General features: G+C 40.6%; 1 protein-coding gene, 1 non-coding gene and 1 pseudogene across 5 annotated transcripts; 2 read left to right on the top strand and 1 right to left on the bottom strand.

Moving 5' to 3' along the window:
* Positions 1-89664: 89664 nt before the first annotated feature.
* On the top strand, positions 89665-89738 carry Trnat-ugu. The gene has a single exon. It is a non-coding gene; the product is annotated as a tRNA-Thr (tRNA).
* A 94519-nt stretch (positions 89739-184257) lies between these two features.
* On the top strand, positions 184258-1058664 carry LOC124804395 (leukocyte tyrosine kinase receptor). 4 transcript variants are annotated; one of them, XM_047264751.1, is made up of 27 exons: positions 184258-184521; positions 500083-500290; positions 536870-537000; positions 556225-556365; positions 590356-590517; positions 613907-614037; positions 624225-624388; positions 635288-635382; positions 694020-694076; positions 706289-706336; positions 710474-710630; positions 722162-722306; positions 752655-752798; positions 778430-778586; positions 783981-784160; positions 808278-808520; positions 811816-811923; positions 840331-840526; positions 840628-840718; positions 846709-846903; positions 875422-875612; positions 911059-911112; positions 914463-914564; positions 927234-927459; positions 938445-938576; positions 1051561-1051643; positions 1058292-1058664. In XM_047264751.1, exons 1-26 carry the CDS (start codon positions 184272-184274, stop codon positions 1051624-1051626), a joined length of 3774 nt encoding a protein of 1257 aa, XP_047120707.1. In that variant the 5' UTR covers positions 184258-184271; the 3' UTR covers positions 1051627-1051643; positions 1058292-1058664. The 4 variants fall into 4 exon arrangements, with proteins under 4 accessions (XP_047120707.1, XP_047120704.1, XP_047120706.1 ...); XM_047264748.1 differs by lacking the exons at positions 1051561-1051643; positions 1058292-1058664 and having other exon boundaries at positions 938445-941001; XM_047264750.1 differs by lacking the exons at positions 911059-911112; positions 1051561-1051643; positions 1058292-1058664 and having other exon boundaries at positions 914478-914564; positions 938445-941001.
* Positions 514108-514225, bottom strand: LOC124726953 (annotated as a pseudogene).
* Positions 1058665-1094797: the final 36133 nt, after the last annotated feature.

Below are 1094797 nucleotides of genomic sequence, written 5' to 3'. Positions count from 1 at the left end.
AAATTTCTAGTAGATTTGATCTTGCTGATTAAAAGAAGCATTAGTCTGCTACTTTACTTTCATTTGAAATCTAGTTAAATGAAATATAAAATTTGTAAATAATTTTTTGTAGTAATAAGTGATTGTGTATTAGGATGTATGTAAAGAAAGTAGTCTTAGACAGAACTATGGTTTCAGGGACAACATTGCATGTAAACCCCAGAAGGACAGATATGTGGAGAATGGAGGAATGCTATGGATGCTACAATGCAAAGGTGCCATAATAATACCAGGGAAATGTATGTGTCAACTATAGTGATGTGCTTGTGCTAAGGTAGGATAAAATACCATTATTAAATGGAAGGACAAAAATTGCAGTGCCTTTAAATAAAAAGAAAAAAAGTAACTTCAAATGACTTTCATGAAACATGAATTTAAAAATGGTTAAAAAGTTATTAAAATGCTGAAAACTTGTTTTGAAAATTTGCATCAGTTTTGTCAAGTAAGAAATGATTTTTCATAGAGAAATTAAAATATTAGGCTATGTTATCTGTAGACTCCTAAGTCCAGAGTAAGAAATTTGTAATTTTAGTTTATAAGAATAAGAATTTTTTGAAATATTTAACATTTGAAGCCAAGTTCAATAATTTGCATAGTTCTAAAATTTTTGAAAAGAAAAACTTTATGATCATAGGGGGTGTGAGGTGTGGTGCCTTATATTGCTCCTGTCTAAAGCCTGTGATCGGGAGAATGCCTCATGTGTGCACAGTGACAGGTGGTCTGAAATAGGTTCAGTCGAGTACGTAGTTTTAATTTTCATCCATCACAGTCCAGTAGTGTACAGAGACATTCAAGAAACAGGTCAAGAGAACGTTTTTGTATATTGTTCTGTTTATTTCTAGATTTTTTGTTTATTTACGTTTGTAGAGTTTTGTATATGCTTTTTGTAGTGTGAATGATGTGTGAATGTGGTCCAAAGTAAATATGTAGATCATTTTTCTGCTGATGAAGGCAATACTGTGAGAAATTTTTAAAACAGTGTGAAGGCAGATGATGGGGAATTTTGTATGATAATACAAATGTATGTTAAGTAAGTTCATGGTAAAAGCAAAGCTAATTCGAGTGCAAGTGCAATTAGTTAATAATGTAAAGTATAAAGAAAATATCAGAATGTTAACTATTTACTTTGGGCTAAGTACAGTTCGAAAGCGTGTTATTTGTTGATTGGTTAGTCATGAAAAGCGCGGACTAATGCTGGATAATAATGTTCTTCTATAGGTTTTAAAGAAAACTGGCCAGTCAGAGCGGACTATTCTTCAAGCGTCTTTTCTCTGGGAGATACAGAATGCTTACAACAGTCTAGGTAGTCGGAACCCAGCCTTTCAATGGTAAAGTCATGTCTAATATGAGCTCCAAAAGAAGTTATAATTTGCCGATTTCAGTTGGGCGACATGTGTCAAAAGTGAAGGCATGTTAATTCTGGTGTGTTTTTTAGAAAGTACGGATTTTTTAAGTAATTTTGTGTATGAGAAAAGACAGTAAATCCAGTTGGCATATTGATGACTTGAGTGCATTAGACACTGATAAACTTAATAGTGTGGTGAGCATTTCCATTTAAGAAGAATCCGTGCTCAATAGCTTTTCAGATTTCGGGAAATCCGTTACTATAAGCTTGCTAACGTTAATGAAAGTGTCAGTGCATGACTGTGTAAGGATTAGAACGGGCTTGGTTGTGAATGTGTAATTCTTGGCTTCAAAATATACCAAGTTTTGCCAGTATTCACCTTTCATTCAAAATTAACACCTTTTCCCGATTCTTAGAATAGGTACGTTGTATGCAGCCTGGTGCGAGTTCCAGTACAGTAGGTCTTCGCTCAGCTTCCCTACTGGCGACCTGCTGCAACGAGTTCACAGATACGTGCAGGACAAAACCAACCGCGCCGCCACACAACTTCAACTAATGCAATTTTTAGATTACATACTGTGAAACTTCAAGAAACAGTTGTGATCATTTGTGACACATAAAAATATCTTGCATTCTGTACAATGAATGAACGTGTGACGCTTACATCCTGTGAACCAACATCTGGGAAGAGAATTACTTGTGAGAATTTCTCATCTGAGGCAATTGTAAGGCTTTTAACAGCCTATATTGAACAAGTGGCATCGCCTGAGCTATTCTCGCACATTTGCACTCTTGCTGTCTATCATCCTCTTCTGAGATGCTCTCATTTTGTTCAGTTGGCCCCTTCAGTAGATCATATTTTGAGCAGTGTCAAGTTTAAATGCATAATATTGCATTCTGCATTATATTCTTTCTTGCCCATTTATTTTGGATAGAATCTTATCTGTATTCTAGCCATGCAGCAGATATGACGAAGTCCACAAAATGATGCATTATTCTTACTGTTCATTTGATCTCATCCCCTTGGAGAGTTGCAGCCTAGACAGTTAATTCATCATCGTCTTCATCTTCCGACTATTTTGCAACTGAAGTGCTTGGATTTATCGCCTCTAACCACTCCAGAATTTACGATAATGATGAAATATATATATATATATTATAAATAAAAAAATTGTTTCCTGTTCAATAATGGTAAAAAAATAAGAAGTGATGCAAAGAGACACTGCATAAAAGTGGTAACTAGGTATTATAAAATGTTTGTACATAATTGCTTTGTGTGAAATGTGTTTTTCACAATTAAATTTTCTCCAGTTTGCTTCAAGTAAAAGAAAAAGTTTAATTTTGTTTTCAGTAGCAACTAGTTCTTTTAAAAAGATGCATTAAATCTTTTAAAGAGAATAAATTGTTGAAAAAATTTCTAGTAGATTTGATCTTGCTGATTAAAAGAAGCATTAGTCTGCTACTTTACTTTCATTTGAAATCTAGTTAAATGAAATATAAAATTTGTAAATAATTTTTTGTAGTAATAAGTGATTGTGTATTAGGATGTATGTAAAGAAAGTAGTCTTAGACAGAACTATGGTTTCAGGGACAACATTGCATGTAAACCCCAGAAGGACAGATATGTGGAGAATGGAGGAATGCTATGGATGCTACAATGCAAAGGTGCCATAATAATACCAGGGAAATGTATGTGTCAACTATAGTGATGTGCTTGTGCTAAGGTAGGATAAAATACCATTATTAAATGGAAGGACAAAAATTGCAGTGCCTTTAAATAAAAAGAAAAAAAGTAACTTCAAATGACTTTCATGAAACATGAATTTAAAAATGGTTAAAAAGTTATTAAAATGCTGAAAACTTGTTTTGAAAATTTGCATCAGTTTTGTCAAGTAAGAAATGATTTTTCATAGAGAAATTAAAATATTAGGCTATGTTATCTGTAGACTCCTAAGTCCAGAGTAAGAAATTTGTAATTTTAGTTTATAAGAATAAGAATTTTTTGAAATATTTAACATTTGAAGCCAAGTTCAATAATTTGCATAGTTCTAAAATTTTTGAAAAGAAAAACTTTATGATCATAGGGGGTGTGAGGTGTGGTGCCTTATATTGCTCCTGTCTAAAGCCTGTGATCGGGAGAATGCCTCATGTGTGCACAGTGACAGGTGGTCTGAAATAGGTTCAGTCGAGTACGTAGTTTTAATTTTCATCCATCACAGTCCAGTAGTGTACAGAGACATTCAAGAAACAGGTCAAGAGAACGTTTTTGTATATTGTTCTGTTTATTTCTAGATTTTTTGTTTATTTACGTTTGTAGAGTTTTGTATATGCTTTTTGTAGTGTGAATGATGTGTGAATGTGGTCCAAAGTAAATATGTAGATCATTTTTCTGCTGATGAAGGCAATACTGTGAGAAATTTTTAAAACAGTGTGAAGGCAGATGATGGGGAATTTTGTATGATAATACAAATGTATGTTAAGTAAGTTCATGGTAAAAGCAAAGCTAATTCGAGTGCAAGTGCAATTAGTTAATAATGTAAAGTATAAAGAAAATATCAGAATGTTAACTATTTACTTTGGGCTAAGTACAGTTCGAAAGCGTGTTATTTGTTGATTGGTTAGTCATGAAAAGCGCGGACTAATGCTGGATAATAATGTTCTTCTATAGGTTTTAAAGAAAACTGGCCAGTCAGAGCGGACTATTCTTCAAGCGTCTTTTCTCTGGGAGATACAGAATGCTTACAACAGTCTAGGTAGTCGGAACCCAGCCTTTCAATGGTAAAGTCATGTCTAATATGAGCTCCAAAAGAAGTTATAATTTGCCGATTTCAGTTGGGCGACATGTGTCAAAAGTGAAGGCATGTTAATTCTGGTGTGTTTTTTAGAAAGTACGGATTTTTTAAGTAATTTTGTGTATGAGAAAAGACAGTAAATCCAGTTGGCATATTGATGACTTGAGTGCATTAGACACTGATAAACTTAATAGTGTGGTGAGCATTTCCATTTAAGAAGAATCCGTGCTCAATAGCTTTTCAGATTTCGGGAAATCCGTTACTATAAGCTTGCTAACGTTAATGAAAGTGTCAGTGCATGACTGTGTAAGGATTAGAACGGGCTTGGTTGTGAATGTGTAATTCTTGGCTTCAAAATATACCAAGTTTTGCCAGTATTCACCTTTCATTCAAAATTAACACCTTTTCCCGATTCTTAGAATAGGTACGTTGTATGCAGCCTGGTGCGAGTTCCAGTACAGTAGGTCTTCGCTCAGCTTCCCTACTGGCGACCTGCTGCAACGAGTTCACAGATACGTGCAGGACAAAACCAACCGCGCCGCCACACAACTTCAACTAATGCAATTTTTAGATTACATACTGTGAAACTTCAAGAAACAGTTGTGATCATTTGTGACACATAAAAATATCTTGCATTCTGTACAATGAATGAACGTGTGACGCTTACATCCTGTGAACCAACATCTGGGAAGAGAATTACTTGTGAGAATTTCTCATCTGAGGCAATTGTAAGGCTTTTAACAGCCTATATTGAACAAGTGGCATCGCCTGAGCTATTCTCGCACATTTGCACTCTTGCTGTCTATCATCCTCTTCTGAGATGCTCTCATTTTGTTCAGTTGGCCCCTTCAGTAGATCATATTTTGAGCAGTGTCAAGTTTAAATGCATAATATTGCATTCTGCATTATATTCTTTCTTGCCCATTTATTTTGGATAGAATCTTATCTGTATTCTAGCCATGCAGCAGATATGACGAAGTCCACAAAATGATGCATTATTCTTACTGTTCATTTGATCTCATCCCCTTGGAGAGTTGCAGCCTAGACAGTTAATTCATCATCGTCTTCATCTTCCGACTATTTTGCAACTGAAGTGCTTGGATTTATCGCCTCTAACCACTCCAGAATTTACGATAATGATGAAATCTGAAGAAATGAATGAAAATTTGTGCCACTGCCAGGACTTGAACCCAGGTCTAGAGCTTGCTAGGTAGGAATGCTAACGATTACACTGTCACAGCACTATGGTTAATGTTGCTGCATGGACCACCTAAGTACAATGCCCTCCCCAACACAAACTTCTTTTCTTATCTTCAGCTTATTTAATTCTTTTCTTCAGATTCCATCATTATCATAGCTAAAGATGAGACTCAAATGTCTCAACGAAAATTTAACTGTAAGATCTGAGTTTCAGAATTTCATTTTCAGACAAGCCTGCATGCAATTACAGTATTTTGTAACCTCAGTCATGCACTTTGTTAACCTAAGAAGACACATTCTTTTAAAACTTTCATGTCTAATGTGTGATATTTACACATAAATAGTTCAGTGTGCACCTTGAAACAGTTATGGTTAACAAATGTAATTGTAGTAATAGAGTCCCAGGCTGTCATGGGTGTTACCATACAGAAAACTGTTCATTAGTGAAGGTAACATCACTTTCAAGCACTGGATTTTGTGTCATATTAGTTTGAAGATATTTTAAAAACAAGGTATAAAAACATACAAAGTAATAACAACCGATAAAGCTGTTTAATTTATCTCTGTTGTTCGACATACTGCAGCAATACAAGATCCATAATTATTGAACCCAACTGCTGCCTGCTGGGGTTCTTGACAATGTGGAGCAAGCGACAGATAGCAAGCGCTTAACCTATACTGTACGATAACAGTGGCCCACTCAATAAAAGCCTGCAATATATTTGATACCAAAGGATGCAGGAGGTTAAATACCAATTCCCACTAAATGCCAACGGACTGGAACAGAAAGACAGACAAAGTTACTGGCAAACAGTGGTGAGTGTTCACACTACGTGGAATTGCAACGCAATGTCTCCTCGCTTATCCCAATTCTGAACAGTGAACGTAAGATTATAAGATAGTAATCATGATACAAATGTTAGTGAATGGTGTTATAGTTAAGAAACTGGCAATAAAAAACTATATTAATGGCCAAACCAAAATCTTTAATGGATGTTCTTCATCAAGTTTGTATGGTAATATGCCGAGGAGTAAGGCAACACGAAAATGGTATCCAGACATTTCAAAACATCGACATTTATTTGCTGGCGAGTATATGCAGGGTGGTCAGAAAATGTCTGAAACACTTGTAGGGATGTTGCAAGGCAGGTTGTACCAAGGCATAAATGTTAAGAAAAAATTCGATACGTGGCGCCATTCCCGAGTTATTTAGCATTTGGTGTTGTCCAATGAGCGCTTAGTTTGGTAAGCTGAAACTTGAATTTGCGTGCATGATGACCTGACTGGCTAACTTCAATGCTACATAAGTTGCAAATGGCACAACATATGAAATGTTTTTCTTAACATTTATGTCTCCATAAACCTGCCCTGCAACAGCCCTACAAGCGTTTCAGACACTTTTTGTCCACCCTGTATATCAAACAATATTTGTGAGGCAATATACAGTGCCTGTTTACCTTATCCGCTGTACTTTATTTCTAAGTGAGAAATAAAGTCCAAACAACTGCATTTTCCTCTTACAATAGGAATGACTTCTTCACTGTTAAAATGTATTTAATGGAAATTGGTTTATCAATTTTGGTCTACCTCATACACACTGTAGGCTGCTTCTCCTGTCTAATTTTTCTAAAATCTAAATCATTTTTCGCTTTCAGATATCTTGTCTCTCTTGTGGAAGAGTACTCAATGGAGCAAAGTCTACTGCTATTACATGAGTGACTGCGCAAATGTAGTTTTACTTCTACTATCAATAGACAACGACAGTGTCCCCACCTCAATATTAACTTCAAAATTTTCTCCCCAAGAATGTTGACATACCATTCATTCCGTTCTGTTCCATAGATGACTGGTGTAGAATTTCATTTGAAATACATTGAGAATTTTTATGTCCTTCTCCATCTATGTGAATTGACTTTAATAAAATGCGTTCAGTGTATGGAACAAACTTGCCTTAAAGCTTAGATGAGATATATTAATAGACATTTTACTTGTTAATGTCAAGGATAACAGCTCAGATGTCGCTTCATGTAGGAAAAGAAGGGATAACCATCACTATTTTTTAGTTTTATGCTGCATTTGGTAAGAAAAGAATGGATAGTCACCACTAATATTTAGATTTTATGCTGCATTTGATCGTATTGCTGAGTCTCTCTTTTATTCAATTATGCTGCAGTGGCATTGTCATATATATCTTTGTAGCACTGACAGCTTCTGAGGTAGTGCAGCTGTGTCATGGCACCACTTGTATGAAAAAGAAAGAAAGAGAAATGTATACAAATTACGCATAAAACATTGTTTTGGAGTATGTATTTTCTGATTTGAAGAGGCATGTTTCACCACTTGCGCTGTTGCAGTAGTTTTTTGAAGCTTGGAGCCAACTGCAGATTGGCACCGTCTGCCATCATAGGCATTGTGTGAAAGTCTTGGCCATCGGTTTCTACAAGCTTCTTATGTCGGGGATGGAGCTACAGTTGGTCTGACTCACAGCTTTACGTTCCTCCTGCCAGAGAGCAGTAAAGTGCAGAACCTATTAGAGCGCCTATATAGGCTCTCTAGAACCTATTAGCACGACCCACCATCTAGTGATCATGTTAGAATACGCCGGGGAGCAAACTTCTTGTAATCCAGTTTAAAACTCTTTCTGCAAGTTAATGCTAATGCAATCCTAAACGCAAATCAATGCTTAATTAAATCGAATACAGAAATAACTTACTTAAATATCGTTATACACAGCTGTATATAATCAGACCATAATTATGCCCTTAGATTTTTAAACCAAGAGGTATTTTTTCAATTTTGGTATATTTCACAACAGCAGTGTTATTGGTACAGAACAAAAAAACTAATGTATTCACTACCTGTTGAGCATCTGTGTTCCAAACAACAGTGTAGTATTTCCGTTTATACTCATTACATTCGTGTAATACAGTTCTGTATAAACATGTTGTAGTTATTCTAAGGTCAGATAATTGACCGTATATAGCTGTGTGCACAGTGTTGTCTGTAAGGGAAAATTTAGTTGACTATGAAAATAGCAAACATAATCAGTGAAAAAATTCAAGTAAAAAACACTAGATGTGGCACTCTAGAATCTGCATCTGCAGCAGTAAACAAAAAATCGATGCGGCAAGATCAGTCCAGAAGTCTGCAAAAAGAAAAAAATGGATTTGTGGCTGTGAAGAAAGCAACGCTGTTTTTTGTTTTCCTTGTGTGTTATTTTGGGGAGATGTTCACTGGTGTAAGACTGGAATAAGTGCTATTGGGCATATACGGTCTAAAATGAAAGAACATGAAATGTCAAAGTGACACATGAATAATGTGCTTAGTCTTTCATTTCTAGGCAAAACAAACATTCAGCAGAAATTAGATTCGCAATACAGACAAACATTTGCCAGCCACAACAAGAAAAGAATAAATATATATTGAATTTAACTGTAAATTGTATTCAGTTCTGTGGCACTTGGGAACTTATTCTCGGGGGGCCACAATGAATCTGATGCCTCTGAAAATAATGGGGTTTTTCGTGAGCTTATTCAGTTCAGAGCGGAACTGGATAAAGATCTTCAAGTTCATCTCAGTCAAGCATGTGTTCAAAGGCATTTCTAAGACTGTTCAGAACGAACAACTGCAATGCATGTTGGAAGTGTAGTATGACGAAGTTCGTATAGAAATAAAACATGCCGACTATGTTATAATAATCGTGGATGAAACCGCGGATGTGTCTTGCGAATTTCAATTGATTATTGTTTTGCGTTATGCTGTTGCAGGCAAACCTGATGAAAGATTTTGGAACTTTGTTAATCCAGAAAGTCGGAATGCTTATACTATAGCTGTGAGTACTCTGAAAGAAATTGAACCATTAATTGGCCATGACTGAGCAAAACTAACAGCTCAGAGTTACGACGGTGCCAACGTTATGAGTGGCAAGTCGAGTAGGGTTCAGAAATTAATGAGAGACAAATACCCAAATGCAAACTACATCCGTTGTTATGCGCATCAGTTCAACCTTATTATGTCTACAGGAACCTCTTTTAATCGCAAAGCCCGCATCTTTTTTGCACATCTATCAGGTATATCTTCTTTCTTTTCGAACTCGCCACAGAGATCGAAAGTGTTGCGTAGCATTAGTGAAAAAAGCTTTGCCCCATGTGTGTGTCACGCGATGGAATTATCATTCGCGAATAGTAAAAGACGTTTTTGCAAAGAGGGAATATCTTATTACTGTTACGGAAGTCACAGAAACAAGTGAGAGTACGAGGGTCACTCCAAAAGAAATGCACACTATTTTTGTAAAAATACAGTTTTCATTCTGCATGTGTGAAAGTTTTACAGTGTGTAGATACATCCTTCCCGCTTGTTTTCGAACTTAGTTCAACCTGTTCCCATGAGTGGCGCCGTCACAGCATGTCTTCAAAATGGCTGCTACATTTGACGTTCGTCAGAAGCAATGTGCTGTCATAGACTTCCTGTGCTGTGAAAACGAGACAGTGGGAAACATCCACAAGAGGTTGAAAAAGTTGTTTGGAGATGCTGCTGTCGATCGCGATACAGTTAGTAGGTGGGCAAGAAGGTTACGTGATGAAAGCGGGCACGGAAATATTGAGGATTGTCCTCGCAGTGGCAGGCCTCGTAGTACACACAGTCCAGACAATGTGCAGAGAGTTAACGAATTGGTGACTGCTGACAGACGCATCACAGTGAACGAATTGTCACGCTACGTTGGGTTAGGGGAAGGAAGTGCTTGCAGATTACTGAAAGTGTTGGCGTTAAAAAAGGTTTGTGCCAGGTGGGTTTCCAGGGTGTTGACAGTGGCTCACAAAGAAACAAGAAAACAGTATGCAGCGATCTTTTGGAACAGTACGAGAATGGTGGAAATGAATTTCTTGGAAGAATTGTGACAGGTGATGAAACATGGCTCCATCATTTTTCACCAGAGACGAAGATGCAATCAATGGAGAGGCATCATGCAAATTCACGCCCGCCAAACAGTGGCTCCAACAGGTTGGTCGAGAATTTTACCATGCGGGTATACAGGCGCTGGTTCCAAGATGGCGTAAGGCAGTTGAGAGGGATGGAAATTATGTGGAGAAATGAAAATATTGTTCCTAAAGGATGTATCTACACACTGTAAAACTTTCAAACATGTAGAATAAAAGATGGATTTAAAAAAAATAGTGTACATTTCTTTTGGAGTGATCCTCATATAAAACCATCTTCCATATTAAAAAAGCTGGGTGTCATTTTCTATAACATAATGCCTCATGCAGAAATTCTGTTTACTCAGATTCAGAAGAAGATAATCGCACTGACCAAAACAAAACAAGACATCCAGAACTTTGAAGCGGTAATTGGAAACATCAGAGATGACACTGATGATATTAGTTTCGAAAATGACGAAACGATTCTTGTCAGGAAGCCACAGACTCTTGATGGGCACAAAAATGATGAGAAGCTTTGGAAGCGTGTGATGCCATCCTTTCTGAAATAAGATTACGTTTTTAGTTCACTCGACACCTCATTGCAGCCCGCTTATTTGATGTAAATCAGTTTCACAAGTACATCACAAATTTGCCAGACAAATACCTTCAAATTATAAACACATACATATTTCTGAAAAAAAGATGAAGGGTGAGTTTTCTATACTAAGCCTTTGTTGAGAGTAGTTTCTGGCGCAGTTAACGTTGCTTCCGCTGATTCTAGAGGATGAACTTTGTGACTCATTCAAAGAGACTGCTGAAGTTTTAGAACTGCTAATAACGACGCCCATCTCGAGATCAGAAGCTGAGCGGTGCTTTTCAACGCTCAAGAGAATTAAAACGTTCCTATGAAGCACAATGAAAGAAGAACCACTGAGTGTCTTAGGGATGCTATCTTGTGAAGAGTCATTCGTCTGTAAAATTGAAGATTCCAGTTTGAGACTGACAGATTTATTTGACAACAAGGAGGAGTGACGAATGGATTTCCAATTCCATTCCTACTAATTATTTTGAAACAGCCTCCCTCTTACAGGTGTAGCAGCCTACGTCCGTGTTCTGTGCTCCTGGGAAGATGACGATGTTTGGTTTGTGGGCCGCTCAACTGCGCGGTTATCAGCGCCCGTACAAAGTTCCAATTTTTACACAGCCTAATTTTTACACAGTAAATTTTTAAACAGTCCCATCTAGCCACTGACTCGAATGTTCATGATGATGATGATGATAATAATGAAATGATGAAGACAATACAAACACCCAGCCCCGGGCAGAGAAATTCCCCTACCTGGCTGGGAATCCAACTCGGGACCGCATGATCCAGAGGGCAGCAATGCTAGCCAATGTTGCTCCTGGGAAGGCAGAACCGATATAATAATGGACGTATGGATCGCTAATTCCATCTGATGTTGTGAGAGTCGTATTGGAACTCTGTGACTGAGCAAGACTGCGCTCGGCACCCATTTCAAAATAAGAAAAGGAAACAACCAGCAAGCACAACTCAAAGCAAAGCGAAGCACATAAATCATTCCGTAACGGCTAGAGCACAATTGTTAGCAGAGGTTGGCAGTGTCATCAACGTGGTAGTTCAGTCCCGATCTCCACCTCTATCTTAAGAAACCATACATCAATACACCCCCTACTTACGACTGCCACGTAAAAGTGACCGCACATACTCTGTGAGCAGCAAAGAATTGTGCTGTTGATACGTGTGTGTGCAAGAAAGATTTGGGAGTTAATGTTACGTTTTATATCTCATGCAGACATGCGAAGAAGACAGCTAAAGCAACCAATCTCTCTCTCTCTCTCTCTCTCTCTCTCTCTATCTATCTATCTCTTTTATACAAACGCTTGCTATCATATTCTCCAGGAATATATCAAACTCTTACTGTGCATAAGAATGGCGCTGTTGTAAAAAGTCTTTTTTTCTGTTTTACTATACGTTTTGTTTGATATAATATCTTATTAAATCTATGAATTACTGACAAAATTCCGTAATATGTTCCATGCTACCAAATTAAGTTCTTTTTGGCACTCCCAATGGAATGCCTCAACAGCTGTCACTGCTCCGTAGTATGCCAAAATGAAAATATCTGACAAAATTTCAAATCTAGTGCTATGACATACAGCAAATTAAAGATTTTTGTTATGAACGAAATTCTTTCGTTTTTACTTTCAGGTGCCATATTTTTAACCTTCGTTCATCATTAGGGAAACTAAAATATTAATGACACATAATCATTCACAGAATCGTAGGTGATAGTACTAGTGTCCTGTGCTGACTACGTTAAAATAAAATAATGCCTATGACCTAGAGATTGGTATAATGTGGAGGCAATGACTGTCATATATAAATCTTATCTGCAGGTGAAAGTTACGCGAAATATTTATACATTCAACAGATTGACTTCAGTACACTCCCACACTACCGAATTTATCTAGCACTTGTCTCATAAAAATATGGCCACACAGTTAGACTACTTATCACAGTGTGTCCTGGTGTTTTTCAACACAGAAAGAGCCTCTTACTAGTATCAGGTGGTTATAATTAAAGTGCAACTACTCATGAAGGTACAGTGTGGGCTGTAATTACTGTGTGACAGCGAAATTTGTTAGATATGCGAATATGTTAATGTAGAACCAATTTATGCAGGAAAAACAATTAATTCCAGTTTTGGCTACCAAGTGCAAATCTGGCATTCTGCAGCATCCTGTTGACGTCTCTGGTACTCATATTGCACAAATTATATAAGTAGCAGTTAATAATGAAACCAACATTATGCTTTTCTGACTTATTAGATTTTTTTCTGCCCACATCCCATTCCTAATTCATTACATATAGAAACATTTCCATACGTCTTTCGTGTATTCTCAGTGCCAGATTTGCACCTGATGGCCAAAACCGGAACTAACTTTTTTCCAGCATAAATCGATTTCGCATTAACACATTCGAATATCTACCAAGTCTTGCTGCCATATGGTAACTACAGCTTCCACTGGATTTCTGTGAGCACCTACACTATAACCACATAGTATGATAACAATAATTACACTTTTGTGATATTTATCTAAGGAAAGTAACTTTTCTTTCTTTGACCTATTGTGATAAGCTTACACGTAGTAATAATTATTCACCATTGATGTAACCAGCAAATAAATGTCTGTCAACAGGATAACTAAGTGCAATACTGAAGTTGTAGTTTTGGCTGATATTAGATTGTCAGAGATTATGGCAGATATTTTATAAGAGCCAGGATCATTATTGAGGTTTTAAGAACCCAGAACTGTTAAATATCTTATAAAAGAGCTTTGGCAACGTTTAAATCGTATTTTGTTGTTAATTTATCTTTGTCATCTAGCAAACACACTTTTTAGCCATCACGAGTTAACGGATTTACAATAAATCAAAGAAAATTTGACATCTTTGTTCATACACTTCAAAGCACAAATTCTTAAATTTATTTTCAGGCTGAAATTATTTTATGTTTTCAGTTATACCACCATATACAAGTTGATAGCTAACCACTTGTTTGTATCAAAACATTTGATTCAGTTCCTTAATTACTTCTGACTTCCATCATGCCCTTTACATTTTTACTTCTTCTTGTGATGTAAACCTGGTAGTGGTGTCATTTTCAAGCTTGGTTGGATCTCAAAGAATTGTGATAGTGCAAAGTGGTAGGCAATAAGCAAGTCTGGAGGGCTCCTTTAGAAGCTCACCCCACATTTCTCATAGCACTTGCTCTGAGATAGGATGTGATTTACATCACCAACTGTTATGATGTGATACACATCAGTCAGTTTCCCCAGACTGACACCTTTCATGTGTTACTCATTTCTTTATTGAAAATCATTACTATCAGAATTCCATTTCTACAGTTAATAATCTTACTTGTGATCAGTAACGTCAGTGACTGCCAGCATAAACCATATACTTCTATATTAATTCCTTCTCTTTCCTAGTAGATGTTTTAATGTAATTTTCTCTGTGGTCTAGTTGGGTACGTCATAAGCCATGCTGAGCACAGTGGCCCAGGTCAGTGGCTTCGTGCTCAGACTGGTCCACCTGAGAGTGACAGCCCGCCTTTCACAGGAAAGTGTGAGGGGATGAGACGGCCTGACTGCTCACAGGAGGTAGTGACAAGTGCTCTGCCCAGTGTCAGTGTTGGCGTCTGTGAGTCGCTTTCCTCCAGTTTTTATATAATGTGGCGTGCATTACGTGGGATCCATGGCTACAGTCACAGAAATTGTATAATATAGCATGATGAACGTCTGTACTCGCAGAAAGTTTTGTAGGAGGTGCCATTCGGCCAAAAAATACTTTAAAGGAACCATGTTCTGCTCTGATGAGCCACTTTCTGAGAACTCTCGGTGAGAGAAAGTCAATGACAAAGATTTCAGTGTCCCATAAGAAGCGACAGACCTGATTTGTGGACATGGATTATTTTCTCTTCATAATGTAATAAGCTAACTTCTAGGCGCTGTTTTTTTTGCAGTGTGAATAAGCTCTGGCCTAAAAAACTGCAAGAGAGCTCCTCATTGGCTAATCTAGAAAAACACTAGAATAGGAGAAGTTAGGATGCCATTTCAGAGAAATGCGGATGTGGAGACAAGCGAATTGACTGAAGCAGGGAACTTAGCTGAGGAATGGGACAGTAACTCAGAATTGTTTAAGAACTGTGTGTATGGGTGTGTAACGATTGGTTAATGTTGTAGAACTTTTGCTGGGAAAGGAAGCACTTGGCTTATTAACAAAAATATAATCGGTTAGCACTTTGCAGACCATTTTTCATTGGTTTGAGGGAACTGCGCTGACTGGTAGGGAGGAGTAAGAACTCTATGCTGTTTGAGAGAGTACATCGACCCAGGATACAGTGGAAAAGGCTTCTTCTAGGGATGTGAAGCGAGCACGTGGTGTATAGACTTTTCCTGGAGATCTGATAGCTGACATTTCGCAATCTGCGGTGGATCACAGCACTCCCTATTTTCCACACATCAGAGTGCTGAATATTGTGAGAAACTGGAACGAGCAAGGTATGAGAATTTTTGTGCATTTGTAGGCATGTTGTTATGATTAGCAACATTTCGGGAATCCAGCACTTTTATCGAATGACTGAAAGCTTATTCATGACTCCGTCAGCAATTTTAGTTGCTTCCATAGTTTTTCATTCTTCTGGAGAATTAAGGCAATCACTGTGTGACCACAGTGGATTCATCATCCCATAATTTATGCATAGGTTAAAGTCTTATCCCATTCACCTAAACTACCCAGTTTTTGATTGAATATTGAAGTTTTTTATTTCTAACATTCTGCGTGGTGTCTGTTGTTCTGTGTCATGTCTCCCTACCACTTTCGTGCAATGACACTCTGAGCGTGTTTTTTAGGGAATTGACTAGTTTGAACCTGGGACCTGTTGCTGGTAAGGAGACGCCAGACCACACATGACATGTAGAGTTCAGAAGAGTTCAGTGAGACTAGCGATGATATAACCAAATACTTAATGATTTCAATGTCAGCTCCACTGCACTCCCTGTAAAAGAATCTTAATACTAACTAAATTTAGTGGAAGGGGTTCAAGGCTTTCCTATTTTTAGTTACCTGGTAAAATAACGTCGACAAAAACAGCTAAGTTTACCATTGGAAATTTTATTCTACTAACAAAACATTGTTTATAAATTGCACTATTGATAAAAGGAAATGGTTTAATACAGGATGATAAAAACCAACTGCGTTCAACAAAAATGTGAACGAATATTCCCTGAATGGGTTTCCAAGTTCTACAATGGATCGAAGGATGACCTATGCCATATCACATCTATAATCTAGGTTTAAATTAAGTTTCACAAAAGAGAAAACTATCAAAATGGTCTACAGTGACCCTCAATTATCTTTAATTACTTATCTAACTTGTCGTAAATTACAGTGGCTGATATGGCTTCTCAATAATTATATAACAGAAAAATCACCGCATTTCAGATTTTAACTTACGTAGCAAATGTGAATACCATGAGCTTCAATTGACGATTGACACTAGTATTACGTAAAAAGGGGATGTAACAGATGAGACTTCTGCAGTTCTGAGTGAAGCTTATGCGCTCAAAAATGCGGCATCACATGAGTTCATTACCTTGTCGGTGTTTGTCAGGGGGTGGCGGTCGGCACAGCTCCATACAGCTCGCCGGCTCGGAAGCAACTCTCTCCTAACTTCTCCTTACTACAATTTACCGAAGTTGGTTTTAAAAAAAGCTATCTGGCTGTGTTTTCATCTGACCAATCAGGGTCACAATGTTAACCTTAAGCTCTGCCTACAAAAATTCTGTCTATCCAATGAGAAATGTTATACTTTTCGTGGTGGGGTAATGTTTTTAACGTTTGCAACATAACAGAGACGCGAAGAAGTCTCACGCTAAAACTTGCAGCTGGTGTGGCCCTTTTAGTGTTATCGTAAGATCTATACTGTTCTTCTAGAGGGCTCTATCTTTTAACATGGGCTGGGGGGTGGTCCTGACGGTTAGCTGGCGGCGTGGGTGTCCATCCCTTATCGTAGGGCCTTCTAGCTTAACACGGTTCTGCTCTCGGCTTCTGTTCTCGTTTCTCCCCTCGGAACTGCGTCTGTCGCACGGTGGTTAGGTATGACATGCATTTAGGCATTCTTGTGTTAGTCTGTAGTATTCCATTTGCTCACTCGTTACTGGTATTACTTTGGTTAATTTAATGTCACGATTTATTCGGAGTTATGTGACATACTACTGGATTTGCTTATAATGTCAGGGTTTTCATTGAAGGTGTTGGATTTGCCTGACACCTTACATATCACCACCCTTCGAACTTAATTTTTGCACTGATGTTAGGCAATGATTGAATCGTTGTCTAAGTCAGTCAAAAATTATTCCTTTATCTAAATTTATGTTGCCTACTGTTCAGCCACGTTATTCTGGTTCTATCCTAGTTTGTATTACTAATTTATATTTTTATATTCTTCCATATTATTCTCAAAAATATGTTTATATTGTCTTTATTTAAGTGTGAAGTTTGTTTTTTAAGAAGTTTGTTATCGAAAGTGAGGAGTCTTACATAACGATTTTCTTAGAAATATCTTTTTGTTTTATAAATGTAGGAATTAAGTAAAATTTATTTCTAACACATTTTCTAAATATCATGTACAAGTAAAATGTTTTTGTTCCTAGACACTCATTTCAACATTATTACAGTAACAAATAAGAATTATTTCCAAGAATTGCTTTGACAAAGAAATATACATACACAAGTATTGATATATTATCCTAACAAATGGTACAAATGTTAAAAAAGGGGGAAACATCCAACAAGATAATTTTTTATTCTTTGTTTTTATAAGGAGAAAATAAGTAAAATATAGTTATTCTTTTATTTTTATGAGGAGGAAATAAGTGGCATATAGTTTTATTGTTTATTATGCGTTACTTTTGTTCTGTATATACTGTCCATTTCAGAACTAATGACTTCTTTTTATCGATAGTCTATGTTTTACTTAAGTCCACAGTCAATGACTGTTATTTTGTAGTTTATTAGCTGTCTGGTGTGCTTAACTTATTTACTTTTTCACACATTTCTTTTGCACAATTCCTACATCACATAATTTGATTTCACGCATTCACACAATCCTATGAATGTTTAAGCATGAGGTTGGCGACTGTTTTTGCACGAAGGTGATGGACTTGAGCGAGATGGATGTGGGCAAGTATTTGATGTACAGCTTTGTTCGTCGTTCCCTGTTGGCTTTGCAAGTGTGTGTTGCTGTTGTGGACGTCCCATAATGGAATGGAGCTGTGAGCGCAGAATCTCGTGGTTTACTGGCTTTGTATGCGTGAAAGTCATCGTTATGTGTCGCTGAAAGCGGTCGTTTCTCGTTGTAATACTTCGCAGACGACTAGTTTACAATAGGATAGGGATCTGGGAAGGTATGTTGTCTATTCTTCACCCATCTTCTTTCTTGGTCTCAATCTTGCGAATCTTCAACTTCTGTTCTTCCCGCTTTTTCTCTGCTTCTTACTTGCTTCTTGGTTCTTCTCTGGGCAGGATATGGAAATATTTGTTGATAACTAGTCGCTTTGAAGTTCTCGTCTTAGTAACAGTTTGATAAATTGTTTGGGCATGTCATTTTTACTTTGTGGAAGTTTTCTTCAGTTTCGTGCATCAGCATGCTGCTTAATAGCAGTAGTGTGACTTTTACACATTTTTTTTTTTTTTTTTGCCAGTGGTGGCTTGCCCAAGCAGTCTTCTCGTCGGGCCGTTTTTCGCTCGCTCCGCTGAGTCGGGGCGTTCCAAGACCCTCTCCGCCTTCCGTGTTCCGCCACTCTGTGGTTCCGTGTTCTGTCCCAGCAGGGTTCCGCCACCCTGTGGTTCAGCAGATTTACTGCCCACTTCGGCTGCAAGGGCCTCCTGTTGGTCTCGCTGTCCTTTCCCTTCTCACGACACTTCTGGCTTGTAGGAATCGTGTCTTGCTAATTACGTCCTTTACTTTCTTGATACTTCTCGTGTTGCAACTTGTGGGTCGTTGCACCTGGTCTTTGCTGGGGTTTTTACAAGGGTTCTTACCTACATTGTTTTACGCCTCCTTAAAAAGCTTTACAAATTTCGGCGCCCTTTCCATGTTACAATTCTAAGATATTTTGAGTCTTAACTTCTACAAGAATTCTCAAATTCGTTTTTTATTTTTGTCTAGTGTCGTGCTGTATAGCATTTTAATATTTTATGCTGTTAGACTATCTACACTTTATCACTTCACCTTAATCTATGGTACTGTTGGTGTTATTTTTGTTTTTGTTTTTATTGAAACTACTTTCTTTTTCCCACCTTCCTCTTTCTTCATTCTTCTTTCTCCTGACGATCTTATCTGCAACATAATCTTGAAATATTGTGCTGATTATTTACCAGTAATAAAATTAATCTTTAAACTTCTTGATATGGCTCACATGGTGAAGTCCTAAGGTTTTGCCTGTTTTTGGGTTCATTAGTTCCACAGCATTATCATGAGCAATTCGGCTAATTATGACAGGACCCTTGTATGCAGCGTAAAACTTATGTATTTTGTGTTTCTGTTTGCTGGAGAGATGGTGTGTTTTTACAAATACTTTCTGGCCTACTGAGAATGTTCTTTTAATTGCTGTTCTATCTCCTCTTTCTTTTCTTTTAATGGCTGCCTTTCTGATGTTGGAGAGTGCTGTTGCTATGACTTGTTTGTGCTGTCTACGTGGTGCAATAGAAAATCTAACATTTTCTCTGGTTATGTTTGGGGGTTCAATATTTTTAAGTACAGTAACTGGAGGTAGTAGTGTAGTGCTATGTGGCATTTCATTTATTACTTCTTGAAAGTATTGAAGGTATATATCCCAAGTGTTGTGTCTTTTGCCTGCATATAATCGGCATAAAGTGCCTATGTCCTTCATAGGTCGTTCTGCTGGATTTACGCTAGGTTTGTACTTAGATATGTAGATGGGTTTTATTTTGTGATGTTTTAACGTGTTCTGCCATTGCACTGATCTGTATTGTGGGCCATTGTCCGAAATTATTCGTTCCACTTGACTTACTTGTCTGAGAAAATCTTGTCTAAATGCTTTACTTATAGTAAGACCTGTTGCCCGTTTTAATGGTGTCAAGGTAACATATTTAGAAGTAAGTTCCAAAACGACAAATATGAAAATGTATCCATTTTTTGTGTGTGGGAGGGGCCCCATCAAATCTGTTGCAGCTATTTGTTTTAATTTTTTAGGGATTATTGGAAACATAGGTGGTTTGGTTTGGAAAGTGACGTGTTTAGCCCTCATACATTTTTTGCATTTGACTAATACTGTTCTAATTCGTCTTTCCATATTAGGAAAATAGCTTGTTTGTTTTATTTTTAAAAAGCATTTCTTTGGTCCAAAGTAGCCATTACTTAAATGTGTATACCATATGTACTTATTAATTAGTTCATCCGGGATATAAATTAACCATTCACTCATTGCAACATTTCGTCTAAAAAATAAAACATTGTTTTTTACGAGATAGTGCTGTCGAATGTCTGGAAAATCCTTACTTCTCCATTCCTAGTATTTCGGGATCCTTGTCCTGTTCTTTGCCTATGTTTTTCAATGCTGTCGTAATGTAGTTTTCGAAAGGTACTTGTTTCATATAGTACATTGTAAACTGGTCTTCTGCTGCTTCCAAACCTATGTTATTGGATGCACCCTGTGAGCATCGTGATAAAGCATCTGCTAATACATTCGCTGGTCCTGGTATGTGTGTAATAGTGAAGTCAAATTCTTGTAGTATTAACATCCATCTGGCTAACCTGCCATGAGTTAGTTTGGCGGATAACAGAAATTCTAAAGCTTTGTGGTCAGTGTATACTTCTGTTTTTCTTTCGAATAGGAAGTATCGAAAACGTTGGAAGCCCCATACAATGACCAATGCTTCCAGCTCCGTGACTGAATTGTTTTTCTCGCTTTTTGTGAGTACCCGACTGGCAAATGCAATTGTTCTATATTATCTTAGCCCTGCCTGTTCGTATTCTTGGAATAAAACAACTCCTAAACCTGTTTTCGCGCTATCAGTGGCCATACAAAAATTTTGTGTTAGATCAGGATGTGCTAAAATCGGTGCTGTTGTTAGTGCGTTTTTCACTTTTAAAAATTCTTCATTGGCTTGTTGATCCCATACCCATGCCGTGTTTTTTCCAGTCAATGCACATAGGCGTGGTGTTGCGGGAGAGTCGATCCAAATAAATTTTTTATAGAATCCGGTGAGACCTGGAAATCCTCTGAGAGTTTTCTTATTATATGGAGTACAGAATTGTTTGATTGCCATTAGCTTTTCTGGGTCGGGCATTACCCCATTCTCTGAAATGATGTGTCCTAGAAATTTGACCTCTCGACTTCCAAATTTGGATTTTGTTATATTTACTGTGACCCCATGCTCTTTCATGATCTGTAAAAACTGATTTAATGTGTCGTTGTGATGTTCCCAAGAGGGTTTCGCGTTTTGTCATAAATATATATATATATACTCTTTTCTATTTATTTTGGTTTTGTTTTTGTTATTGCTCGCGTAATAACGCATATACGAAAAGAGCCGCGAAATACCTTTTAGTAATGCTGTGCCCAGAATTTCTTTATAATCATTAATTTTCAACAACACAGAATATATTGGGTTCTTATTGTTCTGTATCTGGCTTTCTATTAAAGGAACATTTTTGGTTACTGTAACTCACTATAAAAAACAACATATCTTCCCTACTTTAGAGTTATTGAAAATGAAAATTACTTTGTTATGAAATACTGATGTTACAGTTCGCAAAGATTGTTCAACATTTTGCAGTGGATTTTTGTTAAGCGTAAAACACCAATAATTACCATGACTAGCACAAGAATATGAGACTACTGTCGGAGAAAAATACGTTTTCACTATAAGGTTTGCCAGACCAGAACTAAGCACAACAAAATTCCTACTATGTTACGAAGGTAAATTATCTCTTTTGTACTGTTAGCAATATATTATCAGCAGCCCGCGTCAACCTGCAAAACACATCATAAAATCTGCTGCTCTGCTCTGCAAGTCCGGAAGCTGAAAGAGATGATTTTATTTCACTATTACCTTCCCGCTTCTTTGCGGTATGATCGATTTCTTTTAATGCAGTTTGAATGCGCCGCGTCAGCGGCTTGTTCGTTCGTAGCGCAGCTCTGCACCACGGATAATATTTAAATAACTGAAAATGTCTTAAAAGGATGGGATAATAATTTAAGCAAGCTACTACAAATAATAATGCAAGGTTTCATTAAATAACTCTATTCAAAACATTCAAATATGTTAACTTATCTACAATACACACCTTTTTTTAAAAATGAGTACGTAATGGCGTACATCGATTAACCATGACAAAAGAAGACTACGTTAGCATCTACAACTGCGACACAGGCTATCTTACTCCCGTAACTCCAAGAGGAAGACAAAGAAATTAATGCTCGTTCTGTATTATTTATACTATTGATATTTTTCATCTTTGTATGATATTTATCGTCTGTGCGGTTTCAGTACTCGCCGACACAGATATTATCTAAAATAAATAATAAAAAAAATACATAATTCCATACAATAACTGAATACGATGCACAATATTTTCTCTTTACTACAAAATATGTCTTTTGCTAAGGGACGTTACAATGCCCCCTGGCAGCAATTGACTAACGTTAAGAATGTTCGGCAATATGCTGCCACTAACGTCCGTTTTGTCATTGTCTATCACCTTGTTTGGAATATTCACTGTTCACTTCTTTCTTCTTTTCATTATAGTTTTAATTACATTTTTTATAGTTTTTCACACTTTGCGAGGTGACCATAAACCTAGTCCCAGGGTCATTACAGTTTTCTGGCTCCCCCATTTGGGCTACGTGCGATCAGAAAACCTGGGAAAACTGCGCCGGAGCCATGGTCATCTCGCCTGGTTTGTCTTAACACACGGTTTTGTTCATCAAACAAGGGTGGACTTTATCCAATGTTCACAGATAACAATGATTATTTATGTCAAAATGTTAAACCTTTTAGTCTCTCTATTAAAAATGTACCTTCTACACTTTTTCACATTTGTGTTCTGTGTCACAATTAAGGTCAATCATTAAACAGTTCGATAGCAATGTAATGGATTGTCCCTACACTTACTCACGACAAATGTTCTACCATTGTATGGCATTCGTGTCAGTTTGTGTCACTAATATGACGAAAACATAAGACATACATCATCGAACAAGTGAATGTTTTGAGTTATACTCAGCAAAAAAAAATGTTTGTCACGTAATTTCGTGTTCAATAAATCATTTTCATATTAGTACATTAACAACGTAGTTGGTAATGTTCGGTTGAACGTCAACAATGTCGTACGGAGCGGGCGGCGCGAAGCAATTGTTGCGTAGCGTCGTCTGGAGCGCGGCGTGCCAACGACCGCTGAGGTCGACGACCTGCTAGCAGCAACATCGACGGCGTGCTGCGGTGGCGCCCGAGCAGTCGCGAACCGCTGCGAACCATTCACCAATGTCGGCGTGTTGTAGTGGTTTCCTGCGACCGGCTGGCTGGCGGCACGGCACCCGTCTCTGCTTCTCCGCGTGGCTCCTCGTCGTAACGCATGAAACAAATATTCCACAACGGTGTACTGTCTTTAAGGATACAACTTATTAGCTGTGGAAGAAAATGCACTTTGGTTAAAAGCGTTTATTGTTCATTACGCCGTCGCTTCGCTGGTATGCACAGGATGTTTTGGCGTGATAACAGGTTCCTTGTGGCATTGTGACACTGGTATTCAGGGTTCGTCACACGCACATTGTACTACACACTTTCACTTGTTCACACGGTTGATACACTGCCAGAGCGTCTTTCAACAGGCGAAAATATTTCGGTACACACATACTAAATGTCTCCGTCGAGCGATGTTTGTTTGAATCGACTCCGAACGGATCACTAACTACCGTTTTTACTCACAGTGTACTGTTCGTTGAGCACTGCGCTATGACAGTTAGTCACTCAACACTTATACCGACGTATATATTGGTGCAGATACAACAGTCATTTTCTGTCCCTACTACACACAATATTCCGTCCTTTCCTAGATTGTTTATGCACACAGTTTATTTTTAATGCATAACAACTGTTCTTAGCATAATCATTCTCATCTACATTGAGTCCATTGTGTTACCTTCTCATTACACACTTTTAATACTATTACTAGGCATATATTGCTTTTTTGTAATTATTTAAAGGTGTGTGACTTTTTTTTGTACATAGCTTTCTTTTCCTCTTTTAGTGTAGCTTGCCAGGTTATCACCCATCTAGCAAACAGATTTTACCGTGTGCATGACAGCTTGACTTGGGCATATTGTTCAATAAATACTTCATTTAGTACTAGTATTATTTTTAACGGTCCGTCCTACAGGACTACAGTGTAGTTTCCGCGTAACTTGATTCGCGTACCGCGTAATTAATATTCAAGAACGTGTACCAAGTACACAGGCTTCAATTGAAGCATTAATACATACAAAGCATAGGTTACACAGAACGGTTTTGTTTTTTATTGGATTCTACTCCAGTGTCGTTCTCAGATCACTATTGGCAGTAAACATTACATCACATAATTATTTCGTACTACAAAGTCAATTTTTGGCTAGTATAGACTCTCTCTCAGGGTTCCTTAATTCTAACACAATTACATCTGCTACATATTTATATGAGATTTCATCATCAATTGTACTTACTTACTACAAAATGATTCAAGAAATTAATCATTATTTTATCAACAAAAGATTATTCATTGCTTGAAGAGCATGTAGTATTTTAATGACACTAACTGTCTGTAAACAAAGTCTTCCATTTGCATATTATTGCTCAGTTTACTGATTCTACTTCCTCAAAATTGTAACTATACATAAATTCTTTCTTAAAACTATCATACTTATACTCTAAAACACAATTGAAATCTTCTTACCACTACTATCTACATCAGACATGTCACTGAATAAATAACTTTACATCTTTACATGGATACAGTCCTTTTATTTTCCCTGTCTGGGGATGTGCTAACAAATAGCTACATTCGTGTGGCAACATCTCTCGAATTTCTTTAGCCACTACTTCCCTCCTCGACCAAGGGATGGAGTAAGATGCGCGACAGTATGTTCTGTGGGCATCACCTCTATGTGATAGTGGTACCCTTTGATTATTCCTGGTCGGTCGGTAAATACCATGGTATATTCCGATAACAGCTGCGTCAACTGTTGCTTTTGTATGTTGCTTAAACTTTCAGATTCCTGTACTTTGGTTCGAAATTCATCAACATTTGGTTCAAAATTTCTATCTCCTATATTCGGATAATAGAGATCCGTCACAGGTGAATAATCATTAAAGTGTAGTACCCAGGGGTTCCTACCTTTGATATTAATTCGATTGCAACATGGCACAAGTACCTGCTTCGATTTCATCATAGACAACTCAATCCTCCTACCTTTATTAACTATACTTAGTTTTCCCGAGGAGAGGTCGATCACTGCGTCCCTCTCACGGAGAAAATCTACTCCCAGAATGCAGGCCACCTTTAACCCTTTAACACTGAGGAACGAGCTCACTATGGCTTCGCCTTCCTTACAAATCTCCACCTGCACCTGGTACTTAACTAACTGGCTCTGTGCACTTATAGCTCCAGACACCTTGCAATTATTAACCGGGAAAGTCGGTGTACTACGTCCCTTCCCTAGCGCTTTAAACAACTCTGTACTCATTACACTCACTGAGGCACCTGTGTCAATGATTATATTCACTGCAACATCATTGATTTACGCTTCTATTATGGCTTGCACATTTTCGTTGCTATCTTTCTTACATTCATGCGGTTCGGTCAGTAGATCTTTATCCATACTGATACCGTCGTTGTATCGCAGCATATGTATTCCAGGGATACTATTGTTATTCATGTTGCTCTCACTCCACCCCTCGGCTAGCGATGGAGAGCATATCGAGGCCGATTCTAGTTTGTTGGATGGCTTGCTTGCGAGGTACTTGGACGGCTATTATCCGCGACCTCTACTATGTTTACGCTTTGGTTTGGGGGCCGCCACGACTGCGCAATAGGCGCGTTCTGCAGTGGTGGTCTGTTGTTATCGTACCGGTCATTACCCTGCCGCTCTGGGCTTGGTCGCTGATTCTGATTCCAATTACGATTACCGTCATTGTAATTGCTATGCCACTGACCTCGCGCATTTTTCCAGCGGTTGGTCCCTGGCAGTCCGGAATCGTACCGGTCGTCAAACCGACGCTTTTTATTATGAGACGGTTGACCATACCCGTTTTGATTTCTGCCGTTATTACAATTTTGCGAATGCTCTTGCCTCTTGTTACCACCCCCACCATTTCCATGGTTGTGGTTTTGGGCACTATTATTTCTGTCATGTTTACATCCTGATCCATTATTCCGCGAGTGATCACACACTGCTTTTGCGTCTTCCTGGATTAAGTCTATTGAATCTAGAACAGACAGGAAATGTTCCATGTCGCTTTCTGGTACGTGTATTAATTTCTCTTTGATATGAAGGGGTAAATGTGATTTTATGAGTCTTATTATGTCTCTTGGTGAGATAGGCTCGTCCCAGTAACGCGTTTTGTTTATGTACTTCTCGAAATACCGTCTCAGATTCCCAAGATGGGGTGAGTACGGTTCGGGATTGTATACTTCTTTTCTTAGCCGCTCTTGTATACAAGGCGACCAGTATTTCGACAAAAACGCCCTTTCGAACCGTTCATATGTCATGCAGCTGTCTGCTACTTCCGTAGCCCACAACGCTGCATCACCCTGAATGTATGACATTACATATTGAATTTTCTGTGCTTCGTTCCACACACTAGGCAAGATATTTTTAAAGCTTTTTATGAATACTACTGGGTGTACTGACTTCCGTTCAGTAGTAAACGTTTGAAATTGCCTATTTTTTATCAAACTTTCTTCAACTAATATTTTTGGACTGTACTGGTTTGTTCCTGGGACACTGGCTGTGTGCTCCGAACAGAAGCTACAGCTCTTCGCATTATCGCCTAAAGATTCACCATTGTTGCGTCGCGTATAAGTTTGTGCGTTGCCAAAAACATTGGCTGTTGGCGACATAGTTTCGTGTTCAAGATGTTTGCTACTTTGTGCTAAACCCTTTTCCAAGTCGGATACCCGTTTGTTAATATTCACTTGCCACTGCGGAATATCCTCACTGAGTATTTGTTTGATGGTTTGCACGTCGTTCTGTACCTGACTATTTATTGCGGTACTGAGCGAGTCGGAATCTCTATCTGCCATAGCTGCTTGTACCTTAGAATTAATATTTTTGTCGATCTCACTCTCCTTCACTTCTAGCCATGAGTTGAATTCAGTTTCAATTTTAGTTGCTTGTTCGTTCCACTTCTGCTCTACAAGCTGTGTGGAATCTACTTCTAGCTTTTCTAATCGGTTGGCTAAGACACCTATTTCATCTACCATGTTAGTGTTTGCTACTTGCAGGTTGTTGACCTGTTCAGTCAACTCCTGCACGGCCTTAGGTATCGACTCATAATTCTGTTTCATACAGGCAATCTCTTTTTCATACTTTCTAACGATTGCACAAGTTGCTGGTCCCGCTCAGCTTGCTGGCGATCTCTCTCAGCTTGCTGGCGATCCCTCTCAGCTTGCTGTTGCGCAAATTTTGCCTGGTAATCCAGCACGCGCTCTAATATCGCCTGAAGTGAATTCCCACCAGGCAGATTACCACTCTCTGGTTCTTGCTTTTCTGGAGGTGGTGCTATTTCTTTATCTACCTCTCCTTGAGCACTGGTGGGCGGTGGCACCACTTCCTGTGCCCCTGCCCCCACATTTTCGCATGGTATATCCTCAAAGAGAGTACTTGTACTGCTTAATGCACCCGTTTCTACATTTCCTGCACTAACTAATGGCTGTTCCTCAGTATCCATATTGCTCGGACGTTGACTACGCAATTTAACCATATTCATAAATTACCTACTCGAACACAAGACCTGACAGTTTTTTCACTTGCACACAAAATATGTTAGTTTATCTACAATACACTGCACACTAAAAATTACTATCTACAATCAACTTTGTCCTGTCATAAACACTAACATCAAACTACACACCACTAGCGATATGAGATCACTTCACTGGAGTTAAGCTTCTACAAACAGGACAACTACACTGTAGTCTTACCTTTTATTTATCTGATCTCGGGGTTCGGCTGCCCCCGGATTATGTAGTCGTTACAGTTTCTCAGTACTATCAGGATCGTTTCCTCTAACTTGCTTGCAGTGGTGCGGTTTTTCATGAAAAATTTTTGTACACTCATTAATACCTAGCATTAATCATGATACACATACATACATTTATCACTATATACATACATATATATATAACAATAAACACTGAAAGAAAGTACAGAAAATATTCTTGTTTTCGTGGCCACTGCAAATTCGGGCCCCGCGTTTTTGGGCGACAATTTCGCGTTTTTTTTCGTATATATATATATATATATATATATATATATATATATATATACTCTTTTCTATTTATTTTGGTTTTGTTTTTGTTATTGCTCGCGTAATAACGCATATACGAAAAGAGCCGCGAAATACCTTTTAGTAATGCTGTGCCCAGAATTTCTTTATAATCATTAATTTTCAACAAAACAGAATATATTGGGTTCTTATTGTTCTGTATCTGGCTTTCTATTAAAGGAACATTTTTGGTTACTGTAACTCACTATAAAAAACAACATATCTGCCCTACTTTAGAGTTATTGAAAATGAAAATTACTTTGTTATGAAATACTGATGTTACAGTTCGCAAAGATTGTTCAACATTTTGCAGTGGATTTTTGTTAAGCGTAAAACACCAATAATTACCATGACTAGCACAAGAACATGAGACTACTGTCGGAGAAAAATACGTTTTCACTATAAGGTTTGCCAGACCAGAACTAAGCACAACAAAATTCCTACTATGTTACGAAGGTAAATTATCTCTTTTGTACTGTTAGCAATATATTATCAGCAGCTCGTGTCAACCTGCAAAACACATCATAAAATCTGCTGCTCTGCTCTGCAAGTCCGGAAGCTGAAAGAGATGATTTTATTTCACTATTACCTTCCCGCTTCTTTGCGGATGATCGATTTCTTTTAATGCAGTTTGAATGCGCCGCGTCAGCGGCTTGTTCGTTCGTAGCGCAGCTCTGCACCACGGATAATATTTAAATAACTGAAAATGTCTTAAAAGGATGGGATAATAATTTAAGCAAGCTACTACAAATAATAATGCAAGGTTTCATTAAATAACTCTATTCAAAACATTCAAATATGTTAACTTACCTACAATACACACCTTTTTTTAAAAATGAGTACGTAATGGCGTACATCGATTAACCATGACAAAAGAAGACTACGTTAGCATGTACAACTGCGACACAGGCTATCTTACTCCCGTAACTCCAAGAGGAAGACAAAGAAATTAATGCTCGTTCTGTATTATTTATACTATTGATATTTTTCATCTTTGTATGATATTTATCGTCTGTGCGGTTTCAGTACTCGCCGACACAGATATTATCTAAAATAAATAATAAAAAAAATACATAATTCCATACAATAACTGAATACGATGCACAATATTTTCTCTTTACTACAAAATATGTCTTTTGCTAAGGGACGTTACAAGGGTTCTGCTATAATCACTTCATCAACATAACAAGTAAATTTTTGTAAAATTTCAGAACTGACTATAGTATTAAATCCCCTAATAAACGCTGCTGATGATATGTTTAAACCAAATGGCAATCGTTTAAACTGGTAACATCTACCGAATACGATAAATGCTGTAGATTTTCTACATTATGGGGCCAATTCTATTTGCCAGAAACTACTTCGTAAATCAATTGAAAATATCTTAGCACCGTGGAAGTTTTGTATCAGTTCCTATAATTTTTCTGGGCGATCTGTCTCAGTGATTATGATTGTGTTGATCTGTCTAGGATCAAGCACTAACCTGATGCTCCCATCTCGTTTTTGTACAATATGGAGCGGGCTGTTATATGTGGAGGTAGCTGGTTCAATAATATCATCATCTAACATTTTAGATATCTCCTGGAATACTTCATTCCTGTAGCTTAATGGGATTGTATAGGGCGGCACTCTGAATGGTTTGTGCTGTTTTACTTCAAACTTGTACTGAAAGTGTTTAATACTGCCAGTATTAGGTAAAAATACCTCTGCTTTATCTCGTAAAATACCCTCTAATTCTCTTTTACTGTGTTCCGAAATACCTTGGACTTCTTGCAGTTTTTCGTCGATTTCTTTATGGACTTCTAACATGAGTTGAGGCGATTCCCCCTTTTGTGCATACCATTCTAATTCTTCATCCTCTTTATCTCGCGTCATTCTTAATTGTTTGTTTATAATTGGTATTTCTTCTAATTTTAGCTTATGCTCAAAAAGAAATGTGACATTCCCGAATGTTACGCTAAATTTCCCCATATCTATTATCGCTCGTCTCTCATTTAAAAAATCTGCACCTATAATCAAATCTACAGTTAGTTTAGGTATAATCAGGAAGTTGGCTTCGATCTTTTGACCTTGACACGAAAGAGTTAGCCTTGTTTGTCTCGTAACTTCCGCAGCATTGTTTCTAAGAGGACCTCTTACTTTAATCTTACGTGTTTTCAGAACTGGCAATTCCTCATTGGCATTACACTGCATGAATTAATTTTCTGAGATAGCAGTCAGTTCACTTCCGCTATCAATTACAATATTGACTGGGATATGCTTTACCATGGCCTTCACAATTGGTTGAATTTGAAAGGGTTCGTTCTGTTCTTCTTCTTCTTGCATCAACGAATCCTCCACTGAATCATACATGAGTCTTTTCAGGAGTTTCCCTTGTGAATTCGAACTTTCTGTAGGATAAGCTTCGACTGCTACTTCACTCTCTTTTATTTCCTCTTCTCTATTTCTTCCTTCATTTACGCTTTCTTCAACATCCTCTACTTTTTCTTCAACCTCCTCTATCTTCTCCTTCTTCGTCGCTACTTCCACATAATCGCATCTAAATGCTCTAATTATCGCTTCATAACTTCCTTCATTATATACGTTGGGTTGTGTGCCCACTAGTAACTTATTTTCAACTTCTGTCGACTGCGCATTATTCTCATTGAATTCGCTTTCCCTGGTTTCCATCTCAAATAGCTCTGCAATACTCATTACTTCGTCCTTTCCTCCTACATTCGTTGTGCATGCCTCTGGTAATTCATCTTCCTTGTCAGTATTCTCCCAATTAATTTCGTCCCAACACGATATTGTTATTTTCCTGTCTTCGTTTTCATCTGGTCCCTTCGGATTTGTTTCTTCCTTCTTCTCTTCTCGTGATAAGGTATTTGCTTCTCTGTTCAAGGTGCTGCAATTGTCCTGGGTCGGTGCGTCATTCTCTTTGGCATGGGCGCTTAGCTGTCAATTCGAACGTTTATCGGGGTTTGATGGTCTTACCTCCACCTCTTCTATCTGTATTCTCTTTTCTTGTTCAGCTTGTTGATATTGGTTTCTTTGTTGATAACTTGTCGGTCTATTGGTTCTCCAATACCCGTTCCGGTTGTCGTTATTCCCTCTTGTAACCTCCCCACAAAAAATTTTAAAAGACAGAAAGTCAATATTATTTAGAAATGCTAATGGACATTGCTCTAAGCGTAACCTGCCCACAATGAAATGTACTGACAATGGCAACAAAAATGTGAAATTCGCAATCTGACTCTGGTGTAAGCTCCCACTAAAATAATGAAAGTCCATTCAGTGATAATGATTATTCAATTAAACCGAAATATCGGTCTTTGGCCCTGTGCAAAAAAATCAAAATTAAATTCTTACCTCATTGCAACACCTAGTCAAATTTCTGCTCTTGTTGTTGCGCACCGCTTGGAGGAACTGCATTGCAAATAATAATATTCCCTTTTTTTTGTTATCTAATTGAAAACTGAAACTTTTGTTTAGGGGAAGTGGAACGAAATAGTTACTTCAATTAAATGAAAATTTTATGTAAAAATTGCTTTTGAAATCAAAGTTATTATTGGGGGCACTTGTTGAAAATTAGTTACAATAATTAAACTTTACATTATCCGGTGATTATCTTAATTAACAGTATACCTCATTCAGCATCTTGACCAGTGTTGTCGCCAGACCACATCACGCAACCGCACTGGGGTGCTACTACTGACCGACCGCTCTGCATGACGACTACTAGCGTACTGCACGCATGACGACTAGTAGCGAACTGCACTGCACAACTACTACTAACAGACTGCACGCAACTAAATCGAGCTACAGACTGCCACGACTACAGACAGAGTACTCTTCTGCATAGCGACAGCTAGCGAACTGCTCGCAACACTCGCGCGGTCAAGCGCATACTCTCTGGTCAGAGACGCTGCAATGTCTCGCCATCGCTGCTACGTTACATACGTGTTTCATAACCCTCCACTGGGGGGGGCAAAAATTTGGCAGCGATGGTGAGTCATTTGGACTTGCCAATCGCGGCAAAATTTTTAATTAACTATTAAACTTCTACAATTTACAGAATAATTAGATGTAGTACATAAAGTAAATGTTGTGCACATGCACTAAGTACAAAATATATCAGACAAAGACAAAATGTGAGTACAAAACATAGTAACAAATCAGAAAAATGTATATACAAATTATTTGATAGATAACAAAGTGCACAGGCACTGAAAAAATTCTTTAGCATATTCAGAACAAATAAACAGACTGGCAAAATATTATGTTGACAAGTGACATGAGTGCACTCGCACTGGAGTTGAGAACATATCAGTAAATGATGAAATGTATATACAATTAGTAACAAATGACATAAGTGCATACGCATTGAAGTATTGAATATACAGAATAGTACAAATCATATTGAAAAATGAGAAAAGTGCACAGGCACTGAAGTTCAGTAGAAAACATATTAACGCGTAACGTAAGTGCACATGCACTGTAGTTCAGAACATATCATTAAAAATAAAAAAATGTATACACAATATAAAAGACAAGAGTGCACATACTGTACTTGAGAACAAATTGAAAAAATAAATGTCTTTAGCATTTTGACGATAAATAAACATAATGGCAAAAAAAAATCATGTCCAAAGTGCACACGCACTGAAAAAATGTCTTTAGCATTCTCACAACAAATAAACATAATGGCAAAACATCATGTCGACCAGTGACATAAGTGTACTCGCACTGGAGTTCAGCGAATCGAAAAAAAATGTATAACCTACGAACATAAATGATGTTAACCAAAAAAAAAAATTTTTTTTTCCTTATGTGACAAGAATCAGGATAGGAAAGGGAAGGATTGCATCATGGTTGTAGCACTTTAGATTGCACACAGCTGCTCTGAAAGTCCATAACTTTCCACAGAAGTACAACACCAAGTGACACAACTTGAAGTTCTTTTCCCATCAGAATTTATCAGTGTAGCCAAGACACTGAACTGTCATAGTAATGTTCCATGTTTTCATTTTGGCAGTACATTACGTACACCAAACAGTGGGACCATAATAACGTCTTCATCGCTCACGGTAGTGGACAGCATGTCGTGTCAACACCACGCTCTTACAAGGCACACCAACGTAGAATTAGTGCAAAACCAAAAATAGTGCTCCATGATCACTAGGATAGACAGGACAAATGGACATTGCAGTAATTCAGGGTAGTCAGCTTATGAGGTGAAGGACATCAAGTCACATAATATTGACAATTACAGACTTAATTAGCAGTTTGTGGCATTCATAGCCCAGTTATTGAACATTTCTGTACCAAGTATGTAGTATTACAGAAAAATGTTCATTAATTGTTTTACACAGAATCAGTACCCTTCTTTTACTAGTTACAAAGTATAGTATGGTTAATTAATCATTTGTCATTCCAATCTAGTAAGCATCATTAGCCTTCTTCTAATTACAGTTAATTAATCATTTGCCGTTAATTAATCATTTGTCATTCCAATATAGTAAGAATCATTAGCCTTCTCCTGATTACAAAGAATTATGAAACAATCACATTCTTTTCCAGTTACAGAGTATAATTAAGAATCATTAACCTTCTCCTAATTACAGTTAATTAATCATTTGTCATTCCAATAATAATCATTAGCCTTTTCCTAATTACAGTTAATTAATCATTTGTCGTTAATTAATCATTTGTCATTCCAATAGTAAGAATCATTAGTCTTCTCCTAATTACAAAGCATTATTAAACAGTAATTAAGATTCATTAGCCTTCTAATTACAAAGCATAGCATCATTCGTCATTTCAATATAGTAAGAATCATATTCTTTTCCGGTTACAAAATATAGCATAGTTAATTAATTATGTGTCAGTTAATTAATCATTTGTCATTTCAATAGTAATAATCATTAGCTTTCTCCTAATTACAAAGCATTATGAAACAGTCACATTCATTTCCAATAACAGAGTATGAACATTGAAAACAAGAGCTAATTAATGGCATAATTAATAACATAATTCGTTGATTGACATTAATTATTGGCACTCAGTGGCCAGCAAGTATTGAATGGAATAAAACATAGTTCATCATTCAGTATTATTCAGATCATTACGAAGTCATTATTAAAAATCAGCTAATTAGTCATAGCATTAATAATCATGGGCAATATAAGTAGTCTCATTACAATAAACAATGTTCCTCATTCAGTAGTATTCAGTCCATTATGAAGTCATTATTAAAATCAGTTAATTACAATCATAGCATTAATAATCGTGGGCATTATAAGTAGTCTCATTACAATAAACAGTGGCAGTTATTAGCTAGTGACAAAGCATTATCTTAAATATATACTTTTTTTTTGTCTCATTAAGAAGTCATTACTCAAGCGACATACTATTCAGAGCTAATCAGTATTATTCAGAATTATCATAAACTAGTGACATTATGTGGGACTGGTAATACATTTTTTTTTTTTGTTAGCAATGCATTGCGTTGGGATCGATAATTAATTGCTGAGACATAACACTATTTGCTTTTGACCTGTTGCTGCAAATGAGGATAGGTAACGTCATTCGTCATGAGTCAGCTGTAGCAAGGTTATGTAACAAGGCAGTATATGTGATCACATTTATAAATGATAAACACAAATGGGTAAAAAATAAAAATGCAAGTACTAGAACAGGTATAATAAGTAACTGGTTTAGTAAGTATCATGAAAAGCTTCTCCTGAAAAAAATACAAAATGGATTATTGACCTGAAAGAAGAAACGCACACTATGCTGAAAAGTAGAGAACTTCGAATTAACAGGTAGTGAAATGTGTAAAAAAAATGTGTTCCATAGCTGTCCTTTCCAAAACTTTCCGTCATCCTACTATGCAATGTAACACCTGCTGTCAAAGCAAACTGCAACAAATACTTAAATAACTACATAGCATAAATACATAACTTCAACACTATCCTCATCTGTAAAGAAAAAAAAACTTCATTATCCATATCATCATAACTTCATTATCATCATCACCTGTAAAGAAAAACTTCATTATTCATAACAGCATATTCTTCATCATTATTCATCAGCATTCATTATCATCTGCAAAAAAAAATCACTTCATTACTCATTATACAACTATTCCTTATCTCTAGCATATTTCATCACTAAAACTAAGATGTGTAGTTCAGTCTGACAGCCTGCATCAATCACCTTGTATTCTGAAGGAAAAAATTAGTTAAGACTGCTATTCTACGATGAGTATAGTATATTCTTGTTAATGCTTGTTAATCCTGATCCATTTACTCTTCCTCATAAAGCTATTGCATCTTCTTTCGTTTATTCCGTAGGTGAAATTCCCATTTCTGTTGAATTTATTTCTTACACGCATCATTTCTTTCTGAAATTGATGAACAAAGATTAATGTCTTGCATTTAAATCATATACCCACTAAATAATGACTGGTTTATGGTGACACAATTAAGCATACAGCATAACATGACAGAAAACGTAATATGTCAAAGACATTGACAGTGTTCAAATGCAAAAATGTACACAGAATATCACAATGCAGCAGCAAAAAATGTAAAACAGTCACGATGTTGAGATGTCATAAGGCAAAAAAAATGTCAAAGTCGACTGGTGTGTGTTATATCTTAACTATTTCACAGTGCATATAAACAAAACTGGAATACAATCGTACATAAAAAAGACAAAATGTGACGTTCGTTGTGTTCAGCTTGTATAGAGTGTAGTTAATAGAGGCGAGAATTAAAGCCTTTAATGAAAAAAAATGTAATGAAATTAACATGTCATTAGCTAACATTGCATAATTAGTCATAAAATACGTAAGTGTCTCTGAAAAAATATGCACGGTCTGATGTGTAACGACAAGAAAAGCGACCTGCTAACCTTACCTTGCCGGGCACTTGCCAAGAAAAAATACGATAATCATCAGTAATTAGTCAGGTGAAATAATTGCATTAGTAAATGGCATCATAGTGTGTTGAATCATAAAGTGTCTTCATTCAATAAACGGTTTAATGTTTGAGATATGGTGGTTGCCTTTCGATTTTCTGGTTCTCAAAGTTTCGCCGTGTACAACATTGGGGTGAGGGATGCTGCGAATTCGATATGGACCTGCGTATAGAAGTTCAAATTTACTGCACTTACCTTTTAATTTACTGGATAAATAGTGTGTACGTATTAATATCTTCTGTCCAACGTGAAAGTCGCGGCGTGTACAAACCTGTTTTTGCTGTTTTCTCCGGCGCTCTGCGGCACGTTTGATGTTGTTCAGCGCAATGTTAATTATTTCGTGGTGTCGTAGGCGACGACTTTTGGGAAATTTTATTAATTCTTTAATTTTGTTTGGTGGTTCATCGTTTTTCAGTATAACAGACGGAGATAGCATAGTGGATTCATTTGGAATGGAATTAATTACATCTTGGAATGAGAGTATGTGTGTATCCCAATCAATATGTCTTTTGTGGCAGTATATTCGGCACAGCTTACCAATTTCTTTCATTAATCTTTCACAGGGGTTCGAAGAAGCGTGGTAATTGGATATATAGAGATCGGAGAAATGTTTCTGGCTCGTAACATGCGTGTCCATACAGTACTACGAAATTGAGATCCATTGTCAGAAATTACTTTCATCACATGCCCTACATGAAATAGAAAATGTTTTACAAATGCTTTTGAAACAGTTTTAGCAGCAGCTTTGCGTAATGGAGTGAAAGTAACAAATTTTGAAGTGAGTTCAATAGCGACAAAGATGTAGCAAAAACCTCTGTTAGTTCTGGGAATCGGACCAAAAATATCTACTGCGGCCATATGTCTTAATTTAACAGGTACAATGGGATATAAAGGAGGAATATGTGAAGTGGTGTCTGATTTAGCTTTCTGGCAAATTTTACAAGACGCTAAAACTCGTCGAATACGTTTCTCCATGTTGGTAAAATAACAGTTCTGTCTCAGTATAAGAAAACATTTTCGTGCTCCGTAATGTGCGTAGCTTAAATGAGTGTACCAAATTAATTTGTTAACCAGTTCGTCAGGAATGCATAATAACCAATTGTTGCTGTCAGGATGAGAGCGGCGAAGCAGAATGTCATTGCGTACAGTGTAGTGGTTCCTAATCGTAACATTATTCCTATCTTGCCAAAGGTGTTTAATTTCTTTCCACACGTTGTCTTTATTTTGCTCCTTTGCTATGTCCTGTAATGACGATGAAATAAAGTTTTCAAATGCAACTTGTTGAATGTACATGACACTGAAATTTGTTTTGCAGAAGTTGGTTGCTACGTCTTGCTGATTGTTGCTGAGAGAACGCGATAGTGCGTCTGCTATAACATTTTGTGTGCCGGGAACGTGAACAATCGTAAAATTAAATTCCTGTAAATAAAGTTTCCATCTACTTATCCTGTCGTGAGTGAATTTAGCCGAAAGTAAAAATTGTATCGCTCTGTGGTCTGTGTAAACGGTGGTATGTCTGCCATAAAGAAAGTGCCGAAATCGCGTAAAAGCCCATACAACACATAATGTTTCAAGTTCTGTAACAGAATAATTTCGTTCAGCAGGTGACAGAATGCGACTTGCAAATGCGATGTTTTTAATTACTGTAGAACCATATTCTTCAATTTCCTGGAAAATATGTACGCCTAAAGCGGTGTTGGAACTGTCAGTGGCAATGGAAAAATTTCTAGTAAGGTCTGGGTGCGATAAAAGTGGTGCATTCAACAGAGCATGTTTCAGGTTCATGAATTCAGAATGTGCTTGCTTATCCCAAGACCAAATACTGTTTTTACCTGTTAATTGGCACAATCTGGGTGTGTCTAAAGCAGAGTGATGAATAAATTTACGAAAAAAGTTAATTAAGCCCAAAAAACTGCGTAATTGCTTTTTTGTTGTAGGAACAGTAATGTCACGTAGAGCTTGAAGTTTTTCTGGATCAGGCGCTATGCCTTCTGCTGAAATTACGTGTCCAAGAAATTTTATGGAAGTTTTGCCAAAATGCGATTTACTGAGGTTAACTGTAAGTCCTTGTGCATGAAAAGTTTGTAACAGTTGTTCAAGAATCATATTGTGTTCCGACCAGTTAGCTTCTGCGATAAGAATGTCGTCTACATACGTCGTAATTCTGTCCTTAATGCAAACGTGTGTCGGATGTCGTCAAAATTAATAACATTTTCGTGAAGAAGATTCTGCGTGTCAAAATTATTGCTTACGTTACTGGAATATAAAACCTGTGCTGTATCTGGTTAAAATCTATCGTACGTGTTATTATTTACGGGAGAATGTTGTGGCATATCCACTATATGAACTGTTCTGTTATTTCTTACTGACGTGTTACGCTATGGATGACACCTATTGTCTGTTCCATTCATGATTATTTGTTGTTGCTGATGTTGATGCTGCTCATAAGATCGACTGTTATTAAATGTACGCTGAAAATTGTGCTCATCATTTTTTTACGTCTGTCATGATAGTAATTTCTATACGGCGCATTGCGATACGAGTTGAAATAGTGTGTTATCTGTACGTAGTTATTTCTTTGCTGCCATGCGTTACTATTTGTTGGAGCTGGGACTATACGTGCACGCGGCGAAACATTAAAGTTTGGTTGACCTTGCAGACTGCATTGTTGGTTAGGTATGCTAAGCGGTTGACTTTCATGCTATTGTGGTGAAAAACATCTATTGTTACAAAAATGTGGGTCCGATTGCTCAAAATTTTACACATACTGATGATTACGATTTTATCTGTTATTAAAATTACGGCGGTAGTTGTCATTACGGGAGTGCCTACTGAAAATTGTCACATTCGGTAAAATATTTGTCATATCCGGTTTTCATTACTCGTTTCTTAATACTAGGTAGAGCAATAGTTAAAGAGCAGTTTTGATAGATATAAAGGATAGTAGAAGAAAAGGCAGCAGTGCAGAAAACTAAAGATGAAACAGCACTACTACAGCTCGGGGCCCTATGCTCGCTACGGCACATATTCATTAAAGCGTAATGAATCCCCTGAGGTCTTTTACGCACTGCAAATAAATTTTAGCTTTTGCGTTGCGGGCAATGGCGGTAAAATTCCAAAACCAAATTGTTGTAACCATGTTAATTCTGGTTTCTGCATAATACGTAACGCTGATGAAAATATAATAGCAAATTGTCGCCTCTGGTTCAAAGCTAGTTTCTGTATTACAGGTGATAGCGGTGAAAGCATAAAAACAAATTGTCGTATACAGCTCAAAGCGTGTACCTGTGTTCTGTCATTATTAAATTCCTTAGATTTTCTTACAAATGCAAATTGCTCGAAATCTACGTTCTCGTCACTCAGTTTGATAACACGTTCAGGTTTGTGTGTGAATCTGTTTGTCTGTGTCGTTTCGTACTTCAAGTTGCGTTGCTTTTCAGATTTTATGTCGCGTTGCTTTTCGGATTTTAATTCGCGTAGTCTCTGTAAATTGCTCACATTATACGCGCTGCGTAAGTCTGACAAATCTTCGCAACGTGGCGGGTTCTGTGACGTATTGGTGACTGAAATAATTGTTAATTCTGTTACTTTACTACTTTCGTCAATTTGGTTGTTCTGACGTTCAAATTTTTCGTCAGCTTCCATGTTCGGAGTGTGTGATACTTCCACTGACTCTAAATTAATTTCGTCGCGAATCTGTACTTCGTTTCTAGGGCATTCTTCAGTGACTGCATTAATTTCGTGTATCTCTGTTGCGTTTGCTGAACATTGTTCAGTGACTGCAATAACATCGTCTTTATGTAATTCTGTTGTGCCTACACGTGTGCTACTTGATTCTTGTGCAACAGTGCCAACTTTTTCATTACTGTTATTAGCACAAGTCTTAGTGTTCACACGTAATTGTCCTCTACCATTATAATTTTGCGCGGCAATGGCTTTAACCTGTTCCTCAAGCTGTTCATTCCGTTCACTAAGTTGTTTGATTTTTTTATTAATGTTGTCTTGTTCTTCATTCGATTGTTTATACCTTTCATTAATTAATTCACTTTGTTTGAGACGGTTTTTCTGTATTTCATTTATTAGTTGTAATATTGCCAAAATCTTATCAAATGTAACATCCTCTACTCTACTATTTGTACTATTTGACGGTGTATTTGCAATTGTCGCGTTTTGTGCGACCCTTTGGTCATTCTGTAATTTACAAAAAGATCTGTCACTCGAACGTACATTGTCAGTCACTATTTCGGAATTAAATGAATCCGTCGTATTTTCGGTACACTGTCCATTCTTATTAGAAACATTTGTCTGTACATTACTTGGATTTTCTAAATCGGGTGTGTTAAGCTCGGCAGCGCTCATTACAATAGAGCGTCCCGCGTCATCAATTGTCGTCAAATTAACAGACGAGACAATTGAGTTCGTTTGTTCATCATTAAGGTAAAAGTCATCATTAGTGGTTGGAATGCACTGATTGTTAGTGAACGCAGGATTGTCATCATTACGCTGCGTATCACAATTACTATCGGTCACGTTGTTTAAGTCGGTAAATTCATTCATAATACTTCGCGATACACTATTCACAGTCTTTCGCGGCATTTTTGCAATAGTCACAATTATTCACAAAATAAATAAGCACAATGCAAAAGCAACACACAAATACAATAGAGCAACGAATTGCCGTTGACCTGTAGAAAGAAAGTCACAAGATTAATAAAAGCGTTGCGCCAAATCCTAATTATATCTAAGCAAATAAGGGCAGATATCTGACTGTTGCTCAAAAGACTCTCAACGAAATTCGATCCTGGACTGGGTGTCGCCAAGTGTAACCTCCCCACAAAAATTTAAAAGAAAATGAATGACAATACTTAATACAAATGGTAATGGGAGCCGAGTGTAACCTTCCCACCGAAATTTTAAAGTAATGACAATATTATTTATTAATGCTAATGGACATTGCTCTAAGCGTAACCTGCCCACAATGAAATGTACTGACAATGGCAACAAAAATGTGAAATTCGCAATCTGACTCTGGTGTAAGCTCCCACTAAAATAATGAAAGTCCATTCAGTGATAATGATTATTCAATTAAACCGAAATATCGGTCTTTGGCCCTGTGCAAAAAAATCAAAATTAAATTCTTACCTCATTGCAACACCTAGTCAAATTTCTGCTCTTGTTGTTGCGCACCGCTTGGAGGAACTGCATTGCAAATAATAATATTCCCTTTTTTTTGTTATCTAATTGAAAGCTGAAACTTTTGTTTAGGGGAAGTGGAACGAAATAGTTACTTCAATTAAATGAAAATTTTATGTAAAAATTGCTTTTGAAATCAAAGTTATTATTGGGGGCACTTGTTGAAAATTAGTTACAATAATTAAACTTTACATTATCCGGTGATTATCTTAATTAACAGTATACCTCATTCAGCATCTTGACCAGTGTTGTCGCCAGACCACATCACGCAACCGCACTGGGGTGCTACTACTGACCGACCGCTCTGCATGACGACTACTAGCGTACTGCACGCATGACGACTAGTAGCGAACTGCACTGCACAACTACTACTAACAGACTGCACGCAACTAAATCGAGCTACAGACTTCCACGACTACAGACAGAGTACTCTTCTGCATAGCGACAACTAGCGAACTGCTCGCAACACTCGCGCGGTCAAGCGCATACTCTCTGGTCAGAGACGCTGCAATGTCTCGCCATCGCTGCTACGTTACATACGTGTTTCACTCTGTAATAGTTGTTGCCGTTCCTGGGTGAATTATAGTTATTGCCTTATTCTCTTCTAAATCCATAACCGGTTCTTTGTTGAAATCTATTGAAGTTTCTTGGTGCGAAGTTATCACGTGGTTCGTAATTACTGTTTCTTCGTACTGTGTCTTGTGGATTCCACTGCTTTTTGCTTTCGTTTTCACGTGCGCTTCGTCTTTTTCTTGCGTCATCTCCCGAAAATATGAATTCTAGTTCCCTTAGAATACCTTTAAATGCTTCGACGTCATTGCCTCCGCGACCTACTAATGATTGCTGGTATTTCAATGGTAACTTCATCGCGCATAATTTAATCAACTCTCCGTCACTGTATGGTACATCTAAACATTGATTTTTCTTTGCCATTAATTCGAAAAATTTCACGGGACTCTTCTCTCCTGAATTTTCAAAATATGGGTTATGTAATAATTCGTACTTCACTCTGTTCTGTGCTTCGCTGGAACAATATCGTGAGAGAAACTTCTCTCTGAAATCTTCGTACGATCGGCATGTCGCTGCAACATTCTGCATGGTTTCTGCGACTGTTCCTGACATGTGTGCACATATAAAGTCTAATTTGTGTGCTAGCGTCCAGTGTTCCGGTAATCCTACTCGGAACTGATCAATAAAAGTTCGTGGATGTAATGAGTTTCCTTCTCGAAAGTGTTGAAATATTCTGACTGTGAGGAAATGATCGTTGCCGTACTTCGTCATAGTTCCATATGAAATTCGCGATTCTTCGCCACCTTTGTTTCTGATCATTTCTCCCGTCGTTCTTTCCGGTTGTGGCAGATCAATTGGATATTGCCCACTGTAACTTTCGCCTACCCTTGCTTAGTATCGTTGGAGTGGTACGCAATAATTTTCTTCCATCGGTTGTGAACGTGTAGCTGAATGCATTGCACTGTACTCTTCGCGACCTGGCTTTCCAATGTCACGTATTGGTTGGGTATCTTGTCTGGCTAACCTTACCGCTTCATTGCACGATCCAAACTGTCTTGACACATACATTTCTGGTTCGGCATGTGTTTGTTGTGCCGTTTGTTCATCAAGAATTTCGAAACTTGTTTGTTGCGGTGCAGGCTGTCTGATTTCACGCCTGTGATTGGAATCGAAAATGCGTGATATCTTCGTTAATTGCTTGTTTTTCCGGTGCTGTTACAGATAGGGATGTGGTTGCAGACTCAGTGCTTGTTCGATCTTGTTCACTGCGCTCTTCAATGGTTTGCAACAACTCTGTTCGCAATTTCTGAAATTGTTGCTTCGTCTGCGCTTCTATTTTGACTATGCGGTTATCATATCTTTTCAGCGCTGCTTTTGTGATACGTTTGAGTAGCACACTGTTTTCAACAATTTCACGCGCTGTACCTGCTGCTTGTCTAGTAATTACGTTTATCTGTTTCTCTAGTTTCTTGACTTCTCCCTGGGTGTTGTTACGTAATGTTTTGATCTCGTCCTGAGTGTCATTACGCAATGTTTGTACGTCCGCTTGTACCTTGTTAATGTCTGTTCTCAATTGATTGTGACCTGTTATTAAGTTTCCTATCACTTCTCGAGATTCTTTTGCCTCGTCTTCAATATGACTTAGGTGTAACTGAATTTTTTTTGTTTTGTTCTTTAATATCACGCATTTGTCTCGTGGTTTCTGCAGTTTGTTTCGTCGTTTCTGCATTCTGAATTTTAATTTGGTTCGCAATTTCTTTATTTTGTCTTGTCATGGTTTCCGGCATTAATTGTAATAATTCTGTCAGATTGGTGGGTCCTACTGCGTTTTCTTCCGACGTCCTACGCTCTGTGTTTTCGCCCAATTGTTGGTTTGCAACCGATTGCATTTAACTGTGCGGTGACACATTTCTGCTCGAATTCCTTGTACTCTGTGGTGAGGGAGCTCTGATTACTTGTACTATGGGTTCTACGTATTCAAGACGCAAGTTAGAATCCTCATAGGCTGTCTCTCTACTTTCCTGCTCCTCTGTCGTATGCTGACCTAGGTTTTCTGTGCCTTGACGTACATTATCCTCGTTATGGTGCGTTATCTGTACTATTTCTCGCGATACTGCATCGTCTGTTGCACTGTCCTCTATTCTCTGTCCATCTTCATGTTGGGTCTCTACCTCAATTCGGTCAAGGTCTCGATCTGCCATTGCTAATCTTTCCGAATCCCTTATTTTCTATTTTAAAAGCAAATCACGCGCCCTACTTCGCGTCAACATGCGCTCATACGATCTCACGCGTTTCATAAACTTTTTGCACACACGACTTGACAATCCATTCACTTACTTGTTGGGTCAGAATCAACTTGTCAACGATGTATTCGCCACCTGTGCGCTTGCATTGGAGAGAAAACTTAATTCTAACAATATTAAAATTCATAACTTAATTATGCTATTGTCTCTGCTAGAATGTCTCACATTCTATTGAATACTTTCTTACTATCTATCGCTGCAGCTACTGTTTTCGATTATTTATAACTTTAGGAAAAAAAATTTTGTTAAAAAAAATTTTTCAACAGGATATTTTTCTGACCTAGTTAGGCATGTGGTCGACCTTCAATCATGGTATTTTACCATCCTGGCAGGGTCGCCATTCTCTTACATTGTGCGTGGTATCTGTTGTTCTATGTCGTGTCTCCCTATCACTTTCGCGCAACGACGCTCTGAGCATGTTTTTTAGGGAATTGACTAGTTTGAACCTGGGACCTGTTGCTGGTTAGGAGACGCCAGACCACACATGACATGTAGAGTTCAGAAGAATTCAGTGAGACTAGCGATGATATAACCAAATACTTAATGATTTCAATGTCAGCTCCACTGCACTCCCTGTAAAAGAATCTTAATACTAACTAAATTTAGTGGAAGGGGTTCAAGGCTTTCCTATTTTTAGTTACCTGGTAAAATAACGTCGAAAAAAACAGCTAAGTTTACCATTGGAAATTTTATTCTACTCACAAAACATTGTTTATAAATTGCACTACTGATAAAAGGAAATGGTTTAATACAGGATGATACAAACCAACTGCGTTCAACAAAAATGTGAACGAATATTCCCTGAATGGGTTTCCAAGTTCTACAATGGATCGAAGGATGACCTATGCCATATCACATCTATAATCTAGGTTTAAATTAAGTTTCACAAAAGAGAAAACTATCAAAATGGTCTACAGTGACCCTCAATTATCTTTAATTACTTATCTAACTTGTCGTAAATTACAGTGGCTGATATGGCTTCTCAATAATTATATAACAGAAAAATCATCGCGTTTCAGATTTTAACTTACGCAGCAAATGTGAATACCATGAGCTTCAATTAACGATTGACACTAGTATTACGTAAAAAGGGGATGTATACAGATGAGACTTCTGCAGTTCTGAGTGAAGCCTTATGCACTCAAAAATGCGGCATCATGTGCGTTCATTACCTTGTCGGTGTTTGTCAGGGGGTGGCGGCCGGCGCAGCTCCATACAGCTCGCCGGCTCGGAAGCAACTCTCTCCTAACTTCTCCTTACTACAATTTACCGAAGTTAGTTTAAAAAAAACTATCTGGCTGTGTTTTCATCTGACCAATCAGGGTCTCAATGTTAACCTTAAGCTCCGCCTACAAAAATTCTGTCTATCCAATGAGAAACGTTATACTTTTCGTGGTGGGGCAATGTTTTTAACGTTTGCAACGTAACAGAGGCGCGAAAAAGTCTTACGCTAAAACTTGCGACTGGTGTGGCCCTTTTAGTGTTATCGTAAGATCTATACTGTTCTTCTGGAGGGCTCTAGCTTTTAACATGGGCTTGGGGGTGGTCCTGACGGTTAACTGGCAGCGTGGTTGTCCGTCCCTTATCGTAGGGCCTTCTAGCTTAACACGGTTCTGCTCTCGGCTTCTGTTCTCGTTTCTCCCCTCGAACTGCGTGTGTCTCACGGTGGTAAGGTATGACATGCGTTACTCGTATTACTTTGTTTAATTTCATGTCACGATTTATTCGGAGTTACGTGACATACTACTGGATTTGCTTATCATGTCAGCACTTTTCAGTCTTTTTTTTTGTTGGAGCATGGGAACTGGGCAGACTGATAGAGAAAAGTAAGAACTCTGTGGATAAATCTTTAACGCACAACTGTGTAATGTCTTATCCAACATGCCCACTACCTCCGACATCTCATACACTGCCTGATCAAGACTGTTGGTTGACACGTAAATACAAATATTGTCTGGATACTGGAGAATTTTTACAGGGGAGGAATAATTCTCTCAAGCTCGTTAGTATGGAGAGTAAAGTGTCTTGGGTTGTGGACAGTTCGTTGTAGAAGACCTGTTGTAGGAATATGTGATTCATTTCATTTATTCCAGAAGCGAAATCATGTGCTTTTTTGTCGAAAAAAGCGTTAATTCCATAAATCAAATGTGACGAGATTTCATCAGTTTCCATTTTCTCCAGCAACACTTCAACAGAGATACGTAAATCTTCATAGCCTCCAACAGCGTCAAGAAAGATAGCTCTAACATTCTCTTTTGTTGTTGCTTCCATAGATGTAAGATGTTAAGATATTTAAATAAACAGTCGTTCCCTTGTCTTTTCTAAACCCAAACTGACATGATGGCAGAATCTTATTTGATTCCAACCAACATTCCAAAGGCTTTTTGACGATACACTCTAAAATTCTGCCAATGCAAGAAGAGAGAAAAACTGGTGCGTGTGATGAAGCTTTCTCTTGATCTTTATTTTGTTTCATAGTAGGTATCACTATTTGAGTCGTCCAGTCCTCTATTAGTTCGTCGTTCATCCATATTTGGTTAAATAGGCTATCTGTAAAAGGTTTCTGAGTGCTTTGTCATGGTGCTTTTCTAACATTTGGTAGTGCATTCTGTTTCCGCAGGTTGAGGAATTTGCTGCCTTTTTAATGGCTTTCACCAGCATTTCATATGAAAACGGTCGCACGAAAACGTGACTGTAATCCATTTGCTCTGAGAGACGAAATGGCTGCTCGACTCCAGAAGCTGATGATACTAAGTTCACAAATTCTTCATGCCATGTATTATTTAATGGATGACTATTATTTTACGTTTTTTTTTTTTTTTTTTTTTTTTTTTTTTGCAAACGTTAATTGCCTCCAAATTTCAGGTAAACTTGCACCACCATTTAAAAAATTTACGAAATTTTTCCATATGTTCTCTTTACGTTCTTTTAACTTTCTTCAAACTCTTGTTGCTATCTTCTTGTTTCAGACTTAACATACTGTTAAAGATTTCAACTTCTCCTGTATTGTAGCTGTGTACCTGGCCAGTCATCTTCCTTGACTTCCCGTCTGCTGTTTGGTTAGTTAATCTTCATTGGATTTAAAGGTGAATCTATTGACATTTCCAAAGAAAGATTATCTGAGCAAGAGAGTCACATTTGTGAGCTGTTCCAGGAACATATCTGCCTATCGTTGGCGTGGTGTTTCGTAGTGTTGATTATATTTTATGAACTGCAATTTACTAGCAAGACAAAGCCATTTAGCTTACTAACCATTGTCTCCCTCTTGATGGAGTTTTTTGTGTAGCCCGGTCTGTGTTTGTTTCGACCAGCCTCTTGTCATTGTAGTGACGTTCAAAGACCTGCTTTATTCCTTTTTGGCAATGTGCTCTTGTTTGTTTGCGTTGTAGTTACATTTATTTGGCCACTTTCCTTCAAAATTATGAGGTGGGCAGGCGAGGCAGATTGAGCCATCCCAGGAGTGTTTCTGCCTTTTGATGTTAGTGAGGCAAGAGGATGGCTATCCACCATGGCAGTAATCGCTGGGGAGTTAATGTCTGCTTTCTGTGGTTCACCAAGCGTTCTGTTCTGGTAGAGGCTATTAGTCTCCTCTTTACTGACTTGGGTCACAATCAAGTCTTGTTAAGATAGTGGTCACTTTGGTCGAATGGTAATGCTGTGTGACATGATTTGTTTTGGTGGTATTTATATTTTATGAATTATAGTTTTCCAGTGAGACAAAGTCATTCATATTGCTAATTCTTTTCTTGACATTTTTTGTGTAATCCTCATGCCCTTGTGGCAATGTTCGAAGACCTGTTTATTATGTTCTTGTTGGCAAATTGGTCCTCTTTGTCTGTGTATTATGTTACAATTATTTAGCGGCCTACCTTGTGTTTCTCAAAGAAAGGTGTTTTGAACAACTAGAGTCACAGTTGTGTGCCATTCTAGGAATGTTTCTGCCTCTCGACCTCATAGAGGCTTGCTGTGAGTGAGGTGTGGCTGTCGTTGTGTGGTTAAGGAGGAGGTATAAGCACACTCAGCCAGTGCAGAATCTTGCCAAGTGAACACACCGTCTGCTTGCTGTAGTGCTTTGGGGGAGGGGGGGGAGGGGGCCAGTCTGTGTACTGTAGTTGTGGAGGAGCAGCTCCTGAGTGACGAGGGCAATGCTGAGCTACAGGCAACGAGTTCAGGCTGTTTGCCCACCATTTCTCGCTGCCATGTATGGATTATGACGACCATATGAATGTCGCACAGCTACAGACAGTAAGTGTCGACTATGGGCCTGCCACTTCCTCGGTGCTTCGTTCAGAGTATGACACATGGATGGATGCTGTGAAGTTACAGGTAACAAATGCCGGCTGTATCCCTGCCGTCTTCTCACTGTCATGTATGGAGTGTGGTGCTTGGGTGGATGCTACACTTGTCACAGTCTGATGTGAAAGTGATGGGATCATGTTAGCACAGTACTTAGCTGTGTTTCCAAGAGGATAGATAGCCACCATACCAGTAACTGCTGGAGTAGAGTTAATTGTCTGCTTATTGTCATTCACTGTTTGCTCTACTCTGGAAAGGGCTATTCAGTCTGTTTTCCTTAGTGCTGCTGTGTGTTGCTACATCACTGTGATGTGATGTAAAGTGTGAAGTGTGATTCATCAATGTTCATTAGATGTTGTTTTGCAGTCGTTATCGTTAATTAGCTCTTGAGTGATGTTGTTTGGCAGACAGCGGGGTTGACTGTCGTATGAGCGACATACTTTAAATTTGTTGTAGTGGTTTATAATGGAATTTTTATTTTAGTTGTTTATTATCTGTCTTGTTGTGTCACATATCGCATTGCCTGAGAGTTGCCTTCAAGCATGAGCTTATATCTTGTTAAACTGTATATGTTTGTATATTTGTCTCTGGCATGAGTGAGGACTTTTTTTGGACGCCAAGGTGTGGCGAAACAAGCGCTGCATCATTTGAGAGATACAGAGGCGAGCGAGTGTTCCGGGACTTATCCCAGTTCACTGCTAGTAGCGCCACGTCACCATAATGCTGCTGTGCGTAACACAGAAGTATTGCACCATAATTAAGAATGAAATTAAAAGCTAAAGTTGCTTTTTCAAACTTTGTCAACATATGCTTTAGTGTAATAATGTTTAAACTGTCAATTATCAGATTGATTAGATCAGTATTTTACCGAAATATGGTTTTAAGAAAAAAATAAGTGGCGCTGAATAATAAAGCTAGGAAGCCAGAAATTGGTCATAATGTGCAGATGTATGTCAAAACTAACCGGTACAACTCTCAACGTGATTAACTCAATATTTTGGTCATAATCCACGTTTTTAAGAAAAATTGAAGGCGCTAAATATAAATTTGTATGACGCTTCAGTTCAACATAAAAATAATAACTACGTGACCCCCATTTAGCTATGTCTAATAGTTTTAGAGTAATTTACTGAAAACTAAAATTGGAAGAAAACTGTCCATATTTGTAGTAGATTAAGTACCTGTTATATTAATGCTAGATAGTTTTAGTTACAGCATGTGATGAAACCTATTAAATAATACAGCTATAACAAGTTTTAGGAGCTTGATCTTAATCAATACAAGGTCTCTTAAACTTGTAGTTCAGAGGTCATGTTATACTGTCAGTTCTGTTCTAAAAATTCTAGAAGGCAAAGTTTTAATGCAAGCGAGCTAAAACTTTCTCTGTGATTTTGAACGACTTACCTTCACGCATTCAAAAGTTACGAAGATTCTAAATTGATTCATAACATTGTTATTAAATATTGTGTGTCCTAGAAAGCGACTGTTTAGAGACTGCTACCATGGACATGGGGCAGATGACAGCAGGTGTTCCCTTGGCCGTCCGCTGTGCGACATATGTAAATACAGCCAGAGAGGCAAGACTAGGCTTCATTTCACTCCCAGCCACCTTAAGATCCGCATCAACCAAACGCCGGAGTGCGCGTTGCCTCAGATGATGTCAAAGACAGGCTACTACAAGACGCTTATGTTCAGTAATAATAGATAGTGAACTTACGAGAACCGTACACCATCCTGGATCGCTTCGATTTCGCAAAAGTAACTGTTTGTGTGCCACCTGTGGTAAGTGGTGACAATTATTTTCCACTTTTGTGGTGAGCATTTATTTTGATTATCAGTAGGCAAGGCGAAAGACAGTTTAGTAGGAACTTACCGTAAAGCTCGCCCCTGAACTGCTCACAGTGCTATTTAAGATTTTCTGTCAGTATGAACTCCAGTGGTGTGCATGTGAAACCTTACCAAATATATGTATCAATTGAAACTCAAAATCTTTTATAATCATAGTCCTGATCCCGCTGAGCAAATAGAGAATAGAAACATGTCTTTCAGTGGGCTATACAAGAATGTGGACTTGCAGACTGGGAACAATGGTCAGTATGTTCTCCATCGCTTTCTTGCTGACCACAGGAATAGTTGCCAGGCTCTTATAAAAGACGGCGAACAATATTTACAACAATTTCAATTTCTCCTATGACTAATGATTGGTCTTATTATTACTAGCCCACTGCCTCACATATGGTGCGTATCGTCCAGGAAATTGAATAGTGAAAGTGATTGGTGGAAAACAACGAACTCAGCTGGCACTAACAAGATACCGAAATGGAATAGGCAGAAAACAATACGAGATCAGTGCTAAGACTTACTCACGAGTGTGGTAAATAAGCTCTGAATGTTAGTCACAGTAACATTGATCGTAACAGAAGGAGGAAAGAAGACGATGCTAGATCGCGGTGGCCACTGGCGCTGAGGTTAGAAGAAGACGGTACGTCATCAGGGAGCTGCGTGGACCTGTGAGGCACCTGCAAGCTGCTACGCGCGCTCACCGGTGCCCAGCCGCCCCTGGAGCTACTGTAGTAGGCGATACCCGCCGCCATCCTCACCGCCACGGCTGCTGGCTGCATTACGTCGCGACGCTTCGCATCACGTTTGCTGGTACACCGCGCCGGCATCATTCGTCTAGGTCCAGCAATTAAGTGAAGTCAAGAATATTTTAAGTATTTGTTAGTTGCTGCTAACAGGCTACTAAAAATGGATACAAACGGTTCAAATGGCTCTGAGCACTATGGGACTTAACTTCTGAGGTCATCAGTCCCCTAGAACTTAGAACTACTTAAACCTAACTAACCTAAGGACATCACACACATCCATGCCCGAGGCAGGATTCGAACCTGCGATCTTAGCGGTCGCGCGGTTCCAGACTGTAGCGCCTAGAACCGCTCGGCCACCCCGGCCGGCATAAATTGATACCTATGTGAAAGTCGAGATGGAATCTGGCAATGAACCCTCAGAATCAGAAACTGATTTTAGTGAAGATGGTTCCGTCGAACCAATAAATCGAAAAGTGTAGTATGATTTGTCAAAAGTAGAATCTGATTTGCATTTCAATCATACTGCAAAGTCAGAACCATTTTCTGATGACGAAGTAATTGAAGTAGAGGTCAAAAAGGAGGAGATAGAATTAATAACATTATCAGATCATGAAACTAAGCTTAATATGTCTGAAATTCAGTCAAGTCAGGGAATGCTAGAACATCCTTTAAAATCAGTGGAAACGCCCAATGGCAATGTAGAGGCTCCAAATTGGATGCAATTACTGTTTGCTAAACTTGAATCGCATCATAAAGAACTGAACTATAAGATGGAATCCAATAGTAAACAGTTAAGTAGTAAAATTGAGACTGGTAATAAACCATTAAAGGATGAAATGACGTCAAAACTTAGTAGTTTAAATTATAAAATTGATGCTAATCACCATGATCTGCAAATCAAAGTAGGGTAAAAGTTAAACAAACTTGACAGTACTTTCAAAAGCGAAATTGACGACGCTCGCAAAGATTTCAACGACGCAGATGAATTTCTGGAAGGGAGGTTGTCAGAAAGAATAGGCAACGAATCCAAACTTTGCTCTAACTGATTTGAGGAAGTAGATATTAAAGTAAATGCTTTTCAGAAAGATATTAAGAAGATGAAAGCTGACTGTGTTGAATTTTGTGACGATGTTGATAAAAGAATTTCTGACTGAATGGAAACAGTAGAAATACAAGTTGAAGAACTAAATACTAATGCTACTAACCAAGAAAGTAGAGTAACTTCAGGTCGTTCCAGTAATGCTGTTGTACAGCGTGGGTCTTCAGTTGACGCCGCTTTCATCGGATGTCGTCAGTTTTTACGTTTTGATCCAGATAAACAAATTCATCCATTAGAGTTCTGGAATGATTTTGAGAATGTTTTGCCCGATGCATGGTCTGAGCGAGAGAAAATTTCTTTTATAATAAGTCATTTGTCAGGAGATGCTTTGCGGTGGTCAGCTGACGTAACGATAAGACGGAAAAATTTTTCTGAATTTAAATCTGCATTTCTTAACAAGGACTGGTCACACAACAAACAAATCGATGTCTTGAGAGAGTTTTGGAGTGGTAAAAAGTTTACTCGAGGACGGGAGTCAGTAAAAGAGTTTTCTAGAAAGTGGGTTTCACGGCTGTCACATCTGACAGAAAAGATGAAACCGGAAATGATTATTATGGGTCTACAAGGTAAACTGCCTTGGTACTGGAAGAATATAATTATTTAGAGATAATGTAGATAGTTTCAATGAATATTTAGAGCGAGTAGAAAGAGCAACTGCTGCTGAGGAGCAGATGCAAAATAATATCAAATCTTCTAACAATCACGTAAACAACAGAAATAATGACAGTGGGAACGTGAATGTTAGAAGTGTGAAGATTCGGAATACGTCTAATTATCATAATCAAGCCGTGCTAGAGGAAGAGGGGGTAGACAGTCATCACACTTTCGCAACAGTTACTATGACGAAAGCAGGAATGTAAATATTGTAGCGTTGAGACAAGACTGAGAGCAAACTGCCCCCTATCAGATGTGGTATCAAAGGGACATAACAGGCTGCGTGTGGGAAATTAAATCCCGTCTTTGAGGAAACTGGCGCTCACAAGGTGCTAACAGTAACACAGCCAGTAACAAAAACACAGACCACAGTCAGCCAACACACGCAAACAGAAAATAGGGATGATGAAATAGGAACATATAGTACCAGTGATTTGTTAAACCACTCTCATAATATAGTTGACAGCATTTTGGATACTTTGGAAAAATGGGTCAAAGAAGAGCAAGAAAACGCTATAGATAATAGGGAGGAGGAAATTGACAGGTTTGAGTCTGATATGGATGAAGATGAGGTAAAGGCTTACATCGTCGACAATGATGGCAATCTGAAGGCTAAAGTTATGGTAGAGGATGTAGAGTCAGTTTTGTAAAGTTCTACAGCGGAAGAATTAATGAATGAAGGAGGTGGCAATAATAATGAGGTCAAGGAAACTTTGGCTTGCCACAAACTGTAAACACTGACGATAGTATTACACGTAGCAATGCTGCGCAGGGACTCAGTTGTTCAGAGGTATGGAATAGCTTAGCTGATGTGCAGCAAATGGAAGTAGAGGGAGTTGTCAAGACCTTTGATTTAAAATTGGCGGGCAGCTTGGAAAAGGCAGCTAAAAATGTAGAGATTGATGAAGCCCAGAATCTAAGTGTGAATGTTCTTGCAACTGAACAAAATTACTTTAGCTGGAAACGAATTGAGAAGGTTTTACTAGAAGATGTTTATGAGAAACCTGTCCATAATAAAATAACTCATCCTATTATAAAAACTAATACCTCAGGAGTAACAGTGCGTTGTCGTCTTGACAGGGGCAGTGAAGCAAGTGTTTTGTCCCAAGCATTTTGTGATTCTATTCCTAATACGAGTGAATTAACTGTCATAAAAGTAAGTGGTTTGAAAATAATTGGTACTGCCGGAAAAGTTTCTAGACCAGCACAGCACGAAGCTTTGATACCCATTGGTATAGGCGTCATGATAATAGATCATCCGTGTTTAGTCTTGCTCGTTTAAATGTTCTTATATGAATAGGTACAGATTTTTTAAACAAAGTATGAGGTGAAAATTGATTTTGACCTGAACAACTTAGTTTTAACCTTACCTGACCCTCAGGTAATAAAAGAGCCTTTTATAGGAAGTCATATAGGCAGTAATAATGAAACCTGAGAACTGCCCATTAGTGTAATGAAAAATAAAGGATACTTGCAGAAGATACTTAATTCAGTAATAATGTGCAAGATGCTAATGCAGAAGAGAGCTATATTCTAGAAGAAACAGAGGCAAAGATACAGTCAATATCAGATAACGGTCCTCCATTTGTATCTGAAAAATATAAGGCATGTCTTGAAAAGGCCGGAATTCGCCATATAAGAATCTCGGCGGATTTTCCGCAGGGGAATATGAGCGAGGGAGTTATGCGTGAATTAAACAGACTGTGTAGAATTTATTGTGCCGGGAAGCATTCGACTTGGGCCGATCATATTAAAAATTTTGAAGAAATCATCAATAATCTTAAACATGAGGCCACAGGCTTTGCTCCGTGTGAACTAATGCTTAATCAGGGACCGCATAATATCATTTCAAGCATGGTTTATTTTTCCAGTCCTAACTCTGAGCTCTTTAGGCGAAAAGAAGGCACAAGCTAGAGCAAACATACGTAAAAGAGCCTTGGATAGAAAAAGAACGCATGACGCAAAAGCTTCCCCCATTAGTTTTAGCATTAGTGAACTAGTATTGGTTAAGCCTAAAGAAAAATCTAAGAAAATTTCAGCGAAACAAAGAAGTTTATGCATGTCTATCAAGGACCATTCTGGGTAATTAAGTAAGCCTTATGCGAACGTATATAGCTTGGAATACCGGAAGAGTAAGAAAGAACTAGGTTTACAAAATATTGTAGATCTGAAAAGATTTAAAAATAACAGTAACCAGATACTGTAGGGAGTCTGCCACTCTTTGGCAGATACACGGTTTGGCGTACTGTGCGGTCCCAGCTGGACAAAAATTTATTTTCCTTTCAAGTTTCATTCCCTTCTTCTGTCTTATCATAGTAAGTAAGGAACATATGTCTTAACGTTGTACATATACCATTAGTTTGCAATGTCTTCCTACTGAATGAGAATGGTTCCCAAAAAGGACTATACCCAACCGATGACTTACAAAGGAATGTGACAGATAGTTTGCAGAAGCAAATTCTAAAGAGTAAAATAACAATGGGTAACTTTTGTGTACCAGCAACAGAAAATGCATGCCTAAAATAAATCATTAATAAATAAGATACATAAAAAGGGTTAGTAACTACGAAAATAGAGAGACACTTTGCAGTAAGAGAAATTATTGAAGCTGGAAATTCCTAAAATCTGAACCAATAGACTCTGCGTAAAGTAATAATTTTCAATTGGGAATAAGGCTGTCTGAAGTTAAGAGAAGGTAAGAATGTGGTGCCCCTAGAGGCAAGCCAAAGCGGTTTTAATTTTAATCAAAGGAGATGTGTGGAAGTGGTGCGAGGTCACACCTAATGTATAAGTAAATAATGAGGTCAGTAGGCTGACGAAGAGAAAAGGGAGAAAGGAGCGTCGAAATATATGAATAAATGAAACTGCGGAGAAAAAAGAGAAATGAAGTCAGTAGGCTGACATATATGGTTAAATGGTGGAAAATTGATGAGTAATTTCCCTCACGTTTCATGAAAAGGTTTAGAAACGCTTAATCTTGCTTTAGGCAGATGGTCAATTAACTGATAAATACAGACAACAAAATCCAACAAATGTGTTAAGAAAATGCAGATAGTAAAGTATTGATATGTTATAGTAAAAACAACTTCATAATGAGGTGTACAACAAAACAAAGTAAGTGCCCTCGAATAAATGACTTCTGTAGGATACTAATCTGTACGATAATTGAGTCAAATGGAGGTAAAACTTATAAAGGTTACTCAATTTTCTAAGTTACAGCAACATCTAAAGTAATAAGAGACATCACAAACTAGCCCAAGAAGTCACTATTTAAGAAACTAAATTGAACTTTAGTGCATAGAAGCTATGGTTTGTGCAAAAAGGAAAAGATGAATGCTAAGTTTGTGTTTCAGGATAAATAATGAAGTAGAATGTCACTTGTTGCCAATATTCCTTCTGGTAACTTCTCAGTTATTGGAACTATTACAAGAAAATATAATATAAAATGTGTTTTGTCTTCCATTAGGTTTAAGTTGAGAAAGAAGCTTTCTCAGGAACTTGGAGGCTTCATGAAAGGCAGCCTTCAAGCTGTAGTGGAAAAGGAAGCAAGGACGACATGATCTTCAGTGATTCATCCTATTTCCTTTTCTTCATAAAATATAATGGAGAACTGAATTCCCACCGCTACTTCTAATGATTTAGTGAAAGTGTCATATGGATGCTCACATTGGTGCCCACAATTGTGATACAATATGTGAGTAATGAAAACTGAAAAATTTTGTGTGTTTCTCTTTCAGGCAAAGACTGAAAAATTTATGTAAGAAAAAAATAATAATTTTGTAATTATCGAAAATTCTATTTCACCTTTCTATGTAATTTATGTAAATGATTTGCAAAAGTCCATTACATCATGTTGTTTTGTATGTGTAATGTTAAGGAAGTTTGCTAAAAACCAGTTTCATTTAAAAGAGGTCAGCTATAATATCATCCCTCATTTCTAATATTTAATTTTTTCGAAAATAAACTTTTTCACAAAACTGAGTAGGGGGTGACACAAATATCGACCTTTGTGACAGGACTTCAGTGCACCGGTTGTGAGTAGGGTTTGTTAACTATTGTTATGGTAAGAAATTTCTATGACATTGTTATGAATCATAAAAAGTTATTGTCTGTATTTTCTGTTTGCATGAATCATGACAGGGAGCAAGTAAAGCAAAAAGGCAAAAATTGAGGAGTAACTTTGGAAAGCAATAAGAATTTGCTATAGCTTACGTAAAATTTTCCATAGTAAGTTGATTTGTTTGGCGTAGCAAAGATAAGACGGCTACGCAAGTTACTTGCATGGTTACGTCTGGTAGCGCTTATTTGGTGTCGATAGAAATCTTTTCCTCATTATTCCCTTGAATTTTATTGTGAAAAATTTACAGGAATTTTTCAGTGTGATACACATTGTCAGTAGAACATAAAGAACTGTGACACAATAGTTTGCACATGCACAGGCTTTCACATCACGTAAACTGCAATTGTCAAGTGTAATAATTGACATATGAAATTTTTAACATTTTTGTTAAAAATTTTTTTTTTCCATATTCATTTAACATGGCAGAGAAATATATGCCCATTGTTGATCGCGACAGTAAAAACTCAATCCGTCAAAATGGGCGTAGAATTGCGTGATCGAACAAGTGAAGTTCAGGCACCATGCATGCCTACTGCATAAAGTTTAAGTAGATCAGAGATGAGTGCCGCAAGTGTGACAAATGATAGCTAGTCTCCACAGCAGAATAACCTCAACGACACAATGTTTACAATTGACGAGACAATGTCACGCATCTCACAGAGCGACATACCGCTCAAGAATGAAACATGGGAGAGCGATTCCAATAAGAGGTTTGACAACATCTTGAGGTAAGATGGTGGCTAGTGTAAAAATTCGTTGTGCGTCTCCGAGAAAAAGTGTGAATTTTGCCGTGAAAAAGAAAATTTTTGACAGTTGTAAGGATGAAATTAGAAAGCTCAGCGAACGGGCGTCTAGTTTACAATTTACACTCCTGGAAAATGAAATAAGAACACCGTGAATTCATTGTCCCAGGAAGGGGAAACTTTATTGACACATTCCTGGGGTCAGATACATCACATGATCACACTGACAGAACTACAGGCACATAGACACAGGCAACAGAGCATGCACAATGTCGGCACTAGTACAGTGTATATCCACCTTTCGCAGTAATGCAGGCTGCTATTCTCCCACGGAGACGATCGTAGAGATCCTGGATGTAGTCCTGTGGAACGGCTTGCCATGCCATTTCCACCTGGCGCCTCAGTTGGACCAGCGTTCGTGCTGGACGTGCAGACCGCGTGAGACGACGCTTCATCCAGTCCCAAACATGCTCAATGGGGGACAGATCCGGAGATCTTGCTGGCCAGGGTAGTTGACTTACACCTTCTAGAGCACGTTGGGTGGCACGGGATACACGCGGACGTTAATTGTCCTGTTGGAACAGCAAGTTCCCTTGCCGGTCTAGGAATGGTAGAACGATGGGTTCGATGACGGTTTGGATGTACCGTGCACTATTCAGTGTCCCCTCGACGATCACCAGTGGTGTACGGCCAGTGTAGGAGATCGCTCCCCACACCATGATGCCGGGTGTTGGCCCTGTGTGCCTCGGTCGTATGCAGTCCTGATTGTGGCGCTCACCTGCACGGCGCCAAACACGCATACGACCATCATTGGCACCAAGGCAGAAGCGACTCTCATCGCTGAAGACGACACGTCTCCATTCGTCCCTCCATTCACGCCTGTCGCGACACCACTGGAGGCGGGCTGCACGATGTTGGGGGCATGAGCGGAAGGACGGCCTAACGGTGTGCGGGGACCGTAGCCCAGCTTCATGGAGACGGTTGCGAATGGTCCTCGCCGATACCCCCAGGACCAACAGTGTCCCCTAATTTGCTGGGAAGTGGCGGTGCGGTCCCCTACGGCACTGCGTAGGATCCTACGGTCTTGGCGTGCATCCGTGCGTCGCTGCGGTCCGGTCCCAGGTCGACGGGCACGTGCACCTTCCGCCGACCACTGGCGACAACATCGATGTACTGTGGAGACCTCACGCCCCACGTGTTGGAGCAATTCGGGCGGTACGTCCACCCGGCCTCCCGCATGCCCACTATACGCCCTCGCTCAAAGTCCGTCAACTGCACATACGGTTCACGTCCACGCTGTCGCGGCATGCTACCAGTGTTAAAGACTGCGATGGAGCTCCGTATGCCACGGCAAACTGGCTGACACTGACGGCGGCGGTGCACAAATGCTGCGCAGCCAGCGCCATTGGACGGGCAACACCGCGGTTCCTGGTGTGTCCCGCTGTGCCGTGCGTGTGATCATTGCTTGTACAGCCCTCTCGCAGTGTCCGGAGCAAGTATGGTGGGTCTGACACACCGGTGTCAATGTGTTCTTTTTTCCATTTCAGGAGTGTATTATCAGTTCCTTGAAGATGGATATCAAGAAACTTAAAGAAGAAAAAAGTGAACGGAACACGAAAAACTCGCGCCATGAAAGTACGAATATGTCGGAGAATAGGGCGGAAGTGAAGTACAAAAGAGCAAACAGATAATACAAGATACAGAAAACGGCGAAAGAAACATAAATGTAGTGAACGAAAATTACTCTCAAGCTCTTTCGACTACGGATTGTGACAGTGAAGTTAACAGTGCGAGTGTACCACTTGGAAAACCAAACGACTTTGTGAATAAGGTAAAACATGGAATATTTCAGCAGCAGTTAAGTAAAAGATCATATGCGAAAGTGCTCACGAAAAATCTTCCACCACTAAGCTGTTCTATTGAGACAATATCGACACGTGTTAGCAAAAAAGACATAATAAATAGTGCAAAACAAGACTTCGCTTACTGCAAATGTAGTCAGAAAACAGGTAATCTCGGAACAGCAAGTACCGGTAAAATTGAACTGTATGCCGACAGCCAAGAACGAAATATAGCCACTGAATTTCGGCGCACAAGTAGTCAGAATTTTAATTTTAGCTGTACAATAAAACCAGGAGCAAAATTCAGTGCTGCTACGTCAATGAGTCAAGAAAAAATTTCCTCATTGAGCAAACAGGACTTTTCCATCTTCCTGGCGGGATCAAACGATGTAGCTAGGAACGAAAAAAACGATATCTTAATCTCGCTAAAAAGAAAACTTTATGAACTGAGAGGAACAAATGTTATTGTTTTTTCAGTGCCACACCGTTACGACTTGATAGAATGGTCCTGTGTAAATAAAGAAATTGAAACTGCAAATAAATAGATGCAAAATATTTGCAAGCGGTTTAAAAATGTAACATTTGTGAACATCAGCAATTTAGGGAAAAGATTTCACACAACACATGGTTTTCATCTAAATGTACTTGAAAAAAACGTAATAGCAACAAAAATTTTAGAACTAGTAAATAAACTCTCAAATGTGCAGTGTGATGACAGAAAAGTTATACCTCTCATGGACAGGAAGTGTGTGTTACCTGTAGACTCAAATGTGAAATCTGCTGTCAGTGACGCTATACCTCTCCAAGACAAATGTGAAATTTTATTAATGCAAATGAACACTCCAAATGTTAATAATTCACAGAAAGGCACAGCAGTTGTGGAACAACAAACACCAGAAATATGTGAAACAGCAGCAGTACCATCATTATCAGCAGAAGCAGCAGCAGTAGCAGAACCAACAACAACTGGAGCAGCAACACAGCAGTGCTTAAGGAGGAGCCAAATGAAAAATACATCTGTGTCATTCAGTGATAATTTTTTATGGCTTCAAGCCAAGAAGAAAATAAGAATGTGAAAAACCAGCCTGCTAACTCACAGATAAGTCACAACAACATCCTATTTTTAAACATTCAGGGTCTTGAAAATAAAGTTGAAATTCTGGAGGAGTCATTGGCACAGAATCAGTATTCTTTCTTATGTCTATCAGAACATTGGCTTAAATCAGGACAAATACGGTACTATGTACCAGAAGGTTATAAACATGGAAACAGTTTTTGCAGATCTCAGTACCGTAATGGTGGTACTGTTATCTATGTTTCAAATGAAATAGAGTGTAGAGAACTAGATCTTAGTTGGGCATGTGTAGAGAAACACTTTGAAATTACCGGGATCATATGTGATATAATGAAACTTATCATAGTATGTATCTACCATTCCCCTGACTCAGATGATAAAACTTTTTTAGATAATTTAGACAGTGTACTCTGCTACATAACGAAATGGAAACAGCATGTAACTGTAATTGGGGGAGACCTTAATTCAAGCTTTGATGTAACATGTAACAAACCCAGTGTAAATAAGTTACTGAATATGCTAAGGCAGCACAACTTCCATCATGTAAATTCAGAACCAACAAGACTACAAGCGTGCTTGGATAATGCTTTTGTCAACTGTGCTCGTGATATGTACTCCACCAAGGTAAAGGAATTTGTTTTCTCAGACCACTCCGTGTTAACAGTAGAGTTAAGACATTTTATAAAAGGGGATGAGAGTAAGACTGCACAAAAGTTAATAAAATCTAATACCTTAATGTTAACAAAACACAATCTCATAAAACTAACACACCAGCTGAGCATAACAAGCTGGGACAAATTATTTCAAAACTGTGATTCCAGTGCCCAAACAGTTTATGAAACATTCCACAATTACTTAACAGGTACTTTAAAAGCCTATCTAGTTCAAAAGAAATACTGTAAAACAAGAAATTTTGGTACACCAAAGAACTGGAGAATCTAAAAAATAAGCTACTGCTGTTGAACTGCCTTGCCAAAGTAAACAATTCTAATGAAATAAAGGATCTCGAAAAATCACTAAGAAACTGTATAAGAAAGAGTTGCGGTTGGCGAAACAAAGATACAACACAAATATAAGAAATAGTAAAAACCAATGCAAAACAGCCTGGTCAGTAATTAATACTGTTAAAGGTGAAGTCAGAAACTTTGACAAGACAGTCCCAATCCAGCAGATACATTCAATAAATATTTTGTAAGCTGTGCTGATGATATCAAAAAGTTGATCAGTAAACCCAATCTAACATGTATAGATTATCTTAAGAGAGCAAACCTAGATCATAATAGGGCCAGATCATCATTGAAACACTTTAAAGAGGTACACCAACATGACTATTCTTAAAATAGTCAAAGAAATGAAAAAATCATACAGTGCAGATATTTTTAATATGTCAAACAATCTATTGAAAGAAATCATACATTACATTGCAGCACCATTAACATATTCTATAAACCTGTGTCTCATAGAAGGGTTTTTTCCTGATCCTCTCAAACTATCCAAGGTAACTCCAGTCTTTAAGAAGGGTGTCAAATCAGATCCTTCAAACTACAGACCAATTTCACTAATTCTAGTACTAGGAAAAGACTTTGAAGGCATAATATATCAGCAGATGTATGAGTACCTAGAACTAGATGGTTTCTTAAGTGCTATCACAGTTTGGTTACAGAAAAGGAAGGTCAACTATACATGCCATAGAGCTCTTCGTCAGAGACATTCTAGCAGCATTTGAGGACCATGCACACACACACACACAGGTAACCTTATGTGATCTGAGCAAAGTTTTTGACTGTGTTGACCACTCACTTTTGCTCTCTAAACTTGAGTACTATGGAATATGTGATAAAAGATTAAAACTCATCAAATCATACCTCAATAAAAGGAAACAGGTGATGAGTTCAGGAAGTCATCTGTCAAACATACTCGAGGTTCAACATGGAGTGCCACAGGGATCTAAATTGGGACCACTTCTTTTCCTTGTACACATAAATGACTTACCAGGAAATATAGATGTAAAGACATATATGTATGCAGATGACACAACTTTTCTATCTGTAAGCCATGCACTTGATAACTTTGTAAGTGACATGAAATTGGCAAAAGAAAATGCAACTTCATGGTTTAATGCCAATGGTCTGCTATTAAATGAGGAAAAGACCCAGAATATGTGGTTCAGTCTATCAAAGACTACAAAAATAGAAAAACAAAAGGCAACGTTTTTAGGTATCGTACTTGACAACAGTCTAACATGGAACTCTCATGTTGATCACATAGTGGTTAGGTTGTCAGGAGTTATATATTTGCTGAAGAGACTGATGTGTTGTGTGACATTTGAGTACGCAAGGACAGCCTACTTTGCCTTTTTTCAATCTGTTGTAAGGTATGGGTTAATACTCTGGGGAAAAAACCGAAAAATAAATGAAATTATGGTGATCCAGAAGAAATCAATCAGAGTGATGGCTAAGGTTGACAATAGAACACATTGTAAACCATTGTACATTAAATATAGAATTTTAAGTTATTAATTTATACATTCTTGACAGTGTTAACTACATACTTGCTGAACTACCTAATTTAAGTGTAACAAAACAAAGGCATGACTACTATACAAGAACCTGTACTTCTCTGCTGTTGCCACAAAATAGATTAGCTAAAACTAAAAACAGTCATAAGTATATGGCAATTAAAATATATAACAAATTGTCTAAAAATGGGTCAATCAAGCCTGACAAATTATTTAAAGACAATGTTCATAGCTTCTTGTTAACTAATCCATTCTACTCATTAGAAGAATTTTTAGAAATGCCCAATATCAATTTAAATATGTAAAAATCTATTTTGTAAAAATAAAAGGTTAAGTGAACTGACAAAGTTTATTGCATGTAATAATGCTGAATGACCAATAAAGAATCTGAATCTGAAAATACCACTTGCTCACAAAACAGTCATGAATTTGGAAAGTACAGCTGGCAGCAACCACGTAGTACACTGAAGCACTGCTATGGCAGTTATTGCTACATTAACACGACTTTTGTGATATGAAACACAATATGAACACCAATTTCAGTGATATAAAATAAGATATGAAGACCAAATTTGATAATTTGACACACAATCTGAACATCATCACACAAGATCTAAATACAATGAAACAAGAACAAAAACAAGTATTCAGTGATTAGCAAGACACGGTATCACAGAAGTTTGATGACTTAGCCAAAAATTTTCGTACTGAAATCGATGAAAACTTGAATGATACGAAAAAATAATTAAAGTATGACGTACTTTCTGAATTCAACAGTAACATTACGGAGCTAAAACAGAAGGTAGATTATTTTAACGATCATAATGATCTAGTAGAGCAACAGATATAGAAAATCACAGATGCAAACACAAACATTGAAACCGCACAAAACCAGTTGGTTTCGACAGTAAAAAAGGTAATCATTGTCATTAAAAAACTAAATAAAGACTATAGAGGTGTACCTCTAGCTGTAGAAGAGATTACTTTAAGGGAAGCCACATTAGAAGTTGACTCAGCATGTGCTAAGAAGGAGAGAGAGATCAGTGAAAATCTAAGTGATATAATTAGTAAGACTGAAGCAGGTACGTGAGATAAGGGTAATGCCATTGTAGAGAAGTTAGTAACCGATTGTAAGTTATACACAGATCTAGTTGAAAAGGCTATTCAGAAAAAAGAAAATGAAATCGTGAACAAAGTAAACATTAACCTACAATCTGCAGAAAATAGGATCCGCAATATTTTAGAAGAAAATATTACTGTATCTCGAAATATGATGTAAACAATACACAGGCTACAGTGAACAAACCATACTTGTAGGTATTTATCCGCAAATTGTCACGAGTCCCACAACAGGTACCAGTAACAGTTGTAGAGTGCAAAATGTAAACATACCCACAACTCCAATAACTGAACAATTACTAACCGGACCTACAGGTAACTACAATAACAACATAAATACGACCGAAAATGTCACGTGTCTATCAACTATTTTTCCGGACGAAGGTTTGCTAACACGTCGACAGTTTCCTACATTCTCTACCGAAGATAAAAGAATAAATCCAGTACTATTTATAAGTGCTTTTCGTCATGTATTTCCACGCAACTGGACGGAAGCACAGAAAATCAGATTTGTTGTCGGATATACGCGAGGTGACGTTCTTTTATGGGCAACTGAACTGGCCGAACGTTGAAGCACTTATATAGAATTTGAACGAGCTTTCCTCGACATATACTGGTCTGAGTCAGTGCAATAAAGACTCAGATACGAGGTTCTCAACCCCGCGCCATGCAATGGCAAATACGGTAGCTTACGTGGATACTTTGAAAAATACCTGAACAAGACACACTATTGGTCGAACCCAATATCACAGGTAGACGTGTTAAAAATTTTGAAAAGTCGTTTACCATCGCACATTAGAGAAAAATTAGTCACAACGCCAGAGCACGACACTGAATATTTTCTGTCAGTGCTTGATTCTACCGACTTAATCTATGAAGAAAGACCTGTAATCAATAGGGCAACCGATAATCAGGCACAACAACAACATAGTTATATGAAACAGTCAATAAAACGTGACCCAAACAAACAGCAAGGATGGTACACACAACAACAATGTTACATACCCAGAGGTAACGAGTACGGTAACGGGAACGGAAAAAAGAACGATTTAAAAGAAATTTTCAAAGAAACAGGAGTCATTTCAACGCACGAGCGAATTACAATCCACCATCACAAGGCCCTATGCCGAACATGAAGAGAATTAATCGGCCGCAGCAGTGGCCGACGCGCGGTAACAATTCCATGACTTACGCTGTACCGCAGCCGACCTTCGGGCAGAAGAAGAAAGGCACAACAGCTAAAGACACAAATTAGTTAACTACCCACACAGTGCAACTAACTGAAATTACTCCGGGTAATGAATTAAGTCACACTACGCCGTCGGAAAACACCAACCGGTCGTAGTTGAGCCCCAGGCTAATGACCACATCTCAGGGGCTGGGGGGCATGCTTGTTCCAGATGCGAGAAAAAGAAGGTAAACCCAAGGTCATCAGTTTTGCTATTCGCACAATATCGGAATCAGAAAGATCTTACTCTGTATCAGAATTGGAAAATTTAGATGTAACATGGGCATTTAAAAAGTTTGAATATTTTTTGTGGGGTAAGAATACCAAAGTTTACTGTGACCATCAGTCACTGTCATTTCTTTTAACATGTAAACTATTGCCCCATAGTTTACCTGGGTGGTGTCTATATTTACAAGAATTCAATTTCGAGATCATTTATATTAAAGGTAGTCACAGTGTTATTGCACATGCCTTGTCTCGGTTACCACAAGGTTTAGAGGAATTTGGTGAATTAACAGAGCAGGGTGCAGAATTAAAAACGTTATTAATGCAAGGTACAACGCAAGTCGGATTACCATAAGTTTTGTAAGCAAATGAAAATTATACAATAGCAAGATCGCAGATGGAGTAAAGTCATGCAAAAACTTAAGCAGGATGAAGGTGTAAAGCTAAGTAAGTGGTATCAGGAATACAAGGGCGTTTTGTTTCATAGGAAACATGAAAAATCTGATCAATGGTGAGTGTGTATTCCTGAAGATTATGTCAACGAATTTATAAGACATACACATGAAGTATGGGGACATTATGGAGTAGGCAAATGTACTGAAAAAAATTGCAACTCTTCGTTATTTTCCAAATTTGAGAAGGCGAATCCTACAGGTATTAAGAAAATGTGCAATGCTTCAAAAATCAAAACAGTCCAATGTGTCAAGTCAGACTGAGCTACATCTAATACCCACAAAAATCCCTCTGGATATAGTATCCCTGAACATAGCTGGTCAGTATACAAGAAGTAAAGGAGGAGTAAGATACGGAGTAGCACTGTACGATATTTTCTCGAAACATATCAAAATGTATGCCATTAAAAATGCAACGGCCACTAATATCAGAAAAAGAATTGAGGGAGACTATTTAAGAAGAGTAGGTAAACTAAAGGCACAACTAACTGATATCGCTTCATATTTCGTTGGTCAAAAGTGGAAACAATTTATGACCTCACAAGGCATAAAGCACATATTACGAACTTTTTGTCACCCGGAAGCAAGCCCCGTGGAACGAGTCTTTAAAGAATTTAACCGGTTTGTTAGGACATACACCCCTCACAAACACACCTGATGGGTAGAATACGTAACTCCTTTCAAGCAAGTTTTCAATAACCTTCCACATTCTTCAACAGGTTTCACACCTAATGAATTGATGTTCCGGCAGAACGATCGAAGGAGTGGGAGGCAGTCGCCCACACCAAAGGTACCGACTACAGAAATGACACTACAAGACAAAATCAAGCAAGCCATGGTTACACTAGAAAAAAGGGCCGAGTATAGAAAGAAAATTTATAATAAGAAACTGAAACGGGTTACACAAGGTTCTGAAGGGCAACGAATCCTCTTACGGACGCACCCTAAATCGACAAAATTTGGCAAACTGAATAAGAAGTGGCAATTACTCTATTCAGGACCATATGTAATTTTCAAAATACCACACCCTGGGACGTACAGATTAGTCTATGAGAAAACAGGGAGAGACAAGAGTCTCCACCCTCACAAAGATATAAAAGCTTTTATAGAATGATGAAACTAGTTAGCATTTTTTCATTCTATCACAAGATAATTATACATAGGGTACATAACTCTAAGCGTAATTTTTCTTCTGTAGTGTGTTTTAAGATAAAGTAATGTGTGTGTACAGGCATAAGTAATTCTTTTGTTTTGTACATGTAAGCATAAAATTAACAGATATGAGTAGTAATACAGGCTCAACGCGAAGCGAAGGTATAAACAAAATTAGCTTATGGCTCAGCTGTCTGTGATCAACAATACACGCTGACGTCTGTAGTAGGAGAGGAGGCACTGAGCTGTGCGCATGGCTGACAGTCGGGCAGAAGGCGCAACCAAATAGGAATCCAATATGTGCAAGCACCTAACTTAAATACAGTAAACGGAAATACTACGCAATTACATCTACTGCCTAAGAACTAAGGAACCCATTGATATATGTGCACAGAGATTAATTAAATACTAAGTTAAATATAACATATTTACAAGTAAAAGGAAGCATTACGAAAAATTATACGGGACGTATAAGCTAAGGAGAAATGACGGAATACGTTCATAATATGTATCAGAATAAACGAATGTCTATTAATTTAAAAAAAGTATGGAAATATCTGCGGAGGATGTAATGACCAAATGTGTTCAGTGGCCACCGAGCTACGTAATGCAATTAGTTTTAAGTTTTTTTTTCTTTCAGCGACAAGTGCATCTTCACGGCGCAGAAGAAGAGAATTACGTCGAGGGTAGCAGGTACTAAATGAAGAAAACGGCCGCACCTCGAGTACACAATTCAGTTATAAGGATATTTATACAAAAGTCATAAGGCAAATGAAAAATGAAATATGCATCGTCGCAGTGTGTCTCCGTGACAATTATCAGTACCCATTCGCTGCAGAGTACACATAAACATCGAAGCATGGGATTTTACAAAAACCAATTAATTTTTATCGTGTCACATGAAAGCTTGAATAATGACATTGGTATTTCCGAAAGATACGTCTACGATGGTTAAAACGTCATATTTCACGCTAAGCAGCACATGAACTGAAGTAAATAGCACTAGCACATGAAGAAACAACATAACACTATGTGAATGATTAGTCAGTACACAATATTTCCATGAAAGAAAATTCCTTGGCAACTAGTCCATGACTGAACGAGTAACATTTTCTCATAAATCCTTGAACCAGTAAATGAGTATTTCCTTTCTTCCTTCCCAAACAAAGGAGACGACGCCAAGCGTAGTTAGGCCAGCAATGCGTAATGTTTAGTCCTCTTTCTAATGATTTTCTCCCTCCTCTACTTAGGAAAAAATAAGCTCCCATAGGTGATAAAAGCCAATCTGTAAAATGAAGCATAAATGTATCATATGCTTGTATTGTATCATGATAATGTGTGTAATTAATTTGTATATGTGATGTGAACGAAGAGAAGTTGAAGCTAACAAACTAACTGTAGTAACAGAACCCAGTTAACGAAAATTTTATGACAATTTAAAACTTAAGAAATTTATGTTCATAGTACAAGCGATGGATGGAATGTCAGCCATAAGTATAAACTATCATGTTATGTATGTTGTTGTAACTCAATATTTGTATGGATTTTCATTATAAACCAAACTCCATATGAAGAAATGAACTTTAAAACAATCGATTTATACTATGTTCTGGACGGCCATATGTGTCTTTCTACAAGTGGATGGACAAGTGGGGTGACATGAAAATGCGTGCGCAACGAAATAATTTCTGAGCATCGTGGCCCACAACGCTTGATACATTAACAAGTGAATTACAGTTGTTCGAGCCGGTACTCATTGACGGATACTGTTGGTCGGGGTTCTCTCCGCTGAAAATGCGAGTACGGCGGGTAATAATGACGCCCGGGCCGTAAAAATGGAGATCTTCTGCCACATTGTCGGATTTTGAACAATAAGCACACACCCACTGCACCTAGAATGAAAACAAACGCCACGGCAATTCTGCAGTATGTGGTACTCAGGTGAAAGTGTGACAATCAGTGTGAAATCAACTCTAAGAAAACGAGTGCATGCACGTGCGACGGTAGCATCTAACATGTTGACCGTTAGCGTCTAGCTCTTAGCCGCCAAATCGGCCAGTGCGTAAGAGCGAAACCCGGCAGCGAGACTGAAGCAAACTGAACATTGTCAGCGCGCTAAATTCAAATATGTAATGGACTATCATATTATGTACATAATCTTTTAATTTCTTGTAGAACCCTAACATACATAGGATAAGCTGACATATCCATTCCATTAAATAAAAGAGAATCCGACAAACAAAGGGCATCAGCCCCTATCGGCAACTGTACGTCTCCATACCATGTCAACATACAGTGTGAGGGCAGTTGTGTAGGTACACGATGAAAGATCCCCGGGATATTGTAAAGTTGAAATTTATTAAAAACAAAAAATGAAACACCGATCGACCATAAGCGCTGACAATGACGTTAATAACGATTGCGTCGTAAGGTACAGACAAATGAAAAAACATCATTCATTTTTTGTACATGATTTTATTTCTCACTCTCTCTGGTATGTAGAAGTTCTGTTAAGAAATGCTTTTCGGAGAATGACGGGCTACGAGTGTTTTGTATCATACATGTTCCAAAATAAGAAAAACTGATACCAGTATTAAATACGTTTTATTCAAGTGAAGTGAAACCAAGTCAGGAGGATTTTCTTGTTTATGGCACACACTGGTGTACTTGTGGTCCGCTGCCTGCATCTACAATTGAAATGTAAGAAAAGAAGTCCGATAGCCTCAAATTCGTACAAGCACAGAACATTTGCAATAACGCAATTGTATTATCCTTTTAATTGTTTGTCATATATATATATATATATATATATATATATATATATATATATATATATTATTTATTGTTTTTATTTTTTTATTACAACGCAAAATGTTGTTACTCATTCATCGTCTCTTGTGTAAAGTTAGTATTCAGTTTAGCTTTTACTAATTACATATGTTGTAGCTATGTGTTTTTTAATTGATTTAAAACAATCTCATGTTTGATTGGAAGTTTAATTTATGAATTTTGCCCAAATTTACCTGCTTTTAAGTATTACTGCGTTGGCAGTGGCAGGATTGCACGACATATGATGGAATACACACACATCAAAAAGAGTTTTGCATCACCCCAGTTCAGAGAGTTTCGGAACCTGTACAGAGAATTGAAACAGAGATCAACACAAGCATCATTTCGGTCCTTTTTATTGCTCATGAAAACCACACATTACATGTTGTACCACTTTACAGCGAGACGTTCAGAGGTGGTGGTCCAGATTGCTGTACATACTGGTACCTCTAATACCCAGTAGCACGTCCGCTTGCATTGATGTATGCCTGCATTCGTCGCGGCATACTATCCACAAGTTCATCAAAGCGCTGTTGGTTCAGATTGTCCCACTCGTCAACAGCGATGTGGCGTAGATCCCTCAGAGTGGTTGGTGGGTCACGTCTTCCATAACCAGCCCTTTTAAATCTATCCCAGGCATGTTCGATAGGGTTCATGTCTGGAGAACATGCTGGCCACTCTAGCCGAGCGATGTCGTTATCTTGAAGGAAGTCATTCACAAGATGTGCACGATAGGGCCGTGAATTGTCGTCCACGAAGACTAACGCCACGCCAGTATGCTGCCGATATGGTTGCATTACCGGTCGGAGGATGGCATTCACGTATCGTACAGCCGTTACGGTGCCTTCCATGTCACCAGCGGCTTACGTCAGCCACACATAATGCCACCCCAAAACTGCACGGAACCTCCAGCACAGGGAACCTTGTTGGACAGTGTGTCTAAGGTGTTCAGCCTGACCGGGCTGCCTCCAAACATGTCTCCAACGATTGCGTAGTTGAAGGCATATGCGACACTCATCGGTGAAGAGAACGTGATACCAATCCTGAGTGGTCCTTTCGGCATGTTGTTGGGCCATTCTGTACCGCTTTGCATGGTATCGTGGTTGCAAAGATGGACCTCGCCATGGACGTCGGGAGTGAAGTTGCGCATCATGCAGGCTATTGCGCACAGTTTGACTCATAACACGACGTCCTTGGCTGCACGAAAAGCATTATTCAACATCGTCGCATTACCGTCAGGTTTCCTCCGAGCCATACTCCGTAGGTAGCGGTCATCCTCTGCAGTAGCAGCCCTTGGGCGGCCTGAGAGAGGTATGTCATCGACAGTTCCTGTGTCTCTGTATCTCCTCCATGTCCGAACAATATCGCTTTGGTTCACTCCGAGACGCCTGGACACTTCCCTTATTGAGAGCCCTTCCTGGCACAAAGTAACAAAGCGGACGCGATCGAACCGCGGTACTGACCGTCTAGGCATGTTTAAACTACTTCCTGGTGGAATGACTGGAACTGATCGGCTGTTGACCCCTGCGTCATGTATGGTTGTGTACGTTTTTGGACGGGTTTAGTGACATCTCTGAACAGTCAAAGGGACTGTGTCTGTGACACAATATCTAGTCAACTTCTATCTTCAGGAGTTCTGGGATCCGGGATGATATGTGTGTATGAGAGCTATTGATGCATGATTGCCACCATTTAATTGTAACAATGTTTAGTTGGGTAGTGGCGCTGAATCAATGCGAAGAGTTTAATATACACGATGCCAGCTGGTATGTTTTCTTATGTATGCTTTTAGGGTCGTGTCTTGAAGAATGGTTTTACAAAAATGAGAGATTTAACTTGCAGATGTTTTTAGTTACTTGCAGGTCAAAAGATTTTTTTTACAGCAAATGTGATAAAATGAACGTGGATATTAGACTGTAGTCTGAGCAATGATTGTGTAATTGTTCTAAAATGGTAAGTTGCTATGTTGGTGTGTGGTAAGGTGCTGGATCAGATAAATTTATACAGTTTCAATTAGTTTATTTTAAATCAGATCAAACATCTTTATTTTCCAGGTGGACACTTTAGAAAACCAATTTACACCCTATTGGATTTTCTGCTGTAGTTAACACTCAGAATAATGAGGGCAAAAGTAATAAAATATGGAAAACAATTGCAGCTATTAGAAAAGTCAATAGAATAGAGAAAAACACTAATTAATCAAGAGTCTTCTCAGCAACAAATATGATTAAATATGATTTTAAAACAGTTACAATCAGTAACTCGTCAACTAGTCGTGACAGCAGTCGGATTAAATTACCAAAACAAAGAATATCCACCTCAGGTGGACAACTAGGTTTCAGTTGAGTTACCAAGATTTAGGAAACAATTCTTGAACAGAAACCTGCAAGGAACAAGACCCTCCACAGTGCTTTTAAGATATTAAATTCATTACAATGTCAAGGACCATAAACGATAAGAGGCTCATGCAATATACACCAAAAGTCTTTAAGCTTTTAACTACTACTTTGACAAACTTACAGAATTAAGCCTGAATTTGTAATACAATCAGTAGATCAAATATTTAGTGTTCAGACAGTAAAAAGCAAAGAATACTCCAAATAGCAATCACCAAACCGCCAACAGCGCGACAGGCCATAGAAATCAAAATATAAGTACCCGTTAACGCCAAAAAGGCACAGTAGAAATCAAAAGCCAATTAACAAAAACGTGAGAAATACTTCTGTCAGTGCTACAGGCGTCACACAATTTTATATGCAATGTGAAGACAAACACAACAGATTACATATGGACAGTGTCCACTTTCCAGCATAGTGCGTGTGTACTGGCATAGGAAACCTCCACTATACGTGAGGCAGAATTTTTTAAAAGTCTAATAAAAAGTAGCACACTGGCTTATTAAAAGAAAGGAGTTTAACCAACATGTTACACAGGTTGGGACCACACAATGTTAGAGCTCAATGTGTCTCAACAAACAGGATGGCAGAACACAGAGATTTTCCTGAATTTCACTCCTCATCACCAATGGTTGTAAGGCAGGTGACCACTGTAGTTTCCACATTGTCCCTGGATGAAGTTAAAAACCACCACAAGCATCCTGTCCTCCAGACGAGGCAGTATATTCAGGGACTCGGACTCCAACCTACAGCTCGCCATCGCTCAAGCAGGAAGCAAACAACAACTTCAAATAGCGTGTCCACCCCTTTTAAAGTCAATACATCTGTCCCGATACTCTAAGTGGATCCAACTAGAAGAAAATCCCTCAGCCATTACTCAGGTTCATCAGCAAAATGTCGCCCACATCCCAGAGCATGTCAGTGGACGCTCAACCAAATCTGTTGCTACACTTCAGGTGCAAGCATTTTATTCTCATGAAGCATTACATCACTGCCCCCTAGTGGGATGCTCAAGTTGTGGTTAGGAGGCAAGCCACCAGAGATCAGAGGAGCAGGTAGCGATAAAGGCTCTCACAGGGCTCATGCTCTTAGCATGCTGTGTAATATGATAGTTGTTTGTCAATAAATAATGACTTAAAATTTAGTGCAGTAAAAGCATTAGCATGCTCCACTTCCATGTGCATACTCCTGTTGCAACGATATGACTGTACACTCTATTACACAGTCTAAATCAGGAGAGCATAATCATAGACCTGTGGTCGATGATCTTCCGTATGAGTTGGGTATCACTGTAAAAGAGCCTTACTAAATTGAAATTTTCTATAAGTTCAGTCAGACCTCTTCCATCTGCGACGTCAATCGCACAACCCCATACCGAGTGGTGTGTACTGAAAGTAGTATGGCAATGTTCGTATCACCCCACTCTGCATGTTTGTCAAATTTATTCAAGATGGAGGAAACTCCCCCCTCTCCCTCTGGGAAATCCCTAGCCCTCCCTCCTCCCACCTCCACCCTAGCCTCTGGTGTAGATGTGGCAATGTTGTACTGATGATATCACACTTCCGATATCAAATCAGAATAGATAACATGCACACACAAACGCAACTTACACACACATGGCCACCGTCATGGGAACAGTGAAGTGAATAGGTGGGCAAGGACAATGACTAATAAATATTGAGGCCAGGAGGTTACAGGAATGTAAGATATATTGTAAAGAGATTTCCCATTTGTGCAGTTCAGAAAACTGGTGTCGGTGGGAAGGGTCAACATGTCACAGGCTGTGAAGTAGTTATTGAAATGAAGAACATCGTGCAGTGCAGTGTGCTCAGCAACAGTGTGATCCAGCTGTTTCTTGGTCACAGTTTGTCAGTGGCCGTTTATGCAGACAGACAGCTTGTTGGATGTCGTGACCATCTAGAGTGAAGGACATTGTTTGCAGCTTAGCTTGTACAGCACATAACTGGTTTCACAGGTAACCCTGCCTTGGTGGGGTAAGTGATGCTCGTGACCGGACTGGAGTAGGTGGTGGTGGGAGGATGTATGGGACAGGTCTTGCATCTAGGTGTATTACAGGAATATGAGCCATGAGGCAGGGAACGGGGTTGTGTTGGGATGGACAAGGATATTATGCAGGTTTGGAGGGTGGTGCAATACCAGTTTCAGAGGGGTGGAAGGATAATGGGTAGGACATTCATCATTTCGGGGCACCATGAGAGGTAGTCGAAACACTGGCAGAGAATGTGAATCAGTTGCTCCAGTCCTGGGTGGTACTGAGTCATGAAGGATATGCTCCTATATGGGAACAGAGGAGCATTCCCCTTGTGGGAGTTACACTACACCAATATTCTGGGTCGCCCATATTGTATTGTGACATCATAGAATGAAACAGTATTCTAAAGATGACGAAATAGAGTACCCTACATCCTACCACACCAGTGATATGTAAATTGAATTTTTATAGATAATGAATATTATTATTGTTGTTGTTATTATTACCGTTACTGTTGTGTTCTTTCCAGTGCAATGTAATCAACATTTGATTTTACAGCCGTTTTCTGATTTACCACTGATTTTTTTTAAGTTTCCCGCCAATAGGGGATGGTTGGAGATATTGCAGAAGGGGATAGAGTAATTAATTGAACAATTTAATTAGTTAGTCAACTAATTTGATATCAAAAGTGTGATGTCATATGTATGACATTGCTACATCTATACAAAGGGAAACGGTGGGGGGCGGACTGGAAATTTCCCAGAGGGGAGGGGGAGGGTCTGTCATTTTTAATAAATTTAGCAAAAACACAGAATGGGGTGATAGGAATATTGCCCCACTACTGCTGAAGTCTGCATATATAGGGAACAGTGCACGAAGCTGCACAATAATCTGATCCAATGTAAGATATTGTATTTTACTCTTAAGAGGCTTGTAAATGGTGACAATGGTAAATGCGCTTTTAGGAGAGCCATTACAATGGCCACTGCTAGGCAATCTGTCATCCTAAAATTGACGTCATATTTTTTAAACGCAATTATATCTCTAATTAAAATGGATCCACCTTGTTTTCTATAGTCTCTGTCGTTTCAATTTGTTGCATATCCTTTGAACTGTATTCGATTAGAAGGTTTATGCCAGGTTTCAAAATTACAAGCTACTGATATGGGTTCGTTGTTGTGTTCGCTATAAAGCTTTTATTTGTTCGATATTGCTGTTCATGCATTCCAATGGACGATTTCAGAGTCCTTTGTCAGATTTACAGAAGTCGTCACCAGCGTTCCATATTAGAGTCTGTGCCGTTTCCACAGCAGTTAAATTTTTTAGGGAAAGAATGATCTCCATTGTGAAAGCACAAAAGCTGTTAATAGTAGGTTCTCGAACAGAGTGAGATGTGGATAGCGGGATGGGAGGATATGGATTATGTTGTGTAGAACTCCTTGGATACTGAAATTCGTTAATCAGAATAATTGTGCTTGTAAGGATTGGAAGTGATTGTTTTATTTCTGTAAGATCTGGGAGTTGTAACTGGTGTAACTGGATACTTAGGTCCTCACTGTAGCCGTTTTCTGTCACGTTCATACCATCTGTCTTACAGCATAATTTAGGTCAATCACAAGTAGAGGGCACTTGTATCGTAGGAACAATGGTAGCAACTTCTACAGATCATGGTCGGAGTGATGGGGCATCATACACGTAAGAATTTCCCTAAGCTTTGCTGTGCCTGTCAATAAAGTGCTCCTGATAAATTTGACAACTGTTGTCAGTGGTGGCATGATTTCCGTTGAGCAATGCAAACACCTGGGATCTCCGCTATGCGAGCATTGTGGAGCATCGTGTTCTGCGCATTTCGGCAACGAGCACTCTACTGGTACACTGTGGACTTAAATGGAAATGTCTCAACAGTTACAGCATTGCAGAACTGACTGGACGTACGGGGCAATTGGGCTGCTCATACCGCACAAATATACATATTGAGAAATCTGCTGAGATTTAAGTATTACGAGCATTTAGGTATTGGATCGACTTTCACTTCTCCGTCTCCAACTACTTTCTTTGTGAACCGTCTTGCGTCAGTTACTAAATATTTAGGTTTTAGTTCTGCAAGAATATCTCCATTTGATACTGTATCAACATCGCGAATAACTCACCACCTATTTGTTAGAAACTTGGGGATGTAAGCCTCCATGCTTTTCTGTCGAAATATACCAAGCAATGTTGATCTGCTTGCTGAATGCTCACTTTTGGTTTCAGTTTTAAATCTGTTTCTGCCAGTATCTGACATATTAATAATTTCATGTCGTAAGTTGTCACTTTCTCTAAACAACATTTTTCCTAGGGCCATTGCATGTAACTTTCACAGGTTATCATTTTCTCCCTCTCCAAAGACAACATAAGGACCCATGTTTGGTAACTGACAGGTGTTGTCTTTGCTATCGTACTTCCTGTTGCGAGGAAACGTATTATTTCCTGCAGAATTTACAGCTGTTGTCACTGGGTCGTCCAAGTCCTTAGACTGCCAGATTTATGGAAAGTGGGTTGGCCATAGTGACTGCAGCTCCTGTCTACTGAATTAGCACACAAGCTACTGTCTGTGCCTACAACTCCTAGAGTGTAGTCCACATTTGAGTACCTAACACATCTATTCGTACGTCTACTACATTGCCACTATGCATTTCACCTGGTTTCGCCTTCTTTGCCAGATCTCAGTCGTGAGCCGGTACCTACTGTGCTGGTGGTTTTCGTTGTCTTATCGTTTATCGCTGGGTTTTGGTTGTCTGAGACTGCGAGAGGACTAATGAATGCGATGGATGTTGTGCCAGCTCCACCAATCATTTTGAGGACAGCAATTCTGGAAGTATATTTCGGTGGTACCCGGTTGATGCTGCTCTGTAATTAGCACTGCTGGAGGCTGAGAGTAATCTCCCAGCGACTTTCCTTTTACGCTAGTTATAAGTGACTTGTTAACTGCAAAGACGAACTCGGGAAAACACTCGCTATTGAAGCACCAGAAAAAGTATACTTCCGCGAGCTACGATCACTACGACGTTCGTTTTACAGAGACATTAGCGCAAAATGTATACAAACAGCGTTATGAGGAAGTGAAGTGACAATTCCTGTTTTATACGGACGACATGCACAATGTGCTACGCTGACCCTTTATAATGGTATTTAGCACAACCCAGTGAGTTCACATCTAATAAGAAGACTGTACGTACATTTATGTAATCCGGTTCACTCCAGACTGTTTTCTGCTTGTTCAAGTTTATTTTTTTATTATTGACGTTGTCGTCTCCTGTGTGAAGACTAGACTGGTGAAATTTTTTAATGCTATTCTCTCCTGTGCAAATTTCTTCATTTCCGTATACCTAGTGAGAGGCATATCCATTTGATCCTGTTTACAATATTCCCATCTTTGTCCCCGTCTACAATTTTTACGTATGTATTTGTCGTATCAAGTGATCACTTCTATTAATCAAGCTGTGTTATAAATTTCTTTACTCCCCATTTCTATTAAGTAGCTCTTCATTAATTATCCGACGTACTCCTCTAACATTCACAATTTTCCTGAAGCACAGCATTTCAAAAGCTTATATTCTCTTCTTATCTGAACTGCTTAGTGTCCCTGTACCATTTCTGTCAACACTACACTCCAGACAAATCCATTCATAAGAATGTTCTAACACTGAAGTTTATATTTGGAGTTAACAAATTTCTCTTTTCCAGAAACGCTTTACTTGCTTTCACCAGTCTGCTAATTATATCATTTACACTTCGGCTATCGTCAGTTATTTTGCCTTTCAAGTCCTTTGCCGTGTCCGACAGGATTTCCCCGTGTCATCGGTATACATCATGGTTTATACGTCCTCTCTCAGACGTTTCATTTTATTTCGAAATTTTTTTTTGATTTCCCTTGAAGCTTGATTGATACACTTGTAGAACTTCCCATTATTTAAAAGCTGTCTAGATTGACTAAGTTTGTAGTTAGTGTATTTACGGCTACAACAATATTAGGTGTACCTGTACGCATAATATAATGTTATTGAGAAAATACTATTATTTGAATATAATCTAATTAACAAGTTATTACTATTTATCTGGATCATGTACTGGATATAACAAACCTAACCTTCGTTTCTGTGCAGTAAACATTTGGATCTGTCACAATACGTCAGCAGTCGACATTTCAGCTCAAACAAATTGCTCTTAACCTACAAATCTTCTGAACGTAATTTTTCTTATATAATTTGAATTTTTTTTCATAAATGAAGTTATATTTGGTGAATAATTATCATTATCTTTCGAAAGTAAGTTTCATCACGCAAAGTATTTGAGCTTAAAAAGTACAGTACACTTAAATTACGTAACGCTGTTGTCATTAAATAATTATAATTTTTAAACTATTTAATCAAACATCGTTTTTAGAAATCTCTTAGGTGTTATTTTTCTTTGAATTAAGGTTTTTGCAAAATATAAACATCGTCCGCGCCTGCCATTCAATGTGCGAATTGGTCCCTTAACTACTGCCTTCAGCCATAGCTGCGCGAAACTTAAATGAATTCCCCAAATCCACGCCTGTACTTATTCGTGGCGCAACATATCTTCTCCCTTCTGAGAAGATTCGTCCCGAATCTTTACCATCATGGTCCCACTTAACTTACTTTATTCTTATAATCTACACATTGTAGACAATCTCCCAAATTCATCTTACAGGAATTAAGCTCACATTTTACTATACCATGTCTCCCCTATCATACTCTTATACACTAATTAAGACCTTAAAACTAACTGCTTGACCGACCAATGCTTGTCAGCCATTCTACAGGTAACTGGTGTGTTGGCACATTCACGGCCTGTGCCCTCTTGCGTCTTGCCCTCAAACACAGTGCGGAAAAGCCTGCTAGAAACACGACGCAACTGGTGACCGATAGGCTCACCACTAATACTTTGTGCCCCTATTCTTCCCAGAAATGATGTACAAGCTGCTACCTTTATTCCATTGAAATTCCCCCTTGCTGGGACTATATTAATCTTTCCAAGGACTGCAAAGCTCTGGATTGAGTGTGTCATTTAAATACATTAAATTTTGAATGGGTAATACCCTCAATGTTCCTTCTGGCCAATACAATGTATTACGCGACAATGTCATAACACTTGAGATTGTGAGCGTAGCCGGAGGACGAAAATCCGTTACGAATACCTCACAAGTCGTGCCATTAATGATCATTCAGATTTCCCGAAGCTCGAGCTTTTAAACCTTGCCTGTCTGGTTCCTTGGCAGCATTCCAACCATACATTTTCTGGCGTGAATACGAAGTATAGCCAATGAGTATAAACCATCTGGAAGTATGTTCGGGTTGGCAGAAGCTCGTTTCCACAACTCATCCCACTTCCTTCCCTCAAAAACAAACTCGCTTCGCATGTCCACATATCCGTCTGTACTTGAGCACCGAGACAGATCACAAATTAATCTATTATCCCCTGCCTCCTTCTGAGAATGCACAATCCATAAAAAAGGCAGTGTCAGTAATAATGACATGTGAAAACTAACAACTCCGCAAAGAAGAATAACAATTATCCGTATGGCAATAAAACTACATACTCTCTGATATGTTGTTGTTGTTGTGGTCTTCAGTCCTGAGACTGGTTTGATGCAGCTCTCCATGCTACTCTATCCTGTGCAAGCTTCTTCATCTCCCAGTAGCTACTGCAGCCTACATCCTTCTGAATCTGCTTAGTGTATTCATCTCCTGGTCTCCCTCTACGATTTTTACTCTCCACGCTGCCCTCCAATACTAAATTGGTGATCCCTCGATGTCTCAGAACATGTCCTACCAACCGATCCCTTCTTCTAGTCAAGTTGTGCCACAAGCTCCTCTTCTCCCAATTCTATTCAATACCTTCTCATTAGTTATGTGATCAACCCATCTAATCTTCAGCATTCTTCTGTAGCACCACATTTCGAAAGCTTCTATTCTCTTCTTGTCTAAGCTATTTATCGTCCACGTTTCACTTCCATACATTGCTACACTCCATACAAATACTTTCAGAAATGACTTCCTGACACTTAAATCTATACTCGATGTTAACAAATTTTTCTTCTTCAGAAACGCTTTCCTTGCCATTGCCAGTCTACATTTTATATCCTCTCTACTTCGACCATCATCAGTTATTTTGCTCCCCAAATAGCAAAACTTCTTTACTATTTTAAGTGTCTCATTTCCTAATCTAATTCCCTCAGCATCACCCGACTTAATTCGACTACATTCCATTATCCTCGTTTTGCTTTTGTTGATGTTCATCTTATACCCTCTTTTTAAGTCACTGTCCATTCCGTTCAACTGCTCTTCCAAGTCCTTTGCTGTCTCTGACAGAATTACAATGTCATCGGTGAACCTCAAAGTTTTTATTTCTTCTCCATGGATTTTAATTCCTACTCCGAATTTTTCTTTTGTTTCCTTTATTGCTTGCTCAGTATACAGATTGAATAACATCGGGGATAGGCTACAACCCTGTCTCACTCCCTTTCCAACCTATGCTTCCCTTTCATACCCCCCGACTCTTATAACTGCCATCTGGTTTCTGTACAAACTGTAAATAGCCTTTCGCTCTCTGTATTTTACCCCTGCCACCTTCAGAATTTGAAAGAGACTATTCCAATCAACATTGTCAAAAGCTTCCTCTAAGCCTACAAATGCTAGAAACGTAGGTTTGCCTTTCCTTAATCTTTCTTCTACGATAAGTCGTAGGGTCAGTATTGCCTCACGTGTTCCAACATTTCTACGGAATCCAAACTGATCTTCCCCGAGGTCGGCTTCTATCAGTTTTTCCATTCGTCTGTAAAGAATTCGCGTTAGTATTTTGCAGCTGTGACTTATTAAACTGATAGTTCGGTAATTTTCACATCTGTCAACACCTGCTTTCTTTGGGATTGGAATTATTATATTCTTCTTGAAGTCTGAGGGTATTTCGCCTGTCTCATACATCTTGCTCACCAGATCGTAGAGTTTTGTCATGACTGGCTCTCCAAAGGCCGTCAGTAGTTCTAATGGAATGTTGTCTATTCCCGGGGTCTTGTTTCGACTCAGGTCTTTCAGTGCTCTGTCAAACTCTTCACGCAGTATTGTATCTCCCATTTCATCTTTATCTACATCCTCTTCCATTTCCATAATATTGTTCTCAAGTTCATCGCCCTTGTATAGGCCCTCTATATACTCCTTCCACCTTCCTGCTTTCCATTCTTTACTTAGAATTGGGTTTCCATCAAAGCTCTTAATATTCATGCAAGTGGTTCTCTTTTCTCCAAAGGTCTCTTTAATTTTCCTATGGGCAGTATCTATCTTACCCCTAGTGAGATAAGCCTCTACATCCTTACATTTGTCCTCTAGCCATCCCTGCTTAGTCATTTTGCACTTCCTGTCGATATCATTTTTGAGACGTTTGTATTCCTTTTTGCCTGCTTCATTTACTGCATTTTTATATTTTCTCCTTTCATCAATTAAAATCAATATTTCTTCTGTTACCCAAGGGTTTCTACTAGCCCTCGTCTTGTTACCTATTTGATCCTCTGTTGCCTTCACTATTTCATCCCTCAAAGCTACCCATTCTTCTTCTACTGTATTTCTTTTCCCCATACCTGTAAATCGTTCCCTTATGCTCTACCTAAAACTCTGTACAATCTCTGGTTCTTTCATTTTATCCAGGTCCCATCTCCTTAAATTCCCACCTTTTTTGCAGTTTCTTCAGTTTTAATCTACAGTTCATACCCAATAGATTGTGGTCAGAGTCCACATCTGCCTCTGGAAATGTTTTACAATTTAAAACCTAGTTCCTAAATCTCTGTCTTACCATTATATAATCTATCTGATACCTTTTATTATCTACAGGGTTCTTCCATGTATGCAACCTTCTTTCATGACTCTTAAACCAAGTATTAGCTATGATTAAGTTATGCTCTGTGAAAAATTCTACCAGGCGGCTTCCTCTTTCATTTCTTAGCCCCAATCTATATTCACCTACTATGTTTCCTTCTCTCCGTTTTCCTACTGAAGAATTCCAGTCACCCATGACTATTAAATTTTCGTCTCCCTTCACTACCTGAATAATTTCTTTTATCTCATCATACATTTCATCAATTTCTTCGTCATCTGCAGAGCTAGTTGGCATATAAACTTGTACTACTGTAGCAGGCGTGGGCTTCGTGTCTATCTTGGCCACAATAATGCGTTCACTATGCTGTTTGTAGCAGCTTACCCGTACACCTATTTTTTTATTCATTATTAAACCTACTCCTGCATTACCCCTATTTGATTTTGTATTTATAACCCTGTATTCACCTGACCAGAAGTCTTGTTCCTCCTGCCACCGAACATCACTAATTCCCACTATATCTAACTTTAACCTATCCATTTCCCTTTTTAAATTTTCTAACCTACCTGCCCGATTAAGGGATCTGACATTCCACGCTCCGATCCGTAGAACGCCAGTTTTCTTTCTCCTGATAACAACGTCCTCTTGAGTAGTCCCCGCCCGGAGATCCGAATGGGGGACTATTTTACCCCCGGAATATTTTACCCAAGAGGACGCCATCATCATTTAATCATACAGTAAAGCTGCATGCCCTCGGGAAAAATTACGGCTGTAGTTTCCCCTTGCTTTCAGCCGTTCGCAGTACCAGAACAGCAAGGCCATTTTGGTTAGTGTTGCAAGGCCAGATCAGTCAATCATCCAGACTGTTGCCCCTGCAACTACTGAAAAGGCTGCTGCCCCTCTTCAGGAACCACACGTTTGTCTGGCCTCTCATCAGATACCCCTCCGTTGTGGTTGCACCTACGGTACGGCTATCTGTATCGTTGAGGCACGCAAGCCTCCCCACCAACGGCAAGGTCCATGGTTCATGGGGGGAAGACTCTCTGATATACTAAACCAAAATAAAAAAAACCAACAAATTACAATTATACAACTTAACTACACGATCTTAACTTATGCATCACATCATGCACCTTGCTTTGCTCACCATTCCATGTTCTTTCTTTTCTCTCTTTGTAACTTTCGCCTCCTGACTCGCGACTGATAACTGTGGTATCCCCTAAACCATTTCTTTAAACGGTTTTATGCGACTGGCGTCTATAACAGATGGTTTGGGGAAACTTTATCTTCATGTTGACTGGTGAGGTCATTTCCTCTACGTGTTATGGTCCCTAGTGTTTTGTTAAAAAAATCTTTGTTTCTCCCTTTGAGGTATGGCGATTCGTAACCATTACCCATTGCTCCACGCGGTATTGCGACAATTTGCCCATGTGTCTATTTGGTTGTTACTAACATTCCATCGCCATCGTGTTTGCCTTTTACACATTTCTCTAAACTTCCCTATATCTTCAGGCAAATTTCCTTACTGACTCACCATAGACCTAATTTAGGAATCAAAATGTCAAAATGAGGCTTCGAATTACAGGCACACAGTACATATGGTAAATAGGCGTCCTAATAGTCACGTCTGGAACCTAGGTAATAGCTAAACATCTTTGCAGTTGTCTTGCGCACGCGTTCCTTTATCCCATTGTTCTGCTGATGAAACAGACTCGTCCATAACTTTCTTATATGCAACACACAGTATAGCTGCTTCACTAAATCCGAGACAAAATTTGTACCTTGGTAAGTAATTATGGTCTCAGGCACCCCAAACTTCAATATCCCGTTATTTTCTAACGCCTGCGCTAATGTGCTAGCCTGTTGATCTGGCATCGGTACCATTGCCAAAAATCGTGAAAAATGATCGATGATCATGAGAACATACCTATTTCCTGCAGGTGTCTTATTAAATGGCCCAAGGACATGCAATCCCAACACCGAAAATGGACTGGACTCCTCTGATAACCTCCGCAACGTCACTTTCTGATTCGTGATGTCGGCCCTTGTGCGCATGGCTCACAGTCCTTAACATACAGCTCCACGGCGCTCTTCCTGTTCCTCCACCAAAACTGTTCTGTTACAAGTCTGTCCGTCGCACATCGCCCATGACATGACAACATATGGTCGTGAGCTTGCTGCAAAACTTCATTCTGAAAACCCTCTGGAGCCACCACACGTGGTCCACACCTCGTCGTTCTACACAACAAACCCTCGTGCATAACGAAATGTGGCTGTGACGTAAGTGCCTGGCACTCCTTACCCCTTGCTGTGTCTTCCGCAGCGTACTTAACATTGCTACCCCGCGGCTTAAACGAATCTGTATTTGCGTCTGAACTCCCTGGCTTATGGATTACCCCGTACTCGAATTCACTAAGCTTAATTGACCATCGAGTTGATCTACTAGATGGATCTTACAAACAAGCAACCATTTCAAGGAGCATGATCTGTCAAGACCTTAAACTTCCTACCACACAGATAACACCGAAAATATGTAAGACCATGTATGACCGCTAACAACTCTTTCTCTGTTGTTGAGTAGTTATGCTCCATCTTGTTTGACTGCCTTGAAGCGATAAGCTGCCGGATGTTTCTGGCCATCTACAATGTATCAAAACACAACCGACTACCTCATTTGAAGCATGAAAGGATAAACTCTTTCTCGAAATCTGGAAAAACCAATACTGGATCTGAAAATAATATTTCTCTCAACTTTTCAAATGTTTCCTGACATTAGTTCGGTGAATGGAATTTCGTCCCCTTCTTCACTAGCGTGTTCTACGATCCAGCTATTTCCGCAAAGTCTTTCATGAACCATCTATAATAATTACAGAGGCCAATGAATGACTGTACATACTTAGTTGATTGTGGTATCGTATAATTTTTAGCTGCATCTGTAAGACGACGAACGATCTGTAAGCCGCGTTCCCTAATGATCTGCTCCAGCTTCTTTACCTGAGTTTGCACAAAATGGCACTTGTCCACACTTAACGATAAATGTGCCGATCGTAGTCTACTAAAGACATCCTCAAAACGTCTCACGTGCTCCGGTAAATCCTTTGAGTAGACAGTTATGTAATCGAGATAGACAAGTTTTTGGTTTTAATTTTCTCAGTACTGCATCTAACAACTACTAAAACGTTTCCTGTGCGTTCTTTAATCCAAATGGCATGCGTCTGTAATGAACATCTGCTGGGATGGTAAACGCTGTTTTCGGCCTATCTTTAGGCACCACTGTGGTCCATAGTTGTAGAGAGCTGACACTCATACAAATTATCCAAAGTTTCCGTGATGTTTGGAATTGGATAAACATCCGAAATGGTTAGCGCGTTTAGATATCTGTAGTCACAGAAAAACATGTACTTTTTTGGCACCATGACAATATTTGCGCTCCAGGGACTGTCACTCGGCTCTATAATCCCGTCCTGTAGTTGTTGTTCAATAAATTCTCCTACCAATGGTTGCAGCTGCTTTGCTATACGGTATGGCTTCCTGCAAATTGGTGCACTGTCCCCTGTCGGTATTTGTTGCATCAGCGGGGTTGCTGGTAACCTACCGTCCGCACAAAATAAATCACTAAACTTCAACAACAAGTTCTCCATAGCCATTCGATCACTGCCCTTCAAATGATCTACTTTCCTTCGTAACACTCCCTTACCGACGGTTTGCTTGTGGCTTTCTTCTAGGCTCGATCTATCGAAGTCTTCATCTTCCAAGACTTCCAGAGTGGCTATTACTGCAGCCTTTGATAGAGTCACCTCCTCTCTGCCACAGTTACCCACACTAATCGGAATCATTTGTTCCCCATTGATGTCACTCACACGAGCTAAACTCCTGCGGATAAAACAATGTGAACTATCCAACTCTTCATTGCTTAAGAGTGGTTGAACCACATGTAATGTTGCCCACACTATCTTTCCCGTACCTGCTGGTATTTTATCCTGCTTATCGATCTTTACTGAAAACGTATGTAGTTCAGTTTGTCTCACCCCCACGGTAGGTGAACCTAGCCCCAGTGGCTCAGTTGCAATAGTTTCCCCCAGTCGAAACAAAGTCCCACTGAGTTCCATTGTGCGTTGCAAAAGTTCAATCTTAGCATGATGTTTGTCGACAAAGTCTAGCTCGAGAATCACTGAATATCCTTCACCTACGCAATGCCAAATCCTCCATTCATTTGCTAAGCTTAGTTTTTCCAAGTGAAAACTTCAGCACTGGCGTACCCAATGATTCTACCCTATTATCGCCAACCCCACGTAACCTGTACTGTAGTGGCCCCAGTCTCCTCTTTCCCACGAGGTCCATACTGATAACAGACACATTCGCACCTGTGTCCACCAAAAATCTATTTCCTGCCACCCATTAAGCCCACAAAGCTACGTTCCGTCTGTGCAATAACTTTTGCTGTGTTACAGTCTACTGGGACTTCCTTCCGATGGTTTATTGGAAGAATTATAGGAAAGATTGCTTCATGTGTAAAGGAGACCGTTGTAGGACTCAGGTGCGACCTATTCTTGAGTACTCCTCGAGTGTTTGAGATCCGTACCAGTCGGACTGAAGGAAGGCATCGAAGCGGTTCAGAGGCGGGCTGCTAGATTTGTTACCGGTGGCTTCGAACAACATGTGTTACGGAGATGCTACAGGAACTCAAGTGGGAATCCCTGGGGACAGGCGATGTTCTTTGCGAGAAATACTATTGAGAAAACTTAGAGAACAAGCATTTGAAGCTGATTGTTGAACGATTCTACTGGCACCAATATACATTGCTTGCAAGGACCACGAAAATAAGATTCGAGAAATTAGGGCACGCACGTAGGAGTATGGAAAGTCGCCTTCGCGAGTGAAACAGGAAGGAAAGTGACAAGCAGAGGTACAAGGTACTCTCCACCACGCACGGCATGGTAGTTTGTGGAGTATCTACGTAGATCTACATGTAGAAGCAATCCCGTTTGCTTTTAACGACCGCTGTCCTTGCTGGTGCCTTCCACCTTCCTACCCCTACAGTAAATGCTCTCTGGCCCACTATGCCACGCGCTTAGCACTCTGGTTGCTCACACTACTTCCGCACATGCTCTTCCCGACCAGATCTATAACCTCCTCTATAAGTGGTCGAATCTAAGAGCTGTAACAAGAGAAAACTACAGGAGAACTTGGAGCAGAAGTCAGAGCCCAGAACTGCAACGAGGCTACAGCCAGACACCAGTTGCCGGTCATTGAACTGGGCGATCGGCTCTCGTGTCGTCGGACCAACAACGCCGAAATCAGATCACAAGCCACGGACATCGGCTGAAGCCTGCCGTCGCCCCTGCTTCCGCGTCATCAACGATCACGCCAGCCCCCGGTCACTGCCCTGTTCCAGATGGTCTGCCGTGGCCCACAAACGCAGCCCTTCCGCGAATTGAGCGCCGGGAGCCAGCATTTAAATGCTGACACATCACTTTTGGGCACAGCAGAGCTACACCCAGCGCCTGCTATGTCTCATCCAGGAATCCCTGCTGTGAATTCTGCCGCCACTTGTCCTTCAGAAAGATGCTGCTATGGAACTAAGGCGCTGATTGCTGTCTTCCCAGATGTCCATCTTCATGTCTGTCTTCAACAATCCTTCTGACACCAATGTAAAGGCGAGAAAGGTAGGCTGTTTTGTTGTGGGGTGGTTTCTCCTTCGAAAGCGAGGGATGTGCACAGCAGCAGAGGTGGGTCCTGGTAAAAATACAACTCTTTATTAGTTTTTACTAATCCATACAGTTCAGCCACTCTTCTGATTGTGCTCCATGGTCCAGAGTTCCCTCGTAGTAGTCCGGAGTCGTAGTTGCAGCCATTGACGTAAGGCGAGCGGTGTGCACGCGTTGCTCGGGACACAAAGCTCTGTGCTGGCGTCCCCTGTATGCGAGGCTTCCTGAGACGCCAGGATGCGACCACTTTGTGGTTACGGGAGGCCACCAGGTCTTCTCTAATGCGGGATGTTGTATCTTTCCAGTGGCACAGCGTTGCCGGTGCCCAGAGTCGAAGCCTAAACCGGCGGTGAAGAGCAGGGGTGGGTGGACGGCGCGATGTTGCCTGCACAGGCTGTGCAGACAGGCAGAGGTCCCTTTTTCGCGAACTGGTGACTCCAGAGTTTCCAACGTGAATTCCTGGCTAACACAAACCAGGCGCCGGGTGTGGCCCTCCTGTGCCCGAACATAACATACTCGGCTCGGACAGTGTTTAAATGCTGGTTCCCGGCGCTCAGTTCACGCAAGGGCTGCATTTGTGGGCCACGGCAACCATCTGGAACAGGGCAATAACCGGGGCCTGGGCTGGTCCCAGCGGAGGTTCGAGTCCTCCCTCGGGCATGGGTGTGTGTGTGTGTGTTTGTCCTTAGGATAATTTAGGTTAAGTAGTGTGTAAGCGTAAGTCCCTTAAGATTTCACACACATTTGTTTTTTTGACCGGGGCCTGGCGTAATCGTCGACGACGCAGAAGTCAGTCAAACCGAAGTGGCTTCTCAATGGCTGGCCCAGGGCATTAACACTCTGGATGGTATATATGTGAGTACAGTAACTGTTCTCGAAAGAACAGAATTCTGTTGATGACCGTGCAGCTTTTCCCTTGAATAAATGATGACTAACTGAAAACCCTCAGCTGCCGACAGGTGTTGTTGATATACCTCGATGTGGACAGTTGAAAATGTGTGCCCCGACTGGGACTCGAACCTGGGATCTCCTGCTTACATGGCAGACGCTCTATCCATCTGAGCCACCGAGGACACAGATGAATAGCTGCACGGTCATCAACAGTATTCTGTTCTTTCGAGAACAGGTACTGTCCTCACATATATAGTTAAAGGCTACCCAGCCATTGACCTTCGTCTGTGCGAATGCGCACAGGTTGCCCAAACTCTTACGGGAATCGCCAAAGTGTGCGCGAGTAATGAGTGGAAGGGCAAATGTCTATAAGGTACATTACATATGTAGAATTGTGGACAGTTGGGAATGTGAGTCTCATGGGAAGCGTGCAAGGGATAAGTGCCTGCAGTCGCGCTATTCATCTGTGTCCTCGGTGGCTCAGATGGATAGAGCGTCTGCCATGTAAGCAGGAGATCCCGGGTTCGAGTCCCGGTCGGGGCACACATTTTCAACTGTCCACGTCGAGGTATATCAACAACACCTGTCGGCAGCTGAGGGTTTTCAGTTAGTCATCATTTACTCTGGATGGTATCACCGAAGTCTTGCTGCTTCTGAGGGGAGCTGATCAAGCAGGGGCGACGGCCGGCTGCGGCTGAGGTCCGTGGTTTGTCGTCTGATTTCTTCGCTCGTGGTCCGACGACACGAGAACCGATCGCGCAGTTCAACGACCAGCATCTGGTGTCAGGCTGTGGCCTCGTTGTAGTTCTGGGCTCTAACGTCTTATCCAATTTCTCCTATAGTTTTCTGCCGTTACAGAGCTGACTCTAAGTCGTCTGTGTTCCCCATCTGTTCAATGGTTATACCACGCAATAAAACATCCACTGCACTATTTTCTGTCTCCTGTAACAGTACCCTATAAGCTTCTGGGTCTGCACATAAGTCTTTGCGTCTAGCTTACGCATTATATCCACGAACGCTTCCACTGACTCGTTGTGCTGCATCGATAACGTGCTTGATTAGTCCCGAAAAAATCGCGCACTGTTCTGATTTTGCTACCACTGGCACAATCCCACAACCCGCTCCTGGAACGTATGTGGTTTGCTCAGTGTCTCGTCGTAGGCGACCCACGCCAAAAGCTTATTAGCAACATACAGGGTTACTTCATCTGACCACCCATGTGCTTCTTCAGCGTCCCTAACATCCATAATGAAAATTGTCATGTCCTCCATTCCTTGCCTGAGATGCGATCAATCAGTGCGACGATCGCCGAGTCATACAGAACAGAAGGCATTTTCAATCAAGACTTACTTTCCTGAGACTCCGGTTGCGACTAATCATGGCTCTCCTTACGAAGCTCTAACTTACGTTCAAAATTTGCCTACTTCATGTTCTCAGACTGCCCCGTTAACGCTTGCACTTGGCGAGCTAAAGCAGCAATCGAGTCTGGGGTAGTAGCTTGTGTTTCTATCATTCTGCGTATTCTACTTCCACCTTAGTGCAACCGATTTTTTAAAAATAGGACAAAAATTTAATTCCCACTCAGTTCTACACAAAAAAATGTAAATACAAATTAATCCCTCTGGCGAATCATCGGCCATCTACACTTAACTACTAGACAGATGATCAGTAGGCCTACATACAAAACGGACAGCTGCTACAGCTCTGGTACATGGCAGGTCGTTCCCAGACAAACTGCAAACTGGACCCCACACTGGCACTAGATTATCAGGTCTACCATTGCCTCTGAACAAAGATAAGTCCACGGACTCCTGTGGCTTCACAACAGTATCTCTAAACATCTTGTACCCTAGCTTACTTAACAAACTCTGACAACGAGAGGAAACATAAAAAATAATATTGAAAGTTGGGCATCTATGATTCTGCTGTGTGCATACAGAAACTCTGAGTCTGAGATGTTATTATCGCGAGCAGTTGTCGAGGGGATTCGGAAGTGGTCGGACGCAGGGTGCGCTGGAGAGAAGCTGCAAGACATGGGAGGTCGCAGCGCAGAGAGAGAGAGAGAGAGAGAGAGAGAGAGAGTGAGGGAGAGAGAGAGAGAGAGAGAGAGAGAGAGAGAGAGGGAAGATACGTTGCGACGCTGCCAATTTCCTTCCATCAGTTCAAGCACTGAGACAGCTGACTGTGCGCTAGCATAACATCGTTCCACAGTGAACTGTAAGAACTGCATTCTTAGTTAAGCAGAATCCTTACGTGCGCGCACACACAACCTTCCACATAGAATTGATTACAGTTGAACTCAATCACAACATTTCCAATCGTATAAAATATCGAGATAAATAATTTCTTACATTAAGTTCTACATGGTTGAAGACGACAGGCTCTGAAAGTAAAACAACTGTAAAGAAAAACATAAAAAAACCAGGAAAAGCACTGAATGTGGTAACAAGGTACATATGCAAAACTTTATGCTGTTTTCAGCTTTGTAAAAACTTCTTAAAAACTCTAATTTATATACATGTAAGAACTAACGAATATTTTTCCTATTGTATAACAGAAAGCAAATGAAAGCCCACTGATGATGCTGAAACGTCAACGAAACGTCTCTTGGCGATACCACAAAAAGAAACAATTGTGCTTTGCTCAAAGTGGATCCCTTCCAAAAGACCAATTTATTTGTAAAGCAAACACAGAAGGAAGAGCTTCAACCTCAAGGTGATACACACACTATTTTGTCAGTAATCGTGATGTAGCTTCATTCTTTCTTTAAATACTGTCAGTGTTTAATGTTCCATCTTTTGAATGAAGACGATTTGTTTCGCTGATCAAAAGAATTTTTTTATTACTTACATTAGGCACCCACAGTGATCGAATCCATTTAAAGCACTTTCAAGTTTTAATAATTTGTTATCGTAAGGATGTCAGAAACAGATCGTTCAAAGTGTTACTAAAAGCTAATCTTCTTTCAATGTGCAACCTGCTACAGCATTACAGTATGTGTCTTTAATTGAACGAAATATGTTTTATGAAGGAAATGGCATTGCTACGAGGTCAAAGATAATCTTCAGTTACTAATAATTTCTTATGCTGCTGTAGGCACAGTCATACAAATAAAGTCATAAGTAGCAGCAGATGGTACTTACATACTGCACAGCAAGAAATACACGCCATCGTCTTCGCTGTCCGACGTAGATGAATCAGACTCAGCAAGGTTTATGACGAATGATTCCATAACGGTGTCCCTGCCAATTTCCCTGTTGTATTCTTCATCTTGCAGTTCTTCTGTGTGTCTTACGCAAGCTGCGCATGCAGATGTTGGGATGCTGTCTATTGCTTCATGTGTAAGTCTCTCAACATTTGCAATTTTGAATGTATTGTTCTTTTCTGCAATATATGCTTTCACCTGAGCCCATACCAGCTTGACTGGGTTGTAATGGCAATGGTATGGGGATAATCTAACGATACGGTGTCCATACTGCTTTGCAATTTCGTCTGTCACATAAATTCTGTATGCAGGCTTGTGTTGCTCTGGTATGCGACGAGTTGCGAAGTATTCCGTTGGATGACAGCCATGCAATAATGTCTGCCACTTTGGAGTTCCTATTCGAAGCTTTGTTCACTTGCACTGAGTGGATGCTCACATTGTCCATGACTATAACTGAAGACGCCGCTCATTTTCCAGCACATAGCCCTTGCATGGTTCTGATTAATGAAAGCTTCATCTATGTTATAAATTCAATATGTGCCAGCTTCTCTGATCTCCTGCAAAGTTCTCAAAACACAGTTCTTGCAGCTACAGTATCACTTGGTTCCATTAATAATTTCCTACCATCGTTATAGTTTTCTGACACCTGAACCCCATGTCTTTCAGTATCCTCAACATGGTCGATTTGCTTCCGTTAAAATTTTCAGCTACTTTCAAATGCGAAACTAATTTCTCTGCTGTTGGATACTCGCCTTCAGCATACAGTATATGCTGAACAGTATGCGCCACAAAGCATTTTTCGCGAAATCGTCTAGCTCACCCACTTTTCTTTTGCGGTTATGTTGCTTCCCTGGTGATTTGAAAACAGCTGAGCCGTAGGCTTGCATAGACGTCTTAGCTTCGCTGGATATTCTCTGAACGGTTCTCAAACCAACACCACAAGCTTCAGCTGTCTGCTCCTGGCATTTGGTAACGGCGCGACCCGCGCCTTGTGCCGGCGTGGATTCAGCAGAAGGTTGTCTCATAAGTATTGGTAGGCACGGAACACTATTCCTCTTGTCTGTTGTGTAGCACTTGGCGTGATTACTTACCATCACTCATAATAAACGCTATGAAGGTATCAGCACTCAGCACGGAACACTATGACTGAAATAAACAGAACTTCCGAACACAGCACGACCCGCACAGAGCGAGGACAAGAATGTCACTGGCGCGCGATTGGCTGTGAGTCACGTTGTACATTTCTGCTTGCTTCTGCCCATCCGACCCTGACTCGCCTTCATAGCTGCTATCCACTCTAGTAGCTCCAGAGCAGACTTCGGTATTAATTGAGGATTCTTTTTCTTTGGTAATTTGCCATTTTGCTGCACCTAGTTGTTGGTTGCCAGCGCACTGGAGGGATTTTGTCAGATTTATGTACACAAACAGTCAGAGTCATATTCGTATCTTTGTTGTGGCCAGAAAGGTGTTTACTGAGTATAGACATTGTGGAGTAATCAAAAGTCAGCATTTAAAGGAACAATTTTCTGAATATAGTAAATTAAATGTTTTTATTGGGGTCTTTCATTTTTCTTTGCATGGAAAAGGTTATCTTACCAAGACCCTCCTGATCATTCAAATTCTACGTATAGAAGTATGGCAGTAATTGTTGCAATTAATCCATGCATTGCACTCTGTGTGGATCGCAGTATTACTTTTTGAAATAGTTTACCATGTTGCCCATCACGCAGTTGCAGTGGCAGGACGAGGTAAGTTGTCTGTTGCACACAGGAGCATTGCAGAATAGTTGTTACGAGACGTTAGAGAATATTTTAAAACTCGCAGTCAGATGGCTGAGAGTTGATTTCTTTATAATTCTTGGGAAGAAAGATTATTCTTTTCTGTTCAAATTTCTGTTCAGATCAGAATTCTATTATTGTCAGAGATGGGACGTCACACATGTATTTCTGTACATCTTTGTAAAATAACTTACCATAAACATTTTCACTTTCGACCTGCCTGCCAGAATTTTGTTTCGTTGGAAGATTTTACAGAGATGCTTCATGTTACTACTGCATTTGAAAATTTTTTTGCAACAGTAGTTATCCAGCTTTGCGTTAATTAAGAACTTTTATTTCAGCAATTTTCTAGTTCAGTATTTATTTTGTAACAGTGGAAGTTAACAGTTTTGTGTTAAAATAGTTATTTTGCATTTTTGTGCTATTTTCTTTAATGCCACAACTACAATGAAAACTAGAGCACAGGCAGGGATGGACAAGACAGTAGAAGTTTTGGAAAATTTGAGACTTGGTGTGGAAAACCCTTCCCAGGATAATGAAGTCAGGAATTTTCAAACAATACTGTGACTAATCAAAGTATAGACTGTTATTTGCCAATCATGCGTGATGATGTGCAAGGAACTACAATCAATTCAGGCGATCAAAATATCGTAACACAATCCGATTTTGTTATGAGAGAGTCAGATATTGCTTCTACTGCTACAGAGCAAAATCATTTTATCTTCCGCTCTTTCAGTAATAACGTTACACAACAATACTAGCTCAATTTGATGTGATTAAAGAAATCTTATGACGAGATAAATGACAAGATCAAAGAATCTAGCAGTAAACAGAAAGAGTACTTCAAATTGTTTCTTGACGACATGAATGACAAGGTCAAGGAATCTAGTAGCCAACAGGAAGAGAACTTCAAAATGTTTCTTGTCGAGGTAAATAACAACTTAAATCGTAAATTCAAGGAAATCTCAGAACGGTCGAAAATTCAGATACGCAAGGAACTCAAGTATGATATTAATAATTTTGAGTCCAGTCTTGATCATGTACAGTCTGTTGATATTGTTGAGAAGAGACAACAGACGTCACAACAGGAATTGCAAATAGAGGAATTAGCACAAAAGTTCGAGTCATTACAGTTACAAACTAACATCGATGTTTCAAAGACGCAAAATTTGTTGATGTCTGTCAGACGACTCTCAACCGGGTCCGTTCACTGGCAGTGAAGAATTTCAGTGTCTGCATCGTTTTAAGGAAGCGCAGATGAGGATTAATCAGCAAAATAAACGTGACGGAAAGATACAAGACCAGCTTGCCAGTATCAAAGAAAAGATCGGTTGCGATAATGATTCCAGCAGGTTCAATCATTCTCACGTTGAAATCACAAAAAACACACTAATTTTGGAAATGTTGATCACTTCTTTCGTGAACGTGATATGTTTGCAGGACACAATGACTCGAATTCCAGTGAGATGAGAGAAAAGAGTACATGTGTGGATGTATTCGTCGAGTAATGATCATGAATAGTTTTACCAAAATTTTTTGTCTACTGATGAATTATGTGAGGTACGCGTGAAATGAATTTTCTAGCTTTGCGGATTTGTGGAATGAAATTGTCTCAGTAAAAAAAAAAATTGTTTTTCTGCTTATTACTGTAGCATTTTTACGCCTTGTTGCAAATTAATCAGCTACATTTGCACGCATATTGTAAATAACTGCGTAAAATACATTTGTGTCTTTTTATTTAAACAATTTTGTTTCAGACTTTCTCTTATGGTTCTGCTGCAGCAGTGTGCAGTATCAATTCTATCAAGTTAAGTTAATGACTGTAAGATGAAGACATATTTTCTCTTGTCATTAAAAAATACTGAACCTCAAGAGAAATTATTTGCTTCATTTTGGTTAATAAACCATTTCTTTCAGCTACTACTGAATCATTCTACGATACTTTTTTTTATCTTAGAGTAAGTTATGTCATTATTATTTGTTTATAAGATACGTCTTTTGAATGTCGTATTTATTTTGCTGTTGTGCCTTACTACACATTGCCATACAATTCTGACTCTACACATAGACAAGTTGACATTTGACATCTCACAATATTGACCTTGTGTTGCTACCTGCTATTTTTTGCTCGATGATCATCATGTAAACATTAGCATGCTTTTTGAGAAATGAAATAATTATGTTGCAATAACAAGGAAGTACTTGTGATACTGACAGTCCCATCACTGAATGATTGAATGTGTAATGAGTTATGAGAACTAAACGGAATATGCACTCATGAGAAATGATATTCTTTACTAACTAACGTTGACTGGAGCACAAATCACTTATACTGTATAAAAAGGAATAGCATGTATACTCACATTTATTTTTTATTAAATATCTCCCACAGAAACTGGATTATATGAACTTTATATTTTGAGTGTTTACTTGTAATTTTACTCTGTATGTAAATGTATCTTCGAGCAATGCTAATTTTCTATTGTAAGATAAATTAAATGATATGTAAATCTATGTATACAGGGTGGAGAAAAATTGTGTCATGAAATTTTAACCCTGGATAGCTGATGCCAGTAGGAACCAAAATTACTAATGTTGTATATGTCAACAAAGCACAATTCCTAAACTACAGAAACTTGGCACCACGCGATCCGATTGGCGTGGGATTGCCCTGTTGTGGGATGCTCTGGACAACGCATGAAAGCAAATGGTTTGCCTGCCGGAGATTGCGAAGAATGCGAACCGACAATTGTAGTGCTGCCCGTCAACCGACGAACGGCAACAGGGCAATCCCACGGCCAATCGAAGAGCGTGGCGCCAAGTTTCCTTAGTTTAAAAATGGTGCATTGTGGACCTACACAACATTGGTAATTTTGGTTCCTACTGGCATCAGCTATCCACGGTTAAAATTTCGTGAGACAGTTTTTCTCCACTCTATATATTACCTCTGGAATCTACGATTAACTGTAAAAGTTTTTTGAGATATGTTACCATTAATGTCTTTGGACACATCTGTATGTCATTCAGTGATGTTATGAGTCACATATTTTATATGTGCTACGCTGTGTACTGTAACATTAGAAAATGAATTTATATAAAACTAGTTTGCCATTATGTGATTGGCGTGAACTTCATATTTTCAACTGTACTTCAAGAAACTTGCCACACTTATGTAATTATCTGTGATCATGTACATTTGAGTCATTCACTGAGCATTGAGATTACATGCCTTTTCATGTAATGTTGACCTTTATATTCAAGTGCATATAACTTATTCTTATTCATTTATTCAGTATGATTTGTTTCTGTTACAGTGTCGTATATGAGACTTTTGATCTCCTATGTCAATTATGAGAACCTGTTTTCTCAGAGGGATACGAAGTCAATGCTTTTATGCCCATCATGAATGCTTTGGTACTCAAAAAGGTATACTTGTGCCTTATATTATTACTACTGATTCTGTACTGCATCTCTATATGAATATGAAAAGGAGTGACAAACTAAAACACTTTGGTGTGGTTGTTAGTGGAAATAATGTGTGCAATGAGTCCCCGAATCTGCTTACATCTCAAACTTGTGTGTCATCAAATGAATACGTTAACATTTTGGTGTGGTTGTCAGAGGACATAACGTATGTAATGAGTCCCTGAGTCTGCTTACACCTGAAACTTGTGTGTCGTCAAATGAAAATATTAATATATTTGTGTGGTTGTCAGTGGACGTAGTGCGTGTTGTCCCTGAGTCTGCTGCACCTAAAACATGTGTTTCTTTACCTGGTTTTCTGTTGCCAGATGATTTTTATTCTGCTGAAGAACTGTATATAACATTTTGTTGTCTTGTCAAATGAAATACCACCAATGTCAAGTAGATTTGAAAGCTCATCAGCACAATGATACTTATATATTTATTTTCTCTCCCTTTGGGCTATTTGGAATTCTATGTAATATTAGTATACACGCAGCCGAAAGCCTTTTTTTACACTTTTAGAGAACTGTAAATAATGTTTCGTTATTCTGTCAAATGGAGTGCTATCAATGTCAGGGGCTTATGAGGGCTTACATGCACAAAAAGATACTCGTATGTTATTTTTTCGTGACTATCTAACATTCTGCGTGGTGTCTGTTGTTCCACGTCGTGTCTCCCTACCACTTTCGCGCAACGACGCTCTGAGCGTGTTTTTTAGGGAATTGACTAGTTTGAACCTGGGACCTGTTGCTGGTAAGGAGACGCCAGACGAAATCGAAACGATGACTTCTTGACACCAAATTATTACAATCTCCGAGCTCATGGGTTGTAATATGTCAGAACATTCGAGAGGTTTGGTTTGGGAGAGAGGGATGACTCAGGCTGAAGGTGTAGAGAAATATAGGCAAGTGTGTCATTGACTTTATTACATCGAAGGCACAGAGCCGGGCTACCGCTCAGTTCAGCGATGGCGCCGCGCAGCGAGCGTGGGTCAGCGTCAACATGAATGCTAGACTCTGCAGCGTAGGCGGCTGGTTGCTGTCTTGTGGACGTTACGATCCTACTCGCGCCGGTGTAGCTCCAAGATGCGACGTGCCCCGACAAAGCAGCGGAGGTTGGCGGTAGCTCCAGCGGGCCAGTTGGCCGTCGATATCCATCACCAGAAGGTCATCGTGGCTGGCCTGCAGCTAAGCAATCGCCATTCTCTCCGTTTGTAGACGCCAACAAAATGGCGCGACGACTGCCCGCTTTGTGCCTCTGGGTTAGCTTAATTTATACATCTTTTCCCTATGCATCTGATTTAGTTCCTCTGTAGGGGACAAGCGGAGTGTTCTTTGGTAATTACGTCAGATTTCCTCAGTCTGCTTCGTCTCCTACGCACAGGTCACCAAGTGCTGTCGTAACTGCAATGTATGGGTTCTTCGCAGCACGTCGGCTCCCTGTGCTGCCCTGATTACTTCACATTTGTGTACAGTGCTCGCTGAGTCGTGCCTTTTAGCCTGCAAGCGGTATCGTAACCTGCCTCGCTGAAACCTTTGCAAAATATGAATATCGCCCGCGCCAGCCATCCAATATGCCAATCGGTCCCTTAACTACTGCCTTCCAGCTATAGCTGCGCGAAATTTACAAGAATTCCCCAAATCCACGTCTGTACTTATTCGTGGCGCAGGAGAAGTCTTAAAGACATTTTTGACTAACATCAGCTCACCACGTCCAATCTCAAAGATGACTAACTCTCATGACAGTTACAGCGTGTTAAAAGCAAACCTGATTTGCGTCCTCATAGTGACGCTACTAATGCCACTCTTATGTGACAGGTGCGAAATTTGAACAGACATCATCTTCCAGATGTTGAAAGACGCCTACCAACTTTTGTTTATGTCACACAACTTCTTCTTGGTGTTGTGCCTCTTTTTTCATGAATTTATGTTGTGTTTTTCTGCTTTTCGTGGGTTTTATTGTTTTTCGTTGTGTGTGTAGGTTATAATTTTTGTAATTGGGAGAAATGTTTTACATGTATCAGTGTTCGGGTATGCTGGGGTTAACACATGATCATGCACATCGTTGGAAAAAAAAGAGTGAAACTGATGGGGAAGTAGCATCAATAACTACCAATGGTGAATTGACTGTGGAAGTCCAATAAGACAGCAAAGTATCGAAGTTAGCGAAAGTCAAAATAGTAATTTGCAGGGATCAGTAGTAATAGATAATGAATCGAATAATGTGCAGGTTAATGTTGAGTTGTCGCGTGAGGAGAACATGACGATGACACAGACAATGGGAAACTCCGTGACCGCTAGACGAGAGGCAGTGACACAGAGTGTTACGGATCATGTGCCAACAATTCCATCACCGCCACTTTCTGATCTCCAATCCTTTCTGAGTGAAACTGCATTGGAAAAAAGCGTCAGCACAAGAAAAACAACTAGCATTATGAAAAGATGGAAGAGCAGGACAAAATTGTAGAAGAGGTTTACGAAAAGTCGGAAGAGCAGCAGAAAAGACCCGAAGAGTTTTTAAAAAAGACGGAAGGGCAATACAGAAGAGCAGTACGAAGACCTGTACAAAAGGGCGGATGAACGTTACAAAAAATAAAAAATATAAAATAAAAAAAGGAAGAGTTTTTCAAAAGACAGAAGAAAATTTCAGAACACTAGCCTTGGTCAATAAACAGTAAGACAAAAGTACAATGCGCAGTGCAAAAAAGATAGAGGAACAGTATAAGGAACGTAGTGAACATTTCATGAGAATAGAACAAAAGTTAGTAAATCACGTACGAGGGTGTGATGAAAAGGTTGTATAAATAGGCTAAAGATCAGGGAAGAAATCAAAAAGTCTGAAGACAAAACTAATCAGATAATTAATGAACAAGTCAGTAACTGTGTCAGTAAGTTAGGCACATTGTCTCAGGAAGTGAAGGGCATTATAGATGAATCGTGCAAGGACGTAGACATTATCAAAGACTGGGACAATGGTGAAGAAACAAGTCGAGCAGCAGCCATTAAAAAGTGATGTGGGCTCAGATAGGACCATACCAGTTAACTTAAGAGTTCAGAAAAAAAGGAAATTATTCCTGGACGTTAATCCTAAAAATCGAGAAGCACTAATAGAATTATTCAACGAAAGAGAACATCATTCTCTTTGTAGACTTATTAGAGTCGGAAAAACTATTATGAGCGAAGAAGATAGGCAAATGGAAGAAGAAGCATTACTTCAGCTAACTCACATTTTATGTCGTATGTGCACCGATCCAGAACAATCGTATGAAACTGTACAGCTAGCAGTCAAAGCGGATGAAATTCGGAAACTGTATTGGTGCAGCGATATGTGCTTTTCCCAGACCGATCGAACAGTTTTCATCCAAAGACTTGGATCAAACACTTCCAACACGGACCCCCGAGGTCACTGTGCGGGGTAAAATATAAATTTCGTATGCATGCCCCTCCTAGAAGAACCAGCAGCCGTGATGCGAGTGATTAAGGCAAAATGCAGAACTTATGATCAGTTCAGAGGCATTTCTACATTAGTTTTGGGCGCAAGAGATATAGGAGCGCGTAGTATTAGGAATTTTTATGATGCAGCAGTATACTGAATCACTTATGCACAATCCAGTTCACTATATTCAAGAGATGGTGAAAAAAATCAATTCCTGGCTGCACATCTGAGCAGAAAGAATTAATAAAAGTCTGCCAAACTAAATTTCCAATAGGAGACGGAAGGATATGATATTAGAAATTTTATTGATGGAGCCATATGTTAAATCACTGATTCACAATCCATTCCAATACTTTTAAGATATGGTCAAAAAGCCAGTCGCTGGATTCACCATTTGAGCAGAAAGAATTAATAAGAATCTGCCAAACTAAATTGCGAAATAGGATACAGAAGGATATTGCGCTTGCAGATCGAGGGATAAATCATACGGGTAGCTTCACATATTTATTGGATGAACTTGGGTACGACTGCGTGGTACAAAACAGTGTACTTTGTGCAAATCCACTACGGGCTGGTACGATATGCACCAACGAATGCGAACTGGTGAACAAATCAACCAAATCATAAGAACGGAAACAAGTGGCACAGGAACAATCCTTATGGGCCATGGGCGCAATAGATTGGACAGATTATAGACGAAATTGTGGAGCATGTGATGACCATTGAAGATAGGGTGCAGAAATTGTAGTGGTAAACAGTCCAGATTCTCGAAGAAATCAGTGAGACAGCGTTGGAGATAGAAATATCAGGTATGACTGACTAGCGGCCGAGGCTGCAACTTTACGTTCAGATGGTATCCGTCTTACCAGAGAGCTACTCGTAGACTGTGAAGAGTTGAAAAGGGAACTGTCAGAAGGTATCACAAAAATTAACAATCGAACAGAAAATAGTATGTTTTCCGTAAATGATGTGACATTGGGAGAGCTAACAGTACCAGTATTCTTGACTGAGGCAGCCAACTCTCGGTACTAGATAAGGAAGTCTATAAAAAATGTACGCTAAAGAAAAGACTGTGAAGAGTTGAAAAGGGAACTGTCAGAAGGTATCACAAAAATTAACAATCGAACAGAAAATAGTATGTTTTCCGTAAATGATGTGACATTGGGAGAGCTAACAGTACCAGTATTCTTGACTGAGGCAGCCAACTCTCGGTACTAGATAAGGAAGTCTATAAAAAATGTACGCTAAAGAAAAGACGTGGTCAACGTTCAGAATGCAAGGAATGATAGTATGCAGTGCAGTATATGGGAATGCACTTAAGTAACAGGTTGAGCTGACTGTGTGTCTATAGGTGTCGCCGTCCGCAGCTCGTGGTCTAGCGACCAGCGTTGTTGCCTCTGGATCGCAGGGTCCCAGGTTCGATACCCGCCCACGTTGGGGATTTTCCCCGCACGGAAACCGTGATTTCATCATTATCATTCGTGAGAGTGGCTAGATTGGAGTGTGAAAAAAATTGCTGCGTAAAAATTAGGCTTCGTACGGGCGCTGATGACCACGCACTTCAGAGCCCCACAAACCAAAGATCATCATCATCTGTAGGGGTCGCCCCTGCAGAGCTGGCAGCCCCTTGTGTTTTGTATGGATGCAGATATAGGACTTGTGTCGCGTCTTTAGACGCAATAAAACAGCAGTCAGTACTGTTCCATTTATTACTCTGAATACAGGTTGCTGCCATGTCTTCTGTGATGGCTGGTGGCTATTTAATCTGGAGAGGAATGTGCTGAAACGAACAGCAAACTCAAAGCTGCCCAGGACGCTATATCAACTCGGAATGAAAGTCGATGATACCCTGTAGCGGTGGTTTGCCGCCCACTGGCGAGGTAGGCACGCCACATTGGTAGTCCTAATTGGAGATGACAGCGCCGGCGGGGTGTGTGTTTGATTCACACGCCATGTAGGGAAGTACTCATCCCTCCCATATCACTGTCTGCATTGTCCCATGAGGTGGACCATGATGTTAGATGCCGTGATGTCATGCTGAAAGCTGAACGTGGCCCACCATTAAGGTGGGCCGTCCAACTCGTGTGGCGCTGGAGTTTTAGGCCGCTTCTGCCCTGGACCAGAGCGTTGGTAGACACCTGGATTACTGATCAGTGCAGGCTGCTGTCCTGACTTCAGTAGCAGACGCTGGACTTCATTATCTGTGGCTAGAGATCACTGATCTTCCTGTAACGCAGCAAGTGTAAGATCAACACTAGAACAGTCTCACACACAAGATGTTACCGTACTCCAGAGAATCGAATGGGGACAACATGGATGCCATCGATCTACGAGTTTTCTAGGCTAGGGGGGAGGGGGTGTTTATGTCGTCGAGTAGAGCCTCTGCTATACGAAGTCATTCATAAAGACCGAATCGACTCTGCTCTTCTCGAGTCGTCAGCAGACTTCAGTTCGGCTACATTTGCTTAACGAATTTGTTACAGTGTCTTTACTGCTTAGGCAAACCTCTGCTAGACGATCTTGCGTCCTACATATTTCCTCTTACATAAAGTTGGATAGGCGGTTTGATCTGAACTCTTCTAACGATTTTCTGCTGAGCTCGCTCGCAGTCTTGCTTAAGAGTGTCGAGGATGCTGTCATCCTGGCCGACTAAAGGTGTTGAAACCTTTAAGTTTCCCTGCTGGTTACTGTTGATACTGCCGCGTGACTGAGTAACGTCGGCTGTTCGAAGTCAGAAAATTGTACTTCTCAGTTTACATTGTAATTTGCAGTATAATATTCCAGACCAATTTAATAAATTTAGTTTCGAAATTTTTTCTTTTCTGTTTTCTTGACTATCTTATATATTTACTTTTACTTTGAACCTTTACTTCCTCTAAGCACGAAGAAAATGTTGTTGTAGCTATACATTATTTTTCTAGCAGATTGAAACTGTGCGCTGCACCGAGACTCGAACTCGGGACCTTTGCCTTCTGCGGGCAAGTGCTCACCATCTGACTACCCAAGCACGAGTCACGATCCCTCCTCAAAGCTTTAATTTCGCCGGTACATCGTCTACTACCTTCCAAATCTATCATAGAAAAGAATTTTCTTTGTTCCAGGTTATCTAAAGTCTCGGTTATATTTGCTGACCAAGAACTGGCACTGTGCTCTGTTATGCCTTCTGTTGATCTACGAACTAATCTATTAATGGCTTGAGATGTTTTGGCAACCTATAACGCTTATGGTGCAGTGGTGTACGACCACCTGTTGGAACATGATGATGTGTTATGCGTTTGGCTGCTGAAGGATATTCTGAATTAAACCAATCTCTGAACAGAACTAACAATGAATCCATGACTGATAGAGTATTACCCTTTAAGTGACAAACCTTGTTACATAATGCAGACATGTTGATGATTTGCTTGACGTTCTGCTCTATCTTTGACCCATTGATGTCTTCTTCATCGAGTAATTGTAGCTTAGCTACTACCCGTCCTTTCAAAAGCATTACTTCGTTCATTCCGAAATTAGATAGGCTTACTGGCACCACAACCTGACCATTTATTTCCCTGGCATGTGCTGCAGTTTTTTTATATAAGACAATTCTGTTCATCCACCATGTTATTATTTGACAGAAGTTTTATGAAATATAGAGCTTATGGAGCACCGATATCTATCATAATCCAAATTAACTGTCCTGTACTTGCTGGTATTCTCTCATGCGAAACAACTTCTAATGTACTCGTATACAGTTTCGTTGGTACCGCCTTAGAACGGGTGTACCTTGTGACAGAAACATTTGCAGCTGTTGCATCCATCGAGAACGAATCCCCAGTGTGTTCGACTGTTAGTTACCTAAGGTCGATTTTAGCATGATGCTCGACCAGAAAGTCTAATCCATATATTGCAGAAAATCCCTGACTCACAGTTGGCAACACTTTCATTTTCTCCTGAAACCATGCATTTCCTAGCCTAAACTTGAGCTGTGTTGTCCCCACTGAATCTACTTTGTTATCACCTATTGCACACAATCTGTACCTTGGCGTTTTCAGTCTCCTGTTTCCACGAGGTCCAGAATCACAACCGATATGTGTGCCCCAGTATTTACTAATCCATGCTCTCAAACAACAGTCTCTCTCTGCATGCGTTTTTACAGTACTGCAATTTAGTAGGAACGATTCCAAAAAAAAAAAAAAAAGACGATTCCCGTTGGTGTCTGTTTCTCTTTCGCGTTGTACATGCCCTGTTCTCTAAATTGACAATCTCGAACCTTATGCCCAAACTTTTGGCAATCACAGCATTGTGGTTGGTGACACTGCGCCTTTAACTGCCCTTGCTGGCCAAAACGGTAACATTCTTTACAAGATCTGAAAATCTTCCGTTCAGTACACATCACAGTTGCACTACCCACTTCTTGTAAACACGTAACAATGTGAAGTCTGTGGGTAAGTCTTCAGGGTTTTCCATTCGCAACCGTCATGAAAAATCTGGGTGGATCCCTCCGAGAAACTCGTTCAATGCTCTATTTTCCGTTTCTTTGAGCAAGACTGTCCGCATTTGGTTTGTGCAATGAGTTTGTATATTATGTCAGAAACTAATTACATTTCATTCGCCATCAGTGCTAAGCCATTGACTTTCTCCCTAAAAAACCGTGTACGCAAGCATGTTTAATCTGACAAGTTATTCAATGTGGCCTTTGCTGATATCTCGTCTATGAACACAGTAACGTCCTCTTGCTTCCCCAAATAAGTGGGTTATGAGATTTGCGACTAAAGGAACAATGTATGAAGAGGGAACAGCTTTGCCTTCATTCAAATCTGATTGTGGCTCCTGTTCGGCCAATAAAGCTTGTAACTGCTTACTTAGCTGTACATATAGTGCTTTCCATTGTTCATTTTCCTCTAATAGCTAGGAAACTATAAAGTCTTCAAGTCCTAGCCTCGACATAGCAAAGAACACAATTTTTTCTTTTGCGATTAGGTAACAATGTCTTCGCTTCAACTCACCCTCTGTGACGGTTGCTGACGTTGGTGTGCCACATCCTTGCCCTCCAAATCTTACTGGTGTTGAGCTGGAGCACTTCTGACCACCAATTTGTAGAGGTCGATCACTGCTGGGCAGGGAACCTCTAGTATTTTGTCAGGATGCAGGCCGAGAAATCGTGTTCAATAAATCAGTATTCAAGATTCTTCCATTTATTACTCAGAATACAAGCCATTGCCATGTCTTCTGTGATGGCTGGTGGTTGTGTAATACGGAGAGGACTCAGAGCTGTAAATGACGCTGTATTAGCTCAGAGCGGAGTCGATGATGTCCTGATAGGGCAGTTTGCCAGTTGCTGGCGAGGTAGGCATGTGCATCAGTAGCCCTGCTTGGAGGTGGCGGCGACTGCGACATTTGTGTTTGATTCATACGTCATTTCAGGGAATACTGAATCCCTCCCAGATCGCTGCCCAAGTTGTCCCATCAGATCGACTGTGACTTCGGACGGCATGATGTCATGCTGAAAGCTGAACGTGGCCCGCTGGTACCTTAGGCCATCTGACTCATGCGACACTGGAGTTTTAGGGTAGTATCTGCTCTGAACTGGAGCTTTGTTGATAGACGCCTGGACTACCCATCAGGCCTGGTTGTTGTTGCGACTTCAGTACTGGATGATTAGCTTCATCGTCCACGGCTACAGATTGCTGATCTACTCATAAGGCAGCAAGTGTAAGCCCAACAGTAGAACAAAAACGGTGCTTTAGGCTAGTGGCGACGGAGTAGTTACGTCATCAAGGAGATGTTCTGCTCTACAACGTCATTTGTAATGATTTAATCGGTTCTGCACTCTTCTAACGATTTGCTGATGAACTCGCTCAAGAGTGTCAAGGTTGCTGTATTCCTGACTGAGTAACAGCGATGAAAATTTTATGCTTCCTGGCTGGCAGCTGTCGATACTGCTGTGTGATTGGGTAACCCTGGTTTTTCGAACATAGAAAATTTTACTCCCCCATCTCCTTACTAATTCGTCACATAATATCTCAATCATACACACTCTGTGGAAATTTTCTAATTATATTTAGCCTAACAAAGAAGGCGAGTCTCAGACTTGACGTTCTGAAATTGAACAGAGGGGTACTATAATTGAAGCACAGATATTCACTGATACGTCTAAGCAAGACAGAAGTTAAACGAACCTCCAGAGACAAGAAAATTGAAACGTATGGACTGTACTCACTGGCAAAGGGAGATTATTACCAGGTGGTGAGCATGAAAATAAATGGAAATAAGGAAGAGTCAGACGAAGAATACAAGAGAGAGAGAGTAACCAACCTTTTGTTAAGAGTTCTGAGGCACGGACAGAACTGATCACAGAAGGAAATGTGTCATGTGCTGAAGAACGTTGTGAATATGATGGTGAATGTGGAGATCTATGAACGTTTGACTCTAAAGACGAGGAGATAAATTACCAATACTGATAACGTGAACGGTAGCAGAAGCCGGCAATGCTTTTGATGTTTTTCACCATGCAAAAGAATGGGTGGACGCAACGTTCGATTTACTGGAGGACAATGATGATTCGAGGGGAGATGAGTCTGAATCTGTGAATGGAGAACTGCCGGTGAAACAACAGAAGAAAAGGCATGTTACCGACACAAGAAGTCTGACAGTTCTGACTGTGGAAACAGAGAAGGTAGTCGATGAAACACTGCACAGTGATGACGAGCAGTAATTTTGGGGCATGAATTGAGGTACCTGCATAATCAATAAACATTGGAAGTGGGTTATATAGGTTACAAATTAGTAGTGACGGGAATTCATGTGTATGTGCACAAGTTAAATGTTTTTCTTGAGATGGATATGAAGAGTGCAATAAGACAAATCAAGTTCGCAGAAGGCGATGAAGTTCTACTAAAGACGAGGAAGAGAGAACAGAAGGGCAAGTTTGTGAGCCACAAATGTTCCTAAGTACATTGCGGACTGTACTGAAGGTAATATGCAGCAACGTATTAGAGACTGAGATCTTTAAGAGCCACCAAAGGAATGGGAACATATTTCCCGCCTCAAAAGATTTATTTAGTAAACAATTTCAGAGACCAATCAGCAAGTCTCACACCCATGGGCAAATTGCCACGTGAGGATGATTTGTGTGTTTATTAGAATCCAGTGGCGTAAAGCACTGACGCATAAATGCCGGTAGCATTTTTGCGCTGGGACCTTTACGATTTTCTGGACACAATGGAGCACTGTGCCAATGAGGATTTTTTAATTGTGTTTGAGAGTGCGAGTAGCATGATGCACTGAGCGATGGAGAAGGAAGGATAGAGTACAGACACACCATACAACACAAAGGTACGTGAATCTGATCAACTTTGTGCCTTTTTTGATTATACTGTTCACAGGGGATCGGACTATATAGTACTAAAGATGATAGAAAAGGAGAGGTACAGCCAGCAGAGGAAACATATAAGTAAAAAATAATGCAATCTGAAAACACAGGGAAGGTGAGGTTGTGAGCTCCGGTACAGAAATAAAATCACGAATCAGGAAAACTTAAAGGACACAGTAGATACTCTGAAACTTGGTTCAGAAAAACACACTGAGGAAATAAGTACACTATCGGAGAAAGTAGCCGAACTTTCGGATCAGTTCACTAATTTATCTACGAAGGTAGATGATAATCTGAATGACACAAAACCGGTAGTTTTTAATGACACAGAAGAGTGCGAACAAATTAGGAAATTCAATCAAAATCAAATCAATATACAGTACAAAAGAGAAATCCGGGAAGTACAAGATCAGTTGGCACAAGTAATACAAAAATTACAAATTTCAGAGGATACTCGCGCCCCAATACGGGAAGAGGGACATAGAAATACGGAACAGCCACAAAATAATAACACAGCGCATTTCGGAAATTATGAAAGAAATTGGCAAGGTGCACCGAATTTTGAAATGGGGTAGGCTATATAAGAGAACGAGTTGTGATTAATTGGAAGAAATGCATTGAGAAGCTATAAGAAACAGATTTGGCAAAAATGAGTATTGTGCACTGAGAAATAATTATTTTGAAAGAAATATGAATAGAATACAGGAAGGAGGTATAGATAGGACTTTTTGGGAATAATGATGAATGAAGGGAGATCTCCAAGAAGTAAAGAAAGTTTTGTTTGCAAAATACTGCAGTAAAACAAACCCTGGCCTTTCCTTGTGTTATCCCACTATGTGTTTTTGTACCCTTGTGTATTTGTCTTTTTCCTGTCTTTATGTGTCTAGCTAATAAGATTTACGTTGTAGAATTCTCTGATAATATGCTATTTACTTTGTAAAGATGCTTAGACATTATTTATTCTGTTTTGTTTTAATGCTCATGTGTAAAGTTGATGTTTCAAAAGTTATTCTGATCTTTTATGTATTTACTTGTCATAATTCCTGTAATAATGATGTATATGTTTATTTCTATTCTGTTGTAAAGCCTGTATTACTACAAATGTTATCTGTACTGTTATGTTCTTTAATGATGTATTTTGTACCTTTGTAATTGTATTTTCATGTTGTAAATTTATAATTGTATAGACACCAGTTCTTCAAATTAAGTTACATTTCACTGCACACATTTCTGTTGGTCATAGTATATGGACAATATGTGAGAAGTAGGGACTGATAGTGTTTGCATGTGTGTTAATAGTTCAGTAAGGGACTGGATAACAGCATTGCTGGTTCTAAGGACATTTCAAAAAAATTTTTCTGTGCGTGCACAAGTGGTGGTTTATGGACTTGCTATATTCTCCGCAAGAATCTTCAATGGTGATTGTGCACCTGCACAGTCACAACAGATGGCTGCTGGCCATCTCTACAAGGACTACAGTGGGTCTGCATCTTTGATGACCCACCAATACCATTATTTCTACAAGGACTACAGTGGGTCTACACCTTTGCTGACTCACCAATACCATTATTTCTACAAGGACTGCAGTGTGTCTGCACCTCCGGTGGCACACCAGTACCATAATCTCTACGAGGACTACAGTGGGTCTGCTCTGTGATGACCTACATATCAGTATTCTTCAAAACTTCGAATGACTCTGCTGTGGGTTTGCTCTGTTGTGGCCCATTATCTGTCAGCATGTCAAGAGTCAGCACTGTCTTTCTGTTGGAAGGACAACACTACTTCTTCAAGACTGCATGGAAATCCACTACTTCCGTGTGCATTTTCTTTTACTGCTCAGGCTTTAAGAAAAACACTGCAATGTTACTGTGATGAATGATCAGGACTGTCTTTATGGACTGTGAGAAAATTTTAGCTTTTGACCAACATTGTATCAATAAGTGTGTGCCTTTGATTTCTTGGTTACTATAATTATGAAAAATTTTATCAAATCATTATTGGCCACTGCCCAAAACAATTTGTAAAATTTTTTGTGGGGAGCATGGGGGCTATGTAAGTAGGCTGTTTATGTTTTCTTATTGGTAACGCCACGTAGCGCTCTGTGTGAGAATCACTGGGTGTGCTGTGTGCAGTCTGTGGCTAGTTTGCATTGTTGTCTGCCATTGTAGTGTTGGGCAGCGGCAGCTGCATGTGAACAGCACGTAGCGTTGCGCAGTTGGAGCTGAGCCGCCAGCAGTGGTGGATGTGGGGAGAGAAATGGCGGAGATTTGGAATTTGTAAGACTAGATGGCATGAACTGCTATATATATTATGACTATTAAGGTAAATACATTGTTTGTTCTCTATTAAAATCTTTCATTTGCTAACTATGCCTATCAGTAGTTAGTGCCCTCCGTAGTTTGAATCTTTTATTTAGCTGGCAGTAGTGGCGCTCGCTGTACTGCAGTAGTTCGAGTAACGAAGATTTTTGTGAGGTAAGTGATTTGTGAAACGTATAGGTTAATGTCAGTCAGGGCCATTCTTTTGTAGGGATTTTTGAAAGTCAGATTGCGTTGCGCTAAAAATATTGTATGTCGGTTTAAGCACAGTCATGTATAAATTGTTCAAAGGGGACGTTTCACCTTCCGTCGGCCAGGGGAATGGCTTTCACGACGTTTGGGACACGCATCATCAATCCTTATGCACCGTCGGGAAACAATCGGCGGCGGGAAAGGGCGCGATTTTATGCAGAAGACATTGCCCCACTTTTCCATGGACGTTATGAATGTGTAATAATTGGTGGAGATTTCAACTGTGTTCTCAGCCAGAAAGACCAATGGTCGCAAGAAAACATCAGCCAGGAGTTGCGAATCGTTGTCAACGACCTTGTACTTAGTGACACGTGGGAATTACGACATGGAGATGCACCGGGATACACCTATGTGACAAGTCATTCGGCGAGCAGGTTAGATCGCATTTATATCTCACGGGCTCATGCAAATGATGTCCAGGACGCGGAACGCTGGCCATTGGCATTTTCCGATCACAACGCTTCCATCTGTACGGTGGTTCTTCCCCGTAGAGAGGTGCGGAACAGTAAGGCCCTGTGGAAATTAAACATTCAACATCTACATGATCCTGAATGCCGTCACCGGATCCTTGAGACATGGACGATGTGCGAGCGAAGGGTTGGAAGGTATGCGACGAAGCTTGATTGGTGGCTGAGTTGTGCTAAACCAGCGCTTCGTCGTACGTTCATCTCATATCGCAGGGAGATGGCAGAATGGCGCCGCCGTACGAGCGACTTTTATTTTGCAGCGCTGCGCGACCTGGACGAAGGTCCGCCGGGACAGGACGTCTGGATCGAACGCAAAAGGATAAAAGCTAAACTAGTGGCTTTAGCTCGGAAACATCTTCAGGGAACCATGTTGCGCGCCAGATGTCACGATACGATAATGCACGAGATTCCTTCCATGCACCACGTCGTGAATGAACGAAAGCACCGACGACGCGATTTGGTACGGGAATTAATTACCCACGAAGACCGAAGAGTGACGCGTCAAGCGGACATTGTCTCTGCATTCGTCGACCATTACCAACACATCTATCGGGAAGAAGCAGCCCCTGTCGATGACCTCGAACGTATAGCCACGTACGTCTCCCGTACACTGATGGTGGAAGCCGCGGGAACCTTACTGGAAGCCATTACCTGTGAGGAAGTACATGATGCGATCGCAAAGGGTGCGTTGAATCGGTCCCCAGGCATTGATGGACTTCCTGCTGAATTTTATCGAGAATTTCGCAACGAAATGGCACCGCAATGGACGGAAATGTAAAACGAGATGTTAAATTCCGATGCGGCTTTTATGGAAGGCCTCTTGGTGCCAGTACATAAACCGAAGCCAGGAAGTGCGGTCACACATTATCGCCCCATCACCCTGCTTAATGCCGACTATAAGATCTTTGCACGGCTGCTAGCATCCCGATGTCATAAGTTAATTTGTAGCGTTCTCTCTCCAGAACAGACGACACCGGGTGGATCGGTGAATGTGCAAACAGCTACTGGCGAATGCCGTGATGTGATAGCGCTGGCGGAGGAGTGCCAGCTTAAAGCGGCGATGGTGGCGGTTGATTTTGACAGTGCTTTTGATAAGGTACGCCACAACTATCTGTACGCTGTGCTGGAACAAATGGGATTTCCAGACCGTTTTACTGGTATCATTAGAGGAATTTATGGGGGCGCACAATCCTTGGTACAGGTTAATGGGTGTATAGCAGGGCCCATTTAAATTCGACGATCCATTCGCCAGGGCTGCCCTCTTTCGATGCTGCTGTTCGCGATAGCGATGGAACCATTAATTGGGAGGCTAACAAATTGTCTTTCTGGGATGGAACTGCGGGGCTACACCTTCAAATGTCTTGCCTATGCGGACTACCTCCTGCTGCTCGTTCGTTCTGAGGAAGAGGTTGGACCACAGGGTGACGGCGGGTAGTGCAGTGAACATGAACAAATCGGCAGCAATGCCGGTTGGTATGGGCCTTACGCCGGAAGAAATCAGTCCGTTTCCTTATGTGCAACGATTCCGCTATCTCGGCATAGACTTTACCTCATCTGTAAAACATACTGCGGCAGTTAATTACCAACGTATTTTACAGACAACACGTACCATGGTGCGACAACATCTCCTACGGCGCCTTGATCCTTTGCAGCGAGTCGAATATCTGAACACTTATGTGGTTTCTCGAGTTGTGCATATTTCGCAGATCCTGCCCTTACCACTCACGCTCGGACGTCGACTTCAACCAGCACTAGGCTATTTTGCGATGATTGGATCGCCCCTCAAGGTGCGATACGCAACGCTCACGCTCCCTACGGACAATGGGGGACTCGGACTTACGAATGTTCACTGCCGAGCGACGGCGCTCCTTCTAGTCACGATGTACAAGCAATGGCGTAGCGGGCGTGATTCCCTTACATCCCGCCTACTGGATCTCCTAGTTCCAGCGTCCCTCACACCTCCGGTGGCGGTGGGCAACATTACGTCACATTTTGCGCATGTATCAACATTTATCGTGGAACTTAGTTGTATCAGAGACGAGCTTCCGCGCACGAGACCACCATGCGCGAAGGATTTTTATGTTTGGCTGCTACGACGGATAAGTCGTAATATCATTGAACTCAAACACCCCAAGTTGCATTGGCCGAAGATTTGGAGACATGTGCACCAAAAATTCCTTCCTACCTTCGTTCGGGCACTGTGGTTCTCTGTCACCTGTGGCAAGTTCAACACCAACCAACGACTCCATGCAATTGGACTAGTGGACACTCCACTATGCCCGAAATGTCGCCAAATGGATGACGACCATCACCGCTTAACTTGTATCACAGTGGAGGACGTATGGCTCCTAGGAAGACAGATGGTGGCTTGCTACCTCCGTGTGACCCCGCAACATATTACACCTGCTTCCTTCTTACATTCGGAGAGTGACTACTTTCCGGCAACTAAATCACACCCGATCATCTGGGTCAAAGGTTGGACGATTGCGTACCTCTATGGGGATGCTGCCAAGTCGCGACTCGACTTTTGGTATTTCTTGCAGCAAGCCCACAATGAGGTTCATAGATGGTCACACTATCGGAAAACCTTTGCCAACTATCTTCAGGCAGTCTTCCTCGACCCCCCACGCAGTTGGGATGTGCCGGGTGCAGTCGGTGTGCACATTTGACAGCTGATAATGAACCTCACGCTTCTCTCACTGCTCCATATATAATGCACATACTATACCATGAAATGATCTACATGTTCCTTTTAACAGAGTGATCTTTATGGAAAATAAATAAGTAAATAAAAACAAAAAAAAGTGGTCAGCGCGACAGACTGTCAATCCAAAGGGCCTGGGTTCGATTCCCGGCTGGGTCGGAGATTTTCTCCACTGAGGGACTGGGTGTTGTGTTGTCCTAATCATCATCATTTCATCCCCATCGACGCGCAAGTCGCCGAAGTGTTGTCAAATCGAAAGACTTGCACCAGGTGAACGGTCTAACCAACGGGAGGCCCTCGTCACACGACATTTCATTTTTTTGTGTAACACTGTCTGGGGGCAAAACAATCGACTTAGCTGATCAAACAAGAAGAAGATGATGGGACAGCTTACTGAGGAGCCAGCTGCTGGAAGGGAGCGAGATGGTCTTGTCACTTTACAGCAGGCGAGCACGAGTAAGCCCCCCACGTCCCACTGAGCAATATCTGCTCGGGAGCACTGTCAACCTCACGCAGTGTGATGGCACACAACACAGACCACAGCTGGGTTTCCACTATTGCGCGACCAACACTCAATCATTGGCACCGCCACAAGAGATTGCTGTCTGCTTGGGACAGCAATACTAATGGCTGATAATGAAGTCAAGAGGCTACACTTCTGAGGACAAATTATCTGTGTCCACAACATTAAATACCATAAAGGCTTTAAGTCGACCAGAGACACTAGCAAACTTGTGTGAGATCTGCGACAGAGCTGCAACTGAACTTACTATTGTGTTGATCACACAAGGACATGCTACACCAATGAACAGTATTCATCATGTGTAACAGTTTCTTTGAACTCATGCCATGGTGTGCACATAATCCGTGAAACAAGAGACACGGATGTGATCACACTGAATCAGAGGATGACACTGAATTATTTACCATCACTTGTGTGTGAGGATGAACATGTGACATTAGGGATAATAGACAAGTGGCTGATCACAAACGAGACTAACATCTGTGAGAAGATGGGTAATAAATGATTGGCTGATTCTGGATGAGACCAAGATATGTGAGGTAATGAATTATAAATGTATGTGAGAGAGAGAATCTAAAACTTGTTGCTTCCATAAAATAAATGTTCATAACACTTATAGCTCGTGAGCCCCTAAATGCATCAGCATGAATAATAAATTGTAAACGATAAAATCGCTGTTTATAGGGTCTACAAATATATGGTTTGATTTTGAAGTGTTGGCTGCACTACAGCCTAGGAGACTACCAACACATTAGTCACATTACCTCTACGAAAACCAGCCGGCCGCTGGTGGCCGAGCAGTACTAGGCGCTTCAGTCTGGAACCGCGCTACCGCTACGGTCGCAGGTTCGAATCCTGCCTCGGGAATGGATGTGTGTGATGTCCTTAGGTTAGTTAGGATTAAGTAGTTCTGAGTTCTAGGGGACTGACGACCTGAGATGTTAAGTCCCATAGTTCTCAGAGCCATTTGAACCATTTTTTTTCTACGGAAACCAGTCACATAGCTCAACAAATGCAAGCAGAAATTGGCAGTGAAAAATAATGTTCATTACTCACAGCGATTTAAACTTTAACAAATGTTAGTTAATTTCATACGCAGTACCAACTAGCACAAGTTAATAATGGTTTAACAATGAACCAATTAATACCAGGGCTAGGGCTTAAACGGAATGGAACAGTATCTTATGTTAATATGAACTTTCAGAGAAGTACGGAAAATAATCAGGGTTCCCGTATTGCAAGTTTAAAATAAAAGTTCCACAACTGCAGATTAACTAACTGCCGAGTGCAGCTCATTTGCAAAGTAACCACAGTAAAGTTTTTATAGTTTAGAATGCATTCGCCTATGTGAAATATTCAGAGTCCTCAAGTTGAAACAACTGATGGGAAAAGTAGCAACACCAAAATATAAGTAAAGTAGAGTAATGAGATTTCGAGAACACATTTGTCTAGGTGTTGTTGTTGTTGTTGTGATCTTCAGTCCGGAGACTGGTTTGATGCAGCTTTCCATGCTACTCTATCCTGTGCAAGCTTCTTCATCTACCAGTACCTACTGCAACCTACAACCTTCTGAATCTCCTTAGTGTATTCATCTCTTGGTCTCCCTCTACGATTTTTACCCTCCACGCTGCCCTCCAATACTAAATTGGTGATCCCTTGATGCCTCAGAACATGTCCAACCAACAGATCCCTTCTGCTAGTCAAGTTGTGCCACAAGTTTCTCTTCTCCCAATTCTATTCAATAGCTCCTCATTAGTTATACGGTCTACCCATCTAATCTTCAGCATTCTTCTGTAGCACCACAGCTTCTATTCTCTTATTGTCTAAACTATTTACTGTCCATGTTTCACTTCCATACATGGCTACACTCCACACAAATACTTTCAGAAACGACTTCCTGACATTTAAATCTGTACTCGTTGTTAACAAATTTCTCTTCTTCAGGAACACTTTTCTTGCCATTGCCAGTCTACATTTTATATCCTCTCTACTTTGGCCATCATCAGTTATTTTACTCCCCAAATAGCAAAACTCATTTACTACTTTAAGTGTCTAATTCCCTCATCATCACCCGATTTAACACGACTACATTCCATTATCATCGTTTTGCTTTTGTTGATGTTCATCTTATATCCTCGTTTCAAGACACTGTCCATTCCATTCAACTGCTCTTCCAAGTCCTTTGCTGTCTCTGACAGAATTACGATGTCATCGGCGAACCTCAAAGTTTCTATTTCTTCTACATGGATTCCTGCTTCGAATATCTCTTTTGTTTCCTTTACTGCTTGCTCAATATAGAGATTGAATAACATCGGGGATAGGCTACAACCCTGTCTCACTCGCATCCCTTCCACTGCTTCCCTCTCATGCCCCTTGGCTCTCGTAACTACCATCTGGTTTTTGTACAAATTGTAAATAGCCTTCCACTCCTTGTATTTTACACCTTCCACCTACATAGATTATTCCAGTTAACATTGTCAAAAGCTTTCTCTAAGTCTACAAATTCTAGAAACGTAGGTTATCCTTTCCTTAATCTATTTTCTAAGATAAGTCGTAGGGTCAGTATTGCCTCACGTGTTCCAGTTCTACGGAATCCAAACTGATCTTCCACGAGGTCGGCTTCTACCAGTTTTTCCATTCCTCTGTAAAGAACTCGTGTTAATATTTTGAAGTGGTGACTTATTAAACTCGAAGTTCGGTGATTTTCACATCTGCCAACACCTGCTTTCTTTGGGACTGGAATTATTATATTCCTCTTGAAGCCTGAGAGTATTTCGTCTGTCTCATACATCTTGCTCACTAGATAGTAGAGTTTTGTCAGGGCTGGCTCTCCGAAGGCTATCAGTAGTTCTAATGGAATGTTGTCTACTCCCAGGGCCTTGTTTCGACATCAGCGCTCTGTCAAACTCTCCATGCAGTATCATATCTCCCATTTAAAATCTGATCTACATCCTCTTCCATTTCCATAATACTGTCCACAAGTACATCGCCCTCGTATAGACCCTCTATATACGCCTTCCACCTTTCCGCTTTCCCTTCTTTGCTTAGAACTGAGTTTCCATCTGAGCGCTTGATATTGGTACAAGTGGTTCTCTTTTTTCCAAAGGTGTCGTTAATTTTCCTGTAGGCAGTATCTATCTTACCCCTAGTGATATATGCCACTCCATCCTTACATTTGTCCTCTAGCCATCCCTGCTTAGCCATTTTGCACTTCCTGTTGATCTCATTTTTGAGACGTTTGTATTCCTCTTCGCCTGCTTCATTTAATGCATTTTTATATTTTCTCCTTTAATCAATTAAATTCATTATTTCTTCTGTTACCCAAGGATTTCTATCAACTCTCATCCTTTTACCTACTTGATCCTCTGCTGCCTTCACTATTTCATCTCTCAAAGCTATCCCTTCTTTATCTACTGTATTTCTTTCCCCCGTTCTTGTCAATCGTTCCCTTATCTCTCCCTGAAAGTCTCTACAACCTCTGGTTCTGTCCGTTTATCCAGGTCTCATCTCCTTAAATTCCCACCTTTTTGCAGTTTCTTCAGTTTTAATCTACAGTTCATAACCTATAGATTGTGGTCAGAGTCCACATCTGCCCCTGGAAATGTATTACAATTTAAAACTTTGTTCCTAAATCTCTGTCTTACCATTATACACTCCTGGAAATTGAAATAAGAACACCGTGAATTCATTGTCTCAGGAAGGGGAAACTTTATTGACACATTCCTGGGGTCAGATACATCACATGATCACACTGACAGAACCACAGGCACATAGACACAGGCAACAGAGCATGCACAATGTCGGCTCTAGTACAGTGTATATCCACCTTTCGCAGCAATGCAGGCTGCTATTCTCCCATGGAGACGATCGTAGAGATGCTGGATGTAGTCCTGTGGAACGGCTTGCCATGCCATTTCCACCTGGCGCCTCAGTTGGACCAGCGTTCGTGCTGGACGTGCAGACCGCGTGAGACGACGCTTCATCCAGTCCCAAACATGCTCAATGGGGGACAGATCCGGAGATCTTGCTGGCCAGGGTAGTTGACTTACACCTTCTAGAGCACCTTGGGTGGCACGGGATACATGCGGACGTGCATTGTCCTGTTGGAACAGCAAGTTCCCTTGCCGGTCTAGGAATGGTAGAACGATGGGTTCGATGACGGTTTGGATGTACCGTGCACTATTCAGTGTCCCCTCGACGATCACCAGTGGTGTACGGCCAGTGTAGGAGATCGCTCCCCACACCATGATGCCGGGTGTTGGCCCTGTGTGCCTCGGTCGTATGCAGTCCTGATTGTGGCGCTCACCTGCACGGCGCCAAACACGCATACGACCATCATTGGCACCAAGGCAGAAGCGACTCTCATCGCTGAAGACGACACGTCTCCATTCGTCCCTCCATTCACGCCTGTCGCGACACCACTGGAGGCGGGCTGCACGATGTTGGGGCGTGCGGGACCGTAGCCCAGCTTCATGGAGACGGTTGCGAATGGTCCTCGCCGATACCCCAGGAGCAACAGTGTCCCTAATTTGCTGGGAAGTGGCGTTGCGGTCCCCTACGGCACTGCGTAGGATCCTACGGTCTTGGCGTGCATCCGTGCGTCGCTGCGGTCCGGTCCCAGGTCGACGGGCACGTGCACCTTCCGCCGACCACTGGCGACAACATCGATGTACTGTGGAGACCTCACGCTCCACGTGTTGAGCAATTCGGCGGTACGTCCACCCGGCCTCCCGCATGCCCACTATACGCCCTCGCTCAAAGTCCGTCAACTGCACATACGGTTCACGTCCACGCTGTCGCGGCATGCTACCAGTGTTAAAGACTGCGATGGAGCTCCGTATGCCACGGCAAACTGGCTGACACTGACGGCGGCGGTGCACAAATGCTGCGCAGCTAGCGCCATTCGACGGCCAACACCGCGGTTCCTGGTGTGTCCGCTGTGCCGTGCGTGTGATCATTGCTTGTACAGCCCTCTCGCAGTGTCTGGAGCAAGTATGGTGGGTCTGACACACCGGTGTCAATGTGTTCTTTTTTCCATTTCCAGGAGTGTATAATCTATGTGAAACCTTCCGATATCCCCAGGTCTCTTCCACGTATACAACTTTCTTTCATGATTCTTGAACCAAGTATTAGCTATTATTAAGTTACGCTCTGTGCAAAATTCTACCAGATGGCTTCCTCTTTCATTCCTTACCCCCATTCCATATTCACCTACTACGTTTCCTTCTCTTCCTTTTCCTACTATCGAATTCCAGTCACCCATGACTGTTAGATTTTCGTCTCCCTTCGCTATCTGAATAATTTCTTTTACTTCATTATACATTTCATCAATCTCTTCGTCATCTCCGGAGCTAGTTGACATATAAACTTTTACTAATGTGGTAAATGTCGGCTTCGTGTCTATCTTGGCCACAATAATGCGTTCACTATGCTGTTTGTGGTAGCTTACCTGCGCTCCTATTTTTTATTCATTATTAAACCTACGCCTGCATTACCCCTATTTGGTTTTGTACTTATAACCCCGTAGTCACCCAAACAGAAGTCTTCTTCCTCTACCACCGTACTTCACTAATTCCCACTTTATCTAACTTTAACCTATCCAATTCCCTTTTCAAATTTTCTAACCTACCTGCCCGATTAAGGATTCTGACAGTCCAAGCTCTGATCCATAGAATGCCAGTGTTCTTTCTCCTGATAACGACGTCCTCCTGAGTAGTCCCCACCCAGAGATCTGAATTGCGGACCATTTTACCTCCGCAATATTTTACCCAAGAGGACGCCATCATTATTAAACCACACAGTAAAGCTGCATGCCCTCAGGAGAAATTACGGCTGTAGTTCCCCTTACTTTCAGCCATTCGCATTACCAGCACAGCAAGGTCGTTTTGGTTTGGGTTAGAAGGCCAGATCAATCATCCAAACTGTTGTCCCTGCAACTACTGAAAAGGCTGCTGCCCCTCTTCAGGAACCACACGTTTGTCTGGTCTCTCAACAGATGCCCCTACACTGTGGTTGCACCTGCGGTACGGCTATCTGTATCACTGAGGCACGCAAGACTCCCTCCCCACCAATGGCAAGGCGCATGGTTCATGGGGGGAACGGGGGAGTTGTGTAGGTAACGTATTTAACGGGAGCCGGAATTATGAAAATGACAAAATTAACCTTTTTTCACTATAAAATTATTTGGAGTTTTCTGGATAAAACAAATCAAGTTTCACCCTTCTAAGTGAATTCCAAGCGTGTTTTTTGTCGCTGTAAAGTTCACGTGTTGCAGAAACAGTAGTAGCGAAATGGTGTGTCACCTCTGACGGAGCCACTCGCTGGTTGCAAGCAGGGTATCTTTGCGGAATTAGATAGTGTTTTGTTTTCCATCGTTGTATGGCTTTATCTCTGTGACAAGTGACTGTTCATATCGGTAAACATAAACGCTATACCATGTGTGTTGACTTGTGAAGTTTGCTTTCTGTTATTTAGCTGTTCAATTTTGCGTATTTGACAGATTTTGCTCGTACCTATTTTACGTATTTGGTTTGTGGATATCAGTATGCCCCATTTCAGCAATCGAGTGTTTAAGAAAAGGCACAATGAGTGGAAGAAGAAATCTTTTGTTGTTTCGAAGGGAGATTCTGCTGCCGGCCGCGGTGGTCTAGTGGTTCTAGGCGCGCAGTCCGGAACCGCGGGACTGCTACGGTCGCAGGTTCGAATCCTGCCTCGGGCATGGATGTGTGTGATGTCCTTAGGTTAGTTAGGTTTAAGTAGTTCTAAGTGCTAGGGGACTGATGACCACAGAAGTTAAGTCCCATAGTGCTCAGAGCCATTTGAACCATTTTTGAGATTCTGCTCAGACTGCTTCACTGACTACTCCAAATGAATGTGATAGAACTTCTTCCAGCAAGGAACTTTGTGACAGCAAAGAAAAATTTGAAAACTATGATAGTGACAGTAATGATGTGAATGAAATAATTAACATTTCCTTGCTCTCTAATATTTTGAAACATAACGTATTGTGCCAAGTTTGCAAAGAAAGAGGACTGGAATTGAAAGTAACTTCACATATTGGTTTGGCATGTAAAATGTTATTGAAGTGTAACAAATGTGCTGCAGAAGTTTCGTTTTCTAATTCTAACAGTATTCCTCATAGTGGTAATAGTGGAAAGAAGGTGTATGATATAAATGTTAGGCTAGTGTATGGCTTGCATTGCATTGGCAAAGGCAGTGCTACAGGGACAATGTTATGTGGAATTATGAACTTGCAAAACCACCAACCAAGTTTGGATTTTATAATGAACTGGTGGGATCTTCTGCTGAAGATATTGCTCAAGCAACAATGAAGAAAGCTGTTGAACACGCTGTGACAGATAATGGGAATTGTAGAGATTTAACTGTTGCTTTAGATGGATCATGGCAACGAAGAGGTCATAAATCTCTAAATGGAGTTGTAACTGCTACCAGTGGAGACAATTGCAAAGAAATTGATGTTGCTATTCTCTCAAAACATTGTAGATGTAAGGGAAATACCAAGGACGAACATAGTGAAAGTTGTGAAACAAATTTTTACAGCACGAGTCGAGCGATGGAAGTAGAGGGAGTGAAAGCAATTTTTTCCAGATCACAGGAGGTGTATAATGTTCGATACACTAACTATCTAGGAGATGTTGATACTAAGGGATATAAAGCTGTAGAGGAACTCAAACCTCATGGCAATGAAATTCAGATTAAAAAACAGGAGTGCATTGGACATGTATGGGGGCTCGCATATGGGGGCTCACTTGTGCAAACTAAAGCAGACATTAGGATCCCAAAAGCTTAGTGACGGTAAGACCCTTGGAGGAACAGGAAGATTGACAGATGAAACAATTGATAGAGGTATTAAGGGTGTGCAATTAGGCAAAATACAAGAAGCATTGAGCATATGAGGAGAGCAGTATGGGCATTATTTTTTTGATACTGCATCAACAAATGAGCACCCACAAGATGAACTGTGCCCCACAGGTGATGACTCATGGTGTAAGTACCAATCAGGAAAGGAATATGCCCATAAAAACAGTTTTCGAAATGCTGTAATTGATGTAATTAAGCACATATTCAGAGACTTATCACAGCCAAGTTTATTGGAAAAGTGTTTACATGGGAAAACACAAAATCCAAATGAAAGTGTAAATAATTTAATTTGGATTAGGATTCCAAAAAGAGTGTTTGTACAGATAAAAGCATTGCATTTTGGAGTGTATGGTGCAGTGGCAACATACAATGAAGGAAGCATTATCAAATGTGATGTGCTGAAACGTTTAGGTTTCCAACCACGACACAACACCATTTCCACAATGTGCCTAATTGACAAAGAAAGACTAAGAGGTGCAGGAAGAAGAGACAAAAGCCTACAACATGCAGCAAAAGGGAAGAAAAGATCAGTGAAAAAGAAACTAACACTGGCAAAAGAAGAGGATGCTGATAATCCATCATATGGGGCAGGAACGTATTTAAAAAACTTTGGAAACCATTTTCCGTAACTTTAAAATTTTCATCTTTGAGGAACATTTTCTCAAAACCTGTTAACAGTATATCAATGAAATTTATACCCAATATTGTTTACTTCTTTTCCGTTATTTTTATAACAAATTGTGAAAAAGTATTGTATAATTCAAGAGCTATAGAAGAGAAAGTGCAAAAAATTAAAGAAAAAAATAAACATCTGTTTAAAATATTGTAAAACAAAAACTAATACATACTTCTTAACATGGCATTATAACTTAGTAGAGAAATATTCACAGAACATATAGTCCAAATTCCACAGCAATATGTTTAATGGTTTTAGAAAAAATGTTCCTTCTAGTTGCTAAAATTAACATGGATGAGATGGATCGTTCCAGCTTCCCTTAAATGACTGAAATTTCCCTAGAGCATGCTGGGTTACAGCAATGGTACGTGCGCGAGTGTTATCCTGATGGAAAACACCTCTGGTACGCTGTTCATGAATGTCAGCACAACAGATCGAACCACCAGACTGACCTACAAATTTGCAGTCAGTGTGCGTTCTATAACAACGAGAGAGTTCCTGCTGTCATACGAAATCACACTCCAGACCATAAGTCCAGGTACAGGTCCAGTTTGCCGTCCAAGCCTGATCTTCGAGACTACCGCTGCCGGCAATCATGTACAATGGCTACAATCCTCTCCAGTCTTTCTGCAATATCGCCGAAGAAACATCCAGCTTCTCATAGGCCTATTACACGATCTTGTTTAAACTCAGTGAGGCGCTGATAATGGTGTCTTTGTCGTTCAAAGGATTCTTGCCTAATATCAACTCATCATGTCCAATCTTAAAGGTAACCAACGCTCACGACCACTAAGCGCGTATTTAAAGCAAACCTGATTTGCATCCTCTTAGTGACGCTACTAGCGCCACTCTTATGCGACTAGCGTGAAATCTCAATAGATCTTTATGACGTGTGAAACACACCTTACAATTCTCGTTTATGTCGCACATTTCCTTCTTGGTACAACAATTTCCTTTTTCCGTCAGTCTATTTAGGTGTTTTCGCTAGCGACACACGTGAATATCACATGTCCATAACTAAATTCAGAATAATTTCGATACACTCAACAGACGACCTACAGTCTGTCATACACATTCCCTGTTCTAGATCTCAAAACTGACTGCCGAACGGTTGGAATTCAAGGAGCCCTAGGCTATCATGAAAGCGACACACATTTATGCGTTTCGCAACGTAGTTAAAAGCTATAAATTTAATCTTATACACGAGTACATGTATCATATGTAAATTTGACGTAAATTCCATCAGCTTTCTATTGCTGTTATTAGTTTTTCTCTAACTTAAATAGTTTATTCACAAATAATGATTTTATCTAAATAAACACTACTTTACATTGTTATACAACTAACAATAAAAACAGTTAAAAGTAATTACATTTCTACATCTCCAGCTATGTCACTTCGTAATGATGCCCCTACTTTTCCTGTTTCACTCATTATTTATGGAAAAGTTCATCTTTTTACGTGTGGAATGTACAGTACATTCCGGCTGTAATTCAAAATAGGTAATATTGACGAAAAATCTACCATCACAGTTAGGTAACGTTTAATGAGATCTATCCATAGAAATTTTGTTCGTGTAAACTGGTTAAGGCAGTGTCGAGATATTAGTTTTTAAAGTTCCTTTCATACGTAAGACATTTAAGATGAAATAATTTAGAAACTACACTTTGTACTGAGAGGCCGTTTTCACCCAAGCCCTCGTCTTAATTTTGTCTTTGTACCCATGTTACTTGCATCTCTGTAACTAGTTGGGTTCAGGTTTATTTGGATTTAGTCTTATTTGACATTTGTTCTACACACTCAATTCAACCACGGCGGCTGCCTACATGTTTCATGCCAATGGCCGAGCTTCCTGACCACGCAGTCAAAGCCTGCCATTACCTGACCCGTGGTCTTGGTAATTCTATACTCAGAGCATCCGCGAATCACTGCGCTCAAAGGATGCCGCCGTCTATTGATAACACCACGAGTCTCGTGCAGCTACTGAGCTCTGCCCCGCTGTGATTCCAACCTCCTCTGCAGTCAAACACTCGCGCAAGCTCTGCTGCTCCTGCTCCTAACGCTACAACAGGATACGTGTACATGGCCATGTCTGTCTCAAAAGTTTCTCATCACAATTAATGGTATGTACCGTCCCAGACGTTACCATACCACTCACCTCAGTATCAGCTTTTTAAAGCCAAGCACATAGATTTTTCAGGTTACTCACTGAAACTATTAGTACACTGGTTATATGTTAGAGCTGAGACTTGTGAACTTTATGATGACAGACTGAATATAGTAAAGGCAAGGGTGATCCAACTGTTAATTGTGAGCAGGCCTTGGACATGAACGTTTATGGTAACCAGCCAGTTGATTACAATGGAGGTGTGCCACAGGTTAATCTAAGGAACTCTTAAGTTGAACTTATAAATCATGTTGTGCTTCAGCGAGAAGACGTGCAGAAACTCTATGGGTGTTAACTCTTCTGCAAATGCGCTATTTTAAGTGTCGAACTATCAGTCAAGACAATTCTTGTATTGAACGGCGTATTTGCCTGAGAACAATGGAGTGCCTTCGTGTTTCTTCTGTGTTTTTATTTGTGTGTTTCCTTGGACCCACTTATTATTTTGCTATGTATATTTTATGTATTTCTCAAGAAATTTCTTGGCAAAGAGTGGTCTGTAGGCCAATTCAAAATTATTTACTAATGAATTGATGCTGACATACATTGTCAGTGGCATTGCAACTTGTATATGTTTATAACGTTATGATATTTTGTGATGATTGATCTTATATGAAAGTAATCCCGTTTTATGTCAATGTTATGTCTTGGTCACTTCAGTGTCGCAATTAAGACACAAATTTACAAATCCGCACTTGAAACTGTTTATAGTGGCCGTGCGGTTAAAGGCGCTGCAGTCTGGAACCGCAAGACCGCTACGGTCGCAGGTTCGAATCCTGCCTCGGGCATGGATGTTTGTGATGTCCTTAGGTTAGTTTGGTTTAACCAGTTCTAAGTTCTAGGGGACTAATGACCTCAGCAGTTGAGTCCCATAGTGCTCAGAGCAATTTGAACCATTTTGAAACTGTTTATACAGTGAAATAGACATTGTTAAATGAGTATTTTGCCAATGTTTTCAGTGTCAACCATCAAATGTGTACTTTAAGTGCACACAAAACGAAACGATAATTTTTTTCAGATGATGCCTTCATTTTACATTTTAATACATTTAAATTTTACATTTGCATTTGATCACACAGGGACATGAATGTTGTACACACTTGTTTGCTGACATTATGACTGTCAATTCCATATACTTATATATGACAGTATATGTGTCTATATGTATATTGTATTTGCCTTGAATCATGTTTATAGGATAATTTTCTAAAATGATGAATGATTTACAATTGTATTACACTTAGACTGATTGTGTAATGGTAACTATCTAATCGATTTTTAGTATGTGTGTATTTGAACACAAGCAGTTTGCATGTGCAAGAGGCTGCCAAGCCATTGCCTTCTTTTGCAAACATAGTGCAACATTTAGTAAGTTGTATAGAGTTTTTTAGCTGGTGAGCCCCTTAATTACTACAATCCAAATAAATTTATCCTAGACTAGCTAATGTGAATGAGTGTTAGGAGACTTGTAATTAAGTGTACTTTTGAATTTAAATGTTTGTCACATTTTCTGCCCATAATATGTGACATGGACCACATCAGTTGATGATCATGTAAAATAAAATGAAAAATAATACCCACAGCCCAACAAAAAATGTCTTTGAGCTACTTGCGCAACTACATTGGCATCCATTTTTGTACTGAGGAAGGGGTCATGTTATACAAAAGATTTTCCCAATAATTATCAAGTAATCTGTTTAATAATCCAATATGCACACCAGACCAGTAAATCAAATTAAATTACTAATGCTGCATGAAAATCGAAAGCAATAACAAGAACTACCGATGACTGCAATTCTAATTTAACTCTTATTCCTCTGCTTTTGGTATAGTAAAAAGGTCTTGCAGCCTTAGGGCTTTTAGCCAGCTGGTGAAAGGGATATGATGCTTCACCAAGGGCTGGCTTCCCCTGCATGCACCCCGGCAATCTTCAGCACCACTGGCTCCATCCACTAGGTGCCCATGTGAGGTGCCGGTTGAGCTATGTGGCATATTGCTGAGATGCTATAGATTCTATTGCTGGTGAAGTACAGAGATAGAAAGCTCCCCGTAAGATCATGTGAATGAAAAGAAAACTAGGTCCTGCAATGGATAATGGCTTACCTAATTAAATTACTGGGAGTGGCCCAATTAAGCATGAACGTATGTGTACCAAACCTCACACAGACATATTGATAAAGGGATCCATCAAACTAGGAAAGGAAACTAATGATCACTATAACAATATGATTTATTACTAAAGTATATCAAAAATATTTTATCTGCTGAGTCAAGAATACTGTCAGTTATTAAATGGACCGTTGATTGAGAATACATAACGTAGCCTTGGCCCAGGTGAGTGGATAAAAGATAGAAATAATATAAAATCATGTCTCTAAAATGTCCAAAGATTGTGGAAAATGTTAATGATAAAGAACAGTCCTGCAAAAATGAGAAAATTCATCAGTTCTCTCACATATGTGTGTGGAGGATGCAACTAGCAGGCTGTGAAAATTGTATCCATAAAATGAAACCCTGATGCACCAAAAAAGACCTTACACTTCCTTCGTCTCAGAGAGTACATATACGTACCATGTTTGATGTATGGAAGCACAAGAAGGCTGCAGTAGTGGCTGTGAATTGTTACTTCACCACTGGAATCTGTGTTTTGCTGTAAGTTGGAGACATCTCGCTCTGCAGCTCTGAGACCAAGTGCCTTCCTCAGTGACATCTCTCCAGCAAGTGTTTTTACAGCACCTTAAACGGAAGCGTCTTCTTAATCTTCTCTATGAAATTTAGGTAGTTCTGCCAGCATGGAAATCTCATTGTCCAGACCTTGTGAGTTAACCAACCAATGAAGTGCACTTGCCCGCGAAAGGCAAAGGTCCCGAGTTCGAGTCTCGGTCGGGCACACAGTTTTAATCTGCCAGGAAGTTTCAATGAAGTGTATTTCGCCTTTTGTATGGGTAGGAAAGCAGCAAATCTCATCTATGTCACTGATTTCAAGTTATGGGCGATGAGAAGGCATCCACACACACATTGCACGAGGACTCACACCCATTCCAAAAATTTTCTGCTTACACAATTTTAACTTAAGTGTCAAAATAAAAGTTAACTTGCGCGAGATACAACGACCTTGCTAGCCAACGTAGGGTTTGACAAGCAGTAGAAACTCTAGCTGTGTGTGGGTGGGCACTATCTTGCTGAAATGTAAGCCTAGGATGGCTTGCCATGAAAGGCAACAAATCGAGGCGTCGAATATCATTGACATCCTGCTGGGCAGTAAGAGTGCTGCAGATGACAACCAAAGGGAGCCTGTTGTGAAAAGAAATGGTACCCCACCTCATCACTCCTGGTTATCAGGCGACAATCAGGTTGATATCACATCACTGTCCGGGGTATCTCCAAATATATCTTCAGCATGGAATGTTATTGACAGAAGTAGGTCTTCAATAATGTCCACCACTTCGAACTGAGCAACAGTGACAAGCGAAGATCTGTGTGGAGACGTCCCTGACAGTGGTGGAATACCAGCCTGGCTGTCGCCCACCATACAGCTCGACAACCAAGAGTGATGGTCTGGGATGACATTTCATTTTACAGCAGCCCCCCCCCCCCCCTGTGGGTGTCATCTGTGGCACCCTTACAGCACAGCAGTACGTCGACGATATTCTACGACTCGTTTTGTTGCCTTTCGTAGCAAGTCATTCTGGTTTTACATTTATTAAGATAATTCCCGCCCAAACACGACGAGAGTTTCTGCTGGTTGTCTTCATACACGCTATATCCTATCTTGGCCAGCAAGGTTGCCCGATCTCTCCCCAAGATAGAACGTATGGAGTATTATGGGCAGGGCTCGCCAACCAGCTCGGGATTTTGCTTGCATTTTTTATGCAAATAATTGCTTGCATCATAGCCAGAGGTAGATAAATGTGATACTGACTTGTTCAGTTTGTGATGCTTGAATAAATCATTCAATTTGTATGAAATTTAATATCTGTTTGTGTGTAGTGTACAGCACATCACCCGATTTTCGTCCCATTTGGACAATTGCTTCATCGTGCATAATTTTTTTTTCTTAGGATGTAATTTACTTTCAAGTTCAGTGTTCACTGATGAGGCTACGTTTTATTTAAGTGGGAACATGAACCACCACAACGTTAGAATGTGGAGAACACAAGAAGCAAGCAGTACTATCGAGCACACAAGAGTCTCCAATGCTTCATGTATTTTGCGATGTTTCCTGAGAAAATATTTGCAGTCAGATCTTTTTTTTTATGGGGAAACTATTACAGGAATCACATACATGGATATATTCGATACTGAATTTTCGCACAATGCTAGAAGACGCGGAAAACTTTATTTTTGAACAGTATGGAGAACCCCACTCTCAAGACTGGATTTCTCAAAAATGTGCTGCCTTAACCATGGATCAGCTGTAAGGCGCATACCGTTCTCCAGCTGGACATTTGGCTTCAAGGGCAACTGATCGCAGGTATGAGACTACTTGGGAAGGTTTGTGAAACACCGCACATGCACTGCCTTTCAGCAACTCTGCGTGAAACGCGATGCTGAGAGAATTCATAGCTCCTGACATACTCGAAAAAGTGTGAACGAATTTGATTATTGTCTGGATTTTGATCAACAGTCCGGTGGAGGGTACTTTGAATGCTCATGAAAGTTAAATGAAAATTACGATCACGAACGTATCAGTAAAAAATGTGTCATGGCAGATGTTGGAAATACCACGTCAGTTGTAAGTTACTTTATTTTCACTGAGTGCCACATGTACCAGGCGCGGTGTGCAGCCTATGAGCACACTGTTCTGCACTCATAGGCAGCACACCACGTCTGCTACACACGGTGCTTGGAGACCACAGCACAGCTACAACACCTGAGAATGGGCTTAAAACAATCCAAAGCCGGTTGTGTGAAAATAAAGTAACTTAAACTGAAGCAGTATCTTCAATGTCTCCTATAATGCTCAGTTGCAGATGTTCTTCCAAAAGAAATGTGTCATGGTTGTGTGGGCAACTATGTAAAAGATATGTAGCCAGCAGCAGAATACAATTCGAAGCTGTGTGGTTTCTGTGCATAATTTTGTGATGCTGTCGAAGTGCTTCTGCGCTAGCTGCCAGAGCCGCTATATTCGATGCATGGTGGTGAAAGAAAGAAGGGAGATGGCATTATAGATTTATGCTGTACATTGTTTTGAAACCAGAGTGGGCGAGGCCTCCGCCATGTTATGTAACCCACAACCTTAGCAGACTACTGTTTGCGATTGCATGTTGCTCATTATTTCAGTAGTGTTAATGCAACAACTGTTTTAAATACTAAAAATTACAGTGCTTTCATGAATAGCAATTTCGAAAGTTTTTCTGGTCTTGAATGCGTAAGCAAAGAGTACCAACTTCATTTTCAAACGATACAAATATAATAAAATAGGAATATAATGTATTACATCCACATCCTTTTCACATCACATCCCTCTATTCCTGGTTTCTCGAAATATATCAACAAAAACAAGTTATACTAAGTACGCCAAATGTGTTGCATTACCAGACCAGAAAAACGTTCGAAATTGCTATTCATGAAAGCGCTGTAATTTTTAGTATTTAAAACTGAAATAATGAGCAACATGCAATCGCAAACAGTAGTCTGCTAAGGTTGTGGGTTATGTAACATGGCGGAGGCCTCGCCCACTCTAGCTTCAAAACAACGTACAGCATAAATCTATAATGCCATCTCCCTTCTTTCTTTCACCACCATGCATCGAATATAGCGGCACAAAATGAAATTATCATTAAATTAAAAAATTAAGTTATTCAAATAAAATTTTATATTCAAAAATTAAATTAAAAATGTTAAAATTAATTAAAATTCAATAACATGAATTGGGCGATCTTTATTTTGTTCTTTACATTGACAAATAAAATGTAATCCAGTAATTTTATCTAATTTATCATTTTCATTTCTAAAGATTTTTGCATAACAATATGGAAGAGGAATTTTAAATTGATTATCTAAAAGTAATCCAACTTTTTCACCGAATTTGGTTGGTAATATATCAGCCTTTGAAATGATGTAAGATTTATGTTTCTTCAGCTCCGAAAATTTAGTGAACACTTCTGAAGAAAAATTACTATAAGTGTTAAGTTCAGTTAATATATGATAAACAAATTATTGAATTTACATTTATGACTGAAGGTGAAGAAAATAATTCACAGTTTCAATGAATATGATTTTATTCTTAAAAAAGTTGCGGTTGTTGGTGAAAACATAAACAGAGATTTAAAATTTAATGATTTTGATCTTTTGATGAGTGTTCTTGAAAACTTTACAAAAAAACTTCTTACACCCACTAAAACAAAACAGTGTACAAATCATATTTTCTAACTGCCAGATAGAAATATTCTGTTCAAACTCTTCCTGTTGATACAAAGCTAATTATATATGATGAAATAATTTAATTTTTTTATTCGAAGTAAACGATGAATGATAAACAGATTTACAGTTTAGACTATAAGAAGTTTACTGAATCATATAATCCTTATAGATTAACAACTAAGAATGGAATACACAGGGCAGAATGTCTTTCTAAGAAGAGTAACTTCCTCAAAAAAATTTGTAGATGGAGTGAGTGATCCCCTCCCCCCTTCAAATATTTATGAACAAGTTATTAATGATTTACATAAGCCAATGAGAAAAAAACTTAAAAGAAAAAATGTTATTTGTTTTTGAATAGATGATTTATGGCAAGCTGATTTAGTTCAAATGGACTCTGGAAAATTAAAAGGAATTTCAAAATTAAATAAAGGATACATATATTTATTATCTGTTATAGATGCTTTTCAAAATTTGCTTTGGCTATTCCATTTAACGATAAAACAGGTAACTATATATTTGATTCTTTTGAAAAAATATTCAGATTGAGAAAACTAAAAAAAAATTGAAACACATAATGGTAAAGAATCTTAAAGTAAAGAATTTCAAGATTGAATGAAAAGATTTAACATTAATCATTGTTCAACTTTAGCTGAATTAAAAGCATCTGCTGCTGAACAGTTTAATGGAACATTAAAAGAAAGATGTGGAAAAATTTGCACATCAAGGATATTATTGACATAGTCTCTAAATTAACTGATTAATATAATAACAGAAAACACTCAACAATAAAAATGAAGTCAACAAATGAAAAACAAAGGAAATGAAAAATCATATTGTAAACCATTACATAACAAATTTGTTGGATACTAATGCTTAATATAAAAGTGGAAATGAATTGAGAATAAGTGAATTGTAAGTATTTTTAGAAAAAGGATATACTGCCAATTGGTCAACAATAATTTTTTATATTGAAAATATTATTCATTCTAATGGAATCACATATGAATTGAAAGACTTGAATGGTGGACAAATAAAAAGAAGTTTTTATGAAGATCTATGGATAAAAAATTTCAAGATGTCTATTTTGTATAAACTCTTAAATAAGAAGGTATTCAAGTATACATGAAATAGTTAGGTTTTGATAATTCACACAATAGTGGTGTCAATAAATATAATATCATTTTTTTAAAAGTTGGTGAAAATTGAGCTATTATTGAACATTTACACGTTTGGTATTGAATATAATTTTCATCATGCTTATTATTTCATTAATCAAGACAGAGTATATTTCATTCTCTTCAAATAAAGTTTAACAAAAATGATTAAATGTTAAAATTATTTGAAAATTATAAATTTGTATTAATGGAATCAAATTATTTTGATTCATTTTGTGTATTAGATGTATATAAAAATCTTTATGACTGTTGCTTAAAATTTAGTTATGAAGACAGTATCTGAAAATCTAGTTCTATATTCTAAGAAACCATCACTAGATTAGTTGTTTAATCACATAGTTGATCTCGTGAATTTTTAATCCAAAGTATTGAAATATTTTTGGTGGCAAATAATTTTTACAGTTTCTTTCATTCGCTGATTTATTTTTAGTGAATTTGGTAAATAATTAATTCTTAAAAATACTTTACATATTAGATGTCCCTATGTGATAATATATATTTGATTTTGTTCATTTTTAAATTGTGTTTGAGTAACATAATATTCATAATTAAAATCATATAATCATAAAATAACAAAGCGTGGTCTTAATTATCTGTTACTTACTTGGGCAACAACAAGACCTAATTGACTATTTATTATATCCTTTCTTTCATTAAAATTTCTACAGATCTGTCATTTATTTCATGTGATATTTTATATAATTATCCTTAATTTTATTTAGATTTTTAAAATGATTATTTGACTTTTATGGAGATGTTGTACATTATAATTTTATTTTCTAATCTCCATATATTCTTGTTGAAGATAAAACATGGGTAACCAATTCTTTTGTTTTGCTTCTTCTTTTTTAGATTTCAAAATTAAAGACTGAAGACCTGCTTCTGGTGAAAATAGTTTAGTATCATTTTTCTTTCAACAGCTCCAAATTGGGGAAGATCAACTTTCCTAATGTAATGCTATCTACTTCATTAAAATGTTTGAAGCCACATCTTTTCTTTAAACCATTGTTAATTATTTTCCTCAATAATTATTAAAACATTGTTTATCATTTTATGTATGTTTGTTATTTTTTTAGATCTGGAAGGACTCGATTTATATATAATGAGATTTTATGTATTTTTATCTTTTAATTCAAATATCTAGTTTCATTACAAATGGAATGTGAAAATAAAGTGATTTGTCAATTGTGCAAATAAGAAAAACATATTCATAAAAAGCAAAAATAACAAAATGGAATATGCATTCACAAACGGATTGCTTAAAAAGGAATACAGGGAAAATAAATATGAACATCTTTTAGAATTAGTTAATAACAGGCATAAAAACATTTATTCGTGAAAAGTGAAAAGTGTAGAAAGAAAATTAGAAATTCTTCTACATATATTAATAACTGTGACTTATTATCAAAAAGATAAGGAATGAGATTATCAAAAAGTAGAATGGGATAGCAGAAAATTTGTTTGTAAAATATATTTGGAAAAACATAAAAAATTACCAAATCATGAAAAATATTAAATCGTGATTAATATTTTTTAAATTTAATCTTCTATTTCACAGTTTAGTTCACATAAGAAATGATTGCCATATTCTATATCTTCCTTTTAATTTAATTTATAATCACACAATGGTAGTATATTAATTTCAAGTTTTTGAAATACAATACATTTATCATCATCAGAACTTAAAACAAATTTATTACTTTTGCTCTATGCAATTCGTGTTTAGATGATCTAATCAAATTAATTTTTGCATATTTTTTTACTTTGTCAGTTAAGTAGTTTTTCGAAAGTGTTTCATTTTTAACAAGAGATTTCCTAACAGCTTCTGATCCTTTCTTGTTTTTATCCAATTTTGCAAGCACATATTTTCGATCTTAAACTAATGTGCTCTAACATACTTGTTGCACAGTTCTCATCTTTCATATTTCCTAAAACTTTCTTATTTATTTGCAGAATTCCACAAATATTACCTTTTGAGTAATCACCTTTGGCAAATTCGTTTATCACAGATTTCATAACTTCATAGAAGTCTTTAGTTCTAATATCATGCGTAAAGGAATCAGTATCCATATTACATAAATCAGTATTGTTGCAATAATGTGGTTTCATAACATCATAGTGAAAATCGTACATTTGTATTTTCGAAATATATAGAATACTTACTGCAATATAAAATTATTTCTTGAATATAATTTTAATTTTTTTTGTAGGAACAGCTATTAGATTTTCTGAAAATATTGTAGCAAGTCGATAATTTGGTTCTAAAATTAAAAATGGTTCAAATGGCTCTGAGCTCTATGGGACTTAACATCTGAGGTGATCAGTCCCCTAGAACTTAGAACTACTTAAACCTAACTAACCTAAAAACATCACACACATCCACGCCCGAGGCAGGATTCGAACCTACGACCGTAGCAGTCACGTGGTTCCGGACTTAAGTGCCTAGAACCTCACGGCAACCACAGCTGGCCTCTAAAATATAATTCATATATTTTCTATGATCTCTTACTATTTTAATATTTTTTTACATTTAATATTTTACATTTTTTCCTAAATACTGAATTACTCAGTAACTTGTAGGAATCTTTTTCAAAATCGTTACCCATCTTTTTTCTGATTTCTGTTTTAAAATCAATGTACTTCTTCAACCAATCTTACTGCCGAAATTATGATTCTATGAGTTTTTGTCAATTCAATTTTAACTCAAGATTTAAACCTTATTTAAGGCTACTGTAATATAAACATATTTTCCTTTATAATTTAGAGTTGTTAATAGTTTAATGCCTCCTCATGATGCTAATGTTAATTCTTTATGTAAGTGATGTAATGTTTTGGATATTCTTAAACGATTTCTAAAATGCAACAATACTTATTATCATCTACCATTTTAAGAATATTTTCAGATTTGAAAGAAATTTGTTCTAACCAACTAGTATTTTTAAATGGTAAAAATTGAGATATTGCCCAACCATATAAATTATTTGCATCGGTATTAGGAATATAATTTGATTGGCTTTTCGCTGAAAATGTTACATATATTTATTATTCTCTTAAGCAGAACTTTTAATACTTTAAGAAATTCCACTCCGTGTTCTTTCTCATGAAAAATAATGATGTCATAATGATTTAATAAATCTAATCGAACTTTTGTCATTATTATCATAGTATTCGAAGATAATGTTGGAGCTGTAAAATACCAAGATGGATTTAGTCTATGACGTATCAATTTTCAAAAAAATCTGTTGAAATTATAATGTCACATTTATTATACAATCTTGTATATTCACCTAAAATACTAACATTGACTTTTTTCGTAACTGGTTTTGCTTGGTTATAATCTTCATCAGAAATATTATTTTCATTAAGTGTCAAATAAAACCTTGTTTTGGTAATTTATTTTCTTGTGATTTTTCTTCTGAATCTATATGTTCTTAAGGATAAACTCATTAACTTTTCATCTTCAAAATACTTTGCTGGTTCTCTAAATTTTTCTTTTGTAATATTAGAAGACAAATTATTAATACCTGAAGCCATAAATTTAAATATTAATGTTAATCCATTTTGAAGATATTTACTAAAAGAAATATGTATGGCTAATTCTTTGATAAACAAATGAACATCATCATTTGTTAAGTTACGAATATAGAGTAGAATAACTTTACAATTTTGAGAATTAAGATTAGGATGTTCATGCTCTGCAGTAGTTTTCTGTTAAATGACAATGACATCTTAGTTTCTTTTCTCCATTAGTAAGTTTGTTTTCACAAACATAACAAGTTTTAGAAGTTATAGAACTTAATTTATCCTTTTCGACACTATAATTGGAATATTTCGAGCATGTGTTTTAGCAGTTTAACCTGATTATTCTATTGCATTCCAACAATTTTTTTGCTGCATCTTTACCAGTAAACGTAACAGGTTTTTTAAAAACACAATTGGAATATTTAATACAATAACTGAATCGAATTGTTTTTGCTATTTATTAATATATGATTCTTGAACATTTGGTTTCAAGTGTTAGATAAAGTCAGGTGTTATGGAACCAAACTGCTGAGGTCTTCAGTAGCAAGTGTTATATCGTTTATTAACGTTCGAAATCTGCACAAATTACAAAAGGTACCTTTCATGGATGATTATAATTTTCAAATTCAATTTTTTGGGTTTTAAAATATGCGTTTATTTTTCATCTTTATGTTCTTTTCAATCGTTCTTACGATTACTTAATTTTATTGTGAACGAAAATATCTTAAACATCTATCACAAAGATAAATTTTTCCATTGTGTTCTCTTGTTTAGGATCTAATTAATATATATAGATTTTTTATCCAGGAATAATGTGAATTATTTTTCTCTGGAATTAAAAGATTAGCATGTGTTTCTTGGTTTTTTGTATAGTAAGAAACATATACAATAATTCTGTCTTCTACTTCATTGTTTTCATATGCATAAATATTAATTGCAATATTTTAATTATTTTCAAGTTTTGCAAAATCAGCTAACTCAACAAGAAAATTAATTTTCTCTTTTTCAAAATTTTCATCTAATTCGAATTCAGTACTCTTTTTCCTTACAAACTCTTTCTGCAAAATGATCTGCTGGATATAAAGCCGATTTTATGGAATAAATAAACTTTTTGATCTGCATTTTTACATTAATTATAGCTCTTTATATTTAATTACTTTTGGTGAATAGATGAAAAAAGAACAATAAAATTGTCTCTATTAAAACTCAATTCCAAACTATCAATATAAAATAAAGTCCTACTAGAGTTCTTTCTTTGCGTTTCTTCCATTTCAGTTAATAGTTTATTCATAGATTTTTGATATAATCTTCTAAATCAGTTGTTTTTAATAAAACTTTATTTGTGGTTTTGAAATTAAATTCTTGTATTTCATGTTTTCTTTTATAATTACAGTAAAATTTCTTTGTATTAAAATATTCTTTAATTTGGTTGTTGTTTCTTCTCTAATTTGACTAAAAATTTCTTGTAGCCCAACAGTATTATCATTATTATTCTTCATTTAAAACCAGGATCTTTCTGTAAATTAGTTTAGCTGACTTGAAGTGACTGTCATCATCTAGAATTTTGAAACCTGAAAACTTTTTCTCATAGTTTTTTGGTTAATTTCTTAATGTTTATCTACTAGAAGATTTTGAAAATAATTCTCATTATCATTATTGTTAATATTTTTCTCAAATCTGTTGGTAAGTTCTATTAATTGTTATTTATTAATATTAGAATAATTTTATTAAGTTTTTCGTTTTACAGAGTTTTTTCAAATGGTTATCATTATTATTATTCGATAAGGGTGATTAATTGCCTTTTATTAAGTTTACATTTTTTTATTATTTTCGTTTTACATATTTTATGAAGACGTCTTACAGATTTCTTATTCAGTTCATTATCGTTATTGTTGTTAATATTGACTATAATATTTGCAATAGGATTGCTTAATGTTTTTTACTAAGTTTGGGATAGTTATTTAAATTTTTTGTTTCACAAATTGATCAAAGTTCTTTTATATTTTTCTATTTTAGTTATCTCTCCTTCATTTCCTTCTTCATTTCTTTCTTATTTAAATAATCGATAAATTCCATCAGATCTTGTCTAGTTCTATTTGAATACCCATTTTCTTTACAGTAATTTACTATATCATTGTGACTTAATCCATACTTTCGTTTACTATAATTTCCTAAGTTTTCATATAGGTGAGCTTTGGAGTACATTTTGTTTTGCTTTTATTTATATCGAAAAATTTAGGTTTTCAAAAATTGAAACATTTACGTTTGATATGTACCGTTGAGTTTTTTAATTTAAATTTCCATCCACAGTATAGATAGAGATCTTATTTATAAAGAGAAAATTTTAGTAGATTGTTATTTTTTAAATAATTCGGAAATTCGTTTTGTTGGTACAGACACAAAAGGTTTGCGGACTCTTATTTATAAAATATAAACTTTTACTAGATTTTTAAATTGTAAATGAGAATTTCGTTTGTCAGTATGGATGAAGTTTTGGTGGAGGGGATATGGAAAAATTATAATATTGGTTTGTGTCCTGAAAATTTATAACTACTATGCCCTTCATTTCAGAACTCTCATTTGGATACCACTATCACTGCAGTGAATCATGGAGGTATGAATGCAATAGCCTAATGTTTAGAGCTACTTAAGATATTGGAAGTCGGCATCAAGTTTATCTCTCCTTTTTTTTACTTCCATGAGACTATTATGCTTGTGCATTTACTATTACAACAGTTTTAATGTTCTGTTGTTGATTAATTATGGAGTTCTTTTGGCTACTGCATGTTTTAGTTGTCTGGTCGATTCTACTTCCAAGTAAATCGCCTTGATCTAACATTCATCATTAACCAACTCCCTGTACATTAGAATCACGAGTTACTGATTCTAATATGAAGAGTCTCTTTCGCTATATCGCCAGTTAATAGTACGCAGGCAGTAGTTTGTTCGTACGGCCACAGAGACAAGACCACGCTAATACTGGTGACCGTGGTGTGATAGAATTAGCCATATTATATCACAGGAAGCACCTGCGTTAGACATGACGGGCGCATAGATGGAGCAGTGTGTTTGGCTCCATTTTGGCAGCATAAGCAGGCGTTATGGTTGCACAGGTGGAAGCGAGCTTCCTCTATGCCAGGTTTATGGCAGACACAACCAAATTCGCAATCGTAGTGAGCCAGCTGGATCAGCAAAACGCAACACAGATCGAAGATGTGATCAGCAGTTCACCTGCAATAGGCGCATATGAGAAGTTACAAACAGAACGCAATCAACTAGTTCCTGCTTCACAGGAAGAAAGCACCAGACAAGTCCTAACCAAGGAGACATTGGTGGCAGCAGATCCTCGCTATATTTGCGACTCCTACGGAGTAAGGTCGAAACAGGAACTATGTATGGTAGTTTTTCGAGCACACTATGCACTAATTGCTTGCCACCAAGCCATTATTGCGTCACAATAGAGTAGTGACGCTCGTGCCATCACATTCTGGGCGTTCACAAATTTTTAGATTCAAATAAATTTGAGAGTGCGAAATTAATAGCATCTGCTGAATAACAGTTATGCTTATCAACATGTTTATACAGCTACAGCCACTGCTAATAATAATAATAACAAAAGCGATAATAATAATAGGAAGAAGATGCATAACTTATCTGACGAAAGAAAGAATTTTTTGTGGAATTTTGTTATTTCACACATAATGAAGCGCAGTTTAGGGCAATAACGAAATAATGTGTTAGCTTTTGCAACTCCCTGTTTCGCGCTGTATTCTATGCATGATGGTGAAAAAAAGAAGGGAGATGGCATTATAGACTTACATTGTATGTTGTTTTGAATACAGAGTGGGTGGGGCCTGCCACCATCTTACATAGCCCATTGTTGTTGAAGTGGGAGTTTCTGTGCTTTTCCATTTTTTTGGACAAATGTACAAGATTGGTAACAGATGTATTAGTTCACGAATTTACTTCCAGCCTAAAAATCAGATATTCTTACGTTGCATCCACACAACTAGTGTTAACTGTACACTGCCTTGCTAAATGTTCGCTTGTAGGCATGCTTATTTGATTTCGTCACTCTCTCAATCAAATGATCTGTTCTCTGAGTCCCTAGTTGCTTTGCAGCTAACTTTTCCTGGTAATTTACTTTTCTGTTCCCAGAATAAAGATTTCACACTGCAGTGGGGTGTGCATTGATATGAAACTTCCTGGCAAATTAAGCTGTGTGCCAGTCTGATACTCGATCTGGGGACCTTTGCCTTTCGCAGGCAGGTGCTCTACTGAGATACTCAAGCACAATTCACGACCCGTCCACACAGCTTTACTTCTCTCTTGGTACTTAAAATAGATTCAGCATAGTTCCTATTTACACTGCACACAAAAGCCGATTCCCACACAGTAAGCAACCAAATCCAAACACAAATTGCAGTTTCCGGAAATATTAAACTCAAGTAGTAATGTCTACCAACGTGATCAGTTGACTAACAAATAAGGGTCTGAGATGCATAAGGACCTACAGACACACCGACGTCGATCCCACATTTAGGTGAATTTCACAGAAACCGATGACACAGCTGTTCGTGAATTTTCATACACACAATGTGGGCCTACAGCATAGATAAACCTGACTCACCATAAGATCAACAGATTTCAGAAGCATGCTACAATCTCACAATCGATGGTGATGTGCTTTAGGCCGTTACGATTTTCAGCGCCTCAAATGGACTGCTGTTTGATAAAATACATAACTTAATATATTATAGTTCATTCAGAAACCCACAAAATAGGTTTACTGTCAGTACAACTTTAACGTATACTGACGTCCGATTTAATTTTACTATATAATGAGTGGATTAGCGTACCTGAGGAGTGTGCTATTATCTAGCAGGTTTTACGCTGAGCGAATAGGGATAAAAGTCTACTACTGTGTGCTATCACCTGGTGGCACTGACGTAAACTTCTAGTTGAGAGGCAAGGCACATCATGAACCACGCACGTTTTTCATCCGTATGTATTTGGCCTGTAATGCAATTACGTCATGCGAGTTGCGCATGCACAAAAGCTCCTTAAAACGTGCACAATTGGAGGTGTGCCCACGACCCTAATGCCAAGTACCATGGAGACCTGAGTAACAAATGGTTGAAATGGCTCCGAGCACTATGGGACTTAACATCTGTGGTCATCAGTCCCCTAGAACTTAGAACTAGTTAAACCTAACTAATCTAAGGACATCACACACGTCCATGCCCGAGGCAGGATTAGAACCTGCGACCGTAGCGGTCACGCTGTTCCAAACTGAAGCGCCTAGAACCGCACGGCCACACCGGCCGGCCAGAGGAACAGCAGCACGGTAGATTTAAGTGCTGTATCTTTCAGCTGGCAGCATCTATGTTACATTTAACAGTATTCAAAGAAAAATAACCAATAAACTCGCAAGGTGACGAAAGTTAGGGTGTTCACGTGCTCTTGCGTTCTTACACAGCAACCGCCACTGCAGACCGGCATGCCCTTAGAGGCTGCAGCGGATTTAGCTGTCACAATATTTTATGCCAAAGCGCCTACGACAATGAGTACAGTGACGGCGGAGTGCAACAGTTTGTCGTCACATACGGTAACATGGACCGGTTACGTTATGCTGTCCGCCAAAATGGATCTAATGACCAAGAATATGTAAGAATCATTAGGTAGGCGTGATCGCAGCAGGGATAAGAGTCATTATGGCAAGCAGCGAAGAAGCCACTCGTCTGCCACTTCCTCCATGTCAGCTACTGATAAGCCAGCCGTTTGCTGGTATCACGGGAGGTTTGGGGACCAAGCAAGCAGGTGTACAATGCCTTGCTCACATCCAGTTGCCGACGGTAATCGCATGTAGGAGCATCAATAGATTGTCGGGTGCTTTCTCTGTGCCTGTTCGTCATTGACCATAAGTCAGTGGAGAAATATCTCCCGGTATTGGGTCATACTTAAGTGTGTTCCTGCCTCCTTTTGTTTGATCGCCGCCAACAATTCAGTTACTCGTATATCGACAAGAAGAAGGGATCGGTTGGTAGGACATGTTGTGAGGCATCAAGGGATCACAAATTTAGCATTGGAGGGCAGCGTGGAGGGTAAAAATCGTAGAAGGAGACCAAGAGATGAATACACTAAGCAGATTCAAAGGATGTAGGTTGCAGTAGGTACTGGGAGATGAAGAAGCTTGCACAGGATAGAGTAGCATGGAGAGCTGCATCAAACCAGTCTCAGGACTGAAGACAACAACAACAACAATATCGACGTACGGAACGCTGCGAACCAGCCTGAACCTCGGACTACGGCACGACTTTATGTGGGATTTCGCGGTTACAGACAAGTCAGAACCCATTATAGGTGCGGTTTTTTTTGTTGTTTTTTTTTTTTTTTTGGAACATTATCAACTGCTTCCCGACGCGGCGAATACGCGGCTTGTCGACGGCGTCATTGGGTTAACAGCTATAGGTTTCCCTCGAGATGTGGCATTCGCAGTTCTAAACTCGTGCAAGAGACCGGCGGCAGGTAAGCAGATTTATTGAAGAGATTCCCAGCACTGACAAGAAATCCGGATCACCAAAGCCGATACCCCATCACACACTACATAACACACAAATTACAGAAGGCCCACCAGTCTACCGCCGACCTCTCGCTTGGCACCAAATCAACTTGCCATAACGAAAGAGAATTTGATAGCACGATTTGTGAAGGTGTGATGCGACATTCGAGTAGCCCCTGGCCGTCTCCACTACACTTGGCGCCAAAAACGAACGGCTCATGGCACCCTTACGATAATCGGGCCCGAAACACAAGAACTGTCAGCGATCGTTACCCCCTACCATTGCTTTTGGATTATAATTATGCATAATTATAATTATTCAGTTTTTTAGACTGTGCAAAAACATCTACAAAGATTCTGGTGGCGGAAGCAGATACACAAAAGACAGCCATTATTACTGCTTTTGGTGTTTTTGAGAGTCGGATCATGACATTTGGCCTGAGTAACACAGTGCACAGGTTGCAAAGGTTCAGCAACTCCATCTACGCTTATTTCAATGACATTACATTCTCCTCTACGTCTCATGAACAACATCAGCAGCATCTTACTGAAGCGTCAGGCGTCGTTCTAAGCACCGCCAAGTCTGTCTTCGGCCAGCCACGAGTTGATTTTTTCGGCGACAGGATCACTTCCAGAGAAAGCTGAAGCCATCCTCCAGATGACACGGCCAAAGACCAGCAAAGAACCATCGTTTCTTCGGCGTCCTCAATTTCTATAGCCATCTACCTCGCGCGGCTGAGTTGCAAGCACCATTAATAGCAGCACTCACTGGCTCGAAGAGTAAGGGAAACTCACCAATTTCATGGATGGATGAACTGATCTGGGCTTTCGAAACAGCCAAGTGCAAACCCTGAACTGAACCCATCATTAGCACTAGTATTTGACGCGAGACAGACGGCAGTCGATGCAGCTTTGTAACTTCGTGATGGAGTATGGCAGCCGCTAGCATTCCTCTCACACAAGCTATCTCTGTCTCAACAGAAATAGAGTCCTTATGACAGAATACTTTTGGAAATCTGCGAAACCCTTCAGTATTTCTGATCTCGACTGGAGGCGAGACTTTACCATCTTTCCCGATCACCTAAGGCAACTTGATATGCTTTCTGACAAAATAACATGAATTGTTCACTTCAGCAACACAACCAGTTGATCTACATTTTTCAGTTCAGCACAGACGTAAAACACATTTCCGGAATAGACAAAATTGTGGCCGACTGCTCCTCCCGCGTTGGCAGCAATATTCGGTCGATGGATTTCACAGAACTCGCAGCAATACAGCAAACTGGAAGCTGCACGACCTGCTTTCAAATTCACCATTCAAAGAATCATCATTCAAAGAATCATCATTGAAACTTCAGATAGTGGAGTCCCAGCAACGACATTTATTGCGATGTATCCAGTGGCAAAACTCGCCCTTTCCTGCCCATGGCCTTCAGGTAGTGTGCTTTCGATAACATATCTACGTCTACATTTACATGGACACTCTGCAAATCACATTTAAGTGCTTGGTAGAGGGTTCATCGAAGCACCTTCACAATTCTCTATTATTCCAATGTAGTACAGCGTGTGGAAAGAAGGAACGCCTATACCTTTCCGTACGAGCTCTGATTTCCTTTATTTTATCATGGTGATCGTTTCTCCCTATGAAGGTCGGCATCAACAAAATATTTTCCGATTCGGAGGAGAAAGTTAGCGAATGGAATTTCGTGAGACGATTCCTCCGCAACGAGAACGCCTTTGTTTTAATGACGTCCATCCCAAATTCTGTATCATTTCAGTGACACTCTCTCCCATATTTCGCGACAATACAAAACTTGCTGCCTTTCTTTGACCTTTTTCGATGTACTCCATCAATCCTATCTGGTAAGGATCCCACACAGAGCAGCACTATTGTAAAGAGGACGGACAAGCGTAGTGTGGGCAGTCTCCTTAGTAGATATGTTACATTTTTTTAATGTCTTGCCAATAAAACGCAGTCTTCGGTTAGCCTTCCCCACAACATTTTTTGTGTGTTCCTTCCAATTTAAGTTGTTCGTAATTATAATTCCTAGTTAGTTGAATTCACGGCCTTTAGATTTATAGTGTAACCGAAATTTAACGGATTCCTTTTAGCACTCATGTGGATGACCTCACACTCTTCATTATTTACGGTTAATTGGCAATTTTCGCACCATACTTATAAATTTTCTAAATCATTTTTAAGTTTGTTTTGATCTTCTGATGACTTTACTAGTCGTTAAACGACAGCGTCATCTGCAAACAACCTAAGCTAACTGGTCGGATTGTCTCCCAAATCTTTTATATAGATAAGCAACAGCAAAGAGCCTACAACGCTATGTTGGGGTAAGCCAGAAATCACTTCTGTTTTACTAGATGACTTGCCGTCAATTACAACGAATTGTAACCTTTCTGACAGGAAGTCACGAATCCAGTCACACAACTGAGACGATATTCCATAGGCACGCAGTTTCACTACAAGCCGCTTGTGTGGTACAGTGTAAAAAGCCTTCCAGAAATACGGAATCAATTTGAAATCCCTTGGCGATAGCACTTAACACTTCGTGCACAGAGCGAGGTGGCGCAGTGGTTAGCACACTGGACTCGCATTCGGGAGGACGACGGTTCAATCCCGTCTCCGGCCATCCTGATTTAGGTTTTCCGTGATTTCCCTAAATCGTTTCAGGCAAATGCCGGGATGGTTCCTTTGAAAGGGCACGGCCGATTTCCTTCCCCATCCTTCCCTCACCCGAGCTTGCGCTCCGTCTCTAATGACCTCGTTGTCGACGGGACGTTAAACACTAATATCCTCCTCCTCCACTTCGTGCGAGTAAAGAGCTAGCTACGATTCACAAGAACGATGCTTACTAAATCCGTGTTGACTGTGTGTCAATAGACAGTTTTTTTTTCGACGTAATTTCGTAATGTTCGAACACAATGTATGTACCAAAATCCTGCTGCATGTCGACATCAATGATATGTGCCTGTAATTTAGTGGATTAATCCTAGCACCTTTTTTGAAATTGGTGTAACCTGTGCAACTATCCAGTCTTTGGGTTCGTATCTTTCGTTGAGCGAACGGTTATGTATGATTGTTAAGTACGGAGCTATTGCATCAGCGTACTCGGAAAGGAACTTAATTGGTATACAGTCTGTACCAGAAGACTTGCTTTTGTTAAGTGACTTAAGTTGCTGCACTACTCCGAGGATATCTACTTCTCTGTTACTCATGTTGGCAGCTGTTCTTGATTCGAATTCTGGAATATTTATTTCGTCTTTTTTGTGAAGGCATTTCGGAAGGCTGTGTTTAGTAACTCTGCTTTGGAAGCACTGTCTTCGATAGTATCTCCATTGCTATGAAGCAGGGAAGGCATTGATTGTGTTTTGCCGCTAACAAACTCCACATACTACCAGAATCACTTTGGATTTTCTGCCAGTTTCGAGACAAAGTTTCGTTGTAAAAACTATTATAAGCATCTCACATTTAAATTCGCGCAAATTTCGAGTTTCTGTAAAAGATCGCCAGTCTTGGAGATTTTGCGTCTGTTTAAAATTGGCATGTTTTTTTCGTTGTTTCTGCAAGAGTGTTCTGATCATTTTTGTGTACCAAGGAGGATCAGCTCCGTAGTTTGTTAATTTATTTGGTATAAATCTCTCAATTGCTGACGATTCTATTCCTTTGAATTCCAGCGACATCTGGTCTGCACTCACATTGCTAACTTGGAAGGAGTGTAGATTGTCTCTCAAGAAGGCGTCAAGTGAGTTTTTATCTGCTTTTTTGAATAGGTATATTTTTCGTTTAGTTTTGGAGGATTTGGGAGTTACAGTATTCAATCTCGCTACGACAACCTTGTGTTCACCAATCCCGGTATCAGTTTCGATACTCGTTATTAACTTAGGATTATTTGTCGCTAAGAGGTGTGAGCACATGAACTAACTGCTCGAAATAATTTTCAGAGAATGCGTTTACCACAATTTCGGAAGTGGGACACGGGAATATTTTACTAGGGTGCTAGTTACCAAGGTTAATTTTCGCCTAGTACAAAAGGAACCAATGACGCGTTCATAACCAAATGTCACTTGATGATGAGTGAAGGGGACATTAACGATTATTTAATATACTGTTGTGTTTCTAAGCTTAGAATTTCTTTGTAACTGTAAGGTCTGGCCAGATTACTACAACTTATATCCTGAATAACTCTGGGAGTGGCTTGGTTCTTAAGATTTGTTATCAAGATTTCTATAAATGTCACTCGCTAGCAGGTTGAGTAATGGTACCCTTTTACTGTCTTATACTTTTGCTAAAGGTCTGAGTTTTATTTTTGTGCAGCTGTTCATCATTACTTAATGGCGATAGGGATTGAATAGCAATTGCAGCAGTGAATTGTTATTTGATGTTTTGGCTTTTAGAGCTTTCTTTAAAATTTTGCATGCCACTTACCCCCTAATTGAGACAAGCCGAAGATTGCAGTTTATGTTTCAAGCATTCTTTGTCCATTCACTCGTTTCTTTAAATTAGTTTTTTTTTTATAGCAAAGGTTAAATGGGAAAGGGTGGACGCCCACTCTTCTTGAAGGAACTTTGGCATCAATTTTTAATATACATTGGAGTCAGGTTTCTCAAGTTCCAATGTACACAAATATGTATATGTTGACATCCAATAAATTCTTGTTAGTGAAAATTTTAAGGTAAGTACTCCTGGCATCCAAGCTATCCTGCTCAACCAAACATAGTGTATATCACCCTCTCAATCAGAGATGTTCCACTCCTGCCAATCATTCTCTGATTGGCTATGCTCCACATCTGTCATCGCAATGTCTGTGAATTTGATAGTGAATGCAGTAAGGACGATACGCTTCACGTATCACGGCGACTGATAGCAAAGCGGTAGTTAAATATTCCAATGGAAATTTTAGTGGGCAAAGAAATTGTGCACGTCACTCCAACCCATAGCGAGTGTGCAATAGCCATTATTTTGACTACAGAAAGATAAACGTTCTACGGAACACAGGAAAGTTGCGACTGAGTGAAGTCAATCAAGACCAGAGTAGGGAGTTAGCATTTCAGATGCAGCCCAGAGACAACACTGTTGCAGATGCCGCTTGGTAAAGTACCATTGTGCATTAGGCCACAGTAAATGTTGAGTCTAGATTTTTCTTACTCCAACGTGAGTACACTTTGACCATTGAATAGCAAAAGCTAGGATACTAACCTACTCTCACATTGAGCACATGAGAGTTTTTCATTGATTGAAAAAGTAAATTTATTCTCCACCAACTTGGTGCATTGACCAGCTATGACAACAAAGATTTAAATGAACTGATGAGGATTTTTAATACTTATTCTTTCCCGTGATAAAAAATTTGCATATGTAGAGATAATGATTTTAATAATCATTATTTCAACATGTCCAAGAATTAAATAATTTGTTATACATTTTCAAAAGTAATTGAACATGATTGTTGTTTATCATGTGACCCCTGAAAGCAAGAGTTGATAAATTATGTGTAGAATAAAAAAGGGAATAGCTGCTTTGTCTTTCTAGAATAGATCTCAAACTTCCACTTTTATTAATTAATGCATTCTAGGTACTTGACAGCAGCATTTCTAATGATTTTTGTTATGATCTGCATCTGACATTAGCTGCCTACAGGGCCAGGGTCTTACTTATTTAGAATGTCTGTTTGACACCCTGGGCTTGAGAAGACAGTTCAGAGGATTTGTCCATTTGCACACTAAGTGGTAAGCTGAATTTGCACACATTACTATACTCACTGTGCAGATATAAAGGTCGGATGTATGACCATAATGGCGACCCTTTCAGGATGCGAAATTACAGCATTCTGATAGATTGATGGTTTGCTTTTGATAGGTACCAAACACATAATCCTCCCAAACAATAAGCTGATGCAAATTTGAGCAAAAACTGTAAATGTAAATGTGACTCAACTGTGTAGTAAGTATAGATTGAATTGTATTCATGTATTTATTATTTTCTGACGCACAGGAAGAACGTCACATCGTTGATTATGTTGTGTTGAGTTCTGACTCACTCCAGTAACCAAAAGGCTATATAAAAGACGAGAAAATGGGTACAGATATCGAATATAGGCCCATGGATGATATTTTCGGGTAGAATAATGTCTTATGATCAGATGTAAACGCGTTGTCAGGTTCGGAAAATTCGCGAACAGCAACGCTTAGTGGAACGCTCAGAAATGACAGAAAATAATCGATTAAGACAAAGAGAAGTCATGGAAGACCTTGATAGAATCGAGTTTGACATGCAACAGGTAGATCAACGTGAATAACACGAGACAGAACATTTCGAAATACCGAATAAGATCTAAAACGCAACACCTGATGTTCAACATAGTCCAAAGAATGGACGTGAGAACGGCATTGCTAATGGATCAGACGCTGAGTCTGTAGACAGTGATTTACAGTATGTCGCATCAAACGGAATCATATTGAATCAGTCAGGCTTGCAATTTCATAAAAGTACGAGTGTTAGTGCTCCTACACTATGTTCGGAAGTGAATGAAACAGTTCGCGAAAAACGAGATAGGGAACAGTTGCAGCAGATGGCAACTGGCGAAAATGGTGTAGATGAAAACGCCAACATATTTGGAAAGTTGAAGCGTTTATTACAACAATCTCAGGTATCAGAAAAGCATATAGAGGGGCGCATAACACATCAAACAACACAGTTTCAAGAATCAGAAAAGCGTATAGACGGGCTGATAACACAAGGGCAAAAATAATTAGAATGGCGCATAACACTAGGGCTGAAAAAAAAACTAACAAGGAAATACAAGAAACGCGTGATATTATTCAAGGCCAATTAGATCCAATGCGCACTGAAGCTAAGGACACTGTCCAAAGAGACATGGTTACGTTGCATGAAGATACACAACAAAGTGTCAAAGAGGTTAAACAACAGGTCGAAGTTTTTGCCATCAAAGCGACAACGAAGGCGCAACATGTTATTGCTGAGACGACGTCTCACAAAAGAACCACAAAAGCAGCATTAAAGAAATTCGATGCTCGTATTTTAAAAATGCAAGAGATAAACGAACACCAACTTCAACGGTTGGGATCGGAAGTTTTACGTTCGATCGAAAGTCGTTGTGGCGTTGAAAGCGTTAGTGAGGAGTCACAGATGACGACAGAATCCCCTTTAGTGTTGGTTGATACTACTGTGAATACTGCAAAATCAACAGTTGCCGATAATACGACAGAAATGGTACGCGAAATTACGTGCGACGTCTGACGGTAGGTACATGTGGATGCCAGTCCGGAACCGCAAACCGCGAACGGGAAATTAGTCCAAACCAGCGTATGCAGAACATTACTGTAACTGTAGGGAACAGTTTGGGTTGCGACCACTTGTTGAAGAAAGAATAACAGGTCAATCTGGAATACAACAGCGCGGTTTGCAGCAAGGTTCAGTACGTCAAGCACAAGGCGTGACATACGCTGATCAAACTATAGTGACGCGTTACGCAACGCCACAACCTGTAGGCTGAATACCGACGGGTTACAGTACGGCGTCTAGCCGGCCATAATTGCTTACACGTCAAGATACAGAGCCGGTAGCGGGCGTTATGCATGCACATTGCGCAGTGAGAACTGCAAGTGGGTCTACAGCACAAATGTCAGAGAATGAACCAAGTTACATAGGTTTGCGTAGATTTGACGTAAACCAAGGACAGAATTCCAGTCTTCAAAACCCAGCAGGTACATCACAGAGAGAAGCGAGAGGTTTTGATGATAACCACTTTCTTACAGTTCGGAAATACCAGCACTATAAGGAATATGCAAATATTCTCCACTCCCGCACATTTATTGAGCAATTAAAAGTAGGAATACCGGCACATTGGCCATTGAAAGATAAGTTAGATTTTATTTGCGCACATATGGAGGGAAGTGTTGCTGAAACTACGCAGAAGATAGCAGAAACTTGCGATTCGTACGATTCATTTAGAGCTGCCTTTATAGCAAGATGTTGGTCTCCTGACTCAAATGAGAATAAAATATGGATTATTTCAAAATGTCTCATTCGAAAATTCGCGTGAGAAAACAGCACTCAAATTCTTTGAGAATATGGCTAAAAGGAACCAATACTTCGATAACCCATATAGCGACGGACAATTGATTCAAATGTGCAAAACGAAACTACCAATAAAGTATCAACATGGCTTAATAGGACATGGGGGCTATAATGTTGAAACTTTCAAAGGCGTTTTGAGAGAAGTAGAATTCATGTACGAAAACGGCACTCAAAGGCGTCGCGTTTCAGGGCAGAGTAATTCTGTAAGAACACGTAATAGTAAGGAGAATAGCGATGATAGGCCAGTATTGGGATTGAATTTTGGACGAAATGGGAATAATTACGGAAATGGGAGTAGTGCAAAAACTGGTCCACAGCGTGATGGATATGGCTTTAATAGTGGTTGGAACAGTCGGAATATAGACGAAAACAGGAATGGAAACTGGGGAACTCGGGATAACCGACAGATTGACTTTAATCAGCGATCTTTAGATTCATGGAGAGAAAGCAGATGGGGAGGTGGTGCGAGAACGCAGCCACAGGCAAATACTTCGGGTAATTACAGGAGAAACGAACCACAGATGGAGGTTGAATTACGACCACCAAATCCTGGGAATCGTGAGGACTGATTGACGTTAGGTATTGCAGGAGTTCCAGCAGATAACCACTTTCTGCAGAAAGGGATGACAAGGCGTCCGCAGAAATAAATAGGTTAAGGTGTGACATACAAGATTCGGAATTGGGAACAAGAAAGAAAGATCATCAAACGTATCTGCACAGATACTACAAATACGGAGGAAGTCACAACTGAAGTGTTGGGAAGAGATAGGTTGGGCTGACACTGAAGATGAGGATTAATTCCCAGCATTACCTAGTAATGAACCACTTGATTATGACGAAGCATTAATGTATATGGTGCAGATGTTTGATTCTGCACAGACGAATGATTTTCAGGAGGATAATACATATTCTACTGTAACCTGAGACGCTACGATTGATCAAGACGATAGTATTAACCGACAAAATACGGCTAATACAGGTCATAGAGAAAAGAAGGAAGTACAGATGAGTACACCTGATCAAAAGTTCGACACGCTACAGAATCTTCTAAAATCCTTCCACAAAACTTTGGAAGAAAAGCAGAAACAGTCTGAGGCATTGCGGATTGCGGGAATCGAACAAAATCGGGAAGAACAATTCAATAATGGAGAGGAAAATGACAGGGAAAATATCCCGTCTGGATCGAAAAACGAACCAGATAATAAAGTATGTGAACAGTCTGATAAATCAGATTCAAATGTATACAATTTTGGCACATACTAGGACATAGTACGGCAAATTACCGAGAGTATGTAATCATCACACCAGACACAGAAAACAGTGTCGTAATAAATAACGACACAGCTGACAATTTGAATCTGCAACTCTCAATGGCAGATAACAAATATCATAACGAGTTGAATCAGGGTGCGAATACAGATACACTTAACGTAGAGTCTGACTCCCCAGGATCTAAGAGTGAAGTGATGTCACACTTAAAGAATACTTGACAGGCTCTAAAATCCAAATTAAACCAGATTACATAGATGTGTGTCCAGGAAACAAACATAAAGCGAGTAGCAAGGTGTGAAAATGAGGATTTAAAATCTAGACTAGTTACTATAGAAGCTGATCTAGAAGCAGCGAGACTAAAGTTGGACAATTTAAAAAAAGGGAAGGACTTCTCCCCAAACTCTCGATGAAGACCATAAAATATTAATGGTTAATGTCACAGCTATGGATATTCATAAACATTCAGTTGTGACAGAACAAACACACATACATCGGTTAAATTACGAAGTAATTGAGAACATATTATTGGAGGAAGTCGAAGACGTAAGTACTTCAGAGATAAATCCGATACATCGTGTAACACCGAGCGAGGTGGCGCAGTGGTTAGACACTGGACTCGCATTCGGGAGGACGACGGTTCAATCCCGCGTCCGGCCATCCTGATTTAGGTTTTCCGTGATTTCCCTAAATCACTCCAGGCAAATGCCGGGATGGTTCCTCTGGAAGGGCACGGCCGACTTCCTTCCCCATCCTTCCCTAATCTGATGAGACCGATGACCACGCTGTCTGGTCTCCTTCCCCAAAAACAACCAACCAACATCGTGTAACAGTCAAGGATATTATCGTTAACGCAATAGCTGATAGTGGGAGTGAGTTAACAGCGATATCAGAGCCGTTATTCGACCGTTGCAATTGTCACAATAACTTATTAGCGTTAAAAACACGAACGGTCAAAGTACACAGACCAATTATGGGAAGTTCGTCAAACGTCACAAAGCAGACAAGACTTGCATTTGACTGCCAGGGTCATGTAATGGAAACGAATTTTGTAATAGTACTAAAGATGTCAGTCGATATGATTATCGGAGCTGATTTCCTCAATCAACATAAAGCTGTGTTGGATAAGGGCAGAGGAAGTGTCACTTTAGGAGAAATCACCTTGAAACTCGTGGAAAGTCTGAGACATGAAGAAATGTCTGTAAATTATACACAGTTACAAATCCAAGTGGATGGAGATATTGCTTGTCAGAATAATCTGCTATATCTATGGACGAAAGAACCAGTGCCTATGGATTTGGGAATACTTGAAGACATTTACACAGAGATGGAAAAAAAATACGAAGTCTAGAAGGGTTAACAGATCAGCAAAGGTTGGAATTAGATGGAATATTATGCAAGCATGCGATTGTATTTGAACTTAAACCTGCAGCAATTAAATATATACGATACAGATTCGAGGTTAAGGACCATAAGCCTTTTAGAGTAGCTCCATATAACATCCCATTGAGTTACTGACGTACTGTATTCTTGGGCCTTTTGAGTGCTCTGTATTAATGTTGGACCATGCCTCTTTAGGCAGTTTCCAGTTTTAGTGTATTCTGAAGAAGGCGCGGTTATCCGCGCCGAAACCAAGGTGAACATCCGGTTTCAATTTGCAATCGAGGCGGATTCTTTATAATCATTAAATTATTCACGATTGCTGATGCGCTGCAGTGTTAAAAGTTCTGTATTCTTGGAGTTAAAGAAGATGGAACAAGATGGTGTCATTGAACAGGTGCCGTCAACTTATAATAGCCCGTTATGTGTTGTGGAATAAAAAGATATGTTTGGTGTTAGATTCCAGACAAATTAACATGAGCATAGTTCCAGAAACAGATCATCTTGAAAGACTAAAAGAATTGCTACAAAAATTTCATAATGTAAAAGTATTCTCGCCATTAGATTTACGACATAGCTTTTGCCACATTTAATTACCTCCTGAATGCAGGAAATATGCTGCATTTACTGATTTTAGAAGGTGTTATAGGTTTAAAAGACTCCCCTTCGGACTGAACATTTCATCCGCAGCTTTTATTCGAGGTCTAGGAAGTATTCTACCTAAAGAGTTACAGGAGCGATTGGCATGTTATGTGGATGACATCCTCATAGCAGAGTCATCATGGGAGAAACATAATGAAATTCTGGATACCTTACTGAAAACACTTAAAGAACATGTGGTAAAAGTAAACTTGAAAAAATCCAAATTTGGAACACAACACATAGCCTTCCTAGGACATGTCATATCTGCACAGGGAATAAAACTGAACCCAGAAAAACTAGAGGCAATAAGAAATTTTGTAACACCGTACGATAGGAAGACGCTCAGGGGCTTTCTGGGACTCGTAACTCGTAAAAGGCTCATCTTTATAGACACTCTAGCTACACCCCGATTATGCAGATAAACTGGTATAAGCACTCCATGGATATGGGATGATACTGTGGAACAAGAATTTCAGAAGTTGAAAAAGCACTGATACTCTCACACCCAGATCTTACGCAAGATTGTTGTATGGCAACGGACAGCGCCAAGGCGTAGTATTATTTCAACGCTATGAACAAGATGGACAGATAACACGTAAGACCATTGCATTTGCGAGTCGTGTGTTATCAAAAAGTGAGAGCAATTAATCCATTACAGAGCTGGAAGTTTTAGCGGTAGTCTGGGGTTTCTGAAAGTATATATATTTTCTGTTCGGAAGGAAAACTATTGTATACACAAATCATAAAGCTCTTGAGTTTTTACTCACAGCAAAGTTGACACATGATAAGCCAGCAAGGTGGATTTTAATCTTACAAGAGTATGATTTCTGTGAAAAACATACCGCAGGACCGGCAAAAACCTTAGCAGATTTTTTTCCCGGTGTCCCCAAGTAACACGAAGTTCAGTGCAGACAAAGACCAAATTGGTATATATTACATAAGAGGAGTTCCTTTTGAAAACTACATAATAACAGCTTTCTCAAACATTTCAAACAAACAGAATAAAGACGGAGAGGTGTTAAGGGTGAAACATAAGTGGAAAAACAAGAACTCCATTGACATTCGTCAGGGTTACTTGCTGAAGAATGACGTACTGTTCTACAGACAAGACCCAAGAACAAGTTTATGGACAGTATGTCTTCCTGATGAACTCGTGAACAAGTGTATATGGTACACTCACTTAAGTAATGGGCACTTTGGCCCAAAGAAATGTTTTATGGAACTTAAAGAGACCGCTCATTTCCCCAACAAGGAAATACATATTCAGCAAGTACTCAAAAAATTTAAGGATTGCCAATGTACCCAACACATTATTTTTCAGACTAGACCACCATTGTCACCCACAATACCGAAAAATCTAAACAATCTAGCAGCAACAGATTTGATGGGACCGTTACCAAGAACAATCAATGGGAACACGTATATCTTTGTAGTTTTAGATTTAACATCAAAGTATGTCACTTTGATCCCTTTGAAACGTGCAACTGGTGTTACGGTCAGTAAGATACTATAACGTGTTTCCTCAAGCAGGTAGGGCATGTAGAAAGATTAATTTCAGATAATAGGCCCCAATATAGATCTAAACCTTGTTTAGTGACTTTAAAAAGACATAAAATTGAACCCATCTTCATATCCAGGTACAATCCAAGAGCCAATTGTGCAGAACGAACGATGAAGGATATTGGGACATGGTGTCATCTGTACTGTAGTTCATGACGTATCACATGGGATGCTAATTTACATCATTTACAGATTATTATTAATGAAATGCTGCACGGTACTAAACGATTACCACCAGTCACAGTGCTCAAAAATAAAAGACCATTGGGTAGGGTAAGAGGAGTTGTACAGTTCCCCCCATACAGAATACCATCACACCAACAGATAATAAAATTAGTACTCAAGAACATTGAACGAGCAGCTGCAAAAAGGAAGCTCAGAGCAGACAAAGGCGCATCCAGGTGGGTATTCACTGTGGGACAGCCGGATCTTGTTCGAACTCACTTATTATCTAATAAAGGAAAACAGGTTTGCCATAAATTCTACCAGTTAATAAAGGATCCATGTTAATTAGTAAAGGATTCACACAAATGCAGTAGAATTGGTGAGCCCAAGAACAGGAAAAAATATAGGTCTACATGACATAAGCCACCTAAAGGCTTATAATGAATGATAATTCTTGCAGTGTTCATATGGCAATTAGCATGAAAACTAAAATATAAATGTATCATGGATGATACAGCAAAAGAATGTAAATATGTTTCAGGTAGCAGCAGATCTCAAGAGGCAGACAGGATGAGCAACAAACATGTAAATATTCAAATATAGATACACTAATACTAATCATTTAAATCATCAAAGTAGGTTAGGATATAAAAAGTATAAACGAAAACTAATTGCATGATGTACTAACTAACTAACCTATACATCATCCATGCTCATTCAAGAAGCAAAGGAACTGTTTTAAAATGAAGTAACTTAATATGTCAGAGATATATTTTAATTTCTTCTGTAATGTACTGAAAAGGAAGAAAAACTATTTAAACATTCATTTTGTATTATTCATGTAAATGTTCAAATGTAAAAGTTATAACAAATTTAGATAAATAAACTTGTAAGAAGTAATATTGAGCAAAAGTCGTTGTAAAATAAATGAAACAAAGAAGGCACGCAAACAACGTCACTACAATCGTCTGGAGAAGGGAGCCAAGCTGACGACAGAAACAGAAAGTCTATGGGTACCTACAGGCTGAGTGTGATAGTTTATATGATTGCACAATATGCCATTGGCGACAGACTGAAGACAGAAACAAGGAACAAGGAATTTACTGTCTCATACTTCACATTAGCACAGAGAATAAGCAAGGTGTACTTTGAAGAATATTATCCCATGCCTCACCCCATTAGCGAGAGGACAGGAAAACCCAATAGCAGCGAGGGACGCATAAGAAGCACACCTGTGAGAAAGACCCAAGTGAACCCATTAGCAGTGATGAACAATAGCAAACCATCTGCAACAGCTCATTAATACAGTCGCCTACAGAAATAAACTCAGAATATATTTCTCTCAATATTCCAGATGTGTGTGTGTGTGTGTGTGTGTGTGTGTGTGTGTGGTTTGAGGTTTTTGGGCGCTACACAGCGTGGTCATCAGCGCCCAACCTGATGGGAAACTGATGACTGAAAACAGATATATCACTTCGGAAATTATCTATTCAGACTTGACCGTATCTCAGAACAACTTTACTGGTAGTCCTTCTGAATAATTTCACTGAATAGCATATCCTATCCCTATGCCTGAGAGGTTGCAAGTTCCAAGAAAGAAGAGATGAAGACATAGCAAGTAACGAAGAGAAGAAAGGGTCTCAAGATGAGAGCAGAAGACAGCAAGATTCCTTTCTAAATCCTGTACCTCAAACCAGTATGAAATTTGTCAAAATCAACAGAAAACAATATTCAACAAAACCATGGCAGTTATTTCATTCTATCAAAGCAACCAAAGGCGGTCAAATCATCAAACAGAGTACACATAATGGGTACATCAAGATGCAGCAACCATTGAGGGGCTACACTCATCACCTCGATTGCAACTATGCCAATAAAGGACTATGCCACATATGTTGTCACATCATGGTATTGCCCCTGGACAAGCAGTTTGTCATCAAATCAACGAAACATGGAATCGACCATGCAATGGCATTTGTGCTCAGACACCCAGAACTGTAAATGTCAATAATCTTCGTCAATATCATGCAGAGTCTACAACTGACTACCAGCATCGACAGCAGCATCAGGAAGCAAACCCAAGTCAAATTTCAAAGTGTAAAGTGCATTAAGAAGTGGTGCATGTGACAAATTCATAGTAACATTTTAAAGAGTGCAAAAGATAATGACTTCAGCTAGGAGTTGAGATGCCTGTAAATATTCAGTCGCACCTGTACCACTGAGAATTTATAATTTATGTGTTTCATCTGTATTTTGTAGTTTGATTTGTAAATTGTTAAAGTCTATTCACAAATGTACCATGTTTTATATTTTGTATTTCATTTGTATTTGTAAATGTCCATGAGTTTTTAATAGTAAATAATGTCAATGAATACAAAGTTTGTGTTAATGTGTATAGTAATAAGCAAAAACATTAACTATTTTACATATATAATGTTCAATTAAATACATACATATCTGTTTATGACTATAATTTTCAATATTGATGTAGCATTTAAGTGCTGAGAGTAGATATAAGAGAAACGAACGTTTCCTTAAGGGGAGTTGGTAGGCAAAAATTCGAAAATTTTCACATTTTACAAAACAAGCCATACAATATTATGTACTCTTTCCTGCACAAAATAGTGCATAAATTATCTGTGTGTGACGTTTATAAGTACTTTATTTTACATGCATATCTGCGAGATCACCAAATTTTGTACATGCATCTGTTTATATGTGAATATCTCGGAAACTAGATTTTATAGAAGGCTGTGATTTTCGTCTCTGACAGAAAACACATGGCGCTCGATGTTAAGCACACTGCTATTTCGCAGTCGCTTGGCAATTGTTTGTTTGTTTTGAGTGAAACAGTGACTTTTGGCGTAATCTGGTGCAGTTTGACGTATATAAACATGCCTGAAAGTGCTAGTGTATTCACGAAACGTAAGTTTGGTGGAAACCAACACACTAGAAATGTAAAACCGTGTGTTGTTCAAGAGTTGGAACCCACAAGCAAAGTAAAAGCAAATAACCATGATGTGCCACCAGAAAACAAGGGGAAGGCGACCTCATCCAATGCAAATAAAACTAAATCACATAAACAAATCGAGAAACTAGAATTACTGCAGGATAATTTAGAAAATTGTACTTCCTGTCTGGGCTATGTTTTGTGTGATATGAACATTTTAATTAAGGTGTTGTGTGATACATTGTGCAGTAATATTTGTGGTGGAAAAGTAATTATTGAAGAAGATTTTTCTGCAAGAATAGGACTCACTATGACAATAGTAATTGTTTTTACTGACTGTAACAACAAAAAGTCATTTGTAACATCAAATGAATACAAGAATTATCTTTATGAGGTAAATGTAAGACTTTTCTATGCCATGAGAGCTATTGAAAAAGGTCTTAGTGCAGCTCAGTGTTTCTGTTTGGTTATGAATCTGCCACCACCATCTACAAAAATTCAGAGGTATACTGAAGTTATAGGAGAAGCTGTTCAATCTGTCACTTCCCTGTCAATGAAGGCTGTAACAAATGAAGCTGTTGAAGTGAACGAAGGCAAAATTGATACACCAGTTGCGTTTGGTGGGACATGGCAAAAGCGTGATCACACGTCTAAAAACTCAGTTACCACGATCACAAGTGTAGGCACAGGCAAAGTAATTAATTTTGAAGCAGTTACAAAACATCGCTATAGCGCCTGTGACAAAAATGGAAAAAAATGAACATTAAAACTGCTAGAAAAATTATGAAGGAACTAGCGAAGGAATGGAAGCTGATGCCCCAATGAAAATTTTTAGTAGATCACTGCAGGAAAGGGGTGAATAATACACCCAGTTCCTTGGGGATGGAGATTCTAAGGAGTATACGTGTGCGGTTGAAGCAAATACATATGAATATATGTGCTAAAGAAATGGGAATGAATTGGGCATATGCAAAAGAGGATGAGCACATGTCTCAGAAAATTAAAACAATCTCTTCACACCACCATACTGTCTGATGGCAAGGCACTTAGAGGTTGGCTAACTGATAAAACAATAGTTCAGCTCCAGATGTATTATGGATTGGCCATCAGAAATAACGGAAATGATTTCGAAAGTATGAGAAAAGCAGTCTAGGACACATACTTCCACAAACTTTCAACCAACAGGAAACTGACACATTCACTCTGCCCACCTGGACCTGAATTGTGGAGTAAATTTCGGAAGGCTGAACTTTCAGGAGTATCTTTTGAACACAAGTACTCTATTCCTGAAGCTGTTATGGAAGCAATAAAACCAATTTATAGGGACCTAGCTCATCCAGACCTCCTCCAAAAGTGTCTGACTGGGAGAACACAGAATCCTAATGAATCATTCAATAACATTATCTGGACATGAGTGCCCAAAAATGTTTTTGTAGGGCTCAGTACACTAAAATGAGGAGTTAGTGATGCTGCATTAACATTTAATGATGCAAATATGGAAAGAATACGAGTTCTAAAACATCTTAACATCACTCCAGGCTACCATACTGTAAAGGGCTTGAACTTATTGGAGAAGATAAGACCTGCCAAGGCACAGCATGCAGCTCAGTTCACCACCAAAGAAGCTAAATCAATCAGAAGAAAGAAGATTTTGGAGAAGGAAGTTGGAAAGGATGGTGATGCTGACTACGCTGCTGGGTGTTTTTGCGACTTAATTTAAAATTACAAGTCAATTTGTATCATTTTATAGTTTAAATGTGATTTTCTCAAAATGACGTTTTTTATGCTTTATGTTCCTTTATATCAAAACCTACTTGTGATAGCTATATGAAACTTTGGCACTTATTACATTATAATATATTGTAGCTGCTGGAGCACAAACATAGCAATAACTTGAATAGAAGGCCATCTACGGCATTATATGTACAATTATTTCTAATAAAAAATAGCATAATTGAAAATACATATATATATCTTCTTCTTTTGAACCTCATCTCTTAGTTCTGGTTCAGTAGACATAAATAACATGGATAAGACAGCTGTAAAAATTGTACATGTTATCTTCAGTGGTTCCAGAGATAAAGGTACATGAAGTAGGCTAATTTAACATTGCCCACATAGGCCCTGCAAACTCCCCTTAACTTCACTCATCTTTCACAACCATCAACATCAAGAATGTTTGAGAATTGTGGAATGTCTGAAGTTATTGTTAAGAGAGAATCGAAAGGGTGGATGAACCATTTTAATAGAATTTAACCACAAGTACTATAGAAAACTGTTGTAAGATTAGTCAAATAACTATCTATAAAGGACTGTATAGCCACTTAATAATCTTCTAAATAGAAAATGCCTTGTAAAGCAATACATCTCAAATCAGTTAGTTAGTATATATATATATATATATATATATATATATATATATATATATATATATATATATATATATATATATGGTGTCCCATTTATATTGAACACCCTAAATAACTGTTTGTTCAGATGCAAACTAGAAAATGTTTCAAGCAAATGTTCTTTATCCATCAGAGAGACATCAATCAGCATGATTGCCTTTGTTGTAGCTTTGTTTTTACAAAGATATGAACAGTAATATGACTTTTTTAAATAGCATCCTGAAGTTTTTATTCGGTAATTCGTTTCCTCTCCTAAAGACCTATTCAAAAATGTATCACGGTGTATCATTCACTGAAACACAACATTATTAATTACATAACACAACACTGACATTGATGCTCCCAGCACTTAGTGCAGGTACTCGGGGTAATGGAGCACATCTATGTACTGACAGCTACAGAGGACAAATATTAACATAAGTAGAATGCACAGCCGTAATTCCGTCAACCATCGTCAGTTGAAGAGTTGTGTGAGTAGAATGTACACCAGCAAAGAGAAGGTAGAAATGCTACTCATCTATGGGGAATGTTAGTTAGAAGAACAGTAACTGCAATACTGTTTTCTTATGTACGGGTACATTTAGTACAGTAGTTTAGTCCTTTTAAATACTGTGATGTAGAGTAGGCATACAGTAAAGTCTGTCCTTCCTACAAACTGCATCGACATAACGTTTCTTTTATTGTTGTTGTTGAAGGTAGGCGAAATGCTACACAGGCAGTGGGACAGTACAGAGAACTCACCTTCCTGACAGATGTTTTCTCGTCTTGTTGCAACACTTCAGGAAACAGGAAGTTTCAACCCACGACAACACAATCGTCATAGCACTCGCACAGACGAAGCTGCCAAATTTACTGTTCTCGCTTTCATTGCTATAAATCGACATGTGAGCAAACGACAGCTTGAACATGAGATTGGCATTCCTAAAATCAGTGTACATAGTATTATTACAAGGCACCAGTTCCATCTTTACAATGTACACCTACATCAAGAATTTCCAGAATCGTGTACAGTTCTGTCAGTGAGCACAGCAGCAAATCCTCACCAACCCAAACTACTTCTCCCACGTTCTATTTACCGATGAATGTTCCTTCTCAAACAAAGGACAGGTAAATACAAGGAATATGCATTATTGGATCAGCTACAACCTACGATGACTTAGTGGATCATCAGCGTAAATGGAGAGTTACCGTCTGGTGAGGGATGCTTGGTATTACAATTATTGGCCCTTATTTCATCAGTGATAGTCTAAATGGCACAATGTATGCCAACTTCCTCAGACGAATTCTTCCTGCTCTTCTGGATGAAGTGCCACTAAGAACCAGAATGCTTAGGTGGTATCAACACAATGGATGTCCAGAAGCCGGCCGGTGTGGCCGAGCAGTTCTAGGTGCTTTAGTCTGAAACCGCGCTACCGCTACGGTCGCAGGTTCAAATCCTGCCTCAGGCATGGATGTGTGTGATATCCTCAAGTTAGTTAGGTTTAAGTAGTTCTAAGTTCTAGGGAACTGATGACCTCAGATGTTGAGTCCCATGGTGCTCAGAACCATTTGGACCATTATTTTGGATGTCCAGAACATAATGCCTTGTGTACCCATCGTGTTCTGAACTGAAGGTATCATGCTAGATGGATTAGTTGAGGAGGCCTGCTAGGTCTCTTGATTCAAATCATTTGGACTTTCTTCTTTGGGGAAGCATTAAAGGCATTGTCTATCACGATATTCCAAAAATATGCAGGAATGTATCATGCTTGCTTGTAATTCTCTTCAGCAGGCAACACTGGAAGCAGTAAATAATTCTTTCATTCAACGGGTGCACCAGTATACTGGTGTCCAGGGTCATCACTTTGAGCATCTTTGAATGTTCTGCTCCTGGACAATGGTACAGGAGAGTCAAATTCAATTTTGTGTTATGTTTTTACTTGGTTTTCATTTGTTTTCTGACAACTCCAGCAAGTGGACGAGTTTGTGATCCCAGGCTCAAAGTCATTGCTGTGTTATGTAATTAATAACGTTCTTTTTCAGTGAACGGTACGCTGTGATACATTTTTGCATAGGTCTTTAGAAGAAAAAATGAATTACCGAATAATAAATGCCATTTAAAGAAGTCATACCACTGTTCATATCTTTGTAAAAAAAAACAAAGTTACAACGAGAGCAACCATGCTCATTGACGTCCCACTGACAGCAAAAGAACATTTTCTGGAAACATTTTGTAATTTCCATCTGGACAAACAGTTATTTAGGATGGTTAAGATAAATGGGACACCCTGTATATGTAATGTTAAAACCACATCATGTAGCATAAGATAGACAATTAGCTGGACAATGATTAAATTATTTGAAATTATAATTTTGAAGTGCAATGAACAATGCCTCAACTGTTGATCACAGCAGCATAAAATTAATTTAGAAGGGATGGCATGTGTAAGACATTCAGATTTAATGGACCTTACATGAACTTTATCCATAATGACAGTACAATACAGTAGGAGATCCTCAGAAAATAATAATTACATTATATCAACAAAAGGCAATTTCAGTTAATCTCATGTACCCAAAAACCAGCAAAACAATCTCTACCAATATATGGACAGTGGTATGAATCAAACAAGTTAAAGCGAAATGCATTTTGGAGATGAACCGAGCAGGTGGCTAATGATATCGTAAAACTCACATTAGCAAGAGAACAGCGAGCCTCAGTGCAGAAAGGGTTAATGCCAGAACAACATATTATTACTTTTATCGTAAATAAGGTCGGGACTAAGAGTTAGTGGCTGCACGTCATTAACCAGGCTAGGCCATGACCCAGAAAGAAAAATAAAAATGTTTATTCACCTCTAGCAAGATGGTGATTGGCTGAATCCATACTTGGCGATGCAGACGCGAATGATGGGGAGATCCCCATTATATGAAAGCATTTTGAGATCTAAAATTAAGGCTCTCTCTCTCTCTCTCTCTCTCTCTCTCTCTCTCGTCTCGCGGCGGACTGCACAAGTGTGTGGAAATAAGCGAAGGCATTGAGAATTTGCTTTCTGCGAAGTGAGGACGATATGCTTCACGTATCGTGGTGACTGATAGCAAAGCGATAGTTAAATATTCCTGCAGGAAGATTTGTGGGCAAAAAATTGTGCACATCCCTCCAACACATAGCGAGTGTGCGATAGCCATTAGTTCGACTACAGAAAGATAAACGTTCTACGGAACACAGGAAAGTTGCGATTGAGTGAAGTCAGTCAAGGCCAGAGTAGGGAACTAGCATTTCAGATCAAGCCTGGAGACAACACTGTTGCAGATGCCGCTTGGTAAAGTACCATTGTGCATTAGGCCACAGTAAATGTTGAGTCTAGATTTTGTTCACTTCAACTTGTGTACGCTTTGACCATTGAATATCAAAAGCTAGGATACTAACCTACCCTCACATTGAGTACATGAGTTTTTCATTGGTGCAAAAAGTAAATTTATTCTCTACCAACTTGGTGCATTGACCAGCTATGACAACGTAGATTTAAATGAGCTGATGAGGATTTTTAATAATGATTCTTTCCTGTGATAAAAAATTTTCATATGCAGAGTTAACGATTTTAATAATCGTCATTTCAACATGTCCAAGAATTAAATAATTTGTTGTACATTATCAAAAGTAATTTAACATGACTGTTGTTTATCACTTGACCCCTGAAAACTAATATAAAAGGGAATAGCTGTTTTGTCTTTATAGAATGGACCCCAAATGTCCACTTTTATTAATTAATTCATTCTAGGTACCTGACAGTAGCATTTCTAATGATTTTTGTTATGATCCACACCTGATATTAGCTGCCTACAGGGCGAGGGTCATACTTATTTAGAATGTCTGTTTGACACCCTGGGCTTGAGAAGACAATTCAGAGGATTTGTCCATTTGTGCACTAAGTGGTAAGCTAAGTTTACACACATTAGTAGATTCACTTTGCAGATACAAATGTCAGATGTATGATACTATCATTATCCAGCCTGAAGGCATCCAAATGTTCAACAAGAAAGTGAGCATCATAACCGCTCATATAATTGAAGAAGACAGGTGTATGTCTTGGTAGTTTGAACTCAAAGTTGCATACATTGTGAGCTACCCCACGGAACTTCCCCGTTAGACGATGATGATCTCTAAATGGAGTTTCTGCTTTTCTATCCAAAGGCAGGTCACAAATATGATTTTAACTGCCTCCTTGTGTAAGACATTACCCTTCTGTGACTTGGTCATTGACATTTTTTTGCTATAAAGACCATCGACGTTCTACATAAGTTTTCTGAACTCAGAAAGGAACAATCTTGTATTATTGTACGCAACATATGAGCCAAATTTATTGCAACTGGAATCATATGAGCAAACAATTTGATATGCTGCCAGAATAGCACTTGAAGATATTTGAAAGTGGTTTGAGAGAGATTGGGATCACTTCAAAATGCACCACAGGAAATAATAAGCACTTAAAAGTCAGTGTACTCAACAAAAGGGTACCGTTCCTGGTAGTGGGCATTCTTAAACTTCAAGAACTTTTTTCCATAATGGACATTTTCACATGTGCCAGTTCCTGGCTCAAGCAACCAATCAGATGTCTTTATAAATATTCACACTTAGTAAAAGATTTGAGGCATCTGTGGCAAAAGTGCCTTGCCCCATTCTTTTACGATATTTGGGTGAAAAGTCCATGAGACATGTTTTTGATCCGGATGAAGTGTTGTTTCTCACCTTTGGAGAATAGCAGTAGATCTACATGTTTATGATGTTGACTGACTACTTTGGAAAAGTGGTGTCCAATTACTTCATGCTTCACGTCTCCTGGCTTGCTTTTTTTCTCATCCACACCCAGATCGTAAACACGAAGCGAGTAATTACGGTTCTGCGCTTCGAATTTTGTCATGTCTGGAATTGTGATGGGCTATGAGATTTCTTGAAAGTTATAGTGCACGCAGACATTAGGTGTCTTGTATTTATCTGTAAGGTGTGCATGTTTCGAGTGATTTCTATGTGCTTCGTCCTTCTCATCTAGATTCTGGACATTTACACATGCCTGTTTAGCTGCAATATCATCTGCAAGAGGGATGAAACTGGACCCTCCATTAAATGGATCACAAACGTGCAGACATCAAGTTGGAGCACGCAGATGAGCACCCTACCAAACTGTCTTCCCTTCAAATTGGAAAAACATTTCAGTGTAATACTCTTGATCATTTTGCAATTGACATGTCCTGCAGTATCACTCCATCCTTCCTCAAAGTTTGATGATGCTTTCATCTGCAGCAACATAACTGCTATATTTAGGGAGGTGTGACAGCTCACAGTAGAGAACCGCTTTGGACCTGATGGCGAGATAATGATGGGCATTGATGATTTCAGAGAGATCCCTTTCCAACACTGCTTGTTATGCATGAAGGAAGGTAGCTGTATCTCGAAATCCAACACTGACGTCATCAATACAGAACAGGATCCTATCCCTGAAAGCATGAGCAACCACAAAGTAGTTTGATGTGGCTGCGTGGTGGTGAACAAAATGGGCTGTGGAGTTGCTACTGCTCGTTCAGGGACGGGGTGACACAGACATTGACTGTACCACCTTGCTGTCACTAGGCTGCAGCCTCAGATAAAATGGCGCAGACGTCGATGCTGCTACCACCAGGCCAATGTGAAGCCGACGTTGATGGTACTAACCTGCTACTGCTAAGCCAAGGTGATGTACGTGTTGATTGCCACATCAACAGTAGGTCCGGTTGCGATGCTGCAAGACAGACTCCAGAAGCTTCCAATACTCTTTCTGCCACGTTAGAAAAAGCGAAATTGATAAGTGTTGTGCACAGACATAAGCAATGGACGTAATTAAGTTCTGATTCTTCTGTGGAGATTCACAGGCGATAAGTGCTTTCAGTTGAGGTATAATCTAATATACACTACCGTTAGTGGAAATTTCAACACCAATAAGGAAGTGCATGAATTCAATTTATTTTATACCGCAGGTTAAGTACACAACAAGTAACAAATAATTACCTTTTCAAATCTATATACACGTCCTTTGGGCCCTACTATTCAGTATGTTGTGTGGCCACCATGCGCTGCAACTAGAGCTGCTATACGCTGTGGCATTGAATCAATAAGGTTCTGAATAATTTCCTGAGGGATTTCCCTCCATGCAGTTTGTATCCGAGCACACAAATCCGTGACACCAGTTACTGGAGGACCATGATGCACCAGGTGTCGACCAACCATATCCCAGACACGTTCGATAAGCGACATGTCTGGCGAACGTGCAGGTCAGGAAAGCAACGGTACCCGTCCCTCTTTGAAGAAGGCCTGTACATTCCTCGCAATATGTGACCGGGCATTGTCCCGTTGAAATGTGGCCTGTGGAGATGCCTGAAGCAGGGGGAGTGCCTCAGGCTCCGCAACCTCCGATAGATACCGGTTGATGTTCAAAGTGCTCGCAATACGTACGAGGCGAGATCGGTTGTCGTAACCAATGGCACCCCAAACCATCACACCTGGTGTTTGTCCGCTATGCCGCTCCACAATGCAGCCCTCCAGGTTGCGCTCACCACGTGTGCGGTCATCACTGGTCGACACGTTGAAGCAGGACTCATCCAAAAAGATTACATGTTGCCACTCAGCACCCCAGTGACGGTGTTCAGGTGCCCATCGCAGTCGGAGGAGCTTGCGGTTTCTGAACAATGGAAGCCGACGTAATGGCATGCATGCAACCAGTCCAGCCTGCAGCAGACGGCGACGAACCGTCGATGCGGACAAGTTCACTCTTGTTGCAGTGCTCCAGCGAAGAGCCAAAACTGTGGATGACGCTGTACGGTCCGTAATGGCCATGCGGACAAGATGACGGTCATCCCGTGCTGTGGTCATATTCCGTGGTCCAGTTTCCGTTCGTCGCTGCGTACGACTTTCCTCTATCCACTGCTTCCACACACGCATCACTGTCGTAGCAGTATGGCCTGTGCGAGCCGAAATGTCACAGTATTACAAATCCGTTTCCCGGATACCGATTATTCTGCTCCGTTAGAACTCGCCCACATGCCGATATGGCTCCCTTTGACGTCGACGACGCATACTGGCACTCACTCTATTGTTTCCACCTTGTGTGGCAGCTCTGCACCGACTATACTAGGCGCAACACCGACACTGTCGAACCGACACGAAAGGGCTCTGCTCGGCCTACATGTGCCCCATCTCGCTGCAAAACGAATCGCGTATTGCTTGCACACCCGTCGCCACTTCCACCAAGTGTGGCGCCATTCGGGTAATTCCTTCTCATCTGCACGTATCAGTAGGTTCCAACTTTTCATGAAAGTGAGAGGTAGCTGCAATTCACACATGTATGTACACGAAATCTAACATGCCTGCAGCACTGTCAACTGGTGCCATGCGCGCATTTGTGGTACTTGTAATCTAACGTGCTACATCTGTTAGAATACGTGCGCATATGCAGTACAGTGATAGCGTCCCGGGTGAGTCAGTGTAAACTAATCAAGGTCGTGGCATCATGCTTCTGCCTGTCAGCACGTACTGGAGCGAGGTCCCTACTTATCAGCCATACCTACGGCTTTTCGTATTCTTCTGCTTTACGAGGAACAAAGCAGACAGTATGAAATACTCACCTGAACCCTGTAAGTGAGGAGGAAGAAAACAGAAAGTGAATAAATAAATACAAAGTTTTTATTAAAAGAAATGATTTATTTATTGGTAAGCCAACTGCTAATAGTTGAAATTTTTTGTAGCGTTTACAAACTCTTGTTGTGCATATGTCCTCTTCAACTGCCTGAGAGCAGGACAGGACGTCCTTCTGCACCCGCATTCTGGATAGATACCCATTTATATATTTCTTGAAACCAGGAAATCTTCTCACAGTCTTTGATATAACCTATGCTGTCTCTATTATCATACATTTGGAGCTATGATACCATTAATCGTTGCTCTTTGAGACATCATTGTTAATGCACCATATATTGTGTAAAGCCTCCACATTTATACCAACGTTGTACAATTCCTGTTAGCAATGAGTAGTTTATGAGACTGTTCTGTAATATTAATGCATATGCTGCCATGACCGCAGGGGAATTTAGTGATGATTCGAATTCAGTTCCCCGACAGTTCCAGTTTTCAGTGCCTCATGTTTCTTTCGACAATCCTTAAACTGTTTTGTACTAAGTGCGAATCCGAAACCATCGTCAGTGTCATAATATGGCGTAAAAATCTGGTGTGCATGCTATACTACAATCCATAGGTGTTTCTGTTCCATTTTAGCTGTAGATTATTGTATGGAAAAATTGGGAGTTTAGGTTATTTCTAGCACTGGTTAGTTTAGAATTATAAAATATGCTTGAATCCTGTTTAGGGTTCCCCTTCCTGTCTGTTTGCAACTCCAAAATAATGAAGGGAGGTTTTTCTAGCTGGATAGAAGTCTTGAAGAGGGCATTTTTGGTGGGATGATTGTGGAAGGATTGGATATTCAAACAACTCCCATGAACGGAGAGTTAAGGACAGTTGCGCTCCTGAATTGAGAAGACATAATAGTTTCAGATACTTTTCATCTGATAGAGAGAAGTTCAATACTCTCAAAAATGGCTCTGAGCACTATGGGACTTAACATCTGAGGTCATCAGTCCCCTAGAACTTAGAACTACTTAAACCTAACTAACCTGAAGACATCACACACATCCATGCCCGAGGCAGGATTCGAACGTGAAAGCGCCTAGAACCGCTCGGCCACTCCGGCCGGCTTCAGTACTCTCCGTATCAATTTATCCTGCACGATTTTATGATGTTCTTCTCATTGTCCTAAAATGTACGAGTTATTATCTGTAGCACTTTGAACTAGAATCATCTCTTGCTTAGCGTTCGTAATACACTGAAGAGCAAAAGAAACTGGTATGCCTGCCTAATATCGTGTAGGGCCACCGCGAGCAGGGAGAAGTGTCGCAAAACGACGTGGCATGAACTCGACTAATGTGTGAAGTAGTGCTGGAGGGAACTGACACCATGAATTCTGCAGGGCTGTCCATAAATCCGAAAGAGTGCAAAGGGGTGGAGATCTCTTCTGAACAGCATGTTGCAAGGCATCCCCGATATGCTCACAAATGTTCATGTGTGGGGAATTTGGTGGGCAGCGGAAGTGTTTAAACTCCGAAGAGTGTTCCTGGAGCCACTCTGTAGCAATTATGGACGTGTGGTGTGTTGCTTTGTCCTGCTGGAATTGACCAAGTCCGTCGGAATGCACAATGGGCATGAATGGATGCAGGTGATCAGACAGGATGCTTACATAAGTGTCACCTGTCAGTGTCGTTTCTAGACGTATCAGGGGACACATATCACTCCAACTGCAGAGAACCCACACCATTACATAGTCTTCGCCAGCTTGAACAATCCCCTGCTGACATGCAAGGTCCTTAGTTTCATGAGATTGTCTCCATACCCGTGCACGTCCATCCGCTCGATACAATTTCAAATGAGACTCGTCCGACCAACAACATGTTTCCAGTCATCAATAGTCCAATGTCGGTGTTGACGGGCCCAGGCGAGGTGTAAAGCTTTGTGTAATGCAGTCATCAAGGGTACACGAGTGGGCCTTTGCCTCCGAAAGCCCATATCGATGATGTTTCGTTGAATGGTTCGCACGCTGACACTTGTTGATGGCCCAACATTGAAATCTGCAGCAATTTGCGGAATGGTTGCACTTCTGTCACGTTAAGGATTCTCTTCAGTCGTCGTTGATCTCGTTCTTGCAGGATCTTTTCCTGGCCGCAGCGATGTCGGAGATTTGATGTTTTACCGGATACCTGGTATTCCCGGTACACTCGTGAAATGGCCGTACGGGAAAATCCTCACTTCATCGCTACCTCGGAGATGCTGTGTCCCATCGCTAGTGCGCCGACTATAACACCACGTTCAAACTCACTTATATGTTGATAACCTGCCATTGTAGCAGTAATAACCGATCTAACAACTGCGCCAGACACTTGTCTTACATAGGCGTTGCCGAGCGCAGCGCCGTGTTCTGCCTGTTTACATATCACTGTATTTGAATACGCATGCCTATAACATTTTCTTTGGCGCTTCAGTGTAATATGATTACTGCCTTCAAAGAAGCCCATTAACATTTTGGCTGGAATGCACACAATAAAGGAGTTATCTATCGATCCATCCTGCGTTTTGTAGGGCACTATGATCAGATTTTGATGCAGAGATGTACATCTTGAGCATCAATGCCATACCAAAGTTTCTGATGCGGTCACTTTCTTGAAATTCAAAGGCGAATGCATTATATGTAAGGCGCGATGTTACTGATGTCATCGAAGCCTTCTTAGGGGTAAATACCCCTTCCAAATATAGGAAGCTCTTGCTTTGAAATGTCAGTCCATCTTGATGTTGAATAATAAGTCGTACCTCATCGTTATTATTACATTCTGATGAGGCAAATTGTTTGTGGGAATAATATTTTTGTCTAATGATATACTCATCATACTGAACTTCAGTTATTATATTGAGTGACATCGTTGTGTGGTTTCAGACCAATACGAGTAGATATGAGAAACCCGTTATTCTTGTGAGTTATCGTTTTCTACTTCCGTTGCATAGTGGTCTTCTGATGGCTGAGTATGACATATTTATATTTAATACCCATAATTCTGCTTCAGATGAAGATGTACCATAATTTCCTAACCACAAAAATCGACTAGATTCTCGTTGTTACATACGATATTATTCAGCTTAAGATTGACCAATGTCTGAATGGTCATAGGAGCCAGGAGGTATTACCATAGCTTCTCCTCTCCCCAGATGCAGTATGTTATTTATCTCAGCACGCTCAGCTCTATTGGAGAAAAATTGTTCGCTTTTCATGGTTATGATTATTCGTTTACAGTTATGGTGAACGACATCTCATTTTAACCTTAAATGATGCATTGACGTGCATACTGCTTTTTTACACCATTAGCAGGAGAAACATTAGGCAGAAATGTCCACAGAGGTTATCAACTAAAGTCGAAAATTGTAACACCTGGTTCCTGTCAGTGACGTAACGACACAGTTCTTTAGGTGCTCTTAAATCACCGACTGAATCAATGTAATAGATGATGTTCCGATTTTCGTTAACATACGCATTCCAGTTAGTTTCATTTCCCTCACAACATTTAAATTGACACTCCAACAACCACGTTCTTTGGATTTCCACATCACCTCTTGCAGCGTATCCCGCAAGAAGAATTCGCAAAATCTTGATATTTTGAGATTTCTGACGAGTTTAAGCAAGTGTATGTTTGTAAGCAGTCTGTCCGGTAATATCTCATGGGCTTTTTTTTTTTTTTGTTAATGTACAACCCAAGTCCTTTCCTGTATGGTTTTTTAAATACAGTCCTTTACCGATAACGATTGTCCCCATGGCCGTATTATGCCTCTTAGCCTCCTGTAGTTGCTTCTCAACATTTTACGCATTCCTTACTGTTTGATTCATGGCAGTGGCTCCACAGCCTAATGAGCTAATGGCTAATAGCCCAGCAAATGTGGGGATTTGAAACACAATTATTCTACCAGATGTCTTTGGTATGGCAGGACCCTGGGTATTTTAACACATCTTTCCCTTCCTCCCTTCTGCCTCACAGTACCATTCACCTCTGTCCCTGCTGATTGGATGCAATTTTTTTAAACAAGCTATAGGTATCTTTTTCTTCTTTAGTGTGCAACAGCTGCATTCATTATTTGCTTGAAGGTCATTACATCACCCAATTTAAGTTTGATATGTATTGCTCTATTGACCACAAGTGCAGCAATTCAGTGTCCTATAGCAGTGTCCTTTCTTCAGCATGTCTGTCTAGTCTTATTAGCCAATATTTGGTATGTAGTGCAACTATCTTCATTTGTAGCGTTAGTGGTGGTGTACTCCTTGCGTGTATCGTCTACGATATTAATTCCCTTAAGCATGAGCTAGGCGCGTTTTCAGTTTTGTTCCAGGTCCACAAAAATTGGATTCTGGGATATGAGGTTTGAATTATAGATTCTCGAGAATACTGCCCCAACCTTTGTTGATACCTTTCCTAGCACTCATGTTGTGCTACTGTGTGGTTTGAGGTTTGCTTGTTCTACCATACAGCAAATTGCGAGTGGTCACCCAGCTGTTGTGCTTTCAACAAGACTAGCTTTCAAATGGGAGAATGTCGAGTAATGATTTATCCTATACCGTTGCATGACCACTTCGAAATGCCTGTTGTAAAATAAATCTCCCTGGTAGGTCTGAAGGTTTTTGGGGCTCTGATTCATTCCAGTCTGCCGCGCATTGCTCAAAAATCCCTGAAACCGCATTCCCCATCTTTACCTTCACTGATAGAGCACAGGCGATTTCGGAATACATACCTATAACCCTTAGAATGTACTTGAAATCATTATTCAGTCGTGAGTAGTCTCAGATATCTATGAGATAAGCCTGTCATTAATCATCCAGTTCTCGTGTTGTCACACATCCGTACAGTAATGTTCTGTGTGCAGGTCTGTGAAGCTCATGAATAATCGTCACCACAATTATTCAATGATGTGTCTTTCTAAAGTTCAGATATGATTAATAATATTTCGTTTGTGAGTCCTATATTCCCTGCGGCAGATGATGCTATTAACAGTCATAATCAGTATATGATTTCATTTGGGTCATCATAATATACATACTCTAGAGATAGACTGTTAAGTCTTTTATGCTAAGCTTAAAGCTCTTTGCCTGCGATATGTGCTAAGGCTGGTTTAATTGCATTCTTATATTTGTCACTGTCCGAGGCTTTCATTCGTCTTTTTGAGGTCCTATGTGCGCTAGTCATGTGTAATATTTGACCATACTTTTTTTTACCTCTTTCGGGATAAACTTTTGACGTTAGAAATTTTTAAGAATATTAGCTCTAATAATCTGGATGTTCTTTCAAATCCCTTGTCCCCATGTTTCATTCTCAGTTAAAAGTATTGGGTGCTTACCGAACACATATGGCTTCACCCTGCTGACCAAGAGTGTTGTGTCTAATTCAGCATTACTGTAACAGTTAATGAAGTCAGTAATAGCATACACTCCCTCATCATCATCTTCTACTTCTTCTTATTCTTCTTCTTCTTTTCTGCCTCCATCTGTAGCACATGATAGTCCTTTACTTTTCTGATGACCTTGTAAATGTGTCTAACTCAACATTATTGTAATGGTTAATGAATCAGTAATAGCATACATTACATGTCTTCTTATTATTCTTCTTCTTTTCTGCCTCCAAAATGCTCCATGACAGCCCATTCTGAGTGCCAGTTACTGACTTAAAACATTTCTGAGAGATGCTGATCTCATTGAAATTATCCTAACTTTAACAATCATAACTTCTGTCAATAACTTTACACTTTGTCGATGACATGCTGCTGTATAGTAAGCTGTTTTTCAGATAGCGTACAACTTATGTATACTTTAAGACTATTGGAGATAATGGGCGTCAAGTACCTTAGCTATAACCTTGCCATAGCCATGCATAATGTTAATTTCTCGTTGATGTATAATTCACATTTCTATGTTTTAGCATTCAACTCCCCATCATTTTGAGTCCTCGCCTCAGTAAGACTTTCTAGTTTCATTAATTTAATGTTAATTGCCTCGATTTTTCTGTTACTGTATGGATACACATGCCTAGCACCCCCTGAAAGAGTGCGCAACAAATGTGAAAATTTGTCCTTAGTCTACAGTATACTGATACAGTTACGTTTTGATACACTGTCCTTTATGCAGAAACTCATCGAAGTTTCAACTACGTCAGGACTCATTAAATTTCCTGGTTTTATACAACCAGAAAGCCATACTGCTAATTATTCCAGCGATTCCCACATATTCTGAAAGATTCTTTGAACTACAAGTCAGTTCCTACATGTGCTTGGTAAATAAGCTTTAAAGAGAGATTGTCTTATTTGAAGGCAATAACACGGTTCGCATTATCTCGAACCAAATGCCTTGGGATCCTTGAGTATGTCTGGCACAAATAAAATACATTGACTTGTGCATTATGACCAGAGAAGAAATATCTGTGGATCTCATCCTAATTTTCCACTGCGACACTGTCAAATACAAGTATGCATTCTGGCTTTACTTTTTCAGTTAGTGCACTATCACTGCTTTTGCTGACTGGATGGTATATCACTCCCTCAGTGCCACACAAAATCTCCTGCAATAGCTGATAGTTCAGCTGAAACAGATTTTTTTTAAATATATGCATGCTCGAAGTGGACTCCCTCAGGATGTGTCAACAATGTTAAGACAAGATTAGCTTTCCAGCCACCCGAAGGCCCAATAAACAAAGCACGAGTAATATCGGGAAGTAATGATCCATTCGTCTTGTTCTTATGGTTTCCAGCGTTGTCGTTGCAGAACCAGTCGTTTTCTTTAAGATCCCCTGAGATGCAGTTGTTTCGTTCACTCGGTCACGATGGTAACTGTTGGTTTACATTGGAATGAGGAGATTTTAGAAATTCTTACATACCGTTGGGTATATAAACAAACTTAAATAGGATCGTAATACTGTGCCCACATCTGACAATGTTGAATCATATGCTTCTACCTCCACCAATGCACAGCATGAATTGTAGAGTTGAGCTATGATTTCTTCCGATAGGTGGAGAGTTCGGCAGATTACTTCACAATGTCTCACAGAATTGATAGACGAATGACTGACACCTTTGTCGACACTCTAGCTCATGATGTATTGCGTAGTTGACATTCATTAAACTCTTAAAAGACCATTCCTGTAGATGTACGCACTCTCAGTTGTTACATCTTTTAAGTGTACCAGGGAAGTCTCCTACAGAGAATGTACGTTCGTCTATCACCGACAGAGGGTGAACAGTTCCACGGAACAAGGCTGCAATCTCCATTGACATTTCACGTAATTGCCCCCACTCATTCATGGTCAATATTACTCTGACGCCTCTAAATCGAGGGTTTTCAGATACTACCACCGGTTAGAACTCCATATTCAATACGATGCCGACACTGACATGCTTGCTCCCACTGTTCATACAGTAAGTTAGACTGAACATCATTATTTACACGTTGGGTGGCTGCTGCTGCAACGACTTCGCCTCGACTATAAGAAAACATGTTATTAGTTAAGCACATCTGCTTTTTTTCCTCTATTCACCACCATCGGCGTTAATAAACACACTGCCTCAAAGTGGGGGTATTGATATACGTCTTGACATCCTTACCTACGACGTTGTTCTCACAAGTAGGTGAAATATTTATCGATCACCCTAAATATATTTGTAAACCTCTACTGACATTATCATTATCATACCCATATTTATGCTCATGTGGTTTAAACATTTAGGCGCCATGCTTAAGCCGTGGGTGATAAGAGCCCGAGGCTGCACGCCGTACGTTGAAAAAGTTTGTATTGCCAGTGTGTGGGACATATTTATTCCTGCAGATTGCTGTGAGCACCAGTACACATTTAAGCAATAATTATTTATTATTACATAACTGCTGATAATATTCTCATTACGATTTCTAGAATACCATAACAACAGCAGCAAGTTGCTTCAATCACTTCACCATCAGCTCATCCATCACGTTGTGCTGTCGAGACTAAAAGAAATAAGTAAATAAAGGAAACTGAATGTATAGCAGCGTGATGTAACAATGGTAAACTTTTTTTCAAATACTTATGCAGCCGACCTCACCATCAATCGTCGTCATTGTCAAAATGCAAATGCTGCAAGAGAGCACAGTGCATGAATATTTAAAACCCATGACCTACTGCTGCTGTGAACTCCTCCACTAGTTCTGTAATAGTAACCAAACGAACCCTAAGCACAACTTTACATAAAAATATAATAACAATTACAGAGAGATGCTTACTTACTGCAGTTGTTTATCTTTAATTTGAAAGCCACTGGACATACATTAGAGCAGCGAGTGTAGGGGGCAGGCCGAGCGGTTCTAGGCGCTTCAGTCTGGAACCGCGCGACCTCAGATCATAAGTCCCATAGTGCTCAGAGCCATTTTTTTGTAGGGGGCAGGGGTGCCCAATCCATGATGCTGATGTCCTGATCCCTGGAATATGACATCACACGTGTGAACTACAGTTGACTCTCACTCCCACGAAAGCGCAAGTGTGCTGGCTATGCTTTGAGCAGGGGTGCATATGACTGCACGAATGCAAACCACGTACCAATGGCTGCAGCGCGGAGGCACTCGGGTTGGGGGATGCTTCAAGGAAATTGCAGGAGGGTGGGATGTGGGGGGGGGGGGGGGGGGGGGCAGACTCCCATCCTCTCCTTGGATTTGGTAGGGCAGGATGATAGGACATTAGGAAATAACTTCCATTATACTAGATGAAGCTCCAGAGGGCAAAAATTGTAGAGGAAGATAGAGTTTGGAAACATCCAGCAAGTAATTGAACACGTAAGCTGCAATTGCTACTTTGAGATGAAAAGGTTGGCACAGGAGGTAAATTCGTGGCGGGCCCCATTAATCTAGTCAGAAAGAGTGATACCTCACAAAAAACCGCCCTGGCAACATTACATTATTCCTCCCCACACTATGACACCATGATCATCAAAACAATTATGTTCGACAATGTTCCTCGGAGCAGTTCGTGTTCCCATTTGTCGGCGCATGAGAAACACTACTCAGACTGAATCTGCTCTCGCCCAAAAAGAGCACATGACGGCACTCCTCGTTGGTTTACTGCCCATGCTCTTCGCACCATCGCAAACGGTGCCGCTCACGTGCGGATGTCAAAGGAGCAGAACAGAACGCACTGGTCGTTAGGCAAAGAGACCGCCACAGTCGCCCTGCCACCGTGGAGCGTGAGACTGCGTGCGTTGCAGTGCAGTTACCTGTAAATGTGGTTGCATTTGCAACTTCCGTTAGAGGTCTGTTGCTTCTTACCTGTTGCATATTATTTATTTATTTCTCATTTCTTAATATTACAGAGTGACCCACCGCGTTGGTAGCTACGGTGGGTCATTTGTTTCTAAAAATTAGTAACAAGCTGGAGAGACAGACTCTTCGTCTTTTTCTGCACCTTCTCTCCCTTCCTGTTATTTTTCTTGTCTTTAAATAATTACAGTGTTAATTTAAATAACCTGTTATACATAAAGCACATTTTGAGAGGGGAGAAATTTTTCCTATAGTATTAAGAAGAAATAATAGGAGAAAGGAAAGATTTAGATGACAAAAGAGGTCGCTTTATCTGACTGTTTGAAGTGGGAGGGCTTCAGTAAACACTTCGAGCCTGTCTTACCTCAATTAGCATATTATATTTTATTCTATGGTTACTATTGTATGTATGTACGGTATAATGTCAGCTCTACGTGGTTTGTGTATGAGGTTTAAAAGCATTATTCGTTACTACAATTACTTCCTCCATTTGTCCAATCCATAAGCGGGAAAGGAGCCTTGTAAGGTTGACCACAAGTCTCGTCTCCCCGAAAGGCACTTCTTAGCTCTGTTGTGCATTCGTATTCGTATAATTAAGTCTTATGACTCTGCGTATGTAAGTTTATGTACAATATTATAAAATTAACATATTTTACAGTTAGCATCTTATTGAGTTTGCGTATATGTTTAAAAATAATGATACAAAAAATTAAAGAATTACTTGTTTTACTTTGTACAAACAGGAAAATTCGTTCAAATGGTTCAAATGGCTCTAAGCACGATGGGACTTAACATCTGAGGTCATCAGTCCCCTAGACTTAGAACTACTTAAACCTAACCTAAGGACATCATACACATCCATGCCCGAGGCAGGATTCGAACCTGCGAACGTAGCAGCAGCGCGGTTCCGTACTGAAGCGCCTATAACCTTTCGGCCACAGCAGACGGCAAAATTTTGTTTTTTTTATTTCTTATTACTTACTTATTTGTAAATTCAATGTGTGTATTACTTGTAGTATTGTGGCAGGCGTGTGATCGGCCATTATGCCGTGTATGTGTCAGTATCTGGTGATACTGGTGTGTTCATGTCATCGTCTGTTTCCATATCAGCGTTTGAATCTCTGTTGTCCCATGTATCGTGTTGTGGTGTAGGGTTAGTGTCTGGTCGTGATCTTGTATACGGTCGTTGTTGCTTTTAAGTCTCGTGCAGCGCTCTTGATATTTCATCAGCGATCCGGTTAAGCACGCGCCATTTAAGTGGGTCTCTTAAAGCTTGTCCCGTGTCTTTGATTTCTGTTATCGATCTTATGTGTGTGTGTGTGTGTGCCGCATTTTAGTGTTATCTGTTCGGGTGCTCCAAGTTCCCTCTGTTGACTGTGGCTACGGTCAAAAGTGGGACCAATGCGTAGGGCAATAGAAGCCATGACCCGTCAAGAAGCGTACCATACCGCGACTTGGGTCAACAGGTCTGAGCCTCAAACGTTACCGGATGTTCAGGAAGAGGGAGAAGATGCGACGACCCTTGTCAGACGCCCATTCTTTTTGCCATGCCTCAGCCTTTCAAAGATTTAATTGCTATTTTTCTATCACATGCTTCTCTGTTATCTCGCATATTTGTCCAGTCTTCCCCGTTTCAGCCAGTATGCTGCTTCTCTGTGTTTAATGGTCATGTCAATGGGGCATGCTGCAAGTACAGTGCATAGTGCTTCCACAGATGTGGAGCCAGACGCCCATGATTTTCTGAGCAATACACCTCTTTGTCCACGCCTCACGGCTTTTGAGTCGCGGGTGACAGTCGATGTGCCCAGGCACTTGTCACGAAACACAGAATAGACTCAAAGAGGGCTGTATGATATATTCGTAATGCCTGAAGTGATAGTCCGTAGCGAGCTGAGTTTAGCGTGGTAAGTCTGTGCATTAGTCTAGTCGCTTTTTCAACTTTATGTCTTACATGCTCGTCGAATGTTAATCGTTTGTCGAGGTATATGCCAGGGTACCTTGTTATTTTTTTCTGTATGCTAGAGTTGTTCAGTGTAATGGTGGTGTTTTTCTGCAATGCCCCTTGGATCAGTAAATATACTGTCTTGTTTGCCGCAATTGTGAAGGTGTTATGGCTGCACCAGTTACTTATTTTAGAGTTGTTTTGCCATGCTTTCGAGTTGCGCTTTCGAGTTTACAGCTATTACTTTTAACAAGTCGTTAACATAGGCTACCACGCCCTTAACCCTACCATCTTCGTCCATATTACACATATCAAAAAAACTTTTGTATCAGCTCGGTTCCGAGAGCTCCGGAACCTGTACAGAAAACTGGAATAGAGATCAGCATAAACATCATTCCCGCGCTTTTTATTGCTCATAAAAACCACACATTGCATGTTGTACCACCATACAGCGAGACCTTCAGAGGTGGTGATCCAGATTACTGTGCACATCGGTACCTCTAATACCCAGTAGCACGTCCTCTTGCGTTGATGCGTGCCTGCATTCGTCGCGGCATATTATCCACTAGTTCATTAAGGCACTGTTGGTCCAGATTGTCCCACTCCTCAACGGCGATTCGGCGAAGATCCCTCTCAATCGTTGGTGGGTCACGTTTTCCATAACCAGCCCTTTTCAATCCCAAGCATGTTCGGTAGGGTTCATGTCTGGAGAACATGCTGGCCACTCTAGTCGAGCGATGTCGTTATCCCGAAGGAAGTCATTCACAAGACGTGCACGATGGGGGCGCGAATTGTCGTCCATGAAGACGAATGCCTCGCCAATATGTTGCCGATATGGTTGCACTATCGGTCGGAGGATGGCATTGACGTATCGTACAGCCGTTACGGCTCCTTGCAGGATCACGAGCAGCGTACGTCGCCCTCACATAATGGCACCCCAAAACAGCAGGGAACCTCCAGCACAGGTAACCTCGCTGGACAGTGTGTCTAAGGCGTTCAGCCTGATCGGGTTGCCTCCAAACAAGTCTCCGACGATTGTCTGGTTGATGGCATATGCGACACTCATCGGTGAAGAGAACGTGGTGCCAATCCTGAGCGGTCCTTTCGGCATGTTGTTGGGCCCTTCTGTTCCGCTCTGCATGGTGTCGTGGTTGCAAAGATGGACCTCGCCATGGACGTCGGAAGTAAAGCTGCACATCATGCAGCCTATTGCGCACAGTTTGACTCGTAACACGACGTCCTGTGGCTGCACGAAAAGCATTATTCAACATCGTGGCGTTGCCGTCAGGGTTCCTCCGAGCCATAATCCGTAGGTAGCTGTTGTCCTCTGCAGTAGTAGCCCTTGGGCGGCCTGAGCGAGGCATGTCATCGACAGTTCCTTTTCCAGTCTCTCTGTATCTCCTCCAAGTTCGAACAACATCGTTTTGGTTATCTCCGAGACGCCTGGACACTTCCCTGGTTGAGAGCCCTTCCTGGCACAAAGTAACAATGCAGACGCGATCGAACTACCGGTTGACCGTCTAGGCATGGTTGAAAAACAGGCAACACGAGCCCTGTACCTCCTTCCTGGTGGATTGACGGGAACTCTTCACCACGGTACCTGAGTGGTCAGCGCGACAGAATGTCAATCGTAAGGGCCCGTGTTCGATTCCCGGCTGGGTCGGATATTACCTCCGCTCAGGGACTGGGTGTTGTCCTCATCATCATCATTTCATCCCCATCGACGCGCAAGTCGCCGAAGTGGTGTCAAATCAAAAGACTTGCTTCCGGCGAATGGTCTACCCGACGGGAGGCCCTAGTCACACGACATTTACATTTTTACTGGAACTGATCGACTGTCGGACCCCCTCCGTCGATTAGGCGCTGCTCATGCATGGTTGTTTAACATCTTTGGCTGGGTTTAGTGACATCTCTGAACATTCGAAAGGACTGTGTCTGTGATACAATATCCACAGTCAACGTCCATCCTCAGGAGCTATGGGAACTGGGGTGATGCAAAACTTTTTTTGATGAGTGTACTTAGAAGTGATTCTATGACAATATCCCGGAAAATTGGCCCACATTTTGAGCCTTGTGGATATCATTCAGTTATTTTCTTGGCAACCTTTTGTTTTTCTGCCTGCTATTTAGCCACTCTATCTTTGCAGTAGTCGAGTAAGCTATTGTATAGGACTGTTGGTGTCTGCACCTCTCTCGTAGCCTTGCAGGTAAGGGAGGCCACAAGAGGCTGTCGAAGGTGGCGGCTATGTCTACTGCTATTGTTACTGCGTATTTTTCTTGTGTGTCCTGCATTCTTTCCAGCACGCGGTTAACTGCATCGTCTACTGAGCTTCTGGGCCTAAAGACATACTGACGTGACCTAAGACCGAAGAGCCTCCTGTGTGACCGTATTCAATTACAGAGGGCTCTCTCCTGTACTTTAACCAACGTGTTCAAGAGGCAGATGAGCTTGTAAGTCTTTGGATCTGTAGCATCCCGATCCTCTGATTTTTTGATTGTCACTATGTTCGCAGTTTTCCATATGGCGTTGCCCTACCTTGCAGTAATGTTTCATTCAGTAACTGCGTTTGAAAAGATTCGATTTGTGCAAATGTATATTTTAATGTTTCTGAGTGTGTGCCATTCTTCTTCTTTAACTGCTAACGCTACCTCTTCTCGGTCAAATGGGTCAGTAAAAGGGACCATTCGAGTATGTGTCATCCATTTGTCGTCGTAAGTCTGTGTGATGTTGCTGGTCCTTCGCCTTTTCGTCATCAGGGACAAGCTAATTCAGTAGGTACTCTGCTGAACATCTCCAGCCCCATGTAGTAGTGCCGTCAGCGAACCTGAGAATTGACACTACTGAAAGTCTGAAATAAATAAATAAATATCATTGCGATCTAGCCCTTTATTTTAGCCAAAGGAGAACATCTACATCTACATCCATACTCCGCAAGCCACCTGACGGTGTGTGGCGGAGGGTACCTTGAGTACCTCTATCGGTTCTCCCTTCTATTACAGTCTCGTATTGTTCGTGGAAAGAAGGATTGTCGGTATGCCTCTGTGTGGGCTCTACTTTCTGATTTTATCCTCATGGTCTCTTCGCGAGATATACGTAGGAGGGAGCAATATACTGCTTGACTCTTCGGTGAAGGTATGTTCTCAAAACTTCAACAAAAGTCCGTACCGAGCTACTGAGCGTCTCTCCTGCAGAGTCTTCCACTGGAGTTTATCTATCATCTCCGTAACACTTTCGCGATTACTAAATGATCCTGCAACGAAGCGCGCTGCTCTCCAAGTAAGGTTTTACAATACAAGAAAAAGGGGAAACATTCGAAATTGTTAAATTGTAATTCACGAAAAAGAAATTTCTTTTATCAGTTGTTATCCGACTTCAGACTCGAAATCAAGACATCCTTGAAAGTATTGCAATACCTGGAACCGATAGCTTGCCACTATTAATGTCGATAACTGGCAAAAATTGATAGTATCCTCAGTTCGCCGAATGGATGAAATGTATATGTACACAAATAAGTTTGTGCGGAACCCTCAGTGCGCGAGTCCTACTCGCACTTCGCCAATTTCATTTTTTAAATTTTCTTTACAAACGGGAAACAACTGAAAACAGCTGGGATCAACTATTTCAAATGGACGCCGCCAGCGCCATAGTCGTGTAACTCGCCACGAGAGGCGTAGCAGTCGCGCATCCACCCAATCGACCACGTAGTTCGTCAGCATCCCGGGTGCGGCGCTACGGTCTCCGGTGGTCCTGCACCTTGAGCTCCGGCGTGCCACGTAGTTCTGCAGCATCCCGCAGACAGCGCAGCGATCGGGCGCTCTAGGCTGGTGGGCTACGGCGCACGGGCTCCTCAGTGTGGACTCGCGATGCCTCGCTGTTGAGACAGAATATGATGGTGCTCGTGCTGCTGGTGGGCGCGGCGTCTGCAGCGGCTTCGGCGGCGGCGGCGGCTGCAGCGGCGGCCGCTTTCACGGCTTCGGTGCCCGCCTCCGGCTCCAGCAACAAGCACGGCCTCGACTGCGACTTCGAGAGCCCTTGCGCCTGGAGGTGGGATGCGGGTGGCTTCGTCCTCGCCTCGGGGGCAACGCCGTTGGAGAACGGCACCGCACCTGCCACCGATGCCAGCGGAAACGCTGATGGTGAGTCCAACTGCCCTGAACACCCCTCGGCACCAGCAGTCGTCGAGCTTGAAAATCTAGTGAGTTCTGCACTGCAATAACTTTGATGAGAAGTACACACCCTCTTTCATGTGTCTGAGTAAAACTAAAACTCCTTGCGATTTAAGGATACAATCATACCAAAGATTCTAGCGGCTTCCCTTTGACGGAAAACTGATGAAGGCATCTGTTATCATTGTTGGATGACGCAGCCCATTTTAATTGCAACAAAAAGTTACCATACATCCGTATCGCACTAAACACAGCACAATTTTCCCTACTTTATGTGTGGCTAAACAGACTATTAAAGATCTAGTTACCACCTTGACAGAAAATATTGCCATGTTATTAAATTTTTGTCATAGATCACGTTGTTGTTTTACATTAAATTTGCAACATACGCAAGTACTTCTGACGTGATATGGTTTGCTTGTGTTGCTGTCTGCTTTAATCTCGTATTTACTCGCTCTTTAACAGACAATTTTCATCATTCGCAGCTAAACGGAGTTAAAACTGAACTTTCAGTGCCAGCGGAACGTACCATCAGTCATACACAGAAGGACTAGAACGCCCCGAGTGCCATTTTACGCAGTCCGGGAACGACGTGATAGGTCTGGAGAGTAACTGCCCTATGGGATAAAATAAAAGTCTACAAGTTGTTGGGTTCTTAACGTAAAGTGTATTTCATTACTGATAAACGAGTCTAAAAGTGCCAAAGAAGTGGGGCTGTCGGCGAATTGCGCACTTTAAGTAATCAACGCTTCCCATTCGGGATAAAGGGAATCGAAAGGCAAAGAAAAACCTAAAAAAACGAGCACCGATGTGTCCGTTGTGTGCGCTGAAATCAGTGGAGAGGTTTGTGGGAAGGAACTTTGTCGTCAGTGCATCAGGAAAAATCTGTACTCTCCATAGTGCAGCAGTCTGCTTCTGAAATGCTTATGAGTCGATTAATATTGACAAGTAGCTTATTACAGCACTTCATGTTGGGACGTTCGGCGCACTGTCTGGAACAGCATTATGTTCTGATATGTTTTACATATAAGAAGGTAAGTTTCAATGACTGACATAATATGGACATTTGTTGTGATATCATCTATTTAGTAAATACGAAACGAACAACAAAAACAAAAGGATTTTTAGAGGCGAGGACATATCTATTGCAAAGGAGACCAGTTTATGATTAAGTCTTATTTAAAAATTTTTCTTTATCGACACTACCACATTAGTTTTCAACATATATTCTCGTTTATAGACGCCATAGGTAATTATAAAATTGTGCTGGAAAAACGGTAGATCACGCATGAAATCACCATGAAAAATCGCATGATATGAAGAATGTCGATGTATTTTTTTTTGAAATATTGTGTCTGCGCGAGTGAATAAACAATTTGAAAAACGACAATAGTTCGATGGTTAGAGTTTTCCACACTACAGAAGCAAAGATCTATTTACAGATCAACCGATTACCAAGAAAATAGTCGGGCACAGATACAAACCTGAGGAATAAGAATGAGCGCAAAGTAATATTAACTGATAGTGAGCTTCGTTATACCGAAAAACAGAAAATTACTACTCCCGTTTGTTTAATCTTCACAAGGATACAGACGCAAATTAGCACACAAGAACTCAGAAATCTTTTTTTCGTTGCAGCTATATTCACCGTTGAGAAGTACTTGCCACATCACTCTTCATTGGTGTTGTGACGTATTTCGTCACGCACATAAAGTTCGGAAACGTTCGGGGTCTTTTAGACGATGGAACAAAATTTCTCTGGAGCTGTACTTCGTTGTACTTTGAAAAGGAAACTAAAAGTGGTGAAACACCTTAAGGAAAGTCTCCGCTTCGTAATAACGGTTTAACTAGGATTAGCCTATTTTGTCTCGATGGAAGAAAGAAAGAGGGTTACGTTTTAATGTTCCGTCGACGTCATGGTCGCTCCAGCGGCAGCACTAGGTGGGGAAGCGTGAAGACGGATGCCTATCATGGCGTTTCTGAACGAAACAACCCTACGTTTGTCTCTAGTAGCACAGAAAAATTGTAGCAAACCTTAAAGAGAATGACCGGTTTGTGGTCTGATTCAAATGTATACAACGTGCTAAACATTGCGTCGCCACCCTCGGACTGCTCAGTGGCAAAACAGCTCAAGATAATAGCAGACCTCTCGCATTTCAATTCATCTGCCAACTACAATAGTAAAGCATTTATTACATTAGCTTCTCGTCTTGCGGCTTGTTTCTAATTCACCAAAGAAGAAACTATCAATAGATATCCAAAGAAGTTAAAGTAAAGTGAGACTTTTCCTTCTTATTTGGTTGTGCTAATGCAGTTTACAAAGAGGTAGAAAAAATAAGAGAGAGTAGGTGGAGAATAACAAGATCGCGAAGGAAGCTAAGGCGAAAGAGCTACCAAGGGAAAAATTATTACAGAGAGAATTCAGTCGTGTTTGCAATAAAGATGGTTTCATTAGTTCTTCATTTGCGACGCGTTTCGCCTGTATGTAAAGCCGTCATCAGACAATCGAACTATGGATAAATAATCATTTCGTGAAATGAGGAGTCAAAAGAATAAAATTACGCTCAGGCAAAAATGGGCTAAGTGTATGTACAACGCTAAAATACGGAGCAATGCCGACAGTCGCAATTTGTAGCTTGTGAAGGTTTACAGTAGTGTAGTGACACACACCAGCCAGTAATGGTAATAGAGGGGAATTCTCATATATTAAGATGAAAAGTGACTTTTTTAAAAATTCCGGTTCTGCCAATAGCATAAAAAATCATCACGTGGAGACGGCGCCCCTTAAATACAAAACAGTGCCTGCTTACATCTGTGATTCACGCACAACCTTACGTGCTAGCTAGCCAGACCAGTGCTAACGCGTCAGGTTTTGCATATATCACAGATGTAAGCAGACAATGTTTTGTGCTTAAGTGGCGCCGTCGTCATATGATGAGTTTTTATGCTGTTAACAGAACCGGTATTTTTAAAAAAGTCGCTTTTCATCTTAACATATGAGGATTCCCCTCTATTACTATTACTGGCTGGTGTGTGTCACCACACTACTGTAAACCTTCACAAGCTACAAATTGCTACATCGGCATTGTTCCGTATTTTAGCGATGTACATGCACTTGGCCCATTTTTGCCTCAGTGTAATTTTATACTTTTGACTCCGCATTTTTCGAAATGATTATTTATCCATACTTCGATTGTCTGAAGACGCCTTTACATACAGGCGAAACGCGTCGCAAATCAAGAACTAATAAAACTGTCTTTACTGCAACCACGATTGAATTCTTTCTGTAACCTTATCACGGTTGCTGTACCAGTGCCACAGAGTTTCAGAATTGAGTGGAAGGACTTTTGAAAAACTATTACGTCATTAATATTAAAGCTATTGCAATATCTATGGTCTTCAGCGCAATATGTCGTCACAATCAAAGTGATGTACTGAATCCAATGAAGCATTAGCCCACTGTTGGTTGTTACTAAGTCTGCATTTGCTGCTTTGGTGAAGAGACGGGAATATTATTCGGAAGGAGTTGAAGGGAAATTCCTCCATGGCCAGCCTGAATTACTTTTCTCTAAACTAAGCAAGGCGAACGTCTTGTTTGTTCCTTTAAGAGGGCCACAATCGATTTTCTTCACCACCATATTGATACCGGCGGTGCGTTTAACTCTCAGTTTCCTACTTACTAGTCGTTACAGTACAACCAATTAAATATATCTTCAACTGCTGTCATGTGCTCCCATGAGCTCATAATAGTTTCTAGGTATTTCTTTTTCTTCTTGTTTGTTTGGTGCGAAGACTGGTAAGAATCTGCTCTCCATGCTGATTCGTCCTGTGCAAGTCGCTTCATCTCCGTATAACTAATGCAGCCTACATCTATTGAACCTGCTTCCTGTAATCGAGCCAAGGTCCCTGTAATTTATACCCATCCCCCCTCCTACATCACTGAATTAACGGTTCCTTGATGACTCAAGATTTGAGTTTGTCCAAGTTGTGTCATCTATTCTCAGCGACTCCATTCGGTGCTTCTTTATTGATTATCCTGACTTAGCACCTAAATTTCAGCATTATTATGTAACACCACATTTCAAAAGATTCTACTTTACTCTTGCCTGTGCTGTTCATAGTCCATGTCTCACGTTCGTATTAGGCTGCCTTCAAACACACACTTTCAGAAAATGGTTCCTAACATTGGGCGTAAACTTAAATTTTATATTTATCATCCAAGAAAGTTTTCTTACTACATCTACATCTACATCTACATTGATACTCCGCAAGCCACCCAACGGTGTGTGGCGGAGGGCACTTTACGTGCCACTGTCATTACCTCCCTTTCCTGTTCCAGTCGCGTATGGTTCGCGGGAAGAACGACTGTCTGAAAGCCTCCGTGCGCGCTCTAATCTCTCTAATTTTACATTCGTGATCTCCTCGGGAGGTATAAGTAGGGGGAAGCAATATATTCGATACCTCATCCAGAAATGCATCCTCTCGAAACCTGGCGAGCAAGCTACACCGCGATGCAGAGCGCCTCTCTTGCAGAGTCTGCCACTTGAGTTTATTAAACATCTCCGTAACGCTATCACGGTTACCAAATAACCCTATGACGAAACGCGCCGCTCTTCTTTGGATCTTCTCTATCTCCTCCGTCAGACCGATCTGGTACGGATCCCACACTGATGAGCAATACTCAAGTATAGGTCGAACGAGTGTTTTGTAAGTCTACATTTTACATCCTGTTTATTTCTGTCTTTCTCAGTTCTTTTGCTGTCCGTCTACTATTTTAGGTGTCTCCTAACCTCCAGCATCTCCTGACTTAATCGCATACACGCCGTTACTTTTTTCGTGTTTTTATTTATGACCATCTAGTAACCTCTCTTCAATACATTACCCGCTCCGCGATCCAGGAAGTACTTTGCCGTCTCATAGAATTTTTATTTCTTACCTTTGAATTTCCTAGTTTTTCCTTGGTTTCCTTCACTGCTTACTGTATATGCAGATTGTGTAAGACCTAGGGTAGGCTTCAACCCTGTCGCGTTCCCTTTCTGAATTGCTACATACGTGCCATCTCTTTCGGCTCTTAGAACTGCACTATGGATTCTGAACAAGTTGTAGATAGCCTTCAGCTTCTTGTGTGTCATCCCAGAAAATTTCAGAATTTTAAATAGCGTATCTTAGTCAACAGCTGTCGCCAAAGCTTTCCCGCTAGATGCTTATTTTCAAATACAATCAATTCGAAGTTCAAGAGACCTCAGAAATAGGTTGAAAAACTGAGGGGGCGATTTAACGAAGGTATAAATGATGAAGGAAGACTTAAGGAAAAAACAGGCTTCCTAGTACATTTTTTCTTGCTGAAAAACTTCATCAGCACTTCCTTTTCTCCACAAATCTTCTTAAGTTGGTGAGCCACCCCTAACTAGAGGCGAGACTAATAGCGAATAACGTATTCTTTCTTACTGCATACAAGGTCCGAAAGTCACGATGAGCCCTCTAAATTGGCTAGACCATTTCACTAAGCATTGTTCAAGAAGTGGCAACTTACGCTGTTGAAATCGCTTCGTTCCTCAGTTTGAAGCGTTGTGAGCAATACGATCTTTCTGCTTCAAGATGTCGACAGCGTGGATGGAGGAATCCCTAAAGTTTTCAACATATCCGCTTTTCCGCTCCACGTTCCACTGTCTCAATAATCTACTTAATTTCTTTGGAAGTCCGTCACATGAACTTCTTTGGTGTCTTTCACAAGTGATTTATTTACTGTAGTACATTATGTATTGCTGAGTAAACAAAGGAGTGCCGCTAAAATTAAAGAATAAAACAAGCACGGGAACAACCTACGAAATAATACAAATTACTGAATGTCAGGTAGCCGCCAACATCGAATTATACACAGAATGTTTGTGGGCGGTCTGTCATGACAATTGGATCGATGTATCGAGTGTTACAAAACAAATTTCCACAATTCTCTGTTAATACCATCAAAACAAGCGGCTTTCCTATTCTTTGAACCTTTTAGAGATCCGTTAATTTTATCATATCAAACACCCAGTCCTTAAATGTCATTTAGTTCAGAACACGAAGAATTACAGTATAATCATACTATTAATATTTATAATAAGATATTCATTCCTTCTCTTTTATGTTATTCACACGTACATAATCCTTTTCTTGTTTGTCGAATGATTTCATCACTTTATAAGCGATAGTTTGTCTGCTTTGTAAATCATGCCCTATTTTGCTAGTAAGGTGTTTTGAAAAGGCATTTGATAATGTGATCAGTGGAAAGTTATGGAATATAACGGCCGAACAAGCTTGTTCACCTCATCTCACAAATGTTATCAAGTCTATACACAAACACCGTAATTGTTATGTACATGGGGAACATAATCACAAAGCCAATGAACACAAAGGAGAACGGAAAAGATTGTGTATTTCTGCGACACTCTTAAAATACATACGTAAATAAAGTGTTCAATAAATGGAAAAAGTTGAATAGAAATGGAGTATGTTCAGATCGTGACACAAGGCAGAATGTGGTTTTATATGTAGCTGGCCAATCTGTGTTTGCAGGGAATGAAAATGATCTTCAGGTGGGGTATGTAAATTGCAGCAGATAGTCTCAGAATAGAACTTAACATTGCCTGTAGATAAAACGAAAGTGATGGATTTTCAGGAAATCCAATCAGTGAAATATAAAACAGTCTTGAATAATAAAATCTTAAAACAAGTTAAACACATTAAATATCTAGGATGCGACATAACTTAGGTGTATAATCACGATGTGGTCTAAAAATTAAATAAATTACATTTCATATGCAGAAAGATCGAAAGAACTTTGCTCAAAAAATTTATGGCACAAACCGAGCTGAAGTTTCATAAAACCAAAGCAGAAACAACCCTCACTTATGGCAGTGAAGCATTGGCAACAGCAAGACACCAAGCAATAAATTAGATTTCTAAGAATGGTGGAAGGATGTACCAGAGAAGGTCGTAAAATAAATGAGGATGTACGGGGAGACTCAGGAATATACAGGGTGTTCGGAAATTTCCGTTACAAACTTCTAGGAGTTGCAGACGGTAGTGAGTACACAATGTTCTGAATGGGAACCCATTTCTGGAAACGTACCGCTTCCGTGCTACAGCCGTTTGAAAACATGTTTGCTGGGTAGGTATGCAACATGGTAATCACGGTAGGGGGTAGATACGTCGAATCGGCTGATGTCATTTGACGTCTGTCCTACATCTCTAACCTCGTTCGAGTCTCATTCACGTGTCTGTGAGTATTAGAGCAACATGGCTGTGTACACGTTTGCAGAATACATCGGCACAATCTTTCTAAATGGCGAAGCTGGCGGTAATGGAAGAGCTGCTCGTCGCCTTTATCAAGATCGTTCTCCACAACGCCCGTCTCCGTTACATATCCCTTTCGTCATAATTACGCGACAGCAGCGAGAAAGAGTACCTTCACCGCCAGCAGGTGTAGCTGGTGCTCCAAGGAAACGCCACACACCCGAATTGGAAGAGACTGTATTACATCACGTTGAAGAGAACCCCTCAACGAGTACATGAACAATTTCTTTGGCTGTTAACGAGTGAAACTGTAAAACAAGTGAGATACTTGATCACGCCGAAGCAATTACTTCTAAAAGTGATCGCGTTACAAGCATGTTTTCAAATGGCTGAAGGACGGAAACAAGATGTTTCCGCACGTAGGTTCAAATTCAGACTATTATCTATTGGCTCCCCTCTATAATTCCTAGAAGTTTGGATTTCCGAACATCCAGTAAGCTTAAACGAAAAAATGAAAGAGAAAAGGAAAACGTAAAAGGAACTTCTAGGCTGTATGGGTGGAGAAAGATTCCCTGTAAAGGCTCTCAATTATAAATGCACCGGAAAAGTAAATACGGGAACGCCGTACAAGGGATGGAGCACCGTGAACAGGCAATTTGCCTGACACAAAAAGTGAAGAAAAAGAAGTAGAAGAAAACAACCAACATGTGGTTTCTTAGGTCATCGAAGTTTTTTCAAGGGACAATTTATCGAGAAAATCGGTGTATATAGGTTAGAATTACCAAGTATCGACTTCATTTGTTTCTCTTACAAAGCGATGATATTACGGCGCAGGCTTTTCATAGTGAAATTTTTCGCAGGAATGGAAGGGAAACGTATTGCGTCATGATTCCGGTAGGTGTTTGGGTGGCCGGGCCGGGGCAGACGGTGGCCCCGGCGCAACAGGCTGCGCCGCCACCCCCGCCGCCGCCAGCGCCATCGCGGGTCACCCAGCCGCCGCGCTGGCCGCGGCCGGCGCAAGAATTGATTACGGGCCTTTCCTGCGCGCCGCGGCGCGACGCAACTGCCATCTTCAATCTTTGCCGGCACAGCCTCTGCGCGGCGCAGCGGACCCATCCTCCGCACTGACCTCAATGACCTCTCACCCGCTAGTAGGCTCGCTCAGAGTAACCGCTACTGGCATCTACATCTGCGAGGGATTTCTCTCTTTTTTTTTTCCTCAACCTCCGATCGGTCACGAAACGGACACAATTGTGAAAATCAAGACTGTTTTACTTGCAACATTTATCTACACCTCCTAGCTGCTTCTCTATACAGTCCCCGCTCCGATTTGTAACCTAATAATAATAATAATAATGAGCGTATGGCATTGGTGGCCGGGAGACCCCTACGGCGACTTGCGAGTGAATGAGGATGAAATGACGATGAAAGACACACAACACCCAGCCATCTCGAGGCAGAGAAAATCCCTGACCCCGCCGGGATTCGAACCTTTTTTTTTTGTAACCATATATATTTATTTAAATATATTAACAACGATACCTTTAAAAATACATTTTATTCTATTAATCTATTATATTCCTATTGTTGGTTAATATTACTGTCATTTTATATGTTTTCGTTTTTATATTTTCCTTTTTCGTTTTTCTCTTATTGTTGTTCCTTAAACCCTTTTACAATGGCCATTTGTCGTTTGTTTTTTTTTTTTTTTTTTTTTTTGTGAGGGGGTAGACATTGCAGGACAGGCGTAACAGTTTATATTTGGCATCGATGCATTGATTTTGAGTTTATGTTTCTGTATGTGATGCACTTGTGATGCCACAGGCACATTGTGTACTCTGGTTTGATCTCTTCCTCTAGTTACACTGTCAAGTGGGACAGTATGAGGGAAACGTCACCATGATAGGTGGAGCAGAAGTGGAAGAAACTTTTTTTTTTACATATACTACAGAATATACCTAAATTGAAGAAGAGAGAAAATTTTGTCATAGTACATAAGAGAAGCAGAAAGGATAGTGTGAGTAATCAATAGAATTTTATAGGCACAAAGTAAAGGAATTAATTTTAAAAAAATATCTAATAATAATTATGAGCAGTTGGCACTTTCCAGTAAGTAATGCTTGTTACCTATTCAGTATAGTACAAATAATGGAAAAAAGTTAATTAAAAAGAAACTGGTAGTACTACTGTGCATACTTTTGACACTGTTTTGGCTGCGAGCATGACAGATGTTTGGTGAGAAGCACTTTGTATCACTGATTTCACTAAGAAGAAACACTTTATACTACTATACTTCACTATTTGATGCGAGAAGAGAAAGCACTTTATCTTTTGTGTTGCACTTGTTCACTATCACTGCACACGTTATTCTTGTGGTGAGTGTGGTGAGGTGGCTGGTGGCGGTGCTGAGGGTCACAGGCTGGGAAGGACTCTGGCGATTGCTGACTGCAGTGGAATCTGCAGGAAGTTTTTGAAGTTCTCGTGGTATCGCCTGTGCTGCTGGGCTGCCTTGTTCTCCTCCCAGAGGTCCATCAGGAAGGCCAGCTGGTCGGTCTGCCTCCGCGCTACGATGGCATGTGCCGTCATGGCGAGGATCCAGAGAGTCGCCAGTCGCTTGGGCCGTGGAAATGGGTTGCAGTCTGGGGCGGTGATTGCTTCCACTGTGTTGCTTCCCGGCGCCGTTCTGTTGATGTGGGCCACCATCTGCTGGCACGCTTCCCAGATGTTGATGGCATTCCCGCACGTGAATCGGTGCTCGATGGTGTCGTTTATGCCACATACGTCACACTTGTCACTTGCGACGAGTTTTATCTCCGCCAGTCTTTGGTTGGTTGGTACCGTTCTGTTAATTATTTTGTACCATGTCTCCTTCGCATGTTTAGGCAACACGTTTTCCGAGACTTTTCCCCATATTTGTTTCCAATTTTATTGCGGGAGTTTGTGTTCAATTTTGTTTTTTGCCGGCTTCCCCCTGAGGGCCCAGTATATTCTCTTGGCTGTTCTGTGGCTGGGGTTCGCCACGGTGTCCAGAACGTAACTTTTGTTGGCGTAGTGCACCCTGACGTGTCGCATTCTGAAGGGAATGTGCCTCGTGTCGACCGGCGCTTCTTGTGATGCGGGCTTGTATCTTCCAATTATCTTGGCTGTGACGCTGTCAGGGTTTTTGTCCTGGATGGCGAGCGTTCGTTTCAGTAGAAGGGCTGCACATTTGGTCTTTATATCAACTAGACCTAGTCCCCCTCCTTTCGTTGGCAGCGAGCACGTTGCTTGCGCCACTCTGAATATATTTCGACGCCACAACAGGTAGTACACTGCGCTCGTTAGTGCTCGCGCAATTTCTGTCGGGATGCTTAAGATTTGCGCCAGGTACCAAGCTTTCGACAGGATCGTCGTGTTTATCAGTTCTGTTTTCTGGTGAATTGTTAGCTTCCGGTTCGCGTGCTGTCTGGAGAGACCTCTTATGGTGTGTAGCACGTCCCTCCAGTTGTATGCGGCCATTCTAAGTGGACAAGACTGTATATATATTCCAAGAACTTTATGGCTTTCTGCTATTTTATACCACTGGCTGTCTGGTTTGAGTCGTTGATTCCCTATGAGCAGTAGCACTGTTTTTCTGGGGTTGGTTTGGGCGCCTGACGCTTTTTGGAATGTATTCATGATGGTTCCCCCCCCCCCCCCCCCCCCCCCAATATCTTCCTGGTCTTGAATAAAGATACCTAGGTCGTCAGCGTAGGCTATACATGCTACTGCTTTGCCTCCTACGGAGAAGCCTCTGATGTCGTTTGTGAGTTTCCGCAGCAGCGGGTCCAGTGCTATAGCGAATAGAGCCATTCACAATGGACAGCCTTGCCTCACGGATCTGTCCAGTTTTATCAGTTTTGTTTCCCAACTATTGATTATTACTGTCGATCTCGCAGTACTTAGTATCTTCTGGATGATTGTGATGAATTTTTGCCCAAACCCGAGCCTGTTTAGTGTCTCTACGAGATATTCGTGGTCGATCCTGTCGAAGGCTTTGTTGAAGTCCACCGAAATTGTGGCACCTGCGCTTCTGGTGGTGGCTGCCTGTGCTATTATGTCCCTGTAGGTGCATGTGGCGTCAAATATATTTTTCCCTGGTACCGCACATGTTTGCCACTGACTGATGACTTTCCTCATCGCCGATTTCAGGTTATTTGCGATGCGTTTCGCTATTATTTTATAGTCGGCGTTGAGGAGCGTAATCGGACGAAACTCTTCAATGCGGTGGGCGGCTCTCTTCTTAGGGATGAGTGTTATGGTCCCTTCGGTGAGCCCAGGTGGAATTTCCGCCCCATCGAGTATCTCGTTCACCATTTCCGTGAATTGCCCTCCTAGCACGTCCCAATATGCGAGGTAGAACTCGAGCGGGATGCCGTCGGCGCCGAGTGCTCTTCCTCTTGCTCTGGTCCTCATCGTATCTTTGATGTCATCCACGTCGACATTTTCTGTCAGCAATGTCCTGTCTGCGTCTGTAAGCACGCTCCTCGTCTGCTGGAGGATTTCAGCAGTTGCTGCGTCGTCTGTTGCTTCTCGACGGAACATGTCTCGGAAATAGTCATCGATGTGTTTTGTTAATTCCGTTTTCGTCGTGAGCGTCTTTCCCTGCTTGTCCTGAAGCTCACTTAAGCACTTTCCTGCGCCTCTCTCCCTTTCCCTATTTAGGTGGTGCATGGTGAGCGGCTCTTCATCCACCTCGCCATATGTTTTACTTCTGGTGAGGACGACTTTTATTTGCTGTTTTTTTATTTGAAGGAGTTTTGCCTTGATTCTCCTCACTCGCGGTAGGTATTGCTGGTCGTCTGCTGGTGCGTCGAGTGCGTCTTTCAGGCACTGCCCGGGTCCCCGCGCGCGGGAAGCGAGAACGCTACCGCAAGACCACGAGCCACTGCCGGTAAGCTAATAACGAGTTTGCATAAGATTTTAACTTGAAAATTTGGGTTAATCGTCTGAGTCTACCACCTTAAAGTTAGCTAGCCTTAGAGAAAGTCAGAGGTTCTCATATTGAGCGTCGAAATTTGATATGACTCACTCTCAAAACTGCTCTATGAAAGGAGATTAAAAGTTTGTACTTACAAGGGGAGTGCCAGGGTTGGGAAATGAAGTTCGGAGTGGGACGGCACGTGTTTGCAGCACTACCCCATAGAGTTACAATGCCCCAGCCATACGGCCAGATGGCCAGCCATTCACGAGAAAAACTCTCAGAAACTTTCAGTCCTACATTATATAATACCCATGCATCCGCTCACTGAACCGAATGGCGCGGTGGTCGACGCAATATTGGTAACAATTCGTGCTTCGTATTTTCAAAGTATCTATTTGCTTTTCCTTATTTGAAAAAAAAGTAGTCGAATTAGATCGGATGATGCTGCCGGAATTAGATTAGTAAAGGAGTTTTGCTATTTGGGGAGCAAAATAACTGATGATGGTCGAAGTAGAGAGGATATAAAATGTAGACTGGCAATGGCAAGGAAAGCGTTTCTGAAGAAGAGAAATTAGTTAACATCGAGTTTAGATTTAAATGTCTGGAAGTCGTTTCTGAAAGTATTTGTATGGAGTGCAGCCATGTTTGGAAGTGAAACGTGGACGATAAATAGTTTAGGCAAGAAGAGAATAGAAGCTTTCGAAATCTGGTGCTACAGAAGAATGCTGAAGATTAGATGGGTAGATCACATAAGTAATGAGAAGGTATTGAATAAAATTGTAGAGAAGAGAAATCTGTGGCACAACTTGACTAGAAGAAGGGATCGGTTGGTAGGGCATATTCTGAGGCATCAAGGGATCATCAATTTAGTACTGGAGGGCAACGTGGAGGGTAAAAATCGTAGAGGGAGCCCAAGGGATGAGTACACTAAACAGATTCAGAAGGATGTAGATTGCAGTAGGTACTGGGACATGAAGAAGCTTGCACAGCATAGAGTAGCATGGAGAGCCGCATCAAATCAGTCTCTGGACTGAAGACCACAACAACAACAACAACAACAACAACATTGGAAAAAAATACAGTGACATTCAAATTGAAAACTTTTGTTCTTTCAAAATTTTCAACTTTTCCAACCAAATTATTTTCTTCAAATATTCGTTCGTATTGTATACTGACAATATTTCATTTCTATCATGTATATTATACATAACATCCGTCGAACAGGAGCGTACGACTTCTATCCGACTAGTTCAGGTACACGATCGACTTCAGTGTCATGAGACCGCTATAAACGAGGATCCCCACAAAGGGGCATTTGACAAACTTGGAGAGCGAAGGGATAGCAGGGCATCCGCGCTCCCTGCACTACAAAAAGGGAAGAAGAACCTAGCAGTTGGTTTTGCGCGCCTGGAACGAGTACACGTGTGTGAAAGTTTTTCCTGTCGCCAACGTTTTGTGGTTACAATGCTTCGAAGTGAACACATCTCGAGTTCTGAGGGACTTGCAGGAGATATTAGCGACGATTCTCTACACAGCGAGAGATCGAAGTTGCTGATTAAAGATGCAGTTACCCATTTCAATGCACTGCTGGTTGAAAACGATTTACTAGCGTCAGAAGGTTCGCCATCAATTGCACACAAAGCTATGCTGATGGCACAGAAGTTGTACAACACTGTGATAGATTTCTTGAGTGAAAACACTATCGTGGATGATGAAGAGTTACTTCACGAGAATGAAGGTGGCGACGATGTAGAATTCGAAGAGGTTACAATAGACAATTCTTCGGACGAGTATGAACTCCCAGGGAAAAAAATCCAAAGAGCCTACGGATATTCCGCTAGAAAACAAAATACAATGCGTCAACATTGCGAAAGCACATCCTCGGTGGAGTCTGCAGGCGCTGAAAAGTAAAGGATGTCATCGTTCAGTGAACGGACGCATGGGTTTTATATACTATAGGACTGAAAGTTTCGGAGCGTTTTTCTCTTGAATGGCTGGCCATCTGGCCGTATAGCTGGGGCATTGTAACTCTATAGTGTAGTGCTGCAAACACGCGTCGTCCCACTCCGAACTTCATTTCCCAACCCTGTCACTCCCCTTGTTAGCAAAAACAGTTAAATCGTTAGACATAAAAAATGTGGCAAAAGTTCACTTTTAGCCTCTGATTAATCAATGAACGGATCCATGCTTCCTTAGGTGCAAGTCGGGTACACCTTTTCAAACCACAAGTCGAAATCTTGTAGAATGGAATAACATTTGCCACAAGGCGAAAGGATTTAGAAACATATTTCACTAGGGGAACGATAGATAAGGCCTACAGGAAAATTAAAAAGGCGTTTGGAGAAAAGAAAAGTAGCTGTTTAAATATCAACAGCTCCGATGGAAAACCAATGCTAAGCAAAGAAGGGGAAGCTGAAAGGTGGAAGCAGTATACAGAGGGTCTATACAAGGATGATGAATTTGAAGGCAATATCATATAAATGTTAGAGGACGTAGAGCAACATGACATGGGAGATACCATATTGCGAGAAGAATCTGACAGAGCACTGGAGGATCTAAGTCGAAACAAGAGCCTGGAACGCCGGCCGGAGTGGCCGTGCGGTTCTAGGCGCTACAGTCTGGAGCCGAGCGACCGCTACGGTCGCAGGTTCGAATCCTGCCTGGGGCATGGATGTGTGTGGTGTCCTTAGGTTAGTTAGGTTGAATTAGTTCTAAGTTCTAGGGGACTGATGACCTTAGAAGTTAAGTCCCATAGTGCTCAGAGCCATTTTTTGAAGAGCCTGGAACGGACGACATTCCCTCAGAACTACTGGTAACCTCCGGAGAGCCAGCCATGACAAAACTCTTCCAGCTAATGTGCAAGATGTATGAGACAGACTAAATAGCCTCACACTTCAAGAAGAATATAATAATTCCAATCCCAAAGAAAAAACTTGTTGACAGGTGTGAAAATTACCGAACCATCAGTTTAATAAGTCACGGCTGCAAAATGATAACATGGATTCTTTACAGAAGAATGGAAAAACTGATAGATGCCGAGTTCGGGGAATATCAGTAGGAATTCCGAAGAAATGTAGGAAAACGGCAGTACTGACCCCACGATTTATATTAGAAGACAGGTTAAGGAAAGGTGAACCAACGTTTGCAGCGTTTGTAGACTTAGAGAAAGCTTTTGACAATGTAGACTTGAATATTGTCTTTGAGATTCTGAAGATTTCCGGGGTGAAATACAGGGAGCGAAACGCTATTTACAACTTGTTCAGAAACCAGACTGCATTTAGAAGATGGGCATGAAAGGGAAGCAGTGGTTGAGAAGGGGCGATAGAGGGTTGTAGCCTGTCGCTCATGTTATTCAATCTGTATATCGAATAAACAGTAAAGGAAAATGGTTCAAATGGCTCTGAGCACTATGGGACTTAACTTTTGAGGTCATCAGTCCCCTAGAACTTAGAACTACTTAAACCTAAATAACCTAAGGACATCACACACATCCATGCCCGAAGCAGGATTCGAACCTACGACCGTAGCGGTCGGGTGGATCCAGACTAGTAAGGGAAAGCAAAGAAAAATATGGAGTAGGAATTTAAGTTGAGGGAGAAGAAATAAAAACTTCGATTTGCCAAAGACATTGTAATTCTGTCAGAGACAGCAAAGGACTTGAAAGAGCAGTTGAACAGAAATGGACAGCGTCTTGAAAGGAGGATATCAGTTGAACATCAACAGAACCAAAATAAGGATAATGGAAAGTACCGTAATCGAATTAACTCAAGTGATGCCAAGGAAATTACATCAGGAAACGAGATGTTTAAAGTATCAGATGAGTTTTGCTATTTCAGCAGTAAAATAACTGATGACGGCTGAAGTAGAGAGGATATAAAATGTAGACTGGCAATGGCAAGAAAACCATTTCTGAAGAAGAGAAATTAGTTACTATCGAATACAGATTTAACTGATAGGAAGTCTTTTCTGAAGAAATTTGTCCGGCGTGTAATCATGTATGGAAGTGGAACATGGCTGTTAAACAGTTTATACAGACAGAGAATAAAAGCTTTCGAAGAATGTCGAAGATTAGATGGACAGATCACGTAACCAATGAAGAGGTACTGAATGGAATTTGGGAGACAACTTGTCCAAAAGAAGGGATCGGTTGATAGGACACGTTCTAGGACATCAACGGATCACCAATTTAGTTGTTGGGGGAATCGTGGAGGGTAAAAATCAAGAGATGAATGCAGTAAGCAGATTCAGAAGGCTGTAGGTTACAGTAGTTATTCGGAGATGAAGAGGCTCACACAGTACAGAGTAGCGGAGAGAACTGCGTCAAACCAGTCTTCGGTATGAAGACCACAACAACAACAACAACAACACAGCGAAAATTCTCTTCTGCTCCACCCTGCTGCGGCTGATGAACTCTCTGGCTTTTAGAACTGAAATTCCCTCTCCAATATAAATCGACAGGCACATCGGAAACCGCTTTTCTGCAGTACAGTTTGCCCTACAGAATAATGAACCGATTGAGAGTATGTGAATTTGGGCAAAATAGAACACAATTTCAAAGTCGACGGAACTGGACAGCGTGCACGTTCGTGCCGGCCATCACTTTCCTTGGACTCCAACTGTCTAGACATGCAAACATCCAAAGTTTTAGTAAATGTTTCACCCATGAACACTATTTCTGTTTATTTGCGCAAGTAATACTGTATCGCACGATTAATAAGAATTCTCTGCATGAAATGACTTCGCAGTGTTTATACATTTAGGCGTAAAGAAACTCAGTCATGGCGCCCGATTGACCAATAAAATTCTCTGAAAAACCTTATCGTAAAACACATCTTCTATCTTCCTCTTAAAAAAACCAACCAGTTCCAATTAAATTTCACTCTTCTTTTTTTTTTACAAACAGAGTCAAGGGAACGAGCAGCGCGCCAAAAACAGAAAAGAAAATCTAGATATAACTCACAGTCGATTACAGCGATCTTGACGTTAGATAAACGTTTCAGAAGATTTTAGTCAGTTTCTTACGCTGATAAACATCTAGTCGTCCGTGTCGTAATACTATCTTCATAGCCAACGGCTGATATGATAAATGCATTCGTTTGTAGGATAAGTTGCAGACGGGAAATTTTTCGCAGCACAGTATCAACTTTAAATACCGTCCTCATAGAAGGTGATTTCTCACAATTACATACGCTGATCCGCATTTCGTTGTATATGCCAAAATGTCCTCATACGCAACGCCTTATATCGGCGAAGATTTGAAAATCAGAGACCCAATTCCAGGTTGTATATTGAGCGATTAAACACTCCCCATCGAAACCGCTACAGGATCGTCTTCGTTGCACCTGCACTAAGTGCAGAGAGTTGTCATGAAGAAGCAAATGCATTGCAGTTACATTAAGAGGGCTGCAAGAAATCAGGCTAAACTTAAGTAGTAGAATTTCAAACGGGGGGGGGGGGGGGGAGAAAGTATTTACTAGACATTTTTACGTGCTCACTGTGTGCGTAGAACTGAAAAGTACGACGTGACGAAATAGACGGGTATTCTATAGACACGGCGCACCACACCTGCGCAAAAATCCCCAGATTTCACTATGTGCTTAATTTCGTCACCAGTCGGAGGTTGAAAAAAAGAAAAAGAAAAGAAAAGATAGCTCTCATACATCCACACTCCGTGAAATACTGTAAAGTGCTAGGTAGAGGGTAGGTTCCATTGTACCAGTTATTGGGATTCATTCATGTATGGAAAGCAGGGACAATAATTGCTTAAAGGGATAGTCATGTGAAGACAAGGGGAAATCTTGAAATATTTGTCAGTTTTCTAAATAGTGTAGCGCAAAGAATAAGAGTTATAAGGCTGTATAATTCTTACCATCTTTTAACCGTTCTTTTTGGAACATTTTAATGTACAAATCACAGCTTTTGGTCTCATACTTTTTTCTGAATTGAATTTTGTGTTGCAAGTGAAATAAAGCGTGTTATTTATTTATGCACAGCATAGCTACACATATCTAGAAATAAAGACAAAGTAGAAGTTTGATTTTTTCTGGAAGTTCTTTACACTATTATCTTCAAAGTAAACTTTTAAAAAGATGCTGCTGTGTTAACTTATGGTTATTAAATTATGGATTTCGTTACCGAATTGTGAGTGGTTCGATATTTTTAGAATTCCAGTCGTACCCTTAATTTTTTTTAATGATATGCAAAATCCAGTCAAGAAACATTTATTCCCCTGTTGCCAGTCGGCTAGTGCTGCATTTGGAACAATTACAAGTCAAGCTTCTACATCCACAAACTCGTTTTCGTCAGAAACGTTTTTGAACTTCGACACGCCTAACAAAAAATTATCAAAAGGGTAATGGCGGTCCCGTGAAGAAATGCCAATGAGGAAAGAGACTTCAGTCACATGAATCATTTATGGTCTGACGCTGGAAACAAAGTGAGTGTCGATAAGGTAAAAGCAGAGCTTTGCATTCGTTTTACCAGTAATTTGAAGTCTGCAACATGCAAGCAATTTTGCCAAAAAATTAAAGGTGATAAATGTCTGTTGAAAACTGTAACTAGTAATAATAAACACAATTTTTTAACGTTTACAGAGTATTTTCTTGAGTTAACCCTCAATTCAGCAAATCCTTTCGCCAGGCAATGTTCGGTAATTTTGTAAGCCGCGCGGTCTATTGTGCTTGTCACGGTCCGTGCGGCTCCCCCCGTCGGAGGTTCGAGTCCTCCTTCGGGCATGGGTGTGTGTGTTGCCCACAACGTAAGTTAGTTTAAGTTAGATTAAGTAGTGTGTAGGCTTAGGGACCGATGACCTCAGCAGTTTGGTCCCATGAGACCTTACCACAAATTTCCAAATTTAATTTTGTCAGTTTAATGTGGCAACCCTATTCCCAACTTATTCTTTAGAGACAAGCCGGCACCCTGCATGCCACTTCAGAATGTTGCCAGTGTCCAGAAACTACCTACGCCATGTCTTTATCCTCTTGGCCTCTGGTGCTACTTTCTTGTAAAGAGAAGAAAATTGTCTTTGCACCAGAACAGTGGATTTAAATTCCGCGTACCAAAGCACACTTTATGCCGTCTTCTAAACTGATATCATTTCCGCTTGAATGGGCAACAAGAAACAGTGAAAATGTGTGAAACGTTGACAAAAATTAGGCAGCAACTTTAGGTTCTTCTGCATCCAACGGTCAAGTCAGATCTGAAACGAAGAATTACTGCTTTTGAACCGCCTGAAAACGTAGTGCATTTTTGTGTAACACCCTGTGCATTCCTAGACTCATCACTTATATCTGGTACTTGTAAGTAGGCTTTATCGATATAGTTTGCGTGTACCTCCAAGCGTCTGCCACTTAATCTTTCACAGCAACACCGTGAGGCTCTCCCACTTGTCAAACAAACTTGTGACCATTCGTCCTGCCATCCTTCGTACGGTGTAATGCCCATGGTTTGCTTGGTACGGGTCCAACGTACTCGAGCAAAGTTCTAGCATGGCTCACACATGTGTATTTTAAACAGTGTCCTTTGAAGACTGATTGTGTTCTTGCGCCCCCCCCCCCCGCCCCCACGCACGGGAACGTCTCATACCAGACGAGTGCAACCCCAAATGGGAACCAGCCCGCATTCGCCGAGGCAGATGGAAAACCGCGTTAAAAGCCGTCCACAGGCTGGCCGGCACACCGGAGCCGGATTCGTGCCGGGGATCGGCATGCCTTCCCGCTGGCGAAGCAGCGCGTTAGACCGCGCGGCTTGCCGGGCAGGCTTGACATTGCAGTAACAAAATACTATTATTTTTCGTTTTGCGAAGGGCACAACTGTTCATTTCTGAACATTTAAAACAAGTTGCCATCTATGCACCATTTTGAAATCTTATCAAGGTCCTACACTACGTACGCAGCTCTTTTCAGACAGTGCTTCGCCGGCCGGAGTGGCCGAGAGGTTCTAGGCGCTTCAGTCTGGAACCGCGCGACCGTTACGGTCGCAGGTTCGAATCCTACCTTCGGCATGGATGTGTGTGATGTCCTTAGGTTAGTTAGGTTTAAGTAGTTCTAAGTTCTAGGGGACTGATGACCTTCGCTGTTAAGTCCCATAGTGCTCAGAGCCATTTGAACCATTTGAACAGTACTTCCTTACAGATAACTGCTTCATCTGCAGAAAGTCTGGAGTTGCTATTGATATTATACGCAAGATCATTTTAATGAAGATGATGAACAACAGGGATTCCAACACACTTTCATGGGGCACACCCGAATTTACCTCTGCATCTATCGATGATTTTCGAATGACGATAATTGCTGCGTCCTCCCTGCCAGGAACCTTCAATCTAGTTACAAATTCCGCTTCATACCACGTACGATGCGACGGAAGATCAGCGAGGGTGTTGTACAGAAAGGAGTCACAACGCTAGAAAACTTGGCGAAATTCGGGAAGTCCAGCAGAGGACTGAGGATTAGAGCAGGGTTTGGCTACAGTCCCACAACATAAAACGGCTATTCACGTTGTGTGTAGAGTGCATTAGTCTGGCGACATACCATATAATTTTCGGAAAAATATTATCCACACAATTCCGAAGACTGCCAGAGCTGCGAGAATGATCGAGTAGTCGGCTTAATATCTCATGCATCCAAGTTGCTGACAAGAATAATACTCAGCAGAATGGAAAAGAAAATCGAGGATGTGTTAGATGACAATCTTTTTTACTTTAGGAAAGGTGAAAGCACCACAGAGGCAATTCTGTCGTTGCGGTTGGTAATGGAAGCAAGACTAAAGAAAAATAAAGATACATTTATAGGGTTTGTCAACCTGGAAAAAGCGTTCGACTATGTCAAATGGTACATGATGTTTGAAATTCTGAAGATAACTGGGGTACGCTGTAGGGAGAGACGGGTAATACACCATAAGCGCCAAGAGGGAATAACAAGAGTGGACGAGCAAGAACGACGTGCTCGGATTAAAAAGGGTGTGAGACAGGGATGTATTCTTTCGACTCTACTGTTCAATCTGTACATCGAAGAAGGAATGGCGGAAATAAAAGATAGGTTCAGGAGTGGGACTAAAATTCACGGTGAAAGGATATAAGTGATACGATTTGCTGATGACATTGCCATCATGAGTAAAAGTGAAGAAGAATTACATGATCAGCTGAATGGAATGAACGGTTTGATGAGTACAGAATATGGACTGAGACTAAATCGAAGAAAGTTATGAGAAGTAGCAGAAATGAGAACAGCGAGAAACTTAACATCAGGATTGATGGTCACGAAGTAAATGAAGGAATTCTGCTACCTAGCCATCAAAATAACCAATGATGGACTGACCAAGGAAGACATCAAAAGCACGCTAGCACTGGCAAAAAGGACATTGCAGAACTGAAGTATTCGAGATGTGGTGCTCCAGACGAATTTTGAAAATTAGGTGGACTGATAAGGTAAATGAGGTTCTGTGCAGAATTGGAAAGTAATATGTGGGAAACACTGACAAGAAGAAGGGACAGGATATAGGACATCTGTTAAGACATCAGGGAATGACTTCTATGTTACTAGTGGGACCTGTAGAGGGCAAGAACTGTAGAGGAAGAAAGAGATTGGAATACATCCGGCAAATAATTGAGGGCGTAGCTACTTTAGTCGAGGTATCTATCTGTCACCAATTTCGAGAAAATTGATCTGATGTAACACACTCATTTGCGATCGCGCCGCGCCGGCGAAATATTCACAACTTTCTTCATATTTCGTAAACAGTTTAATACATCGAAGTGAGATTTTGGCAAATGATCATGCAAAGAGGAGACTATTTTACCATATCGTTTTTATGTAAAGCTTCAATACCTCCTGTGTTATACCAATAACTACAGACATTTTCGGTGAAAGATTGTAATTTTTAAGTGCCATCAATAGCTAGTGGAACGAGAAATGCTATGGGTTTTGCAGCAACATATGTGAAGACATAACACTTTTTTTATCGAGGATGTGCATTTTCATGAGCTACTGACTTTACTTTTTCTAAGTTATGCACTTAATATATTTAATAAACCACTGTTTCAGAACTCTCTCACAGTTGTGTTTGCACAACATGTTAGTGAAGTGACGCAGGGTAAACTCTGCTGTGTTTTGGCAAAAGGAGCGCGTTTTGACATGGGAACCAGAGAAATGTGTAGGTTTTACACAAAATACGCCACTCATTTGCTTCTCTGAAAGCTACAAATGGTTAACAAGCCAGGCGAAAATAAATCGGCGGAATTCTTTTTAGATACTAACGAAAGCAGAGGCAACAGTAGATCTTTATGAATGGTCACCGTGCAAGAGTGGGCGCGGAGGGGCCCCATTTAATATTTACAAAAAATATTAGCATAGGCTTCAGTTTAGAAGGGCACTTCCTCTCCAGCGCTCGGCTTTTCCCCTACAATGCCTGCCCATATCCCCCATCACTATCGCTCTTCCCATGCGTGCCCTGCCATCTGCGCATATACTGGTCACAGCATTCCGTGTGGACTATAGCCGAAGTGTTTGGTGTTTCAGGAGGCATCATATCGAGGAATTATACCGCCTACAGAGAAAACATCATCCGCAAAGTCACAACACGGATGGAAGTGTGTGCTGAATGATCGTGGCAGACGGTTATTGAAGAGGATTGTGATAAAAATAAGAGGACGACAGCTGCATAAGTCACTGTAGAACTGAATGTTGCACTCGTAAACAATGTCACCACCAAAACAAAACAAAAGGAGCTCCATAAGCGGGGAACTACAGGGCAGGCTGGCATTTCAAAACCAGCCATCAGTGATACAAATGCCTGTAACAAGAGAACGTGGTACCAAAGTGATAAAACCTCGACTGTGGAGCAATACATGAAAATCATTTGGTTGGACGAGTCCTGTTTCACACTGTTTGCATCGTCTGGCCGAGTTTACGTACCAAGAATGAAACATGGCGGGGGTTCGTTGGTGATTTGGGCAGCCATATCGTCGTTTTCCGTGGGAGGTCGTTCTACTGCCAAGGATAATGTGACCTTTTTGACTGATCTGGTCCACCCCATGGTACAATGTTTGTCCTCCAATGCTGATGTTGTCTTCCAAGGCGACAGGGCCTCTCTTCATACAGCTCGCATCGTCCAGGACTTGTTTTGTGAGCACAAGGAACAATAGTTGCTGAGCCTCTGTGGTCCACTTTGGAAAAAAGAGTGCATGATCGTTATACACTTCCATCATTAATACCTAATTTACACTATTTTGTAGGAGTAGTAGTATAAGATTCCAATGAAAACAATAAGTTATAAAACGATTTGACCTGTGTCTGAATGCCAACGATTTTCCTACACCGTATTTGGTATGCCAATGTGTCCTGTTTGTGCTGTTCCCATATTTTTTGTCACAACCCTGTATCATCTACAAAACTGAAGGTAGAAATCTGCATAAATTTTGACTTACAAATCGAAAATTAGAGTTTACCTTGGTGCCACCTATTTTTCAAAGTAAAATTAAATATATATATTCTCATACTAAACTGTTTATCTCATACGGTCGCTGATGATCAAATCAACTAGCTCTGAGCACTGTGGGACTCAACATCTGTGGTCATCAGTCCCCTAGAACTTAGAACTACTTAAACCTAACTAACTTAAGGACATCACACACATCCATGCCCAAGGCAGGATTCGAACCTGCGACCGTAGCGGTCGCGCGGTTCCAGACTGCAGCGCCTAGAACCGCACGGCCACATCGGCCGACCGCTGATGGTCGTATTTTATACAAGACAGTACCATCTTTGGACGATCGTGAGTTTAGACTTGGACAAATTCCCTGTTTTGTAATGAATGGCAGATCTCTTTAATGGTAGACAAAGAAGGACAGTCTCTATACAAGAAAGAATGCGATTATGTCCTATTACGAGGTCAGTGGTGAGTATCAAGAGCACATCACAAGTTTTAAATCTCTAGTGGCATCAGTAAGAAGGATTGTGTAATGGAACGATCATGAAATATGGGCAGCAGGTGGGCCAATGAAAGTCTTAGATTACTTGAAAGAATTCTCGGAAATCTGTATCTGTAAAGAAAGTCGCGTACAAGAGGGTAGCACGACCAACCCTAGAACGTTTGGCGCCGTTATGAAGTGTGCATGTCCAGAAACACACGAGAGGGTCACAGAGATTGAGAAAAGGATCTTCACTCAGCTGCGAAGTTCGTGCTGATTGAAACTGTGTGCCGGACCGGGACTCGAATCTAACTCAAATCATTGCCTTTCACGGTCAAGTGCTCTACCGACCAAGCTAGTACGCAAGCACGACTCACGTCCTGCCAGTACTTCTTCTCCTGCCCTATAGACTTCACAGACTTTCTCCTGCACGGTAATGCGGAGAAATGGCTTAGCCACAACCTACGCTATTTTTTCTGAATTTTCATAGAGCAGCTCAATGTCCGATGATCGAAACTTCCAGGAGGGCTAGTCTCGCAAGATATGCAACAAGCAATCTGTGAAGTTTGGAAGGCAGAAGAAGACATACTGGCGGAAGTAAAGCTGTGAGGGAGAACGATGCCCTACAAATAAATTTGCGAATGGGATGGAAATCGGTAGATGTGGTGTACATGTACACACAAACAATAACACATGGTTCTCCTCTGACCTTTACGCAAGCAGTTATTCTACTTGGCATTGATTAATGGAGTTCTTGGATATCCTCCTGAAGGATATCGTGCCAGACTGTGTCCAATTGGAGCGTTAGATCTTCAAAATTCCGGGTGGTTGGAGGGCTTGTGGAGAGATCTGCTGTCCAAGCTAAGGTTTGGCAAGAAAGAAAACAAACAAAAGAAACTGTCGCCGGCTGCACGCAAGCATTATCTTGCTGAAATGAAAAACAAGGATGGCTTTCAATGAAGGGTAGCAAAACGGTGCGTATCGTCGACGTGGCGCTGTGCTGTAAGGGTGCCACTATTGACAACCATAGGGGTCCTGCCATGAAATGAAATGGTACTGCAAACCGTCATCACCCCTGGTTGTCGGGCCGTATGACGAGCAACAGTCAGTATGATGTACCACCGCCATCTGAGGCGTTTCCAGACACGTCTGCTGTCCGCAGCTCGTGGTAGTGCGGTAGCGTTCTCGCTTCCCACGCCCGGGTTCCCGGGTTCGATTCCCGGCGGGGTCAGGGATTTTCTCTGCCTCGTGATGACTGGGTGTTGTGTGCTGTCCTTAGGTTAGTTAGGTTTAAGTAGTTCTAAGTTCTAGGGGACTGATGACCATAGATGTTAAGTCCCATAGTGCTCAGAGCCATTTGAACACGTCTGCTGCCTGGAATATCATTGATTGGAGAATAATTGTCCAGTGATGAGTCAAGCTTCGAACTTAGCCCTGATGACCAGCGAAGACGTCTCTGGAGACGCCCTTGACGGCACTGGTATACCAGTCTAATTTTCGTCCACCATACGGCCCGACAGCCAGGAGTAATGGCCTGCGATTCCGTTTGTTTTCATAGCAAGACCCCTTTAGTTGTCATCCGCAGCACCCTTACAGCACAGAGATACGTCGACGAAATGCTACGCCCCGTTTTATTGCCCTTCATGGCAAGCCAACCTTGGCTTATCTTTCAGCAGGATAATGCCCGCCAGCACACAGCGACAGCTTCTTTTGCTTGTCTTCGTGCTTGACAAACCCTGCCTTGACCAACTAGGTCGTCAGATCTCTAACCAACAGAGAATGTCTAGACGAGCTAACGTGCCAATCAGAAGGAATTTGGCACGACAGCCATCAGGAGATTATCCATCAACTCTGTCACTGCCAAGCCGAATAACTGTTTGCATAAGTTACAGAAGTGGTCCAACGCGTTATTGGCTTACTCTGTTTGTGAAGATCTTTCTCCTGAATAAATCACCCCATTTTTCTGACATTGTAACCATTTGTTTGTCTCTGCATGGACATCACATCTACCGATTTCCGTCCCAATTGGTCATTCCTTAATGGTACGTCTTTTTTTATCAGAGTGTATTATTGATTAGTCCTTCTTAATTGCAGTGAGCTTCAAACGGAAAAACCAATAATAATCATTCATCACAGGTTCGAGTCCAGGACCGCCACACAATTTCATTTAATAGAGATGCTTAGAAACTTAAATGGGATAGGCAAAGTTTTTGAGCTCCGGATCCCAGTCCGGCAAACAGTTTCAATCCATCAGGAAATTTTTATATCGGACTGTGTGAATGGTCGGAGTTCGTAGTAACCGAAGGAAAGTCATCTAGTGAAATCGAAATGGTATCTGGGATCCCTCAAAGAACTATTATAATAGGCTCTCTGCTGTTCTTATCTATACAAGAGACTAAGGAGACAATGTAAGGAGCCATCTTAGTATTGTAGATAATTTTGTCGTTTAGCATCTAGTAAAGTCATTCGAAGGTGAAAACAAATGCAAAATGATTTGAACACGGTATCTGAATGGTGCGAAAAGTGGCAGTTGGCCACAAATAATAAAAAAAGTGTGACGTCCTCCACATAAGCAGTAAAAAAAATCAGTTATATTTCTGTTACATGAATACAAATTTCAGGGTTGTTGATTGAAGTAAACAACTAGTGATTACAGTTAACAAGAACTTAAATTGAAACGATCATATAGTTGATGTTGTGGAGAAGACAAACCAAAGACTGCGTTTTCCTGGCAGAACACTTAAAAGATACAGCAAATCCATTTAAAAGCATGCCTGCACTATGCTTGTCCTCCCTATTCTGGAATACTGCCGCATGGTATGGGATTCTTACGAGATGGGATTGATATCGAAAAAGTTCGAAGAACGGCAGCTCGTTTTTATTATCATGATACGGGAGGGAGTGTCACGGATTTGATAGGCCATTTAGTATGGAATCAATAAAACAACAAAACTTAAGGGCAAGAGAGATAAAAAACACAACATATTAACAATTCGATGGAAATGAATTAAAGTGCCGGTGCACGTAGGCAGAGGTCTTCCAATCGCGCACAGAACGTCGGACGCCACATGGCGTCAATTGGGGCTGCTCCCGCAACACGAAACACTTCAAGGAACGGGAGAAGACAGTATTTGTCGATCAGCGAGCAATGGTGTATTCTTCACTACTACATGACGCGGAGACAACATTTGGACTACTTCACAGGGGGAAGAACCGGTGGAAAACAGGAAGAGGGACGAAGTGTGACGAATGTAGCGCAGGAGTTGCTCACACCATCGTTTCACGTCAGGGGAGCGTACCAAACTACATGCACTGTTGCTCGGAGGGGATCAGGTGGTCGACCACGGTCGACTACAGCAGCGTATGATCGCTACACTGTAAAACAAGCAAACAGGGACCCATATCAAACAGCTGCTGCATTTGCGACCACATTTAACAGGACGGCAAGGCACGCAATCTCACACTCCTAACTGGCTCGGCTGCTGCGTGGGGGTGGTCACCTTGGCCGACAACCAGTAAGTTGTATTCCGTAGACACCCGCAAAACGACAGCACTTTTTGCGATGATGCCAAGGGCACAGGGACTTCACCAACGAGTAGTGGTGTTGCATGGTCTTCTCTGATGAGAGAAGATCCATTATGAGTAGTGATTCTGGACGTATCTTCAAATGGTGTCAAGTGTGAACACGCAGTGCACCATGGAACGTTGTTTGACACGATCATATGCAGCAACATATTATGTAATATGCACCAAAGGCAAAATCATAGCGACCTCTATTTTTCATTGCACGCTTTTCCGAATTTCGCGTGGTGGCTTACTTTCACGTTAAGTATCAAAATAACTAAGATCATTAACATAATGATGGACACATCATCATGAACCTGACCTCTAAAGCTGTAAGTAAAGCAAAATGATTTTTTTTACCAAATAGTTTCTATAAAATCGTTCGAGAAAGTTTGCAAGCGCGCAGCTCGATTCTGTCACCGCTGGCCGGCTGAAAGATGGAAAATATTTACTGGCCTCCCCTTCTAAACAAACGAATGAACTCGCCCAGCTCTTTGGTCACTGCGCATCGGCCACCATATCCTACGCAAGCTATACCCTGGTTACGGAAGCACCTACAGTGCGGACACCGAGAATTTACCAATATTCGAATTCATGTAGCTCCGACGCCTAGCACTTACAACTACACGGAACACTGTTGTAACCGTGACTGTGTCTTGCAACGTATTGAGGACAATATACTGGTGCCATCTTTGCTCAGTTACATCAGTGTAACGTACAGGTTTGGCAAGCATCTGTTTTTATGTTCCAGATACATTTCTCACGGTGTTTCCATATTTTTATCCATCTTCCATAAAATCTTGTGTAATCCTGTGAATCCTTTTGTAATACATTATATAATTTGTTCTTTTTCAAATACCATGTACAATTCGTTCTTTTTGCACACGGCACAACATTTGGAGAAAACTGGAAATAAACTGCTTTAGCGAATCATTAACTTATTTTCTGCAAATTGTCAGCCTCAATTTTTTAAACACACAATGTATTCATTTCTCCACTTCCTAGGGAACAGCGCCTAAGGTAAAATTAACGGAAAGGCAAGAGTTCTTATTACAGCAGAATCGTACGAAGGAAATATGGATTTTATAGCCACTGTTTCAATTAGCATTCTTGCAGAGAAAAAATTTGACCAACTGATTACTCAAAAACAAAGGTTCGCATCATCACTATTCCTAACTCTGGGAGGCAGGCAGCCCGATACAATCTGTCTTTAGGCGTCATTTGTACCCCAGTCTCTTATTCGAAGGATGTTGGAGCTGCAGTCCAAGGGAGACGCACAAACTTGCATCAGTTCGCATTCGGAAGCGGCAGGCTTCAGTATCCCATTCAACGTTTTAAGATTGCACTTATTTTTCGTAATCGGTCGGTCGAAATGTCGGAATAATTTATTCAGTTAGTATTCCGAGCGATTCCATTCCTCCCACTTTTGTCTATTTTTTTACTCCATTCCTCTGTTTATGACAGGTGGTAATAGAGTAGCGTCTAATAGCCCCAGCGTCGAGATGAAAGCAAATCCACAACAAAAGCTAGCTGATGTACAAAACAATATCTTAAAAAAACCGTCTGGTTCGTTTGCTGTCTCAAAGTTCTTATAAATAATCTTGAGACTTTCTACCAGTTTAATGCCATCTTCCAATTCTTACTGACCAGTGTCAACATTTTAACGTCTTCGCATCTTCCTCTTCTCATAAAACAGAACGCCCGAACAGGCATGAAGGCCCAACGGTACCGACCGGCCGCCGTGTCACCCTCGGACCACTAGCGTCACCGGATGCGGATATGGAGGGGCATGTGGTCACACACCGCTCTCCCTGCCGTATGTCAGTTTCCGAGACCGGAGCCGCTACTTCTCAGTCAAGTAGCTCCTTAGTTTACCTCACGAGGGCTGAGTGCACCCCGCTTGCCAACAGCGATCGACAGACCGTATGGTCACCCATCCAAGTGCTGGCCCAACCCGACTGCGCTTTACTTCGGTGATCTGGCGGGAACCGGTGTTACCACTGTGGCAAGGCCGTTGCCTTCCTCTTCTAATGTTACCTATAATTGTCGACTTTCCAAACAAAATGCATATCTGATATAGATAACATTTCGTTTAGAAAATAGCAATATAGTGATCGCTTTTCCCGGCGACACAAGGCCGCCTTTCTGTAGTTGCTGACTCTTATTTTTTTGTGCTCCATGATTTTCTGATCTTTCCATATCTGCATACCTGTCACACTCTGCATTGTGTATAAACTGTTGAACATACACCAGTTACTGGCTTTCGTTGCAGTTTTTACCGTCTGCTTCTCCTACATAAGACAATTTTTTTTTTTTTTTTTTTTTTTTTTTTTTTTTTTTTTTTTTTTTTTTTTTTTTTTGTGGGTGCCTCAGCACCCCTCTTCCTTGCCTCTTCTAGCAAGAGTTTTCTGTACACTTCTTTTCTTACCTATGACTTTCATATTTTATGTGCATTTTGAATTTCTTTCTCTAGCAATACACCCACATTTCAGGTGTTTTCAGTTACTTGCTAAGGACGTTGGACGTACATACAAGGTTGCGCTCCAGACTTACATATTCAGATATCTCTTCGTCACTCCAGCGACAATATTTAATATCAGCAGAGCTATTTTCTTGAAGAAAGCTTTATTTTTTAGCCCCAACGTGTTTCCTCGATCACCTTGTATTATCTTACTTCCCAAATTGCAGAATTCTTTCATTTTTTCTGCTGTGCCTTATTTCATTTAGATGTCCAGCAAGTCAGCACTGATCCACTAATTCTCGTCTTTAATTTTCACTTTAGCTTAGCTTATTGTTGATCCATTTTGCTTTTTAATTGTGATGTCCAGTCCATTTATTTGTCTACCTTACTTCCAGCCAGAAAGACTACATCACTCGCAAATCTTTGTACTGGAATTTGTTGCCTCTACAGTTTTGTTCCTATTTCCAAATCTCCTGTAGTTTTCCTCATTACTTGTTCAGAAGATAAATTAAAGAATGATCGTGCCTTAACCTTGACTTACACGTCTTTCACGTGAGCTTGCATTCGTAATCAGCACTTACTTTTGGTGATATTATGTTTTACCTTACCCCATTCTAGTCAGGATTTGAAAAGTGTTATACCACCTTAAGTTATCGAATGATTTATCCAGATCCCCAAATGCCTTGTCGTTTCTATTGCTCTCCACAGGATGCCTTATAAGCTCGCACGGAACTGTCTTTCCGTAAGGGCTTTTGAGGAGGCGATGTTTTACCGAAGTATTTTTCAAAAGTCGTGATTTGACATAATAGCTGTAGTTCAGCTTCTTTATTTCAGTGAAACAATAAACAATTCTAGGGCTTTAAGGACGACATTAATTACAGACTATGCGTTAAAACACCCCGTAAATGTGCTCAAGGACGTATTAACCGTAATTAAAGTCGTTCTTAAGGCCTAAGGGTGGTCTGTTGTTTGGCCTAGACAGGTAGTGTTTGATTAAAATAGCGACTTGCAGTTATTGTACCACAACATGATTTTCTGACGCATCTTGGCGTTTCGAATATCTGCATAATATCTCGAACGTCAGATCAGTCGTTTACGAAAGCAAAAGGTAGTGGTGAATGATTCAAAGTTGGAAGATAGGAAGTTTCAGTGACCGGGGAAAAAAACCACAAAGGGTTTGATTTTGGGACCAATCCTATTCTTTACATATGTGAATGATCTTCCAGTTAACATTCGACAAGCAAAATTGGTACTTTTGCAGACGATACTAGTGTTATAATAACTCCCATTCAAGAAGAAGCAACAGAAGAGTTGTTAAACGAAATTTTCCTAAGAAGTATCAAGTAGTTCTCTGAAAATGGACTCTCCCTAAATTCTGAAAGAAACGTTACAATCGGTTCTGTACTACAAGCAGAGTCATACCGATAACTGATGTATGAGATGAGCAGGAGTCAGCAAACGGGGTAGGATGCTCCAAATTTTGGAGTGTACATATTGATGAACACCTGGACTGGAAGAGACATATTACTGAGCTTCTCAAATAATTAACTTCAGCTACTTTTGTTGTTCATATAATTACTAATCTGGGGAACAAACGCATCATCTCTTGATATATTTTGCAAATTTCTACTCAATAATGTCTTACGGAATAATTTTCGGGGGTAACTCATCACTTGGAATGGAAGTATTGATTGCACAAAAGAGAGCAGTAAGAATAATATGTGGTGTTCACCCATAGACGTTACACCTCTTCATGAATCTAGGTATTTTAACTGCGCCATCACAATACATCTATTCGCTAATGAAATTTGAGAAGAACATTGGTGTCCATATCTACAACAATAGACGAAAAAATGAGCTTTATTACTATTGTTAAAGCTGTTAGTGGCTCAGAGAGGAGCACAATGTGCAACAACAATAAGTTTTGATCGTTTGTCCAATAACATTAAACGTTCGACAGGTTGTGAAGCAAGTTTTAAATCTAGTTCAGAAGCATTTCTCCTGGACAACTCCTTCTATTCTAATGGCGAATTTCTTCTTAAAAACTGATAGCCTATAAACAAAAATGGAAACAAAGAATTAAGTGTAGCTTAGTAGGTCTAAAAATAATAATGTGTTCATTAATGTTAACACTATATCTTGTGAACTAACTCGTTCCACATCATTCCGCTAAAAGAACCGTTCACATGATCTATGGAACACGCAACTAACTTACTGTGATAAGGCTGTGCAGTCTGTTTGACGAGTGGTCACAGAAGGCCTCCTGGGCGCACCTTCTAAGAGTCTGCAGGTAGTGCGCGTGGCAGGAATCCGCTCTCCCAGAGGCGGCGGTGCCTCCAGCCTCCGTGCCAGATAGGCTCCTGAATCAATAACACCGGCCCCAACAGCTGGGCCCACAAAGTCACAGACGCAACGCTGTCAACTTGCGGGCGTCTCTGCAGCTGAGGCTACTTTACACAGGGAGCCTTCGTATGTAGAACGGACAATCTTAGGTTTCTTTGCGAAGTGGCTCTGTTGTGTCATTAAACATACGAGCTTTTCGCTGAGGAAATGTTACGCTGCTGCTGTATTGTTAGCAACCAAACGTACTCGTGTGGTGCGGAGTACAATATCGCACGTTCATTTCATCCCTGTCTTTCTATTGCAAAGCAGTGGTTGCTTTGACAAAACAAGCGATATGTGTCGACCGTTAAAGAACACTGTGATTGCGTATATAGTGGGAGATTAAATTTGGAAGAAAATCATTCCGTTTTGTCAAAGATAACGTTTATCACAATTGTGAGACTGAAATGTTCACTGAAATGCACTTTAGACCTCTGATAAGAAACAAAGTACTACAAAAATGGTTAGCGTTATAGAAGTGTACCTTAATCTGAGTGTAAAAAGCATCATGTTTTACGAACGAGAGCATTCAAATATCGTAGCATAAAATCGAAGAGGGTCTTGATGAGTATTTGGTAGAGTCATGAAGCTACGTAGTCTGCCGTTGACTATCATGACTGTTAACTACGGTAGTCTTCCTGGTAGCCCTTGTCAGGTAGGATCGTACCCACATTACCCGTATGTTAGTTGTGTTGCATATCTATCAGGCGTTACATCATGTCAGACGTTTTGTTTACATATACGATCAGTGTCTTGCTAGATTCCCTGAGAAACCAGAAACGGTGAACAGTCTAAAAACTGAGGATATACATATAAAGGGCTGCATAACCTCTGGAACATTTTTGCCATACATAACTACCCTCCTGTCTGTTACTTAAAAATAAAAAGTATTTATAGCAAAATTGAACCTGGCAATGTTTAATTTAGGTTTTATTCGAAAATTGTTGATTTGTAAAATGAAATAGAGGGATGTTGTATTAAAAATAAAAAAGGCAACACAGATTTACGATACAGCGCTAGAAAATGTAATTTCATAAAAAAGGTAAAATTTAAAAACAAAGAATCAAACGGAAGTATATTAAAGATCGCTTCAATATTTCGTCGATTCTATGTAAAACATGATTCTCTTATTCATAAACAAATTTCTCACTTATCAGCAACAACAGAAATTTTTTGCCTTTGATCATGAAGTACGTTCTATTGAGTACAAAATAGCAACAATAATTATATAGATTTTTTATGCAAGTGTGTGTGTGAACTGACTTGCATCAAAATTAATTGTTTTGGTTACATAAAATGGCAGAAGGTATACGATCAACTAATTTTTGTTACTTACAAAATGCACTTTATATTCTGTAAGGATATAAAATGCATAATGGTCTAACACTGAATAGCGTGCGGTTCTAATTATGTGCAAAACAAGTGAACAGACAAGCAAATAAAGGAGGAGAACTCGTCGGCTCCCAGTTTCTCACTTACACATTCATTTATGATTATTTCCCTACCAAGGCTACAAGTAATCTTACCATCTACTACATTTATGCACTGTACCAAAACTACAGAACCATAGTTCTGATAGACCGCAACTCTACTTTCTGGTGAACGTCATGCCACTCTCTCCACTTATTATGTACACTACTGGCCATTAAAATTTCTACACCAAGACGAAATGCAGATGATAAACGGGTATTCATTGGACAAATATATTGTACCAGAACTGACATGTGATTACATTTTTACGCAATTTGGGTGCATAGATCCTGACAAATCAGTACCCAGAACAACCACCTCTGGCCGTAATAACGCCCTTGATACGCCTGGGCATTGAGTCAAACAGACCTTGGATGGCGTGTACAGGTACAGCTGCCCATGTAGCTTCAACACGATACCACAGTTCATCAAGAGTAGTGACTGGCGTAATGTGACGAGCCAGTTGCTCGGCCACCATTGACCAGACCTTTTGGAATTAGTGAGAGATCTGGAGAATGTGCTGGACAGGGCAGCAGTCGAACATTTTCTGTATCCAGAAAGGCCCGTACAGGACCTGCAACATGCGGTCGTGCATTATACTGCTGAAATGTAGGGTTTCGCAGGGATCGAATGAAGGGTAGAGCCACGGGTCGTAACACATCTGAAATGTAACGTACACTGTTCAGAGTGCTGTCATTGCGAACAAGAGGTGACCGAGACGTGTAACCAATCGCACCCCATACCATCACGCCGGGTAAGTATGGCGATGACAAATACACGCTTCCAATGTGCGTTCACCGCGATGTCGCCAAACGCGGATGCGACCATCATGATGCTGTAAACAGAACCTGGATTCATCCGAAAAAAATGACTTTTTGCCATTCATGCACCCAGGTTCGTCGTTGAGTACACCATCGCGGGCGCTCCTGTCTGTGATGCAGCGTCAAGAGTAACCGCAGCCATGGTCTCCGAGCTGATAGTCCATGCTGCTGCAAACGTCGTCGAACTGTTCGTGCTGATGGTTGTTGTCTTGCAAACGTCCCCATCTGTTGACTCAGGGATCGAGACGATGCTGCACGATCCGTTACAGCCATGCGGATAAGATGCCTGTCATCTGGACTGCTGGTGATACGAGGCCGTTGGGATCCAGCACGGCGTTCCGTATTACCCTCCTGAACCCACCGATTCCATATTCTGCTAACAGTCATTGGATCTCGGCCAACGCGAGCAGCAATGTCGTGATACGATAAACCGCAATCGCGATAGGCTACAATCCGACCTTTATCAAAGTCGGAAAGGAGATGGTACGCATATTCACAACAACGTTTCACCAGGCAACGCCGGTCAACTGCTGTTTGTGTATGAGAAATCGGTTGGAAACTTTCCTCATGTCAGCACGTTGTAGGTGTCGCCACCGGCGCCAACCTTGTGTGAATGCTCCGAAAAGGTAATCATTTGCATATCACAGCATCTTCTTCCTGTCGGTTAAACTTCGCGTCTGTAGCACGTCGTCTTCGTGGTGTAGCAATTTTAATGGCCAGTAGTGTAACTGAAGGTGGAGGGGAGAGAAAGTAAGGGAAAGGGAAGGAACTGATGATATCAGCTGCATCGGGTCTTTGTGTGGGATCAGTAACGAGAGTGATAATGTGTCCCACATTGGGACTCGAACCTGGGATCTCCTGCTTACTAGGCAGTTGCGCTAACCTCTATGTCACCCAGACGGAGTGTTTATTGCAATTGTGCTGCCTATTTCGTCACCTTCCACCCTCCCCTCCCCCCCGCCCCTCTCACCCACACTCACACCCATCCCCATCTGTCCTCAGTCACAGTCCTTGTCCTCCATGCTCGCTAATTCTAGATTCCCGCTGGACGCCTAACGAAGTGTGCATCCTCACTAAATGTTGTGGATTCATTGGCTATCGGGGTGAAACAATTATACGTCTTCCTGGCGTCTGTTCTTTCGGACATATTCGGAAGAACAGACACTACGCATTCATAGTATAATCTCTCCGCTTAGCATTAACAGTGCGGACTGTGAAGAACAACTTGCTGATCGACCGTACACGAAACACTTTCGCTGGGCGAAATGATGTTCGAACTTGGATGACAGGGAAGCTGTGGTACTTGTTCTCATTCGAACAAGTTTTAAAGGTGTTTTAAACCTGTCTTCGCGTCTAAGGAAACTGCATATTGTCACCAAATGCATTTCACGTAAAACATCATCAGAGGTCTGTAATAAAAGATATTTACAATTTGGCATCTTTTATAAGTCTAAAAACAATTCGTTACAAAAGATGGTGATTTTAATTACGGTATTGTACGTCCAGTTTTCGTTCGCAAGAGAATAAGCCATCTGCTTGCATGTTTCTGAGGTGTTCCCTTGTTTGGTACTGCCCTTTCTCTCTAATAATGCGCTATTTTTGCAGAACTATAAATTTCTTGACGTGAATCACGGTATTTTGTAGCACCACTACTGTTTTTTTGCATTCTTCTGGATAAACATGTCTCTGTCGATTTGTATGAGCAGTTTTATCTACCTAAGCGCTAGTTGTGATTTTCCATTGGTCTAAAAATGTTCTCTTTCTCTGCGATTTGTGAAATGTGTATTATGCCGTTGAATTATGTTACTGTGTATTTATTTAGCGTGTACATGATATGAAGGAGTAGTGATGGAGTAGAAGATCAAGATGGTGCGTAGGAGGGGGAGGGGGGCAGGAGGGGGGAAGATGACTGAGCGAGGGATCAAAAGTAGGGGAATGGCGAGTGAGTTGGTACTGAGATGGATGAAAAGGGGTGAGGATGAAAAAGCATGACCTTCTCACGTATTTTTTCGCCTACTAGATTCAAAGTACCTGTATGTTAATTGAGAGTAATAACTCTCAATTAACCATTTATGAAATTCTTGGGAGCTAGGATCTGGAATGGGTAGGTGCTAAACATAAAGAAAATAATTTTTACATATTTATTTTTTTACACAGGCCAAAATTTAAAATTACAGTTTCTGTAATAGTAGAGAAAATTTAAAAACAACAAAACTTTGAATTCTGTAATATTTGAAAATCGCCTCAGATATACTAGAAATCGATGTTACTAAAACCCAAATACACATATTCTTTAGTCATAAGAGAAACTTTCAAAATATACAGATGCTTCTTTACTGGTTTTAAAATAAAAGATAAGGATTAGTAAATAAACAACAATGGTTAAGTATGGGCACATCAAAAATAATGGGGCTAAAATGCATGCATTAACTAGCGCACTGTAACTGGCTTGAGCTCAGCTCAGACAAAGAACAGTGGCTCAGTTCAGTCAAATTCTAAAACATACACACAAAAAATGCATTACATTTACATAATGTAAGTGGTAAATAGCAAATGGGCGAAACAGATGGTCCTTCGTTGCTCTTTTCGATTTTGCATTAAGAAGAGAGAAACCCATTGAGTACACGCCTTTGAGCACCCCAACTGGCGGCCGAGTGTTTCAGCACTACCAACAGAGACGTCCAGTTACGCCCGAGGTGTTTGATTGTGATTCATCGATCACCCGGAATCCGAGTGTCTGCACGTTCCAATATTGCAGGAGTCACAGCTGTTTGCGGACGGCTAGCATGCGATAGATGAGACAGGTTTGCTAAATACAGCACAGGCACCTACCGGTACTTTATGAAATTATAGGAGCTGAAGAAAGAACGTTCCACGATGTCTGACAACAAATTTCATATTTTTCAACCGAAGTTGGCTGAGAAAAAATATGTTGTGTTACTTATTGAACGCCCCTCGCAAAACACGCATGGGCCTTTTTACCTTAACTGGTGAAACGTTAAAAGTATCTGAACCCTAAAAGCACACACTAGTATTGCAAGCAAATTGAAACCCTTTCGGATTAAGGTCTATGGTCTATGGCCAATGATAAAAAATGTAAAGGTACTTACAAGGGGTATTTGGAAAGTAAGTTCTGGTAAGCTGCGAAATAGAAACCCCTTGTGAAAATGTTTTATTTGCAACAGTGAACTACAACTTCCACCACTTAGCTACATATTCTCTGCTCCGACTTAGACGTTTGTAGTAACATTGTACCAACATTCAAATATCCTCATCATAGAAGACAGTCATCAGTTCTCCACGCTGTCTATGCCAAAATGTTGTCCTTATAGCCACTGGATCATGTGAGCAGAGATGAAAGAGGAAGCATGCGGCTGAGAATTGTTTTGAAGAAGGAAGCGCATGACAGTTATGTTATGTGGGTTGCATAGCTTCAGGCGAAATTTCTCACCAGTCCCTCGTACTTGGCGGGAGACAATTACCTAGGTGTCTTTACGTGCTCACTATGCGCTCAGAACGAAAAGCGTGACGTGCTGTGATTGACAGCTGTAGTAGAGACACTGCCGAAGACATCTGTGCAAAGCTTCATCGAATTTTCACAGTGGTTTCCATTTTGCAATCGATCGGAACTCACTTTTCGAATAGCCCCCATGCAACAAAAACACACGAAAGACAAATCCTTGCACATTATGTAAAACACATTCACCAATAGTGCACATAAAACAAATCCCTCACAAATAGCTTTCATAAAGAGTCATCGTTAAACTTAAGGGCGTTCTTTTTATCCGGATGCCGATCCACGTCAAATGCGTCGGCTAGATAATGGCCTGCAGAATACACTAGGACAGCATAACGGCAAGAACACCAAACGAAACACAGTGGCAAGTGCATGATGCTCACCATTATTCCTGCATTATAACTAAAGACGGCGTATGTGGGCACGTCCACCAAGCCAGGCGCTGGTTTGAACTCTAGAGACTGAGGAAAGCGGCGTTTGGCGACTCTCCGGTAGGCATAGGGACACTCCCTAGAGCGCTACCCGCGAGTGGACGTCCACGGCTAGCCTAGTCCTGGCTGCAATCCAGCAAGGTTCTCTCCGAGTTACCAGATCCAAGCAGATATACGCAGTGTGATATACAGGGTGTAAGTGCAAAAATGTTTGTATGTAGTACCTTAATATGTACACACATCACCTATTGGTTGCTTTTTTTTTCTCTGCGTCGAACAGTCTTCGCTCAAACACATCACAAACTTAACGACCAGATTTTTTCAGCGTGGCCGTAACTGAGCAGCGAAGAGAACGATACCTAACAGTATAGACAAATTGTTTTGCATCCATATTTGAACACTTCAGCGCCCGACCTGCTACCCATGGAAAAATAAGTATTAATCGCTTGATCTTGTCACATTTACTTGGAGGTAATAGCCAACCCAAAAATGTACAACTTGTAATATCTGTAGTTATTAGTCTGCAAATGACCTAAATACAGGTGTAATATTGTTCAATACACTGTCCTCAGTCACCAATAGACATTGCGCTTATAATTGTTACATCCTGTATGTGCTCCGTCTGCTCTTTCGGACACGTCCGAACACGGTCCCTGACCGACTCAAATTTCCAACTTATCTACACAATACTGACGTAATGCCCCTGTCCATTACCTTCACCACTCGCAACGATCCGTTGATGCTAGTAAGAACTCGAAAGAACAAACACCGCATATACAGGGTGTTACAAAAAGATACGCCCAAACTTTCAGGAAACATTCCTCACACACAAATAAAGAAAAGATGTTATGTGGACATCTGTCCGGAAACGCTTAATTTCCATGTTAGAGCTCATTTTAGTTTCGTCAGTATGTACTGTACTTCCTCGATTCACCGCCAGTTGGCCCAATTGAAGGAAGATAATGTTGACTTCGGTGCTTGTGTTGACATGCGACTCATTGCTCTACAGTACTAGCATCAAGCACATCAGTACGTAGCAGTGTTCATCACGAACGTGGTTTTGCACTCAGTTCAATGTTTACAAATGCGGAGTTGGCAGATGCCTATTTGATGTATGGATTAGCACGGGGCAATAGCCGTGGCGCGGTACGTTTGTATCGAGACAGATTTCCAGAATGAAGGTGTCCCGACAGGAAGACGTTCGAAGCAATTGATCGGCGTCTTAGGGAGCACGGAACATTCCAGCCTATGACTCGCGACTGGGGAAGACGTAGAACGACGAGGACACCTGCAATGGACGAGGCAATTCTTCGTGCAGTTGACGATAACCCTAATGTCAGCGTCAGAGAAGTTGTTGCTGTACAAGGTAACGTTGACCACGTCACTGTATGCAGAGTGCTACGGAAGAACCAGTTGTTTCCGTACCATGTACAGCCTGTGCAGGCACTATCAGCTGATTGGCCTCCATGGGTACATTTCTGCGAATGGTTCATCCAACAATGTGTCAATCCTCATTTCAGGGCAAATATTCTCTTTACGGATGAGGCTTCATTCCAACGTCATCAAATTGTAAATTTTCAATCATCATGTGTGGGCTGACGAGAATCCGCACGCAATTGTACAATCACGTCATCAACACAGATTTTCTGTGAACGTTTGGGCAGGCATTGTTGGTGATGTCTTGATTGGGCCCCATGTTCTTCCACCTACGCTCAATGGAGCACGTTATCATGATTTCATACGGGATACTCTACCTGTGCTGCTAGAACATGTGCCTTTACAAGTACGACACAACATGTGGTTCATGCACGATGGAGCTCCTGCACATTTCAGTCGAAGTGTTCGTACGCTGCTCAACAACAGATTCGGTGACCGATGGTAGAGGCGGACCAATTTCATGGCCTCCACGCTCTCCTGACCGCAACCCTCTTGACTTTCATTTATGGGGGCATTTGAAAGCTCTTGCCTACGCAACCCCGGTACCAAATGTAGACACTCTTCGTGCTCGTATTGTGGTCGGCTGTGATACAATACACCATTCTCCAGGGCTGCATCAGCGATTCCATGCGACGGAGGGTGGATACATGTATCCTCGCTAACGGAGGACATTTTGAACATTTCCTGTAACAAAGTGTTTGAAGTCATGCTGGTACGTTCTGATGATGTGTGTTTCCATTCCATGATTAATGTGATTTGAAGAGAAGTAATAAAATGAACTCTAACAAGGAAAGTAAGTGTTTCCGGACACATGTCCACATGACATATTTTCTTTCTTTGTGTGTGAGGAATGTTTCCTGAAAGTTTGGCCGTACCTTTTTGTAACACCCTGTATATAATCAGGGCGGAACGGCCCAATGATCCTTTCTGTGCACAACATGCTCTACGAATCTCGCTCTGATAGAATTTCTCAACTTTCCAGACTGATATATTTTACTGCTCAATTGCAGCTGATGTCTTCCTTTCCTTTGTGAGCTGGGCCCCGCTAAAATACCGGCCGCTGTGCTGCAAAGGCGCCAGCACATGAAATGCCAGAGAAACCGTAGCTAAAAATCGCTTGGCAAAGACGTTCGGCAAGCAGAGGAATCGATATAAACGCGCGCACGGCTCAATTTACAAGGTGACATAGAGGAAGTCCATATATGTCTCAGGAAACACTTAACATAGCCGAGGTTAGTCGAGAGCGCTAATGCGCTGCTTTCTGGACTCGGGTAGGCACGCCGGCGCCGGGTCGAATCCGCCCAGCGGCTTAACGACGGAGGCCAGTGTGCCGGCCAGCCTGCATGTGGATTTTAGGCGGTTTTCCACATCCCACTCAGTGAATATCAGGCTGGCCCCCACATCCCACCTCAGTTACACGGCTCGCAGACACCTGGACACATTCGCACTGTTCCATAGATTACACTAGACACAGGCAGTTGGCGTACACTAATTCCGTCCCGGGGGGTACGGGGTGGCGGCAGGAAGGGCATCTGGCCACCCCTTCAATTAACCTTGCCAAAACCGATTAACCATACCGACCCTGCGTCATTGTGGGAAAAAGGCACAAGCGAAAGAAAGAAAGAAAAGACTCTGCTTGTAACGCAGCATCGTTACAGACGCCATTTTGAAGGCTACGATGGCGCTGCCACCTATCGGAAATTTGTGAAACTATAGGTGCTGAACTGGGAATATTGCACGAAGTCCCACGAATGAGTGCGCATTTTTTCAACCGAAACTGGCAGAAAAAATGTGTTGCATTACTTATAGAACGCCCCTTGTACAAATATCCATCGTATGGTATTATTACAGACTCATTTCGTAAATAGGTAATGTGCCTCTGAGTGTTGAAGGTGTTGCCTGGTATGTGGGACAGTCAGGCAGTCGGGGCGGAGTTAAGGCGCGCGCTTAAGGGCAGAGGCGAGGTGTGATGCTTAATTACAGCCTGGGCATTAAGAAGATTGCTCAGCGCTAATCGGACGGCGGAGGCGGCCTGTACTTTTGAGCCGCCCTCTAGAGTCTGGAGTCTGGAGCCTGGAGCTGCAGGCTGGAGGAGGGGTCGCGGCCATCGGGGGCTGCAATTCTGCTAATTAGCGCGCTGCGCCGTGAACACTCCAGCGCCGCCCTCGACTCAAACGCATCGCTTTTGCAATCACTTATCAACTTATACTCCGGCTTGTAAATTGCGCCGCTCTCGCGTGACATCCGTCATTTTATCAGCAGAATTTCAGTCTGCGCGTACACGCTCGACTGGCCACCGCGCAGTGGATGATAGGGATGTTCTGTACCAGTATTACTTGTTCTCTCTGCCATTCGGAATGAAGCGACGGAAGCGGAGCGTATGCTTCCGCACACCAGCTCCGCAGTTCCGAAAGGTGGAGGAAGAGTCCACTAATCCACCTACCAAAGTTCCACATCTTGGCCTTCAGATAAATGAGTGCGTGCATAAACATGGTACTTCAGGTATAGTGTTTCTCTCTGTAACTTACAAAATATTAAGTGAAATGAATATTTATTTAGATAAATACATGAAAAAACCTCACTCTTTCTGTGGAGTCTTGAATATACTACAGACCTTCAGTAATTAATTAAGCACATTTTTTTCCTTGGCTAGTTTCGGTTGAAAAATGCGGAATTGACTGTGGGACATCGTGGAATATTTCCTCTTTTGCACCAATAGTTTCGTGAGGTTCCGGTAGGTAGCTGCGCTATACGTCGCCTTCAAACCTCTGTAACAGAGGTGCGTTCCAAGCAGAGCGCTATCGTTGAGTTTATTTTGGTGCAAACCAGACCATCGCAGATATTCATAGGCTCCTGCAGTATGCCTCTGGAGACCTTGCAGTGAACAAAAGCACGGTGAACCGTTGGGCGAGGCGTCTGTCATCAAGATCGCGCAAACGAGTCCGATCTCCAGCATGCTGGCCGGCCGCACACAACTGTCCAAATGAACAGACACCACGCATTCATATAGTTGATTTGCCTAGAAGGGCAGTGTTTCTACAACCCTCAGTGGAGGTGCATATTTACGTTCGACCTCCAGCAGGAATCTAACACTAGCAAGGGGACAACAGATAGGTGGCGCTAAGTGGGAATGTGAGTCGGTCGGGCAGGGTGCGACACTGTGACCGGGTGATGCAGTGGTTAAAGCAACTGCCGAGTAAGCAGGAGATCTCGGTCCGTCACACTTTTACTCTTCGCCACTGATTCCACACTGCAGCTGATATCATTAGTTCCTTCCCTTTCCTTTCTTTCTGTCCCCTCCTTCTTCAGTTTACGTAATTTGACATCCTGGCTGATAGCAAGGACGGCATACGAGTATATAGCTGTCGAATGGAACTGACAGTTAGGTAGCACAAAATTTGGGCCAAGAAGAAACAAATTACAGTGGAATCTGCACTGATTTCCTCACAGATTAAAACTGTGTGCTGGGCAGAGACTCCACCCGGTGTGTTGCCGTTCGCAGACGGTACTCTAGCGACTGAAAACAAAGAGCTGGTCCTGCAAGGTATGTAGGACAGCTTCCATGAAATTTGGAAAGTAAGAGAGATGTGCTGGCAGAAGAAAAGTTGTGAAGGCAGGTCGTGCGTCAGCACTGAATAGCTCAGTCAATTATTAAATAAGATAAATGCCATTTGTGGTATGTTTTTGGAGAACAACATTCGGGTCTTAGATAATTTACAAAAAAATCTGTTCATTAATACTGGTACATATGGAGAAGGAACATTTTCAACGTTTCCTTCAACATAGCAATTATAGAGAGGAAGAGGCATCAAACACATGCATTCACTTTGCAGTGCCACGTTCCTAAACGGGTTTTCAAAAATAGTGTAAGCAAACAATCCGGGCATAGCACAACGTGTACTTGAAACTTGAGATCTGTGGACAACGCCTCTCCATGTAATTCCGGCCATATAAAAGCGGATCTAGACTATATACGCCAGTATTCCATAGAATATGTTGTCATATTTATTTTGACCAGAAGCTAATCGCAGCTAAGAAAATTACGAATCACTAACCGCACAGTGTTCGCGAAACCCCTCGAGACGAGGTATCCAAGAAACAACTGGAAACATGTTTTGAACAATATCTCAATCCCTGTCCACCTCGGTAGCAGCGCGGTCAGCGCTGCGGATTATAAAATGAAGGGGCCCGGGTTCGATTCCGGGACGGTCGGAGATTTTCTCCGCTCGGGGACTGGCTGTTGTGTTGCCCTTACGTTCGTTTCCTTATAACGGACACTCCGCTGCAGAGCTGGTTGATTGGACATCTCCCAAAAGGCAATAAACTGAAAAAAATCTCAGACCCTATCCTACACATTAGAGTAAGCGCCACTTGGAAGGAAGGAAGGGCAGAGATTATGGGCGGCAGGAGATCTCGTATTGGTACGACGCAGTCAGTGCGACCATACCTACTGCCGAAAGAATCCATAAAATTTAGCTGGAAGCTTCCATTTTTGTGATCATTGCCTGCTAGTCGAATACGTAGCTTACCTAATCATCTTCTAAGAAAAAAATACGGCAAGAATCTGCTTCTGGACCAAGGCAAAATCTAGCCTTAGTGAACAGAACCATTCAGAGCAACTTGTCAGTGAATGATGCCCTTTATCACGACTGGAAAGTTTACCCAAGCGCAAAATAATTACACTTGCCTAACTGGATATTTTGTGTTCTTCGTCATAGTAAACAAATCACCCACTCGACAGGTATTTATATTCTATATGAGTATTATAAGCTGCAGACACAACCCAGATACAAGATACGCTTTCAAAGCTTCTTAAGGTTCGCATTATCGAAAACGAACACGTCTAACCGAAGTGATACGCGCCCTTTGAAGTGAAAGACTGTAGTGGGATGAGTATTTTTATTTCAGTATGCGTTTGACAAACAACGATTTTCATAAATGCATCAAAGGAAACAAGAATTCGAATTTCTACGGAAAAGGAGATTTATATATATTTACTATAGAATTTTTTTCCTTCAAAAATGCAAAGACAAATAGGTAGCAACGACGTGAATGACGGGGTTAAGAGACCATCAATCAGCTTGCATTTTATTTATTTATTTACTTTTGTTTAATTACAGCATTTATATTGCCCGCGACTAAAAAAGAAGAAGGGAAACTAATTTACACATGCGGAAGACGCAATATTGTGCAGCTCAAAAATTTAGCTTTATTTCATCTCTTTCATTACTTAAGCATATTATTTGTGTGTGAGGAATGTTTCCTGAAAGTTTGGGCGTACCTTTTTGTAACACCCTGTATATGCGGTGTTTGTTCGTTCGAGTTCTTACCAGCATCAACGGATCGTTGCGAGTGGTGAAGGTAATGGACAGGGGCATTACGTCAGTATTGTGTAGATAAGTTGGAAATTGAGTCGGTCAGGGACCGTGTTCGGACGTGTCCGAAAGAGCAGACGGAGCATATACAGGATGTAACAAGTCAAAAAATCTGATCTTGACTCGTCTGGCAGATTTGTCGCTAAATATGAATTTTCGTGTTTTAAGGAAGAACATTTAATTTGTTTCACAGGTCAGCTGTGTTCCGGGAATCTCGGTTTTCTGGAAATGGAAACAGCACAAAAAATTTTCACACGCTAACCAGATTTGCATATCGCATAACAGATACCGGCAGCCAATAAGAGAGGCAGTTAACACGGCTTCCCGGAAGGCCCGGGGGCGTAGAATTAGCGGCAGCCGAAAGAGCGCACTGCGGTCGCCGCTTCCTGGAAGCGGCGGCGGCGGCGGCGGCGGCGGCAGCTGCCGTGGCGGGGTTAGCCGGTGCTAGCTGACACCCGGCTCATCGGCGGCAGGTCGCCGTGTGTTGGGTTCCATGAAGAAAGACAGGTACACCTACGCGATTATCGAGAAAGCTGTAACGTACCAATTCAATGGATGGAGCTAACATTTTTTCATTCTCAGCCTACCCAGATACAGAAGCTTTCAGCACACGTCTGCGCTCCGTAGTGCAGAATTATAAAATGCACTGCTAGCCGATAAAATTGTAACACCTGGAAGTGCAGAAAATTGCAAATTTTACTGTTTGTATATTATACAAGAGGCGTCCAATAAATAATACAACACATTTTCTTTTCTGAAAGCAGGTTGGTTTTATTCAGGATTCCAGTAGACAGCGGTATATTCACTACAGAATATTTTTCAACATGATCTCCGTTTAGTGCGACGGACGCACCTACTTGAACAGGATTTGTGATTGGTGTAAAGAATGGCAGCTAACTCTAAATATAGATAAATGTAAATTAATGCAGATGAATAGGAAAAAGAACCCCTTAATGTTTGAATACTCCATTAGTAGTGTAGCGCTTGACACAGTCACGTCGATTAAATATTTGGGCGTAACATTGCAGAGCGATATGAAGTGGGACAAGCATGTAATGGAAGTTGTGGGGAAGGCGGATAGTCGTCTTCGGTTCATTAGTAGAATTTTGGGAAGATGTGGTTCATCTGTGAAGGAGACCGCTTATAAAAAACACTAATACGACCTATTCTTGAGTACGCTCGAGGGTTTGGGATCCCTATCAGGTCGGATTGAGGAAGGACATAGAAGCAATTCAGAGGCGGGCTGCTAGATTTGTTAGTGGTAGGTTTGATCATCACGCGAGTGTTACGGAAATGCTTCAGGAACTCGGGTGGGAATCTCTGGAGGAAAGGAGGCGTTCCTTTTTGCGAATCGCTACTGAGGAAATGTAGAGAACCAGCATTTGAGGCTGACTGCAGTACAATTCTACTGCCGCCAACTTATATTTTGCGGAAAGACCACAAAGATAAGATAGGAGAGATTAGGGCTCGTACAGAGGCATATAGGCAGTCATTTTTCGCTCGTTCTGTTTGGGAGTGGAACAGGGAGAGAAGATGCTAGTTTTGGTACGAGGTACCCTCCGCCACGCACCGTATGGTGGATTGCGGAGTATGTATGTAGATGTAGATGTAGATGAGTGGATCTGTATGTGCAGTGGTACCGCTCTACGGTTCGACATCGGTTCCGACGTCTTGCTACATCAATAACCTCCCCACCATCCGAATACTGCTTCCCGCAGAGTGCATCCTTCATTGCGCCCGACAGATGTCGGAAGGTGTGAAATGCGGGATTTAACGTGGATCAGTAAGAACAGTCCGAAGAAGTTGTCTGAGGACTGTCAACGGAGACGTCCTCTCGGTGCACAGACTTGCGTGAAGCCCTGCATTGTCATGGAGAAGGAGAGCTCGTTTGAATTTTTGTGGCGACGAATACGATGGTAGTTTCTTCAGTTTTCTGAGGGTAGCACAATACACTTCACAGTTGATCGTTACCCCATGAGGGAAGGCATCAAAAGGGCGTCAAACTGAATACCCCCTTCAGAGTCCGAAAAGACTGTCGCCGTGACTTTACTAGCTAAGGCTGGGGCTTTGAACTTTTTCTTCGGAAGAGATTGATCGATTGCTTAATTGAGGGGAGTTATGGGACCAAACGGTGAGATCATCAGTCCCGCGATTCCAGAGTTACTCGGGAAAGAGAGAGGGTCCGCTAAAAGTGGACGGATCCAGTCAGAGGAGTCAAACTATAAAATGGGGAAGTTGAAACACACACAGTAGGAGGCATAAAAGAGATAGACCAAATCTAAAACTGGAAAAGACAATGGGGTAAAAGAGCGGTCTTTGCACAGGACAGTGGTCATGGGGTTTCAGACCGAGAAAACATGAAGAGAGGCCCCAACCACAACCACCCTGCCCATGATCCCGGAGTAGAGCCAAGCCTTACATCTGAAAATAAAAACCACTTTCAGGGAGGAAACTGAGGACCAGTTCGACCATCCAGTGAAGGGCCAAAAGAAGGGGACAGTCCAACAATATGTGGGATACCGTCAATCTACCTCCACAACCACATTTTGCAGGTGATTCATTACGCAAGAGGAAACAATGAAGGAGACTGGTATGACCGATGCATAGACGACATAAGACAATGGACTCCTTCCGAGAGGAACGGAAGGAAGAGCACCAAACTGCAGTAGTCTCCTTGATTGTGTGGTGTTATTGAGAGCAGTAGCACACCTAATGTCATTCCACTTTTGGGCAAAGAGAGATTTGAAGTAGATCCACACATCCGCAGCTGGAATCATGAAACGGAGTGGTGGTAAGTATTTGCCTCTCTAGCCAAACGGCCAGCCAGTTCATTCTCTGGGATTCACACGTGCCAAGGGACCAAGAGAAAGAAAACAGAGTAGGCGGCACGTCCAAGGGCAGAGAGAAGGTCATGGGTAGCAGAGACCAAAGTGTGACGTGAGTAGCATCGGTCGATAGCGCCTCATTCAGTCGGCAAATATTAAAACATTGTGGAGGGAGGCCTGAGAAACGAAATGTAGGGCCCTGTTGATGGCTAGCAGCTCTGCTGTGATCACACAACATGATCCCAGCAATAAATGGTGTTCTAAGCCAGTAGGGCCAGCACTCGTGGCCTAGGGGTAGCGTCTTTGATTAGTAATAAAAACGTCCTCGGTCACGGCACCGCTTAAATTTTGGTTAATAATCAGCGTTGGTGGCCGAAGACTCCCGGCATAAGAAGTCACCCTCATCCTGCCAACGGCGTCAAAGAGGTGCGGAGGAGCGGACAGAGTTTCAGGGCACTCTCTTGGGGTGAGAGAGTACCCCTAAAGACGGAAGAATCAGCAATGATCTCCGGCATTAGGCTTCAGAAGGCGATGGAAACCACTGCATTAAAGGCACATAGCGTGTATCCACAGTACATGTGGCCTGTAATTGAACAAAGTGTCATGATGATCTCTCCATTCGCAAAAGATTCTGGAATAATCCCCCATTTGGATCTTCGCGAGGGGACTGCCAAAGGGGATGTGGCCATAAGAAAATGATTGAATAATCAACGAAAGGACAACGTTCTACGAGTCGGGGTGTGGAATTTCAGAAGTTTGAATGTGGTAGGGAAACTAGAAAATCTGAAGAGGGAAATGCAAAGCCTCAATCAAGATACAATAGGGGTCAGTGAAGTGAACTGGAAAAAAATAAGGATTTCTGATCAGATGAGTATAGGGTAACATCAACAACAGCAGAAAATGGTATAACGGGCGCAAGATTCGTTATGAATAGGAAAGTAGAGCAGATAGGGTCCTACTGTGAACAGTTCAGTGATGGGATTTTTCTTATCAAAATCGACTGCAAACGAACACAGACAACAGTTCAGGTATAGTTGCCGAAGTCTAAAGCTGAAGACGAAGTGGTAGAGAAAGTATATGAGGGTATTGAAAGGATAATACAGTACATCATGGGAGACGAAAACCTAATAATCATGGGGGTGGAACGCAGTTGTAGAGGAAGGAGTAGCAGTAAAGATTACAGGAATATATGAGCTTGGGACGAGGAATGATAGAGTAAAACGACTAATTGAGTTGTGTAATAAATTTCAGCTAGTACTAGCGAATACTCTGTTCAAGAACCACAAGAGGAGGAAGTATACTTGGAAAAGGCTGGGTGGTAAGGGAAGATTTCAGTCAGATTACAACATGGTCAGACAGAGATTCTGGATTGTAAGGCGCACCAAGGAGCAGATATAGACTCAGATCACTAGGTAGTAGTGATGAAGAGTAGGTTGAAGTTCAAGAGATTAGTCAGAAAGAATCAACACGCATAGAAGTGGGATACAGAAGTACTAAGGATTGACGAGACACACTTGAAGTTCTCGAAGGCTATAGATACAGCAATAAGGAAAAGATCAGTAGGTGCTACACTTTAACGAACGCTAACTGCTCACAGTTACATAAAAAAGTTTATTGCGGTCGTGACTGTTCATATTCAGTTTTAAAGAAATATTTCAGTTTATCGATGAAACAAGGAAATACAAAAAGTTTCAGATGAATTCATGAATCCAGAAATTCTGGTCCCCGAGGAATAAAACATACAGTAAGCGCAGCGAAGCTAAGACGAAATGGTCTCATGAAAAATGTGAAGAAATCGAAAAAGAAATGACAGACGGAAGGACTGATCACCATACAGGAAAGTATAAGCAACTGTCGGTGAAATTAAAAGCAAGGGTGATAACAATAAGAGTGCAACGGTAATTCCACTGTTAAACTCAGAGGAGAGAGCGGATGGGGGGAAAGAGTACACTGAAAACCTTTATGACGGGAAGATTTGCCTGATATGATAGAAGAAGAACAGGAATCGATTTAGAAGTGACAGGGGATCCAGTATTAGAATCAGAATTTAAGAGAACTGTAGAGGACTTAAAGATCAAATAAGGCAGAAGGGATAGTTAAAATTCCATCAGAATTTCTAGAATCATTGGGAGAAGTGGCAACAAAACCAATACCCACGTTGGTGTGTAGAATGTACGTGTTAAGCGACATACCATTTAACTTTTGGAAAAATATCATCCACACAATTCCGAAGACTGCAAGAGCTGGCAAGTGCGAGAATTATCGCACAATCAGCTCAACAACTCACGTATCCAAGCTGCTGACAAGAATAACATACAAAAGAATGGAAAAGAGAATTGAGGATGTGCTAGATGACGATCAGTTTGGCTTTAGAAAATGTAAAGGCCCCAGAGAGGCAGTTCTGACGTTGCGGATGATAGTGGAAGCAAGACTAAAGAAAAATCAAGACACGTTCTAAGGATTTGTCAACCTGGAGAAAGCGTTCGACAGTGTACAATAGTACAAGATGTTCAAAATTCTGAGAAAAATAGGGGTAAGACAGATAATATGCAATACGCACAAGAGCCAAGAGGTGATGATGCTTGATGTTTGGTTTGTGGGGCGCTCAACTTCGCGGTTAACAGCGCCTGTACAAATTAAATATCTTTACACAGTCCAAGCTCGCCGCTTTCGCGGACGATGATGAAATGATTAGGACAACACGCCCGCAGCCGGGAATCGAAGCCAGGACCCCGTGATCTGGAGGAAGCAACGCTAGTCACTAGACTACGAGCTGTGGACTAGAGCCAAGAGGGAATAATGCGAGTGGACGGCCAAGAATGAAGCCCTTGTATTAAAGTGGGTGTAAGACAGGGATCTAGTCTTTCGCCCCTACTGTTCAGTCTGTACATCGAAGTAGCAGTGATGGAAATAGAAGAAGCTTCAGGAGTGGAATTAAAATTCGAGGTGAAAGGATATAAATGGTATGATTAGTTGATGATATTGCTATCTTGAGTGAAAATGAAGAAGAATTACATGATCTGCTGAATGAAATGAACAGTCTGAAGAGTACAGAATATGGATTGAGAGTAAATCGAAGAAAGACGAAGAGACGAGAAGTAGCAGAAATGGGATAAGCGAGAAACTTAACATCAGGTTTGATGGTCACGAAGTAGATGAAGTTAAGTAATTTTACTACCAAGGCAGTAAAATAACGAATAACGGACGGAGCAAGGAGGTCACCAAAAGCCGAATAGCACTGGCAAGAGATGTCTACTAGTACCAAATATAGGCCTTAATTTGAAGAGGAAATTTCTGAGAATACGTGCTTGGAGCACAGCCGTGTATCGTAGTGGAACATGGACTGTGGGAAAACTGGAACAGAAGAGAATCGAAGCATTTGAGTTGAGGTGCTACAGACGATTGTTGAAAATTAGGTGGACTGATAAGGTAAGGAATGAGGGGGTTCTTCACAAGATCGGGGAGGAAAGGAATATGTGGAAAACACTGACAAGGAGAAGGGACAGGATGATAGGACATCTGCTGACATCCGGGAATGACTTCCATGGTACTAGAGGGAGCTACAGAGGGCAAAAACTGTAGAGAAAGATAGAAATTGGAATACGTCAAGCAAATAATTGACGACGATTGTTACAAGTGCTACTGTGAGATGAAGAGGTTGGTACAGGAGAGGAATTCGTGGGAGGCCGCATCAAGACAGTCAGAAGACTGATGACAAGAAAAAAAATCTTTCGCCTTAGAACCATCAGTGCATAAAATGGTAGCACCCTGGAACTCTGCAAGGACAGAACGTACAAGACCCCCAGAACACCATAAGGGTGACAGAGACATTACGACCCTGGAACACGTCGTTCCTAATCTGTGGTCTAAGTACCATCCAAGGTGGGTGGGGGTGGGGGGGGGGGTTGGAGGGGTAGGTGTGGGAAGGAATACATAGGGCGGATTCCAGTGAGTGGACGTGGGGTCCTGACAAATGGAAGTGAGATACATTCCAACTGCCAATCCCACACATGGGTAGTAATCAGGAGGGAGACACACCTCGTATGCAAAGAGGACAGGGTACATGGGATGGTCATGGAATCGGCGCATGGCGATTGCCTAAGAAACCAGGAGTTGGCTCTGTTGTATTTGTAGAGGGGGAATCCCCAATTATGCAAGGAGACTGTCAACGGGACTAACGCAAAAGGCACCAATAGCCCACATGCACCCCAAAGTGTTGAACTGGTTCAAGTATTTTCAGGGTGGAAGGAGCCCCTCAAGCATAAACCTGACTACCATAATCTAGTCTTGACAAGACCAGAGCGTGGTAAAGATGGAGAAAAGTTGCATGGTCAGCACCCCAAGATGTGTGGGCCAGGAGGCGGGGAGCATTGAAACTACATAGTCTTCAGGTGGCAAACATGGGGCAGCCAAGTAAGCTTTTTACAAAAAAAAATAAGGCAAAAGAAAGGGGACGTTGCTACAACATCAAATTCTGGATCGGGCTGTACTGTGGGTCCACGACGAAAATGCATCACCCGCGTTTCAGAGGGAGAAAACTGGAAGCCATGTGTGACTGCCCACGCAGAGGCCCGTCAGATGGTGCCTTGGAGCCGGCGCTCATCAGACCTTACCGAGTTGGAGCTGCACCAGACGCAAAAATCGTCTACATGCAACACCGGGCCCAACAGAGATTGCTAGTCCATTGTTGGTTATGAGGAAGAGTGTGACAACACAGAGCCGTGGGATACCGTTCTCCTGAATCTAAGGGGTGCTGAGTGAAGAGCCAACTCGAACCCAGAAGAGCCTGTGGGATAAAAATTGGAAGTGGCTGTGAAATCCCCAGTCTTGGAGGGCAACTAAATTGTAATGGCACCAAGCTGTGTTGTATGCCAGCAGTTAGTAAAAGTCTGTCGAAATGCTGTTTCCAGTCTGAGTAAATGCTCTGTTGAAGATCGTCCTTTCTGGAAGCCACACTGATATGGGGACAAAAGTCCCCAAGATTCGAGTACCCAACATAATCGGAAGCTAACCACCCTCTCGAGCAGATTTCAAAGTACATTCGTCAGGGTAACTGGATAGTAGCTATCAAAGAGAGTCGGGTTCTTCCAAGACTTAAGGACAGGGATAACTATACTGTCTCGCCATTGCGAGGAGAAGACACCAAAAGTGGTTGAAGACCCTGAGTAGATGTTGCCTCTGGGTAATGTCCAAATGTTGAATTATCTGGTTGTGGACGGAATCTGGGCCTGGGATCGTGACATGTGATAAGAGTCTGCAAGAATTCCCGTTCCGTGAAGGGTGCAGCTTGGTGGGGGCTGAAACAGAGGGAGGTCTGTTCAATTCGGCGATTGTGCTGGAGAAAGGTAGCAGGATAGCAAGATGACGCCGATGCTGTCGCAGAGTACGTCGTGAGGTGTTCTACAAGGACCAATGGATCAGTACACAGAGCACCTTGGAGGATAAGACCCTTCCTGGATAGTTGACTGTCACTGGCGGCCCAGAAGGTTATGGAGCTTGGACCAGACCTTCGATGAAGAGGCATACGCCCCCAGGGAGGAAACATAGCACTCCCAGCATTCCTTTCTACTCTGCTTAATAAGGTAGAGTGCCTTAGCATGGAGACACTTAAAAGCGAAAAAGTTTATCTCTGTAGGGTGTCGTTTAAATCGTGCAACGCCCGTCGGCGGTCCTTGACATCGACTGTTACGTCCTTGGTCCACCACAGCACTGGTCGGCGATGGGGACTTGTGGATAGGGGGATAGAAATGCCAGTGGCATGAAGGGGAGAGGCAGAGACATCTTCCATGACCGCATAATGCGATCCTAGATAAAGGTGTCAAAGGGCACAGCAGACGTATATAAAGGCCATAGGGGCCTGGTGGCAGGGGAACGATAGAGTCACTGGAAAGTGGTCACTGTTACAAAGGTCAGTGTGGGTTGCCCAACGTAGGGAATTCGCGAAAGCAGATATAAGATCGTGATATCAGTAGCAGAAAAGGTGCTGTGAGCAGTACTGAAGTGTGTAGTAGAACCTTCACTGAGGAGATGCAAATCAAAGTCTATAATAAGTTGGCCAATTAGAAGATATCTACCCGTCGAAGTGCCCCCCCCCCCCCCCCCCCCCCAGGGGACCTGGTAGACCATGCAAATGGGGATACCTGGCGTCGTTCGCGCTCTTACCACAATTGCTTCCAGGATGGCGTGAAGGGGGATCCAGTCACTAACGACATCGATGAGACCAAAGTGCAGACCCCTCCAGATGCTATCCCAGTGCTAGAATGGTTCTGAAAGAACGCTCAGTAAGCACGAAAAGTTGGAGAGCAGTTATCAAAGAAGTGCGTTTCCTGAGGAGCAAGACAGAATGCAGTATAATAGGAAACGAGTTGTTGAATTTCCGATAAGTAATTGTAATATCCGTTGCAATTCCACTGGATTATCAAGTGGCTAGAGTCCATGGTAGACATAAAGAAGCTGAGGGAAAGTCATGTCACTGGGTTAGTGGCTGTCACCAATGAAGATGGGGTGACATCCACAAAAATTGGGTCTGATTCTGGATGGTGATGAGGGGGCGAAGCACCCTGAGAAGCCAGGGATGCCTCGTCCTTTTACTAGCACTGCTGCTTCTTCTCCCTTGGAGGGAAGGAGGAGGCATTATCAGTAAGGGAATAGGTGGCAGTGATGTCTGCTCTGGATACAGAGCGAGCGTTTCTGGGTCCCTTGGATCGTGGGTCCCTCATCAGCCCAATGTTGTAGGCTTCCTATCCTGAGAATGCCGGGGAGAGAATGTCTTCCCTGACCGAGAAGGAGGAGTAGGGGTAGGAGGAGGAGGAGGAGGGGGACCGGTTCCTTGAGAGGAAGGGACGGGAACCGCTGAGGGTGAGGAAAGGGTTGGGGGGCAAGACGGGGGTGAGGAGGAAGGAAGAGGAGGGGAAGACATAACAGAGATGAAGATAGAAAAGAGCTTAACAAGGTGAAGTCTGTCAAACTTCTTCTAGGCCTCAAAGTAGCTGAGATGGCCAAGGATCTATATTTCCTAAATTATTTTTTCCTTCATATACACTGGATACTCCGATGAGCAGCGAGAATGGAGACCAAAGCAATTTACACAGTTAGGCAAGGGCTCCCCACGAGCAGAGAGTGGCCACTATTAGCACAATGGGGGTGGCATTGCATCACGAGGATATATGGGCGAGCTAGAGGCAACGGAAGAAACGCATGGGAGATGGAATGTATGGTTTCACGTCGCATCTGTAGAGCATTACCTTGACCTTCTCAGGCAGCGTACCCCTCGCAAATGCCAGGACGAAAGCGCCAGTGCCTACACGATGGTCCTTGGCCGACTGACTGGCAGAAGTTGTCTTTATAGGGAGAGGTCAGATCTCATCTTGCTTAACGACTAAGTTCATCGATCTTATCGTCAACATCTTCCACAAAGAAAAGGGGGACTGGTGCTGGTAAAAGTCTCCTGGTACAGACCAGGAACCATGGAAAGGGTTTCGCCCGAAACCAGAGAGACTGGTCCTTCTTCCATGTGGTGGTCAAGGAGGGTAAGGCCGGAAAGGCAGAAACAGGAACTGAGAACTATTTCTAGGAAGAGACGCGGTCACAGATTAGTGGCTGCCGGCAGCACAGTCGTTGCTGGGAGTTCCGATGCCCCAATAAGATGGACAACCACTTCTAGGTTTGCATAAGGCGTTCATAGCGCAGACACCAGCAGTGTGATTCCTGAGGTGTCAGGGGGCTCAGCCAGATGGGCACATAACAGCCCCATCACACGGACTGGCTATTAAGCTCGTGACCTAACAAGAAGGCGAAAGGGCTATGGCGGGGAGGGAGGGGAAGGAGGGAAATGGAGAGGGAGAGGAGGAGGGAGGAGAGAGAAACCAACTCCAAAGACGCTAGGGAGGGAGCTCTTCCCCATATGGCTCACACTACAGATTTCAGATTTAGTGATGGAGATCAAACCCTTGAGGAGGACCAAAGAAAGAAAAGCCAAAAAGGAGGAGGAAAAGCAAACCAACCAAAACCGCAAGATGAAGTAAAGGCAGGAGGATAGCAGGGCAGACATAAAGAAGGATACTAAGAGAGGGAAAAGGAATGGCAAAGGGATAGGCATAAGGCCAGGGAAGGAGAAGGAAGCGGAAGGTAAAGCAGCCCACAAAACAAGAAAGGCTGCAATAGCTGGGGAACCCATGCGCACCGCATACATACACATAGCTGTGGGCTCCCTGGGCTTCGAAAGACGTGTGGCGCTGCCCTTTGAATTGCCGTTTTGTTTCCAGTTAGAAGAGACAAACCCCCCATGTTTCAACGCCTATGACGATGTTAGACAAAAAATTGTGACGATCAGTCTCATAAAGCGCAAGCAGTTCCGCATAGATGGTCCTTCTTTGCTCTTTATGCTCTTCTGTTACTCGACGAGGAACCCAACGAGCACATACCTTTGAATTCCCCAACTGATGAGTCAAGAAAAAAATGTGTTACATTACTCATTGAATACCTCTCGTACAAGCGGCATTCAAATGATAACGAGAGAGATGGAAAAAGTAAGTAAATTGTTCATTATTTCAGAAGTAATCATCATAACTGTTAATATATTTCCCCACCGTGACACAACACGGTCGATGCCTTCGAGGAAGAAATGTTTACAGAGAAAACCTTCTAAGTAGTGCTAGGCTCGTGCAGGAAGGCAACTGGCACCGGAGGTAAATCAAGTGGAGATGGGAGCCCACCTGCAGGTGCCTACCACTTGTTGGAAGGTTTACTCTATATAGGTACATTTTTAAATTCTCAATAAATGTGGGGGAGAGGGTCGTACCAGCGATGTTATTGCTGAACTGCGTGTCTCAGAAGGATGCTTAGCTGTTTTATTTATGCATTTGTCAATGTCGCACCCCTCTGTGAACTCACCAAGAGAGGATGTGAAAGAGGAGCGCTGAAAAAGCGTAAGACCGGCTTTGCTGCTTCGAAAACGTTCAGAACACGTCACCACCGTTCTGGGACGGAATCTGTGTACTTCATCTGCCCAAATGTAGAGTAAATCTCATGTTCAAGTGTGAAAATATTTTCGAAATGTTTGCATAGCATGTATTTGAGGCAGGTTGTGTTGATTGGTGGATAGCATACTAAATGCCATGGCTGTGTTTTGCGGTTAATTGGGTCCGAAGGTGCTCCAAGAAGAAAATAAGTTGTGGTAAGCGGATGAGAAGGCGTAAGATACGGGAGGCGATACGTGGATGCAGATGGCGAGACGGAATGCATGTCTTTCCAGGATTTTAAGGGAGACCTTAGGTGAGGCAGAGATCTAGGCAATGCTGGTAATTGTTAGGATGGAGCAGATGAAGGATTTAAAGGTGAGGACACTGACAGAAGGCTGCAGACACCAGGTGTGGCTATTTAGTAGTTTTATTAATTTTAGTGGGTTCTGCGCTTTGTGTTGGATGTCAGAGATGTATGTGTTCCATGTTAGTTTTCTGCCAATGGTTAGTCGTTTGAACTGTACTTTATAAGCCAGAGGGCTGGTTTTGTTGTAGATGGAATGGTGGAAAACTGAAAATAAAACTGTCGAGTGGTGTGTCAAATGACGGGTTCGTTTTTCCTTGATTTACCAGAAGTTTCCACGTATTACAGCACTAGATAACGAGCCGAGTTGGAGGGAGGCACAAGTGAGTTGGAGGGTATGGTGAGTGACCAGATAGGCGGTATCATAAATAATATTGCAGGAGGTAGATGGAACGTGGTGATTTGGAAATGTCTGTAATATGCAAGATGTAAATGAGGAGCGACAGGAGAGAGCCTTGAGGCACACCTGCAATTGTGTGAAAGATTTGGGATTAGATCTGCTTGACTGTAACATGTATGGGATGGACGTAGCTAACTGGCTGTGGATAGGTGTGTAGCTTTAAGAACAGTCCAGGCTCTTTTGGACATCAAGGGTGCCAAATATGGTAGACTCTATTTAGCTGATGAGAGATAAGATGGATAAAATAAAGAAGTTGGGCGTCAATGGAACAGCGGTGACGAAAACCACTGTGGGTGTTGGAGATAAGTAGGTGAGTTGCAAGATGCTGACGGGTTTTTGGGTAGTGAAGGTTTCAAAGATGTTGCAGAAATATAACGCGAGTTTGCAAGTTTGCATGTTTCCTGCTGCTCTGCGTAATTACCTGATTAACCGATACTATTGTAAAGACTGGGAAGGGTTTCGCAATAGATTCTGAGACGTTCCTTGAGAGTGTGGTAGGTAAAGCTATCGTGACTGGAGCAGTCTTTCACTTTTCAGCGAGTATTTGTACTATGTTTAGCTGTTGTTAGCTGGTTTAATGCTTTTCGTGGAGTAATGTGTAGGTAGTGGAAGTCTGGTGCAAGTGATGGGATACCAACATACATTCGTTCGTCAAGTTGTCAAATTTCGCGTAGTATGGAGAAAAATGTCTTCAAGTGAGAAGTGAGCAGGTTAGTTTTGGTGAAGCTGTGAGAAAGAGATCTGTTGTTGTGTAGAATGGCATATGTGCAACAGGGTTTTCTCCCAGAAGTCTATGGAATGATATCCAGTACTGTGTTGAGTTTATATGTGTTTAGTTTAGTGTATGTCATGTGCCACACCTGAAGACATTTGGCTCGAAGACTTCTTAAGTAATAGAACCCAGTACGTTGTCCTCGATGGTGAGTGTTCATCGGAGGTGAGGGTATCATCTGGAGTGCCCCAGGGAAGTGTGGTAGGCCCGCTGTTGTTTTCTATCTACATAAATGATCTTTTGGATAGGGTGGATAGCAACGTGCGGCTGTTTGATGATGATGCTGTGGTGTACGGGAAGGTGTCGTCGTTGAGTGACTGTAGGAGGATACAAGATGACTTGGACAGAATTTGTGATTGGTGTAAAGAATGGCAGCTAACTCTAAATATCGATAAATGTAAATTAATGCAGATGAATAGGAAAAAGAACCCCTTAATATTTGAATACTCCATTAGTAGTGTGGCGCTTGACACAGTCACGTCGATTAAATATTTGGGCGTAACATTGCAGAGCGATATGAAGTGGGACAAGCATGTAATGGCAGTTGTGGTGAAGGCGGATAGTAGTCTTCAGTTCGTCGGTAGAATTTTGGGAAGATGTGGTTCATCTGTGAAGGAGACCGCTTATAAAAAACACTAATACGACCTATTCTTGACTACTGCTCCAGCGTTTGGGATCCCTATCAGGTCGGATTGAGGGAGGACATAGAAGCAATTCAGAGGCGGGCTGCTAGATTTGTTAGTGGTAAGTTTGATCATCACGCGAGTGTTACGGAAATGCTTCAGGAACTCGGGTGGCAGTCTCTGAAGAAAAGGAGGCGTTCTTTACGTGAATCGCTACTGAGGAAATTTAGAGAACCAGCATTGGAGGCTGACTGCAGTACAGTTCTACTGCCGCCATCTTACATTTCGCGGAAAGACCACAAAGTTAAGATAAGAGAGATTGGGCCTCGTACAGAGGCATATAGGCAGTCATTTTTCCCTCGTTCTGTTTGGGAGTGGAACAGGGAGAGAAGATGCTAGTTTTGGTACGAGGTACCCTCCGCCACGCACCGTATGGTGGATTGCGGAGTATGTATGTAGATGTAGATGTAGCTTGTAACTGCGAACATGTCGCTGGAGCTGTCAGTGGTATAGTGTGAGCGTGCCTCCGTCATTAATACGAAGGAATTTTCTGTGAAGACGTCGGGACTCTTGCAGGAGTGCGACTGCACGTGGAGGGAGAATAGGACAGCCATAACAGGTCGTGGTCTTGGGGTAGCGTCTTTGATTCATTCTGCCAACGGCCTTGTCAAAGAGGGCGGAGGAGCGGACAGAGGTTCAGGGGACTCTCTTGTCCTAGGGGTGGGAAACTGTCCCTAAAGGCGGAAGAATAAGCAATGATCAAAGGCATGAGGATGCAGAAGGCAATGGAAACCACTGCACTGAAGACACATAACGTTTATCCAGAGGACATGTGGCCTGTAATTGAAAAAGTGTCATGATGATCTCTCCATTGGCAAACGATTCCGGAGTAGTTCCCCATTTACATCTCTGGGAGGGGACTGCCAAGGGGGCGGTGACCATCAGAAAAAGATTGAATAATCAACGAAAGGATAATGTTCTACAAGTCGGGGGTGGAATGTCAGAAGCTTGATTGTGATAGGGAAGCTAGAAAATCTGAAAAGGGAAATGCAAAGATATAGTAGGGATCAATGAAGTAAAATGGAAAGAAGACAAGGACTTCTGGTCCGATGTGTATAGGATTATATTAACAGCAGCAGAAAATGATTTAACGGGAGTAGGATTCGTTATGAATGTGAAGGAGAGCAGAGGGTGTGTTACTGTGAACAGCTCAGTTATTCTTATCAGAATCAACAGCAAACCAACATCCACAACGATAGTTCGGTTATAAATGACGACGTTGCAAGCTGAAGAGATAGAGAAAGTATATGAAGATATTCAAAGGGTGATACAATACACAAAGGGAGATGAAAATCTAATAGTCGTGGGGAACTGGAAAGCAGTTGTAGGGGAAGGAGTAGAAGAAAAGGCTACAGGAGAATATGAGCTTACAACAAGCAATGAGAGAGGAGAAAAACTAATTAAGTTCTATAATAAATTACAGATAGTAATAGCGAATACTCTGTTCAAGAGTCTCAATAGGAGGAGATATATTTAGATAGGGTCGGGTGATGCGGAAAGATTTCAGTTACGTTACATGATGGTCAGACGGAGATTCCAAAATCACATTCTGGATTGTAGCGCGTACCCAGGAGCAGATATAGACTCAGACCACAATGTAGTAGTGATGAAGAGTAGGCTGAAGTTTAATACATTAGTCAGGAAGAACCAATACGCAAAGAAGTGGGATACGGAAGTACTAAGGAATGCGCTTGAGACTCTTTAAGCCTAGAGGTACAGCAATAAGGAATAGCACAGTGGGCAGTAAGGCCGGTGAAATTAAAGGTGAGGGTGGTAACATTAAGAGCGCAACCGTAATTCCATTGTTAAATGCAGAGGAGAGGTCGGACAGGTGGAAACAGTCCGTTGAAGGCCATTATCAGGGGGCAGATTTGTCTGATGTGATAGAAGAAGAAACAGGACTTAGAATAGATAGGAGATCCAGAGCTAGAACCAGAATTTAACAGAGCTTTGGAGAAGTTAAGATCAAATAAGGCAGGAAGAATCTATAACAGTCCATCAGAATTTCTGCAATCAATAGGGGAAGTGGTAACAAAACGATTATTCACGTTGGTGTGTAGAATGTATGAGACTGCCAATATACCGTCTGACTTTCGGAAAAATGCCATCAGCACAATCCCGAAAACTTTAAGAGCTGACAAGTGCGAGAATTGTCGCACAATCAGCTTAACAGCTCATGCATCCAAGCTGCTGACAAGAATAATAAACAGAAGGCTGGAAAAGCAAGTTGATGAGGTTTTAAATGACGATCAGTTTGGCTTTAGGAAAGGTAATGGCACGAGAGAGGCAGTTATGACATTTCAGCTGATAATGGAAACAAGACTAAAGAAAAAAATCAAGACACGTTTATAGGATTTGTCGACCTAGAAAAAGCGTTCGACAATGTAAAATGGTACAAGATGTTCAAAATACTGAGAAAAATAGGGGTAAGACAGGTAATATACAATACGTACAAGAGCCAAGAAGTGGCCACGAACGAAATGCTCGTATTAAAAAGGATGTAAGACAGAGATGTAGTCTTTCGCCCCTACTGTTCAATCTGCACGTCGAAGAAGCAATGACGCATAAAAAAGATGCGTGAATGAAATTGACAGTCTAATGAGTACAGAATATGGATTGAGAGTAAATCGAAGGAAGACGTAATTAATGAGAAGTAGCAGAACTGAGAACAGCTAGAAACTCAACATCAGGATTGATGGTGGCGAGGTAGATGAAGTTAAGGAATTCTATTACCAAGGCAGCAAAATAACCAATGTCGGACGGAGCAAGGAGGGTATCAACGCAGACTACCACTGGCGAAAAGGGCATTTCCGTCCAAGGCAAGTCTACTAGTATCAAACGTAGGCCTTAATTTGAGGAGGAAGTGTCTGAGATGGTCGTGAAACATGGACTGTGGGAAAACCGGAATAGAAGAGAATCGAAGCATTTGAGATGTCGTGCTACAGACGAATGTTGAAGATTAGTTGGACTGATAAGGTATGGAATGAGAAGATTCTGCACAGAATGGGTGAGGAAAGGAATATCTGGAAAACACTGACAAGGAGAAGGGTCAGGATGATAGGACATATATTAAGACATCAGCGACTGACTTCTGTGTACTAGAGGAAGCTGTAGAGGCGAAAAAGAGTAGAGGGAGACTGAGACTGGAAAACATCCAGCAGATAATTGAGGTTCAAAAATGGCTCTGAGCACTATGGGACTCAACTGCTGTGGTCATAAGTCCCCTAGAACTTAGAACTACTTAAACCTAACTAACCTAAGGACATCACACACAGCCATGCCCGAGGCAGGATTCGAACCTGCGACCGTAGCGGTCGTGCGGTTCCAGACTGTAGCGCCTTTAACCGCTCGGCCACTCCGGCCAGATAATTGAGGACGTAGGCTGCAAGTGCTACTCTCAGATGAAGAGGTTGGCTTAGGAAAGGAATTCGTGGCGGGTGTCATTAAACCAGTCATAAGACTAATGACCCAAAAAATGTATTCCGGTCTGCTCTGGAATAACATTTGATTTGCCTTTTTGAACAGTTAGGATATGGTTGGGTCCTGTTTGGTTCACGATGTGATCCCTGGGAAAAACGGGTGGACAACTACTCTCAGTTGGATCTAGGCTGGATGGTTACTGGCATAGGCCTCACACACCTGCGGTAATGCCTGTGAATTGACCGGTGCTCATTCCATCGTCGTAAAATCCAGTGCTTTCGTCCTGAGTGTTCCACGTCCGCCTTAACCTCGCGGTGCCTAGATTCCAGGCTGTAGCTCAATGCAAGCTGCCACCTTTATCAGTGTTGTTGTTATATATTTGATTGATGTAGATTTGTTAATTTTCAACTCAGTTTATGTCCGTTGTCGAATGCATACTCAGCTACTGTCGATTTTTCTGGGTAGCGTAGTCGCAGATGCATCTCTTGTACAATCTGGCGTTGTTCTACAGAACGGTCTGCCCAATGCACAGACGTCCGCCGTGGGAATTATGAGGCGTGCATTATTTTTTCACAGGCCTCATCACAGGACACATATGAGTTGGAGACATGATGATTGACGTACGTTATGTCTCTACAGGCTAACCTTCCGTCAACTAACCACGGAATGACAAGGACTCTGCTCCTCAGTTGTCTTCTGCTTGTGGCTACCTTCCAAAAATGCTTCCGATATTTGTTTATTGCTGTAACCATTCTCACAGAAGGCTTTCGTAGGCAGTCCCGTTTTTGTGTCAAGTTGAGTAGCAGAGATAAACCGCTGTCCTGTGCTTCAGGGTTCAGTGATGATGGCAAAAAGCACAGAGATACCGGTCCGTATGTGTTTTAGTTTTGTGTAGCCTGTGGCTGAGACACTCATTGGATTTTCGTAAGTTGAGTAAGGGCATAGCACCGTCTTTTCCAAATTTCATTGTGAACCTGATGTGGTAGTGGATGCTACTAAAGTATTCCAACAAGTCTCCCAATTTTCTACTTCCCTCTGGCCAGACAACGGACATGTTATCGATATAGTGGTTCAAACAACTAGCTTATGGGGGAGCGGTATCTCGCGGCTACCTATGGTTGGAGATAACGGGCTCCTCACTGCAACACCATCCGTCCGATTTACTCACTGCGATACAAAAACTAAGACGACGTTAGTGTGTACTAGACTAGATCCACAACCGTGATATCAAAGAACTGAGTGAGCAGATCTATCGAGTCTGTGGTTGGGAACACGTGAGAAAACTGATATCACATCAAAGAAAACCACAGTATCATCTTCTCCAAGACGTAGATCATTAATACGGTTCACAACAACGTCCGTGTTCTTCATGCGATGAGGGCTATGGCCCATATTCGGAGTAAGTAGACTGACAAGTTGTGTTGCCAATCTGCATCTGATCCACTGGTGTTAAGAATAGACCGTAGATGCGTCTCTTTCTTGTATGTCTTTGCCTGGCCATAAAACGTGGGTGGTCAACATTCCTCTTCCAGTGACAACCACTGGAGGTGGATAATAACTATCCGCCCTAACATCCCTGAAATATTTATAATATCTCCAGAAATCTATTGATCCTAAAGGGACTACATATAGACGCACTCGATGACACATATGACGTGGACACCCTTATAATGGTTCAAATGGCTCTGAGCACTATGGGACTCAACTGCTGTGGTCATAAGTCCCCTAGAACTTAGAACTACTTAAACCTAACTAACCTAAGGACATCACACACATCCATGCCCGAGGCAGGATTCGAACCTGCGACTGTAGCAGTCGCACGGTTCCGGACTGCGCGCCTAGAACCGCGAGACCACCGCGGCCGGCGGACACCCTTATATTCTATGAGCTGTTCAAACATGCGAAATCTGTCAAATCGATTTTGTTGACAGGTGAAAGTAAGTAAAACGGTGAGTACTTACTGAGTCATTAATACTTGTTATACTGACAGGTATCGAAATATTTTGATTAATTTGTGAGTTGGTAACAGTATAGAATTTTTGTAATTGACAGGAATCGAAATATGTTACTTTTGTTTTTCTTAATTAACGACGTCATTTTAACATCATTAGATTGTCGTTAATATTGATACAGAAATGTTACGTAAAAAGAGCCGGACGTTGTGCTATTTTCAGTCAAAATCTTACTGGTTATGCGGTATCTACGTGGCAGTGAGGGTACATCATACTGGCCCGGCAGCCTTGTCCGTCACGTCTCACACATTTAAGCTTATAATGGGTGGCTACCAGGACTTCCGACTGTTCAGTCTGAAATGAAAGTTAAAACACCGGTAGTCGGTAGGCGGCTGCGGATGCTTTAATTTTCATTTCACCTCGCACATTTGCCCGAACATGTAAGGGCCGGTGGTTGTAATTCCGGTCGGAACTTTCAGATTTACGTTTTCTGAGTTTTACCTAAGCCAATTACAATAACTGTCGTATGACTAGGGCCTCCTGTAGGGTAGACCGTTCGCCGGATGTAAGTCTTTCGATTTGACGCCACTTCGGCCACTTGAGGGTCGATGGGGTTGAAGTGATGATGATTGGGACAACACAACACCCAGTCCCTGAACATAGAAAATCTCCGACCCAGCCGGGAATCGGACCTGGGCCCTTAGGATCGGCATTCCTTCGCGCTGTTGGAACAGCAAGTTCCCTTGCCGGTCTAGGAATGGTAGAACGATGGGTTCGATGACGGTTTGGATGTACCGTGCACTATTCAGTGTCCCCTCGACGATCACCAGTGGTGTACGGCCAGTGTAGGAGATCGCTCCCCACACCATGATGCCGGGTGTTGGCCCTGTGTGCCTAGGTCGTATGCAGTCCTGATTGTGGCGCTCACCTGCACGGCGCCAAACACGCATACGACCATCATTGGCACCAAGGCAGAAGCGACTCTCATCGCTGAAGACGACACGTCTCCATTCGTCCCTCCATTCACGCCTGTCGCGACACCACTGGAGGCGGGCTGCACGATGTTGGGGCGTGAGCGGAAGACGGCCTAACGGTGTGCGGGACCGTAGCCCAGCTTCATGGAGACGGTTGCGAATGGTCCTCGCCGATACCCCAGGAGCAACAGTGTCCCTAATTTGCTGGGAAGTGGCGGTGCGGTCCCCTACGGCACTGCGTAGGATCCTACGGTCTTGGCGTGCATCCGTGCGTCGCTGCGGTCCGGTCCCAGGTCGACGGGCACGTGCACCTTCCGCCGACCACTGGCGACAACATCGATGTACTGTGGAGACCTCACGCCCCACGTGTTGAGCAATTCGGCGGTACGTCCACCCGGCCTCCCGCATGCCCACTATACGCCCTCGCTCAAAGTCCGTCAACTGCACATACGGTTCACGTCCACGCTGTCGCGGCATGCTACCAGTGTTAAAGACTGCGATGGAGCTCCGTATGCCACGGCAAAGTGGCTGACACTGACGACGGCGGTGCACAAATGCTGCGCAGCTAGCGCCATTCGACGGCCAACACCGCGGTTCCTGGTGTGTCCGCTGTGCCGTGCGTGTGATCATTGCTTGTACAGCCCTCTCGCAGTGTCCGGAGCAAGTATGGTGGGTCTGACACACCGGTGTCAATGTGTTCTTTTTTCCATTTCCAGGAGTGTACTTTTGAAAAAGACAGAGGCAGTTGCAGTCCCAGTTAGGGCGTTCAGATTTACGTGTTCTGAGTTTTAGCTAACCCGATTAAGGGAAACTCCTTTGAAAAGGACAAAGGCACGGCCGCCCTCCGTCGCTGTCCTTCTCCACCCCATGTTAACGATACTTTAACCTATGGTCTTCCCGTCTTTTCCTCTTTTGGCACATGTGCCACTATTTTGCCAATAAGCACCACTCCTGTTCTGAAGAGTCCTTAAATGATATTAAAGAAAGCAGAAAATTCAATTTGAAAAATTCTGTCTGCTCTAAAATAAGTGTACATTTGACTTTTGTGCCTCTGGGCCATATATCAAAATACTGTTACATTCGAGAAACTTTATCGGAATCGGGAATAGTTCTTTAACTCTGCAGAGACGTACTCCTGAAGTTCCTGGCAAATTGAAGGTAACTTCAGGATTAGTGCCCCGCTCCGGCTCTTGTTTTAATGTGTCAGGATGTTTCGCATTTTAGGGGTACCTACGTTACGTAGCGGACACTTTACATTAAGAACAAGATGAACCAGTATTTAGGCATGTGAAAGTGTAGTATCGGCTTCTCTCATCTTTTGTTGCCTCCGAGGTGACTGACGCCGCTGCTGAAATAAGCAGAGGATCAGCGGAGGGAACAGATGATAAGTAGGCCCGCGAGTGAATGAAGAAGCCTACGGCTCACTGCGGTTGATAGCAATGTAAATGAGAATGCGCGGCGCGCGTGGCGCTAGCGGCACGGAGGAAAGCAGTGGCGGCGCTTTAAGCAGACACTGTGCTTTGGCAGACAGGCACTTGTGCTGCTATTGCCGGTCGTAAACGTGGGCTCCTCCGCCCCTGGGGCAGCTGGGAGGTGGGGGGCGGGCGCTGTTGGTTTTGTGCGGCACACGCACCCAGTCGCTGGCCGCTGCTGCCGCTGCCGCTGCCGCTGCCGGCGGCACCTGTTGCTGCGCAGACAGAATCTGTCGACTATTTAAGCGCCTTGTGTGAGTGGCCGCCTGCTTGCGCCCGTCTGCGAGCGGTCACAAGAACTGCGCTCCGATGGCGAATCACGCAGGTGACGATCGACTTGCTGCAGCTACACTAGTGCCGTGGCGGTGGCTCTAATCTCTTCGTGCATGTTGATCGTTCCGGTGAGTGCGTTTGTGAAATTTTCAAAACTGTGACCTTTTGTGGCGATACAGGACTTTTTTCTCAGTCATCGCAACAAGCGCACATGGTAAGTATCCACCCGAGGTTACTAATTTTAACTATTACGCAACAAATGCAATACTTGCATCTAAGTTGGTAATTTTTTTGAGGACTACAAATGATTGTATTTCTTTGTTTTCTATGTTTCATGAGGGGCACAGCAGATAAGTGGAAGCCGAAGGGATCTTCAACCTTGTACAAAATGCTGACGTCGCTGGATGTAAATTTCAAAGAGCCGATGGCCGTGTACAAGAAGATTCAGGAAGCCTCCCTTAAATGCTATGATCTACGTCAATAGAACAATGAAAAACTGTATCAAAATGTTGAATGAAATTATGTATGTTCATTCTGAGACAGACACGCTTGCAACATTACAGCAATGTTGCGACAGACTTCGAGGGGTTGTGGAGGGTGTCTTTAGGAACAAATAGAGGACAGGAACCCGTGTCCAGAAATGTCATCCAACGACGGTACAGATCGACGAAGTTATGGAAGCTAGTACCTGCCACTATGTCACTCTTTCTGCAGCAGTTGTGACCCTGTACGCTGACGGACCGTAAGCGGAATGTCTCGCAGTGTTGTTTGTTATTCAGTGATCGTGACACATTGCCACGATCGCCAGTAGAGAAGCTGGAGCTTGCTGTTGCATAGAAAGCTTTGTCTCAATGTGATGCTCTCTTGCGTCCATCGATGACAGTTTCGGACACGTGTTGCTTTGGAACCCTCTAAAATCTCCAACGTTCATCGATATACAGGAGACAAATGAACTGCAGACCGAATCCGTGCTCGAAACTGTCATCCACTAAGCCAACAGAGCACCACATTCATAGGAGACAAGGCCTATCTACGCAGCAGCGAGTTCCATCTTGTCCGCTAGCGATCGTGGCAATCAGTGTACAGAGTAACGTTTGCTGTCAAAGGCGCCAGTGCCCATAACTTCGACAATGTGCAGCGTCGTTGGATGACATTTCTGCACACGGGTTCCTACATTTGTTCTTCAGGACACCCTCTACAAGTCTGTCGTACCGTTTTTGGGACACGCTGTATTTTAATTTACTTGAAGTTTTATATTACGTCGCGGTAGTGTGTACGTATGGTTCTTAAATAAAACTGATTGTGTGTTCTAGAAAGAAGTTAAGAATGATTATATGGTAAACCAATTTGGAAGATGAAATTAATATATTTGTCCGAAGCTGTGTTTAAAGATGATTATGCTGAATGAAAGTTTCAAGTTACCACGAAGCCAAAGGGTGGTTAATCTCTGACTTGGCTATATCGCGAAACATTGACACTAACTTTGAATAATGAAATAGCCTGAAATCGTAGGGTCCTGATAGAGTGTATCTAATAAAGGAGATTAGTTTCTTATTCAGTAAGTGACTAAAGTGATCACAAACTACGCAGTCAATAATTTGCTAAACTTCAGAATTAAATGAATTCGCTGATCTGGGTGTTAACAGCGATTTTTGGCAGGCATAGTCACAGAAATCAATGGATAGAATCCTGGAATCAAATTACGCAATTACATTTTGAAGTACAGGTTGCATTCAATGCCCACACTTAGCGATGTGATTGTTCTGGACCTGCCTCTTGACTTTTTCCTTCTAAGTTGTTTTTTATCAAGCAGTAAAGGAAACATAAGAAAATTTCGGAGTAGGTATTAAAATCTATGCAGAACAAATAAAAACTTTGAGGTTCGCCGATGATATTGTAATTCTGTCAGAGACAGCAAAGGACTTAGAAGAGCAGTTGAACGGAATGGACATTGTCTTGAAAGGAGTGTATAAGATGAACATCAACAAAAGCAAAACGAGGATAATGGAATGTAGTCGAATTAAGTCGGGCGATGCTGAGGGAATTAGATTAGGAAATGAGACACTTAAAGTAGTTAAGGAGTTTTGCTATTTGGGGAGCAAAATAACTGATGATGGTCGAAGTAGAGATGATATCAAATGTAGACTGGCAATGGCAAAGAAAGCGTTTCTGAAGAAGAGAAATTTGTTAACATCGATTATAGATTTAAGTGTCAGGAAGTCGTTTCTGAAAGTATTTGTATGGAGTGTAGCCATGTATGAAAGTGAAACATGGACGATAACTAGTTTGGACAAAAAGAGAATAGAAGCTTTCGAAATGTGGTGCTACAGAAGAATGCTGAAGATTAGATGGGTAGATCACATAACTAATGAGGAGGTATTGAATAGAAATGGAGAGAAGATGAGTTTGTGGCACAACTTGACTAGAAGAAGGGATCTATTGATAGGACATGTTCTGAGGCATCAAGGGATCACCAGTTTAGTATTGGAGGGCAGCGTGGAAGGTAAAAATCTTAGAGGGAGACCAAGAGATGAATACACTATGCAGATTCAGAAGGATGTAGGTTGCAGTAGGTACTGGGAGATGAAGAAGCATGCACAGGATAGAGTAGCATGGAGAGCTCCATCAAACCAGTCTCAGGACTGAAGACCACAACAGCATGTCGTATTAGGTGTCCAATTAATTTATTTTGTCTTCTCTGTATTTATGTCATTTTCTCTCTATTTCCTTCGGTCTCTAATGGCTGCGCTGTCGACGATATATTAAACTATAATCTTGCTGCCTTTCTTTCAGTATTTGTTTAATGGATCTTTTTCAGTTTAGGATGTTTTCGCGGCTGTGTAATAAGGATCTATCCTGAGCCAAAGGCTGAACAGTCTCGTGCGCTATCATCTACGCCATGAGAACAACTGACATTTTGTATCTGGAGGGCCTCTTGAATTTTCGCGCGCAACGGTCTGATTGGCTAACTCCAATTCTAAGTAACTCGGGAACGGTGCATTTTTTTCTTAACTATTATTTTTCAGCACAACCTACCCTGCAACACTCTTACAAGCTTGTCAGACTGTTTCTGATCACCCTGTATACAGCCAATATTAAGTCAATTATCATTTATGGTAGTGGGTGTTAGACGATTACGGAGAAGAGGCGCAAGAAAAATGAAGCTGTAAAAATGGGATTTCTAAGACGACCACAAGGATATCGAGTGCGGGGCGCAGAAAAAAATGACGATGTATGGGAAATAACACAGAAGAAAGGTAACATTATAGATGAAATGGTTGAAATAGAACGCAGTGACCTTTTAAGGTTTGGATACTTCAGGAGAAAGGGACAAGGAACAATATACATAAATATATTTGAATATAGGAGGCGAACAGAAGGTGCAGAGAAAGACTGCGACCTGAATGGATTCAAGGGGTAAATAGAGAGTAATCAACAGAAATTTGACCTCTGAAGACACATTCAGGCCGAGATGCGGGATGCAGTAGGAGCCATGGGGGCCCTCCCTATACATACATTGTTTTTCTAAAAAAGTTTTATCACTTATTTTACTTTTTGATCTAAATGAGAGGAGGGTGGCTTGCTCCATAACACAGTTCTCAGAGGAGGAGAAGAGGGGAGTACTCTACGGCGTCGACCACTTAGCTTGCATACAGGGCGAGTCCCCTGACATTACCACTGGAAAACCTCCCAAACCACAACAAACACTGAGTAACCAATTCCGCAGAACTAAACTTAGGATAGGGGCTGGTGTAATTGGTTAATAAAAACTATAGAGAAATGCACGGAAGTATGATTTTCAACACACCCTTATGTTTTTTTGAATGGAAACTTGTTATTATTTTTAGCACAACTGAAAATAGAAAAAATACTTAATCAATGCCGTTTCTTGCATTGTAAAATTTTAAATACATCCGGAGTAATTTGTAAGGTAAAGTTGACGCTTGGAACCTCAGGCGTTCAGTCGCGTGTTGTAACAAACAAGATCTGAAGGGGTGTGTTTGCGAAGACTACGATGTTTACGGGTTTGGCTGTCTCAGTGTCTGCATGTAGCACTTGCTGAATTAGTCCTTGTACTCAGAATGACTGTAGTACACTGTGTTATCGGACATCTATGGTAGTATACTGTACACAGGTAAGAACAGAAGTACTCACAGAGGAACGTGAGAAGGTCGCAAGTACAACAGTGTGTACAGTGTTGTAAGAACTGTGGAAATGCTTTATTCTAATTCTGAAATGGCAGATATGATAGTCATCTACGGCGAATGTAGACAAAATGCACCTGCAGCCTGTAGGTTATATGCAGAAAGGTACCCGGACAGAGATCATCCAATGCGCCGCTAATTTGAAAGCATCTACAAACAATTTTATGCAACAGGTATGGCCGTTACACGCAAACGAGTCCGTAACAAACCCATCACAGGAGAAGCAGGAGCAGTTGGTGTGTTACCTGCTGTTGCCGTCTACCCACATATGAGTTCACGTGACATCGCTAGAGGCAGTGCAATCAGTCAAAGTAGTGTAATGCGAATACTTCTTCGCCACAAATTTCACCCGTATCATGTGCCGCTGCGTCAGCAATTATATGGAGATGACTCTAATAATCGAGTGAATTTCTGTCCATGGGCATTAACAGAGAATGCGTTGCTATTCTACCTGTTTACCGATGAAGCAGGTTTCACAAACCACGGTGCAGGGAATTTACGAAACATGCATTACTGGCCCGAGGACAATCTTCGATAGGTAGAGCGACAGCGGCCGTGGAATGTAAATGTGTGGTGCGGAGTACTAGGTGACCATCTCATTGGCCCTCACTTCATTGAAGGCACCCAAACAGTTGAAAAATACACCGAGTTTCTACAAAATGATCTGCCAACACTGCTAGAAAAAGTCCTGCTGGAAACGCGTAGATGTATGTGGTATCAACATGATGGTGCTCCTGCACATTCTGCAATGAACACTAGGCTGGCCCTTTACGGAATGTTCGACGGGCGTTTCATAGGACGTGGCGGGCGCATAAATTGGTCAGCCTGTTCTCCTGATCTTACACCTTTAGACTTCTTTCTGTGGGGTACGTTAAAGGAGAACGTGTACCGTGATGTGCCTACAATCCCAGAGGATATTAAACATCGTACTGAAGCAGCCTGTGGCAACATTACACTAGATGTACTGCGCAGTGTAGCTTGCGAATGCGTGCAGCAAATGATGGGCACCACTTTGAACATTTATTGGCCTGAAATGTCACGACACACTCTTTTACATTCTGTAATTGAAAACAAAAAACGAGTTTGTAAGTTTAACTGCATTCTCATGTTAATGTACAATATTCTTCTAACAAATCAGTGTCGTACAATATTCTTCAGAGAAAAAAACTAATAAAAACGTTAACATGTGGACGTTGCGTGCTGTTCATGTCTCTTCTATACCTACGTTACATCACTATTCTTTTTGTATCCCTAATTAATTCGGTTCTCTCCGATACATACGACTGAACTGCTGAGGAGTTACTCAAGCGTTAGTTTTACGTTACGAATCACTCTGGATGTAATCAATATTTTACAATGTAAGAAACGGCATTGATTAAGTATTTTTTTCTATTTTCAGTTGTGCTAAAAATAATAACAGGTTTCCATTTTAAAAAAACTATGTGTTGAAAATCTTACTTCCGTGCATTTCTAAATGGTTTGTTACCAACTACACCAGCCCCTATACTCACTTTCAGTCTGCGGAATTTGTTATTCTGTGTTTGTTGTGGTTTGGGAGGTGTTTCCAGTGGTAATATTAGGTGACTCGCCCTGTGTACCTCGAATCTCCCGCCCAGTGCAAAGTGCCAAGCGACTGGAACAAACTGGAACGTGCCTGTAAAATTACAGACCAATATCCTTAACACCAGTTTGCTGCAGAATCGTTGAATATATTCTCAGTTCGATTATAACAGATTTTCTTGAGACCAGGTAGCTTATGCCCACGAATCAGCACGGTTTTATAAATCATCGGGAAATCAGTTCGCCCTTTTCTCACATGATATACTATGGATAGAGGGCGACAGGCAGATTCCATATTCCTAGATTTCCGGAAGGCACTGCACGAGGTTCCCACTGCAGACTGTTATCAAAGGTACGAGCATATGGAAAAGTTACCAGATGTGTGAGTGGCTAGAAGACTTCTTACATAACAGAACTCAGTGTATTGTCCTCGACGACCAGTGTTCATCAGAGACAAGGTTCAAAATGGCTCTGAGCACTATGGGACTTAACTTCTAAGGTCATCAGTCCCCTAGAACTTAGAACTACTTAAACCTAACTAACCTAAGGACATCACACACATCCATGCCCGAGGCAGGATTCGAACCTGCGACCATAGCGGTCGCGCGGTTCCAGACTGTAGCGCCTAGAACCGCTCGGCCACCGTCAGAGACAAGGGTACCGTCAAGAATGCGCCAGGGAAGTATGATAGAACTGCTATTATTTTCTATATACATAAATGATGTGGCGGACAAAGGGGGCAGCAATCTGCTATTGTTTGCTGTTGCTGTGGTGTAAGGGAAGATGTCGAAGTTGAGTGACTGTAGGAAGATGCAAGAAGACTTAAACAAATTTTCTATTTGGTGTGATGAATGTCAGAAATATGTAAGTCAATGCAGATGAGTAGGAAAACAAACCCGTAATGTTCGGATACATCATTGGTTGTGTAATGCTTTTCACAGCCACGTCCGTTAAATATCTGGCCGTCAACAACGCAAAACTATATTAAATGGAAAGAGCATGTGAGAATTGTGATAGGGAAGTCGAATGGTCGACTCTGGTTTATTGGGGGAATTTTGGGAGAATGTGGTTCATCTATAAAGCAGACCGAATATAGGGCGCTAGTGCGACCTATTCTTGCGTACTGCTCGAGTATTTCGATCCGTAACAAGTAGGATTAAGGGAAGACAGCGACGTATTACAAAGGCTAGCTGGTAGATTTGTTACCGGTAGATTCGAACAATGCGCAAGTGTTACGGAGGTGCTTCACAAGCTCAAATGAGAAACCCTGGAGGGAAGGCGACGTTCTTTTCGAGGAATAATATTGAGAAAATTTAGAGAACCAGCATTTGAAGCTGACTGCAGAACAATTCTACTGCCACCAACATACATTTAGCAGAAGAACCACGAAGAGAAGATACGAGAAATTAGGGCTAATGCGGAGGTGTATAGATATGCCCTCGCTCTATTTGCGAGTGGAACAGGAAATGACACTCCACCACTCACCGTACGTTAGCTTGCGGGGTATGTATATAGATATAGATGTAGAAGGGATTCGGTGCCAGTTGTGACAGACGAGGTGTGGACGTTGCTTTCGGTAAGATGAGCAACTGGAAGAGGGCAGGCGTGGACGACGGGGAGGGGCGTGTATTCAATGGCCGCAAGGTAAGCGCTTCTGACCCAGCATGAAGTGAAAACAGTGGTGAAACCAATGGAAACATGAAAGTTTAAAAGCATTCCTCACGTGGCTTGACAAATGCGATATTATACAATATTTTTGGATTAGCACTACCGAGCCCAATGCGTATTGTTCCGCTGAGCGACGGAGTCAAAAGAAATCCAAGCAGGTTGGTGACAATGTGAATTTACGACTCTGCCGCACATTTCTTCTCGCTGTTTCTCAGTGGAGAAGATCATAATTCAACTGGAAAGATCTACAACTGAATCATACACCACAACAAGAAATCTTCTGTACTGTGTTTCAATATGCAACTTTACCACAGCAATTTGTAGAATTAAGGATGTCCCATTATGCTAAATCTGAATAAACTCAATTATGTTGAACTTTTAAATCTTCTCAACGACTGTAAAGAAAAGATGAAAACCCATTAAGTAGATTCTTCTGTGTTTTCAGGAGTGTCAAATCAAATGGACAATCACTTGGCCTTTTCTGTGAATAAAATAAGAAAGGAGAAAGTTGAACCGAATTTTGTCTCAGTTATCCTGGCTGAAGCAATGATATGTGTAATTTCTTTTAGGTGTCATTAGCACTTCACTGCGTGACAGATGTTAGTCAAGTCAGGTTTCTAAATCTCATGAACATGCTCAGCGTTGCATGGAACTGCATTTGGCTGGTTATTTGAATGAATTGTATGCAAGAGTAATAAACATGTTCATTCACCGTTTCGCTCATCGACTGAATTCAGTGATATTACAAGCTGTGTCAGAGATCAAACAATGCAGAATTTTTTTCCTGACTTCGAACAGTATTGCTATTTTTTCTTCCAAGCGAATAAAAAGAAAAGAAATGAAAGAACTGGCTAAAGTGTCAGCTACGGAATGGAATTGTGCGATTCATTTGGTGAAAACTTAATATCAGAGTGAACTGATTTCATTTTTCAAGAAGATAAAGATCAAAACAACTCGGACTGAGAAGCTCATACTGCTACTCGTGGATCTGAAATCAGGGTGCAAGTTGTCAATTTAAATTTTATTCTGCAGATATTTTCTCTCTCACTCATCGTTTATTTGATATATTTGAAATCCAGAGATTATGACATTAAAGCATAAAAAATTAATGAATTCGAAGAAAAGTTGGAAACAAAATGTGACGGGTCTGAAGAATAAGGGAAACAGTATCCAGAAATTTCGTGGCCAACACGTGCGTCAACCACTGGCTAAACGTCCTACGAATAATACTAGTCAGTTTGGCAAAAAAACTTTGGAAAATCTACTGTAAAATTTTGTACACAGTGACGGGACAGTACAAGACAAAATCGGTAACTTGCACTTCCTGGATGTATTCCAATCTCTTTCTACCTGTACAGTTATTGCCCTCTACAGCTCCCTCTAGTACCACAGAAGTTATTCTCTGATGTCTTAACAGATGTCCTGTCAACTTGTTCCATTTTCTTGTTAGAGTTTTCCATGTATTCCTTTCCCTGACGATTCTGCCGAATCCTCCTCATTCCCTACCTTATGAGACCACCTATTTTCAGCATTGGTCCGTAACACCACATCTCAGATGCTTCGATTCTCTTCTGTTCCGGTTTTCCCACACTCCATGTTTTACTACAATACAATGCTGTGCTCCAAACGTACATCCTCAGAAATTTCTTCATCAAACTAAGGCCTATGTTTGACACTAGTAGACTGCTCTTGGCGAGGTGTCCCCTTTTTGCCAGCGCTAGTCTGCTTTTGATGTCCTCCTTGTGGCGTCCGTCATGGGTTATTTTGATACTTTGGTAGCAGAATTCGTTAACTTCATCTACTTCGTGACCACCAATCCTCATTTCTGCTGCTTCTCATTATTTTCATCTTTCTTCGATTTACTCTCAATCCATATTCTGACTTAGTAGATTGTTCATTCCATTCAGCAGGTCCTGTTATTCTTCTTCAGTTTCAATGAGGATAGCAATATCATAAGCGAATGTTGTCATTGATAGCCTTTCACCTTGAATATTAATTCCGCACTTGCAACTTTCTTTTGTTGAAGTAATTGCCTCTTCGATGTATTGATTGAACAGTAGAGGCGAAAGACAACGTCCCTATCTTAACCTCTCTTATTCCGAGCACTTCGTTCTTGGTCTTCCACTCTTATTGTACCTTCTAGTTTCGTGTACATACTGTATATTACCTGCCTCCTCCTATGCTCACTTCTATTTTTCTTAGAATTTCGAAAACTTCCACCATTTGACATTTTTCCAAGTCGACAAATCCTATGAACGTGTTTTATTTTTCTACAGTCTTGCTTTCATTAACAACCGCAAAATCAGAACTGCCTCTCTACATTTACCTTTCCTAAAGCCAAACGGATCGTCACCTAAGACATCCTCAATTTTCTTTTCCATTCTTTTATATATTATTCTTGTCAGACACTTGGATGAATGAACTGTTAAGCTGACTGTGCAATAATTCTCGCACTTGTCAGCCCTTGCAATCTTCGGAATTATGTGAATGACATTTTTCCGACAATCACACGGTATACCTCCAGGCACATACATTTTATATATCAACGTAAATAGTCGTTTTGTTGCCATTTCCCTCATGATCTTAGAAATTCCGATACAATGCCATCTACCCCTTTGCCCTTTTAAATTTTGATTGTAATACTGGATCCCCTATCTATTCTATATTGTCCCCTGTTTCTTCTGCTATAACGTCATCAGCGGCCTTCAGTGTACACTTTCCATCTATCTGCTCTCTCCTACGTACGTAACAGTGAAATTTCCATTGCACTATTAATGTCGTAACTCTTGCTTTTAATTTCACTGAAGATTGTTTAGGCTTTTCTGTATCCTGAGTCAGTCCTTCCGACAGTAATTCCTTTTTAGATTTCTTCATATTTTTCATGCAGCCATTACGCCTTACCTTCCCTGCACTTCCTATTTATTTCATTCATAAGCGAATTGTATTGCTGCATTTCTGAATTTCCCTGAACATTTTTGGCTTCCTTGTTCATTGATCAACTGAAGTATTTCTTCTGCTACACATGCTTTCTTCTCAGTTGCCCTTTTTGTACCTATATTTTTCTTTCCACTTCTGTGACTGCCCTTTTTAGAGAAGTCCATTCCAATTGAATTGCCTATTCCTTATAGCAGTAACTATAATCTCAGAGAACTTCAAGCGTATGTCTTCATTCCTTAGTACTTCCGCATCCCATTTCTTTGTGTACTGATTCTTCCTGACTAGTCTCTAAACTTCAGCCTACCTTTCATCACTACTAAACTGTGATCTGAGTCTATATATGCTCCTGGGTACCCCTTACAATCCAGTAGCTGATTTCGGAATCTCTGCCTGACCATGATGTAATCTAACTAAAATCTTCCCGTATCTCCCGGCCTTTTCCAAGTATACATCCTCCTCTTGTGTTTTTGAATAGAATATTCACTATTATTAACTCAAATTTATCGCAGACCTCAATTAGTCTTTCTCCTCTCTCATTCCTAGTACCAAGCCCTTATTCTCCCGTAACCCTTTCTTCTACTCTTCCCTACTAATGCAATATAACCCTCCATGACTATTAGATTTTCATCTCGCTTTACGTACTGAACTGTCCTTTCAATATCCTCACATGCTTTCTCTGTCGCCTCATCTTCAGCTTTTGATATCGTCATATATACCTGAACTATGGTTGCCATTGTTGGTCTGATGTCGATTCTGATGAGAACAACTCTTTAACTGACCTGTTCACAGTAACTCACTCTCTGCTCTACCTTCCTATTCATAACAAATCCTACTCCCTTTACACCATTTTCTGTTGCTGTTGACATTACCCTACACTCGTCTGACCAGGAATTCTCGCCTTCTTTCCATTTCACTTCGCTGACTTCCCACTATGTCTAGATCGAGCCTTTGCATTTGCCTTTTCATATTTTCTAGCTTCCCTACCACGTTCAGACTTCTGACATTCCAGACCCCAACTCGTAGAATCTTATCCCTTCGTTGGTTATCAAGCGTTTTCTCATGGTAACCTCCACCTTGACAGTCCCTTGCCGGAGATTTGAATGGGGTACTTTTCCGTAATCTTTTGCCAGTGGAGAGATCATCATTATTCTTTTTCAATTAAAGGCCACATGTCCTGTGAATACACATTATGTGTCTTTAATGCAGTGGTTTCCATTGCCTTCTGCATCCTCATGCAGTTGATCATTGCTGCTTCTTCCGCCTTCAGGGGCAGTTTCACACCCCAAGGGCAAGAGAGTCCTCTGAAACTCTATCCGCTCCTCCGCCGTGTTTGAGAAGGCCGTTGGCTGAGTGAGAGTGGCTTCTTATTCCGCAAGTCATCAGCCACCAAAGCTGATGTCCTTTTATCTGAACTTCAAGCGGTGGTGGGGTTCTAACGTATGTCCGAGAGCGGTTTGATTATTAATGAAAGACGTTACCCCTAGACTACGGGTTACAATCCCTATACTATTACTATGAATCAGCTTTTTTTTTCCTTTTCGAGATGACAGATAGTGGTTGCTTATATTTCTGGAGAAATGCAGCATGAAAGTGTTGGTGATTTATTGACGCTTATTGATATACGGGATCCAGATTTTATACTGTGAAATTTTAAAACTTTTTGAACTTACTTTGACTATTCCTGCATTCAGTGACACAGCCGAGGGGAACTTTCCAGCCATAAGAAAGGTACTAAATTGTATATGTAGTTCACTGCCTCGAGAACAGCTTAGAAGCTTAGCTCTGTTATTAATTGAAGAGGATCTCCTGTGGCATGTGAGGTCTCACTTGTACGCCACACAGAGCTACAAATTCGGCAGAAACGTAATTTCATATTTAAAAATGATATTCTACTCATCGACTGTATATTGCTCAGTGCGATCACTCATAGGTACTATCTCCATTTGACTGTAGCTACGCTCCTAACCGTGGCGGCGGGTTGTATGTATTCAGTAGTTCAGTGAAACCCCGGAAGAAAGTTGTGCGAATTATTAACGCATATATTTAAACAGTCATTCTATGTTTCTTCATTGTATCATTTTATCTGCGTTTTCAGAGTATTTTTATTGTTGTTGTTGTTGTTGTGGACTTCAGTCCTGAGACTGGTTTGGTGCAGCTCTCCATGCTACTCTATCCTGTGCAAGCTTCTTCATCTCCCAGTACGTACTGCAACCTACATCCTTCTGAATCTGTTTAGTGTATTCATCTCTTGGTCTCCCTCTTCGATTATTACGCTCTACGCATCCCTTTTGATCCCTTGATGCCTCAGAACATGTCCTACCAACCGATCCCTCCTTCTAGTCAAGTTGTGCCACAAACTTCTCTTCTCCGCAATCCTATTCAATACCTCCTCATTAGTAATTGATCTACCCATCTAATCTTCAGCATTCTTCTGTAGCACCACATTTCGAAAGTTTCTATTCTCTTCTTGTCCAAACTAGTTATCGTCCATGTTTCACTTCCATACATAGCTACGCTCCATAAAAATACTTTTAGAAACGACTTCCTGACACGTACATCTACACTCGGTGTTAACAAATTTCTCTTCTTCAGAAACGCTTTCCTTGCCATTGCCAGTCTACATTTTATATGTTCTCTACTTCGACCATCATCAGTTATTTTGCTCCCCAAATAGCAAAACTCCTGTACTACATTAAGTGTCTCATTTACTAATCTAATTCCCTCAGCATCGCCCGACTTCATTCGACTACATTCCATTATCCTCGTTTTGCTATTGTTTGAAAGAGAGTATTCCAGTCAACATTGTCAAAAGCTTTCTCTAAGTCTACAAATGCTAGAAACGTAGTTTTACCTTTCCTTAATCTAGCTTCTAAGATAAGTCGGAAGGTCAGTATTGCCTCATGTGTTCCAATATTTCTACGGAATCCAAACTGATCTTCCCCGAGGTCTGCTTCTACCAGTTTTTCCATTCGTCTGTAGAGAATTCGCGTTAGCATTTTGGATCCGTGACTTATTAAACTGATTGTTCGGTAATTTTCACATCTGTCAGCACCTGCTCTCTTTGGGATTGGAATTATTATATTCTTCTTGAAGTCTGAGGGTATTTCGCCTGTCTCATACATCTTGCTCACCAGATGGTAGAGTTTTGTCAGGACTGGCTCTCCCAAGGCCATCAGTAGTTCTAATGGAATGTTGTCTACTCGCGGGGCCTTGTTTCGACTCAGGTCTTTCAGTGCTCTGTCAAACTCTTCACGCAGTATCGTATCTCCCATTTCCTCTTTATCTACATCCTCTTCCATTTCCATAATATTGTCCTCAAGTACATCGCCCTTGTATAGACCCTCTATACACTCCTTCCACATTTCTGCTTCCCCTTCTTTGCTTAGAACTGGGTTTCCATCTGAGCTCTTGATATTCATACAAGTGGTTCTCTTTTCTCCAAAGGTCTCTTTAATTTTCCTGTAGGCAGTATCTATCTTACCCCTAGTGAGATAAGCCTCTACATCCTTACATTTGTCCTCTAGCCATCCCTGCTTAGCCATTTTGCACTTCCTGTCGATCTCATTTTTGAGACGTTTGTATTCCTTTTTGCCTGTTTCACTTACTGCATTTTTATATTTTCTCCTTTCATCAATTAAATTCAACATTTCTTCTGTTACCCAAGGATTTCTACTAGCCCTCGTCTTTTTACCTACTTGATCCTCTGCTGCCTTCACTACTTCATCCCTCAAAGCTACCCATTCTTCTTCTACTGTATTTATTTCCCCCATTCCTGTCAATTGCTCCCTTATGCTCTCCCTGAATCTCTGTACAACCTCTGGTTCTTTTAGTTTATCCAGGTCCCATCTCCTTAAATTCCCACCTTTTTGCAGTTTGTTCAGTTTTAATCTACAGGTCATAACCAATAGATTGTGGTCAGAGTCCACATCTGCCCCTGGAAATGTCTTACAATTTAAAACCTGGTTCCTAAATCTCTGTCTTACCATTATATAATCTATCTGAAACCTGTCAGTATCTCCAGGCTTCTTCCATGTATACAACCTTCTTTTATGATTCTTAAACCAAGTGTTAGCTATGATTAAGTTGTGCTCTGTGTAAAATTCTACCAGGCGGCTTCCTCTTTCATTTCTTAGCCCCAATCCATATTCACCTACTACGTTTTCGTCTCTCCCTTTTCCTACTACCGAATTTCAGTCACCCATGACTATTAAATTTTCGTCTCCCTTCGCTATCTGAATAATTTCTTTTATTTCATCATGCATTTCTTCAATTTCTTCGTCATCTGCAGAGCTAGTTGGAATATAAACTTGTACTACTGTAGTAGGCGTGGGCTTCGTGTCTATCTTGGCCACAATAATGCGTTCACTATGCTGTTTGTAGTAGCTTACCCGCACTCCTATTTTGTTATTCATTATTAAACCGACTCATGCATTAGCCCTATTTGATTTTGTATTTATAACCCTGTATTCGCCTGGCCAAAAGTTTTGTTCCTCCTGCCAGCGAACTTCACTAATTCCTACTATATCTAACTTTAACCTATCCATTTCCCTTTTTATGTTTTCTAACCTACCTGCTCGATTAAGGGATCTGGAATTCCACGTTCCGATCGGTAGAACGCCAGTTTTCTTTCTCCTGATAACGACGTCCTCCTTAGTAGTCCACACCCGGAGATGCGAATGGGGGACTATTTTACCTCCGGAATATTTTATCCAAGAGGACGCCATCATGATTTAACCATACAGTAAAGCTGCATGCCCTCGGGAAAAATTACGGCTGTAGTTTCCCCTTGCTTTCAGCCGTTCGCAGTACCAGCACAGCAAGGCCGTTTTGGTTAGTGTTACAAGGCCAGATCAGTCAATACTCCAGACTGTTGCCCCTGCAACTACTGTATAGGCTGCTGCCCCTCTTCAGGAACCACACGTTTGTCTGGCCTCTCAACAGATACCCCTCCGTTGTGGTTGCACCTGCGGTACGGCTATCTGTATCGCTGAGGCACGCAAGCCTCCCCACCAACGGCAAGGTCCATGGTTCTTGTATGAAAAACTTTTAAGTCTTTCAGATAGCACACATGTGTGACAAAGCGTTGCCCAGACGTTGTCGAGGTTCAGAATCTCCTGAAGTAAGCTTATGGGTGTTCCTTCGGCAGGGAGGGGCAACAGGAAACAAAGTTAGCAATATGTACATTTGGGCTGGTGGAAGAACCAGTTATTTATTGTGCTTTAGTGTTCACATCCATATTCATCCCCTCTTGGAGTTTGTTTTGAAAGTAGAATGAACAGCATTCAGTACCTTTTAGAAACAAATTTCTCAGCTTTAAGCTTGGAAGAGAAGTGTAAAATAAAGAATCCTGCTAGGGCGATGCCTCATTTCGAATTAAAACAAACCGAGGTATGAAATTTTGCAGATCTTTTGGCATATATAAGAAATAGTTGGATTTTCGGCTGCATTTCTACAAATAAGCTTGATTTCTGTTTGCTAAGGGTAAATAACAATGAGGACGAGAGCTAGCTTCTCAGAGCTAAGTCATCTAACACAGAACTTCAAGAGGCACGAGGAATCTACTGCGCACAAGTAAGCTTATTTACAGTCAGCAGTCCTTGAAAAAACACAAATTAGGCGACAGCTAAGCTCAGCTTTCAGACAGAATATAGAAAGACACAATGACAACGAAAGGAAAAATAGCTAGGTTCTTTCCAAAATAATTGACTGTATGAATCTCTGTGATGAGCTGGAACTTGCCCTACGTGGACATAATGAAAGAAAAGTATCTAACAATCCTGGAATGTTCAGAGGGCTAATAAACTTTACTTCAGCTTAATACGCAACTGTAAATGAGCACATAAACAGCGTTACGGTCTTTGAGGTTATTTCAAAGCATATACAAAATGATTTACTGGAATCTGTGTTAAAGTATGTTGCGAGGAAATTAATGCAGAAATAGCCAAGGCAGATTTTGTATCTATGGTAGCAGATGAAACTTCTGTTAGGTCTTCTAAATTTCAGTTTCTTGTACGCTTTCGTTATCCGTTACTTTCTGGAAAGGCTGTGAAAGACCTTGGACATTTTCAAATCCATCACGAAATGATGTTCGCTCTTTAGTAACTTGAATTAAAAATTTCCTCGCCCATGTGATTCAAAACAATAAAAAGAAAGTAACATCTGAAAGTTATGATGGTGCTTGCGTCGTGCGTGGCCAACATACTGGGGTCCAGACAATTGTAAGAGAAGAGTATCATTTTGTGTATTATATGCTGTGTTATCTACACCAACTGAACTTAATTCTTTCCCACTTCCCACTTAGTAGCTTCTAATTTACTTAAACAGCATTTCACTGAAAAATAATTTTCTCAAAAAAATCCATTTTTAACCAAAGCTAAGTTAAAAAGAGATCCACAAATAATTTATTTTTCAAGAAATGAAAAGTGGAATCGCCGTTCTGAAGTTTTTAATTGAAAATAAACTCCAAGAAAGCTTTCGGCAAATTTTACTAGAATATTCTCGTGAAATTCTGGAGATAGTGGGGGTAAAATCCAGAGAGCGCAGGCTAACTGCAGTTTATAGAGAAAGCAGACGGCGGTTATAAGAGTCGAGGGGCATGAAAGGGAAGTAGTGGTTGAGAAGAGAGTGAGATATGCCGTAGCCTATACCCGATGTTATTCAATTTGAAAATGAAGCAAGCAGTAAAGGAAAACAAACAAAAATTTCGAATAGGAATTAAAGACCAGAAGAAATAAAACCATTGAGGTTTGACAATGACATGTAATTCTGTCAGAGACAGCAAAGGACATGGAAGTGCAATTGAGCGGAGTGGCTAGATCCTTGAAAGGAAAAAGCAAAACAAGAATAATGGAATGTAGTCGAATTAAATCAGATGATGCTGAAGGAATTAAATTAGGAAACGAAACACTAAAAGTAGTAGATGAGTTTTGCCATTTTGGCAGCAAAATAACTGATGAGTCGAAGTAGAGCGCATATAAAACGTAGAATGGCAATGGCAAGAAATGCATTTCTGAAGAAGAGAAATTTGTAACATCGAATATAGATTTAAGTGTTAGGAACTCTTTCCTGAAAATGAAATATTGACGATAAACAGTTTAGACAAGAAGAGAATAGAGGTTTTTAAAATGTGGTGCTACAGAGGAACGTTAAATATTTGATGGGTAGCTCACGTAACTACACTCCTGGAAATTGAAATAAGAACACCGTGAATTCATTGTCCCAGGAAGGGGAAACTTTATTGACACATTCCTGGGGTCAGATACATCACATGATCACACTGACAGAACCACAGGCACATAGACACAGGCAACAGAGCATGCACAATGTCGGCACTAGTACAGTGTATATCCACCTTTCGCAGCAATGCAGGCTGCTATTCTCCCATGGAGACGATCGTAGAGATGCTGGATGTAGTCCTGTGGAACGGCTTGCCATGCCATTTCCACCTGGCGCCTCAGTTGGACCAGCGTTCGTGCTGGACGTGCAGACCGCGTGAGACGACGCTTCATCCAGTCCCAAACATGCTCAATGGGGGACAGATCCGGAGATCTTGCTGGCCAGGGTAGTTGACTTACACCTTCTAGAGCACGTTGGGTGGCACGGGATACATGCGGACGTGCATTGTCCTGTTGGAACAGCAAGTTCCCTTGCCGGTCTAGGAATGGTAGAACGATGGGTTCGATGACGGTTTGGATGTACCGTGCACTATTCAGTGTCCCCTCGACGATCACCAGTGGTGTACGGCCAGTGTAGGAGATCGCTCCCCACACCATGGTGCCGGGTGTTGGCCCTGTGTGCCTCGGTCGTATGCAGTCCTGATCGTGGCGCTCACCTGCACGGCGCCAAACACGCATACGACCATCATTGGCGCCAAGGCAGAAGCGACTCTCATCGCTGAAGGCGACACGTCTCCATTCGTCCCTTTATTCACGCCTGTCGCGACACCACTGGAGGCGGGCTGCACGATGTTGGGGCGTGAGCGGAAGACGGCCTAACGGTGTGCGGGACCGTAGCCCAGCTTCATGGAGACGGTTGCGAATGGTCCTCGCCGATACCCCAGGAGCAACAGTGTCCCTAATTTGCTGGGAAGTGGCGGTGCGGTCCCCTACGGCACTGCGTAGGATCCTACGGTCTTGGCGTGCATCTGTGCGTCGCTGCGGTCCGGTCCCAGGTCGACGGGCACGTGCACCTTCCGCCGACCACTGGCGACAGCTTCGATGTACTGTGGAGACCTGACGCCCCACGTGTTGAGCAATTCGGCGGTACGTCCACCCGGCCTCCCGCATGCCCACTATACGCCCTCGCTCAAAGTCCGTCAACTGCACATACGGTTCACGTCCACGCTGTCGCGGCATGCTACCAGTGTTAAAGACTGCGATGGAGCTCCGTATGCCACGGCAAACTGGCTGACACTGACGGCGGCGGTGCACAAATGCTGCGCAGCTAGCGCCATTCGACGGCCATCACCGCGGTTCCTGGTGTGTCCGCTGTGCCGTGCGTGTGATCATTGCTTGTACAGCCCTCTCGCAGTGTCCGGAGCAAGTATGGTGGGTCTGACACACCGGTGTCAATGCGTTCTTTTTTCCATTTCCAGGAGTGTAATAAGCAAGTGAGGAATGGATTTGGTACGATAAGAAATTTGTGGCACAACTTGACTAAAAGAAAGGATCGGTTGATATTGCAAATTCTGAGACACCAAGGAATCATCATTTTAGTATTAGAGGAAAGAGTGGCGGACAAGGAGGTAAATACAGTAAGCAGATGCAGAAGGGTGTTGGTTGCAATAGCTATTCAGAGATGGTGAGAGCCACATCAAACCCATCTTCGGACTGAAGACCACAACAACACTAACAGCCTGCAAGAAACTTTTTGTAACGTTATTAAATTCTTGAAATTCGTAGCTACTGTCTCAGACGAACGTGTGAAGCAGAGAGGTGTTTCACCGTTTTGTAGCGGATAAAAATGTTTCTTACAAGGGAAAGTCCCTATCGAACCCCCACTCGATTTAGTGGTAAATTGTCCCATTGGATAGCCCGTCAAAAACTGGACACAGATCAGGCATGAAAACAAGAAGAAGGCGTACTGAACTGCGGAAATAAGAAGAAAAAGAAAACAGTAAACGGTCCAGATTTTATCTGTGTAATATCGAGCACCGTTAATGACTGTTGTGTCATGGTTGTATGGTCACGGTGCTGCTCTGCAAAGGGGGAGATCCTGGTTCAAATCTCAATCGCTCGAACTTTTTTTTTTCTTCCACAATATAACGAACTTTCCATTCGTTCATTGACGTGTCTGTTCGTTGTATTCAAATTTGTGTATGTGTCGTGACGTGATGTCAGTCTGCAACAGATGTACCTTCTATTTGTTCTACTCAGATACCAAATGTTATGCCTCTTGCTGGAAGTTTTTACTCTGGAATTTCTTCGTTGCAACACAGTTCACACCCGTTTGTTTGTTGTTTTCATTTCTGTGAAAGGTCTCTACAGCATCTCGCGTGCTCCTACTGTTCATCACATTCACTTGCGACGGTAACGTATTCTTTCCACATGACTGGTATTCTATGATGAATAGCGAGAGCACTTGAGATACCGCATAGACCTCTCACAGATATGAAAACAACAAATAAATGGGTCTGAACTATGTTACAACGAAAGGATTCAAAAGTAAAACCTTGAAACGCACGAGGCATAACATATGGTATCTATACTACGTGATCAAAGTATCTGGACACCTGGCTGAAAATGACTTACAAATTCGTGGCGCCCTCCATCGGCAATGCTGGAATTCAGTATGGTGTTGGCTCACCCTTAGCCTTGATGACAGGTTACACTCTCGCAGGCATACGTTCAATCAGGTGCTGGAAGGTTTCTTGGGGAATGGCAGCCCATTTTTCAAGGAGTGCTGCACTGAGGAGAGGTATCGATGTCGGTCGGTGAGGCCTGGTACGAAGTCGGCGTTCCAAAACATCCCAAAAATGTTCTGTAGAATTCGGGTCAGGACTCTGTGCAGGCCAGTCCATTACAGGGATGTTATTGTCGTGTAACCACTCCGCCACAGGCCGTGCATTATGAATAGGTGCTCGATCGTGTTGAAAGATGCAATCGCGATCCTCGAATTGCTCTCCAACAGTGTTAAGCAAGAAGGTGCTTAAAACATCAATGTAGGCCTGTGCTGTGATAGTGCCACGCAAAACAACAATGGGTGCAAGCCCCCTCCATGAAAAACACGACCACACAGTAACACCACCGCCGCCGAATTTTACTGTTGGCACTACACACACTGGCAGATGACGTTCACCGGGCATTCGCCATACCCACATCCTGCCATCGGATCGCCACTTAGTGCACCACGATTCGTCACTCCACACAACGTTTTTCCACTGTTATATCGTCCATTGTTTACGCTCCTTACACCAAGTAAGGCGTCGTTTCGCATTTACCGGTGTGATGTGTGACTTACAAGCAACCGCTCGACCATGAAATCCGTTTTCTCACCTCCCGCCTAACTGTCATAGTACTTGCAGTGCTTTCTGATGCAGTTTGGAATTCCTGTGTGAAGGTCTGGATATACGTCTGTCTCTTACACATTACGACCCTCTTCAACTGTCGGCGGTCTCTGTCAGTCAACAGACGAGGCAGGCCTGTACGCCTTTGTGCTGAACGTGTCCCTTCACGTTTCCACTTCCCATCGGACGTAGGTATGTTTAGGAGTGTGGAAATCTCGCGTACAGACGTATGACACAAGTGACACCCAACCACCTGACCACGTTCGAAGTCCGTGAGTTCCGCGGAGCGCCCCATTCTGCTCTCTCACTATGTCTAATGGCTACTGACAGAGTGTATGTAGAACAAATAGGAGGTAAGTACGTCTGAAGGTTCCTTCGTTATACGTCGCTGTTGCAAACTGACATTACTCTACGACTCATGCACAAATCTGAATACAGCGAACAGGCATCTCAATGACCAGACAGGACGTTCGTAATTTTTGGAAAAAAAAAAATCTAAATTGAACCCAGGCATTCCCCTTCGCAGTCCAATACCGTGACCACATAACCACGACACGACATTCATTAACTTCGCTCAATATTGCACAGACTAAAGTTGGACTGTTCAGTGTTTCTGTTTTTCTCCTTTTTTACACTGTTCAGTACAACTTCTTCCTGTTTTCAATGCTTGATATGTCTTCAGTTTTTGAGGGGTTATCCAATGGGCCAACTTACCACTAAATCTGAGAGGAGGGGAGGGAGGTGTGCGATGGGGAGTTTTCCTTGTTAGAAGTACCACGGATGGAGGAAGAGTGCCCATGTTTGCCATGCTATCTATTGAGAAGAAAATGATCCACAGGCTTCCAGACTTCAAAAAGAAAGTCACAGACAGATTCGCCACGGAAAAGAAGAATCGACTTTCTCCATAAATATACCTCTAAAGGAGATTTTAAGATGGTTTTAGAACTACAGAAATATTTTAAGTAACATAGAAAACTGAATTATTTGGAAAGGTAAATTGCATAATGCAGTAATAGCATTGAACCCCTAGCTATTTTAGGCACTGGCCGCCATTGGCTCCTGACGCCGAGAAGGCAAGGTGCCCGCGGAGATGAGCACAGGAAGACAGTGGATGCTGGGAAATCAGAGGTGGATAGCGTGTCGCGGTGTAGCAGGTTAGCGGCAGCGCCGAGCGCTGAGCGGAGTATCGACCGCAGCGTAGCGCAGCGGCAGGCTACAGGCTACAAGCAACAGGCTACACGCTACACGCTAGTCTACGCTGCCCCAGGCGCGGCTGAAGACCGAACCCTGGACAGTCCAGCGGCTGTGCCCGCTATGTGCTACCTGCGAGGACGCCGCTGATACGTCACTACTGTCGCATGCTGGGCCGGTACAATACAGACGGGTCAAAGACAGTTTGAAATATGCCTGAAACTACATACGGAACTCTGTCAATCAGTGCCAAGTGCAGGGCAGATGTTACTTGGCGTGTGTGCTTGCTGTGACTAGTCTCGTTTTCAAGATTCCTACAGGGCTGAAGTACACCTCTAGATTTTTCGCTTGGTACTGGTTCTTGAAATTTTGTGAGTAGGGATAATATGCGTCTATCATCAAGGGTCTACCAATTTATATTTTTCAACAATTCCGTGATGCTCTCCCGTGAGTCAAACGAACTCTTCTTTGTATACATTCAATATTCCACATCTGTCGTATTTGGTTTAGGTTCCGCACACTTGAATAATAAGATTAATGTCAAGATTTAACATATTTATCCTGAGGATGCGGCTTCGAGGCTACGAAACCGGTCGTTAAGTAAATTATTTACAAGAATAGAGAAGCGGTTATTATTCAAGATGTCTACTTATTGCTGCGGTTGTCCCTTATACAAGATAGTTCAGAAATTAAGTGATTACACTTTGATACCCAATGTCTATATCAGTGTGAGATCTAGCCCCCACAGAGACGAGTATACTTGCATTCAATGTGGCCTAGAAGCAAACAGCCTCCGAATGTCACGTTGATGAATTTTTTGCAAAGCCTGATACACATGTTGTGTGAGTTCATCAAGATTAGTTACTCGAGGTTGGTATGAAAGTATATACCTTCCTATCACATTCCGAACATGATCTATGAGTGAGAAATCAGGGGATTGTGCAAGACAGTGAAGGATTCGTACATTTTTCACGGCCCATAGAAGAAAGGTACCAACAGCTTAATTCTTCTTAAAAACCTTTTATTATTCAAGCAATTAATTCCGAATTTTTATTAGCGTCATCTTCAGGTCCATGTACATTAGAAATCAACAAATATACAATATACAAATATATATATTTATATGAACAAATATACAAAAGACCAAATACTACTGTCGCTAACCTTATAACGACAAAGTCAACAAAAAGTTGTGAAACATGTACACATGATCAGATACATAAACGTACAAGTGACGTATAATAATATAAACATACAGTCAGATACTGATAAGCATTAATAAAACAATACAAGAGAATTGTAGTAAAGATAAGGGAGGTAATATACAAGACCAAACAGTTGTAATGGTAACATGTAAGTAATCTTTCCCAGTAAACAGTTAAGTATATTCGTACAGCCGACCTCAGTATAATGATTCATTACAAAACTAGACACACAAAATATGCAATGTCATTATTATTATTATTATTACAAAATATGGGATCTGTTGATAACTTGGAAGTTAAATAGACCTCCATACGGACGCAAACAGCTCATAATTATAAAATAGGATAAAACTCTCTAATTTAATTTAATGTGCAAAGCGCGCCAACTTGAAGTATAATGTGGTACAAGCTATGTGACTATCATATAATATGCAACAATTCATGAAAATATCTCAAAAGGTAGCTCAATTGCAAAAGGATATGTCACACCTGATAAAGAACCCAACGGTCATCAATCATTGTGTGAGGAACAATGTACATGGTGAAGTGAAGAGTAGGGCCTTAAAAATCCAGAAGGTTTAATATGTTAGTAAAAAGTGAATCGGTATGTGCTGAATGTGTCCTTAATAATGAATGATCCAATATATCACTGTAGTAGCACGTACTTGGAGTCGAAAAACAGAACTTCAATCGCTGTATCGAAACAGAAAGAATATACTCAAAATATATCAACTACAATAAGATATGTACATAATCAAACGCTAACATTTATGTTAGGTATCATTATATGAAACTTACTGAAACACGAGAGAAATGTAGCGGTGAAGGAACGTAAGTCAACAACTAAGCAAGTAATAGAATGGTGGTATAGGAACGAAGAGGGAAGAAGGAAGATGAAGATAGTGGTGCTTAAACCATCTAAAGCAAACAAAACATTTTGCATACTGATGAAGGACCTTGATGCTACAATAAAAATGTATATGTAAACATAGGCAGGGTGTTAAACAAGAACAGAATGTCTGACAAAATAAAATACTTGACACAGAACAAACAAAGAAGTACGTAAACTAAGTCAAGGAGGCGGTGTAAAGTTAGGGGGAAAGAAACGATACACTATGCCGGCAATACGTAATAACATTCGATAGAAGGAAGCATGTCGTAGAAATATCGTTGAAGCGTCTTATAGACGAAAGAATGAGCAAAGAAAAAATAAATACAACTCAATAAGCTAGTACAAGAGTGTATATTTTTGTAGTCCCAAAGACAGAAGGCTATATTCGTATTAAGCAGTCGCAGTTTAACGAAATGCCACATGTTAAGTTTTTGAATCTGAAATAACTATGTCTATAAAAACAGTGAATAAAGGAATATTACCATGAAATCGTTAACACGTAAAAGCAGCTGGAAGTCATAAAACAGCTTTGTGGGGTCTTTCATTATCCTGCTGTCGCATGTCATTTGTACCCTATTCTTTTATTCATTTATTACATCTGACTGGTTTGATGCAGCCCAGCACGAATTTCTCTCCTGTGCCAACCTCTTCATCTCAGAGTAGCAGTTGCAACCTACATCCTGAATATTATTTGCTGTGTGTATTCCAGCCTCTGTTTTCCTTCTTTCTACCTTCTACAGTTCCCTCCAGTACCATAGAAATTATTACTTGATGTCTTAACAGATGTCCTGTCATCGTGTCCCTTCTTCTTGTTAGTGTTTCCATATATTCCTTTCCTCACCGATTCTACGGAGAACGTCCTTATTTCTTACCTTATCAGCCCACCTAATTTTCAACAATCTTCTATAACAACACATCTCACATGCTTCGATTCTCTTCTGTTCTGGTTTTCCCACAGTTCATGTTCCATCATCATATAATGGTGTGTTCCAAACGTACATTCTCAGAAATACCTTCCTCAATTTAAAGTCTATGTTTGGTATAGTAGTAGACTTCTCTTGGCAAGGTACGCCCATTTTTTCCAGTGCTAGTCTGCTTTTGATGTTCTCTTAGCTCTACCATCTGGTGAGCAAGATGTATGAGACAGGCGAAATACCCTCAGACTTCAAGAAGAATATAATAGTTCCAATCCCAAAGAAAGCAGGTGTTGACAGATGTGAAAAGTACCGAACTATCAATTTAATAAGTCACAGCTGCAAAATACTAACGCGAATTCTTTACAGACGAATGGAAAAACTGGTAGAAGCCGACCTCGGGGAAGATCAGTTTGGATTCCGTAGAAATATTGGAACACGTGAGGCAACACTGACCTTATGACTTATCTTTGAAAAAGATTAAGGAAAGGCAAACCTACGTTTCTAGCATTTGTAGACTTAGAGAAAGCTTTTGACAATGTTGACTGGAATACTCTCTTTCAAATTCTAAAGGTGGCAGGGGTAAAATACAGGGAGCGAAAGGCTATTTTCAATTTGTACAGAAACCAGATGGCAGTTATAAGAGTCGAGGGGCATGAAAGGGAAGCAGTGGTTGGGAAGGGAGTGAGACAGGGTTGTAGCCTCTCCCCGATGTTATTCAATCTGTATATTGAGCAAGCAGTAAAGGAAACAAAAGAAAAATTCGGAGTAGGTATTAAAATCCATGGAGAAGAAATAAAAACTTCGAGGTTCGTCGATGACATTGTAATTCTATCAGAGACAGCAAAGGACTTGGGAGAGCAGTTGAACGGAATAGACAGTGTCTTGAAAGGAGGATATAAGATGAACATCAACAAAAGCAAAACGAGGATAACGGAATGTAGTCGAATTAAGTCGGGTGATGCTGAGGGAATTAGATTAGGAAATGAGACACTTAAAGTAGTAAAAGAGTTTTGCTATTTGGAGAGCAAAATAACTGATGATGGTCGAAGTAGAGAAGATATAAAATGTAGACTGGAAATGGCAAGGAAAGCGTTTCTGAAGAAGAGAACTTTGTTAACATCGAGTATAGATTTAAGTGTCAGGAAGTCGTTTCTGAAAGTATTTGTATGGAGTGTAGCCATGTATGGAAGTGAAACATGGACGATGAATAGTTTGGACAAGAAGAGAATAGAAGCTTTCGAAATGTGGTGCTACAGAAGAATGCTGAAGATTAGATGGGTAGATCACGTAACTAATGATGAAGTATTGAATAGAATTGGGGAGAAGAGGAGTATGTGGCACAACTTGACAAAAAGAAGGGACCGGTTAGTAGGACATGTTCTGAGGCATCAAGGGATCACAAACTTAGCATTGGAGGGCAGCGTGGAGGGTAAAAATCTAAGAGGGAGACCAAGAGATGAATACACTAAGCAGATTCAGAAGGATGTGGGTTGCAATAAGTACTGGGATATGAAGAAGCTTGCACAGGATAGGGAAGCATGGAGATCTGCATCAAACCAGTCTCAGGACTGATGACCACAACAACAACAACAATAGCTCTGTCCGTCAGGGTTATTTTGCTGCCTAGGTAGCAGAATTCCTTAATTTCATTTATTTCGAAATCACTAATTCTTCTTCACTGTCACTGAGGATAGCAATGTCATGGACGAATCTTATCATTGACAGCCTTTCAACTTGAATTTTAATTCCATTCTTGAACCTTTATTTTATTTCCGTAATTGCTTCTTCGATGTACAGATTGAAGAGAAGGGGCGAAAGACTACATCCCTGTCTTACACTTTTTTCAATCGGAGCACATCGTTCTTCATCTCCCACTCTTATTATTCTCTCTTGATTCTTATACATACACGTCTTTCCCTATAGCTTATCCCTGTTTTTTCGAACATCTTGCACTATTTTACATTATCGGACGCTTTTTCCAGGTTGACAAATCATAGGAAAGTGTCTTGATTTTTCTTCAGCCTTGCTTCCATTATCAACGACAACATCAGACTTGCCTTTCTGGTGCCTTTACCTTTCCTAAAGCCAAACTGATGGTCGTTTAATACATCCTCAATTTTCTTTTTCATTCCTCTGTAAATTATTCTTGTCTGAAACGTGGATGCATCAACTGATTGTGCGATAATTCTCACACTTGTCATCTCTTGCACTCTTCGGAGTTGTGTGGATGATGTTTCTCCGAAATTCAGACGGTATGTCGACAGACTCATACATTCTACATACCAACATGAATAGTCGTTTTGTTACCACTTCCCCGATGATTTTAGAAATTTCGATGTATTGTTATCGATCCCTTCTGCCTTATACGATCGTAAGTCTACCAAAGCTCTTTTAAATTCTGATCCCGCATCCTCCACCTTTTCTACTTCGACTCCTGTTTGTTCTATCACCTCTTCCCCTTCATATAGGCCTTCACTGTACTCGTTTCACCTATCTGCTCTCTCTCCTCTGCACTTAACAGTGTAATTCCCATTGCATTCGTTATCATCCTTGCTTTTAATTTCACCGAAGGTCATTTGCACTTTTGAATGTCCCGTGAGTTAACGAGCATTTCGCTCTCATTTGAGTATATGGACTGAAGAGTCAGCCTTCAGGAATTGAGAAACTAACCCTGTCGTCCAGGACCGTGTGCCACCAAGAGCGCAGCTTCGCCACGAGATGGGGAAATTCACAGGCGTCTATTGTGGTGAATGAGCCCTAAGTGTTCTAGTGTGCGAGTGAGACAGACGAGAACCTACGTCATAGGGAAACCCCATAGAAGTATTTGTGACCAAGGAGACGTAGCAGTGTTAAATATGGCGGACCTGAGATTGGCCATAAGGGGAAACATTTATGAAAACTATTTAATTCTGTAGTAATTCAGAAATGAAGCCACAGTAATTTTAATCTAGCATCCTTCATAAATTTTGATGGTGATCCCAATTAAACTTGAATATTGATCATATCTATAATAGTTAAGGATTTACTGTTAAAGTGAAATTAACAAGTTTTGTAACAAAGACCTCAATGCTAAAATCTGAACGCTCTGGTCGATCTTAACGATTGACATTTCATATAGAAGCGCATCATTAAAATGACAAATGTTGTAAATATCAACTCTGTAACTTCACTTGTTTAAAAGATATAGTAAATTTAAATTACCAGTATTTTCAGTTAAACATCAGATCATCATTTCCTCCACGCAGAACATATTGAACGATGACAGCATGACACCTTATTGCATCATTAGATAATAGAATATTTGTTGTAAAGTTTAGTGCATAATACTTACTTTTGTTCTTTATTTATTGATCAGAAAGCACAATGCTGCAAGGCTACTGGCCGTGAGATTCAAAACTAAGAAGAAAATTGTATTGGCCTTATGTAAAACAATTTAACGTTTATTGACTTATTCTTTGAGCGGTGAGCCTCCGCGCCCCTGGTACGAGATTGTGAATGATCGAACTGTGTCAAATGGATATGCGCTCGAGTGTAACAGTAACTCTAACTAGGACCACTTTCGCTATTAGTTTGCTTCCTGAGTAGACATTATTCTAACCAAATCGCAACTGTGTGGCCTACCTCATTTATGGGTCGTTAATTTAGCTCCTGATATTATTATTACTATTACTTTATGTCATCTTAATGTTGAATGTTTCATACAATTTCGAAAACTTGCCATCAACCAGATAATTTAACCAAAGGGTCACAAGTGTCTAATTTAGAGCGTGTAATACGACACGTGCGGTTCAACCCCTAGACGAGTTTGAGCCAAGACATTTCGACGAAGAGGAACCGTATGTGAGCCCGAACATCTTTGGAATGTTATCTCGCCATCCTGAGTCAATCCTTCTATCAGTCATTTCATTTTCGATTTCTTTACATTTTTCCTGCAGCCGTTTCGGCTTAACTGCTTTGCACTACCTGTTTATTTCATATTTAAGTGACTTATATTTCTGCATTTCTGAATTTCCCTGAACCTTTTTGTACTTTCTTTTTCAGTAATCAACTGAAGTATTTCCTCTGTTGCCCATGCTTTCTTCGCAATTAGCTTCTTTGTACCTGCGTTTTTCTTTCCAACTTATGTGATTGACCATTTTAGATATGTCTATTCCTCTTCAAATGAACTGCCTACTGAGCTGTTCGTTATCTCAGTATCTAAAGCCTCAGAGAACTTCAAGCGTATCTCCTCATTTCTTAGTACTTCCGTATTCTACTTCTTTGTACACTGATTTTTCCTGGCTAAACAACCTTCAGCTTACTCTTGATCACTACTAAATTGTGATGTGAGTCTGTATCTGCTCCTGGGTACCTCTTGCAATACAGCATCTGATTTCGGAATCTCTGGCTGATCATGATGTAATCTAATTAAAATCTTCCCGTATCTCCAGTCATTTTCCAAGTATTCTTGAATTGAATATTCACTGTAAGTAGTTTAAATGGATTAAAAATCTCAATCTTTCTCCTCTCTGATTCCCAGTACCAAGCTCATATTCTCCCGTGACCCTTTCTTCTACTCCTTCACCTACAACAGCAATATATCCTATATGACTATTAGATTTTATCTCCCTTTACGTACTGAATTATCCGTTCAATATCTTCACATGCTTTTCTGTCTCTTCATCTTCAGCTTGTGATATCGGCATATATATCTGAACTAAGGTTGTCGGTGTTGGTTTGATGTCGATTCTGACGAGAACAACTTCATAACTGAACTGTTCACAGTAACACATTCTCTGACCTACTTTTCTATTCATAACGAAATCCTACTCCCGTTATACCATTTTCTGTTGCTGTTTATATTACCCTATACTCATCTGACCATATTTTCATTTCACTTCACTGACCCCCTATTATATCTAGATTGAGCCTCTGCATTTCCCTTTTCAGATTTTCTCGCTTCCTGCCATGTCCAAGCTTCGGGACTTCTCCCAAATTTTTTGCCAGTGGAGACTTGCTTTTCAATTACAGGCCACAAGTCCCTTTCTTACCCTAAGGCCAAAAGAGTGACCTGAACCTCTGTCCACTCCTCTGTACTCTTGACAAGACCTTTGGTAGAATGTGGGCGACTTCTTATCCCGTAAGTGTTCGGCCGTCATTGCTAACTATTTTTAATCAAAATTTAATCGATAGCGGGGTTCGAATTCGGGACCGAGGACGTTTTGATTAGTAATCAAAGATGCTACACCGAGCCTTTTTTAGTGCTTTGTTCGTTATTGTTAATTCTATTTGGTCGTATCGGACGTCACATGATATTCGTTGAAGTTCGTTGTTGATCCCCTCACTCAGTTATTGCAGAGACCAGGCAGCTCTCTGACCGAACAGGCTGATTTATCGTGCCGGCAACCATTGGTGGGCTCCCGTACTCATGAGGGTATATGACAACATGATTTAAAATTCTTCCCACATACTGGGAAGATTTCAGCCTGTCTCCGACGATTACCAAATAAGTTCTGTAGTCATATGCAATAGTTCACCAGAAGTTAGCAGAATTTGGAGCGGTATGGATCTCTCGAATCAATACATCTTATGATGTTTAAGCAGGTCGTTTAAGAACTCACTGGCGTCGATCTGACCGCCAGTGACATTCTGAGCTGTTAAACGTAACAGCTCAGAATGCCACTCTGTATCCCACTTCATTCTGGTTCTACATCATGTAAATCTATGGTACAGTGTTAGAGATAAACGACGCATGGCAACTCGAAATATTTCAGCTGTTGCTATCGATCAATTCGTTAGAGCCACTCGAGCATTCCTACGATCTCATAAAAAATATTTAGTCAGTCTAACATCCGCAAATGAGGATATAATTAGCAGATCATGAACGCGTGACTAGTCCGACGACCACACATTCGTGACCTTTTCGTTATTTGGTGCAACCTGAAGATGGATCTTTAAGCCACTGATACCTGTTGCTCAATGAAAAGGACAGAGTGAGTGTCACTGATGTCTAAGATCTCATGGTTCCTTTTATACAAACTCATTAATTTTCCAGATTATATAATAAAGTCTCAAACAGAAGCATCAACTCCAAAGACGAGAATAAAGGGCAAGTGCAATTATATTCATTTGTAAATGAATCTGTTGTAAATGCTGATTATTTTTATTTTAAATCAAATCATATTCACTAACTTTAACAGGGTGAAGAAAAATGAGCCTCACTCAAAAAAAATGATTGTTCGTTAACGACGTGCTTGGGGGTGAACGGCCATGTACTTAACTAATTTTTATACAAAGGAAATTATTTTGTAAAACATTAATCCGACTTCCAATTAAGATGCAAGCCCGATTATTAAGAGTAATAAAGTACTTCAAGATAGAGCGCTTACAGCACAGCGCTCAGTCATTGCGTCACCGTGCACATCACTTCTGCATTGATTAATTAATATGGGAGAAATGAGAGTGTTGTCGTTTTACAGAATAAAACATGTTTTAAATTCAGTGTTCCAGTTATCATTGGCAAAAAGCTACAGCTAATACTACTCACATCCTTATCGTGTCGATGCCAGAACAAGAGGAAGAGAGTCTCATGTAGTATTTTTCACAGATACAACAGTTACAATTACAGGAGAACAAAGATGGGTATAACGTTATATATATAATTTATTAATTATCAATAATTAAAATTGTTATACATAATAATTAATTAACAATGATAATTAATAAAAAATAAAATATTAATAAACAGTATTATAGTATTATATAGTAATTGTTCCAAGACTTTGGTTGGTTGGTTGGTTTGTGGGGTCGCAAGACTTTTCCATTTCATAAGTAGAATGAAGAAAAATAGGTTTTTGATGTTATTCAATGAAATTGGCATAATTTCTAAAAATTTTAACTGAAGTAACATTAGTAATTGTTACGTGGCAGTCCACAACTAGAAATATTACTTGGAATTGCCGTGAACTTTAAGGAACATTCAGTCAGGTACACAAATTCATCCTTTTGTTTATTAAAAGATACGTTATAATGCGATCGTCCTGGAAGGACGCGACTCTAGTCTTCTTGCCGTACTGTTATCATGAGACCATCTCGTGACTAGTCGCTCTGCAGTCGTTGAAAAACAGCCGAATGTCTGTGAGATCTGTCAGTATGATGCTTCCCTGCATGCCAATGAGTCCGAAAGATGGCGATAACCTGAAATTGCATGTTGTGCGCGCACACTGCGGTGCAATTTCAACCTTAAAATTTCCACTAACTTTAGAACACACACAAAAGCCACCGTGTATACTCACACTAGTTTCCAAAGGTAGAAATGGCTTTTCCATGTACTAGGAATACTGAAAATAAGCTCGCACAAGGATGAAAACGCACACCACAGACTATTGGAGTGTGATCTTGTTAGCGTTCGGTCGAGGTGTAACGCTTTCCAATTCCGTTAGCGTGGCTGAAGTCAGTGGTGGCAACCGAAGGGTGAGGACGAGGCAGAAGTAGAAATCGGGAATTGTTTTTCAGAGCCGCATTCTAGACGGAAATGGACGCCGATTTGAGGCAGAAGAGTTTGTAAGTGCTAAGTCTAATGCTCACACTCACATCCCACTTTTGTCATAGAAGTAGTCTGTGAGGCGGCAGTAAAGGCTTGCGCCCTGTAAGGTGGATTCTTCCACTTCACGCCATTCGTTGGACAGTTGGCAGCAGGGCTGTGGGTATGTTAACGCAGCTCCCCCTAACGAAGGAGATAAGCAACACGCAGTGTTGAGTGACAGCCACACTTCCGACCCAGGCAGTGAATCCTATCTATTTCACAATGCGTCCCATTGTTTCTTTCTTTTGTTAGAACGAGAACACATGACACCCTCTTGACGTTCGTGTTTTCGTCCGTGAGCGAGACGCATGGTTCAACAATGAAGTTACTTTCCTTCCCAGCTCTATTCCTCACATTCTCGTTAATCAGTGCACGTAGGTTATAAAGAATAATGAAGCCTTACCCCAGGAAAAAACCCTATGAATGTATGAAACCTGTTAAAGATACATAAATGTCCAAGGCAAAATTAACCGAACTGCTTGGCAACTTTCCATGAATTTTCAGCATAAATGGATATTCGGTGAAGTTGCGAACATAGTTCATGAAATATTAATTATTTATATGCCAAATGCCCAAGAACGTTGTGTTCAATTCCAAATATCTCAGTAGAGAGGTTATCTGATGGTGATTACGGTATTCTTAAGTTGGACGACGGCGTGAATACTGGCGCCCCCTCAGTACCACTAAAGAGTAGTAGACTACGTATTTGTATCACGTTTCAACCTCCTTTTCCCTATCTTCGTCGTCATCAGCACCATCATTATTATCATCAACATCATCAACGACGACAACATTCATTTCTTTCTTAGCAAAATATAAATGTGGGACAAAAACTGACAGCTATCTCTTATTGTAATATGAAGCTCTACATTTCACGAAATATGCAATTGTTAAACCTCTATAAAAAGGACGAAAAGAGGTTTGTCAATAACTATCGGGCTGTTTCACTAATAAAATCACTTTACAAACTTTTTGAGAAGAATAATACCCTGCTTGCCCAACAATCTTTGGTACATTACAGCATGTATTTAAGAAGAGTTGCTCAACTGAGAATACCATTTACAAGTTCACCCGCCAAAATATACTAGAATTAAATAGTACAAAAGCATCGGTTGGTATTTTCAGTGCCCTATATAAGACATCTGATTGCGTGAATCACTGTGTCCTATTACAGAAACTGATGTTTTATGGAATTGGTGGCATAGACAACCAATAGATAATCTATTACGTAACCAAAAGAATGCAGAAAGTCTACTTAATAATGCAACCAATAAAAACACGGGAGAACACTTAATAATTCATATTGCAAAAGCGATAAAGATTCTTCCGACTAGGAGAAATCACTTTTAGTGTTCTACAAGCTTCACTCTTAGGTCCACTATTGGTCCTCAGGTGCACAAACCAACTTCCAAAATGCAACCAGCAGAATTAGTTTGTGCAAATGACACTAGTATTGTAATCAGTCAGAAAATACAGACAAAAACAGAATAAATGCAAAAGAATATTCCCAAGCGTATAATTGAGCGATTTTCTGTAAGTTGCCACGCCACGCTTTAATTTAAAAAAAGTGGTACAACATTAAATAATGCACATGAGGAAGTACCATACCACCAATAAATATAACACATGGTGAGAAAATTTTGAATAAGGTGGGAACTTCAACACTTTAGGTGTTCATACTGATTAGAATTTAAACTGGAAAAACGTATTCAAGAACTCATTAAATAACTAAGTTCAGCTGCATTTGCACTTTAAGTCATTGAAAATCTTAACGAGAAAAAGATATTAAGATATTCTGCGTGTTACCATCCAGTAATGTCCCATGGTATAAGGTTATGCGATAACTGATCTTTAAGCAAAAAGTTTTCATTACTCAGAAACGTGTTTTGAGAATAGTATGTGGTGTTGAACTGTGATCATCTTGTAAACATTTGTCAAATGCGTTAGATATTCTGACTACTGCTTCATGTGTATTCAATGACTGTTGTTATGAATAATCCACAGTCGTTTAAAAGAAACAATCATGCACATAATGACAATATCAGAAGGTTGACTTCAGTTCAAAAAGTAGTTCATAGTACAGCCACCAAAATTTGTGATCACCAACCCAATGATATGTTAAGCCTGACAAACAAATCGTTTCTCCTTGATCACTTCTATTCCGTAAAAGACTGTCTAATTATGTAATAGGTAAAAGTAAAAAGGAAGGAAGTTAGATCAATGTTTACGTCCTGCCGACAGTGCAGTCATTAGAGACGGGGCATAAGCCCGGACTGCGAAAGGATAGAGACGAAATCCACCGGTGTCCATTTTCAAAGGAACCATCCCGGCATTCACCTGGAACGAGTTAGAAAATTTCGGAAAATCTGACTGACCTGACAGGGATATGAACCGTCAACCTTCCGAATACGAGTCCAGCGTTTTAACCATTGCGCTACCTCGCTCGGATTGTAAAAGGTCAATAGAAAGTACTAGTTTACATAGGTAAGAGAAATCTACAAAACATGTAAATGTTGAGCTTGCACTCAAATCTACTTATAAATGTAAACACATGAATGTGAAATAACTTGTTCACATCGTTTCAATTAATCGTACAAGTGCTCAGTGGTACAGAATAGTAACTGACCGGCGTAAAAAGTAGTAACCTTATCTACATGATTAACGAATCACAACTATTGTCTACGTATCGCACAAACATCTAGGAAAAACGTGACCAATAATATGAAGTATTGGTTTCGATTTACTGATAGATTCTGGGCAACGTAGTTTATCTGCAAAAGAGAGGGGTTACAAAACCTTTGCACAGCCTATGCCTGAACAGCCCCTAGTATGGGATTCCTATCGGCTCGGTCTGACAAAGGGCATAGTGCGTATACAAAAGGGGGGAGGCGGTACGAATGGTTACAGGTTTCTTTGACAGCCGGTAGAGTGTAACATGAACACTGATAAGTTGTTAACGGTACGTACTCGCAGAAAGATGATGTATATCTCGTGAAATTCGTTTAGAAAATTCCAAATTCCAAGAACCTGTTTTCAGCGGGGAAACTACGAATGTATTTCATCTCCCATGTATATCGTTCCCGTAAAGACTGTGAAAATAAAATAACATCGGGCACGGAGACAGACAAGCAATTGTGAATTCCACAGCCCATCATTAATAATGGTTAAAATCCAAGGTGAAATGAAATTTACTCCCTACCACAAATACAGATCGATTGGCATACACGTAGGTCTGAAAGGAGCACGAGCTAAATTGGTCACTCAGATTTAAAGCATTGTGCACGAAGAAAGGAAGATCGCTTCAGGCGGGCAGTTGAACCCATCGTTCGGGATCTTGCAGTCAACAAATACGTAAGGCTTTACGCGCCACTGCTTCATCTTTTTGGGTATTTTCCGTTGCCGGGAGAAAAAAGAACGATGACTTCGCTGCAGTTGACTAGAGCGATGGGGAAAATGATGGTCATGAATAACAGACAACATAAGCACTAAGGAAAAAATTAGACATGTACAGCAACTACTACGCAAATATGGAATCAAAAGATCTGGCACAGTTATCAGCCGAGAATTTACCTCGATAGAAACGGAACAAGGTCACGAAAAGAAGGAAAGTCATCTGACTAACCAAACTTAGGTTTCCCATGTTTCCTCTAAATCGTTTGTGCAAAGTACTGGAACGGGTCTTTTTAAAAACGAAAAGGCTGATTTCCATCTCCATCTTCACCCAATCCTAGAATGTCTATCATTCATCTTGCAAAAACTCATATTCCATAATTCTAAACAAATAAAAACGACTTACAGGTACCAAAATGGAGATCATTAGAATAAACTGGAATCTGGATGAGGCCTCATATGTGAAGGTCCTGAACATCCGGACAATTAGTAAACTAAGGTGGGACAAGTATGAGAATAAGTTAACCAAAAAGCACAGTCTTGCTTCTTTAGCAGTGAGAAATCTCTCTCACTGACCTGCAGACAACATAGCAAGCACTCTTTGCATACTTTCCCTCAATTAAGTCAAATGGCACATTCTTCTGGGCCTGATTCTGAAGAAGCGTGTCATAAGAATATTGTGTGAAGTTGCTAACCGCACATCTCTCACAAACCTCTTCAGGGTCCTCGGAACCCTTACATTTACCTGCCAACAAATACACTCCCTAAAGCTACTAGGGCGTGCTGAAAACTAATGCTTCCGACTACTCATGTGAAAACTCTTAAAGTTATTTAAATAAAACAAACGTTATTAACATTGCACATCTGTATTATTCACGTCTACACATTTATGTCTCAACATAGTCACACTGGTGATGAACACGCCAGTTTCCTAATGCTGTCACTGTAGAATGTTTGACTTCGTTGATGGCGCCACAACTTTGCCCCTGCTTGCACCACTCCATCACTACCAAAGTGAAGTCCTTGAAGTGGTTCTTTAAGTTTTGGAAACAGATGAAAACCGGATGGCGGAAAGTCGAGACTGTGTGAAGGTTGATCGACAGTAGTGAAAAATGGCTCTGAGCACTATGCGACTTAACCTCCGAGGTCATTAGTCGCTTAGAACTTAGAACTAATTAAACCTAACTAACCTAAGGACATCACACACTCCATGCCCGAGGCAGGATTCGAACCTGCGACCGTAGCGGTCGACCGGCTCCAGACTGTAGCGCACGCCCACTCCGGCCGGTGATAGTAGTGAACCCAAGGCGTAAGATTGTTGCGGATGTCGCGGCGCTCGAGAGTGATCTGGTATTATCTTGCTGCAGGAGGGGATGCTGAGTGTGAGGGCAAACTCTCCGTATTCGAAAGCAGGTTGCAGTACGCTTTTTCTCACGCACCGACGTACCGTGGTTGCATTACACACCGCTATGTTGCAAGCTACAATTCGGAGCCGTCCGGCCGTAGAATGCAACAAATAAATAGAATGCTAATAATTAATGTTATATTTAAAAAGCTTTACGAGATTTCACATTAAAGATACGGAGGCATTACTTTTCAGCACACCCCCGTAATTGTGGTTAATAACAAGAATGAATTTAAGATAAAGTAAGCAATTCACAAGCGCAGTAGTACATACAGAAATAATTTCGGTATGGGCTATACCTCTCTACGGTTCAGAACTTAGTTTCATGTTGTGGAGCAAAATTCAATAGTAGATTGCCAGGGAACATCAGGCAAGAAATTCAAAATCCCACAATATTAAAAAAATAAAATAAAAATAATTTCTCATAAGCAACTGCTTTCACAATTTATCATTGTAGTCTGTATTTGCTGCTATAGCTTCTAGTGGAGCGTAAATGTTACTTATAGGCAAAGATACTTTAGTTTCTGAACAGTTTTCCATTTACTTCTCCCAAAAATAAACGTCGTTCACATGAATTTTTGAGAAAGTGTCTTAAATGAGGTGGTTCAGGAATACTATACTAGTAGAAACGATATTTAATGTTCTTAGTCCTTTTCAATTCCAAGTTACCAATGTTAGTTAATCCATGAATCTTTAGCATCTAAGTTCGCCTACCTTCTGTCAGGCACATTCGTAACTTTCGCTCCCAACACTACGAAAATTGTGGCAAATTCTATGATAACACGCAATAACTACATTTGATCTGAGAAGAAATTTTATTAAAGTTTTTCTTGGGAAGTTAATAGGCATATTGTCCTTACCTGGTTTGATGAGTTTACTATATGAGAGAAAGTGAAGCATATTTACTCACGTCACATTACACTCAGTTGGATGTCTAATTATTTTGAAGCAATGTTTGAGTTGATTGATACTATCAGTCATTCCGAAAGTGGTCAAATTTACCAGATAAATCCGTATTTTAATCTCTTGAGTTGTTTAAAATAACAAGCGAAAGCAGTTTGACCTTTTGTTAACGTTGTCAGCTGATTTTCCGAGGATGTTCGGGAATGAGAGTTGCATCAAACGCATTACACGATTTAAGCATACGTGTTACTGTGTACAATGCACTGTCAAATCATTCTGTCACAATACATACTAAAGTGAGAATATATGTAACGGGATTCACACAATGAATGAAAATTTAGTCGTTTAATTAACATTACTGAGAGAAGTACAGATACGCCGACCACCTTCTTTATTTCATCTACCATCACCGTTACAACTAGTAATTATTTTTCGGAGCAAAAGGCTTTCTACAACGTGTACAGAAAACAGACTGCAGTTCCAAGAAGCGCCTAAAGGCATAAAAAAGATGAACTAATTCAAAAGAGGGAGAGAGACACTGGGCCACAGCCTATCCACTATGTTACTCAATCTGTGTATAGAGAAAGCAGTAAAAGCAACGAAGGAGAACTTTGGCCAGTGAATGAAAGTTCAAGGAGAAGGAATAAGAACTTTGAAATTCGCCTAAGACATTTTAATTCTGTCATTAGACGGCAAAGAATTTGCAATATCTGTTGAACGGAATGGATAATATCTTGAAAAGAGGTTGTAAGACGGACTTAAAGGAATTTAAAGCGAAGGTAATGGAATAAACTCGAATTAAATCACTCGATGCTGATGGAATTAGTCCCGGAGATGATGCATTAGAAGTAATAAATGAATTTTGCTATTTTGGCAGCAACATAACCGACGCAGCTCCAGAGAAGATATAAAACGCCCTTTTTAATAGGCAGGAAAAGAATTTCCGAAAAAAGTTGACATCAAGTGTCAGTTTAAGTCTTAGAAAGTCTTTCCTCAAAGTATTTGGAGTGTATCCTTACATGGGAGTTATACGCGGACTACAAGCCGTGGAGACACGATATCGTGCGCTAACATTCAGTGATTTGGCCGTAGCCAGCCATACAGCGGATGCCGATATTCAGACTTATGACGGTGGCAATCTCGCTCGCCGTTATCAATCGCCGGCGCTTCTGCTGCCGCTGCTCGCGACCCTTTCTGGGAATCGTAAAGGGCGATTTGGCAAGCCGCCTGCGGGAGCCGCCCACGCGACGATGCAGCCCTTCACAGGAAGATCTCCAGGGCGTAAGGAGCTCTGCTTCCCCTTTCTGGTACCAAATTCCGAGAAGAGCCAGCCGGCCTTATCTGCCAGGGCTACCCAGCAAGGAGCGCTGCTACTCTTCCAAGCAAGGTGACTTGCTCCTGCCATCTGACTCAAATTTAAAAGCTATCGCTTTGCTGCACCTGATTACTCTTTCGTAAGCTTGCAGTATAATAACGTTAAACGTCATGTTAACTGAATAACAACTTGCTTTCGGTGTGTTTTAATACTGCAGTAAAATGATGTCATAATCGAGGTATTATTCCTGTTACTGGCTGCCTCTCTCAATGATATGTTTCGTATGAATCCTCGTCTACCACTGCAAAATTTCCCATTGCTGTTTCTACCAGTTTCGAAATAGTTACATCTCTGATTTAAGAACTGACATACTGTCAAATGGAAGCACTTGGCTTCGCAAATTTTCATATAACAGAGCAAGACTCTTTTACCATGCAACACTGTGATAACTATCTTGTTGACATGTTTATACTATTTCATGACTCTCAGTATGCATATAACTAGAGTCTATACATCATGACGAAACTGTTTGTGGATTAATTACCACGTGTGAAGATGATAATATTATCCCCGCTCGGGTAACGCGAACATGCATAGTAATTAGGCCATTTAACATCGCAAATTATTATATGAATAGCAATAAACCGGAAAAAGACAAAAGTAATGAGAATAGCGAGGAATAACCTCAGAACTTGTGGTTACGAATTTAAGGAATTCCGCTACCTTGGAAATAAAGTAAACCGTGACGGAAAAACAAGGAGGACATAAAAAGTAGACTAGCACAGGCAAAGAGGACATTTCTGGTCAAGAGAAGTCTTCTAGTATCAAACACCGTCCCTAATCTGAGGAAGAAATTTCCGAAATTGTACGTTTGGAACACAACATTGTTTGCTATCGAATCATGGACTGTGGGAAAACCAGAAAAGAAGATAATCGAAGCATCTGAGATGTGGTGCTGCTGAAGAATGTTGAAAATCAGGTGCGCTGACAAGATAAGGAATGAGGAGGTTCTCCGCGGAACCGTCCAATAAAGAAACCTATGGACAACGATGACAAGAAGGACAGGCTGATAGGACATGTGTTAAGACATAAGGGGATAACCTCGATGATAGTAGAGGGAACTGCAAAGGGTAAAAACTGTCGAGAAAGACATAGATTGGGACATACTGAGCAAATAATAGAGGAAGCAGGAGCCAAGTGCTTCTGAGAAATGAAGAAGTTAGCGCAGGAGAAGGTTTCGTGGTGGCCAGCATAAAATAAGTCAGAAGACTGATGACTAAAGAAAAAAATATCTAATATGATTCTATGCCAATACATTTGAAATTAAGGTAAAATCTTATGGGTTGTTAGGCAGCGTTTTATGCACTCAATACGCCTGACATTTCTACTTCTCTTTTGGGAGCTTCTTCAGGATCGACTGAACACATTTCAAATAGTTGTAGTTTCTTCTTATCGCTGCTATACAGTACTCTCCTCAAAGCACACCCTTCCAGAAACACATCCAATTTCCTACACAAACACACACACACACACACACACACACACACACACACACACACACACTGAACAAATCTTTATACTCCTGCGTCAATCTATCTGTGACATCTTCTTTACTTCCTATGCCCTGTGTTATATTAGTTCTTACACGAGATAATTCTTTCCCCTCTACCATTTGTTTTCCGATTTTGGCGTTTAACAATAATTTTCCATTCTTTCTGCTACTTTTAATTACTCTCACCTTAGTTTCATGAATATTTAATCCATATTCTGCACTAAGTAGCTCGTTTCTCTTGTCGCCCTTACTTTCAACGAGAAGGACTACGCCGTCTTTGAACCTTGGTATTAGTATCACCTCCCTGCGCACTTCCATTTCTGTTCTGAAATACTCTTTTAGGTCTTTGCTTGGTTCTTCGGCAACAGTGATAATTAGCTGCGACCATGGTTTGCCACAGCACTCATCATGAAACTGTGCTTGTTCTTCTACTATTATTACTCACATTGTATTTGGGTTACTCGTTGTTGTAGAATGTCCGTAAATATCTCAGGGTTTCTAATGTGCTATTACATTTTACTGTTGAACCCCTCCACTAGGGGAATTGCCTTTTCTGGTACTTTCTCAAACTGATATTTGTCCAGTTGTAATTTTTTTCTTTAATTTGTTCCTGTATTTTTCTGGTCGCAAGTTTATGGTTAAGAAAACGAATACCAGTTCTCTATTATTTCCTACACTTGCTTTTATGTTTTTATCTCTAAAATTTTACTGTGTTTTCTGTACCTGAGAAACTTTCCTTAGACAAGTGATGCAGTGTTAACTATATTGGTAAAAGAGTAGATATACAATAACAACTATGTGGACATGAAACATGAGAAACAATCTTGCTTGTCATGATGCACTGGACAACAGAAGCTAGTTGCGCATCTCAGAATTTGATCTTATTTCAACATGCTTCTCACGAACCATAAATCACTGGATGATATTATTTCATCGATAGATTTGATTCACACGTATTTAGGATGCTCCAGGATACGATTGGTTTACGTATCTGGTTTTGCGAGCAACTCCAGTGGAAAGCTCTTTAGAACCGAAATTCATTTCTTCGGTTGCGAGGGTCTCTAGTGGCATTCTGTTGTGCCAGAACAATAAACTTCCTGTTGACGTAGCGCTTGTTTTGAAATGCAGCACAGTAGACACTTATATTCTTCACTGTTACAGACGGCCTGACCGTAACGAGAAGTCTCTGTAAGTTAATCTTTCCACGGGATAGTTGTGGGACCTCGGCTGATCAATATAAAATGTCAAATCGAAAGTGTCGTTAGCCATTTGTTTTGCTACCAGTTTTGCCGTTGCACTACGCCATCTTCATGCCCCCTGACAGATGTATAGGAAAAATCCGACCTCTTGTACAATGAGAGGCAAAAACATTGCCCGGTACGAATAATTTTAGTGTCCAAGAACAGAACATTGCGCGTCCGCAAGTTCAAATAAGCCGGTGCTCACAACTCTAGCAATCCGTGGAGCTTCAGCTTCGCGTTTTAATCGCCAAATGGAAGCAATAGTATAGTTAGGACATAGTATATGAGGAGATTCATTGCAATTTCACTCATCTATCATTTCTTTTGAAAATCAGTATTCGAGGACGTAGAAACAGTTGAAATATAAGACCTCCATGTCCGAAGAATGAAGACGAGCGTTTCACATCTGTTTCAATGACTGCGTGGGTAGGCTGACGTTTACGAACGTAAATGACGATCTTTCTAATGTAACTGAAGTTAATCGTCACTCATATTATATGGACGGGTAATATTTTAAATCTTAATTCGCTACAAATTGTACAGCTGTAGGCTTTTCTAGCTTCTACATTCTTTTAAAAGATACCATTTTATACTAGTCTAATCATTAAACAAACAGACAAATGGTCATAGTAAAAATATTGAAAATGGATGTATTTATTTGTAATTACTTCGATCGCCATATGGTGTCTCTACAATTTTCAGCTGAGAGAAACGTATCAGCTGACTGGCATATTTTACTAAGTCCTTAAGCGCGTTTTACACGAACAAGTGACTATGCCTTCCAGTATCTGTTGTTTTCAGTGTAATATTCGTTGTCCAACTACGGTAGGCCTATTCGACCATTACGCTAAAAAGAAGAGATCGTTAGCTCTTTGAGGCGTGTCAGTTTCCTGTACTGCTAACTGTAGTTCGTGTCGGATCAAATCTCACGGCAGCCTTTCTTTCTCTCTTATTTTTATTTTTTTAATCACGTCGGAAATATTTCGCATTTTATTTACTTTTTGTAATCAATTAATATTTTCTTCTTTTTTTTACTTTTTCAATATTCTCTTCAGTAAATAACTAATTATGATTTATGAATTTGATGTCTAAAAATAATCTTCCTTGGGAGGTAATATTTATCTGATCTCCCATGACAATAAAAACAATCATCCTTGGAGGCTGATATTCATCTGACCTCTCATAACAATACAAACAATCTGCCCTGGAGGGTGATATTCATCTGACCTCCCATAAAAGTACAAATAATATAAAATTTAAACAATTGCAGCCCTCGGTCGCGTAACGAAGGCTTTTTGACCTCGGTTTCGGCCACTTCTAAGAGTTCCTTCATCAGAAATAAAACATTTAAATCTGGCATGTCACGTATAAAATAAATATGAAGCGATAACGCTTTAGTCACACAATATTAAAATAGAAAACAAAGAGACAGGCCACTAAGTGCTGCATCACATGTCGAACTGCTGTAGCATCAGCCTCAGTTAATTTAATGTTCAGCATTCTTCTGCAAAACCACGTCTCAAGGGCGTCATTCATCTTCTTTTCCATTTACTCCACAATATATGGTTCACTTTCACGCAGTGCTTATTTCCTTCATGACTGTGATGACAAATTTTTGATTTCACGGTATGAGAAGTCCTTCACTTCGTCCATCTGGCCCAAATTTTGCTGTTACGGTTATCGCTAAACTCATTTTTGTATGACTGCAGTTTCTCATGTTGAGAAATTAGAGGGAGCGATCTGTTTCACTTGGTAAAAAACTTTCAGCAGACAAGATCTCATAAATTCGACTTTATTTTTGACAACCGTTTTCGAATAAAATATCTGTCATCTTCTGGTCTTCAAAAAAATTTCAGTAGTAAACGTGGATGTTTTGAGTTTGCCTCATGCCATGTTGTTATTATAAAATAGATTAGTCAGAAATGAAACATTTGCAGTTAAAAAGCACCTTGTGTACATGTCCATGTTCGCATAATTAGCGCTCGCAGATGACTGTTAATTCTTAAAAATCACAATATACATGTTCCACACATTTAGGATCCATCTTAGACGGGGTGTACGTTGCATCTTTGTGTGAATGCTATTTTTTATCCACCACAACGGCCACGTGGCATAAGGCTCTAACTCACAATGAACAAATATATATTGAAGACCATGAGATGACAGTTATATCTGTTTAAACCGGTTGTGAAAAATAAAGACAAATTTATATGATCTTGACTATTGAAAGTCATTTCTGTTTCCTCTCATTTTTTATCTATTTCTTTGGCTATCCTCAATCCATTCCTGTATTCATTAGGCCATTCATTGTATTCAACAGGTTCTGCAGTTCTTCCTCAATTTCACTGAGGATAGTAATGTAGTCAGCGAATCTAGTCGTTCTTATCGTGTCGCTGTTAATTTTACTCCCACTCCTTAAGCTTTCTTTTATTTCCGTCATTACTGCTTCGACTCATAGATTGACCAGCAGGGGCGAAAGACTACATTTTTAATTAGAACACTTAATTCTTGGTCTTCCATTCTTGTTGTTATCTGTCTTTCACTGTAGCTTACATCTATAGTTTCGGACATCCTACACTATTGTACGTTGACGAACGCGTCTTGTAGCTCGACAACTGCTGTGAAAGCTGCGCGGGTTTGGCCGAGCGGTCTTAGGCGCTGCAGTCATGGACTTTGCGGCTGGTCCCGGCGGAGGTTCGAGTCCTCCCTCGGGCATGGGTGTGTGTGTTTATCCTTAGGATAATTTAGGTTAAGTAGTGTGTAAGCTTAGGGTCTGATGATCTTAGCAGTTAAGTCCCATTAGATTTCACTCACAATTGAACCTTTTTGAACTCCTGTGAAAATATATTGTTGTTTCTTAAGTCTTGCCTTCATTACCAAGCACAACGTCAGAATTGCCTCTCTAATTCCTTTCTTAAAGACAAAGTGGTCGTCTTCTTAACGAGACACGTTTCCGCTAGAGGCTGTAGTTTTCGAATTATTCAAGAAAAACGTACAAACGTGACCTTCGAATGCGTTTTGTTTTCAATAACTCGCAAACCGTGGCTACCAGCGAAAATGTATACCAGTACAACATTTAACTACATTAAATTTCCTACATAAAGGTAGTGTTCATTTTTTCTATAAGACCAATAATTTGCAGGTAGCGAGTGAGAGAATATGAAAATCTCAGGTGTGGCATTTGAAGGCGTTGCGGGTTGCGTAAAACATGTAGATAGGGGTAGCCGAGTCAGGTTGTATATCAGGTGGTGCCAATTAAAATGCGGCTACTCATAGAAGTCCAGTGCGGGCTGTAGTTATCGTATGGCAGCGGAACTTGGTAGCTATTTTAATGCCTTGATTGGGAACCGATTCAAGTAAGAAAAAATTTAGTTACAATTTTGCTCACCAGGTGCTAATCTGGCGCTCTGAATGCAAGAAAGACGTTTAGAAATGTTCTTGTATGTAATGGATCAGGAGCAGGACGTTTTATTATTAACCATCACTTACACAGTTTTTTCAGTATGAGCACCGGGGACGTCGACGAGATGCTGTACAACGCTGGATTTATTCCCAATGCTCAAATTTGGAGCGCTTATCGTGTCGATCAAATTTCGCTGTCACATGACAATTACAGCCCACACTCGACCTCTTTGAGTAGCTGCATGACTTGCAGTATGGCAGCCCTCCATCCCCCATCTACAAGTGATATTTTGGGGTTGAGTTTGAAGACATGGATGTCAAAAGAGGGCATCGCATCAGTGGACGTCTTGTGGGAAATCGGCGAAGCAGCTGGGAATCGAGAGTCAAGATGATCGACATTGGCCAGAATTATTCTTCTAGAATGTTCGACAATATTGGTCAATGCCACAGATTCTTTCAGAGGTTAGAGACTGTTCTATAATGTTTTAAAATGATCCAAAATGTTCAAGAATTTTCCAAAATGTTCAAGTATGTTCTAGAATCTTTTAGGGTGATTGATAATAGTCTAGAATGGTCAGTTATCCTGTCGTTGTCGTGATATGTTCCATTTCAGAAGGGTGTAAGTTATCCGATCATAAGCATCTTGATGCTGCTATGTAATGCAGGACTGATAGCTGAATATCACCAGAGGCGGATCTGTCATTGTAAAAGGAGGCAGGGAGGACGTGTTATCAGTTGGAAAACAGTAACGTCAGAATGGATCGGTCAGGAAAGCACAGTCATTCGATGTCACCTGGGTAACAGATCCATCAGGGATATTTCATCCGTTCTAAAGCTGCCCAAGTCGGCTGTTTGTAGTGTGACTGTGAAGTGGAAACGCGAAGGAACAACCATAGCTAAACCAAGACCTGTCAGACCTTATGTACTGACGGACAAGGTCTGTCAAACATTTTGGAGGATGGACTTATGAAGTGGCTTGAAATGTGCTACCGGCACAGTAGTTACTACAATGATTGTGCGTAGGGAGTTAAAAAGAACGGCCTACAGTGGTTGACTAGCTCCTCATAAGCCACACATTCCTGTAATTAATACTAAGCGAAACTTTACGTGGACCATAGAGCGCGCCACTGAACAGTGGATGACCAGAATCGAGTGATTTGGAGTGATGAATCAAGCTGTACTTTGTGGCAAACCGAAAGAAGAGTCTCTGTTTGGCGAATGCCTGAAGAAGATTACCTTCCCCCGTGTATAGCGCCAGCAGTGAAATGCGGAGGAGGTGGCGTGGCGTTACGGTATGATGGTTCCCTCACTGAGCTTAAGAAAACGCTAAATGCGGAAGAATAAGGAGACATTTAACAGCATTGTGTACTACGTACAGCATAGGAACGGTTCTGAGACGATGATTCTTTGTATAAGCATGACAATGCACCCTGTCATAAAGCAGAATTTGTGAGGCAATGGTTTGTGGACAATATCGTTCCTGAAATGGATTGGCTTGCCCAGAGGCCCGATCCGAACGCAACTAAACAACTTCAGAATGAGTTAGAACGCCGACTTCGCTCCAGACCCCAGTGGCCAGCGTCAGCACCGTCTTTTGTTTAGGGTCTTCAGGGAGAATGGGCTGTCGTTCATCCAGCAGAGTTCAAACCGTCATAAACAAGAAGGGTGGCCACACCCCATATTAATGTCTGCTAATACGTGTCGCGGTACTTTTGGGCAGATATGTACATAAGGAACGGCGAGACACATGCATCAGTATATTTTTGGAAATCGATTAAAGGAAAGGAAAAAAGAAAGTGTACAGAAAGCAATAATTTTTAAATGAAAGTGAACTGCTTAATGTAGGGAACCGTTTATTAAGTGCAATTTTGGTGTGTTAGATAATATTAGGATTCAACATGATGCTGTAATATAGAAGAGGAGGAGGTCTTAAGACTGACTGATCGAAAAGAAGAAAACAGCAAGGTGCAGAATGAGGACCGAGAAGCACGTTTAGCTTCACAACGGAAGAAGTTGAACAAACTGAGAGCAAATTTAAGAGAAGAACAACGAGATGAAATTAGAGAATAGGATCAAATGAGACAGTCAGCAAGGTAACGTAGAGAAACTGCCCAAGAAGTAGCATATGAAATGAGCTAAGTTGTATTACAATGAGTGAAGTTCGTGAAAGACAATGATCGCAAGTCCAGGAACAAAACTTAGTGTTCAAGAAGTGCAGCCGCGCAGGATTAGCCGAGCGGTCTGAGGCGCTGCAGTCATGGACTGTGTGACTGGTCCCGGGGGAGGTTCGAGTCCTCCCTCGGGCATGGGTGTGTGTGTTTGTACTTAGGGTTATTTAGGTAAAATGGAAATGTCGTGCGGCTAGGGCCGCCCGTCGGGTAGACCGTTCGCCTGGTGCAGGTCTTTCGATTTGACGCCACTTTGGTGACCTGCGCGTCGATGGGGATGAAATGATGATGATTAGGACAACACAACACCCAGTCCCTAAGCGGAGAAAATCTCCGACCCAGCAGGGAATCGAACACAGGCCCTTAGGATTGACAGTCTGTCACGCTGACCACTCAGCTACCGGGGCCTAGGTTAAGTAGTGTGTAAGCTTAGGGACTGATGACCTTAGCATTTAAGTCCCATAAGATTTCACACACACATTCAAGAAGTGCAACAATCATTTTCTACACAATATGAGGGCATACAATGCTTGCATTCAATTGACATCATTTGGCGTTATTGCCACTTACAAATCTTTTCCAGCTACTAAGAAAAAATTATTTGTTAAATATTTATTGAGAAATTATAATTCTTTGATTAATATTGAAAGACTTTAAGTGATTCTCCTAATAAAGTCAGTCTTGCTGATAAATTCTTCAAGAACTTTTTCAGAACGAGCCTCTGGAAACGTAAGTATTCGTGTGGATTACGTATGCAATGGCGCTTTTACCTACGAGTCAGACCTTGGGACAATTTCCAGCCTCTTCTCGAGGGCTTTGAAACGGCGCGATGGTCTACGGTTCAACGGATTTTTGTCTAGGAGCGGGGGGGGGGAACACATTTCCAACTGCGCATTGCTGATAATGCTAGCAATTACTGTGAGCTAACACTTTAAAACAAGCAATGTCAATATTACTACGCTCTTTCAGTAATGACTACAAAACGAAGACTTTCTTGGTCTATACTTCAACTACTTTTTTATAGCTGTGGTGTCGGGTATGCGTCCAAAAGTTGTTTTAAGAAACTTTTATATGTTCTGTATATTTGTTAGTGAAAACTGTCGGTACTCAACTGATCATCCGACGCCATGAATTGCCACAAATGTGATAATATATATTCATTTACAGCACGAAAATTCCAAGCAAAAATCTGAGATGTTTGAGATGTTGAGAAAGTAAAGCCACTGCATGGCAGAATAGAATAAAATATCTGAAGCCTTGAGTTATCCGTGTAACTTCGAAAAGAATGCGCGACATTGCCCTATTGACATGAAATTACTGTAAAGAATCAAATCGATTTCACGTAGACTCAGAACGATGACACTACGTTATTAAAGGCTCAGATCAGTACCACTAAATTATCGCAAAAAATATATTTCAGAATATACCCCGAGGAAAACAGTTTTATTTTATATCACGATGTCAGTTCCAAAAAGACAGATCTCTACATTATCCTGTATGAATTCTATTATAAAACATCATTTCGAGATATTCAGTTTTATCCCATTCGTCATATTGAATTATAGCAGTTGTAGTTTTATTAACATAAATTGCAAAACGACTAGTTGAAGAACTTTATATTATAATAAGACAAATTTAACAATAATTTATTTTACCTATTCCTTAATTAATGTATGACAATTTATTTAACAAATAAATTTAAAAAAACATTAATTTGCTTAATAAAAGCATATTTTTTGAAAAATCAAACAGTGGAAAATCGATGATGGAATAAGACATTAGTATGGAAAGGGTAGTACCAGTCACCTTATAGCGGAGATGTTTAGCGGCAGATAGGCACAACATAAAGACTGCCAGAAAGTAAGCGTTCGGCCAAACAGGCCTTCATCGGAAATAGACAATACACACACACAAACACACACACACACACACACACACACACATTCACGCATACGCAGCTCACACACAGGAAGCCACAGTTTCTGGCTACTGAGGGCAGTCTGTTAACTTTATAGTTCTCAAAAAATTTCACTAGCGCAGCACCTCAGATCTCAGAAGCCTCGGGCTACAAGGACATACACTGACAAGCCAAAACATCATTACCACTGCTTACCGCGATGTTTCATGCCGCCTGATGGCGTTGCTGGCACGTGACGCGGTAACAAAACCATGAAAGCAGAGCAGACACGAACGGGATATCACCCCAGCGAAGATATGGGCTCAAAATGGATAAATCCATTGAGATAAGCGACATTGAAAATGGTAGATTATTATTACGCAGAGGTTGTGAACGAGTATCTGAAAAACGGCAAAGCTGGTCGAATATTCACGTGCTACTGCCGTGAGCATCTACGGAAAGTGGTAGAAGGACAGTGAAACTACCACTAGGCGCTTAATGGTTGGACGTCCACGACTCTTCATAGAACGTGGTGTTCGGAAGCTTCTCTGCTCTGTAAAGTAGGATAGATGGTGATCTGTGGCGTCTCTGCACAATGCTGGTGCACGCACAAGTGTTTCGGAGCACTTCATTCATCGTACATTGTTTGACATGGAGCTCCGCAGCAGACCACCCCTACGTGTTCACACGTTGACCCAACGACATCGTCAGTTATACTACAGTGACGCGGGACTATTGGATTCGGGATTCGACCGTCTGTCAATGGAAACATATCGGATCTTCAGGTGAATCACATTTTTTGCTACACTAGGTCGATGGTCGTCTCCACAAACGCTGCCATCGAGTTGAACGGTGGATCCAAAGGTGCAGCGCGCCACGGACGCAGGCTGATGGGAGCAGTATTATGCTATGAAGTAATTCCCCTGCCCTTATATAGGACCTGTGGTAGTAATCGAAGATACGCTGACGGCTATGAACCACCTTTATCCCTACATGCTTGATGTCTTCCCCGACGGCGATGTCATAATTCGGCATATAGTTGTCCCTGATTCGGAGTCAGAACCTTGTCACAGTGGGTTAATGAGCACTATAGTGAACTCACGTTGCTGTCTCTGCGAAAAAATACGCCTGATGCAAACCCTATGGAACCCACCTGAGTCGCTATCTGGCGCCATGGCCGCGCACGCAAATCAGAGCCCGTTATTTACGCGAATTAATGATCTGTACGTAGATATCTAATACCACATACCTCAAAAAACCTACGAACAAACTGTCGGATCCCTAATATGCAGAATCAATGGTGTATTTCGTTCCAAAGAGGGACAAACAAGCTTTTTAGCATTTACTAATATTTAAATGTTTATAGACAACTTTTCATTTTTTCTTTTCTGTCCGATGTGTTTCAAATGCGAACTGCTGTCTCAGATGATTCAGAATGCCAGCCACAGATCAAACCATTCTTTGAGATTTAACGTAATGCTCACCTTTCTCTGCAGGCCAGGAGGCTCTCCCACTTTGCTAACTCCACTTACAACAATTTGGTATGGGGAAACTCGCTCCCATCTTTTCCATAACACATCCTTTTGAAACACTTCCCGACAGACAACCGCCATCACCTGTTGGTCACATCCTATTACTTGAGGTAATTAGGTTTTATGGCCGCACTTTATTTTAGTATTTTAAAGGACGACAATTATTTATAACGTGTACAGTGTACTGCCGCTCTTCTTTTTTTAACTAAAAGATACATCAATTTTTTCGTTTGTTAAGCTATGCATTTATATTTTATGAGTGTACTCAGGTGAAGAGCGGAAATGTACCGCTACAGGCCTCAGATTATGAAATGACAATAAGGAAAAAATAATAATTAATTTGAGAACGCATAGTATCCAAGATTAGAGACGAAACGCGAACACAGTAGGACAAGGGACAACCAAGGCTAAATGGTTCAAATGGCTCTGAGCACTATGGGCCTTAACATCTGAAGTCATCATTCCCCTAGAACTTAGAACTACTTAAACCCAACTAACCTAAGGACATCACACACATCCATGCCCGAGGCAGGATTCGAACCTGCGACCGTAGCAGCAGCGCGGTTCCAGACTGAAGCGCCTAGAACCGCTCGGCCACACCGGCCGGCCGGCTAACCTAAGAACATCACACACATCCATACCCAAGGCAGGATTCGAACTTGCGCCCGTAGCAGTCGCGCGGTTCCGGACTGAAGTGCCTAGAACCGCTCGGCCACCGCGGCCGGCTCAAGCCTAAATCAATCGGCCATATAGGCTAAATCAATCGGCCATATCCATATTAAGAAATCAGCAGTGTCTTAGCCTCCTCAGGTTTAGTGAAGCCACAGGATGCTCAGCCGGAGTTTTAAACATCCTTCTTCCAGAAACTGAGTCTACGGCCTACGATTACTATTTTTTTTTCGGTTTGCATTTGCCTCTGTACTTCGTCTTGCATCAAACAAAACTAAATATCCGATAATTTTGGAACAGTACACCGATGGTAGCAAGAAGTCACTGCAGCGTGACCTCGATCGTAATTTTTCGACAGTCAACAGGCAGGCCTTGAGCGTAACTTCCACGAGAGCTACCGACATGCGACAGATCTGCTGCAGGTCAGGCGAGCCGCTTGCCCGCGCCATTCCCATTCACGGAGACTAATAGAATAAACCGCAGCCGAGCTCACACTGCCTCGCTGCGGCTCATTTCCCTATTGAAGACGTTGTTAAGTAGAGAGATCACGCGGCCGCTTCGCGCTGTGCAGCCGCGAGGAGGCGTCAGGCGTCATCCATTACTAACCCAGCGCCTTCAAAAGCAGCTCGGTATCGGAACTAATAGACCACCGTTAACAACGGTACAGCGATATGTGCCCGACTGGGCCCACGTGCTTTGGCTTGTGGCCTTACCGGTGCATTAGCTGTGTCGTCCACTGACGTGTTGTACGAAATACATTCGTGAACTCTGAATAGTTGGCTCCTCCTTCGATTTATTCGAAAGTAAGCCTCGCAGCTTGAGTAGCCGACCGACGTGGAGTATTCGTTAAGAGCCTGGACTCAACTTCTGGAAGAATAACATTCAGATCCCTGTCTGGGCAACTTGTGGATTCACTAAGCCTCGAGACGCTAATGCTCCGCTGATTTCTTAACATGGACATGGCTGATTGTTTTTGCCATGGTTGACCTATTGTGTTCGTGTTTCATCTCCAATCTTGGATTCTACGTGGCTTCAAACTATGTTTTTTCACTATCGTTACTTTATTCCCTGTGACCTAGTAGCGGTACATTTCCGCTCTTCAGCTGAGTGGATTCGTAAAGTGTACATGCGTAGTTAAAAAAATTAAATACCAAATTGGTATGTGTTTTAATTACTAAAATGGCGGCAGTACAGTGTAGATGTTAAAAATGAGTGTTGTCTTCTAAAATACTAAAACGAAATGCAGTAATAAAATCGAATCATTTCTTTTCACTGCAATACGTTGTAGGTAGTCACCAAGGAATGACGAGAATTTTTGTGTGCAAGTGTTTTGAAAAGGGCATCTAATGGAGAAGGTGGGAATAAGGATTCCGAACCAAACTTGGAAGTGGAGGTCATGAAGTGGGAAGGATATCTGACATGAAGAGGAAGATCTTGAAGAATGTTGTCATCTTTGGGCAGCACTCGTTGTCACATAGAAGGAGATGGTTAAGTTTCGTCGGGAAGGTGGTTAAGTTTCGTTGGAAAAGGATGCGGAGAGTGTTAATATTGAGAACTTGGAGAAATGCATGACACACACTGTGCTGTCTTACAATATATTTATTCACAACCGGTTTAGATCATGGACCATCTTTACAGTGGAAAAATATCTATTGTGACAACTTGACATGTTATACATGCTTTTTAAGCACCAAAGTATACCCACTACTGACTTGAAAACGTTAGAAAATGATTCTGAACGCCATAATACTGGCTTAAGCAAGTAGAAAGTACTGAAAACATGAAAATATCTGACAGCAGAATGTGCACACCACCATTAGTCAGGCAAGCAGAAAGCAGTGAAATCATGAACCAGCAGTAAGTTTGCACCACCATTGCTCAGGTACAACAACACACACTTGTGTGTTAACCTACAGGAGGTTGCGCCTGAGCAAAGGTGCTGCGCGCTTACTGCTATTACATGTTTTCAGTGCTTTCTGTTTGCTTAAGCCGGTATTATGGAGTTAAGAATCATTTTATGACTTTTTCAAGTCAGCAATGGCATATACTTTTCGGGTTAAATAGCATGTTTGACATGTGAAGTTGTCAAAGTAGATATTTTTCCACTGTGGAGATGGTCCATGATCGAAATCGGTTATGAAAAATTCTATTGTAAGACAGCATAGCGTGTATCAGCATTTCTCCAATTATATCGATACTGTTGACTGTTAATATTGAAAAAATTAAAGTTGGGAAGGAAGGAATATTAAGTTTTAACGTCCCGTCGACAACGACAGACGAAGCACAAGCTCGGATTGTTCTAAGTATCGGGAAGAAAATCGCCCGTGCCCTTTCAGCGTAACCGTCCCGGGATTTGCTTGTAGCGATTTAGGGAAAACACTGATAGCGTCAATCTGGATGGCCGGACGCGGATTTGAACCGTCGTCACCCAGAATGTGAGTCCATTGTGCTAACCACTACGCCACCTCGGTCGGTCGAATGTTCAAAGACATCTGAATAAGAGTGATGCTAATCAGGGATGAAGTAGGATGGGTAGTGGGTGTCGAGTTTGTGAAAAGAGTAGGAAATCTGAAGATGTTAAATGTGGGAGAGGAAACGGGGAAATTAATATGTTCATGCAGCATACATGTAGGGGAGCGTAGACTGGCGACAAGAGAGTAGGGCATTCGGGGATTTGGAGGGAGAGACATAATTTTGGTGGAGTGGAAATTCTGGCTATTCTGGCATGAGAGACGATAGGTCCGATTAAAGTTTTATAGATGTGGAGTATGGTGGAGAGATGCAATACCCATGTTTGGCCGGGGACAGTTAGTAATTAGGTGCTTTTTGTTTGGTTAGCTGGTGGGTCTTCCATGTTACTTAAGAGTCGAGAGTTAGTCCAAGATATTTTAGTGTCTCCATCGAACAGGATGGCTGTAAACGGCGAGGTAGGGGTCGTAGGACAGAATTTGCGCGTGGTTCATCCTGTAATTACTGCTTGACTTACGAGGGATCGCTCTAGAGGAGCCAAGAAGTAAAATCGTTGAGATGGTGGGTGAAGTATAGGGATAGGTGGGCAGTGACGTCGACGTACTGGAGAAACATAGTTTTAAACTAATATCTATTATTTCCTTATTCAAATGGTGTCACTAGGTTAAATAATAGGTCATTATTGTCTATCAGCTCAGGTTTCAGGATTAATTTTCGCTCTGCAGCAGAGTGTGCTCTGGTGTGAAACTACCTAACATTTTAAACCTATATACCGGACCGAGACTAGAGCCTAGCACGTTTGTCTTTCGTATGGACATGGACTACCACTTTTTTGTCTTCTTACTTTCAGTTTGTTTCTCCATCGCTATGTTGACATTTTTATGATCTGCCCACACGGCGTAGAAGCTCTTGAGCACTTCCAGGAACATATGAACAGCATGCATCCAAACATCCAGTTCAGCGTCGAGACAAAAAAAAGAGGGAAGTCTGCCGTTTTATATGTCCTCGTACAACACAAGTCGGATGGACGTCTCAACCCCTCAGTGTACCGCAAGCCGACGCGCACTGATTTATATCTGAGCGCCCGGAGTTTTCGCCAACTAGAACAGAAGACAGCACCTTTAAATACACTGCTACACAGAACAAAAACCGTTTCTGACGAAGACCGCTTGGATTCCGAAATCAGTCATACGAAGCACGTGTTCCGGAAGAACGGCTATGGTTCACGTGATATCAATTCACCACTCGCCAAGAAACGGAAATCTGAAAATGTTTAACATTCACGCGATCAATCATGAGTCACCGGTTAAATTACTTCCTGCGAAGACGAGATATCAGATCTGTTTTCCGACCTCCTAAGAAGATAAAGCGGGTGGTACACCCTGCTAAGGCCAGTCTCGGGCTCAGGGTTCCTGGAATTTACAAACTCGGTCACACCATCCGCACCGTTTCCGACCACTGTGCAGAACATCAACAGCGTATTAAAAATCGTGGGCTGGAGAAATCCGCAGTTGCAGAGCACAGCCTCACAAACAAACATAAAATACTATTTGACGAAGCCAAGTTTTTGTCCCAGGCTCTCTGTACGTGGGACTGTATGATTAAAGAGGTTGCAGAAACCATGACGGCGGATACAATCTTGGCGGTGTGTGGAAGCGAGCTCTCAATGCAGAGAAGAACCATAGATAATCCTCGAGGTGTTTTCGCCACGGCGAGAGCGGTGGCGACACCAGCGCAGACGTTGACATCATCTGCGACAGCATGACGTAACTATCGACCAATCATAAGTCGTCTTTGGGCTATATAAGGCCACCACGGCGGCGATTTTGACCTCCTTCCTCTTCGCCCTGGCCAGACTCTATAATGTGGTCCTGTCCACTGGCTTCTACCCCGACATGTGGAAACCCTCCTGGATCCTGATGTTCCTCTAACCCGACAAACCGCCATCCGCTGTCTCCTCCTACCATCCCATCAGCCTTACCTCGGTCTTCAGCAAGGTCGTGGAATCCATCCTCACCCGACGCATCCAACAGCATCTCCACCAGCAGCGCCTCCTTCCCGCTACCAAAAGTGTCTTTCGGCCATCCTTCTCTGCCATTGACCTTCTCCTTCACCTCACTCACCTCTTCTCCAAACAACTCAACTCCCGTCGCTCCGCCATCTTCCTCTCCCTCGACCTTGACCGTGCCTACGAGCGTGTATGGCATTCCGGTCTCCTCTTCAAGCTCCAAACCTTCGCCCTTCCTATTAACTACGACCATCTGATCGCCTTCTTTCTTTCCCACCGTCCTTCCTATGTCACCATCCATAACACAGATTCCTACACCTTCTACCCCTCTGCCGGTGTGCTCCAAGGTTCCGTTCTCTCCCCTCTTCTCTACCATATTTACATGGTGGACATGCCACTGCCTTCACCCCCCTTACACCTTCTCCAGTATGCTGATGGTACCGCCTTCCTTGCCCTCGCCTCCACCCTGCAACGCTCCCAGCACCTTCTCCAATCCCATCTTGACCGGTTCACCACTTGGTGTAACCAGTGGCTGCTCAAGGTAAATCCTTCCAAGACCCAGGCGATCACTGTAGGCAAAACCACCCCTTTCATCCAACTCCTCGATTTGTATTTCGCTATCTATGGCTGTCCTATCAACCTCACCCCCACCCTCAAGTACCTTGGGGTCACCCTTGACCGTCGCCTCTCTTGGACTCCCTACCTCTGGACCATCCAAGCCAAGGCACACTTCCACCTCTGCCTCCTGAAGCTCCTTTCTGGCTGCACATGGGGTCTGGACTCCTCCACCATGCTCTACACCTATAAATCCCTCATCCACCCTATCCTCTGTTATGCCCATTCCGCCTGGGTCGCCGCCCCTCCTACCTTCTACAAATCCCTTCAAATCCTGGAATACCATGCTCTCCACCTCGCCTATCGCATCCATGTCCCCACCCGCACACGGATCCTCTATGATGTAATTCCTTTCCCACACCTCCTCCTTTTCCTTGAGTGGATGCAGATCCTTTACACCTCCCACAAACTTGATCCCTCTCACCCACTTATCTCTCCCATCCTTTCCCACCCTGTCTGCTGCCACGCCTGTACTCTCACATCCCACCCGTTCTCCATCTCTTCATACCCTTGCCCAACGTGGCCCTGGTGATGGGATCATCCCCTCCATCTACCCCTCCTACCAACTTTGATCCTCCCCTTCCTCCCCCTGAGTTTTTCCTCCAGGGCACCCTCTTTCCCTTCTCTCCCTCCTCTCTTTCTGACCTCCTCCTCCCCTCCCCGGGCTTCCACACACCTGCCTACCCTCTCCCCTCCCCCTCCTTCTCTCCCAGCGGCATCTACCCCCTCCCCCTCTCCCTTTCACCCTCATCTGTTCCCTCTGGCAGGCCCCCGGCTTTTTCGTGTGAACGCTGCATCTTCGTGTGCCGGAGATCGTCGCCAGTGCTCGTGTTTGTCTTCGCATTGGTGCTTCAGTGTCTCTCCGTTCGTGCTCCTCCATTCACATGTGTAAACTCTGTCTTCTCCGCTGTGTACACTGATGAACGTTTTTTATCCAAACAGTGCGCCCGCGAATGGCTTCATTTATTTTACTATGTCTGTCTCCAGTTTTTATCCGCCATGTTTGTTTGTTTCTATTTTTCTGTTTACGGCCGAAGAGCGGCGTAGATATGCCGCTGCAGGCCTACCTTTATTGTGTGTGTTCAAATTTGTGTGAATTTCTAAGGGACCAAACTGCTTAGGTCATCGGTCCCTAAACTTACACACTACTTAAACTAGCTTATGCTAAGAACAACACACACACTCGTGCCCCAGGGAGGACTCGAACCTCCGGCGAGAGAGGCCGCGCGGTCCCTGACAAGGCGCCTCAAATGGCACGACCACTCCGCGCGGCACCTTTATTGTAAATGTATCAAAATAACAATAAAGAAAAAAAAGCGACTTTGACAGTCAGTTGCTCCTGCAATGGCGACGGTGGAAATCGTGGGAAGCTCGAGGTGTTACCCTGAACTGACGCTGCAAGAAGATAAATGGTGATTGAAGCAATCCTTCCATTTTTGTAACTATAGAGCTTCCTACATGAAATCTTGTAAGATATCTTCCCCTCGATACACACAGATACTCATCTGAAGAATGAAGAAAGAAGATTGGAGCTAATCTCCCTGCGACGTCACAGCCATAGAGAGGTAACATTAGCTCAGTTGAGTAAGAATGCCACATAATGCCGGCAGCCTGCCTTTTTAGGAAACCATTCTGTTGGAACTGAAAAAAGAGTTGCATAAAAATTTGAAATTCAATCCGACGTTTTGCTCGCTACTGCCACTATTACAAATCGTTCGGCATGACTTCCGAAATCTAGTTTGAGGCAGCTCACTAAGCTAGTCTAGCCTGTGCAAGCCCCTCTATCTGTGCATAACTAATGCAGCCTACACCCATCTGAAGCTGCTTACGTTATGTCATGTCCCACCTTTTTCCATTACCTATCTGAAGATTCCTTGATGGCTCAGAGTGTGTCCTTCATCTTAGATCGCACAGCTATGTCTGTCATCGGGGCAGACAGAGCCATGTTGGAAATATTACCCATCAGCCACCTAAGTTGCTCCTATACGGCCAGATACTCAGTCATGAGCGTTCTCTGTTACTGTTGCGTAGATAGACCATTATTTAAGGAAACTTGCGAGTCTAGCAAATCATTACCTTTGCAATTCGACGTTTAACCGAAAAATTACATTATAGGTACTGAAATCAAATAGGAATAACTAAGGTAATGTTCAGCACGCGCCGCCACCTATTTTATGATTATTATCTAATGGATGGCATGACCAATTGCAGCGATATGTATTAAATTTTGAGGGTGAGACTGAAATAAATGTCGATTTGCATAACTATCAGTATCATTCTTGTTATGCTGAAGAATCGTCATTGCTTCCCTTTGCCAGTTAACGCTAATTTCCATCATCTGACTGTGTACTTGCGATTGTTTTATCCCCTAACGATTAACCATGAGAAAATTAGTATACCATCTGTCCATGGATTGCATTACAAATAAAAAATAATATTGAGATGTGGAAAAAGAAGTTTTTGTAAAAAAAAAATCTTTGTGTTTTCTTAGGTGGGCTGTCAAAATTTTACTTTTACTTTGATATCAACACACAGAATTGAGTAATGCTCTGAACATTGCTGTCAAATTAAGGGGCGAAGCGTTAATTTTTTCCAAACGCGGAAAATGCATGTTTCATTTTGGGAATATGAATAGCTACATAAAGCAATATGTCTGGAGACATGCCTAAATCTTGGAATAAGGACAGTTGGAGATTAACGTCCCTTCGACTACCGGGTCACCAGAGACGAAGCACAAGCTCTGACTGGAGAAGGAAGGGGGGCAAATATCGCAGGCGGCGTTTTCAAGGAAACCCTCTCACCTTTAGGTATAAGCAACTGAGGTAACCCTCAGAAAATCTCAACAGCTGTCCTCCAGAATGTGAGTCCAATACGCTACATCTGCCCCCTCTCGCCCCTGTATCCTGGGGGAAGTTGAAGGTTGCAGTACGGTAACCCCTGCTGGTAGCTACTACGTGGGCTCCGTGACCACGGCTGGAACCCGGTAAAGGTCTGCGCGCCATTTCGCGCTCAGGTGCCACGTGAATGGCCCGCCGTGACCGCCCTGCTCCCTCCACGCCACGCCGTTGCGGCTCCAGACAAGTGGCTTATTACAACAAACGAGGTTTCACTAACTGAATACACGGTTTCCATTTTATCAGTCACTATGATAATGTTTTGCTATGTGTTTCGACAGTTGAATCTCATCTTCAGTAGTTACGAGTCCGTCACCTCAAATTAAATTAGGAATCGTTAGCATTTTTCGAGTGAAAGTCTGCCATTTTAGATTACAGTTCCACCCCAAAAGAAATCGTAAAGAAAGCAGTAGCAAAGTTAATAAACCTTTAGTGTTTCTTGATTATGAATAACTGACAAACAGCGAAATAACATAAGGTAGGATTTCTTAGAAGAGAAATGTATCACCATAGCCAACAACATACTTTTATAAGAATGTGATACTGTATTAATAACATAATTTCTTAGGCAAGAAGTAGAAAGAAGAAGCTAATCATCCCACTCTTTGGTTGAAGTGATGCAGGAACAAAGAAAGTTGTGTAATGATCGTACGAATGGGATTCAAACCAACTCTTCTCCAGCATAAATGTTTTGTCTCTACTGACTACTAAGCATGTTCGTTCTGAGCTGCACACAGAGATGGCCAATTTCGTACAAATCCTACTGCTACGTCTACATCAGTATTGTGCAATCAAGCTTACGACGCGTGGTGGAATGTGCTTGTAGAACCGCTATCATTTAGCCCCTTCACTGTTCCATTTGCTCATGGTGCAGGGTAAATACTTTCGTCGGTTAAAAACGTGTAGATAAAAATCCCACGTCAAGATCGCAAATTTTCTTACTTATCGGTTTCGGCTCATTATCGAGCCATCTTCATATCAATCTAAAATGTTCTTCAGTGTGTGATATTTATTACACGTCGTCGTATTTTTTAGAGCTAAGTCGCGCTCGTTAAATAAAATCCTAGAGTGAAAATCTCAGCCGGCCGGAGTGGCCGTGCGTTTCTAGGCGCTACAGTCTGGAACAGCGAGGCCGCTACGGTCGCAGGTTCGAATGTGTGTGATGTCCTTAGGTTAGTTATGTTTAAGTAGTTCTAAGTTCTAGAGGACTGATGACCACAGAAGTTGAGTCCCATAGTGCTCAGAGCCATTTTTTTGAAAATCTCAGTTGTTAACCAACTAAGGTCTCTCCGAGAGGGGACTGCCAAGCGGTAGGTGACCATGAGAAAATGATTCAGTAACCAAGGAAAGGATAACATTCTACGACTAGGGCGTAGAATGTCAGAAAATAGAAAATCTGAAAAGAGAAATGCAAAGGCTATATCTAGATATAGAAGGCGTCAGTGAAGTGAAATGGAAGGAAGACAAACATTTCTGGTCAGATGAGTATGGAGTAATAACAACAGCAGCAGAAAATGGTAAAACGGGTGTAGGATTCGTTATGAATAGGAAGGTAGGGCAGAGAGTATGTTACTGTGAACAGTTTAGTGATAGGGTTCTTCTTATCAAAATGGACAGCAAACCAACACCGACAACGGTAGGTCAAGTATACATGCCGACGTCGCAAGCTGAAGATGAAGAGATAGAGAAAGTATATGAGGATATGGAAAGGGTAATACAGTACGTGATACGGGAAGATTTCAGTTAGATTACATCATGGTCAGTCATAGATTCCGAAAAACAGATACTGGATTGTAAGGCATATCCAGTATCAGATGTAGATTGACATCACAAAATAGTAGTGAGGAAGAGTAGGCTGATGTTTAAGACATTACTCAGGAAAAATCAATACGAAAAGAAATGAGATGCGGAAGTACTAAGGAATGACGATATACGCTTGAAGTTCTCTAAGGCTATAGATACAGCGACAAGGAATGGTTCAGTAGGCATTGCAGTTGAAGAGGAATGGACACCTCTTAAAAGGCCATCACAGAAGTTGGAAAGAAAAACATAGGTACAAAGAAGGTAATTGCGAAGAAACTTCACTTGATCGATGAAAGAAAGAGGTACAAAAATGTTCTGGGAAACTCAGGAATACAGAAATACAAGTCGCTGAAGAATGGAGTAAATAGGAAGTGCAGGGATGCTAAGACGAAATGGCTGCAGAAAAAATGTGATATTGAAAAAGAAATGATTTGTCGGGAGGACAGACTTATCATACAAGAGAGTCAAAACAACCATCGGTGACATTAAAAACAATGGTGCTAACATTAAGAGTGCAACGGAAATTCCACTGCTAAATGCAAAGGAGAAAGCGGATATGCGGAAAGAATACATTGAAAGCCACTATGAGGGGGAAGATCTGTCCGATGTGATAGAAGAAGAAACACGAGTCGATTTAGAAGAGATAGGAGATCCAGTATTAGAATCAGAATTTAAGAGAGCTTTGGAGGACTTAAGGTCAAATAAGGTAGAAGGGATAGAAACATTCTACCAGAATTTCTAAAGTCATTGGAGGGAGTGACAACAAAACGATTATTCACGTTGGTGTGTAGAATGTATGAGTCTGGCGACATACCATCTGACTTTCGGAAAAATACCATCCACACAATTCCGAAGACTGCAAGTGCGAGAATTATCACACAATCAGCTTAACAGCTCATACATAGAGGTTTCTGACAAGAATAATACACAGAAGAATGGAAACGAAAATTGAGAATGTGCTAGATGAATATTACTTTGGCTTTGTAAAAGGTACGAGAGAGGCATTTCTGACGTTGCAGTTGATAATGGAGGCAAGACTAAAGAAAAATCAAGACACGTTCATAGGATTTGTCGACCTGGAAAAAGTGTTCGGTAATGTAAAATAGTGCAAGATGTTCGAAATTCTGAGAAAAATAGGGGTAAGCTGTAGGGAGAGAATGGTAATATACAATATGTACAAGAGCCAAGAGGGAACAATAAGATTGGACGACCAAGAACGAAGCGCTCGGATTAAAACGGATGTAAGACAGGGATATAGTCTTTCGTCCCTACTGTTCATTCTGTACATCGAAGAAGAATGATGGAAATAAAAGAAAGGTTCAGGAGTGGAATTAAAATTCAGCGTGAAAGGATATCAATGATACGATTTGCGGTTGGCATTGCAATCCTGAGGGAAAGTGAAGAAGAATTACATGACCTGCTGAATGGAATGGACAATCTAATGAGCACAGAACATGGATTGAGAACAATTCGAAGAAAGACGAAAGCAATGAGATCAAGCAGAAATGAGAAGAGTGAGAAACTGATCATCAGGATTGACGGTAGACGAAGTTAAGAAATTCTGCTATCTCGGCAGTAAAATGGCCAATGACGGACGGTTCAAGCAGGACATCAAAAGTAGACTTGAAATGACAAAAAGGGCATTCCTGGGCAAGAGAAGTCTACTAGTATCAAACATGGGCCTTAATTTGAAGAAGTTTCTGGGAATGTACGTCTGGAGTACAACATTGTATGGTAGTGAAACATGGACGGTGGGAAAACAGGAAGAGAAGAGAATCGAAGCATTTGAGATTTTGTGCTACACACGAATGTTGAATATTAGACGGACTGATAAGGTAAGGAATGAGGAAGTTCTGCGTAGAGTCGGAGAGGAAAGGAATATGTGAAAACACTGACTAGGAGAAGGAACAGGAGGGAACGACTTCCAAGGTACTAGAGGGAGCTGTAGAGGGCAAAAACTGTAGAGAAAGACAGAGATTGGAATATAGGAATACATCCAGCAAATAACTGAGGACATAGGTTGCAAGTGTTGCTCAGAGGTGAAGAGGTTGGCGCAGGAGAGGAATTCGTGAATTCGTGGCGGGCTGCATCAGTCAAACCAGTCAGAAGACTAAGGACTCAAAACAAAACAAAAAACAAAAAAATGCAGGAAGGCAGAGGCATTACTTCTCCTCTACTGTTCAGCCTCTACATCGAAGACGCAGTGACAGAAAGAAAAGAAAGGTTCAGAAGTGAGGTTAAAATTCTCGGTGAAGGGCTATCAGTGATGATATCTAATGCCATTGTAGTCTTGTGTGAAAGAAGGGCATAATTACAGGACCCGATGACCCAAAAGAAAAATAATTGTACAGAAGAATTTTGGGGCCTGCAGATGGCGTAGTGAATCAGCGAAATTGGTTGCAATGTAATATAATTACATCAAAACGACGGCTGTAGGTGTCTCATTTTATGAACCTCTGATCATCATTCATAAGGATGGACATACAAAACTAATAAAACTAGATGATGAATAGTTCAGACAAGCAGCGAACATGAGTTTTTGAAATGTGGTGCTACAGGAAAATGCTGAAGATTAGATGGGTAGAGCGGATAGCTAATGCAATGGTACTCAATCAAACTGGGGAGACAAGAAATTTATCAGTTAATAGAACACATCCGGAGGCACCAGGCATTCGACAGTTTGGTAAGGGGGGAAACTGTGTGTGGGTGGGGGGTGAGAGTGTGTGGCGGGGGTGAGTAGGGAGGAGGAAGGCAGGGGTGAAATTGTTTAGGGAGATCAAGATTTTGCCATAGTAAGAGAGCTCAAATTGATGTAAATTGTTGCAGTTATGTAGAGGAGAAGCGGCTTGTACAAGATAGTCCAGCGTGGAGAGTTGTATCAAAACAGTCTTCACTCTGAAGACCACGCCAATAACAACAGCAGCAACAATAATGACAACCTACGGTTATCGATAACGATGAATTCGAGTTGGGTCTGTTAAATTCGCGAATATTAGAAATAACAGCAGATTCCTCGGACTCAAAAAAAAAATGTTTTGAGAAGGTAACATTGAATCACACTGATGAACACTGCCTGCACCAGAACCGACATGAAGAACAATTTTTCTGAAGTGTACTCTAACCTTTAAAAACTGCAAGTATTAACCTGCGAGGGCGTCGTCTGTTATGAAAAAAACGAATGGGTAGGAATCGCAGGTCAGCTTCCACTTATCGGCAGTTTTCTCTGCTGGGGTGGCGACAGGACGAGGACGAATCCGCGGAGGTCGGATGTAGCGGGTCGTTCCGGCCTGAGACGCACATCGTCACAGGGAAATTGATTTGCGAACGTGGCGTGCGGAGCGCATCCGGCCGGCGTCAGCCGGTGCTTCCGGCGCGGCGGCTGTGACGTCTGAGGTACACCACCGAGGCCCACGAGGAAGACAGACCGCGGCGCGTGCGTCATGAAGGTAGGCCTCAACTCCCTCCCTCGCTCGCTATATAAATCGTGTAACGTCTTGTTTATAACATTTAGTCTCTTCTGAACAGTCCACATTCCATACAAGATGTGGTGCCGTATGCAACTGATAATCATTTTGGCATGATTTTAACTTTATTTTATCCCAGTACAGACATAAGAAATTATTAGTAGGCCTATGGACTTCCGATCATTGTAGGTCTAATAACACTAACACTCCATAATAGCGGATTCCAATAGAACATGCAATTCTCGTTTGTATGTACACATCTAGTTAAGAGTTGCTGAGTTGAGAGAGCGAGCGAACTCAGGCCTACCTTGTACACGCCGCGTCCTGTCTTTGTCGTGGGCCTCGTACCCTACACACAGAGCGCGTGTCGCGTCCGTACGCAGCCAGAAATTTAACGCGGCCAGGTTGACCATCGCTGGTGGCTGGTATCATTGGTTTCAATGTACCTCAGCTGTGCCAAGAAGCGGAGATCGTGGGTTCGAGTGCTGCATCAGGGCTGCGTGAAGATTTATACAGGCTGTCCCTGGAGGAATGGACAATATTCACTCGAAGCAGAGCAGCTAATAAAAATGGGCTCTAAATTCATGCTTTAAACCCTATGAGCACTTATTCATTTTTGATAATGTGAAACACATTTCTTTTACTGAACAAGTAATCCTTGCTTTTAAGATATGCCCCTAGGCTTTCTTTTTTCTTGTTTTGGTCCATATTGCCTCCTACCAAAATATGGCAAACAAAGAGCTTGCGATGCAATATCGAAGATGAAGAAGTTCTCTTAGCTCTTAAGGAACGCATTTTACAGCCCGTGTATACTAAACCTTTCTTGCTCCGAACGGTCGCTCCTTACATATCCCTGAATACCGATCATTCCTCTAAGGCCGCCTTGTATAAGCAGCGTCTTTGACTACTAACCAGAACGTCGTGGCTCCCAGCTTCAGACATTGTCAATGCGTAAACTGAATAGAAGATTTCTGGTGTGAGGAGTCGACGTTGTCAACCAACGGCCTCGCAAAGTGGTCGGAGGAAAATGGCTCTGAGCACTATGCGACTTAACTTCTGAGGTCATCAGTCGCCTAGAACTTAGAACTAATTAAACCTAACTAACCTAAGGAAATCACACACATCCATGCCCGAAGCAGGATTCGAACCTGCGACCGTAGCGGTCGCTCGGTTCCAGACTGTAGCTCCTAGAACCGCTAGGCCACTCCGGCCGGCGAGGCCGGAGGAGCGGGTAGAGCTTCAGGGCATCCCTAGAGGCAAAAATGCCGCTTAAGGCGAAACAATCAGTACTGATCAACGGCGTAAAAAATGCAGATAGCAATGGAAACTAATGAACTAAAGATATGTGGCCTGTAGTTTAAGAAGTCTCATGGTATTCAAATATCTTACGGGAATGCAGTCTCCTGCAACAGCCGATATTTCCGCAGGTTAAAAATGGCTCTGGGCACTATGGGACTTAACATCTGACGTCATCAGTCCCCTAGAACTTAGAACTACTTAAACCTAACTAACCGAAGGACATCACAAATCTATGCCCGAGGCAGGATTCGAACCTACGACCGTAGCGGTCGCGCCGTTCCAGACTGAAGCGCCTAGAACCGCTCTGCCACACCGGCCGGCTTTCCGCAGGTGAAAACACTCTCATTTTCAAGACTCAGATTCAACGAGACACCGAAATTTAAAATCTACGTATGCAGAGCATGGCAACACACACACACACACACACACACACACACACACACACAACACACTGTAAACACTACCGCCACCACACAACCAAGGACAGAAACGACCAACGTCAGAAGTTACCGGTAGTGAACATTAATAACCACCTGGTAAGGTCTCATTTACTCTGTTCCTCTGTGTTTGTCCAGGGAAGAGCATGATTTCACACAAAATGTAAGCTTTTCCATCTCTATTTATAAGGTCACTTCCTAATTTAATTTCAATGCTTCCTTAATAACATGCAGGCCCATGTGGCCGAGCGGTTCTAGGCGCTTCAGTCCGGAACCGCGCTGCTGCTACGGTCGCAGGTTCGAATCCTGCCTCGGGCATGGATGTGTGTGGTATCATTAGGTTAGTTAGGTTTAAGTAGTTCTAAGTTTAGGGGACTGATGACCTCAGATGTTAAGTCCTATAGTGCTTAGAGCCATTTGAACCATATTGAACCATAATAACACTATCTCAATAGCTGGAAGTGAGCGCCAAGATGTTGGTACTGTTACATTCCACAGGATGTCCGATGCCAAGGCAACCGTCTGCAATAGTAGATTTGATCGGCTGTTGTAAGCGTGCGTGATGCTTAACTTCCTGCACGTTTCTGATGGCCTGACCATGTATCACATGCCATTGTTAGGAATACGATAGATATCCGCTTTACGCAAACTAAAATCAACTTCTACGGCTTCTTAAAAGGGCCCTAATCTTAAATGTTGGTCGAGAACAACATGTCACATTATGTTTCAGCAGAATACGATCAGTCCTGTTGGAAATGCGTCCTGCATAAGGCAGAAAAGCCGTAGGCTTTGGTGCCATCTCGTTATTATCTTCCCTCATCCGATTAATGGTTGATGGACAGTGCAACGCGCGCCTAGTCGGTCTTTCACTGTAATCATTCCGACGAAAAGTGATTTCAAGAAACGCTAACTCCGCTAACAAATTTTCAGGATCTCAGACGACGTGGCCCTGTGAACAAGGCACGAAATACGGCAGTCTGTGCGCGATGGTAACAACTGTCAGCCTGTAAATACAAATCAGTATGATTTGGTGTCCTAGAAACGACATGTTCCAAAGCACCATCAACCTGTTTCTGACTAGTACATCAAGGAATGGGAGGTAGCCATGCTTTTCCACCTCCTTTCCCTCCTCCATCTTGAAGAGAATATTCGAATTTCTAAAATCATAAGGAAAGTGGTAGCCTAATAACTATACAAGATGGTGTATAGAATTTATGAAACTGGAGACATACCATCAGACTTTTGAATAAAAATCATCCACACATTCCCGAAGACAGCGAAAACGGTGCGAGCCCACACAATCTGCTTAAAATTCACGAATCCAAGCTGCTGACCGAACTGTGTATCGAAGAACGGGCGTTAGGAATGGTTAAGAAACCAGGCAGGCGGTACTGACGTAGCGACTGACAGCGGAAGCTAAATTTTCGAAAAATCAAGACATCTTCTTAGGATCTGTCGACTCGGAAAAAGCATTCAAGAAAATGAAATAGGATAATACGTTTCAATTACTCAGAAGAAAAAATAGAAGGGAAATACAAGTAATATACAGTATGTACAAAAATGAAGTCTAAAAAGTAAGAACGCAAAAACCAAGCTCGGTTTAAATAGTGTAAGAATGGGATGAAGTCCTTCACACCTATCAGTTAATCTATATATCAGAAATCAATCATGGAGATAAATGAAAGTTTCAGGATAGAAACGGAGGACATAACAAACAGACTGGCGCAGGATAAGACAGCATTCCTCGTTGAAATTTGGAAATTTGTGGTAAGGCCCTATGGGACCAAACTGCTGAGGTCATCGGTCCCTAAGCTTACATACTACTTCATCTAACATATACGAACTTGCGATAAAAACAACACACACATACACACACACACACACACACACACACACACACACACACACACACACATCCATGCCCGAGGGACTCGAACCTCCTACGGGGGGAACCACGCAACCGTGACAAGGCGCCTCAGACCGCGGCTACCCTGTGCGGCATTCCTCGTTCATTGGTTCAAATGTCTCTGAGCACTATGGGACTTAACATCTGTGGTCATCAGTCCCCTAGAAAAAAATGATTCAAATGGCTCTGAGCACTATGCGACTTAATTTCGGAGGTCATCAGTCGCCTAGAACTTAGAACTAATTAAACCTAAGGACATCACACACATCCATGCCCGAGGCAGGATTCGAACCTGCGACCGTAGCGGTCGCTCGGTTCCAGACTGTAGTGCCTAGAACCGCACGGCCACTCCGGCCGGCCAGTCCCGTAGAGCTTAGAACTACTTAAACCTAACTAACCTAAGGACATCACACACATCCATGCCCGAGGCAGATTTCGAACCTGCGACCGTAGCGGTCACGCGGTTCCAGGCTGAAGCGCCTAGAACCGCACGGCCAAACCGGCCGGCCATTCCTCGTTGAAAGCAGTGTGCTAGTGTCAAATTTCAAGAAATTCATCTCTGATAATGTTCGTTGTATAGAAGTGAATGATGGACTGTGGGAGAATGGAAAAGAAGAGAATCGTAGTGTTTGAGATGTAGCGTTATACACTGAAGCGCCAAAGAAACTAGTAGAGGCATATGTATTAAAATACAGAGATATATAAACAGGCAGAATAGGACGCTGCGGTCGGCAACCCCTATATAAGACAACAAGAGTCTGGCGCAGTTGTTAAATAGGTTACTGCTGCTACAGTGGCAGGTTATCAAGATTTAAGTGAGTTCGAATGTGGTGTTACAGTTGGCGCATGAGCAATGGGACACAGCGTCTCCTAGGCAGCGATGAAGTGGGGTTTTTCCCGTACGACCATTTCACGATTGTACCGTGAATATCAGGAATCCGGTAAAACATCGAATCTCCAACTTCGCTGCGTCGGGAAAGGATCCTGCAACAACGGGACCGTTCAACGGAATCGTTCAACGTGACAGATGTGCAATCCTTCCACAAATTGCTGGATATTTCAATACTGGGCCATCAACGTGTCAGTGTGCGAACCATTTAACGAAACATCATCGATATGGTCTTTCGGAACCGAAGGCTCACTCGTATACCCTTGATAACTGCACGACACAAAGTCTTAGGCCTCACCTGGGCCCGTCAGCATCGAAACTGGACTCTTGATGTTGCCTGATTGGACGAGTCTCGTTTCAAATAGTATCGAGGGGATGGACGTGCACAGGTATGGAGACAACCTCATGAATCCATGTACGCTGCATGTCAGCAGAGGACTGTTCAAGCTGATAGAGTCTCTGTAATGATGTGGTGCGTGTACAGTTGGAGTGGTATGGGACTCCTGATACTTCTAGATACGACTGTGACAGGTGACACATACGTAAGCATCCTGTCTGATCACCTGCATCCCTGCATGTCCATTGTGAATTCCGACGGACTTGGGCAATTGCAGCTGGACAATGCGGCACCCCATAGTCCAGACTGCTACAGAGTGGTTCCAGGAACACTCATCTGAGTTTAAACACTTCCGCTGGCTACCAAACTCCCCAGATATGAACATTATTGAGCATATCTGAGATGCGTTGCAACGTGCTATTCACAAGAGATCTCACCCCCTCGTACTCTTACCGATTTATGGACAGCCCTGAAGAACTGATGGTGTTAATTCCCTCCAGCACTACTTCAGACATTAGTCGAGTCCCTGCCACGTCGTATTGCAGCAGTTTGGGTGCTCGCGGGGGCTATTCAAGATATTAGGCTGGGGTACCAGGTTCTTTCGCTCTTCAGTGTAGAAGGTGCGGAAAACAAGGTGCACTGATAAAAAATGAGGTCTCCGAAGAATCAGTGAGGATAGCAATATTTGGAAAACACTGAATAGAAGAAGAGATAGCATGATAGGAGATGTATTAAGGCATCAAGAAATAACTTCCATTTTGATGGACGGGCTTAGATTGCAAAAATGTTAGGCAAAAAGGTTGGTGCATACAAAGGTTGATACATACGTAAATAAAGAACTGAGGATGTAGGGTACAAGTGCTACTCTGAAATGAAGACACTGGTATAGCACGCAGCGTTAGCCAGAAGAGTGATGATGAAAGAACGAAGAACTAAGACGGCTAATTTCTTTGTGCGGTAAGCTTTACGAAACTGAACTCCAAAGCCGAATCTAGATACAAGAAATACGGACTCGATAGCGTTTACGATAAAATACGCACTGCTCCGCACTTTTGTGTAAGTAGTGAAACAAAAATTCTTTTACACCCGTGGAAAGACGTACAGTAATTGTTCTTACTTTAACCGTTTGAGTGAGCATAACACTCACGAACGCTTAGAACACAGTGTGACAACAACATAACTCTGTAGTAGCCGCAAAATGTGGAGCAGAGTGCTGGATGTTAATCTGGCGCCGCATCGGATGATCCACAACCGCGGTGGCAGCTGCGACCGCGAGCGGATGGAGCAGCAGATGGGACAACACCTGCAGGCGCCCCGTCGCGGGCTCGTGCTGCCAACCACTAACAGCCGCACTGGCTCCTGCACTACGGCCACAAATGGGACCCTGTCCACCTCAGCACAGCAGAATGGCTACCAAGATGACTCGAGAAGGAAATAATTCACAACTCAACTCCCTGTCCATACAAATTGTATTCCTCTGATGAGAGAGAGACAGAGTAATCTAGAGACTGCATTGAGGAGCAGTAGAAGTGAGATTCGAGTCAAGCTAAGTACACACGTGAGAAATTTTCGCTTACAGAGAGCCTTTTTTAGTAATACTTGTCGAGTAAACATTGGCGAGAGTCGGCTCGACGGCAGTGTCTAGAGTGGGACAAGATCTCAAACAGTCACGCTCTGCGAGTTTAGGCCTCTCGTGTAGACGGTGACCTCCATATCTTTGCACCCCAGACTCTCAGACAGAAAAACTATACCAGCATTGTAAAGAGAACTGAGAGTACTCGAAGATATCTGAGTGCATATATTGCGTCCCAGATTTGTGCAGTGTTTCACAGTTTGTAAGCTACCACATCTCTGTAACAAATTTTGCCTTTCTCATGCACATATTAAATAAAAGTAGCCACGAAATTACGAGTTTTGACCCATAATTTGTGGGCGTAGCATGTTTCTGAGCGATGAAATTGCCCGTTTTACCTTCTACACGAAAAGCGCGAGCTTTTAGCTTATTTCAAAAGTTCTGTAGTTAAACACAGCAATACAACAATGAACATATAAAAACGTCATATATGTACGTATATAGAACTTATAAAAGAAAAAAATAGCTCTCACAGAAGAGAGTCGATCCCATGTTAATACGAAAACATGAATGAGCGACTAGCGCGTTACCCATTGCGCTGCATTAACGCTGCTGTGAACCACTCGCTAAATGTATACCGGCATTTCCGGGACAGTTGAGACTACTATCGCGATGGATACGCACTGTGAAGCGAATGTCAGCGATGAGTTGAAAAAAAAGCTGATGAAGAAAGCTGCCAGGAAGTGTGGACTCAGAACAAAGTTGTGCTTGTAATTAGTTTCCACAGACTCTGGATTACAGGAACCGAGATAAGAAGCAAAATTTGTTGGTTTAAATGGCTAGTTTTTAGCACCTCCACGGAAAAATTTGCTAGAATATCCACAATTTAAGGAATCAGGCGAAGTAGTTTCATAACATTGATTAACTGACAAATAGAAACATGTAAAGATATGTTTGAAAGTAATTGTTTTGGAACTCGGGAAATTTCCATTTAACGTCAAGTAATGCAGCTGCAGATATGATTTAATATGGCGTGATATTTACTGATTATTATGTTTACCGTTGAAGAATAGAACTTCAGCAATTTAAGAGTGGATCCTTACGCCAATGGAAGTAAAAATGTTCAAATAAACGTATATCCGGAAACACTACGTTTATCAGATACTCGCAGTATTTGGCGGGCTTCAAAATGAAATCTGATGTAATTTTGTTTCATTCTGATTGTTACTTTACCAAATATTAAATAGAATAAACGTACCTGATGCTACAAATTTTAGTGTGGCAAGCAGTCTGTCTTTATACTAAGCTCTTTATGCGTAATTGTATCTACCTGCAAGTTTAGGTCCGGTAATAAACAGTATTATTTCCATCTGCATAGCTGTCATTCTTGTAAAATCTCGATATTTTTGTGGATCCTCCATAAAAAGCTCTACGGTGAGATACCTGCATGCTGCAAAATAATTCCGCCGCTTAATCCACTCGTACAGCTACAGCCCGAAGCTCTTTCATCGCTGCCTCATTCTTCACGCAAAAAATGACTGAAAAATCTCGCGGAGAGTGATCTCCCAGCTCTCAAAGAGACTCTAGATGTGCTGTATGTAAACACTTCCGACATTTGCTCTCGGAAGATTCTCCGATACTTAAACCTAGTTTACACGACTGCACTAGGTTGCAGGCAACTGCGCTACCGGCCACTGCTCATGGGCGTCTCGCGTTTGCGCAACTCGTTGGTAAAACTAAACACTTTCGGCGTGTTCCAACTTTGGCGACGCTAGTTGCATGAGTTTTGAGTGTGTTCGTAGAGTGTAGACAAACTGAAATATGAGGTGGGGAACGGAGAATACTGTTCGCTTTATGGATATCTATGCTTTGCATAGGTGTTTGTGGGATTTCAGTGATGCTGATTACAAAAATAAGCAACATATTGATGCCGCTGAGACAGCCATGTGCGATTATAATATAGATGGTTTGACAATATCCGAGCTGCAGGGCGAAATTTATTGAGTTAGGAGCATGTACACAACTAATTAAGAAAAATACAAACAAGCGTAATTCTAGCTGCGGTAACGCTCTCGTCTACAAGACTAAAATCCCATCGTTCGAGTTGGCCAACTCTTTGGTAAGGAATATTGTTGACAGGAGGGAAGTCTATACAAATTCAGGGAGCTACATTCTTTATTCAGTATTCATCTATTTAAAGCGTCGCAGCAGTTCTCCCCATTCACATATGTAAGAATTTTTAAATATTGCCACTGTTCAGATCTATCTTCAAGAGAGTAGTTTGCAAACCATTCTCTTCTTAGTGCGGCCTGCTTCGAGTAATTATTGCTGTTAATGTTAATAATTATTACTGTTAATGTTAATAATTATTGGTGAGCATTATTACCGTTAATGTTAATAATTACTGGTGTTAATGAAAAAGCGTCATCACCAACTAAAACCGCATCTTGTATCGCGCCGAGTGTTCTCGATTGTAATGCACGCAATGTGATATGTAATTTCAGTTCTGGCGACAGTGCTTCATGCGTTACAGTACCTTTACTCCTTATCGCATAATTAAATCTATTTAGAAGAAACATGAACAGTTCTGGTGACATTCTAAGATAATTACAAGAACTTCTTGGGTCTTCCGTTATAAATTTCAGCAAGGATGCTGAGCAACCGCGCTGACGTCTTTTCTTCATCCAGACACGAATCAAAACACGTTTCTTATTGTTTTCTTATGCAGCGATTCCACGCAATAAGCTTTAACTCCGCCACAACTCGTGCGACGTGCTGCTGCCAAAGCTTTCATTTCAGACACGACTCAGGGACCCGCAAAACGACGAAACTGAAGTATATGAGTATACTGGTGTCGCCGTGTCTACAGTCAAATATGAAACCACTTGCATGCAACTCATTCCACGCAATCAGTGCCGCAACCCAATGTCGTCGTGTAAAGTATGCTTTACAGAAAGTATCCGTAAGTAATTGTCAGACAGTAACTATCAGAGAAAGTTTTGCCTCTGGTGGCCAGCCGCTGTGGCCGCGCTGCTGCAACGGTCGCAGGTTCGAATCCTGCCTCGGGCATGGATGTGTGTGATGTTCTTATGTTAGTTACGTTTAAGTGGTTCTAAGTTCTAGGGGACTGATGACCTCAGAAGTTAAGTCTCATAGTGCTTAGAGCCATTTGAACCATTTTTGTAAACAATTCTGCGAGTACTATCTGAGAATACCAAACTGTCTCATGTGTATCCCAGCGCTTAAGGTTAAAAGTGCGGACAACATAACGGACGAAATGAAGCACCCCTGATGCGTCGAAAGTAATGTAACGCATTTCAGACTATAGGAGACGTGTACTAGTGTGCAAGTACGGAGTCCGGTGATGGGGCGATGCGCAGCAAGTGACGCTCAGCCAATAGCGTCATTCAGTCGCGTCTTTCTGTAATGTGGGCCTCGATGCCCGTGTTCAACAGCGAGTGGTAATTTACATATTAGTTTACGCATAGTGAAGTTGTAAGTAGGCTGTTTATGTTTTCTTATTGGCAACGTTACGTAGCGCTCTGTGTGAAAATCACCGGCTGTGCTGTGTGCAGACTGTGGCAAGTTTGCATTGTTGTCTGCCATTGTAGTGTTGGGCAGATGGATGTGAACAGCGCGTAGCGCTGAGCAGTTGGAGGTGAGCCGCCAGCAGTGGTGGATGTGGGGAGAGAGATGGACTTGCTATATTGTCCGCAAGACTCTTTGATGGTGATTGTGCACCTGCACAGTTGCAACAGATGGTTGCTGACTGTCTCTACAAGGACTACAGTGGGTCTACACCTTTGATGACCCACCAATACCATTGTTTCTACAACGACTGCAGTGGGTCTGTACCTTTGGTGGCCCAACAATACCATACACTCTGCCAGGACTACAGTGGGTCTGCTCTGTGATGACCTACCTACCAATATTCTTCAAAACTTGGACTGACTCTGCTGTGGGTTTGCTCTGTTATGACCCATTACCTGTCTGCATGTCAAGAGTCAGCACTGTCTTTCCGTTGGAAGGACAAGACTACTTCTTCAAGACTGCATGGAAATTCACTACTTCCGTGTGCATTGTCTTTTACTGCTCAGACTTTGAGAAAAGAAACGGCAGTTTTACTGTGATGAATGATCAGGACTGTCTTTATGGACTGTGAGAAAATTTTAGCTTTTGACCAACATTGTATTAGTAAGTGTGTGCATTTGATATCTTTCTTACTGTAATTATGAAAATTTTTTTCAAATCTGTATTGGCCACTGCCCAAAACAATTTGTAAAATTTTTTGTGGCGAGCATGGGGGCTATGTAAGTAAGCTGTTTATGTTTTCTTATTGGCAACGTTACGTAGCGCTCTGTATGAAAATCACTGGCTGTGCTGTGTGCAGTCTGTGGCTAGTTTGTATTATTGTCTGCCATTGCAGTGTTGGGCAGATGGATGTGAACAGCGCGTAGCGTTGAGCAGTTGGAGGTGAGCCGCCAGCAGTGGTGGATGTGGGGAGAGAGATGGCGCAGTTTTGAAATTTGTAAGACTGGATGTCATGAAATGCTATATACATTATGACTTTTGAACACTATTTGTTCTCTATCAAAATCTTTCATTTCCTAACTATGCCTATTAGTAGTTAGTGCCTTCAGTAGTTTGAATCTTTTATTTAGCTGGCAGTAGTGGCCCTCGCTGTATTGCAGTAGTTCGAGTAACGAAGATTTTTGGTGAGGTAAGTGATTTGTGAAAGGTATAGGTTAATGTTAGCCAGGGCCATTCTTTTGTAGGGATTATTGAAAGTCAGATTGCGTTGCGATAAAATATTGTGTGTCAGTTTAAACACAGTCATGTATAATTTTTCTAAGGGGACGTTTCAAAGTAACTTAGCTACTTCAGTATTCATTGTGAGTGACTTAAAGCAAATATGCCTAGTATTACGTTAACAAGTGACAGCGATAGTTTGCCGAGCACGTAAACTCTCCTAGGGAAAGACAAAAGCAGAAATCGTGATCCAACGCTGCGCTTAACCCAGCGTTGTCAGTTACCGGGGTAAGAAACGGCTGGAGCGATGGCGTTGGAACACAGACAGGGAGCACACTGACGACACAACGTATCATTCTCCATCACTTCCAACACGAAACATTATCGCTCAGCCGCCTTCTTATTTGCAAAGCACTGTGAGCTGACTTGTATCCTCTGTAGACCTTAGTTTGAAAAAAAAAAATCCTGAGAATATTTATTTGCAGTACACCATTGTGCCGGCCGGGATGGCCGAGCGGTTCTGCAACCGCGCGATCGCTACGGTCGCAGGTTCGAATCCTGCCTCGGGCATGGGTGTGTGTAATTCCCTTAGCTTAGGTAGGTTAGGTTTAAGTAGTTCTAAGTACTGGTGCACTGATGACTTCAGCAGTTAAGTTCAAATGGCTCTGAGCACTATGCGACAACTTCTGAGGTCATCAGTCGCCTAGAACTGAGAACTAATTAAACCTAAGGACATCACACACATCCATGCCCGAGGCACGATTCGAACCTGCGACCATAGCGGTCGCTCGGCTCCAGACTGTAGCACCTAGAACCGCTCGGCCACTGCGGCCGGCTCAGCAGTTAAGTCCCATAGTGCTCAGAGCCATTTCAACCGTTTACACCATTGTGTGCAAGAGAATCGCTGAGTGTGGGAAAACGGGAAAAGAAGAGAATCGAAGGGTTTGCAACGTTACTGGTGTCTTTTCTTTTCTTTTTTTTTTTCCTCGACATCCAATAAACTTTCTTGCCCTAACATTCGCTCCAGACCTGCGTTGGATATCTTCAGAGGCGCTGCTCGTTTTTTCTTTTTTTTCTTTTTAGTCTGGCCGACATACACGTGCATTTGAAATGTGCTATTAAATACGTATCCTGAAAATTAACTGGAACGATGAAATGAGAAATTAGTGTTTTCACAGGCTCTTCGAAGATAGGGATATTTGTATTTGGAATGCACTAAACGAAAAAGGGGAGAGTATAATACTACGTGTATTAAGATGACAGAAAATAACATCCTGGTCACTAGAGGCATCTATAAACGGCAATTTTAAGGAAAGTCAGAGACTGAAATGTATCCGTCTAATAACTGAGTACGTTGGTAGTTGGTGCTACACTCACATGAAGAGATTGGTAAATAAGAGGAAATGGTGTACGGCCTCATCGAATCACTTGCAAGCTCTATCTCTAACATTAGTGAAACAGTATTTTCTATTCTTCAGTGCAATAACCCTAAACAGAATTTGTAAAAGAGAGAACATGGATATCCTAACCTAGTAGACGACTGAAAAAATAAACTCACTTGAATTAAATCTAGTCTTCTACTCGCAGGCAAGTTAAATAACACCGTCTCTCCCTCTTTCTCTCTCCCCCTCCTTCCTCCTTCCCCCTCTCTCTCTCTCTCTCTCTCTCTCTCTCTCTCTCTCTCTCTCACACACACACACACACACACACACACACACACACACACACACATTTTTTCAAAGGCTGTGTTTTAATTCACTTTATTATTTATATGTCACGCTTCATGAATGTTTATTTCTTTATCCTTTCAAGTGAAACGCGAATCACATGATTGTACCATCATGCATTTAGGTTAAATGATTGTATGTATAGTCTTCTCCATACGTTGACGCATACACTGTCTGACAAAAAAGTGAAGCAACCAGAAGAAATGGCCGTACGTTAATGTATGTTCGTACATGTTCACATCATAGGCCAGTAAGTGAATGATTAGAGTTGCAATTCTCTTCGACAAGTAGAACAACCAAGAGACTCCATTAGTGTTGTTGGGGTTATTGTTGTTATACTCCGTTCGTAATAAGAATAAACCTGATGTAAATATTACACGAAGTATTCTTCCGCGTTTGCTAGGACCTCATTGGATCTCGTTTTACGTGTAGCGGAAACCAAGCTTTCTCGAGTTCATTCAAGTACGATAATGAGGAGAAGTTTTACACTGTGCGTTACGTGCACATTGTCTCAGAGATAATACGAGGCAACAGCTTTACCGATGCATGTTATCTTGGATAACACTGGCCAGGCAAGTGATCCAACTAACTTGTAGTGATGTGAAGAGTCGCGGTAAAGACGTAAAAAGAGACGAGGAGAGAACAATATAGCTTTGAATGTCATGTAATTTTGAAACGAAGGAAATAATATATGGTAAAACTCAGGCTTCTTAGGTAATCAAATGGTTCAAATGGCACTATGGGAATTAACATCTGAGGTCATCAGTCCCCTAGAACTTAGAACTACTTAAACCTAACTAACCTAAGAACATCACACACATCCATGCCCGAGGCAGGATTGCAATCTGCGACCGTAGCGGTCGCGCGGTTCCAGACTGTAGCGCCTAGAACCGCTCGGCCACCCCGGCCCGCTCTTGGGTAATCGGACGGAAAAAAACCACACTCTCGTTCTTAGCTAACATAGTACTTTAATTAAAAGCAAGAGTGATGAAAATTCCTGACTTTAACAATGGTAATTTTTCTGCATGAGCTATGTGCGGCGAAAAAGCGTCCTGATGGGATTTTACCACGTTGTTAAATATTGAAGCCACTGAAGGTATTGCAGTCAGTCGTCTGGTAATCTCTGAACTCCTTCCATATTGGAGTCCGAGGAATACATTTCAGTACTGCTAAGTTGATAACGAGGCGATCAGTAACAGAATCCCAAGCCTCCTCCTCTTTTATGACAGGCAGTTCTGCATTTCGCCATCGTTCAGCAGTGACGTGTCACAAAGCTTCGTGCATTAGTTCCAGTACGTTTGGCAACTTAAATGTCTTGTTGTTTCTCGCGGCAAATTCCTTAACTTGGCTCTAGATCAATTCTATTGCGTTCAGATTGTAGCGTTCAGGTGACAACTGTACAAACGCAACATGTGTACACTGTGCTCGACGCCGTGAAAATGATTGCTTTCTATGTTTCTGCGATACCTATCATTCTAGCTCGTATGAGACCACTTCTGTCCTACAAAACAATGGGCATATTCAAACAAAGAGTATTTTATTTTCTACTTTTCATAAAAATGGTTCAAATGGCTCTGAGCACTATGGGACTTAACTTCTGAGGTCATCAGTCCCCTAGAACTTAGAACTACTTAAACCTAACTAACCTAAAGACATCACACACATCCATGCCCGAGGCAGGATTCGAACCTGCGACCATAGCGGTCGCGCAGTTCCGGACTGTAGCGCCTAGAACCGCTTGGCCTCTCCGGCCGGCTGTCACTTTTCCCCAGACAATTTAATTGTGTAATGATTTCTTAACTTCGACAATCTTTTGTGAAAGATCGATGATTAAGAACGTATATTTTCAATGAAAACCAGAATTTTGCATGAAACATGTTATTAGAAACTAGAAGATGTGCGTTTTTCTTGAAAAATGATGGCTAAGTGTAAGTTGCTTACCATATATCTGATGAATTTCAAATTTAAATGATTTAAGTATTGAAACCGAACAAAAACAATTAGTGTTCCACGGTTTTCGAACCGCTGCCCGCCACCACGCCCGTTTATTAATCTTTGTCGGTACTGATTACGCCACGCATATAATTAAATTTCTTTGTCTTATATTTAGCATACTATTTCTCAAAAAACGTCAAAGCTTATTTTTCTCTGTAATTTTGTGGAAACATTAAGAACAACTAGTTTCTAATCATTAGCGGTGTTCCGCGCGTGTTTCACTACGAAGGAGGAAGTAGTGTCATCCATCTTCACGGCACGTATGAACAGAGACAATTAGGGCACAAGTAGCGTTTACAGAGACTGTGACTGTACACAGTTTTTGAAATAAAAATTACGTAGCTAAAATACCATTAAGAAAAACGTTGATACATAAGAATGTATTAAAGTTTCACACACAGTGACGCAACAATAGGATTTCGAATACATAAGTTGGACCTACTTCCAAGTGCGGAACAGTATCACAAAATGTCAAGGTCTAGTTACAACAGGTGTGTGCTTCTTGTCTCGGGAGAGTGTACAATGGCTTCATGTCCGCAGGTCATCGTCTAGTGGCTAGCGTTGCTGCCTCTGGCTCACGGGGTCCCGTGTTCGATTCACGGCTGGGTTGGGGATTTTCTCTACCCACGGACTTGTGTTGTTCTCATCATTTCATCTTCATCATCTTACGTGACAATCGCTAGACTGGACTGTGTAAAAAAAAGTGGGACTTTGTACGGGCGCTGATGACCGCGCAGTTGAGCGCCCCACAAACCTAACATCATCATCATCACAACGGTTTCACGACACTCTTCCCAGCCGAGTCATTGCATGTATCCAGGCCAGAGGGGGTTCAACGTCGTACTGATACGTGGGCTCCTACTGCCATCTTCTTTGTAAATTTGGCTCGATTTTGTAATCGCTGAAGTAACATCACATACCCTTTCACCCAGCGAAGTTCCGATACGTGTCCTGCTCCCCTTCTGCGTGCTTCACTTACTCTTTCAGGCAATGTTCATTACTCCACATGTACCTGAGTTCCAAAAGACCACAACATAAGTGGTTTATTTTCAAATCTCTTGGAGCTTATCTTTTGTACTTAAATTATACTGCTGGGTTATACACTCATATGAATGACGGTTCGCTTGAAAAGGTCAAAGTACTCGTTGTCGAAATTGGTCGAGCCTAACGTACAGACAGATATGTTGAAATAGAATGATTGCCTTGTAGGTAAGACGGTCTCATTTAAACAATGCGAGAACAAAGGAATATATTTATTTTTGCGTTGTCCTGGGATTCTTGTCAAGACGTGCCATATGAACGTCCGTAAGTGTGAGAAAGCTACGTCATAGCATCTGGTTAAGACGTCTGAAATCGGCGTTCCAATATAGCGGGGATATATTTACCAGGCGGCGAGCATAACGGTTTTCAGTACGGCGTGGCTTATCTGGAAAGCCTGTCCGAATGCACATGTTTACACCGAATGTGTTTTCATTGCCTCGTTTTACTCCGGAGATGTTTGCATGCATAACTCAGAAGATTATTTTCAGAGTATAATCGCGTGTAAGACGGGGAAGGCTAGCCGTACGATCATGAATATCTGCGCCTCGGGATAATGTCCACCGATACTCGCTGATGCTACAGACACGACATATGTACCACCAGCATAAATGTGTTAAGATCAGGTAAACAAAGATAAACTTGCCTGCATACCTCTCTACTACCTAGTGTTCTAACAACCTGAGGCAGTCTCTATCGTAACGTGACGGTGTGCCACACTATCGAATGACAGATTCCTCATCCTCAAAGATAGTGTGAAAGGTACGTGTGATGGAGTCGTAACACTGGCATGTACATGTGACTATTTACTGTACCTAAAATAGTTAACAGTAACTCAAAAATAAATAAAAGACGTAGTAGAAAAAACGTAGCGTACATCAGTAGCTGGTAACTGACACCAGTCACAAAAATTGAGTTTACTGCCCTGTTCACCGAAATTGCTCCTCACTGGATCATTTACCCCACCAAATCCACTTTCTTTGTTGCGCGAGGTTTCTTGATCTTCTCTTATAGATAACTTGATTTACTCGCCTTGCTATTTGTATCCAATTTTAACGTGTCAATTGTTGCTAAACTTCAACATTTTACGTATTTCACTATCACTTTAAACTTTCGTTAGTATAAAGGACTCAAGTTACCAACCAAGTGAGTTCGTCGGAGTGACGTGACGTTTCGGTTACAGTCACTACCGTCATCTTGTTGTCACTCTTGGATGTAGCTCGCAGTCTATTGCGACCAGTAACGAGTTAGAAGCAGAGCCACCACCTCTGTTTACGAGATCATTGCCAGTCCTAATTTCAGTGGCTTCCTTTAATACTCTGTGCCAAAATCCACTGGCCTTGCATATTACTTTCTTGCGTTCCAACACGGTAGCTAGAACACACGGTAGGAATGTGTGCAAACAGTCGCAAGCTGCGACGGTGACGTCACAGACGAACCTGCTACCGCTCTGTGAAGTCGCCTCTGTGATAACGTACTGTCATTGCGTTTTTCGGTGAATTCAAAGTTATTTACATGAAAGTGCTCGAAATAGCGAAATGCTCGAATTAAAAAGGACACAAGGGAAGGACGCAATCTTTATTCTATAACTTTCGCCTTGTACACCTAAGTAGCAGCGATAAAAATAAAGACTTACCAGTGGAATTAAAACTCTGGGTGAATGAATATCGACAACAACATTCGCTGATCATCTTCTTCTCTTCCGCGACAGAAAGAAATGGAGGACCTATCGAAAGTAACAAACAATTTACTGACTACAGAAATTGGGCTGCGAGTAAAAGAAAGATTTAGGCATTGAAGACGAAAAGGATTGAGATTAGTGATAAACTTAACACCAAAGCTGAAGGACACGTAGTAGATCACGGAATTCTGCTACCGAGGAAGCAAAACGACGCACCACAGAAGAAGTAAGTGAGATATAACAACCAGAATATCACAGGCAAACAAAGCATTTCTCGTTATGTCTACCAGTGTCAAATTTAGGCCTTAATTTGGGGAACAAATTTCTGAGGAGGTGAGTCATGGAGTCGAAGGAAACCAGGAAAAGAAGAGCATCGAAGCGTTTGAGATGTGGTGGTAGAGAAGGATGTAGAAAGTTAAAGTTAGGCGGACTGAATGCTAAAAAGTGCGTGAACTGATAAGATAAGAAATAAGGAGCTTCTCCACAGAATACGTAAGAACAGCAAACCATAGAAACAGGAGGCACACAATGATAGATGTGTTACTACATGAAGAAAGATTTTGCATGATATCAGGGGCAACTGAAGAAATCAAAAACCACAGGTAAAGACTGAAGTTGAAATATGTCCAACAAATATTCTGAATATTTCTCGGGTATTCAGCCGGGTGCTGTCATCCAGAAGGCGTTATATTTCGGCAAGCCGACTTCTTGCCATCTTCAGGCGTTCCTGATGACTTCAGAAAATGTCATATGCATTGATATGTCTCGAATTGTACACAGAACGTCTGCGTCAGAAAAAAAAAAGTATTGGGAAAGGGAGTGGTGGACGAGGAACGAAATAATCGCAACTCCTGATTCCGTTGCCAATATTTGTTCTAAAATTAGACATCATGCCTTTAATGTGCATACACGTATGTCGCTCCCGAAATTTTATAATGGTGTTGCGGCGTAAACAGATGACCCGAAAGAATCAATGAAGACCCAATTTCTCACTAGTCGCAAGCGTTATTGGTGTAAACTTCTGTTGCAGCAGTGCCTCGTCGACAATGGATATCGTTGAACTGTTATCTATTGCATACCGTTGGTAATTATATGGTTTCTCATTTTTGTGCATTGTAGCTACTTACAGAAAATCTGCGTGCTCTTGCAGTGGAGTTACATCATCAGGTGTTGTTACTAAACATCCGGTAATATTTTCCTTATCATGAAAATAGGAATTTAATAACCTCACGCAGTAATAAACTGTAGGGCATTTCTTTTAACGTCCGTGTGTAGGTGGTGAGACGTACAGGAGAAATACACTTATTAAATATTATGCTTACCATTCAACTTCTTTGATTGGCATCGAAGAGCAACGTAATAATGTTTGTGATATCTATAGAAGAAATAATTTCAACAGGTTCTGCATTTACGTTACACACTAGTCATACAGGAATACGTATTAAATATTCACATAAAAATCGTAACATATTTTATCACAATCACTATATAAGTATTATGAAAAAATCTAAAGGTAAACCTGCTTACTCACGAACAACGCAGACTGAGTAATTTCTGAAGTTCTATTTTAGAACGTAAAATCTGTATTAATATTCTCTTCTAAACGACAGTACGAGTGTTATTAGTACTAGTGTTATTATTAGCTCGATCTTTTTAAACAATCTCTGATATCAGTTCTTTACTGTGATGCTGCATTTTAGGCTATTTGCAGCAACATTTTAGTCAATATTCTTCATTCCCGCTATTTGTTTCATGCACTTTGGCGTTGTGTCCGTGTCAAGTCTACCTTTGAAGTCTCAATTCAGCTTGTTTACCGTTTTGCCTCATTGGTTGCAAACTTCTTGTGTGAAGATTTTTGAATAACGCATAGAGCGTGCAATCTGGGAATGTCCTCGTATCCACAGACATTTAAATCACAGAGTCGGAGCATAATTCTTGAATAATGGCTCTAAAACAAGCCTTTCCCATGAAGAAGACTGATTTTTGTAATACGACGGTAAATAGGAAATGAGAACCATACTGTAACTGGAAGAGACAAACTGATTACGAAGAACATAATTAGGAAATTTTAATAAGTGATGTTTATCGTTCAATTCATCAGCTTGTTATTCCTAACTACTGGCGTGGTTTTGGTGTATACAAGAATTTCCGAAAAAGATATGAAAAGCGTTTTTAGAAGTGACATTATCAATCTTTTTCTATGGGCAAAATATAGTTGATGAGAAACAGCGGTTATTCTAAAGCGGTAAGTTTATTACTAAATTTACTTAAAAATAGCAAATTAAGAGAACTCTACTTAATAGCTGGTTTTAGACCGGTAGCGCCTTGCCGAAGATTGATAGAGTTTTTACCAGTTACTTTTCTGTCAGTCACTTTCATCTGTTGTTTCTATTAAGAACTTTATCTTGATCTAGAGGAGAACGACGAGAGGAATAATCTCGAACTTTTTTTTTCATCAGTCTTCTGACTGGTTTATGCGGCCCGCCATGAATTCCTCGAACTTACTATTGTATCTCTTTGTCTGTTAGAGCTCGTATTTATTCTTTCGTGGTAGGTGGATCTGCGCTGTTAGACATCTCCGACATACACGCTGATGTCGATGACCTAGCGTATATTAAAATCCATGTTTTATAGTAAAATCCGTATATTTTCTCCGTTGTACCAACCTCTTCATCTCAGAGTAGCACCTACACCAAAGATCCTCATTATTTGCCTTATGCAATCCAATCTGATCCCCTGTAAATCTGCCACGCCAGTGAAACGCGGATGATAAATAGTTCAGAAGCTTTTGAAAGAGTGTGCTGGAGATTAAAAGGGGATATCACTTAAGTAATGAGGAGGTACTGATTGTAACCGGGGAGAAAACAACCTGTGGCACAACTAGACTACAAGAAAGCATCAGTTGATAGGCATCAAGTAATTGTTACTTTGGTATTGGAGGGAAGTGCGGGGGTAAAAAATGTAGAGGGAGACTGTATGAAGATTCAAGTGGATGTACGAGGTGTGCCCAGATGAAAAGGAGACTATTGTTATATGTAAATTTTAATAACAATAATTACAGTTCATGTGGATCAGTTCAGTTATATGTAAGTGACATAGATATTTATATATCGAACTCAGTGAATGGGAAGGGAGTAGACGGCTTCAATGTCGAAACTCCTGGGTTGCCGACGGATCCAATTTTGTATTGTGTCCTGCACTTTCTTGTCACAGGTGAAATTCTGACTTATCGGAGATTGTTGCAATGGTTTGAAGATATACGAGTCATATAGGAATGTATCTGTAGGGTGTTCCAGAACCCCTATCGAAATTTTTGAAAGAACTGGAGAGTCTTTTTGGCTGCATGTGGCCTAGAACTATCCTGGAGAGCCGCGCGGGGTAGCCGTGGGGTCTTAGGCGTGTTGTCACGGTTCGCGCGGCTCCCCCGCCCCCCTAGCGTGCAGGACTGCAGAACGCTAGTGTTCGGACTGAAGAGCCTGACAAAGTATGGTTCAAATGGCTCTCAGCACTATGGGACTATGGGACTTAACGTCTAAGGCCATCAGTCCCCTAGAACTTAGAACTACTTAAACCTAACTAACCTAAGGACATCACACACATCCATGCCCGAGGCAGGATTCGAACCTTCGACCGTATCGGTCGCGCGGTTCCAAACTGTAGCGCCTAGAACCGCTCGACCACCTCGGCCGGCTGACAAAGTATCCACTCTAGTATTGAGGAAGCTATTCCCTTATGTCTTAACCTATTCTCTACCATCCAATTCTTGTTTCTAGTTAATGTTATCCATAAATTTATTTCCTTGCCTATTCTGACGAGAATCTTCTATTTCTTACCTCAGCAGGCGATTTCACTTTTAGCACTCTTTTGTAATATCATATCTCAAACCCTTAAATTTCTTTTCCTGTTTTCCAACAGTCCACGATTCACATGCATACAACGCACATTCACAGTAATTTCTTTCTCAATGTAAGGTCCATTTTTGATCTGCTCGTATATGTTCATCCCGTTCAGCAGGTCCTGAAATGCTTCACTTTCAGAGAAAACCGCAATGTGATCAGCGTATTTTATCATTGATATCCTTACTTCTTGAGTTTTATCGCTCTTCTGATTCCTACTATTGTTTTCTTCATTGCTTTATGAGCAGTAGGGACTAAAGACTGCATCCTCAAATTTACGTTTTTAATCACAGCACTTCTCTCTTGGTGCTCCCATTCTTACAGTTCTCGCTTATTTTTTATACATATTGGATTTAACCGTATTTCTCTACTGTGCACACCAATTTCGTCTGAGAATTTCAAACATCTTGCATCATTTTACATTGTCAATAGCTTTTTCCGGGTTCACATATCAAATAAAGTTGTCTTGATTTTCTTGTTACCAATATCAAGCGTAGCATTATAACTGTCTCTCTGGTTGCTTCATATTTCCTAAAGTCTTACCGATTGTCTTCTACCTGATCATCAGCTTTCCTTAAAAGCATATACTTGGCGATTCAGCTGCCCTTACTGATGGGTTTTATGCAGCCCACAACGCCTTCAAATACCGCTTGCAAGATTTTTATATCATCTCGCTCACTAAGAGCAGACTAATAATCCTACAGGAAACATGAGAGTAACCTTTTCATAGGAAATTAGTGTATTAAAATTTTGAACTTGGGGACGTTTTCGCTAGAGGCTGTAGGTTTCGAATTATTCAAGAAAAATGTACTTAAGTCACCTTCAAACGTGTTTTTCTTGGATAATTCGAAAAGTGTGGCGTCCAGCGAAAATGTATCCCACTACAAAATTTTATTACATTAAATTTTCCATAAAAAGGTCACGTAGTTTGCATGTAGCAAGCGAGAGAATATGAAAATCTCGTGTCTGGCTTTTGAAGTCATTGCATTGCAGGTTGCATAAAACCCATCAGTAGGGGTAGCTGAATCAGCTGTCAGCGATTTGGAAACATGAGCGGTTGATTGTGCACTTATCTGACTTTGCTATTTCAGGACTGTGAGTACTGCGTTCTTGTCTCATATTCACTAACTTCTTTGATTACCACAGCCCACAACGACTTTCTTTCGAAATTCCGCAGGAGCGTTATCTGTTCCTTCTACTTTATTTGTCCTCCAAAGCCCTGCCAAAATTTGGCCGTGCAGCATACGCTTTATATCACCCAAATCGACACACATTTCATCTGCTACCATTTTCCGTTTGTAATTCATTATAGATATACTTTACAATTTAAGTAGTACCAGCATTTAAGTAACCTGCGATAAAGAACCAGGACGATAAAATAATATATAGAGGATATAAGACACGACACAGGTGCTTCATTTATATGATTATGGTGCCTTGTTAGGTCTTAAGCAGTGTTTAACTATAAAAGAAGGTAGAATTTTATTATGCGAAAGCTATAAATCTCATTGTATTGACACGAATGTAGGAAGTATTTAAAATTGCTTGGCTAGCACTGACGATGTTACACGAAAATAATGTTGGAGGTATAAAAGAAAAACTTCAAGAGAAATGAAGAAAATGCACACGTGCTTCCCAGAATGGCAACATGTACTTGGGAATTATTTTGGCTGATATTTTCGGTTGTACTGTTCTGTTTCAAAGCTCTGTAGCACCTTCTACAATAAAAGAACACCATTTGAGGCACTCCTCAAATAAGAAAAAAAATATAATACTTATCTCACAAAATTATCTTGTCTACTTAAAATAAAGTATATGCAGTCATATTATTTAAAATGATATTGTTAATCGACCCCTTCTTGCGTTCCGGGATAAATGCTTCAAATGTTCATAGTGAAGTGCAGAAGCAGGATGAAAAGCACTTGTAGCGGGTGAGTACAGAGTTATCGACACAGTATCAAAATGGGTAACGCAGGAGTAGACAATTTACAATCGTTAAAAGCCATCGCTAAATGAACAGAATCTGAATAACTTTCTTCAAGAAACGTTGAATGCGAGCGCCGGTAGGCTGTGCATAACAGCGGCTGCAGCCATTGGTGAACGTCACCGCGGCTGCGGCGAACGTGCGCCCTCAAGAGATCGCTGTGACGTCAGAGGCGGGGCCCTCTGACGTCACGGGTCGGGCACGGCAGCGCCGCCGTCGGAGGTCTGCGTAAACACGGGCACGCACGCGCGCCGCTCTGCGGTCTGGCGTGACGTCACGCCCGTGACGGTGAACCGCGTGCTGTGACGTAGGAGTCGTGGCTTGTGCCAGAAAGCAGCGCAACCTCCTCTCCCTCCCTCCCCCCTCCCATTTTCTCGCTCCCTCACTCTACCTGCCAACAGAAAATACGCAGCACCTATGACTGAGCTCGGTGGATCTACGTCACCGGCTACGAATCAAAGGGACACGAGCGCACATTCTGTAAAACGAGCTGCAAATAAAATTTGTTTTTGCTTATTTAGAAGTAACGTTGTTCACAAGGTGAAGTGCTACCTACTATGAAAGGAATGTCGACCGTGACAAAGTACCGATGCCTATGAGTCTAAGGACAGATCGCATACAGTAGTCAAGCGCATTTTATTGCTTTAGTTTGGAGCGACGTATTCGCGAAATTGAAGCTTCATTGCCAGATTCGCAAAATTTTCTTGCTTCGGTATGGTATTTGGCTTCATTTTGTGACTATAGTTTCTACATCTACATTATTACTCCGAAAACAACATTTCATCATGTACCAGAAAATACTTAAGAGTACTAATATCATTTATTCCGGTTTGCTGTTCGTGCACGGGATTTACGACAATAAGTAAATGTCTATAAAACTCTAATCTCTCTCATTTTAATGGAATGATAATTATTTGCGATGTACGCGACGGGAAGTAATATGTTTTTTGATTCGTCGTGAAGCTTTTCAAGACTCTTCGTGATATACAACGTCATTCCTCCAACGTATCTCACTGGAGATGGTTTACCTCTTCTTGTGAAAGTTTTTCACGACCGAACAAACCTGTGATGAATCTCGAAGCTATTCTTTCCATATCCCCTACATCATCTTTTAATTAACTTTGTAAGGGTCTCATACAGACATGCAGTAGTCTGCAATTGGCGTGGTTTGTAGGCGATCTCATTTGCTGACAAATTACTTTTCCGTACTAATTCTTCAGGGGTTGTCAGCCCAGCTTCTGCCACTCGCAAAACTAGATTTATGTGGCTGTTCCGCAAGGCAGTATATGATAAAATGAGTAATTTTCGTAAACCAAATTGTCATTAACGACACAATAAGATCGAAAACACTTGAAACTACATCGCAATTGTTAACGCACTGGAGTCATACTCAGCGTGAAAGCAGTTCTTATACACTCCGGGCACCATTACTTCATTTTGCCCACCAGATGGTTGTCTCCAATAGATAACGGTCGATTTCCTTCTCCTTTCTGATTCCAGTCGGAACTTTTGCTCTACCTCTAGTACCACGAACGTCGACGGTGTACTAAGCTCCAAACTTCTTCAGTCTGAAGACGACTACAGTACCGAACGTATCACTGACACTATAACATGCAACAGTCTTATTGTAGTTCCTTTATTTATCACTAGTGAGGCTCTTGAACAAACCAACAAGTACAGCATTGGATTGACGCCTATGTTAAATAGGTCCAAAAAGAGAAAAACCCCAGGGGAAGACAACCTCAGTGTGGACTTAATTAAATACGCTTCAGAATCATTATTTTTAAATCTACTAAAATTTGGTAAATACTTACTCGAAATACAGCAATATACCAGAAGACTGGCAAACTGCAGTAGTTACTCAGTTATTTAAAAAACGGATCTGCAAAATGTCTGACAGTTATCGAGGTATTAGTCTTCTGAAACTCTGGATACAAGTTATATGTGAAAATAATTAGAAATAGAATAAAGATACTTTTAGAAACGTTTCTCAGAGAAGAACAGAATGGGTTTCGGATGAGAAGATCTTGCTTGGACTGTGTTTTCCAGTCTGCCATTGAAAGACACGTAGAATAGAATCATCCCACATATTTGGAAAGTAAGTTCAGGTAGGTCTTGAAATGGAACCACTGTGAAAATCAGAGCTGTTTGATTTGCAACAGTTCGACAGTTGGCTACGCCTTCCAGCCACCTCTCTACATAGTCACCGCTTCGACCTAGACGTCTGTCGTAGCGTCATAGAAGACAAGTACCTGTGCTTTCCGCCAATTCTCTACGCTGATCTACAGTTCGTTGTATCTTCCAAGACGTTGTCTTCAAGCCAGCTGCTCATGTGAACACAGATGAAACTCAGAGGGAACCAACTGCGGGCTGTATGGTGCATGATCAATACTTCCCATCAAAAACGCTGCAAGAGCATCTTCATTGCCCCTGCAGAGTGCGGCCGAGAATTGTTACCAAGAACGAATCGTATGAGAGTTATGTGGGCTGCATGATACCAGGCGAAGTCTCTCACCAGGCTTATACCTGGTTGGTGTTGTTGTCGTCTTCAGTCCTGAGACTGGCTTGATGCAGCTTTCCATGCTACTCTATCCTGTGCAAGCTCCTTTATCTCCCAGTACCTACTGCAGCCTACATCCTTATGAATCTGCTTAGTGTATTCATCTCTTGGTCTCTCTCTGCGATTTTTACCCTCCACGCTGCCCTCCAATACTAAAATGGTGATCCCTTGATGACTCAGAATATGCCCTACCAACCACTCCCTTCTTCTAGTCAAGTTGTGCCACTAATTTCTCTTCTCCCCAATTCTATTCAACACCTCCTCATTAGTTATGTGATCTACCCATATAATCTTCAGCATTCTTCTGTAGCACCACATTTCGAAAGCTTCTATTCTCTTCTTGTCTAAACTATTTATCGTCCATGTTTCACTTCCATACAAGGCTACACTCCATACAAATACTTTCAGAAACGATTCCTGACACAAATCTATACTCGATGTCAACAAATTTCTCTTCTTCAGAAACGCTTTCCTTGCCATTGCCAGTCTACATTTTATATCCTCTCTACTTTGACCATCATCAGTTATTTTGCTCCCCAAATGGCAAAACTCCTTTACTACTTTAAGTGTCTCATTTCCTAATCTAATTCCCTCAGCATCACCCGACTTAATTCGACCACATTCCATTATCCTTGTTTTGCTTCTGTTGATGGTCATCTTATATCTTCCTTTCAGGACACTATCCGTTGCGCTCAACTGCTCTTCCAAATCCATTGTTGTCTCTGACGGAATTACAATGTCATCGTCAAACCTCAAAGTTTTATTTCTTCTCTATGGATTTTAATACCTACTCCGAATTTTTCTTTTGTTTCCTTCACTGCTTGCTCAATATACAGATTGAATAAGATCGGGGAGAGGCTACAACCCTGTCTCACTCCCTTCCCAACCACTGCTTCCCTTTCATGTCCCTCGACTCTTATAACTGCCGTCTGGTTTCTGTACAAATTGTAAATAGCCTTTGACTCCCTGTATTTTACCCCTGCCACTTTCAGAATTTGAAAGAGAGTATTCCAGTCAACATTGTGAAAAGCTTTCTCTAAGTCTACAAATGCTAGAAACGTAGGTTTGCCTTTCCTTAATCTAGCTTCTAAGATAAGTCGTAGGGTCAGTATTGCCTCACGTGTTCCAATATTTCTACGGAATCCAAACTGATCTTCCCCGAGGTCGGCTTCTACCAGTTTTTGCATTCGTCTGTAAAGAATTCGCGTTAGTATTTTGCAGCTTTGGCTGGTAGGAGACAGTATTTTCTAGGCATCTTTACTTGCTAACTGTGCCCTCTAACCTGAAGAGAGCGACCTGGCGCCATCGACGGGCATGCTAGAGACACTGCCCGACACATCTGGGCAAAGCTTCACTGGATTTCCACTGTGGTTCTGCGACGAATCGGACCTTAATAAACGAATAATCATCGCACTTTCCTGTCCTTAGCTGACATGAAATGATTTAGAAGTGTGAAGCACAACATGTCTCTTATGTGTGTTGTGGGATATGTCAGCCAGGAAGCAAGAACGAGTACTGCAGAAAGACAGTAATTCTACAAGCGAGTTTCAGGCGAGAGTTGAAGCCACAATGCCGATTACCTCAGATACATTTAATGTCTCTGGTGTCGCTTGGTGTAAAACAGCATAAAAACAGTTGCCAGCGTTATATATATATATATATATATATATATATATATATATATATATATATATATGTGTGTGTGTGTGTGTGTGTGTGTGTGTGTGTGTTTACGGGAGAGTAGTTGCAGGCAGGAAACTAGTTAAATATAAAATAAATGTAACTCGAAGCAGTTTAACATAGACAAAGATTATTTAGTGAGGAACGTGATGGAGGAAGGATGGAGTGCTTCTGCGGGCGCTGACAGGGACAGACAGACGTGTCTTGGTGATACCGCAGTGGGCTTTGCGAGGCGGGGTGGTCGCTCGGAGCGCAGACTGGGGACCACACAAAGCGCCCACGCCGGCTGTCGCCGCCTAACGGAGCGGAAATGAAAAGTGTCCCAGATACCGCGGAACGGGGGCACCCATGCACTCCCGCATAAATGAAAATAATTACTCCAGAAAGTACGTGTGAAAAACTTCGCGCCATCCGAGCCGCTTTTAAATTCGTTCTGGCGCATTCGTCAACTTTTACCGTTATCGAAAATTTACCTTCCTAATGCTTCGTATTAAGATGTCGGATTAAGATTTAGTTGCCCTGCTCAGCATTTCGCGGTTGCTAGAGGTTTATGTTTTTGAAAGAGTATGTTTCTCATGCTCGTGACTTTTCGTTGTGTTCCGGTAGGAAAGGTCTATTCATTGAAACAGTTAAAGTATGAACAATTACTTTGCATTTATCCGCTGGTATAATTTATTGTTTATTTTATTCACTAGTTACACAAGAGTCCTGAACAGTGCACCTTTCAAGGAAAACACTGTTGTTGTTCTGGTTTTTATTCCGAAGAGTGGTTGGATGCAGCTCTCTACACTACTTTATCCTATGCTGGCCTTTTCGTCTCTGCATAGTTACTGCAACCAACATCCATCGGAACCTGTTAAATGTAGACAAGATTTGCTCTCCTTCTACAATATCCACTGTCTCCCTCCCACCGCCATCCCCTTCGCGCACACACACTTCTCCCCCGTGCCCGTTCGATTCAGTGCCTCTCCATTAGCTACCCGATCTACATTTCAAAAGCTTCTGTTCTCTTCTTGTATGTTTGTCGTCCACCTTTCACTTCCGTACAAGGCAACATTCCAGACGAAGTTTATATTCTACGTTAAAAAGTTACGTTCTTTTCAGAAATGCTTGTTTTGCTGCTGGCAGTCTGCATTTTATATACGCTCTACTTCTGCCACCATCAGCTATTTTCTAGCCAAAATATCAAAACACATCACTACTTTTACTGTCTCATTTCGTAATCTAATCCCTTCACCATCGAGAACATTCTATAGCCCTTGTTTTACTTTTTTGTTTTATCTTATAGCCTCTGTGCGACAGCTACACGACGTACAGAAAATATCTTAAAAAAAAAAAACATATTTATACCACCAGCTGTACGATTGTATGTTTATTCTCTACCGGTCTCGATTATTGTAATCATCCTCACAGGAGAAAAACAGTACACATCAATGGATCAAACATACAATTTTGTCACATATGAGTAAACCGCATTCAGAACATATATAATTGCGTTAATAGTCCGTCTTAACATAGTCCACATAAATGCGCTGCGCTTTGGCAGAATTACAGTAGTACACAGCTGGTGATACATTCACACTTAATCATTCACAGTTATAATGCGTCAATTATTAAGTATGCAGGTGTCACATGACACACTCACCAATGTGTCCCTACAACCCATCCCTTCTTTTAGTCAGGTTGTGCTACATACCTCTTATGTTCAACATTCTGCAGCAGCACCACGTTTCAAAGGGTCTTATTTCCTCCGTCTCTGTCCATCTCCTCCTCTTTTCTTTCTCCGGCCATCCGCTCCTTTCCCCTCTGTCTGACCTCCCCCCTCTAAGTTCATCTCCTCCTCACCCCCCTGTCTCCTCCTCACTCCCTCTAATTTCATCTCCTCGTTCCCCTTCTTTCTCTACAACTTCTCCTCCCCCTCTCTCTATCCACTGTCTCCTCCCTCTCTGTCTGTCAATCTGCTCTCCCTCTTCTCTCTTCATCTCCTCCTCCCCTATCTGTGCCCATCTCCTCCTATCACCTCCATACCTATTCATTTCATCCTACCCCCTTTTTCCTCAATGTTGTTACCTCTGTCCCATTAGGAGGTTGTTGGTTCTTAACCCCACAGTATTTCTTTGCAGATTGTATGTACTGTAGTAAGTTTGATTCAAATAGATCCAGGGGATTAGGACGACCTTTTATACTAATGGATTTGGTGCATACGCATATGACACATACATTTCACACATATTTAAGATATTTCACACATATTTATACACATAGTTCATCTGTATCTCTAGCGGATTTTTCGCAGTGCAGTTTTTTTTTTTTTCACGCAGCTCAACGTTTATGACGCTATACCTCCTGAACTAAGTGTCGTACAACGATATAATTTTGGAGGTACATGAGGTGGTGATTGTGAATACTGTATGCAAAGGGTGTCGCGAGTAGGATTAGTAGTGAAGAAATAATAAATTAAAACGTCATGCCTGCTGCAACAGTTTTACTCCATGACCAGTGAAAATATGGTGAGCGATGAACTTCTTCTTTTCATCATTTTATAGGATTGTCAGCGAGAAAAAGTTTCCCAAAGGTTTGAACTCATGTGTAAAGCCATGTGTGAATCTGGGAACAGAAGGCAGTGTGTGGATGAAGGGACAGAACTGGTGCAGGTAGTTACGTGACCCCTTCAGTGCTGCTGTAAGTCATTATAGTGAGGTGATGCGTATAAACCAATAGGTTGTAAGCAATCAGCGCAGTAAGATGCGTCAACTGGAGACGTTGCAGGATTGTAGAAAGGATGTTCGAGTGAATGTGCCCATGACTATACCGTGAATGAATTGACCATATCGTTGATGTATGAAAGCAAACTCTTCAACAAGTTTTGGTCTGCCACTCGCATACACGTAACACAGCATAAAAACGGTGATCGTACAAAGAGCCTAATCGACAGGGACTGGAGGCAAATGCCACATCTTGCCAATGACAATCGGTATCAAACCCGACAGCAATTTCTACTGTCAGTGAGTGCAGGACCATCTGAAACAGGTCCCGTGGGAACTGTTCCTCGCAAAAGGCTAATGCTCAAAATGGCATTCAGGAGGACGACGATTCAGATTCTCTTCTGCCCCTCCAGAGTTAGTTTTCCATGATACCGTGATACCCTAAATCACTTAAGGCGAATTCGTGGATGGTTCTTTTGAAATAGGCATGGCCAATTTCCTTTACGATTCTTCCACAATCCAGGCTTTACTCCGTCTCCGGTGACCTCTTTGCCGATGGGACGTTAGATACTAGTCTTGCTTCCTTCTTTCTTGCAAAATGGCACGTAGAGGTGGGCGCCTTCAATGGGTCAAGAACACAGACATTTAGCACCAGGAGTGCATTATGATCCGAAGAGTCAATGTTTTGTCCCTCTTCAAATGATGCAAGGCGTCAAGTACACCGACAGTCCAACGAGGCGTTTCTCTCAGAGTGCGTAGAGGGTGTAGTTCAGACCGTAAGTGGTTCTGCGTCGTTTGGGGGTGTTTTTCAAACCATTAACAAGGTCTACCCTTTTTAGAGAAGTTACAAGCCGGGTGACTAACGTGAATAGATTATAATTACGTTACAACCTAGTGCCCACCGACATAGCATTCGCAACAGTACTGCAAATTTCAATAGTAATACCACTGACGTATGCAAGTCATACGTTCACATTTGTTAATAACAACCACTCATACCGTTGCAAATGACATGCTGTATGCCGTAAGTAGGCAACAAACATGTGTAAAAAGATCTTATGGAACTATCCACAATACATAATAAAGTGTTTCTTAATCTTTTGTAACGATGCTAACTTTTAAATGTCTTAGAATAAAGAAACCGGCTGATGATGGCGATATTTCGCTAAAAGTAGTTTGAGAATAAAATAAACGAAGGTGTTTTGCCCCAAGACGGACCAGCAATCCCATATTCTGAAGCAGGACTTTTATTTTAACGTTCATAGTAATCCACAGTTGCCCTTTCCTTAAAATGTTTATAATGAGTAAACTGTGATACACCTATTTTCCAATATGACAACAGCCGTGGTCAGAGGGCTACACGGATGTACTCCTGGTTTTTCTGACACTCAGGTACAATGTCGCTCCTGCACTAATCCGCTATAACACCAGGCCATAACCCCACGGGATATGTCTGTACTATTTGTAACAGCGGCGGAAAGTAGCAATCAGCAAACACGTGATTTTCAACTCTACGGGATCTGATCACCAAGCAGTGTCTTCACCTGAATATTCTGTACCTGAAGACACTTGTAGGCTCTCTACGTCGCTGAACGGACCTTGTTATCAACGGTTGAGGCCTCGTTACACGGTTGTTCAGTAGGACTGATGTACATATTTACAGTAACACTCGCTGAGTACGCGGCACTGCCCATGTATGTAGTTCTTCCAATCTATTGGACCAACTCCTTCTTCCTCTTATCTATGCCCATCCCCTCCACCCCCCTCTCTGAGTCCATCCTCTCCACACCCCTCTCTCTGTATATCCACTCCTCTTCCTTTTCTCTGGCCGTTTCCACCTCTCCCTCTCTCTATCCATCTCTTCCTGTCCTTGTCCTCCTCATTCTTTTTTCTATCCACATCCTCCTTTCGCTTCTTCCTCTCCATCTCCTCATCTTTTCTTTCTCTGTCTACCTCCTCCTTCCCCATCTGTAGCCATCTCCTCATTCCACTACTCTGTCCATCTCCTCGTTCCACTACTCTGCCCATCTCCTCTTACACCTTTCCTCATCCATGTTGTCACCCCTATCGCAGAAGGAGGTTGCTGGTTCTTACTCCCACAGCATTCTTTCCAGATAGTAAATAGTATGTGTACCAAGTTCGGTTGAAAACGATCAGTGGATATAGGAAGAGCTTTTCACCCTCGGCTTTGCCCGCGTACACACATGTCACATATATTTCACATATATTTAACGTTTTTCACACATATTTGTACACATATTTCACCTATGTCTCTAGCGAATTTCACTCTGCAGTTTCGTTTCCACGCAGCTGTGTTTATGACGTCATACTTCCCGAACTGTGTGTCGTACAGTGACAGTTCCGAACTGTCGTTTTGTGAACGAAATACGGGCTTGCCGATTATCGGTCCATATTTGTGGCTGGATTTCGGACTTTCTTGCAAATATAACATAATACGCCCCTCTTAACGAAACAAAATCGACAGATGTAAAGATAATTTCAGGAGTACCCCAAATAAGTGTGAGGAGACCGTTAAAGTTTCCAGTAAAATAATCTAGTGGATACCGTCGGAAGATCCATGACGCTGTTCGCATATGATGCTTTTGCTGATATGTCGGTAGCGACGGCAGAACACTGTAGGGAAGTGCAGGAAGATCTACAGAGGATTCATGTTTGGTGCAATGACTGAACGATGACTCTGAAAGTAAATAAATGTAACATCTTACCCATAAAAGGCGAAGAAACCCACTAGACGTTAAAGAATTGGTGGCAAATAACTGGATGCACTACCACCTGTGGAATATAGGTTGGTTGTAATCAAACTTCCGCTTCGTGAGAGGGCTCCCATGAAAATCGAGCGATCATGGGAGAATGAAATAGTGTGGAAATATTTGAGGGGCTAAGAGTACAAGTAGTACAAGTGCTTGTCGAAGCAAACTGAGTAAATAAGTGCCAAAGTTAAATGGCTATTTATAAATTATGTGAGTTACTATCGAAACATCAGGTTTTTTTCCTAACGGTATGTTGGTCAACGTATAATTGTAGGTATGGATAGGCATTGCAGTGACTCTGCAGTATCTTTCATTAATATACATAAATGCTTACACTTCTTGCAGCTTAAAGCTTTTTAGAGGAAAACAGTACATGTGCGAAAAGATTTTATTACTGTGCTATATTTTGAAGATTTTTCGGCGCAACACCCATGATATACTCGTACTTAGTTCAAAACATGTTCTCTACAAAATAAGGATATGCGGGTAATTAAAACAAAATTAATAATACAAGCTGAAAAATAGGTAAATAGCAGATAAAATTAAAAAGCTAAACGAAAATATATTGGTGTAGTTCCAACTAATACGAAGTATTATTTTTAGTTACTTTCTATAAGCCCCTCACTCCAGCATCTAGAGAATCATATTCATTTCCTTCTGTGGTATCTGTTGAAAATGTCCTTTCTGGACAACTCTCCTGAAGCTGTACAATTGTGTTGCGCGTTTTTCAGTCTTTCTTGTCCCCTTCTTTGACCAAGTTCTCTTCTTTCTCAACTCCCTCTTCTTACACACATGTTTGGAAATGGGATGTAATATCGTTATAGAACTCACGGTAAAGTGGAGGGATGTAGTTCTTCGTCTCCTAAAGATCTTTCCATTTCTCAAATTTTATTTCCACTTCATCCTGATGCAAAGGCTGCAGAAGAGGTATTTATGGTGGATCAGCATTGGGCCTCTTAAAGACCACTTCTATAAACTCAAGGTCACGCTTTAGTGAACACTTGAGCTGCACTGTTAGAGGATTTTCTATACTGATTCAGATCCACCTGGTATTCCTACGTTGTATTTTGGTTCCTACTGTGTCCTTATTAACTTTATCCGTTGCTTTTGCGTCTATGCCTTTGACTGAAAGGAAATTGTTTGTTTTCGTTTCCATTATAGAAAACATTCTGCTCCCTACTTCGCTACTTCCATCACGTCTTGGGAAAACAGTAGGTGTTTGAAGTGTTTCTTTGCCTTTCCAGAGAGATAAAAATCTTTATCACATCCCATATAAGTACGACCAGTTTCAAGGATCTTGCGCTCTATTGTGTCAATATGCTGTTTTTGCTACAAGATGTACAAGCGGTATTTCAAAATATGGCCTATTCAAACGTGCTTTAAATATTTACGCAAGTAAGAGCAAATACTTTAGGCTATACCTAAACTTTAAAAAAGAATAAGTATGTGAAACTTCATTAAAGGTAGGAACAATTCTCCTTCTGTCCGCCATTTCATTTGCACTAATTTCATTCTAAATGCAGTGCAGGCATTGGCTTAGAGCTTAGACTTCATTATCACAGAGTGCGGCATTAAGCAGGAAACTGATTGTAATGCTTTGACTCAGAAGAGATCCACACTGTAGCTAATTAAATGTACATTTAGATCATTTTCTTGTGAAAAGTCACTTCTAAGGGCATGCGGAATAGAAATAACGAATAAACCACCCGAAGAAACACATTTAAATTTCCACATGGGAGGGTAACATTTGTTAACTGCGAACCATGTTTACGTTTCAGGTTACAACATTGCTCAGTGTGGCTATCAACTCACCCAGGACAGCCTGACCTACATTAGAAACCGCTCTGCTGCCACCCGAAACTACTGTACGCAGTATATACCGGTGGACTATGGAATTTTTTCTCGTGACACATCACGTGCACTGCTTGAAAATCACACATTCCGTACAGCATTCTCAGCCGTGACAACAGTAACTTCTTCAATAATTTGTGGCGCAACTGGCGTCGGCGTGTCCCAGGAGCAATTCCCAAATCGCCACTTAATTCGACCTTCCGAAGCATGAGCCCTGGTGCGGCAAAAGAATCCGTACTCCTTTAATGCATCGATACTCCTAAACAGCGGCGGCACAATTGCTCTTGTAGAGGTAAAATCGCTTTACGAGCAAAGCCCTACTCCCATTGTCTAGACCCATGTTGACTGTCTGCAACTCTTTTGCACACTGTTGCTTACAGTGTCAGTCGCGAATCAGGGTTTGAATCGGACGCTCAAAGAACCTACAATTCCCCTTGAAAATGTCTTCCACAGATGGGGACGAAACGATGGTTTTAAATGTGAAATCCGTTCGAACACGGCGTTATAGGCCGGAACATTTTATTAATTGTGACATTATAATTTTATTTTGACACTGATGTTCGTGTTTCAATCCTACGTCGCCGTACCAGTAACGGCAAGTCATGACACTAACACAACTAACAACGAGGATCCTGCAGCGAACAGTCTGAACAACATTCCTGTAAAGTTGCATACTCATACGGCAAATAGTTGTCCCTAGACACTGGTTCTAGTAGCAAAAGTTTAATTATAAACACTCTCTACCTAGAAGAAACGGCCCGAAGCGTCCTCGAGTGGAATGACTACATCAAACAACTTGTAGGAATATCAGATGCCAGCCTGAGATCATTGGAAGGGAGTATGGAAATGTTAATTCATACACGAAAAAGTAGGTTACAAAACTCTCGTTCGACCCGTTCTTGAGTACTGCCAGTCAATTTGGCACTCTTACCAGGTAGAATTAATAGAAGAGATAGGTAATGGTTAACCAAGAGCGGCAGATTTCGTCACGGGATCGTTTAATCCGGGCTAGTGCGTCACGGAAATGCTCAGCAAATTACAGTGACGGGCGCTGCAAAAGAGGCGTTGTGTATCACGGAGGGCTTTACTGGAATTCTGAGATTACGTTCCGGGAAGAGTCGAGCAACGTATTACTTCCTCCCACTTACGGCTACAGAAATGACCACAAAGAAGAAATTAGACTTAAACGGAGGTTTCCCAACTATCATCCTTTCCACGGGATGGATCAGGAAAGGGCGGTGCGTATAGTGGTGCCAGAAGCACCCTCCACAGGGTGGTTTGGGGATTATAGATGCACATGTAGCGTGGTATCTCCTGGGGCGTGACTTACTTCTCGCCCTGCGTGCTTATTTCGAAAGCGAAAGCCGGGCGCAATCTGGGTGTGCGTAGGGCGGGTTCGCACGACGGCCGTGCGCTGCGGGTTGAGGGCAGAGCAGGAGCTGCCGGAGCAGCCGGGCCGCCGGGCCGCAGCCGATCAATCGCCGGCGTTGGCCGGGCCGGGCGCGCCGTTGCCATGGCGACCTGCTTCCCGGGCGCGCCGCTGGGACACCACCCTCGCGCGGTCCTCGCCCCGTCGCCAATTATCTGTCGTGGACGCCACTCCAGCTCCTTATCGCGCTTCCTCTACGTCGTCGGCCACCTCATCCCTACATGCACGGTGACGAGAACACTCGCCACAACACGTCATCGATAAGTAGTACTGCTCTCGCCTCGAAAGATGCCAAGCTGTTGCGATTGAACCACCGTACCCACGAAGAGTTTCCGACGTAAAGATATAACATAAAGTTTACAGTGTGTAAAATTAAAGCTCGAGCCTGCGAGGACCATTACCGGTGTTATCATCGTCTGGGCGAAAATCTGACTGCCAGTTTGTGCCCTAGATTCGAACTTGAATGCTAAGTTTTTGATATATTTTCCCCAGTAGCCCGGCTGGTCATTTCTGGAGCCGTACGTGGGAGGAAGTAATACGATGCTTCTCCTACAAGTTCGTACTGAAGTCAATAATCGATGGTCAGCCGTCGCTCCATGCATCACAGCCACTCCGGCCGGCGAGGGCAAGTGTGCCTGCCGGCCTGGATGAAATTATAGGTGGTTTCCCATATACAGCTGCATGCATATCTACATCTAGAAGGTGCGTACAATAACTTATGCAACCCAGAGGGTACACACCTTTGAGTCCTCCAACTGGAGCACTACCAGCAGAGACGTCCAGTTCAGCGGTTTGATTGTGATCCGTCGATCGCCTCGAATGAGAGTGTCCGCACGTTCCATCTTTGCAGGAGTCACAGCTGTGTGCTGCCGGCCGGTACGCGAGAGATCGGACAGGTTTGCAAGACTTGTTGCGACGCTGACAGACGCCTCGCTCACCTACTCACCGTGCTTTTGTTCACAGACAGGTCTCGGCAGACATTCTGCAAGCGCCTATGCATATCTGCGATGCTCTGGTTTTCCACCAAAAGAAACTCAATGACAGCTCTCTGCTTGAAACGCACCTCCGTTATATATGCCATTTTGAAAGCTACGTGTCGCTCCGCCGATATTGGAACTTCATGAAACTATAAGGCTGAAGGGGGAATATTCCACGATGTCCCACAACAAATTCGTAATTTTATAAACCGAAATTGGCCGAGAAAAAATGTGCTGCATCACTTATTTGCCGTTCCTCGTACATCTATACTCCGCAAATCATCTTACGGTGCGACGGAGGTTGCTTTGAGTACCATTGACACTTATCCCATTTCCTGTTCCAGTCGCGTATGGTGGGGAAAACGATTGCCGGCAAGCCTCCGTGTCTGCCGAATCTCTCTAATTTTATCTTGATGGTCTTTTCCAAGACGTACGTAGTGGGAAGCAATATACTGGTTAACTCTTCTAGTTAGGTACACTCCCGGAATGTCAACAGTAGACTACATCGTAATGCAGGACGTTTCTCTTGCAGCATCTGCCACTGGAATTCTTTCGCCCTCATTAAACGAGCCTATGACCATGTAACGATACGTTCTCCTGCTCTTTGGACCTTTCTCTATCAATCCAATCTGGTAAGGATCCCAGACTGACGAGCAATGTTCAAGTAGTGGTCGAACGTCCATTTTGTAAGCTACCTCCTCTGCTGATGAACCACATTTCCTCGGGATTCTTCCAGCGAAGCGTAGTCTGGCATCTGCCACACCCGCGATTAAATTTATGTAGTCGTTCCACCTTAAATCGCTCCGTACGCATACTACTGCGAAAGTAACCGTTTCTAGTGATTGTTCCACAGTCGTGTAAACATGTAATAACGACGCCTTCTGACTATCTATTCCCGACACTTACCATTTGTTTATGTTGACGCTCAGTTGCCACTCCCTGCACCTAGCGTCGATCCTCTGCAGATCTTCCTGCATTTCACTACGCTTTTCTAGAGTTGCGACTTCCCTGTATCAGTATCATTTGCCTCACGGAAATTCCGATGTTATCTACTAGAACATATACATAAATATATATTTTGTGGTAAGCTACTTTTACGTCTCGTGAGGTCTCCCCGTTCTATTTGTTTTGGTAGGATCTTAGTCATACACATGGTCTGATTTTCCGTACGCTCGTATTTTGTTCATTAGGTGGCAGTGCAGAACTGTACTGAATGCTTCCCGGAAGTCAAGGAACTTCATGAATACCGGCTAGCACCCAAGTCCTGCCTCAGCGACACAATTTGTAAAAATTCGAAAAAAACGTTCACGCATATAAATGGGGTACTTCCTGCTGGACATTTAGGAGGGGGGGGGGAGGGTGCGACCGGCTGGCTATAGAAATGACAATCGGCTGCCCTCTACCAGTAACATTGCCAAATCCACATTGATACACCGGCCCTGTGAAGACTCATGGCGTGGCTAGGAAGAAGATAGAGACTCATTTTAGACGAAGTTCCAGGTGGTTATAATTTAAGTGCAGCTACTCACAGAGGTCCAGTGTGGGCTGTTATTATCGTATGGCAGTGAAACTTGGTAGGTATTCGAATGCGTTAATGTGGAACCGATTTACGCTGGAAAAAAGTTAGTTGCAATTCTGGCCACCAGCTGCAAATCTGGCGCTGTGAATGCAAAAAAGTCGAATAGAAATGTTTCTATATACAATGGGTTAGGAATGGAATGTGGACAGAAATGAGGAAGGCATAATTTGGCCTTATTATTAACCGCCAATTATATAATTTGTTCGGTAAGAGCACCTGAGACATCGACGACGTGCTGTGCAGCGCCAGATTTGCACTTGGTGGCCAAAATTGGAACTATTGTTTTCCACCGCAAATCGGTTCCACATTAAAGTATTAGCATATGTACCAAGTTCCACTACCGTACGATAATTACAGCCCACACCGAACCTTCGTAAGTACTTGCACTTTAATTATAACCACACAGTATAATGGAGAAATAATAAGGAATCGTCATGAATGAACCTTTGTTTATCGATATAATCATGGTCGTTTCGTAGTGAATTCATATTCGGCTATTCTTGCTATGAATAAGATATCTTTATTCGTACTGGTGTTTTCGTAAATATGGACCTTAATTTGAGGAAGAAATTTCTGATAATGTACGTTTGAAACACAGCACTATAAGGAAGTAAATTATGACTTGAATAACATTCAGAAAATAAGTGAATCAAAGCGTTTTGAGCTGTGGTACTACAAAAGAATACTGAAACTTAAGCGTAGTGAAGAAATAATCATATTATAAATGATGAAGTCTTCTGCAGAATCGTCGAGGAAACGAGTATATGGATAACGCTGACTCATTAGAAGGAACATGGTCAGAGAATATGTGTTAAGACATTTGTAATAACTTCCATGCTGCTGCAGATATTGGAATTTACTCAACAAATAACGAAGGGTCTTCTGTCTGTTACTTAGAGATGAAGAGGAAGGGAAGGAAATCTTGGAGTGTTGCGTCAAACCAGTCCTAAGAGTGAAAAATAAAAATTTCTCTCATGCCTCCTTCCATTTTTTTCATGAGTGTCAAACCTGGTACGGAGATACGTTTACAATTTCAGCTCTTTTCATGGCGTTAGATCGATAATCAGTACTGCCTGTCGGGACAACAAGACGGTACTGCCGCACCATAACGTTTCTTCTTGATTGAATCTGGTCAACTTATACTTAAGGACGCCAAGCACCCTATTAAACTACTTTTTCAGTGCTAAGTCTAAATTATTACCAAATGCATTTCAATAAAGAATTTTCAATTTTATACAGTTTCAAATCGTATAAAGACGAGTTCTGCTGTGCCGTAAAATTCCTGTGGCACTGTTATTACCCACAAGGCAACTTTTTCATTGATTTTAGTCTTCTTGTTAGATTACCTCGGTCAGACATTTCCATTCAATTTATTGGGTATGATGTTCTGAATATTTATAGATAGTCTGGGCTGTATACCAGGTAATTGGAGACGAACGTAAATACAGGGAAATGAGAGTTAAAGGCATACAGAATGCTTGTAGGCCGACGGGAGAACCCACCAACCATCATCTTTATGAATAACACAAAACTCAGCGCAGAGAACACCGGAAAACGTATAACTTCCCATAATACAATGAAAGTTGGGACAATGCGGTTTCTCCAAAAAATATTCCAATTATGCAATATGAAGAACATTTCTCTACAAAGTACTATAAAGTACCCTTATTTCTCTTTTATCAGCCTTCCATTACTAAATTTGCCACCAGAATTACATCCGTAGACATGAATTCTATCTTTAGGCCTAATAATATAAGTCTCCTCTTTCTCATATTAAACTGGGCATTGTGTAATACATGTCAGTGTCTGGATTTGTTCTTCTGCGCATTAATCTACAGTTAAGACGCGAAAGTTGAGATGCTTTGTTGATGTACTGACATGTGTTTAGTCTTTGTTTATTTGTAAGTATATAGTAGCACCCAGGAATCCTGTTGACTCGTCACCGGTCTAATACTTCTAATTAATTTCTAGTTCATACAATACCAATTGACAGTGAGAGTCTGAAGCTATTTAATCGATTGTTACAGCCTTCTTTCGGATTGGAAATTTCTAATCTCCTCGCTTTCATTTCAATCATCAATTTTTTTCTCTCATCACAGTCTTTCTCTTTTAAAATATCTCCACAGGACAATTTTGCCCCTCATAGAGGCCTGCAGTTCATCCTTTTCCTTTATGGAACATTTCTTTTCAGCTAAATACTTATTTTTCATTTAGATCATATGTTATTATGCTTTTTTTTCCTAGAACTACTTGCTTTTCAAAAAATGGTTCAAATGGCTCTGAGCACTATGGGACTTAACATCTATGGTCATCAGTCCCCTAGAACTTAGAACTACTTAAACTTAACTAACCTAAGGACAGCACACAACACCCAGTCATCACGAGGCAGAGAAAATCCATGACCCCCGCCGGGAATCGAACCCGGGAACCCGGGACTTGCTTTTCATTTCCTTACACTTTTCGCTAAGCTGAATACTATCTTTAAATTCTGTTTAAATTAAAATTACATGCGGCGTCTAACAGTGGCTTCTTTCAACTTGGCGTGCTTATTATTAATTTTTTCTTTCGTCAATAAAAACTTGAAACTGGAAAAATAAAATATTGATAACTGGTTTCGGTTTATATAAATTATCATCAGTACTGCTCCTGCAGAAAATACTGCGTTAGCAGCCAAAAAATAACATTGAAACAGTTCAAGTTGCCCTTTTATTTACATGTGGTGACCCGTTTAAGTCAAGCCAACTTCAGATCAAAATGTCTGGATCACAAATCTTAGAAAGCCGCGCTGTACCTGTAGAATCGTTAAGCTCACTATCAATACATATCTACAAATGACCAAAACTTGAATTAGTTCAGCGCCATACATCTCAGAACGAATTACAAAGAATAAAACTGGAGTCACTAGAGTTGTTTGTCCATCTTCAAAATATGACTTATGTAACGGAAAATATTGATTGAGAGAGCGCTGCTGAATTCACTGACAATAACTGTACATTAGCTACTGTCATTGAAGGGATGTACAAATAAATTTACAACAGGTGCTTAAATATTCTACGCTGAGGCTCGTTATACGCTTGATACTTTTGCAGCAATGTCCATCTCACTATGTCGAGCACTACAGCCTTCTATTTGTTATCGTGAAAAATGCCTCGCTGTTTCGGGCCGTCAGGTCAGCTATGGTGGCTACTGCAGTAATTTGCACCGCACACTCGATATGTCCCCAAAGAAAATAAAAATAAAGATATGTTAGTTCAGGCGAATATGTTGGCTAAGACCTGTACCAGTCGGCAGTTCTTGTCTTGAGCGCACAGCTGAAATATGCAGGGGGGAGGGGGGTGGTTCTTACTTTTATAGCTTAAGCGCAGCGCATTCCCTTTCTGCACGGTGGCTCATAAGTCACGATCGGAAATGTTCAATGTTAGTATATAGAAACAACAAGCAGCATGAAAAGCAAACAAGAACATGAAACGACTCCCTAGCCATAGCAGGAATTGTATTCAACAGAAAAATATACATGCCAGAATGGAATAATACAAAAACCAAATGTTCTTACATACCTCTTACATATTTCGAACTCTCTCTGTTTGCTGACCGTTATTCACCTCGGAGAGTTGGATTCACTGCCGCATGTGCGCTGCTTGCCCGCCGCAGTATTTCGGCAGTGATCATTCTCAAAAATGGCTCTGAGCACTATGGGACTTAACTTCTGAGGTCATCAGTCCCCTAGAACTTAGAACTACTTAAACCTGACTAACCTAAGGACATCACACACATCTATGCTCGAGGCAGGATTCTAACCTGCTACCGTAGCGGTCGCGCGGTTCCAGACTGTAGCGCCTAGAACCGCTAGGCCACCACGGCCGGCGCTCTTTCTGAAGGTGACCAATGCTGGCGGAAAGCGGTTATGGTTGATGTCATATCATATGGTTGTTTCTTAAGTTAAAAGAAATATACAAAGTCAATAGTCACGATGGCATACACCTCCTACCATGCAGCAAGTAAGCGACAGTACTGTATTGGAAATATAGTTACGTAGAGTGGTGCATGGCAATAGATATGATGAACTTAGAAGGTGCACAGAATGTACCACAGACCTACACAGACTATTTCTTAACTCGCCAATGGAGGAACCGGGGCTGTCGTGGCAAGGGATATCTATTCACAGAGTTATTCATTAGTACCACCGAGATTTGAACCGAGCGAGGTGGCGCAGTAGTTAGCACAGTGGGCTCGCATTCGGAAGCACGACGGTTCGAACCCGCGTCCGACCATCCTGATTTAAGTTTTCCGTAATTTCCCTACATCGCTTCAGGTAAATTCTGGGATAGGTCCTTTGAAAAGGCATGGCTGATTTCCTTCTCCATCCTTCTGTAATCCAAGCTTGTGCCCCATCTGTAATGGCCTCGTTGTTGGCGGAACGTTAAAAACTAATCTCCTTCTCCTTCAAGGATTCAGAAAACAAATACGCAGAAACTGATAAATATACCAGAAAAATGACACATATCAGTTGACAGAGAATTTCTCCAAGTTTCTGTTCGTAACACGCGCCGTAGCGTAGATACACTGTTGAGTCAGAACATTATACTCGCCTACCTAAGAGCCGTTATGTCCATCTTTGGCACGGATAACAGCGGCGAGGCGTCGTGGCACGGAAACAGTGAAGCCTTGGTAGCTCGCTGGAGGGAGTTGGCACCACATCTGCACACACAGGTCACGTAATTCCCGTAAATTCCGGGGAGGGGGCGACGGGCTATGACGCCACGTTCAATCACATCCCAGATGTGTTCGGTCGGGCTCAGATCTGTCGACTTGGTGGCACCACTCTACCACATTGCTGACCTTGTGAAACGCCTTTTGCCATCGGGAAACGTGATAGTCATGAACGGGTGTTCGTGTTCTGCAACCAGTGTGCGATACTCGTTAGCCTTCATGGTACCTTGCACGAGCTCCACTAGGCCCATCATCCCGCAGTATTGGTGTCATGGATCTGTTCCCCTGGAAGACGAAGGATTTGCGCCCTCGGTTCGGTACGATGGAAAAAGGTATTAGGATTCATCAGTTCGTACGAAGCGCTGCCATTGTGCCAACGTCCAGTGCCGATGGTCACGTGCCCATTTCAGTCGTAGGCGTGGTGTTAACATTGGCACGTGCATAGTCTAACAACCCTACCACAACAAAGGTCAAAATTTCATAACGATTGTGGTGTTGCTCACGCTGCTAAATACTGCATTTTCGGGCAACAACAAAGTTATTATGTGGCAGGTGTCATTAGAGCACAGTTAATAAAGTCATTTCATGTAATAATGAATAAAGTAGGCACTCATCTTTTCGTGTTTCCCACGCTGGTCTCGTTGTAAAATCATGGCTCAATCGGCGAAAATCTAGGTGGCGATGATTCCAAGCTCGGATGCAAAGAGGCCTAGGTTTTAGTCTGCTATATTCAAAAGTTTTGTAGATGCGCTTCACAAACCATTCTTGAAGATTAAACCTTTCAAAGTTAGTACAATGATGATGTAAAAAAATAATCAGCACTCCGAATTTAAGTTACACTTCCTTTTTATTGCTTTTGTTGCAGTATCACGTAGCACACAAAACATCACTTCACAATACAAAACATACTTGAAAACATCTTCCTCAATGTTAAAGTTCACATTTTATAAGGTGACTACAATATGCGTCTTTCCAACATGACGTCCAAGACTTGACCTTCTCAAGGTCCGACTCTCTAACTAACTAACTAATAATCGCTTACGCGCCTAAAAATCAGAGTTATAAGTCCGTCAAAGATCATAGTGACAAAAGAAAGAATACGCATAAGAATAATATCAATGCAATATAAACATATCGATGTATCAAAATACCTCTACATTAATGAAATCAAATCTGAATGTTGTCTCAAAAATATGTCAACTACTTTACAGAAACACAGGAGCATTGCTGGTATCGAGAGGTTCAGGTGAGGTGCCGTAATGGTTACGTAATTCAGGTACCATTACAATAGGTCGCCCATCGTTACGAGTGTTCGACACACTGTGTGTTCAGACACACTTGTACTCTGCCCAGCATTAATGTCAGATGTAAGTTCCGCCACAGTTCGCCGACTGTCCTGCCTTACCAGTCTGCCCCGCCTACGACGTACGACATCTGTAATGAGTGGTGGCCGCCCAATTCCACGACGTCTGAACGTTGTTTCACCTTGGTTTCGATACGTGTTGAAGACACTCGCCACAGAACTCCTCGAACGCCCTACAAGTCGTGCAGTTTCCGAAATGCTCGTGTGGAGCCTCCAGGCCATCACAAGCGGCCCTCGGTCAAACCCAGATAGATCCCGCGCTTTCAGCATTCTACACACGGACAGCCCGCTCACTGATACTACATGCACCGCGCTTGTGTCTACCAGTCATTTCTCGCCTGGACGCGTTTGTATAGATAATAGGTCGGTGGTCATAATGTTCTGGCTGATGAATGTTAGAGCGCACCACTAAGAGACGGGTGTGTCACAACGTGTACACAAATTATCCTCTCCATATGGTCGCAAGGAAAAGTTCACGTCTGCCGATAGGCAACGCCAATGAACGGATTTCCATAGCGGGCTGTTCTCGTAACGCCATCGAAGGCAGCGTAAGCGGTTACCTATCATTTTATCTAGCAACAGATAGCTTGGTATGCAACAAGTACCTACACTGCATAATAGAATCAAAGGGCCACTCATTCTAAACCACACATAAGTTTTAAATTTATTTCGAAGGCACCTGCAACTGTCCTCTTTAATGATGCGAAAGCTTGGGGGTCGGTGACGATTGGGGCTCGGTGACACTTCAGTCAGCAGGGTATCCATATGCGAAAAAAAGGCCAGAGCTCAGAAATCCACAAGAGCTTTAAGGTGGGTTAATAATGTCACATTGGCACCACATTTCACAAAGATTGTGCGCAGCGCCACAGTGGACGTGTCACACAGCTACATTTCACCGCGTCTTTGACTAGCAATCAAAACGTCCTCGGTCCCGGGTTAGAACCAAGCCACCGCTTAAATTTTGAATAGAAGTCGTCAGCAGTGGCGGCCGAAGACGACCGGCATAAGAAGTCAATCCTCTTTCAGTCAACGGCCTTGTCAAAGAGGGAGGTGGAAAATGCCCCTAAACGTGGAAGAATCAGCAATGGTCAACGGCATGAGGATCCAGAAGGCAATGGAAACCACTGCATTACAAACACATAACGTGTATCCACAGAACATGTGGCCTGTAATTGAAAAAGTGTCATGATGATCTCCCCATTGGCAAAAGATTCCGGAATAGTTCTCCATTCAGATCTCCGAGAGGAGCTGCCAAGGGGCAGATGACCATGAGGAAAACACTGAATAGTCAACGAAAGGATAACTTTCTACGAGTCGGGACGTGGGATATCAGAAGTTGGAAGATGGTAGGGAAGTTAGAAAGTCTGAAAAGGGAAATGCTAAGACACAATCTAGATATAGTTGGGGTCAGTGAAGTGAAATGAAAAGAAGACAAGGATTTCTAGTCAGATGAGTACAGGGTGAAATCAACAGCGGCAGAAAAAGGTTTCGTTGTGAATAGAAAGATAGCGCAGAGAATGAGTTGCTGTGAACAGTTCAGTGATAGGGTTGTTCTCGTCAGAATCGACAGCAAACCAACATCGACAACTATAGTTCAGCCACAAGCCAAAGATGAAGAGATAGAAAAAGTATATGAGCATATTGAACGGGTAATTCAGTATGTAAAGGGAGATGAAAAGCTAAAGTCGTGAAGGATTGGAATGGGGTTGCAAGGGAAGGAGTAGAAGAAAGGATTACGGGAAATATGGCCTTGGTACTAGGAATGAGAGAGGAGAAAGATTAATTGCGTTCAAGAATCAGAAGAGGAGGAGGTATACTTGGAAAAACGGAGTGATACAGGAAGATTTCAATTAGATTACATCATGGTTACGCAGAGATTCCAAAATCAAATATTGGATTGTAAGGCATACTCAGGAGCAGAGTTAGATTCAGATCCAAATTTAGTAGACTGAAATTTAACAGAATAGTCAGGAAGAATCAATACGCAGAGAAGTGGGTTACGGAAATACTATGGAATGATGACATGCGCTTGAGTTCTCTAAGACTATAGATACAGGAATAAGGAATAGCTCAGGACGCAGTGCAGTTGAAGAGGAATGGAATCCCTAAAAAGGGCAATCACAGAAGTTGAAAAGAAAACCAGAGGTACAAGGAAGGTATCTGCAGAAACAATGGGTAATAGAAGAAATACTTCAGTTGATCGATAAAAGAAGAAAGTACAAAAACGTTCAGGGAACTACAGGAATACAGAAATACAAGTCACTTAGGAAATAAATAAGTCCGAAGTGCAGGGACGAAATCGCTGATGAAAAATGTGAAAAAATCGAAAACGAAATGAATGTCTGAAGGATTGACTCAGCATATATCATAGAAAATTCAAAACAATCTTCGGTGAAATTAAAAGTGAGGATGGTAATATTAAGAGTGCAATGGGAATTCCAGGGTTAAACGCGGTGGAGAGAGGTGTCAGATGGAGAGAGAACTTCGAAGGCCTCTATGAGGGGAAGACGTAATGATGACGCGATAGACGAAGAAACAGGGTCTCGATATAATTGAGATAAGGTATCCAGAATTGGAATCAGAATTTAAGAGCTTTGGGAGAATTACGTTCGAATGAGGCACAAGGCATAAACAACATTCCACCAAAATTTCTAAAATCATTGGGGGAAATGGCAGCAAAACGACTATTCACATTGGTGTGTAGGATGTTTGAATCTGGCGACATGCTCTCTGCCTTTCGGAAAGACATCATCCATACAATTCCGAAGACTGAAAGAGCTGACAAGTGCGAGAATCATTGTACAACCATCTTAACAGCTCATGTATTTTAGCTGCTGACAAGAATAATGTAGAGAAGAAGGGGAAAGAAAACTGACGATCTGTCACATGACGATCAATTTGGCTTTAGGACGCGTAAAGGCACCAATTCCGACGTTGCGGTTGATAATGAAAGCAAAACTAAAGAAAGATCAAAACGCGTTCATAGGATTTGTCGACGGAGAAAGCGCTCCACAATATAAAATGGTGCAATAAGTTCGAAATCCTGAGAAAAATAGGGGTAAGCTGTAGGGAACGACGGGTAATACATAATATGTACAAGGACCAAGAGCGAATAATAAGAGTGGAAGACCAAGTACGAAGTGCTCGGATTAAAGATGGTTTAAGACAGGGACGAAGCCTTTCGCCCTTACTGTTCAATCTATACATCGAAGAAGCAATGATGGAAATAAAAGAAAGGTTCAAGATTGGAATTAAAATTCGACGTGAAAAGATATCAGTGATAAGATTCGGCGATGACATTGTTGTGCTGAGTGAAAGTGGAAAAGCGCAGGTCAGAAATGTGAGGCCCAGCTCTGAAATCTCGAGGTTCTGGTGTGGGTGGCCGAGCAAAAAATTTGACATACACCGCCGTTCAGAATCGACACAAAGAAAAAAAATGTTCAAATGTGTGTGAAATCTTATGGAACTTAACTGCTAAGGTCATCAATCCCTAATCTTACACACTACTTAACCTAAATTATCGTAAGGACAAACACACACACCCACGCCCGAGGGAGGACTCGAACCTCCGCCGCGACTTAAAGAGACCTCAGGTGGTGGCGTAAAGGGGGTCTATGAAACCATCCCTTTCCTTGGAGCATTGATTCTCACTTTTCACTCTCGAAAGCCACAGTTTTCAGAGCCACAAAAAACAACAGCACGACGTTCGTGACAACCTTTGACACTGCTGACACCCCCCCTCCCCCCTCCCCATCCCCTCCCCTTCCTCCCTTCAGTCCTTCTGTAAGTATGTCGTTGACAAAACATCACAATCAACGCGATCGCACGAGTTTGGAGTGCAGCGCAACCGCAATTTTTGCTCTGGTTTACGGGGTGGAACCACTAGAGAACGTTCAAAACTATTTGTCGAAATATGAATGTGATCTGAATCAACAAACAGTTACCGTGCGTTTTTAGTCTTCCTGTTTCGCACCGTCGTCTTACGTCATCTTGTGGTGTGGGAGGGATTCGGCATTGACACATATGTGAATTAAACGACAAAGAGTCCCTCCCTCTAAGACCATTCACATTGGCAACACCCTTGGTGCCATCCGCCCACTTTTGTTGAGCAAGAGACAACTTAAGACAGAAATGATAATTAAATCAAGACCCTAAGGTGTCTTCAGGAGTTGAAATACATCAACGGCGACAGTTGAAACTGTGTGCCCCGAGAGGGACTCGAATCCGAGATCTTCTACGTACATGGCGTCTGACGCTCTATTCATATGAGCGACCGAGGGCACAAACGATAGAGCGATTGCAGGGACTTATCCCTCGCACGCTCCCCGTGAGACTTACATGCCCACCTTAATGTCCACACTATACATTCGTAATGCCCGTTCGCATTACACTCATTACTCGCGACAGACAATCTTACCATGTCCCGTAAGAGTTCAGGCAATGCGTGTGCATCCAGCACAGAAGAAAAAGGTCAATGGCCGGTTAGCCTTAACTATATGAAGATGGTATCTGTTCTTTCGGACATCACAGGATGCTGCAAAACAGGATGGTTGAAAAATGAAAAAGCATAATCAGTCTTTGACGCTTCGTACTACGTTCAAATTTCGTCAAATGGTTTTGCACAGTCCCTAGTGGGTCCCTTTACACCAGAGCAACAACTGCAGTCCACTGCGCTGCAAAGAAGTGCGATCACGTTTAGGGCGGCACACGATGTCCTTGGGATAGGGTTGAGTTGTTCGGTGGAGGGGGTGTTATTAAAGGTCGTTACGAACGCCTTCCTGTTGCTTATTGCACTGCGAACTGTCATTTTCGATCGCAACCTGTTTGGGAATCAAAGCTCCAAGGTAAGAGGAGGAGGTGCGACAACTTTCCCATCGTGTGACGCGTCCACGTTGGCGTCAGGCAGAACTGTGGTGAAATTCGGAGCCAATGTGACTATGAACACGCCTTGCACATCACACGAACATCTGATTTCTGGCCTTTTTGCGCATGCGTCGACACGTTGCTGTTTGAAGCGTCACCGTGTCCGAGTGTGACGTCGCAGGATGCCACGCTTCCGCATCACTACAGAGGTGGGTTGTAGACAACTTTGAGCCAAACTTTAAACGTATGCGTTGCAATGGGAGGCAATTACGGCATTTCAGAAGAGAGTCTTTAGCTGCGTTGCGCAGTGTACAGTACCAAACAGCTACGATGGGTCACGGTTCATGGTATACAGTGTCAATTGCAGGCTGCCTACCCAGTGGCTTCCATGGGAAACAACGATTTCGTTTTGAGTGTTAACGGTTTAACGCAACAAGCCAAATATTACCGTTAGAAACTGGGTATATATCTTGAGGCAGTGTAACTTACCGCACACAAATCCCATGTGATGTTCATCCAGTATATGACTTGCAATAAACGCTACACATAATCTCAAACATTTACGGAACGTTTCCTCCCTGACAACCTCACAGTCCGATCAAAGGAAGAAATTTATCGCTTGCTACATTTTCGCTGTTCATGCAGTAAAACTGCCTTTGGGCTTGTTTGGGGAAGGAGACCAGACAGCGAGATCATCGGTCTCATCGGATTAGGGAAGGATGGGGAAGGAAGTCGGCCGTGCTCTTTCAAAGGAACCATCCCGGCATTTGCCTAGAGCGATTTAGGGAAATCACGGAAAACCTAAATCAGGATGGCCGGACGCGGGATTGAACCGTCGTCATCCCGAATGCGAGTCCAGTGTCTAACCACTGCGCCACCTCGCTCGGTTAAAAATGCCGTATCAGGCACGAAGTTTTAATTTCTTCTTTAGTACTAACCATATTCGCAACACAGTCTGCAGACAGTATCCACATACATCGCTGAGTTTACCTGCAAAATTATATTATTGTGCAACACAAAGTTCAGGAGACGACGGCATACAAACTGAAAGGCCTGAAAAATTTGCTTTTGTTTGGATCGGAGGCCAAATGACGCCGACTATACTCATCCAGTGTTTCATAATGAGAGAAATTAGCGATTTCAACAAACTTTAAATACAATTTCAAACCTTTTCTAAATTTTTTTCTCGCTTACATGCTCTACGTCGTGTATTTAACACATTAACTCATTTTTGAAGTAAACAGAAGTTTCAGGCTGTTCGATTCTTTAAAGAGTCCGGGTTTACTAAAAATTACCTCTTTCAGTGAGGAAGCTAGTTGCAGCCAGAAATTGAAAAAGGATTATGCGAAATTTATCAGTTACACTGAATCAGCTGCAGTGAGCGCTATTTGCAAACCTGTTTTTTGACACCAGTTACTAAAATTCCACTTCAGTTTACCAGTTACCGCAGTGGTGGCAGATATTAATGACATAAATATAACACATTTGGAACGTTAATAATTCTGAATGTAACTGTAAGTAGTTCAAAACATAGTTGTTGCCGAAGCGGAAAAGATATGGTGCGTCTGATGCTGCGTAATTCATTACGCTTTGCGGAATCACAGCGTGTAATATAAATATGCAGTCTGAGGTGTTTCACAGTAACAGAGTTCAAGCAAACTGTTCAAGTTTCAACGTGGGAATTTCTACTATACTCGTATTTACCAGGCAGTGGTTACTGCAGACTCCAACTGTGAAACTTGTACCGTATAGATAGACGATATGACATCCGTGCCGAGACTGTAATCGGATTCCTCCGTCACATTATCGACATTTTGTGTATTAAACATTTTATTGAGTAGCGCGATAACGTCATAAATGTAATTCGTTCTGCAGTGCCTGTCAATACTGAAACAGGTCAGAGAGTTGTAAAAAAAGTTTTAGGCTCACTGGTACGGTCTCACTCGGATAATGCCTGCTTGTCCCTCAATTCGGATTCTACTGGTTGTTTCAGAAAGTTTCATCTGATTTCACGAAAACACGTCTTCTGCGCGAATGAAGATAAAAATTTTACGCACACAAATAGGTTTTTATTTTCGATAGAACCATCAGGTTTTAGGAGGGTATATATATATTTTTTTACGTGGATATGCATTCACCGTGAGGATCCTATTTGGAATCACGTCAAAGACCAAAATTTAAATTTACGTTTCATAAATGTTCGATATGCCCTCCACCGAACGAAAAGCATCCAAACGATGGTCAAACTCGTCTCATACTTTCGCGAGCATGTCTGGACTTATGCTTACACTATTTCTACTATTGCAGTTCACCCAAAGTTGCTGGAAGAGAAGAAAGGTAGATGGAGGCTTTCACAAACAGCCACAAGAAAATATCACATACCGTCAGATCAGGCGACCTTAGTGTAGTGATAAATCCGAACTCCCCGTAAGGGCCCCACACAAGCGACGGATCGCATGAGATATGGCTGCAATCGGTTGCTCTCCCTGACCCCGTCACACACGGACAATTTGCCAAAGCAAAAAATTGTTCTAAGGAAAATGAACTGTTATGTTTAGCAGCAGTCGCAGCTGAGCTCCTTATCCTACGTATACTTGCAAAAAATAAATTTTAAAAAATGGGAACTGTGATTTATTTATCTTGTTTTGAAACGCTTTTCTCGGGAACTGTACGTTACTTTACAGAATATATTACATATTTCACTGACGCCAAGTGCGTTGTGTACATCCTCAAAGTGTGCAAATAAAATTCGTTTTTCGTTTATTAGTTCAAAAATGGTTCAAATGGCTCTGAGTACTATGGGACTTAACATCTGAGGTCATCAGTCCCCTAGAACTTAGAACTACTTAAACCTAACTAACCTAAGGACATCACACACATCCATGCCCGAGGCAGGATTCGAACCTGCGACCGTAGCGGTCACGCGGTTCCAGACTGAAGCGCCCAGAACCGCACGGCCAACGTTTATTAGTCCTCAGTTTCTTTTTCATTAGTCTCGTAGCTTCATTTCAAGTAGTTAAACAATTTATTTACAAATTCGACGTGTCTAAAGTAGCACTGCTTATTACCGTCGCTCTTTGTATAATCTGAATGAAGAAGAGGGACCTGTATAATAGGTTAGCCCTGAATTAAAACGCCCACTTAATGTTCAGAGCTTCATAATGCCTGGGATTGTTTCATAAATAATTCGAAACTATCAGATGGAGCCCATTGTATCATTTCTACAGTGTCCAGTCACATTAATACGACATGTCAGAAGCCGGAGCGTCAGCTCAGATTGCTTCGAGATGTGCAGGGAGAGAGGTCTGGAGGGTACCGACGGGGATATGGAGTACTCTAGTGCTGTGGCCAGCTGCACCAGGTTTCTCGGTTGAGTATCCATGGCGCATCAGCCCAATCGAGATGGTCCCAGAGATTTCCGATTGTGTTTAAATCTGGGGATTTTGCGGACCATGGGAGTACGATAAAGTCATTCTAATGCTCCTCCAACCACACATATACATTGTGAGCTATGTGAGACGCTGCATTGTCCTGCTGGTAGAAGCCATCATGCCGAGGAAAAGCAAACAGCATGTAGGGGTGAAAATGGTCCCCAAGGATAGAAGCAAACTTTTGTTGATTCAATGTACCTTCCAGAATGACGAGATCACCCAAGAAATGCCACGAAAACATTCCCAGACTATAACGCCACGTCCTCCAACTTTGACTCTCCCTACTGCTGGTGTAGGGTCGTTGCTTTCAGATGTTTCACGTCGTACACAACAACTGCCTTCTATCCAATGGGGGATAAAACGTGTTTCATCGGAAAAGGACACTTTTCGCCAACCAGTGGACGTACAGTTGCGTCCGTCGCCGAGGAACAGTAGTCAGCATGGGTGCATGAACCAGACGCCTGGTACAGAGCCCCATACGCAGCAGCGTTCGCGGAACCGTCGTTGAGAAGAGACTGTCCGTAGCCCAGTTGCTGGACAGTTGGACGTCTGTTCACCGTACACATTTCCGCAGCCGTTGTTCACCCGTGTCATTTATGGGCCGTGGTGCGCCACAGTTGCGTTGGCGCTAGTTTTGGACAGCGCTAGTTTTCCATGCACGGTATACTTGACCACGGCGACACGTCAACAGTTTACAAGTTTAGCCGTTTCGGAAACGCTTCCACCCTTGGTCCGAAAGCCAATGGATACGCCCTTCTGAAAGTCAGATAAATCTCTCTGTTTCCGCATAACGACAACGAATGCACTGTTTTCCCTGGCCCACCAACATACTTCATATACCATCCGCTGCTACTGCAGCCATCTGCCGTTTTTGAACGCTTATTCCACGTTGACGTCGAACATAGGCGGTGGCCACATTAATGTCACCTTGTATAAATGGCAACTCCGACCTCCACTTCTCGGGGTAGATAATTATAACTTGTTGCATATAAAGTTCTTACTCAAGGTGGGTAAAGCGAAACGAAATAAAATTGCACAAATACGTCAAATAACTAGAGAAACGAGTCGCAGCTCTATCGTCGGATACCGCTGCTGATCATCCAGGCAGCCATATTGCAAGCACGAATCGCATGCAATCCATCAGATTGCCCGGGACTTCCATGCTATCAGCGACCGATCATTGTGATTTCCCACACAAGTGCGATCTACGAAGCGATCGGTGCAATCCGTCGCTCGCGTGTGTGCACCCTATAGCCGATTCATCCATGAGATAGCTCACTGTTAAGAAATGCTATTAGATGCAGGTGCCAGAGCGATGGTGCTCTGCCCTGAAACATGAAACGACTTTTGTTGGTGAATTATCGCTGGTGGATGAGCTAGGTGTAGCAGGGTAACAATACGATACAGCAAGCCCAGCAATTACTTTGTATGCCTATGTTCATGTAGTCTTATGACACTAGTTGATGCTTTTTCAAACGTGGTGTATCTTAAAAAATACCTAGCATTTAGTTTGGAAATAGACTCACAATGGTACCAACAGCTCTGTTAACAACAGATTTTGACGAGTCCCTGGTGTTTTGTCGAGCGACCTGCCCTGAGTACCTGACTAGCGGCTTTTCATGCGACGGCCTCTGATTTCCGAGAAAATCGGTCTTGAAGTTTTGTGCACATCTTCTGTACCTGAAACGTTAGTCATGCTTCAACGAAGCACAGCGGTTAAAGTTCACGACTATCACGCTGGTGGTTCGGGTTCAAATCCTGCTTGCGTAACTTTTTTCCATTCAAATTCATGGTGAAAAATATCATTAAATAGTATTTCATAAGTACAATTATACAAAAATAGTCCTTTTCGTTGTAGTAAGTTCGTTACTAAATCAATCATTACAGCAATACAGATGATTCAAATTCAGAAAGATTATTCTTACTTCGATCAATTTCGATGCGAACCGTACGCATTTGATCATTGCTATGAAAGTGGGTGCACTAAATTGATGCAGAATTAAAAAATATACCCGTATTTCTATAAAGTGTTCCCTCGAAGCGATTTCTCTTTTAGGCTTTATGAAGTTGCAGCATTTAAAAAATTTTTCTTGAAAATTTTAATATGCCTGTAAAAATAAACATCATAGGTTTGGTAAAGCTGAACACATTTCGATGACATAACTTTTGTGGTGCAGGTGCGTGCTTTCCATCTTCAGAGATTTGATCTTAAAGTGTCTAATTAGTCTGCCCTCCCGACGAATCAAGTGAACGTTGTCCAAGTATCTGGAATTTGAAGAATGTTTGCTGTAATGATTAATTTATGTATGAAATTACTATGGCGAAGTTTACTATTTCTGAATAATTTTGTATGACAAGTACTATTTAATGATATTCTGTACGATGAGGTTGAAAAAATATGTAGACACACAGTATTTGATCCTAAACCGTTCGCATGATACATGTGAAACTAAGTCGCTGCGCTATTTTCGCTTGATCTAAATGAGACTGTTACAGGTAAAAAGGTAATACGCGTAAAACTTCAAAAACGATTTTCTCGAAATCTAGGGGCCGTCGCATGAAAAGGCTCTAGCCAGGTACACAGGACGGGCCCTCTACAACACACCTAAGACTCATCAAGATCCATGGTTAACAGGCCTGATGGTCCCTTTGTCACTGGTGATGCCGGATCACCTGATGACTTGGGATTGCTTGGCAATGAGGCTACGTTCTCGAAACTAGGAGCAAAGAAGGAAAGATAAACAAGAAAAAGTAACGGAAAATATCGTGAACTTTGCTAGCAAGTGCAGATATAATGAAAGATAGAATATGTCCTGGGGTAATGGCTCAAATGCCAATGAACGTCTTGCTGGTGGAAAACACTGATCGAACCGTCTACACAATTGAATATCACATTCTAAAGGTTTTAATGAAATGAATGCAATTTCCCAATCCGAAATTGCTGTCTGACGTTCAAAAGGTAAGAGTTATGATTCCCCAGATATTCACTTCCATTCGTGGCTGAACCTGTCTCCACAAAACACTATAACACTAGGAGCAAATGTGATTCTCCTTAAGAAGAAAATGTTGAACGATCGTCGAAAGCTAGTGAATTGCCCTTCCTTTTCACCTGCTCTTAATCCACTAGACTTTTGGTTTTGGGTAGCATTAAAATTGTGGTTTACGCTACTTCGGTTGGCTGTGTCAGTGATTAACACAACGCAGAGCACGGGTCTATTTTGAGACGTTCTCATGCGTGGATTGCTGCTTATAGCATACCTCTTCGGCATCTGCGGTTACATGATCAGTGTACGTTCTGTTAATGCTTCAGCATGCAGCTCAGTAACAAAGCTTTGTGCGGTGTACGACGTACGTAGGTGGAAACATTTTGCCTTGTATTGACCCACTCCCTCCCCCAAGTTTCTACTGAACGTTGAAAGATACCCTGCAATGTCTTAACTGTATAATGCGATGTATGTGTGTGTGTGTGAATGAGAGAGAGAGGGAGGAATCTTTGATCGTCTAGTCAAAACTGTACCTTAGGTTTCCATGTTTTTGTTGCAGCTTCCCCCGTCTACTTTGAATCACCTAAACAACTACAACAATGTTCTCAATTGCTTGGTTTATTGACTCAGCGAAGATAACTGACTCGCGAGTGTGACATGAGGTACAAAATATTCCTAGAATATTTCCCTCGAGTAATTATTTTAAAGACTTCTTTTTCCCAAACTTGTAATCTCTTGAAGAGAGTATTTAAGTGCAATGTTATAGTGTAATCCATATAAGGAGCGTTATAACATTTAATTAATTTTAGTTCTATTGCACTACATTTACATGAAGTTTAGCCGTTTCACTTCTTTACACACGACAGAGACTTCACGCCGCGGTACCTGTGGAATATGTAACGTAATGGCGAAGAAAATAAATGTGTCATCAATCGCAATGTTGTTTTTGAATAGCACAGTTCTTTTCTAACCATGATCCTTACGTACACTCTTGTCTTCCTACGACCTCTGAACTAACGTAACGCGCCAGTTATACGGTGACCCACATTTTAACATGGAACCCTAACAATACACAGCTAGTCACTTTTCACATTAACAAAGCATTACCAGTTATGAATGAGGCAATAAAAAGATCCTGGGTATCGACACAGACTTTCGAGTGTACGCCTATGAAAATTATACTCGAGTCAGGTAGTATTGCGAGCTAATGCGATGACAACTACTGTAACGACAGACGTGTTGTGGTGACAATGCCACTCTTTCTTTTAGACCAAAGTCTTAAGTCTCTCCGAGGATAACTAAAGACTGTACCTAGCAAGCAGCTAAGTTTACCTTACAGTCAAGGTCACCTGCCGTCTTCGCCCATCTTCGCTATCTCCAATAGATTCATTTTGTTCATACGAAAATTCAACACAATTCTCCAATAAAGTAAGAAACGAGCCTGACAGGAGGGTGGCTATCTCCGTAGACCTTCAAAAGACGTGCGACTCTCTGGATAGAATCTCTCTCTGTAGAATATTAAGAAGTTAGTAATGAACGGAAAGCTCAATAGGTTAGTGTAGGCCACCGTGTACAACAAGTAAAGTAAAGTTCAGAGGAAAAGTCTCAGAGAGTTTTCGGATCAATACGTGGCTGAGGCAAGGGGACTACATTTCATGTATATTATTTGACTGTCCCCTGGAAAAAGTAATCAGATGTCTACCAGCGAACATGGGATTAATGATGGGAATCGAAGCGGAGAACCTAAGGATTCTATGCCCGGCATTTTCTAATGGCCTGACCTTACTGGCAAACGACATGCAAGAGGTTTCGATGGAACTCTAAGCACCACATTCATAGCACAGGAAATAGGTCTATTGATCAACGTCGGGGAGAATGAATTCATTACCAATATTAAATACGTCCATAGTACGTTGAGAGTCAGTGCTACCAAGCACATCAGGAGAACCAAACTCGTAAAGTGTCTCGCAGAACGGATTTCACATGATCTCAGTGAAAGTGTAGCTCTCGAAAAAAGGAAATTGAAATTACATAGAGCATACTTTGCTTGAAGAAAACTGTACGCCTCGAAACACCTATCGATGAATATCAAACTAGGTCACTAGGACAGTAGTCAGACGTCAGTATTCTATGCAGCATATTATCTGCCCCTAACCAAGATGACCCTGGTAAAGAGTCTTAGAATTCCAAGAAAAGAAATTCCTGCTACACAGTATGGCCAAGGATCACACCTTATGGGAGCCTACCGTGCAAACCTAATTGTGAACCCCACCTACACCAAGGAAGCCTCACCCACACCATGAGAAGAAGACGACTAGCTTTCTATGGCCATCTATAGAAAGTGGACTCCCATAGACTATCAAAGTAACCAACGAAGTAAAGCCACTGTATCCCTGTGGATGAAGCAGGTAGAGATCTTGCAAGAGATAATTACTGACAGGTATGACTACTGAAACCAGACCGTTACTAACATCCCTCGCAGAAATTAACCACAATGAGACCTGGATACTGTAGAAGAAAATTAAAAAGAGTTCAGCATAAAAATGAAGGAATACTGGGGCTAGCCGGCCGGAGTGGCCGAGCGGTTCTAGGCGCTACAGTCTCGAACCGCGCGACCGCTACGGTCGCAGGTTTGAATCCTGCCTCGGACATGGATGTGTGTGATGTCCTTAGGTTAGTTAGGTTTAAGAAGTTCTAAGTTCTAGGGGACTGATGACCTCAGAAGTTTAAGTTCCATAGTGCTCAGAGCCCTATGAATACTGGGGCTAACAGAAAAATTCAAGTACTAACAAGAAAACAGCTCCTACACTTCACCAACAATTAACTTTTCTTTTATTGGGCATCTGGATCAATTATACAATCTCATATCATACTTCTTAACATACACAGCACTTATTGAAAGTAAACAAAACAGAATAATAAATTATGGAACTATGAAATTCCAGAATGAAAATACACTGACGGAAAAAAAATCTAAATACCAAGAAGGAGCTGTAAGACATAAACGAAAGTTGGTAGGCGTGTTTCTACTTCTGAAGAATGATGTCTATTTCAGTTTCCTGCCAATCGCACAACAGTGACTCTATTAGCGGCACTATGAGGATTCAAATAAAGTTTGCTTCAAACACATGCTGTGGCGGTCGCGAGCGTTAGTTACCTATGAGGTCGGACGTGGTGAGTTGATGACAGTCAGAATGCCTTTAAGGCGACATAGACGACATTATCAACACTTCATCGAATTTGAACAAGGTCGAGTAACATGGCTACGAGAACTGGATGTTCCTTCTGCGATACTGCAGAAAGACTTGGCAGGTATGTAGCCACTGCACGTGATTGCTGGCAGCGGTGGTCACGAGAATGAACGGTCGCAAGAAGATCGGGCTACGGGGAGCCAAGTGGCACCACCGAGAGGGAAGGCCATCGTGTTCGGCGTATGGCTCCGGCACATCGTACTGCATCTCAGCAGCAATCTGACCAGCATTCGGCACAACAGTGACAAAACGTACTGTAACAAATCGGTTACTTCACGGACAGTTTCGAGCCAGACTTACTAAACCCAAACCATTGTCGCATGGAACTTCAGTGGTATCAAGCGAGAGCTCATTGAAGGGAAGGACGGAAGTCTGTTGTGTTTTCTGATGAAAGCTGGTTGTGTCTCGGTGCCAGTGATGGTTAGAAGACCAAACAGCCTGCGTGTTTCACAATGGACCTACACCTGGAGTCAAGGTCTCGAGCGCGATTTGGTGTGGCAGAAGGAGCACTCTCGTGGTTATTCCACGCACCCCGACAGCAAATTTGCACGCCAGTCTCGTGATTCGACCTGTTGTGTTGCCATTCATAAACAGCTTTCCAGGGGTGTTTTCAAATGTTCAAATGTGTGTGAAATCTTATGCGACTTAACTGCTAAGGTCATCAGGCTCTACGCGTACACACTACTTAACCTAAATTATCCTAAGGACAAACACGCACACCCATGCCCGAGGGAGGACTCGAACCTCCGCCGGGACCATCCGCACAGTCCATGACTGCAGCGCCTCAGACCGCTCGGCTCATCCCGCGTGGCAGGGGTGTTTTCCTAAAGGATAACGCTCGCCAACATACCGCTGTTGTAGCCCAACGTGCTCTCCAGAGTGTCGACATATGAATTAGCCTATTCGATTACCAGATCTGTCTCCAGTCGAGCACATGCGGCACATCATCGGACGACAACTCCGGCGGCATCCACAAACAGCGTTAACCGTCCCTGTATTGACCGGCCACGCGCAACAGGCATGGAACTCCATCCCACAAACTGAAACCCTGCACCTGTACGACACAATTCAGGCATCTTTGCATTCTTGCTTTTACAATTCTGGCGTTTACATTGGTTATTAATGTACCAGCACTTCACATCTGTAACGACTTATCTCGCGCTTACATTAACCTGTGATTTTATTTTATTTTATTTACTCGTCAAGTTCCGTAGGACCAAATTGAGGAGCAAATTTCCAAGGTCTTGGAATGTGTCAGTACATGAAATTACAACATAAACGTATTATACTAAAATGTAGACTTTCACGGCCGGAAATATCATGTCCATTATAATTATCTGGGCTGTTATGCGGTGGTCGCTTGATGAATTCTATGTCGATTCCCAACGTTTCGTCTCCGACTGCGGGAGACATCTTCAAGGGGGTCCGTAGCTCGATGGATGGTCCAACACACCCACTGGTAGCGAGCCAGTGGGTGTGTTGGACCTTCCATCGAGCTACGGACCCCTTTGAAGATGTCTCCCGCAGTCGGAGACGAAACGTTGGGAATCGACACAGAATTCACCAAGCGACCACGGCATAACAGCCCGGATAATTATAATGGACATGATAAACGTATTAACGGACAAAAATAAATGTTCATGAACCTTAAAAAAGTCAGTTCATAAGTTTAAGTAAACGGTATCAGCAATACAATAAACATCAGCTTAATTTTTCAAGGAACTCCTCGACAGAATAGAAGGAGTGACCCATGAGGAAAGTCTCCGGTTTCGATTTGAAAGCGCGTGGATTACTGCTAAGATTTTTGGATTCGAGTGGCAGCTTATTGAAAATGGATGCAACAGTATACTGCACACCTTTTTGCACAAGAGTTAAGGAAGTCCGATCCAAATGCAGGTTTGATTTCTGCCGAGTATTAACCGAGTGAAAGCTGCTTATTCTTGGGAATAACCTAATATTGGTAACAAGAAACGACAATAAGGAATATACGTATTGAGAGGCCAATGTCAAAATACCCCGACTCGTGAACAGAGGTCGACAACAGGTTCGTGAACTAACACCACTTATTGCCCGAACCGCCCGTTTCTGAGCCAAAAATATCCTTTTAGAATGAGAAGAGTTACCCCAAAATATAATACCATACGACAATAGCGAATGAAAATAGGCAAAGTATTTTCGTGTCGAACTATCACTCACTTCTGATACGTTCGAATAGTAAAAATGGCAGTATTAAGTCTTTGAACAAGATCCTGAACGTGGGCTTTCCACGACAGCTTACTATCTATCTGAACACCTAGAAATTTGAACTGTTGAGTTTCACTAATCATATGTCAATTTTGTGAAATTAAAACGTTAGGTTTTGTTGAATTGTGTGTTAGAAACTGTAAAAACTGAGCCTTACTGTGATTTAGTGTTAGTTTATTTTCTACAAGCCATGAACTGAGGTCATATACTGCACTATTTGAAACCGAGCCAATGTTACTCACTTAAATACGTTACCCTACGTTAATTATTTTTTGGTGCTGTAGTTTTTTCCGTCAGTGTAACTATGATGACAATAAACACAACAATAAACTTCAAGTATTAGAAATCACTTAGTTTTACGAAACTTAATAACGAGTAAGGAAATGAGAGTCTTAAACCCATGCTACTAGTCTCAGAACGCCCATGAATGCTACCATCTGTCAGGAACTGTCGAAAAAATACCTATAGCAATTTGATAATTCATGTGTACCAACTTAAAGAGTTAGCTGACCTGAAGAGGAATTCCTAATGAATATTTCAATCTGCAGCGGAGTTTTGCTATTTTTAAACCCAAGCATCTTAAAATCTGGAACGTTTCTTTCCGTAATCAGTGTTTTACAGCATGAGCTCTCCAAGCACAAGGCTCTCTCACAACTCTAAGCGACGTACACTTCGCAACAGAACAAGACGATTTATTCTGGAAGCAGCTCCTGATCTGTAGCCTAAATCGTTTCTCCACGATAATCACTCTTGCAGAGTATTATTCCAAGAAGATATGCTTAAGTGCTGGAATGTGGGAAGGATGGCAGGATTGACGCTGTGAAGTGAAAAGGGGGTGTGGGGAATGCTGAGGGAGGATGGGAGACGAGCAGAAGGTCGTGAGTCGTGTCGAGATAGCTCAAGCAGTAAGGACATAGCCTCCGAAAGTCTGAAATTCGATTTCGAGTAGCGGTCCGTCACACAATTCTAGCTTAAAGATGGATCGTTTTAATCCTGGTCTGTCCCTGCACATTAATCTTCGGTGTTAAGCCATATTCTCATGAGGTGATCTTATATGAATCAGGATTATCTTCCCCCTTTCTTGACATGGGTGAGTGTGTCCAGTCCCGGAGACATCAGAAATACCAAGCCACAAAAGTGAGAGTTCAGACCGGAAAACTGATGTACAATCGTGTCCTTTTCGCCGTCGTCACATGTGCTTGCATTCTCATATGGATGTGGATATGCGTACGTATGCGTGCGTGTATGTACGAGTATAACATTTTTTTAAGGCTTGTGAGCGGCGTCGGTCAAAGGAAAGCGCAGATAAGCTTCTGTCCTGCTCCGTAAGGAGCGACCGTTTGTTGTTCCTGGTCCGCGATGTTCAACATTGTAGCTGAGATAACGGCCTTAGCGCGGTTTGCCTGCTTACGGTTACCGCTCGTAAATACCGCCCTCTGAGCCTCTAGTTTTCCTTCTTATAACCACACAAACGGCGTGTTTATCTTCCTGGAAACGGAGCTGAGGGCAATTCGAAGCTCCTGACATGCCGTACGTGCAGCATTGGTACTGCATGCTTCTAATTTACGATTACTGCCACGGACGTAATGTCATTGTCATCCATGTGTTGGATGTGGAATTCTTCATTCGCTTTTGTAGGTTTAAGCGGAAATAATGATTTCAAACTTCAGATCTTGATTATGCAAGCAGCTGTAATGACTGTCTTAGCACTTTATGACTCGATTCGTACACTGGGAGCAGAAAGCTCATCGCGGCCAACCGCCAAACGCAATTTCACCTTCATACCTTTTAGCAGAGTGCCCGTCTGAGTTCTTCACCCCGGCTACTGCTGATTGAATTTGTGCGCACAACGACCTGATTGGCTAACTTCAATGCTAATCAATTAGGAAACGGCCCAACGTATGTATTTTTTTCTTAAAAATTATTTCTCAGTGCAACCTACCCTGCAATACCCTTACAAGCATTTCAGATGCTTCTGACATCCTGTGTGATTCCTAAGTATGGGGCTATTGTATCGGCATGCTCTGAAAGGAATCTAGCAGATGTGCTATCTGGACTGAAGACTTGCCTTTATTAAGTGCTTTAAGCTCCTTCACTACACCGAGGACATCTACTTCTACTTTTGATAAAATATCGATATTTTCTCATAAAATATCGCTATATATCTGCGATACGTTTCCCCATCAGATCGATATATTGGTATAGGATGGCAATAAAATTGGTTCAAATGGCTCTAAGCACTGTGGCACTTAACAACTGAGGTCATCAATCCCCTAGACTTAGAACTACTTAAACCTAACCAACCTAAGGACATCACACACATTCATGCCCAAGGCAGGATTCGAACCTGCGAGCGTGGCAGCAGCGCGGTTCCGGGCTGAAGCGCCTAGAACCGCTCGGCCACAGTTGCCGGCATAAGATGGCAATATCGAGTGCCGAAAACTTTATCTTATATTATACTTTTTTTGCAATGTTTGAAATTGTTCTTTTGATTATATAGTAGAACATAAATTTACTTTCACTTTTTGATCTTTCATCGCGTCCAGTCGTTCTCTTTGATTGTGAAGCAAGTTTAGGTGGTACAAAGAAGAGTCCGATTGCACTGGAGGGAATAACAAGATTTCCGATGCGAAGAAACAGCTCTCCACTTACGTTGAAAAACAATTTTTAACGTAACTAGTGTATTATTTCTTCACATCGGCGTTCTTCAAAAACAGTTGCCGAAAATGGTGAACAAAACTAAATGACAAACCGAGCGAGGTGGCGCAGTTGTTAGCACACTGGACTCGAATTCGAGAGGTGGACAGTTCAAACCCGCGTCCAGCCATCCTGATTTGAGTTTTCAATGATTTCCCTAAATCGGTCAGTCAAATGCGTGGATGGATCCTTTGAAATGGCACGGCCGACTTCCTTCCCCACCCTTCCGTAATCCGATGGGGTCAATGATCTCGCTGTTTGGTTCCTTCCCCCAAATCAACCATCGAATCAATCAATCTCAATGACAAGATTGGTCTTTGCGTTGGGCAGAGACATGTGAGGGGATATGCTGACGTAATCGGCACTCGGCGCCACTAACAGAAACTGGGACGTTTAAGTTCACCGCGCTGTTCTGACAGTTCAACTGCTACTTCGCTAGCGTTGGCAGATATGAAAAAAAAAAAAAAAAGAAAAAAAAAACAGTGAAGTCGACATGTAGTGTTCCGGAAAAATCCGATAGGTGACGAAATCAAACGACGGAGCCATCGGGCACCTTTTATTGTGCCACTTACATGCAGTGACCATTGTTAGCAAGGTGGTTAACGTCAAGCGCGAGCGTGCGTCGTTTTCCTTTCAATTCTTGCTCTAAGGAGGACAAGCAGGCTGCCAGCTTGTTGATGTACAGTATATCTAATAATAAATCATTACTTGAACATTGTGTTGTTGTTGTGGTCTTCAGTCCTGAGACTGGTTTGATGCAGCTCTCCATGCTACTCTATCCTGTGCAAGCTTTTTCATCTCCCAGTACCTACTGCAACCTACATCCTTCTGAATCTGCTTAGTGTATTCATCTCTTGGTCTCCCTCTACGATTTTTACCCTCCACGCTGCCCTCCAATAGTAAATTGGTGATCCCTTGATGCCTCAGAACATGTCCTACCAACCGATCCCTTCTTCTGGTCAAGTTGTGCCACAAACTTCTCTTCTCCCCAATCCTATTCAATACTTCCTCATTAGTTATGTGGTCTACCCATCTAATCTTCAGCATTCTTCTGTAGCACCACATTTCGAAAGCTTCTATTCTCTTCTTGTCCAAACTATTTATCGTCCATGTTTCACTTCCATACATGGCTACACTCCATATGAATACTTTCATAAATGACTTCCTGACACTTAAATCAATACTGGATGTTAACAAATTTCTCTTCTTCAGAAACGCTTTCCTTGCCATTGCCAGCCTACATTTTATATCCTCTCTACTTCGACCATCATCAGTTATTTTGCTCCCCAAATAGAAAAACTCCTTTACTACTTTAAGTGCCTCATTTCCTAATCTAATTCCCTCAGCATCACCCGACTTAATTAGACTACAACTTGAACATATAACTCTAAAACCGTCAGTATATTTACAATGCACAGTCGATACTTTTAAAGACAATATTTTTTATCTGTCGATATATCAATTCTTTCTCGATATATCGTGGGCCAGTAATGATATTTTTTTATAATATCAACATATCAGATTCCCGATATTTTTAAAAGTATCAACAGTCCTACTTCTAAGTATACGGGAGTACCACTATGTACATGCTGTATGTTCAACGAGTTTCTCATTCAGTAATCGCCCCTAAATGTTGTCTGCATCTGACAAGATAGAGTTACGACTCGTCTAGTGTAAAAAGGAGAGAAATGGCTGCCAACTGGGTAGCGGCAAAATTGTGTCATATCAGCTGATCGTGGAATGTCGAGACTGCCGTATACTGCTCACCAATATTACTGCTCGCGTCGGTCGGAATCTTGTGACTGCCATGCGACTTTGTAACTGATTCATGTGGGCCTTGATGAAGCCCATGCAGTCTCAATGGCCCCAGACCATTAGCGCAAGGGAGGACAGAGAATGTCCACTTGGCTGTGTAGGAAAGGACAGCCACGTCACGTACATTGGAACACGAAATCGGCTCGTTATAGCAAAGCAAATATCCAGACGATCAGTGTGACGATGTATGGAACAGCACGGACTGTCAGGAAGGCGCTCATTGTTGTGGCTACCCTTGACACGACAGCGGGGAGAAGCGCCCCCACAGCGGTGCTCTCAATGACCACACTGTACACAGGAGTGATGTCACGCCATTTTCTCAGACGAGTGCCGGTCCTGAGCACAGCATCATGATGGACGGAGTTTATGACACTGGTGCGAATTGACACTCGTACGGAGACGGAATGTGTTGACATTTCTACGGAGCACAGGAAATATCAGAAGGGGAACTTTGGTAGATACACCAGCCTTTCCGTCGCTACCTGCGACTTACTACTGGGAAAGGTCACCTCCTGCACTAAGAATCCTATTCGCACACCATTTCGTTGACAGGCGGATGTGATGCGTGGCTTTCTCTCAGGGTCCAGTACTGTAGTTCATCTCTGACTGACAAGTAGTGTTTCGTGTTCTAAGTGTTGTGAAGACGGAGTTCATTGAGAACACAAAGGAGAGGTGATTTAAAACGGCATTATTGAATGGTGGTCTACATTGCCAAAGAAGATGTAACATACTGACGTTATGTAAACTTTATGGAGAATAAATTAAAGAAAGACCATCTGCTAAAAAAAACATAATTTTTGGGCGAAGGCAGTCATGTTTGTTTTCAATATAAAGCAGCAAATGAAGTGTGAAACATTTTGTAAGTGCAAAAAAGCATGCAAAAGAAACAGATCATAAAATTTCTTCGATTTACGTTGAATAAGTAGACTACGACTTACAAGAGAAGTCTGTCGACTCGGATATAAATTCGGTGGTCCAGTTCTATTTAGAAACTTTACGTACCAATGTGATTCCAATCGTGAAGCATTCGATTGTAGTACCCTTACTTTGCCTTCGAACGGACTTTAAAAATATACATGAGGTTTCTCAACAAAATGCATTTAACAATATGCGGATTCACAATGGCAAAAACAATATTTGGTAAATCCTCGGAATCAGGTTCTTCGGCTGCAACGTCAAATGCCACTTGAACCACATTCTTGAATTCAGCAACATTTGCGAGATTATTGTACCCAGCGGCTTGCCGGGAATGTTGAAGCATAGGCTGATACACTGGAGGGGACAACTGGCTATGAGTAATAGAATATACATCCAAAGCTGTACGTGTTTTGTTGCTGTTGGCGGAATGATCATGCTTTCAGGGCCTTTACCCGCAAATGAATCTTTTGCTATTGCTGTGTGATTTTGAACACTCCAAGAATCATGAAGTACGTAGTACACGCTTCTGCTTATTTGCAACACAGTCATTGATAATATTCACGAAAAAGGATGTATGCAGGGTTTTTATGACTCTACCGTCCCTTTATGTACAATTCACTATCAAAAAATTCACTTTTTTTAACATCAAGAATTGCCTTTTCTTAATAGACAATTTTTATCATTACCAAAAGACGCAACATAACCTACACTGCCCTTGGTCTGCTACAATTGTCATTTGGTATTTTCTCACTTGTCGTAGTCTCAGGCCGAAAGTTGTTTTCCTGTAGACAAAAGTACGATTTCTTTGTTATGTGCCGAGACATTGAAAGTCCAACATCTACTGTATAACTATGGACTGTATTGTGTGCACACTGATCCAAGGCAGTTCTTGGTTTTTCCCCCTTTTGTAGATAGTTTCGTATCAGAAGTTCACAATTTAATCCTCTTTGATCAGTGTTCCAAATGCAGTGTGGCTGTTTTCTGGTTTATTTCTTTGTCAAAACAGGTCTTCCTACACATCTCTGGCTGTCATGAAAGCAGTGTTGTGGCCACGACACATAACGTATTTTCTCTTGAGACGAGCTATGAAAGCTGCAGGACATTTAAATTTCGAGTGCCCAATTTCTCATGCTTTTTGCATTGCGAGTAATGGACGAATTTTCCTTCATTCCTTGTTGCGTCAGATTGTAATAGAATGTTTTTTTTATCTACAGTTCTTTGATCGCCTTGTTTCCTCTAAATGGTTATACACTACGTCTTTTTTCTCCACATAATCAAATACTGCTTTGACATTCGATGTGCTCTTTATAGATGGACATTTCTTCAGTAACGAGCTCTATCTAGGTCGCAACTTTACGTGGAAGTGTTTGATAATCAACATAAATACGTTCGAGAAGATCTTCCGAAAAAGTGCTAACAGTATTGGATTTCTTTTCCAGTGAAGGTTCGTAGTCCTCAGGACTGTTAGCATTTCTCTGATGAGCACCGTTTCCGCCACTGCCACTAGCACTACAATCCTGATCGCTATTAATTGCGTTATGGTCCGTTAAGTCGTTTTCCTCTTCCACTACCCTACACAGTGTAACTTCCGTTGATAAGTCAAATGAATATTCGTGATTCTAAATAATCAGATACATCAAAACGTATCGAAAGTGTCATAATCCTGTCCTCCACCGTCTCCACAGACACCTTTTTAACTTGGTTGCCGTCATTCCTAAAATGTTCCAAATATTAATCATGTAAGATGGCTATTTTTTGACGATGTTCTCTTTATATTACGTTAATATTTTATTGAATTTTTTATTTAATTTATTTAAAGAAAACAGAGGCAGAAACGCGCTAAAAATTTAGAGGTTTGCATCACATTTCACGTGTTGAAGATTTTCTTGAATAGTTTTTGTTTGTTTATGTCATGACAAATATTAGACTTGTCTGACTGTACTGCACTGGGAAGTGAAACATGAGACATATACCTTTCCATTGCTGGGTTAACTTTTAGTGACATTTTGGTAGATTTGTGAGACATGCTAAATATTCCTGCAATTCAATCTGTACAGTGAAACATTTTATGACCTATATTGAAAATATATTAAGGTAAGTGCGGAATATAGTGTGAAACGATGAAATCCTGTGGAACAGTTAATTTTGTAGAGTATCGCTAAGGGATATACAGCGAATGAACAGCCATGATGTTGCCAGTGATGTAGTCTTCAAATAGTCTACCTTGTGCAAGCAGAACAGAGAAATTATGATGTACTGAGTGAAATGAGATGAAGTGTCGATATTTATAGGGTACACCTTATGAAGTTTATGTGTTTTGTTGTAGCCCGTTGTGCTTGAAGATTTTTATGGAACTATATGAGATTATATTTGCACTTATACTGTTAATGAGGTAAGGAGAAGTAACAGTCTGCTTCTGGCTTACATACAAGTGTGACAACATTACATTATTCTGACTATGTTTAATGAAAGAATAGGAAACCAGTATGCGAATGATTGATGAATTCTTTGGATTTGTGGAGAGAGGATATCTTTTACTGTACACACATTTCCACTTATGATGGTTCTTACATGTACAGATATGAATGGCATTTGGTCTTTATACAGCATTATTTACCTCAGTGTTTCTGATTTGATGAATTTGCTGACAGTTTTCTTTTCTGAACATTTTATTTTGGTATGAAACATATGCTTTTCTGGATTTTGTTGAAGGCAGTGAATTTATTCTGCAAATAATATTTATGATCCAACTGTGACTCTGTAATGTAATGTGGCTCAAACTGTTAATCACCATTTCTCATCCTGCAGATCCTAAAAGACAGACTTTTATGATAACAGCATTTTATGAATTAAAAAAGGGAGAAAAGAAACTAGAGCATAATGGTGATGTCTATTTCCATAGAGCAAACAATACGGAAATAAAAGATAGTTTTATACGAAAATATCTACAGTTTTGGAAGGACAACATAATGACTCAATTTTCTTACCTTTTTTCATCTTTTTCAGACTTTTTGCTTCTTGTTCATTACTATGGTATGGTAAATACCGTGGAGATGTTTGTTTGTGCACAAGTTCTTTGGATATTTTTTATGTTTTTTGTATAGCAGCAATGCATCTCTGTATTAGTTTGACATACTGTACTGTGAGTTTTCTCTCCTTTATTTGCTGTAGAATTTGGCTTCAAGTAGAATTAATTTTCTTTTCTTGGTATGAATGAATAAGAGAACGTGCGTACCTCATGAACTAGATTAAGCATTAATTTTAAGGTTCATCTCATCCTTAAATGAGCAAGGAAGAGAATGTCATAGATGAAGGTATATCTTGGTATGACTTGATTATAAAGTAAGAAAACATAAGTTAAATGAGGTGGCAGACACTGTAGTATATTTTTTGGTATAGGTAGAAGAAATGAGTTTATGTTGAGAGAGAAAGGAAATGAGTGTGTTATATTCTTGTGAAATGGTTGAAGATGAGTTTTCAAGGCGCATGAAATGAAAGCTTGCTAGTAGGATGCCACAGAGGTTTATGAACAGCAGGTGATGAAACAGAGGTTTATGATTTAGAAATGAAGACACAGAGGTTTATGTGTAATACCAGATGAAAAAGTGGTCTATGAGCCTATATGAGTAAAACAGGTATTTGAAAAAATGATGAAATTTTTGTTAATGTATGGGTCCATGGACATTGCATAATGTTTATCCGAGATATCATAGACAGAAATGTGTAGCTTCAAACACTTAGATACTTGACACAAAATATTTGACTTTTGCTGACAGATGACTGGCATGCAATTTTTCGTTTCCCATACCCACGTGGCAAATCATTAATGTCCTATCACTAAAAATTTACATTTTATGTTTCACCATTTAATTTCTGTAGGATTTAAGTGTGAGTACTTGTATATACATTTCATAATTCAGTTCTGTGGTACTTCACACTCTACTACTGTACACATCTTTTGCGAGCAAGTGCCCTACCAACTGTGCTACCCAAGCACGACTCATGACCCGTCCTAACAACTTTAATTCCGCCAGTACGTCGTCTTTCATTCTGAATGCTAAGAGGGAAATAATTTTGAACATATTCATGTAAATGTGTCGTCATGTTTTGCCAGCAGATATGTACAGTTGTTTAAGTTAACAATTTCATGTTTTATGGTTTATGATATATGAGTAATTTTTTGTGCACATGTATTGGATTCCATTGACTTTTTTCTTCTGCATTTATATGTAAATATTGATGCACACATGTACTTCATTCCATTGGTTTCCTTCTTCATGTATGTGTAAATATTAATGTAATATGTACATACAAGTGCAATTTTTATTCTGTTTGTGCGCAGTAGTTGATAAGTGCCAGAGTGGTGCACACCACCAATTTACCAAGATATTCTGATTATCGGACGATACCAAACTATGTTGTTACAAACTCTGCACCATTATGTGCTACCACCTACAGTCAGTTTGGCTATCAGTTGATCAGACTTCTACAATTTGCTCGTAGATGCTACTTGTGGACTTCAGGTGAAGGCTCCTGCAATAGGCAATTACTCTTCAGACAATTTACTGCATTTAAATGATGTATTAAATAGTGTACATATTATGTTGTGAATACTGAACAAGTAGGAATTTAGCTAAGTTTGGTCCTGTGTTAATCGAAGGTGTGATATAAACTTTAAAAGGATCTGTGTTGAGAAAGGATTTGTCTTTTTCTGACTGATTTCTAATTAAGCTGTGAATCTGTAAATATTTCACTATGTGGTTACGCATCCACACATAGAAATGTAGCATTCCGAACTGTAGTTATAGAAAATTTGGTTTTTAGGAATTTAAGTATTGCTTTCAAAAAAAGTTTTTTTGTTTTTCTACTTCCATGGCAAGTTATGAAAATATAAAAGAGTCAAGGAGTGATGTAAGACGGCTATATTTTGATGATGTTATTGGATGTGTTAATATTTGTAAACGAAAATGATATATTTGAAGAATTGTGATCAGATAAACAGTTGTTAGGCAACAGATCTGTGTCTGCGTTGGCAGCACTGTGGAGCCGTAGAATCTTTGTCAGTCAGTAGTCGATAGGTGCGGTATGCAGCAGGCAGGGATGCGTTGAGTGTGCAGCGTAATGCATGGACGCACTTTTGGAACTATGTGAGCTGCAGATTTATTACGAGGAGAAATGATGACTCAGAACAATGGTTGGATAGCATATGGACATAAAGAAGGTTTTGAAGTGAAGGATAAGGTATTATTTGATGAGGTAAAAAGTTTATTTTTATTTTTGTAGCCTTGTATTGCTGGTTCACTTCATCCTCGCCGCAGTCGAGTTATTGTTAATTATTCCATTGATATATCTTCTCAGTTAATTACTGTAACGTGGAACTTATTAGATTAAATCAATTTTCGTGTTAGAGTTTATAATTGTTTTCTTTGATAAGTTCCTTTCTAATTGAAATTTTAGTACTTACAGGTTGAATCAGGTGCTTTATTGACATACTGTGTCAAGATTATGAACCCAATTTCCCTGGACCAACTGAGGCTAGTTTTCAGCAATATTTTTTTAACTGTTGCGGAGTCTTCCTGTGTCGCTGTTTCTCTCAGTACTACTTTTTGCAGACGAGATTCATAATATCTGATTGTTTCGTTTCCTTTGCGCAATACAGATTTTGTCAGTTTCTTTATTTTACCAGGGCCATATGTTAGTGCAGAAATTTTCGTGTGTTTCAAGTTTAATTCTTATACAGGTCGATATTACAGTTTTTTTATGCAGTTACGATTTTTTTTCAAACAGTTCGCACTCACCGAGTCTACGAGCGTGAAATTATTGGTTTGCATATTTATTTGCTTGAGAATGAGATCGGTTTTCACACACCTGAGATTCTTTTCAATTTCATGTAAGTGATGTGACTTTGAGCTCAGTAGCACCCTAGGTTGTCAGTTCACGTTCCCAGGTTTGTTTTTACACACACAAGTAAAGGCTACTCACTTACGATGGTTTCGTCTATTCTTGTTGTATATGTGTATGACAATACTGACTGACACGCGTATGCTAAACATGTCAAATACTTGCTGGGGTAACTGATCGACTGGCGTGTTAACCCCCACTCCCCCAAGACTGCAAGCGCTGTCGTGTACAAACCAAGAGCAACACAATCACATACAGTCGTTGGCGTGGTTATAAATGTGAGATGAGTCTTTGTACAAATGTTTAAACACAAATTCCTGCTCTAGCCTAGAGATGTGTCTTGTTAGTAACATCGTTATCAAAGCAGTTAAGTGCGAAAAAGTAACTACATTGTATAGGGAGAAAATACAGGGGTCATATGCAAATCCGGCCGATTCTGGAGGAATATTCATTCAAGAAAACAACTTACTGATGAATGATGGCAGCAAATTTTTTATTTGAAAAGGACAAAAAAGGACCGAATAAGAGAACAATGACGTCGGCCAGAGGCAAGCGAAAAATCACGTTTAATCAGCTGTGAATTGTTTCTTTTTTTTCGATGGAACATACAAAAGTTCGAACAAATAGTTCGTTCATTCCAGACTGGACAGTTGTTTGTACGATGCCGATCTTACAAGTTATTGGGAGAAAACAAACGTTGATCCGTGTTTGTGGTTCAAATGGCTCTGAGCACTATGGGACTTAACTGCTGTGGTCATCAGTCCCCTAGAACTTAGAACTACTTAAACCTAACTAACCTAAGGACATCACAAACATCCATGCCCGAGGCAGGATTCGAACCTGCGACCGTAGCGGTCGCGCGGTCCAGACTGCAGCGCCTAGAACCGCTCGGCCACTACGGCCGACCGTGTTTGTGGAAACAAGTTCAGAGTAGCCGGTCTTTTCCTGCTTATAAGGAAAACGAAGACGTACACTGTTACATAAGGTTGTTTTCAGCTGTGGCATATCTTCCTTTATAGTTTATGGTGGTTGGCTCTCTACTCAGCAGAGCACGTTGGAAACCAAAAGCTTCAGGACATCGAGGTTATTTTATTTCTGGACCAGCGGCTTGATAACGAGTGTATGCCAAGAAAGAGATATCTGAAATTACATTAGAACGCGCCATCGCATTAACAACGTCTCTGAAGGATGGAAACGAAGGAGAAACAGATTAATATCAGAAGTCCTTCCGGACGACTATTCATCAGAAAAAATCTTCGAGAAGAGGCAGAGTACCACAGCCACCATTTGTTTAACGAATTAACTTCTAATTTCGATGGGCAAAGAAGAAAGAGCTCAGCAATTAAGATTGATGAGACTACTTCAAAAGACTACAAATTAATGCAACTTAAAATCGTTTGTATCCTCTGTGGCCTACGCAAACCAATTACTGTGAAGGATAATATGGCACAACCATTGGAAACCGTGTAAATATTGAAAAGTATTTTAATGCATGTCATACTCATTGGTAAATTTGTACGTAACTTTAATGATGGACGAAATTAGACAAACTACTAGTAGTTTTCCTTTGAAATGAGAGAAAGCCCGTTAAATGTCTCTTGCAATTTGTAAAATATTCATTAATGAAGACCGAAAAGGCTATCTCAAATGCCATGCCTCCTCTAAGAAATCATCGTGTTATTCATCTTGAGAGAATCTACAAAGGCGTTCAAAAGGTTTTGCACAGTCTTCTCTATTTTTTTATTTTTTGCAGGAGGAGAATGACATTTTTTGTGAACACACTTGGAACATTCAGCTATACATTGAGCCTACTCAATGTAGCCTCCATCAGCTGTGACGTAGCTGGCACAACTTTCTTTCCATGATGTAAAAGCACTTTGATAAAATTCTGAGGAATCACTTTTACACCATCGCTTGACACAGGAAATTGGCATTTACCGCCGTGATGTGTGGCTTATGAGCAGCCGCTCGACCATGAAATCCAAATTTTCTCACCTCCCGCCTAACTGTCATAGTACTTGCAGTGGATCCTGATGCAGTTTGGAATTCCTGTGTGACGGTCTGGATAGATGTCTGCCTATTACACATTACGACCCTCTTCAACTGTCGGTGGTCTCTGTCAGTCAACAGACGAGGTTGGCCTGTACGGTTTTGTGCTGTACGTGTTCCTTGACGTTTCCACTTCACTATCACATCGGAAACAGTGGACCTAGAGATATTTAGGAGTGTGGAAATCTCGTCAGAAGACTATGAGCCAAGTGACACCCAATCATCTGACCATGTTCGAAGTCCATGAACTCCGCGGAGCGCCCCACTCTGCTCTCTCACGATGTCTAATGACTACTGAGGTCACTGATATGGAGTACGTGGCAGTAGGTGGCAGCACAATGCACCTAATGTAAAACACGTATTTTTTTGGGGGATGTCCGGATACTTTTGACCACATAGTGTATGTCCATTCATTCTCTCTCCGTCTGAAGACGTTTCTTAGACTGCAGTTCACTGTGCTACACTGCTCGACTTCTTAGTGTGTCTGCCTGCTACCAGTGAAAAGCTGCTTGTCCCAGCAAGAGCCCCAAGCAGAACTGTCACTCCGTACAAGTATGCTTGCGCGGAATTACATCATCGTCATTCAGGTCTAGCATCTGGCGTGATAATATGGCGTTCTAATTGACACTAAACATTGTCACCTCTTGTTCGTATGGACGGTAATGTGGTCAGCGTGTGTAAGGTTTATGAAGCGCCCTGTCTTCGAAGTGTCCGTGACATTACCTTTCACCAAGATAATGCAAGACCACATGTTACCCGAGCTCTCCTCATCTACCTCGATACAAAGAACACTCTGCACTCTGCCTTGACCGGCACGCTAAGAAGTCTCTCATCCACTGACAACACCTATTCGTGGGTTGTAAAGAGACTGATAGGCGACCACTCACCAACGGCTACGATTGATGAACTCTGGAATGTACATCGCCCGAAAAAAAAGTGAAGTCGCAGAAGGCACCGTTTATCTCAGTGTAGCTTTGTATACGCACTCACCATTGGTGGGAATATAAATTATTAGAATATAAATTCCCTAGGACCTGTAGAAACGACACCAGTGTACATTAATGTTGTTCGAGCTTAACGTTGGTATCAATTCCGTTAGAGTATAAAGGGTATTAGGGTTATAGGTACTGACATTGTGATCATTGGTACCTTAATATGTACCCACTTCAGTGTGTTAGTGGCTTTTTCTCTGTGTCTAATAGCCTTCTCGCAAATACATCACATAATTTACTACCTAATATTCTCTTCACAGTCGTAATTGCACTGCGAAGTGGCCCTTGTCAGAGTAGAATATCCATTTTGTGTCCACGCGTCCTTGGCCAGCTGCCTGGAGAAAATAAACATTAGTGACTACTAGTAACAGCTATAATTATTAGCTTGAAAACGGAGTAAATACTGATGAAATGTTGTTCACTACACTGTCCTCAGTCCTTATGGAGGAAGGAAAATTTCCATTTATATGGTAACGTTCTAGGTGATATGTTTAATGATTTTAGATGCAAGGTTTATTCTAAATCTGAACCCTTTTCCACACAACTGACTTAATTTTATGGACTAAAATAGCTAAGTACGAAATATGCTGTATTGTAATAAATAGCAAAATGATCATTAAGTACGAGGTGCGGCTAGAAAAAAACCGGACTGATGCTGGAAAAAACATTTATTTACAATTATTTACAATTTCATGTTATCTCCTTCAATGTACTCTCCTCCTCGGTCTCTACACCGCTCCATACGAATTTTCCACTGTTCATAGCAATGCTGCAGATCATTTTCGGTAAGTCCATACATTACTTCCGTCGCTTTTTCTTTTACTGCTTCAACAGTCTCAAATCTAGTTCCTTTCAAAGCTGACTTGACTTTAGGGAAAAGAAAAAAGTCACAGGGGGCCAAATCAGGTGAGTAGGGTGGATGATCTAAGATGGGAATGTTGTGTTTTACCAAAAACGTCTTCACTGACAACGCACTGTGAGCTGGGGCATTGTCTTGGTGAAGGATCCATGACTTTTTTCTCCACAAATCGTTCCGTTTTCTCCGTACTCGCTCACGTAGGGTAGCCAGGACGCTAATGTAGTAATGCTGATTCACTGTTTGTCCCTCTGGTACCCAATCAATGTGCACAATCCCTTTGATGTCAAAAAAAAACAATCATCATTGCCTTGGATTTCGATTTTGACATTCGTGCTTTTTTTTGTCGTGGAGAACCAGGAGTTTTCCAATGCATCGATTGGCGTTTAGTTTCGGGATCGTAAGTAAAAAACCACGATTCATCGCAAGTAATAACATTTTGTAAGAAGGTGGGATCACTTTCAATGTTTTCCAGGATGTCAGAACAAATCATTCTTCGGCGTTCCTTCTGTTCAATAGTGAGACACTTTGGAACCATTTTTGAACACACTTTGTTCATGTTGAAACTTTCATGAAGAATCTGCCTAACACTTTCCTTGTCAACTCCTGTTAACTCAGACACTGCTCTGATTGTTAAACGGCGATCTTGTCGAACAAGTTTACCGATTTTTTCAGTGTTTGCATCAGTTTTTGATGACAATGGTCTGCCAGTGCGAGTGTCATCACTGGTGTCTTCGCGGCCATCTTTAAATCGTTTAAACCACTCAAACACTTGTGTTCGCGATAAACAATCATCGCCGTACACTTGTTGTAACATTACAAACGTTTCACTTGCAGATTTTCCTAGTTTGAAACAAAATTTGATGTTAACACGCTGTTCTTTCTGTACACTCAACATTTTCCGACGCACAGACAAAACGTCAACTACTTAAAACAGACGCCACGGGCAGACTGAGTGCAGGAGGCAGATGAAACTCGAGCAGTAGGCGGAGCGAGAGTCACGTGACAGGCCACGCGACTTTCAGCCTTATTGCATTCGTTTTATTGTTTCACCAGTACTAGTCCGGTTTTTTTCTAGCCACACCTCGTAAGTACCATGCAAATTAACAATATTCGATTATACATGAAATATAGCAAACCAACGACAGCCGTGTATTCTGGTGGTCACTAACTGCTGCGCACTGCTACGTTGACTTGCTGTTACTGGCATAGTGATGCTCAACAGTTGGCAGCACTTTCGCATGATGGAAAGGTTGAATGTTCACAAATGTTTAGGTTTTCATTGGGTTATGTCATGTTTCCATTGGGTTATGTTAGGTTTCCATTGGGAAAAACTGCTTCTGTTGCAGATAAGACACGGTATAAGTTAACGTACACAATCGTAGGTAGAAGGTCTGAAAGGGATACGGGGCATGCCTAAGCTAAGAATGATAACGTTCCTGAAGGAAAACAAGCTTTCCGACGGGTTCAGAAGAAACACCACATGCTTAAATCATACACGACGTCCTGCAAACAACAGATGCAGATAAACAGGGAGGTTTCGTCTTCCTAGTTCTCCAAAAGGCATTCCACACTGCACTACATCGTCAGCTACTGACCAAGGCTTGATCACACGGAATGTCTTCACAAAAAATATGATTGACTGGAGGCATATTTGTCTGATAGAACTCAGTACTTCATATTGTAGGCGAATGTTCCGTAGAACGAAAATAAAATCCGGTGTGCTCCATGGGAGCGTGATAGGACCTTCAGATGATCAATCTACAGTTGGCAGCTGTTACTGATTCGAATTCTGCAATATTTACTTCGTCTTCTTTGGCGAAGGAATTTAGGAAAACCGTATTTTGCCACTGTGCTTTAGTGGCACTGTCATCAGTAATATCACCATCATTACAACGCAATGAAGGTATTGACTGCGTCTTGCTGCTGAAGTACTTTAGATACGACCAGAATCTCTTCGAATTTTCTTACAGATTTTAAAAAAAAATGGTTCAAATGGCTCTGAGCACTACGGTACTTAACATCTGAGGTCATCAGTCCCCTAGACTTAGAACTACTTAATCCTAACTAACCTAAGGACATCACACACATCCATGCCGGAGGGGATTCGAATCTGCGACCGTAGAGGTCGCGCGGTTCCAGACTGAAGCGCCTAGAATCGCTCGGCCAAAACGGCCGGCTCAGATTTCAAGACAGAGTTTGGTTGTGGACTCTGTTAAAGACATCTCCAATAGGAAATCACGCTAAATTTCGAGCTGTCGTCAAACATCGCCAATCTGGGGCATTTTCCGTACTTTTAAATTTGGCATGCTATTTTCGTTGCTTCCGCAAAAATGTTCTGACTCGTTTTGTGTACCATAGGGGTTCAGTACCATCTCTTATTAATTTATTTGGTATATCACAACTGCACAACAGATTTTAGAAGGCAGTGTGGGGTTTCTAGTAGACGGGGTCACGAAAGACAAGACCCGTGGACGAGTTGTGGCAGCGCGAAATAGACGTGCGACGCTCCACTGTTTCACTTGGCAGCACTTGACTGCGGCTGCGGTCTCGCCTGCCAATGCCTGCTGCCCTGGAGTAAGCTGATCGCTTGTTGGTATACGACAGCTGCGGACCCCCGCGTCAGCGCTTGCCGATCTGTGCTCCGCAGAACCGGAGATTCTCGAAAAGCCTGGAACGCGCTCTGGAATCTTCGCCGGTGCATCGAAGTAAATAAAAGGGACGGATGTAGCTATACTTCGGCAAAATGCGAGCGATTAAAAAAATATCTCTGAATAAAAAAGAATGTGATTTGCTGAAGTGCTTGCAGGAGGTATATGGAAAAAATAGATTCAATAAATATTTGATGATGCTGGAATTACCATCCGCCAATGGCATGTAGTTTCTCAATACAGTGTGCCTGATGTACAGAAATCAATTTCCGTTTCGCTTCGCAAGCAATACTCCATTAGTCAGGATGTAAGCATTCCGCTACACTTTTTTGAATCGTAACTATTCGAAACCGACACAACTAAGATAATGCGATAAGGTTCTAAATTTTCACATAGAGGAGAACAGAATGAGATTATTTATCATCTTTTTGGATTAAGTGTATGCATAGATGCGAATATTTAGTTCTTCGAAGATGTGTGCAGCTGCCAATCAATAATGCAACACCAGAAAGAATGGTACATAATGAAATTTTTGCTTGTTATGCATATACGGTATAGTTGAAACAATACGTGAGGGTGATATGAAGACAGCCGTAGAGTGATTTTTTCGCTACTTAGTACCCCGGTCGAACTTGCAGTAATTATAACAGTACTAGAGCCAGGACCGTCTTTGCAGGTCAGTACAGTACTCTGGTATTAGTAGCTAAGTACGTGCTTATTAAACTTAATCTAATAAACACGATAATATATGCGAGGTTACAACCACAGATAACAACAGAAAACTCTGGATCCTTAATTAAGCATTCGCTCCGCCCACTACAAAATCAGATAGATTCTGCTTGTCAGGAACCTGAAAATTTCCTGATATAGTGTAGCACTATGTAAGGGTACCTTTGTCGATACCCTTACTAATAATCGATCACAACCACCTAGTTCCATTGAGTAACATGTCGTTGGCCTTTTAGAAGGCTATAAGTGGAAGAAAGATCGTGGAATATTACGTGTATGGGCGCCGATAATGCCACGCGGAAACTTGCATTTTATTAAGTTGACCGTGAACATATCGGAAACTGGAAGGAGCTAGATTGTGGGCTAGTGAGTTAGTTTAATTCATCTGAACTTAAGATTCGAGTTCAAACTTGTCGTTGCGGCTACACGGAATGGGTGCTGTGGGACAGACTAGAGACTATTTACTTGTCTCAAGAATTAATAAACTGTCTTTCCGTGAACTGACTCTTTTCTCGTTTCAGAAATATCTTTAAATATGGATGACTATGTGCATAGGAAGCAATGCGTAGGTTGGTTTAGGTACATGGTAGAACTGAATAACTGCCTAAATATCTGGATGTAAGCGTCACCCCTCTTCTTTCACTGGAACGACAGCCAATTGGTAAAATTAGTAGTATCAGTTAACGGAATCAGTCCTAGAAAGGCATCACAAATTTCGTTTCGTTCACTGAAGACACATATTTCTATACACAATTGTTTCGAGCACTCCTAATCTGTTGGTTCATCAACAACGGGGCTTAATTTATCTTAATCGCTTTAATTAGCGATCCAAGTTACCTTGCCTGTAACAGTATTTTGCTATTCCAACTGTTATTCAACAGCAATGAATATATTTTGAGGTCTGTGGATAACGAACCCTGCCTGAACTACTCTTGCTTGCCACAACAACTTCATTTAAGTTCCAGTAAAATTCTGATGAGTTTTAGCACATTTATGCACAACATTTTATCAATAATGATGACGTTACCAGATTTATTAATTCAGTACCAAGATTACGTTTGTCAGAGGAAACTGATCGCTGTTTCTGTAGCAGGCAGTACCGTTTTAACCAACTACTCGGCGTCGTGTAAGTCATTATTGGATGTCATATCTATAAACATATCCAAATGATGATCTATTACATATGGAACTAATGGAAGTTGATAGAAAAATTAAGTGATTGGTTGTAGCAGCTTTGGAGCTTTAGTAACAACTTTAAGGTTCAAATGGCTCTGTGCACTATGGGACTTAACATCTGAGGTCATCAGTCCCCTAGACTTAGAACTAATTAATCCTAACTAACCTAAGGACATCACACACATCCATGTCCGAGGGTATCCGAACCTGCGACCGTAGAAACAGCGCGGTTCCAGACTGAAGCGCCTACAATCGCTCGGCCACAGCGGCCGGCAACAACTTTAAGGATTCCGCTAATTAACATATAATTGCTAACATCGCTCATTGCATGATGCCGCTTGAGACATCTTAGAAGAATGCTCTCACTCTAAGAATGTAGGTATTAATTAGCTTAATTTTACTTATGGTCTTCACAAATGATCCGCTCAGCCAGCCTCCAATATATGATATGTTTTGCATATTAAAAAGCATACCCAGTGACATACATCACATACACACTTAGCCTACACTAAAAAACTCGCATACAATATTTGCATATCTTGTGTACATCTCATGTGCTCAGCCATCAAAAATGTGTATGTACAGGGTGAATCACCTACAACTTGCACCGCAAATATTGCGGAAATGTAAAGTGATATTGATGTGCTGTATTCACAGAAAGAATTGGTCGTCTGGTGGTCGTATTGTTAGCCAATCAACAGTTTACTCGGACATAGACTTTTTAAATGGAACAATGTCTATTGGCATTCATAAACTGAAAGTCGGGCAAATTAGACTGTCACTGATGTTTGTTACAGGGTTCTAGCGTGAATTGCTTACGAGATATCGTATCTTGAAAAGTTCTTCAACTGACACTATACCTGTGGTAGCACACACTAAAGAACAACGCAAGTGCGTACACTACTTATGTGGCTTCTGATACAATTGACAATCACTGGTTATGTTCAAAATTACCACCGGTAGCGGCAATACATGCTTTCAGTCTCGTTTGGAACGACTGCTGCACACGTGTTAGGATTTCAGTGATGTCCGAGCAGCATATCACTGGGTTTTTTTTGGTATGTCCTTGTAGACACCGTCTTTTAGCTTTCCCCTCAGAAAAAAATCTATAGGCGTCCAATCTGAGGAATGGGCTGGCCAACGTACCTGTCCTCTGTATCCATTCCAAAGAATGGAAACAATTCGTGAAGACATGCTGTAGTACTTTGTACACTATGGGTTGAACGGCCATCATGTTGGTACCACAGGTTCCACACGTCTTCAAGCATCTGTGGAAGATGTGTTAAGAAGCTGCGATACTTGTGCACGTTCTGTATATGAAAAACATGCCTATGAGCTGATGGTCCACTATCCCATAACACACGTTTACACTCCATGGGCGCTGACGTTCCACCCTGCGAAGCCAAGGGGGATTGTCAACAGGCCAATTCTGCATGTTTCGGCGATGTACCTAGGCATGATTGGTAAATGTGTCTTCATCACTAAACAAGATACATGATTCATCTAGAGTATCCTTTCTTAATGTCTATGAACAGAAGTAAACTTGATTCTCATAATCGGTTCCATGCAGCTCTTGATGCTTACAGATGCGATAGGGCTGAACTTCTCGATGGAGAATGAGTATGAGACTTGCCTGACTCGTTCCACTACTCGTGTGATTGTGCAGGAGCTAACGTGCAGATCAACAGCAACAGTAGCAAAAACATTAATTTCCCCCTCTTGTTTCGTCACTTGTTTCCTTCTGTAACGTTTTTAGGTGTTGCAGTACTATTATCACGTAACTAGTTCAAGGGATTGATAAATAATTGCCGAGATGGTTGACATATGTTGGGATATCTTACCCTTTACACTGTACAAGCCCAAACCGCATTCCCTCTACATTCTTCATGCACCATGAGAATGTCGATTTTTTTGCATTGGTAAATCCCATCGTCCACAGATGACCTACTGCTTGGATTGTCAAGCACTAACTAACTAGCAAGTCGCAGTGCACTCAAAGAATACCCAGTCACACTGTAAGCAAACATAACAACATCGTGCCTCGCAGCTACACAGGTTGAATTGCACAAACAAGTGTCGGTGTAAAGGCTTTCCGCAATACGATACCTCGTAAACGGCTCGCACTAGAATCCTGCAACAAACACCACTGATTTTCTAATTTACTCCACTTTTAGTTTTTTAATGACAATAGGCATTGTTCCATCTAAAAAATTGTATGTTTGCACGAAAATACATTTTTTACAGTCTGTTTATTGGCTAAAAATACGAGATCCTGACCACCAATGAATTCTGTAAAAACGGCAAATCAACAGCACTTTCCATTTCCGCAATATCTGCAGTGTAAGTATTAGATGATTCACTCTGTGTATCTCTACACAGTGGCATCACGCGCTGCGTGCGATTTCACTTTCCTAGGCAGTTGTGCACAAAGCGCCAAGGACTGCAGTAATTCGGTTGTCGTTTGGTATCGCAGTGGGCAGCCGAAAACGATGTAGTCGATTTACTCCTTCACGCCAAAATAGTGGTGAGACAGTTAGTTATCGCCTATAGCAGTGCAGTCGTTGGTTAAGGCCGAGGAGGAATATGGTGACCAGAAACTCTCTCTGGTAGGGGAGGAAGGGGCACATTGCTAAAGAAAAAGTTTTTTTTATTTTTGGTATTTATTTACTTTAAAATGGTTAAATTTGAAAAAGATCGTGAGAAATTACATACTTTTACACATAGAAATCATAAATGAAATGTCCAATTCAACCATTAGAATAAAACTAAACTAAACTCCGCCCGAACAGGCCTTGAAGGTCCAACGGTACCCCCGGCCGCCATGTCATCCTCAGCCAACAGGCGTCACTGGATGCGGATATGGAGGGGCATGTGGTCAGCACACCGCTCTCCCAGTCGTATGTCAGTTTACGAGACTGGGGTCGCTACTTCTGAATCAATTACCTCCTCAGTTTTCCTCACAAGAGCTGAGTGCACCCCGTTTGACAACAGCGCTCGGCAGACAGGATGGTCACCTGTCCCAGCGCCAGCCCAGCCCGACAGCTCTTAACTTCGGTGATCTGACGGGAAGTGGTGTTACCACTGCGGCGATACCGTAATTCAACCATCAGAATGGCTACAATAAAATATAGATTAGAGAGCGATACGTGTTTCAATTTATGCCACCAATGTGGCGCGTTGCGACATACCAATATTTCACTGAAAATAGTCAACTCAGTATCAAACGTGTAACATGTCAGAAGTGTCTTCATTGTGTCCACAGTCTGCACACATGTAGAACGGATCATTATTCACACGTGACCAATGAAACCATAATTAGCATTTAGTACACTGTACCAATACCTTTCTCTATCTATGAACATCGTGACAGATCAAACAACAATTTTCTTCATCTTCGTCTTCTTCTTCAGATAGACGCAACTGCCCTTTTCTTTTGCTGCTAGTTGTTGCTTCCTTCTTTCCTTCTTTTTCCATTCTTCTGTGCCTTCTTATCACTTCTCTCCACTCTCTCGTTTTCTAGATCATTTCTCTCCTCTCTTTCTTTTGTAGACCCTGTTTTTCATGTGGTTCTGTTAAGATAGAACATTTCCCCTTTCTTCTTCCATGGTTGCTCTCTTCCCTTGGTCCAGCCTTAGAAAAAGGATGAATATGCTCAGGGGAAAAACGTTTCTCCACAGTACTTCCTGGAACAGTCATTCGCCACATTCCCACAGTTAGCCACAGAATCTGAAACTTTTTCTTCTGGAACAGTCCTATCGGTCACAAAAGATGCAAGAAAATCAATTTCTTGGAATTTTTTAGTGTCATACGGGAATATTTCTATTGCAGAGAATCCTGAAGTGATGTCTGCTGATGTAGTGAGACGTCCTTTGTTCATAATGAAATGCAAATCAAAAATTGTTAGTGTCTTTCCCGGATTCGCTTTCAACGAGGCCTCAATCCCCTATCGCACATCTTCTTGAAAGGGACTCAATTGCTCACATCTAGGAGCTGAAATCTACGAGAACAGTAGGGAGGAAATGAGAGAAGCACTACACCATCATTCTTACATTGATTAAGAACTTCTGTGCTGAGATGGGTCGAATGGTTGACCAGCAGTAGTAGGGCAGGCTCTTCTTTTGTTGTGTAAGAAATGGTCTACTTCGCTAATAAAATGATCGAGAAATGGTCTACATCCATATCTATACTCTGAAAACTTCCGTGAGGTGCATGGCAGAAGATACGTCCCATTGTACCAGTTACTAGGATTTATTCCTCTTCCATTCACGTATGGAGTGCGGGAAGAATGATTTTTGAATGCCTCTCAGCGTGAAGTAATTATTCCAGTCTTATCCTCACGGTCACTACGTGAGCGATACGTAGGGGATCGTAGTGTATTCATACAGTAATCATTTAACGCCGGTTCTTGAAACTTTGTTAACAGACTTTCTCGGGATAGTTTACGTCTATCCCCAAGAGTCTTCCAATTCAGTTTCTCCTGCATTTGTAACACTTTCCCACGGATTAAACAAACCTGTGGCCATTCGTGCTGCCCTTCTCTGTATACGTTGAATATCCTATGTTACTCCTATCTCGTTCGGGTTCCACAGACTTGAGAAATATTCTAGAACCGGTCGCACGAATGATTTGTAAGCAATCTCCTTTTTAAATTGATTGCACTTTCCAGTATTCTACCAATAAACCGAAATCTACCACCTGCTTTACCCACGATTGAGCTATGCGATCATTCTACTTCATAACCCTGCAAAGTGTTACACGCAGGTGTTTGTAGGCCGATTCCACCAATAACTCATTGATTTTTTAATTTTTTTTTTTCGGATCAAAATTTTACATTTCCGATTATTTAAATCAAGTTGCCAATCTCTGAGCCACTTTTAAATCTTATCAAGATCTGACTAAATCTTAATCCACCTTCTTTCAGATAAATGCATTACAGATACATGCATCATCTGCAAAAAACCTGATTTTACTATTAATATTGTCTGCAAGGTCATTAATATACAACATGAACAGCGAGGCTCCCAACACTTGTACATCTGATTATGACACTCCATCCAAGGTAACATGCTGCGTTCTCCCTACCAAAAATTCCTCAATGCAGTCACAAATTTCATAGAGCGGTGTGGTGATCACACGCTTCCTCACATATCACAACCAGTGGCAGCGGCAAAAAGAGAGGCGGCGGATGGTCAGCATCGCTTATCTTCAGAGTCTAATCACGCAATTACTCGGCGTAAACCTCACACGAGAGATGTAAGAACGAAATACGCAGATACTAAGCTCTACTGGCTATCACACCTCCGTTACTCAGTATGTAAATGGGGAAGAGTCGACTGATTATGATAAAGAACCCGTTGCCTCACACTCAAGAGTTGTTCATTGTTCGCGTGCGCAGAAGCACATGTCGCACATTTGCCAACAAAGGTAAATTTCATAGGATGAAGCAATATTTCAGGAAACAGTTCATAAAAAAAAAAAGAAAGAAAAGGTAGTCCAGCGTCCACAGGAATGCTGTTTTTCACGGTACCAATGATGAAACAGTCTGCCTAGACTTTATATATAGACAGTAGCCAGAGTTTCCAAATACAATTTTAATCGACTACTCATTGCAACCGACTCTGTGTTTGAAAGCTTTTATTAGACTAACCAAGTACATAAATAGGGATAGGTAATGTGGAAGCTTGTCTCTGTGGGTCAGGGAAAAATTTACGCACCAGACACAACGTTCGCTCAATTCTTATGATCCCCTTAATCCGGGTAGATGAGAATAACACGGGGTTAAAAATAAGCAGCAATTATCAGATGTATCGGAGCGCCTCTTTCTGACCTCGTTGAAAATCCTATTTGCAGACGACGCTCTCGGTTAAGTGCAATGGAAATTCACATTCGCATTCAGGTCACCAGTAATTGTCGGGAGATAAATAGAAAGTTCTGGAGGAAAGAGATTTGAAATACTTTTCGTACCATAGGAAAAAAGCCACAAATAAAACAGCCACAGATGAAACTTTAATCATTGTATATTTCTCCTCTCTATGCAGATACTGTCAATATTAATGATCATTCCATAGATGGTGCAACATAATAATTAGGAATGAACAGTGACTGTCAGCTTCGATAGAAAGAACGCTTACAGTTATTTGTATTCATATAAAAACATCCTGGTAAGTGCAAGTAGGCCTAGCGCACCGAGGTTTCGGTACGAACTTAGTTATGTATACAGATAGTTCATCCATCCCAGGAATCGACAGTCTCCAATATTTCTGTCTGTTATCGATATCGATACACGTAGGGTATACGTCTAGCCATTCCTGAGAAAAAGGGATCTTAAGAGGACAGTTAGTCGGATAACAAATAACAAAAATTTTTTTCGTGTGATATAACTAAAAATTAACAATTTTTGGACTTTTTATTTTGCTTTTACTGTGCAACGTTCATCTCGTCAGATTCCATGACTCTGGATAAACGGAAGTATCCTGTTGTTTTTTATGAGTGACATTGCGAATGTAAAATATTTCACATAAATGACGGTATCTTTCGAAAGTATTGATTTAGAAGGTTAATTTCTTACACCGCCAAGGAACCGTAGACCCTAGTAAGTGACACAAATTTCATCTTGATACTTCTACCCGTTCCTGAGGAAAAAGGGCTCTTAACAGGACAGAGAGACAGTCACATAACAAATGACCAAAAATATGTTTTTTGTGTGGAATAATAACAATTTGAATTATTTCCTTTATTTGTACTGTGGAACCTTGTTTATTACCAAATCTCATGGCTCTAGGTAATGTACTCCTCATGTTTTGATACTGAGTTCGCGAGTATCAGAATTTGTGACATAAATTGCCGTATCTTTTGAATGCATTGACTTATAAACTTACGTTTATCACACCGTCAAGATCTTTAGACCATAGTATGCGACATAAATTTTAAATTGATGCGTTTACCTGTTCCTGAGAAAAAAAGAGGTCTTAATAGACGGACAGATAACAAATGACCACCCTTTTTTCACTTGCTATAATTACAAATTAGTAGTTTAAAATTTTTTCTTTAGTTTTACTGTGAAATGTTGCTGCTTGCCAAATGACGTGATTCTGTGTGAACGGAAGTGCCTCGAAGTGTGAGTATGCGAGCATCAACATATGCGCAGTAAATGGCCTTATCTTTTGGTCGCATTCACTTAGAAGCTTCAGTTTGTTACAGTGTCAAGGGACCGCAGACTTTAATATATAACATAAATTCCTGAAAAAAGGAGTTTTTAATCGTCGGACAACAAAGTGATACTATAAGAATTCCATTTTTACCGAATGAGGTGCGGAAACCTAAAAAGCGAATAATTCAAAACAGAATGACTAACAGTGAAATAAATTTTACAGTGACAGAAAGAAATGTACTTGAGAAGTCAGTTACGGTGTAGCTCTTAAATAACATCCGCATCCATGAGTTTTTTTTTTTTTTTTAGATAATATGGAGTTATAGTAGGTGAAAATACAACGTTCAACATTAATTAGCAGTGGAATACCTCTGTCGTACTACGATGTAAGTTCATAATGTAATGCACCTTACTGAAAAAAAACTAACTCCCAAGATGTGTGATGCTTAATATTAACGACCCTTTATCTCCTTTACCTAAATATCTCATTCCTTATGGAGGGATACGGACTTAGTTTCTCAGACACGTAAAATAGTAAAGCGCGTAACAGAATAGTAGCAGATGCGTCGTGATTCTAATATCAGCAGAAAGTGTATGTGTGTGCGCGCGCGCGCACGTGTGTTGGTTCATATGGTTCTGAGCACTATGGGACTTAACTTCTGAAGTCATCAGTCCGCTAGAACTTAGAACTACTTAAACCTAACTAACCTAAGGACATCACACACATCCATGCCCGAAGCAGGATTCGAACCTGCGACCGTAGTGGTCGCGCGGTTCCAGACTGTAGCGCCTAGAACCGCTCGGCCGCCGGCGCGCGAACGTGTGTGTGTGTGTGTGTGTGTGTGTGTGTGTGTGTGTGTGTGTGTGTTTATTATAATTGGAAAATAATCTTTGTATTAATGAACAAATAACTAATTATAACCAGTAATAAATAAAACAAGAGCTGTATTTTCATCACTGACTTATTCCAGAAGCAAGCGGTTTCGGCATTCCATTCTACCATCATCAGGTCCTCTATGGTAACATAGTAGCTGGGTCTATATTGCCAGACAAAATGTCATTCAAAAGCGAACCAGTATCCGCACCAGTTTATGTAACACGGCTGTACATTCGTAAAATATCGGAGCGCAAACTAACTAGACTTCCAGAATATTTGGTATCCAGGAGAGGTACTGGAGAACGTTCGATTAATTTCAATTATAATAAATATATAATAATTATTGTCTTAAACGTTGACAAAATGCAAATAAAAAACAACAAATAACTTTCAGGTGTCTAGTCAAGTAAAACATGGCTAGTATTTCAAGTAGTAGAAACGGAACACCTCATATCCGACGGATGGCGGAAGAAATAGGACGAAGCTCAATTTTAGGTAATAAAATAAGGTGAGCATTTATTGGGTAGATACATCGGATTCATTATGTTCCGTAGACGACGTTTGAGTCATATTTTTGTATTTATTATAAATCGGCTTCGTAAATCTATTGTGCGATTTGTCTTTTATTTATTTTTGGATCGAACCACTGTCATCGCATAATTGCAGTGGCATAATGTATCCAGTTATCGCCAATAATTAAAGTCGGAATCGCTGACAACAGCGTTACGAATAAAAATGTGCCAGCACTTCCACTAAATTATGCGAAGTCCGAGCACGAGTGGCTGAACGAACAAAGGCTAGAACATTTTTTGTAAGGCCACCACCATTGAGTCCCAAGGCGTCCATTTAGAACGATCGCAGCTAAAAGCACTCCGCACTTGGTGCGGTTGCTGCAATGTTCCCTCGCCACTTGTCCGTTTTTATGCGTCTGCAACTCAAACAGCCAGCCACGTCTCTTGCTTGTCCTGTAAAACAAACGAAAGCATCCTAGTTAGGTACTCTATAAGGCGTGTTTGTGAGTGTAGCACACTCATTCCAGAATTTCTGTTATCAATTAAGAGAAGCCATTGTTTCACTGAGACTGTACGAGGACATTGGCGAGTGAAAACATTATGACCACTACCCACCGGGAAATAAAATGTCCGTTGGTGGCGTTGCAGTCGCGTGACGCCTTAAGGAAAGTGTAATTAGATTCTCAAGTGTATCCAGACACTTTTATATAAAGCTGAATTAATCACTAGAGGTCAAGAGTGGACAACCCTCCAGTATAAAGGGAGGCCGGTAGTATTGCGTTGTCAAAGAATATCAAAGAAAAGCGGTCGAGGTGAGTTCCTTGACTTCGAACGTAGACTAGACACTGAACGTCGCCAGAGTAAGAAACCGATCAGGGACATTTGGACCCTTCTAAAGCTGCCCAAGTCGACTGCTGGTGGTGTGAACAATCGCGCTAAACCAAGACCAGGCAGGGACCATCGAACATTGCGGCTGGTGATTGTAAGAAACCGCATTAAACGAGTGAAAGGAATCACTCGAGAGTTCCAAAGTGCTACTAGCTTTCCAGTTACCCGGTGACTATGCGAAGGGGATTAAAGAGAATGAGACACAGTGGTGAAGCAGCTCCTTTATAAGCAACACATTTCGCTAGTCAGTGCTAAGCGACGCTTGAGCTGGTATAAACAGCAGACGCCACGTGGATGACTGGAAATGAGTGGTTTGGAACTATGAATTACGCTACACCCTATGCAGTTCTATGGGAGGTTTTAGGTTTGGCGAATATCCGGAGAATTTTACCCGCCATCAGGCGAAATGCCAACAGTGAAGTTCGGGAGAAGTGATCTTATGGTATGGGTGTCTTTTTTGTGGTAGGGTGCGGTTCCCTTATTGCTAAATGTGGAAGGATACAGTAGAGGAACATTTCTGAGACGGTGACTGTATCAGCATGACAATGCATCCTGTCGAAATGCAGCAATTGTGAGGCAGTGGCCTGTGGACCATAACGTTCCTGAACCTAATGGGGCAAATTAGTACGTCGACTTCGGCCCAGACCCCAACGTCCAACTTCACTACCTTCTCTAGTTTCGGATTTTGGGGAAGAATGGCTTCCAATCCTCCACAGACATTCACACACTTGAAAGTATCCCCAGCAGACTTCAAGCACTCATAAAGACTTTCGATCAGGTATTAGTCGAGAAGAAACAAATAGAAAATCATCCATGCTGCAGCGGCAGAAAAGATTTTTGCTTACGGGCTGTATTCTGGCACGACTGCCATAGCGCTCAACCTCGCTGTGCCTTTCCCCCACCCCCACGTCACGCTGTCTGAGTACTTAAGGTGAGAGGGGAGGGGGGCGGGGCACTGCGAAGGCTCTGCATTTAAACAGTAGTACAGTCGCACTGCATACGATGTGGTTTTATATATCACATTTCTGAACAATATAGATCATAAACAGAAAAAATTTTCAGTATTATTTAATTACACTACTGGCCATTAAAATTGCTACACCACGAAGATGACGTGCTACAGATGCGAATTTAACAAACAGGAAGAAGATGCTGAGATATGCAAGTGATTAGCTTTTCAGAGCATTCACACGAGGTTGGCGCCGGTGGGAACACTTACAACGTGCTGACATGAGGAAAGTTTCCAACCGATTTCTCAAACACAAACAGCAGTTGACCGGCGTTGTCTGGTGAAATGTTTTTGTGATGCCTCGTGTAAGGAGGAGAATGCGGACCATCACGTTTCCGACTTCGATAAAGGTCGGATTGTAGACTATCGCGATTGCGGTTTATCGTATCGCGACATTGCTGCTCGCGTTGGTCGAGATCCAATGACTGCTAGCAGAATATGGAATCGGTGGGTTCAGGAGGGTAATACGGAACGCCGTGCTGGATCCCAACGGCCTCGTATCACTAGCAGTCGACATGACAGGCATCTTATCCGTATGGCTGTAACGGATCGTGCAGCCACGTCTCGATTCCTGAGTCAACAGATGGGGACCTTTACCAGACAACAACCATCTGCACGAACAGTTCGACGACGTTTGCAGCAGCATGGACTATCAGCTCGTATACCATGACTGCGGTTACCCTTGACGCTGCACCACAGACAGGAGCATCTGCGATGGTGTACTCAACGACGAACCTGGGTGCACGAATGGCAAAACGTCATTTTTTCGGATGAATCCAGGTTCTGTTTACAGCATCATGATGGTCGCATCCGTGTTTGGCGACATCGCGGTTAACGCACATTGGAAGCGTGTATTCGTCAACGCCATACTGGCGTATCACCCGGCGTGATGGTATGGGGTGCCATTGGTTACACGTCTCGGTCACCTCCTTTTCGCATTGACGGCACTTTGAACAGTTGACGTTACATTTCAGATGCGTTACGACCCGTGGCTCTACCCTTCATTCGATCCCTGCGAAACCCTACATTTCAGCAGGATACTGCGCGACCGCATGTTGCAGGTCCTGTACGGGACTTTCTGCGTACAGAAAATGAACGAGTGCTGCCCTGGCCAGCACATTCTCCAGATCTCTCTATAAATTGAAAACGTCTGGTCAATGGTGGCCGAGCAACTGGCTCGTCACAATACGCCAGTCACTACTCTTGATGAACTGTGGTATCGTGTTGAAGCTGCATGGGCAGCCGTACCTGTACACGCCGTCCAAGCTCTGTTTGACTCAATGCCCAGGCGTATCAAGGCCGTGGTTGTTCTGGGTACTGATTTCTCAGGATCTATGCACCCAAATTACGTGAAAATGTAATCAGATGTCAGTTTTTGTATAATATATTTGTCCAATGAATACCCGTTTGTCATCTGCATTTCTTCTTGGTGTAGCAATTTTAATGGCCAGTAGTGTATCTTTGGTGCGTTGAAGACATCAGAATATTTCTATCCGGTACAAACTGTCATCATACGGACAGACAGACAATTTCATTAATTTATGTACTCAAGTTGCAACTTAACTGTGACTACTTTAGTTTCATAATCGGAAAAAGATCTTTCACAAAGATTTGTAGATCGAAATATTGTAGCACTCTCGCGGCCTTGTTATGGAGGCGTGGAAACTCCACCTGAGGACAGCAATGTAGACATCTTGGACCATTTTAACGTAAAAGGATTTGTCATTAAATTGGGAATTACCTTGGAGGTCAGTAAGTTACATCTGCGCATGCACGGGGGAGATTTCAGATGAAACGGAAAACAGTATCTAAAACATATCACAAACATGTCTAAGAGCGACAGTGTCCTCAATACTTCTAGCAAACTACCCTTGTAATTCTTTCATGGCCACAATGAATTCTTCAAATCTCGCGTTTTCTTTAACGGAGGCGAGTTGAATGAACTGAACTGTGTTTATCAAAATGTGTACCTTCTACAAAGTGAGTTTCTTTTTAAATGCATCTCCTTCAATTCAGAAATGAGATGTTTCTGCTTCTCACATTGCAATTCCTTTTTAAATGCGTCTCTTTCAAATCAGAAATGAGTTGCTTTTGCTTCTCAAATTGCTATTTCTTTTTAAATGCGTCTCCTTCAAATCGGAAATGAGTTGTTTCTGCTTCTCACATTGCACTTGCAATCAAGTCCGCTTAAAATTTGAGGGCATCAATCGATTCTGGATGTTCTAATTTTCTTTCTTGCACTCTTTCCTTCATGAATTGAATAACGGCGAGTTTTAAGTCGAAAAATTGTTCCAGGCATGCCAATTCGCTTAATCAACGTTCTTTACTGTAATATATGTAGTCTCTATACTCTTCAATCTATTCCATCGAAAACTGTTGCAACTGACAGCGGAATAATGCATGAGACTTTACAAAATTTTGCTATTCATACCATCAATTTCTTCAGGTGCTGCATGGTTGCAAATTTAGTACAAAGTGCCTCTTGATGTACTGAACTGCCGAACGATTCTAATCTCGCCAACATACATTGCACGTAAGGACCACGAAGATAAGACACAAGAAACTGGAGCTCATACGGAGGCGTAAAGACAGTCTTTTTCCCTCGCTGTATTTGCGACTGGAACAGGAAAAGAAATAACTAGTGGTGGTACAGGATCCCCTCCGCCACGCAACGTACAGTGGCTTGCAGAGCATCTATGTACACTGTAGATGAACTCTTTTCTTCCCAATGCCAGTCTGCATTTTATATACTCTTTGCTTTGGCCATCATCAGTTATTTTATTTCCAAAAGAGCCGAACTCTTCTATTACTTTAAGTGTCTCGTTTCCTAATCTAATTTAATTCGACTGCCTTCTATTATTCTTGTTCTACTTTTTTAGTGTTCATCATATATCCTCCTTTCTGGTCACTTTCCATTCCTTTCAACTGCTCTTCCAAGTCCTTTGCTGTCTCTGACAGAATTGCAATGTCATCGGCAAACCTCAAAGTTTTTATTTCTTCTCACAAAACTTTAATTCCTGCTCCAACTTTTTCTTAGGTTTCGTTTCCTGCTTGTTTAGTGTACACGCTGAGAAACACCGGGGATAGGCTACAACCCTGTCTCACTCCCGTCTAAACCACTGCTTCCATGCCTCTGGTCTCTTACAACTGCCACCTGGTTTTTGTACAAGATGTAAGTAGCCTTTCACTCCTTGCATTTTACCCCTGCTACCTTCAGAATTTCAAAAAGGGTATTATAATCAACAACGTCAAAAGCTTTTTCTAAGTCTACAAATGTAGTAAACATAGGTTTACCTTTCTTTAACCTATCTTCTAAGAAAAATCTTAAGGTCATTACTGCCTCACGTGTTCCTACATTTCTCCGGAATCCAGACTGATCTTCTCTGAGATCAGCTTTACCAGTTTTTCCGTTCTCCTGTAAAGAATTCTTGATAGCGTTTTGAAATAATGACTTAAGAAAATGATAGTTCGGTAGTATTCACACCTGTCGGCACCTGCTGTCTTTGGAGTTGGAATTATTACTCTTTCTTGAAGTCTGAGTGTATTTCGCCTGTCTTCGTACATCTTGCACACCAGATATGCTCAGTAATGTTCATGTCTGGGGAGTTTCGTGGTCGGCGGAAGTGTTTAAACTCAGAAGAGTGTTCCTGGAGGCACTCTGTAGCAATTCTGGAAGTGTGGGGTATCGCATTGTTTTGCTGGGGTTGCACAAGTCCGTCGGAATGCACAATGGACAGGCTCTCCCAAGGCTGTCAGTAGCTCTGATGGAATATCGTCTACTCTGCCAGGGGTCTTGTTTCGACTCAGGTCTTTCAGTGCTCTGTCAGAGTCTTCACGCAGAATCATATCTTCCATCTCATCTACGTCCTCTTCTCTTTCTTCACTGAAAAGCCAAAGAAACTGGTACACGTGCCTAATATCGTGTAGGGCCCCAGCGAACACGCAGAAGTGCCGCATCACAACGTGGCATGGACTCGACTAAAGTCTGAAGTAGTGCTGGAGGGAATTGACAACATGAATCCTGCAGGGCTGTTCATAAATCCGTTAGAGTACGAGGGGGTGCAGATCTCTTCTGAACAGCACGTTTCAAGGCATAAAAAATATCCTCAGTAATGTTCATATCTGCAGAGTTTGGTGGCCGGCGGAAGTGTTTAAACTCAGAAGAGTGTTCCTGGAGCCATTCTGCAGAAATTCTGGAAGTGTGGAGTGTCGCATTGGCCTTTTGGCGTTACCCAAGTCGGTCGGAATGCACAATTGGACACGAATGGATGCAGGTGATCAGACAGGATGCTTACGTACGTGTCACTTGTCAGTCATATCTAGACGTATCAGAAGTCCCATATCACTCCAACTGCACACGCCCCACACCATTACAGAGGCTCCACCAGCTTGAACAGTCCCCTGCTGACATGGAGGGTCTATGGATTCATGAGATTGTCTCCATACCCGTACACGTCCATCCGCTCAATACAATTTGAAACGAAACCAGCAACATGTTTCCAGTCATCAACAGTCCAATGTCGGTGTTGACGGGCCTAGGCGAGGCGCAAAGTTTTGTGTCGTGTAGTCCTCAAGAGTACACGAGTGGGCCTTCGGCTCCGAAATCCCATATCTATGATGTTCGGCGAATGGTCCGCACGCTGACACTTGTTGATGGCCCAGCATTGAAATCTGCAGCAATTTGCGGAAGGGTAGAACTTCTGTCACATTGAATGAGTCTCTTCAGTCGTCGCTGGTCCCGTTCTTGCACGAACTTTTTCCGGCCGCACCGATGTCGGAGATTTGATGTTTTGCCGGATTCCTGACATTCACAGTACACTCGTGAAATGGTCGTAAGGAAAATCCCAACTTCATCGCTACCTCGGAGATGCTATGTCCCATCGCTCGTTCGCCGACTATAACACCACGTTCAAACTCACTTAAATTTTGATAACCTGTCATTGTAGCAGCAGTAACCTATCTAACAACTGCGCCTGACACTTGTTGTCTTATATAGGTGTTGCCAACCTCAGCGCCGTATTCTGCATGTTTACATATCTCTATATTTGAATACACATGCCTATACCAGTTTCTTTGGCGCTTCAGTTGCCGTCAAGTTCATATCCCTTGTGCAGACCCTCTATATACTCCTTCCACCTCTCAGCTTTTCCTTCTTTGCTTAGTGCTGGTTTTTAATCTGAGCTCCTCATATTCATACAGCTGTTTATCTTTTGCCCAAAGACCTCTTTAATTTTCCTGTAAACAGTGTCTATCTTTCTTCTAGCGGTATAAGCTTCTACACCATCTAGCCATTGCTGTTTCGCCATTTTGCACTTCCACTACAGTGACACTAACGATATGAATAACGGAAATTTCTAAAATGTGTTATGCATTACTGTGTGCCGATCTACACAACGAGTAAATTAAAAACTGTGCACCTGTCACCAAACAGTAATACATGCACCATGTAATACAGCAGCATCGTAATATTCCCAAACTATGAAGACAATCAAAGTTTCTGCATGACTAGAGTAACAGGAAGATCCCATTATGCTCGTTATTTACCGCCGTATATCACTCATCTATCATATCGTCAAACTATATGAAGGAATGAGTGTTTCTCCGTGCAGAGCAGTGTGCGTTGTTTTGATATATCCTGGTAGATTAAAAATCTGTTCTGGAACATAAATAGAAGTCAAAAACTTTGTGTTTTACGCGAAATACTAGTAACGACTGAGCTACCTAGGCACTACTTATAAGTCTCAGAGATTCTTTTTACCAGTACCTTTCTCCTACTTTCGGTATTTCAGTGAAACAGTTATTATCTGAAGGAATCCAGTCCTGCATTATATCTCAACTATTGTCGCAGCGGGCTACTTAAACACCGGGAAAATACTGTTCACGTTCTTAACCTCGAGGAACGCAAAGGGATATTCTTGCAAAAGAAGCTTTCTCCTGATTTAGTGACAGGTATATCGGCCGCATTGGCACTATAAACCATAAAATTTTGCTTCCAAGTATTTGTATCGCATAATTCAATCTGTTCTTTCTCGCCGATGATAATATATTTGGTTTGTTTGCAGAAAAGTAAATGGAGGGTCAGAGGAATGGTTTACGACTAGGAAATGTTTAATCACCAACACTATTAAACATGTGTGTAAGTGATCAGTCAATGCTCCAGGATGCCAAATAATTTATTTAAGCAAATTATCTTGCTCTTGGTCTACCAGCTCAAACTTTAAACAGGTTGGAGATAAAATCCTGTCCTGGCTAACACGTCAGTATATTTCAGGGTTAATGCACAGAGTCAAAACGCTGAGGAATGTGTATTCCATCTGCGCTCAAGATCGGCGCTACGAAAACAATGTGTCATGGGAAAGGCAAATGCTAAAGAGTACTTATAGTCTCAGGTGTCTCGGCTTTATCTTAGGTCTTTCAACTACAAGAATAATTGTGGCTATGCCGCCGAGAAAGCTGCAGAGAGCAATAATATTCTCAGAGAATTGGCCTGCAGTAGATGGGGTGCCTTATGCGTATTTAGAGTTGGAAATGTTTGCCCTGCCCTCACGGAGAATGTAGGTGCCATCCTTAATTAAACTTGCCACATACCACTGCACCCGTGAAGGCGAAACCTAAGGACAAACAGCAAAAACTGTTATTCCAACAACACGTCGAACAGCTCATGAACATAATAGAAAATTCAAAATCTGTGAAGAAAGGCGTGCCATTTACTGAGCAGAAGACATGTTCGGTATACTACTACGTGTAAAATCGAGGAGGATTCTCAGACCATAGTTTACCACACAAATTCAAAATGATACGCACTTCAGCAGGACGAACCGACTAGCGCTAAATTTCCACGGAAGACTTGGAAGATGCTCAGCCGGCCGCGGGGAGGCGTGGCACCAGGCGCCTAGCAAGATGGGACCAAAATGACTAGGACGACGTCCTTTGCAATTGCGGTCAGATTGTGGTACTTCTTTTATTTTGTTTGGAGATTAAATTATTAGTTAAAATAAAAAAATCTTAATTCTCGATTTTCTGTTTTTCTCCAAGACGAGAGTGACACCGAACTTACATGTCATCATTCCCTCAGAACAGGAATAACCCTGGTCCAGGTTAATTTTAATACAACGTCATTCATACTGTAAGTATTGGTGGTCACCAGGCTGGTGGCGAACGTTAGAGAAGCTCCATGGGTTTTAGGAAGTTCACGTAATGGATTCTTGCCAGTATGGCAGCCCCACTCGACTCACTCAAATATGCTGAACACTAGTGAAAACCGGCGATGACAATCGGTGGGTGAAATCGTATGTGACTTAACTGCTAAGGTCATCAGTCCCTAAGCTTACACACTACTTCACCTAAATTATCCTAAGGGCGAACACACACACCCATGCCCGAGGGAGGGCTCGAACCTCCGCTGGGACCAGCCGCGGCGATGACAGAAAAGTCATCGCTGTAGTCTTAAGAATGTAACTGTGGTACTCCTGTACACTGCTGCTTTCTAGACCAAAAAGAACTTCACAACTTTAAAAATTCATATAAATGCATTTAAAGAAGGTATGGAACTGGGATTAGTGTTCTTTTGTAGGGAAACACAACAGGTTCAAATGGTTCTGAGTACTATGGGACTTAACATCTGAGGTCATCAGTCCCCTAGAACTACTTAAACCTAACTAACCTAAGGGCATCACACACATCCATGCCCGAGAACAGGATTCGAACCTGCGACCGTAGCAGTCGAGCGATTCCAGACTGAAGTGCCTAGAACCACTCGGCCACACAAACCGGCAAACGCATTAGGTTTTTTTATCTTAAACTAAAGACGTTGTACGTGGCCTCCGTTGGTTGTCCTGCACATCGGAAGTCAATTTCTTCCCAAACTCACTGTGGCATTACAGGCGTACCTTGCTCAGTGATGACGTAAATTCTTGCTCCAAGTTCACGTAGAGAAGCCGGAACAGGAGGTACAAACACGATATCTATGATGAATCCCCATTAAAAAAAAGAGTGGTGTCAGGTCTGGGGAACGCGAGGGCCAAGCAAATGGCGCATCACGGCCAATCCATTGACTTGGAAAGCGGTCACTGAGAAAATCCCGGACATCAGCTAGGTAGTGGCGTGGTGCATCATCTTGCATGAAGTATACATTTCGTTCTTGGTCATCCTCATCGATCTGTGGCATCAAAAATTGTAGTAACATATCCAGATACACTATCCCGTTGATAGTTCTCTCACCAAAAAAAAGGGCCGTATACTTTGTTCTTGCTCAATGCGCAAAAAACGTTCAGTTTAGGGCCATCAGAAACATGTCGCAATGTTTGATGTGGATTTTCACTGCACCAAATCCTACAGTTGTAAGTGTTAACCTTGCCACTTAAGTGAAAAGTCGGCTCGTCAGAAGAGATGATTTTGTCCAAGAAATGTTCATCCTCATACAATGGATTTAACATATCCGCACAGAAATTCTTAGGAGCAATTTTATCAGTGTCTTTTATTGCTTGTACGATCGTCAGTCTGTACGGTTTCAAATGTAAACGGTTTCTCAACACACGCTAATCAGTCGTATGTGGGATTTTCAGTTCGCGAGATGCACGCCGGGTCTATTTCGTTGGGCTGTTGGCAAAATGTTGTCTCACTCGCTCAACGACGTCGTCAGATGTCATTGGACGACCTGATGATTTCCCATGTCTTACCGATCACCCTGTTTCTACAAAACGTTTTGCCACTCATAATTGTAGGCCTACTAGTACGATCTTTAGCAATAACGCTGGACTGTTGTCGCGGACTTTGACTCTTCAGACCAAAACACACAGCTAACACGCTCGGATCCAGTGAAGGCAGCCATCTTTAACGCAACTGCTGCTAGCGCTCCTTACGGTGCGATTCGGCACTAGCGAACTACGCGAGACAAAACTTGATGTATTTCCCTACAAATTGACACTACAATCACCTCTGTAGGTACTATAAATTAATTTATATGAATTTTCAGAGTTGTAAAGTCAGTTCTTTTTGAAGCACCCTGTATATATCTGTAACAGGAGGAGTAGAAAATCACACTATACTGAAGCAGAGTGACCTGCAAGAAATCTTAACTCAATCGAGAAAAAATGTTGGTTCAGAGCCTCTCGTGGACTCAAAAGATGTTCATCTTCCACCTTTTCCTATAAAGTTGAGTCTGATGTAAATTTTGTCAAAAGTATGAATTGAAAAGGACAGGTCTTTAAGTATGTAAGAGACAAATTTCCTGCATCAAGAGATCAAAAAGTTAATGACGGTATTTTTAAAACAATTCTAATATATCCTTTATTTTTGCTTTAGTTGCACATTGTTTTTACTATGTGACTAGTTTCGCTATCTCTGTATGATCTACAGATTTAAGTAGTTGCATCAGCAACCTGTCGGTCTGTATTAGTACAACACATCGTAGTATGAGTATGTCAACTATAGTGAATATGTCGGTTGTAGTTAAGGTATTTATATTGGGCAACAAATTAACCAAATTGTAAAGGGCCCTGCGTTTGACTAAATTTTGGAGGGGAAGGAAAAGGAAGCTTGAGAAGCCTTAAAGGAAGTCTTCCACCGGTTTTTAGGCAACAAAAGAGATGGAAACTACAGTCAATTGGTGACAGTAATTCTGCAGAAAATACAATCAACTGGGATCCAGCACGTCCCCGACTCACACCTAGATATTTCCCCTTCCAGCAGTGGAGTTGGCGGTGATGAACACGGAGAAGATTTCCGTCAGGATAGTTCTGTAATCGAACAAACATATCAGAGCCGTTGGAATGAAGCAGTGCATGCTGATTACGGCTGGGCTGTCTATAATGATGCTCCAGAACTCACTCACAAGAGGCAAACCAAAAGTTAAGATCTCATGGAGCAAGCACATGATTCCCTCCAGACGCAACCAACTGCCAGGTATTCTCGTATCGGTTTACAACGCACAGAGTGTAACTGCCATGCAAAATAGTCCAATGGATTTTCAATGTTAACGGCGTACGTAATTAAATGTATCGTTTTCTCTGAATCCTTCCAAATACAATACTTTTACATTTTGTGTATTGCAGAAAATAAAGCTAATAAAAATGTGGGCACTATTCGTTTTTCCTCACCCGAAAATTAGTAAGTAAGATTGACTCATGATGTGAAGGAAAAAGTAAACTTTTTTGGTGGTGTTGGGGGACGGGGGGGGGGGGGGGGGGGGAGCAGTGGAATCATCACATCACATAACATAATTTTGCATTTTTCAATCAAAATAACAGATTTGTAGAAGCCGAAAGGTTTTTTTGGTTTTCAAGACAACGCATTTTACTGTGGATGTTTCTCTGTTTCGAATCAGTTATTACTGACAAATATATTTTAAAATGTATTGGATGGAAGGTTTATATCTGTAAGTCTTGACATCTGCTGTGTGTTTCCCATATTCCAACGTTAAAGTCTGTCACGTTGGTATTCACACATTGATGTAATTCGAGACGTTGCAATACTTAGTAAATTACAGTAATTTATAGTCTATTTTATTTAAGAAGGATTATGACATTCTGTCAAAGAAAATTAGTAATAGACATTTTCTACTAATTGTCGCTTTTCTTATATATTCTTTCTTCATGTACTCGACGTGAGTTCCGGAATGTAGCTGACATCATTTGGTAGGCCGGAAGCGACTAGGGGGGCACGCCACTTTCCTTACTACGTGTTGCACGCCTGATTTTCGGCCGGCGTGGCTGGCCGTCTGCCGCGCTTGACAATTATTTAGCAGACAGTTGACAGGCGGCACGTCGTGGCGGCAGCTGACCGACTGCGCGCCCTGCCAATCGATAGCCGAGCAGCCGCACCGGGGCCCCACCCCCACCCTGCTGACCTAGCCGGCTACGAGCGGTCACGTGACCTGCGCACCGACCTGGTGCGCAGCGCCCCCGCGAGCCGACGGAAGAGTCCAGCTCCAATTGCTAAGGAGGCACCCAATGTCACCCCTTTCTCGCCCCAATAAGGGATGTCTTATTCTACTAATGACTGTGCAACGCTGTCGGGCTCGCGCTTTGATTCTGACGACCGAATACGATACGTATCAATCAGTGGCATTATTTTCAACAAGGCAGCAAGTATATATGGCGCTGTTTGTCGATAATTCGATGAGATGGTCGGAGTCTTTAACCACAGATACATACAGATGGCGGAGTCCTCTCTCTCTGTGCCGTGTTAAGGTCTGAAACCATCGTCTAAATCATGTGCCGAGATTCTGTCATTATCCCCTATGAGCATGGAGCCGGAAGTTTACATTTTAACTATAGTATTGCACATGCAGTAGCGCAGTTGCCTTAATTTCTCAGATATTTTCTAAATTGATGCCAGTTATCGTTTTTACAGTTGGCCAGGTGAAAGGGTAACTAGCAATGTGAAACACAGTACTGACACTTCTTCCTCTTTACAAAAGATAGAATAACAGTTCTTTAGTGACTTTCTGTTTTCGTTCCACTGTTGAGTCATTTAGTTCATGGCTTTCACAGGTTTAGAAGACCCAACACCAATTCTTAAAGACCAATTATTTAATTTCCCACTGATTCCTTAACAATACGTGTGTAATTATTTATTTTGCTTTTCTGAAATTGTAATCATTTCTTAATCTGTTCGTGTACAATACATTCACCGATTTCCGTTCCATTAGGATAATGCCTTCATAGTGCTTCGGTTTTTTTTTCTTTGAGTGTATTTTATATTACATATACCCATTACGATGCCCGGCCAGTTAGCCGCGCGGTCTAACGCGCTGTTTCCCAAGTGGGGAGGCGTGCCGGTCCATGGCACGAATCCGCCCGGCGGATTAGTGGCGAGGTCTGGTGTACCAGCCAGCCTGTGGATGGCTTTAAAGGCCATTTTTCATCTACCTCGGCGAATGCAGGCTGGTTCCCCTTGTCCGCATTAGCTGCACTGTGTTGGCGACGCAAACACCGTCTCCACGTATTATGCGTACACCATAGTTATTCTACCACGCAAATATTTTGGGTTACACTCGTCGGGTATGAGATGTTCCGGGGGGGGTGGGGGGGGGGGGGTTGGAGGGAGGGCTGTGTTTCTTATGATCCAAATGAGATTCTTCTTGACAGAGCAGTCCGCAATGGACACCAAGAACCGACAGTATACCTGTGGACTGAAATGTTTCATATACTCAAGGAGAAGGGTTATAAAACGACAGTTTCTACATGATTAAGAACTTGGTTTTATTCTGGAACGCAAAACCAAGTACAATTTAACAGTACTACTGTCTATATTAAGACTGTAGTACAGAACTGTCTTGTATACCGTTTATAGCAACGTATAAGTTGCGGTCAAATGAAAAAGTAAGTAAACTGCTCGGACAGTCCACGGATGTACTGTCAGTCCATAGTGTCCAACGGGCACAACATTTCGACGATCAGACATGTCGCCATCGTCAGGTGCGCACCGGCAGTACACCCGTGGACTGTTCGAGCAAGAAATATGCCGGGAGAAACTGAAGAATAACAGTAAGTAAACTGTTTATTGTTTCAAAAATAATCGCCATAACTATTAACACATTTATCGCACTTTGAGACAAGACGGTCATTGTCTTGATGGAAAAATGTTTGCAGTTGCGTACGGAATCATAATTGCACCCAGGCATGCACCTCTTCGTCCAAACCAAATCTACGGTCAGGAATGTCTTTCTTCAGGGTTCCAAAACTATGGAAATCTCATGCACATATATCGGGACTGTATGAAAGATGGGTAAGGGCTTCTCTGTGAAACTTATGCAGCGTAGTCGAACCTTGGCAACATATGGGCGGGCGTTATCTTGCAGCAGAATGCTGCCGTTCGTCAACGTTCCTGGGAGTTTGGACTTGATGGTGAGCTCCAGTTTTTGCAAAGTGTACACGTACCGCTGTTCGTTAATTTTGCTTCCGTGTTCCAGCAAGTCAGTCAGGAGTGGGCCCTTGCAGTCAAAGCAGAAAGTCATCGCGACTTTCCTGGAGCTTGGTTCAAATGGCTCTAAGCATCATGGGACTTAACATCTGAGGTCATCAGTCCCCTAGGCTTAGAACTACTTAAACCTACTAACCTAAGGAAACGACACACATCCATTCCCGAGGTAGGATTCGAACCTGCGACCGTAGCAGCAGTGCAGTTCCGGACTGAAGCGCCTAGAACCGCTCGGCCACAGCGACCTCCTGGACCATGGCGCGTCTGTTTCGGCTACGCTGCAGACGTATCTCTGGGAGTGCCTATGCGTTACACTTCTTCCATACAGTCCGATCTCTCCCCATGCGATTTTCATATTTTTGGAGGAAGAGGTGCACCCTGGGATACAATCATGGTTCTGTAGGCAACTCCAAATATTTTTCCATGCAGGCACTGATCGTCTTGTCTTACAGAGAGAGAGATGTATTAACAAGTATGGTGATTATTTTTGAAATAATAAACATTTAGTTATCTTTTTTCATCTTTTTCGCTTTCAGTGGCTGCCTCTTATAATTGTTATTTAACCTTTTGCTGCACAACGGCAATATTTTACTACAACCTAAGTGTGAAATAGTAATACAAGAATCTACGGCACGCAGTGTCTGTTGCTGAACACTGGATTCCATCCTCTTCTCGTTTTTATCTTGATATGTGGCCTTCCCATGCAAATAATGAGCTCTATTTTAGATGTACCGTGGCAGTGAACCCACACTGTGTGTGTTACTCCCATCATGGCGACGCCACTCTGAACTGTCAAGGTGATGTTTGTGGCAAAGTAGTTATTCCAAACAATAAACCCATAATTGTATTCGTTTCGAGCTACGAACTATCAATACTCACTTACATTCACGACATCAACTGTTAATATCCAGAGATACGGATTGCACCATCTTTGTCAATCAGATTAGACAGCTCGACGTCCACTGAAGTGAATACATTACTTTTCATACTACTCACTCATGGTTTCTGATCCGTTCCTGCGACATCAACATGAATTTTGCATTCGTTAATATTTTGTCAATTGGGCGCACACACTTCCGACCATGACCACAAGCCACTCTCTGTTCCATCTCTCTCCTGCAGACAGTAACCTTCGTATTAGCCCATCTTGCGTTCCTTTAGCACTCTCTCTATCTGCAGGTCACGCTCTGATCACGTGAACACCATCAAAGAACTCACAGTAGCAAATCGTGCGTTTCTCACTTGATAGTCTGACGAGCACAACACTTTTTTGAACAACTCCTTTTTTCACGCTATTTGCATAACTGAATAATGATATCAAAAGATGCATTGACTCCAGGGCAGATGCAATTATTAATTCGTATATTAAAAATTAATAAAATGAATGTTAATAAAATGCAAGGTGGCCACTGAGGTGCCTGACGATATGACCACCTTAGAGCATCTTCTTTGTCACCTAGAAAAGAGCAAAACATTAATGGAGAATTCTACATACTTCTTTAGGAGCTCATGGATTAGAATGCTCCTGGATCACAAAAGAAACTAATAAATGCGCTTGTATTCAGGGTATACAGGGATTGCTTTGAGACTGGGAAAGCCAAAGGATTGGAACATTCTCGGATCTCACCAAATTTGACAGCATAAGACTTCTGTCTATTCCCACAAATAAAGACATGTGTCACAGGAAAACATTTTGAGTCCAATTAAGAGATTACAGCGTGGAAATTGTACTGATATATGAGGAAACAAGGTCGTAAAATAAGGGCATTTTTTACTAAAAAAAACCGACGCTTTTCTCTGCCGGGGCAGGAACTTCTCATCTTGGTCTCGAGGACTACAGCTGACTCACATTCGTTACTGTCACCTCTGTCACCTAAACTTCATGAGCTACACCTTAAGAGCAACTCATGCATACTACGGAAAAAAGTGGTACTGGTCATAGAGAAAGATGACCTTTCCAACTAGGAAGCTGAACCTACTACTAACCATCTGCCTGTCAACAATACATCTTTATTGTGTCAGAGTTTAGAATTCACTGATAACATCGCTGTGAAGACACTAAACCATGCATTGTCCCATAGAAGGAATAAGTCATGACTGTAATGAGGGCACTAACAAAGGATTCGCCTCATTTGATTCAGCGGTATCATAGAAACCTTAACGCTTACGATGAAACCGTGATACAGTTGGCTGCACCCGGGAGCTCAGCCTCTTGCTGTTGTCAACGCCAGAGCCGGTTTCCGGTATATCGGAACAGTGGGCTTTATCGAGCCTGGAGACGGTGGGCAGGGCCCCCTGTAATCCATCTAGACGGATTAGTAGTACGCACAGAAAACAGCCAATGATATTGCTTTCATTCTGCTCCTGAACCTCAGTGGCTGAAAGGCCTGGATGTGGCAGAGCTACTCGGAGCTCGCAAAATCGAGGAGTCGGTTGGCAGCCCTCAGAGGAATCAAGTCGTAGGTCCTATTCGCGTGGAATTGATATTTTAGGTATTGTGTGTGTGAAGTGAGTGATCGATGAAGCAATTCTGCTGTTATGGAAACCCACAGTTATTTGAAAGTGCCTTCCTATACAAAGGTGTGGAATTCGGTTCAGCTATTCCCAAGTGCCCTGAACAGGTGTTGTAGTTTACTGAGCAAGCATATTTTCAGTAGGCAGAAACCTCGTACACACTTAAGGGACGAAAATAGCTTCCGAACGGCGTGTCACTGCCAAGTATCATAGCTCGATGAAACTTGGACTACACATAGAAATAACTCCTAGAGTGTAGTACAAAAGATAACTGAAAGAAAGAAAGAAAGAAATTACGCTTTTATTGTTCAAAATGTCTGTAAAATCTTATGGGACTTAACTGCTAAGATCATCAGTCCCTAAGCTTATACACTACTTAACCTAAAGTATCCTAAGGACAAATACACACACCCATGCCCGAGGGAGGACTCGAACCTCTGCCGGGACCGGCCGCAGAGTTACGCTTTTATTCAAAGATTATTATTAGACTGAAGTCAGCGCGATTTGTGATGGTCCCCTGGAAGTTACAAAAGGCGTGGTATCGTTGTCAATAGAGTGTGGAGCCACCACGGACTTGTGCAACGTGCTCCCACGCTGGCAACAACGTTGGTAAGGCGTTCTTGTGGTAGGGCGTTTCACATCTCCACGAGCGCGGCTGACAACTGCTGGATGGCGTTGCGCTTGTGGGCTGAGCTGCCGTACTCCCCACAGTGCATTCCCTCACGTCCTCGACTGGATTTAAGTCGGGGAACGGGCAGGCCAGTCATTCACCGTCCGTGGTGATCACACTCCCTATTAAGAACTACGTCCCACCTTCTGTAATAACCCCTGTAATTAATGTCTTTACTGTACTGTACAGTAGCAGTTCATTCTGTGTGTGGTGCTAGATCAACGAGCTACGTTACTTGGCTGTGACACAACACGTTTCGTTCTTAAGTTTTGCGCACCAGTGTATTAGAACTTGGAATCACTGGATCGTTGGAGGTGGAGTTCGCTATAAGAGACGAAAATGCTGAGGTCCAATTGAACCAGACTATTTTCAGTGGAAATGAAGTTTGATGTTACTTCCGGGACTTATTTTTCTTCTGACTTAGAAATTTTGGTTTGTTTGTTGAATAGCCAGTCGGCATGAATAGTTAGGAAGCAGCTGAAGCTTATTTGCGAGGTACATTTCCCAATCTAGCTGTCGGATCCGAGAGCATTTCTAAAAGAGGATTGCTTAATAGTGGTTTTATTAGTAGTGAGAATTTTAAACCTGTCTCGTGGGTCAAAGCGTGGTTGTCGACTCTTTTAGACTATTTAATTGTGTATGAGAACAGAGATTTATCCGAGCTTCGCTAGTAAACGTTTCCGAGTAAGTGTGAGGAGCGATACGTCGCGTAAGTTGTTGGTTGGTTTAAAAAGGGGGGAGAGGAAGAAGGAACTAAACTGCTTGGTCATCGGTCCCTCGCGCAAGTTGTCTAGCGCGCCGTGTATGTAGACTCCGGAAGTGGCCGGCAGAGGGGCTCCGTGCGGCACCAATTAAACCTCCAGGACGAGACGGAAGAAACATCCCAGACTGACTGCACCTGCTTGTAAACAACCGAGTCGCTGTTTTTCCTCTCATAACGGTACAATAGCAGACCATCGCTTTCAAGCGCAGGAAATGCACCGTACTGGGTAAAAATTATAGAGAAAGAGAAGAAACCTTGCACATCCCCAGATCCAAAATAACGCTCCAGCTGTGCAGTACCACTTTGAGTACGATTGTATTGTATTGTATATTGAACCGGGGACCTAGAAACGACGGAGTGGTTCCGTCCCCGCCGCAGCCGCAACGGTCCACAACCCCACGACGACTACCGCAGTCCACCTTAACCCTCCGCCGCCCCACACAGAACCCAGGGTTATTGTGCGGTTCGGCCCCCAGTGGACCCCCCCAGGGAACGCCTCATACCAGACGAGTGTAACCCCTATGTTTGCGTGGTAGAGTAATGGTGGTGTACGTGTACGTGGAGAACTTGTTTGCGCAGCAATCGCCGACACAGTGTATCTGAGGTAGAATAAGGGGCACCAGCCCGCATTCGCCGAGGCAGATGGAAAACCGCCTAAAAACCATTCAGAGACTGGCCGGTTCACCGGACCTCGACACAATTCCGCCAGGCAGATTCGTGCCGGGGACCAGGCGCTCCTTCCCGCCCGGAAAACCGTGTGTTAGACCGCACGGCCAACCGGGCGGGCTTGAGTACGATAGTACAACGCCCCGGCTTCTGAAATTTTCTGTTGTTGAACTTCTAAGTGCTAAGTTTTATACATTCTTGTTTGCACAATGGATGCTTATATCTGTTCATATGATATTTTCCGACTGCAATATAATGTTAGATAATCTGCGACATGCAGACTTTAATCTTGATCATTGAAATTTCGGAGTCTTTATCTTGGAACAGTGTTCTGATGTATCTTCTGCTCTGAAGAAGTATTCTGCTTCACATAAGTATAACATACTGCTTGTTACCTTCAATATGATTGAGAGCTTTCCTTGAGAGCATCGTTTTTTTCTCGACGTTGATTCGTAGGTGAATAATTAAATGAAATAACTGACCTACAATTATTTCTGTTGAGTGATAACTTATTGTTTCCACTTCGTTCTGCAGCGCAAACTGTTAATATGCAATATTACCATTGATTGCATCACATTTTATGCAAAGCTCTGAATTTTGATAACAGACAGCCGTCCACATTCCACCGTTCATAAACTTTATTTCAGTCTGTCATTCTACGATAGCAAAATGAGATCTGATTTGACCGGTTCGCAATAAGTTCGGTTGTAACAGGAAGAAACCTTGTGCCCAAAATACCTGCTTTTTTTTTAAACCTTTCTTTTCTGTCTCGTTTCCTTTACGTTCTGCTGACTTATTATTTGTCGTTCTTCCGCAAACCAGTGACGCTCTACTTCAAAGTTGTTTCTTTTCATTCCTCTTCCATGTTTCTCTATTAGTAGAATTAATCGGGGTTAAGTGGATACTATCGATTTTAAGACACATTTTCTATATTAGGGATACCCTCTACATCCACACACAATGAAAATCGTGAATATACACAAAAGAAAAATAATAACAATCAAAATTCTGGTCTTTGCACTCTTCTCTCATCGTACCAATATGCGGGAAAGAGAGAGCAACGAGACTTTCTTGCGTAGGGTGAAGCGGATACTAAGCCAATTTACAACAAAAGAAGCTTTTTTTTCTTTGCTGCTGCAACACAGTACTCTTCCTACCACGTGCCGCATCTCTTGCATTTAATAGAGATAACTTACCCACAGTACTTTGTTCAAAGAAGAACCTGTCAAGAAATCCACACAAACTTTGATCCAGGTTTATTCTTTGAAGCCTTTAGCAGGCTTAGGAGAGATTTTCCTTTCCTGACCGTTGTGTGTTGCTCCATTTGAAGTGTTGTCAATAGCCCCAGGCCTCTTAATTCCACTCCGGTTTCTTCGGACAGGACAATGCGTTTCTTGCTGCCTGCGACTCCTCTTTCTTTTCAGTTGGCTGCTGAAGCTAGTCACAGAATGCCCCTATGTTGTATCAGAAATCAACTTTTACTCGGGAATTTCCAGTCTATTTAGAGGAAAAATTCCCATCCCTACGAAACTTCCTACAGCATTTAGGATTGCAACTGCCAGGCTTCATACGAGACAGAACCAAATTGCGACTTCGTTGTCGCCTTGTGTGGGTGGCTGAACACCCACTGATAGTACGATTGCTTATAGAAGGTGTTCAGTGCCTTGAAAACTGCGTTGTCCATAGGCCAGAGTGAATACGTCGTGCGGCTGGGGAAGCATAAAGCCACCCAGTCATGTTCCAAACAACTTCCCAAAACAGTAATCGATTTTGTGTCGGTCTTGTGGCCATACTTCAAAAGCAGGTCCCACTGGTATGAATTCTGAAAAACATTTTACCCATGCGGAAAATGATTCTTCGTTAACGTAGCCTGACTGTATCATATGGATATCAGATCCTGCAAGCAGTCCATTACCGATGTTATTTTTTTATGCCTGATTCCTTTAAACGCAATGAACGGACAGATAAACATTCATATATCATTGCAGCAGACCAACACAGTTACGTTTCCTCGCCTTTTGTCACATATTGTGCTAGCAATGTACCTTAAGTAGTAACGATTCGAGCACAAGCATGACTATTCGAAGCAAAGCAATCTTATCAAAATTGACTATCCTCTCACCTTTGACCTTAAAATCAAAGTTTAATGCTACTGATTGAAACACTTCGTAGAAATCAGTCGGAGTTTTCCGTGTCAACTCAGAAAAATTGGACTGTAAGATGTCAACAGGTGCTCTTAGGACCAACTCATTGTACTGGTCCATAATTTTCTGGAACCAATCGTACACAATTACTTTCTCTTTTTTGTTGAACCAATATTGGATTTTCAGAGATTCTGCGTAATCCAAGGCTGCCTTGCGAACATTCTGCGAGATGAGAGCGAAACCGCATTGTATTGAAACTTCTTTGTTAGGGCACTTTCATGCTCGGTTGTGAAAACAGAGCGTTTTTCTATATTTTTTTTTTCCTCTGGCGCAGAGTATGGGGCGCAGAAGTCTATCATAGGGAATGGCATACTGAACACTTGCAACTTGAACAGTGGTTCTGTTTTTCCATTGCCTCGTCCAAACATTCAGGCTTCCGTTTGAGCAGAACATTATCATACTTCCCCACGTGCGTTTGTGCGATTCACAAAGAATAGTTCCCATTTAGCCACGCACGATTGAACCTGCTTATAGTTTTCCATATATTGTTTGTTATCCACATGAAACGATAGTGTAACCGTTAGCTGTATTCACGCACTCCTATTTATAAAATGTTGTGACCAACCCAAATCTTCCAACCTACGTTAATCACAAACAGCATAACAAATTCTTAATCTAAAACTCTTAACAATTGAAATATCATTTTATATAATCTAACCAAAAGTTACAAAAAGGAAAAAAAAGAAAAAACTCAATCGAGGCATTACAATCTCTCTCTGACACACACAGATGAATTAGCTTTCGTCTACTATGGCTTGTACTGTCGTGAGTTACATAATGGACTGAAAACCCCAATGTAACATTTCGGCGTTTCTTTTGGCATTTATGACCACCTAAGCAGCAACTTACATTACCCCATTCCTCACTTTTCTGACTGTCATTACGTCCATTTGAGAGGAACATTATGGTGCAGGGAACCTACTTATCACAATGTTAATAACACTAGCACTATTGCAATAACTATGTTAAGTAATGTAACTTTTTACTATTGCCCTATTAAATTCATTTTATACGTTGCATCTGAGGTAAGAGAGGCCGCAAAATCATTAATCATACCGGCGAAAGTAAATGCAGTAAGGGACGATGATCGACTACAAATCGATCGAATTAAAGCGTCAGTTTCTCACCGCAGGGCGGCAGACATAATAATGTGTTCCCGATCTAGTCTGTTTGTGAAATTGCATACTTTCACAGAATGAGGGTAGCTTGCTGAAGCAGTGTAGATAAAACCGCACAGAAAGATAGCAGACTGCAATACCACGGTAGCCATGTACTGTGCTTAACATTTTCCTTCGACATGACCTCCAGATAATAATTATCTTAATAATGGTGATAACAAATAATCTAAAAGAAATTATTATTGTATTAAGCTTGCACTTAATTCAATACTTTTTAAATGACTTACTAGTGACGCAAATTTTCTTTGCAACACGTTATATATATATCATTCGAAGAAGACGCTCACCGAAAGTAATTCCAAAACACTGTTAAGTCTTGAAAGCCTGTACTGGTTTGCTGCCGGCTCCTAAAATAAACTTGATTATTGTTTCGGCGATCCAACTGTTCGGCGACTTCAGGGGAAGCTCCTGCTGCTGCTGAGTCCCATTGGAAAGGGCTACAGATCGTCGTCCTACATAGGTGTCAGTACTGTACACAGCGCATGCGACGCCCACACAGTTGCTGCCCTCCAAAAGTGAACACGTGGCGCCGCCCTTAGTAGAGCGGCCGATGTAGGCCTCCCCACATTGGCACGGAATTTTGTACATGCCAGGTTTCCTAAGCCCCAAATCATCTTTCGCAGAGCCGAGTAGAGCCGTAATCTTGGATGGTGGACGGAAGACATTCTTACATCGACCGTTCGATTCGCACAGTTCAGGACAGATGCGTGAAATATCGCCGTCATACGAGGCTACAACAGCCGGAAAAATCGGCTGTAGCAGAACATTGCCCAAATGAGGGACATGGAATGAAATCTGATGAGACAGTGATAGTTGTCAACACTTCCGGTTTCGGGGAAGTGTTTATAAAGAGGCAGTTGAAATTAGGTTGGCAGACAACTTGATTAATAGAGGGAATGGCAGGACGTGGGACCATGTGCTATCTTCCATCAAAACAGAACGATCTATGTAGTCAGCCTGAGTGTAAAAATAGTCTTTAAATGCGATATATCGTTGCCGCCGGTGTCCTACTAAGGGTGCGCCACCTGTCCACCCTTGGAGGGCAACAACTGTGATGGCGGCGCACGCGTCGTGTCTGTATGGACAGCTATATAGGATGACGATCTGCAGCGTTGGTATCAGTTTCAGCGGGACTCAGCAGCATCAGCGTTTTCCTGAAGATGGCGAACAGCTGAACTGCCGAAATACTAAATCAAGTCGATTTTAGGATCCGGCAACGGACCCGAAGAGGCTTTCAACACATATTACGCCGGGAAAGTCTACGAAGACACACTGTAACTCTCGTTTGGTAGGTACCACCATGCGAATACACTTCAAGAAAGAGTTGCCAGATGTATCGTCCAAAAGTTTTCGTGCTATATTAAGAAGTGTGATGACATTGTATTCTTAAAAATATTTTAGAATAGAATTCAGAAACATTTTTGCAGGTGTAGCACGTTACCTTGTAAGGCGGCTGAAAAGTGCCCGATCTCGAGACGGCGTTGTTAAGTGTCCACTGTCTCGAAAAGGAGGGATTATGTTTTTAGATGAAACAAGGTTGGAAACAATTAGCAGCAGGATTTGTTAAGAACTCATCCCAGAACGGATGTTAGTTTTTGGTGTCTGGATACCTCAGGACGCCGATTTAGCAATTAACATGAGGTCCAAAGCGTCTGAAATCAGTCTAGATGCAACATTAGTTGCTGGTCTCCTCCGTAGTAGTCAACATAAGTTCAACTATGATCTTCTAAAAACCAGATAATTCTGCTCGCCCAAGAGACCCACGCAGTACATACCACCGCCCAGGTTGATGCAGTTTTCCTTGTCCATTAGAAGGCGTTCGATACAGTTTGACACTATCCGCTAATAAACAAAATACACAAAATACGAGGTATGGAGTATAAGAATAACTTTACGACTGAAATGTTACTAGCAAAAATAATACAGAAAGCAACTGTCAGACCTAGAAGTAGCTTCAGGGTATTCAAATGGACTATTGCTATTCGCAGGGTATACAAAGGCTGATTCACCTGTCCCTACCCATCAGATTTATGCAATCCACAGCGCCTTCAAAAACAAAGTGTGATATTTTTATGCTCTCTTACTCGCTACATGCAAACTATTAGTCTAACTGGAAAATTGAACATGATATTTTTTGTGGGAAATTTAATTTAGTTAAATTTTATTCTGGGAGATGTTTACGCTGGAGACAATGGTTTTCATATTATTCAAGAGAAATGCGTTTAAAGGTCACTTCTGCACGTTTTCTTGAATAATTAGAAAACTACGGCCTCTAGCGTAACGAATCCCAGTACAAAATTTAACTACGTTTTATTTCCTCAAAAAGGTCTTAATCACAATTTCTGTAGTAATCAAGAGAATATAAAATCTTGCACGTGGCATTTGAAGGTGTTGTGGGTTGCATAAAGCCCATTGGTATGGCAATTGATTCAATCTGTGTATGACACGATGAATAACGTCGGAACCTCCGTGAGACTGTTGCTGCTACATACAGAGAAGTCGTAAAGCTAGAAAATTGTATCGATATGCTGCAAGCCCCAGACAGCATCGACGCTTGATGGAGGGATTGTAAGTTGACTCTCAACATAAATAAATGTATTGCGAATAAATAGGACTAAATATCCACCACTGTTTGAATACATGAATGCTGAATAATCACCGGAAACAATCACGTCCATTAAATATCTGGGACTATACGTATGGAGTGATTTATGCTGGCACGATCACACACAATTAATCGTGCAAAACGCTGCTGGCAGACTGAGATTCATTCATCTTTAGTCCATTCTCGAAGGAGGCAGCTTAGTAAACTCTAGTTGAACCGACATTTAAATACTGCAGGACTTATTGAGGAAACACCCAATATAACAGCAGGTTTCGTATAGTTTAAAAATTGCGAAAGCGTCTTTCGGATGGTCAGCTAACTCTACTGGCAGGCACTGCAAAACAGACAATCTGTATCAACAAGATATTTTCTGAATTTCTGAAAGTATATTTTCCTAGAAAACAACCAATGTATTGCTTCCTGCTAGATCTATCTCACGACAAGGTAATGAATATAAAACTGAAGTCAGAGATAGTACGAAGTGTTCCCAACATTAGATATTCCCGCTCACCGTTTGTGACAGAACCAGGACTGGGCGGAAATGACATTAAAACACGAAATACCAATGCAAAAAAAATGTAGATTCGAGTTTAAAGTTTCGTAGTCAGGTGATTGGGTGTCACTTGTATCATACGTCTGTACGCGAGATTTTCACACTCCTAAACATCCCTAGGTCCATTATTTCCGATGTGATAGTGAAGTGGAAACGTGAAGGGACACGTACAGCACAAAAGCGTACAGGCCGACGTCGTCTGTTGACTGACAGAGACCGCCGGCAGTTGAAGAGAGTCGTAATGTGTAATAGGCAGACATCTATGCAGACCATCACACAGGAATTCCAAACTGTATCACGATCCACTGCAAGTAATATAACAGCTAGGCGGGAGGTGAGAGAACTGGGATTTCATGGTCGAGCGGCTGCTGATAAGCCACATATCACGCCGGTAAATGCCAAACAACGCCTCGCTTGGTGTAAGGAGTGTAAACATTGGGCGATTGAGCGGTGGAAAAACGTTGCGTGGAGTGACGAATCACGGTACACAACGTGGCGATCCGATGGCAGAGTGTGGGTACGGCGAATGCCCGGTGAACATCATCTGCTAGCGTGTAAATTCGAAATTCGGAGGCGGTGGTGTTGTGATGTGGTCGTGTTTTTCGTGGAGGGGGCTAGCAACCCTTGTTGTTTTGCGAGGCACTATCAGAGCACAGGCCTACATTGATGTTTTAAGCACCTTCTTGCTTCTCACTGTTGAAGAGCAATTCGGGGATGGCGATTACATCTTTCAACACGATCGAGCACCTGTTTATAATGCACGGCCTGTGGCGGAGTGGTTACACGACGATAACATCCCTGTTATGGGCTGGCCTGCACAGAGTCCTGACCTGAATCCTATAGCACACGTTTGGGATGTTTAGGAACGCCGACTTCGTGCCAGGCCTCACCGACCGACATCGATTCCTCTCCTCAGTGCAGCACGTCGTGAAGCACCAAGAAACCTTCCAGCACCTGATTGAAGGTATGCCTGCCAGAGTGGATGTTCTCATCGAGGCTAAGGCTGGGCCAACACCAACAGCGTTACCGATGGAGGGCGCCATGAACTTTTAAGTCATTTGCAGCCAGGTGTCCGGAAACTTTTGATCACATAGTTTATATCCACATGCTTATTCTACAAACCACTCCGAAATCCAGGGTACGCCCCATTGTACCAGTTGCTTGGGCATCTACACGTCCCATTCACATGTCTAGCGCGGGAAGAATGATTGCTTAAACGTATTTGTCACACTGCAATTAGTATTTGTTTTCGCGATCGTTACAGATGCGATACATAGGAGTTGTAGTGTATTCCAAGGGTCATCACTTAAAGGCTTTAGAAAAATTTCCGCTACCAATCACAATAAAAGGTAATCTATTCGTCATGCGACCGGTTTTGGGCTTTTCCTTATTCTCAGGTGTTTATAAATTAACTGTCACCACAGCGTATTTATAGTAATGATACTTCATCTTTGTGTAAGTACAGATATATTTTCGACAAATGCTGCCTTGCCATTTACAATTGTTCCACTTGTATCTGTTTAGTCACCAGCATATAATTTTCTTTGTATTTATATAGTGATCTCCAGTAATATAAACATTTACATGAATGTATCAAAACCCGAGGATGGGCACAAGCCCGAAACCGGTCGTGTGACAAATAAATGATCTTTTATTGTAACAGGTAGCCGAATTTTTTCTAAACCCTATAAAGGAACAGCCACGGAGTTCACCAGCATCCACTATAGGTAAATTCATTACTTAAAGTTCCTTCTTGAAACTTTGTTAGTAGTCTTTCGCAGAATAGTTTGCGCCTATCTTCAAGCGTCTGCCAGAAGCTCTTTCAGTATCTCCATGCCGCTCTTCCATGAGTCACACCAACCTGTGGACATTTGTGTTGCCCCTCAGTTCTTTCGTTCAGTAGTTTGCCTTGCGTAGGTTCTACATACTTCAGCAATATTCGATGATGAGTTGCGGAAGTGTTATCTAAGCTATGTCCCTTGTAGACTGATAGAATTTCTCCAATGTTCTGTAAGTCAATCGAAGTCTGTCACCTGTTTTATCTTCGACTGAGCCTTTATGATCGATCCACTTCAGACTCCTATAAATTGGTACCTCAGGTATTTGTTTTTTTGCTCATTGTCTCTAGTTGTGACTCTTTGATGCTGCCCCAAAGGAAACCATGTTTTTTTGTTTTGTGAAGTGGAAAATTTTGAGTGTCTGTAAATGCAAAGTAATGTGACTATGTTTGCACCACAATGAAATCTTATCAACATATGACTACATAATATGATTTTCAATCTGCAGCGGAGTGTGCGCTGATATTAAACTTCCTGGCAGATTAAAACTGTGTGCCGGACCGAGACTCGAACTCGGGACCTTTGCCTTTCGCGGGCAAGTGCTCTACCAATTGAGCTACCCAAGCACGACTCATGCCGCGTCCTCAGAGCTCATTCTGGAAACAACCCCCAGGCTGTGGCTAAGCCATGTCTCCGCAATATCCTTTCTTTCAGGAGTGCTAGTTCTGCAAGGTTCGCAGGAGAGCTTCTGCAAAGTTTGGAAGGTAGGAGACGAGGTACTGGCAGAAGTAAAGCTGTGAGGACGGGGCGTGGGTCGTGCTTGGGTAGCACAGTTGGTAGAGTACTTGCCCGCGAAAAGCAATGGTCCCGAGTTCGAGTCTCGGTCCGGCACACAGTTTTAATCTGCGAGGGAGTTTCATATGACTACATAGTTTCAGACAGTACTTCGTATATACATACACGAAGCACTGTCTGAAATATATAGATAGATATGTTGGGCATTCTTCTGTAGCACCACATTTCGAAAACTTCTATTCTCTTCTTGTCCAAACTATTTATCGTCCATGTTTCACTTCCATACATGGCTACACCCCATACCAATACTTTCAGAAAAGACTTCCTGACACTTAAATCCATACACGATACTAACAAATTTTTCTTCAGAAACGCTTTTCTTGCCGTTTCCAGTCTGCATTTTATATCCTCCCTACTTCGACAATCATCAGTTATTTTGCTTCCCAAATAGCAAAACTCATTTACTACTTTAAGTGTTTCATTTCGTAATCTAATTCCCTCAGCATCGCCTGACTTAATTCGACTGCATTCCAGTATCCTTGTTTTAATTTTGTTGATGTTCATCATATATCCTCCTTTCAGGACACTGTCAATTCCGTTCAACTGCTCTTCCAAGTCCTTTGTTGTCTCTGACAGAATTACAATATCATCGGCAAATCTCAAAGTTTTCATTTCTTCTCCGTGGATTTTAATTCCGACTCCAAAGTTTTCTTTTGATTCCTTTACTGCTTGCTCAATATACAGATTGAATAACGTCGGCGATAGGCTAAGACCCTGTCTTACTCCATCTAGACCACTGCCACCTTCAGAACGTTGAACAGAATATTCCACTCAACATTGTCAAAAGCTTTCCCAAAATCTACAACTGCTAGAAACGTAGGTTTCCCTTTTCTTAATCTATCTTCTAAGAAAAGTGGTAGAATCAGTACTGTCCCGCGTGTGCCAAGATTTCTACGGAAACCAAACTGGTCTCCCCGAGGTCGGCTTCTACCAGTTTTTCCATCGTCTATAAAGAATTGGTGTTAATATTTTGCAGCATGACTTATTAAACTGCTAGTTCGGTTATTTTCACACCTGTCGACACCTGCTTTTTTTGAGATTGGAATTATTATATTCTTCTTGAAATCTGAGGGTATTTCGCCTGTCTCGTACATCTGCCTCACCGGATGGTAGTGTTTTGTCATGGCTGGTTCTCCCAAGGCTATCAGTAGTTGTAATGGATTGTTGTCTTCTCCCGAGGCCTTGTTTAGACTTAGGTCTTTCAGTACTCTGTCAAATTCTTCACGCAGTACCATGTCTCCCATTTCATCTTCATCTACGCCCTCTTCCATTTCCATAATATTACTCCCAAGTACATCGCCTTTGTGTAGGCTCTCTATATACTGCTTCCACCTTTCTGCTTTCCCTTCTTTGCTTAAGACTGGTTTTACATCTGAGTTCTTGGTATTCATACAGGTAGTTCTCTTTTCTCCAAATGTCTTTTTAGTTTCCCTGTAGGCAGTATCTATCTTACCCCTAGTGACATATGCCTCTACATCCGTAAATGTGTCCTCTAGCCATCCGTGCTTAGCCATTTTGCGCTTCTAGTCGATCTCAGTTTTGAGACGTTTGTATTCCTTTCCGCCTGCTTCATTTACTGTCTTTTTATATTTTCTCCTTTCATCAGTTAAATTCAATACCTCTTCTGTTACCCGAGTGTTTCTACTAGCCCCACTCTTATTACCTACTTGATCCTCTACTACCTTTGCTCTTTCTTCTCTCAAAGCTACCCATTCTTCCTCTACTGTATTTCTTCCCCCTGTACTTGTCAGTCGTTCCATAATGCTCCTCTGAAACTGTCTACAACCTCTGATTCTTTCAGTTTATCCTGGACCTACCTCCTTAAAATTCCTACCTTCTTGCACTTTCTTCAGTTTCAATCTACAGTTCACAACCAATAAATTGTGATCAGAGCCCCCATCTACCCCTGGAAACGTCTTAAAATTTAAAACCTGGTTCCTAAATCTCTGCCTTACCATTACATAATCTATCTGAAGTCTTCCAGTGTCGCCAGGCCTCTCCCACGTATACAACCTCCTTTCATGATTCTTAAACCAATGTTAGCTATGATTAAATAATGTTCTGCGCAAAATTATACCAGGCGGCTCTCTCTTTGATCCCTTACTCCCAAGTCCATATTCATCTACTACTTTTCCTTCTCTTCCTTTCCCTACTATCGAATTCCAGCCCAACATGATTATTAAATTTTGTCTCCTTTAATTATCTTAGTAATTTCTTTTATCGCATCATACATTTCTTCATTCTCTTCACCATCTGCCGAGCTAGTTGGTATATAAACTTGTACTACACTGGTAGGCGTGGGTTCCCTGTCTACCTTAGCTACAACAATGCGTTCACTATGCTGTTCGTAGTAGTTATCTGCGCTCCTATTTTTTTATTCATTATTAAACCTACTCCTGCATTACCCCTATCATATTATGTATTCGTAACCCTAGATTCACATGACCAGAAGTCTTGTTCCTCCTGCCACCGAACTTCGCTAATTCCCACAGCATCTATCTATAACGTAATCATTTCCCTTTTTAAATTTTCTAACATACCTGCCCGATTAAGGGATCTGACATTCCACGCTCCCATCCGTATAACGCCAGTTTTCTTTCTCCTGATAATGACGTCCTCCTGTGTAGCCGGCCGTGGTCGCCAAGCGGTTAAAGGCGCTACAGTCTGGAACCGAGCGACCGCTACGGTCGCAGGTTCGAATCCTGCCTCGGGCATGGATTTGTGTGATGTCCTTAGGTTAGTTAGGTTTAAGTAGTTCTAAGTTCTAGGGGACTGATGACCTTAGAAGTTAAGTTCCATAGTGCTCAGAGCCATTTGAACCATTTGAACCTCCTGTGTAGTCCCCGCACCGATGTCCGAATGGGGGACTATTTTACCTCCGGAATGTTTTACCCAAGAGGACGCCATCATCATTTAACCATACAGTAAAGTTGCATGCCCTCGGGAAAAATTACGGCTTTAGTTTCGCCTTGCTTTCAGCTGTACGCAGCAAGGCCGTTTTGGTTAATGTTACAAGGCCAGGTCAGTCAAAATTCAAATGTGCGAAACCTCATGGGACTTAATTGCTAAGGTCATCAATCCCTAAGCTTACACACTTCTTAAACGAAATTATCCTAAGGACAAACACACACATCCATGCCCGAGGGAGGACTCGAACCTCCGCCGGAACCAGCCGCACAGTCCATGACTGCAGCGCCTTAGACGGCTCGGCTAATCCCGCGCGGCCCAAATCAGCCAATCATCCAGACTGTTGCCCCTGCAACTATTGAAAAGGCTGCTGCCCCTCTTCAGGGACCACACGTTTGTCTGGCCTCTCAGCATATACCACTCCGTTATGGTTGCACCTACAGTACGGCTGTCTGTATCGCTGGGGCACACAAGCCTCCCCACCAGGTCCATGGTTCATGAGGGGGACACCGTACTAATGTTCCACAATATTATTATTGTTATTATTATTATTATTATTATATTGTTATTTGCGGAATATTAATACTATGTATTTAAGTTATTAATTTTATTATGTCTTCAATACTAAACATTTGTTTTGTGTATGATTTGTGTCGTTGAGAAATATGAAATATGAAACAAAGCCGCATGCCCCTGACGTCGCCCCCTCCTCCCTCTCTTCCTGCTTAGACGGTGAAGGGGGGGGGGGCGGAAGGGGTGTGTGTGGACTCTGACAAGAGATCGGTACGCGTGCACGAGCATCGCACGCGAGTCGAGTTCTTGGCCGTTCCTGATCTACAACAACCATCTGCAATTCTCGGCGGTTCCCGTCCATCAATGTGGGAGATCTTCCTGGTCTTAGTTTATCAGTAGTTGTTCTTTCACGTTTCCACTTCACAATCACGTCACCAACAGTTAGCCAGATGTAGGAGAGTTGAAATGCCCCTGATGAATCTGTTACTCAGGTAACACACAACGACAAATCCACGATAAGTCACTGAGCTTACTCATCTGCTGTTACTGCTTCTCTACTTACAGCACAGTACTCGCCGCCTCTCTAAACGTCTAGTCGTCAAATCCGCATTACGTAGGGGTGTATGGATTGACTGGGAGGACCAGGCGGAAGGGAGCAGACCAGGGCAGGTTATTGGGTGTGGTATAAATCACGAGAGGGCGAGAGTGGCGGGTGGCGGCCAGACAGCCACCTTCGCACGGCGAGCGGGGGCGACCTTCGCGTATTGATCTCTCAGCAGCCGCGGCAGCAGCAGCAGCAGCAGCAGCAGTCGCTGGCGTGCGTGGCGCGGCGTGACGTAGCGCGTCGTGAGTCGTGGCCGCGTCACACCGCACGCAAACAAACACCCGGCTACTGAGGCAGCGCTGTGTCGCCGGCACAATGCCATTCTGTCACCTCAGGCAAAGAGCTCTGAAAAAGTACTACATAAGGGGCGTTCAATAAGTAATCTAACACTTTTTGTTTTCTGAAAGCAGGTTGTTTTTTTTTCTAGTCCAATACACTATCTTATTCCGTACTCTTTTGATTACAAAATCCTGTTTTTCAACGTAATTCCGTTCAATACGACGTCCTTACGGAGAGGGCTGGTATGCCCGCAAGTTACCACTCTACTCGTCGACGTTAGAGCCAACTTCTACCTGCATCACTGACATCTCCATCACCCATGTACTGCATCCAACAGATAGTTCTTCGTTGTTCTTTGTGGTCTTCTGTTAGGCGCCACACACTTTTGAGTACCCTAAGAGGTGGACGCTTGTGTCAGCAATACCAGCATAGACGTCCAGATGTGTATCGAGGTATTTGATTGTCATCTATCCGTCAGCTCGAATGAGCATGTCAGCACATTGCAACATTGAAGGAGTCACAGCTGTTTGGCGCGCAGGAGATCGGGCGGGTTTGCGCGACCTTGTTGTGATGACGACTCACCCTGCTTTTGTTTACTGCCCGGTCTCTGAAGGCATTCTGAAAATGCCTGTGCATATTTGCGATGCTTTGGTCTTCCGCCAAAAGAAACTCGAAGACAGCTCCCTGCTTGGAACGCCACCTTAATAGTTACTTATAGCCCCGCCTGCTATCGGAACTTCATGAAAGTATAGGGGCTGAAGAGAGAATATTCAACGATATTCCACAGCAAATTACGCTTTTTTTCAACCGAAACTGGCAGAGAGTAAAATGTCTTCCATTACCTATCGAAAGACCCTCATATATCTCTCTACAGCCTATAACAGAAAGATACATTCAACAATAAATCCATCTAAAATATAGACATTCATCTGAAGCTCTGTAGGTTACCTGGAAAGGACACCAAACGCAACACTGAAACACACCAAAACACCAGGGTGTTACCATGGACAGCGCCCTGCCTTACAAGATGCTCATTACAAACACAGAAACAAATCGTGAGTGTTAGGAAACACATTGCGATAACATGAATGAATCGAAGACAGTCAGTTGTACGCTTCAACTTCCCAGTCATACCGATTCCTCAATCTACCAAAACACGATCACCTTAGCTAAGCTTTTGAATCTCCCATTTGTCCCAACTGTAAAAGCGAATTATCTCCTGAAACGCTTCAAACTATAATCGGCACAACTATGTAATACCTGCAATGTATTCCACCCAGCCTCCATAAATGTAAGTCTAAGCCTCCTACTACCAAACCTAGATTAACCATGCCCTTACGTCCGAACAACTCCTTACGTTCCGTAACCACCAGCGAAGGTATGAGCAGTTTTGTAATCACCTTTTTGGCCCACAGGTCCAAATCAGGAAAGCCTTCAAACTGCCTAAAAGCACTTCTATTTTTACGGCGGAGACAGTGTTTTTTTGGAAGCATTCAAGTTGGTATCTCCACCTCCCTTCGAAAAGATATTAGTCCCGTCTGTCTCCCAGAAAGTCCTTAAAAATATTCAACACGAGATATGGAATAAAACAACCAACCAGTATATATTCGATGTGGTTTTTGAATATGATCGCAGTAAACGGAGAGGGCAGACTATCTGTTTGTTGTGTGCGCATTTCCACATTGGCGTCCTCTATAATGAGGAAGTCGACGTATTAGCGAAGTAAGGGGCATCTAGAGGTGCTAACAACTGAAGTCGCTCAACAGAGGAAAGGTCACTGCTTCTAAAGGGATACCAGTTCCATTTTCCTCTTTCAGCAGCAGTGTACCGTAGGTCTCTAGAGGGTCGAAGCTTTCCTAATAATTGGGAAAAAGCGCAGGTCATTCCTGTTTTCACGAAGGGTCGTCGAACAGAGGCACAAAAGTATAGACCTATGTCTCTGACGTCGGTCGGTTGTAAAATTTTGGAACGCGTTTTATGTCCACGTATTGTGACATTTCTGGAGACTAGAAATCAACTCTGTAGGAGAAAACACAGCTCCACAGAAAGCAGCAGACGCAGGCGCCCATGTAGATGCTGTGTTCCTTGACTTCCGCACTGCCACCTAATGAACAAAGCACGAGCGTATGGAATATGACTAACTGTATGATTGGATGAAGAGTTTATAGCAAATAAAACCCAAAATGTCGTTTTAAACGGAGAGGTGTCTTCACACGTAAAAGTAACTTCAGTCATGCCCCAGGGCAGTGTTTTAGAACCATTACTTTTTACTATATACTGTATAAATGGCCCCCTAGGTAACGTCGGCCATGAGGCTTTTCTGGGATGATGTTGTTGTATACAGAGAAGACGCGACGCTAGAAAATTGTAATCGACTGCAGGAAGACCTGCAGAGGTTCGACCCTCTGCGCAGCGAGTGGCAACTGGTCCTCAACATAAAGAAACGTAATGCATTGCGAATAAATAAATGAACTTTATTGTATGATTACAAAATTGCAGAACAATCACAGGAAGCAGTTTCTTCCATGAAATATCTAGGAGTGTGCGTACGGAATGATTCGAAGTGGAACGACCACATTAAATTAATCGTGAGTAAGACAGATGTCAAACGGAGATTCATTGGAAAAATCCTCAGGAATTGTCGGAACAGCTTACAAACACTCACTCGAACAATACGTTAATACTGCTCGTCAGTATGGGATTCGTGCCAGACAGGACTGATAGAGGAAATAGAGAAGACCCAAAGGAGAGCATCACGTTTCGTTACAGGTTCATTTAAAAAACGTGAAAGCGTCACGGAGATGCCCAACCGACTCCAGCGGAAGACGCTGTAGGAGAGGCGTTCTGCATCACATTACGATCTACTGTTAAAGTTCCGGGAGCTTAAGTTCCTGGAAGAGTCAACAAATACATTGCTTCCTCCTATGAATACCTCGCTAAAAGACCATGAAGACAAAACTAGAGGGTTTCGAGCCCATACGGAGGCTCACCAGCAATATTTCTTCCCGCAAAACATATGCGACTGGAACAGGAAAAGGGAGAAGCGACATCGGTACACATAGTACCCTCCGCCACACACCGCAAGGTGGCTTGGGGAGTATAATTGTAGATATAGGTGTAGATGTACTTGATATGAAATTATCGTTTGCAGACTACTTATGCGAGCCGAATTACCACGGAAAACATCAATGGTAAATAATGTGAGTGTTGTCCCAACAAACGGAAGGTGGTTATCATGCAGTGGTACAACATCGAATTTCTACAAAGCCGTGGTTTACGAGGACCCACCAGTCGCTCTGCTTCTACCACGCCTCTTTTCCTCTCCATCTACTTCGGTTCAATATTTATAGTTCACCTGCATGTGAGTGTAATTCTGAATCTTAGGCCGATGTAAACCGCATCTTGTTTTCGCGTCCCAAATTTGACCGTGAACGGGTGGACTATTTGTACTACTTTCCTCAACCAGCGTCTTCTCTTTCGTGTAATAAAGACATTCGCCTTTATAAAGTGATTGTTAAATTGGGAAAAATATGTATGTTTCAATGGTATGCATATTTAATTTTTATAACTTGCTTATGTGAACTTCCAGAAATGTTGTGATTTGATAAATCAGAACTGTCTCACTTACTTCTACATCTAACTGTTGATCATTTATGTGGACAAAATTGGATAACATTGAGCACTTATATTTGTAACTATACATTTAAGGTTTCTCTTTGTACAACTCAGTGTGTTGTGTTTCGAAATCTAAAATCCTGTCTATAAACCAATCGTCATATATACAGGATTGTTCGTAAGTACTTTATGGGTGCCGAGCGGAGACATCTCTACGTTGTCAAGATGGTGTTATGGAACCTGTAGAGCCTCTTTCGACGCTAATAAAACGTAATTAGCAAGTTAATATTTATTCGTTTGGATTTACAGTTCTGTATCTTCTCGTCAGCCTCGGATGACACCTGATGCCAGTGACACGGTGGGATTTCGCTAACTCCTGTTGTCGGCTCGGCTGGCACGGATGCTGCTCCAATAATTCGGCTGAAGCCTTGTAAGTCGACATCTGCAGTATGCAGATCAACCCGTAGCGTGAGATTATGCCTCCATACTGCGTTAGAGCATCCTTGATCCCGCTCAGAAAGATGATCCGTGGTATCCCACGGGGATGTACTGCTGTTTCGGAAGGCACCGAATAGCCCTCTTACAAAGCAGTGACGATGATGATAGTGCGATAAGCACAGCGAGACGTACTGATGTTTGAAGACCCTCAGTCTCCCAATCAGCGATGTGGTAGGCGGCCATTGTGAAGCCCCACGAGTCGCAGGTCATGGGTACTGCGATGCTGGCATCACGAGAAGCAGCGTGTGCACGAAAGGCGAAGGAAGATTTAATACAGGGATGTCACTACTCCGTAATAATCATTGAATCGAGTGCTTGCGACGATGACTATGCAAAATCTAAAAGACATACGTCGATCCTAATGACTAACTGACGTCAGAGCTGGAGAGCTGTAGTATATATGGAGATGGGCAGAAGCCAATAACGTTAGGCACTGTTCGTTATGACCATTCTTTAATGGTACTCGTGGTCCTCGTTCCCCTGCGTTTGCTTAAAAACTTGTTACAGGCTCTTACCTCCACTGTCAAGTCTCCGATAGCTGTCATTACGTCCAAGGAGCAGCTTGTTGCTCCGCCTAACAAGAAGTAACAAGAAGTAGTCTGTCTCACTCTCCCAGTGAACGTTCTGCTAAATGTGTAATTTATGCTTGGCTGCTGGTGCCGGTGTACGAGGGGCGTTCAATAAGCAGTGAAACATATTTTTTTCTCAGCCAATTTCGGTTGAAAAAATGCGGAATTTGTTATGAGATATCCCACTTCCACCCCTATAGTTTCATGAAGTTCTTATGGGTGGCGGTGCTATACCTATCCTTCAAAAAGGCGTCTGTAACGGATGTGCGTTCCAATCAGAGAGCTGTCATTGAGTCTCTTTTGGCGGAAAACCAGAGCCTCGTAGATATTCATAGGTACTTTCAGAATTTCTGTGGAGATCTGGCAGTGAACAAAAGCACAGTGAGTCGTTGCGCGAGGCGTCCGTCATCATCGTGAAAAGTGCGAGCAAACCTGGCTGATCTCCCGCATCCCGGCCAACAGCACACAGCTATCACTGCTGCAATGCTGAAACGTGCTGACAGTCGCATTCGAAATGATCGAAGAAAAACAATCAAATACCTCGCTGCACAACTGGACGTCTCTGTTGATAGTGATCATAAATTTTTGTTGGACTGTTCTTCCTCATCAACTTCACAGCCTGGATTTCGCACTTTCCGACTGCCGTGTGGCTCAATGAAGGATGTACTTGACGGGAAAGAGTATGTGGGTGATGGGAAGGATATTGATGCAGCTGTGCGTTGATCCCGACGTCGACTAGTTGACTGGTACCACACAGGCCGTCCCAGTAAGGTTAGTGCAACTGTCACATTGAACGGAGATTATGTTGAAAAAATGACTTTTGGAATCCGGTGCTCAATATGGACATCGTTTGTGATGTGGCAAACATCAGTAAATGTGTTCAGCCATTCTAGTCACTAGTGCTGGTGCCCAGCAAGGTGCAAAGACAGCAAGTCTCTTTGGAAATCCAGTAGGCTGCTCATATGGAGGTACAGACTAATTGGATGGCTCTTAAATCATGTCTGTGTCCATATCACAACTATAGACGAGTACAATGACTGACGTTCACTCACCGCTAGCTAAGGTGCGAGACGACGACTATAACTGTGCAACGTATTGAAGTGCAATGCGAAATGAGTCCCAATGCGACTTACTGAGCTACTGAGGTAGAGAGTGCGACAGCTCGGTCAGCGGCGGAGGTTTACAGAAAACGCACGCTGCCCTGGGGGCGTACTCGGCGCATAGCCTGGGGACATGTCTTGATCTTCTCTTGTCGCAGGCGCATTTAGTTCAGTGACTGTTATACAGTGTTTCCTAGTGCCGACCGGTGTGCTGGCGAAGGTGTACGCCAGCACAATGGCGACAACACAGAGCGGATGATTTGTCTACATATTCCGACACGCCTGTGCTCTTCAATTACGCCACGGCGTGTGTTACAAATCAAAAATTGGAAAAACTGATATGTCATATTTATGTATGCCTTATAGTTACCATGCAGGCTTCTTCTGAAACCATAGTAACATTTATGAGTACTCCTGTGTTATATTTTCTAGTGCATATGTTATTGGCAATATCTGACTGAAATTTTAGGTAGACATAAAATAGTAATTAGAAATTGTTGCTACAAAAAATGAAATGAGCGTATGGCATCGTTGGCCGGGAGGCCCCATCCAGGGAAGTTCGGCCGCCAAATGCAAGTCTTATTTAAGTCGATGCCACAGTCTGTGTGGCACAGAAAGTATGACATTTAAACATTTGGCCAGTGTGGCAACGACCATCCACTGACGTTCACCTGGTAAATGTCACCATTTCATCAAATTATCTGCAGCTGGCTGCTCGCCGCTCTCACATCAGTAACTGGCAAGCTACAGTCAGATCACTTGTAAATATACTGAAGTGCAAAACTTAAGGACGAAAGTAACTTTTGCATAATGTGTCACTGCTAAGTAACATAGCTCGGTGTAGCTTGAACCATACATAGAAATAACAGCAACAGTATACTACAAAAATGGTTCAAATGGCTGTGAGCACTATGGGACTCAACTGCTGTGGTAATAAGTCCCCTAGAACTTAGAACGACTTAAACCTAACTAACCTAAGGACATCACTCACATCCATGCCCGAGGCAGGATTCGAACCTGCGACCGTAGCGGTCACGCGGTTCCAAACTGACGCACTTAGAACCGCACGGTCACACCGGCCGGCAGTATACTACAGAAGGTAACTGAAAGAAATACGCAACGAGACGAAAAGAAATGACACTTTTATTCAAAGATAATAACTATGCTGACGCCACCGCGATTTATGATGGTCGTCTGGACATTACAAAAGGCAGGGCATAGTTCTTAATAAGGTGTGTGATCACCATGGACACAAGGTTGGTTCTTGGGTTAAGGCGTTTCATTCCTCTACCAGTCTATTTACAATTTCTGGATGGTCGTTGGTGTATACGGACGAGCTGCAATACGTCTCCCCGCCACATCCCACATGTACTCGATAACTTGGGGGAACGGGCAGGCCAATCCGTTCGCTGAATTTACTCTCGTTCCAAGACCTCCTCCAACTGCACATTCGATGCGAAGCGAATTGTCATCCACAGACGTAATGTCAGGACCGAATGCAACACTGAAAAGATAGCTTTGCAGAAGGAGTACAACGTCACAATAACATTGGCTGGTGAGCGTACCGTGTTCAAAGATTTGGAGGTCAGTGCAGCCATGGAGCATTATGCTTCCTCACGCCGTAACAACTGTACCACCAAAACTATGATGTTCACCAATGGTCCTGTGTGCATTACATGTTCCCTCCTCCAGTCATATGAGGGTACGTCCAGAATCACGACTCAGATTGAATCCGCTCTCATCCGAAAACAGCACGCGACTCCACTCCTCGCTGGTACAGTCCCTATGCTTTTGGCTCCACCACAAACTGTGTGTCAACTTTCAGGTCAGCGGGTAAAGTGACCATCCCCACGGAGTCGTGCCGATGTGGAGTGTGAGATTGCGTGCCTTGCAGTTTGTTAAACATGGTTGCAGTTGCGCCGGCTGTTTGACGTGGGTCTCTTCTTACCTGTTACTCAATGTAGCGCTCATCTGCTACTGTAGTTGACCCTGGTCGTCCACGACCTCTCCTTCGGGCGGAAGTACCTCTGATTCGGAACACTCCCCACAGCGAAACAATGCTGCGAGCAATACAAAACTCATCGGCTACACTCGCCACACTTCGTCATACTTCTAGTTTTCCGATCAATCTTCCTCCTGTGAACTCATCCATATTTTGTATCTGAGCCATGTTGTAATGAAGAACACCACCATCGTGCACAGTTACTGCTCGCTGATTGATACACACTGCCTTATCCCGTTTCTTCAACTGCTTCGTTTTGCAGGACCAGCCCAAGTTGCTGCTGTAGTCACACTGACCTCACAGCCATGTAACGTCCAGTTTTATGCACGCAACTGGGAGAACTGTGGAAACTTGCGCCCGCACTTTTTTTCAGCGGTGTTACACACTTTGGTGTGCTTCTACTACAAAGAAGCTCTCCCAATTCACCATAATTTTGTTGTTCGGTGCATGACAGCGAAATGCTGCAGCTTGGCAGTGGAATGGTGGGAGGGGGTGGGGTCTTCGGACTAGTTTGATCCAGCCCGAAACGATCTCTCATATATCTCCTCATTTGAGAGTAACTTTTTCTCCCAACGTCAGTTACGCATTGAAAACATTACAATTTCAGTCTTCCATGACAGTTTTTGCTCTCTACGAAAATTAGTACACCTGGAAAGACAACATAGATTTTGATCCGATGACAGCATATGCTGGGGGATAAGAGATATAATAATTTTAACTTCGTCCGCCAAAAGTTAGCGTAATGGAATACCTACCAGAGCGCCTTCTGTGTCTACCCTTTAATAGGGAATCCTCACAGCCAGAAGGCTTAGTGTGAAGCAAGCAGGCAACCATGCCACGGAGATGCACTCGTCCTTACTACAGCCAACCGAGCGAGTTTGCAAGAGGTCAAATTGTAGCCTTCGAGTGGCGGGATTGTACTTTCGGAGAATTGCCTCACCAGTTGGACGTGCTTCGTCCTTTGTGCAACGATACTGGTACCAGCGATCACGTGAACATTCCCATACCCGAAGACAAGGTTCTGGACTTCCACGCAGCACAGACGACCGCCAGGATAGTAAGGACAGCAATCGCAGATCATAAAGTTGCCGTAGCACATATAAGAGAGCGTGTGAGCCCAGACGTGTCAACACGAATTGTTAAAAACCGGTTATTAAAAGTAGGACTGCAGGCACGTACCCCTGTAGCGCGTCTTCCACTCAAGCCACAAAATGGATGTGCACGGTTCGAGTGGTGACGTTAGAGCATGACTTGGGTCTTCAGCGATGAAAGCAGGTTCTGCCTGCACGCAAGTGATGGTCGTTTGCACATACGATGTAGACTTGGTGAGCGCTGCCTCGGAGAGTCCATTCGTCCAAGACACAATGGCCCCAACCCCGGAATTATGATCCGAGGTGCGATAAGCTACAACTGGAGGGGACGCTAACCAGCGCTCAGTACGTATAGAATATTATTATACCCGTTCTTTTTCCGTTCTTGCAGCAGGAAGGTGATGCCCATGAAAGTCTGCAAGACGTGAAGCAATTCCCTGGCCAGCACGACCTCCGCATTTGTCTCCAATTGAGCTCGTGTGGGTTACTATGGGACGAGAAGTGACTAGTGCGACACGTCAAACAATAACTCTTACAGAACTACGTGAACAGAACGAGCAGGAGAAGCAGAGCATATCCTAGGACAGTATATGTCATCTGAATGATCGACTGGATGCCAGAGTCAGCGCATACCAATATAGGTGTTTCAGCAAGGGTTGATACCCGGTATCTCGGAATATCTTGTGATAATTTCGTGTACTCCACATGCACTTTTGCAACAATGGTCCCCAATCTCCTCCTCAGAAAATACGACACAGGACTCCACAACGTCCCTGCTGTAGGGTACTGACGGCAGTATGGGACGTTCGACCAAAAAGTTAAAAATAATGTACCAAATCGTGAAAATATCTGATCCACTGCGATTCTACAAACAAAGGAAATAGAGAATAAAATGTTATCCACATCGAAACCAATTGCAAAATATTTTCAGAAATTATGTACAATGGGTTTTCCGCAAGGCCGACTTATGCTGATAGCTCGAATAACGCCAATGTTACGACCGAACGAGGAGCCAAATTTACTTTCTAGAAGCACTATATAAGGTGGTCAGAAACAGTCTGAAAAGCTTGTAAGGGTATTGCAGGGTACGTTGTACTGAGAAATACCTGTTAAGAAAAAAAATTATATGTTTCGTTTCCGAGTTATTTAGCATTGAAGTTGGCCAATCAGAACGTTGCGCAAGCAAATTCAAGCGGCCTGCCAGAGATGGTGTCGCCAAACGTGTTCTTTGTTTGGTTTCCTAACGCCGAAAAAGAGGGCGATGAAAATATTGGAGATGGGAGGATAATAAGGATCGAACCCTTGGCAAAGGTGGAGCAGTCTCGTGCGCTATCATCTACGCTATGTGTCTGTCGAGCCCCTTGAATGTGTGCGCGCAACCGCCTGACTGGCTAGCTTCTAATTAACTAGGAAACGGCGCAAAGTATCGAATTTTTTCTTAACAATTATCTCTCAGCGTAGCGTACTCTGCAACCCATGGCAAGCTTTTAAGACTGTTTCTGACGACCCTGTAAATTCTCTCAGTTATCCTGCAAGTATCGGTGGTCACAATTATTATACTATCAGTCTCATGTCTGGCGCTGGTGATGTTAAAGTGTCATCATGATAACACAAGTATAACACATATGCACATAATCTAATATACCACATCTTATAAACTGCACAGATACTGTTAATCAGGAAAAAAGTTGTGAAACGTCATGACGACAATGACGAAATAGAGCTAGGAATAACGTAAGAATGCGTGGCGTATAAGTGAACTATAGGCACGTACTACAGTATGACTCCTACTCTGCTTTGAGCGTACGTTCAGTTGGTCAAAGCAGGCTGTACGGGTAATGTTAGAGACACCAAGAAGTTTTGCGTTATGTTAATAACATACGCAGTTTCCTAGTCAATAGTCTTAAGTTTTAGAGTCATTGTTCGCCACATAACTTTTTCATAACATGTGAAAATTATTGTACCTAAGAAAGTTACTTCCGGTGTTCTGCGCAATAGAAATTCAGTCAATAGCACTTCTGTACAGAAAGAGCATAAATCACATATATATATTATAAATCCTAAAGTTTGTGTGCGAGTATGTTTGTTACTCCCTCACGCTGAAACAGCTAGACAGATCTGGAAGAAATCTGAAATGATATTAGCTTTTTTCCTGAATTAACACACAGGCTACTTTTAAAAGTGTGTAGTGCAAGATATTTATTCATTTGAAGAATATACAGCGAAATGTGGAACAATAATTACTCTTAAAGAAAAGTTATTTAATCTTTTACTTTTGAACTGTCTAGTATTTGTGAAAGTGGGTTGAAAGTGGGCTTATTGTTTAATGTGTCCTACATAATACGATTTAACGTAATGAATACAATACTTATACAATCCTGAAAATGTTGAATCTATGCTTCCATACAAGCCCGTTACCTTTTATCCGCTTAGGGTCAGGCGTATCTTAAGCTTCTGAGACGCTTGAAGACTCACAACTTCGGTGTTATTTAAATGCGTACGATACAGAGGCGATGTGCCTTTACATCTAGAACGTGGTAGGATTCCAGTAAGGCTGGATTTGATTATGATATGTGAGCGTATCTGTTGATAACAGGCACATACGTGAGGGCAGATGACGTTGTACGTAAAAATATCATAAAATTTGCGCCGAACAGATCTATAAATTGATTATTTTCTTTCTTCGTCGAGTTAGTATGGTTGCTACTCCTTAATGCTTAAGCGGCTGGACAATCTAAACCAAAGGTCACCTTTTATTAAAAAAAAAAAAATTGTTCCCGTGAGATGGTCAACATATGACAGTAGGTTTCTGGAGCCCCATACACACCAAGACGATTGTGATCTTTTCAGTGCTAAGCATGTTGCGGATGGTCATGAAATTATTTACTCCACTTCCTAGAATATTTTGTAATTTATCACTGGCTAGCGCAATTTTTTTTCTTTAAGTAATCGAGTGAGTTGTGAGAGACATGTGTTCTGTCAACTTCTCCCAACGTTTCCAAATTTTGCGGATAGCCGCGCGGTCTAATGCGCCTTGTCACGGTCCGCGCGGCTCCCCTCGTCGGAGGCTCGAGTCCTCCTTCGAGCCTAGGTGCGTGTGTTGTCCTTAGCGTACGTTAGCTTAAGTAGTGTGTAAGCTTAGAGACCGATGACGTCGGCAGTTTGGTCCCATAAGACCTTACCACAAATTTCCAAAAAAATTTGGTGGATTATTTTCCGATGTAGCGCAGTTTGCTGGGTAGCAAATGGCTCACGCCTCAGTACTTTCGAGGGAGATGTTTTCAAATGGCTCTGAGCACTATGGGACTCAACTGCTGTGGTCATAAGTCGGAGATGTTTTGTGATGGTGCATAAGTATGGATAGTGGATTGCGGTATTAACAAAAAAATGGTTCAAATGGCTCTGAGCACTATGGGACTTAACTTCTGAGGTCATCAGTTCCCTAGAACCTAGAACTACTTAAACCTAAGTAACCTAAGGACATTACACACATCCATGCCCGAGGCAGGATTCGAACCTGCGCCCGTAGCGGTCGCGCGGTTCCAGACTGTAGCGCCTAGAACCGCTCGGCCACCCCGGCCGGCTCGGTATTAACATTTGTTGATAAGGAAATGCTTAACCGCGGCTAACACCGCGGGGCACTCCTAGTGTTACATATAAAAACGTCCTCCCACTGAAGAATGTAGTCACTTATTTCAAACACATTAGTCGAGTACTGCCTACAGCTCGCAGGAGACAGACGAGTGAGCGTGGACGGTACTGAAGATGCCACAAGGAATATACATCACCGCCACAGGACATCCGGTGCGACCAAGGCAAACGTGCCGAGCGGCGCCTGCAACATGTCACACATCCGGGCGATAAATAAGCGCTGCGCTGCCTTCAATAGTTACGTTATTACCTGTAGATGGGAGAACCGCGTCTGGCCTTCGCCAGTACGCCGCACGAAGTCTGTATAAACTGCCCGCAGGCTCAGAGGGGAATTAATTTATTTCCTTCCTCTGCCTAAGAGGGCACACAAGCAACTGAGCAGCTGAATTAGATATACTAACCTAAGAAAGTGTAACACACTCCTCCATTTTGCTTAACTCCACAAGACAACAAAACAAAAGAGACTGCTTCCTCGTGTATGACTGCTCAAAACCCGCCAACGATTCATGGAACTAGGGTGCAGATGATTTCAACACAAGCACATAGCGCTTGATTGTGCCTGATACGTGCTCAGTACGACTGGGGTCAGATGACATGCAAGGCAACAGGCTCTCCTTCAAGTCAGTGGAGTGCTCCTTGAAATATTTTGACTCCCTAATTTAGGAGCGATGGAGTAGTGCATTGTCTTGCTAAAGGTTCCGATTGCCTGTAGAGTGCAGTACGCAAATAAACGGATTCAAATGATCTGACAGTCGTCACTGTATCGTTCGCCTGTGACAACGACGGCAGACGCATCAGGGGCTCTCTTCCATGAAGCCTGAACATCGCTACCCCTCACCACGGTATCTCCCCTGCCTGCCTTACAGTGCTCCGGTGGCAAGTGGGATGTGCCATCATACCTGTATACCCTAACATAGGCTTCTATCAACGTGTACCACCTTTTCCTGCACGGAAGACGATGGAAGTGGAAAGTGGCTAGCGGTTGCATAGGCGTAAATCTTTAACAAGCTTTAAATATAGTTGTTAATCAGACTCAAAAATTCCGGGCACATGCAAAAGTTTAAGGAAGTAAGGTACTCACCGCTCACATTATCCAAATACAAAACTTAATACCTAATACAAAAGGACACGCAGTAAAATAATCTACCCCTCAGAATTTCTGCAACTTTACAATAAAAGCATCACGAACAATACACCACTAATAATAAACAACAGTTAAAGGATGACAAGAAAGACAAACAATAATCAAATATTGGCTCAGAACACAATAGTGTAAAAAATACCCCACCAAACTACGACACAGGAACTAACACTATACAGTCGATTACTAAAGAAATGAAGAGAACAAGAGACTGTACCAACCCAGGTTACCAGCTGCTGGCCTCAACCACGATAAACGAAAACAGCATCAATGAACGCCAGCAATAAGAATAGATTAAAAAGTTCACTGAGCACAATAAACAATAAACCACAGATTCTCAGACCAAAAAACACTAGGCCATACAGTGGCCTCTGCTTATTTGCAATGTGACCTCTTGCACAATTCAAACTCACCAAGCCACATACAGTCGTCCGCACTACAAAGATTTGCACTGATCGCACTCGCGCAGCTCCATTAACCATCATAGTCGAAAACACACCATATCTAACGGCGGTGCTGCTTTCCTTATATCCACGAAGCAACCAAGCTCATTTAGACTGGAATCGATTCCCCGTGTTGACAGCAAACCCAGACTGCAGATACCAGCAGGCTGTCTCATTGCTTTGTTGCACAAGTTCCTGCTTCGTCTCGTTCAGTCAGATTCTTTCTTAGGAAGTTTCTAGCTATGTTCACTTTTTGTTGGCCATCTTCATACTGCCACGGTTCCACAGGCGATGCCAGTGGCTATCCCGTCCTCCAACTACACAGGGCACTGTCAGGAGCCATTCTGGGGTATCAACCAGACCAGCCGGTGCGCCAGCCACATGCGTGGTGCCGTACGCGACGTCTCGGCCACCGCTGGCTTCAAGTTGATGCCGCTTCTTACATTAAATCGTGACTTCCTCACCACCATCGCATATGGCCACACCTCCTCTTGGCGTGTCATTTCTGTCGGCAACTACCAGACACTTGTGTGCTCTGGCGCAGTAGAAACACATGAGCAGTTTGAGGGTCAACTGCTAGATGGAGCTGTAATTCAACTGCGCCATGAATTGATAATTCTCGGCACACCTTTATTACTCAGACGAGTCTTTTCCCTACAGCTTTGCGCGCATAGGCTTTCAACACATATACTGAACACATCTCCTTCTATCCACCTCTGTTTCCACCTCCCTGTATCTGTCCCCCACATCCTCCCACCTCTATCTATCTCCTTCTCCCCACTCTCTCTGCCTTTTCATCTCCTCCTCCCCTTACGTTTGCCAATTTTCTCCACGCCCTCTCTCTAACCATATCTTCTTCCTCCCTTCCCCTACCATATTCTTCTCACCCCTCTCTTTCCATCTCTACATCCCTCTCTTCCTTTACCATATGGCCACAGCCTCTCTACATCTTCACCTGCCTCAAGCACCTCCCCCTTCTTCCCTCTCTCTGTCCATTTCCGCACTCCCCTCACTCTGCACATCACCTCCTCTATCCATCTCACCTGTCCCCAGCCATGCTCCTCAGCATATGTAGCCCCTGCAATACAGTTCAATAAAGCAGACTGATACGAGTCCCAAAAGCCAGTCAAGCAGTGCAGGCTAAATGTCATTTGCCCCTGACATACAGGTCATCAAACAAAGCAGGTCAATAAAACAGGCCAGTACTACTCCAACACAATATGCCTGTTGTCCATGGCAGCCTATATGTTGGGCCTGGAAAACCGTTTCCTGCTCCTGATATGTAGGCCGTCTTGCAAAGCGGATTGATTTCGCAGACCGATACTGTACTCCCTCAACATGCCTGTTATGTAGGGCAGCCTATACAACAGGGGCTCCTGAAGGAGCTACAGGGTTATATGTGCCACACTCCTCATACTCATGTGGATTGCTGTTTCTGTACCAAATTTGGTTAACATCGATCCATGAATTTACATGTATTTTATTTGTCGTACTATTCTACAATTATGCTCTTAGACCACTTTCATGTATTCCAATAAACAGAAACCACAGGAATTCAGTGCATTAAAAAATCATAAAATATGCTAGGATTAAGGAGCGACAAGGGACGTGGTAGAACACTGATAGACGGAGGCGGGTTCGAGGATCTAGTATTCACCGTTCGGGGGACGTCTCGTTGCGGAGATATTGCGAGGTGTCAGGCTCAACCTGGCGTTTCTTTCGCTGTTCCATTTTAGTGCGTGTCGCGGTTAGCACCTGTGCAGCTTTTCCTCTTAACAACTCAATTTTCGAGTTTATTTGACGACGTGAGTTTCCTCTCTTAGGGCGAATTTCTTGCACGTGGCTCATAGTCAATCTTCTCAGAATTATTACATTTGGATCTTAGTATTATTGCATTTGCGAATTGCTCAGTCTCTGAAACGTCATTGAATTGTTGAGTAGCAATCTTCCACATGGCATTCAAGTGCCTTCATCATTTATTCAGTACAGTCAGAATAGACAGCAAGTTATCTGATGATGACTAGGTAATTTGTAATTGAATTCGCAGTAATTTCAGTATCCATGACATGGTGACTTGTCACTATAGTTTCCCTTAGTATGTGAATCATTATTTTTGAATTAATAAATGAAAGATTAACTTTAAAAAGTGTAATTATCTTCTCTGTGCTATAACCGTTTGATGACGCGTCCCTTTTTTTTCTAAATTAATATTATCAAAAAAAAAAATGGTTCAAATGGCTCTGAGCACTATGGGACTTAACATCTATGGTCATCAGTCCCCTAGAACTTAGGACTATTTAAACCTAACTAACCTAAGGACATCACACAACACCCAGTCGTCACGAGGCTGAGAAAATCCCTGACCCCGCCGGGAATCTTAATATTATCGTACGGTTCTGCAGGGTGGGGCAAATAAAAGTGACCCGGAGAACAGAGCTGCAGGATATAAAGAAACACAGCAGAGGAAAGGAAATACAGTACTAACCTGACTATAGCAGATGTTAAAAGTGACCATCATTCATCTGTTGACGCTTTTGTGCTCTGATCGGCAAGTTTCTAAAGGCGGATCGAAGGTGGATTGGTGCAATCTCAATTGAAGGTGAATGGGGGGGAGGGGGGGGGGAGGAAAGGAAATGGAAGGAATTACTGAAGTTAGCTGCATCGGGACATTAGTCGGAATTAGCGGCGACGCGTGAAAACTTGTACCCAACTGGGACTCGAACGCGTGATCTGCTGCTTACTTGGCAGGTGCGTTAACCACTGCACCATCTGAGACACAGTGAATCCATTCCCCATGTAGGCCATCTAGACGAATCACTAATATGAATGAAAGAACAGACACGACGCATTCATATAACTGATTCGCCTAGATGGACAATGGATCCTCGTTCTTCAATGCGGATGCACAAGTACGTCCGACCTCCTGCGGAATTCCCAGAGCAGCAAGAGGAAATATACAGAGACTGCGGATAGGTGGCGCTAGGTGGGATGTGGATCGGCCGTGAGGTGGGCTGAGACAGCCCGCGCAGAGTGCTGAGCACTGTGTGCTGTGGCGCAGTGGTTAACGCACTGGTCTAGTAAGCAGGAGATCCTGGGTTCGAGTCCAGGTCTGGTACATATTTTCGCTCGTCGCTGCTGATTCCGCCTAATGTCCCGATGCAGCTGTCGTCTGTCATTCCCTTCCTTTCCTCTGTCCCCATCCACCTCCAACTTTGTATGTATCACAGCCGCCGGAAGGGTAGACACCACACATGCATACAGGAAAGATAATTGTTTCATTCCTTTTTTTATGAACTTTTTGGGCTTTGTTTATTGGTAATTAAACTTCACCTGCATCTGTACTGAAAGCGTGAGTGGATAACATTGCACGTGTCGTTGTGTGGTGTTGTAAACCTATAAAGTGTCGAGTATAATTAATCGTGTCCGCAAGTGTGGCAAGCAGCTTGCTCTCAGTACTGCCGAACCTTGAAGCACATAACATTACTGTCGATGCCATATTATGTAGATTTCGTTGTTATGGAGAGAAATAGCTTATTGCAGCCAGCCAAACACCCAGCCTGCATTACACACGGCCCCGGTCCGCACAGCGGGTAGGCAGGCGGGCAGCAGCAGCTGGCCCGCGCTGCCCCTAACGGCTCTTGCGGCTAGGCGGCAGTGCGGCACTCGAGACCTTAATTAATTAGGCGCGGCTCCGGCAGCAGCCGCCGTTACGGCTTGACAGCTCTTCTCGCTCTTCACTTACTGCCCCGCGCCCGACTCCTCAGACAACGCGTCACGCTAATTGAAATCAAACGCTACAGTTGCCGGTTTTGTGGCAGTTTTATTTACGCTACCGGTTTCGACTCGATTTGGAGTCATTTTAATGTGTATTAAATCTGTATGCAGAGGACAGCACGGTCATTTAATAAAATATACGGTATCTGTTCGGACGCTTGAATCGTTGACAACTGAACAAAAATGCAGTGTACTCTACCTGGCAACGAAATGTTTGTTCTGTACTTACCACCTTTTCTTACATATCTTTCAGCCTTCCATCTCAAAGAATCACGATCAGAAGAACATATCAGGCTGCCCTCAGTTTTGCTCATACTTGTGGAACACACCTTGATGAGGGGTGTGGTACCCAATTCCTTTTGTGTGTCCTCTTTGGTAGAAATTCAAGGGGTACATTTTGGTAGGATGGTTGTGCCCGTGCATAAAATGCATCTGTTGGTTTCCACCAAGTAAAACACTCTCCAATATTTGGAAATTAATTCTTTAAATGCAAATTCCTTGACTTAAGCTGTATTAGTATAGATCTGCTACCCAATAGGTTCAAATGGCTCTGAGCACTATGGGACTTAGGATCTGAGGTCATCAGTCCCCTAGAACTTAGAACAACTTAAACCTAACTAACCTGAGGACATCACACACATCCATGTCCGAGGCAGGATTCGAACCTGCGACCGTAGCAGTCGCGCGGTTCCGGACTGAAGTGCCTAGAACCGTTCGGCCACCGCGGTCAGCTACCCAATAGGAACATATGAAAACTTGTGCTGGAGCGGGACACAAAACCGGGTTTCCTGCTTATCATTGGCAGTCACCCGAACCACTTCGACCATCTATGCAGGCTCTCCAGACTGACTCAACCTTCTATATATCACACTGTCTACATTGTTCTACCGTAGTCCACTAAATCCATCACTTTATCCTCACTACATTGCTCTGATTACCGCAACAGAAAGAATGACACAATGAGGAATCAATACCATTGTCATTATCAAAAAATGGCTCTGAGCACTATGGGACTCAACTTCTGAGGTCATCAGTCCCCTAGAACTTAGAACTACTTAAACCTAACTAACCTAAAGACATCACACACATCCATGCCCGAGGCAGGATTCGAACCTGCGACCGCAGCGGTCTTGCGGTTCCAGACTGTAACGCCTAGAACCGAACGGCCACTCCGGCCGGCCCTGTTATTATCAGAGGACTACCTTATAAACATGTAGACAGTGAGATACACGGAAGTTTGAATTGGTCCGGGGAGCGTGCACGGATAGCCGAAGTGGTTAAGGCGACCGCTCGCGTTAAGAGGAAAATTCGGTTACGAGTACCGGTCCAGCACAAATTTTCATGCGACAGTACTAGATAGCAGATCTGTAGCTAATATAGCTGATGTCAAGGAAATCTAATTCAGCGAATTAAGTTTGAACTATTCTGTACTGCTGTAGATCGTCAACAGTCTCTGTTCTTTCAGAAATGCACGTGAACTTTCCAATAGCTCAGGATAAGTGCCACCCTTACTCTCCGCTTGGCACTCGTTTAGTAAAACCACATTTTTTCTTGTGATTTAGTAACACCACATTTTTTAACGCAGCTCATGTTTTTAAGATCTTAAAGAAATAGAGATAGCTATGGAGTTACAGAGACTGACTGGCTTTGAAGTAGGCAGAGTGGAGACTGAACGAAATAACTGATTTTAAAGGTTAAGCATCTAATACTTGACTATACTTCCATGTAATTCTAGGCGAAGAACATCTTTGTAGGCCAAAAACTATAAAAATGGTTCAAATGGCTCTGAGCACTACGGGACTTAACATCTGAGGTTATCAGTCTCCCAGAACTTAGAACTACTTAAACCTAACTAACCTAAGAACATCACACACATCCATGCCCGAGGTAGGATTCGAACCTGCGACCGTAGCGGTCGCGCGGTTCCGGACTAAAGCGCCTAGAACCACTTGGCCACAATGGCTGGCGCAAAAACTATATAAAAGAAAAATTGAAAAGGTAGCTGCCCACACAGACCTTGAATGAATTCCACTCCTACCTGTCACGTAGGTCTGTGTCACACGTGAACCCATCTTGCTGAATTCACCCTAAGGAACCTGAAAATTACAAAAAATGAACATTACTTTGCTTCGGCAGGGAGTCACAATAGAGAGGCTATTGCATAATAAATTAATATTCTTAGAATACTCAAGGCATGGAAAACGCTTAAGATAGTCCCTGATAAAGGATAGTAAGGAGGTGTTACGATGATTTTGGAGAAATCACTCCTGAGACCGAAATTAATTTGTAAACCTCTACCTACTGATGGTGCTCTCGCCGATCAGCAACAAACGACATGAACTATTCAGCAGTCCACTATTCAAAATTCACAATATAATAAAGAACAACTCTCCCACAGGGAAATGACAAAAAAAATTCACCTCAGCGGTATGTTCCGGTCAACATTTCTAAACAAATACATGGTGTGGTATACAAAGAGAAACAAATGGTCTCTAACCACCCAAACAAAAGAACTGAATAGAACATCCTGTTTTAAAAAAATCTCCAAAATATTCTCACAAAATATTGTATGCAAGCGAGAGTTTATTCTTGTTTCCATTTTAAAGAGTCTAATTAGACTAGATACGATTGTAGAAGATCAAAAATCAAATGAATTCATGGGTCCATGTGGCCACCTCGTGGAAACCAACGAGAGAATCCACGCAAAACGCAGTGGAATAAAGAAGCCAGTTAGGAATGACAGCAGAAACTGTGGCAGTACAGTTCACACACAAAGCATGGCTGTATATCACCAAACAAAAAGCGCACACGATTCTGACAAGTTCTACGTCCTTCCTCCCCCAACCACTGGAAGAGAACTCTCATACTCAAAATGCTCAAAGAACTCATGAAGATACTATTGTCTCCCGGCTGTGTACTGACTCAAACTGATCAGTATCCTGTGGGCTAGGACTGACTATAGCGCACATCTTTGGAGATGCCACCCGCCAGTAAATTGGTGCGCGATACAATTGCGTCGTAAAAATAAAATCTACAGTGGACAGTACATTGTGGACTAGGATCGACTACAACGTTCGTCTCTGGAAATGCCACCTGCCAGTTAACACTTGCGTAAAAAATTGTATCGTAATAAGGAAGTGAGACCAACAGTAACATTTCAACATAAAAGTCTGGCCTTGGATATTCGTTTGTTTGGGTGAAATGTGCCTCCGTCAAGACTGTACACCCTCCGTCGCCATGACTGGTGTCTGAATGATCTGAGAAATACATCACGGACACGAGTAATTTGTTTGGCTCCCAAGCAGATGGCCTCAACCCTGTTTTGCACATCTGGGGCACCATCGAGCGACATGTCGTACGTGATGTTTCAGTTTCGATCACTTTCCATGATTTGTGTGCAGCAGTGGAGAGGTTATCGATGAAACTGGCTCTCCAACACCTCAGCTGTCTCGTAGGGTCCATGACAGAACCATCACCGCCGTCATCAGTGCGAGGACGATGCAAAATAGATGTTACCATTTAATTGCCGATGCTTGTTACTGAAACAATAACTTTGTGTTTTGAGCAAGTCACCGGTTCAAAAAAAAAAAAAAAGTATGTCAATGAAAAACTATCACTTCCAGAAACCAGCGTCTGTCATTTTTTCCTCCGACCAAAGTGTTCTCGCTTTTTATTCTTTTCCTAGACAGTTTCACCAAGCCATTACGTCGACTATCAGTTTTCTTCGGTGGCGTGATAGTGGGCCAATATTTTTGTTACAGCCACATAAAGACACCATGAGCTCCTCGGATTACGCTAATTTTTCAAAAGGTGATTTTACATTGTCCTTTCGCATGTATTTCTGATCTGGAGTAGCTGCCTTAATACATTATGGGTCCAATGTGTAATACAGTTATAAAGACTTGCTCAAATGTATCGAGACTTTAAGCTTGTCCGCGTGGCGGTGTGACACGCTGACGGTTAATTCACAGAAGTTGTCTGATTTTGTGAATCAGTGATTTTAAATATGTAGTATTTGCAGCCAATTTCTTTTCTCGCCGCACATCCTCCACAGTTTGCAGTCATTATAATGACCCCACTTGGAAATTCCTGGAGTGCATAACTCCCTGGATACCACTAATCGATTATCTGGATGGTCGACCTCGCTTCCTTTTTTTCCTATGGGAACCATCTTCATATATTCTTTGGGCATTTATTACGATCCATTCGTTTTAAATGGCCAGACTATAGCAACCTCTTCCTCTCAACAGCTTCAGATATGTTCTCTTCCATTTACATCATTTTACTGGTTCCTTAATTTCTGGTATGGTCTAACCGTGAGACTCCAATATTTCGTCTCCAGTAATCCACTTCCTTTTTGTCTCTTTCTTGTTTACAAAATTCTGTCACACGACGGCGGGCGCCGCCTGCTGCTGCGGGACGCGCCCGCCAGCCAGCCAGCCAGCCGCCATCGCAGGTACTACAGTGGAAACGGCGTAAGAAGATCCCGACTGCTCATGGCGCTGTTGTTGGCTTTCAACTGCGAAACGCTAATGCGAAAATAGCAGCCGTCTACACAGCTGTGACAACACTGAGATGTTGCCATAGAGTCGTTTAGTAAAATCGCGTTGCATTATTAGTTGAGGTATATATATATATATATACACTCCTGGAAATGGAAAAAAGAACACATTGACACCGGTGTGTCAGACCCACCATACTTGCTCCGGACACTGCGAGAGGGCTGTACGAGCAATGATCACACGCACGGCACAGCGGACACACCAGGAACCGCGGTGTTGGCCGTCGAATCGCGCTAGCTGCGCAGCATTTGTGCACCGCCGCCGTCAGTGTCAGCCAGTTTGCCGTGGCAAACGGAGCTCCATCGCAGTCTTTAACACTGGTAGCATGCCGCGACAGCGTGGACGTGAACCGTATGTGCAGTTGACGGACTTTGAGCGAGGGCGTATAGTGGGCATGCGGGAGGCCGGGTGGACGTACCGCCGAATTGCTCAACACGTGGGGCGTGAGGTCTCCACAGTATATCGATGTTGTCGCCAGTGGTCGGCGGAAGGTGCACGTGCCCGTCGACCTGGGACCGGACCGCAGCGACGCACGGATGCACGCCAAGACCGTAGGATCCTACGCAGTGCCGTAGGGGACCGCACCGCCACTAACCAGCAAATTAGGGACACTGTTGCTCCTGGGGTATCGGCGAGGACCATTCGCAACCGTCTCCATGAAGCTGGGCTACGGTCCCGCACACCGTTAGGCCGTCTTCCGCTCACGCCCCAACATCGTGCAGCCCGCCTCCAGTGGTGTCGCGACAGGCGTGAATGGAGGGACGAATGGAGACGTGTCGTCTTCAGCGATGAGAGTCGCTTCTGCCTTGGTGCCAATGACGGTCGTATGCGTGTTTGGCGCCGTGCAGGTGAGCGCCACAATCAGGACTGCATACGACCGAGGCACACAGGGCCAACACCCGGCATCATGGTGTGGGGAGCGATCTCCTACACTGGCCGTACACCACTGGTGATCGTCGAGGGGACACTGAATAGTGCACGGTACATCCAAACCGTCATCGAACCCATCGTTCTACCATTCCTAGACCGGCAAGGGAACTTGCTGTTCCAACAGGACAATGCACGTCCGCATGTATCCCGTGCCACCCAACGTGCTCTAGAAGGTGTAAGTCAACTACCCTGGCCAGCAAGATCTCCGGATCTGTCCCCCATTGAGCATGTTTGGGACTGGATGAAGCGTCGTCTCACGCGGTCTGCACGTCCAGCACGAACGCTGGTCCAACTGAGGCGCCAGTTGGAAATGGCATGGCAAGCCGTTCCACAGGACTACATCCAGCATCTCTACGATCGTCTCCATGGGAGAATAGCAGCCTGCATTGCTGCGAAAGGTGGATATACACTGTACTAGTGCCGACATTGTGCATGCTCTGTTGCCTGTGTCTATGTGCCTGTGGTTCTGTCAGTGTGATCATGTGATGTATCTGACCCCAGGAATGTGTCAATAAAGTTTCCCCTTCCTGGGACAATGAATTCACGGTGTTCTTATTTCAATTTCCAGGAGTGTATATATAAACAAAGATGTGCGGATGGATATGAGTGTGTGTGCGAGTGTATACCTGTCCTTTTTTCCCCCTAAGGTAAGTCTTTCCGCTCCCGGGATTGGAATGACTCCTTACCCTCTCCCTTAAAACCCACATCCTTCGTCTTTCCCTCTCCTTCCCTCTTTCCTGATGAAGCAACTGTTTGTTGCGAAAGCTTGAATTTTGTGTGTATGTTTGTATTTGTTTGTGTGTCTATCGACCTGCCAGCGCTTTTGTTTGGTAAGTTGGTTCAAATAGCTCTGAGCACTATGGGACTTAACATCTGAGGTCATCAGTGCCCTAGAACTTAGAACTACTTAAACCTAACTAACCTAGGGACATCACACACATCCATGCCCGAGGCAGGATTCGAACCTGCGACCGTAGCAATCGCGCGGTTCCGGACTGACGCGTCTAGAACCGCTTGGCCACCGCGGCCGGCGTTTGGTAAGTCTCAACATCTTTGTTTTTAGATATATTTTCCCACGTGGAATGTTTCCCTATATATATATATATATATATATATCCGCACATCTTTGTTTATATATATATATATATATATATATATATATATATATATATATATATATATGCGTCCTACCGTACAATCTGTTTGTTTTGTTTGCGATCTTATTACTCCAAAGAATTGAGTTTAACTGTCGGTTAACATTTCACTGGTGCAAGGTTATTTTAAGTATTTTCTACATTATTTCTTTTCGCAAGTATAATTACACCTAGGTATTTAAAACACTATCTTTTCCACCATCTACTTCGTGCTATTTCTCACCGCCCACTGTCATACACTCAGTATTATTTGCATTTATTTTCAAACCCCTTTGTCATATTCCTCAAACAGCTTCCCCCGGCATATAGCTTGAGTCCGTTAACTGTTACACGTACAATAATACTTTGCACTGTGAAGTGCATGGTAGAGGGTACTTTCCATTGTGCCAGTTATCAGAGCTTCTTTCCTTTCCACCCGTGTACGGGTGGAATGGGAAAACCTCTCCGCGCGATGTAACATATCCGATCTTATCCTCACGATCCCTACACGAGCAATACATAGGGAGTTGTGGTATATTCCTAGATTCATCACTTAAAGCTAGATCTTGAAACTTTGTTAGTAGGATTTCTCTGGATAGCTTGAGTCTATCTTCAAGCGTCTGCCTGTTAAATTTCTTCAGCACCTCCGTGACACTCTTCCATGGGTCAACCTGTGACCATGTTCCCCTTCTTTGCATGCGTTTAATATCCACTGTTAATTCATTTGGTACGGATTCCAGACTCTTGAGAATTATGCTAGGATGTGTCATAGAAATGTTTTGCAAGTTATCACCTCTGTAGACTGATAGCAGTTCTCTAGTATTCTATGAACGAACCACAGTCTGCCACGTGCTTTGTCAACCACAGAACCATTGTGAAAGTAACATTTTTCGTTCCTACGTATTCGTACACCCAGACATATTTTTATGACTCGGGCGATCCCATCTGTGAGTCGTTGATATTGTAATCATACACTACTGCCTTTTTGTTTTGCGTACAGTTTTAAATTTCTGAACTTTTAAAGCAAGTTCCCAATTTTTGCATCACTTTGAAATCTTATCAAGATATGACTGAATGATAACGTAGCTTTTCTCAGGCAGTACTTTACTGTACAAGGGGAAATTTAATGAGGACGAGGTAGAAGGAAAAAAGTAAGTTAATTGTTTATTACCTCATAAGTAATGGCCATAACTGTTACCACATTTATCCCACTGTGAGACAAGTTAATGGCTTCTTAGAAAAATGTTTGCGGTTGCCTACGGAACCATGGTTGTATCCAGGCGTGCACTTCTTCGTCCGCAGCAAATCGACGGCGACGAATGTTTTTTTTTTTTCAGGGCTCTAAAAATATAGAAATCGCATGGGGAGAGATCGAGACTGTATGGAGGCTGTCTAAGAGCTTCCTAGCTAAAATTTACAGCATAATTGTTGGATGTAATGTCCGCCAGTTTGCAAAACACCATTTTTTTCCGAGTTCCCAAACATATTCTAGCACCTCTGTGCCATCATCAGTGGGTTTCTGTTTTATTTAATCTGCAATGTGAACATTTTTGCTAAATGATTACAAAAATATTTAGTTCAAACAACAATTTGTTTCATTTAGTTAATACCTTTACACTCGGTTTGCATGGTTTTTCAGGACCACCTGTGTATTATTTATCACAGGTAGATTGTCGTTTGGTTGCAGATGACAAGCTACCTGTAAGAAATAATACACAAATGGTCCTGAAAAACCATGCAAACCGAGTGTAAAGGTATTAACTAAATGAAACAAATTGTTGTTTGAACTAAATATTCCCGTAATTTTGTAATCATTTAGCAAAACTTTTCACATTACAGATTAAATAAAATACAAACGCACTGTTATGGCACAGAGGTGCTAAAACATGTTTGTAAACTTGGAAAAAACGGTGTTTTGCAAACTGGCGGACATTAACTGCAAACACGTTAAACACAACGAGCTGCAAATCCAAATGGCGAATATTTACAGCGTAGTTGAACCAACCATGGCAGCATGTGGGCGAACAACATGGTACTGCAGACAACAGCAAACATTTTTCGATTAAAGCAATGAGCGTCTTGCCTCACCGTCTGATGTATTAATAGTTATAGCGATTACTTTTGAAATAATAAACAGTTTATGTACTTTTTTCCCATCTGTCTAGTTTTGATTTGACTGTTCCTTATAGATAAGCACATCATCTACGAGAAGTCTGAGATTGCTATTCATATTGTCTCTGACATGATTAATATAGAAGATGAATAGCAAGGGTTTAAGTTCACTACCGGAGGGCACCCTTGAAGTTACTTTTAAATTTGTCGGTGAATCTCCATCCAGTATAACATGTTGCATCCTCCCTGTCAAAATGTCCGGAATCCAGTCACAAATTTCTATCGACACCTACACTATCATAGTTTATGTCACTCATACCACCATTGGCAAAGCGAATTTTGCAGGGTGTATAAGAATAAGATCTGCAGGGAAGATCGAAACCGGTGGTCTTTAATAATAGAAACTGTGTTGCAGGTGGTGTTTGTGTACGTATTGTTACAACTGAGATCACGGTGCCTGAGACATGGCCTCAAATAAGAGTTTGTACTTTCGATGACAAGTGTAAATGTGGTACTGAGTACAATACTTGACGGAAGTCAAGAAATACTGCAGCTAACTGAATACTTTGGCCTATGGATAATAAAAGTGCGAGTAGGTTTTCATATAATCGTTGTTTTCGAAATTTGTGCTAGCTGGCATGGAGGTCATTCTGTTAGAGATACCTCGTGGCATTTGTGCTCAGCTGGTCGTCAGCGAAGATTTTAGTCATATATTACGACGCTTCACGACATTCAGTGGCGTAGTACTTAACGAAGGCGTCGCTACTGCTACACATAGACCTTCACAACGATAATGTTGGGCCGTTCGGTGGAGAAGGCGCTGAAACGCGAGGAGCAGCGGTTGGCAGACTGGAGGCTGCTAATGCACGGCCACGCTATCGCCAGGGACAGCCGGGCGCCCTGAGCCCTCGAGGACAGCCGCACTGTTCATCGGCGACTAAAATAGATGGAGTGTTGGCCGTGCTGCGATTCTGCCGGGCGTCGCGGCCCGCAGTGGCCGGGAGGCGCTGCTGGGGTGGGGCAGCGTGTCCATACTGTCACACAACGGCGGGCGCCGCCTGCTGCTGCGGGACGCGCCCGCCAGCCAGCCAGCCAGCCGCCATCGCAGGTACTACAGTGGAAACGGCGTAAGAAGATCCCAACTGCTCATGGCGCTGTTGTTGGCTTTCAACTGCGAAAGGCTAACGCGAAAACAGCAGCCGTCTATATAGATGTGACAACACTGAGGTGTTGCCATAGAGTCGTTTAGTAAAATCGCGTTGCATTATTAGTTGAGGTAGGCCCACGAAACTGCCACGCCCTGCCCCCACCACAGCAACTGTCAGGGATCACCTTACGCTGACTCAACTACAACTGGCTGGCCAGCCCGACAACGGGCCGCAGTGGTAAGGTTATACTGGCAACCCTCTGGTTTCCGAAGCTTACCGAGCATTCGATGAAAATTTCGGGGTGTAGTTCGTTACATTCTTTTGCCCAGATCGCACTTCTGCACCATCCAACCACGTTGAAATTGAGTCGATAATTATACACTGTTTAGGGCGCAAGTTTTGGCACCAGTCCTATGACAAGCGAAAAGTTTACAGTCTAATACAAAAAACTGACGCACCACTAACGAGTTATCAGAATGGGACGAAATTCGGTAGATGTGATGTACATGTTCAAAGAAACGAACGATTACAATTTCAGGAAAATTGGGTTATTTATTTAAGAGAGAGAGCTTCACCAATTGAGAATGTCAATAACGCATTGGTCCACAGCTAGCCCTTATGCAAGCAGTTATTCGGCTTGTCACCGATACAGTGTTTGGAAGCGCTCCTCAGTGATACCGTGCCAAATTCTGTCGAATTGCCTCGCAGATCGTCAAAATGTCGACTTACTTGGAGGGCCCCGCCCATAATGCTCCAAACGTTCTGTACTGGGGTGAGATACGGCGACTTTTCTGACCAGCGTAGGGCTTAGCACGTACGAAAGCAAGCAGTAGAAACTCTCGCCATCTGCGAACGGTCATTATCTTGTTGCTATGTAATCTCAAGATGGCTTGCCTTGAAGGGCTACAAAACTGAGCCTAGAATATAGTCGACGTACCGCCACAGATGACAACCAAAGGGGTCTTGTTGTGTAAAGATATCGCACCTCACGCCATTTCTCATGGTTGTCGGACCATATGGCGGGCGACAGTCAGGTTGGTAACCCACCGGTGCGTCTGCAGACACGTCTTCGCTGCTCATTGGGGCTCAGTTCGAGGCGGGACTCATCACTGAAGACAGCTCTACTCCAGTCAACGAGATTAAAGGCCGAATGTGCACGACAGCGCCGGAAACGGACTTGTTGGAGTACAGTCGGCGCAAGCTGTGAGCTCAGCCCCGATTCTGTGAACCGACTATTAAAGGTCCTTGCGGAGCTTTTTCTCGACTTGAATCTTGGTGTTTGGTGTTCGCATCGAAACGGGCTTTATGTCCTGGTATAAATGTGTCCGCTGTTTACTGTCCTTGCCAGCTGTGCCGTGAAATTGCGGTGTAGTGTCACATAATCATCCATAGGCCGTCGAGGTTTACATGTTTGTATTTTCCGTCCATACCTGTATGAATATCAATTTGTTAACAATTTTCACAACTCCTTCGTGGTACGTCGGTGTGCTTTTTGTTAGAGTGTACAAGAGTAAAAATTGAACAACAATTCAATTACATGAAATGTATTCCCTGTTGCGAATTTGAACAACCGTCAGCTGTATAATGGAAGGAAGACAATGAAAATTTGTTCCGGACTGTAACTCTAACCCGAATTTCCCGCTTATTGCGATGGTCGCCTTATCATTAAGCTATCCGAGCACGTCTCACGGCCCGAGCCAAACTTCCATTGGGCCGAGCGAGGTGACGCAGTGGTTCGACACTGGACTCGCATTCGGGAGGACGACGGTTCAATCCCGCGTCCGGCCATCCTGATTTAGGTTTTCCGTGATTTCCCTAAATCGCTTCGGGCAAATGCCGGGATGGTTCCTTTCAAAGGGCACGGCCGACTTCCTTCCCCATCCTTCCCTAATCCGATGAGACCGATGACCTCGATGTCTGGTCTCCTTCCCCAAAACAACCAAACTTCCATTTGTCGTCAACCATGTGTCTACAACCTGCGCTGTTACATTCATTCCATACATTCCAGTACGGTGGGAGACATTTTAGTCGTAAGTCGTTTGCCCGTGGTCGTCGAATGAATACCATACTGCAGAGCCCGCGTTGTTCAGAATTACGATGCAATGTTCCTTTGGACACGGACGGATGTCGGAAGGAACATTACGTCGTTATTCTTAGCAACACAGGCACTGCAGTATCGTAACAATTAAAAATTAAATTATAAAACGATCCTTAAACCACACACACACACACACACACACATTATTAATAAAGGAAATAAGTTTCCTGAGTGAGTCTGAGATCACCGCGAATATTTTGTGAACAAAACTGTCTAGATCATTTGACATGTTACTTTATTTATAATGCTGTGCTACAAATAATTTATTGGGCACTGCCGAGTAAAACTGAGAAGTCTGTACAAATAATCCACATTTCTAGTCGAAGTTATTGCAGTCCACCAGCCACCAGTTCCGAGGGTAGAGGGGAGGGGGGCGGGAGGAACACCTACGACAGTCCACGAGTGTACAAGCCTAGATGGATCACTCAGTCCCCACCTCTGCAGCCTGTCGCTGCTAGCTGCGGCCCAGGTGTTAGCGCTGAGTCCCTAGCTGTGGACTTCGCGCTCTGCAACCAGACGTCACCTGTAGACCTAGCTCAGCCACTACCAGCCTCCTACACTAGAGGTCTATCATTCGAGCCTGGGGCCACTCAGCCGTTCAGCCGCCATTGTTCTTGTGGACAAATCCATTACGGCCTGCTTCTGTTCGTACGCCAGTCACTGAGGTCGCCGTGGGCCTTTTCATACACATAGGGACCATGATGTGATTTTGCATGCCTCTGTGTTACCCGTAGTGTGTTGCCTGCCACCATCAACCTAAAACTCGGAAGTTGTAAAACGACTTTCAGTGTTGATCAAGAAAACCTATGCCTAAGCGAGGCATTATTCACAAAAATAGAAACACAAACACACAGAAACACTCAAAAAATGTTCAAATGTGTGTGAAATCTTATGGGACTCTACTGCTAAGGTCATCAGTCCATAAGCTTACACACTACTTAACCTAAACTATCCTAAGGACAAACACACACACCCATGCCCGAGGGAGGACTCGAACCTCCGCCGGGACCAGCCGACAGAAACACTAATCTCGTGTTTATAATTCTAATAGTGACAATAAGAAATGTAAATTTAGTGGAAAGATCCAAGACAGTAAAACAGATAAATGAGCCTGGGTGATCACTGGACCTGGTCTAAAGAAGGATAATCCAGCTGCTCGCCAACACTCGCTGTGTACTGGTTCATTTTATGGGACCTAATAACATATATATTTGTTTGTATATTTCGCTGCTACTCTTCCCATCCTTTATATCACATTTTTCTTCGACACCTACAGGACACCATCTTCCCTTTCTCCTACCCCCTCTACATACCTCCCCTCCTGCCCCCACACATCCCACCCTCCTCAGTCTCATAACTCCCTATTTTTTACCTTTACCCCGTGACACCCTGTTACCTTCACCTCACATACGAAAATTTTCAGTTAAATTGGTCGAGTTCAGTGGACAATATTTTGTCTTTATTATTCTACATCAGATGTGCCGGTCACATAAACATAATTTAATTATTGTTATTAGAAATTTGTAACCTGTTCTAACATATGTGAGATTGGTTTTGCTCTATCTTCATACCACAATTGGGCAAGGATGCTCTGTGAGTGCTTTAGGAATTTATGTTGAACTTACAGCCTGCATGGTAGGAAGACACCAGCTCACCATTCAGAGTTCAGAAGAGTGCAGCAGTGCGGAGACAGTGATGTCCTCAGACAATGATCTCAATGGCAGTTCCACTACACTCCCAGTAAAGGAAACGTTATTGATAACAGAAATTAGTGTAAGGGTTCATACATCACTATATGTTAGAAAAAAATTAAAATCTTAGACTTTCGTTATTAAGGTTTATTCTTACTCTAAGTATGACTTCATGACATAATTATAATATGTACAGCATCGTAAAATATTGATATTGGGTGTTCACAACAGTGAAGCGAAATTCCTAATTATTCTAAGGTTCTTTAATAGTATGATGGTTGATGACTATGTCTGGGAGTCGATAAAATACAAACAATTAAATACAGTTGCAGCCAGAGATATCAGTTAAGAAAAAGTGCACAATTAATATAAGCAATTAATGGATGGGTGTCCGTAAAGAGCAATCAGAAAGATGTACACAATTGAAACGCTTCAATAACTTCAGGGCATGAAGCACTCGGAGTGGCTGATCAATTCTTTTCGTTAAATAGGATATCTCACGTTTCTGCTTCAATTAAGCCCGACAATCGCGAATATGTTTAACTACAGGTGATGGCTGAATGAACAAAAAAAAAAAAAATAAAACAAAAGGAGAAATGCAGATGACCGCAGTTCTGAGTGTCAATTGAGTATCACTTGCTGGCGTAGCGCGCGTGTAGGTGTTTACCTTTCGTCGGAGGCGGCAGTGGTGGCTGTCGGCGCGAGCTGTCACCTGAGAATCTATTCTATATCTCTGTCGACTGTTAAACACCAGTCTGATACATTTCCTACATCTTTGATGAAGCCGAGACTCCTAGTTATTCCCTAGTTATGTTAATTGGCGTGGTACACGCTAATTGGCTGAAATAGTACATACATCGTTGCTCTCAAATCACTCGCAAGCATTGACTGACAGTGCTTGGCGCAATTCTCCATACTAGGAGACTTTGCAGTTTAACTCATTACGAGTTAAGAAGAGCCTATGAACAAGTGTTCACAATATGACTCTCCCAATTGTCTCAGTGCAGCACGATACGCCTTGCTCAAACACTCGACGATTGGCTGCAAGAGAAAGAGCTAATTTCTCTGTCTACATCTGTCTATATCAAAGTTGGTGGCCAAGCGTTTTCTTTCTGGCCATTCAAAGCGTTCGTACTTGTTACAACTCCACCCACTAGTTTTCGTATTCTATCACAGGCTTCGTTTCTTTCCTAGGGTAATGCTGAGGTAAACAGCTTTTTCTTTCATGCAAGTTTATAACACAGTTGGCTACAGTGAGTTACCAGTGTTTTGAGTTGGGTTTCTCCAGACGTTTATTTGCCATCTCCAGCCATGTTCTTGTAGAAAAGCTTTCCGAAGGGTCGTCATTAAAAGCAGGGACAAGAGCGGCTTTTACCGATGGCCTGCACAGTAGCTCCAGCGTCTCATCCTGTCCACTACATTTCCTACTGTGTGGGTTTCGGCCTAACGTTGGGACGAGCGTTGCCGTCATAAAATTCTCCTTCCCCCAGGATTGTGCCTCTTAGCTCAGGCCTGGAAAATTACTTGGGTGCAATTACTAGTGTGAGTGTTAATGGTTTATATTCACAAAATGCTGACTTGTTTATTCACTTTGTCTATCAATAATTCATACATTTTCACATAACTATGTCATGTGACATATTGATTTAACCGGAAATGTTTCAGGAATTCAAAGTAAGGTATGAGATTTGTTTGGCACCTTATATTGTTCGTGTATAAAGTCTGCTGACTTGTGTAAACCAGCTAACTCGAAATGATTATACATACATATATGTTAGTAATGACTCACAGTCATCCTTGCAATAACTGATGCTATTCAATTTTCTGTATAAGGTATGTTTGTACACTGCCTGCATCCTTGCTACATGGAGCCTAGCATTTGTTCATCATTGTTATGTATGGATTTTTATGATGTATCAGTCAAACTTTCAATTCATATTTACTTACTATTAATATGTAGTCTGCACCTTTCTAAAAATTTGACGTTTTTGTACACAAGACATTAGATATTACTCCTATGCCCCACCATGTAACCCCTGCCTTCTGGTGGCCAACCTTGTCTTCCTTCCCCTTCCGTCACTCTGTGTTAGTTAGTATTAAATAATTTTAATAATTTTGTGGTAAGGTCTTATGGGACCAAACTGCTGAGATCATCGGTCCCTAAGCCTACACACTACTTAATCTAACTTAAACTAACTTACGCTATGGACAACACACACACACATGCCCGAGAGAGGACTCGAGCCTCGAGCGGGGGGAGCCGCACGGACCGCGACGACGCGCCTCAGACCGCGCCTCTCGTTAGTTAGTAGTCTGTTAGCTTACGTCACATATAGCTACGCTCGTATCCTTTGGCCCTCTGTACATTTGGATAGATTTTCATGTATTGCATTTTGTAGTTTATTAATGGCTGTTAAATTTTTCATATTCTATGTACAAATTTGTTCTCGTCTTATCTTTTGGGTATCTGATAATGGAAGAAATTTAGAAACCATCAAGTGAGCAGTTTGCATAATAAAGTGTTTTTCACTGGCTGTATGACTTTTTGAAGCGAACTATTCAGTGCTAATACAGTACTACGTTATAATATAACCATGGTCGCCTGCCTCCTACGAAATTTTATGATCAGCTATATTACTTTTCAGCACATTAAAACCTCCAGCATAAAATCTTAATCTGTAGTTCAGGTACTAAACAAAATTTTAATAGTTTTACCATATTCACCTGAAAAGGAGAGTGAAAGAAAGCCGGAGACTTCACAATGGACATTTTACACTCACAATCACTTACGAGTCTGTCAGCACCAAAGTAACTGTTTTTTTTCTTTTTTCTTTATAGAATGAAGTTTAACTTAAACATATTAAAGTATAATAAAAAGTTAGTATTTCAGCAATAACAATGTGTGATCATGATGCGAAGATCATTGGCTGCGATGATGTTCGTAATGGTGTTGTATTATTGTTGATAATCTTGGAGCTACAGTACTGTGGTTTCACTGGAGGGGTATTTGGGGCTTGATGACCAGCTTCTGGTAAAATGTTGTGAGACAGCAAGTGCAGATGCAATGCGAACAGGGAGCTGATGTTGGGAGTGGTGTTGGGTTTCAAGTCAGTATCGCGAGTTTTGGGGTAACGAAATAGCATATAGTTGATCTTGTGGAGGCGAATAAGTGCAATAAGACAGGAGATGATCTGAAGAACGGGATGTTGTGACATTGCAATCAATCAAGGGTATTAAGGAAAGAGAAAGATTAACAGAAGAGGGCCCTGGAATCTATGGTGGTGACATAAGCTGAAACCCTACGTGAGTGGCCTCTGTGATTAGTTGAAGGGTACGTGGACATTGGATATTTTGGAGGACTTTGCGACCGGACTACATTTAGGATGGTGGTTGTAGTGTGGTGTCACCGCCAGACACCACACTTGCTGGGTGGTAGCCTTTAAATCGGCCTCGGTCCGTTAGTATACGTCGGACCCGCGTGTCGCCACTATCAGTGATTGCAGACCGAGCGCCGCCACACGGCAGGTCTAGAGAGACTTCCTAGCACTCGCCCCAGATGTACAACCAACTTTGCTAGCGATGGTTCACTGATAAAATACGCTCTCATTTGCCGAGACGATAGTTAGCATAGCCTTCAGCTACGTCATTTACTACGACCTAGCAAGGCACTGTGTTCAGTTACTACTGATATTGTGAATAATATACAGTCAAGAGCGACGCTCATCATTTATGGATTAAAGTTAAGTATTCCACCAGCTACGTCCGTTTTTTCTAAAGTCTAATTTCCTTGTCCTGTTCCAGACCTCACGCCAGCCTTTCGGCTTCCTCTAGTAACCCGGTGTTGGCTCTTCTGCCAACCAACAACATGTAGAGCATTGGGAACCGTTTGCATTGAGAGGCGAATGGAGGCGATTCAGGTATAGAGAGAGAGAATTCGCCTTTCATTTTTATAGTATTATGGAGAATTGAAGAGATTTCAGAGGTACATAGGAGCATATTTCGAAGATTGGTACAATTCAGTGGGCAGATGTGGGTTTCTTGCAATATTGGTTTAGGTAATCGATGTAGGTTAGGTATTTCAGGTCTGGCTGTGATTGGGCTTGGGATCGGGAGTATTCACCGTGGTGTCTTTGGTGATGTATTGGAGTGCTATTGGTGACGAAGTGATCTTTGTTCGAATTCATTTTAAAAATATTAATGGACAATTTCTGAAGTCTGAAAACATTGTTGTTGTTGTTGTGGTCTTCAGTCCTGAGACTGGTTTGATGCAGCTCTCCATGCTACTCTATCCAGTGCAAGCTTTTTCATCTCCCAGTACCTACTGAAACCTACATCCTTCTGAATCTGCTTAGTGTATTCATCTCTTGGTCTCCCTCTACGATTTTTACCCTCCACGCTGCCCTCCAATACTAAATTGGTGATCCCTTGATGCCTCAGAACATGTCCTACCAACCGATCCCTTCTTCTGGTCAAGTTGTGCCACAAACTTCTCTTCTCCCCAATCCTATTCAATACTTCCTCATTAGTTATGTGATCTACCCATGAAAACATTGTATCAATAAGAAACCGCATGCATAATAACGGTAATAGAAACAGTCAAATATTTTATAAGTGCGAATTTCAGTTAAAGGAATGCATCCTCTTCAAAGAAGAAGTCTATGCGTTCAGTATACAGTTAGAACGAAAATTTACGGAATATTACAGATATAAAAAAAGACATTGCAGTTTTGCGGCACTGTGCAGACTAAACTGTGGTAGGACAGTACAAAAACACATGACAAGGTGATACATTAGAGGACGTAGAATGTGCTTATTTTTTAAAGTGATACTGCGGATTTCCACGTCGCGACACATTTCAGAGTGTAAACAATAGTAGAAATCGAATAGAATTTCCTAAACATGATGTGAGACGAGAACCAGTGTGATGCAAGATCGATTAGTGCATCAAAGGCCGAAACAAGGTGACGCCATATTGGAATACAGATATTGGAAGCTAAAGTGTCGTATTTGATGGTTTTTGTATTAGAATTTACATACTATATAAACATGATCTTTTAGGACACCAGGTATTTTTGGTATGATTTGTTACAGTAAAATGAAGGGAGAAGGCTGGTTTGCAGTTAAACTTGCAAAAGTAAGAACGGGAATATCAACCGCTCAATACGATTTATTCATCCGTTTAAACAAAAACTTTGAGCAAATTCTTGAGATATGGTTGAATAGCGTACTTGGTAATAAACTGTAAACACTATGATGGGGTGTGTACAGTTACATATCTGGTGTATATCTTTAACTTGTCACAAATGGTGAATTTGTTTCCTTGTTCAAATATGTTGATACTGGCTTTTTTCAAGGAAAGGTTGGAATGTTTCTATAGTTTGTAACGTGATACATGCTCTTGGCCCTTTGTCTGCACGACCTTTTACCGGATTTTCTCCGCCCATCTTAATCAGTCGCTAATAAAATTTAACACCGATATTTCACGGCTGCAGTTAGCATAAAGAATGCAAATGAAAAACATGATAATTAAGTAGAGGTCCGGGATCACAGTACGGCTTACAGAACTGGCGTCGCAGTTATAATGACACAAACACTTTGCAAGTTTCAACTAAAAGCCATCTTCACAATTTGTGACGCAAAATTAATGCTAAATATCAGAAGAGAGAAGACAATATACATAAACTGTAAGAATATAAAATGTATACAAAAATAAATTGGTAGAAGGTATTTCATTGGATTTGTACCGTTATAAGCCAACGGCTTGCCGCAGTAGTAACACCGGTTCCCGTCAGATCACCAAAGTTAAGCGCTGTCTGGCTTGGCTAGTACTTGGATGGGTGACCGTCGGATCTACCGAGCGCTGTTGGCAAGCGGGGTGCACTCAGCCCTTAATGAGACAAATTGAGGAGCTACCTGATCGAGAAGTAGCGGCTCTGGTCACGAAAACTAACAACGGCCTGGAGAGCGATGTGCTGACCACATGCCCCTCCGTATCCACATCCGCTGACGCCTAAGGGCTGAGAACGACACGGCGACTGGTCGGTACCGTTGGGCCTTCCGAGGCCTGTTCGGACGGAGTCGGAGCACCGGTATAAAGTGCTTAGGGAGCTGAGAGTACAGTGATATCATGAGCAGTTAAGTGCTACCAATGTTTTTCTTTTTCTTTTTTCATTCTGAACTGAGCCACCAACCTGAATGATTCTGAAGAAAATTTTTGTTGGTCGAAGTTGTTATTTAAATATTATTAATAGAGTATACACGAGAGTGATCCCACGTTTAACCAGAAATAGTTTGTTTATCGCAACACAGTTTGGATTCCATTCCAAAAGGATTGCTCGACTGAGACGCTGTTTATGAATTCATCCACCATATACCACACGTCTTAAGTAATAAAATATCGCCAGTCGATATTTTTCGTGATCTGTCCAAAGCATTTCACTGTGAAGATCATGTTACTCTCTTAGAAGAAAAACTGATGTTTTATGGAATTGATGGCTTTACAAACTACTGGTTTGAATCCATACTTAACAAACAAAATGAAAAAAGTTGTGCTGAATACTTCAAACAACGTTAGAAGGAGAGAATAGTTTCGTGACTGGTGAGAAATCAGAAAGGATATCCACAGGGTTAAATTTTGAGTCCTGACCAATTCCTACATTAATTTAGTACTTTTTGAAGCTAATAGTAGTGTTATAAATTCCATAAAGGAGGAAACAACAGAAGACATTATTAATGATGTTTTTCAAAGAATTATTACGCGTTTCCCTGAACATGGACACTCCCTTAATTTTGAGAAAATGCATTATATTCAGTTTTGTATAGCTAATAGTCATCCCAGCGTGAATGGGAGTCAGTAGACAGGACATGATGTTTCAGATTTTTAGGGTTACATATTCATGAAAACTCAAATTGGGAAAACATATTTCGGTGGTCGTCAAACAGTTAAGTTCAGTTACTTACATTCTTCGCGTAATTGCTCATCTTGTACACAAAAAAATCAATATCCAAAAGCAAAATGCATATTTATAGTTAATAGTGGTGTATAGAATAATCGCTTAGAAAGAAAGTATTAACTGCACCAAAGGGAGCATTAGGAATAATATACACTACTGGCCATTAAAACCGCTACACCACGAAAATGACGTGCTACAGACGCGAAATTTAACCGACGGCACTTTGAAGAGTGGACTTTACATTTCAGATGTGTTACGACCCGTGGCTCTACCCTTCATTCGATCCCTGCGAAACCTTACAGTTCAGCAGGATAATGCACGACCACGTGTTGCACGTCCTGTAGGAACCTTTCTGGATACCGAAAATGTTCGACTGCTGCCCTGGCCAGCACATTCTCCAGATCTCTCACCAATTGAAAACGTCTGGTCAACGGTGGCCGAGCAACTGTCTCGTCACAATACGCCAGTCACTAATCTTGATGAACTGTGGTATCTTGTTGAAGCTGCAAGGGCAGCTGTACCTGTACACGCCATCCAAGCTCTGTTTGACTCAATGCCTAGGCGTATCAAGGCCGTTATTACGGCCAGAGGTGGTTGTTCTGGGTACTCATTTCTCAGGATCTATGCACCAAAATTGCGTGAAAATGTAATCGCATTTCAGTTCTAGTATGATATATTTGTCCAATGAATACCCGTTTATCATCTGCATTTCTTCTTGGTGTAGGAATTTTAAAGGCCAGTAATGTATGATGTTCATCACTAGTCATCTTGAACATATGTATTCAAGGACTTAGGCGTTTTAACTGTACTTTCGCAACATATATAATTAGCTACTGAAATTTTTCATAAATAACCCATTAGAATTTCCGAAGAACAGCGAAGTCCATTCCCTCAGCACTAGAAGAAAAAAGGACCTTTATTTGCTGATTATTAAAGCTATCAGTGGGTATGAAAATAGTTCAGTATGCATGACTAAAACTTTTTGATCATTTTCTCAATGACATAAAATGTCTGACAGGTTGTAAAGCAAGTTAGCAACCTGACCTAAAATAATTTCTTCTAGACATCTCCTATTCCATAGAGGAATTTTTCGGTATAAACTGATCGCCTGTAAGAAAACGTAGTTTTAATTGCAGCTGCATGACTAAGACTGAAAAATAATCTGTATATTAATGCCAAATTTAGGTCAGTATGCCATTAGTAACTTGTAAATGGCCAACAGTAGCCAATCACTTCAAGAGATCAATGGAACACGTAACAAACTAACAGTTGATGCCACACCATATAATCTGGCGCCCAACAGTCCACATAAATAATTTATGTAATAAACCGGCCATCCAGTGAGGAGACCAAATCATAACTTACAATATCATAATCGATTAATAATAAAGAAAGCAAATCACTTCAGGCTGAAGAGCAGTTTCATCAGCTGTAAGCCACCCATCGCCACGGGGAACTGAAACAAAAGACTACAGGAAGAGGCGTGTTGTGGGTGAGCGGGATGAGAGCAGGCGTGGTGGAGACGCAGCTGGCGGTCAGCTGTGGCGACGTCACGTGCGTGCGCCCACGGCCTGGCGTGCGACGCCGTGGCGTGGTGCGCCGCTGGCGAGCTTCCACCACGGGGCCGCCTCCGGTAACAGGTGGACGCGCGAACAGCTGCCCGGCCGCTACAACACTTGGCGCGCTCAGCAGCGCGTTTGTATGCAAAAGACAGCGGCGACACACAGCTAACAGCACTATAGAGTAATTGGCATCGGTCTTCCATATTCTTCCACAGTACTCACACATGTGCTGTGGGATACTTTCATTTGTAGAAAGTGTCATAAATTGTCCGATTTGATCCATCAGAAATGGTTTGTGAAAGCCGACGACTGTGAGAACAACGAGTTTGTTTGTAAATAGCTTTTCTGCTACAAGTCACTCCTGTGACATCAGTACATTTCAACATTAACGCGAGTGACATCGGATGAATTTTCTGCACCATTACGTATTCTAAGCGCTTACCTCAGAGCCTGTGGGTTGTTGCACAGGCACGGGTTGGCGACCTCGGCTGCGGAGACAGATTTACACGACAAAGATTCTGACGGTACCGTACATGGTTACTGCAACCAGCACTCTTTAGATTAATAAATTGGTACTTTCTTCTATTTTAGTACAATAGTTTGTTAAATTTTGATCTTCGATTCAACATTTTCCCTTCTTTTGCCAATTGAAGTTGGAACACATACAGTAATCATAGAATTTGCATCAAATGCCCTGCCCTCTGAGCGCTCCCTCATTATGTAAACCAGTGTGAAGCGCATGGCAGAAGACACACGCCTTTGTACACGTTATTAGGGCTTTTCCACATTGAATTCAGGTACGAAGCGTGGGAAATATGTTTGTTTAAATAACTGAGAGCGTGCTGTGGACTGTAACTCTCCGTCTGAACAGTACCGGCAGGCCGCCGTGTCATTCTCAGCCAGAAGGCGTTACTGGATGCGGATATGGAGGGGCATGCGGTCACTTCTCAGTCAAGTAGCTCCTCAGTTAGCCTAACAAGGCCTGAGTGCACCCCGCTTGTCAACAGCGCTCGGCAGACCGGATGGTCACCCATCCAATTGCTAACCCAGCCCCACAGTGCCTAGCTTGGTGATCTGACGGGAACCGGTGGTATCATTGCGTCAAGGCCGTTGGCGTACACTGTAAGAAAAAAAAAGTCGCACCATGAAGGGATTATCCGAATGGGACGGAAATTGGTACATGTGATGTAGATGTACAGACAAACGAATGATTACAAATTCAGGAACACTGAATGATTTATTAAGAGAAAGAGCTTCACAAACTGAGCAAGTGTCCCACCTCTCGTCCTTGCGCAAGCAATCATTCGGCTTGGCATTGACTCACAGAGTTGTCAGAAGTCCTTCTGAGGGACATGGTGTCAAATTCTATCCAAATGGCGCGTCAGATCGTCATAATCCAGACCTAGCTGAAGGGTACTGCCCATAATGTTTCAAACTTTTTCAACTGGGAGAGATTCGGCGTCCTTGTTGGCCAAGGTAGGGACTGGCTAACGCGAAGACAAGCAGTAGGAACTCTCGGCATGTGCCTGAAATGTAAGCCCAAGACGGCTTGCCATGGAAAACAACAAAACGGATAGTGGTATATTGTCGACATACCGCTGTACCATAAAGGTGCCGCGGATGACAACCAAAGGGTTCCTACTATGAGAAGAAATGGCACCCCAGACCACCATTTCTGGTCGTTGGACCGTGTCGGATCAGTATCCGACTTCTGACCGAGACGTCTCCAGACACGTCTACACTGATGATCGGGGCACAGTTAGAAGCGGAACTCATCACTGAATACAATGTTGCCCCGGCTACCTGCACTATCCGCTAATACTGAAGCGTCAGATTCAGTTTCATGTTACATTGTTAATAACGTCATCTATATGTGAATGGTTCATTGTGATTAGGTTTTGAACAGGTGTTGAGAGGAAGTCGATTACCGTACGAAGGGAATTTTTGGGTGCTGTTCAAAAAAGGCGTCCTGCTGGTCATATCTTCGCAACGAATAAAGTTTCAATAAACGCAGTCACTCCCGTTAATGTCCTTATCATAGATAAACAACATTTGCTTGATACATTTTTGATTTTGCTTCCGGTCATAAAGCTATTTCTGGGATCAAGATAAATGAGACCGCTGTATACATATACACTACTGGCCATTAAAATTGCTACACCAAGAAGAAATGCAGATGATAAACGGGTATTCATTGGACAAATATATTATACTAGAACTGACATGTGATTACATTTTCACGCAATTTGGGTGCATAGATCCTGACAAATCAGTACCCAGAACAACCACCTCTGGCCTTAATAACGGCCTTGATACGCCTGGGCATTGAGTCAAACACAGCTTGGATGGCGAGTACAGGTACAGCTGCCCATGCAGCTTCAACACGATACCACAGTTCATCAAGAGTAGTGACTGGCGTATTGTAACAAGCCAGTTGCTCGGCCACCATTGACCAGACGTTTTCAGTTGGTGAGAGATCTGGAGAATGTGCTGGCCAGGGCGGCAGTTGAACATTTTCTGTATCCAGAAAGGCCCGTATAGGACCTGCAACATGCGGTCGTGAATTACCCTGCTGAAATGTAGGGTTCCGCAAGGATCGAATGAAGGGTAGAGCCACGTGTAATAACACATCTGAAATGTAACGTCCACTGTTGAAAGTGCCGTCAATGCGAACAAGAGGTGACCGAGACGTGTAACCAATGGCACCCCAACCCTCACGCCGGGTGATACGCCAGTATGCCGATGACGAATACAGGCTTCCAATGTGCGTTCACCGCGATGTTGCCAAACACAGATGCGACCGTCATGATGCTGTAAACAGAACCTGGATTCATCCGAAAAAATGACGTTTTGCCATTCGCGCACCCAGGTTCGTCGTTGAGTACACCATCGCAGGCGCTCCTGTCTGTTATGCAGCGTCAAGGGTAATCGCAGCCATGTTCTCCGAGCTGATAGTCCATGCTGCTGCAAACGTCGTCGAACTGTTCGTGCAGATGGTTGTTGTCTTGCAAACGACTCAGGGATCGGGACGTGGCTGCACGATCCGTTACAGCCATGCGGATAAAATGCCTGTCATCTCGTCTACTAGTGATACGAGGCCGTTGGGATCCAGCACGGCGTTCCGTATTACCCTCCTGAACCCACCGATTCCATATTCTGCTAACAGTCGTTGGATCTCGACCAACGCGAGCAGCAGTGTCGCGATACGATAAACCGCAATCGCGATAAACTGCAATCCAACCTTTATCAAAGTCGGAAACGTGATGGTACGCATTTCTCCTCCTTACACGAGGCATCCAACAACGTTTCACCAGGCAGCGCCGGTCAACTGCTGTTTTTGTATGAGAAATCGGTTGGAAACTTCCGTCATGTCAGCACGTTGAAGGTGTCGCCACAGGCGCCAGCCCTGTGTGAATGCTCTGAAAATCTAATCATTTGTATATCACAGCATCGTCTTCCTGTCACTTAAATTTCGCGTCTGTAGCTTGTCCTCTTCATGGTGTAGCAATTTTAATGGTCAGTAGTGTATGTTTCATTACGTCTATGCATTACGTATGTAATACGTTTCTACTTTCTTTACAGTGTACTTATAGTTTCATTTTATGTTAAGTATTTGTTGTATTCGAGTAATTCCCCCGTCGGAGGTTCGAGTCCTCCCTCGGGCATGGGTGTGTGTGTGTCGTCCTTAGCATAAGTTAGTTTAAGTTAGATTACGTAGTGTGTAAGCTTAGGGACCGATGACTTCAGCAGTTTGGTCCCATAAGACCTTACCAAAAATTTTTATTCGAGTCTACGTTCTATGATGCTTTTTACACACACAAATAAAAACCACTTAAATACCTGGCTCGATCTCGAGCAATATATATCCTTGCCGAAATTGTTAAATCCTGTCTAGTCGTTGAGTATGGTGTGTCTAGGTAACCTGCTTTCTCGGTTCGGTAGGCAACATTCAAACAAATCGTATTAATGAGTTTTATTACTAAATGAGCAATTACAATATTTAACTTTGTTTTACACAGAAGTGTCACAAGCGAAGGGTGACATGCAATATAAGCAAGGTTCTTCAGAATAAACAATCCTAATACAAGCGAAGTAACACAGTTGACGCTTCTATTCAGGTCGCTAGACTTGAAGCTTCTCTTCGACTGGGCCGCGACCAGTCGGGCGCGGCGCTTATGTCCTCTTCGCATAGAGGCCGCCACTGTCGCATTGTCGTGCTGGAGAGGGGTCGGTCAGAGTGCAATTGGCTGACGTCTTGTCACAGCCCTCTCAGCTCTATAGTTTCCGACTGGCGTGCCGGCGCTTGAGTTTACGCCATAACAGAAACTTTCTTCCTTGTTCCATTTATGCCCTGCTAAAATGCATCAAGAAAAATTCTGCAAAATTTGTTACATTAGTTAATGTTGTTCTTGTTGTGGTCTTCAGTCCTGAGACTGGTTTGATGCAGCTCTCCATTCTACACTATCCTGTGCAAGTTTCTTCATCTCCCAGTACTTACTGCAACCTACATCCTTCTGAATCTGCTTAGTGGATTCGTCTCTTGGTCTCCCTGTACGAATTTTACCCTCCACGCTGCCCTCCAATGCTAAAAAATTCTGTCTCAGAACATGTCCTACCAACCGTTCCCTTCTTCTTGTCAAGTTGTACCACAAACTCCTCTTCTCCCCAATTCTATTCAATACCTCCTCATTAGTTATGTGATCTACCCATCTAATCTTCAGCATTCTTCTGTAGCACCTTATTTCGAAAGCTTCTATTCTCTTCTTGTTCAAACTATTTATCGTCCATATTTCACTTCCATACATGGCTACACTCCATACAAATACTTTCAGAAACGACTTCCTGACACTTAAATCTATACCCGATGTTAGCAAACTTCTCTTCTTCAGAAACGCTTTCCTTGCCATTGCCAGTCAAAATTTTAAATCCTCTCTACTTCGACCATCATCAGTTATTTTGCTCCCTAAATAGCAAAACTCCTTAACTACTTTAAGTGTCTCATTTCCTAATCTAATTCCCTCAGCATCACCCGACTTAATTCGACTACATTCCATTATCCTCGTTTTGCTTTTGTTGATGTTCATCTAATATCCTCCTTTCAAGACACTGAAAATTCTTTTCAACTGCTCTTCCAGGTCCTTTGCTGCCTCTGACAGAATTTGTTAATAGTCGCTTCATATTCTTCGAGAGTGATGTAGTATCAGTGTTATTGTTATTTGTGCTAAGTAGTGTCGTCGGACGATGTTGTGAAGGCCATGTTCGAACGCAACTGGCACAAATGTCGTGTATTTAGAGCAGAGTTTGAGGAACTGGGGCCACCGGCCGACTGCTGGCGCTCTGCCCTGGGCCGCGGCCCACTTTGCGCCAGATGACAAGCGTTGTCGTAGTGCCCACCCTCTGCTACAAATGTCGTCTTTTTCTCGAAGCGTTTACCAGCTACTGTCTCTCACATAATCGCTTACATCGTTTTCATCTCAATTATCTCTGATCTCCTCTTAAGAGTATACGAATGTGTGGAAAAATGTGAAACCAGTCTTCAACAATTATAGGCAGGTTTACATACACTAAGATGAGAAAAACATGGGATACTTCCTAATATCTTGTCGGACCTCCTTTTGCCCGGCATAGAGCAACAACTCGACGTGGCATGGATTCAACAGTTTGTTGGAAGTCCCGTGCAGACGTATTGAGCCATGCTCTCTCTATAGCCTTCCACAACTGCGAAACTGTAGCCGGTGCATGATTTTGTACACCTCTCGATTATGTCCCATACATGTTCGATGGGATTCATGTCAGGCGATCTGGGTGGCCAAAACATTCACTCGAATTGTCCAGAATGTTCATCAAACCAGTCGCTAACAACTGTGGCCCAATGACATGGCGCATTGCCTTCCAAAAAAATTCCATCGTTGCTGGGGGACGTGGAGTCCATGAATGTTTGCAAGTGGTCTCCAAGTAGCTGAACATAACCATTTACATTCAATGATCGCTTCAGTTGGATCAGAGCGATCCAGTCCACTCTATGTCAATACAGCTCACACCACTATGTAGCCACCACCAGCTTGCACAGTGCCTTGGTGACGATTTGGGTCCAATGGCTTTGTGGAGTCTGCGCCACACCCAAACCCCAACCATCAGCTCTTACCGACTGAAATGGGGAATCATATGACCAGGTCTTGGTTCCCCAGTCGTCTAATGTCGAACCGACATGGCCACGAGCCCATGAGACCCGATGCAGACCATGTCGTCTGTTAGCAAACGCACTTGCGTCGGTCATTTGTTGCAATAGCCCATCAACGCTTAATTTCGCTGCATTGTCCTAATGGATACGTTCGTCGTAAGTTCCACATTGACTTCTGCGGTTACTTCATGTGTTACTTGTCTGTTAGCACCGGAAATTCTACGCAAACTCCGCTGCTCTCGTCGTTACTTGAAGGTTCAAATGGCTCTGAGCACTATGGGACTTAACATCTGTGGTCATCAGTCCCCTAGAACTTAGAACTACTTAAACCTAACTAACCTAAGGACATCACACACATCCATGCCCGAGGCAGGATTCGAACCGTTACTTGAAGGCCGTCGGCCACTGTGTTGTCCGTGGTGAAAGGTAATACCTGAACTTTGGCTGTCTCAGCACATTCTTGACACTTTCGAAATGGAATGTCTCATGCGCCTAGCTCCAATCACCATTTCGCGTTCAAAGTCTGTCAGTTCCCGTCGTGTTACCATCATCACGTCGAAAACCGTTTTTCGTGAATCACCTGCTTGCAGATGACAGCTCCGCCAATGCACTGCCCTTTTATACCCTGTAAACGCAATATTACCGCCATCAGTACACGTGCATATTGCTATCCCGTGAGTTTTGTCAATTCAGTGTATTATAATTCCTACGTTTTCGCGATTCAAACGCAGAACCGATTTTGATGAAATTTGGTATGGAGATAGCTTGAACCCCGAGGAAGAACGAGAGCCACTTTAGAAAGTACAAAAAAAAGACTCCTAAGCGGGTGAAGTAGGAAATGGAACACATTTTTTCGTACCAGATTAGCGGCTCGAAGTGTTGTAGATTATTCCTCGACAGTGCAATTGCAATATTTACTCTTGCGCGGGTTTGCGATGTATCAACAAAAAAAAATTGCTACACCAGCGACGAAGCTGGACAGTTTTTACGACGAAATATTTGGAGTAACAATAAAAATCCGACGATAAGCCCAAGAACTGTAATTAAAAATTTATGTCGGAAAAGCCTTAAGAAGCACATTATTGAAGTTAAAGTGTGGTTACGGTGTCTTGGCTTTCTATGTGAAATGTAGATATTGGACGCGGCACGGTGAGACAGCAACACAAAAAGAACACGAGAGCGACCCGTAACTGAACTTTTACTTATAGAACATAATACATTAAGTATACAGTTAATAGCATTTATTTTAGGAAATGACCCGCAAACGTAAGAGAGCTAGAACTACGAGAGCTAAGAGAGCTAGAGCTATGAAAGTTAATCGAAACCATCAAGCCTCGGAGCAATGTCACATTCTCCGGAACATCATACGGCCTTAAGAGCTAGAGAGGCTTTAGAACACCCGAAAGCCCGTCGCATTTTAGACGTTGAGCGTCAAGTATCTCTTATCACTTCTGAGACGCTTGAAGACTCACAACGGTGGCATCATTTAAATGTTGTAGGACAAAGAGGGAGACACCTTGCCTTCTCAGTTTAAAAAATCTCAATACCCGCTAAAAATTGCTTTTGGGATGACTAAAAACGAAGACCAACGGCAAACACTGCAAGTTGCCGGTGTGCCTTTACAAAATCCGCGTTTTTCTCATGGGCAACTATGTGGCACGCTCACATGTATACAACCCAAAAAATCTTTACGTCCTTGCAAAAGGAGGCAAGACCAAAAACGTTGTTTATGAAACCCTGCTCAGTTAAGACCGTGCTATAACAAATTCATAAGAAAGAGAAAAATGTAGTTTTTAATACACACTGCCGGGGAAAAATCAGAGAGGTTTGCAATTCACTCAAGGTTCAATGTTGCAACAGTGCATATGGAATACATTTGCAGATTAATAGCACAAGAGGTTCTGAGGTACCATATAACACCCACGTTAAGTACGTGGTGCTGGCCGGGGTGGCCGAGCGGTTCTAGGCGCTCCAGTCTGGAACCGCGCGACCACTACGGTCGCAGGATCGAATCCTGCCTCGGGCATGGAAGTGTGTGACGTCCTTAGGTTAGTTAGGTTTAAGTAGTTCTAAGTTCTAGGGGACTGATGACCTCAGGTATTAAGTCCCATAGTGCTCAGAGCCTAAGTATGTGATGTAGCCTCCACGGGCTGCAGTGCAGGTGCTGACTCTAGCATCAAGCTGATGGCACAGATGGCGAATACTGACCTGGGATACGTTATGCTACATTTGTTCACGTCTGGAACGACACATCACCTACCTGTTGCAAGAACGGCAAAAGAACAGCTCTAACAACGTTCTGCACGTACCGCGCGCTGGTTAGCGTCCCCTCCAGAAACACCAAATGTAAACGAGAGTGGTAGCTTATAGCACCCCAGACTATAAAGGCTGGGATGGGACCAGTGTGTTTTGGAAGAATGTACTCTACGAGACAGTGCTCGCAAGGTCTACGTCGTAAGCACAAACGAACACACCTTCGTGCAGGCAGTACCTGCTTTCATCGCTGAAGACCACGGCACGCCATTCCATCTTCCAAGTGACCCTCTGACGGCGTTAGTAAAAGACGAGCTAGAGATTTGCGTGCCTGTAGTGCCACTGCTAATAACCGGTTCACAACAGCTCGTGCTGACACGTCCGGGCTCAAAAGTTCTCCTACGTGTGCTATGGCAGCTGTCCGATCTACCACTGTTGCCCTTACAATACGACGATTCTGGCGGGCGTCTGTGCTGCGTGGACGTCCAGAACCTCGTCTACGGGTATCAGAATGTTCACGTGATAACTGATACCAGTATCGTTGCAAAACCTGAGGGAGCACGTCCAGAATGTGTGGCAGTTTTGCCGGCCGAAGTGGCCGCGCAGTTCTGGCGCTGCAGTCTGGAACCGCGAGACCGCTACGGTCGCAGGTTCGAATCCTGCCTCGGGCATGGATGTGTGTGATGTCCTTAGGTTAGTTAGGTTTAACTACACTCCTGGAAATTGAAATAAGAACACCGTGAATTCATTGTCCCAGGAAGGGGAAACTTTATTGACACATTCCTGGGGTCAGATACATCACATGATCACACTGACAGAACCACAGGCACATAGACACAGGCAACAGAGCATGCACAATGTCGGCACTAGTACAGTGTATATCCACCTTTCGCGGCAATGCAGGCTGCTATTCTCCCATGGAGACGATCGTAGAGATGCTGGATGTAGTCCTGTGGAACGGCTTGCCATGCCATTTCCACCTGGCGCCTCAGTTGGACCGGCGTTCGTGCTGGACGTGCAGACCGCGTGAGACGACGCTTCATCCAGTCCCAAACATGCTCAATGGGGGACAGATCCGGAGATCTTGCTGGCCAGGGTAGTTGACTTACACCTTCTAGAGCACGTTGGGTGGCACGGGATACATGCGGACGTGCATTGTCCTGTTGGAACAGCAAGTTCCCTTGCCGGTCTAGGAATGGTAGAACGATGGGTTCGATGACGGTTTGGATGTACCGTGCACTATTCAGTGTCCCCTCGACGATCACCAGTGGTGTACGGCCAGTGTAGGAGATCGCTCCCCACACCATGATGCCGGGTGTTGGCCCTGTGTGCCTCGGTCGTATGCAGTCCTGATTGTGGCGCTCACCTGCACGGCGCCAAACACGCATACGACCATCATTGGCACCAAGGCAGAAGCGACTCTCATCGCTGAAGACGACACGTCTCCATTCGTCCCTCCATTCACGCCTGTCGCGACACCACTGGAGGCGGGCTGCACGATGTTGGGGCGTGAGCGGAAGACGGCCTAACGGTGTGCGGGACCGTAGCCCAGCTTCATGGAGACGGTTGCGAATGGTCCTCGCCGATACCCCAGGAGCAACAGTGTCCCTAATTTGCTGGGAAGTGGCGGTGCGGTCCCCTACGGCACTGCGTAGGATCCTACGGTCTTGGCGTGCATCCGTGCGTCGCTGCGGTCCGGTCCCAGGTCGACGGGCACGTGCACCTTCCGCCGACCACTGGCGACAACATCGATGTACTGTGGAGACCTCACGCCCCACGTGTTGAGCAATTCGGCGGTACGTCCACCCGGCCTCCCGCATGCCCACTATACGCCCTCGCTCAAAGTCCGTCAACTGCACATACGGTTCACGTCCACGCTGTCGCGGCATGCTACCAGTGTTAAAGACTGCGATGGAGCTCCGTATGCCACGGCAAACTGGCTGACACTGACGGCGGCGGTGCACAAATGCTGCGCAGCTAGCGCCATTCGACGGCCAACACCGCGGTTCCTGGTGTGTCCGCTGTGCCGTGCGTGTGATCATTGCTTGTACAGCCCTCTCGCAGTGTCCGGAGCAAGTATGGTGGGTCTGACACACCGGTGTCAATGTGTTCTTTTTTCCATTTCCAGGAGTGTAGTTCTAAGTTCTAGGGGACTAATGACCTCAGCAGTTGAGTCCCATAGTGCTCAGAGCCATTTGAATCATTTTTTTGTGGCAGTTTTCCGCAAGGACCATCCTGCCATTCAGAAGGCTGCAATTTAACTTATTTTCAACATGACCAGTTGGATGTAGAAAGCACGAGCTTTAGGAGACTTGCAATCAAACAAGGCGGAGTTAATGAAGTTATTGGGGGAAGTGCCAACAACTATACCAGCACGTGTGCAGAGTCTATATGACTGAAGAAATATCATCAGACTTTTGGAGAATATCATCCATACAATTCTGAAGCTAGCAAGGATAAATATATGCGAGAACCATCGCACAGTCAGCCCAACAGCTCAGCCATCAAAGTCGTTGACAGAATAATATAGAAAAGAATGGAGAACAAGATCAAGGAGCTGTTAGATGACGATCGTTTTGACTTTCGGAAAGGTCAAAGCATCAAAAAGGCAGTTCTGAAGTTGCGATTGATAATAGAAGCAAGACACGTTCACAGGATTTATCTACCTAAACAAAGCGTTCAATAGTTTAAGGTGGTGCAAGAAATTCGAAATTCTGAGAACAAAAGGAGTAAGCTTTAGAAAAAGAGACGCAATATAGGCCTACGATGTGTACAAGAACCGAGGGGAAAGAATAAGGACAGAAGATCAAGAACGAAGTACATTTCAGTCTATTCATCTACAAAGATCCGAACGGGAACATCTCTCTGTGAAGTCAGGATAGCTACTGGGGACCTACAAACATCATCAAAGCTAGTAAAACATTAGTAGAGTTTATTCATTTATTCTCAAATTTACAAGTCGTCGCTCTTCTGTGCCAGCCTTAGTTGTCGCTCATTCCGTTGACGTCTGTCCAGCTCCGCAGATACACATGAAGGCGAGGTTTAGCTACGGCTGTGCTGTGGCGGATTTCCAGCTAGCGGGTGTCGCCATTGCCCAATGCGAAGTGGTCTTGGGCTGGCTGCTGGCGTGTCCTCGGTCTCGCTCCGAATTCTGCAATGACCCTTGATGAACCATCCGCGATGTACATGGTGTCAATAGTCGATATCCTCCTTGCTATCTGGTAGGTTTCAGCACCTGGAGAAGTCTGAATGTTGAACAGGAATGTGGACTCCAATAAACTCTGTTACTGACTTCTGTGTTGAAGTTTAGCACCCCATGATGCGTTGTCAGAGGACAGTCAATTCCTCCATCAGTAGGTGATACGCGGCGAGCAGCATGAAGTTCATCAGGTGACTGCCATGATTTCAAGTACATCTTTGGCTAGTTCATAGACTGTGCTGGAGCATAACACATAGATTGATAAAGTATCATAATTGTGGAATCGAGTGCTATTACTTTGAATACCTTTGATACCAATGATCAACTCCTGAAGAGAACTGGAGAGCTGGGATGTATAGGGGGAGCTGGTGTGAGGCTAAGAGGCACGACTCAGTTCGTAATGCGCGTATGTGTGCTTCTACATCTACATCTACATTCATACTCCGAAAGCCACCTGACGGTGTGTGGCGGAGGGTACTTTGAGTACCTCTATCGGTTCTCCCTTCTATTCCAGTCCCGTATTGTTCGTGGAAAGAAAGATTGTCGGTATGCCTCTGTGTAGGCTCTAATCTCTCTGATTGTATCCTCATGGTCTCTTTGCGAGATATACGTAGGAGGGAGCAATATACTGCTTGACTCCTCGGTGAAGGTACGTTCTCGAAACTTCGACAAAAGCCCGTACCGAGCTACTGAACGTCTCTCTTGCAGAGTCTTCCACTGGAGTTTATGTATCATCTCTGTAACGCTTTTGGGGTTACTAAATGTTCCTGTAACCTAGCGCGCTGCTCTCCGTTGGATCTTCTATATCTCTATCAACCCTATCTGGTACGGATCCCACACCGGTGAGCAGTATTCAAGCAGTGGGCGAAGAAGTGTACTGTAACCTACTTTCTTTGTTTTCGGGTTGCATTTCCTTAGTATTCTTCCAATGAATCTCACTCTGGCGTCTGCTTTACCGACGATTAATTTTATATGGTCATTCCATTTTAAAGCACTCCTAATGCCTACTCCCACAAAATTTATAGAATTAACTGCTTCCAGTTGCTGACCTGCTATATTGTAGCTAAATGATAAAGGATCTTTCTTTCTATGTATTCGCAGCACATTACACTTGTCTACATTGAGAGTCCATTGCCATTCCCTGCACCATGCGTCAATTCGTTGCAGATCCTCCTCCATTTCAGTACAATTTTCCATTGTTACAACCTCTCGATATACTACAGCATCATCCGCAAATAGCCTCAGTGAACTTCCGATGTTATCCACAAGGTCATTTATATATATTGTGAATAGCAACGGTCCTACGACACTCCTCTGCGGCACACCTGAAATCACTCTTATTCTGCTATATTTAGTTAACAGATTGTTAACTGCTCTGTCAGTTCCTCACTATGTACTCTTGTGAAAGAGATAGAGTTTCTTGCGTCTTACAGGCTAATGAGTACGCTTGTCTCATTTCGTTTGGTTTTCTGTTGTAGTCTCCTTTCTGCTGAATGTGAATCCTCACTTGACAGGCAGTGTCATAATGTGTCGACGACCTAACACATCTGCGACGTAGTGGCTTGCTTCCTGATTCTGCCTCTGTCTCGGGATTGCCTTCAGTTTGCCTGTGGTCATTTGAATGCGCTTCAATAAAAATTTACTAATTTCTACCCCTTGCTCTTCTGAGCCAATAGGACAATGAAGTAGCAATGATCGAAATAAAAGAAAGGATCAGCAGGGGGATTAAAATCAAGAGTGAAGGGATATCAGCTGTGTCGTGAATTGTGGCGCATTCATCTTTTCTGCCGCTGACGGTGGGTGTTCGAATTGATTAAGCGACGTAAAACGCGAGAGGTCGCGAGTGGAGCACAGCAAGTGCTTGGAACACCACCGCCAGTCGGCGGCAGGCAGCCGCGGTGGAACGATGGCTGAGAGAGGAATCGGCTGGCGAACGGAACTTGTTGGGGGGAGGGGCAATGAACCTCACCTGGAGAGACGAAGCAGGAACGTGTGCGGGGCAGCGAGGCACTCTGGTGGACGACCGGCCGAGGTTGGTAGGCGTCTGCTGTCAACACGGACAACGTTCTGGCTGGAGCAGCGGACCGTGCTAGGCTTCGCGAATCCAAACAAATGTAGCACATCCAGCAGTGAAGAGCCGGTTGCTGCGGCATGTTTCCGGGTACGACTCAGAAGAGTGTGTGTTTGTTGTGATAATTCTGGCTGTAGTGCATACGAGTGAGGCAGGTTTGGCCTACTTGAGTTGCCTTTTAATTATGCGATGTAACGCAAGGAGGCTGATGATGGGGCAAGTGTATTCACTGAAGGAAGTGTGCCTAGTGAAAATTAAATTGTCATTGCTTCTGGATTTCATTGCTTTACCGTTCTGATATTCTGAGCGCTGTTGGGTCCATTGTGAACTCTGTCTCTTGTTTTTCTGTTTAGTATTAAATAGAGTGTTGACTTTCGTTGGGCATATTTGGGATTGGATTTTGAGGTGAGATCTGTTTTTGAGTGTCTCGTTTCTTTCACTATGTGTTGTGTGATCTGTGTATCTTAACTCATGACTTTGTGTTGTAGCCTGAATGAAATTAGAGGGTCTTGTATACTAATATTCTGTCTGTTGCAATTTAGGTACTAATGCGTTATTAAATTGTATATTCATTTGTATTCCCTTATTGTAAAGCTGTTTGATTCTATTGGGGCAAATTATCAAAATTGTATTGGTTCATAAGTCGGATTTTGTTATTCTGAGTGCCGAGTTCTTTGGTCTTTGTTTATTCTGCACGTGCTCTGGATTGTTAAAAAAAATGGTTCAAATGGCTCTGAGCACTATGGGACTTAACAGCTATGGTCATCAGTCCCCTAGAACTACTTAAACCTAACTAACCTATGGACATCACACAACACCCAGTCATCACGAGGCAGAGAAAATCCCTGACCCCGCCGGGAATCAAACCCGGGAACCCGGGCGCGGGAAGCGAGAACGCTACCGCACGACCACGAGCTGCGGACTCTGGATTGTTCATACATATTAATAATCTGAATTACATTTGCTAAAGAAATTGTGCGAACACACCCCCCATCCACTTACCACTCGCAACATTCCCTGTGCCACACCATTATAATATTTGCTGTAGATATTGCTATCCCCAGTGGAAGTGAAGAAGATTTGCAGAACCTGTTGAATGAAATTTACAGTTTAATATGCATAAAATATATTTTGAGAGTAAACCGAAGAAAGGCGAAAGAAATGAGGAGTAGTATAAATAGGATTAGGGGAAGGCATGACATCGAAATTGGTGACCACGAAGTTCAAAAATGTTCAAATGTATGTGAAATCTTATGGGACTTAACTGTTAAGGTCATCATCCCCTAAGCTTACACACTACTTAACGTAAATTATCCTAAGGACAAACACAAACACCCATGCCCGAGGGAAGTCTCGAACCTCCGCCGGGACCAGCCGGACCACGAAGTAGACGAATTTAAAGAATACTGGTATCTTGAAGATAAATTAACATGCGATGTACGAGGCAGTAAAGACTTAAAAAGCAGATTAGCACAGGAAAAGAGGACATTCCTGGCCAAGAGAAGTCTGCTAGCATCAAATATCGGCATTAATTTGAGGAATACATTTCCGAGTCTATACATCTGGAGCAATAAATCGAGGCGTTTGAGATGTAGCACTACAGAAGGATGCTGAAAATTGTTAAGTAGACGGAAAAGACAAGAAATGCGATGGGTCTCTACAGAAACGGCATGAGAAAGAGCACATGGAAAACTCCGATAAGAAGAAAGGACCAGATGATGGGAGGACGATTGTTAGGACATCTGGAAATAACTTCCACGGTATTAAGAGAGAGCTGCAGAGGGTAAAAACTACACGGCGAGACAGGGAGTGGGATACACCCTACAAGTAACTGAGGACAGGCTGCAAGTGCTGCTCTGATATGAAGAGGTCGGTGCAGGAAAGGAATTAGTTGCGGCCGCATGAAACTAGACGAAAGACTGACGAAGAAAAGGCTATTTACCTAACCGAACTGTAATGCTCTTACCATTCCTTGCTTTCCTCCAACAGTAGCGGCAGAGGTATTGCTTTCCAAAGTTTCATACTGAACACATTGAGTGTATCCCTCCTAGAAGCAGAAAACATGATTCATCAGGCAAAACAATACGTCTATACAAAATTAGCAACAATCCAACGTGATGTCAGATGTAAAGTTACTAGTATCACGTAGTGAAAAGCTTCCTCAATGTACTATTTTAAGTCATCTGGGCTGTTGATTTTAGATATCTCCATAAAAAGAAATTTACTGGTGTTATATTGGGAATCTACATATAGGACTGATAGAAGAGATTGAGACGATCCAACGAAGACAATATGTTTTGTCACTGAATTGTTCAGTCCGCGCAACAGCGTTACAGCGATGCTCAACAAACTCCAGTGGCAGACGCTACAAGAGAGGCGTTGCGCATCGTGGAGATGTTTACTATCGAAATTTCGAGAGAGTATGTAACCTCCCCTTTACTAATCGGCCTAGTCTGCTTGCGATATAAAATATGACCGTGGATCGCGTGTATACCTAATGGAATTTTTCTAATTGGATATGGCCACCTTTCGCGAAGAAGTAATGCCGATAAGTAGGGGGAAAGTGTACAACCGATCTTTCTGATAGAAAAGTCTACTAAAAATAAAAAAGTAATTAAACCGAACAGTTATTTTGTGCATTCACTCACGAACAACAGTGGACAGAAAAGGGGTACCACTGATCATGAATCCAAAAGTTACATTAATGAACTACAAGGAAATAATTACGGTCGCCAGCCCACTAGGGCGATTTACATCCAAAATCCTGTACAAGATGATGGGAAAGAAAAACATTTATTATTAAACACTGACGTAGCAACTGAAGGTTGTCACTTTTTTTGACACTAATTTTAAGTGAGTATGTGATGATAAAGAAAACTGAGAAGTCACTTTAACGTTAAGTTTGTCATTAAATTTTGAAAACCCCGACGGGGTCAGGGATTTTCTCTGCCTCGTGATGACAGGGTGTTGTGTGGTGTCCTTAGGTTAGTTAGGTTTAAGTGGTTCTAAGTTCTAGGGGACTGATGACCATAGATGTTAAGTCCCATAGTGCTCAGAGCCAGCAAAATTTGGAAAAAGGCAATCGAGTAATGATTTGAAAATATCCACTCAAACTGTACGTTAGTATTGAACTTCGTTACGTGAACAATGACTGTCAGAAACCTCAACATAACGTCATCAAAGAAATTTAGAGAAAGGCAAGCACTTTTTACTTTGCAGCTACTTAATTTTCAAATTGGATTTCATATTATTGTCTGAACAACTGAGCCTTTTTTACTGACTTGAACAGAAATAAATAATAGAATACGTACCAAACTAAATAGCCATATGCTCCAAGTTATATGTAAAATAAATAAAACTTCTGCACTCTTAATTTGTGCATTTTCTATAGATCTGGATTTTTTCCAGTGATAGATTCTCAAACTTCAGTTAGCATATAAGGAAAAAAGGGAACAAGGACCATGCTTGGTAACAATGTCTGGGGACAATGAGGACACAATCGCCCTGAATTTAACTGATTATTATTTAAATAAAGTTCATTAATCAAATCACATTCAGTTGTGCTGCTGGGTTAGCCGTTAATGCTTTCTACCAATGAACAGTTTTACTTCAGTGCTGTGCGTGCGACGAAACTCAGAGCCGACGACGAATCTGTGTTGCTGTAACTGCTGTTGTTGAAGTCAGTAGCATCTTGTGGGGCCACGGCCAATTACAGGAACGGGCAATTGCAATTAATATAGTCTCTCCCGCCCGTCCACTGTCCTTCCTCCTGCTACTAGTCATCTGGCCGGCGCGCGTACGTGATGCCGCCGAAATGGTACACACTACTGCGAGAGCGTTAACACCACACCGCTCTGCGCAACAAGCCCCTAGCCATAGATTTTACAACGTACAAGCACTGCTATTATCGTTGCTAGTAGATGCAAATAACAATTCCTTTGGCTTTTTCCCAGAGCTTGTAAGTTTCACCGTAAAACACAGATAAATACAATGAAAGGTCAACAGACTTTCACCTAAATGTACATATACAGTGAATCAATGTCCTTACTTATTAAACGAAAGCATTTAAATTACAAATATTTACACACAATTCAAAAAAAATTTATACCTCGGTAGCAGGTGCCATGCATCGTGGATTTTCGGTGTTACAAGTACATTCTGGGAAGAATCGAACAACATATTACTTCCTCCCACATGCGTCTCGCGAAACCAGAAAATTCGAGAAATTAGAGCTAATACACATACTTACTGACAGTCAATCTTCCCACGCACCATTCGCAAATGGAACATGAAAGAGAGGGTTAAGTTAGTGACAACAGAATTACCCTCTACCACACATCGTCAAGTGGATTTTGGGGTGATAATGTAGACGTAAACATAGTCGTTTGATGTGTATGACATGTTTCTCCACGTCAAGTTCCGTGTCAGGCCAAACCTCGCGTGTTTCTACATTTCCACCTGCATTGTATAGGTCAGTGTAAGGATATATTCTAAAATCTAACCAAATATGAATTCAAACAGCGCATCGAGTAAGTTTGCCGCTCCGTTACATCAGCAGCTTTACATCTTAAATGTATTCGCAATTGCGAATATGGACAACCATCAGCAGTATAATCGAATGACGAAAATTTGTGCCATACCTGGACTCGGACTGAGATTTCCCGCTTATCGCGAGCGGTCGCCTTACCATTAGGCTATCCGAGCACAACTCACGGCCAGATAAAAAGTTTGATACATCGTCAACCACCCGTCTACAACTTGCACTCGTACATACATATGCATATTCCCTCACAGGGAACACATTATAATAGAAAGTGGCTTGCCGGTGTCAGCGCAGAAATACGATATTCCAGTGTTTGTATTGTTTCAGAAGTACGATGTAAAGTTCCTTCGGATGTGCATATCCACTTTTACATATCGTCCGCAGGCTGTTTGGAAGGCGTATCCATTTGTACATTCAGGGAAACGGGCACTCATTTGAAAACCTCATTTAAACGAACATTTCGGCACCAGAGCATCAATCTGAACACAACTGACTATTTGCAGAATGTTGCATCCACCCCCAGAACTCTGAACGATTCTAGCTGCGTAATGGAACTGACGGAAATTTGATTTAAACTGATTTGTGCACAGTTGGTATAAATACATCAGCCATATGATAGAAAAAGCATTTCATTTCAAAAATTATAACTCGTTCTGTAATTGCCTCAAAAATAACGAAACAAACTATTTTCGTAATCCGCAGAAAAAGTAAATTTCTTAAGTATAGAATCTGACAGGGCCCACAACGATGATCTGAAGTAATATTTAATTTTTTGCAGTTTCAGCTGTTTCTTAGCGCCACTGACATTAATGCGTGTGTCGTTCGTCTTTTCAGTGGTGTGAGAAGTGAACTGAGGCAGAACTTCTGATCTTCTTTCCTAAAGAGACGACATCATTGTGTAAATGTGATCATAAATAACGATACATGGGTATAATGTTACACATATATAGTGTCTAAAGATAGCCGAGTATATTGCGAATGAGTGTCTGCAGCCTTCAGACACTGACATGGACTCTGTGCGCAGGACACTACCTGCTGGTGCAGAGCCGCGGGGGCCCGCCGCTGGAGTACCTGGTTCGAAGCCCGCGCACGCCCAGCACCATGCAGCGCTGCCGCCTCCACCTGTGGCTGCACATGCTCAACATGGACGACGGCCACTTCAAGGTCGTCATCGAGAAGGACGTCAGCCCCGCCGTCATCGTCATCGATAAGCGCGGGAACTCCGACAACGCGTAAGTCTGCACATGTTTATGTGACACACCCAATGCCTCTAAATCCCTAGCTATTAAATAACTCACTCCACAGTTTGTACTTTCGTGTGTACAATGTATTCCACCTGTGAAACTAAGGTATTACACTTCTGAATCCTCAACAGTTTAGTTCAGTGGTTTATTTATTCTCAGTCCCAGCGATCTCTCGTTGTGATATGGAACGGCAGTGCTGGTGGGCAAAACTTAAGAACGAGAATAACTTTTGCATAATGTGTCGCTGCTAGGTAACATAGCTCGATGAAACTTGGGCCGTGCGTAGAAAGAACTGCTGCAGTACAGTGCACAAAGTAGCTGAAAGAAATACCAATGAGACGAAAAGAAATAACACTTTTACTCAAAGACAATAATTATACTGAAGGCCCAGCGTTTCAGAATGGTCCCCAGGACATTGAAAAAGGCAGGAAATGATTTTTAATACAGCGTGTGGTCACTTCGCAAGGAAATTCATGCTCTGTGACGAGCTCCGATACTGGATGGCAAGGAGTTGTTGTGGTAGGGTGTTCCGTTCCTCCACTAGTGTAGCTGAATACTGTCAGATAGTCGTTGATGCGCGTTTTTGTGCTGCGGTATGTCTCCCTAACACATCGCATACCTGCCTGATGGGATTGTAGTCGGAGGAACATACAGACAAGTCCATTTTTCGAACATCCTCTCGTTCCAAGAGCGTCTTCACCTGCGCTGTTGAATGCGGTCGCACGCACTGTCATTCATAAAAAGGAAGTCAGGCCCCGAATGCAGCCTGAAAAGAAGCACATTGAGAATAAGTTTTTTTTTTTTGGTCATCAGTCTACGGACTGGTTTGATGCGGCCCACCACGAATTCCTTTCCTGTGCTAACCTCTTCATCTCAGAGTAGCACTTGCAACCTACGTCCTCAATTATTTGCTTGACGTATTCCAATCTCTGTCTTCCTCTACAGTTTTTGCCCTCTACAGCTCCCTCTAGTACCATGGAAGTCATTTCCTCATGTCTTAGCAGATGTCCTATCATCCTGTCCTCTTTATCAGTGTTTTCCACATATTCCTTTCCTCTCTGATTCTGCGTAGAACCTCCTCATTCCTTACCTTATCAGTCCACCTAATTTTCAACATTCGTCTATAGCACCACATCTCAAATGCTTCGATTCTCTTCTGTTCCGGTTTTCCCACAGTCCATGTTTCACTACCATACAATGCTGTACTCCAGACGTACATCCTCAGAAAATTCTTCCTCAAATTAAGGCCGGTATTTGATATTAGTAGACTTCTCTTGGCCAAAAATGCCTTTTTTGCCATAGCGAGTCTGCTTTTGATGTCCTCCTTGCTCCGTCCGTCATTGGTTATTTTACTGCCTAGGAAGCGGAATTCTTTAACTTCATTGACTTCGTGACCATCAATCCTGATGTTAAGTTTCTCGCTGTTCTCATTTCTACTACTTCTCATTACCTTCGTCTTTCTCCGATTTACTCTCAAACCATACTGTGTACTCATTAGACTGTTCATTCCGTTCAACAGATCATTTAATTCTTCTTCACTTTCACTCAGGATAGCAATGTCATCAGCGAATCGTATCATTGATATCCTTTCACCTTGTATTTTAATTCCGTTCCTGAACCTTTCTTTTATTTCCATCATTGCTTCCTCGATGTACAGATTGAAGAGTAGGGGCTAAAGGCTACAGCCTTGTCTTATACCCTTCTTAATACGAGCACTTCGTTCTTGATCGTCCACTCTTATTATTCACTCTTGGTTGTTGTACATATTGTATATGACCCGTCTCTCCCTATAGCTTACCCCTACTTTTTTCAGAATCTCGAACAGCTTGCACCATTTTATATTGTCGAACGCTTTTTCCAGGTCGACAAATCCTATGAAAGTGTCTTGATTTTTTTTAGCCTTGCTTCCATTATTAGCCGTAACGTCAGAATTGCCTCTCTCGTCCCTTTACTTTTCCTAAAGCCAAACTGATCGTCACCTAGCGCATTCTCAGTTTTCCTTTCCATTCTTCTGTATATTATTCTTGTAAGCAGCTTCGATGCATGAACTGCTAAGCTGATTGTGCGATAATTCTCGCACTTGTCAGCTCTTGCCGTCTTCGGAATTGTGTGGATGATGCTTTTCCGAAAGTCATATGGTGTATCGCCAGACTCATTTATTCTACACACCAACGTGAATAGTCGTTTTGTTGCCACTTCCCCCAATGATTTTAGAAATTCTGATGGAATGTTATCCATCCTTTCTGCCTTATTTGACTGTAAGTCCTCCAAAGCTCTTTTAAATTCCGATTCTAATACTGGATCCCCTATCTCTTCTAAATCGACTCCTGTTTCTTCTTCTATCACATCAGACAAATCTTCACCCTCATAGAGGCTTTCAATGTATTCTTTCCACCTATCTGCTCTCTCCTCTGCATTTAACAGTGGAATTCCCGTTGCACTCTTAATGTTACCACCGTTGCTTTTAATGTCACCAAAGGTTGTTTTGACTTTCCTGTATACTGAGTCTGTCCTTCCGACAATCATATCTTTTTCGATGTCTTCACATTTTTCCTGCAGCCAATTCGTCTTAGCTTCCCTGCACTTCCTATATATTTCATTCCTCAGCGACTTGTATTTCTGTATTCCTGATTTTCCCGGAACATGTTTGTACTTCCTCCTTTCATCAATCAGCTGAAGTATTTCTTCTGTTACCCATGGTTTCTTCGCAGCTACCTTCTTTGTACCTATGTTTTCCTTCCCAACTTTTGTGATGGCCCTTTTTAGAGATGTCCATTCCTCTTCAACTGTACTGCCTACTGCGCAATTCCATATTGCTGTATCTATAGCGTTAGAGAACTTCAAATGTATCTCGTCATTCCTTAGTACTTCCGTATCCCACTTCTTTGCGTATTGATTCTTCCTGACTAATGTCTTGAACTTCAGCCTACTCTTCATCACTACTATATTGTGATCTGAGTACATATCTGCTCCTGGGTACGCCTTACAATCCAGTATCTGATTTCGGAATCTCTGTCTGACCATGATGTAATCTAATTGAAATCTTCTCGTATCTCCCGGCCTTTTCCAAGTATACCTCCTCCTCTTGTGATTCTTGAACAGGGTATTCGCTATTACTACCTGAAACTTGTTACAGAACTCAATTAGTCTTTCTCCTCTTTCATTCCTCGTCCCAAGCCCATATTCTCCTGTAACCTTTTCTTCTACTCCTTCCCCTACAACTGCATTCCAGTCGCCCATGACTATTAGATTTTCGTCCTCCTTTACATACTGTATTACCCTTTCAATATCCTCTCACACTTTCTCTATCTGTTCATCTTCAGCTTGCGACGTCGGCATGTATACCTGAACTATCGTTGTCGGTGTTGGTCTGCTGTCGATTGTGATTAGAACAACGCGGTCACTGAACTGTTCACAGTAACACACCCTCTGCCCTACCTTCCTATTCATAACGAATCCTACACCTGTTATACCATTTTCTGCTGCTGTTGATATTACCCGATACTCATCTGACCAGAAATCCTTGTCTTCCTTCCACCTCACTTCACTGACCCCTACTATATCTAGATTGAGCCTTTGCATTTCCCTTTTCAGATTTTCTAGTTTCCCTACCACGTTCAAGCTTCTGACATTCCACGCCCCGACTCGTAGAACGTTATCCTTTCGTTGATTATTCAATCTTTTTCTCATGGTAACCTCCCCCTTGGCAGTCCCCTCCCGGAGATCCGAATGTGGGACTATTCCGGAATCTTTTGCCAATAGAGAGATCATCATGACACTTCTTCAATTACAGGCCACATGTCCTGTGGATACACGTTACGTGTCTTTAATGCAGTGGTTTCCATTGCCTTCTGCATCCTCATGTCGTTGATCATTGCTGATGCTTCCGCCTTTAGGGGCAATTTCCCATCCCTAGGACAAGAGAGTGCCCTGAACCTCTATCCGCTCCTCCGCCCTCTTTGACAAGGCCGTTGGCAGAATGAGGCTGACTTCTTATGCCGGAAGTCTTCGGCCGCCAATGCTGATTATTTATCAAAATTTAGGCAGTGGCGGTGATCGAACCCGGGACCGAAGACGTTTTGATTATGAATCAAAGACGCTACCCCTAGACTACAGGTCAGTGTTACAATAACGTTGGCTGCTGAGTGTAACGTGTTCATAGAAGATCTGGAGGTCAGTATGCCCATCCAACATCAAGCCTCCCCACGCCGTAGCACATGGAACACCAAAACGATCGTGTTCGCGTTCGTAGGTACATTATGTAGTCTCACCTCTCACCATATGAAGATATTAATGCACTCAGGAACATTGTCGGCCATGATTGTTTTAGTCGTCTAGGTGTTATGGCGTGTGGTGGCTTAATGTTGCAAGGACATTCTGACGTCCAAATCTTTGAACACGGTACAGTCAAAAGTCAACGCTATTGTGACACTGTACTCCTTCCCAGGTACTTCTTTTCAGGGATGCATTTGGCCATGAGTCTATTCTTGTGGATGACAAGGCGTGACTGTATAGAACAGCGCAAGTGGAGGAGCTCTTGAAACGAGAGGATATTCGGTTAATGGACAGCTCCGCCCGTTGCCCAGACTTAAATCCATCGAGCATGTGTGAGATGCGCTGGGGACATGTAATGCAGCACGTCCAAATGGTCCAAATGCACCAACGACCATCTAACAGTTGTCAACCGCGCTGGTCGACGAATGGAACGCCCTACCGTAAGAGCTGCTTACCAACCTTGTAGCCAACGCGGGAGCATGCTGCAGGGCATGCACCGTCGTCCGAGGTGGCCACATCCTGTTAAGAACCATGCCCCACCTTTTGTAATGTTATAGGGAACCATCATAAAGCACGACTTCTGTGCAATTATTGCCTTTGAAAAAGGATGTCATTTCTCTTCGTCTCAGTACGTATTCCTTTCAGTTACCTTGTGTGCTATGCTGTAGTAGCCCTTTCTATGTATGGTCTAAATTTCATACAGCTGTTTCTACTTAGCGACGCCTAATATAATTATTAGCTACGTTCTTAAATTATGCTCGTCTCTGTACATTATATTCAGAAATGGCAAGGTTCACAAAGTAGATATGATTTAATTTTTTGTTCAAAATTAATTTTATCTATTAGATATTAGTACACGATCAAAGATTTTCAGGTCTAAATACCTCTCTCATTTCTGTGCCTACTTATACTGAGTAAGAGATAGTGAATTCATTTCTCCTTGTATAATAGAGTTGGAGTAAGAAGGTCCCTGACAGCTGGCAGCACTGCTGCCAGCATTCATCTGCGAAGCGCTAACGGCGACACAAGAACCTCCTACAGAGCTGCGCCAACACTGAAGCATAGCCGTAGAGACATTTACGAAATCGCGTTACGTGACTGGTTGATGTAGGCGCGCTAAATTGCTGCGCCAGCTCTCTGCAACTGTCAAAGAACTTCGTACATTTATGAATGTTATTATTGTTTCCAAACCGTGATTGATAGTTGGTGACAAACTTGATAAAGGACTAAATGTACCGCATGGTTGTTGTTTGCTTGTCATTTAAAGGGCTCTATGCAAGGGGAGCTAAGAAGGGCGTAGTCAAAGGGGTAGGGGGAGGGTGGGGGTTCAGACTCCCCTATCGCCTACAATAAATTGTATTACCCAGTTGCCGGACACTCAAATTGAAAGAGGCAAGTGACGGTCAAATTTTGTTTTTGAGGGTGTTACTGTGGCTTATATGCAACGTAGCGCGACTCCGAAACAGATGTGAAAGTTTCGACGTGTTGGCAAGGGATTAGCGTGGCATCCGTGTCTCTCCGACGTGCATGGAGTAAATGTGCAAACATGAATTATGGCGACGTTATTACCAAATGCGTCCAAACGGGACCAACGTGCTGTTACCTGTTACTCTTTTATTGGCTTCGGAAGGACAAACACTGGTAACATCCATTGGTGAATGAAGAATTTGTACGGGGAAGCCTATCTGTCCAAAACCAGCGTTGTGGAGTGGTGCGCTCAAGGAGTGATGCTGCTCGATGATAACGCATGTCCCCATATAAGTGTAGTAAGACAGGCATTATGCCAATAACGTGATGATCGCGCCTTCGGTTCTTTAATGAGCCGTTGAAGGATCGACGATTCCTGTCGGGCGAGGATACGCGGCAGGCAGTTACACACTTTTTCACGCAACAGGGCACGCTGTTTTACCAAAAGGGTATCTTTAACTTGATGCTTCAGTGTAATGATTTCCTCAATGCGCACTGCAATTTTGCATCAGTGGCATACCAACTGTGGGCTGTACACCCTTGTAACAGAAACTTTTTGATGTATCTTGTATTTTGATGTTCACTCATACGACGAAAGAAGAATACGCACTATCGACAATCAAAAAGGTCATTGATACGCCTAAATTAGCACTATCGGCTGTAACCTATCCCACCTTTACTCAAGACAATCAATTGGACATTGTTACCTTACTTGAATCTAGTTGTTTTTCTGTTCATCAGTTCAGTTCTTATTTGCAGGTGAATTTAACGTAAACTCTATTGTTTACTGTTTTAGCAGTTTTCTGTCCTGGTGATTTCCAATTGTAGACAATTTTGTAACAAAAAATGGGAGCAAAACAATTTTTATCGTCCACTTGCGTTAAGATAAGTTAAAAATACATACGCACAACTAAAATAGCCTCATTACATTTCTATAGCAGTTTAATGTTAAGACTAGAGTCGCCATTTGGAGACAGGTAGAACTTTGGGTTTGCAATATTTCAGCAGTTCTCAAGGCAGCGGTGCAGTAAGACCCTTACAAATAACATCAACCTAAAACCAGTGCATAAAAATACACTTGGATTTGCCACTGTCGCCCAAAAAGCGCATTGATCAACAAAAATATCGTCCAAACGGTGATGGCTGCATTTCTTCAAAATATTTGCTCAAAATTCTACCGAAGCCCAAAAGGCAAAATATCGCCCAATGGGCAGTACACAGTTATTAAAACTGGTTCCAATACGGAACGAAGGGGGGAGGAAAACAAAGTACAACAACCAGTTTTGCCAAATTCTCTACCGAGCAGCGTACCTCTGCGCTTTGAGGCGCTGAGCTAGTAGCCCCTGGATTCGAGAGCCAAGGTGATTTGCCAAGACGGGGAAGAAAACGTCAAAACGGAGCGTGGAATGCCGTCGACGTACCGCTAAGATTTAAGGGCGCCGCAGATGACAACCAAAGGGGTCCTGCTGTGAAAAGAAACGGCACCCCAGAACGTCACTCCTGTTGCCGGGTCGAATGGCAGGTGGCAGTGAGGTTGGTATCCCACCGTCGTCTGCGGCGTCTCCAGACACGACTTTGGCCTGTGATCTCATAGACTGGGATACAGTCGTCTTCAGTGATGAGTCCCGCTTGGGACTGAGCTCCGATGACCAGCAAGACGTCTCTGGAGGCGTCCCAGACAATAGTAGGAGACCAACCTGACTGTCGTCTGGCGCGCCGTAAGGCCTGAGAAGCAGCAGTGATGGTTTGGGGTGTCATTCCATTTCATAGCAGGACCCCTTTGGTTGTCATACGCGGCACCCTTGTAGCACAAGCACAGCGGCACGCTAACGATAGTCCACTTTTTTTTTTTTTGTCTTCAAGATAAGCCATACTGAGACAACATTTCAGCAAGATAATGTCCGCCCGCAAACGGAAAGAGTTTCTACTGCTTGTCTTCGTGCTCGCCAGACCGTACCTTCGCCATCAAGGTCGTCGGATCTCTTCCCAATTTTCCCAATTGAGAACGTCTGGAGCATCATGAGCGGGCCCTCCAATCACCACGCGATTTTAACGACCTATCTCGCCAATTCGACAGGATTTTGCCACGAGATCCCTCAGGAGGACATCCACCAATTCTGTCTGTCATTGACAAGCCGAATGAATGCTAGCATAAAGGCCAGGGATGGACTAACGTTTTATTGTCTTGCTCGGTTAATGAAGCTCTTGCTCTTGAATAAATCATCCAATCTTTGTTTAACTGTAACCATTTGTTTGTATGTACATGTACATCAGATCTACCAATTGTCATCCCATTTGGATAATTCCTTCGTGGTGCACCTTTTTTTTGTTTTAAAATGTATTTGTTGGAGCATGCATGCTACATGCTTAATATTTAGGAGAATCACAATAATTTTTTGAATTTAGTACACTCCTGGAAATTGAAATAAGAACACCGTGAATTCATTGTCCCAGGAAGGGGAAACTTTATTGACACATTCCTGGGGTCAGATACATCACATGATCACACTGACAGAACCACAGGCACATAGACACAGGCAACAGAGCATGCACAATGTCGGCACTAGTACAGTGTATATCCACCTTTCGCAGCAATGCAGGCTGCTATTCTCCCATGGAGACGATCGTAGAGATGCTGGATGTAGTCCTGTGGAACGGCTTGCCATGCCATTTCCACCTGGCGCCTCAGTTGGACCGGCGTTCGTGCTGGACGTGCAGACCGCGTGAGACGACGCTTCATCCAGTCCCAAACATGCTCAATGGGGGACAGATCCGGAGATCCTGCTGGCCAGGGTAGTTGACTTACACCTTCTAGAGCACCTTGGGTGGCACGGGATACATGCGGACGTGCATTGTCCTGTTGGAACAGCAAGTTCCCTTGCCGGTCTAGGAATGGTAGAACGATGGGTTCGATGACGGTTTGGATGTACCGTGCACTATTCAGTGTCCCCTCGACGATCACCAGTGGTGTACGGCCAGTGTAGGAGATCGCTCCCCACACCATAATGCCGGGTGTTGGCCCTGTGTGCCTCGGTCGTATGCAGTCCTGATTGTGGCGCTCACCTGCACGGCGCCAAACACGCATACGACCATCATTGGCACCAAGGCAGAGGCGACTCTCATCGCTGAAGACGACACGTCTCCATTCGTCCCTCCATTCACGCCTGTCGCGACACCACTGGAGGCGGGCTGCACGATGTTGGGGCGTGAGCGGAAGACGGCCTAACGGTGTGCGGTACCGTAGCCCAGCTTCATGGAGACGGTTGCGAATGGTCCTCGCCGATACCCCAGGAGCAACAGTGTCCCTAATTTGCTGGGAAGTGGCGGTGCGGTCCCTTACGACACTGCGTAGGATCCTACGGTCTTGGCGTGCATCGGTACGTCGCTGCGGTCTGGTCCCAGGTCGACGGGCACGTGCACCTTCCGCCGACCACTGGCGACAACATCGATGTACTGTGGAGACCTCACGCCCCACGTGTTGAGCAATTCGGCGGTACGTCCACCCGGCCTCCCGCATGCCCACTATACGCCCTCGCTCAAAGTCCGTCAACTGCACATACGGTTCACGTCCGCGCTGATGCGGCATGCTACCAGTGTTAAAGACTGCGATGGAGCTCCGTATGCCACGGCAAACTGGCTGACACTGACGGCGGCGGTGCACAAATGCTGCGCAGCTAGCGCCATTCGACGGCCAACACCGCGGTTCCTGGTGTGTCCGCTGTGCCGTGCGTGTGATCATTGCTTGTACAGCCCTCTCGCAGTGTCCGGAGCAAGTATGGTGGGTCTGAGACACCGGTGTCAATGTGTTCTTTTTTCCATTTCCAGGAGTGTATTTTAGCATTATTTTGTCCCAGAACAACTCAATGACCATCAATATAAACTTTTCATTCACAAAATCTAAGCTCTTTAGTAAGGAGGATGAAGGGTGCTCGTAAGCTTGAGGGTCAAAATTATACAAACGGTGGAGAATTCTAAACTGAGTAAGCTAAGGATCTAATGGTCGGAAATTAATAAACCAGGAATGCGAGGTATTGAATGAGCAATCAGTGTGAAGCGCGTTTCGTAGGCTGCACATGTTCTATAACAAACAGTTTCACGGCTCATCAACATTGGTGGCGATATGTTAAATAGTACTATCTTCTCTGCTATGTCCATTGTGGAGATTACCAGTGTTTACACTTCATGGCTAGTTATTAAAAGACGGAGCGTTACCTGTTACAGGAACTGGTAGACATTCAATTAAAGTATAGTACAAAAAGATTCTGCATCTGGGAAGCCAAATGAATACACGGAGAAGAGTTTCGCAACGGACTGAATTTGAGGCGATTGTTTTGGATCGTGTGGAATGATGTTTTATGAACAAGCGGTTGCAACTTGTCCCTCAAATGTGCACTTCAGGAACACAATGTGGGCAAGTTGGAGCTAGGGGCAACGAACATGCAGACCAATTTCCAAATATGCTGCACCGTGTACCTCTCGCTGCAATACCATAATGTGATATTCGTATAATCGCAGAACAAGTAAGAGCGGAATGGACAATGTTAGTGGATATGGATAGTAACATCAATGGCTCATGAAACTGGGCAATTCAGTTTCTCTACCAGCGCTCACGAGAAAAGATATTGCTACAATTAACAGAACAAGAACCCCCTTCAAGTTGTTATTCCTGCCTCACTGAGCAGGACACTGAACGTTTGCTAAAAGGTATCAATAAATAAAATCATCCAGGAATAAGTATGTTGCATTTTAAAATAAATAGGGTTTATTTTTCTCTTAGTGTAGCTTTTAGCTCTATGAACAGATCCGTTGCCAAACGTATTTTCCATTTCACCCGTCTTTATGAAAGGACGCTTTAAAATTTGAGGTGTTTTTCGTATGTTTCATTATGTATACCTTCAGCATAAAATGAAAAACACGAGTCTTTTTAAGGTCCTCCTTAGTAAATCGGACTCCCCTTTTAACAAAATCCTGACCGCTCCTTGGACTTAATGTGGAGACGTTTTATCAACATTTTATCACTGTTCACGCATCTGTGCAACAAATACTTATTCCACAGTTAAGAATTTGCAGTTGCCCAGAATGTGTTGCCATAAGATATCAATGAATGAAAATTGGAAAATTAAGCGTACTTTTTTAAAAATTTTATCTCCAAAGTCTGCTAGTATCTATGAAGCAAAAATGTTATAGAGTGTGGACGTTTCAGAAGATCTTTAGTTTGTGACCTCCAGTTACTGTTTTTATAAATAGAAACCACTAAGAATTTTCATTATTCTGTTTTATTTACTGATATTGACTCATGGATTATTCCTCACAGTGTCGTAAAGCAGTACGCAGTGCAAAAGTGCGTCTGTTGAGTTTCATCTAACTTCAGTGACAGTGCAATAGGTTATTTTCCTGTATTAAAAATATGGTTCGAATTGTTCTTATTCTGGTCGATCATAACATTCAAATAGCATTTATGGTCAATACTCTCACGAAATATCTGTTACTTTTATGTAATTAAAGCTTAAAAACAATTAAATATCAAGCTTTGCTCACGTGATCGAAAACGCTCTCTTATTAGCTCTGGTGATGTCACAGACTAGGAGTAAGAAGAAATTATACGTGTGTTATAAGTGCTAGTCGAAGTTACGATCTTTTTACGTACTTTCTCTGCAAACAGTTTACCTATTTAGCGAAGAAACACAATTACAACTTTTAACTAACAATGCAAAGGAATCTTGTGTACGCTGATAGTGATAACCTTGCGAAACATCATGCGTTTATGCTCCACCCATTTAGAGCAGCGATATGTGCAACGACGGACATTCTTTTCCCTGCTCCTTACGACATAATTAAAGTCGCTCAAAACTAAGGAATTGTAGAAGTTTTGCAAATGGGTCCGTATATGATACCAGATCGTCAAATAGCAGTCATTAGTTACGACCCAAATCACAATAAAAATTTTCTTGGCAAATCTTAGTGTTGGTTACCTCTCTAGAAAGTTCTCAGCAGATACAGTCTTCTCACCAGGAGCTTCATTTTTACGTAAGATGATAACTTCATAAGTTTAGACAATAGGGATCCCTAGCTGGACAGTACGAAGATAAAAACATTGTTTCTAATAAAATAAAAAATGTGTGGTCACATGAACTAGAAAATGCGTTTTTGAATGTGACTTGTGTGAACAGCGATTTCAAATGTAAGCGCATGGAGACAGCAAGGAAAACACAACAATATTCCGTTCCGTTTCTGACCGGGGAAGTGAAGTTTTGTAATTGCGATTTGGTTTTCATATGAAAGGACTGCGAAGGCGTTTTACAAGTAGATTAAAATATTCGTTCGGGTTGGATTCGAACCAGCGATCTGTTGACATCATCTTGTAAAATTCGACCCTCCCGCTCTAACGACTGAGCTACCGAATAATTTGTGTGAAACTGGATCAAATGACGAAGAGTTTAATTTCACTGAACGACGCTGTCCTTCCTTGTAACAGTGGAAAAGCATATCTCGGAGGTAAATTAATGTTAACTTCACTGTGCAACACATTTTTAATCAAGTCAGTGAACTTTTTCGTCGACATGGTAGCAATTTGCCGGTACAGTGCAACCATATTTTACGCGTATTCTCATTCTCTGGAAAGATCCGAAACCACTTTTCAGTAGTTTTATAGATATATATGTACAGTATGGTACTACTCTCCGTTTGTAACACATTTTCCGAATCGTAAATTCCAAAACAAGACATTGTTGTGAATTAGCAGCGAGCTAGCCACAGACCTCACAGGCATCACATAGCTCGAATGGAGCGTTTTAGCGGCTTTCAAATTATTTGAATTTCATTTCCGTTGTTATAAAAGAATACTGAAATTCAAGAAGAAAAAAAGCACGTTAGGAGCATAAAATGACATAATTAATGACGCAAGGAAATTTCCAGCAAACAGTGAAATATCCTGTTGCAGATAACCATTAAACAATTTTTTTTCAATTATGCACTTCAGATGTTGAAGTTTCTCTGTTTGATCTTATTTAACAGTTACACCTTCCTGCTACATTATTCACCGCATATTACTGAGCACGATGAAGCGTATTGTCTGCAACTCGTCTAATGCCTTTGGGATTTTTAGAGTTATCTCTCTCTTTACTCATCTACACAGGAAACCAGCGAAGGTCTCAGATCAGGATTCGGGCAGGCCATTGCGTGCAAATGTTGCGAACTGGAAACCAACCATGTAACATACCACTAAACTTGCTTGTGGAATATGGGACTGCATCATCCTGCATAAACATAATTTATAAAATTTTTGCCTCCTTCATTCTAATCTACTTGCACATATGTACTGCGTAAATTGGGAGAATGTTCTCGAGCATCAGATCTTTGAGTCAGTTAACTAAACTGTCTCTGGACACAATTAAAGTCACTTTCCAGTACATCTACAGTCCATTCCGCTATTAATTCCATTATTAGTCCATATTCGCGATGTTGTTGATACTGGGTATTGGGTAAGTACTTTTTCTTTCTGTATTAAATTTCACCATTATATATTAGTTACGCTGCACCCCACAAGTAAAAAAAAATTAAAAAATGATACTAACTCTTGTTTCTACGTACCAGTTGGCACAAAACAGATGTAGTTCCGATGTCCACATGTCTTATCATGCTGTCCGATACAAATGAACACTTAACAATTGTTTTGGCACCAACTAAATTTGACGCTCCGGGCTCACGATTCACAGGGGAAGGGAGGGGGGAGTATCGATAGGAGACGCTTTCAAGATCCGACAACATAGACCTAGTTACACATTACTCAAGGTATTACTAGCTTGTCACCATCTACTCTGGAAATGGCTGCTTAACAGAGCCAAAACTATAGCTGAGAAAAAAAAGCACTCCGTCTTCAGGCCACGAGTGGCCTACCGGGACCAGCCGACCGCCGTGTCATCCTCAGTGGAGGATGCGGATAGGAGCGTGGGGTCAGCACACCGCTCTCTCGGTTGTTAAGATAGTATTCTTGACCGAAGCCCCTACTAATCGGTCAAGTAGCTCCTCAATTGGCATCACGTGGCTGAGTGCACCCCCAAAAATGGCAACAGCGCATGGCGGCCTGGATGGTGACCCATCCAAGTGCCGGCCACGCCCAACAGCGCTTAACTTCGGTGATCTCACGGGAACCGGTGTATCCACTGCGGCAAGGCCGTTGCCTATAGCTGCGAAAGCTCAATAAAATTAATTGTGATTTTTAGAGAAAAATAGAAGATGAGATTAAAAGTATGCCTAGATGTAATCTGTCTGGAACAAACTTCAATGTGTAATTACATTGGCTGAAACATCACAAATGACTACGACTGAGTTATCGAGGGAAAGTTACCTATTTTTCAAGGAAGTGCAGATGAATGTGAAGAAACCTGGAGCAAGAGCACCCATGTGAAAAACAGAAAACTGCAGTCCCCACTCTTCTGTGTGACAGCGGAGAATGGATCCTGGATGTGCGGGCTGTGTGCGGGATGCGGCTCGACCTGTTCGGCTTTTCTCCGTTGTTCTCGGGAATATCTATCTGGTGAAGGGCGACGTTCCATTTAGAATTGTGGTGAGGCATTTTTCGGTAGGTACAACATTTTTCAGTTCGACAGAATGGTAGTGTCAGCATTGCTTACCCTTTGGTATTTGTTCGTAGTATGAAGGACGTTCATAGATACTATGGTTGTTTGCACAAAAAGAGGTAGTCTAGCGAACTATCGCCAAAAGCCTTTAAAAGTGAATGGGTACTGCAAATTTGCTATGAGACTGCAATAGAAGACCTTGCAGAAGGAATTTAAAATTGACAGTGAAGAAGCAAAATATTACAACGGCCAGAAGACAGCACTGATTTTTTCGTTCCGGTACATCAAGACGCACTTTGCGCCAGATTTGCAGGCATGGAGCACTTGAAGAAATTGGTTATGAATATTACAATTTCTGAAATCACATGCATTATTCCACTGTAACTTGCAACAATTTTCGACGGAACTGAACGAAGAGTTAAGTCGAAGGGCATGCCTGAAACGATTTTTCGATTTAAAACTCGCTGTTGTAGAATTTATGAAGGAAGAAAAAATGCAGGAACGAAAGTTACAACATCCATAATGAATTGCACACCTCGCATTTTAAGTGAACTTGACTGCACAATGCAAGCTGAGAAACAACTTATTTACGATTTTATGCTGATGCATTTAAACAGAACTTTGCATTGTAGAAGAGACAAATTTTGACACTCGCAGTCCACTTCCCTAAGCTCGGTGGTGTTAAAGAGAACGTGAAGTTTGAAGAATTCATAGTGACCTTGAAAGAATTACAATGAGAGTTTTCTAGGCGTTCTGAAGCCACTTTCAATATTATATCGACCTGTATTCGATACAGTTTGCAGTTACAGTTGAAAGCGGCCACGCTCATTTGCTGTTGTAACTGATTGCTCTGCAATGTAATTCTTGTTTTAAAGACAAGGACTTTTACGTTGAAACTGTCCCGGACATTTACATTGTTTTCCTCAGGTAGTTTTCCCGTCTCCATACTGAGTTTACAAAAGGACTACATTATTTCGATCAAAATATAGGTGTGAAAGACCTTTTTTCGATTATGATAAATGACTAAATAAGCCACGATTATGTGCTAACCTGAGTGCAAAAATATATGAAATCAACTGTGTGCATCCATATGTCTACAGTTTGTACCAGAGGACAATTACATTATATCTTCAGCATTGTCCGCAGCTCGTGGTCTTGCGGTAGCGTTCTCGCTTCCCGCGCGCGGGGTCCCGGGTTCGTTTCCCTGCGGGGTCAGGATTTGCTCTGCCTCGAGATGACTGGGTGTTGTGTGTCTTTCATCATCATTTCATCCTCATCCGCGAGGGGTCTCCCGGCCACCAATGCCATACGCTCGTTCATTCATTCTTCAGCATTTGCATTCTTTGTTTGCTATCTACGTTGTTGAGAAAAGTGAAATATAAAACAGCGACTACATTGCCATTTAAATGTGGCGCGTTTGCAGTTTCCCCCTGTTCCTCCTCCTCATGCTCAGTCTGTGGTGGCAGTGGGAGAAACGCGCAGCCAGACTAAGCGATATGACACTCATGCCAGAGTATGTATGGCTCGCGAGCCGAATTCTTGGCCGCCCCTGCCGTAGACCAACGGCAGAAATTGGTATCAAGACGCAAAGGCGATGTTTCTGAGAGGGGAATGTGCTTAAAGAAGACTGGATCACATCCACAATGAAGACATAAGAAGATAATTAAAGATCATCTCAATAATGGTAAAACGTCGAATAAAATAGGGGAAAATGTCCGAATTGTCAACGAACAAGTGCCTAAACTAGCTATTGAGAACAGATCGACGAGGAAAATTTGTTTAGGGAGATAAAGGAGAGGGTGAATTGATATACCAGAACAGGAGGCTTGCATGCCAAATGTGCGTGGGTGATGAGGCAGGTAATGAGAATGATGTACTAATTCAGTGGCTTGCTCCAAAAGCAAAAGCAAACAGCGATAGGTGACATTATAGCGCATCAAGCTGCTGCTATATTGGGCCTTAAATTCACCTTGCGCAAATATGCTGATGTAGAGTAGCAACCGAGGGAATAATTATACCGGGCGGTTACAAATAAAGTGCAACTGCTCACAGAGACCCAGTATGGGCTGTAATTATCGTACGGCAGCGAACTTTGGTAGATATTTAATTAGTTAATGCACAACCGATTTACACTGGAATAAAAATTAGTCGCAATTTTGCCCACTAGGTGCAAATCTGCCGCTTTGAATGCAAGAAATGTTTCCGAATGCAGTAGATTAGGTACGGGATGCGGACAGAAAAGGTAAAACTTGTCAGAAAGGCATAATGTTGATTTCATTACTAACTGCCATTTTCACAATTCGTTCAATATGAGCACCGGAGACGTCGACGAGAATTCAGTAATGCGACAAAGTGTGATATCGGAAGCACAAGCGGAAAAAGATGTCAAATGCCAATTTCAGCAAAAGCGGGAACGGATGCAGAAGCGGAAGTGTGTATATTTAACCTTGCAATAGGTGCGCCTTCTAGTCGGACAAGGGCAGTCGCGCTTATCTCGCAGATACCACTTGTTGTTAATAAACTTTATGTTTTTTTTAACCATCAAATTTTTATCATAAAAGTCATATTAGGTATTATTCATGGGTTATAAGAACAAAAGCAAGGTAAAAAATCTATTTAAACACGAAGTTATGTTTCAAAACACACATTTTCTTCCCACAGCTTCTCGAGGTACTGATACTTACTTTCCGTGTACGAATGTCAAATTTATACAGGACTGTGCTTGAAGTTTTGGTTTCTCAATATATTTAAGTTATTTGGAAGCTGAAATACAACCAATGCAAACATTTCTTGAATGATGTAAACAAAACATACTGTCTATATTTCTCATATTTGAAACGGGTGATTATTTAGAAGCTGAAATACAATCATTGCAAACATTTCTTGAATACTGTAAACAGCCGGCCGGAGTGGCCGAGCGGTTCTAGGCGCTACAGTCTGGAGCCGCGCGACCGCTACGGTCGCAGGTTCGAATCCTGCTTCGGGCTTGGGTGTGTGTGATGTCTTTAGGTTAGTTAGGTTTAAGTAGTTCTAAGTTATAGGGGACTGATGACCTCAGAAGTTAAGTCCCATAGTGCTCAGAGCCATTTGAACCAATACTGTAAACAAATAAACTGTCCACATATTTCACATTTCTTTATATGCTCCTGATGTTGATCGTCTTCTCCTCTTCTTTGTTGCTGTTGGTGATCATCTTCTGTGTACGACACATTTAAAACTTTTGCATGGAGGTCTCCAGTTACTTTAGTCCTTCTCCCTGTACATGTTCCTGCACAAGTTCGTTCGAAAGGTATCTGAGATATTTTCTTCTCTTGAGATTATTGCTGGTATTTACTTTCCAGATTATAAATGAATTTATGGCAGCAACGTTCATCATCGAAAAAACCCCCACCAGAGGCCATCGCTGTTTTCTTCTCGCAACGTCGAAAGACCCACAAAGTTTGTCGACAGTGTCAACGCCGCCTTTTGTGTGATTATAAAAAGTTATAATTTCTGATTTCTTGAGACCACCTGTTCCTTCATCGATTTTTCCATCGCTGAGAAGGTTGGATATCAACAAAACATTCTTGTACTTTTTGGCACGTATGAGACAAGTGATGCCTCTTTGCGAAAACCAAACAGAATTGAGTGGGGCTCTCGTTTTCTGGTCGCTAGGAATACTGGAGGAATTTGAGGCTTATTTTTACGTAACTGCCAACGTATGAATTTTTTTTTTGGTGCCAATTCCTTTACCAGATCGTAATCCGTAAACCAATTGTCGGCCGTGATATTTCTCCCACTGTAGAAAATGGGTGTGTTAACCTTTTCTCAACGTCGGAAGGTTTATTACTTACACTAAATGGACCTTCTGGTTGAGTTCCAGCGTATATTTCCATAGTATATGTATACTGTTGTCCTGATCATCCTCATCGTCGGTATCACGCAGGATTGCATTTATCACGGCTTCAACATCCAAATGATTGTTTAAATTACACATCTCTATGTCCTCCATAGAACCTAAGAAATAAATATGAAACGAAATTGAATAAATAACATGATACAAGCATTGCAGGTCGCGCGTATCTGACACATACAATTTAGCTTAATTTCATTGTCGATTCGAGACACATATAAATTCACCATGTACACTACTTTAAATTACTAATAAGCATTAAAAATTTAACAATAAATAACGGAAAATGAAAAGTTAAAAATTTACTCGGAGGGTTGCGCGTATTCCTCAGATACGAAACACGTTACCAGCTTGCTATTCACCGTAGCGGGCAGCGACCAGGACTGAAGCAGGTGGGGTCGAATGAAGAGGCTAGAGCAAAGGGGGGATTTCCCTCCCTCCCGCTTTCCAAAAAAAAGGTAACAAACATTGTCGCTGCGTATCTGACACATACGCGAGCCTATAGGAAGGTTAAAAAAGTAACAATTCTTTATCAAAAAACATTTTTATTGTATTAGTATTCAGAATTTATGAATGGCAAATTATGTATTTAACAAAACTAATTTTCCCGCTTTTTCACCGTGTAATTTATTTCGATATCCTTCATATACGGGACCAGTTCCATTGAATAATTGTCCACTGGCCATGCTACTGTGAGGAGCTGGCAAATACTGGCGAGGTAGTGGCAATGGATAGTGGTACTTCTGACCATTTGACTTCCACAACATTAGCGGATCATCTTTTTGCTCTTTGTACTCCAGTAGGTTTAACTGTTGTATCAAAAGCAGACTGCTGTTTTCGTTAGTCGTAGTCGGGTCTTGCTAATCTTCTTGCATACTGAACATGAATTCTAACGTTTGTAACGATATTTTTATTTGAGATTCTGTGTTTAAGCCACAGCTTGTTGGTGGCTGATTTTCAGTTGCAAATCGGCACCTTTAGACCTATTAGGTTTGCAATCATCTTGAGATGAGTTTGGGTCTTTCGCCATCATCAAGTTAAGTATTTGGGACTCAGCGTGCTCTGTGACAATGCCATTGAGAAATTTTGACTTGTATTTCGCATCTAAATATGTCACAATTGTGTTCTTACCGTTTTTGGTAAGTTCTCCAAATCTCATGCTTGAATTCATTACGTAATTTTCTTGTAAACTTTTGGAATTGTTCTGAAGTATCATTTTCGTTGCTTCTTGCTGTGAAGTGGTCACAAGAATTTGAATTAGCGGTATGACCGATGAAATGTACGCTTGACAATTGCTTAAGTTTCTTATAATTTCTTCAAATGGTTTCATTACTTCTACAAATTTTTGAATATTTATCCTGTCTTCAGTGGAGATCATCGTGATTGGACTTGAACATAGGTACAAAATTAGCTAATCATTGAGCTTTGAAAATCGTTCCATCATACAGAACATGCTGTTCCAGCTGCAAATAGTGGAACTTAGATTAACAGATATGGTTTTCATAAAAACAAAACACAAAATACTTACACTACAGATATACCATAAAATTAAAATTTATTTATGTATATATATTTAACAATATTTACCATGTTTGGTAATCCTGAATGAGAGATAAAGCAGGTTGATTAAGGCGTTCCCTTTGAATTTTTGTCAGCTCGGTTTTGCGATCAAAAAATGGTTGAAATGGGTGGCTTTTTTTTTTTCAATTTGCCGTAAGTTGTAGGAGCCACTCCTATGATTCCACAGCATCCGGAATACAAAGTTGTAGCTGATGTATTGCACAACTCACATCATCAAATCCAGACAACTACAATGCTTGAATCATGTTAGATCCACGATGACGAAAAATATAATGCATTGATGGGTGATTTATGTCCCATTCTTCAAGTATCGTTTCAAAATTTATCGATATTACGTCACCTGTATGACGCCCAGGCATGACTTCTCATTTCAAAATTACAGACACCCTGCGAAAATCCTTTGAAATACCAATAGAAGTCAAACAAAGTAATGATGTTCCAGAATGTAGATCAGACCATATGTCAGTTGCGAAAGATATTTTTTTCAGGTTCTTCAATTAAATTTTTCATTTTTCTTGCCAGCTTTTAGTACAAGTTATCGCACAAGTATGAAGTAAAAAAATCACGACCTTTCAACTTATACTCTGGAAGAGCAGCATTCATTACTTTGCGAAAGACGGTACCGTCGACAAAATTAAACGATAAGTTCTGGAGGGCAGTCATTTCAGCAATCACAAGATCCATTTGTTGAGACTTTGGGTGTGAGGAATCCCAATAATCATTTACTTACAGGCTTTGTTGCAATGTAATTGTTGTTTAGCGTCTTTGACCGGAGTAACGTTTCTGAGCCAGTTTACAAAACACACTGCAGTTACTCAGTAGGGTGTTAATTTATAAATATTGGATCTTATTCGTCATTAGTGTTTATTTTGGAACAGATAATAGTAAAGAAGTTACCGACACGTGATGTGCAGTGTGGAAAATGCAATAAATAAAGTAACATTCTACTGAATAAATGCATCGTGATTGGTATTGTTTCAAATTATGAAAGTACTTGAGTACCATCACTCTTGTGCAAATAAATGGAAGGTAATATTCTTAGTAACGGTTTTATATAGAGTGCGATAACTTTTTTAAGTGCTCACTTCACTTTTTGGATGACGGGCAGGGACATAAAATCAGTTTAAATTCCTTGCTGTGATGCCAAAATACACTCGCGTGCAGCTCACGTGCTACAGCGCCGTACTTACTCCTTGCCACAGACTCTTTGTTATATGCTTATATTGTTAACTGCTGGCAGCTATAAGAAAAGGCCCATTACCTATCGACTTGTACGAACACGACCCGACCAAAACTAAGGGTGGGGTGAGATCCTTAAAATGTTATCGTATTGTGAATTATTTGGATGAATCAGCTTTGCACGGCAGTGGACAGAGATCACCTTATAGTAATCGAACGATATTAATAGTATCGACTACATTATTATATAAATATTGACTAATCTTTTGTTTTCCCGCCTCCACTGAAAGTTCGATAGTTTCATCTAACTTCTCAAACTCGACGTGCAATTATTTAAGATGACTCTTTAATGCGGTGGTCGTGCACCCTTTTCGCAAATATACTTTGTCGTAGATTTTGAATTTGGTACTCAGTGTTGTGGATTGGCAAGACAGCCAACCCACTATGAGAGGAAGCCGAAAGGCACGCGTTAGAGCTCACGCAGGCTGGCGTGAGGTCTGGAACAGGTCAAGGAAATGATACTAACAAAAAACGTACGTAGCTGGTGGAATACTTAACTTTAATCCGTAAATAGTGAACATCGCTCTTGACGGTACATGTTTTACAGCATCAATAGTAACTGGTAATGGCGCCTTGCTAGTTCGTAGCAAATGACGTAGCTGAAGGCTACGCTAACTATCGTCTCGGCAAATGAGAGCGTATTTTGTCAGTGAACCATCGCTAGCAAAGTCGGCTGTACAACTGGGGCGAGTGCTAGGAAGTCTCTCTAGACCTGCCGTGTGGCGGCGCTCGGTCTGCAATCACTGATAGTGGCGACACGCGGGTCCGACGTATACCAACGGACCGCGGCCGATTTAAAGCCTACCACCTAGCAAGTGTGGTGTCTGGCGGTGACACCACACTCAGATCAACAGACTCAACGAAATAGCTCCAAATAAGACTTGTTTTTGTTCCATAATTGGACTCTTAACTAACGTTACACCACAAAACAGTAGACTAAAAAACACTGTACAATATAATCATACTATAAAGCAACACAAAATAGACTGACGAGTGAGGAAATGATATACTTTCGCAGTGATGGGCAGAGATTTCATAATAATACAATAAACGCAACAATCGCTACAGGCACAGCGCGCGCACCGACAATCTCGCCATTGTTGACAGTTGGGATAAACTTATGATAAAAAATGCGGAAACGGAAGTGGAAGCGGATGTGGAAAAATGTGCGGAACTTCCGCACCTGCGGAAGCAGAAGCAGAGGTCTGACGCATCACTACACGAGATGTTGCACCTATACAACGAGGTGTACAACTGTTGCTCGCAGCAGTTCCAGTGAAATCTGAGCAACGTGTCCCTGTATGTGAAATCTTACGGGACTTAACTGCTAAGGTCATCAGTCCCTAAGCTTACACACTACTTAACTGAAAGTATCCTAAGGACAAACACACACACCCATACCCCAGGGAGGACGCGAACCTCCGCCGGGACCAGCCGCACAGTCCATGACTGCAGCGCCTTACGTATTCCTGTATACTGGCCTTCAGATCCGTGCGTGTCCCTGGTAAACACGTTCTTTTAGATATCCACACAACCGAAGTCTCACGGATTCAGATCAGGTGATCGTACAGGCCATTCATCTGGTAAACCTCTGGAGATAACACTTCCATGGAAGGATAAGCGAAGTAGATCTTCCACTGGGCGAGCGACTTTTGATGTCGCCACATCTTGCATGAAAACAGTGGCTTCCACATAACTGAGCTCTTCCAAAGTAGGAACCGCTTGCTGTACGAGGAGGTCTCGGTAACGCGTAGACGTTTTCATACACCTGACATGACTTCTGGATGTATTCTCGTCAAAGAGGAACATATCAAGAATAAAGGTGCTTGTGAATACATACTACACAGTCACATACGACGAGTGCAATGTTCGTGGACAACACGCTGTTTAACAGTACCCCAAAGACATCAGTTCTGTGTATTTACTGCACCCTGTAGTGTAAAATGTGTTTCGTCACTCCATAGAATATTGCCTGGCCTCACGTCATCAGCTTCAATCCGTGCTAGAAACCGAAGAGCAAATTCAGAACATTGCTGCGGATCACTAGTTTTCAGTTGGTGCACCGTCTGGATGTTGTACAGGTGCCAGTGTAAAATAGACCGCAAAACCTGCTGTATTGTTTACTGTTGGATGGACAATTCTCGTGATACTGCACGAGCATAGCTCTACCCGAGTGAGGTGGTGCATGGTCAGTTACAGCAAACGCAACCTCGTCAATAGCTTCTACTGGAATAGGTCGCCTTCCTCGTTCAGGTGCCACACCAAGCTCACATGTGTTTTCGAATTTCATTAGCATCTCCTTTAAACTATTTAATGACATCGGGCCTCTCCTCTGACCTTTCAGTCGGCAATACTCTCTCCATGCAGCACTGCAACTGCTGCCTTTCACATAAAACAGTTCCACCAACAGCTGCACAGTCTCTTCTCGATAGCCGTACTGTTCCCCCACGCTATGGCTTGTCAAAAGACAGTATGGGTATCATACCGTCATACAAACAGTGTACAGCACCAGATATGCACCTGGTGGCCGCAATAGGAACCAATTTTTATCAGCAGCGTAAATAAGTTTCAGTAAATCTCGCTACTTGAACTAATGCTAAGAACAAATACACACACCCACACCCGAGGGAGGACTCTAACCTCCGGCGGGAGAGCCGCGCAATCCGTGACATGGCGCCTCAAACAGCGCGGCCATTCCGGGTGGCAATTCGAATAAAAGAGTTCTGATAACCTGAATCCAATTTTTATTCATTACAGAGAGACATGTTACAATGTAGCCCGATCAATGATAATTTTCAAAATTGATGCTCGTAACTTCCACTTGAGACTTAAATATATCTCCGAATTTCCTTGAGAACACCGCGCATAGCTCTTCTGAGCTATTCCGAGGCCGTTTTGGCGTTCTTATTTGAAGGAAAATCTCCTGTGTTTACTCTTTATTTGTAAGCTTTACGTTTCAACAATCCTCACAAACAAAAATCTTAAGTGGTATGATCAGATGAACTTGGTGGCCAAGAATAGCGATCATTTCTATCGATTTTCCTGGGAATGTTAGGTATAGACGTTGTGTCACTTGACGACTAGAATATGAAGGCTCCGCGCCATGCTGGAAGAACATAGCCATCTTTTTAGCTAAAGGAACTTCTTTTAATAAAGCGGAACTCTCGTTTTCAAGAAAGTCTACACAACAGTGCCCAGTAAGACGATGCGATAACACAACAGGCCAAATTTACTATCTGTCTACCATACTACACGGCACATTTACAGACATGCGTTCTTTAAATGTGTATGTGTAGGTACATTCTGCGGCATACGTCGATACTGTCTGCTAAATATGTTGCAAATAGAGTTAGTAGCAGAGGAGTACTTAATTTAAACGTAAAGCATGAAACGACAGTTTTTCAGGCATCTCAATGCTTATGACGTTATATCCGCTGATTTATGTGTCGCACAATGACATAATGTTGTAGGTACACTCAGTGGCATATGTACACACTGTCTGCAAAATGTTTTGAGAACAGTGTTAGTATAAAAGAAGTAATAACTGTAAATGTAATGAACAAAGCGGCCGTTTTTCACGCATCTCATTGTTTATGATGTCATATCTCTTGAACTATGATAGGTAGGTAGTTCTCACCGCCAAAGTGATTGCTACCTGACAGTAAAGGATATGTGCGCCAAGTTTTGACTAAATTGCTCCAGTGATTTAGGAGTAGATGTGAAACATACATAAACACACCGGCGAGCGTGCATGATCATATACATACATACATGTTTATAATCTGTACGGATTCCCCTCGACAGATTCTGTATTCGCTGATATGTCAGAAAGGCAGCCATGAGAACAGTTCGTACAGCTGGCTGAATTTTAGAGAGTTCTTATTCTGGATCAACTGAGACCGGTATTCCTTCCGACGGAGTGCCAACGTGTTACACGAGGAGAGCCAACTGTCAAATTACTGTTAGTGCTGAAGGTTGAAGAAAGATATAAATGATCGTCGCCCTCGTTCTCGACGCCCGGCGATTGACGATAATCTCGTGCAACAACACGTATAATTTGCATATGAAAGCATATATTGCTCATAGCATCTGGTCACACAAGAGTCGGTAGCTCATTCCCAAAAGCACTCTCTGTAGGGAAAAAAACAACGCGTGAAAGTTTTGAGCTAGAAATGTTAAGCGAAAATTCCATTCATCGAAAAGTGCCTGTAAGTCGACATAAAAGTTTACTGGATATGGTGCCGCGTCATAATGTAAAAAAACTACTGCTGATGGAGAAAAACCAACGTTTCGGCCACGGTTTCAGCGGCCTTCTTCTGGGTCATTAGACCGTGGCCGAAACGTTGGTTTTTCTCCAGCAGCAGTAGTTTTTTACATTATGACGCGGTACCATACCCAGAAAAGTTTTATGTCGACTGACTCTGGCCGCGGAAGCCTACGCAATTATAAGTGCCTGTAAGTCAAGAGAAACAAATATTTCCTGTCAGCGAATGCCGTTGCACCCTCTTAATAACAACGCCGGAGGTAAGAACACAGTTCCTGCACTTGTACTGGTGGCACTTTATGCTTTAATCTCATATTTGTTCAGGTAAGCATTGGTACACAATCGGCAACTTGAAAGTCCGGGCGGCGACTACCATGTCAATGTTCCACCCGACTCTGAATATCTTCGTCGCCTGGCGAGGTGGTATTCATTATTATCCTTCTGGCAAGCAGAGGCCTGCGCGGGGTGGAAGAGTATGGTTTATCACAGGAAAAGATAGCAACAGAAATCTACGGGCTCATGGTCAGAAAATAAAGTGCTATAGGTGATGATGAAGTCCCATACTCCTTGACAGAGCGTAGGCGAACGACGCGGGAGACCCGTGCAGCCGTACTAGGCAAGGTCCTAGTGGAGGTGGTTTACCATTGCCTTCCTCTGACCGTAATGTGGATGAATGATGATGACGTAGACGGCACAACAACACCCAGTCAGGTCGAGGCAGGTGAAAATCCCTGACCCCGCCGGGATTCGAACCAGGGACCCCGTGCTCGGGAAGCGAGAAGCCTACAGAGAGACCACGAGCAGCGGACGTACTACAGGTAATCGGTAGCTTATTGCAGATTTTAAGTCAGATGTGAAAAAATCGTGCAATGAGGGTACATAAGCTATTAAACAGGTGGCGAAATCGTTCTTAGAAAACGTTGGCAATGCGAAAGGAAGAAACTCCACATCATCCATTTGCCTTCGGATGCGCTGGGTTAAATATTGAAACACATTGCTAGCAGCTACTAAGATTCTTAACGATGTCATGCCCATGAGTTTTGTTTAGTCACAGACAGACGGCCACAGGTCATTCCTGTTTTGAACAAGGGTCGCCAAACAAACGCAGGCCTATTTCGCTGAAATCAGAACGTTGTAGAATTTTGGAACACTTTGTACTCGCGTAGCATGACATTTTTAAGAATCGAAAATGTCCTCTGTTGGAATAAACATGGATTTAGCAAACATATTTCGTCTGAAGCCTGTCCATGTTGTACGTCCACGAGACCAACACGGCCCCCACGTTTGGCCGTATTACTTGACTTCCAGAAGGCGCTCGGTATAGTTCCGCAATGTCGGCTTGCGAACAAAATTCGGACGTGCCAAATATCAGGCCAGCTTTTTGATTAGTTTCAAGAGATCCTAACAGAACACAATCTGTCTTTCGTAATGGAAACAAATCATGAGACGTAAAACTAACTTATGGTGTGCCCCAAGGGAATGTTAAAAAGACCATTATTTTTACAATACATATAGCATTATTTTTTTACAATACATATAAGTAACCAACGGTAACGTCGTAAGTTTCGTAAGGCTTTTCGCAGATGATGCTGTTGTATATAGAGAAGTCGCAATGCTAGAAAATTATAACGAAATGCAGGGAGACCTGCTGAGAATCGACGCTTGATACAAGGATTGGCAGTTGGCCCTCAGCATGAACAAATGTAGCATATTGCGAGTAAATAGGCAGAAAGATACATTGTTGTTTGATTTCACGATTGCAGAACAATCACTGGAAGCACAGACGACCATTAAATATCTGGGAGTATGCCTACGGACAGTTTTAAATGTGCAATGATCACATAAAACTAATTGCAGATAATAGATATATAAGAGCGGGTATCAGACTGACTCATTGGAACGATCCTCAGGAAGTGTAGTACATCCTCGAAGGAGATACGTGAATACTGCTAGTCAGACTGGGATCCGCATCAAACAGAAGTGATAGAAGGAAGAGAAAATATCCCAAGAAGAGAAGCGTTTTTCACCACAGGTTCATTTAGTAAACGCGAACATTTCACGAAGATGCTCAGCCAACTGCAGTAGCAGACGCTACAGGAGAGGCACCGTGTATAACTGTGTGGTTTACTGTTGAAATTCCCCGAGAGTATGTTCCAAGAAGAGTTACCAGTAGATTGCTTCGCCTTATGTGCATTACGTGAAAAGACCATGAAGGTAAAATTAGTGTGTTCCTGTCTCGCAGAAAAGCTTACCAACAATTGCCTTCACGAGGACAATTCGCGACCTCAGCAGACGAGGAAAGAAGTGAAACTTCCTGACAGATTAAAACTGTGTGCCGGACCGAGACTCGAGGCCTTTGCCTTTCGCGGGCAAGTGCTCTACCAACTGAGCTACCCAAGCACGACTCACGCTCCGTCCTCACAGCTTTACTTCTGCAAGTATCTCGTCTAGTATCTTCCAAACTTAACAGAAGCTCTTCTGCGAACCTTGCAGAACTAGCACTCCTGAAAGACAGGATATTGCGGAGACATGGCTTAGTCACAGCCTGGGGGATGTTTCCAGAATGAGATTTTTACTCTGCAGCGAAGTGTGCGCTGATATGAAACTTCCTGACAAAGGAGTTCGAGTCTCGGTCCGGCACACAGTTTTAATCTGTCAGGAAGTTTCATATCAGCGCACACTCCGCTGCAGAGTGAAAATCTCATTCTGGAGGAAAGAAGTGGTACACGAAGTATTCTCCACCGCATAACATAAGGTATCTCGCGGATTACAGTTCGAGGTATGTTCAACAACCATGGCCAGCACAGTAGCTCAGGGATGTTCGGACAGAGGGCTGGCCAGCCTCTGTCATTTTAGAAACTGAATGAAGCTCTTATCGATGGAATTTGATAGGTGTCAGCGGAATCCGCACAGAACCAATGACGATAAACAAAGAAAGAGATCGAAAGAAAAAGAATGGGGTTAGCATCTTTGACCAGTAATCCAAATGTCCTGGGTCCCGGATTTGAACATAGCCACTGCTTAAATTTTCAATAAAACCCATCAATAATTGAGGCCTAAGACTTCCGGCGCCAGAAGGCACCCTCGTCTTCCAACGGTCTTGTCAAAGAGGGAGGAGAAGTAGACAAAGGTTCATGCCACTCTCGCGTTCTTAGTGGGATATTGCAACTAAAATGCGGAAGAATCAGTAGTGATCTACAGCATGAGGATACAGAAGGCAATGGAATATACAGAATTAAAGACACATAATATGTGTCCATAGGACATGAAACCTGTAATTGGGAAAAATGTCATGATGATCTCTCCACTGGCAGAAGATTTCGGATTATCTCCCACTCAGATGACTGCCAAGAGGGAGTTGCCCATGAGAAGAAGATGGAATAACCAACCAAGAGATAAAATTCTACGAGTCAGGGAGTGGAAAGTCAGAAGTATGAACGAGGTAGGGAAGCTAGAAAATCTGAAAAGGAAAATGCAAAGGCTCAATCTAGATATAGGAGGGTCAGTGAATTGAAATGGAAGAAGACAAGGATTTCTGATTAGATAAATAAGGGGTACCATCAAAAGCAGCACAAAATAATATAACGGGAGTAAGATTCGTTACGGACAGGAAAACAGGGCAGAGCGTGAGTAACTGTGAACACTTCAGTCAAAGAGTTGTTCTCATCAGAATCGACAGCAAACCAACGCCGACAACAATAGTTCAGTAATGCCGACGTCGAAATTAGAAGACGATGAGGTCCAGAAAATATTTAAGGATATTGACATGCTATCTAATGATCATGTAGTATTGGAATGTGGTTGTAGGGGAAGGAGTAGAAGAAAGGATTACGGAAGATATGGGCTTGGTAGTAGGAATCAGAGAGGAGAAAGATTGAGTTCTGCAATAAATTTCAGCTAGTACTAGCGAGTACTCTATTCAAGAATCACAACACCAGGAAGGATACGTGGAAAGGGCCCGCAGACAGAGGAAGATTCCACCTGGATTACATCATGATCAGACAGAAATTCCGAAAGCAGATATTGGATTGTAGGGCGTACCTACGAGCAAATATAGACTCAGATCACAACGAGTAATGATGAAGAGTAGACTGAAGTTTAACAGAATCATTCGGAAGAATCAGTGTGGATGGATGTGGTATACTGAAGTAGTGATGACTGATGAGACGCCATTGAAGTTCTCTAAAGATGTGGATACTGCTATAAGAATAACAAAGTAGGCAGTTCAGTTGACGAGGAATGGATATCTTTAACAAGAGCAATCACAGTAGTTGGAAAGAAAGACATAGGTACAAAGAAGGTAACTCCGAAGAAACTATTGGTAACAGAAGAAATAGTTCCAGTGATCGGCGAAAGAGGGAAGTACAAAAATGTCCACGGTTCAAAAAGGGTTCAAATGGCTCTGAGCACTATGGGACTTAACATTAGAGGTAATCAGTCCCCTAGAACTTAGAACTTCTTAAACCTAACTAAGCTAAGGACATCACACACATCCATTCCCGAGGCAGGATTCGAACCTGCGACCGTAGCGGTCGCGCGATTGCAGACTGAAGCGCCTAGAACCGCTCGGCCACAACGGCCGGCAATGTTCACGGAAAGACAGGAACACAGCAATATAAATCGCTTAGGAATGAAATACATAGGATGGTAGGATATGTGTTAAGACATCATGAACTCTTAATTATATACGGTATGTCCGCAGCGCCATGGAAGCGAGATAGGTGATGATTTCCCGCCTGTGTGATTTGAGATACGAAACAAGTGGCCGATAATGTCCAACAAAACGCATTACGATCGATATTTCGTTTATTTTTCACAACATTTATCATTTCTGCGATGCTTGTTTTTACGTACTCTGCTGACATTTGTAATGTTAGTAGTGAAATTCCACATTCCTGCCTTCGCTCTGTCTTTATATGTTTACTAACATATTCCGTGGATCATTTGCACGATAAATAGTAATTACATGGAAAGTCAGTTAACGTTCACATCGCAAATTAATTGTAAATATGACTATGTGCTGAAACTTTTAAGCATTTTTTTAAAAGTACAATGATGTGAATTAGAAATTCCTACCCACCACCTTTTACACATTACAACAATAAAAATTCTACTACGAAATAGAAGGAGTAGTCAAGGAACAACTTCTTCAGTTTGTTTTCAAATTTTACTTTGCTGTCTGTCAGACGTTTTGTATCACTGAGTAAGCTATCAAAAGCTTCAGTTGCGGCATTGTGCACCCCGTTTGTACAAAGACAACCTTAATGTGGAACAATGAACGCCAATTTTCGTCATAGTGTTGTAATTATGTACATCATTGTTCCTTTCTAACTGCAGTGGATAATTTACAACAAATTTCATAAGGGAATAAATATACTGTGAAGCAGTGCTCAGAATGTAGAATTCCTTAAACAGATGACTACAAGATGATCGTGCGTGAGCGCCACAGATTATTCTAACAGCATGTTATTGAGAAATGAAGACTTTCATTCTTAATGTCGGATGTATCAGCGAGAGACGTATGTCGGGTTCCTCTTGTGAGTGTAGTTGCATTACTCTGTTTTCACGTTTTGGTGACTACATATAACAGCCTTTTTCACTGGTGTTAAAATATTTACACTGTATCCGAATATCCTAAACGGTGCATACTTTGACCGATTTTCAGATTGAAATGTGATTATTGTGATCTTTTTTTTATTATGATATTTATGGCAGTGAACATACGGGCTTATACGAAAGCATGACGTACAAATTATTACAATACATTCTATAAAACGCAGTGGAAGTTATGAAAGAATAGTGGGTCGTAAAAGTTAGCATGGATATGGGGACACGTTGACCGGCCTACACTTCCACCACAACTGCCAACTGCCATTCCGTTTGTGGTCGATATTTCAAAAACACATCAAAACTTTGACCAACCAGAAATATATACACCGATCTAAAGTTTTCTTAAGTGCTTTAATAAGCCTCGTAAAGGATACATAAATCGAATAAACGTAAATGTCGTGTAACTAGGGCCTCCCGTTGGGTAAACCGTTCGCCAGGTGCAAGTCCTTCGGTTTGACGCCACTTCGGCGACTTGCGCGTCGATAGGGATGAAATGATGACAATTAGAACAACACAACACCCAGTTCCTGAGCGGAGAAAATCTCTGACCCAGCAGGGGGTTCGAACCCGGCTAATGTTGTTGTTGTGGTCTTCAGTCCTGAGACTGGTTTGATGCAGTTCTCCATGCTACTCTATCCTGTGCTAGCTTCTTCATCTCCCAGTACCTACTGCAACCTACATCCTTCTGAATCTGCTTAGTGTACTCATCGCTTGGTCTCCCTCTGCGATTTTTACCCTCCACGCTGCCCTCCTATACTAAATTGGTGATCCCTTGATGCCTCAGAACATGTCCTACCAACCGATCCCTTCTTCTAGTCAAGTTGTGCCACAAGCTTCTCTTCTCCCCAATCCTATCCAATACTTCCTCATTAGTTATGCGATCTACCCATCTAATCTTCAACATTCTTCTGTAGCACCACATTTCGAAAGCTTCTATTCTCTTCTTGTCCAAACTATTTATCGTCCATGTTTCACTTCCATACATGGCTACACTCCATACAAATACTTCCAGAAACGACTTCCAAAAACTTAAACGTATACTCGATGTTAACAAATTTCTCTTCTTCGGAAATGCTTTCCTTGCCATTGCCAGTCTACATTTTATATCCTCTCTACTTCGACCATCACCAGTTATTTTGCTCCCCAAATAGCAAAACTCCTTTACTACTTTAAGTGTCTCATTTCCTAATCTAATTCCCTCAGCATCACCCGACTTAATTTGACTACATTCCATTATCCTTGTTTTGCTTTTGTTGATGTTCATCTTATATCCTCCTTTCAAGACACTATCCATTCCGTTCAACTGATCTTCCAAGTCCTTTGCTGTCTCTGACAGAATTACAATGTCATCGGCGAACCTCAAAGTTTTTATTTCTTCTCCATGGATTTTAATACCTACTCCGAATTTTTCTTTTGTTTCCTTCACTACTTGCTCAATATAGAGATTGAATAACATCGGGGAGAGGCTACAGCCCTGTCTCACTCCCTTCCCAACCACTGCTTCCCTTTGATGTCCCTCGACTCTTATAACTGCCATCTGGTTTCTGTACAAATTGTAAATAGCTTTTCGCTCCCTGTATTTTACCCCTGCCACCTTCAGAATTTGAATGAGAGTATTCCAGTCAACATTGTCAAAAGCTTTCTCTAAGTCTACAAAAGCTAGAAACGTAGGTTTGTCTCTCCTTAATCTAGCTTCTAAGATAAGTCGTAGCGTCAGTATTGCCTCACGTGTTCCGATATTTCTACGGAATCCAAACTGATCTTCCCCGAGGTCGGCTTCTGCTAGTTTTTCCATTCGTCTGTAAACAATTCGCGTTAGTATTTTGCAGCCGTGACATATTAAACTGATAGTTCGTTAATTTTCACATCTGTCAACACCTGCTTTCTTTGGGATTGGAATTATTATATTCTTCTTGAAGTCTGAGGGTATTTCGCCTGTCTCATACATCTTGCTCAGCAGATGGTAGAGTTTTGTCAGGACTGGCTCTCCCAAGGCTGTCAGTAGTTCTAATGGAATGTTGTCTACTCCCGGAGCTTTGTTTCGACTCAGGTCTTTCAGTGCTCTGTCAAACTCTTCACGCAGTATCATATCTCCCATTTCATCTTCATCTACATCCTCTTCCATTTCCATAATATTGTCCTCAAATACATCGCCCTTGTATAGACCCTCTATATACTCCTTCCACCTTTCTGCTTTCCCTTCTTTGCTTAGAACTGGGTTCCATCTGATATTCATACAAGTGGTTCTCTTTTCTCCAAAGGTCTCTTTAATTTTCCTGTAGGCTGTATCTATCTTACCCCTAGTGAGATAAGCCTCTACATCCTCACAATTGTCCTCTAGCCATCCCTGCTTAGACAATTTGCACTTCCTGTCGATCTAATTTTTGAGACGTTTGTATTCCTTTTTGCCTGCTTGATTTACTGCATTTTTATATTTTCTCCTTTCATCAATTAAATTCAATATTTCTTCTGTTACCCAAGGATTTCTACTAGCCCTCGTCTTTTTACCTACTTGATCCTCTGCTGCCTTCACTACTTCATCCCTCAAAGCTACCCATTCTACTTCTACTGTATTTCTTTCCCCCCTCCTTGTCAATTGTTCCCTTATGCTCTCCCTGAAACTCTGTACAACCTCTGGGTCAGTCAGTTTATCCAGGTCCCATCTCCTTAAATTCCCACCTTTTTGCAGTTTCTTCAGTTTTAATCTACAGCTCATAACCAATAGATTGTGGTCAGCGTCCACATCTGCCCCTGGAAATGTCTTACAATTTGAAACCTGTTTCCTGATTAAGTTGTGCTCTGTGCAAAATTCTACCAGGCGGCTTCCTCTTTCGTTTCTTACCCGCAATCCATATTCACTTACTACGTTTCCTTCTCTCCCTTTTCGTACTGACGAATTCCAGTCACCCATGACTATTAAATTTTCATCTCCCTTCACTATCTGAATAATTTCTTTTATTTCTTCACACATTTCTTCAATTTCTTCGTCATCTACAGAGCTAGTAGGCATATAAACTTGTACTACTGTGGTAGGCGAGGGCTTCGTATCTATCTTGTCCACAATAATGCGTTCACTATGCTGTTTGTAGTAGCTTACCCGCATTCCTATTTTCCTATTCATTATTAAACCTACTCCTGCATTACCCCTATTTGATTTTGCATTTATAACCCTGTAGTCACCTGACCAGAAGTGTTGTTCCTCCTGCCACCGAACTTCACTAATTCCCACTATAACTAACTTTAACCTATCCATTTCCCTTTTTAAATTTGCTAACCTACCTGCCCGATTAAGGGATCTGACATTCCACGCTCCGATCCGTAGAGCGCCAGTTTTCTTTCTCCTGATAACGACATCCTCTTGAGTAGTCCCCGCCAGGAGATCCGAATGGGGGACTATTTTACCTCCGGAATGTTTTACCCAAGAGGATGCCATCGTCATTTAACCATACAGGAAAGCTGCATGCCCTCGGGAAAAATTACGGCCGTAGTTTCCCCTTGCTTTCAGCCGTTCGCAGTACCAGCACAGCAAGGCTGTTTTGGTTAGTGTCACAAGACCAGATCAGTCAGTCATCCAGACTGTTGCCCCTGCAACTACTGAAAAGGCTGCTGCCCCTCTTCAGGAACCACACATTTGTCTGGCCTCTAAATAGATACCCCTCCGTTGTGGTTGCACCTACGGTACGGCTATCTGTATCGCTGAGGCACGCAAGCCTCCCCACCAACGGCAAGGTCCATGGTTCATGGGATTGGCATAGGATTGGTATTCTGTCGCGTTGACCATTTTTTTTAAATCTAATATTTAGTTCGCTTTTGTTCGTTGCATCTGCTCGGGGCGGACGTTGTAAGACATCCGTTTAAGTTCGTTGTTGATCGATTAGCTCAGTTTTCTTTTTATTACAGAGGGCTGCTAACCCTCTGACCGAACACGCTGAGCTACCGTGCCAGCTGGACCACTCAGCTACCGGGGGCGAACATGAATCGAATAAAGTGATCCGTAACGAGTTTGTTTGCGTGGTCATCGTTCGCAGCAAGTACAGAAATATTTCTTTTGTGAATAAAAACCACCTTTTCATGTGCATAGGATTTTATTTCTCCCAGACGCGTTTCACCTTTTTAACTTTCCCAAGGCACCATTAGTGGGATCTAGAATGATACAGTTTTGTTTTGATATGTATCAGTTATAGATTATAAATAAGTAATTATTTACTTACATAAAAGGCGGGACGTGAACTGTATCATTCTAGATCCCACTGATGATGCCTTAAAATGAAAAGTCGAAACGCGTCTGGGACAAATCAAATACAGTGCAGCAAGAAAAGGCGGTTTCTATTAACAAAACAAATATTATTGTAATCCATCATCAGAATTATAAGTGTAATGAACGGTTTTAAGGTGGAGTTCCACACACATAGCTCCAAATCAGGTTGAGGATAATTCCTTCAGTTTCATGTATTTTAAACCTAAATCTTTGTTTCAAAACATCCAGTGCAGTTAGAAGTAAGGTTATCTGTTCTTCATTTATCGAATCAATATCTGACACTTGTGGCCAAACAATGTTCATTCGCTATTTACGGATATATCTGACATATATTATACCTAAATCACTGCCTGAAATAGAGCAGCTCGCAATTTGAGCGATATATGAATGCCATTTGTTTTTCCTAGTTGTATGCGCATTAACAATTACAAATGGGCACTTGTCTATCTATGGATTCTTAATGTTTGTATTCTTTAGTTCCACACTGTCATTGGCTGTTTAATAAAATGAGTATCAGTAATCCTGGGGTTACAATGACAAGTGGTCAATGTAACCCCGAAACTGTGGAATCATGCACATGACCTCAGAAATCTTAATATACTGGTACATACATACATGTGAACAAAAAACTCAATGATCTGTTTTGATAATTAATCGAGTAACATACAAGATATGGTTGATTTTCAGGTGAAAGATGGCGATGGTTTTTGCACAACCAGATTTTAACTCATTTTTTTCGTATACAACTGTAAGTGCAACGGGTTCGCCAACTGTTGTGCAAGAAAATCGGCACTACGTGGCGCCATCTCGTATGTATTGATCTAACTTTGCTACCAAACAGTATATTCTAAACATATAGGTAAGAGCCAGCACAAAGCGTAAACCTTTTGATGTGGGAGTGGTCAATGTAACCACGATGGTCAAAGTTACGGTTTACGGTGCTGTGAGTCACATGTACCAAAATACTCATAAAATAACTCTAAAAATTTTTTTGGCGGTGGACTCTGGGCTCATCCTGTAGAATCACTTGCTGAAAATGGTGATACTGCATTGGTCTATCAGTTTCCGCTCTGGGCAGCGTGTTTCGGAAGCAACAGACACTGGGGCTGCAAGGTCGCTTAGACAGTGAGCAAGTTATTGTTGTTTTTTATTTTTTATTTTTTTAGGCATCTTACATTATGCTTTTGGTATTCATGAGATATGGGTGGGCGGTTGTACAACTTTGTATTTTTTTTTTTTTTCAGCTAAATATCCCCGTTGGCTGTGTGTGGGACCGAGTAGTTGACAGTTGGGAATATTTTGGAGAGGATTTCCAGTTTTTACGTTCGCCTGACAATCAAAGGAAATCTTGGTCGGAGGCGGTAGGAGGCTGGCCTGATAGCTGAATCTCGTCTTTCGGCAGGTGGCGGCGGCACGAGTTCACAATTGGACGCGTCAGCGAAGACTTCCAGCTGGCGCTGGAGGCCGTCACGGCCAATGGGATGCCCTCGCACCTCGCCATCGACAACATCACTGTCATCGACTGCTTCCCAGGTAATCACCGAACACCTACTCGTCTAACAATTTGCCGAGCGTTGCAAAAATTAAAATATGGCACTTCAGTTGTTCTTGCAAGTTAACGAAATTTTCGGTGAACAGTACTGTCACAGTCTAACACATAAATCTGCGACATTCTCTGGTGTGAAAGTTGTTACCATTTGAAAGCTGGAGCGATATTAGCACTCCAAGCGGTGAGAAAGCAGATAGTGACATGTGTCGTAAGATAATGATAGTTGAACCTAGTTTTCTACTTAATTAACTAGATAATTGTTAGGTATATTTTTGCGTTCTATGCATTAGTAAATTGTCAAGGACATGGATTATCGTTAAATAATTTATAAACATCCCAATTTCACACCACCAGCAGTCGACCAGAAGGCGACACCTACGTCGGGTTGAAACCGGTTGGCGGTATAATAATAATAATAAATGCGATTAAGACTGTTTTTGAATCATTGACAAAAGCGTATATGTTGAAGATTCTTGTCGTTTGTGGCTCAGATGAAACAACAATCGTGGAATTGGTTTCTTCCTTTTGCGTAACAGCTTTATTGCTTTTTGACGTTTTATTATGACATCTGTGCGGTTTTCCCTCAGCTACAGGTGTGGTGATTTATGTGATACATTAAATAATATAGGCATTACATTCCATAGAGGTTTCATACGTTCCACATTCAGTGAATTGCACCAGATGTGTAGCAAACAGAACTTCGCGTTGTTGCGTAGATATATGACTTCGTTCTGCGAAAGCTCAGGTCTTCTAGCGTTTAATGGCAATTTCTCGCTGTTAAAGGAAAATGACATTCTTCAGTAAGTATCTGTATATTACAAATGAATCGCAAATAAACTGTCTGTGATCTAGTTTCATACCTCCCAGAGCCCTTGGGAAACTAAAGAATTACAAATGCAGTGTCATTTTTTAGTTATTGTCGATTTTACGGTAATAAACATGCTCTCTATTGTAAAAACTACTTTAGCGATAAATATAAACAATAGTAATCGCACTCGTCCCGTATAGTACTCAGAAGTGTCACTTGCTGGCTTCTTGGAGCGCTGCTATTGCTGTGGGTAACAAAAACCCGACGGAATGTCGCGACTGTTATGTTAGACTGTGTTGTTAATATTGTGAGACCTGTGTTTCTCCCAGCGTATACAATGTTCAAATAACTTACGGGGATGGGATAGGGTCGACAACACCCGACATTTCGATAGGAGCACACACTGTCATTTTCATGGCAAAACTGCACACTATAAACACTAGAGCCATCACACAACCGAAGTTGACTGACGTCAGAAGTTATCGAAAGCGAAAATTAATAACCAACGGGTGAGGTAGCATTAACTCTGTCCCTTTCTTGACAAGGGAGAGAGCGGGATTACACGCACAATTTAAACAAAATCTTTATCTCATACTTCAGGAATTGCTTGACAAACCGAGGTTTTAAATTCCTTGCACAGTGCTTACTTTTTTAAAATGAGCGGACGTGCTACAGTCCAAACATCGGTTTGTCGGCGATGTCACCCGGCTGCATTCCCGCAAGTTTTCTAAACAGTATAATTATTATTGTTACTATTATTATCATTATCGTTATTATTACTAATTTATTGGCTCGCTCCTTTTACAACGGTACTGATACGATGATACGGATTTAAACAACAAAATATCGCTAAGTTAACTATGTCCCACCAGAACCTGCCAAGCGGGTTACGGTTTTCGATCAATCACAACAAAGGACATATACGATAGGTTCGCATGCCGTATAATGGTGGTTTCCAATTTTGCTAGCTATAGGAAGTTGTTAGTTTATTACGTGAAATACCTGATCAGCGGATATTGGGAAATTAATGGAAATAAGTCTGAGTGCTGCTTTACAAAGTAACTGAAAAATTGTACTGAGAGATGTGGAGCGAACACTCAGAGCTGGTTTAAGGCCCAAGCAACAGAAGCTACCGCCTGAGGCGCCAAGCTGTGAGGGGCACTAGCGGTGCCACAAGTGTAAGATTTCTATACAGAACGTATTACAATATTACTAGCAGCCGATACGGCCACCAAGTTGAGAAGCCAGAAGTGTAAGATTTCTATACAGGGCGTATCACTATACTAGTAACAGCTGCTTGGGGCACCAACAAGCTGAGAGGGCTGACAGAGACGCCACAAGAGTAAGATCTCTATGCAGGGTGTATCACATTATTAGTACCACTCCTTGGGGCACCAAGCTGAGACGGGTGCCAGAGACGCCACAAGTGAAAGATTTGTATACAGGATGTATCATAATATTAGTGACGGCCGCTTGAAGCACTAAGTTGAGAGGGAAGCCAGAGAGGCAGCAAGTGTAACATTTCTATACAGAATGTGTCACAATATTCGTAGCATCTGCTTGGAGCGCCAAGTTGAGAGGGGTGCCAAAGATGCCACAAGTGTAAGGTTTCTACATAGGACGTTTCACAATACTGGTAGCAGCTGCTTGGGGTGCCAAGGTGAGAAGGGCACCAGAAACACCACAAGTGTAAGAGTCCTATACAGGATGTATCACGGTATTAGAAGTGGGGACTTGTGGCGTCAAGCTGAGGGGGCCAGATACGTCGCAAGTGGAAAACTTCTATACAAGATGCACCACAGTATTAGTAGTGGCCGCTTGAGACGCCAAGCTGGGAGGGCCGCCAGAGATGCTGCAACTGTAAGATTCATAAACAGGGTGTATCACATTACTAGCAGCGAATGCTTGGGGCACCAAGCTGAGAGAGGCACCAGAGAAGCCACAAGTGTAAGATTTCTATTCAGGACATATCACAATATTAGTAGCAGCCGTTTGGGGCCCCAAGCTGAGAGGAGCGCCAGAGTCGCCACTAATGTAAGATTTCCATACAAGGTTTATCACAATATTAGTAGCGGCTGCTTGGGGTACAAACTGAGCAGGGCGCCAGGGCCGTCCAAGTGCAGGTTTGCACACAGTGCTTGTTACGATTGATAGGGAAAACTGATGTGGCAGAAAGATGGAAAGGGTGCTAAATGATAAGTCTCGTTTGTGTGAAAAATGCTCTCGATCTGGTCCTGCAAAACCTACATTAATATGTTAGTACTATTGCAGTGACAAAATTACAAGTGCATCACATTTTTTTTTTTAAAGAGAAAACTCATAATACGTGAAGACACAAAGGAATTAATGACATTAGCTGCTAGTGGGGATTGATTTAAATGAATGGGGAAAATTGCAAATCTGTGTCAGGCCGGGACTCGAACCGGGGTCTCTTGCCGACTGCTGCATCATCTGGACACAGTGGTCATCGCAACTGCACGGACTAACCTAGCACGCCTCCCATCAGACCCAAATTCTACACTTACCCGCATACTACTAATGTAGTATCCTCATTACTTGCGGTGTTTCGCCGATTCCCGTAAGAGTTTGATCATGTTGTGCAGTGGCCAATTGGTCGTCCTTACCTTAATTGTACAGTATACTGGTATATCATTATAAATGACCTTTGCAATTGAGAGCCTGATCTTGTTTAGCAGTTTGTTTTCTAACAGTCACTGCCATGGCTGCACCTCACGTCACTGCAGGATTCCGAGATAATGTGACGACGATGACGTGCAATGATGGTAGTACCGGACCATGGTTGGTTCAAATGGCTTTGAGCACTATGGGACTTAACATCTAAGGTCATCAGTCACGTAGAACTTAGAACTACTTAAACCTAACTAACCTAACGACAGCACACAACACCCAGTCATCACGAGGCAGAGAAAATCCCTGACCCCGCCGGGAATCGAACCCGGGAACCCGGGCGCGGGAAGCGAGAACGCTACCGCACGACCACGAGTTGTGGACGTACCGGACCATTATATTATAGCCCTTGGCCTTCTTTAGGCGTCACCAGGAACAAGTACAGAGGTGTCTATGGAAAACGCAGCGCACTGTGAATGCTGTCAGGTCGGTTTTCCATATATTATAAAGTGGTCCACTGTGCCCTTGTCAAATGTCACAATAAAATCTCACGATACCCAGACCGTAATGTCCTCACTCCCAGGTGCAACAATATTGTGGTCGACTAATATTTACCGATTCTGTGTTCAAAATAATGCCTCCAGATCCGTTGTAACTACTGTGGCAAGTAATGAGAAGAGTCCTGTGCTGTTACACCTGTTGTCGCGAGCTTGCTGTCGTGGGCTTGCAGTTCCAGGGCGTACACAATTGGTCACTTAATTGTAGAAAGGTGCAAAGTGATAGACTCATGAACTGAAGTTATTACAAACAAACTGTCTGTAGTGCAGTGTTTTAATTATTTACTCCTCAAACTTTTCCATGTTACAAATGGGAGTATCTTATCATATATTAGATCCACCACTAATATGACACAATAACACAGTTGGAATTGTTTGATGCTGAAGGCAATTCAAACAGAAACATTTATGAAAGGTGCTAAGTACCATCAAATTATTCTAGGTGCTACGTTCTTAGTCACACTCCACAGATCTGCATGTAATATTCATTGTGGTCATTCTTTTCCAGGTAAGGTATCATTGACTTTAAGGCTTTCTTCTTTTCATCTGTAATTGAATGGGTTGAGGAAATAGATTCAAAGTTAGCACATTGAATGTTTCTTGCATGTTTCACTTTTTTGAGCACATTCACCTTACGGATCCTTTCCATGTCAATGTAACATTCTCTTATTGCTACATGTGTTACATCTGTTGAATCATATGTGAAGCTGACATCTTTTGAAATGTTCAGCTTCTTTGTAGAGAGTACCTCGTCTAACAACCTTTGCTCCTTCGACCATTTTGCTTAGGTCGCTGGGTACAAATGCCTTCGTCACCGACTTCCTTTTCTCTATCAAGGCAAACTCAAGAGTCACAGGGGAAGAAGCTCTGCCACTAACAAGAAACTGTTTTTCTATTCACGTGAACAACCCATTTGCCACCAGGAAAAGAAACAGAAATACCACCTTTCAATTCTTGTTTTGTGCAGCACAGTTGTCACTCCAAACAATAAGGTTTTTCTTCGTTATTGCCGGCCGCTGTGGACATGCGGTTCTAGGCGCTTCAGTCCGGAACCGCGCTGCTGCTACGGTCGCAGGTTCGAAACCTGCCTCCGGCATGGATGTGTGTGATGTCCTTAGGTTCGAAAAGGTTTATATAGTTCTAAGTTCTAGGGGACTGATGACCTCAGATGTTAAGTCCCATCGTGCTCAGAGCCATTTGAACCATCTTCATTGTTATCCCAGTAGTTAACACTTTCAGAATGCATGACGCGATTTCACTTCCGCCCCTACCAGCGATACTCTCATCTCACATGCACATGTGAGACTGAAGCATATCAATCGATATGCAACAAAATGAAACAAACACAACTGAATACCACATGAAATCTTATGAAATCAGCAGGCAACTTAGCACAATTGCCATCTTGTGGTGGAAAATGTAACCACTTGGAACTCTCGGTGGACATAGCACTTTTCACATGTAATCGTCCGGTCCGGTATCCTGCATCTTTCAAACCTCTTATCACATTTTTTATGAATTCGGGATTTAGCACCTTTCTACAGTTAAGTATCCAATTATAAATACGCAGTACTGACGTACTTACAGAGTAAGCCTATATTTCTCTACACAGTAGACTTGGCCACTGTTTCTATGTTTCGATACAGTGTATCGATACGTGGAACTGTTTCAGTGTTTCGGAACGGCTGTGGTTCACTGTTTCGAAACAGTGGTGTTTCATTCCGCCCCTGTCTCGGATATCCGGACCAGATTCGATCTCGAGCCAGACACAGAAACTGTATCGTTGTTTCAAAATAAGGCTGTTTCAGTACACCTGTGCTTGGAACGGACTGATTGTATCGAAACAGTGATGTTTCATTCCGCTCTGTGTCGGACGAGATTCGGGTTCGGCACAGGTACTGAAACACAACATACCACTTCGTGAAACACTTTCGAGAGTGCCGAAATCGTTTTGACAAGCAGTAGCATGAAGCTTAAGATATCCGAAAATAAAGATTCGTTTCTAGATGACTGTCCTATTCCGAAATGGCGTAACATTTGCTTTATAAACATTAACCAAACAGTAAAACAACGCATACTATTCACATTCAAAATAATAAATATGTGAAAATCATTCAGTTAAATTACACTTTTTTTTATAACATACGTTTCTCTATTCAAGTACAGTAATCATATTAAGAAACGCAAGTAAGCCTAGAACATTTTGAATAAAAAAAAGGCGTAGAGTGACAGTTATTATACATATACATAAATTTAATGTAGGTATAATTGCAAGCAATCTGTTTGACATATCACTGATAGTGTAATGGTGAACGGGAAGGGCTGGGAAGCATGGTGAATTTATAGTAACAGTTCGAAACACCTTGAAAGACAAAACTTTTTATGTTATATTTTGTTATTTATTCGAATTATTTGGCATTATTTGTGAGTCTATAGTCACTGTGCCTATTATCCACAATGATTCCCTTTGTGTGCATGGGATTTAGCAGGATGGGTATATTCCCATACTAGCGGAATGTGGGAATCCCAGTACCATATCCGTTGTTTCTGCAGTTCGCTCCCACCTCCAGTTCCGTTCGTGGTGGTTCTTCTGTCTTCAGCTATGGCTGTCCTCAGCCAATTGAAAAGTATGAAAGTCACACGACACGAAAGCAGCGCATTTGCTGCATGAAATACGAAACTGCCAAGACGCCTAAGTGATAGTTTCATACTTCCTGCGATATGATTAGCGCTCTCGCACCTCATTTGTGTTTATATGGACATACCTATACTGTAGACATTCAAGATGATAAAATGTCTAGGTTTATTAGATTACAAAACACAAACTGTTTCACTGTTTCGAAACAGCATATCGCACTATTACATTGTACTGTTTCATTTGTTTCGAAACAGTTACGTGTTTCAGTTTGCCCATCTCTACTACACAGTGTATCACTCTGTGGCACCGCGAAGCAATTTCAGTTCAGTAAGAGATACGATACAGTTCAAGGCTAATTCACATCAAGGCTCGATCCTCTAAATGTTCAGATCTGATACCGTGCACACGCATTGTTCATTCACTGATTTGCGTCCATTGCATACGCGGAAACTATCTTCGTACATCGTTGAATGTAAGAGCAGCATCAGTTCACAGTTCACGCTATATTAATCACTGTCTTTCTGTAGTTCGCACTGATAAGATGCACATATTAATTAAAACATTTGATCCGTATCTTTATGGATCAATTCAACAATTAGCATCTCATCATGACTGATAGTATCGCTCGATTGTTCAGTTTCGATGGTCGACAACAGGCTCCCTTATAGTAAATATGCTTACAGATACATTAAAATGCGTTATGTTCAGATCCTTGGTTCAGACAGATATACAATTTAAACTGATCGACAATTGCTGATAGATATGTAGAGATACCTATGCGGGAGGCCTGCGGAATGAAGCTGAATCCTAGGGAGTAAGATTAACACGTATTTATTACTAACAACGGAACGCACAGAAAGCTGGCTTGCATACAATACTATCGTTCACAGCCTAACCTCCTTGTTCACAGCGAACTGAGGACGGCTCGAGTCACAAAGATATTCCTCCATGCGGAGGGAGGGTGAACTAATAACGCTGCCAGAAAGTTTTATTTATTAATACACTACTGGCCATTAAAATTGCTACATCACGAAGATGACGTGCTACGGACGCGAAATTTAACCGACAAGAAGAAGATGCTGTGATATGCAAATGACTACCTTTTCAGAGCATTCACACTCGGTTGGCGCCTGTGGCGACACCTACAACGTGCTGACACGAGGAAAGTTTCCAATCGATTTCCCATACGCAAACAGCAGTTGACCGGCGTTGACTGATGAAACGTTGTTGTGATGCCTCGTGTAAGGAGGAGAAATGTGTACCATCACGTTTCCGACTTTGATAAAGGTCAGATTGTAGCCTATAGCGATTGCAGTTTATCGTATCACGACATTGCTGCTCGCGTTGGTCGAGACCCAATGACTGTTACCAGAATATGGAATCGGTGGATCCCAACGGCCTCGTATCACTAGTAGTCAATATGACAGGCATCTTATCTGCATGGCTGTAAGGGATCGTGCAGCCACGTCTCAATCCCTGAGTCAACAGATGGGGACGTTTGCATGACAACAAACATCTGCACGAACAGTTCGACGACGTTTGCAGCAGCATGGACTATCAGCTCGGAGACCATGGCTGCGGTCATCTTTGACGCTGCATCACAGACAGGAGCGCCTGCTATGGTGTACTCAACGACGAACCTGGGTGCACGAATGTCAAAACGTCATTTTTTCGGATGAATCCAGGTTCTGTTTACAGCATCATGATGTCGCATCCGTGTTTGGTGACATCGCGGTGAACGCACATCGGAAGCGTGTATTCGTCATCACAATACTGGCGTATCACCCGGCGTGATGGTATGGGGTGCCATTGGTTACACATCTCGGTTACCTCTTGTTCGCATTGATGGCACTTTGAACAGTGGACGTTACATTTCAGATGTGTTACGACCCTTGGCTCTGCCCTTCATTCGATCCCTGCGAAACCCTACATTTCAGAAGGATAATGCCCGACCGCATGTTGTAGGTCCTGTACGGACCTTTTTTTCGATACAGAAAAACTTTGGACTGCTGCCATGGCCAGCACATTCTCCAGATTTCTCACCAATTGAAAACGTCTGGCCAATGGTGACCGAGAAACTGGCTCGTCACAATACGCCAGTCATTACTCTTGATGAACTGTGTTATCGTGTTGAAGCTGCATGGGCAGTTGTACCTGTACACGCCATCCAAGCTCTGTTTGACTCAATGCCCAGGCGTATCAAGGCCGTTATTACGGCCAAAGGTGGTTGTTCTGGGTACTGATTTCTCAGGATCTATGCACCCAAATATGGTGAGAATGTAATCACATGTCAGTTCTAGTATAATATATTTGTCCAACTAATACCCGTTTATCATCCGCATTTCTTCTTGGTGTAGCAATTTTAATGGCCAGTAGTGTATTATGCTTCATTGATGGTGAGCTCCACACAAATATAATGAATAAAACAAAATAATAAAAGAAAATATGGATATATAGGCTCCCTAGAGAGTGTTGTCATTTTTATTGATCACTTACATCAGGTTTGTTATAATGGATTATTTTATCGGTTGTTATCTTTTGATTCCAATAAATTGTGTCTTTCCTTAATTGATACTGCAGTTCCAGCTTAAGATGGATTATTGTGACAACCTCAACATGGCTTTCCAAGTATCCCTTGGGTGATAGGTTTTTACATCCGAATATAACGTGTGGTACAGTCTCCTTTCGACCATCACACTTCCTGTAGCTATCACCTATTCCTCACTCTGTCAAGCTATACTTCCGGTAGATCCTCGATCGCTATCAGAAATTCTTCAGTTTGTGCCTGTAAACTTGCGCATGTTAACCACTTGTTCGATATTTTTAAATCAACGTTATCCTACCTGAGGTCATTCGGATGTTTCTCGTGGAGTTTTTAAAACATCCATTATTATCTCTTATTATTATTTGTGTCTTTGTCCTTGGGACTGTACTGGATGTTTCTACCAGATTGAGTGTTGTGTAATTAATATTTGCGTCTACTGTTGCTTTATGGATTGATGAGTAGTTGTTGTCAAAATACTGCTTCAGATTCCTAAATTGCTCTTCGTACAGCTGCTCAATACCAGTTAGCCTCCTACCTCTTTCCTCATGTGAGATAGGCAGCATTTCTACAGCTTTTTTAGAATTATGGATGCCATACTTCGCAATAATTGCCTATGTTTTCCTCCGTATTACTTCCAGGTCTGTTTTCGTTAAGTTATTGATGCCAAAAGCGTAAGTTAGCACTGAAACTCTATACATGTTAATGACTTGAAGGTTTTTTTTCCATTTAGTTTAGATTTCAGACTTGAGGGAACTCTGCTGATGTATGTAGTAGTGATGCTTTGTTTTATGGTTTCATGCAACAGACGTCTTTCTTGATGGAGACCCAAATACTTACAGATGTCGCATTCTTTCATAGGTGCGATTATGCTGCAATTGTCCATATCAAATACGGTGGTCTTATATTATTATTATTATTATTATTATTATTATTATTATTATTATTATTATTATTACTAGCTACACTAGGTCTTCATTTTCGTTTATTGTCTGAGAACACCCCAGATCGCTCGAGAACATTCAAGATCTTCGTAAAAAGGGTCATTCAAAAAATCATAAGAAATATTTGTATTTCACGCTCAAAAATATTCACGAATGCTAAAAAATTCTCTGAACTACTTTTATATCCAGTTAAATATTCGCAATGCCTTGAAATCAAGTGCTCTACAATCACTTATTCAGGCTTTTATAGAACACCGAGAACTTTCCATAGTATTCGAGAACATTCCTAATATTTGATAAGTAATCATGGAGTTGTAATCGCTGTCATTCACTCATTGTAACTCTACCTAGTTTACTTCGCCGTTTTGTTTTTTCAGTAATTTCTCTATGTATGCTGGCTGAGGTCAGACTCGATCCTCTTCTCTAATTACTTCTCGTTGCACATCTTCAACTTTTCTTTCAATCTGTTTATTCTCTTTCGGTGAGAAGCTGAACGTGTTTCTCGCTCCTCATCTATTTCATTCTTCGGCCTGGAATCTTACTGACTGGAGTAGAATTGCTTAAATGATGAGTTCCACTTCGAACTGAGCTCGATAACCAGCGAACACGTGTCTGAAGAGTCCCCTGACGACGGTGGACTACTAACCTGAGTGTCACCGTCATACGGCCCGACAACCAGGAATGATGGTCTGGGTGCCATTTCTTTTCATAGCAGGACCCCATTTGTTGTTATCTGCGGCACCCTTACAGCAGAGCGGTACGCTCATTTTACGCTCCGTTTCGTTGCCCCTTCGTGGGAAAACCTTTTGGGCTTATTTTTCAGAGATGTCCCCCCCCCCCCCCCCCACCTCCCCGCACACTGCGAGAGTTTCTATTGCTCGTGTTCGTGCTTCCGAGACCCCACTTGGGCCAGCAGTGTCGCCGGACCTCTCCCCAACTGAGAACGGTCGGCGCATTATGGGCAGAGCCCATCAACCAGCTCGGGATTTTAACGATCTAAGACGCTAATAGAACATAATTTTGCACTATATCCCTCAGGAAGACATCCATCAACTCTGTTAATCAATGCTCAGCCGAATAACATCTTGAGTAAGGACAGAGGTGGACCAATGCATTATTGACTTGCTCAATTTGTGAAGCTCTTCCTCTTGAATTAATCACCTTTTTTTAAAAATTGTAATCATATGTTTGTCATGGCATCTACCGATTTCCGTCTAATTCGAGTATTTCTTCGTGGTGCGTCTTCTTCTTTTTTTTTCTTTGTTTTGTCTGGATAATTTTCACAAATTTCGTGAAGCATCATTGAAAAATTGAGTTTGTATTAGTTTTCTGTGTGACAACTAAGACTCTTAAGACTAATTAGAGGACGATTAAACATCTCTTGAAACATTAGCACATTCATACAAAACCTCCACTACACCACTTTTCTAATGCGCTGCATCTGTCTGGATAAGATCATGTAGCACAAAAAGAAGAATCTAAAGCAGCAAGCTCAGATACGCCAAACAACGCATATATGAAATAGACAACATACAACGATTGAACACCGACTCATCAAACTTACCAGCGAAATCGGACTGAACAGAGTAAGAATCAAAAACTGACATCGGAACTACCAAAGTGTAAAATCAGTTTCCCAATATTCCAGTTTTCCATTATAGTCACCCGCCACATTTAAAAGCAAAATGTATAAAGGAAAAGGACGAAAAATACAACGAAAGAGAGCTGCAAACGGGAGCAGCCAGCTCTATCAAACATATCTTATAAGAAATCCGAGAAAGACATGTACACGTGCTGCACCCGTGGTACAGGGATAGCGTCTTTGATAAGTAATCAAAACGTCCTCCGCCATCGCTTAAATTTCGATTAATAATCAGCATTGGCGGCCGAAGACTTCCGGCATAAGAAGTCACCCTCATTCTGCCAACGGCTTGTCAGAGATGGCGAAGGAGCGGACAGAGGTTCAGGGCACTCTCTTGTCCTTGGGGTGGGAAACTGCCTCTAAAGGGGGAAGAATCAGCAATAGTCAACGGCATGAGGATCCAGAAGGCAATGGAAACCACTGCATTAAAAACACATAGCGTGTATATACAGGACATGAGGCAAAAGGTTCCGGAATAGTCCCCAATTTAGATCTCTGGGATGGGACTGCTAAGGGGGAGGTGACGATGAGAAAAAGACTGAATAATCGACGAAAAACATAACGTTCTAAGAGTCGGGGTATGGAATTTCAGAAGCTTGAATATAGTAATGAAGATAGAAAATCTCAAAAGGGAAATGCAAAAGCTGAATCTAGATACAGTAGGAATCAGTGAAGTGAAATGGAAAGAAGACAAGGATTTCTGGTCAGATGAGTATAGGGTAATATCAAAAGCAGCAGAAAATGGTATAACAGGAGTAGGATTCGTTAAGACTAATTGAGTTCTGTAATAAATTTCAGCTATTAATAGCGAATACTCTGTTCATGAATCACAAGAGGAGGAGGTATACTTGGAAAAGGCCGGATGATACGGGAAGAATTCAGCTAGATTACATCATAGTCAGACTAAGAGTCAGAAAACAGATACTGAACTGTAAGGCGTATCCCGGAGCGGGTATAGACTCAGATCACAATGTAGTTGTGATGAAGAGAAGGCCGAAATTCAACAGGTTAGTCATGAAGAATCAATACGGAAAAATTGGGATACAGAAGTACTAACGGATGACGAGACATGCTTGAAGTTCTCTAAAGCTATAGATACAACAATAAGGAATAGCTCAGTAGGCAGTAGAGTTGAAGAGGAATTTACATCTCTAAAAAGGGCAGAAACAGAAGTTGGAAAGAAAAACATGGCTAGAAAGACGGTAACTGCAATGAGACCACGGATAACAAAAGAATACTTCAGCCGGTCAATAAAAGAAGGCAGCACAATCAGGAATACATAAATACAAGTCGCTGAGGAATGAAATAAATAGAAAACGCAGAGAAGCTAAGACGAATTGGCTGCATGAAAAATGTGAAGAAATCGAAAAAGAAATGATTGTCGGAAGGACTGAGTCAGCATACAGGAAAGTCAAAAGAACCTTCGGTGACATTAAAAGAAATGGTGGTAACATTAAGAGTGCAACGGGAATTCCACTATTAAATGCAGAGGATAGCGCGGATAGGTGGAATGAGTACATTAAGGCTTCTATGAGGGGTAAGATTCGTCTGATGTAATAGAAGTTTTGTGACGGCTCCCAAACCCAAGGTCCTCGGCGGTACTTTTGGGGCAGCCACCACAAATTGTATAAAGCGTGGGTAGTGACCAGAATGAAGCTATGTCTGTTGGCCGAAAAATAATTAATGACAAGAATTGCGCCAGCTGGAATGAAGAGATAACTTATCTTTATTTCTGACGAAACGTGCACCAGCAATACAAGTCCAAGTAATATCCGAGAGTAATTCGTGTACTGAGCCTAGCCGAATACAATAGCAAATATCACACTGCAATGGCTCCGCTATAAACTCCACGAAAGGCTAGCAATAGACAATCAACAATAGACTGTCCGTCTCGAGGCCAGCGCTCCTCCTTATATGCAAAAGGCAGAGGGCGCTGCGGACCCGAGCTTAGCAATGGCGCGACCTCTTCCGTAACGCCCTGAGACGCCGACGGCCGCGACAGGAACTGTGGCCAGCGATGCCACGGTCAGGGCGCGCGTGCGCGAGTTGGTTGGTTGGTTGGGTCCGTGGATACAACAAGCAAAAGAAACGAGAGCCGATTTAGATGAGACAGAGGATCCAGTATTAGAATCAGAATTTGAGAGAGCATTAGAGGACTTAATATCAAATAAGGCAGAAGGTATAGATAACATTCCATCATAATTTTTAAAATCATTGGGGGAAGTGGCAACAAAACGACTATTCACGTTGGTGTGTAGAACGCATGAGTCTGGCGACGTACCATCTGACTTTCGGAAAAGCATCATCCACACAATTCCGAAGATGGCAAGAGCTGACAAGTGCGAGAATTACCGCACAATCCATCAAAGTTGCTGACAAGTATAATATAAGGAAGAATAAAAAAAGTCAGGATGTGCTAGATGACGATCAGTTTGGCTTTAGAAAACGCAAAGGTACCAGAGAGACAATTCTGACGTTGATGTTGATAGTGGAATCAAGACTAAATAAAAATCCCGTTCATAGGATTCGTCGAGCTGGAAAAAGCGTTCGAAAATGTAAAATGGTGCAAGATGATCGAAATTCTTAGAAAAATAGGGTTAAGCTTTACGGAGAGACGGGTAATATACAATATGTACAAGAGACAGGTGGGAATAATAAGAATGGACGACTAATAACGAAGCGCTAGTACTAAAAAGGGTGTAAGACAGGGATGTAGTTTTTCCCCATTACTGTTCAGTCTGTAAATCGAAGAAGCAATGATGGAAATCGGAGAAAGACTCAGGAATGGAATTAAAATTTAAGGTCAAAGGATATCAGTGATACGATTCACTAATAACATTGCTATCCTGAGTGAAAGAGAAGAAGAATTACATTATATTCTGAATGGTATGAACAGTCTAATGAGTACAGGATATAGACTGAGAGTAAAACGAAGAAAGACGAAATTAATAAGAAGTAGCAGAAATGAGAACAGCGAGAAACTTAACACCAGGCTCGATGGTCATGACTTAGATGAAGTTAAGGAATTCTACTACCTAGGCAGCAAAATAACCAATCACATAGACCTTAATTTGATGAAGAAATTTCTAAGAATGTACATCTGGAGCACAAAATTGTATGGTAGTGAAACATGGAATGTGGGAGAACCAGAAGAGAATCGAAGCATTTGAGATGCGGTGCTACAGGAGAACGTTGAAAATTAAGTAGACTGATAAGGTAAGGAATGAGGAGGTTCTGTACGGAATAAGAGAGAATAGGAATATGTGGAAAACAACGACAAGGAGAAAAGACATCTGTTCAGGCATCAGAGAATGACTTCCACGGTACTAGAGGGAGTTGTAGAGGGCAAAAATTGTAGAGGAACACATAGATTGGAATAGATCCACCAAACAATTGAGGACGTAGGTCGCAAGAGGTACTTGAGATGAAGAGGTGGACACAGGAGAGGAATTCGCGGCGGGTCGCATCAAACCAGTCAGAAGACTGATGACCCACAAAGAAAAAGTACAAGGAAGGGGAAAGAAGGTTGTTGCATCCGGCTTACGACTACAATGTATACGAGATCGAGCAGTCAGGAATTGTAAGTGCCGTTAAATGGCACGATAGAAGATTAGGTAAAATAAAGTGGATATATTTCAGTGTATGGAATAGAAGGGACCGGGCAAGGGGCGAAGGTTACCAGGTGTATCCCAGTCTACGTGGACGAACAACAAGTAAGTGGGGAATGGAAGGGGAGGCACCTGTGTAATGTCCTCAACACGTTGCAAGTGTCAGTCTTGGTCAGAACAGTGTTCAGTGCGTTATGTGGAAACTAACTGAATTCGAACTTGGGAAAATTGTTGGTGCTCGTATTGTACGTGCTTCCGTCACCAAGGCAGCCAAAGTGTTTGGTGTTTCAAGAAGCACCGTATCGAAGATTTATACCGCATACAGCGAAAGCGAAAAACGTGGTTCCCTAAGTCACAACACGGACGAAAGTGTGGATTGAGAGAACGTGACGAACGGACATTGAAGAGGATTGTGTCGAAATTAAGAGGAAGGGAGTTCGAAGGGAGCTCCATAAACTGGGATTGGAGGTAGAACTAGAATTCCATAACTACACATCAGTAATGCAAATGCCAGTAAAAGTAAAACGTTGAACCGAACCATAATACCTGGACTATGGAGCAAAGGAAGTTAAGTCATTTGATCAGGTAAGTCTTCTCTCACACTTTCCAAATGCTGTACGCCATCCCAAGTCTCTGATACAGGCTTCTTGCTACCAAAAGTGAAACATGGCGAGGATTCGCTGAGGATTTGGACAGCCACATTGTGGTATTCCATGGACCCCATGGTTAAACAGCAAGGTCGCTTTACTGCCAAGGATTGTGTGACTATCTTGGCTAATCAGATCTATCCAAGGTACAATGTTTCTTTCCCAATGACGATGCTGTATTTCAAGATGGCAAGGGCCCAGTTCACACAGCTCACATTTTCCAGGACTGGTTTTGTGAGCACGAGGATGAACTGTCGCATCCTTGCCTGGGCTTCAGAGTCACTAGATCTCACTATAATTGAACCTTTGCGGTCCACTTTCGCAAGAAGAGTGCGAGATCGCTACTCCCCTTACCTGTTTTGATGGGCGATTGGTACAAGATACTCTTGGAGACCATGTAGGATTTATATTTATCCGTTCGGATATGATTCTAAGCTTTTATGAATGCTATCGCTTTACTTACATCGTCTCATGCGTGGTAATATATCGTGTTTTGTTTCAATATTTTTCTCCATCCACTGCGTTAAAGGTAAAAGAAAAAGGCAAGTCAGTTTTCATACGACGAATTCCACTTATGTATTCTAAGTTGCAGTTCAGCTTCAATTTGATCTAATTTCCGGTAAGATTTAGAGTCCACTATGTCAAAAAACAACAAGGGCTAACATTCCAGTGTTACGGAGTGAATTTAAAATAATTGTGTTCCACAAAAGTCAACTGTACGTAGATCAACCACAAAACTTAATAGTTTTTGCACCGGAAAGGAAAAAACAAAATGTACCTTACAATAACATACTCTGAGATAAAAAACTCATGGGATACATGTTACTATCGTGTAGGACCTCCTTTCGCCCGGTGTAGTGCAGAAACTGGGCGTGGCATGGACTAACAAGTAAGCACAGCCCATACCATTACGGAGCCACCACCAGCTTACACAGTGCCTTGTCGACAACTCGAGTCAATGGCTTCGTGAGCTCTGAATAACCCTCGAAGCCTACCATCAGTCTTACCAACTGAAATCAAGACTCCACTGACCGGAGGAAGGTTTTCCAGTTGTCTAGGATCCAGTCGATATGCTCACGAACCCAGGAGAGGCGCTGCAGGCGATGTCGTACTGTTAGCGCCCGTCATCTGCTGCCATAGCCCATTTACGCCATATTTCGCCGCTGTGTCGTAACGGATACGTTCGTCGTAAGTCCCAAACTGATTTCTGCTTGTTTGTTAGCACTGACAACTCTAAGCAAACGCCGCTGCTCTCGGTCGTCAAGTGAAGGCCGTCGGCCACTGAGTTGTCCGTGGTGAGAAGCAATGCCTAAAATTTGTTATTCTCGGTGTATTCTTGACACAGTGGATCTCAGAATATTGAATTCCCTATCTATTTCCGAAATGGAATGTCTAGCTCCAGCTATCATTCCGCGTTCCAGGTCTGTTACGTTCCTTCGTGCGGCCATAATTACGTCGGAAACCTTTTTGCATCAATCACTTGAGTACAAATGACAGCTCCGCCAATGCACTGCTCTTTTATACTTTGTGTACACGATACTACCGCCATCTGCATATGTGCATATCGCTGTCCCATGACTTTTGTCACCTCAGTATATGTTTGTGAGTTTGGCTAAATTATTAGTAATTATCCATTACTGAATAGCACTTTGGGTTAGACTGAATCGGAATTAATATATTAACCTTATCACTACTAAATAACTGATATTGCACTGTTGTTGTTGTTGTTATGGTCTTCAGTCCTGAGACTGGTTTGATGCAGCTCTCCAAGCTACTCTATCCTGTGCAAGCTTCTTCATCTCCCAGTACCTACTGCAGCCTACATCCTTCTGATTCTCCTTAGTGTATTCATCTCTTGATCTCCCTCTACAATTTTTACCCTCCACGCTACCCTCCTATACTAAACTGCTGATCCCTCGATGTCTCAGAACATGTCCTACCAACCGATCCCTTCATCTAGTCAAGTTGTGCCACAAACTCCTCTTCTCCCCAATTCTATTCAATACCTCCTCATTAGTTATGTGATCAACCCATCTAATCTCAGCGTTCTTCTGTAGCACCACATTTCGAAAGCTTCTATTCTCTTCTTGTCTAAACTATTTATCGACCACGTTTCACTTCCATACATGGCTACACTCCATACAAATACGTTCAGAAACGACTTCCTGACATTTAAATCTGTACTCGATGTTAACAAATTTTTCTTCTTCAGAAACGCTTTCCTTGCCATTTCCAGTCTACATTTTATATCCTCTCTACTTCTACCATCATCAGTTATTTTGCTCCCCAAATAGCAAAACTCCTTTACTACTTTAAGTGTCTCATTTCCTAATCTAATTCCCTCAGCATCACCAGATTTAATTCGACTACATTCCATTATCCTCGTTTTGCTTTTGTTGATGTTCATCTTACACCCTCCTTTCAAGACACTGTCCATTCCGTTCAATGCTCTTCCAAGTCCCTTGCTGTCTCTGACAGAATTACAATGTCATCGGCAAACCTCAAAGTTTTTATTTCTTCTCCGTGGATTTTAATACCTACTCCGAACTTTTCTTTCGTTTCCTTTATTGCTTGCTCAATATACAGATTGAATAACATCGGGGAGAGGCTACAACCCTGTCTCACTCCCTTCCCAACCACTACTTCCCTTTCATGGCCCTCGACCCTTATAACTGCCATCTGCTTTCTGAACAAATTGTAAATAGCCTTTTGCTCCCTATATTTTACCCCTGCCACCTTCAGAATTTGAAAGAGACTATTCCAATCAACATTGTCAAAAGCTTTCTCTAAGTCTACAAATGCTAGAAACGTAGGTTTGCCTTTCCTTAATCTTTCTTCTAAGATAAGTCGTAGGGTCAGTATTACCTCACGTGTTCCAACATTTCTACGGAATCTAAACTGATCTTCCCCGAGGTCGGCTTCTACCAGTTTTTCCATTCGTCTGTAAAGAATTCGCGTTAGTATTTTGCAGCTGTGACTTATTAAAGTGATAGTTCGGTAATTTTCACATCTGCCAACACCTGCTTTCTTTGGGATTGGAATTATTATATTCTTCTTGAAGTCTGAGGGTATTTCGCCTGTCTCCAGATATAAAATTTTGCTCTGCTGCCTGTCAGACATTTTGTGTGAAAGCTGCTCGAAGAATAATAAGCTAACGGTGTTACTATATTATTCAACGTTGTTTTTGGATGCAGAGGAGGCGGAGACGACGTGCTTGAGCGTACACGCGTTCCAGTGTGAAGAAGACGGTCGCTGCATCGACTATGACCACGTGTGTGACCTGCAGGAGGACTGCGACAACGGCGAAGACGAGCAGCAGCCGTGCTGGGACCTAGGTGAGCAGCCACGCTCTTATTATGTCATTCTTTGCATGCTGTGTGGTTCTTTAGTGGACGCTGAAGCCGTTCACGAACAGAGAATTCAGATATATTAATTTACTCTACAGCTAATATCAAATTGTAAAAATATCACATGACTTTGTTGCTGAAGTAGCAGCGCCAGTTACTAACAGTTGATTTGAATACAGAAATATATACAGATACAAAATATTCATAAATCTGTCACTCACCAATACAGGGACTGTAAATGTTATTCAACTGGCAAACATACAAAATGGGCTCAACGCACCCGCCGATTGCATCTCATTGACATTGGCATAATCGTCCGTGTCAGTGCTCTCGTGCTGTAGGAAACGTGGCGACGATAACTGGCGGCGCGCGTATTTGAAAGTGTGGGCCACTTGATAGCGGCGGATACCGCACCTCTAAACTACACGCTTTTGGCAATAGATCGCTTTACATGTTTCATCCACGAATGCGTAACGTTACATAGTCAACGTCTATCTTCTATTCTTGCAACATGGCGAATGAGACTGAAATTTTCTCGATTATTCGTTATCTTCCCTGCCTTTAAAATGAAACCATTCATACCCATATCCACACCTTTGTTTCTTTTATATTGTAGTTATCGCTGCTGTACTCAAGGAATGACCGTTGGCTGCGGGCGTGGTGTTCTCACACTGCCGTCCTGGGCAATGTGTCACTGGAGGTGATTTGCCGATGTGACCTGTTACGAAGGTCAAGAGTGTTTCTCTGCCGTGCGGACACCTGTGAGGAGTGCTTGAACTTGTAGTACTATGTTGTATAAGCGTGTAGTAATAGAGGGTGGGAAGGATTTTGGGAAACCAGGAGTTGACACATACTCTGCTCTTCTCAGTCAGCACCAACTGTGCCGCTGAGCTTAGCGTTCCCAACTGATGGTTGGATCTACATCAACAGTTTCACGTGCCCCCTGTTCATAGCCGGCCGTGGTGGCCGAACGGTTCTAGGCGCTTCAGTCTGGAACTGCGTGACTGCTACGGTCGCAGGTTCGAATCCTGCCTCGGGCATGGATGCGTGTGATGTCCTTAGGTTAGTTAGGTTTAAGTACTTCAAAGTTCTAGGGGACTGATGACTTCACAAGTTAAGTCCCATAGTGCTCAGAGCCATTTGAACCATCTCCCTATAGCTTACCCTTATTTTTCACAGAATTTAGAACATCTTGCACTATTGTACGTTGTCGAACGCTTTTCCAGGTCGATAAATCCTATGAACGTGTCTTGATTTTTCTTTAGTCATGCTTCCATCATCAACGACAAAGTCAGAATTGCCTCTCTGGTCCGTTTGCCTTTGCTAAAACCAAACTGATCGTCATCTAATACATCCTCAGTTTTCTTTTCCATTCATTCTTATATTATTCTTGTCAGAAACTTATATGCATGAGCTGTTAAGTTGATTGTGCCATAATTCTCGTACTTATCAGCTCTTGCAGTCTTCGGAATTGTGTGGATCAAATTTTTCCGAGAGTCAGATAGTACGTCACCAGTCTCATACATTCTACACACCAACATGAACAGTCGTTTTGTTGCCACTTCCCACAATTATTTTAGAAATCTCTATACCAGAGGCTCCATCGACTCTGCGACGGTATCGCATGTGAATTTCTCGGCCTCCTCTATCAGGCACAGAATAGCAGGATTCCCCTTAATAGGACAGGCGTGCACTACACGTACTAAGCAGCTACTAGGATAGCAGAATACGTGTGGCATGCACAGGGGGCTTCTTTAGGCGAAGAAACCCTCCCTTGGGATCAAAGACTATTTGCCTGATAAATTAGCCGCAATTTCCTCAGAGAACGTTCGTCGTCGCAGATCAGAGATGGAAAAGGTGAATATGATTTTAGTTAACTGCAGGATCATCCAAGGAAAGGTACCTAAACTGTATCGCTTGCTGAAGGTTATAAGGCACATATAGCACTAAAATAAATAAAAAAGTCGTGTGACTGGGGCCTCCCGTCGGGTAGACCGTTCGCCGGGTTAAGTCTTTCGATTTGACGCCACTTAGGATTGACAGTCTGTCGCGCTGACAACTCAGCTACCGGGGGCGTACACAGATAGCATTAGGAACAGGAAGTTGGTTGAAACAGGACGTTAATGACAACGAAATCCTAAGTTCAGATTTTAATATTTTCCGTAAGGATAGGTTAGTCGCCAATGGTGGCGGCGTATTTATTGCAGTAAAGAATTTGATAAAATTTAGCAGCGTTATCACGGATTTCGATTGTGAATTAATCTGGATGAAGTTAAGTATCAAAGATCGGTCAAAAATGGTAATCGGATGCTTTTATAGATCACCTCGGTCAGGAGCTCTAGTGATAGACCGCTGCAAACAGTACTTGCAGTATAGTGTTAGTAATTTTCCTGATCATGCTGTTATAATAAGGGGTGATTTCAACTTTCCAGGTATAGACTGGTAGTGTCACGCTATCAAAACTGATGCCAGAGAGAGGGATTCTGCGACGTTGTTCTGGATGTCCGAAAAGTACTTTGAGCATATAGTTAGAAAATCAGTTCTGAGGGTAACCTCTTAGACCTCCTGGCAACAAACAGACCCGAACTAACAGAATCAGTTAACGCAGAGGAAGGTATCAGTGATCATGCGGCTCTGATAGCATCTATGACAACGGATCTGACAAAGTGTGTTAAGAAAGGTAGGAAGATATTTTTGCTTAGCAAGAGTGACAGGGTACAACTTTCTGAGTATCTGACCTATCACCAACAATTTTCTGTGGTGCGGATGAAGATGTGGAAAACAAATGAAAAAAATCAAAGGAATCGTGCAATATGACCTAGAAAAATATGTTCCGAGTATGGTGGATAGGAAAGACTAACCATGATGTAATAGGCGTTTAGAAAACTACTACGTAAACAAAGAGAACTTCACCTCACATTCATGAGAAGCAAAAACCTAGCCGACAAACAAAAGCCAAACGAAGCAAAAATGAGCGTAAAGAGAGCAATTAGAGAAGCAATGACTTTGAAAGTAAAACGTTGTCAACCGATCTGAGTACAAACCCTAACAGGGTAAAATCAGTAAGTATGTAAAAATCAGAATGTGAACCAAAATCATACACTACCGGCCATTAAAACTGCTACACCAAGAAGAAATGCAGATGATAAACGGGTATTCATTGGACACATATATTATACTAGAACTGACATGTGATTACATTTTCACGCAGTTTGCGTGCATAGATCCTGAGAAATCAGTACCCAGAACAGCCACCTATGGCCGTCATAACGGCCTTGATACGCCTGGGCATTGAGTCAAACAGAGCTTGGATGGCGCGTACAGGTACAGCTACCCATGCAGCTTCAACACAATACCACAGTTCATGAAGAGTAGTGACTGGCGTATTGTGCCGAGCCAGTTGCTCGGCCACCATTGACCAGATATTTTCAGTTGGTGAGAGATCTGGAGAATGTGCTGGCCAGGGCAGCAGTCGAACATTTTCTGTATCCAGAAAGGCCCGTGCAGGACCTGCAAAATGCGGACGGGCATTATCCTTCTGAAATGTAGGGTTTCGCAGGGATCGAATGAAGGGTAGAGCCACGGGTCGTAACACATCTGAAATGTAACGCTCACTGTTCAAACTGCCGTCAATGCGAACAAGAGGTGACCGAGATGTGTAACCAATGGCACGCCATACCATCACGCCGGGTGATACGCCAGTATGGCGATGACGAATACACGCTTCCAATGTGCGTTCACCGCGATGTCGCCAAACACGGATGCGACCATCATGATGCTGTAAACAGAACCTGGATTCATCCGAAAAAATGACGTTTTGCCATTCGTGCACCCAGTTTCGTCGTTGATTACACCATCGCAAGCGCTCCTGTCTGTGATGCAGTGTCAAGGGCAACCGCAGCCATGGTCTCCGAGCTGGTAGTCCATGTTGCTGCAAACGTCGTCAAGCTGTTCGTGCAGATGGTTGTTGTCTTGCAAACGTCCCCATCTGTTGACTCAGGGATCGAGACGTGGCTGCACGATCCGTTACAGCCATGCGGATGAGATACCTGTCATCTCGACTGCTAGTGATACGAGGCCGTTGGGATCCATCCAGCACGACGTTCCGTATTTCCCTCCTGAACCCACCGATTCCATATTCTGCTAACAGTCGTTGGATCTCGACCAACGCGAGCAACCATGTCGCGATACGATAAACCGCAATCGCGATAGGCTACAATCCGACCTTTATCAAAGTCGGAAACGTGATGATACACATTTCTCCTCCTTACACGAGGCGCCACAACAACGTTTCACCAGGCAACGCCGGTCAACTGCTGTTTGTGTATGAGAAATCGGTTGGCAACTTTCCTCATGTCAGCACGTTGCAGGTGTCACCACCGGCGCCAACCTTGTGTGAATGCTCTGAAAAGCTAACTATTTGCATATCACAGCATCTTCTTCATGTCGGTTAAATTTCGCGTCTGTAGCACGTCATCTTCGCGGTGTAGCAATTTTAATGGCCAGTAGTGTATATTCATTCGCTCAGTGACCATACTGGGATAGAAACGGAAGATGACAGAGAGGAAGCCGAAATACTGAATTCTGCTTTCGAAAATTGTTTCACCGCGGAAGATAGTAACACGGTCTCTCCTTTCAATAGTGGTTGAACGTCAAAATGACAGATATTGAGATAGCCGATTGAGGAATAGAAAATCAACTACAATAACTTTGTAGTGCAAAAAGGCGTCAGGAACAGATGAGATACCTATAAGATTCTACAAAGTTTATGTAAAAAATTTGCTCCACGTCTAGCAGCAATTCATCGTAAATTGCTTGAGCAACGAAGGATATCTAGCGTCTGGAAGAAAGCGCAGGTCATTCCCGTTTTTAAGAAGGACCGTAGAGCAGATGCGCACAATTATAGCCCTATATCGTTGACGTCAATCTGTTGTAGAATTATAAAACATGGATTATGCTCAAGGATTATGACGTTCTTGGAGAATGAAAATCTCCTCTATAAAAATCAACATTGATTTCGGAGACAGACATCCTGCGAAACTCAACTCGCTCTGTTCCTCCATGAGATCCACAGTGCCGTAAACAATAGCGCTCAGATTGATGTCGAGTTCCTTGGCTTCACGAAGGCATTTCACACTATCCCGCACTGCCGTTTAGTGAAAAAAATACAAACTTATCGAGTGTCGGAGCAGATTTGCGACTGGATTCAAGACTTCCTTGCAGACAGAACGCATCACGTCGCTCTTAACGGAACAAAATCGACAGATGTATAGGTAATTTCCGGTGCATTCCAAGGAAGAGTGATGGGACCGCTACTGTTTGCAAAATATATATACAGGGTGGAATAAAACTGTGTCACGAAATTTTAGACCTGGATAGCTGATGCCAGTAGGAACCAAAATTACAAATGTTGTTTAGGTCAACAACGCATAATTTTTAAACTACGGAAACTTGGCGCCACGCTCTCCGATTGGCCAAGGGATTGCCCTGTTGCCGTATGCTCCGGACAACGCATGACCGGGGCAATCCCACGGCCAACCGGAGCTCGTGGCGCCAAGTTTCCGTAGTTTAAAAATTGTGAGTTGTCAACCCACCCAACATTAGTAATTTTGGTTTCTACTGGCATCAGCTACCCAGGGTTAAAATTTCCTGACACAATTTTTCTCCACCCTGTATATATGATCCAGTAGAAAGCGTCGGATGTTCTCCAAGGCAGTCCGCAGATGAGGCGGTTGTCTATAACAGAGTAGCAGCGCCAGAAGACAGTAACTAATTGCTGAATGACCTCCAGGGAATTGATGAATGGGGCAGGTTCTGATAGTTGATCTTGAACGTAAATCAATGTAACATATTGCGCATACATAGGGAAATAAATCCACTTCTGTATAGCTACACTGTTGATGACAAACCATGGAAACAGTATCTATCGTAAAATATCTAGAGTAACTATCCGGAGCGAACTACAGTGGAATGACCGTATGAAACAAATGGTGGGAAAAGCAGAAGCCGGACTCAGATTCATAGGAGGAATCTTAAGGAAATGTAACTCATTCACGAAAGAAGAGGCTTATAAGGCGCTTGTTCGACCGATTCTTGAGTAGTTTTTATCTATATGGGATCCCTGCCAGATATGAATAATAGAGGAGATAGAGAAGGTGCAACGAAGAGCTGCGCGTTTCGTCACGGGATCGTTTAGACGGTGCGAGAGCGTTGTAGAGATGCTAAACAAACACCATTGGCAGATGTTACAAGAGAGGCTTTATGCATCACGGAGAGATTTACTATTGAAATTTCGACAGAGCACTTTTCGGGAACAGTCAAACAACATATCACTTCCCCCCACATACGTCTCGTGTAATGATCACGAGGAGAAAATTCGAGAAATTAGAGCCAACACAGAGGCTTACCGACGATCATTCTTTCCAAGCACTGTTAGCGAGTGGAACAGCGTTGGAGGGCTCAGTTAGTGGTACAAAAACTACCCTCCGCCAACACCATTATGTGGCTTGCGAAGTGTGATGTAGATGCAGATGGAATGTTATCCATTTCTTCTGCCTTATTTGATCTTAAATTCTGATTCTAATACTGGATCTCCTATCTCTTCTAAACCGACTCTCGCTTCTTCTTCTATCACACCAGTCAAATCTTCTCCCTCATAGAGGCCTTCAATGTACTCTGTCCACCTAGCCGCTCTCTCCTCTGCGTTTAACAGTAGAATTTACGTTGTTCTCTTAATGGTACCACCCTTGCTCTTCATTTGACTTTCTTATATGCTGAGCCAGTTCATCCGACAATCATTTCTTTTTCAATTTTTCACATTTTTCATGCAGCCATTTTGTCTTAGCTTCCATGTAATTCCTACTTATCTCATTCCTCTGCAACTCGTATTTATGAATGTCCCTCATCATTTTTGTATTTACTTCTTTCATCGATCAACTGAAGTATTACTTCTTTCTCCGCAATTACCATCTTTATACCTGTTTTTCTTTCCAACTTCTGTGATTGCCCTTTTTAGAGATGTCCATTCCTCTTAAACTGTACTGCCTACTGAGATATTCCTTATTACTGTATCGATAGCCTTACAGAACTTCAAGTGTATCTCTTCATTCTTAGTATTTTCGCATCCAACTTCTTTCGGTACTGATTCTTTCTGACTAATCTCTTAAACTTCAATCTACTTTTCATCTCCACTGTATTCTGATCTGAGTCGATATCTGCTCCTGGGTGCGCCTTAGAACACAGTATCTAATTTCGGAATCACTGTCTGAGCATGATGTAATGTAACCGAAATCTTCCCTTATCACCCGGCCTATTCATTCGCATAAAATCTCTAAAACTCGCCACTTGTGGTTTGTTCTTTGGGCACTGCAACTAGTAAGACATGACGCCAGGTGCAGAGATCTGATCCGTGAGAATTACTTTATTTGGAGTGTGTGTAGTTAAGGCAATTGTGACTAGAGTAACCGTTGAGATTCTGTGTAGTGCGTGATTTATGCCATGTGCTGTGACTGATTTGTTTACCTGTGTCTGCGCTATGTCATCTATGTAGTGCAAGCTGCGAGCAAAGAGTCAGACAGGCGTAACTATGCGTTCATGGGGTGTATGAATTGGGGAGTAGTTGAACTGCAGGCCATCAAGAGGTGTGAAGCTGTCGAAGAAATGGGATGCAAAGTGATTAGTGTTGTTAAATTGTCGTATGGGGGATGATTGTTGAGGATGATGATGGTGACGACGACGACGTTTGGCATCTTAGGTCGGTAAACGGCGTGGTCATCAGCGACCTCAATTGAAAGAAATATAGTGAGGGTTGTGAAAAACGATGAAAAAATAACAATGTAATATAAATACAAATGATACTCTCACGCAAGCAGCGAGAACATAACCCTGATAGTGTGAGAAATAGCAAGGCCAACCATTGTTGAGGAGGACTTGTTAATCAGGTACGAATTATTGGCAGTGGTTCGGTGGGGTGAATTCCAATATTTGGAGGAGTTAATGGGGCGTGTAGCGTTATGTTAGGTGCATGTTTGATACCAGTACAGACATTTCTTTAGCATTTATCCAGTTTCTGTTATGTCTCTGTATTTTGAAATGGCGTTTGAATGCATTCCAGACGTGAGTTTCAGGAGTAGTGAGTGTTCGATATGTTTCGCGGAGGAAAGGAAGGAAGATTAAAGTTTAGCTTCACGTCGATAACTGGGTTATTAGAGACGAAGCCCAAGTTCGGATCAGGCAACGATATCTGCCGTGTTCTTTCAAAGGAGCCATCCCATAATTTGCCCTAAGCGATTTAGGGAAATCACAGAATGTCTACACTTGGATGCCCGGACGGGGATCTGAACTGTTGTCCTTCCTAATGCGAGTCCAGATTGCCGCATCACTGCAAACTACTGCGCCACCTCGCTCGGTTTTCGCGGAGGACCTTGTGTGGGGGAGACTGTTATGACAGATAAGCTTGAGGGTCATATGGCTGGATACGGTGTTTTATCCTGACCAAGTCTGTTGTAGGAAGGAGGCAATGTGAGGGATATACTTAAGGGGCTTCCGGTGTAGGTATCTATTGATTACCAGTTAGTACCGAATTGATCTTTGATAACCTTTGATCGGATATTAAGATGGAGTGCATGGGGGTGAGGTAAGGCATAGGGGATACTAAGTAGGAAAGGTATGTCGTCACTTCCAAGTGTATTAGAGGCTTTACCATCCAAGTATTTCAGGAGACGTTCAGGTCAGACGAGCTGTGGGAAGTGGACTATGTCACCCTGGAACGAATGTGTAAACTGAAGCTTCCTCTAAGTTCTGCAGCGATCTACTAGGCCTGCTTCGGACAGAAGCAACAATATAGGTGAAAAAGTGTGGTCTATTAAACTGATGAAATTATAGGAAACAAGATAATGGGATCAGGTAGGTCCTATATACGGTGGCACAAGTAATAATGTTTTGTAGAGGGGGGTAGGTATGAAATGATCTGTGGGAACTTTGTAGAAATGTTGTGGCCATGCAGAGGTGCTATTCTGGTGGCCAACTGGAATTCAACACTGGGCTACAGGCAGGGGATAATCAGTTGGATATAAAGAGGAGTTTAGAAAGGTGTAATAGGTTTGGAGGATGTTTCCTTTAGGATGAAAGTATGGATTTAGTGTTAGAGCAGTGTATGTATAAAGAGGAACATGTGCATCTTCATGTTTTCGCGGCATAAGACTGTTCCATAAAATTTCGGACGTGCACCCGCATAAATTCAGATTCTTCTTCTAATATTTCGGCTGAATAGTGACCAGCCATCTTTAGAGTGTGCCGAGGTGACTAACGATCCAACACTTGCTTCATCCTTTTAAACTCTAGGACCGAACCACCGCGTATGCGGCTAATGATAAACGAGGCGCCAGAGACGTTGATAGGCGGCAAAGAGGTGTAACATATGCAAGGAAATTATGGCTGCGCAGTCGATTCACATCGGTGATATCGATGTAACACGGAGAGCTGTACCGTCGCGACGTCTTTGTGATTTAATTACAGAAATTGCCGGATTCCATGATTTGTCCAAGCTGAAGCCGTTATCTCTATTAATTAAATTCGTCGCCAACCGAATTTCAATTGCTTCTTTCACTACTGAGTCCCAGAAAGATGAAGTCGTGGATAAAATTTCGACATTATCGTACACCATAGAGTGCCAGTGTCAATACAGTGCTCTGCCACCGCAGATTTATTAGGTTGTAAGAGATGGGTGTACCTGTGGTGCTTTGTGCATCTCTGGTACGTGTCGTCTGTCCGATGTATGAACGGCCGCACTCACAGGGGATCTTATAAACTCCAGGCTTCCAAAGCATCAAATCATCTTTAATGGGACCCGGGAGTGCTGAAGTCTTTGTTGGAGGGCGAAAAATCAGATTCACTTTGTGTTTCCTGAGGATTCGTCCTATTTTTGACGAAAGGTTTCCCACGCATGGCAGGAAAGCCATGGATTTAAAACTTTCCGTGTCTTCTTCCGCTCTTCTTGTGCCCACTGTTGATTTCATTTGTAGTGCCTTACGGATCTGCTGTGGAGAGTCCCCGTTGGCTTCAAAAGCTCTTCTCAGGTGTAGAAGCTCGTCATGAATGACGTATGCTCTGTGTACCAGTGTTCTGAGTACTCTCATCGTCTGCCACTGATGGTGGTAGCTATTTGCACGTAAATATAAATCCGTACGGGTCAGCTTTCGATACACTGCGTGTCCTAAAGTGCCATCGTCTTTGTGCCGTACCAACACATCCAGAAATAGAAGGCATCCATCTTTTTTGATTTCCATCATGAACTGAATTTGTCTGTGGATAGAATTCAGATGATTTAAAAATTCTTTTAGCTTGTCTTCACTATGGGGCCACACTACAAGCGTGTCATCAACATACCTCCAAAAGACTGTGGGTTTCAAGCTAGCAGATTCCAGCGCTTTCTCCTCGAAGTCCTCCATAAAAAAGTTGGCCACCAAGGGCGCAAAGGACTACCCATGGCGACACTGTCAGACTGATCATAAAATTCGTTACTGAATAAAAACTATGTCGAGGTCAAAACATGTTCAAATAAAGCTGAAATCTTTTTATCGAAAGTCTTTCCTGTGAAAGACAATGATACCGAAAGAGGAACCTTTGTGAACAACGATACTACATCGAAACTGACTAACATATCGAAATTGTTCAGTTTGAGTGATTCCAGTCTGTCAATAAAGGCCTCGACTTCATCTTTCTGGGACTCAGTAGTGAAAGAAGCAATTGAAATTCGGCTGGCGATGAATTTGATTAACAGAGATAGCGGCTTCAGCTTGGACACATCATGGAATCCATCAATTTTTGTAATTAAATCACAAAGACGTCGCGACGGTACAGCTCTCCGTGACACATCGATATCACCGTGTGGATCGACTGCGCAGCCATAGATTTAATTTCCTTGCATATGTTACTCCTCTTTGCCGCCTATCAACGTCTCTGGCGCCTCGTGTATCATTGGCCGCATACGCAGTGGTTCGGTCCTCGAGTTTAAAAGGACGGAGCAAGGGCTGGAGCGTCACACCTCGGCTCACTCTGAAGATGGCTGGACGGTATTCAACCGAAATATTACAAGAAGAAACTGAATGTATGCGGCTGCACGCTCGAGATTTTATGGAACAGGAACTTGTTAATTGGGAGGGAGGTTTACGTATTTAGGTGGAATACAGAGCAGGTTACAAGCGCGAGTTTTTGCAGGTTGTGGGATTGCTGGTAGTGGTGGATATTTTGGATGACAATGCTCAGGAGTCTTCTGTCTTCAGAAAAGGAAAGTGTACAAAGGACCTGGGATGAAAGCGATTAACAATAGGTCAGATAGGCACATTTATTTGTGGTTTGGCAAGTGGGGACTTAAAAACACATCATTTTAAACCTGGCGCCTATAACTGCTACATCTTTTTTGTTAAATCTTTGTCCTTCACTGAAAGCACTGCTACCTTTATTTTGAAATGTTTAGTTACTTATCCTCAAATAAACTGCTTCTTCAGTAAGTTCTCTTTTAGAGGCGTGGACATCATACATTCATACGCTACTCATTCATTCAGATACATCGCAGATACAATGGGTAAGCTTGTAGTAAAACTTTCTTCATATCTTAACAAAGGAAATAAATGTGTGAATAAAATGAGAATTAAAACTGTTGGGTTAGGAGCTCTGACCACAGGCCTATTTGAATCATTATTCTGATTGAATAGGACACAATCTGTGTCACAAAATTTTAAACAGCGAAAGGAAGCGTTTGGTTTAACTTCTAGTAATCCAACACGAAGGGGTGATTGGGATTTATTAAGATTCTTCAGAGCAGATGCTAATTCATCTCTGCATAATGGTTCAACAGTGTTTCGGTTTTATCTAAGTAGAGTTGCAACACCTTGCACTATTATAAACTCTCTTTATAATTCGGCTGATTACATTAAAACGTTTCTTATAACACAGCGTTAATTCTGAGCTTCTGATAGTCTATATAGTACCTCTCAGTACGATAATTAAGAGCCACATTTTTGTCAGTATTGCAACAGGTCATTTTTCACGCTTCACGAATTGGTTATTATTTTGCTCCTAAGACCAGCGACGTTTCTTCTTAGCAAGGAGGTAAAAAAAGAAGAGAGTTGTCTTAGTGTCACAAACCTAAAGTCGACGTCCGCCATCTTAAATAGCCCAAAACTTTAGATTCACCGCGGTGATACTTTCCCGTGACGTCACTCCGACGTGCCCGTGCCCAGTTTTGACCACGTTTGGTGCTTCAATTGTTAAGAGACGTAGTTGTATAATGAAAAACGCCAGACTGTGTAGTTTAAAGGTGTACTAATCGATCCGATCGTAATCTACAGTTTAAAAGAATCACATTTCATTCGTAAGAGGAGCCGCTCAAGCAATAATTTCTTTTGTATACATGAATATTTATGGTTGCACTGTTTACTTTTATTGTAGTGGTTTTATTTCTGTCGTTTAATTTTGGATTTGGCTTACTTTACTAAGTACCCGTTCTCTCTTCTTTCCTGTGTTTTTCATTGCCTTACAAATTGCAGACGCTCCGACATCCGAGTCAGACTGTATCAACGGTCTCGTCCCCGCACAGCACACGACTGCGGAACTGCGCTCATTGTTGGGGCAGCATCTCATGTCCTAAATTCCTTTCGCCGATAATTATTCGTTGTTTACGTTTCCTCCCCCTTTAAAAAAATGGTGGCTAGAACAACCAAAGACAGCTGTCATGTGTGCGTGAGTTTTGTGTGTGTGTGTGTGTGTGTGTGTGTGTGTGTGTGTGTGCTTCGCTTCCTTTCTGGAGAAGGTTCTTTTCGTCATGCCTGCCTGCTGCTCGACGTCTGAGTAGCAATCTATCCCCATAAAGTTTGTTGCAAATAATCCACTGCACTTAAACACAAACAATAATGTATATAATTACAATTTCGGAAGAAGAAAATGTAGGACATACGGAGATTCACAATGCTGCAACCAAAAGTTTTGATCACTTACCCACTGACACAAAATGCCTAATGGCAAAGTAAAATTTGAAACTAAGCTGAAAACGTTTATCTTTGACAATTCCTCCTATTCCACAGAAAATTATCTACTGCTGTAATGTGTAAATGGCGATGGGTAGAAGTTACTGACTAGCATGTGTCTTCGATTAAAAAAACGAAAAAACTAATAAATGATTAGCATGGAGGCATATTTACAAAAAGAATTGATGTTATTGCATTATGACTCGTTCCATATACCAAGGCTTATTGTGCAAATGACACATGTAACATGAAAGTAACCAACTAACTAATAAGAAAACCTTCTGCTCTCGGAAATTCAGTTTCGGGATGAGACTTCGCAGTTTAGTAATATACCTCAAGGGTGTCTCACTCGTAAAAGTGTTAAAGCGTACTATCCAGAAAATTCCAAGAAAACAGGCTCTAAAGTTTCAAGCGTAGCTCACATTCACCTCATATGGGAGGTCACAAGTGGCGAGCCAGCATACAGGTGAAATAGCTCAGTCAGTAGCGTAGTAGCGTGCTAGGACGTCATACGGCCGATCCGGGTTCGATCTTATGCCGGCACGAGAGCTCGGTGGTTTCGGCCAGATGGTCCCCCAGCTTTGGTATCGACCATCCCATCCCCTTTTTATCATATCCGGCGGTTTTTTCTTTACTTCAGTTATGTCTGTCAGTCTTTACCGCTCAGTCGTTTGTTTCAGACGAAAATAGTTTACGAAGTGTTAAAACAGTGCAGCCCGCCCAACCCCATCGAAATTAAATATTCCCAGTATCCGACGTCCAGTCACCGTGGTATATCACAGTGAATGTCAAAAAAGTTAACCGACATCGGCCACATCGGATCCATCTAGCCGATTCGCCCTCCCCCCCCCCCCCCCCCCCACCCGCCAATCACTCTGCACCCACTGTGGAGTGAACGACGCAGACGACCACCGGTTCCATTGTGGTCCAGCAAGATACTTGCGCTGCGTATTTTGGCGTTTCTCACACACCAAACACCCACTCATATCGACATCCACACACTTTTATTCCCAGAGGGTACTTTTTAACCCACCACCAAAACTCCCTCTGTGAACTAGCTCTGTGGCCACACAATTCGTTATTTTTTTTAAATTCTGGCCATAAGTCAGTCCTGGAGTATTAGAATTGTCGCAACGAACGATACTGCGTGCTAACACGCAACCCGTGCTATCAGCAACTCTTCTCCAATTTCTTAGGGAACACCTTTAATGATCCGCCTCGCAGCTGGAACATGCAAGCCATGAGAAGCTGAAAACTGATCTGAATCCACCCGACACAAACAGAACCGATAACAGAATCTACGCCCACTCAATGAGAAGACACCTTTGGACGTGCTGGCCGACGCAGGACCTGCTATTCAAGGCTCCCAAAAAAATAAAAAAACAAAAGACTTATTATGTTCCTTGCCTTTATCCTTTCTCTCCCCCTCATAGCTGCAAGTTAGTGGTGCTGGGAGTAGTATTAGATGGGGACCAACGCCTGAAGTGGTGGTCTTTTTTTTAACTTAGGGCAAAAGTGAAAATGGAAATTCTCCTTTCTTTTTCTGGATCCCTTTTCTACTCCCCACGGAAAAAAGGGAGGCTAGCTGCCCTCTGTAGTAAAAAAAACTGAGTGAATGGATGAACGATGAATTTGAACGGGTGTAATGGGACGGCCACCACAACAAATGCAATGAACAATAACGAACAAAATGAGAATTAAAAATTGCTATCTGTAGGCTCTATTTTACTTTATTTTGTTTTCTTAATTATTTTAACAATCATAACAACTTTTAAATAAAGTTAATGGTCTAAAGTATAATCAATTAAATAGTAAATAATTTTATTTTGTTTATGAAATGGCTGTAGGGCTACTTAAAATGTGAATTACAGTCGTCTTACTTTATTTTTTAAAAGTTGAATAATTTCAAATGCATTTTAATGGAGGTAAATTAAAGCGTTAATTACTGTGATTACAAAGTTATTACAAAATGGGTGATATTGTAAGCTGTGGAAAGGTTATAAATATTCGTTGTAAATTCGAGGAACCGAAGCCTTCGCGGAAAAGCAGAATATAGCTGTTTCCCTACTGTATATATAAACAGGCATACGGTCGGGAAGGGTCAAGGCCCGCACGGAACTAATCGAGCAATTGGCCTTGCCTGCTACAGTGTCAGGTATTTTCTGACATTCGCAGAGATTGGAGCGTTCTGTACTGTGAAATATTATCAGAATTTTTACAATATCGTTAATTAAAAATTACTGTCAATGAACACATCACGTAAGTACCAGAAGCTGCAGATTCATCATACAGTGTAGTATCAAAGGGGATGTTAAAAGACGAGGTTGTTTATTACGTTGCTTGCTCTAGATAATTTGATTGCATTGGAATCTTCAACGACAATTTTTTGTGCAGCAATGTTGATGGGTGAAAAAATTTACAGACGTACTATGGACATGGCTGGACAAAATACTGGTGACTGATGATGAACTTGCTCACGAAAATTAAAACTGTGCAGGTAAACCATCCGAAAAGTACGGAGATCACAGCTCATCAGATGAATATGAACCAGAATAAAAGAAGGCAAGAGGAGTAGATCGTCTTTTTTGGATTACAAAATTGTTGTTGTTGTTGTGGTCTTCAGTCCTGAGACTGGTTTGATGCAGCTCTCCATGCTACTCTATCCTGTACAAGCTTCATCTCCCAGTACCTACTGCAACCTACATCCTTCTGAATCTGCTTAGTGCCGATTGAAGTGTCAGGAAGTGTTTTCTGAAGGTATTTGTATGGAGTGTAGCCATGTACGGAAGTGAAACAAGGACGATAAGCAGTTTAGACGAGAAGAGAATAGAAGCTTTTGAAATTTAGTATTGCAGAAGAATGCTGCAGATTAGTTAGGTAGATTACGTAATTAATGAGGAGGTACTAAATAGAATTGGGGAGACAAGGAGTTTGTGGTACAATTTGACTAGAAGAAGAGATCGGTTGGTAGGCCACATTCTGAGACATCAAGAGATCACCAATATACTACTGAAGCGAAGCGTGGAGGGTAAAATTCGTAGAGGGAGACCAAGAGGTGAATACAGTAAGCAGATGCAGAAGTATGTAGGTTGCAGTAAATACTCGGAGATGAAGAGGCTTGTACAAGGTAGAGTAGCAGTGAGGGCTACATCAAACCAGTCTTTGGAATGAAGACCATAACAAACAACAAAATATACCGCTCAATCCGATCTCGCTCTGTCTGGAAACATACTACCCCAAGCGTTTGTTTGTTCACAACAGGCAACCGGTTACTTTGGCCCCGTGTTCAGAAAACAGTAAAAGAATATAAGCACAACTATAAGAACGTTGTAATAACGTCTTCCAAATCTGCGAAGCTGACGATCGAACTGTGTAGTGAATTTCTCAATCGAGTCTTTTGTGGGTCAAGAAAGGTTTCTGTTAATTACTGACTCTTGTGCTGGACAAGCAGAGCCTGAATTATATGACGAAATCTTTTAGAATGACGAGTGATCACGAACATGTACGATTACAGTGATTCCTCCAAATTGTACTCCACTTGTTCAACCAAGTGACGTCTATTTTTACAGACATGTAAAAAGTCTGATAACGCATATACAAAATTGTGCTTATATTATTGCAAATAATACAGAAATAATTGTCGTGAAGACTGTATAAAAATACAATCAACAGTCCATTATCAGCTGTCATCACCAATTTTTAAGGAAATGATCCAATATGTATGGTATGCTTCCAGGCTTTGTGATGAAAGAGATGTTTCCAGGAATGTCAGTGAAGTAAGTTTTTCAACAGATCTTTTAAAAAAACGTTCCTGTAAACAATTACGCTTCAGCAGTTGTGCAAGATGCCAAAATATTTTTTGTTTTCAATGTTGTTATGACAATTACCATTCTGATGCTTGCACATAAAGTACAAAATTGACAAATGAATATGATACTGTAAAAAGTTTCATATAATTGAAACTCCACGCAAAATTTTGTGGTCAATTTATATCCATTAAAAATGCTTTTGAAATTATTCAACTTTTTAAAAAGAAAATATTGATGAGTGCTAGTCACATTTTAAGTAGCTGTGACAGCCATTTCATAAACAAAATTATTTATGATTTAAGTGAAAATATTTTAGGCCATTAACTTTATTTAGCAGTTATAATTTTTAAAACGATTAAAAAAACGAAATGAAACCATACCAACAGGTACATAGGATCGAACACAGAGTGGCGCCATGGTAGCCTAGCATACTACTGGCTGAGCTACTTCATCTATCTCCTGTCTGGCTGCTTATGACCCGTATATGACTTATGTATAAGCTACGTTTAAAACTTTGGAGTCCTTTTTTCGCAATTATCTGGATAGTGCGCTTTAAGGCTTCTATGAGTGGACATCCTTGAGGGGTACTATGGTTGGAGTCATGGACGGTGGCAGTTGAGTTTATAGCATTCCAAAATGCTGGAGGATGTTTAAAAGATTTTATCTGTTTTTTAACCCTATGAATTGCTATTATTGGCCACACACTGAATGACACATCATAGGTAAGTTTCAAAGTGAGAAACTACAGTGAGAACAATGCACTGACAGTCTAATAAAACTAAGACTGTAATCTGCATGGAGGTAAACTTCTATGAAGTTCTGTTTCTCTGACATTTCAATAATACATACATACATTAATCCTTGTTCCATAGATCATGAATACGACATTTCGTGTCACTTTAGCGTAAGTTTTGTTTACACAAAATAATTAATTAATTTTTTTACAGTTACTACTTCATATCTAAGAATTCATCTGTTGGGTAGAAGGAGATGACATTCAGAAATTCTTTTAATTTGCTTTTAAATGTTGGTTGACTATCTGTCAGACTTTTAATACTATTTGACAAATGACCAAAGATTTTTGTGGCAGCATAATTCACCCCTTTCTGTGTCAAAGTGAGGTTTAATTCAGAATAGCGGATATCATCCTTTCTTCTAGTGTTGTAGCTATGCACTTTGCAGTTATTTTTGAATTGGGATAGGTTATTAATGACAAATTTCATAAGTGAATATATGTATTGCGAAGGTACTGTGAATATCCCGAGTTCCTTAAATAAATGTCTGCAAGTTGATCTTGGGTGGGTTCCAGCTATTATTCTGATTACACGCTTTTGTGCAATGAATACTTTCTCTCTTAATGACAAATTGCCCCAAAATAAGATGCCATATGAAAGCAGTGAATGAAAATAGGCATAGTAAGCTAATTTATTGGTACATTATAATGAAAATGTGCAACAACCCTAATAGCATAGGTAGCTGAATCTAAACATTTCTGCAGATCATCGGTGTGTTTCTTCCAATTCAATTTCTCATCAATGCACACACTTAGAAATTTTGAATGTCCTGCCTTAGCAACAGACTTCCGTTCGCACTCTATATTTATCAACAGACTTCCGTTCACACTCTACATTTATCAATGGTGTTATGCCATTTACTGTACAGAATTGTATAAACTGTGTTTTCTCAAAATTTAGTGACAGTCCATTTGCAGAGAACAGCTTAATAATTTTCTGAAAGACATAATTTGCAATTTCCTCAGCTGATTCTTGCTTCTTGGATGGGATTACTATATTTGTATCATCAGAAAAAAGAACTAACTTTGCATCTTCATGAATATAGAGTGGCAAGTCGTTAATATGTATTAAGAACAATAAGGGACCCAAGACTGAACCCTGTGGGACACCGTTCTTGATACCTCCCCAGTTAGAGGACTCTGCTGGTTTTTGTAGACTATCGGTACTGTTAATTTAAACCTTCTGCATTCTTCCAGTTAAGTGTGAATTAAACCATTTGTGCACTGTCCCACTCATACCGCAATACTTAAGCTTATCTAGAAGAATTTCATGAGTCACACAATCAAAAGCCTTTGAGAGATCACAAAATATCCCAATGAGTGATGTTCAGTTATTCATTGCATTTAATATTTGACTAGTGGAAGCATATATAGCATTTTCTGTTGAAAAGCCTTTCTGAAAACCAAACTGACATTTTGTTTGTACTACATTTTTACAAATATGTGGTGCTACTCTTGAATACACTACTTTTTCAATAATTTTGGATAAATCTGTCAGAAGTGTATTTGGGTGATAGTTGTTAGCATCAAATCTATCCCATTTTTTATGCAATGGTTTAACAATAGTATATTTCAGTCTATCTAGAAAAATTCCCTGTTTCAGTGAGCTACTACATATGTGGCTGAGAATCCTACTTATTTGTTGGGAACAAGCTTTCAGTACTCTGTTGGAAATGCCATCAATTCCATGTGAGCTTTTACTTTTGAGTGAATTTATTATTTTCCTAATTTCATTAGGAGAGGTGGGTTGAATTTCAATTTTATCAAATTGCATAGATACTGCCTCTTCCATATACTGCCTTGCATTTTCTAATGAATAGCTGGAACCTATTTTCTCTACAACACTTAAAAAATGATTATTAAAAATGTTTTCTTCTTCTGACTTATTGTTAACAAACTTTTCATTGTGTTCACTTTGTTGACATGTACAAGATACAAGAGCACACCTTGCTTCTGTTCTCATTGCACACGTTTTGGGCTAACAGAGAACATGTAGGTAAGTTTTTTGCAAACGAGCACTTACAAAATATTGTGCCTACGAGTTGAAAGCTGAAAATGCGACGAACAAGAAACAGTACCAGTAAGCAAGCAAACAAGCAATGTTTCGCATTCCAGCTACCAATACGTATCCAGTGAAAGTGGAAAAAGATGCATTACGAAAGTGTCCTTTTCACATCAGTTCCTTCTCTTCTTGGTTATTTGAAATATAAAACAAGTTACGGTACATTAAAGAGACCAAATGTGTCTTATTACTACAGCAAATACTCATCCAAGAACGGAAAAACGTTCGAAATTGCCTTCCTTACATTATGTTATTCATGTAAGCACTGCAATTTTTAGTATTTAAAACAGCTGTTACAGCTGTTACGTACGCATGACGCAGATAATAAACAAGAAGCGTAAACACGGACTAACAGAACAGTCGCGACATTCTGACTCGTTTTCGCTACCCACTGCAACAGCAGCGCCCCAAGTGGTCAGCAGGCGACACTTCTGCATACGATACCAGATACATGAGAATATTACCGTTTATACTGATTTGTAACATAGTTTCTACAATGGGCTGTGAATGTAGTGCCATAAAAGTCGACAATAATTAAAAAATTACACCGCATTTGAGATTATTTAGTTTTCTAAGCACCCCGAGAGGTACGAAACGGTGAACCACGGGAAAGTTTATTTACGATTCTCTTGTACAAACGTTTACCGAATAATGTCGTTTTTCTTTCATAACAAAAAAAAATTATTAGTAAACATCAGAAACTCTGACTTTTTACAGAAAGAGGTCGTATATCTAACCAACAAAGCAGAGTTTTTATCGCTACACTTTCAACCAAATCAGTGAATGTGCAACTTAGGATACCTATATGGAATGTAATACTTACATTATTCAACGTATCGAATAAGCTACCACAAGTGTAGCTTAAGGGAAAACAACGCAGACAAGATAATAAATCGCCAAAGCCATTATAACTGTTTCCCAATACAGGAGAAACTTATTCCACAATTGTTGCTAAATTTGAGCCACAAGAATATTCAACACATTCGCTTTTGAAGCGAAACTCATTACATTTCCAAACATATTTGTGTATTAGAAAGTCGAGTGACGAGTAAAAAAGGAAGAACAACTGGACTCCATAAAAAAAATTAACTGTCAAGGAAAGTGCCTATGATTATAACAACAGATAACAACTGAAATATATCCTTCTCATGCCTGAAATGTGTTTTATAGTCTCTTATTTCAAAGGAATAAACTACAAATACAGACATATTCGAAAATATTTCTTGATGAAGAGTTGTAGCTTATGTTATTGAATAATTATGATTCAGCTGTTTTTACATGTCTTTCACGATAATTCAAGTCTCTTGGTAACTTACTGGCGCATGGAAAACACAAATATAACCACTATTCCATTAATTAAGTAGAAAATAATTGAAAACAAACTTTATCCTTCGACGAATGTGGCTGCTTTCTCATCGCTTGGAGCGCAAGTGTCGCTCCAGCTGTCACGTGGCAATAACTTCCACATCAGAAAGTGGCATGACTGTATTTATTAGACTGTGGCATAAGTCTAAAGTGCAATCTGCCGTCTCTTTTTTACCTCCACGCTTCTTACCTTGCTGACGTCACCAGCAGCTGCAGTGAAATGCTGCATGATCTCTACTCCTCTTTCGCAACCTCTAGCACTAAGTAGCTACAAATAGCGTCCCCTGGCAACCATTTATGAACGACTGAATATCTGAAGGTCTTGTGCCAGATCGTTGAAAGATGAAAAATAAAAGCTTTTAATAACACAAAGGAGCGTGATGGATAGGATGTGGCTTGTTGCTTTAGCAAAACAGAGTAATGTTGTCTCAACACTATATGCAAGATTAATAGGTCATCTGAAGAATGGGATACAACTCCTCGGCTGTCGCCAATGACGTCATATTTTAGTCACAGGTTTTAGTTTGTTTATTTTCGAGCCGTAGATATCGGTTATCTTCTGTTCCAAAGCGTCATAATAGTAAATAAAAATAAACGAATGTGTTATTAAGAGATAGATATTGCGTATGTTTTTTGTCGTGTGTGGTAATTTAAATCATCTGTGTACACATTTTGAATTATACCATTGCCTGATAGTAAGTCGCTATTTTCCCTTCTCTAGTACTCGTATCCTATTCTTCAGTTGATCTGTATAGGTTAACAAATTTTACGTTTGTGTCTCTTTTCGTCTTCGCTAGTACTACTGTCCTTCAGTTGACCTATAGTTCCAACTGACCTACGGCATGCAAATTTTACTTGTTTCGCTTTTTTCGCCTTCGCTAGTACTAGTATCATATTCTGTAGTTGATGCTACTACTAGCGCATGTGAAAAAACCTACACAAGTAAAATTCGTACCCCGTATTTCAGTTGACCTACAACTGAAGCACAACCTGTATGAGTCAACTGAGGCATTCCGCGCCGGTGTTTTTTCACTACCAGTAGTACCCTATTCTTTGGATGACCACTACACATTAACTAGGATACTAGTATCTTCTACTGCGAAAAAAGCGATGTATGTAACATTACGTTCGAAATATGGATATACGTGGTATATGTCTACGATAACTTTTCTATAGTAATTTGTTTATCAACATTCGTCTATGTCTTTCCAAATTGGAAACAAACTTGTGACTTCATTCTTCAAAGGCGACGTGTTGTATCCCTCTCTTCAGTATTGCTAGATTAATTTTATTGGATTGCTTTCATGCATGTTATTGAGAAAGCCACTTCTCTTCAAATCCTTACTCCGCCCTCTCAGTAGTTAGTGGTTCTCATTAAGTTATCAAATTTGAATGTTCACGTAAAATTTTTGTTATCTGTGTACATGGTTCGTTTAATAGCCTCAATCAGATCATACGTTAGCTCCTTTTCCAACAAGATTATTAACGTTTGATCTAAATGGTTTCCTCATACTCCTCACGCACACGTGTCTTGTAACATTGTTCATCAGCTACGAAGCTTCTAGAATTTACGTAGATGTTATCCGGCATTAAAGTTTTGCTGAATACCTTCTGCTCTTCTTTCTTGCCATCGAATCTTCATCAGGAGAACGCGTCTAGTCATCAGTTAGCATTCCTCATTTCTGACTTCGGTAATTTCCAAGAATGTTTGCCTGTCGAAGCCTCGGGTTCCAAACGATAGATATCGAGCGTGCGATTGTAAATCGATCACGTGACTGTGGTGGCGGGCGTAATGAGCTTGTTAATAGCGGTCACTACAACAACGATAAAAAAAGAGAGTCACTAAAATACATGTAATTACAAGGGAAACGGATCAGTGGACAAAGTTCAAAACCATCGTACAATATGCGTTAGATGAGTATGTGCCAAGCAAGATCGTAAGAGATGGAAAAGAGCCACCGTGGTACAACAACCGAATTAGAAAACTGCTGCGGAAGCAAAGGGAACTTCACAGCAAACATAAACATAGCCAAAGCCTTGCAGACAAACAAAAATTACGCGAAGCGAAATGTAGTGTGAGGAGGGCTATGCGAGACGCGTTCAATGAATTCGAAAGTAAAGTTCTATGTACTGACTTGGCAGAATATCCTAAGAAATTTTGGTCTTATGTCAAAGCGGTAGGTGGATCAAAACAAAATGTCCAGACACTCTGTGACCAAAATGGTACTGAAACAGAGGATGACAGACTAAAGGCCGAAATACTAAATGTCTTTTTCCAAAGCTGTTTCACAGAGGAAGACTGCACTGTAGTTCCTTCTCTAGATTGTCTCACATATGACAAAATGGTAGATATCGAAATAGACGACAGAGGGATAGAGAAACAATTAAAATCGCTCAAAAGAGGAAAGGCCGCTGGACCTGATGGGATGCCAGTTCGATTTTACACAGAGTACGCGAAGGAGCTTGCCCTCCTTCTTGCAGCGGTGTATCGTAGGTCTCTAGAAGAGCGCAGCGTTCCAAAGGATTGGAAAAGGGCACAGGTCATCCCCGTTTTCAAGAAGGGACGTCGCACAGATGTGCAGAACTATAGACCTATATCTCTAACGTCGATCAGTTGTAGAATTTTGGAACACGAATTATGTTCGAGTATAATGACTTTTCTGGAGATTAGAAATGTACTCTGTAGGAATCAGCATGGGTTTCGAAAATGACGGTCGTGTGAAACTCAGCTCGCGCTATTCGTCCACGAGACTCAGAGAGTCATAGACACGGGTTCCCAGGTAGATGCCATGTTTCTTGACTTCCGCAAGGCGTTCTATACACTTCCCCACAGTCGTTTAATGAACAAAGTTAAGAGCATATGGAACATCAGACAAATTGTGTGATTGGATTGAAGAGTTCCTAGATAACAGAACGCAGCATGTCATTCTCAGTTGAGAGAAGTCTTCCGAGGTAAGAGTGATTTCAGGTATGCCGCAGAGGAATGTCGTAGGACCGTTGCTATTCACAATGTGCATAAATGACCTTGTGGATGACACCGGAAGTTCACTGAGGCTTTTTGCGGATGATGCTCTGGTATATCGAGAGGTTGTAACATTGGAAAATTGTACTGAAATGCAGGAGGATCTACAGCGAATTGATGCATGGTGCAGGGAATGGCAATTGAATTTCAATGTAGACAAGTGTAATGTGCTGCGAATACATAGAAAGATAGATCCCATATCATTTAGCTACAATATAGCAGGTCAGCAACTGGAAGCAGTTAATTCCATAAATTATCTGGGAGTAGGCATTAGAAGTGATTCAAAATGGAATGACCATACAAAATTAATCGTCGGTAAAGAAGATTACAGACTGAAATTCATTGAAAGAATCCTAAGGCAATGCAATCCAAAACCAAAGGAAGTAGGTTACACTACACTTCTTCGCCCACTGCTTGAATACTGCTTACCGGTGTGCGATCCGTACTAGATAGGGTTGATAGGAGTGATAGAGAAGATCCAATGGAGAGCAGCGTGCTTCGTTACAGGATCATTTAGTAATCGCGAAAGCGTTACAGAGATGATAGATAAACTCCAGTGGAAGACTCTGCAAGAGAGACGCTCAGTAGCTCGGTACGGGCTTTTGTTGAAGTTTCGAGAACATACCTTCATCGAGGAGTCAAGCAGTATATTGCTCCCTCCTACGTATATCTCGCGAAGAGACCATGAGGATAAAATCAGAGAGATTAGAGCCCACACAGAGGCATACCGACAATATTTCTTTCCACGAACAATACGAGACGGAAATAGAAGGGAGAACCGATAGAGGTACTCAAGGTACCCTCCGCCACACACCGTCAGGTGGCTTGCGGAGTGTGGATGTAGATGTAGGTGTAGATGTAGACCTTACTCGTTGTCGATGTTGTCGTCATGAGAAATTCCATTTGATGTGTATGCTACGAGAAGCATTCCCTTTTTGCCGTAACCTGGGCATACTCCGCCAATGTCACGCAGAAATATTGGTAGAGTGTCACATGCGTCAACTTTTCCTTGAAAACGCAAGTTATGGAAATAGAGGTACTGAAACAAGTAGAGTTCGTCTCTTTCTGCTGGACGCTCTTCTCTTTTAATGGAAGATTTCCATAGCCGCACGATGTTCTGTGTGTGCACACTGGGATCATCCGAAGACACGAACTCTACAGAGTGGTTTACTAACTCGTGGTCGAATCCTTCTGCTTCCAGTGTCTTGTAGGATTGAAAGCCGTCTGTAATGACTTTACTACCAGGCAGTATAAAGTACTTTATCAAACCGACTAAAGTTTCATTGTCTCTGGACAACACTCTCACAACAAAACACTTCCGGGACTCTCGTTCTACACCACCAAATACACAGATATGTTTGATTTCATTCTTTGAAGGTCGTTCTGTCTGGTTCTTCTTTCTTGCTATGTGTGATTCGTTCACTTCAACAACAACTTTACTCGGTCCACCAATCGGTACACTGTCTTTCGTCACTATTACATAACACACTTCTCTGCAAAACCCGAAATAGTCGCACACAGTATTAATATATAAGTCAGTTTCCGATGCTGCTGCTTGCAGGGTGTAGTCTCCAATCCAACAAGATTGAAGAATTACGCTGGTCTGGTTGGATAATTTGGAATAGTCAAACCATGTGTTCCTCCTGATAGTCGTTCGTTTTCCACACTTTGCGCAATGAAATTGTAACGGTATTTCAGTATCAGAACTCTTCTTACGAAGTTTTACACACTTCGCCCTACTGCAGTCTACACAGTCCCTCCTTTCCTCATCCGGTATCAGTTCATATTTACGACAAAAAGTCAAACAATTTTCTACATTGCTTAAGCATGGAATTATATTCTTCCACGTGAGGTAATCGGCCGAAGAAACGTCAACACCACCAGACATCCCACTCACTACCAACATAAATCGTCTGGGTTTTCCTAGCAACAATCTCTGTACGGGGGCATGCTGGAGCGGAAGCTTATGATCGGCTCGTAACACATAGGCTGCTGGGACAAGCCCAACCTCCTTCTCCCAGGGGAGCCAGCTTGCAACTTATAAAAGAAGCGAAATGTAATAAGTACACGCGTCACAGTACTGGCACGAAAGTCGTCACTCATTTTTGCAAATAATATTGACAATCACAACACCGCGCACGAGTCACCACTCGCACAATGGCTGCTTATTATTGCTACAGCGTACAGTAATATTGTTTTCTAATGTTGCAGCGACCGGGCCATAGTAGCCAACTTTCACCGATTGGAGAGGGGCCAAGTGAAAGTATACGATTAGTACGTCCAAACCTCTTATCATCTGAGGCGTGTGCACTGATACGCTACATAGAGGACGCGTCATTGGTCAGTTAGTCTTATTGTGATTCGGTCAAATTATTAATCAGCCTTCTGCCCCTTACTGGTCAGTTTAAAACGGACAAGTTCATAATTTGGAAGAAAAGTGCCAATGCGCCAAGTGTTCTGATTGTGAATCTAGATCTAGTGTTAGTGGTGCCCTGTGTGAAAACGATGGTAAAGGTATTGATGAAAGTGTGACGGTTACAAAAAACACTGTTCCACAAAAAAGACATCACATTTATCACCCCTCTTGAAGCCAGCAAAATTTGCAAAAAATGTTTGAAGAAAATCGTTTTCAGTTTTCTTACAAAATGAAAAAAATTGCATGGAAACTGGATTTTCGTACTGAAACGAAAGGATAAGAAAGTTGAAAGTGCAAGAAACATCTGGTTGTTGCAGATAAGCTGTCCCGAAATTCAAATGCTTAAAACGAATGTCAATGTACCTAAGTCAGATTTGAAAATAAAAACTGTCACAAATGAACGAAAATAGAACTTGGGTACTAAAAATCACAGCTTCCCTCCGTTACTAAACTGTGCAGGGGCCTGCTATACGAGGGCGTACCGATGAAACAAGGAAGTTTGAAATTTGTTACCCCTTCGTTGTGCAGATAAACAGCGACTTTCGTTGTGGTTACAGCGCGAATATTATAAATGGACGTCCCATGACGCACAATATGGAACTGTAGTTATTTGAAGTCACACATCTCATAGAAAATTATTGGATGATATCAGAAATGCAGAGTATTTTGCAATAATAGCAAATGAAACAATAAGCATAGCCACCAAAGAGAAATTTAGTGTCTGTACAAAGTTTTTTGATGCTTTGTTAAAGATAGATCGTTGTTTATAGCTATACTCTACACAAAGTACCACAGCTAAGGCCCTGGTTGATATTATGATGTATATTTTAGGGCGGTTTGATTTGCCTGCGTCTAATTGTAGAGTCCTATCTTTTGATGGCACAGCTAAGACACTGTAAAAGTAATATGGAAATGTCGGAATGCGTTGAATGTTATGAAGGATTTAATACATTTTACTAGAGTTTCACTTAGAAGATTAGATCATTTTCTTAATTAAAAAGCAGACGTCTCTACAAATTTGAAATCACTGTGTGCTGCAAGGTGGACCATAAGGTACCTTGTAATGTCTTCAGTTTTGTCCAGCTACACAGAATTTCAAGGGTTCTTTTTTCTAAATGTTTCAAAAAGTGACAGTACAGACACTGGGGCCAAAGGAAATGGCTTTTTAATTAATATAGAGACCTCTGATATTTTCATGTTATCAGTTTTGGTAAAACTGTTTCGTCACATTGATAGAGTAAACATAGCACTACAGAGGAAGTCCATACAATTACAGGAGGCCAATAATATGAGTTCCGCCCTTGTAACATCGATTAAATTTATGAGAAACAATATTAACTCATTCTGAGCTTAAACAAGTTCAAAATGAAAAGATAGGGATGTTGATTCCCCAAAATTACCCTGTAAAAGAAAACTGCCCGAGACAGTCGACGACTCAACAATTCATCGGTAGATACATTCACTGAAGTGTATGAAAAATATAGAGGATTTTATTATGAAACCAAGGGTTCGTCCGTCGGCTTCTTGGACTCAAGTTTGAACACTGAATCATCAATGTTTATAAACTAAATTGAACAATTTCTTCCTGGTGATAAATATACAGATTATATATTATTTTTCCATGAATCAGATATAGACGGGAAACGCTTGCTCCTCTGCTGAAGCATCTTTCATGAACTTATCCAAAGTAGTGATTGTACAGATCTTAGTTCACTGAATGAAGTAGTGGAATACTTGAAAAAGCAAAAACATCTACTTGGCCTACTGCCGGGACGAATTAAATTCAACGTATGGTGCTGAGCTCCCGGTAACGTCCTGTAACGCAGAACGATCGTTTTTGTCTGCGAAGTGTGAAATCGTATCTTCGGTCTGTAATCACAGGAAGGACCGGATTTTCATGCAGTGATAATCCTTTCAATATGTATGCATTTATACACCAAAAATCTAAAACATGCACGTAAACTGTTCGCATAAAATATGTAAAAACTGAAGTAGCATCGTCGTAGTACAAAAAGGAGGTACTTCAAATGCCTGTGAATCATTCGCAAAAAACGTTAAAAAACACGAAAGAAAACTAGTACTTTACATTAATTTATGGAAAGCTATTGTACTTACAATTAATTTTCCATTTCCCTTCTGTTACAAATCACACTACATGTTTCAGATGTTCGAAAGTGAGCTATCTCCTGATGTCTCGCAATATGTCCCTGTAGCGGGAGAAACTCTACCTCACAGGAACTTAAGAGTGCATGCACAAAAGTGGCTACTTGCTCCGCTCTTAGCGACGTATTGCTCGGTAGTTCAGTGTGCTTACCAGTTAAAATGTCATCAATTTCACAAGTTTGTTCGTATCCTGGATTTCTTGAAGGTATGCTCTGAACTTTTTCCTTCACTATTTCGCCAACTGTTCCAGGGACATAATCAAGTTTAAAGATTGTGGTTTTGAACACAATAAATCTCCGTAGGAACAATTGCCACCGGAAGATGAGAAAATTGAGCAGATATAGCGCAAGATTAGCTTCTATTTCTGGGGTGTTCAGAACATCTTGGGCAGTTTGAATTGAGACTGCACTTCTAGGATCAAATGTAGAAACGACGCTCTTAGCAGTTTCTAAGTGTTCGGTGCAGTAAATCATTGTGCAGCCATCTGCCCCAGCGCGTTATAATTGTTTCTGGTGGCAGGGGAATGTCAGGTGCTGCTGCTCTGATCGCCTGTTTTCTGTAAGGTGCATAAACAAACATCATCTTCAAAGCAGACACCAACTAGTCAACACGATGAAAATTTGCACGTATAGTTACAGCAGCGCGATGTGATCCATGAGCAAGACAAATCAATTGCATGATATTGAGAAATACAAATTTGAGAGCAGTACCAACTTTGACCATGTACCTTACTGCATGAGTCAAACAGGTATACAAGCTCGTACTGAATGCCGTTTGGCTACAGTAAATTCATGGAATCGATAAAAAAAAAATTAGGAAACTGCGGAGCTCTTTGTCATTTCTGTTAAGAGACCCAGTAACAGTATTTGAAATGAACCGTCCTCAGAGCCTTGTTTTTCGTCGATTGACACCATTGTAAAAATATTTTGAATCTCATCCGTGTCCCCCCCCCCCCCCCCCCCCCCCGGTAGCTGAGTGGTCAGCGAGATAGAATAGCAATCCTAAGGGCCCGGGTCTGATCCCGGAGATTTTCTCCGCTCAGGGACTGGGTGTTGTGTTGTCCTAATCATCATCATTTCATCCCCATCGATGCGCAAGTCACTGAAGTGGCGTCAAATCGAAAGACTTGCACCCGGCGAACGGTCTACCCGGACGGGAGGCCCTAGTCACACGAATTTTTATTTATCTTACCCGTTGTTTTTTAATGGTTTGCTCGTAGCACTGCTGTACGTAATTTTTACGTACAGTGGATTTGTCTGGCACTTTACACTCTGTATATTTCTCAATGAAATTTCTCAGAACAGGATTGACTAATTTCCACAGCTGCTACAGAGTAAACGTAGAGTCTAAACCAAAGAGAAGAACTAATACTTCTATAAATTTTGTTTGATGCCTCTTTCATCTATCGCAGATATAGACAGTTTAGATATTGATCGCTCACAGCAGTATTAGACTATGTTTTTGTATAGGACATCCAATTTATCTTGACAACAGCAAATAACTTTCTGTCCAGAAGAAAAATGAGAAATAGTATATTTTGTTTAGCTCCGAGGGGGATTTTAACTAACATGATTGCCTTTTCTGTAACTTCGTTTGCTACTAAGAAAAAATGGTTCAAATGGCTTTGAGCACTATGAGACTTAACATCTGAGGTCATCAGTCCCCTAGAACGTAGAACTACTTAAACCTAACTAACCTAAGGACATCACACACATCCATGCCCGAGGCGGGATTCGAACCTGTGACCGTAGCGGTCACGCGGTTCAGACGGAAGCACCTAGAACCGCTCGGCCACACCGGTTGGTTTGCTACTATGACATGAATAGCAGTACGTCCTTGTTTAATTAGAACCTTATTTTTTTTATCCGCTTCCTTTCGTAAAGACCTGTTCAAAAGCTATACAATCCAGTCGGATTAGTGTGGCCACCGCCTGTCTTCGACGTAAACGTGCAATAACCACTCGCACACGGCAGGTAGCAGCACTAGCAATGGAAGTTTATTGTGTCGGGGGAACGCGAAAAACAGTGTTTTCGTTGTCGTAATGCTGATTCGGAGCGATTTATCTGACTCCAAAAGAGCAAGGGCTGGCTTTCGGGCCAAGGGTGGAAGCATTTCCGAAAAGACTAAGTTTGTAAACTGTTTGCGTGCCTCCGTGGTTAAAGTATACTGTGCGTGGCAAAACGGCGCTAAACAAAACTGGCAACAAGGTAAGTGTACAAATAATGCACCACGGGCGAAAGATGACAGGGATGAACGACGGTTGTGGAGATGTGTACTGACAAATAGACGTGCGTTTGTTGATCAACTGACCGCCCACATGAACCAAGGGGCTACCAACAGTGTCTCCTCAATGACAGTTCAGCATACACTGCTGCGTATGAGCCTCCGCAGCAGGGGTCTGGTTCGTACACCCATGCTGACTGCAGTTCATCGGCGACGAAGGCTGGAATTTGCACGCCAATATCGCAACTGAGTAGTGACACGTGGCCTTTTCAGCTGAATCTCGTTTTATACTCCATCGGAGAGATGGCCGTTGGCGTGTACACCGTGAAACGCCTGAAAACAAACACCCTGGAACAGTTGTTGCCTGGGGAATGTTTTCGTACATACGTTGGGTTATCCTGGCTAAAATGGTTCAAATGGCTCTGAGCACTATGTGACTTAACTTCTGAGGTCATCAGTCGCCTAGAACTTAGAACTAATTAAACCTAAGGACATCACACACATCCATGCCCGAGGCAGGATTCGAACCTGCGACCGTAGCGGTCGCTCGGTTCCAGACTGTAGCGCTTAGAACCGCACGGCCACACCGGCCTGCTGGGTTATCCTGGAAGGCACAATATATCACCACAAGTATACATCAAGCCTTGAGGACCATATTCACTCCTTCATGCAGTTTCTTTTTTCTCAGCGGAATGGCATCTATTAACAGGACAATGCAACGTACCACATAGCTCGCAGTATACGTGCGTTGTTCAAACATCATCAGAATGAGTTTACCTAACTCCTCTGGCCACCATACGCCCCGAATTTAAACCGAATCGAAAATATGTGGGACCATCTCTACGGAACTGGTCGCGCTGTGGATCCTCCCCGAGAAGCCTAGCGCAGCTGGTCACAGCACTAGAGTCTGTACCTTCCAAAACCTCACTGACTGTCTTCCTGCACGTCGCCCCGCGGTTCGCGTTTCTGGCAGGCGGTCACGTTTATGTGACTGGCCAGTGTAGGACACAGTGAAGGTACCCAGGGTTACGTATCTCATCAATTTCCTGGAGTTGACAGTAAACAAATGAACATGTTTTACAACAAAAAGATGTTACAGACCTGAAGAAGACAGCGATGATTGTTGAAACCGGTCGTCTTAAATAAAGACATTTTTTATGATATCTTGGCTTTAACAAATGGAAACACAAGGAAAAAGCACACGGTTCATTTATTGTCGGATATTCATAGAATACAATATACAGCAACGAAGATGAAATGGGTTCAAATGGCTCTGAGTACTATGGGACTTAACATCTGTGGTCATCAGTCCCCTATAACGTAGAACTACTTAAACTTAACTAACCTAAGGACATCACACAGATCCATGCCCGAGGCAGGATTCGAACCTGCGACCGTAGCGGTCACGCGGTTCCTGATTGAAGCGCCTAGAACCGCCAGGCCACACCGGCCGGCAACGAAGATGAGGTAGACATGCTGCTGTCTATGGATAATGCATGTCAGCAGAGTAGTAATTGCACCAATGTTTTCTTATTTATAACGGGAATACATGTAGTACAATAGTGTAGTACTTTTAAACGATATGTTGCATTTGTGCTTTCTCTTCGTTCATATACATTGTACTCACGTAAGCTTTTAAGTGAAGACGCTTGAGTGAAGAACCGGTTTGCATTTTCCTTGTGTTTCCATTTTGTTTGCTGTCAACTGCATATGGTAGAATAAGCTACATTACGCAGGGTATCTGCACCGTGTGGTAGTACAGGAGAGTGGAAGTCATTTTTCTGTTAAGTTCTTAATCATGCCATGTATATGTGAACGGCATATTGTCACACTTTTTCGGACAAGTCTTGAGGAGACGAAGGTGATTGCCTAAAAAAATAGCATGCTATTTAGAAAGGATGTACTGCCCTTATTATCTTCTGAACAAAGAAAGTTAGAGCAAAGACAATCATGCTGGTTACAGTTCCCCTGGTAGATAAACAACATTTCAAATGAAGTTACGTGGTTCCAGAAACCATTTCAAGTGTCAAACATCTACGATGTATATATTTTCAGACTGAAGGGACGAATGAAAATTTATGCTAAAGCCCGGAATCGAACCCAGGTTTCGTATTTACTCGGCAGATGAGCTAACCACTACGCCATCGTGGAACAGTGGCTTCGCGTAACTGCATAGACTGCCCTAGCACGCCTTTCCCCTCAATCCAAATCCCCATTCACGCCTCAGCCCACTTGCCCATGTACTTGAACAGCATTGCAGAGGCTCTCCAATTGTACTCAAGTATCACATCAGCGTCGAACAAAACGGGAGATCTTGAAACTCAGGCATAGATACTTTTCAAGTCTCAAACATCTGTCTGTTCCTTCAGAACTGCACGTATGTCGCTTCAGTCTGCATTAATACAACATAGATGTTTGAGAGTTCAAAAGGTATCTGGAACCAAAGAGTTCCATCTGATTCAAGCATCTATGCCTGGGTTTCATGCAGGATCCCCCGTTTCGTTCGATGCTGAAATGATATTCCAATACAGTTGGAAAGCCTCTGTAATGATGTTCGGCATCTGGTGCGGGGGGGGGGGGGGGGGGGGGGGAAGGTGGGGGGTTGATAGCAAGTGGGCTGAGGAGCCAATGGGGATTTGGATTGAGGAGGGGTGCGCCCTAGGGTAGTCCACGCAGTTGTGCAAGACCTCTGTGCCAGGGTGGTGTAATGGTCAGCATATCTGACTAGTGAGGAGGAGACCCGGGTTCTAATCTTCATTCATCGCTTCAGTCTCTATACATAAACAGCATTTGCTTTTATACATCTTTTACTTTACTTTTGGACAGAAAGTTGTTTTGGGTGGTCTAGATAAATGGAACACCCTGTCGATATGTCAGAAAATAATCACTTGAAACCATTTTGGAATATTTAATATATCTATATTTACAGGTGTGTGTGTGTGTGTGTGTGTGTGTCTGAGAGAGAGAGAGAGAGAGAGCGATAGATGTCATCATTTAAGATAAGTCATTGAATCTCTGTAGGTGTTTGCTATCTCTCCAAGCATTTCAGCATCGGGAAAACGAGCATGTTGATCTGCGATGGTCAATTTACTGCCCACAGATAAGGTGCCTGCACGTAGCCGCTGTTCCTTTGAGGGCGAGGACGGCTGGTGTGGGTGGGAGAACGCCCCCAATGCCCATCTCAACTGGACTCTGCACAACGGCTCCAGCAGTAAGGATATCACGGGACCCGACCACGACCATACCTATGGCAACGTCTCGGGTAAGTTACCACTAGAAAGTACAGGCTAAGTTCCCTCTAAATACACTGGTGTGCGAAGCTGAAGGACGAAAGTAACTTTCGCGTGGTGAGTCACTACAAGTAACAAAGGTCGATGAAACTTGGACCATACATAGAAAGAACAGCTACAGAACAGCTACACTGACATGTGAAATCACCGCGATTCACGACGGACCAGTAGACATTACAAAATGCTGTATGCGGGTCTCTGTAGTACCGTAATGCACGCTCTGCAACATGCTCCCAGCCTGGCCACAAGGTTGCTAACGAGTTCATGTGGTAGGTCATCCCAACTACTGATTGGTTATTCGTGCAAGTAGACTTGCTGCAGTACGCCCCACCAACGTATCCCACATTGATCTATGGGATTTAAGGCGGGGGAACGGGCAGGTCAGTCCATGCTCCGAATATCCTCTTGTTCAAAGAGCTGCTCCAAATGCCCTATTCGATGTTGTCGCTCATTATCATACATATTAAGTGAAGTTAGGATTGAATGTACCCCTGAAAAGGCACTCATAGGGAAGGAAACGTTGTCACAATATACGTTGACTGTTGAGTGTAGCGTGTTCAAAGATTTCGAGTTCAGTACGACCACACAATGTTATGTCTTCCCACAACTGGACCACCCTAACGACCATCTTAGGCAACGACGGACGTACCCTCACATAGCGATAGGTGAGAACACGTAATGCACCCAGGAACATTTTCGAAGATGATCGTTTTTGTGGTCCAGATGTTATGGTCCGGGGACATGCAATGTTGCATGTACGCACTGACCTCGAAATCTTCGAGCACGGTACACTCACCGCTCAACGTTATTGCGTCGCGGTACTCCTTTCCCCTGTGCGTCTTTTCAGGGATGAACCTAGATCCCATCGAACACGTGTGGCATGCGATGGGCCGACATTCGACAGCACGTCCACATGCACCAACCACCATCCAGCGGTTTTCAACCAAGCTGGTGGAGAAATGGAACGCCCTAAAGTGAGAATTATTTACCATCCTTGTGGCCAGCAGGGGAATACGTTGCAGAGCACACATTGCCCTACGTGGAGATCACACACCCAGTTATCACCATGTGCCCGCCTTTCGTAATGTGTAGTGGATTATCAAAAAGGGAGATAAAATTCTTATAGTCATGACGGATTGGAACGCTGTCGCAGGGGAGAGGCAGAAGAAAGGGATAGGGGAGAATATGGTTTTGGTAATGGGAACGAGAGAGGAGGTACACTAATTGAGTTTTGCAATAAATATCAGTCAGTAATAGCGAATTCTCCGTTCAAGAACCACAAGAAGAGGAGGTATCCTTGGAAAAGGATATTAGTTACATTACATCTTGGTCAGGCAGAGATTCCGATATCAGATATTGGATTGTAAGGCGTACCTACGAGCAGATATAGACTCTGATCACAATTTAGTAATGATGAAGAGTAAGCTGAAGTTTAAGAGACTAGTCAGGAAGAATTAATGGGCAAGAAAGTGGGATACGGAAGTACTAAGTAATGAAATGACGCGCTTAGAGTTAGGTCAGAAGGCAGTTCAGTTGAAGAGGCATAGACATCTCTAAAAAGAGCAACCACTGAAGTTGAAAAGAAACCCGTAGCTACAAGGAAGGTAACTGGGAATAAACCGTGGGTAACAGAAGAAATACTTCAACTGATCGACGAAAAAAAAGAAGTACAAAAAAGTACAGTGAAATTCTGGAATACAGAAATGGAAGTCACTTAGGAACGAAAGAAACACAAAGTATAGGGAAACTAAGACAACATGGCTGCATGAAGAATGTGAAGAAATCGAAAAAAAAGAAGATCGTGTAAGGACGGACTCAACATATAGAAATCCAGTATTAAAGTCATAATTCAGATGAGCTTAGGACGATTTAAGATCAAATAAGGCAGAAGGTAAGTTTGTTTGTGTGGCCATTCTCCGCAGCAAGCATATAAATATTTGTTTTGTAAATAAAACTGCCTTTTCCTGCTGCTAGCTACTTTATTTATCCCATACGCGTTTCTCCTTCTCCTGTTCTAAGGCATCATCAGTGGGATCTATAACAGTTTTGTTAGTTTTAGATTACTAAACAGTTCACTTCGCGATTTTTTTGTAAAAAAAGTAATTACTTACGATTTGCTGATCTTCATTTTCTCACATCTGATCTGGAGGTCGCGCTACCACTTTTATCACTGTCACATAATCACATCTTTGTGTTCTCGCCTTCCACACACTGTTCACCATGTTTCTCACTCTTTTTTGTGGTGGACTAATGTTCTTTTGTCACTCGATACAACTATTTCGTCGTACACTGTTTTTCACAACGTAAATATTGCGACTCCATTACGTGTTTCACCTTCTTTGGCATGTTTACCTATTTGTTGCCAACCCAACGAGGTATATGTTCGAGGCTAACTTCTGTTTATGTTCTTTATACCGTGTGTGTGTATGAGTGAGAGAGAGAGGGGGATGGAGCCGACGAGTTATCTAAACATTTTATCGGAATTATTCAAATCATTGTGGGAAGTGACAAAAAAAGGATTATTCACGTTGGTGTGTAAAATGGATGAAACTGGCGATATACCATCATACTTTCAGAAAAACTTGGCCCACACAATTCCGAAGCTTGCAAGAGCCGACAGGTGCGAGAATTATCGTACAATCAGTTTAACAGCTCATGTATCCGAGTTGCTGACAAGAATAAAATACAGAAGAACGCAAAAGAGAATTGAGGATGTGTCAGATGACGATGAGTTTGACTTTAGGAAAGATAAAGGCACCAGAGAGGCAGTTCAGACGTTGTGGTTGATTATGGAAGGACGACTATAGAAAACTCAAGACACATTGATTGGATTTGTCGACCAGGAAAAAGCGTTCGACAATGTAAAATGACGAAAGATGTTCTAAATTCTAAGAAAAATAGTGGGAAGCTACAAAAGAAGATGGGTAATATACAGTATGTGCAAGAACCAAGTGGGAACAATAAGACTGGAAGCTCAAAAATGAAGTGCTCGGTTTAGAAAGGGTATAGGACAGGGATGTAGTTTTCTCCCCTACTGTATAATCTTTCAGTCGAGAAGCAACGATGGAAATAAAATAGAGATTCAAGAGTGGGATTAAAATTCAGGGTGAAAGAATATCAGTGATAACATTCGCTGTGACATTGCTGTTCTCAGTGAAAGTGGAAAAGAATTACAGGATGTGTTGAATGGAGTGAACAATCAAATGAATACAGAATATGCAGTGAGAGAAATTGTTTCATTGAAGACTCAGAAAAATACAGCGGTCTGGAAAACTATAACCTGTAGCGGAGATTTCTGTTCTCCAAAAACGTCAGTCAGTGAGCATAAAACACGTTCCACAATTGTGCAACACACTGACATCATCGATAGTGGCTTTTAATCATTTATATCAATCCGACAACCTTTCTTGGAGACGAGAATGAACTACACTGTATTCCAATCGCTTGGTACACTTCGTTGCTCCAGCGACCTACGATGAATTGCCAGGAGGTAAGCAACTTCTTTTCCATAATCTGTATATAATCGTCCAGATATATGTAATGCGCATACTATGTAACTTAAAGCTGCACACCTTTTCTCTTTCCCTGAGGAGAGGGGTGCACGTGACGTGAGACCTGTAGCAGCCAGCACAGCTGAGTACTGCGTTGTTGACGGTATCCACTTAACAATGTGAAAGGTCAAAGAACAGCAAGTCATTTACGTATTATTCGTCGAAAGAAAAGAGCATATATCGCCAGTGCTTTTGAATGTGTCCGAAGTACAGTTAAAAAGAAAGATGGAAGATATTTAGAAAAGTTTTTTAATTTTACAATCGAAAAGAATGATTAAGCTGAAGTGGGTCGTCAAACTTAAGATTAAAGAAATAATGAAGTAAACAGGCGAAGAAAGAAGATTACTGGAAGTGATAACAAAGAAGAAGAAATCTTTCCCGGGACATATACAGCGCCGGCCGGGGTGGCCGAGCGGTTCTAGACGCTACAGTCTGGAACCGCGCGACCGCTGCGGTCGCAGGTTCGAATCCAGCCTCGGGCATGGATGTGTGTGATGTCCTTAGGTTAGTTGGGTTTAAGTAGTTCTAAGTTCTAGAGGACTGATGACCTTAGAAGTTAAGTCCCATAGTGCTCAGAGCCATTTGAACATATACAGCGTAGGTATGTCTGCACGAAGAATTATAGAGGCAAAAGTGCAAAGTTTGAGGTAGGAAGAGAACTGCAGAACACTAGAAGAGAACGAACATACAAACAGATGAAAAAAGATACTCAGAACAGGACATGATGTAGGACTTCCCTGTTAAACCCGTCAAAAGACATGTATATTAATAAAGAAGAAGTACGAAAAGGAAAAAGAGCAGCGATGTAATTTCGAGAAGGCGTGCTATTAAAAATATGTATCCTATGTTCATGTGAATGTTCATCAGAGTATCGTGCCAAAATTTGAAGTAAACAGGTCAAGAACTTTTCCAAATTTTTGGTAGCAACGTTTCTCGTTTGTACACTGCTGGCCACCGTAAATGCAACACCCTGAAGGAAGCATCCGAATCAAGTGAAATTTACACCATGAGTTTGCAGCGATGAGATATGCAACTGATTAGAATTTCAGCGCAGATGCACATCACGCACGCCTGTGGCGCCACCTCATAGCGCCATTTAAGGCTTGGCGATTTCGACGAGTGTACGTTCGGCACGTGTGTTTACCTTGTGGTAGTTTCACAAGACGATCAGTTATGCCTCGTAGACAACAGCGAACAGCTTTTGATCAAGTATCCGAGTTCGACAGAGGAAGGATAGTGGCTTACCGAGATTGTGGATTATCATACAGAGAAATCGCTAGTCGTGTTGGACGAAACCAAACAACTGTAATGCGGATATGTGACCGTTGGATGCAGGAGGGTACGACGGACCGACGTGGTCGATCGCATTCACCTCGGTGCACCACTGCACGTGCTGATAGGCAAATTGTGCGCATGGCAGCGACGGATCGCTCAGTGACATCCCGAACCATAGCACAGCACATTGCGTCTGTAACGCATCATCCAGTGTCTGCGCGTACCATTCGACGCCGTTTACAGCAGAGTGGTCTGTCCGCAAGACGTCCATTGCTTCGTCTACCATTGACGCAGAACCACAGACGTCTCCGTCGCCAATGGTGTGATGACAGACGGATGTGGACGGCAGAATGGAATGACGTTGTCTTTACTGACGAGGCACGCTTCTGTCTGCAGCACCACGATGGTCGGATTCGAGTGTGGAGACACCGTGGAGAGAGGATGCTGGACAGCTGCATTATGCACCGCCACACTGGTCTTGCACCGGGTATTATGGTATGGGGCGGTATTGGATATTACTCTCGCACGCCTCTAGTACGCATTGCCGGTACTTTAAATAGCCGGCGCTACATATCCGAGGTGCTGGAGCCAGTTGTCCTTCCTTACCTTCAGGGCTCGGCCACAGCCATATTTCAACAGGATAATGCGCGACCACACGTGGCACGCATTGTCCAAAGGTTCTTCGTCAATAACCAGATTGAATTGCTTCCCTGGCCGGCTCGCTCTCCGGATCTTTCGCCGATAGAAAACATGTGGTCCATGGTTGCTCAACGAGTGACCCAGATTACATCCCCAGCTGCCACACCGGATGACCTTTGGCAACGTGTGGAAGCTGCTTGGGCTGCTGTACCACAGGAACACATCCAACGTCTCTTTGACTCAATGCCGAGACGTGTGGCAGCGGTGATCTCCAACAATGGCGGCTAATCTGGCTACTGATTCTGGCAGGAACCACATGTCACACACGTCTGTAAACGTAATCATTTGATACTTGGTCAACATGTTATCTACAAAATAAATTTTGTTGTGCTACCCATTGTCTTTCTTGGTGTTGCATTTACGGTGGCCAGCAGTGTATATTGCATATATATCAATATATTAAAAACGTATATAGCCTACCTCCGTCCGAAGGTTCATTAGAGTACCGTGTACATGAGATAAATACGTTTAAAGCTTTACGAGATTTTTGGTAACAACGTTTCTTCTTTATATATTAAAAACATATTTACAAACATATTTATATATTATATTTATATTTCAAAAATGTATAGCCTATGTCAGTTAGAATGTTCGTTGGAAATTGTGGAAACATTTGAAGTAAATCAGTCAAGTACTTTTCGAAATTTTTGGCAACGTTAAATGCCACGACCATGATTTGTGATTCAAAACAACAGCTTTGAAAGCACTTTCGTTTACTGTTGCGAAAAGAAAATGTTATATCGTAAATAAAGTTGTTGGAACGCAAAAAGAGTGAAACATAACGAAACTGAATAAACAGCTCATGCAGTTTAGTTGCTTCAGCTCCAAAATAAGGTTTGATAGGTTTCTTTCCGTTTCGTCTTAATATTACTACCTACTGATTATGGCATCAACGTCAAGAAAGAGAAGGGAACGAGGGTAAACGTAAAAGAAGTTACAGACGAAGTAAAAAAAATGATTTAGCGGAGAGGAGCAATGTAAATGATATAAATGGCAGATCCAAAGAGGAGGGAGTGGTCGAAGTAAGATGCCATACATCTTTCCACGACTAAACGCTCCGTAATGACAGTGTCTGGGTTCAAATAACTACAGCACTTGTCGGGCAGTGCGAATTTTACTTATTCTTTAATTATGTATTACGGGGTGTTTTTCTCATCAATACTCCTATAGATATTTGAGGAACTGTTAGGCCGTCGCATTTGGGGGACATTTATCTTTATTTCTTTGTTAGCGAACTTGACAATGCTTCGCAAGTGCTAAATGTGTATGGTAATTGAGAATATACATCCTAAACTCCTCTCCCCCCCCGCCCCCCCAATTGTCTCTGCCAGTCTCCTCCTCCCCCTCTTTTTGCCTCTTTGCCCATCTCTTCTTCACCCTCCTCCTCCTCTCCCTCTCTTCGCGTAACATCTTCTAACATCTTCTCCCCGTTTCTCTCCATCTCCTCCTTCTACCTCTCGACGTCCATTTCCTCTCTCTTCGGCCTTAATTATTGTTATTACAAATGAAACCTTCATTGGGAATTAGAGTTGCTTAAAATGAATAGGTAAATCGGTTAGGATCACAGGTATACAGAGTATGAGAGAGACCTCTCCAGTTGCTGAGTTTGTGTCTGTAGTAACTTCAGTAGCAGTATTTAGCAAAGTTTTAATATGCGAAAAGGCAGGATTGATATTCTAATCATAAGTCATAAATTTACGTTTCCATTTTTTTGTAAAACCGACGACAAGGAAGAAAACAAAACAGTACATTTTTGTGTATTTAATTTTTGTTTGAAAATATTTATTTATTTACTATTTATTTTGATATTTTACGCCCACATTGGAGCACTTTATTCAATCCATATACATTTCAATCTTAACACTAGTTGTAGATTTGGCTTTCCTCTTCTGCCCCCAAAACTTCTTCAGCCTTTCGGACCTGGCTGCCCTTTCTTCATCAGTTATTGTGTGAATGTTTTGCGTGTAAATGTCTTTAGTTTAAATCTTGTGTCACTGTGTTTCAGGATCTTCTTCTCTTCTCTGCCTTCAATTTGTTTCATTGTCAAGCCTAACTCGTCTAAATCATTTTGAACTTCTTTGAACCAGTTGTTCTTGGTCTTACTTTTTCCAAAAGTAGGTGAACAGTTGTTTCTGTGCCCGGTTTCTGGTAGTCTGGAAATGTGGCAAAAAAAAGCAACCCTCTTTTTCCGCATTGTGTCAATTATTGACTCATTTTCTTGATATACAACTTCGTTAGGTAATAGTCGCCACAGTCCCTCTACTTGGTACTTTTCTGTTTATAATTGTTCTAAGGATTCTTCTGTCTGCCTCCTAAAGTTTGTCTGTGGTTGATTTGGTGTTCATCTTGAAGAGTAGCAGAGTGGTAGTGTCTAAGTTTTTCATTTATCGAGAGACATTTTTTCTTGTTTGTTGGCCAGGTGATGCGTTGCGCTTGTTTCAGTTTAGTTGTTATGCTTTCTACTGACTTTTCTCGTTTGAATTCCAACTTATAACCTCCCCAAGATATTTCAATTTATTTACAATTTTTATTTGTTTGTTATCATTCTGTGTAATGGCTGGTGTTTCAACCTTGAAGGATGGTATCAATTCTGTCTTTTCAAACGAGATCCGTGGTCCGACTTTTGCTGCTATTTTTTCGACTTCTTCAATTTGGTGTTTAGCCTCTTCCACGCTATTAGCGAGCAGCGCTAGATCATCAACAAAGGCCAAGCATATGAGTTTCATATTTCTTCCAATCTTGACGTTTGGTTGGCATTTCTTATTCCACTCTCGCATGACTTTCTCCAGTGCGCAGTTAAATAGTAGTGGAGAGAGGCCATCCCCCTATCGAAGTCCCGTCCGGATTTCAAATGATTCAGATAGTTCCCATCTGAATTTAACTTTTGATTTAGTATTCTTAAGGATGAGTCCAATAAGACTGACGAGTTGCAGGTGCAATCCAAATTCCGCGAGGATTTTAAGTAATGTCTCACGATGGATACTGTCATATGCTTTCTTGAAGTCAACAAAAGTGGTGACCAACTTCTTGTTTCTCACTCTTTGAAGTTTCATGGTCCACTTAAGGCTGATAACTTGATCTGGATAGCTTCTTCCAGGACGAAATCCTCCTTGATATTCTCCAAGTTCATGGTCGAGTTGTACCTGAATTCTCGTAAAGATAACTCTAGACAAGATCTTACATGTGACATCAAGCAGCGAAATCCTCCGATAGTTGTTTGGATCCGATCTATCACCCTTTTGTGTATTCGGTGGATTATAGCTGTATTCCATTCTTCTGTCATTTTTTTCAGAATTCCCTATATCTACTATGTGCTTACGGAAGTTCTGAAGTGTTTGTTTATTTGCGTTCTTCCACAGCTCTGCGACTAGTTGATTCTCCCATGCTGCTTTGTAGTTCTTGAGTCACTTACTTGCTTCGATCTCTTCACTGAGATCTGGTGGTGTGATCTTCTCTGCATGTGTTTTGTTTTTTGGATGTGGTTCGAAATCTAGGTATTCTTTTGGTTCATCGGCATTTAGTAATTCTTTGAAGTGATCAGCTAGTACGTTGGCATTGTCTTGATTACTTCTGGGCTAGTTTCCCATTTTTATTTTTCGTCATGAGTGTGAGTGGAATGTACTTTGATTGATATTTTCTGAATTTCCTACAGTAGTTCCTTGTTGTATGTCGTTTGAATGATTCCTCTACGAAATTTAGGGTTTCTTTTTGACGATCTCTTTTGATTCTTCTGATTTCCCTGGCCGTTTGCCTTCTGGCAATGGTTGGCTCTTCTCGAGATTTTTCAGTTTTCTTTTTCTGGTCTTTCAACCATGCTTTTTGCCTTTTCTGTATTGCTTTACCAAATTCTTCATTCCACCAGGCATGATTGTTTCTTCTTCTGACTGGGGCAATCTCTTCGGCGATGTTTTTCAGTTTATCAATAATCGTTCTGCGAGCTAACTTCCCGAAGATGTTCGGGCTCACATGCGGTTCCTCTTCGTCGAAATGTCTTGGCTTAAACTCGTCTAGGGGTTGAACCGCACGTGTCGCATTACACGCCCTAAATTAGACACTTGTGACCCTTTGATTAAATTGACTGGCTGATGGCAAGTTTTCGAAATACAAAGTTAACATAACATATAATAACTGTAATAATAATATCGGGAACTAAATTAACGATCCATAAATGATGTACGCCACACAGTTGCGATTTGGTTAGAATAATGTTTATTCCGAAAGCAAACTAATAGCGAAAGTGCTCGTATTTAGAGTTATTGTTACACTCGAGCGCACATCCATTTGACACAGTTCGATCATTCACAATCTCATCGCGAATTACCAGTCCAATACTCCACCTCGTTAACTACGCGAAAAGCTAGAGTTCACATCAGGCGCGCGGCTGCTCACGGCTCCGAGACTAATTCCCGCGATACCACACATCGCTAAATTTTCTAAGTCGTTTCACTTCCTAGCTGCCTAAACACGGACTGTCCGCTTTCGCGTCTCAGTCCGAACTGTTCCTTTGGTGTCTCCAGCCAACTGTCCGTTTTTGCGTCTCCATCCGAACTGTCCCATTTGGTGTCTCGACCAGAACTGACCGCTTTCGCGTCTGTACCAGTACAGTACCATTTGGTGTCTAGACCAGCACTGTCCCTCTGCCCGTCTCCGACAGCGCTTCCCGCGCACCGATCATCTTCGCTCAACTGAATAGTGCAATTCCCTTTCCTGAAGCCGTCCATCTCATTGGCTGCAGCTTATTCTACATTACTTTACATTTTAACATATTTAAATAAACAAAGCTTGACCACTTTCACATTCTAAATAAAGTGACAATAATATCCATTACATAATAAACGTTAAATTCTATTACATAAAACCAATACAATTTCTTTCTTAGCTATGAATTCCACGGCCAGTAGCCTGCACCAATGTGCTTACTGATAAATAAATAAAGAACAAAAGTAACTATTAGGCACTAAACTTCAGAACAAATATTCTGTTACCTAATCAATCAATGAGGTGCTGACAAGAATAATAGACAGAAGAATGGAAAATAAAATTGAGGATCTGTTAGATGACGATGAGTTTGGCTTTAGGAAAGGTAAAGACACCAGAAAGGCAGAAAGGCAGTTCTAACGTTGCGGTTGATAATGGAAGCAAAACTGAAGAAAAAGCGTTCGACAATATCAAATGGTGCAAGATGTTCTAAATTCTGTGAAAAATAGGGGTAAAATATAGGGAAAGACGGGTAATACACAATATGTAGAAGAACCAAGAGGGAACAATAAGACTGGAAGAGCAAGAGCGAAATGCACGGATTAAAAAGGGTGTAATACAACGATGTAGTCTTTCCACCCTACTGTTCAATCTATACATCGAAAAAGTAATGACTGAAATAAAACAAAGATTCAAGAGTTCTACTCTGAGATGATTAAATTGGCACAGGAGAGGAATTCGTGGCGGGCCCCATCAAACCAGTCAGAAGATTACGAGTCAAAAAAAAATCTGAATCTCGTTTCTGCCACTCAAAATAATTTTTGTCTTTATTTTATTTGCCTGATCACCGAGATAGCGCAATGATTAGCTTCTAAGACGCACTCGTTTGGTGAGATTGATAAATATTAAAAAATTAAGCGCCTTTCTAAGGCTCAAAACAATTAATAATTTTTTTCAGAGAAAAGATATTCAAAAATGTGCAAGGGCTCTAACGAGTAGCAGGTCTCACAGAATCCTGCCCGTCCGTCGATTTTAAATTTTGTCGTACCTTCCCAAATCAAATAGCCAATAAAAGGATGGTTCCTTTGAAACCCAACGGCCGTTTCCCTTTTCCAACTTGTCCCTTCCGAAATTTCTCTTACTCTCTATTAAGTTCGTCGTCGTCGGGACTTTGAATCTTAACAGTCCTTCCGTTTCCCTTACAAATATTATATGCTGATTCAGTAATACTTTGCGTTGTACGCCTAATTTTAACAACAAGACGTGCTACGACCTGTCTATTCTTCCATACTTTCTGAGGAAGAACCTTGTGATCCAGACTTCCAAAATTATAACATTTTCCCTTTACAATTTATATCTCTCCTGAAATTTTCTTTCATTTCTTCCATTAATCATTCGATTTGGAAATCAAGAAGAAATGCTATGCGTCGTCCATCCGCGTTAAACCTTTTCGTTTTGACGCCCATTCGCCGGCTGTGTGTTAGTTTCGCTACAGGAACTTGTCTAATGTAACAGTTTCTCACTCAACCGACCGATACCTAATGGACCTAGTTCCACGCCTTCCTAATCTGGAAAATTTACGGTTGGTCACCAAGAATCGAACCCGGGAGCTCTGCATTACTAATATAGCTTTCTAATGACAGGTACAACTGTACAAGATATGAATTAATCTTTCCTTCGCAGTGCGAGGGCTGGGTGAAATATTCTCGGTCTGTCAAAAAGATAACATTGATATCAATGAGTTTTGCTTTTGTGCAGTGACAGTTGCTGTGACTTGCAGAACTACGCGAATCAAACTGCGACACATTCGCAGGTCTTGCAGGTAGCATTGCAACGCGAGTGGATAAATGTGTTGCCATGTGCCTTGGACTTCTGCTGATTGGGAGAAGCCAGCGGCTTGTGTTTGCTTTGCTCCTGTGTGCAATGTCGGCCAGTTGGTATTAAATATGAGAAACCCTGATATAAAAATGATGAAACGGAAGCGCTCCACATGAACCAGTCCGACTACATGTAGACGTGGAGTGGATTACATGAACATAAAAATATTATTCTCTTTCAATTTTCATCTTACTAACTTTCTCGTTAGTCTTTTTAAAAGAATAATTTCAAGCAGGAAATATTCGTAAAACTTATTTCACTGACACTTAGGATTTATTATGCAGCACAATAAATACACAAGGTAACTTTAAACACAAACGAAATGACACTCCCTTGGCTAATGGCCGGCCGGAACGGCTGTGCGGTTCTAGGCGCTACAGTCTGGAACCGCGGGACCGCTACGGTCGCAGGTTCGAATCCTGCCTCGGGCATGGATGTGTGTGTGATAGGTTAGTTAGGTCTAAGTAGTTCTATCTTCTAGGGGGCTGATGACCTCAGAAGTTAAGTCCCATAGTGCTCAGAGCCATTTGAATCATTTTGATAATGCTTGCATGTGGAAAAAGAAATTAGAAGCGAAAAACCGGCGGGTGAGCTTTAAGATGGGGCTAGGAGAAAAAAACGAAAAACAGTCAGTCACACTGAGGTGACAAAAAGTCATAGGATAGCGATATACACATATACAGATGGCGGTAGTATCACGTCCACGAGGTATAAAAGGGCAGTGCATGCACGAAGTGTCATTTGATTCACGTGAAAAGATTTCGATGTTATTATGGCCGTACGACGGGAACTGACAGACTTTGAATGCGGAATCGTAGTTGGAGTTAGATGCATGAGACACTCCACTTCGGAAATCGTTAGGAAATTCAATATTTCGAGACCCACGGTAGCAAGAGGATGCCGAGAATACTAAATTTCAGGCACTATCTCTCACCACGGACAATGCAGTGTCCGACGGCCTTTACTTAACTACCGAGAGCAACAGCGTTTGCGTAGAGTCCTCAGTGCCAACAGACATGTGCAACACTGCATGAAATAACCGCAGAAATCAATGTGGGACGTACGACGACGTTAGGACAGTGCGGCGAAATTTATGGTTAATGGGCTATGGCCAGCAGACGACCGACGCGAGTGTCTTTGCTAACAGCACACCGTCTATAGCACCTTTCCTGGGTTCGTGGCCTTATCGGTTGGACCCTAGACATCTTTATAACCATGGCCCGGTCAGATGAGAACCCATTTTAGTTGGTAAGAGGTGATGGTAGGATTCGAATGTGGCGCAGACCTCATGAAGCCATGGACCAAAGTTGTCAACAAGGCACCATGGAAACTGGTGATGGATGCATAATGTTGTGGGCTGTGTTCACATGGAATGGACTGGATCCTCTGGTCCAACTGAACCGATCAATAACTGTAAATGGTTATATTGGAGACCATTTGCAGCCGTTCATGGACCTGATGTTTTCAAACAACGATGGTATTTTAATGACTCACAATGAGCCATGTCACCTGACCACAGTTGGTTCAAATGGCTCTGAGCACATGGGACTTAACAGTTGAGGTCATCAGTCCCCTAGAACTTAGAACTACTTAAACCTAACTAACCTAAGGACACCACACACATCCATGCTCGAGGCAGGATTCGAACCTGCGACCGTTGCGGCCCTGCGGTTCCAGACTGTAGCGCCTAGAACCGCACGGCCATCCCGGCCAGCCGACCACAGTTGTTCGCGATTGGTTTGAAGAACATTCTGGACAATTCCAACGAATAATCTGGCCAGCCAGATCGCCAGACATGAATTCCATCGAACGTTTTTGGGACATGAGCGAGAGGCCGTTCGTGCACAAAACCCTGCGCCTGCAAAACTTTCGCAATTATAGACAGCTATAGAGGCAGCATGGTACAGTATTTCTGCAGGGGACTTGCAATGAATTGCTGAGTCCAGGCCACATCGAGTCGCTGCACTATACCTGACAAAAAGAGGTCCAACACGATATTAGGAGGTATCCCATGGCTTTTGTCACCTCAGTGAAAAGGTGTTGAGCAAATGTACAATGCTAGCTGTCCCTTGTTACTTCCCTCATGTGCAGAGTCGTATTGTTGTGGTGACGAGACAGGCAAAGCGCACAGAAATGTACAGGACGCAAAAACTGACTGGAAAGGAAACCATGTTTGGATGAAAAGATAATTCTGCGTTAATCATTTATCCGTCCCACGCATGACTCAACACATAAGCGAAACACTGCAGTCCACCACCACCGAAACTGTTTCGGTGAGTTGGAAAGATCGCAAAGCCAGAATCTCAGCTTTCCCACTAAAGACGGAAAATTCCATGTTTGTCAAACCGACAAAGAAACACTACTCGAAATGGGATTCGCTCTCCATAGCATTAAATGTTCTGCACAGTGGAATTGCCTGCACTTATCATCTCATGATTTCATCCACATGCGGTAGTGAAAATGTAAACAGAGTCATATGTCAAAGTGTGAGAATAAACTCCCTACTTGCGCTGGGTGATTTGCGTAACAATGTTATTAGAATATGAGTGGTTGCTGATGGCAATATACTCGTATGAATAGCGACAAAATGACTATTGCTTTTCACATGTGGCTCATCACATGACCAACTTACAAATGGTCAAAACGGGGGAAATTATTCAAACCTAAAAATTACTTTGACGAATATAAAGCAGTATTCGCAAGCAAAATATGAAATTAACTATCAAAAGAGACACCAGTGCTGAGGGCACATGGCTGCTTCCGGCACGATCAAAGCCAGAGTGCCTGTCCGAGGATTCCATGGGAAAATTAATTACGTAGTTCAATAGAATGAAACAAAAAGCACTCCCGAACGTTCTAAGAGACAAAAGAAATTGTCTCCTCGTACTTAATCAACACCTAACTGTGCCATCCGAAATGGAATCATCTCCAGCTAAGTTCCAAAAGAACATCGAGTCGTACCAAGACGTCGTCTGGAACCAGAGTGCCATTTTGCAACGGCCGCTAGAAGCGACAAGCTTCTCAGAGCGTTTTTTAAGCTAACGTAGGGCAAACATATCAAAATATCCGTTGAAAAAAACGGGAAGCGATCTCATTCGTGGTATTAGCAAACTTGCTTGAATGCTCTGAGGAAAATTATCATTGTCAATACTGTGTAGCATAGAACACAGAAGAAAAACTTTGCTTCTCTCACCGTTAGATTGGAGCACATATGCTCACAGATTCTGACTGTCACAGATTATCTGTAAAAACAGAGAGGATGTGGAAAGGATGTTGGCTGATACATAAAATAAATAATGATTCTCACCGTATGTGTCCTGTTCGCAACGAAGAAATAAACAGAAAATTCATCTGTGCAGTTTATACGTAACTAGCTTAGCGCCGGCTGCGTCGCTGAGGTAGATAGTATGTTCTGCACAATTTTTTTTCTTTGACAGAATTTTTATGTTTTTCACACACTGCAACACTTTCTAAAATGTCATGCTAAATAAGGTGATAGAAGCATGATCTTGGCCGTATGTAGCTGGTTGGTTGGTTGATTTGGAGGAGGGGACCAAACAGCGAGGTCATCGTCTCATCGGATTAGGGAAAAATGGAGAAGGAAAAATTTTTTTGCAAATTTCTGGTTATGTCTTATGGGACCAAACTGCTGAGGTCATGGGTCCCTAAGCTTACGCACTACTTAATCTAACTTAAACTAACTTACGCTAAGAACAACACATACACCCATGCCCGGGGGAGGACTCTAATCTCCGAGGGGGCAGCCGACCAATGGCGAAGGAAGTCAGCGGCCCCGCTTCAAAGGAACCATCCCGGCATTTGCCTGGAGCGATTTAGGTAAAATACGGAAAACCTAAATCAGGATGGCCGGACATGGGTTTGAACAGTCTTTCCCACGAATGCGAGTCCAGTGTGCTAACCACAGCCCCACCTCGCTCGGTCCGAATGTAGTTCTGACCAAAAAGCGATCCTGGTAGCTGGAGTCCACGGTTTATTTTAATCATCCCCTAAAACATATCTCTTTGTATCTAACAGAGAAATGAAATACCAATTTTCATAGATTCACCATTGAACATTTTTTAATATAACGAAACATTTACTTAAAATTTTCACCCCCCATTGTACCCCATTAGTAGTTGAATTTCCACAAATGCTGTAAGAAGTATTTTTTTTAATTTCTGGCTGAAAAACCAAATATTAATTTCTATCTTCAAACTTGTCTTAAGAGCGACGTATTTTTAAAAAGCCTTTCATCCCCTGTTTCAGCCCTTTGGGGTAGAATTCCGAAAAATCCCTTCTTAAACGACGCCTACGGTATAAGGTCAACACCGTCCGCAAATTTCGAGTTCCTGTCCTTAGTGGTTTGGGCTGGGCAATGATGAGTCAGTGTCAGTCGAGACATTGCCTTTCACTCGTATGTGTAGAGATTATAAACTAGCATCAAACAAACAAAAATAAAAGTTGGCTTAGACGACTTTCAGCATCACATCGTAGAGTGGAACTGAAGTTGCTGCAGTTCCGTTAGGGGAGGGGGAGGGGATGGGGGGGCGGAATGGTGGTAGCTACTGAATGATGTAACAACAATTACATCTACACTCCGCAAGCCGCAGCATGACGTGAGCTGCAGGGTAACCTACTTTGTGTAGCACGAGAGGGAGAAATGCCTGTTGCTAAGCCCCCATGTGAGCTGGAATATCTCTGACTTTAACTTGACGGTCTTCTCACGAGACACACCTAGCGGAAAACAATACAGGGTGTTTCAGCACAGCAGTGTTTTGTATTGTCACTACCGTGTCAAGAAAGCATTGCCGAACTTGCCATGCGATTTTCCATTACCTAGGTGTACTCTGCCTCTGCAGAAAGTTTGTAATAGCTGTGCTGAAATACCCTATGCACTGGTTGACTTTTATAGGAAAGTACACTGTCATAATTTTGTCAGTTAACCACGCGGTGATGCAGAACACTTCTCTTGTACCATCAGCCACTGGAGTTGGATGACTGAACGAACCCGTGGCGAAACGCACTACTCTTCTTTGAATCTTCCCTGTTTCCTCTATCAGCACAATCTGGTATGTGATCCAGAATGACAAGCAGTAGTGAAGTATCGGCCGAACGAAGGTTTTTCAAGCTGCCTCCTTCGAGGGTGGACTATGGGTACACTTCCTGAGGGTTCTTGCAATGAATCTGAGTCTGGAATCTATCTTTCCTATGACTCATTGCATGTGGTAATTCATATTTCAATGGCTCCTTATGCATACTTTCAATAATTTAATGGATGAGACTGTTCCCAAATATTGTTAAGCAATCGCGCAGCATACATAATGGACATATCAGCTGATTTGTGAGCAAAAAGTTACATTTGTATACGTCCCTTTATCAAGCGTCGGTCTTCTGCAGGTCTCCCTTGCGACAATTCTATACAGTGAGATGACAAAAGTCATGGCATACTTCCTAATGTGGTGTCGGACCCCGTTTTGCGCGGCATAGTGCAGCAGCTCTCGCCATGGAAGGAAAAAAGTTGTTGAAAAGTCTCCCTCAGAAATATTGAACCATGCTCCCCATACGACAGCTGCAAAAGAGTTGCCGGTGCAGGATTTTGTGCACAAACCGACCTCTCGATTATGCCCCATAAATGTTCGATGGGATTCATGTCGGGAAATCTGAGTGGTCAAACCAGTCGCTCGAATTGTCCAGAATGTTTTTCAAACCAATCGCGAACATCTATGGCCCGGTGACGGGAGCATTGTGATCCATAAAAATACCGTCGTTGTCCGTGAACATGAAGTCCATAAATGGCTGCAGATGGCCTCCAAGTAGCCGAACATAACCATTTCCAGTCAATGATCGGTTCAGTTGGACTAGAGGACCCAGTTCATTCCATGTAAACACAGCCCACACCGTTATGCAGTCATCATCAGCTTCCACGGTGCCTTGTTGACAGTTTGGTTCCATGGCTGTATGGGATGTGCGCCACACTCTAATCCTACCATCAGCTCTTACTAACTGGAATCGGAACTCATCTTACCAGGCCACGGTTTTCTAGCCGCCTACGTGCAACCGATATGGTCAGGAGCCAGGAGACGCGCTACAGGCGAAGTCTGAACTTCACAAAGTCACTCGTGTCGGTCGTCTGCTACCATAGCCAGATTTCGCCGTAGTGTCCTAACAGATGCGTTCGTCGTAAGTTCCTCACTCATGTCTGCGGTTATTTCATGCAGTTTTGCTTGTCTTTTAACACTGAGAACTCCATGCAAACACCTCTGCTCTCGGTAGTTAACCAAAGACCGTCGGTCACTGCTTTATTTGTGGTGGGAGCTAATCCCTGAAATTTGGTATTCTCGGTACACTCATGATACTGTGGATCTCGGAATACTGAATTCCCTAACGATTTCGGAAACGGAATGTCGCGTCTAGTTTCATCTACCATTCCGCGTTTAGAGTCTGTTAATTCCCGTAGTGGGGCTATAATAGCGACGAAAACATTTTCATATGGATCACCTGGTTACAAATGACATTTCTGCCAATGTGCTGCTCTTTTATACCTTAAGTAGTCGACACTGCCGCCGTTTGTATATGTGCATATCTCTATCCCATGATATTTGTCATCTTAGTGTATAAATGTCGTCTAAGAATAGTCTTATAGCTTCAGACGTTACCCAGCAAGTCAGTGACATATTATGTGAGCGGTAATGGATCTATAGCATTCCCTTTGCACACGCATGAAGTAGTGTTAAATCCAGTTTGCAGTAAATCAACACTCAGGGACTGGAGTTTAAAGGAATTCGGCGGGACAAGGACCTAAAATTGTGAACATTTCACTCATTGTATAAGTATCTGCTTGTAATTTATTTTGAATCTAGTTGGTATAGTGATACAATTTTACTCAAAGTATTGTTGTGTTCATAAAGATTACCAACTTCATGCTAATCATACAAAATACCCAACACGTTTTAACGTAACCCAGCAAGACATTTAAACATTAATAATTATCTTTTAATAAGTATAATCAACAGTTAGGCCAAGCATGCGCAGGAGCTTTTTTCGGTGCCAGACCTCAGCCTCTTTGCGTCCATCATCTGCAAGCGTCTGCCAACCCGGTGGGGTGAGGATGATTAAACATTTGGTCGCGACGCTCCCCTTTAAATCAACCAAAATTGTCACCATTCCTGATGCCTTTCGTCGCACACGCTCTGTATTAACAGCGCCGTTTGGTATCTGGTCCCAGAAACTTGAGCAATATTCTGCGATCGAACTCGTGAGCGATTTGCAAGCAATCTTATTTATAGACAGCGATTTGCAGCCTTCTACCATGATGCGAAATCTGCTACCTGCTTGATCTACGACTGAGCCTGTATGATCGTTCCATTTCATATCACTACAGATGCTAGAAGCTATGTATTTTTTGTGTTGACTGACTCTTAATTCTGAAATATATAATTTTATCACAGTTTTAAACATTGCTGACGGCAGCAACCGTAATAAATTTTCAATATGTAAAATATACAGCCAAGCGGTTGCATAAGTTTAATGTGAAAACTTTGTCCAGGTTTCGATATCACTAAGGGTATCTTCTTCAGAAGGAAGTTTCCTATAATGTTACAAATGCATCATAATACGAGGGGCGTTCAGAAAGTAAGCTCCGATCGGTCGCGAAATGGAAACGACTATGAAAATCCGATAAAGCTTTGCACAGATGTGTTGGGTAGTGTCTCTAGTATAACCCCAGTTAGCATCACGTCGCTCTTCTCATTTCTGAGCTCGCAGTGAGTGCGTAAAGATGTCTAGAAAATAGTGTCTGCCGCCAAGTACGAGGGCCTGGTGAGAAATTTCGCCTGAAGCTATGCAGCTAACATTACATAACTGTCGTGCTGTTTCGTCTTCACGACAATTCTCAGCCGCATTCTGCAGGGGCAATGAAGATGCTCCTGCATCGTTTTCAAATGGAAATGTTAGATTACCCACAATACAGTCCGCAATTGTCTCCCCCTGAGTTTCATCTCTGGTCACATGAACCGCTGTCTTTGAAGACAACATTTTGACACAGACAACGAGGTGTAGGCCAGCGTGGAGAATTGGCGGAAAGCACTGGCGGCTGCCTTCTATGATGAGGCTATTGAAAAGTTGGTACAACGCTATGACAAAAGTCTAAGTCAGAACGACGACTACGTAGAGAAGTAGCTGAAAGGTGTAGCTAATTGTTACAAGTAAAACATTTCTGATGTTCATTGTGGTTTCAAGTTGGCAATCAATCGGAGCTTACTTTCTGAACAGGCCTCGTATTAACGTTATGAAGAGGAAGCAAAAAGATCAAAATCAACTGTCCTGCAGTTGCTGATGATTTTGCTACACTTTCCGAAAACGTGGGATCTGCTATAATATAGATAAATATCCTGAAAGAAATAGCCAGCAGAACTGACTTAAGAATTTCTGCAGAAAAACAAAGTTTATAAAAAACGTTTAGTATGGTCCAAAATTTCTCAAAACAGGTATTGGACAAGTAGAGAGGGTAAGAAAATTCAAATATCTAGGGGAGATAATTCAAAAAAATGCTTTTGAAAAATCTGCAATAGAGGAAAGGTTGCATAAAATGGGGAGAGCATACGGTATCTCCAAAGACCTCTACAATAAAAAGTGCCTATCCAAAAATGCAAAAATAAAGCATTACAACGCAGTAGTGAAGCCAGAATGTCTAATAGCAAGCGAATACCTGGCATTAAACTATAACTTAGATAAATTAGAATTACTAGAAAGACGAATTATAAGGAAACTTTGGGACCACAAAACGCAGCAAAAGGTTGAAATTACGAGGTAATGCTGAAATATACTAAAGTATAGAAAATATTTCAAACGTAATGAGAAAAAGAAGATTCAATTTCTTTGGAACATCTATTTCGAATGCAAGATAGTAATAACTAAGAAGATTTTCAAATATTCGTAGGGTAAGAAGTCCACAACAAACTGGGTCAACGGCGTAAAAAAGGATTTAGAAAGAAACAATATATAAATAGAAGATATAAACAACAGAGGTCTTTCGGCAAAAGTATTGAAAATGAAAGGATTCCAAGGCAGACTGGAAGAAAAGAAAAGAACAAAGAACGAACAATTTAAATTGGAAGGTGACCCATTCGCAATAAAAAAAATTCTAAAATACTTAAGATTTAACCACATTGAAAAGTAGACCATGGAATAAAACTAGTACGGTACTTACGTAAAATACATGACGTTGAAATTGTAAACATACATGATGAGCTCAGGAGCTCAAGTGAAACATCAGAAAATGTAGAATAAAGTCCTCCGTGGAAACAGTAAAAAATTGTTACAACAGGTACAGCTTGTTAAAAGAGCAGACATTGGACGGGACGTGTGGCACGTAATTCGATGCCAGGTAAACATGATGTAGAGCGCGCCACTTACAGGTCGCAAGTAGCGGGATAAACGCTCAACTGTATGAAATACGCAACTGTTCATCAGTATGATATATATTTAGATGTTTCAAACAACGTAAACTGTATGTGATATAAAAACAGAACGTACAAAGGTATACAAAAGGAATATGTTTTTATAAAAATGGCTACGACAGATTGATGTAAAAATGAATAAAACGATTAATTACTAATACATGTTGAGAATGAAGAGTGTGCTGAAACAGAATTTTTTATCAAGATGTTACAACAATCAACAAGGGGGAAATATGATTTACATAAATTCTTCAAAACAGGATATGGTATACAGTGGCGTCTGGCGTACAACCAGTAAGGAAGTACAGAGTCCTTAAAGGAAAGGAAGCGAGCAGAGCATGAACCAAAGCATCATAAAGTTGCGAGAAACGCCTTAAAAGCTTTAAAGAAGCTTTTGTTTCGTAATGATAGTAGTTAGTTCAAGATGAAACCATCGTTACTGACCATATGTCTGAAGATTTCAAGTTCTTATAATCGTAAGATATAAAGTTTCCACCCTTTATTCTCTCTTCGTAGAATCGTCATTTCATCTTCTCCTTTTGGATTGTGTTCCGATATTAATAAATGCTCAGTGAAAAACAGAATTATGAACATTAGTACCTTTCTTCTCTATCAAAGTGTTCCTTATGTTAAAAGCCCTACCGGTTTGTCCGATATAAAACACCGGGCAAGTATTGCAAGTAATTATGTAAACTACTGGCTTATGTAAAAGGTCATTTGACGTTTTTAAATTATGGATTGAAATTTTTTGTAAAGTACTATTTACAAAGAAAACAACCTTGCAACCACACTTTTTTACTAACAGACGCTGAATACTATACGATACTTTTCCTAAGTAAGGTATTGAAATACATTGTTTTTCGCTTCGAAAATTTTTTCCACTAATGACTGTTCATAACCGTTATTAAATGCTGCTCTTCTCATTAAATTGTTTCTTACTTTAGTTTAACTGGTGATAGTTGTGTGACTATAGTGCGGTGAGTAGCTGAATGAAAAGCTTTCTTATGGGACTGAGGATGTGTTGAATCCAAAGGCACAATCTGATCGGTATTCATTGTCTTACGGAAAGTATCAAAAGTCATTTTATCATCTACTATGGGCAAATTTAGATCCAAATAATTTAGTTCTCATTTTTCATTTTGTAACTCGCAAGTAAAACTAATTTTCTCAAGAAGATTATTAAATATTTCAAAGAGTTGGTTAACAGCTTCATTAATTCCATTGTATATAATCAAAGTATCATCTATGTACCTAGAGTAGAACTGTATGCCTATTTCTGTACATTTAAGGCAAGCTGTGAAACTTTGCACGACTTTTAAATCTTACGGAGATCTGATCTCACAAAGATCTGAATGAATATTTCTGCTGACTTTTCGGACAGGAATTGATTATACTGTAGATGACTCCATCGTAGGCGAAACGTCTGTGGTTGCTATTAATGTTGTCTGTCAGGTGAATAATGTGCAACACTTTGGGAGATGATATTCTTTACTGTTCCAGTATGTGTTACAAATGATCTGTGTTTTAGGATTTGTTAAGGTATATTCAACATTCTAACTGATTCAACGAAATATGTTTGTTATGGAGACTTGTCCGTAAAAATGATATGTAACTCATACTACAGTAATTATAAACGCAATAATTGTAGTCTGCAGCAGCTAATGACCAAATAGTATAACAGTAAGGTTTGTGCGCTAAATTTCAATAACAGTAAAAGCAATTACGCAGGGCATCTTGATATGCTAAGCGAATTCAATAAAAACATCAGTTTTTGGACACAGTGTGCTGTTTTCTGTTCGCAGGTCACTACATGTACGCCAACATGTCGAACGCGAAGCAGTTCGCGGACGCGGCGGTGTTGGAGAGCGCCATCTTCTATCCGCCGCCGCCGTACCACGCCAACCCTACCTCACCCTACTTCGGTACATGTAAGGTAAGCGACTGTACTGGAGGGCTACTTCTGTGGTCGCACCACGGGAAGTCCACTGTGACTGGGTTGACGTCCCGCGTAAGTGAGCATGACCAACACGAGTAGCAAGTCCTTGCAACGAACATCAGCCAACAGAAGGTAAGAGGGTTCATGTTAGTAGTTCGGGCTGTAGCACCGATGTGTGCTGACATGCCTACTCGCTGCTAAAACTCCTCCCAGAGCTGGGATAGTACAGTTTCTGTTTGAAAACATTCCTGTCAGTAGCAATACAGTGGCCTCAAAGATTGAAAGACGACATGGTCGTTGCATCAAACCACGGGAGTTGGAACTTTATTAGTCGCAACCATTTATTTACAATGTATGCACAATAGGTACATGTTTCAAAGTCTTACTGTCCTTCAGGGTACTCACTATCATTGTTTGTAACCCGTTGCCAGTGGTGTGGAAGTCGTAGGACACCATTAGTAGTACCAGTTGTGCAGACAGTGCGAGTGAAGTGGTCTGTTGCCCGACGAATCTGTGTAACAGTCCTGAAGCGATTGCCGTGAAGTGCTTCCTTCAATTTAGGAATCAAGTTCAAGTCACAAGAGCTTAAGTCCGGGGATTGTGACGGGTGGTACAGCACTTCTCAGCCTCATCGGTCGAACAAATCAGTCACAACTTGTGTCGTATGCAGCTGAGCGTTGTCTTGCAAAATGTTGGCCGAGTCCTGCAGAAAGTATCACCGCTTCTTTCTCTCGGCTGGTCGCGGGCTGCGTTCCAAAAACGAACATCTTAGAGACAGAAGCGGCGATACTTTCTGCACGAGGAGCCCATCATTTTGCAGGACAACGCTCAGACGCATATGACACAAGCTGTGACTGATTTGTTCTTCCGATGGGGCTGGGAAGTGTTGTACCACTCATCACCCTCCCCGAACTTAAGCCCGTGTGACTTCAACTTGATTTCTAAATTGTAGGAAGCACTTTGTGGAATTCGCTTCAGAACTGTGACAGAGATTCGTTGGGCAACAGACAGCTCCGCTCGCACTATCAGCACAAATGGTACTGCTAACAGTGTCGTACGATTTCCACAGAGCTGGCGAGGTATTTAGAAATGCTGGTGATTACTTTGAAGGACAGTAAAACTGTGAAACATGTGTCTCAAAATAGACGTAAAGGAATTACAAACATTGGCTGCGAGTGGGCATTGATTTACATCAATCGAGAAAGTTGAAAATTTGTCCAGGATTGGGATTCGAACACGGATCTCCTGCTTACTAGGCTGATGCTATGATCACTTTTTTTCTTACTCATTAGCCACTTTTGTTATCTTCTCATCTAACTAAGTTTAAACTCCAAAAATAAAAGAAACAAAAATCAGATCTACCACTATTTGGCCATGCCACTTTAATTTTTCCATTTTGATCCAGCAGGCAGTATGAATTAAGACAAAATCGAATAACGACATTGGCTACGAGTGTGTGCATTGATTTAAATCAATGGTGAAAGCTCAAAATTTGTGCCCAACCCGAGTCTCCTGCTTATTAGGCAGATGCTCTGACCACTAAGCCATCCGAACACAGTGATCATTGTAATGCACGGACTACTCTAGCACTTCTACCGTAAGACACAAATTCTCTACTTTTCCACACACTACTAATGCAGTGCCTGTTGCCCATTATCCTCATTACTTGCGACATTTCGCGGATTCCCATAGGAGTTCGGGTCTGGTGTGCATCCATATTGAAGAGATCATTGGCCATCCTCACCTTTCTTATGCATAGTCTATACTTTAGGACCGTCCGAACGAACACACACCACACATACATGTATCTATTTTGTATAAGCTGTGAATACATAGTTGCCACTATTAAAGTTCCAACCCACGTATATTCAAGTTGATAGTCAAATTCTTCATTTGTGTGGACATAGTGTCAGTAGTTGCTTTATAATTCTTGAGGGTATTTTTGGTCTCTCTTTGCAACTACAAAACTGCGTGATTTTTTCACAAGACGCGTTTCGCTTTATTGAGGTAAAGCATCATCAGTGGTCTGTAACTAAGTTATTTACATTTTGATTTGCTTTTTAGATAAAAAAAACAGTTCATTAAGAAGAGGTTGATTTGTACTTACGGTGATTTTCGGCTGATTTCTCGCTTACATCGGGAAATGCGGTCTGCTAGCACATCCACGTTTGTCTGTTTTTGACACTGATAATTTTCGTCTACTTTTTAGATGTTCTACAGCACTATACACTTCTCACACCACACTTTTATGCACACCACTGTACTCTGTTTATGTTTTTTCTTCAAGTACGTGTTGTTGTTTGTGTTTTGTAGTGTTGCCAACATAAACTTTCGCTACTTTGTTTTAGACTTACAACATTTTTTTTAAATTGGATTGTTGTTTGTGTGTAATTCTATTTAATTATGTTTCTGTGTATTTATGTACTGTAGCGATGAAGAAATTTTTTATACTATATTATTTTTTTCAATTTTTACTTTTACTTTTATTTTATTTTATTTTTTTTTTAGGGGAGGAGGAAACTATGATGAGTGGACATAAGTATATAGTATGATGGAGTGTGAGTTAGAGAAGAAGGTGAGGAGCGAAATGTGAAATGAAACTGTGAGTTTGTGAGGGGTGGGGGGTGGGGGTGTAAGAGAGGGATGGGGTGAAGAATGGAAAAGGTTCTTTCCTTTTTCATCTAATTTCATCAATTATTCTATATAGAGTCTGGTTTCCAATATTTATCTGGTCATTGAGCAACTGTTTATTTTGTGTTAATGCTTTTTGAACGTGGAAATTTTCTTGGAAAGGGAGGACGTGGCTGTCTTTACTGATTTTTGTGATATTCATTTCGTTTTCAATATTGCTTGGTCTATTGTGTTCTTCTTTTAGATGATCCACAAATGTTGAATGATTTGTACCATATTTGAATGCTCTGATGTGTTCTCTATATCGTGTGTCAAATGTCCTGCCAGTCATTCCAATGTATATCTTCTCACAAACTCTGCAGCTGAACTGACAGATACCACATTGTTGATATCTATCTGGTTTTGATTTTAGTTTTGGGATGCGCTTTTATATGGAAATTTTTTTTTGTAAGCAATGTATATGCCATGTTTTCTGAGTATGTTTCCTATTTTATGAGTGAATTTGCTGTGGTAGGTCATTGTATGCCATTTTTTGTTGTAGTGCATGTTGTACAAGTTAGTGTGGTTTGGTTAGTTTTTTCATTATTTGTCTCTTTATTTTTTGTTTAGTTTGTCTACCATTGTTTCTTTGTGTCCATTTTTAATGCTATTTGTTTTATAATGGCCAACTCTTTCAGGTAATTAGAATTATTTAGGGGGATCCTGTCAAACCTGTTTAACATGTATCTGATTGCTGCTTGTTTTATGGTTCTGTGGGTGGTTTGAAATTTGCATTTAAGATAATGTCACTTGTTGTGGGTTTTCTGTATATATCAAATGTGTGTTTATTATTGTCTTTTCTTATGGCTATGTCTAAAAAGTTGAGTGTGTTTTCTTGTTCTTCTTTTATTGTGAACTTTATGTTTTTGTGTACAGTATTTATGGTTTTGTGTAGTTGCTGTATTCTGTTTTTAGGTTCATCTAATATGTATATTATGTCACCCGTGTATCTGTACTAGTAGATGACGTAGGTTTTCATTGTTATCATGTCTTCAAATATTAATTCTTCTATATGATTCATGAAAATGCTGGCTAATGTTCCTGAGATAGGTGAACCCATGGGTAAACCTTCTTTTTGTATATAGTATTCTTGATTGAATTTAAAATAATTTTGTTGTGTTATTAACTGTAATAATTTTATAGTTTCATCTGTGTGTTCGTGAGGTAGCTGGTTGTGTGTTTTCAGGTTTTCTTCAATAATTTTTATGGTTTCATTAACAGGGATGCAACTGTACATACTTTCTACATCAAAGAAGAGCAATGTTGCTGTCTCAAGGATTTTAGTGTCTAACACATGTTCTACCAGTTGAGAGGTATTTCTGATTATTCTATCATTTTCTAGTTTATGACATTGGGTGAGCTGTGACTGCCTTTGTTTTGCTAGTTGGTGTGTAGCTCCATAAAGAAAATTATCCACTCTGTCCAATAGTAAATTTCAGAGCAGCTCCTACACACATTTGACATATACAGAAAACCCACAACAAGTGACATTATCTTAAATGCAACTTCAAACCACCCACAGAACCACAAACAAGCAGCAGTCAGATACATGTTAAACAGGCTTGACAGGATCCCCCTAAATAATTCTAATTACCAAAAAAGAGTTAGCCATTATAAAACAAATAGCATTAAAATGGACACAAAGAAACAGTGGTAGACAAACTAAACAAAAAATAAAGAGACAAATAATGGAAAAACTAACCAAACCACACTAACTCGTACAACTTGCACTACAACAAAAAAAATGGCATACAATGACTTACCACAGCAAATTCACTCATAAAATGGGAAACATATTCAAAAAACAAGGCATAAACATTGCTTACAAAACAAACAATTCCATACAAAAGCACATCCCAAAACTAAAATCAAAACCAGACAGATACCAACAATGTGGTATCTATTAGCTCAGCTGCAGAGAATGTAAGAAGATATGCTTTGGAATGACTGGCAGGACATTTGGCACAAGATATAAAGAACACATCAGAGCATTCAAATATGGTACAAATCATTCAACATTTGTGGATCATCTAAAAGAAGAACACTATAGACCAGGCAATATAGAAAACGATATTAATATCATAAAAATCAGTAACGACAGATACCTCCTCCCTTTCCAAGAAAATTTCCACATACAAAAAGCCAGCTGTGGGACATTATAAAAACTGAGAAGAACTATTCAAAACAGCAACGGGATCACTTGCTTTACCGATATGGTATTTTTGCAAAACGATACTCAGCCACGTCTTTCCTAGTACGTACGCAAAAGTCTTTTACATTCAGTTCAAATTAGACATTTTTCAACACCTGTGCTACAGCCCAAACTTAGCTCAGAGTGGTTTCCGCCCTCTTGTGCATATGAGTAGGTGTCTTTTGTTCCATCGAAGAACTTCAAGCTGCTGTCACGAACTGGCTGCAATTTCGAGTGACCGAATTTTATGCAGAGAAATTATCAACATGTTAACCCTTCGCTGCCTGAACTATCGAAAAGACATAAATTTTCCAGTTTTATAGATCACAAAATTAAATAGTAAGTGAAACAACACTGAATTTCTTTCGGATATTTAATTTCTTTTATCCATTTTACGGAAATGGTACTTTTGAGTACCGTCTGGCCCCCCCAGTGGCTTGCCGACCAACATTTCACAGTACAGCACTTACACTGATTAACGAATCCAAATGTGTTAGAATACTAGGCTACAAGTCAGTGAACATTAGAAAGGTAGCTATACAGTTATTAAATGGAGTTAACCACCATCTCTTGAAATTTTCGTTAGAGTGGATGAGTACTCCAGAAACTAAACATTTTGAATTTGGTCCAGAACGAACTTTTAACTGTACATCCTTCGGGACTAATATATTCCATTTGTTGCATGTATTATTTTCTGTGAGAACTTTGCTTGCAGTTCTGGGGTTGACATGCTTCTTATTCATCTGTCCCATCAGTCCATGAGCAACATTTCTCCTGTACTCCAGAAGTGGAATCCTCCTGTACAGCCCTCAGTACAATTGATAAGTAATTACAGATACTATTTGTATCTTCTTCCCAGCCCAGATCCTGTCAGCATGGTTCACAAATCCGATATTACAACTACAGGCCTTAACTACAGAAGAGCACTCAATGTTGATTTTAATGCTGTCTTTCTGCTTTCTGGAGACTTATATTACATTTATTCCATGATCATTGGAAGGCAGGGACACAATTTTGCCTTCTTTCAACAAAGAACCCCAATCCCAGGGAATGAAATCCCATAAGGAAAGTCACCTCATTTCGTTTTCTTAGAAGGTGAAAGACCTGATGGGAAACTTTTCCTATTTCTTCTCATTATGCCACAAACGAAAATGTTCTCTACTTTTGCCAAAAGGTTATAAAAAAACTCTGTATACTGTTTTTGCCGCAAAACTGGTTTAAAAAAACTTAAAAATATCCTAACACACAATTTTCAAATTCCGTCTCCAAATCTTCATATCTTCCTTGATAAAAATCAAAGGCAAGAACGAAACCTTTCAGTTCTGTAGTGCGCCATAGTTTGTAACCGCATGGTACAGACTTCATTGCTTTGTGTTGTTTCACCGAGTTTCTTCCATTGAATAAAGTAACTTTTCCTCCACCTTCTGTCAATTTTAGTCTGTATTTCTGCTTTTGAGAGGGTTTTCATGTAAACCGTCATTGATTCCTGTTTTTCATGTTTCTCTACAGTTTCAGGTAAACCGATTTCGAGTTCTACTGGTGCACATTCAGTCAAAAATGTTTCTAAAATTGCATCAAAATCTAAAGCTTCTTCTAAAATTTCGTCGAAACATATGCCTATAGGATTATTAGCATAATTTGCGTCAGTCTCATTGTCTCCATCACCCCCTACTTCCGTAACATCATTATCATCTGGAACAATCTGTCAAAAGAGCTGCAACAATTCCGTCAACTGTTAGTATTGCCAATGCCCAAAAAATCGTACATCTCTATCAAACAACATTTACAATAATAAGAACCGCGTTAAGACTAAAAGGAGCCTGCACATTGTGCAGCTAAACCGATAAAGCTAGTAAAATACACTGAAAAATATCAAAGAAAGCGACAAACCGCACTTGTGTGACAATACACGAAAAATGCCTATTCAGCCAGACGGTACTTTAAAGTACCACACGTTTTCTGGCTTATTTAGTAAATAAACACTACAGATTTAACAAAAGAGCTGCACGAGAAATTTCAAAAATGGTTCGAATGGCGCTGAGCACTATGGGACTTAACAGCTGAGGTCATCAGTCCCCTAGAACTTAGAACTACTTAAACCTAACTAACCTAAGGACATCAAAAACATCCATGCCGAGGCAGGATTCGAACCTGCGACCGTAGCGGTCGCGCGGTCCAGACTGAAGCGCCTAGAACCGCTCGGCCACTAAGGCCGGCGATGCACGAGAAGAATATAGGGCCTGACCTTCATCACATCTATGCTGGTAAACACAAAAATTACTAACATTTGTATGACAGTAAACAAAACAAATACGATTTCTCCAAAGCAAACCTTCAGCTCTCACCAAATGTTACACAAACGAACTGCTTTACTTGCAAATGATGTCTAGAAGGAAGTAAGATGTTTCGAATTCAACATAAGCTTGTACTTGAACGTACCATCAGCTCAGGATGTGGAAAATATGTGTGCAATCAGAATAAACAAGGATCGAAACAGGTGGTACTTAGAAGTAACAACAGGCAACAAAGAGTTAAGAGAGGTAAATGCTGAAATCTGAATATCGATTACGTAGAAAAGTAATATAAAGATTTAACTGTACGAATTTACTAATAAACTGGCAATAATATTGCAGTATTTTTATCTGTAACCTGATAAAGATTACTTCCCGCATTCTTCTGAGTCATCAGACTTCCAACTGGTTTCATGCCCCTTCCTACGATTTTCTCTCCTATGCCAGCCTCGTCAATTCAGCGTCCTCCTACACCCAGCGTCCTGAATTATTTGTGGGACATATTACAATATCTGTTTCCCCCTACAGCTTTTGCCTTGTCATATACAACCCGTTGTAGTACCGGATATGTTATTCCCTGATGTCTCTTAACACATGTTCTGTCATCCCATCCGTTCACCTAGTCATTGTTTTCCACATATTCTTTATTCTTTCCTGAAATATTGTTTATTTCTTATCTAATAACTCAACTGTCAGCATTCTTTTAAAACTCCACATCTTAAACACTTCGAGTCTCTTCTGTTCCACCCTCAGCTATATAATGCTGTGTTCAAGAAGTACGCTCTCAGAAATGTCTTCCTCAAAGAAAAGCATGTGTTTGATGTTAGTAGACTTCTTTTAGCAAACAACATTCTCCCTGCCGGAGTTAGTCTGTTTCTTATCTCCTCCTTGCTCCGACCGCCATATGTTGCTTGTTTCCAAGATAGCAGAATTCTTTCATTTTAATCTCTGTATATCTGTCATGATACAGGCCGGGATATGCCCGCTTTTACTATGTTTGATTTATTTGCAAGACCTTTAAACACACCTGAAGGATTCTTTAGTATCAAAAAAAACTTCATTTCGTTCACTACAAGGTTAAAATTTAGATACATTGCCTGGCAAAAAAAGTGAAGCACCCAGAAGACAAGGTCGGATGTGAACGTAACATCGTATACATACGTACCATCGACGGGGAAAGTAAATGACTAGAGTTGCAATTCTCTTTGACATGTAGAACAACCACCAGAGTGTATTAGTGTTGTTCGTGTTTAGTGACGTTACCAGGCCAGGTTGGGTGCACGAAGTCTGTTCAAAAAATTCTGGAACACTCGTAATTTCGCGCCAATGGTATGTTGGAGCGAAAAGCAGTTGTCATTCCTGCACGCGTCTGTGTTTAATGTGTAACTACCGGAAGTTTCATTGTTGTATGTCTGTTAGTTGTTGTTCAATTCTGTATTTAGTAGAACGTTGGGTCGCACAGTTTGCGAATTTCGAGATCGCAGAGTTAGAGGAGAAACGCGTCTGCATTAAGATTTGCGAGAAGGTCAAGAAAACCTTTGCAGAAGAACACCAAATGATGCAGGAAGCCTATGGAGATGAGTGGTTAAGCCGCACTCGGTGTTACGAGTGGTTAACGCGGTTGAAAAATGGTCGGATGGAAGTTAAAGACGACCCTCGTTCAGGACGACGCGTCATGTCAGGAATGTCAACGAAATTGTGCGTGCCAGTCGAAGACTGATTGTCCGAGAGATTGCAGAAGAATGTAACATTTCAGTTGAATCATGTCATGAAATCCTGAGACAGCATTTTGGAATGCGTCGTGTTGCCGCCAAGTTCGTCCCACCGCTCGTGAGTCAAGAGCAGAAAGACCTTCGTCTCGCAATCTGTGAACAGCTTTTGGACCGCGTAAATGAGAACGAGAAGTTCCTTAAGAGAATCATAACTGGTTATGAGACGTCGATCTACGGCTATGGTGTTGAAATCAAGTTTTAGGCTTCACAATGGATCGGGAATGGTTATACAAGTCCGAAAAAAGCTCGTCAGGTCAGGTCAAATGTCAAAGCCATGCGGATAGTTTTCTTTGACTCTATCGGGACGTGTCGCGACGCCTGTGAGAAAATGTAAGAAGAGAACGGCCTGAAATGTGGCGAGACAATACATGCTCTATCATCACGATAACTCACACGCACATTCACCCTTTTAGTGCGTGACTATTGCACAAAATACGAAATCACTGCACTGCCTCATTCTCCGTAATCTCCAGACCTGGCCCCCGTGGACTCTTTATTTCCAAAATTGAAAACCCTGTTGAAAGGATGAAGATTTATAACGATAGACAAGATAAAAGAGAATTAGCGGAACAAATTTTTCACTCTGCAATTGAGGGTGCGTTGATATGAAATTCCTGGCAGCTTACATCTGTATGCCAGGCCAAAACTCGAGCTCGGGACCTTTGACTTTCGCGGGCAGCTGCTCTACCCACTGAGCTACCCAGGCACGACTCACGATCCTCATAGTTATAATTTCACCAATGCCTCATCTCCTATGTTTCAAACTTCACAGAAGTTCTCCTGCGAAATTTGCAGAACTAGCCCCACTGGAAGAAAGAATACTGCGGAGACATGTGGTATTGGCGGAATTTAAGCTATGAGGACGGACAGTGAGTCGTGCTTGGGTAGCTCAGTGGGTAGAGCACTTTCCTCGAAAGGGAAAGTTCCCGAGTTCGAGTTTCGGTCCGGCTCACAGTTTCAATCTACCAGGAAGTGTCGTGCGCTATAATACTTCCTCACAGAGAAAAGTAATGTCAAAGCGAATCTTAACATCGACAGCCTTTCATCCTCAATGTTAATCCCACTGTAGAACCTTTCTTTTATTTCTGTAACTGTTTCTTCGATGTACAGGTTGAACAGTAGGGGGCAATCCAAGAGCTGCGCTATTGATCTTCCATTCTTACTTTCCGGCTATCCCTGTAAAACATTTTAGAAGGGTTTTCGTGGAGAGAAAGCCAGGTCTTGTGGTGATTCATTGCCGTATTCTGCGCCTTTTTTCAGGTGCGTTTCCACTTCCACCAGTTCGGGCCGCACAGCGGTTCTCTGGAGCTGTACGCGACCGAGATGGACAAGAAGCAGAGCGCGCGCATCCTGTCGCGCACGTTCGGCGACCACGGCGACCAGTGGTGGCGCATCGTCGCGCAGCTGCCAAACATCACGGAGAGGTCAGCCTCCAGCACGCACTCTCGTACATAAAAAGTGTTCATTTCGTAGCAACTGCTGTGATTAGCCTGTATCCGAGGCGAGAAGAGCACATTTCATTTGGATGCAGACTCCTAACTAAGGTACGAGCATATGGGATTGGTTCCCAAGTATGTGAGTGGCTCGAAGACTTCTTGAGTAATAGAACCCAGTACGTTGTCCTCGATGGTGAATGTTTATCGGAGGTGAGGGTATCATCTGGAGTGCCCCAGGGAAATGAGGCAGGGCCGCTGTTGTTTTCTATCTACATAAATGATCTTTTGGATAGGGTGGATAGCAATGTGCGGCTGTTTGCAGATGATGCTGTGGTGTACAGGAAGGTATCATCGTTGAGTGACTGTAGGAGGATACAAGATGACTTGGACAGGATTTGTGATTGGTGTAAAGAATGGCAGCTAACTCTAAATACAGATAAATGTAAATTAATGCAGATGAATAGGAAAAAGAATCCTTTAACGTATGAATACTCCATTAGTAGTGTAGCGCTTGACACAGTCACGTGGATTAAATATTTGGGCGTAACATTGCAGAGCGATATGAAGTGGGACAAGCATGTAATGGCAGTTGTGGGGAAGGCGGATAGTCGTCTTCGGTTCATTGGTAGAATTTTGGAAGATGTGGTTCATCTGTAAAGGAGACCGCTTATAAAACACTAATACGACCCATTCTTGAGTACTGCTCGAGCGTTTGGGATCCCTTTCAGGTCGGATTGAGGGAGGACATAGAAGCAATTCAGAGGCAGGCTGCTAGATTTGTTACTGGTAGGTTTGATCATCACGCGAGTGTTACGGAAATACTTCAGGAACTCGGGCGGGAGTCTCTAGAGGAAAGGAGGCGTTCTTTTCGTGAATCGCCACTGAGGAAATTTAGAGAACCAGCATTTGAGGCTGAATGCAGTACAATTTTTACTGCTGCCAACTTACATTTCGCGGGAAGATCGCAAAGATAAGATAAGAGAGCTTAGGGTTCGTATAGAGGCATATAGGCAGTCATTTTTCCTTCGTTCTGTTTGGGAGTGGAACAGGGAGAGAAGATGCTAGTTGTGGTACGAGGTACCCTCCGCCACGCACCCTATGGTGGATTGCGGAGTATGTATGTAGATGTAGATGTAGATATAGATGCGCAGAGTGCGAGAAAACTACGAGACCTTTTTTTCCAAGGTCCGACAGGTCGCGAAATTAAAACCACAAGACGCTTTGTGCGAGAGTGTTGCCCAGTGTCTCTAGTATGCCCGTCAATAGCGACACTTCAGACTGTCAGTTCTAAGCGCACAGTGAGCACCTAAAAATGCATACATCAATGGATTCTGTCGCCAAGTGAGAAGTGCTTTGTTGTCATTCGATTTGTGTATGTTGAGAGGTTCCGCCTGATTTCCATGCAGCCCACATAATGTAACTTTCATAAGTGACAGCAAATTGCGGCAGTGGTGCAGGAACTTTGAAGCAGGACCTACAGACGTTCATGATACAGGAGGTCAGGAAAGGAAGAGAGTGTCAACCGATGGTCTTGTTCAACGAATGAATCATGTGATTCGAGAAAATCGTCTACGAAAAGCAGTTCAGAAAAAGTGAAGGTCATCGGGCATTCTCCTTCTTCATGACAATTCTCGGCTGCACACTGCAGCTCCAACAAAGACGTTCCTACAGCATTTTTGATGGGAAGTGATCACTCTCCATACACCCGGACTTTTCGCTCCCTCTCGTTTTCACCTCTTTGTTCATATGAAGCGTTGGCCATAATGACACAATTTTGGCACAGAAAAAGCACAAGCGGTGGCTTTTTATAACAAGGGTATTGGAAATGCTATGACAAATGTCTAAATTAAAGCGGCGACTATAGAAAGAAGTGGCTGGAAGGCGTAGCTAAATGTTGCAAATAAAACATTTTTGAAACTTCCTGGCAGATTTAAACTGTGTGCCGGACCGAGACTCGAACTCGGGACCTTTGCTTTTCGCGGGCAAGTGCTCTACCAACCTATTTTTTTTCTAATTATTACCAACTGATCTACCCAAGCACGACTCACGCCCCGTCCTCACAGCTTCACTTCTGCCAGTACCTCGTCTCCTACCTTCCAAACTTTACAGAAGCTCTCCTGCGAACCTTGCAGAACTAGCACTCCTGGAAGAAAGGATATTGCGGAGACATGGCTTAGCCACAGCCTGGGGGATGTTTCCAGAATGAGATTTTCACTCTGCAGCGGAGTGTGCGCTGATATGAAACTTCCTGGTAGATTAAAACTGTGTGCCGGACCGACACTCGAACTCGGGACCTTTGCCTCCGCGGGCAAGTGCTCTACCAACTGATCTACCCAAGCACGACTCACGCCCCGTCCTCACAGCTTCACTTCTGCCAGTACCTCGTCTCCTACCTTCCAAACTTTACAGAAGCTCTCCTGCGAACCTTGCAGAACTAGCACTCCTGGAAGAAAGGATATTGCGGAGACATGGCTTAGCCACAGCCTGGGGGATGTTTCCAGAATGAGATTTTCACTCTGCAGCGGAGTGTGCACTGATATGAAACTTCCTGGTAGATTAAAACTGTGTGCTGGACCGACACTCGAACTCGGGACCTTTGCCTTTCGCGGGCAAATGCTCTACCAACTGAGCTACCCAAGCACGACTTACGCCCCCTCCTCACAGCTGTACTTCCGCCAGTACCTCGTCTCCTACCTTCCAAACTTTAAAGAAGCTCTTCTGCGAACCTTGCAGAACTAGCACCCCTGAAAGAAAGGGTATTGCGGAGACATGGCTTCGCCACAGCCTGGGGGATGTTTACAGAATGCCGGCGAAAGGCAAAGGTCCCGAGTTCGAGTCTCGGTCCGGCACACAGTTTTAATCTGCCAGGAAGTTTCATATCAGTGCACACTCCGCTGCAAAGTGAAAATATCATTCTGAAAACATTTTTGATTCTCACTGTGGGTTCCATATCGATTTCGCGACCAATGCACCTTGAAAAGAAAATAGCCCTCGCACATTCAGAAATCCGGGGATAAGGAAAAATAAAGTTGGCCGGGAGATCACACCAGGTAACCTCATCCGCCTAATTGAAAAGGTGTGGACCAAAGCAACGCTTGCTGACGACATTAAGCTCACCAGAAATAATGGTACTGCAATACGATATTGTAATGGCTATGTTTTCCAAATTACGGCGAAATGTTCCTTCAGACATGTATGCATGTCCGAAGGAACAGGCACTGCAGCTACAACAGCGTTTATGGGCTACACGAAATTAATTGGCAGTTGCGAATACGGACAAACATCAGCTTTATAGTGGAATGACGACAATGAAAATTTGTGCACGATCGGGACTCGAACCCGGATTTCCCGCCTGTTGCGAGTGGTCACCTTAGGATTAGGCTACCCGAACACGACTCACAGACACACAAATTTCCATATGTCGTCAAACATTAATTCTTCAACCTGCTCTCTTACATTCATTACCTATATTCCCGTACAGGGGAGATATTTTTACGTGAAAGTCACTTGACCAATGTCGGAGGATAAATACGATACTAAAGTGCCTGTGTTATACCAAGTTACGATGCAGTGTTCCTTTGGACGCGCATTGCATCGTAAGTTGGAGTAAAACAGGCACTGCAGTATCATATTTATCTGCCGATATCGGGCAGGCGACTTTCACGTAAAAATATCTCCCCTTTACTGAAATATACATAGTGGATGTACGATTACAGGTTGTAGATACATGGTTGACGACATATGGAAGTTTGGGTCAGGTCGTGAGTGACGTTCGGGTAGATAAATGGCAAGGCGACCGCTAGCGATAAGTGGAAAATCCTGGTTCGTGTCCCGGTCCGGAACAAATTTTCATTTTCATCATTCCATTATACAAGTGATGGTTGTCCATATTCGCAGCTGCGAATTAATTTCATGGAAATAATATTAGTCACATCCTCCAAAGAGTACACCGATTGCTTTGGAGTGCGGTAGATGCAGAATTCGTACCAGGTGTAAGGAGCGTGGTCGTTCAGAGATCCTGACTGAAAGACACCACCGACGAGTATCCCCGTGGTCAATGACAACCGGTTCCAAACCCGACAGGAATTACTGCTATCAGTGAATGCAGGTACATCTCAAGCAGTTTCCCAGTGAACACTATGAAGAGATCTGCATACATTGAACTTCTGGAGTCGGATACTATGATAGGCCTTTGCTTACAGCGGCATATGAAGCTGCTTATCTTCAGTACACGAAGTAGGACTGAACACTGCACGTTTACTAACTGGAGGCGTGTATTGTGGTCGGACGAGTCGTGACTTTGCCTCTTTTTATATGACGCATGGCCCAAGAGAAGTTTAACCAGCAGTGTGCGGAGGGTGCACTTCAGACCAGCGGTGGGTCCGTGATATTTGGGTGTGTCTTTCGTACCAGGAGCCAGTCAGATTGCGGTGAATACGAACCAGGATATATTATTTTACCATTCCATATCTACGTCTACATCTACATCCATACTCCGCAAGCCACCTGACGGTGTGTGGCGGAGGGTACCTTGAGTACCTCTATGGGTTCTCCCTTCTATTCCAGTCTCGTATTGTTCGTGGAAAGAAGGATTGGCGGTATGCCTCTGTGTGGGCTCTAATCGCTCTGATTTTATCCTCATGGTCTCTTCGCGAGATATACGTAGGAGGGAGCAATATACTGCTTGACTCCTCGGTGAAGATATGATCTCGAAACTTCAACAAAAGCCCGTACCGAGCTACTGAGCGTCTCTCTTGCAGAGCCTTCCACTGGAGTTTATCTATCATCTCCGTAACGCTTTCGCGATTCCTAAATGATCCTGTAACGAAGCGCGTTGCTCTCCGTTGGATCTTCTCTATCTCTTCTATCAACCCTGTCTGGTACGGATCCCACACTGCTGAGCAGTATTCAAGCAGTGGGCGAACAAACGTACTGTAACCTACTTCCTTTGCTTTCGGATTGCATTTCCTTAGGATTCTTCCAATGAATCTCAGTCTGGCATCTGCTTTACCGACGATCAACTTTATATGATCATTCCATTTTAAATCACTCCTAATGCGTACTCCCAGATAATTTATGGAATTAACTGCTTCCAGTTGCTGACCTGCTATATTGTAGCTAAATGATATGGGATCTTTCTTTCTATGTATTCGCAGCACATTACACTTGTCTACATTGAGATTCAATTGCCATTCCCTGCACTATGCGTCAATTCTCTGCAGATCTTCCTGCATTTCAGTACAATTTTCCATTGTTAAAACCTCTCGATATATCATAGCATCATCCGCAAAAAGCCTCAGTGAACTTCCAATGTCATCCACAAGGTCATTTATGTATATTGTGAATAGCAACGGTCCTACGACACTCCCCTGCGGCACACCTGAAATCACTCTTACTTCGGAAGACTTCTCTCCATTGAGACTGACATGCTACGTTATATTCTCGGTGCACAGTTGTTCTTCTACCTCTCCAGGATGATTATATGCCGTAGGAACTCCTTTCTTCCAAGATAACAGCCAGACTCAGAGGACTACATGCATACGGTCCCTGTTTGACGAACACACAGACGCTGTGTGCCACCTCGACTGGCCGCTGGGTGGCATAAGCCGTGTCATACTCCCTAATACCGTGTCGCACCTCCCTTTGCTCAGCGTAGTCCAACAACTCGACATAACATGGACGCAACAAGCCGTTGGAAGTCCCCTGCAGAAATATTGAGTCATACTGCCTCTACAGCCATTCATAATTGCGAAAGTGTTGCCGGTGCACGATTGTGTGCACGAACTGACCTCTTGATTGTGTCCCATAAACGTTCGATGGAATTCATGTCAGGTGATCTGGTTGGCCAAATCACTGGCTCGAATTGCCCACAATATTCTTCAAACCAATCACAAACAGTTGTGACCCCGTGACATGGCGCATTGTCAGCCATAAATATTCCATCATTGTTTGGGAACACGAAGGCCATGAATGGCTACAAACGGTCTCCAAGGAGTCGAACGTAACTTTTTACAGTCAATAATAGGTGCAGTTGGCCCGGAGGACTCTTTCATTCCATATAAACGCCATTACAGAGCCACCACCAGCTTGCACAGAGTCTTGTTGGCAACTGGGAGTCATGGCTCCATGGGGTCTGAGTCACACTGGAACCCTATCGTCAGCTCTTACAAACTGAAATCGAGACTCATCTGACCAGGCCATGATTTTCCAAACGTCCAGGGTCCAAGCGGCATAGTCACGAACCAGGAGAGGCGCTGCAGGCGATGTCGTGCTGTTAGCAAAGGCACTCGCGTTGGTCGTCTGCTGTCATAGCCCATTAACGCCTAACGGATACGTTCGTCGTAAGTCCCAAACTGATTTCTGCCGTTATTTCACGCAATGCTGCTTATTAGTTAGCACTGACAACTGTACGCAAACGCCGCTGCTCTCGGTCGTTAAATGAAGGCCGTCAGCCACTGTATTGTCCTTTGTGAGAAGTAATGCCTGAAATTTGGTATTTTCGGCTTACTCTTGACAAGGTTGAGCTCGTAATATTGAATTCCCTAACGATTTCCGAAACGGAATGTCCCATGAGTCTAGCTTCATCTACCATTCCGCATTCAGAGTCTGTTAATTTCTGTCGTGCGGCCATAAACACTTCGAATACCTTTTAAATACGAGAATCACCTGAATACAAATGGCAGCTCCGCTAACGCACTGCCCTTCTATACCCTGTGTACGCGTTACTACAGCCATCTGTATATGTGCATATCACTATTCCATGACTTCCGTCACCTCAGTGTGCCTGGAACAGCAGATTATTCGGACTGATTAGCATCGTTCGAGAAATGAAATTTCGCTCTGCAGCGTAGTGAGCGCTGATTTGGAACTTCCTGACAACTGTGTACCGGACTGAAATTCAAACCTATGACTTTTGGCCATCTACTGAACTATCCAAACATGGCTCACAACCTATCCGTACAGCTTTACTTGCTCCTACCTTCCAAACTTCACAGGCCCTGCATACTTTTCAGGAGTAGCACTCCGTTGAAACAGTCCCTGCCAATTGGTGGCTGGACTGTTTCATTGAAACCGATGTCTACGTCTGTTTGTTGTTTGATTTTACACCCCCCACCCCCCACTTCAGTAGACAGGAGTGAGCAAAGCACTAATATATAGCAAAAACAACTGCATAAGTTCAATAAATAAGAACTCTCTGATTCTAACTTCTTCCAGTTATGATGTACGTGCATCTTACAGAACAGGTTCTGATCACTGAATATGAGGGATTAAACAGTAATTGTAATTTCAGTTCTCGGCCTCAGCCCTGAATTAAGAAAGGGATGTCAAGACCTCGGTGTAGGTAGCACCAATTCGTCACACGAGACACGGCCACGTCCTCGTGAAGGCTCTGTAAGCCATTCCGGCTGCGGCACTCCAAGGGAAGTCTCCCCATGACAACAACCGATAACTGCCCGTCCTTTGTACGTGGTCTAAAGCGAGTTGGAAAGAGAAATCCTTTAGCGGCTGGCTAGGTGGCTGGCCTAACTGCAGTTAAGCATCCCAGTGTTCTCTAACAATGTATGTTCCTCACATGGCACTTCTAAAGGCGGCGCAGAACGAATAACTAACACGCTCTTTCTCCCCCTTTTAATCTCTTTAGACTTACGTAGAAATTTTGCACTCGATATTAATTAGAGGGGAAGGCAGGAAGCTGGCTTCCCTCTGTCCCGTTTGCTGGTCCCTATAATTCCACATCGATGGGAAACGCACGGCAAGTAGTTACTTGCCTGATTGGCGGATAAATTGTTGCTACAAAGTGATTTCCTAACCCATGCGTTTTCGTACACGGAGCCAAGTGACGCTCAGAACCGAAGTACAGGGAGAATCATTCTGACGTCCTCCAGAAATGCTAGTCCCGCAAGGTTCACAGCAGAACTTCTGTGAAGTGTGCGACGACACACTGCAAGTTCAGACTGAACGGAAACATGCACTGTCGGGCTCATGTCAGGAGTCACGGCAGTCCATTCATTACTGATGATTCCTGCATCCTGGAGGAAGGTGTTACGAGATGTGCGCATTGTGTTCCTGGGTTGCTGACTTGGAAGAGAGACCTATCGGTGAAATGTTGAATGCAGGGCTGGACAGTCAGTTGAAGGATCCTGTTCCGACACTGTTCAGCTCCCAAATTACCTCCCCCAAACCCCAAAGCGATTAGATGCTTAACGGCGTACGACATCCGCACACTGCACCGCCCCAAGAACGGCTATGGTTCAAATGGCTCTGAGCACTATGGGACTTAACATCTATGGTCATCAGTCCCCTAGAACTTAGAACTACTTCAATCTAACTAACCTAAGGACATCACGTAACACCCAGTCATCACGAGGCAGAGAAAATCCCTGACCCCGCCGGGAATCGAACCCGGGAACCCGGGCGCGGGAAGCGAGAACGCTACCGCACGACCACGAGCTGCGGACCCCCCCCCCCCCCCCCCCCCCCCCCCCCCAGGACACGACTTGAACCATCTCTCTTCTGAGCCAGTGGGCAATGCATGCCTGAGGTTTGTTTGATACCTTGCCGCCTCCACAGTGTTCTACAACGATCATCAACTGTCAGGCAAATCTTGCACTCATAATTCAAGAGATCCGACGCCATTGACCCACGTTCAGTTCCAGGAGTTCGCTTTCCACCTTCTCCATATATCACAGTTCCTAATTTGGAATTTTGTGGGCTGTACTTTTGTTCTTAATGAACCTCTCGAGGCCAATTTGGTCGTCTAGAGGCGTTTGAGTACTGTCTGTGTAAACACAGCTCTCCCAGTTGCTTCCATAATGGCAGCACGCAGTTCTGTCGCACTGTTCTCAGGGAACCTACAAGCCATATGCAAGTACGAGTCATCAGCTAGTGCTGCTGACCACGAGTGACCACTACGTGGCAGCTCTTAAGTGTTTTATGTCTCACAGTAGCGGTTGTTAGTCAGCTAGTTACATGTTCCATAGATTATATGAACGACAATTTTATCGAAATAACGTGAAACGAGTCATTTTACAGGTATACATGATTAGTGTTAACATTAATGAACACGTTATTTTTAGTCCTATTCTAGCTACTACATTGAAAACCTAGTGTTTTTACAAGCTGCCAATATTTAAATAGACATTCGTCCATAGAACAGAAGGAGTTGTCCAGAAGAAATGATTTTAGGTTAGATTTAGAACTTGCTTTTCTACCTGACAGACATTTTATGGTATTGGGCAAATGATCAAAAATTTTTGTTGCTGAAAATTGATCTCCCTCTTCCCTCCAGTTCAAATTTTTATTTACATGTACACATAAAAATTTGGAGCATTCTATCCTGTTTACTAACTCCTGTTCATGTGCTACATCAGTTGTTGATATGACTCTATTTGCTGTGCAGAACTTAGTATAGTCTGTTTCTTCAGAACTTTTGTAAAACATCGTTAACAATCCTGTTTCCAGAATGAAATACACACGCTGCAGCGGAATGTGCACTGATTTTGAAACTTCCTGGTAGATTAAAATTGTGTGCACGACCGAGACTCGAAGTAGGGACCTTTGCCTTTCGCGGGCAAGTTGGTAGACCACTTGCCCGCACAAGGCAAATGTCCCGAGTTCGAGTCTCGGTCCGACACACAGTTTTAATCTGCCAGGAAGTTTCAGTCCATGTGTTGCTTCCTCTCTAACAGGATTTAATATAACACTAGTATCGTCCGCAAAATGTACCAGTTCTGCTTGTTGAATGTTAAATGGAAAGTCATTCACACATATGTATTGTCTGAATCATTCAGTACAACTTTTGCATTCTGTTTGCTAAGTGTGAGTCAAATTAGTTGAGTATGAAACCATCAATTCCATAGAACTTAATTTTTTCTAAGAGAGTACATCACCTACACAGGTCAATACCAAATTTGTGATACCGTATTTTGCGGGTGACTGTGTAAATAGCATTCTCAATTGTGTAACCCTTCTGGAATCCAAACAGTGATAGTTTAAGTAAGTTGTTTCTACTTAAATCTGAGGAGACTTCTCTTGAGTACCGTACATTACTTTTCGGAATAGTTTGGCAAAACTGTCAGTAAGGAAACTGAACGATAATTATTTATATCTGTTTTATGGCCTTTCTTGTAATGAAGCTTAACAGTTGCTTATTTTATCCTGTCCGTAGAAACTTTCTGTGCCAGTGATGCATTACATATGTTACCAAGGATATTGCTTATTAAGTTAAAACATTTTTTCATAATTCTGTTGAATGTTTGGATGACGTCGTGGTGTACGCCTATGCAACCATCAAAGCCCCACGCTAACAACCCTTATTGCCGCATAATGACAACACGAGAACGACCTCAGCTTGGAATGATTCTTCGAGGCACGTTGACAATGTACAGAAACCGCATTGCCCCGTTTGCGATTGTAGACAATGGGATTGCAGCTTTAATTTTACTCCATTACAGAAGTTGCTATAGGGAGCGGTTTGTTCCTGTTAAAAGATTATTTATACAAAAATAGCGCTATGCATGTTGTGCTGTTGCAAAACTTTTCTTTAGCTGTTTATAGTAGCCGATCGCCAAAGCTATTCTCAGTATTCTAAGCTATTCCGTAAACTGATAAAAAATTAGAGGAATTAGAGTTATAATTATTTGTTTAAGATAATTATCTTTTTACTACCAGTACTTAAATCAAATAAATTACATGAATATCATGTATACTCAAAATACTGAAAGGAAAATTATTGGAAATTAACAGTGGAGTCATGACAACGACTCGATGGACAGCAAAAGAAGCAAACAAGAGGTTAAAAACAACCTGTTAAGGTTTAATGTGAGCAAGTAACGTACCACTTGCGGTGCACATATCATACTTAAAGTCGTGTCTTTTCGTCCACAGGTATCGGTTTCGTTTCGAGGCGAAACGCGGGTACAGCCCCCGAGGAGATGTGGCCATCGATGACTTCTCCATGAGCCCAGAGTGCTTTGGACTTGGTAAGTACCATTCTACTCTCTCCACTTTCTCACCCTCTCCCCCCTCCCCCAATTTTGACGATAAATAACTTCTGTTTATGATTCGTATCCTTACATCTGTGCTTCCATCTGGCATACATATCGATTAATGATGGGTAGAAAACCGTCATACGGCTTCAAGACGGTCATACGAGAGCGCTCTACACATTTGTTCGTTACTATCTGTATTTAGACGGTTCAGTTTGAAAAAAAAAAAAATAAAATCATGAATTACGAAATATTTCAGTTAAAACTTAAAGAAAGCGGTGATGTATAAATATCAGCTCAGCCCAACAAAATACGAGCTCACGGAACATCAAATGAACTTTTGGATTAGGCTAAAGAGTTCCCAGCAAACAGTATACAACGTGTCCTCCTTTACAGAGAGAAAACAGCGGCGTACTCCAAGGGAGTGTTGTTGTTATTGTTGTTGTTGTGGCCTTCAGTCCGAACACTGGTTTGATGAAGCACTTCACGCTAATTTATCCTGTGCAAGTTTCTTCATTTCTGCATAATTACTGCAAACAATATCCATTTAAACCTGCTTACTGTAATCGAGCTTTGGTCTCCCTCTACAGTTTTTATCCCCCCACAATTCTCTCCGTTACCAGATTAATGATTCCTTGATGCCTCGGAATGTGTCCTGTCAACCGACCCCTTCTTTTATGCAAGTAATATCATAAACTTATTTTTTCCTGCCGCGTGGGATTAGCTGAGCGGTCTAGGGCGCTACAGTCATGGACTGTGCGGCTGGTCCCGGCGGACGTTCGAGTGCTCCCTCGGGCATGGGTGTGTGAGTTTGTCCTTAGGATAATTTAGATTAAGTAGTGTGTAAGCTTAGGGACTGATGACTTTAGCACTTAAGTCCCCTAAGATTAAAAATATATATATATATTTTTTTCCCGATTCGATTCGGACCTCTCGATCTACGAATCTGCTCTATCCAAAAAAGAATTCCGAGCTCCTAAACCTTTACATTCTCGTATAGCAAAGTGGCGTGATCGTGGAAGGTAAAGTCTATGAACTTCCTACTTCGTAACCTACCTGGCCATGAAATTTAACAGGAATCATTGTTTGCCCTACCCAGCTGTCAAGCGATTTATTAACTCTGTTAGAAAAGTTTGTGGCATCCCTTCGTGTTTTGATAGTATCTCACATATAACAGAACATAATGAGCAGCAATTTCATATTTTTCTGCATTCTTTCTTTCCATGCTCTACATTCCTACCTGACTTTACACGAATTACGAGAGTAACTATGGCCCTAATTATTTAAATGTTCCGCTCACTTTATTGTATGTCCTCAATTATTTTGTTGTATTCCTCGTTAAAGATCGCTGATTAGCCAGTAAGTTTGTTGTTACTAAGTTTTTAGATTGTCTGTCACCCCTCATAGCATTTAACTTCCGGGTCACTAAGGAGCTATGTGCGCCCTAGACTTTAATCTCGCTTTCAGCAGCCAGAGAGGAAGCTCAACTGATAGTTTACATGTAAACAGGAATTTGCTACCTGTTCTATAGCATTTCCTATGAATAATACGTTCTCTGTTTCTATATTCCTTTTTTTTTAAAAAAAAGTTGTTGAGTTCTTTATTGATTCTATAACAATATCCAACCGATTTCTCCTCACTCGCATCTGTGTTATGTTCTATTACCGACTATATAAAAATGAAGAACAAATCTGCTACGTTCTTTTTATAAAATGCGTCGTACCGTAGTTGTGCTCTTGGATCCACGTGCTTTTAGCAAATCTCACAACGGCAAATGGTTAGTGAAGGGGAGGGGGGGGGGGGGGCGCATTTGGGGATTTCTCGTACCATTATGCTTTACCTGCTGTCCTGATCCATTCGCGACTGGTGGGTGGGGGGGGGGGGGGGGAGGGACAACGCCAATCGATAAGCCACAATATGAGTGCTAATATCTGTGATTTTCTCATCGTGGTCATTTAGTGAAATGTACGCGGGGTGAAATGATATGCCACCTGAATCTTCATAAAAATATTTTCGTGGATTCTTAACAGTAAATTTATCTTCAACTCTCGATGCCTGTCTTTTTGTTTCTAGAGTTTCTTTTTTTAATCCTACCTGATAAGGATATCATTACTCAATAATCTGCCGAACGAGCGTTTTATAAGCAAATTCTTTTCCCAGAATTCTTCCAGTTAATTTCATCCTGACGTCTACTTTTCCTACAACTAGTAACATAATGTAAATCTACACACATCAAAAAAGTTTTGCGTCACACCGGTTCCCAGAACTCCCGAAGACGTTGACTGTGGATATAGTATCCAGACACAGTCCCGTTGGCTGTTCAGATATGTCACTATACCCGCCCAAAGATGTAAACAAACATGCATGAGCAGCGCCTATTAGACAGAGGGCGTCCGACAGCCAATCAGTTCCAATCATTCCACAAGGAAGGAAGACACGGCTCGTGTTGTCTGTAGTTCAAACATGCCTAGACGGTCAATACCGCGGTTCGGTCGCGTCCGCCTCTTATTTTCTGCCAGGAAGAGCTCTCAAATGGTTCAAATGGCTCTGAGCACTATGGGACTTAACATCAGTCCCCTAGAACTTAGAACTACTTAAACCTAAGGACATCACACATATCCATGCCCGAGGCAGGATTCGAACCTGCGACCGTAGCAGTCGCGCGGTTCCGGACTGAAGTGCCTAGAACCACTCGGCCAAATCGGCCGGCAAGGGCTCTCAACAAGAGAAGTGTCCAGGCATCTCGGAGTGAAGCAAAGCGGTGTTGTTAGGACATGGACGAGATACAGAGAGACAGGAACTGTCGATGAGATGCCGCGCTCAGGCTGCCCAAGGGCTACTACGGGAGTGGATGTCCGCTACCTACGGATTATGGCTCGTAGGAACCCTGACAGCAACACCACCATGTTGAATAAAGCTTTTCGTGCAGCCATAGGACGTCGTGTTACGACTCAAACTGTGCGCATGTTGCGCAACTTCACTCCCGACCTCCATGGCAAGGTTCGACTTTGCAACTACGACACCATGCAGCGCGGTACAGATGAGCCCAGCAACAAGCCGAATGGACCGCTTAGGATTTGCGTCACGTTCTCTTCACCGACGAGTGTCGCATGTGCCTTCGACCAGACAATCGTCGGAGACGTGTTTGGAGGAAACCCGGTCAGGCTGAAAACCTTAGACACACCGTCCAGCGAGTGCAGCAAGGTGGAAGTTCCCTGCTGTTTTGGGGTGGCACTATGTGGGGCCGACGTAAGCCGCTGGCGGTCATGGAAGGCGCAGTAAAGGCTGTTCGATACGTGAATACCATCCTCCGACCGATACTGCAACCATATCGGCAGCGTATTGGCAAGGCATATTGGACGACAATTCGCGCCCCCATCGTGCACATCTTGTGAATGACTTCCTTCAGGATAACGACATCGCTCGACTAGGGTGACCAGCATGTTTTCCATACATGAATCCTATCGAACATGTCTGGGATACATTGAAAAGGGCTATTTATGGACGACGTGACCCACCAACCACTCTGAGAGATCTACGCCGATTCGCCGTTGAAGAGTGGGACAATCTGGATCAACAGTGCGTTGATGAACTTGTGAATAGTATGCCACGACGAATACAGGCTTGCATCAAAGCAAGAGGACGTGCTACTGGGTATTAGAGGTACCGGTGTGTAAAGCAATCTGGACCACCACCTCTGAAGGTCTCGCTGTATGGTGGTACAACATGCAGTGTGTAGTTTTTCATGAACAATAAAAAGAGCGGAAATGATGTTTAAGTTGACCTCTATTCCAATTTTCTGTACAGGTTCCGGATCTCTCGGAACCGAGATGATGCAAAACATTTTTTGATGTGTGCATTTTAGGTCCCTCCGAATGGTTATTCCAAGGTATTCTATCCTAAATATTTTACAATTTCTCTATTTCCATTGATTAATTGCCAATAGTGTAATGTAGAACATCTGGTGGTCTTCCTGCATTTCGTTTCAGTTTTGTGATGTGGCCACTTTCTTCTAAACAACATTATCGTTCTCACGACGCTTCTGACGTTTTCCACTAGATCATTTATATGTATCGTAAACAGTAACGGCCCTATAATTCCCTTCCGATGCTCTGCAAGTTAGTTTTACAGCTGCTGATTTCGTCTCGTTAAGAATGACGTATTAAATTCTGTCTGTCTGTTCGCTAAGCAGTTGTGCGGAGCTGTATCAAATTATAGTAAAACAACAGCGCTCTTTATTGAAGTATGTATGTGACAGTTCCGACTGCATCAGTTATCTACATTATTGTATGCGCCTCTTCAATAACTTTATTGAGTTGCCTCGGAAAATTTGCTTACTTTGCAGATACTGAGTTCAAATACACACCTGATTTCTCTGATTGTGAGAAATTAATTTCCACTTTAAATTCTCAGCTAGGGGCAGCATGATTTTTATTTATTTACACACCACTGCTACGTCAACTAGTCTGTCTTCAGCTAAGCATAAGAGACCAGCAGAGTGTTAGGGGTACGCAGATATTTTTATTGGTGACAGTGTACCGAACAACATCGCATCAGTATTTACTTCATTTGCAGACTAACAATTATAGCTATCAGGAGTAATATGTTTTTAGATTTGTTAGTACCTCCAAGTATATATGGCAAAAGCCAGCCATTAATTCTTATTTTCCCTGGGTGGCAGGTCTGACGTAAAACGATTGTCGTCCACTTGGTGGTGCAATTACGACCGTTCAGAAAACATCATGTAGTAAATTATGTGACGTGTTTGCAGGAACATAGCTTGACGCCGAGAAAAAAGCAACTAACTCACTAAGTGGGTACATATTAAAGTACCAATGATTACAATATTTGCACACCCTGTATGGCTAATTATCTACATCATTCTTTGTGCGAGTTCGTCGTTCATGCCCAGAAGGCACAAGGCGTGTCGACCGGCCGCTGTGCCATTCTGTGCCATGTGGCGCCGTGTGGATGTGGTATGGGCTCAGCACACCGCTCTCCCGACCGCTCTGTCGACTTTCCAGATCTTGGGGCCGTTATTTCTCAGTCAAGTAGTTCGTTATGTGGCATCACAAGGCTGGGTGCACTCAGTACCAGCCCTCCTAACTCCTTGGTAGTACCCGGGTCCTTTGTATGGAGCAATTTACATTGGCCACTCACCTACAGAGGCGCACTATCATTCTTTGTATCTCTAAGACAATGCTTGCCCTCATTTATGGGTACAGGCTGTTAAATTGTAATTCAATATTTTTTTAATGTGTGACCACATCATGATACAAATAAGACTATCTGTGTTCCCTTTGCTGTCATAGGCAGCGGTAGGGTGACAACTTATGAAGTTGCGGCTGAATACAGGATGTCCATAATTAAAGTTCCAGTTTCATATCGCTTTAGAAAGAGGACCATTGCCCAAAATCACGCCAATTTTGAACAGCATATTATTGACGCAGGGGGAAACGTCATGGAAAAAACAAACAAAAAATTAAGAAAAATTTTACCAATGCATGGCGCTGTAAGCGTCTTAACGTAAATGAGATCGACTGCAAATAACACATGAATCGCAATACGACAGCTATGATTTGAGTTGCACATTACACGAACCGTACTGTTCAATGTGCATAACTTCACAGATTTGGCAGTCAACAGTTGTGGCACTGTTAATTAGGTAAGCCCATCGACCACGGCAAGGTTGTACCACGTCGAGTGAAATAAATCAGTTTTTAATTGTTCTGAAGCAAAGACCAGCAAAAAGACATTAGCTTTTAATTCTTTGGGATCAAAAACCGCTTAAAAAGTAAAATGGCCTAGGTTTTTAATTCTCCTGGAGCCAAAAATGGTATAAAAAGCAAAATGAGATCGGTTTCTAATTGTCGTGAGACTGGTGCAAGACATGTTCGATATGCTATCCACTGTTTTCTGCCACAAATTGAAATCGTGAAACAGCATGTTCCACAACAGATCGGAGTGTCTAGGCGATCACGTTCAGAAAACGTTGCGATATGCATGCGTTCAGGTCAGCTAAGTTCGTAATTGGAGCACCGAATACAACATCTTTCAGATAACCCCACAGCCAGAAGTTACATGCATTAAGACAAAGTGACGTGGACGCCAGGCTGTAGGGAAATGACGGTTCATAATTCTATCACTTCCGAAATGCCTCTGCAGCAGCCCCTTCACTGGCTATCCCATTTGCGGAAGAGCCCATCTTGCATAAAAGTGATCCTACCCACACATCCATGTTGTTCAAGGGTGGGATTGGATTGGATTGTTTGGGGGAAGAGACCAAACAGCGAGGTCATCGATCTCATCGGATTAGGGAAGGATGGGGAAAGAAGTCGGCCGTGCCCTTTCAAAGGAACCATCCCAGCATTTGCCTGGAGTGATTTAGGGAAATCACGGAAAACCTAAATCAGGATGGCCGGACGCGGGATTGAACCGTCGTCCTCCCGAATGCGAGTCCAGTGTGCTATCACTGCGCCATCTCGCTCGGTGAAGGATGGGAATTACGTTGGCGCGCTTTTGTTTATCAGTGGTGGTACAGGTAACAGCACGCGCAGGACTCATCTCCTCGAAAAAGTACGGCATTACGTTAAACGATGCCGCCAACTCTTCCACACAGTCACCTTTGCAGAATGGAGTGGTACCTGTTTATGTCAGTGTGGATTTTCTTTTGCTTATAATTTGCAATTCTGCGTATTGGCATATCCTTCGGTCCTTGGAGATGGAAATGGGCTCCGTCTGTCCAAAGAATGGTTCACGGCCTTTCATTATTCACTTCCATGCGAGCAAGAAATTCCAGAGCGAACGTCTCTCTCGCTAGCAGGTCGGCAGGAAGCAACTCCTGAACATTGGTGACTTCGTATGGATCGCAATGCAGGATGTTTCGAATAATTTTATGCTGCGTGCTCGTAGGTATGTCCAATGTTCGGGCAATTCTTCGCGCACTGCATGTTTCCACACCACCGCTTAACCATCCCTGCAATGCTGTGTTCACGTCTTCGACAGGCGTCAGATCAACTGTTTCTTCCCTCTGCTAGATTGCGCTTCAAGAGAACCACTCTTTTCGAATTTTGTGATGATTTTTCCCAGACACTTAGCAGACTTCGGACCACGCCGTTGCCGGCCGAAGTGGCCGTGCGGTTCTAGGCGCTGCAGTCTGGAACCACGAGACCGCTACGGTCGCAGGTTCGAATCCTGCCTCGGGCATGGATGTGTGTGATGTCCTTAGGTTGGTTAGGTTTATCTAATTCTAAGTTCTAGGGAACTAATGACCTCAGAAGTTGAGTCCCATAGTGCTCAGAGCCAGCCACCGCGCCGTTTTTCATACCCATGAGTGTCCGGAACTTGTGCAGGGCCACTGGCGCACAATTTGCGTTCTTGTAACAGAGCTTTACCAACGGCGATCCTCCATGGAGACAGTCATCTTGGGCGTCTCGGACGCAAACTGAGTGTACCGCACGTCTGCTGGTGTACATATTCTGACGCTTACAGCTCCATCTTTTGCTCAAATTTTCGTTAAATTTTTGTTTGTTTATGACGTTTCCCCCTTCGTCGATAATACGCTGTTCAGATTTGACGTCATTCTTATCAGTAGTTTGATCAGCGTTTTGAAACTGCAACTTCAATTATGGACACCCTGTAAATACTCCTGGATACCTATAAACAAAAAAGCTTTAAAATAACGCAAAATAGTCCATTTACCATAATGATAACATGTGAGTGACCAGATAGGAAGGATTCTACGCCGAGAGAGGAACCATCGAGCCATTGCACTACAGCAAAAACAAAATCCGAAATTTGCTAATTTCGACTAAGGAGCCAGAAATCTACAGCATGGTCATTCTTAGATTGGTCATTCTGGCTACCAAATAGCCGTGGAGTGGAATAGGCCTCGATGCCCAGTAGTGCATTTATTTTATGATCACAGGCATGGAGGAAAACATGTGGTTTAAGAGGACCTGTGGAGTTGCCCATTTATTATATATTACAGACGGGAGAATACCTTCTAGCACTGTGCAATCTGATTTAACGAGCTGTGTAATTATTAACACGCTCTACATCAGGGAAAAAATATCTAAAAATTCATCTTATGATGGTTCGAGAACATCAAATGGTTCCATTTTTATTTTTTGGGTCATTGGTCTTTAGAGGGTTTGATGCGGCCCGCCACAACTACGTCTCCTGTGTCAACCTCTTCATCTCCGAGTAGCGCTTGTTCCCAAAGCCCTCAGTTATTTCTTGGGTTCATTACAGTCTCTGTCTTCCCTTCTTTACTCTCTGTAAAAGTGGCTCTTAGCACTATGCGACTTAACTTCTGAGGTCATCAGTCGCCTAGAACTTAGAACTAATTAAACCTAACTAACCTAAGGATATCACAAACATCCATGCCCGAGGCAGGATTCGAACCTGCGACCGTAGCGGTCGCTCGGTTCCAGACTGTAGCGCCTAGAACAGCACGGCCACTCCAGCCGGCTACTCTCTGTAGATCCCTTTAGTATCATGGAAGTTGTTCCTCTTTGTCTTAGCCGGCCGCGGTGGTCTCGCGGTTCTAGGCGCGCAGTCCGGAACCGTGCGACTGCTACGGTCGCAGGTTCGAATCCTGCCTCGGGCATGGATGTGTGTGATGTCCTTAGTTAGGTTTAAGTAGTTCTAAGTTCTAGGGGACTGATGACCACAGCTGTTAAGTCCCATAGTGCTCAGAGCCATTTGAACCTCTTTGTCTTAACACATATCCTATAATCCTGCCCCTTCTTCTAGTCAGTTTTCTCCATTTGCTCCTTTCCTCGCCGATTCCGTAGAGAATCTTCTATTTTCCCATCTTATCCGTCCACCAAATTTTCAACATCATTTTACGCCAACAAGTCTCAAACGCTCCGATTCTTTTCTTTCCGGTTTTCTCACAGTCCTTCATTCCTTTCCATACAAGGCTGTGCTCCAAACGAAGACCCCTCCGCGGGCTCACGACTCTTTCGTGAGTTTGTGAGTAGTGAGCGTGGAGCCCCAAGCTTTCCTTTCTTGTGATGAAATCTCACGCCTCCGACTATTCTTACTTCATTTCTCATAGTGGCAGCCTTTGATACTGACCCGACAATTTCCCTAGGTTCTGCTCTGTTCAAATGTGTGTGAATTCCTAAGGGACCAAACTGCTGAGGTCATCGGTCCCTAGACTTACACACTACTTAAACTAACTTATGTTAAGAACAACACACACGCCCATGCCCGAGAGACGATTCGAACTGAGGTCATCGGTCCCTAGACTTACACACTACTTAAACTAACTTGTGCTAAGAACACACACACACACCCATGGCCGAGGGAGGACTCGAACCTACGGCGGGAGGGGCCGCGCAATCCGCGACATGTCGCCTCAAACCACGCGGCGTAACCCAAGTATCTGCATGTAGTGTTATATAGGATGAAGTGTGCCAACATTTCCTAACCAGCCAGGTATTAATCTAGTTAGATGAGGGGAGCCGGCTAAAAACCACAACTAGGCTAACCAGCACACCGGCACTTGTTAATTCACCGAACGGATTCGATCCGGGCCCGGCACACTTACCTGAATCGCTGAAGCGGTGAGTTAACACGCAGTTATCCGTGCGCGTGGCGAATTACGTAATTGTAACATATTAACTGACTTAGCGCTGATATATCAGCTTTTATTACTTTATCTGTGCACATGATTTTACTTCTGTTTCGGGTCTCTGGTGGAACTTAGCATCAATGATGATCGTGTGCTATTGATCTGGCTGTCTGAAAACAGAGATAAAGCACAGCGCATGATGTCTTTATATGGAAATCACGTACTAAAAGACGGCATTGTGCTGTCGTGGAGATTCCAAAGTAATCTGTATGTTTTAATTGTCTGAATACCCCACTCTAGATCACAGTGTTATTAATTTTCGATGAACGGTCTCAGCCATTATATCTCATCTTCAGATCTGCAAACAGTTGTCAAAAAATAAAAATTATTCTTATGTTACACAAAATAAATATTTGAAGGACCACGTTGCACAAATGACAGTAGATGAGCTGCCAACATTTACATGCCCATTTAGAAACTCTTATTTCAAACAGTTCATCCAAAAAGAAAATAAACAAGAATAAAAAAGCACATGGTCTAAAATTTTCAATTTTTTTTTACACATTTAGTGTGATGTGTATGCTTGAATGTGTGAATAACGCAATCCAGTCTTGGTTGGACTTGTATGTTCCTTTCCAGCTGCAGTCGAGACTGATGTTTCGTCTTGATTAACGGCACTGCGGAAAATGTTGACTCAGGCAAGTAGTTAATACGATGGGTATCACCACGTCCACTGCCCTTCTTGCTAAATTGGAATATTCATTCCGAGTATGTACTCAAAAATTTTCAAGAAACTTACATTTAAATTCATTTCGAAGTGTTCTATCACTTAAGAGTTCTTATTATCTCCTCTTACTGTTAGCAAGCGATCCGTTAGAATCGTATCGAATGGGTTACGGAGCCACTTAGAATCAGATGACTGTCCTCGAGATTTATGCTCGAGTTGTTGACTAAGGCTTAGAGATGTTCTAAGCACGTTCTCCTAATCTCAGCTACAACCAACTCATTTTCCTTCATGACATTATTGAGATAAGAAAACATCCACAGTTACCCTTCTCCATCTGGGTTTTCAAAATCCAATTTTGCTCTTAGAAAGATGATATTTCTATTTCGGCCTTGAAGTGACACGTTAAGATCACCCAGTTTCTAAAAAACGTCGACCAAGTAACCACAGAGCCTCGAATGTAGGATTGCTGTTCAGTAGAAAAAAAAGCAAACGAAATTCATCCCTAGATTAGATTAGATTAGATTAGATTAGATTAATACTAGTTCCATGGATCATGAATACGATATTTCGTAATGATGTGGAACAAGTCGAATTTTCCAATACATGACATAATTAGGTTAATTTAACAACATACTTAAGTTAATATAACAACTTTATTTTTTTGTGTTTTTTATTTTTTTTTTTTTATTTTTTTTTAATTTATATCTAAAAATTCCTCTATGGAGTAGAAGGAGTTGTCATTCAGAAATTCTTTTAATTTCTTCTTAAATACTTGTTGGTTATCTGTCAGACTTTTGATACTATTTGGTAAGTGACCAAAGACTTTAGTGCCAGTATAATTCACCCCTTTCTGTGCCAAAGTTAGATTTAATCTTGAATAGTGAAGATCGTCCTTTCTCCTAGTATTGTAGTTATGCACACTGCTATTACTTTTGAATTGGGTTTGGTTGTTAATAACAAATTTCATAAGAGAGTATATATACTGAGAAGCTACTGTGAATATCCCTAGATCCTTAAATAAATGTCTGCAGGATGATCCTGGGTGGACTCCAGCTATTATTCTGATTACACGCTTCTGTGCAATGAATACTTTATTCCTCAGTGATGAATTACCCCAAAATATGACGCCATATGAAAGCAATGAGTGAAAATAGGCGTAGTAAGCTAATTTACTAAGATGTTTATCACCAAAATTTGCAATGACCCTTATTGCATAAGTAGCTGAACTCAAACGTTTCAGCAGATCATCAATGTGTTTCTTCCAATTTAATCTCTCATCAATGGACATACCTAAAAATTTGGAATATTCTACCTTAGCTATATGCTTCTGATTAAGGTCTATATTTATTAATGGCATCATACCATTCACTGTACGGAACTGTATGTACTGTGTCTTATCAAAATTCAGTGAGAGTCCGTTTACAAGGAACCACTTAGTAATTTTCTGAAAGACAGTATTGACAATTTCATCAGTTAATTCTTGTTTGTCAGGTGTGATTACTATACTTGTATCATCAGCAAAGAGAACTAACTTTGCCTCTTCATGAATATAGAATGGCAAGTCATTAATATATAATAAGAACAACAAAGGACCCAAGACTGACCCTTGTGGAACCCCATTCTTGATAGTTCCCCAGTTTGAGGAATGTGCTGATCTCTGCATTTTACGAGAATTACTTATTTCAACTTTATGCACTCTTCCAGTTAGGTACGAATTAAACCATTTGTGCACTGTCCCACTCATGCCACAATACTTGAGCTTGTCTAGCAGAATTTCATGATTTACACAATCAAAAGCCTTTGAGAGATCACAAAAAATCCCAATGGGAGGTGTTCAGTTATTCAGATCATTCAAAATTTGACTGGTGAAAGCATATATGGCATTTTCTGTTGAAAAACCTTCCTGGAAACCAAACTGACATTTTGTTAGTACTTCATTTTTACAGATATGTGAAGCTACTCTTGAATACATTACTTTCTCAAAAATTTTGGATAAAGCTGTTAGAAGGGAGATTGGACGGTAATTGTTGACATCAGATCTATCCCCCTTTTTATGCAAAGGTATAACAATAGCATATTTCAGTCTATCAGGGAAAATGCCCTGTTCCAGAGAGCTATTACACTGGTGGCTGAGAATCTTACTTATCTGTTGAGAACAAGCTTTTAGTATTTTGCTGGAAATGCCATCAATTCCATGTGAGTTTTTGCTTTTAAGCAAGTTTATTATTTTCCTAATTTCAGAGGGAGAAGTGGGTGAGATTTCAATTGTATCAAATTGCATAGGTATGGCCTCTTCCATTAACAGCCTAGCATCTTCTAATGAACACCTGGATCCTATTGTATCCACAACATTTAGAAAATGATTATTAAAAATATTTTCAACTTCTGACTTTTTGTTCGTAAAGTTTTCATTCAATTTGATGGTAATACTGTCTTCCTCTGCTCTTGGTTGACCCGTTTCTCTTTTAATAATATTCCAAATTGTTTTAATTTTATTATCAGAGTTGCTGATTTCAGACATGATACACATACTCCTGGATTTTTTAATAACTTTTCTTAATATAACACAGTAGTTTTTATAATTTTTGATAGTTTCTGGGTCACTACTCTTTCTTGCTGTCAGATACATTTCCCTTTTCCGGTTACAACATATTTTTATACCCTTAGTAAGCCATGGTTTGTTACAAGGTTTCTTACAAGTATATTTAACTATTTTCTTGGGAAAGCTGTTTTCAAATGCATTTACAAAAATGTCATGAAATAAATTATATTTTAAATTGGCATCAGGTTCACGGTACACCTCATCCCAGTCTAACTGCTGTAGGCTTTCCCTGAAATTTGCAATTGTTAAATCGTTGACTGAACGTACTACTTTGGAGGACTATTTAGTATTGCTGAATGGAGCTATGTCATATATTGTAACTAGCTGTGCACCATGATCAGAAAGACCGTTCTCAACAGGCTGAGCATTTATCTGGTTAAACTTATCTTGGTCTATAAAGAAGTTATCTATCAGTGAGCTGCTATCCTTTACCACCCGAGTAGGAAAATCAATAACGGGTGTCAAATTGAAAGAACCGAGTAATACTTCAAGCTCCATAACGCGACGAAGCACTTTACCATGTGACAATGAAAGCAGTACCTGCGTGTGCGAAAGAAGCGAATCATGTGTGGAACCAAATCTTCTCGCAAAGAATGGAAAGTAGCCTAATGTTTAAAGCTCGTGCTTTTACAAAATTTACAAAACTGGCTGCATCATTTTGCACTTTATTGACTTGCGGTTGTATTGCTTTAGAAACGAATGCCTCCCTGTTTACTTGCGATGTGTGAATTTTACAGAAGAAGAAATAGCACATTCTCTTTTCATAAATCCCTTTAAAGTTCGAATAAATGTTGCCACCCCATCGGTACATATTCCAACACAATTTCTCCGTGGCATTTGTTGTCACAAAAAAGGAATTCACAAGAAAGAACGATCTTCACCTGCAGTTCTCCCTTCCACAGCTTTACAAAATAAAATGTCCTCGTGCTTTTCATTACCATAACAGCAGAGTACAGAAAAAAGAAGCTGAGAAAGATTTTCGATATCAGTACTGTCACAAGTTGCTAGGAGAATTATGCCTTCTCATGAAGGCATGGTAGCAATTGATTTGTCATTTCAGTCGCCATTGTATCAATACGACGAGCCACGATGTCATCCGAGAGTGATATCGATTGCAGACTCGCCAAACCTTTCTCCATGTATTATTTCAAACATTTTGACGGCTGGGGGAAGAAATAATATCTCACCAATAATATGTATTGATTCTGATTTTGCAATTAAGTACGATACCGCTTGGGATGTCTCAGGGCTTTCTTGGGAACTGATACCTGTTTTTGAGTTGTTGCTCACAAGGCTTAAAAATTAGATGGGTTTACTTATATGGTCTGGATGGTTTGTCTGCAGGTGTCTCTTTAACGTCATCTTGTTCATATGTTCGAATTGATGAGACGATCGATAAATCATTCAATGGGATCTGTTATTACCATTGCGAAAAAACTCTTATCCACTAAACATGCACTAGAATGAAACTTCTACAGGGTGTCCAGAAAAGGACTCCCTGATTTCAAAATTAAATATCTTGAAAACAAAGATCGATAGAGGAATGCAGTAAACGGTATGTTTATTGTGAAAGCTGTAAGAAGTTTATACAGCAGTTTGAAATAATAGTTACAAAAGCTGCTAACAGATGGCGCTGTACGCTGTACAGCTCCTATCAACATACGTAAGTGAAATAATCGTATGAAAAAAATCTTTGCAAACAATCACATCACAATGTTTTCAAAATGTTCAAAAATGGTTCAAATGGCTCTGAGCACTATGGGACTTAACATGTTAGGTCATGAGTCCCCTAGAACTTAGAAATACTTAAACCTAACTAACCTAATGACATCACACACATCCATGCCCGAGGCAGGATTCGAACCTGCGACCGTAGCAGTCCCGCGGTTCCGGACTGCAGCGCCTAGAACCGCACGACCACCGCGGCCGGCTTCAAAATGTTCACCATTGGCACTACAAAGGTGGCGCAAACGAAGAATGAAATTCGCCATCACATTTCGTAGTGTCTCAACCGAAATGAATTCAAATGCCACAGAGATCGCCGATTCGAGCTAGTCCAGCGTGGCGGGATGCTCCGGGTAGACCATGTCTTTCACTGTGCCCCACAAAAAAAGTCACAGGGAGTCAAATCCGGCGAATATGGAGGCCAATCCATGCCTGCACCAGTAAATTTGGGATATTCCAAAGCAATGACTCGATTCCCGAAGTATTCCTCAAGAAAGTGAAACACTTGTTCGGTCCGATGTGGTCCGGCTCCATCTTGCATAAACCATTCAGTACCCGGTCGATCCTCTAACGCTTGCTACGTGGCGACAAATTGTTCCAAAATTGCAACGTAACGTGCACCAGTGACCGTTTCTCGAATAAAAAAGGATCATTAATGCCTCTGCTGCATACTGCAGCCCACACAGTAACTTTAGGAGAATACAGGGGTTTCGCTTCACACCAATATGACTTTTCGGAACCCCAAAATCGCCAGTTCTGCTTATTCACGTATCCATTCAGGTGGAAGTGTGCTTCATCTGTAAACCAGATGCAGCTAACATCAAATCCTTCACTATCAATCATTGTGAGCATCTGATTAGCAAAGGCAACCCTTTGTTGCACAGCTCGTACGGGTATGGCCTAGTGCGTTTGAATTTTGAATGGAAACATGTGTAGGCTCTTTCTCAGTATTTTCTGCGTGCTGCAACGCCTCAAACCAGTCTCAGATGCAATTCTACGGACGGATGACATTGGATTTCGCCGAATAATTCCAGAAATTGTGGCGATATTTTCAGGCAAAACTGCGGTTTGCTTGCGGCCAAGATGCCCCACTAGATCATCAGTTACGCTGCCTGTTCGTTGAAATTTTGCGAAGAGCGTACGAATGGTTTTCGCATCGGGTCCTTTTGGAACATTAAATCGTGCTTGAAAACTTCGCCTTGTTGCCGTAGGACTCTCTTCTAACCTGCGGTACTCTAGCACCAGAAAAACGCGTTGTTCAATGGAGTACATGGTTTTAATCTCTTTCTTCGGTACTCTAACCTCCTTTCACGTTTCAATAGTGGAACTGATCGCTCTGGGCTTCGGAACACTATTTATACTAGGCATTACATATGGCGATTACAGCGCCATCTGTTAGCAGCTTTTGTAACTATTATTTCAAACTGCTGCATAAACTTCTTACAGCACAATAAACATACCGTTTACTGCATTCCTCTATCGATCTTTGTTTTCGAGATATTTAATTCTGAAATCAGGGAGTCCTTTTCTGGACACCCTGTATGTAACCCACTATCTTTGAACTGACTCCGAAAGCTGGGCTGAAATCGAGAAGACAGTAACAATGTCTCTGATTAACAGTCTATTCTTGTAGTCAGTGTTGCAAGGAAGTGGCGGTCACATTGTCAAACGGCTTATTGTCGTTAGTGGTTTTTAAATGTATGGTAAGTAACTAACCCTGGGGTGGACGGTGACGGAGCTGTGTGATGAAATATTACTCACGATTTCTCTGAGCACTCCTGCTGACAAGATCTACTGACCAGGTTCTGTGATATAAGACAGCAAATTAACGATGGGGAATCTTCCTAACTTGGTTCATCGAAATGAGAATTTGACGCTAGCAATATTTGTTCACCAGAAATCTTTTTCTTACATGGTACGAAATATAAATACTTCAATGAAAGCCGGCGCCTCCGTCTATTATTTTCTGATCCCCCCTCCCAACCCCCAACCCCCCCCCCCCCCCCCACCAATGAGGCAGCAGTCATTTTGCGGTCGCCTGAACTAGACCGTGCTATTCAAAAAATATCCTGATGAGTGGATTCCTATTGCCAAGTGTTTTGTGTGTTGTTATTTCAATCAATTTTTTAAAGTTAAATGGTGAAATCTTAGGTAGCACTAGGTTGCAAGAAAAGTATTTGAATGGTAGGTTTGTTCTTTTAAAATTGCAAATGCATTTTAGAAGACTAAGTCCCTTACCTGTACATATTTGAAAAGCATCATACATTGTAGGAAAAAAATTAGTACATCTGCAAAGACGACATCGTTTTTGATCCGATGACGGCATATGCCACCTGTGGGTAGCATATGTACTGATAGTGATTTCAGTGTCGTCCATTAATTGAGAGCGTACCGGCATCTGTGTCTACCTTCTAATATGGAATGCTCACAGCCAGAAGGCTCAGTGTGGTGCAAAAGTGTGAAGCAAGCAGGCAACCATGCCTCAGACACGCCCGTCCTTCCTATAGACAACTGGGCTAGTTTGAAAGTGGTCAAATTGTGGCCTTCCTAGTGGCGGGATGGTCCTTTCGGAGAACTGCCACACAAGTTGGACGTGCTGCGTCAGTTCTGCAATGATGCTGGCCCCAGTGGTCGCGTGGATATTCTCATACTCGTAGACGAGGTACTTGACGTCCACGCAAAACAGACGCTCGCCAATATCGTCGTATTGTAAAGGTATCGGTGGCAGATCGTACAGCTACCACAGCACAGAGGACAGGGCTCGTGAGCTCAAACGTGTCAACACGAACTGTTGCGAACTGGTTATTTCCATTCTTTGCGAGGAGATTGGTTTCTAAACATGATTCGCTTATTTACACTCGGAGGTACGTCCGTTGTAACGTGCTAAAGTGCTTCGTCGTATTGTGGAGCTGAAGGATGGACTTAGTTTTTTCTCCTACTGAACAGCTATCCTACGCTCGCGGCTCTGTCTCTGAATGAAAAATGGCTTCTAATATTGTGTTACTTGGTCGGCGTTTTTGAAAAACTGAATGATCATAACATATCAATTCAAGGCCAAAAGAGTAATATCATTTTTCTAAGCGGGGAAGTGCTTGTGTATAAAAGTAAAATTGGATGTTGGAAAACATAGATGGAGAAGGGTAACTGCGGATGTTTTCTTATCTTACTGATTTCGTGAAGGAAAATTAGCTGAAAGTAAGTTCAATTAGTAGAACTGGTGTAGAAAATCTCGAAGCCCTTAGTCAACAACTCGAGCATAAACTTCGAGGACCTTCTTCTGATGCTGACTGGCTCCGAAACCCGTTCGATACGATTATAACGGATCGCTCGCCAACAGTAAGAGGAGCTAATAGAACTCTCACGTGATAGAACACTTCGAAACGAATTTAAATCTAAGTCTCTTGAAAATTTTTGAGTGCAGACTCGAAATGAACATTCCAATTTAGCAAGAAGGACAGTGGACACGGTATTACCCACAGTATTAATGACGTGTGTGAGTCAAAATTTTCAATGCCGATAGTCAAAACAGTCTCGACTGCAGCTGGAGAGGAATGTACAAGTCTAACCAAGACTGGATTGCGTTGTTCACACATTCAAGCACATACATCAGAGTAAATGTGCAAATGTCAGAAAATTTCAAAATTTTAGACCTTGTACATTTATATTCTTGTTCATTTCCCTTTTGGATGAACTGTTTGAAATAAGAATTTCCAAATGGGCATTTAAATGTTGGCAGCTCATCTACCGTCATTTGTACATCGTGATCCTTCAAGTATTTATTGTTTCTAACATAAGGCTAATTTTTATTTTTTGACAGTAGTTTGCACATCTGAAGATGACATATACTGGCTGAGATCGTTCATCGAAAATTAATACTACTGTGATCTAGACTGTGGTATTAGGACAGTTAAAACTTACAGATTACTTTGGTATCTCCACGACAACAAAATGCCATCTTGTAGTACATGATTTTTATATAAATACTTCATGTGCTGTGCTTTATCTCTGGCTTCAGACAGCCAGATGAGTACCACACGAACGTCATTGACACTAAGTTCCACCAACGATTGCGTCCAGACTTGGAATAAATATTCCAATTTAGCAAGCACACCTCTAGCTCGTCTTCCACTCACGGAACAGCACCGACGTGCATAGCTCGACTGGTGCCGTAGACGGGCACTTGGAAGATGGAATTCAGCGCCGTGGTCTTCAGCGATGAAAGCAGATTCTGCCTGCTCGCAAGTGGTGGTCGTTTAAGCGTGCGACACAGATATTGTGGGCGCTGATTGGTAGACTTCATTTATGCAAGACACACTGACTCCACCCCAGGCCTTAGATGTTTTTAGGCCCGTTCTTTTGCCGTCTTTGCAACAGGAAGGTTGTAACACCTGACACAGTACACGTTAAAGCCTGTGCTATGGTAAGGCAGCGGGATTCACCTTATGACAAAGGATTTTCGCGTAGATATCGACCGCGTGTGCCTGAATGGTGGCAAATCAGACTTACATCCACTCTGTAATAACAATGATACGTCAAGTAAGTTCGAAATGCAATCACACGTCAGGATGGATCAAAAGCAATCCAGAAGATGCTACCAATGTGACAATAATACGGTCGCCAGTCTAATTAGGCATTAACTGAGTTTCTTCCCCATACAAGTTGGTATATATTCATGCAAAACAACAAGTTGTGCGTAATATAGTAGAATTTTAGAACCAGAAAATCTATTGAACTGATAGTTTCACATTCTGTACTGATATGGAAAATCATGAATACATAACACTACACTATAATGTTTACTACAAAACTTTATACTGTCTATTAATCTGATTAAAATCGGGCATAGGTTACCCTAGAAATTGTACTTTCGTGCCACAAACAAAACGTCAATTTTGATAAAGATAAAACACTGATAAATTTTGACTTTTATATAGACTTTAACTTTTGCTGGTCAAACCAATTTAGAACACTTCAGAATTCAAATGATTGACGGGGGTGGGGGGTACTCTGAAACTGTTATAATCGCTGTATTTAAAAAAAATGATTACTGAATTTATTATTCATTCAAGATTTCCAGTTTATAAGTTACTACTCTTTTCATCTTATTTACTACTCATTTAAATGCCTTTAAATCTGTCTCGAAATAATAAACTTCATTACTATGTCAATACTAATGTTATCTTTCGACTTCGTTAGACCTTCGCTATTCATTTATTGGTTCATTAACAAAACATTTCTTTAAACACCAATCTAATATAGCTAGTTCTGCAAATAATTATTATTAACACAATTTTAAATTTTCATTTCGAGGCACTCGGATTGCACAACGTTTGGAAAGGACCCTGTCTATGTCAGTTGTGAGGATAATTAAATGATGGAAAAGTTCTGGTAAAATTTAGGTTATTATTGCACCAAACAAACACAGTTCACTCTCTGATCCACACGAATACAGTACTAAAAGTTTCAACCTGCTAGTATCGATGCGGCGGTTGGCGGGCGGCAAGATAGCGAGGCACAGAGCACACATACTACCACGACTATGGCTCTTGACGTATCAGCACTTTTAATTCTTTTTAGCGTCGCAATACTTTTCCATTTAGTGCCTATGGAATTTTGCCATGCTGTGTGAGCGTTGGAACGGCATACCCGAGGCTCAGTGAAGCAATGTCTTCCAGGAGAGCCTCCTCGCTCCAGAAGGTGTTGCCCAAACCAATGCCAAACTCCAACTCCTGCTGCTGAGCCCGTTGTGCCGTGCAGTGCCCGTGCGCATTTTCCCGCGCTCGCCTGCCATCCACCTTTTACCGCTCCCTGACAGACTGGGTATTCACCCGAGGTTTTGCATTCTACATATCCTAACGCATTGCCTATGTATATACCAGACGTACAGTCACAGTTTTAATCATCTTACAACAGTTTCAACATTTGTTACATTTCAATTCTATTACAATATTACTTGACATAATGGCATGAAACAAAAAGAAATGAAATCAGAACATCAATGCCACAGGTTTATCGAAAAATCAGATGAACAGAATTACTTAAATGCACAATAGTACAGAGTCGTTGTTGTGACTTCTTGTTCCAACAGGATAATGCTCGCCCATACACTGCCCGTGAAACTCGATGTGCTCTGCAAGACATGCGGCAGCTTCCCTGGCCAGCACAATTTCCGGACTTGTCTCCAATAGAGTACGTGTGGTATCTAATGGGACGAGAAGTAACTTGTGTGACCGACTTGACAACCAACAACTCTTATACACTGAAACGTCAAAGAAACTGGTACAGGCGTGCGTATTCAGAGTTACGTAAACAGTCAGAATCCGGTGCTGCGATCGGCATAGCCTATGTAAGACATCAAGTGTCTGGCGCAGTTGTTAGATCGGTTTGTGCTACTACAATGGGAGGTTAAGAAGATTTAAGTGAGTCTGAAACTTATTGTGATCGTTTCATAGCTTTGGTTACTGATAATAACTTGACAACAGTGCCTATGAGTTTTAATTTGTACACTACAGCACTGAAGATGATCATTATGTGATTGAAAATCGATTTTTCTGTCAATAAACAATCAAATTTACGGCCAACGCTGACCTTTCTTCTAATATCCTTTTAAGTAAATTAGAATATTATGCTGTAACATGAAATGCTGCAAAATGATTAAAATCTTATATCTCTAGCAGGAAACAAAGGGTGTTATTAAGAAAGCGACATGTATTAAGCTATCGTCCCATAAGGTTCCATCTTAGGGCCCTTACTTTTTCTTGTATATATCAATGACCTTTCATCAGTAACGTTACCAGATGCCAAGTTTGTTTTGTTTGCCGATGATACAAACATTGCAATAAATAGCAAATCAAGTGTAGTCCTAGAAAGATCGGCTAATAAAATATTTGTGGACATTAATCTTTGTCATTAAACTTTAAAAACTCACACTACATGCAGTTCAGAACTTGCAAGGGGTGTACCACGAGTATATGCCGAACATATGATGACAAACAGATAGAAGAAGTGGACAGTGTTAAATTCTTGGGATTACAGATTGTTAATAAATTCAACTGGGGGGGAGCACACCACAGAACTGCTGAAGTGTCTTAACAAATCTCTGTTTGGAATGCGAATTGTGTCAGAGATAGGAGATATAAAAATGAAAAAGCTGGCATAATATGCTTATTTTCATTCCATGATGTCATATGGGATTATTTTTTGGGGTAATTCAACAAGCCAAGCTGAAGTTTTCCGGGCACAAAAATGTGCAATAAGAGTTAAATGTGGTGTGAACTCAAGAAGATCCTGCAGAAGCCTGTTTAGGGAACTAGGGATAATAACTACTGCTTTCCAATATACTTATTCCTTAACGACATTTGTCATTAAAAATATATCACTTTTTCAGACCAACACCTCAATTATGGAATCAGTACTAGAAATCAGAATAATCTTCACAAGGATTTAAAATCACTTACTCTTGTACAAAAAGGTGTGCATTATTCAGGAACACACATTTTCCATAACTTACCATCAGCCATAAAAAGCTTAACAACCAATGAAAATCAGTTTTAGAGAAGCCTAAAGAATTTATTGGTGGCCTACTCCTTCTACTCCATTGATGAATTTCTCAGTAGAAACATCTGATTTGTGTGTGTGTGAGTGTGTATATATAAAGTACTATCTAACTTCTGTACCATTTCAGTGCAATAATGTGTTCGTTGTAAATAAGTACTATAGTCGTTCTACTATATGTTTGTTACCTCATAAATAAAAAAAAGATTTTTTATTTTAAATTCAGTGCATTATTGCGACCTCAGTAAATGAGTGTTTTTAAATTAATTCTTTCATATAGTGTTCATTAAAAAAAATTACAATCATTCCACTTGGGACCTGTAGAAGGTACATTAGTTTATTTGTTTCAGTTGTAAATATTTGTCGTGTATTATTGTTTTTCTCACATGTTCTACATCCTGGAGGACCTCCTCACTACAGTTCAATTGGAATGAAAGTAAATCTAATCTAATCTAAAAAAAAAAAAAAAAAAAAAAAAAAAATGAGATGTGGCAGCAGCCATTAATATCACGTAACTGGCGAAAACCGATGCCTCTTAAAGAAAATTCTCCTGATCCCAGTTTCGCCCTCGTTTGGTTTCAAAACGACATCCCGAAACCACAGTCATAGACTTACTATACCGCTACGATGTGGAACAGAAAGACCAGCTGATAGAAAAAGATGACTGTTGCAGCGTTTCCTGATTGACTTTTCTAAATTTCCCCTTGTTGTTGTTGTTGTTGTGGTATTCAGTCCAGAGACTGGTTTGATGCAGCTCTCCATGCTACTCCATCCTGTGCGAGCTTCTTTAACTCCCAGTACATACTGCAACCTACATCCTTCTGAATCTGCTTAGTGTATTCATCTCTAGGTCTCCCTCTACGATTTTTACCCTCCACGCTGCCCTCCAATACTAAACTGGTGATCCCTTGATGCCTCAGAACATGTCCTACCAACCGATCCCTTCTTCTAGTCAAGTTGTGCCACAAGCTTCTCTTCTCCCCAATCCTATTCAACACCTCCTCATTAGTTATGTGATCAACCCATCTAATCTTCAGCATTCTTCTGTAGCATCACATTTCGAAAGCTTCTATTATCTTCTGGTCTAAGCTATTTATCGTCCATGTTTCACTTCCAAACATGGCTACACTCCATACAAATGCTTTCAGAAACGGCTTCTTGACACTTACATCTATACTCGATTTTAATAAATTACCCTTCTTCAGAAACGCTTCCCTTACCATCGCCAGTCTACGTTTTATATCCTCTCTACTTCGACCATCATCAGTTATTTTGCTCCCCAAATAGCAAAACTCATTCACTACTGTAAGTGTCTCATTTCCTAATCTAATTCCCTCACCATCACCCGATTTATTTCGACTACATTCCAGTATCCTCTTTTTGCTTTTGTTGATGCTCATCTTATATCCTCCTTTCAGGACACCGTCCATTCCATTCAACTGCTCTTCCAAGTCCTCCACCATCGGCGAACCTCAAAGTTTCTATTTCGTCACCATAGATTTTAATTCCTACTTCGAATTTTTCGTTTTTTTCCCTTACTGCTTGCTCAATATACAGATTGAATAACATCGACGACAGGCTACAACCCTGTCTCACTCCCTTCCCAACCACTGCTTCTCTTTCATGCCCCTTTCCACATACCAAATTAAAAAATTCCCGAAAATAATACCATTTTGCCAATTTTTCCCAAAATACCTTAAGTAATAGTTAAAAGGGAATTGGTATGTCTATCATCAGTATTGGCAGCACGAAGAGGCGGAATTATTTGTCCAGGACCGTAAAATTGTCGTACATATAAAAAAATTTGTTATACAAACTAAAATTTTTAATCTGTAAGTAAAAACAGATAGCTTGACCAAAAAATGTAAAGCATGATCTCTGAGCGCCACATTTGCTTTCTTCGCGTTTTTTCATTGTCCTATTGGTTAACCACTAGATGCTACAGAAACTTTAGAAATAGATAAAAGAGCTGTTTTGTGGCTTATTGAGTGACAAAAGTACAATTACGGCGGCATAATTTAAAATTTTTAAATATCTTATGCGTCTACCAATACAATAAATAAATTTTCCATGCCATAAAAATTACAGCACATTGATGTAGTGACATAAAGATATGTTACATGGCACAGTATATGAAATTATGTAACATGAATGCCTACTATAATTATTGTATTATGTAAATACTGTTTGTTATCGTTTAAATTGGCATAAAACAACAATAAAATCAGTATGATCAACTTTTTTATGCCAGAAGCAACATGACATCGACATCTTTGTGAGTATTGTATACATTCTCTGACGTAAATTTGGTAAGCATTTTTGAGCTAGGTTCGAATTTATTACACCCTTCATTCTTCAAACTGTTCCACACTCTACTTATGTGAGCTGCTGTGCTTGTGTGCATTCTGTTTCACAGTTTGCCTTTTACCACATTTATCACAGAGAATTCTCTCTCCACACTGGTGTTGGAGAGCGGCAGGCTCAAAACTCCTATCACTAATTTGTTGATAGCCGAGAATTTCTCCAGCAGCATCTTCAAAGGCCAACACTTCGTCCCAAAATGCCTCTTCTGTTGAACTAACCTTGTTCCATTGTTGGAAAGGGAACACTCGCCATTGATTCAAAGCGCTGTCAACACTGTCACCTCCAAGCAATTCCTTAAAATTGGCAATTATATCCCCCACGTCATGCCTGACTTGGCCAGTAGCTGAGTCAGGTGTAAAACAGGCAATTTTTCCAAAAGGCTTAGATTTTTTTCGGATTCTCCGCTGAATTTCTTGGCATAATTGAAAAAGAAATGATACACATCGTTCTTTTATAACTGTTAAATCTTTTTAGTAAATACACCCTGCCGCTTCATTGTAAGATATAATTTATTGGATTTTGATAATAGCGAAAGATGTAATTGACCAGCAGTACGGCATTTTCTTTATCCTTGGGCAATTTAAAGTGAAACTGTAAAGCATCTCATTGGTCTAAAATTTAGTGAGCCAGCCGGAGCGTCCTTGACAACTTCTCTATTTTGAACGCTTGCCCCCGAAAGACGAAGATCCGAGTTCGAGTCCCGTCTGGCACACAATTTTAATCTTCCAGGAAGTTTCTCTAACGATGTATTCTAAATACGAAGGTAATACTTTGTGGGTGTTTTCTGTGGCAAGATGCAGTGAGTGTGACACACATTTGACAATAGTAGGATGGTGCAGAAATTCTTTCAAAATTGAAGAGAATGAATTATGCTCTCCTGCTATTATTTTATACATTAGCTCCGTCCACACCTATCCCTACTAACTTATTAAAATCGAGGCCATATGCAGCTAGTTGCTTTTTCAACACATTAGCTAAAGGGTCAGCATCACCACCTTCTATTTCCTACAGTCTATAAAATGTTGTTATTATCTTTTTCGTATTATGACTAAAATAACACACAACAATGCGCAAAATATTCTTGCTGCCAGTAGACGTATCTTTGAATAAGGACTATCGTCATTGTCTTCGAGGAGAACCTCAAGCAAACGTGGTGAAATTACATTAATAACCAGCCCTGCGCATTTACTGTGATGCAACTTCATTCCAACGAGAACATTAGATGACGTGTCTAAAGCTGGCAACAAAACGCCAAGTGTTCTACTGCTGATACCGAACAATGCTCCGCAATGAATGCCGCCACTTTGAACTCTGCAATTTTTCTTCCTCTAGGTATAATTGAACCATAAAATGTCGTTAATTTTGAGTTGCTGCAACCGAATTGTGAAAATTTGAGGGCCTGTAAATACTTCTTACGATTTGCATGGTTAGACGAATCTTTTGTATGTGCTTGTAGTGTGCATTTGAACAATTTGCAAAGCGCTTTGATTCCATCGCCTTTCCAACACGTGAGCCATCCTGAAACAAACATCAAAATTGACGTTGTAGTAATTACCCAGAATCGGACAGTCATTTTTGTTGAACGCATATCCTCTTTATTTATACTATGTGAAAAACAACTGTAATTTCGTAAGCGTAGGACCTCGGTAACCAGTGCCGATATGTACTGAAACATGACAGTGCTTGCTAAGTAAGGTGAACGTGCAGCATTACGTTGACACGTTTGTAAAAATTTTTAACATAATCAGCAGATTGTTGTCAATCAGTGAACATGTCAACAGAATTACAGTGTGTTAACTGTAGTTTTACCCCTGCTGTGCATCATAAATTAAGCCAAAAGCAGAAGTCATGCACGAAGTAAAAAATCACTGAAATGCTCATAAAAAGAACTGAAATTGTCATACGTACTGACTTGTTTAGTGCAGATTCGAACTGCAGCAATTATGTACACTTATCGTAAGGAAAGGAAACAGTACTAAATACATTGAACTGAGTGGCGACTCGTAGGTATACGTTCTGAGTGTTGACAAATTTTCAAATTCAGGTAAATGAGAGTCTGAAATTAATAATGTCTGCTTTACAATAATTATGCTTGTCAACAAATTTTGTACAATTCAGCTGCTGTCAATAATAATAATAATATAATAATAATATCCAAACAAATTCAGATAATATCACATCACAGCCAATACAGATTAAGCATGGAATATACCAAGGAGACTCATTAAGTCCTTTCTGGTTCTGTCTTGCTCTGAACCCACTATCCAACATGCTAAATAATACAAATTATGGAAATAACATTACTGGAACATACCCACACAAAATCACACATTTGCTATACATGGATGATCTAAAACTACTGGCAACAACCAATCAACAACTCAACCAATTACTAAAGATAACAGGAGTGTTCAGCAATGATATAAATATGGCTTTTGGAACAGACAAATGTAAGAAAAATAGCATAGTCAAGGGAAAACACACTAAACAAGAAGATTACATATTGAATAACCACAGTGACTCCATAGAAGCGATGGAAAAAACAGATGCCTATAAATATCTAGGATACAGACAAAATATAGGAATAGATAATACAAATATTAAAGAAGAACTAAAAGAAAAATATAGACAAAGACTAACAAAAATACTGAAAACAGAATTGACAGCAAGAAACAAGACAAAAGCTATAAATACTTATGCTATACCAATATTGACCTACTCATTTGGAGTAGTGAAATGGAGTAACACAGACCTAGAAGCACTCATTACACTTACACGATCACAATGCCACAAATATAGAATACATCACATACATTCAGCAACAGAAAGATTCACATTAAGCAGAAAGGAAGGAGCAAGGGGATTCATCGACATAAAAAACCTACATTATGGACAGGTAGACAATTTAAGAAAATTCTCTCTAGAACGAGCAGAAACTAGCAAAATACACAAAGCAATCACTCATATAAATACATCGGCTACACCATTGCAATTTCATAACCACTTCTACAACCCTTTATATCACATAACATCAACAGATACGAAGAAAGTAAATTGGAAAAAGAAAACACTACATGGCAAGCACCCGTATCATCCAACACAGCCACACATCGATCAAGACGCATCCAACACATGGCTAAAAAAGGCAATATATACAGTGAGACGGAAGGATTCATGATTGCAATACAGGATCAAACAATAAACACCAGATATTACAGCAAGCATATTATTAAGGATCCCAATACCACAACAGATAAATGCAGACTTTGCAAACAACAAATAGAAACAGTAGATCACATCACAAGTGGATGTACAATACTAGCAAATACAGCATACCCCAGAAGACATGACAATGTAGCAAAAATAATACATCAACAACTTGCCATAAAACATAAACTAATAAAGCAACACGTTCCCACATACAAGTATGCACCACAAAATGTACTGGAGAATGATGAATACAAATTATACTGGAACAGAACCATTATAACAGATAAAACAACACCACATAACAAACCTGACGTCATACTTACCAATAAAAAGAAGAAATTAACACAACTAATCGAAATATCCATACCCAATACAACAAATATACAGAAGAAAACAGGAGAAAAAATTGAAAAATACATCCAACTGGCTGAGGAAGTCAAGGACAAGTGGCATCAGGATAAAGTTGACATTATACCGATTATACTATCAACTACAGGAGTCATACCACACAATATCCACCAGTACATCAACGTAATACAGCTACATCCAAACGTATATATACAACTACAGAAATCCGTAATTATTGATACGTGTTCAATAACCCGAAAGTTCCTAAATACAATGTAACATATACCGTACAGTTAAAAGGAAGTCACACTTGATCAAGGTCCGCGTCACTTTCCATTTTTAACCACACCTAAGGTCTGAGAAAAATAGAAATAATAATATGCTAGTTTGTCTGGGAAAAGAAATAATTGCTTGTGTGGAATTTTGTTGTTTTGTACATAATTAAGTCCAATTTGTGGAAACAAGGAAATCATGTTCAAGCTTTCACTACTCTCCGTTTCGCATTTTGTTTAAGTGGGAGTTTTCGCGCTTTTTTATTTTTTTGGACAAATTACAAGATCATTAATACATGTATTAATTAACGAATTAACTTCCAGGCTGAAAGTCAGGCATTCTTACGTTGCATCCACACAACTTACACTTATTATATACTTCTTTCTTAAATGTTCGCTGGCAGTCACAGTTATTTATTCATTTTCTCAGTCAACAGATCTGATCTGGGAGGCCCTAGTTCCTGTAATTTTCTTTTCTATTAGCACTTAAAACAGATTCAACAGAGTTCATTTTGATACACAGGAAAGCCGATACCTGTAAAGAAAACAATCAACTCGAAACACAAACTACCATTTTCGGAAATGATTAAATTCAAGTAGTACTCTCTGCCAACAAGGCCAGTTGACTAGAATGCATTTGAGAGCTAGAAGGGCCAAAAACACAACTTATTTGAACCCAAATTTTAGTGAATATCAGAGAAACCAGTAAGAATATTCATATATACGTATAATGTGGGCCTACAGTACAGATAAACCTGACCCACCTTAAGATCAACAGATGGCAGAAGCATGAGTAAATGCTGCATTCTCAAAATTGATGATAATGTGCTTTATGACTCTCAGCACCTCAAATGGATCACTGTATGATAAAATCTAAAACTCAATACATTGTATCTCATTCAGAATCCCACAAAATACTTTTTTTTCTATCGGTATAACTATAATATTACTATATAGTGAGTGAATTGGCCTATCTGAGGAAACTGCTACCATCTAGCAGGATTTATGCCAAGCAAATGGGAATAAAAGTTTGCTACAGTTTGCTACCACCTGTTAGCAATGTTGTAAACTTGTAGTTGAGTGGTAAGGGCTGTACTCCGTTCATGATGAGAATAAACCTGATGTAAACAAACACAAACGCGATGATTGGTCAAAAGCCATAGCACACATACACTGGTGTTGTTACGCTCTTGGAAGTAGGTCCTACTTATGTATCACATATATTACTACTAAGTTACGTAAAATAAAACTTTATTACGTTTTTCTTAATCATGCTTCAGCTGTGTAGTTTTAATTTCAAAAATCGTGTACGGTCACAATCTCTGCACTGTTGTGCTCTGATTGTCTCGCGGTTAATACGCAGTATGAATGTGGTTGAGGCTGCTTCCTGTTCCGTAGTGAAACACGCGTGTGGAAAACGTTTAAAAGGTGCCAAGGAATAGGTTGTATTTAATGTTTTTCATAAATTTACGACTTTGAAATTTTCAGAGGGCTGTATTACATACAATTGCACATACCTGCATAATAACTCTATAGCGGAATCGGTTGCGTGGTATGAATGATAACAGACTGCAGTATACGATTCGCTGGTTCAAATCTCGCCAGATTAACTTTTTCTCGTTCAATTTGAAATATCTACATCCCGTAATTGTAAAATTCATCGTCATTTTTATGAATAATGCAGGTCTTCTTGTTTCTAATTACATATCGCACGCGAAATTCCTGTTTTCATTGCAAGTATAAATTCTTAATTACCTATATTTTATGAAAGGCTGATAATAAAGGTTGCTTAAACTAAGAAAACATAGTAATTTAATTTTTAAGGCAAAAATGAAAAACAAACTCTTTATTTGGGCTATGCCAATTGTTTAATACCACAGATGTACAGATGTTTCGTAGAAACATGAAAAAGTACCATTATAATATGAATGTAACAGAACTGATCTGGAGCCAAGTTCCTAGCACTAACGCATGCAACTTTTTTACATATCACTGCCGAACGCTGGAGGGGGAGAATGTGGCGCTTGGTTGGCTTCGTGGATTCAGTTGTTCCACAACTGAAATGTATTTCTCGGATTCGGATCAGGAAGAGATTAACAGACGACTGAGTGTACTCACCAGTACGGTGCAATCCCTATAGTACGCTTTTGCATCACACACAGCTCGCTCAGAAAAATTACCCTGTGTTTAACCTAGGAATTTTTATCATTCTTGCTTGTAATTAAAATGCTATCTCAGGTGCGAAAGAGAACATTTTATGCTTTTCGTCTGATCACCTAAGAAGCGGGCAGTACTGCTGGAGTTTTGCCGAATATATTTCATTATCTTTAAAAATTAAATAACATTCGAACTTATCGTTTCTTTTCACGTCTCTTTTTACGTCTGAACTGCAACTGTTCACATCATTGTTAGTTGGTCCGCTGGCTGGCCAATGCTGCCCAAGTTTAATGTTCCGGTAAAGCTGTTGTGCATTATCGCTCAGTTATGTGCGTGTAACACAGAATGAAACGTATCCTTATGATTGTACTTGACTGTACTGGCCACAGCTTGACTTCCGCTTCACGTAAAACGAAAGCCAATGAGATTCAAGCAAACGCGGAAGAATACAAGGCGTAATGTTTACAACAGGTTTGTTATGATGAACAGAGTGTAGTTGTGCACGCCGTGAACCGTGCACGTTGTTTATCAAATCCATATGTATGTGGCCTGTAAGGCAATTGCGTCAAGCTAGTTGGTCATGCGCAAAAGCTCCTTAAACGTGCACCAACTGAAGGTGTGCTTCTGACTCTGATGCCAAGTTTCAGCGAGTCTAGAGGAGCAATGTAGATTTATTGACGCGTATTTCAGATTACCACATCTACAGGGTGGTGCACTGATAGTGACTGGGCTAAATATCTTACGAAATAAGCGTCAAACGAAAACACTACAAAGAACGAAACTCGTGTAGCTTGAAGGGGGAAACCAGATGGCGCTATAGTTGGCGCTGCCATAGGTCTAACGGATATCAACTGCGTTTGTTTTTTTTAATAGGGACCCCATTTTTTTACATATTCGTGTAGTACGTAAAGAAATATGGATGTTTTAGTTGGACCACTTTTTTCGCTTTGTGATAGATGGCGCTGTAATAGTCACGAACGTATCAGTACGTGGTATCACATAACATTTCGCCAGTGCGGTCGGTATTTGCTTCGTGATACATTACCCGGGTTAAAATGGACCGTTTACCAATTGCGGAAAAGTTCGATATCGTGTTGATGTATGGCTATTGTGATCAAAATGCCCAATGGGATTGTGCTATGTATGCTGCTAGGTATCCTGGACGACATCATCCAAGCGTCCGGACCGTTCGCCGGATAGTTACGTTATTTAAGGAAACAGGAAGTGTTCAGCCACATGTGAAACGTCAACCACGACCTGCAACAAATGATGATGCCTAAATAGGTGTTTTAGCTGCTGTCGCGGCTAATCCGCACATCAGTAGCAGACAAACTGCGTGACAATCAGGAATCTCACAAACGTCAGTGTTGAGAATGCTACATCAACATCGATTGCACCCGTACCATATTTCTATGCACCAGAAATTGCATGGCGACGACTTTGAACGTCGTGTACAGTTGTGCCACTGGGCACAAGAGAAATTATTAGACGATGACAGATTTTTTGCACGCGTTCTATTTAGCGACGAAGCGTCATTCACTGACAGCGGTAACGTAAATCGGCATAATCTACACTATTGGGCAACGGAAAATCCACAATGGCTGCGACAAGTGGAACATCAGCGACCTTGGCGGATTAATGTATGGTGCGGCATTATGGGAGGAAGGATAATTGGCCCCCATTTTATCGGTGGCGATCTGAATGGTGCAATGTATGCTGATTTCCTACGTAATGTTCTACCGATGTTACTACAAGATGTTTCACTGAATGGCAGAACGGCGATGTACTTCCAACATGATGGATGTCCGGCACATAGTTCGCGTGCGGTTGAAGCGGTATTGAATAGCATATTTCATGACAGGTGGATTGGTCGTCGAAGCACCGTACCATGGCCCGCACGTTCACCGGATCTGACGTCCCCGGATTTCTTTCTGTGGGGAAAGTTGAAGGATATTTGCTATCGTGATCCACCGACAACGCCTGACAACATGCGTCAGCGCATTGTCAGTGCATGTGCGAACATTACGGAAGGCGAACTACTCGCTGTTGAGAGAAATGTCGTTACACGATTGCCAAATGCATTGAGGTTGACGGACATCATTTTGAGCATTTATTGCATTAATGTGGTATTTACAGGTAATCACGCTGTAACAGCATGCGTTCTCAGAAATGATAAGTTCACAAAGGTACATGTATCACATTGGAACAACCGAAATAAAATGTTCAAACGTACCTACTTTCTGTATTTTAATTTAGAAAACCTACCTGTTACCAACTGTTCGTCTAAAATTGTGAGCCATAAGTTTGTGACTATTACAGCGCCATCTGTCACAAAGCGAAAAAAGTGATCCAACTAAAACATTCATATTTCTTTGCGTACTACACGAATATGTAATAAAAAATGGGGGTCCCTATTTTAAAAAAACGCAGTTGATATCCGTTTGACCTATGGCAGCGCCATCTAGCGGGCCAACCATAGCGCCATCTGCTCTCCCCCTTCAAGCTAGACAGGTTTCGTTCTTTGTAGTTTTTTCGTTTGACGCTTATTTCGTGAGATATTTAGCCCGGTCACTATCAATGGACCTCCCTGTATATTACGTTTAACAGCATTCAAAGAGAAATAAGCAATAGATCCGCAAGGTGTCAAAAGTTAAGTGTGTTCACGGCTCTTGTGCTCTTACACAATAGGCGCCGCTGATTGAACTGCAACGAAGTAACATAGCAAACAACAGTGGCTACCTCACACAGTACTGTCAGCACAGGCTAATGTTGGCTGCAGCCAAAAATGGATGACGTTCCACCAAAGCCGTCCGATGTTTAACGAATTCTGCCGTTTCAGGGCTAGGGAGCGGTCTGCAACCTGAAAGTTCAACACGCTGTACGCAGTAGTTCTAAAACGTGTGTGTTAAATGGGCGGCGTAAAACATCAAATAATAGGCTCAAAATTGCCCTCTTTTGACGAGTTTTGGCAGTTTTAGTTTACGATATCAGTGAATCGAATTTAACTAGCAATGAAACTGCAAATCTCACCGTATGCCTTTCAAATCCTTACCTAATTGTGTGAAGCTTGGAGGGAGTTACAAAAAATGCACAAAAAACCCAAATCGCATCTGAGCAGCGCCGATAAGAGTATATCAACAGGGATTAGCCGAGCGGTCTAGGGCGCTGTAGTCATGGACTGTGCGCCTGGTCCAGGCGGAGGTTCGAGTCCTCCCCCGGGCATGGGTGTGTGTTTGTCCTTAGGATAATTTAGGTTAAGTAGTGTGTAAGCTTAGGGACTGATGACCTTCGCAGTTAAGTCCCATAAGATTTCACACACATTTGAACATTTTTGAGTATATCAACAAATTAGGTAATTTGTTTGCACTGCACACGCCGATGCGCTTCAATTAATGAAGACAAGTCAGGTGATAACTTAGCTGGAGTGGACAAAAAATTGCTAATAAAGAAGAAAGGGCGTGCTATGAACTATTAAATGAAACGACATACATAATAGTTTTCCAAACCAATTCCTTCAACATCCTATGAACCGTTACAAAGACTCATCTTCTGATTCTAATGAAAATGACATGCATTTACAAGAAGAGTTTCCACCTCTGTTCGAGAACATACATCTACAACTACGCGGAAAAATTTCATTACTCCAAAATTAGTAGCAATAGGTAGTTGCTAATTAAGTACGAAAGACTCAGTGTTTATTCTTGAAGCTACGTTTAAACACTTGGATATAATAATAATGAATTTCCTACAAGTAAGTTGTCCATCTTGAAGATAGGAAAGTGCAATTTTTTTGTTGTGACACTACAGCTTCAGATATGAGTCATATCGAATGATCAGTTGTACCTGTGTACTTCTTCAACAAAAATTTAACAGAGATATGGTTAGTTTTGCTTACCGCCATTACGTGTGTGAATTGGTATTAAAAAGCGTGTTTGAAGTAAAACCACAAACTCAGCCAAATGACAACAAATCCTGATATTCCACTCTTCAAAAAGTTCCGAGGTTACTGGAAAAGTACCGATCAACTTAAAAACATAGTCCTGTAAAGGAAAGCTGACATTGCACCTGACTGTCCGAAATTGACAATCTGCTTGAGTTTTACCGAACTGAACTGGCTGGTTCAAATGGCTCAGAGCACTATGGGACTTGACATCTGTGGTCATCAGTCCCCTAGAACTTAGAACTACTTAAACCTAACTAACCTAAGGACATCACACACATCCATGCCCTAGGCAGGATTCGAACCTGCGACCGTAGCAGTCGCGCGGTTCCGGACTGAGCGCCTAGAACCGCTAGACCACCGCGGCCGGCGAACTGAACTGCCTAAAGAATTAGTCAGAGATGATTATCGACAGCTGACAGAGATTTCTGTGATATTTTTAAGCGGAGATACATAGAAAATTTAAGACTCGGCCAGCAGGTGCAATACACCAAGTTCGATGGAGAGCGAGAGCTACTTATTCCGCAAAAATGTCGTTAGTTTGTGTTCAGTACTGAATTGCGAGTAAGGTAAGGGACGCACAGCGCTGTTAGACGTTTGCCTGTTCATCGTGACATCCTACGTCAAGCCACGGATTCAGTCTATTTTTTTAGTAGAAGCACCCTATCAAGGCTTGCGCGTTTTGAAGTCCATGCTAAGCTACGTAAAAATTGATAACAATGTCTCAAAGACAACTTTACAGAAGAAAGTCCAGTATTTATAGTACCTGACTGATAAATAGAATGAAGGCTTTCACGACCGGATGACATAGCTGCTGGTAAACCTTTCGGGATGTGAGGTCGTGGTCCAAGAAAGGAGGCAATGAAACTTAGCAGCATATGGACAGTAGCTCTGCAGAATCGCTAGGCAGACAAGATGACAATCGATAGTTATGTTTTATCGCTGACTAGGATTATCTCTGCTCTTCACGTGTTACTTTGACCACGCCTCCTTTCCTACAGTATGTCGCTCTCGCACGTCCAACCAGTCAGTCGGCAAGACTCAGCGGAAGAGCGTCTCCGGTGATGTCCGGCGCAGTCCTGGACGAAACGTCAGGAACAGAAGAGTTTCTTGGACCACGACCTCACATCCCGAAAGGTTTACCAGCAGCTTTGACTGATAAAGTTTCTATCCTGTCACTGTCTGACAATGATGTAGATAAATAAATAAAATAAAAAGGTTGATAATTTAACGAAAGAGAATTTATCAGCCCTTGGTAAACATTACATCTCATCGACGGAAGAACCTTGAATTCCATTCGACTGTAAGCTAAATAAGTAAATATAGAAAGTTGTCTCTTTATTTTTCTAATTAGATCACTATTTTGGTATTTTAGAAAAATACATCTACGAATTCATTCGAGTCAAAAACAAGTCATTGTTCGATTTCCTGAAAACTGATGGCAGTTTTTCTCCACTAATGCTCTAGTGTGTGGCCAAATAATGCTTTTTCAAGGAGCTATAAAGAATGTTTCGACGCTGAGGACAATGAACAATACAGCTAAAGAGCATCAAATTGATGCAAGACTAGTGTTTAATTTTAAGACTGTAGGTGCCGAAAGCCCTGAACGCACCTCTTTTAACCATACAGCTCCCCCACCCACCCACATACACATAAAAATCACAAGTTTTGATTTTTGAAAACTTTTGAGAAAACTTAATGATATTTCTTTTTTTTTTTTTTTTACATAAGACTGTTCTTAAGTTCAGGTTTTTAAAACAAAATTTCTTTTAATCAAAACAAAATTGCATAAGATTTATCATAAATAATAGTTGCTACCGGCTGTTCCCTAGCGGTGATCGAGCGGTTCTAGGGGCTTCAGTCCGGAACCATGCAGCTGCTACGGTCGCAGGTTCGAATCCTGCCTCGGGCATGGATGTGTTTGATATCCTTAGGTTAGTTAGGTTGAAGTAGTTCTAAGTCTAGGGGACTGATGACCTCAGATGTTAAGTCCCATAGTGCTTAGAGCCATTTAAACCATTTTTAGCAGTCTCACACATATCGGCCCAAGTCAGCAGTCTTCGTGACTACGAGACTGCAACTGCTGCCAGTCGCAACGTTCAGGCAGTTGCATTGGAGGTGCTCGGTGAACGTGTATCCAGTATTAACTAATAAAACATGTAGCGATGAATGATAGTGAAGATATTTCATCACATCATGTTGGTCGCCCATTGTCACATTCACCAGTGCCCGCGCAGCACGGCAAATTATAATTAGATTGCTATTTAATACAAGTGTACTATTTTAAATCTCCAGACTGGACTTGTCATGTTCAAAATAAATTCCCCGGGAGGTGCCGGCCGAAATTAAGCCCTGTATAAAATTTGCATCGTTTAATCACTGTTCGGGAGGAACAAAAGTAGTTTTTGTTACGTCGCGTGCAATAACACTGGAATATTTATCCTGACCACAGAAAGCCAACTATGAAAAGAAAACTTACAAAATAATGTTTAATAAATGTTAAAGAGTAAAACAGTAAAATAATGGGCACATTGGTGTTTCACTTATCAAACAAACATTAAATTCTAGAATCCTTTTACATTCAGTACAAATTTTCATGCCTCATGTTTGGCACAAGTCAGCGCTTGTAACTATAATTGTATCGCAATAGTATTTATTACGTGAGTTATTAAGGACAAACAGCAAAAAATTAGAGATTATGTGTGTTTAAGTTCGCGAAAAAACCCATGCTAGCAAAACAGGCCCTGAAACGGTAATCCCGGAGTCTGGACAACAATGTGCCGCTCGCTTCTGACCAAAGGGGGTTGAGATTCCTGTGTATCTTCGGTCCGTCCGTAGTGTGTAGTTTCGTCCGCTGGTCAGCTGATATTTGGTCCTGTCGTCTACAGGCGCTTCAGGGAGCGAATCAGATTATTCCACCAAAATGAAAATTAGCCCATAACGCCAGCAATCCAGTTACCATTAATACAAAAATGGCTCTGAGCACTATGGGACTTAACTTCTGAGGTCATCAGTCGCTTAGAACTTAGAACTAATTAAATCTAAATAACCTTAGGACATCACACACATCCATGCCCGAGGCAGGATTTGAACCTGTGACCGTAGCGTTCGCGCGGTTCCAGAGTATAGCGCCTAGAACCGCTCGGCCACTCTGGCCGGCTGCCATTAATACATAGTTACTTCTTATTTTAATGGCATACGGAACAACACGAAAACCCACAGAGCCAACTCAATATAAATGAAAACACTAATCAGTAAACAGTACCCAACCTTCCATATTTCAGCGCTCTACTAACTACTTACTGATCTCACTCAATAAGCAGTATCGGAATGGTATCATATCATACAGCGTGATTTCATCATAATTGCATTTATTCTAAAAATAAAATGAAAATTGCTTATTTGTAGCTTTTTAGACAAGATTGAAACTCTAGTTTCCATTCAGTGAAGTACGTAGAAATTCAGAAACTTACCAGAAAATTGTGGCTGGGCTACCGTTGCAGGCCGATATCTTTGGATGGTAAATAGTTTAGGTAATAGATACCTACTTCCTCTCTTTCAGTTAATACACCCTAAAAATCACAGCACCAACAAACACAACACCCAAAAAACCACTACCAAATACATCTAAACCCGAAACTTTCGGCAGCTGTGTTCGGAGTAAATTACTTCCTTTGTGAACGTAAGAAAGAGCTAGAAATGGACGCAATGTGCTACAATGAAGATTCTACATACCATAGTTGTACTTAAGTTTGAGGAAATACCAACCAGTTGACAAATGTCGGTCGAAATAACTGCTTATTATCTTTCACACACACAAAATTGTTAATTCTCTCTTAGTTCTTTAAGGGAGAAGTAAAAAGTTGCACCACGCATTGCATGGGCCGGTAGCTTAGGCTAGCCAGTGTCTGAACACGCCGTGAGATCGATATGTGCTACACTTGTATCTCTGTCTTGTTGCCACTGATATGAAGCTAACACCAAACACCAGATACGAAAAAAGGAAAGGGGTATTGATTGATTTGGAGAGAGGGAGAGAGAGAGACAGAGAGAGAGAGAGAGAAAGCATATCTGTAAAACTAAATACGTGTTGTTTGAACTAAAATGTCAGAGACAGTATTAGCAGTTTTGTTATGCAGAAAAAATACTTCCCCACTGCCGAAATTTTTTTCCCCAAGTTTTCGTTCCCAACTTTCCCCAAGATTGCAAAAAAAAGAAAAAAAAACCAATCTAGAGACACCGTTGTTGGCGAAACATGGATTTCCTATGCAACGCGGAGACAAATCAATAATCAGAGCTGTAGGGCCATCAAGAAATACAAAAGAAGCACACAAAACTATTTGGCAGAACGTTATGGCTACCGTTTTCTGGAGCTGTAAGGGAATCTAGTTTGTGGATTCAATGGAATGTAAAACGAAAATAGGTTCTAAAGCCCGCTACGAAAATAAGAAAAGAGAAGAAACATTCAAAATAAGCACGACAATGCTCGGCTCCACTTTGCCCGGCAAGACTCGGTGCGTGAGTCTACACGGGATACTTTCGAACCTCCGTCGTACAGTTCATACTTAGCAAACGAGTTAGTTACACCTCTTCGTGCTCATGAAAACTTGCCTGACTCCGATGAAGAATTGAAGAAAGGGCTCAGGTCCGGATTAGAGAGAGAGAGAGAGAGAGAGAGAGAGAGAGAGAGAGGAGGGGAAGCAAACCGGGTTATCAAATCTTGTTTTACAAAGCGCCCGTTGGTCCATCGATTATTCATATCATTTTGATATGCATCTCAGTTGCTTTTTTACCATTTTTAACGCGTAATAAGTTGATTTTTGAACGATTCGTAAGTTGATTTTGAATCCCTGCGTAGTGTACGTGATGTCTCTGCCAGGGGAGTTCCCTTCGCGTCTAGAAATAAAAAGCCTTCCCCCAGACGAAAGGGGACGGAGTTATACGAGCAGAGCCGAATAAACGCAAACGGTTGATTGCCAACAGCTGTTTATGTGGTTGATTGGTTGTGCGAATGATCAGCGCTATTATAATTATTAGTGAAATCCATAGATTTTGACTACCAGAGGGGAAATGAACGACTAACAGGTAAGAAAGATTACATATTATCTTCTCTGTGTATCCAAGAAAATGCAATTTTGACAGAACCCTACTGTATTAATGGTCACTTGTACAATCACCGTTTAACAGCCGCATAAGTTCTGTTCTCGGGATAGCGCGGAAAACGCATTGTACGAACATGTAATAACGCCTAACCGGTAAACGCGGGGTAACTGAGCCGGTGAACCTGCCAGGAGTAGGGAAGTTAACCGGAGACTAAGTTTTGACAATGGCGTATTAGTGATGACAAGATTGTTCGAACGAAGAACGAGAAAGAACGGGGACATCACACGAATTATATTGAAGAATATGAGGGTTCCAAATTTATATAGAAATTTCTTACTACTTCTCTATCTCATGCTTGAGAAAATGGAGTGTATGAAAGAAATGTGAAACTATTTCCTAACATAAAACTTTTTTGCTTGTTGTAAGGCTAGTAAGCATTTGATACTAGTACTTCGTGAATTATATTCTGTCGTGTTATTTATTTAGATGAGGTAAATAAAAATGACCATTTGTGCCAAAACAGTCTCGCGTTTTTGGCGTATTACTATTGCTGCAATATTAGAAAGAGCTATTTCGTTTTATCTAACAGACAGTGACAAAATAAACATTATCAATTCGAGAGACCACACCAGTCGTGTATGATGCGTGTTAGCAACTTTTTCAGTATTAGACAACGACAGTTTGATTTTTCATGTAGCAAAACGTTTGACGAACTTTAATGAGATAATAGATTCTTTCGCAGGAACGGAAACAAGCCGTGTAAAGCTGTTGCAAGACACAGAGAAAAAAAAATTCTGGGACCAAAGGACTTAAGAAATGTGTACTCTCTTGTCTCATATCTTCACTGGTTTTATGTTTCCTATATTTAATTTTGTGCTACACAAAATAGAAAGTTACTAGCAAATAGGCAATAAAGAGTGCAAATTTTTTGAAGAGTTCTTATTCTCCCGGTCACAAATAATCCCACCTAGTACTAATTGAGAGTTCAAAACGAATAATAACAGTAAAGAGGGTAGGATGTCAAACCGGCTGACTTGGAACAGGAGAGGCACCACACGACATTTTAATTTCCACTGTCGTGAATATAGCCATCAAGGCTTCCATTGCAAACTATACATGTTTGAATTTCACAGAGCGAATAGAAGAATGCTTTCTGAAGAGGCGTGGCATTACAGTTTAGCACACTTAATACCAAATAACATGTCTCACATTTCCTCGAAAATATATGTTTTATGTATCAAACTAATCAGAAAATGTGCGCTGCAAAGTAAACATGCTTTCGAAAAATCGATTTTTTTTAAATTTTTTACGTCCTCTCTCAAACGCTCGAGAAGATTTTCTTTTTTTTTTTGGGGGGGGGGGGGGGGGGAGGATGGGAGCACTATCAAGTGTTTGTCCCGGTTCGGAAATGTGGTAGATCTGAGGCTGCATGGGCTGCCTGCAATCTCAGCCCTCATGTGGCAGAATGCGGGGTGAAATTACCAGTTTGTTAAGAGATATGACAAAACCTTATATCTAATCCATGATTATGCAGTGATTGTTTCAAAGATGTAGTTTTAATACATGATGTGATTCTTCAACTTCTCCCAGCGTATTTCTTGCTCGAACAGTCCACGGGTGTACTGCCGGTCCATAGTGTCCAACAGGCACAATATTTCGGCGATCAGACATGTCGCCATCGTCAGGTGCGCTGACGAACTAAGCTCCTGAGGGCGGGCGGCCGTCGTAAATCCCCTTCCCCCGCGAGGCGTACTCTCCGTGGTCCGCGCCCGCGGCCGCGGCCGCGCGTCGGCGGTTGCTGAGAGGCTGGCGTCGGCGTCTGTGGTGGCGTCGGTGTAACTGCCTCGTCCGCCCTGGTCGCTCGTTCGTTTTCTTTGCTGAGCCTCTTTTTAATTAGACTCAGTGCTGGTTCCCATGCCTTGCTGAGGTTATAGCCGCAATCTCTGTTGATGAGTCCGTCCCTGGTACGAATTTCGAGAGCCTCTCTGACGACGCTGTCCCAGTATTTAGATGTCTGTGCCAAGACACTGGTATGTTGGTAGTCCATTTCGTGATTTTCGGACAAACAGTGCTCTGCGACTGTCGGCTTGTTGGGGTACATAAGTCGAGTGTGCCTCTGATGTTATCGGCAACGATCTTAGATGGTGCGCACTGTCTGTCCAATCTAAGTCACGGAGGAAGAGATAGCCACCGCCTATATACCGTATACTGGCGCACTATCGGGGAAAATAGGACAAATATTGAGGAAACACCGAGTAGGAACTGTCTTTTGCCCGCCCAATAAAACACGAGCATTATTGGGAAGTGTCAAAGACGATCTCGGTTTGCGGAAGGCCGACATATACCAGATTCCCTGTGAGTGTGGGAAGACTTACATTGGACAGACAATGCGCACCATCGAAGATCGTAGGTATTAAAATTCATGGAGAAGAAATAAAAACTTTGAGGTTGGCCGATGACATTGTAATTCTGTCAGAGACAGCAAAGGACTTGGAAGAGCAGTTCAACGGAATGGTCAGTGTCTCTCTCGGAAGGAAGATATAAGATGAAGAGCAACTAAAGCAAAACGAGGATAATGGAATGTAGTCGAATTAAGTCGGGTAATGCTGAGGTAATTAGATTAGGAAATGAGGCACTTAAAGTAGTAAAGGAGTTTTGCTATTTGGGGAGCAAAATAACTGATGATGGTCGAAGTAGAGAGGATATAAAATTTAGACTGGCAATGGCAAGGAAAGCGTTTCTGAAGAAGAGAAATTTGTTAACATCGAGTATAGATTTAAGTGTCAGGAAGTCGTTTCTGAAAGTGTTTGTATGGAGTGTAGCCATGTATGGAAGTGAAACATGGACGATAAATAGTTTGGACAAGAAGAGAATAGAAGCTTTCGAAATGTGGTGCTACAGAAGAATGCTGAAGATTAGATGGGTAGATCACATAATTAATGACGAAGTATTAAATAGGATTGGGGAGAAGAGAAGTTTGTGGCACCACTTGACTAAAAGAAGGGATCGGTTGGTAGGACATGTTCTGAGGCATCAAGGGATCACCAATTTAGTGTTGGAGGGCAGCGTGGAGGGTAAAAATCGTAGAGGGAGACCAAGAGATGAATACACTAAGCAGATTCAGAAGGATGTAGGATGCAGTAAGTACTGGGAGATGAAGAAGCTTGCACAGGATAGAGTAGCATGGAGAGCTGCATCAAACCACCGTCTCAGGACTGGAGACCACAACAACATCAACAACAGATTTGCTTCAACTGTTGTGGTACCTGTATTTTATTTACAACCTGATGACAGATACTTTCCAGGTAGTCCTCGTGTATCTATTTATGAACTGTGAACTACGTTGTCTCTCGGTGATTTAAAGTTTGTAACTTTATTTTAAATACTGTGATCATTCATATTGAAAACAGTTGTCCCATTGATGAAGTATGAGGTACATTTTGAAAAAGAAATATTTGTAAGCTGAGTGACCACAGTGCTGTAACATATGGAGTAAACGTTTATTGCTAGATTGTTTGTTACTGAGGCGTTGTAGTGTCAGGCAAAAACTGAACTTAGATACTGTTCCATTAGATTTTAATTTTCCTTTGCATTTAACATGTATAGGAAAAAAGAAATTTACCTCATTTCAGAGAAGTACAGAAGATGTGTGATCTGCACCAGGCAGTGAGCTTTTAAGACTTTTTTTTATACTGTTATCAAAATGACTAGGGATAAGGCAACAGAATGTTGATATTATCTGTCTAGCTGTAATTGTATTCTTCATAACCAATATTAACTGATGTATTAAGTGTTTTGTCTTTGCCATCCTATTGCTAATGCCTTAATCAGAACTACAGTACCAAATTTGTACAGAGAGAGATAGCTCTCATTCCAAATGAATATGATACTAGTGCAAAAGTGAACAAGAACCCATGGTATCCAATATTTCACCAACTGTGAGAGGTTTGAAAAACAAAATAGACCAACTGGTAATATACTGCATTTGTAGGATGAAGAATATAGAAATCAACCCAGTATATTCTGTTTTTTAGAACATCACATTACACATGGAATTCATGTGTGACAGACTGAGAACTTTAATGCTCTACTGTATCAGTATTGCAGATCTATATTTGGAAAAGTTGGAATTGCTGTTTTTGTTTGAAATGATGTAGATATCTACGTAAATGTTGTTCTGAGCAGCACTTTGAGATATGTGGCATTAAAATAACAGCCAGTAGTCATACAGTGCTATCAGTTTACAGGGCATCAACTGTAAATTTGAGTATTTTTCTGAGACTTGGTTAGTCACTTTCATCTCACATGTATAGAAAAATTAATTCAGTCGCTATAGTGCCTGGCGTTAATGTGAACTTCATAACTAATAAAAACGGGACAGACCTGGAACACCTGATGTACCCTTACAACTTAGTATCAGTGGTGTAGTATCCAACAAGAGTAGCAGCCAGTTCCAGTATTTGAATATATAATTCATATTTTTACCAAAAAAGAATGGATGTTCTTCCCTCTCATACATCAGCCCCTTTATTTTTATTTATTTATTTATTTATTCATCCGTGGAACAATAAATATTGTATGGATGTCGTCAGATTACAACACATGAGCACACATTTACATTTACAATTAAACAGGTTTCTCATATTTTGTCTAGTTTATATAACTAGTCATACATATTTTGGTGATAATGTCATATGTTGCTAATAATCTACATCTATGTTAAATATTCTTTTACAGTATAACAACTTTTACGTACTAAAAAGGTTTTAAGCTTTTGTCTGAAAGTGAGGGGCTCATTTATTTCTTTAATTTCTTGTGGTAATTTGTTGTACAGTTTTATCCCATTGTAAAATATACTTTTTTGCGTCTTTTCCTTGTTCTTTCTATCTAGATGGAGGTGGTGACAAGCTCTTGTTTCATGGTCGTGTATTAGGCTGTTTGTGTTGTACATGTTGAGATTTTTCTTAATGAACATTATGTTCTGAAAGATATACTCACAAGAAACAGTTAGAATTCCTAGCTTTCTAAATAATTCTAGACAGTGGGCCCTGTTGTTGCTATTTGTTATTATCCTTATGGCTCTTTTTTGTACTTTGAAGACAGTTTGTATGTTACTGGCACTTGTACCCCAAAACATGATCCCGTAGCTGAGGACTGAGTGTAGATATCCGTAATATGTTATTTTAAGACAGGTATTATTGCATACCAGTGCAAGGATTCTAAGAGCATAGCATGCTGTGGATAATTTCTTTGCCAAAATGTTGATATGGTTTGTCCATTTCAGTTGGCTGTCTACATTCATCCCTAAGAATTTGGTACTTGTTACACATTCTAATTCATTATTATTACTTTTATTCTAGTGGCATTGTGTTTTTTGTTCAATTGGAAGTTAATATAGTTAGTTTTCTTTACATTTAGGGTTACTTTATTTTTTAATGACCAGTTGTGGACATCATTGAGAGCCTCGTTTGCTCTTTCTGACAGTTGTGTTGGATTTTCACCTGTTATTACTATGTTGCTGTCATCAGCAAAAAGTATTTTTTCGCCATGTCTGATACTTTGTGGGAAGTCGTTAATGAATATAAGAAACAATATTGGGCCTAATACACTTCCCTGTGGGACGCCTATATTCACATTTTCTGGGTCAGACAAGTGTTTTATAAGGGAATTGTTTGAAACTTCTGATATATCAACTCGTTGAACTCTGTTTTCCAAGTATTATTTGAACCACTTCTTTGTCACACCTCTTATTCCTATTAGCCCTAATTTATGAAGTAAGATTTTGTGGTCAACTGTATCAAAGGCCTTGGACAAGTCTAAAAAGATACCGCTTACATTTTCACCTTTGTCCAGTGCTTCTAAAATTACTTTAGTGAACTGTGCTATAGCATATTGTGTGCCTTTTCCGGGCCTAAAACCAAATTGGTCATTGGAAAGAAGATTATATTTATTCAGGTAATTTAGCAGTCTCTTTTTGACTAGTATTTCTATTATTTTAGAAATGATAGACAGTATAGAGATCGGCCTGTAGTTCTCTACATTTTCCACATCTCTGTTTTTAAGGATAGGTATAACTTTTGCTTGTTTTAGGTACTCCGGAAAGTATCCAGATTTGAAAGATTCATTAATTATGTCTGTTAATGGGCCCTTTATGGAGTCTATACAATCTTTAATTATGCAGACTGGGATTTCATCAAGTCCTTCTGAAGTTTTATTTTTTAGTTGGTGTACTACTAGTGCCACTTCCCTTTCTGTAGTTGGCAAGAGCACTATTGAGTTTGTTGGCTGGTTCTGAGTAGGTAAATCATACGTATCTGGAAATTTCTGCTGTAATTTTTTTGCAATACTACTGAAATATGAGTTTACAAAATCAGCTAATTTTTTTAGGGTTACCTACTGGTACATCTTTGTTTTTAATATGTGAATTGAGGTCCTTTTTAGCAGAGTTAGATGTTTCCTGTTTGACGATGTTCCAAGCTGCTTTGCTCTTGTTTCCAGCTTCAAGTAATATTTTGTTGTTTGAAAGTTTTTTTGCGGCTAGCAACACCTTTCTGTAAATTTTACTGTACTTTTTGTAGGATTGCAGAACTTCTGGGTTAGACTGATTATTTTTTATGGAGTTGAGATATCTAAGAGTTTCTGAGGATTTTTTGATACCTGTAGTCACCCACTGATTTCTCTTTTTAGTTTTAATTTGATAAAGAGTTTTGGGAAACATCTCTTCAAATCTGAGTTTAAAAATTGACATGAACTTGATAAATTTCTGATTTGCGTTGGTTTCTGCATAGACTTCCCTCCAATCTTCATATTCTAGCTGGGATTTAAACTGATGCGGGTTTGATTTGGAAAACATTCTTTTGTATGTACAAAGTTTAGGAGGAGTTTCTACATGAATGTTAGTTTTTAAGATCTGGCAGAGGTGGTCTGCTAGGCCCAGGTTTTGGACAACAATATGACATTTTTTACTATCAACATCTGTAGCTACATGATCTATAGATGAGGAGGATTCTTTCATTATTCTAGTTGGACAATTAACAAGGGAGGATATTCCATAACAGCTTAGAATATTCACATATATGTTGCTAGCCTTATCAGGCTTCATCATATTAATGTTTAAGTCACCACAGATAATTACATTTGCTTTTGGTCCAGAAACCTTGTCTAAGCTTTGATTCAGTTTTGAGAAGAATATATCAATGTCTCCACTGGGAGAGCAGTACACACAAAATATGACTAATTTTTTGCTATGCCAGGTCCTATTATTTCAACAGCGGAAAGTTCGAAATGTTTGTCCTCACCTAGATCTAAAAGATCATATCTTACTTTAAATGACGTACATGAACCTCCACCATTCATTGAGATTCTGCTATAGTAACATGCAAGGTCAAATGAGGCTAATGCAATGTGTTCAATTTGCTTCCCTTTGCACCAGTGTTCAGTGATACACAAAATTTGGCTATCAAATTTTCCAATTCTACTTCTAGCTGTTGTGCTTTGTTCTTTATGGGTTGAATGTTTTGGTGAAACACTGTTAGGCATTTGTTTTCACTTATATTGGTGGTGCCTTTCCCTTTAGACCTGATGCTAAAAAATCCTTTAGATGAGCTGGTGGCATGGTTATTCTTCTGTTGATGACAGTGGAGGTGAGTCTGTTGCCGGTTTGACTTGGAAGTTGGTGTATCTGAAGGTATCTGCCTTACGTTAGTCTTGTAACTGAGGCCGGGTGCCAAAAATCCTGCAGAGTTGAAAGTTTCCTGGTTCTTGTGCTTCTTCTATTTGCTTCTGTTACTGCTGATGATGGTGAAGCTGGTGAAAAGTCTTTCACTGTTGAAGACTGAGGAGCGGCCAATACTGATGAAAGGTCATTGGCTGTTGGCACATCAGGCATTTTTTTTCTTGTTAATGATGCAGTTGCGTAGTATGTAGCTGCTTCTGCTGAAGCTGCTTTGGAAACTTCTGTCCTAGTTGAATCATTTATCTGGGCTGTTTTTGAAGAAAGTGGAGATTCTAGTGCTGGACCTGTTGTCAGTGATTCAGTTTCATTTTCTTGTTGGAAATTTTCAGTTGCTGTGTTTGGTGGTGGAAGTGGTATGGTCGTGCTATTCTTGTCCTTAACTGCCTTCACTGCATTAAGTATTTCTCGACTAATGAATGATTTTCCGAGTTTATTTCTGTGAAGCCCATGCCTTGTAAAATGACTTCTCTCTGCGGATGGTACGTCCACATATGTGGCATTTGGGAGGCTTCGGCAGATTTTCTCAAATTTCCTATTAGTAACTGTGATTTCTTTGTTGACACAGGATTCTTCTATAAGATCATGTCTTTGTGGAATACTGGCAATGGAGAAGTTAACATCTGTAATTTTCTGTAATGTACTTCTTAGAGCTCTTGTGGCGAGTTTGCCCTCGTTCCTATAAACATCATTAGCACCTCCTATTATTAGACAGTTGCTTCCCAGCTTTCCTTGCAGATATGTAAGAGTTGTGCCGTATGTGTAATTGTGGAGTGCAGGTGAGTGTAACGGGTGCTTGTAGAGTGTAGTGTTTATGTTACATGGTGATAATGATGAGAGAAGGAAGAGGGTGGTGCCACATAGCCTTCTCCTCTTGAGAAGTGTAGAGTGTAATGTTTGTGTTATATTGTGATAATGATGAGAGAAGGAAGAGGGTGGTGCCACATAGCCTTCTCCTCTTGAGTAGCCCTTAAGAAGGCTGACAGACTTAACATCCCGATCCAGCAAACAGAACACTGTCAATGGCTTCATATTCCCTCACATCATGAGACACTGCAGAGAGGTTTGGGATTTAACCTAGAACATTGTCATAAAGATTAGTTGTCAGAAACTGAGTAACTTCTCACCACCACCTCTCCTTCCCATGCCAGACAAATATGGACAGTGAAAAATTCACTCATCATCAGAATCTGAATTGGCTTACCTGAGCCAAGCGCCACCCAGATAGCACAGTAAGCCGGTTTCAAACTTGTTTCCAGATGTGAAGTTCAAGTATATAAGCTTGATCAAAGCTGGAATATTCAGGCCTGTTAGTTGGATTCAAGCTTGAAACAAACATCAAAGTTGGCAGAGTTCAAGCTATATTTCAAGCTTGACTTATCAAGTTTGGCTCCAGCTGTATCTACACATGTGGAATACAGCCTGGTATTTACAGCTTGTTTTAAGCTACATAATTATTAATCTGAATTTATTGAACTTAATTAATTAAATAAGTATCAGAATGGAAATGGTGTGAAAAAAATTATCAAGACATGTATGTTTAAAAAATTTTATTTTCAAAGTGTTTAAAATTGTTTTATTTTAAAATTTAATTATTCTGGAGCCCCTCCAGCCCCAGCACACAGACCAGAGCAGGATCAAATATCGCTGACTTCTGCTGGTATAATGATCCTGTAACAGGTAAAAGAAAATGTTAGCCATACCTAAACATAAAAAATGTAAAAAGTTGAAACTGATGAACCTAAATATAATTTATGCCCCAGATTAGCAAAATAACTTCAAACTCACTGACGTAGTAAGAATCATTAACTAGTATAAACGTCAATGAGTAAGCAGCTGCTTCTGGTGACTTCATTCCAAAGAGTTTTTAAAGTAATTTGAAATAACTTTTTGTTTGAAATTTTGAAAGTAAAGATGACATTTGGGTAATTTTGCGATGACTTCATGAAGAAGCCACACATCACTATTTCTAACAGTTTCAGGGCCATTTAATCTGAATTATAAAGAAACAATTACTTGAAATCATATACACCACATACTGTAAGCTTATAAGGAAACTACCGTTCAGAAAAATGTAGACGTTTTATTCTATCCACAATTATATTTTAGTGAGTAAAACTGAATCAAAATGAAATAAAAGATGAAATCGAAACGAATTTAAGAAATTACCAGTTCAGTGGAACTGAAATGTAAAAGAACAAAAAATGTTCTCCTTGTCACATTTTAATATTGTCTTTTATTAGATTTCAGCCACATTACAAATAACAATAAAAGTAAGAAGTAGCAGTAGGCCTTGAAGTATTATTTCACCTAGGGAACAACAAAATTAAGAGCAATTGAAGACCAGTCAAAGCTACGTAAATAAAAAAGACTGACACCTATGTAGTGACTGGTTCTTGATGCACTTTTCCCGTTCACCATGTCATTACTATTTGTATTAGCAAAGAAACTTTTCACACTTCACGATTATTCATTCATGGTGTGACACACGCGTGTATTTACAAGTAAACAAATGTAATAGCGCGATATATATAAAAAGGAGAGATTTTAAAAAGGTAAAATAACATTAAGTTTTAATTTATTGGTGCCACGTACTAGAGAGCTAGTTTAAAATGACCTCTTTTTGCTGAACAACTTGTAATATGTTTTCTTAGCTGGTAATCCATTTCACTTTCATCCAGGTTCAATTTTTCTACGTAAAAGAATATGATATTTCTTTACGTTACGTAATAATATTTAACGTTTGTAATATTAACATACCACTAGAGAAAAAATGCACCAGCGTACCTGTAATACACTACATATCTTCTTCAGACCCGGTGTAGCAGTAAGGCAGGGGACGCCACACGCTTTACGAACTATTTTCCAGTATAAAACAAACTTCACAACAGTCAACAATCATTAACGCACGTCACAAAAATAAAATGGCCGTAAACCTAGCAGAGTCAGTGCAACTGCAAGGCTTATAAACGCTTGTGGCGCTTCCTGTGGACGTCTATGGAAGCTATGCTGCGCGCGCATCTGCTGTACAGCCTTCCAGGCAAATTACAGTTTATTTCAAGCTTGGGAAAATTATTTTAATTCCAGCTAAATTTTTACAGCTTGATGTAAACTGTGTAACAGGTTGATTTTTCAGTCTTGAATTTTCAACTGAACCTAAACTCAATATCCACCTTGAAATAAGCTGTGTAACAGGTTGATTTTTCAATCTTGAATTTTCAACTGAACCTAAACTCAATATCCACCTTGAAATAAGCTTGAGTGCTAGCTGGGCACTGCACAGGCATGTGTTATTAACCTTGGCTACAGAACTGGATAATACATTTATAGATACAGTTAGATACAATTTAATAACCAAAGAATTCTAAGCAGCCTCTCAGACTGTGATGGATGGGTCCACATTGCAAATCATATCAGTATGAAGAGAAAAGTAAATTTAAAGAAAAATCTGAAGCAGACACAAACTAACTGTAATTAGCATCAACAAACTTGAAGACTAGTCTCTTGTATATGCTGTCACGGAAGTTAACTTCCAATTTAACTTCATGAATCAGCCAATAGATGTAATGGTGCTAGTAATATGAGCCATTACAATGTGTATAGTAAAACTCTTGACAAAACCATGCAGAAAGAAAAACATAATCTTGCAGGCAGAAATTGATAACTTAGAGTTTTGCAGATTTGTGAAGAAGAAAATGAGAAAAATTGCAATATGTAAGAATATATCAAAATAAATAATAAGATAATTTGGTTACTGAACAAGAAGTAGTTGCTGATACATTCAACAAACATTTGTAAAAAAAAAACAGAACAAATAATTCCACAAGGCTCGAGAAATCAATCTGTGAGGTTTATAGAAGCCTGTGCACCTAGCAGATTGAAACATATCCTTTTGTCGACAGTAATTTTATTATAAATGACTGAATAATTAACTCTCTGAAAACTAAAATCTCTACTAGAGTTGGCAGCATTTGTAGTAAGTTAGTAACAAACTATTACTGCCATATAAGTGAAATCCTTTGTCATACTTCTAATGCTTCACTTGAACAAGGAATAATTCTGGAATATCTCAAGTATGCAGCTGTTAAAAAACTACTATACGTGAAAAAAACAAGGCAGTAGCTGTTAACTATTGGCCAGTCTGACTGCTTACAAGTTTTTTTCAAAAATTTTTGGAAAACAAATGCATTTCAGAATTTCTCAGCGTGTTAGTGGAAATACACCATCAGAAAAAGTTTGTTTGGCTTTCAAAAACATGTTAATACAAGATGTTACATTTGATTTTTACTGCCAATATTGAGGATTTTATTATTGAAAGTAAAAACAACCAGCTGAAATGTATGGAGATCTATAGAAACTTCTCTCTTCTCCCGACCTTCCCCACAACCCATATTCTCCAGTAAGCCTGTGTGCTGTACTTTCCCCATTAACCTAGACTGTCAAATGTTCATCCAGTTTCACATTTGTAACAATTTCTCTATTTATTCTAATATTTTCTCTGTTTCCTGATTATCAGCTTATGTTGTGGCCATACAAACCTGTACAGTGGTTGCTAGTGTTGGTTTAGTTTCGGTCCTCAAAAGAGTTATGTGATTAGTGTGTGACTCATTCTAACTCCTTCTGTTCTCTACCTTTCTGTTGATAATTATGCTAATGCCACCATTTGTTGATTCTGTTGTTATTATCATGTAATTATCTGCTTTCCATTTCACTTCATCAAGCCATACCGAGTCAAAGAGTACTCTGTTCATCTCTATTTTCAGAATCTCCAGCTTCCTGATAACTAGCAGCATTTCTTTTCTCGTTTTTAGAATGCTAACTTTTTCTTCACTTTCCCAATAACCACCTCCTAGTTAGTCTCCATGTGTAGGTCAGAACTGGAGACTAATTTACTTCTAGAAACTTTTACAATCATCCTGAGAGTATTTTAAAAGACTGTGTGCCTGTCACTGCATTTTATATGCCTTTAACACAGTGATCACAATTGCCTTCTGCATCCGCCTGCCTTCTTTCATTACTGATTCTTTCGTCTTGAGGCCATTGAGGCCAATCAGTGGCTGGGAATGAAACAGAGACACATGATCTTTGGATTAGTAGCCAAAGACACCAATCCCTACAACATGGTGGTTTTTCAATTAGCCAACCTTAATAACTTGCCTGATCATGACAAAGATTATACACATCTTAATCAACATTAAATGAATACTATCAACAAGGTAAGAGTGTACCCAGCGAGCGATCTAAACCATCTGCTTTTTAGCTTTCAGGCAAAAAGTCCTTCCTCAGAGGAGAAAAAACTCATACCATCACAACTCACACAATACCTGCTACTGTCCATGGCTGCTTGGGCCCGACTGACAGGATAGGGCTGCTAGGTGCAGATTCGGGCAGCTGTGCTGGGGGGAGGGGAGAGGAGAGACATAGAGAAGTGTAAAAGACTGATGTGTGTGGAATAGAAGGTGTGTGTAGTGCTGGAGTGGGAGCAGAGAAGAGTATGGAGGACAGGGAAAGTGAATATTGAGGCAAGGGGGACTTATAAGAATGAAGGAAATGTAGGGAGAGTTCTCACCAGTGCAGTTCAGAAAATTTGTTATTAGTAGGAAGGGAGATTCCATGGTGACTCACGTTACATTTTGAAGTCAATGTTTTATTATGTTGACTTGTTATCACTCTATAAACCCATATTTTCTTTTGTAAATCATCATTATAAATTGTGTTATTCAGACAAATATCTTGAAGTGTTATTTAAGCAGGGAAGAGCATTAAAGAACAAGAATGTGATTTATGTCATGAATCATGTTACAAATTTGAGACATCCTATTCTTAATGTACATAGGTCAAAAGTGTCCTCAAACTATTAGGATTATGGCTCTGGTATTTATCACAGAAAATGCTTATTAGGTTGGCATTCAAATGACAGAGTGACAGATTTTGAAAAATATTTGTACCATGTGAAATATTGTAATATATTGAAAAAGGCATGTGACTCAATGTTATGTGATTCATGTTACTTGCTACTTCTTGTTGGAAAAACTTATTTTCCTGCAAGCAGAGAAATGAAAATATGACATTATGTGCCAAATAAGATAAACTTAACATTTACATTTCACTTTTCAAATGCTATGAAAAATTATAAGACCATGACATCTGGAAAAATGAATTGTAAATTAAATTAAAAGTTAGTGAAATGAAAATATCCTCTTGCATTGACAACATGAAGTGGATTAATTTTCTTTATAATTTCATCACATTTTATAGGCCATTTCATATAGTGACCAGCACAGTCCCTTGCACTGATTAAGTAAGAATTTCCAAAAATTGCACATACTTCTCCAGCATTGAATTTACTGTCACATTTTACTTTGTACCAGGTTCCAATTTGCACACTGCCTATAGTTTCTTCACTATGATGATCTGCAGCAGTAAAATTCTTTGGAGACAGCAGATATGTTTGCAGTACTCCTCTCTTGTAGTGAAAGCAGTAAATGCATTTTATGTTTAGTACTGATGGTGCCGAAGAAAATATTTGTGCCAGATTAAGTTTCACATTGATTCCTTGAATTTCATCAATAGACTCATGAAAAACATGCATAGTTGTGGTACTTGCAGGTACCTGAGCGAAAGTTGATGCATCAGTTACTATGAATTTTCGCTTTTTTACTGCATTCCCAACTAGCCGTTGTGCAACTGCGCCAATTCCATCTGCAGCTTCTTTACCATGGGATGTAGTAAATAAGTTCCAGTATATTTCCACATTATGGAATGATGGAAATTGAGGCACAGCAGCAGTAATATATTTGTTTTTAAATTGTGAGACAGGTCCATCTGACCATATTGAAACTACTTTCACATCTTCAGATATAGTTGACAGACATAAGCAATTGCAGCACTTGAGCCACGGCTTTACCCAGAGCACTATGTCACTTATACTGTGACAAAATTGCTTTACTAGGTTGCTGATTTTGCATCTTCTGTTGCCTATATTTTCCAACTCTCTCCCTCTTTTTAACTCTTATTTCTTCTAATAATAGACCTTGCTTACATTGACTCAACTGTGGAAACAGTTGTTTCTGTTTCTGCTGGCTTTTTTGAGGTTCTTCTAGATGCTTCTTCTTACATTCTTCATATTTTCCTTCACTCTGTAACTTTTCCCTTCTCTAACTCTGTCTTTCTGCAGCTGCTAAGGGCATCCTCTTCTTCTAATCTTAAAAGAATACAACTGTGGGTCCGATTTCATGACTCACACTAGGCATTTAATTTTCTGTTTCTATAATATTGGTTGAAACTGGGAAATTTTTAGTAGTGATATTAGTTACACATTCACACTAAGAAGTAAATTACTGAACTAGATAGAGTTCTCACGTGGTATAAAAACTTAATTATATGACAATGACTCATGTTACATGAAAGTTCATGCTGTTATATTACATTATTTACCCCAACCTATAATTTACCTATTTCCGTTTTATACTCTTTATACAATACATTGGGGTATGTAACAATAAACTTTATATGGAATATCCCAGAAGGATCCAGATGGTGTAATCTGTGAAGCAGTCATTGAAGTAAAGCGCATCGTGTTGGGCGGAATGGTCTATAGACAGTAGCATTTTTGTGAGTGTGTGTCATGCTTGTGTGAGTATGTCTGTTCTGCATCTGAAGAAAGACTTTTTGTCTGAATGCTAAAATGTTTAGCAGTCTTCTCATTATGCTTGTCTGTGACTCAGTGTCTCCTCTATGTGGTGAGTAGCAATCTGTTCTTTTCATGATGTGGTTGCTATTCCATTCTGAATTCTCCATTGTTTAAATCGAAGTTATGTAACATTTCTGTCTCAAATTTTTAGCATATCTTATGTTACATGTTTTATATATCTGTTGTGTCTCTTGTGCTATCTTTTTATGGCAACTGCTTCCATAACCTGGAAGCAGGTACTCACTTAAGGGAAATCAATCACTGCTTTTAATTATATTGTCTTTCTGCATGTAAACAAACTTTTCATGCACTAGCATAGTTTTTCCATTATTGAAGGAATGTCATGATATAGAATGGCATTGTCTGGCTAGGAATTACATTATATATATTTACCTTTGACCCGCTGTACTATGTTGGTTAGTTTTGCAGAGCTTTTCATGTGTGTTCCTCATGTTGGATGTATAAAAAGATTTTTTCTTACATTTGAAATATATTTTGAAGCAGTCTGTGTGTATGTTTTAGACTTATTGTTCAGGTGCTCTTCACTTTTTGATGCTGTAGAAAATCTGTGGGATTGAGCATAACACTCTCAGATAAGAGAATAAAACTGTGGTACTGTATCACAAATAACACAGACAGCCATACAGAGATGTTATTATAAGTCAGATACAAAGAACAGATTTCTCTGTACATAGCAAAGATGAACTACCACACCAAAGAAAGCTAGTCAGTGTAATGTCAATGTGTGCACAATTGATATTGATTTGAAGTCCTCACAGAACCCTCTCCTTCAGTGCAGAATACCATTGTGCAGGCTGACAGTCCCCATTCAACTTGTGTGTCATGACCAGCCGTGCTGTTGGGGGCATGGCTAAGCTGTTTCCGCATGCTCGATTTGTGGGGTGGTACCCTTACATCTCTAGGTTTTCACTCAGATATGGCTGGGCCCTAAGAAACTGGCCATTATGAGAGTGAGGGGTGTAATAGACGTCATTCTGTTGTGAGAGTGGTGCTGCAATATCAATGAGCTCCAATTTCAGTGCAAGGGGATTGGTGTTGAAACTCATCGGAGAGGGGGGGGGGGGGGGGGGGTGTCTGCTTGCAAAAGCTGTACTTCGGTGGAGCAGCATGTAGGGATCTTTTCTTTTGGAAGACAGGAGATTCCTGCATAGTATTGATTTTACACACAGTTTTGTCACTGAGAACTCGCATTTTTTGAGAACAAGTCATGAAAGACAGAGCATTGGTGACATTGGTAGAAGGAAGCAGTACACTGTCATTATTGTGACTGACCTGCATCGCTCAGAAGCTATGACTTGATGTTTGTGCATGAAACATTGTGAGAAACATTAAGATTTATCCCTTCCTATGACAGCCACTGATAACTCCAGCAGATTGGTGCAGCTCTGAACATGTCAAATAGCTTTCTTGCACTCTTGTTTCACATCCTCCATGGAGGAACCACTAACGTTGTTTGCAACTCCATGGTTTTTTCATTTCTAGTAAAGGTACCTGGATGTTGTGGGTTGGAACTGGTTGAAATTATGTGGGGCGCATCATGTTTGTTTTCTTTTGGATCTTTTTTGTGTCAGTCAATGTTGTGTGTGAAACTTAGATTTCTTCAGACAAGGTTCTATGATTGACCTTGCTGTCTTCATGTTTATTGTTCATATAAGCCAGGTTTGCAAGGGACAGTAAACATCCCATAACCCGTTTGCTGCTCTAGTGCTGGAAACCGCAGAGTGTGGGTGTGAATGCGTGGGCAATTTGCCTGCAACTGCATCTCCACTGTTGATTTGGCAAAGTTTGCCGTCCTCAAGCTCCAGTGAAAGGTGAAAACGCAAAAATCCACACTTAGCAATGACTCATTAACCTCATCAAAAGTAAATTTTAAATTGAAGATTGTACATAGACCCAAATCCACAGTGCAAATAGTTGTGCCATACAGTTTGATGGACATATCGTAAGCTGCTCATAGCTATTGGAGAAATTCTGGAATTTGTGATCAATTTGCTGTCTTTGGGATTGTGTGCACCTGCGAGCCTGTGTCAACAAGAAACTTGTTACTTGTATTTTTGTCAAGAACATATAATCTGGAACTGTTCTTGGAGATACGAGCAAAACTAGTTTGGCTTGCTTGTCTGGTATGTAGGTGCGCTTGGAATGTGTCACATATGGAGCTTCAGTGTGAGCAGCGTGAAGAGCCATTGCAAGTGTGGCTCTTGAAACGTATGTGGAACCAGCACCAAAGTGCCCATTGTCAGCTGTAGTCAGAACTCTGATTCTTTTAGGCTGTGAGATGACCTGCCACAAACAGCCTATGACTGGGATTCCCATTAGCACCCAATGTGTACCTGCTGTGACACTGTAGTGTCTCTTGTTACACTCTCAGCTGTCTTTGGTTGCTTGTTGCCAAGTTAGAGAGGTTACTGACTGCCATTACTGTAATCTATAGTAATGGCACTGTTGTGAGAGTGAAAATATTTGATCAGCCATAAGTGATAAGTTCTCTTCTATATCACCTTCATGAGAAATCATGGAAACTTCTAAGCATGCAGGCAGTTTACTTAACCATCTAATCACAGTGTGTTCTCCAATGTAAATGGGGTATCAGTTAACTCATGTAGGTGTCTACAGAGCTTGAAGGTCATTCTGCCATCCACGTTTTCAGAATTAATCATCCACTTTATCTGTTGTTTAGATGAAGTAAACCAGCATTGTAGTAAGGCAGCCTTTGCTGCAACAAATTTTTCAATTACTAGAAGTTATTGAATCATGTCACTGATTAGAAATGCATAGTCCCCAACACTGTTTAATGAGATGGGATACTACAATGTGTTAGTTACACTATCATGGCTAGCCAGAATACTCTCTACCATAGCAAACCGTGTCTTTGGATGTTCTGGATGAAATGGAGATAACTTCGGTGGTGTACATTGTGGTGGCAAAACATCGTGGAAAACATTTTCATTTGTGCCAGGTTATGTGATCCAAAGGTGCTGGCATATAGAACCCTATTGATCATGTATGGCACAGGAGAAAAACTGAAACTCTTCTCATGTAACACAGCCAGCTGGGCTCCACATGGAGGGAGAAAGATTCGACTGCATTGTTCCTGGTGCAAAAATACGAAGGACTGGATGTGGGGCATTGCCGTGATACTGTGAAATCAAACAAAAACCAGTATCAGTCACATGAATATTGTCTTGTTCTAACTTATCCTACTCAATAATGTCTGTGATGTGATGAGTTTAACAGGTTGTGCCTCACTATGTCAGTACTGTTACTCCACATGGTTGGCAACATGTACAGGAGGTGAAACTTATTCACTTTTAGATTTCCCTAGGTATGTTGTCTGTTCTGTATCATTCACTGCAAGCTGAGGTTTGTTAAGGATATCGTCTTGTTGGTAAAGTGAACCAAGCAACCTTTGTTCAGTGGAACATTCGATTGTTCTTGTGGAGCTCTGTGTTTTTGATGTAATTGAAAAATCAGCACTCTTTTCAAGAGATGCAAGCAACACTGCAAACATTTTATTTCATGAAGTGAAGAATCTTGTTCATGTAGTTATGTTCATTAATTTTGTTCCACAACCACTTACAATTTTTATTTTGTCTGCAGGTGTTCCTCAAAATGAAACTGGCAACTACAGATACAACATATCATACTGGGAAGCAAGTGAGTATCAATACAGTCCTTTTTGTACTTCACAGTTTCAGAAACTGGTGAGGTCATTATTACTCGTAGTGACAATTTGACAGAAAGTGATTTGCACTTGTGTGTGTGTACGTTATCCTTGGTAAAAAGGGAGAGAAAAGTACCTCATCAGTAAGATAATGGATAAATCAACTCCTAAGCTCAGGCTGAAGAGACGGCATGATATGGAAGGGTTCAAAAATGAACTTTGAATAGAAATATATAAGGTAGTCTTTATGGTGCCAATTTTTTTATGGCACAGGACTAAAATTAAACTTCATAGAATAGGAAGACAGGAGGAATACTGTAATATTTAAAGTGCATTATAGGATTTTTAAGTAATAGTAGCGGGAAGAAAAAAGTGGAGTTTGACAATAATTGGAAACTTATGAAATTTTAAACAAAAAATAACTAATTTTATGTGTAATAGAAAGCAACAGTGTTATGTCACAGTACAGAACAGATGCCGGCAAATTGCTGGAGAACACAAAATTATGAAAAATAAGAACTACAAGAGAGATTCAGTACTGTATTCACAGAATACTGATTAAAAACGTGTGAAAGAAAACCGTCAATCGAGAGACATCCTATTAACAGTAACACAAGAAGGAGTAACTGAGTTAACAACACAGGTCATTGTGGTTAGTGAACATTCCTCTCTGCCTAAGGGTCAACGTATGCTGACAGCTTTCACTTCTCATGTTGAATTTAACTTGAACTATTACAGGCAGATATTTATTTACTTTTTTTTATTATTGTTAGTCATCAAACTTTTGATCATTTGATGCTGATACTCATTTAACTTCTGTTCAATACTGTGATCCAGACATTCATTTTCAGGACGTTATTTCTCAATCCCATATAAGTATTTGAAACCAGGACTCATTTGAAACTTTATTTACATCTACTGTACTACTTCTGGCATCTTCTTTTCTTTGGACACCATGTGTAGTCTTCTTTTGTAAGTAGAATAATTCTATTGCCATTTTTACTACTGTGTCATTTCAAAATATGGTGGTAAGTTGCTATACTCCTTTCTGCTGCTAAGTGTCACAGTTACCTTAGCTTTGTTTGTCCATATTTTGTCCAAAATATGCTATTCTTTCCATTAAACAAGTATTTTATGTTATTATCAGAAGGACTATATTATCTACTTATCTTAGCGTTGATATCTGTCCCCCTTGTCATATTATTCATTTGCTGCTATTATCTTTCACTTTCTTTTTTGTTACTAATTACAAAGTACACATCAGTGATGATATGTTGCAACCCTGCTTTACACCCATCTCATGGACTTACCATTCTGATTTATTCACTTTTATTACTCCACTTGGCTTTCGTAAATGTTGCAGATTACTTGTCCTTCTGTAGTTAGCTCCACTGTTCTTATTATTGTAAACACCATATTCCACTTTACACTGTTATGGCTTTGTTTAGTTCCATGAATGGTTCTTGTTATTATTATTATTATTATTATTATTATTATTATTGTTGTTGTTGTTATTATTATTATTTCATCCTGTATGTTGCAGAGCACAAAGACAGAACTGCTTCCCAAATAACGTTTTGCTTTCTGAAAACAAACTCATCTGTGTCCAGTATCTACATTATTGTTCATAAAAAACAGAATACCTTGAATGACTAGAGGTAGCACGTTTATATTCATGGGCCATGTACATTAGTATGTTCTTCAGAAATGATTAGCATTTCAGTCACCTTGGTGCAATACATGTCCTGTTGTGTAGTAGGCACGGGGTCAACGATGGGCCCTGATAACTTGTTCCATGTGTGATGGCATCGACGCATATAAGACACAAATGGCATCCTGTGGTATAGCCACCCAAGCTGCATTCACCTGGTTCCATAATTCATCTTTGGTGGTTGGCGTTAGGTGAAAGCTCTGCACCTGTCATTTCCCCATATCCCACACATTTTTGACTGGTGACAAGTCTGGTGGTCTGGGAGGTAGGGCAAAAGGCTGATAACCTGTGACACCAAGATAACACTTGTTTGTGCAGCAGCATGTGGTCATGCATTGTCTTGCTGAAAAATGACATGTGGGGTGGTGTGCAAAAAGGGAATGGCCACAGGTCGTAGGGTGTCTTTCATGTAGGTCGCATTGTTAAAAGTGCCATGGACATGCATCAGGGGTGATTTGTGGTTATACCCAATAGCAGTTTACACCATAAGACCTTGATTTGGTACTGTGTCTCTTGTGTGAATGCAGTCACAGTGATGCCACTTCCCCTGTCTGTGGCATTTCAAAATGTGGCCATCATTTTCAAATAAACAGAATTTGGTTTCATCCAAACACACTAGGTGATGCAATTCCTACCCCAGCAATGTTTTTCCAGTCACCATTGACATCTACTACATTTCTGCACATTTACCAAAGGTGTACAATGTGTTCCACTGTTCCACTGTTGCAACCAGAGCTGAGGAGGATGCAGATCTGTTCTGCAATGCCATTTGTGTGAGGGGTCGATCTTCTTTCGGAGTGCTCTGGGTGGTGCGACCTGAGCCATCTTGTTGTGTTCTACAGCCTTCCATAAACCATTTGATACACACCCGTTGTCCTACCGAAACACTTTGTCCCACACAAGCAGCTATTTCCCAGATGGATGCATCACATTCTCTCATGCCAATAATGCACTCTCTTTCAAATTCACTGATCTGATGATACAGTTCACACATATGTCTGAGAGACAGCCAACATGTCTGCTCATTACCTTCAGTTTGTTGTGACAATGAGAGCTGCAGGCACATTTTAGTCGTAGGTGGTGTCACGTCACAGGATCGATGTTGAACCTTAACCTGCGGGCCAACATGATTCAGATGCTAATCATTTTTGTGGAACATAATAATGTACACATCCTGTGAATATGGACATCCTATCTCTAGTTGTTCAAGATGATCTTTTTTTTTTTGTGAATGTTGGTGTATTGTACTTATAGTTCTTTTGTATATTATCACTGTGAGCTGTTTCCAAGGGTAACATGTCAGACTGACTGAACAATACTTTTCATACTTTGTTTGTTGTGCCTTCTGTGATATTGTGATGATAAAGTGTTTCTAGAAATTTCATGATAAGTCACACATTTCATAGATTTTTGTCATCCTGTTCCCCTGACAGATTTCTGTAACTTATAACCTGTGTGCCATTATATTCTTGTTCTCAGTCTCCTATGTGCCTTTTACCTTCTTATCCTAAAGAGAGATGTGGTGTCTTACGTGAGGGTTCCAATAGATAACCATTTATTTTTATTGGCAGCAATCTCCTCTACAAACAAATTTCACATTCATTCACACATCATGTGCTATCAGCCCTGATATGAAGGAGAGAGCCTTCAAGGATGTAGCATGACTCAAGTTTTATGTTGACAGGCAGAAGCAGCCATTGCTGGCTACTTCTGTACCATATAGTAACAACAAATTATGACTAGTGTACATTATATATATGAAAAAACAGCCACTGCTCATCTTTTTAGCTACTTAGCTACTGTACTTACCTAATATTTCAAACTAAGCATTTTAACTTTAATTATTAGCTGCATACCACTAAGCCCCGATTCTTTAAAGAACTTATAAAACAGGTTCAAAATCTGATTATTTCACAGATGAGTTAAATGTCAAATGTTTGATGTTTAGCATTTAAAAAAGAAAAAGTTTGGAAAATGTTCAAAATTATATTTCAAGTGCATTGGTAGTTCCTAAGTGCTCTCATTATCAAATGCTGAATGAGTATAGTCTGGGTAATTCAAGCTGGGTTTTAAGCAGAAGCTAGTTTTTCATATATCTCACTGCTTATGATGTCATATCCCTTGCACTATATGTTCTACAGTGATATAATTTTGCGGGTACATTCAGTAGTATATGTGGACACTGCCTACAAAATATATTGAAAATAAAGTCAGTAGTAAAGAAATAATAATGCTGAAGTTGTACTGCATGAACAGTGAAAATGTGGTAAGCAATGAACTTCTTTCCTTTCATAATTTTGTTGGGTGGGGGTTTGAAAGTATACATAAAGTTTGTTGGAATCTGCTAAATGCCCTCTTTCTCAAATACTGGTTGGAAATAGTGTTGTTATCTGTGCACCTTTAGCTAGACCGCATCAAGACATATACTCAGTTTCTAATTGTACTACTTGTTTCACTGCATTAAACCTTTAATACAAGATTATTGGTCTTAATAAGCAGATTATGAGAGCATGTTAAATTCTTAAATTCAATCAGTAATTATGTCAATCAGATGTGGTGTGGATCCAAAACACTCAAGCAATACTCACCTATATGTGGTCTCCTTTATGAATGTACAACTCTTCCCCAAAATTCTCGCAGTAAATCAAAGTTGACCATTTGCCTTTCGTGCCAAATCCTCATGTGCTCGTTCCATTTCATATTGCCCCTGGAAGCCATTAGACAGATGACATGCAACTGGGACCGAGTTAGGTAGTTAGGCATTAATTAATGTAGATATACTGTCAAAATCAGGATCTGCCTAGTACTGGTATTATAGTAGGAAAGTTCTGATAATCCAAAACAGTCCTCCAAAATAGTGTGTTCAATTAATTATTTAACAATTGATAATTTTAAGGAAAGCTTGCAACAGTTAGACTGGGATGAGATGTACAAGTAACCTGATGCTAATTTAAAATTTAACCTTTTTGTGCTACCTTTGTGAGTATATTTGAAAACAGTTTCTTTAAAAAAACAGTGACATATAGTTCTGAGAAACCATCTAAAAAGCCATGGCTTACTAACGGAATGAAAAGATCTTGTAAACAGAAAATGGAAATGTATCTTATAGCTAGAAGGAGCAATGATCAAAAAACAGTGAAACATTATAAAAACTACTGCACTGTATAAAGAAAAGTTATTAAAATGTCCAGAAATATGAGCATTATATCTGAAATTAGCCCATCGGATAAAATTAAAACACTTTGGAATATTTTTAAAAGGGGAACAGGGCAACCGAGAGCACAGGAAGACTGTATTCCTATCACACTCAGTGAAAAGTTTGTTAATAAATGGTCAGAAGTAGAAAACATTTTTAATTATCATTTTTTAAGTGTTGTAGAGAAAATAGGATCCAACTATTCGTTATAAAATGCAAGGCAGTATATGGAAGAGGCAATACCTATGCAATTTGATAAAATTGAAATTCAACCCAGCTCTCCTACTGAAATTACAAAAATAATAAATTCACTCAAACACAAAAGCCAACATGAAATTGATTGTCTTTCCAACAGAGTTGTACAAGCTAGTTCCCAACAGATAAGTAGGATTCTCAGTCATATATGTAGTAGCTCACTGAATCAGGGCATTTTTCCAGATGGACTTAAGTACATTATCGTTTAACAATTGCATAAAAAGAGGCATAGGTCTGATGCTAACAACTACTGCCCAGTCTCACTTCTGACAGCTTTATCCAAAATTCTTGAAAAAGTAATGCATTCAAGAGTAGCAGCATATATTTGTAAAAATGAAGAACTAACAAAATGTCTGTTTGGTTTTCAGAAATGCTTTTGAACAGAAAATACTGTGAATGCTTTCACTGATCAAATGTTAAATGCTTTGAGTAACTGAGTGTCACCCGTTGGGATAGTTTGTGATCTCTCAAAGGCTTTTCACTGTGTAAATCACAAAATTCTTCTAGATAATTTTAAGTATTGTGGTATGAGTGGGACAGTGCACAAATGGTTTAGTTCATATTTAACTGGAAGAATGTAGAAGGTTGAAATTAACAGTATAGGTAGTTTGCAAAAATCAGCATAGTCCTCTACTGATTGTTGCAGACTATCTAACTGCGGAGATATCAAGAATGGTTTCCCAAAATGTTCAGTCTTGGATCCCTTATTGTTCTTAATACGTGACTTGCCACTCTGTATTCATGAAGATGCAATGCTAGTTCTTTTTGCTGATTACACAAGTATAGTAATCACACCCAACAAATAAGAATCACATGAGGAAATTGTAAATAATGTCTTTTAGAACATTATTAAGTGATTCTCTGCAAATGAACTTTTACTAAATTTTGAGAAAACATGTATATACAATTCAATAGAGCAAATGGCAAAACGCCATTGATAAATATAGACTTAACGGAAGTCTGTTGCTAAGGTAGGACATTCAAAATTTCTAAGTGTGTGCATTGATGAGAAATTAAATTGGAAGAAACACATTGATGATCTGCTGAAATGATGGGTTGAGCTACTTATGCTACTAGGGTTATTGCAAATTTTGATGATAAACATATCAGTAAATTAGCCTACTATGCCTTTTTTCATTCACTGCTTTCATAGGCATCATATTTTGGGGTAATTCATTATTAAGAGAAAAAGTATTTATTGCACATAAGTGTGTAATCAGGATAATAGCTGGAGCCCACCCAAGATCGCCTTGCAGACTTAGGAACTCAGAATACTCACAGTACCTTCACAATACATGTATTCACTTATGAAATTTGTTATTAATAACCCATCGTAATTCAAAAATAATAGCGAAATGCATAGCTACAATACTAGAAGAAAGGATGATTTTCACTATCCTGGATTAAGTCTGACTTTGGCACAGAAAAGAGGTGAATTATGCTGCCACAAAAATCTTTGGTCATTTGCAAATAACATTGAAAGTTTGACAGATAGACAACCAACATTTAAAAAAAATTGAAAGTATTTCTGAATGACAACTCCTGCTATTCAATACACGATTTTTTAGATATGAAGTAATAGTAAAAAAAATTAATTAATTATATTGTTTAAAGAAAACTTATATTAAACTGACACATACTACACTGTTATGAAATGTCATATTCATGATCTATGGGACAAGTATTAATGTAATGTAATGGCAATTGTGTCAGGGGGGTGGGTAGAGGGATAGTGAGTGGTAAGCAGGAGGGAGGCAGCCGTTTTATCGGCTGGGAATGTGGGGAGTAGGGATGGTAGGTGCACAGGCTAGACATGTGATGCATGGATGTCAGAGTTGGTGGGTGGTGGGGTGTGATGCATGCTGAAGGTAATGTTGGGATGTGAATTGTGAGGGGGTGATGGGACAGAGGATGGGGAAACTGTTGTGTGGAGGGTGTGAGAACAGTGGATTACCGAAGATTGAGGCCAGGATGATTTTAAGAGCAAAGGGTATATTGCAGGGATAGCTTCCATCTGTGTTGTTCAGAGAATATGATACTGGAGGGAAGGATTCAGATTGCCTGGGTTGTGAAGCAGCCATGTTATGCTCAGCTGCATGTTGTGCCACTGGATGGTCAGCTCTGTTCTTGGCAACAGTTTAGCAATAGTTATTCATGCTGTTGGACAGCCAGTTGGTAGCATACAGACATAAAAAGCTGTGGTGTTGGTGTCTTGGCAATAGAGTAAAATGAGACATAAAACAAGGATTTGATCATATCAGATATGCAGCCAGCATAATCAAGAAATTTGGTATGGAGATTACTATCCAGTTTTACATCACCTTGAACCTGGTTTGAAACAACAGAAGTTTGAAGACAAATTTAAGGATGATAAAGAACTTGTGTTAAATCTCATCCCTTATCAACAAGCTGTTGATTCACTGCTATCTGGGGCTTAAGGCATGGGACTGACATTGCATTTATTATGGAAGTTATAACTATATTAATCTCCAGTTATTGATTGAACCAATGGAAAACAGTCAAATGAATTATGAGGCACAATGAAGGCACAGTCAGTGTTGGACTAATTTTTCAAAAAAGTGAGAGAATCGAAACTGAAGGAATCTGTGATGTTGATTATGCATCAAAGCTTGATAAACAACAGGCTGTATTTTTAAGTTAACTAGGCCAACAATTTCATGCAATAGAAAACAGAAACAATTGGAAGATATATCAGCTACAGAACCAACTACATGGATCCATAAACTGCAGCACAAAAAGCAATGTATTTTCAAGAATTGCTCCGCAAATTGTGTGTTATCCACAGTGAACATGTAATGAGTGAATTCTGTCATAGCAGACCTACCCTTTACTGAGTCACAAAGGTGTGCATCATGCTCAAACAAAACACATCAGTGTGAGGCATCACTATATTCATGAACTTAAAAAAGCAGGAATGTTCAGCATCAAGTCAATCAATACCAGTTATAACCTAGCTAATTTTTTGATGAAGACGCTACCGAAAATTAACATGAATGGTACAGCGAAGCTGTGGGAGGTACAGAGAATGCAGAATAATTTTTTTCATAATCTGTATTCATGGCAATATGGTGTGCTTGAATTTAATTCGTAACTACATCAACATTATATTCTCTTAAAGTGTGGACTGGAATCAGTGACCAACAATTTTGTGCCAGTGATCTTGAAATTCAGTGATCAAATAGGCAGTAAAAACTGAGACAAATGATGACCTCATCAGTGGCCAACAGTCATTTCCATCTAGGTTTCATGTGGTACGCTATGTTTTTGTAGATTTGGGAAGAATGATGCTGAGTCATAGCAGTGCAGGCAATGGATGGAATGTACAGAAAGCATCAGTTTTCAATGGCCAAATTCGCTACTGTTGGGAACACACTCTTCCAGAGGCATATGGTTGTTCTGCACTCAGCCCAGGAGGTGTTTGGCCCAGTATCCAACACAAACCCAGAAGTTTCCCCTGAAGATAATGGGTTGTAAACTTATGAAATTACTGTTTGAAGATCTGCAGTTGCTCGCTTGAGAACCCAAGAAGATATCATCATCTCTGTTGTCTAGTTCATTCCAAGTATGTATAAAAGGATGCAGATGAGGACTTTTGCAGAGTATTCCAGTATGTGCAACTCATTTTGTTCAAACCATTATACAATGCTCTCTGGTCTGTGAGAAGTTGCATCAGCCTGCTAATACAGAAAATTTCCAGTTCCAGACAGTTATTACAGTATGAGAAATATATTATTGACAAAAATGTTTTCTTGGACAGCTGCATTCATTTTGTCTTTCACTATAGTGGATTAAAAAAAGGGAGTTAGGAAGAAGTAATTACTGTGATTTGTGGCTTGTGAGCAACAGTACATTCTTTAAAACAAATTGTCCTCACTTATTAGCTCATACCTAAGTTACAGCAAAAACCTTCCCTACTGTGGTAGTTTTTAACTGTGTCTGACAGTTCATTGCAACTACACACATAGATTGATGGTCATAATTTCTTTGAGATCTCCAGAGTGACGTTAAGTGTGATACTTGTGTGACATTGTTACATTACAATAATGTATCTGACTATGGACCTGAATGGTGTCGCTTCTGTGAAAATTCTGTTAAAATGTATGAGTGTTAGGATCCTTACAATTATGTCTTGTTCTAAATCAATGCACACTCTCCATTCGTCACTCCAAGATAAAACATGCCTGTGATGCTGACATATATCATTTGTGAACCTTTGAGTGAAAATCCAGTGGAGTGATGCAATGAAGATTCAAGGGCTATCTTTGTATCATAAAAAATTACCTAAAACTGTAAAAACTGTTTTATGTGTACAGAACCTACTTTTATTTTCATTTGCCTGCACCTCCCATCCTGTAGGGACAATTAAGATAAGATTAGACTATTGCAGCCCTCACTGATACATCCCCCCATCCCCCACCTCTCTGTTCCTCACTTCCTTTTGCTGGCACATTTTTGTTTTTGAGACACATAACATCTAACCAAGGAATCTTTGTAAAACATTAATCACAGTTGAAATGTCTATATTGCATACTTTATTCCATCACTTTACAGATAAATCAGTGAAGTAAAGGGTTTTTCATGTATTTATATTATTTTCTTTGGAAATCGAATCCATCAAGGTAGACAGTAGTTGATTCCTTCACTACTCTGATGCCACATTCTTTATTATCACTTTGAAACACATATTATTATTTTGTTCCTTCTAATTTGCAAATTGTGTCATCATCTTGCTTAGAAGAAAGTGGCATATGTCTCTCTATTTTATTGCCATTGCTGGTATGATAGTAAGTGAAGAGAAGCCATATGCATCAGATAACCAATGGGAGTGAATTTATAGAAGGGTCTCCACAATATACATTTTTTTTTGTGTATCTGTGCTAACGCTAACACCAAGGTTGTTACTAAAAGGTGTTTCTTTCTTTCTCTGTAGATGTTGTCATGAGTTTGTGATTATATCCTTAATGTTGAATTTAAAATGCAAGAATATCAAAGGCAGCCTTATGTATGACAATTTAATATGTGATTAGGTTTTGGATAGGATTTGAATAAAACACAAGTTTAAGAAAACAATATAATATTTTTTTGTCATTTATGCTGACTGTTTCCAACCTGACATTTCCATTATTGCCAACTAATTTAATGATATTGTGGCAGCCTGTGAAGGGATAATGACTATTTTCTTTGTAACATTTGCATTTTAGCTAAGACAGATGTATTGTTGTTGGAAATGCTGTTGTGTTGGTAAGGCGCTTGAATGTAGTGGAAATAAAGTGAATTAAAGTAGTATCAGAAAGTTTATTCAGATGAAAATTGTGGATATTAAACTATACGAGATCTGTTCAAAAATTTCCGGGACACATAATTTCACACCAATGATGTGTTGGAGCGAAATACGGTTGACATCCCTGCATACGTCTGTGTTTAATGTGTAACTGCTGGAAGTTTCATTGTTGTATGTCAGTTAACTATTGTTCAGTGCTGTATTGAGTAGAACATTGTGTCACACAGTTTGCAAATTTCGAGATGACAGAGCTAGAGGAGCGACGCCTCTGCATTAAATTTTGTGTGAAACTCAAGAAAACCTTTACAGCGACACACCAAATGATGCAGGAAGCCTACAGTGATAAGCCATACTCAGTGTTAAGAATGGTTCACATAATGAGATTTTCGCTCTGCAGCAGAGTGTGCACTGATATGAAACTTCCTGGCAGATTAAAACTGTGTGCTGGACTGAGACTCAAACTCGGGACCTTTGCCTTCCGCGGGCAAGTGCTCTACCAACTGAGCTACCCAAGCACATCTCATGCCCCTTCCTCACAGGTAGGAGCAAGATACAGGCAGAAGTAAAGCTGTGAGGACGGGGCGTGAGTCATGCTTGGGTAGCTCAGTTGGTAGCACTTTCCCGCGAAAGGCAAAGGTCTCGAGTTCGAGTCTCGGTCGGGCACACAGTTTTAATCTGCCAGGAAGTTTCATGGTTCACATAGTTTAAAAATGGCTGGATTTGAGTTAACGATGACCCTTGTTCAGGAAGCCCTTCAACATCTCCCAGTGACGCTCATTTCAGGAACGTCAGTGAAATTGTGTGTGCCAGTCGAAGACTGACTGTCCAAGGAGAGATTGCACAAGAATGTAATATTTCAGTGGGATCATGTCATGAAATTCTGACAGCATCTAGGAATGCATCTTTTTGCTGCCGAGTTCATCCTACAGCTCGCAATCTGCGAAGAGTTTTTGGATCATGCAAATGATAATGAGATTTTCCTGAAGATAATCATTACTGGTGATGAGTCTGGCCTACAGTTATGATATTGGGACCAATGTTCAATCTTCACATTGGGTTGGGAAAGGTTCTCCAAGACCAAGAAAAGCTCATCAGGTCAGGTCTAATATCAAAGTCATGCTTATAGTTTTCTTTAAATTTGATGGATTAGTTCATCATGAATTCATGCCACAGGAACAAACTGTTAATCGATGGAACTATCGGGAAGTGTTGCAATGCCTGTGAGAAAATTTGATAAGGAAACGGCCTGGAATGTGGTGAGACAATTCATGGCTCTTGCATCATGGTAATGAACACAACTACATGTTCATCCATGTTGGTATGTGACTATTGCACAAATAACAAAATCACTGTGCTGCCACATCTCCCGTACTCTCGAAACTTGGCCCCTGCAGACTTTTTTTCCTCAAAGTTGGAAACCCCATTGAAAGGACAAAATGTGCAATAATAGATGGGATAAAAGAAAACTCACAGATGGCACTTCGTGTGATCCAGAAGGAGGTGTACGAAGACTACTTCTGGAAGTGAGAACGGCATTTGGACCAGTGTATAAGTTGCGAAAGAGAGCATTTCGAAGGAGACCAGGCACAATAAGTAATAGATAAGCATAGAAAAATTTTGTGGACAAGTTACAGAATTTCTTGAACAGATCTCTTATTTCTAGTTTACTTTGCAAAATGGTTCTTTTTATCATTTCATTAATATTATGTTATTGTTCTAATACTGTTTTTTAACTTTACAGGGAGACGACCATCAACGGAACCCCATCCATCTTTTATCAATGCTACATGTAGGTACTCATGTACAATGTAACTAAAAATGATCATATTGCTCCAAGAGTTTCTAAACATTTTTAGTGTACTAAATATCTTGTGCAGTTATATTTTATGTACAAGCAGAGGGAAAAATATGTTTGCAAGTAATTATTACTGTTGTTGTTGTTGTTGTCATAAGTAATGCCAACTAGATCCAAATGAATATATGACTATACAGAACTGAGTACTGTTTAAACATAATTAGTATTACAGCTGTAATGGTCACTAAAATCACTGTGCTTAGTTAACCATATCATTAGAGTTTAACAGCTTCCTCTTAACACGCTTTTATTTAGTGCAACATAAAGTGATGTAGGTCAGGTTAAGTTGTACTGAATTCAACCTATGGGTCTCTGTATTTGTTGCAAAACCAAAAGTTAATGGAGTGCTTTTGTGTAGGAATGATGGCAACTTGTTTCTTTAAAACATTTGATCAACTACACCTGTACTGTCCTCAATTTTTTCTTCTTTTTATATATCCTTTGTTGTTGAACTTCGGCATATTGACCAGTGTGTACTTGCTTTTCCAGTTTTCATTGCCTTTGCTCTTGATGCTCAATTCTGACCAATCTTTTTCTTGATTTTAGCAACTTACTCAGTTCCTGTCTCTTACCTTGTCTTATCTGTTGTTTCCCTTACTCTTTTAGTCATTGTGTTCCACAATAATTGCCCTTTTCTACCTGATATCTTCTAATATTGTTCTCATGCTCTGGTACAGTTCTTCGCTAGGTCATCATATTTATCTTTCATAATCTCCTTCATTTTTCCCTATTCTTTCTCTGGTTGTTCCACACCGTGTCTTCCCAGTATTAAAGTCTCAGCTGTATAAAGCATCATATTCCTCACTGTTGCTTCAGATGTACTGTTGAGTTATGTGAGCAAATGGATTAATTAGTGCTACTTGAATCCAATATGTCTCTGTTCACAGATCTCCTGTTGTAAATAAACTCAACTATGGTGTTACATTTCTAGGTTTTGATTACCAGAAATTTAAAGTGAGGTGTCTTACTGATTATTTCCTAGTCTCATTCAGACTTTGATGTACACAGTGTATCCCAGTTCTATTGGGAGTGCTTGTATGAAACTCCAAATGGCAATGCTATCTCATGGTGAGCTGCAGTGTTACAGTCCTCGAAGTTTGAAAAACAGCGATGTAAAAAGCCAAAGCAGACATCCTGGCTGTGAATATAATGTTATGTATCTGATACTTGCCAGAAAATGGCTCTGGAGCAATAAAGCAATACCCAGTTTTTCCTGTCCTTAACTGTTTGTAGATGAGACTTCATCCAATTCAACCCAAATACCAAGAGGCAGATTCTTGGTTGCTCCTTCATGACACCCCATCCCACGAAGTGAATATTGCACGAATTTTTGACCAGGAAATAGACCACAGTCCTGAATCAGAGACCATATTCACCGGATTTTGCCCTAGCCGATTTCTGGTTGTTCCGTAAATTGATGTTGGCAATGAAAGGACACTATTATAATGCAATTAAGGACATTCAATATAAGTGTACTGCAGTACTAAATGCAACTCAAAAAAAGGAGTATAGTGACTGTTTCAAACTACTTCAAAAATGATTTCAGCTATGCTTTGATTCAGGTGGATATTATTCTGAATAAATACAGTGATTTTGTGAACGTAATCCATGACTTTTATTTTTCACAGCCACAGTCCCAATGGAACTGGGACACACTGCATATATGAGGTTTTGTATTTGTTTGTATTATCAGTCAGATGATTTATGGCATGGGATTTATCAATGTGTAGCTGCAAAGATTGACAAGTTACAAACAGAATATCACTACATCAATTAAATATGATAAAATTGATACAAAAGAAACAAATAAGATTGTAGGTGGCTCCCTAATGCACAATTTCACATCTTTATAAGTCACTATTTGTGTCACACACACTCCACCCCATTCCCTCTACCCATGATCAGTGTATTAATGGAACAGATGTCATGGCATTGTGTTTATTTGGTCCACTTCCAGGAACTAATTAAAATAAGGCTATAATTAATTAAATATTGGACTCAGGAACGTGAGAAGATACTAGATCTTCCAAGTAGACTTTTGTGCAGCATAAAAAACTCACAAGGAAAATAGACAATTAATTATTCATTCTATTGAAAGGCAAATTCATTGAGAAATCTAAAATTATGAAAGCTACAAGGGATTAAATATTTAGTATTGCCAACAGACACATATTAAAGTATATGGCACCATCCTAGCTTTTGGAACTATTAGTTCCTTCCTTGGATAGGAGGGAGGGATAGCTTGGGGAAAGCTAAAAAGAAAGAGCAGGTCATTCAAGTCTATTGTGATTTTTGTCTTTCCTTGTCCTTACAACAAGTGGATGCCTTTCATCATGGTTCCTGAGTGACCTGGCTTTCTTTTTTAACCTTCCCCAACCAGTCCATCTCTCTCCCTGAAGAAGGAACTGTTACTTCTGAAAGCTACAATGTTGTGGGCTTTTCTATGTGCGTGTTGGCAATATGAAATTTTCACCTCCAGGTACTGGTAGGCAACTCTATCTCATTCTTTTGCATTTAATTATTTAATCATTTGTATCTGATTTTAAACTGAACTCATTCTTTAATATTAATACAACACCCTAGATTTCTGTAAAAGCCAAATAATGTAAGTACACCACTTTATGTTGCAATAAAAGGCCTTTGATATTTTTATGTCTTCACACTTTCACTATTTTTTTCATACCACAGAGCTATACGGTTACTGAAGCTCAACTTTATATTCTTGTACTTTATGAGTTTTCACATGTAGAATCCAATGCCTCAAGCCTCCGCAGCTTATTTTCTTTCAGTTGTTTTTAAAGAAGCTGGCTCAGTCAATGTTTTCAGGTCTAGCAGAAACATTCCTCAGGATGCAATATCTGTTTTTTGAAATTATCCTCAAAAGAAAAAGTCATAGCTCTGACACTCTTACTAATGCTAACAGTGATTATGACTTCAAATTATATGTGACTGTATTGCAGTTCGGCTGTTACAGGATAATTGTTTTAAATGAAGATGGAAAATTACAAAGATACAGACCAGTTACCCACCCATTAAAAATAATTTCTTGTGGTCTGTATCTTTCTTTTTTTTTTAATTTTTGTTAGGAAGAATATTACTTCAAAACTGGGTGCCTCATCCACATAAAAATCAAAACTGTGACTACCGGTCAAGTGATTTATGGCATGGTTGGTTTCACAAGCCATTTCTGTCAGAGACAGCAAAGGACCTGGAAGAGTAGCTGAATGGAATGGACACTGTCTTGAAAGGAGGATATAAGATGAACATCAACAAAAGAAAAACGAGGATGATTGAATGTAGTCGAATTAAATCGGGTGATGTTGAGGGAATTAGATTAGGAAATGAGACACTTAAAGTAGTAAAGGAATTTTGCTATTTGGGGAGCAAAATAACTGATGATGGTTGAAGTAGAGAGGATATAAAATGTAGACTGGCAATGGCAAGGAAAGCGTTTCTGAAGAAGAGAAATTTGTTAACATCGAGTATAGATTTAAGTGTCAGGAAGTTGTTTCTGAAAGTATTTGTATGGAGTGTAGCCATGTATGGAAGTGAAACATGGACGATAAATAGTTTGGACAAGAAGAGAATAGAAGCTTTCAAAATGTAGTGCTGCAGAGAATGCTGAAGATTAGATGGGTAGATCACATAACTAATGAGAAGGTGTTGAATAGAATTGGGGAGAAGAGAAATCTGTGTCACATCTTGACTAGAAGGGGGGATTGGTTGGTAGGACATATTCTGAGGCATCAAGGTATCACCAATTTAGTATTGGAGGGCAGTGTGAAGGGTAAAAATCATAGAGGGAGACCTAGAGATGAATACACTAAACAGATTCAGAAGGATGTCCTTGGAGATGAAGAAACTTGCAGAGGATAGAGTAGCAAGGAGAGCTGCATCAAACCAGTCTCTGGACTAAAGACCACAACAAAAACATCACTTTTAGCTCCCCCCAAAGTAGATATTATCAGTGATGTCTAAAATCTGTAAGCCCTCTGTTTTTTGTGAGCTTATAATTTAACCTGTGCTACAGCATTTAGCTCAACTACAAACTGAATTAATGTTTGTCTATAGATTATGTCCTGACTACTTGCAATAAACGTGGACCAGAGGGACCAACACAAGAAGACTGTAACTTTGCTTATAGCACAGATGAAACAAAAGTAACTGTCCACACTGGTGCCAAAGCTGGAATTCAGGAATGGATTGTTCCTGAGGCTGGATATTACACGTGAGCAATAAGTCATTTGACAGAATTTCACCTTAATTTATTAGCTTACATTTATTTATAGCAGTTTTATTTTTTTTATTTCTATTTGATATCTTGTTGCGACTGCTTAATTTTTATAAAATGTAGCTTTCATTTTGTTCTGTTATGGGAGTAAATTCTGACATCAGTTGAACTAATTGCATGAACATGTAATTTTATAATTTCTGAACCATAAAATAGCTCTCAAACATAAAATACAGAGAACAGGTTTAAAACCAAACTGCTCAAAGTTATTGTGTACAGGTTATTCAGTATTGTGAGCAGGGAGCTTTTCTCTTTGATGTCCTTAGTTTCAGCCACCAAATGGCAAATGGTAGTATTTTAATAAAAGATTTACCAGCGCTCACTATTTTTTTATGTTTTTGTTAATCTAGTTCAGGGAAACTTTGTACATAATTTATGTTCCTGTTCTATGAGAGAACCATGAGATTGTATTTCATAGTCGATAATGATCTGAAAGGTGTACAGAATAATGTAATTTTCTGTGAGGTATGTTTTGCAGCAGGTAGACTGTATGTACATTGAATAACCTTCTTCTGCCAAGGAAAAACATCTTTTGCTTCAGCACAATAACTCTTCATCATTATACCTGAAGTGTGTGTGGAAGAATGCACGGTTTTCAAAACGTAGATGTTTTCCATTAATGGAGATTTTAGTTTTCTAGTGAGATACAACACACTCACTTTAGTGAGTATTTCAGATCAGTTTTGTGACAAGATGAATATGCAGCACTTTTACTTGCATATTTCTTAGAGAAAATTATATGCTTAATTCTAGTTTTGTGTAAACATAAATTGTCAGAAGCATTCTCTCTCACATGTTCATTCATCTCCTCCATGACACCTATGTTACTGCGCAGAAATGAATATGCTATCTTCAGCATACATTACTGCTTTGAAAGGTAGAAAACTAGGATGATGTCTTGCATAAATGATGAACAAAGTAAGGCCCTGTGTATATCCACAAGTTAATCCATTTATGACATTCAGAAAGCTCCATTGTTTATTAGAGTCAATTATGATCTTTTGTTTTCAAGTGATGATTAAGATTTTTATCCTGCGAGTTTCCTGCCCAATATTCATTTGATGAGTTTGTAAATGAAGGTTTACCAGATAATGTAAAATCATAAGCAGTTCATATTTGAACTTGATATGGTCATTATTATTTTAGGATTATGCAAGTTTGTATGTGTCATTCCTGTATTTGTGTTAATTTTTTGAGGATTATTCCTTTCAAATCCTAAAAAACAGTGGCCGTCACATTAACAGCTGAAAAAATGGTCTTTGCTTTCTTCAGTGCACTTTCACCAGTGCTGTTTTGACTTTGATGTGTATGGCTATTAAACATCTTTGGATGTTGTGTTGTAATGTTGTGCCGAATGTGCTTTTGGTTGACTGTGAGCAATTGCTGCACCCACTCACAAACAGCTTCCTCATAGCCAATTCTTTGTGCAGGATATTATGCACTCAGCTGAAATGTCTACAGTCTCAGCAATCACACAAATTTTTATTTGGCAATATTAAATTAACATGTCATGGATTTTGTCAATGATTTCTTTTGTGGTGACGCCAGTTGTATTTGGTGCTTGACCAACCACATATAAATTCTTTAATCCAAAAGTAAATGGTCTTCAGTGATGGTGCAGAGTCCATGCAAACTTCATCCGATTATGTTTTGATTTGTGTGGCAGTTTGTAAGAAATTCGATTTTCTCCATTTTCAATCAGAGTCGACACACTCGCCAAATCATGTGGTTGTCAAAAATGCACTGTACACTTTAAATTGTTAAAATTCTTTATATGATACTTGGAATAATCAAGCTTACCAACCATAAAGCCACAACAAAAAGACTCCATTTACCAGACTTATCAAAGCATCGTCGTGTACATATTTGGAGAGGTGCTGTATGAGGTGTGGTGGGGATACTGAAGTAAACGGGGTATTGATTGGTAGTGGTGTATGTGCCATTTTCAGTAGGTGCAATGGCTTGGCTAGGTGAGCATCATGTGTTTGTTGTTGAGTAGTATATTCTTAATGGCAGTTGTGTGATTACTACTGAGTGAGCATTTTGCATTCAGTTCAAACTTGGCTGACATTGATGTGTTCCTGTTAGAAAAAATATTCAAGTTTGAATATCAGACTTTAGAGCATCAAATTCTGCACTGAAAAGAAAATCTACTGGCTGACCTCAGACTATAACAATGCTGGAAATTGTGGCGCATGGTGGAGCAACTATACAGCGACCCCCACAGCATTCAATACTGAAAAATGCAGCTGCCCTGGGATTGTCTGATAGGAGTGCAAAAATAATCCTGCACAGAGATCTTTACATGCACTCATACCAAATGAAGGTTGCCAAAGAATTAAGTGAGAGAGATTTGAGACTTGCAGAACTGCATGAGGAAATTCTCCCAAAAATTCCCTCTGGCACTATTTTGATTTCTTCTGATGATGCCTACTCCCATTGGTAAAGTACTGTAAACAAACTTTCCACTACTGGGCAGCATAAAACTCTCAGGAACTTCACTGTACCGTTGTTGAATTTGGTGCCTGAATTTTTTTCCAAATAAGATGGCATAAAAGCAAGGGTAATTCATGTTGCTACTGTAACATGTTAGACACCATCCTTTGATCTAAGTTAAACCAGTTTGAGTGTGGGAGTCCACACTGGCTGTTCAGAGCATCCTCCTACAGGCCAACCGCAAATTAGAACAGCATGCCACCCTCCACCTCAAAAAACTATCCAATCTCCTGGTTTCCCACCTCCGGAAAGGCAACTCACTCACCCTCCACAACCTTTCCAACAAACCTCAACCTCCTCTCATTGCACACAGACCCAGTCTCTCCCATCTACTCAATCTCCCACTTCCAGCTCCACTCCCCCCAACACCTCAAAATTCTAGTCAACATAATCTGGAACCACAACACCCCAATTCTGTAGTTAACCTTTCCTCCAAACCTCTCTCCCAATCCGAAACCTCTGTCCTATCCAAAGGCCTCACCTTCAGCCCCACTCCCAGATTCAACCAAACTGCCCTTGTCAAAGATTTACTGTCCTACACTCGTAGTCTCTGCTGGAAATATCACTTTGCCACGAAGAAAAATAATCCTGATCCCACTCCTAATGATCCAACTCCCCAGGACACTATCCAAATTGAACCCTGCCTGGAACAGTTCCGTCCTCCATCACAGCGGGACCCACTTCCTCTTCCTCAAAATCACCCTCTCCAAATCTTCCAGGAATTTCTCACTTCCAGCCTTGCCTCTCAATTTTTCTTGAAAAACCTTAATCCTACTCCAAACATCACCACAGCCGAAGCCCAGGCTATCCGTGATCTGAAAGCTGACCGATCCTTCATCATTCTTCCGGCTGACAAGGGTTCCATGACCGTGGTACTTGATCGTCGGGAGTATATGGCTGAGGGACTGCGTCAGCTTTCACACAACACTACATACAAAGTTTGCCAACATAATCCCATTCCTGATGTCCAGGCAGAGCTTCAAGGAATCCTCAGAACCTTAGGCTCCCTACAAAACCTTTCACCTGACTCCATCAACCTCCTGACCCCACCGACACCTCGCACTCCTACCTTCTATCTACTTCCTAAAATTCACAAACCCGGCTGCCCCATTGTAGCTGGTTACCAAGCCCCCACAGAACATATCTCTGCCTATGTAGATCAACACCTTCAACCCATTACATGCAGTCTCCCATCCTTCATCAAAGACACCAACCACTTTCTCGAACGCCTGGAATCCTTACCCAGTCTGTTACCCCCAGAAACCAGCCTTGTAACCATTGATGCCACTTCCCTATACACAAATATCCCGCACGTCCAGGGCCTCGCTGCAATGGAGCACTTCCTTTCACGCTGATCACCTGCCACCCTACCTAGAACCTCTTTCCTCATCACCTTAGCCAGCTTCATCCTGACTCACAACTTCTTCACTTTTGAAGGCCAGACATACCAGCAATTAAAGGGAACAGCCATGGGTACCAGGATGGCCCCCTCGTATGCCAACCTTTTTATGGGTCGCTTAGAGGAAGCCTTCTTGGTTACCCAGGCCTGCCAACCCAAAGTTTGGTACAGATTTATTGATGACATCTTCATGATCTGGACTCACAGTGAAGAAGAACTCCAGAATGTCCTCTCCAACCTCAACTCCTTTGGTTCCATCAGATTCACCTGGTCCTACTCCAAATCCCATGCCACTTTCCTTGATGTTGACTTCCATCTGTCCAATGGCCAGCTTCACACATTCGTCCACAACAAACCCACCAACAAGCAACAGTACCTCCATTATGACAACTGCCACCCATTCCATATCAAACGGTCCCTTCCCTACAGCCTAGACCTTCATGGCAAACGAATCTGCTCCAGTCCTGAATCCCTGAACCATTACACCAACAACCTGAAAACAGCTTTCTCATCCCGCAACTACCCTCCTGACCTGGTACAGAAGCAAATAACCAGAGCCACTTCCTCATCCCCTCAAACCCAGAACCTCTTCACAGAAGAACCCCAAAAGTGCCCCACTTGTGACAGGATACTTCCCGGGACTGGATCAGACTCTGAATGTGGCTCTCCAGCAGGGATATGACTTCCTCAAATCCTGCGCCGAAATGAGATCCATCCTTCATGAAATCCTCCCCACTCCACCAAGAGTGTCTTTCCGCCGTCCACATAACCTTTGTAACCTCTTGGTTCATCCCTATGAAATCCCCAAACCACCTTCCCTACACTCTGGCTCCTGCCCTTGTAACTGCCCCCGGTGTAAAACCTGTCCAATGCACCCTCCCACCACCACCTACTCCAGTCCTGTAACCCGGAAGGTGTACACGATCAAAGGCAGAGCCACGTGTGAAATCACCAATGTGATTTACCAACTGACCTGCCTACACTGTGACGCTTCCTATGTGGGAATGACCAGCAACAAACTGTCCATTCACATGAATGGACACATGCAGACAGTGTTTGTTGGTAATGAGGATCACCCTGTGGTTAAACATGCCTTGGTGCACGGCCAGCACATCTTGGCACAGTGTTACACCGTCCGGGTTATCTGGATACTTCCCACTAACACCAGCCTATCCGAACTCTGGAGAAGGGAACTTGCCCTTCAGTACATCCTCTCTTCCTGTTATCCACCAGGCCTCAACCTCCGCCAATTTCAAGTTGCCGCCACTCATACCTCACGTGTCATTCAACAACATCTTTGCCTCTGCACTTCCTCCTCGACTGACATCTCTGCCCAAACTCTTTGTCTTTTAATATGTCTGCTTGTGTCTGTATATGTGTGGATGGATATGTGTGTGTGTGCGAGTGTATACCTGTCCTTTTTTCCCTCTAAGGTAAGTCTTTCCACTCCCGGGATTGGAATGACTCCGTACCCTCTCCCTTAAAACCCACATCCTTTCGTCTTTCCCTCTCCTTCCCTCTTTCCTGACGAAGCAACTGTTGGTTGCAAAAGCTTGAAATTCTGTGTGTGTGTTTGTGTGTTTTTTATTGTGTCTGTCTACCAGCACTTTCCCGTTTGGTAAGTCATGGAATCTGTGTGTGTGTGTGTGTGTGTGTGAGAGAGAGAGAGAGAGAGAGAGAGAGAGAGAGAGAGAGAGAGAGAGAACTTTTCCCATGCACCTGGACCAAAGTGATCCAGATTTGACACATAAAGCCCTTACCCCAGGAGGACTAATATAGGGGGGTTTATAATGCTTTAGCTCTTAATATTTATGGATATACAGACGTGTGTTTTATAAGCCCCCTGCAGTACACAATGCCAACACACCATGTGTGCTGTGTTGGGCTTGTATTGGCCTGCTCAGCTGGGCTACATGAGAGGCATGTTGTGGGTGTACTTCCAGCCTGCTTTATCAACCTCTTTTGCAGGGGCTACACTAGTGGATGGGCATACCTGGTGGAAAATTGACATGAATACAGAAGTACATGGGGAGGGTGTGGAGGGGGGAATGGAGGGGGCAGGAGGGAGTGGATGTATAAATGTATAAAAAGCGAGCATATGTATGTGTGTATTTATGAGTAAGGACTCACTCCAGGCCCCTGGACTGAAGTGGTCCAAATCTGCAACACAAACTCTTTGCCTTGCATGACATGTAGGCTGCCCATAGCAGGGAAAGGGGGGGGCAGGAAGGGGTGGGCAGGGAGAGAGAGGGCAGAAGAAGATGGGTAGAGAGGGGACAGAAGGAGCAACTTATGGGCATCAAGGCTGAGGCTATCAGCAGAGGGGGCAGATGGGGGGGAGGGGCGGATGGATACCTGGACAGTGGGGCTGGAGGAGATAGACAGAGAGGGACAGGAGGAGGGGCAGGAGATGTACAGAGAGAGGGAGTAGTGGAGGACACTGACAGAAAGATGGAAGGGAAGAGGAGATGGGCTGAGAAGTAGGATATATATATATATATATATATATATATATAATAGAGGGAAACATTCCACGTGGGAAAAATATATCTAAAAACAAAGATTCTGTAACTTACCAAACGAAAGCGTTGGTATGTTGATAGAGACACTAACGAACACACACACAAAATTCAAGCTTTCGCAACCCACGGTTGTTCATCAGGAAAGAGGGAAGGAGAGGCGAAGACGAAAGGACGTGGGTTTTCAGGGAGAGGGTAAGGAGTCATTCCGATCCCGGGAGCGGAATGACTTACCGTGGTAGGAAAAAGGGACAGGTATACACTTGCACACACACACATATCCATCCGCACATATACAGACACAAGCAGACATATGTAAAGGCAAAGATTTTGGGCAGAGGTGGGACATCTGTATATGTGCGGATGGATATGTGTGTGTGTGCAAGTGTATACCTGTCCCTTTTTCCCCCTAAGGTAAGTCTTTCCACTCCCGGGATTGGAATGACTCCTTACTCTCTCCCTTAAAACCCACATCCTTTCGTCTTTCCCTCTCCTTCCCTCTTTCCTGATGAAGCAACCGTTGGTTGTGAAAGCTTGAATTTTGTGTGTGTGTTTGTGTTTGTTAGTGTCTCTATCAACATACCAACACTTTCGTTTGGTAAGTTACATATATATATATATATAGTTATAATAGAGGGAAACATTCCACGTAGGAAAAATATATCTAAAAACAAAGATGATGTGACTTACCAAATGAAAGTGCTGGCAGGTCGACAGACACACAAACAAACACAAACATACACACAAAATTCAAGCTTTTGCAACAAACTGTTGCCTCATCAGGAAAGAGGGAAGGAGAGGGAAAGACGAAAGGATGTGGGTTTTAAGGGAGAGGGTAAGGAGTCATTCCAATCCTGGGAGCGGAAAGACATACCTTAGGGGGAAAAAAGGACGGGTATACACTCGCACACACACACATATCCATCCACACATATACAGACACAAGCAGACATATTTAAAGACAAAGAGTTTGGGCAGAGATGTCAGTCGAGGCAGAAGTGCAGAGGCACCTGTCGTTCAACAACATCTTTGCCTCTGCACTTCTGCCTCGACTGACGTCTCTGCCCAAACTCTTTGTCTTTAAATGTGTCTGCTTGTGTCTGTATATGTGTGGATGGATATGTGTGTGTGTGTGTGTGTGTGTGAGTGTATACCCGTCCTTTTTTCCCCCTAAGGTAAGTCTTTCCGCTCCCGGGATTGGAATGACTCCTTACCCTCTCCCTTAAAACCCACATCCTTTCGTCTTTCCCTCTCCTTCCCTCTTTCCTGATGAAGCAACAGTTTGTTGCGAAAGCTTGAATTTTGTGTGTATGTTTGTGTTTGTTTGTGTGTCTGTCGACCTGCCAGCACTTTCATTTGGTAAGTCACATCATCTTTGTTTTTTTTATATATATATATATATATATATATATATATATATATATATATATATATATATATATATATAAAAAAAAAATAGAGGGAAACATTCCACGCGGGAAAAATATATTTAAAAACAAAGATGATGTGACTTACCATACGAAAGCGCTGGCAGGTCGATAGAAACACAAACAGACACATAACATACACACAAAATTCAAGCTTTCGCAACAAACTGTTGCCTCATCAGGAAAGAGGGAAGGAGATGGAAAGACGAAAGGAAGTGTGTTTTAAGGGAGAGGGTAAGGAGTCATTCCAATCCCGGGAGCGGAAAGACTTACCTTAGGGGGAGAAAAGGACGGGTATACACTCACACACACACACACACACACACACACACACACACACATATCCATCCACACATATACAGACACAAGCAGACATATTTAAAGACCAATATGTCTGCTTGTGTCTGTATATGTGTGGATGGGTATGTGTGTGTGTGTGTGTGTGTGTGTGTGTGTGTGTGTGTGTATACCCGTCCTTTTTTCCCCCTAAGGTAAGTCTTTCCGCTCCCGGGATTGGAATGACTCCTTACCCTCTCCCTTAAAACCCACTTCCTTTCGTCTTTCCCTCTCCTTCCCTCTTTCCTGATGAGGCAACAGTTTGTTGCGAAAGCTTGAATTTTGTGTGTATGTATGTGTCTGTTTGTGTTTCTATCGACCTGCCAGCGCTTTCGTATGGTAAGTCACATCATCTTTGTTTAGAGCTGACAAACCCATTTTGCCAACTTTCTGCTAGAAATGAAAACAAAAAATGAACTGTGTTTGTAACGTAATATCGAAAAGATTTCATTTCCATGCAGTCGTGACAAAACCTTTGAATATCCAGATTAAGGAACGTAGTACTTCTGTATACTAGGCACATACTAGGTGCATCATGTCTATAACAGAATTTTGTGAATGTCTCTGTGGCATTGCCCCTTCATAGTACTATAAATAACTATTGGTTTTGCCTACAGCCATTTGAGCTTCACAATTGAAAGCTGTCAAAAGTGCTGCCAGGTGTCATGGGTTTCCTCAAGTTGACTGGAGTAATAAGACTCCACACATGATGCAGTTTTTCACGCATCTCAATGTTTATGATGACATATCTCCTGATCTATGTATGGTAACATGATATGATTTTGTAGGTGCATTTAGTGGCATTTGTGGATACTGTCTGCAAAATTTATCATAAATAGAGTTAGTAGCACAGGATTAATAAATTTAAACTTATGCATGATGCAACAGTTTTTCATTCATCTCTTTGTTTATGGACTAAGATATTAATTTGCTCAAATTGCTCTGAGCACTATGGGACTTAACTGCTGAGGTCATCAGTCCCCTAGAACTTAGAACTACTTAAACCTAACTAACCTAAGGGCATCACACACATCCATGCCCGAGGCAGGATTCGAACCTGCGACCATAGCAGTTGCACGGTTCCAGACTGTAGCGCCTAGAACCGCTCGGCCACTCTGGCCAGCTAAGATATTAATGTATGTATGTTTGTATGTAGGTTGTTCTTCCTACCACAGTGATTGTTCCTTTATTTCAATGAATAAAAAAGATGGGAGGGATGATATGAATAACTTAAGGCCCCAATAATTTCCTCTTGCATTTCAAAAATATTAGAAATAGTTATGTATGACAAGTTTATAGAATTTGTAAGTAAAACACAAGTCCAGTATTATTTTTTGATGATTTTCACTTTTATTCCTGCTTGCATGCATTTTTGATCATATTGATGAGATAAATAAGTTGACTCATACAGCTTTCTGGAAGCTTGACACAGTTTTCTGTTATTAACTATGAACTTCCTATGCTACACGCAGAGAGTAATACACCAGTATCTTCAGATTTTTGAGGTCTCATTCATTCAGTGAGGACATGCACATCGATCAGAAAGTGTAATGTGCTAAGAATCAAGCCTTGAGGAACCCCGTTATGTTGTTGGTAACTCATCTGAAAATAAAATACTGTTTCTGATTTTATCCTTAAATTCATTTCATACTGAAGTGATACATTTTGTTTGGGATTTCCAACAGAATTTTATGACGCAGACATTGAATGCTTTTGAAAGTTATCCAGAAAACTTACTGTTTGGGAACCCATATTCATTTTGTTAAGCTGATCCCTTTTTTGTGCTTCATTCATTTACTGCCAGCCTTTTTGTTTACAGCAGTATGATCAAGAATACTTTGATTGTTAATGGATTGAATTATGAACATAATCTAAAAAAATTAAAAAATGAAATTTTAATGTTGTTTGAAAAATCTGCAAATCAGTAATATGTGGGGCCATAGCTAAAACAAAGATCAGAAAAATTGAATTAATTTCAAGCTAGAAAGAGAGAGTGAGAGAGATAGAGAGAGAGAGAGAGAGAGCACTGTGATCTGCAGCAATTGTTCACAATGAGCAAAGTCTTTTTTGAAGACTAGAGAGGAGTAAGATTACAATAAACTTTTTACTTAACTTATTTTTTATTGTAGAATTGGCTCCATTTCATTTTTTCTAGGGGTCTGATTCTTGAAGCTGAAATTCTCACATTTTAGGTCCCCATGGTTGAATTGATCTAAATACTTGTTGCAGAATTTTTGTTTTAACATTAATTTATTCTATCACATTTTAGTATATCACACAGGCTTTTGGATTTTCACATTAACAAAGCTGAAATTACTTTGTTCGTCCAAACTACAAAAATACATCCGATCGCATCAGAGGCGTGCTTACTACTCCTTCACTCTACGGTAATAACAATATTCCAAAAGGTTTACTGTTTTTTGTAACAAATGAAATTCTACTAGATTCGATTATTATTTCATAAATGAATCCAGAATAAACATAATAAACAGTAGTATATTGCATAATTAATAATAGAAATTTTAAGTGTGCCAAATAATTCATAATTTCAAATGTTTATAAAAATAGCTATTTTAACTGTACATTCAGAACTAGTACTTATTGATTGTAACATCAAAAATAAAGTAATTCCTTCTCACAAATTTTAGCTTGAAATATAAGGTATTGTGTATAAAATTATATGACATTTTTCAGGAAAGCAGCTGAGATAATACTGACTTGTCCAAAATTCGAAAAATATTACAGGTATTGACAACTACTGTTGAGGAAAAGTAATTCTAGAGGAGGATTTCCCATTACAGCACCCAATTTTCAATTTAATATGTGGGAACATCTGTGTGAACTGATGTTTTCTTTAGAAAAACACATTGGTTCTTTCATCATTCTATGTCTACTACACTGAACTTCATCACATTTAATTGTGATGTTGCTCAATGTAAACCTCACTGAAGAAACAACTGAAGTATTTATTGCTGAAGATCTAGATGTGGATTAGTAATAAAAGTATCACCTTCTTTGAAAATTATTTCATATATCTTCAGCAGTTAGATGCCAGCAGTATTTCCAAAGATTGTTTCCACATTAAATTTCATTTCACCTGTTTTTTAACTGTCATTTATGGTAACTATGTATTTAAATTATGATTGAATATGTAAACAGCTCTTCAATCAGTGATGCACCATCTAGATAGGAATAAATATTTATTTTTATTTTTAGTGTATTACACATTCCTTCTGTTATTTTCATTGTTTTCACAGAAGGTCTGCAGTTCATTTTTGTCTCTTTGAACAGGATTATAGCCAAAGGAGCAAGTGGCGGGTCGGGTTCTGATGCATATGGTGCAAGTTACAGTGCTATTGCTCGTACCATAATTGAGTTGGACAAGGGCCAAAGAATTTATGTTCTAGTGGGGCAAGAAGGAACTGGAGCATGTAAGGTATGTAACTTCAGATAACATATTAAAAATTTGTTTCTCTCAGTGATGTTTTTGAGCACTAGGTATCCTAGAACTGCTTGACAGATATAAAGATAGAAGGCATCAGTAATTATGGACATGGTCAGATGATGTACACAGTTCAGTGCGTGAACTGCAGTTTGTACTAGCTGCGCACACTCATCATTATTACAAATTATAATTTTTTCCTTGTTGGAGCTAAATTTTAAATGGTTTTTATTTCTTGGCAAAGTAAAAATGTCATGATCTGGTAGTGAAACATTCAGAGACTCTCTGCATTCCCTCTATCACTCTCCCCTCCCATCTTTTACAATACACTGCTTGGCCTGGCTCCCTTTAGGTCTGTATACTATGTCCACTGATTTTCCAGTGTGTGGATTCCATTCTTGTAAAGTGATTCTGAAAAATGTGTATATCAACAATCTATGGTTGGTATAACATTTTCTGTGGACAAAAAACATTTTTAAGGTACTCAGTTTATTTACATATGAGAACAGTTGAAAGGTACCACATGCAGAGAAGATGGTGAAAGTTTCTAGAATTAGTCCATCAAACTTCTCAGTTGTCCAGTTATCATAGCATATTTGTAGATATCTTCCTTGTCCTGATGAAATATTTTTCATATACAATCGAGGTCTCTTCCATGTATTGTTTCATCCAGGTAGCTCAGAAAACTAATGTTTCATCTTGCAGTTGTTCTTTTACACATTCCAAGACATTCAGTAAGGAGAATTTCTTTTGCATTCCATAAATAACTGACCATGACTTTTCCAACAGATGAAATCAACTTATCGTTTTCAGTCATATGTTTATCGGTTTCTGCTCAGTGCTTTTATAGCTGTTTCATTTCCAGTGTGGCACAGGATCATAATGGGAGTGAAAGTGGTAGAGGTTATGTAGGCACAGATTGTTATTCAAATGCAAACCTATTTTATTAAACATTGTGTACAGTATAATAAATTAGAGAGCATGCATGAGTAAACATAAGTAGGGTCTAGTGTTCAGTTTATCAAATGATCTTGATACATAGACAAGAGGGGAGCAAGCCAAAAACTGAATTGCGTAACTCTGTTCTCAAATGTTTCTTTACAAATGAGGTTTGCACCGATTTAATTCTTGTACCACTGAAAAAATGATTGAAATAAGTACTAGTGTCAGTGGTGTTGAGATACATCTGAAATTGTTAAAATTGAACAGAGCTTCAGGGCCCAATGTAATCGCTATTAGATTCTATATTGATTTTGCAACTGAGTTAGCCCCTCTTCTAGCTATAAACTATTGTAGGTCCCTCAGACAAAAAACAGTGCCCAGTTTTTGCAAAAAAGCACAGGTCACACCTGTCTACAAGAAAGGCAGTAGAAGTGATTCACATCCTTGATATCAATTTGTTGTAGAATCTTAGAGTGTATTCTGAATGCAAACATAATGATGTATCTTGAACTGAACCGGCTTGGATTCCGAAAACATCAATCATGTGAAACCCAACTTGCCCTTTTCTCACATGACATACTGATAGCTTTGAATCAAAGCAGTCAGGTAGATGCAGTATTTCTTGATTTCCAAAAAGCTTTTGACTCATTACCACAAATACACTTATTGTCAAAAGTATGTTCATAGGGGGTATCAACTGAAAATTGTGAGTGGATTGAGGACATTTCACTAGGGAGGACTCAGCATGTTATCTTCAATGAAGAGTCATCGTAGAAGTAACTTCAGGTGTGTCCCAGGGTAAGTGTGTTGGGACCCTTGCTGTTCATATTGTATATTACCATATTTACTCGAATCTAAGCCGCACTTTTTTTCCGGTTTTTGTAATCCAAAAAACCGCCTGCGGCTTAGAATCGAGTGCAAAATAAGCGGAAGTTCTGAAAAATGTTGGTAGGTGCCGCCACAACTAACTTCTGCCATCGAATATATGTAGCGCTACAACAGACATGTTTTGCAGGCACAAAGATAAATAGTGGCGCCAAAACCTCTTCGTCAGTAAATAAATTAAAAAAAAAAAAGGTGGAAAACGAGCTTTTTTCTCCGCCCTGAGTTTCGACCACTGCACTTTCATACATTATCCAACGAAGTAAATAGAAATTTCATATTGTTCATCTTCTAGCAACATTTCAATGTACTACAAAAATCCGAGTGGCAAGACTGTTTGGGATGTTTGTCAATATGGGAAACTTTACGTCATGAATTTTTTCCTACCTGTGAGAAGAGATGGTTGCTACTAGGAACTTTTATGAATTGTGAATCACATGCAGTATTCTCTTCACCATAGGAATAATACGAATATAAACATTTTGCCATGTATTCTTTCGTGTTTGCTGCTGTCTCCTTTAAATCCTGTCTGCCTAATAAACTACGAAACTAGAGCAAGAGCACAGCAAACATGGAAGAATACACAAATCATGTCATGTTTATATTCGTATTATTCTTATGCCTAATAATGATACAGTCAGAAATGAAGCACGGCAATTGACTAGATTTTTAAATCTAAGATGACTAATTTCTGTGCAGAATATAATGTACTAAAGATGCGTCTGCAAACATTTTCAAACGGAGAAAAATGTTCGCTAAACTCTCATTCAGAACATCTTCCATCATATGCAGTCTATTATTTGGTTCTTGTTGATCATTATCAAAGAAAGCAGCAGTGTAAGTATCCGCGCACAAGAGCAAGCCAAGCCGCGAGTGGCTACAGGCCGTAAACACTCATTATCAGAATGCGACACGGTACAGTAATGCATTTTCAGCTTAGAGTGACGTAAACACATAACGGCACTTATCAGATCAAAGAAAAATAAACAATCAATTCAAACCAGACGAAGCACGTGAAGAAGGAAGGGTACCCGTATAAATACGGACGGAGCGCCTGACGCATAGCAATGGCTACCTGGTAAAGCTTAACTGCTAAGCTTACGACTCGAACCAAACTACTGTAGCTGTATCGTCATTCATTCGACCTCAATTGTGTCTCGTATCATAATGGACCAACTTAGTTTCGATTTGGAGGTGCAGCCTAAAACTTTTATCTCCCCTTGAATTTCGAGTCTCAAATTTCAGGTGCGGCTTAGAATCGGGAAAATTTTTTTCCTTGATTTCGAGTCTCATTTTTCAGGTGCGGCTTAGATTCGAGTGCGGCTTGGATTCGAGTAAATACGGTAGTGACCTCACAGGCAGTATTAATAGTAACCTCAGAATTTTTGCAGATAATGTATTTGTCTATAATGAAGTAACATCTTACAAAAGGTGTGTAAATATTCAGTTAGATCTTGATAAGATTTCAGAGTGGTGTGAAGGTTGGCAACTTCTTTAAATATTCAGAAATGTAAAATTGTACACTTCACAAAATGAAAACAACGTAGTATCCTATGACTATAATATCAATGAATCATTATTGAAATTGGCCAGCTCTGAGTGTGACACTTTGTAGGGATATGAAGTGGAATGATCACATAGGCTCAGTTGTGTGTAAAGCAGGTGCTAGACTTCCATTTATTAGTAGAATATTGTGGAAGGGCAACCAGTCTACAAAGGAGATTACTTACAAACCACTCATGTGACCAGTTCTAGAAAATTGCTGAAGTGTTTGGGACTCATACCAAATAGGACTGACAGGGGATGTTGAATGTTCACAGAAAAGGGCAGCATGAATGGTCATAGGTTTGTTTGCTCCATTGGAGCATATCACAGAGATACTGAAGGAACTGAACTGGAAGACAATTAGACACAAACTACCCCAAGAAAATCTATTAACAAAGTTTCAAGAACTAGCTTTAAATGATGAGTCTAGGAATATACTACAGTACCCTGTGTATAACTCACAAAGGATCATGAGGGAAATATTAGACTAATTAGTTTATGCACAGAGGCATTCAAACAATCATTACTCCCATGTTTCATATGTCAATGGAATGGGAAGAAACCTTAATGACTGGTATAGCTGTGCATACCCACTGCCAAGCACTTCACAGTGGTTTGCGCAGTATAAATGTGGATGCAGAATAAAACTGTACTCTTGCTTCACAGGAATATTCAGCTTTACAAAATGGGCATAACAGACACACAAAATCAGAAAATCTTAACCTTATACACAGCATCAGGTATCAATATTTTGCCCGACTGAGATCAAAACTTTACAGTAAAAGAACCACGGATTATCTCACGAAATGACAACACATCTATCAGCAGGATGACACAAGGACACTCAACCAAGGATCTTGTTCCAGAACCTAATAATAAAATGCAACCTACTAAGGCTGATACTTTAAGCAAACAACTGACAAACAACAGAAACAGACACAGTCTACAGCAACACATTAACCAAATGTACATCCTGTAACAAAGGCACACAGGAAAGCAACATCAGTAACAGGCAAATGTATCCCCAAAATACAGTCCAAACAGTTAAAGCACTGTTTTATAAATTCCAGGCCTGACAATGGCCTCATCGTGTTTCACCAGAAATACAGTTCAATAAGATAAAGCACTGCTCTAAAAATTCAGGACCTAACAGTGCCTTTCCATGTTTCACCAATATAAAACTTTGTTTACCTAAGTATGCTATCACAGGCTCAACAGTTTCCATGACAAGATTGCACAAGTCTACACACTGCATTCCACTTGCCATAACAGAAAACCCCCTTCAGCCAGCATTTGCTCACTCCCAGCTGCACAATATCCCCTGGATGTATGAAGGCAAACATTGTCTGCTCCAGCTGTAATGAGGCCTCATGTTGACAGCAAATGAAACACAGTCATGGCTGTCCATCAGCCAACTGTCAGATTTCCAGCTCTGTCTTCAGGAAATCACTCATGAGCCCCAACTCGCTGGCCAATCCCAACAGCTCTCTGCTCCAAGGCTGCTGCCTCACTTCGATGGTGACAGTGGCCATCCATCCTCCATCTGTATGGAGCTGCACTGACAATGTGTAACATTATAAGATTCAGTAAAACTTTGTAGTTCATCTACAATTTGCTCAAACTGTTCACACAATACTTTGACAGATAACATTTTAGACACCCTATAACTTCTACAGATAAGAAAAATAGGCTGGATTTTACAGCTTATCGGAAATGATCTTTGATGTAGACTTACAGCCCAATTTACAACCACATAGTTATCAAGAAAACATAAATTTTTGGAACACAAAAAATGCATATTACTTGTAAACAAACCTCTGATCAGTGACATCATAAGAATAGCCATGTTAAAAAATGGAAGTTTTATGAAGTCCTTGACGTTTTGATGCAGACGATGCACTTGATTGTCAGAGTGGTAGGAAGTGGACCTGTTAGACATCATAAGAATAGCCATGTTAAAAAATGGAGGTTTTATGAAGTCCTTGACGTTTTGATGCAGACGATGCACTTGGTTTGTCAGAGTGATAGGAAGTGGCCCTGTTATGAGAGTTGCTCTAATAACTGTTGTCATCACTAATACATGTGAATATTATAACCAGTAATGGAAATGAATCAGAATTTGGAAGTAAACCATATGATGGAAAATGACATCATGGCCAAGGCTTTTTATTTAAAGACAAATGCCAAACCTCTTACCAGAACCTGTTTTTATAAACTTGCCCAAAAGCACCTCCCCATGGTTCTGAGCTAGGCAAATATCAGATACCTGTGCCCTTTGGCGCTTCAGAAAAGCATGTGCAGCACTGGTGCAACTGCTAGGCTGAGCAGGTATTCAAGTGTGCTGTGAGACAGCTAATTCCTGGAACACCAGAAAGAAGTAACGAAAAAAGCACAAAATCAGTTGAATTCTTTTTGATACCTAAACTTTTTCCAACTTTGAATGAATATCCATTACAATTAACAAACAGTTTTAAGCAAAGGAGTTTCCTATGAAACAGTACTCATGTTTATTCATTTGACTGAGACAATACAACTTGAATAGTGTAAGTATCAGTATGAACAAAACTATTCCATAGATCTAATTAGCACTTGACCCTCATTTCTCCTTAACATGCACAAGCATAACAAAACCAATAGTTTGTTAATATCAATGCCATCACTGAGCCTGGTGAACAGCTTTTCATCTTGTCATCATTCAGCAGGTGGAAATGGTATTATTATTATACACTATGAATACATTAACAGTCTACTTAACACAAAATTTCAGTTCTGAGCAAACAAAACAGGAAACATGTGGCATAAGATGGATGTATGGGAGCTTGATTGTCACATTCTTCTTTCCCCCTTTATCCAGCAAAAGAACTCTGCTGGTATTAATTTTTGGTGTAGAATGTTGAGAGAGATTTCTGATTCTCGAAGTCTGGAGCATAGCATTGTAGATAAGTGAAATATAGGCAATGAGAAAACAAAAGAAGAAGAAATTTGAATCATATAGAAGACAATGCTGCAGAAATATTTTAAACATTAAATGGCCAAATAAAATGCAAATGGAGAGTTGTTATGAAAGAAATCTAAGGAAAACCATTCTGAGAAGAACAGGTATCCCAGTGAGATACATTCTAAGCCATTAAGGAGAGGATAACTACATAAAACAGTAAATGGGAAGATTGTAGAGGCATACAAAAATTACAATTTATTGTTGTTAAAAAACAATACAGTGTAATTGACTATCTTCCGATTTGCTGTGTACGTGCAAAACTCCACCCAACCGCAGCATATTGTTATTAATTGTTACATATCTCTGCATGTCTGAAAGTAGTTTTTAAGTCAAAAATGAAAATGGACAGCATTTCACAAGATGATCTTTTCACAAAGAAAGAAATTCTTGCTCATGTGAGAGTAGTGCATGAAAACAAAAATATTGCTTTAATGACTTGTAGGCATCAACAGATTATCTACAAAAAGAAAAAGGGAAAGTAATAGTTAAGGTATGACCCTATAATGCATTTCTAAGAAAATTTTTAAGAACCATGGATTGAGAGACATTTGTAGAACTATTACGCAGGGGGAAATACATACATCCAGATCAAAGTAACTGGAGCAGGTGCCTAGAAAATGAGGACAAATTGATAAGGAAACCCTAGAGAGAAAGAATAAATGATGTGGTGGTAAGTCAAATAAAGAGTTAACATACAAAACAACACTTCCAATGCAGTCATGATGGCAGATGCAGTGGTGCAGCAATAGGACCACACTTACAGAATTTCAAACATCTTGCTTCATTAAACATAACGCAGAAAGAATCACCTATCACAGTAGAAGACGTTGAGCATGTACATATATAGTTAAGCATTAGACTGAGTGGCCCGTACAGTTAAGTAGTGGGAACACATTCAGATGGGACTCATAAACAGTTTTCACACCACAACTAAGATTTATAATAAAAATTTCAAAATTAAGCTGCAGAAGCAAGGTGGATAAAGAACAATAATTAAATACTGAGTGAGATGGCATGCAAGTTAAAAATTAAAAAAGATTTATTAGAAACAAATTTGTATAATGCACCAACAGACCACATGCATAGCAGCACATGACAGCAAATGATGCAGATCACAAAAGAGGAGAAGTGAAGTAAAATATGTGAGTATTAATGCATAAACATTAATTACAACAATAAAAGCCCAGTTAGGTACTTAAAATGTAAAAACATAAAAAAAATAGAAATCTGAAAATATGAAATTAGCATATCTATAGGACAAAAAAACAGCCATAAAAAAATTTACATCATTTAGGAAAATGGGGATACCCAAGGAGAGTCCTGGTTAAATGCACAAAAACAAGTGTGCATGAATAAAATACTTAACATTAGCATCAGTACAAAAAGTGGCAGGAAATGCATCATCTACAACTACATAGAATAATGTACAGAAAAAACAGCGCAAAATGTACAGAAAAAAAAGCGCAAAATCTCGGACACCCCTGTTTTATGTCACTTGGCGGAAGCACCAGCCAGTGCCCCTCGCGGCAGGTACTGCCTAACAAAGGGACAAACCAGTCTGCCACCCTACTCCAGGCTGCTCAGCGGAACGCGTCAGAGCTTTTAGCAGCTCACTGCAACATCCAGTCTTTACCTGCACATTACCAAAAACTTAGCTTTCTCTTCAACCAACTAAACTACCACGTAATCCTCTTATCCGAAACGTGGTTAAAACCACACATATCCTCTGCATCTATTCATCTCCCAGGGTACACATTTCTTAGGGCAGACAGATCAAAAAAGCGAGGTGGCGGGGTCGGCGTGTATATACAAACAGATCTCAAAGCTAAAGTCTTATGTATGGCAAACCCTGCTGAAGAAAAAGAGGCTGAATTCATGTTCATTGAAATAAAGATACAAAGTCGGAAGTTCTTGACTGGTGTCGTGTACAAGCCACCAAAAATAAGCTCAATGAGTTCCTTTCAGTCGGAATTACATTCACTTCAGTGTCAATACGAACATGTCATCGTAATGGGTGACTTGAACATAGACCTGCTAAGAGACACTTCCTCCACAATAAACCTAAGAAGACTGTTTAGTTGCAATAGCATGAACATTCTTCCATTACAACCTACACACCATACGGCACACAGTCATACTCTTATAGACGTAATCGCAACAAAACAGACTGACAAAGTAAGAGATGTTGGTCAAACATCGGCCCCTGGCCTCTCAGCACATGATGTAACATTCCTGGCCTACTCTGTGCAACCCCCAAGGATCAAATCGCATTACATAACTTGTAGGAACATGAAACATGTTGACCTTGACGCTCTAACAGCCGATTGCTCAGAAATCTCATGGCATCAAATAATCAGAGAACCTACAATCGACGGTCGAGGTCACTTGATGATAAACTCACTGCCCTCTATGACAAACATGCACCTGTACGCACAATCCGTGTAAGAAAATCTCCTGCTCCTTGGCTGACAGCTGAATTACGTCAAATGATGACTAATAGGGATGCTGCCCACAGGCGTTTCAAGGCAGATCCGAAACCCGAGCATTTCGATGAATATAGAAAGCTACGGAACAGAGTGAAACAATGCATTAACAATGCTAAAATCAGGCACACTCGCTCCCTTGTATGCAGTGATCTGACGCCCATGACTCTATGGAAGAATCTCCGTAGCCTGGGGGTCGGGAAGGCAAAATCGAAACTACTTTTCATGTGTCAGCTAAAGAATTAAATGAATTCTTCTCTGCACCTCTGAATACCTGCACGGCTGATAATTACTGTCCACAAGAATCCCCAAACAGGATAACTAACAATGATACCTTCCATCTAAAACATGTAACAACAAATACGACAAGAAAAGCAATAATGAGAATCTCTTCTGATGCAATAGGCAACGATAGTATTGGTATAACCATGATTAAGAATGTTGCTGATATCTTAGTACCCGTCTTAACTGACATATTTAATTTTTCCCTCGTGAACGGAATATACCCCACTGCATGGAAAAGAAGCATAATTCAACCCATCCCTTAGATCAAAAACCCGCAAGTGCCTAGTGATTACTGACCAATTAGCATACTGCCTGCTGTTTCTAAAGCACTTGAATATATTGTTCATGACCAAATCACTGAACACTTGCATGAATTCAGCCTATATGACAAATTTCAATCCGGTTTCCGTAAACATCACAGCACAAACACTGCTCTAATTAAAGTAACTGATGACCTGAAATATGCCATCGACGATCGAAAGGCAACAATATTGACACTACTGGACTTCAGCAAAGCTTTTGACACTGTTAACTTTGACATATTGCTCAGAAATATGCAACAGCTTAATTTCTCAGATAGTGCAGTGAGATGGTTTGAAAGCTACTTAAAAAACAGACAGCAATGTATTGTCTGTGTAAATGAAAAATCTTCCTGGAAACATGTCTCCTCAGGAGTGTGACAAGGATCAGTCTTAGGACCAATTTTGTTTTCTTTATATGTCAACGATATTTCGTCGGTTCTGTCCTCCTGTAAATATCATTTCTATGCCGGCGACCTCCAGCTCTACCTAAGCATCAGACCTGAAGATGTAAACACTGCAATCGCTCAGATGAATGATGATCTGTCTTCAGTAGTGACATGGGCAAAAACCTGGGGCTTAAACTAAATGCAAAAAAGACGCAAGTAATCTTAATAGCCCATCAGAAATGAATAAGTTCAGATTTCCGCGAACGGCTACCTCCTATTCTGCTCGACGGTACCTCAATACCATATCAGAAAACAGTTAAGAACTTGGGTGTAACTTTGGATGAGCATCTCAACTGGGCAGAGAATACAGTCGTAGTGTGCCGAAAGACGTCTGCTTATCTCTATGCTCTCAAAAAGTTTCGGAACATATTTCCACAGGACTTGAAACGCCAGCTCATGGAAGCACTCGTTCTACCGAACCTCCACTACTGTGATGTAATTCAACAAGGCATGAGTAGTGAAAACAAAAGATGGCTAGAACTAACCATGAATGCCTGTGTGCATTACACCTGCAACATTCGGCGATATGATCATGTTAGTGCTTCATACTCCGAGCTAGGGTGGCTGCGGCCAGACAAATTGCGTGACTACCACACTCTATGTCTACTTCACCGACTCCTCATCGCACAAGCACCCCAGTACCTTGCTTCAGAGATTAAAAACCTGTCATGCCATCATAATCGAAACACGAGGTCACTCTTATTTGTTATCCTAACTGTGCTCACTCATAAAACAAAAACTTTTGCAAACTCCTTCTCAGTTGCCGCTGTCTGCCTCTGGAACAAACTGCCCCTTACCTTGTGCAAAATTCAATCCCCTGCTGCTTTTAAGAAGAAGTTGAAGCATATCCTACTATCATTCTCATAACGTTCTCCACAAAATTAATGTACAAGGCCAATCATCTCATCTCTCAAATAGCAAAGCTAGCGTCTGCTATCGTGCTCCTGAGATGCCTTCCTCTTCATTTATTTCTATTAGCCACCCAATCTTTTTTTCCTTTATATTTCCTTAATTATGTTTCATCATGTCTCTCTATTCGTCTCCTCCCTTCACCATCAGTCTCCCTCATGCTCCCGGCTGCTAGCACTCCTATCTGAAATCTCTCTCTTCAATAATGTCCAATTATAACAGTACTTATGATATACAAATATAAACTCTATATGTATGTATTTTCCAAGTGTGACTTTGTAATTGTTTATTTCACTTTTTGTACTAGATGTAGTTTAACATGCCTACTAAAACATATGAATGTAAAATAAGTAGAATGCCTGGTTAGATGTAAGAGAGGGCCTGATGGCCCTAATCGTGCCAGGTTAAATAAATCAATCAATCAATCAATCAATTACACGGTATTGCTTCTTCAGTGTTGATGAAACAAGGTGCCAATGAATATTGAGAATAAGTGGTAAGCGAAACTTTTAAGATTAGCACAATATAGGAAAAGATGGAGTATAGCATCAAAACCAGTAAGTGTGTGCACGTCCACACACACACACACACACACACACACACATTGCCTAGTTGAGCTAACCAGCTCAACTACCAGCCCTAGAACAACATTGCCATGTGTGTGTCTGTGTGTGTGTGTCTCCCTCTCTCTCTCTCTCTCTCTCTCTGTGTGTGTGTGTGTGTGTGTGTGTGTGTGTGTGTGTTTTCTAATCTGTTACCTCTAAGGGCAGCATAATGAAGTAAGTATGGTGGGGAAGAGTAGAATGAAATGTTGTTGTTGTTGTGGTCTTCAGTCCTGAGACTGGTTTGATGCAGCTCTCCATGCTACTCTATCCTGTGCAAGCTTCTCATTAGTTATGTGATCAACCCATCTAATCTTCAGCATTCTTCTGTAACACCACATTTTGAAAGCTTCTATTCTCTTCTTGTCCAAACTATTTATTGTCCATGTTTCACTTCCATACGTGGCTACACTCCACACAAATACTTTCAGAAACGACTTCCAGACACTTAAGTCTATACTCGATGTTAACAAATTTCTCTTCTTCAGAAACACTTTCCTTCCCATTGCCAGTCTACATTTTATATCCTCTCTACTTCGACCATCATCAGTTATTTTGCTCCCCAAATAGCAAAACTCCTTTACTACTTTAAGTGTCTCATTTCCTAATCTAATTCCCTCAGCATCACCCGACTTAATTTGATTACATTCCATTATCCTCATTTTGCTTTTGTTGATGTTCATCTTATATCCTCCTTTCAAGACACTATCCATTCCGTTCAACTGCTCTTCCAAGTCCTTTGCCGTCTCTGACAGAATTACAATGTCATCGGTGAACCTCAAAGTTTTTATTTCTTCTCCATGGATTTTAATACCTACATCAAATTTTTCTTTTGCTTCCTTCACTGCTTGCTCAATATACAGATTGAATAACATCGGGGAGAGGCTACAACCCTGTCTCACTCCCTTCCCAACCACTGCTTCCCTTTGATGCCCCTCAACTCTTATAACTGCCATTTGGTTTCTATACAAATTGTAAATAGCCTTTCGCTCCCTATATTTTACCCCTGCCACCTTCAGAATTTGAAAAAGAGTATTCCAGTCAACACTGTCAAAAGCTTTCTCTAAGTCTACAAATGCCAGAAACGTAGGTTTGCGTTTCCTTAATCTAGCTTCTAAGATAAGCCGTAGGGTCAGTATTGCCTCACGTGTTCCAATATTTCTACGGAATCTAAACTGATCCTCTCCAAGGTCGGCTTCTACTAGTTTTTCCATTCGTTTGTAAAGAATTCGTGTTAGTATTTTGCAGCCGTGACTTATTAAACTGATAGTTCGGTAATTTTCACATCTGTCACCCTCTGCTTTCTTTGGGATTGGAATTATTATATTCTTGTTGAAGTCTGAGGGTATTTCGCCTGTCTCATACATCTTGCTCACCAGATGGTAGAGTTTTGTCAGGACTGGCTCTCCCAAGGCCGTCAGTAGTTCTAATGGAATGTTGTCTACTCCTGGGGCCTTATTTCGACTTAGGTCTTTCAATGCTCTGTCAAACTCTTCATGCAGTATCATATCTCCCATTTCATCTTCATCTACATCCTCTTCCATTTCCATAATATTGTCCTCAAGTACATCGCCCTTGTATAGACCCTCTATATACTCCTTCCACCTTTGTGCTTTCCCTTCTTTGCTTAGAACTGGGTTTCCATCTGAGCTCTTGATATTCATACAAGTGGTTCTCTTTTCTCCAAAGGTCTCTTTAATTTTCCTGTAGGCAATATCTATCTTACCCCTAGTGAGATAAGCCTCTACATCCTTACATTTATCCTCTAGCCATCCCTGCTTAGCCATTTTGCACTTCCTGTCAATCTCATTTTTGAGACATCTGTATTCCTTTTTGTCTGCTTCATTTACTGCATTTTTATATTTTCTCCTTGCATCAATTAAATTCAATATTTCTTCTGTTACCCAAGGATTTCTACTTGATTCTTGGCTGCCTTCACTACTTCATCCCTCAAAGCTACCCATTCTTCTTCTACTGTATTTCTTTCCCCCATTACTGCCATTTGTTCCCTTACGCTCTCCCTGAAACTCTCTACAACCTCTGGTTCTTTCAGTTTATCCAGGTCCCATCTCCTTAAATTCCCACCTTTTTGCAGTTTCTTCAGTTTCAATCTACAGTTCATAACCAATAGATTGTGGTCAGAGTCCACATCTGCCCCTGGAAATGTCTTACAATTTAAAACCTGGTTCCTAAATCTCTGTCTTACCATTATATAATCTATCTGAAACCTGTCAGCATCTCCCGGCTTCTTCCATGTATACAACCTTCTATTATGATTCTTGAACCAAGTGTTAGCTATGATTAAGTTATGCTCTGTGCAAAATTCTACCAGGCAGCTTCCTCTTTCATTTCTTAGCCCCAATCCATATTCGCCTACTGTGTTTCCTTCTCTCCCCTTTCCTACTACCGAATTCCAGTCACCCATGACTATTAAATTTTCGTCTCCCTTCACTATCTGAATAATTTCTTTGATTTCATCATACATTTCTTCAATTTCTTCGTCATCTGCAGAGCTAGTTGGCATATAAACTTGTACTACTGTAGTAGGCGTGGGCTTCGTGTCTATCTTGGCCACAATAATGCGTTCACTATGCTGTTTGTAGTAGCTTACCCGCATTCCTATTTTTTTATTCATTATTAAACCTACTCCTGCATTACCCCTATTTGACTTTGTATTTATAAACCTGTATTCGCCTGACCAAAAGTCTTGTTCCTCCTGCCACCAAACTTCACTATTTCCCACTATATCTAACTTTAACCTATCCATTTCCCTTTCTAAATTTTCTAACCTACCTGCCCGATTAAGGGATCTGACATTCAACGCTCCGATCCATAGAATGCCAGTTTTCTTTCTCCTGATAACGACGTCCCCTTGAGTAGTCCCCGCCCGGAGATCCGATTGGGTGACTATTTTATCTCCGGAATATTTTACCCAAGAGGACGCCATCATCATTAAGCATACAGTAAGGCTGCATGCCCTCGGGAAAAATTTCGGCTGTAGTTTCCCCTTGCTTTAAACCGTTCGCAGTACCAGCACAGCATGGCTGTGGTTTGTGTTACAAGGCCAGATCAGTCAATCATCCAGACTGTTGCCACTGCAACAACTGAAAAGGCTGCTGCCCCTCTTCAGGAACCACGCGTTTGTCTGGCCTCTCAACAGATGCCCCTCTGTTGTGGTTGCACCTATGGTACGGCTATCTGTAGAGGTTACAAAATGAAATGAGGTTACAAAATAAAGAGCTGGAAGGAATATGGTGCTTGAACCATATTAAGTGCCTATGAGCTGAATTAAAATTCAATGGTGTTCAACTGGCTCAGGTGATAGAAAAAACCAGGATGTCATCTAATGCTTCTGCTTCAGCATAAATTTAGTGGAAACTCACTCGAAAGTGTCATTAATTTTCAACTGTCTAGGTGTCACAAAGTGAATTGATTCAATTATCCATTTGTGCGTTACTATAAGAGCTCTGCGATAACGAAGATTTTGAGGGTAAAGGTACTGGAATAGGTGGTGATATTATTGGATAGAATGAGCTTTACAATGAAATAAATAGACTATTGGGGGTGGGGGGAGCTGGTTCTGCAATTGGGACCCATTTGTACAGGTTGAGTGGATTGCAGAAGGTGATCCTGAATGGTATTGAGAGAATTACAGGAAAAGGCAGGGTCTCACTCCAGAGAACTATGCAGATAAGACACAGTCTTGGTGAAATAAAGAAAAAGGCACTCCAGAGCATATTAATAGGAAGCAATGAATATTAAAGTTTAACATCCTGGCAATCACGAGAACATTAGAGATAGGCCACAATAGTTCTTTATTGACTGAGAAGGAAAATATCTTTCACTATTTTCAGTGGTATTAAGGAGCACAGATCAGATACTCCAATCAACATTATGCTTTTAGTTAACTGTATGCTGTGTGTGAAACTCACTTGGAAAGTCTACATCTACATCTATACTCTAAAAAACACTGTGAGCTGTGTCACAAGTGATGCATCCCATTGTACCAGTTAAAGGGGTTCTTCCAGTTCCATTCACATATGGAGAGAGGGAAGAAAGATGAATGCCTCTGTACATGCAGTAATTATTCTAATCTTATCCTCACAATACCTATGTGAGCGATACATAGGGGGCTGTAGTATATTTCTAGGGTAGTCATTTAAAGCCTGTTCTTGCAACTTTGTTAATAGACTTTCACAGGATAGTTTACAGTGATCTTCAAGAGTATTCCAGTTCAGTTCCTGTAGTATCCTTCACTCCAGAATTGGAGCAGAATTTTTAATCTCTATTCTTGAATATATTTTTGTCAATCTTAAAGTCCATGGGAAGACAGTACGAACATATCAATACTAACACGCAAGAACTTGTTGCTGTTACCTGTATTTGCAATTTGAGGGTGTGATAAGTACCTTAGTCTGCTGGGATATTAATGCCATAATTGTAAAGCAGACAGTTGATTATAATATACACCAGAGAAAGAGATGTCTCAGCATTAAAAAACCAATCATGTTAGAGCAGTGAATAATTCTTTATTGTGATACAATGTAAAAACAATTGACATCCAATGCAGCAGCAGTATGTTCATTAGAACAGTTCATATGGAAGTAATCTGTTTATTATTACATGTGCATCATAGGTATAAGTGACAACTAAGTGTAGCTCTAAATGGTACAATTATACAAAGATAAATTCTATATCCATCATCAGCCTTCAAAGATAAAGGGAGTCATAGATGGACGCAATCCAGTGAGCTGCCTGAAGTTCTTAAAGTTCATCCAAGTCTTCATTCCATGTGGTTGGTTTTCGCACAGTACACCAATAGTAAGCGCTAATCTCTCTGTGATTCTGTATTTGATTGATACTGTTGCACAGTGTGTGTAAGAGAAATGATACTTCAACTGGACTGCAATTTCTTGGTAAGGAACACTGGCTGTAGGTTTTTGTACAAGTCAGTTGAAAAATGAGCATTTACCTCATTCCTTTCTCTCTTCCAGTCCATCTGCTCAGTTCCATCTTGCAATAACCACATTGCTGCCTCTTACACTGATGTCCTTGATTACATTCTCTTTGTTAATAGTGTTGAAAGATTTGTTCGCAAAAGTAATATTGCTGTTTCCATAACATATATCCTACAAAAGTGTGCAGGAGAAATATTTGAGTCTACTGAAAACCAGTGACCAGGGATGACTGGTAAGGCGTGGGTTGCACTTGTGTGAATGTGTGTGAGTTTTGTTTTGTCTACATCCGATGAAAGACTTGATCTGATAGCTGAATAATATCTAGCAGTAGTTTTTTTCATTGTGCCTGTCTACAAATCAGCACCTCCTCTGTGTGGTCAGTAGCAGTTTGTCCTCTTTCTATTAATGTTATTCCATCGCTGATTTTCCATTGTTAGGTAGAATTATGTATGACAAACTTATGAAATTTGTAAGTAAAAACAAAATCTTATGTAATGAACAACATGGTTTCAGAGATAAGTGAACAGCATGGTATCAGAAATAAGAGGTCAACAATAACTTCCATTTATGAGTGCGTTAGTAGTATACTAAGCCTGACAGACAAGAAACAGTACCCAACAGGAGTATTTATTGGCCATCAAAAGTTTTTGACATGGTGGCTCATATGGTTCTCCTGTCAAAGCCTAAAAAGTGTGGTATGAAAAGTGTGGTATTTAGTGCCTGTCCAACAATCAGGTAAGTTCCTTCCTGAGTAATTGTAACCAAGCAGTGAGCATCATGCACACTAATGTCAGACTTAAATCTATTTCTGAACACTTATCAGAATATATTCTAATTAAATGTAGCATGCCCCAACGATCAATAATGGGACCACTTCTGTTTGTTCTCTTCATTAATGATCTAAGCTTAAATGTGGCTGCTTGTAAAATAATCATATCTATAGATGACACCACAATTCTGTTAAATGGGGAAGTATGTAAGCATGACAGCACCAGTAAACATTACAACAAAACAACTTAACATCTGGGCCAGAATAATAAGCTTCTTGGAGAGAGAGAGAGAGACAGAGAGAGAGAGAGAGAGAGAGAGATTGAGATTACTGCACTAGAACTTCACAGTGCTCTGAGTAATGATATTTACATCCCATTTCTCTGTATCAACAGTGAACCAATTGATAACATTACAGAAACAAAGTTCTTAGGATTGTGGTTGCAAACCAGTGTAAAATGAAATAAACATATTGAAACACACTCTCTCCTTTCATTTAGTTGATTCTGACTCTCCATGAGCCCATGAACTAAAGCATGCCAATTTCTTCTGTCCTGCACTTTCTGCTACAGACTTTCCAGGTTGGAATGCAATACTTCTGTGATGTCATAGATCCATCTCAACCTTTGGTGTCCTCTTCTCCTTCTGTCTTTGATCTTCCCCTGCATTAACATTTTTTTCCAGGGAATCATGTCTCCTCATAATTACCCAAAATAAGTCAGTTTTTGTTTCAGTATTAGACCTTCTAAGTAACAACCTTGTTTTGTCAAGCCAACCAGTACCTAGTGCTGCCAGTAGATGTGACACTCAGTGAATCATTCTTTTCAAGGCCCTTGAAAATTAGTGCAATGTATGTGAGTTATTGTCAGAGTTGTTGTGCACTGTGTATGCATTTGCACTGTGGTCAGACAGCAGGTTGTATGGATTCTACACTGGTGAGCATATATATGAGCTTGTATCTGACAAGGTGACCTTAAGGACTGTCCCTATTCAATTTTCTTACATGTATTTATAGGATTTGGAAGTCTGTGCCCAGACATTAATTTCCTAAAGAAATGCAACACAATTTTAAATGCCAAAAACTCAAAAAACTTGCCTCTAAAAATGAGACAAGTTCCGTGCACTGTCAGATGCAATATGTTCCGCAAATATTCCATAGGTGGCTGTTGCTGAATCATAGAACTGAAGTTTGGTGTGGAAGAGCCCTGGTTCAAGTCTCCTTTACAGAAATTTCTTTTTTTATTTTTATTTAAGTTCTGTATTTTTTGTAAAGTGGAAATAATGATAAACAAATACTGGATTATAATTTTCTAATGAAAATAACTTAATTTTATTTTCAATTATGGGTTATAGGAAACAAACAAAAATTTATACAGGCATGTGAAATGACATACATACATTAATAATACTACAGAAAGAATTTTCACTCTGCTACCTCCTCACAGACAAAATCAGGAAGTTTCACCAGTAATACTGGTGCATTCCATATGCTCATTTCTCCATGGATTGAAGAAAGAACAAACTAGTGGGTATTAGCAGGAAATGGAGGATATATAGAATACCCAGGAAAAATGCATTTGCAGTTGTCCAGCATATATTTCTGTAAGGCTGTCCAGACGTTTGAATTTTTATGTTCTAGAATCTGCTAGATGACTAGTGTGTGGAATGCCTCTCACGAAAATTGTTTGCTTTTTCACTTTAAGCACAGTGGATCAAAATTTTACATTGCTATATTAGTTTGTTTCTGCAAACATCATTGGTTCCACCAAGCATGGTAATGTAAAGCTTATGTGGCATAATGTGTGTTTCATATTTAATTTCTTGCAGCTGACATGGAAAATAAATCTTTTAACATCTGAATCCATAGTCTATGTTCTTGTTAGTTTAGTGATTTCAAGCTTCAAAGGAGAAATGGGTAACTGCATAAATGTCTTCTACATTCACTATATTAAATGTCGTATACTGTAAGCATAAATTGCAGTAGGGAGACGTATTATTGGTCCAGTGAGCGTACAGTAGTTCAATACATGTTTACTAGCATATTTTATACAATTTTGTCTTATGTTTTTGCCTCAGTGTTAGAAGTATAACGCCGTCCATTGCACATAGCTGTCATCTGTTCACGCACGCCACCGCAGTTTGGAGAAACTTAGCTACCGTAGTGGTGTTGGCCACTCTTTCTCTGTATATAGGCTGTCTGATGACAACTTTCTGAGCCTGACACTGCTGGCAGCACTAGGTATCTGGTGGCCTGACATCACAAGCCACGATCCCAGAAAGCTCAGGGTTTATCGTCAAGTTATAGTCTATCTTAATGCAAAATTGAGCAAGATCTACTGCCTTCCTTACTCACTAAAACCCTACTGCACTGAGAAAGCAGTAAAGCTTGCTTATCTTACCTACTTACTTTCCTGACTTAAATATGGAGATTGCACTTTGGGGAAACTCTAGAGCAGTCAAACTGCAAAAAGAAGGAACAATAGAATCATGTTCAGTTACAATCCTAGAGATGCATGTAAAGCTCTGTTTAGGATTTCTACAATCCCTTCTTCACCATGTGTCTACATTATGGACACATTTGTAGTCATTAAAATGAATGTAATGGGTAACAACAGTAGATATCCAAAAAATTGTGAGATTCATGGTCATTTCACTACATAAAACAAAAAGTTACATACAACCCAAATCAAAACACCCCTGTCCCAAAACAGAATGTTCCATGTGGTAGTTAATCTTTATAACAAACTTCCTGAATATATAAAAAGAAAATACTGAGGTCAAAATCTTTGGAAAATCTTAAAAATAATATTTACAGCATCACTTCTTTTACTCCCCTGAAGAATATTTAAATGTATGAAATTGATTATATAAATATTTAAATATATGAAGGATGTTTCTTGGTAAGTCCAGGGTAGAATAACAACAATATATGGAAAGTATAGATTACTACTCACCATTTAGAGGAGGGGTTGAGTCTCAGACATGCACAATGAAAAATAATGCTGTAAATATTTTCAGCTTTGGGACAAAGTCCTTCTTCAAAAGTAGAGCTCGCACAAATTGTTGGTAAGTGAATGTGTGAGCTCTGCTTCCGAAGAAGAACTTTGTCCAAAAGCTGGAAGTGTGCATATAAACCACTATTACCTAAATACATATAAAGTAATTTGTCCAGTATCTTATGCATAAGCCACTTCTATAAACGACAGGACCAACAAAAATAAAATACAATATACTACAGTCTTGCCCCTTTTGATTGTGGTGACAGTTCTCTCATGCACAATATTTTATTAGAGAAGCTGAGAATTCACTTCTGCACCAAAGGCCTGCTACATACCAGTAAATGATGGAAGAGTCCACAACTTACTTTAATGTTATTGCATTTGGTGTGTTTCAGTGCAGCCTTTCACTCAGTTATAATAAATGGAACTGAGAACTTGATCTTAGATGGCTCTTGTATAATTATATGAATTGTAGTTATGCCTCAATATACTTTTAAGCTTCTCGTAGGTTGCTAGCAATAGCACTGCAAGAAATAGAAGTTGTTCCCTTTTTCCCTCCTAACCCCACAGCCAATGTGTAGCTCAGTGCCTGCAACTTTCCGCTCACGTGGGTCAACGTCATATCTTTCTTTTTGACACTATTTTTCCTTATCAAAGACAGCTAGTCCAGAAATTGATTTTCTGTACCAGTTGTTCCTGTGACACCAGTAACACCATCATTGCTGTGAACCAACCACTGACTAGCTCCTACCCTAGCTGTCACTCAAGTCCTGAAAAATGTGAGAGCTTCAGCTAGCTCTCATTGTGATCATGAATACCTACCCAAAACCTCATACTCACACCCAGAAGTGACATTCTTTTAGACAGTAGACATATGCAATATCTTAGTCCATCTCTATTCTTCCTCTTTCCAACATGTCGTCACTTCCTTGCTATAACAGGAGCAAGACATGTTCAGTGCATTCACCTGTCACCTAGTGCAGTCCAGTCACAGGCATTTCCTATCCTATGAACAGTATTGTCACATTTGAAAGCAACCATATGATATACCAGCTGTGCTGCAGTTACGTTGCATCATTCTGGATGTGACAAATAACTGGCTGCCTGTCCATATTAATAGGTGCCACTGTAAGCAGACTGCAGTACAAATGATTTCAACAACTAATGACAGTGTCATTTGTATGTTTTTCTTCTCTTAAATCTTAATTTGTAATTTTTAGTGCCTTCACATCTTTCTTGATTTCTGTAATCTGTGCATTGTTGCCCTTACTCTTCCACAGTTTCTCTACAATTCTACTGATGATTCTGTTTTCGTATGTCATAATAATAAGTCTCAAGAATGAAAGGTGTACCACCCGGACTGTGATCATTACTGATTCTATTTCCTAGCAGATTGCTCCGTTAGAAGTTAGTTGCAAATTTCCATTTTCTTGGTCTTTATTGTTTATTTATATTCAATGATTCCTCATTCTATACTGCTTATTCTTTCTGTTATTGCATTTTCAGTTGTTCTAAAAAGTGATTTTTTCCCTATTGTGTAACTGTTTCATAATGTAGCCGTATGTATTCTTGCTGATATATTGTGCTCTGATCACTTTGTGCATTCTGTCACACATGTTTGTGGTAAGGTTTTATGTTACAGTTTTCCCTAAATATTTCAATTTGTCTTTGATTTTGATTTCATGTTGTGATTTTAGTTACAAATGGTGGGTCAGGTAATGTAATTTCTGTTTTCTCAACGTAAACTGTGAGATTAATTTCTGTAACAACACCAGAGAAAGACAGTTGCCACTCACCATATAGCGGAGATGCTGAGTCGCAATATGCACAGCAAAAAGATTCACACAATTATAGCTTTCAGCCATTAAGGCCTTTGTCAGCAGTAGACACACATACACACATGCACACACACACTCATGCAAACGCAACTTGCACACACGTCTGCAGTATCAGAGAACTGAAACCACACTGCCTATTGCAACTCAGCATCTCCGCTATATGGTGAGTGGCAACTTACCTTCTCTGGTATTGTTACATTCCATCCTGGATTTTCCATTGTTAGATTAATTTCTGTGTTATTCCTATAGAGTTTTAACTTGTTGTTGGATTGTTGAAAAATTCCCTACAGAATTAAGGTGAGTGCTATCAGTGAGATTAATTTTGTGCAGAATCTGAAATTTCTTAATATTTCCAATATTACTGGTATCTGGACACAGTCATATGCCTTCCTAAAATCTAAAAAGGGCATTGCAAGAGGCTTGTTTTGTTTGCTGTTGTATTGTGTGACTAATTTGAAAGTTATTTGTTCTGTGCAGATTCTTCAGTGGTGTGAAGCCTACATGGTATCCACCTAATTCTCACTCTAGGTATTTTTCAATTCTCCTGTATAGAATTCTGGAGAAGCTCTTGTATGTGCAGCCAGGAGAAATATACCTTTGTAGTTATTTGGATTGCCCTTGCCTCCTTTTCTTTTTAGATTGCTCTTGCCTCCTTTTTTGTTGAGTGGTTGAATTATATCTGTGGGTCAGAGTTAGGGAAATTTTTCAGTTGTCCAAATTTTTGATTGAACTGTACACTGTGGTGATAAAAATCATGGGATACTTCCTAATATCTTGTTGAACCTCCTTTTGCCCTGTATAGTGCAGCAACTCAACAATTTGATAGACGTTACCTGCAAAAATACTGAGCCATGCTGCCTCTGTAGCCGTCCATATAAGTGAAAGTATTGCCGGTGCAGGATTTTGTGCACAAACTGCCCTCTTAATTGTACCCTATACATTTTTTATGGGATTCATGTCTGACAATCTGGGTGATCAATCATTCACGTGAACTGCCTAGAATGTTCTTCAAACGAATAGCAATCTATTGTGGCCCAGTGAAATGGTGCATTGTCATCCATAAAAATTCAGTCTTTGTTTGGGAACATGAAATCTGTGAATGGTTGCAAATGGTCTCGTTGTAGCCAAACATAACCATCTCCAGTCCATGATTGGTTCAGTTGGACCAGAGGACCCAGTCTACTCCATGTAAACACAGCCCACACCATTATAGGGCAACCAACAGCTTGCACAGTGCCATGTTGACAACTTGGGCCCATGGCTTTATGGGGGGTCTGCACTACACTCAAACCCTACCATCAGCTTTTTCAAACTGAAATTGGGACTGATTTGATCAGGCTATGGTCTCCCAGTCATCTAGAGTCCAACCAATATGGTCACGAGCACAGGAGAGTCATTGTAGGCAATGTCAAAGTTTTTAGCAAAGGCACTTGCGCGGTCATCTGCTGCCATAGCCTGTTAACACCAAATTTCACTCCACTGTCCTGACGGAAACATTTGTTGTACAGCCCACATTGATTTGTGCAGTTTCACGCAGTGTAGCTTATGTGTTAGCACTGACAACTCTATGCAGACATCGCTGTTTTTCATTGTTAAGTGAAAGCCATTGGCCACTGCATTGTCCAGGTGAGAGATAATGCCTGAAATTTAGTATTCTTGGCACACTCTTGGCACTAGGGATCTCGGAATATTGAATTCCCTAATTATTTCCTAAATGGAATGTTCCATACCTCTAGTTCCAACTACTATTCTGCGTTCAGAGTCTGTTAATTCCTGTCGTGTGGCCATAATCATATCATTAACCTTTTCACATGAATCACCTGGGTACAAATGACAGCTCCATCAATGCACTGCCCTGCACGTGATACTAACGCCATCTGTACATGCGCATATATCACTACCCCATGGGAATGTCCCATCCTTTATTTACAACTACTATTCTGTGTTCAGTCTGTTAATTCTTGTTGCGTGGCCATAATCACATCATTAATCTTTTCACATGAATCAGCAGAGTACAAATGACAGCTCCGTCAATGCACTGCCCTTGTGGATCTTGTGCACACAATACTAATGCCATCTCTATATGTGCATATCTCTACCCCATGACTTTTGTCACCTCAGTGTATGTGGGTATATCCAAACTGTGTCATTGATATACTTCCATATTTTCACCAAGACTTGGTTATTACTGATATAATGCTTCTTTTCACTCTTGGATTGTTGGAGATTTTTACGTTCAGGTTTCAGTTTCATTAGGGAGTTTGTGTTAACTTTTATCAGAAGTTTATTGAATTCCATTGCCATGATTTTGGCATATTCCTTTATACTACGTGCATTTTCCCAATCTCAATCTTTACTATAATGTAAGAAGGCTGTGTTGCTACAGTTGTTTTTCAAAGATTTTGTAATATTATTTGACATTGGTTTTATGGTAGTTGTCTTTTTCTGAGTTGACCAGATTATCCTGATACTATCTCTTGATCTGCCTGTGGGAGAAACATGATGATATCAAATAGTGAAAAGTGTGCTAAGTTATGATAAAGGTTCTCCAAAGGTATGTCTACTTGTCATGACCTTTCTTGCCCTACCCGATCTATGAAGCGTTATAGTCAGATAATATTCATTTGTTTTCAGATAATAAATCGTATGTGTACCAAGTCTGGATGTGATTGCTCCAAGCAGTACTCTAAATCTAAGCATTTTATCACAACCATCTGCATCCGCAGTGGTTTCATGTCATCAGGGTTGTCACCAATCAGCATAGCAACCAGAAAACTATTGATTCAATAATCTTATGGCTTGTTTAAAATTTTGTTTTATGTCACCTCTTGTAAATGTACCATGTCAGTTCAGAGCAGTGCTGAAATGTACATAAACATACATACACTTTGTTTTTCAGCTCTCTTTCTCAATACTGGCATTACATTTCTAAAACTTCTACTGCACATGGGAAAGTGAAAATTTTTATGTTAGAACAGTCAATACATTTGTGCCAGAATAGTACTACTTTTAGATTATTGTTCATGGGAAGTTTTGTTGTGTTCACAGTAGATTCTGTTTGTTTTTCCTAGCTGCATGTCTTATATTTCACTGATGTGCAATCACTTCTACAGTATTCTGTAAATGGAGTCTCTAATGATGAGCATTAGTCTGATCAATACCGAAAAGTGCTGAAATTAGATGGGTAGATTGCGGAACTAATGAACTGGCATTGAATAGAATTGGGTATAAAAGAAATTTGTGGCACAACCTGAGTAGAAGAAGGGGTCAGTTGATAGGACACATTCTGAGACATCCGTGGGTCACCAGTGTAGTGCTGGATTTCCTCCAGGATTAAAAATCATAGAGGGAGACCAAGAGATGAATGTAGTAAGCAGATTCAGAAGGATGTAACTTTCAGTAGTTGTTCTGACAGTATGATGCAATTGGATAGATAAAAATCTACTCGCCAAGTGGCAGTTCTTTTAGTGTGTGTGTGTGTGTGTGTGTGTGTGTGTGTGTGTGTGTGTGTTTTCTCCTGCCGCCACTTGGTGAGTAGATTTTTATCTATCCAGTTATGTCATGTTGTCAAAAATTGATTATTTTCTTTGTTATAGTAGTTATTCAGAGATGAAGAGGCTTGCATAGGTCAGCGTAGCACGGAGAGCTGCATCAGACAAGTCTTTGGACTGAAGACCACAACAACAACGACAACACAATCTGATCAAAGTCTGAGTAGACCCATATTCAGGGAATGAATGCAGGGGTTCAGATGCAGGAATCCTGGTCCTAATGGAGGTGGTTTGCCATTGCCTTCCTCTGACTTGTTGTGAAGTATCATTTGTGTATCTGTGTTGTGTAAATGACTGTGATGAGTGCTTGTACAATGTAGTGTTGGGTTTGTGTTGCTATTGACAAAGGGAAGGAAAAAGGGTGAAACCCAGTGCCATTACATAGCTACCCCTCTTAAGTAGCACCAAGGGGACCACTGATCTTAATGCCCCATTTGACAGATGGATAAGCAACAGTGCCACATACCCTCACTTCCTGAGACACTGCAGAGAGGTTTGACGTTTAATCCTGGACATTGGCAGAAAAACTGGTGGTTGAGAACTTTACGCCATCACCCCTCATCCCTCTGCCAGACAATACAGGCAATGAAAATTTTCTACCACCAGGATTTGAACCAGCGTACCTCTGAGTTGAGTGCCACTGAAAAAATGTACATCAACAACCTGGGCCAGAGATGTGGGTGTTAGTGTGATACTAGTCCAAAAATAGATATGAATTGTTATATATTGGAGTCCTGGTAAATATTTTGTTGAAAATTACATTCTTTTGCATTTTTTATACCTATTACTTTTTCCTAAATGAAAAAAAATATTATTACTGAATGTGTTAAGAGACAAAAATATTGTTAGTTCCCTAATGTATTTCTAATGTTAATTCCAGAGCCACATGTGACATAAAACTATTGCTTGTAAAAAAGTGTGCAAAAAATCATGAAGTTGTACTTTCATATGAAATTCAAATATGTTGTGTATAATGCAAACAAAATTAAAGCTCACAAATTTTATGATTGGACATTTACCAGAAGAAAAAAGAGGCAAAAAAGTAGAGTAGAGAGAGAAGAAAAGCATTCCTTTGTATTCCAGTTATATACATCTGAGACAGTATTTTAGAATTTATTGAATAATCTGATGGAAAGCTTTGAGACTTCCAGCCTGTTGTCAGAGTTGGAATACCACAAAGTTTTGGCAAGTGGCATACTCATTATCTATACCATTTTGTTGCAGTGATGATAAGTATGCAATTTATAAAAATGTTCCAGTTTTTTAACATTGACACTTAATTTGAAACCAAAGAACTTTTCATGAAAAATACATGCTGGAGAAATCTAGAAAGAGATTCTTGCTTAACTGATGCATACATTGAATTAGAGTGATGGATGATATCAGTTGACTGTCATCATTGTGTGAATTAAAGGAAACAGATATATTTCATGTGAAAGTTAACAATAGTAATAATAATGTTATAAAAGTAAGTGTGGTGTGTCTGTATGTGCCACAAAACTTTGCAAGCAAATTTTGCAGCCCCCTGCGAGTTGCATAGTATGGTAACTTTCCATCTCCCTTCCATGAAGAAGATGTTGTTTAGGATCTGTAGGGGTTAATTATGAAGATATGAGTGTCTTAAAATGGAATTTGTACATGAAGACATAAAAAATGTAAGTGTGATGTGTCCATACATGGTTTTATAACTCCACCATACCCTCCTGCACCGTCATGGAGGCTATGTGGTTCGGTAGTCCTCCATCCCCCATTATGAAGGTTTGGTTTGAAACTGCAGAGGTTGGGTTCGAAGATATGGGTGTCAAAAGAGGGCATCACACCAGTGGACTTGTTATGGAAAGATAGTGAAGCATGGTGGAATTGAGTGCTGAAGTGGCTGAGACAGGCCAGATTGTTCTTTCCGGAATGTTGGGGAATGGTGCATAATGTTCCAAAATGGTACAGAATCTTCCAAAAGATTCAAGAATGTTCTAGGTCTTTGAAGTAATCCAAAATTAGTGGGAGGTGCATTACTTACACATTCTGGATGTTTCTGGTAAACGCTTTCAATTGTTCCAAAATCAACTCTAACAGATGAAATCAATGCATGTTTGAAATAATCATTTCTTTATCCTTGAGTGAAGAAAGTACAAGTATGAGAGTGCAACTTTCAAATGATGAAGAAGTGAAACTTTTGTCAAAAACTTTACAGATTAGTGGAGCACTCATCCAGTTGATTATGCAACTGCCCATATTGAACCTACAAATTGTTTATGTAATATCGTTAACAGTCCAAATGAATTAATAGATAGTGTTTCCTTGAAAATTGTTCACAATTATTCAAGTTGGTCATTTGAAGAGCGATTTTAGCAATAAGAAATGAAATAGCTGACAATATTAATTTAAAAACTTATAACAAGAAATGGCCATGAACAGTTATCAAACAGTGTAACTGAAGCAAAAATAATATTAGGCAAACGTAAAGGGAAAACAGCATTTACTGTTATGATTCTGCTCACATCTACCTAACTGCCATTTAAAGACTGCAATTTCCATTAGTATAGCATTTATTGTCACTATAACTAAGGCTCTATCACTGTAAGACAAAAGTTAAGATGTTGTGGTATTATTTTGAAAGAAGTGTGGCTTGCATGTCCAGAATTAACATTCCAGTTTCAAAATGCTATAGCAGGAGAACTGCTGCTCAGAATGATGTCAGTTTTGAACAGCATATTATTGATGCAGGGAAAAACGTATTGGAATGAAAATTTGACCAATAAATGGTGCTGTAAACATAAGAAAATACACACTTGACTGTCTCCATAAAGGATCTCACACTGCTGGTAAGCTCTTTTACGAGAAAGTTCTGGGCACTGAAGGGTATAAAAAAAGGCGTTGGTCCAAAGTATGCTAAGGGCTAGGAGAAAAATGAATACAAAATTTTTTGATGGCAGTGTGGGAGGAGGAGGAAAGCATTTGGTTCGATGTCTGTCAGAGACGTGGCCACAGCATTGCAGGAGGGGCCGAGTGTACACATGCTAACATGCAGTGCACAGAGAATTGCTTGAATGTTGGACATACCTACAAGTATAGTGCATGAAACTGTATGAAACATCCTTGCATTCCTACCCATATAAAAGCACCCGTGTTCAGGAATTGCTTCCTGCTGACCTGCCAGCATGATAAATGGCATCCTGCTGACCTGCCAGCATGATAAACATTCACTCTGGAATGTCTTTCTTGCACGGAAATTGACAGTGAGTGGGCATGGAACATTCTGTGAACAGACAATGCTCAATTCCATCTCCAAGGATGTCAATACCCAGAATTGCAGAATATGCCCAACAGAAAATCCGCATTCACATCAAACTGTACCACTTCATTCTGCAAAGCTGACTCTGTGATGCAGGTTGACAGCATCGTTTACCATAAGGCTGTATTTTATGGGGGAGATGAACCTTCGGAGCCTTGTTACCTGTACTGTCACTGGTAAATGCTGTGAGAGTCTTGCGCACCAACGTCATTCCAACCTTTCAACAGTGTTGATGTGTGGGTAGGATCATTTTTATACAAGATGGTGCTGCTCCACACATTGCATGGCAAGTGAAGTGGCTGGTGCAGAGGCAGTTCAGAAATGCTAGAATTATCAGCCATCATTTTCCTGCAGCCTGCCTGTCAAGATCACCTGGTCTTCATTTATATGACGTCTGGTTGCAGTGTTATCTGAAAGATATTGTGTTCAGTTCTCCAGTTATGATTGTAGCTGAATTGAAGGCACACATTGCACAACACATTCTGAATGTGTCCTCTGAGACACTCCGACCTGCTGTAGGACATGCTGTTTCTTGATTTCAACTTGTGGCAGAAAATGATGGACAGCATGTTGAATACGTCTTGTGCCAGTCTCAAACAGTTATAAATCAATGTCATTTTTATAGACAACTAAAAACTGAGACCATTTTGCTGTTTGTGTGTTATTTGGCCTCAGGAAAATTAAAAACCAATTTTTCCCATCTGATGTAGTACAGCATTGCCATGGTAGATGCTTACCTAGCTAACAGTGCCACAAGTTTACATTTAGCAGCTCCCTATACTCATTTTAGTTATTGGTCTTACAGTTAAGAAATTTATTGATTCACTCAATATTTTCTCTTCCATCTTCCTTACCATCTGACTTCTGTAAGGGCTGAGAGGTTGACACTTAGATCCGCATCTGTGGGAAATGTACATTTAATACAACTTATAGTGCACCTATAAATTTGAGGTCCCCACGAAATTTTGATCCAGTTACAGTTAAGCCCCGAAGAATCCTCCTGCATGTGGTGATGAAACAGCAGTGAGTAGTTTTACACGTTGACCACAGCCTCCAAAAATGTGATGTTTTAAGTGAAATAAACATTAGACCACAAAAGCTTCCTCTTTTGTATGACTTGGTGTCTGCACTTGATATTCAACATTGTTTTATATTTGTAGGATATGTGCTCCCATTTCCACAGTGAGGTAACAATACCGCAACAAGTAACAACTGAGACAATTGCAATTACAAAAATACAGCAAGACTAATATCTCCATCAGTCTGTTCATTGCAGATCTTCACTGTGTTAACAGAGCAGTGGTTGCTGAGTTTGATAAATAGGCAGTTTTGGAAGTGTTTAGGTGCAGTTCAATTTGATACATACAAATTGTCAAAGGAATTATTTTCACAAGACATTACTATGATCTGTCTCTCATTACCTCACTGTCAACAGGACATTAAACTTAAATCTTCCGTTCCTTATGTCAGTATGATGCTGTACATATTTTTTGTAGCCATAAATCTTTAAAGCAGCTGTTTCTGATTGTGTATTGTACTCAGTTTACAGGTTACAGCAACGATTATGCTTGCCAAAGAAACTATACAACCTCTAGACCTTCAGGAGGCGCCATATTTGGATTGAAGACCTTTGAACCAATGAATAGAAGTGGTGGTGGTGGAGGTGGAGGAACATTTGTCTTTCTTGTAAGTTATAGTGATTCATTGTAATGTAATGTAACTCCTTAATATAAAACCCTGAGTTATCTTTTTTTATTATTTTAATAGAAACTTAAAATCCCAAGTATACTCTGGCAACTTAAGAACAGACCTTTGAAAAAATGAAACTCCACTTATATCCATTTCAGCACTGATAGTTAAGTGTTCATTTGCTAGAGGGCATCTGGTCCTACGTTTGTAGCCTACCTGTCTTTTTTGGTTGAGGTGATTGCCACTAGCTATCATCTTTACTGTATGCTGTTTTGGATATTCAAAAGGATGGCTACAGTGATCCTGAGTTTGACATTGAATTTGGTGGCTCAGAAAGTGAAGAAGAATGTGATGTTACTTCATTACATAATGAAAGAGATGACAGTTTGTCAGTTGAGTAACAAGTGTTCACAAGTGGTACAACATAAATACATCCACTGTGCTCCAGTCAACTCCTCTGAGGTTTATGTTCACAGGAAACCATTGTGAAATACATGGTTAGGTTCATGGCTACACAGAAACTAAAAAATGACTTCAGGTTTTAGGATATTTTAATCAAAATGCAGTGCACAAGTTTGCTAATCTTCAGAATTTTGTAACTCATTATTTTCAGCTTTAAAAGTGGTCTTTGTCAGTCTTTTTTATCTGTAATGTCATTCATTACATGATGTTCTTTATTAAGAAAAAATATTTTTTTTGGAGCATAATTTGAAAAAATATTAACATAAGGGGTTACTGCAGTGCATGTTAAGGGTTACATTAAATTAGTTTCTTTATGCTGGGTCCAGTTGACAGTGAAATTTGGAATAATTAGTGATGATGCAAAAGATGATGTTCCTTAACTTTCCACATTTCTCTGAAAATGTTTTGACTTTTCATGCTTTGAATTAATTGTAATATATATTTTTCTTTGTTTCTAATGTATAAATAGCTATTTGTATCATTAATTTAAAATTAGTAAAAATTAATTACAGTTTGCTAACTGATGAAGTGTATTCACAAAAACTAACTACCACAAAGACAGGGTTCCTAACAATTGCACTAACTGTCGCTATCTCATGTTGTACTTCTCATACTCCTCATTAAAAACCATATTATTACCTTGTAAGACCTGAGTTTCTCCTGGTGTGTACAATGTTCAAATAACTTACAGGAATGCAGCCGGGTGATGTCATTGACAACCGCTGGAATTTTGACAGTAGCACTCCCTGCCACTGACAAGGCAAAACTGCAGGTTTGACTTGAAAATGGTAAGGTGTGCTCCTTTTGAAATATCAGCATTTCTCAACGATGTCACCCAGCTGCATTCCTGTAAATTATTTGAACATTATCACCTTATTACTCTTCCATATACTTCATTATAAAGCCTAATCACATCTTATACCTCAGTATTGCATTAAATACATCATCACATTATATACTTCAGCTTCAGATCCCTGCTTTGCCTTACTCACCAAAATGACACTTCATGGTAACAAATAAGAATACCTAATATTGATAACACAACAGACACCGGACAAATCAAAGCATTATTTCACTGTAAATAATACATTTTTCTTACTCAAGCCTGAAGGGCTACACAGCAATACATTTTACTTAAAATACAACTTATTACAGGCAATTCACTTTAACTTGAACAAATGACAGGGATCTGAAGCTGAAGTATATAATGTGATGATGTATTTAATGCATTTATATAAATGGCAGTGAATTTATTATTTCTGCTACTGCTGATGTAACATACAGTTCTGTTAAATTTTCCCATAAAATTTTCAGATGAATTCAAGATTCTTTTATATTTTGGCTTACAGTAAATATAATATTATTTTTTAACTGAAAGAGGTCTATTATTTTGTCCACACTTCTATCACAACTAGATTTCCAAACACAAAATAAATAATTTTTCCCTTTAAATTAACAGACACTTAAATACTCTTTGCTTTCATCCTTTTAGATAAAGTTAAAAATAACAAAAAAAATTCTAATTACATGTGAATGAAGGTCTCAAACCCAATACTGTTAGACACTGCAAACTTATTGAAAACTACCTTTTGCACACTCTTTAGTTTGTTGTCACCTTTGAAAATTTTAGATATATCAATTATAGGGAATGTCATGACAGTTTGATTTAATTTTGCAAAGTCAGTCTTTCCAACCTTTCATACTCTACCTACCTGCTGTAATTGTATTCACATTACTTTCAAATACTCGTACTTTATTGACAATTTCAAATGTTTTATATTACTTTTCAACCTTGCATTCTGTCACAACGTGACCTACTTTATCAACACTTACATTTGCAATTTCCTCACCTATTTCTGCAGGGTGTATATGACCTGGGACAACCGGGAGATCCAGGAAAACCCAAGAATTTTTTCATGCGGGAGAAAACCGTAAAAAAAACCGGGAATTTATTAGAATTCAGGGAACTTTTCATTGTATTAGTTTTCAGTTAAATTTTTGCAACTGTCTGGTAAGAACCAGTACTCTAACAAAGAATATTACTGCATCTCGCTACTGCAGAATAATACTGCAGCAATAAAACACAAACGAGAGAAAAAAAAACGAAAATAAATCTTAAGTTGCAAAAGAAATGCACCATATACAACTACGATACACAGTGCTCATACAAGTGTCTGCTAACAGCAAAATGTGTCAAAGGCTTTAGGAAGACTATGCAATGCTTCATAACAACAAATTGCCCCCGATGAGCATGACGTCACAACTGTTTACATTAGATTTGTTTGAGCGGTTGCGTGGGAGCTTATGTGCATGTGCAGTTGAGTCGCGTGTGAGTAGTATCTTCTCCTGCTTCTGGCTACAGAAGTGTGGCAGTTAGCTATATAAGCAAAAGCAGCTAGCAGCCAGATGCTATCCGGAAAAATTTTACTGGTGCGCCTAAGCTGCCAGATTCACGTACACGCAACAGGCCTGGAACTAGGGGGTGGGGTCAAACAGGGGTATCTGCCCCGGGTGGCAGTTCAGGGGGGGGGGGGGGGCAAATTCATATTATTGAGGAAAAAGACCTTGTTTCACAAAGCGCCTAGCATCCTGCGTACGTTGGTCTATTGATTATTCATCTGATTTTGAACAAATTCTAAGTTGATTTCTGAATGAATCATAAGTTGATTTTTGAATGCATGCATAGCGTACATGATGTTTCTGGCAGGGGAATCACCTTCGCATCTAGAAGTAAACTTACCTGCAGACAAAAGCGGATGGGTCTATATGAGCTGAGCGGAATAAAGCCGAATGGGTAAATGCCAATTGCTGTTTAGGTGATTGACTGGGTTTGCAAATGATCAGTGTTGTTATAATTACTAGAGAATTCCATAGATTCAGACTACCAGAGTGGAAATAAATGACTAACAAGAGTACGTATTGTCTTCTTCGTGTATCCAAGAGAATTAAATTTTGACAGAAAAGTTTTGGCCAGACCGCTACACTACTAAGGGTCAGTTACACAGTCCCCGGCTAGCAGCCGCTAAAGTTCTATTCTGGGAGTAGCCTGGAAAATGCGTTGTACCAACAGGTAATAACGCCTAACCAGAGAATAAATGTGGGATAGCTAAACTGGTGATTGTGGCAGGGTTAGTGAAGTTAACCAGAGAATAAGTTTTGACACTGGCTGGAATGGTTACAAGATTAGTGATGACAAGATTGTTTGTTAGAAAGAGGAAAGAGAAGAAAACAGGGGACTCACACAAATTATAAAAGAATATGATGATTCAAATTTATATAAAAATTTTGTACTGCTAGTTTTCGATCTGATGCTTCAGAAGCTAGAGAGTATGAATGAAACATGAAACTATTTCCTACCATAACTTTTTGCTATTATTAGGCCTAATAGGCATTTGATATTGGTACTTCATGAATTATATTCTGTCATGTTATAAAAATGACAATTTGTGCGAAAACAGTCTCGTTTATTTGGTGTGTGTAACAATTGCTGCAATATTAGGCGTGCTTACTTCATTTTATCTAGCAGACAGTGACAAAATACACATAATCAGATCGAAAAACCACATCAGTCTTGGTTAATATTTGTATTAACAGCTTTTCTAGTATTAGACGACGACATTTCGTTCTTTCATGTAGCAAAATGTTGCCAAACTTTGATGAGGTAATAGATTCTTTCCCAGAAAGGAAAGTATGCCACATAAAGCTGTGGCAAGATTAGAGAGAAAATAAAGCTAGGACTTGAGGATTGAAGAAATTATACTGTCCTGCTTGTCTCTTGTCTTTACTAGTGTTATGTCACACAAAACAGCAAGTTATTAGCTAATAGGCAGTAAAGACTGCAAATTTTCTGAAGAGTTCTTGTTCTGCTGGTTACAAATAATCCGATCCAGTATTAATATCATCTAGTATTTTTTTTAAAGAGGGGCAGCATGTCAAACTGGCCAACAGGGAGCAGGAGAGGCACCACAGGAGATATTAATTTCCACTGGCCTGAATATAGTTTACAATTACACGTCTGAATTCCTCAGAGCGAAATACCAAGGCGTGCGATGGAAGAATGCTGTGTGAAGAGGCGTGGCACTGCGCTTCGGCACACTTACGACCAAATAACATGTCTTATGTTCCCCCAAACATATATGTTTTATGTATCAGACTCTTCAGAAAGATGTGCGCTACAGAATGAAGATATTTTTGAAAAGTTGATTTTTAAAATTTTTTGCATCCTACCTCAAACGCTCGAGGGAGGAAGAGTGCCACTATCTAATATTGCTGCGGTTCAGAAATAACGTAGATCCAGAGCTGATGCACTGAGCAGTCTGAGTTGTAGTGGGGAGGTGGTAGTCTGCATGTGGCCCGTGTTTATGTTAAGTGGTTTTGCTGTTTCCTCTTAATTTGTTCCTCTCACTTCAAATGAAAACAAAATGGATTTCTGTGGCCAGGAGCTATCAAGTGAATTAAAATACATTCACATAATTATGTAAGGGTCTCCCGCATCATCCCGTACGCTCCTAGGAGTATGGGACCTCATCATCATTGTCATCAAAATATGTTATTAGTTTCAGATTTCATTTTGCTTTCACCTTTCTGACAGTCAAGCATTAATTGCCTAACAGAACAATGAAGTTAAAAGAAATTTGACTTTTATTAATCTTTTCCGCTGAGGCAGTCAGTTTAGGCTATTGTATGACACACCCAATAATCTCAGCTGGATTTTCAGCTGGAGTCCATGGGCAAAGAATAAATAAATAAATTTGAAACAAAGTGTTTAATTCCACACTATTGGCTAGTTTCAACTGTTTGCTGTATTTAAAGTTCACATTTCCATCTTCTAGCACATATGGAATTATGCCATAATAAAGAACCAAACATGAGATAAAACAGTACTGGTACTCCAAGAAAATTTACATCTGAATCTGGTGGTATGAATGTGCACTTTAAGCCGAATTATGCATTTTAGTATGGTCCACAAAATTCCCAAACTCTTAGATTATACTCTAATGTCTTGTTTCTTTTATGACTTAATGTAAGATGTTTTAATGTTTTTGACATATGAACATACGGGCTTCCTGCGCCATTGTAGCTGCGCAAGTGTGGTGATGCCTGTTACCTGGCACACTCTGACATCTGCTGAAGTGAACCTATTTGTAACAGGTCGCAGGAAAATATTCCGAATGGTTGTTTGAAAAGCGTACTTTCAAAGTAAATTTCCTCTTACGCAAAATGAACTCTATGCACGAATGTCTGATGAATTACTTAAATCACAGAGCATTTGGGTCTCATTCAAAAATCAAATCTTTGAGGATGCCCATTTAGAATATTTTCAAGCCCAGAAGATCAGACATTTATGTTGTCGTTAAAAATTTTACTGGCACATTTGTGTGATGTATCTTAAAATGTGACACACGCAGAAAATATCAACAGTATGTGTGAAAGCTTAGCTTCTCTTGCAGCTTATTAATCTTAGAGACCATTATTATACACCTACATCTACATGGTTACTCTGCAATTCACACTTAAGTGCCAGGCAGAGGCAACACTATGTATATTAATTTGAACCATTACCTTTTCCTATTTGTGTCTTCGCACTACCTAACAGTGATGTTGCTATTGGCTGACTACATCAAGTGTCCTATGCTCTGAATATCCACTGTCATTGGTTGGCGAGATCGCTTGACATGAGCTGTGACTGTTTTACAAAAGTGCTTCGCAATCTCAATTTTGAATTTGAATTTATACTTTCGTAATATGAAAATATGCAGTGTACATGTTGCTGCACATCTCGTTTTCTAAAGTGCCGGGAAATTCTATGCCAGTGTATAAAACCACAACCATTGAAAGGACTGATAAGTTTGACAGTTTCGAGGAAGAGTATAGTGTTACTTAACACAGAAAAAGTGTGTTTTTAACCGGGAAATCTGGGAAAAATCCGGGAATTTTTTTCCTCTTCCATGTATACACCCTGTTCTACGTTCATTACCTTAACATTATCTATTTTGTCTGTTTGGGAAGTCATCTCATTACTATCATTATCAGATCAAATTTGCCCTACTTCAGCTAACTCAGCCTTACAAGAATCAACAACAACTTGAATGCCAAATTTTCTTTTACATTTTCGAATATATTTATTTATTTATTTATTTGTCCACTATACCTTGTTGGTACATCGAATGTACATAAGATATTGGACATCATTTAATCTTTTTCAAGCAGACTTTTATTGAATCTCTCCTATTGTTCATATCTTCAATATAACTGCTGAAACCAGCTTTCAATCTTTTTGAATGTCAAGGTAATGTCATATTGTTACTGCATACCAATGCCAGTACTGTCAGAGTGCCGATTCATTGGTATATTGTTTACTTTCACCCAGCTTATAAAATTTGCCGCAATGTGTAGCTAACATCTTCAGTATTGATGCTCAGCATTTCAATTTACATGTACATAAATAGTCATTGACTTTCAAATGTCATTGCTGTGAAATATTGATGATTGATATTCTGCTACTGCATTGTTGATTTGTTGAAATTTTTGCTTTATAGTACTTGTTTTATTTTGTTATTTCATCCAACTTTTTTGTTTTTGTGCAATATTGCCATTTAATGTTGTTTCTGTCATATTATTCGTTAAGTTAATGTTTGCAGTTTATTTATTTTGTTTGCTTTTGCGATATTTTTATAAAAATTTGTCCAACAATGAAAACTGTGTTTTAATGGAAAATACTAGTGATACAGATGATTTTAGAGAAGGTAGCATGGTTTCAGAAACCAACAGTGATGTTCTTGCTGGTATATTGATTGAAAGCGAAGACAGAATTAAAAATATACAGTATATTGAAATAATTGTACCTGAGACATTACAACCACTACCACATCTATTTTATGAAGTGCCTGGAGCACAGCACATGCCACCAATGGAATCTTCTGTAATTGAATGTTTCCACTTATTTTTCACTGCAGCATTACTTCAACTAATTATGACCAAAACAAATCACTCAGCTAAGCAGTTTATTTCTATACATGCTGCTGCTGCTACTTTGTCCAGTCTGTATGAAAACGCAAGAGTGTCACAGTAGCTGATGTAAGAGGTTTTATAGCATGCTTACTGAATGTGGAGCTCAGCAAAAGACCTAAATTGTTTTCATACTGGAATCTAAATCCTTCAAAAGCATTTCCATCCTTTGACAAAGTGTACTCTGCTCCAAAACACAAGTGTTATGTGATACAGAAATGCATACATTGAGCAGATCATGATGTACTGTACAGTTACATTATTTTACTCAGAAATGTGTATAGAATTTGTGGACAGTAGTGAGTTTCTTTAAACCAAAAGTGGTGTTAATTATATGGGAACAAAATCCAATTTATATTATTAAAAAGAATACTTTTTATTTCCTCATATACAAACAATTTAAAGTGAAAAGAGTATGACAATCTGCTGTGCCATAATAAATTACATACTTGCATGCATTACTATTTTTGCCCAGTTTTTAATTTCTGCCCAGTTTTGAGTTCATTTCCATTCTTAAATTGTCAAATTTTGACTTTAAACTACTGATGTCACTTTGAAGACTATCAGAAATTTCTTGACTGATTTCCCTCATCTCTACCCTTATACTACTGATGTCACTTTTAAGCTCATGACTGTTTTTGTCTTGTTTTACATTCAAAATGTCATATTTTAAATCCAGCATATTAAATAGATCACTATTTACATAATTCAATAATGGCAATAATCACTCATTTGCTGCAACTAATATGGTATTTGGTATTTCCTGTTCTACTCAATCAAAAAAAGTTTTGTATCACCCCAGTTCCCAGAACTCCTGAAGATAGATGTTGACTGTGGATATTGTATCACAGACACAGTCCCTATGACTGTTCAGAGATGTCACTAAACCTGCCCAAAGATGTAAACAACCATGTATGAGCAGCGGCTATTAGACGGAGGGGACCGACATTCCATCAGTTCCAGTCATTGTACCAGGAAGGAGGTACACGGCTCGTGTCGTCTGTCGTTAAACCATGCCTAGACAGTCAATACCAAGATTCAGTTGCGCCTGCATTGTCAATTTGTGCCAGGAAGGGCTCTCAACAAGAGAAGTGTCCAGGCATCTTGGAGTGAACCAAAGCAATGTCGTTCGGACATGGAGGAGATACAGGGAGACAGGAATTGTCAATGACATGTCTCGCTCAGGCTGCCCAAGGGCTACTACTGCAGTGGTTGACTGCTACCTACCGGTTATGGCTCGGAGGAACCCTGACAGCAACGCCACCATGTTGAGTAATGCTTTCCATGCAGCCACAGGACGTTGTGTTACAACTCAAACTGTGCATAATAGGCTGCATGATGCACAACTTCACTCCTGACGTCCATGGCAAGGTCCATCTTTGCAACCGTGATACCATGCAACGTGGTGCAGATGGGCCCAGCAACATGCCAAATGAACTGCTCAGGGTTGGCATCAACTTCTCTTGACCCGTGAGTGTCACATATGGCTTCAATCAGACAATAGTCAGAGACGTATTGGGAGGCAACCCAGTCAGGCTGAATGCCTTAGACACACTGTACAGCAAGGTGGAGGTCCCCTACTGTTTTGGGGTGGCATTATGTGAGGTCAATGTATACCGTTGGTGGTCATGGAGGGAGCCATAATGGCTGTACGATACATGGATGCCGTTCTCTGACTGATAGTGCAACCATATCAGCAGCATATTGGTGAGCCATTTGTCTTCAAGGATGACAATTCATACCCCCATTGTGCACGTCTTATATGAATGACTTCCTTCAGGATAATGACATCGCTTGACTAGAGTGGCTAGACATGAACCCTATTGAACATGCCTGGGATAGATTGAAATGGGCTGTTTATGGACAACGTGACCCACCAACCACTCTGAGGGATCTGATGCCGAATTGCCATTGAGGAATGGGACAATCTGGATCGACAGTCCTCGATATACTTGTGGATAGTATGCCACGAGAAATAGAGGCATGCATCAATGCAAGAGGACATGCTATTGGGTATTAGAGATACTATTGTGTACAGGAATCTGGACCATCACCTCTGAAGGTCTCGCTGTATGGCAGTACAACATGCAATGTGTGGTTTTCATGAACAATAAAAAGGGTGGAAATGATGTTTATGTTGATCTCTATTCCAATTTTATGTACAGGTTCCAGATCTCTCGGAACCGAGGTAATGCCAAACTTTGTTTGATGTGTATAGATATTCTTCTAGTTTTACATCCATATCACTCAGTACTCGTGACTGACTAGCATTTATTTCAGTGTCTCAACTTTGAGCCTACTTGCAATGTTGTGCTACTGTCAGAATACAGTTCACTCTTAACAATGAAATAATTTTTATCATTAAATTCTAATCTGTGCTCCCATCATCAAACACACAGTTTACAACTTCTCTGACACTCATTTTAGCAATAATTACAGAACACTGAACAAAATAAACACTTTAGTCTTAATTCCTGGTGTGTTGTGTTGCTCTTAAAGAATTTTGGCCCCCTGCCAGGGTAGTTTGTGTACCTCAAGATGCCTCCCTGTTAGACTATACTACGCTAATATTGTACCAATATCTTTGGCTTTCACTTGACTGAAGTCCATTCCAGTATGATGCTGTCCGTGATATTGCTCATATATATGTACTGTTTCGTTTTCACATATCAACAGTTCCAGTTATTTTTTTACTAATAAAAGCATTGCAAACCATTGAAGTATTTATGTCTCAGTTGTTGTGACTCACTTATTTTCTGTCTCCTGCCACTGTTTTTTAACCATTGTTTGTGTATATAATGCTACCATTTCCTTGACTTAAAAATTTTTGTGAGTTCATTTCCCTATGTCTGTCTTACCCAGTATCCTTAACCTGATTCATCATATGTAAGTTTGCTCACCTGGTACAGTGCCTTCAATAATTATGTACTTGGTTGGCGATGGTTTCTTTGCACTGTTGAAGGATCTGATGAATATAATTCACGTAATGTACACCACACTACAGTAATTGATTGTTGGTCTCTTCATAATATTTGTAATCAGTTATCCTTGTCTAATGATCTCCTTTGTCACAGGCAATAGTCTAACTCTTTAGACCAGGTTTGCAAACTACATTCATTAGTGCTTTATGACACAGTTCTGTAGTTCAGTTATCAGTCACAGAATATACATGTTGATGGCTAAATACAGAATGTTTCACACAGATAATCTCATGTATTAACTGTACAATTTGCTAGTTTACTACATATTGTTGATATTTTGGTATCTAGTCACAGTCTGTCTCAAGTCTTTGTATATCACTCCTATTTACAGAGATGAATAAGATTAAAAATCAGAATTTATTATTACATTTTAAATGCTAATGTAAAAGATAATAAAAACATAAAGAAACAATAGGCAAAGAAGGAAGTCTGTTTAACTATGAGCTGCATAACAAGAAAATATCCACAATAAGAGATCCTACTTTACTTCTGTGTACACAAGGATTCCCAAAGGCTGCCAAAAAGTATTGAAAGTAGAATAATTAACAAATTAATAAATTATTTTATTGAAAGCAGGCATGTTTGGAATTAGATAAATTTAATCTTCAAAACTGTTAAAGTGCTGTATCACCTCTTGATCTATTGGTAAATATCAAGCATTGAAGATGCGAATTCATGAGTTATAGATCTAGTCATTCCTTTAGTTTTTAACTATTTAAGATTGGAACATTCTAGATCATGAAATTTTTTAATACAAATTAATTTTGAAATGTTAAGTTTTTGGAAAAACTAAAATGTGTGTTGTAAAAAAAGCAGGATGAGGTCTTTTGTGTGAGCTGTGTTACTTTTGATGTAAACAGCTATTTGCACACAGAAAATTTCACCTTTGCCTGATTTTCATGTACCAGTACAACAAGCCATGAATATTCCTTTAAGGATATGTTTCCATGCTAACCAAATGTACTATTTTTGTAATGTGCTACCCAGGCAGTGGAGTGTCACTAGTTAGTTTCAGACGAAAAACCAAGTGGCTGAAAAGAACCGACTCATCAACAGTGTACGAACAGAACCTGAATAGCAAACTGAGAGAAATAACCAAAAACTAACATGCCACTGTGTGTGAATAGTAATACTAAGTGAAAGATTAGAAAACATGAAAACAGCTGATCATGGAATGAATATGAATTTTCCTGTTGCCTACAATGCCAGATGGTTTTGTCATCTGATGCTGTGTCCATGCTACCCACAGTGTTGCCATTACACTATATAACTCTGAATAGCCAACATTGCTATGATTATCTGACTACCAGTGTCAAAGTCTGACAGTGATACTAAAGCTCTCTCACCTTTTAACAGGTGTGTAGGATCAGAAATGACCAGATCCTGGGCAAGGGGAAGCGTTGTGCAGGTAGCCCTGCAAGTGTTACCATCCACATAGCATTCTGTTCAGTTGCTGCCTGGTCCACAAGAGACTATGATTCCTGCCAAAGAGCATGTAGAGGAACTTCGGCTGAAGTTTGAAAGAGTAGTTGACCAAGTACTAGTTAGACATGAACACTTGACAGCACCAAAATAGGCTACCTCTTAGAATTCTTAAGTCCAGCCATCTGCACAGTCTGGCAACACTCTTGGACAAGGGAGTGTTGGATTCCACTCGAGCTGCTACAATTCTGTGATGACTCTTGTTGTAGTGATAAATATCACACAATGTAGACGCAAAGTTGCAAATTCAAATTTATTTTTGTAACTGCATTTTGGCTGTCTACTAAATTTGTCAGTCTGATGGAACTTCAGAGATAATGTGCTTCATATTGTAACTCACCAATAATAATAAAACTTTCAGCAAAAGAGCTCATGGCTTCATCAAAGTCAGAACAGTTCATGTTTGAGGGTTCCCTTGCCCTACAGCATTCACCGGCAACCAGCCTCCTGCCATCATCTGCCTGATGCCAGCCACTATCTGACCAGGTGAACACAATGTGGCACATCGTGGGTATGTTTTTGCTCTCACATTGCTAAACATAAAATGGCTTGTTATTGTAGTTTGATTTTACACATGAAATAACTTCAATAAACTGAGTGTGCAGTTACACAAGTATCATAGGTCACTATAAGTGTATTACTAACTGCCATTTTCTTATTTGAAGTTTTAGTATTTGTCTTGCAGTTATGAATTGGATTTTTCATACTTGAAATTTACAAACATTGCTTACATGTCGATCGAGCCGTAGGTGGAAAAGGGGCTAACATTTGCAACATGTTCACATTGGATGTAATAGAGGGGTGGAGGCACCTGCGGTGGACGTACTTCTGCGAAGGAGATCATAGTGCAAAACACCACTTTTGTGCCACCAGTTGCAAAATATTATCTGTTCTACCCTTTGCTCGAGGAGGTGTCCTTTCTTAACACTGAGCTATTAATTTCTTCTTAATAAATTAACATAATCACAGATTGCATAGGAATGCCAAAGAAGTGAACTGATGACAAAAAAGCAGTGTTAGTTTGCCCTGTGACTTTTGCTTCTTTGGATTAGAGCATACTGTACTCCTACAAGTGACCACTGACCCTTGTGTATTAAATGCAAATGTAACACAAAGGTTAAATTGTGGCAGTTTATCATATTTGTAAATTATCGAGAGTTCTTCAATGTGAAAAGCCATTTATGCCAGAATGATCATTCTTGAAACAAGAAAATACTTTTCTGATGTGATTTGTTCAATAGTACTTGCCGCCCCAAACATGACACAAATGTTTCTAGCTGCCTCCACTGCCTTGACCACTCTGTTAAGCTCGAAGTAAGCAATATGTCACAAATGTTAGACCTTTTTCCATTTGTGCCTCTATTTTATAACATGTAAACAATATTTGCAAGACTCAGGAATGCAAAATCCATTTGTAAGTGCAATACAAATACTAGAACTTCAAATAATAAAATAACAGTAAATTGAAAAATACCCTCACAACAATCTAGAAATGTATAACTGCCACGCGGGATTAGCCGAGCCGCCTAATGCACTGCAGTCATGGAGTTTGCGGCTGATCCTGGTGGAGGTTCGAGTCCTCCCTCGGGCAGGGTGTGTGTGTTTGTCCTTAGGATAATTTAGGTTAAGTAGTGTGCAAGCTTAGGGACTGATGACCTTAGCAGTTAAGTCTCATAAGATTTCACACACATTTGAACATTTTGTTGTATAACTGCACAGTGTTCACTTGATTTATTGAAGTTATTTTGTATGGAAAATCAGTATACAATAAAAAACAATTTTATGTATACCAAAGCAAGAGCAGAAACATGTCAGTGATGTGCTGCGCGTCTTCCTTGGTTGGGTGGTGGCTGGTGTTAATTGACCTGTGGCGTGGCCAGTTGCCAGTGCCTGCTGTAAGGTGGGGGCACTCTTGATCACAAAGAGGTCAGATTTTGATGCAGCCATGAGTTCTTTCCTGGAAAGTTTTGCTATTACTGATGTGTTACAAAATGAAGCATGTTATCATTGAGATTGCATCAGACTGATACCCTTAGCGGGCAGCCAAAATGCAGAACTTTGTGACTGCATTGCATGATGTTACCTACTAGATCACAAGCAGATACAGCAGTGTAACAGTCTGAGTAGAAGACAACACTTCCTCATACTACAATGTTGCCAGATCATGCATATGTCTGAATTTAGAATTTTGTGGGGTGGCCAATTTTTGTGCTGTAGAGTGCACCTAGTAGAACAGCTTGTGATGGGTGGGACTTTCCATGGAATACTGCCCCTGTAAAGAAACTTCTAAAGATGCAGCACTACTATTCAGTAATTATAAAGCAAAGTGTAGAATTACAGATAGATAAATGCTAAATGAAATATATATTACTGTTAAAATGGCAGTATGTGAAGTGCTCAACAACTGTTGTGACAGAATCTTATCAAAAGAGCTTTCACAAAATCCAAAGAAAATCAGGTCATATGTAAAGTCATGAATAACACAAGAACTGAAATTGTTGGTAACAAAACAAAAATAGAAATTTCTCAACATCATTTTCAAAATTTTCCAGTACAGACATTTTAGTGCTGCTGCTCTAGTTTAATTCTTGCACCACTAAAAAGATGAGTGATACAGATTTTATTTCAGTGGCTTTGAGAAACTACTGAAACTGCTAAAATTTGCCAAGGCCCCAGGATGTGATGGAATTGCTGTCAGATTCTACACAGATGTTGGAGTTGAGTTAGCTCCTCTTTTAACCGTAGTATGCTGTAGATCCTTCAAACAAAAGAATTGTACACAGTGGTTGGAAAAAAGCACAGGTCACATCCATTTACCAGAAATGTAATGGAAGTAATTGACAAACAGCTGTCCAATATCAGTGATGTACATCTGCTGTAGGATTTCAGAACACATTCTGAACTCAAATGTAATTAGGTATCTATTGGCTGCTTGCCTGGAGACAATTTTTCATAGGGTATAGTGACTAGTTGAAGTTTATTTTATATGTCAGTTCATTCCTTTATATCTCCTTCATCTGACAATGGAAGATTTTGTGAACTGATGTTTTTTATTTATGGGGGGAATCAATAAGCAATGCAACACAGTTTTTCTTGGCCAGTTTCAGTTGAAAAAAAATGCAGAATTTGTTGAGGGACATCATGGAATATTCCTGCTTCAGCAAATATAGATTCGTGAAGTTCCATTTGGTGGTCGCACTACACATAGCCTTAAAAGTGTCATATGTAACCGAGGTGCTTTCCAAGCAGAGAGGCTACCATTGAGTTTCTTTTGGCAGAAAAGCAGAGCATTGTAGATATTCATAGACATTTGTATAAGATCACATAAAACTGTCTGATCTCCGGTTTGCTGTCGGGTTGCACACAGCTGTCACTTCTGCAGTGTTAGAACAAGTGGACACTCCCATTCGAGGTGATCTATGGATCGAAATCAAATACCTCACTGTTCAACTGGCTGTCTCTGTTGGTAGTGCTGACACACTCATCCATTGGTACTCAAAGGTGTGTGCCTGCTGGGTTCCTCACTACCTAACAGAAGATCATTCTACAGCACGGACTGTGCACCTTCGGACTTCCATATCTGTGGTCCAATGGAGGATGCATGCTGTGGGACACAGTATGTGGATGATGTGGACATTATTGATGCTGCAAGACATTGGCTCCTACGTTAATTGGTAGAGAAGTACCATGCAACCATACTAGCTCTCCCTGTAAGGTGATGTAAGGCTGTTGGACTGAAGTGAGAGTGGGGTATAAATGGTGTATTGAAATCCTGAACAAAACAAACCTGCTTTCAGAAGCAAAATGTGTTGCATTACTTATTCAACACTCCTTGTATATTATCATGTAAAATTGCATCCTGCACAGTAGGCCACATTTTTGCTGATTGTAAACACTGTCTGATATCAACTGATTCTCATGATAAGTGGTAATTAAAAGTTACATTTTATTGTGAACAAGTTAACACATTCTGCAGTTACGTGAGTGCTGAGCTCGTTTTAAGAAGAAATAACTAAGTATGTATATACATCATATGCCTGAAGCACATTGCTAATTTTTGTGGTTTTTCAAGACAAAAATCAAAAGAGTAAGTTCAGCAGGCAACTTACATAAAACTGTCATATGGATGTACCACCCACTTCTGTTTTTGAAATTAAGAAAATTGTGTAGCCTCTCAAAACTAAATGCTCAGCTGGGTTTGAAGGTGTTGCCAGTCAAAATATAAAAAGACTTGTTCCTACATAATAAGCACTATCATTTTTGAATCTTTTTTGAAATACATAATACATTACTGGGGGCATTTTTCCAGAAAACTTGAAATAGTTTTTTTTCAGCAAACTGTATTTGGGATTTTCATTGTTAGAGAATTGTTTCAGTTGCCAGTTTATGCAAGTAGCCTTGTAATTCTTCCGCCATAATTCATGTTTCAATTACTGCCAGTCCTTCACTATCATACCTAACTACTTGTTTTTTTCTTCGTCATCCATAATTTCGACAGCTGTGACTATTTAGTGGAATTACATCAAATGTGTTCACTATCAGGAATCTCCATTATCCTGTTAGTAGACTAGTTGTACATTACATGTCACTCCATGCTACACATTTATAGTTCATATGTTATATGAATTAAAAACAGAAGAGTCAATGGAAAATCACTGATACAAAAAACAGCAGTATTATTGATATATAAAATTTTAGTTTTTCTTATTTTTAAGGGAGTTTAACAGAATAATTATACAACAGAAAAGATTATGTCTGTAGTAGCTTTCCTATCTGTGGGGAACCAGTTTTGTTATTGATTCTGAGAAAGAACAACATACGCAGCTTTACAAATTATGTAAAAATTATTTAATAGGATAGATAAAAAACATACTCACCAAGTAGCAGCAGAATACACACATAAAAGATGGTTGTAATTGGCAAGCTGCCAGAGCCAGTGGCTCCTTCTTCAGGCAGAAGGATTGAAGGGGAAGGAAGAGTGGTGAAGGAAAAGGACTGGAGAGGTCTAGGAAAAGGGGTAGATTTTGGGAAAGTCACCCAGAAGTGCACATCAGAGGAGAAATACTGTACAGGATGAGAAGGAAAGACTGGTTAGTGGGGACTGCATTGGATGAGATTAGGAAACCTGAGAACTAAAGGTGGAAGACAGGGTAATCTGCTGACAGAGATTACTGGTTAAACATCATGCATGAGTTAATAAAAGTGAAAAGCTAAGTGCATTGCACGTAACAGAGGTGGGAGGGGGTGAGGTGAAAAATAGATTGGAAAGACAATGAAAGATGTAGAAAACTAAAATGGAGTGAAGGAAAGAGTAGTTATAGTGAAGAAAAGCTGAGACAGAAAAAATTAATGTAAATTAAGGCCAGGTGGTAGGTGAGAACCAAGGACATGTTGTTTTGCTAGTTCCCACCTGCAGAGTTCTGAGAAACTGGTGTCTGGGGGGAGAATCTAGATGGAGCATGTGATGAAACAAGTGCCAAGGTCATGAATGTCATGTTGCCAAGCGTGCTCTGCAACAGGATATTGCGAGTTGCCAGTATACACCCTCTGCCTATGCCGATTCCTGCTAACAGATAATTTAGTGGTAGTCATGCTAATGTAGAAGACCAGTGTTTACATGACAGCTGGTATATGACGTGTCATTTTACAGGTGGCTCTCCCTTTGATAGTATATATTTTGCCAGCTACATGGCTGTTTAGGTGGTAGGAGGGTGCACAGGGCAAGTCTTCCAGCAGGGACAGTCACATTGGTAGGAGCCATAGGGTAGGGAGATGGGTGCAGAAGGAGCTTAGGGTCTGATAAGAATATTGCAGACATTGGGAAGGTGACGGAAAGCTATTCTAGGTGTGGAGGGCAAAATTTCAGACAGAATAGATCTCATTTCAGGACATGATTTTAGGAAGTCATGGCCCTGTTGAACTAGCTGATTAACACATTCCAGACCAGGATAATACTGAATCACCAGTGTTGTGCTTTAAAGTTGTTTTTTGGAGGGGTCAGCAGTACCAGGTTTGGATGTGATGGCCCAAGAAATCTGCTTTTTAACTAGGCTGGTGGGTAATTATGTGCAGTGAAGGCTGAGGTCAGAATGGTGTATTGCTGTAAAGAGTTTGCATCTGAAAAAATATGTTTACCTCGGATGCCAAGGTTGTATGGGAAGGAACGTTTGATGTGGAAAGAATGGCAACTGTCAAAATGTAAGTACTGTTGTTTGTTGGTGGGTTTAATGTGGACGGAATTGTGTAGCTGGTCTTTGGTGAGGATGAGATCAAAATCAAGGAAAGTGGCATGAGGTGTGGAATAGGATCATGTGAAATTTAATTGGGAGAGGGTATTCAGAGATTCCAGGAATTTTAGCAGGTCAGCCTCACCATGGGTCCACATGGTAAAGATGGTCTTGTACCGAACACCTCGGGTTTCGAATCTGTGCCAGATGGCATGGACCTCGATTACCATTAGAGGTCTCTGCAGCCATCGCGCCATAAGCCATGGTTGCACAGCGTGCTACTTTGCTTATTTCTGTGTATGAGTGGACATTGTTGATTCTGGGAGGTTTTCACTTGTGACTCTGTTGCTTCTTGTGTGTTGTTGTTCTTAGTGTCTGCTCGGTTGTCCGTCGTTGTTCATGTCCGTCTGGTTTGTTTATTCACGGGCTGTGCCCGTTCGGTCCCACCGTGTTTTTGTTCATGGCCAACCCCACAACCGTTCTGGTCACAGTTACAACATTTTGGTGATGAGGATGTGAAGGTGGTAGTTGTTAGCATGGAGGTGAAGTTGGTCTGTCTTCTGGAGCAACAGCAGCAGCTCATGCAGCAGCAGCAGCAGCTCCAGTTAGACACCTTACAGCAGTTGCTGCGGTTGCTAATGGACAAAGTTGATGCAAGGGACGCACTACCACAACAGCTTCTGAGTCCTTAAGTATCCGATGCTTTCCCATGTCCGCTTTCATTCCCCCCATTTAATGATGCTAAAGAAGACTGTGAAACATACGTACATTGGCTGAAGCAACATTTCACGGCTTTTCAAGTCACGGATGACTCCATGCAGCGGTCGTTGTTTTTGTCTTAGGCCTCCCCAGACATGTTCTTTCTTCTCCTATCTGCCGACCACCACGGCACCATCTGGGGCATTTTCACCCTACGTGCAAGTTTCAGGGGGGAGGGATCTGGTTCCAAGTGCTGCGGGTTTCGAATCCGTGCCAGACGGCATGGACCTCGTTTACCACTAGAGGTCTCTGCAGCCGTCGTGCCATAATCCATTGCTGCGTGTGCTCCTGGCCTGCGTATAATGTGAGGGCGCTATGGTGGAGGCACATGGTACCAGCGGCCAATAGCAACATACCCTATCATGTATTTAAGCACCTGCCTCTCACTCAGTGAGGCAGTCTGATATTCGCGTGAGTCTCTGATATCTCGCCTACTGACAGCGTGTTACTTTGCTTATTTCTGTGTATGAGTGGATGTTGTTGATTTCGGGAGGTTTCGGTTTGTGGCTCCATTGCATCTTGCGTGTTGTTGTTCTTAGTGTCTGCTCGGTTGTCTGTTGTTCGTATCCGTCCTTTCCTCTCCATCCATTTCATTTGTTCGTGGGCCGCACCCGTTCAGTCCCACTGTGCTTTTGTTCACAGCCAACCCCGCAACTGTTCCGTTCATGGTTTCAACAGATAGCATCAGTGTATCTAAACCAAATTAGGGGCTGAAGACCTATGGGTCCCAGGAAAGCCCCCCCCCCCCCCCCCCCCCAAGTGACCCATGAAAAGGTTGGCGTAGGAAGGATCCATCCTGGCTCCCATGGCTGTACCCTAGGTGCTTCAGTCCGGAACTGTACTGCTGCTACAGTTGCAGGTTCGAATCCTGCCTCGGGCATGGACGTGTGTGATGACCCTACATTAGTTGGGTTTAGGCAGTTCTAAGTCTGAGGGACTGATGACCTCAGATGTTAAGTCCCATAGTGCTTAGAGTCATTTGAGGTGGCATCAATGGTGACAAGCAAGATGTGTGGTGGTAGTGGGATGGACAAAGATTTCAGACAATCTAGTAAATGGTTGTTATCTTTGATGTAGGAGGGGAGTCTTTGTACTATGGATTAGGGGTGTTGATCAACTAAGGCAGATATATGTTCAGTGGCTGGTTTGAAGCCAGCAGCTATAGGACGACCAGGATGATAGGGTTTGTGGATCTTAGGAAGAAGGTGTGTGGTTTGGGCGGTGTGAGAAGTTCTGTGGATTGAGATGTTAATCCTTGTGAGGGACCTGAGGTTTTAAGGAGGGACTGCAGGTCAGTTTGAATCACAAGAGATGGGATCTTGATGGCTGACGCTGTATATAGAAGTGTTAGATGGCTGGTGTAGACCTTCACTAACATATTCCTTTCAGTCAAGTACCACAGTGGTAGATCCTTTGTCTGCTGGGAGGATAAAGATGGAATGTAGAGCCTGGAGTTATGCAGAGAACAGGATAGGGTCATGTTGCAGGGACCCGAGTAAGGGTTGTGAAGGATTGTTGGATGTGAGGAATTCTTGGAAGGCTTGTAAGGGATGATTCTGAAGTATTGGTGGTGGATCAAGTTGTCATTGTGGTCTGTACTGTTCAAGGCAGGGTTCAATGTCTATTTTGTGGTTGGAAAGGTTTTGGGATTGGGTTGCAAAGTGATATTTCCAGTGGATATTACATGTGAAGGAATGTAGGTCCTTCACCAAAGCTGCATGATCAGATGCAGGTTTAAGGCTGAAAGTGACGCCCTTAGATAATACAGATAATTCTGGAGGGGAGAGTGCTTTAGATGAGAGGTTAATGACACTGTATTGTTGTGACTTGTTCTTGGGATTATGGGTTATTCTTGGTCTGGTAGGCAGTGGTGAAGGCTGCGGGATGTTAAGGAGGTTGACCAAGCTCAGTTTGTTGGAGAGGAGTGGTGGTTGATGGTGTGGCTGTTTAGGGAGCTGCAGAGGGACAGGAAGGGAAACACCACTGTTCGGATAGTTTAGGGGAAGGTGGGATAGCTTTTTGAGGTGAAGTCTGGCATGCTGTTGCAGTTTGGAGTTGGCTTGGCAGATGATACCATTCAAGGAAGTGAGGGGGGGGGGGGGGGCAGATAAGTGTAGGATATTGTAGAAGGAGAGAAGTCTGGTAGAGTGGAAATTGGCTGATGAGGCATATAGGTCACAGGTTAGCTGGGTAAGAACAAGAGACTGCTGTATTTGGAAGTGTAAAAGAACCTGGTGTAGGTTAGGATTGCATCAAGAAACAGGGACTTTCAATGTTAAGCCTTTTGGAGTAGCTCCAAGGGACAATACAGGTTTCAATAAACAGAATGTGGGATCTTAGTTTTAATAGTGCAAAGGCATGTTTTTGAAAAGAACAGAGGTAATAAGAAATTGGAATCATCATGACAAGAGGGGACACTTTGGAGACTTAGAAATTGTGGGGGTAGCAGAAAATAAATAAGTAAATAAGCAGATATATAGAAAGATAGAAAAACGGAAGAGAAGCAAGGAAAAACATCAGAAATATTAGAAACATTCATACAAAAATCATTAATCAGAGGTAATGAGTGGGTGATCGATATGATGCGAAAAAAGTTATTGAAAAAGAAAAAAATTGATATGGAAAGTTGTGAAAACAGAGGAAATTTTAAAAACTGGGTGAACAGAAAGCAAAAGTCATAGTAGTAAATGTAAACTACGTAGCTTGGGAATTAAAGTGATATAATAGATGACAATAAAAGTCAATCAGAGCAGTTTGCCAAAAAACAAAAGCACGAAAACATGAAAGAATAATGTTTAAACAAGATAAGTGGATGGTGGAAAAGAAAATAGCTGTCAAATTTGCGAATAAGCCGGTGAAAGACAATCAGGAGAGGCCATGCAGTGTAATAAACTGTAAATTGTATGCAAATTCATAAATAAAAACGGAATTGATATGTTGTTGTTGTGGTCTTCAGTCCTGTGCAAGCTTCTTCATCTCCCAGTACCTACTGCAACCTACATCCTTCTGAATCTGTTTAGTGTATTAATCTCTAGGTCCCACTTTACGAATTTTTACCCTCTCCCCTTCCCTCCAATACTAAATTGGTGATCCATTGATGCCTCAGAATATGTCCTACCAACCGATCCCTTCTTCTAGTCAAGTTGTGCCACAAACTCCTCTTCTCCCCAATTCCATTCAATACCTCCTCATTAGTTATACGATCTACCCATCTAATCTTCAGCATTCTTCTGTAGCACCACATTTCGAAAGCTTCTATTCTCTTCTTGTCCAAACTAGTTATCGTCCATGTTTCACTTCCATACATGGCTACGCTCCATACAAATACTTTCAGAAACGACTTCCTGACACTTAAATCTATACTTGATGTTAACAAATTTCTCTTCTTCAGAAATGCTTTCCTTGCCATTGCCAGTCTACATTTTATATCCTCTCTACTTCGACCATCATCGGTTATTTTGCTCCCCAAATAGCAAAACTCCTTTACTACTTTAAGTGTCTCATTTCCTAATCTAAGGGACTGATGACCTTAGCTGTTTAGTCCCCCTTAAACATCCCAACAACCACCACCACCATCCTAATCTAATTCCCTCAGCATCACCCGACTTAATTCGACTACGTTCCATTATCCTCGTTTTGATTGTTGTTGATGTTCATCTTATATCCTCCTTTCAAGACACTATCCATTCCGTTCAACTGCTCTTCTAAGTCCTTTGTTGTCTCTGACAGAATTACAATGTCATTGGCGAACCTCAAAGTTTTTATTTCTTCTCCATGGATTTTAATACCTACTCTGAATTTTTCTTTTGTTTCCTTCACTGCTTGCTCAATATACAGATTGAATAACATCGGGGAAAGGCTACAACCCTGTCTCACTCCCTTCCCAACCACAGCTTCCCTTTCATGTCCCTCGACTCTTATAACTGCCATCTGGTTTCTGTACAAATTGTAAATAGCCATTTGCTCCCTGTATTTTTCCCCTGCCACCTTCAGAATTTGAAAGAGAGTATTCCAGTCAACATTGTCAAAAGCTTTCTCTAAGTCTACAAAGGCTAGAAACATAGATTTACCTTTCCTTAATCTAGCTTCTACGATAAGTCGTAGGGTCAGTATTGCCTCACGTGTTGCAATATTTCTACGGAATCCAAACTGATCTTCCCCGACGTTGGCTTCTACCAGTTTTTCCATTCGTCTGTAAAGAATTCCGTTGGCATTTTGCATCCGTGACTTATTAAACTGATTGTTCGGTAATTTTCACATCTGTCAGCACCTGCTTTCTTTGGGATTGGAATTATTATATACTTCTTGAAGTCTGAGGGTATTTCGCCTGTCTCATACATCTTGCTCACCAGATGGCAGAGTTTTGTCAGGACTGGCTCTCCCAAGGCCTTCAGTAGTTCTAATGGAATGTTATCTACTCCCGTGGCCTTGTTTTGACTCAAGTCTTTCAGTGCTCTGTCAAACTCTTCACGCAGTATCATATCTCCCATTTCATCTTCATCTACATCCTCTTCCATTTCCTTAATACTGTCCTCAAGTACATCGCCCTTGTATAGACCCTCTATATACTCCTTCCACCTTTGTGCTTTCCCTTCTTTGCTTAGAACTGGGTTTCCATCTGAGCTCTTGATATTCATACAAGTGGTTCACTTTTCTCCAAAGGTCTCTTTAATTTTCCTGTAGGCAGTATCTATCTTACCCCTAGTGAGATAAGCCTCTACATCACTACGTTTGTCCTTTAGCCATCCTTGCATCCTTGCTTAGCCATTTTGCATTTCCTGTTGATCTTACTTTTGAGACGTTTGTCTTCCTTTTTGCCTGCTTCATTTACTGCATTTTTATATTTTCACCTTGCATCAATTAAATTCAATATTTCTTCTGTTACCCAAGGATTTCTACTAGCCCTCGTGTCTTTTTACCTACTTGATCCTGTGCTGCCTTCACTACTTCCTCTCTCAAAGCTACCCATTGTTCTTCTACTGTATTTCTTTCCCCCATTCCTGTCAATTGCTCCCTTATGCTCTCCCTGAAACTCTGTACAACCTCTGGTTTAGTCAGTTTATCCAGGTCCCATCTCCTTAAATTCCCACCTTTTTGCAGTTTCTTCAGTTTTAATCTACAGTTCATAACCAATAGATTGTGGTCAGAGTCCACATCTGCCCCTGGAAATGTCTTACAATTTAAAACCTGGTTCCTAAATCTCTGTCTTACCATTATATAATCTATCTGAAACCTGTCAGCATCTCCCGGCTTCTTCCATGTATACAACCTTCTTTTATGATTCTTGAACCAAGTGTTAGCTATGATTAAGTTATGCTCTGTGCAAAATTCTACCAGGCAGCTTCCTCTTTCATTTCTTAGCCCCAATCCATATTCGCCTACAGTGTTTCCTTCTCTCCCTTTTCCTACTACCGAATTCCAGTCACCCATGACTATTAAATTTTCGTCTCCCTTCACTATCTGAATAATTTCTTTTATTTCATCATACATTTCTTGATATATGCAAATAAAAATGGACCCGTCTATAAGCACGGAAATCAGTACTACAAAAGATAAAGGGCCAAAGTGTTGATTAATCTTAGTAATACAGATAAACGAATGGATTACCACATAAAGTAGAAAACAGACGATAGTTTGAACAAGACAGACAACAACAAAGACTGAAAAGAGGTTTAAATAAGAAGGAGTGATGGCTACATGGGCTAATATAACAATGAAAACAGTCAATTACTGGTGAAGTTATTTAACAGGATAGATAAAAAACCTACCACCAAGCAGCAACAGAACACACACATAAAAGATGGTTCTAATTGGCAAGCTTTCGAAGCCAGTGGCTCCTTCCTCAGTCAGAAGGGCTGAAGGGGAAGGAAGAGGGGTGAAGGGAAACGACTGGAGAGGTGTAGGAAAAGTGGTAGATTTTGGGAAAGTCACACAGAACTGCAGGTGAAGAGAGACTTACCATACAAGTTGAGAATGAAGACTGATTGTTGAGGACTGCATTGGACGAGATTTGGAAACCAGCCAGTGGGAACTAGCACTAATTAGCAGGTGGGAACTAGCACTACAAAAAGTCTGTGGTTCTCGCCACCCACCTGGCCTTAATCTACATTAATTTCTTGTGTCTCAGCATTTCATCACTGTAACTACTCTTTTCTTCACTCCATTTTAGTTTTCTACATCTTTCATTGTCTTTCCCGTCTATTTTTCACCGTCCGCCTCCACTTTTGTTACGTGCATTGCACTTAGCTTTTCACTCTTGTTAACTCATGCATGATGTTTAAGCAGTAATCTCTGTTGCATGTTATCCTGTCTTCCACCTTTAAACACCCAGGTTTTCAAATCTCGTGCGATGCGGTCCCCAACAATCGGTCTTTCCTTCTCATCCTGTACGCTAAGTCTCCCCTGGCCCGCAGTTCTGGGTGACTTTCCCAAAATCTACCCCTTTTCTTGGACCTCTCCTGTCTTTTTCCTTCACCCTTCTTCCTTTCCCGTCAACCCTTCTGCCTAAAGAAGGAGCCAGTGGCGCTTAAAGATTGCCAGTTACAACTGTCTTTTACGTGTGTGTTCTGCCGCCACTTGGTGAGCAGATTTTTCATCTATCCTATTAAATTATTTTACACGTATGACTAATCTCATAAATGTGCTCCTAAACAGAAAATGAATAGTTAAAATATTATTTGTGTGCATGACCAGTATTATGTAATTTCAGCTTAGGAATGGTACTGAAGGAAGGCCAGTACTGATAGCAGCTGGTGGTGGTGGTCTTGGACGAGAGTCTTCTGGCACTCAAGGCAGACAGCATGGACATGGCATTAATTTGAGCAGGAAAGCATTCTCTGGAAAAGAACACAACACTACAACTGCTGGTATGTACTTATTATTTTCATAACATCATTAAACTCATAATTTATATTTCCCTGGTGTTTTAAGAGCACTTCACAGAGAGAAATGTTGTCAAGAGTTTCTATCTGTCTTGACACACACACACACACACACACACACACACACACACACACACACACAAACAGTAACAGGCTTATTTGACATCTAAAAACAATTGCTTCTTCTTATCCTTCTTTATAGTTGAGGTCATTAAAGCTTACTTATGTCATGAGGTGAGGGTATAGGATAATGATGATACAGATCAGTCTATCAAGTGAAGATATAAAGTTATGTATTCTCAACAAGAAGCTTGGTTTGAACACAACAGTGTTTTAAGGGGTACATTACTATTTTGGGTTGTATGCCCTGCCCTCCTCTGACTTTGTAATTCACTTACTCCACAGAATGTAGTTGCTTTATAGCTCCTGTATGTGCTAGGTCGTTCTGTTGTTCACCTGTATTCCACTTCTTAGAGTCAAATCCATTCTGTACATCCCCCGAAACTTTATCATGAGCTCTTATCTTTTCTTATAGTTACATTTGTCTTTCCACTTATTTCGCTTTTCATCTCTCTCTCTCTCTCTCTCTCTCTCTCTCTCTCTCTCTCTCTCTCTCTCTTATTCTATATTGCTATATTTTCTTTCATATAGTTTTATTCCTCGTCTCTCTTGTTTTTAGCTCTCCCTTCCACTTGTCTGTTCCTACCCATCTTCATTTCATCCAGTTTTCTTATTCATTATGTCTCCATACTATGTCTTTTGTCGACCTCTCATTTAGCCTTCCAGCTCCACAGCTTTTAAATTCTCATATGTAGCTGCTGTATCATTGTTAAATTTTCTATTGCTCTTCTCTGCCACACTTGCCTGAGATGAGGATCTGCATCACTTTTCAAAAATTTTTCAAAAAATCTTTTTTTTTTTTTTTTTTCGCCAGAGTAGGCAAGTTAAAAACTTTGTAAATTAATGAATTTGCCAGCTTTAGTGTAGATGTCTCCATTTGGTGGTATTTAGCAGGCAGACATTCTAAACTGTAGATTCCCTTTGCTTTGATATCTAATTATATTTTTCATCTGAATAATGCTTTGCAATTGCTTTTTCTGAACTTATTAAAACTTAATAACCCATTTTACCTGTTATTATAAGTTGTCTCTAAATGTCATGACATCAGTGGTATTTTACTGAATTTTCCACTATCTTATGTTTGCTTCTTGTGATTGAGCATCAGATAATGTACAAAATGTTTTCATCTACTCTTGCAAATAAGTATCTAGTTCACATGGATTGAGCTGTTCCCTTTAACAGGACATATAATTAAAAAGTCTGTCACTTGACTAGCAGTTTTTTCATCCTAAATTTGATACTCCATTATTATTCAATGAAAAATTTTGTTTTTGTTATGTAGTGCCACTGAGTTACTGGATAGTTGAATAAATATATTTTAGACTCTGTTAATATACAATTTAAAATATTACTTAGCTCAAAAAATGGTCACTTACCATCACTCTGCTAGCGTTATTTGTATGGGTTATATTCACGCTATGACTAATTATAACTAATGCTTAGTTGCTTGCTTTTATGATTACAAATATGCTTCGTACACAACTAATAAACCTGATCTCTGAAGATTTCCACATGGAAGGTGATATCAGTGACCATGAAGCAATTGTGGCAACAGTGATCACCAGAGTATGAAGCGCAACTAAAACAAGATTTCCACATGGAAACTGATATCTGTGACCATGATGAATTTGTAGCAACAGTGATTATGAGAGTATGAAGAACAACTAAAACAAGTAAAAAAACGTGTGTTCAACAAACAAGGTAAAGAGGTAGTAGTGTCACATAACAATAAGGAATTCGAAACATTTAGAGCTGGAGAGGAGCATGTAGAAGAACTGTGGTCAGGTTTAGAAGAACAGTTGACCATGCACTTGATAAATATGTACTTAGTCAAACAGTTCATGGTGTGAGGGACTATTCATGATACACAGTCACTCTAAGGAAACTTCTGAAGAAGCAGAGACTACTGCATAATAGGTTTAAAACAAAGCATGAAGCTTTAGATAGGGAGATGCTGAATGAAAAGCATTTGGCTGGAGCCTTCAGCAACAATCATGGCAAAATGTTTTTGAAGGATATCTTGCATAACCCAAAGAAATTCTGGTCATAGGTACAGTCTGTTAGTGGCTCAAAAGCTAGTGTTCTCACGCTCATGGAGGAAACTGGAACTAAGATTAGTGGCAACAAAACAAAAGTAGAAATGCCGAACCCCGTTTTCAAACATTCCCCTGCAAAATTAAATGCAGAGTATTGCTTGAACATAATACTTGCTACGTAAGTGAAATAGATATTAGTATCAGTGGAGTTTTCCAGCCTGCTTGATGTCACATATAAGATCTTCTCTAGAATTATCTTACAAGAACTCAGGAACAACTCGACCAAGAACTTGGACAATATCAAGGAGCATTCTGTCCTGAAAGAAGCTGTCCAGTTCAAATTATCAGCGTTAGGTGGATCATGAAACATCAAAGAGGTTGGTCACCACTTTTGTTGACTTCAGGAAAGCATATGACAGTATCCATTGTGAGTCATTACTTAAAATCCTCGCTGAATTTGGATTGCAACTAAAACTCATTAGTCTTATTGGACTCACCCTTAAGAATACTAAATCAAAAGTTAAAGTCAGGGGGAAACTATCTGAATCATTTGAAGTCCGGACAGGACTTCGACAGGGGGATGGCCTCTCACCACTACTATTTAAGTGTGCACTGGAGAAAGTCCCACCAGAGTGGAATAATAAATGTCAACCAAACATCAAGATTGGCATAAATCTCAAACTCAATTACCTGGCCTTTGCTGATGATCTAGCGCTGCTTGCAAATAGTGTGGAAAAGGCTAAACACTAAATTGAAGAACTTGAAAAAATAGCAGCAAAAGTTGGACTTTGGATCTCGTTTGAAAATACAGAAATGATGCCATCCTTCAAGGTTGAAGCTCCAGCCATTACAGTGAATGATAACAAAGAAATTAAAATTGTAATTAAATTCAAATATCTTGGGGAGGTTATAAGTTTGAATTAAAACAAGAAAATGTCAGTAGAAAGCAGAACAACTAAACTGAAACAAGCGCCACACATCACCTGGCCAACATACAAGAAGAAATGTCTCTCGATAAATGCAAAACTCAAGACACTGCCACTCTGCTATTAAACCTGAAGCAACCTATGCTAGTGAAACACTGTTGAAGATGAACACCAAATCAACCACAGACAAACTACAGAAGGCAGACAGAAGAATCCTTAGAACAATTATAAACAAAAAATACCAAGTAGAGGGACAGTGGTGACTATTACCTAATGAAGTTGTATATCAAGAAACTGAGTCAATAATTGATACAATGTGGAAAAGGAGGGTTGCTTTTTTCCGCCACATTTCCAGACTACCAGGAACCAGGCTACTGAAACAACTGTTCACCTTATTTTGGAAGTAAGACCGAGAACAACTGGTTCAAAGAAGTCCAAGGTAATTTAGATGAGTTAAGCTTGACAATGCAACAAATTGAAGGCAGAGAAGAAAAGAGGATCCTGATACACAGTGACATGAGATTTAAACTAAAGACATTTGCATGCAAAAATACACCATAACAGAGGAAGAAAGGGCAGCCATGTCATAAAGGATGATGAAGTTTTGGGAGCAGAAGAGGAAAGCCAAATCTACACCTAGTATTAAGACTTAAATGTATATGGATTGAATAAAGTGCTCCGATGTGGGCATAAAATATGTAAATAACATCAGTGGAGTTTAAAAACAGTTGAAATTGTTAATATTGAACAACACTCCAGGGCCCAGTGGGATACCTATCCGATTCTATACCAATTTTATGGCTGATTAGTCACTCTTTTAATCATAATCTACTGTATGTCCCTTGCATAGAGAACACTGCCCATCAGTTGCAAGAAGGCACAGGCCACACCTGTCCACAAGAAGGGTATCCACAAAACTTCTGTTCAGTACTGTGACACCCATTTGTTGTAGAATCTTCCAATATATTCTGAGCTCAAATATAATGAGATATCCCAAACAGAATGATCTCCTCCATGCCAACCAGCATGAATTCTGGAAACATCACTCATGTGAAATTCAGCTTGCACTCTTTTCACATAATATCCTGAAAATCATGGGTCAAGGCAGTCAGGTAGATGCAATATTTTTAGATTTCCAAAAAGCATTTGACTCAGTACCAACTTATGTTGCATATCAAAAGCATGGATGCATGAGATATCAATTAAAATTTGTGACTGGACTGAGCATTCTTGGGAAGGAGGATGCATCATGTAATTTTGGATAGAGGGTGATTGACACAAGGAAAAGTAACGTTGAGTGTACTCCAGGGAAGTTTGGTGTGATCCTTACTTCTCATGTTGTCTGTTGATGACCTTGCAAACAATACTAATGGTAACCTCAGACATTTCGCAGAAGATGCATTTATCTCCAATGAAGTACCGTCTGAAAAAAGCTGCACAGTCAGTCAGATCTTGATTAGATTTCAAAGTGATGAAATGATGATATCTTGCTTTAAGTATTCATAAATGCAAAACTGTTCAATTCCACAAAATGAAAAAATATGGAATCATATGACGACAGTATCAGTGAGTCACAGTTGGGATCAATCAGCTTGTACAAATAACTGGGTAGGGACATAACATGGAACGATCACATAGGACAAAGGTAAAGCAGGTAGGCAACTTTGGTTACTGGGGAAATGCAATCAGTTTACTAAGGAGGTTGCTTACAAATCTTTTGTGTGACTCATCATAGAATATTGATAAGCACAGAAGGGCAGCACAAATGGTCATTTTTTTACCCATGAGAGAATATCACAGAGATTCTGAAGAAAGTGAATTGGTGAACAGCTGAAGATAGATGAAAACTGTCCAGAGAAAACCTGCTAACAAAGTTTCAAGAACTGCTTTAAATAATGAATCTAGGAATATACCACAACCCCCTGTGTAGGGATCATAAGGACAAGCTTATATTAATTTCAGTACACATAGAAGCTCATAAACATTCTCCCCATACTCTATATGTGAATGGAACAGTAAAATGACCTAATAACTGGTACAATTGGAAGTATCTTCTGTTACACACTTCATTGTGGTTTGACTAGTATGGAAGCCGATGTACATATAGGCTACTTCTCTCTACATATTATAGTCACAAACATTTTCACTAATTTAGTAATTATGACATGCAATACATCAATAAAAAATGCTTGTCTGTTTGCAGAGTTAGTTGCTTATAGAACTGACCAAATAATTGCTTATGTGCTCAACTGCATATCATTCAGCACATAATACTGCATAAAATCTTTTTTCTTCAGGTGCTGGTGGTGGCTGGAGAAATCACACAGATACAGGAAACCCCTTCACTGGAAGGTCGTTGATCCACGGTGGCCGTGGTGGTCGTGGATGTTCTCATGTTTATATCAATGAAGGATCAGGTGGTTTTGGAGGAGGTGGCAGTGGCTGTCGTGCTGGAGGTGGTGGTGGTGGCTTTGCAGGTGTGCTCCATGAACTCAAAAATAGCAAACTTCGTTCTGTTCCAAATTGTGTAGATTATTTACAGTGGCATTTATTAGATGCTTACTTTTCATTTTTGAAACACATCCAATTTCAAATTTTCTTAAAAATTCCATATTCAAATTTAGGAAAATAATATGCATTGTACAGGGTGATTCAAAAAGAATACCACAACTTTAAAAATGTGTATTTAATGAAAGGAACATAATATAACCTTCTGTTATACATCATTACAAAGAGTATTTAAAAAGGTTTTTTTTCACTCAAAAACAAGTTCAGAGATGTTCAATATGGCCCCCTCCAGACACTCGAGCAATATCAACCCAATACTCCATCTCGTTCCACACTCTCTGTAGCATATCAGGCGTAACAGTTTGGATAGCTGCTGTTATTTCTCGTTTCAAATCATCAATGGTGGCTGGGAGAGGTGGCCGAAACACCATATCCTTAACATACCCCCATAAGAAAAAATCACAGAGGGTAAGATCAGGGCTTCTTGGAGGCCAGTGATGAAGTGCTCTGTCACGGGCTGCCTGGCGGCCGATCCATCGCCTCGGGTAGTTGACGTTCAGGTAGTTACGGACAGATAAGTGCCAATGTGGTGGCGCTCCATCCTGCTGAAATATGAATTGTTGTGCTTCTTGTTCGAGCTGAGGGAACAGCCAATTCTCTAACATCTCCAGATACTGTAGTCCAGTTACAGTAGCACCTTCGAAGAAAAAGGGACCAAAAACTTTATTGGCTGAAATGGCACAGAAAACGTTCACCTTAGGTGAGTCACATTCATACTGAGTTGTTTCCTGTGGATTCTCAGTGCCCCATATACAGACATTGTGACGGTTGACTTTCCCGTTAGTGTGGAAAGTTGCTTCATCACTAAACACAATCTTTGAAACGAAAGATTCATCTGTTTCCATTTGAGCAAGGATAAAATCACAGAAATCGATTCTTTTAATCTTATCAGCTGCAGACAGTGCTTGAACCAATTTCAGACGATAAGGTTTCATAACTAACCTTTTTCGTAGGACTCTCCATACAGTTGATTGTGGAATTTGCAGCTCTCTGCTAGCTCTGCGAGTCGATTTTCCTGGGCTGCGAACAAATGCTTGCTGGATGCGTGCTACATTTTCATTACTCGTTCTCGGCCGTCCAGAACTTTTCCCTTTGCACAAACACCCATTCTCTGTAAACTGTTTATACCAACGTTTAATACACCACCTATCAGGAGGTTTAACACCATACTTCGTTCAAAATGCACGCTGAACAACTGTCGTCGATTCACTTCTGCCGTACTCAATAACACAAAAAGCTTTCTGTTGAGCGGTCGCCATCTTAGCATCAACTGACGCTGACCCCTAGTCAACAGCACCTCAAGCGAACAAACGTACAACTAAATGAAACTTTATAGCTCCCTTAATTCGCCGACAGAGAGTGCTTAGCTCTGCCTTTTGTCGTTGCAGAGTTTTAAATTCCTAAAGTTGTGGTATTCTTTTTGAATCACCCTGTATATTTAAGATATTATGTGGAAGAGATGTAGATAAACAAGACTGACCTTTTAGCTATGTTTTCGGGCAATGTCCTTCCTTAGAACCAGTAACAGGTACATAGTATGCAAGAATATGGGTGAGCCTATGCTCTCACACACACAGACACACACACACACACACACACACACACACACACACACACACACACACACACACACATTAAGCTACATTTTCCTGCAACTACAGTTTGGCTAGCGCAAGGGATTATGTTGGCATTGCAGTATGAATATTGTTACTAGACAAACTGTTTATTGCTCATTCTCATCAGATCCATAATAAATACTGTACAGGTAAAGTTTTGTTTCAACTAATACCATTCTGCCATGAAATAAATCACTTTTATTCATTTCAAAAATGTTACTGTCCACGAACTATTGCCTCACAGATGCTGCTTGTCATGCTGATACAATCATTCATCATCTCCAAACTGTTCCTCTATTGTGTGCAGTACACAGTGCTGTAAAATGTGTTCATATCCTTCTGCATTTAGCATTTTCTTGGACGCAACAAGGGTAGCACAACCTAACCTTGAGAAATATCCCACAGTGTAACACCACCTCCTCTGTACATCACTGTTGGTACCACATATAATGACAGGTAATGTCTGACAGACATTCACCAAACACAAATCATCCTGTCAGATTTCCACAGGGTGTAGCATGTTTTATCACTGCAAATCAATCATTTTCAGTCACTCCACTGTGCCCTGGTGTCACTCTTAGCACTGACTACAGAAATGTGTGGCTTAGAAATGTTTTTCTGACTTCTTTAAGTGCCAGTTTACATTCAGTGACTCAGTTACACAGTTTTTACTTTTACTCATTTCTTCTTGTTTCAAACAAGCCTAATTTGTACCATGCTTGTTCAAATGTGGTGCTTTGATCTTTGCCCATTACTGCCACATCCTCTGCCGATGTAACTCATCCCTTTCTTCTGTCCAGGGTGTACCTTTCCTTCGAGGCTTTTCCTAAAATCCTCAGACTTCCTTCAGGATACGTCTCACAGACTTTCTGTTCTGGAGATCAGTTATTCTCAGTTCTTTAATGTCATTTTCAGTTTCTGTCAGCCAAGTGATGTGAACCTTCTTGTTTTGTCAGAAGGTGTCCAGATGGTTGTTCAATCTGTTGGAGGTGCTCTTGCAACATTGCTATAGAAAGCTACCCTTCTTTTTCTTGCACAGTCAGAGATCCTCTCGATGTTTGTAGAACTCTGAGATATGTCACCTTCTGAATTCCCCATGTTCTCCTACTGGGCCTAGGATCTTCCTGAGGATTCTCCTCTCTCTGACTTCCAGTTTCTCCATCAGACCTCTCTGGTTCATTGAAAGACATTCCATGGCATACAGGGTTTCTGGTCGTATGACTGATGTGTATTCCAACTTGATGACTCTCATGGATAATGAAGTTTTTTCTGATAAGTTTGGTTCAATCCATTTGCTGAGATACTTAAAAGTTCTCAGTCCTTTTGATGGTTCCCTTGTGTAGTAACATCTCTCTATTAGCTTCTTTGATCTTGGTGAAGAGCTCTGTTTTCTCCAGCGACACTTGAAGACCCAATTTGACTGCCTGTTTTCTGAGGCAGCTTACATGCATTGTTGCCATTTGAAGAGAATCATCAGTCAGTGCCATGTCGTCTGCAAAAGCCATGCTATCTATAATCAGTCCTTCGTTCTTATGGCCCAGGTAGACACCACTCTAAAAACCCAACTTGGTCAGTCCCTTGTGCCATTCTCTCACAACCTTGTCAAGGACACAGTTGAAGAGAAGTGGGAAGGGTCCATCCCCTTGTCTCACTCCAGTTTTTACCGTGAAGCTTTCTGAGATCTCACCTCTAAATTTGAATCATGGTTTCTAGAATGAGTCTGTGCATTTTATTGTCTTCTCCTAGTTTCTAGAGTACGTTTTTAAGCGTTTCTCTATCAATGGAGTCATAGGTATTCCTGAAATCAACAGAGGTGAAGGCCACCTTGCGGTTTCTCATCTTGGAGTATTTTTGTGTGTGTTAACCGGGGGCCTAGAATGATGGAGAGGCTCCATCCCTGCCACAGCCATAATGGTCCACAACCCCACGATGACTAGCGCAGTACACTTCACTCCTCTGCTGCTTCACATTGAACCACTCTTCCAGGGTTATTGTGTGGTTCAGCCCCTGGTGGACCCTCCAGGGAATATCTCACACCAGATGAGTGTAACCCCTATGTTTGCATGGTAGAGTAATGATGGTGTACATGTACGTGGAGAACTTGTTTGTGCAGTAATCGGCGACATAGTGTAGCTGAGGCACAATAAGGGGAACCAGCCCGCATTTGCTGAGGCAAATGGAAAACTGCCTGAAAACCATCCACAGACTGGCTGGTTCACCGGACCTGACACAAGTCCGCCGGGCAGATTCATGCCAGGGACCAGGCACTACTTCCCATTCCAGAAAGACATGCATTAGACCACACAACTAACCAGGCTGTGTGTTAGTACAGTTTTAAGGTTGAGGATCTGTTCAGCACAGGATCAGGCCCCCCTAAAGCCTCCCTGATATTCTCCCAGCTGACTATCCAGTAGATCTTCTGCTCTTGTCAGTAATGTCTTGGGGGGGAATCCTGTATGTTACTGGGACAAGGGAAATTTCACAGTAGTTCTTCAGATCAGTAAAATCTCCCTTTTTGTGAAGCAGATGAATCAGAGCCATATTCCAATCAGATCACAATTTCACTGTTTCGCAGATGCCCTGGATGATCTCGGTGAGCTTGCCCATGGCATTGCTTCCAGCACATTTCCAGAGTTCAGCAACAACAGAGTCCCCTTCAGCTGCCTTATTATTCTTTAGAAATTGAATGATTTGTCCAACTTTTTCCACTGAAGGAGGCATTGAGTACAGGTTTGGTGCAGTTTGTTTGTAGTCAGTCTCTCTGCTGGGTGGATTTTTAAAGTACTGAGCTAAGAGGTGGCAGTTGTCCTTGTCGTTAAAAACCAGTTTGCCTTGCGAGTCTCCGAAGTAGAGACTTGGCAGATTGTATTTTCTGAGTGTCTGCCTGAAGGTTCTGTAGAAATCTCTGGAATTATTCTTAGTGAAGATCTTTGATTTGGGCTAGATGGTTTTGTGAGAAGGTCCGTTTTGTTCCTCGAATTATCTTAGCTGTAAGCCTTCTTTGTTCCAAAAAGTTCTCCCAATTTTTTCTCGGTTTTCTTACAATTACACTTCCCCCAGAGTGTCTGTCTTTGGGTTATTGCATTGTCACAGTCTTCATTCCACCATGGATGCTTGCTTCTTCTCGTGAGGGGGGTGAGTTTGTTGGCTGTCTGCACAATAGTATCCTTCAGTTGGTCCCAGCTGTTGAAATCTGTACTTTTCAGTCTCTGGCTTACTTCTTGTCTGTTCTTTAGTTGCTCTACGTCAAATCTCACCATCGTGGAAGTTGTGTGTGCCGTAGTGTTTCTAGGCTGGAGTCTTATTTTGATCTTTGAGAGATATTGTCTGAGTCCAGATTGGCACTTCTTAATACCTTCAGGTTTTGTATTTCCTTTTGAGATTTTCTTGAAATGGCCACATAATCTACCTGGAATTCGCCCAAGTTGGTGTTAGGTGACATCCAAGTCTTCTGCTTCCTAGGTAGGTGTTTCATGACCAACCCAAAAGTCCTACGCAGATCCACCCTTTGTGGTTGGTTCTCATATATCCCAAATAGTTGCCCACTATATTTCTATACTTCGTGGTGTGTGTCTCTGGAACAGTAGAGAGAATATCTTCTAATCTTCCCAGAATTTGTCAGTTCTGTCTGGATTATGTCTGTTGTCCTGGTTGGTTTGGGCATGTACGTTGACTATGGTGTAGCCCTTGTTAGTGCATTTGAGGAAGAGGATGGATACATGATTGCTTGGGAAGGTGAAGTCAATCATTGAATCCAGTATCTTGTGACTGATTATAAATCCTGTACCTAAGTGGGGTACGTTGTTCATTACCTGCTGACCCACTTTTTCTTTGAGGTTCTGTACCCTTGGGACTTGAAGGCACTATCATCTATGAATTTGGTTTCCTGTACTGCTGTCAGTACTATGTTGTGTTGTGTTAGTGAATCAGTCAGATGTTTCAGTTTACCCACTTTGACCAGTGAATTGTGAAGAAGCTTTACCGTCTTGATCCGAGTTTATACGTGGTGATTTCAGGATGCTCCGACTCATCCTCAAAGCATGTTGATGTGGACTCCCCAGAATCTGAGGGTCTACCAACATCACCTTGGGTGACAGTGGATTGGTTACCACCTGGGGTAGTGCATTCAGCAAAATTTTCCTACATGCCCAGTTGAAGATTATTCTTCATGGGACAATGGTGAGCCACTGACCAAGATACTACCCAAGTTGTTAGCGTGAGAGGCTTATTATTTGGGGTTGTCACCCTTAGACAGGTTGCCTTCACTATGGCTAAGGAGCTCTGTCCACCCCTCTCTTTACTTATGACAAGGGATGGTAGGAAAAAGGGCAAGGAAGGGACAGGATGATGATAGAAAAATGTGGACAGATAGGCCACTGTGGAACACATTTTGTCTGGCTCCTACCCTTCAGCCTGTCTGGCTTGGGTGACCCTTCTGGTCACTAAACCACTGCCGGCATAGCCCTCCAGATCCAGAGGTTGCAGACCTCCTCATCAACACTGACAGTGCTTTGTTAAGGTGGTGTCTCCTGAACACATTATATATATATTCTCATTTCATTATATGTATTCTGCTCTGGATGTTTCATTACTGATTTATAACAACATTTGGGCTTGCACATTTATACAGAAAGAAATCCCAATCCAGACAGAGATGGCAGAAGTGAGAGCACAGTTAAATGTTTTTTATTGTCATGCTTGTATAAAAATGACATAGACAAGGTCTACACACCCTGGGACAACCAGAATATCCGGGAAGAACCCAGAATTTTTTTCATCTGGGAGAAAACCAGGAAAAACCCAGGGATTTTTTGGAATTCCAGGAATTTTTCTTTGTTTTAGTTTTCAGTTAAATTTTTATTATCTTGCCTGGTAACAACTGGTACCCTGACGAAGTATATTACTGCATCCCACTGCTGCAGAATAATACTGCAGCAATAAAACATAGACAAGAGGGGGGGGGGGGGGGCGGGAATAAATAAAACTTCAGTTGCAAAGGAAATGCGATTTTTACAACAACAAAACACCATGCACAAACAAGCGTCTGCCAACAGCAAAATGTGTCAAAGGCATTAGGACGAAGACTATGCAATATTTTGTAACAAGAAACTGTTTCTGACATGACATCACAACTGTTTACATTTGGTTCGTTTGAGCAGTTGCCAGTGGGCTCAGACACACTCATGGTTGAGTCACCTATGAACAGCACCTTCTCCCACTTCTGGCTATTTCAAGTGTGGCTGTTTGCTGCATGATCAGTAGCAGCAAGCAGCTAGATGCTAACTAGAAAAAATTTTCTGGCATGGCCAAGCTGCCAGATTCGCGCATGTGCAGAGCAGTCTGAATTATTGTGGGGAGGGTGAACAGTGGCATATAGATGGATGAGCAAATAATGGAAACTGATTAATAATTGCTGCTTGAATAATTAAAAAAATTAATTGGAAAGAATAATTGAAAGAAATTGGAAGGTATGCATATCCTGGGTGAACTTTAACTGATACTAATATCAACAGACCTTCAGTGTCAATACATTTAAGATCAGTACTCATTGTTTAAGTTACATACTTCTTCACATTAGTTCCATTGTGCGCAGTGCTGATTATGATGATGCTGATACAGGATTGCACCTCTGCTGCTTGTGCAAATTCCTCTTGTCCGCTTCAAACCTCGTAATGCAGGATTCTCGGTGCAGGCAAAATGGTGAACAGACAGATATAATTGATGTAAACATATGAATTTACTTGGCCTTCCTAATAACTTTTATAACACATTTTAATATACATTTGGAATACACATTTTTAAACAGTACTGGTACAACAGTGCTAGTCATATGTCCGCCTGCTACCACTTATAGAAACAAACAGGTGGAGATACTGGAATTAATCAATTGAAGAGCACCTCTTCTCTTTTTTGTATCAAAAATTATCTTTGCCACAAAACAATTTGTTATTTTACCATTGGCTTTATATACATATAGAATGAAGAAAGAAAAAAAATGTGATTCATCAATTCATCATAATTGCCCCCCACTGTGCACTGATGTCACAGCGAGGTGCACAGTGTCTGACCTTATTTCTCTTTTTGAGGCTTGATAACCCTGGCCAGTATGGGCATAGCCTTTATTTTCGGCCATTGGAGTTATTGTGTATGGTTATCCATTTATATGGGCATATCAGCTTCTTTTAACACATACATACATAAGTTTTCTTTCCTAACAAAGTGCTTACTGTAACTGTGTAGTCCCATTGTTGTCATTTAACATCTGTACAGTGTTTAGCTTGAAAGGCATGCATGTGCAGTGCAACATCCATTGTTGTCCCAGCTTGCTCTTATACTTTCAGTACAAAGCCAGAGTGTCCATATCATGCATTTACAGTTGCTTTCACTGTACAAATTCCAAAGCTCATGTTCAGTGGTGTGATCCTTTGAGAAATCTTTGATGCAGTGACAACTGGTTTCCATATCAATGGCCTGAGGAATTTATTTCACCTCGTCGCTCTCACTTATTCAGTGGGGACACCAGCTGTCCATCCAACATCCATCGACAAGATAAGTTTCTTGCCGCTTTTACTATGTTGTCTAGCACAGGAAATTCATGTTACACGATGTATTGCCATCCTTAGTTTATCACATGCGTGCCCACAAATATCACATGCACACTTAACACTTTGCAGCCAGGTTTCATATGTTCTTGCACTTTGTTTTTGAGCATCTTTCATATAGTAGCATTACATAAAGTTTCCATAGTGTCCTTTCCACATACTATGCACATGGCATAAAAAAATACAAATAGAATTACAAAATACACTTATCCTATTCATTTTCTGACACGCTGTTATCATCACTAATATACATTTTAGTCTGTTTGTCATTTTGTTAAAAGTACATTTTGTTAAATACAATTTTTTTACATTGTTTGATTCCAATTATACAAATACACATTTTACTCTCGTTTGGTTATACAGTCTTCATATACAATAATAGATTCTGTTTTCCTTTATGGCATAAATTGACATACATTTCATTTCAGTTTAAGTGACTTCTTGTTGGAGCACATTTATCAGTTCCAAAGAATTAAAGAAGTAAATAATAGTCGTTACTTATAGATACTATGTACCGCTCAGATAACTATGCATGGCCTCACCTCTCTAGCATTCTCCAGAAAGGATCTACACAATGCAGGGTTGAGGAAAACGCATTTATGTGCTCAGTTATGTCTCGTTACTAGACTTAACTGTGATCCAAAGAACAAAATAGTTTGTTGTTTATAAACACAACTCAAATCTGACAATACCAATCATATCAAATACTTTTTCAGTGTTTAAAAATGCAGCTCAATATTTACTTGTTATGTTCATTGTATAAAGAATAACCATTGCATATTCTGAGGTATACAGAATTGTATCATCAATACGACTTGTTACATATAATGAATGTAAAACAGTGTTTACATAAGTAACAAATGTGCATAAATATTTCAGTGTAAATCAGGTGTTGGACTCTTTCTTGGATAGTTGGCACTCACAGTAGTTAGGTTTTGACCCTTTGATTATTTGGTAGTGCTCAACCTTAGTTCAGCATCATATGTGACGTACTGCAAATGTTTTCTTCTTCACATACTTTCACACATCACAGTCACACATATCATAAACTTATAACTATATATTTATCTTGCGGTGTGGTCCTTTCTTATTTTTATATGGTGCATAACACTCTACAAACATTTATCTTTCTTCACTTTTGGACGTGTTGATGCATCATTCCCTGGAGGAAGAAAACCTAATACTAACATGAAATGAAGTCTTCATAGATAAGTGCAGAGTGGCTCGATGGCTACTAATACCTTTTTCATATATTCAGCCATGTATTCATTCACTTCAGTGTGCAGTCAAGCTATCACAAAACTTATTTAATGTCATGTGTGCGTCTCTACTTGCCTTATAAATCTGAAAGATAAATTGTATTATAGGGGTGGTGTGATCTCTTATTCAATTTGCCACTTATACTGTACTTGCTTGTTTACCTGCAGCAAGACTTTTCTGGTCAATGAAGTATAATTAGTGCATGCACTTTCAATACTTAAATTTGTAAATATTGTACAGACAGTAAACTCCCATTCATCTGAAATGATCGTGACTGTGACCAGTTCAGATAATAAAAATTTCATATAAACTGACATCCCCCTGTTTCCACATGTGAAACACCCTGAATTGCATCAGTAATTCAAAATATGATTGTAAAATGTGCAAAGGCTACGTAGAATGTTATTGATATGGTTGTCAATAAGCCTGCATGTTTTTGACTCAAAAAATTGTGTTGACACGTTAAAAGACTGCAAAAGCATGATTGAAAATGCAAAGTTTTTAAATGCTGAATAACAAAGCTCGTTTATTTTGCATTTTTACAGAAAAAGTCTGCCTTATTTGCCAGAAGGAAAAAAGGGAGTTTTAGTTTTATTACTTACTCTTTTGAATAAAAAATAAACTACTGTACAAAATTATAAAACAACTCTAGAGATTACTGAAAGGAACAAAAAGCTCGTCTAGAGGAACTTTAAAGTAAAAAACCAAAAAGGTTTTCAAGTTGTAGGATGCTTCATTAGAATTTATTTTTTGGTGAAAAAAGTCTGTAATAGTTATTTGTTTATTGGCTTAAGAAACTTTTGTTGTTTGAATATATCTCCAACATGGAGAGCAAATGGTTTTGGGATAAGACACCTCCTCCTGTTGGCTGATGTACTCCAGGGCAGGTTGGATCATTTCGTAACCAACTGTGTGAGAAATATTTCACTCTGCTTCGTCATCAGAGACATATTCTTCTGACACTTTTTGATTGGTCACAATTTGGACAATTTCTTCCTCAGTCAAATCAAAAAACTCGTTTTCCATTCACTCTTCAATGTCTTCGAAGTTTGCATCTTCACAGCATGGTAGGTTCTCCAGTAAATTTACCAAAATTACATCATTTTCATCTATTTCTAGCAAGCCAGCTTGAGTTTCCTTGTTGCCTCCTTCTTCCCACCACTGATGAGTTGCCTTATGATCTAAGAGTTTTTACCAAGACCTTGCTTGTTTTCCTGTCGGCCTTTGTCCCACTTAAGTGTGTGGTCACACGTGTTCAATGTATTTGGCAGTGTTAGTTGCAGAGGATGGCCGGATGCCCTTCCTGCTGCCTCCCAGAAACCCCCAGGATGGAATTAGTGTACCCCAGCTGTCTGCGTTTAGTGTAAGCCATGAAATAGTGTGAATGTTTTCAAATGTCTGTGAGTTATGTAACTGAGGCGGAACGTGGGGACCAGCCGGTATTCATCTAGCAGGATGCGGAAAATCACCTAAAAGGCACATACTGGCCCTCATCGTTAATCTGCCGGGCAGATTCGATCCGGGGCCGGCGCACTTACTTGAGTCCAGGAAGCAGCACGTTAGCACTCTTGGCTACCCTGGCGGGTAGTTTTTACCAAGACCTCTTGGGAGAAATTGGAGGAATTAGATTCCAGGTGTCAGCAATTCATTAAATGACAAAACATCGATTTTTTAAGAGCTTGCACAAAATCTTCAGCATCAATTGCACCGATTAAATATTCCAGCAGATTGCATCTGTAATGTTTTTTCATTGCATCAAGGACACCTTGTTCCATTGTTTTACATAGAGACATGATGTTTGGTTGGAGAGACATGACTTTGATATCCACATCTTGTAGATCATCTGGGTTAGGAAAAGTGTTGTTCACAAGAAGTAGCCCTTTTCGAGGAAGTCCATTTTCTTCCATATATTTTTCTACAGCTGGAACAAACTCTGCATGGAACCACTCTTTGAAGATGGCACTGTTCATCCATGCCTTAGACTGATTCGTGTCCCACAATGGCAAAGGTTTATCAGCTGGTTGCCATCTAAATGCTGTTGGTTTTTTGGATTTGCCAATTAAAGTAAGGCGCAGTTTATGACTGCCAGTGGCATTACTGCATGCAAGAACAGTAACTCTTCTTTGCTTTTTTATATCTGTATGCAATTTTTTTTTTGTTTAGAGGCAAGGGTTTTTGTTGGCAACATTCTGTAATTCAACCTGGTTTCATCACAGTTTAAAGTTGATCGCCAGTATAACCTCCTTTGTTGATGATTGTGTGCAGTTTCTTTTTAAAATCAGCAATAGCTCCTTCATCCCCAGATAACGATTCACTGTTGATGGCAATTTCATGAATGCCATGCCACTTCTTGAACCGATTCAGCCAGCCATCACTTCCAAGCAATTCTTGCTCCTTTCCTTCTATCAGCTTGTAAAAAGTCATCACTTTTGGACGAAGTAGAGGACCTGAAACTGGCACACCTTTGGCTCTTATTTGATCGTGCCAAAAAAATAATGCCTCTCCTAACTGAGGACGTACACCTTTTCTCTCTCTCTCTCTCTCTCTCTCTTTTTTTTTCCCCCTCGAGATTTCACTGCACTGCCTGACACTTGGATGGAACAAAATTTTTCAGTTTGTGATCGATTTGTCTTCCAGTCAGAAAATGTATTCCTACTGATGTTCAAATCCTCAGCAACTTTTTCGGGTGGCTCACTAGCATCAGTTCTCTGCAAAGTGCGAAGCCAGTAGTCTCGTTCAGTGTTTTTTTTACCGACACTCGATTGATTCTTTTATGGTTTTTGCTACTTTTATCTGTGCACGTTTTAAAGCATGTAGTGCGAGTACAAAATGCTAAATTGAAAACACACAGACGAATGACTTGACAACACTCGAGATGCAGTAGACAAAGCTATTGAATTTTGCACGCTGGCTGTGGCACCCATTGAATAAAAAAAAATTCAATACATCTCTCCCCTCTCCCCTGCCCTACCCAAGCCCATGTTGCAACACAACTGTGCCTTGTATGTTCACTGTTACATTGGTAAATGCTCAGCTTCGTCTGATGTACTGACAACAGGTGGAAAGTGTTTGGCGCTGCACTCTCATTGTCGCAGACAAGTTGAAAATTGTCAAGTGTCAGACTAGCTAGCCAAAAGCGTAGCTGCACGATGCGTCAGACAGTGCCAGTGTGAGCTGCAAAAATTGGAAAAATTTGTTTGGATAAAGCGGATTTCGGATAAACGTGATTTGGATAAACAGGAGTTTACTGTATATAGATATAATGTATATACTAGTGTAACTTAAGTAAACATCTCATAGTTTAAGATCCCTTTCTATGTATATAATCCTTTAGCTTATCTTTGTCTGTTTGTATTGTGTAGATAGTTGCAGTTGTAGTATAGACTCTCCTTTAATTCTCTATTTTCCTGTTTATGCAATAGGCTTTACAAATGCTAGTGCAGGCTGTAGCTCATAGGGTTTGTTTGCTTTGGGTGCTCCAACACTCCCAGCTGGTGTGCACATGCTTGTGATTTGTTGAATAGCTTGCTCCCCAATGCCCTTGTGTTGCATCGCTCTGATACCACTTATGTCATGGTGTGTTGTGCATTGCATTGTGTGCTACTGTGCGTTTCACACGTTCATTTATTTGTTTACAACTGGGCCACGCATGAGGCAAAAGATTGTATTTAGAGTATCATCATGTCTAGACACTTGAAAGTAAAATTCTTCCCTGTTACGTCCACTCATCTTTTTGTTTACACATTTGACATATAAGAAAAGCACAAACCAAAATTTTCCTTAACAACTGACAACATAAATTCTGGAACGTGATTTTCCAGTATTCTAAATCTAATATTATTATACATATATACATCTTAGAGGGTATACAGTTCTTTTTCAGTATATGAACATTCTCAAGTCTTTGTGTGGGTAAAGGCCCTTGTCTTTACACGTGTTCATGTTTACCAATCTCTATGCTCCCGGGTAGGGGATTTTAGTAATTATGTATGGTCCGGTGTATAGTAGTTTCCACTTAGGGTTCAGTTTTCCAATTTTTGTGGATTTGGGACCTGTTCTAAGTAACACCTTTTGTCCTATATAAAATTGTGTTGTACATTTCAGCTTTTTGTCGTAAATTCCTTTCCTACATTTAGCCCAGGTTTTAAGGTTGATTACTGCTTGTCGTATTTTATCATCCAGTGATAATTCTAGTATTGGTATTTTGGGCAAATGTTTTTCCCACTTGTCTGCTTGTTTGCAACTGATTATCAGCTCATTTGGTGTAAATCTGGTTGATGTATGGGGAAAGTTGTTAACAACTTGTAAGAAGGAAGTGACATATTCAAGCCAAACAGTAATACTTGAAATTTGAAGTTCCTGCACCCACATAACAAAGGTAGTATGCTTCTGACTTTCTTCATGTTATTTATTTGCCAATATGAAGACCGGAGGTCGATTATAGTAAGAAATTTAGCATTATGGAATTTCTTACACTGTTTCTCTAAATTGTCTGGATGTGTTCGGATTGGTACAGTAATCTTATTAATGTTACGTGCATCGAGGACCAAGTGAACCTTGCCATCTGGCTTACTCACGGCCAAAATAGGACAACTGTAAGGGGACAATGATGATTGTATTATTCCCCATTTAAGCATCCTGTTAATCTCTTTTCTTACTGCTTCTCTCTTTGTACAAGGTATAGGGTATGAGATAGAACAAATAGTTTTGTGAGGATATACTTCCATTTTGTACACAGAATCCTTAATGATACCTGGTCTTTTTTCAAATACATGTATATAAGCAATTATCAGTTCCCCAAGTTCCTCTTGCTGTTCTTGAGACAAGCACTTTGATTAACTTACCTTTGTGTATCGACGTTTACTTCTTCTGCTGCCAACTGTTAATTACTGTATGTGTGGACAAACATAACTATGGAATTTACCAATTGAACGTCAAAGTCATGAGTGACTTCAGTCTTATGTCTATTAGTGCTTCCCCTGATTAGGTCTATTACAAGTAATTAGTTATTAACAGTGAAATGACATTGGCCCTTTTGTATATCAATTTGTACTTGGTATGTCCTAAATGTATCCATACTGGTTAAACAATCAACTATTAATTTCTCTACTATCAAAAAATTGCATTGTACAGAAAACTGTCCTAATTGTACAGGAATTAAGGCTTGTATTTTGACTCCTTTCGATTTCTGACCAGTGGCAGTTGTACCTTGCAATTTAGCACTGGCAGTGTGGGTGCCCACATTTCTTCAGTTCTTGAAAGAATTCCTGTGACATCAAACTAGTCATAGCATCTGTGTCAAGCACCATGGGTACATCAAGGTCAAATATTTTGGCTTTAATAGTAGTTTGTACTGTCAAGTCTTTCTGTGTACCCTCATAACCTTGATACAGATCATCTTTCACATCACTGCCATAATCGTACCTGATAAAGCAAGTGTCAATCAAGGCTGTGCCCCCACTCTCCTCCAGGATCACAGAACAGGGGCTTATCATAACCGCTTCAAGTTTTCCGGTGTTGCGGAGCATTGGTCTCTGGGTGAGGTATTACTTCTACATTATGGGCTGTTGGTGTTTGATTACATCAATGGGTATCCTGTGAGGCTCTCGACTGAGATTCTCTTTGCCTTTGCCCATTATTTGGCATATGTGCATTACTTTGCTGGCCAAACTCCACTGTCTGTGGATTATTCACCTGTCTAGTGTTGTTTTGGTTTGCCAAGCGATCGGCTGATTATTGCCGGTAGCTTGTGTCTGTACATATTGTACAGGCTGGCCATACACTGATTGCCCTTTGTAAATGATTTTGTTAAATTTTCGCCCATTTCTTTTATATCTGCCCTTGAATTTGAAGCTTTCTCCATTGCTGTTGTGATTATTGTTACCATTACCATAGTTTCTGTGTGGGGTAAGGTTGCTATCCATGCTCTACAATGAATCTGTTCTCTACTTGTTGGTCTGTAAATCTCTGTAGCACTATTTGCATATTAACAGGCTTGGTTTGTACTGGCCTCTCTTCATATATCAAATCTATTGAAAGTATTCAGTGTTGTGTTCTAGAATGGTAATGAGTTTTTCCCTAATGTGGGCAGGAAGATGGATCTTTAAAATTTTCAGCATGTCTACTTGGGCTATCGGGTTCATCCAGTATCTAGTTTTATTCAAATATTTTTCAGAATAGCCCCTTAATCTTCCATGTTTGCTATTGAATGGAGCTGGGTTGAATATTTTACATCTGAGCCTCTCTTGTGCAGCCTCAGACCACAAAGGCTCTCTCAAACTGTTCACAGTAGTGGCATCATTCCACCATGTCCGTAGCCCATAGCAGAATGTCACCCTGTGTGTATCCAACAACAAATCTAATTTTCTGGGCTTCAGTCCAGGTACGAGGTAAAACATTTTGAAATGCTCCGATAAAGACCATGGGGTTTGTTCTTTTCCCTTCAGAGGCAAATACCAGAAATCGTTGATGCCTAAGTAATCCCTCCTCTGCGAGCAATGTTGACAAACCAGCTGCGCTGTCAGTGACAGGTGTGTTTGTGTTCACGAGTGGTGTAGTGCATGGCAATTGCACTTGCTCAACAGGTACAGCTGCCGGCAAGTGTTGTTGCATTGTGCAACTTTCACTATTTGCCTTCGATGGGCTAGCACCATATTGTGGGTAACCAGTGAAAGTATCTAACTTCTCTAAAATCATAGGTTTGATTTCTGTCAAATGTTGTTTTGGAATCTCTGTAGTTTTAGCAATACTGCCCCTTAACATTTCCTCCACTTCCTTTAAACCTGAATCTATTATAGATAGAAGTTGACTTTCTTTCTCCTTTAGAGCTTCTTCTACAGTATCTACATCAATTTTGTGCTCTGACACTACCTTTTCAGCAAGGGTGCTGCCCTTATCCAGCATCCTGGCTTCAGCTTTTTCAGTTATTTCCTTTATATCTATGCATATCTTATCTCACTGTTTTTTTGGCAGATTTTGACTGTAAACTTAACAGGTCTAGTCTTAGACTTAACTTTTGTACTTCTGTATGTAAGTATTTGCTTATGTCTTGTAGCTCGCTGGCTGTATTCATCACATTTTACCAACCCATCTACTTGGGATTGCGTCTCCTGAATTTTAGAAATTTCCTTCTCTAAAGTTTTGTAACTTACCTGCAGGTTGTTCCTGTTTATCATCTACATATGGTACTTTTTCCATTAATGTATTTATATTGGGATATGTCGGTAATTATTTCTTGTTTTAGTTGTGTTTTAGTTGTGTTTTAGTTGTTTAACAAGCTCTCAACTTCCTGTATAGATTGTCAGATAATTCAGTGCATAGAGTTTTGGTCAATTCACTGAACTGTTGACTAATACTACTCTTGTAATCATTAAATGCCTGATTTTGTTGTGTAAGCTGTTGTCCTATATTTTCCTGATGTCTTGTGAACTTCTGTGTAAACTGTTGTGTTATTAGATGCATTAGTTGTGTCAAATTGTGTGGCTCACTAGTATCTACATTGCCTTTACAAACTGTTTCCTGCCCTTGCGTGCATGACGTCATTAGCAAATAATCAAAGGAAGTTTCACTGTCGTGAGCTTCAGTTTCACTATTTGAAGAAATGTTTCCCAGTGAGAACTGAGGAATTGTCTCATCAAGTGTCATAAAAGTTATCAGTTTTTGATAATGGGATGCCAGCATCGCTGTTTTGGCAGCTGCTGGCCAGTTTTTGAGTTGGCGCATTACCTCCAACTGTTGTCAAGCTCGGATTTCTGCCGTCTTGGCATATTGCATTTTGTAATGAATTTTCAACAGTGCCCATTTCCTTTGACTCCATTGCGAACAGTGTTTAACAAAATTATGAAAAAAAATTTTTCAAAAATGAAATTTTGTTTGCATCGATACTTTTCAACTGAAGTAGATTTGTCTGCATATTCCCTAACAAATGTGATTATTATCTGACACAGTCTTATAGAATTTGATGACTTATCTTGCACTTTAACGATCACTTTATACAAATTTTTGTCTTTTCGGTAGAAATGCAATTTCCATAAAGCATATTAATTTGAAGGAAAAGAGATTATCTTCTGTCAGAGAGATGGCGCCAACCGCGGCCATATAAGCATACAGCATAGCAACTTCCTAAATTTATTGCTGAAACCAGCATTCCTGGCACATCTCGTTTGTAGTCAGAATTTAATTTTAATTTGTTCCTTCAATGCTTTTCTTATTCCCAATCTCACGAATGTGTTACAAATACAACAAAGGTTTCATTAGTTTCTTGTGACAATAAAATGAATCATTTATCTAAAAAAAGTTTTTTTTTTTTTTTAATCTGAACAATTGAAAGGCCTGTTTATATACCGCTCAGTGTTGTCCTGTCAAGGTTGCCATTGATTAGTGGCATATAGCTGGGCGAGCAAATGATGGAAACTGATTAATAATTGCTGCTTGAATAATTACAAAAAATTAATTGGAAAGTTTAATTGAAAGAAATTGGATGGTACACATATCCTGGGTGAGCTTTAACTAGTACTAATATCAACAGACCTTCAATACATTTAAGATCAATATTCATCATTTAAGTTATGTACTTCTTCACATTAGTTCAATTGTGCATAGTACTGTTATGATAATGCTGATACAGGATTGCCCCTCCACTGCTCGCGCAAATTCCTCTTCTCTGCTTCGAACCTGTTCGAAGCAGAGAAGCTTCTTGGCGCTGGCTAAATGATGAACAGACTGGTGTGATTGATGTAAATATATGAATAGATTGGCCTTCCTAATAACTTCTATAACACCTTTTAATATAGCAATATTATGAGAAGCAATGTTGGCACTCACCATATAGCAGAAGTGCTGAGTCACAGATAGTCACAACAAAAAGACTCTCACAATTATAGCTTTTGGCCATTAAGGCCTTCGTCAACAATAGACAGACGTACATGCACATGCGCCAACACACACACACACACACACACACACACACACACACACACACAGCCGGCCGCTGGTGGCCGAGCGGTTTGAGGTGCTTCAGTCTGGAACCGCGCGACTGCTACAGTTGCAGGTTCGAATCCTGCCTCGTGCATGGATGTGTGTGATGTCCTTAGGTTAGTTAGGTTCAGTAGTTCCAAGTTCTAGGGGACTGATGACCTGAGATGTTAAGTCCCATAGTGCTCAGAGCCATTTGAACCATTTTTGAACACACACACACACACACACACACACACACACATACACTGAAGCAAACGCAACTCAGCCATGAAGGCCTTCGTCAACAACAGACAGACATAGGCACACGCGCACACACCCACACACACACACACACACACACACACACACACACACACACACACAAAAGCAAATGCAACTCACACACATGACTGCAGTCTCAGAGTCTCAAGCAACTGAAACCACACCAGTGTGGTTTCAAATGCCTGATACTGTAGTCGTGTGTGTGTGTGTGTGTCTAGCTTCCATGTATAAAAAGAATGAAGAAAGAAAAAAAAATTAATAATATGATTCATCGTAAGGGGTGTAGTCTCCACGTGACCCTTGTTTGCATTTAGTAATTTTCTGTATCCTCTTCGTTTACAGCTCCCACATCAAATGAAAACAAAGCGGATTTCAGTGGCCAGGAGCTATGAAGTGAATTAAAATACAGTCACATAATTACGGAATGCTGAAATATAATTTTAGTTTGTTTTCTGATTTTATTTCCACATTTTTGGCAGTCGAGCATTAATCACTGTTTAGAACAATGAAGTTATTTTTGTCGGTATGCTAAAGGAATTTGGCTTTTATTAATCTTTCCTGCTGAGGTGTTACATTTATTTGAAATGAAGTGTTTCATTTCACAGTATTGGTCAGTTCCAGCTGTTCGCTGAATTTCAAGTTCCATAATAAAGAACCAAACATAAGACAGTACAATACAGGTACTCCAAGGAAATTTATGTCCAGATAACCACACCGAAAATCTTAATATCAGGATGGTGCCTACATCATTCTGAATCTGGACATATGAATGTGCACTTCAAGCCAGTTTATACATTTTCGTATGGCTTACGAAATTCTGATGCTCTTGGAGTATTCTCCAATTTCCTGCTTCTTTTATGACATAATGTAAGATCTCTTAATGCTTTATATGTACGAATGATCTTCCTACATCATTGTAGCTGCACATGTGCAGTAGTGCCTGTTTTATGGTGCTCTTTGGCAACTGCTGAAATGAAACTATTTCTAACAGGTCTCGGGAAAATATTGGGGATGGTGGTTTGAAAAGCATTACTTTCAAGTAATTTTCCTTTTACACAAGATGTATTATGTTACGTGTGAGAATTTGTGATGAATTTCTTAAATCACAGAGTGTTTGACTCATTTAAAACTTAACACTTCAAGGGCCAGCCACTTAAAAGAATTTCAAGCCCAGGTGACCAGGCATTTATGTCATTATTTTAAGTCTTACTGGCACAGCTGTGCATCTTAAAGTGTAACACATGTAAAGAAAGACCAATATTATGTGTGAAACCTTAGCTTCTCTTATAGCTCATTAATCTTTGAGACCAATGTTGTATGTGAAAGCTTAGCTTCTTGTGTAGCTACATTATGTATATTAATTTAAACCACTAAGTTTTCCTCTTTATGTGTTCACACTGCTTTAATGATGTTGCTATTTCCTGACTAAATCACATGTCCTATGCTCTGAATATCTACTGTCCTCAACTGGAAAGATCATGTGACTTGAGCTATGATTGACTTACAAAAGAGCATCGCAGTTTCAATTTCAACGCTTTGGAAACCAATGTGCTATATTTGGGGGGATTTGAATTTATACCTTTGTAATATAAAAATATGCAGCGTAAATTTTTTGCTTGGTTCGTTTTGTAAAGTGCCAGGAAGTTGTACGCCGGTGTATAAAACTTCAATAATTTGAAGGATTGACAAGTTCTACAGTTCCGAGGAAATGTATGCTATCACTTAACACGGAAAAGGTGTATTTTCACCTGGGGAAAAAGTGTATTTTTTAACAGGGAAAAATCTAGGAATTGTTTTTCCTTGTATAAGTATACACCCTGACAGAGATCATTTAAAATTACAAAACTGTTCCTTAAATTATGCAGCAGAATTTCAGTAATAAAGTTAAGCTTTCAAATGACAGTAACAACTATATTTAGACTACTGGCCATTAAAATTGCTTTACCAAGAAGAAATGCAGATGATAAATAGGTATTCATTGGACAAATATATTATACTAGAACTGACATATGATTACATTTCCACGCAATTTGGTTGCATAGATCCTGAGAAATCAGTACACAGAACAACCACCTCTGGCAATAATAACAGCCTGGATATGCCTGGGCATTGAGTCAAGCAGAGCTTGGATGGCATGTACAGGTACAGCTGCCCATGCAGCTTCAACACGATACCACAGTTCATCAAGAGTAGTGACTGGCATATTGTGACGAGCCAGTTGCTCGGCCACCATTGACCAGACGTTTTCAATTGGTGAGAGATCTGGAGAATGTGCTGGCCAGGACACCAGTCGAACATTTTCTATATCCAGAAAGGCCCATACAGGACCTGCAACATGCAGTTGTACATTATCCTGCTGAAATGTAGGGTTTTGCAGGGATCGAATGAAGGGTAGAGTCACAGGTTGTAACACATCTGAAATGTCCACTGTTCAAAGTGCCGTCAATGTGAACAAGAGGTGACCGAGATGTGTAACCAATGGCACCCCATACCATCATGCTGGGTGATATGCCAGTATGGCGATGACGAATACATGCTTCCAGTGTTTCTTCACCGAGATGCGACCATCATGATGCTGTAAACAGAACCTGGATTCTTCCGAAAAAATGACATTTTGCCATTCGTGCACCCAGGTTCGTCGTTGCGTACACCATCGCAGGTGCTCCTGTCTGTGATGCAGCATAAAGGGTAACCGCAGGCATGGTCTCCGAGCTGATAGTCCATTCTCCTGCAAATGTCTTCGAACTGTTCGTGCAGATGGTTGTTGTCTTGCAAACGTCCCCATCTGTTGACTCGGGGATCGAGACGTGGCTGCACGATCCGTTACAGCCATGCGGATAAGATGCCTGTCATCTCGACTGCTAGTGATACGAGGCCATTGGGATCCAGCACGGCGTTCTGTATTACCCTGCTGAACCCACTGATTCCATATTCTGCTAACAGTCATTGGATCTCAACCAATGCGAGCAGCAATGTCGCGATACGATAGACCGCAATCGCGATAGGCTACAATCCGACGTTTATCAAAGTTGGAAACGTGATGGTATGCATTTCTCCTCCTTACACGAGGCATCACAACAACACATCACCAGGCAGCGCCAGTCTACTGCTGTTTGTGTATGAGAAATCAGTTGGGAACTTTCTGCGTGTCAGCATATTATAGGGGTCGCCAACCTTGTGTGAATGCTCTGAAAAGCTAATCATTTGCATATCACAGCATCTTCTTCCTGTCGGTTAAATTGCGTGTCTGTAACACGTCATCTTCGTGGTGTAGCAATTTTAATAGCCAGTAGTGTAATATCTATCTGAATGCAATAATAAATATTCAGCATGTTTTCTTTGTGTTTATATCTCATTCAACCATGTCAAACTTTTGTTTTACTTATTTACTGTGAGTTACATGAGTCTATTATTGTAGCAGTTATTTTTGTAGTATACCTAACTAAGCAAGAATCATTTATAAATAAACCACTAGAACTGAAATTTGGTCAAAATATGCTTTACAAGGGTGATCAGAAAATTTTTTGGCCTGATAGTCAAATTAACAATTTTTGCTTTCAAAGAAGTTTTATTTGTCTGTATGATCTCCTCTAATATTAATACATTTCGTCCAGCAGTGTTCCATTGACATTATTGCTTCTCTGTAGTGTTCCTGCAGAAGTGTTGCAAAGTACCCACCACAGCCACAGTCATATCTCAGATGGACAAAAAGCACCAACCAGCAAGGAATTTCTTCAGTTTTGAGAATAGATTGAAGTAAGAGGGAGCCAAATCTGGGAAATAGGGTGGGTATTCTAACACTTAATAGTGCAAATCCCCAGTTTACCCATTGCCAAGTCACTTTTGTGGGCAGATGCAATGCAAGGACCAGCTCCATATGGAATATGATTTTTTTTCTTCTTGAGGCCATGTCTGTTATCACAAATGATTGCATTCAGTTTTGTTAGAAGTTGAGAATAGTACTCCCCAGTTTTGGTCTTACCTCTTTCAAGACAGTCAATCCAAAAATTCCTTTCTCATCCCAAAACATGGATTCCATGTTCTTTTATTTCTTTATTTATTGTTATTATTTATTTATTATTATTATTTTATTTATTTATTTGTGTTGGGAATTAGGGGGACTGATAAGGTAAGGGATGAGAAGGTTTTCCACAGAATCAGTGCGGAAAGGAACATAGGGTGACAAGAAGGGACAGGATGATAGGGCCTTTATTAGGTCATCAGGAGATAACTTCCTTGGTACTAGATGGTGCTGTAGAGGGTAAAACAGCAGAGGAAGACAAATATTGGAATACATCCAGGAAATAATGAGGACATATGATGCAATAGCTATTCTGAGTTGGAAAGGTTGGCACAGGAGAAGAATTCTTGCCAGGCCACATCAAACCAATCATAAGACTAATGACTCAAGTGCAGCAATCTCTGGGAAAGGCCAAGAACTTTTCAGACAACCCAAAAAAAAAGCCAGCTTGAAAAAGAGAGAACAATTTGAAATATAAAGTGACGCATTCTGGAGAAGCAGCTCCAACCTGGAGTGTGACCAGTAGCTTGCTTTCTCACTGCTATTATTTAATTACAATGAAATTTCTGTTATGAAAGATTAAATTTTATGTCCTGTGCTGGATACACAACTGAAATAATGAACCCATAATAAGGAAAACGATCCATCTCTGTTAATGTGAAACCACAATGAAAATTATTTGAAATAATTGGTGTTAATTTTAATATTGTGAGAAAGATTTTTGACTTTAGTTTTACTTGTGCACGGGACACAAATGGGCAGTGAGTAGTTTAAATTCACAGTTATTTATACAGTTACTCACAGAGATAGTTTTTTTAATATTATCTTTTATCAGAGAGCTACATAAATTGAATGGTATAAAAACCAAAGTTCTCTAAGGAATTTCTCAAGTGTCTTTCCATTTATGTATGTCTATTAACTTCTTTTGCACTTCCTGTCATATATTCACAGATAATCTTTCATTAGTCAGGGTTGTTGTAATAATATCGTCAGTATCTACTGATTGAATGGTAAAACAGAATAATTGAAAGAATAGTATTTCAAATCTAAAATGGTGTCACTTATTTCTTACTTTATCCATGTACATGATCATGTGGCTCTTTATATGAGGCTGAGGCTGGAACATTTCCTAATTGTTATCAAAAGCAAGTCAGTGCCGAACCATAAGAAGTACAATATTTATGAAGAAATAAATCTTATCTATACTTCCCAGTTGTGGTGTGCCTCTCTGCATACTGCCATATCCCTCTTGTGTGCTTGTGCTGGTGTTGATACAGTTATATGTTTCAGGTGGAGATGTTTGGGATAATGAAACAATTGATGGTGAAGGTGGCTACTCAATTATTGGTGATGGAATAATGGGCAAGGTAGAGGAGGGGGCACATGATGGTCCTGGTCAAGTGATTATCATACCTGCAGTTTCTGGTTGCAACTGCAATTACCGCTGTATTGCTCTTGATGAGCACCGGCATAATGTACGCTGCATCTGCCCAGACAACTGGGCAGTTGCAGCTGACAACATAAGTTGTGTGCGTAAGTATTTTTCCTTTTGTACTCTTTTTTTCATATTTTTACCCCACGCACTTAACACTTTGGAGACTGGCTGCTTAGGAGGATATCGGGCCTAGGGAACTGGCCATATATGCCGCTATTTAAAGTATTACTGGCACCTGTGTAATCGTTGTGTCTTAAAAGAGTTATACATACTAAAGTAAGTCCAAGAATCATGATTTATTTTTAATATTTGCTGTAGTTCTTTGATAGATTACAAATTTTAAAGTAAAGATGACAGAAAATCTAATAATCCTACCAAAAAAAGTGCAAGGTGAGTTATTGATGAATTTCTTCCCCTTGAGCTTCCAGAATTCCTTGCCGACTCAACAAGCATGACATATTTGTAGCAGAACTGAACACAGTGTGAAGTCTAATAGGCAGACGTTTAAAATTACCTCAATGCAGTCATATTGGCTTAGCCACTTTCAACAGCAGTTGTTATTTTGCTGATGTTTATTTCGAAATAATTCTTTGAAAATGACAACAGAAGGCAGTTATCAGTCTAGCAACAGCTAGTGAGGTATCTCTACAATGCTCTCATATGAAATGAGTCCAGTTTTTGAGTAACAGATGGCTCACACATCAAGAAAATTGTGGCCCAACTTAGATTTGAATGTGGTCTTTTTAACACAAAGTTTTGGCCCAGGAAGTTGTCAGGGCTAACCTCCAAAGTGTTAAAAGTTTCAGTAAGCTAGAGGACAGTATTTTTGGTGATATTAGGTATCAGTTCAGCAAATATATGACCAGATTTACATAAGGAGTGGAATGCTGCCATATACAAGACACTGTTTTATAGCTTTGTTATTACCCAAACATTGTTTCATCATTTCAGTGGCAGTTTTTTTTATTTTCTTTGTGAAAAATTATTGTTACTTGTTAACCTCTTGTGTAGGTTGTATGAATGTGTTGCTCAAAAGTATTTACAGTCATAAAAGAGCAGTTACTAGGTGCCAAATATTTTGTACTAGTTTCATACAATACCCAGTTAAGACATACATCACTAAGTTGTGCTGTTATATGTTGTTCATTTATGCTATGCTTGAACATTTAGATCTGGGATGCTAAATTTGAATAGCATGATGCTATCTGTTGTGTATGCTGTTAGTTTTACATCTACCACACATATTACAGTTTGTCATCTGAAAACAGTGCAAGATCAGACACTTTTAGCATGTTACTTACTGTTTTTTATGTTGTGAACTTTCTTGGGATCATGTGATTTCAAATTAATTTTTGTTAGAAGTTGTTGCTAGTTTTAAAAATTTTTAATTAATTATCTGTGTTAATTAAGTAGTGATTTTGTGCTATGAGATGATCAGCAAATGTTGAGTGGGGCCTTTTAGTTTTTAACAATCTGAGGTGTTGCTGCATACCTACATGTTTAGTAAGAATGGAAAATAAGAAGAGCTGCAACATCTAAAAGGTGATTAGTTTTATTTCTGTGTCTCAAAATTTTGAAGGCCACTCAAATGAAAGTGGCCAACTGCAGAGCAGTATGGGTATAAGTAATTGAAGAGGTGAAGCAAAAGGTAGCTTAATAACAAATGGAAAAAATAACAGAATATGTGAGACATTGCAAAGAGATAATGAAGTGCAGAAATGCATGTAAAATTGGTAGTAAAAGAGAATATAAAGAAAACTCAAATAGAGAAACAGGTGAGAAAAGAAGAACAAAATACAAGTGTGAGGAACCAGGGTAATTGAAAATTATAATAATGAGTGATAGTATTTGGTAATAAGTCTGCAAGCTGAGGAGGTAATGATTTGGAGGGTAGGAAAATGGGGAATTACATGTCAAATTTCTTATCAGTCCCAAAGCTTAAGTTGTGGATAAGTAAATCAATAATAATAGACATGGCATAACAAACCCCTAAATACACTGATGTAAATTGAAAAATGTCGGTCCTGAACGCACTGTCTCCTGGAATGATGTTTTATTCAAATATTCTACAGATATTGCATTTGTTCATAACAGCAGGGTCAAATATTTGCAGACATACTCTCTAGAGTATTTTGTATCATTATCATTGTCAGCAGCAGCCATTTGATGCCCACTGTTGGATGTACATACCAGAGGTATGCAGTTTATAGTGGCTGTGTGGGAGCAAATGACGTATTTTAACATGCAAACTGGAAGCAATCAATTTTTTTCAATTGATACCTGTTCAGCAATTCCCCCAAAATCTTACGTGACTTGACCAATATGACTCACTAAGTCTGTTATACTTAAAATGTGAAGCCAGAATTTCAAAAGTTGCAACCATCTTCAAAACCAATGATTATCACAAGAAAACCATGGAAAAACAGTACAACAATACATGGTCAACATGGATGTGAGATTGTATCATCAGCACATTGCCATTCTACAGATATGTGCAGAGATGAAAAAATTACTCATTTTCCTCATTAAATGCTATTCCAGGGTTTTATAAAATAACATATGGTTTGTCTTGTACAATGTCTCAAGTTAATGCAAAAACAAGTAAAAAATTATTAAATTATTCCCTTATGCAGTTTATGTCATCATCATTTTTATTTTTATCTAGTTATTTTTCTTGACAGCTTAATATTATCTGCCAGACTGTGTCTTGAATTTGATGTTTATGTTTTGTTGATGGCGTCCAACAAACTGCCATTTCACAATTTCAATCTGGAGTCTTATCTTGTGCAGTTTCCCAGTTGTTATTGCATACTGACTGTACCCAAGCATATTACAATGTAATACAGCTGCAAACTTCTAACATGAAGTTTTTGTTCCCAACTATAGTCCCACCTTGCAGTTGTTGAATGCAAAACATAGATATGAGAACTCCATTTAGACTGTAGTCAGAAATTGAGGTTTTCATTTTCTGAAAGCATTACATATAATGCTGACAAGATAAAAATCTATTTACTGTTTGTCAAGCTAGATAAAATCCCAAGAGAAATATCCATACTAAAAACTTAGTACACATACTGTTTGGTTGTTTTTAATTTGATGTTTTGCTTCTTCCCTGTGTACCTGTTCTACACTGTTCCCTTTCTTACCTTCAGCTCCTGGTGCAGAAATCTCAGTCTTCATTAGCTGTAACTGTGTTGTGGTCCTTTTGCCCCTTATCTGCTTTTACTTTTAAAGTGATTGGCAATATGATGCCTTTTATTTCAGAACTACATTCATAAATTTTGCATTATTTTGTTGGTTTATAATTGTACTTGTCATAGAAATTATATTTTACTCCTTTTTTCTTGAAATTCTTCATCAGTGTGATGTATAAGCTTAACGCTTTTTGTAAAGTTGTTCCAGACATAACAAGTGATTGGACATCAATCGCATATGTTGTTTTCCTGGTTGGTTCCATACTTATGGCATTCGTCAGCTTGGGAATGCTGTGCATATTCATGTGTAAGTAAAGAATTTTTGTGCAAGTGTAATGTTTTTGGTACTTCCAATAAAGTGAAAGAAGGCAAGTATTTGTAACCATAGGGAACTGAAAATATTTATTAACATATCTAACCTTGTCATATATAAGAAAATAAATATATCACAGCATTGAAATAAGAAATAGAAATTTTGCTTACACAAATGAACACATTTATCATGTAAATCGCCACAGAACAGCTGTACATGAAAAAAAAAAAAAAATGCACTTCATGCTGGGCTGAAGCTAGCCAAAGCTGTACCAAAAAGCTTCACAGTCCTTCCTACTGACAGATTAAAAGACCAGCTAAAAGGAATTCTAATTGAAAACCCTTTTTATTCCCCAGATGGGTACTTTATTTTTTTGTGAAAAGTGCTTTATAAGTGTGCCAAGCTCACAGTTTTAAGTGACTCACAACTGATCTAATGTTGATAACAACAATTTTTGTAATGTTGTTATTTGTACAATACAAAATGTAAAATGTATCAAAATAATATCAATTTTTGTAACATTGTTATTTGTGTAGTACAAAATGTAAAATGGATCAAAACGTAAAATTTACAAACAAATCTTAAGTTTGTAACGTATAAACTGACATATTCAGAAGAATAATCTGTATGATGTCCTGAAACTATATTATTTTTGAGGATTGTGTTTGATTATTCAATATTTAATAAACTTTATTATTATTATTAATTGGAGATGAAATCATTTGAAACTACATTATTTCCAAACAAGTGAAAACTGTGGATCACCAAAATGATGAAATTTTGCATTCAGTCTAAAAAAAAAGGCACTGAGCACTATGAGACTAAACTTCTGAGGTCATCAGTCCCCTATAACTTAGAACTACTTAAACCTAACTAACCTAAAGACATCACAGTCATCAGTTCAGTCTCTTTATTCAGCCATTAACAATATACATTGTGTAGATGTTGCCAGTTTATAGCCTGGCCTAGTGACAGTAAAGTTCCTTATATTTAGATTGTTTAAAAACTTACAAGTAAATACAGTCATCTTGCTTCAGTATAAGTAAGTAATTGCATTGCATTCTAATCAAAAAATATCCAGACAGTCTGTGTGTAATTTTATTTTCACTACATATCTTGCTTTCTTTCCTTTTAATGGAATCTCAACTTATTGAATCCATTTTGTATACTCACATTCAATTATTTCCTAAATAACAAATCAGCCATTTTCAATACAATCACTAAGGTAGGAAAGTGACTTTCTTCTCTAACATGTTCCCCTATTTATCTAAATCTAGGTTCTTTGTTTCTGGTTTCAAAAAATTGCTTAATCAATACTTACATGTGTCTATCTGTTATTGTATTCTATGTTCTGTATGCATTGTACCATAGAGAATGTTTCATAAAATACATTTTCACTTATGCTTATGCTATTGGCAACACTGTAACTGTCATGGAGGCTGATGAACTTTGTTTGAGCTAGTTCCTTTACTTTGTTTTTGGTATCAATCAGCATGCACCTAACAGATAACATAATTGCCTGTTAATCTTGAGGCTAAAGCTCACTTTTTATCTGTATTGGCTCTCAAATAATAAATAAATGGATTTGAAAGAGGTTTCATCTTGAACAGTTTTCTTCCTTGTCACCCATACATGTTTGGGTGAAGTACTACAATCATTAGTGAGTTCGTTTTTATTTTCTACTGAATAACAGGTAAAAATTATAGTTGATGTATTGTGTTCATTATATTCTTAATATTTTTAACAAAATATAAATTTTAATTCTATATACTGTAGTTGCTGTCATCTGGAGTATAGCTGGTATTTTAGTACAGTTTGTCATCTGCAACTACTAGGGATTTCTACACAGTACACTACTTATATTGAAGGGAAATGTTAGACCTAAAATGAAACTATTTGTGGTTTTTTAATGTTGTATTACTTTACTGTAATTACACTCTGAGGAAGGGGGGGGAGGGGGGGGGGGACAAAGGAATTTTATGAATGAGGTGGAACTCAGTAGATGTGATATACATGTACAAACAGGCAAATTTTTGAAAGATTTCATGATGCCCTTCAGTTGCCATTCTCTTTATTTCATGTAAAATTATAGTTTCAGCGTTAGGCCCTTTTCAAGTATTTTATAGATGACTTTTTTAGTAGTATATTATGTCATGTATGTCATTGCTCCTATAATTTACTGCTAAAAAAATCATACATAAAATACTTGAAAAAGGCCTAAGGCTGAAATTGTACGATCATACGTGAAGTAAAGAGAATGGCAACTGAAGGCATCATGAAATCTTCCAAAAAATTCATCACAGCTATGGACTCTATTGCATTGAAAATTATAGAAACAGACAAATGATTACAATTTCAGAAAAACTGGATAATTTATCAAGACCTCCACAAATTGAGCAAGTTAATAATGCATTGGTCCACATCTGGCCCTTATGCAAGCAGTTATTCAGCTTGGCATTGATTGGTAGATTTGTTGGATGTCCTCATGAGGGATATTGTGCCAAATTGTATCCAATTAGTGCATTAGATCATCAGAATCCCAAGATGGTTGGAGAGTTCTGGCCATAATGCTCCAAACATTCTCAGTGGGGGGAGAGATCCATCGACCTTTCTGGCCAAAGTAGGGTTCGGCAAGTGTGAAGACAAGCAGTAGAAACTCTTGTTGAGATGTCAGACCAGGACGGCTTGCCATGAAGGGCAACAGAACGGTATGTAGAATATCATCAATGTACTGCTGTGCTGTAAGGGTGTCACAGACAACAACCAAAGGTAACAAGGTCACCAGATCTCTCCCAAAGTTGAGAACATTTGTAGCATTATGGCCAGGGCTCTCCAACCAGCTCGGGATTTTGACAGTCTGATGCAGCAGTTGGACAGAATTCGGCACGCTATCCCTGAGGAGGACATCCAACAACTCTGATGTTCAATGCAAAGCTGAATAATTGCTTGCATAAGGGCAAGAAGGGAACATGTGCATTATTGACTTGTTCAGTTTGTGAAACTCTTTCTCCTGAATAAATATCTGATTTTTCTGAAATTCTAATTATTTGTTTGTCTGTAAGAAAATTATGAAAAGGATAGTTGCTACTCACCAAATAGTGGACATGCTGAGATGCAGATAGGCACAACAAAAAGACTTTTCAGAAAGCCTTCGTTGAAAATAGACAAAACACACACACACACACACACACACACACACACACACACACACTCATGCAAACACAGCTCACACATACATGACCACAGTCCCAGCAGCCTATCTGTGACTTAGCATTCCACTGTATGGCAAGTATCAACTGTCCTTTTCATAATTGTGTTACATTCCATGCTGGATTTTCAATTATTTTTGTTTGTCTGTACTTATACATCACTCCTAACAATTTCTGTCCCACTCAGCACATTCCTTCAAGGTGTGTTGTTTTTTTCTCTAGGTATGTAATTACAGTAGGGCAATATAGCATTAAAAAGCACCAACAGTGTCATGTTAGTCCTAACTTTACCTTTAATATAAGTAATATAGTCCTAACTTTTCCTTTAATATAAGTAATGTACTGTATAGATATCCCTGTTAGTTGCAAATGACAAACTGTACTAAAATATCTGCAGCACTGCAGATGACAGCAGTTACATGAATAATAGTATGTGCTATTCAGGTACATATTTTGTTAAAAATGTTATGAACACAACTACTATAATCCTAACACTGTGTATACTATAATGCAGTTCATTGCACTATTTGGCATGATAGCTTGCTTTTGTATGTAAGTGAACATAATTTTTTCTGTTAGTTGTTGTAACCCATAGCTGATCTTCATTGTTACAAATTCATCTTGGGCACTCATTCCCAAAAAGGGCAGGGCTGTTTCTCACAAAAAAATACGATGTATTTCTATCATGAGTGTGACAAGTTATACTCAGTGGTTTCTAGATAATGCTTTTAGCTCCATTCCACAGGAAATTTTTATCTTTCAGCTAGTAATTGTAATTTTCTAGCTTATTATGAGATCATTAAAATCTCTTTCAACCATTCTGGCATGATCAGGAATATGGTCACTAGTGAAAAGAGGTTGTGTTAAAATGTAAGAGTTATTTCTTAAACAGTATATACAATGTTTCATTTACTTACATGTTTATTTATTTTGTAGTATCATTTTATAGACCTCCAATACAGTCTCCCTGTTACCATTGACCTAGTTTAAACACTGAAGATGATTTGTTGTTCTTTCCAGAACACTATCCCTGTTCATATTTTGAGTGCTTAGGTAACAGCATAAAGCTCGCCACCCAAAAGAATATGATATTCATGTATCAAACAGTGGAAAATCCAGGATCTACATCTACATATATACTCCGCTAGCCACCAAGTGGTGTGTGGAGGATGGCACAATTCGCGCCAAAGTCATATTTCCCCCCCTCTGTTCCACTCATGGATCGCACGAGGGGAAAAACAACTGTCCAAGCACCTCAGTATGAGCCCTAATTTCCCTTATCTTTGAATGGTGATCATTGCACAATTTGAAAGTTGGTGGTAATAATATATGCTCTACATCCTCGGCGAAGATCGGTTTTTGGAATTCTGTGAGCAGCCCCTTCCATTTAGCGTGTCATCTGTCTGCAAGTGTGTCCCACATCTAACTTTCTATGAGATTTCTAACGCCCTTGTGATGGCTGAATGTACCAGTCATGAACCTTGCCACTCTTCTTGAATGAGACTGAACTGGTAAGGGTCCCATACAGATGAACTAACGTATTATAAGCAATTTCCTTTGTTGAAGGACTGCATCGCTTCAGAATTCTACCAATAAACTGCAATCTAGAGTTCACCTTGCGCGTTACTTGTGTAATCTGATTATTCCATTTGAGATAATTTCGAATAGTCACACCCGGATACTTGACGGATATTACTGCTTCCAGAGACTGGGCAATTATTTTGTTCTCGTACATTAATGGGGATTTTTACCAATATTGAGAGATAACTGCCAGTTATTACACCACACATTTATTTTCTGCAAATCTTCATTGATTTGTTCATAACTTTCATGAAATACTACTTTCCTGTAGACTACAGTATCATTGGCAAACAGTCTAATGCTGCTGTCAATACCATCAACCAGATCGTTTATGTAAATCATAAAAAGCAGCGGACCTATTATGCTGCCCTGGGGCAAACCTGAAGTTATGCTTGTTTTTGTTGAAGTCACCCCATTCAGGACGACATACTGCTGCCTGTCTGTTAGAAAACTTTCTATCCAACTGCATATGTCACCAGACAGACAGTAAGCACGCACTTTTTGGAGCAAGTGACAGTGCAGATCTGAGTCGAATGCCTTTTGAAAGTCGAGAAATATGGCATCAACCTGGGAGCCAGTATCTAGAGCCTGTTGTATATCATGCACAAAGAGGGTCAGTTGTGTCTCGCATGACCACTGTTTCCTAAAACTGTGCTGGTTTCTGCAGGTGAGCTTCTCAGAGTCTAGAAAAGTCATTATGTCTGAACACAAAATATTGATTCTACAACAAATCGATGTCACTGAAATTGGCCAGTAATTATGTGCATCCGATTTTCTACCCTCCTCATAGATTGCTGTGACCTCTTCCAGTCTCATGGAACATTCTGCTGTTCCAATGATCGCTGATAGATGATGGATAAGAATGGTGCTATATTTGTAGCATAGTCAACACATAATCTTACAAGGATACCGTCAGGGCCAGATGACATCTAAGGATCTTAACTGTTTTACAATCCCAGATACACTAAACACTATGTCAGCCATCCTTGCATTTGTTCAATAATTGAAAGGGGGAATGGTGCTGCAGTCCTCTACCGTAAATGAGTTTTTGAAAGCTAGGTTTAGAATTTTAGCCTTCTGTTTAACATCATCTGTTACATTACCCGTACTGTCGGCAAGAGAAGGTATTGAATTATTTTTAGCGTTCATAGATTTTACATATGACAGTGTGACAATAGTATAAAAAGGAAAGTAGCCACTCACCATATAGTGGAGATACTGAGTTGCAGATTGGCACAACAAAAAGACACATACACACTCACACACAGTCATGTAAACACAACTCACACACACATGACTGCTGTCTCAGGCAACTGTAGCCACACTGCAAGCAGCAACACCAGTATATGATGGGAGTGGCGACTGGGTGGGGGTAAGGAGCTGGCTTGGGCAGTTAGGGAGAGGGACAGTAGGCTAGGGAATGCACAGGAATGAGGTGGTGAGAGGGTAGGGCAGCTATGTACAGTGAGGAGGTAAGACGGAGGGCAGGGCTGAGGGTGAGTGGGGGGGGGGGGGGGGATAGCGAAAAAGGAGAAAAATAAAAAGACTGGCTGAGAATGGTGGAATGAGGGCTCTATAGTGCTTCAGTGGGAACAGGGAGGCTGGATAGGTGAAGACAATGAGTAACAAAGGTTGAGACCAGGAGGATTACAGGAATGTAGGATACATTGCAGGGAAAATTCCCACCTGCACAATTTAGAAAAGTTGGTGTTGGTGGGAAGGATCCATTGGCACAGGCTGTGAAGCAGTTGTTGAAATGAGGTATGTTGGGTTTGGCAACCTGCTAAGCAACAGGGTGGTCCAGTTGTTTCTTGGCCACAGTTTTTTGGTGGCCATTCATGTGGACAGACAGCTTGTTGATTGTCATGCCCACATAGAATCCAGCACAGTGGTTGCAGCTTTGTTTGTAATCACATGACTGGTTTCACAGGTAACCCTGCCTTTGGAGGGATAGGTGATGTTTGTGACCGGACTGGAGTAGATGTGATGGAGGTTGTATGGGACAGGTTTTGAATCTAGGTCTATTACAGGGGTCGGAGCCATGAGGTAAGTGTCTGGGAGCAATGGTTGCATAGGGATGGACGAGTATATTGTGTACGTACGGAGGACAAGCGGAATACCACTGTGGGAGGAGTGGGAAGGATAGCGGGTAGGACATAATTCCTTTTAGGGCACGACAAGAGGTGGTCAGAACCATGGTGGAGAATGTAATTCAGTTGCTCCAGTCCCGAGTGGTACTGAGTTATGAGGGGAATGCTCCCCTGCGGCCGGTTGGTGGGACATTGGGTGGTGGCACAGGAGATTTGTTTTTGTACAAGGTTGGGAGGATAATTATGGTCTGTGAAGGCTATGTTTTAAGAGGGACCGCTCATCAGTGCAGATGCGGTGACCACTGGTGGCTAGGCTGTATGGAAGGGACTTCTTGGTATGGAATGGGTGGCAGCTGGTGAAGTGGAGATATTGCTGGTGGTTAGTAGGTTCGATATGGGCAGAGATACTGATGTAGCCATCTTTGAGGTGGAGGTCAACATCTAGAAAGGTGGCTTGTTGGGTCGAGTAGGAGCAGGTGAAGCAAATGGGGGAGACGTTGTTGAGGTTCTGGAGGAATGTGGATAGGTGTCCTCACCCTTGATCCAGATCACAAAGATGTCGCCAGTGAATCTGAACCAGGTGAGGGGCTTAGGATTCTGGGTGTATAGGAAGGATTCCTCTAGATGGCCCATGAAGAGGTTGGCATAAGATGTTGCCATGCGGATGCTGATAGCCATATGTCAGATTTGTTTGTAGGTAATGCCTTCAAAGGAGAAGTAATTGAGGGTGAGTATATAGTTGGTAATGGTGACTGGGAAGGAGATTGATGGTTTGGGATCTGTCAGGCTTTGGGAAAGGTAGTGTCCAATAGCAGTAAGATCAATGGCATTAGGGATGTTAGTGTAAAGGGACGTGCCATCAATAGTGATGAGCAGTGCACTGTGTGGCAAAGGGACAGGAACTGTGGCGAGCAAGTGGAGGAAATGGTTGGTATCTTTTATATTGTAGGGTAAGTTCTGTGTAATAGGTTGAAGGTGTTGGTTTATGAGAGCAGAGAGTCTCTCAGTGGGGTCGCATTAACCGGGCACAATGGCATGTCCTCAGTGGTTGGGTTTATGGACTTTAGGAAGCATGTAGAGGGTAGGAGTGCGAGGAATGGTAGGTGTGAGCAGAGAGATGGACTCCAGAGAGAGGTTCTGGGATGGGCCTAAGGATTTGAGGAGTGACTGGGGATACTGTTGGATTTCTGGAATGGGGTCACTGTGGCAAGGTTTGTAGGTGGATGTATCTGACAACTGGCAGATTCCTTCTGCCAGGCAGTCCTTGTGGTTTAAAACAACAGTGGTGGAGCCTTTGTCTGGAGGTAGGATTATAAGATTGGGGTCAGTTTTTAGATGGTAGAGTGCAGTTCTTTTTGTGGATGTAAGGTTAGTTTGGATGTTGACAGATTTGGGGAATGATGGTGAGGCAAGATTCAAGGTTAAGAAATTCTGGAAAGTCAACAGGGTATGATTTGGTGGCAGTGGTGTTGGATCACAGTTGGATGGTGGAGTGACTGAGTTAGGCAAGGTTCAACATTGGTCTTTGGTTGAGTCCGATTGGTAGGGTTGGTGGCAAAAAGTGTTTCCACTGTAGGGACTGGGAGAAGGAGAGAATGTCGTCAACAAGTCCTGTATGATTGAATTTGGGAGTGGGGCAAAAGGTGAGGCCTTCGGAAAGAACTGATATTTCTGTGGGGCTTAGGCTTCTGGAGGAAAGGTTCATGACAGTGTTTCGGGTCTGTTTAGGTTCTGGATTGTGTGTGGTGGTCGGAGGGAGTTCTTGAAGGTAGGGTAAATGTAATAGGACTGCAAGATGGTTTGTCAGCTATGAGGGGATGTGGAGGAAGTTTGGAGATGGTTGTAGAGGTGATGGACAGTGGTACTCCAAGGCAGGAGTAGAAAGTGAGCAGGGTGGAGAGCTTTTTGAGGTGGCAAAGTGCTAGTTGCTCTAGTTCCTGGAGGTCAAGAATTTCAATGTGTGTTATGGGTTTCAGGATTTTGGGATTGCGTAGCAGGAAAATTTTGCAGATGGAGAGGAGGTACTACGCGGAGGTTTGAGGCCTTTTTTGATACGGATTTGCAGGACTACTGTGTTGGTTAGGGCTAAGGATTGGCAGAATATGAACAGAAGGAGGTCTTTGTGGAAGTAGGGGTGGCAGCCGGAGGTGTATAATTTGATGGTAAGTCCGTTTGGGGGATTTCATGAGTCAACCGACAAGGCAGGAACAATATGTGGGACAGGGTTCTGGTTAGGGATTAGGAAACTTTTCTGTATTGACACAGGTGGAAGCTATCAAGGATCCATGGTGGTGGAAAAAATGTGGAAAATTATGTTCATAATGTAGAATCATGTGCAAAGAAATTCGAAAAAATACACCCAAATACATAGTAAAAATTGCAAATTTTTTTACACATAATTCAGTGTTACTAACATAATTTTATACATTTTTTCCACCACCATGGATCCTTGCTTCTTTCACTTGTGTCAATACAGAAAAGTTTACTAATCCTTAACCAGAACCCACTCCCACATACTGTTCCTGCTTTGTTGCTTGGCTCATGGAAATCCCCCAAATGACCTTACCATCAAATTACCGATCTTCAGCTGCCACCCCTCCTTCCAGAATGACCTCCACGTATTCAAATTTCCCCAATACTTAGCTCTCACCAACATAGTGCTGCAAAACCATATCAACCAATCCCGAACCTCCTTGCAGTACCTTCTCTCCATCTTCAAAATTATCCTGCTACATGATCATGAATTCCTGGAACCCATAACACACATTGAAATTCTTGCCTTCCAGGAACTAGAGCAACATGCACAAAGCCACCTCAAAAAGCTCTCCACCCTGCTCACTTCCTACTCCTGCCTTGGAGTACCACTGTCCATCACCTCTACAACAATCTCCAAACTTCCTCCGTGTCCCCTCATAGCTGACAAACCGTCTTGCAGTCCTCCTACATTTACCCTGCCTTCAAGAACTCCCTCCGACCACCACACACAATCCAGAACCTAAACGGACCCGAAACACTGTCATGAACCTTTCCTCCAGAAGCCTTAGCCCCACAGAAATATCAGTTCTTTCCAAAGGCCTCACCTTTTGCCACACTCCCAAATTCAATCATGCAGGGTTTGTTGAAGACATTCTCTCTTTCTCCGAGTCCCTACAGTGGAAACACTTTTTTCCACCAACCCTCCCAAACAGATCCAACCAAAGACCAATGATGTCTCTTGCCTAACTCAGTCACTCCTCCATCCAACTGTGATCCAACACCACTGCCACCAAATCACCCCCTGTTAACTCTCCAGAATTTCTTAACCTCAAAACTTGCCTCACCATCATTCCCCAAATCCCTCAACATCCAAACTAACCTTACATCTGCAAAAAGAACTACAGTCTACCATCTAAAAACTGACCCCAACCTTATAATCCTACCTCCTGACAAAGGCTCCACCACTGCTGTTTTGAATCACAAGGACTGCCTGACAGAAGGACTCTGCCAGCTGTCAGATACATCCACCTACAAACCTTGCCACAGTGACCCCATTCCAGAAATCCAGCAGTATCTCCAGTCACTCCTCAAATCCTTAGGCCCATCCCAGAAGCTCTCTCTGGAGTCCATCTCTCTGCTCACCCCTACCATTCTCTGCACTCCTACCCTATACATGCTTCTTAAAGTCCATAAACCTAACCATCCAGGATGTCCCATTGTGGCCGGTTACTGTGTTCCACTGAGAGAACCTCTGCTCTCATAGCCCAACACCTTCAACCTATTACCCAGAATCTACCCTATTATATAAAAGATACCAACCATTTCCTCCATTGACTCTCCACAATTCCTGTCCCTTTACCGCGAAGTGCACTGCCTATCACTATTGATGCCACCTCCCTGTACACTAACATCCCTAATGCCCACGACCATACCACTATTTGACTCTACTCCCAATGCCTGACGGATCCCAAATTGCCAATCTCCTTCCTAGTTGCCAGTACCAACTACATCCTCACCCACAATTACTTCTCCTTTGAAGGCATTGGCTAAGAACAAATTGAAGGTATGGCTATCAGCACCTGCATGGAAACAACCTATGTCAACTTCTTCATGGACCATCTAGAAGAATCATTGCTATATACCCAGAATCTTAAACCACTTACCTGGTTCAGATTCGTTGGTGACATCTTTTGAATCTGGATCTAGGGTGAGGCCATCTATCCACATTTCTCCAGAACCTCAATAAATTCTCCCCCATTTGCTTCACCTGCTCCTACTGAACCCAACAAGCCACCTTCTTAAATCCACATTTCTCCAGAACCTCAATAAATTCTCCCCCATTTGCTTCATCTGCTCCTACTGAACCCAACAAGCCACCTTCTTAAATTTTGACCTCCACCTCAAAGATGGTTACATCGGTACCTCCATCCATATCAAACCTACTAACCACCAGCAATACCTCCAATTCAATAGCTCCCACCTGTTCCATACCAAGAAGTCCCTTCCATAAAGCCTAGCCACCCGTGCTCATCACATCTGCAGTGACGAGCAGTCCCTCTCAAAATACACACATCAAAAAAGGTTTTGCATCACCCCGGTTCCGAGAGTTCCAGAACCTGTACAGAAAATTGGAATAGAGATTAACATAAACATCATTTTCCCCCTTTTTATTGCTCATGAAGACCACACATTGCATGTTGTACCACCATACAGCGAGACCTGTAGAGGTGGTGGTCTAGATTGCTGTACACACCAGTACCTCTCATACCCAGTAGCGCATCTCTTACATTGATGCGTGCCTGTATTCATCGTGGCACACTATCCACAAGTTCATCAAGGCACTGTTGGTCCAGATTGTCCCTCTCCTCAATAGCAATTTGGCATAGGTCCATCAGAGTGCACGATGTCGTCCATAAACAGCCCTTTTCAATCTATCCCAGGCATTGTCGATAGGGTTCATGTCTGGACCAGATGCTGGCCACTCTAGTTGAGCAATATCACTATCCTGAAGCAAGTCATTCACAAGATGTGAATGAAGGGCCACAAATTGTCGTCCATGAAGACAAATGCTTTGCCAATATGCTGATGATATGGTTGCACTATCGATCGGAGGACGGCATTCATGTATCGTACAGATGTTATGGTGCTTTCCATGACCACCAGCAGTGTACGTCTGCCCCACATATTGCCACCCCAAAACAGCAGGGAACCTCCACTTTGTTCACTGGACAGTGTGTCTAAGGCATTCAGCCTGACTGGATTGCCTGCAAATGTGTCTCCAATGATTGTCTAGTTGAAGGCATATGCGACACTCGTGATGTAAATCCTGAGTGGTCCATTCGGCATGTTGTTGGGCCCATCTGAACCATGATGCATGGTGTCACGGTTGCAAAGACAGACCTTGCCATGGACGGTGGCAATGAAGTTGTGCACAGTTTGAGTCACAACATGACATCCTTTGGATGCATGAAAACCATTATTCAACATGGTGGCGGTCATCCACTGCAGTAGTAGCCCTTGGGCAGCCTGAGTGTGGAATGTTACTGACAGTTCCTGTCTCTCAGTATTTCCTCCATGTGCGAACAACATTTCTTTGGTTCACTCCGAGATACCTGGACACTTCCCTTGTTGAGAACCCTTCCTGACAAAGTAAAAGTGCGGACGCGATTGGACTGTGGTATTGACCGTCTAGGTATGGTTAACTACAGACAACATGAGCCGTGTACCTCCTTCCTGGTGGAATGACTGGAACTGATTGGCTTCGTACCCCCTCGGTCTAACTGGTTCTGCTCATGCATGGTTGTTTACATCTTTGGGTGTGTTTAGTGACATCTCTGAACAGTCAAAGGGACTATGTCTGTGTTACAATATCCACAGTCAATTCTGTCTTCAGGAGTTCTGGGAACTGGGGTGATGCAAAACCTTTTTTGATGTATGTATAAATCAAAAACAGAAGAGGACCCAGTACGGAGCCCTGGGGCACTCTCTATTTTATATTAGTGATTTTGGATTTGTGAACACCACTTTCAGTTTTAAGTAGTACAAACTGTTTTCAGTTACTCATGTAAGATTTTATTAGGTCATGAGCAATGCCTCTGTTCCATATGTTGTTTTCTAATAGAATTGTGGCACTCACACAATCAAAAACTTTCTCAGATTAGATTAGATTAGATTAGATTAATACTAGTTCCATGGATCATGAATACGATATTTCGTAATGATGTGGAATGAGTCGAATTTTCCAATACATGACATAATTAGGTTAATTTAACAACATACTTAAGTTAATATAACAACTTTATTTTTTGTGTTTTTTTTTGTTTTTCTTTATTTTTTTTTATTTATTTATTTTTTATTTTTTTTATTTTTTTATTTTTTTCTTAATTTATATCTAAAAATTCCTCTATGGAGTAGAAGGAGTTGTCATTCAGAAATTCTTTTAATTTCTTCTTAAATACTTGTTGGTTATCTGTCAGACTTTTGATACTATTTGGTAAGTGACCAAAGACTTTAGAGCCAGTATAATTCACCCCTTTCTGTGCCAAAGTTAGATTTAATCTTGAATAGTGAAGATCGTCCTTTCTCCTAGTATTGTAGTTATGCACACTGCTATTACTTTTGAATTGGGTTTGGTTGTTAATAACAAATTTCATAAGAGAGTATATATACTGAGAAGCTACTGTGAATATCCCTAGATCCTTAAATAAATGTCTGCAGGATGATCTTGGGTGGACTCCAGCTATTATTCTGATTACACGCTTTTGTGCAATAAATACTTTATTCCTCAGTGATGAATTACCCCAAAATATGATGCCATATGAAAGCAATGAGTGAAAATAGGCGTAGTAAGCTAATTTACTAAGATGTTTATCACCAAAATTTGCAATGACCCTTATTGCATAAGTAGCTGAACTCAAACGTTTCAGCAGATCATCAATGTGTTTCTTCCAATTTAATCTCTCATCAATAGACATACCTAAAAATTTGGAATATTCTACCATAGCCATATGCTTCTGATTAAGGTCTATATTTATTAATGGCGTCATACCATTCACTGTACGGAACTGTATGTACTGTGTCTTATCAAAATTCAGTGAGAGTCCGTTTACAAGGAACCACTTAGTAATTTTCTGAAAGACAGTATTGACAATTTCATCAGTTAATTTTTGTTTGTCAGGTGTGATGACTATACTTGTATCATCAGCAAAGAGAACTAACTTTGCCTCTTAATGAATATAGAATGGTAAGTCATTAATATATAATAAGAACAACAAAGGACCCAAGACTGACCCTTGTGGAACCCCATTCTTGATAGTTCCCCAGTTTGAGAAATGTGCTGATCTTTGCATGTTACGAGAACTACTTATTTCAACTGTCTGCACTCTTCCAGTTAGGTACGAATTAAACCATTTGTGCACTGTCCCACTCATGCCACAATACTTGAGCTTGTCTAGCAGAATTTCATGATTTACACAATCAAAAGCCTTTGAGAGATCACAAAAAATCCCAATGGGTGGTGTTCGGTTATTCAGATCATTCAAAATTTGACTGGTGAAAGCATATATGGCATTTTCTGTTGAAAAACCTTTCTGGAAACCAAACTGACATTTTGTTAGTACTTCATTTTTACAGATATGTGAAGCTACTCTTGAATACATTACTTTCTCAAAAATTTTGGATAAAGCTGTTAGAAGGGAGATTGGACAGTAATTGTTGACATCAGATCTATCCCCCTTTTTATGCAAAGGCATAACAATAGCATATTTCAGTCTATCAGGGAAAATGCCCTGTTCCAGAGAGCTATTACACAGGTGGCTGAGAATCTTACTTATCTGTTGAGAACAAGCTTTTAGTATTTTGCTGGAAATGCCATCAATTCCATGTGAGTTTTTGCTTTTAAGCAAGTTTATTATTTTCCTAATTTCAGAGGGAGAAGTGGGTGAGATTTCAATTGTATCAAATTGCATCGGTATGGCCTCTTCCATTAACAGCCTAGCATCTTCTAATGAACACCTGGATCCTACTATATCCACAACATTTAGAAAATGATTATTAAAAATATTTTCAACTTCTGACTTTTTGTCCGTAAAGCTTTCATTCAATTTGATGGTAATACTGTCTTCCTCTGCTCTTGGTTGACCTGTTTCTCTTTTAATAATATTCCAAATTGTTTTAATTTTATTATCAGAGTTGCTGATTTCAGACATGATACACATACTCCTGGATTTTTTAATAACTTTTCTTAATATAACACAGTAGTTTTTATAATTTTTGATAGTTTCTGGGTCACTACTCTTTCTTGCTGTCAGATACATTTCCCTTTTCCGGTTACAAGATATTTTTATACCCTTAGTAAGCCATGGTTTGTTACAAGGTTTCTTACAAGTATATTTAACTATTTTCTTGGGGAAGCTGTTTTCAAATGCATTTACAAAAATGTCATGAAATAAATTATATTTTAAATTGGCATCAGGTTCAGGGTACACCTCATCCCAGTCTAACTGCTGTAGGCTTTCCCTGAAATTTGCAATTGTTAAATCGTTGACTGAACGTACTACTTTGGAGGACTGTTTAGTATTGCTGAATGGAGCTATGTCATATATTGTAACTAGCTGTGCACCATGCTCAGAAAGACCATTCACAACAGGCTGAGCATTTATCTGGTTAAACTTATCTTGGTCTATAAAGAAGTTATCTATCAGTGAGCTGCTATCCTTTACCACCCGAGTAGGAAAATCAATAACGGGTGTCAAATTGAAAGAACCGAGTAATACTTCAAGGTCATTTTTCCTATTACCCTCTTTCAGAGAATCTACATTGAAGTCCCCACAAATAATAATTTGCTTCCCCCTGTCTGACAGATAGCACAACAAGATGTCCAAATTTTTCAGAAATAGATGAAAATTTCCCGATGGGGACCTATATACAGTTACAATTATAACTGTGCCTTTCTTTAATTTAAGCTCACAGGCACATGCTTCTATATGTTTCTCTACACAAAACTTTTTTGTTTCTATACTTTTTGCACAATGGTAACTTTTGACATATATGGCAACTCCTCCTTTCTCCATATTTTCTCTCATTACATGTGCAGAGAGCTTATAACCACTTACATTTACCTTATCCATATCAGTAACAATGTGATGCTCAGACAGGCATAGTATATCTATTTCATTCTCAGCTTCTAAATCTTCTAAACAAACCAGAAGCTCATCTACTTTATTCTTTAAACTCCCAATATTTTGATGAAATATACTTACATTATTTTTAATTATACTTTTATGAGAACCTTTCCTTATTCTAACATTTGCAGTACTCTCCTGTCTGAGTTTCTCATTGTGCTTAGGCCTAGTTCCTATACCAAGGTCGAGGTATATATCTGAAACATGTTGCTTGTTCTTGATGCCACTTATTATCTCTTCAGTTAACTAAGAGCTGCTGTGCTTGTTGATTTACATTTTAAGAAACCATTTTGATTTTCAAATATTAGATTGTGCATCTGGAGAAAGTTTATAATTCTGTTGTATATTAATTTTTCAACTATTTTGGGAAAGACAGGAAGTATTGAGATTGACCTCTAGTTTCCAATTTTGAGTTTGCCACCTTTTTTAAAGTTTGGTGTTACATGAGCCAGTTTTAGTCTGTCTGGGAAGGTGCCTGATTCTGTTATATTTTTTACTGCTAGAGACAGAGGTTCTGAAACATTTTGTGTGCACACTTTTAATGCATTAATACTGAGTCTGTCATGCCTTGCAGAACTGGAAGATTTTAGAGAGCTCATGATGTAACTATTTCTTTACAATTTGTGAGGGCTAGATATATTCTATGCTCAGATGGATTGCCTTTAAAAATATACTGTAGGTTGTTATGTGTGTCAGTGATAGCTTCTCATACTGAAGCAAAATATTCATTGAATATGTTAGTAATTTCATGTTGATATTTTACTACCATCCCATGGTGATCAATAATAAGCCTCTACCTGTTCTAAAACTTCTATCACTCCCCAGATACCAGTAATAACACTGTGTGAAGCCTGAAGCTTGTTTACAATGTAATTGCTACTGGTCTGTATTAATAAATCTTTATAGTATTCTTGTTAAGTTTTGAAGGCCTCCTTTAGCTTGAGATTTTGTCTATTATTCAACATTGCACTATATAATAATTTTAATTTTAATTTTTCCTTTAGTTCAATACCATCATTATTTATTCAGATACCTTTCTTTATATTTTAGTTTGTTTAACTTTTGTGGCTACAATTGGGCATGTGGCATCAGAACAGCAGTAGAAGTCAGCAGCAAAGCTATCATAGGAAAAGCTATCATTCTCAAGCCATTGTATGTGTGCTAACATGCAGTTCAGTCTGTTGATGTTATCATTGTACATAATTCTTTTGCTTGCATATAGTTTCTTTTTAGTGACAAAGGACATCTTATTCGCCTCCAATTGAAGCTGTAGTGCATGGTGGTTGGAGATGGCTAGTTTTAGAACAGATATACTGTAGGAAAGATGGGTCATGTATGTTATTATATTATCCAGACATGTTTTGCTGTTGCCAGCCTCTTTAGTTGGCTCATGGATAAGTGGAGTCAGATTGAATTCATTAAGTAGGTGGTGTAGCATTTTAGTGTTGACATCATTGATTAGTAAGTTTATATTTATATCCCCTGTTATTATAGAATTTACAAAGCCATTTAACCCAGAAAATATACTGTCTATATATATCAGCAAGTCAGACAGATTTTTGAAAAATGTATGCATACATGCCCCAGCTGGCCTATACACTCCGATAATTGCTGTATTTTCTACATCCCATTTTAGATTTATTGCAACAAATCCTGTGAGTCCTTCTATGCAGAGTGCACTTACATCAAGAACACTGAAATTACTTGTTGTAACAGTGAAGATTGCTACGCCTCCCCCAGACTTGTTGTTCCTACTAAAGGCAGAACAAAATTTCATGGAGAGTGGTTGACTAATTCTAATTAGGTCTACAGTGTCCCATATCGGGTTTATCAAGACATATAATAATATCCAGATCATTTCGCTTATTTTTAAGACTACTGAAATTCTGGTGTATGACATTAAGTCTGAGTTTCCCCTGCTGGACTATATGGGATGATTTTGGGCTACCAAACTGTCCAGAAAGCTTTACAAGTTTCCCAGGCTCGCCTGCAACAGCTGTTTGCATGGCAGAGTATGATTTGTTGGGCTGTGCCATTATTAGATGGAAGGGGTCCAACAGCTGATCAGTTCCAGTCATTCCACCCAGAAGGAGATACATGGCTTGTGTTGTCTGTAGTTCAGCCATGCCTGGGCGGTCAGTGCTGCTGTTCGATCACGTCCACATTGTTACTTTCTGCCAGGAAGGGCTCTCAACAAGGGAAGTGTCCAGGCATCTCAGAGTGAAGTAAAGTGATGTTCTTCAGACATGGAGGAGATACAGAGAGACAGGAACTGCGAAGACATGCATCTCTCAGGCCACCCCAGGGCTACTACTGCAGTGGATGACCCCTACCTGTGGACTGTGGCTCAGAGGAACCCAGACAGCAACACAGGACGTCTTGTTCTGACTCAAATTGTACACAGTAGGGTGCATGATGCACAACTTCACTCCCGGTGTCCATGACGAGGTCCATCTTTGCAACCACAACACCATGCAGTGCGGTACAGATTGGCCCAACAACATGCCGAATGGACCGCTCAGGATTGGTATCACATTTGGTTCACTGATGAGTGTCCCATATCCTTCAACCAGACAGTCATCGGAGACATGTTTAGAGGCAATCCGATCAGGCTGAACGCTTTAGACACACTGTCCAGTGAGTGCAGCAAGGTGGAAGTTCCCTTCTGTTTTGGGGTGGCATTATTTGGGGATGATGTTCACCACTGACGGTCATGGAAGGTGCTGAATTGGCTCTACAATACGTGAATGCCATCATCCAACTGATAGTGCAACCATATCGGCAGCATATTGGTGAGGCATTTGTCTTCATAGATGACAATTTGTGCCCCCACAATGCACATCTTGTAAATGACTTCCTTCAGGATAACAACATCGCTCAACTAGAGTGGCGAGCATGTTCTCCAGACATGAACCCTGTCAAACATGCCTGGGATAGATTGAAAAGGGTTGTTTATGGACGACGTGACCCACCAACCACTCTGAGGGATCTACGCCAAATTGCCGTTGAGGAGTGGAACAATCTGGCCCAACAGTGCCTTGATGAACTTGTGGATATTATGCCACGACAAATAAAGGCCTGCATCAATGCAAGAGGACGTGCTACTGGGTATTAGACGTAGCGGTGCGTACAGTGATCTGGACCACCACCTCTGTAGGTCTCACTGTGTGGTGGTACAACATGCAATGTGTGGTTATCATGAGCAATAAAAAGGGCGGAAATGATATTTATGTTGATCTCTATTCCAATTTTCTGTACAGGTTCTGGAACTCTTGTAAACGAGGTAAAGCAAAACTTTTTTGGATGTGTTTATTTATCAAAATCTGGTCAGTGATAGACGCAGAGGTTGATGTTTTTTGAGTTGTTTCTGTAACTGTTAAGCTTAGTAAATTTATAATATAAGGCAGTCTTGGTTGCAAATAGTTTATCTGTTTATTGGCAATGACATGTTTTGCCATTGTGGGACATCTTCAGATTAACCTAGGGGATGTAAAATAACATTGTGAGGCTTAAGTAAATTAAAAGCAGGTGGATGGGTGTAGAATGAGGCAAATTTCCAGGCTTTGTACCTGTCTCTTCAACTAAAAATAACTGCAAACTTACATAAGAAGTAATGTGGTGAGCCAACATCCATCCTTTAATTCTAGCATATGGCTTTAAGATAAAAGTTATAAGGAAACATCATCCTATCATCAGTTGGTAAATAAAACATAAGAGGCCTGAAACAAAATGACAACTATAAATGCAACAGCTATTGGAAAGAGAAACCATGGTAAAACAAGAAAGATGTTAAAAAGAGCTCATATAATATGGAGCCAGCCGCATTCCCATGTACACTGCATGGAGTATTACATACAGTGGACGAATGTAAATATATGTTGTCAGGAACTCAAGATAATATAGTCTTTGAATTTATTGGATTTTGAGAAATTGAAGTCACCATATATAATTACTTTTACTTGGGGAGAATTTATTTCTTCCAGTAGTTCCTCCATGTGATTATGAAACACTTTTTTATCCCCAACTGGTGACATTTACATGCAAATAATAATTACACAGAAGAGAGTAGCATTGAGAGCTGCATCAAACCAGTCTCTGGACTGAAGACCACAACAACAACAATAATTGCATTTAACCTTGATATTTCAACTATGGAGAGTTCTATATCTTTTTCACTGGACAGTTTATGGTATTTAATTACACTCTTGAATTCAGTATTTTCTTTAATATATATGCAGGCAGCATCATAACTCAGTATTTTCCTACAACATATGCTTGCAAATTTATAGCTGTTGAAAATATGTTAGCTCTAACATATCTTGTTTAAGCAGTGCTCGGTGAACCATAGGGCAGAAATATCATTCACGTCATTTAACGTTGTTTCTATTTTATTAAGGTTATTGGACAGTGACTGAACATTGTGATGGAGATATTTAAAATTAAGTACAGGGAATATATAATTTCTTACTTGACCACTTACCTCACCTTTTGCACTTGTGTCTCTTTTGGAAAAAGATCTTCATTTTTTCCACGAATGATGTTCTTGGTGCTTGACTTGTGACTTGCTGGTTCACTGGATGTGGAATTCTGTTTTTCTTGTATTGAAATGTTTCCAATTTCCACTTTATTACAGTCCTTTTTCATCCATCTAGTCATTAATGACTGCCTTGTTGCTGTATTTGTTGGTTTGAAATTCAGCTTGGTAAGAGTGTTGCTGTTTCTTTCTTGTTCAGTTTTCAAGGGTAGTTATGACAAGAGCGTTTGTTTGGACCCTAAACAGTAACACAGCTCAATCACAAAAACTGTCCATGCATTCTGAAACCCAGGAACAGTGTTTCCAACTGCTTCAATTCATAATTCATGCAATCACACATGGTGGCTTCAGAGTAAACAATACAATTTTTGGTAGTTTATATTTACTTTATAGCCAAGTACCACCACATTTTGCACCTCTCATCTGAGAATGGACAATGGACTCACTGCAACATTTTGTGTCAATGTGCACCACTGGCCAGGGACTCACAGTTGTTGGACTAGGGAAATTCTGCTCCATGCTTAGGCTGCAGTTAATGCCACAACACAAATGGCCACATTTGGAGTGGTGCCATCACTGAGAAGCATGGACTCCTGATGAATGGTGTCACTTTGTGTTCAGTTATAAATCATGGTTCAGCACTGCCCTGGACTATTGTTATCAGTGAGTAGGTTATGAGAGTGATTTCCATTGTTTTAAAGAGGCACAGCGGGGTTACTCCTGGCATTATGGTGTGGGGAGTCATTGGATATGACCTTAGGTCAGAACTGGTAATAAGCGAATTGTGATGGCACAACAGTACATAACAGACATCCTACATCCTCATATATTATCTCTCATGTTATGCTATCATGGCACAGTTTTCCAACAGCATGATGTTCATCCAGACATGGCATATTGTCTCTGTCAACCGTCAGTTTAATGTTGAGGTACTCTTGTGGCCAGCAAGATTGCCATAACAGTCCCCAATGGAAAGTGTAGGACCAACTCATATGTTAACTCTGTCCCAGTGCCAGTATCCAGGGTATCAAGGGCCAGTTATAACAGCTTTTGGCCAACTGTCCATAGGAAAGGGTGCGTTGGCTTTGTGACACCTTTCCCAACCCAATCAGTGTCTGCATACATATCAAAGGGAGTGAAATGCTATGTTGATAAGTAGCCTCATACTGCCAAGTTCATTGTAAATTTGACTTGGTTTTGTAATCACTGAAATAACATCACAAACTCTCCTTCTGGGTGCTTTTTTGTCAGTCAGTGTACTTAAAAACAGAGGATGCTATGGATGAAATTAAGTACACTGATCAGCCAGAACATTATGACCACCTACTTAACAGCAGGTAGTCCACCTTTGACACAGATAACAGTGGCAGTGCATCATGTCATAGAAGCACCAAGGCCTTGGTAAGTTGCTGGAGGAACTTGGCACTACATCTGCTCACATAAGCCACCTAATTCCTATAAATTCTGGGGAGGGGCGCCAATGATCAATCACATCCCACATGTGTTCAGATCTGGTGAGTTGGGGGGTCATCACATTGATTGGAACTCACCACTGTATTCCTCGAAACACTCCAACACACTCCCGACCCTGTGAAATAGCGCATTTTTTTGCTGAAAAATGTCACTGGTGTCAGGAAACATGATCATCATGAAGGGGTGTACGTGATCTGCAACCAGTGTATGATACTCTTTGGCCATCTTGATGCCCTGGACAGGCTCCAATGGACTCATGGATGCCCATGTGAATGTTCCCCAGAGAATAATGGAGCCTCTGACAGTTTGTCTCTGTCCCACAGTACAGGTGTCAAAGAGCTGTTCCTCTGGAAGATGACAGATTCAAGCCATCCCATCTGCATGATGAAGAAGGCATTGGGGTTCATCAAAGCTTGCTACACTCTGCCACTGCACCAACATCCAGTGATGACAGTCACATGCCCATTTCAGTCATAGTTGCCAATGTTCTGGTGTTATCATTGGCATGCACAGGTCATTGGCTGTGGGGCTCCATCATTAGGAGCGTTTGGTACACTGTGTTTTCAGACACACTTGTATTCTGCCAAGCATTAAAGTCTGATGTTAGCTCCACCACAGTTCACCACTGTCCTGTCTTACCAGTCTGCCCAGCATACGACATCCGAGATCTGCAGTGGGGGTGGCCACCCAACCCCATGATGTCTGGACATGGTTTCACCATGTATTGAAGACACGACAGCACTCCTAGAACACCCAACAAGTTGTGCAGTTTCCAGAAAGCTTGTTCTGAACCTCCAGGCCATCAGCATCTGCTCTTGGTGAAACTCTGATAGATCGTTCACCTTCTCCATTCTACACATGGACGGCTCGCTCACTGATTCTATGTACACCATGCATGTGTCTGACTAGCAGTCATTCCTCAACATGTGATGCTGCTATTGCCAGGATGAGTTTGTATTGATAGTAGATCGATGGTCATAATGTTCTGGCTGATCAGTGTATTTGCCTCTGACCAAAGCTTTCAACTGCAACTTCCATAATCTCACTATTTTTGTGCCATTCAGTCCTCAGTGTCACTAATTTGTGCATTATTTATGAAATGATCCACAAACCTCATTACAAAAATAATGTTTAATGACTGTCATTTGCATTATTTTATCACTGAAACAGGACTGGAAATCTAAATTCACTATGAATACAAGATTATATATGTTTTTATATTTTAATTGAATCTATCTGTCTGAAGATTGTTTCCTTACTCCATCAGTTATATTTTTTATTTGTAATTTTTTTTACCTTACTGGCCCGTCTCCAAACAGAGAAATTATTGGATTTAGAAGAACGCAGTACAGCACTTTTCTCTGTTTTTTGTCTGATAGGCCTGTTAAGGCAATACCTACTCTGCCAGCTCCCAATTCATCTTTTGTTTCGAGGAAAGATTTGACATGGCTTATAAATCAACAGCCAAACTGCTTTTACCATGTGGAGAAAGGAACACTCCAGCAGAGCTTATACTTTTTAAACTTTTGTTTGCCTCTCACACCATGGAGCTTATGTACTTCACATTGAATTATATTATGAAGAACTTCCTAAGAAACTGAAACTTTTCATTTCTCTTTTTATACCTATAACTGTAATTTGTGAGCAGCATACATACCAGCTCAACCATATATAGTTGTGTCTCACTGCCCGCCCCGTAACTTTATTGTAACAGTATATCTTTAAACCTCTTCTAAATCCCGTACTCACATTTAAAAGGTTTGTAGTTTAAATATCCAAATGCTGAGGAAGTTGCTTTGAAAAGGATGTGGTCAATTTCCTTTCCATTCTAAACTTGCAGTCTTATCTCCAGTAGGACATAAACCCTAATCTTTCTACCTTTCTTCTTTCCAAACAGCTCAAAATCCCCCCAGCATGCCATGCTAGATCAGCATTGCCGAGAAAAAATACCTGTCATAGAAGATGGTAGTCTCACAGAAAAATTACATGTGGCGCATCTGATTTACATTTCTAAATGGTTTGTGTGTGTGTGTGTGTGTGTGTGTGTGTGTGTGTGTGTGTGTATGCACACCCATGCCCACGCACACACACACACCTGTTTGTTTGTTTAGTCCCACTCCATCATTTTCAGCCATGTGATTTGCTTATCTGCAAATTGAAACAGCTGTTACAATTTTTTTTCCTATTTATTTTGTGAGTTGCGACATTCACAGCTGCCCCAACAAAAATATTTTCCATCATTTTATAAACTCTCATTAAGTGAAATACAAGCTCAACATGTATTTTAGACAGATTTTGGTCTAGAATAATATGTAGCTTTAGTACATCATCATGTCAGCTCATAGATGTTAAACTACCATGAAAAGTAGTAATTTTATTCTGTCTTATGTGTATGACATTTGTCTTTCCATTTCAAGCATAAAAGATCTGTTCTGTAACAAAATAGCATTTTCTTTTCAGTAGTTTTTGATGTAGTATGCCTCTAGGTGAATCTGTTCTGTCCACCATAACTGTTCCAACTCCCAATGTATTTATTTCCTGTGGTCTCTCAAGGAGTGCAGAACTTCTATGAAATCTATGTGTTTAGGTTACATGTTGTTCCCCAAATGAGAACATAGCACCAGGAGCAGGAACTTGATATAAATGTCATTTCTTTTTTCTCCAGTATAAATATCAGCACTGCACATGTAAACTATTTGATCACTCATTACAACTTGGAGTTTATCCCTATAATTTCCATTTTTTTTCATATAAGCACATAATCAAATTCTCCTTCAAGTAGGACAGTTCATTTAAAGTCTCATTCCATAATTAATAAAGATATATTCACATCTTTCTATGAAAAAGCCCTTCCAGTTCTCATTTAATGCAAGAGGTCATGGCCTGGTTTTTGTCAGCACATTGCTGTTCATATGCTGTAACTTGAAATGTGCAAAAAATAATTAATTCCACCACATTCGTTCATCATGTTCTTAGAACCCATCAAGGAGGGGAGAACCTACACAGATGGAACAATTCAACCTTTTGACATAAACTGTGAAACTAATGATAAAACAAACTCAGGACATGTATGTGAGTTCCCCCACCCCAGATGAGACACCCCTGAGTTCCAAGGAAAACGTTTTTTCATATATTCTTTCAATGTAATGCAATATTCTTCAGAGATATTGAGATCACCACCCTCAATTTGCCTTCCAGGTTACTATATTAAAGCAGCCCTCTTATCAAGATATTTTATACAGTTTTCTCAACTAAAGAAAGGTGTTTGTACCAATGCTGGTGTTATATAATGAGGTCATGTCTAAAACCAATGAAGCCAATGTGCCAAAAAATTCACCAGATTTGTACTAAATTTGTGTCCCCATCCCTCCCACTTTTCTTCTTATGCTCTGATGAACTGTACACATTATAGCTGTCTTAAAGACTTCAAACAATTCTTAGGCAGTGTGAACACCTTCAAATTATCTCTGAATGGAACTGATAACTCTCAGAAGGAAATTGTTCCTGTGGTAGTCACACCAAATTAACTTTCCTGTAAACCCCATCCCCTGTAAAATGACTAAGCTGGAAAAAAAATTTCTGTCTGTTATCTTACTCAATGAAGATTTGAAATATGGAAGAGTCTGAGTTACATATGTTTGTAAAAATGAGTTACAAATGAAACTAACAGAGACTCATCCCAATTCATTGACAACAGGAAATATACACTATGTGATCAAAAGTATCAAGACACCTCCAAAAACATATGTTTTTCATATTATGTGCATTGTGCTGCCACGTACTGCCAGGTACTCCATATCAGTGACCTCAGTAGTCATTAGATATCATGAGAGAGCAGAATGGGGCACTCTGCAGAACTCATGGACTTCGAACTTGGCCAGGTGATTGGGTGTCACCTGTGTTATACATCAGTACATGAGATTTCCACACTCCTAAACACTGCTAGGTCCACTGCTTCCAATGTGGTAGTGAAGGGGAAATATGAAGGGGCACGTACAGCACAAAAGCGTACAGGTCGATCTTGTCTGTTGACTGAAAGAGACTGCTGACAGTTGAAGAGGGTTGTAATGTGTAATAGGCAGACATGTATCCAGACCATCGCACAGAAATTCCAAACTGCATCAGGATCCACTGCAAGTACTACGACAGTTAGACTGAAGGTGAGAAAACATGGATTTCATGGTCGAGCGGCTGCTTATAAGCCACACATCATGCTGGTAAATGCCAAATGATGCCTCACTTGGTGTAAGAAGTGTAAACATTGGACAATTGAACAATGGGAAAAATGTTGTGTGGAGTGGAAAATCACAGCACACAGTGTGGTGATCCGATGGTAGGGTGTCGGTATCATGCATGCCCAGTGAACATCATCTGCTGGCATGTGTAGTGCCAACAGTAAAATTTGGAGGTGGTGGTGTTATGCTATGATCTTGTTTTTCATGGAGGGGGCTTGCACCTCTCATTGTTTTGCATGGGACTATCACAGCACAGGCCTACATTGATGTTTTAAGCACCTTCTTGCTTCCCACTGTTGAAGATCAATTTGAGGATGGCAACTGTACCTTTAAAAATGATCGAGAGCACCTGTTCATAATGCACGGCCTGTGGCGGTGTGGTTACATGACAATAACATCCCTGTAACGGACTGGCTTGCACGGAGTCTGGACCTGAATCTTACAGCACACCTTTGGGATTTTTCGGACTGACAATGATACCTCTTCTCAGTGCAGCACTCCATGAAGAATGGGCTGCCATTCCTCAAGAAATCTTCCAGCACCTGATTGAACCTAGGCCTGCGAGAGTGGAAGCTGTCATCAAGGCTAAGCTTGGGCCAACACGAGACTGAATTCCAGCATTACTGTAAGTCATTTTCAGCCAGGTGTCCAGATACTTTTGATCACGTAGTGTATACAGAATGCTACTTGGAGACAGTGCAAGCTATTTGTTGTCCATTCTCCAAAGCAAAGTCCAGTTCACAGTGTATCAAAGTTCTGCACATCCAGAGTCCACCTGAGCAAAACTTCAAGCACAGTTGCCATGCACACCACAAATCACATCACATCTGACTCAGGCCAGCCCTGAGCTGGCTCATATCTCAAATTCCGGCATGGTACCATCAGAGGGCTTTCCCAACAACAATTGCCTTCTGGTTTATGGCGTTATTGCAGTGAGCCATAAATGTTCCACCAGCTATTGGATTTCCATAGTGCACTAGCTACTCGGTTTCCATAGTGACATCAGAAGGTGCCAATACATATATGCTAGAATCAGAGTTGGTGCCTGTGTTTTAGTGAACAGTTGTTAATGAAGTCCGTACAGTTTAGCATCACTAGTAAACTGTGTGGCATGAGTCACAGATCCATAAGCTGCAAACTTTATGCTATTGACAGGACATCATAAACCCTTAATAATATGATGTCTGTGGTAGCCATATCTATTGAAAAAATATCCATAATACTATTGTCTGTACCTAAATTGTGTTGGTTTTTTTCAAACAGTGTCTTGTAATACTCTTAAAAACAAAGGGTTCACTAAAATTTTGCACTCTTTGCTCAGTTTGCAGATCTCAGTATAACCTGATGGCAGATAGTTAGGTTGGAATTTGCATTACAAGACACTGTTCTTTCAAGGCCACATTCATACTTTTCTTCCCACACACAAATATTGTTTTGTTTCAGCAGCAGTACTTCAGTAAGCTAACTGCTGGTCAAGTTATTAACTGCACACTTCCATATTTGTTATGTCCACCCCAATAGCTGAGAGGTAAGCACAGCATTCAGTCACACCAAGGGGCCCAGGTTCGATTCGGTTGGCGATTTACTCCACTCAGGGACTGGGTGTTGTGTTGTCCTCATTATCATTTAATCATCATCAGTGGAAGGCAATGGGAAACCACCACTGGAATCACTTCCCTAGACGCGCATGTGGTGGACCTTTCTGACGAGGCTTCCCTCATGACAAGACCTGCCGTAAGGCAAACACAAAGTTTTTTTTTATATTCGTTGTGATGACACGTTCTTGTTACATGCATATAATACACACTGATATAATTGAAACATTACATGAACTAAAAATGGTATTTTCACTTCATTAATTTTATTCTGCTGTTTACACTAAATCTCTGTTTGTTTGTGCTAAGCTGCTCATCCCATTCTGACTGCTAATCATTCAGTGTGATGTGTGTCTTATCACATTGTATCACTAGTAAGTAATGGGCTTGTCTTTCATTTTAGCTGCATAATGCCATGTCCATTTTTTGCTTGAAATAAGTTCATTTGTATAGTAATGTAACCCATCTAATGGTTTAATGGATGTCTTTCAAACACATTTCCTTAGTGTTTTTAATTATTTTTCAGACAATCGTTATCAGAAAAGAAAGGAAGCAGTGATGAGGCAGCAAGTACTCAGTGGTCCAGATCTTCAGCTAAATCGGTTGCGAGAAGCATCAGACAGTCTGATGACAGAATATAATCCAAATTATGAATTTGGTGGAGGAACGTATACTGTTAATGATCTAAAAGATATACCAAGGGATCATTTACGGTTAATTAAGTATGTATATATTTACAATTACCAGAATGAGCTTTTAGTATGTATGTGAGAAGTTGTCAAAAAATAGTAAGTAATTATGAAAATGACAATTCTGTGCATAGGGCTCTGGGTCAAGGAGCATTTGGTGAAGTGTACCAGGGATTCTATAAACATCGCAGTGGTGATGCCGTTGAGATGCCTGTTGCAGTGAAGGTATGCCCTGCATTACCTTGTTTGTTGCAAAACATTAATATTTTGCACTACATGTGAATATATAACAATGACAATAAAACCTCTGCTCCTCAGAATGTTTTACTATATGAAATATACATGATGAAGACTTTGTTATTTGAGGTGCAGAATCTTTGCTTTAGATAGCTCAGAGATGTGGAAGTTTGGTGTGAATGTATAGCTCATAGTTATTTGACATTTGAATGATAGATGTTCCAGTCACTATGCATTGATGATTAATGTAGATTAAATTTTGCTGTGGGACTCAAACTGTTTCAGATGTTTTTTCACTGATTTACATGCTGTACCATTTATATTTTTGCTGCCAGAAAACCATTCTCTTTAAAGCAGCACTAGACTAATTGCGCAAGCCATGATGAATTCAAACTGTCATAAGTTCTTTCGGGTTCAGTAGCATCTCTGCAGTTGTGAAACATTGCACTCTTATATTATCTCTTCCCTTGCCTCTTGATTCAAGATGCTGTTGCAGTACCAAAGTTGGGTGAACTTTTCCAAATCTAGTCAGTGTTACATCTACATCTACATCTATACTCCGCGAGCCACCTTACGGTGTGTGGCGGAGGGTACTTATTGTACCACTATCTGATCCCCCCTTCCCTGTTCCATTCACGAATTGTGCGTAGGAAGAACGACTGCTTGTAAGTCTCCGTATTTGCTCTAATTTCTCGGATCTTTTCGTTGTGATCATTACGCGAGATATATGTGGGCGGTAGTAATATGTTGCCCATCTCTTCCCGGAATGTGCTCTCTCGTAATTTCGATAATAAACCTCTCCGTATTGCGTAACGCCTTTCTTGAAGTGTCCGCCACTGGAGCTTGTTCAGCATCTCCGTAACGCTCTCGCGCTGACTAAATGTCCCCATGACGAATCGTGCTGCTTTTCGCTGGATCATGTCTATCTCTTCTATTAATCCAACCTGGTAAGGGTCCCATACTGATGAGCAATACTCAAGAATCGGACGAACAAGCGTTTTGTAAGCTACTTCTTTCGTCGATGAGTCACATTTTCTTAGAATTCTTCCTATGAATCTCAACCTGGCGCCTGCTTTTCCCACTATTTGTTTTATGTGATCATTCCACTTCAGATCGCTCCGGATAGTAACTCCTAAGTATTTTACGGTCGTTACCGCTTCCAATGATTTACCACCTATGGCATAATCGTACTGGAATGGATTTCTGCCCCTATGTATGCGCATTATATTACATTTATCTACGTTTAGGGAAAGCTGCCAGCTGTCGCACCATGCATTAATCCTCTGCAGGTCCTCCTGGAGTACGTACGAGTCTTCTGATGTTGCTACTTTCTTGTAGACAACCGTGTCATCTGCAAATAGCCTCACGGAGCTACCGATGTTGTCAACTAAGTCATTTATGTATATTGTAAACAATAAAGGTCCTATCACGCTTCCCTGCGGTACTCCCGAAATTACCTCTACATCTGCAGATTTTGAACCGTTAAGAATGACATGTTGTGTTCTTTCTTCTAGGAAATCCTGAATCCAATCACAAACCTGGTCCGATATTCCGTAAGCTCGTATTTTTTTCACTAAACGTAAGTGCGGAACCGTATCAAATGCCTTCCTGAAGTCCAGGAATACGGCATCAATCTGCTCGCCAGTGTCTACGGCACTGTGAATTTCTTGGGCAAATAGGGCGAGCTGAGTTTCACATGATCTCTGTTTGCGGAATCCATGTTGGTTATGATGAAGGAGATTTGTATTATCTAAGAACGTCATAATACGAGAACACAAAACATGTTCCATTATTCTACAACAGATTGACGTAAGCGAAATAGGCCTATAATTATTCGCATCTGATTTATGACCCTTCTTGAAAATGGGAACGACCTGCGCTTTCTTCCAGTCGCTAGGTACTTTACGTTCTTCCAGCGATCTATGATAAATTGCTGATAGAAAGGGGGCAAGTTCTTTAGCATAATCACTGTAGAATCTTAAGGGTATCTCGTCTGGTCCGGATGCTTTTCCGCTACTAAGTGATAGCAGTTGTTTTTCAATTCCGATATCGTTTATTTCAATATTTTCCATTTTGGCATCCGTGCGACGGCTGAAGTCAGGGACCGTGTTACGATTTTCCGCAGTGAAACAGTTACATTGGAATAGCTGGGTAGTGCTGACTCATTTCATTGAGTCTGGGAGTAATAAAACTACCATAGGAAATATCTTGTTACATTGGCTGATGAAATGGCTTCCAAAAGACCAGATTGTCAAAGGATTACTGAATAGATGCTCTATAGCTATGTTTGGTTTTGTCGTTGAGGAAGCACATGATGTAAAAATATGGGCAAATCTGAAAATACTTCTGAGAATGGTGTATGTTTGGAATTTATATTTACACTGTGGTATGAAGATGACCATGATTCAGGAGTAAATACATTGGTTGAGACTTAGTAAAGAATCAGGCCCTCTTAGCACACCTATAGGCATTGCACTGTTGAAGTAATAATTTTACTTTTGTGCCAGTAAGTAGAAAGTGTGAGTACACACACTATCTTAATTAGAAATATCTGGACACCCCTAAATATTGTAGAACTGGCTGCTAGAGATTGTGAGAGGCAGCCCAACTGTATAAAAGGAGGCAGAGAGCATTGTGTCATCAGCAGAGAAGAAATAACACCAGAATGGTTGTGTCATAACAGCTCAGTGACTTCAAATGTGGACTGGTCATTGGATGTTACCTGAATAACAAATGCACCAGAGACATTTCAATGCTTATAAAACAGTCCAAGTTGACTTTTGGTGATGTGATTTTGAAGTGAAAATGTGAAGGAACAGCCATAGCTAAATCAAGAACTGGCAGACCTCGTGCACTGACACAGGGACCACCAAGCACTGCAGAGGCTGGCTAAAAAGTATCACTTGAAATCAGTCTAAGAAATTACTTGTGAGTTTCAAAGTGCTACCAGCAGTCCAGTTAGCACAATGTCAATACTATAAAGTTGAAAAGAATGGGGTACAATGATTGAGAAGCTCCTCATAACTGCTACATTTCTGTATCAGGAGGTGGTGTAAAGAGCTATGCCACTGGACAGTGGAGACTAGAAACAAGTAATTTGGAGTGATGAATCATGGTACATGCGGTGACAAACAGATGGAATGATTTGGGCTTGTTGAATGTATGGAGAATGGTACCTGCCGCCATCACATGTAGTGGTAGCAGTATGGAGGAGATGGTGTTATGGTAAGGAGATGTTTTTCATGATTAAGGTGTGGTCCCCTTGTTTTGCTTAAGAAAATGGTAAATGTGGAAGAATGTGAACTCATTTTACAGCATTGCATAGTGTGTACAGTTGAGGACATTTGGGAGATGATGTAAAGCAGCATCAGTGAGGCAACAGTTAGTGGACAATAACAATCTTGAAATGGACTGGTCTGCCCAGAATCTTGACTTGTAGCCACCTTGGAACAGCTTTCAGATGAATTAGAAGTCAATATCTCTCCAACATCACTACCTCCTCAAATTTCAGCTCTTGAAGAAGAATGGACTGCCATTCTTCCATAGACAGTCAGAAACATCACTGAAAGTATCCCCAGGACAGTTCAAGCTGTCATTAAGGTGAATAGTGGGCACATGTCATATTAATTTCCTTTAAAAGAGACCAGGTACTTTTGATCAGATAAAGTATATTCGAATCAGACTTACTGGTCATAGCATAACTTGTAAGTAGGTAAATGACAGAAATCCAATCAAATACTGAAAAATCATTTACACTTTTTCTCAATTTAACACCACTTTTTCTCAACATGTACCAATTATACAAGGTTGAATGAGGTATCGCTTGGAAGGTTTTTCGAACAGCTTCAGGTATTGCATACCAATTTTGTGGCAAAACGTATTATTTGTGGCAAGTTTTAACATAAAAGCAACTTTTAATTATCGTAGGTAAAAGTGCATCATGACACCAAGTTCATACCTGTATTTTATGAAGCTAACATATTAATCTTATTTATTTATCATTCACTGAACTATGTAGTTTGTTTATCTTGTAATTGATCTGGTAGGAAACTTTTTGTTGTTATTGACTTTTGCATAAATATGTATTGTATCAATCTTGGATTATTATATTGTAGCTAATGACATTTGTCCAAGTTTATATTATTATTGTGTTAACACTGATGACACCGTGCATGTAAGTATGTAAGTATGCCTAAAGGTGGAATAAAACATTTGCATTTGTATTGATAATCACGAATAAGACACTCCCTTTTCATATTATCATATACCAAATAGTTTTGGTTTTTTTTTTTTAAGGTAATTAATAGCTATATAATTTGTGTACACATTTTCATAGATAATAACCATGACCAGCACGGTAGTCCATTGTCTCTGCTCATCATACAAGTTGACTTTTCTAAACAAATATACTTTCCAAAATGGCAAATATATTTTTCATTGTCACCTCGAATTTACCTATTGCCACTATGGCACAGTAGAGTAATTTCTGGTGGGTGCATCAAACAGTCAAAGAAACTGTGGTCTAATGTGCTTATGTAATTGAAAGTGTTTGTCGAGTTAAAGTTATAAGTTATTTGGCCCTACAGACAGTCCCTGACTTGTGCCAGTTGTACAAGCTGGAACAAATATTCTTACTACAAAAGAGATTTTTGACGATTGGAAATGTATGTACAAGGATATATCGTAAATTCTTGATTATTATTTTGCATTGTTTGTTTCATATTTAGAGATATTTTCTCTTCATTCCCACAACTATCCTACAACTACATATATTCCAAATACTAGCGTTATTTAAAACTATAAAAGTGTAAAAGTTTGGCATGGGTCTCCTGGTTTAATTCGTAATTACATAAAGCCACTATAGCGGTATGCATATGTCTCAGTCACAGTAACATTTTCAGTAATAAACACAACGCAGTATGTTGTACAAAACTGACATCACAACTAAAAAAACCTCAACACGAATGTTCTAAACACATTTGCTATTTACATTCTTAGTATATGGCAGCTGACAGTGAACAAATTCTGTAATAAATTAGGCATAATGGTAATAGTAGCCATTTGTTATCCAGCAAATAACTGACATCATTCTTTGTCATTTGTTTACTGAATATTCTAACACTACAGTATATCTCTGTGAGGATGCAAATTATTGTACTTACTTCTCAAATTTGTTTAATATTTGATGTCATCTTCATTCTGGTTGCATCAGTCTTTTCATCTGTATATGAATCCAAGCTCAGGTTACAGAATTCATTGCTTTCCTTCTTAAAAACTTTTTGATAGATGCATTTACCAGTTCATCATACCGAGCTAATTTTGTATTCCACACCACCTGTACCTGATGGCAATAAAATAAAGTATGTCCTAAAATATTTGTGGTAGCTTCAACAACCATTACTCATTTAAACTTTTCTGGAATTAAATGATTGGTCTTTCAGTGGAATTTATTTGTTATTTATTCTGAGACTTTAGAATTAGGATGGTTGCAAGATTTTGAGTTCAGTTGTGGGTTTAATTAGATATCTATAAAATGTGTATACGGTCATGTAAAACATGACAACTATAAAACAGTAAACCAACTACAGCAATAAAGAATGTTCATTTGATTAGAGACAGGTGACATCAGACTGAAACAGCCCTTTGGCTTCATAGACAGGGGACATTAGTTTTGCTACAGATTACAAAATTTGTCATACATAATTTTTTATTTCTAAATGTACAATTATGTAAATGCCAATCAAAAGTGTAATTTCAATTATTTTGCTATAAGAACACAGTAACACAGATTTCCTCAAAATAATATGTTATCATTACTTTTTGAGAAACTCATAATTCATGGGAGTATTTGCAATTCATCTGTCTGTAGACTCTGGAGTAAGTAGTGTGTTAATATTATGTTGTCATATTTTGTAAAAATTTTAGGCCATTTATGTAACTTTTGTCATCCTGTGTTCAAATTCTGTGTTATTTTTCAGACTTTACCAGAACTTTCGACAAGTCAAGCTGAAACAGATTTTCTGATGGAGGCTCTCATTATGAGCAAATTCAACCATCCAAATATTGTTCATTTTATTGGTGTTTGTTTTGATAAACATCCACGTTTCATAGTTTTGGAACTGTTGGCAGGAGGTGATCTCAAAACATTTTTGAGAGAATCTCGACCTAAACCAGTAAGTTTGTGTGGGACATTTACAAACTAATAATAAACAAATATTAATTATTCATTTAATGTGACTGATATATTGCATTGACCAGAGAACTACTTTGCTTACTTTTAAGTATTGTGTTCTATTTTTTGATGCTGTGCAATATTCAGTGATTCGTTACATTACTGAGTTATGATTTCATACATTATGACAAAAGTATTTCAATATTTCATTCTGTATAGGTAGAACCTGTAGTTTTTTAATCTTATTGCATCATTCTACACCACTGCAATAACTCACTATTAATTAATTATTTCATTCATTCACTCATACACCATGTGCTGTAAACTGAGGAGAAAAGTAGCTACTTTGAAGAATAGCCACTGCTCCTCCTCCCACACTACTCAGCTGCTGTTTTAATCTAATACTTCAAGCAAATTGTTTATTATCAGGTGCCTGTTTATTGGTGTAGTCAGGATGTATCTAAGACAAATAAATGGAAAATCAGGATGGAATGTAACAATATTATGAAAAGAATAGTTGCTATTCACCATATAGCTGAGATGCTGAGTCTGGCTTCAGCTGCCAGAGACTGTGTTCATGTGTGTGTGAGTTGTGCTTGTGTGTGTGTGTGTGTGTGTGTGTGTGTGTGTGTGTGTGTGTTTCGTCTATTTTTGACAAAGGCCTTGTTGGCCGAAAGCTCATTTTTGTTGTGCCTATCTGTGACTCAGCATCTCTGCTATATGGTGAGTTTCAACTATCCTTTTCATAATATTGTAACACAAATAAATGTTAGTTCTACAGAATTTACATTCCTGAGTCCAAGTATTTTGATAAATTGTAGAAGGGTTGACTAATGGAGCGTTCTCATACTTTTTTTAAAAATATTTGTGGATTTTCAATTTCCTCCTTGATGCCCACTGACAACCTTTTACAGTATTTTGCACCAGAGTGTAAAATTCCATTCTGAACCCTTAAGAGGAATGATAGTCTATCTGAAAATTATTTATGCTTTTAATATTTTCTTTTGAATTGCAAAGTTCATCTTAATTTTAGTCTTTTTACTAACCATAAATATCATATATTGGCATGTAAGCATGAGAATCCTTATGTTGCTGAAGAATCTTCTGCTAGAGTATTTATATTAGAAAAGGAACACAGTTCAAATCAAGACATGACCTCAGTGCAGTAAGTGAAGACAAACACTTTGAAATATCAGCTATTGAATTAACAGGGCTTGATATTGCCAAGAAATTAATCGTTTTGTGTGTGTATAGATCTCCCAGTGGTAGTGTGGATACGTTTCTCAATAAATTAACAGAAGTTCTACATAAAGTCTCAAGTACAAAGGTCAACATAATTCTGTGTGGGGACATTGACATCAACACTAATATCATAAATGAATCCAGCAGCACCTTCATTAACATCCTGCAAAGTTTTGGCATGTCCCTATTGGTCAATAGTGCAACAAGTGTTACTACAATGACTGCATCAGTAATTGACCGTGTGGCCACAAATATGGACAGAGGAAAATGTGATGTACCTGTAAAAGATCTCAGACTATCAGACCATCACTGTCAAATAACAACAGTAAAATCAGGCATTGAATCATGCCCTAAACTACAAGCCTACAAACGCCATTTATCGGAAATCTAAATAAAAGATTTTTTAAGAGAACTAGAAAAACAAAGCTGGGATGAAGTGTATAAGGAAACCAATGTGAATACCAAATTCTCTAAATTCTCCACATTGTTTTAATTGAACGTTGAAAAGGCATTTCCAAAAGTATGTGTGTCTATATCAACGTCTCACAAAAACGGATGGATAACAGCAGGTATTAAGAAGTCCTCCCAAACACTTAAACACCTCAGTTCCACGAAAAAGGTTCACAGTGGTCCAGAATTCTTAAATTTCTGTCACAGATACAAAAAGATCTATAGGAGGGTGCTGATTGTTGCAGAAAAAAATCATTTAATGACAAAACAATATATAATGCAGAAAATAAAAGCAAAGCAGTCTGGGATGTTATAAAAAAGGAAACAGGGAGAGGCAAACAATCGCAGAATAACATACTGCTAAGGGATGGGGATAAGGTAATAAATGATCCACAACACTTAGGAAACTATGTAAACGAGCATTTTTCAAGTATTGCAGAGAAGTTACAGCAAAAATTCCCCAAAACAAATATAACACCTGTAAATAATGTTGCACTAAAGACAATGATGTTAGTTCCAACCACAGAGAATTAATTCAATAAAACTGTTGAAAAACTAAAAAAATCAGAAGTCAGTAGGCTTAGATGAAGTACCAGTGTGTATACTGAAACAATGCATAGGGATTATACAAGGCCCCTTAACAAATATAATAAAAGAATCCTTCACATCAGGGACATTTCCAGAGCAGTTAAAACAGGCAAGAGTTGTACCTTTGCTCAAGAAAGGTAATGCAGAAGACATAGAAAATTACTGGCCCATTTCCCTGCAGTCAGCATCCACAAAAATAATAGAAGCAATTATGAAAGACAGGTTACCTGAATAAATACAATCTTTTAAGCGAATCACAGTCTGGTTTCAGAAGCGGCAAAAATACGGAGTCAGCCGTAGAAGAATTCACAAAAGTTGTGCTTGATGCTCTTGATAAAGATGAGTGTGTCACAGGCATATTTTTGTATCTTTCTAAGGTATTTGATACAGTTGACCATGAGATTCTATTAAATAAACTACAAGCATTTGGAATAAGAGGGCTAGCTAATGACTGGTTTTGATCATACCTAGCAGATAGGGTACAAAGAGTAGAGGTAACACGTACTTCAAATAGATCCAAACAAGTAGTAAAACACTTATCAGAACCAAAATACATTACTATAGGGGTTCCACAAGGTAGCACATTAGGACCAATACTATTCCTGATGTACATCAATGACTTTCCCACTAGTGTTACTTATGGTGAAAAACTTCTCTTTGCTGATGACAGCAATATTATAGTCACTGAGAAAACAAGAGAATTCCTTGCCGAGAAAGCAAATGAAACTCTGAAGGAAGTTTATGATTGGTCAATAAACAATAAAGTGACATTGAACATAAAGAAAACTAATGCCATGACTTTCAATTTGAAGAGGAAAAATGTCAATGTTAAATTAAATGTAGATGGCACCTCTATAGACTGTGTAACAAATGCAAAATTTCTAGGAATGAATGTTGATTCTCAGTTGAAGTGGTGTGAACACACAAAGGTACTTGCAGACAGAATGTCATCAGCATGTTACGCCCTTAGAGTCCTATCATCAGTGTGTAACATGCAGTGTCTTTTACTTACATATTATTCATATGTACACTCAATTCTTAGCTACGGCTTTTTGTTTTGGGAGGGGGGCAGGGGGGGGCAAATGCACAAAACATGAACTCAATTTTCATACTCCAGAAAAGAGCCATAAGAATAATAACCAAAAATACTAGTCGAGCTCATTGTAAAGATCTGTTCAAATCACTGGGAATTTTAACTGCTCCATGTGAATATATTTACCAGTCAGTATACACATAAAAAATAATATTGGTAATTACTGCACAAACAGCTCTGTCCATGACCATGCAACAAGAGATAGACTCAACTTACATTTTCCAAGAAAAAATAAATGTAAAACTCAAAACAGCAGTTTCTACCAAGGAATAAAACTGTACAATAAATTACCAAAAGAGATTAAAGAAATTGCAAAAATACACTTATTTAAAAAGGCAGCTAAAAAGTACCTGTTATGCAATACATTTTATACATTGAAGGATTACTTAGATAAAACAGAGTAGGGATTTGATAAAAAAATGTTGTACAAATAATAATAATAATAATAAGGATGATGAGTGTAAAACATCCAACATTCCACATAATACCTTCACTTTATGTTTTTTTTCCTTCTTTTTCCTTTCTAGAAATACTTACCACACCCAAGCTATGCATAGCACAATACTAACACCTCTTACTCTTTCTGAGCTCAACATCTCACTCATTATGGAGGGTTGCTGACTAAGTTTTTCGGGATAGCAAATAGGAAGTTGCGGTACAGAAAATGGCCCAGAGTGATGTTTGTGTGTGTGTGTGTGTGTGTGTGTGTGTGTGTAGTGAGTGAAGTGTTATGAAACAATGTGTGTGTAGTGTGTCCAGTGACTGATAGTGAGATATGAGTGAACAGTGTGGCATTACATTAGTTTAATAAGTTATTTGTAAAAAAAAAGTATTGTATACCAGGAGTAAATCTAGTGATTATGTCTAACTAGAAGTCTGTAAATATATATGTATACAAATTAGCTTATTTTAAATTGATCTAAACTTGTAAATACTTTGACATGTCCTATATCCTTGTAAAAAGAGATCTGCGGGTGAATAAAGCTACTACTACTACTATTTACTGAAAGCAAAACCCACTTTCTTTATAGTGACATTTCAGCTTGACATTGGTTGGGAGACATTACTTGGACTTCTAATTTCTATTGGCAGTGATGTCATGTGGAGGGTGGGATTAACATTCACAAACGCAGGAAATTGGTGGATTTATGAGATGTTGTTCCCCCCTCCCCACTACCCTCCCCCACTGGGCCATGATTGAGGGGCAAAAGGGTAATGGAGACCACTCCCAACATCAGCTTTCCCCTAGGGAATAATGATTTCTTTGAAATTACTCCATCTCAAGCTCTCATTTCCAGGCACCACTCCTATTATAAACTGCTTCTTTGTTAAAATTGGATACTGCACATGTAATTTCTACCACTTTTTTTGTTGTGGAATCTCAGTACGTCGATGCAATGAAATGGATTTTTGTTTTCTCAAAGTAGATCTTGTGTGCTTCCCTAAGACTGTGTTCTACCATCACTGATTTCTCAAGGTTCCTGTACTTGATGTGCTGTTAAATTAAGTGCAGCGTTTGGCAACAGTTTGAACTGTCTTCAGTTTTTACCTGACTATGGCAGCTTAGTAGTACTGCCAGTGGATAAGTGGAATATGGCCTTAATACTGTAGACAATTATAAAGAAAGTCAGTGTTACTTGCTGATAGCACGTGTCAATTACTCAAGAGGGCTCCAACATCTACAGTCAGTAGCAAAATGTGGCAACTTTGAGCTTGCTGTTGATGTTGTTAATGGCCTTGTGTGCCGTGCTCTCAGTCCACCTAGACTGTATGATTTGCCAGAAAATACATAAAGAGGTCAGTCCATTCAGGCCATTAATCAATGTCATCGTGTCTTCCACTCACAAGTTGGTAAAACATCTGAAGAAAACTCCTGGATCCTAATGTCAGCCATCACATCACATCTGGAACTCTTATTCTTTTGCAAGTCTCATCTACAGTTTTGTGAAAATAATTAAATGGGTACAGTTAGCCCCAAGTGACATTATGGTGAACCTAGATGTGGTTTCTTTATTTATGAAAGTATGATAGCAGATGCATTAGAACTTCCTGCTTGCTGTTTTCCACCTGGCATTACCCAACATTTGAAACATGTTTTGATGAATACTAATTTGGTGGTCCCTTGATGTCTCAGAATGTGTCCCTTCTTTTGACCAAGTTGTGCCACAAATTCCTTATCTCCCCTATTCTGTTCAGTACTTCCTCATTAGTGGCAAGATCAACCCAGCAAATCTTCAGCATTTTTCTGTAGCACCACATTTTGAAAGCTACTATGTTCTTTATCGCCCATGTTTCACTTCCATATATGGCTACACTCCAGACAAATACCTTCAGAAAGGACTTACTAACACTTATTTATGTTCAGTGTTAACAAATGTCTCTTCTCTAGAAATGCTGTTCTTGTCGTTGCCAGTATACATTTTATATCCTCTCTGCTTCAGCCATCATCAGTTATTTTGCTGAGCAAAACTCATCCACTGCTTTATGTGTCTCATTTCCTAATCTGATTCCCTTAGCATCATCTGCTTTAATTCGATTGCATTCCATTATCATTGTTTTGCTTTTGTTGATGTTCATCTTATATACTCCTTTCAAGACACTGTCCATTCCATTCAACCACTCTTCCAAGTCCTTTGCTGTCTCTGACAGAAGTACAATGTCATCAGCAAACCTCAAAGTTTTCATATCTTCTCTCTGAATTCAATTCCTGTTCCGAATTTTTCTTTGGTTTCCTTTACTGCTTGTTCAATGTACATACTGAGTAACATCAGGGGTAGGCTTTTTAGCCACTACCCCCCTGTCATGCCCCTTGAGTCTTATAACTGCCATCTTGTTTCTGTACAAGTTGTAAATATCCTTTAGCTCCCTGTATTCTATCCCTGTTACCTTCACAATTTCGAAGAGAGTATTCCAGTCGACTTTGTCAAAATCTTCCTCTACGTCTACAAATGCTATAAATGTAGGTTTGCCTCTCCTTAACGTATGTTGTAAGATAAGTCATATGATTGCTATTGCCTTGCATTTTCCTACATTTTTGTGGAATTCAAATTTATCTTGCTTGAGATCAGCATCTACCACTTTGTCCAATCAAACTGTAAAGAATTTATGTTAGTATTTTGCAACCTTGACTTATTAAACTAATAGTTCGGTAATATCCACACCTGTCAGCACCTGATTTATTTGGAATTGGAATTATTATGTTCCTTTTTGAAATCAGAGGGTGTTTCATCTCTCTCATATATCCTGCATGCCAGATGGAAGAGTTCTGTCATAGCTGGCTCTCCCAGTGCTCTCAGTATCTCTGATGGGATATTGTCTATCCCTGGAGCCTTTTTTTGACTTAGATCTTGCACAGCTTTGTCAGATTCTTCTTGTGGTGTCATACCTCCCATCTCATCTTCATCTATGTCCCCTTCCCTTTCTATACTATTGCTTTCAAGTTCATCTCCCTTGCATGGATCCTTTGTATACATTCCTGCTTTTTAGCATTTCTTTCTTTGCTGAGGACTGGTTTACAATCTGAGGTCTTGATATTCATACAGCTGCTTCTCTTTTCCCCTAAGACATCTTTAATTTTGTTGTTGTTGGTATCCATCTTTTCCCTAGTGCAATATGCTTCTGAACTCGTTGTGTTACTAACTACTTTATGGAGGACTTTGAAGAACTGTCTTTACATTCTGCTTCTCTCTGCCCATTGTATTTTGTAGATATGTGGAGCTCACTTTTTCTTGTGACCTTAAGAATGGATTTACTACATCCATTCTTCGACGAAAGTGGGCTGTGGAAATATAAACAGAAGGCAGTTTACTGTATTTGGACATGGTGGCGGAAGATAAATTGTATGGACTATTATATCACTCTGTGTACAGAATGCCAACCCACACAGGTCTTCATTTAAACAAATAAAGTTTCCACCATCAAACTAAAAAACATTCTGTCCACAGCACTTTATTGTACTGAGCACAAACAATTTCAGACTATGACTACCTGGGATCTGAATTAAAAAACCTTAAGAATGTGTTCAGGAAAAATTGATACAAACCACATCACATTAGAGGTGCATTTGCTGGTAAATGCAGGCACAAACCCTTCCAGCCAATGGAAGAAGGCAAACACACATCACTTCTTCCATTCTGATGAGCATTTTGAGTAAAAATTGATGCATGTTACATAAATATGGCATTAGATCTCCATGTAAAATTAAGAATTTGCTGCATCCAGTGACAGGCATCCTGGATTTGAGAGTGCCTGATGTCTACAATGTGCTATGTGAATATGTTGAATATTATGTAGAGCATACTATCCAAACCCTAGAAGAGCTCTGCACTGACCACAGACAACACATCAAGTACAGAAACCTTGAGACATCAGCAATAGCATAACATGGCCTTAAGGAAGGACAACTTTGAGAAAATGAAGGTCATCTTCCACACACCAAGCAACAGGGGTTTGGTAATAAAATAAAGAGGTATATTGCATGTGCTGTAACAATTTTGACAGAGACGGAGCTTATAATCTCAGTGTTGCTTGGAGACAAGCATTTTATGCATAGTATCTTCAAAGAAATACAGCAAAAAAATCATACTAGAGGTGATTTTCATTCCCTTTCTGCCCTTCGATGGCCATTCAGTGTGGGAGGGCAGCCTACTACCCTATTGCCAATTTCCTACATTTGCACGTGCAAATTCCACCCTCTATGAGATGTCACAGCCAATAGAAGTTAGAATTCCGAGAAATGTCTTCCAACCAATGACAAGCTTCAACACCACTATAAAGGAAGCAGATTTTGCTTCTGGCAAACACGTCATCTCCTGATGACGAATATGGTGTAGGTATTCGAAAGTTCAAATTCTAACTCCAATTTGATACAACCTAACCACTGAGAAATTTTGTACGAGAATGCCAATGTGAAAAACTTGAGTCGTAGTATTTATTTGCAAAGTTCCTGATGATTATGTCATACCATCAAACTGAGTGAAAATATAAGAAGTAGACTAGCAACACTGTTTGAAGATCAACATAGCAATAGATATTTCTGAAGAAGCAAAACAGGCAGCACTGCTGTACCAGCTTAGTTTATTAACCTGGATGCTCAAGACCTTCTCACATGGAGTTAAATCCAGTGTATGGCCAGTACAGAGAGGGTGAGGGGGGGGGGGGGGAGGGGGGTAGCAGGTACATGGAATAGAAATGCACAGCAACAGTGAGCTCAGACACGAGCAAGGGGAGTTGTGCACAGCAGACAGTGAGAGGAAAGAATGGATTAGAAAGAAAAGGTAGAACAGAGGATGAAGGAGAGTATAGAAGAGGGTGCAATGTAAATGATGTTTAGGGCACAGGGGATTCCATCCATAATTTCCCAACACCTAATTTTCAAACCATTTGAACTGATTAAAAAGACAAGAAAAACCACAAAATTGTTCTTCACTCACAGCATACAGTTATACTAACAGCACCTTTAACTGTCACTAACTTCATATCATTTGGACCATATTACTTCAGACAATACAGCAATTTACATTTCTCTCAATCTAATATTTACACATTGGATGATTTTCATTTAATAAAGTGAAGTTAACATTGCAAATAACTTTTGTTCATCATCTCACAAGTTGCTTAATTCTTTTGTACTCTGCCACTCTCACTGATCATTAATTATTGGTAAATTATTGCTCAGAGTAGAAATACTGAAGAAAAATTGTCCAATGTATTTAGTTGTATGTTCCTTTCATTAAAATCAGTGAGTTCTACTTGTTTCTCTCTCTCTCTTTGTTTCAAGAGAATAACCATAACATAGTTTTGCTCACAGCATATATCCATGTAGAAAGCCTCATTGGATGTCAGTGCACTTGAAATCATTGTAGCACAGCTACCGTTTTAAGAGAAAAAATTTGCGAGAAGGTGCAGTGGAAGATAGCATTAGCTGCTGGCAGCTGGTGAACATGGCATGCCATCATTTGAGCTAAGTGTCCAGGTATTTTCTGTGGAGGGGATACTGTGGCACAGCTACCATTGTCAGGGCAAAGTCCATGAAAGGGTGTGGTGAAATATTGCATTAGCTACTGATAGCTGTTGAGCCAGGTGTGTCATAATTTGGCCTAAGGCAACATCAGTGTTGATTTATTGCAATCACAGGCTACACTCACTCATTCTAACTTGCGAGCACAGTGGTGATGCATGGCACAGCAAGGGAGCTTCTCCATGATCAGCATTTGATGGTGTTGCCAAGTATGTGACCGAAAACAGTGCATTGACATAACAGGTGCACTGCTATCTGGAAAAAATAGCTGTAAGTTTTGTAGCAGATTCCTTCACAGCACAGCAATCTACCAGACAAAGGGCCTATGCCAATCTACCAGACAAAGGGGCTATGCCAAAGAAGGGCACAACCTGTAGCCATCAGCAGCAGACATGGGTTCAAAATTGTCCCAGTACTAGCTTCCTGCACTAAATCTGTCATCTGAACTTTGTCTCACAGTTCAGCAGTACTTCCCGTCTATCTCAGCAGCAGCCAGATTCCTGCCCATTGGCAACGGGCCGCACAGTGGGCATAACTGCTGCCTTTTGACTGTGCAGTGAGCGCACCTCCTCACTGTGTTTTGACCGCCCATGTGTGGTCATTGATTGCAGAACTGGCTACTTCTGCAAGTTTCCTGTCTGTCTCCACATGCTGCTGGTGCCATTTCTGTCTCTCGTGCAACAGGGGTGCACTGAAGGCACTGAGTGCAGGTATCAACAAAGCAGGGTATAAATGTGTATTACATCCAGCTGGCCGGTCACTAACAGTCACTTGGCTGACTATCAGCTCACTTTCTGTGTGGGGCAGGGGCATTGTCACCTCCCCATATCGATTCAGTGCTGATGTACAGGTAGAAAATAAATTATTAAGTTTGACAGCTGCTTCTCTCTGGGCCTTCATTGGCCTATCACCCAGCCGCAACCCTCAATCGTTTGACATCCTGACAATGTAGTCACCCCATTGACTCCAGGTCAGCAATAAATTAGTGTCAGAAGTGGTGGCTTCATCTTCAGTGGACAGCAGAGGATGTGTTGCCTGCACAGTGTGAAACCTGGACCACAACCTACAGTGTCAATAAGTGGTGTGGGTGGAAAAACAGTTGGTTACTCTTGGTGTGCATGCCAAACATGTGGTTTAGGAGAGAATGTCACCACAACTTGAGAGTTACTTTGTTTAGGTCATAGGCACTGACTCATATGTTTGAGCTTTGGGGTAAAAGCAAAGGCACCGAAATCGGGCTGAAGACGAAGAATCTTATGGTGTTACGAAAGGATATGCTAAACACAGTTGGTGGTGGCATGTTTGTTGCTGTTAGAAGTAGTTTATCGTGCTGCAAAATTGAAGTAGATAGTTCATGTGAGTTAGCATGGGCAGAGGTCATTGTTGGCAACCGCAATAAAACAATAACTGGATCCTTTTACTGACCTCCCAATTCAGATGATACAGTTGCTGAAAGGTTTAAAGAAAACTTGAGTTTGATTTCAAACACTTACCAGACTCATACAATTATAGTTGGTGGTGACTTCAATTTACCCTCTATATGTTGGCATAAATTTCATTTTTAATTCCTGAGATATGCATAAAACATCATCCGAAATTGTGCTAAACACATTGTCTGAAAATTATTTTGAGCAGTTAGTTCACGAGCCCACGCGAATAGTAAATGGTTCTGAAAACACACTTGACCGCTTAACAATAAATAATCCTTAGTTAATAACAAGCATCAAAGTGGATACGGGGGTTAGTGACCACAGGCTTGTCGTAGTGAGACTGAATATTGTAACCCCCAAATCCTCCAAAAATAAACGAAAAATATACCTATTTAAAAAAGCAGATAAAAATTTACTTGATGCCTTCCTGAGAGAAAATCTCCACTCCTTCCAAATTAATGATATAAGTGTAGACCAGATGTGGCTTGAATTCAGAGAAATATTATCGGCGGCAATTGAGAGATTTATACCAAATAAATTAACAAACGATGGAGCTGATACTCCTTGGTACACAAAACGGGTCAGAACAATGTTGCAGAAACAACAAAATAAACATGCCAAATGTAAACAGATGCAAAATCCCCGAGATTGGCGATCTTGTACAGAAGCTCAAAATTTAGCACAGTCTTCAATGCGAGATGCTTATAATAATTTCCACAATGAAACTTTGTCTTGAAACCTGGCAGAAAATCCAAAGAGATTCTGGTGATATGTGAAGCAGGTTAGTGGCAAGAAATGATCAATGACTTCTCTGCACAATAGCAATCGAGATACTATCAAAGACATGGCTGGCAAAGCAGAGTTACTAAACACAGCCTTCTGAAATGCCTTCACAAAGAAGACAAAGTAAATATTCAAGAATTTGAATCAAGAACAGCTGCCAACATGAGTAACGTAGAAGTAAATATCCTTGGAGTAGTGAGGCAACTTAAATCACTTAATAAAAGCAAGTCTTCTGGTCCAGACTGTATACCAGTTAGGTTCCTTTCAGAGTTTGCTGATGCATTAACTCCATATTCAACAATCATATACAACTGTTCGCTTGACAAAAGATTCGTACCCAAAGACTGGAAAGTTGCACAGGTCACACCAATATTCAAGAAAGGTGGTAGTAGTAATCCACTAAATTATAGGTCCATAGCATTAATGTCGCTATGCAGTGGGATTCAGGAACATATATTGTGTTTAAACATTATGAACTACATTGAAGAAAATGGTCTATTGACACACAGTCAACATGGATTTAGAAAACATCGTTCTTGTGGAACACAACTAGCTCTTTATTCGTATGTAGTGTTGAGTGCTATTGACAAGGGATTTCAGGTTGACTCCGTATTTCTGGATTTCTGGAAGGCTTTTGACACTGTACCACACAAGCGGCTTGTAGTTAAATTGTAAGTTTTTGGAATATCATCTCAGTTATGTGACTGGATTTGTGATTTCCTGTCACAGAGGTCATAGTTTGTAGTAATTGATGGAAAGTCATCAAGTAAAACACAAGTGATTTTTGGTGTTCCCCAAGGTAGTGTCATGGGCCCTTTGCTGTTCCTTATCTATATAAGTGCTTTGGAAGACAACCTGATCAGCCATCTTAGGTTGTTTGCAGATGATGTAGTCGTTTATTGACTAATAAAGTCATCAGAAGATCAAAACAAATTGCAAAATGATTTAGAAAAGATATCTGAATGGTGCAAAAACTGGCAGTTGACCATAAATAACAAAAAGTGTGAGGTCATCCATATGATTGCTAAAGGAATCCATTAAACTTCAATTACATGATAAATCAGTAAAATCTAAAGGCTGCAAATTCAACTAAATACCTAGGAATTACAATTATGAACAACTTAAATTTGAAGGAACACATAGAAAATGTTGTGGGGAAGGCTAACCAAAGACTGCATTTTATTGGCAGGACACTCAGAAAATGTAACAGATCTACATTACACTTGTCCGTCCTCTTTTAGAATACTGCTGTGCGGTGTGGGATCCTTACCAGATTGGACTGACAGAGTACATTGAAAAAGTTCAAAGAAGGGCAGCATCTTTTGTATTATTGTGAAATATGGGAGAGATTGTCACTGAAATGATACATTATTTGGGCTGGACATCATTAAAACAAAGGCGTTTTTCATTGCGATGGAATATTCTCATGAAATTCCAATTACCAACTTTCTCCTCCGAAAGCGAAAATATTTTGTTGACACCAACCTACATTTGGAGAAATGATCACCATGATAAAATAAGGGAAATCAGAGCTCGTATGGAAAGATATAGGCATTTGTTCTTTCCACGCTATACGAGATTGGAGTAATAGAGAATTATGAAGTTGGTTTGATGAACCCTCTGCCAGGCACTTAAATGTGATTTGCAGAGTATGCATGTAGATGTAGATGTATTTGGAGCCTGTTAAGATGTTTGCAGTGCAATGTGCTCGGGCATTCTGCACTGAGTGCTGAATCAGTATCTGTAACTTGTTTTATGTGCCACTGGTTTGGCTATCTTGCAAGACAGTGTAGGGAATCTAGATGGATGGAGATCAGGTGTGAAGTATAATTTGTTTTTCAGTTTGGTTTTAAATTCAGTAATTGTTGCTTATTTGTATTATGATTGTATTTGTGAATGAGGGGTAAATGTGTTCCAATGGCATACTGAGAGATGCAATGTGTTACATTCAGAAGGCAGGCTGCATGGGGTAGGAGATAATGATAAAGGTCAGGGGGGTCAGAGAAGGCAGATGTTCATGTGGAGGCAGTTGGGTCTAAGCAGTGTGTGGAAGTAGTGTCTTCTGTAAGTGAGGGCTACGGTATGATTGTAGAGTTGGACTTGTTGCTTAATGAAGTGGCACAATTGATAGCAGATAACATAGACTTGTGGAACAAATTCACAGCTGAGGGTGGGAAAATAGCATTGCTCTGGACACTGAACCTTGTAATACTCCAACTACTGCTTGCCTAGTGAGTCCTTTTTCTGGAAGGTTGTTAGAGGGCATGATGTCATTTGTGGAAGATTTGATGACATCAGCAAGTATGAATGGTTGGTCTAATAGCCAGTTGTTGCAGATAGTGAAATTACATCTTGTATGAGAGGCAAACACTGTTGTGTCACACACAGATGCCCTGAGGAAGGCAGAGATGTTTGAGTTGTTGAAACAGAATCTTCTGCAGAGGTAGCAAGAAGCAGAGAGTGTGAGGTTCTTTCAGGAACAGTTAAGTGGCATTACAAAAATATAAAGGGTAATCATAGAGGATTTTGCCGTTAGAATAAGGAAAGTGATTTGGTTAGAGTAACGAAGCAAATGAAGTTTTGCCACTGGGCTGAGCAGAGTGCACTCAGTGCTTTCTTAGGAGACTTGTCACCAGATGTGCCAAGAAGGGTGCGCACAAGGATACCTATGGATCTCACTTCAGCTGTTAGATTGGCAACCAAATGTAAAGAGATTGATGTGCCAGCAGGTGTGTGTAAGAGATGTGACATATTCTCTGCAAATGTGAGATGTTAAGAGTGTGGGCATATAGGACAAGTGCAGAAACAGTGCTCCCAGCTTTGGTGCTGTAAAGGGGTATGTGTATCGGCAGCACTGTTGTGGTAATGGTAGTAGGGGTGTACAGGTAGGAAGGAAGGGGCCGTTAAATGTAAGAGGGAATCAGAAGTCCATTGAAAGGTGTTCCCATTAAAATTTGTTGCATTAAGTACCGTATACATGCAGAGGCAGAATGTGCAACAGTGGGTGTTGTAACAGGCAGGAAGTATAAGTTATTGTTGTATACAGGGGAGTATTTGTCAGTATCCAGTAGAAACATAGTGGATCTAAGGTGAAGGAACCAATCATGCCGTAGGCTGCATGGAGTAGGAGATAATGATAAAGGCCACTGGGGTGAGTGCCTTTTGTAAGTGAGGACTGCAGCAAGACCTTGGGGTTGGACTTTTTGCATCAATATCATGCCAAAATTGACCTTCAGAGATGTGTGATGGGAACTTTGTAGGAAGTTATTTCAGATAGGAGAACCCATTGGCAGTGTAGATCTGCCATAAGGTGTGTCTGTCATAGTGGACAATCCTACACTGAGTACAAATATACTAAGGTGTAATTCACATTGTATCGGTCTCGTAAACTGACATATGGCCATGAGAGTGGTGTGCTGACAACATGTCCCTCCATATCCACGTCCTGTGATGCCTGTGGGCTGAGGATGACGCTGCGGCCAGTCAGAACAGTTGCACCTTACAAGGCCTGTTCGGATGGAGTTTAGTTTTAATTCACATTGTATAGTGCTAATTGGCACCAGGAAGTTGTTTTGGCTGAGTAGAAGTACCAGTAAGTTTAACATTACGATTCAGTCCTTGATAAGCACTACACTGAGTGGAGTAAGAGGATCAAAATGTTGACATGTTGTGGATGGTAGTGCTGAATATGGTTTTTTGTGAGGTTGGTTTTGGGAGTATGTTTTCTAGGGGAGCATAAGGTGTAATTCACATTGTCACAGGGACAAAGTTCCAAAAGAAATTACTTAGGAAAGAGTTAGAAAACCGGTTAATAGACAGACAAGGTGCCTAGAAAAAGTGTTTAATGGAAGTGAACCATGAATCATTAAAGGTGAATATAAATTTATTAACAGAGGATGAGTTCTCAAGTGCCACTTTTAGTTTGCAAGTATGGAATGGAGAGTTAGAAGTAGTGTGCGCCTGAACATGGCAAGATGCCTAGCACTAAGATATTTTTCATAGTATTTGGATAATGAGTCAGCCCTAGGGAAATGTAAGATTAAACAATAGGAGGAGAGATTCCAAGGTGGCGATGGATGTAATGAATGAATGAAGAATATTGTAGTGTAAATGTCAGAGGGAGATGTATTTCATAGTGGTTAAGAGGGTATGAGGAAATGAAATAAGTGTTGAATATTTGCAAAGAGAATTTGCCAAATCACAACACCAGCTTGCTGCATTAAATCTGTCCTCCAGATTTGGTTCCAAGCACAGTGGGCCTTCCTGACTCAATCCAGCAGCAACAAAACTCCTGCCCAGAGGCAATGGGTGCACTACCTCGCTCTACAATTTGACTATCCATGTGCAGTCTTTCACAGAGTTGGCTACATCTGCACAATTGCTTGTGCATGTGGGGCACTAAAGCCAGGTGTCAGCAAAAACCGTGTGAGCCAGCTGGCTTGTCACTTTCCATGGTGCGGGAGCACAGTTCCTTCCCATATTGAAGCAGTGCCAGTGTACGAGTACAAAATAAATTACTGATTTTGACAGCCACTGCTCTCTGGCCTCCATTGGCCTGCCATCCAGCCTTAACCATCGCTGTTTGACATCCTGACAGTTTGAACACCCCACTGCCCCCGTTGTCAGCTGTATCTTGCATAATTTGAAAAGTGGCAAAATTTGAGGTTGTCAGACCACTCTACACACTTCCAGTTGGTGATTGTACAGTTTCAGTATCATTTGGACCCTTGAAGATGTGCAATTTTATGTGCCACTGTGAGCAGTGGCCTTATGCAAAGTAACCATCTCCAAATGTCCATTGCGTGCAGTTTCCTATGCAATGTTTGTACAGAAACTGGTTGAGATGGATCTGCATGCACAGATACTAGATTTCCTGCATGTTTGAAGCCAGCTGTCATGGAAAAAGGCCGGCCGCGGTGGCCGTGTGGTTCTAGGCGCTCCAGTCCAGAGCCGCACTGCTGCTATGGTCGCAGGTTCGAATCCTGCCTCAGGCATGGGTGTGTGTGATGTCCTTAGGTTAGTTAGGTTTAAGTAGTTCTAAGTTCTAGGGGACTGATGACCACAGCAGTTGAGTCCCATAGTGCTCAGAGCCATTTGAACCATTTGAACCATGGAAAAGGCATGATGCTCATCCATGGTCCCTGTTAGTTAGGATCTTTCTACAACCACTGTAATTATGCCTGGAAGTGGTACCCCATTCCCTGCAGAACTTCAGTCATGGCATAATCATGGGCATTTCCAAACATTATACTCCTTTATGTCATTCCATCATGTCTCTACAATGACCCACATTACTGCACTGATTCCATACACACATTGGGCACATATGCACCACTTCATTGGCACAACTTATGTCAGCAGTGGAGGGTTACATGTCTGTGTGGTCTCCATTCCACACTATCTACAACATTCCAAAGTGACCTATGTGCTCTTTAAAGAATGTGACTAATATTTGCTCCAGTGAGCTTATTTTCTGCTGTCATGGAAGAGGTCTTCAAATTATTAAGCTGGAAGAAGGAGGTGGTATACAGATAGATGTATCTTACCTGTAGCACCTTTGTTTTACAGTTGACTCCAGCATAGGCTAGAGAGACTGAGTAGGGCAACTATGATTGTAGACCTGAAGGTTAATTACAGTAATATCAAAATAAACTGCTATCATTGTGCCAAGAGGAAGATGGTAAAGATTGAAGATGAAGTTGTAGAAACAGTCAGCAAATTTGTATACTTAAAACAACTGGAGGAAACAAGTAGATGAACATCCACGGAAATAAACATGTGTAGAGTTCAATTTTGAAACTGAATGCTATGTTTATAATTAAATTCCCTATGTGCCTTAAATAGAAACTCTATAATCAGCATGAGCTGCCAGTAGAAACTTATGGAATTGAAATGTAGATGTTGAAAGTGCAAATAAACAAAAATTGGAGATTGTGCAATGAAGAAGGGTAGCTGTTGGCAAAAGATCTGGCACACTTATGATGCAGGGTTGCCACAAATTCTGGAAATCAGTGAATATCAGGCAATTTCATATGTGTTAGGGAAATTAGGGAAGTATCAGAGAAATTTGAAAATAAAAAAAAAAAACTTTGGGAAAATCTCGTTTTTGTCTCAGAAGACGAATGATTTGCTTATGAGATGTCATGCATCGTCGCTGGCTGGGTGCTACTTCCATACTCCCTTGTTCTTACTGCTTCTCCCATTCCTACCACTCTCCTCAACTTGCAGTTCATGCTGCCAGCACTTCCTGCCACTAGCCTAGCAGCTGCCAATGAGAGGCAGGAAGGTGTGAGGAGTGCTTTGTTTGGATCTGATTTTCAGAGATTGCTGACGCAGCAGCCGGAAATGGAGGTTAAGTGTGCATGAGTTGTGTCTGAGAGATTGTGTATGTTCTCTAGTTTTCTGGAAAAGCCTATGGCCAAAAAGTTAGTTGTGAGAGTGTGGTTGTCTTTTCTAAATACTTGTCTGCAGCTCAGCGATCATCTTTAAGGTGAGTTGCTACCTAGCCTCATTAGTGCTGATTCTCTGAGTATTTGTGCAAGTTATTTGTTGCACAGATTGATCATTCCAGTCTCATTTCATCAACATGGTGTCTGTGACATATGAATAGGTGACTTCCATGATGGGCCAAAACTGCAGGCCATTTCTGTTGATCTGACACCCATCGTTTCCCACTAATGTGCAAGCTCTGCCTGTCGGACATAGTCTCACTGATCTACTCACAGGCCAGGTCTGTTTGGCATAATGTGGTAGAGTTTTGTGATTTATCCATGGACCTAGGATTGCGGTGCTCCACAGCAGGCCAGAGGCTACGGGTGATGGAATTCATGAATTGCAACTGTCTCACCACAAGTACATTGTACAGTGCGGCATTTTATAGACATTTTATTTATTCTAGTACATTTAGGCAACTTGAAAGTAATTTATACGCTAGAAATTATGGATGATAAGAAGAAAACTGTGGCAGTGGCTGGTGATTTGTACGCTATGTACTCATATATTTCTTGAAAGAAAAATCACACAATACCTGTAAAATAATAGACTTAACACAGTGGGTAATAATTGGCAATAACAAATGTAGTAGAACCAACATTTTAGTGGTGGTCACCTATAGTGGTGCTTTACACAACTTTTCCCTGCCTTATACACTTCTTTCAAGATGCCTACATTTTTCTGAGGTTATTTCTGAAATCAGTGAAGGTATTTTAAACCTGCCTTGTGACTCCAAGGATATGCGTATTTTTGTCACCAGATGTGTTTCATTTTATTGAAATAAAATAAGAACAGTGGTCTTAATGAAATATGTATACCATTTAGCTTGCTTTCTCCATCTAAAAACAGTTCATTACAAAAGATATTGATATTAGTACTTAAGATTTTTGCCCACACAGGGGAGAAATACGAAAGTCCTTCCATTTTTTTGGCAACTTATGTCTTTACTTATCACTGAGATATCAAAATTTATCAGGGAAAAATTCTAAACCTTGTCTGTAAAACAGGGAAATATCAGGAAATTTCACTTGGGGAAACTTCTGGCAACCCTGTAGTTGAATAAATGTTAAATAAATAACCTGGCCATATTTATCTGTTGCACAACAGGTAGCAGAAGGAAGTAAAATGGATGTTTGTGTAAGAATATTTAAGCATGTGCTCTAGTAAAAATATAACATTTATTCAAAGACAGATGAATGAAATAATAAGCTAAACAATTAATATGAGTGATGGTTTACCATTAATTATTAATTATGGAAGGGTCAGAGGAATCTTTCACTGGTGACATTATTGCACATATTCACATATAATAGAACTTCAGAACAAATACAAGAATGAAAAAAAACTTCACCAGTATGCACATGGTTGGCAAACAGGCGTTCCCTTGGCTTGATTACTCGAAGCAAGTGAACAATAATTCACTGATAAGAGTAAACTGTTAACAGTCACACCATGGAAAAAGTTCTGAAACTAATTTGGAAGTTTTACCCTGAGAATCAGTAACTGTGGCATGTAGTGATTTTCATAATCCCTGAACACATTGTCATCACAAAGAAAAATTCTGCATAAAATGAGTGGTAAAATTCAGAATCGCTAAGCAAGTTGGACAGGATATATTACTGTGAGACATGATCTGTGAGCTTAAGGTTCTCTGATCTGTACTTAAAACATGCTGAGACAACAAAGGCACATAGAAACTAGATTATGAACTGAAATCTAAATTAGTGAAGTTTTAGAAATCTGTTCAGTTATACTGTACTCATGAGGTCAACAACAAACTAAATCAGTCCACATGTTTGAACAGAGGTAGAGCAGAACAATGGCTTGCATGTGTGGCTAAATTCAACTGCTCATAATGTTCCGAAATTAGCAAGAAAAATTCCATATACCATTCATTGAGTGATGAGCAACAAGTGCAAGATGTTAATTTTGACTTGAGCTAAAGTCTACAAAAATAAGATAATGGATCAACTATGAATAGGTACACTTAACTTAGTCAGTGTCACCCGTCTCTCATCTCCCGGAACACTGCTGGGCGAACCATTTTGGAATCAATGCATGTCGTTCTTCTGGAAGTGCCCAGAGAGTTCCCTATTCTTTGGTGCCAACCTGTGCAAGACCTTTGTCCAAGGTGAACAGAAACCTCTCTGCTACCTGATACGTGCTTTGTAGGGTTGGCTAATCTCCCACAGTAGCAGACTACTTTTACTCTCACAGATCTAAATACTGAACTTTATCTTGTACACTCTTATTCAAGCTTTACACTCATCAGGTGAGAGGAGGAAAGGATGTATGTGCTGACATAATGCACATTGATGTATTGAGTATGCATGTGGAGCTCCGATAATTACCAAAAATCTTAGTAATATGTGAGGTGAAATAAAGGTAATATACCTTGTAGCAACTATAAACACACACAGCTGCTCAGACTCTTTTTTTATGTAGTTTACAGTTTGTGCCCAGAGTTGAGGTGCCAGAGGAGGGTACATTAAGTTAAATGTTAAACAAAATGATGAAGAGATTCATGTAGAGACCCTTCAATGAATAACGCACATTGGGCATAACAAAGAGGTACCGGAAGACATACAAGTGAGTAGGAGAAAAGACAGGAGTTGAGGACATGATTGTGTCTATTAATAAACTGAAACAGAATGGGCTGAGGATATTGTGAAACGAAATGATAAAAAATGGACTGAGGAGCCACTGTATCAGTAGTTGTCAGTAGTGGTAGAAGTAGTGGTAGTAGTAGTATTTTTTATCCATCCAGTATCGACATCTGCCATAACTGCTATCTACTTTGTGACAAGGAAGAATATGAATCACTATAATGAAAAGGATAGTTGCTATCTCCATAAAGTAGACATGCTGAGTCGCAGAAAGGCATAACAAAAATACTATTGGGAATTTAGCTGTCGGCCAACGAGGCCTTTGCCAAAAATAGATAACATACATACATGCTCACACACAAACACTACTCACATACACATGATCAGGCTCTGGCAGCTCCAGGCACACTGCAAGCAGCAGGGCATTATGGCAGAGGCAACCGGGTGGGCGTAAGGAGGAGACTGGGGTGGGGAGGGGGGGGGGGAGATACCAGGGTAGGGGTGGGGGATGGTTAAGTGCTGCTGGGGACGTACAGGGATGAGGTGGAGAGTGGGGCACCTAGGTGCAGTCGGGAGGTCAAACAGAGTCCAGAAGGGAGAGGGGGGTTAGCGAAAAAGGAGAGAAGTAAAAAGACTGGATACATTGGTGGAATAGAGGGCTGTGTAGTTTTAGAATGGGAACATGGAAGGGCTAGATGGGTAAGGACATTGACTAACAAAGTGTGAGGTCAGGAGAGTTACGAGCATATAGGATATATTGCAGGGAGATTTCCCACCTGCGCAATTCAGAAAAGCTGGGGTTGGTTGTAAGGATCTAGATGTTACAGGTTGTGAAGCAGTCATTGAAATGAAGAATGGTGTGTTGGGTGGAGTGCTTAGCAACAGGTTGGTCCAGTTGTTTCTTGGCCACAGCTTGTTGGTGGCCATTCATGCAGACAGACAGCTTGTTGTTTGTCAAGTCATGTAAAATGCAGCACAGTGGTAGCAGCTTAGCCTGTAGATCACGTGACTGGTTTCACATGTAGCCCTGCCTTTGATGGGATAGGTAATGTTTGCGGCTGTACTGGAGTAGGTGGTGGTGGGGGGATGTATGGGACAGGTCTTGCATCCATGTCTATTAGAGAGATATGAGCCATGAGGCAATGGACTGGGATCAGGGGTTGTGTAGGGATGCATGAGGATATTGTCTATGTTCAATGGGTGGCGGAATACCACTATAGGAAGAGTGGGAAGGATAGCAGGTAGGATATATCTCCCTTCAGGGCACGACGAGAGGTAGTCAAAACCCTGTTGGAAAATGTACTTCAGTTGCTCCAGTCCTAGGTGGTAGTAGGTCACGAGGGGGATGCTCCTCTGTGGCTGGACGGTGGGGCTTTGGGAGGTGTTGGGTGACAGGAAAGATCAGGCATGAGTGATCTGTTTTTATATAAGGTTGGGAGGGTAATTATGATCTGTAAAGATCTCAGTGAGACCCTCAGTATATTTCAAGAGGGACTGCTCGTAACTACAGTTGCCATGGCCATGTGTGATTAGGCTGTATGGAACGAACTTTTTGGTATGGAACGGGTGGCAGCTGTCGAAGTGGAGGTATTGCTAGTGGTTGGTAGGTTTGATACGAACAGAGGTACTGATGTAGCCATCTTTGAGGTGGAGGTCAACATCTAGGAAGGTGTCTTGATGGGTTGAGTAGGACCAGGTGAGCAAATGGGGGAGAAGGAGTTGAGGTTCTGGAGGAATATGAATAGGGTGTCCTCACCCTCACTCCAGATCACAAGGACGTCATCAATGAATCTGAACCAGGTGAGGGGTTTGGGATTCAGGGTGTTTAGGAAGGATTCCGCTGGATGACCCATGAATATGTTGGGCAAGTGCCCATAGCTGTAAGTCAGATTTGTTTGTAGCTAATGCCTTCAAAGAAGAAGTAATTGGTGGGTGAGAATACAGTTGTTCATGGTGACTAGGAAGGAGATGGTTGGTTTGGAATTTGTCGGGCATTGTAAAAGGTAGTGTTCAGTAGTGGTAAGGCCATTGGCATTAGGGATGTTATTGTAAGAGAGGTGGCATCAGTTGTGATGCGGGGGGAACCATATGGTAAAGGAACAGCAACTGTGGAGAGTCGGAGGAGGAAATGATTGGTATCTTTTACATAGGAGGGTAGGTTGCAGGTAATAGGCTGAAGGTGCTAGTGTACAAGAGGAGAGATTCTTTTAGTGGGGGCACAGTAACCAGTGACAGTGGGGCCTTCTGGGTGATGGGGTTTATGGTCTTTATGAAGCATGTAGAAGATAGGAGTGCAAGGAATAATAGAAGTGAGGAGAGAGGTGGACTCCGGGGAGAGGTTCTGGGAAGGGCCTAAGGATTTGAGGAGAGACTGGAGATACTACTGGATTTCTGGAATGGAGTCACTGTGACAGGGTTTGTAGATGGATAAATCTGACAGTTGCCAGAGTCCTTCTTCCATGTAATACTTGCAGTTCTAAACAACAGTGGTGGAGCCTTGTCAGCGGGTAGGATTATAAGGTCGGGGTCTGTTGTTCGGTGGTGGATTGCGGATCTTTCTGCGTGTGTAAGATTAGTTTGCATGTTGAAGGATTTTGGGAATGATGGTGAGGCAAGGTTCAAGGTTAAGAAATTCTGGAAAGATAATGGGTAGTTTGGGGGCAGTGAGGGTGGATCACAGTTTGATGGAGGAGTGAACTGAGTCAGGCAAGTTCAGCATTGGTCTTTGGTTGAGTCTCATTGGTAGGGTTGATGGCAAAGAAGTGTTTCCACTGCAGAGACTGGGAGAAGGAGAGAAGGTCTGTAACAAGTCCTGCATGGTTGAATTTGGGTTGGGGCGAAAGGTGAGTCATTGAGAAAGGACTGAGACTCCTGCAGGGCCAAGGCTTTATGAGGAAAGGTTCATGACTGTGTTTTGGGTCTGTTTAGGTTCTGGATTCCATGTGATGGTGAGAGGGAGTTTTGAATGGTGGGGTAAGTGTAGTAGGTCTTTGAGACAGGGTTTGTCAGCTATGAGGGAACACGAGGGAGATTTGGAGGTTGTAGTAAAGGTGGCGGACAGTGGTGGTCCAAGGTGGGAATAGGAAGTGAGCAGGCTGGAGAGTTTTCTGTGGTGGCATTGTGCATGTTGCTCTAGGTCCTGGAGGGCAAGAGTTTCAGTGTGTATTAGAGGATTCAAGAATTTGAGATTGTGTAGAAGGAGAATTTTATGGATAGAGAGAAGGTATTGTGAGGAGGTTTAGGCATGATTGATATAGTGTTGCAGGACTAGTTTGGTGAGGGCTAAGGATTGTGGGAATCTGAACAGATGGAGGTCATTGTGGAAGGAAGGGGGCAGCCAGATATGGGTAATTTGATGGTAAGGCCATTTGGAGGGATTCCGTGACCCAAGCAACAACGCAGGAACAATATGTGGGACTGGGCTCTGGATAGCAATAAGGAAACTTTCCAGTATTGATGCAGATGGAAGGAGCAAGGATCCAGGGCGGTGGAAAAACGCGGAAAAATACATAAATAACGTAGAATTATGTCCAAAAAACTTCACAAAAATACAGTTGAGCATGTCGGAAAAATAACAAAAAGGAATAAATTGATGACGTAATGGGAAACAAGTTGAAATCTGATGGAGTAGGCTAATAGCGGAAGGCAAAACTAACTGCAAATGGTGTGAAGTCACAATGAGATCAAATGAAAAATAAAAATATTTTTCATGTATGTTGCAGTTCTGTGGCTAGATAAGAGTTGAAAGGGGGTTGGCAGAAGTGACTAGATTAGGTGAAATTAGTAGGTGTGAGCTTGAATACAGACTGGAGGGAGTGGGGGGAGGGGATAGGTTGATAGGATGAGATACAAGTTTGTGTTGCACAGGAATGGTGCAAGAAAAACACATAAAAATATGCGAGTGTGATGGAGGAAGAGTGATCAGATGGAAGGTTTAGGATTAATGATACTGACAGGTGTAATGTGCGACATAAGATGCTGCATCAACAATCAGCATGGTCTTGTAGCTGTCTATTGTGTGCAATTGAGACAGTTGATACAGTGTGGGCTGTAAGTGGAGTATATAGTGCAGGTTGTAATGTGACAAGAGAAACAGAGGAAAGAAGGACAGACATGAAGTATAGTAACCAATGGAAGTAAACATGCAGGACTTGTTAAAGACCTTCTCCCAATCCCTACAGTGGAAACACTTTCTTGCCACCAGCCCTACCAATCACACCACACCAAAGACCAGTGTCGAACCTTGCCTGATTCGGTTCACTCCCCCGTCCATCCGTGATCCACTGCCCCCAAATCACCCACTGTTAGTTTTCCAGAATTTCTTAACCTCAAACCTTGGCTCACCATCATTCCCCAAATCCCTCAACATGCAAACTAATCTTACATAAACAGAAAGATCCACAATCCACCACCTAAAAACTGATCCCCACCTTATAATCCTATTCACTGACAAAGGCTGCACCAATTTTGTTTTAAACGACAAGGATTATGTGTCAGAAGGACTCCTACAGCTGTCAGATTCATACACCTACAAACTCTGCCACAGTAACCGCATTCCAGAAATCCAGCAGGATCTCCAGTCTCTCCTCAAGTCTTCAGGCCTGTCCCAAAACCTCTCCCTGGAGTCCATCTCCCTCCTCACCCCTACCATTCCCTGCACTCCTATCTTCTACATGCTTCCTAGTCCATAAGCCCAACCACCCAGGATGCCTCATTGTCGCCAGTTACTGTATCCCCACACCCACATGGTGCCATCTTGTGCCTACCTATTCATGGTCCATCTATAGGAATTCTTCCTAAACACCCTGAAGCCCAAACACCTCACCTGCTTCAGGTTCTTGATGACATCTTTGTAATCTGGGTAGAGGGTGAGGACACCCTGTGAATTTTCCTCCAGAACCTCAACACCTTTTCCCCCATTCCCTTCACCTGGTCCTACACTACCCATCAAGCCACCTTCCTCAACGTTTCCTCCATCTCAACAAATATCTGTCCATATCAGACGTATCAACCATCAACAATACCCCCACTTTGAGGACTGCCACCCATTCCATACCAAGAAATTCCTTCCATATAGCCTACTCACCCATGGCCATTGCATGTGCAGAGATGAGCAGTCCCTCTTGAAATATACCGCGGGTCTCACCGAGGCCTTTACAGATGATAATTACGCTCCCAACTTTGTACAAAACAAATTTCCCATGCCTTATCTTTCCAGTCACCCTATGACTCCCAAAGCGCCCCTGTCTGGCCGCAAAGGAGCATTCCCCTTGTGACTCATTACCATCAGGACTGGAGCAACTGAGGGAGAAATGTCCTACCCTCTATCCTTCCCAATCCTCCGACAGTGGTATTCGCCACCCACCAAACATACACAATAAGCTCGCTAATCCCTACACAGTCCCTGCTCCCTACACCATACCTCATGGCTCATATCCCTGTAATGGACCTAGATGCAAGACTAGTCCCATACATTCTCACACCACCACCTACTCCAGTCTGTTCACAAACATCAACATGGTCATGACGACCAACAAGCCGTCTGTCCACATGAATGGCCACCAACAAACTGTGGCCAAGAAACAACTGGACTGCTCTGTTGCTGAGCAAGCTGCCCAACATGACATTCTACATTTCAGCTTCACAGCCTGTGCCATGTGGATCCTTCCCACCAACACCAACTTTTCTGAACTGCACATGTGGGAACTGTCCCTGCAGTATATCCTAAATTCCCATAACCCTCCTGGCCTCAACCACCATTAGTCATTATCCTTACCCATTTAGTCCTTCGCTGTTTTCATTCCAGAACTACACAGCCCTCTACTACATCAACATAACCAATCTTTTTACTTCTCTCCTTCTTCACTAACCCTCCCCCCCCCTCCTCTACCCCCCCTCTATCTAACCTCTTGGCCGTGGTGGCCGAGCGGTTCTAGGCGCCCAGTCCGGAACCGCGTGACTGCTACGGTCGTAGGTTCAAATCCTGCCTCGGGCATGGATGTGTGTGATGTCCTTAGGTTAGTTAGGTTTAAGTAGTTCTAAGTTCTAGGGGACTGATGACCACAGATGTTTAGTCCCATAGTGCTCAGAGCCATTTGTCTAACCTCCCGATTGCACCTAGCTGCCCCACTCTTCACCTGATCCCTGCACGCCCCCAGCAGCTCTTTAATGTCTCCCATCCCTAATCTGCTATCCCTCCCCTCCCCCCCCCCTCCCCCGCCCCTCCCCCAGTTGTCTCTCCCGTAATGCCCTGCATAATAAATAAGTGTTTGTAGTCATTTAGTGAACTCTAAGCTAGAAGACTTGATAATATTAAGATGAATGTATGTACCAGTGCTATTTATGTATGTATGTATTTATTTGAACAACACTTTTGGAGTTTGGAGAGTGTGATAAATCAACTTTGACTTTGCTTCTTTATGCAGTGTGTGTGTTGTGTGTTGTGTGTGCGTGTGTGTGTGTGTGTGTGTGTGTGTGTGTGTGTGTGTGTGTATTCTACAATGACATTAGGCAAAGTCATCAGCTCAGTCACTACTTACAAGAAATGAAAATAAATAAATAAAAAGAAATATGGCCAACTAGCAGCTACAAGTGCTACACCATGGACGATACACAGCATTTGACAATATCTATTTACTTTACTTAGACCCTTCTTTATGTGCCGTTCAATGTTCCACCTGCAAAGCATGATGAAGAAACTTAATATTACATAGCAGAATATTTTACTCTGCAATTAAGTATATGCTGTTGCAAAACTGCCTGACAGGTTACAATAGTAAGAGTGATGTAACTCTCCATTAATTTCATAATTTGAAAAAAAAATCATAAATGGCTACAAAAGATGATTCACTCATTATGTGATTATCCAGATCACTTTGTCTACCCCAAAAGCACGTCACCATTGACACAGCAGTTATTACACAAAATAGTATCTCCATTAATTGCACAAATTTCACATTATAATAAATGTCAGCAGTTTATTTCTTTTTCACCAACAAAAAATGGTTCATGTTGCACACTTGGCAATCTGTAAGGTTTATGATTGCAAGTGGTCATCCCATTCTTTGTTATATATTTCACTTGATGAATACTGATCCTCTCTGCATATTCTTCAATTCAATAAACTTTACCAACAGCTGTATACTTTAGGTTATTTTATTTTACTTCAAATGCAACAAGTTTTGGCAATTCATTTTGCCATCTTCAGGCCCCATACACTTTTTGAATCAATGAGCTTATTGTATAGCATCATAAAACTGGATACCGTGATTCCGAATCGTTGTGCAACTGATACATACAAAAGCGTGGCACGAAAGCGTTAGTCAGTTGGTGCCACGCTTTCATTTGAATCAGTTGCATAATGATAGGGATTCACAGTATCCAGTTTTATGCTGTTATACGATAAGCTCATTGATAAAAAAAAAAAAAAAAAAAAAAAAAAAAAAAAAAAAAAAGCATGAGGCCTGAAGATGGCAAAATGAATTGCTGAAACTGGTTGCGTTTGAAATAAAATAAAATAACCTAAAGTATACGGCTGTTGGTAAAGCTTATTGAATTGAAAAGTATGAACGAGCCGATGTCTGCTGGCCATAATGGACTGACAGAGACCAACTGCATGTTGTCTTACAGTAAACATTCAGTTTGAAGATCAAAGCTATTTTCTACATGAGCATATATTGGAAATATGAATTCCAGATTCTTGTACTTCTAAATATTTATGGTGACTTATTTATGTGCAAAAGAAGTTGTGATTGTTTTAGCATTTCATTTAATTATATCATAATTTGGATATCCAAAAGTGGAAACTCATTTTCAGGAACGCCCTTCTCCATTAACAATGAAGGATCTCCTGTCCTGTGCAATAGATGTAGCTAAAGGCTGTAAATATATGGAAGACCTTAGATTCATACACCGAGATATTGCAGCAAGAAACTGTCTATTAACAACAAAAGGACCTGGAAGGGTTGTAAAAATAGCAGACTTTGGAATGGCAAGAGATATTTACAGGTAATTTTGTCATTTCATGTGATGTAAAATGTTTTCATCTGTTTGCTCTTCACATTGCAGCATGGTTTTATATAATGCATGTAGATAACCATGATGTGTTTATAAATTGTGTGAGGTTGTTTGTGCCTTGTATATTTTCAGTTACCATAGTATAAATAAATTTTCATTTTATGTAGTGGTATATTGTGGAAAACACTGTCAGTCCTTCTTCTATTAAAAGTGGGTATTTCTCTCTCCATATTTCCTAAATGAAGGACTATTATTCATTATGTTCTATTCATTCCCATGTCGTTTGCTCAGACTTCTGTAGGAACAAACAAATAAAATCTATTGACTTCCAATTCCTTTTGTTAGTTGACCAACTCCTTATTTTGTGAACACTGAAATCTTGTTTCCAAACACAGTGCTATTACGGCAGATATTTTGCCAATCTCTTGTGATTATTAATTTACGTGTAGAGAAGAGTCAAATGTTTGCAACAATTGATATGGTAACAGAAGACCATCATGAAATACAAGTAGTGATTAGAAGGAAAGGTAATCACTTGTCATATGGATGAAGTGTTGGGAAGTAGATAGTAAATTCTCTGTCTGTCTCAGATATGGCCTTGATAACAATCAAATTTGGTTTTTGTTATCCTGGTATATATTGCACAATAACATAAGTCAAGGGTCAGCTTTATACAGAGAAGGTTTTTTTTTTTTTTTTTTTTTTTTTTTTTTTTTTTTTTTTTTTTTTTTTTTTTTTTTTTTTTTTTTTTTTTAATTATAGTCATGCTGTATGTTTTGTTCAAATTAATGAATTAGTTACGCTATCATAAAATTGTTCCTGTTCGGTAGTGGAAAACCAGGCAGTGTTGCTAAAACTTAAAAAGGAGTCTGATCATTTTCAGCTATTAAAAGGGGCATGTGTGAACTACTTTGATCTCTAGTAAGTTCTGGATACTCTGAAGACTAATGCTTTATCACTAAGAAGCTGGGAGATATCTAATATCACCTCTTTCATGTGCCAATGCCAGTCTCGTCTTATCATAACACCAGACCTCCCAAAGAAGACAGTACAAAGAGGGGAGAAATATTCTGAAAGTTGATATACATATAAGCACTAATTTATTTGGCATAACTAATCTTTCCAAATACTAAAGTTATTACAGTATACTTATTTGGCATTTTAAAAATGGTATCATAATTGAGACTACCATGCTAGGTTGTGAGCTGTCTGTTTCTGGTTCAAATATTATTGAAAACAATGCTCACGCCACTATAGTCAGTAAACAGAGAGTTGTTATGCCTTCATCAGTTTATTCTCTCATTGAAATATGCCCACACATATTTAGATGAAAGCCCATTTTACCCTTCTGTTTATTTCTCTTTCTGTCCCTCCACTTGTCTTCTTCAACGATCCTAAACACAAGACTCGTAAATGGGTTTATGACCTAATTGATAATTTGTACTTTTCCAATGTTTTCATTACACATTGTATTAGTCTTATTGCAACTGATTTTGGGCCAGTTTTTAAACTTCCTCTATTAAGTTTCTCCATTTGTGGTTAAAGTTCATCTGCAGTAGCAGCAAACAATACTTTTACATTTATATCCATTCTCTTCAAAGTGTTGTGAAGTGTATAGCAGAAGATACATCCCATTCTGCCCTGTATTAGAGTTTCTTCCCATTCAAGTTTCATATGGAATGTAGGAAGAGTGGCTGGTTTAGTACCTCTGTGTGTGCTGTAATTAGTGTAATCTAGTCTCCATGGTATCTAGGGATATACACAAGTATTTTGTAAGCCAATTCCTTTGTAGACAGTCTGTATTTTCCTATATCCTACCGATGAACCAAAGTCTGCCACCTTCTTTATTTTCCGATGCGTCTATATGCTCATTCTATTTCATATTCCCATGAACTGCTACACCATCTGTTTGTATGAGTTGTCTGATACCAGTACAGATACATTGCTGTTTTACTCATAGGATACTACTTTACTGCATTTTTTTTTTTTTACATGAAATATTTAAATTTCTGAACATTAAACACAAGTCATGCTTGGATCATTTAGAAACTACATCAATTTCTGTCTGTATTTGTGCTCTTCCTGCCCCCACCCTCTCCACCTCTCCAGAATAGTACTTTGTTATAGGTAACTGCATTATGGACACAAAGTCTGTGGTTACTGTTAATAGTGTTTACCAGGTGATTCGTATACAATATGAACAGCAAGGATCCCGACACATGTCTTGCACTACACCTGAACTGACTTCTACATGTGTCAATGACACTCCATCCAAAATGTCATGTCTCATACTTCTTACAAAGAAAGCCTCAATCCAATCAAAGAAATCTGTATACCCTCAATGATTGTATGTTTGTAAATAAGTATTGATGTGATACTCAGTCAAATGTGTCTTATGGAAGTCAAGAAATAATACATCCACTTGATTACTTTTATCCATGGCCTTCAAGAAACCGTGAGCGAAAAGCACATGTTAGCTATCACTTTACTGATATTTTGACAGTCCATGCTGGTGGGCGTGGAAGAAGTTTGAGAAACCTCATGAAGTTTGAGCTCATAATATTGTCTTTGTTTTTACTCTATATAAACAGAGCACAAAAATATTTCCCTGGTCTTACATAAAAGTATAAATCAATGGTGTCAGCTATTTTCATTATTAACAGGAACATTTCCTCCTAATAGCAGTGGATCATCTCTGACTAAGTGATATATTGCTACTGGAATAGCTTCTTTAGCACCAAATAAGTAGCAGCAGTATCTGATTAATTTTTTATAATTGGGTAATGCACTTTAAATAATTAACTGTGAAAATATACATCACATACTCCTAACTACTTGTGCTTTGTTCCTTACTAGGGTACTAGTTGGGGATTAACGGGGCATGCATGTTCCACAACATTTGGGAACACTGCAGTTTTCAACTCCATGTGGATTCAGTGCTGCTCCAGCACCTGCAAATTTACATAACTGTTCTGTAGTGTCTGATGTGAAGTTTATCTTTTACATACAAGTTTGTTAATGTGGTTACAGTTTAACCATAAATGTTGTTGTGCTAAACCACACTATCATTTGTACCATCTGCTGTGGAGTTTCCATATTATTTGTCTGGTCTGTGATAACTTCCTCTGCTGATATGAACTGGGAGATCAAGAGAAGTTTGGGCAGGTCTTTTATTTTGAGTAAGTGATACTGCAAGGTAAGATAAAGAGGCTTGGCAGATTAGGCTATCAAGAACAGCTACATGAAACGAATCTTCAGATATATTCAGAGAAATGAGAGGAATCAGTTGGAAAGTAAGACTTACTCCTATTTGATTACAGAATCAGTGAAGGATATGCAGTGCAGTGCATACCTTCTTACCTCCGTCATAACATATTGCAATGTTTCAAGGACAAAATTTCTGTTTGTGTATGATATTAGTCTGGTAATTGTGGTTTTCATGCCAGTGGCCATTGAATTAATAAGTTATAATTATTGAAGAAGAGTTTTATATGAGTGATTAGGGATAAGATAACAGGTCTTGTGTGCAATATATACCACAACCTAGAATTCCCATCTATAAATTGTGTTCTGGGATAAATTTGTTGTTTATAGATGGAATAGAAAATTGTTCTTCACCTTTATATTGCATGAAACAGAGTATCCTCCAACAAGCATATTTGGACCCATACATCAAATTTAACTTCGTCAAGTAAAAGCATATCAGTATCTATTTCATGTATACAGTTCTGTTGTAATGCTTATAATAAATGAGAAAGTTGTGAAATGTCCAACTCTGATGACAGAGTGGACTATTTTCTGTTTGAGGTGCATATAAATTATTGTTGGTTATAGTCTCACAGTAAAAAGAAAAATAGAGCACATATGACTATAACTGAGGTTTATGTTATTCAAAATGGTAAAACGTTTATTTAAGTTGTCACCATTGACAGACTTTGACAAATAATTTACATTTACTGTTTTATTTATTTTTTCATTTGCTTCTGTAAATGATAAGTTATAATGATGATTTCCCTTCAAGTTTTTCAGCTGACACATAAGAGTCTTCTTATCTCCTGCCTGACTGTAACTTGGTTCTGAGGAATAAGAGAAAGGGGAAGTATCCATTTGGCAGGGTGTGTATGTATGTGTGTGGGGGGCGCGCACATGCACATCACCTTGGTTGCAGTTAATTGGTCATCTATTCAACCTGAATAACTCTATCTGAAATAAAAAACAAATTTCAGGACTAGTTCCTGGGAGAAAACTATTGTTTCCATTCTTTCTTTGCCTATTTTATTTTGTTTTTGTTCCGTGAGTGTTTCTGCATTTTCGTATATTATTCTCTTATTTACTGCTGTTGCTTTATTATTTTTATCATCAAACTCTGTTAAGTCATAATGTCACTTTCATAAATCTTCTTTATGCATTTCCTTGTTCTCTTCCAAGAATTTGGTTTGTAGTAAAACACATGTCTAGCCATTTAATAGGGCATTTGGGGAAAATTGATGAGTGATAGAAAACAAAATCATCTGAACTTTGTCCAAGTCCATGCTATGTTAATGAATACAAGAAACAGGATGTTGGAGGCGAATAATTTAGTTTTTTATCACTAATAAATGAAAATATTAAAAGCTAAGTAAAAATCATGGAGCTGCATTAAAATGAGACAAAAGTAGTAAGTAATTAATTTAATTAATGTAGTCATTTTATATCAATATGGTGAATCACAATCATTAGATCCCTGACCCACCAGTTTAATTTACTTATCCTGTTGAAAATGAATACACCTAGATTTCACCTATTTAATTTAACTGCCATCAAGCCTACTGTTATTTCTTGTCTTTTCCCATGAAGAAGAGTAGCATCTAAAAACCATCTAGCCTACTGTTCTTTTTTCAATTTTCCTAAGGGTATGAGTAGCTTCTAATATGGAGGAACTGCTCAATAGTTGTTTCTACAAGAAGAATAACTGTATAAACTTTGATGTCCCAATAGACCCATCATTTACAAACAACCAATCATTTACAAACATTCGAGACATCATTAGGGATTCTGAAATGCAGTCCATAGCTTTCCTGCAAAACATTACATACATGTATATTAAATAAAGCTCCGTTGTGAATTTAAGCCTTGATTCTTTCTCATTCTTTACTTGTTAGTTGCCATACAAGATTGTAGAATGCTCATAGAGGTAATGAATAGTCAACTCATTCTACCTGTTTCAACTTCCACTAAAGTTTAATGATAAAAGATTACAAATTAATATCTGTTGAAGAGCCATGGTACAGGTCATAAGCATGTGTATCCTAAACTATAATGGAAAACAGTTCATCATTCAATTAAGTGACTGTTGAAAATCACTGGAGTGAGGCACACTACACACTGTTAATCCAGTTCTATATTAGTAATTTCAGTGAGTGCAGTCTTTGTGTGTCCCAAAAATAAGCAGTTGTAAAAATTAAGAAAAATAAAAATGTTCCCATGTAAAAAGAGGAAACTAAAACAGCAAAACTGGCTGTCTCTGCTCACACCATACACAGTATTGAGCTAGTTAGTGCCCGAGTTAAGGGAGCTTTCCTGCAGTTTTTGTAAGGTGCAGACCTTCACTAGAATGTCATAAGCTTGCTGCTACACATATGTGAATGTTTCCTGTGACAACCCCTGCAGAAATTAGATGTCCTTATTAATATCTAGATATTGCTGCTTTTATGAATTGCTTCAGTTGAGAACTCATTACTTTTTACTTGGTAAAAAATAACTGTAATTATACATATCCACCTCTTCCTTAAAGCAGCAAGTGTCGATTTTCTGAACCGAGTTTCACACTGTACACCTACTGCTAGTGAAAGGTGGTTCTTAGTATCAGAGTGAGTCTGAGCATCAAGTTGAAATTATAGTGATGAGTATTTGTTTTTCAATATGGCTCTTCTCCTTTCCAAACTTTTGAAACCAACACCCATGTAATATCCATCAAAGTTGAACTTCTTATTATCTTATTTTAGTTCTCCAATTATTGCAACTTGATTTTTTTATCATTTTCAATAGTAAAATTCCCCTTTAATCATATGATTTATTGTTTATTATTTTCTAGCTTTTACTGAACGAAATAATTCTTCTATTTCCAAATACCATTGAATTTTTAGTTTGTATATGTGAGTACAAACATCTGGTTTGAGCAGTAGCTAAGTTCATACTATATCTAAATTTTAGAAGACTTTCACTCATTTATTCATCATTAACATCATTATTTTGCATGTTAATTGAAGTGCATGGGGATGGAGTACTCTGAGAACCTTCTTGACACTCTGTACAGTGTTGGTAGCCCCAACCAGAATGTACTGTGACATAGGAACCTGTGCTGTGGAACTCATCCACCACACACCACACAAGGAGTACCTCAAACAAAATAATAAAAATGCAGAGCAAATATTTGAACATGTATGTATAAATAACAACTTTCTGCATTTCTCCTGCCCAATTTCTGTATTATTAAAATTATAATAAAATTAGTTGTACATATGTTTGCTCGTTTATAGGTGATAGGTAGGACAGATAGGTAAATTTCTGTGTTCTGGCACTGATGGGCTAATTGGGTCCAACCAACTGCCATGTCATCTTCCAAAGGCATCATCAGAAGCAACATGGAGGCACATGTGGCCAGCACATCATTCTCCTGATTGTTGTCAGGTTTCTTGATCTACAAACCACTACTAATCATTTGAGTAGATCCTCAGTTGGCCTCATTAGGCATAGGGCACTCCATACCAGTCCTCCCACCAAGGAAAAATCTGTGGCAGTACTGGGAATTGAATTCAGATGCCCCAAATGGCAGTCAGCTGCTATGACCACTTAGCTATGGAGGTGGACCTACAGATGTCAAAGGTACAGAAATTCTTGCTTCTAGCCTCATAGTCTAGGGGTAGTGTATCTGACTAGCAACCAAAACTTCATGGGTCCTGAGTGGGAACCCAGTTACTGCTTAAATTTTGAATAAAAATCATTGGCAATGGCAGCCAAAGATTTCTGACATTAAAAGTCACCCTCATTCTGCCAACAGCCATGTCAAAGAGGGCAGAGGAGCGGTCAGAGGTTCAGGGCACTCTCTTGCCCTTGGGGTGATAAATTGTACCTAGAAGGTGGAAGAATCAACTATCATTAACAGCATGAGGATATAGAAGGCAATGGAGACCACTGCATTAATGACAAACTGTGTATCCACAAGACATATGGCCTGTGGTTGAAAAAGTGTCATGGTGATCCCTTGATTCTCAAAAGATCTGGATCTCCTAGAGGGGATTGCCAAGGGAGATGTGACTACAAGAAAAAAATAGAATAACCAACAATGGGGTAACATTCTATGAATCAGAATGTGGAGTGTGAAAAACTTGAATGTAAGAAAGCTATAAAATCTGAACAAAGGCTCAATCTAGTATAGTGGATGCCAGTGAAGTGAAATGGAAAGAAGATAAGTACTTGTGGTCAGATGAATATAAGGTAATATCAACAGCAGCAGAAAATATTATAGTGGGAGTAGGATTAGTTATGAATAGGGAAGAGGGCAGAGAGAGCTACTGTGACAATTTCACCGATAGGCTTACTCTCATCAGATTTGACAGCAAACCAATGCTGACAATGACACTTCAGGTAGGTATATGTGCCGATGTCACAAACAGAAGATGGAGAGATAAAGTATATGAGGATACTGAATGGGAAACTCAGTATGTAAAGGGAGATGAAATCTAATAATCATGGGGGAGTGGAATGCAGTTGTAGGGGAAGGAATAGAAAAAGATTTACATGAGAATATGATCAAGGCCAGTGGTCTGCAAATATTTTAGCCTAAGGGCCACACTGACTCATCCACTAAGTCCTAGGGGTCAAGAACTGGATATAATCTAAGTTTTCTTAAGACCTGATACCCTAGGACTGCTTGGAACTCCTTGTTACCATCCAGAAGTTTTTGTGAAGCTTACCACTGCTGCCCATCTTTACGAGGAGACACTGAGTGGCACTACAGTCATCATTATGCCGTAAACCACTTTTTGCTTGACCTTGAACTGTGGCCTTATTTAATTTCTTATACATTGCTGCAAATAAATACTCCTTGTGGAGCTCATTACACTGAACTTTCACAAAATCTTTTTATTTCTGTGCATCGTTAAAACATCACAGCAAATGGTTGGATCATTACACGAGAAGCATATGGTATCAGCACTTAATTATATCTTCCCACCGCAACATTCCTCACCACGTGGCAGCAATAGTGGTTCTTTGAAACAGCAAAGCTTCCATCCACAAATCAGGACAGTTTGAGAAAGCACCACTTGGCAAAACTTGGCATGCCCTTTTCTCACATGATATACTACGAACTATGGATGAAGGGCAAAAGGCAGATTTGACATGGTACCCCATTGCAGGCTGTTAATAAATGTATGAGCATATAGAATAGGTTCCCAGGTATGTGAGTGGCTTTGAAGACTTCTTAAGTAATAGAATCCAGTATTTTATCCTCAGTGGCAAGTGTTCATCAAAGACCAGGATATTGTCAGGAGTGGTCCAGGGAAGTGTGATAGGACTGCTGTTGCTCTCTATATACATAAATGATCAGTAAGGTATCGTGTTGAGTGACTGTAGGAGGATACAAGATGACTTCACAAAATTTCTAGTTGATGTGATGAATGGTAGCTAGCTCTAAATGTAGAGTAATGTAAGTTAATTCATATGAGTGAGTAAAACAAACCTGTAAAGTTTAAATCCATCATTAGTTGTGTTCTGCTTGACACAGTGATGTTTATATGGGCATAATGTTGTAAAGCAGTATGAAATGGAATGAGAATGTAATCATTGTAGAAGGGAAGGCAAATGGTCAGCTTTGGTTTATTGGGAGAATTTTGGAAAAAGGGTGGTTCATCTGTAAAGTAGACTGCATGCAGAACACTAATGTGACCTATTATTGAGTATTGCTCAAGTTTTCGTGTTCCACATCAGACCTGCTAAACAAAGACATCAAAGCAATTCAGAGTCAGGTTGCTAGATTTGTTACCTGCATGTTTGAACAGCATGCTTGTATTACAGAGATGCTTCAGGAACTCAAATGGGAATCACTGGATGGACGATGACATTCTTTCTGAGAAATGTTAGTGAGAAAATTTAGAGAAATGGCATTTGAAGCTGACTGCAAAATGATTCTACTTCTGCCAACATACATTTCACCTAAAGACCTGAAAGATAGATAAGACAAATTGGTGCTCATATGGAGGCTTACAGACAGTTGTTTCTCCCTCTCTCTCTTTGCAAACAGAATAGAAAAGGAAATGATTAGTAGTGGTACAGGGTACCATCCACCTCACACTTTATGGTGGCTTGCAGAGTATATATGTAGATGTAGATCTTGTTCCATGCAGTCACCAATGGCATGGTGCAAAAAAAGTTTGACAGACTATAGTTCATCATACTGTAGAGTTGAATTATGCACAAATTTTCATTTCACGACTAGCTGTACTTAACGGATTGTTATGACTACTTCAAACAATGCTAAAAGTATAACATTGAAACTACAGTTTTTTTAGGAAAGATGCAATGTATTTAAATGAATATTTACCTTAGAGGTAAATCCAATGAATTTTTGTACTCAGAACCATTGCTTTTCATATTATTAATTGGCATCATTTTGATACACAATTACATCCTTTTTGTGTGTATTTCAGTAAATATGGAAAAGAAATGGAAGCTAGATAGTGAGTGCAGAAATTTTAAAGAACAATGAGGACATCAGTAGTTTGCAATTGGGTCGAGTAATAATATGATGTGAATAATTTGAAATGAAACAATATCAGTTCTCAAAGAAAACAATATAAAACATCATTTAGAGACCAAACATTCTAAGAATTATTCCAAATTTACCAGAAGCCAACAGTTACAACATGGAAAACCATTTCCCGATGGCAAATTGATAAATGATGGTACGATTGCAGCAGTTGAAGAAGAGTGTCCAGAAAAAGCTAATTTATTTCAAAACATTAGGTTGTCAGCAAACACTGTAGCTTGAAGAGTAAATGATATTGCTGAAATATATTGACTGAATTGTCTGAGAAGACTTGACACTTAGAGTGGTTATCTTTGGCTCTGTATGAGTCAGCAGGTGTTTTGCAAACTGCACAGGTACAGGTGTTGTACACTGAGGTGACAAAAGTCATGGGACAGTGATATGCATATATACAGATTATGGTAGTATCACATATACAAGGCTAAAAAGGCAGTTCATTAGTGGAGCTGTCATTTGTACTCAGGTGATTATGGCTCCCTGGCAGTACTTACCAGACTTTGAATGCGGAACTAGCCACATTGACCATTCCATTTCGGAAATCGTTAAGGAATTCAATAATTTGAGATCAACAGTATCTAGAGTGTGTCAAAATTACCAAGTTTCAGGCATTATCTCTCACCATGGACAATGCAATGGGTGATGGCTGTTACTTAGTGACTGAGAGCAGTGATGTTTGTGTAGGGTCGTCAGTGCTAATAGACAAGCAACACTGCATGAAATAACCACAGAAATTGATGTGGGATCTGCAATGAAAGTATCCATGAGGAGAGTGTGGCAAAATTTGGCATTAATGGGCTAACACAACCGAGGTGAGTGCCTTTGCTAACAGCATGACGCCTCCTGCAACACATCTTCTGGTCTCATGATCATATTGGGTGGATCCTGGACACCTGCTCAGGTGAGTGCCAATTTCATCTGGTATCAACTGATGGTGGGCTTCAAGTGTGATGCAGACTCCATAAAGTCATGAACCCAAGTTGTCACTAAGGCAATGTGCAAGCTGGTAGTGGCTCCATAAAGTTGTGAGCTGTGTTTACAAGGAATGAACTGGACCCTTTGGTCTATCTGAACTGATCATTGATTGGAAGTGGTTACATTTGGCTGCTTGGAGACTATTTGCAGCCATTCATGGACTTCGTGTTCCCAAACAACGATCAAATTTTTATGTGTGGCAATGCACCATGTCACCAGGCCGCAGTTGTTCATTATTGGTTTGAAGAACATTCTGGACAGTTCAATCGAATGATTTGGCCACAGCATTTCTGCACAGAACTTCCAATGATTTGCTGAGTCCATACCATGTATAGTAATTGCACTGTGCCAGGCAAAAGGAGATCTAACATAAAATTAGGAGAAATCCAAGGACTTTTTGTCACCTCAGAGTGTGTGTGTGTACAGTAAAGTTTCAGGAAATCTCATATAATGAATTGCATTAAAATATTCAGTTACATTATTTATGTCAGTTGACATGTGTCTTAATTGGTCATAAAAAAAATACTGATTCTTGAACATATTTTGTGTGATTTATTTGCAGTGTAAATTTTATGCTGTATAGTCTTTCTTCACTTAATGAGCATAACTGATTACTGGATCTTACTTATAATTAACATTTATTAAGTGAAACACTTTTTTCTATAGGGATCCATGTAGAATAGGTCAATGCATCCCATTCCCAAAAAAATGGGTACTCAAAACAGATTTATAGATCACCAAAGTTAAGCACTGTTGGGCTGGTACTTGGATGGGTGACCATCTGGTGTGCCCAGCACTGTTGGCAAGTGGGGTGCATTCAGCCCTTGTGTGGCAAACTTAGGAGCTACTTGATTGAGATGTAGTGGCTTCGGTCTTGTAAACTGACATATGGCCGGGAGAGCAGTCTGCTGACCTCATGCCCCTCCATCCAGTGATGCCTGTGGGTTCAGGATGACACGGCAGCTGGTCGGTACCGTTGGGCCTTCATGGCCTGTTCGGGCGAAGTTTTTAGTTTTTTATGTCCTATTATAGAATAAAGTTATCTGAAGATATTTGTTTATGGCTGTGCTTTAAAATTTGTCAGAAAATGGAAAAAAGCAGTAATATTAATTAAACTTTTAGCTTGCTTACCTACTGCCCTATGGTCATCTTTAAAGTATTTGTGTTGGTTAACAATAACAAATTAGACTTGGAATTTTTAAATAGGTACTACAAGGGAAAGAGTTGTGATGTGCCAGCAAAGAACAGATCTTGCAACATTGTTACAGAGGATTTGCAATATGATTGTGGATGCCTGAGCAGTAGTGCAACTGACAACATTTGTGCGATCAGTACAGCTTACTGAATGCAGCATTGTCAGAGCTTCTGTTTTATAGAGCAGTAGTGTGTAGGAGAATGTGTGGCCTAGTGTTCATTTACATTAGTGGTTTGTGAACTGGTTATGAAAGTCTCAAAAAAATAACACTAAATAGACCCTTCGTGTGAAACATCATCCATTAAGTGAATCCGTTTCTTGGTTCCTTGCATTTTCTTTTTTTTTCTCATTGTGTGAATCACTCATTATGGGAAATGCAGAGTAAGCAAAGTTTGACTGTAGTAAAAAAGAATGGTGGCAGGCAGATACCCTGCACCTCTGACCTGTTACCTTGGGCCAGACTGATTGTGTTTGTCAGCAGTTTTGGCCCATGGGCTGTAGTTTGGAGATACCTGACCTAGGCAGTAAGAAAGAGAGTGGAGGAAGGCTAACTGAATTCTGCAATAAATTTCAGTTAATAACAGCTATAATCTGTTCATCATAAGAATAAATCTGATCTAAACAAACACAAACACGATGATTGGTCAGAAGCTGTAGCACAAGTACACTGGTGTTGTAACACTCTTGGAAGTAAGTCCTGCTTATGTATTAGATATCTTATTACTAAGTTACGTTAAATGAAACTTCAAGATATTCAAATGTATTAACAGTGACCAATGTTTTTCTCAATCATGATTTAGCTATGTAGTTTTAATTTCAGAAATCGTGTACAGTCACAGCCTCTGCACTGTTGTGCTCTGATTGTCACGCTGTTATTGCGCAGTATAAAAATGGCTGGGGTTGCCTTCTGTTCCATAGTGAAACACGAGTGTGGAACATGGTTCAAAAGTGCTGAGAAATAAGCTGTTCTTAATATTTTTCATAGATTTAAGGAGATAATCGACTTTGATGTTTTCCCAGTGTTGTATATAATGTGGTTGATAAACAAACTAGCATGGAATGTGTAACACAGTTGGTAGCGATTATTCATGTGTTGGTTCAAATTTCCCACTTTTTTTCCATTCAATTTGAAATGCCTACATCTTGTAATAATAAAACTCATCATAATTTTTTATAAATAATGCATGTCTTCTTGTTTCTAACTACATGTTGGACATGAAATTCCTGTTTCCATTTCAAGTACAAATTCTTAATTATCGATTTTTTATGAAAGACTGTTCGTAAAAGTTATTTAAATTAAGGAAACATAACAATTTAATTTTTAAGGCAAAAATAAACAACTAAATCCTCTTTATTTGGACTTGTCCATTGTTTTATACCACAGAGGTAGATAAGTATTGTAGAAACATGAAAAACAATCATTTTCACAGTATCGAGCACACCATACAAATGCTGGATTTTTACATTTGCTTCTGTACCATTACAATATGAACCCAATAGAACAGATCTGGAGCCAAGCTGTGGAATTTGGGCCGAGAAGTAACAAGACTGTTATGCAGATATACTGGAACTAACACATGCAGCTTTATCACACATCACTGCCAAATGCTGGCAGGATATAGAGCAGCTCGTAATAAAAGAAAAAGAGAAAATGCTGCTCGTGGTTGGCTTCCTGGATTCTGTTGTTGGTAGGCTCATTATCAACGTAGCAGGTGACACTTCCAGAACTAAAATGTATCTCTCGGATTTGGATAAGGAAGGAGCTAAGAGATTAGCAGATGACTGACTGTAAGTAATAACTTCAGTGGCTTCAATATTTAACTATACGGTGAAATCCTTCAATACTCTCTTAATGTTGCACACAGCTTATTCAGAAAAATTACCCAGCGGTTAAGTCAGGAATTTTCATCAGTCTTCTTTTTAATTACAATAGTACATTAGCTAAAAATGATTACATGTTATGGTTTTTGTCTAGTCATCTAAGGAGCATATCGCGGGATATATGCAGTGTATTATTTCATTCTGCTTAAAAATTAAATGACATTCGAAGCTGTGCTGCTCCTCTGCTGCTAATTTCTTTTACGTGTGAACTGCAGCTGACCACATTACTGCAGGTTAGCTGTACCAGCTGACTGGGCAATGCTGTCCAGGTTAAATGTGGTGCTAAAGCTGTTGTCGCTAAGTCAATGTGCATGTAACGCACAGCACAAAACGTACCCTTATTATCGTACATGACAGTGGCTGTAGTCCCGCATGACATGGAAATCCAGTGAGGTTCCAGCAAACACAGAAGAATACATAGTGCAATGTTTACATCAGGTTGATTCTTATGCTGAATGAATTATAGTACTCTGGTCAAGAATCACTAGAGGGGGGGGGGGGGGTTTATACTTGGAAAATACCCGGAGACATGGAAAGACTCCAACAGCAGTTCATCATCGTCTGACAGAGATTGCCAAATCAGACTTTGGATGGTAAGGCATACATAGGAGCAGCATATGTAGACTCAAATCATAATTTAGTAATGATGAAGAGAAGACTGAAGTTTAGGAGAATCATACGAAGAATCGGTGTGGCAGGAAGTGAGATCCTGAAGTACTGAGGGATGATGAGATGCATTTGAAGTTTTCTAAGGGTGTGGCTACTGTGATAAGGAATATCACAGTAGCCAGTTCAGTTGAAGAGGAGTGGGCATATCTAAAAAAGAGAAATCATACATTACTGGCCATTAAAATTGCTACACCAAGAAGAAATGCAGATGATAAACGGGTATTCATTGGACAAATATATTATACTAGGACTGACATGTGATTACATCTTCACGCAATTTGGGTGCATAGATCCTGAAAAAATGGTTCCCAGAACAACCACCTCTGGCTGTAATAACGGCCTTGATACGCCTGGGTATTGAGTCAAACAGAACTTGGATGGTGTGTACTGGTACAGCTGCCCATGCAGCTTCAACATGATACCACAGTTCATCAAGAGTAGTGGCTGGCATATTGTGACAAGCCAGTTGCTCGGCCACCATTTACCAGACGTTGTCAGTTGGTGAGAGATCTGGAGAATGTGCTGGCCAGGGCAACAGTCGAACATTTTCTGTATCCAGAAAGGCCCGTACAGGACCTGCAACATGCGGCCGTCCATTATCCAGCTGAAATGTAGGGTTTTGCAGGGATCAAATGAAGGGTAGAGCCATGGGTCGTAACACATCTGAAATGTAACGTTCACTGTTCAAAGTGCGTCAGTGCGAACAAGAGGTGACCAAGACATATAACCAATGGCACCTCATACCATCACGAAGGGTAATATACGCTTCCAATGTGTGTTCACCGCGATGTCGCCAAACACCGATGCGACCATCATGACGCTGTAAAGAGAACCTGGATTCATCCGAAAAAATGACATTTTGCCATTCATGCACCCAGGTTCCTCATTGAGTACACCATTGCAGGTGCTCCTGTCTGTGATGCAGCATCAAGGGTAACCGCAGCCATGGTCTCCAAGCTAATTGTCCATCCTGCTGCAAATGTCATCGAACTGTTCGTGCAGATGGTTCTTGTCTTGCAAACATCCCAATCTGTTGACTCAGGGATTGAGGTGTGGCTGCATGATCCATTACAGCCAAGCAGATAAGATGCCTGTCATCTCGACTGCTAGTGATACAAGGCCTTTGGGATCCAGCACAGCATTCTGTATTACCCTCCTGAACCCACCAATTCCATATTCTGCTAACATTCATTGGATCTCGACCAAAACAAGCAGAAATGTCCTGATACGATAAACCGCAATTGCAATAGACTACAATCCGACCTTTATCGAAGTCAGAAACTTGATGGTACGCATTTCTCCTCCTTACACGATGCATCACAACAATGTTTCACCAGGCAACACTGGTCAACTGCTGTTTGTGTATGAGAAATCAGTTGGAAACTTTCCTCATGTCAGCACATTGTAGGTGTCACCACCGGCGCCAACCTTGTGTGAATGCTCTGAAAAGCTAATCATTTGCATATCACAGCATCTTCTTCCTGTTGGTTAAATTTCACATTTGTAGCATGTCATCTTCGTGGTGTAGCAGTTTTAAGGGCCAGTAGCGTAGATGTTGGACAGTCAAACATACTTGTAGATACAAGGAAAGTAACTGCGAAGAAACCTAGGGTGGCAAAAGAAATGAAAGGAGGCAGTACAAAAATACTCAAGGAAAGACAGGAAAACAGCAATATTCCTACTTTGGTGTGCAGAGCAGCCAAGGCGAAATCGCTACAGGAAAAATATGATTAAATCGAAAAAGGAATGATAGTTGGAGGGACTGACAAGCCATATAGACAATTCAAAAACAACCTTTGGTGAAGGGTGCTAATGTTAAGAGTGCAGTGGTAATTCCACTGTTAACCACAGAGGAAAGAGCAGATAGGTGGAAAGAGTACATTGAAGGTTTCTGTGAGGGGAAGGACTTGTCTGAAGACAGAAGAAGAAACTAGAATTCCATCAGAATTTCTTAAATCAGTGGGGAAAATGGCAACCAAACAGCTATTCAGGTTTCTGGTAGAATCTATGAGACTGGCAACTTGCCACCAGACTTTGAAAAAAATATCGTCTTCACAATTCTGAAGATAGCAAGGGCAGATAGGTGCAAAACCTGTTGCATAGTCAGCTTAACATCTCTTACATCCAAGCTGCTGACTAATATAAGATACTGAAGAATGAAAAAGAAACTTAGGTACCTGTTAGATGATGATCAGTTTGGATTTAGGGAAGGCAAAGGCATCAGAGAGGCAGTTCTGACTTTGTGATTGATAATGGAAGCAAGACTGAACAAAAATTAAAATAAACTCATAGGATTTCTCTGTCCAGAAAAAGTATTCAACAGTGTGCTATGGTTCAAGATTTTCAAAATTCTGAGAGAAAAAGGAGTAAGCTACAGGGAAAGGCAGGTGATATACAATCTGTACAAAAACCAAGAGGGAACAATAAGATTGGAAAAGCAAGAACAAAGTGATCATTTGAAAAGGGTATGAGACAGGGATGTAAATTTTCTCCCCTCCAGGGATGTAAATTTTCTCCCCTCCTGTTCAAGCTATATGTGAAAGAAGCAATGATGGAAATAAAATGAAAGTTAAGAGTGGGATTAAAATTCATGTTTAAAGGATATGAATGATAAGATTCACTTTGCGATCCTCAGTCGAAGGGAAGAAGAATTACAGGATCTGTTGGATGGAATGAATAGTCTTAGAGTACAGAATGTGGATTGAATAAAAGCCAAAAAAAGGCGGGGGGGGGGGGGGGGGGGCAAGCAATGGGGACACTGAGAAAGTTAACATAAAACTTGGTAGTCACCACGAAGTAGAATAACTTATGACAGAAGAAGCAAGGAAGACTTAAGAAGCAGGCTAGCACAGACAAAGGAGACATTCCATTCCTGGCCAAGAGGAGTCTACTGGTATCAAACATAGGTCTTAATTTGAGAAAGAATGTTGTGAGAACATACATTTAGAGCACAGCATTGCATGGTGGTGAATCATGGACAGTGGGAACAGTGGCCGAGATGTGGTGCCACAGAAGAATTTTGAAAATCAGGTGGATTGATGAGATAAGGAGTAAGGTTCTCTGCAGAATTGGTGAAGAAAGGAACATTTGGAAACACTGAAACACTGGCATGAAGAACAGACAGGATGATAAGACATGCTTTAAAGCATGGTACTAGAGGGAACTGTAGAGTGAGACAGAGATTGGAATACATCCAACAATTAATTTAGGAAGTAGCACACAAGTGCTACTTTGAAATGAAAAGGTCAATGCAGAGCGGCGGTCCACAACAAACTGATCAGAAGACTGATGGCAAAATAATGCATGTGAGAAAATTTCAAAACTTAATTGTGCCAGCAACAATTGATGCTGTGCAGTGTCTCAGCACTGAAGCAAAAAGCATGGCACAAAGCTCTGGAAACACTGAGGGCCCTGGTCTGTTACTTGTAGAAGCTACTGTGAGTAGTAAAATGGGTCAGGGGAATACATAAGGAGTAAAATTTCATTGATTAATAATAAATACAAATAAGAAATGAATTGTGCCACAAATATCACTTTCATCCATACAATCAGGAAAACCCTGTAAATGTTGTGGTTTTCTAGTCTTCTTCGTAGTCTTGCATTGATTTTTTTCTAAAGTGGTAACTGCTTATGTATTTCTTGGTGTGCCATTCCACCTATTGTGGATATTTTTCTCTACAATATTCCACACAGAAGAGAAACCAAATCATTACTGGCAGATCATACACAGGCTCATATTGGCCACCTATTAAGCAGAGGACAAAGAAAAAAATAGTATTTAAAAAGGTAATAAAGTTTTACAGTAAAAGAGCACTGAAAAACATATTGTCCTGTGGGAAACAGTGTTAAAAAGTTTCCAGTTTAACTGGAACCCAAGATGTTATAACTGTCATCAGTGATTATTGATATATCATCAGTGATTATTGATAAGCATACTATTTTAATTTTGCAGAAAATTAAAATGGTTTTTCTTTTTAATGTCTTTCAACTGCAGTAAGACCAAATTATTATTCATCATGTATGAATAATAGATGTCATGAAAACATAACTACGAACTGGGAGTCATTAAACAGTCTCTTATAACTAAATGTAAAGATTGAGCTTTCATTTCAAAAGAAGATTTGTTTGGTATCCCCGCTAGTGGGCATTGAAATGGACGCAGATGAACTGATGTGGGTGTTGCAGCAGATTAGAGTGGCAAGCTGTCAGAAAGCAGGCAGAACCACTAACCTAAGTGTTTACTTGCCAACAGAGATGGTCCAGACCCACCAATTCTTAAACATCAACCAACTTGGACCTGGCCTTCACATTGCACCTGGTTCCACGTGATAGTTGTTCAGTCATTCATGCTGGTAGTGTTTTGTGCCTTTCTCCATGCCTGTCTCTACTTGATTCTCCTGGGACTCTCTGTTCTCTGTAGAATGACCCTGATGTCGAGTTCGTCTTCTTCTTCCAGGATTCAGCTCCCTGGCTTCCACATCCGAGCCACCACTGGCTAAATTAATTACAATTGTGCTAAGAGGAAAGTTTTGTGGCATTGAGATGCCCTTGCAGATACATTAGTGGTGAATGAGGACTTTCTTACAGATATGATGGTTTTATTTATTTTTTTCTTAGTGTTCATTTTTGGCCACCATGGACCCAGCATTTTTGCAGAGCTGGCAGGAGCAGTTGTACCTTATAATCTTACCCTCCCACACATCACCATTAGATTTTTCTTAGTCTCTTCATTATTTTCAAAAGCTTCAAGAGCTGTAAGAAACACAAAAGTAAAACTTTTGACTTATCTTCTTCATTTTTTCTTCTTTTTTGTTGGCTCCAAGTCTTGCATCTAGGGGTACATTCTTGCAGCTGAAATTTTGATTTAATGTTGTGGGTTCCTGACCACTAAATAGCTGATGAAGATTTGCCTGTATACTACTTGAATTGTATTCTTTGTCTCATTATTAAATATCACACTGTTTATACAATTTCCACTTAATATTCCAGATTACATTGTTAGTGTCAATCACATAAATACACCTGTCTCCATCAAAGGCATGCCCACTACTATTATTATTCTGTGGTACTCACAATATTCCAAAGAGTTGCATTGAAGAGTTTACAGAACAAAAGAATTTACGAACTTTCTTGACAGAAGAAGAATCTTCAAGTTATATCATTACTTTATAAATGAGTCCAGAAATAAATTTAATGATTCACATTAGATTGTGCAATTAATAATATGAATTTTAAATATGCCTGAAATTTCATAATTTCAAATGTTTCTAAAAGACGAGTAATTTTAACTGTACATATAGAGTACTAACAAATTAATTTCTTTTTACACATTTGAACCTGAAATATAACACATCATATACAAAATCATGAAATTCTTTCAGTGAAACAGCCGAGAATGTGTTCACCTATACGAAATTTGGGATTAATTCTGGTATCAGCTACTTCTATATTAAAAAAAAGATTATCTTATAAAAAGGTGTCCCATTACAACCTCCAGCAACAAAAGCTGCAGCATGAGCAGATGTAGAAGCTGCTAAAAAAGAATTCAGAATTGCTATGCTCTCATGCCACACTGGTGGCTGGCCAGGCACTTGCAGAGAAGCTGTCTTTCCCAGTGCCCCCAACACCATTCGCCAGTTTCGGCGAGTCTACAGAAAGGTGGGGCTGTACCCTGTGCCTGTTATTGGTGCACTGCTAGGTAAGGTGTATTGTTGATCCTGGTGATAATGTCACCTTGTTATTATCCAGCAGTGCAGGTTTGTATGAAATTGTGCCCTCCACTGACCCCATAAAACTTAACTTTGAGTAACGCTGTAAGATGCTCACTCAATATTTTGGAAATCAAACTCATGTGGTGGAAACATGGTTTCAGTTTAATCAGTACCACAAGCACAAAGGGCAGTTGTATGCAATCTAGATCACCAACCTGCAAAGTCTCTCATGCAAGTTTCGGTTTGAGTGTCCCCGATACGCTAACTCATATGGGGACTAGCTAATTAGAGATGTAATTGTCCATTTAATACCTGATACCATAATTCAAACTATGGCATTCCCCTTGTTCAATCCTTCTGTAGTCGAAGTTGTCCAGGACTGAATAACGTGAACTGAAATTAAGTAGGAGAGTTGTGGTACACAATTGCATTTTTTGGCCACTTGGACTCACTCTCCTTCCATACCTGTTTCTGTTTAATGGACAGGTTGTGGGTCCTGCCCCAGAGCCCATGTGTTGCAAATTGGACAGGACTGCCTGTACACAGATGCCTTTCATGGGCTGTGCTGAAAACTAGGCCATTTTGCTTCAGTTCAAGGCAGTCGGCAATCTACAGTACGGTTGTTGGAGACCCAGTGTTTTCCCTGGACTGAGAAGCTGTCTCCAATGCCTCCCGAGTAATGTCCCAGCATATTCTGCTAACGTTGTTCATGATATGAGTAACCTGATTGTTGATGAAAACTGTTTAGTGTTGTAATGAAGATTTGGGCTCTTTACTATGATTGTATGGCCAGCTACCTCAGAATACCTGGGATTGGGCAGAAAATTTCAAGGCCCATGTCTCCTTTAACCCAACAGCAATTCCTAAAGTTTGTCATCCATATACCATTCCCTTTGTCAAATGCTGCACAGTCAAGTGCCAAGTCCAAACTGCAGCATTGGCAGTAAATAGGTGTCAATTCTCCTATTTCGTCTAGACAATGGAGCATCCATGTGGTAATGACTGAGAAAACAAATAGTGCTGTGTGCTTTTGCGAAGATTTTAAACAATCAGTCAGCACACAATGTGTCACAGATTCATATCCCATTCCACATCCAGAGGAGTTGATGATATCCCTCAAACAGTGCTTGTGTTTCACTCCCTGTTTGGCTTCTTTTATGCTTGGTAAACAATTAATCCAGACCACCAACACTTTTCATTATGGCATAAGTCCTTTCCTGTCACATCAAAACCCTGGTGGCAGCAAGCAGCGCATCACTTACATGTTAAAGACACTTTCAACCCTGCATCCTAACTAAGTAACTATTTACAGCTGGAAAAGGAGGTTCTGGCTGTCACTTTTGGTTTATGATCAGAGTTCGTACTCATCACCAACCGCAAACCACTGATATGATGTTGTTCAGTCCTCATTTGAAGCTACTTGATGGGACTCTCCACCTATTGCAGATGTGGGTTCTCTTCCTCAATAATTATTGCTATGACATTTGTTACCAGGCCATTCGCCAGCATTCTAACACAGATGCATTATTGCAGTTGCTGGCAGGGCCAAACTGGAGTTCAATCAACAAGAGGCTCTACTTTTTGCAGTAAACATTGCTAGATTTTCCTTTGATTGTATTGGAGGTCAAAATTACCACAATTGCTGACTCACTGTTCCAGATAATAGTATTCATAGCCCATAAGGGATGCCCAAAACACGCTCCTTCAGGAATGGATTCAGTGCAGCATGATGTGACATACTATGTGACTGCCTCATTGTTATTAATGGGGTTCTTATTCTTGCAACAGAGGAGCAAAGCTGTCGAGTGGTCATGGCATTGCACCTCACATACTACAGTTGCTGCTTGTGAGGCACTGCTGACTGTTTCTACTGGCCAGTGATCAATCACAACGTTGAACATACTGTGCAGTCTTGACCAGTGCTCAGAATCAGGCTGTGACCCATGTCGATCCCAGAGCACCCTAGGGGCACAGTGCACATCAGTTTTGTGGGCTCTTTTTCAGGAAGAATTTTCTGTATGTTGCAAAACTACCCTCCACAATGTTGAGAGCACTACTCACACATTGTCAGTTGTTTTTGCTATCACTAATTCACCTGGCTTCTAGCTCAGAGGTGGAGTGCTTCATGTGAATGTTCAAGATCAAATCAAGAAGTCTGTCTCTGCCTCCTATCATGATGAATTGTGTCAATAGTGTTAACTATATGATGAACTTTGTGTTGTCCTCCCACATTATTTCAGCTATAATGTCCTATGCATTGTCATGGTCCACAAACTGGTTGATGCACTGTCATGTAATTTGACATGATCTGTGACAGCAAGATTCTCCACTTACTATGCAAACCATACAGAATTCATTATTATTATTTCTGTTGCAAGTGTACTGCAGTTTAAGAGAGTATTAAACTAGAGTTTCCAGTATGCCTAGGAGAAAAAAAAGATTATTGTGGAAAAGGACCAACCAAATAAACATATTGTAGATGCTTTTCAGTACTTCCATGTGCTTATTCCAGATGTTTTGTTAAGAGGAATAACAGGTGTCAAACCAGTGATGACACTTAGTCAGTTAAAGTAAAAAGCATCTCATGTAACACTCTTAAACTGCAGTACACTTAAGACCAAAAAATATAAATAATAATTGACAGATGTTGATAACAGCTACTATGGAATATGGCCATCCAAACAAACATATCACACAGAATTTGTGTCTGAAAATGATTAGATATGAAATAGCTGCATTAAGTGTTTAAGATTAGCAGAGGTAATCCCAAAACAGATTGTGGATATATCAATGGTCTCTGTATGTTAATAAGAAGTCTTTAAAAACATTTCAATATCTACTTTAAAAAATGTCTCTGATAGCACTTGCACATGTGAACAAGCAAATAAAAATTTGAACATTTCTAATATGTTAAAACTATGTGTCAGACTGGGACTGAGATCCTAGCCTTATAGTCAATGCCCCACCAGTACTATGCTGCCATCTCTGATATTTGTTAACTTACCTTGGGTTGATTCAAAATTTCAGTTCATGTCTTATTTCTTTTATATTCATGACGATCAGAAGTTTTCATTTTTACATAATCAGTAGAGGTGCATTCCACAATTAATTTAATGAAAGTGCAAAAATTTCTGGAGAAGTTTTGCTTTTTACTTTTACTTTATCACATACAGTCACTGACAATAAAATTTATGAAGAATTTGTCTTCTTGTAGATAAATTTAAACATGAAAAACCTCTAGTTGAACTTTTAACAGTTATGGAAAGGATAGATTGCTACTGACTGTGAAGCCCATCTGTGGCTCAGTGTGTCATTTTTATAGTGATTAGTGTTATGTTCTTTCCATAATTGGTGATATTCCAATCTGGAGTTTCCTACTAGAACCTTTCAAATACAAAAACATAGCATTTTATTTCAGAACAGTGTAGCTCAATACAGCACCTTCTTGGTTCACTCTACAACATAGAGAGCAGTCTTGCATCATATTGATCCCTTTCTAAATGTACATTCAGGAACCTATAGTGGTTTTCTAAAACTTTCTTTTTCACAAGTAGCCAGTTCAGTGACCACTTTTGAGAACAGGAAGCTTACTTGGGAAAAAGTGTATTGCAGTATCTTTCTCTTCACAATCATAAAATATATTTTGCATATTAGCAAAATACTGGACAATAATATATAATAATGATGAAAAAATTATATTTTCATAATAATTTTTACGTATTTCTCAATGGAGCTAATTAATATGTCTCTATCCCTTCCTTACAAACTCCTCCAGTGACACAAGAAAAAAATTAACAATAATTAAACAATCAACTGCATCCATGCAGCACTTTGAAGCTCATCCTCTCAACATCTTTGGCTTGAGCAAAAGTGGCCATGGATGATCCCTAGTTGGCTATCAGTTTTACAGTACAGATAATATACGGCCAAATGTGACATTATATAAATATCTGTGTCAATAATTTTGCAACACTAAAAACTCTTGACATACTGGATCTGCTGGTCATGGGTGGATATGTTCCACAACATCAAATTGTTCCTGACACACATTCATTGTCACACCCCATGTACACATTTACCTTCGCATCTTGTGTGACAATAGCTTTAGGATGTCATGTATTGAGGAGAGGACCTACCAAGTCATGTCTGACATTGATTGGGTTCTGATTTAACCATTTATGTTATTTATGGAGGGCAGGGTCATATCTGGCAGTAATCAAAGGTGCAGAGGTGGCTATATCCAGTGTACTGTTACCTGTGGTGCCATAAGAGAATTATGCATATTATTAAGAAATAGTTGAGTGGTAAGCAGCGCAATGATCATATCTAACTAGTGAAAATTGTGTACCAGACCAGGATTCTTACCATGATCCTACCTATCCACAGACAATATGTTACCAGTTTTACTATCTGTAAGTGCCTCATCAACCACTTGGAGTTTCAGCCTGCCATTTTCTTGACTCCCTGTCAAATTACATACTACGTCCCTCACTAGGCTGAAAACACATATACAGCAGAGAATTCAATTTAACTAAGTCTCAGAACACTTTGGGTTGACAGTTCTCTGCCTTTTTTAGCTGAGTATACACTTCAGTGGACATTTAGAAAAAATAAAATTGAGTGTTGAACTAGGGTTAAAACCCAGATCTCAGTATTTCATGGCCAGTGCACTAGCAATGGTTGGCTAACATTGCCACTTAATGTCTTAAACCTGTCAGAGGTATAACATTTAGACATCAGTTTATGAATATTGAACATCTTAGACTATTAGCATTATCTACACTATCAGTTACAAAATGTACTGTGGTGAAGACTTGTAAACAATACAGCAATATCCAGATGTAAGCCAAGTTTTGTGACCAATTTACTAACTTTTGCTACAGTAATCTAATGACATTTAGAGAAAGTTTGTATCTGTCATTTTGTCCTCGGTGGCTCAGTCGGATAGAGCATCTGCCATGTAAGCTAGTTCTTTCAATTTGACATCAGTTATTGATTTCTCTACTTGGGTGGCACTGGAAAGCAGCACACTGATAGATAACATTTTCATAGACCAAGATAAATTTAACCAAATAAAAACTTTTCCTGTTAAGAATGGTCTGTCTGATCATGATGCACAGCTAGTTACAGTATATAATATAGCTCCATACAGTAATGCAAAACAGTCCTCCAAAATAGTGTGTTCCATTAATAATTTAACAATTCAGAATTTTAGGGAAAGCTTGCAACAGTTAGACTGGGATGAGGTGTACAGGGAACGTGATGCTAATTTAAAATTTAACCTATTTCATGATATCTTTGTGAGTGTATTTGGAAACAGTTTCCCTAAGAAAACATTGAAATATAATTCTAAGTAACCATGTAAAAAGTCATGGCTCAGTAAAGGGATAAAAATATCTTGTGAACAGAAAAGGGAAATGTGAGTTATCTTATAGCTAGGAGGAGAAATGATCCTGAAACAGTGAAACATTATAAAAACTACTGCACTGTATTAAGAAAATTTATTAAAAAGTCCAGAAGTATGTGCATTATGTCTGAGATTAGCACATCTGACAATAAAATTAAAACAATTTGGAATATTGTTAAAAGGGAAACAGGGCAACTGAGAGCACAGGAAGATGGTATTTCTATCAAACACAATGAAAAGTTTGTTAACAATAAGTCAGAAGTATAAAACATTTTAATAATCATTTTTTGAGTGTTGTATAAAAAATAGGATCCAGCTATTCATTAGAAAATGCAAAGGCAGTATATGGAAGAGGCAGTACCTATGCAATTTGATGAAAAATGGAAATTCAACCCACCTCTCCTACTGAAATTAAGAAAATAATAAATTCACTCAAAAGTTAAAGCTCACATTGAATTTATGGCATTTCCAACAGAGTACTAAAAGCTTTTTCCCAACAAATCAGTAGGAGTCTTAGCCAAATATGTAATAGCTCACTGAAACAGGGCATTTTTCCAGATAGACTGAAATACGCTGTGATTATGTAGGCTTTCCCGGCGTAATAAGTCTTGAAAGTCTCTTCGGGTTTGCTGCTGGATCCTAAAATCAACTTGACTTGATATTTCAGTGATCCAACTGTTCGCCATCTTCAGGAAAATGCTGCTTATGCTGATGAGTCCCGCTGAGAACTGACGCCAGGTTGCAAATCGACGTCCTATATAGGCCACCATTCAGTACATGGCGCATGCGCCGCCCATCACAGTTTGTGCCTTCCAAAACAGGGAGGTGGCACCGCCCTTAGTGAAACACTGCTGGCAACAATATATCGCAATCAAGGCCACACCAAAGAACATTCAGCTCTGATGCAAGATAATACAGGATTCCACGTCTTGCTAAGAGGAAACCCATTGTCTCTGTTGATTAAATTATCAGTCAACCTAATTTCAATCACCTCTTTATACACACTGTTCTGAAAACCGGAAATGTTGGCAACCACAACAGTTTCCTCAAATTTCATTTTGTGTCCCTCATTTAGGCAGTGTTCTGCTACTGCTGATTTTTCCGGCTGTTGTAGCCTCGTATGTCGGCGATGTTCCACACACCTGTCTTGCACTGTGCGAATAGAAGGGCCAACGTAAGCTTTCCCGCATTGACACGGAATTTTGTACACCCTGGGTTTCCTAAGCCCCAAATCATCCTTCACATTGCCGAGCAGAGCCCTAATCTTAGAAGGTGGACGGAAAACACTCTTAATGTTAAAATTCCTTAAAATTCGTCCAATCTTAAACGATAAGCCTCCAGCATAAGGAAGAAAGGCCACAGATCTATGTTCCTCTTCGTACACCTCCGGAGATGGTCCAAACTCCATAGCCCGATGGATCTGCTTCTCGGTGTATCCATTTTCCTCAAAAACAGTCATCAAATGCTCAAGTTCTGGGGTTAAGCTGTCTGCGTCGGAAATGGCATATGCTCTCCATACCAAAGTCCTAAGGACGCCACTACGTTGGTGTGGTGGATGACAACTCTTATGATGCAGATACCAATCTGTGTGTGTCGGCTTTCGGTGAACACTGTGTCCCAAAGTTCCATCTGGTTTTTATAAACCATTACATCTAAAAATGGAAGCATCCCATCATTTTCAACCTCCATAGTAAATTTGATACGCGGATGAAGACAGTTGAAGTGGTCCAAAAATCTGTTAAGAGCACCACGTCCATGCGGCCAGACAAAGAAGGTATCGTCCACGTATCTCCAGAAGCACGTTGCTTGCAAAGCTGAAGTCCTCAGTGCCATGTCCTCGAAGTCCTCCATAAATAAATTGGCGACTATGGGTGACAAAGGACTACCCATAGCCACTCCGTCATTCTGCTCAAAAATGTTACCATTAAATAAAAAATACATGGAGGTCAGCACATGACGACAAAGCTTCACCAGCTCTTCATCCAGTTTTTCACTGATCAAACTAAAGGACTCTTCCAGAGGAACTCGTGTAAATAGGGATGCATCGAAACTTACTAAAAGATCTGAAGGACTCAACTTCAAAGATCCCAATTGTCGAATAAAATCTACCAAACTGGATATGTGGTTTTCACACTTGCCAACAAATGGACTGAGAGCAGATGATAAATACTTTGCAGGGTTATATGTGGGTGCACCCAAATTACTAACAATAGGGCATAGAGGAACCCCTTCCTTATGCAACTTAGGCAGACCATACAACATAGGCGGAACGGCAGCACCAGGATGAAGTTTCTTACGTAAATCATCTGACAACGAACTCTTTTCCAACAGTGAAAGTGTCTTACGTTTGATCCTTTCTGTGGGGTCATTAGATAGTCTTCTGTACGCCGGGTTGTTGAGAAGTAAATCCATTTTTAGGACACAATCATCCTGCGTCATTACAACCATGGTATTCCCCTTGTCAGCTGGTAAAACTACTACTTCATCATCATTCTTCAGGGAACGAATGCCTGCTCTCTCTGCGGAAGAGATGTTATCCCGTGGTGGTCGAGCCTGACGTAATGTGTGCGACACTTCTTGCCTTATTTCCTCTGCTTGATCCTCAAGTAGGCTGTGTACTGCTTGTTCTACAGAGCATATGAACTCTGTGACAGGAAGTCTCTTGGGAGTGGGCAAAAAATTCAAACCTTTCTCCAGTACCGACACTGTGGGCCCATCCAACGCCTTGTTAGAGAGATTAATCACAGTACGCCGATGTTTATCCGCTTCTGGTGCTGTAGAACGAGAATTTTAAGGAATTTTAACATTAAGAGTGTTTTCCGTCCTCCTTCTAAGATTAGGGCTCTGCTCGGCTCTGTGAAGGATGATTTGGGGCTTAGGAAACCCGGGGTGTACAAAATTCCGTGTCAATGTGGGAAAGCTTACATTGGCCGTTCTATTCGCAGAGTGTAAGACAGGTGTGTGGAACATCGCCAACATACGAGGCTACAACAGCCGAAAAAATCGGCAGTAGCAGAACACTGCCTAAATGAGGGACACAAAATGAAATTTGAGGAAACTGTTGTGGTTGCCAACATTTCCGGTTTTTGGAACAGTGTGCATAAAGAGGCGATTGAAATTAGGTTGACTGATAATTTAATCAACAGAGACAATGGGTTTCCTCTTAGCAAGACGTGGAATCCTGTATTATCTCGCATCAAAGCTGAACGTTCTTTGGTGCGGCCTTGATTGCGATATATTGTTGCCAGCAGTGTTTCACTAAGGGCGGTGCCACCTCCCTGTTTTGGAAGGCACAAACTGTGATGGGCGGCGCATTCTCCATGTACTGAACAGTGGCCTATATAGGTTGATTTTAGTACCGGCAGCAAACCCGAAGAGACTTTCATGAAATACGCTATTGTTAAACCATTGCATAAAAAGGGGGATAGATCTGATGCCAGCAACTACCATCCAATCTCACTTCTGACAGTTTTGTCCAAAATTCTTGAAAAAGTAATGTATTCAAGAGTAGCATCACATATTTGTAAAAGTGAAGTACTTACAAAGTGTCAATATGGTTTTCAGAAAGGCTTTTCAACAGAAAATGCTATATATGCTTTCACTGATCAAATATTAAATGCATTGACTAACTGAAGATCACTCATTGGGATATTTTTTGATCTCTCAAAGGTTTTTGATTGTGTGAATCATGAAATTCTTCTAGATAAGCTTAAGTATTGTGGTATGAGTGGGACAGTGCACAAATGGTTTAATTCATATTTAACTGGAAGAATGCAGAAGGTTGAAATTAACAGTACAGATAATCTGCAAAAGCCAGCAGAGTCCTCTAACTGGGGAGGTATCAAGAATGGTGTCCCACAGTGTTCAGTCTTGGGTCCCTTATTGTTCTTAATATATATTAACGAATTGCCACTCTGTATTCATGAAGATGCAAAGCTAGTTCTTTTTGATGATGATACAAGTATAGTAATCACATCCAAGAAGCAAGACTCAGCTGAGGAAATTGCAAATAACATCTTTCAGAACATTATTAAGTGGTTCCCTGCAAATTGACTCTCACTAATTTTTGAGAAAACACAGTTTATACAATTCTGTACAGCAGAACACCCCTTATAAATATAGACTATGAATGGAAGTCTGTTGCTGAGGCAGAATACTCAAAATTTCGGGGTGTGTGCATTGATGAGAAATTGAATTGGAAGAAACACATCAGTGACCTGCTGAAATGGTTAGGTTCAGCTGCTTATGCTATTAGCAGTATTGCAAATTTTGGTGATAAACATATCAGAAACTTAGCCTACTATGCCTATTTTCATCCACTGCTTTTGTACGGCATCATATTTTGGGGCATTTTGACATTTAGAGAGAAAATATTCATTGCACAAAAGTGTGTAATCAGAATAATAGCTGGAACCCACCCAAGATCACCTTGCAGACATTTATTTAAGGAACTCGGGATTGTCACAGATTCAAAAATAACAGCGAAGTGCATAGCTACAACACTAGAAGAAAGGATGATATTCACAATTCTGGATTAAATCTCACTTTGGCACAGAAAGGGGTGAATTATGCTGCCACAAAAATCTTTGGTCATTTGCCAAATAGCATTAAAAGTCTGACAGATAGCCAACCAACATTTAAAAGCAAATTAAAAGAGTTTTTGAATGACAACTCCTTCTACTCAATAAATGAATTCTTAGATATGAAATAGTAACTGTAAAAAATTTATTAATTATTTTGAGCAAAGTGACACATTCCACATCATTACAAAATGTCGTATTCATGATCTATGGAGCAAAGTTTAATGTATGTACATTTTACACGTCACACACCCGCAGAGTAAATTCACAGGTCAATACCTTTAGTATGATTAGGTATCTACATGAACTTGGAACACCTATTTGCGCAGCTGACACCGATAGAATGTTCCTTATTACACTACCGAGAATCTATATGAGAAAAATAAAATCTTTATTTGTGTGGCTTGGACTATAGTACTGTAAGAGGCTTGCTCTAAGAGCAAATGCATGCTTTTTGCAGGTTAAATAAAAATGTTATACATATTGACATTACTATTTCTAATTAGTAATATCATCTATTAATTTATTATGTCCAAATCAAGCAATGGAAACACCAGGTAGGAATCACAACAATGTAGGAAAAGACAGATTGCCATTTACTATAAAGAAGACATGTCAAGTTGCAGACAGGCACAATTAAAAGGCACTCGCATAAAGCTTTCGGTGATGGCCTTCATCAGTAAAACACAAACACACACACACACACACACAAACACACACACACACAAAAGTACACCTCACACACGCACTACTGCCAACACCAGCATCTTGGGCTGGATTATGTCCTATTGGTATTTCAAATGAGAAGTGCTCTTCCATCAACCACATCACCTGGATTATAGACTGTCATATCATTCAATCTATTTATTGTGTATTTAGGATAGCAGAGGGAAAGTATCCCAACATGGGCATTAACAGCTCCGTACGTTAAGCAGTTATTACTCTACAAGCAGGTTTTATCTGGGTCTGCTTCAGTTTGTCTATCTTAGAAGTTAGGCTTTTGGAGGTGCGCTTCTCCTATGTTACCCTTCAGTGTTCACTCATTTCCATGTTCTTATTTATTCCTGTTTTGATGCTGTTATCAACTCACCTTTGTTTTCCACTATGTGTTCTTCTTATGAGTATTGTTGTATATTTCCTTGGATCACATTTCTTTTTCATGTTAAATCATTTTCTTTCTTTCTCGGCCTATAATCTTATATTTTAGTTTCCCCGCTGCATTTGATTTCTTCATATTCATTTCGTATTCTTGTCTTTGAAGTGTACACAATCACACCATTTCATTTTTCCTGGGATGCATGTCATATTTGTTATTCTCACAATGATTGGTAAACAGCTGGTGACTCTGAAAGCTATTATACTGTGCTTTCTAGACATTATATGAAGGTAAGTGGGTATCTGTCATTACTCTAGATGTATTTTTTAGTTTTAGTTTTCTTGGTCATCATACAACATCACAGGTTTTACTTCCATTACACAGGCAAGGTGAAATGTTCTTGGTCTGGTAGTGAAATACTATACTACTGCAGTCAAAAATACCTTTATTTTTCAGTACCATTTTTTCAGTGATTAGTCCTCACTCCTTGAAGTATGATTCTGGAAGATCTGCAGAACATCAGTCTACAAATGTCTCAACCTATTCATTAGACTACATATATTTTCTATCCATATATTTCTTAGCTGTGGAATTAGATATAAGTCAGAAATATCAAATGTGGCTAATAAATGGGATGTTCCAACAGTTTATAATTCATATTCTTTAGTTTTCCCATTGCTGAAGCAGCTTAATGAACATCAATATTGCACTGATGAAAGATGACTTCTTTCTTTTAATATCTAGACTTCTTATTATCTATATGATTTTTATCCCCATACAGTAGCCTAGGAGACATTTGCAGAATTCTTTTATTATTGTTTTATGCTGTGTAAAGTAATTAATTAGATGAATCCTTTTTGTCATCCAGAAAAATGTGGCTATAACCTTGTTGGTAAAGGGAAACTGTCTTACCCATTGTCCTCTCCCACTGCTTTGATAGTTGTTTGAATTTCAGTCGTGTATGATGGGACCACTTTTCATTCACAGTGACAATTCAGTACACAAAATCTATTTTATTATGTTTTAAATGATGCAAACTTACTTTGGAAATTGTTTTTTGGTCAACAGTCAACAAAAGGAATATTAATTTTGTACATATAAAATATACGCTTCTGTTTCTTTTGACATCATCTGTTTCATACAGCTTTATTGCCAGTTGACCAAAATTGTACTGTGCAATTTCCATATTTTCTCCATCTGTGCCAATTTTTGGATGTCCTTCATGTGGATCATATTCAAGAGAAGATAATCACATTTGAATTCAGTTACTCCTTTCATAACTATTGAAAATGGAGGCGTAGGCTCCTTGTAAACTTACACCAAGTTTAGACACATTTCTGTTGGTAGTAAGCCATCCAAAACAGAATGTTGTGACAGCATGATATTCCAGTTTATCCATTTGGAAAAAAAACATATGCCACATGACTATGTTTAAGCTGTATGAACAAAACTATTCTGCAGATCAAATTGGCATCTGATTTACATTATTACACATCATATTACAACAACCAGACACAAAATTTCATTGAGATATCATCATTTGCATGCCAGAACAAGTACTTTTCACCTCACCTTCCTAAAGTTGGGGCAAACTTTATTTTGGTACTTTTGTATGCATAGTTGTAGTAGCAGTAATAGAAATGAATTCTTGAAGTTTGTTGCAGATTTAAACAGCATGCTCTGTTCATCTTACCATTAGTTTGTTTTTTAAGCGAGGAAAAACTGGTAGCATTTGTCACTCTTAACTAGAGCTGTGCAACTTTCCTGTTCCTCCTATAAGTAAATAATAACATTTAGTAACTAGTTTTTTGTTTCAAGTATTTCATACAGAAGAAGTACATCTACTTTATAGCTGTGGTAACAAAAACAACTTGATCAAGGTTGTGACAGGATTTCTATGTTTCAAATGGTATCAAATTGCATCATCAAGATAATAAACATGGAAAAGAAAGAGAAAGATAGAAAATTGTTAGACAGAAGGAAATGATCTTTGTAAGCAGTAACAGAAACATTAGAGCATTGACATGCATGCTGCTTCCATGTGGATCTCCCTCCTAGTATCACTGTACCTGCATTTGAAATGAAAACTGACTCTCTGATGAATATTTGATTCAAAACATCTACTAAGTATTGATTTGTATGCCTCTTTCTGTTTGATCTTCTGTAGTACAAGTACTGTCAACTCCTTTCTGTTTCTGTCAGCAGCAATCCTTATTGTTGATGTGTTCCTTTTCTGTTTTTTTTTCCTACACTACATTTTTTCCAACACCTTCTTTAATCTTTCTTCACCATTTGCATACTGTAGTGACTTAAAAGTATAACTTTTAAATTGTGACCTATTGTTATCCAGCAACTCACTATTAATACTTTGTAACTTGAATATCAGTCATTGAACCATTGTTACTTCCAAATGTTTTCCTGCATCTCTCCTGAAAGCGAATTTGGAGGAGATCCTGCTATCTTCCCAGCAACTTTTCATTTCTTTTCTGCCTCTGTGGTGAAACATCATTTGAAATTTTGAAATCCAGATATTTCACAATGTTCATTTTATTTATCTACTTTCTGTGCTTCAGTTGTTCTTCAGAGCTCAGTAAACAAGGTCTCTTTTCTATATTTAATATTACCATGTATACATTTCTCAGATATGGTAGTTAAAGTAACTTACATTAATGAATGTTCTTTTGTTGATCATTATGTAATGCATATTAGCAAGAAGCTATAATAAAACTCCACTACATGTATATCACCACCATATTATTTATCTACAACATTTATTACTGTATCCACATGCTAACCCAAGTGTTTTGTTGGTTATAGTTTTAAGTTCATAGGAATTGTGTTGTTACATATGTGTTAAATGTGCTCAGTTTGTCCCATTCAATTAAAAAAACTGTTGTATTAGTTAGTTTGTGAAAATACACTCTGGATATAAATTGATACTGTTGTTATGCAAGGTGTTACTTCACGTATTAAATATAACACATTAACAGTGCCAGATAAAATGTCAGTTTTGTTGTCACATTATTTGTCTCTGCTGTGCACAGAAAATGAGAGAATGAAGACTTTAGGTGCATTTTGTAGTGCTCTTGTTCTCTTCATGATTTTGACCTCAACAGAAAAATGGAATTGTCATAGGAGGAAGTTACTGTTCCTGAGCACAACAGTAGATTTTTACTAATTATTTCAGCAGTTTTCATTACAAATTGCCTTTAAACTCACTCTACATTTACATACATGCATTGCAAGCTGCCATGTGGTGCATGACAGTAATTTTCTTTCCTGTGGCACTCTCAAATAGTGAGGAAAAAATGACTGTCTATAACCTCTATATAAACCCCAGTTTCTATTATATTGTCTTTGTGGTCCTTGTGCAAAGTGTATGTTGTTGGTGAAAGAATCATTCTACAGTGATGTATAACTGGACATAAACAAATACCATGTGGTCTATAGTATATATGAACACAGCACATAAAGTGACTATATAACAACACCAAAGACCTTTATAATCATATATTGTAGTGTTTACTTCTTAAGAATTCTTCATCTTGATAGAAATTGCAGCATTTTATCCACGTTTGCAATACTATCTTGTATATTTTGAATGACACATAATGAACTATGTATGGTAACTTGTTGAAAAAATTTGTACTCAAATATCTGTAGTTATTAAGGACCAAGGGGAGTGCTGAAGAATGCAAATCCAGCAAATGTCTGTTTCTGGTACTGTGCACATCACATCTAGCTTTAAATGTCTCCACATTTTCTCAAGTGTACCTTAAACAGTTATGTATGTATGTACAAAATAGATGGTGTCATTATGTAGAGAAATATTCATGGTTTTTCTGCACTTTGTGATTGCCAATGCTAATATGCATCTAAGTAATACCTTCTGCCATCTCAGTTGACACTCTGCTCCAGGGGAATTTCTCTGTAGCAGTACATGTTGTTTGGCTCTGTTGTTTGAAGTGTAATAACTTAAATATTATTGGTAATTTCATAAAACATTACAGTTAATGCACAGTTTGAAGCAATGAACATAATTTCAGAAAATTTGCAGATTTAAGATAATAGCATTTTTAAAGACATATGTAAATTCATAAATACATTTTTATTTTCAGTTCAAAAAGCAGAGATCAAAATTATGTCAATCAAGAAAAGAATTTAGATGTGATGTAAGTCAATTTTGTTTATTTAGATATTTGATTGAGTTAAAGAAATGCAAATTTGTTTTTTAAGAAAGTGAAGTTGAATGAGTTTAATACCTAATGCCTGAGCAAGCATACATGGCAATTATTAACCTGTATCCCAAAAACAGAAAGAATTTCTCTGATTCTGTAATTTTATACATTATGCTCCAATGATGATAGTGATACAAACTATTAGGGTGATAGAAAATGATGGATGTGTCAGTTATAAAGAAGGAACCCTGGTCCAAAAAGTACTGAGTCAAAATTTATGAAGCCAAATGTGCTGTGAGATAACTCTGCCTATGGAATACAAGAACCTAAAAATTATTATTTCAATGATGTAATAAACTGGTTTAGTTTTCACATAGTCACAAACATTGTAAATTAGGCAAACCTGATTGAATATAGACATACGTCCTGAGGAATGGGGACTGGAGACTCAATTAGTGCACTAAACGGGTACAGCTTGTGTGAATGAAAGGTGAAATATGTGATAAGTGACACATTAGAATCTTAGACCCCGACCTGAGAGTGAATTCCAAGACCTTTTGGGTCTGCAGTCTGGTACTTTGACACTGAGCCCCACATTTTCATGTACCTACAAAAATGGTAATACTGTAGGAAAGCTGATTGGTTGCATCAAAGCAAATACCCAGATAGGACATGTCTGATGCAAAACACTTTTCAAGTCTTCTCATAGTGAAGGGTAAAAATGTAAGTTATAATACAACTGAGGAGGTAAACAAACTGTACAGATTTCCAACTTGGAAGACACAGTGCCTGCATTCAAAGATGAGGAGCTTTCAATCAGCACCCAGTCAGGTATACATGAAACTGGTATCATGCACAATACTGAGCAGGAAATAATATGTTAACAGTTCTTGCATCCCCATTGCTTCACAGTTAGCTCAACTCCCACTGACTTTGGACTTCATGTCATGTTGAATCAGTGAATGCTACAACACTGAATTGTATTCTTGCTTTTCTACATTTGTATTTTTATTTGCTTGAAGCCTGTTTCACCAGAAATGCAAGGGTCAGTAGTTGCAGCTGTCATATGTAGACTTGTCAAGAATCCCCACACAGCACTTGTGCAGTGACAACAACACAGATTAGCTGTGACCTCATGCAAAGGTTCTGTTAATGGTCAGTTAATGGGTCCTTTTCTGTGTATTATGTTCTTAACTACACTAATGTAGACATATTTATTGGATAAATACTCCCCACATTGGAAGATTTCCCACTTGACTTCTGTGCAGGTGTGTGATTCCAACATGAGGGAGTTCTTTGTGCACCTATGTCAGACATTTTCTGGTAGGTGGAAGAGAAGATACTGTTTCAGTCAGCTTATTTGCCTGAACGTATCCCATTTGATTTCTTCTTGTGGTGTTCTTCAGATATCTTGTGCACAAGACACTTGCTGACAGTCAAGGGGTTATCATTCTTGCTGCCTGTGCACCACAGTGCTGAACTTTTGTGCAGTGATATCATGCCTGCATAGAATCTGGGGGACACTACTTGAAACAGCTGTTGTGAATGTAGCAGTGTGTGCAGATCAGTATTAAATTTGTTTCATTTTCACTTGTCTCCACAATTCAGTATTTTCTGTACCAGTGTTCCTTCTTTTAGATTGACATATTTTCCATTCTTCATAACCCAGAAAGTTTGCATTGTCATCACAGGAACACACTGGATAATTCATGCATGTTAGGATAATGCCAAATAATTTCTTTTCAGCTGTTTCTTTGCCAACAACTTTCACCTGTGACAGAGTTCCAGTCAGTTTTCTTCTTACTTATGAAAATTCAGACATCTGTTTACCTCATTCATTGCTATTCATGCAAAATTTTCTTCTCGTTACACACTTACATCAGCCACACTGACAGAGGTTTCGCAGTTTAATTATTAACATACTCAAGTCATTCAAGGTTTGTGTTTAATATATTTAGTAGCTGAACTTTGTACTTTGATTCCTATTCTGTTTGTCTTCCATTCTGAATTACTTTGATTGTAAATTTCATTATTTAGCCCAAAACAAGAATCAGCTTTCCAAAATCATGTGATGTAATGAATAATGTTCACAAGTGTATCACTCTCATTGCAAACCTTTTTCTCTGAAAAAATGATTCTTCTTGGGGTAGAAAATACTAAAGGCATAAAACATTACTGGTGTGGTAATCATCCATGCAAGATTTAATTTTTCTAAGTACCAGAAATACCTTTCTTATCAAATCATCTCTACAAGTGTGCCTCCAGTTCTGTCTCTATTGTGTCTCATATGATTACTATTGTTTTTTAGTAAAAAAAACACTACTTTTATCAATTTTTTTCACTTTATTTGTTGGACTTCTTGCTCTGTAAACCTTTTAGTTGGTAATTCCAGCAGCAGTAAATGCAAATCAAAGGCTTTCTTCTTCTTTTTTCAGAAACCTTCATTATTTCCATGTTTTTATTCTTTCCACTACATGACAATGTAATACTCAAGTGATACCATGATACTTTTTATGATTACCATTCCTAACAAAAAGTTTGATTCATAGGAGTTGCATGAAACTTTAAACACCCCAGTATTATGCTTTCTGAGAAAGACATGGTTCTTATAAAGTCAAGGAGGAAATCAGGAAGGATTCCAAAAGGATTCTGTTTGTAGGTTGTGTTACTGATGTGTATAATTCATATGTAAAAATTTGCTGCATTTTATCTTTTCTTACTCCTCTTATGTCATTTATCTTTACATTTTGCTACTAATCTGTGTTCTCTGATTATCTGCATACAGTTCTTGTGACAATTACTGATATCTTTTATAAGAATTAGAACAATGATTACCATGTAAAATTATTTCCATTCTTTTTTGTTATCTACTCTTGTGCCCTACCAGTCTGCAGTTCTGCAAGGTTAATCCTTCTATGTAGATTGGAATAAGCTAAGATTCAGAAAAATAATTCTGTATTTCTGTTATTCTACTATTCTCCATTCAGTTCATTTCATCTATCACCTCCTAAGGTTAGACACCTGACGACTTTTCTTTGCAACCTATCAAACTAAGGTATATTACTCCATGAAATACCTACATTGTAGCCATGATACAAATTCAATGTACATACATCATAGAGTTTCCTAATTTTAATTTCTGGATGTATTGAATATAAATTGTGTAATGTTGATAATAAGTTGTATTTAATTTATTGAATTACATCTGATTTAGTGTTGTTCATGATTCTTCATCATTACATTAAGTAATAATTGAAGTGTGAAGGAAAGTGATATATCTTGAGTTGCAGTTATTTCAACTGATGGCAAATTTTATATTCTGTGGTTCCAAAATTTTTGTGCAGGGCTGATTATTACAGGAAAGGTGGAAAAGCTATGCTACCCATAAAATGGATGCCCCCAGAAGCTTTCCTGGACGGTATTTTTACGTCAAAGACTGACATATGGTGAGTACAGTTGAGTTATTAAGTCTCATATTTCATCTTTAATGAAAATTCCTTAATTGTAAATTTCTGAGTTTAATTAAAGACTATAAATTTGTTTTTGTTTTACCAAAAGGAAAAGCATGACTTATCTTTGTCCTCTTTAGACACTTACATGTTACGGCTGTTGACTTTTAATTGTGAATTTAAAATGCTGTCCAAGAGTTAGTGTGTTATATGGAACTTAGGCTGTATGTGCTTGGTGCACTTACCCTGACCTGTTTGTTCCAACTTGATAGTGCCACAGCTGCTTGGATTTTCTCTTAAAATTTCTCATTTCAAGATGTCCTCACAGTAACTGCTACATATCATTGGTGCAGCCTACAGTTTTATATTTTGTGTAAGTGATATTCTGTATCATGATGTAGTTTCATATTCTTCAATGGTCTATGGCTCAAATTTATCATCTGATACCACGATTTACCCACAATAATTTGTATTTTGAAGTTATTATTAGTAATTATATTGCAAAATACATTGAGGTGATGGAAGTCATGGGATAGCAAGGTGTACATATATAGGTGGTTTTTGTGTTGTGTACACGAGATATGAAAGGACAGTACATTGGCAGAGCTATCATTTGTACTCAGGTGATTCATCTGAAAAGGTTTCTGACTTGATTATGGCCATGTGACAGGAATTAACAGATTTTGAACAGGAAAATATTAGAGTTGTAGCTAGAAGCATTGGAAATTCCATTTCAGAAATCATTAAGTAATTCAATGTTCTGAGACATGAACAATACAGTGGTTGATAGCCTCCACTTAACGAGCAAGAGCAGTGGCATTTGCATAGAGTTATCAGTACTAACAGACAAGCAACTCTGCATGAAACAAGTGCAAAAATCAATGTGGAATGTATGATGAATGTATTCCTTTAGGCCAGTGCAGTGAAATTTGGCATTAAGGGGCTATGACAACAGATGACTGATAAAAGTGTCTTTGCTAACAGCGTGACATTATGTTCCGAACCTCTCCTGGACTCATGACTACATCATTGAACCCTAGTTGACTGGAAAACCATAGCCTGGTCAGCTAAGTCCTGATTACAGTTGGTAAGAGCTGATGATGGAATTCATTGTGGCACAGACTCCACGAAATGATGGACCCAAGTTGCCAAAAGGCACTGTGCAAGCTAATGGTGGCTCCATAATGTTGTTGACTGTATTTACTTGGAATGGACTGGATACTCTGGTCGAATGAAATGATCACTGACTGGAAATGGCTACATTTGGCTATTTCAAGACCATTTTCAGCCATTCATGGATTTTATGTTCCCAAACTGCAGTGGAATTTTTATGGATGACAAATTGCCATGTCAGCGGGCCACAATTGTTCACAATTTACTTGAAGAACATTCTGAAAGCTTGAGTGAATGGTTTGGTCACCCAGATTGCCTGAGATGAATCCCATGAAATGTTTATAGGGCATAATAGAGAGGTCAGTTGGTGCACAAAATCCTACGTTGACAACTATTTTCACAATTATGGATGACTAGAGAGACAGAATTGCTCAATATTTCTGCAGTGGCTCCAACAAATTGTTGAGTCCATGCCACATCGAGTTGCTGCACTACACCAGGCAAAAGGAAGTCTTATGCCATAATAGGAGTAATCACATTACTTCTGTCACCTCAGTTTAGACTGTATGTACAAGGCTGAAAAGAAATCTAGTAGTGTAATCTCCTGATTACACAAAAAAGACTTTGTGCAATAATCTTTAATTTCTGCACTTTACACAGTCTGAAAAAAGTATCATCATAAGTATATTTTCCTTCCTTATTGCACTCTGCCTTCCATTGATATTCACCATACCATGAAAGAACTTGGTCTACTCTCATCTTCACTACAGATGGGTCTCTTTTGTCCTGGATTCTGAGTGACCTTTCTTTTTTATTTTCTCTGCCCTGCCCATCTCTCATCCCCATGGCCTGCCCATCTCTCATCCCCATGGAAGGATCTAATGGTTCATAAAACTAAGAAAGTTTCATCACTTTTATCTTTGTTTGTGACTATTGGCTGCATTAAATATTTTGTCCCATGAAGGTAAGTGATGCCCACAATTGTGTCTCATAATTTATAAATTTTCTGGATTTAATTTTTCTTTTTTAAGTAATATCATAGGCTTCACCATAGAGGGTTCAAAATATGTTCTGTATTTACTTTTACTCAGGTATAAATTTTGTTGTTGCATGTGTAACATGTTTTAGCATCACAAGCAGTGGTGGCCTACAGTTTGATCCTATAGTTTTCTAGTTTATTATTCATGTAAATACAGAATCCAATTCTCCCTCAAAAAGAATAGATTGCTTTATCTACAGTCAGATTTGATGGTGGATAAAATACTGTTCTGTGTATTATATGAAATACCCCCAGATAGGTCTTAGTTTATGCAGTGGGTCAGAACCAAATTCTTAATGAGGTGTCCTCAAGACATTGTTTTTCACACCTAGTATTCTTTAGTTCTAATGACACAAGTTTAGAGACAATGTCTGTCTATCTCTGATTTTGTTTTTGGAAATGTGTGTTGATTGAAATACTCCAATATACAGTCCAGTTATGTTGATAATTTATAAACAAGAAACCAGATCTCAGAATTTTTTGCAAACAAAACTTATTCAAATTTTGCATCAGAATGACATCAATCATTGCAAAAGGACAAGTTGGTGCATTAAAAAACAAACCTGAAATTTGTACACTACATTCTTCATAATCAATTACGTCTTTCCTGTCTGCAACACAGCTATCACTCTTAAGTTCAAATTAATTGTTGTATTCTGAATTTTCTGAAAGACTATCCTGTGTAAGTCATTATTCAGGATTTCTTCAATTTCTAAGTCTGATAAGTGATGTCTATAAGCCATATTACCTCAATTTTAATGCCAACATGTTCTCACACATTTATCAACACATCACAGAACACAATAACTTTCAACAATTTGTCTTGTACACTGCAATCAGTGTGACACTGACACAGCCCACAAGACGTAAGTGCATGCATCATACAACAGCTTCAAAGAAAGAACTTATGTTACCTCCTAGTAACAAACAATATTATGAAGCTGTTCATAAATTAACCTTGGATTAGCTATTTAAAAAAAGGAAAGTAGATAATTTTCAAATACGTAGTATGTACTTAACATTTGGACATTACTTCTCCCTGCAGTCGCCACCCAAATTCAAATATTTTTTGACTGTGATACCAGCTTCTCTATTTCTTTATCAAAGAACAGTGCCACCTGGTGCTTCAGCCAGTTGTTGACAGCATCCTTGACTCCATTGTTGATAGTGAAGTACTGAATAGGCAGCCAGGCCTTCATGTTGGGGAATATATGAAAATGCCACTTAGTGTCATGTCCAGTCTGTATGGAGGATGTTGAAAAATCTCCCAGTGAAATTGTCTGAGTTTTTCTTTAATTTGGTTTGCATTATGGGCCCACAATTTTTCATGAAGGAGAATGATTCCTTTGGTAATAATCCCACAGTTTGTTTTGGACTGACCTTTTTAGTATCATAACACAACAAATGTGTGATTTCTCTCATTTACTCTCACAAAATATGTTGCCAATATTCTTTGGCAATCCCAAAAACTGTAACCATTTGCGGCTTGGCATTTTCTGCTTGAACATTTGGGCTTATTTTGAGAATGAGTTTGCATCCACTGTTTGTACTGTTCCTTAGTTTTGGAGTTTACATATTGCACCAATGTCTCATTGCTAGTCATGATTGTGTTCTGAAATTCCTCTCTCTCCTCTTGGTGGTGCTGAAGGAATGTCAAGGCCAAAACCATTCTCTCAGTTTTGTGAACATCACTTAGACATTTTGGTACCCACCATGCACAAATGTATTTTGGTACCCACAATGCACAAATGTTATGTTAACCTAACCTCTCCATGACATTGTTAAAGAGTATGTCCTTGAAACCTGAGGCACATCTCACAATTTCATCAATGTGTTATAAAAGTTCATAACCCATATCTGAATGTCTTCCTCGGCCAATTTCATCATACACATCAAGTGTGACCAGCCTTGAATTTTCTGCACCACTCTTTCACAACACGTTCACTGGTAAACGCATCTCCATACACATGACCAATTAATAATGAATGTTGGCAGCATTTACTACTTCTGCTTACAAGAAGTCGGTGACAGAACATACCTCATAACTAGTGGGAGACAGAATGACACCTTCCATTTCAGCTGCTTGCTGCTTACACACTAATGAATACAACAGAGCACTGGCTAAGTCTCTGTTTTGAATCACTCAAGCACCATGAAGCTACAAGTTTTCATTAATTTTTAAAAGAAAATTGAAGGTTATTTTATGAATAGCCCTTGTACTATGTTGAAACTAGTAGCCTAGCAACTTAAATATGATTTTAATTGGCTCATAAGTAATTTGAAAGTAAAGAACATAAGACATACATCATAGAAATCAAGGTTAAAACTTATCAGGTGTATGTAGTGTGTTCTAATAAATTATGAGACAGAATTGCTGGTCAGTACTAATCGTTAGGAGGCAGAATGTATAATACTGCTCATAGATTCATGTAAAAGTGATACACTACCTAGCTTTTGGAAGTAATAGTTCCTTCACCAGTAAAGACACAGAAGGTTAGAGGAGAGCAAGTCACTCAAACCCCACTATGAGGGAGACCCGCCTGTAGTGAGGACGAGGATAGACAAAGATGAAGAGAGAGGTGTCTCTCCTTCAGTCTTCTCCAACATATTCCTCACCCCTCACTAATGAGTGAACTATTATTCCAGAAACTAGGAAGTTTATCAGTTTTGCTTTGACATGTGTCTATCAGCAATATTACACATTTTACCTCATGGAGGTAAGTAATAGCTAGCAATTTTGTCTCATAATTGACCTGTTTATTCGATTAAATTTTTCTTTGATACAGTATGTAGAAAGTTAATTGGCTCCAAAGTGTTAATATGATCATACATTTCTTCAGCTGCATTGATAGCACCTCAGGCATATAATCTGCACGATTATATTTTCTACACCAACAAAAATAATCCATTTTTGAAAATAAAATTGCAGCTGAATAGATACAGAGCAGAAATGTCCTTACTTCTCATCCCATCCAGTATGTCTCCACTGACCCAGGATTCTGGGTGACTTTTCCAAACTCTTTCCATTTCCCAAACCTTGCCAGCCCTTTTCCTTCATTCCTCTTCTTACCCTTCAACCCTTCTGCCAGAAGAAGGAACCACTGGCTCTGAAAGCTTGCAGATTTCCTTAACCACTATATAGGTTCTCTGCCACTGCCTGGTGAGATTTTTTCCTGCTCTGCCATCTTCACAGATTCTTAAAATATCTATCTGCATCCTTTTCATTTTTACATTTTGATTTTGTAGTTTCCCACACTGTCACCTTAGGGTGGCGAGCACCAACTAAGAGTAAGTGACACAAAAGTAGTAAGTTACTAAGAGGGAAGGAAGTCAGTGACTTTCAGTCGAGATACTGAACTAAAGGAATAAATTATTACAGGAGTAAATTTTTAATTTACCCCCAAAGTAAATTTATTTACTCCACTACTGGCGGAGGGCACCATCAAAAATTATGCTACTATGTTGGTAACTTAATTCAGTGTATTACCTGGTTCCTTTGAAAGGGCACAGCCAACTTTGTTCCCCATCCTTCCCTAATCTGATGGGACTGATGACCTTGCTGTTTGGTCACCTCCCCCAAATCAACCAGCCTGAGAGCAGTTTGGGTTTCATACGGAATCTGCTGAGTTGCAGCTTGATGCTAGAGCTGTTACTGCAGCATAATTCTGATAGGAACTCTGCTTTGTCGTCTAGATTGCAGCTTTTTGTGGACTGCAAGTCTTTCTCACAAGTACACATCAAATTGTAGCATCTCATTACGATCAGTCATATTACTGCTGGAAGAGCTTTAATGGTGTGATAAACAGTTTAATTGCCTTAAAGCCATTGTATGCATCCATGCCGTGAAACCAGGAAAATATCTCAAGGAACAAAAGGGAATTCTACCAAACTGGTGCATTCCCAAATGTCATGAGGACCACAGATTGTGTACAGATACCCATACTTTCACCATCTGGAGCACAAGCAGAACTATACAGAAATCACAAAAATTTCTTTTCTGTCAGTACACAAATCATCTCTGGAGCCAATAAGAAGATTCTGAACATGGTAAGCCATTGGCTGTGTTCCATGTATGATGCACACATTTGGGACAATAGTAGAGTTGAAACTTCCTGGCAGATTAAAACTGTGTACCAGACTAAGGCCTGCGAGGAAGTTTCATATCAGTGCACAGTCTGCTGCAGAGTGAATATTTCATTCTGGAAACCTCTCCCAGGCTGTGGATAAGCCATGTCTCTGCAGTATCCTTTCTTCCAGTAGTGCCTGTCTTGCAAGTTTTGCAGGACAGCTACTGCGAAGTTTGGAAGGTGGTACGCTGGTGGAAGTGAAGCTGTGAGGATGGGTCATGAATCAAGCGTGGCTAGCTCAGTCAGTTGTGCACTTGCCTTGAAAGGCAAAGGTTCCGAGTTCGAGTCTCAGTGTGGCAGACTGTTTTAATCTGCAGGAAGTTTCACATCAGTGCACACTCCACTGCAAAATGAAAATTTTGTTCTGGAAACATTGCTCAGGTTATGCCTAAGCCATGTCTCCACAATACTTTTTTTTTTCCAGTCGTGCTAGTCTAGCAAGTTTTGCAGAAAAGCTAGTGCGTAGTTTGGAAGGCAAGAGATTAGGTTGCTCAGTTGGTAGCACACTTGCCTGCAAAAGGCAAAGGTCCCAAGTTCAAGTCTCACTCCTGCACACAGTTTTAATCTGCCTGGAAGTTTATAATGTTGCATGCTCCATTGCAGACTGAAAATTTCATTCTGGAAACATCCCCCAGGCTATGGCTAAGCCATGTTTCTGCAATATCCTTTCTTCCAGTAGTGCTAGTCTTGCAAGTTTCTCAGGAGAGCTACTGTGAAGTTTGGAAGGTAGAAGATGGGGTACTGGTGGAAGTGGAGCTGTGAGGATGGGTCATGAGTTGTGCTTGTGTAGCCCAGTCAGCAGTGCACTTGCCCGTGAAAGACAAAGACCCCGATTTTTAGTCTTGGTCTGGCACACAGTTTCAATATGCCAAGAAATTTCAGATCAGTGCACACTCCACTGCAGGAATAGCGCAATTGCTGCAGAATTTAAAAATAGACAGTCTGATCGGTTGCTTCTTGGAGACAGTGGATATGCTCTCTCCAAACATCTTATTACTCCTGTGTTTTGATCTCATACAGGAGCCAAGGATGTTACAAAAGAGCCCATACTGCTACCAGACATGTAATAGAGCATACATTCAGTTTTTGTAAAAAATATTTCCAAATTCTCACTAAAACAATGTGATACAAACAAAACAAATGTGGGAATGTTGTTTTGATTGCTGCAGGTCTGCACAGCTTAGGAACAGAAGCCGAAGATATGCTTCACCCTGATGCTGTGGATGTGTATGACATTGATCAATATGCCTTTCAGCCAGAAGCAATTGCTCTTTTCTTTTCTTTTTTTTTCTTTGTCTTTCTTTATTATTATTTTTTTTCTTCAGTACACAGAGTTATAAAATAAATATGTTTTGATTATTTTGAAGAAAAACAAGATGTCTATTTTTTATGATTTTGCTAATGTAAATAAACATTTGAGTGCACTGGTTAGAAATGTCACATGCACCGGTATTGAAACGATAAACATAAATATTATGTCTGGCAAAAAATGGGAACATATTAATCATTGAAAAAATATCAAGCTTATAAAATGTTGGATATTCATATTCCTTTACAAAAACCTGAACTTCTTGAGCATATTGGCTGCTGGACTGGAAACTGAGGTTTGCTCTATTTTGTTCTTGAACTTATTTATAACTTCCATTTTCAGGTTACGCTCTTCTTCCATGATTTCTCTTTGTCTTTCAACTAACAAAACTTTTGCATTATATTCCTCTCATATTAAACACATTTTTAATGTATCAAGCTCATCTGTTTTTTCCAGCAACTCCCTGTTCTTCACTGCAAGCGCATGTTGTCTACCTTTTTTAATAGGTGTACCTTGTGATAAGCTCCCACTAGAGAATGCAAGGCAGTTCTCATGAGATAAAGTTTCACTTTCAGTAGTTTCATTGCCATTGTCAGAGTAGTTGTCATCAGCGATGGTGGTTTAAAGGACCACATTACCTTCAGTTGTGTCATTATCGTTAACTCCAGTTATCCCCTTCAAAACTTGTGGAATAATATCAACAATCATTTGGCTCATATCTCCTGTCTTCATCTCAGCTACTCCACCACCAGTTTGGAATTGTATTTTATTACATGAAGCTTTCATTTTCTTTGCTTTTGTTTTCATGTCCTTCCAAACCATTTGTGATCATTGTGATCATTGTGTAAGAGCTTCCACATTGTATGTAGGTATATTTTTTCCCAAGCATCTTTTTTCCTTTTTAGCATGTTAATGTTTTGCTTTTTAGATTCAGTAGTGGTTATATACTTTTTCATTATTCCAGCAAACAGCTCTTTTTCAGTTTCTGGTGTGTTTTTTGAATGTTTCTTAACACCTACATTGTCCTTGGCCAACTCCATGTTGCTGTTAGCTCATATCTCACGCTGCAAGTGCCACTTAAATTAACACATGCCACCAGTCGATGATGGATGGTGGTAGCTGTAGATTACATTAACACAATATTATTGTCAAAATGTGATGCAGTAATGGCTGACAATAAATGTTTTCCAGACAGAAATGAAATGTACGTGCCAGCAGTATGCTGAAATGGTTTACTTTTTTAGAAAACAGGTGTTACTACTTTAGTTGAGCTCTCCAACAATTACTGAAAGAGTATATTACTGTGGAAGTAATTTACTGAAGTAGTCCAGACTAAAGAAATAAGAATTACTGCAAGAGTAATTGACACTAGTTTGGTGATTGCCATCCTTATCATCCTAACAATTCATGTGACCTCTCTGTTCAGCATTTTCTTTTTTACCTTACATCTCCTTCCACCTTGTCCCCAACTGTTGATGCAAGGAGAACTCTTTACCTTTACAATATTTTATCCAGGAGGAAGCTGTCATGAGCTGTAAACTTCATGTACTGGGGAAAGACAGTGTGGTAGTTTCTCATTAAATTCTCCATCACAGTACTCCAATTACTTACTCAATGACGACTGCTAGTATCGCCATAGTTTCTGTACCAAATTCCTGCATTTCCATCAATTGTGAATTCTGGAGGGATTGCTGCCTTCCTCCAGCATGAAGGTTCTCTGTGCACCAACTGCAGAGAGCTGCTGCTGTCACTCTGTGATTCTTATTGATTGTCTCCTGATCCTATTTTTTTCTCCTTTTACAATTATTTTTACCAAAATTTATATTATCTCACCCCCCATTCAGTACAAATTTTACCATTAATGTTAAACTAACTTCCTGGGGAGCTAATTTTAAATGTAGCTCTGAACTGGATGACAATTTAATATTAATTCCCTTTCTTGTTTGCTCTGTGGTGGTGTAGAGTACTTTGTGTGCCACTTCTATGTGCCTGTTTTCCTGTTCCAACCGCAAATGATTCATGGGGAGAACATTTGCTGATAAGCCTCCATGTGAGCTCAAATCTCACTAATTTTTACCTTTGGTTTCCTTGTGAGATATATGTAATTTCATCGAAATGTCTTAAATCCATGGAAAAATTTCATACACACACACAACTAAAAAGCAGAAAAAGATTATTTGAAGAGAAATGAATTTTTAATATTCCAAGTTTTTAAATCAGACTAAAAAAGTGTAAAATAATCACATTCAGACTCGTAACCCCAAATGGTTGTTATGAAAATTTGTGATTGTGATTTTTTAATAGCTACGGAAATACTTGTGAGGTTCAAAACAAAAGATGTGGGACACATGCAATACATAAGTGATGCATGATGAAGTAGATGAACACCCTACTTACTATTACCTGTTGCATGTGCCCCACATTTCTCATTTTAAATTGTGCCAGTTTTTTCATAGCTATTAAAAATTCTCAATCACAAATTTTTTGAACTATTTTCACAAGGTTAGGAATCTATAGGGGGCCAGGCAAAATTATTTTATACTTTTTAATCTTATTTAGAAATTTTATATTTAAAAATTCAGTTTTATTTAAACAATGATTTTGAAGTGTTCCTCCTTCTTAACTCCCCCTTAATCCTTGCTTGTGGCTTGTGATAAGCAGAGCATGACATCCCAATAGAGCTCAGGTTGGCAGCTTTTGGTACAAATATACAAAATTAATCAAGGAGGAGAGTAAATAGAGGTTTGTCTTATATGATTATTTTGAAAAAATAAATTAAAAAAAGTAAATATAACAAAATAATTTTTACTGAAACATTCATAAATTATGTGAATGGATAAAATGTGAATAACAAATTTGTAAAGATGTTGGCACAGCATGGATATGAACTTATGGTGTGAATTCAAGTTAATCAGAAATATCCATTGAACTTGTATTTCTGTTTTTCTGTCTGCTGTGGCATAGTTTTCACTGTCAGACATCAAATGCTGCTTTCATACTGGAAACTTGCTTGTTTGGATTTGTGGAAAACCCATATTTGAGGATAGATCATTATTCATCAGTTAGAGGAATCACTAAGCAATGTACAGGCTCATATAAAATGTCAAAAACTGTTTAGTTTTTGGGCAAAGCCCTTCTTTAGAGACGGAAAGCATGTACAGACCCCACACATACAGCCCACTATCATGTACCTATGCTATCACCTGACTGCATCAAATAGTGATCTTGATTGGGTTGGGTGATTGGTAAGTGGAAAGGACAGGGAGTGATCAGAGTGAGTAATATAATGGGAGGAAGTTAACAATGATCACACTTCAGGTGGAACATACAGGTGCACACAGGACATTTAGGGGGATATAGGGGGGAAGAGAGAGAAAAAGGATGAAGTTTACTGAGAAGCTCAGCATCCATAAGATGACAAATCAATAAAGAGCTAAGGAAACTTTCTAATGAGTGAACTAGTGTGGAATATAAAAATAACAGTGTGTACTGGAGAATTAGGATGAAACAGAGTAAAGCTGAAGGGGTAGGGAATTTAGAAGACAGGTTAGGACATAAACTAGTGGAGGCTGAAGCCATTAGGACCTATAGAAATGAATGATATGTTACAGAGAGAAATACTGTGAGCATATACTAATTTTATGGGGCGAGGGGGGGGGGGGGGAGGAGGAACCTGTCTTTTTTATATCCATCTATTATGCTCCGCCCTCCCCTTTTCCCCCTTGACTGCAAATTGTTCCTGCCCATTTTATCTTCTGATTCTGCATCAGCATCTTCCTACCTGTTACTCTTCTACATTCAATTAGCTCACACATTGAAACTTAATCCTTTCCATTTCATTTTGCTTATCTGATTTCCCTATCTTGTTTCTATATGCTTCTCACTGTTGTCCTCCTAACTGTCCTCTGACCTACTTCTGCAAACTCCTGCTTTACAAGCCCCCCTCCCTACCCCCTCCCCCTTCTTCACCAAAGTACAGTCTTCCCTTAATCTCTCCTGTCCTCTTTCTTGTACTCACCCGTGTCAAGCAAAAACATTGTGAGGCAACAGCTGCTGTGTGTGAGAGAGCAAGTTCCGTAACCCCAATGAAGGTTTTTATTTAAAAGTTAACTATTTTTTCTTTTTTTCATCTTTCCTATTAGGCTTTTCACTGCTCACCTTAAAAACATTAGATTCTTTAGATGCACATGTGTAGAAAGATAATCTGTACATGTGAATAAATGGGATGAATGGTTAAATTTTTTATGCAATTAGAACTAAATAGAAATTGACAAAAAGCTGCTTCAGATGTGGTGGTGGACTGGTAGGCACCTAAAATATCTGACAAACAAACTAACTTTTGGAACCTAACATTGCTCAGTGTGGTAAAGAATACATGACTGAATAACTGGGTCTGCTTAAGTTCCTTCTCAACCTGTTTTTCTTCCCCTCTTTAGAGCCTCATCTTGGGGAATGTACCTGACTATGCTTGTGAGAAGCTTTATTTCTTTCAGTCTAGTTGTTTGATGTAATATATTTTGGGCATTTTTTTAATGATTTGTGTAAGTGTGTGTGTGTGTGTGTGTGTGTGTGTGTGTGTGTGTGTGTGTGTGTGTGTGTTTTGTCTAATTCAGGAGAAGGCTTTTTGGCCAAAAGCTTATTTGTTTAGCTGTTTTTGTTATGTCTGCCTGCGATTCAACATCTCCACTATATGGTAAGTAGCAATCTATCCTATTCGTTATATTGTCATTATTCCATCCTGAATTTTCTGTTGTTACATACATTCTTTGTTTGCATTAAAAGTATTTTTTTAAGAAATTTAACAGAATAATTTATTGAATTTTATTTATTCTATTGTATACATCTTGGAATCCTATAAAGTCTATTTTGTTAATCTTGAAATATGTAGTAATGAAATGAATAGCATGTGGCAGCTGTCCTGATGTTTTGCAGAATTCATTCTTCAGCCTTGTGATCAAAGAATTATGACTCACGTGAATTCTTTAGGTGACTAAGTGCTCTATTAATGAAAGTTGCATATGCATAAGCAAATATATGCTGATGTAGATTTTTCACAAATTCTGATAATGTATTTTCAGGTCATTTGGTGTATTACTCTGGGAGGTAATGTCCCTGGGTTACATGCCATACACAGGCTGTGCAAACCGGGAAGTCATGCAACTTGTAACTAGTGGAGGGCGTCTGGAGCCTCCTAGCAACTGTCCTGCTCCAGTTTATGGTATTATGACCCAGTGCTGGCATCCTAACCCAGATGAGCGGCCCAACTTTGCCACAATACTTGAGAGGCTGGGCTATGTTGCACAGGTATTTGTGATGAGAAAATACTAGCAAATGTTTTGAATTTATACTTACAGCCTGATATTCATGAGACAATATTAGATTAAAGACATTTTGTTTGCTGAAACCCCTTTTTGGTCATGAATCCACACATATCAACTCAGCCCTCTCAGTTTTACTAAATCTTCAGTAGTATTTAGTAAGTCATAGATAATTATCTTGATTTATTTTCAGTTCTTGATCATTTAAAGTAGAATTATTCATAATATAAGAACAAGAAAATAAATTTTTGTCTCTGGTTATCAACTGCATAAGGTCAGATATGAATTATATCCCAACAAAACCTTCACAGTAGTTGTTATCCTTAAAATAGTTGATATTAAGAATGCAAATGTGAAAGGTGCAGAAGAAAGGATAATTATTTTACCTTTTACTAGGCTACTAGCTTAAGGACAAAGCTATTAACACTACACAATTCTTTGCTGTGGCTGGTGGGTTAACATTTGTAAGGGATACCGTATAGTCTAAGCTGATGCTAACAAATGTTTAGTGAGCATCTAGAAATAAACAACAGCAGGTTGGGGTGGGTCATTTGGGTGTACGTACATTAGTTTGCAGTATCAGTAAAGTACCAACATAACATGATGGAGACATCAATCAAATGACTATCCTAAACCAACTAATTATCTCCTTGTTCCATACTGTAGTTACAGCTGGGTTTGTGAAGCAAACAGCTTTCAGCCTTATATTGTGTGTAAATTATGATGTGATCTCCCACTGTCAGTAGATGCAAACATCCCATTTTGTGATACCATATTCATATAAAGGTTATTTATTAGTCATTCAGCCTGGTACATGCAATAGACTCCAGCAGTACACTTATAAATTTTACAAAAATTGTTATGAAAAGGATAGAGTGTCACATGCCATAAAGATGACACACTGAGCTGCAGACAGGCACAGTGAAAATACTGTTACATACTAAGCATTTGGCTGAAACCTTCTTCAGAAAAGTAAACAAAACAACACATACATTCACACAAGCAGGTAGACTTCACACACATGACCGCTACTTCAGGCGACTATAGCTTAACTGCTTTTTCATAACTGCCACATTCCCACCTGGACTTTCCATTGTTTAATTTTACAAAAATACATTTTACCATTGTTATGCTAATATTGGGCATTTCTAAAAATCCTTCTATTGAGTAAAATGGATTACTAACAAGAAACTGAGCAGATTTTTCCAAAATATTTAGACTGACATACTTAGGATGTGTTTTGACAATTTGTTATCCGTTTTGATTGCCATGTACACATGGCTGCTATTAATTTTTTTGAATCTATTTTTTGATAAGAGCAGAGAATTACAAGTTCATGTAATTACCATGTCTTTGGTTTGTCGCAGTAATTTTACGTGGTTTTGAAGATGTGTAATTAAAGGTACCAAAAATATATACGAGGGCTGTTCCGTAAAGAATTGTCATAATTTTTTTATGGTCATAGTATCTCGTGCCCCCCCCCCCCCCCCCCCCCCCCCCCATGAACCATGGACCTTGCCGTTGGTGGGGAGGCTTGCGTGCCTCAGCGATACAGATAGCCGTACCGTAGGTGCAACCACAACGGAGGGGTATCTGTTGAGAGGCCAGACAAACGTGTGGTTCCTGAAGAGGGGCAGCAGCCTTTTCAGTAGTTGCAAGGGCAACAGTCTGGATGATTGACTGATCTGGTCTTGTAACAATAACCAAAACGGCCTTGCTGTGCTGGTACTGCGAACGGCTGAAAGCAAGGGGAAACTACAGCCGTAATTTTTCCCGAGGGCATGCAGCTTTACTGTATGATTACATGATGATGGCGTCCTCTTGGGTAAAATATTCCGGAGGTAAAATAGTCCCCCATTCGGATCTCCGGGCGAGGACTACTCAAGAGGATGTCGTTATCAGGAGAAAGAAAACTGGCGTTCTACGGATCGGAGCGTGGAATGTCAGATCCCTTAATCGGGCAGGTAGGTTAGAAAATTTAAAAAGGGAAATGGATAGGTTGAAGTTAGATACAGTGGCAGTTAGTGAAGTTCGGTGGCAGGAGGAACAAGACTTCTGGTCAGGTGACTACAGGGTTATAAACACAAAATCAAATAGGGGTAATGCAGGAGTAGGTTTAATAATGAATAGGAAAATAGGAATGCGGGTAAACTACTACAAACAGCATAGTGAACGCATTATTGTGGCCAAGATGGATACGAAGCCCACACCTACTACAGTAGTTCAAGTTTATATGCCAACTAGCTCTGCAGATGACGAAGAAATTGAAGAAATGTATGATGAAATCAAAGAAATTATTCAGATAGTGAAGGGAGATGAAAATTTAATAGTCATGGATGACTGGAATTCGGTAGTAGGAAAGGGGAGAGAAGGAAACACAGTAGGCGAATATGGATTGGGGCTAAGAAATGAAAGAGGAAGCTGCCTGGTAGAATTTTGCACAGAGCATAACTTAATCATAGCTAACACTTGGTTCAAGAATCATAATAGAAGGTTGTATACATGGAAGAAGCCGGGAGATGCTGACAGGTTTCAGATAGATTATATAATGGTAAGACAGAGATTTAGGAACCAGGTTTTAAATTGTAAGACATTTCCAGGGGCAGATGTGGACTCTGACCACAATCTATTGGTTATGAACTGTAGATTGAAACTGAAGAAACTGCAAAAAGGTGGGAATTTAAGGAGATGGGACCTGGATAAACTGAAAGAACCAGAGGTTGTAGAGAGTTTCAGGGAGAGCGTAAGGGAACAAATGGCAGGAATGGGGGAAAGAAATACAGTAGAAGAAGAATGGGTAGCTTTGAGGGATGAAGTAGTGAAGGCAGCCAAGAATCAAGTAGAAATCCTTGGGTAACAGAAGAAATATTGAATTTAATTGATGCAAGGAGAAAATATAAAAATGCGGTAAATGAAGCAGACAAAAAGGAATACAGATGTCTCAAAAATGAGATTGACAGGAAGTGCAAAATGGCTAAGCAGGGATGGCTAGAGGATAAATGTAAGGATGTAGAGGCTTATCTCACTAGGGGTAAGATAGATATTGCCTACAGGAAAATTAAAGAGACCTTTGGAGAAAAGAGAACCACTTGTATGAATATCAAGAGCTCAGATGGAAACCCAGTTCTAAGCAAAGAAGGGAAAGCACAAAGGTGGAAGGAGTATATAGAGGGTCTATACAAGGGCGATGTACTTGAGGACAATATTATGGAAATGGAAGAGGATGTAGATGAAGATGAAATGGGAGATACGATACTGCGTGAAGAGTTTGACAGAGCACTGAAAGACCTGAGTCGAAACAAGGCCCCCGTAGTAGACAATATTCCATTGGAACTACTGACGGCCGTGGGAGAGCCAGTCCTGACAAAACTCTACCATCTGGTGAGCAAGATGTATGAAACAGGCGAAATACCCTCAGACTTCAAGAAGAATATAATTCCAGTCCCAAAGAAAGCAGGTGTTGACAGATGTGAAAATTACCGAACTATCAGCTTAATAAGTCACAGCTGCAAAATACTAACACAAATTCTTTACAGACGAATGGAAAAACTAGTAGAAGCCAACCTCGGGGATGATCAGTTTGGATTCCGTAGAAACACTGGAACACGTGAGGCAATACTGACCTTACGACTTATCTTAGAAGAAACATTAAGAAAAGGCAAACCTACGTTTCTAGCATTTGTAGACTTAGAGAAAGCTTTTGACAATGTTGACTGGAATACTCTCTTTCAAATTCTAAAGGTGGCAGGGGTAAAATACAGGGAGCGAAAGGCTATTTACAATTTGTACAGAAACCAGATGGCAGTTATAAGAGTCGAGGGACATGAAAGGGAAGCAGTGGTTGGGAAGGGAGTAAGACAGAGTTGTAGCCTGTCCCCGATGTTGTTCAATCTGTATATTGAGCAAGCAGTAAAGGAAACAAAAGAAAAATTCGGAGTAGGTATTAAAATTCATGGAGAAGAAATAAAAACTTTGAGGTTCGCTGATGACATTGTAATTCTGTCAGAGACAGCAAAGGACGTGGAAGAGCAGTTGAATGGAATGGACAGTGTCTTGAAAGGAGGATATAAGATGAACATCAACAAAAGCAAAACAAGGATAATGGAATGTAGTCTAATTAAGTCGGGTGATGCTGAGGGAATTAGATTAGGAAATGAGGCACTTAAAGTAGTAAAGGAGTTTTGCTATTTGGGGAGCAAAATAACTGATGATGGTAGAAGTAGAGAGGATATAAAATGTAGGCTGGCAATGGCAAGGAAAGCGTTTCTGAAGAAGAGAAATTTGTTAACATCCAGTATTGATTTAAGTGTCAGGAAGTCATTTCTGAAAGTATTCGTATGCTGAAGATTAGATGGATAGATCACATAACTAATGAGGAAGTATTGAATAGGATTGGGGAGAAGAGAAGTTTGTGGCACAACTTGACCAGAAGAAGGGATCGGTTGGTAGGACATGTTCTGAGGCATCAAGGGATCACCAATTTAGTATTGGAGGGCAGTGTGGAGGGTAAAAATCGTAGGGGGAGACCAAGAGATGAATACACTAAGCAGATTCAGAAGGATGTAGGTTGCCGTAGGTACTGGGAGATGAAAAAGCTTGCACAGGATAGAGTAGCATGGAGAGCTGCATCAAACCAGTCTCAGGACTGAAGACCACAACAACAACAGTATCTCGTGCTAGAATTAAATCTTAGGGTCCTGCCTGTGAGAAGCAGGCAAACTGAGATAGGTTCAGTATCACCTACAACAACAGTGAGCAGTATGTGGCTTTGAAATTCTGCTTTCATGTCAACATTTTATCTGAGGCCTATGCAATGTTACAGGAGGCCTGTGGAGAGTCTGTTCTTCCCTACAGCACAGCCCGTAGATGCTTTAAATTGTTTAAAGATGGGAGACAATCAATTTCAAAGGAAGACGGACCCAGCATGCCAATTACTGCTCTTACAGAAGAAAATATCAACACTGATATTATCGTTGTGAGAGGGGATTGATAAATAACCTTACAAACACTTTCTGAGATAGTGAAAATTTCATTGGGTGCCATCCAAAAATTAATAACACAAAATTTACAAAAGTGAGTTGTTTTTGCACCTGGCTTGCAAGACTGCAGGTTCCCCAACAAAAGGACATCTGTTTGCAGGTTTTCATGCAACTGAAGTTAATGTTGGAGGAAGATTCAAAGTGTCTACCAAAGGTAATCACTGCTGGTGAAGCTTGGCTACATCATTTTGGTCCAGAGAGCCAACAGCATAGCTTAGTGTGGAAAATATCTTTTACTGACAACCACCAAAAAAACAAAAGTAATTGCTCCTGTTGAGAAAGTAATGGACATCTTATTTTTTGATACTCTTGAAATGATTTATCAGTATGTTGTACCTTACGCACATCAATAACTGGACTACTTCAGGCGACTATAGCTTAACTGCTTTTTCATAACTGCCACATTCCCACCTGGACTTTCCATTGTTTAATTTTACAGGGATGTCCTGAAAACATTGCAAGTCCTTATCAGGTACAAAAGATCAGATATCCCTGAAACAGGCTGGACACTGCAGCATGATAATGCATAGTCACATATTGCAAATGATGATACTGCAGAACTTGCAAAAATCAGTTTGAAGTGCATCCCTAACCATCCCTATGGTCCAGATTTAGCCCATCTGACTTTTTTGTTCCCTAACCTGAAGAAACACCTTTGTTGAAGCCATTTCTGATCATTAGAAGCAGTAGTGAAGGCTGCGGAGGCAATTCTGAAGCATGTCTTTGTAGATTGTCAAAAATACTGAGACAAGTGCATTGCAACCAGAGGATACTATTTTGAAAAGAATCATCAGGATTATAAGGATGAGTAAAGGTATATTGTCAAAAAGTTATGGTCATTCTTTACTGAACGGCCATTATAAATGAATTACTGTTAAAACCTTATACTTAATTAGCAAAGCTTTATATTGTGTTCTACTATCTACCCTTGCCATTACACTGATTGCCTTCTTCCAAAACACAAGAATTTCATTTATTTATTAATTTTTTTTTCCTATTTCCCCAGAATATAAATCCATGCCTCAGAATGTAATGAAAAAAGCAATCATGTTGCCTTTACATATTCAGAAGTGCTCTTCACTAAATTCCTCTTGACAACCTATCTTTTATGCATTAAAATGTGAGTTTAATGTTATTTTGCTGTATAATGCCTAAACATTTTACATTCATTTCAGTATAAAACTTCATTATAGACTCGAACTTTGTGCCAGACCAGAACTTGATTCTCAAGTCCTTCTTTCCTTTTCCAAGCAATTTTCTTATTGAATGAGCTGTCTTTTTCACCATAGTGAAGCTGTATGGGTGGGCTGGGGGGAGGGGGGTCTTGGTTGTGATTGGATAGCTCATTTGATAAGAATGTTGTCTACCAAAGACAAGAGCCCAGTTGCAAGTTGTGATCTGCTACCCGTCTTTGACCTGTCAGGAAGTTTTATATTGGGATGTTAGGTTCCTTGCATTTTTGCTGGTTGTGAATTAATTAGATTATACTCAATATTTTAACAGATGTCTTTGTGCTACAAATATTCCTAAGTCTAAAAGACACAATTCTTATTCACAAAAGGGTCACAGAAGTTGATTCAAAGTTACTGTCAAGGTGTCATGAATGTAGAGTTTAAATTCCTTCTTTATTATTTTCCCAGTGACAAACAGCACTAAGTATTGGTAATGCAGAGCAACATTTTTAAGTGGTGTGTTAAATGCTTTGTTCAACAATGCAAAGCTCCCAGAATTTTTGCTCAGCCATTGACTGCAATGTGATTCCAGCTTCATGGAGTTGTCTCACTGTTTCATAAGACCCCATATGATTTATCCAACCAATAAATTCACTATCTCCCACACCAGCAAGAGTATTGAGTGTCTTTTAGAATTTTTCTTAAAGTTAAATTCTGCATTTTGTATAATTTGCAAGCAAATACTATTAAACAGCTGAAGAAGAAGGAGAAGGTCATCTGGTGCTTATGTATTTGTAGATTGTCAATACTTTAATGTCTATCATGACAACTTTAGCAATAAGTAAGATATACTTGTAAACTGCCTAAGAAGATTTGCAGCTCCCATATGATTTGCATAGCTTGTGTTTATTGATTGAAAACTTGTTCCCACAATTCTTTTGACAACTGAAAATTGTTGTCATTACTCACCATTTCATTCGTTTTTTAAACATGTGCTTCAGTTCTTGAATTCACAGATCAACTGGGATGTTCATCATCTTCAATCTCTTCCCAACATTTTGAGAACCGTTTGTTCCTTTCAAAAACTCATGCACATAATACAGTATTATCACCAAACACCTCCTTTAGTGTATGAAAACATTGTGTTGGTGATTTCTTACTTTCATAAGGAACTTGAGGTTAACTCATTGCTTGATTTTTAAGTTTACCATGCTCATGGCGCTATTACCGAACAACATGCTCCTCAGCCAATGTTCAAAAGAAAAGTAAAACAGACAGAAAGATGAAACTAATGGTGGGTCCTCTTTAAATTCAAGGGCAACTGTTTTCCAGTATCAACCTCCACGCATTAGGCTACACGATAGGAAGTGAGCAGTCTCATTACTTAATTTCCATCCCTCATACATTAATTCAGACATTATGCAACCATCTCCACAGAATTTATTTTGCCTCTAGGCCTCCATTATGAATAACAGCAAAAACACCCCAGTACTGTGGTAACATCAGATTCACTTGTCCGACAGGTGCAGGATTTGTTTGATGTCTGATAATCATCATAGAAAAGTATGGAAGTAACCAGGAATGCATGTGCACTTTGGGTATGCAGTCTCACAGGTTCAGGTAGTAAGTAAATCACGCATGTATAGGGCAGGTATTGTGTAGAGATGTCAGTTGCCTCCCATTTGAAGGCTCTACAGTCAACATTTTAGAGATATTTTCATCTTTGAAGATGTTAATGAATAAGCACCCATGTTACAAACCAGGATACAGGATGGCCTGTGGTACCTTCTGACGTAACCCAGCTGTGTGTGCTTGGCACCAGTTAAAACTGGCAGTGCATCATTGCAAGAACCCTCTTCATATAGAGGACACCTCAGGAGGCCCACTGCCTAGGAGCGGTACAAGCCTGAGCAGTAAGGTTCCAACCATCGTGTGTGCAGTATGCCAAGGAACAGCCAAACAAGCTACAATGGGCAAGGTTCAGTGCGATTTCAAGCAGAGCAACATTTGTGATACACAGTTTAAGGCTGTTAATCTATTCCAACAGATTTATTTCATTAGAATTCCCACATTATTACAATATTACACAAAAATTATATCCATCAATACAACAAGAAAAGATCTGCATTGCTAATGTGTTATTTTATGTAACAAAAGCATTGGGAAAAAGAAAAAACACAATTTCAGATAACTAATAAATTACAAAATTGTGGTTATGTTAAAAATGCTTGTGCAACAGACTTTATTGTTGTGATATTCACTCTTAAAAATGGTCTAATGTGAGCCTGTTCATCTCTGAATAACTACTGCAATACATCCTTTTGAACCTGCTTGCTGTATTCATGACTAAGTCCCCCCCTCCCGTCACTGGTCACCCAAATTCCATTAATTACCAGTTACCCAACTGACATTCCTTGTTGCCTCAAAATGTCTCCTACAAACCAATCCCTCTCTTTTAGTCAAGTTGTTTCACGAATTTCTTTCTTCCCCTGTTCGTTTTAGTACCTCCCCATTTGTTATTCAGTCTACCCATCTAATCTGTAGCACCCATCTAAAGCACCATATGTCCAGAACTTTAATTCTCTTCTTGCCTGAAATTGCTTATCATCCATATTTCACTTCTGTACAAGGATGCACTTGAGACAGATACCTTCGGACAAGACTTCTTAACACTTCAATTTACACAGATAGTGGTAGTGTCACATACACAAGGTATAAAAGTACAGTGTATTGGCAGAGCTGTCATTTGTACTCAAGTGATTCATGTGAAAAAGTTTTCGATATGATTATGGCCACATTACGAGAATTAACAGACATTTAATGTGGATTGGTAGTTGAAGCTAGACATATGGATATTCCATTTAGGAAATAGTTAGGGAATTCAATATTCCAAGAACCACAGTGTCAAGAATGTGCCAAGATTACAAAATTTCAGGCATTACCTCCTACCACAGACAAAACAGTGACTGACAACCTGCACTCAACAAAGCAGAGCAACAACATTTGTGTAGAATTGTCAGTACCTACAGACAAGAAACACTGCATAAAGTAACTGAGGAAATCAATGTGGGGAGTGTGATAAATGTATCCATTAGGCTAGTGCAGCAAAATTTGATGTTAATTGGCTGTCAGCAGACAACCTACATGAGTCCCTTGTGCAGCAGCATTCTGGGCTTGTGACCCTATAGGTTGGACCCTAGACAAATGGAAAACTGTGGTCTGGTCAGATGAGTCTCGATTTTGGTTGGTCAGAGCTGATGGTCTGAAGTTTGAGTGTGGCACAGACCACACAAACCTATGGATCCAAGTTGTCAACAAGGCACTGTGGCTCCATAATGGCGTGGGCTGTGTCTATGTGGAATGAACTGGGTCCTCTGGTCAAACTGAACTGATTATTGATTGGAAATGGTTATTTCAGTTACTTGGTGACCATATGCAACCATTTATGGACTTCACATTCCCAAACAATGATGGAATTTTATGGATGACAATTGTCATGTCACCAGGCCACATTGTTCATTATTGGTTATTCTGGACAATTTGAGTGAATGGGAGTCAAACTGCACAAAAACCCTGGGTTCAATGTGGGGCAGGGATGAGGCGAGTGGACTTCTGTGGCCTGTTGTGGGGTTGTGAACCACTGAGGGCTATGGCAAGGCAGAGCCTCTCCATTTCTAGGTCCCTGGTTTAATACACGCAATACGCTATCATATGCTTATTATTATTATAAAAAGTGGCTAAAAATTATCTCTTGAGATCAGATGGAATTCTGCTTTTTATCATTGAAGTATTTCATTCTTTAATTTTAATAATACTAATACTTTAATTTCTGATGTTTAGTAGTAATTCATATGATATTATCTTTGTTTATGTATAGGTTCTGTTAGTTCCTCTTTAAGAGTGAAAGCAATTTATCCAATGAAGTCTAGTTTTCTAACTAAAACATGAGCAATGGAACCATTCCACTGGAGTTTGCTTTGCATTCTTCATATACATGGTGGGAGAGAAACGGTCTCAAAAGCAAATAGGAATGTTGCAGGGTAGGCTGTGGTGAGAAATAACTGCTAAGAAAAAAATTAATACAGTGCACCATTTCTGAGGTAATTAGCACTGAAGTTAGCCAGTCAGGCTGCTGTGCATGCGAATTCAAATGGCCCACCAGAAACAGTGTACTTTGCTTGGCTTTGTCCAACCAAAACAGAGAACGAAACAAAAATTGGACGCAGAATGGTAGTAAGGATCGAACCAAAGGCTGAGCAGTCTTCTGTGCTATTGTCTACAATATGAGAGTAACTAACACTTATTGTATCTGGTGGTCCACTTGAATCTGCACCTACAGTGACCTGATTGACGAACTTCAATGCTAATTAACTCAGACACAGTGCAGCATATCGAATTTTTTTCTTAACAGTTATCCTGCAACACCTTTACCAGCTTTTTCGAGTGTTTCACCCACCGTGTACACAATCTCTAAATTGAAGATCTACATTTCTGTTCATTTTTACAGAAAGCTATCATAATTTGCTATTAATGTATAGAAGAGAAAGAAAAGGAGTGATGAAATCCTTGATTTATTATATGTTAACTGGAAATGCTGCTTTTCATCTGTGTCTGTTGTTTCCTCTGCAATATTTTGCTTCATTTAATGTTACTGAAATATTGATAAATCAATGTTTTTGCATCAACAGTTCTGATGTGAGTTATGCCATCCATGTGAATCTACATCTACTGAATTCTGATGGAAAATTCTACTGTTGTAGGACCCTGATGTCGTGAATGCACCACTTCCTGTTTTCAATCGCCCTCCTTCTGCCGAACGGGACATCACCGTGATGCGGCCTCCAGCCCACGAGAACTCCTGCCTGCTCCTGCAGCGAGCAGCTGATTATCTGGTACCCATCTCGGGACCTACCCCTGATTTGCCATCATCCCCATCCACTAGCAGTGTGGATAAACTACTGGCCAATTCTGACTGGGAGACAAGCTTTGCACTTCCAGAATCACGTTCAACACAGCCGTTGTTGGGAGAACAGGGCTCACACTCAGGTTCTCATTCAGGATCTCACTCTGGCTCTGGGTCTGGTTCTGGTACGGGCACTTCATCTTCACCCTCTCCAGGTGCATCCAGTGGTGTTGGTGCCAGTGTCAGCTGTGGCGGGACTAATGGGAGTACTGGTGTTGGTGCAGCGGCAAGTAGTGGGGAAAATTTCACAGGTTCCACTTCTGAGACTGGGGGAGGAGGGGGATTGCTGTCATTGGATGCTGCTGCCCTTGTGAAGCAACCTCCACTAGCCTATGCAAATGTTACACCTGCCCATGCAGTGCCGACTGCACCCCCTACTACAGAACTACCTGAAGCACCGGGGCAACCATTTTCAATTCAGGCTATTGGAACAAGGGGGCGTCCTTTATCTGATCTTGAAATATCGTGTTGAATGACCCAGCTTAAAATAAAAACTGTGAAAGTGAAAAATATACAATAGCCAATGCAGATGAGAATTTTACAGTTAAAACTCAGATCTGCAGTTGGTGAAAGACTTGTAAGAAAAAACAAGTATTACAGATAAATATATATTGAACTCCCACAAGAATTTTTCTGTGGTAGTTTCAAGAGTATCAGGGTTTAGTATGGGTTTAAGGTAAGAATAACTGGTGCAAATGCTTAATTGTTGGAAAGTGAATATTTTTTAGTGCTCAGTGCTTGACGTTACATGTTGAACAGAAACTCAAGACTAACACTTCACTTCTAGTTTAAAGGAAAACCATGTGCTTTGATTACAACAAAGGTCGTGGTTAAATTTGAAACAAAACTGAAAATGCAGTTATCCTGAAATTCCTCTTGGATAATTTGCTCAGGTTAACTGATATGCCTGTGAAAAATATTGATTCATGTTGTATCCTCCTCTGTAAAAATCACATACCTATTAATCCCTCTCTGTCAGTCCGTGCATGAATCTGTTGCAGTGAAATCATGCATGATATTAGTACAACCCATAAAGCATGCACCGACATAAGTGTATCATAAATACGTAACATTTGCCATAGCATGTCTGAAATATCTGGTGTTACCTTGTTTTATGTAATTTCTCATAAACAACTGAAGTTATGTGATAAAACTACATCAGTGTGTACTGATTCATTTTAGACTCTTCTGTGTACACATATAAATGGAAAATATTTGTTTTGAGACATTCATAAGTGTGTTGACATATAAATACACTCTTTCTGAGTCTACTTCACATTTATCGCACATCTCAAGATTGTGTTAATGAAAGTACAAGGCGACCCTTGTGCATAACTTCGTAAGACCTCCTTCATAATATATTTTGAGATCAAAAATACATGTCAGGTAGAAACTTCATGACAATAAACTGGAATAGATTATTCACATGAAAGTGTATTCAAGGGATGCATAGCATGTCGTCAAAAGGAGTACGTAATGTACTCCTCTTTTCTCCATCATGATTTCTCACAGTTGGTATCAGTGTTTTGTTTGATATTTGAATTAGAATGTCAATTTGTAAACATTTGTATGTACTGATCATATTGTGCTAGCTATCAATACATGTATATTTTTATATAATTTTTCATATAAGAATTGAAACAAACTCCGTAGAATTTTTAAAGAGTTCAGTGGAATAGCTGGTTCACATTTAATGTGCCAAGCACATTATAGAGTGTTTATGTGGACTGCCTACACAGCAGTGAGAAGGACTGTATCAAAATATGACTGAAGATACAAACTTCCTTAAATTTAAGATGTGTTGTGTGCTTCAATCTTACATAAAGAAAAGACTTGCAAGTTATTTGTGAAACTGAAGCCATAATAATAGTTACCATGTAATTTACATACTGCGTACACCCTTTGGGAATATATTAAGCTTCTAAGAGATGTGTATTATTTTAACTTTAATATGGGCAGAATAAATTGTTGGTGCAAAAATTATAACAGAAATATATGACCCAAAAAGTTAGCTAAGTCATAGTAAATTTTTATTGCTGAATTAATCAGCATTATGTCCATACCTTTAATTGACGTATTATGTCAAAAGTACTGAGGATGTAAGGGAATAATAACAGTGTCCAAATGTATCACACATTTGCATGAAGAAGATGTGCCGCACATCTTAGAGTTACAGGGTATTGCTTCTACCTCTCAGTACATCAAAGACTGGATACTTACTCTCTGCCTTTCACAGTTTATATTGTCAGGACCACTAATTTCTAAACTTGAGGCTACAGGTTGTTAAAGCTTCAATATTATATGTTGTGATATCATACTCCGTGAATCAATAAAACATTCACTTCTTGGTATAATGATAGAATACTGAACATTGCGCCAACAGCTTCAGCATAATTTGCATTTTTTCCTTGCGCTTGTATATCAACTTTCATTTTTTATTTTATTTTTTTGTGTTATTAGTACATAATTTTTAGCTGCATTATTAATTAAATGTTGTGTAGTTTTAACAGGTGCAAACAAAATTATAGTGAAATACTTTGAAACTATTCACAAGTTCTTTAGCATAATTTTAAAGACATTCAATCAAAGTCTATGAGAACATCTCATTGTTGTTGCTTTCTTTATTAAATGTTGCTATGCAGATAGGTTTCATATTTTGTTCTCCTAATTTTTCATATACTACTGTAATATCAAGTCACTCTTAAAACAATGCCAGATTTTAGAACTAAAATATGGCACTGAATCAGGAGCAAGAAAATACACTAAGGGCTTATGAAGGCAAGGTGACAAGTTATTGTTTGGCAATGAGAAACTGTATTTTATGGGGCAAAAATGCTCTTATTTTTCCATGTAGTCTTCTTTACATAAAAGTATTTCACTGAACATTTTTACAGCCAGTACACTGCATTCCTGAAACAAATTCTTGGATGTCCATAATATAGTCATCTGCAGCCGCAATAACCTCTTATTTATATGTAAAACATTTTCCTTTTTGATTCATAACTCATTCACAGAAAAAAAGAAATTACAGAGATGTTAATTTTCATATCTGCTTTTGGACTGCATCCAAGAAAAGCAACACAACAGTTTATCATAGTCAACCCTTCATGTAAAATTTAGCACACTCACTCTTCTGATATGTCTATGTCAGTTATTTCATACATTTTTGGTCATTTGCTGGCCAATATCATACTTTCCATTTTATCAGTGTTTTTTATCTGTGGTCTTAATTTTGGGACATTCTTCATGCACATCATCTTCCAGAAAAGTAAGGACACACATAAATGTTGTCATTAGGGGGCTCCTTATAAACTGCCACTCAGACTGGCTGAAATTTTGTTAACGCTAAGCCACCAAAAACAAATTATTTTATAATGCCACTGTAATCCAGTTTATCAGTTTCAACAAAACACATGCAGTATGATTGCTTCAAGGAACAGAACAAACAGAACATTTCCTAAAATGATGCTGATGCTCACATTACTGTACAACATGTACCAGTTGATCAAAACAAAATATCATTGATGTTGTTGAGTTGTTTATAGGCACAGACAAAAGAAGGAAAACTTGCTAGCTTTTGGAGCTATCTTCTGGTAAGCTAAAGTACACACACACGTGCGCATATGCACAAGCCTGTGCATGGTCCACCTAAACTGACAATGGCGATGCTAATTTGTGGCAGGTATGTTGGTGGTGGTGAGGTGGTGTAGGGTGTGGTGGGTACAGGGGAGATGGGAAGTAAGAAGAAAGATGAGGGATATGTAGCTAACAGCTTAGAGGGGGGCCGCTTTGCCAACTAGGCTTGTGGGAGGGAGGGGTGGCAGATGCTGTTGTAGCAGCTGGTGGGAAGTGGCACTGTAAAGTTGACGTGGGGATATGAATTCAGAGCGGATGACAGGGCAGAGGAAGGTTAAACTGTTAAGTGAAGGGTACAGGAAAACTGGGTTACCTGCCTTTGAGGCCAGGGTGTTTGTGGGAGTGAAGGGTGTGTTGTAAGGGTAATTCCCTTATGTGTAGTTCAGAGAAGCTGGTGGTGGAGGGAAGGATCCAGATGTGTTGTGTTGTGAAGCATCCATTGAAATTGAGTATGTTGTGCTGAGCTGCATGCTGTGCCACCAGCTGGTTGACTGTGTTCTTGACACAACAGTCTGGCTGTGGCCTTTTATCCTTGCAGACTACTGGTTGTGGCTACATTCACACATGACCCAGACTCTGATGGGGTAGGATAAGTCTGTGACAGGAATAGTGTAGGGTGGATTGGGTAGGTCTTGCACCGTGTGGTCTGTAACAGGGATATGATCCTTGTGGCAAGAGGCTGGGTGTGGGAGTGGCATAGGGATGTCTAGGATGTTGCATAAGATGGATGGGTGACAGGACACTACTTTAGAAGGGGTGGGAAAGATCATGGGTAGGAAGCTGAAGGCTTCATAAAGGCCTTCACAGACAGGCAATACTTCCCACAGATTTCCTTGCTATATCCTCATATACCCCTTGATATTCTCCCATCACCACCAAGTATCATCTACTAATGAGCACCCACCTTTTCACCCAATATCATCCTGACCTGGAATAACTGAACCATGTCCTTTGCCAAGGTTTTGATTATCACTCATCCTGACACAAAATGAGGGATATCCTATCAAAGATCCCTTCCTTTCTTGTATAAAGTAATTTCCTGCTTCCCACTCAACCTGCACAACATCATAGTCTATTGCTATGGCATTTCTACTCCCAATCCATTGCTACAAGAATCATATCCATGTGCCAGACAAGGTACAAAAATGTGCCTAGTCCACCCATCCAGCACCTCCTACTGTAGTGCTGTCACAGGCTTATCTTATTCCATCAGAGTCGGCTCACCTGTGAAACCAGGCATGCCATAGACCTACTTTGCTGCAAACACAGCACAGTCTTCTATGTTGGTATGACTATCAGCCAGCTGTCCACCAGGATGTACAATCATCGCCATACTGTTGTGTCAAGAACAAAGTTGACCACATGGTGGCACAACATTCAGTTGAGCACAACATGCTGAAATTCAATGGCTGCTTCACAACCCATCCCATCTGGATCTTTCCCTCCTCCACAAACTTCTCTGAACTATGCACATGGGAGTTGCACTTACAACACATCCTCCACTCCTGTAAATATCCTGGCCTCAATCTCAGGTAACCCACCATCCGCGCACCCTCCAGTTTCATCTGGTCTTGTGTGTGTCACTTTCCACCAGCTGCTACAATTATCTCTGCCAGCCCTCCCTCCTACATTCCTAGCTGGCAAACTGGCCTTCCTCCAAGTTGCTTGCCACTCACCCCCAGTCCTTCCTCCTGCCTGCCTCTTCTTCATCCCACACCACCTAACACTACCCCCACCACCACCAGACCACCTGCCAAAAAATGGCATTTGTCAGTATAGCTGGCACCATGTGGGTCATAGGCAAGTATTTGTGTATGTGTCAGAGGGTTTGTGTACTCTAGTTCATAAAAGGATAACTCCAAAAGCTAGCACATTTTCCTTCTTTTATGTGTGCCTATCAACAACCTAATGCTTCTGCTTTTTACTGAGTGGTCTCCTTTAATCCTAAAGTATTTATAATCTACCAGAACTTTTCGAAAACATTTATCATTGATTTCCATAGTCCTCTATAGTTTGCAGAGAAATTTGCATCTTTCCTCTATATTTTATCGCAGTCATTATTGTATTTTAATATAGATGGTTAACTTAAACAAGAGATGGCAAACTACAAAGTTATTTCCAGGGCACTAGTAAGCAAAATACATTTATAATCTCTGAATTTGTTGCTGAATGTGAGATGTGGTAATACAACAAGAGGAAAGCATTGAGATTATGCTGTATGCCATTCTTTGTCGGGGTACAGTTTACTGTTCCTATAGTAATAACAGGTTTTGAGTACTTACTCTTTTTTAGTCATTAAACCATCCTTGAGGAAGATTTGCCATAGCATGAATCTCCTATGATACTAGGCATATTGGTTAGAATGTTAGTTAGCAAACCTTTGTGAATGCTACAGACATGTTCATCTAGTTATAAAAAGCATTTACGCTCCAAGAAATTATGTCACATATTTACTTATTGAACAATAGACATGCGTACAGTACTTTCTCATCCTACAATACAATATTAAAGATTTTATCAGGCAGAATCTTACTTTCCTTTTACTTGTAAAGACACCCAGACAGTTATAAGGTAATATCAAGTTTGATTTGTAATCAGAATCATTGAGCAACTTGCCATTTTCATATACACCACGCATTGCCAGGGATGAAGTGTTAACTAAAAATAGTGTCATTTCTTATCGGTCCCTATTTATGATTATTCCAATGCCATTGTTTATATTTTTGTCTCAGATGCTGAGTTTTGTATGACATTTACCTGTTTTATTTATTTGAGAGATAACTGAAGACAAGTTTTCTTATTCTCACTGATACGTTCTCTCATAAACAACCCTAGTTATACTCATTTAGTAGCTTCTTCTGCCTTTAACAATTTGTATTGTGTTCCATTTCTCTCCTTGATTTAAATACAGTTATATCGGCTTATTCTCCCAAACCACCTTCCACTTCTTTACGAGATGACTTACTTGGAATTTTCAGCCACTCTTATTTACTGAAAAGCCAGCTGCTGGAAACCCTCTTGACTCCTTCGCGATTGAATAATGCTAGCTACAGGAATTTTTAGACTCTTTCTACTTATGAAATAAGTAGACATACAAACTTTACTTTTCGTCAACCAACGGTGTATTTGACCTCCCTATACAATAAAAATTTCACTTAACTTTCTGCAAGTCCCTTGTACAGTCAGATGTTAGAAACAAATTGAGTTATAGTTAAAAGAAAGTTGGCTTTGATACCATGACCTTTCTTAACATGAATCATAAAATGAGTCTTCTCTAACAAGGTTACGTCAAGAGTTTACAAGAGTACTTTTTCAACTGTTCTTGTTTTAATAACAATAGTCAGTGACACAATAAGCCCAGAACTGCTTATAAACTCCATGGTTCTTCCTTATACACTAACTAAAACATCTATGGATTGCCCAACAGGTACTTGTCGGTGCCGTCCGACTGCCATGTTTACTTTCTTCCCACAACTGATTTAAAACGTGCACACACAAACCTGTGATGCGCAGTAGCTAGGTTTCTACCATCCCACACTCATATCGAGAATATCATGTGTTCTAGATGCTAGAAGGCTGATTGGTTCTAGAATTTACACAGAAGTTCTCGAATCACTACACTGTGACTCATTTCTGTTTCATGTTCATTGCACTCTAATTATATTTTCCACTTCAGTCCATTCCTTGAAGCATCTTTTACTCCCACCCACCCTCCTCATACAACCTAGTAATTGCCAACATGAATCTCTTCATTGTTTACTGAGCAAGCCTTTCAGTTTTTGAATGGTTTCATATTAAGTCCATCTGTCATTGCCAAAATAAGTAAAAAGTGTTGATAAACAGTGGTTGTAAACTTTCCTTTCCACAGAAATCAGAAACTTCATTTTGAAATTCCTATTTAGTTTATCAAAAGCACTGCAGGCCACTTTTACTCGTATTTTAATTTCTTATGGTGCTTATCATTTTATTTCCTTTCTTTATCACCAGGAACTGTTTTCAGCCACTTTGCACATAAACTTTTCAATTTTCTTCTACCTTCCCATCACCATTATGTCACCACCCAGTTCCAGTCCTCTCCTTTTCTCTGAACACCATTCAGCCAACAGCTCCTTGGACTTCCTCTTAGTCTTTTGCCTCAGAGTCTCATTTCATCCAACTTAATTGTTATTCTGTCACATGTCATTTCACTAATTGTCTTTACCAATTGCTGAGTCTATCTGCTCTCATTGCCATTAACTGCCCTAAAAAAACTATTATTTCCTTATAGATGTGTCAATTATACACTATTATATTCTTCTTCTATCTGATTTCCAGGCTTAATCCCAGACAGATCCTGAACGTTCTTTACTTTTCTGAACCAAAAACAACTTTTGGAATTTTTAAATTGTAACTTGAGACACCAAGTCTTTCAAAGAAATTGCTAATAGACTCTCCTGTGGAAGAATCAAAATCCTTTAAGGGCCAAGCAGATCCTTTATCAAGCATACTTTTTACAAATAAATACATATGCCCTTGAAACCTATACCATAAACAGGAGAGACAGTAGTAGTCTCCAGACAGCAGAAATGAGTTTCCTGAGGTCACTTCTCCAAAAAATAAGAAAAGATAAGATGATAACTAAAATCTTCATTGAGAAACATTAGTGAAGTAACCACTATGATGTGGAAAAGTGTAATAATGACATGGTTGAAATGGTTTGACCATGTAAAGAGTATGGATCAAACAAGAATAATGAGAAAATGCATTGGAAAGGAACTTGAAGGCAAAAGACATAGAGGCTGACCCAGGGAACAGTGGATCATTAAAGGGAAACAGACGTGGAAATAAAAGGAGTGACTGTTACACAGCCACGAGAGAAGAACTGCACCTGGACAGATAAAAAGATGGAAAGCACTCTTATATGGCATCTGGCCAGTTGGAGGTGATTAATAGATGTTGATGATGATGGGTTTTTGGGGGTAGAAGGCAGGGGTGGAGTTGCTGGGTGGTTACTTACAAATAATTGCTGCGCTATGCATTCTGTTCTCTCTGTCATATTGACAGATTTGTTTGTCTTTGATTCTGACCCTTGCTTTCTCTCACTTAATTGGAATCTAACTTGAAATTCAGCTTACAAGCTTGTTTATTTTCCATTCCTCTTGAATCATTTTGTGCAAAATATTCTTTCTTCATAAATATCACTTATGCAAATAAATATAAAAACTTTCTGCATATTGACAGATCATATTCTTGTTATTTTAAGGTTATCATGATTTTTGTATGAACTACTATAATCATCAATTTCAAATTGTCATTAGCAACAGTCCAATTTTATATTTTGAAATATTTTTTCCAGGTCCTCACTCTTATTTAATTTTCTTGTTTGTATTTGTGACAACTATGACATTCTGTAACAGATGAGAGTAATATCTCCTAAAGCATTTTATGAAATCAATAATTATTTCTGACAGTTTTCTACCTGTGACCATGATAAGATGAAACTGGGTTCCCCCACAAATTAGCATTTTCTTCTGGACATCTGTTGTTTGTGATTACTGTTCTGTGATGAGATGAAACTGATCACTCCTACAGGTCAGCATTTTTGTGTGGTTGTCGCTTTTGGCTGTGTGACTGTCATAAAGTGGAAGCTTTCACAGGATCCAATTATATATAACTGAATTTTTCCCATTTATTAATGGACAGTGAGAAATATATTGGCAAGTTAATGACCTTTTTTTAAAAAAAAAAAAAAAAAAAAAAAAAAAAAAAAAAAAAAAAAAAAAAAAAAAACCGGATATACTGAACTGTGAAGTGAGCAGGTGGCGAGTCATAGTACAAAGACAAGAAGAGAAACTATACAGCTCTACTTGTGTGTAATAGAACCGCCTCAACTGAATGGAACATATTCAGCAATAACAAATATTCCATATACATAAAGTAACAATGTTTACCTGGTATAAGTTGTGGATAAAAACAAATTTAACAGACACCATGAAAGTGAGTAAATAAAACAATTTTAAGTAGCAGTTATAGCTAATATCTTTTTTTTTTTTTAATATGAACACGCATATAGACCTCCCATAAGCAACAGCAAAAATACAAAATGATTTATTGTTCATATGGAATGGATTATAAATTAAACAGGCTGCAAAGTATGTAAAATTTATATGCATTTACAGAAAACTAGGAATATCTACAGCGCTTTTGCTATAAGCACACTCATTGTAATTCATGTGCTTTTTTTCAACAGTTATGCTTCTGTGATCATTCATCCCACTATTTCTGTAAGACGTTCAGTGCTATTTGCAGTTTTGCAGGGACATGATGAAGTGTCAAATGAAATATGGTCTCCAAACAATCAGCATATTCTTTTACAAGGAATGTACACATAACTCAAAGTGTATTGTACTTCCATTTATAGCAATTGGAGTAAAAGTAATTTTTAGTATAGTTTGGAATATAATTTTTATATAAAGATGGATCGCTACCCAGTTACAAAACGAGAGAGAGAGCACTGTTTGTTACAAAAACCAATCTTGATTAGGATAGGATAAAGGAAAATGGTAGAGAAGAGTGATGAAGAGGATGAAAAGGATTAATGAAAGTCTCTGAAGCAGCTGAACATGAAGGTGAATTAAGGGGAGGTGGCAGCCATCTATACAGAGGGCCTCTGCAAAGTTAAAGAGCAGAGGACTACTGGGAGAAAACCAGGGGAAAAAGTTACTGGGGGAAGATGAAGGATCTAGATATAGAGAAAGAGGGGAAGAGATTATGAACAATCACAGTGGCTGAGCTAGTGATTAGTAGAAAAATAGTGATAAGGAAAGTAAGAAGGGGTAAAGCCTGGTGGAGGATATCAATTAGTATTACGCATCAAATAAATTAGCAATTGCGAATAAGAACTACCATCAGCTGTAGAATGGAATGATGACAATGAAAATTTGTGCTGGACAGGGACTCGAACCTGGATTTCTTGCTTATCACGAGTGGTCACCTTACAATTTGGCTATCCAGGCACAACTCACAGACAGACCCAAACTTCCATATGTCATCAACTATGTGTCTACATCCTGAACCATCAGCCGTAGAATGCAACATCATATGAATTAAGACTTGGAGGGTCAAGGGAAGGAAGACTGTATTGTAGGGCAGGCTCAGCAAAGAATTTGGCTCAGTGCCATGCCCTAGCATGAATGTCACAGCACTCAGCCTAACTGGCACACTTCCCCCAACACCACACCATACTGTCTGAGTGTGCGGAGGAGGAAACTGCAAACATGCCACATTTAAATGGCAATGCATTTACATTGGCGTAGCTTTATGTTTCACGATTTCAGTATTTACTGAATTTCTTATGGTGTGCTGAAGATGTATAATTTTTATCTGGTACAGGCCGTCAGCAGACAAATTCTCAGATTTTCACACTCAGGGTGCCATCTAATCATGACTTATTATTATTTTTTTTTTTAACCAAGAAAATGTCTTTCACATGCACATGTTGGTCAAAACATTGAAGCACTTTGGCAACTTCATTATGGAGACATGTAAATTATCAGAGGAAGGTACTGTAGACATTTGGCACAGTTTTAATGTTAAAGAGATTTGTCTTTAAGGTTGAAATTACCTTGCAGACCAATCAGTTACATCGGAACATGCACTGGGGTGCTGGGATGCTTTCAACTGCAGTGGCAATTGGTCTCAAAAATAGCTCGAAAACAGATATAAGATTTGCAGTGCCCTCAAAACAATTAAGAAACTATTTTTGTAAGTCTTCAAAACTTGGTTTTTCTTTTATGCCAATGAGCTTAGGCAACTGGATTGTGTTTGTCAGAAAGTGTCCCTTCTACAACATGATATTCTTTTTAAATGCATTCCTATCAAATCAGAAAGAAGTTGTTTCTCATTTTGCAGTGTCTTACTGTGGGCAGTCTGCAATCATAAAATGTGAGGTTTGCAATTCATTCCAGACTTTCTAATTTTTGTTCCACACTTATTTTTGCTTCATAAATGCAGCAATAGTGAGTTTTAAATCAGAAAATCATTCCAGTCATGTCCCATGACTTAACCAGAGTGCTTTGCAGTAATACGTAAAGCCTCCATACTCTTTGTATAGTTCCATTGAAAACTGTTGCAACTGATAGTGTAATAAAGTGTGCAACTGAAGAAATTTTAGTATTCATACCACCAATTTCTTGTGCTCCATGCCTGCAAATTTAGCACATAGTGCTTCTTGATGTATAGGACAGTGACTCCTGTCTGTCGATTTTTGTAATTTTTTGCTCTTTGAGTGCCAACTAAATCTTCAAATTGTTTCTGCATGGTCTTGTAATGTTATTCCGTTGCAAATCTGGAGTACCTTTCAGTTATGTGACTGCATAACATATAGAGAGAATTTTCATCCCTCTATTCTTTCATTCCCATTCATTATTAAAATCTTGTGACAATACATTGCTAGATAGCCTCTTCTTATGCAAACAACTACTGGACTTGTAAACAACCTTCTTATCACAAACAAATAACAAAGGGTAAAGAGTGCTAACAGCACGGTTCTGCTGGACTGAAGAGAGTTGTGCCAACCAAAAAATGCTACTCTGTGATACTAAGTGAAATGTCACTCTTTACTGAGTACTTCCAGGAGGGAACAAGTAAGCCAAGACAGGCTGGGTCTTGGCCTGCCTGCAGCCCTCACTCCCTGTCCGTGAAGTTTCGCATGCTGTGACCAGTAGAGGATGTTCTGTTTTGTTGTGAAGCAGCAGATTGAGTCATCTGTTTTCTCTTGCACTGCATGCCCTATAAATGCATGGTCTATGTGACCATTAGGCACAGTTAGATGATGACCTTTCATCTTAATCGATAGTATGTTGGTATTTTTTTCTAAACATGGATCCAAGTGCACTAAACTGAATTATAGTTTTTGGAATAATTGACAAGATATATATTTTCTGTGAGATATGAATATTCTATTCCCTGATTATTTCTGTCTGAAAATAACATGTTTATGATAATTTTATTGTTTAACAATCCTACAAGAAAAAGCATTTAAAAATGAAAATACTTACACATCATACCTGAAGAAAGTAGCTCAGCCAATAAAATCAACAGAGGAGCAATGAAAGCAGCAATGGTAGAATTTTGTTATTGGGAATGGGAACACTGTAAAAGAAAGTACATGTGAGGATTATACTTTATATAGTTACTTTTAAAATACAAATGAATGAATTTGTTGTATTAGTTCAGGACAAAGAAAATAAAGTCATGCACTGAAGAAACAGCATATAAAAATAAATCTCCTCTTAAAATAAAACAGTAAGTCTCAAAAATTAAATTATGTGGTGCAGATAAAATTAGGCGCAGAAAAAACAGCCCTGTAATGTTTTAAAAGAAAATTGCCTATTGCAATTGAATCATTTTAAGCTACAGTTCCACAAAAGAATTGCCTCCCTGTGCGCCACTTCATGCATTCATTCACTTGTCTCAAAATTTGCTCAAAGTGTTCCATTGTCCTTACTTATTCTGTAACATTGCATTCTTCATCTCTTCAGGGACTTTGTGAAGCTCATGCAATATTGTATCTCAAGTCTTACTGTGAGAGAAGTATATTTTTATGGAATTAATATCTCAGCACATGACTGATTTACTTCTTGATTAGGAAGAATGATACAGTAGATTATGGAGTAACCCAAGATGTTTATAGATGAATAGTATATGATATGCACTCTGAGGAATTTTGAGGAGCATTTCACAAGGCTATATCTTGAGCCTGAACCTTCCTTGCTATAATTATGCAAGAGATGTGCAATTTTATTGTAAACAGGAGAAAGAATTGGTTTATTCTGAAGATAGTAGTTATCTTTCTAAACTAAATTAAGTAACTTGGCAGATAAAACTGTAATTGACATAGCTGAGAAAGTTAATAAGTGATTCACACAAACAAACTAGCACTGAAAGTCAAAATTGTGTATTTTACCTAATGTTCCAACATAAATAAGCAATAATAAAATATAAACAATAGAAGTAGCAAGCTAACAGGACTGGAAGTTTTAAATGGTTTTTTTTTTTAATAGACTCTACTTATTTTATACATACTGAGTTAGGGAACCGTATTGTGAATATGTTAAGAAGTAAATTATTTTTGCCATAATAATTGTTGGCCAACTTTGGGGATGTAATACACAGCAAATTCACAATCTAAATTCACTGATGTCACGAGTGGGGAGGGGAGGGGGAGAGACAAAATTTTGCGTTAACTTTTTGCTTAGTCAAAAAGTATTCTTGCATGAATGAAAGTAATATTAAACAATGGAAAATACAGGATAGAATGTCACAAAGGCCTTGTTGACCAAAACTCACGTTTACAACAGTCTTCTTGTTGTGCCTATCTGCGACAAAGCATTTCCACTATATGATGTGAAAAGTAACATAATGTTACTAAAATTAAGAATGAGATTGTAGATATATATTTAAGCATTGCTAAAATTAGCTCCGCAGTACAATTATTTGTTGATTATATATTTGTCCCAACAATAAAATTCAGACAGAGAATAATAGTGATATTTATAAATACAGAGCTAGATCCAAAATTTGAGCCATCCATCCTATAGTTGATATCTCTTTGGTTCAGACTGAAATGACATTCATAGTTGAAATTTCCAACTGATCGCCAGAATATAATGTGTGACAGGCAGCAGAAAAGTGTCTAAATGTTGTGTTAAGTTACCAACAATATGGGGAAAAGTTAGATTGCTACTTACTGTAACGAAGACACCTTAACTTGCAGACAGATACAACTAAAAGACACTTACACAATGCTTTCAGCCATAGACTTCAGCAGCAAAAGAGCGACAGAGAAACTCATACCATTCATACACACAAGCAAGCACGTTGCATGCACACATTACTGCCAACTCCTGCAGCTCAGGCCAGACTACAACTATCATGTGGGATGGAGCAGCAATCTGGAGAAGCCGGGGCAGGGATATTAGAGTATGGCTTGGAAGGGAGAGGAGACAGAGGAGCACTTCTGGCAGAGTGTGCAGGAGCTAGAATGACAGCCAGGCGCAGTGTCAGAAGGTGTGAGGCAGATAGATGGGGGGCAAAAGGGAATGAAAAGGAAGGATTGGAAGAGATGGGCAGGTGCTCATTGGTAGAGAGCAGCAGACAAAGATGATGGGAGATGAGATGACGGGACAGAGGGGGTGGAAACTATTGGGTGGAAGGTGTTGGGACAGTATGTTATTGTAGCTTGAGGTCCGGATAACAATGGGAGCAGAGAATGTGTTGTAAGGATAATTCTCATTTTTGCAGTCAGAAAAACTGGTGGTAAAAGGGAGGATACAAATGGCTCACATAGTGAAGCAGCTATTGAAATCAAGCATATTATGCTAATTTGCAATATTGTGCCACAAGGTGGTGTACTGTGCTCTTGGCCACAGTTTGGCAATGGCCATTCACCAAATGGCTCTAAGCACTATGAGACTTAACATCTGAGGTCATCAGTCCCCTAGACTTAGAACTACTTAAAACTAACTAACCTAAGGATATCACACACATCCATGCTCAAAGCGGGATTTGAACCTACGACCGTAGCAGCAGCGCGGTTCCGGACTGAACCGCCTAGAACCACTCGGCCACCACAGGCAGTGGCCATGTCATCCTGGTGGACAGGTGGTAGAAAAGATGTGTAATGGTTGCAGCAGAGCTGTTACAAACACATGGCTGCTTTCACAGGTGGCCAGGTCCTTGATGGGGTAGGATAAACTTGTGACAGGGCTGGAATAGGGAGTGCTGTGTGGGTGGAGTGGCAAGTCTTTGCACTTGGGTCTTCCATAAGGACATGATCCTGTGTGGCAAGGGGTACTAGGACAGAGACGACATAGTGATGGAGGTTGTATGGAGATGGAACCTCACTTTGGGACTGTTGAGAATGATCTCGGATAGCATGTCCCTCATTTCTGGACATGATGATAGGCAATCAAAGCATGATGAAGGATGTGGTTCAGTTGTTCCAGTCTAGGATGGTACTGGGTGATAAAGGGGGGAACTCCCTTTGTGGCTGGTTCTTTGGGGGTGGTGGACATACTGGGATGGGCAGGGTAATGGCACAGGACAGGCCTTGGTGAGACTTCAGCATACTGAGCAAGGGAAGTACTTGTCATTGCAGATATGCTGTTCCCCAGTGGCCAGCCTGTACAGGAGGGATTTTTTGTTGTGAAAGGAAAGACAGCTGCCAAAATTCAGGTATATTGGTGGTTCTCATGCTCTTAATGTGAATAGAGGTGTGGATGGAGCCATCAGAGAGGTGAAGGTCAAAATCCAGGAAGGGTCAGGTTGGGTTGAGGAGGATGAGTTGAAGTGGATGGGGAGAGAAGATCTTGAGGTTGTGAAGGAATGAAGATAAGATGTCTTGGCCCTGAGTCCAGATCATGAAGTGAGGCACCACTATCCAAACGCTATCCTACCACAGTGTTCCTCCTTGTCCACTCCTCATAGCAGTTAAATCCTGCAATGTGACCTTTTCAACTTGCCACATCCCCCAAAACTCCATACCTACACTCCACCAAATCCAGAGTGAAAAAATGCCTGTAACATCGCTGTTAACTTTTCCACTGAAACCCTCAGCTCCATAGAAGTTTTCAGTCTTATGCAGAGGCCTCACCTTTCGCCCTACATGCTAATTTAACTGTGTTGGATTTGTCAAAGACCTACTCTCCTTCTCCCGATCTCTGCAGTGGAAGCACTTCTTTGCCATTAATATCTCTATGAAACCAGCTTAATTCAACATTGAACCCTCCCTCTCCACCTCACACCACCATCCAACCATAATCCTCGCCCTACTCTGCCACCTAACAACCTGCTGGTCACCTTCCAGGAATTTCTTACCTCCAACTTAGCGTCACTATCCTTCCCCAGGCCCCTTCCTCAGAACACCATTGTTTCTGCAGAAGAAAGAACAGCAATACAGAACCCTCAAATCAGATCCTGATCTTATAATCCAGCAGACAAAGGTTCCATCACTGTTATTATGAATCACATTGACTACCTGATGAGGGTCTCCAACAAGTATCTGATACCTCTATCTATAAACTTTGTCAGAGTGATCCCATCCCAGTAAGTCTGACACAACCTCAAATACCTGCTTTAAGCCTTAGGCTTAGGCTTCCTGAATACATTTCCCTCCTGGCCCTGTGACATCCCACACACCCAACTTCTACATGCTCCCAAAAGTCCAGAAATCCAACACTCCTGGATGCCTGTTCTGGCTGGTTATTGTGCCCCCACTGAAAGACTTTTGACCCTCATTGACCAACACCTCCAACAAATTGCCCATAACATAGCCTACCACACTTGAAGATACCAGCCACTTTCTTCATTGACTCATCACCATTCCCACTCCCTTACCTTGTGGATCCCTAATCATCACTGTTGATGCCACCTTCCTAGACACCAACATCCCCCATGCCAGTGGTCTTTACCACTGTTGAACACTACCTTTCCCAACATCCTACAGACTTCAGTTCCTACTTCCACTGACAAGAACTGCATTGTGCAATACACTGAGGGTCTCACCAAGGCCTTCACACACACACACACAGCACACACAGCACACTATCCCCCAGACCCAATCCACAAACAGATCTCCCTCCCAACCCCTTTCCTCCCACCACCACTCCCACCCCAATCCTCCCACCACCCCAAAGAACCAGCCACAAAAGGGTGCTGCCCCTCATCATCCAGTATCCTCCCAGACTGGAACAACTAAACCACATACTTTCCCAAGTCTTTGATTACCTATCCTGATATCCTGAGATGAGGGACATTCTACCCTGATAACCCCCCCCCCCCCCTCCTCCACTACTAAAGTGGTGTTCCATTGTCCACACAACCTCCACAACATCCTAGTACACCCCTACACCACTCTTAGTCCGAACCCCTTGCCACAAGGATTATATCCCTGTGGAAGACCCACGTGCAAGACCTGTCCAATCCACCCACCAGCACTTCCTATTCCATTCCTGTCATAGGTTTATCCTACTGCATCAGAGGCTAGGCCCATATGTGAAAGCAGTCATGTCATTTACTAGCTCTGTTGCAACCATTGCACATCTTTTTGTATGGGTATGACTACCAACCACACTGTCCACCAAGATGAATGGCCACTGGCAAAACTGTGGCCAAGAGCAGCACAGCACCCTGTGCCACAACATGGAGCTATGTGATTGATTCAATGGGCTGATCCACTAACCGAACCATCTGGATCCTCCCTTCCACCACTAGCTTTTCTGAACTGCGCAGATGCGAATTACCCTTACAGCACATTCTCCACTTCCGTAATTATCCTGACTTCAACCTATGGGTAACATGTTGTCCCCCACACCCACCCTCCATACAAGTTCCTGCCCCTCTGTCCTGTCATATCGTCTCTATTTGCATCTCCCAGCCTCTCTGTTTGCCACCCTCTACCAACGCACCCACCCATCTTCCCTTGCTTTCTCTCCTTTTCACTCACTCCTTCCCCCCACCCCCCACCTCCCTGCCTCACAACTCGTGAAGCTGTGGCTTGCTGGCATTCTAGCCCTGCCTACCCCACCAGACTGTGTTCCTCTGTCCCCCCCCCCCCCACCCCCACTCATACATTGCTATCCCTTCCCCTTCCCCCTCTCCAGATTGGTGCTGCCACCCCCATGATTGTTGTACTCTGGCCTGAGCTGCCAGAGTTAGCAGTTATGTGTGCATGAGGTTGTGGCTGCTTGTGTGTATTAATAGTATGTGTTTCTCTTTTGCTGATGAAGGCTGTGGCTGAAAGTTTTGTGTAAGTGTCTTTTAATTGTACCTGTCTGTAACTTTAAGATATCTTCTTTACCGTGAATAGCATTCTGTCTTTTCCTACATTGCTGATATTCCTGTGTGGAGTTTCCATCATTTGTTTTAAGTTACTTCTGACTGACAGCTACATCTCTTAATAGAAGTAAGTGGTCAGTTACGTACCTGTAATTGGCTAGTACAATTCCCATGTACAGGCCTATGCTCTTTGATAACTGTAGTGATTTTACGAGGGTAAGTCAATTATTATCCGCAATTTAGTTATAATTTTGTTTATTTTGGTAGTACTGTCATTTGACATTGATGACACATGCTTTGTTTATTTGTTGTTATATATTTGCAATTTTCAAGCTGCTAGTTTAGTTTTGTGATCACCACCTTACTGTTAATCATGGCTGCTCTGCTGTCTATTTGCACCAAAGAAGAGCAATGTTTAGTGATATGTTTTTTGTGGTTGGAAGGCGTGTCAGGGGCCGAAATTCATCAAAGACTTTCGGTACAGTAGGGGAACAGTGTTTTGCCACAATGTAGTATCTAAAAATGGATTGAAATATTCTGAAATGGTCGCACAAGTGTTACGCCACAAATGAAGAAACCATTGAGTGTTCATGTGAAATGATTCTCGTGGACAGATGATTAACTATTGATGAAGTGGCACATTGTCTGCAAATTAGTCATTGGTTCTGGCTACGATATCATCCACAGTAGACTTGGGTTTCATAAAATTTGTGCAAGATGGGTGCCAAAACAACTCACACAGTTGCATAAACAAAAGCACTTGGACATCTGCAAAAACATTTGGATCGCTGTGGTAACGAAGGGGTCAACTTCTTAGACAGGATCCTTACTGTTGACAAAACATTGATCCGTCATTATGAGCCAGAGAGTAAACATTTGGATTGCTGTGGTAACGAAGGGAACAACTTCTTAGACAGGATCCTTACAGTTGACGAAACATTGATCCGTCATTATGAGCCAGAGAGTAAACGGCAGAGTATGGAATGGAAACATCCAAATTCGCCGTGCAAGAAAAAGTTCAAGACCCAACTGTCCACAGGAAAACTGATGATTACGGTTTTTTGGGATGCACAAGGTCCAGTACTGGATCATTATGGGGAAAGGGGCACAAAAATAAGCAGTGTACATTACAGTGAGATGCTACTGCCAGGCTAAAGCTTGCAATTCAAATGCAGAGGATTGTCTGTCAAAAGGTATTGTGTTGTTGCACGACAATGCCCATCTGCATACTGACGCGCCACACTGCTGAAATGCTCCAGAAACTCAAATTTGAAATACTGGATCCACTCCGTATAGTCTCGATCTTGCCCCTTCTGACTATCACTTTGTTTGGTCCACTCAAACAGGCATTAAGGGGCCATCAATTTGCCTCAGACGACAGGCATTGAAAGAAGCGGTGCATTCCTGGTTTGCAGCTCAACTGAGAACCTCATTTTATGAGCGCATCAGGAAGCTTGTACAAAGGTGGCCCAAGTGCATTGAAATGCAAGGAGACTATAGTCAAAAAATGATGTTCTTGTTAGTTTCCTATTTGATTACAATAAAATTTTATAACTACTTAACATATAATAATTGACTTGCCCTCATATGTATTACACATCATAAAACATTATGTTGAATAAGAGCTACACATTATTTTACTACCTAAAACATCAGAATGAATGTTTTTTGGAACTCATGGAAAATGACTACATATATTTTAATATATGTTGTTCTCACACAATAAATATGCCAGTGATCTGGAGCTTTAAATAGTTTTGTTTTGACAACTGTGAAGATTTCACATTGCTACAGAAAGATCATCTTCCTCCAACTTCCAAATATCACAGACATCTAAAACATGTCAATGAAATGGTTTAACTTCTGCCGGTTATATAGTTCATTTTTGTGAATGTTAACAATTTGCTGTAAGTTCAGTCTCAATGGACAGTTCTTAGCACTAGAGAGTATAACTTTTAGATTATAATGGAATGTATCCAGCAAAGAAACAATTAGTTACAGGATTTAGTTTCTCACATTACAGAAGAGTTGATGTTGATGAAATATATATTAGATTTTATGAGGTACCATACAATAATAGTTCTGATGCGAATTCCATTGGAAGTTGCTTATCTGATAGCTAACTGCATTCATCTAATTTTTGCACTTTATTTGTTATTGCAAGGAATTCTGTAGCTGTCGCCATTTTTCTGTCTGTCTCCTCTGATTGTTTACATACCAGAACAAGACTTTTTCAGCCCACAGATTAGATTGGGCACCAAAGTATCAGATTTAGAAATGATGGACAGAGGATTGAAAGTCAAGGAAAATTAAGCATCTTTTATCATTCTTGGATTATATTTTGGGCTATGAATTGTAAAAATATTTACCTCTACAAGTATAAAATAAAGTTTTGAATTTAATTCTGAAAAGATACTGGAGGGAAAACATTCACTACTTAATGTAAATAAAGAGTGAATATTAACAATACTTCAGGTGCAAGAGAAGTGCCTACATAATGGCTTTTGATATATTAATGTAGTTATATAGTCAAGGAATCAATTTTTTATCATACAATTCACCCTAATTTTCTAGATTTAATGAGGTTTCATAGCTTGGAATTGGAATTTGCTGTCACTAAAAGCAGAGTATGGGATCTTAAATTCTGTACTATATTCTGCTGCCTAAAACTGATAACTCCCTCTCCTATTATGTAAATCAAAAGAAAAAATAATATGCAGATGACATGACTGCTACTCCTAAAACTATCACCAAGAGGAGTTAGGAGAAAACACATAATAGTTCACAAAATGTGTAAGCATTTCATTAACTTTTATATGTTTTCGACTGCCACTGCTTGGTTAGTAACATTTTTGTCTATCAATTGGTATTATATCACTTTAAATTGGAAAACAAGATGAGCTGCAGATAAGGCAACAGGAAATAAATGGTCTTGATGAGGAAAGGGAATGATGTGAAAAATAACACGAAGAAGCTATTTGATTGAAACATACATAGAGATGCCTGCGATAATTCATAAACTAATATGAGATTAGAGATGAGTGAAGAGAACAAGTAAGATTAAAGTTGAATATCCCAATGATGATGATGCTGTTAGAGATGGAACACAACCTCATATCTGGCTGGAATGGGGGAGAAACTAACTGTACTGACATGTAAGCCATCCCTTACATTTGTCTTAATGTATTAAGGAATGATGGAAACCTGACTCTGGAAAACAGGTTAAGGATTTGAATCCAGTTCCACCTTAATTTGAGTCCGGTGCCTTAACCATTGTCTCATCTTACTCAGTGAAGCTATCAGTGTGAGTTCTAGCAATTAGAAAGGTATATAGATGCATAATAACTCTCCAGCAATTGGAAGGTTACTGAAAACTAAATAGAAACAAAAGTAACTAACTTTTTACTGTATTAACTAGTTTGCTGCAGTGAATTTAATTGCTTCCAATGATTTTGTTGTCGTATGCAGTTGAATATACTATACTTTTACATTTCTTCTTATTTAGAAAAATAATGTGTAGGAAGTGCTTGTTGAAAATTATGAATTATTTAGCATTAAAGGAGATGGACTCACAGAAAGGCAGAATTGCTGCGTTATCGATAGATCACAAACAAAATGTATAGAGCTTGGCTAGTTTTCAGAATGCACTTCCTTTTTCAAGGTTGTAGGAAAAACACTGCACACACACACACACACACACACACACACACACACACACACACACACACACACACACACTGTCACTTGCACACAGCTAACTCCCTACAATGTGCTCAGTCAACTGCCAGCTCTTTCCTGGCTTACGGAGAGTGTAGTGGGGTGAGGGGGGGAATGGCGGAGTGGTGGGCTGAGGGCTCAAAAGAGGCGGGAGACAGGTAGGGATTTGGCAGGAAAGCATTTAGTGGCTTGTGAGAAAGTGGGCTAGCTGGGGGGGGGGGGGGGGGGGGGCAGGTAGAGTGGGCAGGTGGCAGATGCCTGGGCATGTGATTACATAGAATAGGGCATGAGATAACAGCACACAAGTAGCTGATGATGTGGAGACACAAATTGGATCGGGGTACTGAGGCAGTGGATGGTGCCATCTGTAGTCTAGCTCTAGGGATGCAAGTATACACACACACAAACAAAATTGGGGGGGGGGGGGGGGGGGGGAGCTACCTTAAGTTCAGGCCAGGAAGGTTGCAGGGATGAAGGACTTGGTGTAAGGATAGCTCCCACATGCCTAGGTCAGAAAAGCTGTTGGTGGTGGGGAGGATCTCGATGGCACAGGTTGTGAAGTAGCCTTTGAAATTTTGCATGTTGTGCCACTGGGTGGTACACTTTGTTTTAGGCAACAGTTTTGCTGGTGGCCATTCATTCTAGTTGACAGCTGGTTGGTTATCATACCTATGTAAAATGCTGTGCAGTGGTTGCAGCAGAGCTGGTATATAACATAGCATCACTCACATGGGGGTCTGATCTCTAGTGGAGTAGGATAAGCCTCTGATGGAACTGGAATAGGTGGTGCTGGGTGGGTGAATTCGGCAGGTCTTGCATCTGGGTCTTCACAGGGGATTGGAGGTGGCAAAGGGATAGACTAGGATGACATGGAGTTGGGTGGACAGCTGAACACCACTTTGGGAGGGTTTGGAAATATCATGGGTAGGATGTCTCTGATTTCAGGGCATGATGGTAGATATTAAAAGCCCTGAAACAGGATGTGGATTAACTTTAAATGCGAACATTTACTTTGCGATTATGTCTTCTCTTCTGCTGTACGAACCTTGCACCCAGCTGATTCCAGATGCCCATATTTGTTTACAAATGTGGCAGTATACATGTGACCACTGGAGGTACTCTAGTTTACTTATTAAAGTTTACCATTAAATATCAGTTAATTTTTTGTCAAAAGTTATCCAAAACCATATTCTGAAATAGTGTCTTGTTTCTCCACTAGACAGTGCCACAAGTTCCTCCAAATGTCGTAACACAACATACACACATATGTAATACTAACTAATGTAAATTCACCCGATGATGGAGGTTTAAACCTTCGAAACGCATCGTGGAAAAAAATAAAAATGGTGACTGGTAACAGTAAACTTGTTGTTTCATTTGATGTGGTTTAATTATTTCTGTCTGGAATGGTACATGTTGCTCATGGAGATGCTTCTTCGTGGTTGGTTCTTGGGATGGATGTGAGGACGAGGTGTGTGTAAGGATATGACATGGGAGATCTTTTTGTGAATAAAGTCTGGAGGTATTACCTGTCTGCAAAGTCATATGTGTGGCCTTTGTCATACTGGATGGAGTTCTCATCATGGCAGATGCATCTACCACTGGTGGGCAGGCTGTATGGTAGGGATTTTTTGGTATGGAAGGGGGGTGGCAGCTATCAAGTGCAGATACTGTTGCTGATTGGTGCGTTTGATGTGGTCTAGGTTCGGATTTAGCCACCTGAAAGGATGTGATCGGCATCTAGGAAGGTGGCACGATGAGTGGAGGAGGACCAGATGAAGTGAATGGGAGAGAAGGTATTGAGGTTATGGGAGGAATAAGAGGTTTCCTCTCCTTGGGTCCTGATTCTAACGATGGAATCAATAAACCTTAAACATACTAGGATTTTGGGAAGTTTGCATACTTTCCCTAAAAAAATGATGTAGTTATGGGTTAGGGAAGTTGTTGGTTAGGCATATGAGGAATGAAGTGGTGGGTTTGGAATCTGCAGGGCATTAGGAAAGGTAGTGTTCAGTCACAGCGAGGTCATGGACATGAGGGATGTTGGTGTACAGGGAGGCTGCATCAACAGTGATGATTAGAGTTCCAGGAGGTAAGGGTGTGGGGATGGTGGAAAGTTGGTGGATGAGGTGGTTGGTGTCTTTAATGTGGGAAGCTAGGTTTTAGACAGCTGGTTGGAGGTATTGATCAAAGAGGGGCCGAGATTCTTTCATTGGGTGCACTATAACCAGGCAAAATGTGGAGCCCAAGATTGTTAGGTTTGTGAAGTTTGGGGAGCATGTAGAAGTTGGGTGTGGGGGCTGTCACTGGGGTGAGTAGGGGGAAAGATTCAGGGAAGAGGTTCTGGGGAGGGCCTAGGGATTTCAGCAGGGACTGGAGGTTGTGTTGGACTTCTGGGATGGGATTACTTTGTTAGAGCATGTAGGTGGAGGTGTCAGAATACTGGCAGAGGGCTTCTGCAAGGTAGTCACTCTGGTTCATTCCAACAATGGTGGAACCTTTGTCTGCCTGGATCTGTCTTTAGGTTGTGTGGATCAGTCCTTTCTTCTATTGAAAGGTTGTTGTTCTTGAGGAGGGACCTGGGGAAGGATGGTGCAGCCAGGTTGGAAGTTAGGAATTCCTGGAAAGTGACCAGGGGATTGTTAGATGTGAGTGTGGCAGGGTCATGGTTGGATGATGGCATGAATTGGGACAGGTAGGCTTCGATGTTGGGATTGGAATTGACTTTGGTTGGAGGGTTTGGTGGCAAAAATGTGTTCCATTGTATGGAGTGGGAGAAGGTGGGCTTTCACAAGTCCAACATGGTTAATCTGGGAGTATGGCTGACTGTGAATCCTTTAGATAGGATTGAAACTTCTGTGGGTCTGAATGTTTTGGTGAAAAGGTCAACCCCAGTATTCTGGGATTGTTTCAGCTCTGTATTTCATTGGAGTGTTGGTAGGGGGTTTTGGAGGATGTGGTTGGTTGAAAAGGTCAGTTAGGCAGGGTCTGGGTGGTTGGGTGGTTTGAGGGGTTAACAAGAAGGAACACTGAGGGTAGGATTGTGGTTGGAAAGTGGTGCTCTAAAGTGGGAGTAGGATATCAACAGCCTGGATAACTTGTGGAAGTGATTTCTGGAATGTTCTTCTACATGTTGCGAGTGTCTTGGGTGATGAGGTATAGGTAGTGGGAATTGCATATTAACAGTGTTTTGCGGAGGGGAGTTTCGGTGGTTGAGGGATGCCCATGCCATGGTGATGTATTTTTGTGGAATCTGATTTGTGAGGATAAGGGACTGGTGGAGTCAGAAAGGATGAAGGTCATTGTGGCACTAGGAGTGGGATCCAGAAAAATAGGGATTTTTATGTCACACCCTAGATATGACAATATTATGAAAAGGGTAATTGCTACTCGGCATATAGCAGAGATGCTGAGTCACAGATAGGAACAGCTAAATGACTGTCACAAAATAAGCTTTCGGCCAACAGCTGCCCTAGACACAAAATCACAAGCCCAGCCATCTGCCACTTGTCCCCTCTATCTGCACCCACAGGCAGCTCCCCACTCTCCCATGTACCACTAGATGCTTTCTCTCTTCACCCTACCTGCTTTCCGCCTCTCTCCGTGCTTCAACCCCCTCCCCACAACCCAGTCTCACTCCACTGCACTCACTGGCCAGGCAAGAGCTGTCAGACAACTGAGCACAATGTAGGGAGACAGGCATGTGTGTGTGTGTGTGTGTGTGTGTGTGTGTGTGTGTGTCGTGTGTGTGCCTGTTTTTCCTTCAAGTTTGAAACACGAATTGCATTCCAAAAGCTAGCCAAGCTCTATACATTTTGTTTATGTACCTATTGATGACACAGCACATCTGCCTTTCAGTGAGTCATCTCCTTTATTCCTAAATAATTCGTAATTCTCAACCAAAACTTTCTGTACATTATTATATCACCAAGTAGCTCCCTTCCATCCAAAGCTCCTGCTACCCATCCTTCATAACTGACTCCTTTATTTAGATCCCATCTATTGTCAGTCCATTTATTTCTCTTGTGTTTCTTCCCTCTCACCTTTATGACACATTCTGTAATGCCCACGACACATGTGGTTGCACACAACTTTGTTACACACTGTAGTATCTGCTGCATACATTACGACAGCTGTGCACACAATCCATGTGCCATGTGACTCCCAACAGCATAACACAGTTCTAGCAACTCAAAATCCTCTCTCCTTAACATATCACTCTCAATCTGCCTGTTTTTGTTTCAATTTTATATCTCTTCCGCATGACAATAAATCACGCCTGATCGAATTTATTTCAGACACGTGATGATATTTCACGCAGGATTGGATATACCCCAGTCACAATACTACCCTATTCCCCAGACACAATTAATTTGATTCCTTAGATGCATCAACATTATTCAACTCCCTCTACAGCCACCTGACACCTTTACTTGCCACTTCCAATGACAACATCTTTACCCAACACCATCCCTCCCCCCCACCCACCCCACCCCACCCCCACCCCCAAAGTACTGTGAACACAACCTTTTTACAAGGCCCTGGACACTATTGTCAACACTGCCTGCAGAACCTGTATATACATCACAGTTTAGCATATAACCGGTTGATGAATCGCAGAGAGCATACAATTTTATTCCATATTTATTGGGTTTGTTTTTCATTTATACTCTGAAGCTTGTTCTATCACGAAAGGGACACATTGCCTCATCTATTGTCAGATTCATGCCTGGACGAAAACTAATTTTGCTTTTATTCACAAAGAAATCAAACAAAGGCCTCACTTTGTGAAATGGGTCGTGCTTTTCTTCGCCTCTGCTAATGAACGTAGCATTGTCATTCAAGTGTAACATCGACAGTGTAGCGCAAAATCGATCGCGACTCAACAATTTACTCACAAATCCTGTCTGTGGAAACGGGTCTGTTGACCAATAATCACAGATTTTCGGTAATTTGACGACGCACGTATACAAAATAATACTGAGAGACCAATAAATCTCTTGCAATTGTACTGCAGACCACTTATGCCAGAGTTTATTTTCAGGCTACGTTTGCGTTTCATTGTCGTAATAATCTTACCAGCGTACAGATTCGTTTCAATTTTGATGAGCCAAATAAGGTCATCATCAAAGAAATAACTAAAATATCAAAGCTCTTGAGTGGCATCTGAAAAATACGATGCTACCCCGACCTCCTCCTGGAAACCCGGCAGTGCTGGCTGATAGTCTGGTTCCGACTAGTCTGGCTCTTTGTGCTCAGTGAGCTGCACATGACCAGGTACCACAGATGGTGACTGATGGTCTGTACCACTGTCTGCATAGAAAAAAAAATATTGCTGAGATTGGTACTAAAAGGTACTAAATGCAAGTGAAGTAATGAACATTACTCACAATACAAAATGCAGTAATGAACTCTTCACTTTATGAACAATTGAGACATATACATACCTGAATCATCACTTGTACTTTCGTCTAGAGAGTACGAATCCTCTTTGTCAGAATCATCAATTTCAGATCCTGCATCTCCATAAAGAATATCTAAGATCTCCGCCTCCCTCAACTCCCTGCGCGATATTTTCACGATCATAAACACCTGTGAATGAACTGCAGGTAACTTCTTCTTTGCAGTGCCCACAGCCACTCCCAGGATGAGATAGCCGATAAGAGCTTGCCTCTTGCGGAAGAAGAATTAAATACCTCCACATTAGTTGACGAAACTGCTTCGGAGACGCGCTAAACGCGCTTGCGGAGCCAAATAAAGGCTCGCCCGTATGGTATACGGGCGCCGGCACCAACGCCAGGGCGGCCACGCCTGTATGGCGTACGGGCACCGTGCTGTAAGTGTTAATTCACAAATGGCTATCCCATGCCATATCCTCACACATACCTGATTGTCATGTCCATCCCAAGAACCAACCACAAAGCAGCGGCTCCCTGTTCACTCCGTACCAACCCAGACTGGAACAACTGAACCATGTCCTTAGTCATGGCTTTTATTATTTTTGATCATGCCCTGAAATGAGGGACATCCTACCCAAGATACTTACAACCCCTCCCAAAGTGGTGCTCAGCTGTTTCCCAACCTCTGCACCCTCAATCCCCTGCCATAGGGATCATACTCCTGTGGAAGACCCAGAAGTAAGACCCGCCAGATCCACCCACCCAGAACCACCAATTCCAGTTCCATCACAGGCTTATCCTACTCCATCAGAGGCAAGGCAGGCCACCAGTGATAGCAGTCTTTTTGCATACAAGGTCTGCTGCAACCACTGCGCAGTGTTTTACATTGGTATGACAACCAATCAGCTGTCAACTAGAGTGAATGGCCACCACAAAACTGTTTCCAAAAACATGGTGGAACCCCCAGTGACACAAGATGCAGCAGAGCACAATGTGTGAGCTTTTCAGTGATTGCTGTACAATCCATGCCATCTGGATCGCCCCCACCACCAGCAGCTTTGCTGAGCTGCGCAGATGGGAGCTATCCTTGCAGCACATTCTTTGCTCCCAAAATGTTCCTGGTAAACCTAAGGTAACTCGCCACCCCCTCTCATCTCCCACCCAATAGTTTGTGTGTGTGTGTGTGTGTGTGTGTGTGTGTGTACCTGCACCCCTAGCTAGACTACAGAGGCTTCCCACTCTCCCATGAGCTGCTAAATGCTTCCCCCAAGCCCTGTCCCTGCCCTCCTGCCCCTATCCATCCCTCACCCCACCACACCCATACCCCCACCTCATCCCAGTACACTCACTGTTGGCCAGGAAAGTGCTGGCAGTTGACTGAGCACAGTGTAGGGAGACAAGAGTGTGCATGTGAACAGGAGGGTGTGTGTGTGTGTGTATGTGTGTGTGTGTGTGTGTGTGTGTGTGTGTGTGCATGATTTTCCTACTAGTTCGAAAAAGGAAGTGCATTCCAGAAGCTAACCAAGCTCTGTACCTTTTGTTTGTGTACCTATTGACGAGACAGCGCTTCTGCCTTGTGGTGAGTTGTCTCCTTTATTCCTAAATATTTCGTAGGTAGCACTGCTGTCATGTGTATCAACATGAACATGTTATTTATTGAACATAAACTAGGCACGCATGTGTATGTGTGCTCATCTACCAACGAACCATTAAAATTGGCGATGTGGTGTATTTAATCAACTATTTAGGCAAATTAGAAAGCAAGTAACTTTGCTTTTTGTGGTATATAATTTTTTTCTGAAATAGTTTGTGCAGTTCTTTTCTCAAATTGAATAATAACAAAAAAGTATCGTGGTATGAGATTTCAATTAATTTTTATGTTTACCTATTTAGAAGCTGTGTGGACTGAACAATATTACTAAAACTCCTTTTGTCAAATATTTTTGCTTCTACGTGAGGTCATCAGAGAGTATTTTTGTTATTTTGAGGTAAGTAGTATTACTTTAATCATTTTTGTGAAGGTAACTGCTATAGCAACCAATTATTTAAGATAATATTTTGTATTGCATCACTAATAGATTTGAAATGATGCCTTCAGCAGGCAGAATCCATTAGTGAGAGAGGGGAACAACACGAATGGATCATGTTAAGGGTAAGTAAACAGAAAATTGCATTCAGCTGTTATAGATGGCAAGTGCATGTCAGCTCTGATGCATATTTTATTAGCTATAGAAATATTCTTCTACTTTTTTCATTATTTTCAGTATACTGAACAATATTGGCTTCCATTTAGTAAAAGATAATCATTGCAAACTTATTATCTTTTAATGATCATTGTATGTTGTGTGTAAATGGAGACAGATAAGAATAACATGTTTGTTTCCAAGTAAATAAAATCTTACAACAGAACATATAACATTGAGCCAAAGAAACAGGATCAGTATTCCATAGTTTGGCTTAACCTATTGAAGCTACAGTGGAAAATAAAGGTTGCTAACATTTACTAGAAAACAGCAAACAAAGGAGATAAGGAGCATGTGTGACCTGGTAATGTAGGTCTTGATGGATGTAGAAAAAAACTGTAAGCCATGTTAAACACAGTAAAGTACAGTATTGAGATTATTTGTGATTTACCGCTTCAGTGACTCTAAGCAGTTTTTCAATTAATATTCATAAACATGCATCAAAGAGTAAGGCATGGATTTCCAATGGTTACAGTAAAACTGACAAATAATTGAAGAATATTATTGATATTACAGTCTTTCAACAGGTGATATGACACAATATTAATCTTATCATACTACATAATCACTTATTACTTAATGTGCACACTTAGTTTATAAGCAAGAGGGGAGCTAGAACACCTGATTTGGTTCTGTCTAAATGGCTCGTCTTTAAGTTTCTGCATTATTTTTAGCAATTGGTAATGTACTATTTTTAGTATGAACAGATTGCATTTACATTGAACTAAAATTTATTTGATTGTGTAGGATTACTTTGCTTACAATAAATGTGCATGTAATATAGGACACATCAAAAGCAAAAGAAAAAAAATCATTATCACTTATTTCCTAAGGAGCAATAATCTTGATTACATTACCTAACATCATTGTTAATAGAGAACTATACATAAAAATTTAATTTAACCCTCAAGCAGCCACGCCATTTTTCATAAAGTGAGTGACCGTGAGGCAGACTTCATACACATGTAAAAAATAACGCATTATATTACCAAGCTAAACGTGTATAAGCAGAATCACAGTTCAATCTTATTTTAATTAAAATAAAATAAATGTGCATAATGTGAGTTAAAGCACTGTTTTATTAAATAAACAATAATGAAATAAACTTTCATTTAGCTCTCTGTTGCCACAGACAGGTGTTGCCAAGACAGTAATGACCCATTTGAATCATTAAAGAGCACATTTACATGAGATCATGGCCAACAACTTATTCAAATACTGTCTGTAGACAACTGCATCATTGTGGGATTGTGCTGCTAGCTTGTAATCTGGGTCATTTTCTTGCTTGGATTGTAAATTTTTTCTCGTCTAGCTCAGTTTATATTTTAACAAAGTAGGAAAAGACAGATTGCTACTTACCATAAAGAAGACATGTCAAGTTGCATACAGGCACAATTAAAAGGTGGTTACATAAAGCTTTCAGTGACAGTCTTTATCAGTAAAAGAGGACACACACCATTCACAAACACAAGCAAGCACACCTCACACACACACGACCACCAACTGCAGCATCTCAGACCAGAACACCTTTGTATTTTGTATTACTGCTGCTCACTTGGACATACGAGAGTACAATTTCTTACTGTTTGAGCTGAAGCAATAATGAAGGAATAGGTATGGGCTCCAATTGCGAAACAACTATGGAAGTGTGCAAAACCATTTTATGTGTGGTTGGCACATTTTATACACTGGCACGCCTGTTTGAGGGTCAAAGTACCCTTTAATGTCGTAAAATTTCTTTTCCATCTGATAATCTTTAACTTTCTTTGGATTGAAAATATCATGTTTATTATCATGCAGATTTCTTAGTAACCTGTACCTGACTACTGAGGTCCTAGACAATAGAGAAAAACTGGTTATTTCTGTGCTTACTGCTTACTACAGTTGCCAAAACATAAGGGAATTAGAAAACAAAAACATAATGAAAACAAGTGTCATAAAATAACATTTCAGGAAGCAGCTGGTTGTCCCAAAGATTTGAAATAGTTTTTGTGGCATGGAATGAAGAAATTTATCTAATATATAGAAGCCATACTAATCTTATCACTTTTGTTGCCATACCAGCTAAAATACTTCCATATTGCACAATGCATTCCTTATACTTTAGGCTGCACTTCAAATTTACATTTCATTTTTCTCATATGAACTTATCTGTTCCTTTTCTTAGTCTGTATGACTAAGTGTAAGTAGTGTACTGTATTTTCTGCACACCATACATACATTCTCATGTGTTGTTAACATCATGTTTGTAAGCAATCTGTTGTGACACAGTTGCATGTTTATGAGGTCTGTTCAAAATGTACACAAAATTTTTCTGCACCTACCTTTTATTTATTGTGCATGGTCTCCTTCGAATTACTGTCCACCACAAGTGATACACTGCTGCCATTGCCATTTCCACTTCTGAAGCAGTCGTAGTATGCCTCTTTCTGGATCGTGTGAAGTGCCATCTGCAAATTTTCTTTTGACTCATCTATCATTGCAAATCTTTGTTCTTTCAACAAGATTTTCAACTTTGGAAATAAAAAAAGTCCACAGGGTTCAGATCTGGAGAATACAGAAACTGAGGCATCACAGAGATTCCGTTTTTTGTTTTGTCTCTGTGGAATGAATTCATGGTAAACTAATTCTTCAAAGTAAAAGAAAACTATCAACATGAATTTGACATTTGACCTGATTTGATGAGCTTTTTCGGTCTTGAAGAACCTTTCCCGACTGATTGTGAAGATTGAATTTGGTCTCAACATCATAACCATAGATCCACATCTCATCACCAGTTATTATTCTCTTAAGGAACATCTCGTTCTCATTTCCACAATCCAAAAGCTCTTCACACATTGTGAGGGGAAGGTCTTTCTGGTCTTGACTCATGAGCTGTGGGACAAACTTGGCAGCAACACGATGCATTCCAAGATTCTGTGTCAGGATTTCATGACATGATCCAAATGAAATGTTACATTCTTGTGCAATCTCTCAGGCAGTCAGTTTTTGACTGCACACACGATTTCCTGATACGAGCATCATCGGTAGACACTGAAGGGTGTCCTGAGTGAGGGTCATCTTTTACTTACTTCTGACCATTTTTAAATCATCTAAACCATTTGCAACATCAAATACGGCTTAAGCACTCATCACTGTAGGCTTCCTGCATCATTTGGTGTGCCTCTGTAAAGATTTTCTTGAGTTTCATGCAAAATTTAATGCAGACACATTGCTCCTAAAACTGTCATGTCAAAATTCACAAACTGTATCACATAAAATTCTACTGTATACAGCACTGACCAATAACTAACAGACATACAACAATGAAACTTCTGGAAGTTACCTATTAAAAACAGGTGTTTGCAAGGATGCCAACCGAATTTCGCTCCAACACCCCAGTGGCGTGAAATTATGAATGTTCTGGAATTTTTTGAACAGACCTCGTATATTAATATACAGTATAATTTTTATGTTACTATCGATGAAGGTGGTAAACTGAAGTGAGAGAGATTGAGAGATCCAGTGTCAATCTGCTTGTCACAATCACAGGTGATGGTGTAAGTGAGAACCAAGATCATAATTTAAAATTCTCATCCAGCAAACAATTATTATCAATAACATATTATGCCATCATTCTGTAATATGACACTGAGAAATTTATGAGGCAATGCAGTTCAGTGGCACAGAAAGGGATGTTTAGAAACTGAAGTAACACACTCCAACTCTCACTGTATCTATCATCACTGCTTCTCGCTCCCCGAGATTATACATTGTGATTTATCCATACAGTGGAGTTGCAGGCACGTGACACGATAAGGAAAGAATCTAAGAGAAATAGAGAAAAATATCATTCTGGCATGAAAGTCAAGTTCCTCACCAAACATGACAGGTGGAGACAGTGGTTTTGCTGGTCATGGAGAATAAAACAGATGGATAAAGCATGGGAACAATGCAATAAAAAGACATCTGAATATGGAACAGTTCCTTTACTGGAACACCAATGGGCATGGTTAATTGCAGAGCACATTTACAAAAGTAAGTTGTCATGAAAACGTCTATGAACAAAAGCTATCATTCGTTTGGTCTGGTAATCCCCCTCCCTGTCATGAAGGCATATGAGTACATGCAAGGGATGCACACCATCTGTATGTGGTGGAATCAGTTTACGGGTTTTTTTGTTTTGTTTTTGAAGACAACATAAAGAACATCATTAATGATCTTGAGGTGTAGTAGACAGAGCTAATCTAACACTGTGATCAAGTAAATATGCAAATACAAATAAATGAACTTGGAGGTACTGTGACTGTATCTAATCTAACACAGTAATCAATACAAAACACAAATAAACGAACTCGAGGTATTGTAAGTGAAGCTGATATAACACAGTGACTGAAGCAAATACACTCATGTTCATAAAAAACAGAACACTATATCGACTAGAGGCAGGATGTTCATATTCATAGGACATGTACATTAGTATGTTCTGCAAAAATGAATCATCAATATCGTGGTGCAACACCACCTACTGGTAAAATGTGCCTGTGGCTCTTGTTGTAACTGTAAACCGAAGATAATGGATCAGTGTTATTTTAGCAGATGTGCAGGATTTTTTGCAGATGTATGCACGAACTGTACCATCAAATCAGTGTTTGAAAGAGGATGAAGTATTGACATGAGAGGATGTGATGCATGCATATGGGAAGTTGGTGCTCATATGGGAGATGTGGTTTGGCAGTGTGATGGGTGTATGCTGTACAACACAACAAGAAGGTTGAGGTCATGCCACCCAGACCACTCCCAAAGAAGATCAACACATCCAAATGGCATTGCAGGACAAATCTGCATCCTCCTCAGCTCTGGCACAACATTGGAATGCATTGTACACTGTCAGAGGTGACAATCCGTCACCATTTATTATGGCATGGGTTACATACACAATGTCCACTTCTTTGCCTACCTTTGATGAATGTACAGATATGTGCTATATGGTAATGGTGTATGGTTAGATGTCACTGAGGACAGGAATGGCATCAGATAGTGTTTTTGGACAAATCCAGGTTCTGTTTGTTTGAATAGATGGCTGCATTTTGATTCACCACAGACAGAGGGACTAGTGTCACAGTGATTGCATTCGCACAAGACATACAGCACCAACTCAAAGCCTTATGGTTTGGAGTGCTATTGGCTACAACCACAAATCAGAGTTGGTGTGTGTCCAGGACACTGTGACCAGTGTGACCTATGTGAATAGGACACAATTTTTCAGCAAGACAATGCATGACCACACATTGCTCCATGAATGTGCCTTCTTGTTGTTACAGGATCCAGCCTTTTGCCATGGCCCACCAGATTACTGTAGGTGTCGCTAATTGAAAATTTGTTGGATATGGTGAAACGACAGGTGCAGTGCAGTCACCCAATGTCAACCATCTCGGATGAACTTGGAATGCAGCATGGATGGCTATATCACAAGATGCCATTTGCACCTTATATGCATCGGTGTCATCATGCATGAAACAAGTTGTCAGGGCCCATGCAGATGCAGTGCCTGCTAGGTAACAGGACACATGCTGAAGCAAAGTGACTGAAATGCTAACCATTTCTGCAGAACATCCTAATGTACATGTCCTGTGAATATGAACATCCTATCTCTAGTCATTCAAGGTGTTCTGTTTTTTTCTGAATGTGAGTGTACATAATACAAATAAACAAACTGAGGTACTGTAGGTGAAGCTAATCTAACAGTGTGAGGGATTTCAATCTCTAAGGCCATTCACATGGTGCTGCAGTTGTTTGTGTATAGTTCACAGAAAAGAGGTCGGATCTTGCCAGAATCGCTATAATGTAACAGGGTCCATGAAGCGGATACTCCATGCTCAGGACATGAGACAATGAGTGGGTGCTGAATAATGTTGTCTAGAAGTATGTTATAAATGTCACATACTAGTTCTTCAGAGGCATCGTGGAGCCTGCAATGCTGTTTGCTTTATAGGCACACTAAACCAACTCCTGGGTTGTGCACCTATCTTGTAGTGCTATGGCAAGCCATTAAGTTCTGATAATGCAATAACTTGAACATAAACTTAACACCATAAGATTATTAAATCACTACACTCATATTGTGGACAGTTCAGCATCAGCTTAGGAAGTGAATATAGCATGCTTTAAGGGAAAAGCCCCCTCACTGCAGTAAAGAGACACATTGCAGAGGATTATAGTGCATATAATTTGAATGTGGCTTTTTACTGGGCAATTCATCATCTGCCACAGTGTGAGATCATCTGCTAGAGCAGACAGGTGGTGGTCACAAATTGTAGTAGTGCATTGCCACAGTAGCCATGACCCAGGCTGCAAATTGGGAAATCCACAGACATAAATGACTGATTTTTTTTTATGATCTGGCACATCACAAATGATGAACTAGTATGGCTGCTTGCATGCTACTGTTGTTAGCAGCTGTGTAAAGTGGTTGAAGGCTGGCAAAAGCATGTCATAGTGACAAGATATTGAATGCCCATGTCCCTTCACAGAATGTGTGGGAAGGAGGCTAGGCTTTCTCTCAGTGTAAAACAGGATAGGAGGTGATCTACGGCAGATCTGATGACAGAGAATAGTGGTGGTGCAGGCTCAAGTGTTTTAGAACACATGGTTCAGTACACATTATTGAACATGGGACTCTTCAGTATATGATCACTATGTATCCCCATACTTACCCAACAGCATTGTCTGTTATGATTGCAGCAGATATGGGATCACTTAGAATGGATTGTGTGGGATCACTTAGAATGGATTGTGGTCAATGGAAATGTCTCACTTGAAATTAATTATGTTTTTTGTCACACCAGATCAATGGCTGTGTCCAGATATATCATCATCTAGGTGAATGGAAGCTGGAAACAAGCACTGTGCTATGGACAAAGACTGGAGAGGACAGTGTTATGGGGATATTCACATGGCCTTCCAGGTGACCAGTGGTAGTAATCGAAGGCACCATGAAAACTGTGGATTACATGAACGTTACTGCGGTTGACATGCATCCCTTCATGCTTGATGTCTTCCCTGACGAAGATGGCATTTTCTCGCAGGATAACTGTCTTTGCCACAAACATGCTACAGCAGCCTGAGGAGCATGGCAGTGAACTAATGTTAGTGCCCTGGGCACCAAATTCACCTAATATGTACCCAATGGAATACATAATGACCATTAAGGGGCACCAGCTCTGTGCTCACAAACCATTAACCTGTAATCTATGGGAATTATGTGACCTGTGTGTGGACATCTGGTGCATACAAACTTCCATAAACCTACCAATGACTTGCCAAACCCATTGCATGCAGAACCATTGCTGTATTGTATTCCGAATGCTGTCAATAAGGTGGTCATAATTTTGTGGCTCATCCATGTATACCAAAATATATAAGCTGCCTTAATGATAGAAAGCTAAGTTCAATGAGAGTAAGCGGTATTTTCATAGTAGTGTGATTTTTTATTTCTTAGTCAGTAAGATTAATGATAAACTACCAGTTCATTTTTCGCGAATACTGTATCTTTCTTGCCAAATAAGAATGATGTAAAATATCACCATTGCCATTATCTAAATTAAATCAGCTTCACATTGGGGCCAGTGTGAGTCGCTGGTTTATGAACTTCAGGTATGAAAAAAATGTCCCTAATTTTAGATGTTCTGTTGATTTTTTATCAAAAGAAGTTACATCTAAAGCTGTTAAACAGGGGAAGTACCAGTGAGTAGCATCTAAACTGTAACTCTTGAGTACCACAATGGTGGAGGTTCAAGAAAGAAAACAATGGATACTGATAAGAAATCACTGTTAGCATTTATCTATCTGGAAAACACTTCTTTAGGAGTCAGCTGAGATATGCCAGGGGAAAAGTTACAAAGAATTTAATAGAAGAAATAATTCAGTGTTGTGAGGGCTGAAAATAATCTCTTTCTTGAAGGAGTATTCATTTTCCACAGTTATATGCAGACACCATTGAACTTCTAGCAGTTTTTTATGATAAATATTATTAATTTTGTGATTAACAGTAACAACATTCAATACTGAGTAATCATTCAAATTATCATAAAAATTATAACAATTAAAAAGTAAAGAATTATGAGGTGTTTCCAAAAGCCACGTAGCTGTATGAAGGTGCTTTATTTCCAAATGCCAGTTGCACATCTTCAATTTTATCAGTCAAGCATACAAAAGATGGTTGAAATTTTTGAAATGGTAGAAATACAGAATCATAATGTTCACACTGAACAAAAATGATGACAAATATATTTCCATAATATAGATGGACAATTATGGACTCCCATCTTTCAAGAAGTTATCCACATTAAGTGTCAAACCACAGTGGTGGGTTGTCCTAATAAAATTAAGTACACCCAAAAGATGTTTGTCAAAATGTACAAAGCATGATGGCTGAATGAGCCAGGCCTGAAAAAAGTCGACAAAAAACTGATAATGAATGAGTGATTATTTTGAATGGGGAATGCCTAAAAGTTAACTAACATTTAGGCAGAGTAGTAGACATATGCAGGAAATATCATCCATACTCTAGTATGGAACCAAAACGTTGAGAATGGAAGAAATCTGAAAAATAGCTTACCAGATAACATCCCATAGGATATATTCTAACATACAGTAGACAGAAGCTATATAAAACCAATGAAATAAAAGAAAACCAATGAAATAAAAGTTAAAATCCCATGTAATATGCATACTTCCACTGTATTGCTAACAGGCCGATGTGGTGTAAGCAGTCTGTGAAAGCTAGTTGTACACTGGAAGATGGAAGGCCATGGTGCTCAAGAGGAAAACAAAAGTAAACATACGAACAGCTGCAAGGAGGAAGTAATAAACAGTAAAACAACTGAAGGCTGGGAACCAGATTATATAAGTGTAAAAGATGGTTAGTTTATTGTTGGTATAAAATGAAAAAGAAAACATAATCTGCTTTACTTTAATGTCTGAATAAATTATAAAATTACCAAAGGAGTAGTATTTGAGTATTATACAGTTGCTAAATTAATGTGGAAATCATCATAGTAGCTACCACAACAATTAGGATGGTAAAAATTATATAAGATATTGTAGTCTCACTTCAGTCTGATTATTCAAAGTTGAACCTGAGAATTGCTTTAATGCCTTCATGATAAGTATTTCTTTCAAAGCATTTAAGACGTTTACTTTTGATTCTTAAATATAATACAGAAATTCTTTTTGATGATGCAAATAGTGTGATCGATTTGTTTGGATGAGTTAAGGTAGCTGATTTGGGGCTGATGTGGTTTAGGTGCTCTTTAAACCATATATTAAAATTGCGCCCAATCTGACCAGTATATTTCTGGGAGCAGTCATTGCAGACAATCTCACAAACCTCAGAGCCATTATATTATGTTCAGCCTTTTCATTATGCCTGTACCTATTACTAACATTCCTTGTACAAAGAATGCTGGGTGGATATTTTTCTTTTTTACCTTTCCGCCAGCATATTCCAATACACTACCGAAATGCGGTACTCTGTGATGTAGTGTTTGCCATAGTTACATGTAGGTCCAAATATTGTAAGGAGTTATCCACATCATGCTCGACTGAAAAGTGAATTTCATCCTGCAGAAATTTAACCAGTTTGTACGTTCTCTGAACTCTCTGCAGGATGAAATCCAATTTTCAATCGAACGTAGTGTGAATAACTCCTTACTGTAACTATGGCAGACACTACTTTCTCTTTTGATGTTTTTTGGAAACCTGCTACTACCAGAATGACTATCCATCAATTCTCTAATCATCCCATGAAGTACAAAAAGGCAGCTTACAGGCACTGTTACACATTTTATATAGCATATCCCTTAGAAAGGAAGCTTTACAATGAGAATATCACACTATTCAGTATGTAGCGGCATTGAATAATTACGATAGCAATTTTGGGGAAAACATCAATAAAGAAATCATCAGTAATGACATATATGCTCACTCTGTCCATTCAGCGAGCACTATTGGTTTGGCCAATGTTACTTCCATATGATCAAAATAGTATCAGGACAAATGATCACAGAGTACCTAATTTTGCTAGTGTATTGGAATGTGTTGGAGCAAATTTAGAAAGATAAATATCCATCCAGCATTCTTGATGCCAAGGAGTGCCAGTAGTAGATACAGGCACAATGAAAAGGAGGGGGAGGAGGAGATTAGTGTTAAATGTACCGCCAACAGCATATAATGCAAAGGCAGTGTTAAATGTACCATCAACAGCATATAATTCAAAGGCTGAATAAAATAAGTAGGACTCTGGGATTTATGAGCTTACCTGCAGTGACTGCTCCCAGAAATATATTGGTCAGACTGGGAGCAGTTCTAATATATGGTTTAAAGAACACTTAAACATCACTGGCCCCAAATCAGCTACCTCAGCGCGCCTGGAAGAAGCAGGTCACTCTACGTCCAACATTGAAAAGAATTTGCACATTACATTTAAGGAAACAAAAGGAAGTGTTTTAAATATTTTGGAAGAAATACATATCATAAAGGCGTTAAAGTGAGCCGTATGTTCAGCTTTGAATAATCAGATAGAACTGAGATACTTCAATATCCTATAGAATTTTGATTATCTGAATTGTTGCTGGGAGCCACTAGGATGATTTTCACGCTAATTTAACAATTGTATAATTCTTAAATACTACTCCTTCGGTAATTTTATAATATATTCAGACACTGATGTATGTATACCTACAATAAAGTGTGAAATTTTTTAAATTTATGTAATGTGGTTGTCAGCCTTTGCTTGTTTTCCTAGTTATGATTTCCTCCTTGCAGCTCTTCATGTGTTTACTTTGGCTTTCCTCTTATGCACCGTGGCCTTCCACCCTCCAGTGTATTGCTGGCCTCCACAGTCTGCTTATACCAAATCGGCCTGTTAGCATTATGGTGGAAGTATGCACATTACGTGGGGTTTTATGTTTTACTTCATTGGTTTATACAGCTTGTGTCTACTGGATCTTATACTATACCCCAAAGAGTGTTATCTACTAAGCTTTTCTGAGGTTTCTTCCATTCTCAATGTTTTGGTCCCATACTAAAGTATTATTTTTTGGATGATATATCCTGTATACTTAGAGTACTTTCCCTGGATATTAGTTAATTTTTAGGCATTTTATCCCCATTCACAGTAGTGTCTCAGTCATTATCAGTTTCTCCCCCACTTTTTTCCAGGCCTGGTTCACCCAGCAGTCATGTTTTGTTCATTTTGGCAACATCTTTTGTGTGTACTTTCATGACAACCTACCATTGTGGTTTAATTCTTAAAATGGGTAACTTCTCGAAACCTGGGACTCCATAGTTGTCCATCTACAGTAAGGAAATATAACCACTGTGAGTAGTTGTCATTGTTTCTCACTGAATGCCAACACTATGGTTCTGTATTTTGACCATTTCAAAAATTCCACACAGTGTTTTGTATAGCTGACAGATAAATCTGAAGACCCTTCCACACTGTCATGAAACCAGTAGTTGTGAATAAAGCACCGTCATGTAGCTATGCAGTTTTTGGACACACCTCATCATTCCTGACTTTTTAATTGTTGTAATATTTATGAAATTTGAATGTTTATTAAGTGTTGAGGGCTGTAATTGTTATTTACAATATATTTGAGCTGTGGTTACCCTCCCCAGAAAGTTGTTTTTATTATTAATTTTCTGTTTTGAAAGACAAAATGTTTTACAAAGTTAGCTGTGACCGTGAAGAAGATGGCAATTAAGTCCTTATTGTTGACACAACACCAAATGCTGTTTTGAAATGAAACTTTTACTTGAAAAACCACAAAAGTATGACAATGCCACAATACCATCAGTGAATAACAAAAACACCATGCAACTTGAGTAGGATGCCACTTGTTGATTGTTTTGTGCTTCTGTCCCCATCCCCACTACCAACAGCATCAGTATAATCTTCAGTTTTACAGTTTTTATGCTTTTCGGATTTTATGCCGTCGGTAATCGTTGATGTGAGATACCTCAATATTCGCTTGAGCAATGCGGGATGTGCTGTGTTTTTTACTCTTGAACTCTTGATGCAACATTAACTGCATATGATAAATCTGGTCTTGCACCTTGTGTGAAATACATCAAACTTCCAATCATTTCTCGTTAGAGTTTAGTATTATTAAAAGGAGGTGACTCACTCAGTATCCATACTGGTTCAGTGGGTAAAGATAATGTTTTTGCATCCATAATACTATTTTTCTCTAAAATTCTTTTCAAGTATGCAGACTGATTTATTTGAACACTCTTTTCTACAGTGATCTGAAAACATTTACCCAACTGTTCAATAAAATCAGTTGCTGCATCATTAGAGCCTATGGCCAATCCACTGTCAACGTAAAACAACAGTACCAGGTTTTCACCATAGAATATACATGTATCTGAACAGTTCTCCCATAAATTACATTCATTAAGAAATTTAACAAGACATTCATGCCAGTATTTTGAGGCTTGTGTTAAACCATACAGACATTTCAGTAATTTACATATGCATCCTGTACCGTCATCAAAGCCCTCTGTTTTATACATGCATATTTCCTTCTTCAGAATACCTTTGAGTAATGCTATCCTTACATTGAATTTTCTTATACACCAATCATGCTGAATTGCAACACTCAACACAGCACTCATAATCTCTAATCTTGCTACAGGGCTAAATGTGTCAATATAATCTATTGCAAAATATTGAGTGTGTCATTTTGTCACCAGTCTAGCCTTATACCAAACTACTTCATTACTTGCATTTAATTTTGTAGCAAAGACCAATCAATTTTCAATCATCTTATTTGATTTAGTTTTGTAAACTAGCTCATGTTTTATTTCCTTTTAGAGCACTCATTTCTTCCTCCATTGCTTTCTTCCATTCTTCAGAATTTTCTGACTGTACTGTTTCTTTATAATTCCTTGGTGTCTCACAAAGAAGCATCAGCCTTGGTTCGTGGACTGAATCTTCACAGTAATATGATGATGGTTTCTTCAAATTTCATTGTTCATGAAAATTGCAGCTTCCTCTGTCTTTATTTCTTGCTTCCAAGTTGATCTCAGCCTGACTTTCAGTGTCATATAGATGAATAGTAACCCTTTCATTACTTATTGCTGCATCTTGGTTCATAAAATCTCATTGACTGCTGTCTTCAAAATCAATATTTTCATGTTCATTTACTCGAATATTTTCATTTTCATCTCCATCTGGCACATTAACAGTTCTTTTAGTCTCTTGAGTAACTTGTCTCTGCAATTGTTTGTAGTTGAATTTTACATATCTGCATACATCCACATACATTTTTTCAGGAAAATAAACATGGTATCCACAACCATCATAACCAATCACATATCCTTTCACAGGTTTGTCATCAAACGTCTTCAGCTGTTGTGTAGGAATCCAAGCAACCCTCTTCCATTACAAATGATGTCAAATTATCCAAGCGATCTTCTTTGTTCAAAAATATTTCAATTAGAGTTTTACCTTTAATCTTTGTGGGACCAGATCAGTTCAAAATGTATGTTGCAACCAAAACAACCTTACCCAATAAGGCTTTTGGTAAGTATTCAGCAAAGCAGAGCAAAGAAAGTGTGGTCTCATGAAGTACTCTACTTTCCCCCTCTGCAGCTCAGTTGTGCTGAGGAGTATATGGTGCAGTAATCAAATACACTCCTGGAAATTGAAATAAGAACACCGTGAATTCATTGTCCCAGGAAGGGGAAACTTTATTGACACATTCCTGGGGTCAGATACATCACATGATCACACTGACAGAACCACAGGCACATAGACACAGGCAACAGAGCATGCACAATGTCGGCACTAGTACAGTGTATATCCACCTTTCGCAGCAATGCAGGCTGCTATTTTCCCATGGAGACGATCGTAGAGATGCTGGATGTAGTCCTGTGGAACGGCTTGCCATGCCATTTCCACCTGGCGCCTCAGTTGGACCAGCGTTCGTGCTGGACGTGCAGACCGCGTGAGACGACGCTTCATCCAGTCCCAAACATGCTCAATGGGGGACAGATCCAGAGATCTTGCTGGCCAGGGTAGTTGACTTACACCTTCTAGAGCACGTTGGTTGGCACGGGATACATGCAGACGTGCATTGTCCTGTTGGAACAGCAAGTTCCCTTGCCGGTCTAGGAATGGTAGAACGATGGGTTCGATGACGGTTTGGATGTACCGTGCACTATTCAGTGTCCCCTCGACGATCACCAGTGGTGTACGACCAGTGTAGGAGATCGCTCACCACACCATGATGCCGGGTGTTGGCCCTGTGTGCCTCGGTCGTATGCAGTCCTGATTGTGGCGCTCACCTGCACGGCGCCAAACACGCATACGACCATCATTGGCACCAAGGCAGAAGCGACTCTCATCGCTGAAGGCGACACGTCTCCATTCGTCCCTCTATTCACGCCTGTCGCGACACCACTGGAGGCGGGCTGCACGGTGTTGGGGCGTGAGCGGAAGACGGCCTAACGGTGTGCGGGACCGTAGCCCAGCTTCATGGAGACGGTTGCGAATGGTCCTCGCCGATACCCCAGGAGCAACAGTGTCCCTAATTTGCTGGGAAGTGGCTGTGCGGTCCCCTACGGCACTGCGTAGGATCCTACGGTCTTGGCGTGCATCCGTGCGTCGCTGCGGTCCGGTCCCAGGTCGACGGGCACGTGCACCTTCCGCCGACCACTGGCGACAACATCGATGTACTGTGGAGACCTCACGCCCCACGTGTTGAGCAATTCGGCGGTACGTCCACCCGGCCTCCCGCATGCCCACTATACGCCCTCGCTCAAAGTCCGTCAACTGCACATACGGTTCACGTCCACGCTGTCGCGGCATGCTATCAGTGTTAAAGACTGCGATGGAGCTCCGTATGCCACGGCAAACTGGCTGACACTGACGGCGGCGGTGCACAAATGCTGCGCAACTAGCGCCATTCGACGGCCAACACCGCGGTTCCTGGTGTGTCCGCTGTGCCGTGCGTGTGATCATTGCTTGTACAGCCCTCTCGCAGTGTCCGGAGCAAGTATGGTGGGTCTGACACACCGGTGTCAATGTGTTCTTTTTTCCATTTCCAGGAGTGTATTTCAATCCAATTGAGTCAGCGAACTTATGTACATCTTTATTACTGAACCCATGCCACCATCTGTATGTAATTCTTCACATAACATCAGTTTCAGTCTTTATTTTGATGAACAATGGTAATTTTTCTTTAATTTGAAGTTTGTGTTGCAAAAGGTATGTTACTCTAAAACTGGGAAATCATCAGTAAAAACAGTAAAGTATCAATGATCTTGCAAATCATGTTCTTCCATTGGTCCACAAACAGCTACATAAATTAATTCTCCAGGTTTAGTGGGTTTCTGCACTCATTCACCAAATGCTAGCCGATGATGTTTGACACAGACAGATCCCTCACAAATGCTACTGTCTATCTTTGTTTCTATACCATGATCCTTCAAAAACTGTTGGACATGGCATTTATTTTGATGGCCCTTTTTTCATGCCATCTCTGTAAAGTGTCATCAATTTCAGCAACAACACAAGACTTTTCTTGATGAACAACCTTCACAGCTAAACAATAAAGCTCATTTTCACCACACTGTAACAACAGCAATGGGAATATTGTTTTTGAAAAATACTGACAATTTCCCATCATCTTCGATTATTTGATTTATTCCTTTTTGTGCAGCATTGTTAACAGAAAATAGATTACAGGATCCATCAGGGCAAAACCAACCATCTTCAAAATATCATTCTATCCACTTTTGTTCATTGAATATCTATAAATCAATTCAACCTGTACCAAATGCTTCAATTTGCACACTATTTGTGATGCTATTCACCTTCCTCAGAGTTTTAAATAGTTCACAGATAGTGCACCAATCATGTTGATTTGTTGTATGATGTGTTGCACCACAGTCTAGTGTATTCAAATCTACAGAAAAATTTTTGCATCTCACCATGAAAACTTTTTTCTCAGTTTTTGAAGCAGCCCTGCCTGTGCAACTGAAACTTCCAGAATGTGCCATGGATGGTACACCCTTTGACAACGTAGCACAGTCTTCTCTTTTATCTGTGGTGGGACATGCATTTGACCGATGCCCCTTTTCCTTACATTTGAAACAAACCAACTCCATTTTACACTGTTTTGATAAGTGACCTGTTTTGATAAGTCAGAAACTTTTAATGTACCAGCTCCAGATGAAGATTGTTTGCATCTTGGTTGCTGTTTGTTAATCTTCATTTTTGATATCATTACTGTATCAACACTTTCCACATCATGATCTGTTATTCTCAAATTGTGATTTAAACAGCATTTTTGTAACTTATTCCATGTCTTCTCTTCATTAGGTAAATCGTGCCACATAATATAAATGTAGTTGAACTCTTTGGGCAAAGTTTGCAAAAATCATGAACAGGGGTCACCACTGTCAATTGGCTAGATATGGAAGTTGAGTTTTTACCTCATCAGATTTGGCTAAATTGCCTTGTATACCACCAGATCCTTACCACACAATGTTATGAAATGTCCGTCGAAGCAGATCTATGTTTTCGGCTGAGTGAACATCATAAATTTTATGTGACTTATCCCAAATCTCCTTAGCTGTCTTACATTCTCTAACATGAAGTAAAGGTTTTGTGTCAAGCATTAGAATTAGCCATTTCTCTCCCTTTGCATTAGTCTTGGTCCATTTAGCAAGACCATTTTCGCAATTTTGTCCACTTTCTTCTAGCTTAAGCAGCACACCGTTTATGATGTCAAACATTTTCTCACATTCTAAGATGTTCTCAGTATGATTCTCCAAGCCCCCCAATTTTCTCTGCCAGTGAGGTTTCAAATTTGCTGTCTTTTGTCAGCCATTGTGTCATCTTTTTACACTGCTACATCATTATCATGGAAATTGGCTACAGCTGTTGCACTTAGTGAAAAATGCTGTTTTGAAATGAAACATAAAGTATGACATTACTACAATACCATCAGTGAATAACAGAAACACCCTTTAAGTCACAGACAGCCATTACACACAATCCACAACTGAAAAACCAAAGAACAAAACTGTGATGACCTGTGAGAGACAACTTCCAAAGACTATTAATACACATGTATATAACAGCAATGAAAATACTAATACTTTCACATTTATCAATAAAATAGAGGTTTCATAATTATATGAATGCAGTTTAAATGTGCCTGTAGTTCACTTATTGTTGAGTCAGTTATCAGCTTGGAGAATTGTGATTGAGTACAGGGGCTGGTAATTGTACCTAAAATAAATCTTGATTAAGATGGAAAGTAAAACAGTTATCTGAATTCCAATAGGAAAGAAGCCATTGAAGGGCAGTTAGTGAATTTCATTGACAGTTGTGCAAACAGATGTTGTGTGATTATGAATACATACAAAATTATATACGCTAAGAAACAGTACACAGACTTACATTTCATTGTCAGTTGTTTATTATTAGCAGGTGTGATTGATTCTGTTATTAAATTTATCCATAAACATTTGTATGCATTCATGGGCAACTGAATCAGAGCAAGCAGAGCTCCGCATTCTGGTCTTGATCGGCCAGTCAATATACCAATCAACCAGCGTGTCATCCTGTGTTGATGATGTCATTGGATGCAATATAGAGGTAAGTAAGATTACCATACCCTCTCTGGCTCATTTTAAGCTTTCTTGATCGTGGAGCTGCTACTTCTCATTCAAATAACTCCTCAGTCGGTGTCAAAAGGCTGAGCGCGCCCTGTTACAATCTTCCCATTAAGGAAAAATCCCTTGTAGTTCTGGGAATTGAGTCCAGGTCCTGTGCATAGCAGCCAGACATGCTGACAACTGAGCAATGGAGGTGAACAACTGCATTAGAGGTAGTTGCTGCATTAGGCATAGAAAGAAGGAGAAGCTCTATCACCATAGCAAATGGAATCCATTAGCATGTCACATAATGAGATGTCATCAGACATGCTAACTGTTCACATACAGTTGAGTACATGAAGAGTGGGAGAAATAATATCAGAGCTATGGCTGCAACCAGGTAATGGATATCTTATGCATAGGACTATCATTCTCTGAAGCTGTGCTGGCAGTGGGCTTTTCTCATGTTATCATTTCAAAGGTGTACTGAGAGTACCGTAAGTTGGGTAAAACTGCCACCACCAGAATCAACTGCCACATTAACAGTATGCTGATGTCAGGTGTCACTGTCATGTGGCGTCCAAATTCCACAGATTGACCACAGTGCAGCAAAACACTCACCAATAAAATGCTGCAGAACAACAGCTGTTGAACAGCAATACTATCCAGAACCACCAAGTTGCTGTTGAGTGCTAGCAACACTACACACATCACAGGACACAGGAGATAGCAAGGATACATGAACATCTTCACTGGATTTGCACAACATTGAAAAAGACTGCCTGGATTGAAGACTCATGGTATAATATGGAACATTTATTTGGCAGTGTAGGAATATCTCTAAAACTTCATGAGGTGCAACCTACTTGTGAATGGGGTGAATGGGGCACTATTGAGGCAGGTGGCAGGTAGTTTAAAATTTCGGGGAGGGGGAGTTGCTTATATGGTATGAAATTGAGTTCTTCTTGGTGGTACATCTACTTTCATCTGTCACCTAATGAGCTATGAAAAGTTTCCTCTCCACTTTCTGCATCATTGGCACTGTCAGTTGATCTGCTTCCGGTGCTAGTGTATATCGCACTGTTTTTCAGCTAATCATTCATGAAACTCTCAGTAGGTGGTGATACGTACATTACAATGCCCTAGTGCACTCTGGACCCTGGTGAGACATTTGGAAACTTATGCCAACTGTGGAGAAAATAGCCAATGACAGATACAAAAAAATGTCTAAAACACTAATCAGATAATGTCACAATTAAATGTAATATAGACACACAGAGTCAGGGATTCAATAGCAAATGTTCATTCCCCTTTCATGTAAGCAGTGAAACATGAAAATTATGGGCTTGGTGGTAGGACACCCTTAGGCTGAAACACCAGGGCCTTCAGGACTCCCATAAGACCTGTATGCCGGGAATGCAAGACCTCAAACCCCTGCTACATAGAGCTAAGCGACATTTCAAGCCACAGCCTGAAGACTAGATACTACCTGTTCGAAAAACATTGCTTGATATCACATATCAACAGTTCCAAAAACATTGACCGCTATTAATTAAATGTGAGTCAAAAATATGTGAAATGCGTTCCGATAATTTACATTCTGTAAATGTGTCATTGGAAATACTTTCAATACATATTCTGAGGCAGCTCAACCTCAGAGCCTTTAATTGTGAGCCACACTTTCTCCAAATCTCTGATTGACTCTGATACAGAAATTTTAAACCAAATGATACAACACAATATTGAAAGCTTTTTCCGTTATAGAAAAGTGATGAGTATTTGTTCGATTCCTTTTCTAGCTATATTTGGTGAATCCCAGATGTCAGATCTAAACTGGTTATAAAGTTCAAAGTTTCAAACTCATTGAGTAACTCATCAGTGTTCTCTGGATGGCCAGTGTCCCTCTCAAGATGTTTATTTAAATGCCTAGAGTCAAGTATAATTTTTATACCACCATATCGTTTATACAATATGACTAACGGATTGTTGTACTAGCTGCTGCTTCTTCTACTATTTTCTTATTTGCATTTGTTCCAGCTCTCTTTCCACTTCTTTCCTTTCACAAACTGGGATGATATAAGACTTCACAAAAAAAGGCTCATGATCATTTAATTTAAGTCTACAGTAACAACCTTTAGATATTCCTGGCTTAACATTAAAAATATCTTTATATTGCCCCAGAAAATCTCCTAGTTCTTCTCTGTTTTCTGGGCTTAAAGTTTCTGCTTCAGATAATTTTTATCTTCAAGTTCACTGTAAGAATTACTTCTTATTCATCATTCCTCTATTCTTCATCTTCCTCAAAATAATGTTTATCTCCAGATTCTTCTACCCCCTGACCTGATTACTGTGGCCATTGTTAAACAATTCAATACTAGCTACTCCACAGATCCCACTTTTTGGGCCAGTAAAAATTATTTTCATGTCACTTCAAATAAAATTCACTTTTGCTTTTACTATCCAGTTCATCACACATATCAGATTTTCATTTAACTCCTCAGTTATTAAGCATCCATGGACAAAGCTAATATTATTTATCTTAACCTATAGTAAAATCTGTCTGGTGATTAATTTGCTCCTCTTAACAGTGGCTCCTTTTATTCTAATACCTGTCACAGGAAATTCAGTAAAGTTCTCACTATTCTATATTCTATCTCTCAACTTTTTCGGCATAGCAGTAATGAGACTCCCAGTGTCAAGAAGACAGTTACCTTTCCAATTATCAATCTGTTCAGTGATATAAGGCTACCCAGTTCATCCTGTTTTTCATCTTTCTCATTCTCACATAAAAGATTTTCCTCAGTTTCCCTAAAAGTCGTTCCTTCCTCTCTATTTGAAACTTTATCACTTCTGCTGATCACAAACATTCCAAAACTACACTACATCTAGATGGCTCTTCATTAGAAGCAACCTTCGCTTCATTGCCTGAGTACATATCTTGACAAATCTTCCTTAAAACTTCACTGATAACATTATCACACTGATCACTAGCTATCTTCAGTATTTCATCAGTCCTTTCTTTTGTTTTTATTAAAGTAAGTGGACACAATATGACTGATATCTACTGGCGAGAGCAAATTATCATGAACTTCCCCATCTAACATAACACCATCATATAACCCCATAGTTAAACTCCTATCATCATTTTCCATCAAAAATTAACTTTTAATCTCCACATAAATCATTCCTTCTAATTTGTCACACAGTGACGTATTATCAACATCAGAAAAATCATCATTAGCATCATAACCACATAAATCCTCAGCATATCCATTATCATCCTCAGCACAAATATTATCATTAACATCTAAATCATCAACAAATATTCCAGTAATCCTAACAGAATCATCATTATCATTATTCAAGCAATCCCCTATACTCTCTTCTCCTTTCCTAAGTACGTGACTCTTTGACTCTACACATGCAACTTCAGCACCAACAAGTTCACTTAGCATACCCTCATCAGAATTATCCATTAATCTCACTAAACCATATTCATCAAAATTCACATCATTAGCATCATTATGTGTCACTTCATTAGTGTTATTAGATTCAGCAAAGAAATTGGCAAAATGTCTCTACAAAGCTCTAATTGCGATTTCTTCTTACTGTTCTCCTCTTCTTTCATTTCACCCAGAAAACCTTCCCAAAATTCTCCACCATATTCTATTTCATTTATTGTATGTGGTTTTCTGGTATTTCCATTCAGACATGTCCTATTAAAACTCTCTCTGTCTCTTCTGAAATTGGTGTTAAGCTGATTTCAATAGTTACTTCTCCTTGCCTCAAGCTAACAGGTACCCCTAGCGGCAAATCTTATTTTTCTGGGTGGTACCTTCAATTTTTAGAGCTCCAATTACTAAAATTCCTGTTGTAATTACAGTTATACTAGCTATTCCTTCCCTCATGACCTCTGTCATCACTATGTCTATCATTTCCAGTGTTACCTCTCCTGTCATCTCTACACCCATCATTCCAGTAATTATCTCTTTGGTTAACATTATTATCTCGATAATGGTTCCTATAATTCCTTCTCCTATCTTTGTGCTCAAGGAGATCATTAGAAAAATTGCCATTTTGGTCATTTTTATTATCTGTTGGTCTGTCTGTATCTCTTTCATTTCTCTCCCATGCAATATCTGACTTATCTACCGTATTTACTCGAATCTAAGCCGCACTCGAATCTAAGCCGCACCTGAAAAATGAGACTCAAAATAAAGGAAAAAAAAAAATTCCCGAATCTAAGCCACACCTGAAATTTGCGACTCGAAATTCAAGGGGAGAGAAAAGTTTTAGGCCACACCTCCAAATCGAAACAAAGTTGGTCCATTGTAATATGAGACACAATTTACGTTGAATGAATGACGATACAGCGACAGTAGTTTGGTTTGAGTCGTAAGCTTAGCAGTTAAGCTTTACCAGGTAGCCATTGCTATGCGTCAGGCGCTCCGTCCGTATTTATGCGAGTACCATTCCTTTTTCACGTGCTCTGTCTGGTTTGAATCGATTGCTTAATTTGCTTTGATCTGATAAGTGCCGTTTTCTTTGTTGTAGGTGTTCACGTCATCCTAAGCTGAAAATGCATTACTGTACTGTCATGCATTGTTTGTCACATTCTGACAGTGCGTGTTTACGGCCTGTCGCCGCTCGCGGCACGGCTTGCTTTTGTGCGCGCTACCGCCGCTTACAATTAAAAAAAAAAGAGAGGAGGGAATCGTCTCATTAGCGAAACAATGGCAAGAGACTGCTATTTGTTGTTACTTATACTGCTGCTTTCTTTGATAATGATCAACAAGAACCAAATAATAGACTACGTATTTCAGAACATGTTCTGAACGAGAGTTCGGCGAAAATTTTTCTCCGTTTGAAAATCTTTGCGGCCGCTTCTGTAGTACATCAAATTCTGCACAGAAATTAGAGTCATCTTAGATTTAAAAATCTATTCAGTTGCCATACTTCATTTCTGACTGTATCACATTAGGCATAAGAAAAATACGAATATAAACATGACACGATACGTATATTCTTCCGCGTTTGCTGTTGTCTCACTCTAGTTTCGTAGTTTATTAGGCAGGATTTAAATGAGATAGCAGCAAACGCGAAAGAATACATGGCAAAATGTTTATATTCGATTATTCTTATGGTGAAGAGAATACTGCATGTGATTCACATTTCATCAGGTTCCTATTAGCAACCAACTCTTCTCACTGGTAGGAAAAAATTCAGAACGTAGAGTTGGCCATATTGACAAACATCCTAAACAGTCTTGCCAGTCGGATTTTCGTAGTACATTGAAATTCTGTTACATTCGAAGATGAACAATACGGAATTTGTATTTACTTCGTTGGATAATGTATGAAAATGCAGTGGTCGAAACTCGGGGCGGAGAAAAAAAAGCTCGTCTCCCATCCTCTTCTCTTCTTTTTTTTTTTTTTTTTTTTTTTTTTTTTTTTTTTTTTTTTTTTAATTGACGCAGAGGTTTTGGCGAAAGTATTTATCTTTGTGCCTACAAAGCATACCTGTGTAGCGCTACATATATTCGACAGCAGAAGTTATAGTTGTAGCGGCACCTACCAACATTTTTCAGAACTTCCGCTTGCTTTGCACTCGATTCTAAGCCGCAGGCGGTTTTTTGGATTACAAAAATCGGAAAAAAAGTGCGGCTTAGATTCGAGTAAATACGGTATGTATCTTAAGAATTCCTCCATTGAATCATCTGGTCCATAGTTCAATGCCCACTGCACTTTACATGCTAAACATCTCTTAAGGGCAACTATCTGGATCATTTCATCTAATGGTTTGTCAAGGTGTACTAAAGTTTCAATTTGTCCTTCATAAAAGGTTTTCATATGACCACTACCATCCCTGAAGTGTGGTATATGTAAGAAGTCTGATTTTATTCTTTACTGTTTAATGCCTGACGAAAACTTATGCATAAAATGTTTTTCAAATGCTTTAAAACTCATCTCAGAATGTATGATCTGAGTTGCCCAGGATAAGGCATCACCATCTAATATCTTTTTCACCACTTTAATCCTTAAGTTAACTGACATTTTGAATGTAAAATTATCTTTACATTGGCAAATAAAATCTACAGGATGGATTTTGCTGGCTCCTGGAAAGTTTTTAACATTTATATTACTCCAAACACTACAACCACTACTGCAAAAGTTTTTAGTGATTAAATTTTCCTCTATTTCAGAAACCTTCAATCTTACAGTGGAAATATTACTGAAACATGCATTCTAAATTGCTTTTGACTTCTGAAAAAATTTTGTTAACTCTTTTAATTACTCCAATCTATCCTTTGGTTTATAGCTGAGCTCTCATTTTTAATCACAGTATTCAGGGCATTACTGTCTCTTTTATTTTTGTTAATCTATCTAGAAAGCTATTTTCAATTTCCACATTTCTATTTTCATCTTTATCTAACCTCATATTGAACTCTTTATGATCTGCTCTCAAATTAGTAACCTCATTTACAACAATTTTGGTTTTCTTTACAGTGCTATCAACAGTGATCTGAATTTGGTCATCATCTTTACAAACAAGCTTTAGCTCTTCCCTCGCTCCTGTACATACTTCTATAACTGATCTAGCTTTTGCCCTTGTTATCAAGTTTTTTACCTAATTTATTTATTCCTGTACTTTGTTTTTTTGAAGTGAGTTTGATTAAGTTGGCAAGTCTTTCGAATATGCTTCCATCTCTACTGTTTATTGCCTCATGTTCATCCAGCCCTTGAAATGACGAACATGTGCCACTGTTTTTGTCTTCTTCTGCTCCCCCTTCTGGCTCATTATTGCCAGCATGGTCATCATGAATACTATTGATACCATTAATTACTTGCTGTATCCCTAGTACCTCCTCCTTTTCTCTACTCTGGACAACATTTTCTGCATTTGTGTTTTCTATTCCCTCCTAATAAGATGTTGAAATTTCCCATTGTGATATCCCTGCTGTACAAAACTTGGAACACATGGAAAGAACTGCTACAGTATAGCACAGAATATAACTGAAAGAAAAATGCAATGCGGCAAACATAAATGACATGTTTATTCAAAGACAATAATTACACTGAAGTGGTCATGATTTATGATGAACATTAAAAAATGCAGGACATGGTCGTTAATAGGGTGTGCTACCACCAGGGACAGTAATGCATGCTCTGCAGTATGCTCTTAGGGCATTCAATTCCTCCACCACCACAGTTGGAAACTGCTGGATAGTCTTTAGTGCATCTGGACATGCTGCAGTGCATATCCCCAATGCATCCCACAGGGCTTGATGGGAATTTAAGTCAGGGAAATGGGCAGGCCAGTCCATTCACTGAATATCCTCTCACTCCAAGAGCTCCTCCATCAGCACTGTTTGATGCATTAGCACATTTTCATTCATAAAAATGAAGTCTCAGTCAAATGCACCCCTCATAAGATGCACATGGAGGAGGTGCATAGTGTCAAAATAATGTTGACTGGTGAGTGTACCATGTTCAAAGATTTCAAGCACAGTACACTGTGCAACATTATGTCTCATTTGGCACTATTGCCCAAATGTTAGTGCCAATGTGTGGGTGTCAATGGAACACAACATACTGGTCATTAGGCAAAGAGACCTTCCACATCCAGTCAAATGGCTCTGAACACTATGCGACTTAACTTCTGAGGTCATCAGTCGCCTAGAACTTAGAACTAATTAAACCTAACTAACCTAAGGACATCACACACATCCATGTCCGAGGCAGGATTCGAACCTGTGACCGTAGCGGCTGCTCGGTTCCAAACTGTAGCGCCTAGAACCGCACGGCCACTCCAGCCGGCCACATCCAGTCATCATGCCACTGAGGACATAAGATTGTGTACCTTGCAGTACTGTTAAATGTTGTTGCAGTTGCACTTGCACAATGCAGTGGACAAAAGCTGCTGCAGTTGACTTTAGTCAACCACCTCCTCTCCCTAGACCAGCAGTTTGTGTGGTTCAGATTGTTCCCGATCCACATGAAGCAATGCTGTTAGCAATACCAAACTCCTGGCATCACTCTTGTTCCTTCTTCCAGTTTCCCCATGGTTCTTCCCCATGTGAAGCCATCCCTCTGCCCGTGTATAAGGAATACCACCGCCACAGTGAACTGTAACTGCTTACTGATTCACACATGTCTATTCCCATTCCTTCACCTGCTTCATGTTGCAGGACCATCCTTTTTTGGCACTTTAGTCTCAATGACCTCATGCCATGCAATATCCAGCTTTCTGTGCCCAACTGGGAGACCTCTGGTATGATACTCACACACTTTAATTCATTTCCATCTAGTAGTTAATATGTTATGGTACTTTACTTGGCTCATTCTTAAGCTTTGCAGAGCAGTGTATATTATACTTGTTACTTGTAATTATTATTAAGGGTCAATACAACATCGACACTTCAAGACTGTGTAACGAAAGATGGAAAGGACAGGGAATTTTCAGTAGTGGAATAATGAGAGTGATATATAATGAAAGAGAAGAACAAGGCTTAAATGAGGTAACAATCATGACAGAGATATGAGGGCATTAAACATAATTCTTATCTGTAATAAGAATACTGTTGCAACAAGCTGCTAAGATTAATGTGCATCTAGATTATACAGTGCCTGAAAACAAATAAATAGAAACTGTATAATCAGAAGATTTGATGGAGAACATTTATTGCTAAATCTATTGTAAACTAGTTATTTAAAAAGATGTGACTTCAGTGGTGCTAGGAGACAGAAACAGGGAGTACTGAAAGAAAGCTTTTAATGCATTTTCTCAGCTCCTACTCATAGAATGAAAATGTGAATCCCTCAACGGAAGTTGACATGTTCCATAAAACTGAAGAAAATTAAAAAAAAAATAAATGTCATATAGAATTGTTGGCTGGGATATACCACAGGTTGGGTTCAGCCCAGTTCTTCTTCCACATACATTGGCCCGTTTCCATGTGGATGTGTATTTGTGGAGTGTAGTGAGTGTGATGGATGTATGTATTGTAGTGTGTGTTGTACAATAATTGTGGGAAAAAGGGAGAGTGCAAAACTCAGTGTCAGCAAATCAGCCTTCTCAAATATGAGCTGCATTCAGAAAGTATGTTCTGATTGTGTCCAGAGATGACATGAGTAATCGGATGGGAATGCACATGTGCAAGAGTTGAGAGGAGGTAAGCGGGGATAATGAAGTGCAGTTTCAGTCTTGTGACAGCAGTGGTTACTGCACAGTGTAGAATAAAATGGCTGCTCTGATATTGTCTCCCACCAGCTTGAGGTTTGTACAGTTATCCAATTTTTGTAGGCTCTGAAGCAGGTGCCAGCAGAGGTCCATTGCTAATTGTGCCATGTGTAAGGACCTGACATTATTAGCAATAGTATGCTCAGACAGTGGTGCAGGCAATTCACTGGAGGATGAACTAATATTCACCAAGAATACTGTAGTGTCCAACCATCCATGGTGACAGCAGAACTAATCAAAACTGTGCGGCAAGCAATTTTGCAGAACCAGCATGTTGCAATTTTAGAACTCCCTCATCAATTCCCCCCAGGTGCCTCACTTGCTGATGCGCAAAATTTTTTCCCAGTGGCTTCATTTTCATAAAGTTTGTGCAAGATAGGTTTCAAGGCACTGACTGATGAACATGAAACCAAACATCTGTTCACAGGATTTACATTCATATAGTGGTACACAGAGAAAGGTGATGAGTTTCTTGACCATGTTGTCACTGGAGATGAAATCTGGGTGTCGCATCCCACACAAGAAACAAAACAAAACTCCACACATTGTTGGCATACTGATTCACCTGTGAAGGCCAAATTCAAGCAGAAAGTCCCTGTCAAAAAAAATCATGTACACTGTCTTGTGGGATCCACTTTGGTGCCCTCTTGAGCAAGTTTTTACTGCGATGGGAGACTGTAAATGCTAATTGTTATTGTCAGACATTGAAAAATCTGAGGAAGATGATCCAGAACAAGAGATGTAGGATGTTGACAAGAGGCTTTACACTTGTGTGTGACAATCCAAACAACATAGAGCCAATGCCACAAGAAATATGTTGAATCAGTTTTGATGGTAAATCTTCATATATCCTTTCTACAGCTGTGACCTCACCCCAAGTGACTTTCATCTCTTCCATCTCATGAACCATTTCCACAATGGTGCAGAGGAGCAGATTGAAGAGACTTAGTGATTGTGGATGTTGATGAGATACTCGTGTAACATTGATGACATATGATTGATAGTGCACGGTTACAATAAATGCCTCAACAGTTTTGGGGACTATGTTGAGAACTAACTAGTGAATCTATATAAATATCTCAGTAAATGTTTCTTTCTTAAAGAGGTTTTTGTTTTCTTCATTGATCATTGGAATATAGTTTCTGGGTGCATCATGTAGCCCTAAGTGAGCTGCTAAGCTTAATATACCCAACCAATAAATGAGTCACCATCAACAGTGTCACGTGACCTCACTTCATCAGACACTGGAAAGGTTTGAAATTTAATCTAGAATATTGGTGCAAAGACTGGTAGCCATGAACTTCATGCCACCACTCCTACTCCAATTATGGGTCAAATACTGGCAGTGAAAAGTTCATACACCACCATAATACAAACCGGTTTATGTCTGAATCTAATGCCACTGTTTAGGAGTTCATTGGTGATCTTGGCCATGGAAGCAAGTAAACTGAGGTTATTTTATACAGCTAATGAAGTTGTCAATCGTATACTTATATGTCTGTTGTAAATTACTCTGCTCACAGTCTTTAAATGAAAAAGAGTTAACAGGCACTTCTAAAACAATGTAAGAATGCAGAGTCTTGTAGCTGTAACAATAAAGAAAAAGTTGTTGGGTTTCCAGCTGCATCAAGTGATTAAAATTACATGAGCTTCTGGCCTGGCACTCCTTGGTCATTGTCAAGTGATGTAACTGTTATTGGGCTGCTGTTGTGGCCTTATATAAAATAGCTGCTGGCAGCAATGTCATTGATGCTCACGGCATCACCATATATGGGCATATGTTGCCTCGGCATTCGATGTGCATGATTTAGCCATGTGATTGCTCGATCCCACACCATGCTGAGCTACAGGCCACTGTCTCTATATACTGTGTTATTTGTGATTTTTATTTCAATGGATTCTTTAATTATACAGTCCCAGATGCTGTTACTGCAAGCCAAGACAGAAGTTTGTCAAATTGTATCTGGTGGCCGTTTTTTAAAGTATTCTCAGCCAAAATGGATTTTTCAGGGTAGTGTAAGTGAAAAAGTGTCTCATGCCCCTTCCTGCATTGTTCCACAGCATATACTGTTTGTCTGATGTAAGACTGGCAGCACTCAAGAGGTATCTTGCAAACCTGAGGTGTTCGAGACCTGCTCCATCCTTAACTGGTCTTAGCAATTGACAAATTTTTGTCAGAGGCCTGAAGATCGATTTGATCTTGTGTATTTTCAGCAGCTGGCTTATCTTGCCTGACATGGAGCCACAGAAAGGCAAGAAAGCAAGTTTCTTTTCCTGCTCCTCATTGGTGGTCTTACTGTGTTTCTTGCTTGAAATAACTTCGTTTATTTCATTAGCGGGATTAAACTATTGAAACACACTCTTATGTCCTGTTATTTTCTGTACAGCAGCCAGTACTACAGTCATATTAAGGGGTGTGCCAGCAGCCCACTGGCAGTCATACCATTTGACAAAGGCCAAGGAATGCTTGACCAAATGCTCATGTAAATTTAATCACTTGACGCAGCTGGAAACCCAAGAATTTTGTATTCAATTTTAAAATATTTTATAGCAGTAAATTTTAATTAAGTGCAGTTGCATTAGTGGAGGTGTTAGTGCCATGGAATGCATGTTAAAACTCTCTAAAAATGTTTTATTTTTGTGCAGAAATGTGTTTCATTCCTAATGCACAAATAGCAGAAATTCTGTGATTTAAATTTGCTTGAATGTTTTTGTTTTCTCTTTTTAGTATAAAATCTGTTTCATAGTGTGTGATAACTTATGTTATAGGATAACATCACTGGAAACTTGTAAATAATCATTTGCAGGTAGTAGGTGCTTTTAATAATAATTTTTCGAATCTGATAGAGCAAAAGATGAAGGTGTTAAACCAAAATAATCAATGAAGTATCTTGAAAACGTCTTTCATAGTTAATTTTACATAATTGGTAACTTCCTTGTATTCCACAAAGAATATACAGGATAAAATCAAACAGTGGAAAATCTAGGATGGAATGACGACAGTATTATGAAAAGGATAGACTGCTAATCACCATACAGGGAAGATGCTGAGTCACAGGAAGTCATGATAAAAATACTGCTATACATGTGATGTTTTGGCCAGAAGGCATTCTTCTAAAATGGAAAACACACACACATTCATACAATCACAGCTCACACATACATGACCACTGTCTCTGCCACTGAGGCTGGCCTGCAGACAACTGCCCCTTGTAATCTTACCCTCCCTCACATCACCAGTTGATTTTCACTCCCCTCATCATTTAATCACTTCATAAGCTTAGAGATGAGTAAGATCTACAAATAAACTTTTTTACTTATCTTCTTTTCTCATAGTTGGCTCCAGTTCGTCATGTCTAGGGGTTGATTCTTGAGGCTGAAGTTTATGACATCGTAGGTTCCAAATGACATGATAATGTCTAAGTAAGCCTGCTCCATAATTTTTATTATGTCACATTTTTCTATATCACACCGACTTTACAATTTCCACTTCATTTTCAAAATAACATTGTTATTGCCAAACATAAAAACACATCTGATCGCATCAGAGGTATGCCCACTACTACTTCATTCAACTGTACTAACAGTATTCCAAAGAGTTTGCAAACTTTCCTTGCAAAAGAAGAATCTTCATGAAGATATGTCATCAATTTAGAAATGAGTCTTGAAATACATTTAATAATTAGTGTCACATTGTGCAATTAATAATAGGAATTTTAAGTATGCCAGAAATTTTGTAATTTCAAATGTTTCTAAAAGAAAAGTAATTATAACTGTACATACAGAGTTAATACATATCAATTGTAATAAAGTAATAAAATAATTTCTTGTTATACATTTTAGCTTGAAATATAGTACATTGTATACAAAATCATATGAAATTTCTTTAGGAAACAGCTGAGATAATATTAACCTATATAAGATTCAAAGATGTTTTTGGTATCGATTACTTTTGTTGAGGTAATGTTAGCGGAGGGTGTTGCCTTATACCCTGATGGGAAAAGCAATCTGGCTGGTGGGAATAGAGAGGAGACTGGGTCTGGAGGGGGAGGGAATGCAGGGTACGGGTGAGGGAAGGTGTGGTGTTGCTTGTGGGAGCATACAAGGATGGAATGGGAAAAGGGTAGGTCTGCTAGCGTTAGATGCAGTTGGGTGGTTTGAGGGGGAGGGGTGAGGGAGAAGGGGAAAAGGAGAGAAATAGAGGAAGACAAAAAAAGAGAAAGACACTAGTGGGTGAATTAGTGGAATAGAAGCTGTGCAGTTCTAGAGTAGTGGCAGGGAAGGGATAGGTGGGTGAAGAGCAGTGAATAGCAAAGGTTGAGGCCAACAGGGTTATGGAAACATAGGAAATATTTCAGGGACAGTTCCCACAATTCAGAAGAGCAGCTGTTGTTGGGAAGGATCCAGGTGGCACAGGCTGTGAAGAAGTCATTGGAGTGAAGCACATTGAGCACATTGTGTTGGGCAGCATGTTCAGCATCTGGGTGGTGTGGGTGTCTTTTTGCTGCTGACAAACTGTGGCTAAGAGATAGCTGGATCACACTGTTACTGAACATGCTGTCCAAACAACATGCTTCACTTCAGTGGCTGCTTCACAGTCTGTGCCATATTAATCCTTCCTGTCTACACCAGATTTTCTGTGTTGCGTAGGTGGGAACTCTCCCTGAAATATATTCTATTTTTCTGTAACCTTCTTGATGTCAACTTTTGCTGTTTCCTGTGGTTCACCCACCTATCCCTATCCCTGCCCCCACTCCAGACACAGCCCCACCCTCCTCCCCTTCAAACCCCCTGACTCCACTTAGCAGCTCTAGCCTGCCCTCACCAAGCCCCTGCATGCCCCCACAAGGAGCACTACAGCCTCTCCCACCTCTACCCTGTTATCCCTCCTCCTCCCCACCCCAGCCCCATCCTTAACCCTACCACCCATATTGCTTCTCCCATTTGGCACAGTTGCTCACAGTCCAGATTCAGTGGCCAGAGACGGTGGACATGTATGTGTGAGCTGTGATTGTGTAAATGTGTGTGTGTTTTCATCCCTAGGAGGAGGCCTCTTGGCCAAAATCTCACATGTATAGCAGTGTTTTTGTTGTGCCTGTCTGTGGCTTAACATCTCTGTGTGCTGAGTAGCAACCTATCCTTTCCAAAATATTGTCAAATATAGGGGCTATCCAATTCTTCCTATTTGTATTTGCAATCAATAACCTCTCTTGCCACCATTCTCCTTTCCTACAATGCTTATTCTGTTCCATACGTGAATGTCTTTCTTGACTGCCCTAATCTTTTGTTGGCTCAGAATTGTTTTCTCCAATGGCTACGATTTATATTTTTCCAAAATGTTGTGTTTCAAAATATGTCCTTCTCAGTCTTGTTGTCAATTTTCTGGAGGTATATCATCTTTGCTGCTTGGATCTCACTTTTTTTTAATTGCTCACTTAGTATCCAAGATTAACAGCCAAAGCATTCAGCATTCAGGTACATCTATAAATAACTGTTTTGGGCTCTTCTGATATATCTCCCATGGTGAGATTATTCTATCTGGTTTCGTTAAAAAGGCAGCCTGCTAGCTTCCATAATTTCCTCTTCCATCGCCCCATCTGCTCTGATGAAGGGACCCACAGGCTATAAACTGGTAACTGAACCAGCCCTTTGTATTTTCTGTCAAGATGTACTGCCAATAAGAAATAAATTCCTTGAAATCCAGCTGTACTGTCTAAATGAACTCAAGAAAGTAGGTCTAATATGCCTTAATGAACACTGGCTTATAGCTGAGGAACTTACAGTAACTTGTTTAAAGAATTATGACACTGAATTACTGACGCACCCTCAAAGGAGGGGTTTTCTCTCCTTGAGGATCTTTTTCATAAAATAAAACACAGGCACATGATTGTAAACAGACCCTTATGACCAAAGATCACACACAGAAGACATATGAAAGCTTAGAACAGTTTAATGTTAATTAAGTACCTGCTGTAGCACAAGATCTGGGAAAATGTTTATCATGAGTGTTAATAATGAGAAGAAAGCAAAAATTTTTGCTTCATAACACATCTCCACCTTTCATCTTTGCCAACTTTTGTCCTCGCTACAAGTGGCTCCCTCTCGTCCTTGGGTCAGAGTAGCCTGACCATCCTTTTTAATCTTCTGGCACCTATTCTTCTGTCCTCCCCAAGGAAGGAGCTACTAATTCCAAAAGCCAAGGAATGAGGAACTGCATCACTTTTAATTTTATATGTGTCTGTCTGCAGTCCTAAACATTTCAGCTCATCAAGGTAAGTACTGGCTAATAGCTGTCCTGTCCATAATTTCTTAAAATGTCTGTTAATAACATTTAGGTGTCCAAGATTGGCATGAATACTGCTATATATAAATTTGCTGGGAACACTAAATTGTTTTTATTAAAGTGAGGTGAGACAATAGTTTCAGACATCTCTAATTTTGAAAAGATGCACACCAACAGCATATTTGCCCGCCCAGCAGATTAGTGTCAAGGTCTGGTGTGCCAGTCAGCCTGAGGATGGTTTATAAGGCAGTTTTCCACCTACCTTGGAGAATACGGCTGGTTCCCCTTATTCCACCTCAGTTACACTATGTCGGTGATTGCAGTGCAAACACTGTCTCCATGTACACGTACACCATAAGTACTCTACCACACAAACATTTGGGGTTACACTCGTCTTGTACGAGACATTCCTTTGGGGGGGGGGGGGGGAGGGGGGGGGGGAATCAACTGGGGGCTGAACAGCACAATAATCCTGGCTTCCATGTGAGGTGGCAGTGGGGTGGGTGTACTGCTGTGGCCTGTTGTGAGGTTGTGAACCACTGAGGGCTACAGCTGGATGAAACCTCTCCATCATCATAGGCCTCCGGTTCAATACACACAATAAATACGCAACAGCATATTTCGTTTTCCTAAAAACAACTCATTCTTGCATGGATTTACAAGTAGAGGTTTTACTTTTCACTGAGGATATGAGCTTTTTATTTCATCAACAGTTGCAGGAAATACAATTATGTGGCTGCCTAGGTCAGGGAAATCACATTTAGGTATATCTGTAACTTCATCTGCAAAGCTATTGCAACCCAGCAACCTTTTAAAAAGTAGCAGATTTCACGCTACTTTAATAGGTGAACATAAGCACAAATAGTTCTAATCTTTGTAGTAGCACTTTATAGCTAATACAGTGCTCAGCTTAGGTTTCTAAGTGTTGCAACCATTGTTAATGTCTGCATAGAATATTTAAACATCTCTGCAAGTTCTCCTTCTTAGTAGTCTCTATTGAACAAAATTAATAAATTAATCCATGAGTACTAGTCTGCCAGACCATATATCCTTGAACAGTATTCTTACTTTTCATTCTCAAAATTGTTCCTGAGATATCAGTTTTTTTATTATCTAGCTTCAGATTACTAAGCTACGATTTTTCAGTAATTAGCCAGTAAAATTGTTCTGCACAGTCTGTAGTGAATTTCCATATGGCTGTAAAAGCTGAACATTGAAGAAGAGATAAAGAGACAAAATTGAAGCATTCAAAGATGTGGATTTGGAGGCGAAAGGAGAAAATAAAGTGGGAGAGTGAAGAGCAGTAAAGTACTGTCCAATGGAGGTACTTTGATCAATACTTTCAATTTAAATGCGATATTAAAAAATACACAAACATTTTCCTCAAACTGAATGTGGTATTTTAGGGGCTAGCCACCTAGGTTCTGAATGGTATACCTAATGTTATTTAAAAGCATGCTTGTCATGGAAAATAAACTATTATTTTTTTATCACTCCCCCCCCCCCCCCCCTCCCCTATTGGTCACAGTTAATCCATAGTTGGGATCACTATGGATGCTTCCACAGGATTAATTAATTAATTTTTTCTATCCAACCGTAGACAGTATAGATTGTATGGATGTTGTCAACAAATACATATATATGATACAGACACATGGGTATATAAAAGTACAATTGGATTTCCTAAATATAAACTACAATTATATGTCTTAATGTATTTCATGATTATACATGATGTACCTCTCTGTTATTGAACATACCAAAGAAAGCCCCTAGTTACAGTACTTAATCAGTCACATTGTCGACAAAATTTTACCTTCTTTCCAGGTAATCTTTGACAGAATAAAATTACTTTTCTAACATATAACTTTTTAGGCTATGTCTGAAGGCATGTATTTTGCTTCTATCTTTTATATTCTGTGGAAGTTTGTTGAATAGTTTAAGTCCATTGTATAGTACACTATTCTGTGTTTTTGTTTTGCTTTTTGCTGCTCAGATGTAGGTGGTGACTTGATCTGGTTTCATGTTCATGTTCATGTTTCATGTTCATGTTTTGTTGGGTACTGATTGACGTTTTTCTTTATGTGAATCACTCTTTGAAAAATGTATTCAGAGGGAACAGTCAAGATTCCCATAGGTTTAAACAATTTGGTGCAGTATATTCTCTTGTTACTATTTGTCATAATTCAGATGGCTCTTTTTTGGAGTTTGAAGATTGTCTGCATATTCTGAGTATTTGTTCCCCAAAAGATTATTCCATAACAAATGATTGAGTGCATACATGCAAAGTAAGTTGCTCTGGTGGATGAGTTACTACACACTGATTTTATTATTCTAAGGGCACAGCATGCCGATGCTATTCGCTTTCCAAGGGCTTTAATATGTTCAGTCCATTTTAGTTGAGCGTCAATATGCATCTCCAGAAATTTTGTTTTTGAGACACATTCTATGTTTTCATCATTCACTTTTATAGATTTACCATTGGATTTTTTATTGGTGTGGAAGCTGATACTATTGGTTTTGTTTACATTTAAAGTAAGTTTGTTGTTATCTATCCAGTTGTACACTTGCTTAAGTGTTTCTTCACCTTTATTGTTTAATATGTTTTGTGATGCATCAGTGAGTAGGATGATACTGTTGTCAGCAAACAGTAGCATTTCACCAAGTTTAATACTCTTCGGAAAATCATTGATATACATCAGAAAGAGTGTCGGACCGAGTACACTTCCTTGGGGGACTCCAATGTTAATGTACTCTGCATCAGAGAGGTATTTTATAGTGAGATTGTTGTTAGTGTGAGAGATTTCTACCTGCTTCACCCTGTTCTTCAGGTATGAGTGAAACCATCTGTTTGCTACTCCTCTTATGCCAAGTGCATCCAGTTTGTTTAGCAGGATTGTGTGGTCAACTGTATCAAAAGCTTTGGTGAAGTCTAGGAACATGCCTGTTACCTGGTTTCCTTTATCTAGTTCTTCAAGAACAAAGTTTGTAAATATAGATAGCTATAGCTGTCTGTGTACTTTTGTTAGGCCTGTAACCAAACTGCTCTTTGCACAGAAGATTGTACTTTGTTAGATATCCTATTAGTCTATTTTTCATTGTGGTTTCTATTACTTTTGAAAAGGATGACAGTAAAGATATGGGTCTGTAGTTTTCTATATTTTCTGGGTTGCCTTTCTTAAGTATGGGAAAAACCTTTGCATATTTTTGTGCCTATGGGAAGTTACCTGTGAGTGAATGATTCATTTATGGTCTGTGCTAAAGGCTCTTTGAGACTCTCTATAGCCGGCCGCTGTGGCTGAGCGGATCTAGGTGCTTCAGTCCTGCCTAGGGCATGGATGTGTGTGATGTCCTTAGGTTAGTCAGGTTTAAGTAGTTCAAAGTCTAGGGGACTGATGACCTCAGATGTTAAGTCCCATAGTGCTTGGAGCCATTTTTAATTTAGACTTTCTATACTGTCCTTAAACAGGCACATAGGCACTTCATCTTTACCTGTTGCGGTTTTATTTTTTAGGTTCCGAACAATGCTGGTTATTTCTTCTGTGGTGGTGGGTTGCAGCATCATTGTGTTTGGAACATAACTTAGTGATTGTACACACTGTTTTCTGTCAAATTTTTGTTGTAGTTTGGTGACTATATTGCTGATGCATTGATTAGCAAAGTTTGCTACTTTTTTAGGCTCTTATAATACTGTTGTGATGTAAAAGGGTGTTTTCCTGTTTAGCTTTTCTTCTATTTTTTTTACTGCTTAGTGACATTCCAGGCTGCTTTTATATTGTTTTCTGCTTTATCTATAATTTTATCATTATGAGACTTCTTTGCTGTTACTAGCACTTTTCTATATATTCTTTTGTAGGTGTGGTAGTATTCTTGAGATGCATGATCATTTGGGTTTTTTTTGTTACTGAGGTGCTTGAGGGTAAGGGAGGATTTCCTTATCCCACTGGTCATCCAGTTGGTTCTATTTAGAGGTTTGATGACTCTGAGTACTTTTGAGAACATTTCTTCAAATCTAAATTTAAATATTGATAGAAACTTTACAAACTTTTTATCCGTACCAGCCTCTGTGTAGACTTCATCCCAGGTTCCTTTGTTAATCTGCATGGCAAATTCTGATCTTTCTGGTTTAGAAAAAACTCTTCTATATGTGAGTATTTTAGTTTTGTTTTTTGTTGGGATGTGTAATTTAAAGATCTGACAGAAATGGTGTGAAAGTCCGAGGTTATCTACAACAATGCCACAGTTTATTTTCTCCAGGTCAGTTAGGACATGATCAATGATTGAAGCTGATTGCTTGGTTACCCATGTGGCAGTGTTAACCAGTGGTGATGTTTTATAGCTGTACATGATATTCGAGAATGTGTTGCAGTACCCATCTGGCTGCAATGTGTTGACGTTTAAATTTCCACAAATGAGAATTTTGCTGCCCTTGGGCTTAGAAACCAAGTTCAACACTTGGGTTAGTTTTGCAAGGAAAATGTCCATGTCTCCACTGGGAGAATGGTAAATACACAAAATAGTAAGACTTCGGAACTTATATGGCTTGCTTATTTCTACAGCTGATATCTCTATATGTTTTTCTTCACTCAATAGGATAACATCATTTCTAATTTTGTACAGAATCCCTTCCTTTTCATATATGCATGATCCCCCACCTCTCATAGTTGTTCTACTATAATGGAAAGCTGGATCATATGAGTTCAAAGCTACATGTGTAATTTCATACTCCCTATACCAATGTTCTGTTAAGCAAATAAGTGAACAATCAACAGTCTCTAGTTCCACTTCTAGTTGTCGTATGAAAAATACTTAACTGATCAAAATATCCCCAACAGGAGTGTAAATATTGACCAACACCATGATATGTAATGTGAATTCACATTTCAAAAAATGTTATAATGAACCTCAATGAAGTTATAGTACAGTTCTTCTTAGCCATGTGCCATTTATAAGTGGTAAAAGAGTTATACATGGTTATTGAATTAAACTTGAACTTAATGCAATCTCAGATAGCAGTGGCCTCCCTAAACCATTCAATTTAGAGAAAAGCCCTTAAATTCTTTTTTCTGATAAACATAAACCATGCTTCAGAATATCTGGTTTACTAAGAAGTAAAGCTATTTGCTCAAATAATATTAAGCTTCCATCTGACACTTGTGGACAAATAAAATTATTTTCTAGTTTCCTTAGAAACCTAACAAGAAATTCTGAGCCATAATAATTCACGGGTATTATCCACTTCTACTTCACTACAGGATAAACTACTACTAACACCGACAATCACACCACCACCAGTTGCATGCAATCTATCCTTTCTAAACACCATCTGTGCCTTTGTACAAATTTCTGCAGAATTTATCTCTGGTTTCAGCCAGCTTTCCGTACCTATAACGATTTCAGCTTCAGTGCTTTCTATCAGTGCTTGAAGTTCCGGTATTTTACCAATGCAGCTTTGACAGTTTACAATTACAATACCAATTGCTCCATGGTCTCCGCATGTCCTGACTTTGCCCCGCACCCTTTGAGGCTGTTGCCTGTTCTGTACTTGCCCGAGGCCATATAACCTAAAAAACCGCCCAGTCCACGCAACACAACCCCTGCTACCCGTGTAGTCACCTGCTGTGTGTAGTGGACTTCTGACCTATCCAGTGGAACCCGAAACACCACCACCCTATGGCGCAAGTCAAGGAATCTGCAGCCCACACGGTCGCAGAACCGTCTCAGCCTCTGATTCAGACTCTCCACTTGTCTCTGTACCAAAGGTCCGCAGTCAGTCCTGTCGACGATGCTGCAGATGGTGAGCTCTGCTTTCATCCCACTAGCAAGACTCACAGTCTTCACCAAATCAGATAGCCGCCGGAAGCCAGAGAGGATTTCCTCTGATCCATAGCGACACACATCATTGGTGAGGATTTCCTCCGATCCATTGCGACACACATCATTGGTGCCGACATGAGCGACCACCTGCAGATGGGTGCACCCTGTACCCTTTATGGCATCCGGAAGGCCCCTTTCCACATCTGGAACGACTTCCCCCGGTATGCACACGGAGTGCACATTGGTTTTCTTCCTCTCTCTTGCTGCCATATCCCTAAGGGCCCCCATTACGCACCTGACGGAGCTCCCAACTACCAGTAAGCCCACCCTCTGTGACCGCCCAGATCTTGCAGACTGAGGGGCAACCTCTGGAACAGGACAAGCAGCCATGTCCGGCCGAAGATCAGTATCAGCCGGAGACAGAGCCTGAACTGGTTCGTCAGACAAACTGGAGACGCCTTCCGTTCAGCCCTCCAGAATGTCTTTTGCCCCCTGACACACCTCGAGATGACCTCCCACTCTACCACGGGTGAGGGGTCAGCCTCAACGTGGGCAGTATCCCGGGCAGCCACAGCCATAGTCCGATCGGGGGATGTGTGGGATGAGCTGGCCGTCCCCGACAAACCCCCATCCGGACCCCCACAGTGATGCCACTATCACGAATGATCATGATGATGATGAAATGGTGAGGACAACACAAACACCCAGTCCCCGGGCAGAGAAAATCCCCAACTCGGCCGGGAATCAAACCCGGGACCCTGTGATCCAGAGGTAGCAACGCTAGCCACTAGACCACAAGCTGCGGACATCACATTTCCTGAGCCCTGAAATAAGATTCTGAATTGCAGTTTCATTTTCTTGCAAGTCTTTGATCATATCATACAGGATTGATAATACTGACAGGAAACTGTGTGTGTGTGAAATCTTATGGGACCTAACTGCTAAGGTCATCAGTTCTTAAGCTTAAACGCTACTTAATCTAAATTATCCAAAGGACAAACACACACACCCATGCCCAAAGGGAGGACTCGAACCTCTGCCGGGACCAGCTGCATGACAGGAAACTATCATTTGACAAAATTTGTGTCCACTTTTTTAAGCTGCCTTACCAGTCATCCAAAACCTGCGTCCAATATTTCTGTAAGGGGGCATAAAATGCCACATGTAGTGGCTGACAAATATATTGAAAGATTTTTGGGATGCAGACAAGGGCAGTGTTACTGCTGACAGCTGCATGTATGTCTTGAGGAGTGAAACAGCAAGGAAGATTATTTCCAGTTAGCACAACTTTACCCTCAAGCTTCATAGCAGGTGGGAGAAATGATTTCATAGACCACTCAATAAAAATATTGTTGAAACCAACCAGAATTAATTCCTTTGTACCTGGTTTTGCAGGGGCCACCTTCCATCCACATTTACCACAAATGTTCAGACTTATAAACTACATGAGGAGGTAGAACCTCTCCTGCTTCAGATTCACAAAAACATAAAAGAAACAGTGGTTTTATTGCTGTCCTTTATATGTTACATGTATTTCACCCTTCACTTGAAAATGCACTCCTTCACACCTGGATCATCAAGGTTGGTTTCATAAAAATTAAAGACTCTTTCTGTGGTACAGCAGTGTCTTCATTTTCATACTGAAGGGTCATTCCAGGTTAATGAAATATTTCTTGATTACCTCTAGTGTAATTCCTGCTTTTTCACACCTGATATTCTGGCAGTTATGAAATGTGAGATGCTCTTTGTGTCTGCTTAGAAATGAGTGCACCAAGTCATTTCCTGGCAAATTATTCTTACCAGACCCTTTAACTTTCCTTCCCTGCATATCTAAATAAGTGTGTGCAAGATGTCTTAAATCAAGGGTATCAAAACCCCACTTACCAACAAGGACAGCATGCTGCACTAAAGCCATCTCCTCTTCATTTGAAAATACAGTGGGCTTGCCACATTGTTTTTCATGTCTGTTGTAAGACCTGTTAATTAATGTTCTTTTGGCTGTATTATATTTGTTTGCTGCTGCAGTTATTGATATGGTACCCTTTTTAACTTCATTTAATGCTAAAATTGGATATTTTCTGGAGTCTCACTTTTGTATCTCCTTACTGAAGACAATCTGTTATCTCTTCATTTTCCTACAACATGGGAGTACAAAAATACTGTAAAATACAAGAAATGGCACTGAAATGGTGTTTTTGGGTAATGGGAATAATTCGACTATTGAATGTTATGACTGCTAGACACGAGTAGCCATGTAGAATACTCAGCTATGTAATTTAGATGTTTTGCCCTTCTGTGCTGGAAGAATGTGAAACAGGTGTTGTTTTTTTGGAAAGGTTGTGTTAGCTTTGACTTTAGAAGCAAAATGATATTTTTCTTCTCATTCGGAAATTTTTCTGCTCCAAACTTAACTTTGGTGTCAGCACTCTTATTTGTAAGTAAGGTCCCTCCCAATTTTGTAGCTCAGATGGAATGTTTTCATGAGCATTTCTGAGTCATATTTTGAGTGCTGAAGCATGAAGCTATATTGGACTGGGCGGTCATGCCATATCCAAGTGTACAGGAGCATAAAACAAGAACTCTCTCAACTTTCATGGTTAATTTGATATTTTTACTGATGTAATGGTGTCTTCATTCATTTCCAGCTATAAAAGCATTGTTAATGCAACTACAGAAATGTTCGTGTTTTGCATTTGTTGTTTCAGTTGCTATTACTTTAAAATATTCCTTATACACATTGATAATTCCTGAGTCAGCTGGAGCATACACAACTTACTCATAATATCAGCTGGTACTTGTAGCTTCTTTATTGTGAAACTGTTACATACTTACGTATGTTATTAAATTAAATATTGTTTTCTGTGAACTCAGCGGTGCCATTCAGCCATATCAAATTACCAGTCAAATGGATATTCTATAAAAGGGCTCGTTCCTTACTATTAAGATACATTGTACAATATAATACATGGCTACATAACTAACTAGCTGCTGCAGTGACAATAGATTTTTTTCTTTTTATTTTCCCACAAGCTTCAAATACATAATATTTCACACATGTAACCAATGGCCAAACCATTACATTTGGTGTTTGACCCCTACTTTCCTCAATAATACTGGCTACCAGGGTGCAATTATCATGATAGTGTCTCTTGCAGCCACCTCTGTAAGGCAAGCTGGTGTGGGATTTCTTTGAAACCACCACATTTCACCACACAGCATGCCACTGACTGTATTTACATTTCCATTGCTATGTGAGGCTTTTGTGGTTTATAAACAATGGAGACCAGTTAATGGCACAGATGTCACAAGTCCAGCCTACAGCAGATAGTGCCAAACCATTAAAGCAGTCTATGTTCTGTCATAGTTCCAATACTGTGCATGAAGCTCTATGGCCTGCTTCATCCATGCAGTCAACATTGTGATTATTCTGTGCTGTGATCACACTGCATGTTCCAGTAGATACTAATCGTTTTGTACAGCCTTCCTCTATCCACTGGTTCGACTCAAATATTGCTATTGTTGCTGCGTGCCTTGTCTAAGCTGACACGTTACAATAGGAAAAACACATTTCCCAAAAACTGACCATTCTGTCACGTTCAGATTTACTCAAATACTTACTTTGCATCTTTTGCTGTTAATGGGGTGTACTAATGCTTACCTTCCCATTTCCACTTTGATGACTCTTCATTGACAGTCACACAAGAGAGGTTATTAGTGATACTTCATGTGCATCACCACTCTTCAATTATAACCAGTCTTTCCTGGTACACTGTTCCACACATCCTCTGTGTTTCAGGTCATTGAAAATATTATTTCTGTGTGTTACATTTCTCACAAATGTTAGTGTAATAAATCTTCAGGTGGTGTGTAGTCTGATTTTATCATTATGCCTTAAGATTAGATGATTCCATAAATGAGATGATTCTCATGGGTGTGGAACATGCCAGAAAGTATAACATAAAAAACATAAAACATTTGAATATAGTACTTACTACCCTGATCATTTGTTAGGAGATTGTCAGAATAGGTGAATACATTACAGTAAACTGGAACTGTTAATATTTACAGAATTAATACTCTGCCTGAATGAAACATTGTTATGTGCTTTTAATAACTTTTATCATACAGAAAATACCTAACCTTGACTGTTATGATCAAATGCTGTCAAAACTGAAATATAACAGACATTTTTACTTTAGCTTGGGTAACAGTCCCTGTTAAGATATTCATCTATAGAGTATTTGGTTTCATCAAGAGACACATAATCGTAATTTAATTGACCATATACATACAATGTGAATTACTGAATTACTATCTTCACAGCAGCCATCCTGCATGGAATTTTTCCAAGGCATCGCATGCGAATACTAAGGTGGTTTCTATTGATACATAGTGGACAAAATAAAATTGATCTGGAAAAAATTTACAATCAGACTGACATAGTATTTCAACTCTTTTTGGGTAGTTTGCCTGTGATAGTACTCAAAATAAAATTAATTATACTAAGTTTACAACACTTACAAATTTATTGATTATATACATTTTCTTTCAAATATTCATCAATTGTATAAAAAGATTTCTCTATCAAGTACTCCTTGAGTGTTCGTTTCAATGCCTGCAATCTTTTGGGAATGCATTTGATGTGTGGTGGGAAAGCGTTAAACAGCTTAATGCTGGAGTAACAAGCTCCTTTTTGAACCATAGTGAGGCTTTTCAGTTCAATGTGCAGACTGTTACTGGTTCTTGTGTTATAGTCATGAAATTGGCTGTTATCTTTGTAGGTAGGAGGGTTTTTACAGACTATGGTCAACAAGGAAAAGATACATTATGAGGAGGTGGTAAGGATACCCCTCTTTTGAAACAAGTGCTTGTGATGGACAGCACTCATTATTCTAATGGCTTTTTTGTGTGTGTGTGTGTGTGTGTGTGTGTGTGTGCAGTGAAAATTTTCTTTGTGAGACATTGGTTCCCCTGGAATATAATAGCATATGACATTAATGAATGAAAATAGCCGAAGTATGAAGCCTTAATGGTGTCTACTTCTGCCACTGAAGCAATAACCCACAGTGCAAATATTTCTGAGCTAAGTGTTTTATAAAGAGAAGAATGTGTGCTGACCAGTTACATTTGCTGTCTACAGAATTAGCCTACCCAGGAATTTTGTAACCTCAGCTTTTTGTATTTCTTGATCTCTGCACTTAATTTCTTCCAGATGTCTTTGGATAGTATGAAATCTCACATAAAGGGTTTTATCTGTATTAAGTGAGAGACCATTTGAAGAAAACCAGTTTACAATATCATTGAAAACTTTGTTCGTAGTTTGTTCAAGATTGTTGTCTGTAAAATCGTGAGTTAGAATTGTAGCGTCATCTGCAAAAGGAGTTAATTTACTGTTTGTATCAGAACAAAGTGGGAGATCATTAATGAATATGAGAAATAGCCGTGGACCCAAAACAGTGCCTTGTGGCACACCACAACTTACTAAGCTCCACTCAGATGAGGCAGGTTCTCTGGATGAGCCATTCAGCATTACAGTCTGCTTTCGGTCCTTTAGGTATGCTTGGAGTCTCGAACCAACAGTACCACCCAAACCATAATATTCTGCCTTTTTCAAAAGGATTAGATGGTTTACACAATCAAAGGCTTTTGAGAGGTCACAAAAAATACCTACTGGAGACATTTTTTTTTCATGGATTCCAGAACTTGACTGGTGAAACAGAATACTGCTTGTTCTGTAGAAAGACCAGCATGAAATCCAAACTGACTCTTGTTTAAGACCATTGGCAATCAACCTGTTCATGAGTTTTTCAAGAGTTTTTGAAAACATAGTTAAGAGGGAGATTGGTAAATAGTTTGTAACATTATTTTTCTCACGTTTTTTAAAGAGTGGTATCACTACAGCTAGTTTTAGCCTGTCAGGGACTATTCCTTCTTGCAGAGATGTATTGAATATGTTGCATAAGATTGGACTTATATATTTATAGCAATATTTCACTATTTTACAGGAAATATTGTCAATGCTAACAGCCTTTTTATTTTTTAAGGAGGTAATAGTTCTTTCAGTGAGTTAATTTTGCATCATTATCATAAATGGTTTCCGGGCCACTTTTATTTTGCCCACACTGTATGACACAGCGGTCATTTTGTCTAATACAAGGCTAACCTTTTAAGTTTTTACAAATTACCCTAGATGGCACTACTAAGATGTAATGTTACTAATTTGCTAAATTTTCTGTAGATCATATTCAAAACAAGCTTTATGATGTGGAATATACCAATTGTACAGACACAGAACATACATTTAGAAAAGATGACAGATATCTGTAGGGTTACATGCTGGCCATTTACAAGTTTTTTCTAAGTAAATGACTGAATATTGATATTCAATAATTCCTGTGTGGTATGGCAGGAATTGTGAAGGGGGAACGTACCTAACCCACATTTTAAAACTCTTCTGCTACCTGTCAGATATTTTTATTTTCTGGTGTTGGGAATTGCTTATTCTGTATAAGAAATAGTAGTAAATAATAATAGAGATGCTGTAACTGTTGGCTGGTAATATTTATTGACAAAATTCAACCTAACGCTAGATTGCGTACTTACGGCTATCCTGTGTGGCCGTTTTTTAGTGAGACTTTAAAAGAGAGAGAGATTATTAATTGATCACCGATGCGTCGGTTCTCGATTGTGTTCAGGAGACGTACAGATTGATTATGCGAATAATTGACCTTTTGACCCGGATTGCCTGCACGCAATCAGAATCTTCGATGAAAATACATAAGGGACCTATTTGAATATAAAAATGGAAATGAAAGCAAATTAGTGGAATTTCGTAAGATTAACAGATCAGAAGTTGAACACATTAGTGGTCTCATAAATACAGTCGACACACCGCGGTAAAGAGAACCTGTAACAAAGCTCATATACAATTTGAACATCATTTTTGGTTAGTGCAAGAAAAAAATAAGAAAATTACTGCATCGTTAAATATTAATATATTTTTAACAAATTGGCATTAAACTACTAACATTGACAAATACACAATAAATGCATGACTCACATCTGATATTTCTTTTGTGCATGGCACAGTCCAATAATCGCTCTTTGTCAGTCCATTCCTACTTAAAAATTAAATGTCCTTGCATGTGTGTAAGTACATCGTATCCTCACCCGAATTACCGAAATGTCTGTTCGTCGTTTCACATAGTTTTTACACAAAATATAAATATAACTTGTAGCAATGCTATGTAGTACGTATTAAAACATCGGCGACCAAAAGTACAAGGATAATGAAGTCTCTAGAATATTCCTTAACAAAAGATAGCTTGTTCTTTCTTCTGTTTTGCAGCTTCTTGCTATCAAGCACTGTGGCACTGGTTTTAACCCTAGGATGCATGGTGCCGAAAACACACATGAATGCATATGCAGGGCCTCTGAGGCCCTGACCTAATTAAAAATTTTCCTCTTTTCATATAATCATTCCTTGGAGTTAAATTTATTTCTGTCAAATTTACTGTCATATTGAAAGATTCCTAAGATACAGTAACATGATCTGGTGGGCCTGATTAACATTTTATTAATTTTTTAAAAATAACTCTTAAGAGTGAATTTTTATTAGTTACATCCATTTACATACAACATACACAAATAATTTTATCAATGCACTTGTAAGTTGCAGTTTACATCTTATAACATTTATTACAACCTATCTATCTATATCCGAAACCCGCTCCAGCTAATGCCGGGTCTGGGTGCTGACGAGTCCTCTCCATTTGGCTCGGTCCTCCCACCACTTTTCTTCCTCCACTTGCTGCCAGGTCACACCTCTCCTTTCAACAGACATTCTCACTCCCATTTTCCACCGTGTTCTTGGGCGCCCTCTAGGTCTTTTCCCATCCATCTTTAGTTCTTCCATAATTTTGGGGAGTCTGCCCATGCATCCTCTTAACATGACCAACCAATTTCTTCAATTAAAACATACTCATTATTCACAATATTATGTATATAGGCAATATTTTGACAAAAAGTTATTATTCATTGTGCACATAAAATTGCATTTTTCTTAGTTTTCAATATGTGACAAACTAGAAGCACAAAGAACGCCACTAGTTTCCTTACAAATGTTGGTTTTACACTTAATGCATGTCATAGCACATTTCCTGTGTTTATTATACGGACAATAATTGCATCTTCTTCTTTTTCCTGAAACAGGTAGTTGGTTCAGCAATATGATATCTTTTTGAACACCACATCTTTGCATCAACGAGTTTCTTCGGAAGGTTAGGGATCTGAATATGAAGTTCCATTAGTGGTCTTACCATTTCCTCTGCTAAATCTCTTAGGAACAAACGCCTTTTATCACTTCTTCCACTATGGTATGTCAGTCCCAACTCTTCTCAACACCAGAAAGCAGTAAAAGACCAAGAAAACCTTCCATTTCAGGAAGTGAAACATTTTTCCACTTTTTTACCACGCAAAGCAGCCACTCTTCTGCCTTCAATATTTGTGCAGTGGGTGATTTCCTCTAGTATTTCCTTGGAGATGAAATAGTCCCAAGCATCCTTAGGTTTACAGGTTTTCAAACCACGCACTGGACCAGATGCCTTCTTTACGATATTATGGACAGGCGTATGAAAAGTTGCAGGAGGATCTAATTTCCAAATCGTTCCATTCCGACTAATGTATGTGTGGTCTTCTATACCTTTTTGTGGTGGTTCTTCATTTTCAGATTCTGATGAAGTAATATTATAGGAAGGACTGTCATCTCCCTCAATATTCACACCTGCAGGTTCATTGGCTGATTCTTCACTACTTGCATCTTCAAAAATATTTCCTTCGTTTCAAGAATCATCTTCTTCAAACCACTGAGCCACAACACTTTCAAAATTAGCTGCATTTGCACGTACTGACTCTCTTGCTTTGCGTGTCGAAGCCATAGCAAAAAGCGTGTCTCTCGAACAGCAGCTTGTGCAGCACTAAACGAGTCATACTCGTAACAATATGGGTCTTGCAGCAACAAACAAACTACAGTAACAATGAGGCTGACAAGAGCAGCACAGGATAACAATACTATGCAATAATAAAACATTTGATAGCAAAAAGATCAATAATACACCGACATCGCCAATTGGTGAAAGCAGTGTGTATTATTTTTTAGTTATACTATTACTACTACAGCTACTGCTGCTGTTGGCACTTCTGTTACTGGAAATACCACTACAGTTATTGTTGAATTAATAACTGCTCCCAAACAAATGTTGAAAACAATATAGGCTAAAGAACATTTATAAATGTGTGAGGGCTTCTGAAGTCCTGCTTATGCATCTACGGTGTATGGGTAAACGTATTGAATTATACAAAAAACTTAAAAAGGTATCTAGTTCAGACTTGATAGGAGGAATGTCACAGTGTTAGTGAAAGAGTACTGGAAAGCAGTTTGAAATCAAACAAAAAATTACAGAATTTTTTTAAAAAAAATGAAGACATACAAGGGCCTCGGAGGCCCTGTATATGCATCCTAGGATTAAATATCTGCGCCCAGCGTGTTAAAGTATTTTTAGAGCAGAGATCGGCAACAAGCGGACCGCGGCCCGTATACGGGCCGCGAAAGCTGGAACCTCGGACGGCCAAATATTCTTAAATACAGTCCGACGACCAACTAAGTATCCCGGCGCCTCGTTCGCACTAGGCTAGTAATTTAGTCGAGTGCTGAGTTATTTATTAACTAAACGTGTCTGAAAAACAAAAATTTAGTCGAGTAGATTAGCAAATCATTTAGTCCAATCCATTTCATTCTATTTTTCTCGGCGAGTAGCGCCTCCCACCAAGCGTCACTGCTCACTTGTTCATATGTTAAACAAGTCCGAACCTGTCGTGTTTTTAAAAGCGAGCACAGTGGGCGGTCGGTCTTTACTTCATTTCGTCAATCACACGCAGGCCGCAGAGCAATTATTCATTTGTTTTACAATTTGTAGAGTGAAAAACCTTTTCGTACATACATACCTACATTAATAATGGATCCTAAAAAGCGAAAAGTGGACACTGAAAATAGGAGGTTTTTGACTGAATTGACTGTACAATATTGTTTTACGCTGCCTGGTAGGCCTCAAGGGTTCCAGTTTGCTTAATATGTAATAAAAATGTCGCTGTTATTAAAAGTGGCAATTTAACGCGACACTATGAAACAACTCATCAGCAATTCCACAAAAACTTTCCACTTGGCAGTGAGACTCGTAAAGAAAAACTACAGGTAATATTATTCTATTAGATAATCTATAAATGTGATATGTATAACTGCTCTGTAAACTTATCACGATAAAATTTAAATTACAAGAATATCTCACTTCTTACAAAAAAGCACGAAATTTCTGATTCACTGCATGAATGAGCAAGAAAAATCGGCAGAAGCAGCGTTACGAGTTTGCTGTACACTAGTTGTTGTTGTTGTGCTATTCAGTCCAGAGACTGGTTTGATGCAGCTCTCCATGCTACTCTATTATGTGCAAGGTTCTTCATCTCCCAGTACCTACTGCAACCTACATCCTTCTAATCTGTTTCGTGTATTCCTCTCTTGGTTTTCCTCTATGATTTTTACCCTCTACGCTGCCCTCCAATACTAAATTGGTGATCCCTTGATGCCTCAGAATATGCCCTACCAACCGATCCCTTCTTCTAGTCAAGTTGTGCCACAAACTCCTCTACTCCCCAATTCTATTCAATACCTCCTCATTAGTTATGTGATCTACCCATCTAATTTTCAGCATTCTTCTGTAGCACCACATTTCGAAAGCTTCTATTCTGTTCTTGTCTAAACTATTTATCGTCCACGTTTCACTTCCATACATGGCGACACTCCATACAAATACTTTCAGAAACGACTTCCTGACACTTAAATCTATACTCGATGTTAACAACTTTCTCTTCTTCAGAAACGCTTTCCTTGCCATTGCCAGTCTACATTTTATATCCTCTCTACTTCGACCATCATCAGTTATTTTGCTCCCCAAATAGCAAAACTCATTTACTACTTTAAGCGTCTCATTTCCTACTCTAATTCCCGCAGCCTCACCCGATTTAATTCGACTACATTCCATTATCCTCGTTTTGCTTTTGTTGATGTTCATCATATATCCTCCTTTCAAGACACAGTCCATTCCGTTCAGCTGCTCTTCTAGGTCCTTTGCTGTCTCTGACAGGATTAAAATGTCATTGGCGAACCTCAAAGTTTTTATTTCTTCTCCATGGATTTTAATACCTACTCCGAATTTTTCTTTTGTTTCCTTTACTGCTTGCTCAATATACAGATTGAATAACATCGAGGATAGGCTACAACCCTGTCTCACTCCCTTCCCAACCACTGCTTCCCTTTCGTGCCCCTCGACTCTTATAACTGCCATCTGGTTTCTCTACAAATTGTAAATAGCCTTTCGCTCCCTGTATCTTACGCTACCACCTTCAGAATTTGAAAGAGAGTATTCCAGTCAACATTATCAAAAGCTTTCTCTAAGTCTACAAATGCTAGAAACGTAGATTTGCCTTTCCTTAATCTATTTTCTAAGATAAGCGGTAGGGTCAGTATTGCCTCACGTGCTCCAACATTACTACGGAATCCAAACTGATCTTGCCCGAGGTCGGCTTCTACCAGTTTTTCCATTCGTCTGTAAAGAATTTGTATTAGTATTTTGCAGTCATGGTTTATTTCGCCTGTTTTTCGCCCGTCTCATACATCTTGCTCAATAGATGGTAGAGTTTTGTTAGGCCTGGTTCTCCCAATGCTGTCAGTAGTTCTAATGGAATGGTGTCTACTCCTGGGGCCTTGTTTCGACTTAGGTCTTTCAATGCTCTGTCAAACTCTTCACGAAGTATCGTATCTCCCATTTCATCTTCATCTACATTCTCTTCCATTTCTATAATATTGTCCTCAAGAACATCGCCCTTGTATAGACGCTCTATATACTCCTTCCACCTTTCTGGTTTCCCTTCTTTGCTTAGAACTGGGTTTCCATCTGAGCTCTTGATATTCATACAAGTGGATCTCTTTTCTCCAAAGGTCTCTTTAATTTTCCTGTAGGCAGTATCTATCTTACCCCTAGTGATATGTGCCTCTACATTCTTACATTTGTCCTCTAGCCATCCCTGCTTAGCCATTTTGCACTTCCTGTCGATCTCGTTTTGAGACGTTGTTGTTGTTGTGCTATTCAGTCCAGAGACTGGTTTGACGCAGCTCTCCATGCTACTCTATTATGTGCAAGGTTCTTCATCTCCCAGTACCCACTGCAACCTACATCCTTGCCTGCTTCATTTACTGCATTTTTATATTTTCTCCTTTCATCAATTAAATTCAATATATCTTATGTTACCCAAGGATTTCTATTAGCCCTCGTCCTTTTACCTACTTGATCCTCTGCTGTCTTCGCTACTTCATCTCTCAAAGCTCCTCATTCTTCATCTTCTGTATTTCTTTCCCCCATTCTTGTCAATCGTTCCCTAATGCTCTCCCTGAAACTCTCCACAACCTCTGGTTATGTCAATTTATCCAGGTCCCATCTCTTTAAATTCCCTCCTTTTTGCAGTTTCTTCAGTTTTAATCTACAGTTCATAACCAATAGATTGTGGTCAGAGTCTATATCTGCCCCTGGAAATGTTTTACAATTTAAAACCTGGTCTCTAAATCTCTGTCTTACCATTATATAATCTATCTGATACCTTTTAGTATCTCCAGGGTTCTTCCATGTATACAACCTTCTTTCATGATTCTTGAACCAAATGTTAGCTATGGTTAAGTTATGCTCTGTGCAAAATTCTACCAGGCGGCTTCCTCTTTTATTTCTTCCCCTCAATCCATATTCACCTACTACGTTTCTTTCTCTCCCTTTTCCTACTATAGGATTTCAGTCACCCATGACTATTAAAATTTCGTCTCCCTTCACTACCTGAATAATTTCTTTTATCTCATCATACATTTCATCAATGTGTTCGTCATCTGCTGAGCTAGTTGGCATATAAACTTGTACTACTGTTGTAGGCGTGGTCTTCGTATCTATCTTGGCCACAATAATGCGTTCACTATGCTGTTTGTAGTAGCTTACCCGCATTTCTATTTTCCTATTCATTATTAAAGCTACTCCTACATTACCCCTATTTGATTTTATATTTATAACCCTGTATTCACCTGACCAGAAGTCGTGTTCCTCCTGCCACCGAACTTCACTAATTCCCACTATATCTAACTTTAATTTATCCATTTCCCTTTTTAAGTTTTCTAACCTACCTGCCCGATTAAAGGATCTGACATTCCACGCTCCGATCCTTTGCATGCCAGTTTCTTTCTCCTGGACACTTAGTAAACACCAAAAACCATTTTCAGATACTGAAATAATCAAAGAAAGTATGTTGGAAGTAGCCTCAGCACTTTTTGAGGAAAAAAAGCATGTTGTTGCTGCAGTTCAAAGTATTCCAATGTCGGCATGAAGTAATACAAGAAGAACGGAAACTTTAGCTAGTGATGTTAGAAACACTCTGCTTGAACTTATGGAAAAGGCACCATGCTACGCCATTACACTTGACAAATCATGTGACACTGTTGATGATGAACAAATATCTATTTTCGTGAGATTTTTCGACATTGAAAATAAGATATTCAGGGAAGGATTGCTCGCAATATTACCTTTGAAAGGTAACACTCGAGGAGAAGATTTATTCAAAGCTATTGACGAATTTATTAATAATTCCAACATTCGTTATGATAAAGTACTGACGGCGCCCCAGCGATGATTGGCAAAGAAAACGATGTAGTAAAGAAAATCAGGGATCAGAATCCAGGTCTAATATCGTATCAGTGTATAATTCATCAGACTGCCCTTTGTGGAAAGCTCAGTGCTGCACTGAAAGAAGTAATGGACAGCTTGGTGACCTCCTTCTTGCAAATCTTGGATACACAGGGAGCAAAGAAGCATTTAGAGTTCATAACAAACGAGTGCAATATGCCAGCTGTGGCTTTTATGAAGGACATTCTGAAATATTTAAATGCGCTCAACATAGAGTTACAAGGGAATGGCAAATTAATATGTGATCTAATACAAAGCCTGTCTGCTTTTCGTCGTAAGCTGGATACTTTTGAAAAAGATTTGCAAGGCAAATTTATTCATTTCCCAACAATTCTTGAGTACAAAAAAGAGAACTCTGAAGAAGACAGTGCAGTGTTTGTAAGATATGTGTCCGATATAAGGGACGAATTTGCTACAAGAAATTGGAAAGCTGTCTCAATTTCTAAAATTTCCTTATGAAGTTGGTACAGTGGCAGAATGGACTGATGTGGCTGCTAAGTTGTTCAGCGTTTCAAAGTCTTCACTTCAAGAGGAGATAATCGACTTGCAAGAAGACATTTCTTTGCAAATGTATAAAACCGTATCCGCTGAAGAATTTTTGGGTAAACTTGTTTCAGAAAAATATGAAAATTGTAAGAAAGTAGGTATCGATCTGGCCACTATGTTTGGTTCGACATATATGCGAATCGTCGTTCTCGAAACTGAACTTTTCTAAGAACATATATCGGTCAAGGTTGACAGACGCGTACCTCGAAGAGATACTTCGCATTTGCTGTACCCCTCGTACACCGAACTTAAAAATACTGGCTCAAGACCGCCGATGTAATTTCTCACATTGAATATGTTACAATATTAACTGTGAACTACTTGTTTTACCTTTTTTTTGGAAACTAACTCGACTTGAAAACAAAATAAAAAACAGTACCTTTTAATTATTAGTTTTTTTCTGGACCTCCATAAAAAATTTTGCACCGAATCCGGACCCCCACTGAAAACTACTTGCCGACCCCTGGTTCTGCAACGTGTTGAGCCGTTTGGTGGCGGTCTCTATTTCACTTGACATATGTTCTAGCTCCCACTGATGTTCCCATAAATGAAAAATACAGAGAAAATCTGTATTAGAATGTGCTTACTCGCTAATTGGTTTGGATAACAATTGTTTATGTACATAAAAGGTTTCATTCTCTTAGGAGTACTTAGTTGTCGTCCTTACTTTTCTGGTTTTGTTTGGGTTGACACGTATTCGTCATTACTTGGCCTGGTCTATAAATTCGGTAGCAATTGTCAAAGTCGAGTTTAAGATTTTTCAGATTAGGTCTTGGTGATTTTATAACGTATATACGTGCTTGACTCATAGTTTTATCAGATTTTATGTTGAAAGTATTTCAAACACATTTGGCGCCCGCGCTCGTTGTGCAAAGGAATCTGGATTGTTGAGCGCGCAGCGTACTCTGTGTTACGTCCGTTTGTCATAGTCACGTGATAGCAACTTGACGGCTTCACAATGCTAGCAGCAGTGTTCTGCGAGAGGCAAATCGTTTGATGTCTACTAGCCGTGTTGTGAGTGTTTACAGTTTTTCATCGACTCGGAATTAGGAAGCAGCCAGACGCGGCGGCTCCCGCAGCTGTGTCGAAGAATGTGTCCGTGGAAAGGCGTACAGTACCGGTTGCGGTAAGTACAACACTTATTCACTTGCACAATTCGGCTTTCTCCAACGTGGTTTCGTGGTGCAAGTACTTATAACATTACTTCACACGTGTCCATAAAGTTATCAGCCTTTCAGTTCACACGTTATGATTATTTCGTGTCCACATGTATTTGGTCGTCATGTTAAAAGTTCGCACGCACCACCTTTTATACGTGTCCGTTTATTGCTTGTCTACAGTCGGTTCACACCTAGCAGCACATGTGTCCGTAAATTGATGACTGCATTATTACTACAAACTACAGTTAACATTCGGTATACATATTATGTCTAAAAATTATTTACAAAGAAAAATTAAGTCTCTGTGACTACAAGGCCTGACGAAAAAACGTGTCTCTTATTCATAGTTTGTGCTTCCAAGGCACTTTAGGTTTACACCTTGTTCTAAATCTTGTTATTCTTTGCTTTTTACAATAATTATTCTTTTCTCAAGTTCAGCTCTTTTATTTTCTCTGTGTTAATTACGTTGTTAGTTTGAAGGCATAGTCAATATGGCTTTATTAACGTGATGAACAGTTCATGTTCAAGTTTCCACCAGTGAAATCGGGAAGCTTGGTGTTCCCTATCGTTCAATTGCACACAACAAATCCTAATTGAATTCGCAATTCGCGGAAATTAAGCATAGCCTGTCAACAACCAATTTGTCACGTACGGTCTGTACGTATGAAGCATGCAATTAGTCCGTATAATTCAGTTGTCTACTGGGTAGGGAGGTAAGGATACTGATTAGAAGAAAACAGTGAAGAGATTTGAAGATACGATGTTAATGCCGTATGAAATGATGACACTAACATAAATTGTGCATTATCAGTCTAGTTTTTCATGACAAGTAGTTAGCCTAATTAAATCGATATAGTAGTCTCAGTATCGTCTGATCCAGCTCTCCAACATTTCTCCATACATATCCAAACTTGCTTACACCATGCATTATAGCAGTGAACAGAGTCTGATAGCTATCTTCTGTTCTATTAAAAAGAAACAGTTGTCGTATCTCGAGGACCTGAAATAGATGCTTCTGGTACTAAATTATTTTACTTATAAATGATCTTTGTAAGTATTTCAGCTGCGCTGTGCCGTAAAATTCTTATGAATGCATACGGTTTTCTCCGTACTGTAATAAAAATAATTGAGTTGCGCACTTCTTTCCTGCTACCTGGACTGTTATTGATTTACTTGATTTTTATATGCTAAGCTGCTGCCTTTGTCTAGTGCTTTTCACAGGTGGTTTCATAAAAAAAATTGTTGTCAAATACTCCTTATATATAACATTTACCTCGTAAGAGTAAGCGACCTTAATCAACTTTAATGTACGAGCAATCATTCTGGTCCGAATGATCATTTTAATTTATTTCATTCAAGAGGAGAGAGCTTTGCTATACTTAAAACTAGTGGTAGCAGGTGGCACTTAGCACGTCCCTACTACACTCCTGGAAATGGAAAAAAGAACACATTGACACCGGTGTGTCAGACCCACCACACTTGCTCCGGACACTGCGAGAGGGCTATACAAGCAATGATCACACGCACGGCACAGCGGACACACCAGGAACCGCGGTGTTGGCCGTCGAATGGCGCTAGCTGCGCAGCATTTGTGCACCGCCGCCGTCAGTGTCAGCCAGTTTGCCGTGGCATACGGAGCTCCATCGCAGTCTTTAACACTGGTAGCATGCCGCGACAGCGTGGACGTGAACCGATGTGCAGTTGACGGATTTTGAGCGAGGGCGTATAGTGGGCATGCGGGAGGCCGGGTGGACGTACCGCCGAATTGCTCAACACGTGGGGCGTGAGGTCTCCACAGTACATCGATGTTGTCGCCAGTGGTCGGCGGAAGGTGCACGTGCCCGTCGACCTGGGACCGGACCGCAGCGACGCACGGATGCACGCCAAGACCGTAGGATCCTACGCAGTGCCGTAGGGGACCGCACCGCCACTTCCCAGCAAATTAGGGACACTGTTGCTCCTGGGGTATCGGCGAGGACCATTCGCAACCGTCTCCATGAAGCTGGGCTACGGTCCCGCACACCGTTAGGCCGTCTTCCGCTCACGCCCCAACATCGTGCAGCCCGCCTCCAGTGGTGTCGCGACAGGCGTGAATGGAGGGACGAATGGAGACGTGTCGTCTTCAGCAATGAGAGTCGCTTCTGCCTTGGTGCCAGTGATGGTCGTATGCGTGTTTGGCGCCGTGCAGGTGAGCGCCACAATCAGGACTGCATACGACCGAGGCACACAGGGCCAACACCCGGCATCATGGTGTGGGGAGCGATCTCCTACACTGGCCGTACACCACTGGTGATCGTCGAGGGGACACTGAATAGTGCACGGTACATCCAAACCGTCATCGAACCCATCGTTCTACCATTCCTAGACCGGCAAGGGAACTTGCTGTTCCAACAGGACAATGCACGTCCGCATGTATCCCGTGCCACCCAACGTGCTCTAGAAGGTGTAAGTCAACTACCCTGGCCAGCAAGATCTCCAGATCTGTCCCCCATTGAGCATGTTTGGGACTGGATGAAGCGTCGTCTCACGCGGTCTGCACGTCCAGCACGAACGCCGGTCCAACTGAAGCGCCAGGTGGAAATGGCATGGCAAGCCGTTCCAAAGGACTACATCCAGCATCTCTACGATCGTCTCCATGGGGGAATAGCAGCCTGCATTGCTGCGAAAGGTGGATATACACTGTATTAGTGCCGACATTGTGCATGCTCTGTTGCCTGTGTCTATGTGCCTGTGGTTCTGTCAGTGTGATCATGTGATATATCTGACCCCAGGAATGTGTCAATAAAGTTTCCCCGTCCTGGGACAATGAATTCACGGTGTTCTTATTTCAATTTCCAGGAGTGTATATTATTTATTCGTCCGCTCTTTACCTGTGGCCGGTCATGGCTCAATTAACCTAAAACTAACCTACATCTAAGGCAAATCTTGCTCTCCTGCAATAAATGTATTTTATTTCAGGTGCTCACATAAATTACTTCGCGTGTGGAGGCAGGTCGACAGGGTGTTAGTCCTGTGCATTATACTTATGTACCTTATACTTCACACATAGTATAACTTAGCAGTTATCTTCAGTGTTTGACTCGGTATTTCTTTAAGTCTGCGTGATGAAACAATCCTTTTATTCGTCCATATACAGTGTCAGCTAATAGATAGCAACTAATGTGCGGTTTTCTTAGTATAATAAATGGCCCTTCATACAAGTGCTGCCACTTGCGATTCTTATGATGAATCAAAGACGGTTTGAAGTGGGTCTTTAATTGCACTTGTTCATTTATACGATACGATAAGACTTTGCTAATGTATTTGTCATGCGCCCTTTGCCTTAGGTTGGCATGAGTGGTTAAAGATATGAGAGCTTGTCTTAACTTGTCTAAGATTACTTCAGGGTGTTGTAATTTTGTTCCGCAGCTTCCCCGTCGAGGCATAAAGAAGATGCTAATGGTTTCCGACTTGGGTGTAGTTAAAATTTCAGTTATTTTTACTTGATTCGTATTTTGCGTCATACCAGGCTGAAAACTTGCGTTCGTATCCCATCCGAACTGTGCATCACTTAATTGCGTGTCATTTGACATCACGTTTGATGCTTGGGTCGCCGTTGCGTAAAAAATTGTCGGGTTTCCTTGGCTATAATGATTGGCGGTGTTAAGAAAAGCATGCGACGGTTGTCCTGATTATTGTTCCTGAACTGTTGGTTGAGTTGGTGAGAAAATGTCGCGTTTTGAGGTTGTGAAGAATTCATTTGATGTGAGGGAGTGAAGTTACTTGGCTGACTGTACTGTTGTGGTCCGTTATAATGGTTCCATTTCTTTCCCTTCTGACGATTTTCATTGCCTATATTTCATGTTGTTCGGATACTGGTAATTACTGTTCTGATATATTGGTGAGTTACCGTATTGTCGTTGATAAATCAGGTTTGATCTATTCTGGTTTGGATATTTACTAGATGGTTTTCCACTGCGGCGGTTGAAATTGTTATCATTGCTGTAAGGCTGAGCGTTTGGTTGTCCCGTGTTATGATGGTACGATATTCCATTAACACAGTCTGCTACATACTATTGCGAAGCGAGCGGTCCATTATTGTAATTATTCCGCGCACTCGCACGCACGTCCTCGTAGATCATATCCATATCGGCAAGAACGGAAAGAAAGGCTTCTTGGTCCTCTTCACTCACATTAACTAATTTTTCCATTATTGACACAGGAAGTTTTTACTTTAAGATCGTGATGACATCTTTGGTCGAAATGGGCGTGTTCCAATACTGAATTTTACGTAGATATTTTTCGAAATAACACCTCAAACTACCTCCCTTGGTGTTGCAAGGTTCAGCGTTGTAGACCTCCTTTTGGCGTCTTTGTTATATACCTGAACTCCAGAATTTATTCAAAAAATGCCTTTCGAAATCTGCGTATTTCAGTTCCCCAAATTGGCCCTTCGCCATGTACATACCCTAATATGAACTGTATTCGCTGTCTGTCGTTCCACGGTTTTGGAAAAGCACCTGTGAACGATTTTAGAAATACCATGCGATGTATATTTCGTTTTTCAACTATAAAAGTCTGGAAAACTCAGTGTTTCAGCACACTCATCTCGCATTAGTTCAACGAGTGTCAGGTGATTGGTATGATTACGTGACGTTGAAGCTTTATCACGCGTATTATTTACAGTTGGTGATAATTATACTTGATATTCTGGATATTGACAAGTATCTTGTTCTGGCGGTAATGAATAATCGCTTTGATTGTCACCTTGCAATTCAATAACTTGCCTTTTCAGCTGATCTATGTCATGGGTCAGCCGTTGCTTCCATTCCGGAAGATCGTGGCTGAAGGCTCGTCTGATTTCGCCTAATTCACTGGCTAAAGTGTCACCAGAAGTACTGGGAGCGGTTAGGATTTCTACTGTGGCAGATTTAACTGCACCTTTTAGATCAGAGTGTACCTTACTCTCAATGTACTGTTCCTTGGATTGCATCCACTTTTCAAATTCCCTATTAAGTGTAGTGCTTATTCTGCAGTGACGTCTTCGATCCTTTTGTCAATATTGACATCGGATATTCGCTGAGCAAGGTTTTCTACTCGCTTGCCAATATGGCTGACACATTCTGTCAATTGGCCTACCGTACTCTTTTTGAAACATCATTGTAATGTTTCAAATAGTCACTCGCTGTTGATTTACACACATCGACTTGGGTCTGCAAATCTGTAAACTTTCTACCAATGTTGGTATCGGCGGAATCCACAATGGAAAGAACACTGTTTATTTTTGCATGTACACTTGCGTTTAGCTCGCTTGCGTAAGCAGTGGTAATGGCTTTAATTTTTTCCTCCATGTTGTCATTCGAACTTTTGATTTGTGTTTGGATGTCGGTAATAACAGAATTTATATTGGTCATTCGCACTTGAGTGACCTCTATCCTCAATTCTAAACTGTTGAACCTGCTGTCTACAGCTCTGTTCTGTTCCTGTAATCTGGCATCAACATGCGCAATTTGGCTTCTAAGATTACCCATGTGAACTTCAATGTTGTCACTTTTTTGTGTTAACTGTCCCATATTTGCCTCAAAACTGGTTTTCATATCAGCAAACAATTTTAGTACATCTGACAATGAGCATTCACGCAGTGGCGACGCGGACTGTGGTGCCGACACCTCACGTGTCGCTTCGTCATCTGCTTTTCCTTCACTACGAGATTCAAGTTTGTTTACACCTGCGCGTGGTCTAAGTTGTCTGGGTTGCTCATCTGCCATCTTAAATTTAGCGTAGTTACACCACACGAGCCAGAAAAGAAAAATGGTTCAAATGGCTCTTAGCACTACGGGACTTAACTTCTGAGATCATCAGTCCCCTAGAACTTAGAACTAATTAAACCTAACTAACCTAAGGACATCACACACATCCATGCCCGAGGCTGGATTCGAACTAATTAAACCTAACTAACCTAAGGACATCACACACATCCATGCCCGAAGCCGGATTCGAACCTGCAACCGTAGCGGTCTGGTGGTTCCAGATTGTAGCGCGTAAAACCACTCGGCCATTCTGGCTGGCCCAGAAAAGATAATTTATAATTATGATTTTCACTTGTCAGGCGCGCCAGTGATTTCGCATCCTGATTTCTCAGATATTGCTTGTCCGTTATGAACAATTGAAACTCAAGCACACAAAGATGGCAACTGGAGAGATAAAATAAATGAAAAACATTCGTACAGCACTGAAACTAGTGTAGATACCGCCATTTTGATCCACTAAAATATACAACAACGGAAATTTTGACTAACTGTTTCTAACTATTTTAAGCGAAATGATGTGAAAGAGGTGAGTCTAACAGCAAAAATACAGAGAAATTTGGAAATTAAATAGCGTGAGGAAAAGAAAAGAAGGGTAAAGAGTGAATGTTCACTAGCCGATTGAATGCTCAATAGGCAAAGCTTCAAATGCAATGAAAAGTCGTACTCACTTTAGTTGTCTTGCGTGCTGCTGTTTACTGCTGTTGTGGATTCGTACTGCAGTTTTCTGCACATACGTCTCTTTTTACTGGTTCTTTTGCCATGTGCTTCCAAACTTCCTCCAGATGGTAGCATGAAAAATAAAAAGAACAGATTAGTTTTTAGTCAAGTTCTTGTTCGGGTGCCGCATCTGGTGTTAGGAACTTGCTTATTCTGTATAAGAAATAGTAGTAAATAATCATAGTGATGCTGTAACTGTTGGTTGGTAATATTTACTGACAAAATTCAACGTAATGCTAGATTGTGTACTTATGGCTATCCTGTGTGGCCGTGTTTTAGTACGACTTTAAAAGAGAGAGAGATTTTTAATTGATCACTGATGCGTCGGTTCTTGATTGTGTTCAGGAGACGTACAGATTGATTATGCAAATAACTGACCTTTTGACCCAGATTGCCTTCACGCAATCAGAATCTTCAATGAAAATACCTAAGGGACCTACTTGAATATAAAAATGGAAATGAAAGCAAATTAGTGCAATTTCCTAAGAGGAAGATTAACAGATTGGAAGTTGAACACAAGGTGGTCTCCCAAGTACAATCGAGACACCGCGATAAAGAGCGATCATGTAACAAAGCTCATGTACATTACTGGCCGTTAAGATTGCTACACCAAGAAGAAATGCAGATGATAAACGGGTATTCACTGGACAAATATATTATACTAGAACAGACATGTGATTATATTTTCACGCAATTTGGGTGCATAGATCCTGAGAAATCTGTACCCAGAACAGCCACCTCTGGTCGTAATAACGGTCTTGATACGCCTGGGCATTGAGTCAAACAGAGCTTGGATGGCGTGTATAGGTACAGCTGCCCATACAGCTTAAACACGATACCACTGTTCATCAAGAGTAGTGACTGGCGTATTGTGATGAGCCAGTTGCTCAGCCACCATTGACCAGACGTTTTCAGTTGGTGAGAGATCTGGAGGATGTGCTGCCCACGGCAGCAGTCAAACATTTTCTGTATCCAGAAAGGCCCATACAGGACCTGCAACATGCGGTCATGCATTATCCTGCTGAAATGTTGGGTTACGCAGGGATCGAATGAAGGGTAGTGCCATGGGTCGTAACACATTTGAAATGTAACGTCCACTGTTCAAAGTGCCGTCAATGCGAACAAGAGGTGACTGAGACGTGTAACCAATGGCACCCCATACCATCACGCCGGGTGATATGCCAGTATGGTAATGACGAATAAACGCTTCCAATGTGCGTTCACCGCGATGTCACCAAACACGGTTGCGACCATCATGATGCTGTAAACAGAACCTGGATTCATCCGAAAAAATGACATTTTGTCATTCGTGCATCCAGGTTTGTCGTGTACACCATCGCAGGCACTCCTGTCTGTGATGCAGCGTCAAGGGTAACCGCAGCCATGGTCTCCGATCTGATAGTCCATGCTGCTGCAAACGTCGTTGAACTGTTGCGTGCAAATGGTTTTTGTCTTCCAAACGTCCCCATCTGTTGACTCAGGGATCGAGACGTGGCTGCAAGATCCATTACAGCCATGCGGATAAGATGCCTGTCATCTCGACTGCTAGGGATACAAGGCCGTTGGGATCCAGTATGGCAGTCCGTATTACCCTCCTGAACCCACCGATTCCATATTATGCTAAAAGTCATTGGATCTCGACTAACACGTGCAGCAATGTCGCGATATGATAAACTGCAATCGCGATATGCTACAATCCGACCTTTATCAAAGTCAGAAACATGATGGTATGCATTTCTCCTCCTTACACGAGGCATCATAACATTTCACCAGGCAATGCCGGTCAACTGCTGTTTGTGTATGGAAGCTTCCCTCATGTCAGCACGTTATAGGTGTTGGCACCGGCACCAACCTTGTGTGAATGCTCCGAAAAGCTAATCATTTGCATATCACAGCATCTTCTTCCTGTCGGTTAAATTTCGTGTCTGTAGCACGTCGTCTTCATGGTGTAGCAATTTTATTGGCTAGTAGTGTACAATTTGAACATCATTTTTGGTTAGTGAAAGAAAACAATAAGAAAATTACTGCATCATAAAATATTAATATATTTTGAACAAATTGGCATTAATCTTCTAAACATTGACAAACACATAATAAATGCATGACTTACACCTGAAATTTTTTTTGTGCATGGCGCATTCTAATAATCGCTGCTTTGTCAGTCCATTCCTTCTTAAAAATTAAATATCCTTGCATGTGCGTAAGTACATTGTATCCTCACCCAAGTTACTGAAATGTTTGTTCGTCAATTCAGTTTTTATACAAAATAAAAATACAACTTGTAGCAATGCTATGTAGTATGTCTTAACACGTCGGCAACCAAAAGTACAAGGATAATGAAGCTCTAGAATATTTCTTAACTAAAGATAGATTGTTCTTTCTTCTGTTTCGCAGCTTCTTGCTATCAAGCACTGTGGCAATGATTTTAAATGTCTGTGCCCAGTGGGTCAAAGTGTTTATTAAGAGTATTTAAACGCTGGATGCGTGTATTGGTATAGGCTCACATTAAAAAAAAAAAATTTTTCATCCCTTTACTCTCGTGCTGTGATGCTTACTTAGCATATTTACAAACTACAGCTTGCTGGCTGTCCTTTTCTTTTATGACAAATATCTCATGTGCAAAGTATCTGAAATCCAATAATATTAAATTGCTTCCTGTGTGAGGAGCGATGACTTCACGAGGATCATCGCGACTTACACATAGTCATAATATTGTTGCTTTTGTGAACCAGGTTAGTGTTACTTGCTAAAATTCTTTACAATACATTTCATATATGACATTCGTCAAAGGGTTGACATAAAGAATAACAAGTAAATATATTTGTATGCCTGAAATTGATGGTAACTTGTTCATAGGGTAATTACATGACAATTGAGCCATACTCTTACTAATGCATTATACAAAGATAACAAATGCTCATTTCTCGGTAAGAGACAATGAAATTATGATAAAGATACACATACATAGATATATTATACATGGCATAACAAATATTAAAAAACAACAAAGAAATGAATTATTTGACTTCGCAGGAAGTTTGGGTGCAGTATGCACTGTTGGAAAAATATATTGCAAAGAACTGACATTCTTGTTTTACAATGACATATTACAGAAAAATTTTTTTTATCATGGTTTCGACGAAGATTTCTTGTAGTAAACACGTAGCAGTTTACCGATTTGTGGCTTTCGTACCCTGCAAAAAAAAAGTTTTGCTACACTTGGGTAGGTATGACTTGCACTGGGCGTGGTTGAACTTCGGGTATAAATGGTAGCACTGCAATTGACTGAGGAAAACTGATTGCACTTTCACAGTGGAGGAAAAGTAGGGCATCAGTTTCACTGTGGAGGTTGAAGTTGTTGTCTGGATGTGATGGTGCATGGGAAATGCATCGTGGATCAGGAAATGGAAGACTGGTTCTGCAATGTGTTGAGCCGTTTGGTGGTGGTCTCTGTTTCACTTGACACATGTTCGAGCTCCCGTTCATGTTCCTGTAATGAAAAATACAGATAAAATGTGTATTGGAATGTGCTTACTTACTAATAACGTAGTATAAAAGAAAATTGGTTTTCTACTCGTTAGCACAACTGGAAATATCCTACAAGTGGATTGCTGAACAGTAAGCATGTGCACTAGGGAAGGAGGAAAAACAATTTAAATGCTTTGACATGCAAATAATATCTACTGAACAACATATATCTACTACAGGGGAGCACCCAGCCCAAAATCTTGGTGAGGAATTATACAAAATATACGGAAAGAAACTTGTACAGTGGTTGAGATACCATGCCCTGAGCCAAAACAAAACCACTAATGAGCGAAAACAAAGGCACAGTTACAGATTCAGCAGAGCATAGAAAAAATCTGGTGGACCACTTGAGAGCTCTTTCCATGACTTGTGTCTACACACTGAAAACACTACACAATATTTCACCCCCAGAATTTTAGTTGGGTCATTTCTTAATGAATTTACATCTACGCAAAGGAAGACAGTACAATTTTCAAGCATAAATACATTATGTAGTGAATTCATCTTACTATAAGTTCACATGAAAGGGTTAATACAATGATTTTACTTCACATGCTCATAAGTCACACACACACACATCAATAGATGACTTGTCAAAAGTACATGAGGACTCACAAACTTGCTCACATGGGTACGTTTTGCAGTGTGCAATGTTGTCAGGGCACTGGGCTGCTGTCCTTGCTAATATTAGTGTGGCTGTAATTGAGAAGTGGTTTCCAAAGCACACCAGGAATAACAGGCTAGGAAGAGGGGCTGTGGAGGCCCATGTTCATTTAAGAAGTGAGGCTTACTGGTTCTCACTGATTATGAAGTAGCCCACAATGCTCGTGTCATGTTCTCACAAAAGGCCAACTTACCAGTACTTAATCATACACTTATCTGGTAACACTGTGCAGCAAACTGTTAAGTTCTGCTGCTGCATGATAAAACACTACATATCACTTAGCAGTGATATTCAGAGTCACTTGCTGAGTGTAAGGGGAAGAATGCCAGCCAAGGGGAAAAAGTTGTCAGCCAATTCAGCAACCACCTTGCACTGTGCAGTGCGTTTAAGGGTTGGAGAACATAACAAGAGGATGATTATGAAAAACATCCTGTTGTGGAGCTGATATGCATACTCTGTCCACTGTTCAGAATATGCAGATCTCCTGACAACAACATATCAATAAATTAACCATTATGTAGAAGGCAGAAGAAACCTACACCTTTTTGTGTATAATAAATTCTTTGTAGAGAAAGAAATAGCAGGTGAGCTGTTTGATGAGGTTGATAACACTTTCCCGATATGTGGGATCATGAGAGGACAACTACAAGCACCTTCAGTGATCCCAGTGGCAAATACAGGAAAACCTCAAGGAGGGGGCACTGAAGATAATGTTGAGATGCCTTTACTTTTACTGTAATAAAAAATAGTCAAGTCACATGCAAAGTTTAAGGAAGTTACAATTGTGGTTTTCTTCCTAAAATGACAAATTATCTGCACCTATTCTTCCTGGCAAATTGGTTAATTACATTGTCAATATAACAATCAATGTTGGGGTAAGTGTTCAACAGAGCTAAGCCATTAAGTCGATCCTCCTTCATTGTTGACCTCAATCATGTCTTCGTATGCCGCAGTGCTGAAAAACTTCTTTCTACTGTAGCAGTAGATGCAGGTAGACAAGGAAATATTTTGTACAGCATGTGCAAAGTAGGATAGTCAGATCTAGGATAAACAGATGACACTCGCATAACAGAATCACGATCATTAAGGGTGTTTATGCTCATTTGCTTGTATTGAAGAATTGCTCCCATTAGTCTCTTTTTAATCACAAAGAGTGATTCTTCTTCAAAGAATGATAGTTCAGTTAAGCACTGATTCAAGTTGACTGACGAAAGAAATGAACGAATAGCATGATATGCTGACTGGAGGTGGCAACGCAGGTGACAATGCAGCAACGCAGGTGGCCCCACAGGGGGGGGGGGGGGGGGGGGCACGCCCTGTGTGCCTCCCATATGTATCCGCCACTGAGTGGTGACCCTATGATGCATATACAATTTACAGCACTTGCTTGTAAATTTGTGGTAAGGGGGTGAATCATGCAAAGCTTATGAAGATTGGGTTGATGACTATGTACTTAGTTTTCTGGTGTTCTGTTGTTCTCTAATTAATTTTGCTTACAGTCTGTTCATATTTCAGCGTACCTGATGCCAATAACTTGGTCTGTTGTAAAATTATTGTACCTGTTCACCACCATACTTTGACTATTTACCTGCAAAATTTTCATTTACAATGTACACTACATATAGCTGAAAGGCAACATTTTTCTTTCATTTAAGAGCACATTAACATCATGACAAGTGAGCTGTGTAAACACAAGTAGTTTATAGCAGTGCAGTTCTAGTTTACTGTTAATACAGTGTACAGATTTAGTTTTTAATTGTTGCTTCTCTTCTCTTAACTTACATTCTGGCTCATGCCATTCCCTGAAGGGTTTTCCATCATGATGGGATCAGCAGAACATGATGTGAATGCACAAAATAAATCGGATCCTTCTACAGAGTCAGTCATGGAAACTACATATTTTGTTTTGGGTAATACGGCCAAATGATTAGCCTCAGAGAGAGACAGGTGGCCTTGGTTTGTCCTTTAGAGTTGGACGGTTAGTTCTCATGATGACATGGAACATGGCACATCATATGTTTGCTCTCTGATGATTTTTCATAAACACTGAATCTGTAGCACTTCCAGCACCATTTTAATATTCTGGTCCACCAACCTGGTCCAGACTATGACACCATTTTGAAGTCTGTTGGAAATTTTAACACAACTAATTCTGTAAAGAAGAAACCATTTGGCTCTGTCAACACAGCCTATATGCCTGAAAACATCAAGTGAGCTATCTGTGATACAGAGCCCTAAACAGTTGGTTCACTTTTGTGATGTGTGTTAATGGATTAACAAGTCAGCAGTGTGGAGGATCTGCACAAAGATCTTCATCATCACCCACATGAGTTAGTGAAGATGATTATGAACAGCATGATGTCGTTCGTGAATCCATGTGTGAAACCATGGTTGATAATGAGAATATGATTTTTCTTATGAGTGGTGAAGCCCATTTTCATTTAAATGCGTTCCCTAGCAAGAAAAACTGTAGATACTGGTAGATGAAAATCCTCAGATGTTATTTGAGTCCTCTCAACACAGCTCAATTAAGTAATAATTTGGTGTGCACTTGAGGAGAAGGGCATTCTTGGACCATACTTTTTTGAGGAAAACAACATTACTGTAACTGTTAATTCTATGTGCTACATTGTGATACTCCTAACCTTCTTCTTTCCAGACCTTCAACATCGCAGATGGGCAATGAAGACAGTATCAGCAGGATGCTGCAACTGCACACACAGCACATAATTCAAGACTGTCTTACGGAGTTGTTTCCAGACCATCTTGTCTCGGGATGTTGGCAATTTTCACTGGCCTCGTCATTCCCCTGATCTAAATTTATGTGAAACCACACAATGGAAACTCCAGGTTGCAAGATGAACAATATTAGGAAAAGGATAGATTGCTACTCACTGTTAAGATGACTCATAGAATCGCAGACAAATGTAACAAAAAGACTGTTGCACGTTATAGCTCTCAGCCAAAGCCTTCTTCAGCAGAGAAAACATACACATTCACAAGCAAGCACACCTCATGACACATGACCACTCCCACTGGCAGCTCTGGTGACTGTCATGTGAGTAGCAATTGGAGTGGGGGGCAGGGAAGGGGAAGAGATAGCAGGGTTTGGATGGGGGGAGAGAAGAACACTGTCTGGTAGGGTGTGCAGGGGCTAGAGTCTGCCAGGCACAGCATCAGGAGGTGGGGTTGGGTGAAAAAAAATGGGGAGCAGAGAAGAAAACTAGGAGGGAGGGGAGGAAAGAACAGGTGGGTACATTGGCAGAGGTGATCACACAAAGAGAATGAGGGAATGTGAAAAGAGAGGATTGGTAGGAGAGGGGGTGGAAACTGTTGGGTGGAGTGTGTAGGATCAGTAGGTTACCATAGGTTGAGGTCAGAATAACTTCAGGAGTGGAGAGTGTGTTGTAGGAATAACTCCCATCTGCTGAAACTGTTGGCAGGGGGGGGGGGGGGGGGGAGTGTGGGGACAACAATAATTTACCATAGGTTGAGACTGGGATAATTTTCTGAGCAGAGAATGTCTTGTAATAACTCCCACCTGCATAGTTCAGAAAAGCTGGTGATGAAGGGAAGGCTCCAGATGGCCCAGGGTGTGAAGCAGCCATTGAATTCAAGCATGTTATGTTCAGTTGCACTTAGTGCCACTGGGTGGTCTACTTTGTTCTTGGCCACAGTTTGGTGGTGGCTGTTCACCCTGGTGGACAGCTGGATGGTAGTCATACCAGTACAAAAACCTGTGCAATGGTTGCAGCAGAGCTGGTATGCAGCATTGTTGCTTTCACAGGTGGTCTGACCTTTGATGGGGTGACAGTACTGGGATAGTGCATGCTGGGTGTGTGGATTGGGCAGGTCTTGCACCTGGGTCTTCTGTAGGGATATGATCCCGGTGGCAAAGTATTAGGATTGGGAGTGGCGTAGTGATGGACTAGGATGTTGTGTAGGTCGTGTGAGCAGTGGAACACCACTGTAGAAGTGGATGGGAAGGATATTGGACAGGATGTCCCTGATTTCAGGACATGTTGATAGACAATCAAAGCTGTGACGAAGGATGTGGTTCAGTTGTTATAGTCCAGGATGGTACTGGGTGACAAAGAGGGCACTCTTTTGTAGGCTGAAGGGGGTGATGAGAAGATTGAGGATGTGTGGGGAAATGGCATGCAATCTGTTTGTGGACTAGGCAATGAGGATAGTGCCTGTCTTATGTGACTTCTTTTTGTGAGGATATCTCGTGTCTCAAGAGTACGTTAAAAAGCTGCACTGCCTTGAAGATCTGAAGACATCATTTCAAGAGAAAACAGTTTGTGTTCTGTGTCAGGTGTTAATTGGTTCTACTCAGATTTTTCAGAACCAGCTACAATCATACATTAATGTAAATGGCCAAAATATGAGTAATGCGATCTTCAAAATGTAAATGACACTGAAATTCCAGGAGATACCATGTATTGTTATAAATAAAAAATCTTTTTCAGCAAAACTAAGTACATCTTATTTGAAAATCATGTGATTCTAGTGACAGACCCTATAGTTTGAGTTAATTATTGGGTTCCTTTCTTTCTGCTTGTACATTTGGAATCCTTAGTTTTGTTAAAAATCATCCCTTTAAACTTTTTAAATGCTGTAGAGGAGACTACAGATTTTACGTCATAACACTCTTTGCAAGAATAGTTTTAGGCACTTGTTTTTATACTGGCTTTAGCTGATTTTGCGTTGAGTAACCATTCCCATAGCCTTTCTTTTTCTTTTTTTTTTCTTTTCTTTTTTTTTTTTTTAGCAGAAGCAAAATTTGTAACAATTGTATATGATTTTTGGATCCAAAAATTTTTCCTTTCTTCAGAGTATGAAACGTAAACATAATCTGCCATATCTTTTGACCTTCAACAGATTATAAACCATCTTGAATTCTGACTGTGCATTTGCCTGAAATTTATCCATTGTTTTCAGCTTGTTTGTTTTTCACACAGGTCACGTTCTTGGCACTGATACTTGAAGTAGAATGTTGTATTAGAAGCATAAGTTATCATTTACAGATGTTGAAACCGCCTTTTATGGATTACACAAATACCAATGGACTAAATGTCAATAACAGTGGGACTGTTTTTCTGAACTTGCACTTTGCCCCTGTTCATTACATTCTCACATCAATGATAACTTTTCATTCCATTTATGCCTGAGATCTTGAAAAGTGACAACACACCCACTGAAACTGAGAATTTAGTGCTGTTCCAAGGAAAATGGATACAAATTTGTTTTCAGGATGTGCAGGAAGTAATTGTGTCAGCTAATAATGGTTCATTTCTTAGATGTTTCACTGATTTCAAAGTACCTGTTACAATCTGTAGACATTTTCATAAATAGAAGGGAAACACCTTTTCAAATGACCCCTCTACTCTGTTTGTGATTAAATGACATCTCAAAAAGAATTAGTATTGTGCTACCATTAACAATTTCTTTCCAAGTTGATGCTTTCAGTGGACTGTCTGAAATCCACTTTACTAAGTAGGTGTTACTGCTCCCAGATACCATACATGTTGTAAATCACCCTATAGCGGAGACGCTGAGTAGTGATAGGCACAACAAAAAGATTCACACAATTATAGCTTTCAGCCATTAAGGCCTTTGTCAGCAATAGGCACACACACACACACACACACACACACACACACACACACACACTCATGCAAATGCAACTTGCACACATTTCTACAGTCTCAGACAGCTGAAGTGTGGTTTCAGCTGTCTGAGACTGCAGACGTGTGTGCAAGTTGCATTTTCATTAGCATGTGTGTGTGTGTGTGTGTGTGCGTGTGTGTGTGTGTGTGTGTGTGTGTGTGTGTGCGTGTGTGTGGCTATAATTGTATGAATCTTTTTGTTGTGCCTATCGTGACTCAGCATCTCCGCTGTATGGTGAGTAGCACCTTTCCTTCTCTAATATTGTTACATTCCATCCTGGATTTTCCATTGTTTGATTACACGTTGGAAATATATTTACTGAACAAATTGGTAACTATTGGATTACAATCACCAGCTACAGACTTAAAAATATCAACTCAGGCAGAGGCATGTATATTTGATCAGTCTAATACATCTGAGGAACAGCAAGTTCAGAAGATACTGCTTGCTAGTAATTGTTCTGCCTCAGCTGCCATCTGCAACACTGCAACATAGTACCCCTGGAGCATGAGAGATTTGTACCATCATTATGAACAAGCAGTCAAGCTAGGTACCTATCTCTCTCAAATATTCAATGTATGAAAATTGTACATAATATTAGTTGCTGAGCCATGTCCAGAATTTTTAGCACTGGAGAATTGGTGGCTATGAACAGTCCCCAGCTTCGACTCCTAGTTTTGTCAACCCAATCATCACTTATTTAGCTCCCTCAACTTTTCTCCATTTGGCATGCTCCAAAAGGCTAATGTACTACAATTGTATAATAGCTTTAAGTAGTTACTACATAGTTCATAGTAGTACAAACCATACGTAAAAGATTACAATACTTCAAATATACATTTAACTCCATGGAATCCAATGGGCATATAAACTCAAACACAGTGCACATCATAAATATGATGTTACATATTGATGTCAGTATCCACTACTTTTTGTACTGGATCAAGAACTGCTTGAAGTATGACATGACATCATCCTACACGCAGTCACAAGTGAACTGGAGCTCAGTGCTATATTTGTCTGAGACAGAAATAAATGCGATGTTGAACTCCATGACCAGTCCAACAATAAGGGGAAGTGCATTCAGAAGTTGCCTCACCGTATAGTGCAGAGACTCCCTCATGGTGGAAGTACTGTTCAAGTACCTTTTTTTTTTTCAGTGTTAGTAATCTTGTTCCTTAGATAAGAATTGCATATCACTGGCGAATAAACCAGTACTCTAACATTGTTTGGTATAAAACTTACATGTACATGGACTTCTTTACTTCAAATGACACCTCTCATGATACTGACCATTGTTCTTTTTATGCTCTGTATACTATTGTACAGTTACAGATATTGATACAGGCATTTATATAAGAACCTCAAAAAAGCATTTGAGATATCTCTTTATGTACTCACTGACAAGGTCTTGCCAGTATATCGAAGTTCGTGGGTCAGTGAAACTTCAGAGAAATTAGACCTACTGAATTACAACAAATGTCCAAATAGCCATGTTATTATTGTTGTCCATGGATATTAACAGCAGACATGTGTCTAAACAAAGAAATCTAGAGGATTTACATTTAGAAACTTTAGGATTGGTTCTTCAAAATTAGTTTTTTGTTCTTTGTTTGATAAGGAGATTGTCCAATATTCATTGGATAAAGTATGGTGATGTCTCATCATTTGACAGTACACTGTGGTGGAAATTCAATGGCACAAGTTTTTTAATCAATTCCCTTAACCTACACCAACATTCCTTATAGGCAATTGTGACTATCCCATTTAAATGTGCGTGAATGATATTGTGCCTACAACTGTGGCTGATTTGTTTACCATGAATACTTTGCCATATGTTTGCATTTGTTTCACAGTTTCTTGTTGTGGCCTACTAAAACAGTTCATTTGTGTTAGTTTAGACAGAAAAATCAGTAGCATTATCAGCATAATAACTGAAGTTTGATGTAATGGAGACATTTCTTTGAGTGACATACCATATAATCAACTTTGGACACCTATATAAAGACAGCTATACGATGCATATTGAAATATGTTAGCAAATAATGTTCATTTCTCTGCACCTATAAACCACATAAAATTGTTAGAGGAAGTAACACACAAGTATATGTGTGTAGGCACTGAGGTGATTAATTAACCATGTAACTTAAAAACCACGACTGCTCTGCAAAGAATAAGCAATTCATTTACTCTCACACAGTAGATTAAATAATAACATAGAAATGTACATTATTATTGTTAAACGAAGACCACCTATTATATTTCCGACAATGATTAATCAAATATATGGAGCTAGTTACTGATCACCATATCAAAATTCACTGACCTACTTCTTGATTTGTGCCATATCCTGTATGTTCCTCTTCATGTTGGGATTGATTGTCTACTACGTAAGTTCATTTCATTACAGTTGAAAAAGTTCTGAAGGTGTGCCTATGGATTGTACAATTTCTTAGATAAATTATCTGTTTTTCTAAATTGTTGTTTTGTACATTCATTATAATGTAATGTTCTGAGGTGGTAACTCATGACTAATACGTGCGCACAAACCCGCACACCAACCCATCCACCCACCCACCTACCCACCCACCCACACACACACACTTACAAACAAGCAAAGCTTATTTGTGGGCCTGGAGAAGAATTTGCCTTCAAAGTAAATGAACAAAAAACAATGAAGAGCTTACTTTGCTATATAGTGACACATAAAAGAGTTGATATCAATACTGTCATAGAGATATGCAAGATCTCTTTTTTACAGATAAGTTGTTCTTTAGGCTACTGCAATTTCCTTGTAATATTTACATGTATAAGGATGAGAAATAGATTTTATGGTATGATTTGCACACTATCAAATAACCTTCAATTCTCATATTGTATGTTACTGGTACCAATGTTCTGTTGTAATATTTACAATATTATGTGCAAAAATAAAAATTTCACATTAATCCTTAGACATTGTGTAAAAGCAAGAGAATTAATCATATTTATGTAATCTGCCATTATATAATACACTGTAATTCATAGGTAATACATACCTCAGGCCCTAATTTGGGTTGTTTGTCCTATCCAACACTGCATGAATTTAGTTACAGTAGATAATGGGGACTGTAATAGACAAACACATTTCCAGACAAAAAAGTGAAGCAACCAGAAGGTGAGGAGGAATCAAACTGAAACTTCAAGGGTTGAGAGGATATGTGATATTGGTTCTGGGATTACAATACTGAGCAAAATTTACAGGAAGTTTAGCGTATGAACCAACTTATCAGCATGATGTTACACCCTCTCTGGTATGGATGGATGCACTGATTTCAGTTGGGTAGAGTGTTATGAAGCCATTTTATAATCTCCAGAGGCAAGCTGGCCCACAACTGTTGTTACTGGTTCTTGATATCCTGAATATGGTCACTGGGATGGAATTAATGCCCAACCTGGTGCCACATATTCTATCAGGGATAGATCTGGGTATCTTTCTGGCTGTGAGAGTCCCTCAAAATGACACAGGAAGTCCCTAGAGGTGTACAAACGAGCATTGTCCTGTTGTAAAATGGAACCACAATACTGTCCCACGAGAAATAACAATTGAGGATGCAGGATGCCTGTGAAGTACCATTTAGTCATCACAGTTCCCTCATTGAATACCATCCAAGCCTTGAAGACATACCCAATGGCTCCCCACAGCATGATACTAGGACTAACACCTCTTTGCTTCTCGAAAATGATGGAAGAATGGGACCCCTCCCAAGGTTGTCGCCATACTGGCCGACGATGATCAGAACCACGATTTGTCAGTGAATACAATTCAATACCGTTCATTGGCAGTTCATGCTCCCCACTTATTTTAATTGTTGTCTTAATGACAGTATAAGCATGGGACGTTATTACCCTAGTCTGGCTCCTGACCGAACGATGGTGCAAGATGATACAGAGTGTTGCACGGAGCCCATTATTTGTTCTCATGTGGCTGCCATATATGTGAAGAGATTTTGATGTGGTCAGTGCACAATATGGCAATCCCTCCTTATGGTGGTCAGACATGGTCAACCAGAACCTTGATAATGAGTATGCTTGGCCCCGCATTCCCATGCAGTGAAACATCAGGCCACTATCACACCCAAATACCCAACAAATCTGAATGTTGCATAAGTTGAGCAGCCCACTAAATGGATATTCACATTGAATCCTCTTTCAGATGCTGCCAGGAACTAATAAGGCCACCTCTCAAAAGTATATGACTTCTCCACGTCCTTTGCAGTGATCAGTCAACATCCGACGTTGTTCATGCCCCCTTATACACCCTGTCAAATTTAGTAACAACACTAAACAGGAACAATGTTAATGCAGTCTGGTGACTGTTCCAGAGAACTGCTACTCTAATGATTTACATTCCTGCCAATGGTGTTTATGAGTACAGAGTTACATTGATATCTGACAATGTTTTCCGGGTGTTCCACTTTTTTTTATCAGGCAGTGTACTGAATCGTGTTTGTGTCAAAGTGCTGGTTTTTTATTACTTTTGGTGGAAATTTCTTGTCATAGTAGGTAATCCTAAAAAAATAGTTTATGTACCTAAATGTAATTTAGTTTATAAAAAGCATGCTCACTGAAGAATGTTTTCCATTAAGTTTAGAATTTGTGTTTTATGACTTGCACAGTCCATCACAATAGTACTGATTTTTGTCTATTATTATTCTATAACATTTATTACAATAATAAATTTGTTTCTGTACAAAGACTATTCTGTTGGTTATCTAGCACATAGTTGTTTGTAGAAGCATGATACCCAACTTTTTGCAGAGCACAATAATAAAATTTACTTACTTCTTTTAGGTATCAATTGATGCACCATCCAAAACGTTCAATTTTACATTTGTGAGATACTAAAATGTTTCAAAAATTATTGTTTACCATTTTAAACACATTCAGGACCACTTGAGAATGTCTTCTTGATTACTGTTATTAAGGTTTTCATTCAGGCCTCATTATGTTGTTTACATGTAGACTATGTATCCCAAGCTTTCATAGAAGCAAAAAATCGAGTTTAGTGTTGACGATTTGTGACATTAATTATTTTCATTAGGATAATTTTTTGTACATCTGTTGCTTCACAGATATTTAAATATATGTAAGAGAATTACATTACATGTCCTTCATGTACTTATCCTTGTATTCTGGGAATCGGAAAGAAAGAATGTTGTCTGAGATGTTCCCATTTAGTTGTTGTTGCAGTACTACATGAGGTGAGATATGCTTTAATTTTAGAGTACTGTTCAACTGCCACAAATAAAATCTCAGCAGATATTTATGGTAACTGTGGCTCAGTTCATCTGCTAAATCATTAACTTGCATTACCCATGTAAATTATGCAAATGCAGGAAATCCCGTCAGATTTGGCCTACTGTTTTTCCAACTTCAAATTAAATATACATATTATTATAGTAACCACAATATTTGTTTTATTTTTAGTATATTCTAATGGTAATATTTATCACGTACAAAAACTGGAATTAGTTTGCAGTTCTTAGCATCTTTATAAGTGTTACAGACAGATCTTATTTGCTGTCTCAGTCTCATAAGATGTTTGGAAAAATACTTGACAATGACTCTCATTCTGAATCACCTTTAAAATTCAGATTTGGTTAACCCACATGTATGTTTATTGCAACATGACATACATTTTTTTTCAGGATGTGGTTTGTGAAGTAATTATTGTCAACAATACAATTGTGTTCAAGAGTGTTTTTAGCAGGAACAAATAGATCTTCAAAAAATATCTGTTTGAATTGATGAAGAAAAGAATCCATATTATTTGGTGCCAGACACAGTGGTGCACAGAAACAAACTAAGAAGAAAAAAACAACTCTAGTATTTCCTGATCACTGGATTACCATACTGTTCCCTTTAGACAGAAATTCATTCATTATACAAAATTGAAATTGAATATGTTTAGACAAAAGAATATAGAGAATGAACCTACATAATAATCGTACTTCCAAGATGACTGGATGACAAGAAAATTAAAATAGCCTCTACTGAGCGCTTTCCATATTGCACTTTGGTCAGATTATTTGAAAACAATGTGATTTTCTTGGTATGTTAAGACTGAAAAAATAAGATAAATATTATATCATTAAATTTTATCTTTCTTTACAAGGCAAGGTAGACAAACTAGCAATTGAATCTCTTCACACATGTCTCACAGCAGTCAGTACCCATTTTCAAAGTTCTGCTTCCATCATTCAGAACTGTTGCGTGCCCACACCAAGTGACATAAGAGATACAAGTAGATAAGCATGTTACCCACTCTGAATCTTTATGGAAAATGTTCCCACAATTCTGTTGTTGTTGTTGTGGTCTTCAGTCCTGAGACTGGTTTGATGCAGCTCTCCATGCTACTCTGTCCTGTGCAAGCTTCTTCATCTCCCAGTACCTACTGCAGCCTACATCCTTCTGAATCTGTTTAGTGTACTCCACTCTTGGTCTCCCTCTACGATTTTTTCCCTCCAGTACTAAATTGGTGATCCCTTGATGCCACAGAACATGTCCTACCAACTGATCCCTTCTTCTAGTCAAGTTGTGCCTCAAACTCCTCTTTTCCCTAATTCTATTCAATACCTCCTCATTAGTTATGTGATCTACCCATCTAATCTTCAGCATTCTTCTGTAGCACCACATTTCAAAAGCTTCTATTCTCTTCTTGTCTAAACTATTTATCTATTCTCTTCTTGTCTAAACTGTTTATCATCCACGTTTCACTTCCATACATGGCTACACTCCATACAAATACTTACAGAAACGACTTCCTAACACTTAAATCAATACTTGATGTTAACGAATTTCTCTTCTTCAGAAACACTTTCCTTGCCATTGCCAGTCTACATTTTATATCCTCTCTACTTTGACCATCATCAGTTATTTTGCTCCCCAAATAGCAAAACTCCTTTACTACTTTAAGTGTCTCATTTCCTAATCTAATTCCCTCAGCATCACCTGACTTAATTTGACTATATTCCATTATCCTCGTTTTGCTTTTGTTGATGTTCATCTTATACCCTCCTTTCAAGACACTGTCATTCCGTTCAACTACTCTTCCAAGTCCTTTGCTGTCTCTGACAGAATTACAATGTCATTGGCGAACCTCAAAGTTTTTATTTATTCTCCATGGATTTTAATACGTACTCCGAACTTTTCTTTTGTTTCCTTTACTGCTTGCTCAATATATAGATTGACTAGCATTGGGGAGAGGCTACAACCCTGTCTTACTCCCTTCCCAACCACTGCTTCCCTTTCATGTCCCTTGACTTATATAACTGCCATCTGGTTTCTGTACAAATTTTAAATAGCCTTTCGCTCCCTGTATTTTACCCCTGCCACCTTCAGAATTTGAAAGAGAGTATTCCAGTCAACATTGTCAAAAGCTTTCTCTAAGTCTACAAATGCTAGAAACGTAGGGTTGCCTTTCCTTAATCTTTCTTCTAAGATATGTCGTAGGGTCAGTATTGCCTCACATGTTCCAACATTTCTACGGAATCCAAACTGATCTTCCCCGAGGTCGGCTTCTACCAGTTTTTCCATTCGTCTGTAAAGAATTTGTGTTAGTATTTTGCAGCTGTGACTTATTAAACTGATAGTTTGGTAATTTTCACATCTGTCAACACCTGCTTTCTTTGGGATTGGAATTATTATATTCTTCTTGAAGTCTGAGGGAATTTCGCCTGTCTCATACATCTTGCTTACCAGATGGTAGAGTTTTGTCAGGACTGACTCTCCCAAGGCCGTCAGTAGTTCTAATGGAATGTTGTCTACTCCAGGGGCCTTGTTTCGACTTAGGTCTTTCGATGCTCTGTCAAACTCTTCACGCAGTATCGTATCTCCCATTTCATCTTCATCTACATCCTCTTCCATTTCTATAATATTGTCCTCAAGTACATCGCCCTTGTATAGACCCTCTATATACTCCTTCCACCTTTCTGCTCTCCCTTCTTTGCTTAGAACTGGGTTTCCATCTGAGCTCTTGATGTTCATACAAGTGGTTCTCTTTTCTCCAAAGGTCTCTTTAATTTTCCTGTAGCCAGTATCTATCTTACTCCTAGGGAGATAAGCCTCTACATCCTTACATTTGCCCTCTAGCCATCCCTGCTTAGCCATTTTGCACTTCCTGTCGATCTCATTTTTGAGACGTTTGTATTCCTTTTTGCCTGCTTCACTTACTGCATTTTTGTATTTTCTCCTTTCATCAATTAAATTCAGTATCTCTTCTGTTACCCAAGGATTTCTACCAGCCCTCGTCTTTTTACCTACTTGATCCTCTGCTGCCTTCACTATTTCATTCCTCAAAGCTACCCATTCTTCATCTACTGTATTTCTTCCCCCATTCCTGTCAATTGTTCCCTTATGCTCTCCCTGAAACTCTGTACAACCTCTTGTTCTTTCAGTTTATGCAGGTCCCATCTCCTTAAATTCCCACCTTTTTGCAGTTTCTTCAGTTTTAATCTACAGTTCATAACCAATAGATTGTGGTCAGAGTCCACATCTGCCCATGGAAATGACTTACAATCTAAAACATGGTTCCTAAATCTCTGTCTTACCATTATATAATCTTTCTGAAGCCTTTTAGTATCTCCAGGGTTCTTCCATGTATACAACCTTCTTTCATGATTCTTGAACCAAGTGTTAGCTATGGTTAAGTTATGCTCTGTGCAAAATTCTACCAGGCGGCTTCCTCTTTCATTTCTGAGCCCCAATCCATATTCACCTACTACGTTTCCTTCTCTTCCTTTTCCTACTGTCGAATTCCAGTCACCCATGACTATTAAAATTTCGTCTCCCTTCACTACCTGAATAATTTCTTTTATCTCATCATACATTTCATCAATTTCTTCATCATCTGCAGAGCTAGTTGGCATATAAACTTGTACTACTGTAGTAGGTTTGGGCTTCGTGTCTATCTTGTCCACAATAATGTGTTCACTATGCTGTTTGTAGTAGCTTACCTGCACTCCTATTTTTTTTATTCATTATTAAACCTACTCCTGCATTACTCCTTTTTGATTTTGTATTTATAACCTTGTATTCACCTGACCAAAAGTCTTGTTCCTCATGCCACCGAACTTCACTAATTCCCACTATATCGAACTAACCTATCCATTTCCCTTTTTAAATTTTCTAACCTACCTGCCCGATTAAGGGATCTGACAACCTACGCTCTGATCCGTAGAACGCCAGTTTTCTTTTGCTGATAACGACGTCCTCTTGAGTAGTCCCCGCCCGGAGATCCAAATGGGGGACTATTTTACCTCTGGAATATTTTACCCAAGAGGACGCCATCATCATTTAATCATACAGTAAAGCTGTATGCCCTCGGGAAACATTATGGCTGTAGTTTCCCCTTGCTTTCAGCCGTTCGCAGTACCAGCATAGCAAGGCCATTTTGGTTAGTGTTGCAAGGCCAGATCATTCAATCATCCAGACTGTTGCCCCTGCAACTACTGAAAAGGCTGCTGCCCTTCTTCACGTTTGTCTGGCCTCTCAACTGAAACCCCTCCATTGTGGTTGCACCTACGATACGGCTATCTGGGTCGTTGAGGCACGCAAGCCTCCCCACCAACGGCAAGGTCCATGGTTCATGGGGGGCCCACAATTCTAAGAAACCAAAATCATGTAAATTGTTTTATGAATTAATGTTCAGCTGCTAACTTAAACATTGCTTTCATTCATGTATCACACTTGAAGAGTATTACGCACTTCTAATCGTGTTTGCTGATCTGTATATGAGGTATTTCCAGAAAGTAAGTACTGTTACTCATCTTTCTGATTCTTTTTCTTTCCACTGATGTCATTACAGACAGATTGTGTTGTGTTTACATTTTTAGTGAATATTCAAAATGTTTAAGACAATCTTTGAGCTCACTGACTGTGAAGTATGTTCCCTATCACAGTTTTTGAATGCAAAGAATATTAAGCCAGCCGAAATTCATTGTCAACACATAGAGATTTATGGTGAAAATATAATCACTGATTTAATGGTGAGAAAGTGGGTGAGACAATTCAATGATGGATGAACCACTGTTCATGGTGAAGAATGGAGTGTAGGCTTTCTGTAATCAATGCTCATTTGATTGCGAAAGTGAATGAGAAAATGTATGAAAGCAGATGGTTCACAATAAGAATAGCGATGAGTTTCCACATGGTTCAGAAATTTTTTTTTGAATGAGACTGTCACAAACTGCTTAACTTTTTGCAAATTGTGTTCCCCTTAAGTTCCAAAAATGCTTATGAATGTCCACAAAATGAAGCGATTTGGCAGTGCTTCAACATTTATTACTCAATATAGTGATGGGGAAGATGAATTCTTAAACAGAATTGTGACTGATGAAAATTGTGTTCATAATATCACTCCAGAATCAAACCAACAGTTGATGGAGTGGAAGTGCTCATGACCCCCAAAACAAAAAAAATTCAAAACAATGTTATCAGTACAAAACATCATGCGCAGTGAGTTCTGGAACAGACAGTTCATTCTGCTTGTTGAGGTACATCCCAGAGGTGTGAAACATTTAGAAAACGTCAGCATGCAATTTTAAAAAAAGGTGTAAAATACTCAGGCCAGGCATTGTGTTGTTTCATGATACTGCACATCTCCACTCTGCCAGTGTCACTCAAAGTCTTATTCAGCAATTTGTCTGGGAGCGTTCAACCACTCTCCATATAACCTGAGCTCACACATTCTGACTACCACTTGTGTGTGAACTTGAAGCATGTTTTGGGAGGAAGGCACTTTAACTGTGACGGTGATGTAATAACCATCTTCAGCAATGGCTGTCTTCACTGGTGGCATCTTTCTATGAAGAAGGCATAGAAAAGTTTGTTTTATGCTATAACTCATGCCTGTACAATGCTAGCAGCTATGTAAAGAAATAGTTTAAGAAATTCTCTTTCTTTTAAAAATAAATTTTGGTTTGAAAAAAATGTTTTTGAGTTTTTCCAAAACTGTGCTTATTTTCTGGACGAGCCTCCTATTTTGTAAATACGTTTTGCACAGAGCAGTAAGAGATGACTGATATAATTCTTAATTCTATGAAAGACCAATCATTCACATGTTACCTATGTTGACTATTTACCAACTGTCACACCTTCTCAACTATTGTACAGGGCATACATTTTCCAATGCCAGTGACTCTACTTTGGGATGCCAGAATCACTCATGTGATCTCAGTTGGTAAAATCTTAACTTGTTCATATAGTCTGGCAGAAAATTTTCTCTCCTTCATGTGACTTTAAGATTTCCAGGCAGTTGTCTCAATACATGCAGTTAATGACATAGTATTAGGGAAACAATTCCTGACTGAAATTAAGCACTGGTCACTTTATCCTTTCATTACTGCAAAACTTCAAAATCCACAGTCTTTTCATGTACATCTTTCATGATGTCGTGAAGAATATGAATATTTGGATTACTTTTATGTGAATGTGTATTTAGTAGTACAGATGGGTTATGTACAGAACACAACAGTATAGAAGCAAGCAGAATGTATAACTAATAGTTATTGTATTCAGTAGATCTCATTTACAAAAGAATGTGCCATCAGCAGAAATATCTGGAAGATATTAAAACAAGTAATAATACTAGTTATAAAAGTTTGTGGATCAGATACTAATACAGATATAGCAGAATACTGTAATGGGTAAAATATTTTGTAGCAGCTGGAATTGATCATAATAAAGAATGAAGTACAACAAGAGGAAGCTTTCAGAAATAAATTACATTAAATATTACATTTTTATTTGCAATGTATTTCTCACTACTTTAACTGGCAAGATTTAAAGAATCTCTCACTTTTCTATCTAGTAAGAACACTGAAGTCTGTTCTCACAGCTGGAGTCCACTACTCTTCTGCAACACACTGGTAACTGGAAATTCTAAATAGGGGCTAAATACCATTTCTTTTCTCTTGGAATAAATTTTCTATTCGTTGATGTTATATGTTATCATTCTAAGCAAAATGCAGCCTAGTACTGACAGTAATGTGTGACCTGTGAAAATTCAAGTCAATGCAATAATTTCAATATTTATTACAGGAATCCTTTCTTTGAATAGCTCAGCAGCATTGTTATTTACATGGAGCAATGGTGAAAAAATATATTTCAAGAGAATTAATAAATGAGTCTGAAATGAACCTGAAACTGTTCTGTATTTTCAGAACCATCATGACACTGAGATTCAGCCACATGCCCAGAATGGCTCACACTTTGTACCCATAGCATGAAAATGAGAATGACACAGGTAAGGCAAATAGGTATTTATTCAAACACTGTTGTGTTAAGCAAAGAGATACTTAAGTATTTTTGAAATGATGTTGAATATACTATAATACTGAGAATACAGTTTTACTCTGATACTGCAAAAATAACTATGGGAAATAGTTAAGGTGAAGGGATGTTGTCCAAAGATAGTGTCTAAAGTTGCATATTAAACAAAAATACATTAATATATATGCATCAAACCACATATACAAGTTAAGAGTTTGATAGAGAGGCATGAATCATGATGAGATATCAGAAACTAAAATACATAAAATATGTTGATCTAAGAGTTAATTGATCCTCCAGTGATTCTGAATCAAGCTCGCGATACTCCCACTTTCGAAAAACTTAAAACAATCACTGGAAACATAGTTCAGGTGTGATCTGTGACACTAAACATTAATACTATGATGATAATAGAGAAGACTGTATTTATGTTGGTGTAATTAATGTAAATAATTACATTTTTTAACAAAACTGCTTCATGTTTAGTAGGTGCTGATGTTGGTCAATATCACCATAGCTTTAACTGGTTCATCCTCACTGCTTCATTATTTTTTTTATATATTTGTCTGAGTTTTAAAAAAAGTGAAATCTTTGATAACATGCTAAGCTACTTTGAAAATATACTGTATACAGGTTTTTCTGTGACATTTTAATGGTGAGACTATATATTTTTAATCACAATTAATGATTTGCTCCATGAAATTTTCTTTTCACTTACAGTTACATAGATAAGTCACAAGATGTGAAAGAGAAATTTTTCCTGGTGACCCTTTTGAGTTAAATATCTGAAATAATATCACTTATTTTCTTCTTGTTCTCACTGACATTGTTCTCTGCAGAAGTGTTAATTACATTTAGTGGATAATTTATTTCAACTTGAGGATCAGCAGTTATTACAAATAGTTTAGTAATACATCTCAATGATTGAATTTCCTAGATGGACACAAGGCAGACAGGCAACCACTCAGTTGCAGCTGATCGGTTGTTGGTGCGTGAACACATAAAAACTGACAAAAATTGCTCTTATGTTTGAAAAAACTACTACACATTTTCTAATTACTCTCTCTCTCTCTCTCTCTCTCAAACGAAAGCATTGGTATGTTGATAGGAGACAATAAAAAACACACACACAAATTTCGAGCTTTCGCAACCCAAGGTTGCTTCATCAGGAAAGAGGGAAGGAAAGACGAAAGGATGAGGGTTTTAAGGGAGAGAGTAAGGAGTTATTCCAATCCCGGGAGTGGAAAGACTTACCTTAGCGGGAGAAAAGGACAGGTATACACTTGCACACACACACATATCCATCCGCACATATACAGACACGGGCAGACATATGTAAATGCAAAGAGGTTGGGCAGAAATATCAGTCGAGGCAGATGTACAGAGGCAAAGATGTTGTTGAATGACAGGTGAGGTACGAGGGGCGGCAACTTGAAATTAGAGGAGGTTGAGGCCTGGTGGGTAACAGGAGGAGAGAATATATTGAAGGGCAAGTTCCCATCTCCGGAGTTCTGATAGGTTGGTGTCAGTGGGAAGTATCCAGATAACCCGGATGGTGTAACACTGTGCCAAGACGTGCTGGCCATGCACCAAGGCATGTTTAGCCACAGGGTGAGCCGCATTACCAAAAAACACTGTCTGCCTGTGTCCGTTTTGCGAATGGACAGTTTGTTGCTGATCATTCCCACATAGAACGTTTCACAGTGTAGGCATGTCAGTTGGTGATTTACCAATGTGTGTGCGAGTGTATAACTGTCCTTTTTTCCCCCTAAGGTAAGTCTTTCCACTCCCGGGATTGGAATGACTCCTTACCCTCTCCCTTAAAACCCACAACCTTTCATCTTTCCTTCCCTCTTTCCTGATGAAGCAACCTTGGGTTGCAAAAGCTCGAAATTTGTGTGTGTGTTTGTGTGTTTTTTGTTGTCTCCTATCAACATACCAACGCTTTCGTTTGGTAAGTTACAGCATCTTTGTTTTTAGATATATTTTTCCCACGTGGAATGTTTCCCCCTAGAAATAATACAGTTTCAGCACATCATACAGATTATTCTTCTGAATACGTCAGTTTATAAATTACAAACTAAAGATTTGTTTGTATTAATAAATTTTACATTTTGATGCATTTTACATTTGGTAGTATACAATCACAGTATTACAGATATTGTTGTTATCAACATTATATTAGTTGTAGGTTACTTAAAACTATGAGCTTGACATGCTTACGAATCACTTTTCATATAGATATAGTACTTGTCTAGGGAATAAAAAGGGTTTTCAATTAGGATTCTTTTTAGCTGTGCTTTTAATTTGTTAGTAGGAAGGGCTGTGAGACTTTTTGGTAGAGCATTGGCTAGCTTCAGCTCAGCATGAATAGCATTGTTTCATATAAAGCTGTTCTGTGGGTATTCACGTGGAATCTGAACTTTTGCCTTGTATCATACTGGTGCAGGTCACAGTTGAAATTTGGATTTATTGTTTTCATGAGCAATATAACTTTCAATATGTATACATCTATAATGGTAAGCACACTTAATTTTGGAAACAAATTTCAACATGATTCTCTAGGTTTGGCACCACAAATAAATCTGATAACTTTTTTCTGTAGTATTAATGTGCTTAGATTGGTTTGAGTTGTTGCACTCCATATTCCTACAGCATAGTTTAAATTTGACGAGAATAAGCCATGATAGGCAGTTTTTAGTACACCCATATCCTTACAATATTTGCTAATCATATTTATAGCAAATACATTCTTCGGCAGCTTACAGGCTAAGGAATCAATATACATGTCCCATTTGAGGCTGTCCTGGATTGTAATTCTCAAGAACTTGGTCCATTTTTCGTTTTTTATTATGTCATTTCCTATGGATAATTTCATGCCAAATTCTATGTGTTTCCTTGTGTTAAATTCCATCATTGCAGTCTTTGAAGCACTTACATTTATATGGCTTTCATTAAAATACTTGACTATTTCATTAGTTACACTGTTTCACAGCACCTCCAGATTGTCATATTCTTTGTGTATACACACAATTGATATATCATCTGCATACAATATTTTTTTACAGTTAGGAGAACAATACTATATATCATTAACATAAATCAAGAGAAGAAGGCGTCCTAAGACAGAACCTCGAGGCACTCCATATTCGATATCAGTAATTTTAGATTTGAAAGACCCACTGTTTGTTTTAAGCAAGACAAATTGTTTTCTATTGCTCATATACAATTTTATTAGCTCCTAGCCAGTTCCTCTGGTACCCACGTTCCACAGCTTGTCAAGTAATATGGTGATCTTGACACAATCAAAAGCATTTTCTAGATCAAGGAACTTCCAGTTACATATTCCTTGTTCTCCATGGCAGTTATTATTTTGTCTATTAATTGTGCTGTGGCTACTGAAGTTGACTTGTTTTTCATAAAGCCATTCTGATTTTCAAATATTAAATTGTGTTGACTCAGGAACGTCATTAGTCTGGCATAAATAACTTTCTCAACTACCTTATAAAATGCAGGTAAGATTGAAATGGGGCGGTAGTTTTCAGTTTTAGATTTATCACATTTCTTGTAAATCGGGCTTACTTGTGCTATCTTCAGACTATCTGGGAAACAACCTGATGCAGTTACATCATTTATTGCTATGGCCATGGCATCAGATATGTTGTCTATGCATCTTTTCAGCCTGCTGATTTTATTTATTTATTTATTGTCCTGTGAATCAACACCATATTTTCTGAGACATTATGAACACACAAATTACATACTCAGTTACACATTTGTATTTTAATGCTGTATTACTCTCACACATATAAACAACAGTACCTGGTTGGATATTCTTTCTGCACTTAATTTGCTTAGTAGGAGATGATATAGATGCAGGATTTTTGCACATACTTGCATTAATGTTTTACTTTTTACAAAATTCTTTGCTACATTTTTTGCATGTTTCTTTCCACCCATGTGGAGCAGAAATTCACTTCCACTGTAGAAAAAATGATCAAGTAGGAATGATTTCAATTTTTTATTAAATACAGTCTGGTTTTATTTCTGATGGCAGCCTGTTGTATATTTTAATGCCTTTGTTGAAGGGAGAGTTTTTAAAGGCAGAGGTGTGCATTTCTTTAACATGGAGTTTCATTTTCTGCCTAGTACATGAATTACACTGTCATTTCTTTCACAGATTTCACTGACGTTACATTGAACATTTTGTGTATGTTCACTCACTAGTTTAGCATTAATACATGGGTTTGGGACTTGGCGTTTTTTGAAATTATCACTGTCAATTTTGTTATAGTTTGAACGGTTGATTTTACTTTGCACAGATTTCAATGCTGCAACTTCCGCTATCGGTATTTCGTCAAGAATCTGATACCTGTTTTGAGTTATAATAGTTGGAAAGCATTCCTTGGCTTTTGATTTAGGCCTACTATTGTTCGACAGGCACTGTCAATCAGTTTTATTCACCTTTTTATTTAGTAATGTAATCTCAGCTTTTAAACACTGAATTTCACTTATTAAATCTTCAACTAATGCTGAGAATTCACACTTACAGTCACAACTTTTTGCATTTGTAATTTTACCTTAGGTTTTAAGGCAGCACTGAATACAGTTCCAGCTTGTCATAAATTTGTTGTTTTCTTTCACTGATGAGTCAAGTTTAGCACATTGAAAATGAAACGAATTGTTGCATTCACTGCATGTGATTCCAGTTTTCAACATTTTTCGCACTTTCTACACTTTTTATCGACTAAAGAAGTGTTTTTACATGAGCTAAGAACCGTTTCACTACTACTTGCCAGCATTTCTCTCTCTCTCTCTCTCTCTCTCTCTCTCTCTCTCTCTCTCTCTCTCTCTCTCTCTCCTGTTCTGCCTCTCTGCCTGTCTTCAGTTGTGGCAGAAATATGTGTCCATTGTCTGAAAGTGTATGTTCCTGCACAGTTTTCTTACTTTTTACTCACTGGAATAATTCAAAGTAAAATCATTACAATATTATCACAAGTGAGCCTCATTCATTCACATTTGTAAAATAAATTTGCTTGGCTTAGAGAAACTAAACTTCTTTGCCAAGCCTGCTAATAATAACCTTCATTTTCATATCAATGTCACCTTCTTCAGATCTCAAGAGAAGGCTGTTGCGAATGTCTTAAAATAGCAGTAAAAGCACCCTTTCTCATGAATTGTAATGTGTGGAAAGTTCTGGTTGAGAATGATGAATTATTTAGGAATAATGGGGATGGCTCACTGAAAGGCAGAAATGCTGTGTCGTTGACAGATACAGGAACAAAAGGTACAGAGCTTTGCTTTCCTAGCTTTCATAACGAAATTCCTTTCTTAAGTTGTAGGCAAAAGATGCGCACGCACACACACACAAACACACACACACACCCACACACCCACACACACACACACACACACACACACACACACTATTGAGTGGAAAGGGGGGGGGGGGGGGACGAGTTAGCTTAGATGATTTAGGCCAAGGAGGTTACAGGAGTGAAGGGTGTGCTGTAAGGATAGCTCTCATCTGCACAGCTCAGAAAAGCTAATGGTGGTGGGGAGGACCCAGATGGCATGGTTTGTGAAGCAGCCATTGAAATCTCACATGTTGTGCCCTGCTGCATGTTTTGCCACTGCACGGTCCACCTTGTTTTTGGGACAGTTAGATATGGCCATTCATTCTGGTTGACTGCTGGTTGGTTGTCATACCAACGTAAAACACTCTGCAGTAGTTGCAGCATAGCTGGTATACAACATGACTGCTTTCACAGGTGGCCCAGCCTCTGATGAGCCTTTGACAGGTCTGGTATAGGAGATGCTGGTTGGGTGGATAGGTCAGGTCTTGCATGTAGGTGCTCCACAAGGGTGTGATCGTGTGGCAAGGGATTGGAGGTGGGAGTGACATAGGTATGGACTAGGATATTGTGGAGTTTGGGTGGGCAGTGGAACACCAGTTTGGGAGGGGATGGAAGTATCATGGGTAGGATGCCCCTCATTTCAAGACATGATGATGGATAATCAAAGCCCTGATGAAGGACATACTTAAGTCGTTCCGATTCCAGGTGGTACTGGGTGACAAGAGGCGCACTTCATTGTGAATGGTTCTTGGGATGGATGTGAGGATCAGGTATGTGTGGGGATATCGCATGGGAGGTACATAACAGACTAGAAGACTGATGCACTGCATGTCAAAATTAAAATGACTCTATACACAGGTGTTCACCACATATATCTGTCTTATGCTACTCTCAACAGAATGCATAATTGCCACCAGAGCACTGTTAGAAATATGCAATAGCCTGATCGTTGGGATCTGAAGGTCATAACATTGATGGCCAAGAAGTTTAGCTTCTCTAATCTGTTATCAATAGATCGCCCCTTGCAGCTTAAAATGAGTAAATTTAATGAATTGGCTTGTTGAAGATTCTTGGGAGCAATCACCATGTTCTGCACAACTCTGTGACAATGGTTTTTGAAATGAATTTGCCATAGTGTCATGGTCTGTGATTTGTTTTACTGATACTATTTGCTGAAGTAATGTGGTTAAGATAAATCATGTATGAAATAGAGCTTGTAATTCATAACTTTTAAGAACCCACTTCAAGCTGCTTTTTCCTTACAGTTTCAGAAAGGCCTAGGAGAGTGTGACACCTCTCCAATATCGCCATTCAGAGTGTACCTATTGTCTCTGAAATATGAAGAGATGAAAAAGCCGGTATGCCATTGCCTCAATTGTGACACTGTGAATGCAGAGGCTGAGTGAAATGTTGCCTGTAAAGCTTCTGTGTCTAATCAAATAATACGACATATATTTTTTCATAAACTCAATTTGGAGCTAAATAAAAAATCACTTAGGCCAAATATGATCATATCCCTTTTATGTACATAAAAAAATCTATAATCTTGCCATATTTCTCTAGAATGTATTTTCAAACAATAAATACATTTGTAATAATATTAAATATTTTTGTATGGTGTAATGAAGATTCCCTAGTGATTTTTAAATAAAATGAATCACTGTTTGCTAAATGTGTAGCCATCCATGAATGCAATAAATACAATTTTGGACTTTTAATTCATGTTGATCTCCAGCATAATGAAACACACTGCACTATATAAAGTATATAGGAAATGTCATATTACAAATAAGATATTTGTCCTTTAAAGTTTTTTCTAATGTTAACCCATAAAAGTATGTTTACTACAATTTGTTTTTCATATTAGTTTGTCTACCTCATCTGCTCAAATGCTCTCTCTCTCTCTCTCTCTCTCTCTCTCTCTCTCTCTCTCTCTCTCTCTCTCTGTGTGTGTGTGTGTGTGTGTGTGTGTGTGTGTGAGGCTACCTTTTTGTTTAAGATATTTTCGTTTTTCTTCTACTTCATTTATTGAGCACTAATGATGAGTTAATTCATGCCTCCTTGCTGATGATGAGTATAGGCATGCTACCTCTCAGGTACCTGTGTGCTGTGGATGAGTTTAAATGTACAGTGGCTTTTCACTCCACATCACTGTAGGTTTTCAAGATTCTGGCAGCTAAATTGTGTTTGGGTACTTTGTATCTTGTGATCTTATTTTGCTGCATTCGACTTCGCCTGTGTCTTACTGTTCATCAGGGTTAATATTACAATTTTTTTCTCGACAAGTATTCTACTGAGGAAGAGATGAAGAGCAACAGTGAGGATAAATTATTCACTCTTGATATAAGTGCTAACACCTCCACAGATTCTGAAAACAACAGTCTTAAGGTGTAATTGAGAATTCATCCCAATCTGAATAATCTGGAAGTGATGGTGAAATGCTTAGGAAGAATGCAAGGTCTAGGGACAAATTTAATAGGAAAGATAATTATTTTTATCCAAATAACAACACATTTGATGATTCACCTTCAGGACACTATTGTCAATTGAGGAGCGACCCAAGTATTCTGTCACTCTTCATATTCTTTTTAATTTATGTAACTATGCTGATAAATACATAGACTGACAGTTTGAAGTTCTGTGATGTCAATTTCGTTGTTGAAGTACACAAGAATAAACAAATAGCATACAGTGCATAAGATAGAGAAAAATAATGAATGATCATCTATTTATGATATTGATCTATTCAAATAGCAACAAAAAATATTTGTGCCCTATTTCCATAGTGCAAATATTATAGGTAAGCAATCTGTCTTACACCAGAGATTAAGCACTCAATTATTCTACCAAAAAATTATTCTTGAAGCTACCAAATAAATTTCATGATATAGTAAAAGTGAAAGTAAAATGTCTTAAATGTGTTTCACAATCAATGCCAATGCATCTGTACCATGTCATAAACAGTTAGTATATTTTGTTTCTCATACATAGTAACAGGATTCTTTTGACTAATAGAATATTATAATAAATAATAAGACAACTGTATGATTGATAACTTTCATCCCTCGTGAACAACTAAACAGTGTAGTCTACATGCAAACAGAAATTAAACATTGATTATTGATCCAGAAATATCCATTTGACTAAATCAAACTTTTTTGTTTAGAAGAGCAATGAACACAAATGGTACAGTAGGTATTATCTATGTGTAGCTATGAATGGAGACTAAACTGCCAATGTGTATTGAAAACTACATGTAATATCAAAATGGGTTACTAAATATCATTATAAACTACTTAAGAAAAAGCCATCTTTAAACCCCTGGGGATTTGTAATAACCATTGATTTGCAAGCAATCCTCAAAGTCAGAAATTAATTTTTTACATCTACATTTATGTTGATCTTAGTAGTGACAAATCTTGAGTGACAGTAGGAGACATCTCATAAATCACTGCAGAGACAGCCCACTGTGGCATCCCCAGCCCAAGTAGAAACCTATACGTGGTCCATTTAGCGCAGGTAGATGATCAAGCGATAATGACTCCTTGTTCAGCTCAGCATGTAACAATCCCATATGCAGCAGTCAAATGGTTAGTTGTTATATTGTAAATTTCTTGATGTCATAATCAATAGGCCTTAGAGATGTTGAAAAATGACTTAGACACAGTTTTAACTGAATTTTTCTGGTATTCTTTCATTTTTGTCCCAACAAGACAATCAGACATTTATGGATGATAATTGTTCACTCAGTCCAATTTCATTAACTGAACACAGCTTTCCCATTGTTTTTCGCTCTCAAGTCTCTGGTATTTTCCGTTGCTATTGCTTCACTGCTAAACTGTAGTGTTAGTTGACCTTTAACAACCATAAATTACATATTTTTCAAGTTTGTTTCTCAGTAATTATATATCCCCATACCTCAAATAATAACTGTTTATGAATGTAGTAATGACTGTGTGTAAGAGGTACTTGTTAAGCATATCAAACATTATGCACTGGCCACTTAGCAAGCTTAAGAAAAGTCTTTGCTGTCATTTCCTCTTCATTGTTTACATCAAGTAAGTGATTAATTATACAGTTTCATAATTATGCTTGTATCTCTGTATTTTCTGTGTTGACACTTTGAGGTACTTCATCGTGTTTATCTTCTATTTTCTGTTGTAACTATCATGGACTAAATACCATGATAATTTGTGTTGGGAATATTGTATGTGTGAATGTAATTCATTATTTATGAGACAAAATGGATGGCCAGTGCTTTCCTATAGGAAGCAAAATATTCAGTTCTGCTGATAGACATGTATAAAAATTCAAGCACTGCCCTAGCTTCTGGAATTATTAGCTCCTTCCATTGGGAGCACAGAGGGGATGGAATGGGGCACTGGATGACCTGTCCTGTCTTTTAACCTTCCCCAAGCTATCTCTGTCTCCTCCTTGAAAAAGGAACTAATAGGACCAGAAAGCCACAATAATGTATGTCTTTGCATGTGTTTATCGGCGGTATTAAATATTTCACCTCCTGATGGCAAGCACTGGTCAGAAACTCCTCATATTTTCTTACGTTTATTGAGTGAATTTTTCTTTTGTTACAATGTAATTTGTTACTAAGTCAGCCTTTTATTTTCTTAAAAGTCTGATTGGAATCAATGTCCAGCAGATTAAGGCCCAGACAGATAGACATCACAAGAAGATAGTAGTAACATTTCCACATCTAAAAGGTGCCATCTGTTCAGAAATTACCTGCTTGGCATAAATTATTGTTGCTGTTACTTATGAGTTGTCTCACTTACGTTATATCATACTCTTTTATGAAAAATTCTAGATTTATTTCCTGAAATAACTGAATGTATCTAAGATGGCCTTGGATGGATGGTTACCGTTAAATTTTGGAACATGGATTGGAATGGCGTACTAACGACCACTGTAAATTTACTATTTATGTGTACCTAAAACATGAGAGGTTGTGGGAAACAATTGCTGGTACAGAGAATGAAAATGTACAGAAAGCGTATCCAAAATATGTTCAACTGATAAATTCATATGAAACTTCATGGAGCAATGACTGCCATAGAAACATGGCAAAATTTACGGTCAGCATTTGAATATAAGAAGCAGACTGCTGCAACATTCAGAGGATGTATATTTGGCTGCTGAGAAAAATATGAGTGTGTATTTGTTGAAAATCATGTCACTTGTGTTATGAATTAGAAGTACGTTAAGAAGATGGAGGGTGATTCGGTAGAAGTCATAATGCTAAGTGAACTTCCATCAAATTTCCAACACTTAAATTTTGCAATTGAGAATTCATGTGTCAGTGTTACTAGTGATTCAGTAAGTCAGCAGTTAATTAAAAAATATAAGAAATGTCAGTTTGCTTTGAAAATAGAAACTACAGATGTGGCTCTGGCACTTACTAACACACTGAGTGGTTGGGAGTAGGGGGTGGGTCTGCACTCAAGACATGGCATGGTCATTCAGTCTTCAACCCATGTGTTCTTTGGGCATCTATTGGCTGGGAGTGACAAAGTGTATTGTTCCCAGTAACCGGTCCCAAGCAGAGCTAAGTTAGTAGCCACAGTCTCTATTTATGGTGATCATTAGTACTTAATTTCCATGGTTTCCTTTATTACATTGTCTCAAAATTGACTATGTACAGCACTCTTGTCCATTGAACATAAAAAATATGCCTTCTTCCAAGCTGTTCTCAGTAGCCACCAATTTTTCCATCTGGCCCAGGTGAAAGCACCTGGCATGCTCCCAGCAGTGCTACAGAATGCAAGGTTGTGCCTGCTTGAAGTGCTACAGCCTGCACCCACACCGAATGCTGTAGGCACCAAATGTGCACATTAAAATTGCTACACCAAGAAGAAATGCAGATGATAAAGGGGTATTGATTGGACAAATATATTATACTAGAACTGACATGTGATTACATTTTCACGCAATTTGGGTTCATAGATTCTGAAAAATCAGTACCCAGAACAACCACCTCTGGCCATAATAACAGCCTTGATACGCCTGGGCATTGAGTGGATGGCGTGTACAGGTACAGCTGCCCATGCAGCTTCAACACGATACCACAGTTCATCAAGAGTAGTGGCTGTCGTATTGTGACGAGGCAGTTGCTCGGCCACCACTGACTATACGTTTTCAGTTGGTGAGAGTACTGGAGAATGTGCTGGCCGGGTCAGCAGTCGAACATTTTCTGTATCCAGAAAGGCCCATACAGGACCTGCAACATGCGGTCGTGCATTATTCTGCTGAAATGAAGGGTTTTGCAGAGATCGAGTGAAGGTTAGAGCCACAGGTCGTAACACATCTGATATGTAACGTCCACTGTTCAAAGTACCGTCAACGTGAACAAGAGGTGACTGAGACGTGTAACCAGTGGCACCCCATACCATAACACCGGGTGATATGCCAGTATGGCGATGACAAATACAAGCTTCCAATGTGCGTTCACTGCGATGTCACCACACATGGATGCGGCCATCATGATGCTGTAAACAGAACCTGGATTCATCCGAAAAAATGACATTTTGCCATTCGTGCACCCAGGTTCATCGTTGAGTACACCATCGCAGGCGCTCCGTCTGTGATGCAGTGTCAAAGGTAACTACAGCCATGGTCTCCGAGCAGATAGTCCATGTTTCACCAGGCAACACCGGTCAACTGCTGTTTGTGTATGAGAAAACGTTTGGAAACTTTCCTCATGTCAGCACATTGTAGGTGTCGCCACCTTCGCCAACCTTGTGGGAATGCTCTGAAAAGCTAATCATTTGCGTATCACAGCATCTTCTTCCTGTCAGTTAAATTTCATGCCTGTAGCACGTCTTTTTTGTGATGTGGCAATTTTAATGGCCAATAGTGTATTTGCTTAATTTCAGAAGGACAAGTTGATACATTCATATGACTGGTTCCTTTTTTCAACACTCTGCCGTGACATGTTGCTTGAACTGTTAATCCCTATATTTTCTCTTTCTTTTAAGAAAAGATTAAAAAGCATCAGGGGCAATTCTAGAAGTCAGTCAAGTGGGGGGGGGGGGGGGGGCTAATGGAGGGAAGGGGGTCTGGGTAAACAGAACATCACTTAACAAAAGGAGAATTGGGATCCTCCACTGACAAATTGGTAAAATTTGGTTTAGTTTATAGTAGTTTTTGGTAACTGTTTTGGAAGTCAGCGTAAAAATGTGTATTGATAAATAAGAAGATGCCCATTTTAAGTTAAATGGCATTTATTGGTTTAAATAGTAAGCTATATGCCGCTCTTTTTCTTTTATTGAAATAGGTTGGAAATACATTGCAACCTATATTGCTACATAATTATAAAAAAATGATTGAATCTGTTGGAGTAATGTATTAGCTGATTTTTGAAGTCATTTTATCCAGTGTAATATGATACTCCTTTGGGGTGGCTATAGATCCCCCTCCCTCCCCCTTGTCACTGCCCCTGAAAAGCATATCTGCTACATGTAACCGATGGTTTATAGCCCTTCATTTAAATTAATAATTGATATTGTCCTGGTCTGTGGCTTGTTGCCCTGTCTCTCGTTTTATTACATTATGTATAGCCTTCAGTCTGCTGTCAGAATTACTAATTTCTGATGTGCAAGCTTCTTAATTTTTTAGTACCTTCCATTAGTAACTTTGAAGAGTTTTGATAATGTGCATTTTTGAAGGATCTCTGCTTGTTCTTGCCAACAGATACATTTCCCTTTTCCTTTCACAAGAGACTATAAGCCTTCTAGTGATCAATGGCTTTTTACATGGCTGTTTCATGTAATTTCTGATTAAAGAAAGCTATTTTCAAATAATGAAATGAATTTATCTTGGAATAGATTAAATTTTATTTTAGCACTACCCATAAAGTCCCACTTTCTTTCATAACACTAACTAGATACGGTATGTTAAGTGATGTAAATCATTTTCAACTTTGGCAAATGATGGCATAAATTGTTGAAATTAGTGACAGCTTAATAAACATTTTATCAGCTTTTTGGGTATATACAAAAATTTATTTTATCATATCAGTGGAGTACAACCTAAAGAAGAAAATCTTAGTCATTTACAAATCTTTTTATCTCGAGTATTTGTACGTGTATCGGTTAGAAGACTCCTTATTGGTGCTATTGATATTTTATTTAGCAAGTTTTATATATTTGACAAGCCACTGTGGACTTGAATTATTGTAATTTGAGCATGTCTCAGTATGCCAATGAGGCTGATATGTAGTTATATTTCTGGCAGATTTCTGAAGAGGACAGTTAGTTCTTGTCAAAACTGGTCATGAAATAAACTATTTCACATTGAACATCTTGGCTTCTAATATAACAAATGAATAAATAAATAAATAAATAAATCATAAGAACTTATTTCTGTTGGCTATTGTGAAAATTCAAAAGCTTACCATATAATGAGTCAACATTCACCAAATACAACTGTGAAGGTCTGCAACATACAATTAATTGAAAATTCAATATGCAGCTGTGAGACAACAACATGGTTATATGATTGTTGATATTGATATGGACATTGCTCAGCTGTGGACAGTACCTGACATTGTTGAAGTAGCAGGGACCAACACAACTTCCTGATGCTGATGAAAATGCAGTTCAGCCAAGGAAACCTGCTTTCTTGGATCACTAGACAACAATTCAAACAAATCGTATTAATGAAGTTTTATTACAAAAGGAAATGATTACAGTGCCTAACGTTGTGAAATACAGATGTTTCACAGGTAAAGGGTGACATGTAAAATAAGAAAAGCTCTTCAGTATAGACAATGCTACATAGCAGAAGTGAAATGACTAGTCTTGACGCTATTCATGAACTCACTGCTGTAGAACTCATAGAACTGGGCTAATGTTCAACTGAGTTGTGGCCAGTCGGGTGCAGTGCTTATGTTCTCTTCATGTAGAGCGCACTGCTATTGCATTGTCACCCTAGAGAGGGGTCAGTCTGCATGCAAGTAGCTGACATCTTTTTCACTGTCCTCTCTTCTCTATAATGTTCCTGACTGACTTGGCAGCTCTTGGACTTTACGCCAGAACATCCCTCCCCCCAAAACGACAGAATGTTGTCGTATAAGGAGCTCGACAATGGGAGGGGAGGCAGGATCATGGATGCTGTGCTGGACCAGAAGCTGTGGCTGCAGGGCATGTCAGACTTTCAGTTGTACCCCGCCATCCAGCCTTCGCTCTGGAGGAAACATTCCCCAGAAAATGACCAGAAGGTCACATGTCCACCTCCTGAGGCCCGTATCCAGATGCTGAAGACATTGGCTGCTGGGGCATGAGCGGGTCCAGCTCCATTGGTAGGACGAAAAGATTGGAGGAGGTGAAGGCTCCTTTTCCATAGGGTCATCCCGCAGTGCCATGATGGCACCCTCTGGCAGCTGCTGTGGCTGCACTGTCCTCGGGATCCATGAATCCGGGGGAGAGACACAGAAGGATCACCATGCACATGACAGTGGCGAATTTGATTGTGATGTTGGTGCTGCAATCCATCGGGGCCTGAAATGAGATACATGTACGTGCCTAGTCGCTGAAGGATCTCATCTCATTCCCATCGTCTGCTGCCACTAAAAACCCTGTAAAACACAATATCATGCGGTGTGAAGTGATACTTGCAGCCATCCTTCAGTGCCGGATGTTGAAGGGGGTGGAGCAGTGTCCAATGGCAGTGACTGTGAAGCAATTCCACCGGCGATTGTCCATCTTGTGGATGTGAATGATAGGAGGCAAGAACTAGTTGCAATGCTTGATACCTGGTGTGTCCAGTGCAAAGTTCGGCTATCTGCTGCTTGAATGTTCTGACAAAACATTCCGCTTCGCCATTTGACTGTGGATGGAATGGCGCACTAGTTAGCTGTTGTATGCTGTTGCATTCACAGAATGTTTCAAACTCCTTTGACATGAACTGAGGGTCATTGTCTAACACTATGACTTCAGGCAAACCTTCGAGGTGAAGACAGAGGACAACATGTGAATTGTGCTATGTGATGTTGTTGAGTTCATTGGCACAGCAAAAGGAAACTTGCTATGGGAGTCTACCACTATCAACCAACGAATGTTCCAAAAAGGCCTCGCGAAGTCTATGTGCACATGTTGTCATGACAAATGTGACTGAGACCAAGCAGAGAATTTTTGTGGTGGAGTGAACTGATTTCCCGCACATGCGGGACACAGTGATGTCATCAGTTTGATTTGGGTGTCCATACCCGCCAAGTACAGTTTTGACGCACAATCTGTTTCATATGAACAATCCCCCAGTGTCCTTGGTGAAGCAACTGCAACATTTCTTTTTTCAAAGCCTTATGGATCAACACAAGTGACTGTCCACTGTCATTATGAACAAGTTTCACTCCTTTCTGTATAGCAAGGCTGATGTGCAAAGTATTGGCGCACTACAGAATTCTTTATGCTATGCAATGAGCAAGGCCAAGGTGTGCGAATATATTCTAGCAAAATGTTCAAATCTGAATCAGCTTCCATGGCCTTTGCTCTTTTCCTATAGTTCAGAGGAAAGGATTGAAACAATTCAGAATCCTGAGCATCAATGTGACAAGATGCAGCAGAAGCGTCATAGGCTGTATCAGGGCCAGTCGGAAGATGTGAAAGTGTGTCCGCATTACCATGTTTAGCTGTCAGATGATACACAATCTCATATTGATTTTGAGACAACAACAAAGCCCAACTTTGCAATTTTTTGGTAGTTCATACGGGAGCCAGCTTTTGCAGATGAAACAAGGACTGCAATGGCTTGTGATCCACTACTAAGTAGAATTTTCTGTCATACAAATAGTGATGGAATTTTTTGACACCATACACAACAGTCAACACCTCTTTCTTTACTTGTGAATAGTTACACTGAGTTTTGGTCAACACTTTTGATGCAAAAGCAATAGACCAGTCTTTATCATCAATTCTGTGCAAAAGCATTGCACCGATTCTCTAAGAGTAAGCATCAACTTACAACACAACTCGTTTGTCAGGATCAAAGCAAACCAAGCATCAGTCCCTGAGCAATGCGTCTTTAAATTTTTGAAAAGCTTCTTGGCACTCATATCTCCAAACAAAGGGGACATTCTTGCAACACAAGCAATGCAATGGAGCTGCATTTTGTGCAGCATTCGGTATGAACTGAATATAATGGTTCATTTTCCCTAAAACTGATTACAATTCTGTGACACTGTGAGGATCTGGAAAGTCTCATATGGCTAACAAATGTGACTGAAGAGAATGTACACCTTGACTATTTATGACATGACCAAGATACTGTAACTCAGGTTTAAAAATATCAAACTTGTCCCGTCTACACTTTAGTCCTGCATCCGATAGCACATCAAACAAAGCACACAAATTTTCAATGTGTTCTTCAGGTAGATGACCTGCTATGACAATATTGTCCAAATAGTTTGAACAGCATGGTACTTGAGCAGTCAGCTGTTTCAAATACCACTGGAAAATGACGGATGCAAAAGCACTGCCAAAAGGCAAATGAAAATATTTAAAAAAGCCCAAATGAGTGTTCACAACACACACTTTTAAATGCAAATATTTAAAACAAACCCAAATGAGTGTTCACAACACACACTTTTTGAGATTCTTCATCTAACAGTATTTGAAGATATGCGTCACAAAAATCAATTTCTGAAAAGTCGTGACCAGAGTCTAATTTGTCCATGATATCCTCTGGGCCTGGCAATGGATAAGAATCAATCATAGTTTGTGGGTTGACTGTAGACTTAAAGTCAACACAGAGGCGAATGCAACCCGAAGTTTGGGGAGCAAAACCATCGAACTTGCCCATTGACTAGCTTTTATGGCCACAATAGCTCTGCTATCTTGCAATTCTTTAAGTTCAGCCTTGACTTTGTCATGTAATGCAATGGGAACAGTTCTGGCCTGGAAAAATTCAGCTGTGCATTGTCTTTCATAGTAATATGTGCAACAAAATTGGTAGCCTTCAGAAAAGAGTTCAGGGAATTCTTTCGACAAGCTACACTGTCTTTTGCATTGAATGCCAACACTGACAACACATTGTCCTGAATGCTAAAGCCAAACAAATCAAATGCATCAAGGCCAAATTTTATTTTCATAATCAAATGATGGTAGCACAATGAAAGTTAAAGTTCACGTACACGAGCGATACTTAGCAGACAAAATACATTTTCCAAGAATGGGAATGTCTTGTCCATTATAAGACATCAGGTACGTAGTAGTTTTAGACAGGTGTGGGGAGCCTAACAGTTCATATGAATTATGATTCAGCAATGTAACAGAGGCACCCATGTCCATCTGAAATTTCACATGTTTTCCACTAATATGCAAATGAACAAAAGTGTGGTGGACGGGCATAGCACTGAAGAAACTGTTCGCTTGCTAGATTTGTTAATGCCTGCGGAGGCTTTGATTACACGGCTCTGATTACATGGGCTTTGTGACTAGATGTATGTGAGTGGACAGAATTCTTTTATTTGTTCCATTGCAAACATATGGATTGTAAATCACCTTTCTTGGCACAAGCTAACACTGTGCTTGTCTGGATGGGCATAACTTAATTCTGTTTCCCTGTTTAGAGAGCTGTTTACGTGGCATGGAGTAGTTTTTATGCTGCGTGGCGTGTGCATGCTGTCGCTGCCGAATGGCCCGATCATGAGCAAGGGGCAACATGACCTGACAATTGTGGCTGCTCAAATTTATTGGCCAACATGGCACCTGAATCACACTGATCTAGGATTTGCACTACATGCTGGAATGACGGATCTGACTGTTTCAAAATATGTTCCCTAAGTTTGACATCAGTTACACTGTACACGATTGCATCATGAAACATCACATCTGAATATAAATCACAACAAGCACATTTGAATTTGCATTTCCTCATCATACCTCGGAAATCAGTTCCCCCTCACAATAAGTTTGTTCTGACCATTTCTTTCAATTAAAGAATTGGTATCTAGCTGCTACCACATTCACTTGCTGGTCATAATAGTTAGCAGATCTACAACCTGATCATAGGAAAGTTCGCTCAGAGTGGCATTAGGAAATAGTTTCTGGATGAGACGGAACACTACACTTCTTACCATAGGCAAAAAATAACGAACTTTTCACAGTACCAGGTACATTGTGAGCAATTATGTGGGCTTTAAACTGTTGCAACCACTCAAGTCATTCCTCTCGTTGTTCATTAAACTGGCAAAAAGGTGGTGTGGCACTCAGAGCTACTCTAGCTGCTTGTTCCATTGGGCACACAGAATTGGCCAGTAGCTGCTGCACTGTATTTAGCAGGGTTGATATTTGTTGGCTCTAAAACTGAAACATTTGCATAGCTGCATTGCATCTAACGCATGCAGCTGAGGCACCTGAACAGGTGGTGGGATAGGTGGGTTGTTTATTGTGAGAAAACCAAACGCAATTGACAGACAAGGCAAGCAAGAAAAATAAGTACAAAAGCAAAGAAAATTTATGCAACGCCCACCTGAAAACACTGATTAGCAAAAAAAAAACACTATGAGAGACTCTATGAAAGCAAGTAAACAAACCCCTGCAAAGAAAAGAAAATATACCATTACGGTACCAGCAAAACACAACAGCCCATGAAAAGAAAACAGAGCATCTGTGGTGGCTGTTGGTCCTGGGTTCATTGGAAGACTCATCGCCAATGTTGTATCCTGCCTACTAGTCAAATATGGGGTGCCTAGGAAACCTGCTTTCTCAGATTGCTAGACAAGAATTCAAGCAAATTGTATTAATGAAGTTTATTACAAAAGCAAATACTTAACTTTGTGAAATACCGATGTGTCGCAGGAAAAAGGGTGGCAGACAAAATAGAAATCTCTTCAGTACAGACAATGCTAAATAGTAGAAGCAAAATGACTAGTCTTGATGATATTCTTGAACTCGCTGCTGTAGAACTCACAGAACTGGGCTAGTCTTCAACTGGGCCACAGCCAGTCAGGTGCAGTGCTTATGTTCTCCTTGCATAGAGTGCACTGCTGTCGTGTTGTCATCCTAGAGAGGAGCCGATCCGCGTGCAACTGGCTGACTTCTTCTTCACAACCCTCTCTGTTCTTTCATTCCTGACTGGCGTGCCAGCTCTTTGACTTTACGCCATAACAGCAACATTGATAAGAACACTGATCCACTGCTAGAAACAGATCCCATGCAGCCTGAAATTAGGAAATCAACTTGTCCAAGAAAACCAAACCTCAAATATTTTAATTATGATTTTGCTTTTCTTTTAACTTCGGTCATCTCACAGGAACCGGTGTATCCACTGTGGCAAGGCCGTTGCCACAACCACAGAGTGCTAAAATTATTAAATGCGCAATTCGGACCATCTGGACCCCAACACTCTGTCGTTCTGTTCTCCTCGCTCGGTACTGTCTAATCCTCCACTCCTCATCGCCAGAGGGCCACTTGCCACCATTTCGGCACCCCCAGTATCTCTGGCGAGGACAATATCCACCTTAACACTCATGGCCAGAACACAATCATGCCGATAATTGGCACATACTCCCCCCCTTAATTGTCAATCATGGCGCCCTTAAGTTCCCAGAATGAATAAGTGATGGACCCAGCTTTATCTGAGAGAGATGGGCTGTTATTGTCTTTCCTTGCTGGGAGTCCATCAGCATAATGGTGACCGGTGTTATGAAACGTCTAATAATGTATGGCCCAATGAAACATGGGAGGAGGTTTTTAGTAACCTTATCTACCTTGCTGCTCACAGCCTGGAAATTTTTTACATACATCGAATCTCCCAGTTTGTACGGGTTTGGCCGCCCCTCATTGTAATGCTTTGCGCGAATCTTATGAGCCTTAAGAATATTGCAGTTTGCCCTTTTCCACTGATTCACCAGCTGCTGAGGATCAATGTGCTCAGGTAACAGATCCCTAATGGACACTCAGAGGAGTGGAAATCTTATGGTTCAATATGAGCTCCGCAGGAGTCGACAAATGCGCCACATGCTTCGCCATCTTAAACGCCATCATAAGCCAAGGGAGCATGCAATCCCAGTTCTCCTGGTCTTTATTGTGGTAGGCAATTAATGCCACCCTGATATTGCGATTTATCGTTTCGGCATATGATGGGTTCGGGTAATGGGGAGTCGTGGTCCCATGAGTAACTCCCATTCCCATGCAAAAGTTCTTAAACCTTCCTGAAGTAAAACCTGAAGCATCGTCACTAATCAAACACTGAGGCAACCCAAACATGACAAATATATTTTTCGAATTCTGTATCACAATTTCATTTGTCACTGCCCTAGTGGGATACAGCCAAGTAAACCTTGTGAAGGCATCAATACGTACTAGGATGTACTTATTACCTTTCTTAGATCAAGGTAAAGGCCCTACAAAGTCGATGTACATTTTCTGAAGAGGATAGTGTGCAGGTACGGAATCCAGCCACCCAACCCTCCCATCCTGCACTGGTTTAGCAGCAGCACACACCTGATATGTGCTAACATTGTGCTTAATATCTCTATCCATTCCCTTCCATATCAAATACTGATGAATTTTTGCATTTTAAATATTCCCAAATGACCACCCACTGGCGATTCATGAAAATATTTAAAAAGTAAGGCACCAAATTCCCAGGCACCACAATTTTGTAACCTTTATCGTACCAAGCCTTGCAACACAATACACCATTTCTAAGCAGGTATGGTGTCACCACCTTTCCTTCTTCAACCTTTTGTTTTATCTCCCATACCTCGTCATCCTTCTCCTGATATTCCCGAATGTCTTTAAACAGCTGTGGAAAATCAGTGAGAATCGAACTAATTCTCCCTATGGAAGCACTACCTTCATCCAATTCATGACTACCATGTTGTACGTCAGATTCCTGAAAAAGGCGGCTGAGACCATCAGCAACCTAGTTTTCTGATCCTTTAATGTTCTTGACCTGGAACTTAAATGCCAAGATCCTTGTTGCCCACCTGGCTATCCTTCCGGTCTTACGAGGACATGCAAGTACCCAGCTGAGCACCTGGTTGTCGGCCTCTAAGAAAAACTGTGTATGTTCCAGGTAATACCGAAATTTCTCCATGCCAAATAATACTGCGAGCGCCGCCAGCTCGTAAATAGAATAGTTCTTTTCAAAATGGTTCAAGGCATTCGAAGCATACGCTATAGGCCTCCTTCTTCATCCCCTTCCTGCAGAAGGACTGCCCCCACCCCCGCATTTGAGGTGTCAGTCTGAAGTATAAATGGAGCATTGAAATGAAGAAGTGAGAGTACTGGTGCTGACACCAAGGACTGTTTCAGGGATTCCCATGCAGCTTCCTGTGAAGGACCCCACTCAAATTTTTGCCCCTTCTTATGTAAGGCATTCAATGGGGCTGCCTTCTCTGCAAAAACACCGGAATGAACTTACGGAAGAAATTTGCTACCCTGACACACTTTTCAACCTCCTTCACACTTCTAGGAATGGGCAACTGCCTTATAGCTCACACCCATTCCTCAGCAATGGTTATCCCTTTCGGAGAGACCACATGACCCAGGAAGTGCATAGATGCACAAGCACACTTTACCTTGGCTGAATTCACCATAAGACCTGCCTTCCTTAACCTCACTAAAACCTCCCTTAAATGTTGATAATGTTCTTGCATGTAATTACTGTAAACTACCAAGTTGTCCAAGTAGTGGTATACAAACTTAAACTTTATGCCTGAGAATATTTTTCTAGGAGCTGAGATAGAACTGCAACACCCGTAGATAATCCGAACGGAACCCTATTGAATTCGTAAATATCTGAATCAGTCATGAAGGCCGTAATTGGTTTGGAATTTTCCATGGGCAGAATTTGATTATAAGCCTGGTTTAAATATAAGGTGGTAAATATCCTGGAACTGCGAAACCATCCAAAACAAGAATGCAGGTCCGGAAGAGGTACTGACTGCAATACCACTTTTTTATTCAAATCCCTATAATCGACCACCAGGTGATAATTCCCACCAGGTTTCCAGACCAGAAATATAGACACAGCATATGGCGAATTAGAGGGCCAAATTATACCACTTTTTTATTCAAATCCCTATAATCGACCACCAGGTGATAATTCCCATCAGGTTTCCAGACCAGAAATATAGGCACAGCATATGGCGAATTAGAGGGCCAAATTAGTTCCTGATCTAACGTCTCTTCAATCTTTTCCTTCAACAATTTCATTCAAGGTGGAGCCAACCTATGTGGTGCTTTCTTAACGGGTACATTATCAGGTAATTTGATGTGATATTCCACGAGGGAAGTCACCCCCAACCTCTCTGTCAAAACATCTGGGAATGCACTACATAATCTCTGTATTTCCTCTTTCTCTGCTAATTCCAAATGTTCCAACTGCAACCCTTTCTCTTGTCTCTTTTTGGTTTGTAATGCTTCTTCACTAGTCACAACTGCCACAGAACTTCCCCTTGGTACTTACAAAATTAAAAACTCTTCTCTGGTTTAAATCTGAAGCCAAATTTGCTTGCTCCCCAATCAGTCACCAATCTGATCTTTTTAATAACATCAGCTTCTAGAATGTATGTTGTGGCAAGTCTGCTTACCACTCGCATCCTCACCCTCCACGTGAAATCCCTAATTCTCAGTTTAACCCATACGACACCCTTCACTCTTACACTGGACTGATTTAACGCCTTGTATTTAACTGTATCCTTTTCTATTTTACTCCACTTACAAACAGCACTGTTATGGTTAAAGCAATTTTCTTCAATTGCCGTAATAGCACTACCAGAGTCCAACAACGCACACACAGGTTCCTCATTCACAACACAGCATACAAAAGGGTAAACCCCGTTCCACCCCTCTACTTATCGCACAGATTTCTTTCCATTCCATTCCTACCTCTTGTTATAATTGTCAGGATGTCTCTAGCTTACACTTCCAACAATTCCTACTAATGTGATCTAACTTCCCACAAATCCAACATCTTATCTTACTTTCCTTTTCCCACTGCTGATTTGTAAAAGTAATTTCCTTACCATTCCTATTGTTCACTTGAACATTCCTATTCCATTCTGTCTTATCCAACCGGTTCACCTGTCCGTGTACCCTTTCATAATTAATGGCCTGCCCCGCCCTCCGTGAGTCTACATACATAATAGCCTGGATGTGCCTTACTACATCTACATCTACATATATACTCTGCTAGCTACCAAGTGGTGTGTGACAGAGGGCACAATTCGCACCAAAGTCATATTTCCCCCTCTCTGTTCCCCTCGTGGATCGTGCGAGGGAAAAACAACTGGGTGAACACCTCAGTACGAGCTCTGATTTCCCTTATCTTTGAATGGTGGTCAATGCATGATTTGAAAGTTGGTGGTAATAATATATGCTCTACATCCTTGGTGAAGATCGGATTTTGGAATTTAGTGAGCAGCCCCTTCTGTTTAGCACGCCGTCTATCTGCAAGTGTGTCACACTTCAAACTTTGTATGAGATTTATAACACTCTCATGATGGCTAAATGTACCAGTCATGAATCTTGTTGCTCTTCTTTGGACCTTCTCAATCTCTTGAATCAGACCCAACTGGTAAGGGTCCCTCACAGACGAACAGTACTCCAAGACTGGACAAACTAACGTATTGTAAGCTATTTCCTTTGTTGAAGAACTGCATCGCTTCAGAATTCTACCAATAAACTGTAATCTAGAGTTTGCCTTACCCGTTACTTGTGTAATCTGATCATTCCATTTGAGGTCATTTCGAATAGCCACACCCAGATACTTGTCGGGTGTTACCGCTTCCAAAGACTGGGCATTTATTTTGTACTCGTACATTAATGGGGATTTTTCCCTAGTTATACACAGTAGGTTACACTTACTAATATTGAGAGATAACTGCCAGTCATTACACCACTCATTTATTTTCTGCAAGTCCTCATTGATTTGTTCACAACTTTCATGTTACTACTTTCCTGTAGACTGAAGCATCATCGGCAAACAGTCTAATGCCGCTGTCAGTACCATCAACCAGATCGTTTATGTAAATCGTAAAAAGCAGCGGACCTATTACACTGCTCTGGGGCACACCTGAAGTTACGCTTGTATCTGTTGAAGTCATTCCGTTCTGTCACCCCTGTCTGTTAGAAAATTTTCCCTCCAACCGCATATGTCATCGGATAGACCATAAGCACACACTTTTTTGAGCAAGCGACAGTGCAGAAATGAGTCTAACGCCTTTCAAAAGTCAAGAAATATGGCATCAGCCTGGGAGCCAGTATCTAGAGCCCGTTGTATATCATGCACTAAGAGGGACACCTGTATCTCGCAGGACCGCTGTTTCCTAAAACCGTGCTGGTTTTTGCAGATGAGCTTCTCAGAGTCTAGAAAGGTCATTATGTCTGAACACAAAATATGTTCCATGATTCTACAACAAACTGATGTCAGTGAAATTGGCTGGTAATTATGTGCATCCGATTTTCTACCCTTTTTATAGATTGCTATGACTTGGGCCTTCTTCCAGTCCTGTGGAACTTTCTGCTGTTCCAATGGTCTCTGATAGATGATGGATAAAATGGTGCTATATTTGTAGCATAGTCAACATAAAATCTTATGGGGATACCATCTGGGCCAGATGCCTTCCTGGCATCTAAGGATCTTACAATCCCAGATACACGAAACACTATGTCAGCCATCCTTGCACTTGTTCGATAATTGAAAGGGGAAATGGTGCTGCAGTCCTCTACTGTAAACAAGTTTTTGAAAGCTAGGTTTAGAATTTTGGCCTTCTGTTTATCATCATCAGTTACATTACCCATACTGTCAGCAAGAGAAGGTATTGAATTATTTGTAGCATTCATAGATGAATGAATCATGGACCTTGCCATTGGTGGGGAAGGCTTGCGTGTCTCAGCAATACAGATAGCCATACCGTAGGTGTAACCACAACGGAGGGGTATCTGTTGAGAGGCCAGACAAATGTGTGGTTCATGAAGAGGGGCAGCAGCCTTTTCAGTAGTTTCAGGGGTAACAGTCTGGATGATTGAGTGATCTGGCGCTGTAACACTAACCAAAACGGCCTTGCTGTTATGGTACTGCGAATGGCTGAAAGCAAGGGGAAACTACAGCCGTAATTTTTCCCGAGGGCATACAGCTTTACTGTATGGTTAAATGATGATGGCGTCCTCTTGGGTAAAATATTCCGGAGGTAAAATAGTCTCCCATTCGGATCTCCAGGCGGGGACTACTCAAGAGGACGTCGTTATCAGCAAAAGAAAACTGGCGTTCTACGGATCAGAGCGTAGGTTGTCAGATCCCTTACTCGGGCAGGTAGGTTAGAAAATTTAAAAAGGGAAATGGATAGGTTAAAGTTAGATATAGTGGGAATTAGTGAAGTTCGGTGGCATGAGGAACAAGACTTTTGGTCAGGTGAATACAGGGTTATAAATACAAAATCAAAAAGGAGTAATGCAGGAGTAGGTTTAATAATGAATAAAAAAAATAGGAGTGCAGGTAAGCTACTACAAACAGCACAGTGAACACATTATTGTGGACAAGATAGACACTAAGCCCAAACCTACTACAGTAGTACAAGTTTATATGCCAACTAGCTCTGCAGATGATGAAGAAATTGATGAAATGTATGATGAGATAAAAGAAATTATTCAGGTAGTGAAGGGAGATGAAATTTTAATAGTCATGGGTGACTGGAAGTCGACAGTAGGAAAAGGAAGAGAAGGAAACACAGTAGGTGAATATGGATTGGGGCTAAGAAATGAAAGAGGAAGCCGTCTGGTAGAATTTTGCACAGAGCATAACTTAACCATAGCTAACACTTGGTTCAAGAATCATGAAAGGAGGTTGTATACATGGAAGAACCCTGGAGATACTATAAGGTTTCGGATAGAAATTTAGGAACCAGATTTTAAATTGTAAGACATTCCCAGGGGCAGATGTGGACTATGATCACAATCTATTGGTCATGAACTGTAGATCAAAACCGAAGAAACTGCAAAAAGGTGGGAATTTAAGGAGGTGGGACCTGGATAAACTGAAAGAACCAGAGGTTGTACAGAGTTTCAGGGAGAGCATAAGGGAACAATTGACAGGAATGGGGGAAAGAAATACAGTAGGAGAAGAATGGGTAGCTTTGAGGAATGAAATAGTGAAGGCAGCAGAGGATCAAGTAGGTAAAAAGACGAGGGCTAGTAGAAATCCAAGGGTGACAGAAGAGATACTGACTTTAATGATGAAAGGAGAAAATACAAAAATGCAGTAAGTGAAGCAGGCAAAAAGGAATAGAAATGTCTCAAAAATGAGATCGACAGGAAGTGCAAAATGGCTAAGCAGGGATGGCTAGAGGACAAATGTAAGGATGTAGAGGCTTATCTCACGAGGGGTAAGATAGATACTGCCTACAGGAAAATTAAGAGACCTTTGGAGAAAAGAGAACCACTTTCATGATTATCAAGAGCTCAGATGCAAATCCAGTTCTATGGAAAGCAGAAAGGTGGAAGGAGTATATAGAAGGTCTATACAAGGGTGATGTACTTGAGGACTATATTATAGAAATGAAAGAGGAGGTAGATGAAGGTGAAATAGGAGATATGATACTGCGTGAAGAGTTTGACAGAGCACTGAAAGACCTAAGTCAAAACAAGGCCCCGGAAGTAGACAATATTCCATTAGAACTACTGACGGCATTGGGAGAGCCAGTCCTGACAAACTCTACCATCTGGTGAGCAAGATGTATGAGACAGGTGAAATACCCTCAGACTTCAAGAAGAATATAATAATTCCAATCCCAAAGAAAGCAGGTGTTGAGAGATGTGAAAATTACCAAACTATCAGTTTAATAAGTCACAGCTGCAAAATACTAACACGAATTCTTTACTGACGAATGGAAAAACTGGTAGAAGCCAACTTCGGGGAAGAACAGTTTGGATTCCGTAGAAATGTTGGAACACGTGAGGCAATACTGACCCTATGACTTATCTTAGAAGAAAGATTAAGAAAAGGCAAACCTACGTTTCTAGAATTTGTAGACTTAGACAAAGCTTTTGACAGTGTTGACTGGAATACTCTCTTTCAAATTCTCAAGGTGGCAGGAATAAAATACAGGGGGCGAAAGGCTATTTACAATTTGTACAGAAACCAGATGGCAGTTATAAGAGTCGAAGAATATGAAAGAGAAGCAGTGGTTGGGAAGGGAGTGAGACAGGGTTGTAGCCTTTCCCCGATGTTATTCAATCCGTATATTGAACAAGCAGTAAAGGAAACAAAAGAAAAGTTTGGAGTAGGTATTAAAATGCGTGGAGAAGAAGAAATAAAAACTTTGAGGTTCGACAATGACATTGTAATTGTATCAGAGACAGCAAAGGACTTGTAAGTGCAGTTGAACGGAATGGACAGTGTCTTGAAAGGAGGGTATAAGATGAACATCAACAAAAGCAAAACGAGGATAATGGAATGTAGTCGAATTAAGTCGGGTGATGCTGAGGGAATTAGATTAGGAAATGAGACACTTAAAGTAGTAAAGGAGTTTTGCTATTTGCGGAGCAAAATAACTGATGATGGTCAAAGTAGAGAGGATATAATTTGTAGACTGGCAATGGCAAGGAAAGCTTTTCTGAAGAAGTGAAATTTGTTAACATCGAGTATTGATTTAAGTGTCAGGAAGTCGTTTCTGTAAGTATTTGTATAGAGTATAGCCATGTATGGAAGTGAAACGTGGACGATAAACAGTTTAGACAAGAAGAGAATAGAAGCTTTCGAATTGTGGTGCTACAGAAGAATGCTGAAGATTAGATGGATAGATCACATAACTAATGAGGAGGTATTGAATAGAACTGGGGAGAAGAGGAGTTTGTGGCACAACTTGACTAGAAGCAGGGATCAGTTGGTAGGACATGTTCTGAGGCATCAAGGGATCACCAATTTAGTATTGGAGGGCAGCGTGGAGGGTAAAAATCTTAGAGGGAGACCAAGAGATGAAAACGCTAACCAGATTCAGAAGGATGTAGGCTGCAGTAGGTACTGGGAGCTGAAGAAGCTTGCACAGAATAGAGTAGCATGGAGAGCTGCATCAAACCAGTCTCAGGACTGGACAACAACAAACAATAGATTTTACGTACGACCAAAATTTTTTGGGGTTATTTTTAGAATCTGCAGATAAAATATTGCTTTCAAATTCGTTAAAAGAATCTCTCATTGTCCTTCTGACAGCTGCTTTCATTTCTCATAATTTCTGTTTGTCAGTGGGGCAGTGACTACGTTTTTTTTTTAAGTTCTAGGTGACTGATGACCTGAGAAATTAAGTCGCATAGTGCTCAGAGCCATTTGAACCATTTTTTTTGACATTATGATCGCTAATACCTTCTTCTAGATTGTTGTTGTTGTGGTCTTCAATCCTGAGACTGGTTTGATGCAGCTCTCCATGCTACTCTATCCTGTGCAAGCTTCTTCATCTCCCAGTACTTACTGCAACCCACATCCTTCTGAATCTGGTTAGTGTATTCATCTCTTGGTCTCCCTCTACGATTTTTACCATCCACACTGCCCTCCAATACTAAAGTGGTGATCCCTTGATGCCTCAGAACATGTCCTACTAACTGGTCCCTTCTTTTTGTCAAGTTGTGCCACATACTCCTCTTCTCCCCAATTCTATTCAATACTTCATCATTAGTTATATGATCTACCCATCTAATCTTCAGCATTCTTCTGTAGCACCACATTTTGAAAGCTTCTATTCTCTTCTTGTCTAAGCTATCTATCGTCCACATTTCACTTCCCTACATGGCTATACTCCATACAAATACTTTCAGAAACGACTTCCTGACACTTAAATCTATACTTGAAGTTAACAAATTTCTTCTTCTTCAGAAACGCTTTCCTTGCCATTGCCAGTCTACATTTTATATCTTCTCTACTTCGACCATCATCAGTTATTTTGCTCCGCAAATAGCAAAACTCCTTTACTACTTTAAGTGTCTCATTCCCTAATCTAATTCCCTCAGCATCACCCGACTTAATTCGACTACATTCCATTATCCTCGTTTTGCTTTTGTTGATGTTCATCTTATATCCTCCTTTCAAGACACTGTCCATTCCATTCAACTGCTCTTCCAAGTCCTTTGCTGTCTCTGATACAATTACAATGTCATCGTCGAACCTCAAAGTTCTTATTTCTTCTCCATGGATTTTAATACCTACTCCAAATTTTTCTTTTTTTTCCTTTACTGCTTGCTCAATATACAGATTGAATAACATCAGGGAAAGGCTACAACCCTGTCTCACTCCCTTCCCAACCACTGCTTCCCTTTCATGTCCCTCGACTCTTATAACTGCCATCTGGTTTCTGTACAAATCGTAAATAGCCTTTCGTTCCCTGTATTTTACCCCTGCCACCTTTAGAATTTGAAGGAGAGTATTCCAGTCAACATTGTCAAAAGCTTTCTCTAAGTCTACAAAAGCTAGAAACGTAGGTTTGCCTTTCCTTAATCTATTTTCTAAGATAAGTCGTAAGGTCAGTACTGCCTCACGTGTTCCAACATTTCTACGGAATCCAAACTGATCTTCCCCGAGGTCGGCTTCTACCAGTTTTTCCATTCGTCTGTAAAGAATTCGTGTTAGTATTTTGCAGCTGTGAATTATTAAACTGATAGTTTGGTAATTTTCACATCTGTCAACACCTGCTTTCTTTGGGATTGGAATTATTATATTCTTCTTGAAGTCTGAGGGTATTTCACCTGTCTCATACATCTTGCTCCCAAGGCCGTAAGTAGTTGTAATGGAATGTTGTCTACTCCCAGGGCCTTGTTTCAACTCAGGTCTTTCAGTGCCCTGTCAAACTCTTCACGCAGTATCGTATCTCCCATTTCATCTTCATCTACATCCTCTTCCATTTCCGTAATATTGTCCTCAAGTACATCGCCCTTGTATGGACCCTCTATATACTCCTTCCACCTTTCTGCTCTCCCTTCTTTGCTTAGAACTGGGTTTCCATCTTAGCTCTTGATGTTCATACAAGTGGTTCTCTTTTCTCCAAAGGTCTCTTTAATTTTCCTGTAGGCAGTATGTATCTTACTCCTAGGGAGATAAGCCTCTACATCCTTACATTTGTCCTCTAGCCATCCCTGCTTGGCCATTTTGCACTTCCTGTCGATCTCATTTTTGAGACGTCTGTATTCCTTTCTGCCTGCTTCATTTACTGCATTTTTATATTTCCCCCTTTCATCAATTAACTTCAATATTTCTTCTGTTACCCAAGGATTTCTACCAGCCCTCGTCTTTTTACCTACTTGATCCTCTGCTGCCTTCACTACTTCATCCCTCAGAGCTACCCATTCTTCTTCTACTGTATTTCTTGCCCCCATTCCTGTCAATTGTTCCCTTATGCTCTCCCTGAAACTCTGTACAACCTCTGGTTCTTTCAGTTTATCCAGGTCCCATCTCCTTAAATTCCCACGTTTTTGCAGTTTCTTCAGATTTAATCTACAGTTCATAACCAATAGATTGTGGTCAGAGTCCACATCTGCCCCTGGAAATGTCTTACAATTTAAAACCTGGTTCCTAAATCTCTGTCTTACCATTAATAATCTATCTGATACCTTCTAGTATCTCCAGGATTCTTCCATGTATACAACCTTCTTTCATGATTCTTGAACCAAGTGTCAGCTATGATTAAGTTATGCTCTGTGCAAAACTCTAACAGGCGGCTTCCTCTTTCATTTCTTATCCCGAATCCATATTCACCTACTATGTTTCCTTCTCTCCCTTTTCCTACTCTCGAATTCCGGTCACCCATGACTATTAAATTTTCGTCTCCCTTCACTACCTGAATAATTTCTTTTATCTCATCATACATTTCTTCAATTTCTTCATCATCTGCAGAGCTAGTTGGCATATAAACTTGTACTACTGTAGTAGGCTTGGGCTTTGTGTCTGTCTTGGCCACAATAATGCATTTACTATGCTGTTTGTAGTAGCTTACCCACACTCCTATTTTTATATTCATTATTAAACCTACTCCTGCATTACCCCTATTTGATTTTGTGTTTATAACACTGTATTCACCTGACCAAAAGGCTTGTTCCTCCTGCCACCGAACTTCACTAATTCCCACTATATCTAACTTTAACCTATCCATTTCCCTTTTTAAATTTGCTAATGTGCCTGCCTGGTTAAGGGATCTGAGATTCCACGCTTCGATCCGTAGAATGCCAGTTTTCTTTTTCCTGATAACGACGTCCTCCTGGGTAGTCCCCGCCCGGAGATCCGAATGGGGGACTATTTTACCTCCGGAATATTTTACCCAAGAGGATGCCATCATTATTTATCCATACAGTAAAGCTGCATGCCCTCAGGAAAAATTACGGCCGTAGTTTCCCCTTGCTTTCAGCCGTTCGCAGTACCAGCACAGCAAGGTCATTTTGGTTAATGTTGCAAGGCCAGGTCAGTCAATCATCCAGACTGTTGCCCCTGCAACTACTGAAAAGGCTGCTGCCCCTCTTCAGGAACCACACATTTGTCTGGCCTCTCAACAGATACCCCTCTGTTGTGGTTGCACCTACGGTACGGCCATCTGTATCACTGAGGCAAGCAAGCCTCCCCACCAACAGCAAGGTCCATGGTTCATGGGGAAAGCTTCTAGATTAACTTCCTCAAAAAGAGCAGGTCTGCTTGTTGCCAAGATATCTAATACGTTCCCATCTTGAGTTGGTTTTCTAACCAATTGATCAAGATCGTATGTTGCGAGCACTCCTAGAATAACTTCACATGAATCTTTGCTTCTGCCCCCTGTGATAAACATGTAATTTCCAGTCAATGGATGCCAGATTAAAGTCTCCACCTATAACTAATGAATAATTTGGATATTTACCTCCTATGTACCCATGAGTTTCCCTGAAACGTTGTGCAATGTTTGTTGCGGATGCTGGTGGTCTATAAAAACATCCTAATACAATGGTCAATCCTTGTGTGATTGACAGCTTTATCCAGACTGTTTCATGTCTGACCCAATATCAACCTCAACTGCATTTAAACAGCTTATAGCTGCAATGAACACACCACCTCCCATAGCATCAGTCCTATCCTTCCTAAACATTGTCCAAGCCGAGTTCAAAATTTCACTGCTTTTTATGTCTGGTTTTAACCAGCTTTCGGTGCCTAATACAATATTGGTATTGCTACTGTTTATTTCGGAGAGTAACTTGGAGATCTTGCTACAAACACTTCAACAATTTACTAACATGAGATTAAGCATATTATAAATCCTTTGGGATTACCTGTTTAGGTGAACTAACAAATTTTAGAGTTGGCACACCCACATCAGTGACATGAACTGGTAATTTTTCAGGCCAACAGTTTGTTTCCCATGGGGAGGAATCTAATCAAAAAAAAAAAAAAAAAAAAAAAAAAAAAAAAAAAAAAAAAAAAAAAAAAAAAAAAAAAAAAAAAAAAAAAAACCATGTGCACGCCACAAGTACTATGCTACCCATGTAGCTGCGTGTAGTGCACCCATTATCTCTCACAATTTTTGTCACAGAGTCAACGTAGCCTCTGGTTTAGATTCTCCGCTCGACTCCAAACCAGAGGATCCTAGTTGACCCTGGGTATGATGCTGCAGATCATCAGCTTGGCTTCCACTCCTCAAGAGATGGAGGCCGCCTTCGCCCAAGGATTTCCTCGGAACACTGATGACAGGCATCATTGGTGCCGACGTGCAACAATCTGCAGCTGGCTGCACCCTCTAAATTGTTCCAGCATTAGTCTCTCCTGAATTGAAATCAATAGGTGTTCTATTAACTCTCCCTTTACCTTTCCCACTAAGAGTTTTAAAATTTCCAAGTCCGTCATGTTAACAGCTCACGCTTTCCACTGAAAACTGATCATGAAATACAAAAACTCTACAATATTCTCCACCGAATCAAAACACCATTCCTTACATCCTGTCAAATAATCTTGCATGGGGGTGAGGTAATTTCAAATATGGCCAATCTAAAAACACATTCCCCCCCCCCCCGCACACACATCGTCGCTTGACCTGCCCCGCTACACTTTCCCTTCACTTTCCACTCCCGCAACGCGAACCAGCCCATCACTGATTTGCTTTAAATAATCCCTTATTTCATTCTCTTCCTCCCTCTCCATACCTACTAAATTATCCACCCAATTTAGGTAATGGGCATGTCTTGTTTGTAACCTCCTAAAATGATTTTCGGTTAGTGACCCCCTATTCAAACCGTCAACACTTTCCAACATTTCCTCAAGCGGTGCAACTATAGCAGCAGAGGCCAAACTTACCTCTCTTTTCTCAGTAATTTTTATTATTACCGGGAAGTGCACACTCTTCCTTAATAATGCCAACAATCCAGTTGTGGTTCCAAACCCCTTCTTTGAAGTTCGTACATCAGCTCACTTCTCCTCAATAAAACCACGTCCTTCACCAGATTTGACGGCATCCTGGAATAATTACAGCAGTATCAGGTCCAAAATAGTAGCGAACCATATTGTACTACAACCTCCAGCCAGTCAACCACGTTCTGCTACCAATGTACAGAATTATTATTTAATTTGGGGCGACTAGACACTTCAACAGTAACAACAAACAACAGGATTAGCATTGCCACAACTTATCAAATAGCCTCTAGTTCCCTAATGTTACATCAATGCCCATTCCCAACTGGCCAAGGTTGATTGACTAATTGAGATGGGTGCCTTCAATAACTGCTTACTCAACATTACTAATTTACATAATTTATTAGTAATAATTCACCAAAAACAACATGTCTTAAAACACTTCATAAAATACTGATTAAATAACTGTTCCTTTGGGTAATAAATTCTTAACCAATAACAGTAGCAAACAACATCACTTTCAAATAAAACCTTACAGAATCGTAATGGTAGAAAGGTACCTTTCAAACGTCAAAATTAACTTTCATTGAACACACAGATATAAAAAATATAAAAAACTCACAGTTAGTAGATATGGTAAATTCCAGTATTTATAACCCGCTGAACTACAGTGCAGAACTGAATTTCAAATCTATCCAGTGAGTAATCCCGATAACAAAATTATGTTCACAAATAAGAAATATAATAACTTTATGACAATGCCCATCCAGCATTGGCCAAACTTTTACACACGCGTCGGTTCCTTTGAAAAGTGACAGCTACTGCTCAATCTCCACACAGTTAAGGAAACTAACACCACAGAAGTCACTGAAGGTTAATACACGCACCATATTCCACTACTTTCTTCTCCAATATCATGACGTCCTTACTGTGGACGAACATGCTACAGCATGCCATGGCAAAACACCCACAAACGACATCAGCCACAGCTCACTGTAATTGCATCCATACAAATGCAGAGCCCATGGCTTATCATTCCACAGCAGTGTTGAATTCCCAAGCGTCTCGGTTTCACCATCAGTCCACAACCACAGAGTGCCAAAATTATTAAATACACAATTTGGACCATCCGGACCCCAACACTCTGCCATTCTGTCCTTCTCACTCAGTACTGTCTAATCCTCCACTCCTCATCGACAGAGGGTCACTCGCCGCTAACTTGGTACCCCCAGTATCTCTGGCAAGGCCAATATCGACCTTAACACTCGCGGCCGGAACACAATCGTGCCGAAAATTGACACACAACATAATTTTTCCCGAGGGCATGGAGCTGTACGGTATGGTTAAATGATGATGACATTGTCTTGGGTAAACTATTCAGGAGGTAAAATAGTCCCCCATTTGGATCTCTGGGCAGGTACTACCCAGGAGAATGTTGTCATCAGAAGAAGAAAAACTGGCATTCTATGGATTGAGACTTGGAATGTTAGATACCTTAATTGGGGAGATAGGTTACAAATTTTAAACATGAAAATGGATATGTTAAAGTTAGATATAATGGGTATCAGTGAAGTTTGGTGGCAGGAAGAATAGGAATTCTGGTCGGGTGAATACAGGACTGTAAATACAAAATCAGATAGGGGTAGTGCAGGAATAGGTTTAATAATGAATAAGAAATATGAAAGCAGATAAGCTACCATGAACAGCATAGCAAATGCATTATCATAGCCAAAGTAGACACGAGGCCTATGCCTACCACAGCAGTATCAAGTTTATATATTAACAAGCTCCACAGATTATGAAGAAATTGAAGAAATGCATTATGAGATAACAGAAATTATTCAGATAGTTCAAGGAGATAAAAATTTAACTGCGATGCAGGACTGGAATTCGATAGTAGGAAAAGGAAAAGAAGGAAAAATAGTAGGTGAATATGGCCTGGGGGGAAAGAATGAAAGAGGAAGCCACCAGGTAGAAATTTGCACAGAACATAAGTTAATCATATGTAGAAAAGACCTGTAGACACTGGAAGCTTTCAGATTGATTTTATAATGTTGATGACTTAGGAACGAAATTTTACATTGTAAGACATTTCTAGGGCAATATGTGTTCCCTGACCACAGTTTATTGATTATGAATTATAGATTAAAACTGAAAAAATTGGATAAAATTTATGAATTAAAGTGATGGGACCTGGATAAGTTGAAAGGAACAGAGCTTGTTGAGAGTTTGAGAGGGACCATTAGGTAATCATTGACTACAACAGTAGAAAGGAATACATTAGAAGACAACGGGTAGCTTCAAGGGGAATTTTAGCCACCCTTTTCAAGAGTCATTTGGAGGGAGCTTTCTTAGGATCCATAAATCCTCAACCCCTTATTTGGTTTAGATACATTGATGACATCTTTACCATATTGACTCATGGTGAGGCTGACCTGCTAAAATTCCTGGAATCCCTGAATGCCTTCTCTCAATTAAATTTCACATGGCCCTATTCTGAATCCCTTGCCACTTTCCTTGATGTTGATCTCATCCTCGCCAAAGTCCAGGTACACACTTCTGTCCACATTAAACCTACCAACAAACAACAGTTCTAACTTTTGACAGTTGCCATCCTTTCTATGTCAAATGTTCCCTCCGATACAGCCTTGGAATCTGAGGCAAACGTATTTGTTTGAATACAGACTCTTAACAGCAATACACCACCATTCTCACCTCATCCTTCACTGCACATAATTATCCCAACAGCCTAGTTGAAAAGCATATTTCGCAGGCCATCACATCCAATCCTGATACTGCTGATCCCTCTACAAAAGAGCTTCAGAGCACACCATTGGTAATGTAGTATTATTCTGGTCTGAAATGTCTTAATCAGCTACTTCAACAGGGCCATGACTTCCTAAAATCATGCCCTGAAATGAGATCCAGTCTCTCTGAAATTTTGTCCACCACATCTAGAATAGCTTTCCTTCACCCTCCCAATCTTCGCAACATTCTTGTCAGACCCTGTGTTCCTTCTGCAGCCATCTTCCTATCATATGGCCCCTACCCCTGTGACCATCCCATCACAAGACTTGCCCTATGCACCCTTCTACCACCACCTATAATAGCCCTGTAACAGGCAAAACATATACCATATACTTGCCCTATGCTCCCTTCTACCACCACATATAATAGCCCTGTAACAGGCAAAACATTTACCATCAAAGGGAGAGCCACCTGTGAAACGAAACATGTCATATACCAGTTATTATGTAAACACTGTTCGTCCTTGTACATCGGCATGCTCCCTTCTACCACTACCTATAATAGCCCTGTAACAGGCAAAACATATACCATATACTTGCCCTATGCTCCCTTCTACCACCATCTATAATAGCCCTGTAACAGGCAAAACATATACCATCAAAGGGAAAGCCACCTGTGAAACGAAACATTATTACCAGTTATTATGTAAACACTGTTCGTCCTTGTACATCGGCATGACTACCATCAAATTATCAATTAGAATGAATGGGCGTAGGCAGAGGGTCTATACTGGCAAGTCACAATATCCAGTTGCAGAGCATGCTCTACAACATGACATTCGTCACCTCAGTGCCTATTTCACCATATGGATTGTTCCCCCAGACACAAGTTTCTCAGAACTCAGCAGGTGGGAACTAGCCCTACAATATGTCCATGGTTCTCACCATCCACCTGGCCTTAGTTTAGGTTAATTTCTTCTGTCTCCGGATTACTTCACTGTAACTACTTTTTGCTTCACTCCATTTTAGTTTTCTACATCTTTTATTGTCTTTCATCTGTTTTTCACTGCCCCCTCCTACCTCTGTTACAGGCAATGCACTTAGCTCTTCACTCTTATTGACTCATGCATGATGTTTAAACAGTAATCTCTGTCTATGTATTACCTGTCTTCCACCTTTAAGCTCTCAGGTTTTCAAATCTCATGCGATGCAGTCCCCAACAATCAATCTTTCCTTCACATCCTGTACGGTGAGTCTCCCCTGAGCCACAGTTCTGGGTGACTGAAATCTACCCCTTTTGCTAGACCTCTCCCATCCTTTTCCTTCACCTTTCTTCCTTCCCCTTCTACCCTTCTGTCTAAAGAAGGAGCCACTGGCTCCGAATCAGTTTCAACAAAATTTGGCACATGAACATTTACACTGTAGGGTTTAAAACCTCCTAGCTCCAGTAGGGATGAAGGGAGGACAAAAATGTATTTTTGACAGCCCCTGGTGTTATAGATGCTCTGCACAATTGTTATATTGTGTGAGAACAGTATCAGCCTACCAGATCAACCTGTTATGCAAGTCAGCCTACACGTCAGGGCAAGAAATAATTGGAACAGTGTCAACCTGTTTTGCGTGACGGTCTGTAGGTCAAGGGATAATAAATGATTTTCAAGTCCCTCATGTGTAGCCTGTCCTGCATTACAGGTGTGTTGTAAGAGTAGTATCTGCCAGCTTTATTGCACTGTATTGCCAGGGCTAACATGCAAATGAGCATAGCTGTGATGGATAGAGGAGGGGATTGGCAGAGTGAGGGGGGGGGGGGGGGGGGGATGGAAAGAGACAGGGGAGGCAACTGGAAGGTGTAGAGGGGTAGTGAGCAGGAGGAAACGGAAAAAAGGGGGAATCAGAGATGGAAAGAGAGAGAAGGGGGAGGATATGGTAAGAGGGAGGGGGGAAGATGCGGTCAGAGGAGGGGATGGAAAAAATGGACAAATAGAAGAGGAGGAGGAGATGATGAGACAGAGAGACTGGGGAGGAGTGGATAGACAGATTGAGGTGGGAGGATGAGATGGACAGACAGGAAGAAAGAGGTGGGAGGACAAATTGTGTTCAAAATATGTGTCGAATGTGTATGCAGGCAAAGCCACGGGGAAAAAGTTAGTAATATATAGTGGAAAAAGCTACTAATATAGAGCAAAAATCTCAAAAATTTCTTGACTCATTTTCTTCAGTTTATTACATGGTACTCTAATAAATGTTCAGATGGACATAGGATGCATATTTCCTTAATGTATGTAATACATAAATACACTCATGCTCATAAATTGGTTATAATGCTGATACATGGTGAAACAATGCTCTGGTGGGCGTAAATCACCTTGGGGTATGACCATGCTGTGCATTTGACCTGTGGTCGTCGCATGGTGGTGCATGTCAGAGTACGGTGCAGTGAGTAATTGTGCAGACGTTTTCAGACATGCTAATGGTGACTGTGTGTTGAAAATGACTCAAGGAACACATATTGGTGGCGTTATGAGGGGTAGAATACTATGGCGACTGGAGGCTGGTCAAACACAGCAGGTTGTAGCATGGGTCCTCCGTGTCTACATCTACATCTACATTTATACTCCACAAGCCACCCAACGGTGTGTGGCGGAGGGCACTTTACGTGCCACTGTCATTACCTCCCTTTTCTGTTCCAGTCGCGTATGGTTCGCGGGAAGAACGACTGTCTGAAAGCCTCCGTGCGTGCTTGAATCTCTCTAATTTTACATTCATGATCTCCTCAGGAGGTATAAGCAGAGGGAAGCAATATATTCGATACCTCATCCAGAAATGCACCCTCTCGAAACCTGGCGAGCAAGCTACACTGTGATGCAGAGCGCCTATCACAGTTACCAAATAACCCTGTGACAAAACACGTCGCTCTTCTTTGGCTCTCCTCTATCTCCTTCGTCAACCCGATCTGGTACGGATCCCACACTGATGAGCAATACTCAAGTATAGGTCGAACGAGTGTTTTGTAAGCCACCTCCTTTGTTGATGGACTACATTTTCTAAGGACTCTCCCAATGAATCTCAACCTGGTACCCGCCTTACCAACAATTAATTTTATGTGATCATTCCACTACAAATCGTTCCACACGCATACTCCCAGATATTTTACAGAAGTAACTGCTTCCAGTGTTTGTTCCGCTATCATATAATCATACAATAAAGGATCCTTCTTTCTATGTATTCACAATACATTACATTTATCTATTTTAAGTGTCAGTTGCCACTCCCGGCACCAAGTGCCTACCCGCTGCAGATCTTCCTGCATTTCGCTACAATTTTCTAATGCTGCAACTTCTCTGTATACTACAGCATCATCCGCGAAAAGCCGCATGGAACTTCCGACACTATCTACTAGGTCATTTATATATATTGTGAAAAGCAATGGTCCCATAACACTTCCCTGTGGCACGCCAGAGGTTACCTTAACGTCTGTAGACGTCTCTCCATTGATAACAACATGCTGTGTTCTGTTTGCTAAAAACTCTTCAATCCAGCCACACAGCTGGTCTGATATTCCGTAGGCTCTTACTTTGTTTATTAGGCGACAGTGCGGAAATGTCTTAAATGCCTTCTGGAAGTCAAGGAAAATAGCATCTACCTGGGAGCCTGTATCTAGTATTTTCTGGGTCTCATTGTAAGCGAGTTGGGTCTCGCACGATTGCTGTTTCCGGAATCCATGTTGATACCTACAGAGTAGATTCTGGGTTTCCAAAAACGACATGATACGCGAGCAAAAAACATGTTCTAAAATTCTACAGCAGATCGATGTCAGAGATATAGGTCTATAGTTTTGCGCATCTCTCTTGAAGACTGGAACTACCTGTGCTCTTTTCCAATCATTTGGAACCTTCCGTTCCTCTAGAGACTTGCGGTTCACGGCTGTTAGAAGGGGAGCAAGTTCTTTCGCGTACTCTGTGTAGAATCGAATTGGTATCCCATCAGGTCCAGTGGACTTTCCTCTGTTGAGTGATTCCAGTTGCTTTTGTATTCCTTGGACACTTGCGCGTGCTGCAATGTGTGATCTCATGATTATGGCAACGATTCCAGCAGACAGGAAAAGTGTCCAGGGGCTACAGTACAGGACGTCCACAGTGTACAACACCACAAGAAGACCGATATCTCACCACCAGTGCCCACAGATGGCGACGGAGTACTGCAGGTAGCCTTGCTCGGGACGTTACCACAGGCACTGGAACAGTTGTCTCCAGACACACAGTCTACAGATGACTGAACAGACATGGTTTATTCACCCGGAGACCTGCAAGGTGCATTCCACTGACTGCTGGTCACAGGAGAGCCCATAAAGCGTGTTGTCAAGAACACAGTATGTGGTCATTGGAACAGTGGTCCCAGGTTATGTTCACGAAAAAGTCCAGGTATAGTCTGTACAGTGATTCTCACTGTGTTTTCATCTGGCATGAACCAGGAACCAGATACCAACCCCTTAATGTCCTTGAAAGGGACGAGGTCATGGTTTGATGGTGTGTGGGAGATTGTGATTGGTGCACGTACACCCCTGCATGTCTTTGACAGAGTAACTGTAACAGGTCAGGTGTATCTCAGGACATTATTTTGCACCAGTATGTCCACCTTTTCAGGAGTGCAGTGGGTCCCACCTTCCTCCTGATGGATGATGACGCATGGCCCCACTGAGCTGCCGTCATGGAGGAGTACCTGGAAACGGAAGTTATCAAGTGAATGGAGTGACCTGCCTGTTCTCCAGACCTAAACCCCATCAAGCACGTCTGGAATGCTCTACGTCGACATATCATTACACATCTTCAAACCCCAATGACACTTCAGGAGCTCTGACAGGCACTGGTGCAAGAATGGGAGGCTATAACCAAGCAACTGCTTGACCACCTGATCCAGAGTATGCCAACCCATTGTACGACCTGTGTACATGTGCATGGTGATCATATCCCATATTGATGTCGGAGTACATGTGCAGGAAACAGTGGCATTTTGTAGCACATGTGTTTCAGGACAGTTTTCTCAACTGATCACCAATGTAGCACCACGCTGTGTGACATCACATTCTGCAATTATCCTTAATTTATGAGCATGAGTGTATATATATATGTAAAGGAGGAAACCTAGTCATCAAAATTCTCAAAAAGTTCATAACCAAAAGTTCATAACCAATTTACTTCAAATTTTTACACAAAAACAACACACACACACATCTTACTAGCATAAATCTCAAAAAGTTATTGCCTGATTTAATTCAAATTATTATACAATACTGTAGTAAACATTCAGACAATCATTAGCTACATGTTCTTTAAAAATTAGTACACCCTTTTAGAGGTTTCCAGTTCACTCAAGAGTTATTATTGCAACATTTCATGTGACGTACATGAAATGCTTACACTTACAGAACAATAGTACAAGCAGTTCTGAGGTATCAGTTATTGACCCACGGCACCAGTTGAGCTATGCACATCACTGCTGCGGTGTGAGTAGACGATGGGCTAGAGGTATATGTGCCTATAGTCCCACTGATAATAATTGGGTTACAACAGTTCATGTTGACATGTCTTGGCTCACAAGCCATCTTCTTTGTGCTGTGGTAGCTTTGCAATATAGCACTAGTGGCCTTACAATATGACAATCCTGGCAGATGCCTGTGCTGTCTGGACATCCAGAATCTCATCTATGAGTATGAGAATGTTCACATGTCCACTGATACCAGCATCATTACGCAACTGATGCAGTGTGTCCAACTTGTGTGGCAAATCTCTGAAAGGACCATCCCACCACTCAGAAGGCCACCATTTGACCCCTTTCAAACTCACTCAGTTGGCTATAGGAAGCGCAAGTGCATTTCCATGGCATGGTTGCCTGCTTGCTTCACACATTCTGCATTTTGCACCACATTGAGCCTTCTGGCTGTGAGCATTCCCTTTTAAAGTGTAGACACAGATGGCGCTCTGGTAGCTGAGCTACTTTGTTATCTGTTGGCAGACAACATTGAAACAATTATCTGTACATCTACTATCCCCCCATGTGTCGTATAGCATCATCCGATCAAAATCAATGTCATCTTTCCAAGTGTATAATTTTTTTTTCTTCACCAATAATGAATGAACTATATAAAGAGGGAATGTTTTTAGCAAAAATCTCGAAAAGTTCTTCACCAGTTTACTTCAAACTCTTTCACAATACTCTAATAACCATTCAGACAGACATTGGCTACATGTTGTTTTTGGTATATGGAAGGAAACATCTTTAGCAATAACTCTGAAAAGGTCTTGGCTTATTTACTTCAAATTTTTACACAATACTCTAACAAAAATTCAGATGGATATAGGCTCCATATTTCTTTAAACGTCAGTGTACAAATTTTCTGCTAAAATGTACTACGAGAAAGAATGTACTGTGCTGTCAAAATGCACAGTTTCACTTTCTTTCTTGGGGTCAGTTTTAACAACAATAGCAGAGTGTTTAAACCATTAGGCAAATTATTTCTTCCGTGTACATTCTTTCTCCTTACATACAATTTTAAACAAAAATTATATCCACAACAATGTGCTGTTTTATTTTATTCCTCACAGTCAGTTTTAGCAGGAAACAAAGAAGTTGTTTGTACAGCTTATTGCCTAATGATTACTACTACAGAATATGAATCATTCAAAACTTTGTAATTCTACCTGTTTGCAAAATTGCATGAA

This window comes from Schistocerca piceifrons, chromosome 1, assembly GCF_021461385.2.
Source record: "Schistocerca piceifrons isolate TAMUIC-IGC-003096 chromosome 1, iqSchPice1.1, whole genome shotgun sequence".
Classification (NCBI taxonomy): Eukaryota; Metazoa; Arthropoda; class Insecta; order Orthoptera; family Acrididae; genus Schistocerca; species Schistocerca piceifrons.
Note: the sequence above shows the minus strand (reverse complement) of the source record. Positions and strands in the feature narration are given on the sequence as shown.

Excerpts from the sequence above, each read along its gene's own strand:
- LOC124804395 (XM_047264748.1), top strand. The coding sequence starts at position 184,272 with ATGATGGTGCTCGTGCTGCTGGTGGGCGCGGCGTCTGCAGCGGCTTCG. Across the intron at positions 537,001-556,224 it reads TGTCATCGACTGCTTCCCAG|AGGAGGCGGAGACGACGTGC; the intron begins GTAATCACCGAA and ends TTTTGGATGCAG. Across the intron at positions 624,389-635,287 it reads CTGCCAAACATCACGGAGAG|GTATCGGTTTCGTTTCGAGG; the intron begins GTCAGCCTCCAG and ends TTTCGTCCACAG.